This window comes from Camelus dromedarius, chromosome Y (genome assembly GCF_036321535.1).
Source record: "Camelus dromedarius isolate mCamDro1 chromosome Y, mCamDro1.pat, whole genome shotgun sequence".
Lineage (NCBI taxonomy): Eukaryota > Metazoa > Chordata > Mammalia > Artiodactyla > Camelidae > Camelus > Camelus dromedarius.
In genome coordinates, this window is record NC_087473.1 from 15,320,270 (window position 1) to 16,473,702 (window position 1,153,433).

Genomic DNA, 1,153,433 nt, shown 5'->3' on the forward strand with positions numbered 1-1,153,433 from the left:
CTAAGAAGGCAAAAGACCTGTGCTCAGAAAACTATAAGACACTGATGAAGGAAACTGAAGATGACACAAACAGATGGAAAGTGTTCTTGGATTGGAAGAATCAGTATTGTTAAAATGACAGTACTGCTCAAGGCTATCTATAGATTGAATGCAATCCCTAGCGAATTACCAATGGCGTTTTTCACAGAACCAGAAAAAAAAATTTCTGATTTGTATGGAAACATGAAAGACCCCAAATAGCCAAAGCAATCTTGAGAAAGAAAAGAGCTGGAGGAATCATGCGTGCAGACTTCAGACTATACTACAAACCTACAGTCATCAAAACAGTGTGGTACTGGCACAAAAAAACAGACACCTAGATCAATGGAACAGGATAGAGAGCCCAGAAATAAACCCACACACTTATGGCCAATTAATCTACAACAAAGGAGGCAAGAATATACAATGGAGAAAAGACAGTCTCTTCAATAAATGGTGCTGGGAAAACTGGACAGCTGCATGTAAAAGTACGAAAGGGGAACATTCTCTAACACCATATGCATAAGTAAACTCAAAATGGATTGAAGACCTAAATGTAAGACCAGGTACTCTAAAACTCCTAGAGGAAACTGTAGGCAGAGCACTCTTGGATATAAATTACAGAAATATTTTTTTTTATCCAGCTCCTGGAGTAATGGAAATAAAAACAAAAATAAACAAATAGGACATAATTAAATGTATAAGCTTTTGCACAGCAAAGGAAACCATAAACAAAACGAAAAGAAAATCTACAGAATGAGAGGAAATATTTGCAAATTATGCTGCAGAAAGGGATTGATTTCCAAAATATACGAACAGCTCATAAAGCTCAATTAAAGAAAAAAAATTAAAAAACAGCCCAATCAAAAAACTGGGCAGAAGACCTAAACAGACATTTCTACACAGAAGACATCCAGACGGCCAACAGGCACATGAGAAGGTGTTCAGTATCACTAATTATCAGAGGAATGCAAATCAAAGCTACAGTGAGGTATCAACCCACACTGGTCAGAATGGCCATTATTCAGAAGTCCACAAATAAATGCTAGAGGGGGTGTGGAGAAAAAGGAACCCTCCTACACTGTTGGTAGGAATGTAGTTCGTGCAGCCACTATGGAGGGCAATATGGATTTTAGATTTTAAAAAATCTAAAAGTAGAATTACCACATGATCCACAATCCCACTTCTGGACATATATCTGGAGAAAACTCTAATTCGAACAGATACATGCACCCCAGTGTTCAACAGCCAAGTCATGGAAACAACCTAAATGTCCATCAACAGATGACTGCATAAAGAAGCTGTGATGTACAGAATACTACTCAGTCATAAAAAATAATAAAATAATGGCATTTGCAGCTACATGGGTGGACCTGGGGATTATCATACTGAATGAAGTAAGTCAGACAGAGAAAGACAAATATCATATGATATGCTTATATGTGGAATCTTAAAAAATGACACAAATGACCTTATTTACAAAACAGAAAGAGACTCTCAGACATAGAAAACAAACTTGTGGTTACCAAAGGGGAAAGTGGGGGAGGGATCAATTGGGAGTTTGGCATTAACATGTATGCAGTACTATATATAAAATAGATAACCAACAAGGACCTACTGTATAGCACAGGGAACTATATTCAACATCTTCTGAAAACCTGTGACTCTGACAAGAGGAGCCAGGAAATCAGCCTACGTTTGCACTGAGCCTCCTTGACGCAGCCTGGTTGGAGAAGAGGTCCCCCGGCACAGTCGTGAGGAGGACGCGGGCGGGTCCCCCTTGTTCTGCGAGGACCACCTGGGGCACCCACACCTGTGCCTGGCCGGGCGTGCAAAGTCGGCTGCAGCCAATGCCTGGGGAGCCGAGACATTTGGGATCAGATATGTTTTACAATCGGAGTGTATTTAGGCTGTAATGGAGAAATCTGATTTTTATTCCACATATATCACATCTGGGTTGTACTTAGCCAGAGGATAGTCATGTTATATTTAAAAATGTATTTGAGTGCTTAGAGAATCCAAAACCAGCAAGGGCCATGACTGCAAACACATGACAGTGACAGCTGAAACAGCTAGCTCTAGTATTTATTTATTTTAAGGCTATCGTAAGAAAGGGGCTTATGTGGTAAGAGTAGAATACTCTGCAGCGAGATCCGAATACTTCCCTGAATGGCGTTCCCCTCCTGCGTCCACTTGGAGAGCTTCACACGCATTTGGAGTCTAGGAGAATTTCCTATCCCAGGTGTGTGTACACCACGCACCTTGTGACAAAACACAGCGTGCTACTGGCCTGGAAATTTCACAAACTCACTTGTATTTTCTTAAGGAACTGTGTTTGAACTTGCTGTAGCTGAGGACAAGGAGGAGCAACGTGAAGATAAGGGCGTCAACTGCTTTACCATGTGAGCTCCCTGCGGATGCTGCCTGTGACTTCTGTGGCTGCGCACGGGGGGCTTGACCTGGACACCTGTGGGACAAGTTCGTAGACCATCTGCAAACAGGAAGGGTCCTGGGGGCCACATCATGGGGAGGAAGCCCTACACGACTGTGCCAAACCGTGATGGGGCACGCTCCAGAGACTCAGTGGCCCAGCCCGGGGCACGGTAGCATTAACACAGGGAGATGGGGAAGCGGAGATTAAACCCCGCCTCACGGTCGTGCCGTGGCTAAGCGGCAGCACGCAGCCTCTGCCCGGTGGGCTGGCCAGTCCTCCACGGACCTGTCAGTGAGGACACAGGGAACGCAGGGGGTGTACACGGGTACTACTCACACCAAAGCAAGGTCAGCGTGCCATCAGCGCCCCACAACTCTGCTTCCACAGGACAGCAAGGAGTTCCAGCACCAGGTGACAGAATTCTTGAGCTGTGGATGCTCCAAACCAGGGAGATGGAGAAGTGATGCTCAGAGGGGCTGGGAACATGCCTGGCAGCAGCTCCTCTCCAGGCTTATCTCCCCTGGCCCCTAGGGGCATGGCAGGACATTCCACCGAGATGTCGGTCAGAGTGACGTCAAGCTTTGCATGTGTGACCACGTGGGGACATGCAAAGTGCCAGGACTGCACGGTGCAGTGTTCCCTGCAAGTAATTAATCAGGGTTAGAGGAAGGAAGCTTTGCCACCACATTCCACAGCCTGGGTCCCCGTCTCAAATCCATCAGAAGCTCTTGCTTTAGTAACTCTCCGAGGACCCTCTGGAGCCAATCTTGGCTGCTGGGGTGTTTAAGTTTATACAGAGGTGTGCGCTCATGGAACTGGGACCAGAACTCACTGAATCTTTATCTCTGGGCTGTTCATTTGGGCTTGGAGATGACATTCTGGATAATCAGATCAAATAGTTCCTTTGTCTTCTGATTCCACCCCCAAACCTATTCCATGTCTTAACATCTATTTCAGTTTTGTCTTTACAACCGGTGCCCTGAAGCATTCCTGGAACCCCATGGAGATGGCCTTTCCTGTACAGGTCTGCACTCTGAGTATTTCTCTCTTCCCCCTTAATATCAATCCATCACTGTGACCTTTTCCAAGAGGTCCAGAGACTGAGGAGAAGGCAGTAACCAGGGATGTGGTCACTGGTGGTTTGACCGGCTAGGTGCCCTAAGATCCCACCAGACAGTCCTTCCTCTTGTGATGCACACACATCAGCACCAACATTTGTCCTCAGCACTTTTGTGCTGCAAACTCAGGGATTTTTCTTCATTCATGCGCTCCTGGGTTGTCAGAATTCTTGTGCTGTCTCTTACTGTAATGTGGAAAATGCAGTGTGCATAATTTTTAATATTTTCAGTTCATTCATTGCACCATTAAGTGAGCATTTACCAGGTGACTGTTACATTCCAGGCATTTGGCTGGATGATGAGGACACAGAGATAAATTCAGTGTGTCCCTTCATATAATTAAAATCTCATGATGAATGACTTTGCCATATATGACTGTGATTCTGCTGTGCATCAGATGATAGCTCTTGTCTACATGGTGATTTATAGCACGTCTCTCCCGTGATAATGAAGGAAACCTATTAAACTAGAGCTTGTCTGCTCAGCCTACTGAGCTGCTGAGTTACTTGGTTTTAGTCTGTGATGAGTCATGAACGTGTCACTGTTGTCCACTAGTAAAAAATGCACAGTCTAAAAGTTGAGAGTTAGTTTTGGACGTTTCTGAGGACTGGGGTAACAGCGTCTTGGGGTAGCTCTGGGGGACTGCTCTGAAGAGGTAGGGGAGGAGCTAGGATTTATAGGAGTTTTTGCAGCAAAGACCAGGGAGTCAGAACATCGAAAGATTACTGTTAATTAAAGAAAACCAGATATCAAGTTAAGGAATTTAACGATTCTATATGTATGGGAAGATGGAAAGGTCTGGGCTTATTGAAGTCATTCCTTTGATGTGCATCTTAGCTCTCTAAGCTCTTCCCCATCCTAAGTGCCCTCCAGGTGCACCGTCGGGGGTGGCTGTAGAGGCTGCCTGGCTCTATTCTGAGTCCCCTCCCCTCCTGCTCACTGTTGGGGGCGGCAGTAGTGGCTGATGGCTGATGGCCGCAGCGTCCTTTGTTCACCAATGTGGCAAGCAATATTTTTTATTCATACCTTGCTTCACTTTCTCTGACCTGACTTCCAAGAGGGCATTAAAAACCAGAAGAAATGTAAGTGTGTATTTCAAGACCTAGCAGGTCTGAGTACGTAAGACAGAGGAACGGTAATTCGGGAAGGTGACAGGCAGGTGAAGAGCCAGGGTGAGGTGGGAAGGCAGAGCAGAGAGCCACGTCCAGAAGCTCGAACCCCCAGCTGCCCAGCGGGAGGAATTCAGGACGGAAGCAGGGATTTCCAAACCTGGGGGCTGCACCCCCTGGTGGAAACTGGAGCCACAGAGGCGCTGGAATCTTATAAAAGACACAGCCACCTGGCGGCACCCGCCAGGACCTCCCACTGGCCAATCCCAGCTGGAAGTCTGCTCACTGGGGGCCTTGGGACCCGCCCCAGGGACAGGAAGGGAGGACAGTGCTACACACTGGGTGTGTATTATGGACTGAAGGTTTGTATCCCCCCAGATGCATATTTTGAATGTAAGGGTGCTAGGAGGTGGAGACTTTGGAGGCGATGAGGTCATGAGGGTAGAGCCCTCACGAGTGGATTAGTGCCTCATAAAGGAGACCCCCCCCCCCGAGCTCCCTCACCCCGTCCTCCACGTGATGTCATATTGAGAAGGCGGCCATCTGTGAACCAAGAGGGGAGCTGACTCTGCCTGCACTTGATCTTGGGTGTCCCGTCCCCAGACGGTGAGAGATGAAGTCTTGCTTAAGCCTCCCAGGCTGTGGTATCTTTGCACAGCAGCTGGACAGACAGGTGCAAAAAACAGAGCAAATGAAGACTTGTGTCTTCATGAAGCTGACCTTTTAGGGAGACATAATAAACAAAAAGCATTTGGTATTATTTATATCTGTGTTGTACATTATTATTGTCCTTTACCTGATGATAGTTTTGTGCTGCATTTTTTAAGACTCTGAAAGGGTAGTGAGTGTCATAGCGGCAAACAGGCACAGCAGAGGAAGGGGGTGCAGAGAACCAGATGGGGGTGGTGCCCAGCTTTAGAGGTTGGTGACGAGCTTGCATCTGAGCAAAGCTTGGACAGAGGTGAGCGGCACTTACGTTAAATGATTCCCCCAGTGAATTTCGGGTAGGGGAAACTGCCAGGACCCAAATCCTAAAGCAGGACAGGAATGTTCCAGAATCATTAAGAAGTGGACGAAAGAGGAGGCGGTTTCAGATGAGGTCAGAAGTATGGGCAATTGTAGAATCATACCCTCGATTGGGTCCAGAGGATGTAAATTATGTCAACATAACAGCAAGATCTGTGTATCATAAAATAGTATTTTATCTGTGAACATGGGTAGCCCACCCAATATTTTCTCAATACTTACTGACTCTTTTTTAATTTTCATATTCTTTTTCATTATAAGGTTACTATACGGCGTTGAATATAATTCCCTGTGCTATACTGTAGAAACTTGTTGTTTATCTGCTTTATATGTAGTAGTTAGTATTTGCAAATCTCAAATTCCCAATTTATTTCTTCCCACCTCCTTCCTCCCTGGTAACCATATCTTTGTTTTCTATGTCTGTGAGTCTGTTTCTGTTTTGTAAATAACTTCATTTGTCTTTTTTTTTTTTTTAAGATTCCACATATAAGCAATCTCATATGGTATTTTTATTTCTTTCTGGCTTTCTTTACTTAGAATGACATTCTCCAGGGACATCCATGTTGCTGCAGATGGCATTAGTTTATTACTTTTATGGCTGAGTAGTATTCCATTGTATAAATATACCACAACTTATTTGTTATGTGTCAAGAGTGGCAAATTTGATAGGAAAAAAACTCTGCTTTCATTGAGATTAAATTCTAATTAGAGACAAAGAGCAAACAAGTGAATAAAATAAGTAAGTAAATACATAAATAAATAACACCATTTCAGGCAGATACAGCGTTAGAGAAAAAAATGAGGCAGGGTCCAGTTTGTGACTGGGGGTTGAGAGTGTATATATGACTAGAAATGGAGGAATCAGAACTTGACTAAAAGATCTTTTTCTCAGTTTATTACAATCCACTTGACAACTTTTTTTTTGTTATCATGATGATAGGGAAGTAAAAGTCTACTTACGTACCCTGTTTTCTGTATCGAGAATTTTGAGATTAGCCACTTCTGTCTAATGACATTCAGAACGCAGTACTCATGCCGACAAGGCGTACTTCTGCTGGAATGTTTCCTCGTGGCAAAGAAAGTGACGGTGACACTTGAGCAGGGCCTGGAGGACACAGGGCTGATGGGTGTAAAAATGTCTGTGGCCCTGGGAAGGGCATGCACTCTTCTTCTGAGGGAGGAGGGAACTTGAAGTGCAGCAAGATAGCCTTGTGGGGGGCGTGGGCAGAACTAGGGGGGGACAAGATCAGAGAGGGAAGCAGGGTGTATCCCACAGGGCTGGAGGACTGGGAAGGGACTGGATTCATTCTACAAGGACGGCGGGTGGCAGGCAGGCGGGGGGAGAGCCATCATCTCTCTTGTGCTTTGAGAGCTCGCTCTAATGACGCTGGTCCACACTGGGAGGGCAGGTGTGCAGGAGACAACCCGCTAGACACCTGCTGTGAGCAGAAAGGAGCAGTGCCAGGGATGGTGCTAATGGACAGTCAGATACACAGCGAGTGTGTTGGGGTGGTGGAACACGACACGGCGGGTGAGACTATGGTAGGGGTGCACAGGCAGGAGGCAAGCTGAGTGGTTCCATCGCATTCAGAATGCTGTTTGCCGAGCCATTGGTCTGTGCTTCATACTTGGGGTTGGTGAACTTGTTCCATAAAGCACCAGCTCAGCTCATCAGTCTTCTAAGCCTGGTAGATTGTCAGGGTTCCGTTATAACCTCTCAACTCTGTGCGTGTTGCATCAATGCAGCAGTAGATGGTATGCAAATGAGTGGGAGTGGCTGTGTTACAATAAAACTTTATTTACAGAAACAGAGAGCAGGCAGGATTTGGCTTCTGGGCCATGATTAGCTGACCTTGTTTTAGAATCTTGGACCAGCTGTACAACGTTCTGACCTTTGCTTCAGTAGGAGATTATGGCCACGTACTCTGGCTGTCCATGTGACCAGAGGTCAATGCTTCTAGACATTTTGAGCAGGTCAATACCCCTGCCCTGACTTCTGACCTGTAGGGTCACTTAATTTCTTGACTAGGTTGACCCTTTTGAGTAGTTCACTGAAATAATATCATCGCTCTTAGTGTTTTCTTTTTACTTACAAATCTTTTGCTTCTGTGTAAGATTTTCATGCTAGCCTTTGACTTCAGGTTATTACAGATGAAGGTGTGGGTGAATTTATCCTGCCTCCCAATTTCTTTCTTCCTTCCACTAAATCTTTCTGTTCATTTTTGGTGTCTGGAAGGATGGACTGTTGCAAAATGCATTGACTTTGGAGTAGCTGGACTTGGGTTTGGGTAACAGTTCTGTACTTACCCACTGTGTGCATTGGGCAAATGGCTTACTTTCCCTGAAACTTCCTTTTCTCATCTGTAAGACTCAGATAATGATGTTTCCCTTGCAGACTCATTAATATTAAATAATAATCCTAAAGTGCCAGGCATTGCAACAACTTAGGATTTCTTTCTTAACACATACCAAGTAAACCAGGAGGTTCTGAACGCACAAGAAAATGCTAAGATTGGTGAAACTTCCAATGAATTGTCTACTGTTTGCTAATGGTTTCATAAAGTTCCAGTGACCTTTTAATTAGACTATTTATGAACATTATGCAAATAAAGCAGATAAACTATAAGTGTATATTTACAGGAGATATTCAACCAATACATTATTCTTAGGGAATATAAGATGCAGAATAGAGAGAGAGAATTCAGCCGGGCTGTCACCAGGGTGGCATTTATAGTCCTACTGACTACAAGCAGAGCTGAGGTGTATTTGAGCGCCATATTAGAAATCATGGCCTCGGTTTAAGGTTTTTGAAGAGAATTAGTCTCTTAATTCATGTTTCTAGCTTTTCTTTATTTTACAGAGAAACTCATTCCATTTTTCATCCTAATAAGGATTTTAACATCATATGACAAATACGGGTTCCTTTCTTATATTCTCTTCTGTCTTCGTGGAAGGTACCAGGGTGTAGACGCATTAAGCTGGCCCGAGGAGTAAAGCAGGCAGGCAGTGCTTGGTTTTAACGAGCTACCCCGAGTGCCCACTCACCATGTGTCCACCTCTGTGCACCGAATAAGGATGAGTGCATCTAAAGCCTCACAACCAAGCGGTGAGCTGGACCCTGCTGCCTAGGTCACCAATTCTAAGACATCTGTTTATTTTTGCACGTATTAACTGCTCTGACATTTAAGTGGGGCTCACAGCACAGTCACAGCGTCTCACTGCTACTGTCAGCAGGACACAGGCGTCTTCATGGGAACGTGGCCATGGCTCACTTCTGAGGGGTTCTGTGGACTGTCAGTGCTACGTCTGTTGGTCCCATGTACCCAGCAGAAGGCCCTGACAGCAGAAGTCTCCAGCTCTCCTCTTTAAGGCGCTGCTGTCAGTACAGTGCTGGGCTCTTGTCAAAGCTGAACACGGGACCCGTGGAGGCTTTGTGGTCTCCCACCTGGTACCCCACTTCAGGGCGGGTCAGCTCTGACTCCATGCCTGATGAGGTAGAAGGGCCCAACAGGCAGGTTTGCTGGTCCAGTGGAAATGGGGTGCTCAGGGAGGCAGCTCCAGGGCACCTCAGCTTGCTGTGGTGGCGGCTACCCCTTTGCGGGAAACTTTCTGTCACACCCTCATCACCTGAAGCAAAGCCATTAGCTCAGTGGGGCCCTGGGTTCCCAGTTTCCCCTGAGTGCCCGGTGCCAGCGGTGTCCACTAGGCTACAGTGGCCGTTCACTGTCGTCACCAGCGAGGCGAGTCCAAAAGTGGGTGGCACTCAGGGCCATTCTCACAGCTCAGGGCAAGGGTCACCTCGATGAACCCTGTTTTATTTGTCTCATCCTGGGGGTGGCATTTGGAGCACTCCAAACTTCACAGCTGTGATCAAATCACGTGGCTCCCCAATGCAGGTGACCCCAACCAGGGACCCAATACTGAACAAAAGTTTATGTGCCCGATGCACAGGGAGGCCAAACAAACTGAAACATTGGGAATTTGGAGCAGAGGGAGGTTTATTGCAGGGCTGAGTGAGGAGGGAAGGTGGCCTGTGCTTAAGAAGCCCTGAACTCCCTGATGGTTTGGGGGGAGAAGTTTTTATAGGCAAAATTTGGGGTGGGGGCTGCAGTGTGTGTGACTTTCTTCTGACTGCTTGGTGGTGACATAACAGGGCAGTGCTGAAGTTGCCATCTTTAGTTCCCGCAGAAGAAGTCAGGTATCATTATTTATATTCCTTGAGGAGGAACCAAGACCCTGTCCCAAGGCTGCACTACTGCTTCCTGACTGCTCCTCCCTTGTCTTTGTACCCCCTCCCTTCCCTGATTAGCAACTGTTTGACTCTGCCCCTTGGAGCTCAGCGAAGGTCCAGGAGGCTGAATGAAGCCCATCTCTTCCAAACAAGAAATGGGAGACATGGAAAGGATTTGTACCAGGGAAGGCCCCCAGGGTCCTGCTCTGTTTCTCCCGCTGTCTGATGAGGCTGGGGCTGTGAAGCTGCGCCCGGCTGGATGGTCCCCAGAGTGACCTGGACATGGATGACGTCAGAGCAGCGGCTCCCTCTCAGGGCTCCTGCGGTGCCCTCCCCCGCTGGCAGTCAGAGCATTCATTCCTTTGAACTTGCTCAGCGTATCAGTCATGCCTGTCCCACAGCTCAAGACCAAACACAATGGGATGGCTGGTTACAGAACGATCCCAGCAGACCAGTTACAGCGTTCACTTGCCTTCAGGTACCTGGGAAGGCAAGCTCAACATTAAAAAAAAAAATCTCATTCTTCGCATTCTTTGGAGGTAGAAAGGTTCACTGGTGGAACATTTGTTTAAAAGAGGAGCTGGTGCACCTGGGAAACGCACACTGTACGGCTGAGTGTCATTGTCTAGAGTAATGCAAGCATGTCCACCTATTAATGAGTAACTCCACAGGGTGGAGACTTCACTCTATTACCCGTCACAGTGTCTGGGACAGTGCTGGAAACAGACCAAGAGGCTCAGTCACCGAATGAATGGATATTATTTAACTTGTGGCTGAAGGAGGAAAATACAAAATGACACAAGTGAAAATCCTGAAGTCGGGAGGGAGGGAGGAGAGCCTACAAGAAGCGAGGAAACCTACTGGACATTACTTCTCTCCTGACAGGCCGAGAAAAGGAGACTGAGTGAATGCATGTACTTCCCTCCGGGGGTGGGGGGCTACATCTGGGAGGTGGGGGGTCAGGAAGTTGCAGCTTGCTGGGAGGGACCTGTGGAGTCTTAGTTGGTCATGAGGTTGTGGAAGTGGGAGCTGTTTACAGCCTTCTAGTGGTGAGGGGGCAGGTGACGGAGAGGTTTTTATCTCTACAGGAAGTTCCTCGGAGGCTAGGAGACGGGGTGGGGCAGGGATCCAGACGAAACCCCACAAGAAATTGAAAACTTTTATGTTGGTTTATTTTTAATCCAAAACATCCAGAACATCATTTAAAAATATTGTCTCCTTTTTTTCTACCCAACATGGTTAGATATTGCTGTTTTAATTGAAGGACGTGTTTGTGTGTTTGGTTTTTCCTACAATTATTACATGGATATCCCTGACACATGAATTAGCTACATTGGTGGTTCTCAACCCAGGGAGGGGAGCCATATGGTCCCCCAGGGGACACTGAGCAGTGTCTGGAGACATCTTTGGTTGTCCCACTGGGGATAGAGTGCTACTGGCATCCAGTCGGTGGAGGCCAGAGATATTGCTCATTAGCCTGCGTTGCACAAGACAGACCCCACAACAAAGAGTGATCCTGTGCAAAACGTTACTGGTATCGATGTTGAGAAATCATGAGTTTCCTACCATTGTCATCAGATTCTCATAAGTTTTCTTAAATCTATTATTTGAATTCAGGGATAAATAACGCTTGCTAACTCTCAACTGTGGCATCATAAAAATCACCTGGATGCCTTAAAAATTACTGATACCTAAGCTACCCCAGGCCCATTAAATGAAGGTGTCTCGAGTTGGGACCTGGGCACCTGCATTTTTTAATGGCTGATTGTCACCAGCATTGAGCAGCCCTGGTTTAAATGATGCAACAGAGGAAATCAAAGCCACCCAAAGTGGATGGTTGAGGAGGAACGAAGACCCTGCCCCAAGGCTTCACTACTACTTTATCGGTTTAAAGTATCTGCAAATAAAATGATACAACTCTCCAACTTAAAGAGAGTGTATTAGCTACAATTACACCATGGCTTCCTGTGTGCTTGCTTATATTTTGCAAAGAGATTTTCTTTCACTTTGATACTGAAAAATGTGCATTAAAAAATGTTTCTGGTCTTGGAAAGATAGTTCTGGAATAGACTAAAAATTTTCACTTCTTTGTTTTGACGTGTTGGTAGCAATGTGTAACTTGTAAGTCTGTTTCTTTATGGTGAACATTTCAGTGACTTATCAGAGATATAAAATAATAATAATAATAATAATAATAATAATAATAATAATAATAATAGTAATAAATATATTAGTAATTTAATTTATAGAGTATTCCATGCTATTAATTCATGCAAGTTTACATACAAGACCATTATAATTTCTCTAAGACATAAAATACCTATGGATTGATAACTTTAAAAATAATTATGGTTTGGGTTTAAACATTCTGGTTTGGGGTTGGATTTAGTTTATTTACTTCCTTTTGTCTTAGCTAAGTTAGTGTGCAAGTATTTTTTTTTTTTTCTCTTCTGGGCTCAAGACTTTTCCAGAGTTAGTTATGAGGTTAGAGAGAGAAGCAGAAGTTTACATATTAGGATTCTCTAGAGAAACGGAACCAATGGAAGATATATAGGTAAGTAGATGGGTAGACAGACAGACAGATGATAAATAGATTAGATGTATGGATAATGGATGGGTGGATGATGCTATAAATAGGTAGGAAGACAGACAGAAAGACAGATACAGACAGATAGACATGATTAATAGATTAGATGTACTGATAATGGATGGATAGATGATACTATAGATAGGTAGGTAGGAAGATAGATGGGTGGGTGGAAAGATGGATGGATGGACAGATAGATAGATAGATAGATAAGCAGACAGATGGATAGATAAATAGACAGGTAAGTAGGTAAGAGAAGGTTTATTATAGGAATTGGCTGATGGCTGTGGAGGCCAAGAAGTCCCACCACCTGCTGTTGTGGAAACATGTGTTATAGCAACATGTGTTATAGCTCTGTGTTACAACTTGGTTGTGACAGCAACCTGCATCCAGGCGAGAGACCAAGCAGCACTCAGAGAACTCAGGTTTATTACTCCAGGAGGCTCAGAGGAGTTAACATTCCAAGCTCTGGACCCCATCTGTAGGTTTACACAGGCCTTTTATAGGCTGCCAGTTTTACACTTTGCAACATCATACGTAAATTAAGTACAACAGAAGTTGACCAACTAGGAACAAGCTTTGTAGAAACAGACCAATCAGGAGTGAGCACCATGCAAATGAAGTACTACAAATGGACCAATCAGAAGTTAGGGAACTGGACCAATCAGAAGTGAGAGTAATAACCAATCAGGAGTGAGAGTAATAACCAATCAGAAATGAGAGTAATAACCAATTAGGAGTGAAGGAAATAACCAATCAGAAGTGAGCTCAGGGAACCAATAGACTTTTAGGTGTAAGTTAGCCGCTTTAGAGGCAAAAAGTGAGATAGAGCCTCTGGGCCAGGGAACCGGACAGTGCTGGGAGGAGTGGAGCGGCCCTGCCTAGGGGTCCTGCCAGTCTTTTTATGGGGCTTCCCGCCTCGCTGCCATATGCAAGTTGGAAAACCAGGCAAGTCAGTGGTGCAGTTAGGGTCCGAGTTCCAAGACCTGAGAATTCTGGGTTGGATGGTGTAGGTCCTATTATGTCCTAACAATCAAATTGCTCATTTAAAATTGGCTAATTTTATTTTTATGGAGCTTAATTCTGTTTTTAGTGAAGTTACCTCAATAAAGCCGGCTAAAAAGTAAAAAATAAAATAAGAAAAAGAAGTATTATTAAATTAACTCCCCATGATGTAGTTCTATGCAGCAAGCCCTTAAACACAGGTGTTTAAAATCAGGTGGAGTGTTGGACTGGGTGTAGAACAGCTGTGGTGTTTGCACGTTCTGGGTGAGTTCCTTTTGGATAGTATCTTGGGTTTGACTGCTTATCTTGAATTCTCTGGAGAGGCAGACAGTGGTTGTCTGGGATATTTGCTTTTCCCATGAGTCTGTCATTGTTTCTATATTACCAATACCATTTTTGTCAAGTAAGCTGTTTTGATGAATCATTTTGGAAAGTAGACTTGGTTTTCACGTTCAGAACCTAATGTCCATCTCAAAAGTCACTTAAAAATTGTTTTTACCTGTCAGCAGTCTTAAGTGAGTAGGCCGTGGAACCCAGGTCAAAGTTCACAATAACTGGCATGAGTATGAGGCAAGAAGTAAATGTACGCGTGCGCCAGTAGCGTGAGTCAGCATTATGAACAATACGCATGCGTGGACATAATAAAAGGACAAGTGCGTACACCTGAGCGCACGCGCCACCCACTGGTACTGCAATAAGCTGCTGTTTTGGTCTATGTCGGCTCCTCGCACCTTCTTCCAGTTGGGCAGCTCACCTTCTTGGATCTGTCTCCAGCCTCCCTTGGCTGACATTACCTTTCCGTGAGTGGGAGTCGACTCTTATAAACTACCAGATGCATTGGGCTAACAGGGTGGTTCTCAGCTGGGAGCGAGTTTGTCCCAGAGGGGACACCTGGTACTTTCTGGAGCTGGTTTTGTTGGCGCTGATGGTTGCAGGTGTAGGGCAGGGCAGATGCTACTGAAACCTAGTGGTGGAAACCAGATGAGCTCCCAACTGCAGAGGACAGCTTCCCTCAGCAAATTAGCCCCAAATGTCAGCAGTGATGAAGTGGGAAGCCCTGGTATAAAATTTATACTAAAAGAGTCGCTAAAAACAAACATAAAATGTCCCTGATAAATGCATGGGTTAAAACTATGACTGCTCTATTTGCCTTGCCTAGTTGGGGCATTCATTCATTGAAGGTCTCTACCCAGTCCTTACGAAATATTGTCTCGAAATAATTCTGGGAGGTAGTTTCTATTACAGTCTCTCATGAGGGGCAGATGCGGAGATCCAGGACGTGGAGGAATTTGCTACTACTGAGATTTCAACACCAGGTTGATTCCAGACTGATACGCTTCACTACTTCTAGTCTTTCGGCTACATCATTGCTCAGAATCCCTTAATCTCTGGATAGGCAATTATGATAAAGTCATAACTCTAAAACTTTTGCAGACATAGCTATAATTTCAGTTAATCTTTTTGACGGGGAGGGAAAAATCTCTACCTAGAGTAGAAATTATTTGGTATTAAATTAACATTGAACATGTGCACCTAATTCTCTGAAAACAAGAAGGGGCTTAGGTCACTTCCATTTCTTTCATTGAGCATAAGGCCAGGAAGCAGTAATTCACGTAGTGAGGTCCTGCTAGTGGGACGGGGTCAGTCAGCCAGCTCTCCAGGGATCCGCTCTCCTCTGAACTGGCGTGTTGTGTATCTGTGACCCAGTACACGTGTGCCCATGTGATGGCTCTCAGGTGAACACTCCTCCTAGCACAGTCCTCACCTATATGAAGAGTGATGTGAATAAGATGTTGAAAATAGGTGCCTTGATGACGACTGCTGCCTGACCACAATCATCCAGCTCCTAATTATTGTCAGAAGAAGAAGAAGCGGGGTGAATTCGTGTCCGTTCCTTCACTTACGTTCTTTTTGAGCTGAGAAGTCGTTCCAGTGTCGCTGAGGGCTTTCTGTACATGATGCAATAGAAGGACCATAGGAAAAGTACTCCCACTAGGAATCCCTCGTAAACCCCTTTACCGTCTTTGATCAACTCTTTTCTCTCTGGGTCCCAGGGAAGCACAGGTTGCTAAGGAAACACAGTGGACCAAGCCAAGTGGGCTTGGCCCTCATTCATGACCTGGACCTCAAAGGCAACGTTTTGTGTGGGAGGGTGTGTGAGCCTGTGAAGAAGGGCTGGGCAAGGGGAGGTCCAGAAGCAACTGCACGGAGAAGGAAAGGGATGGGAATGACCTTTGACCTCTGACTCTTGGAAGCACCCCACATTCAGTCAGAGAGCAGAATATTCCCCAGCTGGTTCCAGTTACCCACTGCAGAGGACCCTGCAAGTAAACCAAAACTTTTTTTTGTTTTTGTTTTTGTTTTTTTTTTGGTCCTAAGGGATTTTTTTTTTTTTTTGATGCCTCTGCGGATTCAGAAGAAAGAAGTGTTAATTCGCTCCTTGGTCACATTTATCAGTCCGTTCACTTGGCCTCAGGTATCAGTGTGGTTCCCGTAAGTTCTTACATGTGTTTCTCTTCAACTCTTGACTGTGGGTTTATCTTGTCTAAAGTGGCCAGTGAGCGATGAAAGGCTGTTTCTGTGTCCTCTTTCTTTTTGTTAACACTGAAGATAAAGCCTGTCAACTTCCCTCACTTTAGTCTCGCCTGGTGTTGAATTGTATTCCTATATTCTCCTACTTTATGAAACCTAAACAAGCAAGCAGTATGTGAGCTGCAGAGGTGTTCTGACCAGGAGCGACTTCAAGTATAATTCGCACACAGGATGCCTTGGTCACTTAAGTTTGTAGTGAATAGTCTGGGAAGTGCTCCAAAGCTAGCGAAAAATTCCTTTGAAGACTGCTATGCTCATTTCCCCAGTTCAGTTCAGTGTGACTGTAGTTACGCAGGAAAGCTTTCCTGTGTTTAAGTCCACAATGGAGTTAATCTAGTTGGTATTAAGAACCTGGCATGATTATTCCAGATTTATGCTTTAAAGTTGACAATTTAGTCCACAAATTAGGTTATCAGAGTATTCTCTCTGCTGCTTTTGCATTTTATTTATATGGCCAGCGAGTGGCGCTGTTACCTGTTAAAAGCTGCCTTTTTCATTTTCAGAAACTTCTCTACAAATCTATGGTATTTACACGGCTCAATGTAAATTTCAGTAGGCTTAAAAACATCAAAGAAGAAAAACCCCACTTAAGTCTTTCAACAGAATAGAGTTTCAGTATTTCTGAAGAGCACCTGTAGGTTTCTTTTCATGTTTAGGAATGGAAATCAGAATGAAAGTATGATTATTTGAGCTCCATTTTAAAGAGCTAAAAAGGACTCCTTTCACAGAATTTTAAACATGAATTTTACTGAAAAATTCATTATTCATTTCACATGAAGAGAAGGCCCTTCAGAAGTGAGAAATGAGGTTTTTAGTTAAAGTTATATCATTTAAGATTGGCTAAAATTATATAATTTCTATTTCTTTTAATTTGCTTATGCCTCTTAAAATGCACATTTGGGGGCAAAGTAATACTATTTTGGTCATGTCAAGAACTAGAAATACACCAGTTACTCTTTATATTTTAGTTTCCTGCACTAGGCTGTTATATAGCATTTCTTTTATGGCTGTATGATTTTCAGTATCTACAGCTTATTTATAAAAATCACATGTGAGAAGCCTGACTTTATGCTCGCTCACGGTAGTGTTGCTAACATTAGAACTTGGGTAAAATCACTTAATTGCCTTGGTCACTGGGACAAGTGTTCAATTTTACTGACACTGAATATTATTTGAAACCATTGGGTTTCAAAACCCCAGTGTTCCCTGCATAGTCCAGCAGCTATTATGCTCAGTAAGACACAAATCAACAAAAGCCTTCAAATAATCTAAAGTTAAAAATTTCTGGAGCAGAGGGAGGGGACAGGAGTGAAAAACACATTCACAGTCGAACACCACCATCACCATACAATTGACCCCTGAAATATAAAAATGCCCACTCCAGGACATTTTATTTTTTAGTATTTATTTAAATTTTAGTAATTAGTGCATAGATAGAATAAAAGTTCGGTGATGACTTAATCTAGAACAGGCTGTTAGCATGGCTGCAGAAGAGGTACCAAACAAACACTAATTGATGGATGGATTATGGTGACTTTGGCGGGGGGAGGGAAGAGAAGAGGGGCGAGGAGACATTCTTAAAGAGTAGTAGTAACTTGAAATCATGTTATTTGACAGGTCTTTGTATATTTTGCAAAACCAAAGTTTAAAAATGTCATTAAAATATTCTTTGGCACACAAAATAGCAAATACATTTCTGGTACTTCTCAGTAACATCGTAGTAAAAATTGAGGAAATAACACCTTTAACCCTGTATATACTGCAACTGAATTTTTACAATTTTGCTGAAGAGGAAAACGTCTTGTACAAGAAGATGATCTCCAGATAGGCTACTTAAATTGCGAGGGGACAAAAGTAAGCAAAGGGATGAGGGTGTTCCGTTCCAAAAAGTGGAGTGTATATGCAGTGAGCTAGTGGACAAAGCTCTAATTTTCATTTGTAAATTGAGGAAATTTGCCATCAGGGACCAGTACACAGAGGGTCACCTATTCTTGTGAAATCACATTACAAAGGATGCAAATTTGTTATTTATCCATTTGATTCAGTTGCATCCCAGCTCCGGATTTCACCCTCCCCCCCCCCTCCTTTTTTTTTTCCCAAAGACCTCCCTCTGTGTTTCCTGGATCATGCAGTTCAAAGCTGAGCAGAAGGGAATTAAGACTGGAGGAGGAAGAAAGCACAGTTAAAGAAGAGATCTGAATCTGGCTACGAAATTCTGACACCTCGGTGTGGAAATGCAGAGGTGAGTGTGGGCCACGGCTCCTGCAGGCCGCAAGTCTTGGTTTTTCTAAGATGCTCATTCTTAACTTTTAAAATGTAATTTTAACTTTGCTGGGTGTTCACTGCACTTGCTCAGAGAAGATGCATGTTACTGCATCGCCAAGTGAAAGCAATTAAAAGGAAAATGGGCACCATATGTGAGTTCTGTGCCCTTACTTCACCATCCCCTCTAACCCATAAGCAATGACTGTGGACTACATTCGGTCTAAGACTCATAAATGCAATCACATGAAAGTATCGGTCTTTCTCCATTTGCTTTTCCAAGAGGGGCATGTCAGAGAAAGATTGTGCTTCCTTCACAGTTTATCCTTACCAAATGCAGCTGGAAAGCCTTTAAAGAGACAAGCTACTGGCCCCCCCCAAAACAACTCTAAGGGTATCTTGGCTACATGTTTTGGAAAAAATATATCTATGTGATTAAGAAATTGATAAGTAGGTACAATTTATATCAACAGACATACCTTAAAAAGGCACTTTAAACAAAATGAAGTCGTAGGTGCTACTAAAATCAAAGCTGCTACATTTTTACAGGGCATGTGTTTTCTAAATCAGTTATCTCTGACACCTGTCCGCGGCTTACTTGATAGGATCAGCAGGTGTTTCAGAGCTCAGATCCCTGTTCTTTACCCCAGATATGCTGGCTCAGAGTCCCTGAACGTGGGGTCCTGGAGTACACCTTTAACAGGCTTCCCAGGGGCTTCTGATTCTCCGCTGGGGTTGGGGGAGAAAGTAAAGAAAGGAGAAGAAATTGATCATCTAAGTCCAGTTACGAGGAAAAGCATAGCTCACTTTTTGGAAGCTGGGATTGAGGGAGGGCCTTGTTTTTTCTTTCCTCTATAACCTGACAGAGACGGGCCACCCATTCTGGTCCATCTTCATTCATAGATAGAAATAAAAGTCCACTAAGGCCCTTTTCTACTCTTTCTAATAGATGAGTGTCTTGTCTGTTTAAGTCCCCCTGAAGTCTATATGAGGTTCATCTCCAGACAAATGCAGACCGTGGTGTTCAACTTGGCTTTGAGGAAAGATGTACTAAGCACTTTCTTCCTGAAGCATCTGGACGATTCCCACCTGTCCATTTACCTGTCATTCCTTCTGTACATACTGGCGGCTCCCCTCTCCTGTGGTTGGTCTCCTGGAACTTAGTGTGTGGTTTACCCAGGCATGCTAAAAATTAGAGAGTTTCGGTGCCAATTCAAAGGGTGAGCTGCATGATAACTTGGGCGTATGTGAGCAGGATAAAATAGTAGATTTTGACTGTTCTTCGGACTTTACCAAAATGGTTTTCTTTTAAACTGCAATGAAAATCGATAAGGTGGAAAAGGCCAGCATCATCACAGAGGATGCCTGTGATAGTCTGAAAGAAGAAAGCAATATAACCACAAGTATTATTTTAACATATGCATGATAAAGCGGCCCTATGTGTTTAATCCTAAGCTTTCTGTGCACCTGACTAGATGTTCCCTTTTGTGGTTTATCATAAAATGCATTTATTCATGGAAATGAATATGCTATAGAACCCATGTAAGTAGCACCCACATTGCATTTTTAAACAAATAGCAGTGATCCCTTTGAACATTTAAAAGCTGTTTTTAAAAGTTCAGCAAGCTTGTCTTTATGATTTCACTCTGTAGAATATAAATTTCATGATGTAACACACAGGCTTATAAATCAAAGACACCGTAGGAAACTGTAGGCATGCATAATAGCCCTGTCTTCATCGAGACCAGGTATTTGTTTACCTTTAAAAGTCAAACATGTTGGAGGAATTTGTTACAGCTTTTGGAAATGGTTTTAGTAATTCCCCAGTTAAAGTGGTAACATTCAGAAGAGAGTCCCTTTACTCAGCTGTCACTTCTCCATTCATTGACAAATGGCTCCATACACCTTCCTGCTGGGGTCACCATGCTTAGCTTCTTCACTCTTAGTCAACATGAAGTATGTTTAACCTACTTAAAATAGATTTCCTTTCATGATTCTGAGCATCTCAAATTTCTGTTTGAGTTCATGTGAGCTCACGTCTAACTTTGTTATGTTTCCGGCTTATGTGCAGAACTGTCATGCTAAAACCTACAGATACAGGGCTGGGTGGGGCAAAACGAAAATTCAGAGAACCTTATTCAAAATTAACTCACTTTTGTGACAGAAGAACATTAAACCAAGGGTGGATCCTTCTAAGGCCCACACCCTTGAGGCCGGCTCTGCCTACAGAGCCTTTTGAGGAAAACTCTGATATTTCAGTTCACTGGGAAACAACCCTAAGCAATAAATTCTTCTGGCTGTGCTGATTTAAACTATGTGAAATCTATGTTTAAGGTGAGGTAAAGGAAGCATCGGCATACCAGGACAACTGCAGATGGTTGTAATTACCCTTTAACAGGAAGATCTCAGAATCTCAGAATAGAAAATGTGTGGAATTTTTGGGGGAGAGGATCTGAGGTTGGAAGCCATGGGCTCTATGCAAAGGGGCCTGCAGCTTGGTGCTGTACCTTTGAGCGCATGGAGGGCAGAGAGACACTCCAGCTGTGCTCAGTTGTGCGCTTCACCAAGATCCTAGGCTGCAGAACTGGTGCAATTCTGTAAGAGAATGTGGGGGTGTCAGTTGACAGGAATATCAGTGCGTTGCCCCGCATCTGAATGAGTGAGTGTGCATGCGGCTTTTTGACTGGCTCGTGTTATATAAATACGCCCACGTGTGCAGTACAGCCCTCTGCAGAGCTTGGCTCTCTGTGGGGTCTCCTACCTGCGCGCGCGGGCTGGGCTCCATCACTTCAGTGGAGCTCAGGGTAGCACATAGCTTTGTGAGGGGTGTTGTGTTATAGATGCCGGGCCTCTCTTTCCTCTGCGGGGCCCACGCTGGGGACGTGTGTGTGTGGCGGGGGGGAAGAGCATTGGAGCAGATTACAAGAGGTGATTTTGCTGCTAAAAAGGCGAAATCAAGACACCTGGGCAAATACAAGTAGGGTGTAGGAAAGCTTTCTATTTTGAATAACTCCCTCACGCTGGGCCTGCCATGCTTCCTAGAACAACAGACACCTGAGGAAGCTAGGTGCGTGGGTCTCATTAACCAATGTGGCCCAGGTGATACGAAGGAAGGAGGGAGGGAAGGAGGGAGCAGGAACGTGTCAGTCGAAATCCCTGCCGGGCGTTGGTCTGCTCTGACATACATCTCAGGTCAGTTCCTTGGCTCTCTTCCACTGCTCGGGAAAGGGGAAATTCAAATGTGCGAAAGTCCGGGCGGAGCTGAACCCAGAGTAGGAACCGGGGAGGAAGCCTACATCTTAGGGGCGCGCAGTCCTTCCTTAGTCTGTTCCGACGCCCTTGGGGTGGGGAGGGTCCCCAAGCCCTGCTTTCCAAGACAGCATCTCCCATCCCGGCCTGGGCTGGTTCTCGCCTGACGTTTACCTGGCTGGCGGGGGGAGGTGGGGGCAGGCAGGAGCGAAAGCGTGCAGTTGGGGAGTAGACCACCGGCTGGGCACCCGGCCGGCGTCCCCCTCCCTTTGAGCGCAGGGCTCGCCGCCCTTTGGACCTGCCCACCGCCCTCCGCCCTCCGCCCGGCCCCCCGTCACTCACTTTCCTCCCAGCCAATGGCGCGGCCGCCTGTCACCCTCACCCCACCCCTGGAGGCCGAGCGCGCTGGGCGGCGACGGGGAGGGCGCGGGGCCGGAGTTGAATGATTGAACTTTCCAGCGGAGTTGCGGCGGCCGCGAGGTGCCCGGCAGTGCGGCCCCGGCGCGGAGCTGGGAGGCTCGGCCAGCGCCCGGCGCCCGCGCCCCCGACCCGCAGCCATGGTGCCCGGGGCCCCCGGCGCGGCCCTGATCCTCTGCCTCTGGCTGGCGGCCTCCGGGGGCTGCCTGGCCGCCGGTCCCAGCGCGGCGGCTGCCCGGCGGCTGGACGAGTCGCTGTCGGCCGGGAGCGTCCAGCGCGCTCGCTGCGCCTCCAGGTGCCTCAGCCTGCAGATCACGCGCATCTCCGCCTTCTTCCAGCACTTCCAGGTAAGAACCGCCGCCCGCCCGGGTCCTCCTTGGCGCCGCGTACCGGGCGCGCGCCTCCCAGCCTCGGCGCCCAAACTTGTCTCCCAGCTCAGCCGGCAGATTCGGCTTTCCCTCGGCGTGAGTTTTACAGTCGGGTCTGAGAACCCTCCTTTCCAGCTCCCTCTCTGCTCCCGAAAGGAAAAGGAAGCCTGCAGCATCTTTCTCTAACTCCCTTCTAACCACGGGAAAACGAAAGGCGGTTTCTTTGGTGAGGGAGAGCAGTTTTGTGGGTTCCAAGGGTGGGAGCGTGGGTTTGTTAGTTGCCCGAGACTTCCGCGCGCGGACCTGCAGTCTGGTAGCGAGACCCTCAAACTCTCCCGCGCTCCGGGCCCTCGAAGCCGCCTACACAGCGAGCGAGGCCGGGAGGCGCGCACCGCTGCGCCCGGGGATCCGCTCAACGAACCCCGGCCCCGCAGGTGCCCGCGGGCCTACACTTTTGTCTCTCTTCAACTGTGCTTTCACACTCAGCGGGCCTAGAGCTGGCGGTCCACCCTTCGAGCTCCAGGCTGGGCACTTGGACGAAGTCATGTGTTCCAGCATGTTGGTTGGGGCGGGGGAGGGGCTGATGGCAGCTGGGTGCGCCCCAGTTTGGAGCGCCAAAGCTTCTAGGTCTCGCTCGTAAATAACGTGGAGAGCAAGTGAAGGGATGCAAGGGACCCGGAGGCGCCCTGTTCGGACAGAACTCTCGGGGCCAGTATCTCCCCCAGCCCTCGGAGGTTCTGTTCTCTTGAGAGTAGGGGAGCGGGTGTGGGTGTGGAGGAGGTTCGTGGAATAGCACGCTTATCACCTGTGGATGGCCGGGACCCTTGTCCTCGCCTTGGAGGAAGCCACAGTGGCGAGGACCCCCGCGGGACTCGCTCAGGGACCCTGGCTTCTGGTGGGCGCACGGGAGCCGATCCTGGCCCCGACCCGGGAGCATATCGCAGCTGCCTTCCCCAGCCCATCCGAGCGCGCTTTCTGAAATTATTCACGCAGACACTTTATTTCTCTTGTCTGTCCTGGTTCTCTTCCTCGCCTTCTCATCTCTATTCTTAGCTGCTCACCTGTCCTAAGATCGCAACTTCTCGCCGCAGGGAGAACTGCGGAGGCCAGAAGGAGACGGGGGCCCCTTGGTGGGGTTTTAAGCCGAGCCCTCCGCCCTTGAGAGAGAAACTGGGGCGCTTCTTCCTCTTGGGCGGGGTAAAGGGGGCCCTCCAAGGGGCCCTGGGAACTAAACTGCGACAAGAGGCGATCACTGATCCTCTGAAGCCTTCAGGGATGTTCATCCTGGCGTGAGAGCTAATGAAAGCTCGCGCGGAAGCACGAGGAGAACCAAAAGTTGGGATTTTCAGAGGGTGAACCAGCTCGGGAAGTTTGCACGTGCCTGAGAGCGTGGTTCTTTTTCTTCCCAAAGAAGCGACATCCCGTGGGTTTCGGAACGTGGCAGGCTCTGAGGTCCTCCTGGGTCTGCAGGGAAAGGGAAAGCGGAGTGTGGTCTCCAGCGCTGAAATTACCCTGTCATCCTGGAGAGGGCTCCTCCCCAGCCACCTGGTTTCAAAACCGCCTGCCCTGCGCTCAGAGTCACTCTCCTGAGAAGATGCTTCACTGTTTAAACATGGATAGAAAACAGAACAAAGCGGCAGCCCATCCCCAGGCAGAAAGAGTATCTTTCCTTTCTTCTTCCTTTCCTTTCCCTCTCTCTTTTAAAATTGAATTGTCAGTTGCTGTAATTTATTTGTTTTACAGTTGCAGCAGCTAAAGAAGCAGTGTAGATCAAGCCAGTTCGCGTGAAAGGCTTTCCTTGTGGTCTCTTGGCATGATTTCTCTTCGGAAGAAAAACTGCTGACAGAATACACATTGCCAGACAATCCTGATTACATTTTAATTAGCTGGGGTGAAATAAGCTGCAAATTACTCAGTTAGGACTTAATAACTGCTGTTTCTGCAATCAATTGCAAAGCCATTCTTGGCGGTTTAACCCTCACCTGGTAATGCCTCTCTGATTTATCTAAATTGCAGGGATTAAGCTTTCTTAAGTTTTGAAAAGACAGCAGCACAAACTCCTTACAAAAAAAAAAAAACAACAAACCCTCAGGCTTCCCTGTCCCTCCCCCTTTTTCAATAAATTGGGAGGACAGGGAGGGAGCAGGCTGCAGCCAACTTATTACCCTGCACGTGGTGTTTATTAATGGGTGGGGAGGGCTGTGAAGAGCCCTTCTATCAGGGTGCCCGCACCCCACCCACTTGTGCAGATTCACTCCAGCGGAAGGCTTTTTTCTGGAGCAGGTGCCAATTCTCAGTTTCTGCACAGTTTCAGACTGCTTTCTTTAGGCTGGGAGAAGACTGGTGGCCAGCCTTGAGGCCAACAAACTGTGGATTCTCAGGGGTGAAGCTGCCAGGCCTCGGCTAGGAAGAGCCCAACCTATATACTCATGGTGTAGACAGAGACGGGTGCCCTGGGGGAGCAGGCCTGCAGGGGAGGCTGGGATCTAAACATCTCCGCCCCAGTGCCTCACACTTTCCAGTGCCTCCCAGCCCTGCAGCAACCATGCTGGAAATAGATGGTGCACACCTGGTGCCTCCACATCTGGGCCTGGGTTGGCTTCACCTGTCAATCATGGGGCTGTTAACCTTGCCTGAAAGCACAGGGACCCCATACTGATGCCTGGAAGTGGGAATGATGACAGTGAAGGTTGAAATTATCTGTATTCTGGATTATGCGGGCACAGTCCCCCGACCTGTAAGAGCTTAGAATTTCATGCTGCAAGGGAGATGGATTCTGAATGACGTCGTTTCTTTCACTCCTTGGTGCTGCCCTCATGAAGCGATGCCCCACCAGGTAGCACCTCGCAGGTTATTGGTACCTAGCTCCCTGATGCCAGGTGCAGGGCCTTTAGCACTTTGCCGCTTCAATTTCTCATGGATCACGTGTACATGTGGTTAACATCCTGCCAATGGAGGTGGTTGGAAAGGACACACTTTCATTAGTGAATGCAGCTGAGGTCCGAGCTGTAGGGTAAGGAGCAGGGGCGTGGGCTTTGCAGCCAGGCAGGTCTGCTCTGCGTCAGGCTTGGCCACTTGGCAGATGGGGAGCATGGGCAGATCACCTTCTTAAAATTTCAGCCTCTCATGTGTCTGGTAGGAAAACTGCCTAGCAAGGTGAAGATCATAGAACTTGTTGGGGATAGTGAAAGCAGTGGTATTAAAGGGGCTGAAAGACCACTAAGTACCAGTCCCTGTTCTCAGTGTCTTCCAAGCCTCTCATTTCATCCCACCACCACGAGGAGGGTGCCATTGATCTCCTGTAACTGCTAAGGACCCGGGATGTGGAGAAGCTAATAGATGGTGCAGCTGGCTTCCCAGCAAGAGCGGCTACCAGTTTTTTTTGTTTGTTTTATGTTTAGGATTTTCTTGGTTGGTGAATTTATTTCAGAACTGGCTATCTTATTTTCAGGAACCAGGACAATATGGAAACGTGCAGGTTGTCCATTATTCAAAGGGCAAGAAAAGAAGTGTTGTTGAAGGAATTAAAATATAAAACCTTTTCTTTCTTTTGTGACCCTTCCCTCTTGACCTGTCATGGTGTGTTAAATTTTTTGTCCAGGGCTGTTCTCGATAAAGGATAATTTAAACAGTAAGTCATTGGCCTGGATTTCATTGTTCATCTCTCTTGTGCAGCACCCATGTTAGTTATAGGCAAACATCAGAGTATTTCACCCATACATGGAATCACCAGTGGTACACAATGTGGATGTCCTGGCTCATCCCTGGAGGGACGAGTGGGACCAGGCTCAGAAAGATGGAAAGGAGGAAGAGAGGACCTCCCCCACAAACGTGTGCACTGTAGGGTGTGCCCAATGGGTGCCGCACGAAGAGATCTTGCAGGACACATGGGGAGCATCACAGGTACCCGGGCCTGAGCAAGCGTGACACTTGCCCCCTGCCCTGCTCTGCCAGCTGCTGGACCAGTGCGTCGCACTTTGTTCTGGCCAAATCCTCAGGAAGGTGAGCCAGGGGTGTCCCCATCCAGCTGCTCCAGTCCCCAGGTGGGTGCTTTTAGGCAAGGTTGACAGCCCCATGATTGGCAGGTGAAGCCAACCCAGGCCCAGATGTGGAGGCACCAGGTGTGCACCATCTTTTTCCAGCAGGGTTGCTGCAGGGCTGGGAGGCACTGGAAAGTGTGAGGCACTGGGGCGGAGATGTTTAGATCCCAGCCTCCCCTGCAGGCCTGCTCCCCCAGGGCACCCGTCTCTGTCTACACCATGAGTGTATAGGTTGGGCTCTTCCTAGCCGAGGCCTGGCAGCTTCACCCCTGAGAGTCCACATGAGCCTGGCCTCAAGGCTGGGTGCAGCTAGGTACCTGCATCAAGGATGGGCATAGGCTTGTTACCGTGGAGTCTTGGACTTTGGGGACTAAATACAGCATGGTGCTCCCAGAGTGGGATGGGGAAAACCACCTCTAATTCAAGACACACATGCCCAACTCTGACCCTCCTTGTGCCCACTCCCAGGTCCCTGCAGGGGGCAGAGTGTAACAGTGACTTGAGGGTGAGGAGGGAAAGGTTGGGTGAGGACTGGGGTGCCAGGGGGCCAGGGATTGGGCAGCTGAGAATCTTTCCTGGGGAGGGGGAGGGGAGACAGCATCATGCATGATGCTCCAGAACACGCTCCAGTATCCCATCAGACTTCACGTACAAAGTGCAAACTCAAAGATAAAATAACTAAGGATTTTAGTATAGCAATCTCGGAGCTGTCAGTCCCTGGCACCAGGCCCTTTCTGGGCACGCACCACGTGCACTGGTCACAGGTCCCTGAAGCCAGCCCTGGTTTGGGTTTGGTATGTCAAGGGGGCTGGGCCCTCGCAGGGGGTTAAGCCCGCCTGTGGCGGTTCTTCATAGGGCTGTCCATGGCGTTCAAGGTTACGATGCTCTCCTTGGTGTAACCTGCTTGTTCTGCACTTACTTTCTCAACTTTGCTAGAATATTAGAGGGAAAGGAGGGAGAATGTGCCTGACGTAAGTTAGGGCTCTTTTTAGGTGAACCTCCTTTAACTGGAGAGGGACTTCCTCTTTTACGCTAGTTGGGACGTTGGTGGTGGAGACTCCGCTTGTCTCCCCAGGTCCTGCTCCTCCAGGCAGTGGTGGAACCAAGTCTCCGAGCCTCATAGACGGTCGTCCCACTAACTGGTAGCAGTCCTGCAACCTGCCCTTCCTCTGCCTGTGTTTGCTCAAGGGAGGCTCAGTAGCACAGGCCTGAGGAGGAGGAGTGGCCCGAGTGGAGGAGGGCTGCTGTTTCTTCGCCAGACCTCAGACCACTGGGGAAAGGGGCACGGAATCTTGTCTAAGATAAGTAGCAGGTTGCTGGCAGCCTCTGCCCTAGGGCTCTAGACTTTTATTAGTGTTAAGAGATTCTTGCTTAATGGGACATTATTCACTCTCTGAACTACCCCTGATAGGCTCCTTTGGGTAGCTGATTAGAGATCAGGAGCTTTTTCTCGCAGTAATTGGAAGCTGTTTGTTTTGGCAAGAGAGGGAACTAAGCTGGTGATTAGCTCATTCTGCTTAGAGGACCAGCCTCTCCTCGAAGAAAAAGTAAACAAACAATTAGCACATCAAAAATCTTTAGCAGCCACAGATCAGCCCTGGGGCTCCCAGAGTTTTGGAGCAGGGATTCTGTGAGGAATATATTCCGCCCTGGTGTGTCACTTTGGCCCTCAGTGAGATTTAAGTTAGATGCCAGGAAGTCCCTGGGAAGAGAGGCCATCCTCAGGTTTGACCTTTACATTTGGCTCTGTTTCCAAGAATTTCTGAATTTGCTCCAAACTAAACACTAGGCTATTCATGGCAAAGTTTTGTCTTTAATACAGTGTTTCTCCTTGAATGTCACTTAAAAATCTATCATATTGTGACTATTTTAGAACATTTGTCAAACATATTGGAAAATACTGACTTGTTCATTTCTTTGTGCCTTTCTTAGACAAGAAATAGGTTTATATTTATGTATATTGTGTATAGTGAAATTTATATGCATTTCAGTACATATGTGTATGGGTGTTTGGAGATCTGCACTTTAAAATTAATGCTGTTGGTGTAAGCATTCTCACTTTAGAAACTTAATTATAAGTTAGGAGGTTATTATATTTCTTTGAAATAGGTTATGCAATGAAATCTGGTGAATCTATGTTGGTATGCTTCAGCGAATGGGCTAAAACTTCACGGTTAGGTAGAGAAGCTTAGGAAGGTGTTGGTCGGCACTGCTTGTGTTAACTCAGAAATGGAGAAGTTCCTACCTGTGACTTGGTATTGCTTTCCAGAAACGTGACTCTTCAACAGTCTTGAGGGTCGGGGCTTTGGGATGGTGGTCACTGAAGCAGCCCTGTGTTGTCAGGAGACGTCTTGTGTGTGAACAGCAGTAGCAGGGGCAAGTGCAGGCACTCCCTCCGCTGCAGTGCCTTGTGCGGATGACTGCATAACTCGTCTTAGCTCCCAGTTCTTTGGAGTTCTCACGTCGGCCACCTCGCAGCTCTTCCTTTTCACTCACCCTGGACTCCATGTTGTAAAAAAGTATATTGTCTGTCAACATACGGCATTTATTAAGTATGACCTAGCTTTTCCTCTTTACATTAATCAGATATCCATAACTCGGGCTTCAGGTCGGCATGAGGTCTCCCACAATACCATAGTAGACTGATAAAACTAATATTCTTAACATTTTAGTTATCTTTGTGCCATCTATCCTTAGACAATGTGTAATTTCTTTTGGATTCTCTGACCTATTGAAGATAGATCATAGAACCTATTCCTTCTCAGTAGATGCTGTTGGTTACCTTCTGTCCCTCACTCTGCTGGCCCCCTGCATCCTGTATTGGCTGCTAATAGCTTACAGCTGCTCCCCCTTAGAGACTAACATTCCGCCATGGGTTACCATCTTGCCAGCAAGGCACTGTATCCTCTTCCCTTGACAGGGCGAGTCATGGCCGGTGGCACACTGCTGGGCATGCAGGAGGCCAGCCTCCTGCTGGGATCAACTCTTCTGTGCAATTTATGCTCCAAAGCATTGCATGGGGCCAGGCTCATGCAGGTCTCTAGCTGAGATCACAACCCTACTGAGCTCCCCCCCGTTCTTCCTTCCCCCTCTGCTGAGAGCTCCCCTCAGTACATCACGTACACAGAAATCCCCCCTTCAGCCTCTGCTTCTGCGAAACCCCATCTCACACACCCCACCTTCAGAGAGATACCTTACCTAATTCAACACCTGTTTTTCAGGTTAGACAGCTTGATGCTTACAGAAATGATTTTTTCAAGCACATACAGATAGTAGACTGTAGAAGTGAAAATAAATCCCAGCTTTCACAACTCTGAGCTCAGACTTTTCCCCACTGTCCCTTTACAAAAATCTTGAGAGTTTGTACAAATATAAAAAAGGATCTTTCTACATGAGGAAGTGCTAAGAGTCAGAACATTTTGTTATTTGACTTTATCTCTCCTGATGATCCCAGCACAGAAGTTTCAGCTCCTGAGCCCAGTATATAAGCAGATCTGCTCCTTCATTGCCCACATGAAAAACATACGCAGCTGGTGCTCTGTATGTGCTGGTTCCGTCTACCTGCAGTTGGTTGAATCCGTAAGTGAGGGACCTGTAAATACAGAGAGCTGGCTGTACTTTGCCGTTTTATGTAAGGGACTCAAGCATCCGTGGATTTTTGTGTCCACGGGGGTCCTGGAACGGGGGTCCCCCACGGATCTCAAGGGACAGCTGTACTAGTACAGCAACCTTGAAATGGTTGTGTGGTAGGTGGACAGCGGATGGTGTGGGGAACATCGTTAACCACAGCGCCCCCGATGGGTCTAAGGAGATAGCAGGGAGGACCAATTCAGATATTAACCAACTTTGGATTTACTCAGCAGGCAGCCAGAGGCACCACATCCCCCAGGACCTATTGTCCCCTCTATAGCCTTAAAAGATTTCACACATGGTTTCAAAATGGTGAGTGGAGGCATTTTCCCTGATGGTGGAGCAGGTTGGATAGAAGTAGTTATCCCTGACGGCCAGTAAGCAAGGAAAGATTTATGGAAGCAGTGTTTATGGCTCATTTTAATGCAAATCACAGACTGTGAATGCTAGATCTGTCTCTCTCTTTTAAAAAGTACCCCTTTAATCACTTCCATTTATTTCAGCTAATATCGATGGATTGCTGCAATTTCAAAGATGAGGCTGTAAAAGCCCTACTCTTGAGGGATGTATAGTCTAGTAGTGGTAAAGACTTATATACAGAGCACGTCAGTCCACAAGGGAGAGTTATTTGTATGAGATCTCAGAGGAGGGGGCTTGTCGCTTTAGGGAACATGTCCCAGGGGAGATGACGCTTGAGCTGAGCCTCGAAAGCTGGGCTCTTCCCACGCAGAACAGCCTATGTGAGTAAATGCAGACTCTCGCAGCAGTTAGGTCCCTCTGTTGGGGACTCTCAGTGGCTCCCAATGGGCAGGATGCAGCATCAGCGCCCCCAGCCAGCAGCCGTGCATTGGGAGCCCGCTGGGGGAGCTGTGACACAGCGTTGCTCCGCAGGACTGGTTGGGAGCCGGTTATCACACTTACAGGTGTCTTCCTGCTTCTTGCTGATGTGGGTGAAGCCAGTCTACACCACCAGCAGCTCTCATCTATTCAGTTGATCTCCTTGGGGATCCTCACCAGCATCCCTAAGAAAGAGCCCCACGTGGGCATAAGAAGGAGAGAAGGGGTCTGCCCTCCCCACCCTCATCTCCCTGCCATCATACTTTGGCTGCAGGAGGACCCCTGTTCTGAATGTGGGTGGGGCTGGACCCAAACTAAGAAACTCACCTGGGTTACTGAGCCTCAGGTTAGAAGGTTCCTGGCATTTTATAACAGTCTTGGTGTTGACAAAGTAGTGTCAGATAAATATCTATTTGACCTTCACAGCAACTCTTGTGAGGCTTTACAGATAAGACAGCTGAAGGTTGTGAGGTCTCGGGAAGTGAGATAACCAAGGCTTCATAGCAGAAGCTCAAGCCCTAATCATCATATTCCCAAGTATTTATACTACATGACCCTGCTTCTCAGCATGCTGACAGTGAGACAAGGCAGACGAGAAATACCAACTGGTAATGCAATTGAGAATCCCGGCGTTTTGAGAGGAAAGGGACCTCCATTTCTCCCTCTGCGTTGGTGCCCGGGGGCACCACTGCATCACGGAGCCGCACAATTGTGGACAACTGAAAGCTTGCTTGGTGATAGAAAAAACCTTGAAAACTATCAGCCCATCAGTGACGTCCCCTGTGCATTTGTCCAGCCCAGCTCTTCTTCCAGCCAATAGGAATCTGCCCCACACAATTATCCTGCAGGTATCTTAAGATTCTGGGCACCTAGCATGACCGACATGCGCTTCCTGCCCGCAAAAGAATTCTTCTCTCCTAAAAAAGAGACAGACATTTATGCAAATCATTACCAAGAGTTGTTGAAGTGAAGAAAGGATAATCATAAATCATCTTTTAAATTTTTATATATAATCACTGAACACATTATCATAATTTCTTAGGTGAAGACTATTTCTTCCCCTTATAAATTGATTTTGTTTAGGTCCACCAAAATTCTGTCTAACAAAATAGCAGAGTGTTAGTTTGATCCTTGCAGAAATGCTTCACGAACAGCTGGACCCCTTGATGTCATAGAGGATGAATTTGTTGTCTGGGAATAACAAGTCTCAGGGCTTCAGCCTTGACCTTCATTCCTGGCTGCCATGGCTGTTTTGCGTGGTGGCAGGACACATTCGGAGTATTTGCAAGTGGTCAGCATAGCTGGTACTTAACGTGACAGCTACTTCGAAGAACTCAGGGTGCTTTATATGCTTGCTTTCCTTTTATTTTGGTTCAGGGAGTGTGTGTGTTTGTGTTTACCCTTTATGATTCTTCTCAGCATTTCTGTAAGATAAAAAAAGTTGGACCATAAGGGATTCTGAGAAAAGAAATTAGGCAGTTCTCAAGGCTGCACATGAAAAGAAAATGGTGATGAATGCAGTCCTTGAATCCCCCGAAGTGCAAAAGTCTATCCTTAGGAGAATCTGAGAAACAGTGGCTCGTCAAGAGGGGAAAAAAAGCTAACTAAAGCTCTTAATTCACATTCTACTTACCCTTTTGTTTTAAATGGTAACTTCTGTCATTTAATAAGATTTTGCTCTCCAAGTTATTAATGTCCTGCCAACTTGAAAATAATACTGTGTTAGACTGACCTCCAAATGTGTAATTTGGTATTTCGTATCACCTTCTTTCTTTGAAAGAAAAGGCAGATAGGCTGTCACCACTTGAAAGTCATATAATGTATGGTTATCACAATCTTCATTTTAGAGAAGTGCTTGTTCCCAGCTGGTACTCACAGGATGTCAAATAACCTTCAGCGAACGAAAATGCATGTTTCCTCTCCGTTTAGTATCTCATTGTCACTGATGACTTTTTAAATTTCATAGCTAATTTCTGATTATATCCAAAGAAGTGACAGTTTTATAAGTCTATAAATGAATATATAACAGAGTCCTTTTAATGAAACCAGAAACATTACTTTTCTAAAGCAATCCATCACCTTCCAAAAATGTCGTTAATTGTTACTGGTGCCGGGGACAAGAGAAATGATGGGAATTCATTTAGTTAAGCAATTTAGAGTTGTTTTCTCCATATTCTGTTTTTAGTTTATACCTTTTTCACCCACTATAATATTCTAATGCATTAATAATTCACACATCTGAAATGCATCACAGTATTTTTGTTGTTCCTGTCTCCCTCCAGTGCAAATGGCATTCTTACCTAAAGACAAACCAGATGGATGGCATTCTTGGGAGATTACTGACAGCTTCTCTAAAAGAAAGACTAAACAGTTGAAAAATTCTAAATACAAGCAAAAATAAAGCTTTCAGGTTAAAGGTGATTTCACCTTTTATTTATTGTGTCCCTGTAGGGTTTGTATAAATGGTTCATCTGATGCAAGTCCATCAACTTTTGTTTCATAACACGTAATTGAGGGAGACAGCCCTTTCTAGACTTAAATAAACGTCTCGGCTCCTGCCTTTGACTGCCTGTACTACTGGAATGAATGGCACTCTTTTGAAATTTATGCTGTTCGTTATACTTTGTGGACTGGAAGGAAAGTTGACAAAACACTTACCAACCTAGAATAGTAAGAGAGATTTTGAAGACGATGCACACCTTACAGTGAGATGTCACCCCACCCCCTGGCCAGATTTCCAAGTGCTGTTATAACAAACTGCATATGCTAAGGATCCTGGTATTTCAGGGCCATCAGTTTGCTTTCCAGTTGATGAGCAGACCCCTATGGGATGCAAATACCAAGACCATTTCCAATCATGGGGGAGTCATCATCACCATCACTGCTGCCATCATCATCAACATCATCACCATGATCACCCACAGTCACCATCATCATATCACCATCATCACTATCATAATTGTCACCAGTAAATAATCATCACCATCATCACCATCACTGCCACCACCACCAAATCATCACCACCATCATCACCATCGTAATTGTCACTAGTGTCATAATCATCACCATCACTGCCACTACCACCAAATCATCATCACCATCATCACCATCGTAATTGTCACCAGTGTCATAATCATCACCATCACTCCCACTACCACCAAATCATCATCACCATCATCACTATCATAATTGTCACCACTGTCATAATCATCACCATCATCACCATCACTGCCACTACCACCAAATCTTCACCACCATCATCACCATCGTAATTGTCACCAGTGTCATAATCATCACCATCATCACCATCACTGCCACTACCACCAAATCTTCACCATCATCACCATCGTAATTGTCACCAGTGTCATAATCATCACCATCATCACCATCACTGCCACTACCACCAAATCTTCACCACCATCATCACCATCATAATTGTCACCAGTGTCATAATCATCACCATCATCACCATCACTGCCACTACCACCAAATCATCACCACCATCATCACCATCGTAATTGTCACCACTGTCATAATCATCACCATCACTGCCACCATCACCACCATCATCATCATCACCACTACCACCACCATCATCATCACCATGAGCATCCACAGTCATCATCTTCATCACCCCCACATTTGGAAATGTGAGACTGTTTCCTTAGAAATCTCTGTGCAGACAGTTCTCTTGAGATACTCAGGTTTCCATGCCTGTCCATCATGACAAGCGGCTTAGTTTTGCCCCGCTTACTGATGTCTTGTCCCTTCCTCTATGACTCTTTCCCCCAGTGAACAGGGTTTTGCTCTCCACAGAGGAGTAACTGCGTATGAAACAAGGAGCAGAAGGCCAGCCAGGCATCTAGGCTGGCCCATTCTTGCCCAGCAGTCCTGCTGTGTGGATGACTCAGACGGAGGTGAAGTTACAAGCCACAGGGTAGCATTAACTCGGAGCTTGCTTTCTGGAGTGGAAGCCTGTTAACAACAAGAATGCCAGCTTTATGTGGAAGTTACTGATTACTTTCAGAAAGAATGAAAAGGAAATAGGAGGCTGGTTGCTATAAAAGTTTTTGGTAACTGGGATTTTTAAAAAATGTCTTCAGTGGCAAGGAAGTGCAGAGAAATCACCCAAGACGCTGTGCACTGTGAAAGATCATGAAGATCATCATTGGTTGAAGGTGGGCACCCACTTGGTTTCTTGTGTTCTCTTCCATGTTTTGGGCTACTATAGCCCTTGAGATCTAGAACTGTGCCCTTTAAATCTAAAATAGGTACCCCAGCTCCTTTCTTCCTCCTTTAGACACGGTGGGCTCTCAGCTGAGTTTTGATGGATATCCCTGACATGTCTTTGACTAGAAATGTATTTTCCCTCCCTTTCTGTCACCCCTTCCCCTCTCCCTCCCCTTCCCTCTCCTTCCTTTGTTTTGACATTTGGCTGTACCATTGTGAAGGCAGCACAGCCAAACCCATTTGCTGATCATTCCAGAAATGGCCTGCATCTGGGAAGTTATTTTCCCATTTGGCCAGAATCGCAAAGAAAGTAGGGAACATCTTTTCTTGTTCTTGTTTCCACATTTTTGAATCCAGAGTTATGAGATAATGTCCTCACAGCTGCAAGGAAATTTAAAAAATAATACTTCTGCATGGACTATATTCACTTAAGTATCACCAGAGAGAAATGTGTTTAGAGGTGAGACTGTGAGAACAGATATCCATTTGTGTATTTTGAGCTTTCTGTTTTTCAGGGACCCTTCATGGACTTGAATAATGTTTTTAACCTATTTTTTAATAGGGCAATATTGTAAACTCTTATTCTATTTATTACTTCACAGTTTTGAAAAAAAAGTTTGTTCTTTTTTCAACCACCAAATGAAATTAGGGCCAAAGTGTATTTCCATATATATGTTTGTCTGTGTATTATCCAAGGGTGTCTAGTTCAGGTTTCTCGGCCTTGGCACTATTGACATTTGGGGCCAGGTTATCGTTTACTGTGGGGCTGTCCTGTGCATTATTGGATGTTTAGCAGAATCCTTGGTCCTTACCCGGTAGGTTCCAGTAGCATCCCTCCCACCCCAAGTCGTGACAAAAAAATGATCTCCAGACATTCCATTGTGCACCATAGGACAAAATCGCCCCTGTTGAAAACCGCTGGCCTAGTACTATCTCTTTTACTTTCTGTCTCTCTGGATCTGCTGTCTGGAGGTCACTGTCTGTATTCAGATATGTATATCCCTATCTAAACATGTGTGCATGTATGGTTCTTTTATTACGTATTCAGGTATCCTCTTTGAAAGAATAGGCTCAGATACGTGAGCCAGTAAATTGGTGGCGTTCACAGTGTTCTCCTTCACTCATAACGTGGGAGTTTGGAAAGGTGCCCATCTATGTCTCCGTTTGAGATTCTAGGAAAGAATAAGGCAATTGGGTCTATAAAATGCAGTTAGAAAAAAATGCTTTGCTTCCGTTCTATAGCAAACATTCTTCTAAATGAAAACAGCTGTATCTCTGTCTTGGCAGTGACGATTCTGAAGGTATGTCATGGCGTCTGTGACTGTGATAGCCATGTAGAAAATTGGAGTTTTCCAGCCATGACCAGACAAATGTAAAGTCGGCCGTATTGCAGCTTTTCCTTTAAATGCCTGTTGTGTGTTTTAAATTTGGTGAGCTGGTCCTAAAGTCTGATTCCCTTGGAACTTATTTGCAAGTAAACATTTTTTCCCTTCAAAAAGCCTTTGGCCTCTGAATCATTCAAAAGTCCACAAATGACAAATACTGGTGAGGCTGTGGAGAAAAGGGAACCCTCCTTCACTGCTGGTGGGAATGCAGTTTGGTACAGCCACTGTGGAAAACAGTATGGAGATTCCTCAAAAGACTAGGAATAGACTTATCATATGACCCAGGAATCCCACTCCTGGGTGTATATCCAGAAGGAATCCTACTTCAAAAAGACACCTGCACCCTAATGTTCATAGCAGCAGTATTTACAATAGCCAAAACATGGAAACAGCCTAAATGTCCATCAACAGATGACTGGATAAAGAAGGTGTGGTATGTTTGTATAATGGAATACTACTCTGCCATAAAAAAGAATAAAATAATGCCATTTACAACAACACGGATGGACCCGGAGAATGTCATTCTAAGTGAAGTAAGGCAGAAAGAGAAAGAAAAATACCATATGAGATCGCTCATATGTGGAATCTAAAAAAAACCAAAACATAAATACAAAAGAGAAACAGACTCATAGAAAGAATACAAACGTGGTTGTCAGGGGGGTGGGGGGGTGGGAAGGGACAGACTGAGAGTTCAAAATGTAGGATAGATAAACAAGATTATACTGTATAGCACAGGGAAATATATACAAGATCTTGTGGTAGCTCACAGCAAAAAAAAAATGGGACAATGAATATATGTACGTTCATGTGTAACTGAAAAATTGTGCTCTTCACTGGAATTTGACACAACATTGTAAAATGACTATAACTCAGTTTAAAAAGTTAAAAAAAAAAAAAAACCCAAAACACAAACCTTTGGGCTCTGGGCCTTCTTTCAGACCACTTAGTGCTTTTTGCCTCAGTTGTCTCACCTGCAAAGTGGTGGCCATGGTAACACCACTTCATTGGGTTGTGCTATGATGCCACACAGTTGATGTGGAGCAGAACCTCACGTGTACTTAGCTCTATGGAAGCATTGGCTGTGGTTCTTGAGACAAGGAAGGCACAGAATGAGTGCCTGGTACTGAAGATTTTGGGACTCAAAGATGAGTAGTGGGCACCCCTTGATCCTGCAAAGGCTGGTCTGAAAGTCATAAAAGGTGATTTAAACAACCTGATTTAAAAATGGGCCAAGACCTGAACAGACATCTCACCAAAGAAAATATACAAGTGGCAAACAAGCATATGGAAAGCTGCTCCACATCATATGTCATCGGGGAGATGCAGATTAAAACAACAGTGAGATTCCACTATACACCCATGAGAATGGCCAAAAACCAGAACACTGACAGCACCAGATGGCTGGCAAGGATGTGAAGCAACAGGAACTCTTTTCCGTTGCTACTGGGAATGCAAAATGGAACAGTCACTTGGAAGTTTCTTGCAAAACAAAACATGCCCTTGATCTGGCAGTTGTGCTCCTTGGTATTTGTTCAAATGAGATAAGAATTTGTCCACGCTGAAACTTGCACATGGATATTCATAGCAGCTTTGTTCAGACTTGCCAAAACTTGAAAGCAACCAAGATGTCCTTCCTTAGGTGATGGATAAATAAACTGAGGTCCATTCAGACAGTGGAATATTATTCAGCACTATACAGAAATGAGGTATCAAGCCACAAAAAGACATGTAGGAAACTCAAATGCATATCACTAAGTGAAAGGAACCCATCTGAGAAGGCTACATACTGTATGATCCCAACTGTACGGCATTCTTAAAAAGCCAAAACTATGGAGACAGTAAAGAAATCCGTGGTTGCTAGGGGTTTGGGTGGAGGCTGGGGTAGGAATGAATAGGTGGAGCACAGATTTTTTTAGGATACTGAAGATACCTTGTGTGATACTATAATTATGCGTATATGTCATTATCCCTTCGTCCAAACCCACAGAAAGTACAACACCAAGAGTGAATCCTAGTGTAAACCATGGACGCTGTCTGACAATAATGTTTCATTGTAGGCTCATTACTTGTGACACCTGTGCACCGGTGGGGATGTTGATGGTGGGGGAGGCTGTGTTGTGGGGGGCAGAGGGTGTATAGGAACCTCTGTACCTTTCTTTTAATTTTGTTGTTAACCTAAATCCCCTCCAAAAAGTAAAATCTTTTTTTTGTAAATAAAAAATTTTAATGCAACTTTTTAATTTAAAAAATGTACCCTTTGAAATTTGTCTGAAAGCACCTTGTTCTATATATAGAGGGTGAAACGCATGTCTCACATGCTCTTGTCACATAAAGATTTTCTGTTCCCCTGTGATGTGTGGGAACAGTTTAAGTAGATTTTAAAACTGAAATTTGAAATCTTGGATACATACTGTGTAAGGAGAAAAGGCCGCTGAATTCTAGGGTATCTATTCTGTTAGGAAAACATACCTGACTTGCCGGATGCAGGGTTGCTTGTAATTCTGGAGGTAACATTTTTCTTGGAACTGATTTTTTTTTTTTGCAAACTGAGGTCTTTTCTTGGGATTATTGCTCTTTCTCTTGCATCCCATTTAATTCATTATGTTTTCTCCAGTGATCGCTCATTAGAACATGCTGTCTTTTGAAGTTCATATTAAAACAACCCCGAATCATGATGAATGGGCTAGGATATCATATAAGTCAGGGCATAATGGACTATGGGGTGCTCCATTTTAGTGCGATTAATTATTCTGTGCTCGCTAATGAATAACACATAAATTAGCACAATCAAGATGCATATATCATAAGAAAACCGTGTGACCAAAAAATGGGACTTAGTAAAGTCAGACTGGGAAAAGCACGTATCTCTGGTCATTCTTTTTTCCTGCTTAGATTTCCTGCACTGCAGATGACATTCAGCTAAAGTTTCTCCTGAGGCTTCCAGCCTGTACGTGTGTATCAAGGTGTGTCGGCTTTGCTTTAATATTAGAAAAAGTACTTCTAGGGTTTATTCGGTGTATTCCAAAACGTGTCACTAACATACTCTGTAGGAATGCAAATAGAAATAGTAGTTTTCATTTATGGGGCATTGTATGTCGTTTTCTAAGTCGACATTTTTTTAAATGGTTGTAGTGACAATAACAACAGAATTCAGTTTCTCTTATCTGGCGACATATTCTCTCCGGCTACTCTTGATGCTTGTGAGTAATTAGCTTGATCATTTAAAAATAAATCTTTCACCTCTGCTGGCCAGTGTGTCAGAAACCAGGCTGTAACGTGCCTCACGGGGACTGCCTACTGGGAACCACAGATCACGCCCTTCAAGCTTCACACCTGTCAGGCGTCTGTTTTGAGAAATAGGGGAATTTCTGAGTGCCTTTAGAGTCCGTTTTGCTTTTGTTTCCTCACTGTCATCCCAGACAATAAGTAACATCTTACTCCAGTTGTGTTTTAGGAAGATGCCTGGAGACAGAGGTGAGGCCGAGGCAGAGTGGAGGCCAGCTAGGCCTGGATGGTGTTGGGTGCCGTTGTCTTGGGCAGTCCCTTCCCAGGCTCAGGAGCAGACATGCACTTGACTGGGTGGGAAATTATACATGCACACACACAGACATCCAAAGATTGACTTACTGCTTGATCAAGAGGGTTGTCTTTCTCAATAACTGCAGTGCTACGAGTACTCGCATGGCGAGCAGTGTGGAGGTTCGGTATGACTGTGTGGTGGCTTATTTAAGCGGCCTGTTGTGTACCTGCAGAGCCAGCTAGGTAGTCAGAGCGTACGTAAGTGGTAACGTGGAGGGAAGGGAGCAACACCAGGAGTGGGATTTCGTAAAGTCCCGTGCAGTGAAGAAAGACGAATTGTCCCCCCTTGGCGTCGAGGTTCCCCAGCTTCAGCGAGGCTCAGAGTCACTTGGAAGACTTGTTAAAACACAGCTCGCCGTGCCCTGCAGGTCTGGGGTAAGACCCGGGATTTGTGTGTCTAAGAAGCTTCTGGTGATGGTCCCTGGGCCCCACTTTGAGGACCACTGCTTTAGAGTTATCTAGGATCTGGGGCTTCTCTCCAGTGCCTTCCTCTGCTTGATGACACAGGCCACGTTTTAGCACCGAAACTTGACATTCTCCGCCTCCTGGCCCCAGCGTTGTTCTTCTGACCAACCTTCCTTTGTTCAGGGTTACGTAACATTTATTAAGATTTAGCTTGTGAATCCTACCTAATAAAACTGAAAAAGGAGAGGAAAAAGAAGAAGATTTAGCTTGTGAAGTAGGCTTCCTCAGCGGGCATGTCATTGAGGACACGCTCGGTTTCAGTATGGCCGTTAGTCAAGGAGAGGACAGGAGTTGTGGTCGGCCGCCGTCTCTTTGAAAGATGGGTTTGGGCTCCAGCTTGTTGATGGGGAAAGATTCCATCAGTGCTCCCTCTGAGCCTAGGAGTTCAGGAGCAAGACTCCGTAATGGCCACTTCAGAGAGCAGCGGTCATTAGCAGTCAAGGTCCAGTTACGGAATGGTGGAGAGTGTAAAGTTGAGGGTCTGGACACAGGGCAGAAAGAGCACCGTCTAAGAACAGGTTGGTTCCCCCGGCGGTGGGGGAGGGTGGGGGGCACCGATTCTGGACGTGGCCACGTCATCTCATTGTGCCTGTGTGCTGGTTATTTAAGCAGCCTGTTTCCACCAAAAGCTGAACTTACTTGATCTTACCAAGTCTACATTATGGTTAACACTTGTCTCCTTATGATGGAAACATATGCTCAAGATATAAGCACTTTATGTGAAACACAGGGGACTAGTCATCACTGGCAAGATGGAGAGACAGATGGGTTGTGAGACCCGTTGCTCTGACATGCTGGGAGGTGACACGGAGGCCACAGTTAAGGAGCAAACACTGATAGTGATTTTTTAAAGCAAATGGGAAAAAAAATGCATGAATATATTGAGGCAGAGATTTCTTAGTTGGGCTGTAGGTTGGGGTATGGTTGAAACAACATAGCATATGATATATTTTTAGTCACTGTTACAGGATGAATTAAGTCCCCCCAAATCCATATGTTGATTCCTAACCCCCAGAACCTCAGAAAAATGACCTTATGCAGAAATAGAGTTGTTGGGGATATAATTAGTTAAGAGGAGGTCATACTTCAGTGGGGTAAGCCCCTAACTCGATACGATGGGTATACCTATAAAAAGGGGAAATTTGGACACAGACAGACATAGATGAGGACACAGCTGGAAGGTATGTGGAGACTGGATTTGCTGCTGTTGTTCCTGAATTGAACTTGGGTCCTCACCGCTGCCCTGCGACAAAGCTAATCTACTGATGTTGGGTTGGGATGAAGGACAGTATAGCGTTTAGTTTACTGCATCTTCCCTCCCAACCCGTCCGTCACTTCGGCACCAGCCAAGGGGAACTGGCACCTCATGCTAAAGAGACCGGACTTCTGATGGCTTCCAGGGAAGGGTTTGTAAAGGCATCATGTTGGGTGAGGGTTGCAGGGCGCATGACTTGCTCCTGATTGATGGTGGGGAGGCAGCTGGGTGGTGTTTCTGGAATCTTAACCATCAACAAGTGTCCGATGGCTAGATACATCCCTTGAGGAGGAACTAGGACTCTGCTTTACCACTGAACGGTTGTTTAAGCTTCAGCACTTTTCTTCCTTGTCTGCTTTTCCTTTGTTCCTGCCTTCCCTCACTTCCTTAATTAGTTAACTCCTGTGTCCGCTCTTTAGAACTCAGAGAAGGCCCAGGAGACTAAAACCTTTTTGTACAAACAAGAAATGGGGTACACAGAGGGGCTTTTGTACCCAGGAGGGCCCCACAGGGTCCTGCTTGGTTTCTGTCCCCCCTTTTCTTTGATACCCCTCAATTTTTTTAACATTTTTTATTGATTTATAATCATTTTACAATGTTGTGTCAAATTCCAGTGTTCAGGACAATTTTTCAGTCATACATGGTCATATACACCCTCATTCTCACATTTTTTTCTCTGTGAGCTACCATAAGATTTTGTGTATATTTCCCTGTGCTATACAGTATAATCTTGTTTATCTCTTCTACAATTTTGAAATCCCAGTCTATCCCTTTCCACCCTCCACCCCCCTGGCAACCACAAGTCTGTATTCTATGTCTATGAGTCTATTTCTGTCTTGTATTTACGCTTTTTGTTTGTTTTTGTTTTTGTTTTTTAGATTCCACATATGAGCGATCTCATATGGTATTTTTCTTTCTCTTTCTGGCTTACTTCACTTAGAATGACATTCTCCAGGAGCATCCATGTTGCTGCAAATGGCGTTATGTTGTCGGTTTTTATGGCTGAATAGTATTCCATTGCATAAATATACCACCTCTTCTTTATCCAGTCACCTGTTGATGGACATTTAGGCTGTTTCCATGTCTTGGCTATTGTAAATAGTGCTGCTATGAAATTGCGGTGCAGGTGTCATCCTGAAGTACGGTTCCTTCTCGATATAAGCCCAGGAGTGGGATTCCTGGGTCATATGGTAAGTCTATTCCTAGTCTTTTGAGGAATCTCCATACTGTTTTCCACAGTGGCTGCACCAAACTGCATTCCCACCAGCAGTGTAGGAGGGTTCCCCGTTCTCCACAGCCTCTCCAGCATTTGTCTTTTGTGGATTTTTGAATGACGGCCATTCTGACTGGTGTGAGGTGATACCTCATTGTAGTTTTGATTTGCATTTCTCTGATAATTAGTGATATTGAGCATTTTTTCATGTGCCTATTGATCATTTGTACGTCTTCCTTGGAGAATTGCTTGTTTAGATTTTCTGCCCATTTTTGGATTGGGTTGTTTATTTTTTTTCTTATTGAGTCGCATGAGCTGCTTATATATTCTGGAGATCAAGCCTTTGTCGGTTTCATTTGCAAAAATTTTCTCCCATTCCGTAGGTTGTCGTTTTGTTTTACTTATGGTTTCCTTTGCTGTGCAGAAGCTTGTAAGTTTCATTAGGTCCCATTTATTCATTCTTGCTTTTATTTCTTCTAGGAGAAAATTTTTGAAATGCATGTCAGATAATGTTTTGCCTATGTTTTCCTCTAGGATGTTTATTGTATCTTGTCTTATGTTTAAGTCTTTGATCCATTTTGGGTTGATTTTTGTGTATGGTGTAAGGGAGTGTTCTAGCTTCATTGCTTTACATGCTGCTGTCCAGTTTTCCCAACACCATTTGCTGAAGAGACTGTCTTTATTCCATTGTATATTGTTGCCTCGTTTGTGGAAGATTAGTTGACCAAAAGTTTGTGGGTTCATTTCTGGGCTCTCTATCCTGTTCCATTGGTCTATATGTTTTTGTACCAAAACCATGCTGTCTTGATGACTGTACTCTATAGTATTGTCTGAAGTCTGGGAGAGTTATTCCTCCAGCCTCTTTCTTTCTCTTCGGTAATGCTTTGGCAATTCTAGGTCTTTGATGGTTCCATATAAATTTTATTATGATTTGTTCTAGTTCTGTGATATATGTCCTGTGTGATTTTGATAGGTACAGGGCGGGACAGGAAAGGGAATACAATTTTGGGTAGAGAGGTTAATCTTAAACTTGGCAGAGGAACTTGACTTTAGGGTGACTCAGTTTTACCATAAGCCAAAGAACTTCTGGAAAATAAGAGAAAGGCCTGGACCACATTCCCTGCAGAGCCTTCAGAGAGAGTATGGCCCTGCTGAAACTTTGATCTCAGATCTCTAGCCTCCAGGACTGTGGGACAGTAGTTTCTGTTGATTAAGCCACCTAGTTTGTGGTACTGTATTGCAGCAGTACTAGGAATCCTATTGTCACTGTATTTCATTTTGAATTTTAAATAATATTAAGGAGAGTGTGGTACTGTGTATATTCTCTTTGTCCACAGTTCCTGGCTCACAGCTCTTAAAATGCGTGCAATTTCCTGTGATAGGAGTGATAAAGGTGTATTTTGTGATATTAATGAGGTGACTTTTGGAGAGCCCCTGGATAACCTATGGATGGGGGCTGGTTGCTAGTCAAACCAACCACGTGATTAGAGGGTTAGAACTTTCAACCTCACAGCGGATGCCCCTGGGAGGGGAGGGAAGGGGAGCCAGAGGTTGGAGCAGTCGCCAACAACCCGTGATGAATTTCGCCTGTGTAACGAAGTGTCTATAAAAACCCCAAGGTCGGGATCCAGAGAGCTTCTGGTTGGGTGGCTCTGTGGACCGCTGTGCTTGGAGGGAGCTCGGGAGCTGCCTGCCCTTTCCCCACGCGCTGCCCTCTGCGTCTCTTCCGTTTGGCTGTTCCTGAGTCACATCCTTTTATAGTAAATCAGGGATCCAGCAAGAAACATGTTTCTCTGAATTCTGTGAGTTGCTTTAACAAATTAATTGAATCCGAGGGAGGGTCATGGGAATCTCTGACGTGTAGCCAGTCGGTCAGAAGTACAAGTCACAGCTGGGATTTGCAAGTGGTCTTTAAAGTCCAAGGATGCGATCGTTGGAACCTCCAGTCTGTAGTTCGTTGGTCAGAAGCACAGGTGGTAACCTGGGATTGCCATTGGCATCTGAAGGCCAGGGGAGGCTCGTGTGACTGAGCCCTCAACCTGTGGGATTTGGTGCTACCTCGGGGTAGACGGTGTCAGAATTGAGTCACCCTGTTAGTGTGCAAGAATGACTTGATGGTGTGGGGAAGCCATCCCCGCCTCCACCAACACACACGTTGGAATTGGGTCAGGAACCCCAAAGAAATAGTATTTGGTGTTACTGGATTTTCATGTTCCCCAAAATGGTGTTACGGGTAATGGCTTTCAGTTAGTGCAGCCCTGCAGCAAAGCACTGTGGCGATCCTGTGCTTTCCTTAGACAGGGTGCCTTTAGAAAGACTCGAAAGAATAAGTTATTTCTAAGACTGATCTTACTCCCAAGCAACTGAAGATCATTTTCTTTACCATTAAATCAGAACTTAACGAGGGCTCTTAGAATTCTGCCTTCTCCACGGTTAATCACTCACTTGAGCCACGCAGGACTCCTGAGCTCTCTGTTAACTTCTTCTAAATTATTAAGTCACTCTTTGCGTGCAGAGCACTGTTGTTAATGGGTTTTGCGTCTTGCCAGCTAGACAGCAGCCTTGACTTCAGATGATAACAGGGGTCTTCGTAACCATCTCTGTGATGATCTTGTAAAAATACTCTTCTTCGCATGTTGGAAAAGAAGAAATTAATTTTTCTAAGAGCTCACCATTTATGTTGGAGAAATAGCCTGGGATTGTGAAGTAGGATCTTTTGATTCCATGTGAGGTGTGCTATCTATTAAAATATTTTAATTTGAATCAACAACTTGTTGCATATTTCTAGGCTTCCTGTGCTCCATTGCATCTATAAAGACAGGATGTGGACGTGAATCTCCATTAACTGTCACAGTTCTCATGATCTAGGATTTTCCTCAGCATCCGGTGTTGCCAGGATTGCCAATGGCTGTCACGTGTTATTCAGATCCATGGTAATGAGTGACTGACGTGGTCAGAAAGTCCTAGGCATGGTGGTTCTGAGGTCTGGTGCTCTCCCTGGGTGCTGACATCTTCCCTCCTGACCCGTCTGTCACTTTCCTTTCTCAGACGAGAGGGAGCGTTTTTCAGAAAGTTCCCCCTTTCATGTTCACTTCCAAGATGTGGGTTATTTGCGTCCTTATCTTGGTCCCCTCCTTGAGTATCATGAGGTCGAAGAACATCTATGTGGTCTTCCCTCTCAGTACTCATACAGGGTGCATCCTGTCTCGTGTCTTTCTCATCTGGCTTCGACCTTTTTTGCAGGCATTGTGAATGTTTTGGAGAGAGTCATTAGAGGGTTTGGTTAATTAGAGAATCAAATCTTAGCTGGCAGAAGGTCTGAAAGTTAGTAACTGCTCACTCCTTTGATCTTTAATGGATTTGAGAGGTTTGGGTAGGAATTCGGGGATGGAAAAGTTGACGAGACAGGGTGACGTGTTACTGGGGCACTGTAACTTCTTTCCTTTGGAAAGTTCCTTGTATTATAAGACAGTGACATGTCATTAACCAGTTATGTTTGTCTTGTTCTCAGCAAGAGGATGGATTATATGCCCCTCAAAGGTCTTCTCTGATGCATGATTATATGGTAGCATCTGAGTCAGGATTCTGCAGTTTACAAACACTTTGAGTGGATATTTGGAATCATGTTTTGAGTCCCTTGTCCTGGTTGTATTTAGAGAACAGGCTTGGCCCTAGTTAAATAGATCTTATACTTCCACAGAGAAGGATTGACAGAAATGTCCACTGATGCAAATGGCTTGCACAAAGGGCCACTGTATTAGTAATGCTGCAGGAGATCTCAGAACTCTGGAATCCTCCGTGGCTCATGTGACTAATTGTGGAGAGTCAGAATTCTAAGAGCCCTCAATAAGTCTTGATATACTACTAATAAATCCATTTTCAATCAATTATGAATAAGAGCTTTAGTACACTACCCTTCCCAGGTAGGACAAGATTGAATCCCGTTGCAGCTCAGACATCTTGTGAGGTCATTGTTTCAGTAGCTGGCTGCATCCTTTGAGTTTCTGCTAAAATTTCTCATAATTTTCTGTTTTGTTTGTGGATGAGATATCCTGCAATAAAAAATACAACAGCTGCAAGAACAACAACAATTAAGGAAAGAAAACCCTGGGAAGACTGCTAAACATCACTAGTCATTTAAGTTGCTTAAAGTGGACTGCAGAGAGTTGTGCATTTGTGGCACATGGCACCCCATCTTCCCAGAGAATCGTAGTAGAGGCTGCAATTAAGACTTGTGTAAAGTTATGTTTTTTAAAATTGCTTTTCTGCGTTGCTCTTGCATTTTTCTCTGCTTCGATCATGATTTTAATTCTTCATGGGAACTTTGGCATGTTTTATAAAAAAAAGTTTCTACTGTTCCTTTCAGTTGTTCGGTACACAGCCCCACACTAAAGTTGCTTTCAAAAGCACAGATGAAAATGGCCGACAATAACAAGTTGAAACATACTGGAACAATAATACGTTCTTTGGTGATTATGCTCAAAAGACGACGATTCTCTTAGTTTTAGGAAAAATGGATCAACCTGAAGTGAAACTGTAGTGCATCCTGAACTTGATTGAAAAAGGGCTTGTTGGAACTTGAAACGAGGAGCTGTGTGCTTGGGCTGAAATACCGACCTGCTCGCCAACTGTTTCATGTGTGTCCACTGTCACTTCCGCCCGGGAAGGGCACACTTCCATGTGGCTCTCCCACCCTGCACCATGTGCTTAATTTCTTCAACACCCTCATCTGTTTTGAGAAGTCTGCCTCCTATCTACCACTTGCCATTATTGAAACTTAGCTTTTTCCAAAAGCCTTTCAGTTGAGAAGGCTCACTCCTGGTCCACTCTAGGGTGGGGCAGGGGGCGGTGAAGGACGTAGCATGGGGGAGTGAAGGGCATAGCGTGGGGCAGGAGGAGGAGTGGGGCTGCCCTGCGGTAGCCACCACGGCCACAGCGGACCCCACTGCACACTCGGGAGCTGGGATGCCTTGAAGGTTACCCTGAATGGGACAGGGGGTTGAACCTTTGTACCCCAGCATCAGCCAGTCATTGGATATACGCTTCTTGCTAAAGAAACGTGGCCTTGGGTTAGCTCTCTGCAACCAAGTACAACTTCTAGGGGCGGGGGGCAGGAAGAGGGAGTTTGGATGTGAACCGTCAGCTCTCACACTCTCAGTAGCCGGGACAGTGTGCATTTCAGTGATGGGGATCGGGCGGTACACAGCAGTATTCACTACAATTACCCTTTTATTTTGTATAACAAAGTTCTCTGACTTCGGGGTTGATCCATTTCCAACCATTGGCACACCTTGGACCTGTCAGCCACCAGAACTCCAGTCTCTGACACTTTTTAAATGCTGCTTTTCCACACTGAGCACAAATACCTACCGTTTGTGTGCTTTATTTACTTTCCGCAGCTGCTCTTGTGTCTTTCACCACAAGAGCTTCATTCCGTAACCCCTCGAAGTTCAGACAGTCTGTTGCCCAGTGCTGAGCATGTGTGCCGCACTGTAAGAAACATTTGGGGCACCTCCTAGTCTACAGATTCCAGGGTCAGGTCTAGATCTCCTTGAGTTGGTCCCTGAAAACATCCACGTCTAACAGATTTCCCAGCTGGCTGTTGAACCAGGAGGTTAGGAAGTCCTGTTACATTGGCCCTTCTTTTAATTTCCTGCCAAGTCCTGTCTAGAGCCCAGGATGCATCATTTTAATCTTTTTTCCCCCAAAAGTTTCAATTTCTTGCCCTTTGGCTACTCTCTAGCTATAAAGTTCTGACTAAATCCATCAACCTCTAATAGCTGCCTGGATGTCGCGTCAGTGCTGGGGACTGATGGATAGTTCAGACATTCACCCAAGGCTGAGAATGACAGGTTTGTCATCACACCATTCCATAGGGGTGTGAGGTTTCCTCTGGTGGTACCCAGCACTGACCTGACATCCAGGCAGCTGTTAGAACCTGATGGTGGTAGCATGCACAGCCATGACCACGTTCACAGGCATGAAGTGTTGACCTCTGTGTCACGGCCACTACTTGGCCAACAGTGACCGTGGCACATTCATCACAGTCGGGGTAAGACCCACTGTGACTTCCAAGACAATCAGATGGCATGTCTCCACGTGGTGTGATACCTCAGGACTTTGTTTAAGATTGTTGAGAAGCCATGTTCTAGATCCAGACAAGTGGATCCTGGTCATTAATCTTGTCTCCAGAACTCATCTCCCCTCTTACGTTCACCAGCCTTGCTTCCTTTGCTTTGTCTGTAATTACTGTGGTTTGCAGGTGTCGCTGGGATACCCAGGCTTGAGTTGGGGACCCTGTATCCAAGGTTGGACAGTATGGGCAGTTGCCATGGAGACTGAGCTGACGCTGCATAATGGAGCACAGCATCCTTGTGTCAGAAAGTGCCACCTCTGCATTTGGACACCCAGCCAAGGGACCACTGAGCTGCAGCCCCCGGCAGCTGACCAGAGTCCTCATGCCAATGGCTCTTGTGTGGTTCAGTTATAATAATTGTAGTGCAGAAGATTTGCCTTTGCCTCTGATGACGAAAACAAAATGTGCTTTTTTATGCTCAATTTTGAAGGCCTTTTAACATCTCATGTTTATGGGCAGGGACCTAATAGGCCATTTACCCCAGACTTTCGGGACCCTTTCTGTCTTTGTTCCTTATTCCATCCACTTCCTCCCCTGTGGCTCCTTCTCTTCTCTTCCCAGTCTTGTCTTTCCTACCACCCCTTAGACCCAAACAAAATGTTGGAAACAGAAACATGTGTGGCCAACTCCAGTCACCCACCTGGAGACCACCTTTCCAGCCCTTTGAAGCAGATGGTCATTCCTACACAGTGAACCCTGTACCTGTGCCCTACTAGCCTGGGCACTTTATTCCATAAGCCTTTGTTCACCTTCCAGACAAGTATGTATTGCGATTTGTGAGAGGTTCCGGGAATTGAGAGAATCCACACAATTCGCCAGCGAAGTAAAAACTTGAGAGTGATGTCTGAGCATGCCTGTCTTTATAACGTGTCTTCACCAACACTTTTTCTTGTCCCTGCCGTGAAGGAGGAGCTAGGGAGAGACGTTTCTTTCTTTTTTGTGTTTCCCGGGAACAATGCTGTGGTTGCTTAACTGACATATGTCCTCTATTGCTCATGCTTCCTGTATTCTGTAATACATGTCATTTACTAATTTTTAGTTATTGCGTTTAATGCTCCCTCTAAACCTACCTATGTTTGAATGTATTTCTGCGCAAGTCACTTACTCAGTCTTGACGTCTTCCAGGGCCTTATGTGATTTTGTGGAAAGTGCACAATTTACCAGAGTTTTCTCCCGAAATAAATTTTAACACCAGATCTGGTTTAATGAAAACATCCAAAATCATAGCTGTGACAAGAATGAATTCATGATGAGCACATCCTCTTGGCGGAGATTACAGTTGGAAGACTATAGCTTGAAATGTGCTTGGAGAAGCCAGGACCTGTGGCTCTCTCGGGGGCCCCGTCATTCCGTTGGGACAGTAAGTAGCAAGACTTCTGTCCTGATGTAGGGCTGTCCCACGTACAGAATTCATAAGCATATTCCTTGTTAAAACTCATAGTAAAGTGTTAATAAAACGTTACGTTTTCCCATATGGCATAGTCTAGAGCTTGCTGTTCTATAAACTTTCTTTCAGTGACTTTATCTACATCTATAAAAAGATAATTAGCACGATTCCTTCGTAAATAATTTGTACTCAATTCTGAAGACAGGTTTTTGTTCAGTTTTTAATATTCTCATGTGGAATCTCTCAGACATTTACTCTGTAGGAAACCCAGTGATGAAGCTGTTTCCTACGAGCTCTACCCAGCGAGGATGAACCATTTGTTCAGCTCTGTCTGTTTCTTTCGTTCTTTTCAGCTCCTCATGGTCTCATGATTAAAGTTTAAATTCTTTTGTACGACTCCCTATTCAATTCACTTATTTATTCAGTCATATTTATTACGGTCACAGTGCTGAGCGGGAGATACAGACAGACTCTGTCTTCAAGGAGGTCACAGGCGACAGGGAATAGGGACGGGGTGATAATTATTAAATAAAAACACAAATACATGTATATCTGGTGACTGTGCGAGAATGCTTTGGAAGAGAAGTGCAGGGAGCCACATGAGCGTGCACAGCAGGGGAGCTGTTATCAGCAGGCTGTGGGGTTCAGGGAAGGCTTCCTGGAAGAAGGCATTTGCAGTGACCTGAAAAATGCAGGGGAGGTGACTTGCAGAGGGCACCAGTTGTGGGTGGAAGGACAGCACTTATAAAGGTTCTCATTCCCGGGCAAGCTGCCAGCTGTGAAGAAGTGAAGCAGAGAATGTGACCAGAGCCTGCATTCCAGTGGCAGGGCCGGTCGGGAGGGCTGGGTGTCTGCACAGGTGGATTTGTGTGGCCATATACCGTTTCCCTGTAGAACTGAGTTCGACGTCAGATATTTGTAGAGTCCAGAGGGAAGATTTAGGGGCGAGGTTAATGAAAAGGCTGTTTATTTTCTGAGGATGAACCACACATTTGAAATCTTATTCATAAACAGCAAATATAAACATATAGCTTTTCCACCCCCTTTTACATAGAACTTGTTTTAGAGCAGTTTTAGGTTCATAGCCAAATTGAGCAGAAAATACAAAGAGTTTCCATAACCCTCTGCCCTCACACATGCACAGTCTCCCCCATTATCAGCGTCCCTTCCTAGTGGTCCACTGTCTGCAGCATCCTTTCCTAATGGTCCATTGGCTGCAGTATCCCTTCCTAATGGTCCATTGGCTGCAGCATCCTTTCCTAATGGTCCACTGTCTGCAGCATCCCTTCCTAATGGTCCGTTGGCTACAGCATCCCTTCCTAGTGGTCCACTGGCTGCACTGATGAACCTTCACTGACACGTGGTAATCACCCCATGCCCATTGTCTGCATCAGGTTTCATTCTTATACATCCTCTGGGTTTGGACAAGTATGTAATGACATATCCACTATGACAGTATCAGACAGAGTTGATTCACTGCCTTAAACGTCCTCTGTGCTCTGCCTGTCCACCTCTCCCTCCCCGCAACCACTGGTCCTTCTACTGTCTCCATAGTTTTGCCTTTTCTAGAATGCCATAGAGTTGGAATCATACAATATGTAGCCTTGGCTTTTTCCTCTTAGTAATATGCGCTTAAGTTTCCTGAGAAATAATTTGGATGAATGTATGGTTGTGATGACTGAAATCAACTCTTTTATTCCACAATTCCAAAGTAATAGGAAAATATTCTGGTTTAAAATGAACTCCTGAACTTTAATCCATGCCTTCATTTTAAAAATCTTTCATGTAACATGAAAACAATCATTGATTAAGAGTCACAGCTAATTATTTGTGGTTTCATAGGGTTGATTTGTAAAATTTAGGTTTGTTGTGGGTTTTCTGGACCAGTTTTAGGTCACATGTTCTGTCCTGCTGTTGGACACAACATATTCTTGTTCAACGTTGTGTTTCCGAAACTGCAGACTGGTTAGTTAGTCCTTGTGGCTGTTCCATACCATCACCTGCTTATTTTTTTATTTTTTTAAAGTAAATTTGGAGTGCGGAGGGTATAGTTCAGTGGTTGAGAACGTGTTTAGCATGCATGAGATCCTGGGTTCAATCCCCAGGTCCTCCATTAAAAAAAAAAAACAACAGTAAAATCTGTTCTAATTTTTTTTTTTTTGCTTTTCAGATGGTTATATGTAGATAACTAATATTCATCTGTCTTTATCCTTCCCTTGTGGGTTGTCTTTGAGTGAAGTGTTTTCTTTACTTGAAGCTTTTGAAGAATTATTTTTCTTTAAGGAAAAAAATCAAAAGACTAGAAATGGAGAGATTTTGAAAACGTCATTGAAATAGTGTCTGGGTGCAGTTATTGAACTTATATAAACTCTTTGAAAGTTGGATTGACTGGCATTCATGTTTGATCTGGTTAAACCAATAAAATACAGGATGTAATCTTTCTATAATTACAAAAGTCCCGCTGTCTGAGCCTACCTGGAGGTTACAATGATGATTCAAGAGGCAAACATCTTTCATGCCTAATGTACTTTGTCTCTTTATTTTGCTGGCGTTAAGCCAGAGCGAGACTTTATTGCACATACTATGTATTTTATTTTTGTTGTCAAGTGACTTAACTGGTGAAGGCTATTGTCATCTGACCAAAAACTTCCCCCAGGCGAGATGTTGAAACGTACTGGATTCTTGTATTTTTCCATGGCTCTCCTGCTCAAAGAGCATTCCAGGTGAGCAACATAGGTGGTTGGTGCAATGTGCATGCACACCTGGCCGAAACACAGTGGCCGGAGTTAATCGGGGGTTTACAGACATCTTTGGGGCCAACAGGCCGGGTTCTTAGAAGTCCTTTGTAGAGATAAATCAGATTGCAGAGAGATGCTGATTGACAAAAGCAAAAGCAGAGAAAGAACAAAACCTTGACATTCGGGGGATTGTTTTAAAAAAAAAATAGGAAACCCCGACCTCAAAAAGGAAATAGAGACAAATTTGGGAAAACATGTGTGTGTGTGTGTGTGTGTGTGTGTGTGTAGAAATTTCTGCATAGGGAAAACTCCATGAGTAAATTCAAAGACAAATGATGCACTGGAAAAATTTTACAGCACCAGTTACAGACCAAATGACTATGAAACCTGATTGGTGCTAACAGCTGCTACAATTGCTAAGAAAAGGGTTAACAATCCAAAATAGAGATGATAAAATGCATAGACAGTTCACTGGGAAGGAAGTACAGGTGGCCAATCAAACACGGTTACAGCGCAGATACTACCATTGCCCCTCAGCCGCTGGCAAACGCAGGAAGACGGCCACGAGCCGGGGGAAAAAGCATGACCCTCACCCCCACCCCCACCGCTCCTTTGAGCCGCACTGATAAGATTGAGCCGGTTGAGTGCCACACAGAAGAGCTGGGAGATTTTCAGTCCGGGAATCCCCTCTACTCCTCAGAATATTAATAATGGCAAATGCAGTAACATCAAAAACCACAATGGCCTTTTTTTTTTTTTTTTCACATCTAACTCTGTGCCAAACATTTTCCTAAATACTTTACATGGATTATCTTTTTAATCTTCCCAAGCAAGCTCTGGCATACTATCTTCAGTAATAAAAGCAGAAATGATTACAATCATAATCATCTCACAAGCCTGCTTGCTGTTGTCCCAAAGACTTCTTTCTAAGGACAGTTTTTCATTTTATGATTAATGGGAAATTTTGCTTTAAATGAAATTGCTTTGGTTGTGGAAATGCAGTGGTATTAATTCCCAGTAAAATGTAAACAGCAGACAGGCTTCGTGGGTATTGGTTTCTCCATGGTGGGGAGGGTGTCTGAGCAGGACGGGGAGCTCTGTGATTCAGGGTGGGGTGGACAGGAGCGTTTGCACTTGCTGGGTCACCGAAGGCAGGCTTCGCTGCATTCGCTGTTTTTGCTGTTGAGGTTTGGCCATTTTATCTACCAAGGAAACAAAAGGCAGTTACCCAAGGTGTGCCTTGTACAGAGCTGCTCACATCTCCCATCCTCTGTTTTTCTTTTTAACTCCCTGACATTTACTAAATTAAAAAAAAAAAAAAAAGATTTCCAATGATAAGTCAAAATCCACTGTAAGCTGCTTTCTACCTGTTTAGCCAGTCTCCTCTCCTCGTCCCCACCCCAGCCCGTGCTCCAGATGTGCTGTTTCCTGAGCTTACAGTGTTCAGGGTGGTCTGGACCAATTCCTGCTCTCCTTCCACGATTATAAATCTGGACCTGCCTTTGAAGCCCACGGTCACTCTCGCCCATTGTGTCCCTTGTTGTCCCTCGTTGTGGTGCTGACGGCTGAGTTAACCAGTAGCTCCGGGGTGTGCACATTTCCATCGCCTTCTTTGACTCCCAGTTTCTTAGTGTAAAGTGGGTGCACGAAGCTTGTGTCATATGTGGGATGACTGAGGGGTGAGTGTGTCACACAGCACGGCAAGTGCCTGCTACCTACACGTGGTCAGTCATACAACCTTTGGATGTTGATTGGTAATAATCTTGTCAAAGGCATATGAGCCCATTAGTCGTATTCTTGTTGACCACTCTTGTGGGACAGTCCGCAGGTGCCACGCCTGCTTTTGCTGCCCCAGTCACCCTGGCGTGGCCTTTGCTGGAGGCCATCTCTGTGACAGCCAGGAGCTGGTCCTGATGCTAGTGTGAAACTTTGAAGCAAAAAGGAAGCAGGGAAGCCTGTCACCTGGACCACACTCTATTTCAGGACCTAAGACTCAGATCAAAGAAAATATATGTATCCTGTGGGGGGAAGGGGTACAGTGCATCTCTCAGGAGCAGTGCAGCAGAGGGGGGCCTCCAGAGCTCCTGGCCATCGTCCAGGGAGAGAGAGACCTGGAAGGGAAGAGGTGGAAGCTGCCCCAGAGCAAGGAGCAGGCCCCTCTGACCTGACTCAAGGAGGCACAAGGTCCTTAACCATGACCTTGGTGAAAAAGCTCTTCGGGACCTGGCCTTTGTGACTTTTGTGTATGTGATTTATGTATCAATTAGCTTCTTATAGGAATACTTTTAAAAAGATATATTGTAGGTTGAACATTCTTTTTCCTTAACTGCAAACAAAGCTGCTGATATTCTTAAAACTGAAAGTTTATGTTAGCCACTATATATAAAAATAGATTTTAAAAAGTTTCTTGTATATAGCACAGGGAACTATGCTCAGAATCTTGTAATCGCCTTTAATGGGAAAAAAAATATGAAAACAAATATATGTATGTATATGCAAGACTGGGGCATTGTACTATACCCAGAAATTGACACATTGTAACTGACTGTACTTCAATTAAAAAAAAAAAAAAAAGAAAATGTAGGTGTTCAAACATGGGAAACGGACTACTTTATCTCATACCCAACCTCAAACTTCAAAAAAACAGGAGGCCACAACATTCAATTCTGGGGTGACGGTTTCTACTATCTCGACTAACCACCCCAGCCTTGCACAGTCTGATGTAATACATGACAACCCACCCATCACCAAAGTTTCAGTCATGGGACGACAGTTTCACGCAGAAATTCAGTACTTGGCTAATGAGTCATAGCCCTCGTACTTGGTACATGTTGAGTAAATGTCAAGCCGTGCTAAATGGTCTGCATATATTCTCCCACTGACCCCATGCAGCAGATAGTGTCATTATGTTTACAGATGGATGAACTGAGGCACAGGGCTGCTGAGTCCCTTGTCCAGAGTCACACATCCAGGGAAAGGGAAAGAGAAGCCTTTACCATGGGATCTGACTTCCAGCCTCAAACTCTTCCATTAGAAGCACATTTTCTATTTTAGGAACAAAGACATATCAGGATGGCAAAATCGATCTTTCCTTAATGCAAATATTTTAAAATTATATTCATACACATGGGGATATGTAGTTTTCAACTAGAAAATTGACTCGATATTTCTTTTTCTTTTTGCAGAACAATGGTTCCCTGGTTTGGTGCCAGAATCACAAGCAATGTTCTAAGGTATGTTCCCTACCACTGTGTCAGTATTTTAAAAATCTTTTAATTTCGGAGCAACTATAGAGTCACAGGAAGTTGCAAAGTTAGTACAGAGAAGTCGCATGCACTCTTCACCCCATTCCCAGCAGGGGTTACACTTTATGTATTTGTAGAACAGTATCAAAAGCAAAGATTGAGGTTGGTATAATGTATGTAGATAGTTCTGTGAGGTTTTACCACATGTGTAGATTCAGTTAGTGTAACCAGCACTGCAGTCAGGCTACATGTATCATTATTTCTATACCCTACCTTGTTTCTCTCCTTATTCTGTAATTTTTTTAATTAAAAATTTTTAAAGGAGAAAACATCTTCTGGTTAGACTAGAAGGTTTAGTGCAGTCTGCTTACACGTGAGTTATTTTGTATGTGTTTATTTTGTTTGTGTGTAGGAATTGCTGGTTAAGTAATTTGATTCTTTAAGCAGTTTCTTTTCCATTTTTGAATATTTCTTGTTGCATATGCATTCTCTAAAGTTATCATTATATTCGTTCATATACTTACTAGCATAAATTTCTTACCTCAGTCCCCAAACACCAAAATCCTTAAAAAGTGTGTGTGTGTGTGTGTGTGTGTGTGTGTGTGTGTAGCTCTAGTCCGAAGTAGGTTTAATATTCAGATTATGTAAATGAATAAAGTTTAAACTTGCTATGAATATTGGAGCACTTGGGGATCTTAAGAGTGTCTGATGAGATTCCCTTCATGGATATTACTATTGAACTGAAAATTGAAGCATTCCTTTGTTTTACAACCAAAATTTCATCAGAGTGTTCATACACGATATATGAAATAGCATATGTATGAAGGACCTTATTTTGAAAGATCTTTCACATTATCTCAAAGTAGATGATTGTAGAAAAAACATTCTTCAACCTAGAACTTTATCGCAGTGATACATTCTGACGTTTATGCATGTGTTGTGTCATTTAATCCACATGACTGTTACTAAAAACAGAACAGAATTATTATGTGAATGTGAAATAACTTGGCGAAAATAAGCTTTGCTCAGTTCTGGCTCTTTAGATCCTGGGCAGAGACGAAATGTCTGGTTTAAGATCCTTTTGCTCTTTTTATAAAATATCATAGGCGTTTGCTCTGATAAGGCATTTTCTGGTATCTGTTACATTATTCATCTGATGTTTGGGTAATTTGTTTGGGTCACCATTGCAGGAAAGGACACATATATGTGTAGATAGGACCGTAAGGCTGACTAAATTTCATGAGTAGTGTTTCTGTGCAGTTTAGTTAGTTGGATGTTACATGGATGGTAATTTGTTGTATCAGTGTTACTTCTCATAAGCATCCCTTTGTCCTGGCCCAGCAAGAAATTAACTTGTCTGTTTTGCACACTTGAAATGTGAATGGAAAGAGGTTCATTGGAACTGCTTTTATAGAATATCCTAATTAAAGGAAATTGCAGCTCTAGGGAATACAGATTGTTAAACCATATTTTATAATTGAATGATCAAGGCTGACATGAGAGACTGAATTTCACAAGAAAAGGAATCAATTCCTTTTGCCTGAAAGCAAAAGTGAATCAATAAGTCACAGCTAACTGCAAGAGAGACTCTGGAATATTTTACAAAGCTGACATAAATTTAAAGGTTGTCTTTAGCCTGGGTCTTCGGGAATGAATCTTACATGTTAATCACAGTTTATCTCCTTTGGATATTATCTGCACTGGATATATTTGCAAATAATTCGATTTTGTATTTGTTTGGAGATTCGTGAAGCTTTTTCCAGGCTTTTCCTCTTGATCTTTACGTTAATCGGGTGAGTGGTGAGCGATGGTAACTCCATTTTACAGATGGGGAAATTCAGGCACATACACATTTGACATTGGTCCTGGAGTCACTCAGCAGACTGCTGGAGGTGAACTCCAGTTTAGAATGACGCCCCCTACGCTGTGTTGTAGAGAGATCAACAACTTGAAAAATCAGTTAGAAGACTGCGTCAGTCAAGTGAAAAAACAAACCATCAAATCAAGAAGCAATGTTGATGATATAATTTTCTAAATGTATGTTAAAGTGCATGTTTTCTGAATATATGTTACACAGTATTTTATAGGACTTTTTAATTAGTCTTGGTGAAGTTTGCAAAGCCAATCACCTTCAGAATCCTCCAGAATAGGGTCTCTTCTTCCCATCTGACTGCCTCCCGTGTCCAGTCTGCCATCATCTCTTGCCTGGACGAATCCAGGAGCATCCTCTTGGGTCTCTCAGCTTCAACTGTACCCGTGGGGCTGCTGGCAAGACCCTTTGAACACATTAGCTGATTCCTGCTGTGGTCTTCCTCACACCTTTTAATATCTTCCCATCTTTCTCAGTCTGAGGCCTCGGTCCTGTCTTGTCCGCCTATGTTCCATGTCCACTTTTCTCCTTGTCTCTGCCCTGTCAAGGCTGCTTTTTCCTCTATCCAGAAAGCTCCTTCTGCAGAGTTGTCCTGCTCACCGCCACTCCCTCCCCTCCCGTTCACGTCTCAGCACAGTCGTCACCTCAGCCTTGCCTTCCCAGATCCCCCTCCCACCCACTTATACACTTCATCGTCCACATGACCCCCTGCACAACATTACTGAGTTAGTCCTTTATCTCTGAGAGTCTGCCTCCTTCACCAGAAAGCGAGCTCCCGGGGGCACCGACTTCGTACTCCTTGTTCATTGCAGTCTCTTCAGAGTGTAGAACGCTGTTTGGCACAGAGTAGTTGCCAACAACTGTTTGTAGATGAATCCATGAGTGAAACCTGTTCATTACATTTTTTTCTTCTCCCGAAGGACATCATGACTCTAGTACCTTCAGGAAGAAAGTTGCGATCCATTTAGTGTCTGTGCCTCTTAACACGATGATGTATGACGAATTAGGAAAATCAGCACCTTTTCCCTGTAGTGAAGGCAGCACTGTGAAGTCGGGGGCTTAGATGACGGAGAGCAGCGACTTCCTGCCCAGCATCCCTTTAGGCCAGTGCTTCTTAACCTGGGACCATGTTGTTCCCAAGGGGGACACTGAGCAATGGCAGGAGGCATTTTTGGTTGTCACTGTCAGTGGTGGGAACCTACTAGCATCTCACAGGTGGAGGTCAGGGGTGGTGACAAAAAACTGCAATGCACAGGACACCCTCACGGTGAAGAGTTTTCTGGCTCCAAGTTCAGCAGGGCCAAAGGAGGCTGAGAAACCTGATCTGTGCATTTTGAGAGTTAGAAAAGAATTTAAGAACACAGTTCTAAGTCTCAGTAGTTTTGCTTTATTATATGAAGGAAAACAAACATACAGTTTACTGAGCGTGTGGTATGCACCAAGCACCTTTGAAGGAACTCTTTATATGTAAGGAATTCTAATTCTCATCATATACAATTTCTGTAAAAGACCAGATAGTAAATATTTTCATCTTTGTAGCCCATTAAGTCTCTGTGGCAACTCCCAAGTCGTCCACTGTAGCATGAAGTCAGTGATGGGTAATACGTAAACCAAGGAATGTGCCTGTGGTCCAATAAAACTTTATTCATGGGCACTGAAATTTGAATTTCATAGAATTTCACATCATGACATTTCATTACTTTTCCCCAACCAGTTAAAAATGTAAGAACAGTTCTCCGCTCACTGGCGATGCAGAAACAGGTGCTGGGCTGTATTTGCCCATTTGCCATAGTTTGCCAGTCTCTCTTCTGTGCCTTACATTCACATATGCAAAACCAATCGAAAATAAAGCAGTAAAATTGTGTCGGTCTCTCATTACAAAGGTATATCTTGATGTGTTCAAACTAAAAAATGGGCAGCTTCTAAGATCATGTACGGAACGTTGGTGGTCAGCACGTGAGGATTTGTTGAATGAATGAATGGTAAACAATAGAAGGAAAATGTCGAGCACGTCACAATTAATTTTTGAAAGTTCAGTATTAAAATGTGATTATTAAAGCCAGTAAAAATTGTAAAAGACTTCCAAGTGGGCAGGTGAGAGATGACTGGATGGACTCTCTGTGGCACTCTGCCAGGTCACCTCCATTGTCTGTCATCTTTGAGCTGTACTCTTTCTCTGTAAATGGTAGAAGGCTGATGATAATTCAGACGATTCTTGTCCACGGAAATGCAGATGACTGTGTCCCATGGAATGCAGTTGATGCAGACCCCGTGAATAGACCGTTTTGCATCTGTTTGTAACTGCGTTCTAGCATTCCTTCTCGTGTGCAGACATACTTGTATTTGGGTTTCCTCTTGAACCAAATGTAACTTACTACTGGTTCTTGCAGTATTTCACAAGTTAAACCAAATCTTTGGCACTTGTTCATTCTAGATTTGCATGAGAGTCACGCATTTACTGTATAGAGATGTGTCTCCTTTGACCTTGCGCTCAGTTACCTTTCTACACCTGCACCTAAGAGTGGCACTCCTGGTGACACCCACCCGTGTCTGCGGAGCACGTGTGCTCATCCTTCTCCTTTGGGATGTTGTGACTCACTTGACTGTTGTTTCCCAATTAGTTGTAAGGATTTGTGTTGAAAAGCAGTAATTCAGGGCTCAATCTTGGAGCAGTGGCATGCTGCTTTGATCTCAGTGGGAGTGCGGTTCTTGTAAGGGCTGTAACTCCAAATTCTTAGTCATTTTCCAAGTTGTTTTCAGAGCCACATTTAGAGGTGAGGAAGATTGGTTTTGTTTGCGTGAACATCTGGACGGCTTCATTTGACATCTGTGAAATGTACTGGATAAAGGTCAAACCTCTGGAACGTAACTGAATGTGACTGTTGAAGGTTTTTGTTTTGTATTAGATGCTCTCTGTGATTTATGTGGTAATGACTGTAAATCCACAGAGCCCCGAGAAAACAGATCTTAAGGAAGAAAAGGAAAACTCAGGCACACGTGGAAATGCGCTAGGTCTAAATGCCCAAAACCCAAAGTTGAGGTCTTTATTTCTTTGCAATAATAATAAACAACAGATTGAAATTTCAGATGTATTATATACTTTAAAACACTCAAAGCCTATTGTAATACTTACTGCATTAAATCTCTATTGTAATATTTAATATTCACAGTTTTCCCTGACTTTGTATTATCATCTTCAAGGGCAAAGTTGATCTATAATGAGAATCTCTTGTCCAACGTATTGATATCTTTTGGGAGTTACTGCCAGCTAAAAATTGGCACTTGCCATCTACCTCTACAAGGATTAAATCACGAGCTGCTGCAGCTGCTGACCTCAGACACCCCCTGAAAGGAGTTCAGGGCGGAGATGAGGAACGAGGAGCTCTGTGCTCTGGGAAAAACTGGCTGGACAGGCCTTCAGATAGTTAGATATTTTGAGAAGAAGATTTTATGAGCCCAAATTCCTGCATCTTCTCATATGTAGAAAAGCACTAAAAATCATTAATGGTGACATCTCCTCGCGCCTGGCCACAAGCCTCTGCCTCAGTGTGTGCTTTACTGCATGTAACCCCCTTCACTGAAACCATATATAAATAACAGTGACATTCCCCTGTACCCACCTCTCTGGAGCAGTTCCTCAGAGCTCTCTGAGTGCTGTCTCCCGGGCTCTAGTCCTCATTTTGCCCAAGTAAAACTTAACTCAGAAGTCTCACGGTGCGCATTCTTTTTCAGTCGACATTACCAGTTATTTCATAGACAGAGCGCCCCTGACAGTGATGGTCAAGAGAAGGTGTAGGTTTGTACTGCCAGAAGAGTACAGAACTTCTCACGTGTTATCATTAATTCCCTTTATTTTGGATGCCAGTGTTACCATTTCTGTAAGTAAAGATCGTGACATTATTTCTAAGCAAGTGGGACGTGATAATCTGGAAAGAGAAGAGAGGAATATTCTATTTCCTTAAGCCAGTGGTGGACTTGCAGTTTGTATGGGATGCATATGAAAAGAAATGGTTGGGTGTGTAAGAGTTTGGCTCATGTTCTTTTGGAAAAGCCGTCTGTGCGTGCAGCGTTGTGACAGCACGATGAGTATTGTTGAGTGTACATTTGTTGGACTGTCCTGTAACATGCCAGGAAAAGCATTACTGTAACTACCCCAAGGACCATTAGGCACTTTAGTGCTTACCCAGAGATGGAGTCTCTCCTCAGGCACACCTGAGCCCGTGGATTTCCCAGTCGCCGTGCAGCTGAAAAATCGAATAATCTGCAAGTTCGAGTTAGGGCTGGACGTGCAGCTTCATTCTCAGGACTCCATCCAGTGTCGCTGTCAGGGAGCATTCAAGCAAATGTCATCTCTCAGGTAAAGGCAGACGTGGCAAAAAAGGAAGAACCAAGTGAGAGCATGTGAAACAGAAAAACCGAAAGAACCTGTCCATGAGGCAGCTACGTATACACCTTGTTTCAGAACTTCCTTCCTTCAGTGGTAAGTGCTGGGATTCAGAGGAAGGCGAGCCATTGATTGTACCCAGGAGAGGTCTGCAGTGCCTTCTTCCGGCCCCAGCCTGGGGGACGCGGGGGCTCAGCTCTAATTGGAGCCTCCAGCCTGAAGGCAGCCCTAGCTGGTGTCACCGATTTGCTTTCCCTGCTCTGTCATTCTTATGGTAAGTGTTTTCTGCCTTCACGCTGGGAACTTTTATCAGACATATTAGCGTGCTTTGGGGCGATCATTAGCCTGCAGTCACTGGAACACTGCAGGGTTTTCTAGCCTAGAAACTAGGCTGTGTGCTGAAATAACACACAGAACTTCCTGCCAGGCTCACAGCACAGTCAGCAATTCAGGAAAAGAACAGGTGCTTACTTGGATTTAAATCCAACACGTGACATGTGAACAGCCCCACGTGCTTTTGATTTTCTGTAGCAATTTTTATGAGTGTGAAAGTCTTCCACCTGCTGTAAACTTTGAAGCAAAGCCACGTGGAGGAGAGAAAGCATCTCTGTGGAAGTCCTTAGCCTCACCTCTTCCTGGTAATTTCTGCTCCCATCTCATGAAAGAAGATGCAAACGGAATGTCTTAAGTGTGGTTCACGACAGAGGAAGGATTCCTGAAAGCCGGCGTTAGAAAGGGAATCCGTTTCGAACATGTGAAAAACGTGTCCGTCAGGACGTGTTCCATGCTGATTGTGGGCTGACAGGTGTGTTGACATTGTCGTGCATTCATCAGAAGGCACACGGAGGCGCTCCGACTGTTGAAAGACGCTGGCTTCGATCTGGCGACCAGCAAAGAGCACCAGTGCTGACTGTGGAACAGGAGGGTTATGTTCTAGAAAGGAGACCACATTGGATTTTAGTAGCTGGGAGGGAGAACTTGTGGGCACTGAATATGTCACTGGGCTGGGTTGCCTCCCTTCTCCAAGGATGGTCCCTGTCAAAATAGTCTCGACCGAAGTGAAGACGCTCCCTTGAATTGACGGGGTCACCATTTGCTTTTCTCTCTCTGTGATTTTGACTCCATCGTGTTGGCAGTCCTTGACATGAGGGTCAACTTGTCCTACCTACTCACACACAGGAATTCCTCTTGGGAGCCTGATTTGTGTTGGGACATAGTCTGTCTTAGAAACATTATTTCTGTTTTTAAGAGAGCAGTTACTATAGGAACAGGAATCCAGGTATGCATTTCAACTTGGCTTTTTATTAACTGGGGGAACTGGGAGGTAGGCTTGCTACCTAATTTGCCTGAAGGAGGAATACAGGCTAATTATTGGGAGAATTAATTTTCCTTTCTTACAGGAGTTCTCAATTTCCTCTCTTTGACGTAGAAGAACTTCCCTCACCCTGTAAACAAACATGTTAAACTACCTTAGTATGTTTGTTTTGCAACTATTTGGGGTAAGAGAACTTTCTTGTAAGACTCATTGCTCAAAGCATGATGTTCTTTGGGTCATGTTGTGACTGAGCCAAACTTGGGTCCGCGCGCCCACGCAGTAGTCTCCCGACCCTGGGCTGTGGTGAAGGAAAGTGCGGCTTTTATTGAAGGTGTGACAGAGGAGCCTGGGTGGCTCATGCTCAAAAGACTCGACTCCCCGAGGCCTTTCAGGGAAAGGACTTTAAAGACAAGGTGAGGAAGGGGCCCTGATCAGCTCGTGGACATTCTTCTGGTTGGGTGGTGGTGAGGCCGTCGGGAGCCGACATCACCAACCTTCTGGTTCCAGCTGGTCTGGGGATGGGCTTGTGGTCAGCATCAGTTAACTTCTCCCACCTGGTGGGGTTTCACTGTCTGCAAAACAGATGAAGGATGTGGGTCCGGATATGATCGATAGCCCTTGAGGATGTACCAGAGTCCTTGACTTTGTTTAACAGCTAAACTATCACTGTTTTGTCTTGTTTGACTGTCCCCCTTTGTTTCTGCCTTTTCTCACTTCTGAAATTAAATTTGCTTTTTGAAACTCAGGGAAGGCCTAGAAGGCTAAAATATTTCTACAGACAAGAGGCAGGCAGAGGGCATGGGGCTGCGGGGTAACGGGGTGCAGTCTGTCCCTGGAAGGCCCCATAGCGTGCTGCCGGGTTACAGTGCAAAGTGTGTGTGAGAGTGTTTCGTGGCTAAGCCAGTCATTTGCTCTAAACTCTTTTTCAACCTAAAATTACCATTGCTGTGCTGTATGGGATAGAGCATTGAATGTGTAGCTTCTGTTCCCCTAGGTAGGAAGAGAGAGTGACTTTTCCTGAGGAGGATCCTTGTCACGTCCTCCCTTCACGCTACTTGACACATGTCTAGGCAGAGAGGGGATGGAATTTTTATTCAAATAGTCATCCTCGTTAGGGGCTTCAGTTCTCACAGTGGATGTCAGAGCTGACAGCAGTTCTGGTAACTGTGAAATGACAGTGATGTGTCGACAAGTCACTGTACCCCTGGTCCTTGCCAAGGACTCATATCAACACCCCATAACCTCGTGGTACAAGAGGTGCCAGAGGGAAGCAGGGGTTACACATGCCTCGTGGATGGATGGTCTCCAGAAGCTCTTCGAGCCATGCCTTGATTACAGGACTGATCTGTGTCCCTTCACCATCTCACAGTCGTCCTTGGCATGTACTGAACCCCATTTGCTGCAATGCAGCTCGTGTAATATTCTCAGAAACCATCTCAGAAACCAGTCACTCTGAGGAACTTGCTGAGAACATCGGTCTGTTACTCTGTGCCGTCTTCAGGAGAAAACGTGGGAAGACGTTCATCGTGTGCATCTATTCAGTACTCAATATGCTTCCCTCAGCAACTGGTAGATGTTTTAGCCTGGAGCCACTGGAACCAAACTGTCTTCCCCTTAGAACTGGCCATTACAAAGCTAGAAGATAAATAAAATTTCGTGCTTTAACAAGGTTACTGAAATTGATCCCATGTACTTTGGGAACCAGCTTTGTACCTGACTCCAGTTTTTATTTCTTTTATCTCATTTTTCTCAACCATGTGAGATTTGCTTTCTGGCTGTATCCTATGGGCCTCTGTAAATCGTGTTGAATCCTTTTAAGGGCGAGAAAGGCTGTAGATAAATCCATAAATTAGTAAGTAACTTGAGGAGCGCCGTACTGGGGCTGAGACTTGCCTGGCGCGTTGTTGAGCTTCCTGAACCACTTATTACACAATTTCATGGTGAGCTGAGGTGAGGGGACGAGGCGGCTGTATTCCTACCGAAGCTCCTTCCGCTGGGCCGTGATGACGGGGGACTCTGTCCTTGGAAAGGAGTGACAGTGGCCACTTGTCAGCTAGGTGATGGCTGTGGCTGGGCAAAAGAAACAAGAAAATGCAGCTTAAATGGTGAAACCAGGGGGTGCAGGAGGGACGTGTCCTGATGGGAAATGAGGTAAGTGGAACAAAGGTGAAAAGCTTTTGTTTGTGTCGCCTTTTGGAGCCAAAGGGGTTTGGCCCTGTCTTCACAGATCTTAAGTCATAAATAGCAGAGGTCAGAGGATAGTCTTTAAAACCACACAATAAAGAAAGAACTTCTCTCAACTGGGTCTTTTCAGAGGACAGCTACCAATGTGGGTGAGTTCATTTTCCATTTGTGTGGGGGAAGGGATGACTCAAAGCGGGCACTTTGTGAACGTCTTTCCTTCTATGTCTCGCTCGCTTGCTCTCTCTCTCTCTCTCTTTTTTTTTTTTTTTTTTACCATTTTAAAAATTGGAGTGTAGTTAATTTACAATGTTGTGTTAGTTTCAGGTGTACAGCAAAGTGATTCAGTTATTCATGTATTCTTTTTCTATTCTTTTCCATTATAGTTTCTTTTCTTAAAAAAATTTGGGGGGGAGAGGAAGCATTAGGTTTATTTATTTACTTAATAGATTTGAACCCAGGACCTCGTGCATGGTAAGCATCTGCTGTACCCCTGAACTATAGCCTCCCCCCTGCATCATAGTTTATTATAAGATGTTGAGTGTAGTTCCCTGCGCTATACCGTACGCCCTTGTTATCTCTTTTATGTATAGTAATTTGTACCTGTTAATCTCCAGCCTCCTAACTTACTGCTCCCTGTCCTTTCTTCCTGGTTACCGTAAGTTTATTTTCTGTCTGTGAGTCTGTTTCTGTTTTGTAAAAAAGTTCATTTGTCTTTCTTTCCTTTCCTTTCTTTCTTTCTTTCTCTCCCTCTCTTCCTTCCTTCCTCCCTTTTCTTTCTTCCTTTCTCTCTCTCCCACCTTCCCTCTCTCCCTCCCTTTTATTAGTAGTAGTTAAGTGTTGACGTTGCTCTCTGTGAAGGACCTTACCAATCTGCCTTAGGTTACTGGAGTCCGTATGGAAAATTTTAGACATAGAGAAGCACCTGCGGGTGAAGTGGGCATTTCACCTCCTGTAATCACAGCGGAAACTCCACTCCAGCGGCACAATGGGCATCTCGACGTGCTTTTCGTTGTACCCATAGCTCAGTTGCCTTCCATGTGCATATTCATGTTAGAAGACAGGTTGCAGGGAAGGCCAGGTCAAGCAGGAGACATTTGCTGGTGGTTAGCGAAGTGGGATCCTGTGCCATTGCCTTAGTAAACGGCACGCACTTTAAGTAATCACGAGTGACTGATTCTGCACCCTGTTCCACGTGGGACAGTGTTTACGACACGAACTGTGGAAGTTCCTGGGGCCAGGCGGACCTTGCACCGTGCAAGCAGAGGTCACTTTAAGCGTTCGGCCGCCCGCCGATGTGGCCAGTTGAGCCTGTGGCAGACTTTCTCATGTTCCTCGACGGGGGCATCCTGGGGGGGGGGCTGCCCCCCTCCTCCTCCTACTGGGTCCTGCTTACTGATGAAGGTGGGGTCTGGAGGGCCGCGCAGCTCCCCGTTCTCACAGCTGAACGGTTGAACTTGGGCGGTTGCAGATGAATGAGCCGCCTTTCCCAAGAGAAAGTGCACAATGGCTTCGGGACTATTAAGCTGTGAAGATTCATGCTCTGGCGTTTGGGAGTGTGTGTTCAGCAAGTTTTCCTTGGGGAGGGAGGGGGGCGTGTGCGTTTTGGCTTTTTACATCCAACTGTATGCACATTTTCCCTTTTTGTATGAGGAAATAATGCCTGCACTAAGGGTAACCCTCCCCTCCTCCTAAATCCTTCCACAAAAAGATACTTATTAAGGCTGGCATTCTGAAGAACTAAATGCTTCTTTAACTTTGCTTTATCTGCTTCAATGAGCACAGTGTACCGAGTCCGGGGAATTCACATTACGGCCGCGAGCCGCCCTGCCTATTCTCTAGGGCTCTTTGGGCACAGAAATAATCCCTTCCTAGAATCTTTTGAGAAAGCGACTGAAGTATGCGGGCTAATCAGCTGTAAATCTTGGCCATCCCGAAAGTATGGCGTGAAGTCGCATCGAGAAGTGTTCCGATCCCCGAGAAACCGGTCACTCTGTCTGTGTGAAGACGGACTCCAGTTTCAAGAGGCAGGGAAAATCCGCAGCAAACACACGGGTTTGCTGTGTTTTAAAGCCTCGCGATGCTGCCCCTTCGGCACCCACCCTCGCCTTTGTCCTTTGCATCCTGTGTATGTTTCTTTCGTTTCTTTGTCATTTGGAGACAAAAAGACAATGGAACTCCTTAGAACTTTTGTTTTCCAACTGGTAATGGAGAATATTATAAGGGGTAGTGAACGCTGGTGGAATGTTGAGTTACACACCCTGGGAGGCTTTGCTGTGTGACTTCTGAATCGTTTTCTGCTCGGTCCTGGGACAATATCTGGGAGGGAAAAATAACCTAGTTTGGGAGAGTCACATCTCCAGGCCTTTGTGTGCCGCTGTGCTGAAATCCCCCGTGTTACCTCATTAGCTGTCATTCTGCTGAGGGGTGCCGTCTTGCTGAGGATGAAGGCAAAGCTAGTTTGCTTGCATTTTCCTTTATAGTAGCATTAATCAAGTCTTAAGGTACTTAATGTATAGAGTTGAAGGCTCTTTCTGAACCACCAGAATCTAACGGCAATGGGACGATGGTGATTGCTCTCTGACAATTGAAAGGCAGAATGAGAACTTCGTTGTTGGTCAATGAAATGTCCCTTTTTTACCTGCCTCACCTTTCCCTATCTTCCTCTGTCTGTACATACACAAACCACGACCACGTTTCCATCCTGAGATGCAGATTCAAGTCCATACTCATCACTTCTGATTTATGGTCCTGTTGAATCCCTTTAAGTTGCTTTATCCTGGTTTGGACACGTTTCTCCTCCCTGTTGCATGAGAGACAGTGAGCGACATGTGGAGAGAGTCTGGTCTCTGGGCTCCAGTGCTGACGGTGTCACTTAGGAGCTCTGTGGCCAAGCTGCTTATTTGTCACCCCCAAACTTGTCCCTCTCCCTAGAGTCTCCAATTAATTAAAAACATAAATATTCACTCAGCCACTCAACCTAAAAACTCACCAGCCTCCTTAGTGCCGTCCTCTCCTTTACCTTGGTACCATCCTTCTGCAGAGTTCTTCAGACTCAGGTCTCCAACCAGTTCGCCATCCTCCCTGCTGTATGTAACTCCAGCATGTGTTGTCCCTGGCATAGACAAGCCCCATGGCCTCTACCTTGCTCCCTATTTCTGCTCTTTTAAGACTCCCAACTTCTCAGAGCAGTGCTTCTCAAACATAACTGTGCTTACGTCTCCTGGTGAGCTTGCTCAGATACCGATTCCTGGGTCCCACCTCCAGAGGTTCTAATTCAGTGGGTCTGGGCTGGGGTTTGAGAGTCTGTATTTCTAGGAGACCTGCAGTGGGGCCTGTTGCTGGCCCAGGGTAGTTTCAAGCCTCTCACCATCAAGCCTGGCGATAGCCGTGGGGCTGTCTGCAGGTACTCCTTACCAAGCTGAGAGAGTTCCCCGTGATGCCTACTTTACTGAAAGCCGTTGTCATGAGAGAGTGTCAGGTTTCGTTAAATGCTTTTTCTGCGTCTATTGATATGATCGTAAGAGTTTTCTTTCTTTGGCCTATTGATGTCATGGATTACATCTCTTGGTATTTGAATGTTGAACCAGCATTGGAGTCAACGCTGGGACAAATCCCACTTGGTCAAATGTTTGTGTAATTCTTTTCATACAGCTTTGGATTCAGTTTGCTAATATTTTCTTGAGGATTTTTGCATCTATATTCATAACAGATATTTTTTACAGCTTTCGTCTGATGTCTTTGGTTTTGCTATTGGGGTAACGCTGACCTCATAGAATGAGTGAAGAAGTGTTCCCTCTGCTTCTATCCTTTGAAGCAGATGGTAGAGAATTGGTCTAATTCCTTTCTTAGTTGTTGGGCAGAATTCACCAGTGAACCCACATGGGCCTGGTGTTTTCTGTTTTGGAAGACGAAAGTATTAATTCAGTATCTTTAATAGATACAAGCCTACTCAGGTCATCTTTCTTCTGTGAGTTTTGACAGATTCTGTTTTTTAAGGAATTGTTCCATTTCATCTACGTTATTGAATTTGTGGACATAGAGTTTTTCATAGTACTTCTTTATTATACTTTAAATTTCCATGCGGTCTGTAGTGATGTCCCCTCTTTCATTTCTCATATTAGTCATTTGTGTCTTCTCTTTTTCTTCGTTAGCCCTCCTAGAGGCTTAATGATTCTACTGATCTTTTAAAAGAAACAGATTTTGACTTTGTGGTTTTTCTTTATTGAGTTCCTGTTCTTAATTTCATTTGTTTCTGCACTAACTCTTATTATTTCTTTTCTTCTCCTCACTTAGGATTTAATTTGTTCTTTTCTTTGCTAGTTTTCTAAGCTGGAAATTTAGATTACTGACTTTAGATCTTTCTTTCCTAATATTAACATTCAATGCTATACATTTTTCTCTAAACACTGCTTTCAGTACAGGCTACATTTTGAAACGTTGTGTTTTTGTCTTTATTCACTTCAAAATAATTTTAAATTCCTTCTGAGAGTTCTTTGACCCATGTGTTATTTAGAACCCGTGTGTTGTTGAATCTCCACATGTTTTGGGGTTTTGCAATGATCTTTCCTCTGTTAACTTCTAGTTTTCATTCCACTGTGACCTGAGAGCAGACGTTGTATGATGTATATTCTTTTAAGTTATGATGTGTTTTACGGCCCCGAATGTGGTCAGTTTTGGTGTGTTTGCTGCTGCTGTTGGGTCAATTAGTCTATAGATGTCAGTTACATACAGTTGATCCTTCGTGCTGTTGAGTTCAGCTATGTCTCCACTGATTTTCTACCAGCTGGGTCTGTACGTTTCTGAGAGAGGGCTGTTGAAGTCTCCAGCTATGATAGTGAATGCATCTATTTCTTCGGTTTCTACTTGCTGTTCTATTTGTTTTTGTCTCACGGAGTTTATGAAGAATTGTTATGTCTTCTTGGAGAATTGACCTCTTTACCATTATGTAAGTACCCTTCTTTATCCCTGATAACTTTCTTTGTTTTGAAGTCTGCTCTGTTTAAAATTATTAGAGCTACTCATGCTTTCTTTTGATGAGTGTTAGCCTGGTGTATTTTCTCCATCCATTTACTTTTAATCTGTGTGTGTCTATTTAAGGCAGACTTCTTGTTTTTTGGGTCTTGTGTTTTGATTCACTAACAGTCACCATCTTTTAAATTGGTGCATTTAGACCATTGACATTCAAAGTGATTATTGATATAGTTGGATTCATATCTATCATATATGATAATGTTTGTTGCTTTTGTTCTTTGTTCCTATTTTTTGTGGCTTTGAGCATTTTGTGATTCCACTTTCCTTTTTTAACATATTACACTGTTTTTTTTTAACTCTATTTAGTGATTGCCTTAGAGATTACAATATACATTTACAATAAATTCAAGTCCACTTTCATATAATCCCATACCATTTTACTGGCTAGTGTGAGTACTTTATAATAACAAAATAATCCTAATTCCTTTCTCTTTCATTTTACTTAAAAATAAGTAGACAGGAATATGTATAAAATTATATATTTCTATATAAGCATATACATTATAAACTAAAAATGTGTATATAAAATATATATTTATTTATGTATAATAGATACATAGGCACACATGATCAAATAACTTGATGCTGTTATTATTTTGAACAAACTGTTATCAATTAAGAATAAGAAAAGATAAAATTTGGAATTTTATCTTTTCTTATTCCTCCTTTGATATCCTTTTTTCCCTTCTTTATGTACATCTGAGTTTCTGACCTGTATTATTTTTTCTCTCTAAAGAACTTTTTAACATTTGTTGCCAGGCAGGTGTAGTGGCAAAAAATCCCCTCAGTTTTGGTTTGTCTGAGTCTTTATTTCACCTTCACTTTTGAAGGATGATTTTACAAGGTAAAAACTTCTAGCTAGTGGAATCCACCCACCCCCCCACCCCAGCATTTTAAATATTTCTGTCCACTCTCCTTACTTGCTCGATTTCTGAGGAAACGTTAAATGTGATTCCTTGTTTCTTTGTAGGTAAAATATATTTCCCCCCTCTGGCTTTCTTGAGGATTTCTTTTTTATCTTTGATCTTCTATAACTTGAAGGTGAGATGCTGAGGTGTCGATGTCTGACAGTTAGTCCACTTGTTCATTGAGCTTCTGGAGCTGTGGCTTTGTGTCTGATACGATTTTTTTCCTCAGCTGTGTCCTTATCTACTCATAAGTGCAGGAAAGGCATTCTGTATTTGTTACACTTTTTGATCGCCGGGACATTTTTTTCGTTCGTTCTTAGCATCTCCACTTCGCTGCTTACGTTGCCCACCTGTTCTTGCATGCTGTCTACTTTTTCCTTTAGAGTCCTTAGCATATTGGTCTGAGTTGTTTTCAATTCCTGATGTGATAATGCTCACATTCCTGCCTTGTCTGGTTCTGATGATCACTTTTTCTCTTCAAATTGTCTTGTTTTGCCTTTGGGTATGCCTTGTCATTTTCTCTTGAAAGCTGGATATGTCTACCATAGACGAAAATGCTGTAAAAAGAACTTCAGTTAAGCAGTGGTTAAGGTGTGTAAGGAGTGGAAACATTCTTAGTCTTCTGATTAGATTTCAGTCTTTTAGTGAGGCTGTGCCTCTGAACTAGGAACGTATTAAGTGTTTCTGAAGCTTTTTCTCTTCCCTTAGGTGGGACAGAATGGCGGAAGCTAGCTGACGTTGGACGTTTCCTGTCCCCAGGTCGGTTAGGCTCTGATAATAATACCCAGCAGGTCAGGGTCTGGTTAACTGGTGTCCCTGAAGCAGGCCCTCCCAAGAAGACATCTTTCAGAATGGTTCCTTTTGGAGTCCCTCTGGAGTTTTAACTGTCAGACTTGTCACCTGCAGTCTCCAGCAGTTGGTCAATTGCAATTCAGTTTCCCTACCCTGGCCCTGGTTCCCGCGGTGGTTTTTTCCACCTGGGGATTTCTGCTCTGGAAAGCCATAACTTCTTGTGTTCACCTGTCTCTCCAGTCTTGGGAGCTCTGGCTTGTTCTGTGTCCTCCCGTGTCTTACGGGTTTCAGGCAAAGTTGTGAACTTTTTAGTCTGTTCACCTTTTTATTGGTTGTGAAGATGGACTGGTGACATCCAGATTCCTTACCTATGGAACTAGACACTGGAGGTGACTGTGCCAACGTTTTTGCTGTGAAACTCTCATTTTCCACCCGTGGCCAGATTGAATTCCTTCCTTCTGTGCAGCCTTTCCTGACCTTTATATTTTCCTCAGTCCCAGGACTGATTAATCAGCCCCTCCTGTGCACTGACACAATGCTGTGTTCACATTTATTGTCTTGGAGTTTTTTGCTTCTTTGTGTTTGCATGTAGAACTCAAGATGCTCGAGTCATGGAGCCTCGTTACCCTCACCACCACCCCCAGCTTTATTATAGTTTGTTTATCTTCCTTCTCTCCCTTACATTTGTTCAGCTTTACTTATGTTGTGCCCGTGTGCCTGGACCAGTGCCTGTGGACGGATAATGAGGATGAGGCGATGGGATGTGGGCTGGATATAATTTTAGTCTTCTGTATCAGCATCCTTCACGTCTCCGTTCTGAGAAGGGCCTTCTGATCAGTATATGTCTTTCATGTCCTTGACGTACATTGGTGGTAATCTGGCATTTTTAGTACATCAAGGTTTGTCCTAAAATGTGTTGATAGCAGCTGTGGCTTGACTTCAGTCCTGATATGAATATCTTTCATTTGGTTAAGATTGACAGTGTGCACGAGTCTTCACGTAAATGAATAGCATTTGCCTTTCAAAGCATCTTTCTGAGAAGCGGAGGGAAAGTTTTAACTTTGTTTGACAGTGTGCGAGACACGAGGTAATGAGTAGCCTTCTCAGTGTCTCATGGCTAATAGGATGTGAGGGCAGTGGAAAGGACCCTAGTGTCGTTGGTAACTTTGAAAGAGGGTGTAGGAGAGCCTGGAAGCCAGGAGCCTGACTGCATGTGAGTTGAGGGAAATTGGAAAGGGAGAGATTTGATTCAGGTATGGTACCCTCTCCTTTTGGTAGTTCGGCCGTAAGGCGAAGAGAAAAAGGGAAATCCGGGTTTGAAGAGGCAGGACAATCTCTCAGACAGGTTCAGCTGTTTTCTCTTGAAGGTATATAAATCCATATTCCTCCTCACATTGCTCTATGTTGATACTGGTTTTCACTGCCCTGTGTCTAAGTGCTGGGTGACTAGACTAGTGTAGAAGGAAAACATCCTCCCTGACCCTGTTGGGTTCCCTCGCTCAGCCTGTTGGCTAGAACTTGGCATTTAGGCCAGTACCAAGGCAGGGTGAAGACAAATAGCACAGCACTGGGACGTCTCGTAAAACTGCTGTGATGTGGTACCTGCCACTGCTCCTCACAGCTTCTCGGCCAAGCACGTCACAGCACCCAGGATGACATCAGTGGGACCGAGAAGTGTGTGTCGTCATGGTCACAGACCATCCTCTTCTAGGGAGGGCAGAAAACGTGGGATCAGTGTGCAGTCTGCATCGCTAGGAAGAGCACTTAGAATGATGAATCATTGGGTTTAATCATTAGACATTTATACAGGTCTGCAAATAATGGCAGTGATAGGAGATAATTTAACCCACTTATCCTGAAGTGATCACACCTAAGCCATTGCTTGCTGAGCTGTGTTCGGAGCGGTGCTCTCGCATTGACACGGGCATGAAACTCCTCTGAGGTACGACTGCTTAGTGCAACTCACCTGGGTGAAATGGTGTCATTCTTTAATGGGTGAGATTTCAGGCAGTGCTTACTTAATGTACACTGTATGCATACGGCTGTGCTGGAAATCATTTTTCTACCAGCTAAGATTTTAAATTATTTTACGTTATTCTGCTCAATGTCTTGATGTCTTCGTGATGCTTAATTATCCCAGGGTGCAGCCAGGCAGCTCTGTGGCTTTGGCTGTATCTCCTCCCTTCCCCTCACAGTTTCCCAGTCAGGGAACCTTAGAGAGATGCATCTCATTTTGGATGAATAATCAGAGATCTGCCCAGATGTCTTTCTATGACATTTGTAACTGTCTTTGGCCCTTACAGACCACGGGTTACTGGTGCCATGTCACAGCACCGTGCAATGCACCAGTGTGTCCAGACGCCCTGTCTGGGGGCCTGCTTCTCTAGACGAGATTCCTCCAACTTTCACGTGCATCCGCTGGAGATACCGTTCAAATGTAGATTCAGGTTCAGCAGGTCCGGGTGGGGCTCAAGCTTTTGCATTTCCAGCAAGTTCCCCGGGGAGCCTGCTGCTGTAGGTCCATGGACCGCGCTTTGAATAGCGAGAGTCTAACCAATCAGACCGGGAACACCGCAGCCCGTGGGGGTAGCACCGTATCTGGAATAGCGTTGCCCGTTAGCGGCAAAGGTTAGGACACATGGTTGAGTGAATTTTCCATTTGACTATGCATAACTGGGTTTTCTTTTCTTTTCTTTTCTTCTTTTTTTTTTTTTTTTTTTTGCTCTTCATAGAAATGCTTCTGTGCCCAAGCCATTAGTTTATTATTGCACCGCGAACTAAAATTCATTCAGACAGGCTGGGTTCCAGGAACTTTTATTGTCATTACTTAAAGAAGGAGAGATTGGTCTAAAATATGAATTTTTTATGCAGTGTTGCATTGGGGTGGGGGTGGGGAGTCTCATTGTTAGCCGTCTGCTCATCAACCAGAAAGCTTCTGTGATGTGGCCACAGACAGTGGATCACGTTACCCAGTAGAATGTGGGCACTAGGCAGGAGAGGGGGCACTTGAAGCATCGTATCACAGCCCGGGAGACATCAGCTCGTGTCTAATAGTCCCTCTGTAGCACTGATTTTACAGCGCAGCTGCAACAGAGAAGCCTGCCAGCGGGGCATCCTTTCAGGGCTGCTTGTTTTCTGTGTGTGGCAGTGTGCTGTGCGGGCAAGCCCAGAGGTTCCTGCGCTGTCCTCGCCCAACTTGATGCAGAGGGGACCGTGGGTGCGCAGTGTGTGTGTGCAGGTGTGAGCCCCTGTGTGTGTGACTGGGACTGCTGCATAACCAGGCTGTCCATCTCTTCCTTTTTTTGTGGTAAAACACACACGATTAAAACGTTACCATTTTCCTCACTTACAAGTGCATGGTTCACTGGCATGAAGGACATTCACGTCGTTGTGTGGCCATCAACCACCTTCCATACCCGGAACTTTCCGTCTTCCCAGACCAGAACTCTGTACTCACCAAACACTCCCCGTTTCTCCCTCCCCAGCCCCCGGCCCCCACCCTTCCCCTTTGTGACTCAACGAGCTTCGCTCCTCAAAGAACCTCATATAAGAGGAGTCATGCCATATTTGTCGTTCTGTGTCTAACACATTTCACTTGGCCTGACGCACATCTTTTAAAGCCAGGTTTTCATTTCGTTGGTCATTACTGGTATTTTTTTACTCTAAATTGTTGGAAAAAAGGTTGACGGGACAGTGTCATCATTTAATCTCTAGGGCTCTTGAGTTGAATACGCACTCTTGTGAATGAATGGTTTGGGAACCATTTGTCCTTTGGAAGAGCCCTTGAAACTAGCAGATGCCTGACCCTTGTTGTTCACAGAGTTGTTTACTTTGCTCCCTTTTGGTAGCTGTTCACTTAGGGGGCATTTCCTGTCGGGAGTATATGAGCCGTGGCGTCCTGGTTGCTCCGACAGTACGTGGTGTGCTCCCACCCTGGACTTCTTTGATCTCGTGCGGTGTTTGTGTGCCTGTGTCCCTAGAGGGGCGTCTCCTGGAGCAGAGAGACCGAGCTTACAGCCTCTGGGGCTCCTGAGCTCATTGTTGGGTGGGGCAGCCTTTTTTCTGCCTCTTCCAGCCCCAAGAGCACAGAGTCGCCTCAGTAAAGGGAAATTGCATGTGAGAGCACGTGAAATGGGCGGAGTCTACAATCGTCACATATAGAGGGACGCCCTTTCCAGTTTCTGCAGTTACCCCAGGAAGTGGCTGTTGTTTTTCACATTTCACAGTTCAGACAGCTGGACACGGGATGGAATAAGGACTCTTCCGAGGTTCCTGGAATCATGGCCATTTGTGGGCCAAGTGGCAGGACTGTTTGTCTCTGCAGCCCGTGTTCTCTGTTTGTGACTTCAACTGACTGTTCCTGGCATCAGGAACGTTTGGGAGGAAATATAAAATGCTAGTGTATTTCACCACACTGGATATTGTTTCTTTCCAGCAGTACCCATATATTTCTTGCGACAGAAAACTGGGAATTGGGACATCTCAGCCTCCAGGCTCGTGGGGGTTCAGTTGCCTTTGACCTTGCAGAGAGCAGCTTGCTTTCTGCATGACTCCCTTTGAACTTGGACTCTTTCCGGGGCTCTCAGTTGCTTCTGGGATTCTCTGACCTAACGCAGTTATCTCCTATCACTGGGGGATTGTCCTCTCGCCTCAAATGAAAGAGATACGTCCTTACTACACTTTCCATGTATTGAATGAACCCATGTAACCCCAATTTAAAGGTCCGGGCGACCAGGGTCCAGTGATGTAAATGGGGGGGTGACCCCAACGGGCTAGTGGGGAGCTTGCTGTTCAGGTCACTCGCGCTGCCCCGAGCATTCGCACCTGGTCCTGCGTGGCCCGGGGGGTCGGCAGGGAGAGGACAGACAGACCTAGAAGGAACAGCTTGGGGTGGTCACGGCTGTTAACCTTCTTTGGTTCTGGCCCCTGCTACTGACGGATCTCTGTTTATCTCATTATTGCCTCCCTGGGTGGCAGGTATGGACAGAAAACCCCTGTGGTGGGTTTTTCTCAATTTCCTTTTATTATTAACTTTGTACCTTTTTACACATTGCTGGGTCACTCTAGCTGCTCTGAGTTAGAGGGACAGCAAATAAATAATTATTATGCAAATAAAGTTGTTTTAACCCATCCTTAGCCCTTCCAGAAAAAAAAATTCTACACTTCCCAGCATCTTTGTTGCCTGTCAGTCTAGCTTTTCATAATAATCTCAGAAGTTTTGAGGCAACACTGTCCAAAATAGTAGCTGCCCAACATATCTGCTATTTAAATGTTTAAATTGAAGGCAGTTAAACATTCAGTTCCTCAATGGCACTAGCCTGTGGTTCTCAACCAGAGATAATTTTGCTGCCCCCAGGGGACATTGGGCAATGTCTGGAGACAGTTTTGGTGGTCACAGCTCGGGGGAGGAGGTGCTGCTGGCATCTCGTGGGTACAGCCTGGGAGGCTGCTGTAAATATCCTAAGGTGCACGGGACAGCCCCACTGCAAAGAAGCATTTGGCCCAAAACGTCAGCAGTGCTGAGGTTGAGAACCCCCACACTCACCGCATTTCAAGGGCTCAGTGTCCACTCAGAGCTGGCGGCTGCATTATGGGCCAGCACAGACAGAGGACATTGCCATCCCTCGCTGCGGACGTTTCCATCGGTAAGCTCCAGCCAAGGTGAGAGAGAAGATGTGAGGAAACTTGAGGTGAGGAAGAGCGAGAGGAGGGAAGTAAGATTCTTTTAAAACAGATTTCTCTGCATGGATCACTGCAGATTCCATCTTCCTTTTCCACAGACAGTCTGTAAGTGGCTTATGTGGCTGTCTTCTTATGTGAGAGGACTGACATCTTTTGAATAGAACACTGGTTTGGCCAGGCCCGTGTTACGGGTTGGATGCCCTGGTCTTCTGGCTTCGGAGCTAGTGCCCATTCCACTCTGTCACACTGTCTCCCTTGAGAAAGTTTTTAAAGATTGAAGTAGTCAACATAGAACATTTAGAAATAGGCCAAGTGTCAAAACTGGCAACAGTTTTTTAAAAAATTATTATTATTGAGGTATAGTCAGTTACAATGTGTCAGTTTCTGGTGTACAGCAGTTTTGACAGCTCAGTTTTCCGTAGTCACTCTTGGAAGGAAAAGAAAGATATTTTAAAAATGTGATTCTTTGCCCTTTATCAAACAATTATGGGACAATTATGAATCTTCCTAAATATACAGATCATGTTTGCATAAATATTGTTACTGGAACATTTCATTTCACAAGAGAAGACATCCCCCTGCCCCAACCCAACTCCAGTAGAAGCGATGGACGAGTGATGCCTCACTTTACAAAAAGTACCAAGTCATTTTATTTCCTCACATTTGGGAAGTCCATTTCCCCCAGAGTAGTTTATGCAAATGCAGATAACATATGTATGCGCCTTCGTTTTCTTTAGTTTTCTGAAGCTTTCTTCGTTTCTTTCAAAAGAAGAATTGTGGATGCCTTTAAACCTATACAGTTATGCCATTTCAACCAAGTGAGCAATTTTGGAGAGGAAATCAAATTATACGATATTAAACCAGTTACGTGGGAACCCATTATTCAACTTTGGCTAGTTTGTCATTTGAGTTCAATGAAAAAGAAACCAGTCAAAACAGCAAGAAATATAAATTTAGGACACCCGCAGAGAAACTCCTCGCAACCATTTCTAAGCAGCATTGTTGATACAGAAATGTTTCATTTTAGGGAACAAAGAAATGGGCTTCTTATATTTAACTGTCTAGATGGTTGTGTTCTGCGCGTGGTTAAGAACCATGGCTGTTTCCAGCTTAACTTTCAGACAGAGATGGTCATTGTCATGAATTTCTCGAGACTTTATTAGGCACCTTGGGGGACTGTCCCTGAACAGCCCTAGAAAGGAAGTGATTTACGGTGAAACGGTTACCACGCCTTTGTTTGAGGAGATCCTTGGGGATGCTGCTCCTCTGCTTTCAGAGTTGCAGACGGCGTATGATCAATTTATGTGTTTATGTGTGACGACATGCTTTGGCCTGAAAATGATGCCTGTGAAAATGTGGAATTCATTACCAAATACTCGAGAGCTCCTCTCTCTTAACTTGCGTGCTGGCTGAGGGGTGCCAACTCCGGAAAGGAGATCTCCGCTCGTTGACAGGTACCAAATTCATAGCCTTGGGATTCTGAAAAGTTCCTTTCTTGTAATGGATGTCCGGCAGTCCACGCACACAACACTCAGTTTCTCCACTCCCTCCGTGGCCCACACACGCCTTTGAGGTTGAATTTGGCAAGATGACTTACAGTCAAAAAGGGGCCGAGGAAGTGAGCACTTGCTCTTGTATTACACGGAGCTGATGGTGTGGAGTCAGGACAGAGACGGCCGCGTCGGGAGGTCAGATGTGGAGATGCTGCAGTTTGCCAGAGAAAGTCTGTTTGGAATTCATCCATTGCTCCTGGGCTCCCTCACGTGTTAGGGGCGAGTCAGGGAATTCTGGGTGTGAATTACGAATTTCACATGAATGGTGCATGTGCATTTTATTAGGAACTCCTCTGGCCTAGAGTTTTCTGCTCATTGTTCGAGTCAGCTATGTCTTTGAGACCTTAAAAAGCAGATAAAGCAGTCCCATCCTCCGTTAGCAGTATTTGTCGTTTTTTAGGGATCATTTTTATTTTATTTGCGAGACTTGTTGACTTTCTAAGTCTGACCTAACGGGATCACAGAAATGCAATGCAAACCACAAAACAAAGTAGGCATTTTTTAATTTCTAGAAAGAATGAACAGGAGTAATATTTTCACATTATAAATTGGTTGGGACTTTGAGGAAATGCCCTCTGTACTCCCGCCACAGATAGGCTTATGGGTTCTAAGTCACCCCTTTCTGTCACAGAAAAGTGAAGGGGCTTCATGGGGTCTTCCCACGTCGAAAAAAAGGAAAAGAAAAAGAAATCCAGACCCTGAGTTTCTCGTTGTAAAGAAAAAAGCCCAAAGGTGCTTATGTTTGGTTTCTGGGGCCCTTCTGGGAAGCCTGTGAGGTCTCCTTCACTGCTGGCGTTTGGATCGTGGTGACAGGCTGAGTGGACGAAGCTGGCTGACACCTTGGGCAGAGACGCCGGGCAGACCTGGAACTCAGTCGGCTGGGTGGGGGTGGCTCCTGGCTGGCGATGTCAAGCTCACCCGGCCGCCTCCACCCTGTCTCGGCCCCTGCCGTTCGGGTCTCCAAGGACCTGCAGGTTCGGTCATTGCATCTTACTTAAACATCGACTGCACTCAACCTGGAAAATGAATTAAGCATCATCTCTGTAGAGATTTGGAAAACTCGGCCAACACGATTATTTCAAAATGGGAGTTAACTTTATTTTACATGTCAAGGCAGACCAGAACTCACTGTCCATCTCTTAAAACTTCAAAACCACAACCGGGGAGGAGGGCAGTTTGGCTTCGTGCCGCCGGGGAGCCCCTCGGAGCCTCCTTCAAGCTGACATCCCTGCCGACGTCGTCCTGGCTCTAGAGGGCCACGTGACGTGTCCGCCGGCTGCTCTGACTCTTTGTGCAAACCGGGGTTCTGTTTCTGACAGCATTTGGAAAGACCTCCAGCCCTGTCTGACAGAGACGTTCCTTCTCCGTGAAGACTGTAGTAATGCTGAACAGAAACGTGTAAAACCGCCAAGTTGCATTGTTCCCGGCCTTTTTGAACCACCGTCATGGCATATGAAATCTCTTGTCAGTCTGTGAAAAAGAACAATGAAACATCATTCTTGATAACATCAGTGAACAGAGAAGAGAGCCAAATTCAGTGTCACGTGCCGGTTTTAAAAATGTATCAGACTCACAGACTTAAAGAACAAAGTGTGGTTACCAGGGGGGAAAGAGCAAGAGGGACAGATGAGGAGTGTGGGATTAACAGACACACCACTGTGGAAAAGGCAGATACACAAGGACCTGCTGTACAGCACAGGGAACTAAATTCAAAATTTTACATCTTTTGAACATATGTGAAATATGTATATGTACAACTGAATAGCTTTGCTGTACACCTGAAACTAACATTGCAAATCAGCTCTACTTCCATTAAAAAAAAAAACAGTAAAAAAAAAAAATACATTAGATTAGTGGTAGTTAGTGCACAAAGCATTAAGTAGCATTTAACAAACTAATACCAAAAGGTGAATTGATGGGGGTCTCACAGTAACAATGTGAAGATAGGGGTTTTGTGTTAAAATCATGTCACATCACCTTTGTGTTTTCATGTTAAAAGACATTTGAAGTAACAAACAATTTCAGTTTTGAAACAGGTGGACGTATCTGTTTTGTACCATAATGTGTATAGTGAAGTTGAATATTGCATCGATACCCCATAGTAAGTAATGTTTATTTACTTATATGCCTAATACGTACCTAGATACAGTTCTGACTTCTTTGTTGGTTCTGTTATTTTAGTAGATTTTATTTTCAGGTCCCCTAGAGCAGTTAAGAAAATGCGTTTTCACTCTTGTCTTTTGCTTCTTGAAAGAATATGCATGTTACTGAGGTCCGTTACGCTGTCCTGCTCCGTGAGGTCAGCCACCCTCAGGTGATGAGTTTTCCTCTCACAGTCAGGATGTGACTAGTGTTCAAGGTGAAGACCCCAGTTGATGAATTACCAGATGGGTTGGCCCCTTCACGGGCCGGTTTAGGGAGAGGGCATCTGGCTCTCAGCTCTCGTGCAGGGGACAGGCGTCAGCCCCTCTGCCCAGCGCGCCTGGCTGACTCAGTGCAGCAGAGCTTGTTAGCAGTGAACGGCTGGCTCGCACGCTGGGAGCAGTGCACCGCTGGCCCCGGCAGAGATCATAAAACTGACCTCCGGTCCCTTGACTGGGAACGCTCTGGAGTGGGCCGACTTCCCACTGCTTCAAGCCAAGCCTGAGTAGACCACTCACAGGGACCTGGGCTGAGGGATTCGGAATTTGTATGCACATCTTAGGACATGGGGAGCAGGTGCATTCCATGTATGTCCCCCAGGCCACTGAGAACCTGGCGTTCCCTGGTGTGCAAGTAGGTTTCCAAACTCTCTTTGGTGCGATGGGCTGGGTCCAAGTTTTTAATTCTTTCTCTGTGTGTGTGTGTCTATGTCTCATTTCTCTGAGGAAGTGATTTTTTTTTTAATGCAATTTAAGAAAATTAATTTCTGTCACTGCATTTTTTGAAATGCGCTTTTTTCATGGAGGACCTCGTGCATAATAAGCATGCGCTGTACCTCTGAGCTGTACCCTCCCCACCCCCCCATCATTGGATTTTTCGAATGGCCTTTTAAATGCACATGATATATAAACGCATAATGTGTATCATCGTAATATAAAATGTATATAAATGTTGCTTCATTTGACATAAAGTTGGTTTTTATAAGTGTGCAAAAATATTTCCTAAGTCCTAATAACATGGATGACTCACAGCGGATCTGGGCATTTGGTCAGGTTTACATCCCTGCCCAGCACTGAGGCTTTATGGCCGTGTTCTTTTTTCCTGTCTTTTGAAATCAGCAGGAGATTACGATTAAGAAGATTAATTTAGCACTGTGTCCCTCCGTAACAAGTGGAAAGGAAATGTAATTTGCACCTTTCTACAAATACCCTCTTACCTGATTTTTACATGCTTTGACCCACTTTTCTAGAAAGAAGTATATTCGAATGTCAAATATTTAAATTAAGCAATTTTCCACCTTAGAGATGAAAGCATCTTTCCTTGAAGTAAATTATTTGACCTTTTCTTATATGCGTCAAATGATAAAAAATAGAAATACTAGTCAGAATGGAGTATTTAACCTCTCTGTTCTGGAAATGACGTTCTCTCATAGGTAGAACGTATCTCCCTTGATATCATGTGATGCATGACAAATATTTAATATTATGGGAAGGACTTTTCCCCTTCCTGTGACACAATGTGTGGAGGGTGGTAAATACTTAAGTCAATGAATGATTTCTGACATCTAACGTATTCTCATGTTTACTTTAAAAGGATTCGTTCATTCATTCATTTATTCGTGCCTTCATTGAAGAATGCTCATTTGGGCACATAATCCTGTGCCAGGTGCTCTGTATATAGATACAGAGTCTGCCCTTGTGGAGTGTGTCTGTTGAGGAATGACGACCACAGTCAGGTGACTTAACATGACCACTGCTTCACATACTTTTTACCTTTTAAGTGTGGAGGTGAGAACATTTAAGATCTGTTCTCTTAGCCACTGTCTAGGGCACAGGACAGCGCTGTCAACTGCAGCCGCTGTGCTGTGTGTTAGGTCCACGGAGCAATTCCTCCTAGAGCCGGAAGCCTGTCCCCTTGGGCCCACCGTCACCCGTCCCCTTCCCTGAGACTTGCTGTTTGAGAAGTACAGTGTTGTGATGAGAGGCTCTCCCGGGTTCTTCCTCTGAGATTAAGGATGAAGTTCTAAAACTTGTGTGAAATGAGAGAATGTCACTTGTGCAGGACAGGAAGGCTTGAATCTTTTATAAAGCAAACACAAACTGTTTTTTTCTCTTCAGTTCAGATGTGAATTTTGTTTGATACATGCTTAAAGTTTGAGGGAAAATTTCAGTGACTGCACGTCTGAGGGGGCAGGGCGGGGTGAAAGACTGGATGGAGTGTATAATTTCCTTGGAATTCTGTGCTTTCCAGCCCAAGGCCGCGGGTGATGGCTGGGATTTCTGTTCTTTTCTCATCCTGTATTGCTCCTTTGATCATTTTATAGTGTCCTCCTTTCTCTCTCTTTATGGCCTTTGTTTTAAAGTCTATTTTGTCTGATATGAGTATTTCCAATTCTGCTTTCTTGTCATTTCCATTTGCATGAAATCTTTTTCCATCCTTTTACTTTCAATCTATATGTGTCCTTTACTCCAAAGTGGGTCTCTCATAGGCAACACATTGTAGACTTCTGTTTTATTGTCCAATCTGCCACTCTGTGTCTTTTGATTGGTGCATTTAGTCCATTGACATTTACAGTAATTATTGTCTGTTCTTTCTGACTGGCCTAGAGCAGGATATCTCTCTCCCAGGCGGTTCTTACCAAGTGTTGGCACTCGGCTGCTTGTTTGGGGCGGGGAGCGGGAGGGTGGACTGTGGCGTGGGTGATACTGTCAGCTGTTGGGCACCTCTGGCCCTCATCCCAGGGCTCATAAGGTGAACGGAGCCAGTGAGAGTCGAATTTTCGAGTTATCAAGAAGTCCGGAGACTGAGAGGAAACACAGAGTTCAAGGGCGCTTATCAGGAGCCATGTGAATCTGCACGTCTTGGAGAGACGCCATTGTTTCACTCAGTACAAAACCGGCTTGTCTGTTGGTACTTCTTGGGCCCTGCAGAGTGTAGACCGTTTTCCTCTCAAGGTTCACACCGTGTCATAGACACCATATCATGCCTCCTAAATTCCTCAATCCTTCAATCCCTCTGTAACCAACTGTCATGATACATCAACATGTTAAAAGTTAAAACTGGAAAACATCACAAGTTTGCAAACTTTTGGACTCCATTTTGTGTGCATGTGTCTGTAAATTTTCCGTCACGTCACAGTAGCAGCGTTGTTTAAGTTTTTGTTGCAACATCTACCATATAGGAAAAAACAACCTAATACTGGTTTGGGGATCCCTGAATTGTTAATAGTGAAAAATAAACACTGGGTCCTGTACCTGTCAGTCTTGCAAATTTGTGAAAAAATGAACAAGGGAATTCCTCATGCTGGTACTTACATACCAGAGATTATACAATAAACTTGAAAGGTGTGACCTTTTTCTCTTTCTTTCTTTTCTATGAGTTGGACTGACAGAAGGTCAATATTTTCAGTTTTAAAGAATATCATCAAAGTCGTTCACTTTGCTGCATGAGCCCAGTAAATGTTGCCACCATTACCTGCTGTAATATTTTGAAGGTCAAATTAAATGGCCATTTTACTTTTCCATATAGTAACTTCCCCAAGAGGAGAATTTTTAAAAATGTTTACCTCAAGTGGGTCCCAACATTTCAGCACCTAAAATATCCACATCCTTATTGAGTAGTTTTAAGAAGGAAAAAAATTGACATTTTAGGCTTCAGTAATTGTGTTAATGCCTGCAGAGTACCAAAAAGCACTGCTGCCTCTCACCACAGACTTGGAACCAAGGGTGAAGACCCCTCCTGGGCGGGGACCGTCTCCCCACACCCCTGACCTGATGCCTCGTTCTGACTTCCAGTCCTCCCCGCCTCAGGCTCTTAGGTTTGTTCTGTAACCTGAGCTTTCCAGGTACTGTAATACAAATTTTAGTCTTGAAAGAATTCCTCTTCTGTGATGAAGGCAATACACACCTCCTCAAAAACACACAGAATGGAAATGAGGAGGAAAGTGACTCCCATGGTTCCACGACTCAAACCTGAACATTGGGCGGCATTTGCTTCCCGTGATTTTTCTGGGAGTAGGAAGCCGTCTGGTACCAGTGGAACCTTGTTCTGGTGGTTGAGGTGCCGTGGGTCAGGGACCAGCTCACATCGCCAGCACAGCTCATCCAGAGCCAGCTGTGGGAGCCACCGGCTCCCTGTTTCCTGCCGCATTTATTCATTTGCACTTTTTTTTTTTTTTTTATTTAAGGAAGAGCTTTATCTTCAAATTTGTGTTTGTATTGTCAGTGTGGACTCATGAATTTGTACTTTCCTTGTCAAGGAAAATCAGAGCCGGACGGTTGCAGAAGGGCAGGTTGGGGGCTGGATGTGCTGTTTCTCTGATCTCCTCTCTGAGACAGCGAAGCTGAGTTGGGGATGGCCCGTCGTGTCTGACACTGGGCAGTCCCTCGCCATCAGGGACATGGGACCCCCCGGGCAGCACACCAGTGCTGGCTTTTTACTGTTTGACTAAGGCGGCCGCCACTCTTGGCTAGTGCCGGATTTTGGACTGTGGTTGGAGCCAATCCCTTATAAAAATCAAACAAGCAATAGAATTCCAAAAAATCTCCTGTTCTGGGCTGAATCATGTCTCCTTGGGACTTTATCCGGGAATGCGGTTTTTAAAGAGGAAATTGAGGTGAAAGGAAGTGAGTAGCGTGGGCCCTAATCCAACAGGATAGGTGTCCTTTTTGGTAGAGATTAGGACACAGACATGCAGAAGGGACGACCGCATGAGGACACAGGGAGGAGACGGCTGTCTACACAAGGACAGAGACCTTGGGAGAAACCAGCTGTGTAGACACCCTGATCTCAAACTTCCAGCCCCCAGGACTAGGAGGCAATAGGTTTCCGTGGTTTAGCACCCCCCCCCCACCCCCGCCGTGTGTGGGAGGCAGTTAGGACAGCCCTAGCAAACCGATACATCTTACAGCTTCTCACCTGGCTCGTGTGTCTACTGCTCTAACCTACGGCGTACTATTTAAAACTGTTTTCACAGGCACTACGGTATTTCTCTTGTCTCCTCTGCCTCCTCTTCAGCCTCCTGGCCTCTCCTGGTGTGGATCACTCTCGGGGCCACTGAAGTTCTCTTTCTTTTGATAAATGTAGAGTGAGGACTGACTGACTGTGAGATACTTCCCCCCTTTTCTGGGGCACGTCTGCAACTGAAGCTCGAGGCACAGTTTGTGTCCTCAGCAGGACTAATACAGTGTGGGTTAAGGTATCTGTATCTCATTGTTTTCTGCAGCGTTCTGGTGCATGCCTTTTACCTGAGCAACAGGAGCAGAAGAGGGGTGTACATCCGAGGGGTGTACCCAGAGGGTGCTCGCGGGAACCTGGGTAGGAAAGCTTAGCTGCCTGCGTGGGGGAGCGGTCCAGGAGATGGAGGGATCTGAAGGCTGTTCCAAAGGTCTACGGCGCTGAAATTCTGGCAGCCGGGTGAACAGTGCGTGGCAGAGTCATTGTGAAGGGTAACCAGGGAGAGTGAGTGCCGTCAGTGTCAGTGGGCAGGACTTGAAAGTGTAGTCTTGTCCCCATTATGTTGATGAGAACACTGAGGCAGGGAACTTGCCGAGTTCCTGTGGCGTTTCACAGCAAGGCGTCGTACTACTGCTCAGCGTGTGTTCTTGACCAGCACTGCTGGACCCCGAATAGACCGGGGACAGGACCAACCTTGCTGGAATGTAAGGAGGGATTTTCTCCCAACTTGACGCCTTTGCAGAGACGCAACTGGTATTTTCCTCACCTCAACTGGTATCTACCAAGTGCTGCTCTTGGCAAGGTGTGTGCTGACGTCTCCGATAGCAGGGCTGGCTGTTGATTCTAAGATCCTGGGAATCAAAGGGGCTGTTTCACAGTTCCGCTTGCTGCACCGATGTCGGGGGATTGGGCTGAGTGACATCCCATCAGATAAAGCCACCCTCTCTGCTTCACCGTGTCCGTGGACTTCCTATGGGAGATAAACGTGCCTTGTAGCCGCCAGAGCCCTGTTTTGCTGATGCTAGTGGAAGTCCTTTATGAGATAAAGGAAAACAATTTTGAGGGCTCAGGTTCTTTCCAGAGGTCAGAATTCTGCTGACAATTTCAGTTCATTTTATTTTTGTTTTTATGTTTTTGATTATTACTAACTTAGCTGTAAGGGCTTTTTTTTTTTGTATTTATTTTTATTGAAGCATAGTCAGTTACAGTGTGTCAATTTCTGGTGTACAGCACAGTGTCCCAGTCATGCATATACATACATGTATTCATTTTCATATTCTTTTTCATTAAAGGTTATTGTATGGTACTGAATATACTCCCCTGTGCTACACGGAAGAGATTTGTTTTTATCTATTTTTACATATAGTAGTTAATATTTGCAAATCACAAACTCCCAAATTTATCCTTTCCTAGTCCCTTCCCTCAGTAACCGTAAGATTGTTTACTATGCCTTCAAGTCTGTTTTGTAGATGAGTTCATTAATGTCTTCTTTTTTCTCTTTTTAGATTCCACATATGAGTGATCTCATACGGTATTTTTCTTTCTCTTTCTGGCTTCCTTGACTTAAAATGACAATCTCTGGGTCCATCTACGTTGTTGCAGATAGCACTAAGTTTTTAAATTTTTTTAAATTTTATTTTTTTATTGAGGTATAGTCAGTTTACAATGTGTCAGCATCATGTTTCAGTCATACATGCACATACATAGATTCCTTTTCATATTCTTTTGCATTGTAGGTCACTACAAGATGCTGAATGTAGTTCCCTGTGCTGTACAGTAGAAACTTGTTTATCTGTCTTACATGTAGTAGTATAGTTCACATTCATATAGATTTGAGGAACGCCGCTGTGTTCCTGGTCCCTGCTGTATTGCGGGGAGGAGGTATAAATTAGAACAGGGGTTGGCGAGTTTTCCGTAAAGGGCCAGATAACAAGGATTTGGAACTTTGTGGGAATGGGACCGAGTGTAGACAGTATGTAAATGAATGGACGTTTGTGCCAATGAAACCTTGGTTTTGGACACTGACATTTGATTTTCATATGATTGTCACATGCTATGAATATCTCACTCCTCTTTTGATTTTTTTTTTACCCCCCAACCATTTGGAAGGTAAACATTGTGGCTCGATTGTGGGCTGTCCAAAAACAGGTGACAGGCTGGTCTGGCCTCCAACGGCCTTAGCTTGCCAAACCCTGGATGAGACACAGCCCCTGCTTTAAGGAGATTATTATGGGTGATTCTAGAAGGGTAAGCAGATAGGTCAGTCACGTCACCGCCCACGCAGTCAGAGCTGTAGTCATGGGAGAGGGACCACACAGTAGGCCGGGGCTGCGTTTTGCTCTTGGACATAAGTTAATTTTTAATGTTTAATTCTTCAGAATTTGCAACCGTTCCTACACTTGGTGAATTAAGTGGAGATTAAAAGCCAAGAATCAAGGAATGTAAAATCTTGTTTTGCTGAAAACTGTGTATTTTTTTTAAGTCCCCATCATGGTGAATTTTTAGCAAAAGATCAGAAATGTATTTTGTTGCTTTGGGGCAAGTAGAGTGAGTAGAGATAGACCTTCACCAAGATTATAGTTTATTTTTTCTTAAAAGGTGTTGTATTTCCTACTAGCAGAGCCCAGATTTCTGTTTGGGGGGGAGGGGGTTTGTATTTCATTTTTTGGAATGCTTTTTGTAATTATCCAAGCACTAGTACTCAAGTCCAGTCTCAGCAGACTGCCCTCCTTATGCAGACCAATGGGGACAGGACACTGGGTCCAGCTTCAAAGGGGCAGGGGCTGGGAAAGGAGGTGTCAGCTTTGGCCCTGGGGCTGGGAGGCTTGGCCCTGAAAGCTGGGGCAGAGACAGGGTCTGAGGCTGAAGCTGAAACGCTGAGGCGTGAATTTCATCCCAGTCAGGGTCATTGCCAAGGAACGGACTGAAACAACCCCCTGGAAGCTACAGGCAGGTCTATTTTGGTCCCCACTGAATCCTCGGCACTGGCCCCATGCTTGGTGCTCAGTGCAGTTCAGTTGGAAAGCAGAGACGCCACGTCAGGTCTGCAGCCCTGGGTTATGGCGGCTCATCCTCACTCGGGCTCTGAAGTTTACTGAATGCTGCTACGTGCCACAGACTGTCAGGGACTCTGGGGTGCTGATGAGAAGTCCTCACAGAGGACCTTCTAGGGCGGACGGCAAACAAGAAACACAAGACGCAGAAGAGGACAAACAAGAAACACAAGATGTTTATTTATTTTATTGAATTACAGTTGGCTTACAGTGTTGTGTTAACTTCTCGTGTACAATATAGTGTTTCAGTTATGCACACATATAATTCCTTTTCAAATTCCTTTTCATTATAGAGTATTAGAAGGTATTGAATATAGTTCCCTGTGGTCTAAAGTAGGACTTTGTTTATCTTTTTTTTGTATTTTTTTAATTGAAGTACAGTCAGTTTACAGTGTTGTGTCAATTTCTGGTGTACAGCATCATGTGTCAGTCATACATAGACACACATACATTCCTTTTCATATTCTTTTTCATTATAGGTTACTACAAGATAGTGGATACAGCTCCCTGTGCTGTACAGTATAAAGTTGTTCTTTATCTATTTTATATATAGTACTTCATATCTGCAAATCTCGAACTCCTAATTTATCCTTCCACCCACCTTGTAACCCCCTGGTAACCACAAGTTTGTTTTCTGTGTCTGTGACAAGATGTAAATTTAAATACTGTGCTTGGCGAAGAGAGCAAGGGAAAAACTGAAGCCAAGTAGAGGGGAAGATGCAATTTGGGGAAGGAGTGTTTATTTTGCGAAAATCCCTGCAAAAATCCTTCCGTATCTGCACATGTGAGCAGCAATCTGGAGGAAGGGAGGGAGAGTATGTAGCTACGTGGGAAGGACTTTGAAGGTGGAGCCACCAAAACCTGCTAATGGGTTGAAATTGGGAAGTGGGAGAAAGCAAGATGTCAAGAATGACTCTGAGGATGGAGAGATGATGGCACCTCCTGGGGTGGAGACCCAGCGTTCACCATCTGGGCTCTTCTCTTCCACCTGGGAGAGCATCCCTGCAACGTGACATTGGGTTTCGTAGACCTGCTCACACAGGGCTGTAAGATGAGCTCGGTGTCTTCCCTCTCCCTCCTCAAAGTCACCAAATCTAAAACACGTTCAGGGAAGAGGTGAGCACATGACAAAACTGAGTACGAAAGAAACAGATCTCCGTGTGAGTGTCGTGAATTAAATGGAACCAAGACCGGCTTAATGCAGCGGACAGAGGACGGGCTGTGCTCACACAGCTGGCCGGACCCTGCAGAACTGAGGGCAGCGACTTTGCTCCGCAGAGATGCTCCCTGAAGTGAAACAAGTTATGAGAAAGGGCCGTCTGAACCCCTCCGCCTCGCAGCCAGGAACATACTCTGGAAAATGTGCCGTTATTAGAATGTGGTATTTCTGACCTTCAGAAGAACGTTCTCCGTAGTCTTTGTATTGGGAGTCCCCCCAGCCCACTTCCTCGCTTTTAACCCATGCATACCTGGACCGCATGGACTGACCAGGTCCTTCTCGTCCCGCTGGGTCGTGAGAAGCCAGCACCAATAGTTGTGGCCTCCGGTCAGCGAGTCTTCAGGCCTCTGAAGGGTGTGATTTGGCATCAGACTCTTGACTGGTTCCACTTCACGTCCTCAATTCCTTTTGATTTTTTCTCACTAACTTCCAGTGTAGGTCATTTTTCTGTTTTTTTATGAGTATGAGTATCTTTTTCAGTGATTCCTAAAAACAAAAACCAAGGATGAAATGGACACCACGCTGTTGCTGGTGGCCTCCGCATTCTCTTGGGCTGCTGTCCGGAGTGCGTGTCCCCCGGGGAAACCACAACCTGGGACCGGACCTCTGACCCCTTTGCTCACTAGTTATGACGGAAACCTTTGGGAAGTAACTGAGATTTCAGCGAAGGCTGAATTTCAGTTAGGCAGGAGTTTATTTCCCATAGATAAATCCGGCCGCAGTCTGCCTTGTTTTCTGCAAGGCGTTTTCTGCTCTGAAGGGTTTTATCGTGTGACCTTATGGAAGCCAGTGCAGAATTCTCAATCTGGGAAATTGTTTCCTGATTTCGTATCATTTTAAATGGTTTTCAGTGCCCCCACTTTAGTGGTCCACAAATCAGAGGCCCATCCCTCAGACCAACTGCTCTCCCTCAGATAAAAACGATGAATTTGACGATACTTGGCCACCTGTTAGCTGAGAACGTGGTCCTGAAAAAGGATTTGTCTTGAACTTCCAAGTTATCTCCTCCCCCCCCCCCCCGCAACCCCACAGTTCTGTTCCTTGGCCAATCTCTGGCTAATTTTATGTGACATCCCCCCTGCCGAGTTCTTCAAGGCCTGAACATACTCTGTTGTCCTTTTCATGCCCAGGATAGTGCTGGACGGTTCTGGGAGGCATTTGCATTGGTTTTAAGACAGAGGGCATGAGAAGGCCCTGTGCTTTGGAGCAGGGTATGTGTTCTGCGGTTTTGAGAGGTGGAGGGCCACCTCCGAGCGTGTCTGAGTCCCTCCGGTGGGCAGGGAGGGAGCCGTGTGCCGCCGGCCCCAGAGTTCCCAGGGTGTTGGGCCGGGGGCTCTGCGTCCTGACCGGGCCATTTCTTCCCAATCATCTGTCCAGTCTGGAGACACTGTATGCTTTCTTTCAGGTGTCAGTGCAGATCAAAGCCACCCAAAGGACATTTGCATGAGAATCTGTGGAATGATTCATTAGCAATGGTCATTAGTAATTTTCCTTTTAAGGCTTTGAAATGTCTTTCATTGATAAACCAGTTCTGTTAAGCCTTGACTCCTTTTCACATGGGTTTCACCCAGTCCTCCCTCTGTGACTACAAATTGGATCCCCCACCCCCTTCCGTCTACACCTCTCCTATTACTTGGGCTGGGCAGTGTGGTTGAAAGGACAGCCTCCCAAGGGGGACAGCCGTCAGCAGCCTGTGCCTCTTTGCCAGACTGTGTGTCACGGCGGGAGATCGTCCACCCTCTCTCGTGGGCTGTCTGCTTTTTGAAATTCCTATGGCGATTCTTTTCACCCCAATTCTAGTTCTCTCTCAGTTCCGACGACGCTGTTCTCTCTTTACAAACAGAACACGATTTTTCACTGGGTGATTCTCACGGGCCTTTTCCTGATCGTCCAAGACGCCTTCGGGGATGTTCTCATAAAGGGCGCAGGGAGAGTGCGGCGGCAGACAGGTCATGAACACGTGCTGAGGCCTCCATTTAGCACCCAGGAGACACCCTGCAGCCCTGGGTCCTCTGGAGGACGTCACATGTCTCCATGAGGGGGCAGTGGTGGGTCCCCCGGGCAGCTGTCATGGGCCGCAGAGTAAACTTACCCTGACCAACCCTTTGCCAAAAATAAAGCCTGTCATCATACTAGGGAGGTGTGTGGAATGGAACCATATGTGGTTAAGAAAAATGAATGAAGATATGTTAATTTTGCAAATTTTATCTGTGAACCCATTGCAAAGATGTCGTCTTCCAGGGCCTTGGAGGGGACTTATATGGAGTGAGGAGCCCTGAGCTTTCAACTTGGTGAGCGTCCTGGGAAATCCAGCTCAGGGCCAAGGGAAAGGGCTCAGCCACTTGCTGCCCCCAGAAGGTGTATTTCGCAGTGGCTGGTACTTCCTATGATCCAGCCATCCCTATCCAGAGAAAACTGTGATTTGAAAAGACACATGCACCCCAATGTTCACAGCAGCACTATTTAGAATAGCCAAAACATGGAAGCAGCCTGTGTCCATCAACAGATGACTGGGTAAAGAGGTTGTGGTGTGTATGTATATACATACACCATGGAATACTACTCAGCCATAAGAAGCATAAAATAATACCATTTACAGCAACATGGATGGACCTAGAAATTATCATACTAAATGAAGTAAGATGGACAGAGAAAGAAAAATACCAGATGATATCACTTATATGTAGAATCTAAAATATGATACAAATGAACATGTTTACAAACAGAGACAACTCACAGACACAGAAAACAAACTTTTGGTTACCAAAGGGGAGATTGGGTAAGGGAAGGATAAATTAGGTGTCTGGGATTAGCAGATACAAGCTACTATATATAAAACAGATAAATAACAAGGACCTATTGTATAGCAGAGGGAACTATATTCAATATCTTGTAATAGCTTATAATGAAAAAAATCTGAGAAAGAATATATATATGTATATGTAGCTAAACCACTATGCTGTACACCAGAAACTAACACAACATTGTAAATCAACTTTACTTCAATTTAAAAAAAAGAAGAAAGAAATGGCTGGTACTTGTGGGTGCACCATTTTGTGCTGTTGAAACTTGAGGTGACCATTCCCATTTGTGAGGAACTTTAAATGATAGGACTTGGTCCTGTGCAGATGGAGGGTGCTGGGTCTGTACTGCTGTCTTCATTCAAGGGAGGACCTCCTACTTATGCACAGCATCCCCAAGAACAGAGACACACATCTTGTCCTCATGCGTACAAGAGAAGAGGGTGATGGGGCAGTGGTAAAAAAAAAAAAAATTTAAAAAGCGAAAGGGGAGGTAGGGATGCGCTGGGAGGTCCATTCTCAAGGCTCAGGAAGATGCTGTGACTGGCATGTGAGTGCTGGGGGCCTGGCGGGACTTGATGAGATGTCTTCAAGTCCTGGTCTTGTCATGTTGAGGAGTTAGTCATGTACGCCACCTCCCTGGGCCCTGCAGTCCTCAGCAGACAAACGGGATCCTTTAGACTCTTCTGGCTCGCTCTTATGATTTATGAATCCTTACATTTGGTTTTCTCTTTCTCACTCCCTGTCCCAACGATTCCATCCACATCTGACTTACTAGAGATGCTGGGATAGTTTTGAATTTGCATTTCACGGGATGTCTTGAAGGTGAGGATGAGCCCCTTTTAAATATTCGGGGTGCTAGAGGAATTCAGGTGGCATTCCTGGGAGAGACATAGACTAGGGTAGTGTAGGATTTTTCTAGTAGATTTTCACGTCTTTAAACCTTATTTATTGGGACCATTTTAACGGAGAGTCACCGTTTTAACGGAGAGTCTGGTGATAAGGGAGATGCTGGCTTGGAACAGTGCCATTCCTTGCTTGGTTCTTTATGTTAAAGAGAGGCTGTCTAAGGGGATATTCAGTCCTGGCTTCAGTTTTTATTGACTAAACATCTAGGGTGCAGCTGGTTGTGTATAGTGGCCCTTAAAATACCACATGTCCATGTGTCTGTAAGCGAGTATTAAAACTGGGTGTTAAAAAGTAAATGAGCACATGTGTTAACACTGGCTATTCAGTGACATATCTGGAAATTAAAAAGTAAATTAATAAGCAAATAAGCATATATACTATTTAGTAACTCACTGTTTGGTAACTCTGGTCCTTTTAAAGATTCGTAAGAGTATTCAATATAATATTGTTACTTAATGTTAGTAGAGTAACAAATTTCTATAGTTCTTTAACTGTATGAAGTGATAATATATAATCAAAATACAAAGAATATAAAGTTAACATATATTAAAGAATTTTTATTCTTCAGTTTGGCTTTGGTATAGCAAAATGATAAAAAAAATTTACCCACTTTTGAATTATTTTGCTTATTTTCGACTCCAGAATTATGGCCAGTAGTAACTTAGCTTCGATGTTTATTAGGTGCTTACTTTTAGCATTTACTTGAGCTGATGCATTTTGTTTCCTTTGTAATAAAATTATCTTCGTATAATTATTCTATTATAATATGTCACATCGGTCCACTTTAAAGGAAACATATAAATTATTTTCCGCTATGAAGATTAACCTGAGAAGCATTAATTTAATTGGCTCATCTCACAATTGATAACGTCACTGGAATTTAATGAACTTCACCGGGTTTCAAATGCTCTGTGGAAATGGGAAGTTTTGATGATATTTGATGCCCTCCAGTAGAAGGCTGAACCGAACAGAGCTGAGTGCTGAAATGAGATACAATCAAAATGTGTGTTTTTAAGGGGCTCCTTTGGCTCAAAAGAACATAATGAGGAATTTCAATAATGTAACACTTCATTTTTCCCTCTTTTCTTCATCTTCGTGGAGATCCCAGGTCTTCTCTCAAGGAGGTTGAACATAGTAGCTCAATTTACTTATTGCTTCTAAGAGGGGAAGTATCTCTAAAGTAGCTTCTAGCTGGAAACAGTCTGTTCCCTAAAAAGCTAACCGATTTGACTTCTTTACATAAATATTCCAAAAGCACCACAGAAGCATTATACAGAGCCATGTTGATGTGTGAACATACTTTCAACCCCGGAAGTTACTTTCAAGTGTTACTTATAATTATTACTGTTTTCTTTCATCCTTTGAATTGTTACCATGAATCGCTTCTAACCTATTCGTAGTAACCTCACGTCAGAGTTTCAGTCTGGGTTATATTATTGAGAAGTCTGTATTGCGGAGATGAGGGTTCTGATTCAGGATCAGTAGGACGTGCTCTGACTGCTTTTCCCCTCAGTGGTGATGCTTTTAAGCTGATTTGTTAACATGCTCTTACCCTCTCCCATTGGTTCCAACCAGGGGCCGTATTTTGAGACATTGGGTTTTCACAGATGGAGGTGGGGGTGCTGCTGGTATTTAGTGGGTAGGGGTCAAGGGTGTTGCTAACATGCTATGACACAGCTCAGCCTCCCCCAGCATGGATACATCCAACCCCAAATGTCCACAGTGCCAAGGCTGAGAAACCCTGCCTGTGTCCTCAGGATGAACAGTGCATCTCTTACCAGAAGTCTGCTCATGTTGCTCTCAGGGGTAGAACAGATTTTCTCAGCATGCGATACATTGTGCCACGTCGGTGTGAAGCCCTCAACCTTGATCTCAGGAGTAATGCAAATGCTGTGTGACATGTTCTCTTCAGATAGGATTCTGTTTTCAAGACTTTCCCTTTTGGGGGGGGGCAGGGGTAGCCTTTACTTTACTAATAATTGCAATGTACAGAAGATATAAAGCTTTTATTGCTGTCAAGTAAAGATGGAAGGATGGCTGTTACTGCTTACCTTTATGTTCATGCTGAGAAGTGTGACGTCATTTCAAGTAGCCTCTCTCACAGCCCTTGAATGTACTAGCAGCAGTCTCCCAAACCGCTAGACCTACAGAATTCAGGTCTCACACGCCTAGAGGTGTCTCCCGCGACTGTCCCACGCTTATGACTCTTGTCCCCAAAGTCAGCAGCTGCTCCTCTGCTCTTTGCTAACTTGGAAAGTAGAGTCTGTGATAGACGTCACTTATCACAGTGCCCTCCTTCCCCAGGTAAGGGTTCCCATAAGGCTAGAGGCCTAGGTATGGCTAAAGATACTCTTGCCTCTTTTGCAAAAGTGAATTATGGGGAGTTTTAAAACAGTCGATCTTTTTCCAAAATCAGAGGGGCTTCATGAGAAGTCTTCCTGTAGGAAGGCTGGCAGTTGGAAATCTCAGGCGGTTTGTGCTCTGCTGCTGACCTCTGCCAAAAGCCTTTCGGCTCACCCTTCTGGGTCAGGCGGGCGTGGGCATTCCTTCCACCCCTGGGCAGCTGGACATGTTGACCACCCTCCATCTATGTGAGGTTGCACACACCGCCCAGGTACTCTTCTGCCTCAGTGCACTTCTCCCACAAGGAACCTGGGCTTGCATGTCGAGGGACTTGTACTTGAAGGTGAGTCGTCTTATGGTATGAGAATGGGAGGGCCAGATTCAGTCGTGCAATGTTGGATTTAAGCTTAAAATCGTGGTCACCTGTATCTCGGGGTCATACATCATTTTGCTACATTGACTGATTAGCAGAGAATCTGGTGGTTACAAATTGCAGACACAACGCCTAATTTTTTTTTTTCATGGTAAAGACCTTTCCTGGATAACATATGCACTGTTAGGAATGAATAAATGAGTGCCAGTTCTTGCATGGGTATGTCTAGAATGTATCTGTTTTTCAAGAAGCCATTTCATTTTCAAGAGGTCATTTTTTTCCAGGTGACAGACACAGAGGAAAAAAAAGTGTTTCGACTGTCCTATCAAGCAGGAGATAACCTCATTGTTTTCATGCATCTTCTAGATTTATTGCTTGTGGGTGGTTTAAATATGCTGCCTGGAAAATAGTTATTCCAGAATTAACATGAAAGTAGAAACATTTAAAGTTCTTTAGAAAGATTTCACATTTTTACACGGCCAGTGTCTTTTTCTGGACTCGGTGTGATTTGAAGTAATTGCTGTCATTGGCCCGTGGTCCTCAAGTTCAGCCTGCATGAGCATCACCTGGAGCCCGCATGGACACGTCCTCTTGGGTGTTCCTTCAGACTTACTTAGTCCCCGTCTTGGTGAGGGGTGAGGAGGAGCCCAGCCCACACTCTGAAAGAGACTGGTCTCATGCTCAGCCTACCAAGTGGGAGAGACACATCTGACAATGTGGATCTCTTCAAAATAGGACAGTTAAAGATTGCTACATTTTTAACTTACATGACTTTCATTTTGAATTGTTCTTAATATAATTATATATTGGTAAATGTATAAACATAAAAGATAGTAACAATATTGAGATATAATTCACGTGCTATACAGTTTACGTATTTGAACAATTCAGTGGTTTTCCGTGTGCTTGCAGAGTTGTGTAGTCAGCCATCAGCACAATTACAGGCGATTTTAAACACCACCCCCAGTGAAACACTGTGGGCGTGAGTAGTCACTCCCAGTTCCCTCTCATCTCCCCAGTCCTGGATAAGCCCTCATCTGTTCTCCTTCCTGGGTAGATTGGCTCCTTCTGAACATTCCGTTTAAATGGAATCATATATACATAGTTTTCTGTATTTGGCGTCTCTCACTAAGCATAATGTTTTTAAGGCTCATCTGTACTGTAGCAAGTATCTCATCAGTATCCCACCCCTTTTCATCACCAAATAATATTCCACTGTGCATTTTCATTTCATTTATTCATTCATGACTTAAGGGGCATGAGGCTTGTTTCCACTTTTTGACTACTATGAATAGTGCTGTTACCAAGATTTATGTACAAATGTTGGGTGGTATGGATGGGATTATAAACCTCTTGGACTTAGTTTATCCTTAAAATTTTGCATTAAATTTATTGTAGAACCGTCTGTTATAATATGAATATAAACTCTGTTTCGGCGTTGGTCCACATTGCAAATTCCTGATGTAATAAAACTCAAGTGTCTGACATGAAGACTACGACAACAGTACAAAACCAAAGTGGTGCCTTTTTGGAACACTAAACACTAACCTTAAATCAGCATGAGGGGCGATGTGGTTAATACTTTTGAGGAAAGACGAGTCGGCTGCCCCCACACATCCACACCATTTATGTCGTTCTGTCAGGTGACATTCCGTGGGCACATGAACGTAACCGGGTTCTGTATTTAGTACTAGAGGTGGCATCTCTCTGGGTTTAAGAAATCCACAAGGTTTCCAGTCAAATAGCATGTGTATTTGTTTGTATGTGTCCGTGTGTGTGGTTAGCTTTTCCATCTTCTGATTTTCACGTCTTGCACTTTGTCTTTATAATATTCTTTTTTTTAAAAAAATTTTATTGACATGCAGTTGATGTACAGTGTTAGTTTCAGGTGTACAGCAGAGTGATTCAATTATACATATACATACATATATTTTCTCAGATTCTTTTCCATTATAGGTTATTACGAGGTATTGAATACAGTTCACCATGCTGTGTAGTAGGTCCTTGTTCATCGATTTTATATATAGCCATGTGTGTCTTTTAAACCCTAACCCCTAATTTATCCCTCCCCGCCCTTTCCCCTTTGGTAACCATGGTTTGTTTTCTAAGTCCGTGAGTGAGTCTATTTTTGGTTTGTAAATAAAATTTGTATCTTTTTTTTTAAGATTCTACATATAAGTGATATCATATGATGTTTGTCTTTATGATATTCTAATGGAGTGAGGAAGGATGACAGTTGTTAAGGGGGTTAATTTTCCAATGCATATTGCCTTTCTTTTAAAAAGAACGCTGGAGTAATTGCATCCACCTTACAGAAAAGGGAGAAAAAGGGGATCACAGGAAATAAAATATTCTAATGAGAAGATGAATGTTAGGACCACTATTCTATTTCACCAAACACTTTCCTGAAGCCTCTTTTTCCCTCTTCCCACACATCTGATTACTATCCCCTCATTTAGTTGGCAGTGTATTGCTTTTACTTCTTTGCTGTGTGTGTGTGTGTGTGTGTATCTGTACTCGGTTATGTTTAGAATGACTTCAGATTCATCAAATATATTATTTTTTATTGCTTTCTTGCCTGTAGAATTCCTTTCTCTTTGGGATTCCCTGTGTCTGACTAACCCGCTTATTTCCAGTAATTTCCTCCCAATTTACAAATGCTTATTTTTCTTCATATAAGCTGATCTACTGAAGTATCATCTTAAAGAACAGTGTTGGACAAAGTACAGTCCTGTTACAGTGGGAAAGCATCACTTTGCCAATTATAATGACATTAGAAAACTCTGTTTTTGAACTACTGATCTGGGTCATATTCATTGATTTAAGTTTTTAGGGACCGTCTCCTTCTGGAGTAGAAATTGTAGCTTTGACTTACAGAAATAACCAAGATTAATCATGTTCCGCAAAAGCTTTCTCATACAGACTTTCTTTTGATAGAATGAGCTCTTTATCGGCCTAGAATAGCAAACGTCTCTTAATAGCCCAACAAGTTTCCTGAATTGAGAAGCATTAATTTCAAAGCTCTACGATTTTATTGCAAGCAGAAAAAAAAAGCCCCATAAGTAATATCTTCAATGTTTCCAATCTGATGTTTTACAGGTTCCTTTTGCTAATTAAAAAGTCTGAGCAAAAGGCTATGCTTTGCTCCCCACCCCCTTAAAGCAACAAGTGAGAGCTGAGTCTGCAAGAGAGAGAAGGCTGAGTGTCTCACGGCTTAATCGAATTGATTCGGTCGGGCTATCGGTGTGGTGGGCAGCCGATTTACAAGTGCCTGATGTCTGTCGAGTGCAGGCAGAAGGGGGGTTGCCCTGCCAAGAGGGCTTTCTGAACCGGCCTCCCTGCCTCCCTCCCTCCTGTTGGGAGACCTCGCTGAAGACAAACAGATGCCTGCTGCCAAAACGCAGGACTTAACCTGACCCTCCGCCCGCTCACAAAGGAGGGCTTTCAGGTCCCCAGGGAAACAGCCCCTGCATTTTATCAGGCCGTGAAATTCGGAGTGAAAAGCCCTGCCTCTGGCTGCCTAGCCATGCAGGCAGCGGTGATGGTGCTGCGGGAGGGCGGGGAAGCAGGGCCGGGAGGATGGACAAAAGGACAAAATGGCAGCGCACCAAGGGGCCTGCCCCCCTTCTCTGACTGCTAGGTGGTCTGTCAACTGCTGAGGAATCGTCCTCGTCCACCAGGCACAAGCTCATTTCGTCTTCCCAGTTTACTCTGGATGTGGATGGGCTGGAGGGGGTACTGGGAGCCATCTCTGCACACGAGGGTCCCTGGTCTGCCTCATTAGCAAATGGCAGCAACTCCATTTCCCAAAAATAAAAGCGAGAGAAGGTCACCGCTTCGTGGGAAGGACTTACCCTGCTGGACTAGTCTTGACTCTCTAGGAGGAATGAGCAGGCTGCATTTCCTGTAGAAGGCACCCTTCTGTTTTTCTTTGCTGTGCCTCCTGAAATACGGTCTGTATACGAGCCAGTCGCATTTCCTACGCACAGTTCATACACTGGGTACGAGTTTCTGCTGTTTTGCAGAAACACGTAGAGATGCTGCGAGCATGGGAAAGAGACAGAGGAGAAGCGTCGCTCACTGTGTAAAAGCGCACTTGTTAGGTGCCACCAGGAATCAGTCAGACGTGCTTGGCCCTCCGTGATGTGGTGGCATTACCATCGCTGAGCAGAGTCTTGGCTGAGTTCACTGCTACATTATTCAGCGGATTCAGCGTGCTTTAGGTCAGTCTCATGAACTCACAAGTGGACAACAAACTGAATTGGGCAGAAAATCATAAAACCTGTGGGAGAAATACCCTTGGCTTTATTATAGAGACAGCAGTTACACCGCCCAGTGGAGTCATCTGCCATTACCCTGAGCTGCCTGCTCAGATTTATGGGCTTTGTACATCTTATCTAAAATTTCCTAAATAGTTTCATGTGTGAGGGAGACTATTTTTGAGCTCCTCTAAAATGGAAGAAAGCAGGCTTTAATATACCAACTAGGTCATAAATACCACATGTGTCTGTAATAATATAGGAGTGTCTGACTCTATGTTCTTTCCAAGTGCATGAAATCTTACTTAGGAATTTTACCGTTTCATAAAGCAGCTCTCTCTCCCAGGCTGTATTTATTAGGTCATTAAAGGACTGGTTCTAGAAATGGCGCTGGATATTTGGAGAAACGGAAGCTGGATCATTTGTCTCTGATAAAGGGAACATAAATTTCTTCAATAACAGAGTTATTTTCTTTCCTTCGTTTTACACTTTGACATCATGCCTGTGGTGCTTCTGGAAACACATTCAGCAATTACTCTGAGGATTGCTAAGATCCCAGATTCTCTTTGCTCAAAAGCTACAGCTTACTCTGAGTAGCCTGTGTGTTATAAATCACAAACACCTTTCATCTCACAAACCAGCAGAAACCTTTGGGGTGGATCTACGTTGCTGAAATTTACAGCTTTATTTTCATGCTTCTGAAGATCAAATCCGACAAGAACATCCCACTGCTTTTGTTCCTCATTCTCTTCCTACTCATTGTTCTATTTTCTTTCTAGTCATCCCTTCATCCCTTTCACCCAGGGAGCTCTGGCCAACTCCGTGCCAGGGGGAGGTGGTCCCCACTGGTCCTTCTCTCCTTTTTCTATAGCTTCAATCCCACGTGTACTAATGGCTTGATTAATTTTGCCCTCCAGCACACTTAAGGCTGAAGCAGGCAGACTGTCTTACGTGCCCATGTTTTCCCCGTGTCTGTTTTCCCCGTGTCTCTCACAGTGTCAGACGCATAGATGTGGCTCAACAAATACGCATACTGGGAAGGTAGATAGGTAACAAAGTGAAGGCCATTTATAAATTAACGCGGGTGACACAGCAGACAATCAGAGAAGCCATGGCTATGTTCTTCACGTTTTTGATAGCATAGGGGTTAAATCTGAATGCACATCTCTCATCTTTAGTCCCTTGTGTCAGCCAGCGTTGATGCAGGAAACAAACTGCTCTAGGTACATAAACAGGAAGGAATTTAATACAGGGAATTTGGTGCTCCTGAAATGACTGGAAGTGTTGAAGGAAGGGGCTCTATCCAGACCTGCAGAAATGACTCCAGTGCACTGTAGAGCTGACCTCTCGCTGGCTCTGAGGCCTCTCGGGAACAACTATCTCAGAGCCCAGCATCCCCCCCCCCCCCCCCAGTGAAGTCTCCCCAGGAGACATCCAGGAAGCTGAGGACTTGAGGACTACAGGCAGAAAATCTTCACTCTTCCACTGTGGTTCTGAACAGCAGAGACAGTGAACACGGGACAGGCAAGAAAAACACCTTCTGCTTCACTTCTGCCTTCAAATGCTGCATCAGTGCGTTCATTAGCACAGCCAAATTAAATTCAGAATCTTAGTGATAAGGTCATCTGGGAAGTGTACTTTATTCCCTTTCCCACTAGAGGGAGTGTATAATGGATGCTGAAGGCAAACTCTTGTACTTTTCTTTTAACACTCTTGTCCTCTCCAATTTGGTGGCCACTAGCCACATATGGCTGTGTAAATTTAACTGAATTAAAATGCAGTAAAATTAAACCTTTAGTATTTTGGTTACACAGGGCAGATTTCAAGCCCTCACCATATTATATAGGTCATGTATGTCTCTCATCTCTGACTGATGGCTACCATATTGGGCCGTGCACGCATACAGCATTTCCACTCGTGCATTATGTTGGGCACCACTACTCAAGATGATGCAAAATGCCTTCGTCTTCTGCACTTTTTGGTTCCGCAGAGCAACTGATGATTGAATAAATGAGTGGAAAAAGTGAGCCTAGACTTCACCAAACGGGGTTGAATTTGCTGAGTTGTGATGTGCAAAACAAAAGGAAACTTCTTTGGTTGGTTCTTAATTGTGTCTCAGGTCAAAAGAGTCATGAGAGGAAATCAGCTAAGAAACCTGTGTCCGCCTTGCCCACGGTGTAAGGAAGGCTTTCCTAGCCCTTGCGGAAAATCTGAATCATTACCGAACCTTCGTGATGATCCAGACCTGCTAAGTTTGCACTTGCTGTTAGTTTTGACTGTGCACACAAGTCACTTTAATTGTTACTTCATTATAAAGGAATTCCATCGGACACAAGAACCTCAATATCACTCTTTTGGGGGTGAAGGGAGAATAAAGCTAAATATCCAAGTGAGATTGTGCAAGTTCTGAGTATGGGTTGAAAGACCGAATAGGTTCTATATAAATAGGGTCCCCCACCCCAACTACTCCACAGCCTCCTCCCCAGTGTCTTCTTTTCAGCTTCTGTAAAGTAACGAAAATTACACCTCAATCGTTAATTTTGAGCGGACCTCCCACATTATGCCTGCGTGAATGGGTTTGTTCAGAGATGCCCTCGTGTCCCAGAGGCCCTTTACTGGCGACAAAGCTGGGGTGCTTTGATCTGGCACAGGAGACAGGAGACGGGCATCCTCACAAGCTTTGGCTCGCTGGTCCTCTCAGGAGCATGCCGTGTCTTCCTGGAGCTGGAAGTGTCGGCAGGCGAACCCCAGAGATCCATATTAAGCTGTCAGTGTAACAGGCTGCATCTACGTGAAAAGGGTTACTGCTGACACTCTGGACAACGTGACTGTAAGGATTTGCTTCTTTCCTGCATTCTTGCTTAGTACCTGCCACGATCACTAACCTCTCAGACAAGTAGATTCAATTTCTCGAAATTAATTGGCCACAGTGTCTGTCTACCTAGGCCCTTCTTACGTATTGCTGATAGAAACAATCTTACTAACCCAGAGCACATAGTACAAATAAGATACTGAAATATGCTGTACACCAGAAACTGACACATTGTAAACTGACTACAATAAAAAAAATTTTTTTTAAGTAGCTCTGAGAGGCTTAACATAGGGGCACATTTGCAAAACCGAGTGACTCCCGTGACGTACGCCACAGTTTGTAAGTCCAGGAACTCAGGGGGAAAAGACAGCAGGCCACCCAGCTTGGGAACACGATTGACACGGTTCTCCAACATCACCAATTACACGATTTCTTAAGAATTGTGTGATGTTAAGAAAGTGTGTAGGAAAAATATATACGGAGATGAGGATCAACGCTAGACTGGCCTAAGCTTTTAAATGTGGCATGAAGGGAGAGAAGTCCTAATCTCCATTCAGCTTGGGGCATGTCGGGGAGGAGCCCCTTAACCTGGGCCTCAGCCACGTCAGGACCCTGCTGTGCGGATTCAGTTCTGCCTTTCAGCAGGGAGGTGGCGCCTGGCTGTTTAAGCCCACAGCCCGCTGTGACAGGGGACTCCCGTGGAGCTGTGCAGAATCGGACCGAATGGAAGCACGAGATGGCTCTTGATTCAGCCTGAATGTCTGACTAACGGCAATGACAGCTTCCCTGAGGTATTCTGATTACCTGGGGGTCACATGGGAGAAAGGGGAGTGGTTGATTTGGTACCTGCAAAGGATACAGATGCTGTGATCAGACTATAACAAAAAGTGTACACGTGTGTGCGTGTTACACTTTCTGGTCTTGAAATGACACAGAGAGAATATTTTTTCTAGCCGTCGTTGAGTTTTTGAGCACACGGGTGAAATGCACATTTTTAATTTTCCCGGAGGAGAGGCTGTCTGTGGACGTCATCTGACTGAGCCATCTGCTTCTGTGGTACACTTCCCACTGAGGGTCACTTCTCCAGTGTCTTTAGGAAAATGTTCAAGTTAGGACCTAAGCTTCCTCATCTGAGGGAGAAGAACCTTTACGTCCCTGCCTTGGCCAGGCACGAACGTCAGCTTTTCCTCGGGGGATTTGTAATAGAGATGGGCTGATTCTGCTGATTTTAGAATTTCTGTATGACTTTACGCAGCAAGTGCAAATACTCCTGAAGGCGAATCAATGCCCAGGATGTGTCATTGAATGGTTTGCAATGGCAAAATAAGTAGGTTATACTCATTTCCTATTTTCACTGTGAGAAATGCTTTGCTTTGATGTTGCAAAAAGGGTTTATTTAAGACAGAGGAAGGAGGGACATTCTAAGAGGTGAACTGGACCACATGGCTGAATGAACTCGTTTCCTGTGCTTTATAATTAGAAACCAAGACAGAGTCAGGATGATTGGGGTCTTCACACAACCTCTGTGGAATTACCCTGGGACCCCAGGACGCCTGGGGCTGCTCTGGCCTCAGGACCCTTAGGGTTCCTGAGGCTGTGGTTAACCACCTGTTTATAGAACCTGGTAGATACAACTTTACAAAGCCTAGAAGGTGCTTGTTAAACATTGTGGGAAGATATGCCATCTAGTCAGGATGGGGTTTCATATCTCAAGCATTTGTTTCTAATGCATTTGTCTCCATTTCTTCTTACAGCTTGTTTATAGCCACTTTGCTATTTTTAAAATCACCTTTCCTCTGTAGATATATGCCCAAAGCAGAGCTCAAGGATGCCTGTTGAAGAAAATTTGAGATTTTGAGTAATTTTAACATTACTTGATGTACTGATTTTTAATTTGTAACTTGATTTTAAACACTTCAGAAAAGTTACGAGAATAGTACAAAGAACTTTCATATACCTTTCCTCTAAATCAGGGTACAGCAAAACGTGCTGACAAGGACTAGTGAATATTGTTGCCTTTCTTGGCCATGCAAACTGTTGCAGCTGTTCAGCTCAGCTCTTGTAGCACAAAAGCAACCACATATACAAGTGCATAAAGGAGTGCATGTGGCTGTGTTCCAATAAATTTTAAACAACCTTTTTCATTGAAGTATAGTTGATTTACAATGTTGTGTTGGGGGAGGGTATAGCTCAGTGACAGAACAGATGCTCAGCATGCACGAGGTCCTGGGTTCAATCCCCAGTACCTCCATTAAAAAATAAATAAAATCCAATTGCTTCCCCCCCCCCCCAAAAAAAAGACAAAACATACAATCTTCTTAGTTTCAGATGCACAACAAATATATATATGTATATACACACACACACATATACATACATATATATATTCTTTTTCAGATTCTTTTGCATTATAGGTCATCACAAGATACTGGATACTGTTATGCCATAGGTCCTTGTTGTTTATCTGTTTTATGTAATAGTAGTGTGTATATGTTAATCCCAAACCCCTAATTTGTCTCTCCCCCTCCCCTTCTCCCCTTTGGTAACCATACTTTGTTTGCTATGTCTGAGTCTATTTCTAGTTTGTAAATAAGTTCATTTGTATCATTTTTTTTAGGTTCCACATATAACTGATATCGTATGACCTTTGTCTTTGACTTACTTTATTTAGTATGATCTAATTTCTAAGTCCATCCATGTTGCTGCAAATGGCATTACTGCATTCTTTTTTGTGCTTGAGTAATGATACTTCATTGTATACATATACCACGTCTTCTTTATGCAGTCATCTGTCAGTGGGCAGTTAGGTTGCTTCCATGTCGTGGCTATTGTAAGTAGTTCTGCTATGAACATTGGGGTGCGTCTGCCTTTTTGAATTAGAGTTTTCTTCGGATATATGCCCAGGAGTGGGATTGCTGAGTCTTATGGTAAGTCTATTTTCAGTTTTTTAAGGTACCTCCATACTGTTTTCCATAGTAGCTGCACCAATTTACATTCCCACCAGCAGTACAGGAGGATTCCCTTTTCTACGCAATGTTTCTTTCGTTTATTATTTGTAGACTTTTTAATGATGGCCATCCTGACTGGTGGAAGGTGATACCTCATTGTAGTTTTGATTTGCATTTCCCTAATAATTAGTGATGTTGAGCATCTTTTCATGTGCCTGTTGGCCATTTGCGTGTCTTCTTCGGAGAAATGTCTAGGTCTTCTGCCCATTTTTTGATGGGTTATTTGTTTTTGTTTGTTTGGGTTTTTTGTTGTTGGTGCTGGGTTTCAGCTGTTGTTTGTATATTTTGAAAATTAATCCCTTGTCAGTCAGTCACATCATTTGAAAATAATTTCTCCCATCCCATAGGTTCTTTTTGTTTTGTTAATGGTCTCTTTTTCTATGCAAAAGATTTTCAGTTTAATTAGGTCCATTTGTTTATTTTTCCTTTTATTTCCTTTACTTGAGGAGACGAATTCAAGAAAACACTGCTGCGATTTATGCCAAAGAGTGCTCTGCCTTTGTTTTCCTCTGGGGGTTTTAGAGTATTCAGCCTTACATTTAGGTCTTTAATCATTTTGAGTTTATTCTTATATATGTTAGAGAATGTTCTAAATTCAGTCTTTTACAGGCAGCTGTCCAGTTTTCCCAGCACCACTTACTGAAGAGACTGTCTCTTGTCCATTGTCCATTCCTGCCTCCTTTGTCGAAGATTAATTGACTGTAAGTGGGTGGGTTTATTTCTGGGCTCTCCAAGACCAGTAGGTAGGTCTGGCCCAGGCTCCTGTGGAAGGACGGCTTTAGCCCTGGGTGCTGATGAGTCGGACATCTTGTGTGCGTTCTCTAAGAGTGAAGTCTATTTCCCCCAGTCCTGTCGTGCTCCTGCAGTTAATCCCCACTGGCCTTCAAAGCCAAGTGCTCTGGGGGTGCCTGACTCCTGGGCTGGGGAGCCTGACGTGGGGCTCAGAACTCTCACTCCTGGGAGAGCCTCTGTGATATAATTGTTCTCCAGTTTGTGGGTCCCCCACCCAGGGGTGTGGGGTTTGATTATATCACGAGTCTGCCCCTCCTGCCCATCTCTCTGTGGGTCCTTCTTTATGTCTTTACTTAAGGAAAAATGTTCCTTTACTGGTAGGAAATGTGTCCTTTTCTGGTAGATTCCAGTCTTTGTGGTCGATGGTTGTTCTGTAGTTAGCTGTGATTTTGGCATGTTCGTGAAAGGAACTCCTTCTCCTCCGGCATCTTGGCTGCCGGCAGACAACGTTTTCTCCTTTCTGTTCTCTGGGACCAAAATGCAGACCAGTGTGGTCGATGCTTTCAAGATGCAGATTTAAGCTGTCCAGCTTTTGCCATTGGAGATGAGACTAGAAAATAATGCTCCTCAGAGGCACGGAATTGCTACTTCTTTCTTTAGTGTTAGAATCATCCTCAGGAACAAGTCTTTCCTCGTCAGTGACGGTGAGAATACTGTTTCTGACACTTTCCACAACTCCTCTGTTTCATTCATTCCACTCCATTGCATCTCCGCAGCACTGAGAGGCACAACTGCTTCTTTTTGAAAGATACCACGGCAGTGGGAAAGTTTTAGTCGAAGCAGCCTCTTCAGATTTTTTGATGCAGTACAGCCAGGGTGATGTTTCTAGACATGTGTCCTCTGGGTCAAATTACAGCAGGGCACGACTGTCCCACCAGGTCCATTTGCTTGCGTCGCAGCCTGCCAACTGCTGAGATGCAGGCCGACGTTTGTGGCCAAGCAAGCTTATTCACAAGGCAGCTGTGCGAGGAGAGACCAGAGGACACGCCTCAGACCCACCTCCTCCACCAGATTTTATTTGCAAAAACAGATGGTGTGTCACATTTGGGTCCTGCTTTCGAGTTGTTGACCCCAACCTAGATTTATCAGTTGTTAACTTCTACTTGCTTTACCGCATTCTCTTTCTCTCTTTTTTTCAGAGTACTTATAATTGTTATTCTTTCCATCCATTTTTTTAAAAAAGTTGCAGACACCATGACCCTTTACCCCTAAATTGTTCAGCATATATCTCTTCCACAACTGCTGTGGAACTTTCGAACACAGGGAATTTCACGTTGATGTACTTCTGTGACCCCATATTTGGTCTGCGTTTAAATTTCACTAATTGTGCCAGTAATGCCCTGTCTAGCATTGTTTTCTCTGCTTCAGGATCCGACCCATCAGCATGCTTGCATTTAGTTGTCACACAACTTTAGTGTCCTTTCTTCTGGGAGCAATCTTTGACCCTCCTTGCCTCTCACACCACTGGTGCTTTGAAGACCAGAGGCTTGTTGCTTTGTAGAAGGCACCTCATTCTGGGCTTGTCTGATATTTCCTTGTGGTTGGAGTCAGGTTCTGCTCTTTGCGCAGGGACGCTGCCTCAGTGGTGATGCTGCTGTGCTAAAACCAGGGGCACACCAGGTGGCTTTCCCCGGGAGGTGTTTCCTTTATCACTCAGTTACGGTGTTTTCTCCAGGTTTCCCCACTGTAAAGCTGTCACTTTCTCCTCATTATTAATGGCCTTTTAGCCTTTATATTTTAAAAAAATTTTATTAAAAAATTTTAAAATTGAAGTATAGTTGATGTATAATATTATATAAGTTACAGGTATGCATAATATCTTTTTCATTTGAGAAATAACCATGGGGATATTATTTGACACTTGAGCACTATGCCAAGATGCCATAGCAGGTCAGGAGGAAAATCGAGATGCTGAGGACATGTGCTTCGTCTTCAGTGGAACAGAATTCCCTGATGGATCTATTTCAAAAGACTTCGTGGAATGCATAATGGTGCAGTTCCCATGAGAGAGGACACAGTGAGAGGAGGGTCTTCCGATGATAACTTCCTGGATTCATTTCTTTTTTTCCATTTTAAATGTTTGTTTCTAAACACGTTTTGCTGAAACTAAAAAGAACTCTTAATGTTAGAACTCCCTTTATTGTGAGAGATGGTTGTGATGAAACGAGGCCCAGGTTTCTTGATAAACATCATGAGGGAGAGTAATTATCCTGTGAATGTTTCAGAGAAAGTTGACTTGTGATTGGAGATATCTGAGGCGTGACATTGCTCTCCGGGGTTGGCTTGCTAATCCTCTGTGGTTTAGGCTCTGATGATTGTTCAACTGTACTTTCATGGGCTGTCCGCCAAAAGATTTCATTATTTTGGCAAGACACAGTGCACTTTTCCACACACAGGATTGTAACAATTTCTAGACCAATTGAGAACTGGAGAAAGTCCATGAATAATTCTAAAGACAGTACGGTGCACATATTTTAGGAACTATATTGGGGGGAAAACCCACTTCCATCTAAAAAACAGATCTACAGTTTCCCAGAGAAACTTGCTGCTATTAATTCAGAAAACAGAAGAGGTCTTTGGAAACTTCTGTCGATAGTATTATTATATGTGGTGAGTACAGACCTGTATGAACAGAAAAGTGAATATTTTCTGTGAAACTCCAAATTTATTCTGTACATCCAGGCAACCATCCAGACAAAAATTAACTATAAATCACTATTTGACTTTTTATTATTCAACAGAAAATTTTTTTGTGAAACCATACCATATGTTCTGTAAAACGTGCAGGGCTGTAGCCTTAGATTTTTTCCCTTCTGAATCCACCTCTGCCCACACAGACAAGAACAGTGCACAACTGTCGTAATTTGGGCCCCAAAATGGCACTTTAAAAACAATTATTGGAAAGTGCTTGAGAGACCAGAATTAAAAGAACTTTTTCTTCTTCAATTAAAAGGAAGAAGGTAGATATCAGGGAAATGTGAAAGAATGAAAATCAGTTCCCCTTTATGGTCCTCTGGAAATGGAAGGGGACCAGATTCATGGAGCGTCTACTATATGTAAACATTTAAAAGTGTTGTCATTAAAATGTTTATTTCCAAAGAATCCTCTTGGGCAACTGTTACTCTTTTATATATCAGAAACCTCAGACCTGACTGGGATCATCAGTTTCTGTGTCCTTCACTGTGTGGTCTATCCACTGAAGACCCCTCAGGCCCAGCCCCAGAATTGTACCTGGAAGGACCCATATCTAATTGTCAGCACTTTCTCACCACGTTGGAAAACTGTGACTGGCTGGCATGTGTGACTCATGACCACTGGCATGTATCTCTGCATCCAAATTCTTACATCCGCTAAGCCGAACAGCAAATTGAATGGCCTGTGTCCAATCGCAGCTGGAGCCGTGGACCTAAATGCTGCAACCCAGCCATTGCTGCTGTGAAGCTGTTTTAGTTGCCAAATCTGGAAAATGCAGGGTTGGATTCTATGCCATCAGAGATTCCTTGCCTTTCTGAAATTCTGTGTTCCCACGTCATAAGCCTTGCAGCTTTCCCTGGGACCTTGTATGTTGATTATTTCTTGTTTGTCCTGCGTCTTCAATCAGACCCCGTTCACCTGACCCTTCTTTTCTGCCAGCCAACGTGTCCCCCTCTCTTCTTTTTCGCGTCTCCTCACGTTTCAGTCTCCTCGTGCACAGATGCAAAAAGAGGGAGCGAAGTGGAGCAAACAAGAACATTTTCCTGAACCATGAGACGTCCCGTGTTACCATTCTAGCTCTTGCCTATCCCAGTCCCCCACAGTCTAGACGCGCCAGTCTTCATAGTGTGTGTGTGTGTGTGTGTGTGTGTGTATGTGTGTGTGTGTGCAGAGTTCATAAATCTAGCAGACACACCACTTAGCATGACACTGTGGTAATGAAATTAAGTACATATTTATGAAAGGAATGAATGATGTAGGGAGGAAGAGAAAAGAGACTTGCACATGCGCATCACTAGCTTCCCCTTTCTCCAGAACACCATGTCCACAGTTCCAGCAGCTTGGCGGGCATCCCTTCCTGTACATGCACTACACACCCCAGACTCGTCGTGTTAAACACTTAATTCCACGTCTCTCCCTGTGTTTGTGTCTCCTGCACCCTCCCTCTTATTGGCATGGTCAGGTCATTTCTGAGTGGGTTGAGAACGTTTGGTGCCAGGGGGACGGTATAGCTCAGTGGTAGAGTGCATGCTTAGCATGCACGAGGTCATGGGTTCAATCCCTGGTACCTCTGTTAAATAAAAACTGATAAAAATAAATAAATAAACCTAATTACCCCCCTAAAAACCCAGACAGTTTGGTGCCTTCCCATTCTCCCTGCTCCCCCACTACCTTTCACAGGTTTATTTCCCCCATCCTTTTCCTCAATGTCCTTTGCCTTCCAGAGGGCACTAGAAAATGGTAGGAGATTTGGACGACATTGTAAAAGCTTTCGTTTTCATTTGCTGCGTATCTTCCCTCCATCATCCATCACCTATTCTAACACTCAAGTCATTTCCAACACAAACTGGGGCAAGCAACTGTGTTCTGAGCGCGTCAGTGGCTCCTCATGGAACCGCATGGGCCATCTTCCTAGCCGCCTCTTCCGCCTTACAGCAGTCACATGCCACTTACTTACAGTGTTGTCTTGGCCCCGAATCTACTGACAATGCTCAAGTCCTCCTCACCCTGCCAAGCTAATTCAGGAGCCCTCCGTTCTGTGAAATGCTCTCCAGTTATCCCACGTGGAGCTACGTATCACTTCTTCAGTTTCTTATGGGACGTTATTCTTCGGTCATTTCTTGTGTGCTTCATTGCTGTCCCCTGCTTTATCCACATGCTTCCCTCCCATGGAGATTATAGGCTGCTTTAGGGCAGAATGAATCTTGACCAGATTTCTCCCCTCCTTACTGAATAGATGAGCACCTTGCACAAAGGAAATATGAATCCGTATTTGCTGATTTAGCAGATGTTAGTCTGAGCAGGTTGAGCTGTATGGAGTTCTACTTGCTTTGTTTTAACGTTAGGTTCCGTCTATTCAGCGTAATGTAATTATGGGTTCTATTTCCTTGACGACTGGGCATGTGTGGACATTTGTATCTTATAGGGAACTTTTTTGCTTCAGAATTTTTGGTGGTTGCTGTGCAGATGATATAATTTCTGTTGCTTTTATTACTTTTATGAGAGTGTTTAATTAAATATAAGGTATGGGATTTTGTGCCAAGCTGTCCGGATGGTAGTTCACCAAAGCAATATCAATCATTTCCCTCTTCGTCAGTACTTTGGCTCATAAGAGTTGGATCTCTCTGCTGGTGGTGTACATAAACACCTTGGAATTTGTAGCACCTAGAGCTTCCTGGAGCCGAGTCCTCCTTGGGATGGTAATAATTAGTCATCTCTTGGATTTGCGAAGTACTTTTCAGTTTCTAAATCCCTTTCACACGTATCATCTCATTAAATCCTTGCAGCATGTGGCATGCATAGAGCAGTGCTTCATGGTGGAAATAACATTCCTTTGGATGTGCCAAAGCCTGGGTCCAAATTCTAATTCCCACAGTCTCAACCATTGTCGCATGCTTTGTTTCCTCAACCTCGCTAAACTGCAGTTCCCTCTCTGCAAAATGTAAGGATAATAGTACCTAATTTTATGTTCCCGCGTGGCTTTGTTGTGAGGCACCGTGGAACAGATGGTTTTAAGCGTGCTCCATACATCTGTAAAGGTTCTGGCACTCTTTCATGTTCAGTGATAGCTCAGTGAGTTAACATGGGGGATTGTGTGCCCATATCTGAGTTAGCAAACCGAGGCTCAAGAGTAGATGTGATGTTGGTCAGCTGTGGAGTAGACACGTGGCAGAGCTGGGGCTCACACCGGAGCTCCCATTGCCCTGTTCTGTGCTGGCTGCACTGTGGTCCTGCTCTTGGGTAGTTCTAGACTCCGTCCCCTCATTTGCCTGCTCAGTCCCATGCACCTCGTGAAGGACTGCAAGGGGGTTAGCAGGCACTCTCCCTCCTGAAGACCAACTGAAGGTTGTGTCACTTCAGTACAAGTCATAGACTCCACAAATCAGTCAAAAGTGAAATGTGAGGATTCTTGGCAGAAACCCTAGACGCTCCACGGTTGCAGAGAGAGGAAGTCAGCGTGCACTGTGTGGACAGCAATGGTGAAAATTAGATGGTTTGAAGCAGCTACTGATCTGAGTGAAGAAGGACTGAATGGCTTCTCTTTAAGAAAAAAATGTAGTAATAAACTGGAATTGGAAAGGATCCTGGGTTTGGGGAAGAGGAAAGCAACCAGCTTCACTGGAAACAATTTATACGAGGTTGAAGAAGATGGTTAGACATGATTTGCTGGTTGACCAGATGTTTTAAATGTAAAACCATACATTTTGGGTTTCACTTGGTAATTATTGACTACTTGTATCAGGGACCTCACATTTTCAAAACTGTATTTTAGAAGGGCGAGTGTGACCAGATTACATAGAACTGTTCCGTGATGAGAGCTCGTAGTCCTAAGTAGCGTTTGCTCCTCCATCCTGGGGAAGTCGTTTCTCAGGATCAGCCCTGTTACTGTGGTTAACACACTGCATTTCTGTTGCATGTTGTTCACAAACTCTAGACCTTGGCACAGTCAACATCTGGAGCCAGACAATTTTTTTTATTGGGTAGGGGGGCTCTCCTGCACGTTGCAGAATTTAAGTAGACTTCCTAGGCTCTACCTACAAGAAGCCAGTGCCTCTCCCCTCAGTCGTAACAAACAAACAAGTGATCTCCAGGCATTGCCACATGTCCCCTGGGAATACAGAATCACTCCCATTTCAGAACCACTTCCTTCGAGCAATTAAAATAATTTATTGCGTATCTTATGACGTAAATAAATTACACTAAAAAAAACCTGTACAGTGTAGGCCAGTACATTTAAACATTGGGCGGGTTTACAGGCATTCTGTGTCATTGGCTTCTCTGTAAAGTTTGAGTGCCAGGCGATTCTGGACAAGAAGCGGAGGTAGTGAGGAACGGTTGTTTCCTGGGTTTGAGGTGAGCTCCCCAGTGTACCATCCTTCCTCACACTCCCAGTTATCCGATATTTACCCCCATAACTCGTAGTCATTATTTGCTTGGTCCCTGGAAATATCTGGGTGTCTCAACCTTAAGTGCTGGTTATAAAAACACTTAAATTTATCAATAAATTTATTTCACAGGTGTTTTCTGAGCTGCTGCAATGTGCAAAGAATACTTTAGTAAATGTCACAAAGTCTGTGCTCGTGCACCTTACATCCCAGTGGGACACTGAATGAACATGTTTACTACTGGACTGTTTAAAACATAAATTTTAATGTAGAATTGTCACCTGAGCAAGTGCTATTGCAAGTGTGTCTTCCTAGATTAAGTAAAAAATAATTGATAACCTACATTCCAAATGATGATCTGTGGAATTAGCTGGCTCAACCTTTTTTTAAAAATTTCTCTGAAATTTGACGTTTTTCTTCATTGAGCCTGAAGCAATAGCCTAGGAGGAAATGACTTCAAACAGCTGATCGTCCTAAACTTGAAAGCCTGAAACACTTGCTAAAATATTCTTTGATTATTGTTTGGTTGTTTTTTTGTTTGTTTTTTGTTTTGTTCTTTGTAGTTTGAGGCAATATATAATCACGGTCCTCAAATGTGCAGTTGTCTGCTTGTGGTGTTATTTCTCTCCTGTTCTTTTCTCTCATGGAAGGGAGATTTAGGGCTACCCTTTTTTGGGGCAAAACTTTATGTTTTATTTATTTAATGTTACCTTTTCTTACGATTCCTCGGAGAAAAAGGACATGTTTTCTTCTTGCTTGAAGTGTGAGAGAAATGGCTGTCACTTTTTTCCTCTCTGTCTTTTGTTGAACGCATTTTACCTGGACAACAGCCCCATAAAAAAATAGAGATTTGGCAGATTTATCCTACAGAGATGTACTCAGGTGTCCCCATCTGGGCTGTTCTGGTCAGGCGGTTTTCACAGAGGATTACTGAAAGAAAATGTTGGCCGTCATTAATAGCATTTTGAAACATATCTTCAGATGCTACTGACTAGTGGTTACTGGAAATCAGGAAAGCATGCAATTGAAACAGAACTTTAAATATGTTGTGTATACCCGATGCTAACAGGTTCGATTAATAAGGAGAGGTGCAGTATGTGTTGCTGCCGTTAGCATTTTAAAAGTATACCCATGTTTGTAAACAACACCTGTTTCGTATAAGGTATTTGTTCTCCAGGTTGACTTGGAATGGTGGCTATCACAAAGCACTGACTTTTTCATGTCCTGTAGTTGTGAAAGTGTAACCGTATGCATGTGATACTGTGTTTTCCAAATTTACATTTTCAGCAGTGACAGAAAGCAAGAATTGCATTATTATTTTGAGATGTTTTTAGCCTCATTGCACTGAACAGTTTTTATGTGGGAACAAATGCTTGTTGGATGTTTCCTGAATGAAGTGACAGAGAACTTAACTTGTAAGTTGCTGAACGTCTGTCCATGAAAAAACCCAGATCTTGTGGAGTGGTTGGTTCTTCTCCATCGTGCGACACTTCTCCAAATGAACAAAGTTGCAAGGTGTTTTAAAGAGTGCCATTTATTCATTTTAAGTGCTCTTGAGAAGGAATTAGATCTAAGCATATTTATTAAATGACGACTAAATTTTTTTTGGCTGGGAGCCAACGTCTTGACACGCATAAGGATAGCTCTGAGAGTAAGGCATTGGGTGTACCTTTAGGAAACGAGACTGACTCTAGGGAATGCATAAGGTAGACAGGTTTCAAGATTATTTCCTTGCTATTCAAAAAATTTAGAATTGTTGTAGGGGTGAAAAATTGTACACTTGTTTTAGAGCATGCTTGGGAGAAGTGAATACAGATAAACTTGGGACAAGCTCATAGAGGTCTTGGGAAAGAATCACTGAAGAGCACAGGGTTTTAAAATTAAAATAACTAAAGACAAATTGTTCATATGCAACAGTAAAGAATATGACATCTAGAATACTTTCATAAGAAATAGATCAATTCTTAATGTAACGTGCATGAAACAAGAAAGTGACATCATAGACTGTTTTCCATCAAATTCTACAGCAGTTTTTTTCCCCAGCCTTTCTGAGATACAGTTGACATAACACGCATTGTATAATTTTAATTGCACATTGTGTAAGTTTAAGGTGTACAGTGTGATGATTCGATACATATATATTTTGGGAAATGCTCTCCACAATAAGGTAGTTCTTTTTAAAGCTCAGTGTAGCATCTGGATCTCCAGGAGAGCTTGCTGGAAGAGATTCTTGGGTCCCGATTGCAGAGCTATGACTCTGTAGGTCTGGGGGCCACTCACAGGCTTGCGTTTCTAATAAACAACAGCGTGATGCTTATATTATTGGTCACTGATCACACTGTGAGAGCAGGGCCGTGACAGATGGACACTTGATACACAGGCAGTGGTTTGTTTTCATATGTGCATTTTTGACTGAAAAAAATAGCAATGGATATTTGAAAATTAAATTTCACCATAGAGTTTTCCAGTTTATCTTTTAAACTATATCTTTATTTTAAAACAGGGAGGGTACTAGAAAGTAGAGTGAAAGAATAGCACAGGTGTATATCCTGAATTCTACATTATACATGTCAGAAATTTAATTGAGAATTTTGATCTCAATTGGAAAATTAATCAATAATGAAATAAGAGTCATACAGATAAAATAATCACGAGCCTCTGGGAGCCAGGGGTATGCCAGTTATTTAGACAACCGACATTTAACGATACATGATGATTAGCTTTTAATCATTAATAATTTAATAGTTAAAAATTGTGTTGAAATGTAATTTTGAGAATATGATGTCCATTCATATGAATGTAACAATTTCCATCGTGAGGCCTCTTCCTACAATGTATTATACAGATAGTATATATAGTGCTCTCTGCTACTATGTTTTGTGTGATAATTATGCATTGTATATGTATTAATAAGCTGTATTTACATTGTTTATTCAATGTTACTGTTTATCATTCTGTGCTATTGTTTATTCAGTACTATTTGACATACGCACTTTGTTCATTCAGTTCTGTTACTGTTTATTGTCACAGTTGTGACTGAACAATGGATCCTGGGTATTATCTTTGATTTATTAAAATACATATAAATTATTGAGTATAAGTATAAATTATATGTAATACTAAATTTCTTACATATAAAAATATACACATTCAAACTTTATTCTGAAACTCGCATGTCAGAATCTTGTGTTCAGCATATTCAATATATTTTAATAGAGAACTTAAATTGGGTAAATGTTGGATTCACTGACATAAAGACATAACTTAACATGTGTGAGATGTATATACATATATTTAATACTTCAGTCACTTACAGAAGAGCATATATATATATATATATATATATATATATATATATATATATATATTTTCCCCCTAAACGAAGGCACTAGAGATTGAACCCAGGACCTCGTGCCCGCCAAGCACGTGCTATACCCCCCACCCCACAGCCAAAGTAAAAGCAAGTTATTATTGACGTTTATGAGAAGAAAACATTGATCTGTAACAGCAGCCTTTAGAAGATATTTGTTATTGAATAAACAATATCTCCTGTCCAAGTCGCTGTGCCTGCCAGGCAGTGTCACACCTTTTCCTAGATGTCACCTCCAGCCAGACTGTGCCGCTGTTCCTTTTCAGCCGTGTTGAAACACACGTCCAGCTGTCCCCGCTCTGTAGTGATGCTCTCGCTCAGAGCCCTGGGACACATGGTTAACGTGAGCCTCTGATTAGGTAGATTTCCTAAAATCACCAAGGAAAGTAGGCACCGAACAGTGAGGATGGCGCCCAAGCGGGTCCTTTCCTTTTCCGCTTTGTTTCCTGACCGTGTTTACCAATTTATTTCCCTCGTTCCTCTCTCCCAGTGCCTGGAGCCCTGCAAGGCGTCCTGGGACCTGCGGAAGCAGCAGTGCCAGAGCTTCTGTGAGGTAAGACACGGGGCCCAGGGGCCGAGGGGCACCTGTGTTCGTCTGTAGCTTGGGGGTGCATGTCTGTGGGCGTGTGTGTGAATTCACATTAAAAAAATTATTGAGGCGTCTTAAAACCGAGCCACTCATGCTCCCATTATTGATTAATCAGACAGAAAAACTACTCTGATTACCTTTAAAGAAAGGTGCGAGTGGCTGCCCTCCTCCGACCTGGCGCCTTGGCTTCTGTGGTCGTTCTCTGCGCCATGTTGACATCGTCACGCCTCTTGGCAGAGGACACCCGTTACTCGTGGTGCAGTTTCTCAGACATTTTCATCTGACTTCTCACCCCTCGGGCCTCCCGTGTCCTGGGCTGACTCTGGCCCACCTTTTCCTGTGTGGAAGCATGTGATGTTCCCTGTGCTGTCACGTAGGTAACAGAGCGTTACTGTCTTGGGCGACCACTGTCTGAGATCATCAGTTGTGCGACAGACGGGAGAGCTGCTTTGCTGAACTGTCTGCTCCAGGGCAAACCAGGGACCCAGGGGGCTGCTGTGAAGCGGCCGGGAGGATGTGCACCCAGCTGACCGCGCGGTGGCCTCTCGAGGTCAGGAAGGTCGGAAAGTCCACAAGGGCTGTGAGAACAAGGGTTGGAAGAGCCCACGACGGCCGCCCAAGCAGCGCCGTGGAGTGTGGTGGGGAGGGACCAGAGGACATGCCCATGTGGCATCAGAGTGAAACGACCTTGCAGGGCTTCTTCACATGGAACTGGGGCTGGTGGGGGACTTCCGAGGTTCTCCAGACAGACGTGGAGGTCTGGTCTAAGCTCTGTGCTGTGCAGGAGGTGCATGTGTGGTCGTCACCTGGGGGTCACCTTGGAGGATGCACAGTTTCCATTCTGAGAGCACAGTGGTGGAATGAGACAATGATAACTTCCCCAGTTTCATGGTGCATACCATAATGTCTGTAGTTATGACATCTTCTGACCTTCCCAGTAAGCATGGAGATTAATCAAGGCATGCAGTAAGTCCACAGAGTTGTGTGTGGAAGCCGCAGGGGACTGGGATGTTGGAAGTTGTCCAGTCCCACCCAGGTAGCAGGACCAGGTCTAAAACCCCGCCTCCGATGGGTCCCACTGTGTCCAAGTGCTGCTGTGGCTGGACTCCCCGTGGACAGTTCCACGGGGTCGTAATGTTACAGGGTTATTTTAGAAAAGTGTTGAGTGTTGTTTTAAAAAAGTGGAATGGAAGCATTTCTCACCTGCTCACACAATGAATACATGATCTTCCTCAATCTCAATTTTAATTTGCTCTGAAAGTTTCTACTCAGCGTTTTGTGACTGTCTGGAATCTCGGTGATTTTTGCAGACTCTTATATAATAGCATCTGTTGCCAGAAGCACCTCGGGCTTGAGGATTACCATCACTGAAGTCTTTGGAAGCGTTTTGTAATTGTGAACGTTAAAACGCTTCAAATGATATATAGCACTGGCAGATGTTCAAAGTTACGTAGCCAGTTGCTCTGCTGTTGACCCCTGTGGCTAAGCTAATGACTTAGTGTCAAATCAGATAGAAGAACTCTCCTGTGTCTTTTCGTATCCAGCCCTTTTCTGGATGTTGGAGATGGTACAGGGGAACGTAAATCATGGTATCCGCTCCGCCAAGGGAGCTGACATATTATCCTTCAGTTTTTACAAAATATCTTTGGGCTTCTCCAGGGCTCCAGTCCAAACTTTTCCAGCAAACATGCTTACCTGGGGTTCAGTTTAATGTATCTTTCTATTTCTTACCTCTAGCTGTACAGCAAATTATCCCCAAACTTCATGGCTGAACACAGCACACATTTCTTACCCCACACTTTCTGTGGGTTGGGAATCTGTGCACAGCTTAAGCTTCTAGGTTGTAATCAATCTGCTGGCTGGGCTGCATTCTCATCTGCGGGCTCAACTGCAGGAGAAGCTACTTCTGAGCTCCTTGCAGTTGTTGGGAAAACTGCGGTCCTGTTCTTGATGGCTGCTGGCTGGAGTCCGTGCTCAGCTCCTACAGGTCGCCAGTGGTTTCTCCCCAGTAGACCCTTCATCTACAGGTCACAGCAGGGCTGTTTACTTCTTCGAGGCCAGCAAGAATCCGGATCTCCAGCCTGCTGCGACAGAATTTTATATAACACTGGTATCTGAGAGCAGGTTCTTGTCTCATCACAGGAAGAATTCAGAAACGAGACACGGAGGTCAAGAAAGCAAAGCAGGGATTTATTAAGTGACAGGCAGGACTCTCCTGTGGGAGAGCAGGCAGAGCCAGGTGGGTAGCTGCCCCGAGTTTCTCTGGCAAGTTGGTTACATGGGTGTAAAAATGAATGCATGGAATATTCATTGACAGGGAGGGGTTTGGGGGTCCTCTTTCCTGATCCTCATCCCAGCTCCACCTTCCTGAGGGAAGGAGAGATTTTTGGTCCTTATTTAGTCAAGATGGGGAAGTTGGATGAGGTTATAATGGGTGAAAAGTTGCATTTGGATGAGGTCATAATGAGTAAAAGGTTACATTTGGGTGGTAGAGATTCCTGCCTTGTCCCACCTTTCTTTGTTGGCCTCCAGGACACTTGTCAAACCAAAATATGTAGTTTCTCATCAGTTCGGAGGTTCTTGCTTTTCTCGGTCTGCTCAAGGACCACCCCCCCTTGTTCATAAGATGTATAGTTTCCTGCCATTTGGCCCATGTCCCCCTTTCTCTGCTCATATCTAGCCACCTGCCTGCTCTGACAACACAACATAATCTCAGGAGTGACATCTCTGCACTTTTGCTGTATTCTGTGGGTTAGAAGCAACGCCGCCCCCCCCCCCCACCATGGGCAGGGAGGTGTTCACTCTGGGGCAGGTCGTGACTCAAAGGGGCTCACTCTAGGCTCTGTCTACTACAGAAAGCAGATTGAAAAACAGATTCAGGCCCCTGGAGACATAGAACAGAACCGATTCATCAGAAATGAAAACAAACACGAAACAAAACTGATGAATTAACGCAAAGACAAGAAGCAGGGGCCATCCCTGTGTCTTCCGTGTTCTGTGAAGTGCCTCCTACTTTTATTTTGGATTCTGTTCTGCACACAAACGGTACGTCTGTCTGAACTAAACTTTGCTGTTGGAAAACCTTGAGGAACAAGATGTGCCCTGCTGTTTGCTTGACAAACACATTATCCTTCATATCACCGACTCTGGGTGGGTAGTTTTGTGTCTGAACCTGAGAAGGAAGATATAATTGAAGGTCACTGGAAACCTTTCTCCCTGCAAATTCCAAATGTGAGGGCGGGCTTCTGTAATTGCCGCCCTGTCTGAAATCAATGCAAGGGCTTCAGAACCACATCTGCTTTATTAAAATGGGACTCGTGTGTACAAACTGTGATCTGCTGTGGCAGGAAAGGTTAATTGAAACTTGAACGGTGCAGAAAACAGAGGCCAGTTCATGTGAGGAACTCTGTGGGGAGACCTCGGCCCCGTGGCCCAGTAGCTCAAGCTTCCACACTCAGTTTTACTTGCTTTGATTTTTCTTACGTCTCTGTGTGTGGTTTTGCTTCTGTTTTACTTAGCAGTTCATAAATGACTATTATGCTGAAACAGACTGAATCCTGGAAGGGTAACCCCTGTTTCACTGTTTTCAAGGCTACTCATTCATGGAGACAGACCTGATACAAGCCTGTCCACCCTTTTGGTTATCTATCACATTATGTATTTAAGGAGGCATACAGGGTCCATCCTGTCACGAACCTAACCTTTCCCTTTGTCAGGGTTCAGACCCAGAAGGATCCTAGATCTTACTCTTACAGAAACACCTAGACGGTTAGATATGTTTGGCCCTATGGTTTATTTGCAAGATGCTCTGAGCTCTGTTTTCTAAGGCATGAATTTGAAAACCACACCCCACAGAGCAAAACGGGTCTGCCTCTTTTTTTCTTTGAGTAAAGCTTTATTGGAACACAGCCAAACCTGTATTTTTTTGCATATCATCCGTAGCTGCTTTTGTGTTACAACAGCAGAATTGGGTAGTTTATGGTCCATGAAGCTGAAACTTTGCAGAAAGTCTTGTCCTTTACAGAAAATGTGTTCCGACTCCTGCTCTCAGAAAATGAGCAACAGTCATGATGATGACACAAAGGCCGCCTAACCTTTTAGACTGTCATTACTTCTTAGTCTGTATCACCAGCACCCATTTCTTTTATTTTTCTTATTAATTGTTTTTTATGGAAGTGTATAGTTGATTTACAATGCTAGTTTCAGGTGTACAGCAAAGCGATTTAGTTATACATATGCACACATATTTATTTCTCAGATTCTTTTCCATTAAATGTTATTACAAGAAACTGAATATAGTTTGCTGTCCTGTACAGTAGGTGCACTTTTAAAATCTATTTTATATACAGTAGCATGTAACTGTTAATCCAAAACTCCTAATTTGTCCCTCCCCCAGCGTTTCCCCTTCAGTAACCACAGTTTGTTTTCTGTGTCTGACTAGCACCCATTTGTAAACATAAAGCATTGTTCTTGGTAATTTTAGTTATAAAATAAACTGTCCTACGTGGGAAAGATTTTCAGGGGCGCGTTAATAGTAACGGACACTGATCTCTTTAACTTCTCGCTTGATTATCCATACCGGGTTCTACTTCTGCCACTTTTTCAGGCTGGTGCCAGAGTTAACAATCTTTTTTTTCTTTTTTTTTTAATTTATTTTATTTTTCACAGGGGAGGTAGTTAGGTTTACTTATTTATTTTTGGAGGCAGTACCGAAGATTGAACTCAGGACCTTGTGTATATGCTAAGCATGCGGTCTACCACTTGAGCTATACCCTCTCCTCCAACAATCTTATTTTTTAAATGGAGAAATTACGTGTATTAGAACAGGAATCTTTCTGGAATTCTCTGGATCATAAGGGATGATTTTTCACGTGTCCTTTTTTGAAACGTGTTATGTTCCATGATAGATACATACGTAGATTGTGGTTTACTGCTTTAGTTTATTAACTATTACCCACTTCCTTCCACTTTTATAAAATCTTAAGAGCCATGACAAACTATTTGAATGTCTCTTACTAGTCATCAAATGCGTGTCTTCCCGTGTTTAAATGTTCCTTTCTTACAATTGCTGGATTCTTAAATTATGAGTAAAAGCACCTTTTACTTACCTTTTATGGTATATAAAATAATCGTGTGTTACAACTGATGCTGACTTAGTCTGGATGAAATGTGGTACATCCTAGTTTATGGGGAGCCTTCTTGCTGGGACGATGCCCCTCCCGTCTTTAATTCTGATGTTTCTGACGCCATCATGTCCCCACCCTCATAGGAACTCCCTAGGATGTCAACATTAGCTGTGTGAAATGTGCATTGGGGGTCGTGGAGAGCTGCGGCCCCATCTGCTTCAGGGATCCACCCTCTTTCCACGAGGGAAGCATTCATTGTTGATACTAAACTTGTCACTGGATCAGCCAGGATTCTGACAGATCCAGTCCTGGCCAGGGTGAAAAGACGGACAAGAAAGAGGCCTTCACTCTGCCACAGCTGCTTATGCATCCCTTTGTGTTTCTTGATTTTCACAATGTTTTCCAGTCTTATTCCATCTGATTTTCACAGTGATTCTTACACGAAGTGAGGTCTGAATTTTGCTAAGTGGAACTGACACACAAGGAGAAAACGGTCATATTTGCCCAAGATCTCATGCTTCACAGGTAGAGGAGTGGGATCTAAAATCCAGGTGGTGTGACTGCGAGTCAGGTCTCTCCCGCTGTTCTCCGTCCCAGGCACCTGCATCTAACCCTGCTCCGTGCAGCAGAGCACTGAGGAGAGGGTGAGATTTGCTTCTCAGGGCAGAAAATAAGGAACAGGACTGTCTCTTGTGTTAAACTGTCGGCCCAACCGTTTGTGTTTGAGCAGCCTTACTCTTCAGTGAGAATGAAGTTTGGATGATGCAAAATCATAGTTAACTAGAGGTGTTGCAAGGGGTTGAAAAGAAGAAGGCTCCTTACAGTTTCCGGGTGTCTTTGTCCATGGGATGTTCTGACACTACTGAAAGGAGAGCGCAGAAACGAAGCTGTTCAGATTTATCACACCCTTCTCTTGCCGTCAGAACCTGGTCTCCTGCCACAGTGCTACATGACAGTAGCTATGCCTTGAAATCGAGGGTATTAAGCAAATGCCTCACTTCAGGAATTCGAGCAGAGCCAACAGCTGTCTGGGAACGTCTCTCCAAGAGTTAAAGGGCCCGAAGGAACCTGATGAGACCACAGAGGAAAATGACACAGCATGCCCCAGCTGTGCGCATTGTGGGAGGAAGGGTCAGCACACAGGACGCAGCACAAGCTGGTAACCTGTCTTTGTCATGAACTGCTTGGGGAAGGGACTGGGATGACGCTGAGCTGATGGTCAGATGCAGACTGTGTCAGGCAAGGCTGGATGGGGAGCGGGGAGAGGATGATGGAGGTCCAGTGTCGAGCCTGCTGTGTTGAGATGTACGTTAGTGTCCACTTGCGATGTGTCCTGGGCATAGATACCTGAGTCTGGAGTCGAGGGGAGAGGTGAGGCTGGAAATCCAGACGTCATTGTTCATAGACAATATTTAGAGTCATGAAGCTGGACGAAGTGGAGGAAAGAGAAGAGCTTCCTGGGTTGAGCCCCAAGTCACAGCAGGATAAGGACGGGGAGGCAGCGGGGAACCAGCAAGTGCACTGAGAGCCATTCAGAAGGGAGAGAGTCCACGCGAAGGGGAGTTCTGAGGGGCGAATGGCAAAAGCCTTCCAGGAAGGAATCAGTGGGCGGTTGGTGGCATCTGCATGCATGTTGGAGGCCTGAACGTCGGTCATTGGATACTGTGACGCAGAGGTCATGGTCCACCTGAGCGAGAGCAGGCTGGCGGGTGGCTGAAGAGGAAGTGTGCTTGACGTGTTTGAGAGGAGAGGTAGGGAGAGACGGAGAGCGGGTGTGAGGACCATTTCAGGAGCACTGGTTCCTGTGAAAGGAAGGAGCCAGGCGAGGTTCTGGGTAGAGGGGTGAGCAGGGCACCCCCACACGTAATTACCTTTAGGGGGAGGAAATCAGCACATAGTATACGCAGGTGGGGATTATCCTGAAGAGGCAGGGTATTTGATGCTGGAGGAGAGGGCGGAGAATTGCAGAAGCAGGTGACCGGAAGCAGCAGTGCATCCAGTGTCTGAGGTCGGAGCGAAGCCCGTCCCTCCAGGTCCTGGGACACGATGAGGTCTGAGCACGTGGGCCCAGGTTCAGGTGCAGTGGTGGGTGTGAAGGGGGAGCCATGGTGGTGGTCTTCCAAACATGTCACTTTTCTTGGTGAAATAGGGTGACTGGCCGAGAGTGGTGGAGGCTGGGGTGACCAGCACGTAGTGTTTTTCAGAAGTGTTAGCTTTTATTGCTGTAATGAATAAAGTTGTATTTTTACAAACGATACACATTGCCTTTTTATATTTTTATAGGACAGAAAAGTGTTAGTTACATATTCTGATGGTGATCCTTGGGCAGTGGTGCAGATTTGGTCCAAGTTGTCCTTTTAACTTAGTGGTCGTGGGGTTACTGGGGTTGAAATGTTCTGAGGAATGCTGATGAATTTTTATAAGTGTTGGGAGATTTCCTTTACCACGAGCTCATAAAGGAAGTTGTCCTCATTACATCAACTTCTACAGTCCTGGAAAATGCGAATATCAAGAATATTGAATGACTTTTTATGGTTGTTCAGTAAATTATTGACTAAGTGGAACATAGTCTCCATGGAATGTAGCCCTTTTTTTTTTTCTTTTCCTTTTTTTAAACAGTGAGGCTCAGTTTTCATTGAATTTTTATATGGTGCTGGGGAGTGTAGAATTATGTGGGACTCTATTGAGAATTGATGAGTTTTGAAAATTTATAAGAGGCTGAGACTGAAGGCTATTCTGACTGATTTAAAGATCTATTATGTCTGAAAAGAAGGACTAGACAGGTAGCCATGTACGAAGGAGGTGGGGAAATGTCATGGGCATTGCAAAAGCATCTCTTTCAAGCAAAAAATCAAAGATGCATGTAAAGCACTTATCCAGTGTCTGAACATCCACGCTGGATTAACAGTAGCTCTTTTTATGACTCAGGAGGAGGGCAAGGTCACCGCTTTGGAACTCTATGATAGGTCCGTCGGACATGGACTCAAAAGGTCCCCCCCGGTAGCAGTCAGTACACAGCACATACAGGGAACAGGTCCACCACGTGCACACAACTCTTTCCGGAAGTTTCCCTTCCTTCTTTGAAAACTGCCTGCGTGAAGAAGAGGAGAGACTCAGGTCAGGGGCTTTCATTTGGTGGAAGTGATTTTTTTGTGTTTTTATCGTGGGAAGACTTGAATATATTTATAAACTGAGGGGAAGTGAATCTCGCCGGGAATGTGACGTGGAGATACACTGGGGGGAAAGCCCAGACTTCTGGGGTCAGAAGGCAGCATTAAATCAAGTTTCCGGGCAGAGATGGAGAGAGCCAGCTTCTGCCCGAGGGTCGGGACGTCCTGGACAGCACTTCCCAGGCTTCTGTGCGCGCACACAGCACCTGGGACTCGTGCTGACCCAGCGGGTGTAGGCTGCGGGCGCGAGACTGCGCTTCCCAGGCGGTGCTGGTGCTGAGTACGCGTGAGCGCTGGCCGGGGTGAGGATGCCGGTCTGCGACACGGCTTCCCTGTCAGCACTTGCTCTGAGCTGCCCCCTAATTTGATGAAGCCTTGTGGTTTCTTCTGTCGCATTCTATACAGACAAAATATGCAGTGGGCTGATAATAATGATTGGAAATAAACAGATGAAAATCGTTTTTAAAAGTGGGGAAAAAACCCTCTTTTTATCATTCAAAATGCAGAATTATAATTATAGTTGTTTTGTCTCTGTCCCCAAACAAAAGATATTTCATTGGGTGTAGAATTCCAGGGTAACGATTTTTTTTTAACTAGTCGTTTAAAAATATTTTTGCATTTTCTTTTGTCTTGCATATTTTCTGAAAAAATCTCTGATGTTCTTTTTTTAAAACTGTATATAAAGTGTCTTTTCATTTCTCCGCCTGCTTTTGAGTTTTTCTTTCTATCTGGTTTTAAGCCATATGGTCATGGTACACCTAGATGGCGTGTCTTCCAAGTTCTCCTTGGGGTCATTGGAATTTTGATGGTGGGCTTATAGTTTTAATCAACTTTTTAACATATTGACCTTTTTCCCCCCGTCCCATCCTCCGTCTCCTGTCTTCTGGGATTCTAATTATCCATGATAGACTTTATATGGTCTCCTGGGTCAGTGAGTCTCTGATGATGTTTTTCCTTCATTTTTTCCCCCACTCTCTGCTTCATTTTGATAGTTCTTATCACTCTATCTTTGAGTTCCCATCAAGAGATCTTCTCTTCTATAATGTCGGACACGCTTTTAATCCCATCTGGCATTTTCCGTTTGTTTGTTTTTCCGTTTTTGCTTCTGAAAGTTCCATGCAGTCTTTCTTGTATCCTCTGTTTCTCTCCTGTCTGTGTCCATGTTTTCTTCTACACCCTGGGCACACACAGCATGTTTAGGATATTTTTTTTAATTTCCTTTTCTGCTAATTACGTCCCCTGCATCATTCTGGCTCTATTTCTTTAGATTCCTTTTCTCCCCTCTTTTGGTGGTGTGTCAGTTTCCTGCTTCGTTGCATGCCTGATGATGTTTGATTGGGTAAGACTTCTGTGTTCTAAAGTTCGCTGTATTTTTCTAAAAAGCAGTAGGCTGTTCTGGCATGCGGTTCATTACTTGAGATCAGTTTGCTTTTTTAAAGACTTGCTTTTAAACTTTCTTAGGAGATTCAGAACAGCCTTTAGTTTGGGGTTAATTTGCCCCCATTACTAAGGTGATATTTTTCTGAGGACGCTATGCGATGCCCTGTGTATTATGTGTCCTCTCTTTGGTGGCTGGAGTGTGAGTCATTAGCCATATTAGAGCTGTAGGAATTGTCAGCTCCAGTGCTTTCTGATTGTCCCCCTGCCCCCATCTTGTGCACTTCCACCGCATGCATGTTCAGAAAGCAGGATTCAGCCCCAAACTCCAGGGGTTGCTCACAACTCTCCGGGTTTCTCTCTTGGCATAGTTTCGTCCTTCCTCATTTTCTGCCCACAGCATCTATTCACTTTAGCCTCCTCAAACTTTGACCTCTTTCTCCATAAAAGTTGAGGGCTCCCTTGGCACCGTGGACTTGAAACTCCCTCTGGCCATTCCTGTTTGGACACATAGGGCTCACCGCACTGGCGTCTCCTCTCAGGGCATCCAGTCCTGTGCCACCTGTCGGCCATCGTCTACATGAAGGTGTTGCACATCTTGCGTCCGGTTTTATGGTTGTGCACAGCAGTCAGCTCCCACACTCCTCAACAGGCATGAAAGGGGTTTTGCCAAATAACCCGAATTAGCTGGAGCTCTCCAGTCTGTGCTGTTGATGACTCTGGGTTTGCACCATCTATTCTTTACGGCTGGAAAAAAAAAACCCTGTATTTGAACGGCCCCCTTCTCCCGTGCCTTCTCCTAATTAAAGATGGCTGTCACAGCCTCTGAGAACCTTCTTGACCTCCTCCTCCGTTGGAGCTGGTGTCTCTCCTGTGTTTATTAGCTGTGCTGTGATGGTGACTGACGTCTTCTCCACCGAAAGGCAGTAGGGGCAGGAGCAGAAGCTGTGCCCCTGTCCTGGGACACTGCTGGACACTGTCCAGGTGTTTTCTGAGTATGTGCTGACAGTGGTTCTCACTGGGTTTGTACACGTGTCTGTCCCAGCGCTCATGACACTGTGGTTTGGCTGTTGCAACGTCTGTGTCCTACAGGAGGTGACAGACTTCCTCTAGAGACCGATGTGGTCTTCTCTCCCTTTCACGTTTGTGTTTTTCTGGCCAAGGAATCAATATATTGCTCTAATCTGGAGTTTTTCCACTCTGACACTATTGTTGTTTTGTAAGTTAAACACTTCTTTGTGGTGGGGCAACCCTACTCTCCCCAGTAGGTGCCAGGTGTCCCCCTTCCCGGTTGTGACGACCAGAAATGTCTCCAGGCCTTGTCTGATGTTCCCCGGGGAGCAGGGGGAGGGGGGAAGCGCACTCCAGCTGAGAACCATTTTCCTAACCTGTGGGATCTGTCATTTCCCTTGCATGTGCGTAATGAGGAAATAACGTTCTGTTCACATTCATTTTTCTCTCACTCTGTGATGACCTGGTCTGTCTAAAAGTGGTATGATATCCACACAGTTGTGTATAAACGAAGGAATGAGAGATTTCAAGGAAGATTTCTGTGCTATTATGATTTATGGTAAGAAATGTAGATTTGGCCCTTGACCCCTTGCCTGGCACAAAGTTCCTAAAAACCCTTGGAGTTTCTAAGTGATGTGAGCAATAAATAAGGTCTTTTATTATGATAATGAGGGGGCTTTTGCTGTAATTAGAGGATCAGACTTCCAGTCCCCATCTCTGATTTACAGAAGGAGAGAAGAGCTGGAGGCTGGGTTCAGGCCTCACTGACCAGTGACTTAACCAGTCTTGCGCTTGCAGTGAGAGCTCCATAAAACCCCAGACGACTGGGTTCACAGAGCTTCCGGGTTGGTAAACACATGGAGATTTGGGGAGAGTGTCTTCTGCCATTTCCCCGTATCTTGCTCTGTGTGTCTCTTGCATTTGGCTGTTCCTGCGTTGAAACCTTTTATAATAAACCGGTGATACAGTAAGAACTGGGGATTAAAATTCTAATACCTGTAATCGGGGCTAGCACTCATTACAGCATTACTGCGTGGCTGAACCTGTGCTAAGTGTCCGACATCCTTTAGCTCATGCTGAGGGTGATGATACACAGTGGTAATTACTGTCCTCCTGTTTTCTGTGAAGACAGGGAGACTTGCGGAATTATCTTTGCCTCCAGATCATTCAGCTCCTACGTGGCTGACGCACTTGCCGTGACTCGTGTAGGGTGCCCTGTATTTGCTTCTGCCGCTTCGTAATGCTTATTTTTTTCTTCTAGAATATTCCTGTCTTCTACATCACCCTTACCCACCTCACTCATCCTAACGTGTTGATGGCTTATCTTAAAAAGTTTTCTCCTCGTCTAATCCTCTTTTGACCTCACATGTGCTTCCATCACTTCCTGTGACTACCTTTACTTAATACAAATTAAACTGCTTAATGATCTTCCTTGTTTGTTAGTAAAAGTCTAAACTGTAAGCACAGTGTGGCATCATTTTGATCCTTCCGTCTGTTCATCATTAGACACCTAGTACCTAGAATGCCAATCTGGCGTATGAGTCAGTCTGTAAATGCTTCAGTGGGCTTCTCATGTCACGGGCATGCCTGGTAGCTCTTACTGACAAAATGCAGGAAGGAGGGGAGAGAAGGAAACGATGGTTTAACTCAAGTGTCTTAGCCGTCCCCGGTTCTCTAGAAATTTTTGGATTTGGGGAATTATTCAGGTGCCTGATGATCTTCCAGAGGTCTCCCAGTGTGACTCTGGAGTTCTGCTCCCAGGGGAGAATCTGACATGGACATCCCCATACAGAGGGTCACATTGACCTTCAAAATAAATAGAAAAGCAAGCCAACCGAGAGGAAACTGAGATAAACATGAGTAAAAATGACTCTAGCCAAAGGAGCATGTACCTATAGGAAAGGGACTTTCTTAAAAATAAATGTTTCTGATTTTTTTCCCTAATTTTATAGTATTCATGGCTAACGTCTAGTTTGCCTGGGAACCAAATTAATTATAATCTCACCTAATAAATTGGGATGTGTAACTGGGTTTCCAAGCAAATCATAATTGCATTTCCAAGCATTAGAAAATTCAAATTAGAAACATTGGAATTGAATTTGAATTGAGAATGCTTTTTCCTCTTTCGTGCATCCCTTGTATTTAGATGCCTTCTTTGAAAGATACAAGTGGCAGTTTTTTTTTTAACAGTATAATGTCTTTATTTTTATAGAAATCATATATGCCCGTTAAATCATTAATATAACAAACCACACAAGAGAGTAAAACTTAACCTTCACTCCAAATTCTACCATCCAGAAATAGCCGTGGTTACCTGTGCAGAAGAGTTACCACAGCAAACCTGTCCTGAGACATTTCTACTTGAAAGGTTGCCCTTTGGCTGGCTTCTGGAAACTTAGATTTGGGGGAGATTTCTCACCAATTCCTAGCTGATAAGAGGGGTGCACTGTTCCTAAAGTATTGGTACAAACAGTGTGGTTGATGGCAAACACCTGTTTCCTTCTGGGAGTCTGGATTTTGGGTACATGAGAGGCAGAAGGTGCCTGTGTGACCAGCCTCCGAGAAAAACTCTGGGCTTCAGGTCTCCACTGAACTTGTCTGGTTGACTGCATTTCACGGGTGTTGTTACAACTCACGGCTGGAGGGATTCGGCGCATCCTGTGTGACTCCGTTGGGAAACCCTGCACCTGCTTTCCTCCACATTTATCCCCATAGACCTTTTCCCTTCTGCTGATTTTGCTTTGCATCCTTTTGCTATATTACATCATAGCCTTGAATATGAGTATGTGCTGCATCCCGTGAGTCTTCCTAGGGGATAATCGAACCTGGGGGTGTTCATGGAAACCCCAGTATATCAGGCAGACATCTCACCAGGCATCTCAGTGTGCAAGGTAGCTTTAATACTGCTTAAAGTTTAATATTATTGTAGTCTTGTGGTATTGTAGTATGAATATAACAGAAGAAGAAGGAACCTCCCAAATTTCTGGGGGAAAAAGATTATGAAAAATATTATGAGGTTGAAATAATTATTTTTGAAAATTCCATATTTATTTTATTATTTATGGATGTCCTAAAATTAAGTTCTAGATTTCTCACACTTCTTCTACCTACCAGTGTTTTAAATATATTCTTTTACCTTTAGTTTTATTGCATCAAATTCTCTCTTTTAAACCATAACTCCTACTTTACTCAATTTTAGTTTTATATTTATGTGGATGATTGAATGATTAGTGGTTCTTTTATGCTAATTTCTTTATTCTTGGCTTTCTAAATTGGATCGTGTCTTAGCTTCTTTCAGAAAAGGCGTCCGTGGGGATCATTTTCTTTGAGATTGTTCATGACAGACTTTGCCTCTGTGACACCTGAAGTCCAAGTTGGATTGCACAAACTTTGTTTTCTCATGTAATGTATAAGTATACACGTTACTTTCTTTGGGTGCTGCCTGACTCCATCTCTTCTTGTTTTCTGTTAATTTGTGGAACATTGTATAGTTTTGCAAGAAAGGCTCATGGGTGCTAAATTCTCTGAGCCTTTATGTCTTTGAGAATATTCCTGTCACATGTGTATTAGAATAACCACCTAGCTGATTGATTTTATACACACACACACACACATATATGCATATGTATTCTTTATTATCATAAAACCATATCTTGGCTTCACACATTACATTTTATAGACATTAACCTGAGGGAACCCTTATTTTCTCCCTCGTAGTCAACTTGCCTTTTCTACCTGGATGCCTGGAAAATTACATTTTTATTCTTGAAGTTCATTATTGCAGGCTCTGTTTCCGTGTTGCTTGTTCTTATCAATATCTCTGGAGTTTAACTGCCCTTCTGATTTACATGCATATGATTTACACATACCTATGTGCATTTCCCCCTCCACTCTACCACCTGATATTTCTGGAGTGTTAGAAGCCCCCAGGTGGCCCTAATAGGGAAGCAAGTTGAGAGCCAGTGGCTTAGCCATCATCTGATTTTACACTGAGATGGAGGCAGCCCTTAGAAAAACAGTGGCCCACACTCCTGTTTGTCTGTGATTTTGGTTAAATTGTAATCCCCCTGAGCTTCTGTGTCCCCATTTATAAAATGGAAAGAATCATGGCTGTGGGGTGTGGGGAGGAATCAGTGGGATGAGCTAGTGAAGCAGCTAGCAGAGGGTGGGGTGTGTGTCAGGGCGGAGGAGAACGTGTCAGGGAGCGCCGGGTGTATGTGGGGTGGGGGCACTGTTGACGGTGGGGCACTGGTCACGGGGTGGGGCAGTGTCAGGGGTAGGGGGTGGGGCAGTGTCAGGCGGGACATGTGTCGGGGTGGGGCACTGGTGGAGGGCAGGGCACCTGGCAGAGGATGAGGGAAGCTGCAAACCTTCTGTACCTGTTAGCAGTTAACAACCACTGCCGGTCCATCATCTGATCACTGGTGACGGTGACGGTGGTGATGAGGGTGGCACGGAACTCATTTCAGGGTTGCACTTGTGTGTATTGCCTGGAGCAGGAAGGGAGCCCACCAGGGCCTGGCTCTTGGCAAAGCTTTGTATTTGAGATCTGGCACATGGAGTGATTCTGGGCGAATTGAACTTAATACCAAATGCGCAATTTTCTCCACATCTTGAGGCCTCATATTTATATGATTTCTAATATAGTAACATATTTCACTGAATTTAATGTGTTTGTGGCCATCATTCCATGATTGCTGCACAGATTATTTTATTATATAATACCTTGCATTTTACACCAAACAAAACAAAGACAGTGTCTTTTAAAAAAGTATCCAAGAACTGTCACCTACTGTTGTATATCATTGTATTTTTACAATTTGCCACAGGTTAAGTTGAGCTTAGCGTATTGCCCAGGTAAGGCACTAAAAAACACATTTTAGTTTTTAGCTAAGAGATGGGATGTAAGAGAGATTTATAAGAATTAATATTATGTAGACTATTCATTAAAATATGAAGGATTTTTCTCTTAATCCAGTGCACCCAGGGACATTTTCCTTCACCACTTTGCTTTTTTAAGCCGTTCTCTGGATGCTTAATGACATACATTAGGCACTAACCACCCTAGAAAAAGCCATGACCTTTGAGGACAATTCCTTTCTTATTTTTGCATACGGTCAGGGAAGAAAACAAACAAACAACAAACAAAAATTAATAAGCATAACAACCATGTCTTCTCCAAATTTTCAACTGGAGCCAGTGACCTGGCAAAAGATGGTTATTTGTGTGATTGGTGAAATTATTACTATGAATAGTTTTATAAAGGAACTGTAGTGGTGTTAATTGTACAGTTCATTATTGGTCTTACTAGACTGGGTATAATTGTGTAAACAGATACAGCAGTTAGCATATGCATCTGTTGTTGCTACGTGTGTTTTCATTTCCATAAAGCTGATGGGCGTTACACCCATAATGATTTGGGTAACTCACACCTTTTCTAAAATGTTCACATCCCTCTTGACAAGTCCACGAGTAATTAACTTGTAGTATCACAGGGAATATTACATGCTTAATGGTCAGAAGTCTCTCTTCCTGCACCCAGAAGACCTTTTGTTCACAGGATTTCCAACTGGCCATTAAGGGACCAATTCACACATTTTCTTCATATGTAGAGTATTAGTATTCTCGCACATCATTTTCTCTGATCTGTAAGCATTTTTGTCCTGATTCCATTCAACTCGTAAATTTTCATTAAGCGGTGATTAAAGACATGGAGAGAGACCTTGTGTATGGGGACCATATGTTCTCTAATTTATATTCAGACCATTAACATTTTTCAACCTACTCCAAGATGATTATCCAACGTAATTGATAGAGGACATCAAAATTTGCATTCAATAGGTAGAAACAACAGAGCAGTTAAGTAGACCACCTCCTTAAGGGTACTGTATCAAATCCATGTATTTGTAAGACGATCTTTGTTTAAGTTCACAAACTAAAGACTGGTTCTTTCTTATAAATTCCAACAGGGCTCTGTTCCCTCCCTGCAGATTTCCGTGCTTGATGTAACTGAAGCATGTTGGACCCTCATGGTGGGTCACACTGTAGTAGAAGCCGAGCCAACTCGCTGCCTTCGGCTCTTAGAACATTGTTGTCAGAATTACAGAAGAATCTGGAAGTGTTAAGCCGTAACCCTGTAGCAGAGGGAAAACAAGAGAGACACCAGGGACTCCAGCCCAGCTGAGCACCTGGGGTGGCCACCTCTGGGAGCAGAGCTTAGTTCTCAGTCTGCACAACCTCATAATACTCGGAACATAATCTGCACCGTTTCAAGCTCAGGTACCAGTCTAGAAAGTGCCAGGGCAGAGATGACCGTTTTTGGTTTCCATGGCCAACAAAATAGTAACAGAATTTTTTTTTTTTAAAGACACATTTTGTAATCCATAGCAAAAAGGAAAAATGTTGAACAGACGTGGGGAACAACTCCCACATCAACTGGAAGATGCCAGTCATTGAGCGTTCCAGTTATGATCCTTCTGCTCTTATGCTCAGTCGGAACCAATGTTGCAGATCTGTCTCGGCCACTGGTTTTGTTTGTTTGTTCTTAATTCTGCCCCCTTAGCTCCATGAGTAAATTAGTGAGATGAGGAGATAGCGTCTCTGGTTTCCTGTCCTTCGCAGTTCAAGGGTGTGGTGGCTGGCATGTGAGAATCACATGAACAGAGGGCCCTGACTTTCTTACCTGATTCTCAGATTACACCCCGTTTTCACGTGCGATGGAGTGTCCGCTGAGTTGATTTGATCACACGATTGTGCACACGAGGTCCCCGTGATTTCCAAATTAGCAAGCAGTAAACACTTGGCAGATTTAGTACAAGTATTTCTCCTTGGAAATCTCAGCCCATGTGGCAGGGGCCAGTGATTTGGGGAACTAAGTACTTTCTCTCGGGGCATAAAGTATATACATTTTGTGGAAAGAGAAGAGGTGGCCAGCACTGCATAACTGTTAGTCTTCTGTGCTTCTTTGATTTCTAAGTTAGGTTTGGACCTGAATCAAGAACTTCAAAACCAACGAAGTAAAACACATCTAGCAGCAAACAGAAAAATGAACTGTGAAATTGAAGATGAGACAAAACCCTTAAGAACTGATGATGCCTAAATGTTTATAAAGTTTTTGTAATTAACTAGCTCCGTATTTGTGGTACTTCAGTATTGAAACCCTGGCCTTTCTTCTGTTTCACCTGGGAAGTTCCTGAATTGAGACACTATTTTAATCCAGTCAGTTCATGTTATTCTCAAATATTATATAAGATTAATTATTAACAATCTATTTCATTGACATCTGCAATTCTAAGGAATTGTATTTTTTCTAGCTAGTGTTTCTAGGTTTCCACCTTTTGTAATTAAGAGCATGAGCCCTTTCCCTGTGTTTAGTTGTCAGTGTATTGAGGTGCTGACGTACATTCAATGTACAACATCCGAACTCAGGTGGAATGTAATCTGTGAATGTGTGTGTGTGTAATGGATGTGTGTCTGTTGCATGTAATATAAAGTTACAACTCATGGGTCATATTCCTTCAGAAAAGTAGCATAAAATATCATTTCTTCGGGGGAAAGAAAGCATGCAAACCGTTCAAGGGAAAATGCAACGGAATGAGAATTTTCTGATGTCTTGGCAATCAGACGTCAGGTGTCTTTAACGGAAGAATGATTTCCCATCCTCTCGCAGCCTCTGTTCCCCAAGAAGAACTATGAATGCCTGACCAGCTGTGAGTTCCTCAAGTACATCCTGTCGGTGAAGCAGGGCGACTGCCCAGCCCCAGAGAAAGCCAGCGGCTTCGCTGCTGCCTGCGTTGAAAGCTGTGAAGTGGACAGCGAGTGCTCGGGGGTGAAGAAGTGCTGTTCCAATGGCTGCGGACACACCTGCCAGGTGCCCAAGACCCTGTACAAAGGTGAGGGGCAGAGCAGGGGACACACAGCGGCCTTGCCATCACGGTCCGTGTGCGCGTGGGGGAGGGTGTCACTCAAAGATGCGACTGTTGCAGGAAAAGTCAGAGCTTTAAGAAACGGTACTCTGTGCTACGATCATCTGAAAATATTCACTGCACCACAGGACTCAGCTGCAGTGAACCCAGATTGGGGCACAGCAAAGCATTCATCTGAATCCTTTTTTTAAATTTATTTTTTAATTGAGGTATGTTTGATTCACAGTATTATTAGTTTTCAAGTGCACTGCATCGTGATTCAGTATTTTTATAGGTGATACTCCATTGAAAGTTATAACAAAATAATAGCTCTCGCCTATGAATCCTTTCAAATTTACCACCTAGGAAGGCCACCATCAGCTTGGGAACCTTGTGTTTTTCTCCAGTGCCACTGAATCAGCTAAGCTCCACTGGCTACCCTGGTGGTGTCAGCAGATTTAAATCCCTGGAAGAAAGGGCTGGGGATGCAGCAGAGTTGAAAAACACATAACAAATGCACGGGTCTCGTGGTTTTTCTGTTGTCGTGATCCAAGAACAGAAGTGAGTCTGCAGGGACTTTAAATGTTTGGATTAGTGTCTCAAGATTCTAGGTGGAGGAACTGCTGTTTTCCAAAAGATGGGGAATGCAACTTACCAAACAGGTTAGCAGGTGTAAGTGTACACTCATAGGCAGTTTCTAGAGCATGTAAAGCCTTTACGCTGAGTGTTTCTTGCCTGTTTCTGTAAACGTGGCTGAGTTCTTTTATGTCAGACCGATGCTGTTGTATAGTTTGGGGTATCATCCAGGTACACTGTGAGAGATGTAAGAGTTTGTTACTTTTTGGGTCTAACTTGAAGAGGAAAGTAGAACACATCAGGAGACGTCATTCACGACCAGTAGAAAAAATGTGTCTCACCTCCTCTCTCTCACTTGCACTCACACACGTCAAGTGTACGTTGTTGCAATGCTGGTGTTTGATTCCGGGCTTGCTGACTAGTTTCAGAAGGCCATTCTTACATTCATAACAATTGACATCTCCTGGAATTCACGTACCTGCCCCATCTTCCTCTGGCTCCCACTTGGAAATACTCTCATCTGAAATCTGTATAATCCATACAGTTTTCCATTTTTTTTTTTCTGTAATATGCCTGGAAACCTGGCACAAGTACTGTCTCAAATTCAAAATCATGGCTGCTTTCCTTAACAGACTGAACATTTTTTCAATGGATTCAAAGTTTTATTGTTTATGTACCTTTTATTGTAAACTACATAAAAATCACTTCCACGGAAATCTACTCCCATGTAAGTTCTTAAAAATCTACTATTATGAAACCTTTTCTGTGGTTATAGATCATTTGCTGTTTAAATATTAGCATTTACCATAAAAGTAGGATGCTTTAGAATGATTGTTGAAAACCCATTTGTGAAACCTTTGTTGTTGTAAAAGTAGGGCATTTAAAAGAGGCAATATAAAATAAAATAGGCTTTTCATGTGAAGCACTGAAGTCAGTATAAACTTCAAGTATATTCTGGTTCACCGAGAAGAGGGGAAATAATTCTACAAAGGGCCAACGTAAATGATTAATTATTGAAAGATACCTACAGTTTAAACCCACGCTTAACTAAATAGGATGGATTTTTGCTAAAGTCACCTTTCTACTGCAAGTAGCTCTTTTTTTAATTGAAGTAGAGTCAGCTTACAATGTTAGTTTCTGATGTACAGCCTAGTGATTCAGTTACACATACATATATTCCTTTTTGTATTTTTTCATTATAGGCTATTACAAGGCATTGAATATAGTTCCCTGTGCTCCACAGTAGGACCTTGTTGTTTATCTATTTTACATACAGTAGTTTGTGTCTGCAAATTCTGAACTCCCAATTTATCCCTCAACCCCGTTTCTTTTTTTTTCTTTTGTGTATTCAGTCTTCTCTAAACTGTACTCTTAAAATGTTTTAAATTTTATTGTTTTTATTGAAGTACAGTCAGTTACAAATCCCTCTACTCCCTTTGGCCCAAGTAACCCTTGACTTGGACATTTGTGGAGAGACAGTTCATGGAGGGAGCACTAACCACAGAGTCAACAGACCCCTGTTGGCCTGACAGCGACTTTTGCATAATAAGCATAAGGATCACGGTCTCGTCAAGTCTTAGACATTCTTTCCTTGCCGTCTGCAGCAGCTCCTGAAGGAGGGCTGGCGTCCGTGTCCCCGGAGCATCTGTCAGTATTCAGTGAGCCCCAAGAGGGGCTCCGGGAGAGCCTTCTGCAGCCCTGCAGGGACAATCTCAGGTCCTTATGGGCCACTCGAAGTCCCTGATGGCGCTCCCAACCTGGAGCCAAGCTGCCTGCTCACTCTCCAAAGAGGATTCTGGTGCTCTATCCAGCTACCATAATAGGACCCTAAACTTCAACCTCTTTTTGGGCTCCACTGTATTATTATAGGTCAATTAAAAGATCTATCAGTATCAAATAGTTTAAGTCTAATATAATCACTGATTTAGCAGTTGTTTTAGGCTAATGAATAACACGGAGATTTTTTTTTCTCTGATCTTAATTTTCTACTAATTTGTGGAATTATTTAAATAAGATTCAGAGCACACCCTACAAAGAACCAGATTCTGTTGGACAAAGCTGTAAATTCCTCCTGTCCTCATCCATTCCCGATTTACTTATTGAAGTGTCATCTCATAGGAAATCCCAAAGAGCATGCCCTTAATGTCTTCCCTATTTAAAATGGACGGATGTCACCAGGGTTTACTGAGCATTTCAGCTCAGTGAGTATTTATGGACTCTTTGTGAGGGGTCATGAGGAGAGCTGGCTGTGCGCCGTGCTGGGCGCTGCGGGGCAGAGTCACTAGGACACCAGCCTCCACCAGGTCCAGGAGTTCCTCGTCAAGGGGGCCGTGCACACACACTCATTTAAATGGGCCAATCCCATTCTTAACTTTTGCCATAAATTGAGATGTACCACCCCCCGTCCTATTTCTCCTTTCCAGGCTTCTTGGGCTAATGAAAAATTTTCAAAATATATGGAAACACATATCCACTTTGGTCCTTGTTTGTGGAAGAGAAGAGGGCGTGAGGGCTGGACTGGTTTTCTAGCTTCAAAAGCTTTATATGCTGGAAGCTTGAGTTTTTAAAACCATTGTGTGTTTTGAAAAGATGATCAACAGAATGCCCATTACATCTGTTATGCTGCGAGATTAATTAACCTATTAATTAACCTATTAATCTAGGTTATGCTGCGAGAACGGTCCTTAGCTGATGCCTCTGAGTTAACTTTACTTATGTTCTGAATCAGCCAACGGACAACAGCAGTGAGCTTTCCCCTCCCCCTTCAAATAAAGCATGCTAGCATCCTGGAAGACTTGACAGCGCGGCCATGGGTCAGCCACGCGCCAAGGTGCTGGTTCTCTGAAACGCACGCCTTCACAGGGTTGTGGGAAGTTCACACGGTGGGCCGTCCGCAGGTGAAACACAGCTGTGGTTCGGTGGCGACCTGATTCCCCCTTTGATTCTCCCCTGTTGCAGGTCTGGTTTACCGCTGGTTGGACTAGGCTCTCTCAAGAGGTGATGCTTTATTATTTTAGTGTCTCTCTTGACTCTCAACTGTGGCGATTGGTTGAGGGAGGGAAGGAGAAAAGCTGAAATGATTTTCCAAATGTACAGAGTCAGAAGCTTGTGGCCTTCAGTTATCGAGATGCCCACGCGCACAGCACTCATTTCCTTCACCAGGTGCTAACGTGGAATTAATCGTGTATCAGTTCGTTTCCTTTCAAAAAGGTCTGATCGTGGAGTTGGTTTACTATTTCCATGAATCTCTTAATATTTGAAATATATAAACCTAGGATTTTCGAGACGGACCACTTTTCACAGATTCATTTATCACATTTTGAATACAGTGACCGAATGACTTAATGTGATCTAAGCCCAGATTCCTTGAGTACACTTGTCTGTTTGAGAACTATTACGAGGTGATTAATTACTGAATCACTGGAACACTATATTTTGGTGCATTTTCAAACCATTTAGACTTGTGACAAGTATTTTTACAGCAAGAGTTAGATCTTGAGGTGATTAGTAACTGCTGATTTTTCCATCAGTCTGTCTTTAATATTTTTTGACACATAGAAGTTCTGTTCCTTTGATCTCACCAAAATACTTGTTATGGCCTCAAGAAAAAATGCACCTGTATTGTCACATATTGTCAGGTGTTATATGAGAGCATTTTTGAATTTTTTAACAGACTAGTTTAGAGTTCAGATGACTAATTTTTTCAAAAATAATAATACTAAAAAAAGAAAAATCCTAGTCATTGACATAATAAAAACCACACGGAGGAGAGTTCCACTCTCTCCGTCTGGTTATGCAGTTGGGATGCTGGTTGAGCCGGCAAGGACGATGGACGGACCGACCGACCGTCGCTGGGGGCCTGGGGGCCGAGCGCCACCTGCACACAATTATGGCCGGTACAGGAGTTCTTCCCAACAACGGAGCCCGCTGACCCTAACGCAGAGCAGACGGGCCGTTCCTTAACATGCGCATCACAAGATTACTGCACATCATAATTAAAGAGATTTTTAAACGGATGAGTTTCAGCTGACAGTGCCCTGATGCTCATCATGTCCGATTAAGGCTCTTGGTAGTTGAATGACATTCAAGTTTAAAGCCTTAGTGGGAGGGGACTCGGATGCTTGGGTTTGCTTCCAGTGAGTCCAGGTTACTGCAGCGGCTGGAGTATTGGCTGTGGCTGCATTTACACTAGAGGATTATACCCGGGAGAGCCAGGATGGGTTTGGAAGGGGGAGGGTATAGCTCAGCGGCAGAGCGCATGCTTAGCATGCACGAGGTCCTGGGTTCAATCCCCGGTACCTCCTCTACAAATAAATAAACCTAATTACCCCCCGCCCCCGAAAAAGATGGGCTTGGAAGTCTCAGAGAGAGTGCTCTATGAGTTTAAGGAACTAACCAGTCTTCCCCTCTTTAAGAAGTAAGTAAACGTACGTCTGAGTCATATGACTCTACCTGTGCTGGAGAAGGTGGCACTGAACACCTGTGAAAGTCCTCTCCTTTCCTAGGAGAACCTTGAGCAGAGAGGGGTGTACTGTTGTTGCAAGGACTCGCATCAGTGTTCTGGTGTCTTTTTTTTTTTTTTAATTGAAGTACAGTCAGTTACAATGTGTCAATCTCTGTTGTACAGCAGTGTCCCAGTCATGCATATACATACATATATTTGTTTTCATATTCTTTTTCATTAAAGATTATTATAAGATATTGAACACAGTTCCCTGTGCTATACAGGAGAAATTTGTTTTACGTCTGTTTTTACATATAGTGGCTAACATTTGCAAATCGCAAACTCCCAGATGTATCCCTTCTCACGCCCTCTTCCCCTATAACCACTTACTTCTCCAGCTGTGTTCTTGAGAGATGACCGAGAAGGGTTAGGCCGTTCCTTCAGCCAACACTTCTAGACCATTTGCTCTCGCAGAATGCTCTCTCCCGGGACACCGTGAGGTGTGGGGAGGGAGGAGACACGTTTCTTGACCTCTGGGTCTGTAGCTTCGTGGGGAAGACAGACAGCCTTAAACCAGCCTGTTGCGGCCGGAGGCGGTGAAATGTGCGTTTTGACAGTTACAGGTTAAGTGTTGAAGAGCCGGACGGAAGAATGGAGCCTTTATTTCCAGTTGGCAGGTTTAGGGAAAGTGGCTCCTAAGGGTGGCCTTTGGGCTGAGCCTGGAAGTGTTCAAGGGTCTGTAGTCAGAAAATAGAGGGAAAGACATTTCAGAGTGAAAAAAGCAATCACATAAACAGGCCGTGGCAGTAGGAAGTCGCTGGCAGTGAGTTTCTGGGAAAGCTGGGTGGGTCTAAGGGTAGGGTGTGCAGTAAACGTACAACGTACCAGGAGGTCAACCGAAAGGTAACGGGGAGTAGATTATGAAGATGGATGCCTTGAGGGAGATACAGAGACGTTCCCCTTCGCCCTACAGAAAATGGGATGCAGTTGAGTGTTCGGGGAAGGTAAAGGACAGCCTCCTCTTTTACTTTAGGAAAATAACCACAAATATTGTACAGAGGGAATTACAAAAGAGATGGACTTGCAGGGAGATGGGTTCAGACAGGAGAGGAAAGTGCCTAGAACAGGTGGTCGCCATGGAGACAGAAAGACTTAGGGATTCCTGGAAGGATGCTGTGCACTGTGGATGTTGGTAGGTGCAGGAACAAGACGACGTGGTTCTCCATAGAGCCTAGAGTTGCTGTGAAGATGCGTCACCGGGGAGGGGGCACGTGCTGGGGAGGGGCACCTGAGATGGGACTTGCGCAGGTGGATGGGGACGGGGCGGTGGGGCAGCAGCCCAGAGAGGGACTGGGGATAGATTTGAGAGACCCTTGCTTAGCAGCAATATTCAAGTCATGAAGGCGTTACTGTAAGATTATGCACCGAGAAGAAAAGTTTGCAACCCAAGTTTGAGAACACTCACGCAGGGCCTCACGCAACAGGATCAGAGACAAACGGAAGTCCCAGGGCAAGCAGGAACAGCAGAGACATTAGAACCAGGACGTCCCAGGGATTTTCGGAGCTATGAAAACCACTTCTTTTCTCTCCCTTCCTAAGTGGCTTTTCCTAATTCTAAAATGTGGAGAGAAACATAAAATTCAGAGAGAAACTGGAGATTGGGTCATAGCTCCAAGCAATTTATTTGATCTTCCTCAGACTCCATTCCCTGGTGTTCCAAATGTAGATACATAACCCCTCACCCGCTTCATGAAGGCACAGGAAGGACCAGGGGAGGCAAGTTTATGGTGAAGGAAAGGCGACGTATATACAGACATCGCCCGTCGGCAAATCAAAGTGGAGGCTGCTACTGGTCGGGGGGATGTAGTTCTCTGGAGAAGTGGTTTTAAAAGTCAGTGAGCTTTTGGGCAGATGTACAGATGCCATTGTTAAATTATCCAACCCCTCAGTGTTTAATGACTTTAAGATTTCACAAGACTGAGCCTGAACGAAGTTCAAAATGAAACGAGTTGACATTCAGCTGCATCACTTAATGTGCGTCAGCTCTTAGGTAGAGTCTGTATTTGCACGCGTCCCCGTTTCCTTGGTTTAAACTTAAGAACTGGAGAAAGAAACGCAGCCTTCTGAAGCAGCCACTGCAAATGAGTTGTCAGTGGTTTAGGCAAACGCTCATTCTCAGCAGAAAATGATTTCATCAGCCACTGGGGCTCCTGGTTCTGATGATACTGAACATCATGATGCCACAGGCCCTACCGAATTCGGTTAGTTTTATATGTCCTGTTAGTATTAGACATTTGTTTCAAAGTGTCCTTTCCGTAATGGCTGTGATTTTGAACCATGGTTCTTAAATCTTGCAGTCACCAGGCAACTTGCACGCACTGTCAGGGGAAAAAGGAATCAAAATGATTAACTACTTTCGGATGAGACACCTGTGAGGGACTTTTGAAGCCAGGCACTCAGGCGTGCCAAAACCAAACATTATAAATTCATCATTTTCCAATTTTAAATGGTAAGTCTGTCGGGAGGGCCCTGGCAGTCACTGGGGAACCCACAAGACCCAGGCTTTGGAAATCGTTCTCGTGAGACTTGACCCTGTGAGAGGGCTGGGCTTTATAATGTTTGCCTTAAAAGGAAAACTCCCCGAGATGGGAAGGATGGCAAACTCAGGAACGGTGTTACAATGACCCTGGGGTCCATGGGTAGGGACGGAGCCTGTAAGTGTTAAAAAGGACTGGCAACTCTCCGTGACACTTGCTCGTGGGAGTTCCCGTCAGCCTCACATGGGGCGGCTCGGTAACATGACTGATTCAGAAGACTGCACGTGAAGGAGTTGTCAAGCTTACTGGGGAGACAAAAACTAGTCCAGAATCAGGACTCAATTCAGACCCTCTAAAAAAATGGGAAAGTGAAACGGAACTCAGTGTCAGAAGATCTCAAAGGTGACGCCTTCAGACGGAGAAGCCGCTTTTCTGAAAGGAAACAGGATCAGTTGTCATTAGACGGGATCTGCCTGCCTCTCCTGTAGGTTTTCCTCCCTCAACTGTCACCTCCGTTTTGAGCCCCTTGTGGGTGGTTTTCACTGGCGTGGTTCTGTTTCAGGTGTCCCCCTGAAGCCCAGGAAGGAGTTACGATTTACGGAGCTGCGGTCCGGACAGCTGGAGATTAAGTGGTCCTCGAAGTTCAACATTTCCATCGAGCCTGTGATCTACGTGGTGCAGAGACGGTGGAATTACGGGATCCATCCGAGCGAAGACGACGCCACACATTGGCAGACGGTAGCCCAGGTCAGTGCTTCGTGGGCGTTTTTGTTCCCTTGCAGTAGTGTCTCCCACACACCTGCAGAGAGAAGATTAACTCGCTCTGCCTCTGTCAGCATAGTGTGACCACCAAAATAGTTTAATCTGGTGTGGAGGCGTTGTGCCGTCGGCGGAAGACAGGGTGAGCTCCGTACGTAGAACCCAGTACCACTAGAACTTGACTATTGGCTTAACTTACCCACAGTGCAAGCAGAAGGGAGATAATTTTTTAATCTGAGTGTTCACATTTATTTCCGCCCAGAACCACATGCCCTTGAGATAAACTTAAACCCATCCAGACTAAGGGAAATGCAACACCCAGAGGGCTGGTTCATGTGACACCTGATCACCTAAACGACTTCCCCGGTATTTCTCCTACATCTAAGCCTGTGCTCCACACAGGGCTTCAGGGGCATGGGGTAACATCCGTATCACAGAGGGGCTTACCGGGAAGGAGCCAGCGGCTCATAAGTCTTCTCCAAGTGCCTCCTTCTTCATCCGAGTCAACTTACCAACAGGCAGGCCACCTGGATGGCAGCCCCCTGTGGTGTATCTTCCAGGGCGCCTTCCTCTTCTGTCTTGTGGATTCGAAAAGCAAAATATTTACTTTCTTTTTAAGAGCTGTTCAATGGACTGCCAGCTGCCAGAAAACTCCACGGATGGGGAAAAGGGAGAAACTCTCAATATGGAACTATTTCATGCTTTTCAACAACTAAAATGCCTTCTCCACGTGTATCCGTAGAGGAAAAATCCTCTCCTCTCGGTGATCAGATCATCCTTCTCCAAGGATGAGATTCCCATGATTTTGTTTTTTCAGTAAATATAAAATAAATTTCAGCGTTGAGATGTTTGGAAGAGGAATTTAGTCTTTCTTCCAAATGGTAGTATCTCAGAAAGATAAGCAATAAAGACCTGAAAATAAATGAGAAATTTGACGTTAAAAAGAAAGAGCATAAATTGGGGGGGGGGGGAGAACGGTCAAATTTAGTAATTCTATTCTGTAACTATTTTGTTAAAATTTTTTGCTTGAGTAAAACATAAAGATGTTCAGAATACAACCCCAAGTTGGACCTGACTTCCATGGTGTGCTCCCTTCAAGGGGGCTACGGTAGTATCACTTGTAAATTTCCCAAACGATGGAATTTCCAAGTAGGTCCAAAGTTTAAATGGAAAGACGTACGAAAGTAACTGATGGGCAGACCTCCTCCTTCATATCCTCTGTTTAGGAGCGAGAGGGAAGGCCTTGGACTGTTGTTACTTTATTACTATTACTGCCTTCACTAGGCGACACCACCTGGTGCTTCCTCGCTCTGTCTGCTCAGTGCTGTGGCTGCTGTGCTGACGTGAGCTTCTCAAACTGAAGGCTCCAGCTGACTGAACCAGTTGGTGACCACGTTGTCTCAGATTCTGCCAAATGAGGTAGAAAGCCACGCCCGAGAGTTCATCTTCTTTGATCTCGGAAACGCTGCGCTTCCTCTGAAAGCTGAAGTACACAGCACAGCCCTCTTCAGCAAGCTCTAGTGAACTGAGGTTTGGGAGGGTTTCTGCTCACTCGTCCCCAGTGTCACCCACTGAGCAGCAGGTGGAGTTTGGCACTAGGCCAGGTGGGGCCGCGTGCCCGCGTTGATCCCCGGCGTCGAGGCGAAGGCTCCCGACCTCCCGTAGGATGTGGTTGGCACCGGGCGTGTGGGCCCTGAGCTGGATGAAGTCAGGCAGTGGGAAGAACGTTAACGTTACCTGGTATCTTGGGACATAGCAGCAGAGACAGCAAAAGCCGTGGACCACTCCCAGAGTCCAGTTGTCTTCTTTGCACATTCACTGGACCAAGAGGTATTAACAGACCTCACCCTGTAGGAACATGGCTGGGTCCTTGCAGATCTTACGTCATTTGCTCAAATTCAAAGACAGAAAAGTCTGGGTGGCAGTGTGCTTCCAGAACTGAAGTGTGTGGGTTCACGCACCTACTTACTTACAGGATTAAATTTGGCACGCCAGTAAGAGGCCTTTCCTTCTACGGTGTAGACATGATTTCATGTTCTCTCTAATGGCATGATTACTTCATATATTTATTCATTTCTGTGTATCACTGATTGATGTAATCCTCCAATGCTGTTTTTAGTCGCTGGATTTAAAAACAGCCCAAGCAATCCTCAGAAGATTTTGCCTTCCAGAGATCTTTAACTCTTTCGGATGAAAGGCCTAGGAATGGAAGTTAGCAGTTGAAACCTTCCTGACAACTCTCTGATGACTAGTGGGATTGGCTGCAGGTATCCAGGCACGTGGGACAGGTCAAGGCTGTGTTGCATCGGCGGATGAGTTAAGAGTGTTTCTAAAACAGACCCGATGGGCACGTCCGGATAAAAGGGTTCCCTGTGCTCTGTCCCCTCAGACCACGGATGAGCGGGTCCAGCTGACCGACATACGGCCCAGCAGGTGGTACCAGTTCCGAGTGGCAGCCGTCAACGTGCACGGGACCCGGGGCTTCACGGCCCCCAGCAAACACTTCCGCTCCTCCAAAGGTCAGTCCCACCCCGACTCTCCCCTGCCTCCCACGCACACCTGGGGACACATTCATCACGTCTCCAAGTTCAGATTTACAGCTGGCCAACAGGTGGCTTTGCCGGTCTCCGCAGAGGGGACCAGATGTGTTTGAAGGTACCGTGTGAATTTATGGTCAGGACCGTCGCCGGGCCTTTACCTCTGAGAGACTGCAGGAGGTAACAGGATGGGTTTTCTCAACGTGGAAGTGACGGTTTTCCACGACCAGCTTCCCCTGGGTCTCTCAGGATATTCTGCCTCAGGCACCACTCAGTTAATTTTTGGAGGAAAGGTTTAGTTTCTGCTGCATCAGACTGTACGGGTTTCTTGAAACAGCTGCCAAATTGAGTGTGAATTAATCTCTTTTGTTTCATAACCTCCGGAATTTAAATCCCTCCCGAGTCGCCTTATCATCGCCATCATTTTGTTCGGTGCCTATTTCACTGCTGTTCTGAAGCCTCTGTGGGCTCTGATGAATACTGACCGTGTTACATGTGGAGTCACTCAGGCGACAGTTGAAGGGCATAATTTGACTGGACGTTGTAACAGCTCCGTGTTTATTTCTCCAGTTGCGCTGAGACGGCTGTGTGCGTTCTGAATGAGTATGTCCACTTGGTCATCATCACAGTCCAGTTCCGTGGATGTAAAGCAGTGAGTTAGTCACTAATCAGCGTAATCCCCTTACATGGAAGCGAATTTAAATTTATCTCAAACATGCACTGTGATATTGATGAATTATGTAAGACGTATAATGTCAGTCATATCTTTCAATACAGGAGGGTTTGAACTGGCTGCTGTGACTTGCAATGTCTGTTCCATTTGGGGGGAAATGTATGTTTTCACTAGTCTGTCCATTTCTCGTTAGATAATATTGTCACCCCTTTCTCTGCATAATCATAGGTCTCAGGTGGAAAACTTGCATCCAAAATAATTTAATACTTGGGTTCTATTGCAGTGTATGTTGTAGATTTTTAAGTCTTTGTTTTAAAGAGTTCTTTTAAGAAAGGGAAAGTGCGTCCTTACCCCACCCCCACTGGGGTGGAGACACCGAGTAAGCCGGAGGGTGAAGTGAAACATAAGGGTATCCGTCCTTCCCCGTCTGAAGGCTTCCTCCCCCTGGTCTGAGGATTTAATGAATAACTGACGGTGGGTTCAGAGGTGAGCGACGGGGCTTAAGCACTTTCACCGTGAGTTTCATGGTTTAAACGCGACGCAGGTGTGCTGTGGTCAAATGTGTTGCCACCTGTCCCGCTGCCCACAGGATTTTGTCTGGTGCTTTTTTTTTTTTTTTTGGATAGAACACACTTTATTCATAAATAAGTCTCCTTAGAGTGAAAAGCAGAGGCACTGTCTTCTTAGAAAAAAGAAACATGAGAAGGCAACTGCCATTTGATTTTTAAATTGCAGATTAGCTTTTTAGAATAGGAGAACATTTTGAAAATCAGATCAAGGTTGCACATGCAGACGTGAGACACATGCAGCCCCTGGCCTCTGGGGACAGAGGTTAAATACCTGTGAGAGTTGTGCGGCATCTGGGCAGAGGTCCTGGGACAGTCCCCAGGGTCAGTCCTGTGACTGCCAGCTGCCAAAGAGTCATCCATCCTGGGGAAGAAGCAGGGCCATGCTGTCCCACCACTCCTGGCGAATCTGAGCACCTCAGCCGTCTACAGTTAGAGCTGCATCCCTCACACTTTCATGGGCTTTGGTGAATGGCTGTGCACCATCTCGGGGAAGTCTTGCAGTCACCATTAAATTGCCCTGTTTCTGGCTCTTATTACAAATATGCCCAACAGACATCATTCCAGACTTCAGTTCTTGCAGTTTGGGCAAACCAAAAATATATGCCCAGAATTCATAGTGGATTCTCCCGTTTTCAGTGAAGGAGCCTCACAGAATGATGGGACCATAGTAGCTCCAACAAAGAGCTGAAGGCGTTTCTTCCAAGGTGTGTCTAGTCGTGGACAAGATGGTACCACATCTTTCCCCAGTCAGTTCCTCAGATATAGAAATGTGTCCTGCTGAGAAAATAATTTCACAACCTTGCTGAGATACAGTTTACCTACCATGAAAGTCACTTAAGTGTGGAAGCCAATGATTTTTAGAATTTACTAAGTCATGTGACCATCACCATCATGCAGTTTTAAAATCCTACAAAATCTCCCCTGCCTTCCTGGGAGAACTTTAAGGCAGAAACAAAGCGTTATTGAATCTTGTTTTATCACTCATGATTCATTCCCTTTTTTATTAAACAGTGTTTACAGCTGAGCACCAACTATGTGTCAGGCACTGTTCTAGGCACCAAGGGGGTAAGTGAAAGAAGAGACAGAAATGTCTGCTCCTGTGGAACACACAGAGATTGATCCTGACTAGAAGCGAGAGGACACAGTAAACAATCCATAAAATGCATGAAATCCTCCCATATAGTTGGGTAAACAGTGATATCTGACTCTAAGAAAAATAAGGAACAGAATACAGGAGATGTGTGGAGAGGAGGTTGGTTTTGATTTTTGTAGTTTGGGGAGGGCAGGCAAAGAAAACGTGTTTGTATAAAGAAAGTGAAGGGCTGGCCCTGCCACAATCTGAAGGAAGAGTCTTCCCGTTCCAGGAGGTGGCAGGTGCAAAGATCCTGGGGCAGTAGTGGGTGTGCAGGATTCAGAAAGCAGCAGACGAGCTGGAGGGTGGAGCAGAGGAAGACGGAGATGGACAGGAAGGAGGGAGGTGGATTTGTGGGCCTCCGTTGTCATTGGTAACGGCGTGGTTCTTCCTGAGTTCGATGGGGAGTGGCTGGGAGATGCTGACGTGATGGCACTTAGATTTCAGTAGAGTTAGGACCACTCAGGCCACTGTGTTGTGGACACATGAAAGGTGGAGGGGGCTGAGGCAGAGATGCCAGTGGGAGACCAAGGCAGTATTCCTGGTGTGAGATGATGCTGAGTTGGAGGGCATTATGCCAAGTGAAGTCAGTCAGACAGAGAAAGACAGATACTGAATGGCATCACTTATACGTGGAATCTAAAAAACACAACCAGCTAGCGGATATAACAACAAAAGACGATGTAACGTGGATAAAGGCAGAAGTGAACTGTTGGGGGAGTACGTGTGGAAAGGGCAATCTGACAGGATCCGGGAATTTGCCAGTGGCTTGTACGGAGGGCGTGTCTTCAGGGTTCTTTTGTCACCAACCACTGACAGAATGGTGCTGCCACTGACTAAAACAGAGATGCCTGAGACAAGGGTTTAAGGGAAAACTCTTTCCTTTCCTTGGGGACACACATATTTCCAGAAGAAAAGTCATCCTTTCCAAGTCAGTGTGGCTGCCGAGCTCCAGGGCCTTTTCTGCACACAGGCTTTTCTGAGGGGTGGAGGGACCAACGGGCAGGGCTCTGGACACCCCGCAGGGTTGCAGTCGAGAAACACAAGCGGTAGAACTAGAAGCTGAAGACAGAAAGACAAATTGGTTTCTACCATAAAGTCTCCCCAGTAGGGCAGGAAGGATCTTACTGGGGTAATGGAATCATTCTAAAACGGATGATACTGATGATTGCACAGTGTAGGAAACATTGAAACTCACTGGCCTGCATGTTTAGATGCGTGAACTGTATGGTAGATAAATTATATTTCAATAAGATTGTTCAATGTTTTTGTCCAGCAAGCACTTCTGTATCTTTGTGCCTGAAATGGAGTAAGGTGGGGAGATACATGGTGTACCCTGCTGTGAACGTCTTTAGACGTTGAGCGGATCTGGTTCCCTCCCCTCATTTCATGATGCCTCTTCACCGAAACCACAGTAGCATCAATTGTGACCCTCGTGCAGTGTTTGGTTTCCAGAGCACGGGAACTAAAGTCTGGAAGGCTGCTGGCAGTGAGGTAGATGGAGGGATGGGTGTGGGGCTTACCACTTTTTAATGTCACTGCTGTGCTTCCAAAACTGGTGCATTTCTGTTTTATAAAAAGCCCGCTTATTCCTGCTGTGCTCCACAACTGTACCAGTTAGACGCTGTACCAGTTGTTAAGTCTTCTCCTGGTTTAAAATTACTTTAAGAAAGAAATATTGCTTCCGAAATAATCATCTGTGCCAAGGGTGGGCAGTGATGTAGTGTATTTGAGTTCTGTAGATGACCAGCCTGGATCATGTCAGGCTGGGTCAAGGGAAAGGGCCAGATCCTTTCCATCTTCCAGGGACACCTGAAAGTAAAAGTAAAATGGAACAGGACAGGAGAAAAACGTGATAAAACGGGCTTCGTTTAGTTTACATGTGCTGCCGGGTATTCACAGGCTGTACTCCCGATTCTCATGGAAAAGCCGACATTCTTGTCTGTCTTTGTGCTCCCGTTAAAATACAGAATTAGTGTGTGGTTCGCCGGAGTGGATGGGCTACTCACTTAATTTCCCTTTAACTCATTTATTTCCCTGTAACTCAATGCTAACACTCCAAATACCTGTTTTTAGAGAAAATTCTGAGTTATTCATAGATTGGTAAATCAGTTGCATGCTTTTTCCTTTCCAAGGGAATACCATTTGGGGGGGATGTTTTTGTTGCTAACCCCTACATCTCCCCAGAAGAAATCCACGATTATAGAATGGGTGAAATCAGTAATTTCTGCTGGTATAGTGGGAAGGCTGTAATAGACGTTGGGGTAATTTCTCTATTTACTTATTTAAATTCTCTATACTGTCTTTTTCCCTGAGACTTGAGAAGGAAAACTGGCTTCAACCTTAAAAATTAACATTACAAATAATTTAGCAGACTAATGTATACTGTCCTTTATATGTAGTCCTTCTCAGCTTTTTGTCTCTTTATGGAGAAAATGGAAGTGATGGTCCTTCCACATGGTGAATGGCCTTCCTAGGTTACTACTGGGGTGAACGGCTTTTCTGGCCACCAAGCCCGCCAGACCCTAGGGTCTCTCCCGTTTCAGCCTCAGGACACAGGTGTGGAAACGTCTGTATTCATAAGGACGTTTGCACATGTGACTTCTGACACGTGGAGACCACCTGTCAGAGACGGAGCTCCTCCAGACACCCGTGCAAGTTAAAGCCTTTGTCAGTGAAAGCGGCTGACTTAGGAGGTGATGCAGGAAATAGGGGTTAGAGGAGATGTGTGACCAGGAAAAGCAGGCAGAACCTAAAAGGCACGTTCTCCCTCTAGTTGCCAAGCCTTCCTCCTTGTGGGAGACTCGGTCCTGGCTGCAGGCTACTGGGGGCACGCGCGCCTGCTCGTGGGCGGGGCACGTCCATGGGCATGGCTGGCTCGTGGGCGGGGCCTGCTCGTGGGTGGGGCTGGCTTGTGGGCGGGGCCTGCTCGTGGTCCAGAGGCTCGCGGCGGGGAGGCTGGCATTTAAAGGTCAAGGGAATGCGTGGGTTACCAAGAGCCATCTGTGGTTCACATCTTGTTTTATTCAGTTATCTACGTGATTCCCCTTACAGAACGTATCTAATGTATTTTGAATTCTGTAAAATAAGTAGATCAATGGTTTCATGGACGGAATTTGGTGAGATCATGAAAGGAGCCTCTGTGTTCCTGGATGGTCCTGGTCCTGGTCCTCCGTAGGACAGACTTAACAGGTGGAGACAGACAGGCCTTTCCAGGCTCACTTCCCCTCCGGTCCCACCACCCTGCCCAATATCAGATCCATTTCACATTATTGTCCACTTCTCTGAGTAAGAAACCGTTGATTATTAAATAAGAGGGCCCAGACACGCCTGGAATCAGTTTGGAGTGACAGCTGTGCCAAGGGAAAACGTAATCTGGTATTAACTGGCATGTAACCTTTTCTCCATCATGCTGCTAGTTAGGGACAGGGCAAAAAAAAATGTGCACACGTTGCAGGTTTTGTGTTGGAAATACGTATTACTAGGACTACTGCCTGCTACGAGGCATTATTTACAAGTTTACAGAATCTGGGAAATAAAGTGCCATGGACACGATTTCTGTGTGTCTGTCAGTAAAAGAAGGAAGACTGACAGTTTTTTTTTTTTTCCTTTGAAGTCTGGTCAGTTTACAGTGTGTCAGTTTCCAGTGTACAGCATCAGGTTTCAATCACACATATATATACATACATATCTTCCTTTTCATAACCTTTTTCATTATAGGTTACTACAGGATATTGAATATAGTTCCCTGTGCTCTACAGAAGAAACTTCTTGTTTACCCATTTTATATACAGTAGTTAGTATCTGCAAATCTTGAACTTTCAATTTATCCCTTCCCATCACTGTCACCCTAAGTTTGTTTACTATGTCTGAGTCTGTTTCTGTTTTGTAGATAACTTCATTAGTGACTTCTTTTTTTAGATTCCACATATGTGTGATATTATGTGATTTTTTTTCTTTCTCATTCTGTCTTAACTTCGCTTAGAATGATGATTTCCAGGTCCATCCATGTTGCTACAAATGGCATTTTATTCTTTTTATGGGTGAGTAGTATTCCATTGTATAAATATACCACATGTTCTTTTTTTTTTTAACATTTTTTATTGATTTATAATCATTTTACAATGTTGTGTCAAATTCCAGTGTTCAGCACAATTTTTCAGGCATACGTGGACATACATACACTCACTGTCACTTTTTTTCTCTGTGAGCTACCATAACATTTTGTATATATTTCCCTGTGCTATACAGTATAATCTTGTTTATCTATTCTACGATTTTGAAATTCCAGTCTATCCCTTCCCGCCCTCCGCCCCCCTGGCAACCACAAGTCTGTATTCTCTGCCTATGAGTCTGTTTCTGTCCTGTATTTATGCTTTGTTTTTGTTTGTTTATTTTTGTTTTTGCTTTTTAGATTCCACATATGAGCGATCTCATATGGTATTTTTCTTTCTCTTCCTGGCTTACTTCACTTAGAATGAGATTCTCCAGGAGCATCCATGTTGCTGCAAATGGCATTATGTTGTCAGTTTTTATGGCTGAGTAGTATTCCATATAATAAATATAAATATACCACCTCTTCTTTATCCAGTCACCTGCTGATGGACATTTAGCCTGTTTTCATGTTTTGGCTACTGTAAATAGTGCTGCTATGAACATTGGGGTGCAGGTGTCATCCTGAAGTAGGGTTCCTTCTGGATACAAGCCCAGGAGTGGGATTCCTGGGTCATATGGTAAGTCTATTCCTAGTCTTTTTAGGAATCTCCATACTGTTTTCCATAGTGGCTGCACCAAACTGCATTCCCACCAGCAGTGTCGGAGGGTTCCCCTTTCTCCACAGCCTCTCCAGCATTTGTCATTTGTCATCTGTTGATGGCCGTTCAGGTTGTTTTCGTGTCTTGGCTATTATAAATAGTGCTGCTGTGAACACTGATAGTTTGGTGGATCCATTTTTTTTTTTTTTTTTTTGCCTGTTGCCAAAAGCAGGCACACATTTGTGTGGACATTTGAGATAAGTCAATGTCAATTTAACACTATGAAATTATATGCTTTTAAGGGATCTCATAAAGAAAAAAAATCCATCTCCCGTTGTTATTAACCTAATACATCCTCTAATGTACATAATCCAGTTGTGAGTCACTGCCTTCCGAATTCAAAGTTTCCCCTGCATCTTTTCCCCCTTATTTCCCCATATGTATAGGATCCCTTAAAAAGGAGAAGGCAGACATCACTGTTTCCACAGCGTACAAATATCACACTCACTGTCACCCCCTGTGTACATTACAGAGTATCAGTAAAAGAACAGACACCAGTGGGAGACCTAAATTCTCTGTCGCTCCAGGGGGACCCACGACTTGTTACACTGTTGGGCAGCTGCTCTGTGTGTGCCTGTCCAGTGGGCAAGACCGCGCCCAGCACGTGTCCCCAAACTAGCTCATGGCTGGAAATTTGCCTGCCGCCCACCGCCTGCACCTTCCCTAAGCTGTTCTGTTGATACTGCGGGGTGACTCTCTTTTTCTCTTTTCTTTCCTCCTTTCTTTCTTTTCCTTTCCTTCTTTGCTTCCTGCTTTCTTTCCTTCTTTATTTCCTTCCTTCCTTCCCTTCTTCCTTCCCTTTCTCCTTTCCTTCCTTGTCTTTCTTTTCTTCCGTGTGGGGAAAGGAAAATTATCCCAACTGCTGTGTTTAGAAAGAAAAGAAGTTTAAATATCAGAACCAACCTACTAAAGTTGGAAAATGTGAGACTGGGTATATCAGTGCTTTAGAAATATACCTGCCCTTGGTCACTGGCGCCTACCTACGAGGTGCATTTTAGCTGAAGTTTGTTCCATGGACATCATTTGAGGAAATCAAACAAGTAATGAAGTTAACATTCGTCTTCTTAAAGCATTATCTTGTTCCCGTCTATGTACACATACATACATATACTTGTTAATGGTCTGTGTATACATACATATATAGTATACACATACATGTGTTAAGGATTATTTATTGATAAAGGTCTCTTATTGAGGTATAGTTGATTTACAATGTTGTGTGTGTTTCAGGTGTACAGCATAGAGATTCAGTTATATGTGTGTGTGTGTGTATACTTTTCCAGATTCTTTTCCATTAGAGTTTATTACAAGATGTTGAATAGAGTCCCCTATGCTGTACAGTAGGTCCTTGTTTCTCTAATTTATATATAATAGTGTGTATGTGCTAATCCCAAACTCCTAATTTATCCCTCCCCACTTTTCCCCTTCAGTAACCGTAAGTGTATTTCCTATCTCTGTGAGTCTGTTCCTGTTTTGTAAATAAGATCATTTGTATTATTTTTTAGATTCCACATATAAGTGGTATCGTATGGTATTTGTCTTTCTGTCTGACTTACGTCACTCAGTATGATCATCTAAAGGTCTCTCTCTTTCCTGGCATTTGAATGCCACTCCATTTTTCATCTGACTCAGGGGTGGGTCTCCGTATTTAACGAACAGCATCGTCTGGAAACCTGGAGGGGTCTGCGTCATCACAAGTGAAGTTAAGGTCTCTCCCAGGGTGGGTGGAAGGGCTCCCTTCCCATGAGGTTTCACATCACTGCCACGACAGGCCTGCACTTGTCTGGGGCTGACAGGGGACTCTGCTCGGCATCCTGCCCACTGCAGGCCCACAGTGCCTGTCACTTTGCCACTTGCACTGTTAACCACAAGAGGTTCAGGGACGAAACCTTAAATCCATCTTTCTGAAACCCAAATGTTCCGCCTTCCTTTGCCAAAAGCGCCACATAGGATCGTTAATAAGAGGAACTATTTCTAAGGCTGAAGGTGGATATTCATGCTAAACGCTGAGTGTATCTTGCCCTGGAAATCACAGATTGTAAAAGGAGCTGGTACAGCCCTCCTACTTCACTCATGTTTGAAAGTGTGCTTGCCTTCTGGTTTCTGAAGTGTCTCTGCAGATGCCTGGGACGGTTGTAAGCGGGGAGAGGATGAAACAGAGAGAAGTGCGATGGGGAGAAATGCTCTCATTTAAGCCTCAGAGAAGGGGACGGAGGAGCCCTGGTCCTGTGATGTGACTCTGACCCTCTCGCCCTACACTCTTAACTAGTGAATTAAACTCTTTGATCCTCAGTCTCCCCATCTGTAAAATGGGAACAAACTGCTAACATTTAAAAACCAAAGTAGAACTGTATCTTATAAAATCAGGAGTAAGCAGTAGTCATGTCTGGTTTCAGGAAGCTAGATGGTGTCACTGCTTTGGAAAGACTAGGTCAGCGGTGGGGAATCTGTGGCCTGTGGTCCCTGAGTGACCTGCTGCCTGTGTCTGCATATAATGTCTTACTGGCACAGAGCGGGGGTCATTTGTTTACCTCCTGTCTGTGGCTGCTGTCAGGCTGCCAGGCTGCCAGGGCGGAGTGGAGAAGCTGTGACGCACACCGTGTGGCCTGCAAAGCCCTGATGTTTACCGTCTGGCCCTCAGTCCCTGCACTAGACTGTTAGGACAGGCATGTTCCCCAGCCAAGGGCTTTACCGGTTTACTTTGGGAGGGACAGTGGCCCATCGTTACGATGATGACACGTGATGCATGGAGAGGTGTGGCTGGTGTGCACCGTGAGAGCCTCCAGTCTCTGTCCTCCCGGCTCTGCCCCCAGTTATGTGAATGACCTCGGGCAGGTCACTGCACCTGTCCAACCCTTGACATCCTCAGCAGTTAGAAAGGAGGCCAGATGAATTACAGAATCCTGTAAGGCTTTATCAAAATGTGGAATCCGGATATACAAGTAATTTTTTCCAAATGCAAACTTGCAACCCCATTTCTAAATTTTAATACAATTAAAAGTGTATGTAAACGGAAAGAAAAGATTTTGCATAATTCAAGAAAGTGAGCCTACTTTATTTCCATAAGGTAGGGACCCGTTTCACAAGGCAGTGAATGGCTACAGCATGGGCGTTCACTAGGACTGAATGAGACCCTTCCGGTGAGACTGGCTCTCTCCTCCGAAGTTGGCCGTGAACAGGGGACAAATGACGAGCTGGCTTACAGAGGGTAATCGGGGTGATAAAGACAAGATCTCTGCTCTTCCCTTTTGACTTTGTAATGTACAGGTGGTTATTCTTGGGGAGGAAGAGATTGGGGTTGTCTCCTCTCGGTAACAGGAGTATGCCACCTTGGTATGGTGAACGGTCAGACGGGCTTTACTTTCAAGTAAGCGTTTAGCAAATACTAATTCAGTTTTTGGAAAACAGTTTCCTAATGTTTTCATGAATTACGTCGTTTCGTGTTTTATGATGTTCTGTGAACCGGATGGTGTTATTCTGGATTGTCATCAGCACATCTAAGTTTGAGACGTCTTTTCTGGGCGGTGAGTAATGATGCGATGAATGAGGTGGATCAAGGAAATGATGAAACACGCAATAGAAGCTGCTTTCTCAGACTTGGAAATTCTTTAGAAAAGATGATTTTGAGCTTTTCCCATGAACCTAGAGTATCTAGAAGATTCACGTAGCTAATCTTCAGCAGACACGTCCAGGGGCGTCACTGAAGGTGCACACGGCTGCGATGATCTTCACACATTTTCATTTTTCTCTTGCTTTGAGGTGGTGCTGAGTGTGCCAGCCGGCTTCCCTCTCAGAAAGGGCGGCAGCAACCTGTTGTCGGTTCAGGACTGACTCACACGACGGACGCTTTGAGTCTCTTATTTCAAACGGGGAATAGCACTCCTTTGATTGTACTTCACGTTAGGGTCTTGAACGGTTTATCCATTTCCACTGACAGGGCTTAAACCTGAAACTGAAGCATCACCTTACAAAACGAAGTCAACATTTGGGCAAACTCTGTTGTTCATTCAGCAAATGCGACTGGGCACCTGCTGTGTCCTGGGCACTTGTCTCAATCCTGGGAATACAGAAGTGAACGAGATAGAGAAAAATGCCTCCCTCCGGGAAGCTCTCTTTGTCGTGAGTGGAGGCAGACAGCAAATAAAGCATACAGTAAGTCATTTGGTTGTAAGGGGCTTGGAAAAGAGCAGAGCAGGGGAAAACCACGGTGAGATTTCGCGGGTGAGGCAGGGAAGCACATGGAGCCGTTCTGAGTAAGTCTGGTCGACCAGCAGTAGGTAAAGAGCCAGCACGGAGTCTCTGGGGGAACACATTTAGGCAAAGGCAGTGGAAAATCCTCAGCAGCATCCTGGTTTGCATCTCCAAGAAGTAACATGGGAACCGGTGTGGCTAGAGCAGCAGGATCGGTGGGGGCGGGGAAGGAGGTTTGGGAGGCAATGTGCAGAAAGAATGTGCAGGACTTTGGGGAGGTTGCTGGCCTCTGAGTCTAGGTGTGACGGGGGCCGCCGAGAGCTTCCAAGCTGCGGGGCCCCAGGATGTGCTTGTGTGGTAGAGAATCACCACGGCTGTGCTGAGACAGGGTGGGAGGACTTTGCAGCAATCAGGGAGAGGACAGCAGCTCGGCCCATGATGTTGTTCTAGTGAAGACAGAGAAGTTCCAGATAGATTTTAAAGGTACTGCCAACAGGATTTGCTTGAAGCATGAGAACCAAGGAAGTCTACGACCTCAAGGTCTGGGGTGGGAGCAGCTGGAAGGAGGCGTTTGCATTTCCCGAGAGCGGTGTCTGGTGGGGTGCGGGGCTGGGAGGGGCGTGACTCTGGTGTTGCACACGTTACTTTCAGGTTGCCTCCGAGACCTCCACGTGGAGCTGGTGGAAATGCCCTTCTATACCTGAACCCAAGTTCAGGGGCAAATTTTATGTGGAAGACGTCCTTTGAGAGTCATCAGCACAAAGACTTTTTTTTTATAAAGTTGTGACTGGCTGAGACCCCTAGAGAGTGGGTGTAGATGGAAGGAGGCCCCCTGCGCCGAGGCTGGACGCTCTCCCGTCTATAGAGATGGTGCGATGGGGAGGATCTGGGCCAGGGGGAGGGTGGCGGAGAAGGGACCAAAGGCAGGTCTGGTAGGGTGTGGAGGCACGTGGGGAACGTGACTGAAGGCGAGCGCGGTGACCGTGTAGGTGGGTGACTGAAGGCGAGCGCGGTGACCGTGTAGGTGGTCGGGGTAGGGCTTGCCAGGAGCAAGCACTTTGCCCTCATACGGAACCAAGTGAGGCTCTTGGGTGGCTGCCGCGGTTCTCAACTTCCGGCCTGCGGAGCATCAACTTCACGACTGTGTGTGGGCTTTACATAAAAACATGTCTCATAGGAAACGTGTGTATGTTTGTAGTTACATGAACACTTAATATAGGTAGCATATATTTAACGTGAACATCGCTGTGAGCCCCACCCAGACTCAGTGACTCGGCATGTCTCAGTGTCGGCCTCGGGCCCTCCCAGAGGGTTCCTGATGTTGACTGAGAACCACTTGGTCCAAAATACCATGGAACACGCTTTGCATCAGCCATTGCTCTAGGAAAATAACTGCAATGTTTTTTTTTAACTAAGCAAACCACCAAACCTCCAGAACTTACACATCATACAGACATGCAACAGATTTTAAAAATACTTCATGTTTCCATCATTCCAGAAACACAAATGATCCCAAGAGTGAAAAACATGGGTACTTCTCTCACCCTTCTTCATTTATATCGAGTCAGATGTAACTTTGTACCTGCGACGCAGATGGTATCACAATTAGAATTATTGACAGCATTTTCCTGGGAAGGCAGCTTGAAACAAGCCGTCTGTAAACCATTTGTGGTGAGCGGCATCCAGACTTGCTCACTTTGTGGCCAAAAAAATGAAGGAAAGACCCTCAGCTTCACACACACTTAGTCATCATTTATCTCTGTGTTAAATGGAGATTTGTGGAGTCATCATTCCAGAACCTCATCTCTCTCGACAGTGGAGAAGGTTTTGGTTTATGTGACAACCTCGAAATGGTGGGATTACAAACATGTCCAACTGTCATCCAGCTTGTAATGTGGATACAAAAGGTGCTTTGTGTTTGCTGCCATCTGTGTTCTGATGCAAGGACCGAAAGCTACAGGCTTTTGATGAAAGCTGGCGTGTGAGCTGGCCCGAGCTTTCTGTCTTCATTTTCAGAATTTTCAAAGGCATTTCGACTTCGCTTACTTATTTAATGTCAACCAACCTAAATGGAATTTGACCGTGTTTTACAGAAATCGATCGGTTTTGGTACAGTGAACATGGGCCTGGGTTGCAGTGCTGTGCAAATACTTGGATGACAGATGTGGCCCCAACACATTTCTCTTGGACACTGTATTTCAGTTTGAGGTTTAAAAAGGGGACTGTACTCAGTGCGTGTTTCCAGCTGTTCTGCATTTAAAGGGCAGCCTTCCTGGGCTGACTGTGTTGTCATTACACGTGCAGAGACAGTGGCTTTGTGGTCATCCGTGGTACTTGAGTCATGTGGCCTGTCTTTCTCCTGGGATTTCAGACCCATCCGCACCACCGGCTCCGGCCAACCTCCGGCTCGCCAACTCCAGCATAACCAGCGACGGGAGCGTGACGGTGACGGTCGTCTGGGATCTGCCCGAGGAGCCGGACATCCCGGTGCACCACTACAAGGTGTTCTGGAGCTGGATGGTCAGCAGCAAGTCACTTGTGCCGACGAAAAAGAAGAGGAGGAAGACTACGGACGGGGTGAGTGCGAACTGGGAGGACTGGGGGGCGGGCGTTTGAAGTCACGGCAGCTGGTGTGAAAGTGGCCTCGATGAGCCGAGAAGAGGGGGGGGATACAGGACAGGTTCCCGTCCCCTCCCCTTAAACGGCGGAAGCTCAGAAAACAGGACCATGCCAACCACGTAGCCTTTTACATTTCAGGTGAAAATAGTTTAATTTAGCCCGCTGACCTGCTCAGATCCAAATGGCCGGCACGAGTCCAGAATCAAAGGGAAAAAACAGTGTCCAGCCATATGCAACGACATCATTCAGAATGTCCTGTGATGGACATGTTAGCTGTCTTGGGGGGGGGTGGTTATTAGGTTTATATATTTACTTACTTTTAAATGGCAGTGCTGGGGGTTGAACCCAGACTGAACCTAGTTCTGAAATGCCCGTGAAAACCCTGCGCTCTCCCTGAAAAGGGATCCCACGTGACCCAGAATTATCACGAGCATGTGGCTGGGCCACTGTGGAGTTTCAACAGGGGATTCATGTGTATGATTCAGTGCTCGGCAGTTTCAGATAACGATGCCCTTCATACAGCACACTGCACGCCTGGGACTGCACTGTTCTCTGCTGGGAAGCATGGGCTGATGTCTGGACACATTTTTCCCTTCATAAATGTTAATGTCACCCCCTTCACCATTTATAGACAAGTCGTCTTTCAGCCTAGGGGCATTGTGATGCCACACACACTATGTTGTGACAAACGTTTTGAATTCTAAGACAAGCACAGTATTTCTCTTAATTCTAAGTTCTTATAAGGGACTTACTATGTCATTATACCTGCAAGTCAAAAAAAAAAAAAAAAAAAGCTTTCGGCGTTTCGCCTAATCGATTTTTCTTACAACTTTTGGGAGAAATTTACTCATAGAAGATTTAGAATAAATATCAAAGAAATGTAATTAATGCCGATTAGTAACTTTTCCAGGTCTGTGCTAACACGAGTATCCGCTAATTTGTTTGAAACAGCCCTCTTTTCTCATGAGGTGGCATCTAGGAGAAGGCTGGGGTGGCAGAATCACTCGTTCCCCTGCTACTGCAGAGCATCCAGTCATGCAAGTGGAAACACGATTTCCAAAAAATGTGTCTGGGCCTTTCTGTGACGTTTACTCGGCTCCCTGGGGAGACTGGGTTTTCAGCTGCTGAGGACTTAGGAAAGTTGGTGATGGGAGAGAGTGCAGGGCACATGGGCTGGGAGCTGGTGTGGCTGTTGGGGCCGCGGGAGGCGATGCAGTGAAGCTGGGCGGCAGGAAGGCGTGGGATGGAGTCCGAGCACCCTCTGCCGCCTGCAGGCCCAGCGCGCGGTGACCCTGGAGCGGCTGCAGCCCGACTGCGACTACACGGTGGAGCTGCAGGCCGTGTCGTACTGGGGCCAGACGCGCCTCAAGAGCGCCAAGGTCTCCCTGCAGTTCACGTCCACACGCGCCGCCCACAACAGTAAGTGCCCCCCATCCTCTTCCTGACGCGGCCTCCCACCAGCCCGCACCACGTCATGGCCCCGCGCAGCCTGAGGGCTGTTTGATTTGGAGTCTTTACATGGAAGGTCTTCACGCTCACAGCCGCGTCACTGTCCTTTGAACGATGATGCAGGCAAGCTTTACCTTTGAGTTTTCTTGTGGTTTTATCTATTTTATGCACAGTATTTTGGTGTCAGAATGGACATTTGACACGAAAACATGGCTCAGTATTTTTTTGTTTGTTTTGTTTTGCCTTTTTATGGAGGGACTGGGGATGGAACCGAGGACCTTGGGCGTGCTAAGCACACGCTCTGCCACTGAGCCGTACCTTCCCCCAGAAAGCAGGTCTCATGCTGACGAATGTGTGTATGTACGAATCTGGGACCCTTAGGCAGAGGTGACCTTGTTTTTCAGGAAGATCCTCACCGTTCAGCTGTTGGAAACTGTTGCTTCCCTTGTAAAAACACGACACGCCCCTTTTTTCTTGGCTTCACACAGCGGCCACAGTTAATGCCAAAGGCCACCTCATTCTCCCCTGGGGGCAGGGCTGGGTCATTCCAATATCCGTTTTCCTCGTTTCCAGTGTTTCTAAGCTAGCCTGTTTGCCGTGAACTGGGCGAAGCAACAGGAGAGTCTTCCGAGACGCTCATCCCTGAGCCAGCACGAGCTCCTCGGGGCGTCCGGCTCAGCTCCGAGGTGGGGCTGCTGGAAGGGCCGCGGGGAGGCTCCCGGCCAGGGCTCTGGGGACGCGCGGCTCGACGGCAGCCAGGGCCAGGCCAGGCCCTGGTGTCTGCCTTTGCTCGTGGCGGGGCTGGAGGGCCTGGGTCCGCCTGGGAAGCTGTGCTGAGCTTGTCTGCGTGTAGCAGAGGCCAGGCTGGGTCTGCAGAGTTCAACGCAGCGATGGCCTGGAATCACCTCCAGCCACGCACGGCGCAGAAACAGGACCCGGCGAGCAGGTCCTCGGGGAGTGGTGGTCTCAGAGAGTTCTAGAAACAGCGCTTCCTGCCGACGTGAGAAACAGTCCTTCTGGACAGTAAATGGACTGGAAAGGTCTACTATTTCTATGTATAGATCTGGGTACAGTGCCCCTTGTACCTAAAAAATTCTCATGGAAACATTTCTATGTATTTAGTGGCTTAATTTTTTTCCTTCTTTTTTCTTTTTCTTTCCTTCTTTTTCCTTTCTTTTTTTTCTAGTAGCTTTATTGATTTTTTTTAAAATGTAGTCCTCCATTCATCAAACTGTCTAGTGGTGCATTTACTATGTTCTACAGTTCTATACTCTTTTCTAGTATAAACACACGCACACTGTATCCTATACAGACGATGTGCACATTATATAGGTGTACGTACCGTGCATTTATGTGTGTGTGTGCACGTACAGACACACACATACACACGTGCACACACACATTACTGCCTGTGCTGGATGGAGAGGCCCCTCTTCACGTGCCTCTCTCCTTTCTCTCCAGAAATGCAGTTCATTTAGAAAGCCCTTTTGTCTAACCTCCGATTCTTTGTGGGATCTGACCAGTGCCCTCCCTTGTTGTGGCCACTGTCACCTTTCGTATTAAGTTAAAATAATCTCCTAATCAGCACTGGTTTCCACTCTTTCTTAAATATCCGTTGTGTAGACAGCTGCCAAACTGTTCTTTAGAAAATATTAGTCATATTACGGATTTCTCTGTCTTCTCAGTTCCTCTCTCAAGATCAACACCTACGTCTTCTCTTTCCCCTCCTCCCCAGATCTCATCCTTTACTGTTTCCCACTTACTTGTCCCCACATTTCTTCTCAGACCCAAACCCTTTAAAGTTCTGCTTCTCCCGTAACCCTGCTTTTCTCTGCTGGTGGCGGGTTTTATCTGTTTTGTGAAGTAAGTTTGCCATTTAGTCTCCTTCTGGCTTTTGCAATAAACAGCATTCCTTCCCTGTTACAAACTGGCATGGCATTGCAGGCTCCCACAATTTCCTATGTGTTTATGCCCACAGCCAAGAACAAGGAGAGAGAAATCCACATCGTGACATTGTTGAGGTCACGTCACCTGGGGCCTCGTCATGGTCCAGCCCACCCGGGGCCTCCTCCCTCTTCCCGGGCACCCCGCACAACCCCGTAAGCGGCTCCGTGAGACCCTCTGTAGTTAGCGCCTTCTCCCAGCCTCGCAAGCGTGATGATAAACCTTCCTCTCAGTTTAGGTCCTAGAGTGCCACATCATCTGAACGCCTCCTTCTCGGTAAGCCACACAGTTCCCCGCGGACACAAGCTCACCTGTCCCCTCACCACGTCTGTCTTCTCTGTCCTCTGTAATCTCGGGTTAACTCCACCGGGTGGGCCCAGCCCCAGCCCCAGCCCCCTCCTCTCCTGTCCTCTGTAATCTCGGGGCACGGTCCTTCCTTTTACACGTGGTGGACTCCACCGTGTGAGTCCAGACCCAGCCCTTCCTGACCTTGAAAAGTAATGCACAGAAGCAAGGTCTCGCCTAGGTCAGAGAAGACGGACTGTCTGTGTGGCCATGCAGCCGTAAGCATCGCTCCAGAAGTCCTTCCAGGCCATCGGGTGTTCCCTCTCTCACCTGCAACCTCCACCAGCTCCTCTTCATTGGGGAGGCCGACGCTGAGTGTTGGTCACTTTCTAACCCTCTTTTAAAATTAGGTAACATTTTACCTGACCAACAAAGGGACATGACAGTGAACCTACTAACTGCTTTATGCTGGCGTGAAGTGATTTCTGTCATGTGCATTCAGAAAAAAATATATAAAAAAAAAAGAAGTAACAGTGCAAAGTTCCAGCATAACACATACAACTTGGGTGTCAGGAAGCTTCTGGAAGGGACTGGCTTTACAAAGGATCAGGCAGCATACAGCTGAGTGTCAGCATTTGATTTCTGACCCCATGTTGATATATAATCTCAGAAACACTCTTACATGACTTTTACAAGAACACTGTATATCATATCTCGGACCAAGTGGAAATAGAGTAATTACAGCTTCACTGTGTGAGCAACGGGAGTTCTGTTTCACAGGGAGGAGAGCAGTAAATGTCAGCATATGAGTTACTTCTTGAATTATACTTTCCAGGTCTGCAGGCTACTAGGTGCTATAATGATAAATATTTCTACGCAAGCAAAGGCTGCATGTTGACCTGGTTTTAGAACAGGGTCCCTTGAAGGAAGAAAGACATAATACTATCGTTAATGGAAACGTGACTTGCCTTTTTGGAGGCAGGCGGACTATTTCCAGGGTTGACAGGCGCCGAATGTTTTACAGAGTTGCCTCATACAACTGGAACTAAACAAAAATGGGGCAGAGAGAAAATGGTCTGAATCTCTTAATCTGTAAGGTTAGCAAAATGCTGACATTCAGAAAAACAGCCTAGTCGCTCAATTCTCTTAACTTTCAGGACTATTAGAGGGTATAAATCAGACCTCAAACCTCAGAACGTGAAGAAGTGGCCTGTGTTCCATTTCTGTCTCTGGCGGGAAGTGGCGGACACACTCAGAGTCAGGGACACCCTCCCAGGACTGAAGCATCACTTCTCTGCCTCCTGCACGTGGCTCGTCCATCCACTTCTGTGCTTGAATGATTTCAATAAAGCGACAAAGTTTCAGTCTTGAGATAGATAGATACTTACAAGTATGTTCTTACGTCTACACTGAAAAATGGAAGTGTGCATGGGATATAAAGGAAAGCAGGAAGACAGAATTCACACAGAGATTAAACATGCTTATATAAACTGTCTTGGTTACCCGCTGGCAAATTCTTAACACCACAGATTATGAAAGGAATTAGCTGCATAAATGGGCTTGTGAAAAATCTTACGCAAAAATGCTTCAGGTGCAGCCAGCAGGATTCCGGAACTCCACGGTGGGGTCGAGAAAGGGATGCGTTTTGGTCCGGAGTCTTGTGAGTTTTCTCTGAGCCCCAGGCTCCTCCTCTGGGCTCCACGCTAACTGTGCTGTGTCCGCAGGGTGAGGCGCAGCACCTCGTACCAAGCAGTCGCCTTTGACTGACTTGACTGGGATTTAGAATGAGACTGACTTGGTCTTGGCACAGTCCTGGTATGGAGCTCCTGAAACTGCTGGAAATTTCCTAAGTGATGAGAGTGAGTGATAAAGGTGCCTTTTGTTGTGTGAATGAGGAGAGCATCTAAGGGCTGGTGTTCGGCAGAGGAACCAAGGACTAATTGGAAGGTTTGAACTTTCAGCCCCACCCCTGCCTCTGAGGAAGGGAGAGGGGCTGAAGGTTGAGTTCAGTCCTTAGTGGCCAATAAATTAATCAGTTGTGTCTGTGGATTGAAGCCTCTATGAAAATCTAACAGCATGGGGTTCAGAGAGGTTCCGGGTTGGTGACCGTGGGCTGGGAGTGTGACTCGCTCTGAGCATAGAAGCTCCACCCCCTCCCCTGGACCTTGGTCTCTGTGTCTCTTCCATCTGGCTGTTCCCGAGTTATATATATATATTTTTTTATAACAAACAGGTAACCTAGTAAGTCAAATATTTCTCTTAAGTTCTATGAGCCATTCTTGGAAATTAGTTGCATCTAAGGAGGTTGTGGGGGGGGGGGTCTTCGAAACTTTTGATCTATAGGAGGTCATCAGATGCACAGGTGACAACCTAGACTTGGGACCGGTGTCTGCAGGTGGGAGACGTGGTCTTTAGGGACTGAGCCTTTAGAAGCCCCGACCCTTGGGGTCTGATGCCGTCTGTGGGTAGAACGCATCAGAACTGAGCTGAACTGTAGGACACCCCACCGGTGTCCGAGAGTCGGTGGTGTGGGGAACCCCCCCCCCACACACACACACTGGGTTTGGTTGCAGAACCCTGACACCTAGTAAATGTGTCTCACGTATCCAGACGTTCGTCTGAATTATTTAAAATATTCTAAATATGAACCCAGCTAATGTAAGTATCCCTTTTCTTTTAATCAGATCCACTGGGTGGATGACTTAACGGGCCCGCCTGTGTAGGGAGACGTTCACGTTCGATGCACTTGTTCCTCAGGGGTCCTCATTTTCCTTTCTCCTGCTTCACCCCGTCTCCCCTTTCACCCTAATCTTTCCCTCCTCCTTCCACATTCCCAACAACTCCAACCTCACAGCGCTGTTAGAAAATCCCGGAACATGGGTCTTACTGGTTTCTAATCAGTACAGCTTGAGCTGTCCCCTCTCAGTGTGCCCCCACCACCCTGGGCACGTCCCTCAGCCCAGCCCTGTCCTGCCCTGCGAGCGGTCGTTACCTGCAGACAGGACTCCGCTCTCCCAAGAGGCCTCAGGGAGAAAAGCTCTGTATCTCCAGCCCCTTGCTCAGTGCCTGCGCTTAGGAAGTGGTCACCAGCATTTACAAGAAGAGAATGAATGGATGAGTGAACGGGCCCTTACAGTCCATTCCCCAGTCGCAGGTCCAGCTGCCACTGCGTCTCGTTTCTTGTGCTGCGTGTCTGAACACCTCACAGTAACCCCGTCAGTCCTGGACATCTGTCCCCAGTTTGAACAGGACAGCGAAAGGTTGCTGGTGGCTGGGACTGATCTGGAAGTCCGTTGGGTTGATGCAGTCTGTGCTTTCCACCACTCATTTGACACAGTTGAACCTTCTTTCTTTGCACCAGGTCCTGATGTATCACGCGGGTACTTCTGTGAAAAGCTACCTACATTGTTTTCATGAAATGGTATCTGAATATTATTTCGTTTACTTCCTGCGTAACTACAAAAGAAAAATCTATGTGAGAAATACTGTTTACACCTGTTACCTAAATTGGAGCGTCTTTTCAAGGCCGATGAATGTAGGCTGATTAGCGGTTTAAATCAGGGGATTGTGTATAATATATACAGCCTACTTTTGGGTATTCATTCCAGCCTGTTATGAAGGGGAGAGGGGGGTGTTACCAGCTTGAGCGTGAAGGCATCTGTAGTTGCATCACATTGTACTTTAAAAGCAGGCACCAAGCATGCATGAACGGCAGCGGAAATTAAACACACTGGGACCACTCTCAGGTTCCGTGATTATTTCTAACAGGTAAACGAGACTGTCGTGCTTTGTTGTAGAACACCACCTTGGGAAAACTCGAAAAAGTGAGGTGCAGGTACAGCCCCCCTTCCAAAGGCGACGGCCCTCGCGCCTCCTGGAAATCGGAGCCCCGTTCTACCAGGACAGCCAGCTGCAAGTGAAGGTCTACTGGAAGAAGACGGAAGGTGAGTGAGCGCGCGGTCCGCCTGTCTGGCCGCTGCGCGCGGGAAGGAGCGCGCTGACGGAGGAGCCAGCAGCGGGCCACCGTGCTGGCATTACGGAAAACGGGGGCCGAGCAGAACGCTCACGTGCTCTTTTTCCATCACAAATAATTTGGAAAACAGAAAGAAAAAAAAAAGATTATCTTCTCAGTATCATTTCATGGAAATAGCGTCTTAGCAGATTTTCTTTCAGAAGTTTCCTATGCTTCTGTTTTCACTCAGTCGTGTGTGTGTGTGTGAAAGAAACACGTTTTCATTTTATATTTGCATTCTATATTGTCGTCATGCATTTTTTTATTCTATTTTTAAATTGCCGCCTTGGTGGACATAATGAAATACCATAGTATATGTCATGACTCCATCACGGCCAAGCATTGAGCTGCCTTCACACTTTCTATCTTATAAATAATACTGCAGTGAACATTCATCCCTAATTCTTTTTGTCTTCTTACCTCTGGGGTAAATTCCTTTTCTTCCTCTGTTTTCTTGAGTCATAATTTTTACTTTGAATTATTGAGAGAGAACTTATGGGGTTAACTGACATACATTTTTATATTTATCACTTCTATGCGTATTTAAGACATTTTTAAAGCAAAATAGATTATTTCAGGAATTCAGTTTTATCAATTCGTATTTTTCCAAAGTGCTACTCAGGGTGTTGGCTCATGTCCCACAAGGGATATTGGTGTTGGGGCCCTTCTTGTTCCAGAACTTTCTTCCAAGCTGCTGAAACGCATCCTGAGGCTGCAGTAACGTTACCAGGAATGTTAATGTCTTACTGCTATCATGTGATACTTAAAATTAAATCTTACTTACTCAATATTGATTATTAAGATTATATATTAATATATCCTTAGTACTACATTTAATACCAGTTTTAAATTAATATTAAATTGTAAAATTTATTTGATCTGCTGTCCAGTCAGCCCTCCATATCAGCAGGGTCTGTATCTGCGCATTCAGCCAGCTGTGGGGCGTGTTTAAGATCTGCAGTTGGCTGAATCCAAGGATGCAGAGCCGGCAGGTCTGAAGGCACGGCTTTAGGACTTGAGCATCCTTGGAATTTCGTACCCGAGGCGTGGATCCAGCCCCCCCATCTCCAGTGGATACTGAGGGATGTCTGTATTAACCAATTTTAAATTAGAATTGTATGTTGATATATTACTTTAACAAAACATATTTAACTAATACAATACTGAAAATGTAAACCTGACAGACGATGCGAACATCTCGCGCAAGCTAGAGTAGTCACCCTCATCCTGGCTTCTCAGATCAGAGATTTGTTGGACCTGTATTTGAAGTCACACAAGTGGAGTTGCCCGGTTTGCGTCTGGAGGAGTGCGGCAGTGAGGATTTCATGTGGGAAACTCATCCGTCGTGTTGCGTGAAGCTGACTCGTACGTTTACGCCGCTGCAGTTGTCCCTGGTGTGCCTCAGGGCTGTGTCTTTGCAGCAGTTGCTGGAGATGCGGTTTGTTCCAGTGATGGGTCATTAAGAGCAGGGCTGCCGTGAACAGCCTACGAACACAGGGCTTCGGATGCGAGTGTGTGCGTGTTCTTCCCCAGAAGTGGGATCCTCAGGTCACAGAGATGTGGATCTTTAGAAGATACGAGAGGTTTCCAAAGTGGCTGGACGGAGCACACTCCCCCAGGAGGGTGAGGGAGCCGCGGCTGCCCGGCGTTCTCTCCCCCACTGGCTGGAATTCCCCACCTTTCTCAGTTCAGCCACCCCGGTCCGAATGAAATGATGGCTCCACGTTGTCTGAACCTCATTTTTCTGGTCACCCAGGAGTTGAGCATCTTTTCGTAAGTGTAGTGACAGCTGGACCTCCTCTTTTTGGGAGCAATCTTCAGCTGTGCAGCCAGTCTTGCCCGCAGGGCGCCTTTACAGGTGGCGTACGTGAGTCATCTGCGGGGTTCAGCTAAGTTCTCCCCTCCCCCACTTTTATTTATTTCACTTTCTTAACACATCTTAAGTTTAGAGATTGTCAGCTCATCTTTCTGTGTCCTTTCTGCGTACTGCCCTTCCCGTCCTGTTTAAGAAACGTCTGCTTGAGCAGGGTCAGAAAGACCGTCTCCGTATCTCCTAGGAGTTACACCGTCTCCTCCTTCTGCCTCGGTCTCACTCTTGCCCAGAACTGGCTCCTGCTGCAGGGACCTCACGGAGGGCATCCGCGTCCTTTTACTTGTCTTTCCCTCTGGGTCTCCACCTGATCGAGGATTTTCCATTTAAAACGTACTTCTTTCCCCAAAGCTCTTTGCCGTACATCAAATAGATGTGTACAAATTACTTCTGAACTCTCTATAGAGTCATTTACGTATTTTTCCAACTTTGTGGCAATACCACATTGTCTTAACCACTGTAGACTTACAAATATTTTAAAACACAGTCCTCTGGGTTTTGTTTTGTTTTGTTTAGCTTCTTTTTCGCATTGTCCTGAGTGTTCTTGGCCCTTCGTATTTTTATATAAATATTTGCATTCGTTTGTCAATTTCCACAAAAACCTGCTGAGATCTTTACTGAGATTACAAGTAATCTCCATGTCAATGACTGGAGGATTCGTATCTTAAAAATCTACAAACGTGAGATGATTTTTTCTTCAGGATCACATTTTTCTATCAGCTGCGTTTTGTAATATATAGAGGCCATCATAGCTTTTAATATGATATTACCTTGTCCACTGAAACACTTCATCTGATGATTCTTTTCCATTTCTCTACAAAACAACCATGTAGTCTGTCCGTAACGAGAGTCTCACAGTTCCCTCTCCAGACCCTTCTCACTTCGCGCCTTCCCCGTGCTTCACAGTGGCTGAGGCTTTCCGTGCGGTGTTGACTCAACGTGATGACTGCGGACATCGTGTTTATTTAAAACCTTTTCTTTTGGCTCTTTGGTTCTTTCATTTCTGTTTATTCAAAACAGGGATTAAACAGAAGCACTTTTTTCTTCTTACTTGGCTGTGCATTTCCCAGTAACTCACTGGAATATTTACGTGGGAGCAAGTTAATAGTATTGTTAACTGAGCAAGGGCACTGCAAACAAGTATCTGTAAGCAACTGTTGCATGTAAAACACTGCACAGCTGTAAAGTAGTATTTGGACCAGAATAACAGAGTTTAAGAATACATTCTTAACGAAGATACATTCTGTTTCAAAGCCCAGGCCAACCGCTGGGCAGCTGTGTGACCCTAGGCAAATCCATCACTCTGATTCAGTTTCTTACCTATAAAATGGAATGATACCCATTCATAGGGGCATTGGGCAAAATAATGGGGGGGGGTGTGTAATGCATATATATACACACACATACATATGTGAGTATCTGCTTCTATTGTTTCCATCTTTATTGAGATAAACTTACACAGTGTTACATGTTAATTGTAAGGCACACAAAAGTGGTGATTTGATACATACAGCTATTGCAAAAAGACCACCATAGTAAGGTGAGCTTGTTAAGGTTTGTGTAGACACCCTTTAGCAGATGAGTAAAATTCCCCGCTGCTCTTACTTGCAAAGTTTTCATCATGAACCCATACTGATTTTTATCTAATATTCTTTCTGTAAGTAATGAGCTGATCAGTGACTTTTTCTCCTATATTCTATTAACATGATGAACTAATAAAGGGGAAATGATGTATCACCCCTGAGTTCCTCGCGAGGATCCAGTGCGATTACACATACCGAGTGCTCGGGCACAGTGCGTGGCACTAAGCAGACACCTTATAAATTAAGGGTTCTTACGGAGCTTCTTGTAGGCGGAGCCGTAAGGGGTGGTCGGGGTCAGACAGAAGACAGGACTCAGGCCGGAGGGAGAGGGACCTGGAGCTGGGGGCTTCACACTGCTCTGGGACTGACTCCGTGTTTTTCTCCTGTGCAGATAACAAAGTGCAATGCTTTAAAAATGTTTTCATTATCTACTTTGCAATGGACATGCTATTAAACCTTTAAGTATCTTACAAAATTTGGCAGGTGAGGAGAGATTAACCTTTCTTGTACTATGTCTGCAAGCAGGAATATGGTCAGAATTCCCATCCAAGAAACATGTGAGTGCATGACAGCTAAGGAATCACATTTGTCATGAAGTGTGTGTGTGTGTGTGTATACACACACACGTTGCTGTCAATGGTGGCTGTGTCGTGGAAATATGGCAGTACAGTAACTTACTTTGCTGTTAGTCTGCAAATGTTAGTTGATTTCTGCCTGATCACACGGTCACTTACGTAGGTACTGCAACAAGTCTGCTCTACCGAGAGTCTATTTTTCCAGAGAGCCCTCTTCCTTATAGCCATTCCGTTTCCCTTCTGATTGTAAGTTGGAAAGTCAAATGCATGTATATAAAACAGCAGAGCTCGCTCTGCCAGGGCACTTGGTAGGAGACCGTGGAAAGTCTGTGGCGTCCCTAGCGGAACAGGGTGGAGAACGTGTATCCCAAACTTACTCCCCATTTTTCCTCCTTCCTGCAATCTTTGAGGCAGTCACCATGTGACCCACAGAATCCCAAACCGGAGCTTCCCCAGACATTTACAGATTACGTGCATGTTCATAATGATCACAGACGTAGGAACAGAGACGTGCTCTTTCTGCTGTAAAAAGGGCTGCTCTGGCTCAATTTCCTGGACTTTTCGATTCAGTAAAATCATACATTGTATGACTCAAGAGAGCTGTCTCAAAGGGGGTTAAACTCCTTGACGCAAGGAACTGCATATTCTTGCATTCAAGTCGATTTCAATGAGTTGAAAAACTAAAAGGATGGAATGTTTGTGACAGACCAGGGTAGAGTAGAATCTTGTTCACAAACCAGTGCAGAATGCTTAGAGAAACTGGCTTTTGGATGTCACATTTCCTAAAAGGCATGGAGCGCAGGGTGTGGTTTTAGGACCTGGACGTTAGGAACTTAAAAGCACAAATCTATTCATTTCCCAAAGAGGGAGCTTAACATTTTGGTAGCATTTATTGTGATGCGGCATATAATTTTGTAGGGAAATGAATCAAACCTTATTCAGTTTTAAATATGAAACATTAGCCCTTCTCAGCTTACTCCTTATGTTATTTGAGTTACAGAAGTGGATGTTCTGGCAGAAAGTAGGTTATTTTCAACAGTGAATTTGTAGAGCAAACATTATTCTAAAAGGAGCAGTTCACTTAGTTAATTGTATTCATTCATAATTTTTTGTGTGCTCCAATGACATATACAAGTGTGGGCACTTTTTTGGTTGGCGTTTTTAAACTAAATGTTCCTACACTGGGCTTCTGGAGACACCATTGTAGACGCTTGAAGAAATTTTTTAATCTAAGCTTATTTAGTGTTCTACTTTTTCAGATTACTTTTTATTCTCTTACTTAATACAGTATCTTGTTTCCGAACTTTCTTTTTCTCTCGTATCTTAGACTATAACAAAGTCGATTTCTCCATTAGCGGAATGATAATTAGTGAAATAACAGTGCATGTGAATGAGTGTTCCTTGACTCATCCGTCCGCCCATCCTCTCAGTGCATATTTATTATCACCTGCCAGAACCATGCTCCTCTGTTTGTACAAAGGTGGACCCGAGGAGACACCCTCTTTGTGTTCGTGGGGCGGTAACCGGGGGGGTTGGCAGAGATTAATCAAACACTCACGCAGCAAACACAGCACTGGGAAGAAGAGGGGTGTCCACCTGAGATGGAGGTTCAGAGGTCGCGGAGCCATCACCCTGAGACCCGGAAGGCCACGCTGGGGGGGGACTGTTCGCTCTGAGAGTGAAGGGAACTGGACACTGTACGTGGGACAGACGGCTCTGAGAGGAGCATCCTGGCTGCGTGTGCAGGACCGCCGTGAAAGGCACCGTCACGTCTGGGGCCCACGGTGCTGGGAGCACGTTGCGGGAGGCCAGGAGGGAGCAGGTACGGCCAGTAACGGGTGGTGATGGGGCAGGGGAAGGGAGGTGACTAGATCTGAGGTAGACTCAGCGATGAAATCTGCAGGGCGTGGTGATGGGCTGGGCGTGAAGGGGGCAAGAAGGAGACGCAGGGAGTGGGGTCTGCCCCTGGGCTGGCAGTGCCTGACGGCTGTCAGGGATGCCGGGCAGTTTGTGGTGGGTGCATGTTCTGGGTGGGAGGTGCATGGGGCCAGCGGAGAAGAGTCGGGGTTCACATCATTCACCACGCACTACCAGGCATGCTGGCCACTCCCAAGTGCCCGGACGTGCTGCTTGCTTACACTGGGAGGTGAAGGCCATGTCCCTGCCTCCCTTGGGACAACGCCATGCACAGCCTACCAGCTGCAAGCAGCTGCCCTTGCGTGGAGCTCCGGCCAGGGCTAGAAGGGGAGAAGTCTGCGTTGGCAGAAGTGACAGGCATGCATTATGGAGGGTCACCTACAGAGTCTAGACGGTGAATGGAAGGCGAGCAGGACCTGGCGTGTTGCAACCCCAGCTCTGGTGGCAGCACAGACGGGTGACCCAGCACCGGACACACAGGGGGCACCGAGAGGAACTGCAGAGGATGGGGAGACAGGCCAGACACCCACGGGACCACGGGCTCCAAGAAGAGGGAGGGGAGGGATGCCAGATGCGGCTGAGACTTCCTGTGAAGGCTGGGGCCTGTCCTCGGGGGTGGGCGGCCCTGCAGTGATCACGTTTAAAGGAACCAATGCCACTGGAACCACTTCAGTCTCGTATCTTTGCACCAAACGGTGAGGACTGGCTTAAAGGTAACAGATGAAAATGTGGTGGCGTTCTTTTTTAAAAGAAGCTAACTTATGCTACTGGTTTTATTTAATCCTTACTTTTTAAATGAAGTAGAGTTGATATAAATGTGTTAGTTTCAGGTGTACAGCAAAGTGATTCAGTTATACATATGTGTGTGTGTGTGTGTGTGTATGTATTTTCAGATTCTTTTCCATTACAGGTTATTACAAGATAGTAAATACAGTTCCCTGTGCTGGACAGCAGGTCCTTGTTGCTTATCTGTTCTGTGTATAGTGGTGTGTATCTGTTCATCCCAAACTCCTACTTTATCCCTCCCACACCCTCTCTCCTTTGGTAACCAGAAGCTTGTTTTCTGTATCTGTGAGTCTATTTCTGTTTTGTAAATAAGTTCATTTGTATCATTTTTTTTTTTTTAAATTTCAGGGGTAAGTGATACCATATGGTTGTCTTTCTCTTTCTGACTGACTTCACTGCGTATAGTAACCTGTGCTGCTGCAAATGGCATTATTTCATTCTTCCTTATGGCCAAGTCATAGTGTGTGCGTCCAAATAAACGGACTTCTTTATCCATTTCTCTGTCCGTGGGCATTGAGGCTGCTTCCAGGGCTTGGCTAGTGTACACAGTGCTGCTGTGAACAGTGGGGTACAGGCATCTCTTCAAGTTAGTTCCCCCCAGGTATACGCCCAGGAGTGGCACTGCTGGGTCATACGGTAAGTCTGTTAAGTTTTTTGAGGAACCTCCATACTGCTCGGCACAGTGTCTGCACCAACCTGCACTCCCACCAGAGGGCTCCCTGTCCTCCACACCCTCCCCAGCACTTACTGTTTGTGGGGCGATACCTCACTGGAGTTTGGATTTCCGTTTCCCTAGTAATTAGTGATGTTGAGTGTCTTCTCGTGGGCCTACTGGCCACCTGCACATCTTCTTTGGAGAAATGTCTATTTAGATCTAAACCCATTGGTTCAATTGGGTTGTTTGGGTTTTGATATTGAACTGTTTGAGCTGTTTGCAAATATTTTCTCCCGGTCTGTAGGCTGTCTTTTGGTTTTGTTTATGGTTTCCTTTGCTGTGCAAAAGGTTTTCGGTTTAATTGGGTGAGTATTATGCTACTGATGTTGAAATGAAAGGGGCTACTGTGGATCCTGCCCCTCACGGATTCTCTATTTGAAGATCTGTCTTCTCACTAAGGTTTGTTTGTAACCCCAGACGAACCGTGGGGGAGCTTCTGTGGTCCTCAGTGGGGATGCCCGTGCAGGGTGGTGACAACGCGGAGTCACCGCACGGCCACAATCCCGCTGGAAGTTGGAGACGCTGCTTTCTTCTTTCAACTCTCATGCTGTGAACGCGTCCCTTTGCATGGTCTGTTTAGTGCCATGGGCTTTTTTGGTCTGTTCTGTTGCCTTTTCTTGCTTTTTGCTGGAGATATTTTCTGGTTAAACTGGCCCTGGGCACAGTCCGGAAGGGCTGCACTGTGCTGTCCAGTGAACGGACGTGGCTACATCCTGTCTGTTCAGGGATGAGTTAGGGGGCTGTGGGCTCTGAGTACACTGTTAAGGAAGCAGTAACGTGGTGCACCCAGAAAAAGGGAGAGGAAAGTCGCTGATTTATACACAAGGCTGCCTGTGAGGTCCTGGTGATGAAGCTCTGAAAAGGTGGCAAAGTGGCTAAATGTGTGGTTTCTGAGACGAGGACAGATAAGAAACTCCAGGGCAGGCATTATTGCGAGGCTGAATGCTAAAGAAACTGACAGCCCTGCTCCCCAGGCTCCCCAAAATGTTTTCAGCTTGAGGTTTTTAAGCAAAGAAATATTACAATTATGAATTTATAAGAAACGTATAAGCTTAAAAAAAAAAACCAAAAACCCAGAAATATACCAAAATAAGATTAGGTATTGGTTGGCTGACAAAAGTTGGGGACCAGAAGCTCCCAGGAATCTATGCCAGCATGTCCCCAAGAAGCAGCAATCCAGAATTTGCTTATTTGGGGTCCACAGGGATTTTATAAACCATAACCTCTGTGAATAATGCTCATTGCAGAGACCTCCACGCGAAGCGCAGGCCAGTGTTTGCTGAAGCTTGGAAGACAGTGGCCTGTGTGCGCATCTGAAAACAGGCTGTGCAGGACCCCTGACAAGGCAGCTTGTTCACCTGCAGCGTGTTCTCAGCTGCCGGTGTTACTGTCATTCGGGTTTGGTGAAGGCAGCAGAGCAAGAGACAACAGTCAGTCATTGGAAAGACAGTCTGTTCCTGACAGTTCCCAAGGGGAGGACCCGTCCCACCGCACGGGCCACGTGGGGAAGCCCAGGGCTGGTCAGGAGGCAGGGGAGCTGTGGTCGAAGCTTTGCTGTGCTTCCTGTGGGGAGGGGCCAGGCAGGCAGGGGACAGTCTTGGGCCTGGCGCGTGGGCTCCAGGGCAGGGGGTTGTCTGTGTGTCTGGCACCTGGCCCTGGGTGGTGAGGGCCCCCAGAGCAGGTGCTGGAGTGTGGTCTCTGGACCAGCTGGTTTGTGCAGGAAAGATACGCAGGTAAGTGGTTTACTCTAGGGACTGGCTACCCTGAGAGGGCGGCCTGCCGGGGCCAGCGTGGCCTGGGACGTCAGAGCATCACAGACAGACAAGAGAACACAAAGGCATGATTCAATCAAAGGCAAGCTGAAAAGACGGGGAGCAACGGGAGGGCAGAAGCCAAGGGTGTAGTTTTAGGAACCTTGAGTTTGAAAAGAAGTGTGATAAGAAGCTGGGGGCACCTGCCCTTCCAGGGAATAGCCCAGGTGGACACAGAAATGGGGAGCTGTTGGCAGGGGGAGAAGACGAGGGCGTGACCCTGGGCTGGGCGGCCCTGGGAGCCGAGCGGCGGATGGGGCCACAGGGCCATGGCTCCTCTGGGGAGAACCGAATCACGCCATAAAGTAGGTAGCGGCCGCTCAGGTTGCCCAGAGCCGCGGGGCATCAGCTGTACCATCATAGAGTCACAGGAAAGCACACTGGACTCCACCCCCTGACCGCTCTCCACCCGGGAGCGTCAGGCCCGCCCTCACCTGGCTCAGCACCCGCCCCTCCCTGGGGCTAGAACCGTGCTGCCCTAGACGGTGGCCAGTAGCCACTCTTAGTTTACTTTTAAATTGATTTAAATGAATTAAGTTTAAGAATAGAATTTTTCAGGTGCACTAGCGCTATGTCCGTGGCTTGCCAGGCCCACATGACTGGGGGTCGCCACGTACAGAAGATCCGGTCATCACAGGCAGTATGTTGGACGGCCCCGCCCAGGGTGCTCTGCGCTGACCACCCCCACGGCCACCCTCCTCTCAGTCTGTCCTCAAAGGTCAGCTTCTCCGCGAGCCAGGCCGGCCACTTCATTTAAAGCTGTCACCCTCCGTCAGGACGCGTCCTGCTCTCACCTTCTGTGTTTATCCGATCCCCCGTCTATCGTACTCACGCACTTTCTTTATCATTTGTCCCACCCCCTGAGTGTTTCAGGTCGACGGGAACAGCTGCTTCTGGGAGGTTATTTTGCTGCGATGCCTAGAACAGCACCCTTGTTGAAAGAAGGGGTCTGAATGCGCTCATTGACTGACTTACACTTAATGTATCACGTGTACTTCTTTTCCAAAGAAAACAAAAACCCCTTGATGTCTGCTCTATACAAAGTGAAAACCTCAAATCAGGGGGTTCCTCTTTTAACCACCCCTGCTGCCCGCTTGGTATCTGTTTATTTTCTCAGAATGAAAGTTCTTTTTTTCTTGTTCCAAAGTGCTCAGAGCAAGTTCCCACCAGACCTACCCCATTTCATCAAAGCGTTTTCCCCTCTGAAATCCTCCATCAAACGCTTGGCGTGAGCGTTCGGGACAAGATGCTAATCACCCAAGGGGTGCTGCCTTTCACGCCCCGGGGACACCCTGGGTGATTAATAGACCCAGGACGGCCCAGACCTCCTTTCCCACACTCGGCTGCCCAGAGGAGAGACAGACAGAAAATACGCCGCTCCAGCAGCAAGTGAACACGGTTAAGGGGTCTGTGTTCTTGCCTGGCTTGGAAAGCAGGTCTCATTTCAGGAGGGATCCCACACGCGGAAACGCAGGGAGGCGCTTGTGTAAGGCGGGGTGGCGGGGGGGGGGGGCTGTTGGCCCTGTGTCTTCTGTCTGAGCGGGGGCTTGCTCTCCGCAGGGCTCCAGACGGAGCACAGCGCCATCTTCGTGCTGAGGGCAATGCTTTTGTTCTTGCCTGGATTCAAATGCCTCTCAACCAGCTTTATCAGAAACACGTAGCATCCAGAGACCTGTGAGGACTCTGTCTCGCAGTCCAGGAAGTCAGAGAACGGCCGCTCAGTGTCACCCTTTCTCGGGGGACTGTCTTACCATGGACGCCGCGGCTAGGCTGTTCTCAACACCTCCCTGGAGTCACTGTGCTATGACTTTACTCACTTTTTTAATCTGGTTCTCTTATTTCAGTGCAGTTTTCCTGTGACAGCACATTACTTTTTCCCTAACTTCATTCTTTGAAATTTCTTTTGAGGTAGTCAGCTTACAATGTCCTGTCAGTTTCTGGTATACAGCATGTTTCAGTCATTCCTTTTCAGATTCTTTTTCATTGTAGGTTAGTTACTACGAGATACTGAATGTAGTTCTCTGTGCTCTACAGTAGGACCTTGTTTATCTGTTTTATATACAGCAGTTTGTATCTGCAAATCCCAAACTCCCAGTTAACCCCTCCTCACTCCCTTCCCTGCCAGCAACCACACCCGACTTCATTTTTAATAATGAACCAGTGATGAGAATTTTGTGAGGCCCGTGTCCTCAGGTCCACGTGTGCATTTTTAGATCACGCACAGGGTTGTTCTTCCTTGTGTTCTCTTGTGTTTTCAGACCATGGGGCTCTGTGGAGTGTCTTGCAGACTGTTCTTTTTGCTTTGTCTTGACAATACAGATCCCGGTGTCAGTCGGTATCACGTGCAGTGGTTTCCAGAAGTCTGCGCCCACAACACATCCGCCGGGCTGGAGGCGTCCTCGGGCACGACCCAGGTGAGGGGTGGCCGTGATGCTTGAGTGTCACTGAGACTCACCGGATCTGGGTGTAAAACTGGACAGAGAGAGGTGCGAACTCCATGTCCAGTGGGTCCGTCGTTCTCACCATGTAGCTGTGGGACAGGTGACTAGGTGACACCAGGAGACAGAGGTCACACGGTCACTCACCCCTTTGTCCCTTCACAGTGCCACAGGGGGACTGCCAGGGCTCAGGGCTCATGCTTCCAGTCTCTGTGTGTTCCAGCTTAATTGCACAAGAGCTCTGAATTACTTTCTGAATTCTGACCTGGCACTGGGCCTAATGTCTCATTTCCTCAGTGAATTTCTGTACAACAGTCACTGAGCGTCTTGCTTTGTTACGTCCCTGACTCCCGCCCGCTCATCCAGGTAGGGAAATATATGGCCTGTCCTGTACACCACACACCGACTTTAAGGTCTATTAAAATCCTTGGGGCCAGTAACTGTCAGGATGACTCAAGACATTATTCCAAGTATTTTGGAGTAATGCAGAAGTCATGGCGCAGAATCAACAAACCAACAAAATGTTTCAGAGGGCGTACCCGCTGTCCGTGACAGCAATGCCTGTGTAATAGATCACACAGTAGAAACTGTCTAAAGACATGGTCCCCAGGGTACAAAATATTGACGTGTGATATTTAACAAGGCAGTTTACCTTCTGTACATTTTCTAAAGCACCCAGTACAGTGTTTTTAGAATCGTATCTCATCACCTAAGCAGGCAGATAAAACAGATCCCCAGGTTTGCAGAAACACACAGCCTAGTGCTGGGTTTGACTTGTCCCCACTTGTGGTCACCAGACTTAACTCCTTAAATCCTTAAGCTCTTCCCAGACTTTGTGCCCTTTGGTTAAAAAAGATCGAAGGAAAGAAACCCTTTTAAGAAGGGAAACCCCCTTGAAAAGCCGAGCAAGGAATAAGCAGTGGCGGCAGGGCTCAGTAACCATTCTGCGGGCAGACGGCGCGGCCGGGGAACCGTGAGGAAGCCGGCTTATTGTCACCGGGCTGGCCAACCCCGGGCTTATCTTCAGGAGCTCGAAGATGACAATCATCATTTACTGAGTGTACCTAACGTGTCAGGTAGAAATAAGAGTCAGAATCCGCAAAGAGCGCCCAGCTCAGGGCTCGGAACTTGCCTGTTTCCATTTTTAAACGGCGCTTAGACCCACTTAATTCAGGCGATGGCGCGTCCGCGGCGCGAGGGCCCCTGAGATCCCTGCGAGGCGGGTCCTGAGAGGCTCCCTCTGGCTCCCAGTGTATTCCCGTACGAAGTGCTGAAGGAAAGAGGCTGGTGCTGCCTCCGGGTCACTTGGCGCGAGTGCTAACCGGCCGTGTGTGGCCCCCCCCCCCCCGCCCCCAGCCCCCGCCTCGAGCGCTCAGGGAAGGACGTGGCTCCCCTTCTGTTTTCACTCTGCTCTCACGCTCTCCCCTCACCCACGGTGCTGTCTGGCAGGGACCCCAACCTTCTCCCCAAGGGTCCCAAACACGTTCCGCCTGCAGCTTTCGCACGTGTCCGCGGAGCCCTGGTAACTTACGCCGCAGCGGAGACGCGGAACCCAGCAGGCCCCGAGGGAGAAACCTCGTTACGAGCTTGTTCCGAGTCTAAACGTCGCCTTTCCCTGTTAGTGTAACGTTACATCCTGAGCCTCCTACTCCTCCGAGGTTGAGTCTGGCTTTCGTAATCCTGTTTAATCACTGTTCCGGCGGGAAGCAATCGCAGCGCTCCAAGAAGGGGAGGAAACACACACTGCTGAAGAGCATCTTCATTTTCTTAAGGAAAAGCGTAGACCTGAGCCTGTGTCTCAGAGGAGCCTGAGTTAGCGTTCTTGTTTTTTTCTAATGGCGCACCGAGGATTGAACCCAGGACCCTGTGCATACTAAGCACACACTCTATCACTGAGCTAGACCCTCCCCGCCACGTTCGCTTTTTTATATTAGAAAAAGCTAGGTTTGTATTTCCAGTTTTACACCACCGCCCCCGCTGCTGCCAACTCCCGAACACTGGTGTGACGGCTGCTCGGATGTGGCATCACCACGGCCCTGTTCGTCTGGGGAGGCTGTGTCCCACCCCGTGGGAGCGTGTGGCAGCTGTAACTCATCCAGGCAGGGCCACCGCCTCCCCTGCGCTTTCTACAGAAGCCAGGCTGCACAGTCCGTAGCAGGAAAGCCACCTTGTTGGAATACGATTTCCTCCCATGAGAGTTCGTGCCAGCGTATTCTCCCTCTCTCTTGCTCCAGGAAAATTACATGATTCTCCAAGATCTGTCATTTTCCTGCAAATACAAGGTGACCGTCCAACCAGCGCGGCCGAAGGGCCGCTTGAAGGCGGAAACCGCTTTCTTTACGACTCCGCCGTGCTCCGCTCTCAAGGCGAAAAACCACAAGCACGTGAGCTGCCCCGGAGAAGCAGGTCCGTTTCCCCCCAGCCCCCAGGAGGGCGTCTGTGATGCTGGCCACTGACCTTGTTCCCAAACCTCCTTTCACAAGACCCTCAAAACTAAAAGTACCACCCCCCGTTTTTAAACATTTTAAATTGAAGTATAGTTGGTTTACAGTGTTGGGTTAGTTCTTGGTGTACAGCACAGTGACTGAGTTACACGTGTATTTCTTTTCCTATTCTTTCTTATTATAGGTTATTACCTATTATATTACATACTGAGTATAGGTCCCTGTGCTGTACAGTAGGACCTTGTTGTTTGTCTATTTTATATATAGTAGGTAGCATCTGCTAACCCCAAACTCCTAACTTATCCCTCCCCTACCCCTTCCCCTCTGGTAACCAAAAGTTTGTTTTTTATGTACTTACTTACAAAACAAAGGCACCCCCTTTTCTAAGCTGCAGGGCGGTAGCCGAGGTGACAGGTAGTGTTGTGTGAAGGCAGGCATCACTTCATGATTCCAGCAGCACTGGAAAGACGTCCTTCCCTGGCACTACTATCTAGAAATGAAGCCAAATGTGTCTACTGCTTGTGCACATTTCATGTAAATTATGTCATTTTTATCCTTACCAGGGGAGTTATCTTCAGACGTTCCAACATCACCCCATGCCCTACCCTGTCTGGATCTTCTAAAGCTCCTTTCCTACATTGGGACAACTATCTCAAATGCAGTCCCCAGAATCCTAGAAACCTGTGGCACCTTTCATATTGACCCTTCTCACTGCAGTCACCCCTGTGCTGTAAGAAAGGGCCCAGTCCTGCCAGATCGCAAAATTCCTTCTCCTCCTTCCATCTCCAAAGCAGAACTCTGGCCTGGAAGGACTTAGCACAAAGGCGCCGGTCGAGGCTCCTGCTCCACCCCTTACCCTCTCGGTCGCAGAGGGGCCCATCTGACCCCGGGCTCACGACGGAGGATGCATGGCCTCCACCCTAGCCCCCGAGAGTGGCTGCCAGAAATCCGCAGGAGGCCGGTGACACGGCCGTGTCCCATCGCTGTTCGGTCCTAACCCTGGTTTTTCCCTCTTCCTGCTGGTGCAGGTCACGTTCATTCCAGGGGTCCCGCCAAGCCCGAGAACCTGTCTGCCTCCTTCGTGGTCCACGACGTGAACATCACAGGGCACTTCTCCTGGACAATGGCCAAGGCCCACCTCCTCCAGCCCAGGACTGGCTTCCAAGTGACGTGGGCCGAGGTCACGACTGAGAGCAGACAGAACAGCCTCCCCAACAGCATCATCTCGCAGTCCCAGATCCTGCCTTCGGTGGGTGCCCTGGCCCCTCAGGGGTCCCGCCACTGGGACCGTCCTCGGGGTTCCTCAGGGTCAGAGGCGGCTGTTTCTGTCACGGGAGCGAGGGCCACGTGACTGAGTGTCCGGTGTACCCTGTCTTCCTACTGTGGTTTTGCGAGTATTAACAAGTGTTACAAACCATCGTCTAGGTCAGTTCTCATTATCACAGCCAGCTCGTCAACAGACTCATCCTGTCTCTGTGGTCTGCAAGTGATTTAACCGTTTTCTTCCATCTTTGTTAACCCCGTGTCCCTCAGGTCCACGTGGACGTGTCCTGTTTGAAGCGTTATATTGGGGGAAAACAGCTCAAAGAAGCTTGTTCTTTCTCTTCCTTTCCCCTTCAAACTGGGCCAAAGCCCATAATGAGTTGGCCTGTCTTCCAGGCCACTTAATTCCTTGGCTTGGGGGGAAAAAAAAACAAACACGTGTGGGCTTTTACCCTCTCTAAAAATGCCCTTAGAATGTGCAACTCCTGCTCCAAAAAGGAAAAAATTCCATGGAATTAGAAAGTAATTATTCTATGTATGGGTATTAGGTTTTATTCAATTTTGAGAAAAATGTGTTGGCCTAAAAATAAACATTTTCAGCTAGGAGCATTGACAGATATTGTATTTTAAGGAACGCAGTTGGCTCGTTCACTGAGATTTGGATGATCAACAATTCACATCACAAGATGTGCAGAGGAAAACTTGAAACCCTGGGAAAGTCTTACGCTGAGGAATAAAAAATGCAGTCTGCAGGGTGAGCCCTGAGAACCGGCCTCTTGGCACGTTTTAACTCTGCCCAGGGCCTTTGCTGCCGGGCGCTGGGTGCTGACACAGCCGGGCAGGATCCTGGCCCACGGGACACACATTCCCCCAATTATGCAGCGGCGGAAAAAGCAACCCGTCCTGCGCTGACGGGACAGAGGGAGAGGGTCACGGAACAAGAGGCCCTTGTGTGTGGGGTTTTCCAAAGGTCCCTGATGAGGGTCTCCCCTTCTGCCCCTCCCCCAGGATCATTACGTCCTGACAGTCCCCAACCTGAGGCCGGCCACCCTCTACCGCCTGGAGGTGCAGGTGCTGACCGCGGGCGGGGAGGGACCCGCCACCATCAAGACCTTCCGCACCCCGGACCTCCCGCCTCCAGCGGCGGCGCACCGTGAGTACCGCCCTGACGGGCCCTGGCCCCACCCCGGCCCGCCCCGGCCCCGCCCCCACTCTGGCTCCACCCCGCCCTCGCTGTAGCCCCGCCCCTGCTCTGGCTCCACCCTCACCCCGCTCTAGCCCCGCCCCCTGCACCTGGACATTCCTGGTGAAAAGCCAGAATAGATACGTCAGTGCAGGTTCCTACGAAGAGAGCACTCTCTGTGTCTGAGCTCCTCTCTCCCATGTGGGCCTACTTCCGGGAGGTTATTACACCTCCCTGGGAGCCTGAGTTGTTCCTGGTGCCCTGCCCTCTCCCCCCTCTACTTCCTTTCCACACTTCCGTTTTTTCCCACATAATGCATTCTCTTCCTTGTCTTTTAATCATAAATACAGCTGGGGGCAGAAAAACCTACACTCTCATAGTAATCTTCATTTTTCTTTTAAATTAGGATTTTCAAATAGGACAATATAGGAAGTCATATTTTTGCTAAGGAGCTTATGTTCTTTCTACAGGTATCTGAGTAGTCATCTAAATTAAGACTCTGACCCAAATCACTCTACTTGACTTACTGCTAAATCAACTAGATTACAAAGAGCTGTCACCTATTCTTTTCAAAACAGTGAGCCTCTTGTTGGTTTTCAAATTATGTACTTTGTTAATTTTTTCCCCAGCTTAAAACCTAAAAAAAAGCCATGGCAAAGGGCTGTGTGTTAATAAAATTGAGACGTCACCCTAGTTTTACTTCTGTTGATGGCTCACATTTGCCCCCGTGGCTTTTTACACTTACAATTTAAGGACACATAAAACCACGGAGGGAGAGATTCGTGGCCCCTTGTTTGTAAGGGCTGGCTGAATGCTGTCCCGATGTTCCCCCACTGAAATTCTGGGTAATAGAAGTATATGCTAATTTTTAAACTTTCTGAGGAACTACAGAGGATTTTGGTTTGCTTACGTAACTGTAAACTTAAAGGAGCTTGCCGCCTTTCTCTTGTGGTTTTATGATTTGGGGGAGGGAACAGACGAGACGGGGAGGGGAAGAGGAGAGGCGGAAGGAAGGAACGCGCGCAAGTTCAGAGTCAGCACGGGAAGGACCGGACGGACGTGGACGCAGGCGGCGAGCCCGTGTCTGATGCCTCCTGCTGTTTGCTCAGCATTGTGACACCGCTGTCCCGTCACTTTCTAGGGCCCCACCTTAAGCACCGTCATCCCCAGCATTACAGGCCTTCTCCAGGAAGATACTGAGCTGCTCCACGGGGAGTCTGAACCGCGCGGACCTGCACGCTAGCGGGACGTCCAGGACTAGCCCGCCTCCCGGCGGGAGCGGGAGGTGCTTCCAGGGGCCTCACGCTCCCGTCTACCCGCGGTGCCCCCGCCTTCCGCCGGCCCTGGACGCACCTGGAAACCAGCGACGGACACCCAGCGAGCCCCCGGGGGTGGGGAGACCAGGCCTAATCCTGCCTCCCAGTGTGGCCTGGCCAACCCCAGTGCAGCCCTGCAGGTCTGACACGTCCCTGACCTGGGAGCCGCGGCTTCTCAAAACACTCCTGCGCAGCACACAGTTTCCGCACGTCCGAGGTATACGCGTGTGAAGCAGAAAGGTACCAGCGAACGTTCTGAAGTTAAGTCACTGATTTGACTGGAAAACCCCACTAAGCTTAGACAGTTTTAGGGCCGACTTATTCAGATATTTCTTAAGATGCTTTTTATCACGTGTGATTTTTTTTTTTAACGGAAAATTTGTGACCTGTCATGTACCAATTAATTAGAACTTAACGAGCACCCGCTTCAAGCACCAAAGCTCCATTTTGTACGAAGGCAAATAAGAGTTCTGAAAACGAGGATGAGCAGAACACATCCACAACAGGAGGGCGTCAGTCAGTGCTTTATGCTGCTACCCAGGCTCTGCCTTGGAGAAATTAAAATGCTTTTCTGGGGATACATTTAAATATTTCATCCTACAGTACGAGAGATTTCCCTGATACATTATTTATTTTTCCCTTAGTGTGGAAATCAGCTGCTGGTGTACTTTGTCACTTTCATGGATCGAAAACTTGACAAAACCTCTTGCTTGAAAGGAAAGAATCCCAACTATGGCATATTTTCTGATCTTTACTGAGACCTGCTTTTTCTCAAAGCAAGCTATTGGTTTGGTAGAAATTAAAATCTCCGTGCAGTAAAGAAAGGCAGAGGGGCCTTGATGGGTACAGAAGGACAGCTACTTACCTTTGATTAACCTTTCTTTACTCTTTGAAATCTATTATATCTTATTTGAAAAATGTTCCCAGGCTCTAAACCTTCCCTTTATAGCATAAACTCTAGTCAAAACATGTTGTCAATATATAGCATTGCAAGATACACTGGGGCAGCCCTAAACCCAGAAATGTTTAGTTTAATACGGTTTTTTCCTCCAGGAAATACCCATATATACATTTTGAAATAGGTGTATGTGAGTCTGTATATGCACGTGTGTGTACATGCATATATGTACCTGTAAACATACACACAAACTCACACACACATATGCCTGAAGTAGAAATCACTTAAGGAACTGTTTTCACAGCTCACCAAGCTGGATAAAGATACGGTTCTTCTAAAGATCATGAGGACAATCTATTTTCCCCACCGATATTGGTTCTATGAGGAAAGAACAACTTATCAGAATCAAACAGTTTAATGGGAAGGCTCCCTCGTGTCATGCTCTACACAGGTCAAGTCAAACAAGGACATTTTCAGGATCGGTTTCCTTGGGTTTTCACGGCGGGACTTGGTGCCGGTCATTTTGTCGGGGCTCCTTAGAGCCAGCAGGTGCCCTGACCACTCCTGGCAGGTGGAAGAGGAGACAGAAGTTTGCTGTGTGAGGCTTCACGCTCTGTCTAAAAGCAGAGGCCACAGAAGACGCAGAGCACCTATTTCTATTGCTACATTCAGGATGCCTACCATTCAGGAACACAGCCTTCCTACCGTGGTCAGGGAAACCCCCTGGTTCCACAGGTTACATATTTTGAGTGGAGAGAACAGGAAATGCGGCCTTCATTTGAAACACCCCTGAGCTTGAGCAAACAGATCTTCTCTGAAACTACCATTTATTCCACTGCCACTGCCAGCACCTGAATTTCAAATTCTTAAAATTTCAAAAATGGAGACTTCAAATTATTGGCCACGAGTGTCTCTTCTACCTTAATTTGCCCTGAACAAATCCAGGTATTTGTGCCAGCAAATCTTTGTACTGTTGTATAGTTTAAAATGCAGGCATATATGCACAGATACAAAATACGATTAAATTATTAAGTAAGTTTACTTTTATAACATTTAACGATGTTTCTTTTTAATAGACATTGAGTGAATATATTTTTAGTTCAGATAAAGGTTCTAAAGCTTACACCTTCCTTGAAAAATCTAAAGCAGCTCTTATGAGCATTTAATTTTTCTATAATGTTCAGTAATTTAAATTTCATTAGTCTTATTGGAAGAAAAATGCTATAAATTAGGCAATAAAAAATGGTTCTTTTGTAAATTTCAGTCATCTTCAATAATATGCAAATGAGCAAAGACAGAATGACAACCTTTTGAATTTTTCAAATGTGACTGCCCTAATAAAAAGCTGAAAGTCTGTTTGTTTTTTATTTAAAACATAGTTTTAGTGGCTGATTCTCTGATATGTTTTACTGAAATTAGATGCATTTCTCTCATAAAAAAAATACAAAGTGATAGTAGTTACTCTCTAAAAAACTGAGCTCATGAGAAATATGCAGTCACCCAACACAGGGGCTCACTCAGTTTACATCGCGGCTTCGTGTTCTGTTTTTTGAGAGCATCCGTCCTCAGCGGTGGGCTGATCTGCGCTGCCCTGTGTTCTAAGTGGACTCTGTGGGGCCATAAACAAATGCGTGTCCCTTCACAGCAGCCGCTGGTTTAGTATGACATATTAAAGACAGTAAGGTTGATGACAGGTAATGTTTTGAAATGCTTGTTAAACAAAATTCAAAGTTTAAAAATACCTCTCTGCCCCAGAAACCTGAAAGAACCTATAACCCACCACAGAGCCGGCTTTCTGCCCTCGGCACTGCTGAGATCTGGGGCTGCGTGGTCCTCTGTGGTGGGACATCCTGGGCACTGCAGGATGGTGATGCCAGGAGTGCCCCCCCCCCCCAGGTGTAACCAGCACCAGGTCCCAGACATCGCCCACCATCCGGGGGATGAGGGTGCCCCTGGTGGCGAGTCGCTGCATCCAGGGTAATCGTTACTGAAGGATGAGAATCTGCCCTGGGTGGGGAACCGAGTAAACCGCAGGAGAAGCGACAGCTGGGAGGTTATCACACGTGACTTAAAGCCCTACGTGTACCTTTTATCTCCACTGAAAAAGCTGACGAGAAGGCTGAGCTTGGGCTCGTGTCTGCCTCACAAGGACGCACGGGAGTTCTGTCCTACGGCTGCATCCCCGTCACCTATGGTAACAGCGCGTTCACTTAGTGCCCTTCCTACGGCGGCGGCGGTGTGTGCCGTGGAGGCAAGTGTCCTCATTCCCGGGACTGCAAATCTCTCTAAATCTTGTTATGCGAACGTTCACATTGTCACCAGAACACAGAGGCTAAGTACCTGTTGCATGTACTTTAAAATTCACTTAAAATACAAATAAACGCGTAAAGAAGGCGACTCTGCTCTGTGGTTTTGCATGGACTCACCGTGTTCTGAATGTTTTACCAAGTTACACAGCTCACAGAGTAATGACCACAGGTCTGTACGCAGAGCTGTCATTACTTCTTGTTTACTTAATTATATTGTAGTGTGCAGATGACTGAACGGCTCCCTTCTCATCCAGACGGCTTATAGACACGTCCTTTAGAGTGGTCGCTTAAAGTCAATATTTATTTATGTATGTAATAAAAAAAGATTGATTTCTGTGTGTGTGTCTGTCATGTTTAGAGAGAAGTAATCTTGTAAAAAAGTTTGTAAAAAACAAAAAAGTATTGTAAATAGACACTTATCTATTGTAAGTAGATATTCCGTGACTTACTGTCTTCATGTTAGAGTTTGTACATACTGATTCCCTAATAAAGGATCTTTAAACCTGCCCAGGGGACTAGATTCCTTTTCTGCCTGAAAAAAACATACACACCCATTTTTTTTTCCATCTAAAAAGGAAAATTAACAGTTCCCTGTGATCTCAGGGAGACTTAACAAGCTCACTCCCCCTGTCTGTCTGAATGGAAGCTGAGGGCTGCTCAGCACCAGTCAGAACTTCCTCCTGACGGAATTATTTATGGTTCGACAGTCAACGCTTCAGAATTCTTTCATCGCATTTAAAACCACTACCGATGGTTTTGGTGGCATCTGCTACCAACAGTCTGATTTTAAATCACCATCCCCCCCAGAATAGATCCGTAAAATGGAAGGTATGGGTCGGGCTAGTAAGCTTTCGCCCACATTCCTGTGTTTTCAGGCCATTGGAGGCTCCTGTGTCCAAGAGGAGGTGGGAGAGGTTACTGTGTCCCCCGGGCTGACACACGGTGCACCCAGGGCATCTCCTTGGGTGAATCAGAAGAATGCTGGCCCGTGAACATGAGGGGTAAAGTGTTACCTAGAAAACCTGGCTTATTTCTGCATAAATTCGCCTATTTATTTACGTATACATCTATTCATTAGAAATGCCCTTAGGTTCTGCCGTGGGCCTGGTCCCGTCCTGTGGGCGGGACCCTGACTAGGAATGGCGGGAGAGCCCTGGCTTTGTCTGCGGGGTAAATGATCCCTCTGATTTTCAAATGAAAAGTAAGCAGAGGTGACGACGACGACGTCGGGGGAGCCCTCCTGGTCCTGCCCTGGCTTTGACCCTTACCCTCCTGAGCACGGCTACCGAGGCCGCCCTGCTGCCTGAGCCCCGTCACCACAGAGGCGTCAGCCTGAATGACCCCCGCCCCGGACGCTCCCATGTCCCCGGCTGCTCCCCACAACTGCACGGCCTGCGGCCCACCTGCGGGCCCTCCACCCTCCAGTCTTGCACCTTCTCCTGCAAAGAGCAGGGCAACGGTGGGTCCCCCGCCAGAGGTCAGGCTGGAGGGCTACAAGAAAAACTCGACTTCCGCCACATGCTTTCCCCTCGGGCTACACTGTAAGGTCCAGGGGGCTGCTGGGCAGGTGGGATGCCACAGCAGAGACTCAGACCCAATGAGTATTTTTAACATTGTTTCTCTTGGGGACATGTTTTCACACAGATGTGTCCTGAGAACATGACTTTGCTCTAATTGGAGGACATTTCTATACACCAGCCACTGAAGGGAACTGTCACATGCAGAGACGGAGCTGTGACTGACAGAATTTTAAAAAGAGAAAGGATAGGGGCCCTCTTGTGCCATGAACATGGACGGTGCCTGTCCTTTCTCTGCCTCTGACCCCCAGTGCAAAGACTTTCCCTCTCCACGGATACTGTGAGGGTTGTAAATAGCTATGCAGAGGTGCTGCGAAATTCCAAAGAGAGAGAGAGAGTGTGTGTGTGTGTGTCTAAAAATGTCAGATAACTGGGGGGTTATCCCTAAATAATTTACTGCAACTAATAGGAATTAATTACATTTGCACCAGTACTTTCTGTCATCAATCCCTGGGGGTCACGGAACGTATTTTACAATAAGATGAGGAAAGTGAACAGCTCATCTAGGGTCTCTAAGAGTGAAAGGCTCTGATCTACGGACAACAAAGTAGGAGGAACTTGGCAAGGCAAAGACTAAGAATGACAACATTTACAATTAAGACATCAACGGTGGCTTCACCGGGGAATTCTACCAAACATACAAAGAAGAACTCATACCAGTCCTTCTCAAACTCTTCCAGACGACTGAAAAGCAGGGAATACTCCCAAACTCATTCTATGAAGCCACCATCACCCTGATACCAAAACCAGACAAAGACACTACCAAAAAAGAGAATTATACGCCAATATCACTGATGAACATAGACACCAAAGTCCTCACCAAAATATTAGCAAATAGAATCCAACAACACATAAAAAAGGTTACAAATCATGACCAAGTGGGGTTCATCCCAGGGACACAAGGGTGGTTCAACATATGCAAATTAATCAATGTAATACATCACATCAACAAGAGAAAGGACAGAAACCACATGATCATCTCAATAGATGCAGAAAAAGCATCTGATAAAATTCAACACCCATTTATGATAAAAACTCTCACCAAAGTGGGTATAGAGGGAACATATCTCAACATAATAAAAGCTATGTATGACAAACCTACAGCCAGCATAGTACTCAATGGTGAAAAACTCAAAAACTTCCCACTAAAATCTGGGAAAAGACAAGGATGCCCACTCTCACCACTCCTATTCAACATAGTCCTGGAAGTCCTAGCCACAGCAGTCAGGCAAGAGAAAGAAATAAAAGGGATCCAAATTGGAAAAGAAGAGGTAAAAGTGTTGCTATATGCTGACGACATGTTACTATATATAGAAAACCCTAAAAGGTCCACACAAAAACTACTAGAGCTGATCGAAGAATTCAGCAAGGTAGCAGGTTACAAGATTAACGTTCAAAAATCAGCTGCATTTCTTTACACTAATGACGAATCAACAGAAAAAGAAAGTAAAGAAACAATCCCCTTGAAAATAGCACCCAAAGTAATAAAATACCTAGGAATAAATCTAACCAAGGAGGTGAAAGAATTACACACAGAAAACTATAAACCATTGATGAAGGAAATTAAAGAAGACTTTAAAAAATGGAAAGTTATCCCATGCTCTTGGATTGGAAGAACCAATATTGTTAAAATGGTCACACTGCCCAAGGCAATCTACAGACTTAATGCAATCCCTATCAAATTACCCAGGACATATTTCACAGAACTAGAACAAATCATAATAAAATTTATATGGAACCATCAAAGACCTAGAATTGCCAAAGCATTACTGAAGGAAAAGGAAAGAGGCTGGAGGAATAACTCTCCCAGACTTCAGACAATACTACAGAGCTACAGTCATCAAGACAGCATGGTATTGGTACCAAAACAGACATATAGACCAATGGAACAGAATAGAGAGCCCAGTAATGAACCCACAAACTTTTGGTCAACTAATCTTCAACAAAGGAGGCAAGAATATACAATGGAATAAAGACAGTCTCTCCAGCAAATGGTGTTGGGAAACCTGGACAGCTGCATGTAAATCAATGAAGCTAGAACACTCCCTAACACCATACACAAAAATCAACTCAAAATGGATCAAAGACTTAAACATAAGACAAGATACAATAAACCTCCTAGAGGAAAACACAGGCAAAACATTATCTGACATACATCTCAAAAATGTTCTCCTAGAACAGTCTACTCAAGCAATAGAAATAAAAGCAAGAATAAACAAATGGGACCTAATTAAACTTACAAGCTTCTGCACAGCAAAGGAAACCATAAGTAAAACAAAAAGACAACCTACAGAATGGGAGACAATTTTTGCAAATGAAACTGACAAAGGCCTGATCTCCAGAATATATAAGCAGCGCATACGACTTAATAAGAAAAAAACAAACAAACCCAATCCAAAAATGGGCAGAAGACCTAAACAAGCAATTCTCCAAGGAATAAATACAAATGATCAGTAGGCACATGAGAAAACGCTCAGTATCACTAATTATCAGAGAAATGCAAATCGAAACTACAATGAGGTATCACCTCACACCAGTCAGAATGGCCATCATTCAAAAGTCCACAAATGACAAATGCTGGAGAGGCTGTGGAGAAAAGGGAACCCTCCTACACTGCTGGTGGGAATGCAGTTTGGTGCAGCCACTGTGGAAAACAGTGTGGAGATTCCTCAAAAGACTAGGAATAGACATACCATATGACCCAGGAATCCCACTCCTGGGCATATATCCAGAAGGAACCCTACTTCAAAAAGACACCTGCACCCCAATGTTCATAGGAGCACTATTTACAATAGCCAAGACATGGAAATAGCCTAAATGTCCATCGACAGATGACTGGATAAAGAAGAGGTGGTATATTTATACAATGGAATAGTACTCAGCCATAAAAACTGACAACATAATGCCATTTGCAGCAACATGGATGCTCCTGGAGAATGTCATTCTAAATGAAGTAAGCCAGAAAGAGAAAGAAAATAGACTTACAGACACAGAACACAAACTTGTGGTCGCCAAGGGGGCTGAGGGTGGGGAGAGAGACTGAGATTTCAAAATCGCAGAATAGGTAAACAAGATTATACTGTATAGCACAGGGAAATATATACAAGATCTTATGGTAGCTCACAGAGAAAAAAATGTGAAAATGAATATATATATGTTCATGTATAACTGAAAAATTGTGCTCTACACTGGAATTTGACACATTGTAAAATGATTATAAATCAATAAAAAATGTTAAAAAAAAAAAAAAAAAGACAAACGGTAAGTGTGAAAAGTAAGCAGAGGCACTGAGAGGGCATTTATAAGATGCGGAGAATAGGGCAGAGAAAGAGTAAGGAGGAGAGGAAGTGGGGAGAGACCGTGACATCAGGACACGATCACTGAAGACTTGCTGGGAAGATGCCTGCGACGTGTGGACCTGAGGGAGAACCAGGGGCTGAGGAAGCCTGCTGTCCAGCCTCACCATGTGCATTTGGTTTCACGGTCTGCTGATCTTCTTAAAGAAGCCATGTGCAATTTTAAGAAATAATAAAGGGAGGAGGAGGATGAAGATGGTGGAGCAGGAGGATGCGGGGTCCACCGCTTCCCACAAACACATCAAAAATACATCTACATGTGCAGCTGTTCTCACGGAAAACCACCCGGAAACTGACAGATCTCTTTACCACCAAAGCTCCAGAAAGATCCCCCTCCCAGACTTCAGACAGTACTACAGAGCTACAGTAATCAAAACACCATGGTGTTGGCACAAAGACAGACATGAATAAATAGAACCAAATAGAAAGCCCAGAAATAAACCCACATGCCCATGGCCAATTAATCTGCAACAAAGAAGGCAGGAATGCACAATGGAGAAGAGACAGTCTCTTCAGCAGTTGGTGCTGGGAAAGCTGGACAGCTGCATGTAAATCAGTGAAGTTAGAACACTCCCTCACACCTTACACACAAATAAATTAGGTCTTTATGCCATTCTGAGTTTAAGACATGACATCATAGAATTTCTACAAGAGAACATAGGCAAAGCATTCTCAGACATAAATCATAGCAACATTTTCTTAGATCAGTCTCCCAAGGCACAAAAAATAAATGCAAACATAAACAAATAGGGCTTAATCTATCTTAAAAGCTTTTGCACAGCAAAAGAAACCATAAACAACACAATCTACAGACTGGGAGAAAGTATTTGCAAATGATGGGACTGACAAGGGGTTAATATCTAAAATATACTAATGGCTCACACAGTTCAATATCAAAAAAAAAAAAAAAACAACCCTATGTAAAAATGGGCAGAAGGCCTAAAGATATTTCTCCAAAGATGACATGCACATGGCCAACAGGCACATGAGAAGATATGCTCAGTAACACTAATTATCAGAGAAAAGCAATTCAAAACTACAAGCAGATATCACCTCACACCAGTCAGAATGGCTGTCATTCAAAAGTCCACAAATGATGAATGCTGGAGAGGCTGTGGAGAAAAGGGAACCCTCCTACACTGTTGGTGGGGCTGTAGTTTGGTGCAGCCATTATGAAGAACAGGATGGAGGTTCCTTGAAAAACTAAAAGTAGACTTACAATATGATCCAGCAATCCCACTCCTGGGCATATATCTGGAAAAGATGAAAACTCTAATTCAAAAAGATACCTGTACCCCAGTGTTCCTAGCAGCACTATTTACAGTAGCCAAGACGTGGAAGCAACGTAAATGTCCACTGACAGATGACTGGATAAAGAAGATGTGGTGTATTTACACAACGGAATATTACTCAGCCATAAAAAGAATGAAGTGTGGTCACCTGCAGCAACTTAGATCTAGAGATGATCACACTAAGTGAAGTCTGACAGAAAAAGAAAAATATCATATGATATCACTTCTATGTGGAGTCTAAAAAAAAGAAACAAATGAACTTATTTACAAAGCAGAAACAGACTTACAGGCAAAACAAACTTACGGTTACCAATGAGGAAAGAAAGTGGGGGAGGGACAAATTAGGACTACAGGATTAGCAGATATGCACCACTACATACAAAACAGATAAACAATACGGATTTACTGTAGAGCACACGGTATCTCGTATTAACCTACAATGGAAAAGAATCTAAAAACACATGCATCTATTACTGTCTCACTGAATCACTTTGCTGCACATCTGAAATGAACACATTTTAAGTGAATTATACTTCAATTAATAAAAAGGAGTAATAGATTATTACCCTACAACTCCATCCAGTTCCCCCCACTGGTAACATGTCCAAAGCTACAACGTCACAACCAGGAAAGTGACACTGACACCGTCCTCAGAGCTGATTCAGATTTCCCTGGATTCACACGCACACACACGTGTGTGTTTAGTTCTATGTGGTTTTATTACATGTCTACATGCCACTGTGTTTTAAGCAAAAGACTGTCTAAAAGATAATTACTTGAAGAAATTCATTTTCAGGAAGTATTCATATGTTTGCAATGGAATGCCATTTTTTTTATGCTGATTTTAAGTTACATGCTATTGAAATGATCAACTCAATATGCCTTTGATCCTGTCTTGAATTTCAGGCAATGGACTGTTTTCCTAAAGGTGCAGACCTAACACGTCTGTCTAGAGAAGTCTGTCTTGTCCAGTGAAACTAAATTTCTGTGTTAAGTAAAACCCACAGATTTGAAAAGCCATTGCACAGACTGAGAGGAATTCAGATGCATATTTACGGTGTAGAAGTGGCTTTTACGGAGGGAAAAAAAGGGAGATGGAAATTCATTACTGCTTAGAAAGTTAGACACTGTCCAAAGTAGGAAACAGATTCGCGTTTCAGGCTGACGTACCCCTTAAAGACGCATTTTGAACAATCAGCTCCAGTTACTAGCGCGATCCTCACCCTGGCTCGGATGCTTCCTAAACTAGCTGCAGTTAGAGCCCCGGGGAGTCTTTACTACCATCTTCTGGCCCCTTTAGGTCTGGAGTGAAGGGTGGACATCAGGGCTGTTTAAAGGGTCCCTGCGTAATGCTAATACGTGCCCACGCTGAGAACCTCCAGACCGTGAGGAGGTTCTGGATGATAAATGTTGTGAACATCCTGCTTGCAGAACTGAAGAGGCAGAAGTCCTGCGGAAGCATCACATCCTGACTGAGCCAGAGCGACCGCAGCTTTCGCTCCCCCCACCTTGTGCAGACCTGAGTGCGCAGGCAAATATACCAGCTGGGAACGGGGGTGGCCTGTCCTACAGACAGACGCCTCTCGTTCAGTCTTTTGGGTGCAACTGAGAATTTACTGTGGGAAACACTGATAAAACACGGGGTTAGTCAAACAGACCTGTGGACATTCTTGTGTGTGTGTGTTAGCAGAAATGACGTCTCTTTCCTGACTGCTGTGAAAAAGCGTTCAGAGAGACAGCTTATAGTGATTTAAATGCAGTCCAGGACAGCCCGTTAGCGCCGAGCAGTCGGGATGCTTCCAGCCCCAGAATGTGCGCGATCCCAAACTGACTGTGGCTGACCCTGTCACCCCACGTATCTCCCCCCTCATCTCAGACAACAGCCCATCCCATGCGGTTCGGTTCATGATGACTAATGGAAACCAGCCCTCATCTCTCCGTCGGGTGGACCTGTGTGGTACCGTGCTGGGTCGACTGTAACACCCCCACCCCCACCTCTCTGTATTTCACTAGGGAAACAGCTGAAAGAATTAACCTCACAGCTAACATTTGGTAGGCTGAATCACTGTGAAGCACTTGTGAGTGTGCTACCTGCATGAACTCACTCATTTCTACCACCATCCCGCGGGGCTGGCAGCATCTTCAAGCTGACAAGTACGAGACAAATTGCTTAAGTCAACTGCCCAGAGCAGGTGCCTAGCGATGTCCAGAATCTGAAAGCAAACCCAGGCCACGAATGTCAGCACAGCATCCTTGCCACTAACCACCAAACTGTCCTGCCTGCCAGCCTGTCTTCCACAAACTCAGGTTACAAAAGGTGCCATCTAGTCTGTAAATAAGTAAACACAGGAGTTTATGTATGCACGTGTAATTGATATACGTTCATGAAACACTATGTATTACGTGTTTGTGAAATACTATGTATGTATGTATAACCTATTACATAGATGTGTGTGAATACTTTAGGATACTAAATGTGTATGATACTAAATATATCTTTGTACATATAGATGTGGCTTGATATGTAGGGGGGTATCTGTACATTTTGTTTCAGTTTTGTTTTTTGAGCTACACACGACCAGTTCCGTGGGATGTCCTTAGAGCTTCCGACTGACTGTACCATGCAGCTAGCCAGAGACCCCTGACTTCCGGGGTGGTCCACACTCTCAGCACAGAACAGAAGTCTCCTGCAAGATGCCCGAGATGTAACTCTCTCGCAGTATGACTTGCGTTTGGCAACTGGTGTGCAAACTACAGAATATGGATAACCTTGAAGTTCTTTTACAAAATCTGTTCCTTTTTTCTCTCCTCCCTGCCTTATCCAGATAGCAAGGGAGAGTGTGTAACTGTTTTATTATTTACACAGAAAATCATCGTTCCATTTCGGTTCTGAGTGAGTGTGGGAAACTTCGGGGGACACACTTTGGAGGACGTGGTAGACGACCTGAATAAAAGCGCTGCATTTATACAGTCACGAGTTACGTCTGCAGAGATTCACGCTGGGGTTGGCAACTCTTTGCCAGTCAGATGGCAGATCTGGAAGTCTGGCTAGAGGTTTTAAGAGAAAGAAAAAGCAGCTCCTTTTTGCAGGTTTGATGAGAAGGAAAGTTCCGCATGGTTTGGAATATGGTACAAATGGTGAGGTCTGTACCTTTGGCCCGGTCTCACGTTTCTGAGCACTCTATGTCCACAAGGGGAAGATGCATTTACAGGGGCAGATGTTTCCCTATATTTTTCAATGTGTTTTAAACATTATTTGTATATAAGTAAGTGATTATTTGATAAACTGTATCAAAGATTAAACATAAATATCATGAGGTAATTATTTTCCTTAACTTAAAACACATTTAATGACTGAGCAGTAAAGCGAAGGCCCAGTATTACTTTCTGTCCACATGAGGATAATTACGATTTTTTCCAAAATAACTCCGTGAGATGGTTTAAGATTTCGTAACGAAAGGATGTACCAGTCCTCCGTTCACAGAGCGATCACGCAAGAGGGAACAGTTGCTAAAAGATGCTCCAGAATCTGCACGACCAGTGATGCAAAGCATTTCTGTGCTCTCGTTAGCATCAGATTCGCTTTGAAGACTTTCTTCCTCTGACATGTCAGGGTGGGACTCGGTTCCAGGCATGGGGCGAGGGGTGCAGACGAGCTGTCACTCCTCTCCGGGCCACACCATCTATCACCCTGTCCCCTGGCATCTCCCAGAGGCTCCCAGAGTGTCCCAGACTGAAGCCCAGGCCAAATTCTGTCCGCGCGGCCGGAAAGGCACAGACGGGCCCTGCAGCTGTGGTCCGAGCGCGGGCGTCAGGGCTCCACCACGGCATGGACCAGATACCCAGGGACCTTCATCCCCAGCCTTTACAGGTGCTGAACTGTCTGTCATTGGAGCAAATGACGCTTCCTCAAGGAAGCCAAACCACTGGCATTTAGCCAGTTGCTGACAAGCTAGCACCTGTAAAATGCAAAAGAAAACACCAGGGGTGGGAGTTGCCTGGGGAGCAGAACCTCCATCCTGCCAGCGGACTTGGCAGTGCCGGCGGCCAACTGCAGCCCCGCTGTGTGACAGGAGCTCAGCTGGAACCAGCTCGCCTGTACAGCAGACGGCACGACCCAGGGCCTGGGATGTGTACTTTCTCGAGCTGGATGGTGAGCTCCGTGAAGTCTCTGGAAAGCCTTCAAGAGATGAGTCTTTGGCATGATTTTTTAAGTTTTATTTTATTTTTACTGCCCCGAGAAGTCACGCCCTGCGGGCTGCTTTCTGCTGTGTTCTTGTTGTCTGTTCACATTGCCCCCCCCACGGGACATTTGCGACTCGGCTGGAGGCTGTTCTCTTGATGTCTGTCCAGAATCCAAAGGCTCGGAAGCTTTAGTCCCAGAAACAAAAGCTGGGCTCCGGGGCTGGGAGGGGGCCTTCCAGTCAATTCTAGCATAAAAGGGGAGCGTTTAATCTGTGTCCACGGCAAAGCTTTGTCAACCTCAGGATGCCTGAACAGGGCGGGCCGGGGGCGCTGACCGCCCTGCTCAGTAATGGGCCATTCACTGGGCCGGCGGTGAGAAACGTAGGTGGGGTATCTGCCTGCAAAGACGCAGGAATTCAGTAGGAAGCTCTAGCCCACTGGGCAATGCAGACAACGGGGCTGCCTGCAAACCACACAGCAGTGACGCCCTCGGCCACCCTGGGAAAGTCTTCAGATGGGGCTTGGAGTCCCATCCAGGAATGACTCTCCAAGCCACACTTTCTTGAGGAAGCCAGAGTCTGTGTGTCATCATTGGCATCTACCCTTTATCATTCTGTCAGAAATGTGTACAGGCTGCTTCTTAACCTGCTTAAAAATCAGTGTTCTCCACCATCGCGTGGTTTTCTAGATTCTTCTGTGCAACAAATGGCTTGGAAGAAGAAAACTTGAGTTACTCCTCTCTCTCCCTCTGTGTTTAACTGCTGCAGAGCATCTGGTGCTTGACACACCGTGAACTCCACTCAGAAACAGCCAAAGTCCTTGACTGGAGAGACCTGGAAAACTGAGGCGTGGGGCTAGCTCTGGGGGACCTGTTTTCTGGCCTTTTCCATCTCTGAGCAGCTCCCGCCTTCCTTGGCTGGATGCTCCTTCCTACCTGTCCAAAGCCAGGCATGGGGGGAGGTCCTTCTCACACCCTGAATTAGACTTCCTCGTCCACTTTTACGGGTCCTGGGATGACGCTGGGCCCATCCAGGTGGTCCAGGGTGCCTTGCCTGTTCTCAAGTCGACTGATCAGCAACCTTAATTCCAGGTGCAACCTTCAGCCCCCCTTGCTGTGTAACACATCACAGATTCCAGGCATTAGGACGTGGGCACGTGTGAGGGGCCGGGGGGAGGAGCTAATCTGCCTTCCACAGCAGCTGGATATGTTCTCAGATAGAGACGTTCAGGTGGCAGACACACACACAAACGTGTACAGTGCCCGTCTCCTACGCCCTGCCGCTCAGCTACCCAGAGGTGCTCACTGCTGACGGATTCGCGTGCATCCTTGTATCTCCTCCTCTATGATTTTACAGCACAAAATCTCCTTTTCTAATACAAAGTTCAAACTAGATGCGTTATTCTTCAACCTGCCTTTCTCATCCATTAATGGGCCTTGTTGAACTTTCCATGTCAATGCAAATCTTGTCCTAATTAGAATGCCACAGACTTGAATACCATAGAGGACGCAACCGTTTCCTAGGGATGCAGTTTGAGGAACCACAGCTCTCCCACTGAAGATGGGCTAGATTTAGTGACCCATGTTTTAGGAACACAACGAGGGGGAAAGTGACCAAGAAAAATGAGTTTCAGATCTAGGTCGTAAGAGGGGACACGCCCTTGCTCTCTCTCTGTCTCTGTGTCTGTCTCTGTCTCTCTCACCTTGTTCCTGGAACCCAGCGCCCAGCCTGTGCGGAAGCCCCAGCCAAACAGACAGACCCCTCTGTTGTCTCAATGACCAGTCTTCCTCAACCGCCAGACACGTGAGTGAGAAAGCCTTCTGGAAGCATCCGTTCCCTGCCCAAGCAGGGTGAAACTCTTAAATACCTAATACATGTAAGAATTAAACGCATGTAAGAATTCCTTATATCACAAGTGAATACTGCTACCTTTAGCTTCCCTGTCAGATACGGAGTAGCCTCGTGTCCGAAATACGGCGTTATTACAGGGAAGTCTTTGGGGCATTTTGGAAAATCTTGGTGCAGGATGTTAATTGTTTTGAGTCATTCACGGAAATTTCTTTGTTACACTTTACCAGGCACATTTTACAAAGAACACAAGAGCCCTCCTCTGAACCATAATGTAGTAACATCACAAAGTACAATGTGCCTGAAACCCCCAGGGTGGCGGTGGGGCCTGTCTCCCAGACCCCCTTTCCCAGCAAGCACAGCCAGGGGCTCCAAACATTTTTCTGTTCACTTACACCTACTTGTAAAAATGTGTAAGTATTCATCTTCAACTTGTTGGTATTTATTACTTTGCAAATTATTTGCCTGCGTTCACTGTATTCATATACTATTGACACTGTAAAACCAACACTGGATTAAAGAAAGGATGAGATTAACATCAAATTATAATGCAAAAATATTTTCCACGTATTTTTACATACAAATAATGCACAGTCAGTTTTATTCACATTAAAATATATACTAGCTTTAAGAACGTCCGGGACAGCTGACTTTTAATTATTTTGTTAATTGTACTGTCTTAACATATGATTAGCGATGATCTCCAGGTGTAACACATACTCCAGGGAAGTTCATGGCTAATAACAGTGTGTGTAAATACACGTCTTCAATAATGCGCTTTGTGATTTCAGATCCGGCAGGCGATTGCTTGTCTGATCTCACTCAGTGTTCACTGTCTTGACCCCATGATACGGCTAATGAAATGCTTCCACCAGGGTCATACAGGAGAACGGTCAGCTGTCCTCCTATCTTGTTTTCTTGGACTAGAGACAGGGATAAATATTTCCAATCCACTGTTCCTTTACTGGAAAATTTTAAGCTACAAGTCCATTCTGTGGGGGCTAGATTAGTTGAACCTGAATGAAAGAAGCCACAAATGTACTTAACATGTTAAGCAGACACTGTAAGTTGGGAAGGAAGTGAAAGCCGGCTCTGGGCTCCTACAAGCTGCACAAACTCCTGACTAGCCCTCAGGATAGGTCACGTTCCCAGGGCAGGACACAGCCCATCTGTCGCGCAACCAAGCGAGGACTCAGTACCAAGCCGACTGTTAGGAATCAATACAACTTAATCACCCTCTTAACTATTTCAGTAGAAATAAATACGAATGGAAGTCCTAGTACCTTCTTTCTACATCCATGTTGGCTGTCCTATGGACTTCACCCCATGCTGAAGACCATCAGATCAGACAACCAGCAGGGAGTGCAGACAGATTAAGGCTGTCTGTGGAATCACCCCCAGGGGGAATTTTAAAAAGAAAAAGCTCTTTAGTATTCTGCAGTTAATTTCGTAGATGGGTGAGTCCTGTGGGAGAAGGACACTTTTTGAGGTACCGAGAAATGGAAGGCCTTAAGGCGGCGTCCATTTCCACAAATTACACCAGCTCTTCTGGTATCAGGACAAGAGTTGTCCAGGGCTGCCCAAATTTGGTGACACAATCCTCCAGCTATTTCTCCAAGGAAAGAAGCTTTTGGGAAATGCTTATATGATGAATGAAGGAACCAATGAATCATGAAGAGATAAAAAGGTTCCCCTGGGGCGGTGGGTACAGCTCAGTGGTAGAGCGTGTGCTTCGCATGCATGAGGTCCTGGGTTCAATCTCCAGTACCCACATTAAAAAAGAGTATTAACAAAGAGAAGAAAGTTCCTCCTGAATTCTGACATAATCCGTACGGGGCATTCCATCCTTCAGGATGGCGGCCACCAGCATGTGCCACAGGGAATGGAAGGGCGTCGTGCTGACTCTGTGCGAGTGGGCATCTGGGGCTCCTTGATCTGGTACTCAAATCCCCCTTCATGGCGGTAAAAAGTACTGTTATGTTCCAAAGCTCTGTTTCCTCGCATATCTTTTTTTGTTTTCTTTTTTTTTTTTAAACTTCTATTCTGAACTACAATGGAGTGCCTACTCAAGATAAAAACTTTGAGATTGTTTAAGGGGACCCAATAAAGAATTAAGAACGTGGCCAACAACGCCCTTTCCTCCTGGGGTTCTGCGGCCTTTCCAGTGTGGAGCTGGTACCATGTGTCCAGCAGCAGCTGGGGGGACTGATTCTCACTGTGGCCCAGGAGCCCCAGAGGGAGAGATGGAGGCCAAGAACAAAAATCACACTAATTTGGAGGGAGACATGGGATGTTCCTGAGGTACCGCTCAAGATCAAGAGACACGCTTGATTTCAATGTAGAAAGTATTAGAACTTCCAATTTTCGTTATTTCTACATGAGCAGTTAAGAGAGTAGTTGAGATGCATTGAGTCCTAACAGTTGGCTTCAGAGAAAACGAATGAAGGCTGATTTTGAATGACAAAGATTGACTTCCCTCTTCCCATTATTTTATTGTTCATAAAGTAGCTGAGAGATAGTGCATGTTCTTTAAAAATTAAATTTTCCAGAAGATAGTTTGGATCAACACTGGATAAAAGTGGAGGGAGGGACAAAAGACTCAAAACAGACTTACACTATGATCCAACAATCCTACTCCTGGGCTTATATCCAGAGGGAACCTTAATTCAGAAAGACACCTGCAGCCCAATGTTCACAGCAGCAGTATTTACAATAGCCAAGACATGGAAACAACCTAAATATCCGTGGACAGATGACTGGATAAAGAAGTTGTGGTATATTTATACAATGGAATACTACTCGGCCATTAAAAATGATAAAATAATGCCATTTGCAGCAACACGGATGGCCCTGCAGATCATCACACTAAGTGAAGTAAGCCAGAAAGAGAAAGACAAATACCATATGATATCACTTACATATGGAATCTAAAAAAAAAAAAAAAGAGAGAGAGACAAATGAACTTATTTATAAAACAGAAACAGATTCACAGACATAGAAAACAAACTTATGGTTACCAGAGGGGAAGGGGATGGGAAGGGATAAACTGGGAGTTCGAGATCTGTAGATACTGACTCATATATATATAAATAGATAAACAAGTTCATACAGTATAGCACAGGGAACTATATTCAGTATCTTGCAACAGTTTACGGTGAAAAAGAATATGAAAATGAATATACGTATGCTCTCATATGACTGAAGCATTGTGTTGTACACCAGAAATCGACCAACATTGTAAACTGACTCTACCTCAATTAAAAAAAAAAATGGAGGAAGGGATAATATTGGTTCTTGGGAAAACAAGCCCTTTCTCCATCAGTGGCATGTATTCAAGTGTTATCTGAATATTCCAGTAAGTTATTTTGACTTTTTTTTTGAGGGGGGAGGTCATTAGGTTTATTTACTTATTTTAATGGAGGGACGGGGGAATTGAACCCAGGGCCTCATGGGTGCTAAGCATGCACCTGCCATGGAGCTAGACCCTCCCCCTCCCCGTCGCTTATTCTGTATCCATTGTTCAGCACAAAAAGTAGCAATAAAAAATCTTGATACCTGCTCTGACTGAAGAACTCAATGTGTTTCCTTTTTTATGGTAAAACCAAGGACAGTAAACTTCTTTGGACATGGTTGTTACATGTAGAACAACTTGCCTTGAGTAGGAATAAATTCTAGGTACTCTTGCCCTGAGACTGCTTTACTGGTTAACTGTACCTGCTTTATTTTTGAAGCAATGATACCCAACAAAACACAAAGACCGACTCGTGTGCCAAGTGCATGGGTAGCCTTAGAAAAGCCCAGAAAACAACACCGCTCTCCCCAAGCTCTTATGAAAGGAGAATCCTGACCACTGGCTCTAGGCTTCTGCCAAATTTCGCTCAATTTCTTACAATAGCATCTTAGCCAATTCCACTACACAGAACCACATTTGTGTCACCCCTCAACCCTCAGGAGCGCCTGCATTAGGACGACGTCTGTAGAGCCTTCCCGTTAGGTGGAAGCGTCAGACAGCACGGTAACGGCCGGATGTGGAAACCACTCCCGCCAGGTGACGGACCCAAAGGGCTGTCGTCTGTGATGGACTGGAAGCCCTGCCTTGGAACGAAGCCTGCTATGTCAGTGGTTCCATTCTTAAGCAATCCTCCTCAATCCAACACATCTTACTTAACCTCCATCAAGGGGTGTGTGCCACACCCAAAGATCCAGATCACCGTCGCAGTGTCCCGTGGATGGAAGCGCTTCGGTGTTCTGATGAGCTGTCCTTGATGACTTCAGTAAACTTCATCTTGTCTTGAAACCCTTGCTGAAACAATAACTATCATCCATCAAGTAAGTGAAACAGGAACAGTCAAAGGCGAAGTTTGGACATACTGGTAGAGTGAGACGTCTTCCTCAAGGGTCTTTCAAATCCTGATTTTGGCAGGCATGGCTTTGAGGTCTGCTTGCCTGTGAATATATTTTCCTTCTCATACTGAGAACATAAAACTTGTTAATGCATCTGAGCTCCAAGACAACACAGCATTCTGAAGTACCCTGACACTGTTGAGCACGTTGACGTGAACCTCTGGTAGACGTTGGCAGAAACTGGCTGTGTCCCCCAAGCATTCTTAGACTCTAAGAACATGTCTGCTACACAGATCATGTGGTTTCTGTCCTTGATAGCAACACGAAACAGTAATTAATCAAATAAAGATCTCTCAGCCCATCTGTGTGCAAAGCTTAAACGTATAGTCTAAGGGTGGTCATTTTTAAATTTTTTGGTAAGAAACAGCATTATACATGTGATTCTAAGGGAAAAAAATAAAGATTATGTATCTGAAATCATTTGCACATCGTGGTTTTTATATGAAACAAAGGCATTTAAAAATTCTGTGTTATTGGAGAGTCTTAATTTATGTTTGTATTCTTTTTCTTTTCAAACCATGCTGATCTTTCAAAGCATAGTGACAAAAGTCACAAAACGCACATGGAACCTTGTGACACCATCAAGTGTTGGGACGTCCTCTGCAGCCACAGAAAGGGCAGTATACCCACCTGGGCTTCCCGGCGTTACGTCATGTCTAGGGAGTATTTCAGGCAGAGGGAACTATTGTTTGGCTATTTTTAAAAATAGTGGTTTAAAAAATTTTTTATCTATTCATTTCATATTAGTTCCAGTTAAAGTTATTAGAACAATTGGTCAGAACTTCAACTGTTTGTGTGCACATTCCTTTTATATGGACAGTAGTGGTCTGGAAGCATCGGGCTACGTGAACACACAAAGTCCACAATGATATTTCAAGAAAACCCTTTGTGCACTAAAAGAATGTAATCAATAAGATTCATGTTGAAGTAACTTTCAGAAAAAAAGGGAATAATAATATTCACCTCCTTGAGATATGTTGTAATGCTAAGAACTGAGAAAAGCCCTGGAATTCAGAATGGAAGGGACAGAGTATGCAATTCCAGAGGGAAACATTTGTTGTCAAGCTTCACCAAAACACTACCTCATGTCCAATGCCAAATGATTAGCAGATGCACTACCTCTTTCCTTAAAAGATAATGACATAGACAAAAATGAATTTAAATAAAAAACATAAATTATTATTTTTAAAATAGGACTCACCAAAAAAAAAAGCCCCTCAAAAGACCAGTGCAAGTCTTCATCAGGACAGAGAAAAGACAACCCTGTGGAGTAATGTCTTTTGAGTTTCAAGGGCAGATTCCACCACTGATTCTGGGTACAACTTTCTGCTTAATTCTACCACCTGGAAAAGGGAAATGAGACTTCGCCTGCCAGGTGCCAATGCCGTGGCTACAAATGCAAGACAGCAGTGAACAGAAGCAGAAAGAGGGAGAACACCTTCATGACGCCTTCTAGGAGGTCACGGGCAGTCGCCCTCCTTGCCCTGTACGGTCAGCCAGCTGCCACAGTTCTCTCCACGACGCTCAGACATTAACTTCCCAGGAGTGTTTTACATGCAAATGTTTGCATCCTGGTGAACTAAGCTGGGGGAAGCAGACTATGTTCTCTTCAACATGCACTCAAAACTCCTGATTTTATATATTATATACATATAATATATAACGTATAGTATATTGAAGTAGATTGGCATAGAAATATATTAGAAAAATACATTACATATTATACAATGTGTATTATACAAATAAATGTAGAGATGACCAAGAAAAGAAAGATACGTTTGTATGTAGTATAAATATTGCAATAATTTTTTCTTAGTCATCCTATCATTTTGGCTGCTATTATGAATACAATGTATTTTTTCTTATTTTCTATGGGGTATGGCCAGAATAGGGAGAAAATTTTATTCTATATGACTACTTGTATCATTTGTCTCAGCAGTTTATCTTACACATTCTTAAACACTTCTAATTTTTTAATTTCTTAGATACATAGTATTAGCAACTGCGTACTGAACTCTGTAACTTGAAACATGTATATATAATGATTACTTTTCCTGGCATTTGTGCTTCAGCGAGAACCTTCAAGGCAAAGTTGATTAAGAGTGGTGAGGGCCTGCATCCCTGGTTTTTATCTTGATTTTAATAGAAATTGTGCATTGCTTCTCTCTTTATTAGGATAAGAGGGAGTAACTAGTCTGCTTCATGGTTAGGTTGTTGTCCTCCGGTCCTGCCTCAGACTTTTTTTTTAGGAGTAGCTGCTAAATTTATAAAAAGCCATCCTTCATCAGCCACCATGAATGCACACAGATGGTTTTCTCCTTTTGTTTGCTAGAACAAAAGGTCTTTAACCATCATTGCATCCCAGGCTTAAAATATCGGCTATCTTCTTGAATATCTTAGATTCTGTTGACTAATAATCTATTTATGATTGTTGAACCCAGTCATGTACAATAATCATATACATTATTCTACATTTTTTCAATTTTTTTGTACCTTAGCAAGTTACAGCATTAAAATTATGCTGATATCATGAAACTGGATTGTTTCCCAGTTTTTTTTTTTCTATAGCCTAGGAAAGTTTACATTACATAGAAATGATTTGTACCCTAAATCTCAAATAGACCTCAGCTGTGACACCATCTGGGCCTGATGTATATTTGTTTAAACTTGCATCTCTTTAAATTACCTTTTCAGCATCTTGCTTGATTATCTGTAGATTCAGTTTTCTGCCTCTTTGAGAAGAAGTTTGGGTAGTTTTTCAGGAAATCAATCATTTGCTTTAAAATTCTCATATGTATTGCAACAGAGGTGCACAAAGCATGCTCTTGTAAATCTTCTCATCTCTTTGGTATCTGAAATTACACTGCTAGTCTCACTCCTCATCTCATCCAGTTTTTGCTTTGTCTAATTTTCCCTCATCCAACTTTCTGAAAAAAAAAATTTAAGTTCAAAGAAATAGTGTTTGGATACATTTATGACATTTAAGATTGCTACTATTTATACTACTTTAGTAATTTCTAGTTTTATCTTTACTCTTTAATTTTGCTTTTTCAATTTTTTTTTATCAAGTTGAGGAAACTCCTCTCTATACCTAGTTTACTGAGAGTTTTTATCATGAACATGTGCTGGATTTTGTTAAACGCGTTTTGTGCATCCACTGACAGACCCTGTGATTTTTTCATTCTTAGCCTGTTGATGTCATGGATTACACCGACTGGTTTTTGAATGTTGATCCAGCTTTGGATTCAATTCCGGGGTAAATCCCACTTGGTCACGGTGTATAATTCTCATTATACTCTTGTAGATTTGACTTGCTCATACTTTCTTGAGGATTTTGCATCTATGTTCACGAGAGACACTTATTAACGGTTTCTTGTAATACCTGTCTGGACCTCACAGAATGACTGAGGAAGTAGTTAGTCCCTGTTTCTACCTTCAGAACGAGCTTGGAGACAGTGTTACCGTTCCTTCTTTAATGTTTGGTAGAATTCAGTAGTGAACCCATTTCTTTTTTGGAAGGTTATTCACTATTGATTCAATTTACATAAAAGAGGTCTGTGCAGATCATCTCTTCCTTCTAGTCTTAGTTTTGGGAGGTCATTATCTTCTAAGGAATTGGTCCGTTTCACCTAGGTTATCATATTTGTGGGCCTAGAGCTGTTCACAGAATTCCTTTCTTCTCCTTTTAATTTCCACAGGGTCTGCTCCTTCCACAGTGATGATCCTCTTTCATTTCTGGTATTATTAATTTGTACCCTCTCTGCTTTTCTTAGTTAGCCTGGCTAGAGCAAATAAAATAAAATTTTTGAAAAAAGCAAATAAAATTGCTTTTATTCATTTTTTTTTAAAACTAGCTTTTGGTTTCACTGATTTGCTCTATTGATTTCTTACTTCCAATTTCATTGATTTCTGCTCTGATTCTGTTTCTTTTCTTCAGCTTACTTTGGATCCAGTTTGTTCCTCATTTTCCAGTTTCCTAAGGTAAAAACTTGGATTATTGATTTTAGAGCTTTCTTCTTTCCTAAAATATTCATTCAATGCTGTCCTTTTCCCTCTAAGCACTGCTTTCATGGCATGCCACAAATTTTGGTAAGTTGTGTTTTCATTTTCATTTAGTTAAAACATTTTAAAATTCTTCTTGAGATTTCTTCTTTGATCTACATGTCATTTACAAGAGTATTGTTAAACTCAGAATGGATCAAAGACTTAAACATTCACGACAAGGTACAATAAACCTCCTAGAAGACAATATAGGCAAAACATTATCTTGCATACACCTCAGCAATGTTCTCCTAGGGCAGTCTACCAAAGCAATAGAAATAAAAGCAAGAATAAACAAATGGGACCTAATTAAACTTACAAGCTTCTGCACAGCAAAGGAAACCATAAGCAAAACAAAATGACAACCTATGGAATGGGAGACAATTTTTGCAAAAGATGAAACTGACAAAGGCTTGATTTCCAGAATATATAAGCCACTCATATGACTTAATAAGAAAAAAACAAATAACCCAATCCAAAAACGGGCAGAAGACCTAAACAAGCAATTCTCCAAGGAATAAATACAAATGATCAGTAGGCACATGAGAAAACGCTCAGTATCACTAATTATCAGAGAAATGCAAATCGAAACTACAATGAGCTATCACCTCACACCAGTCAGAATGGCCATCATTCAAAAGTCCACAAATGACAAATGTTGGAGAGGCTGTGGAGAAAAGGGAACCCTCCTACAATGCTGGTGGGAATGCAGTTTGGTGCAGCCACTGTGGAAAACAGTATGGAGATTCCTCAAAACACTCGGAATAGACTTACCATATGACCCAGGAATCCCACTCCTGGGCTTATATCCAGAAGGAACCCTACTTCAAAAAGACACCTGCACCCCAATGTTCATAGCAGCGCTATTTACAATGGCAAGACATCGAAACAGCCTAAATGTCCATCAACAGGTGACTGGATACAGAAGAGGTAGTATATTTATATAATGGAATACTATTCAGCCATAAAAATGACAACATAATGCCATTTGCAGCAACATGGATGTCCCTGGAGAATGTCATTAGAAGTGAAGTTAGTCAGAAAGAGAAAGAAAAATACGAGATTGCTCATATGTGCAATCCAAAAAAAAGAAAAGAAAAAAAGAAAAATGAACATAAATACAAAACAGAAACAGACTCATAGACATAGATACAAACTTGTGGCTGCCAGTGTGGAGAGGGGTGGGAAGGGACAGACTGGGAGTTCGAAATTTGTAGATTCTGACAGGCATCTGTAGAATAGATAAACAAGATTATACTGTATAGCACAGGGGAATATATACAAGATCTTGTGGTAGCTCACAGTGAAAAAGAATGTGACAATGAATATATGTATGTTCATGTATAACTGAAACATTGTGCTTTACACTGGAAATTGACACAACATTGTAAACTGACTATAACTCAATAAAATTAAAAAAAAAAAAGTATTGTTTAATCTCCATATGTTTTTCTCCAGTTCTCTTTCTATTAGTGATTTCTACTTCAATTCTGCTGTGGCCTGACAGCAGATATTGCATGACTGCTATTCTTTTAAATTCACAAAGCTGTGTTATTTGGCCCAGAATAGGGTCTTGCCGTGGTCGATGTTCCCTGTGAACTTGAGAGGAATGTGTCCCCTGCTGTGGGATGAAGGAGCCTACAGGTGTCAGTTACACACAGCTCATTCCTGATGTATCTGAGTTCCTCTCCCCTTCCTCCTACTGGAATCCAGAGGGGACTTCTCTCCAATATTTACTGCAAGGAACTAGTTGAGCTGGTCTGGGTAAACTCACTAAACCCTGGCCCCCTATTCCCGGAATGTTTAACTCTCAGACTTGTGCACATTGAGTCTCTGGTAATCCATCGATCCTGGGGGCAGTCTGCTCTGTGTCCTCCTCTCGCTCATGGATTTAGGAAGAGCTGTTGATTTTTCTCCTTTCTTGTGGAACTATTTTGCTTTTCTAATGATATTTTTTTCTAGTTTATTACACTGAACACGTAGCTCATTTATAATCAGTCTTTCTCATTTTAGTAACGAAAGCTTAGGTAAATATAAATAGGTCTGTTGTAGGCTTTGGCGTACCGAATTTCCCTTTTTATTACTTGCAAGGTAGCTCACAGTTCTGTTAGGATTTTCCCTTTGATCTGGGTGTTGCTTCACACAATGCTTTTTTTATTTTCTCCAATTTACATACGACTCAGTTTACAAATGATTAGTTTGGGGGGATCAATCTGTATTGCTGATATCTAGCCTTGTGTATAAAAGTGTTCTGTAAAATCTGGGCATTCTAGATTTTATTCGTTTTTTTTTTAACTAAGTCATAATAAGAATGTGACTATATGCATACCTACATGCATGTACAGACACAGATACAATTACAGAGAGAGATGTGGATAAAGACAGACACTCAGATACAGACACTGATTCAGATACCCTGCCCATATTTTCTTAGTCCCTGTGATTCTCATGAACACTGCTCTGGTCTGTCTACCCATCTTCCAGTGCTGGCATCTGTGTCTCCTTGGCTCAAGGCCTTGTCCGGCCGCCCGAGCCCGCTCTGGCCAAGCACACAGCATGCCGGAAGTGCCAGGGGATGAAGGCCTCCCACAGTGGCCCCAACCGATGGCTGACGGGGGCTGATGCCGAACAGCTCCAGCTCCCTCTTCTCCTGGGAGTGAGAACTCCTAGGTTTGTGTCCTGCGCTGCCTCCTAGAGACCCGCAATGGAATTCAGGTCCAGCTGTCCAGAGGAATAACTGGCTGGAGAAAACCCTTTTCTGAGCTTCTACCCTCGTCTCACTTCCCTTTTCTCTCACTGACGTTTGTTAAGATCACATCCCAGATAAATTGCTCACATTCAAATCTTCGTCTCAACATTTGTTCCTGAGTAACACACACACACTGGAAAGTAAAACACAATTTTGTCTCCCGCTCTACTAATGTCCAGGGACAGCTCATTCCCTTACTTAATTTGACCAGAACAGAAAGATCTGGAATGACCTTGTAACATTCTATGTATGAGTAATACATATATCACAGAATTTAAACTCTATTCTGATTCAGATGACAACCTATTATCTTGAAGGAAGCGACATGACATAAAGCCTGGCACACGACGGCGTCCTTCCCCAGTCTGCTAAGTACGCAGCTGGTCTGATAAGGCTTCTCAAAGCAACAGCTGACGCGGGTGAGTCATCCCCACATCAAGCCCGGGATTATTTCAACCCAGTAGAAGCTGGTGTTACCTGAGTTCAGGCTCTTCTTCCCAAATAACAACAGAAACCTAAGTTGGGACAATCCAAATCAGTATGTGAGCAACCTCTATTTTGAGAAAGAAAAAAATAGTATGAGAAGTTTGGCATACGATGTGATATGTGGTATGATTTAGCCTAGGTCTACGTACAGTGGCTGGATTGCGGAAAAAACCCAACCCCCCCATAAAAAAAGAAGTAAATATAGTATGTGCAGCTGAATGACAGTTCTGTAATCACTTCAAAGCAGAGGCAGCTAAAGTTGGAAGACATCCATCAACGTCTCCCATCCCTGGAGCATTCAAACTGGTACGAATAAGGGGGATCCTGGAATGTAATCCTTTTAAAGTTCTTAACTAATGGTCTGGGGCCCAGGCTGTAATACGCCAGAAGTGGCTTAGCAGAGGACAGGTAAATTGTCCTCGGTCTCCTCCACACCATCTCCGCATGCAGACCCTAAATCCTGTAATGCACGAACTGCTGCTAGAGATTAAACGCTCAGAAGCGGAATGGACACAAATTGAGATGAAACCCGCTTTCTACTATCTGGTCTTTCTCAGGGGTATTTAAAAGAATAACAAGAGCGTTTCTACTTTAAATCACCGAAGCCTCTTTCAGGCTTATCCAGTCATCCGGCGTGCAGGAGGGTTTTCAGGAGTTCTTAATCATGGATGATCGCAGAGGTCACGAGTTCACCTGCGTGTCAAAGTGTGTACTGCGTCCAAGTTATTGCTTGGATTTGCTTGATTTCATGAAAACTTAGTCAAAACTATTAATCAGTCCCCTCTTTTGGGGACCCTGGGGATAGGATGTTTAAATACTTCAAGTATTCTGCTTATTACTCAACCGAACAGTTCCCCACTCGGTTTGTGATGATGTAGACAAAATAAACTCTTGGTCTTTAAACAGTCCAGACAACGTTAAATTCTTTGTTACCAAACCTTCTCAGTAAATACACTGGGTATACGTGGACAGACGCGAGTATTATATAATTACTCTTACGTTATTTGTAACAAAAACTCCCTCTCCATAAACCTGAGAACAACGTTCTGATTTTTCGCTAATGTAGTCTGGCTTACCTCAAAGTTGCTGTTAGCGATGGTTTTGTTTTTCATATACACTCTCACTACAGGTGGGGAGAGTAAAGCCTGTATCCGGGACCTTCTTCCAGGGGCTCGTGGAGAGCGAGGCTAAGCCATCACGAGTGGAAGACGGAGTCACTGCTCTCTGTTTTTCCAGCTCTCCCGCCCCTAAAACTGTACCCCCTTCCATGGGAGTGTGAGCTCCAGCATCCGCCCTGGGGCTGCTGGGCCTGGACAGAGGACTGGGCTTGGCCAACGGGAAGGGAGTGGTATGACAGTGGTCCAGCTCGGATCTGAAGCACCAGGAAGCGTTACGCACTGCTCACATTCCTGTGACCTGGCCTTTGGGAGGTCATGTCCCAAGGAGTCACTGATAAAAAAGAATGGGGTGACACGTGGCACCTAACTGGACACCAACTCCAGCCGGAAGCAGAGCGCCCCAGGTTGCCTATGGGCTTTCATACGTTTGCTGCTGTTGGCTGGGATTTAGATTTCTTTTTTCTCAGCGTTATCGTGGCAATTGCAAACCACGGTTTGGCCATGGAACCATAACTTGCCTGAAAGCCAGTCAGCTAAAACTGGAACAGTTCACATAAAGAACTACCTGGCTCAAGGTCTTGGGGCTGGTACACTTCACAGCCTATTGGGAGGAGCCCCCACCACCCACAGCCCCTGCGGGGCAAACACACCAGGTGGTTTCTTACACCTCAGTTCCTGACCTGTAGTTTACAAATCTTGGGCAAAAGGAGAGAGCCACTGTGTTGGAGACAAGAGAATGTAACAGAGATAAGAGAAAGAAAAGGTAGGGAAAACTAGCAACTTCTAAGGCTGGAAAGCAACAAAGAAATGGATGGTCAGAACTGCCCTTAACTCTCTTATCCATGATTCTGGCTGTATTTGGATCCCTGTTCTTCAGTGAGGCTGCTCTGGGCGATGCCAGCTGAATACCTACCTCTTCAGCATGGTGGCCTCTCGATGGAGACGCTACAGGTTCCTTATTTTCATGTTTCCTCATTGCTTGACATAAATGGAATGACTTTCTGGCTTTAAAACTGGGAAAGCCTAATTAACATGCTTGTTCACCGTTAATCATCAGGGAAACGCAAATCAAAACCACAATGAGATATCGCCTCACACTTGTCAGAATGGCCATCATCAAAAGGTCTACAAATGTAAGCGTTGGTGAGGATGTGGAAAAACGAGAACCCTCGTACACTGTTGGTGGGAATGCAAATTGGTGCAAACACTATAAAAACCAGTATGAACACTTCTCAAAAAATTAAAAATAGAACTACCACATGACCCAGCAATTCCACTCCTGGGTATCCATATCCAAAACAAAAACAGTAATTCAAAAAGATGCACGCATCCCAGTGTTCACAGCAGCATTACGTACAGTTGCCAAGATGTGGAAAAAACCTAAGTGTCCATCAGCAGATGAACAGATAAAGAAGATGTGTGCATATATACAATGGAATACTATTCAGCCATAAAAAAGAATAAAATTTTGCCATTTTCTGCACCATGGATGGACTTGGAGGGCATTAGGCTAAGGGAAGTAAGCCAGACAGAGAAAGATAAATGCTGTATGGTATTACCTATATGTGGAATCCAAAAAATACAGCAACATGGTAAGTGTAACAAAATAGAAGCAGACTCACAGATCTATAGAGAACAAACTAGTGGTGACCCGTGGGGAGAGGGAAGGGGTAGGGGCAACATAGGGAGGAGGGGAGTTAAGAGGTACAAACTATCAGGTACAAAATAAGCTAGAAGGATATAGTGCACATCATAGGGAATCCAGTCAATATTGTATAATAACTATAAATGGGATATAACCTTTAAAACTGAATCACTACATTGTACACCTGTAATGTATATAATATTGTACAGCAACTATACTTCAATAAAAAAAAGAAACAAAAAAAAAAGAAGGAAAAATAGGGAAAGATTTGCTTAGAAGGGTAGATCAGAAGGCTGAAAAAGTTTGCTTCACCTGAGTCCAGTCTACACTGCTCTATTTCACATTTGTGTTTCGTTATGAATTCTTCACACATTAAGGATGTATGTTCAAGTAAATCCCCAAATGCATTCAAGTGAGACATAAATCAGTTTTTCATTATCTTACTTTTACGATAATCCATGCCATTAGAGTATCCTTTCCCAATAGTGCAGAAATAAAAGTTAAGAAGATTCAAATTGAACTTGGAAAGCTTTCCCTTTAGAAAGTAGAAAGACAAGTTAGTATTAATAGCATTTAAACTCCTGGGTTAAAATATTAATACTTCCCAGTTAAAATGAAATTTAATAATGTATAGAAAAGTAATGCATACATTAGCATTTCAAAAGTACAAACGATAAAAGATAATGAGGCTCTAGTCTTTGTAACACGACTAAAAAATCAGAATCTCCTAAAACAGGTTTTATAAGCCTTGATTCTGTCATCATTAGTGTGCGGTTTCTAGGCTGATCTTATTGAAAACCTCAGGGGAACATATTTTAAAACTTTCTAGCCTAATCTGCTTTGTCCCACTTATGAAAAGTGACTTCTTCACGTAGTTGAAGCTAAGGTTTGAATTGAGTATCACTGTTAAAAAATAAAACTAGAACGAGGCAGTTTATTTTTTCATGTTATATTCTATACACATCACACACACACCCTTTTTCTCACATCTTTAAAAATCTTCAGAGCCCGGAAGTCAAGGGGTAGAGCTAGCTATTTCACTGGCCTGACATCTCAGCCATGACAGGCAATAATACAATCAGAGTGCTTACTTAATTTGCATAGTGCTCAGGGCTCTAAAGACTAAGTGTGTATACTTACTTTTATGGTATCTAAAAAAGAAAGGTCTTGCAAGGAATATGCTTGCAAATTATTTAAAGGTATTGATATGATTCTCCTTAAAAGATAACTTTTAATGTTGCCAACTGGGTATCAGTTGAAATTACAATCGGAAATATTCACACAATTCTTTTCTACTGGGTGAACTGTCAGTGTCCTGTTTGAGACAGAATGTTCCAAACCCTCCCTTTTGTATTCATTGTGGTAGGCTGCGTTCTGAGGTGACCCCCAGTGAGCCCTGCTTCCTTCCCTTGTGCAATGCGTTGTGTAATTCCTCCTGGTAAATGTGAGTGGGAAGGAGTCCTGTACTTCTGAGCAATGGAACACTGTCACATGTCAGGATAACACTGCTAAAATTAAGTCACAAATGACTGTGACTACTATTTTGATGGCCCTCTGTTTCTGGTTCTTTTCATTCGTTATTTTTTTAAACTGAAGTACATTTTATTTACAAAGTGGTGTTCACTTCAGGTGTACAGCAAACTGTTTCAATGAAGCAATTTGTGAGCTGCCCTACAGAGGCCCCGTATGTCAGGAACCTCTGTCCAATAGCATATGAAGAGCTGAGTCCAGACATCCTTCCAATAAACACGAGGGTGAGCTTGGAAGAAACTGAGTGTAAGCCTCAGAGGTCTCAGGCCCCAGGTGATCAGAACCTCATGAGAAATCCTAAGCCAGAGGACCCAGTCAAGCCACCAAATCCCTGATGCACAGAAAGGGTGGGCAATAAAATTTTATCCATTACATTTTGGGATAACTTGTTACACAGCTACAGATCACTAATGCATTCACCACACACCATCTCTGAAAGTGATACTTCAGACTGACTAGATCAATTATAAGCAAGTAAATAGAAAGTGCTGGGTCCTATCTCTTGATATGTGAGGAAAGAACTAGGTATTTACGAAATATTGGTTGGAATTACCTGAATTAAAGATTAAGCACAGGCCAGTTCCTGAGAATACTGATATGAATACCCGTGTTGTTGAAATGCCTCCAAAGGTGATTTCTGGCAGAACTGGTTTCAAGTCCAAAACAGACCACTGATTGGCGGCAGGAGCTTGAGCAGGTAACCTGCTCTTTTTGAGTCTGCTGTCTCATTAGCTAAATGGAAATGCGTGTAGCATTTTTGTGAGACTAAAATGATATGCGTGGAGCTTCTGACACTCAGAGGGTTCTTAGTCCACCACAAATATTATTTTTATGTTCCCAGTCACCAAAGAGCTCTTAGTTTAATAAGGAAGACAGAAATGATTATGGGAAAGTATGCTATGTGTTTTAATGGAGATGGATTCAGTGTACCACGGGAATACAGGCTAAGGGGCAATCACTCCTTCCTCCAAATACTGAGAACATCTTTGGTTGGTTGCCTCTGAGGAAAATGAAAAATCTGTAGGACTAATTTGCCCTATTTAGTAAGACTTCATTAGCTAGCTCTGAAGGTGAGACAGACTTATCAATCACTTAAGAGTTTTCCTAAGTTACAAGGAAGAGAACACAGTGCTTGATCTATAATTCAACTACCAGCAGTGCAAAGATGTTGTGTGAAATACACACACACACATACACATACACGCATACTGTTCCTAATGAATGGCTGTCCCTATTTCACTATCCAGTGCACTGTCTCTGATAATAATGCCAGATCTGCATAATATAAAAAGCCTCATTAAGTGTTTCTTCAGCCCCATGTTGAGGAAATGGGAATTTACATAAGGCACACACACCTCATAAAACTGTCTCACTGCAAACTACTTTGTTTTAATACTCAATTAGCATTCACTGAGCGCATTTCTCCAACTTCACTGGGCAGCGTGAGTTCCTTATCTTCCAGCTCCTTTCAAAATATAGTTAGGTCTACCTTCCCAGCTGAACCAGTTATGAGTATATGCTGGGACACTTCCCCTCTGTTTTGCCTGGCTGCTGCACTGCCCTTACTTAAGTCAACACCACGCTGCTTCAAGGACTGAGGAGAACCCACTGCAGCTCGTCAACAGCTCGTGGAGAGCCAGCAGCTTCGGTGTGAGAGAACAGCTAAGTCTCAGGCTCCTTCTGGAGTCTTCTGATGGAAAAGGGAGGTGGCAACCACCTCCTCAGGTGTGAAGCAGAAGCACAAGGTCCCCCAGACCCCCAGCCTGTTTCCTCAACCCCAGCCGTCTGACCGCACCACAGCTGCCCCAAAGCGATACAGGCACGCTCTATGGTCCCTCTGCCTGTCACACGAATGGAAGACTCTACGCAAACATAAGCTACTATGATTGCTGTCACTGTCACTGTTGTCCACCACGGTCTGTTCACCTCTGCCAGAATGCAGGGATCTGTGAGGAAGAGTTAGTCGTCACCAGGTTCTCCTCTGTGTTGAGAGGGGCCATTGAAAGAGGACAATTATTCCTTCTTTTTGCGTAGAACTCACATTTCTGCTGGTTCAGCAAAGGGAATGAACACATTTGTATCATTTTTTTTTTTTTTTTAGATTCCACGTATGAGTGGTATCATATGTTATTTCTCTGGCTGACTGACTTCACTTCGTACAATAACCTCCAGGTCCATCCATGTTGCTGCAAGTGGCATTATTCCACTCTTTTTCCAAATCAGAGTTTCCTCCGGATACATACCCAGGAGTGGCATTGCTGGATCACATGGTAAGTCTGTTTTTAAGGGACTTCCATACTGTTCTCCATGGTGGCTGCACCAATTTACATTGAAACCAACAGTGTAGGAGGGTTCCCTTTTCTCCACACAAAGAAACAAACTTATGGTTACCAAAGGGGAAAGTAGGGGGCAGGGAGAGGGATAAATTAGGAGCTTGGGATTAACAGATACAAACTACTACATACAAATAGGTAAACAACAAAGACCTATGCAGAGCACAGGGAACTATATTCAGTATCTTGTAATAATAACCTATAATGGAAAAGAATCTGAAAAAGAACACACACATATATACATATAACTGAATCACTTTGCGGTACACCTGAAACTAACACAACACTTTAAATCAACTCTACTTAAAAAATTCCAAAAAGACAATGAACACAACCTGAATAAACTATCCTACAGAGACTTTCCTACAAAGAGCTTTGGAATTTTTATGATTTTTAAAATCATGATGAACACTTTCTATTAACAATCAAACAGTGACTGTCAAAAGTACACATGTCCCAACACAAACATTCACCCTCAGGAAGACGGTATTCCTGGCACCATTACCATGGACTTCTCTTGAGTGAGTGCTTTATGGAATATGAATGACTCTGAATGTGTTGAAATGAGAAACGTTTTGATAAGTCAACACCAAAGCTATTTTGCTTTTTGCCACATCTATCTCTGTTTCATAGTTCGTAGCCACTTTTCAAAAGTTATCATGTTAGACTACAGGGCTATGGTATAGCTGATTGTCTCTGAAAAAGTTTTAAAGCCTTTCTAACATCTGTTAAATCCGAAGCCAGTATTTACTTAATCAAAGAATAAGCCCTGAATGATCTTTTCCTTTAGGTTAAATATTTACAGTCATGGTTTACTATTTCTTCCCTAAAAATTGTCTTTATTCACAGTAAACGATGGAGAAGCACACAAAATGAAAAATAAATATGTATGTATTCTATGATGGTGAAACGTCACAAAAAACGTTAGCAAAGTGTAACTGTTTCCTCTTTTCAGCTAGGTAAACGTAAGATAAAGACTAAACATGTAAATACAGCTTTTCCCTTGAAAACCTTAAGATACTTTTCTTGTGCTGTGACACACAAAATAATTTTCCTACAAGTGACTTAATGCTCACCTCTTCTGCAGTTCTGCATGATAATTTCTTACAACAAAATAGAAGGCTGCTCTGCATTTCTTTACTTTCACCTCATTGTATTTACTTTCAATTTATCCAGTCAAGACATTTTCTAAGCCTTCTGGAGATTATCTAACAGGCCACCAACCAGAAAGCAAGTTACAGGGAGACAAAAGCCCTGACATTTTAGCTGACTACAAATCTGTTCTACGCTAACAGTGTGATAAAATCTAAATGACTTTAAAGAGCAGCACATTCAAAGCATAATTTAATTTCATACAGTGTCAGGCATGCTACCCAGGTTAGACGGCATCTAAATATTACCCAAACCACTGCCTCAGTTCACAACAGACAATGGCAAACACACAGCGCAGTCTCCCCCACGATCCTGGCAGACATTAATAATCACGATCCTGGCAGACACTAATAATCAACGGCAGCACTCTTTTCGTGAGAGCCTGAACCTACCAGTGCAGGTAGTCATGGTAATTAACCAGCACTGGTCCGCCCTGTCATACAGACTGGACGGCCTGTGCGGAGCGGAGCAAGTCAACAGGGAAATCAGGTTTTTGAAAATGAAGACGGGAATTGGAAATGTTTAGCCAAGAGCGACAAGACCCAACAGAGCCTGTGTTCTCTTTGAACATTTGAAGAAGAAGGAAGCAGGAAGCACAAAGAGGAAGCAGATGCCCTGTGTGTTACAGCTCTTCAAATGGAAACAAAGAACAGGTCGAGAATGTCATGGAGGATTCTAGCCCATAATAAGCAAGGAAATGCTAATTCATAAAACTAGTCGAAGCAGCACTCTTACAACGCATATGTACCGGACTCCTGGAACGATTCCAAAGAAGCTGAGGTATCAGTGCTCAAGAAGAACTTGGTTAAAAGTGAACCAGACAGTCACTCAATGAACAACCAAAGGCTGGATTATGACCTTGAAAGACTCTTACATTGTCATGAAAATGACTGTTTTGTCAACATCTAGACCAGAGATTATGGCTCAGTAAATTCAAATATTTAAGCACAGTTTGATTTGCAGGTGTGATTTCTGTATTCAGAGAAGACTGTGGACATCTCTTCTGTTGGAAGCTCTTTGGGTAAAACCTTGAACTAGATCCTTAGACCCCACACAGTCTATGAATTTATCTGCATCACTTGTGGGTACCACCAAAAATTGGAAACATTAGTTGGAGAAAAAAGTATTTATCATCACGAAAGCTAATGCGTTCTCTTAATAAATTAATAGGTGGAGACTGTCATTTTAGATTTATTTTTATCTCCATCTTGACATTTAAGAAACGGTGATAATTTATGTCAGCAAGTGCTTAAGAAATGCTGTGGACATCTCAAAAGTGCCCAGATGCCAGTTTGAAAGGATTCACTTTTAAAAAAGCAGTATTTGTGTTATCCATGAGTCCATATTGATGGTGAATAAAACCACAGAGGAGAATGGAGATCCCTTCTTTAGCCACTAATAAATGTTGAAGAAATGGACTTAGAACTGTCACCACTGTGCAGTCACCACATCGGCATCTGTGGCAACTAGACGTCGAAGTGACACTGATGAACAAGATGATACACATTCCATCTCAAAATAACTCACCGAGTTCCTATCAATACCACAAATTTCTTACCAACTGCCAAGGCAGAATTAGTAACTTCGTGGGAGAAGACCGGGGAGACGTCACCTTAAAAACTGATGGAGTGTAACTGCACCAGTGAGACGAAGGGTCATCATGTGCGTCTCCCGACACACCGCCCTGGAGGGAACCCACTTAACATGGCGGTCTTGCCCAGAATGAATGAACCGAATCCAATCGTGAGGCATCACCAGACAAACTCATGCTGAAACATATTCGACAGAAGAACTGGCCCTGCAATCTTCAGAAATATCAAGGTCATAAGACAAGAGACTGAGGGGCTGCTCCGGAGGGAAGGAAATCAAATCACATGACAATGGGATGCAGCTCACGACTGTGGACTGGAGCCTGGAACAGGAAACACAGCGACACAGGGAATTAGAGAGACAGTGGGCAAAGTGTGAATGTGGCTGTGAATCAGACACAGCAGGACCGCACCAGTTCAACGCCCTGAATTCACACTTGTCCTGGGTTCGCGCAGTCGCTACCCTTCGGAAATACGCACGCAACTCTTCAGTGCTACGTGGATGTGATGCTTGCCACGTAGTTCCAGACAGTTCAGAAAATGAAGCAGGTATTTTATATCCAGGTGTGTGTGTGTGTTGTGTGTGTGTGTTGTGTGTGTGTGTGTGTCTTATGTGTGTGTGTCTTATGTGTGTGTGCAACTCTTCAGTGCTACGTGGATGTGATGCTTGCCACGTAGTTCCAGACAGTTCAGAAAATGAAGCAGGTATTTTATATCCAGGTGTGTGTGTGTGTGTGTGTGTGTGTGTCTTATGTGTGTGTGCACATGAAAAGATAGGAGAGAGGACATTAGACAGACAGGTGATACAAGCAGACAGATGACAGACAGACTAATAGTTGACAGATTAGCAGCTAGAGCAGAGCAAAGTAAATGTGGCGAACTTTTAACAGGACCTGAATCTGGGTAAATGTTCACTCTCAGTTTCTTCTATAATTAGACATTCTCTGTATACTTGAAAATAAATCAAAATAAACAGTGACTAACATAATAGAGGAATAGGAATAAAAACTAAGATAGATGAAAACAAAATACAAATAAAAACTAAATATAAATATAAACTAAATACATAACCCAGACATCTCTGGGCAACGGGTCAGCTGCTCTCGAGGTCATTCTGACTGAAGCTCGTGCTGCGCTCACTCTAGCGGTAGCTGCTGCTTTCCGATAACCTTGCACGGTCCTATTCGGCTATCCGCTGTACGAAAGTCAGGTTCTAGGAAGCAGGAAGGAAGTACAAGAACTTAGGAGTAAACATTTAAGAGGAACAGACCAGAATACCTTGGAACATGAAATGTAGTGAAACGTGCCTTATCCAGAAACACGCCTAGTAATATTTAGGTTTCCCGAGCTGCCTGGGATTATGCCATCGTGCCTATGTTACGTCTCGGATGCCTGAACGTCTCAACGGCAATGGCAAAAGCTCTGCAAAGCCCAAGGTCAAATGTAAAAGCTGGAAACGATCATGCTCTTCTGCATTCGTACTTTAATAATACGCATTTTATAATGTGCTTATTTATCTACGGTGAGCCGCGATCCAACGTGGTATCTGCTTCCTTCTGTGGCTACTCCGAATGTTATATAAAATGTTCACAGAAGCAGCATTAGCAAAGGAAACGGGAAGAAAATAGGCAACGCACACTTTGCTTCCAGAGACAGAATCCAAGCATAATTATGTGGGTACAACTTGCTCATATCGTTCACGGACTTCAGTGATCTTCAGAAATGTATGCACATGACGTATGTGTTGGAGGAATTTAGGACAGAAATCTCTGGTGCCAATGAATCTTTCTGCTTCTGGGAAAACTGGATTTTCTAATCCCTTCGTCTGAGGGGAAGGCACAGACACAGCAGAAGGACCAGAGGCAGAAAACAGGACTGAGTAAAACCAGTGATCTCCGAGCTTCGTATCTCTGTCCTGGATGGGTCTTAAGAATATTTTGAGTAGTTCTACCCACTCGAAGAAAAGCCAAGATGGCGATGAACGACCGTGATACTGAAACCTGGGTTCTTCCCTCTCTGTTCTAGAAGGAGCGTGGGGTCTTTCTGACCCTGAACCCTGCATCCTAGATGGACAAAGAGCAGAAGGCGTGTGGCCAAGGGGTCCCAGCGGAAGCGCCATGGCCCCGCGCATCGCAGGCTCTTGCAATCCCAGCGCCGTTGAGTCCCCCTGGAGACTGGGAAGGCCATCACGGAGGGTCTTCGTGACGGCAGCTCCCACGAAACGGGAGAGGGTGGGAGGGGGCGGAAGAGCCGCCTCCAGGGAGAGACGGAGGGACACCTTGGGGTTCAGAATTCCTCAGGTGGGGGGAACGGTTCCTCCTGCAACCAGCAAGTTACTGGTGGTCTGCGGAACCCAAGTGACACGGGGCTGGAAGGAAAGCCTTGCTCCCGGAGAACAGAACAGGTGTGTTACTCACGAAAGCGTGTGGTATTGACATGAAGACGGCAGCTCCAACAGGAAGTCAGTCTCCACCATCACCGGCTGCGTCTCTTCTCTGAGGCTGCAAGCTGCCCACGTAACAACCTGACTTCCAAAGCAAGACATCCTCCCACCTACCCTTACTCCCCAGATCCCTGCCCCAAACCCCTGCTCCTTTCTGTGAGCTGGGGACCAATTTTCTAAAGTAACAGGTCATGGAATAAGTTTCTTTTTTCAAACTTGTGAACCTAATTTGCCCACAGAGGCCTTACCTCACTCACGCTGTGTGCTCTCCCACTAAATTCGTTATCTTCCAAATCTATGCCATTTAAAGTGAACATCACAGGACCCAGCAATCCCATCCCTGGGGCATCCATCCAGAGAATACTCTAATTTGAAAAGACAGACACACCCCAATGTGCATAGCAGCACTATTTACAACAGCCAAGACATGGAAACAGCCTAAATGTCCATCGACAGATGACTGGATAAAGAAGAGGCGGTGTATGTATACAATGGAATACTATTCAGTTATAAAAAAAAAGAATGAAATCTGCCATCTGCAGCAACATGGATGGACCTGAAGGGCATTACGCTAAGTGAAATAAGTCAGGCAGAGAAAGACAAAGATGACATGGTATCACTTACATACGGAATCTAAAAAATACAACAAACTAGTCAATATGACAAAAAAGCAGACTCACAGATACAGAGAACAGACTAGTGGTTCCCAGTGGGGGGTGGTGCAGAGGCAGTATGTGGGTGCGCGAGGACGACGCACAAAGGACTGAGTGGCGGAGAGGCTCAAGGAGGGACCGGCAACACAGGGAACGGAGCCAATGTTGTAGAATCACTGTAAGTGGAGAGAAACTTCCAATAATTGTATAAAATTTTTTAAAATGAACACAAGAAGAACCGTAACTTAGAAGCTAAATTCCCAGCTGAGGTGGACTGAACAGTAACTGTGTTTCCCATGAAGACCTGCAGTGACACTGCTCAGCTGTTTTCTATAACATCACTGAAAACTTGAGACACTACCCCGGAGGTCCTCTGAGCTCCCTAAACACCACGAACTTCTCCCTCTAGAACACGGACAGCGCTAAGACGGAGAAATGGAGAAGCGCATATTTAATTCTTTGTTTAATTGTACACATTTTGGTAGAAGATCTGAGTGGGTTTTATTCTTCAGACAAATCATTGTACAACGCCAGAAACGTGACTCCCTAGATGAGCAGTGTACATCCCCTGGTGGATAAAGAACTACAAACCTCACGTGGAGGTGTTGTATTCCTAAGCCTGCAAGTTTCAGCGGTGGTTCTGTTTCCTCACACGCCTCAGGAGGAAGCACCCCTAGGAGATGATGGGGAGTGGGGACAGCGAAGTGATTTTCCATGCGTCCCCTAATGCAACGGTAATCACGAGAAACACTCAAAGCGCAGCACCGCCCAAGGCCTGCCGACAACACGGCACACTTGGTATCACCTTACATAAGCGATGGGAGAAATAAGATTTGTGTTCCTGTTTTTGGAGTCAGAAGCCATAAATCTGAAGCAGGTTAAAAGTGGAGACTTCACGAGAGGCTGGCGTTGCCCTGGTCTGTTTGCTCCATCAGACATCTGTGTGCAGTCGCTCGCCAAGATAGTCGAGGGGTGTTACAAGTCACACGATACCGGTTTGCTCCAGGATGACTCAGTGAAACGACACTGCTCCTCCTGCCCGCTCCGGCCCCATGGTAAACAGTCTGCAGGCTTGTCAGCGTGAGTTCAACCACGTATGTAATTCTCCTTTCCATTTCAGCAAGATCTCTGTTTTCTATCACTCACAACTTTGGTTAAAAAAAGTCTTTGGGCGAAAAAAACCCCACACTGATTGCCAATGTTTATGTTATTAATGTAAATTATATCAATTTACCAGTTTGGGGATTATAAGAACATCTAGAAAACACTTTAGTATTTAAAAACTGAAACTTCCCTTCAGCACCAATTCAAAAAGACAGGGGAGTAAAAAGAGATTTCATAGGAGATTTGGGAGGTGACATCTACGTAAGAAAATCTTAATCAAAGAGACTGGAAAAGAAGAATAAACAGAAAACAAAATTTTGATTTGCCGAATCAACACTTTGAAAGTGTTTCAAGAGACACACTCAGGGCTTCTATAAAACTCTGGTGACATTTTGTCCCAGATAAATCCCTTATCTTTTTGGCTTCAGATAAAGCTATAAAAATCTAAGTATTCCCACTAAGCACAATTTCTTGATTCAATCTCTACAGCAGTCAGTGTACATGAAAATATCTGTCAGTTGCTTAATTACTTTCTGGATGATCAATGTCCAAAAGCATCTCATTCAGATTTGCACTCTTATTTCAGTCCATATGAACGGACCCTACTTTAATTTTCTGGAAACAGTCTCTTGTGCACGTTTTCTTCTTGGTACTTGTTTATTTTCTGCAGATCCTCACCACTAAAATCAGCCTCTGCCTGAAGCTTACTGCCCCAGGAACGGACAAGCACAAAAGAAAGATCAGAGGTGCCTTCACGGCGTTGAGGAGCAAAGTAGAACTCTCAGTTCACAGCAGAAATACAGATCTTGAAAGCAAAGCATTTCTTCCAAGAGACTGGTGCTTGACAAAGTATCTTTTTTTAATTCCAAATTTTGCATTGGAATATCAAGTGGTGAATCCTGGAGAACTCACAACACTAAGGTTATGCCATTAACCCTGGAGTGAGGGAAACGGACAGGGAGCGAAGCACCTCCCCGGGCGGGGGGAGAGGAAAGCCCGACAGAACAGAGCAGAGGAAGGGACGTCCTGTCCTGCACCACATCCCCGATAGCCCTGCTGTGGCCGTGGGGAGGTGTGCCAGCCTCAGGAAGCCCATGACCGTCCACGTGCATTCAGACACCTTCCTCCCCTGAAGCTCTCACTAAAGAAGCAGTCTCGTCCCGCCAAAGGAGAGATGCAGACAGTTTTCTGATTCTCTGTGGACCCTGGCGACATGGGGAGTCTTCAGAACAAGAGAGGTACATGGGGGCTACTGGGGCCAAGATGAACTCACAATTCAGCAGAAATCAACAGCTAACTTCCTGGACAGAGACCTCCCCGAAGGAAAAGAGACAAGACAGAAAACACATTGGCACATTCACCTCCAGGAAGCGACAGCCTTTGGACAGGCCGAGGGGACAGGAAGCCACAGCCTTTGGACAGGCCGAGGGGACAGGAAGCCACAGCCTTTGGACAGGCCGAGGGGACAGGAAGCGACACCCTTTGGACAGGCCGAGGGGACCGGAAGCCACAGCCTTTGGACAGGCCGAGGGGAGGTTTGAGAGCTCAGCTGTAGCGCGACACAGAGAAAAAAAAGGAACATGAGTGGGTGCTTGAATCTTTGATTCCACCTTTTAACTTGCTATAAATGATATAAAGAATAAACCGATTCACCTCCCCCAAACTAAGTATCAGAGCAAAGCTAGGATTCGACGTAATTACACAGCGAATAACACACAGCAAGTGTTCAGTAAGTTGTGGCTCATACTGTGATTGCTATCATTCTGGCTGTTACGAAAAACAAGCCTCTGATGTCGGTGATTCACTGTGATCACTGTGTCCGGATTTCACGAGATGAGCGTAAACTGTGCACAACATATTTCTCCATTAGCACAGAGCCATCCTTATGCTAAAATAAAACAAACACCAGAGCGTTCCAAACCACCTGCAGGACTAATGTTAACCTTAGATGGACCACTTTGTGAGGGCAGCTGTCAAGATCATGACAGTGCAAAGGAAACCCTTCCATGTTGCCTAGGACGCGTCAAATTAAGCAATGCCCCCCTCTCCCAATTAAACAATCACTTCAAGACAAAGTTGTGTAAGGGACTAGGATCTGGGATGAAAGCCAGTTAATGCCGTGGATCTCATGACAGTGACCTTATCTAACTGTGTGTTGCAAATTGAAAAGGTGATGGTTCCAGGGAAAGTCAGTAGGACCCAGTGCAGTGATGGCCTAAACAAAAGGAATCAGACACCGTGGTCTAGACCGCTTGTTCCAAGTGTGGCCCCTGGACCGGCGCATCAACACGCCCCAGGAGACGGCGAGACATGCAGGACCCGAGGCCCCAACCCAGTCCTGCTGGGTCAGCACCTGCCTCCTAACACAAGCCCTGCAGCCTGTGGGCACGATGACCGTGGACAAGTGCTGGCCCAGATCATCCTCCACGTTAACATTCTACCGTTTCCACCACACAGAAGCGGGAGAAATCATTTTCAGTGCCTTTTAATAAAGCTTATTTTTATGTAATGAGTAGGTCAATTATATAATATACAGCGGCACAGATGGACACATTTTGAGAAACGAGTAAACAAACTCTTGCGAAAGCTTTTGTTAACATCGCGTAAAAGTGAAATTTATACTCCATAAATGTTCTTTTCTGTTCGAAATCATGACATTGCTTTCAGAAATCGGTAAAATTAAGGCCAGTGTTCTGAGAAAAAAATACCTGTGCTCTTTTTCTGTGGTGTCACCTTTTTACATATTTATGTGCCGTAGACGTCCCTTGGTCTCCAAGCCTAGAGGCTAATGAGTTATAACCACTCCTGAAAAGCTACTTTCAGTGTAGGCATTAACTTTCAGTGTAGGACGATTAACATAGATTGCAGATAAATAATTCCAGCACTTAAGATACATGTTCCTTTTAACTTTATCTAATGAGAATCACAGATTCTGTTACAGTCACCCTGACCTGCCTACCGGTGATCAGTCTAACACATCACCTGCTAAGATGCTTGGAGAATGATGCTTGGAGAACCCACATCGATGACCATATTGCCTGAGAACCATCGTACACATGCTCCCTCACCCAGCAGGGAATCTGTCTTCTTTATTCCTCCAAGGCATTCATCACTGCCTGGCATCCAGTGGATGCTCAATTAATGTGATTAAATCACTGAGGAAGGGTTGCAGCCAACTGTATGTGTTTTTCTGTCTGTGTGATAGTTTGTGAATAGCCCGCAGTTGGTCACTTTGCATCACGTGCTTACAAAGATGAAGTTTTCCAAGCCAGTTCAGCTTGTCACCCTTTGCTATCATGTTTATGACTTTTATGCACTGGTCCTTGCGTTCAGTTCAATACAGTAATGAGTAGTGCACTACCTCTCAGGAATTCCAACGCCTGAGGTACCTGCTGGCTGAGGGGCTGGTGGTGGTTCTAACCTGTGGGGAGGAGCACTGATGACCTGCTGCCTACTGTGGACTGTCAGGGAGGCTGCCTGGAGCCCAAGATGTGGAGGTCCCTGCCCGTCCCCAGGCTGCACTGCTGGCTGCAGCCCACACACTTTGGAAGCAATTACCAACCAGTGGTTTCCTTATAACTTTAAGCTCACTGCAAAGTCAAGCTAGAACAAACCACCTTCCGCTCTGCATCCAGAGTAATACATTTCTGGGCAATTTGGCATTGTACGTGGTATTTTGAGCAGTAATAGTGTTTTCAAATGCACTTTCTTTTCCTAGAAGAAACACACAATTTCTGTTTTCTAAGGATTTTGTCATTGCTTCATAATCAACCAGTTTCTGCTTTTTTTTTTTCCATTCCATGTCTTTCAAAATTTAATTTTTTTATAGTTTTATCTTTCACCCTTGATAATTTGGAAGCTTGTAATATGGCAAAGACAAGAGCAATAAAACCAAGACAACAATTTTCTTATAATTTGGAATTCATTTGTGAGAGTTCAAATAAATTTCACCAAAAATATCCGTGTTTTCTGTGAAATAGCATTGTTTACAACTGTCAAGATACGGAAGCAAATTAAGCGTCCATCAAGAGATGAATGGATAAAAAAGATGTGAGATGCAGGCGCACACACACACAGTGGAATATTACTCAGCCATACAAAAGAATGAAATCTAGCCATTTGCAGTAACATGGGTGGACTTGGAGGGCATTATGCCAAGTCAGACAGAGAAAGACAAATGGTGTGTGGTATCACTTATATGTGGAATCTCAAAAATACAACTAACAAATATAACAAAACAGAAACAGACTCACAGATACAGAGAACAAACTAGTGGTGACCAGCAGGGAGGGGGGAGGGGCAGTAACGGGGTAGGGGAGGGGGAGGTACAAAAACGTAAGAGAGACTCAGAGATGGACTGTAAAACACGGGGAACAGAGCCAGTGTTTTGTCATAACTGTGAATGGAAAGTAACCTTCAAAACTGTATAAAATGTTTCAAAAATTAAAAAAAAAACACCCTAAATGGCAGCACCATTTTACTTTTAAAGAAATGAACCAAACCACCAGACCCAATGCACATGGCTGCTTAGCACAACACAGGCCCGCCCTCCCCTCCAATTCCTGGACGCTCGGTGGAGACAAAATAAAGACTGTGTGTTCCTTGATTATCCCTGCTGAACGTGGTTCCCGAAAGTTAAAACTGCCATCAACATGTGAAGCTCTTCGTTGAAATTTTGGCAATAAAAATAACACCTATCCAATTATTTAATCCTATTATTTATAGGAGTATGTCCATAGGATGAAAAAAAAAAATCAGCTGGTTCTAGTCCAATTCGTTGTTTCCCCAGTTAAACGAAGGGCAAAAAAAAAAAAAAAAAAAAAAATCCTAGGCAGTCCCTGCACTAACTGACAGGCATTTCTACAGAACCAGATAAATGAGTCAAACTTTGGACTAATGGGCTTTGGAGGAATGTCCAGAAATAACCGTGGCTTCCAGGGCCATCAAAACAGCGTGGCCTACGTGGTGCTTACTGGTACACCAATGCCAAGCACACACGGAGTTAATTAAGGAGGAAGTGATGTCTCTGGGGTCACCTACCCTTGGAAAACCCTTTGTTTACTGTGATGAATTAGCCAGTTAAGTTCCTAACCATTTTCCTTCTTCAAAACTAGTCAAGTCCACTTTAGACACATGGTGTCTGTCCATCAGCCCCCCAAAAATACATGCAGAGTACAAACTCTCAGGAGAAAACTGGAGTCTATCTCGCTGACGTGAACTTGTGAAGGCGTTAGCAGATTGAGATGCCAATTCTGAGGATGCAGAAATCAATTTGGATCAACGTCTTAACTGCTCTGTATTCCTTTTTTCTTTCTGTGAATTAAGACATACAGGCTCACCCCACGGGCACTGTGCTAATAACCAGAAGACAGTGAAATGGCATCTAGAAAGTGCAGAAAAGGAAAAAAAAACATAAACAACCAGCCACCTGTCAGTCTATCACGTTTCACACAGTGAAAATTCCTCAGCTTTCGCAGGAGACCTGCACATTAAGAAACGGTAAACGCAATTTCTCAGGCACAGTGGAAATGGTCCCAGGCGGAAAATGGAATTTCTACAGACTGAAGGGTGACAGGATGGTAAGTACGTGGGCAAACAGAAAAGACTTTCAGCTCCTTGTTTTAAAACTTCTTTAAAGATATCTAACACTTTAGAGGGAAATATAATAATACATTTTGGGTTTAACATATACGCTGAAGTGAAACATGCCCCCGAAACAGCACCAAAGACAGGGTGGGTAGGACCTTCTTGCATGGTACGGACAAGGCGTAAATTATGATTTGAAGGTATTAAAGATGAATTACAAACCATTACAAAATTTTTGGTAAACAATTAAAAAAGATGTATATCTCATAATCCAACGGCAGAGATAGATGGGATTCTATGTGATATTTATTTTGCACATACACACAAAAAATTTAACCTTTGTTTCTCTTAAACACTACTTATATAATTTTAATGCAAATAATAAGACGCCTAGGATTAGCTGTCCAGGTATTTCTAAGATTTCTCCAGAGATGAAAGGCGCATGTTGACTTCACTAAAGAGTGTAAAATGGATGCTTTTCATATCTGCTAACTGGTTTCTTAAGCGTGCCAGATTTAACATGACGTGTCACGCACTAATTAGGTCACTGTGGAGCTGGGTCAGTGTTGCATGAGTCTCCCTGGTCCCCCTAACACACCCCCGACCCTCACCCCACCCGCCAGGGCATCATCACACGCAGTGTGGGCAGGCGGGTCCCGATTTCCACAGCAACCAGCAATCAGGTGCATCCCGCTCTCCCTCCCTCAGTGACTCACCAAGGTACCCCAGGCCCTGGAGACCAAGGGGGCCTTCTTGCCGGGGCATTGACAGGTTCAGAGGTGACCCAGCAACGCAGCGCGTGGCCTTACGCTGCAAAGTCCTGGTGCTGATGTTAAGGGGTGTTGAGGGCAGGCGCATGAAGGGTGCCAGAATGACGGGGTGACAGCAGGAAAAGCCCGGAAAAGTGCAGAAAACCAGATCCCAGGCCCCAACTAACCCGTCCGTAAGCCCACGAAGACGTTCAGCTGACATGAGGCAATGGGCTTAAAGTCAGAGTCACGATACACAGTCTGCTTCCAGTTATAGTTATTTAAATCGCACAGAGTTCAAGGAACACGTAACTGAAGAGGAGTATGGGGCCAAGAGGACGTGGCGGACTTCCTGACCTTGGTACTCACTCAGTGACTGGATCTGGGGAGATGCTGATGGAGACCGCCCGGCCAGCAGTGTAGCTTCCTGTCCCGTCAGTATGCACGGCTTGACATCAATCAGCCTCACTGGGGTCTGTTCCTTGTGGTATGCATGCAGCATGATGATCCTCCCAGCGCCGCCTCCCCAGTTTCTGTCCCGAGCACCACGTTCCCAACGTGACTCGAGTCACACATTCCTCCTTATTCCGAAGGTGCTGTCCTGGATCTGCCTTTACACGCGTCAGAATATTGTCTCAACCCCGCTCGTGACACATCATGCATGGCCCTTGATGCAAATCATAACATTAGATTTGAAAAGAAAACATGGCCTTTGAAGAGTTCAAGGTTTTAAGTTCAGCCCTTGAGACAGCAACCAGCTAGTGTTACAAAATGTATACAAACGGAGGAAGAAAATGAGACAGATGGGGCTGTGTCAAGGACAGTCACGGTGCAGGGATGGCAGGGGACGTCAGAAGAAACCCCAGGAAAAACGAATGGACATCTCTCACTGGGTGTAACACCATTAGGTGTCGCCCCCACACTGCTGATGGACTAACATTTTGCGTGTGCGCTCGGGGCCGGGGCCTCACTCGCTCCTCAGAGCTAAGGCGGAAAACAGGTTTCCCTGTTTTAGGCACAGAAGGCACAACAGCATCATGTAAGGAGTGGGCCCTGTGTAAATCTCAGGACTACGCATTTTGTCTTGCGTGATGCTGGGTAATTAGGAAAAGGGATTGGCAACCGTGGTGCCTGCTTATGAGGAAGCTTCCAGGACTGAATGTGCTGCTCCACGTAGAGCAGTTAGCTGCCAGCCCTTAGGAGAAGCTCAGGGGATGTTAATCAAGATTATTGTGGCACAGAGATGGACATGGAGGTCTTAGAGGAATATACCGCTTTGTCCCATTTCATGTAACTAGCAAGCCTCCTGACTCTTGACTGTAAGCAACTGACCGTAACACAATCATTAAGGGCGGGGAATCCTTTTCTTTTCCATCTGTGCACACAGCACATAGTAGGGACTCAAAAAAAGAAAAGGTTGATGGATTCCACCAAACCAGTTTTCTCTCAACACTTCATCTTTCTGTTCCTTTTCTCATTTGAAGATCAATGACGCTCCCATTACAGCTTCTCTATTTTTTTGTTCTTTTTTTTTCTGATGGTGGGAGGTAATCAGGTTTACTATTTATTTATTTTGGAGGAGGTACTGGGGATTGAACCCAGGACATTTTGTGTGCTAAGCATCTGCTCTACCAATTGAGCTATCCTCTTCCCCTACAGCTTTCTGAGAGAGGCGGTTCAGTCCACTTCCCGGACCAGAAGGAGGCCAGGCCAAAGAGTGCTTTTCGGCGGAAGGGCTGCCAGGCTGGGCTTCAGTCCTCCGTCCAGGGTAAGGATCCAAACACGCCCCTGCGCCTGCTGGGTCTGACCGCCATGGGGAGGACACAGACCAGCATCGGGGTCACTGATGCCTACAGGTGTAGGGGAGAGGGGAACTTAGAAACTACACTGACAGAAGGGGCGAAGTGGCGGCTCTTTTGTGCTGCCAGGTGGCTTGAGCTTATTTGAAGGGTGTGCCTTCAGGGCCCAGATGCAGTAGACACACTTCTAACCAGGAGATAAAGCGACTGCTTCACTTAGAGCTGTGAGGAGCAGCTCTGCTCCCAGACTCACTGTGGCCAGAGATTAACAACCACGGTGGACCCTTGGAGTAAGGACCCCTTAACAAAATCCTTCTCTGAATGAACAGGCGAATACACATTCACAAGCATACAGAGCAACATGAGACTAAGAAAGACAGCCCCAAGGACACAACATTGTAAACTGACTATACTTCAGTGGAAAAAAAAAAAAAAAGACAGCCAAAGAAACCAATGGTTCTAAGATAAGCTTAGTCCGCATGAAACTAAGAACACAGAAACGTGATGGAGATTTAAAAAGAAGTATTCTGGATGTATCCAAAAGGATAAAATGGAAGTTGAATCTTAAAAAAAAAGAAAAGAAATCGGGAAAAAGTGTGATATGGAATAAAGATGGATTAAAAAAAGAAAGATAATTAGAAATACTTAAGATGAAAAATACATTCTCAAAAAAATTTTAAATACTCAAAAAACCAGAATATACACTAGACTGGGCAAATCCAAATAGAGAATTTGTAACCAGGAAGGCAGTGTGGACAAATTTACTCAGAGTCGGCACTGAGACAGAAAGAAGAAAAATACAAAAAAGGATTAAGCAATACGGGAAACAAATTGAAAAGCTGCTACCTACGTTTAATTAAAGTTCCAGGAGGAAATAAACATTTAAAAATCAACAGCTGGAAACTTCACAGAAATTAAGAAAGGCCAGAGCACGCCAATCAAGCGTGCAATCAAACACCAAGCAGGATCAACCAAAAATGACCGAACCCTTGACAACCCTAGTCAAACTGCAAATTCCGAGGGTTAAAGTGATCGAATACACCACATAGGTAGCACAGCTTACCTGAAATGAGCTGCAATTCTGGTTCTGGCAGGTTTCTCATTCAAAAATTTATAATTTCTAGCTTATAAAATTGTGCCAGAAGGTAATAAAAGGGAAGACACATGTCAAAGATCTTCTCTCAGGAATTGTTACAAAAAGCAGGACTCCCCCTCCCCCAAATCATTAAGGACATAGAAGAAATAATAGCAAATATCAACCAAACCAAAATTTCGTCCATTGAAAACAATCAATAAAATGTAGAGACCTGATCCAACATGGTGGGGTGGGGGGTGGCATGGGGAAGGCAGAGGGAGATGGAAGAGGACGAGAGGGAGGGAGAGGTGGAGGACAGAGGGGGTGATGGCTAGTATTAAGGACATAAGGGACATCACTGAACTTACTACGTGACATTAAGGAGGTGCTGAGAAAAAATCCAGGGCAATAAATTTAAACACTTAGATAAAACTGACATTAATTTATCAGAATAGAGACACCAGAGACACAAAATCAGCAGAACAGCCCTGACATTGATTTGGTAACGAAAACCTCACTCCAAACAAAGTTGGAGACCAAACAGCTCTATTGATGGATTCTAAGAAACATTAAAGGAAGGGACACTATAAAACTTACAAACTCCTTCAGAAAATAGAGGAAGAGACGAGACTATACACATGAGTTAGCAAAGCCAGAATAAGCCTGAAGCCAAAACCAGATTGAGAACTGATTAAGAAATAAAACAAACACAACAATTCTTTACAAAATCAAATACAGCGGCGATCAGGAATGAAAGGTAACATGTTATGGGCAAGTGAGATTCATTCCACAAACGCGAGGCTGGATTAGCCGTGCAAAAACCAACCAACAAACCTTGTATTAGTAATTTACAAGAGAAAAATACGGTGATTTTTGTAGATGTAGGAAGGGCTTTTGATAAATTCAAGACCAAGCTGTGGTTATGGAAGTCTATTGTAAAAAAGCCAAACATGCTCCATTAAAATAAAGGTGAAAAAGAGAATATTCACTCTCATCTCTAGGCAGTATTGTATTGGAGGTCATAATGTAATAAAACAACAAGCTGTATTACTTAAGGTAAGACTATTAACAAGGGAGAGGAGTATCACTGCAGAAACATGGCTTTGCACGTAGCAAATGCTGAGGTACGCAGACAACTATCAGTCCTGATCAGTGAATTCAGCATGGTACAGAATTAAAGGTCAACAATCAAAGGTGAGTTCTATTTCTATACAGTACTAACAAACAAATGGAATTTTAAGAACCAAAAATGCCACCTACAATGACATCATTATGCACAGAACGTTAAGGATAAATTTAACAAAAGTGGAGCAAAACCTCTACCCTGAAATAATGAAGCTTTGCTGAGAGGAAATTAAAGTAGATTTCCATCAGTGAAAAGATAAATCATGCTCACGGATTAGAAGACAATATTGTTAAGAGCTCAGTTCTCTGCAGATTATCTATAGATGGAACACAATTCTAATTCCATCTCCAGCGAACTCAGTTGACAAGCAATTCCTGAAATTTACAGGGAGTCGTAAAGGACCCAGAACAGCCAAAACAACTTTGAGAAACAAACCTGGAGGACTCACATGGCGTGCTTTCCAAAGTTCTTCTGAAGCCAGAGTAGCCAAGACTGAATCAGGACTGAGTGGGGTTACGGGAAGGACCCATGAAGAGATCAAGGAAACAAAACTGAGTGCTCAGAAAGGGACACACACCGTATGTATCGTGAAACGAAACCATGCCAAAATAGTTTAATGAAGAAAAGAAGAGATTTTTCAAAAAACAATCATGGGGGCCCAGAGGGAGTACGCCAATGATGGCTTCCTTCTTCCTCTAAGCACAGCTAAAATCTCCAGACAAAAGCCCCCAACAACGACGTGAAATCTCTAAGAAGTAAACAACAGGCACACAGGGGACTTAAAAACCTCAATTAGGTCCCATAACGGGACTGAGTTTCCCATTTCTGCCTTGTTCGTCTCCCAGCTTTGACCAGACAGCTGGCTGGTCCGGAACTGGGCAGTGAGCACAGACAACATAACTCCAGGAGGAAGCCCCTGGTTCCAGCCAGAGACCCAGAGGAAGGGGCCCCTGTGTGCCCGAGAGAGTGCTGGAAACACATGTTTCTTGCAGCTTTGGGTTTTTCCTCTCTCTCTCTCCTGGCTGATCCCAGTTGAATGGGTGCACTGTAGTGGTGGCAGCTTACAGGGGCAGACAGGTCACGTCCCCAAAGGAGACCCATCCTATTTCTTTTCTCCAGAGAAAAAGGGAGAAGAAACTCTGTTGCCTGTGGAGTACTGCTGAATCCTGGTACCGCCTTCTCTCTTTTCTCTCTCTCCAAGTTGTCCCAAAGGGGCCACCCAGAACTACACATAATTGGGGTGGGGGCAATGCAGCTAAAACCCTAATAAAAACCTGTCTTTCCTTCTGGCCAGAGGAATCCCAGGTACCTGGGAACCAGAGTGTGGGGTACGCTTGGCAGATTTAGCAAATAAAAATACAGGATCCCTAGTGAAATTAAAATTTGAGATAAACAGTAGTTCTTTAACGTAAGTATGCTCTCTACTGAAAAATTATTCGTTGTGTATCTGAACGGTTCTAAGTTTCATCTGGAGATCCTACGTGGGGCTAATTCCAGACAGAGAGGAGTGAGGAAAGGCATCCTCTACTCTGTGCACCAGCCAACTCAAGTCTTGCTCTTGATCTTAACTCCAAAACTGCATGCACGGAGCAGACCCCAGAAGCAGAGCTAAGGCTTGAGCCCTTAACTCGGGTATAAACCACTTCCGGAATCGGATTAGCCTCCAGGGGAGGCATGCATCAGACAGACTTACACAGCCCAGCACAGGCTCTGAAACTCGATCTGAGTTGGCACTGCCACCCAGAGAAAGGAGGAGAGAAGGCAGGGTCTGAACTGAACCGACCACATGCCAATTAAAGAAGTAAATACATTTCCAAAAGTGGTGATCAAACAACCGGATGTCTACATTGTAAATCTGAACGCATCAGAGACCAAAACACCCAATCTGACGTGACAAAAAACTTCTAGAAGAAAACAAAAGTACATTGTATGGTACGGAGGTGGACAAAGACTGACTTCTTAAACAGGACGCAGAATGCATTAATTATAAAGGAAAAGGTAACAAATTAGGCGTTTCAAAATTAAAAAAAAAAAAATCTCCTAGTCATCAAAAGATACCTTTAAGAAAATGAAAAATAAAGATGCTGAATGGAAAATAATCACAAACACATGTCTGGCCAGTCCATGCGTTACAATATACTATATAAGAAAATACTCGTTTCTCTGAAGAAAATGGAAACGAGTGAAGGGCTTGTGCCGACACTCCACAAAAATATGTGCATGACCAAGAGAAAGTCTTTACATCATCACCCACCGGAGAAGGGCAAGTTTAAATCCCACAGAGAGCCCACTCAACACCCCCCCCCCGAATGACTGAGATGACCAAAGGTGGGCGCAACTGGGAAGCCACCATCACCCCCATGTTGTTGAAGGGGCACGTGGGCTGTGCTCCTTCGGAACACACTTCAGCAGTATCTTATAAAGTCAGACGTGCACCACGATCCGGAGATTCCATTCCCAAATACTGACCCGAGAGGAATGAAGATACACGTCCTCACAAGGACGTGCTCGCCCAAGTTTTATTCGTCACAGCCCAACACTGGAGACCATCGAAAGGGGCACCCGCAGGAGGCGGGACCAACCGCCTGCCTATTCATGCAGCGAGCACCCCCCGCAGTCCAAGGGATGAGCTGTGTCCACACCCCCTAACGTGCCTGTGCCTCGAGAACACTGCTTAAGTGGAGAAAAGCCAAACAGAAAACAGAACACTTGGAAAGAATCACCTTTACAGGATGTTTCAGAACAGGCAAAGCTAACCCATGGTGAAAGAACTGAGAACAGCTGGCTCTGCGCTGGGGCTGGGTGGGGTGAGCAGAGACCCAACCGGGCGGGGGCATGAGGGAACTTTCTGGGGTGACGAAATGTTCTGTGTATTGACCGGGTGTGTTCTGCACAAGTGTATGCACTTTACAGAATTCCGCAAACTAGCACAATGTAAATCAACTTTTAACACTTCATAAAAAAACTGAAAATTGGACATTATTTCCTTTTATTTTGCACAGGGAAAGACACCACGAATGAGGTAAAAATCAAGAGACGGAAGAAAAGACTGCTTATGCAACTTCAATTTACTGACATAGATTGTATCTGGATATATATTTTTTAAAGTGATAGTTAATTTTAAAATTCCTCAAGACATTTAAAAAATCAGCAAATTATATGGGATGCAATTTTACTGAAGGGTGAGCCCAAATGGACAATGTCCAGAAAAGAGCTGGACCTCACTGTGAGTCCAAGAATTACAAAACATGACAAAGGCATGCGTGTCCACCCCAAATGAGCAGGATTACTCTGCATTTGTGGGAACATACACTGTTGATGTAATTCCCTGGGTGGGCGACTGGCAACACTGAGCCAAGTGAATGCTGCACTGGTTGCTGCCACTGGGACCACCTGGGAATTCTGCCCCCACGAGTACACGCTAGGGCACAAGTTCCCAACCCTGGTGGCACGTTAGAGTCACTATTCTAGAATGCGGAGCAATGTATGTTCTTGTGCCTCATTCCTTGCCCACCAAATGCAAGCATTTCTTTAGAGGAAGGGTTTATCTCAATCCCAGGTGCCTGTAAGACCCTCCCAAAGAGCTCTTCACAAAGAGCAGAGCCTGGTCACCCACCACTCACTGAACATGACTACGCTGGTCAGGAGAGATCAGATCAAGGAAACTGGGATGCCCACTATGATCTCCTGGGGGACTCTCAAAACTCTGGACACCCAGGATGCAATCCAAAAATCTCTGGATTGGGGTTCCAAATACTGTGTAAACAAATTACAGCATCGTGGGTAATGGTGAAAAAAAACTGGGAGCAACTCTGATGTTCATTCATAGGATAATGTCCAGGTACATTGTAACATATATACCACGTAAGGTACATTGATAGGATAATGTACATTGTAACACACACACCAAGTAATCCATCCTGCATCTAAAATCAATGAATTTACACCCTCATGTAATAATGTGACTGCCACTCAAACACATAACTTTGTGTGAACAAAGTGAGTACAAAAGAATATTGACACTAAGATGCCATTTCCCTAAGTCAACCCTACTGAACCATACTACGTATTGTTTACAGACGCACATGCATATTTAAAGTGTAGTAGCTCACACGGGGACAATAAAAAGCAAGCAGGGTTAGCAGTTATGTGCGGGAAGGGTAGGTCAGAAAGGGACAGGGAACAGCACATGTGGTCCATGATTCTGTCTGTAATATTTTTTAAAAGTCTGAAGCAAATAAGGCAACATACAAAATCTAAGTGCAAGCTGCAAAGCTGTTCATTATGACATTCCTTATAGTTCTCTGTGTTAAAAATATTTTAATATTTTATATCATTTTATAATGCTTTATTTATGTATTATTTATATGTAAATAATATTTTAAAATGTTGGCAAAGCATTTGTAATAAACACAAAGAAAAATGTAACCAACAAGAAAGCAGCAGAACTAACATACATTTGTAGGTCTAACACCAAAGCACTTTTTACTTATTAACAATTTTCTTCTTTCTCTATGCTTAACATTATATACTGACTAATTTTTTCCTAACATGTCTTCTATTTTCCTCCCTAAAATTCCTTCCCTTTTCAGCGTTTTCATTTTGTTATTGAGAGAATAAGCTTAACGAAGGAGAAAACCTACACAGATTTTTCAACTCTATAGTGTTTCCAATATGGTTTATTCATCTTTAGAGAAAAATGCATATAATAGGATTGAATTTCACTGCGAAACGGAACACTTCAAGTTCAGTGTTGGAATCTGGTTGATTCGTCATTGCTTCCAGACCCTAACACCCCCGGCCTGATGAAGTGTGAACTCAGGATACCTTTTAGGATAAGAAGTGCCTTGGTTACTGGGTATTTCCAATGAAAAGTCTCCCAGAGCGGGTTCTCAGCTTACCAGGAGGTTTAGAAAGGCTTCGTTCTTCACCGCAAAATGCAACTTTTCTCTTGAACTCAACATACTGTTTAAGTAATTTGTAAAAACCTTGCCTTGCTTTCTTTTCTCGGTTGGAAATGTCACTTTGTAGCTGTCAGACTCCTTCTAACATCATGAATGAGAAATCCAGGGAGGTGAAAAAAGAGGTCTGGCATGGAAAACGTGTTTCAAAACAGTTGCTACTTTTCAAAACGGAAGAATAGCAGTTACTTGATCCTGGGACACCCTGGGAGGTTTACAGTTGACACCACACTCCAGCAAAACACATCTGCATCACCCACGTCCCTCTGGGGTTCAGGTCCGTCCACCGTAACCAATGTGGAACGACCGAGTTGAAATGGAGTTCCCAGGGCATGACTCGCCCTCAGTTTCTCTCTGCAGCAATGGGGGTCCAGCTTCCAGACCCTCACATTCTTTCCACGCACAATACACTTCCTACAGACAGGGATCCAAGGTGCAAACATTACTAAATACTGCTCGTGCAGCGAGAGTCCTCGGAGGGGAAAGAAACTTACATTCAGACGCATTTTATGTGCTACATGGGTAAGTCTACGTGATTTACATACAGTATTTTATTGAATTCCCAAACGGTACGAAATGTGTGTTCTCACCCTTCTCTTATGTAGGAGCATGAGGTTGGGAGACGTGCACATTCTCACCTTTACATAGCTTGCGCGTGGTGGACTCCGCATTCCCATGGGGCCAGTTCACCCCCCGCCACCACGGCGATGCTTCTCCAGTGTGTGTCTCTCCACTCTCCACGGCTCCCCATTCCACCCCCACAGTCCCTGCTTCTGCACCCCGCCCAGCTGCTCCCTCCATGCCCTGTCCCACACCTGCCACTCTCTCTGGCTACTGGGAACTTGGCAGCATGTCAGTAGTTCTCCTGACCCTCCTCAATTTCTGCTCCCGTGTCCTACGCTTTTGGACCAAACCTGCATGGGTGGGAGGATGTCATGAGTGCAAAATTGGGGCTTTTTATTTGGATAGAGATGAAACTGAGTTCAAGTCTGCTCCCTGCAGTTGTGTGATACTGGACAAGTGGCTCCAGCACTGTGAGCTGAACTTTCTTCATCTGTGACAAGAAATCCGTCTCTGCAAGACTGCTGTGAGAAAAGGACGCAGTCACAGTGACTCAATGGCTGCCTTCCAACTGACCTGGTAAACATTCGTTTTCCTTCACGTCTAACGGCTTCATAAAGTTTCCACCCAGGATTGTCCCTTCTTGGCCCTGTTGTGGGCTTGCAAATGAGATTCAAGACCGGATATAGAAGAGGTACCCAGTCAATACTTTCTGAATTTAAAATTTACACACTTCCAACCCCTTTTAAAGGTGCAGCTTTCTTTATGTACACTTCTCATGTTTGGTAATCCTGGACCCACTGAAAGGCTGGGAAGGTACTCACAGAGAGAGTTCCCCCATGTCCCTGACCCAGTTTCCCCTAATGTTCACATCTTATATCACCTCGAGTTTGTCACCGCTGAGAACCGAATTCGGTTGCTGTGGAACTATTGGTTAAACTCCAGACTCTATTGGGATTTCCTGGTTGCTCCAAGCACATCCTCTTTCTTGTTCCAGGATTCCAGGTAGAATCCCACATCGCACTGGTCACTCATCACGTCTCAACCTCCTCTGACATGCGGCAGTTTCTTTGTCTTTCCCTGTTCTTCATGACCTTGACAGCTCAGGAGTCCTGCTCAGGCATTCTGCAGAATGTCCCTCAATCTGGGCCTGAAGGATGTTTTAGGAGCATCGGAGTTATGGGTTATGGGGAGGAGCACCACAGAGGGCAACCACCCTTCTCATCACCCCGTACCAGGGGGCATAGTAAAGAAGCCGTTTTAAGAGCCTTGAAGCAACATTGTACTACCAGGGAGTGCCCTGTTCTGAAACAGTCTGTGAAGCTTCTGGAAACTACCCTCTTTCTCAGAATGCCTTGGCTCAGAACGTCCTGGCACGTGGCATTCTCGGCTGCGTCCGGATCATGGCACGTCACACATTCACAAGACTCAGGGATGGGCCCAAGGATAATTGAGCAATTATTAGGCAAACAACTGAAGAAACAAAAAAGCAGGTGGGAGATGGTTACCCTGGAAAAGGCCTCCTTGCTCTGCTGGCCCTCAGAGCAGTGCTGCCACCCTGATTCTGTCTCTCTGGCATCTGTTATAGACAGCTGCACCCTCCTGCAAACAGTGCCACCTCACGTGCACAAACAATACGTTTTCCTGGGCACTTGTGGCTCTCTGTGTGGTCCAGCTCTGCCTGGGATCTGGGCCTGCAAAAATAGAATAATTCTTCCCACTTTGCGAGGGAATGAGTCCTTGTGAAACTTTAGCTTGGTTGAAAGGACACACATTTCCTGTCCACAAATGCATCCAACAGACACCATGGGGATGGTGTTTCTGAGTGTACTGATGCTGCTGGCTGGAGTTTGAGAGTTTCACAAAGTAGAAATAGATGCAAATGTTTTCTTCTTTCTTGTTTTCCATTCCAGTCTTCTCTCCCTCACAAGCTAAAACTGGACTCCAAACCAGTGGTTCTCAGCCATCCTGACTGCACCCCCAGGGGACGTGTGACAGTGCTCCACTAGGGGAGGGGGTGGAACTGGCATCGGACGGGTGGAGACCAGGGATGCTGTTCACCATCCTTCAGGGCACAGGACGCCGCCCACCGAAGACTTATCCAGCGCCAGTGTCAGCAGTGCTGAGGCTGAGAATCCCCAGGGTGCACTGATTCTCCATCACCACGCTTTTGGAACATTTAAGACATCCCTCTCCGCTTCTCTCTCCGTAAAGCTCTGTTTAATCGGCATCCGTCCGAACCACGGTATGGAAACCACCCTTCTCTGGGTCTCCACTGGACTCACCGCTGCGACTTCTCCAAAGCCCTAGGGACGCACCAGTGTCACCCCTGTGGCTAGACCGCCGCCTCCTCTGGGCGCCTCCCTGATCTGCTGCGCTGTAACCAGGGACCATGCAGAGCCCCTGAAACTCCTGTGGACCCTGTTCCTCAGTCTCCCGGAGACCCCAGCTGCCTTTACACCCTGTGCCAGTCCAGCACCAGCTCCTCCCTGTGAAGTGCTCGAGCTCAGAGTCCCAACCCTGGCTACACATTGTTCAGAGGTTACACAATTTTGTGTTATTGCATCAGACACCTTTTCAAAATTACTTATGAAGCCACGAGAGTCCCCTCTGCTGGGGCGTCCTATCCCTTCCCTAAGTCAGTGGGTGACTTCTCCCTCCTCCTCTCCACTTCCCTCCCACATGACTTCGTTTCTGGAGAGGACACAGAAATTCCCCAGGCAGCCAGGCTCAAAACTTCACTCCTGTACTGGTTCGGCATTCAGTCCCTGCCTGTCAAATCAGTCATCCACAGCCAGGTACAAGAGTCGCCAGCTCCCTCTCGGAAATGCCTTCCCCAGGCATCTTTCTTGGTGCTTCAGTGGTGACTGTCTCGCTACAAGCTTTCCTGGTTCTCAGGCCTTTGGACTCAGACTGAAGTACACCACTGGCTTCCCTGAGCCTGCAGCTAACAGAGCTCTTCTCAGCCTCCAAGATCCCCTGAACTAATTCCTCACAATAAATCTCCAAATATATATACACACGTATACACGTGTGCATGTAGATATGTGTGTATGTGTATATATTTACCTTCCACTAGTTCTGTTTTTCTGAAGAACCCTGACTAATACAACACAGAAACTAAATCGTACCTCTGTTCTGCAGACTGTGAGGATGTGTGCTGTCCTCCATCCCAGACAAATCTCTGATGTGTTTTGGTGCCTTACATCTCACTTAAGAGTTTCCCATTTCTCTGTGGGTTCCCTGCCTCTGCTCCAGGAGTCCTTGCCTTCATGCAACAGGAGTCCTGTCTCAGGCAAAAGTGTGTCCATCAGAAACACTCAAAAGATAACCTGCTAAGGGAAATGAATGAGCCATTCACTGACAGCTTATGTTTATATCCTCACCCACAAGATCCTATTTCTTGGACCAAAGCAAGACTAATGTGGGTTTAATTCAGACAGCGTTGAAATACTTTTGATTGCAAAACGGGAAGCATGCAAGGGCTCCCAAATGCAGCAAAGTATTAAGCATGGGGCAGACGCACAGTGTATCGGTAGGTTTTGCTTTTCGAAAGATGAACTCCGGGAAAATGAACGCCTGGGTTAGCGGAGCAGAACACAGCAATTCGTGCACACTGACAGGGATTTAGCAGACACGAAAGGTGGCACGGAACAAACTCATAAACGCACCCTGCAGAGCCGGGGTCAGCTCCCACCCTTCCAGAAAGCCTTTCCCTGCCATGCTCGTCGGGAACCCACCACTTCTTCCCTGGAAATCGGCTAGGAATCTTCCCTCATGCCCCGCCACCTCTCCTTTACTGACTGACACTGTTACTGGGCATCACACACACGCAGGACAATTACTTTTGTCATCTCTGTAACTGGCACCGTCATGGGGAACCACCCCCTATGTGCACAATGACACCCACGGAAGGTGACCATCAGTAGGTCCTGTGAGTTCCTACAGGCACATGTCTGCGTTTTGCTTCCGTCAGCATGACAGGCTGGTCTTGAGTTTTGAGGGAGAACGACCAGCCGCTGCTCCACTTCTGGGAAAAGAGACCTGAGGAACTCACAAGGGCCTCTGGCTTGAGCAAAGTGAGCTGCTCTTTCAAAATAAAAGCCACACAGAGTCCTTGATATACAATGATTCTTCTCTTAAGACATGCCACCCTGGCTACAAAACACACCTGTTCTGAAGTAAGTTTGCAGTACAATCTTAACCTTAAGTCTGTCTGTCAATTCCGATCTCCTGACCATTCAGCAGATTCCCCATGGTATCCAGCACTTGCAGCAATGCTCCCCGACAAACGCCCATTTCATTAGGGCCTCCTGCTGCCCTGGGACTTTCCAAGAGCAACAGGGATGTGCAGGAGAAGCCTGCCTCCTGGGAAAGTCCCCTTCCCCTAGCCTCCCGTCGATGCACTTATTGCAAGAGCTCCATTCACCATTAAAAACTACCAGAAACATTTCCAACTCTGCTTCTCATAACCAAATGCAGAAAACACACCAATAATATTCTGATCATGTTCAAATTATGTTTTCTTCACACCCTGAACTAGACATTGGGCTCTCTGGAGCGGCCAAGTGTATCTGTAATTCCAAACAAGATCATTCATGCTTAATGATTAAATAAACGACTTCATTATTTAAAAGGCCACACACGTTAAATGTTGAATTGGTTTTGAGTCACTGTTCCACATCTTACTTCCTGCATTTCTGGGCTTCACCTACTATAAATCTTCAATGCATAGATGTCAACTATATAGTTTCGGGTCATACAGACATGTCTCAAGTAAGATCTCAGGCTTTGCCTAAATTCACACTGTTAGCCTTGGGAGACAAATTCTGTGCTACTCCGGCTGTAAAGTGATGTCCGGTCTTAGGCGCTGCCCCAGCTTCCCGTCAAATGAACACGACCTACAGCTGTCCCTGTTCTCCTGTGATTCTGAGCTGACCCAGCGCGACGGCACATGTATGAACGCCCCGTCAAACCCATCCATCAGCAGGGAGCATCTCACGGCAGAGGGCCCTGACTTTAACTGCTGTTGAAATGTGTGTGTTTCTCACATTCCGCTGTCTGTGGGCAATACGGTGGAGACGGAGACAAAAAAATTCAGGTCATTTAAAAAAATCTTTTATCCGTTTTTTGAGTATGTAAACGAAAACCCTAAAGATTAAAACAACAGAGATTTGAATCTTCTCAACGGGCAGAGTTACGGGGTAACTTTGAGGGTTAAAACAACTTCTTTCTTTTTAAGTGTTAATATTTAAACATCTTCAATACAATGAAACCAAAAGAAGATATGAAGACAGCAAAAGCAAAAGATACTGCATAGAACCTCAATATGAATCACAGAGCAGAAGTGTGATAATTAATTGATGAAAATTTACATACACAAAAAGGTCTTGGGTAACTGAAGTGGTCAAGCACAGGGAACTATATTCAATACCTTGCAATAACATTCAATGAAAAAGAATATGAAAACAAATATATGTATGTATATGCATGACTGGGACACTGCTGTACACCAGAAATTGACACACTGTAACTGACTATACTTCAATTTAAAAAAAATTTAAAAAGATAAAAAACAAACCCCCAATACTGAATAATTTTCAGAAAGGGATCCATTTCAGAGATATCTATGTTATTACTTCCAGGACCTGGCGAACCGTCTAAACCAATGACACAGTTTAAATTTGTATTATCCAATATTTGAAAAATACACAAAGCCTAAATACAGTAAGACATGAGCAACTCATTTCCTTCCGTCCTGTGAAAACATCTTCCCCACCAGTTAAAGACGTGCATTTCACGTATTTTCAGTAAAGAATTGAGGCAAGCAGACAGACTTACTGAGGTGATGGTGTTTATTAGATGCTTTTAGACAATATGCTTAAACTCCCCAGCATATATCTCCTTGAGAAATCAGCAAATCTTTTTATTACACACACCAACATTAAACAATTTTATAGGTAAGAAGCACATGAGGACATCTACCTGTCCTCCTGTGTTGGACGTGTTCTTGTTGTTTGTGACCAGCAACACTTCTCCACCACATTGGAAGAAAGTGGACTGCTGGCAAACAACCGTTTTTCAAAGGGAGGATGCTGTGTTTCTGGACACTCTCCCATAAGAGGAGAACTGGGATAGAGGCGTGTTCAGGACAGGGAGAAGTGAGGTTTTAATTCCCTAAAGACTTGCTGTGTCCATGAATTCCACTCTTTATTAAGTTCACAGTCCCTACAGTGGCCCTAGGAAGGGTATGGATGGTAATTGGACTTGTGCTGCGTGGGGGAGCAGGCCTCCCTTCCAGGCTGCACAAACAGCAAACACCACTGTCGGACACGAATATCACGATGGGCTAATAAGTGACCTTAAAATTCCATAACCAGTAGTGAGTATGAATTCTGCTGAGGCATCGATTCAAATTCTGGGTTAATCTGGTTCACAGCCTCCTACAGTGATGCTAACAGAACTCCAGGTTTGGCATACCTTTTTTTGTTTTGTTTTGGGTTTTTTTTTTTTTTTTTGGTTCTCTAATCATCATTGTAAAAGCTGTTTTTTTTCTTACGGAGCATCTTTAATCCATCTCTACTGTCCAGATACTGACAAAAGACACTAACATTACCCTCTCCTCACCGACTTTGTGAGTTCAAGTATACACTCTCGTGGTGTTCATTAATTTGGAAATCTGTAAAGATCTCAGAATATATCCTTTGCAAAAATCAAATCTATTCTGTTGTGTTTTTTTTTTTTTAAGTATAGTCAGTTACGATGTATCAATTTCTGGTGTACAGCATCATGTTTCAGTCATGCATATACATACACATATTCCTTTTCATATTCTTTTTCATTATGGGTTATTACAAGATATGGAATACAGTTTCCTGTGCTCTACAGAAGAAAGGTGTTTATTTTATATGTAGTGGTTAGTATTTGAAAATCTCTATTCTAATAACACATATTTGCATGGCTCTGTTAGTTTATAAAGTATTTTCACTTCAACTGTCTTCTTCAAGCATCATGAACAACATGCCTTGTTGTGCTGTGTTTATAGACTTTATCACTCACCAACTGGAAAACATTAAAATTTCCAGATTAACTATTACCTTCTGTGTGTGTGTGTGTGTGTGTGTGTGTGTACGCTAACTGGTAGTTCTTAAAAAGAATGAGATTTACTTTTAAAGCAGGAAGCCTGCATTTTTGAAATATAATCAAGAAATAACAATGAGAAGGTTATGTTGAATGTTGGAGCAGCAGCAGAGCCCACAAGTCAATTGAGGAAGACAGCAATTAGTGAAAATCTGGAGTGATGCTGAAATGAATTCAGGTTAATTAAAACAGGGTTTGACCTAATTGCCCTACAGACCTCCACTAGCTGGTATGACCCAGGTCAGAAATTCCCCTCGGTACCCTGGCTTGTCAATAAATAAGCCCCAGTGCTGGATTCTGTATTTTCCAAAGGAAAGCAGGAGACAGGCCTTCTGTGCTTTAGAAATCAATGTTGCGTTAACGAGACCGTAATCAAACGAAGGTCTACACTTGCATCATTCAGGCCAAATGGCTTCGTGGAAGTCCAATCAAATAAGCATTGAACAACACCTCCATTTCAAGTGCTGTCTTTCAGGCCACATCTTTATACTTCAGAAGCTATTTTTTAAAAACGAGAAAGGAGCAACAACAACAAAAAAATCCATACAATCCACAAATAAATGAAATTAAATGATCTTTCCCTTGAGGAACGCTTAAATATGTATTTTCTGGGTGACTCCTTTGAAATAGGACACATGTTGACGGGTATGTGTGCATTTTCATTATCAATATGCATTAGTTAATTATTAACAGAATTTCTACCAGTATAATATAGTGCTTCAATTTCTCAAGTGAGATGGGACAGTTTAAGTTTCTTGTACGTACTTCAGTATGGAAACCCAATACACAAAGAAGTGAGGCAAGAAAAGGAAAATCCAGTTAAAAATGGATTAACAACTGATTTTAGTATTTTAAAACTGCATTTATCTATTTTGCGCCCACCCCCCCAAACCTGGGGACGCACACACGGCTTGAAGCAAGGGGTGAACTGGTCTGACTGCCGCAGACGTGAGGGGCCACCAGGGGACAGCCGCAGTACAAGATGTGGTTTGCCGTGATGGAGGGCCAACGGGACCCCTGCGTGTGACAAAGTGGAGCGTGGCTTCTACTTTCAATTGCCTGTGGACAGAAAATGTCTTCTAACTGGGCAGGTGCACAGTAGATGTGAGTAGATGCATGAATGCGTACTCTGAGTAATACCCTGAATTCACTGCCTATTGGCCTGGACAAAAGGGACATCATGTAGCCATAGGGGGTCTCCAGGACGCATCTCCCATCGGCCTTTTCCCCGAGTGTCCACTTCTGTCGTTCCTTTTAACTGAAGCCATGGCAGGACAAAAGTGAAGCGTCCCTCTCCTCACGGCCACTTAGTGGTCCCTGGGCAGTCAGTCCCACCCTGCTGTCTCCAGGACACCGAAACCACTGGCTCCACAGTTAAGAATGGAAGGAGACCACCTATTTTTGATCCATGTGACCCCAGGATGTTACAACCTTACACTTCAGGCAAGTAGCTTTTTAGTGATCAGCTTGTGGCTACTGATTGTAGCAAAGTCTTTTTTTTTCCTTATATGAGGAAATACAATAAATTGTAAGTAAAGATTAATAAAAACCATGCAGAAAATTGATTATTAAGAGTTATATTAAAAAGTTAAACATTTCCAAAGGCTTCCAATACCAAAAGAAAATCATATGAAACTGTTTTTTGTGGGTTTTTTTGGTGAACCTTTGCACTATTGTATTGAGGAGGGTAAGTTTTTGACACATACGTTTCAAATCCTTCTCACCCCAAATTTTCATTTGACTCTTACTGTTTCTGGTGATGTTAACATTTTCATTTATCTGGTGTGAACACAGGATAAATAGGCAGGACACAGAATTTTCTGTAAAGTCCAGACAGAGAGTACTTTATGGTTTGTGGGTTACCTACAATCTGTGTTGCACATTCTCTGTTTTGTTTCATTTTCCTCTTTTTTTCTGTTTTTCTTCCTTTGGTCCTTTCTTGTTTTCTTTCTTTCTTTTTTAATAACCCTTTGAACATATGAAAACCACTCTTAGACTGAACCACACCAAATGCACTCCCAGGTTAGAAGTGGTGCACTGGTCCAGCTTTCCGGCCCCTGGGATACACCAGCAGTTTAAAATAGATATATCTACTGTTTTAATCACTGTGCAAGTCTTAGAAAGACTACCTTAGCCCCTGATTTTTAAAAACTATATTTCTGTTTCAGAATTTCTCTTATTTTTATTTTTGAATCTTTACTCCATCTGGATATTGTGCTGTAGATTGTGAGTTAAGACATAACTTTGTTTTCACAATAGCCAGCTGTCTCATTCCCGCTTACCAGGCAACGTGACCCATTTCCACGGATGAAGATGCTACCTTTATCGTAAGCTTGATTCCTTAACCATCTTTGGAAACACTTCTGAAATTTACATGTGTACGTCTATCAGTTCCTGAACCATTAACTCAGTGCTTCCTGGTGGCCACTTCCCAATTCTCAACACTTAGGCCCCATTCACTGCTGCTTTTCAAAAACAGTTCAGTTTTTTTGTCCTACATCTATTCTAGTTTTTTTTTTTTTATGTTATTTCATCATTTCTGTGCTCCAGGGCCCCCACCTCCTTCCAAATGTTTTGATTAGAGTCGTAGGAATTACATTTCGTATACTGAATCGCATAAAGAAATGATAATTCAAATGAGAAGATAATCTATTCTTACCCATTTTCACATCCCTCCTTAATAGCTCCTAAAATTTAGTAGTGATGGAAATTTAGTTTCAAATATCTCCTCTTAAAAACTAGACGGCGCAACCACATAATACACGATGTACCTTTTGGAATTGCTCTAAATTCACAAGCAGCCATGTAATTTAACTGGCTGATTTAATCTTGGGAAATTCATTAATATTAGTTTTTATCAGTCCTATTAAACCCTTATGTTTTTATACAAGCATCTCTTTACACAGACTGTCATTTAGGAACCAATATTATTAAATACGATAATGTCACTTTTTAAAAGCAGATGTTGATTTCTGTGATCATAGTATCAAAGTATCACAGAAATCAGGGCAAGACTATAGCAGAATCTCGACTAATAGCTGAGACTTGACACATCCGTGTTCATCAGTCAAGATGTCTCACTTCCCATAAGGGCATATGCTTTGCTTCCCATAAGGGCATATTTCTCAGGCATAATGAAGCCCTATTTCTGACTAGAAATTCAGTCATGAATGATTCGTTCTGCTCATAATGCTTGAGATCTGAAGCATACTTTCAGTCCTTCCTCAAGCAGAAAACTAGTGGAAGGGCAGGAAAATGTCAATAATAGGCATTAATTACATTAGGTAAGAGGAAACAGGTAATGGAACAGAAGAGTTTGCTCAAGGTGTAGGATGTCACCAAAGGCTTCATTTCTTCTTTCAGACTAAAGGTAACCATACACACACATCCGAGGAGGTGAGTATGCAGGACAGACTCATCCTAGTAGCTTATTTTTACAAGTTAGCATTTAAGTGTCTGATTTTATAAATGAAAAGGTTAGGAAGGTTACTCAAACAACAGTTACACAACAGCAGATCGATCATCATTGTACGATTTTCAACTGTAGGCACGATTTTTTTTTTTCGTTAAAAAGATCCTTGAAACAAACTGTCTATTTAGGATTTAGCTAATATGGACAGATTTAACAGATGGGAATCGAGCTGAGCATTTGTAAAGACGGTTTAGTTGTGTCTGCCATATTTCAGTGACCTTGTAAGACACAGGTCACTCTATCTGATCAGATGCTTTGGTTTCTTCATTTCCGACATGAGCTCATGGACAGACGATTTCTAAAGCACTTCCGCATATAAACGTGTGTTAGCACTAACTGTGCACATTAGTTGCGGGTAGACCCAGCTATGTCCCCACAGATACCCTGACTGCAGAATTTGGCTCCAACCATGTGAATTCCGTTAGTTTAAATGAACTGTAAAAAAAAAAAAAAAAAAGAAGAATTCCGTTTTGGCTCTGCAGATGGTTTAAACAGGTGCACTGCTTGGGTCTCTCGCTGTGGACTGAGCGGGGCTCAGAGGTTACGCCTCCAGAGCAAGGTCCTGGATGCCTGGCAAACCTCGGCAGCCTTTCGTAGGGAGGCCAAAAAGAAAAAAAAAAAAAAAAAAAAAGAATGCGTTCTCTGTGAGATTTATGGACTGCAAAAGACAACTGCACCTGTGTCTGTTTCCTCTTATTGAAAACAGATGAAAGCTATTGCGAGGAAAGGGAAACTCAACTCTCTGGTGTCTAATGTGAACCACTGCAGGAGCCCCAAGGGCATCCGGGACACCTTACATGTGTCCTGGGCAATCAGCTGACTGCAGCCACGTTGCCACTGCCACCAACACCCAACAGACCCTTCAGGGTGCCCTGAGCTTGGACAGTGACCTTCCATGAGAACAAAGGGGTTCAAGGTCGAGAGGGAGCTGTACCCCACACAGATGGCAGGGGCAAAAAGGATCCCAAGTGTTTCAGCCTCACCCACAAACCCCAGAACTTCTCTCTTCACTTATCTTGGTTGAAGGTGACTTTCCCAATTGGAAGTTACATGATGCTGAAGAGAAGTCGCTTTTATAGCACAGTCCACAATGATACACAGGACTTAGCTGGGATTTAAAATCAGTCCTGGCGGTGCAAATACTCCAGCTGAAAACACACATTTTCCTGTGCACCTGCCCGATGCCAGGTCTCCTCCGATGAAGGGTAACCCTGATGCAACTCATCTCATTGTTTTATGGACCCCTTGTGAAACTGTTAAGCATTTTTTCAACAACAGCTTTAAGAACTTTCTATGGGTGGGGTGCTTTCGCCCAGGACCTGAAGTGCAGAGATTCAAAAAATACAATCCCTTCTCTCAAAATTCATGGTTCAGTAGATTAAGTGTTTCTACAATTTTTTTCTTACATCGTCACTTAATTTACGATATTTTTTGGAGTGTTTCTAAGTTTTAGTTTATGATCGTCCACATCCATTCATCCATTTCTTCAGCATGATTTTCTCATGAGTTGTCACCTCACAAAGGAGACACTGCTACCAAAATATCCTTTGGCTTCTCCATGTTTCCATGAAGGACCGAATTCAGAGACTGTGATTTTATTCCTCCTCAGAATGGCACCTGGGGTAATTTGGGCCTCGGTAAGGCCATTTAACTTCTCTGGGCTTGTTTCCTCATTTGAAACAAGGGACTTAAGCAGGACAACGTCCATGGGCCTTCTAGTTCTGACTTCCCAGGAGTCCTTGATTCTAGGTGGGCTCCTAACAGACATCATTCATTACCCCCAAAGTTCAGCTCTGCAAACTATGCAGCAGTGTGATTAGCGCGCACCAAGATCTTATGACTAATGATCTCTCATGACTACAGCTCTATTTCTTTGCTATTAAAAATTTATTTTTGAGGATAATGTTTCCTACTTTTTTCTCCTAATGATATAGTCTCCAGATAACTTACAACCTTTTTCAGAATTCCAAAATCATCTTTTTAAGATTTGTTTTTAAAATGTTTAAAGGACTATGTCGTGATTCTTGAAGAAACTTCAAAGATGGGATTCCCAAGACATTTTACATCACCTAAGTTTCACTCAAATAATTATGTAACTTAAACATACCCTGCTCTACAATCCTTGAGTACAGTAATTATCATTTTATTGTATGTACAATATACTGTTTTATGTTTTATTACCTTTTCATTAATTACATCAGAGTGTAATAATATAGTCATGTCTGACTATGATCAACTTTCTTATTCTTAAGTAGCAGTGTTTTTGCAAAATGTCTAGCACGGAGCAGCAGATACATTAAGTTTATTTTCAAAGAGACAGCTATGAAGAAGACATGTGGTTCTACTCATTAAAGTAAAACTGCCATGCAAACTGGGAGGTAGGTATGGTGAAAAAAGAAGTAGGTACGGTGGAGGGGGAGACAGGAAGTGATGCTCAGAGGGTACCAAGTCTCGGTTCTGCAAGATGAGTCAATTCTGGAGATTTACTATACAGCACGCTATCCACAGCAAACAGGACTGTATTGTACAATTACAATCTGCCAAGAGGTAGATCTTATGTTTAGTATCCTTAACACACACACACAGACACACACACAAATAATAACAAAGAGGAGGGGAGGAAACTTTGGGAGGTGATGGGTGTATCCATGGCCTTGATGGCCGGATGTTTCCAAAGGTGTATGCATATCCCCAGACTCACGGAGCTGTGTACATTAACGAAGCACAGCTTTTACACGTCAATCATACCTCAGTACAGTGGCTTGAAAAGCGTATAGGAAAGTATTCAACTCACTACTGAAAGTAACACACATCGCAAAAAACAAAAACAAAAACAAAAACCAAGCTTTCAGCTGATTAAAATGGCCAAACATTTGAGAAGTTAAGACCGTCTTCTGTCTGAGAGTGTGCAGTGGCTATGAACTGCAACCCGGTAAGCTTTTCGGCATAACGTGTCAGGCCTAAAATACGAGTACGTGCTTTCTTTGAGAATTTCACATTTGGAAGTTCATCCCAAGGATATTAAAAAGTTGTAACAGTATCAACTATTAACATATACCAAACATTAACAATTTTGTCAAAGTATTAGTCAATATGAATGATTAGCTAAAAAGAAAAAAATGCTCAGCAACAGAAAAATATAAAAAATAAGATGGTACATTATGGAATTAGTAACATTTTTCACATGGATATGATAACATAAAATGAAAAAATAACTCATTTTGGTAAATACAGAACAAATATAAAGCCATAAATTGGTAAATACGTAAGGCCATATACCACATAATGATTGCCAACAGCTAGCTGACTATATTTTTTTCGAAATGGCTTATAAGAAATATGTATTCACTTTAAAACATTATAAGATTAACTTAATTTCATTTAAAAACAACATTCCCCAAGGAACTACTGTGTAGCACAGGAACTATATTCAATGTCTTGTAATAACATATAATGGAAAAGAATATTAAAATATATATATATATATATATACACACACACAACTGAATCACTTTGCTGTATATCTGAAACTAACACATTACAAATCAACTAAACCTCGATTAAAAAAATAAAAATAAATAAAAATAAAAACAGTATTCCCAAACCATGTGTATCTTTCCAACATTCACTTGGGTTTGTTCTGAAACCCACTCTCAGGTTTTATAATATATCCCAGTGGGTACGCTAGCACTCGGCCAACCTCTAGCATTCTACTAAATCTATTTCTACCATTTACTTTTTAAAGGAGAAATAAGAATGTTGCTTCACAAGCCAGCACGAGAACGGAGAAGCCACCCAGAAGCAGCAGTGGAAAGCACCTTGCTCGGCTTTGGAAAGTTACGTGAACATCAGTGATAAGCCAGGTGGAGCTAGTCCACTTCACCCCATGGGCTGATCCATCACGTACACGTACAAAAGGTCTGCTTGTGGAATGGGGTCGACCCAGGCGACGTCCTGGACACGGAACTGCACTGTGTGCCTGGTACCACCACATGAATGAGACTCTCAACCTACCCCCCGTCCGCCCGAGTCCCACCAGACAGATGCAGCCGCACGAGCTCAGACCACAGACAGGGAAGCACGGCGGCCCACTCTTCACTGTGGCAAAGGAAGGGACAAAAACGAGAAAACTTAGGAAACACTGACGCCTGACACTTGTCTAATATGCTCACTGTGATGCTACAATTGGTAACATTCATGAGGACCCTGGTTCTGACTTTCAAAATCATGGGCCTCAGATGCTTCTTCAAAATATTTTGAGGAGAAACAGTCTCCAGTTTTACGTAACTAAGCAAAAGCTACCTGAGTCATTTAAGTGAACAGTAACTTGCACTCACACGTATAATCACACAGAGTGACATTCGCGTTACCTCTTACAAACCACAGATCATTCCCAGGTAATGCTGTGTAGTTTTTTCCCAATGATGCAGTGACACTGGACTGTTTTTATCATATTTTTGCAGAGAAAAGAAAGTGAGCTGCAGAGGGACACAAAAGGCTTCTACAATTTGTGTGTTTTATAAAAAAAAATTTTGAAAACACATTGTTTCTGTTTTTTTATCAATCTACAAGTTCAATTAATAAGAATTCTAAAAATTTTTAAAATGGGGAATAAAGAAAAAGTTGGCCTTTGGATCTATATCCCCCCATTCCTCTGTCCCCCCAAATTACACAACACACTTAGCTTAGTACACACTGTTTCTACACATTGGCTGCAGATATGACTGCACTGAACATACGTATCTTCTAGTACTAATATTTATTATACTAAGATTAATTAATTGTACTACTTATTTTATTTTTAAAATTTTTGGTGGGGGAGGTGATTTGGCTTGCTTATTTATTTATTAAACTGAGGCTTAAATCCAGGACCTCGTGCCTGCTAAGCACACACTCTACCACTGAGCTATACCCTCCCCAACAGTACTACATGTTTTAAAATTTAAAACCATGTAACACAGAACTTTCTGTAAGCAATGGAGACACGTCTGGAGCAGTTCTTAGCAGCTCTACGTGCTGACGTGTGATTTTCTTAAACCAGTGCTATAATGTTGGTCTATGGGAAGTTTGTTACATCTCTGCAAAATAACACTGAAAAGAACTTCTTGTATATTTGTCTCGTGTGATTGTGGTAAAATTTCTGAGAATTGTAATGGAAATGTTCATGCCAGGTATGCAAATTCACAATAGGTATTCTCCCTGACGTCCTCCGCAAAGGCCTTGTCATTTTGCATCGCCACTAACGGTGTGTAAAAACATGCTCCTCTTTCCACTACTGCATGTTAGCTTTCTTGGCTGTTTTTTTTCAAACTGATAGATTAAAATGTTATCTTCTCTGGTAATGTCTTTTTAATTCTTTTTTTTTTTTTCAGTTTAAGCATTTCTTCAGTGAGCATTTCATATGCAATTTATAATTCTGAAACGGTCTATTACATTTCTTGCTTTTTTTCCCCGCTGGGCTTGCCTTTTTCCTACGAACCTGTAAAACCTTCTGTATAATTACATGGATCAGAATAAAATTCAGAATGTACCTTGCATGTCCCTTATGGTCATGTCACTGTAAGGGGCAGGGAATGTGCTTAATTTTAAAATATTTATACTCTACCTGGAACATAATCATTTGAATTTACAGAATTATTGGAAAAAATTTAAAGACTTATCAAAATATAGTTCTCAAAATCTCAGATGGAGACACAGAGTTATAGTGAGAAGGAAGGTCTGCTTAGTGTCCTAACTAATGGATAATTATCAATTCACAGCACTAAAGAAATCCAGTAATACACATCTGCTACCTGATGAGAAAGCAGCAGCCAAACTATTCTCAGATAAACAAAACTACTAGTTAACCACCGTTTCCCACCCTCTAAACTAACACTGGCAGTATTATCAGAAATACGTATTGTTGGGGGTAGGTTTTTAAAAATAAGTCTCATCAAAAGATATGGAAGCAATGAAATGAATACTTGAATCTCAAATGCATGAGTACATTAGCGAGCGCTCACTGCTGCATGACACAGTTTGCAAAATGCTTTACTATGTCTTCAACTTGCACGAATCTAAAAAAAAAAAAAAAAAAAAAAAAGACTTGCTGTCACCCTGTAATATGAATCAAGAGGAAATATTTTCTATGCGAAGAAATTTTTTTAATGTCATCTGGCATTCCTGTGGTCCCTCCCGTAGTTCCTCTGCTACTGGGAAGCAACATGGAAAAACAAGAAAATGTATGTTTCTGTGATTACAGAAGTCACTGCTCATAACTCTGCCTCTTGCTTTCCCTGCAAAGCAGAGCTTCACAGTCCCGGCTGTCTGTCTGGACACAGCACAGAGGCGTGGAGCCACCCACAGAAGTCTGAGGCCTACAACAGCATCCAATACAGCTTCAGGGCCTGGTTGATTGATCCAAGCTGAACTGAGTTAAGTAGGAAAAACAATCCAAAAGCCTTTCCATTTTTCCAATTTATTTTAACAACAGAAAACTCCAAACCAACCAATTCAGAGGGGTGATTTGTCGTGCCAGAAAGCTTGTCCACTCCAAGCTTTCCCATATACCATCCTTCAGGAAAACAATAAAACAAGTCAACGTGGAGTTACCGGCATTGACTTTCAATTATTCGGCTTGTTCTGAACGTGCTGCAGAACTTCCCTGAATAAACACTTCGGGTGGAATCTGTCATTCACTCAAAAACACTCTCAACCGCTACCAATCACGAAGCAGATTAAATGTGCGACTGAGTTACAAACCATGAAACCTACATCCTTACCCACCTCCCACGTGTCCACCATTTCCGATGCAGTGTTACAACTTGCAGGTGACGCTTTGCTCCTGCCGACCGTGTGCTGGAGGCTCAGAATGTGATAGAAGTAACCAGGGCCAAGTGAATCTTTTGCCTTCTGACCAGGTCATTTACTGATGTCTGTTTCCCACCTGTCCTAGAGAGGAGCTGTTCCTGTCGTGCTGGAAACACATGGAAATATGCGGTGGGAACTCTTTTGATTGTGAGGAATGGAAACTCCATCAGTCCAGCTCACACACACACACACGCTCACACAAAGGTATTTAAATGTGTTATGAAATTTCATGGGAATCCAGGAAAAACGGAACCTCCAGTGCTTAGGAAACTCAGACACCTAATGAAATGTGCACTCACCATCTGTCTCCACCATTCACACCTCAGCTTTTGGAGAGACCTGCTCGATTTCTTCCAGATTGGAAAGTTTGCAAAGTCAACCTGACCCTGGGCCCCAGGAAGACCTTACGAGTCTTACCATGGCCCAATCTTCAAGTTACAGGCCAAGTCTTAGAGATTTGTTTCCAAAATGATAGAAAAATTATGACAATTCTCAAAGACTTGCCCCAGACCATGCCATTATGTTTTTATGGCAAGAGTATGAATATAAAACAGCATTTATTCAGGGGAAAAAAGATTTCAACCTCTTTATGCCATAAAGCACTTAATTTGGGCTTACCGGGTATAAACTACTCCTCTTCTTGACTTGAACAGAAAAGAAGGATTTGTTGGTGGCCACTTATTATTTTATTCTCCAGGTATGCAGCACAGTCACCTCAACATATCGGGAGAAATAGAGTTGCAAGATGCTAGCAAACTGAGGTTGACTCTCTGTCTATGAAGGAGGCATCTCTTATATTTCAACTAGAAAGCCTGTGTTTCTTGCTCTCTGTCCTCAAGTTAAAACATTTATTCTATATCCGACCACCTGTTGATGGATATTTAGGTTGCTTCCATGTCTTGCTATTGGAAATAGTTTTGCTATGAACATTGGGATAACATGTATCTTTTCAAATTAGAGTTTCCTCCAGATAACGCCCAGGTGTGGGATTGCTGGATCATAGGGTAACTCTATTTTTAGTTTTTTAAGTAATCTACATACCGTTTACCATAATGGCTGCACCAAATTACATTCTCAACAACAGTGTAGGAGTTCCCTTTTCTCCACACTACACACACACACACACACACAATAGAACCCTACTCAGACATAAAAAATAATAAAAAATGCCATTTGCAGTGACATGGATGGACCTAGAGATTGTCATACTAAGTGAAGTAAGTCAGACAGAGAAAGAAAAATATCGTACGCTATCACGTATATGTGGAATCTAAAAAATGACACAAATGAACTTATTTACAGAACGGAAACAGACTCACAGACATAGAAAACAAACTTATGGTTACTGGGGGGTAGAGGGATAAACTGGGAGTTCAGGACCAGTACATACTAAGTAGTATCTGTAAGACAGATGAACAACAAGCTCCTATGGCACAGGGAACATATTATTGAATAATATCCTGTAATAGCCTATAATGAAAAAGAATATGAAAAGGAATATATATGTGTGTATATGTGTATAACGGAATCACTATGCTGCACACCAGAAATTAACACAACACTGTAAGCCGACTCAACATCAATTAAAATATAATGAATAAATAAAGTTGCTTTCCATTTTCAGGGGGGAAGAAACACTTATTCTAAGTATTAGCTGCCTATTTTGCTCACACAAATCTTGCCTCCCCAGTGATATTTCTGGAACAGATTCTTTTCTTATGATTTAGGTACTTTGGCTTGAACAGTGCATATTATTACTTATTTTCCTTGTTCTCAAAGTAATGGATTTGTATATAGAGATAGGTTTTAAGATTTTTAAACTAAACACTCCGTCAAGAATCCCTCATGATTCTGCCCCTCAGAGAGAGCCACAGAGCATACTGGCTGCGTATGTCTGCAAACACTGGATCTTACTACACGTGTACCTAACAAGACACTATCGACACCTTTTCACAGCAACTTTCACTTCCACAGTGTCACCCTGCGGGCTGGATGCTATCCACCGGCTAAATGTCAGACAAGTCATTTAATAATTCTCGGCTGTGAACAATAGATGTTCACTTCTTGCTATATAAAAATAAATAATCGAACTTGTGTATCTGTACATTTATTCCTAGTTTCCAGATCTTTGTGCACTTTTCCAAATATTTTCAAAAATTAGCTCATCAGAAGTTCATCACACTAGCAAGAAGTATATACACTTTAAAAGTGAACATACAGTGATTAAACATAAATTTGAGTATATTTGTAAATTCCTAATACCACCAAATTGTACAGTGGTGTCCATTTTTTAGCTCTTAAAACAGGATAGGATTCACATACACGGAAAACAAACTTATGGTTACCAGTGGGGAAGTTGATGGGAAGAGACAAATTGGGAGTTCGAGATTTGCAGATAGTAACTACTATATATATAATCAGATAAACAACAAGTTTCTACTGTATAGCACAGGGAACTATATTCAGTATCTTGTAGTAACCAATAATGAAAAAGAATATGAAAACAAATATATATGTATATGCATGACTGAAGCATTATGCTGCACACCAGAAATTGATACAACACTGTAAACTGACTATGCTTCAATAAAAAAAATATACAAAAAAACCATGATGTTACTACATTGTTAAATCTTTGCCAAAATAACTGAAAAAAAAAGTAAAATCTTGCAAAATTATTTTTCGGCAGGTGGGACAGCAGAGAGGTTTGATTTTTTTTATGTGTTTATTGGCTATTTTTTTCTCTTATTCTGGAAATTGCCTGTTCATGTCTTCATTCATTTTTGTTTTGTTGACTGTGAAGGTTATTTTGAGGGGTCAATAATGGACATCAATTTTTTGCTTACTGAAGTATGGCCATTTGTTTCCAGGGAATTGTGTCCTCTGGATTTTTATACAGTGTATTTTGCATATAGAATAAATATCAAGGTTTTCCTTCACAAGATCATTTCTAATCATCATAACATGAGAATATTTTCTTCAGTAGAACGTTACAAAAGTCACCCATGGGTATTTTTTTTCCTGTGGTGTTATAGTTTGTTTACTACATGTAATTAAAAAAAATCTATATAACACCTTTTGTTGTGTGGAGTGAGAGGCATCCAGTTTCCATTAGAGCAATCCATTTTTTCATGACAGATCTGGAATGCCAGCTTTATGAGCTACTGCTCCCAGCTGTCTGTTACCATCTCCTTGCTTTTCTCATGTGCCTGTTTCCAGGATGTGTTTATTATTGCTTTAATTTTATAGGTCCGTATGTTCCAACGCCCCATAATTTCTCTCTTCAGTATTTTTCTGGCTTTTCTTTCACTCCAGATGAAACTTAAAAGTCAACAAAGGGGATCTGGCTGGGGTTGATTTGAATTTTTAGAGATTAATTCAGGGAGTATCAACATTTCCACAATATTGCGCCATCTCGGTGACAATTTATGCCTCCGAGTTCTGAAGCACTTTAATTTTCGTATCTTTATGGCTTCCTTCATATTTTTCATTCATAGTACTTGCTACGTTTACTCCTGGGAATGTAATTATTTTGTTTGCAAGTATGAATGTCCTATTTCTTACATACTTTTTTCCTGAGTGTTATTTGGGTATAGAAACTTTTTTATACAAGTATCTTTCACAAGTGAATTCTTTGAATCCTTTCAAAGTTTCCCGTAAGGTTTTAGTAGCTAGCACTTCCATGAGTTGTTTAAACATTCTGGGGATGACAGAACACTTCTCTTAGTTCTGACTGTGCCTACGAAGGCTTCTGTTGCCTCTGTGCCTAGCTGAGGCCGAGATGAGTGTTGTCAACTCTCAGATTAAGAAAGCAGTAAGCACTTCTGATTTCACCAAGGAATTCTGTTAAAAAGACTGTCTTTTCAGACAGTCTGTTTTTGTGCACTAGTGAGAGAATCTCATTGCTTTGTCACTGTGACCATCCCCATCAACATGTTTACTAAGGTGAACACGACCCAATCTTTAGATTTCCGGGATATAACGCTGCATGAAGTGCTCTTTAAGTACAGGTAAGTTTACTCCTGTATTCATTCGTTCATTCATTCATTCAATCTGTATTTGCTCCAAACCAACCTATGCATCGTAAGGTTAACAATGTCACAACATAATGTAACATAACACAGTGCAACTCCAGAGCGTGAAAAGATGAAACAACACAACAGCACATGGACTGACTTAGGAGTTGGGGTGTGTGTGAAATACGTTAGATGTGGCACCCAAGGCCTCATCTCTGAAAAGCTGACACTTCCGGTGGCTGAATGATGAGAAGGATCCAACTTGGAGCTAACATGAGCACTTCGAGCTGGGAATGGGTTTGGCCTCTTCAATGAACATTTTAAAAGAACGCCAGTTTGGCAGTGGATTAATGACTGATACTGAATTTACCATAAAACTAATGAGTCTTTGGAAGGCTCCTTCTATTCTAAGACCCTGCACTGAACTTCAGATTTTGTCGTTTTATATTCTTTTAAAAAATAGCTATTTAAGCTTCGCATCTCAGAGTACCTGTACCTGTATCTGCTAATAATAGAAGGATAGTGACAGGAGATGAGATCTGATCAGCTTTGGGCCAGGTTATGTGAAGGAATGTAGACCTTCCTTTAAGGATAATGCAAGATTTAGAAACAAGAGAGCAGCTTGACCTAGTATGTGAATATATGCATATATGTAACATGTATTAGACTTGACTTTAAATTATTTAGGTATTTAGATAGCAGTTTTAGACTCACAGCAACACTGAGAGGAAGGGACAGAGGGTTCCCATATACCCACCATGCACATACCCTCACTCCCGTATCAACATCCCCCACCAGATGATACATTTGTTACAAGTGAAGACCCTGTGCTGACACATCATGGTCACCCACAGTCCACACTTAACATTAGGGCTCACGCTTGGTGCTGAACAGTCTGTGGGTTTGGACAAAGGTATCATGACATGTATCCAGCGTTAGAGTGTCATCCAGAATCCCTGCGCGGCCCTAAAACTCTTCTGTGCTCCACCTGTTCATCTGTCTCTACCCCCTCAGTTTATATTTTCAAAACATCACTCTGGCTCTTGGCCAGGTAATTTATCGTACAAAGGGAACACTGGGAAAAAGGAAACAAGTTTCTATGAGCCAAGATTTTATTTGGCTCTTTGCATTAATATTTAAAACACAACACTAATCTCACTTTGGTCACATTTGGCATTTGCAGTATCTTTTGAAGGGCCTTTTCTACAAAACAAGGCTCCATCTATGTGAAATCTTTGGTATTACAGTATCCAGGAGAATATTTTCAATCTCCTTTCTATAGTTTAGCTGTCAGCGGACCAAAATTATCTAGATAACGGTCACTACTCCAGGGACTCGTCAGCTGGTGGGAGAATCAAGCTACAGGTAGGCGTGGTCACCAAGACAGCAGATGGCCTTCTAGGGCTGGGTTTTATGGCTCTGAGGTACAGTTAGGCTGGGCCTCACAGCGCCCTCCCTTTTCTGGGTGAGGCTATTCTGTCCCCATGACACCCGTGTATGTCTCCTGTAGCCCAGTAACGTGGCTGCATGCATACACAGAGCCAACCCTCCTCCCCTCTGGTGTTACTGTTCTATAAAGCACCACACTCAATGAATTAGGGGACACTGGACCATTGCTCCTGGAGGAATCACCGGTCAGATGCCTGCAAGCTCCAGGCCCAACACTGCATCCCTGGATCAGTGCGTAACCTCGTTTCACACATTTCCGCAGGAAGACCCGTACTGGAGCGATATTGCTGACACACTGACACTGAGCGCACGCCCACCAGCCCTCTAGCTCATCCCCGAACGAAGCTTATCTGACTCGTGCTTTCTCCATGAGACTCACCACCGTCTTCCCGCAAGGAGGAACACCACCCTGGGACTTCAGACCACGCCCACAGTCATTTTAAGCAGCGAAATCGTCAGCCGAAATCACAAAAATGTGAGCAACTTTTTAGACCAGTTAAGGACACCTGTTGGGAGTAGGCGAGCTGAGAAAGTCAGGCAGAGCTCTGACTTCAGGGGGACCACGGGAGCTGCTCCACTAAGAATTTTCGCCACGTGCTTGTCCACGGATGATGACAGGTACAGGGCAAGTGTTGGTCTGGGGGCTACAGATACACGTAAGCAAGTGAGGTAACCCGCAAATACTGACTCTACAAATAGTGACGCTTCACAGTGTGTCTCCCCTGCAACAGACTGTGAGCTCTCTGAGGGCAGGGCACAGACATGACCATCCTTGCTCCAGTGAAAACAGCAGCATGTCTAACCTTGGCTAATCCACACTACTATTTTCAAACTTTCCTTTAAAAAACAGAACAAAACAAAACAAACCCCCAGTAAAACAAACTTGAGAAAAGTGGGTTTTCTTTGCTTGATTTCTGTCTGTCTCCTTGCCCTCTGGGGAGGGTAACATGAATTGTACAAGTCATTATGACACGGAAGCACCAACAACTCTGGAAATCATGCTTTTCAGATTCTAGAAGCTTCTAGAAGCTTCCAGAAGCTCAGTGTGTTTTTCCTTACCCAAAGTTGACTCCCTCCTCAGGTGCTCTTCCAGTAAAACACACGGTATTTCCTCTCCCAGAAACCACATAACCAGAACCACATAAGGTTCCTAGCTATGTGCCACTCCTGAGCTGTGTGCAGCATGAAATGTCTAACACAGGCCTGCTGCTCCCACCAGAATGAGTATCTGCCCACAAATTAAGTTGTCCAGTCAGTGTCTCAAATGTCCCCTTCCCCATCAGGAATCATTTGGTAAAATAGCCTCCTGGAAGTAATTAACCTCTGCTCTGGGTGGAGCCCTGGTGGGGAGATGTGACCAAGATCAGGGAAGACACATGATTTAACAGGAAATGCACTCAAATCTGCCAATGACATGGCCATCTACGTAGGAGGTGTCCTGGACCCTTTCAATGCATTTTTGTCCTCAAACTCACCCCTGTGTGAAGTTCCAGGAGGACTATTGTTTAAATACTTGAGGTCTGATTATGTAAAATGAAGCACGTTTCAATCTCAACCTGTGCCAACACCAGCTCAATGAAGTTTTCGGCAGACTGGACTTCGTCCCTGGTTCTGGCAGGGAAGTGGGGTGAGAGCAGACAGGTTCCACGTGTCTGCCAGCTCTGCTTTTCTTTGCCCCAAAGGACTGTGTTAGAAAGTGCTCCTCCTGTAGATCCGGGGGCTCCAGAAACTGTCTGTGGCCACACGTCCCCTTTCACAAGCCCACCGTTCTTATAAGCAGCGTGATTCCAGGCGAGATGATCCCTGAACCCCTTCCTCCTCCCACCTCCTGGAAACCCACGTGAGGAAGCATCTGGCTCTTCCTGGCCTGAAAATTCTAGGAATCAGTGGGTATTAGTGATATGTCCCTAAGGAGATGGTTGGGTATGGGGGGAGGCCCAGGGACACTGATGGGGAAAGGACGGGAGGGTCTGATGGTTCAGGACAGGGACAGAGGAAGGGCTGTGCTCTGAAGCATTACTGCTGGTTCCCTGTTGAGCAGGGAACCCGGCTCGCATCTGAGACCGGGGACGAGAGCCAGTTTGATGGACCACTGCAGACCCTCAGGGCACCTTTAGCAAGAGCAGTTCCAAATCTCAACTACAGTATAGCACTGGGCTTCTAAAATGCCCCCAGGCCTCACCAGGATCCAGGCGTCAAGGTGAGGCTGACCTCCCCCCAGGACTGAGCTGGAGAGTAGGCAAAGCTGCTCCGGACAGAGGACGTGTACGTCTACGGGGCACGTGCTTCACTCTTCCCCAAGCATGCTTTCTTTCCCAGTTTCCCATCCAGCGGAATTACACTGGCATCACCATCTACATAGGTCTCCTGGACCTTTCAACACATTTTATCTTCTAACTCACCCCTGTGTGAAGTTCCAGGAGGACTGAACTTTTTTCTGGAAAAGCCGTTTAGATAGACAGCTCCTACAAGGACTCACGGTAAATGCGATTTTGACCTAGAATAACCTAAGACTCCTACATTTTTGGCATTATTGTACTACGTTTGGGAAAAGGCATAATCTTGCTAAGAATAAATACTGATGAGACGTGTGCCCACTCCGCACGCACAATCGTTTCAGCATTAGTTGGCGATAAAATCCCAGTGGAGCAAAAACAAAACAAAACAACAAAAAAAAATTACATACAATGAAATCTCAGTCCGGAAGCAGAAACGTGACAATCTTGCTTCCTTTTCACTCCCTAGGCTTACACAATTCACTGTGGCTGCACGGTGTACAAGCCAGTAACATATCTGTGTTTCTTCCTTTCACTTTTCAACCCCAACTAAGCTTACCATTTACACGGCTGTAAGGAGCAAAAGCAGAATTACAAGCTTTGTTTTTAAGCATTTCCGTTTTCACAGTTTAGGTCTGTTTTCATTTCCAAAGGAGACCTAAAAATCCTTTCACGGAAGAACCCCAAATCATCCAACGTCTAAACAGACGCCGAAGTCCCTCGCGCACAGAGGATTTTTGAAATATGCTCTATCTTGCGAACGAGAGGTTAACTGGAAAGTTTCTTTTTTTTTTTTAATTTCTTGTTTTGTTTGTGTAAATCTCAGAGGTTAGATTCATGCTAATTTTGCCACAAAAGCATGTTTTGCTAATAAATCTCTAGATAAATCTGTTTTTGTTCTTGTCGGGAAAAAGAAAAAATTATCACACATATGTGAGTGTCTTAAAATATGTCTGGGGAGGTCAAATTCGTCCTGAGCTGCAATGTTTCTTGGATGGTACAAGTTTTCCTTCGCTATTTTAAAAGAATAGCAGTAAGTAATATAAAATGGCGTAGGGGGGTTTTGTGTTTTTTTTTTTAGGATTTGGTTGACGCACTTTGATTAAATAATAATTTACCTTAATCAAGAAGTAAACACACTTACATAAGTTAAATCTACACAGAAGAAAACCAAACGAGAATTCCAAAGCGTAAGTCAAAGACACTGCAATCAAATACAACATTTCTAAGCTACTGTTCCTAAACTAAGCAGACTGGAAGAGAAAACACGATGTGATGGGAAGAAACTTAGCTAGATGTGGAGCAGGAAAAACTGAGACCTCGGTCCCGAGTTTAGCACCACTGAATTCGGCCACCTCAGAGCATCAGTGTCCACATGCGTCTGGTTAAGAACTCGCCTGGATGACTTGGTCTTGACGTAAAAATTTCACTTAACTTTTTCTGACTTCAATTCAAGCGTCACTGTCACAGAAAATGACCTACTTTCCCACATAGAAGTCACACGGGTGACTCCTTCATGTCGGGTAACACATACATAACTCACATTCTAAAAACCGTTTGCTTAACATTTGTCTTTACCAAGAGTTGGTAAAGGGAGGGAGGAACTATGCAGTTTGCTTGGAAATTCGTTTTGTTTGCTATTTTTCTCTCTAATGCTTAACCCAATCCTTGCACAGGACAGACACCAAACAAATCAATACTCATTGTAAAAGGGATAAGTGAGTTAATGAACACTTACCTTTTGCAACAGCCGTTCCTTTTTCATGTTGAAGAGGCAACTTAAACAACATTTTGCAGGCAATCAACCACACATTTTAAAATACTCATTGTAAAACAGGTAAGCGAGTTAATGAACACTTACCTCCTAAAACAGCCGTTCCTTATTCACGTTGAGGAAGCAACTTAAGCAACATTTTCCCAGATAATCCATCAACCACACATTTTTTTAACCCCTTTTTGTACAGCTGCCCACACATGTGTTATTTTGAGAAGCCAACAACTCTCAACATCTAGTTCCTTAAGTCCGGGCGTTCACACACTTCTTTGCTAGTATCTGTGTTTTACATCGGGCACCCCCGCTGTCTCCCGCACAGGCTGGCTGCGCTTGTCAGAGCGGTCATACGACACGTACAGGAGCATCTTTTCCGCGCACCACACAGAACAGTTACTGGCTGTGTCCCCACCCCACCTCCACTCCCATGTTGGAATCCTAACCCCCAATGTGATGGTATTAGGAAGCGGGTCCTGTGGGAGGGGATGAGACCATGACGGTGCAGCCCTCATGAATGGGATTAGTGCCCCTAGAAAAGAGACCCCGGAGAGCCCCCTCATACCTTCCACTGCATGGATACACGGCAGGACGACGGCTGTCTATGGACCAGGAAGCAGGCCTTCAGCAGACACTGAATCCACTGGCGCCTTGACCTCAGGCTTCCAGCTTCCAGAACTGTGAGAGACAAATGTCTGTTGTTGGTAAACCACCCAGTCCATGGCACTCTGTACAGCAGCCTGAACAGACTGAGACAATAATGTCATCACTCGGAATAGCCCCTGCATTTTTCCTTTGGACTGATGCAGAATACAGTGAATAACCTCCTAAAATGCAGAATATTACGGGACGTAGGAACAGAACGAAATCATGGATAGATGATTATTTATTCCTATCTTGGCCATTAGTCAGATTTTATTCTACCTGAAACAGTTTTCCTCACTGATAGCATTCTGCAGTTTCAAGATGAAGTGACTATGTAAGAAAAATAACAAACGGCTAGGCAATTATTTACAACTACCTTCCTGAAGAATAATTTAAAATGTCAAATGGTAATTTAGCCCCAGTCTTTAAAAGACCTGGAATAATCACTTGTCAAGGGCCATTTCAACCCTTTCAGGGACTGAACTGATTGAAGTCTCTGAAGCTGTCCTTTGCCTCTTTGGACACTCATACTTAGGGGCCAGAACGTGAAGAGTCACTGTTAGGAAGCTTCTTTCTCTGGCTTTAAACCAGACCTGATGTTGGTCTGGCACCCTGAGAACCTGCTTTGTATTCATCTCTCTTCTTTCTGAGTCCACGTTAACTCATATCGGAAGTGAGAGGGTCTGACAAGCTAAGCGGAACTCGGTAAAATGTTTCCTCCTTGCGTTCAGGGCAAGTGATGCGGCCTAGAACTGGAACGCCGGGCCTGCAGCAAGGATTCCAGAAGGATGGAAAGTCTGGCCTTGCACGTGGGCTGCTGACGGGAACAAACCTGGGGCTTACTGAGCTTTCAGTGAGGTGTTGCAGGTAGAAACACTGTGGGCTTTTCATAACCACTGGTCTTCCATTTTGTCTGTTTTGCTATAAAGCTAATATTATACAGAGAGATGAGATCATGTAGCATCACATGTACAACATGCTGTGATTGTATGTGTTACTTGTAAATAAAGTACATACATGTAAATAAAATTATATAAACTACATATATGTATAAATTACATACAAGATCGCCTGCAATCCACTTTCACAGGCATCTTTTGGTGTCTAACATGATCCACACAAGAATATAAACATTGTCCAAATCTTCTTTCTTGAATACTTGGCTCCTGATTGTAATGTTTTGGAGCAACAAACAAAACCACACAGAAATGAAATCAGGGTGCACGCAGTCCCCAGGAATGCCCAGAAACTTCCCAGCAATTCCCTCGCCAGAGTCTCACAGAGCATTTCCTCCATGGGACAAATACGTCAGTGCTCAGTGTTTGTTCTATGAGTAACTAAAACAATTTGGGACATTTGATACAAACCTACAAAATAATAGATTGCTTATTATGACTCTTTACTTAAGCCCATAACCAAACTTTCATGAATCCTCTTGCGAGGTGGAAAAATACCCAAGATAAGGGAATGTTTGTGAACCTGTGTCGACTTACATAATCATACTGCTTACGTTTAAATACCTGGGAAATAATACGTTTAAATGGAACAATGCAAACAGAGAACCTTTAGGTCTCAGTACGAGAGCTGAGCCAAATGTTGGCCATACTGGATTTGCTAAGGTCCCATGTTGTTTTCAGATATTCTGTCCAAGGAGAAAAATTCAGCTTATTTCGTGAAACCACAGGGTTTAGACGGAGAGGTATGTATTATCTGATAAGAATGAATGCTTTATATTCCAGTGCAGATCAGGCTTAGGATTTTTCACTGGTCACAAGTAAATCCAGCATCAATACATGGGAGCCATATTAAAAATAATCTCATTTAGTCCTTTTAATTGTAACAATCAGAGACTCCTGGAACTTAACTGAGTCACAATACGTCAACCAAACCCCTGGCAAATGGCTGTAAAAGGAAGCACAGGGAAGCTTTGGAATCGCCTGAGACGAGTGCTCTTATGACCCAGCTTTGAAGTGCCCCACGCTGCACATTTACACAGCTCTCCAAGCCCATCGTCCTTTGCCACACTTCAGGCTCGCACAGGAATCTCTGGAACTTGAGGAACGTCGCAAATACCAACGTGAGTATGCAAAGCACGTAAGAGCGTAACTCGGGAGAAGGTAAATATTAGCCCCACTTGACAGTGATGTCAAAGGAGGGAGGGAGGCGGCCCGGACTCAGGCCAGGTGCGTCGGGGTGGAGGGCGGGCCACAGACTCCTTCACCAGCTGGGGCCGCACCCCTCCGGGTCCCCGAGTAACTGGTGGAGGGACTCAGGACGACGCTCTGTGGCAGCACTGTGTCTAGACTTAACATCACCGTAACAAGAGCCACTCAGACTGCAGGTCAAGGGAGAGCCACGTCGCGTCCCAGTAACACACGCGTATTCAGAAATAACGAACCAGGAGCTGCCATCCCTTCACAGGTTGCTTGTGAAATGAACATTGATGCAAAAGGTCTCAAATTTCCTTAATTTCCTTGAATAAGGGCCCACGGCAAGCAAAGTCTAACCTCAGGGAAGAGAAAAGAAGGAACCCATATGAACGTGCCCAGGGGCAAGGACTCCCTGCGCCAGGCACTGGGGGCCGTGAGGAGTGAACCACAGCTCTAGTCCCCCAGGAAGGATGGGTTGCCAGTGACCAAAGAGGCTTTAAGTAACAAGTTGGAAACGACGCAAGGAACAGACAGAGTTGAGTCAGTCTGTATGGGGCTGGGGGCTCAGAGCCAGGGCCCTAGACTGCCCCAGCCTCACTTCTCTGAAGACTAATTTGGTATGCAGAAGGGACTGGCCCAGCTGATCCCCCGTCATCCAAGGAGCAACTGGAAGGCAGGGCACTGTCAAGAACAGCCTAGCGTCACCTCTGCAATATGTCTTCATCCCCAGAACTGAATTTCATGAGGGCAAAAAGGGGGAGGCTAAGTCTCAGCTCACCCAAAGCTCCAGCGGGTACAGAGACAGCAAATGCATCTCTCTGCTACTCTGTTTTCCAACACTGCCACAGAGACCACCACCGCCCCTGGGGGGGGGGGGGGCAGGAAACTAACAATTTTCTTTGAAATACTCTAGGAAAATACATGCAGGGAGTTTTACTGGGTCCTCTTAGCTACACCAGGTCCTGCATACAGAAAAGGCGCTTCAAAACTATCCAGGACCCAGTCCTCGAAGTCCCACGGGTGAGATCTTGCTGCGGGGATCGCTACGAAAGAGATTTGCATGGAACCTCCAAGTGCCAGACCTCAGGGTTGTCAAGCTGAGCACTGCTTTCCCAGCTGTACATTTAAAACTATGTCAAGTCCGTGCATGCTTGAGACCTGTTAATGGGTGCTTATGTGGGGCGAAAGCAGACCTTTTGAATTGCAAATTTTGAGGTAGAATCCTGGCTCATGAGAGGTTAAGCCAAATTATTTGCCACCTTGGATGTAAAAATATGCAGTAAAGTCTAGACCTGTTCTATTTACTTTCTTTTTTTCCCTTGTGCAAAGTTTTTTTTTTTTTTACCCCTTCTTTCTTCTCTTCCCCTTAGAAGAAACTAACTGGTCTGGCATGTTCATCAAAGCAATTTACTGAGAATGCACTTTGACGGCTGCATTAAGAATGTGGACTTGGGAAGACAAAGGGCTGTTTTATCATGCACATAAATTATATGCTTTAAAAAAACAAAGTGAAGGCTCAGAATTCTTCAGTGATGCTCTAGCCAGAGCAGAATGGAGTTCTGCCTGTTTTTTGTTTCAGGGCTTCAAAAGGTTTGCTCAGGGACCCATGGCTGGCCAAACCCAGACAGAAAAGGTAGCCCGGTGCATGGTCGTATTCCATCTGCATTTATCAACATTAAATTTAGTATGAAAACCAATATATGTATGTATATGCACGACTGGGACACTGTGCAGTACACCAGAAACTGACAGATTGTAACTGACTGTACTTCAATAAAAAAATAAATTAAAAAAAATTTAAGTCAGCGTATATGTATTAAGTATCGACCATGAGCCAAAGACTGTGCAGAATGCTATGAGGCATTCAAAGGTGGGCTGGACGGTGTCAGAAGACGTTTTGGGGAAAATGGCTCCTTAAATGAGTAGTCTCTGGGGAACAGTGAAAAACGTGTGCTGTGTGATTCCAGAAAGCGTTTCCTGCTTTCTATGAAGCACTTAATTATCTTTAATTGACGGCTCATAAAACATCTTATTTTAAATCAAATTGTGATCTACACATTTCTTGAGGGAGGGATACAGAACCAACAGATATGGATGGAGATTCCATAAGCATCAAGTGTCCTGAGCAAAGGTCACATCTTTTACACATCTAAGCTGTGTAACGGTGGATGGTTTGCTTTAGCGTCTGAAGCACATAAAGAGGAAGAGACAGAGATAAAGCTGGAAAAATGGGAGTAATGACACAATTAAAAATACGAGAACGCTAAGAAGAACTGATAAGAGAATGCTATGATCAGAGCTGTGCTAAACAGTGTGTGGATGAAGTGGTATGAAATACAACAGAAGATTCACTGGGGGCTGCCATGAAAAGTCACTGAGAAATAGCTGTAACTGTAATAGGCTTAAAAACAAGGGATATGCTAGGAAGATGGACGTAGAATGCTGTCTGTCTTGATAAATGTGCAGTGAAGGAAGAGTTGAAAAATTACTTCAATTATTACTAGCTTGATCAAAGGTGAAGGTCACATAACCTTTTTTCATGATTTAGGAGAACCTGAAAATGACACAAACGATGACTGTGAAACTGAAATGCAAGGAAACAAACAAATAAATACACACACATATAATTTACAGCACCACCAAAGGTGCCAAATACCAAGAAATAAATCTAATTATGGGAGATCTTTCACACAGGAAACAACACAAAATGCTGAGAGAATTTAAAGAGGACCTAAATAGAGAAATTTATCATGTTTATTGACTTGCGGGACTCAATATTTTTAACGCACCCGTTCTTCCCAGCTTGATTTATAGGTTCAACACAATCGCTATCAATATTACCCCAAGGTTTTTGTGGCAACTGAGAGACAGTCAAAGGGCCTAGATTAGCCAAGGTAATCTTAGAGAAGAGCAAACGTCACGGGCATAATTTACCGGCTATCAAGACATACAGTGAAGCCACAGAAGCCAAGAGAGAAGCACAAAGGAACAACAAAGATCCGTGGAAAACCATCCAGAATCTGGATGACCCACTGATACAGTCAACGTATTTATGAAAAAGTGCCATAGCAATTCATTAGAGGAAAAGATCGTCGATTAAGTCAGTTATTTTAGTTCAACTGGATGTTAATATTTTTGAAAAAGGAATCTTTACCTCTACACCTCAAATAAATGCATATAAAATAAATCACAGACCATTTGTAAAACATATATAGTACAAGTTGTAGAAAAAAAAAAAAGAAGACTATGTTTATGAACTCGAGGTGTAAAACAGCTTCTAAACAGCATACAAAAATCACTAGGCACAAAACAGAAAACTGATAAATTGTTTTACATTAAAATTAAGAGCCTTAGTTCATCAGCAGACATCAGTAGGAGAGTTAAAGGATAACACGGGGGAAAGGACATGATAGTCCCAAAAGGACCAGTATCCAGACTATATAAAGAACTCCTACAAATCCATACGAAAAGACAACTGAATTAAACATTTTCAAAAGACTTGAACCGACACTGCAAATGAGGATTTCCAAATGGTCAAAAAGCACAGGAAAAGCTACTTAACATGATCACTCACCAGGAAAATACAAATGAAAGCCAGAATGCAAGAATGTATACCACTACCCAGCTACTAGAATGAATGAAATTGTTAAAAAAAAAAAAAAAAAAAAAAGATTGACAACCTCAAGTAAGTGACATGACCGTGAACCTACTTGGGAGAGTGTGAACTGGCCCAGTCACTTTGGAGAGCTGTTTGGTAGTGTCCACTAAAGCCAAGTGCCTGTGTACCCCACAAACACCCACACAGTTCATTCCTAGGTGTAAACCAAGACAATGGAATATGCAGGTCCAACAGAAGTACAAGTGTGTTCATCGTGCCTCTTCTCACGATAGCCCCAAACTGGAACAACCCAAATATCCATCACAAATACAGTGGATGAAAAAAAAATTATGGTGCATTTTCACAAAAAAATATTACCAAGAAATAACATAAACAGGATGAACTATGGCTGCACACAACACCAGGAATGACTCTCACAGATGGAGTGGTGAGCAGACAAAGCCAGAAGCTAAACCCTGTGCCCCGTCTGACCCCACTCCTCTGCAGTTTAGGGAAGGCTGAACCAACCCACGGGAGCACATGTGAGAGTGAGGCAGCTTCCAGCTAACAGGATGATACCGGTTAAGAAGGAGCAGGTGGGAAACTTCTGGGTCTCGGAAATGTCTCTGTTTTGACCAGCATGCTGGTGACAGTAAGTACATCCGTATGTGGAGTATCAGTGAATGTCACATTTAAAGCTGTGCACTGTTTATATATGTTATGCCTAGAACATAATGATAATTCTTAAAACTCTAATGTTTCCCTTACCTAGCATGTTATGAAATGTTCCATTTTAACAAAAACCAATATGAAGGCAGTTTTTGGAAAGGAGCCAAAAACCTAGTTCATTTTTTTTCCCTCCAGAATCCCATTCACATCTACATTTTCATATATTATGCATTTCAGCAAAACAATGGAGAGAGATACACTTTTCCGCCCTTTCCTGAGGAAAAAAGAGGAAGCCTGAGGCTATTGAGAAGCATAGCAATGACTGGAAACATAAAAGCGAACTATCTTCTTTTACAAAAATGATTACCCTGATCACATAATATAGCAGTGTTTCAAAGGCAATGTTACCCGGTAGAATTACACTGTACCTGACCGTAACAGCTCTCTCATCTTTTCTAATATATCTTATAGCTTTCTCAGGAAAGAAAATGGTCCTTTGATAGTATACAGGAGATGAGGTGCTGAATTTGCAAAGTTGGGTAATTCTGACCGGAATAAATTCATAACAGCCGTTGTAAGTCTCAAATAGGTAGGCCGATATTCATTTTAATATAAGTATCTTCCCCGCTTCACAGTGTATGATGACATTTATGGAAAGCTTCACCAGCTGACCTAAAGGCTCATATTCTAAAACAATTCAAGTTTAACTAGTTTAAAGCATGTAAGTAATGATGCAAAATGCAACAGCATCACTGGAAAATTCCGCTCGGCCAGTAGTTTCGGGTTCCATGTGATTCTGGGTAAGTATATTCTGCAAAGCTCTTGGCAGACAGAGACATCATCTCATAGTATTTTAACAAAAGTAAGTTGATATTAAAAGAGGCAGATGGTACAGAGGGCTTCCCGTGTGCAGGCACGTCAGACGAGGTGACCGTGTGCGGGTCAAACTCTGCCTTAGAAGAAGCACAGCCAAGATTCGAACACGTGTCTGTCTGGGTCCCTGACCTGCGACTTTTGTTTGTTTTTGCTTTTTTCCTCAAATATCATCAGAAGGCAATGGCGTGGCGTCAGGGTCAAGGCTGTGGAGTTAAAGTAAAGCCAGTTTCCTTCCCAGCTTTGCGTCTCACCATCTCTGGGACCCTGGGGGACCTACACTCGGGTTCCTCATATAAAAAGGGCCAATGAAAATGCCAGCCTCACTGACTTCTTATGAGATCAGACGTGTAATGGCGTGGCAACAAGGCCACCCATACTTAGTGCCCTGCTGTGTTGGTGAGGGGAGGTTTCCTGGCTGTGACCTTCCATGCTCTGTGCACACACGCCCCTGCTGTCTTTCTCTGTGTCCTCACTGCTGTTTATAAGGACACTAGTCCTACTGGATTAGGGACCAGCCTAATGATGTCGCTTTACCCAATTACGTCTTCAAAGACCCTCTCTCCAAATACAGTCGCTTTCTGAGACACTGGAGGTTTGGGCTTAAGCAGCAATTTTAGGGAGACACAATTAAGCCCATAATGCTGTGTGCATCTGTGTGTGTATCTTAGAACCATCAGTGCAAGTTGTTTTTGGGGGGCCCTGATGTTTTAAATGTAGCACTCTCTTCTTTCATTAATTCAGTCTTTCCTTTCACAGAATGTTTGTCCCTAAGTGTGATATCCATTAATTTCCTGAACACCTGGGGATATCTGAAATAGAGGTTAAGAACTCAATCTAAAAATTATTTTGCTTATTTAATGTACCATATGTGAAGAGAGGGAAATGCAAATATCTCCTAGAAATTCCAGTGGGTCTTTGGTCAGAAAAACTCCACCCCCTCCACTGCATCCAGCATCTACCAGGGCGGAGGCACCTGTTTATTCAGACCCTTACAAACTCCTTGAGATCTGCAGTCTCCACGTTAACCCTGCCATGTATTCATTCACTAAAAAGTATTCCGTGGACTGTGTTCTGAGTGGTCCCCTTTAAGCTCAGGGGCTTTCAGCAGCTTTACACACACACACACACACACACGGTGACAAGGACTACGAGAGAAATTACAGAGTGCATTGGGACATGGAGCTCGATGGAGGAGAGATGGTCGTTTTACAGAGGGTAGCCAGGGAAATCTCTTGCTGATAAAATGACATTTGAGCCTGGGCCTGCGGGAAGTTAAGGGGTGAGTCCCGCAGGAACTTCGAAGAGAGCGCTCTGGGCAGAGGGACGCAGCAGGAGCGTCTCAGAGGCAGGAGTGAGCTGCCCGACTGAGGAGGAAGGAGAGCATGTAGCTGAGCTGAGTGAGTCAGGACGCACATCCTAGGAGATGAGGTCGGGGCTGAGTGGGAGGCACGGATCCATCACCTAGAGCCTCGAGGGCCACTGCAAAGATGCCTTTAGTTCTGGGAGACAGGGGACGCCACTGGCAGGCTTTGGATGGAAGGGTGATTGATGCTCTGACTTCATCTTAAACCACTGACCGCCCTGTGGAGCGTATCTGAATGCTGTTTTCAGTCACCAACTGAGGGAAGATGTGAAGGATGGAGGTGATAAAAAGGAGGCTGTATTTTCAAAGTGGAGCTCAGTGGCTCAGGAGCTGAAGGTCTACTTCAGCTCCCTCGAGTGGGACCATCTCTCCTCAAGGCAGTGAGTAACGATGCACCCTCCGGGCTTCAGACCATGGTGGAGACACCAACCCAGGGGTGCTCAAGGGCCCCTAAGCGTCGGGAGGATGGCTGCAGGGTTCTCTCTGATAGTCAAGAACACACAGGGGACATCGAGCCTTTTACTCCAGGCCACCATCCCATTTTCTTTCCATCATCTCTACAAGTATCCTTATTTTAACCTGACACATTATTGGATCTTCCAGTAACCTTCCCACCACACTCGTGTCCAATGTGTAGTCTGCATCTCATAAGGCAATCACTGTGCTGCAGCTGGCAAATGCAGAAAGCGTGGCATTTTCACAGCCTAGTGTATGCCCACGGGTAAGATTTATCTATCATTTGAAAGAGAATACCTAAATGACCGTGCCATGAACGGTTTACTCCTCTGGACTATTCAGAAGAAATCTGAATTAAATGATCGCATCATTGGAAACTTGATAAATGTTGATCGAAGTGATTTTCCCCTCAAAATAAGACAGAATGGCAATATACCAGATCTTATTTAGAGAGCTGTATTTTACTTGGATAAATAATGTCTTTCATGAAGCTTACTGGATGGTTCTGCTAGTGGGGTTCACAATTCCTTTTCGCATAGTAGCAAGTGGGCCAGCTTAACTGTATAGCCCTGAAATGAGTCACTCGTTTTACCACAGTCCTCGCGTTAGGGAGGACTGGGCTAATGTGTTTTAAGCTGTGAGAATAAGGGAGAGCTTGGAGAAGACCCAAATGGATCAGTGATCAACACAGCCACTACAAAAATATACAACACAACCCAATTCCCTTGTAAGATGTTTTTTTTTTTCCACAGAATTCTTTGGGGGAGAAAACCAGCCTTTTCATTACAGTTCCAAGATTTTCTCTGCTCTTGCTGACATAGGCTATTAGCAACCCTGACTGTGTTTTAGAGACTCATGGAAATTCTGGGTTTTATCGTGTTTGCAAAATGTGTCTGGTAGCGAATGTTGCCTCCTGACCTGATCTAGGGTTGCTCTGGTTAAGCTGGTGAAAGGCTGGACGTTTTGACACACTCTGGAGAAGGTGAAGCTCTTGAAGCCAGAGACAGTAATAAAACGGCTCGGCCTTGTTCTATGTCACACGGTGTCACCATCCCTCCTCGCCAAGGTGACGGTGACACTTAAGGCTCTTTTCCCCTCTAAATCTGTAATCTGTAAGACACTGCGTGTACCCATTTCAAAAAGCATCACTCAGAGTAAAATGGTGGAGAAGATGGTTCACACATCCAACTTTGAGTGAAATACATTCTGGGACGTGAACTCACGTCCTAAGTTTAGAACATGAAAGCCATCCTCCACGAAGCTGGTGACCCCCCAGCACTCTTTTCCTGCTCTTTCCAAAGCTGCTACTGGATGAAAAGCAGGGCCAGCCAGGGGGTTATTCACTCTCTCATTTTTCTGCACATTTAGCGACAGATACAAGTAGTAATGCACTTTCTATTAAAGAAAAACTTAAAAATTACAATGTCAGGATGAAATGTACTGAAACACTCTATTCGCTGGCTTTAAGCAAAGTAAGGAACCAATGCGTTTAAGTACCTAAGTCCTGGGTAAACAGTTAACCCAGTAAACCTAACTTTTTCTCAGTTACTCCTTAACTTCAGTCTGGCTTTCTTTTTTCCTTCTGGTTGACCACTGACTTCGACCATCGGTGGTGCCTGCCCAGAGCTGTCCGAGGATCTCTCTGTAAGGAAAAGACCTTCTTTAAACTAAGTAGCTATCTTTTTCTCGTTCTTTCTCTTCCCTTGGCAGAACAGTGGAGCAAGGAAACCAGCAGTGCTTCTGTAGACCCGGAAGATGCTGGCCCCATGTCCTTAACCGTTTCCAACGTGGACAAGCATTCCCCAGCACTCACTCAAATTGTTCTTTTACTGAAACCAGCGGGAAAAGTCACTGATGCCCGCAAAGCACCTCAGAGTTCCTGACAGTCACTGTGCCACCGGGCCCCAGAAGTCAGCCCCTATGGAAAGGAGGGCAGGAGTTTTTACCTCCATATTCAGAACAAAATATGCTCAGAGAGACTATGCAGCTCGGCAAGGTTCACACGGCACAAGGTTGGGTGGAAGGTCTGGTAGATTTGGCCTTTGGAGTCCTCATTTGGAATTTTTTCTGATACTGTGTATTCACATCATAGATTCATTTCTTTGCTAAGCTCTGCAGTTTCCAAATCTACTGTCTGGAAGCCTTCTGGTTGAATTACTGCTATACTGACTAATCTGAGCAGATGTCAACGCTGCTACGGCCTGAACTGGGACCCCCGTACTCTATGTAGAAGCTTGAACCCCCAGGGTGACTGTATTTGGACACAAGACCTGTGAGGAGGTGATAATTGTTAAGTGAGGTCATATGGGTGGGGTACTAAAAGGGGAGAAGTTTACAAGAAGAACAAGAGACACCAGCATCTCCCTCTCCAGGTGAGGACATGGTGGGAAGGTGGCCGTCTGCACGCCAGGAAGACAGCCCTCATCAGACACCCATAATCCATGCTGGGCCTGGATATGGATTTTCTGGTCTGCAGAAGTGTGACAAAATAAGTCTGTATTGTGTAAGCGCTTGATTATTTTGCCTCTCTCCACGGCAGTTTTCTTGCAGACAACAGTGCATTTTCATCAGCTCCAGACTCCCTAATTGCTAGTTAAAGATGGCAACGTTTGTCTCCTCCCCCAAAACAGACTTAAGGAAGCAGAATCAGTGCAGAGAGGGCCCCCAAATCGGCCCATGAAACCATATCCACATAAACCCTTCTGAACACACTTGCAGAAGGAAGGCGAGGAGTTATTAAGTAACCAATGACTGTAAGGAGTGTACAGTGTCTCCCCTCCTTGCTTTGATTCTGTGATGGTCTTCTTGGTGGGGCAGCTTGGCGAGGCTACAGCGTCTACTTACTCAAACACGCCTACAGGCGTTGTCACGAATATGTCCTTAAAGCCCGCAGTCAGCGGACTTCAAGTGAGGGAGAGACCATGCCAGCGAGCTGGACCAGCCTGATTTCCGGCTGCAGGGCTGCCCCACTCCCAAATCCACTATCCACATTCACGCAGTGTTAGTCACAGGAGCCAAGATAAGGACACAGCCCAGATGTCCCTGGATGGATGAACGCATGAAGGAATGGCATCTATGCACTTAAGCACTACACAGCCACATAAAGGCAGGCAATCTTGCCGTCTGCAAGAACGCGGATGGACCTGGAGGACACTATACAAAGTGACACGAGCCAGACACAGAAGGACAAACGTTGCATGACGTCGCTTATACGTAGAACTGACGAAAATCAAGCTCATGGCAGCAGAGACTAGAATGGTGGCTGCCGGGGGCTGGGGGGTGGGGGGATGGGGAGACACAGGTCAAAGGGAGCCAACTTTCACTTATAACACAAGGAGATTCTGGGGGTCTAGTGTACAGCATGGTGACTGTAGCTAATACTACTGCATTGCGTATTTGCAATCTGCTGACAGAGCAGATCTTGAACGTTCTCACTACACACAAAAAGGTAACCATGTATGATGATGGGTGTGTTAACTTGATGGTAATCATTTCACAAAGTATACAGGTATCAAGTCGTCTCCACTGTGTACCTCAAATATATACAATTGTTATTTCTCAGTTATACCTCGATAAAACTGGTGTGGGGGAGGAGTGGGAAGAGAAGGGCTGACGCTTCCACGAGAGAAGGGAAAATTCAGCAGCCCCGGACTGTGTGGTGAATTCCAGTCTGCCCTTCCTGCCGATATGCCCTGCAGATTTTAGACTTGCCCATTTCTCCACAGACAAATGATGGCAGATACAGATAGATGCAGAGAGACAGAAAAACGGATAGATATAGGTCAATATCCACCTTTCTATTTCTCTGTCCTATGCGTAGCTAGCTAGCTAGATGACAAATACAGACAAATGTACCTATCTCTGTCTACCTACCATTTCATTACCTATAATCTATAGATAATTAGTATCTACATTAATACGATAGCAATCTACATATGCTTAATATTCATACAATCTATAGCTACATACAACAGACTACATCCTCATCTATCCATCTGTCTGGAGGTTTATATTACACATAATTATAGCATACCTACATATCTATACCAACATCCATCTGTCCACCCAAACATCATCTATCTACCTGTCCTAGGAGCTCCCTGCTTGAACCTTCATTTATACAGACATGATACTGCCTAGGTGAGCTGAGCAGTACTGAAGCTGGAAACGTGCAGAAAACGACCACAGGGAAATGGCAACTTCACTACTGAATCCTTGAACATTCACCTTAAAGCAACTAGCAAGTGGTCTTCAGTGACTCATCAGATGTCCTCTTCATGGGCAGCTGCAGCGGGTGGGCATCCCGTGGGGTCCGACGTCAGGAGCCCCTTTGAGCTTTGATTCATGGAAAGAGAATCGGCTGTTGGTCTCCTCCTTGGAGAAAGGCGGGCATGCACGTGGTGAAAGCAACCACGTTAGAGAGAGGGTATGTTCCCGGACAACAAACACGAGGGACGGATGCAGGCAACACTGAGACTAAGGGCCCTGTCAGAATGGGGACCTGTTCTCGGAGCCCACGTGCGGGAAGAGAACAAGCTACAACATCAGTGCAGGGGGCAGACCTGAGCGCCCCAGGACGCGGGCTCCTCTACCAAGGAAAGCTCCTTAGGAAAGGAGACCAAAGGTGTGAGCCTCCACGGCGGGAGCAGAGCAGTACCCCTGGCTGTGAGACGTCACTGAACATAAATGTCAGCCCGTCTACGATGCCTGTCTCCTTTCCCCCAACCCTGCTTTTCATGATTTAAAATCACGCTGGATTACCATCTCCACCCTAGGGCTGGTTTTTCCAAACAGGCAGCACATCGCTGCCTTTTTAACTTCAGTTTTGCTCGGCTCAGAAGCCACACTTCAGCTTCCACAGCTGTAAAAGAAGGCGACCTGGGACCCGGGATTCCATTTTCGTGCTGGTGCTGACACCCAAGACAAGCACTGGTGGCTCCTATTCCATCCGGGCGCCAACACTGTGTCCGTGTATCCGCGTCACTGGTGGGAGGCCCTGGACACATTCCTTCCAGCTGCCACAACCATGTCCTGCTGTCTGCTCTCTCTCCTCAGGAATATGCAGGATTCTTGAACCTTCCTAAGCCCTCAACTAGTTACTCCTTGGATCCCAAACACCACATCCAGCTCCCGTGCCTACCTAACCTGTGTGGAAAATCTCCAAAGCCCTTCACGTACATCTTTTCTGCGATCTTTGTGCCTTCCCTCCATGGAATGCCTTCAATTGTATTTTTTATATTGAGGAAACGGTAGATCCTTGTGCAAGTAAGAAATAACGCAGAGAGCGCTCAAGTCTTGTTCATCCACTTCCTGTCAGAGGAGCATCCTGCAGAACTGCCGTCCACCAGCCTCCCCAGTAAGCAGGCCCTCGTTCGTGTGGCTGTGTGCAGCTAACGCAGTTTCATCACGTGTTATCACGACGTAACTTTTACTTTAGTCCACACACCACTTTGATTGGGTCTCTACAATTTTAATGTGTATACAGACACTTGCCCAAATGCTCAGGGAGCCTAATTCTTGTTTGCATCTAGCTCTTAACCCTATTTGGATGGAGGTAAATATTTTTGGACTCTGAAATTCCTTTCAGCTCACTGATGGTCAGAACTTTGTTGAGGTGGATACTCTGAGAAGGTGGAGAGAGTCACCGGAATTTACAACTGTCTGTTTCAGTAGTGGATCCTCACATCTAAATTACTCAACCATCCTTCACTGTGACCCACACTGTCCTGTTTTTAAGTTATGCCCTGGTCCAGTTTTGGACCCTGAAGTGACAAGAATATCAACACAAGTAAATCTGTTGATAACTGAGGACACACCTGAGAAGGTGGTAGAAGAGATTCCTTGCTATTTGATTTCATTTTATTTCAGAGCCCCGAACTAGACCAGGGACAGCCTGTATAACCAAAAAAAAGAGAGAGAGAGAGACAATTTCAGGTTATATGCAGAGTGTGAGATGGAGTCTGATGACCAAAATGAACATATATGTAGGATTTTATTTGCATGCCCAGGAGGAAATCCTGAGCTTGCCAGAGGTAACGGTAGCATATAAGACACACCCCCCAAGTTAAGGCAGTCGTAAGCTGTGATAAATTGCATGAAAAAGATGGGGAGACATTTGTAGGCAGTAAGTGCAAAACTGATAGATTAAAGTTCTCCTACTGTTCTCTGTAATAACTCCCTTTGCTCAAGAGAGGTGAAGGCAAAATCCCAGCCAGACTTGAGAGGCTGGAAAGAGATCCCTGTCACACCAAGGGGGTATCGTGAATAAATTCCCGGAAGAAGGTACATCTCACGATCCACATTAGTAACACTTCTCTGATGGTTTCTTGTTCGGAACAGTCATGTTAACCACTTCCTGGTGATAGACTGAACTGCCTTCCCGGGGAGCCAAGCGGGGAGAAAAAAGATTTTGGCCAAGTCTTTTACTGTCCACCGCACACTCCTGAATGGGTGTGCTGTACTCAGGTGCAGATAAACCAAGCAGCTGGGTCTGCCCAGGGGTGTGTCTGGGTGCTGGGGTGGGTGGAGATCAGGTCAGGGTGGGAGGCAGGATTGACTCACAGCCCTGTAAGCAGGAAAGGCTAAGAGCAAAGACTCTACTTACAGGAAAAACGTCCAAGTTCATAAAATAAATATTAAAGCAAGAACCGCAACTCCACAAGCCAGGCTTATGCGTTCATGATTTAAACAGAGCTGTGCGGACCCAGCAGTCCAGATTTCTAGGAACAATTCCTCTAATGGTGGGGGAAAAATCCTGACAGACAGAATCAATAACAATCCTTAGGCAGATAACATACACTGGACACAAATTATCTTCTAATTGTATGTCCCCCTGACTCCTGAATCCATGGTGTAAATAAATCACCCTTGTTACATCAAGATTACAGCCTTCCTCCCCGAGGCTCTTGAGAGAAGTAACAGTGCAGATATCCTGCGTTTCGGCCTGAAGCAAGGGAGAGACCATTCTGGATTCCGCTTTCTTCCAGCAGCCCAGCAGCATTCCCCAATCTTTCTTTCACATGCACAAGAAGCGGAGAACTTCCTGCCAAAGCAAGGGCCTGGGTTTGCCTGGTCGGTCATATCCTGAGCTGGGAGGCCGCTGATCTTTTTTCTGAAGCTCTGGACACGGGGTGAAGTGCTCCTTTCCTCTCCGTCCGTTTTCCCCAGCTGCGAGCGGGGACACATTTCCTCCCTGCCTCACAGGTACATTTATGAGTTTCACATCAGATAAGAGGACGGAAATGCTGACGTGCCAGCCGAAAAAGCCCCATCCAAAAGGAAAAGGACGATTCTCGTCTTACAAACTCATCAAGCTGTGGGCTGGTAACTCGAGGCGTCAACAACCACCCGTGTTTCTGGTACTGTGATCCACGCGGCAGCCAGCCACCAGCTCTCCTGCTGGGTTGGAGGGGGCTCCCATTCCAGGTTTACGGCCGCGGCAGAGCCGGCCACCCCGTGTTATCAGGAGACTAGAGAAACTTGGACACTTTCTTCAGTGTCTTATTGGCACGGAGGCCTGGAACAGTTTCACCTCTTCATCTGGGTCCTCTCTCAGTCCAGGAGACATGGTTAGTGGTTTCAATAGAGATTTTTTGCCTGATTTTAAGACCCTGCAGATGACGCTGGGGAAACGGCAATCAGTGGGCAGAAAGTTCAATCCAGACACACATTTCTGTGCATTGTAGTCTTGGCAGAATGAGAATAAGAGAGTTTTGACACAAGACACTGGGTCCTTTTTTTTTTTTTCTCTCCCCAAATAACGTGTGTTTCAGATGCTCCCTTTTCTGGTTATGTTTAAGGAAAGAATTTCTGAATGGAGTGACCCTTCTCTTCATTATTTTCCAGGAGAGACTGGGCCACAGATCGGTGAGTGTGAAAATACCTGGTGGGGCTGTTGCTACTCATTTTGGAACATTTCTGGCAACATGTCAACTGCCTGCTTTCTTAGGAATGGGGCTTATCGGGTCAAGAGAAAGCCAATGGGTAGAAAGCGGTTTTGCTAATAAGTCAGGAGGGGAAAAAAGGGCATTTTAAGGATAACTTCAGCTCAGAGCGTCTTTAAAAGGTTTAGGAAAATAAAAGAGGTCTGTTTGCTGAGCTGAAAGTAAAACCCTGTTCCCCCATCACAAATGTGTAGTTTCCCATTCCAGGAAGACAGTCCGGAACACGGAAACACGCAGTGTTGCCAAGAAGAGTCTGTGACAAGAAGAAGAAAGAAGAAAGAAGAGGGGGAGGGAGAAGGGGAAGAGGAAGAGGAGGAAGAAGAAGAAGAAGAAGAAGAAAACCATGTTCTGGACAGGTTACTTTTCTGCAGAGAACTGGAACAGCTGGAGTAGGAGCATACCATGTTAGGGGTGCATCTTCCGGCCCTGAACACAGCCTCTGCTAAGATGCCCATCTCAAGACTGACTGATGAGGGTCTTTCTGGGGTCTTCTGACTTCCTCCAAGTCTTGGGCACCCCAAACCAACAGGTAAAACCGTCACATGCCTCTGCTTATGCCGAGACTGTTGCCTGGCCCGTTCAGGTGTGAGAATCACAAAGCCATGGACACTGGGGTGCACAGGCTACAGAGATCTAGTAATTTTAAATGCAGTGGGGTGTTTTCCAGTGCGGCCAGGAGCCTCAGCCTTGGGTATTTTCCATAGCTGTAGGCTGCATAATGTAAGTAACTCACCCCAGCTAGCCCTGAAGGGCATCTCTGCCTTGCATTTGCTCAGCACGCACTTCTAGGTGAAGCTTTGTTCACACTCTGGTGCAGAGGGCCTTCTGCAGAATATTCCTGTCAGGTGCTGGGCAGTGAAGAGTCTAAACTCTGCACAGCACGTGGTGTCTGTTGCAACTGCTCAACACTGCTTTGCAGCCAGAAACAATCCACGGCAAGTGAACCTGACTGTGTCCCAATAAAACTTAATTTAACAAAATAAGTGGAGGGCCAGATTTGACCCGCAGACTGCAGTTGGTTGACTCCTGCACTAGAGGTTGATTATGTCCAGGTATCCGGAGTCTGGGGTCCTGAGCACTTGGATAAGAGCTTAAAGCAGAGGGTGGCAAAGTGCAGTCAGTGGACCAGATCTCACCAGGTGACCCGTGAAATGTGACACACAAGAAGGATACGGGAACGACAGTGAACGACAGCAACATGCAGCGGTGTCTCAGGAACCTGATCCTAAATGAAAAACTCAAGTCACTAAGCACTGCATACTGAACATCTTTTTTTAAATAAAGCACAGAAGCAATTAAAACTGGTCTTGCCTGTTGCAGAATTTAACACAGATGGAATCAGGCAGTGAGTGCTCTTTTTTAAAATCTGGTTTCTCTCCACCAACATACTAATTTTGACATTCACCCACTCTGTCGCATGTAGTAATGGTCCCTTCATTTCTGCTGCTAAGTAACTATCAACATACCACAATTTATCTTTTCCCCTGTGGACAGACACTGCTGTCACTTCCAGTGTGGGTCTATTAGGAATAAAGCTGCTGGCACTGGGGCATCCATCTCTGCAATGACATACATGTTATCACGTCTTCGCTACCCGAAGGGTTGTACGGTGGGTGGTGTGCGTTATCTTTCTGAAAAAATGTCGCATTGTTTTGTGAAGTGACATTCTAAGTCCCCAGCAGCCGGGAAAGAGTGATCCAGCTGCTCCACATCTTCAGCAACACTTGCTATGGTCAGTCTTTTCCATGTTGATCCTCTGGACCAGGATGTACTAACATCTCCTGGGGTTTTAATTTACATTTTCTGGGATGAATGATAGTGAGAATTATCAGTCGAGTGCCCCGGACATGTATGAGGGGGAGGATGGTGGCAATTCAGCCCCAAGAGAGACAACATTACATTTTGGGGTGACGGAAATCTGCTCCACCTCATGACGGTGGTGGTTACCTGAGTTTTATCTGTTAAACCTGAAAACACATGCATCTCACTGGACATGACGAAACCACAACAAAGATAATACTAATGTATGAAATTGATTTGGAAAACTCACCAAACAATCTACTTAGGGACAAATACACATGCAATAAATTTCTACTAAAAAGATAATACAAAGCACAAAAATTCAATCTCACGGCTGTGACTGGGAAGAGAAAAGATGCTACAGTACAAGAGGATACAGAGGTCAACGTAGCTTCACAGCATTTGGAGGGTCCACAGGGATTTTATTCAAATTTTATACATCTACAACACATACGTTGTCCGTATACATAAACATGCATAATAAGTTCTAGTTTTAAAAATGAGCTCTTCGTGTTTGGTTAGAACATTACAAGGGCATTCCAAGTAATTATCTTTAACCCCACTTCTCTGCAATGCGGGATCCACCGTGGTGAGCAGTAATGTTAGGGTCTTGTCTGACGCAGCAAGATTGTCCAGAAAACCAGCTGCAAGACTCTGGGGACATACTAAGAAGTTTTCGAAGACAGTCATATAATTTTACTTGGAAGGGTGGCACACAATCTGACTGGTGTCTGTAAAGATCACTGGGGACGTGGAGGACACGGAGATGCACGTCGCTAAGTGAACGAAGCCCCTCTGAGAAGGCTGCGCACTGTGTGATACCAACTACAAGACACTTTGGAAAAGGCACAACTACAGAGGTGGTAAAAAGATCAGTGGTGGCCAGGGGTTACGGGGGAGGGCAGGATAAATCGGTAGGGCACAGAGCATTTTTAGGGCAGTCAAGCACCCTGTGTGATATTACGATATTCTACTAAAGGATACATGTCAGCGTATCATTGTACATTTGTCGGTTCCCAGAGGATGTACACCACCAAGTGCAAACTCTAAGGTAAGCTATGGGCTTTGGGTGACTGTGATGTGCCCATGTAGGTTCATCCTTGCTTAAAAATAAAAAAAGTACCATTTTAATGACTAGTGTTGGCAACAGGGGGAGAGGGTGTAGGGGTGGGACAGGTGGGAAATCCCTGTATCTCTCCCTCACTTCTGTTGTAAAACTAAAAGTCCCCTAAAAAATAGTCTTTAGGTAAAAGTCACCAGGGCCATTGTGCACCGATTAAGAGGAGTGGGAGCAGAGAAACTGTTTGGGTGTCTACCGCACTGCACCTCTGGTCGGGAGGTGGTAGAGATGAAACTGGATAGAAGGAGAAGGCTGTGAAAGACACTCCAGAGTCCTCGTGGACAGAATTCGCTGACGCGAGGCTGTAATTTTCCTCATCCCCTGTTAAGCTTCTATACAATGCTTGGCTTTTCCTAGAACTTACTTGGCCAGCTTGCTGGGTCACTATATGAATTCTTAACAGTCTTTTTCTGTCTTATACTGATACGAGATTTAGAGGACAGGTCTGACAGCTAAAAGGCAGAAATAATAACCAAGTGCCAGCTGGTACCTCCTTCTGGACATTAATCTTGCATGAGTCCGAGCCAGGGCCGGGCAGCACACGGCATTCTGGGAAACACACACAGAGGGCTTCCTCGTACACTCCCCTCTGCGGGAATGTGAGTGATGAGAGACGCCCATCACTCCAAAATCATTAATTCAGAACTGTCTCCACAGAGACCACAACGCCTGGCTCAACAGCAGAAGAAGAGTATTAAAACCTGAACTTTGCATATTGTAAAAATCCGTCTAGTTAAAAAAATACACCGTTTAGACCATTCATGGGTTAAGAAGCAGCTTTAAATTAACCGTTGGATTATTATGAGAAAAGAAAAAGACCAAGTCCATGGCCTGCGGTGACAGTCCCAGTTTTGCCCACACTCACTCACATGGCCAGGCGTCCCCATTCCTAGGTTTCAGAAGCTTGTGGACGGTCCAGCAAGCCTTCCACTCGAACATCCCGTTCCCCCGTTATAGTCCATTCTCTCTGGCCTTGGCTTAGTGATCTCTGTTGGAGGAATTTTAGAGTGGAACTTTTTAAGGAAGTTAGTACTTTTAATTCTGTGAGGGCCTTCCTGTTTTGTTGTTTTGTTACAAGAGCATTTCAGTTTCAGGCCAAGGCACTGAGCCCGGGGAAGGAACACTGAGAACACAGATGTCTATGGATAAGCCAAGGTCAAAGTTACTGCAGACCGCCCCTCACACCGTTAGTGAAGAAAAGGCAGGTGTGTAACCTGAAATCAATTCAACGTCGTCCCATCCTTCTAAGCACCTGGGTTTCATGGTCACAGTTACTAGTCACAGACCTTCCTGAGAATGTGAACGCAGCCAAGGCAATAGTAAGTTATCAAAGTCAGTGGGGAAGAATGTTAACTGACTGTGGTTTGGTGAAAATAATGGAAAGGCACAATTCTGTTTGGATTGCATCGTCACCCATTGTTAACGCCGAATGGGAGGATGGCAGGGACTGTACAGTCCAACCTCAGCATGTGACTACAAGCAAATGAAGCCCCAAAGCCCACCAGCGAAGGATACACTCCTGTTTGTCTTTAACACGTGGATGGCTGACTGAAACACCGCACAGTAGAGGCAAACATTTCTCAAAATACAAATGTTCTGGGGAGCGTCAGGAGGGACCAGGAGAAGGCTGAAGGTGCGTCTCCATCCCTGCCTCACGTCATTAGCAAGCAAGGATGCAGCGCGCCTGACTTCTGAGATCTGTTAGGAGCTCTGCGCTTTGTCACCGAAACTTCTGCTCCCAGCAGAATGGATGCTCCAAATGTCATGCAATCAAATCCTCTCAGTACCATTTGGAACGATCTACTCCACTGTTTAAAAATCGAGGCGTAAGTTAACTTAGTGTGAACTGCACAGCTCTTTGGCCTTTACCTGTGTGCACGCCTGCACAAACATTACCTGGCTTACAATGCAGAGCGTTCTCTTCACCTCAGCAAATGTCCTTCTCCTGACATCCTGAGCGCACCGAAGATCACCTCTGTTTTCACTGCAATCGCCATGGGTTAGTTCAGACTGGTTTTAAATTTTGTACAAATGTTTCCAAAGTATAGCAACCCACGTATAGACTGATGTCTAGAAATACCCCTACCTGTGAACATCTGTCTTTCTATTAAGCTACATGTGAGTTTCGGCTGATGTCTGCACCTCCAACACAGTGATCCACATAGCCTCCTCCCGGGCAGCCTGCAAGCTTCCACCCCAACAGGGAGAAATCTGGCTCCGCCCCGTCCACTAGGCTCCAGCCCAGTCCACGTGCCCAGCCCTGCCACGACACGTGACGCGCATCCACACGGAGAGAGACGGAGCTTTATCGCTAGTGCTCACGCACTTTCTTTGGCCCCTCATCTTAGTCTCCACTCATTCCCAGCATCACTCAGGGCATCACAGACCCCCCACCCACCACGGTCACTTCTTTCACACGCAGTCCTTGGAATACACTTAGACTATCTTGCCACAGTTGGCGTTCTCTTCTGAACCGTCTAACTTCCTCTGTAACTTGAAAAGAACCGTATATATTCAAGCTCACTTGTGCTTTCGAGTTCTGTGCGTTTCATCAAATGCCTAGTGTCACGCGTCCACCGTGAACTACTGTGCCAGCCGGGTTTCAGCGTGGACCATTTCACACTCCCACCAGCACTGCAGGGAAGTTCCCGTCACTCCACATCTTCTCCAGCAACTACTGGTGGTTTTTTGGTTTGTCTGTTGTTTTCTGTTTGATTTTTGCTATTCTAACGGTATGGATACAACTCATAGTATTAACTTTTAATTCCCTTTAAAAAAAAAAAAGATGTTTAACACCTTTTTTAATGCTTATCTGGCATATCTTTTTTGGCGACAAGTCTGTTACTTCCCAATTTTTAACTGCGTTGTTTGTGTGGTTACTGTTGAGTTTTAAGAGTTCTCTGCATATTTTGGACACAAGTCTCTTATCAGCTATGTGTTTGGAAACATTTCCTTCCAGTCTCTATCTTGTATTTTCATTCTTTAATAGTGTAGTTACTGATTTTAATGAAGGCTTACTTAATTTTTTTCCTTCACAAGTCACCCTTTCTGAGGCATACCTAAAAACTCACTGCCAAACCTGAGGTCACCTAGATTTTCTCCGATGTTATTTTCTGAACTTCTACAGTTTTACATCTTACATTTAGGTCTAATGCTCCATTTTGAGATGGTTTTGAAAGGCATCACTTCTTTGAAAGTCTGAGGCTAAGTGCCTTTTTTTTTTTTTTTGGTATAATGATGTCCAATTGTTCCATTACCTAAAGATTACACATTTTCCACTGAGTTGCCTTTGCTTCCTTATCAAACATCAATGGACTCCATTTGTGTGGTTCTGTTTCTCAACTCTCTCTTCAGTCCCTTTGGTCTGTCCGTCTCACTTGGTCCTTTGCTCCGTCCATCTCTGGGCTAAGTAATGAGCACACGGAGGTCAAGCCACAGGCACACCCTCAGTACATGTCCACCACTCAGCTCAATGGGCTGTGTGTCTGTGTTTGCACACAGCCAGCCTGACCTCAGAAACTAGCAGGTCCAACAATTAAACAACGACATTAACACTGTTAACAAGCGTCTTTACTCACTGCTGCCTCCTGTGTTCTTTCACTCATCGTGGGAATAACAAAACCCTATGGGAGGACAGTGAGCGGATGTGACCCAAGTGTCCCCGAAAATTCCCTCAGTGGAAGCCAAAAGGAAGCCAGCCGTCTTTCAAAGCTGATGGCAGAAATTTCATTTCTTGCCTTTGCCCAAAGTTTCCCAATATCACCATCTTATCTCACTTTAGATACAGACTTGCTTTTCTCTAAAATCGAGCTGCAGAAGGCCACCTGCTGTATGATCCCACAGACATGAAATGTCTAGAACACACAAACATGCAGAGAGTCATGTAGATTAGTGGCTGCCTGGTGGTGGGGGGTGGGGTGGGGACTGGGGCTGTGAGGGAAACAGCACAAAGGTACAGGTTTCCTTTTTAGGAACATGAAAACGTTGTGGAATTAGTGGTGATGGTTGCACAACTTTAAGACTAGAAAACATTGCACTGTAGACTTTAAAAGGGTGACTGATAGTGTGTGCAATATATCCCAATTAAAAAAAAAATCAAGATATTTACTCTCTTTAAAAAAAAAATCTTCTTAAATCAGCCTAAACTCCAAGAGTTTAAAAAAAACAAAACACTAAATTGCCCAGTAAATGGGAGTCATAATAGCCTTTTTTCTTTGCGGTGAAAACAAGGCAGTACTGCAGAAAGAGAAAGACAGGAAGACAGAGATGGCCGGTATTTATTTCACGCAGTCCTGCTAGGCCTTTCCTCCTTTCACTAGCTTTCTTGTTCATTATAAGCTTCCCATCACATGGCCACCTTGTATCTTTAATCTAGAAAAGTGAGGTCTACAGTGTAACTGGTGACTCCCGGGAGGCTTCCTGAAACTGCAAAACTGTGCAGACAAAACCATGCTGTGACCCTCCCCACGTTGAGCCCATCACAACGGTCCCCGTCACCGTGACCCTGGGAGGCCAAACGCCGTGGAGTCTGGCACTCCCATCCTCCCCCAGTCCTGCCTTTCTGCTTCTGCTGCAGAAACAACGAACAGAAATGAAAATCTCTGAGTGCAAGACATCTGTATGCACTTCTGATTTTTCCTTTGGTCTGGACTCACACATTGTGCAGAACAGAATGCTCCGTTCTGCAGGAAGCAACCTTTTTCACAAGCTCAAGTTAAACAAACTCTTTCTCTTTATCAGCTGACTTTTTTTTAAATCTTCTAAGACTGGTGTTGCCATGGAACCTGCGGAAACCAAGTGTTGGGTGGTGAATCCTGGTGACGAGTGGAATCGCACATGGGTTCTTTTTGAAACAGGTTTTCAACAGGAACATTGATGCTGGAAAATGTGTCGTTAACACTTTATAATGGTTGATATTAAATGTCAACTTAATATAATTAACTCTGCTGACAAAGTTTCGTGCCAAAAGAGTGCACTGAAGATCATAATAAGTGACTTTTTAAAAGATGCCACAACTGTCATAATGCTTCGCTATTATGCGTAATCCCCCGGATTGCACACTGATGAACACATGTGCTAGACAGGACATATTCGAAGTCCTGCATTTCCTACGCGCAAAAATACAAGACCTGACCCTCTGTGATGGCATTCCATCATCCTAGTATGTAGACTCAGACCTCGTGTAAGAAACCAGGTTACAGCCCGAGCAGAAGGCGGTCCACGAGGCAATCTGATGGCTGCGGTGCAGGAGCTCTGTCCTGGGAGCCATAGTGATGCCCCCAAACCCAAGTCAAACACCCCCACCCAGATATGTCTAATTTGCAATGTCCCGTTCATTTTACCAGATTGAAAGAGACTCTATGATGTTCTGTTCTGCTCTAGTCTCAGGATGAAGCTGAGTACAGTCAATGGAGAAACAATCAGAGCCTTTCATGTGTTTGTAATGAGCCAGGCATCAGGAAGGCAGCACAAAACTATTTCCAACAATGTGAAAAAAAGAGAGTGATTTGCGAGAGTAAATATACATTCAAAATGGACACTGCATGCCTGGTAAAAAAAAAAAAAAAAAAAAAAGCAGACAAACAGAAAAACCCTTTAAGATATTTATCCAATACAGCAATGGCGAAAGAACCACTGAAAGAAATCTCAGTATCTGTTTTGCCAGACCTTTTCTGTGTTTTCACATGTAGTTTCTCTGCCTGGAAAAACAAGAGGTATTAGGAAGAGCGGCTTCACAAAGTTTGACTTTGTGGCCAAAAAATCGACAAATTAGCATAATGTTGTCTATAAAGACCAATGTGATGTATTTCCATATTACGGCATTGGTGCATTTCACCTTCAGCAGGGTTAAGTTTTAAAATCTTCACTGGGACCTGTAGGTAAAAGTAATGCCCCTTGCTATTAGTTAAATTGCCTCGTATACATATTTTATCCTGGTGGGATATGAGCTATCTGCTTGATGGCGGAAGTAACGTATCCGAGTATGTAAAGCTGAGAGTAGCTTTCACCTGCTGAGAAGGATATTGTTAGTGTTGAGAATCTGGTATCATGTGGAGTCTGCATGTCTTCTACCTTAGAGATAATAAAATTCAGTAGGAGAGTTTCAATTATTCACCTAAGAAGCAAATAAAGCAAAGCAGTTAAACTTCTGCATCCTAGCAATACTGAGACTTAGTCCTGTGTTGAATTCTTTCTGCCATCCCCCCCAAAATGGATATAACCTCTTACTGTCTTAAGCAAATGAGATTTTCTCTAACGTAATTTTTATGATGAGCCACTTGTGATTGGCTGTAATTTGCCATAGCGGGAGTGAGAAACACAGGTTGCAGTCATGAATTAGCATCAGCAGAAAGCTCGGTCAAGTGCGGGAAAAGACAGCACAGGCTACACGTGCCAAAGGCTAACAAAAACTAACACACCTGGGAGAACGTGGGTAAAACCTGAAAGACACGCAGGTATTCACCATCCTTGCTTGAAGTGGTCGGGGTGTGCGTATTTCCCAGGAAACCAGGTCTGGTGAAAACCACGATTTCAAATATTACGGTTGTGTCTATGGGACCACGAAAGCTTTTCCAGTGGCCACAACATAATTGGTGCCAAAAACTAGCCTGCCTGACTTCAAAGGTCCATGAGAATTTTGCCGTGTGTTTGAAGTCCAGACAACAACGGGTATATTCATTTCTACAAAGTAGTCACTTAAGGGAAAAAGTGACTTTTTCATCTTGCCGCCATCCAGGAACTTCAAAATATTCAAATGCACAGCGAAAAATATCAGGACCCCACAGAAGTGGATTAGGACGTTTATGCTGTGTTTATGCGGGTTCCAGCGAATGAACTACTTCTGTACAAAGTCGTTTCCAATGAGGGGATGATGGCGTTATTATGAGACATTTAGGTGATACTGTAGTTGGAAACTTACAGATTTTTCGCTTGATTGTTTCTCCTGATGAAATATTATTTTGCTACAGATGTGTCTTTCAACATCATTCCCAGCCTCATAAACAGAAAGGATACAAAACAGAATATCTAGTTTGAGAAGCAATGTTCTGTAATGTTTATAAAACAGAAGCAAAAGATGCAGATAGATTGAATTAGTAAATAATGAAATTCCATGTGCAGAGTCCATGTAAGAATAAAGTTGCCAATCGGAGATATGTGTGTGTGTGTGTGTGTGTGTGTGTGTGTATCTTGGGATGTAAATAACTAAAATATATATGTGTGTGTATGTATATATAATTTTTTCTTTGATCAAAAAGCTGGCTTCTCTTTGCCTCATCTGCCTGCAGTCACCAATGTTTAAAATGTAAAGTAGGAAACTGATACGTTGACAACTGATCTGAAAATGTGTCCCCATTATAGGGAATCAAGCTCCCCTCTGATACAGAACATGGAAACATGAAAAAAGAGTCATACTGTAACTTCTTTTGGTCACATAGACCAACCATGTCCAATGAGGGAGAGGACAACACAGGAGTGTGAGCGTCTTAAAGACGGCCTACCACAGTTTTTAACTACATTTTACAGACCATTCATCATAACTTAAAAACTCTTATTCATTTCAGAAGTGTCCAAATTTACGTTTTCCCTTGGGATAAAGAACTAAAGTTTCTGGATAAAATAGGACATGGTTTTTGAGGCTTGTGGAAAAAAAATATGTTTTAGGCTCAACTGAGAGTTCAAATTAGTTTTGAAATATGTTTGGTTCAGCCAACTCTGAGATGGACTGTGCCAAAGTCAAAATTCCTTTCACTTCCAACTCTAGAGAATTTTCAGGAAATTTAAATCGTATGGCTATTGTTCATGCCTTTGCTTAACTCATCAAATATTTTCTTTTATAAGCTACTTGATGTCCAACAATGGTTCATGTCTGATTTCTTACAGACAGAAGCCCATGTGTGCCAGGAATCTATCAAATTGTGCACCCAACATTTTGGGCTTAGTTTATATTTTCTACCTGCTTGGGGAACATTTGATGTTGGCCCTCTATTTTTTCTTTACTGTTCTGCTTCTCCTCAAAACTCTTTCTATACATCTAGACGTCTCTTCGTGTTATCTATAACTCAAGTGAAAAACCCAAGCAAATAAAGACGCAAGCAGAATACCCAAGTCAATCCAAAAACATAAATTCCTGTGAAACTGCAATGGCAGGAATAAGGGAACACAACACATCCAGTACCTTTCAGACCCGCTCTGAGGGATCTCTGCACATGTCACTTTCCTTGACTTAAGGACCCACACGTGGGATGACGCTTCCACCATATATTTGCATCTAATGAGGAATTTTTACTTAAAACCAGGAAGTCATAATACCACCCAACCTTTCTCAGCCCTCTGTAATTTTTAACTGCTTATAACAGTATTTGATTCTTGCCCTTACTGTGAGAAGCACAGGAATTCCATTAAGAGGCCACTATGATCCACAAAGGAGGACAACAGATTTAAGAGGAACGTGCCCCCGTCTGTGGACTTGGAGCTCCAGGAAGCCGAGACAAGAATCCAAGGCGTCACACTCAAGTTGCCACCAGCAAAGCTGTCCTTACTAGAGGAACCTGGAACTAGACCTGCATTTAAACCACAAGTCGGCTACTGTGAACTCAGGAACATGAACAAACATCTTAGAACACTGTTTTCTAGAACCATAATAACAGTAGCAGCAAACACTTCTTCAGCACTTAACAGATGCCACGACCTGTCCCACTGAGCTTTCATTTCATGGGCTTAATTCTCACAACAACCCCACATGTGGGTGTACTGTCATTATCCCCATTTTGAAAATGAGAAAACTGAGGCACAGAGAGATTAAGAAACTTGTCTGAGGTTACACAGCAAATGAGATGTGAAGACATCTTGCCCCAGAGTTTGTGCTCGTAACTAGTGCACCGATGTCTCCCCCTTTTAGTCCAGGATAGACTTGCTGGAGGCCAAAAACAGGTAATGAATTTTGAGAGTTAAGGTAAGTACGTGGATATTTTCTTCCTTCCTTAAAAGTAAAGCAATCAAATGTGAGTGCTATACCTACACGTACACGGCAACCTATGCCTGCATCTCTTCTTCCAGTAAAACAGCATCACACGTGCCAGAATTCTCTGTAAATGTAAAACTGTCCAATATCCCGTTACTTTCTATAACATGAATTCAGAATGGTTTGTGAACGTGGTCTCTTTTTTTTTTTTTTTTTTAAGTTTTTTTGCTTGTTTGTTTTGGCGGGGGGTTGGGGGTGGTGGTGGTAATTAGGTTTATCTGTTTATTTATAGTGGAGGTACTGGGGATGGAACCCTGGACCTTGTGCATGCTAAGCAGGCACTCTGCCACCACTGAGCTACACCCTCCTCCTTGAAAGTGGTCATTTCTTAAGGAAGGACTCTAACTGCCAACGCAAACAAATAAAGAAGCCCTTACAATGCAAGAAAAATAAAAAAGCAGACAAGTCACCACATTTGAAACACTGGAAGTGGAAACACCCTTTGCCTCTGCAAAGCCCTGTAACACCCGTCAGGAAGGTACCAGAATTCCAATCCCCTCCCTAGCATGCATTTGTTTCTCCCCCACCATAGTAAACAGAAACCAAATATGCAATTTATAATTAATTAATTGCATTTGCTTCTCAAGATATAGAAGGACTCATTACCAAACTGCTCGATGCAAATTTAAAGTAAAAGAACACTTTTCTTGTTTTGGCACTAATTGTATGTATCACACTGCATGTCAAAGGCTTGATATTTTCAACAAAAGTTTTTTTTGTTCCCCAAGAGTCAGAATTTTGTCACTCATTTGCTCCTTCTTACCAAGCAGAGGACTTTAGTTGTATCCATTCCTCCATCCCCATCTCTTTGGCTCACTCTTTTTTTTTCCCAGCTGTAATATACACTATTACGCTAGTTTCAGGTGTACTGTATAGTGACCTGACATTCACAACACAATATGAAATGATCACAAGTCTAGTAACCACCTTCCCCTGTGAAAAGTTTTTATAGTATTTTGATGATATTCTTTATGCCGTATATTATGTCCCCATGGCTTATATATTATATAATTGGAGGTCTCTACCTCTTAATTCCCTTCGCCTATTTCATCCACCCCTTCCATCTCCTCCCCCCTGGCAACCACTCATTTGTTCTCTGTACCCACAGGTCTGTTCTCATGTTGTTTTCTTTGTTTTTCAGATTCCATATATATAAATAAGATCATGGGGTATTTGTCTTTCTCTGACTTATTTCACTTTGCATTGTACCCTCTAGATCCATCCATGTTGTCATAAAAATGAAGTTGCAGTATACAAAATTAATATACAGAAACCCGTTGTTTCTCTATACACTAACAATGAACCATCAGAAAGAGAAATTGAGAGAACAGTCCTATTTACAATTGTATCATAAAGAATAAAATACGCAGGAATAAATCTAACCAAGGAGGTATAGGAATTGTACTCCAAAAACTGTAAGACACTGATGAAAGAAATTGAAGATGACACAAACAAATGGAAAGCTATACCATGCTCATGGATCAGAAAAATTAGTATGGTTAAAATGAACTTACTGCCCAAGGCAACCTACAGATTCAATGCACTCCCTACCGAAATACCAATGGTATTATTTCACAGAACTAGGGCAAATAATGCTAAAATTTCTAAAATACCACAAAAGACCCCAAATAGCCAAAAAAAATCTTCAGAAAGAACAGAGCTGGAAGTATCATGGTCGCTAATTTCAAACTATGCTACAAAGCCACAGTCATCAAAACAATATGGTATTGGCACAAAAACAGACACATAGATCAATGGAATAGAATAAACAGCCCAGAAGTAAACCCACACTTACATGGTCAACTAATCAGGACAAAGGAGGCAAGAATTTACCACAGAGAAAAGACAGCCTTTTCAATAAAAGGTGTTGAGAAAACTGGACAGTTACACGCAAAAGAATAAAACTAGACTATTTTTTCACACCATATACAAAAATAAACTCAAAATGAATTAAAGACTTAAATGTAAGGCCTGAAACCACAAAACTACTGGAAGAAAATACACACTATGCATTATTTTTTTAGGTATGTTTCCTCAGGCAAGGGAAACAAAAGCAAAAATACACAAATGGGACTACATCAAACTAAAAGGCTTTTGCACAGTGAAGGAAACTATCAACAAAACAAAAAGGCAGCCTACTAAAGGGGAGACGTTACTTGTAAATGTAACACTATCCAATAACGGCTTAATGTCCAAAATATACAAAGAACTCATACAATTCAACATCAAAAAACCACAAACAACCTGATTTTTAAAATGAGGAGAGGACCTAAACAGACATTTTTCCAAAGAAGGCATATAAACGGCCAACAGCTATATGAAAAGGTGCTCAACATCACTAATCACCAGGGAAATGCAAATCAAAACCACAATGAGATATCACCTCACCCCTCAGCATCGCTATTATCAAAAAGATAACAAATAAGTGTTGGCTAGAATGTGGAGAAAAGGGAACCCTTGTGCACTGGTGGTGGGAATGTAAACTGGTGTAGCCACATGGAAAATAGTACAGAGGCTCCTCAAAAAAATCAAAAGTAGAAATGCCATATGATTCAGCAATATTCACTTCTGAGTATCTACCTGAAGGAAACTGAAACACTGATTCTACAAGAGACATGCACCCCCTTGTCCATAGCAGCACTATTTCCAACAGCCAAGTCATGGAAGCAACCTAAATGTCCACTGACAGAAGAACGGATAAAGCACGGGACCCACTCTTGAACTTAGAATATCCCTGCTCCTCCAGGCAGCCAACACTCCTCACAAAGGAGATGCTAAGAGATTATTCAACGTCTGGGGAATGCTTTGTACGTGAAAATGCCCCACACACCACAAAACCAAGTGGTCAGACTATCATTTGGTGCCAATCACAGTGTAGAACCCCTGGGAGCAACCATGCCCAGTCAACCGGAACATGGATATGACGAGTCTGCAGTGTTAGAAGGTCAGTGACAGCTTGAGGACTCCAGTATTACTTACATCTTCAGTGGCATGGAACCACCACAGAATTTTGGGTTTTGAAAGAGGAGGGAAATTACATGAGAAGAAGCTCTGGAATCCACTTCTGGTTCTTACAGGAACTTCCTTTGTCTAACATCTGAGCTTTACTTGCCTTTCAGGTGACGAGCTCGTACCCATTTCACAGAGTTTGCATTAAGTGCCGTGGAGATCACACAGTATTTGACAAATTGTGAATGGCACTTTTACTTGAGGACTAATTGTTCTGATGTAACACTCCACACTAATAGTGCTAGAGGCTACAACTACACCCCATTAAGGAAAAAGACCAACATATTTTCTCTGAAGCTTTTATCATCTGCATGTTTGTGGTTTAGTCATTAGGTAGTTAAAACAGATCCCTAGCATTCCAGGAAATAATACCATGGAAAGTCTTTCATGAGAAATAATATTCTATGTCCCAAGGCTTTAAAATATAATCCTTTAATTTTTTCTTTGTATATTTTTCATAACTTTATGAGAGTTTAATATTTTTTTTCCCCTGACGAATGCTCTCTATTCTGAGAAAATGAAGCAAGGGCATTTCTGGCCTCTCTGTGAAGTCATCCCGATGGCCTTTAATCCTCACTGCACCAGAAATAACAGAGATGATATTTAATTGAATGTGACTACTTGAGGGCAAAGCTCTATTTTAAGGATAAACAGAGAGATTAACTCTTCATGTTCGTATTAAGTTCCTGATCATGCTTTTTAATGTGTGGTATTCAGGCTCAGATCAAAAAAAAAAAAAAATTAAAGTAGTAGCATTAAGGAGGGAAAAAAAAAAAAGCTGCAGCCAGCAGCACTGAAATGGGACAAGACTGAGCCGAACACGGGAGAAGGGCTACCATCAGCCCAGTTGAACACCATCCCCTTGCCCAGAACCGAAAGATGCTCAAAGGCCACATGTGCTGCTCTTGTGAAACCCGCAGTGTGGCAGGCAGCTGGGGAACCAGCATGGGTGGCAAGCTGCCCCTGGGAACCGAGGCTTCGTTCCCAGCGGGGTCCTTTCACAATGGAAGAGACAGAAAGGCAGAGGCAGCACTAATGTTGTCTCAGAAGCTGAAACAGCCGCCTGCACACACGGTGAGGGTGGAAGCAAGATGTGCCTCCAGGGCTGTGCGCTACTCGGGCCAGTCCTCACGGGCACGAGACTATCGGGGCATTGCTTTTCTCTGCAGAGCATTTGCTCTATCTCACAACAGAGAACCAAGCTGGAGCTGAATCATGTCTTATGTCGCAGACTCAGAGGTCATGCGGGGTCATTTCCACTATCCCTTATTAGCCAAAGTAGATGAGGATGCCCCCTCCTGATGGGGGAGGAGGAGGTTCTGGAAGAGCATTCAGGACTGGAAATACATTTGGGGCATTTGGGAAGAGTATCGTCTTCCACGGTAGCCATACATACGCAGTTAACATTAACAAGTCAAGAGAAGTCTTGTGCTGTTCCTGTTGCTCTGCTTCCTCAGAACGGAAGGATAGCTTAATAGTCCAGCTATACCGGTTACAGTGTAGCACTCAGCATCACACTCACCCTTCTAAGCAGCCCCCTGTACCGCAGAGCATAAAGCCTGAAAAGCACTTTGCTTAGACTTCCTTTTCCTGTTTAGATCCTGATAATGAAGGTACTTTGGCAAAACGTGAAAGGTGGAAGGGAAAGCCGACGTAGTTCCTGGCTCCCTCTGCAGCAGCTTGGGGTGCTGGCTGGGGGCAGACAGGACTTGCCCCCGTGGCTTTTAGGTGGCCTTCTGAGAACCCCTCCCGTGCACAGGGTGCTGTGGGAGGCTGAGGACAGCGATGGTGGCTTCTCTGTGATCTCTGTACCTCTACAAAGCTGCCTGCCTGAGTCCAGCCCCCCGGGCCCCAGTGTTGCATGTCTCTCTGATTCCTGCATGAGAACTCTGTCTACCCGGACGGTGAGGGTGGGTTGGTCCTTCTGATTGAGCCATTTGGGCAGGGCTTGGTGCGGGACGGTCTCTGCTTCACATGGTGTCAGCGCGAGTGGTGTCAACTGAGGGTGTCTCTTTCACAATGACTCACAGTGACAACTTACATGCTGACTAAGACCTGAGGGCTCAGTCAGCGGAAAACCTAAAGGCGCTGACTGTTCTCCAGATAGGCCTCCACACCTGCCCTGGGCTTCCTCACAACATGGCAGACGGCTCCCAACCACAAGAGTCCTGAAAGGTCATCCTCACGACCCTGCAGGTTCATCTCAATAAGCACGGAACATTATGATGTGTGTATGTATGTGAGATATGTAGTTATATAAACATCTATCTACATACACATCAATACTGTGGTATCTATGTCTGTATGCTTTGCTCACAGAGCAAAATGAGTATTCTTTTGATGTTGTAAAATTCATGTTACTTTATTAAATGAGTTATTTTACACAACATGAACATCAATATAATCACAATTATAAAAAAATTTTTGTAACAAGGATGGACTGATTTTCAGATTTGCAAATCAGAGTCAAGAGTAAATTTACACAGAATTGTCTTTGCATGAAGCCCAAAAGGGAACAGCATAAAAATGAGTGTTTCTGTATCCCCTTTATTTTTGCTGATCAACAGTTTGTTTAAAAAAAAAAGCAGCTGCAGGTTTGTTACCTAAGGTCTGAGACAGCAGAAAAGTCAAAGGTGTCATGACACCTTTGGACAGAGCAAAATATGTCAAGAAAAAATTTCTAATGGTGGAAAAATGTTTAATTTGAAAGACAATTATTTAACCAGCAAAAGATTCAATGAAAACTGTCACAAACATACGCGGTGAGGAAAATTACTCTGTGTCTAGGAGCACAGTAAACCACACTTTAAAATAATCATGAAAAAGTCCACTAGGCTCATTGGTTCCTTTACTGCCTCTGTCCTGATCTCATCTTATCTTTTCACCAAATACTCAGTCCTGAACAGCTAAGGAAATTTCTACAGAACTTTGTCTCTCCATGTGTGCTTCAACAAGTGTGTTCACAATTTGCTAAACAAACAAAGCAGACTTGCATGTGGCCTTTCCTGAAGAGGTGGGGAAAGAGGTGTCCAGGCTGGAGTCAGGATGCGCAGAGCACGGCGGTCAGGGCCGCGTCCAACCTAAACAGGGCTCGATGTGTGTCTATCCCACATTCCCTGATTTGTTATGAGCAGGTTTTTATTAAACTGGACCCTGGGGCAACTTAACTGTTCCCTCCCATGGAAAGCACACACAGCTGAAAGAACGCTTCCTCGTGGGGAGTGAACCCAACATCTGCTGAGAGCAATCCGGCCGAGGGGAAAGACTTGGATCATAATTGGGAGCTAATGTGTAAACTCAATAGACAGCTGAGACGGTCTTAGTACCAAGCTTGATTTTGTGCGTAATGATTGCCAGTAAAATCTGGGGACCTGGCCTCCTCCAGCAGCCATAAATATAATAACAACAGATAACTGTTAAAAACCTTCCCCCCCACCCATGAACAGACAGGATGACTTTATGTATTGCGTCTGGATTCAGCTTCCAGACCATGACATCAGCGTGCATATATCATCGCCATGTGCCAGCAAAATCCCATCACGTGCTGCTGAAGAAAAAATATGTTCATGCTGGACGTGGAGTTCACCATGCGGGCTGGTAATTGTTATTCCCATTGTAAGAAATATGTGCACTGCCAGGGAAACAGTGCTTACGGACTGTTAGGTCACTGGATACAAAAGTTTAACAGGTATGCTCATGCTGCAGACAAACTAGGCAATTTCACATCCTTCTTTTATTTCTTTTTTTGAGTGTGACCTCCTATCTCTAGCATTTTTCTTCCTCTCAGGCACAAACGTCTGCACTCGAAGCCCATCAGTCAGTGGTTCATAGAATGAATCTATTCAGGCAGCATAATGTTAGAGAGTGATGCCCTGATTGCCAAGGTCAGGAGACAACATGGGCCAGAAGTCTACGCTCTACAAAGCGTCAGTGTTGTCTTGTCTCTGAAAGGCCCCTAAAAATGCACACTTTATAGACTCCTGCCTCCTCCAGTCTAAAGTCCTAAATCCTAAATCCGGACCCTCCAGGATCTGTCTTTATCCAAGTCTAATAGGTCAAGCAGAGGCTGGCCCCAGTGGGACTGGCTGAGAGGAGCTGATTCGCCACAGGGCAGGGGCAGCATACTTGGGAGTGTTTGCCTGGCAAAGATGTGTGTGTGGAGGCGGTGGGAGGGGCAGCACGGGGCAGTCAGGGACCAAAAATCAGGATGATCCCTTGAGACACTCAGGTCTGGGAGGACCTGGTGTGGCCACCAGAGTGAGGTCATCCAAAGGGGGCCTGAGCATGACGCGGCGGGGAGCCCAGCTGGACGCCATTCCATATCTGGGAATCCCGAGAGCAGGCGTTGCTATGAAGCTGCAGCCTATGCCGAGCACTTACAGGTACACCATCTGGCTGGAGTCTCCTCAAATCTCTGCACAGGCCGCAGAGCCAGAACCACTTCTCTGAGATCAGATGCAAACCGCCCACCACGACAACCCTTAGCATCCTTCCTCCTGCAGCCTCACCACGATGAGGTGGTCGATGAGCGATACCAGGAGAACTGCCTGTACTTCGCTGCTCTCCTCCCTTTCCCTGGGACATAAAAGATGCTACAAACGTACTTGTTAACAGAGGAATGGGCCCAGATAGTACGCCATTTACACAAAGTGGCAAAGCCGAGTCTCAAATCTTTAACCATAACTACTTTTTAGAATTGAAAGGTGAGGACTAGGGTCCACCTGCTTGACTCCAGAACCAGGAGAAGATGAAAAGGAATGCAGGAAGGAAGCCAAAGACAGGGAGCAAGACGTCCTTCATGAGTGCCCCTGCCGCGAAGGGTCTGGCGGCTGGCGGCCAGGCCGCGCTGGGCACACAGTGAACTGGACCCCGAGCCACCCGTCAGGGACTTCCCTTTCTCTTGTTTACGGGTCTGCTCCACTCACCCCACAGGCTACTTAAAACTGCTCTACTCCCTTTAAACCTTCCACCACTACATCTGTCTAAGCTCAGCTGATAAAAAGAATTATCAAACATGTACCGAGTTCTTGCCAAAGGCCAGGAGCCAGTCTCAGCCCTTTTAAGATGGTCACATATTCAATCATCACTCCAGCCACAGGAGTCATTTGTATCCCTCCACCTGCTGACGAAAGAAAGGGAGGTGGAGAGGGTGACGTCTCCGGGCGCAGGATGAGCAGATGTGAAGGGGTGGAGTTGTGAACTGAGGTTCCCAGAGCACCCCGCACTCCTTCTAGTCAGAGTAATTCACGCTGTTGGTAACTTCTTTAACACCCCGCTTGCCTCCATGGAGAAGAAGCCGCACTTCTCTTCACGCTAAGGTTAGTCCTTCCACCCCAGCCCGGGACACATCCCCTCCAGCCCCGCTGAGGGACTCTGTGGCTCTTCCTGTACCTTCAATCTCTCCCTCTCTCTGGTCCCCTTCTCTGTGTATCCATACGTAAAGCATATCCATTAAAAAATCTTCCCTCAGTCTGGCCCTCTCTTAGATCCCACAAACAACGTCTCTCCTCCCCTTCAGGGGCACGTTTCCCAAGAGATGAGTCTCCATCTTCCTTGTCTTCTTCCCCTAGACGCCGCTCAACTCTAAACCCACCATCGCAGGGCCATGCCACCACCACGCCAACACAGTACTTCCCACGAAGGTCCCCCCAACCTTCCGACTGTGTGACCCAGGGACTCCTTCATGGTCTTTCTGTACTTGAACTCTCTGGGGCATCTGACCCTAATGTCTAGGTCTCTGCCCTTGGCTTCTATGACATCACAAGGTCTTGGTTTTCTGAGCCTCTGCCTGGTTTTCTTTCACAGCCTCTTTTGCAGGCTCATTTCCTACTGGTTTCCTCTCAACGTCGGAGCACAGCAGCATGTGGCCCTCAGACCTCCATCCCCCCACTCCTGGGCTCTGCCTCATGGCTTCTCAGCTTCGCCTTGGCCCACTGACCTGGTGGGCAGACCCCTCTCTCTTGTGGCGCCGTGCTGCAGGTTTAGCAGCATCCCTGGTCTCTACCCGCCGGAGGCTGGTGGCACCCCTTCCTCTGACTGTAAGACTTTAGAGGTCTCCAGACATCGCCAAGTGTCCTCTGGGAGTAAAGTCACCCCAGGTTGAGCTCCACCATTTCACACACCGCCCACCTCTTTAATCAGTATGTGTGTGACGTTTCGTAACAGAACATTTTCACATGTATATTCCCAACCCGACCTTCCTCGTGAGCACCAGATTCTTCCATCCTGTTTGGTAATTCCGTCTGGAGACCCCTGACACACAGGGATGGAAGTTGAACACTGCCCACATTGAACCCATCTTCCCCCTCGCTTGTATGTCTGAGTGTCTTCGAGGTTCCCAGCCTCAGCACAGGGCGCCACCATCACCTCAACTTCCCCAGCCAAGACCTCAGGGCCTCTCTGACCCCTCATCGAATCCAGCACCAAGCCCCTGAGACTTTCCCTCATGCACAGGCAGCCTCGTCTCCCTGGGCCTGCTGTCTCTACCTTCCCTCGAGCTTCCATTGCCTTTCCTACCCTGAGCACCCAGCTTTCCAACTTCCAATTGTTCACTTCACCATTCATGAGTCCAGATGCAACCAGAGGGACCAGGTCAACAGTTAAGCCTGCCTACAGCTTGCAAATAACCTTCACAGCTTCAACACCTTTCAACATTGCTACAGGAGGAAAGCGCAAACTCCAGAGCATGGTGTACGAGGGACTGCGTGCCCGTCGAGGCTCTGCACTGGATGATCCTCCAGCCTAAACTCCCTCCTCCTCATCCTCCCTCTACCGCTGCACTCCCATCTCTCCCTGGCCCCCTCCTCCAGGCCCCCGCGGACCGAGGGAACGCCCCGCCATGTGCCATCTCACACACACACACACACACACACACGCACACACATATACACACACACACACACGACCTCCTCACTTCTCGGTTCCCTCCCCAGCCTGGGGCTCCAGGATCCCATGCCAGCCGCTGGATTCCTGCTTGTTTCTTAGATCCCATGATAAACATAGTCCAGGGACATGATCAGTTAATATATTTAATAAGCACAGGAATAATCCATCTGGGCAGTGAAGTGCTTCAGCACCCAGGGACAATTTTATCACACTCTAATACACTGCTGCAATCTGAGGTTCTGGGCTGGAACCGTACCTGCTACACTGTTACCAGTAGCTCTGTTCCTCCTGACAAGGGACCCAGAGTTAAAGGGAAGGGAGGGGGTGCAGGCAAGGAACCAGCGTTTACTGAGTATCCACTCTCCAGCCTCTTTCTGGGCTTCCTCATTTAATGCTCGCAGCAGCCCTTGGAAGTGAGCAGCAATTCAGAGGTGCGGAAACTAAGGCTCACAGACAGTAATCACCATTTCGTGGCCTATAAGAATGTATATTTATTATCTCACGGGTTCCATGGGTCAGGACGTTGGGCACAGAAATTCACAGGTCTTGCCCCAGTTCAAGATGACAGATTTCATAGGGCGTTACTGAAGCAGGTAGGGATTCTGCCTACTGGATCAGTATTCTGAGAAAGCGTGGGATTTTCTGTCGAAAGAGCTAGGTTCCTATCCCAAATCCGTAGGAGGCTGAGTTAATCACCTGTGAGTCTCCGTCATCGGTAGAAATTCGTCCTAACTTGGTACCCAGCAATAAGTAACTAAAAAAATCTGTGCTGTGTTAGTATAAAAAACACCATAGATATCTGCAGAACATAGCAAAAAATTCCTTTTCCTTTTTCACCCTAGTTCCTCAGACCTGTGATACTTCGTAAAGGACTGTAAATCATCCGCCTTACAAAAGAGAAAGCCCTAAAATCTGCTCTGCCAAGCACTTTGCAGCAACAATGTCCCTTTCTATAAAAATTATATGGTAATACTAGATCCAGCTGCATTTCTATGTACCTAAGTACTTTCCCATCTTTCAGAAAGGCTTTACAAATGGCCAGGGCTGTTACAACAAAGCCCTGAGTGGAAACACAGCTGCACCACACAGGGTCTGTCTGGTCAGGCGGCCCCACGTACAGAGGGGCGCCACTCAGGTGGGCTTCCCGGTGCAGATTTATGGGGCTGCGCTGGGTGATGTCAGACACAAGTGACAGTGAAGCAGGCTGGGCACCGCAGGCTTCGGTTAAGCTGAACAGCAGCAGGCAGGTCTGGACTTACACGGCTCTGTCCTGAAAAGCAGAGGGATCACGTCCCAAGTGCAGTGGAGCCTGGCCAACAAAAAGCCGAAGCTCCAGAAGGTAAAACACCGGCCTTCCCTTACTCTAGGGGTTCCCAGCCTCGGCACTATTCACGTGTGGGTGTGGGCAGTGCTTTGCTGTGGGCTGTGCACTGTAGGACGCTTAGAAGCCCCCTGGTCTCCACCACCAGATGCCAGTAGAACCCCCTCTCCTCCCAACCACTGACCACCAGGGAGGGGTGTAAGTCACCCCCAACCGAGAACCCGTGCTTTAAGCAATTAATAGATTAATCCTGTTCTCAGTTCCCAACTACAGCAAATGACCTAGCATGTCTGGGGTCGGACAAGCTAACAAACGTGACAATGTGAGGTATGTTGCTGGGATTCCAAAAGAGAAGACTTTCCGGCCTGCACCACACCTCAAGGTACCTTTTAAACGGTGTACGTAACTTTGAAGAAACAGAGCCAGAAACAAGCACACAGATTGCAGCTACATCGTCTGCCTTCTCCGTGGGCTCGTGTTTTAAAGGGGAAACACAGCTGTGGGTGATACAGGGCCGAGTCGACTGTAACTGAGAGTGGCTGGACGACCCAAAACAGACATTTCTCAGGAGCGCCCTTCAGGGGGTTCTACCGGGTTTTTAAGGCACATGAACTGCTTTAGCATAGTGTGCTCCTTGTAAAGAGGATTATTCCTTTGAATCACACAATCAGCTTCTGACTGGGCAGCTTGAGCTCAGATTTCCCTGCGCTGTGTCCATAAGACGCCTGCACCTTGATAAAGATGGGTTGTTGTGAGATTAGTCTTGGTTCTTGGAACAAGAGGATCATACTTTGATGGTCAATGTCTACATAATCACGAGAGTCTTTACACTTCCTTTGCCTGCTTAAGAAAAGTCCCTCCTTAACTTTTAACAATTCCTGTGAACACTTTTTATTTTACAAAAATGTAAAGTAGTTTTCTTCATCTTACATTACATTTTTTTTTGAAACAGGAAACAAAAGCAACACTAAAAGAAAGTATTTTCTGAAAGATTTGTTTTAGGTAAAATTATCATCACCTCTAATTGACCATATTTGAATGAAGTAAGCTTTCTGTTCCTTGATGGGCATATTTGAAACAAATACATTTCTTTTTAACTTTATTCCCACATCAATACATGTAAATCACATGTATGGTATATTAAAATATATAATTGCATTTAAAGTATTTATTTAAAAGAGGGAGACTATGAATTGCAGAGATGTAGTTTTTATTTTAATGGAAATTTCTTAACCCAAAGTAATTTCTTAACCCAGAGTGATGCCATGTCTGGACTGAGAATTAGGTTTTAGAGAGAGTGGGAAACACCTTTGTACACCACAGAGTGCCACTGGGCAGGAACTTGGAGGTTGAACAGGTTTTCTAAACTCATGAAGTTAGATGTGCCAGAATCTGCCCATGTTTAGAAAAAGAGAAGGGGAGAAGAGAGAGAGTTGGAGGCAGTCAGCATCCCCTCATTTCAAATACAGACGCTCCTAAACTAATCAACAGACCTATCTAACTGTGGAACTGAGGGAATAACCATGTGCCCTGCACTGTTTTAGATCCTTTCACCTTTTATTCACTGCCCTAATCGATTCAGCTGTTCAGCAATGACCAGCCCCTTGCCCTCAGAGGGAGGGGGCAGATTTGGCCCCGTCCCTGGGAACTTCACTACCTCATGAGGCGGTACAGCAGCAGCAAGCTGTAGGTTCACGTCTGCCAGACACATACACACGTGCCCGCGAGCCAGCACAAACCCGTCAGACGGCCTGGCCCAGCAGCCCAGGGGAAGCCCCGCTTTCTGCTCTTAGGTTCTCTGAGGAGCACACCTTTGCTTCAAACGTGCACCTCCACCCACACGTCACGGCCTCGGGGCAGAATTCCGCCGGGAAGCAGATGTCACAGAAACACCCGTCTTCCCACCCAAGCACTGAACGCAGGCCTCGGGCGCCGTGCTGGCCAGGGGCAGGTGGGCCTGCCCGTGCTCTCTGGACCAGCGCCGTTCATTCCATGCCATGTGTATTTTCTATTGTTGTTTCTAACAGCGTTGATGTTATTTAACAAGTTAACTGGTACAGCTTTCAACAGCGAAGCTTAGGTGCTAAGTAACCACCCCTGGACTGGGGACTCTTGATCGGGGACCTTCCTGTTGAAAACCATCCCTGAACTGTGACTTCCTGACACAAGCCCTTCAGCTGTTAGTTACCGTCTCCTGCGGTGTACTGTGGGGAATATTTGCACACCCACAAGTATATCAACTGGACTGCAATTTTTTTTAGCAGAAAATTACACGCAAAATAGGGCTTCACAATAAAGACACAGCCCTAATAGTCAAGTGGGAATTCTCTATTTCTACAAACAGGTGATTTTAAGTAGCATTCGGAGTTGCCAGATCAAGACGGCAGAATAGGAGGACATGGAGCTCATCTCCTCCCACAGATACATCAAAAATGCATCTACTTGTGGAACAGTTCTTACAGAGTACCCGCTGAACACTGGCAGACGAAGTCATAAAACCAAAAATGCAAGAAAGTTCACCAGGTAACCAGGCAGGAGGATGAAAGGAGGGAAAAGGAACTGGGATGGGACCTGCGCCCCTAGGAGGGGGCTGCGAAAGAGGGAAGGTTCCCGCATCCTGGGGACTCCTTCACTGGTGGGTAGATCAGCCAGGACAGAAAGGGAGCCTCAGAGGCTCAGAGGAGAATGCAGCCGCCAGTGCGCAGCAGGCAGAACAGGGCCAGACCAGCACAGGTGGGCCTGGCCACCTCGCTGCACTCCCTAGCCTGAGCAGCACGCCTGCTGTGCGTGCAGAGGCTGGGAGCTGAAACGTGGGTTTTAGAGGACAGACCTGGGGGAAGACCGAGGGCGTGTGCAGGCAGGAGGCCAGATGTGCCACTGAAGCTCCACTGCTAACCCGAGTGCTCGAAGGGAGAGGTGGAGCGGCCACAGCGGCCCCGCTCTCTGGGAGCTCACAGCAGGCGTGGCTCCGCTCTGCAGGTTCTGGGAGTGCTGACGCTCAGGCAGGCTGCCCACATGTGGAGGCCGAATACAAGCCGATCCCCAGGGGCTGCATGACTGTGGAAGTGGAGCTGAAATCTGCGTGTCCCCGTGGCTCTGTGATTTGTAGGCTTGTGTGCTGCTGGCGAATTTGTAAACTCAGTGCCTGCGGGACATCCGAGTGGATTACTGGTGTGTCCGTGGCTGAGGCAGGTGAGGGGCAGGCTGTGAGAGTGCACGTGCGCAGAGGCACGGCTGGGGCGGCGGCTGACCCCACAGCCCCCATGGCAGGCGCGAGCGCACGACCACGGCAGTGCTGACACCCGACCGCGGGGTCCCACACCAGCGGATCTGCACTAGCAGCTCTGCGAGCACAGAGGCTGAGGGACACCCAGGGCAGCTGCCTGAATTCCCAGGGCTGACGTGAAGCCAAGGGCAGCAACAGAAACGGTGCACTCTGTGAGCCCATACAACAGGTGACAGGCAACACCACAGAGCACACTTTCCAGGAGACAGGGGAATACTCAGGGGCTCCTCTCCAAGTGCGAGCACCCCAGTCCTGTCCAGTTCCCACCACGGTTCAGAAACGGATCTGGGGGCCTCTACTCCAACAACAGGAGAGCAGACCCAGCGCCCGACAGGGCTATGACAACCACAGAGCACAGAGGTGGCTCCACTCAACGTCCAGTGTGGGCTCTGGTCACCGCAACACCAACCACACCTCCTACCAAGGGGATAACAGCCAGCACACAAAGAGGAGAGGTGTGGCAGGCTCCCGCGCTACAAACAGCCCTTACACCAAAAATACTAGACTCACGGAGCCTATGCAGGGGGACATTCACATAAAAATAGCCCTTCAAGACGAGAGCAGATAACTGTTTCTCCTAAACTCATAAAGTCTGAGAACTATAAGTAAAATGAAGAAGTAGAGGAAAGACTCCTAGATAAAAGACCAAGAGAATTCTCCTGAAAGAACAAACAATGAAAGCCATCTCCAGTTTACCATTTCCCAAATTCAAAAAGGAGATAATGAAAATACTGAAGGAATTCAGAAAGCTTATTGTAGAAATGAAGATTACTATCAAAAGGAAATAGAAACTATAAAGAGGAGCCAATTAAAATTAGAAAACTCATTTGCCCAGATAAAGACTCAATTAAAGGCAATAAACAGCAAACTGAATTATGCAGAAGAACAAAAAAGTGATCTGCAAGATAAAATAACGGAAATCACCCAATCAGAACAACAGACAGAAAGACCGATGAAAATAAAGAAAGCACTATACGAGATCTACAGGATAATATAAAGTGCCCCAGTCTATGCATAATAGGGGTCCCAGAAGGAGAAGAAAGAGGTAAGAGGACTGAAAATGTATTGGAGGAAATTATGCCTGAAAAGTTCCCAAACCTGAAGAAGGAAAGAGGTATCCAGATAAAGGAAGCATGGAGGGTCTCAAACAAGATGAACCCAAACAGACCTACACCAAGACATTATAATTAAAATGACAAAAGGTAAAGATAGAGAGGATTCTAAAGGCAGCAAGAGAAAAACAAAGCATTCATTACAAGGGAACCTCCTTGAAGCTATCAGTTGATTTCTTTACAGAAACACTGCAGGCCAGAAGGGAGTAGCACGAGATATTAAAGTCCTGAAAGAGAAAGTCCTGCAACCTAAGATTCTCTACCCAGCAAGATTATTATTTACAATCGAAGGAGAAATAAAGAATTTCTCAGACAAGCAAAAACTAAAAGAATACAGCAATACTAAGCTTCTTCCAAAAGAAATATTGAAAGGTCTTCTCTAAACAGCAAAGATGTAAGAATCTATAAAAAAGAGAAAATCACAAGTGGAAAGTAGTAATCCAGTATACAGATTAAAAAAACACAAAAATTTTGGGGAAAGCAGTGGTGACTACAATGAAGTAAAAGGATAAACATCAAGATATAAGAGGATATCAAAATCATAAAATGTGGGGGAGAAGAGTAAGAAAATGTTTTTTTTTTTTTCAGAATGTGTTTGAGTCTATAATGACCACCAGTCTAAAGCAAAGAGATATAGTAATTGGTTAACACACCTGAAAAAGAGGGTAACCACAAATCACAACATACAACAGATTCACAAAAACCAAAAAGAAGAGAATACAACCATAGTAGAAAAGAAAATCAACAAACCACAAAAGGAAGAATGGACAGAAAAAGAAAGGAACAAAGAAGAAATACAAAATCAACTGGAAACCAAGGTTTAAAATGGCAATAAATACCTATCTATCAATAATTACCTTAAATGTCAAAGTACTAAATGCTCCAATCAAAAGACAGAGTGGCAGATTGGATAACAAAACAAGAGCCCACAATATGCTGCCTTCAAGAGACTCACTTCAGGGCAAAGGAGGCACACATATTGAAAGTGAAGAAATGGAAAAAAATACTTCATGAAGATGGAAATGACAAGAAAGTAGGGGTAGCAATATTCTTATCTGACAAAATAGACTTTAAAACAAAGGCCATAAAGAAAGATAAAGAAGGACACTAAGTAAATGATAAAAAGATCAATGTAAGAAGAGGATATTACACTTGCTAACATATATGCACCCCATAAAGGAGCATGTAAATCCATAAAGCAAATACAAACAGACATAAAGGCAGACACTGACAGAAATGTGATAATAGTAGGAGACTTTTAACACCCTACTCACATCAATGGACAGATCTTCCAGACAAAAAATAAGACAACAAAGATTCTAAATAATGTAACAGAATGGTTAGATTTAATTAACATTTTCAGGATATTTCATCTAAAAAACCCAGAATACACACTGTTTTCAAGTGCACAGGAAACATTCTCTAGGCTTGACCACATATTCAGTCATAAAACAAACTTCAAAAATTTTAAGAGGATAAAATTATTTCAAGCATCTTTTCTGACCACAATGGCATGAAACTAGAAATCCATTCACAGAAAGTTAAGTGGGGGAAAAAAAAAAAGTTACATGGAAACTGAACAACATGCTACTAAGAAACCAATGGATCATCAATGAAAACAAAGAGGAAATTAAAAAATACTTTCAGACAAACGACAATAAAAACACAGCCACACAAAATCTACAGGATGCAGTGTAGGAAAAGCAGTCCTAAGAGGGAAATTCACAGTGATACAGGTCTTCCTCAAAAACCAGGTCTCAAATGAACAACCTAACCTATCGCCTAAAAGCATTAGAAAAAAGAATAACAGCAAAATCTAAAGTCAGCAGAAGGAAAAAATAATAAAGATCAGAAAGGAAATAAATAAAACAGAGATTAAAAAACAATAGAAAAAAAAATCAATAGAACCAAGAGCTGGTCCTCTGAAAGGGTAAACAACATCCACAAACCTCTGGCCAGGTTCACCAAGAGGGAAAGAGAGGACCCAAATAAACAAAATAAGAAGTGAAAGAGGAGAAATAACAACTGATACCATGGAAATACAAAAAACCGTAAGAGAATACTGTGAACAATTATATACCAACAAATTGGACAACCTAGAAGAAGCAGACAAGTTTTGAGAAACATACAGTCCATCAAGACTGAATCAAGAAGATAATTTGAACAGACTGATCACTAGTGCTGAAACAGAATCTGTAATAATAATAATAATAAAAACTCCCTGCAAACAAAAGTCCAGAATTAAATGGCTTCACTGAGGAATTCTACAAAACATGTAAAAGAAGAACTTATACCAATCCTTCTCAAACTTTTCCCAAAAAATGAAGAGGAGGGAACACCCCCAAAGCCATTCTATGCCACCATCACTCTGATACCAAAACCAAAGACACTACAAAAAAAAAATATATATCTATATATCTATATATCTATATCTATATCTATATCTATATATATCAATCAATCCAACAATACATAAAAAAGATCATACACCATAATCAAGTGAGATTCATCCCAGGGTCACAAGGATGGTTCAACATATGCAAATCAATCAATGTGATGTTCTACATCAACAACAAAAAAAGTCAAAAACCACACAGTTATTTCAATAGATACAGAGAAAGCCTTTGATAAAATGTAACATCCATTCATGATCAAAATTCTCACCAAAATGGGTACAGAGGGAATATGTCTCAACATAATAAAAGCTATGTATGACAAAGCCACAGCCAACATAATACTCAATGGTGAAGAGCTGAAAGGCTTCCTGCTAAATTCAGAAACAAGACAAGGATGCTCTCTGTCACCACTTCTATTCAACATAGTATTAGAAGCCCTAGCCACAGAAATCAGACAAGAGGAAAATAAAGTAGAAGAGATCCAAATTGGAAGATAAGAGGTACAGTTGTCATTATATACAGATGGCATGATACTATATATAGAAAATTCTAAAGACTCCACACAAAAATTCCTAGAACTGATAAACCAATTCAGCAAGGTAGCAGGATACAAGATTAACAAGCAGAAATCTGTTGCATTTCTTTACAATGACAGTGAAATATTAGAAAATGAAAGTTAAAAAACAATCTCTTTTAAAATCACATCAAAAAAAAAATAATAAAATACTAGGAATAAACCTAACCAAGGAGGTGAAAGACAATATATGCTGAGAACTATAAAACAGTGATAAAGGAAACTGAAGATGACTCAAAGAAATGGAAAGATATCTCATGTTCATGGAATGGAAGCATATTATTAAAATGGCCATACTACCCAAATAAATCTACAAATTTAATGTGATCACCCTCAATTATCCCCATCACATTAACACAGAACCAGAACAAATAATCCCAAAATTTATGTGAAACCATAAAAGGCCCAGAATTGCTAAAGTAATCCTGAGGAAGAACAACAAAGCTGGAGACATAACCTCCCAGACTTCAGACAATCCTACAGAGTTACAGTAATCAAAGCAGTGTGGTACTGGCACCAAAACAGACATATGGATCAATGGAACAGAACAGTGAGTCCAGAAATAAACCTGCAGACCTATGGTCAATTAATCTTATACAAAGGAGGCAAGAATATACGATGGAGAAAAGACACTCTCTTCAGCAGTGGTGTTGGGAAAGCTGGACAGCCGCATATAAATCAATGAAGTCAGAACACTTCCTCACACGATACAAATAAACTGCATATGGCTTAAAGATTTAAATAGAAGACAGGATACCATAAAGCTCCTAGATGAGAACATAGAGAAAACATTTTTGGACATAAATTGTACCAGTGTTTTCTCAGGTCAGTCTCCCAAGGCGATAAAAGTGAAAGCAAAAATAAACAAATGGCACCTGATGAAATTTATAAGCTTTTACACAGCAAAGGAAACCAAAAACAAAATGAAAAGACAACCTATGGTCTGGGAGAAAACATGTGCAAACAATGCAACCAACAAGGGCTTAATTTTCAAAATACACAAACAGCTCATACAACTCAATAGCAAAAAAACAAACAACCCCCTCTCCTCAAATGGTCAGAAGACCTAAACAGACATTTCTCCAAAGAAGACATATCAAGGTCAACAGGCACATGAAAAGACACTAAACATCACTAATTACTAGAGAATTGCAAATCCAAACTACACTGAGGTATCGCCTCACACCAGTCAGAATGGCCATCTTTCAAAAATCCATAAATGACAAATGCTGGAGAGGCTGTGGAGAAAAGGGAACCCTCCTACACTGCTGGTGGGAATGCAGTTTGGTGCAGCCACTGTGGAAAATAGTATGGAGATTCCTCAAAAGACTAGGAATAGACTTGCCATATGACCCAGCAATCCTACTGCTAGGTATATATCTGGGGAAAACTCTAATTCAAAAAGATACATGCACCCCAATGTTCACAGCAGCACTATTTACAATAGTTAAGACATGGAAGAAACCTAAGTGTGCACTGACAGATGACTGGATAAAGAAGTTGTGGTATATTATACAATGGAATACTACTGAGCAATAAAGAATAAAATAATGCCATCTGCTGCAACACGGATGGACCTGGAGATCGTCATTCTAAATGAAGGCAGTCAGAGGAGATGGAAAGAGCATTTTTCAATCAAAAGATTGTAATTGTTTCAACTATTAGGTGTTTTGTGGGGAAAAAAATAAACAGCAATCAGTAATCAGAATTTGTTAAACTCTTGGAATACACTATTCCATTTCTTACTTATTTTACAGAATTTCCCATCCAAGTCTATTCTGGGATTCCCAATGCTATGCTGGTTCTAAGAGCTGAACACTGGAAACAACAGAAATGTCATGGTTAAATAATACATGAGGACGTAACCATAAAATGGTGTGATTTTCCAGCTATGAAACAGAAGGAATCGCTAAAGACAAGGAAGAAGGGTGAGCAAAACATCTGAAGTAAAAATACTCTCAACAACAGTCCACATTTCAGGGGACAGGCAGGAGAGAGACACGGAGAGGGAAGCATCTTGACTTTTCAGTTTCCATCTTTTTACCATTTTGAACTTTCTTACAACGTGTGTGCTACAATGTTTCCAGGTTTCTTTTTAATCCATAATATATTATGACTTTTCCTTCTGTGTTAACCATTTTAGGAGATTCTTCTTTTAAACTGCACTAGAGACGTTTTCCCCCAGACATGTACAATTGTGTCAAGGGCAAGCATGAAAAGAATTTAAGGTAATGTTTAAATATTTAATCCAAGACTAATGGTTGTGGTCAGGACAAAAGGGGAGGGGGAGAGACAGCAAAAAAGAGACTGATGCATGTGAGTTGAGGGGAAAATCACTCATGGAGGCATTGAGACTTCAAACTGGGTGGAATTCCAGGAGAAAAACGTAGTTACCAAATGAAAACATCTAAAAAAGTGGTGTATCTTTCGTAAGGTTGTGTGAGGGAAGAGACAAAGAGCACTTTTCTAATAGGATTAAAACGGCCTGAGAGGGTTTTATCAATTGCCCCTAATTTTACCAGCCTGGGACCTGCCATTCAACTTGCCCTAACGCCCACAGGCACCTCTGAAGTCAGTCAACACAGACACGCACCCTCCCACCCCCGACCCCGACCCCAGCATCAGTACAACCAGGTGCGCAAGCCACGGTCCCCAGGAGGAACAGGTTTTCCTCTCACACACACGGCTGAAATGCCACATCCTTAAGAGACCTGCAGCCCTGCTCTCCCAAACATGCTTCAGTCCCAAGTTCTCAGTACAGGCGTCCAATGACAGCCGTCTCACCAAGTAGAATTACAAGAGCTTAAAGCAGCAGCATTTGCTAGAACATGGACGGAAAATCAAACCCAGATGAGGTCACCAGGAAGTTTAAATTAGGACGATTCCCTAATAATTTGTTCTCATGCGGCCCCAGGCTGTGTGTGAAACCGAAAATAAAGAATACAAGATCAAGTCGCCCCCGGGCTCGGTTTAACTGCATCCTCTGTTATGTTCCAATTCCTAAACTGTTGTTAGCAAATTAGGTAATGCGTCTGTGTCTGTCAGCGGAGGACTTGGTCACAGTCAACGCCCTCATGAGGAAGCTCATCTAGTGATGAGGGCCTCTTACCAGACAGCAGAGGCGTGTAAAGCTCCCCTGGCTGGGCGAATGCCTCGAGGAATTTTAAAGCCATCTCTCCAATAAGGAACATCAAATACTTCAACAGACAATGGGTTTTTCCCTCTCATTTACTGAGGCAGATAAATCACCTTGAAAGGAACCGGGCCTGGTTACCTCATTATTTCTAACAGGTTTGCAGAGAGGGAAAAACCGCAGCCTTCCAAACAGACACTTCCTCCACTTCTGCACGAGAAGGAAGGGGCACAATTCAGAGATCCCGCGTCCTGGGCCTTGAGGGCTACTGGTGTCAAAGTCTGTGTTCCCTTCACGACTGATGCCCCTGGCGGGACGGGGTGGACTCACTGGGTGTCAAGCAAACCTTTCAATTTCTTTCCTTGCGCATGCTAGGAAATGCAGACAACAGAATGAACGCAGGGGTACGGCTTAAACAGCCACAACCTTTCTTTCTTTTTCTTTTTCTTTTTCTTTTTTTTTTTCGGTATTTGATTGAATGTAGTTTTGAACAACAAATACTGACACTGCACTCACAGGAGTAAAAACGACTCTCTAGATCAGTGATTCTCAAAATGCAGCACCAGTATCACCTGGGGACCTTCCGCAAATGGAAATTATTGTGCCCCATGGAGACTGACCTACGGAATCAGGAATTCGGGGTGGGGCCCGGCTCTCCCCGTCAGCAGAGCCTCTACGTGGGTCTGGTGTGCAGTGAGGGGTCGGAGCCGCCGCCCCGCGTGCTAACCAGGATTGGCAGCACTCTTTGAACAAGAACCCTCCACTGTAGTGTATCTGCAGTGACAGACAGGGCCACGTTGGTATTCATATGGCCTAGTTAACTCATTTTCTCTTAGAAAAACTTCTGTTTTCCAATCACGGTTAACGGACCGACTGACTCAGAAGTGGAGATACGCTTGCGGTTACCTAGTAATACCAACGTGCGAGCGTCTACACAACCTTCTCTGCTTTGGAGGCATGTCTGAAGAACTCACAAAATGGGTCCTCAGCTAAAAAGGCTGGCACTGCCTCGGGAAAATAGCGCGTGGTCCCTGTTGATGGGGGCACACGGCACGTAAGCCATGCTAAATGCTGGGCATCAATCACGTACACCTCAAAAGGCCTGTGACACGGGTCCTCATGTTATCTGCCTCAGACACAGAACAACCCAGCTTCCAAGAGGTTGACTGTCTCACCCTGGGCACAAGGCCGGCAAATCCGGTCTCAGACGCCGGGCTGTAAAGGCCACGCCTTTCCCCTCATTCATGAGCAGAACGACCGTCATGCTCTTCCTAGTTACAGGTGACAATTCTTTTTAACCTCCCTTGAACTGTTTAGCCAAAAACAGACTTTACTGTCCATATTCCGATTGAAAGCTGTGAAGCTAAACCCCTCTGGCCAGAATCACAACCCAGCACCGTGGCAGTCATCCAGGGTCCGATTATGTGTGGGAAGAGGGACTGTCAGCTAGGACAGAGGACCTGGGGGGTGACAACAGACTGGGAGAGCGGCCTCCCTCGAGTGCAATCGGGACAATATTTCTAGACCCACATCACCCACCTTTCACTCTTCTAAGCACGGTTCCGCCCCAAAAGTGGCTCCGGTTAGAGGTGGTGTCCACTCTAAGATGTCACTTTTCATAAATCGTCAGCCAGCACCTTCGTCTCCAGGACCTACCAGTAAAAAGAGAGACATTACATGTATTGTGGAAGGATGAAAAGGCACTCAAGAATTATAATAGTTAATAAAGAATTAAATGGGTTCAAAAGGTGGAATGCAAGATCCTTGTAGACACACTGAATTCCACGGTTGACATTAAAACTTTTCGAGAGTTTGTATTTAAACTATATAGTATAAAGGAACACAGGTTATGTTTCAGCTAGCATGTGTCTGCGTGCACGTGTGTGTGTGTGTGTATTTTGTGCAAGAGGAGATCCAGCCAAAACATACATCCCCAGGAATAGTGGGCTTTTGTGTCTCGGTGTTCGCGGTATGCTAAAAGAAGCTTGAGTCCCTGCTTTCAACTTCATCTGCATGGATTTTATTTTTCTGGATTTAACAGCAATCCCTACGGACTGGGAAGGGTTTCCTGGCGAGGTGGGTCGGGGCCGTCTGTATGTTTCACCTGGACTGTTCCACCCTCACCTCACGCAGTCTACCCCCCTGCCCTGAGGTCAGAGTAAACCTATTAAAATGTAAGTCAGATCTTATTCCCTCTCTGCTCAGATCCTCCCAGTGACTTCTAGCTAGTTCAGTGGGAACAGAGGGGCCCCCAGCCCCGCCCGGTCTGGCCCTCCACACCCCACCTTGTTCTCGCCACCATCCTGCCTTGCCTACTTCCTGGAAAACTTCACATCGCTCAGCCCCCACTTCCCTAACCTTCAGGACCCTCTAACCAGCCTTCTTCTATTTCTACAGCTCTCCTCACTACCAGATACACCACATCTTCATTTGTCCGTTTCTGCCCCCACAATGAAGTATCTAGGACCCCGGACTTGCTGGGGAGCATGGTGAACAGGGCCATGCCCTTCCCAGGCTCTCAGTCAGTATCTGTGCCACGAGTGAACAGCCAGCGAGACACAGACCAGCAAGGAGGGAACCTCAGTAGACAAACCACACAAATCCCACCCATGTGGTCCCCCCCAGAACGGTGGCCCACAGACTCCAGCGTGTATCTCCCTGGAGCTGGTTCTCATGAGGAGCAGATTAAACACCTCCCGCCTATTCATCCCCGGCAGGAGGGACACAGCCCTTCCCCGAAGGGCTGGCCCATGTCCAACAGCAAACACACCTGCCATCTTAACTTCCTGTCCCAGGTTCTAGTTTCCATAACTGCCTCCCCTCCTCCTTCCTGGTCCTCAGATCTCTAGTAATACAACCTGCACGGCTGAGATGGAGGGGGCAAGGTGCCTTCATGAGACCTTCAACCTCTACTTCACATTCTGCAAAGTCTTTTCATCTTTCCTCCTCTGTGACTAGGTATGGCCTGTACTCACCGGCAGGAGCTAAGATGTTGAACTGTCACCAGGAATTTGAGAAAGAAATGTATTTCCCATGTTTTCTTTGGCATGGGTCACAGCAGAGTTTCAAGCAACTTTCTTTACATTACATGAATTACATGATTTCACAATTCTAAGAGGCTCTAAGTTTATCTAAAGAACGGTGTCCACAGACAATGAGAGAATGGCCAAGGGCAACGAGTGTGGGACTGAGAGTAAAGGCTGAAAAGGACATTTGAAGTGTGTACAGTTATGCACAGTCATCTGATTAAAACTCAGTGCCCTGAACAATGGACTTACTGCTAATTATTTTATTTCTGGTTTGAAAACAGATTGAGGAGCCAATCTGAAGTTCTGGCGACACATTCTCCTGCCCAGAACTACCAACTGGTTTAAGCAATTTCGATACAAAATTGATTTAAGGAGAGTGACGTAAGGATGTTTCGACCTCACTGAAGTATCCTGGGGGTGTCCTCTCACCTCTGTGAGTCTCACTGGCCTCATCTACAAGAGGAACCCTTGACTGGACTGGCTGTCGCTCCCTTGCGTACGTCCTTCCACTTTATTGTGCGTCCACCAAGCCCGGGGCCTCAGTGCAAGAACCACCCTGTCTACGGCAGTTTACACAAGTTTCAGAAGGTCTCCTGTGACCATGGGACAGGTACCCCTTTGCAGATCACTCCATCAGAAGGAAAAGCAAATTCTCAGCCAACAAGCCAGGACAGCTGCACACCCACGATGTCAGCTGTAAACTGCGTGGCAAAATGGGTCACACAACGACATTAAGCCATGGGCTTAACAACATTGTTAAACCCACGTTTTACCCATGGCGTATTGAACTTTTTGGATTTTGACTCCAGCATTTCAAACAGAAGGGTCCTCCTCCTGTACATTTCCTTCTGAAATCACTGATGGTCCCTGATGGTCACTGAATGTTCACCAGAGCCGCCTGCTGAAAACTTCACTGAGCTTTGCAACACCCGTCAGCTTCCGAGCTGCTCGGTGAGTCTTGCCAAAGCAAGCAGTGATTTAATACATCATTAACAAATGAAGTATTTTCCAAAACAGGGATTTCACTTCAGTGCTCTCTCAGAGTGGGGGTTTCCCTTTGCTAATACAAAATCATCCCACACAATGCAGCGTATGCCCCATGAGACACAGAAGGCCAGTCAGCTCCCTCAGCAACGCACTTTCAGATGCCAGCTTCCCTCTGCCCATAGTGGATGCTTCTCTCACCCACCAGCAGAGCCTTCTCTGCGAGGAAACCTGCCTGCACACCTCACTCTGACACTTAACTTTGTTGTTAACATGACAGAGGCTGTAATCACTTATCTAACTGATGACGAAAAAGAAAAACCTTTCGGTCAGAAGTTACCTTAAGGCTATGGTGATGAGGTAAAATTATGATATCTGAACACACGATGTCTCTGGGGATAATTTCTCCTATAAAACACACCCCTGCTCCTTTATGCACCTCAAAAGCTGTGGTTCTGTCTCGACGAAGGAAGAGTTTGCTCCTTCCTCACCTTGGGTGCATGTGGCAATACCCAGAGAAAGTTTCTGTTGTCAAAACGGGGCAATGGAAATGCTACTGGCATCTCGGGAGTAGCAGCTGAGGACGCTGCTTACCATCCTCTACTGGACTGGGCAGCCCCAGCACAGCAGGTTTATCCGGCCCCAAGCGTCACCAGTGCCCACGTTCTGAATGCCTCAGTAAAGGAGAGAAAGACAAAATTCGCCTTTCAGTAAAGCTTTTGGTGGCTTATTCCATCACTATTTTTTTTTTTTTTTTTTAGTATCTTGGATCTTCTCAATTATTTTATAATTTCGTATTTTTAGTAGTCAAGTTCGCATCTAACTAGCTCCAGCCCAAATCCCCAGGCCTGGTAGTGGGATGCCTGCTTTGCTGATGCTGATCAACACGCTGACACCGACGGTGAGTCCACTGCCGTGACTAAAGCTCTACTTCTAGGAAAATTAACACCTCCTGCTCCAGCACCGGTCGAAACGTCCCTTCCTTGTCTGAGTGAACTCATATCTACTGCACGGACTCATGGATGAGTGGCGATCCAACCACACATAAAGGAGCCAATGAAAGTGCACTCCTTTTATTTTTAAATCATTCTACTTTCTGCTAACGACAGGAAGTCACTTGGCTCGGACCTGAGCCTGAAACTCTAACGTCACTTGCTACGGTCCTCTAAAAATGCAAACGTAAGACAAGGTTATTTTTACTTGTTGAAGGAAGGAAGGAACACTTCCTCAGACTGCACTCTTAGGACATTTCTTTCTCTTCTGTTATTTGAGTGGGGTCATAATTCCTGAGGGAACAAGTCACGATACTGCTTTTTTGTTGAATGTCCGCTGCACTTTCTGAGAATTAGTAAACCATACTGAAGGTTTCTTCCTGCTACGAAAGCAGCTCCTGTTCACTGACTGCATGAAATCAAGCTTAGGAAAAAATGAAAAAGACAAAATGGAATTTATTTCTACAAACTTCCAGCAATCAATTTGTTTTCCTGTTTCAAACCACTTTAACTTCTACCTACAAAAATCTGTTTTAATTAGTTTAATATGTGGGATAAAGAGAAATTTTAGTCAAATGTATAGACATACAGGGTGACCCTAAATAAAGAAGTGTTTTGTTTTTTGCTTATTTACTTTTTATTGAATAGGGTTGACTTACAATGTTGTGTTAAGTTTCTGGTATACAGCAAAGTGATTCTGTTATATATATAAATACATATATTCACTTTCGTATTATTTTCCACTATGATCTATTACAAGGCATTGAACAGCTCCCTGTGCTACACAGTAGGTCTTTGTTGTTTATCTGTTTTATATATAGTAGTTTGCATCTCCTAATCCCAAACTCCTAATTCATCCTTCCCTTTTGGTAACCATAAGTTTGCTTTCTTTGTCTGTGAGTCTGTTTCTGTTTTGTAAATAAATTCATTCGTATCTTTTTTTTTTTTTTTGAAGATTCCACATATAAGTGATATCATATGATATTTGTCCTTCTCTTTTTGACTTACTTTACTCAGTATGATAATCTCTAGGTCCACCCATGTTGCTGCAAATGGCACCCCAGTGTTCACAGCAGCATTATTTACAATAGCCAAAACACGGAAACAGCCTAAATGTCCATCAACAGGTGACTGGATAAAGAAGAGGTGGTATATTTATACAATGGAATACTACTCAGCCATAAAAACCAACAACATAATGCCATTTGCAGCAACATGGATGCTCCTGGAGAATGTCATTCTAAGTGAAGTAAGCCAGAAAGAGAAAGAAAAATACCATATAAGATCGCTCATATATGGAATCTAAACAAACAAAACCAACCAAACAAACAAACAAAAACAAAGCGTAAATACAGGACAGAAATAGACTCACAGACAGAGAATACAGACTTGTGGTTGCTGGTTGCCAGGGGGGCGGAGGGTGGGAAGGGATAGACTGGGATTTCAAAATTGTAGAATAGATAAACAAGATTATACTGTATAGCACAGGGAAATATACACAAAATGTTATGGCAGCTCACAGAGAAAAAAATGTGACAATGAGTGTGTATATGTCCATGTGTGACTGAAAAATTGTGCTGAACACTGGAATTTGACACATGTAAAATGATTATAAATCAATAAAAAATGTTAAAAAATTTAAAAAAAGAAGTTGTGATATAGATGAATAGATAGACAGACACGATGGAATACTATTCAGCCATGAAAAAGAATGAAATAAAGACATATACTTTGGATCTTCAGTGTGATAACAGCTGACATAATTACACATGAAATGATTCGATGCCTGAAAATTTCTTCAACATAATGTTATGGGCACAGGATGGAGGTATGGATGGGAAGGACCAACAAAGGGTCAGTGGTTTGGGGGCTGAGGAATAGGATCAGGGAGGCCTGTTACACAGTTCTGTCTGTTTTTGTATGTGCTCAAAATTCCCATAATGGAAATCTTTCTTAGAGTGTGCTTTAAGGACATACTTTCCACACTCATCTTTTAAATGAGGGAGCTAGACACAGCACCCTGTGTGCTTTTAAGATTATGTGGGCAGATTCTCAATAGAGTGAAATAAAAGTCCAGGCGTCCAGCTCCAACACCAGTTGTTGTCCAGTCCTGGTAAGACAGCCTCTGTCCTACCCTTTCTTAGCTTTTCTGTACAAAATACTCAGTCAACAGAGTCACCGCTTCCTTCCTATGATCAAGTTCAGAGAACGTCATTTGCCTACTTTAAAATCTTCCTTCTTTCCCACCCCTCACAGTAACAAGTTCCAACCTGCCTACTGAGATATTTCTATGTTTATTCTCCTGGTTGATAGGCAGTACTCATCAACAGTACAGATTTTAATTTTTCTTCTACTCCATCAGTCAGCAAACTATTGCTTACAGGACAAATCCTGGCTCACTAGCAGGTGTTTGTAAATAAAGTTTTATTGGCACACAGCCATACCCAATTGTTCATGTGCTGCCTATGGCTGCTTTTCTGCTAAAAGGGGCAGGCTGAGTAGTTCTGACAGAGAATGCAAACCCTAAAATGTCACTGTCCGGCCATTAACAACAACAACAACAACAACAACAACAAATTTGCCTCTTGTTTATCTTATAATAAACAAAATGTGGAATATTTTTTAATGTGACGCATATTTATGGTATTCAATTTTTGTTACACATTGAATATGCATAGTACTCAAAGAAGTTCTACCATCCCTTGATAAAATAACACAATTGCTAAGAAAACAAGAAATTTGGGCCTCATGCAGAGGAAGGGAAATATCTTGATTTATTTTTTCCTTTTCTATACTTGAAGTCTTTTGTTTCCATTTATTCCACTTTAATATATTTTTTATGCCACTGAGCAACAGCTCATGATTTGGGCTTCATGTGATCAAAATATTTCCCTCTAAAAGAATCACTGTAAATGAAAGAAATAAGTGCCTAAACTCTGGAATTTTAGTGAGTTTAGCCTCTGTTTGAGAAAAAGGTGGCTCTACTGTTTGTAAATACGAGGGGCTGGGCTGGTTTTTCAAGCATTACGGGGAGTAGGGGCTTGGTGTGGAAGAAGTTCAAGAGAACTGATCATACTTTCTTAGCGGGAAAGAGATTATTCCCCAGTTAGGAAACAGTTTCTCTTCCTGCACATGGATTTCCATTTGACTGCACTACCTTTGAGAACTGCTGTTGATTCTTGGAGACACAGAGAGAGAGGGAGAGAGGGAGAGAGGCAGAGAGAGAGTGTGTGTGTGCTTGTGTGTGTGTGTCTATGTATGTGTGTGCTTGATCTTTTTGCTTTCTAATAATTACCCTCTTGAAGAAAGTAGATTGAGGAGGTAAATCCTCCCCTCACAGTGACAGAGCGACCTGGAGGGCCTTAACCACGGAGTATTTCAGCACGTACAGGAGCTGTCCTGTCCATTAGTGTGGCCACTAGCCACGTGCGGCCATTTACATTCAACTTAATTAGAAGGAAATAAGATGAGAAGTTCAGTTCTTGTGTCACACGAGCCACATGTCAAGTGCTCAACAGCCAGGGAGGCTAGTGGCTGCTCTACTGGACAGCACAGGCTTACAGGGCACCACCACCGTCGCAGAAAGTTCTACTGGACGGCGTGGTCCTGGACTGCTCTCAGGAGTAGGGGGCCACGCCTCTTCTGCCAACACTGGCAGAACCAAATGAACTCAAGATTCTGGAAAAGGCAATGCTCTGAGGGACCACAGTCCATGGACTGCAGTCCTAGAGGAATGAGGGGTAACCCAAGGTGGGGACGAGCTGGCGAGTAGGAGTCGTGTTGTCTTGACAGTGAGTTGAGGGTTGGGTCCCTGGAGGTGTGAGCACTGAGGCCTCCCCTGCCCCTCTTCTCCTCTCTCTCCATCTCCATCTCTCTAATCCCTTCTCTGTCTAGAGTTCCTACCTTTCATTTTCACATTCTCTCACTCTGTCTCTCTCTCCCCCTAATTGGAAGAAAAGCCTGGCAGTCTTCAGGATTCCTGTGCATGGTTAGGTCTGGAATATACCAAGAGATGATGCCACGGAAAACAGTTTTCTTCCTTTTCCTTTGGACAGTAATACTTAGCATCTCATCGTGGGGAAGGTTAATTGGTCTTCTGTCACTCAGTTTAGCTCTTCATATTCCTAACCATTCACTGAAGTCTCTTTCACAAACCATCACAGGGAAGCTAAGGCAGGAAGTGTGACGTTATTCACATCACCCCTCTGCTGAGGCCCGTGACGGCAGGGACAGAGCTGATAAAGAACACGGATACTGGAGCATTCAGCTGCACGAGGTATGTTTCAAGCATTAGGGCTTGGGAGGGCAGTTTTCTGTTGTAAGAAAGTTGCAAAGTAAATGTATCCACTCAGCTTTTTGTTCTTTAGCTTCACTATGTATAAATGGAAGGAGAATCACCTGGTGCTAACTTTCAACTTTCCTATTTATATCCCATTTGTTTGCAAAACTTTTCATGAAAGTTACTCTTCCAGTAAGATCCTCACTTTATTTAAAAAAAAAATTTATTATAAATAACTTTAAAATAGAAAAGAAATGTTTCTAAAATTCTCATTGTAGGATACAACTTTCTTGGTAAAGAAGCATTTTATTCACCAAATATTTTTATGCTAAATTGTTAGCCATGAATGGATATTGAACTCATCAGTGAAGATGAATGAACAGAGGTCAATCAGCAGAATTGATTCTTAGTTACTGATCTGATTGCAGGATTACATGAATCACACATGAGTGAGTGTTCTTGTTTGTTCTAATACCATGAACAGCCCTTTGGGGAGAGCCGTGAGACTGGCTCATTTTTGGACTTTCTTCTCTTCGCCTGATGGACAGCCAATCATGGCAGTCTGCATTTCTCTCGTTCTAACTGGGAAAGTTAGCTCTGGTCTGGTTTCTCCAGCGTGAGAGACAGGGCCTCAGAATGGCCTGACTTCTCCTCTGTCCCAGACAACTTCTCACGGGGAGGGGAGGACACGCCAAGCTGAGACGGGACACTGAGGGTAGAGGATCGGAAACGGAAGAGGTGTGCAAAGAAAGACACAAAGTTTCTGCTTTAATTCAAGAACATAACTGCGTTTTGTAAGCTATGGTGGGCATTATCAAATATCAGATTTCAGACGATTTCAGATGAGTCTGAGACACATTCACCCATGCTGTTGACCCCGCCTCACCTGTAAGGTTTCCTCTCCCACTGTGTCCCTAGACGTTTTAGCTTCAAATACCTGCAGTTCAGCAGTTCTTTTAAAAGAATCACTCCAGCTCCCTTGTCTATCGTTAAATTTTTTAAAAATGCATTTAATAACTATACTTAAAAAGCATGATCCTTAAAAAATATTTCTCTCTCGCTGTCCAGCATACCTGGTATCCACACACCAAGAACCCTGGAAAGATGTTCTCTGAACATCAGCACAGACTGTGTCCAAGGGTAAATGTGGGCAAGTCATTGCAATGTTTCATTTCTCCAGGACTTTAAAATCCATAGAACCACACAGTTATTTTCATAATTTACTTAAGTCGATATTTTGCTTGACTTTTTTCAATTGCACATTTTTATGTAGGGGAGAGCTTTGCACTTAAACCTTTAAAGTGGCACATCTTTTACTGTGGACCAGGGCCAGACTCCTAGAAACAGAATTATAAGGCAAACACAAGAATCCCTTTAAGGTGCAGGACACGTGTCGTGTGTTTTCCAGGCTGCGCCTTCCTCGTGACCCTCCTCTCTCGTTTCTTCAAGAGCTGCTGATATAACCTCTCTTCTAAAATAATAATGCTGTTTGCATCAAAGGACAAAACATGCAAACTATATGCTTCTTTCACACTCTGCTTTTAAAAAGGTCAGATGCAACCTGGCCACCAGGATCTGGAAAAACAGCGAACTGAGTAAAAGCATGATGCTTTCAGATGCTCTTTCCAAAGGCTGATGTTTGCATCTCAGCTGTGGTCCCCAAGCCCCACCTGCTTCATCACCCTTCCAAAAGATGGAAACATGCTGAGGTCATGCTGTTCTGAATCAAAACTATTGAAAATACACACCTACCGAACTGACAAATGATCCACCAAACGTTTCCTCTTAATGTATCATAAAACCAAAGTCCTACTCAAACAGTGTAGTAGTGTACCCTCTGCCCAAACCCCTACCTTGTTTTATGTAAAAAGCTAATCACAAAACATCCAGACAATAATTTTTGGTATTGTGCAAACAACAGCAATCCCTACAAAGAGTTTTTTAAATAAATCGTGTAAATGTTTGTAACTAATCAGAATAAATACAACTACTTTCCAATCAGTATATTTTCAATAAAACCCACATTTTATATTTAATTTATTTTTATAGTTATATATACACACACAACTTGTACATGGAGATATCTCAGAGGATCATATTGAAATGACCTATTTGTGAAGTGACAAATCAGTTACATTAACATGCCATTTTTTGGAGTCCAATAGTTGTCTCTAAACGTAGAGTTATGCTAACTTGCTATGAACTTCACTAAGAATTATATTCCAAACGACTTTAAATATTATTGGCATGTGTACATATTAAAGCCCAAACAGCCCCCCAAATTGACACGTTTCAGTATCACAAAGTGGCTATGAACCAGGAGATATCAGAGCACCAAATAGTTTCCAACACTAAAAAACCTCACGTGTCTATATCTGGACTTGCTGTCTAATATATAAACTAGTTAGAAATCCAGTAAGATTTGAATGAACAGCTTCCATCATGTTTTTTTTCTTTTTAATCTACAACCTTTACTGAGTCATCATGGTCACTGAGCACTGTACTCAGTGGAATCTCAAACTGGAAGGGCTTGGAGGTGGACATCTGAACAGCTTAGGAAAAGTCTCACTTCATCAGGAGAGTTCCTAAGGTTTTCTCTTTCAGCCCACCCTTTCTTTCATCTTAGTCTTGTTTAAAAGATTTAAATCTTTTTAGACTGATGAGGATGGCGGTTCAAGCCAAGAAAGAGTGGGTGGGAATTCAAAGCCTTAAGCTGCAACTAGAATGCAAATGCTATTCTAACATAATTTGAACCTGATTGAACTGCCCAAATTTCAACCATCCTCGAGCAAAAACAGGAAGTCTGAACCTCAGCCAGAAAGAGATTCCCTGAATTCCAAGTGGAAATAGAGTTATTTCTCCCTTCCTTGAAGTTGTATTGGGCCCAAACGTGTAGCCTAGAAAATAATAATTAAATGTCATTTTTGGACCAACTGATGAGTTAGTTTTGAAGTACCTACTATAAAAAAAAAAAAAAGAAGAAGAAAGAAAAAATTACTCTCCTGTAAAAAGACACAAAATCAAATTGTCTTTTGGCTCAAAATTTTCTTCACATTTTATTGAAGTCTCTCTTCTTTCTTGAAATAAAAATTTCTGTTGCTTTGGTTCCAGAAGAAAACACGAGTGTGCTCTCATCTTTGGCGCCACAGCAGACAGGAACGGCCACGCTACCAGGATTGCAGCCCCCCAAAATCGGCCCCTTGACTTTTGATTAAGAAGTGAAGAAAATAACAGATAGAGCCCTGCTTTTCCTTCTTGAATACTGGACACAATTCTGACCGTTTTACTCAACTTCATTTTTGGTGCCAACGCCCTGCATTTCGAGTATAAAGCATACCAGATCGGCTATAATCCAAAAAGAAAAACCGTAACAAGCACTGATGGGAATGCAGAGAAATCAGAGCCCTCATACATGGCTGGTGGGAAGGAAAAATTGTGCAGCCACTTTGGACAATAGTGGCTGTACAATTTTTCCTTCCCACCAGCAATAGTTTGGCAGTTTCTCAGTAAGTTAAATCCAAACGTATCATGTCACCCAGCAATTCAACTCCTGAGTATCTACCCAAGAGAAATGAAAACATGTCTCTACAGCCTTGCATACCATTGTTCACAGTGGCATCATTTCTAGCAGCCAAACAAACAGAAATGACCCAAATGCCCATCACCTGACGAATGGATAAATAATACATGGTATATACCATGCATGGACCACTGCAGTAGGCTGGGTCCCACCGGTGATGGAAATCATATAGTAATAACTTAAGGGGGTAAAGAATTATAACCTGTGATGAACAGGTAACTAACTATAAGATATATGGTAATGATAGATGGTACACTTGGCCTCAGGGAGAGGGTCTAAGAAAGGACAAAGTAGAAAAGGGTTTAGCAACTTAATAAGAAAAGAACAAACAACTCAATCCAAAAACAAACAGAAAGACATAAACAAGCCATTCTCCAATGAAGACGTACAAATGGTCAATAGGCACATAAAAAAATGCTCAGTATCACTAATTATCAGAGAATTGCAAATCAAAACTACAATGAGGTATCACCTCTCACCAGTCAGAATGGCCATCACTAAAAAGTCCATGAACGATAGTGCTGGAGAGACTGTGGAGAAAAAGGAGCCCTCCTACACTGTTGGTAGGAATGGAGTTTGGTGCAGCCGTTATGGAAAACAGGATGGAGATTCCTCAAAAATCTAAAAATAGACTTACCATATGACCCAGCAATCCCACTGCTGGGCATATATCCAGAGGGACTGTTAACTCAAAAAGATACATGCACCCCAACGTTCATACCAGCACTATTTACAACAGCCAAGGGCTGGGCAGAGGCTGGGCAGAGGCAGGGCACACCCAGAACGTGGATGAAGGAGCAGGTGATCAGCAACCAGCAGGTAAGGGTAAGCTGTGCACTGGTGTCCCCAGGGAAGGGCCCCGTGGGGAGCCTGCAGAGGGCTAAGTTGCGTGTGGACCTGGCCTCTGCGTTGAGAGGGCTGGAGAAAGACTATTGCCGGACCCGGGTGTCAGGGCTGCTGGGTGTGGAGTCCATGGCTGGGGCTGGCTCCCCCGAAGTGCTCACCACACTTCCGATTTCCCCACCCACCTGCCCCGGAAGTTGAGGGGCTTCCTCCTCCTGCAATGTCCTTCCAGCGACCTCTACCGAGAAAACCTTACTAGGTGCTCATATTCAATGGAGAGGTACTTACAGGGATTCCACAGTTTAGAACAGAACATGTATTGACAGGTGCACTGGGAGCTGAGAAGCAATGAACCGATGGGTAACAATAATTCCATCCAACGAGAGGAAGCAATGGAGGGGTGGTACTCCCCACAATACGGATGAAGTGCAAAAACATTAAGCTAGGTGAAAGAAGGCTGCCACCAAAAAAACATACAGCATGACCCCGTTTACATAAAATGTCCACAACAGGCCAATGCATAGAAACAGAGGTGAGTGTTTGCCAGAGGCTGCAGGGATGGAGATGGGGGAGTGAATGCTAAGGGGTACAGGGTTTCTTTTAGGGATGATGGAAATATTCTAAAATTAGATTATGATGAAGGATGCATAATGCTGTACATATTCTAAAAAAACTGAAATGCACACTTTACAGAGGTGAATTTAATGGTACGTAAATACATCTCAATAGCACTATTAAAGAAATACAACTATACAATTGAAAAAAAATCTTTGATGAGACCTAGCCTCATTTGGGTTAACCACGCTGTGTTCTGATTAACCCAAAGGGAGGGCTGGTAGCAACATGAAAAAAAATTTTAATTAGTGTCTGGAATCCTTTGTGAGTTACTCCTGGATAATTAAAATGATTTTAAGAATCATTGTTCACATGCTTGCAATGTGGCTAAATTCCAATTGTAATCCTGCTCAATCTTTCTTTTTTTTTCCTCTGCTGTTACCTCTTTTTAATAAATACATATTTACATTACACAAAGTTTTAGACTCCTCATATTGATTTGCATTAAGTTATCTTCATTTTGTGTGAATTCTTCCCTATAAGCTAATAATACACACTACAGATAGGAGAGCCCTGACCTTCTCACTTGCTTTGAGAGTGTCCACGAGGTAGGAGGGTTCGGCAAACGGAGAGATGAGAGTGACGAGGACGAGGTCTTGCCTCTAATCCACCCTTCACCACTTAGTTGTGAATTTAGTCTCTGCATTGAGTCCGGGTGACAGAAAACATGCTTTGTGTTTACTGACAGCTAGAAGGGGTCACTTCTGGGAAGAGAGGGGTTAGCTGTAACTGATAAAAACTAACGTACAGAAGAGGCTGCCTGATCCAATGCGACATTTCAACAAATCCAAGTCTAAGGGGACTCACATGTCCTGGCGTGAGCGGTCTACATTCTGCAACAGTGTGGCTGGACACCCGGGGAAAAAGGACAGGGACAGACAGACTGTAAATCACACCTGCTATATATTATCCAGTTTCCATATTTAATTCCTGGCATCAAACCTCTGTCTTGCCACACAGAACTGATGGAGGTCTGTTGCTAATTCCCATAACAGATTTCTTCATTTTGCAGAAGTAGCTTACTAGTGCGACCTATAACCATCTGAAGTCATTCTCTTTGGTTTTCTAATCACTGCAGAGACATCGACTGCTGATTTAATCAATAAAGAGCGGATCAGGAAGGGAGGTGAGACCGCACACAGCTCCAAAAGCCATTCACCAACTATGAGTCAAGCAGAGAGGAGGGTAACTAGTGCGCATTCCACGTGTGAGGCTGTCTCCCATGGAGCACACATGCGGGGGGCGAGTGCTGCTGAGGGACCAGCTCTGTCCTCGGTCAGAGCCACACCACGTCCAGAGCTCATCTACATCTTCCGGCCACAGTAGGGCCACTTTATTTCCTCTCTCTCTTCGTCTCTGGAGCCAACAAAAGTTCTTATTCATGGAAGTTTGCCAGAAAAAGAAAAATGATGAAGAAATTTGAATCTACATCTCCTCACCCATCAGTGGGGGAAGAACAGGAAGGTTCTTCTCCTTCTTTTAGGCAATCAGATGAGTGATACTGGAAAGTGAGCATGGACTCCTTGTCTCGAGTGCCCAGAGGTCGGCGCGGAGTAAGAAAAACTGAGATTTGAGAAAGACACAGAAAAAACAAACAAAACAAAAGAAAACAAAACAAATGAATAAAAGCTAGCCGTCTACAAAGAAGATGATGTGAGAACGCACCTGGCAACTCAGGAATTCCGGGTGTGACTGTGCTGACTTGAGCAGAAGGGAAGGACCACCAGGACCCTGCTCGGCTTTGTCACAGCAGAGGGCTGCTCATCATAAATTATGGAAATACCCAGAGTAGACTGAGAAGGAGGAGACATGTAATTTAGCTGTTATTTTGGCACCAGAAAATCAGTGCTTAGGAAAGTCGAGAGCGTTCACTTCCCTCCTTTCCGGGTCTAGCCAAAGGGACTCGGCACCGTTCTCTCAGGACTTCCCTGCCGTCCCCTCAACGCTTCGTGCGGCTGCAGAACTGGGTACTTTGGGGCTGCTGTCCTATCTGCTCCACAGATGCATGTCTTATTTATCAAGGCCCTTCTAAAAATTCCACTTTTTTACCCACTTGCACGTCTCAGGGTGGAAATTGCATGCACTGGCAGGGCTACGGTAGGAAGATACTTTGAAGCCGCTGGACCTCTTAAAAAGACCAGTTTTAAATAGAATCAGAAAAATGCAAATATGTCATCTCACTTGACCATAGTAATAGCATCAGATTTAACATTTTCAGTCCAGACCATCTGGGCTTGGTTCTCCTCTTCTGAAATTCTAGGGGAGCTATTTCGGTTGTGCTTGGGAAAGTTTTGCTTGAGTTACAAGTAGCATGAGAATCTAGCCTTGTTGCTGAAATAGAAACCCCCTCCCTCCCTCTCTTCCTCGCTCACTTTTTTTGCCCCCTCACTCTCCATTTGAGAAAAGCTGCTTTGGGAAGGAGGATTTGGGAGCTTAGACTCTATCTGAGAGACAAACATTTCACATGTCACCAGCTATCAAATTAGAGTGCAAACAAATGACAGTCACTTACAAATGAAGAAGACAGTCTATCTCCTCCGTGTTAGAAGAAACCTAGCTTTCCCCACTGTGACCTTTCTACGCTGTTCCTACTGTGTGCATCTTTGGGTAAGTTTACTCTGCTTCCTAAGCAAGCTCTGGACGACGACACACTGCACGGTGACAGACTCAGCAAACAAAAATAGTCTTTCTTTGCCTCCGTGTCACCACCTCCCTTGTCAGGCTGCGAGTCCATGGAAGCTGCTTCAATAGGTTGTGAGTCAGTGATTTTTAGAAACATGTTTTCTTTTAAAACGTGTTCAGATGCTGTTATAACGTCAACATAAGACTTCTGAAGAGAAAAATACCACTCACACTCTCTCCACCCTAACACATGCCTTCTTTTAATTAAAAAAAGTCCTATCTTGTCCACATAGGTGCAGACAGCACGGAGTACAAACTGAACCTTTTTTTTTTTTTTTAAAGGAATTCTTTTTACTTGATGTGGCCTCTTGCAGAACTGGAATTTTATTCAAATAAGACCCACCGAATCCAGTAACACACATTTAATACTCCCTAGAAAGACTCCTTACACAGACATCAGGAAAGAATAGAGTTCTGTATTCTGTCTTTTTAAGAAAGAAACAGCTATACGATGCTAGCAAGCAGTCTGTGTTAACACTGAAGCCCCGAGTAATGCTTTAGTGATCACAGTCCATTTCATATTATTTCCTTGTCACACAGAAGTGTGTATGGTTTTGAGGACATTTTCTATCATACTGAAAATTCGGGATGCTTCTCCTGTCAACAGAGAGATTCAAGAGGGCCACTGGCACATTAGTGACTTACAAGTGGGTCCCAGATCTTCTACTGGACAAATAACTGGGTCAGCACCAGCAAGAGTTATGCAGATGTTCCTAGCCTGCGGTGACCTTCAACTTGCCTCTCCTTTCATGGTAGGACACCAAGAGATGGAATTCACGACCTCTGCCTACACACCTCCTTTGTTACGTGGGTTACGGACAGGTCCTCACTCCTGACCCCATGTCACCTCTTCCCCACCTCATGTCTTGCTGTAAGTGTTCTGATTTCCCTCTGGGCAATGAACTCCGTCCCTAACCTTAACCACGTGGTTCAGGAGGCTTGAGCCCACTTCTGAATTCCAGGAGCAGAATTCAAACACCTACACAATCAGTGGTAGTGATACTAGCCACAATGACTAGTGCCAGAACGGTCAGGTTACCCAACCTGGGACACTGAGAGAAAATGAACGCCAAATGCATCTGCCGGCATGAGCTGTAAGGGATGTTTCACGTCCCCACGGCTGGCGTGAGGCCGTGAGGCTGGTGCTGGGCTCGTGACGCCCCAGCTAACACAGGGTAGACCCGGAGGCTCAGCAGCCACAGCTGCAGCCTTTGGTTTAAGCCAGCACTGGAAGAGGCTCAGCCACAGAGATGTGGCCTTGGTGACTTGGTTTGAGGAGCCCTCTTGATCGGGTCTGGCCTGTTGTGAGATCGACTGCTGGAATTTTTTTCCAATAATTTGCCTTTATTGCACAACTCAGTGACCACTAGTCTCATGTGTGTGCTGAACACTTGGAACGTGGCTCATCCAATAAAGAGGTACAATAAGTGTGAAATTCACCCTGGATTCCAGACTTAGCACAACAAATTCTTTAATACCAACTACACACTGAAATTATAATATTTTAGATATACTGAGGCAAAAAATGTACGATTAAAATTACTTTCACCTCTTTCTTCCAGAACATGTAAAACTGCATGAGTGGCTTACATGTGCAGCTTTCCGTGTATTTCCATTGGATAACAGTGGGTTAACCAATTTTGAATTGTCTTCATGATATGTAACATGAAGATTTTAACCTGCACTACAACTTACTTGCAAAAACTCAACTGGATTACACCAACCTTGACGTCCATACTTTGAACACCACTTCTGAGTTAGAGGTGATGTGAATACAAGCATTCTAGTTAGCGAAGTCTGAGGGCACATTAATGCTGCACATGGCTCTTTATTTTCTTGAGTTCTCTGGCCTAGATGCTTTACTGGTGAGGCCTCAGGAACGAGGCTTTATTGTCTCTCAAAAGTATAAAATTGCTTTATCTATTTCTTACTCCAAAAGTCACTGCAGTGGCCTGAAAGTTAGCTGAAATCCTTTCCCAGCTGGTCCTAAGATCAGTACAGTAGCCAGCCTCCAAGACAGCCCCCAGTGAGGCCTACTTCTCGGTTTTTGTGCCCTTGTGTCGTCCCTCCCGTGCTGAATAGGGCTGGATTGTACACCCAACAGGAGACTGGGGAAACGAGTGCATGTGGCTTTCGAGCCTAGGTCATAAAGTCATTCTATGGCCCCTCTCACGTTCTCTTGGGTAACTCCCTTGGGAGGAAGCCGGCTGCCCTGCTGTGAGGAGACTCAGGCAGCCCTCTGGAGAGGCCCACGTGATGAGGGACTGAGGCCTCAGGCCAACAGCCAGCTGAGCGAGCTACCTGGTGAACAGATGCTCCAGACTCCTAAACCCCTTCCAAGACCACAACCACGACTGGCAGCTCGACTTCAGTCTCGTGCGAGACCCTGAGCCTGAAGCACACAGCTCAGCCACTCCGCAGACACACAGACCATGAGGTAACATACGTACGTGGGTTGCTTTAAACTCCTAAGTGTCGGATCCTTGTCCCACAGAACGAGATAACTATTACAGCCCATTTTCATCTAATAAGACATTTCATAAAATATGTTCATTTAAAAAAAAAAGACTCTCAGCATTGTGTCTCTTTCTTAAGGCACCTCTTTCCTTTCTCCTGGTGACTTCTCTGGGACTCCTGATATCCTATTTATGTGTTTAAAATAACAGTACTTGGAGTACGCTGTCCCTTATTCTCTTCACACTTCAGAGCAGTTTGGGCTCGAAGAAGTAACTGCGCTTGCCCTGAACAGCCAGGTACCTCTTTGCAACACTTCAGATTGCTTGAATCATAGACCAGTCATTTTAGGCGTAGGAGGTCTTTCGGTCATAAATTACTCCAGTGTCCTCATCAGATACTGGAAAATCTTTTATCTGGAGATTTCTTTATGTTCTAAGAAAACAGGACTGGGTAAGCTTCAGGAGAATTATCTGCAATTTCAAAAGTGGGTAATGACCTGGGAAGCTTGTTTATTCCCCCTTTCAAAACCCTTCCGTTTGTCCATTTGTGTAAGCATTTGATTGCACTTGGATACTTACGCAAATAACTACCAGACCCGCTAATCTTGGGTTTATTATAAAAATGAAACCTTTATAAAGATGAGCTCTGGAGTAGAAACTGTTTATCCTAGAACTGGAACCCAAATCACAACACAAGGTTTATTTTAAGTGAATTGTGTCCATGGACGGCCTGTACCCAACTCTACCACTAGAGCAATCTCTGCAGTGGGCCCACAGAGGTCACAGGTGTGGGGACAGACAACAGTCACCAGCCCTCAATAGTCAGACTGAACTCTGCAGGGCTTAAGTTCTATTAGTCAAGGCTGAAATGTATATAGTCATGAAACAGACAAGCAAAGACCTGTTGACCAATTTGGGTTCTTTCAGCTACGAAAACAGAATGAAGACAAATGCACATGCAAAGACATAGAAGTAACTTGTTCTGAGCAACCCAAATCACCACCCAGGGAGCCAAAAGCTTTATATAGACTGAAGGCGGCCCAGCCTGCAGTGTATGAAGCCACTGCCCCACCACCCACTCCAGGTCACTTCAACCAGAATCTCGGGGGGGGAACAACCTACTTCAAAGCTCCTCATCCAGCCTTCAGAACTACCAAACGGTTATCCCCTCTAACTGCAGTTCCCAGATCAGCATCAGAAGCACGTGTGCCGCCTGGGTACCAGACAGAAATGTAGATTCTGTGCCTCAGCCCAGACCTATGGATGAGACACTGTGAGGGTGAAGCCAGGGTAAGGCTTGTGTTTTCTGGGCCCATGGTGCACACTCAAGATCTAGAACCACTGCTAACGGTAATTTTATGACCATTTAACATAAGAGGACATCGAATGGAAGAGGTGGTTCCTCAAAGTTAAACAAATTAGAAGAGGGTGTAGGTGAAACATGAAGCCTGCCTTTACTTAACCAAAACGTTTGTGTTCTTTTAACGGCACCACAAGATGAACCAAGGAGGCTTTAAAAACTTTTTAACAAACAATTTCTGCTGGTAAGCATGATATTATTTTAATAACCTGATTGATGATTTTTTAGTCATTCTCCTTAAGACCCATGATAAATACACACAACACAAAGTAAGTCTTCAGGATAAACTACAGTGCTAAGGAGGCTCTATTTTATCAGAATGCAGCGCCCTCCCTGTCACAGGTTTGCTTCCCAATTACTCCCGGTAATGCTCTATTTATCTTCATAATTCATGTGCTTACCGTATATTCTTAGTGATGACTCAAATAAAGATGGATTTACCATTCGTTTTATGTCAAATTTGTATGAAGCTTGCATACTCCAACTGCAACCAAAATGAGATGCAAATGATTGTATTAAATTTCAGCAATGAGCCAGGCAGTATTTAAATGCCCATCTGAGGCAGTATTTTGCTAATGGTGTACTAAATAAGATTAAAATAGTCTCGGATCTTAAGAGTACACACTGGACTAATTACATTCCTTAGTCCAAAAGAACTATCATTATTGATCCTTCTGTGACCTTCTTTCCTGTTAGTTATTTGATTACTCATTTTACTAATGCAAGGAACACGTTGTTTTAACCACGCATTATTTAGGCTACAGTTAAGATGCAGCAAGAAAGTAGATGAACATAGGAGAAGGAAGGCAATAAATACTGTAGGCACCAATGAGCTGCACAAACAGAAAGAAAATAAAAGTGAATGCTAACAGAAGGAGCAGTGCTGAAAAATACAAAAGTGAAAACACATCCCATAAACCTCAGAAGTGGCAAAAAAAAAAAAAAAAAAAGCTTCGAACAAACTGAAGTGTCAAAAGGCATCTTACAGTATGTCTACCTTCTTCTCTCGAAAGTATCAAACTTTAAATGAGGAAGTTTCCTGAGCTTAAAGACAAAAAGTATACACAGAATTAGCAGATCCACTGAGTTCTTGGCAAAACGAATGAAAACACATGCACATTCTCTATGAAGATGTTAAAAATTGAAGTTTAAAGAAAGACAGTGCCTCAAATACCAAGGAAAATAAACAAGTTTATGACAGTCTAAAATAAAGCTGACCTTTCCCTGTAAACTAGCAATAGTAAAACCAAAAGACAAAGGATCAACGTTATCAGGACTGGCAGGGAAGAACTTGCTACAACCAAGATGTGTGTGAGTGTAACAGACACACGCGTTCAGAGAAGACAAGGATTATGTCTGTTTCATTCACTAGGATGCATTCGTTTGTTTTCTCTGAAGACCTATTTATTGAACACGTATTATGTAAGGTGTTATGCTGGAGAATATAGCTACAGCAGAGAAAAGAGACTTTCACCGGGAAGCAGGCAACAAATAAACCATGAGCCAATTAATTTTTACTGCTACGTATGACCAATGCTGTCAAGAAATCAATCATGCTGTGGGGGTCGGCGACAGCCATGCTGAGGAGGTGTGGTGTGAGTCTCAGGGAAGGTTAAGGGCTCAGCAGGTGCTTAAACCAGATGACAGAACACTTCTCCCAGAACTGAGGTGATGCTCACGTGGGACGCAGAAGGCTCCCTGGAGCAAAGAATCCTGGCACAGGTGAGGTATGCTTCTCAAAGGGAAGGATAACGCAAAGTGGTCCAAGAGAGCCAGATGAGCAGCAGGGTCCTGAAAGCCTGGCAGGAGGTGAGGGATGGTCAAGTTCACCCCAGGAACAGTGGAAAGTCACTGAGGAGTTCTCAGTGGAGGAGTCACAGGATGAACTCTTGTGTTTTAAAAAGACCTCTCTGGCAAGTGGAGGTTGTAGTGAGGACTGGAGGAGATCCGGGGGGAGACCAGTGAGGAGGGCCCTGATGTAGTCTGGGTGAGGCAAGATGGGAGCCTTGGCAAAGTGATGGCAGAGAACACTGACGGGAATGAAGAGATTGGATAAAAAATTCACATGATGGAACAACTGGCTGCACATTCAGTAGATGAGGGGAGGGACAGAGGAGCCCAGAAAGCCTCCCCCCAATGGCTGTTTGGGGTGAATTTCAGTGTCGTGTGCAGTAAGAAGCACACTGACTGGGGAAGAGAGTAAGTTTCATTTTGGGAAACGCTGAGTTTGAGGTCCCTTTGAAATTCACAGTAGATGCAGCTGGATGTGTGGAGTTTAAAGAAGAGTCTGAGATGTAGATACTATTTGGGACTGAAAGGTGTCGTGCTTGTTGATTCACCACGGGTAAGGGAGCCTGCAATTAAGCCTTGAGGGGGTCACTATTTAAATGTCATAATAGGTCCTCAGTAAACAGTTGCTGAATGTTTGGTTGGCTTTCTCAGAATTGAAAATCCATTCTTGGTAACTTTAACATGGATTATTTTCTCATCAAGTTTTTGGGTGAGAATAGGATTTGGAGACGTCCAAACAGCAGCCCCCAAAGATATCCTGTCCTCATCCTTGGGACTTCTAAATGGTACAACGTATGACAAAAACTTTGCAGACATGACTAAGGATCTTGAGGTGCGGAGATCATCCTGGATTATCCAGATGGGCCAGAAGATCAACCACAAATGTCCTTATAAGGGGGCAGAGAGGATGTGAAACACACACAGTGGGGAGAAGACAACGTGATGCCAGAGTAACGGAGGGACAGGGCCACATGCCAGCCAATACCAGCAGCCACAGGGACCTGGAAGAGGCACCAGAGAGCCTCCAGAAGGAGTGCAGCCTTGCTAGACTCCTTGATTTCAGCCCAGGGTTGCTCAATTTGAACTCGAGATCTTGGAACCGGGAGAGATTAAATGTGTCTAGTTTTAGGCCAGCAAGTTTGTGACTATTTGTTACAGCAGCCACTGGAAACTGATACAAGGCCAGTAAACGTACAATGAGTATCTTGTGTGCGCTAGAGGGACTTCAAACATACCAATTCATTCTTGACTTTGCTAAACAGAAACATACAAACGTAAGGCTGTTTGTAACCTCTATCTGAGTATCGACGGGCATTAGGAGTGATGGAGAGACACGGGTAGGTGAGGACAAGTGGCCTTAGTGCTCTTGGCAGCAGGCAGTGGCAGCCTGCCGCAGGCACTGGTGTCAGAAGGGATGGGACCATCCTTGGACAGCACCGGGGCTCTTTGGGGAGGTACCAGTCACAGAGGAAGAACTTGCAGCATTTTCAACATTAGGAAACCTCACCACAGCTACCTGGAGTAGCATGATCAAAGTGGTGGAAATGCTCTGAAAGCCAGCAGGACTCGTTTACCAAACAGACAGGAACACTTTGCTTAGGATTAGAAGAACCACTGAGAGGAAGGAGATTTCCCACAGAGTGGGAAGGAAAAGAACAAGAGAAACTGGGTTTTATAACTGTGATTGGGTTCGTACATTTGTTTCCAGGTTGTTTTGTCCTTGTATCAGTTATCTATTGCCAGGATGCACCTGTGTAACAAACAATCACAACCCCCAGGCACACAATAGTGAGTGTTTATACTTATGTGGTAGATGTAAGCAGCAGTCAGCTAGGCGGTCCTGTTGCTATCACTGGGCTCATTCACACCTAGGGGTTCGCTGGTTGGCTGGCCTTCGTTGGGCCAACAGAGGAGAGAGGTCCAGCCCAAGCATGCAAGCACTTCCCAAGCTCTTGGCATCAAATCTGGTAACATCCCATCAGTGAAAGCAAGTCACATGGGCGAGACCAGAGTCCCAGGTTAAATGGTAGAAGAGCAACACATAGTTACGAGATAAAGACCAGGATGGGGGAAGGGCGAGGAACTGGGGATAATGATACAAGCTAATACTCGTGGCTTAAATATTAAATCACTGCACAGGATTACTCTCCTTCAATTTAATACGCTGGTCTTTCATTTATGGCCACTTTTCTGTTTCACAAAAGAGCTACTTTTTAAACTTTTGTTTTTATCTCAACTTTCCCTCTTTTTGACACTGAATTTCCTAAGTTCACCAGAGAAACAGGGATGTATCATTGGTATCTCTGGTTCTGCCATTAAATCTTCCTATACCTGCCGAGAAGCCACCAAGCCCTTCTGAGCCAATTCACGCTCCATCTTTCACAGCAGAAACCTCCCTGAGGGAAGTCTGAGACTTCCATGAGCTCAGAGCCACAGGGAACTGCTCTGAAGGTACTCTTCCCCCTTTTTTCTCACAGAAATAACTCATCTATTAATGTTCTCCTTTCTAAGCTCTTCCTGGAGGTTTTCCACATTGCTTAAAACAAACCAAGTTCTGGTTTCTCAGGGCTCACTGCTCCTTTCCCCACCTCTTTGCTCCCTCAACACAACTGCCTTACTCAGACCTCTGCCCCATCACACGTGCTCAATATTTTCCAAACACCCCATCTGGGCTGGGTACTCAGGTGAGTGCTGAGGTCCACATGCTGCTACCAGATCATGTACAAGACGCCGAGTTAGATTTGAAGCTCAGAGAAAACAAATATTTAGAAAATACATGCATGATTGCAATATTGCATGGGATACACTGCTACTGAAATCCAATCACATCACTGTTTCTCTGACCTTCAGATTTCAGAGTTCTGTGCTTTTATTTGCTAAACCTGGCAACGCTCGATCTGGAACAAGAAGCAGACAGAATCACTGCCTTCCCAGACTTCACCGTCTAGTAGACAAGACAGGAACATAACAAGGTAATTACGAGACTTCTTTTTTTTTTAAGTGAAAGGAAGCTGAAGGAAAACACGTAGGGTCTTGGTATTTGGGGCTCTTTAATGGGAGCCCACATGCTTTGTGGGTGTTTCAGTAAAGACTTCCTCCTATCTCTTAATACGCAGTTCTTGAAACAGTTAGCACGGTTTCACACTGTGTCACACTGTAACTGCTTTTGCTGGAACTGAGCACGGGGTTACTGCAACTTTTGCTGTACCTGGGTCACAGGCCTGTGACAAGGAAGCTGGTTTTTTGCACACAGTTATGAACAAAACGGAGCCTCAGACAGCACCACGGAAGTGCGTGACACAACCACGCAGACCTGCCAGCTGAGCCCACCTTCACTATGTGGACTCGCTTGGGGTGCCTGCCATACGGCGGGTAACGGTAGCGCCTTTATAAAGAGATGCAGAACCTGTCAGGCTGCTTGTAAGAGGCGGTTACTCTCCACAGCCTGCCTGGCTCCCGCATGTACACGCACACACACGCACGTGCAAATGCCTCCCCATACAGTTACTCATCCAAGCAAAACAGAAGGGAGAGTTGGACTGAGAAGTTCATAAAAGTTGACCCTGAAATGACTGAAATCACAAAAACCAGTTGCAGGCTTGGCGCAAGCGAAGCAGGGACCCTCCCCTCTCGAGCTGGCAGATGATGTGAAAATGCAATGTTCGTTCCCTGGGTGGCGGGGAGTCTGGGTTCTAGATTCCTAAGGAGCTCCCCGGGGATATGGATCTGCGGGTCCAGGGACCACCCTTGGAGCAGCAACGCCCTAATCCGGGGGTTTTGCCTAGACATTTCCACACTGCCCTTCTACACTAGTGAAGAGAAAGTCTTAATGACTCTTCATGGGGAGTAGCCTGACCCCATGTCAAGAGAAATCACGTTAAGTGTTATTAGGGTGCTGGATGGTCTGACCTGGCTCTCCATTTAACTCACTGACTTGTGCAATCCTCTGCCTTGCTTTCCAGTGGCTGAGTCTGTGCGGGCAGCAAGCAAGCCCTCCGTCCTGCGTCAGGACCAAGTCTGCAGCTCAGAAAGACGGCCCCACCTTTGGTTAGGACTTTTATTTAGTGCCCTTTGGGGTGGTGTGTGCCAGGCGTGGGGCCGGCAGGGCTCAGCAGATGCCAAGTTAAGCAGAGGAGACCAGATGGCAAGCCACCGACAGTACCAACGCGACGCACCCTGTGACGCAAGGACAACTCGAGTTTGGGGACAGAGAAGGCTTCCCCAAGCAGGAGACCTGTGCTATGGGAAGACAAATGGCACGGAAACGCAGACTTTTAGAACTGAACAGGAGAGCATCTCCGAGGTGACTCATTTCCCCAATGATGCACCTGGGTTCAGGTAAGTCAAGGACCTTCCCCGGAATCTGGAGGACCAGTAGCTGACTTCCTGTTGACAAAGCAGGGCCCCTTCTCTGACCTGACATGAAGCCACTGGAAACACCATCTTTAGAAGCCTTTTGGCTGGAAGGGAGAGTATAGCTCAAGAGGTAGAGCGTATGCTCAGCATGCACGAGGTTCTAGGTTCAATCCCCAGTATCTCCTCCAAATATGAATAAATAATAAACCAAACTACCTCCCCCTAATAAAAACAAAAAACACAAAAAAGTAAAACGGCATCTGGCTGGAGTGTGACCCTCATTAAACTGCCCTGGCTGGTACTTTTATCACCAAGACCCGGGATTCAGCTCGGTGTCTGGCTTATGTTTATGCTCCCATTACATGGGATTAGTTACAGAACTCATTCCTACGATAAAAGACTCCTTTATTTCCAGTGCCTCCTCTTTTCTCTCGGTGAAACTGAAGTGATTTTGGACCTTGGAGTCCACCAACATCTTTAGTATCTCCCCAAGTCGGAGGCTGAGCCATCGAAGGCACAAATAAACAAACAACAGCCTGGATCACCCGGGGGATGGTTCCGGTTCACAGAGAAATAAACTGTGATTTAGCAGCCCTGTCTGACCTTGTGGGAGCGGGCTGCAGCGCTGGGATGTGCCGGGGCAGGATGGCGCTCGGGGGACGAATCAGGGATGAGAACCCACAAGCTTTCTGCCCCGTCGGTGCGGCACCGATGCACCCTTCAGAAAGCTTGGAATTCCCTTACGAGTGTCCACACTGAGGGAGGACTCAGACAAGTGAAAAACGCTGCTATTCTTCCCCGCACATCACAAAGTCTGCTGGAGGACCTGGCAGAGAGGCAAATCATGTGTGGAGAGGCTGGTTACAATGCAGAATTATGGCTGTCAAGATTTTTAGTTGTTTAAATGCCAAGGATAGTCTTAAAGAACTTCAAGAACGTGATCGCATGCATTTAGACGAGTATAATATCAAATTTGATAACATGTCAAAGGCTGAAGAATTCTGGAGGATGTACTGGATGGTTTTGAGAAACTGGAACATAACCGTATCCCACGGGTAACATATTCTTAATTCCCTGGGGACCCTAATTTGTGGTGGATTTCAACATTACAAGGTTTTAACTATTGCGGCAAACTAGAGCATGTCCAATCAGAGTAACCATTATTTATGCACAGGAAAATAAGAAGAGGTAAGAATGAATCTTCTGCCTTCCTGGGAATTTTGCATATAAAGTGTGTTTGTCTATGTATATATATTTTTTGAAGACAAACTACCGCTCTGTTAAACAAACACAGCTTAGTGTGTCCAGATTTTGAATGAACAATTATTTCTGCCCAGTTTGGTAAATCGCAGGAAAATCACTAATTTCTGAGCCTGACATTTAGAAGGTTTACAGAAAATTTTAGTTCTCTTGTCTTGGACTATACAGAGGCAGGAATCCACAGTGTATACCTTTACAGGTAGAAGGAAACTGGAAAAATAGTTCAACTTTCACTTAAAAGATAAGATGTAACAGAAAAAAACCTTTTGAACAGATATATTTGTGGTGCTCAAATGCTTTAAGAATATGTACATAAAGGAATGCAGATAAAGGAAAATTAAAATATAATTGGTGAGTGAGTGGGTCTCAGCAGATAATTAACTGAAGGAATTGAAGCTGGTCTCCTTTCCCTGGGCCCCTCCCTCACATCAACACCTGGGCTTGCCTTGGCTTGAAATAAAACGCACAAGGTGACTCTGGCTGATGCCCTTGCACGTGCCCATACATAGGCTGCCAGCCTCTACCTGGAATGCTCTCCCTCTAACTCTGAGCGTGGCTCCCTTCTTCTTACCATTCAACTGCTGGCTTATATCCATTCTGTACCTCTGTATCTGTTTAAATAACTAACTATTTAAATAACCCTTGAGCCACCAGCACAAGGAGAGCAGACAGAATGCGTCCCCGTATCACCGAGGTAGACCCTGCCTGGCTAATAGGAGGCACTTGCCACACGTCAGCTGTGTAAGGGGATGGACTCCTTCCCACTTTATTTACCTCTTTAAGGTCCACCGAACAGAATCAACCTATGTATTCAATCCGAGGAAGGGAACGGACTGAGTTACTCTCAGAAACCACACCCCCTGGGCAGGATCCAGCCCCAGGTGCTGGGGGCAGCTCAGGCCAGCCAGGCAGACATCACCGCACGATCCTCTGATGCTGCAGGGGTCGAACCAGAGCCTGCGTTGGGACCAACACTTGTCAGGTGACCAAAGAAGGCATCCCCAGCCCCGGGGCTGTGTGTGCTTGGAGAGGTGGTGAGGGAAGGCAGGGTGGCAGGTTTTCACAGGACAGAGCCCCAGAAAGGTCTGTGCTTGCCTTTTTTTCCCTCTAATTTAGGTTTTTGCTTAGATTTTTTTCTTTTAATTAAAATGTTTATAAAATTATTTTATTGAGGTCCAGCTGATTTATAGTGTTGTGTTAGTTTCTGGTGTCCAGCACACGGGGAACTATATTCAATAGCCTGCAATAACCCATAATGAAAAAGAACATACACGTGCTTTCTAATTAGCCAGCGAGGCTGCTCAGAGCTATCTCCGGATCTGTGTCGGGACTCAGGAGCCCACTCCAGCGATGGGTGTGGCCCAGGGACAGGGCCAGAGGATCAGCTCAACACGGGATGATATGCTTGAGAGATGGGCACAGGGAGGAACATCGGTCGGCGGACGAGGGAAGTCTGTGGTCAGAGTGACCTGGCACCAATCGCTCAGGCACAGGGCAGAGCCTAAATTCAACGTGGGGTGGGATGGAAGCTTCTCATCATCTGAACGAGAAAGCCCTAAAGCACGCGACCAAGCAGCACATGTATGAGTTGGAAGAAACCAGGTGGGTAGAGGTGGTCAGTGCTGGGCAAGATATGCGAGAAGTTAAACGAGGAGGCGGCGGACACTAACCGCTCAAGGCGATTTGTTCGCAGGCAGCTATTAATGACCGACAATGTGATCGGGCACGCTGTGGGGTTTTTAATTTATTAAAAAAATCTTTTCAATAAAAAAAGTTTCCTCGGGCAAACTATGGACACATATCAGTGACTGCTGGCTTCTGGGGTCCAGTGTGGTTTTTTAAAATGAAGACGTCCCATCACTAATCTATTCAGCACACTGAGACATTAGTGACATTTTCAGCTGGGATATTTGTTTATACAGAGAGTTCCCAACACTCTTGCCTGACTTGTAAATACTGAAAGCACAGCACAGCTTGGAAATCGTACTTCACACTCATCTTCTTGGCACGTTAGGGGGAGACAGGGAGTCACAACTGCGAGCTCCGTTCATTTATTCATTTGTTAATTGATTTACTGCACAAGTAATTATGTATCACACTCTATATTCATGAAGTCCTATAAGGATACATTGAGGTCTGTGAATACAGGCTGTGATATACTTGGAACACACACACACATGCATTCACAGAGTTCTCTGGACTGTTCTTCATACTGTTAGATGCAAGGTTAACAAAAAAGACACAAGCCCTGTCTTTAAGAAGCCTTCGTGGAAATATACCAAGGTCGATGGCAGGATGCGCTGTAGGGAGGGAGAGCGAGCCGTGCAGGGAGAGGAGGGACACAGGAACCAGTCTGGGGCGTCAGGGAAAGCCCTTGGCCCAAGGCCACCCTGATGATGGGCTTTGAAAGCACAAAGGAGTGAGGCAGAGGAGGGGACAGTGTTCCAGGCAGTGGAAGAGCACGCATGAGGGTCTGCAGACATTCAGTGGCAGAAGGGAAAACCTTGTGTGGTTTTTGGTGTTTCCGGGAGCAGGAATGAAGCTGGACCGCACGGGCTGACAAGGGACTCAGAACTTCTCCCGGAGGCCGGGGTGACCTTTTGAGAAGGGAGTGGAGTTTGGAGGAGAGAGAGCACAGGGGAAAGGCTGATCTGGGGCTGCCCCTGTGTTCAGTTTACCCAGCTTCCCAGCACTGTCTGCTCCTGACATGGGCTCTTGCTATGTTATCTTTCAGTAGAACGCTGAGAAAGGAAAGAAAGCTAAAACATGGTCCTGCCAGCCTCTACATCCCTGTGAAGGACTAGTGGGGGAAGAACAGAATCAGTCTGCGTTTTACAAAGTCCCCTCGACCGCAGGATGGAGGACAGACTGGCAAGCTGCCAGGAACACATACGTTTGTTTCTGAGCCGGGATGAGAACGAACACAGGCTTGGATGGAGGAAGGATGGGGTGACTGGGAGGACAGAAGGAGGCAGCGGTGCTGGGCGGAGATGCTGGGGGGCGTGGGCACAGAGGGAGAAGGGTACCACACTGGTGGGCTGTGAGGACCGAGCGAGGAGGGTCCCTTCCCTGCATCTCGAATTCTTCCTGCCATGTCCATGAGGCACAGGACAGAGAAACCCTCTGCATGGTGGTCCAAGCTGGAAAAGCTCGTATACTAAACCATGGATCCGACCATCAGCAGGACGGAGAATTCATGGGGTCAATGTTTCGCTCTGAGTAACAGCGATGACATCCTTCCCCTCAGATGATTCCAATCTATGCTTGTCATCCTAGAGTAATTAATAAAATGTCCCAAATGGGGATGCTTAAAAATACACATATATGTGCACACACACGTGTGTACGTATGTATCCACCCCAAATATCCCTAATACAAACTGCTCCAATGTCGCTATGCTGGAGAGCAGGTGGACGGAGAACACTAACACGCACCGAGTGCGGACTCTGCCCCAGGCTCTCGGCTGGCGGATGACAAACGTCAGCGCCAAGAATCCCCAAAAATAAGTCCACAGGGCCTTCGTGTTAGCCCCACAGCCCACAGGAGAAGGCTGATGGCCATGGGGCCAAGGTCCTTTCTCGCCTGCACACAGGCCAGATTGTAACCCCAGCTTTCAAAAATTCCTAACCATGTAGACTTCTCACCAGCATGATGTGTCCCGGTCATCTGGACATTGTGGACTGCCTAGAAAGTTCTGGATTTGGATTACTGTCAGGTCTGCAAAAAGCAGGCTTCGTTCCCGAATACAGCACGGACTCAGTGGCCCCTGTTTACTTTATCCCCTCACTAAATCCAGGAGGCGAGGGGCTCCCAGGCAGGGAAGGGAATCGAACAGAAAAGACCTCAAAATGGGAGCCAGTCAACATCTTGACAGCGTGTGGACATGGCGTTTAAGGAAAGAAGAGCTTTACATACCACATATGCCAGGGGACAAGGGACCAGGACAGGCGGCCAGGAAGTCCAGGCCCTATGCTTCTGACTTTAACCATTCCTGTTACACACCATCAGAATGGAAGCCTCGTTGTCTCTGTCTTAGCTTCCAGGGTTGCCGTAACAAAGTACCACAAACTGGGTGCCTTAAAACAATAGGGACTTTTTTTTTTTATCCTCTCATAGCCTGGAGGCCAGAGGTCTGAAAGCAAGGTGCTGGCAGGACCACACTCCCTCTGAAGGGCCCAGGGGAGGCCCCTCCCTTGCCTCTTCTAATGCCTGTGGTTGCCGGCAATCCTCGACATTCTTGTTTATAAATGCATCATGGTTGCCACACGGTGTCCTGCATGGGTCGGCATGTCTCTGCCCGTACTCACCTTTTCTTATAAGGATACCAGTGATGGCATCAGGTCCGCTTTAAGCCAGTGTGACCTTATCATAACCTGACTGCATCAGTAAACATCTTCTTTCCAAATAAGACGGCACTCAGGTCCAGATGCATGCGCATTTTAGCCTGGTATTGTTCAATCCAGCACAATGACCGTAGTTCGTCAACCACTCGATGTGGGTTTACTAACTTTATATTCATCTTCTAACGAGCCTCCTACTTTCTAGCAGCAGCACAAGAAAGCTGCGCTGTCTCCCATGAAAAATCTCACGTACAGAGTCTCTTCGGGAAGACAGAAAGCAGCTGGGCACCTGTACTTGTCCTCACACTGAGGGCTACCTGCCCTCGAAGGGAGCGCTGTATATTCTCCCTCCTCTTGTCACCTGTTCCTGTTCTCTGTCCTCACCTCTGCTGGCCCTGTCCAAGCTCCGCTTCCTTCTGGTCCACAGTTATTTCCCATAATGATCTGCCAAGCTCACCAATTTTTCATCACGAGAAAAAAAAATTACATCTATGGTAGCTTTTGTGTCATGTAATGGAAAATATTCCTCCTTGCACCAAATGGCAATTTCCTGTTAAACATTTCCTATCCACGTAGAACGAATCTAAAGTACATTTTTTATGCACATCCACATCTAATGTACACTGATAAATCATAAATCCACAGGAAATCACACTAGTGATGTTACAGTCAAGTTACTTTGTGTTTTCACTTTTACTGCACCTTGTTTATACTCCTTATATCCAGAGAAAAGTTTGTTTGAAATTGGAAATTTTCCCAAGAGTCCACATTTCCAGGGTAGTGACTCTTTATTGAAGTGATGTCCTCCATGGGGAAGAGAGGTTAATGGTTTTACAGTTAAAGAGAGGACATCACACACTAACAAGCTTTGAAATGGTACCCAACCAAACACAACAGTCAGCACTTTGTGAGGCAGAAAGCATGAATGGGATTTCTCGTGTAAGAGAATTGTTTCCCCCTTTTCAACAGAAGCTCAAAGAATGGCTCGTCCTTCTGTCTGTGAATTACTCTGCAAATGATGCGTCTTCTTGAAGCATCAACTACATATATGTATGTGTGGGAAAATGGGAAAAGGTTTCAACTTCATCAGTTCATCTTTTGAAACAGGACAGATTTGGGGGGGGGGGACCATGAAGGTTCCAGAAGTATTTTTAGACGTGGTTAGCATAAAACAGCATTCAGCTTCCGAGCTTCACGTGTTAAGACAGTCTGTTTCATACTCAGAATTTCAAGAGGGCTGCAATATTTTATCAGTTTAATAAAGGTTCTCTTAGTGGAGGAGGATTTTTTTTTAATTTTAATTTTTTGCCAGGAGTGTCATCAGAGAAATCAGTCATCCGAGCAAAGGTAAAAGTTTGAGTTAACATTTTAATGCATTTTTTAGCCAAATTATTTAATTAAAGAGCAATCGGCCAGACATCAAACTCTACCCTGGTACGATGCTAAGCGGATACAGTCAGTGGGACCAAGAAAATAACTGCGGATGAGATCCAGAGAGTAATCCCCACCGTGAGCTCCACATTTCCTCAGTCTCAGACAAGCAAACAGAAACAAGCAAAAAACGCTGAAAAATACTGTTTCACAAAAAGTGAAATGATGTCTTAAAATCGTAGTGACTCAGTACAAAGGATTCTGTTCCCTTCTGTCTCCAAAGCGCTTCCCAAGACCATCATCCTTCCCAGGATGACTCAAGCCAAACACATCACTGGCTACCCAGGTGGCAAAGCAAAGTGGCAACCGGAGATCGGAGGACCACTCAGGAAGGGGAGGCATTTCAGAGAAGATGTGTTTGTTTGTCTGTTTTTCCCTTTTGGATGCCCAGCAAGAAAACTGTGGCAGAAAACAGAGGGGAGATTCCACCTGTCTCCCACATTCATCACAAGTTTATGCAGGAAAAAAAAGAAACTAACCAGATCCCAATGAGGGACAGAACTAAATTCTACTGCTTTTACGAAGTAAAGGTATTTAGACCACCTCTGTAAAAATACTCTGCTTGCTTTACAGGGAAAACCCTGTGAGAGATACTTTAATCAAATAACTAAACTGCACACAAATAAAATATTCTGAAACCATTTGAAAATGGAAAATCCCAAAGCTGGTAAGCAGAAACAGATGTATGGTTAGCGGACACTACTCCCCAGGAGAGGGGTGATGAATTCTGCACTGCCATGCAAGTGGTTTCGTGTTTGGCTCCCTTCTTGAATCCTAGAAGGCCCTGTGGTCTTGCACAATGCCTAAGAGTTTGGATGCTGGAAACACAGTCCCTTGTTTCAAATTCCAGCTCAACAGCCTTGGCTAGCTTATGTGCAGTGGACCAGTTGCATCAGCTAAGCCTCGGTTTTCTTATCTGCAAAACTGAGAAATTAAAAATAGATATTCCCGGGAGAGTGCTGTTAGGGTCCCTGACACATTTGTACTTTCCTGGGATGCAGCGCTTAACCAGTACTGAACACCAAGACTTCAGACCCTTTCCGAAATGCTAATATGTAAGCTTTGCCCTCACTTAAAAATTAAACAGATTCACACACACATTTGTAACACTCTCCTTCCTTATGTAAATGCTATTTACACAAAAATTCTTTAGAAGAAAAATATATGTATATTTTCCTAAACAGCCCCCCTTCATAAAATAATTTTCCTGATATTTGGGAAGAGGTTTAAATCACATGGCTTGGAGGAAAACAAAACTCCTCAGGGGCAAATTTGGGGCGCCAGGGTTCCTACGCCATCCCCCCCCTACATTGGTTTGATACTCAGGGAGCCACAGCACGAATGACACCCCTCTGCAGCATCACGGACCTCATGTGGAAGACTGCAGAGTGGGCCTGACAGTTTCCAAGATCAAGTCCAGCTCCAAAGTGTCTCCCAGCATGAAATCTTCCCTGATTCACCAGACACTCCTTATCCATCACCTTCGTCTGCCGACACTTCTTCTGCCTTCAGTCTGTCTTAGTTAATAATTTTTGACTGTTGGTTTAATCGCTGCTGCTACTTTGCATCCCCTTTTAACACTAAATACAATGATATCCCATAAATTAGTAAATGAGAGTTCAAGCAATCCATCGGGCAGCCAGACACATGGTCCTAAGGACCTGCTTTCCCCCGGCTGCTGAGGAGAAACAAAGCGTGGACCACCAGTCCTGTGGTCAGGATGCTCACAGCTGCAAAATTTTCCTCAAATGGAACCCACGGCCCTCAAGCTCTCCGTCTTACGTCCTCACACCTGTCACCCACCTAAGAAGTCTCTCCTCTCAGGTCGTAAACTTAACTTCTGGCCCCTGACTTCCACAATCCTGCAATAACCCCATGTCATGTCCTTTCTTACCTGCTCCATAGTTTTGCTCAGGCTGTGCCCTGCTAAATGTACAAAGACTCTTTCTGATGCCTGACCACTCATCCAAATTCAACTCCCTTCCCCTTTCAGGACAAACTTAGTCTTGGTGAAACTTTCTTAACCACTCCAACCCACAATGACCCTCGTGATCCCCAGCGAGTGTAACTTCCACCACCCCTTCTGACCCCTAATCACATCATACGTTGTAAAACCTAGGCAATGCGCACCCTCACTGACTGCCAACTGCACCTCTCCGAGAACCAGGTCCCCTACTGGATAGACTGAAGGTGTCCTTAACATCTCATCTGGTTGAACACAGCATGTACGCATTGAGCTACCAGGAGTTGCCTTTTTCCATGATTTGGCTAAATTCTGTATTCACTGGGTTCGATCCAGAGGAAAAGCAAAGAAATGTAGAGCATTTCCCGTCTGCAAAATCATCAGATTTCCCTGCCAGCCTTCAATAAACCCTGATTTAACTCAAGGACTTCCTTAAACCAAAATGAAGTTTACTTGTTGGAATATTTGGCATTCATCAACCAGGTTAAGAAGGTACGTTAGGATTTTTCGTTTTTGTGATAAATTACCACCGTGCCACCTGCTTTCCTGTTACAGAGGAAACAAATGATGCCCCTTGAAAACACAGGGGCAAATGGTCTAATGAGTTCCTCCTTGTGCCAATCCAGGGCCGAAAACTCTACCTGTATCACTGATGCCCATCATAGTCCAACCATAATTCTGCATTATTAGTACCTACCATAGTCCTAACAATGAGGAACTATTCTTTTTTGCAGAAGAGGAAGCCAACATGCCTGAATTTCAGGCCTGGGCTAGAAATCTTAAATTTGAATAGTTTTCTAAATAAATTTAGTTAGAGGTAAGCTTTTCACTGAAATATAACAAAATCCAGAAAATAGCAAACATGAATGTCACAGTGAATTCATGATGTAAATTCACAGATGGATGTCACAAAGTGGACACAGACAAACCAAAAAAAAAAAAAAGGGAAAATTACCAGCATCCTTCAAGCCACTCTCATTGCATTTCTATTTCTATTTGTTTCTCTGGAATGTTCAACATGAGCCTGACCGAGTTAACAGGATCACGTAAGGAGACTGTACACGCTCTCTCTTCATCACTTGAGACCATCTACACTGAGTGCCGACAGGAGAGCGGTTCGTGACCCAGCGGTTTGTGACCCAGCTTCCCGTGAATTATGCTATACTGGTGGCATCATCTTCCCACGGGAAAGCCTTCAATGCTACAATTTAGCCACGTGCTTTGACTTCTATTGGAATCTGTCTTAGTGTGGATTCTCCAAAAGGAACCCCTGAGTCCAGGAACTGAACGGCAGGTGGTTTATTTGGAAGGGGACCCAGGAAGCATCTGCTGAGGACATGAGGACATTCAACAAACAAAGGAGAAAAGTGAGAAGAGGTTCTCACCATAGGTATGTAGGGCTTTTCCCAACTAAAGACTCAGAAAATCCAGAATTGATCCCCCATGGGTGGTTTAACCCCTGGGCGTTGTTCCAGGGCCTTAACCCCCTGTACTTGCTAGTCATGGCTGCCCGGGGGGGGGTTCTCAGCCCCAGTGAGGCCAGGAAGACCTTCCAGACAACAGAACGGTAACCCACACCTGGGCAGACAGTCTGCGTCCCAGAACCTGAGCTCTGGATGAGCTCCCTTCTGCTACAGGGGCCAATGGAAGTCAGCATCGTAAAGTTTTTTTGAAAAGCTAACATTGACAACATTGTCTGTTCCATAGCTTACTTAAAAAGTATGTGCTATAAACACCACCGAGACCCAGGGCCCCACGGGTGTCTTCCGAGGGTACAGCAAGCATCACCTCTCGGAAAACAAACACCTTCAACCCCTCACATTTCTCTCCTCGCCATCATTCCCAGGAACCCAGGGTTAACTCTTCAGCTACCCTCCAATAACGTGCCCTTTCCTTACACTTCTTCCATAACTACTGCTCCACTGCTGATTAATGTGGCAGTTTAATCCCAAACTTTGTAGCCTTAGTACACTGCCACATGTCTTTAAAAAGATTTGAATTAGAAATAATACATGGACAGGCAACTGGAAAAGAAGTAATTACGTATCTGAGGGCAGTCAAGAGAGCTGAGTCCCAACAGAAAATACTCGTGTGGGGTCTGCACCCTGGTCAAGGCATGATGCATGATGTTATTTTAAACCCCATACATCTTCACTGTGCAGATGAGGAACCCAAGGCTTAAGGGATCCGACTGCCTGCCTGAACTCAGTCATTTGGTAAATGTGGGAGTTATGGCCTGAAGGCAAGTCTGTCTGGCTCCGTCTGCTTCATGCTATGGCCTATAAATACAGACGACACTGACGGACATTAGGAAATCCCTAATGATGGGGAGATGCAATACGTATGTGTAATAATTGTCACATGTTGTTATTTCTGCCTTCCTTTAACTTTGGAACTTTTCCTAAAATCATACAGATAGTGGAGAATGAAAGAGTCAATCTAGGGTCAACAACTCCTCTGTTCTTGAACTGTTTCTAGAATTAATTTATAATTGTAACATGGCATCCTACCCAGTTTGTCATATTATGAAAAGCTTTTGAAGTTAGGAGACTTTCTGTACTTACTGGACGTAAACACTGAGAAACAATTACAAAGGCATTAGGATATCAATCATTTTAACCTGATATTATTTACTTTGAAAAGCAGATTCATGATGGTGGAGAGAGTATAAATTTCGACTGAAGTTTGCTTGCATTTGGGGGAATTTGGCTCTTCCATGGGGTTGGCACAGGCAGAAACAATCCCTCTTCCACTGACCTGCACCATTTGTTTTGAATAAAACTCATGCTGGAGAGCATTCTTTCTCAAAATGTAACTTTCCTAAACCCAATTATGTTGGAGCCTGGGTTTAACAATTGGTATGAATAGATTTATATCTCATAAATCACTTTCATGAGAGCCACTAAGTTATAATTTTTGGATGATAAACTTCCTCAATTTGGGCAAAATGAACACCGTCGCTACGTAAATAGTTGCCCTCCCTGATGAGTCAGTGTGTTCTCAGAAGACTTTCCTGTCTCAGTTTCTTGGGGTACTTGTACTGTGCCAAATCTTTATTTATTCTGGACTCAGAGGGTGTACCTGGCCCAGTTCACAAAGTTTATATCAGAACACAGGCAGAAAAAATGAGCACTAACAGTCAGGGTAGTTTTCAATAATGAATAACTAACAGAATAAGGGCACACAGCAATCGTAACAGAACAGGCTTGATCAGACTGAAATCCATCACAGACAACAGGTCTACCCATACTGGTGTATTCAAGTGGGATAACCCTGGGGTTAAATATATCTAGGCATGCTTCATCTCAGCCCAGATCTCATGCAATTCAAAGAGGCAGCTGAGTTCAAATTACTTAGTCAAGACTTCAATAGAAAGTATGCAATAGAAACATTTCCTGTTTCCAAATTGGATGGAGATGGGGCTACACATGTTAATTTGCGTCAAGACATTAGCATCTAAAAATAACAGTGGGAGAAATTTACACCTCAGCCATAAAATTCAGTTTGCTTGGGAACTGAGGCACTTTTACATGCTTCACATCCTGAATTATTTCTAAACAGCCGGCAAGGATTTAAAAATCATCAAAGGCATTTATTAATAACAAACTCTTTGTCAAACACTGATGGATTAGTATAGCTTTATTTGTGTTTTCATTTTATGACCATTTCTGTGGTTGGGCGGGAGGGGAACTGACGCAGGCTGAAATACTGTAGTGAGTTCAGCAGTCATACTCACGAACGGAAGAAAAAAGTTTACACACAGGTTCAAAGCATAATGTTGTCGACAGAGAAAATTGCTCTCTTACATTTAACGAGACACAGAAAAACAGATGACACGATTTTTCACAGTAGCTATCAATGTCTGATTTGCCATCATTTGGCTAGATCCAAGCAACATGTGAAATGTGCAAATGACTGGAAATAAGTGTCAACAGGAATAGCTCAGTAAACTATGATATGGTACACAATGAAATACTACACACATGCACAAGACGAAAGCATCAGACCTTTACAGAAGATATGGGAAAAGGCTAGTGTTTAATGGTCTATATTTGCATAAAGAAACTAATACAAGGCATTATTTATAGCGCGTGGGCTCGGCTGGATGGAGTGGAGAGGAGAGGGTGCGAGGGAGCCCTTCCATAAACTGTTTCAATTTTAAATAAGTTCATTTTCTTTCCCAACTGTACATCCATTTATAAAATGTTTTTGGAGCCCTGAACTTTCTCCCCTTTGCAGTTGTCATTATTGCCACTGTGTGTGTGTCTGTGTGTGTGTGCGCATACACAAATGTGTGATTATTTATTTGATGCTTCTCCTCCAAGACTAGGCTGTGAGCCCCTCAAGGACAGGGTCTCAGTTTTGCCTTCTAACCAGTGCATCTTCAGTGTCTGACACAGTGCGTGGCTCTCAGCAGCTTCCAATCACTATTTCTTGACTAAATAAATGGCAGTATGCCGACATCAACAACTAACACAGACACATCATCAGTTACTGTCTCTATGTGCTTTTTATTTCTTTATTCTTTTTACTCGAAAATATAGACTGTTTTGAGGTCCATAAGAGAAACTTTCAGAAACAGATATTCATCATTGTCCTTTAATGTAATAAATTTTATCAAAACACTTCTGCAGGGTATTTAAAAAATATCTGTTCTTATACAGTTTTCCAACTTATTTCCATAGACTACAGTAAAATAAGTCAGTCCGTAATTCATTTAATTTTATCTGTTATTTCTTTATTTCAAATTTTGGATTTGTGCTATTACCAACTTTTAAGTTATATAATCTACTAACTTACTCATTTTACTCATTTTCCCAAAGAGTTTATTTGTTTATGTTTTATTTATGTTTTATCATATGTCTGTTTTTGAGTGTTTAATTTCATTTTTGTTTTTTAATTAGTTTTACTTTTTTTCATTTAATTCAGACTTTATCTCTTTTTAAGATTCAGAGCAAAATTGAAGGAATATATTAGTTTTATTTTAAACTGCTTATTCTAACAATTTCAGTTGAATGTTCTTCACATACTTTCTCTTTTCTATTCACTAATACACTTACTGAAAGTTACTCAGTTTCTTATGAGCATGTTTTAGCTACACACAAAAATTTGTTCTTTTCTATAAATTCTGCATTTTGAGTTTTTATGTTCTCTTTTACTCAATAGTTAAGACATAGATTGTAATTTGTTTTATTTTACTTAAAAATTTCAGGGTGTTCCTTTTCACTTTCTATTTTTGTGGCTGATTTCTCATTTTACTGATTGTGATGGAATATGACAGTAGTTACTATTTCTACTTGATATAATTATTTAAGGTGTGTGTGTATTTAAGTGTGAAAAATCTTTTGCTTTCAACAGGTGGATACATTTATCTCATTTACATTTATTTTTAAATTGATATGCAATATTATAATAGTTTCAGGAGCATAACACCACGATTCAATATTTATATATATTGCAAAATGATCAACACTAAGTGTAGTTAATACCTGCAGCACACATAGTCATAAAAATATTTTTTCCTGTGAAAGGGACTCATTTACACTGATTACTGTGACAGACATATTTGCCACTTTTTCTATATTTTATCTTTATTTTTTGTCTTAAAATCTTTTTCACAATGTTTTTAATAGAGTTTTGATAATGGTAATGAAAAGGAAGGATGTTCTGAAGGTATTTTCAGACAAAACCCTGGTATTGTGCCCTTCTATTAATCAAAAAGAGCTAGAGACTATTACTCAATAAGACTAAGAAAACTTTAAAAACTATTTGAAAACGAGGTGAATGCATTTCTCTTTCATTGTTGACAATCTGTTTTTAAAAGCAGCTTCAATAATACTGAACCTAACTTATACACACCCAATACAGGAGCACATAAATATAAATACAAATACTAACAGATATAAATGGAGAAAATGATAGGAATACAGTAATAGTAGGAGACTTTAGCACTCCACTGACATCAACGGACAGGTCTTCCAGATGGAAAATCAGTAAGGCAACAGAGACCCTAAATGACACAATAGAAAAGTTTAACTTAATTGATATCCATAGGACTCCACATCCAAAAATACCCCAGAATATACATTCTTGTCAAGCACATATGGAACATTATCTAGGATAGATGACGTACTAGGACACAAAACAAGCCTGAACAAGAGAATAAAAGAGAATAAAAATTATTTCAAGCACCTTTTCTGACCACAACAGTATGAAATTAGAAATCAACTACTGAAAGAAAATCAGTTTAAAAAAAAAATCACATAAAGACTAAACAACATGATACTAAAAAACCAATTGGTCAGTAATGAAATCAAAGACAAAATCAGAAAATACATAGAGACAAATGGCAATAAAAACACCTTACAAAAGCAATGAGATGCAGCAAAAGCAGTTCTAATAGGGACGTTCAAAGCAATACAGGCCTTCCTCAAAAAACTAGAAATATCTCAAGTAAAAAAAACTAAACTACCAAAGAGATTTAGAAAAAGAAGAACAAAACCTAAAATCAGCAGAAGGGAGGAAATAATAAAGATCAGAGAGAAAATAAATAAAACAGAGATTAAAAACCAAAAGAAAAAAATCAACAGAACCAAGAGCTGGTTCTCTGAAAGTGTAAACAATATCCACAAACCTGTGGCCAGGCTCACCAAGAGGAAAAGAGAGAGGACCCAAATAAATAACGTAAGACTCAAAAGAGGAGAAATAACAATCAACATCACAGAAATTCAACAAAATCACACGAGACTACTATGAACAGTTACATGCTAAGAAATTAGACAACCTGGAAAAGAATGGACAGGTTTCTAGAAATATACAGACTGCCAAAACTGAATCAAGAAGAAATAGATAATTTGAACAGACCCATCAATAGAAGTGAAATAGAATCTGTAATTTAAAAACAAACAAACAAACAAAACTCTCTGCAAACAAAAGTCAAAGATGGGATGGCTTTGCTGGGCAATTCTACCAAACATACAAAGAACCTATAACAATCCTTCTCAAAGTCTTCCAAAAGACTGAAGAAGAGGGAACACTTCCAAGCTTATTCTGTGAAGCCAGCATCACCCCAATACCAAAAACAGACAAAGGCACTACAAAAAAGAAAATTACAGGCCAACATGTTTGAAGAATATAGATGCAAAAATCCTCAACAAAATATTAGCAAACTGAATTCAACAATACATAAAAAGGATCATATACCATGATCAAGTTGGATTCATTCCAGGGTCACAAGGATGGTTCAACAGACGCAAATCAACCAACGTGATATACCGCGTTAACAAAAGAAAGGACAAAACCCGCAAGATCATTTAAATAGATAAAGCATTTGATAAAATTCAATATCCATTCATGATAAAATCTCTCAACAAAGCGGGGATAGAGGGAACAGACCTCAACATAATAAAAGCCATTTTTAACAAGCCCATAGCCAATATAATACTCAACAGTGAAAAGCTGAAAGCATACCTGCTAAATTCAAGAACAAGACAAGGATGCCCATTCTAACCACTTCTACTCAACAAAGTATTGGAAGTTCCAGTCACAGCAATCAGACAAGAAAAAGAAATAACAGGGATCCAAATTGGAAGAAAGGAAGTAAAACTTCACTATCTGCAGATAACATAATACTCTACTGAGAACTCCAAAGACACCACACAAAAACTATTAGGACTAACAAATGACTTCAGCAAGGTGGCTGGATACAAGATTAACAAGCAGAAATCTGTTGTATTTCTTTACAAAAAAAGGAAATATCAGAAAGAGAAAGTTAAAAAAAAAATCCTGTTTAATGCTTCCATATCCTGGCAATTATAAGTAATGCTGCTGTTACTAGCAGGGTGTATGTATCTTTTTTAGCTAATTTTTATTTTGCGGTTGGCTTTATTCCTTTGATAACTATGTAAGTTAAAAAAAGCTAAAGCTCCAAACGTTCTCAGAAACAATGAACTGTATATATATGTAAATTTTAAAACATATGCACAGTAAAAAAAAAAATCTATCAAGCCATGAAAGACATAGAAGAAACTTAAAAAGACATATTGCTAAATGATAAGAAGCCAGTCTGAAAAGGCTACAAACTGTACAATTCCAACCAACTGACATTCTGGAGAAGGCACAGCTACAGAAGCAATAAAAAGATCGTAGTTTCCAGGAGCTTGGGGAGAGGGAGGGAGGAATGAACAGATGGAGCACAAGGGATTTTTCGGGCAATGACATTATTCTGTATGTTAATGTAGTGGTGGCGGTATGTCATTATGTGTTTGTCAAAGTCCATAGAATGTACAACATCAAGCGTGAACCCTAATGTAAACTATGGACTTTGGTGATAATAATATGCCCATGTTGTTTCATCGATTGTACCAAATAGGCTATACCGATGAGCAATGTTGAGCGTAGGGGAGTATGTATGTGTGGGTGGGGAGGGCTATGTGCAAACTCTGTATTTTCTGCTCTATTCTGTTGTGAAACTGAAACTGCTCTAAAAGAATAAAGTCAATTTTTTTTTAAATCCTGCTTAAAATCAATTCAAAAAATAAAATACCTAGGAATTAACCTAACCAAGAAGGTGAAAGACCTATACTCAGAAAAGTATAAAACACTGATAAAGAAAACTGAAGATGATGCAAAGAAATGGAAATACAGCCCATGTTTGTGGCATGAAAGAGTTAATATTGTCAAAATGTCCATACTACAGTTTTAATGCTACCCCTCTCAAATTATCCTAATGACATTTTCCACAGAACTAGAATACATAATCCTAAAATTTGTATGAAAGCATAAAAGACCCAGAATTGCCAAAGCAATCCTGAGGAAGAAAAGAAAGCTGAGGGCATAACCCTCCCTAAATTCAGACAATACTACAAAGCTACAGTAATCAAAACAGTGTGGTATTGGCACAAAAACAGACATATGGATCAATGGAACAGAACCGAGAGCCCAGAAATAAACCCACACAGCTACGGTCAATTAATCTTCGACAAAGGAAGCAAGAATATACAATGGAGAAAAGACAATCTCTTCAGCAAGTAGTATTGGGAAAGCTCGAGAGTCACATGTAAATCAATGAAGTTAGAACACTCCCTCATACAACACACAAAAATAAAAGCAAAATGGCTTAAAAACTTAAATACAAGACATGACACCACAAAACTTCTAGAAGAGAACATAAGCAAAACATTCTCTGATATAAATCGTAGCAATGTTTTTTTTTAGGTCAGTCTCCCAAGGCAAAAGAATTGAAAGCAAAAATAAACAAATAGGACCTAATGAAACTTAAACGTTTTTTCTCAGCTAAAGAAGCCATAAACAAAATGAAAAGACCACCTTTGGACTTGGAGAAAATATTTCCAAATGATGCAGCCAACAAGGGGTTAATTTCCAAACCATAAAAACAGCTCATACGATTCAATATCAAAACAACCAAACAACTCAATCAAAAAACAGGCATAAGATCTAAACAGACGTTTCTCCAAAGACATACAGATGGCCAACAGGCACGTGAAAAGATGCTCAACATTGCTTATCACTGGAGAAGTGCAAATCAGAACTGCAATAAGGTATCATCTCACACTGGTTAGAATGACCATCATTAAGAAGTCTACAAATAATAAATGCTGGAGAGGGTGTGGAGAAAAGGGAACCCTCCTACACTGCTGGTGGGAATGTAGTTTGGTGCAGTCATTATGGAAAACAGTATGGAGATTCCTTAAAAAAACTAAAAATAGAGCCTACCATATGATCCAGCAATCCCACTCCTGGGCATGTAACTAGAAAAAAAAAGGAAACTCTAATTCGAAAAGATATACGCACCCCAATGCTCACAGCAGCACTGTCATGATAGCCAAGACACAGAAACAGCCTAAATGTCCATCAACAGATGATTGGTTTTAGAAGATGTGGTGTTTATTATGTATGTGTATATATATTTATACACACGCACACAGACACACACACAATGGAATATTACTCAGCAATAAAAACAAATGAAGTATTGCCATTTGCTGCAACATGGACGGACCTAGAGATTATCACACTAAGTGAAGTAAGTCAGAGAAAGACAAATATTATATAATATCACTTGTATGTAGAACTTAAAAAATACTACAAATGAATCTATATATAAAACAAATGGACTCACAGATAGAGAAAACACACTTATGGTTACCAAACAGGAAAGTGGGGAGGGGAATTGGGAGTGTGGGGTTAACACATACAAACTACTATGTATAAACAGATGAACAAGAAGGATTTACTGTGTAACACAGGTAACAATATTCAGTATCTTATAATAATCTACAATGGAAAATAATCTAAATATATATATAACTGAATCACTTTGCCGTACACTTGAAACTAGCCCAATATTGTAAATCAACTGCACTTCAGTTAAAAGAAAAGAAAAGAAAAGAAAAGAAAAGAAAAGAAAAAAGAAAAGAATGATGAACCTCTTCTCTTATGTACAAAGAAGTAGGCAAATTGGCTTTTGATCTCAGTAATAATTCAGAGAGTTCAGAAAGAAATCATTTTTAGGAAATATCTCCAAGTTCTTAAGAATCAACTTCATGATTCAGGGAAAAAGCATTTCTTAGGTTTTTTTTTTTTCCTTTAGGTTGCTTATGGCTATGACTAGATGGGCATAACTGATTTTTCAAGGGAAGATTCTTTCTCCTCCAAGACTGAAATGTGCTATGTGAGAAATTCTGTACAAAATTTCATTGACTTTGACAGAACTTCAAATTGTTTCTCTATCACAATAGCTCATCAACTGCTTTTGCTTTATCAGAGTCGAAGTGTTTTTACCAAACAGTTCTGCTTAAATTCTTCTTTTAGACTAAAATTCTCTAAACATAAAATCCATTTACCATAACATTATGCTTTGTTGAACCCACTGTATTTTTTTCCCTGAGGCTGATAGAAGAAAAACAGAGTAGAAATGAACCTTAAGGACCATATTTTTTATAGAGAAAATCATACGTAAACGCACATATATTTTTAGTCTTTCATTTCCACAGATAACTTCTGCAATGAATTTTATCTCAATAGCTAAAGAAGAATTTAATGTTTCAGATACTCTTCTGTTACTGACTAAAAATATTTAATCAAGCTCTTTGATGCTGGATATGTGTTCTACACTGTTTACCAAAGAGAAGTGGCACACCCTGAAAACAGCAATGCCCCACGGCTAATGGTAGTTCACGGCGTATCCAGGGCAAGTTACTTGATTTCTCTGGAATCATCTTTCTCTACAAGTAAGAGTTTGAGGCAATGGTTTCTGAAGTCTCTAATGAGTTGAAGGGTGCAGAATGTGACACCCCCAAATATGCCTATTTGGCTTAAGGATTATCTTAAGGCTACTTTAAAGAAACAGGAGATGCAGGAACAGCTCTGTAAACTCAATTGAAGTGACCCTTTCATAAGAGATGTTCACATTTACAAGGGAAACCTCTGTTTGTAAGGGTGTCTCTCTCTCTCTCTCAGAACCAGGACTCTAAATTTCAAGAAAGTCTTACCAATGGAGAAGGTAAGGAGTTAAATCTGCCTAAGGACCTCACTCTTGTTTCATGTGCTTTTCCTGGTCACCTCCCATAACTGACTTTTCCCACCCTCAACACCTTCTTCTGTCTTTAGTTGGAAATAGTGTTTAAGGCGGTGGCTTGGGCCAATGCAGGGAGTTACTCAGCTTGCCTAGGTATCTCCCATGTATATGGGAGGTATACACGTTATTAAGCTTCTGTTTTTCTCCAGTGAAATTTGTCTTTTATTACGGGGGGGGGCGGGGGGAGCATGCCTCAGCCAAGAACCTGGAAGGGTAGAGGGAAAATTAAGGGTACAAGACCAAAATTAACACATATTCCTTCTTCCTTCTTTACAATTTCACAGACAGAAGGTGACTTCTTACTGTAGACCTTAGCAACCTCCTCATACTTTTTTTTTTTTTTTTTTTTTTAAGTTGAGAACTTTTGCCTTTTCGCTTCAAGGAAGCACTTTAGGGCTGCTCTCTGGCACAGGTGAATTGCCTGCATCACTACTCTTGTGCTTTGGAGTCGTTATTAAGTAAAATAAGGGTCACTTAACGCAAACACTGCGACGACAGTCCATCTGATGACTGAGGCAGCTGCTAAGTCACCAAGAGGTGGGATTCCCTGGACAATGGGGTGATGCTGAGACATTTCCTCACTCCTCAGAACGGCGTGCAATTTAAAATGTATGAATTCTTTACATCTGAAATCTTACAATTAATATTTTCAGATCTTGGTTGACCGCAGGAAACTGACACCATGGAAAGAGAGACAGCGGACGAGGGCACTTATGTCCACATTCGATCCTATTAGTCAGCACGGCCTAATAAACCAGACCTTCTACACATGTGCTGACGTAGGGGTCCCCAGGGACTGCTCTTCCCTCTGTCCTCCCCATGTGCACAGCCAGCACTTTGTGGTCCTGTCTTTTCTGCTCTCCCACGCTAGCAAGGTCTTCCATCCCTTCCACTGGTTATCTCCACACTGTTCACAGAATAACCATTCTAGTCTGCAAATACGGCCACGCCGCTCTCTGGCTCACAATCCTTCACAGTTTGCCTGTGTCAATAAACATGATGCCACTGTCCCTGTGGATTTTCACGGTGTGGCCTATCTTTCCTGCACTGGCAGACTGAAGTCCTCCTGCTCGCCATCTACCTGCCCAAATGTTTCACACCACAGACACACCAAATTATCTCAAAGTCCCTAGTCCTACACAAATTCCCATGGGGAGTGGAGACATCCTCCTGCCATCTTAAAACTCATTTCTGTTCATACCCTAGTACCTAAAAAAAAGTAAATAAACAAACATACCTAATTACCTCCCTACCGCCCCCCCGCCAAAAAAATAACTTAAAAAAAAACAAAACTGAACATTTCCTTGGCCACCTTTTTCAATTTAAGGCTTGGCTCAAGACCATCTCTTAGGCGACTTTCTCAGTGACAATGTATCCCCAGATGTTTTCTCTTCACCTTAAACATATCTGCACGGAGTCCTTATCATTTTGGTGTTATTTGTTTACTTATGACTCATCCCACTAAGACTACATTATCCCAAAAGAGAATCTTTCATTTTTCATCTTTTTGTTTTGTGTATACTATTTTCTCAAGAGGAAAAAAAAATGGGGGGGGGGTAGTGAATCAGCATTTTGCTTTAACCTTGAACTAATGTCAGACTTGAAATACCAACAGAAAAGTGTGTCTCACTGGTAATGAAAATATCTTTAGTGGATCAAGTTACTTTTGTTGACTAAAGCTAGCGTTCTCTACCCACACTTCCTCTTCGATCACAGATCAAAATGCTCAATGCAATAAACAAGTTGTTAGGAAGATTTAACATGGCTTCTGCAGGCCCCCAGTTTCCAAACAGTAAACGGGGGAACTCCTGTTTACTTTGCATCCAGACTCGGTACATGAGTCACTGTGGTAAAGCCATCGTTTTTGAAGTCCCAGGAGTTCAAACAGAACCGGGTTTCCAAAACATCATTAACACTGAGCCATGGCTACATTGCTTCCTGAGAGCTCCACATAAAAAGGATTTAGAATAGTTCACACAGACTCACTGTTTCTGAGCTTCTGTTAGGAAAGAAAAACACAGACAGGAATTCTTCACTCATTTCATCAAATCTCTTCCGGTGCGGAGGTCACGGGCACAAGAAGATGCTCTGTTCACCTACAGGGAAGTTACTGACAGTTGAAAATGAGGAACCTGAGTGTCTACTTGAAGTTATCACCAAACTCGGGCTCCTAACAAAGTCCGCTGTTGCTTCATTCGGTTTCCTCTATACAGCGGGAGGAGAGGAGCCTCACTGAACATAACAAATGCATACACAGACTGAGCAGCAACCACTGTAACACGTCAGGATTATAAAGCCTCGACAGAGAACCTGCTTTCCAAGTCTGGACTTTCTGATGAGAAGACCCTCTCATCACTGGCTGACACGTAATTATTTTTCATAACTCTCAGTTTTAAAGGAAAATTGCTTCTCTGTGACCTTTCCTGCCCAGACTAATGACAAAGAAATCAGAGCATCAGCACAAAAGAAAGAGTACCGTGACTCATGTGCAAAGTAATTATCCAGCTGTGAGAGGCGCTGGGCTGTCTAGCTGGGTTGAGCAGTAAATTCAAGGTGAACCAGCTGGTATTTTTTTAAACATAAATTTCTAGGGTTGGCAATATTCCACGTAACTGTGATTCTGGTCACCAAAATAACTCTAACAGTTTAAGTCTATCTACAGGGGAAGTAATTTTTGTCTGTTTACTTTCATCTTAATGAACTTTTGGGGCGGGGGGGGGGTGGAATGTGTTAACTGATACTTTAAAATACAGCCCCGTCCCTTCTTTTGAGTCTCTGGTACAGGAGGATGGGTAAATTATATGCCAAACTGGTCAGCTCCCTGGGCATTATCACCAATGGTCGAAAACCCTCCACTGTTTACGGTGTGTTCCCTTTGATCCCTATTCCCGACCTCAATTCCCTTCCCTGTCCCAATGGCAGCTATGTAATATGAGTCACATGAGTCATCTGCTCATCTGTCTTTATGAAACGTATAGTGGTCTGGGTGTGTTCCATGTTTCTGTAAATCATGTTGATACGTATCCTATTACACGCTCGTATTTTCACCCAAACTGTGTCTTTGATATCTAGCCATGTTGCAATATATATCTTAATTCTCTTGCCGAGTAACAAATTGCCACAAATTCTGTGGCTTATGCAGTAATTCCAACTTCTTGCCTTCATTTGCTCAGTGAAAGGGTGGTACCTTTTTCTCTGAGATTACATCTGTGAAGTCACCATCCCTGTTTTCCCTTTTAGTTCTGCACATTTCTAAAGCCACAAGGAATCAGATTCCACCAACAACCTGAGGGAGCTCAGAAGTGGACCCTCCCCTAGTCACGCCTCCCGATGGGGACACAGCCCAGCTGACACCTTGAATGAAGCTGTGTGAGGACCCAGCCAAGTCTCGCCCAGACTCTTGACCCACAGACACTGCATGTTTTAAGATAACAAGAGATAACAAGCATGTCTTAAGCTGTTCTGCGCGTGGTAGTTTGTTACACCGTGACAGGTAACGGATACAAAGTGACTTCAGCCTCCTCAAAAGTCAACTCTCTGATCCCAAGACAACCTGGTCTTCACTGCTCCCAGATACTCCGAGCTCTGTGAATTGTGGCACAGAGTTCTCTCGACTTCCACATCAAGTTTATAGCTCTGGCTTCACAAAGTCAAACCACTTTGATTCAAATCAGTGACCTTGGGCAATTTATTATAATACCCATCCCACATTTATACAGAAGTCTAATGAGATCACTCACGGACATCTTCAAAGCACCACTCAGCACTTAACAAGCACTCACAGAACATTCACCACCAGAGTTAGTGCTGCTTAACTAAATTCAACGAAAGGGGATGCGTGCACCGCAGAGAACATAAGGTGCTTGGCAGTGGATTTAAAAGCTAAATGAATAAACTGAAAGAAATGACATTATCTGATACCAATTAGGAGAGATCAATTGAAGGAAAATAAGGGAACATATCAACATACACCACGTTTGGACACAAAGGGTGACTGGGCTTTGTCTCCCCTTGACTTTTTGATTCAGCTCTATCTGATTATTAGGTCTCCTCACGTGATGTGAGTTAGATACAGCACAATCAACCAGGAGAACATCGCCCTACCACTGGAGCGGACGGAACAGGGATACAGAGACAAACATCTCATACTGAGCCTTGTCGGCCACTCCACGTTTTTCTGGAGGACAAGGTTTACCTTGTTGTAAAAGCTTAAATCTCAAAATGCAAAACTTAGCAGCAGAATATGGTCAAGCAGAAGGCCTCCCTGAATCATGTCGGTTTACAGAATTGTGTTTATTCGCATAAAAAGGAGCTGCATAATACGCCACACTTTTCACCATGGTAACGGCGAACAAGAATGGGCCTCTTCTCTTTCTCAACTCCTAGAGGCCTGAAACATCTGTCCCCTTCTTCTTTCAGAATCTTTGCTGCAACAATAGCTACTTACTGTTCTCATTCCTGAGTATTACCGGCTCGCCCTGTTTTTGCCATAAACACACACTGTCATGAGTTCCCCAGTTCTCTACTCTCTCCCACAGTCATGCAGGCCTGTGGCCTGCAGGCCTCGTTGCCCAAAAGAAACCACAATGCAATCTGTTTAACAGGCAGTTTTGAGCAGGATAATAAACTTCTGACATAAGACTAACCTTGCCATGAAGCATGGTGACGGCAGAAGTTTATGAAGGTGGTTTTATATGTTAGAATTTATGGGCAAAAGCAATGGCGGGGGGTGTATAGCACAGCATAGCATGCTGCAAAGGCGAAAAATCTGGACAAATCAGAGTGGGAAAAGGCGTATTGTTTTAAAGAAAAACTATGATATTGTGCAAGGGATGGGTAACAATGGCTCTCAGGCCAAACATGGCCCCCACCTAGTTTTTTTGTAAATAAAGTTTTATTGGAACACAGGCACGCCGATTTGTTCACATGTTCTCTATCTCTGGATGTGCCATTACTACAGCAGCAGAGTTCAGTGGGTGAAACAGGGACACCGTGGTTCACAAAGCGTAACACACTTACTATCTGACGCTTTACAGGGAGACTATACTGACCCCCTGCACAGCACGCAGAGTACCCAGGTGGTGGAACCAGCGAAAGATTCCAATTCCGGCTAGTAACTGCATCTTGCCTTTTTGGTATTTTTGATAGGATTCAGTAGAGCTGAATCTAGCCCGCAGGGTTACATTCGCATACCAAATGGCAGTCACTTCCCCATCTCTTATGCAGATAACCCAAGAAAAAGCAAATCATTGTGTGTCCCTACCTTTCACCATGGGTGTTACTGCAGAGAAAAGAAGACAGAGCAAAAGATGGCATCGGTCAGCATGCTTCTGTACGGATCAACTGTGTATTTTCTATATAACATTCACCACATGAAGGTTCGGCTGAGGATTTTCCAACTAAGATTAAGTTTAGTAAATTATCCCATCAAGGCAGGGAAACATTAAATTTTCTGATAATTTCTGGAGAAGAAGATGTATTTAAAACTGGATCCCAGATATAGGTAAAGACATAATGGAAAGTCAACCTGTAAAATCTACTGTTTATGCCTTCAGGTTAATGGGATCCTGAGAATAACATCATGGCCCTGTGAGCTTTTGAATCTAAACTCTAAGGTATAATTTAAATAGGATAAAGGTGGCATTGTTCTTGGAACAAAGGAAAATTGCAAAGTAAAAATTACTAAAACATGGAAAATAAGTAGGAAAGAGAAAAACATTGAACATGGCTCAGGCTTTCTTTGGGTCTGATTTTTCTCTTTCGCTGCTCTGAGCAGCAGAAGCGGGGGTGAGCTACCAGCTCTTCTGAAAACAGCCTTGGGTAAGGTCATCCAACAGCATCGGCTTTTTCCACCCACCTAGGCCTTGAGGAGTTCTCTGGTACCCAAAGGGTCTTATCATGGGTACCCAGAAGACAGCCCTGTATTGTCACATCTCCTGCCCATTTCACGAAGCCACCTCTAGCCTCCTGGACTGAATCCCACGGCTTTCCCCCACCTCACTCAGCCTCAGCCCCCACCTCTGATATCCCACATCGTTTCTGGCCCCACCAGTACACCTTAAATAATATTCACTTGCATAACCTTCATCTCTGTGGCAAATGAAAGGGGCATTTCTTTAGCACCTGTAATCAAAGTCTCAAAGAACTCTGTGAAAAATGGCCAGCACCAAGGGCATAAGGTTTATTCAAAATATCTGGCCAGTGAAAACGCAGAGTTCTAGGCTTTCCTTTCCAAAAGGAAGCCAGTCTGAAGCTGCTGGCTGGGGAGTCTGGGAGTCAGGGTGGGGGATTCTGTCAAGCTTGGCAGTGGCCCTGCCCCAGCAGAGAGCCAACATGACCACCCGGGTGGGTGACGCCATCTCTGGCCCTTGGAAGAACTCCAGTTGGACGAAGTAAACATCATTCTATTAAATATCCATTTGGATCACTGGATTGCAACAAAGAGGTACCTACGCGAGCAAGAGCAGACTTACTGATCGGAAACACGTGTTCAAATCCTGCTTCCCATCCTAACGCGCTCAGGGCTTGAACTTACCCGAAAGGATCTGAATGAGCACGTCTGGGATGAAGACGTTAATCTTGGCTTCAGTCTTGCATATGTAAAACTGCTCCAGGAATGAATGGGCCTGGCTGTTTGTGTGCCAGGCTCTTCCACTGGGATCAAGACACAAAACACCCTTGTTGGGTGAGGAGAGGAAGCGCCCAGAATGCGAAACTTTCCCAAGAGCGGGGGAGGAGAACCCTCTTGGTGCCAGAATACCTGCAAAATAGGAAAATGGAAAACATTTAACAGCAGTTTACATCTATTCCTTTTTAGGTCTGTGACCAAGGCTTCTGGAATAGCCTTTTCCTTCACGTGGAAATTTACGTCTTTGAATTGTCCCTTGGAAGACGACTTCTCTAATTAGCAGAGAATCTGCTGATGGGAACCATTTGCAATATGGAGGCAACACCCGCTACCATGAACATGGAAGAGATTAAAACACAGAATAATGGTAAGCACACACATAGACAAACATATACACACAAACAACTCTTAAAAAAAAATAAGAACTTCAGTGAGACTTAGATGACCCACTTATCCCATCAGGAATCAAGCTTGGCAGGTTGCTAATTGGAACAATTCAAAACAGCTTCTGTCTAATTCAACGTTTATGTTTAAGAACATGTTCAAGCTGCAGTGATTCAGTTTTGTAAAATGCACCCTCAATTAGGTCTGTTTGAGCTTGGCCTCTCCCATGCCACAATCTTAGACAAACCTGGTTTGATTTATGGGGACTTGGAGGAGACCATATTCAGCGTCCGCCAAGTTCTCCCTTCAGCCGGAAGTCCCGGAGAATGCCCCGTGGGGTGGCGACCTCACTCCCAGCTCTGGGAGGCATTCTCTGTGGCTGAGGTGGGTGACGGCAGCTCGGATCGTGGGCCTACATTTTTTTTTTCCTTTTTCACCAGAAAAAAAAGAATCACTTCTTACTGGGATGTAAAATGCCTTCTTCTCTAAAGAAAATGTCTGTTTTCCCCTTTCCCTCTGTAAAAATTCATTTCTATCTTCTCAGAATTAAGAGGTTCTTTTTTTTACAGGCTTTCTTTACGTGCAGAAATACAAAACACAGAGTTTGATAGGAAGTAAATAACTGAGAAGGAGGAACACACACAAGTCAGCTTCCTGGGATTCATCTTACTCCCCTAGACCTCTTCCCACGGGACTCCTGGGCCCCCTCTGTGAATGCGGGTCTCCAGTGGAAAAGGTCTCCTCTTCTGCACTCTGAAAAGCATCCTGCTAATTTAAGAAGTGATGCCCTAGGTAAGTTCCAACTGGAATAAGCTTTGGCGCATTTCAGATGATGTCAATCGTGTTTCAACCAAGAGATCAGGAAACAGAAATAAGAGTGTGATTTCTCCACCTTGACACAGATGGAGATGTCAATGGGTGGAATATGCAACGGATGATAGTTAATTACTCAAAGAGTAAACAGCTTCTCCATCAGCCACACTACTTCTGCACATAGTAAATCAAAATCAGAGCGTTCTACTTCCCAGATCTTAACAGAAGAGAAAAAGATCTCTTATCTAAGAGAACCGTACCAATCTGCTCTGAGAGTTTCATTTTAGAGAATCAGATCTATGACGGAAGCCCTGCACGAAGGTATCCTATCTGTATTTACATTGTAACCTAAGTCATACTAAATAAAAGAAAGCTTTTGCGGTGACAACAAGGGGAAGTAAGCATGCAGTTCTTTTGCAACACGTGCTACAGAACTAATCATAGACTATCATCTAAACTGGTTACGTGTTGCATTTTTCATCCTGAATAAAAGTAATTTTAACACAAGAAAAAAAAATCTGCATTTAGCTACAATCTTAAACTCATCCCTTCTTTAGTCTACAGCAAGGAGATCTAAGCGATGGACCAAACCCAATCCAGTATTTTCTCTGGAGTCTTTCAGGCCACCAAAAAAATAAGCTTCTTTTTCCCCACCCAAATAAACAAGTAATCCAATGCACAGAAGGAAACTGCACTTTACTGCATAATCAACAAAGGCAATAATGAGCATCAAATTGAGACAGAAAACAGAACACATGAAGGATACAGAGAAAGAAATGACCCAAGTGGTACCTCTGGGTCCAGATGACACAAACAAAGACTCAGAGTTCCATTCTGTGATGGGATTTGAAGATTCACTAGGAAAGCTCTCTCCAAATAGCTCCCTGAAGGTACGCCTGAGCGGCCTGCTCACATCCCTTCCACTAGGATCAGAGTCTTCCATTCAGGGTCTCTCCGAGGTAGTTCAGCTAACCTTGGAACACACTGATCTCTGGAAGAAGCAATCAGTAAACGTAAATACCCTCCATGCAGAAGTTTAAAGGTTGTTTTGCACATGACAGATAAATAGTGGGTCTGGAAGGAGGGGCCCTATGAAGGAAAGTTCTGTATAAAGGATGGGAGAGCTATGCTGGGTCCTGCCAGAGGCAGGCCGCTCAAAAGAGACCTTAGCATTGGCTCAGGGTTGGGTTGGAGTTGGGTTCTTAAGGATGTGTTGGCTAGAGGGAAAAGGGTATGGAACCAGAATTCCGAGACCAGAGATGTGAAACCTTCTGACCCTCTTTATGCCCTGTAGACACAGGCTTGGCTACCTTAGGACAGAACCTTAACTTATTTCGTATGACAGAGTACTTTTCTTTCCGTTCGAAAAGACTCACCTGTGTGTTAGACTCAACAATTTTAAAAAGAAGCTTATTTAGCTGGGATCGAGTTGAACTCTTTTATTGTACTCATGTAGAATTTATTGGCCCCATGGGTTCAAATGCTTCCAGGTAGCATAATGAAGGGTTTTAAAAACTGGATCTGAACATTCACAGTGAAGTCAGTCGGCCTAAATAATTAAATAAGAATGAGTGAAAATGTTTATAAATCAACACGATGGGGTTGTTTTCCCCCTCACAACTAATATGTTATGTAATGCAGAATTAAATGCCTTTATCCAAACCATAAAGTGAACAAGTCTTTGGCAACACAGATGTCATTATACCAGGAAGCTGCGTGGGGCGGAGGGGAGGAGTCACTCAGTACCCCCACATTCATAAGAACCTTCTGGACCCATCCCTCTGCGATTCATAGTAAAGATGACAGACCCGGTAACAGCCTCCCAATCACCCCCCTCTGCCCCATAACAAAGAGAAGACTGGAAACTGGGGGGAAGTTGGTTACAAGAGGGAATGTGTGTTCATAACGGGTTATCACCCAGATGGACATCTCCCGGCATTAGCTGGGGAGGGAGCGGGCTGCTGGTATTTAATGCTAAGTGAAGGGGCTCCAACGAAACCACTCCCAGGGACTGAGTGACGACAGACAGGCATCCTCTGCACTGAATGTTGGCTATCTGCAGAACGTGACTTCTTTTCCTGCCATTTGAACATGGCCATGTGTGCTGAAAGGTTCTTGGGAGCCTTGTCTACATCCCTGAGAGTTTGAGGGTCTACGTGAAGACCGTGAGTACTGCCTGCTGATGAGCTGGAAAATCTGTGAGCGCCAGAGAAGCTGGGGTGGCCAAAAGCAAGCAGAGAGTGTGTGGGCAGGGTTGCCTACATCCAAGTTGGTTTGGTAAGAATGTTTTTCCACAGGTTCCGTGGACAATGAGAAGGGGCACCAGGCGCTGTTCTCTCCTAGAGTTAGTATGTTCAGAGGGCTCCAGCAGAAGAAGCCTGGGTGGAATGCGTGGGGAGGGAGCTTGGAAGGTCAGCAAGAGGAGAGCTGGAGAACACGTCGCCCTAACAGGCAGCTGTGCAAAGCCGAGGACCCCCTGGGTCTCCCCGAGAGCCAGCCGCGGCAACTCACACTCAAGACACCTGCCACCAAGTCGGCACTCATCAGCGGCCAACAGAAGCCAAGAGAACCGTGAAAGAGCGAGACTAGTTCCGTGAACCAATGACCCCCCTTTTAAAAATTCTTCTTTATTTCCTGCTCCAACTTTGGAAGAGGCAAAGTGGGAAAAGGAGGCAGAGAGAAGAGTCAAACCCTGGACCCTTCCCTTCTGTGAGTCCCTCCACCACAGGCTGGGGAAGAAGAGACGCTTAGTACGGGACCCAAGCTTGAAACTGGGTGGGACCTTTTCATCCCAGGAAAATGAGACTTCACTGCAAAAACAAGTCTTGCTCCTGAAACTGGAAATGTCTGGAGAGCATGAGGATACGGTCAAGATGTCTTTGAGGGTTAGGAAAAGGTCCTTAAGATGTGACACGTGGAGGCAACGTTCGAGGAAGCGTTTCCCTCTGCGTTGTTCACTTAGTTCGGAGCTGCACAATTCACTGGATCCATTCTTACCCTAGAAGACCCTCGGGTACATTTCTCCTCTGTGGTATTTCCATTAGGCCAACTTCTCCAGACTCGCTGCTCTCACCTTCTGAGCAGTCAAGCCTCACCCCATCCGCTACAGTGTTAGTGAAGAAACTTTTCATTAATATTACTGCCCTCCAAGGAGGTTTTTCCTAATCAACACCCCATGAAATTCTAATCCCACCAATATCCTTTTATCTATTTATATACTGTATTATTTCACGTTTTATATATAATACAGGAAGACTTTTTTTCCCCACTCTCCACCCCCAAGAACCTTTTATGAGAATGCCTGCCTTAGCAACTGGCTCCTGCTGCCTTAGGTAGAATAAAGAAGTGAGTCTGGAGTCGCTGGTTTTCCACGCTGCACATGAAGGAGCCCCAGGGCTGCACAGAGTAGTCTCTGCCAACGCCCAGAGGAGCGCGGGCGAGGCGCCGGAGCAGGTGCGGTTTTGCCCACCACCCACACGGGGCACCACCCATGCTGTACTCCGCATGAATACGATGATGTGGGCCTTCCAACTCAACCTCATCAGCTCTGCTTTCTTAGGTCTTTGCTTCAGGGTTCCGTGCAATATGCCAGTTTATAAAACTGGCTCAGGGTTATTTAAAAAAATCGAAAAGTCCTTTGTCTCAATGTACCTGAGTGGCCCCAACACTTTCAGATTCTGGCTCTGTGTTTGATGCAGTCATAATGCATATGTGAATTTCACTCAAAAGGCAAGTATGTACTCAGACTTAAAAACGTCTGTGGAATGATAAATGCTGGAGAGGGTGTGGAGAAAAGGGAACTCTCCTGCACGGTTGGTGGGAACGTAGTTTGGTGCAGCTATGATGGAAAACAGTATAGACAGTCCTTAAAAAACTGAAAACAGACTCACCCTATGATCCAGCAATCCCATTCCCGGGCATACATCTGAAAGAGGCACTCATTTGAAAAGATACCCCAATGTTCACAGCAGCATTATTTACAATAGCCAAGACATGGAAGCAACCTAAATGTGTATCAACAGATGAATGGATAAAAAAAGTTGTGGTATATATACACAATGGAATACTACTCAGCCATACAAAAGAATAAAATAATGCCATTTGCAGGAACGTGGATGGACCTGAAGATTGTCACACTAAGTGAAAGTAAGTCAGAAAGAGAAATAAAAATATCACATGATGTCACTTATATGTGGAAGCTAAGAAAAATTATACAAATAAACTTATTACAAAACAGAAACAGACTCAGAAACAAAGAACAAACTTAGGGTTACTGGGGGGAAGGGCAGGTGGAGGGATAAACTGGGAGTTTGGGATTAGCAGATACACACTACTATATACAAAATAGATAACCAACAAGGTCCTACTGTAGAGCACAGGGAACTACATTCAATATCTTGTAATAGCTTATAATGGAAAAGAATATGAAAAAAAAAATATACACACACACACACACACACATAAAATGGAGCCACTATTCTGTACACAAGAAACTGACAAACTGTAAACCAACTATACTTCAACTTAAAAAATAAATAAATTTAAGAATGTTTGTGGGACCCCACCAGACAGGGAGAATGTATTCTCTGTGCAGACGGTTCCGTGTGCCCCCACACCAGTCCCCGGGGCGGTGTGCTGACAAGATCTGCTCCATCAGCCCACGGATGCGCCCTGCCCATGACACCTGTCTATATTATGTATTTCTTAGGAAAAAAAGTAAACCAATAACATACCGTGTAGCTTTTTTGGATTTCATCACACTTTACTCAATGCAATGGAAGGGGGCTACCTGAAATTAAAATGACAGCTCTGTGAAATGTGATTATGATCTATTTGGTCCTTATTTCATGGTGCGAAAACTTTCACACAAAAGCTCAACACCCTAACACTTTTACTGCTCTTCCGGTTTGTACAGTTTGCAGCAAGATGATCCTACCAGTCACATCATTCCGTTTAATCTGACACACGCCCAACAGAACTGGAGACACAGAACCAAGCTCTAAGTCTCACTGAAATCCCTGCCCTGCTGTGAAGAGCTGCTGAGTAGGGAGAAACCTATCGACTCGTCATTGTACGAGAGGTTACGGAAAAACAGAATGGAGAGTGACGAACTCGGCTTAGAGGCTCTTGTGACAGGGTCAGGGGACTGCTGAGCTGGGTTTTGTAGGGTCCTGCCAAGGAGAGGGTAGAGTAAGATTCCAGATACAGGAAAGAACTTGATTAACCCATCCCAGGAGTCTTCCAGTGTATGGTATTTCCATCGAGTTCTTGGATTCTTCAGGAGAAGCTGATATGAGATGTAGCAGGAAGACGGGGAGGTGGGAGTAGGGACAGTGGAGAAAAGAAACGGCTCAGTGGGCTTCCCTCAGTTTTCAAGACTTTTACACAATGCCAGCATGTTTGACGCTTACCCTGGATGTGAAGGCACGTGCCTGTAAGTTTTAAGCAGGGGACAGAGGTTTGTTTTTTTTTTATTATATCGGCAAGTCCTAAGTTGCACAAAATACAGAAAACGTAGACAGTATAAAAGCCATAGGTGTGATCGACACGAGTTTTCACTGTTCTTACATCCTAGGCTCAGTATTACACAGAAGTTCACGCCACTGCATTGAGTTCTACCAAGATTTCTATCGAGGGCAATGTGATTAAGTTCCCCTTATAATTAAGCCATTTGCAATTATTTAAGTAAGAGCGATTTCAAGTATTTGGTTTGAAGTAGTTCTTCCAGAAGAGATGCATGTCTATCGACATAGGTTTAAGTCCGTAGCTGAGGGTGAGGGAGAATATGTAGGTATCTATGCCTATATTTGAAAAACAACTGACTTCATGCTATTTTAATTTACCGGCAAAAGTCTTTGAGGTGATATGAACTGCAAAAGAAACTACAGATTTTAAATCTCAAAAACTGTGAAGTACGGAATCAAAGAGAGTAACTTCATGCAGAGTCATAAAGAGATTTCAAACTTGCAGAATTCTTTTCAAAAAAATTCAGCAACCTACAAATCTCAGACAAGTGTCAAGTATATCCCCTACTGAGTCAAGTACTGGACTGCATCTTCGTGGATACAATTACACAATTAACTAATGAGCTGCAAGTTTACTTTGTTTTGGTGAGTGAGACACCTTGCTCTAAATGTAACCTGTGCCAGCTGGCCAATTCAGGCCTCTTCTCTTCTCCTGATTTTAATACACCAAGTCTGTGAGTTGTGCACACCCACGTCAGTAACCCGTAGACACTGCCTGCAATACACCATTTGGCAGCACACTGCTGAGCATTTCCATAAACCTAATTCCAACAGGAGTATCACACTCCATGTTGAAAAGTTCTTAGCATTTATGAGATCACTGCCAGTCACCAAGCATTTTATATTTTCACAGACAACCTCATGTTAAAATCCATGTGCACATTTTTCAACTGCACACATGACGGCAGGCCTGCAGGGTGGGGTTGAGAGGGAGGCTCTTGAGTAAACAGTCCCGCAGGCTCCTTTACTTGCATGACTGATCACGTAGCAGCAACTTCATCACCTTTAAAATTATAGTCTCTTTACAAAAGTAGAAATTTTTGTTTCTTTGTGGTAACTAGTGAGCTGAAAGTTGAGATTCTTCCAACATGAAAAAACAACTGAGCTTGTTAAAATCAAATTAATTTTTGAAGTGGTTCTTCCTTAAAAAAAGAAATACATATAGGAGGGCAAAACCAAAGTTTATCAAGAGAGAGATGGATAACTTCTACAAAAGAATCACTTTTTACTTAACGGGAGGACTCACAGCAGGATGAGTTGAAATACTCAACATACCTAGTGCCCGCACATATGGAAAGACTCAAAAGTCATGATTTGGAAATCATCCACTGCATTATATTATCAAGTAAATAACACAGACATAAACACATAAACTCATTTCTGGTGAACGTCAGACAGCCTCCAGCATTTCCTCTTCTTCATGTTCGTCCACACTGATGGACAGAGAGCACTGCAACATGCTGCCCACAGCTGCCTGTGGCCTCCTGACAGCCCCGCAAGACAGTCCATGTCAAAGACACTCAGCACAGGCTGAATTACATGGTCTGATGAAATTGCTCGTAGAGGGGAAGCATTTCCAAAGCTAACGTCTATTCCATACACCTCTTTCCCAAGAGGTTGATCGGCCAGTGTTTGGACCTGACTCGTGCTAAATGCCTTCATGCACCAGAGCTGCCTGCCCAGTCACGGCTAAGTGGAAGAGACAGAGAGCTCCGGCAGACGATTGAGCCAGGAAGGTGGGCTTATCCTGTGAACTGGATGCCCTTCTCTGATGAGCTCACAGACACAACATTTAGTACAGGGAGACGCCAAGGACGCCCTAAGTGGGGTCGGACTTCGGAGACGGTCCACGCTTACACTAGACGTCACAGGCTGCTCATCATCTGAAGAAAAATCAAGGAAAATTATCTCACGTATATCAAAAAGCCGAAAAACCAAGCAGCAGGGAAGGTCCTCGCACTATTGTTACAAAAACCGTGTGACTGTGTTTCTGATTAAGGAAATGTGGAAGGCTTGCTACAGAGCTCACTCATGCCAGGGAGCGCATTTCCAGCGTGAGATGGGCAGAGTGCACTTGACAGCATCCTGCCTGACTTGTGGCATCTCTGTAAACAACAGGCACATGTTACATTTGTAATCAAACAGATTTTACAGAGGCTCTGTCGTTTACTTTCTGTTCCTGAACTTACTCAAATTTTCTATTACAATCACCATGTCACCTTCCTTCAAATACACAGAAATCTGTCTCAGCTTAGGCTGCTGTAACACACTGTCATACTCTGACTGCACGGTTTATACAGAACAGAAATTTGTTTTATCACAGCTCTGGAGGCTGGAAGTCAGGTCAGAGTGCCAGCACGGTCAGGTTCTGGCGAAGGCCCTCTTCCTGGTTCACAGACATAAGAATGTGGGGTACACAAACATTCAGCCCATAACACTTAGTCTTTTTTTTTTCTTTAGGGGGGAGGTAACTAGGTTTCTGTATTTATTAATGGAGGGACTGGGGACTGAACCTAGGACCTCGTGCATGCTAAACAGGCACTCTACCACTGAGCTACACCCACCCCACCAACACTTAGTCTTCAATAAACTTTAGTAACTAAAAGAAGAATCAGTGATTAGAAAAGCTGCCTTTCATACACAGACATTCCTTTAAAATGACTCTTTAGAAGTCACTGTATTTCTTCATGTTTGGCGGTACATGACAGACTAGATAAGATGATAATAACTTATCTAACAGATAGACAGATAGACAGAGAAAGAGAGAAGAAGGAAGAAAGGGAAGGAAGGAGGGAGGAAAAGAAGAAAGAAACAGTCATCCTGGCTTTCTCCCACAAGAAAGCCTCCACAATAGCTTTTGGGCAAGTGGCTTGTGTAGGTGGTGATCTCAGGAATCAGGGTAAAGACTGGAAACAGCTGTGGATAAATGGCGTTAATCCTCCCCTGTCTGCTTAGGTCTGTACTACAGATAGACTTCGGGGAGTTCACCTTCCGTAGGAGCATTTACAGTTGCCCATGAACAACACAGGGGTTAGTGGAACATTTTAATACACTGTTACAGTCAGCCTTCTGTGTCCACAGTTCCTCCGTATCTGTGAGGTTCAACCAATCAGGGATGTAATAGTACTACAGTATTTCCTACTGAGAAAAACCCACCAATCAGGGATCACGCATTTCAAACCTGTGTTGTTCAAGGGTCAAGTGTATCCAACAGCATCCATGCTCTATGGACTGTGGGTGGTCCCAGGGGTGTTAATCCGCTTCATTTCTGGACTAGCAAGTATGCTGAGAGGTTTCTCTGGGGTCCCACAAAGCACAAATCTGAGAAAGGTTCAAAGCAGAAGACACAAGATGAGCAGTGTGGACTTCTGAAGGGTGATGCTGCCAGGATCAGCCAATCAGACCTGCCCAGAGCTGCTCAGGACAGCAGCCGCTGGGCTCCCAGGGCAGGCAGGGCAGTGGCTGTCCAAATGAGGGGTCAGATACGGAAGATGCAGAGTGGACAGTTTCTTGGTTTCAGCTGACAGTGGTGCTGGCATGAAGAGTGCACGTGAAGGTCATTTCTTCACAATCATGACTCAGAGGAGGAGACTCCCCTGGCAACTGGGAGAGGGCAAAGACCAGGGGCACTTCTGCAAGATCTCCTATGCCATTACTGCTAAGCCGCGTCCATCAGCAGTAAGAAAAAAAGGTAAAAAAAAATATGCTTTTTTGGTCATTAAAGTTGATAGAAGTTTCTATAGTGTAATTGGTCGGCACCATAAATGTACTGGTATCAGTACTGTTACAAACAATAAACTTTCACTGACACATCGTAATCACCCAACTTCCATCGTTTACACTAGGGTTCACTCTTAGTGATGTATATCCTAAGGGCTCTAACGAACGTATAAGGACATGTATCCACCATGAAAGCATCATGCAGAATAGTACCACTGTATCAGAATATCAACCCCCTTCACTCTGCTATTTCAGTTACTTCCTTCTGAATGTTATCTCCAAGATTTTTTTTTTAAAACCATGCTAGATCATAGTTTCCTGAAATGCAAAAGGAGTCAAATTAAATTATCCCTTTGTTCCCTGCAAAGATATTATGAATGCATTTGCAAATGGAAAAATCTAACTAATCTATAGAATTTTGAAAAAAAAAAAAAAACACAGATCAAGTTTCTTAAATCTCACATTAAGTTATTAAGTATGAGTTCCAGCTCTAGGAAATTCAAAGAAACCACTGTCGTACATTGGCAGTAACCCAGAATTACAGGCCTAACTCATCCATCACCGTCTCAGAAGGAAGTTGAGCCCATCTCGAGAAAGTGCGTCCAGTCAATTCAATCTAACTTAACGACGACCAATACTAAAGACACTGTATTCCCTCCAGGCCTCAAATTATATATCAATCTCTGGATGGATTTGACTGAAAGAGGGAATTAGTCACATGAAAATAGGTAATTTTACTCCCAGCATGACATTAATAACAGGGTTATATGTAACTGTGGCTCATTGGTTATGCACAGTTAATTCAACTAAAATTCATGGAGTGAACAGTTGTAAGGAAAACGGAAAACAGTTAAAAAAAGGAAAAATGGAGACTTTTATTAAAGTACAGTCCTTGCTCTTACAGAACAAAGTCAACGAATAAATAAATATGTGTTTCATCCAAGTATGCCGAACTTCAAATAAAATGCACTGTTTAAAGTGGACGGCTGTAATGAAGAGTCTCCACTTAATGTGTACGTTTTGCAGGATTTGACAGTTGGGTGCTTCCAGTTAAGATGACTAGAGCCAGCTACTAAACTACTGAATAAAAAATCTGCAAGTATGATCCCCAGATGGGTCACTGAACAATCACTGGAATGAAATTACAAAACCCTTTTGACTTTCTGTCCCGTGGTTGTGCATTGTCTGAACTCCCTTCCATGGTGATGTCTCTGAGGCAAAGCGATCCTGCTTCAGGGAGGATGAACTCAGGAGACCGTAAGTAATCATCAAAACCACTGTAGCGCTTAACTGTTTATTCCAATATCCAGCCAAAGAAAATTATTGAAGAAGCAGTTTTTAAGGCAGGCAGCCCCTCACCCTCATTTCTGTGATGCTTATCAAAGATAGAAAAGCACACTGCACAAGTTAGGGTCTGCTGAGCGGGTGAGTGAGTGAGTGAGATTATCATACACCAGGAAACTAGAAAGCCTTTGACAAAAGTTCACAGACTATTGGGAAGTGAAGAGATGGGACTGCCCATTTGTAGCAAGGAATGTCATATATACACTTATACACCAAAGTGCTAAGACACAAGGAATTTCAGAAGGAGGTCGTGGGCCTTGGCTGAACTAGGTAGATACTCAGGTCATACTGAGGTTAGCAGTGTGTATCTGATGAAAAAGCACTGTTCTTTTAGTGTGTGTCTACAATGAGCAACTACCCTTGTAGTAACTTACGGTGAAAAACACTATGAAAACGAGTATGTGTGTGTTCATGTATACCTGAAGCTTTGTGCTGTACACCAGAAATTGACACAACGTTGTAAACTGACTAGACTTCAATAAAAATATATACACAATGAGCAACTACCAAGCACCAATTTTGCCTTCATCTCTTCGAGAGAAGTCACTTCTGTAAGAAATGAATTATTCATTTGCTTCCCAAAGATGATAAGCCTGCAAAATATTTGCCTCCTACTTGTAGAAAAGTTATGATCTGCACAGATTTATCAAAAACTGAAACCAGTGCATGATTGTTTCTGATACATGAACTCTGTCAGCTGATTCTATAGATAGATGCCCAAGAGAATTTGTCGAAGAAAAAAGCTAGCGTGTATTTAATTCCCAGTATTTTTAAAATCAATCTATTTGCTGAAATTAATTAAGCAAAATATGCTGTGTACGAAGGCTTTAAATCATTGACAAAATGAAGATGTGTTGCCCTACATATTTCTTGAATCTCAATCAGGAGCTAAGGTTTTTTTCTTTTTTTCTTAATAAATTTTCATTTCATTGCCATGGCTCATAAAACTCTAATCTTGCCTCCATTTGTAAAATGGATAGAATGCTCTATTGGGAGGCTATACACACACACACACAAACACACAAATATTTTAAATAGACTTGAAGTCGTTTTAGGTTCATAGCAAAACTGAGCAGAAGGTATAAAGATTTCCCATTATACCACGTCCTGACTCATACCCAGCCTCCTCTACTATCCATGACTCCCACCAAAGTGTATTTTTTATAACTAATGAATCTCCACTAACAAATCATTATCACCCAAAGTCCGCAGTTTACATCAAGCTTCACCCTCGACGTTGCACGTGCTATGATCTCGACAGATGCCTAACAAACATGAATTTGTCTTACGGCGTCATACAAAGTGGACGCACCACCCTGAACATCCCCTGTGCTCCATCTGTACATCTCTTCCTCACCCTCGGCCCCTGGCAACCCCTCATCTTTCTGCTGTCTCTATGGTTTTGCCTTTTCTAGAATGTCATAGTAGGAATCCTACTACACGCAGACTTTTCAGATTGGCTTCTTCTGCTCAGTAATACACGTATTAAGATTCCTTCATATCTTTTCATGGCTCAGTACCTCCTTTATTTTTAGCAATGAATAATGTTCCATTGGCTGGAGGTGCCACAGTTTACTCAGCTGTTCCCTACTGAAGGATGGCTCTATTGCTTCCAATTTTGGCAATTATGAATAAAGATGCTATCAACATCCATGTGCAGGTTTTTGTGTGGACATAAAGCAGAGGTACGAGCCATGAAATCAAAGGATATTATTATTTGGGGTTTTCTTGGCAAGAGCTTTGAAGGCACTTACCAAACTCATAAGTCCAATATAAAAAACACACATAACACACACATACACAAATACACACAGGGAAAAACAAAGCAAAAAAGACATACAGAACACTCGGCCTTGCCACGTAAACTTGTGCAGTACACACTGGTTTGTATTTCTCCCTAAAGTAACCAGAGTATGGCTAAGTGCATCTTTTCTTTTCTTTGTACAGCAAACGAAAGCCTGTTGAACTAATACGATTCCCGTTTTGCAGGGTCTGTGTTTGAACTGTTACTATATTTTGAGGTAAAGCAGATCATTGCACAACAATTCGACGGACGACTCATTCTGAGATACCTAGCTTTTCTAAAGGCTGAATAGAAACCACCCGAGAGTACATTATACTGAAAACTGCCCACAACAAAATGACAGATTTTTGTTGCTGTCAGGATAATTCACAACACTGTCCCTTTAGAGCACGGTCAGGTTAATTTTCAAAGCCAGAAACCACAGGGTCCATTTTATTTTCCTGAGCACAGGAGATCAGAAGAAAGTTATCTTCGCTCATCCAAATGACTTAAAAATACCTTCTCTTACAAATGGGAAATAGCAGGGGTGGGATAATCTTAAAGTGTGAGCGACACACGTCACAGCCATTGAGCCAAAAAAATTTAAAAAAACCTTATTTTTTAATATTCATAACTTTTCCCTGACCTCCCGGAAAGATTTGTAAAATACAATTTTTCATGTACTTTTTTCCCCAAATGTATGTAAAACAAGGAGCTTCGTATCTTTTAAGCATCTCTTACAGAAAATCATTAGTAATAAGAGAGCAGCATATTATGGTTTCAATTTAATCTTAAATCTCTGAAATTAACCATGTAAAACTTAAAAGGGGACATAAAACAATCACGTCTCAAAAGCAGTGCAAATTTAGAATTTATGAAGAAAACTAATGTAAAGTTAGATTGAATAAATCATTCCATATGGGTCCTTTTAAGTAAGTTGAAGCTTTTTTTCTTTTTTTACTTATTTCTTCCTCCTCTGTCATCACAAATGAAACTTTTCAATTTTGCTATTTCTGGCATCACGTTAATGATCTGAATGGTATTTGCTGGCATTAAAACTTCTTCAGAAGACAACACAATTAGGAAAAATAATACTGGAAGTTAATAAAAATGGAAGTTTTTTTTTTCACATCTTATGAGGAAAAAAATATAATACTTCCATATTTGGTTACTACTTCTAAATCTTCAAGTCAATAATTATAGTAAGTTTAAAATGGAAAGCAACCTTTTCCACCCGCTTCACATCACAGAACAAGTGAAAATTTTTAACTTTGATTTCCTTAAAATGTATTTTCAGTTTCTTTTCCCTTACAGGTCATTACAAGAAATTGGATATAGTTCCCTGTGCTTTATAGTAGGTCCTTGTTGGTTTATCTGTTTTATATGTAGCAATTTATATCTGTTAATCCCAAACTCCTAATCTACCCCTCCCACCTTTAACATTGATTTTTTAACACAAAATGGACCTTTTCAAGGAAAAAGATAATAGGAAATAAAATACATAGTTTTAATTATCTGGAAAGGATTTTTACTGTAGTGTATCTTATTCTCTAATTTTCAGAGCTTTTCCCTCCTCATTCTTTTGGGAAAGTTTTTACCTATGAACTATAAGGCCTTTCGAAACACGATCAATGCTGATTTTTCGAGCTGGCCTGGGATAAGACACCGAGGGAGCCATGCTCCAGGTGCAGTTACAGGACACCAAGTTCTGTGTCTTGGGTCTGAATCTGCGTCCTACTGAGGAGGACTGACAACAGGTAAGAGAGACCCATCACCCGACCCCCGTACAGAAGACGAGAAGAGCAGACACTGATACAGACAGAAGCCTGAGCAACCACGGGAAACTGAGCTTGCTGGTGGTGGCACTCACGAGGTGAAACTGACCACGCCCTTCCCCAACCCCAGCACATTCCCGAATCTCTCCTTTATCACCCATTTTCCTCCGATACGAACTCTTAGCCAATCCCCTTACATAACTGGTGAAAACTCCAACTGTGGTGCCAAAAAAACCAGGAAATAAATTCCAGTTCTATCACTTAGGATCTGTGTGACCTGTTCAGAACCAGCCCCTGAAGTCTTTGAAGATTAAAGAGATAACCTAAGAAACTGCCTGAAACGGCTTTTGTAAAATACTGGTCGAATCCCACGTACAGAGAAGGGACCTCACGCACTCAGGGCAGATTTGGGTTTCTACTGCAAGTTGCTGTTATTACCAGATGACAGGGTAGCTATCGTTTTCATTACTCAAAAACATGGCTTATTATTGTACCACGAACTAGAGCGCTTCTCCCAGCACAGCAAAACCAAGCTGATTTTTAGCATCAAGAAAGCACCGGTTCCGGAAAGCGGAATCTTAGGATCCTAGCAAGAGCTCCTTCCTACAATCTTGTTTTCCCAGAAGACCCAGTCATTTTCAACTTCTCCCTAGGACATGAAATGCATGGCACAATCATTGCTTTTCATTAATGTCCTTGTCAAATGCCAGAAGACCTCTGGGTAACCGAGAACTACACTCCAGAAGACCCTTTTCCCCACAAACAAAAGGAGGCGATCCAAAAAAGATGTCTGCATTTCCTGATCATTTTTAAATCCAGCCACTTGAGGTTCCCATAAAGCTGCAACAGTAATTTCTTTAAAATATTAAGATGTAAAAATCATTTGAGGTGAGTATTTTTAACTAACAAAAAATAAATCTTTCCTCTGGAATCATCCAGAATCCCTACAAAGAGTTTCCTGCTTTATCTTCATTCATTTTCCATTAGTAGTGAGTACAATTAATTTCTGAATAACTTTTAACTGGTCATGCAAAATATTATTATTGAAATTTCTCTAGCTTAGTCTTTGAACCATCATGACCGTGAAAGTCAATCTTTGGAGGCAAACTTGTTACTACAAAAGAGTTATTTATAGCTAATCTGGCACTGAGATGGGTAAGTGAATGAAGAAAGGGATTTTTATTTGATGATATTAATTTTGTGAACAGAAAAGGAGTAACAATGAAGTATTTCAATTTAACTCTTGACGACAAAGTCTCAGGCCTCATTTCCTCATCTGTAGAAAACAGAAAATAATTGTATTTACTTCACCTGAGATAGTCTATTGGCAAGTATTTCAACAGTGTCTGGGACACATTTTTCAAATGCGTTATCAGTTACCTTCCTTCACATGACTCATAAGCTGGCTCTGATACCAATTAAAAAACAAACAAATATAAAAGGTTTCAGCACTGTTTAGGGCCAGGATAACATTTCTGGAATACAGGTGTTGCCTCTTGAGGGGACCACTTTGAAGGAGAACACTGATCTGCATGTGTTGAGTTCTGACTACAGTTTTAACAGTCATCACATCGGGGAGACGGCATTCCAGAAGCCTTGTTCATAGACATCAGACTGATTAGTGCTTGCTATTCATGGCATCCAAAGGGAAGGCTTTGAGAGGCCAAGCCTTTCTGCTGTTTCTAATTCGTATTCCTCTGAAATAGTTTAGGGATGCGAGGTTTAAGGAGGCCACCACAACGAGGAATGCGTTTCCCTCCTGGGAGAAGCTTCGAGCTTTGAAATTGGGTGTGTGTGGAGACCAAGAGTGAGAGAACAGTCCAGTGTTTCTCCGGATGCTTTTTCTGCTCAGGAGTTAGGATCCGGGACCCGACTGCTGGCAGACTCCTTCTAGAGGTGGGAATCTGCTGTGGCATCCTCCGGGGCCCTGGCAAGGACTGTTTGCCTCACAGCTTGGCTACGCAGTCTCATGACCCCCATGGGAAGACCGCTCCCAATCCTTCTAAGCAGTTAAAATCCTTCTAACACCGAGGAGCAGAGCTTTCCCCACTGTCCACCAGAGTAGTCACACAGCGAGCGTGCACGCTCTGCGAGCAAGGAGATGCTTCCCACAGAACCTGACAATGTGTGTTCTCTTGCCTTATCACTCTGTTTTGTTGAAAATGCCACTAACATCACCGAGTACCCCTCTCAGGCCATCCCATCTACTGCATGAAGGAAAGAAAAACCATATCGTAAGGGTGTGCTGACGGGACTCCCGAGGCTTTCTCATGAAAGGAGGCTTGCAGCAGAAAACGGCTGAGAACATGGACACTCAAGGGGGTTTAGAAGTTCGAGTCACCAAAGGACTCTGGGTTTAAATGTCCCTATGTGTCGATGTCCCTAAGTGAGATGGCTCAGTTGCTTTTTCATGTGAGGTGCTTCTATGACTTACGTGCGTAGCTTTCTGACATTTTAATTTCTTTCCTCGGACAAGCTATAGACAAAGATACACCACGGGGATTATCTTTCTATTAACGATCTGTCGTCGTTTGGAAGAGTTATTTATTTAGCCTGTATTCCTTTTATTGTCTGAGATTAATTCAGGGATTTGACTGCGTCTTGAACCAAATTTGACACTCAGTATTTTTATTTTATCAGTATGTTTTCTTGGCTTTGATAGTGCTTTGAGCTTGGTTTTGCTTCACTTCTATTGATGTTGACATTCTTGCCTTCCGTGTGTTTGCGTTTGGCCGATGCGACCCGGCCCATGCCTTTCTATTTAACCTCCCTTCCTCAGTTAGTTTTAGATGAGATTCCTGGACGGAGGAGCACTGCTGCAGTTAGAACGCCGACCTAACCTGACACTGCCTTTGCCTTCTGACTGGACGTTTCACTGCAGTCACGTTTGTGATGACAGCTGACGTATTCGCCTTTATAAGTTCCATCTTAAGATTTACTAAATGTGTGCCTTTTCACTGAGGCACAAGTAACACACAGTAAAATGCACGCATCTCGAGTGTGATGCTTGCTAACTTTTCAGACAGGCGCAGGCTCATGCAACGACCACGCAGATCGAGATACAGAGAACGCTTCCTTCTCACCCAAAGTTCTGATGCCCCGACCCAGTCAAGGGAGTCCAAGGGAGCCACTGCTCTAAATCGTACTCCAGAAGTCAGCTGTGCATGTTGTAGAATTGGATGTAAAAGTTTCTCATACAGTACGTAGTTGTCTGGGTCTGTCTCCTTTTACCCAGCACCGTATTTTGGGCATTCACCCATCTGGGCACAGGGACCGTTTGTTCCTCTTTTTTTCTGAGTCGTATTCCATCGTATGAATACATGAAAGTTTGTTTCTTCGTTCTCCAGGTTAAGGGACGCTTCCATTGTTTTTGCTTCTGCTTATTATGAATTAACTTTCTCTCCATCTTCTCTAACTCTTTTTGTGGAGAAACACATTCTTTTCGGTGGACACGTAGGAGTGGAATTTCCAGATGATTCAGTAACCATGTATTTATTAGATACTGTCAAATAATTTTTCGGAGTGTATCATTTTATCCCCCACCAGCAAAGTGTGAGCGTTCCAGGTACTCTGCATCCTTGCCAACTCTTCATATATATTTTTTTTAAATTAGCATTCTGCTGAGTATGTTCTGGTATCTCACTGTGATGTTAATTTATTATTCTCTGATAAGTGATGTCAAGCACCTTTCCTACATTATTGGATATTTGGTTATCTTCTTACATAAATTGCCTGATTAAAACTTTTGCACATTCAAACAAACTGGACCCGCTAAAAAGTAAGTTGCTTCTCTTTTTACTGATTTGTAAGAATTTATTATAAACGGTGATTGAAAGTATTTTGTTGAGAACATGACTCATGAATGTTTTCTCCCAGGGTGAGGATGTGCGTTTTCAACTGTGCCTTTCTTGAGGTGGTTCGTATTTATTTTAATGTCATCCAACTTATTTTAATAAACAGTGCTATGTGCACTCTGACCAAGAAATGATCACTTATGCTAAGGTAAGATCAGGCACTCCCATGTCTTACGGAAGCTTTATCATCCCAGCCCTTGCATTTCTGTCTTCGTAACTCCTCAAATGAATTATTACGAATCAGGTTCAAGGTTTACTTGGTTCCCATATAGGCATTCGATTTCTATAGCACACTTTGTTGAAAAGACTTCCCAATTTCCATTGAATTTCTGGGGTGCCTTGGCAAAGACAAGTGATCACACACGACTAGGTGTACTTCTGGACTATCCTCTGTTGCTTCCATTTACTGTGCAGCTTTGGGTGGTAGATACCACACTGTCCTTATTTCTGTAGCATTAGAGTAAGTACTGAAACCAGACAACCGAAGCACCCCAACTTTATTCAGCTTCATCATCGTCTGGATTGTATACACATAATTACATACAATAATATATACATATTTACTTCCTTGTCTTGTATCGCTTTTCCTGCACTTGGTACTATTAGAGGCTAAACCCCTCAATTTTCTTCAACTCATAGAAACAAGGGTAATCCTGTATAATAAGAAAAAACGGATGTTTTCATATAAAATGTTTGAACGTGTGATTAGGTGTTTTTTTTTTTTTCCATTTTATCGGGGGGGGGGGGTGATTAGGTTTATTTATTTTTAGAGGAAGTACTGGGATTGAACCCTGGACCTCGCGCACGCTAACCATGTGCTCTGCCGCTTGAGCTATACTGTCCTCCCTTGACTGTGTGATCAGTTCTTAATTCTAAACTTTAAACTTCATGAAATATTTACTAACATTCAAAGGTATTGGTGTCAACTTCACCTGTTCTCCCAGGACAGACCTCTGGGGTAAAAGTTAAAAGGAAAAGTCCAATTTTTATCTTTTCCTTGGGGTACTTTATGGAATAGACTGAACTGGTACTTAACTGGAGGGATCTGTAAAGGACATTTACTGATTACAGCAGAGGTTTTAACTATCCAAGTGGATGCGATAGCGCTTTGCTCTTTGTCACCTCCATCTACCTCACCTAACCTGCAAACGTAAGTACTAGTTCTCATTCTGAAATGCTTCGAACTTTTAATCTTCTAAAAATGGAACTTATACAAAAATTATACAACCCTAGATATCAGAATGCAACTACTTATGAACACCTTTTATTTTAAGCACTTTCATTTTATCACCATACACATCTCTTAATTATTCTTGTCACCAGCAATACTGCATTCATGTTAAGACTTCAATGAAAGTATATTTTCCAGACAATATAAGGTGTAGAATTTATCACTCAAGGACACTTTTGCATAATTTTAGAGAGAAAGTGAAAATTATATAAACTAAATAAGAAAATCAAATCTGGGTCATTTAGTTTCACATCATGTTCATTATCTTCATAAAACTGCCTTTAAAAAAGATTCAAGTACTAGTTTTCAACTGAAAACAGTACATTGACAATATGTAAGTGAGTGGAACCATTTAACGGAATACGCAGTTTCTTCAATCTTTAAAACATTTATTTGAGTTCAATTTCTGGTGTATGTTTTTAAGACAAAAATAAGGCCTATGAAATTTTCCCTCGAAATGAAACAGTGATAAGTTGTAAAAATACAGTCTTTTCATTGATTATGACTTTCTTCTTTAAAATTTCAACCACAGTTATTATCCAAGTAGCAAACACTGAACTGTTCCATCAGTCAGTTTCAGGTTGTGATATGACAACTAGTGTATGGATTCTGCTCAAGTGTTTTTTTGTTTTTTTTCCTAACTGAAGTACAGTCAACTTACAATACTGTGTTAATATCTAGTGTACAGCATAGTGATTCATTTATACATAGATATATTTATATTCCTTTTCATATTCTTTCTCTGTATAGGCCACTACAAGGTACTGAATATAGTTCCCTGTGCTATACAGCAGAACTCTGTTATTTATTCTATATATTGCAGTTAGTATCTGCAAATCTCGAACTCCCAATGTACCCCCTACCACCTCCTTTCCGCACTGTTAACCATAAGTTTGGTTTCTATGTCTGTGAGTCTTTCTCTGTTTTGGAAATAAGTTCATTTATGTCTTTTTTTATCATTAAAAAAATTCCACATATAAATGACATCATACAGTATTTTTCTTTCTCTGTCTGACTGACTTCACTTAGTATGGTAATCTCCAGGTCCATCCATGTTGCTGCAAATGGCATTATTTCATTCTTTCTTATGGGTGAGTAGTATTCCACTTCATACATATATCACAGCTTTCCGGCGTGTTGACAGCTCGTCTACCCACTTTCTTCACGATAGAGAGATTTCAAAAGATTTCCAACATTCATCTGCTTTTGCTCACATTCTTACGAATTTCCTTGTGTGTGTTGTGTAAACATTTTCAGGCCACAGTTTAAATACTGGTATCTCTGTGGGGGCATATGCACTTAAGTTCTTCACCAAGAAGGCTGGTTTACCTGGCAGCCTGGCCATCTTCACATTTGTGAAAATATGTTATCATAAGATTATTTTATGTGAGATTATAGATTTTCCAAATTGGACCTCAACATCTTTCCTCCAACACATTCCTGATAATTGTTCTTTTATCTCCAGGATCAAAAGAGGATACATCAGCCGTAACCTGCCCTGCCCCACCTGCCGTACACACAGGGACATTACCACTCCTTGTGGCTGTTCCCATCACAATCATAGCATCAACAAAACTTCACAAAGTGCTTCACTTATTCCAAGTAACACATTACTGAATACCATATATTCCAGACCTGCACGTCCTCCCTTCTACCACCTACTCCAATCTGACTCTGGGCTCCATTTTAAGGACCAATCAAGGGTCTTCCTGGGTTCACTGGTATCTTCCACTTCACTGAATTTAAGGAGCAGAATGAAATCTGTTGCACATTATGCATTGTTCAAATGTATTAGGTAGCTCAACATTTCTTACAGAGTGCAATGAATACTTCCCCACAGCCCCAGGCAATGGTGTCTCATCATTCCACACCCCGTCTCAGACTCCTCACACAGCCAGACTTTGGCCAGTCAGATGAATGGCAAATGGTATCTATCATAGTCTTCATTAGCATTTTTACCATTAATAATGAGAATGGGTGTCTTGTCTTGTATTTATTAGCTATTTGTGTTTCTTCCTCTATGAATCGCTTTCTCAGTGATCTTACTTTCCCCTCATTCTGTTTGAATTCTTGTTGATTTGTGGAATTTATTTACCCATTTTGAAGAATAATCTGTTGTAGACCATCTGTACTGTAAACATTTGCTCTCAGCCTGTGGAGTTTTTCTTTTGCGCTATCGTGTTTAAAACTGGATCATCTATTATGATAAAGTTCCCACATCTTAAGTTCAATGTTCAAAGAATTTTGAGAAATGTCTGCAACTGAGCAACCATTTCTATTTAATGTGATTATTGCTATGCTGAGGGGTGAGGCTACCATCTTGCTACTTGCTGTCTGTCAGTCCTGTCTATTCCTTGCTTTTTACCCTCTTTATTTTGGCTTAACTATTGTTACGATTCCCTTTTACCTCCTTTTCAGGGTATTAGCTAAAACCTTTTCTCATTTGACTGGCTGCTGTAGACTCACATTTTATACATCCTTAACTTATGATCATCTATCTTTAACGATATGATACTACTTCACATTTAGTACATGGACCTTAAAATAGTTCACTTCCATTTCCTATCCTGCAACTTACGCTGTTTTCATGTGTTTTACTTTTACAGGGGTTAAAAACCTCACAATCTATTCTTATCGTTTTAGTTAAAACAATCTACTAGATGTTAAATACGTTTAAATAGAAAAATATTATCTGTTTACCTGTGGAATTACTATGTCTAGTGTTGTTCATCCCTTTGTGCAGATGTGTACATTTGTTCTGATAACTGACATCTTGTGCCTAACACCATACTATTATTTGCAATTTCTCTCTGTCTTTTTCTTCTCTTCTTCTTGACTTCCTGACCATTTATTGTGTTTTATTTAAATTATTTTAGTGGCTATTTCATGGGACTTACCCTGCATGCTTATGTTAATAAAGCCTGGAGTTAATGACTGTCTTCACTTTCCTGGCGCCTGAACAGTTCTAATGTCATACACTTTTATCTTTCAAGATAGTTAAAACTTAATAAACTCCAGAGGATAGCAGAAAGAAGAGTGACTATGAAATCACACAAACCTGATTTTTAATCTCAGTTTCTTCTTTTCCTGGCTAGAAACTTTGGTAAATAACTCATCTTCTTTGAGATTTGGTCTTCTGATATGAAAAACTGGGACATAGTATTTAATTGCATAATTTAAGGAATAGGATTAATAGGCACATGGTAGGTGCTCATAAGTATTAATGACTGTTCTCCTCCTACAAAATGTAATGAGGCAGATATTAATAAGGAATCACATCCACTTGATTTGAAATACTCAAATAACAATGAAGCACATTCTACCAACCCAAGATACAATGTGAACTTAACATCATGTTTAAACAGAGAAAGAAATATAAAAACAACGCCTCAATGAGTAAATCAAAGAATGAATGTAGACAGTACACTTCAGCATGGAAGTGATATATAAACACCAGTAACCTATTATACTTCAAAACTAGAGACAGAATTGTGGAAAGTAGTGTTATTTTCACCTTGTTTATTGAATTACTACAGTGGTCAAGTCCTTTATTTTGATGAGTCTCCATTTCTTAAATCTACAAAATGCAGGTATTGGATTATAACATACGTAATATGGGTTTCTAAATTTTTAAGACCCTCTAATGTGATTTGATAATTTGGAAAAGAAAATTGTATGTCTCTGCTTATGAATGAAACCATGAACATGTCTAAAACATTTCCACTTGTAATGTAACCCCACAAGGATACTTTTAGAAATGTAGTTACTATAAAGGGAATATTTTAGATGAATGAAATTACTCCATGTGTTTTAAAGACCTTTTTTTTTTCCCCAGTAGAAATAGGTTAACTACTTGCTCAAAAACAGTAAGGACCCTACTCACTGTCCTCTGATCTGACAGAAGTATTTCACTGATGTGTTCAAATGCTGTTAAATTTGTTAAATGCTTTTCATACTGTAAACTCTGTACGTCGATGTGTTTTTGCTGTTCCTTTGCAGAATGCCAGCACACACAGCACGTTTCTAGCCGGCAGCGCACTAGGCTGTGCTGTTATTAACTGCTCCTTGCACGTTAGGTTTAGATGGTGTAGAACTGTTACCGATTTCATTTCTAATGAAGAGCTGAATCTCATTACTGTCCTCACTTACGATTATTCCTTTAAATTAGCGATAATGAATCAAAATATTTAGACACTGAATGCCTAAGGATATGACACACTTTTTAACATCAAAGTAAAATCACTTTATCTAGTTCCACTTTTTCAAAAAGTGCAGTACTGTACGAACATACCTTTATTATAGAAATGGTGTCAGTTTCCCCCTGCTGTTGCTTGCTTTTAACATATGAAGTGGAATATATCAACAATGTGCTTGAAGTGATCTAATATTTATCAGCATTTCCTTGTAATACTGAATTAAGTGCACATATGTAGTTTTACGGCTTATTTCATGGCCCAGTAATTCACAATTTTTGTAACACTGCATCAATTAATGAATACGCAATGCTAATCATCAACATTCAGTCTTACATAGAAAACTAATTCTATTTTATTGCTGAGACCATTCTTTTTCACACGGGTCCCTCAGTCATAAGAAACAAGACTTTTCGTATTTTGCATTTTGTGCTTTAATGCCATGCTTATCACCCAGCACAACGTCACTGGTTATCACCCCTTCCATCTCAGATGTTCCCTGTGTTGTTTCCCCTTCATTCATAACTGAGCGCAATTCACAGCCCTTCTCCATATCAACACAAAACCTCCACCTCGTTCCTGTTTCCTCCTTTCCAGGTGCTTCAAGCACGTCTGGAATTTTGCCCTATTTACAATCTGATTTCCCTCCTTCAGCCTCAGTTTCTATTCTTCTATTACTAACTCCCCCCCTGCAAGATTTGAAGACATGCTCAACTTTTCTGCATTCAAAGAACTCCACCTCAGTTCCAATTTTTCTTAAATTTTTGCACTCACTCCTCTTCCCTTCAAGGAAAAAATAATATTGTGAAATCACACTGATAATCTGACACTTTCAGCTTCTTGCAAAACTGACTTTACCTCTGCTGTAGAAATGAAACTACATTTGCTTCAGCAGATGATTTTTTTTTTTTTTTGATACCTTGCTGAATCTGATCAGTTTTGCTGCATTCAAAACCACAGACCACACTTCTTGATTTCTGTTGTTCTCCAACTTGCCAGCTCTCTCTCTTTCCGTGTGACTGCACTTTCTAAATCTTCCCAACTGGGTCTTCTCCCTCCCACCCGCCCTGCCCCTGAGTGATGACATCTATTCAGGGCTTATCATCAGCCATCACCTTTCCACTCTAAACTCTCGGCAGCATCACCTACAGTTGACCACGGCTACAACTACATCTCCAGGCCAGTAACTTCCTCCTTTACATCTCCTACTTTCCTTCCAGATTTCTCTCTGCAGCTGCCGCCTGGACATCTCCATACAGATGGGCCCCAGATGGATCAGATGCATTTTACTGGATAGAGAATTCCTATTCACACATTCAAATGTATCACTCTTCCTGGAGCACACCGTGATCACAAGCACCACTAACCACCCACCCCCCAGCCCCAAAAGACATACACTTCCATCACTGCGACTTCCCTCCTTTGACTTCTAAGGAGCCAGGTGTCAGTCTGTCTAGTGCTCTCTTTACTTCACATCTACTCTAACAGCACCCGCTCAGCTTTACTACATTCTCTCGGACTGTTCCTTCTGTGTGTGTGTGTTCATACACAGGTATTGAGAGTCAAAAAAGGGGCACCGTTATCAGTACAGTTTCTAGATGAAGAAGAGCTTTAGCATGTAAGAAAGAGCAGATGGTAAAGCCAAGTAAATACAGTCACGAACACTGGTACAAATGCTTGATGGAGATACGTGTAGGGCAATACTGGTGTACATCTGGATGTCTGTGAACCTAAGGAAACTATCCGGGGGGGCGGGACTTGGGTGGGGATCTGAAACTCAGCATGGACCAGCAGATGGGGGAACCTGCAGGTCATTCAGAATGAGCAGAACACCTGGCTACAGAGGGCCAGCAGGACAGGTGGGAATTTAGAGGCTGGCAGGGACGGAATTATAAAAGGTCTTTTCCAACAGTGCTATAGAAGTTCGATTTTGCCTTAATGCTTATGAGGAGCCACTGAAAGAACCGAAGCAAGGGATTTATGTAATTGCTTTCTTTGGGCTGCTGGTCCCAACAGTTCTCTGCAGCACGGTTTGGTGTGCAGTAGTTTAAAGATGTAGGAAGATGCAATAATCAAATCAAAAAGGCAACAGCTGGTGGAATGAAGAGACGGCTTACAGAAATGACAAGGAGGTTGAGTCTTCAGGAGCGGAAATATGATTAAGCATTAATTTATTAAATATAAGTGGGAAGACAGAAGGTGTGGGCAAGATTTGGAGCTTGACCCATTATGTAATGGTGTTGCTTTTAACTGAGGAGATGAAGGTGGAAGGAAGCACAGATATGAGGGAAATAATTGAATTTTGAGAATCTTTAATTCAAGGGACCCTTGGTAAAAGTAGTTTAACAGTTTCTAGGTTATAAGGATGCACAGGAGTGGGACTCTGGGTCATATGAGGAAGCTAGAGAGTTTCGTGACAGAGTTAGGCATTTGTGGGGTATCAGTCATTCCTGTGTATTTGCTATTGGAGATGATGGAGATTTGGGAGAAAGTTCCTATTACTGGAAAACAATGGAATATTTTTCCAGGGTCTTAAGAGTAAAAACGTAGCTGAGAATGCCACTCTGGTGAGAGCACTATCATAGAACTTTGTAAGGATGTACCCCCTAAAAAGAAGGTTGAGATGGAAGAGCCAAAGAGGGAGAAATGTCATCACAGAAAATGAGAGTGGGGTCATGGGACCAAGTAACTGGGGAGAGTTAAACCAACTGGAGCCTGGACATCCTTCCCTGGGACCTCTGACTTGTCTGCTTCCACCTCCACTGGAATCAACCCCGTCATCCGCTGCCTCAATTCAATCTAAACAGTTCTACTGCCACCCCCCCCCCCAAAGCACAGGGCTCTGCACTTTATCCCCTCTCGCTACCCATGACACGGCTCCCCTGAAGTTATGAAGATGCGCTGAAACTTGAACTCAACATTCAAAGCTTCTCACCACTCGGCCCCAACCAATTGGTGCCTCTTCCAAAAACAATCAAGAATAAATCACCATCCTCAAAAAACTAAAAACAGACTTACCATGTGCAATCGCACTCCTGGGCGTATATCCAGAGTAAGGTAATTTGAAAAGACACTTGTACCCCAATGTTTACAGCAACACTATTTGTAATAGCCAAGACATGGAAATGACCCAAATGTCCAACGTCCATCAACAGATGACTGAACAGAGAAATGTTGGGGGGGAGGGTGTGTATACATACATATACACACACACACACATATATATGTATATACATACATACACACACCATGGAATACCACTCATCCATAAAGAAAAAGAACACAATAATGTCATTTGCAGCAACATGGATGGACCTAGAGATTGTCATTCTAAATGAAGTCAGAAAGACAAAGAAAAATGATCACTTACATGCAGAATCTTAAAAAAAAAGACAAACTTACTTACAAAACAGAAATACTCATAGACACAGAAAACAAACTTATGGTTACCAGAGGGGAGAGAGGGTGGGAAAGGATAAACTGGGAATTCGAAAATTGTACCTCTTGGGGAGTGACAGAAGCATTAGCTACCTTGATTGTGGTGGCAGCTTCTATCAAAATTCATCCAATTGTACTCCTGAAATATATGTGGTTCACTGTACAGGACTCATAGCACACTAAAAGTGTCATAAAAAAAAAAAAAAGGAACGAGTCTCCATACTTCGCATCCATCTCCCCTCTTCCACGTCTACATCACTGCCTGGCGGACTCGACAACACAGTAACAATTTCGTTGTCCACTTCATTCCAGACGCGTTCATTTGTGCTTCTCTCTGCCCCACTGTAACACCAACAGGGTTACGTCAGTGCAGTTCTGCACTGAGTAAATGGGGGAATTGCTGTCACACTGTATTAAGTCCTACTGGCCATGGTTTTGTTAGAGTGGGCAGGTGGCTAGCTATGAACAGAAAATGAGGAACACAGGCCAAATCATGGAGCTTGTGAACAACGGGGGTCCTTGAGAAGACCAAGAAAAGCAGGAACCTCTGGACTGGTAAGTGACCACACATTCTGGGTTGATGAGTGTCCTGCAGGCAAAGACAGGTGGGACAAGACAGGAATCTCCACCATCCGAATGCAACCTTTTGATCATTATGATCTCCATCCGAAGGTAACCTTTTGCTTATGTTACCCCCACTGAACGTAAACCTTTTGTTCATCATGACCTCATCTGACTTCCTGATCAAGACTAAATAAGGACAAAAAAAATCCCTCCTCCCCACCTGGGAAGGTGGAGCTGGGATGAAGATCAGGAAAGACGACCCCACACCCCTCCCCACCACTGAACATTCTGCCCATTCGTTTTTACACCCATACAACCAGCTTGCCAGAGAAACTCGGGGCAGCTACCCACCTGGGTCTGCCCGCCCAGCCCTTGAAAGTGTACTGTCTATACCTTAATAGATCTTTGCTTTGCTTTCTTGACCTCCAGGTCTCGTTTCTGAATTCTTTCAGGGACAAGTCAAGAACCTCCTTGCCAACAAGAGTTTTAAACACTAATTTCCAGCTAACATTTAGAATTACAGAGTTTTTAAGAGTCAAAATACCTCAGAAAGCCTTCAGCTCAAACAGCTCATTTCCCAGACAAAACCAAGGCTAAAAGTTACTTGCTCAAACACATGAAGTAATCAGTGTTAAAGCAGATATCAACATCAGCTCTTGATGGGGTACAAAAAAGAAATCAAAATTATTTCCACTCGTATGATTAATGACTTTGGTGCAATCCACACTGAAAGACCTGAGATAAAATATCATAAAGTGTTTATGAAAGTACTCTGACCAGAAATGTACTAACAGCTGTTTGTTTTGCAACATAAAATGCTATTTATACATGTCAAATTGATGATGATCAACTCATACCATACCTTACTGGTTAGAAAAATTTGTTTTTTGTATTATTTTTTTAAAAATATTGTGGCTATGTGATTACATTTACAAAATTCCCGGCTTCACCTGGCATCTTAAAAACATACTTCTTTAAATTACATGATTTCAGGTTCTCAAGTGACAAAGGTCAACTAGTCTGCCCAGTACTGATGAAGAAATTTTTGGGCCAACTGACATCCTTCCAAGTCCAATGGCTCCCATTTCTGGGCTCTCAGACGTCTGCCTGTGATACCTCAACAGATAAAGTATATTCTTTCCTGGGCATGTTTCTCCTAACAAAATAATAGCCCCAGATAATGCCTAATCTCACAATAGCTCAGGCTGGCTAGTTTCAGCCCACTTTATCAGAGTCAGAAATCCTGCCCCTTCACCTAAACCACTTACCTCACCTACAAGCAATCAGAGACTTGCACACAAGCTGATCAGACACCTTGTGAACCGACCTTATACAACAGCCCAACCACCAGCAGTCGGGGTTCACACAGGGACCCCTCATCTGTGTGGCCTGCTGTGGTCTACGGCAGCATAACCTACAAAACTCCTTTTCTACTCTCATACTTCATCTCTGATAAATTCTTTCACCAACCTGTGTATCACCATGCCACCCTGCTCTGTCCCACAACAGAAATTAGTCCAAAAACTACAGAATGTGCCTTCTAAACTAGGTGTTTCTACCAAAGTGGAAAGGAAGAATATTGTTGTTGTATTAAACTACAGTTTTATTTTAATATATTGCTGTCCCTTGGAAAAATCAGCAGAGCTTGAAAAATCACATTCACTTAAAACTTAGACTGTTGGTCCTTGAAGTGACATTTTATAACTCCAGTGCACTGCGTGCTTCTGAGTCAGTAGTTTTATCCTGGATGCCCTTTAAAGCAGCTTTGCTGAATGTTAAAATGATGTATGACTTTTTATTAAATGTACCAGCCAATCTGCCGATACTTACACAGAAAGCAATGTTCCCTTTTCTTAAGAAAAAAAAAAATCCCTAGTTTTAATTTAAATGTTTAGAAATGTCATGTGCTTGAAGTTTTAAATCATGTGGTTTTATAATTTGAACTAGTGAGTTAGACTAATCTGATGAGGAAGAAAAAGTCTTACTTTAATGTAAATTTAACTTCTTGTGCCCTATGCTCATTTTAGATTTTGCAAAACAGCGAATGAGTTCCTGTTCTTAATTCCTCCCTCAAGGCAGTTTTCAGCTGTACTCATGTTGAGGATCTCTAGACAAGAAAGCGAAGGATTTCATGCAAGTTGTCTGTAACTTATTAGTCCTAGAGTTTAGCATCCACACTTGACTGCAGACTTAAAACAGAGAAGAAGGTAATTATCGAGTTAACAGGAAAAATAAAATTTGACCCAAATTATCAAAGCCACTGCTCTGTTTGAAAGAGAAGCCATGACTGGTATGTAAATTGCATTGACAGATAAGTTACACATGGAGATCAAATAACAGTACAAGGCAGAGTCTCCTGTCTGCTGCAGGTTTAGGTAGGTCAGTTATGACCCTGTGCTAACGAGGTCGACGGGAGGTTAAAAGTCCAGGTGGGCAGCTAACTTTGGTCCACGGCCATAAAAATACACTTTTAACTGAATAAACAATCTTAGCTGTCTAAGAGTCCACTTACTAGGGACAACAAGTCTTAAATATAGAAAGACAATGATAAGTATTTATGTATGTAGGCAAATATAGGTCATTGGGGAAAAGTTAATTTACAATATGAATTTAGGTATTAAATTATAAAATCATTCAATCACAAATGACAGCTTCTCCCATATGAACATCGTGTGAAGGCGATCGGTCAGCCAGTTCTCTGATGGGCTGCCGATGAACTAGGCACGTACTTTGAAAGGTCTATGTTTCCATAACCAGGCCCCTTAATTTTCTTAAGAATGTGCCAACGTGGCTCTCTGTGTCCAAGATGGCAAAGCCATACAGATTGCCCTTAAACTGTTAAGTTAAAACACTCCAAACTTATTTTCTTACCACCAGCTAACATCATACTTTCTGCTGTCAAATTCTCACCAAAACTAGGCTGCAGATTTTCATATTCATGGAGAAGTGCTTGAGGGATATGCAAGCTCTCCGTGCTTTCTGGAGTCATCCTTGGTTCTGGCCTTTGGGAACGGGGTGCGGCAATATGGCCTCCAATATAACAAGCATTTAGCTCAAGCTTGGGCTCATCATTCTAGCCTTACTTTCCTTTACTCTAATTACATTTATTTTCCCTCGACTGTTGTTAATGTTTCTGTACTTCGCCACTAATTGCTCTAAGTGAGGGAAGCCAAGTAAACCTAACTAAATAAATGAGTTAAAACCAATAAGAAAAGTTAACTGCAGACACATTGTCCTCTGGGAACTATAAGCTTTGTTCATCCATCCGTCTGTTTCCTCTAACCCTCTGAAATCATAGGGGAAATGTAGATACTTGTTTTTTTACAATGCACTGCAATACCCCTTAGAAAGACTCCTTCACATGCAGGCACAGGACAACGCCGATATTCCCATTTGCAGCTTCCCTGCCTCTTAGAGGATCTCAACACAGCTCTGAATGCTGGGGAATAATTTATCCCATTGATACATGTAGACACTGTGACAGCAATATTATTTAGTCCAGTTCATATTACTGAGTCAAGGAAAAAAACGAGGGAAACCGTCCTTAAAAGAATTGCAGGTTGAGGAGGCTGACTTGACAGGAAGAAAGTAATTACTCCTCTCAGAAGTCGTTCCAAGCTCACTGGCTATTGGAGTTGGACGGTGGAGAGAGCCTTCCGGGGGCTCTCCCACAGAAACTGCCATAGTGATGGGAATGTTCTACAGTGGTGCTTTCCAAGATGACATCACATTTCGAAATGTGGCTAGCACAACTGAGGAATTCATTTTTTAAATTTAACTTAACCTTAAATAATGCAAATGTAGTCCCCGGTGGCTCGTGGCTACCACCGTGGACAGCAGAGCTGCAGATCTTTTAAGCGCACACACTGGCAATTCTCCATCTGACATCTCTCTATGCCGCTGCCCATCCGTGTCATCTTTTCTAACCGTTTAGTAGTTGATGTCGTTAATAAAGTTCTCCAGTTCTGCCCCCTTCATGCTAAAGGCATCGCACCCACAAAACTAAAATTTGTCAAACAGAAAACTTGGGACGGATACCCTGAAGTGCCTCTACACCAAATGATGTAACTGAAGCTCTAAATTCTGCTCTATTGTATTTATCTCGTTGGTTCACATCAATTTTTGAAAGCAGGAAATATCTGAAGATTGTTTGCACCTATCGGTTTACAAACATAAAATGTATATAAGTAAATAAAATAACTCCAGTCCTACAAACCTCTACAGTCTGCTGAATGAGAAGTCACTCCCCTTAGGCTAGTGAAATGTGGTAGTAAAATTTATTACAAGTTAATGACATGCCCATTTCGATCACTTGATGCATTTTTTTTAAATGCATAAGAAGGAAGTGATAGCGATTCTCACGTGGGTGCCTGGTGGCATTTCTGCTGTTTACTCTCAGGTTTTCCTGCATAATTTCTACGTTACCCATCCATTCACATTCTATTCATGATATAACAGACAACCGTCTTTTGAAGACAGTCAGGAATCACGTGAAATAATCCTGTCTATCTCTCCTTTGACAAATAAAAGCAGTATATGTAGCCTAGTATGTACGACCCAGCAAATGCTGCTAAAGATTTTTAACTCAATAGGTTTTTTCTCTTCCTAACAGATGTGAAAAGACAGATCATCTCTTTTCAATTAGTAAAGCAGCAACATGCGCACACGTGGCCTTGAAAGTAAAACCCTTATCTAAAGATACAGAGATAAAGATTTAAACGTGAACGATGCCAATTTCCAGTAATATTTATCATATGGAAATGGTGGGCTAATTTAATAGTAAATGCTGATACAAATGCTGTTTCTTTCATTTAAAAAGTACGCAAGTCAAAGGTGGTTCTTATTCTTGGCTATTTCCTTCGCCATACGGGGCTGACTTGAGCTAGTAGGGGAGCAACCAAGAAATATTCTCATAGTTAAAGATAAATAGATGCATACGTATTTTTTAACGGGGTCTTCTGCCAACTAAAAATAAACTGGAGACTTCCCTAAATTTCTGTACAATGTGGAACAGGACAGTTCTGGGCCACCCTTTTAGTCTGTGGTTGTGCTAGGATTTTGACGTTTTTTCTCAGGTTTCCAAGGAGTCTCCAGTGAATCGGATTGAGTTTTATTTCTGTGTTCCCATGGCTGAAGCCTAATTTGATTGACAACTGTTTGCAGAGAGCCTGCCGTATGCCTGGGAGCTTGGCATAAGCACCAAGAAATAACAGACAGCCTCTATCCGCAAGGAGATTCATAGATCCATGCAATAACTACAGAGCAGGGCAACGAGCAACGGAGACTGTCTGACACCATCGGAGACTAATGGAATTACTGAGCCCAAGACAGAGGAAGAATGAGGGAACTGTGCAGAGAAGCGCCTCCTTGTGGACACAGCTGCGAGTCCTCCCTCACCTCTCCCTGACTGCATCACTTCCCAGAGGTGCCTACCCCTGAGAAAGTTTCCTCTTAGATACCATCACTCATTTTATTTTCATAATTAGAAGAATGCGCTTGGAATGAAATAAGAAACACACAAAATTTAAAAACACAAAACAGGCAAAACGCTAACTTTAAAACTCGAGAAATAGAAATTAAGCTGAAAGTCATTAACATTACACCGAAAGTTGATGTAAGTCCATAAAAAGGAAAGAGTCCTCTCTAAAAGTGTGAGGTTCTGGTGGCTTCAGATTTTTCTTGGGATTTCACTACGTCTGAGTTGACTGTTGAGGCCGAGACAGGTGGCGAGTTTCTGATGAGTCACGGCAGCCCAAGTGCCCTGAGACACTGGATCACACCCTTCTCATCGCCCCAGCCCTTCCACATGCACCTACGGGAGAATTTACCCCCTCCCTGTAGAGATCCATAGTTATAAGATGCTTTTGCCCCTAAATCTGAGCTGATCCCAAACAGAAATGATTCCTTACTCACTCTCTCCTCCGTCATTTGCCTCTTGGGCTCTTAGTTTCTTGTTAGTCTTGCAGAGTCAAAATCTCTTTCGACGGCCAAAGGGTCATGTGTGGTCTGGCCACCCCTTCCCTCTCCATTCGTATCAGGCTCATGAGCCTTCTCACCAGCCCCCTTCTCCTCCAAAAAGCCGATAACGGCAATAACGTCCCCACCACTCCAGCTTTGCCACATCCCTATCACAGGAGCATCTGCTCATCTATTCGTCCCCAGTTAAACCCTAAAGCTCAGGGCAGTCTTCTTTCCTACCCACCAGGAGGTGTGTCCCCCAGCTTTATGCTGACATGACACCGTGTGCCTTTCTGTCCCAGCATTTTTCACGATGTTCAGTTAAACACAGAACTGCATGGCAATACGAATCATACCTGGTTTTGCCAAACTACCTGTAGGTTCCACATAAGTGGGCGTGTTTCTCTTCCCCGTTTTTTGTTATTTCGAACCCTCAAGCAGCATAACTGATGCAGAGAAGATGTTCAGGAAAATGTTCTAACTAAATATTGATATGTGTAATATCAACTTATACAAATGTTTATGAATAAACATTTATAATATCAATCGGTGGCAACTCCAATCAGTGGATTCTGAGAAAAATCTAAATGTCACTTGGACAAGTGCAAATCTGGTTTACAGTTCTTGTCTGATGGGACTGGTAACTTATATAGAATGGGACCAGTATTCAACTTGATGGTTTTCTGCTTTACTAGGTAATTATCAACAATAAGAAGTGACAAATGAAACTGACAAAGGCTTGATCTCCAGAATATATAAGCAGTTCATATGACTTAACAAGAAAAAAAATAAACAACCCAATCCAAAAATGGGTAGAAGATCTAAACAAGCAATTCTCCAAGGAAAAAATACAAATGATCAATAGGCATATGAAAAAATGTTCAATATCACTAATTATCAGAGAAATGCAAATCAACACTACAGTGAGGTATCACCTCACACCAGTCAGAACGGCCATCATTCAAAAGTCCACAAATGACAAATGCTGGAGAGGCTGTGGAGAAAAGGGAACCCTCCTACACTGCTGGTGGGAATGCAGTTTGGTACAGCCACTGTGGAAAACAGTATGGAGATTCCTCAGAAGACTAGGAACAGACTTACCATATGACCCAGGAATCCCGCCCCTGGGCATATATCCAGAAGGAACCTTAATTAAAAAACATACACACACCCCAATGTTCATAGCAGCACTATTTACAGTAGCCAAGACATGGAAACAGACTAAATGTCCATCAACAGATGACTGGATAAAGAAGAGGTGGTATATTTCTACAATGGAATACTATCCAGCCATAAAAACTGACAACATAATGCCATTTCCAGCAACATGGATGTTCCTGGAAAATGTCATTCTAAGTGAAGTAAGCCAGAACGAGAAAGAAAAATACCATATAAGATTGCTCATATGCGGAACCTAAAAAAAACAAATAAACAAAAAAAAACATAAATACAAAACAGAAACAGACTCACAGAATACAAACTTTGGTTGCCAGGGGGACAGGGGATGGGAAGGGACTGGGATTTCAAAATGTAGACTAGATAAACAAGATTGTACTGTGTAGCACAAGGAAATATATACAGGATCTTGTGGTGGCTCACAGCGAAAGAGAACGTGACAATGAATGTATGTATGTTCATGTATAACTGAAAAATTGTGCTCTACACTGGAATTTGACACACCATTGTAATATGACTATAACTCAACTTAAAAAATGTTAAAAAAAAAAAAACAATAAGAAGTGAAACCATGCCTCCTAAAAATATTTAGCAGTGCCATGGAGAACTTTAGAATCTTTACTACATAGCTAAATCATCAAGAACTTTAGGAAATGTTTGTTTTAAGACATCTGTGATCAAGACTGAACACTAAAATTACACCGGGATGGAAAAACACACCCTCAACTGTTCTATGTGACACAAAAGAAAGTAATTTTTAAAATAACTTGATTTTACAGAAATAGAAATGAAAAATTATATACACAAAATTGTTCTGGCATTCACCTATCACCGATTATTCCAGTCCACATGGAGACATATTAGCACTTTCAGTACACCTTAAGAATCAGGAGAGAACCTTGCCCAGGGCGTGCACATGATGAATAAGATGCACAAATGCCTGGGAAATGGGACACAGACACCTGCTCCGGTGAGTCCCCTGTGCGTCCAGGTTGAGAAGTGCTGGGCTAGATCAGTATCTCTCACACTTTAATGAGCACACGAGTCACCAGGGCAACTGCATAAAACACTGATTCTCAGAGTGCAACCTGAGACTGCATCTCAACAAGCTCCCCAGTGAGACATGGGACCCACCCTGAGTCCCATGGGGTCAGATAATCCTCAAGGGGGAGAGACATCCTTATCCAGGGAACAAGTTGGGCTGCCTGGAATTGAGTTTTCCATTTATCGGGGGCTTTTATTATTTAAGACCCGTCTATTTTAACCAAGTGTTCCAATTGCTTCCACTGAAAAAAAGATGTCTACTGTAAAATCGCAGCATGAAATGTAAGAGGGCATAATACAAAGGTGGGGTGCCAACTGGTATGACGCCCTTCAGGGTTTCTCCATTCCTGGAGTTTATGCCTTGTACAAGCCTCTCCTGGTCAAGTGTGGGCTTCACCAGTGAGCTGATTCTAAAGAAAAGCACGTGGCAAACAAAGGTGATGGGCGGTCACTTCTGTGACGAGGCAACAGAGCACCAACTTCCGTCTTGCTAGCAGATGCTCTATGTTATGTCCTAGGACTACAGGCTTTGACAAAGCAAGCTGCCATGTCAGAGAGGCCCCCACGGCAAGGAACTGAGGGCATCCTTCAGCCAACATTCAGTAAAGAATGGAAGCCTGCAGCCCAGTAATCTATGAGGAAGTGAAATCTGCCCACAATCAGGAAACCGGCTCCACCAACAAGTCAGATACCCAAGTGTACAGGGCACACCACGACTCATCTGGAAATGAACCCACTATGTCCTATCTGGGTACCCAATGTTTATGCCATTCAATACCGTTACTATATTTCACTCAATTTTATTTCTTAAAACAGCTACGAGATGTAAAATTGCTTCTATTCTTTTTCAACTACTACGTTGGCATCTGAAATTAGAGGGTGAAAATAAATGTCTGTTAATCAAGACAGAGAAACTTGAAAAAGTGTTGTTCTAATTACAAATTTAAATGCTTACTGTACAAATGTTTGCTGAGTTTTAACTGCCTGACTCCCGTAACTGCAGTTCATGTGACTGCCCCTTTGATTTTTCCTTTATGCGTAGCACTCTCCCACCTCCCAACTGTAGCTGGTTTGATACCCAACGCGTGATTTTGAAGGATGCACACCCATTTCATCAACAAGATGGTGGTAACCGGATAAAGCCTTCCACCTAGATTCATTACATCATCCTTAGCCAACAGTTGCTTTCCTCCCAAAACCTTCTTTTCCACTCAGAAGAAATTCAAACTCTATGGTGATGTCAGAAATCTGGTGTGAGCCCAGCTCTTCTCAGATTACCTGCTGCCATACTTTCAGCTTTGCCTATGTTCTTCCTCAATCTGAGAAGAACTGGGATTTACCTCCCTTCCAAAAGGTGAACAAATAAAATGGATTAAGAGTATAAATCGTGCATTGCTTATGTCGCAGTTCTCCGGGGAGCTCTAAGCCCAGGTGCGCATTTGGGAATGGAGAGAAAAATCAACATTCTCCATTTATCCTTGGCTTAACTCTAAGCCCATAAAAAGTGACTACATAATCCGAGGTGTATGCTATTCAACATTCAGGGGATAAAGTATCTTTCAAAGGTTGTATTTTAAACATTATTTATTTGGAGATACTGTTCTCTCTTACAATGCATGCCCATAATTCTGAGTGTTTAACCATCTTTTATGAGACATCTGTCATCTCCAGCGGTTCACCCTTGAGTGATGCTTTGAGATTTTTGGGACCAAGCTGAGGCATCCCACACAAACATACATCAGGCACCTTCAATCACTGAAAGGCAGAGTGCTTCTGAAACCACGAGTGCTGCACAACATTATTCACTGTAACTGACTTGTGTACGGGAGGGGGCATCGTGCCCAAGACTTTCTACACTCATGCTTTTCTGTCGACACAGATGGCTGTGCCCGTCTTTTGTTTCGGACTCAGGTGCCCTCATCTTTTCAGGATACTAGCAAACCCTGGGCTCTGTCCAGTCTCCTGTGGTGCTGATTATGACCACGTGGGCCCTACTTCCTCACACGTCTTTGGTTTACAAATGCTGCTTGTTTTCTTTGCTATGAGGTCACATATGGGCTCCTTCTGGTCACAGTAAAAACATTATGGGGGTCTCATCGCTTCCAAGACACGCTTTATTCATTTAAGGGAAAAAAAAAACACTTGCCTCTGGAACTAGGTAATTATACATAGGACTTTACTGTTCTATGGAGAAGAAAGATTTCATCTTTCTCTGGGATAAAATCGTTTCTTAAGCAATACTTGACTGTTCACTTGTCATTCCATGCTGGCTTGTCCCACAGGCTGGGGAACTGCCCCCTTCTCCGTTCTCACTTCCCCGTTCCTTCTGCCAACCACAGGCATCTAAGCATGGATTCCAGGATATTCCCAAGCTTTGGAGCCAGCTCTTCTGTGGGCATGAAAATACACTTCTTGGGCTCACATTTTATCTGTGCTTTGGTTCTAGAAAATGAAGACCGCTGATAGCTGGCAGCTACAGTTGAGGTTTTACAGTTTACTTTGAGAAATTGTAGGCAAATAACCCTGCACACATTTTTCCCATTCCCACAACGAGAAAAGTGACTGGATTCCAAAGTGATGGTCCCTTGGGCCAAGAACAAAGTATGGGACACAGCATGGGGATTACTTCAACTTTAATGCTGGAATTTTATCCCAAATCCAAACTCATGACAACTAAGAAATACTATATAGCACTGTTTACAATATCCAACAAATGTCACGTTAATGCCATCTAAGATTTACTCAGAGACTACAGAGAAAGTATTTATAGTTAAATGATGTGCTTCTTTACTCATTCAATTAAATATCTACTCCCTAAAAGAAGATCTGTGACAAGTAGAAGCAAGGAGATTTAAAGTTAAAACGTGATCTAATTCTGTTAATTGCACCACCTTTTCATATTAAAGAGGGTGGAGCATTAAGCTCCATTTTATTTCCAAAATAGTTAATTCCATTGTATTTATCTGAAATCTGTTTCCCCATGAAGAAAAAGTCACACTTCTCAAAGGTGTCTTCTTTAGTCGACAAGACTTTACACATATCTACTTTCCAGTAAACTAAGGTCAAAAGCATAAGTGATTCTGTAGTTACTCCTGGGTCTATTATTAATATCACAAGTGGAATTTTATAAGACTTTGAACTGATTCGAAACAAGCTAGTTGGACAGTTCCATCACTGCTGAAATTATGATAATCAGTTGTCATAAAAGCTCTCGCTTGCTGTGAAGTATCTGAGCCCCCGAAGAAATATGCTGAGAATAAATATAGCCATGTTGATCAGAAAACTCTAAAAGAGTTCATATAAATGTGTGACAAGGAAAAAAACCAAAGATTTTATACAAGTTTTTAAACACAAAATCTAAATTATAAAGACTTTAAAAATACATATACATAGTGGAGCACAGAAAGAGAGAGAGAGAATAAAAGTGAACTGCAAAGAAGGAAGAGTTGTTTTCTGACTTGTCTCAGCATCACTGGGGAGGCCCCTGGCTGTCCTGTCAGACAGCTGTCTTTACAGCAACTGGCTCCAACTCTGTATCATGACTTGCCGTTGCAATGTGGTTATTGTATTATTAGAGTAAACAAAACAGAATGAAACAAAAAACTCAAGCAAGAAACAAGTTCCCTTAAAAATTCTATTTCCATTCAATATCAATACCATCTTTGATTCTCCAATCCTTTTGCTCTTCTAAATAAGGAGCCAGGCTGGTTCCCCAGCATATGCGATTTCTCTTTACGTGAGCAGCCAGAGATGAAAAGCCACAATGAAGATTCAATGGGACGCAATGTTTCTGCAGCACAGTCAGCACAGATACACACAGATGGAGGTAAACTGTCCATGGATTTTCATCTCTAGGAGACAGCAGGTCTATTCAGCCACACTCACACACAAAAAGTCAGAATTTTACACTTGCAACTGTTATAAATTTCAAATGACTGTTTTTTTTTTTTTATATATACCTTGTAGCCATAAAACAAGCACTATAATTCTCAAGTTGTAGATTTGGCCAGTTTCACAATCTACATTTATAATTCTCTATTTTTATCACATTACTGCAACCCAATTCATACACACGTTGCTGATGCGGTCTGAAGTTTTTGTTGGCATGAGCTGAGTGGTGACAGATTTCTTCATTTCTGAAAATCTTCCCAGCCCCTGACAAGCCCAACTCTGCAGCAACTCACAGCATATGTGCTTAGCCCACACTTTGCAAAGACGGCGCTATTTTAAGGCCCCGTACTTGTCTTACTGCAGCAATTTTCTTTACTCCTCACCTGTGCCTTTGCTTTGCCTTTGTTTCTTGAATTAAAATGTAAAAGGCAACCGACTACACAGCTGGTGTGAAGGAGAAAGTAGCAGAGACGATGTGCTTGGATTCAAGCAATTCCCGAAGAGATACCGGGGCAGGCCCAGCTCAAAGATGCCCCCACCCCAGGATTCCGAGCCCCGGCCCGCAGAACTACAAACACAAGGGTTCACACCCCGCGCGAGGCAAAGGGGGTTTTGGACGATGTACATAAGGTTACCCATCATTTGATTTTGAGTCAGTTAAAAGGGAGGTTAGCTTAGTGGGTCTAATCCTGTCACCTGAGTCCCTCACAAGCAGAGGATTTCCTCCAGCTCTCAGAAGAAGGGGAAGCCAGACATACTCCAAGCATGAGAAGGAGACACTGCGTCGGTACGGCTTAGAAGACAGAGGGGCCACGTGCAGGGACCGGTGAGAGGCGTCTAGATGCAGCCTAGCATCTACCAGTAAAGCAAGGACCCCCACCCCCTTCACCCTGGGAATGAGCTCAGACTCGAAGTCTTGCCTGGAGCCCACAGTGAAGAGCCTGCCCTGCAGGACACTGTAAGACTTCTGTCTTGTGAGACCCTAGGCGTTGCTGGATCCTCAACTGTGAGCTAATAAACAGGTGCTGTGTTAAGTCCTCACATCTGTGGTCAGTTGTTACAAAGAAGCAGAAGATTAATACCAATGCCTTCCATCAAGCTGAGGCTCTGCTAGGTATTAAGTAAGTCACAAGGATGCAATGGACAGCATAGGGAATGCAGTCCATATTTAGTAACTTCGTATACTCTCTAATCTATAATACAATATATAGTATAATCTATAAAATACTAAATTAATGTGTTTTCCACCTGAAATTAATGTAACACTGTAAAGTCAACTATACTTCAATGAGAACAAAACAAAATGCAATACACCAAAACAAACAGACAAAAAACTTGGGATCTGCTATTTTGAGATCAACAATGGGCAATAAATGTCCACTGGAGGATTCATCCATACCCTCTGTCTTACAGTGAACAAGTAATGCTCCTTCTGTCATCTGTACATTTCTTAAATCCAGCCCTTTCTTGATTTTCAGCCTGGCGACTTTCATCTCAACATTGGTAAGAACTTCCTCACTCCCCTCATCTCCTGTCTCCTCCCGGAGCTCACTAATAATTCACTGCTAGATTCATCCTCTAGAAACGTAGCTGTGACCATGCAATGCCTCTAAGTGAAAAAAAAAAAAAAAAAAAGAATTATCATTACCTACTTTATTGTGGCTAAAACCCTCCTGTTGGAACTCAAGTTCTCCAAGACCTGTATCCCGTCTTCCCTTCTGGCATTATTTCCCTTCTCTTGACGTCACACAGGGTTGGCTCCAATCAAACCAATGCCTTTGTAGTGTGTTCTGACTTGTGCCTTTGCACAGGTGTGTCTCTGGTAGACCTGACACTGAGCAGCAGCTTGCGGGGTGCCCTCCCTGGCACAAATCTTTCCATGGTCTCTGTTTCTTGTTTGTAGGAAATGGGCTTCATTCAGCCTCCTTGACCCTCCCTGAGCTCCAAGGGACACAGTCAAACAGCTGCTAATCAGGGAAGGAGGGGGTGCAGAGACGAGAGAGGAGCAGTCAGGAAACAATAGTGCAGCCTTGGGGCAGGTCCTGGAACCCTCCTCAAGGAATACAAAACAATACCTTTAATTTCTGCAGGAACTAATTAAGGTCTGCTCAACCCCTGCCTTCTGTTTATAGAAAAGCTTCAAAGTCTCTGAGGCCTTAGATGGTTTTTTTCTGGGGGACACTGGGTCCATCAGATGCCGGCATTCTAATTAAAAGCAACTTTCCTTTTGTTACTAGGCTGTTGCCCCAGGATCATACCCTTGCCCCTCCCTTAAATAGAAACCAGTTACTCTTATGTAAGTCTCAGAAGGCAGCGGAGAAACAGGAACAGGTTAGAATCTGTGAAGCCCAAGACCGGGTAGGATTTGACTTCCAGGGGACCTGGAACCTTGTCACATGCTCACTGCCATGCATTAACTGCTAAATGACACACCCACCAGGGCCATGACAACACCTGGAAAAGCCCAGGTACAAGGACACAAAAGAAAGGTGACAGGCTCCAGCACACTGGGAACGGGGACATGATGGCAGAAGCCTCCCATAGGACTCCACACCGCCCAAGCCACAGATGGAGACGTCTGTCCCGGTCCTCTTAGCTGGCGGCTCCCTGCTGGAGTGCGTTCCTTCCCCTTCCCCTTCTGAGCAATAAGGCGGCTTGTTCACTTCGCCCCTCTGCCTCTGCTGCCCTAACGGTTCCACAGCCGGGGGCAAGGACCCACACTTTGGTGGGCTTCTTAATACAGGAGTCTCTCTACCCGCTAACATTTCTACCAAGATGCCGCCCATCCTTTACGGCTTAGTTCAGATGTGACCTGCTATGTGAGGACCTCTTGCACTGTTTGAGTGTCTTTTCTACTTTGGGTTTCCATGGCCCAAGGCTGTGGCCCTGGGCAGTCTATGCCTCGTGATCTAGGGTGTGTTTAGTTCTGGTAAGCTCATGGAAGACAAAATCTCCACTACATGCATCACTGTCTCCTTGGGCCATGGATACATCACTTGGTCCTTGCCTAATGTTATGAAGATTCCCCAAGAGGATGAGTCTTGTGCAAGCTGTAAAGAATATCTAAGGATGTGAGAGCCTCCTGAAAATACATATAACACACATTTAAGTTAAAAAATGCCAGATTACAGGACATGGAGCCCAAGATAATCTGCGTTTTTGTTGTTGTGGTTACTCTTTGTTTTTTGGTTCACTTTTGGAAGAAAGAAAAGAAAAGAAAAGAAGAAAAGGACATTGGACTCCAGTGGTGTAAAATGACTAAATGCTGAGAGGCGACTTCCTGTGAACGAGATGAAGTGAAATACACAACACTCTATTTTGTGCTGTGCATGTTTCACCGATTAAGTCTTTACTGTTATTTCACATACTATGCCCACCTCCATTAGCAATTCCCAGGCTGATGTAATGAGTCCTAGGTGAAAATGCCCAACTGACACTTCCTCTGCTATTTTCTCAAACTTCCAAAAATGAGCTGTTCATTGCCAAAGGCGTCCTTTGCTCTTTAATTTCCAATCTAATTTCGGCACACAGTAGGGGTCAGATGTAAAACGTATCCAGTGAAAGCAGGATGGATGCAAAAATCCAAAGTCTAGGAGTCCTTGCTTGGAAGGCACTTCCTTTGCTTTTATTTGAAAAGAGACAGTACAGTAATACAGCTCTGCAGCCTTGAAATCGTTAGGCAGGCTCTCAACTTCCATCTCCATCATTTCAGATGACAGTGAAAACAAAGTAACTGCCATTTAAAATAAAACTGGAAAAAGAAGGGGTTTAAGATGTGCTTTCATACTTACAAAATCAAAATATTTTTCTTAAAGCTCATATAAAAATGTTTTTATATTCTGTCCTTGCGGACATAAGGCTGGAAGTGAAACAACTCCAATAAAATAACGTCAAATTATAAATGTCAAATTATATGTCAAGTTATAATGTCAAATTATTAGCATAAATGTCACATAAAATGGAAACATTTCACAGGAATGGGCTGTCATTAGTAATTGTATGTTTTTGTTTGTGAGTCAAATTTCAAAAATGGCCTATGTTATTTAGTGCTTTAAATGCTTCCCTGTAGTATATTAGACTGGAAGGATGGAGATCATTAGTGTGGAAGGACAACTACAGATCATTTATCCAATTTCATTTTACAAGAGAAGATAAAAAGTCAGTGAAATGCGGGGTTATTGTGTGAATTGTGTTCTCTGTGCCTTCATTTTGAATCACCAAATTGCACAGCGCACATATGAAATTGTGTTGATGGAATCCTAACTTCCTGTAAATTACTTAAACATAAACTGCTCAGTATCCTCGGGTTCCACATTGTGGATGCAGAACAGTCACACATATTCCCTTATTCCCAGACACCCATTTAAAAAAGGGAAAAATACAAAGAAGGAACCGACAGTTGGAAAGAAAAGTGGAAGAAGTTTAACACTGAACAACAGATTCAAAATGGTTTACGGAAGGACTATTAATGTAGGAACCTCAGCAGTGCAGCCCACCTTCCAGAACATGTGCTGTATGTATTCTCTGATGATGATCAGACTCAGAACAAGAGGGACAGGCCGGTGGGGGAAAAGGAGCTGGGTGATCACGGCTGGCGAGAAGGCAGAGTCCAGTTTCCCAACCTGCCTTCCTCATGCCTGCACAAAAACCAACCAACAGAAAAACCAAAGGCTCTTCTCTTTACAAGCTGAAGGACCACCTGGGGAAAACAAGTAACTAGGGCGGGTTTTGATATATCAGAGTACGCGATACCCATATTCTATCTCTCAGGAGCCCCGTGACACTAAATGCAACGCTCAAAAGCTGAATCCAACACCACCTGACTGTTCACAAACCGTGCTCAGTGGAGAAAACTGATGGAAAAGGGAACATCATGAAACCACAGTGAAAGAAACTCACGCCAACCACCTACTATAATTAACTCCATCCTCTGAAAACCAAAAGTCATTAGTCAAAAAGAAGTCAGGCAGAAGGTGAGGCAAAAGAGTGTGTAAATTAAAGATAAACACTGATCTCAAAGCAAACTGAGATGATTTAGGGGAAAGAATATAAAACACACACTGACTGAACCCGTAGCAACATTCAAGTCACTCTGCATCCATTAGCAAAGATTAGATTTATATGAAAAGGAAATAATGAGAAAGCCAGAAACAATATTTGAAAATTAAAAATATAAGGATGAAAATGGTTCACTGGAAGGATGGAAAGCAGGTCAGGAAACTCCTAGGATATCCAACTAAAAGATACATGTATACAATTTGAGATACAAGCAATTTAGTTCATCAGTCAAGACCTTGGATCAAACCAGGAGGATTTTTGAAAAGAGAAAACAAAATAGAATGCATTATTTTTAAAAATATAAAATTGGAAATGTGGTTTCATGTAAAAGGTAAGATAAATGAAAGAGAAGTCATGCCCTTGTGGAATTTCAGAACCCCAAGAATGAAATCAGTCCCTGAACGGTAGACCATACAGTCAGCGTAGATTACATACAAATGAGTGAGATTACGATTTCCTTTAGAGACGTCATCTGTGACTGTGCTTGTAGACAATAAAGGGTGACATCTCCGAGTTGTTAGGAAAAAATAGCAGGAAACCAGTCAAACTATGAATCAAGTCTGAGACTGAGCATGAACTTACTCAGGCTTCAACAAAATTCACATCCTACACAGTCTTCTTGGTGACATAAAGATATATTCCACAAACACAAGTGACAAATATAATGAAGACAATGTACTGGTTTCAAGAAATGACTGTAGTCACCTAGGAGTGTATTTTTTTAAAATATGACATCTGAGAAGTCATCCAGGAAGGAAGTAGTCCTAACAACTTACAGACCTTGAAGAAAATGAAAATAAAAAAGTAACTTAAGAGAAAAATAGAAGGGATTCTATAAAATTCATATAAATGAATAAAGAGAATAAATAATTCAGTGAACACTTTAGAACGCCTGTGCTTAGTCTCACAAGAAACTAAGACCGTTAGAAATTCCAGGAGAAGGCCCATGGTCAGGAGGGCCGTAAGTTTCAAATATGAAGTGAACAGAATACGACCGTGCTTGGTGTCCATAGGGCATGGGTTCCAGTGCCCCCACGGTTACCAACTTGCCTGGATACTCGAGGTCCTTACAGCTGGTCCTCCAGATCCACTGAGTCTGCATCCGAGGATTCAACCAGGCAGAGACTGTAAATACAGCACTCCACCCGCGGCTGGCTGAGTCCGCGGCTGGGGAACAGGCGAATGAGGGGGGCTGACTGTAAGAGCGCTCTAATTAAAGAGGACTAGACACCTCCACACAAGAGACTTTAACTCTGACAACACACTCTCCTGCGTGATGTGAGGCACGCAGCACAAGGAGCCTGGAGAGGGTCCTCAGTGCGTTCTGAGCCACGAGCTCTTTCCATGCAGCCACAGCACTACGGGCAGCAAGGCCAATGGTGGAAACAGGGCCCGGGCCTCACAGTATTTCCAGCGGTCCACGGAAGTGCACTGCTTTCCTTTAAAATCAGGGGGAAAACCCACACATTTAGGATCATATGAAATGCTTCAATTTTTTTTCCCTCATGTCAGGGGAAAAAAAAACTTCAGGGTATATGAAAATCTATTATGGTGGGAGGGGGCTCACCAAGGCCAAAGTGTCCAGGCCCTGGCAAAGTCAGGCTGTGGCCTGATGAAAGTTTTGTTCTTATTTTCACAGTTTAGAATAAACTTACACAAAAAGCATAAAAAGATCGCACCGTTTCCAAAACAAAATATAGGTGTCATAAGCACTTAACAATGGATACTGAAATATATATATTTTATAAAATATTTTATCTAATTTTATTATTTTACAATTATATAAAATAATATATATAATTATATTAAAATATATATATTTCCATCTCCAAGAGGTAGGAAGTCAGGAAGAACTGGAGGAAAAGCAGGGCTGTTAGACTTCTCAGCTTACTTAACAGTGAACAGAAAGTGTCTAATGGAAAAATGTATTTTTTTTTCCAGTTCAAAAGTTCATCAGTAAAAACAATTAGAGTTGTCAGATAGAAACTGATTAATAAGTGCCTACACAAAACGGTAGTAGAGAGAATAATTCCCTTCTAACGATGTCCATGCTCTAATCTCAGAAACCTATGAATGTGTTACCTCATACGGCAAAGGGGACTAGGTGTCATGTGATGAAATCAAAGATATTGAGAAAGAAAATCATTTCTTGGACTATCTGAGCGGGCCCAACGTAATCACCAGGGCCCTTATGAGGTCATAAGGTGGAAGATGGTCAAATGTGGAAAAATGACATGAGGAAAGAAGCAAAGATGAAAGGATGTGCTCTGAAGACAGAGGAAGGGGCCGCAAGCTCAGGAATGCGGGTGTCCTCCGGAAACCGGAAAAGGCAAAGGAATGGATTCTCCTCTCCTCTCCTCTGCAGCCTCTGGAAGGGATGCAGCCCTACCAACGCCTGGGTTTTGGCCCACTGAGACCCGTTTCAAACTTCCAACATCCAGGCCTGTGAGGTAAACAGTCTGTGCCATTTTAAGCCACTCAGCGTGTGGGTATTTGTTACAGCAGCGGTAAGAAACCAATGCAAGCACACGCAGGCATTAATACATGGCTGAGTAAGCGGACGGATGAACAAACCAATGTGTGTGCAGCTGGTGCTGCAGGTGTCTCCACAGACGGACTCACTAGTATCCCCCCGTCCCCGGCCCCAGGGCTGCTGTGACTGTGTGTCTTAAGCGTCTGTCACCTCCAGACACACTGTCAACGTTCGACGGCTGGCCTGCTTCTCACTCCCCTCTCCTGGCTGTTCATTCGCTTTCTCATCACTGCAGACGCTCATCTAAACCCGGAGAACATGCTCCTCTTGCTCTTTGTTTTACGGTATTTCATTAAGCTGTTTCTGTCTTTTGAGTATTTATACATTCCTGGCTTGTTACAAAGCAGAAGGACGGTTTCTTAATGTTACCAAAATTTCCCATCATCACAGCTCCAAACCACACGCTGGCCGCTTTATAAGAACCAGAACCAGCCAGCTGGCATCCTTAGTCTAAAGGAATGCTGGGCCTTCTGTGGGTCCGTAACTTCCACCTTTTATTAATTTAAAATGGGGGTGCCGGAAACATTTTCTTTTCAGACCACGACTAGGGGTCAGTCCTCAGGGAAAATGCTCATTTAGAATGACATTACGTGCATTCTGATATTAAACTGTAATATGCAAAGATGTTTCTAAAATACATTGGAAAGCAACTGTCTGTTTCAAACCAGGTCTTGCTACTCTAAGAGAGGTGACACAGAAAAAGATCCAAGTATGGAATCCAGTTCTATGTGTAACTCAAGGCAAGAGTTTTAGCTCTGGATACCTATTCAAATCAGCTACGGGGGCTTTGAGAAATGGACAGGCCTCCTCCCCCAACCCTACCACCCCTGACACAGCTGAATTAGAATCTCTGGGCATGGTGTCCCCCCAGCATCTTTAAGAGAAATTCTCTGGTTGACCATATGTGCAACCAACAAGGCTTGAGAAAAAATGACAGCAAGCAACTAAGCTACTGAGACCCGACACAGGCGATGTGTTGTCCAATGGAGATGTTTCCAGTAAAGATGCTCTGCCCATGTTTCATCACACCTGGAACACTGGTATTGACTTATGCCCGCCTCATTCTTCCTTCCAGCTGAAAGCTGTCCCTAATGGACCATGTCTTGCCTTTCACATGCCACGTGCTCCATAAAGGCTGTCATAGGTATTCCTAAATCTGACCCTAAAACTACTCTTAAAACTGATTCACAATTATGTAACGGACAGTTGGGCCTATTTGCAAATCAGAAGACTGGCCTTCCCTAAGAACTGTCAAGCGGAAACCAGGCACACAGATTCACGTGGCTAAAGCTCAAGTGGGTTACGATGGTTTTCAAGTATTTCACTCAGTTAAAAAATTCATGTCCGAAGCCCTTTTTGAACTCATTTTCAACTGGCCATTCTTCTGGATTGATACAATTGACCAAGTACCACAAATAAGTCAAGGAGATTTCAAAACACAGAACCTTATAAAAATACAGTTCAATCTAACATTTTCCCCCAATGTGAGTCCCCATGTCCTCCAAAGATCTAATTATTTCCTGGATTTGGGAAACTTCTTCTCCACGGGAAAATCACCATAAATGCTTCATCTGGTAAAAGTTCAGTGAATGTTGCTTATTTAATTGGGTGACTTCCCCCACCCTTCTCATCAGTGGCATACCTTCAGCACATCCAGATGTTTAAACATCTGATTAGCTCTCTTATCCTGGTCTGCATGTTACCTGAAAAGATCAAAGGAATCATTCTTGCTTATGTGTCTATTTGCCCCTCCACCCTGGACACTGGGAAGGATCAGTAAAAAGTTATTCTGTTGCACTTACTTAAACATTTTTAAGTGAGTGACGGATTTACTGGTAATGTGTCCTGTTCACATAATCTTATCTAAGGATCTCTAGAGTTGATTCTTCTGAAATTTTTACCAACGAATCTTAATTCCATTAATCTCTGATGTCTGAGATTCATGGTTATGCTCTGACCAAGGATAGACTGATGACTGGAGCACATAAGATTTAGCAACATTGTTAGTAATATTCACATTATAAATCTTACCCTGCAATTTCTGTGGCATTTTCTCTCTCTTCTCATAGTTTCCAGTTTGCATTTAATTCTTTTAAGAGATGACAGAAACAGGCGTCCACCCAAAAGGCATTGCCAAAGAAGAAGAAGAAGGACCGTTTTTTCTTCAGTTATCTTGAGGCAGAGTATTTTCTTTTCTTGTTCGAGGTTAAAATCATCAATTATCTGTGTACATTACACATTTACTTAGAAGGGGAAGGGTATGTGATTATCCACTTCCTTGCCGACTTAATTTTCCACTTTAACTTACTAAAAAGTACCGAAGTCTCTCTTTTTTTAAACAAAATGACTCCATGAAAAGGGCATATTGCACTAAATATATTAAGGTACAAAATAGTCTCCGTGGACCATGGAAAGGATTACAAGTTACACTCAGATACTTTAAAAGCAAAATCAGTAAGTATTTATGTGTCATACGGTATATACACGTTTCCAATTAAAAAGATAAATACACTTTGCCTTAATTCCCACAGGAAAATATATCAAGAGCTAACAACTACGACAAAGGAAAATAATTACAGGACTTGCCATTATGTTTTCCCTGCATAAGTTGCTGACTCACTCGCGATTAATGTGAAAGCCATTTTTTTTTTTTTAAACTGCTCTAGGAAGTACTTGTAACTACAACCACACAATGTAAGAAATAAGTCCTTTGGTTAAAACTGACACATATACAAAAGATAGGAGAGAAATACATCTACGTATGAAAAGATTATAAAGGTGGAGAGGGCATGGGTGATTTTCTGATTCTTCTCTTTTTCTGTATTTCATTATCATGTGTCACTTTTAATGAAAAACAAACAGCATTGTTTCTAGGAAATCACTAAGTTGGGAGGTGAGGGGATGACAGGTGGAGCTCAGAGCATGTTTAGGGCGGTGACACCCCCCTAAGACACTATAATGGTGGATACCTGTCATTCATTCTACGTTTGTCCAAACCCCCTGAGTGGACCACAGCAAGAGTGAACCCTGACGTAAACTACGGGATTTGGGGTGGTGATGCTGTGCCCATGTGGCTTCACCTTTGGTTACAAAATGCACCATTCTGGTGAGTGATGTTGATGATGGAAGGAAACTACGCACAGGTCAAGGCAGGAAGTATACGGGAAATCTCTGTACGTCCCTGGCAGTTTTTGAGTGAAGCTACAACTGCCGCTGAAAAATAAAGTCTGTGCAAAGGAAGAGCACCAGAGATGGTGGCTCTGAGCTCAAACAGCATGTAGACACATGTGGTACATCAGCATCCCCCACTGCTCTAATAATTGCCGAAACCAGCTCATTCACAACACTGAGCTCTGGTTCCCAAAACGGCCACCACACCTAGTTGACGTCAGTTTCTCAGAATGGGACCTCAGTATCTCAGAATGGATGCAGCGCCATGTCTCCCCATCACTATAGTATCTCCAAGTTTTCTCAAAGGTGGAGGAGAATCCCCAAATATTTCTCCAGATTCTCTAATGTTTTAAATGCCTGTAGGTTTTTTTTTTTTTTCCTTTTTAATTTCTGGATTCCAAATGTCTAGGATCCAGTATTATACACGTCATATGTTTAGAGAAATGATATGTCACCTGGGGGTTTTAATGGGCCTTTAAGCCTGATAAAATAGCCACTAAAATACTATCTGGTGTTTTAATCAATCAATAGGATGGGCATTCTCTTTACGCATTACTTTTTTTTCCCTAACGTCATAACTACTTGGTTAATTTAAGGAGGCTAAAATCAGAGAAAATGAGAGAACTCAAAATCAGAGAAAAATTAAAGTATAATTTTAGGCTCAATCCATAAGCCAGACATTTTACGAAGCGGTGCAGTCCAGGCAGATGGCTGGAGAGGAAAATATGATCAGACTTCTGGGAAGGAGTATTTACTCATCCGCTCCTGTGCCTTGTATCACAGTGTCGTGCTCATGCTCTTGAAACGCTCATCCCAGTAACCTCCCTCCTAAACCCTGACCAGAAGGAAACCGTTCTAACAAATCAAAAGTCGGGTGCATGGAACTATTCATAACATATTATGACCACATGTTATCTGAAGTGCCCACAGAAGGGAAGAGCAGATAAGGTGTGGTATATTGATCAAAAGACAAGAACTGACTTTTAATTTATAATTCAGAAATGTATTTGATATTATGGAAAATAATGCCATTAAATGAAAAGCAGACTAAAACACTTTATGGAGACTACAATTTCTAACATATGAAATATAACCCTTATGCAACATTTAAAACTCATTTAAAAATGTGACTTTAGTACGTGAGAATTCTCATGTTTTTTGTTTTTGGTGAGGGATCAAACCATTTTATTGAGGGCCTGTGGGCTTTTGACATTTGAGATAGTGTCAGTCGTGTGTAATTTGAACTTAATGAAAATCTTCAAAGAATCCAATTTAGAGCTGATTAACAAAACAGAGACCCATTAAGCCTGCAGTCTTACAATGAAAAAAAAATAATAATGCCATTAATGCACCTTTTTGCCATTCGAAAAACCCCGGAGAAAGTGTGAGCTGTCTTTTGCTATAAACAACCTGTGCATTTAGGGATCATTGGTGTAACCTCTCTGAATATAAGTTTCCTTACCTGAAAAAGGATGGCTTTGGAGGCCATCTCTTAATTTGCCTTCAGTGGTAATACTCTATTAGTTTATAAATCCTATGAAGAAAATATAAAACAAGAAGCAAATTCGCCAGCATGGGACCATGTGTAATAATCAGAGAACAGTTTTAGAATGGTGAGATAATCAAAAACATTGAACTTGGACAATCCCAGCTAAGGATAAATTACATATCCCTACAGAGATATGTAAGAGGTAAGATAATTTATTTTTCTATGGATAGATACCTGGACAGTTTCCAGTGTAGGGCTAGAAATAACTGAATGGAAAATTCTACTTCATGTGTGTACCTGGTCTTTGATTTAACCCAAGTAAACGACAGCCAAAAGAGTAATGAATGAAATGCAAGATGGAGATGGCCGTCATGAGGGATCAATGTTTTTCTTTCACATCCTTTTGGCTATCTTGAAACCTCTATTTTTTTTTCCTCTGTAATACATGCAAACCCTTTAAAAGAGGTGTGGTGCAGAGCCAATGCCTCTGTGTTCAACAGTAACTAAGCAAATCAATTCCAGGATGTTCAAATCAAGCAGTCACACCACGTGATACACTGAACTAATCTATATGCAGCTTCATTCTCTTCTGCATACTTTTTTATATTCTCCCCAGCTGTTACAACCACAGCTTATACAGAAAAAAAGACGTCTAAAGGTTAAGACCATCCTATGTACCTACAGATGCTGTTTGATCCTGAAGTCACCGCTCTTACAAGTATAATTTCAGTGGCTACAATCAACACGCACCCTTTTGAGTAATTACCTATATGCCCTCTTTGGTCCAAGATTAAGAGTTAGGTCCTCTCCTGCCTCCCCTGCTACCTGGCTAGTTTACAAAAGGCACAGTCTAGACGGAATCCACAGCTCACAGTCTAACAGTACTAGGTTCCAAAGAATGGTCAAAAACGCTCCTAACATATCGATCGGACCTCGGGACCTACGTGAAAGAAGGAACTCAAAACATTTTTTTTCTACAGAAACCAAGAAGATAAGTAATTTTTGAATCTGGGGTTTGTGTAGTGGCCTAGATGTAAATTTCTTCTTAAGTGATTGAATTTCATCTTGTCTGAAAAACTAAAATAACAGGAAATAACTAAGACCGAAAAATGAATCTAAAAGGGGTAACTTACATAAATTTTACATACACCATTTGAAGAGCACAGTATGATTTTAAATGTCTCCAATTTTATATGAAAACCAAATAGGTATTAATTACATTTTAGTAGCATCAAACTGAGACAAATGGGTCTGTGACAGGAGATATCCTTAATTCTAAGCTTTCCCCTCAATTTGCCTTCTTAGGAATGCCGACTCTATTGCACATAGAATCTTCCAACAAAGACCATCATTTCTGAAGACGTGAAATGGCCACTATGGTCAGTGTCTTCAATTCAACTATTTGGCATATTATCTCCATTTTATCTATTTTCAGGGTGCCATTATGAAAATTCACATATTCACTCCTTTTTCAGCAAGTATTCCCTGAATACACGGCATATACCTGTCTCTGAGCTAAGAAAAGTGTGTATTATGGTGGTGATTGAGACTCACGAAGTTCAGAAAAATGACTATAAAGATTTAATCTATTTTCAGAAAAGAACATGCTTGAGGTGTATGTGTTTTAAGACTTCCAAATCTCTATATGACCACTCCCAATAGCCTTTAAAAGAGTGTCCTTATGCAAGAATTTATGTCTACATCTCCGTAACAGAAGGACATGGTGACTTTATCTTTGACAGAATTTCGATTTTTCTTATTTTCATCTTGAGTCTATTTTCTCGGTGTGATTTTCAACTGATTAGTCTAGAAAGGATTCATTTTCCAAGTTAGCGATCACTTGATTGCTTTGAGTCTGAGGGGTCTCAAACTTTTTCAACCACCAGAAAAATCTCACTGCTGGTGTTGGGTTAGTAATGATCCTCTTGTAGCAACTATGATTTTCAAATAAGTTACATAAACTTACGTGATACTCATGTAATTTATTGTGTGATGTATTTGTGCCTGAAAATTGGAAGGCAAGACACTCTTTGAAATGCCGATACTCGTATCTTAGTATCTAGTTTTATTCTGCTGCCACTTAGAATGGTAATGCTGAGGACTGTGCAGGTCTTCATCCCTGGACCTGCTCAAACACTGGAGGCCCACGGAGCAGGGGTGTAACAGGAAGTTTCCAAACAGGGGCAAGTTTTAGTGTAGAAAAAGTTTAATTTACCTTCAGATACTCATCTATTCTAAGGCTCTGAGAGAATTAAGGATCAGAGTTTTTGCTTGATTTACATTCTGACTCCTCCTTGGAGAATTTCTAGGGATCCAATAAATACAGAGCTGAGATCTTAAGAGATCGACCCATCATGCTGATGAAACGTTACCGAGACAGAACTACAATCCAGAAAATCAGTGTATGTCTACACGAGCAGATTTATTTAAAGGGCTCATAATTTTCCACTTTATTTTTATTTTTTAATGATGATCCTGCTTACATGGAAAATGTAGGAATTTTGCTTTTGCAAAATACAAAGGGGCCAGAGGCAAACAGATGAACTTCAGCACCCTCTTTTGTTATTTCTTGCAATTTGTTCTTAAACTAGTTCAGTGTTTCAATAACAAAGTTATTTTTTGTGCAATGAATTATTGCTGAGGCAGGCACAGGAAGAGGGAAACAGAGCAGTCGTCAGCACTCTGGCTTCAGAAGACATCAGTTAAGAAAATCTATGGTTCCTGTACCCAAAATTTTCTTCCAAAAATAACTAAAATGGATGTTAAAAACTAACAGACTTTAAATATAAATATAAAAGTTCAAATTAAATATAAAATCAAATCAAATTAAATATAAAAGTTGGTCATGCACTTGAGTCAGTTTCCTCATCTACTCCCACCTGTTTGTAGGTGCTGCAAATGGAGGTGAAATACACACTTCACAGACGGATAACATATTTAAGAGTCATAACATGTATTTGATAAGGCGTGATTCTATAATAAAGCTTTCATGTTTCTTCTTTACAAAATTCCACATAAAGTTTTTTCATTGGAGTATAGTTGATTTACAATGTTGAGTTAGTTTCTAGTGTCCAGCAAAGTGATTCCATTATATTTATTTATTTCCTCCCTTGCCTTCCCGGCTTTCAGGAACTTAGGGGAGAGGAAAACTACAGAGAAATCGAGTCATTCAAGATCTACGTGAAGTGGGCCACGTGGAGAGCCCCGCATGAAGGCTACCTCCCCATTTCTGGAGATGGAAGGCTGGGATCAGATCCCAACTCTCCCTCACTTTTTCCATTTCTGAGAGGGGCTGTGGAAATGCCTCAGATGAAGTGCTGAATCTGGCCGGAAAGAGAACCAAGCTGACTGTATAATGGAAGTAAAGGATTGAGGGACTTAATTTGAATTCAGAGAATAATCAGATACCTGAGAGTACCACCTTCCTGGTGGAGAAGCCATTCCCTGGAGAAAAGCCAACGGGGAGGATTCTGCTACACATGCATCAGAGGACAAACCAACCCTCTTCGAGTCCAAGGGCTCAAGGAAGCTCGGTATTCAAATCGCACCCACGACAAACACAAGGGGAAAGGTGCTGAGAAGCATTTGTCCGTGTCCTATCAGTAAAATCTCTGCAAAGGGCCACCCATGACAAACATGGTCAAAATGGAACAGTAAAGCAAGAATCTCTGAAAACGCAGGAGGCTGTAAAAGTGCCCAGGAAATAGCTCTCAGAGGCTGGGAAAACATGTGACCGTGTTCTGCCATCACAGTGTGCTAGTAAAACTGTTGTCTCTGGCAACGTTGGAAGACAGATAACGTACCTAACGAATTGTTGTACTGGGACAGATACTACAAATGACTACAGATTACTATGCAAATCACTACAAGAGTCATCTGGGCCTTCCTAACTGCATATGAGAAGGTACTAAAATAAATGGAATGAATGTAGAAAGGGCAGGCTAATTTGGAGACAGAATTTGGAGAAAGCAGAGTCTGGGAAGAGCAAAACTGGAAAACAAGTATGTGTCTTATTACCAGCCCGCTGAATGAGAACATGAATCCCCACAAAAGTTAAAATCCTGGGGGTAAAACCCCAGAACTCCCAGAAAGCTGTAGCCTTAGGGTAATGACCAAACAGAGAGCGCTGCAGTGAGAGCCTGTACTGAGATTTCTGAAATGGGGAAGACAGGGCCTGGCAGAACCGCCTGACTGGGCACAGCAGCTACTACGAAAATGAGGGCGTTGTTTTTGCATGGCCTTGCACACCCCAAGGAGTGGCTGAGTCTGAGAGTAAAGCATCTCTCAAAGAGAAGCGCTACTTCCTTCTGGCACCAGCATGGAATCAAGTTCATAGGACACCCTCTCAAATTCTGAGACTGCTGTACTGGCAAAAGCATCACCAGACTGTGATAAGAGGGAGTGGCTTAGTTCAAAACGCAAACGCAAGACTCAGGATCTCCAGCGACGGAAGGGCAGGAAGCAGGCAGAGACCTGTGTTCAAAGGATGTATTTTCTTCTTATTGAACAGCTAAGGAACATGTTGAAAAAGAAAGAATATTCCAGAAAGTGGAGCCCAAAGCATGGAGAACAAGAGACTAGGGACCACTTCCAGGAAGCTGACTTAACCCAGGAGTATTTTCCACCCCTGGAAAAGGGCCCTTCTATAATTCACAGCCGTGTAAATAATGAAACAGATTTGCATATGCTCATTTTCACAGCTCTCCAATTTATATATTTTATGAAAAGAAAAAAAAAAAGGAAGTTGTCACTTATCATTTTGAATGTTTTAGTGCTCTATAAATTTTTAAACATGTGTCTACTATTTTAACAGTAGTGACACCCAGATGGTGATATTAAGAATCATTTTCTGTTTTCTTCATTATAGTTCTGTACATTAAAAAATAAACTCATGTTATTTTAAAATAACATGAATTTTAAAATTCTTAAATTTTAAGAAGTGTAACTAATAAAAAAAAATTCTTATTCTAGGACGTTTTGTTGAAACACTTGAGACAAATATTCAAAGTTTACGAAAACTAGCTGGCATACCATCACTTGTTTTAGAAAAAAAAAAAAAAAATGAACCGCTTTATTGCCCCAAAGTTGAAGGCGTAATTTTTTTTCAGAGAATATTTGTTAGCCATTAAAACATAAAATATTTGTTAGTCATTAAAATAATCTAGATCGTCTTATTATCACCAACTTAAGTTCCTAAATATTATACTAAGTGATTAAAAAAAAAGATGATCTGTTAGCATACGTAGCTATAATCCAGTTTTTGAAAGTATATATCTACCTCCACCAGGCAATAGTCTGAGTGCCCATCAACATCTAATTTAAATACATATAAAAATAAATTAATTAGATAAAATGTCATAATATTAAAATATGGCAGAAAGTTAAAAGTATGTAATTTCAATCCTGAACTCTGCCCATTGTTAGACACCAACATGAAAGTTAAATATTAAATCGATTATAAAAAGAAGTAATTCACACATTAACTCTCCAGATGAAAACTGAGCATCCCTGACTGTCAGTAAGGTGAGGACTTCCAAATCTACGAACCCAACTCTCACTTCCCGTGCGAGCCCGAGCTTTTCTGATGCTTCTGAGGCACCTCTAATAGGATTTGCAATAAACACTATGTTAAAAAAAAAAATTATTTTTTTCTCCCAAACCGATCATTTGCATTCTCGAGTATTTATGCATTTTCCTGAGATGACTCTCTGCCAATCACCATGCAATGGTGTCATCACAGGCATTAAACAGTATCTACAGTGAGTAACCCCCTCTGGCCATTACGATGAGAACAATATTATTTATCTCACGGGTTTCTGAGGAGTATTTAAATGCAGTGCCTCTAACATGTCCAAAGAACTCGAGACGAAGCAAGCACTAAATGAATGGCAGGTGCCCTTAACATGATCGTTCTCTTTATTCTGCATGTCGTATTTAAATATGTGTGCCTGATTTTTAACTAGCTACCTTATTAAACATGCTTATGTTTTCTATTACTTCATTGTTATTATTATTACTATTACCACCATTCATTCTTTCAGCTTTCCTATCTTTAAAAACGTGAATTTTGATTTCCAAAATTTTAAATAATTGTATTGGCTAGCCCTTGCATACTGCTGTTAATAATAAAGTGAGAGAAGGCACCCTTCTTTCTTATTGAGTCTGGTAAATGTTTCCTTCATCATCAAGACATATTTAGGCATTTGGTTGAAATTACTTTTTATTACTTTCATTTCTATTTTACCTAGAACTTTGATCTGAAATAGTGGTTGGATTTTATCAAATTCTTTTTTGGCACTTATCGAAACAGCAAAGTTTTTTTGCTTCATTTAACTTAATAATGTTATGAATTATATTAATACATTTTCTAGTATTGAACCATTCTCGTATTCCTAAAATAGATGTTATTTCATCCTGGAGTATTACTGCTTAATACACTGCTGGCTTAAATGTTCACATAAAGAGTTTGCATTAATACTTATATAATAGAGATGACATGTATGCATAAAACTTTCTTAACTTCCCGATCACTGTCAGATTTTAATATCAGAGTTTACCTATCTTTACAGTATTTAATACAACTACTCCTTCTTTTTATACGGCCGGGGTCAGTTTTAATACCACAGGGATTAATTATTCCTTTAAAGTTCAACAGCACAATGATTTCACTTTCCTTACACTATGGGGGTAAATCACCTCTGAAGTAACCTTCCTTGGTCACTTTGTTAAGTAAGCAGAGAGCGGACGTAGTTTTTGATAACTTTTTTCAGTTGAGACATGACTATCAGTTAAAGTTAAACTAAAATTTCCTAAAATTTCACCAAGGAAAAGATGCATCTCATACTCCCTTATAAGTATTCCACTGTTTTCCCTATATATCCCAATTTTACATTCTTACTTATCCTTTATGTTTACCGCCCCCTCCCCTCTTTCTTCCTCCCTCTCTTTCTCCCTCCCTTTTTCTATTTCCCACCTCTCGCGTTTCCTCACTTGGACTAGTGTACACAGGATTTTCTCCTTTGGTTCTGCAATGTGCACCATGCCTTAGGAAATTAGACTCTATAAATAATTAGCAGGTTTGTTTCTAGATTATAAGGCCAGCTCTAAGACAGCAAATGCAGATCTGCAATCACCTACAAATCCTTCGCTTATCATAAATGGCATGGAGAAACTTATTGGAACCAAGATGAAATCATCACTAAAGCGAATACGTTTGTCTCATGAAGGAATAAGAAAACGCGAAGCAAGCTACCAAACCCGATGACATGAAGCCAGAAAACAAAGAAATGAAAAAACGCAGAGCTCTCTGCAGAAGTAAGGCTGCTGCAGCGGGCACGGCCGGCTTGTTGTCCGGGGAATGCTCTGAGCCCTGACTCTGCTCTGGGAATTGGCCAGAATGTGGAACTGCGGTGGGTGCCCAGCCGCAGCCCAGCCGCGAGGAACATCACTCTCGTGTCCCACGTCAACCACCTGCACTCCGAGCAGACCCCCAGACCAGGAGGATGCCCAACACCGGGACTAAGAGTGACCCTGGGTCCACTGCTCCCCATCTCTCCTCTGCACACAAATGAGTCGGTCTGGGCAGAGCCTGACTCCTTAAAATACTTAATGTGATCAGCTCAGGTGGCAGAGCTGAACAGGCCAGACTGGTATAAACTGGTCCTAGCTGGTCCAATCAAGTCTCTCCACATCCTTGGAACCAGACCCTAGATTTACACTCTGACGAGATGTCCTCAGCATGTACCAGATGAAGCCATACTGAGCCAAATCTAATACTGTGACCGCAGTGGAACTTTCTCATCTCCCAGCTCTTAGAATGAGGCCAATTATTGGGCACTTAGACTGACTTTAGCTCCAGAACAGGTGGCCAGCCAGTCACCCTACAGAGTCATCTGCACCCAGCCCATCCTCTTCCACAAACGGTCCTCTGCTTCCTATTCTGGCTTTACGTGTTCTGTTCTCCACAGTGGGCACCTTCTCTCTTAAGAGGATTGGGGTCAACTGGAACAAGGATGCTGCTGCCAGATTCAAGTTGTAAACACTGCAAGTTTGTTCAAAGAAACTGGGAGAGTATTTATCTGTCCATTCTACCCTGTTTTCCTAACTTCTAAGTACCATTTTTGTTTTTAACTTTATTAATTTCTCCTCTCTCCCATTTTTAGGGTTATCTAGTCAAATTATTGTAAAGTTTACTTCATTGGATTTGAAATTAAAATATTATACTCTTTCAATTTTCATCTAAGGCCATTTTGGATTGGACTGTGTGTCAGCGATGTCTGGAGCTGCCTCACACTGATTTGCTGATTACTCAGGAATTTCGGGAGCCTGCTGTTCAATGCTGTCGTTGTTAAAAGTTATATAAACGCAGTCAGAATAGTATTAACAGCAGGGTCATAAACCACCGCTCTACTTTCTCTACTTGTCTCACTACTCAGTGTCTCTGCTCTGGAGGCTGCCTGTGTCTACGGTGGAAATGCTACATTCACCAGCAGATCTCCTCCTGCTCCACGTCCAGTGACCATGTTGGGAGCTTGACATTGGCCATGGTGGGGGCATTCCCACCCCAGAAATCAGCAAGTGGTATAAATCAGGACTTAATTTATCGTCCCTTTGATTATCCAGACTCAAGAAAATGTCAGAGGAAATGTTCAGAGCACAGCCTAACCAGAGAAGAATGTCTACAGTCATTACACTGTGAGTAACAAACACGGAAAGTGGAGGGAACATCTTCCAGTATTTGACGCCTATCGACAACACAGCTCAGCAGAGAAATGGCTCAGTGACTGACGCACAAGTGAAGTTCCGACCTCCATCTTCCCTGTTTTATTTCTGTCTTACCCATTAATACAAACGAATTACGCAGACGCCATTCATGCTTGAAATACACTTATAAAAGCCGCTGCCAGTCACCCGCCCAGCCCTAGCCATCTCCGGTGCGTTTAGACTTGTACTCCACTCAGCAGCATTATTTTCTAAATAACGTGCAATTACATTTTAAATGTTCTCTTGTTTTAATGTCCCTAATCTCTAAATGCCCTCTTGAATAACTCTTGTGATTTACAGAGTGCTGTTTTTCAAGGAACACACCCACTCAGGATTTTATTACACTTTTTGGTTATTAAGTTCTAATTTTATTGTTGCCTGGTCATAAAGCGTGGCGTCTCCTACTGCCCCCTCCAGTGATTTATTGGGGGGTTTCCTTGTGGCCAAACAGAAAGGCAAATTTTGCCAGTGTTCTGTGGGTCCTGGAAGGGAAGGCATGCTCTGCATACCTTGGCACTGTGTACGTGGGTATTAGAAACACAGACACACACGCTCAGTTCTGGTAACTGTTCTGTTTAGTTCATCCTCCAACTTTCCAAACGCTGTTTACATGCCTGGAAGCCTGAGCCTCCCCTCCTCCCCGTATTCCTAACGGTTTTACCCGTGATGATCAAGCACATTCAGTTTACTTATGCTTGTCGACACCTGTCCTAACTGTTTGGATCAGTCTGTTCTAGGTGTGTCTCTGGCTGACAATTTATCATCTGATCTTAATCAGTAATGAGTGCTCTTTTACATTAACAGAGACCCTATTCGCACTTACTGTCCAAGGGCAGTAAGATTAAACGTGCCATTTTACATGGTATGTTCCATAGACGGAGGTGTCTCTCTGTGTCTTTCCCATTTCTGTTTCTTTGTGGGAAGCACAGGAGTTTTTAAGTGTAATTTTAGGCCATTTCTTTGGCTCTCGTAAAAGGATCACAGAAATACACCATTTTCTCAACGGTAAGATGTTCTAACCATCTCTACCCAGTTGACAGCTGACAGGAGGCTGTGTTTTGTTTTTGTTTAAATACCTATCTGTATATCTGACCTTCAGTTAGTCTCGTAACCAGATGGAGTGTGGATAGGCCAAATCCCAATAACTTCATTACCTCACTCTTCTCCGTGTGGAGCGAGTAACATTCCCTGCCTCGTTGTGGGGACGTCGCGTCGCTCCCAAGAAAGATGAGCCTTCATGCTGTGAGGACAGCGTGAAGGTCGAGGGAGTGCTGGCAAGTCCGGCTTTCTATTCAGTGGAGCTAAGGTTCCCTTTCTCCACCAGAGCCTCCTCTTCTGCTGTCCCCAGAAGAGACAACTGTTGATGACTTGATGGATGCTAAGAAGTAGCCTGTCACAGATGTCACGCAAAAATAAAGTGTCTTGTAAAGATTAAAGCACTTGTGATACATTTGCAAGCTTTTACCTCGAGAATAACCTGTCTTACTGGGGGCCTCACGACCACAAGTCAATAACCCATATGGGCTGTATTAAGCACTCAGGCTGCAATCAAGACTGCAGACTGAATTTCAATACACATGGCAATATATTTTCAATTTGCCCTTCATTACGTTTGTAAACATCTATTACAGCTAACATTGTTTCCTTAAAAACTTAGGCCCTTGGTCTGAAATTTAGTTAAGTTCAATCCAAGCTATAAAAAGGTAGAAGTAAGTCACTGAAAAGCTCAGAAGAATGAAAAGCTAAAAGCCAAGCAAGCAAATAATCCACTACTTCCCATTCTCTCTTTTTATTCCAAATACGTATGTATTTCCCACTTTGGGAGGTATAGATACACTGGCACACACATGTGTGTGATATATATAATGTATGTATTTTATATATGACGTTTTGTATATGAGATTACATATAGCATTCATCTGAGATATGTATATATGTATCACATATTTAATCATTATTCTTTCCACTTTAGGATTCTCCCAACTTATTCATGAGACCTTAGTAAGTGAAAAGCAGAAAATTACTTTACAAGCTCCTGGGACCAGTAATCCAAAATCTATCGTCCAGGTGCTCACAGGAGAGTACCGGAAAACCAAACAGCAGACGGGGATGCTAAATGACGATCCTGGAAAGCCCCAGTGTTTTCGAACCAGCGTGTACCCTCTTCCATCTACCGTTCTGATTCATTTAAGAACCACCCCTGGCTCTCCACAGAATCCTGGCAGAGCCTAACATATCCCCAGTCATGTGACAGCAAGTGACCATGAGATGCAAGCTGTCCACTGTAAACTGGGTGCCATGTGACACCCCTGTATTAACCACACCTTTTTATTTTCTGTAGTCTGTATTTTGACCCTGGCAGAACGGTCCCTTCCAGGCTAGGCAGTTCCTAGACACAGTGAATGTCTCACCCAGGAGAACACCGTTCACGTGCAAACCAAGCAGTACAGAGTCCTCTACTGCTTCCCGCCAAAATGCTACCTTCACTGGGCTCTTAAACTCCAGGCCACTACCTCCCTGCCTGAATCACACCAGGGTCACGAGTCAGAACACAAGCCATAATTCTCCAGTCCAGAGCCTGCTGAGATTATTCAGGGGAACCCATCCCAAACCTGCTTAGTCTGCTTATCTCAGCCATTCCTTCCCACATAGAAAGCTCTTGTCTGTATTCTCCGCTCTCCCTCCGGGCCAGCCCTGCTGCTTCCCTAGGCAGCCCTGCACCGCCTGCTCTGGCCCCTCCTCTTTGGAACTGTGAGTGACAAACTTCTCCATGGAAGTCATCTCTTGACCTGGTGGCCTGACCATACCTGAACGATAGTAAAACCTACATTTCAAGATACAGCCCCTACACCCCCATCCACCCCCGCCCAATCCTGACATTGGACACACACAGCAGGGTCCTCTGTGAAATGGAAGTGGTGAAACACGAGGTCAAGGAGCCCTCCGTGCAGGCGAGACCTGAATCAGTATGTCTAGCTGTCCCCTTCGCTGTGACGGGGACAAGGCCCAAGGCTGGACCTGGAGCGGCAGAGGGCAGTGCCCAATGGTTGGGCCAGCTGCCGGGTTCTGGGAAGGATAAGACTTGAAGACCGTGATAAGGACGTCTGGAGAAGTGGTGTGTGAGGGGTGCTGGAACGGGCAGAGTTGGGTGTACTCCTGCAGTCTGCTGATGCTCCCTGGGGGTGGGGGGTACTGTAGAGACAGGGCTCAGTAAGCAGGCGGATGTCAGCCAGCCTCCTCCCTGGCCACGGGGGGCTCGGTGGGACCACAGGAGGCTGCGGCAACAGAGGGTCCTCACCGATTCCATAATATGGACTTCTCTTCAGGAGGGTTTATCCGGGCTCCTCCAGCACCACAACATGCCCAGAGCACTCGTCCGAGCACAGAGCGAATGGAAGCTCCCCAAACACACACCACAGCTGCACCGGGTCCAACAGACTTCTCAAGACCAGATCCAGAGGCAAAGCTGGACAGGGAGACCTGGGCACACTGCCAATGTGACTTTTCTGAGACACAGTTACCCCTCCCCTTCAACCTGCATCCATGGCCTCAGGGAAGGCAAGGGTAATGGATATCTTTTAAAGTTTTTTTAATTAAAATTTTTAATCATTATACATTTTGTGAGTCATCAGTTGTTCAATCAGAAGTGTTTAAATATAACTTCTTTTCCTCATTTCAGGTAAATTATAATTAGGTATTTATCGAAACCCAGTGACACTTATGTAATGGTTCATACACGTAATTCTTAAACTGTTATTTTATCTAAGTCCTTCAGAATACATTTCCTTAAATTAAAATCACAATTAATCGGAAAACTCACTTTGTAATATACTCTATATAACTTTTTTTTACCATTTTTGACTAGGAATATATAATGTCTATTATACTGTTTATACCATGTTATATGTGACAAATACATGATTTGAACCTAGAACTATTGTCACAATTTTTTGCTGTTGGTCAGTATCAGAAAGAAAATATTCAGACGGCAAAATTTACAGATTTTAAAAACAAAAGGAAAAAAAAGGAAAAAGATGAGTGGTTGCCAGGGGCTAGGATGGAGGCAGGGATGGACAGGTGGAGCCCAGAGGCTTTTTAGGGCAGTGACACTATTTTGTATGATCCTGTAATGGTGAATACAGGATACAGTGTATCTGGTAAAGCTCACAGAATGTACAACACAAAAAGAGAACCCTAATGTAAATGAGAGACTTTAGTTAACAATAATGTCTCAGTACTGGTTCATCAGTTGTAACAAAACGGATGACACTAACACAAAATGTTAATTATAAACTGACTAGAGGGAGAAAGCACTGTATACACAAACTATGTGTTTACTGTTCAATTTTTCTGTAAACCTCAAAGTACTCTAAAGTCTTACTTTTTTAAAATTCCATCTGTAGAGTTCAGAAGCTAAAATGTTTAAGGCATCACGTAAATTCCCCACCATCATCATCAGTAAGTTGCTGAGATATTTTAAATCAATGGCACAGAATGTCACAATACGTAAAATGTAATTTTTGAATTTAACAATCAAAAATTTAAAAAAAAAATTTTTGCAAAGTATGAAGACAAGAGGAGTGTTACACACGGTTTGTACAGAAACCTACCTGCAGGGCGTATGAGCTGAGTTAGAAGGGCCTCCTGCCCTCACCCGCCGCCTACATTCCTCCCCCTGCTCCCCACGCTCAGATTCTTTTGTGTAAAGCAGGCAGCATCTCCTCATCATCTAGCCTTGATTTGCAAACAGCACATGAATTGCAAATAACTTCGACTTCATAAATTTATTAGCGGGCTTTGTTCCATGGCAGAGGGGAAAATCAGGCCAGAGTGACCTCAGTGTGAGTGCGGCACAAAGCCCCAGGGCACGGTCCCCAGTTTTACTCTCCCTGCATTTGACGGGGAGTGTTCACAATAGCCGTCTGGAGGTGCGTCTACCTCTCCAGATCCCAGGCCCTGAGAACGTCGCAGAGCCAGCGGACCCGTCTCTAGGGCTGGGTGTCAGCAGCTCAGACGGAGCCACCGCGGCTCCAGCTCCCATGCGTTCCAACAGGCACGGAAACGCTCCTTCAAGCCCATTAACTTTGAATGTGGTCCCCACCAACAAGGCCGCCCATTGTTAACCACAGCTCAATTCTGTGAAATGCTGGTTTTGAATGTTTTGAGTAAAAATTCTTCCCAAGCTGTGAAAAGTTGGCAAGAGCCTGATTAATGGGACTGGAGCTGAAACAATGCCCTGTGCAGCTAAGTCATCGGGGAAGTTTGGAAAGCGAAGAAGGGCTGGAAACACAGGCATGAGCCAAGGCCAATGACGCCAACCAAACCAAACAAAATAATGTTATCATCCGGGGGAAGAAACACACAGATTGGTTGCAAAGCGCTCTGGGATGATTTAAAGATAAAACAGCCATGTCTCCAAATAAGAACCAAAAAACAAACAAAATTAGAGTCACCATTCTCGGAATCTGAGGACTTGTATGGTTGGTTTTGCCACAACAAAGAACAGGATTCCTGGCTCTACCCGGGGAAAGCCCGCAGCTACTTGCTTATCTGTCTACAACTCCTCAGACGGCCGTACTTCCTGAAGGGTTGAGCTGATCTCCCTCAGACGTCTCAAAGTGGCCCCAGTCCGTCTGGTCCTTTACATTGTCTTCCTCTCTCAGACTCTTGGAATCCTTTCAAATGGTGTGTCTTCAAAGCTCCCCAAAATCTGTTCTCAACTGAAGACACCACCTCTGACTCCAATTGGAAAACATGAGGCCATCAGCCTCAGACGCTTTTGCGTACCCACTGTAAGGATCTCTGTACATTATCTGTATCCAGACCCTGTCCTGGGTTCAGGAAATACTTCCAGCCTGCTCTAAAACTTTCTCCTCATCATTCATCCTCTCTGAGTCAGCAGTTTAGCCTCCCCAAGCCTCGGGAGTTAACAGTAAGTAGTACCTGCCTTATTGGGCTGTTTTGACGAATGAACTCTCTCACACATGTGGGATGCTCAGCACAGTGGTACCTGACACGGCACATCCCTTTACAAACTCGCAGTGAACCCAGCTCTCATGAGCTCCACTGACAGCAACCTTGTCATATAAGGAAGTCAGATAAACATAGTAATCATTTTCTCATTTCCGTTTCTGCATCCATCATTTAATGCCTTGTGCCTTATATATTAAAAACCATGGAAGACAATGCATGTCTCAGCGCCATTCTGATTTCTCCACCTGAGACAATATGCTCATGAAGGTACGATAACGACATAGCACGTATAGAACAATAACTATTTACAGGATATCTGCTGTGTGGCATGTGTGTATTAATATTTAATATATTACAAAATCAATCCAGGTAAAACAACTATATAAAGGTAATGCAACTCAGCCACCCAGTAAATGTTTGCTGAGCCTTCTGTACACCAGCCTGGTGATGCGGCAATGATCAAAACTGATGAGTTGGTTCTGAAGAGAGATTTTAGGGTGAAGAGACAAATAATAGACCAAGACCACAATATGTACGGTCTACCAGGAAGTAAAGCATTTCTATGAAGAACAGACCAGACAAGCTGCTGGGAGTGTGAATGGACAAGGACCTTTGTGTATTCATGGAGAAAAGGTGGGAGGAGCGGTTGGTGGGAGGGGGTCAGGTGTAAGGGCAAATTCATTTTTTTTTCTCTACACACCTTCATAATGCTTGACTTCATGCATGCAGCATTATCATGCTTTGATTAAACACTCTAATAAAACAGCAGGGAAAAGAAAATTAGATTTCTGCACTGTCACAAAATAAATGATGAAACGGACTTAGCTAACATTAGCTGTGAGGATCGCTCTTTTATCAGTCTGCTCCAGACGTCACATGTTTTGGACTCGCCCTGGCTCCACAGCACAACAAACATGTCTTAGGACTTCCCCTCTCTTGTCCTGAGTGTGGCCACAAGTAACAGGAAACACAACAGGAGCGCGCTCCCTGCTGGAGCCCGCGATGTCTTCTCCCCTCAAACGCTGCGCCCATTCCCTTCATCCCCGCCTCCTGGGATAATGAGGTTGGGGGGCTGCCACTGGCCACATGGGAGGCCTGAGGGCAAACTTGAGCGTTCTACCTCTTCTGCTAAATTCACGATGTGGTGTTTTCAGCCCAACTCCTTATTGTAAGACGTATTCGTCGGGAGAGTTGGCCATCTTACTAATTTTAAATAAGTTATTTATCCTTGGCTTCGATATTTAGTTACTCCAGCAAATAATGAGAAAAATGCTGCTATAATGAAACAACTGGGTTTTGCAGAAATTATGACTTGCCTGTCTTCTGCAATGTTTTTATAATATGTTCTCAGTTACATAATGGTTCACATTATCTGGTAAGTGCCAAGGTCACACTGAGTTCATATTTTGGAAATACCTGTATAAACAGAGTGCTGTGAAATGACTTTTTTTCCCTTTGGGTGGGGAGGTGATGGGGACTCGCTCCTGGGCAGACAGGAGTTGATTCGAGTCCTTATTGTACAATTTCATCAAGTGAACTAGAGCACTCCCTTCAACCGACTGGCCCCAAGCTATGCATCAGCATCTAAACTGTTAGGAGAGATGGATACTCGATAAAAGATGAGTCAGAAGATTAATTCTAAAGACACCAAAGAATTCATAGCACAATAAACCTAATTCTGAACACGGCATCATTTCACCACGTGCTGCAGACAAAGAGCATATTTCATCGTTGGCACCGCGTGCGCCTGCCACCAGGCCGCTTCCCGCTTTTGCCACTTTAATCTGCAGCACGGACTTGCTCCCTGCTGCACAAGGCACCTGCCTAAAAACCAAACTCTCCTTATTACTTAGTGAGCCAAGTGGTCAGGCATCCCGTCCCAGCATTTCTGCAGCCCCAGTACTCTTGCTATGGGTCATCTGACAAAGCCACATCTTCACCTGAAAACCTATCTTATATTTGAAAATAATTTCATTCTGTAATGACCCCTTCTCCTAGCCCGAGCTGTCTGTAAGCCCTGGACATATCATGGATTTAGGAAACCACCATTCTTACACGGGAAGATTTCATGAAGCTACTTTCTGCGGTGTACAAAGGTGAATTAACATGCGAAACAACACGTGAGAGACCATGGTTCCAAGAGTAGAGAAGGCCACTAAAGTTACCAAACCCCCGCTTCACACCCCAATCTATTTAGAAGTCCGTTCTCAGAAGACCCAGGGTAGAAAACCTCCTTTGGCTAAATCCCTAGTTCAGTTATCATGGGAACCACTCACAGGAAGAAACGATACCGACGTTCTCTCCAATTTCTACAACGTACAGCCTTGCGCGCACGGTTAATTCTGTATTATACACTTGAAAGTTGCCAAGAGAGTGGACGTCCAAGGTCCTCCCCACAGACCAGACGTGGAATTACATAACCTGATGGACGTGTTAGCTAGCCTACAGTGGTGATCATATTCCAACACATAACTGTATCAGATCAACACTCCACATACATCCTAAACTTACACAATGTTACATGTCAATCACACTGCAGTAAAGCTGGGAAGAAGCATCACTGAACTCACCCCTCGCCCCCTAGACCAACTTCCTCATTCCTGAGCCTGCACTGGCTCTGCCAGGTCTCGTCTGCTTTATAGCTCCTGCAAAGGCTGTTACACCCCTCCAAGCGGTGCCTCCTTGCTCTGAGTTAGACAGCTCTTAGCACAGCACTGGTTTCACAAGTATTACAAGCAGCCTGGACTGCCATTTCCTTTCTCAGTATCATGCCTCTGTTCCCACTTGCGTTCTCCTTGGGACAATAAGATGTGTTTTATCAGCATTTTTATCATCCCCATATGAGAAGATGCAAAGGAAAATGCCCAATTCAACTCCACAGGAAAAATAATATGGCGCGCGCATCAATTACAAATGGATTTTTAGAGGTTGGTGGGAAGACTGTGCCTTTAAACGCCATCCAAACACACACTGGTGACCACCTAGACCCTGTCTGCTGGAATCTCACAGGAATGTGCACATCCTGGTCTTGGAGCTGCAGTCAGCGTTCAAGACACTGGTTACATTTCTCCAGCTGTTTATCATATCTGCCTGCCTTTCACATTCCTAGCTCCTCTTAGCCACACCTACAACACTTATTGTACTGCAGATGCCTGAAAGGTTATCCGTGATAGTAGGCAGCTGATAAACCATCAGCTGATGTCTGAAGGACCAGCTGTCAGCCTCCAGTCACTCCAGCAATCCCACTGCCTGGTCCTAAATTTCTAGCCGCAAGACACAGACATTCCTCTCTCCTCCGGAGATATTAATCTCAAAAATACACGAGGAGTTTTCAGGGAACATGAGGTAAGCACTGAAATGTTACTCTCAAGATAACTAAAATAAACAGAGTAATCATGCTTTGAGAAAGATTTGAAAATACATCTAGTGCCATTTTCCCTTTAGGTTCAATTTTTCCCCTAAGAAGCTGCAAGATTAAATCTAGAACAAATAACTCCTTTAAGTACTTGAGTAGGTATTTTTACTGAATTCCAAGAGTTTGAAGTAAAGCAATTTTGGTCTCCAGTGATTAGAGCAGGGGCTCTGAAATTCATCCCTGTTTTTTTCTGTGTTTCTAGAAAATGATCTGTTTATAATATGTCCCGATATCCAGGTAGAACAATTATACTGTTACCCAGGGTAGTTTAAAAAAACACTGAGGTGGTTTTCATACATGTGTTAATAACTATGTTAGCTACGAATGGTTAGGGGTATTATATTTCCTTCTGAACTAAAAAGAATTCTCTAAGGTTTCAGCCAAAGCTAGGTATCAGGCTCCCTAAAGAAGCAAGAAGTCTTTATTCCACGTTATTGTGGTCACCAGGAACTTCTGCGGTATAACAATAACGTATTTTAATGAAGTAGAAATTCTCAGATGTTTCAGAGTAAAAAGTGATACAAATTACTGAAAATGTCCTACATGACATGTATTAAAAACTCATACGTGTTAAAAACGATCTTTTCTACAATGTCCTTCAAGCAGTATCTGACATTTGAAGTCCAATGTTAGCTCATGCTTATCAGCTAAATTCCCAAAGACAGCAACATTTCCCTCCACGCCCCCTTCCTTAATCCTTCCCCTCACTCTCATTTCTGAACACGCTAGTGACATTTAATTCACACACGACATTGCTTCTAGATTTCTGAGTTCTAATATGAGATTTAGTTAATTACGCTTCAAAAGGCATGATATTGCCACAATTACATTTTGTGCAAGAATAAAAGGCATTATTCCGCTCAGGGGAAAAGAAAGCAGTCAGACAGCTGTGTCCTTGAGGAAAGTAACTCAACCAGCATCTCCACCTGCCCCTCCCTGACTTGCTCACTACCCTGCCCCAATCCCACTCCTTCTAAGCTCCTCTCCTTGCAACACTCAGCCCTGGACTTCCAGGGAATTGAACACATCCCAGCCTCGGGCAACAGTCTGATTTGAATGAGGACTGGTGTGGGGCCGAGGATTTCAACCGGGCAGGGCCGGATGCTCCGGGGTACGCCAGAGGAGAGGAAAGTCTGTACGAAACCAGGAAGCAGGTTGCGCTGCCTTGGAAAACGGTTGTTCGGACATCATGCCACCCATCCAGGCTGAAGAGAGTAAAGGGGAGACTTCCTGGGGTGTTCCGGGGAAAGCGTATTTGCTCTTTAAGCAGGACCACGGGACGAAATGGCCCTCCTCCTTCCTGACCATGTGTGCAGGAGGTCCTGACGCCCTGCGCTACCAGGCAGGCCGATGATGACTGCGCTCTCACAATCTCATCAACTAAAGTCAACATTCAGAAACACTCCGAAGGAAAACTACCTTTTCTGAGAAGCACAGCATGAGTGGAAACTACAAAGTGTTCTTAAGAGTCTTCCTCTTGTCTTTAATATGCCTCTGGGGAAGCAGCTGCTAAACAACCAGCGTGAGCTTGTAGGATTCACACGGAACCCAATGCCTAACTGGTGCCCTCCATGGGTTCCTCATGAGCCCAAACCCATTTCCCAAATAGAAACCCCACGGAGCTGACTTTCAGATCCCATTTGTGACACCAAGAAGGTTGCACTAGGGTTAGAAATGCTGTGCGCTGTTCTTTGCTTTCTCTGTAATGTTCTCTGTTCTTGAGACATTAAATTCTGTGTTGATAGATCAAGGTCATTTTGATAGAAATTCTCATTATTACGGTGTCTACGAGATCTTTTCTTCTCACTTGGAAATGCAGTACATAAATAGACAACTAGTTTTCCTATCAAATGCTAATCTAAACCACAAGTATCTCATACTGCAATCAGACACTTTGGGATTCTCATCCACAGAGCTGGGTCTTTTGTCTTTGGGTTTATTTGGTCACACCGTCTTTGAACTGCAATCCTAAGTTCCTTCACTATTCTGGGTGACCTTGATGAGAAAAGGAATCTTTGCTTTCTTTCAACATAGCATTGAGGTCATTTCTTCTCATTTAGACACAATTTTATTTTGTTTGACTGCGTTCTCTCTCAACACTGGGCTCCAGGAACATGCCTGAAGGACAATGCGGAGTGGGACTGGGGTCAAGCATGTGCCTTCTGATCCATCCGCCGCCGTGTTACGTTTACCGGAGAAGAGGTCACACCTCAAAGGTTATTAGTAGCCTGTCAGCCCAGTCCCATGGGCACAGTCTTCACTTTGTGATCTGGAATCCCTGGGTTTGGCTGGGTTTTTCTCAAAAAGCCTGCCCCTCCCATTACTTCTGTCCTGGCCTGTGCTCTTCCCATCCAAGAACTCTTCCTGTGAACACTTCTCTTCCCTCTGAGCTGACCTTTCTCAGGGCGTGTGTCTTCTCACCTGGACTGCTCTGCCCAACCCCTAAATCAATTACAGCAGCACGAGTCTCCGAGCATGAAATGACTTCTTGGAGCTGCCTCTCTCTCAGCCAACAGAAGAAATCCACTCTCTAAAATGAGCAGCCACCAAGCAAAGCATTTGAAAAGGTTGAGGGTATTTGATAAACACTACACGGAAACGTTCAATTAAAATTGGTCAAGTAACTGTAACAGATAGAAAAACAGCAACTGTGAGTCGCCAAATTAGATTAGACCATAGACTCCTGGTCCATTACCCCCTCTGGGGCGTCCTTGATAATGTCCTAAACATCAAGTTTCACAGTGAGGCAGAAACTTCCCCATCATGAACTCGAGAGAGTATCAGAAATGGAAACACAAGGAACTTCTTGATCTCAAAGGGCCAAAATCGATCTTACGTTGTTTAACGTGCTTTATGAGCTTTCTTTTTCACTACAACCCTGCATAGCTACATGAACGCGGTCACTAGTGGCTACACGTGGCGCATCACACTTATATTTATGTGAATTAAAATTTAATAAAATTTAAAAGTAAGTTTCTCAACCACTTTGGCCACATGTCAAGGACTCAAAAGCCACAGGAGGCGAGTGGTCGCCACACCGGACAGCACACAGGGAGCCTGTGGACCATCACAGGAGGCGAGTGGTCGCCACACTGGACAGCACACAGGGAGCCTGTGGACCACCACAGGAGGCAAGTGGTCGCCATACGGGACAGCACACAGGGAGCCTGTGGACCATCACAGGAGGCGAGTGGTCGCCACACCAGACAGCACACAGGGAGCCTGTGGACCATCACAGGAGGCGAGTGGTCGCCATACCGGACAGCACACAGGGAGCCTGTGGACCATCACAGGAGGCGAGTGGTCGCCATACCGGACAGCACACAGGGAGCCTGTGGACCATCACAGGAGGCGAGTGGTCGCCATACGGGACAGCACACAGGGAGCCTGTGGACCATCACAGGAGGCGAGTGGTCGCCACACCGGACAGCACACAGGGAGCCTGTGGACCATCACAGGAGGCGAGTGGTCGCCATACCGGACAGCACACAGGGAGCCTGTGGACCATCACAGGAGGCGAGTGGTCGCCATACCGGACAGCGCACAGGGAGCCTCTGGACCATCACAGGAGGTGAGTGGTCGCCATACATCTCAATGACTAATAGACATGGCTTGTGGGTCAGTCACCTGAGGATTTCTTCACGTCCCTGGGTCCTGGGCATCAGCCTCCCTCTATGCCTGACACATATTATGCATCCAGTCAATGCATTTGGAAGTAGACTTAATGGGCATGCGATGGTAACTCTTTGGAAACTCATTTCGGTCCATATATAGTTAGCATGAGTATTAGAAAATGCATGCTGCATTTTATTGATCAAAAACGTTACAATTTCCATAGGTCAACACAGCAGAAGAATCAAACACACCTACTATTACAGCTTTAGAGGCAGACGTCATGCTCTCCTGATACGAAGGAGAGCACAGCTCACTTTCTAACATCTCCCACGAAAGCCTTGCCTGTTCGAACCAAGAACACTCTGGTTTAAGGGTGACAAGACCCCTTCTTTATGTCTCTATTTGTCTTTCTACACACACACACACACACACACACACACACACACACACACACACACACACACACACACACACACACATCTTCTTCCTCTGTCTCTGTACACCTTCTCTCCCCGGCTGACTCTTTCCCCCTCACTCATGCACCACTGTCCTTTCTTACTGCTCTTACTCTCCTCCTCACGAAATCTTTTTATTTCCATCCAGGTTTTCCGCCCAAGCGGCCTGCCGGGTCTGAGCCTCTCCGTTCTCGGACTTCTCTGGTCTCCTCACCTCTATCAGCTGTCCCGCTCATGTCCGTGAATGTAATGCAGCCTCCCAACAAGGCCCCTTGCCACGAGCGGGCTGTCTGGGCTCTTCAGGCCCACACGAACCCTCCCTGAGACACACATCCAGGCTGTATCCGTGCTGGGAAGACACAGCCCTGCTCAGCTCGGTTCCAGAGGTCAGACTGTAGCTGACCTGGGGGAGGACCGAAAGGACACCCAGATATGAATACTGCAGCAGCCAGGGCATTCCAGGTTAAAATTCTGGGACATCTATGAGAGGCAGCAGCTGAATTCCGTGGGACTGGAGTGCAGGCCCTGCTGCAGAGCACACCTTTAACACACGCGGCAGTAGCTCACTGCCACCCTGCACAAACCGAGCTCCACTGTGCTGTCACTGTCTTCTGGTCTATGCTTACGTAGGTCCTAATTCATCAGACTGCAGGTCACTCCCCCATCAGAGCAAACCTGCGGTAAACTGAGAAGTGGTGGGAGGAAGGTCCTCTGCAGTGGCAGTCCTGCCATCTGTCTGCTCCCGGGCACAGAAGGGCTGGGGTACCAGGTGCACACGGCGTGCACAGTTGCACTAGGCCTCTGCAACGTCAGATGTTTTTTAACTGAGGCCACACTCATCATCATGTCTCTGTTTCATCCTTGCATCTGCTGCAGCAGCCCAGACCTGAACTCCATCTGTGGTCATCTACCGGCTAATTTTATTTTCCATTACTGCGCTCTCTCCGAAGGGCGAGTGGCAGCGTCTCACCTTCAGACCTCCACCTTCCTTCCTTCATGGTCGCTTGACCGACCACTCTCAGTAGCACCCGGCCCACGTGTTCCCGGGACCCACTGCCCTTTGTTTTCTCTTGTTCCACATGCACTTAGGTCACAGCAAACGTTCATCTTCAGCATCGCTTCCCCTGGCGTTGGCTCTGCACTTTATCATACTCTGGTTCCCGTCACCCCGCTAGGTGACCCCTGCTGGGAAGCCCACACCCGAATGACAGGTAGACAACAATGCACTACCAATCACCAAAACCAATTAGGGACTTTAAAATAGCCAGAAAAACTAACACCTCTTTTAGTCCAACCCCATAAGCACTTTTCACCATTCTTCTTTTCAAGGTTCACTCCTCTCCAATCCATTCTTGCCTCACTTCTTAGTCTCCACAGAGGACACAGTCCTTCCCTCATCCTTCAAGTAGGAACTCCGCAGCCCCTACCTCCAGGTCCAGGAGTCGTCCAACCAGGGCACGTCCCCTCCTCACCCCTCATGTCCCCGCCTGAGAGCAGCCCCCACTTGTTCTCTGGATTCCATCCCCTCCTTCTCAGGGACATCACACTCGACTCCACCTTCTCTCTCTGCTCTTCCCGCTTCTACTAGAATATTCAGGAAAACATCTACATGTCATATCTTCAAGTCTCTCATCAAGAAAGGAAGGAAAGAAGGCAGGAAGGTAGGACAAAAGAACTGAGGGAGGGAGAGGAAAGAAAAAATGAAAAGGAAAGAAGGGGAACGTCTCCTTTATTCTGACTTCCCTCTCCAGCGACTACTTTCTCAGCTCCTGATATAATTTCCTCAGTTACTGTTTTCGTTTCCCCCTTTCCCGTTCTCTCTTCACACTACTCATTTGTCTTCCAAAACACGGCTCCTGCTAGGGTCACCATGACAGCCATCCTGCAGAGCTCAACGGATGCTTTTCGCTTTTCTTTCTTCTCCCAAAGTCAAATGTTCCTTCTCATTTTACTTGGTTGGCTTGGCCGCCCTCATCTATCTCTGGTTTCTTTTGCTTCAAATTACAGAAGGCCAGCTGTAACTATCTGAGGCAAAAGGAGAGAACATGGGGGGAACGAACAACACCAGCAGGGGAAGGAAGGCTGCTGGCACAGCTGGACACCGGGGACAGAATTCCACCAGGAGCCAGTCTGTGCCGTCTCCCCTTGGCTCCGACTCTCTCCACCTCCTGAGCATAGGAGTGTCCACGTCTCTCCACGCATGGGCTTTATTCTTTCCGATGAGCAGATCCAGCTGGAAACACGGTTGCGCAGGTGTCCCTCACCTTCAAGTTCCCACGCTTCCTATCTCTGAACCTCTGCACAGGAACAAAAGTGACTCTTAGCTCCAGTTTGAAGCTTCTCAGAAAGAACAGTCAATTGTCTTCTTGGGTCACACTGCACCACTGGAGCCATCAACTGTTGTCAGAACAGAGGAATTCAGAAGACTACAGGAAGATCTCATGGGTAATCCAGTTCCATTGCATCTCCAGGAAGAAATGTCTGCACAGGAGTAATTCTCTGCGGTGAGACAGGGAGTGCTGAGTAGAAGCACACTGGACCGTTGCTATGCGAGCCCTCAGGCTTTGGAACTTCCCTGACTTGTCCTCTCACTCCGACTTCCCACCTGAGCAACTCAGTTACACCCACGATGTTGTAATTACCGTCTGTATTAGTCAGGCTTCTCCAGAGAGACAGAACCAACAGGAGGTACATACATGTGGAAAGACACTTATTTTAAGGAACCGGCTCATGTTACAGAGGGGGAGGGAACGTTCTAAACCCACATGCCGGGCCATCACGCTGGAGACCCAGGAAGCTCAGACACTGTAGCTCAAGTCCGAAGGCCATGTGTTGGCAGCATTTTCTCTCACTCAGGAGAGGCCAGTCTTACGCTATTCAGGCCTCCAACAGATTGCATGAGCTCCCCAGCCCCTCATCAGGGAGGGCAATCTGCTTTACTCAATGTCCTCCCATTTAAATGTTAATCTCATTCAAAAACACCCTCACAGGAACATCCAGAATAATGTTTGACCACATTTCCAGACGCCACGGCCCAGCCAAGCAGACAAATATAATTAATCATCATTTCACCCCTAGCTCATCTTTCTCATTTGAGATTCAGACCAGTAGCCAAGTCTACTTAATATTTACCTCCACTGAGGTTTCAAGGACACCTCAAGCTCACAGTTCCAGACAGGACTCATAACCTTCTCTCCAGGCTGGGCTCCTTCTAGCATCCACAGCGTCCTGCCCATCCAGTTAATCAAACCACAGACCTGAGATGCACCCTTGAGGGCTCCCCTCCCCAGCCTTCTCCCACCACCACCGAGACACCAATGAGCACCGTACCGTCAGGCTCGTCCCCAGACCACCTCTCAAGGGCATCTAACTTGTTCCACGCACCACAGGGCACCTGCACACGAGCCCTCTTTGTCTCTGAGCTCAATTGCTGTGACAGCCCTCGTTCCCTTCTTGCGTTTCTGTTCTCTCTCTTGTTCTTAAGGAACGGCTGAGACTCAGTACTTCCGAAAAAGCCCTACAAGACAGCCCTCCTTTTCCCCTCCCTATTTACCGTGTGCTCTGCCTCCAGCTCGTACTGCCCGGCCGCTCCCATCCCATACATTCTAACTCTGTGACGGCCTCTCGGTCCCTCTACCACCCATTCACCGTGTGCTCTGGGAGTGTGCCCTGGACAACTCACACCACCCTCGTCCCGAGCCCTGCTCCCGCTGGCCTGATGAACAAATACCAACTCATCAGGAAAACCTTTTCTGGCCCCCGACACAGGACACGTCTACCGACAGAATGTGTCACGTTTTAAGGGCGTATCTTTGTGAATATTTGTTTAGTATCTGACTCCCCACTAGCTGGATGGCTCCCTGAAAGCAGTGTGACGTGAGTTTCAATCAAGTAGTAAGCGCCCTAAAAAGGTTTGTTTACTGAGTGCTTTAAAGTTTCTCTTGGTTTTTATCTTCTTAAAATTTTCCTACTCAAAGTTGTAACCAAGAATAGCACCTCTCCATTTTGTCACTGATTTCTGATTCCTCCTCTGCCATCAACCTCCACAAAGAAAACTGAGCACAGATCCGACAGAACTGGGCACTGGCTGTGTCTTTCCAATTTAAACAGAAAAATTCCTTTCATTCAAACGAAAGCAGACATTCCATGAAGCCGCACATTCTGCTACGTCTTCCTGTTGAAGCTTTCTCAGTAATTGCTTGAAAATCATGACACCACTGTCAACCCTTCTGTGTCAAAAGCAAAGGTATCAGCATGACCCACAAAAAAAGCCGTTTATTAAATGTCCACAACAATGAGAATATGCAAAAACTCATTTAAAGATTCAGTCCAAGATGTAGTGCTATGCACTTAAGCAGAAGTTGGACTTTTTCTAGATTTAGTTTTAAAGAGCAATGAGAAAAAATAAGATAAAATAAATGAAACAGCTCCATGGGCCCATCTTCATCTTTCCAACAACTCCCCACACACGCCCCGTCACAGGCTTAGGTACTGACCTCTCAGCCCGTCGACCACTTCGTCACATTCACCTTGGCCATGCCGGCAATAACTAGGCTCCAAATGACAAAACCCAAGGAATTTTTCCCTGGTGTCCTCACAGCATTTGGCCAAGTCTTCTCATCTGGCACGTCTGATCTGCACAGGGCTTTTGAAGCAAATTCAGGAGCATTTCTGTGACAGGACAAGCACACCTGTCTTTCATCGTCACCACCACTCACTCCCGTCAGCCTTGGCAGAGTGGACCATACCCACAAGGAAGACACAGGGCTGTCAGCCTCTCATTAATGGAACACTTCCATAACACGTCTGCCTTCACATGTATGCACACCAGGCATGGCTAAGAACAAGCAGACGCCGAAATACGGTCAATGCGTCTCTGAGCTATGGAAGCTCTGCTACAGCAACAAGTTCTTTAAAAGCACACCCGAGCACACGCATAAAGGCACCGCACAAAATCCTCCGATGTGAGTTTGATGCAATAAAACGTTAAGTGTGACCAACACAACTACATAATTCCTGGACGTTTAAATATGTGGAGGAACCCCTCAAATACAGCTGAAGGGTTAAACACTACGGGGAAAACCATGACACCCAGTGGCCAAAGACCTTCAACGCCGCACGACTTCTTCTGTGTCCTCTCTCTGTCACAGTCCTGCTTGTGTTGATCTGATCACAGGGGATCTATTTATTTACAGAAATTCATGATATTGAAATAGGTGATACATTCATGAGCAATTCTGTATTTTCACATGCATGCGTAATTCTACCTTTTATTTGAAAAATCGTGGATGCCAACGTTGTATACTTTGTGCACTGACAGTTCTGTTAGCTGATGCAGGCGCTACGTGAGGACACCTCTTAAAGATACATACCCACTTGCAGAGAGCCTCCTAATCTCCATGCATGAGCAGAATTCACTCTGTGCTGGCCTACTTTATTTTTTCCCTTTGAAAACCCTTCAGAGAAACGTGTTACTTCACTTGGTGAACCAGTCACAGAAGCAGACCTTATTTAGCTGGGCAGAGCATTGCCTGATAAACAGGGCCCTCTGGGAATGGGGAAGTCTACTCACACCTTTGCTGCCTCTCTTTTTTTGGGTCAATTTCATGTATTACTATTTTTTCTCCTGGGTGTGATCACTTAGATAAATCCGAGGAGGTATATCAGTTTTTAAAGAAAAAATTCCAGTCAGATTCCCGCCTTGTCAAAAAAAATGATTTGTAACTCTGAGCATGTTCTTTAAGCCCCTGAAATTTTAGTGTCTTTACTTGAAATCTTGGGTTATACTTTATTTTATGCACCATGCAAAGTTATATTATTGACTATATTCCCTGGGCTGTACATTATATCGCTGTGACTTATTTATTTTTGTAACTGGTATTTTGTTTGTTGGTTTTGCTTTTTTTTTTTGCTGGGGGGGGTAATTAGCTTTATTCATGTATTTATTTTAATGGAGGCACTGGGGATTGAACCCAGGACCTCATGCATGCTAGGCATGCACCCTACCACTGAGCTACACCCTCCCTGCTCTAACTGGTATTTTGTATTTCTTACTCCCCTCACCTGTTTTATCCATCCTTCCACCCCACCTCCCTTCTGGCAACCATTAGATTGTTCTCTGTGTCTATGAGTCTGTTTGTTTTATTTGTCCTTTGGGTCTGTTTTTCACATTCCACGTATAAGTAAAAACATACAGCACTTGTCTTTCTCTGTCTGACTTACTTTACTAAGCATGATACATGCACCCCCACCCAAGTCCAGCAATATTGTGGTAAATGGCAGAATTCCATTCTTTCCTATGGCTGAACAGTAGTTCACTGTGTGTGTCTGTGTGTGTATATACATAAACACAAAATGGGAAATCCATTATCCAACAGGATATCCATTATTCATTCATCTACTGATAGACACTTAGACTGCTTCCATGTTTTGGCTATTGTTAACTAATGCTGCCAGGACCATAGGGGTGCATGTATCTTTCCAAATTAGTGTTTCTGTTTTCTTTGGATAAATACCCAAGAGTGGAATTGCTGGATCATTCAGTAGTTCTACTGTTAATTTTTTTTCAGGAAACTCCATACTGTTTTCCCTAGTGGCTACACAAAAAACATTCCCACCAACAGTGCACAAGGGTTCCCTTTTCTGTGCCTCCTCAGCGACACTTGTTATTACTTGTCTTTTTCATGACAGCCGTTCTGACAGGAGTGAAGTGATAGTTCACTGTGGTTCTGATTTGCATTTCCCTAATGATTACTGATGTTGAACCATTCACTGCACCTGTTGGCCATCTGTAAGTCTTATCTGGAAAATATCTACTCATATTCCTGCCCATTTTTCAATCAGATCGTTTATTTTTTGATATTGAGTTGTGAGTTCTTTATATATGTTGTATATTAACCCCTTATCAGACGTATCATTGGCAAACCTCTTCTATTCAGTAGGTTGCCTTTTTGTTTTATTGATGGTTTCTTTCACTATGCAAGAGCTTTTTTTTTTTGTTTTTTTCTGCTAGTCCCATTTAATTTTGCTTTTGTTCCCTTGTCTGAGGAGACAGATCCAAAACAAATATTCCTAAAACTGATGTCAAAGAATGTACTGGCTTATATTTTGTTCTAGGAGTTTTATGGTTTCAGGACTTACATTTAAGTCTTTAAATCATTTTGAGTTAATTTTTGTAATTTTTGCATTGTGGTCCAGTTTTTTTGGGTTTCTTTTTTTGCTTGTAACTGTCCAGTTTTCCCAAGACCACTTATTAAAGAGACTGTCTTTCCCCATTGTATATTCTTGTCTCCTTTGTCAAAAACTGACTATTTTGTGTGGTCTCTCTCTCCAGTCCCAGAATACAAGTTCTAATTGGCTTTCAATCACCTGTACCATACACCAAGCCCAACCCACAGGAGGCTAGCAGAGTGTGTGTCCACGAATGGTTACAGAATAACTGAGGTCTTGATGGGTTATGCCATTTCTAAACCAATTTTTAAATGTGAAAAAAAAAAAAAACCTAGCAAGCAATAAATAAAAAGCACATATTAAAAAACAAGCATAATATAGCCAAATTTAGAAAAAAATGATGAAGAACATGGTTTAAATGATTCAAAAAAAAACAATTTTCAAATTGTGGATATGGCAGGAATAGAATTAATTTATTTTTTTGGTTTTAGGGTCTGTGGAAACTTCATTATAAACAAGCAGGTTTTTATAGTAATTTTGAAGAAAGGAAGGAAGGAAAAAAGATACACTGTAAATTAGGTACACTAACCAAGAGAAATACATAGATAGTACAAATTAATATAAACGTGTTTCCACATATGAACACAGGGCAATTATCTATCATTTTGGGCCAGTGACATGGAGCTGTGTTTGTTAAAACATGTTATAGTTAATGTTCCTGAAAAAGATCTGCCCTAAATTCAGCCACTGCTTCATTGATTGATTCATTCATTAATCCATCCATTCACTCAAGATCTCAGCAAATATTTATAGTGATTTTCTTCTCAGTAAAAGACTCTGCTAACACTGTAAGATATCCACATCTGTTTGATGGTAACCTTGGGCTCTGTAAATTTACAGAAGTGTAGGAAATAATCTTCTTGTATCAATAAATTATATAACTGCACTTAAAATATCAGCTTTAATTTTAAGCCATGGGAAGAAGCAGAAAACAGTTTATATTCGCCATCTATTGCATGTGTAAATATACAAATATTTACAATATATTATTAAAATGCACACATGGGGTACTATTAAATCATGTTTATGGATTTAGGAAAAAAGGCAGTTACACATACTGAGAGCCTCTCCTTCCTTCTACTAACAAGTTTCTAGATTCTACATTACTGTTTCTGTGTTTGGTAAAACAGTATTACAACCCAAAAGGGAATGATGGGGGGCAGGGGACTTGGCCAGATGGCCATGGCGGGAAAAGCAGGTGATCCCATCAAATTCCATTCCAAACGCCTCCTAGGAATCACTCTGAGGCAGTTAGACTTTGTTCCCTGGACCCTTGTGGCAGCTGATGAGACTTAGAAATAAGCACATGTATCTACACTGAAAAAGAAATACGCTACAGCACCAATTCACAGCTCTGTGCTAAGCACCTGAAACGATCCAGAAGAATCTGTGCAACCGTAAATCGGAAATGACACCTATTACAACACAGGGCTGCAGCACGGTCGCGCTGTAAAGTCACGTGAAGCTGTGTAACCTTTGGCTGATACATTCTCTCAGTCCAAACTGCCGGATACCACGCGCATCTATGACTGGGGACATGTGTACGAGTCAACAGCCAGTGTTGATACAGCTTCCAATGTCTCATTTCACTAATGAACCCCGGTGTTCCTTTGTTAGCTGCATGGCAAGGGCAGCGATGTACATGAAACCCTCCTAGACTCAGGAGATGTTCAAGTTAATTTACTGTAATATAAAGATTATGACATATGATAGATTTTCCTAAATAAGTATTAAGATCTAAAGGAAGATTTTGCTCCTTGTGTATCAGTAATGAATCCAAATACATTAAGGTTTTAAGTAAATATCTATCTTCCCTAAGTTAACTTTACCTTAAGCAGCTCCTTTTCTGTTTACACACAAAAATGTTACAAATTCCAATTTAAAAATCATGTTTTCAATTCGCACTCAGAAACAATGTATTTTGGGCAAAGAGAATCATTTAAAAATACATCATAGTTAGATAAACGTTTTCAATTCAACTCACAGAAAACAAGCCAAAATGACCTAAAATGAGGAAGAGAGGTTTAGAATAGGGGTCAGTGAATGAGAGCCTGCTGACCAAGCCCAGCCCCCATTTTTGTGTAAAGGTCTTACCGGACATAGCCACGTCTGTTAATTCATATACTGTCTATGGCCACTGTCAGGCTAAGGCAGCAGAGTTGAGCAGGTGATGCAGACACCACACTGCCTGCCAAGTCAGTAATATATATTATCCATCCCCATACAGAAAAGGCTTGCTGGCCCTTGGCTTAGAGCTGTGGACCTCAAACTTGTATTTGCCTCAGAATCCCTGGAGGTTTGAGACTTACAGATAAGCTGCCCCCACCCCCCAGGGGAGGTTCTGATTCAGCAGGTCTGAGGAGGGGCCTGAGAATTTGCACTGTAACCAGCTCCCAAGCCACACTGACACTCCTGGACCAAAGACCACACTGCGAGAAACCCTACTGAGGACCAAACCTCCCTCTCCGTAGTGGCATCAATTTCCTCTGCTTACATGACGACACCGTGAAATGGCTGACAACGGGGCTGAATTCGCAACTTTCACGGCACCTTTAATCCAAACGTTATCCATCACCAATTCCTTTCTCGTTTTTGTTTTTTGAGGGGTGGGTAATTAGCTTTATTTATTTTCACAGGAGGTACTAGGATTGAACCCAGGATCTCGTGCATGCTAAGCACACACTCTACCACTTGAGCTGCGCCCTCCCCCTTCATCACCAAGTACTCTTATCAGTTGCTCTCAAGTGCAGGTAATCATTACCCACCTCCCTCACTTGACTGATGAGGGGCTTATGTCATCACAGAGGCTAAGTGGCTCGTTCTGGAATAGACCCGAAGCCAATAGTAGTGGGGGAATAAAACTCCAGATTTCTTCAGCAATTACTGGGCTCAGCAGCAGGTCACACGGTCTTTTCATAGACATTCTAGAGTCGCATGATGGAAAAAGAACCAGAGGTCAACTTGCCAGTCGCCTTGCTTCTAAGCCCTGGGCCGATGCAGGACTCCCCAGCTACTCAGTTTCCTCAATTCCATACTCCAACTACAGAGAAACGGAAGAAAGCAACTTTCCACACACGCTCAGGGTTGGAGCTCTCGGTAAGATCTAGGTGCCGTTTGCTTGCAATTTCAAGAGAATTCAATAAGGGCAAAATGACCTTGAAAATTCAATGAACTCACTCTCTGGCAGTAAAGTGGTGATTCTGCTTTCTGTGATTACATTCCACTATTTGGGAAAGGATTTTCAATGCCAGTGTTATCAAGATTATCTATTATACCAGGAGTAAGGAGTGAAGTTTCTAAAGACATGATTGTGAGTCAATTACACCGTATGACAGCTGTGCAAACTAGGACAGTACATAAGATCTTTTCACAAATGCCACATCCAGTCAAAATGCAGGCTCAATTTACCCAGATTACCACCCAGATTAGTGACATTAGTATCTTTCAAAATTCTTGGCATAAATGGCTCTTAAAAGAGAATCACATTTATGGTTAGTGATTTTAAAAAGATGAAGAGGAAAACAACAGTAGTTCTCAGGTCAAGTTCACAGTTAACTAAAAGCCAGCATTGAGAACATAATGAAAGATTTAAAATGTCATATGACATGTGAATGTTGAAGCCATCACTTAATGAAGGGTTCAGATATTATCTCCTTCCAAACGAAGAATGGCAGAACTAAAGTTACAAGAGAGAGAACCACAATTCGATTATCATCATTTTGCTTTGGCAACCACACCTGTCCTTACAAAACATGCCCTTTTCCTGATGGCTGGCATCCCCCACAACGGAAAATTCAGTGCAGCTGAGAAAGAACATGAAGCCCCATCGGAATTTCTCTGCTGTTAAAGGCATCATCAAGCTTCCAGCAGATAATGAGAACACTGCAGTACACCAACTTCCAGAAATCCACACCAACCGCCCACATTCCTCGTCCACCAAAGGGGGTCTAGTATCATGTACGAAGTCATACGTTACACCTTAAGAGGAACATACAGATTTGTATTTCACTCTGATGGCTATCTGGAACCAAACTCATTCCAAAAAGTCATCTACTTGGACACAGTGCTATCTTCAGTAAACTTCAGTTTCTTTTTAGCACTGTTAAAATCTGTGAATGCTGTGTTGATTACAGCTCCAGTTCTCAGTGGTGTTGTTTCTGCTCCCTGGGTACCAGGAGCCGACCTCTCACTTGCCCTCATCTCCTCTTGTTCCTCAGTTTGTGGTCCTCTCCTTGATACACAGAGCACTGTTCCTTTCTCCATCTTCCTATTTCTATTAACCTTTTCCTTGACAGAACAAACCAACCACGATGACTTTGTCATTTGGCTGTCCCCCGACACTGACTGCTCCAAATATTCCCTGTCTTTCCTTCAATCTTTGTCATCATTTGGGATGCCTTCGGCTCAGACATCTGGTATCAAGGATTCCTCTCTTTGGCCACCAGTGCTTCTATTCCTCTGGCTCACGTCCTCCTGGAAACATTTTCCAACTGCAGCCCCTCCATTCCACCTTCCCCCTTCCATCATCCAGCTACCTCCCGTCTCCTCGGGTATCCAGCCAATGCCTTCAGCTCCCGTGCTCTACACCCACGCCCCTATCAGAAGTCCATTACTAAACCGATCTATACCACGTATATTGGCGTACGTGTCCTGTATTTGCATTTGTTTAATTATCATTGCCCTTCCAGAGGTATAGTATCTTCATTTTACAGATGAGAAAACTGAGAAACAAAGTACCTGCCTAGAATTACATGCAAGATTCAGACTGGACAGCCTAGCCTAGCCTTCCTCACTGGGGCTTCCATTTCTCTGCACCAGTCAAGACCACAAGCACATCTCTCCTGGTGAATGGGGTGCAGGAACCCTGATAACCCAAACACAGTGCAAGTGGCCAGTACATCAAATGAAGCCAACAATCAGGGAGAAACGTACAAAACACGGAGTACTGAGCAAGGAGAGAGCAACTCCTTGTGGTACTCAGTCTCTGGTTCTAGGTTTTTAGGCACTTACTATATATCCTTACATTTCTCACATTTTTCTGAGTCTTTGCATAGATGATGCTTTTTTTTTTTTTTTTCCAATGCCTAAACCTTAGGTCCCATGATTATATCCCTCATTTTCAGCCGAATTGTGGACTTTCCTATGAAGAGGAAACTGAAGTTCTCAGATCGGGACTTTTCCTGTGAAAATGACATTTTCACCTACGAGAGGGGCTATCTTTCCTTCCGTATCTCCCACTGCAACTGCAAAGATGCCTACTGTCTGCCTGTGTTCTGGAGCCCACTGATTCCTGACGTCTCACGGTATTTGCTAGATCCGTTATCTGTTCTCCTTCCAGAATTCTGTGCTCTCCCTCCGATGCTTCCTTTCCCACCCCCATTTAAAGACACTCATTTTAAAAATAAGCAAAACAAACCCTCTCCTTCACCTTCAGGCTACTTCCCAGACTCGTCCTCTCTAGACAGCCAGGGGTCCCTACATCTGCATTCTGCACTTTCTCAGCTCTCATTAAACTTTCCCTTCAAATGGAAAGAAACCACTCTAAGCAAGAGAGAAAATGCTGAAACACGTTTTTTAAACACTTAGAAACACACTTTTAAAACATTTAGTAAATCTTTGCCTATAGCATAGATTTACAGGAAATTTACAAGAATGTTAGAGCATTCCCCGGGCTGTTAACATCGTCAGCATGCATCCGGTACTTTGTTACAACTAACGAACTGACAGTGACACATTATGATTAACTCATGTCTATACTTTATCTGGATTTTCTCAGTTTTTCCTTAATGTCTGCTCGTTGCACTGGGATCCCAACCAGGGTATCTCACAACTTTCAGTGGTCGCATCTTCTCGGTCCCCCTTAGGCTGTGACAATTTCTCAGACTTTCCCTGTTTCTGATGATCCTAACAGCTTTGAGGGATACAGGCCAGGTAGCCTGCAGAATGTCTTTCAATTTTGGTTTTTCCAGTGCTTTTCTCATGATTAGATGGGGGTTATGGGTATTTGGGAGGGAGACCACGGAGGTGAAGTGCCCTTCTCATTCTATTATATCAAGCTTACACGCTGTCAACATGACATGTCCTGGTTGGTGCTGACCATCACTGGGCTGATGGCACGTTTATTATCAGGTTTTCTGACTAGAATAACTTCTCTTCCTTTACTTCTGAGGAACATTTTAAATAACAGAAGATACAAATATTTAACTTTGGAGTATCTAGAACACCAGTGAATGTTGTCACACCTACGCATGTGTGTGAGCAGTCCTTTGTGGAAGTGCACCTTGATTTTGCACAAGGATAGAGAGGCACAGTGAGAGGGAGAGACACAGAGCAACCCAAGCACTCCAGAGAAGAGAGACTTCAAGTGACCCAGGGAACAAAAGCATCTGGGATTGAACAAGCACCCTGTGCTGAATGTGGAATCGTGAATTTCAGTGGATGGAGAGGGTGATATTCTTCAATATTTGTGAAGCAAGTTAAGTCACTGTAACGCAGACTCTAAACACAAAAGTTCAAGTAGGCTAGACGTTTGCTTCTCTCTCATGCAAGAGCCCAGAGGTGGGCGGATGGCCAAGGGCTGGAAGGTTAGCTTGCCATCCTCAACACATGACAACTGCTCCATTTGTCAACGCTGGTAAACCAACAGGAAGGAAAGATGAATGAAAGGCATCTGTCTTTCTTTCTCAAGAATCAGAGGCAGAAATTGTTCATGTAACCACTGTTATATCCCACTGGCCTGACCTTAGCAATGTGAACGCATACCAAGCTCCAAAGTAGTGAGGCAGGGCAGGGTCTAACTGGATGCCCATTTGTTTGCTAAAAGTTGGTTAGGTTTATATGAATAAACAATCTAGAAGAGAATGGCTACTGGGAGAAGAAATACTGGTCAAAATGAGCAAATCCTTAAAGAAGTTGTGGTGTATTTATACAATGGAGTAGTACTCAGCCATAAAAAAAGAATAGAATAATGCCATTTGCAGCAACATGGATGGACCTAGAAATCGTCATTTTAAGTTGAAGCCAGAAAGAGAAAGGAAAATACCACACGATATCACTCTGAAAAATCTAAAAAAAAAAAAAAAAAAAGAAAAACAAGGACACTATGAACTCATCTACAAAACAGAAACAGATTCACAGACATAGTAAACAATCTTATGGTTATAGGGGAAAGGGGGTGGGATGGGATAAATTTGGAAGTTTGAGATTTGCAGATGTTAGCAACTATATATAAAAATAGATTTTTAAAAGTTTCTTCTGTATAGCACAGGGAACTGTGTTCGATATCTGGTGATGATCTTTAATGAAAAATATATGGAATATATGTATGTATGTGCATGACTGGGACACTGTGCTGTACACCAGAAATTGACATATTGTAACTGACTGTACTTCAATTAAAAAAAAAAAAAAAAGGAAAAAAGAAATCAATAACAAAAAAAAAATAGCAGATCTTTAACTGAACCCGTGGTGTCAGGTTGTTTCTCATTTGTTCAAATAAAGAGAGAACATCTGGAGCAAAGCTGCAAATCGAATCAGCATCTCGTTGAGTTTACTAATCTGCGTCATTATCCAAACCCCACCCACACATCTTGAGCGAGTGAGTCAAAGGGGCTGTGATAGAAAAAAATGCACCTGAAGTTTAAGTTTAGCCAGTGGCCCTCATCTCTGCTGCTCTCCCCAGAAGTGCAAGGTTAATTTTGCTTCACTGTTTCAGTAAGGAGGCCTTTTCAACAGGCTTTCAGGTGGGCTTCCTATCATACACATCCTCACTCTGTGGATCATGCAAAGCTGGGGGATTCTCCAGGTGCCTCCCCTGTCTGTTCCAACTGTGCACTCAGGTCCTGGGGGAAGGACAGGGTGAGCTCTCTGCCTGCGCCCCAATTCTGTGTTTCTCTGACTCCCAGAATGCCCCACTCTGACTGGTGGGATCATCTACACTCTGGGACCCAAGGGCTGGAATCAGAGGTAGTGTTAAGTACAACCTAAGATACAATGAATTCCCCTTTTGTAGTTTTCAGACACCCAGGGAAAGGGTCCCCAGCGCCCTGGAGGAAGGCTCCAGGAGGATGTGTAATCCGCACAGGAGCACCATCTCAGCTACCTGGTCTTGGATGCATGGTTTCCCCTCTAGGCAGAGGTCTCGGGCTGACTGAGATACTAAGACTGCTTCTGAGCTCAACCCGGCTTCTGTCTCCTAGTCCTAACATGTTTCATGTGCAGAGATCAAGTAGGAGCAGTAGTAAGAGTCCTAAACCCTCCAACACAAAGAAAATGAAAAAGAGGATGAGACGGAGGATATGTAATGAGCGGACCTATCATGGGACCTGAAAACAACTAGGAACACAGAAAAGTGACAGATCTTGTCCTTATACCCTGCTGAAGGTTGTACCTTTTTTACATAACCATGCCAGTTCTTTACAACGTATTCAGCAAAAGCAACCCTGTGATACCATGCTGAAGTGACTGAATTTAAGGATCTACTGTTGATATTTATAATTGCCCAGACATGGAAACAAGCTAAACTTCCATCGAGAGATGACTGGATAAAGATGTTTATTTATACAATGGAATACTACCCAGGTATAAAAAAGAATAAAATACTGCCATTTGCAGCAACATGGATGGACCCAGAGATCGTCACTCTAAGTGAAGTAAGCCAGAAAGAAAGAAAAATACCATATGATATCACTTGTATATGGAGTCTAAAAAAAATGACACATAATGAACTCATTTACAAAACAGAAACAGACTCACAGACACAGAAAACAAACTTACAGTTACCAGTGGGTAGAGTGGGTGGAGAAGGATAAATTGGGAGTTTGGGATTTGCAGATACACACTACTATATATAAAATATATAAACAACAAGGTCCTACTGTACAGCACAGGGAACTATATTCAATACCTTGTAATAATCTATAATGAAAAAGAACATGAAAAGGAATATATGTGTAACCGAATCACTATGCTGTACACCAGAAATTAACACAACATTGTAAACCAACTCTGCTTCAATAGAAAAGGACCTACTGTTGAGAGAAGCCTAATAAAATAGTCCAGTGATAAGACATACTTATGCCTGAGGCCGCTGCATTACCTATGAAGACATAACCCCCCTCCATGAGCAAGGAGAAACATTGTCAGTAACTCTGCACTCTGAGCATTTTGGAGTTTTAAAAATAGGTATCACAGTAAAACTACATAAATTCAGTCAATGCTTCATCATTTACCCATCTCAATGGCAAATGCGGGAAAACAAACAGGAAGACACGTTCATAATCTTCTGACTCAAGGACAAAATGCAATTAATGACAACCATTTCAATACCCAAACTTGACTACTGAATTTCAAAACAAAAATTCCAGCTAAAATAAACTTTGTAAGTTAGAACAGTCTTAAATTCCGAAGAAGCCTGAAATGAAACATGTCTCTTGATATATTTACTAAATTTACTGAAACAATGCTTTGGATACCTTTAAAAAGAAGTTTCACCTTGCTTTCAGCTTAATTAGAAATAACTTGATTCACTCTCTTCTCTGTAAAAAGAAATGGGGAGGGTTTTGTTCTGTTATATAGGGAACACTTTTTAGCAAACAAACATCAGAATCAGTTTCTTTGTGCATGCAAGGCACAATATTCAAATGTAATCTGTGTCTTTCTTGACATAAGTGACACGCTGACAGATTCAATTTTGTTTTAAGACCTGCTCCAGCATTGACAGAATATTAAGCATCTTACTGCTATGGATGTGCACCATTCGAATTTTGTGTAAATTTTTGCTTTCTAATAATGAACTTCCAACAAAACAGCTAGTCAAGTAATCGCCATTTGAGTGTTCAAGGTTGATGGACAGCACTCAGTAGTTCTGGCTAATGAGGCACTGAAATGATGAGCAGAGAGACCGAGGGATTGATGCTGTTAGCTGGGAAGTGCTGAGGACTTCTCCAGGGATGGATGCCAGGGGAAACACTGAGGATGAAGCAGAGGGATGGATGCCAGGGGAGACACTAAGGATGAAGCAGTCTGCACATTCGTAAACGACAAGGGCATAACCAGATGAACTCAACAGAGTGGAGGGGCTCACTTACCATCAGATGTCCTTGGAGTTCTGGCATCCACCGGTGCCTCTCACCACGATGGAGGTTAAAACCGTCTGTTTCTTCCAGTGACTACAGTTGGGCTTCACTCACCTGAAACCAAAGGTTTCCTGATCAGTACACAGCTACCTTCCCAAGATGAATTAACCTCTTTGTTGTGTATTGGTCTGATGTGATTCTAAGCCCACTTATTCACGACAAAGACGGAGCCATCTCTGTAAGTACAGCTGTTTTGATATAAAAGGGAAAGTGCTGGGTCAGGATGGCATCAGGGCCGTCTGTAGTTGCTCAGAAGCCCTCGGTGCTCAGCCGCTGGGGGCACATCAGCAAAAACAGAAGCAGCGATAGTAGGGCCGTCAGACTGCACGCCCAGAGTTTGTGCAGACTGTCTGAGACGGTTCTGTCTGACTCTATGCTCACCTAAAGAGCTCTCTGAAGAGCTGGTGGCATTAGCTCCTGCCTGGACAAAACGACCCCTTGCCACCAGTGGTGGAAACCATGCAGTCCCAAGGAGACAAATTTACCCAACAGCATCCACGCCCTCACTCCCCAGCAAGCTGCTCTAGCAACAGGCGGTGCTCACTTTGCACAGGCACCGAGACAGAGCCCCAGGTGGCCGAGCCAACCCTTCCGAGAACCACCTCGTAGAAAGATACACCTCAACTAAATCTGGATTTTATTCCTTTCATCCCTTCCTTGCCTGGAACAACAGTGTCGTTAAGCTCTTATTGGTTTGGAGTATGTTGTTTCTTTACTGGCTTATTAAGAGACATTATCCTGTACACTACTGCCTTGTGAAATTATAATTTCTGCAGTGAACCTGTATTAAATACATTATTGGCAAAGACAACCTCAGTCTCTGAGCTGGACAGAATACTTTTTCTAAAGAGCATGCTATCCATAAAAACTGACCTTGAGGAGAACTAAGCAATCTTTTTCTTCCTAGACTGGGGTAATGAGAACAGAAACGATCGGAATGTTTCGCATGAATTTCATGTTGGTTAAGACCGGGAAACTCACAGCAGTGATACTTTCTGATATAAAACTCAAAAATGGTTTTAATGACAACTCTTTAAGGTTTTTACCTCTTTCAGAAATAAACATGAAAGTAACAAGTCAACATATAATTTTCCTGTTCAAATGGTAATTAGGAAAAAATGCCCGAGTATACTATTTTAGAAACATGAAGAACAGAGGCTGCTTTCAACTTCTTGGCTTGCCTTCTTCTGACATCAAATTGCATGCAGTTGTGCCTGCATGGGGATTCATGCAAAGATGACTGAATTCAGTCACTGTTAGATACTAGACCTTTTTAGTTAAATTTATCATGAAGTTTGAATCCGTAGCCCCCAGACAGCATTGGAAGTAGCAGAAAAAACTCAATGATGTTGTTATTTCCTTTTGAACACATGCCCCAGGGCAGCAAGGGGTCAATGGCACCTGGCCTCTTGCAGCATTATTGATACGTCAGAATCTGCATTTTAAATCATTCCGTTTTTAACAGGGTTGTAAGCTGAAACTCAAAGCTCTTCTTTGCAATGCTTTGCCAAGTTAGGTATCTATGTACGTATCAAACTACATTTGCTCACAGTTTCTGTTTGGAATGTCATCCATTACCACCTGTCCCCTGGCTTAGAGGAATAATTACCCTGCACCCACTCTGTTATAACACTGCTGAGCAAGGATGTACTGCACAAAACCCTCCAAGATTTCAAGGTCACACAGATCAGTGGCTCGACCTTGCTGAATTCTATTCACCCTTACAGGACACTTGATAAACGGACCCCTGGTGAAGGAGCTCACTGGTATTGCTGGTACGACTCCGAGACACACAGCCAGTGGCTTTTCTCAACTGGAGCATTTGCCATCCTCCATTGTCTCAGACCCCACATTCCACCTAAACCAGCCTGCGTCCTGTCCTTTACGGAGGGTGGTAAGCAGGAGACAGGGAAGGCGGGTGGCCCTTAGAAGCTGGAAAAGGCAAGGGAACAGATTCTCCCCTAGAGTCTCCGGAAGGAATGTAGCCTTGCCAACTGTTGGATCTTAGCCATGCAAGACCTTTTAGGACTTCTGACCTCCAGCACTGTAAGGTCATAAATGAGTGTTGTTTGGAGTCAGTACGTTTGTGGGAATGTTACGACACCAATGGAAACCTACTGGGCACCCTCATGTTATGATTTTAATTACTTACTGTAATTAATTACGCTTCGGCTTTCATTAACATTAAATCTGAATGAGCAAGCTGGTCGGCACAATTCGAGGAGACATTTGAGTTCCTTGAGCACAAACACTGAAACACAGATTTGTATCATCAGACCCAAACATTTGTGAGCCCAATGGCTCCAACTCCAGGACCAGTCCTCCAGTGTGAGGACTTACAACCATCTTTTCTTTATTTCTTTGAGTAATTACCTTTACCTCACCAAGTGATACATTTCCACTGCTATTTTTTATCTGTTAACGCTATATAATGATCTCCTCTTATGAAACATGAAATCTACTTACATTACAATATCTCCTTCTTCATAAGTTTTTTTTTTTTTAATAATTATATCACTGTGTAGACGTTCTCTATTAGTTACTGTTCTGGGTTGAACTGTGTAACCCCAAAATTCGTATGTTGGGTCCTAAGCCCCATCACCTGAGAATGTAACCTTATTTAGAGGTTAGGTCTTTATGGAAGTAATCCATTTCATATGACGTCATGAGGGTGGGCCCTAATGCAATGGGACTGGTGTCCTTCCTTACAGAAAGGGGAAATTTGGACGTGAGATAGACATGCGTCAGGGAAGACAGTGTGATGGGACCCAGGGAGAGGTCCTGTGAAGACGGAGAGAGATGGGAACAATGTGTCTGAAAGCCAGGGTACGCCAAAGACTGCCAGCAAACCACCGGGAGCAAGGAGGAACCCATGGAGACTCTTCCTCCCAGCCCTCGGAAGGATCCAACCCTGCCAGCACTGGATCCTGGACTCCCAGGTGTGAGAACTCTGAGACAGTCAACCTCTTTGGTTGAGGCCACCCCAGCCTGCGGTGCCGGGTCACGGCAGCCCTAGCAATCTGATGTAGCTACCTTCACAACCCAAGATAATACACATCACAAAAACCAAGTTCCTTGCTTTGTTGTATCAAAGCAAAAAAGGACACAGGTGCCCAGGAACAGAGGGGAGTTTGGACTTGTCCTACAACCTGGTGTCTTATTAGGAACAGGGAGGGGCTGCCGTCTGCATAAAACAGACATTTATGAATTTATGAATGTCTGTTTTACATTCCTGCTCCGCATGGAGTCACCTACATTTTTCATTTGGGAGAAAAGACAATATATACATATTTACAAGCCAAGAGCAGGGAGAGGAGGAAAGAAGGACAGTACAGTTACCTTCTTGCTCCCCACCAACCCTCTCCCGTCCCCACTTACCTTCTCCTCTCCCTGTCCAGGCATTTCTGGGACAGGAGTAACTCACACGTGGGGACATTCATGGGTCCCTGCTTCCATACCACATGACTCGTCCAATGGTTCTCAGCTGGGGGATGTTCCCCAGAAGTCAAATGGCTATACCTGGTTGTCACAGGTGGAAAGGATGCTACTGGCATCCGATGGGTGCAGACCAGGGAGACTGCTCAACACCCTACAACGCACAGGACGGCACCCACAATAGTCATCTGGCCCCTAATGTCATCAGTGCTACGGTTTAGAAATTCTGCATTAGTGGAGGGGGTGGAATCTCACGGAGAGGAAATTCCAAGAAAAGCGCCTAATCTTGTCCATCATCACTCCTAACAGGGGCCCCCATCCCGGGGAAGGGGTGAGGGGTTGGGAGAGGAGACCCAAGGGTACCTGCCCCGGAACATCCCTTGAGAGGCCAGCACACAGCTGTATTTTGAATCTTGCCATGGTCTTATGAGTGTTTCGATACCCGACAAGTAAGAGGCTGCTCCCTGGGGCAGCGCACGTTATTTCTGTAGCCCTGGTTCCCAGCACAGACCTAAGAACAAAGCAGACACCGCAGCACTTCCGTCGACATTTCCCGAATTAATGGCAAGTGTTTCCATTCCTAACACGAAGTACTAGGATAAATACTTGGACTTTTCCCCCATTAAACAGAGTACCTATGGTTGTTTTCTTTCACTGCCATTCCCACTTTTCTACCGGTTGAAAATGGCAGCACTTCTTAATCCCTCAGTCCTGAATTTACCAATTCCTGACGGAGTAGTGGTACCTAAGTCAAACGCGGGCTCCTGTAAATTTCATGGCCCATTATTATAATTTCCTTGTCACTCCTTAGAAACCATTTTCATTTGAAGAACAGCTCAAATATATTACAGATTTAGAAAGAGCATCACCAAGGTCAATATTTCACTTGCCCACAGGGTAACCATTACTATCCCCACTGGACATTTGTCCCCTGGGGCAGAGACATTCAGACGCAGAGCCTGGAGGGGGAGGCCTGAAATCCCCACTGGGCAGTCGGCCTCCGGACCCCACACTCTTAACTGTCTTCACCAGCAGTCTCTGTATGGCCTACCATTTGGGCACAGATGCCTGCAACTATGTCAGGGGTCCGCTTCCTCCCTCTTTCACAGCGAGGACGGAAATCCACGTGGTCCAGCAAGTTGGTTCAGATTCCTACCCCCACCCAGCAAGAAACGGCAGCGTCAGGATTCAGGCTCTGTTTGATTCGTCATGCTTCGGTAGCCTTTCTGTCTGCCCTGATGTCAACTGGCAAAAAGGACAACTCCCGCTGACGACGGTTCAAAGGGCCCGAGACCCCTCTTCCCAATTCCTTCTGGGCACATCGTGTCGGCGTGGACAAGGCGGTCATGCCAAACGCAGCGAGTTACTGCAACTGCGAGCACTCTCTCTTACGGGCCAACACTCTGCAAAGATGCCTCAAAAAAATCATAGAACCGAGTTGCATGCTGTCTAAAATATGTGTTCGTTCTCCTCCCCAACCAGGTTTTCAGAAAGGACAGAGTAACATCTTTCAAGAGCACTGGAGATAGCTATTTGCAGACGGGAGGTGCCTCAGGAGAAACCTGAGTGTTTTCTTCTCGAACATCTAACACGCTAATACCTCGGAGACCTTCCCAAGCCTTGGGTTTCAACATGCGACTTGCTTTGCCCGGCAGATTCTGTGCTCATCAGTGAAGCACTCTCGACTTCAAACGCACTTGAAAATCGGTTGACTTGAGTCAGAAACCTTTTGCATTCACACAGCATGAGTCACAGCACCCAAAAGAGTTTGCTGGAATATTGCTCAATCCTTTGCACTCAAGGAAACTGTGCAACAACTCTCCTTACAAAGAAGATTTTTTTGCTGAAGGTTTTCAAATGGCTTTTGAATATATCCCATTTGATTTTCTATTAATAATCCCATCCTTAATTTTCAGAAATGATTTTTTTTCTTAACCTAATCATACCTGAACCAAACTTAGAACAATAACAAATGAGCATGAAATACAACTTAATGTTTTAACAACAGAAGTCAAGGAAAATGTTTTGTATTTTAGAGATAATTACAAGGACCAAAATCTAACGGACATTGAGATTCAGTCTCACTGTTCTAAAAACAATAAGAAATTCCATGAATTTCTATCTTGACTGATATTCAGAAGTGGCAAACTTTCTATGAGATTCTAAATGATTATGAATGAAAATGTGATTACAGCGTGGGAGCCTATAGCAGGGGCAGGGTTCATTAAACTTTCCATTCTGTGGCTCCCCTGTTTAATCAGGAACTCACGGCCTGGCTTCGTCTCTGCCAGGCTTCACTGGTCAAAGTGGACTGAAACGCACTACGAGTAAAGTCCCGTTCTGCTTGGGAAAAGCTACATTTTCTTTGATTGCACTTTCAACTCAAATTAAAATTGTAAAAAATACAAGGCACAGATACCACAATCCCCTTTCTGCAACTTCCAGTCAAGCAGAAAAGCACATAATTTAGGTATATATGTTTTTTAGATGCAAAGCAAATTTCATTTTTTAAAACAAGTTATTACCCCTGAAAAGTTCCATCTCCCTGCAGCACCAGGCCCAAAGCATTCTTTGTTTCATCCCATAACTACAGCGCTCAGAGAATTGTACATGTTTCTAGCTTTACGGCAGAATTGGAAAATGTGGAAAAATATTCTGACAAAAACTGTTTTCTTGTAGCCTATGGTACCAGTCAGTATTTACCAGGGTCACTATTCTTATTCTGGGGTTTGCTTTGTTTTTTTACAAAAATCTATGAAATAACAAACTAAAACAAAAAGCTTTCCAACACTGGACACAACTTTGTAAACTTCCAGTGTGAGATTTCTGCTCCTTCGATTATAAATCACCTTTTTTTTTTTTCCCACTTCTGGCTAGACATGATTTCAGAACATACGCACTTGGTCTTTAGAACATTCCGAAAAAGAGGAAGACCCAGACATGTTTTTAGTTTATTGACTCAGAAAGGGGAACTGGAGGTGCTAAGCACTTTCCCGGGATAGACACTGTGTTATGAAATTGTGACGTTACGGTGTCAGAGAAGTGGGTGGGGTCAGAGGCTTTGAGGTACCGATGTCAGTGGGTTTCGGTTGCTGTAACAAAACATCATAGGCTGGGGGCCTTAGAGGACAGACGTCTATTTCTCACAGCTCTGGAGGCTGGAAAGCCCAAGGTCAAGGTGCTGGCTGACGGGATAATCTCTCTTCCTCTCCTTATAAAGCCACTAATCCCAGCATATGGGCCCCAGCCTCCTGCCCTCATCTCACCCTAATTACTTCCCAAAGACCCCAGCTCCAAACACCATCCCACCGCGGGCAGGGCTTCTCCATATGATTCTGGGGACACAGTTCAGTCCACGGCAGCACCTTAGCTTCCCTGGTTTCCAACTAGACATCAGGGCCGTGAGAATGAGGGGAGGTGCCTCTGTGAAGTCTGTGTAAGACACCGCAGCAGCCATGGCCCTTGTCCCTGGAGAGGAGCATCCGGACCACAGGGAGCTGGGAGACAAAGCTGCCCGTTTCAGGTGAGGATCGTACAGTGGGGAAGGGTTGGAACCAGGAGTGTGGATGGGGGAGCCAGCCTTGGAGGATGGAGGAAGAGCAAAAACCTGGGGGGACCACACACTCTGTCACGTGGAGAACGGGGAGGAAAGGGCCCCAGTGCTGCTGGCGGGCAGGGAGTTCCATTCAGAGGACACGCAAAGAGGGACAGAACACAGGGAAGAAAACTGGAGTTTTGGAGAACAAGCCTGACAGAAGGGAAGGACAGAGCAGGAATGAAAAAGGGCTGAGGAGAAGGAGCACATGGAGGAGGCAAGACTGCAGACGGACAACGTTCTGAGAGCGGCGGGGGATATGGAAGGAACGGTGACGGAGAGGCAAGTCGAGGGGAGGGTGGCGGTGGTCACGACCTGGGTGTCCGACTGCAGGAAGGGCAGGGCACCGGGTGGGAAAGACGAGTGGAAGGGAGAGTTAGATGCTGAGAAAACAGGGTTTCTAGAAAGCTAAGCATCAGTCAGCACCAGATGTCAATACCTGGGGAATGAGAGCACCAGGGTGTTCTCCACACTTGGAGACGGTGGGTTTCCTCAACTCCAGAGAATCCAGAGGTACCTGGTACCCTCTGCCCATCACCCCCCAGCCTTAGTGAATGGCCAACGCCCCTCTCAAAAACGTCCCGTTTCTAGAAACTGCACAAGCCCTGCCGAGTTGGTAGCATCATCTGACCCTTTTTTCTAACTCTCATCTCAAGGTCCCTCATTTCCTCATTTCCTTCTACCTCCCTGATGGCCTCTTTCTTCTGGTTTAAGAGGCGCTGCATGCTCCTTACACGCAGCCTCTCTCAAGAGCACCTTGGATTCTTCAGAGAAAACGAGCCAAATTAAGCTAATGAATATAAACAAATGTGCTTCTCAGATTCTGAAATGAATCAAAAGCATCTTCCAGACCCGCCCGGTTGGACCATTAAAGACCACGTTAGAGACTTTCTACATCTGTAAGATGTATGACCATCATAATAGAGGGATCCTATTGAGACAGAAAATGAAGTTACTGTTTTCTGATTTGAATAACGAGACTGTTTGGAACAGTAACGTGCATGACAATTTCTGCATCATTCTCGCAAAGATCACCTTGCCAGCCTCTGACAGCTATTTCATGTTCCTCCCAAAGACTTTGAAGGAATGTTTTTGAATTGCCCTATGCATGAACGTTGATGTTTCCAACGTCTCACCATTCTAGTAATTCAAAAAAAGGTGAAAATGGTTTCAAAACCTTTCAGGTTTGAGTTTTACTGATGTTTCCCACTCCCGACCCCCTGCACAGTGTACTTACTCATGTCAAGTTCACCCTTCCCATGCAAATACTGCGCTCTGCACTGGTCTAGAAGTTCAGTGTTTAGAGGGGCACATTAGTGATGTCAGTACTGCATGGTTCTCCGGTGATCTGAGATGGGAGAAACTGTGAACCGTACTGATGTAGCAAGGCCACCAAAAATACAGAGACTTAATACTAATAGGACTCCGACCTGTTTTCTTTCAGAAATCACTGTACCTAGAATCACTTTTTCTAGACAACTTTTATGTCTCTGTTTATTATATTTTAAAAAATGATCATTTCCTTAATTGCTAGAACTTTAGTTATTACTGTGAGACATTCACTAGTTTAGGGGAAGAACAGGAAATTTGAGGCACCTGACTCTCCAGATTTTAATAATTCTTTTCACACAGGACTTGTTACAGGGGTAACATGAATCAATTTGGTCAAGATGCAATTTATAACCATGTAGACTATCACACGAGACTTCTTCCCCTCAATGATCCATGAGGTACTCGTGGATCTGATTTATTCTTAAAAGACAGAACGCATGTGTAGGGGACAGTCAGAGGATGAGTGGGTGGGCAGGACTCTGCAAGTGCAATCTGGTTTACATAGTCAAGTTTGCTCTCAAATTGCTAAACTGCACAAGGTACTAACACACACAACTATGATTCTTCTCTATGGCAGTGAGAGAGTGTTCACCCTGGCCCGCCCATCATGACTTCCTGATCTTTCATCACATTGAAACGTGAAATACTGGTGCAACACACAAGAAAAAGTAAAAGCCAAAGGCTTCAGTCAGGTTGATGGAAAACCTTTTCCATCTACAACTTTCTATTAAGTTGTAATTTTCAGAAACGACCTGAGTTGATTTTTTTCCCCTAAATCAATGCCAAGACTTTAATAATGCAAAGTTTATTAAGAAAAAAAAAAAAAACCTAAAATGTAACAGGGAAAAATAAATTGAAAGTGGCTCGAAACAATTTCGTTCTGAGATGAGTTTGGAAGGCTGTTCTACCATGTAAACATTTTACCTCAGACTTGGTCATTACGGATGAACCAATGGGACATGCAGAGACTTCTAAGTTGTCACTTGGGTATTTTTAACGCACATTTCTACCAATTTGTACCACGCGCATGGTAAGCGCAGGTGCATCCCTCCCAGGCTGTTAGTAGTTCTGGCTGCTCAAACAAGCTTCTGCGCATGTCAGCGTCTCAATCCAAACTCCCCGCCTGCTCCCCCTCCACGCTTTCCCGCTTCGGAAGGATTAGAGGCTGAGCTCCTTGTCACTGCATTCATAGTTGTTCCCCTCAGACTTGAGTCTCGCTTCCACCTTGGAATCACTGCCCGGACCGCACGCCCCCACCCCTACCCCGCCCTCCTCACCACCCTTCCCGCTCACGGCGCCTGGAGCTTTCTTCACCGCCGCCTCTCTCTCCCAAACGCACTTCAGTCCCTCTGCCAACACCCGCCTCTCCTTCAAGGCTTTGCTCAAACATCACCTCTTGTAAGAAGCCGCCCTCGAATGTCTCCCCACAGTCAGGCTTCATGAGCCCTGCCTCTGTGTCCCACAGAATTGTAAACCTGCTTCCACCACAACGCACAGAGCCTAACCCCGCTGCAGGGCGCGGGGAGGTGCGCGCAGCCTCCACCCAGCTGTGCCCACTGAAGACCCCGCGCGTCTCCTACCTGATGGGGTGTGGCCGCCCCGCGGGCCCAGAGTGCACCAGAGCAGAGAGATGGGCGTGCTGGGGGAAGCAGAGGTCCCGGAGAGGGGCCCACCACGCCGTTTCCCTCCACGGGAGGCTGTTCTGAAGACCTCGCGGTCAGCCTGCCGGAGAAGGCGGGAGCCTTCGGCCTAAATAGTGCCGGGGGTAGGGGTGGGGGCGCCGGGCCCAGGACGCCTGCCGCTGGGCCCACGACATGACAGCGCTCCGTGAGACGCACATACTCACGTGTGGGGGAGCCGGGCGTCCCCCCAGCGTGGGGGCCCACATGCGCTCGCAGACGAGCAGTGCAGACCCGCAGCGGCCGCGCGAGCCTGGCTTCCGGAACACGAGTGGGCGGGGCCTCGGCGTTCTCGCGGGAAGCGCTCGTTGAAGCAACGCGGCCGGAGGGCGAGGCGGTGAGGCGCGTGAGGCCGAGGCCCGAGAACGTGCAGCTGGCCTCGCGGTTACGGGAACCAGCCAGGTGGGCAGCCTTTCCTGCAGGGAGCCGGGCACACCCGGGGAGAGACCGCTAGGGCCCGGAGGCTTCACTGTGTCAAGGCAGTACTTGGAGTTCCAGACACCACAACACAAAGGCTAGCAAAGATTTTTCTCTTCTTCTCAAAACTGCGTTCAGGTTCTAGGCAGGTGGCCCGGGCTGGAATCTGGAGAAGGTGGACACACCCCCCTTTTCCCGGGCCATTAACCAAAGTTTGGAAATTGATCACAATCACGGGGCACCTGGAAAAGCCCCCTCCCCACATCGTGCGCTGCGGAGCGGTGTTGTTCGCTTCGTTCCTCAGCGGGGATGGTAATTTGGAGAGGAATCCAGTCTCCTCCTGTCCCCAAACCACCATTCTTTCAACAAACATTTTGTTTTCTTCATTCTATGAACTTAGGGGAAACAACACTGTAAACTGACTATACTTCGATTAAAAACCAAACAAAGACAGATAAGGGTCCCTGGGCCTAGCGGGGGCTTGGCAACAGAGGAGGAAAGGTAACAAGTACACAAGTAACTGCTAATGAAAACAGATCTGTTCAGAGTCAAGCAAAGAGCAAGCAGGGTAGACGTTATGTGGAGCTGAACAGACACGGGTGCCTCAAAGTAGGTGGCAAGCGTGACCTTGAGCTTCCAGCCTGGTGTGTCCCATGTAAGCACGTTAAGCAACCCAGGCTCTTTACTGCCTGTGACAACCAACCAGGCGGGTATTACACAGGATTCCTTACGTAGCATTTTAGTGTTGTAGTGTGCATGTACACTGAACGTAATCTCCTAAGAGCGTCTCCCCTCTGCGTTAGGTTTCTACCCTGCATAAGGACTTAGCACCGTCTCAGCGTCTTAAAACAACACCTGTGTACGAGGGTGCTGATTCTTTTGTGTCAGCAGTCCAGGCGTGGATGAACCCGGTCCTCCACGCAGGGTCTCCCCAGATGGGCTGCCTGCTCATCCAAGGCTTCACCAGGAAACAGTCCCTCCTCAGGTCCATTCAGGCTATTGACAGAATTAGCTGTTTGCAATTGTGGGGCTGAAGCACCCATTTCCTTGCTGACTGCCAGCAGCTGACAGCTACCCTCAGTCCTGGCCACATGGGCCCCCTAGCAGTAGTTCATAACATGGTGCTTTGCTTCTTCATCAGCAGGAAAGCCTTTCTTTCTTGCAAATACATCCCTTCGGGAAGCCCCTGGAGCCTCTTGAAAGGGCTCACCTGATTTGGTCAGGCCCATTCAGCATTACCTCCTTTCCATGAACTCAAAGTCCCCTCCCTGCCCAGGGACCTAATTACCTCTGCCAACTCTCTGCCCCTTCACTGTGTCCTTGATGTCACCTCAGGAATGCCTTCATTATATGCACATTCAAGGCTGGGACTGGAAGGGGTGTGCACGCCAGTAGAGAGGCAGGAATCCTGGGAGTTAGGTTAGAATTCTGCCATCACACCTTCCCCTTCCAAATGGAGCTCTGTTTACCAAAATTACCCACACTCAAAATTCTCAGGCTGCCAACAGGTGCAGGGAGAGTTCTGAAAGTGTGCTGCCTCTACAACTCAAGATCCAGACAAACATCACTCTGTCCCCCACTTTCTCCAAATGCTCGTCATCTCTGATTTTTACCAAACACTGGGGAAGAGAAGAATAAACAAACATTATTTTTTCCCCAGCACTCTCAAACTTGGCAAGCCGACCCCATCAACCTAGAGCAGGCTCTAGTTCCGGTGCACAGACAGGCCTTCTGCAAGACAGTCTACAAGACACTCAAGGAGCCCTGCCCTGGGAAGGGGCACCATTACATCCAGCTTCCTCCCCCGTGTTTACAGGCCTGGGGCTGGGCCTTAAGAGAACACGCTAGACAACTCGAGGGGAAACAACGCAGAAGTAACAAACTTGTTCTTAACATCTCAAGACCATGCAACACTAGAATTCTAAATGAGTATAAAGCCTATACTGAGAAAATTATAACCAAGGGGATTTGGTTTTTGTTTGTTTTTTGAATTTCAATCAATACTCTATTGGCGGAAAATGAGATAATCACACGATTTTTCTCCTTTATAAAATTAAAGTGTAAAATGACATTAAACCAATCTTGTGCTCCCGGATTAAACTCAGTTTGCTCACATGCTAATTTTTTAATATATTAATTGAGTTAACTTGCTAATATTTTCTTCAGAAATTTTGCACTTTAATTAAAGTTGTTGATAATGTCCTCTCACTACATTTTCACGTCTCTAAGGATCCAAAATGACATCCTCTCTTGTCATTGTTAATACCTGACTATTTTATTCTTTTTCCTTGTTTGACTGCCAGTTTTTTAAATATCCGTTTTAATTTCTTTTTTTCCCTCAAAGTATAGTTGATTTTAGAACTCATTTGAGCTATGCTCTGAGAAAGGACCCTGAGGTTTATGATGAAAAATAATTTTGTAATGCTGATAGCATGGTATTAGCAAATGCCTTAGAAACAACGAATGTGGACACCTGCCCTTGGTAAACACCTGTCGCCTGTGTGTGAGGTTTTTCTCTTTTCTTCCTCCTCCTCTTCTTCTCATGTATAATTGTTAGTCAAAATTTGTATAGAGTTTCCTTTGGGTGATTGTGTGAGGAATTGCTGAAACCAAACACATCTGAGAGTGAAAGGCAGTGCTAAAAATCACCCACAGGGGCCACTGATCCACAGGGTAAACCAGGGCGGTCTCCCGCCCACCAGAAGCAGGTGTCCCGGCTGGAAGGCGCACAGCCAGGTCACTGCCGTGAAGCACGTCTTAACTTCCGAGCCACGTGGTTCTACCACAGCCCCTCACTGCACAGACACAATGTGAAATCTTCGCTTTCTCTATGTACGGAAGAAATGATGCTCTACAGTGCACTCCTGCATCCACTCACTCATTCATCAGTTGACAGATAATTACTGAAACCTGGGATTACTGGGACCAAGGCTGCATGGCAGTGGTGTATTAGATGCAGAGCGGGCTGAGGGTGAGGTGAGACCGGACATTGAGCCCAGCTTAAACACCCCTTTATAAATTAGGGGACCCTACACGTGAATGATAACAGCTATCTTCCAGGACTGTCAAGAAACTAGGGGGCAGGGTATAGCTCAAGTGTTAGAGCATATGCTTAGCATGCATGTGGTCCTGGGTTCAACCCCCAGTACATCCTCCAAGAATAAATAAGTAACCCTAGTTACCTCCCCCCACCAAAAAAATAAAAGAAAGAAACTAGAAATTACACACATAAGATCCTACACGTGGTTGCTGGCAGAGAACAGGAGCTTCACTAAGAGATGTGAGGTACGGCTCACTTCCCTGCTTCTCAAGAAGGCCGAAGGCAGCTCTGATGTAGTAAAGAAGACTGAACAAAGAAGGCTGCTCCAGGCTGTAGGCAAAGCCCCTCTCCCCGGAGAATGTGCTGCCTCTCAGGGCGGAGTAGGAAAGTACATCCGGAGAGCAGTTAGAGCGGCGGGGCATGACTGGGGCAGGGGGCTCGAAGAGCCCAGAACAATCTCAGGACGGAGACGTCACTTCTCGCTGGTGCACTGGAAGAACGGCTGCTTCGTGGAGGGTGCGGCATGTGAGCAGAGCCACGGAGAAGGGTGGTAACAATAAACAGGAGGGCTGGGGAGGAACCCGCACGCGCCAGCGCTCTGACGTGGGGGACTTCACGTGCCCTCCCCGCCCCCGCAGCAGACGGGACTCTGGAACACCTGGCTCTGCTGGGCAGGGCCCTTCCCCTTACAGTCTGCACTTTCCTCACCCGTGAAATAGTGGGGGTAGCACTATCTGCGCTGCTTTCCAGGGAAAATATGGACCAGAAAATACATGTAACATCATCAGGCAAAATGCACGGTCCTATGAATTGCTTTTCAGTCTTCCTCTTTGCCAGCTGATGTGCAATCAGGTTCCATAAAACGTGCCTGTCACAGTCCACACCACATGTTTCCTATCACTTCATTTATCCAGACCCTTCTATGCCTGATATACCGCGCACACATTTCTGCTTATCATGATGCTTAGAGTTGCAATGTCCACACAAAGTGACGGTCACATGGATCTCCCCGAAAGCCCCAGGTAAGAATATCACACCAGCACTGCCTTTGGAGGCAAGCCTGCCTTTTGCACTTTCTTGTGCACAGAAGTCCAGCTTGCCCTAAAAGACAGTCAACAGCTTTATCTAAATCTAAGGAACAACTTTTAAACAATTATCTTTATCATACATTTGAACACAGATGCTGAGTGACTCTATGAATTAAAGCTGACCTGGTGTTTTCGTACAAGAAGTCAAAGCCCACAATTTCATAGACATCAGAAGCAGTCGAGTTCCATGGCACTGTGGAAAAGGGCCCATCTGCAGTCAAGGCTGGACTTCATTTCTGCTTTCATAAATAAATGATGCCTGTCATTTCCATTACACACAGTTCTTACTCTGAATCATCGCCAAACACCTCTGAGAACCTTGGGGCATTTTCCTCTGTGCCACTTCAGACACAGATATAATTCATGGAGCCATCAGAAGGTTCGATCAATGAAGCTTAGAAAATGTTTCAGTGTTTGGAAATATAAAAAATGCCATCACCCCAAAATTCTCAGGGAAACCATAGTCACTAAGGTGAATGGAATTCTTTCTAGATTCATTTCTAGCTCAGGGAACTTCCTTAAAGAGAAGAACGTGATTTTAGAAATACTTTAAGCCACTGTAAAGAGCTTTAAGAGCACTTGTTTAACTAAGATCCCCTTAGTAATCTGATGACATTGTGCCTTTCTGTTCTTTTTCCGAGGATGAGAAGAGCCACAGATTTTATTGACTGCATCTGCCAGGGTCTGACGGGCAGGCATGAGCACTCTGTGGATTCCAACAGAGGGAGGTGACTGAAAATGAACCACTTACAAAGGGGCAGGAGGCCCAGAAGCAGCTCAGCCAAGACAGGAGGTTGCCCAGAGATGAGTCACTGCAGAGAGTCCCACCACCCTCTGCCCAGTGAGTACAGGAGCCCGTGGGCCGGATGATGTTAGGGGAGCTCTACGCTGAGACCCACATTCAGAGGGGATTACGGAAAACGTAGCTCCCAAACTCACAAGGGCACGTTGACCCGGGACCATCGGGTACACATCAGGAAGTGACCTCAACTGCCAGTGTCCCAGCTCTCCCAGCAGAAGCAGCAGCAGTGACAAATCCCCCTTCAGTCTGGAGAAGGGTGTGATGCTCCCGGGGGTGCCGCCGCGTGCCTGACAAGATGAGATGCCGCACCGCTTACACACTGCAGAGAAAGAGGAGCAAGGCCTGCAGGATCTGATGAGGGAAGCACGGGACAGGAACCACAGAAACTTCAAAGTCCCCCTGCGCGTGGCGGTGGAGCGTAGGCCGCGGTCTAGGGGATAAGAAGCCCCGTGCGCACCAACGGGGACCCGTGACGCTCACCGGGCAGCCCGTCAGGTACATCCAGTGCAACCACACCGATTAGCATCACCGCCGTGGCCAGGTAACGCCCAGCAGCACTCGGTGCTGGCCTTCACTGGGTGTCCCTAACATTTGTTTTTTGGCTTTTTTTGCAGGGGAGGGACATTCTATTTATGTCTGTTTCCCAGCAGCCTTGGTATCAGCCAGGAAATGATGAAAGGGGGACTGGGGAGGAGCAGGAGTGTGGTGGGAATGCTGGCTGGTCAGAAGTCCGACTCCTGCCTGCACACAGTGGTGCACACAGCGTGCTGGCAACCTGTGTGCCCTGCTTGTTAAAAACATCTGAAAATCTTGGCCAGGGCAGTGGGACAGAAGAAGCGCAAACTAAAATTAAGAGTACCACTGTTTTGTCTTGTTATACCAATCAACACATGGGAATTCAATAGTAATATTCAGTATCTTGACATTGTACTTTTTCACAGAAATGGTGCTGTTGTTTAGAGAGTTCACAACCCACCTCAAGTTTCTGAAGGTTTTGCAGGGGAGAGCCCTATCAAAGGACGCCGACGACCTAACGGATGTTGAGCTGAGTCACAAACGGAAGCCAGACAGGCTCTATACAGTTTGGGAACCGGCTCTGAATGGATGGAGCCACTGCGGTAGGATGCCTCAAAAAAGACAATGTTCAAGATATGAAGTCGAAACACATTAATGAAAACCGCCTGGGTCTCGGGCTCCAATTTTAGCCAAGGATGCCAGGTTAAAACTACTGACCTGGACATGAGGAATACGGACTCGTTACACTGATTGAACCAGGCAGTGTGGAAGGATTTCTGGGTTTTGACATGTCTGATATCCAGTTAGCATCCAGGCCGCCTGACAAACAAAGAGCTCCAAGTGCGGGAAATCTGGCGGAATCTAAAACCAAGCCAATCAGTGGAGACCCGTCTGCTTGAATCACTGTCGGGTGTGAGTCTGTATCCAAATGAAGAATGTGCTTGAAACTGCAGGATTTTCCTAATGTGTTTGGTTTTGTCAGACTTGGATTTTATTTTTCACCCTGAACTTAAAACAGATCAAATTCAAATCAAACCAAATAAAGTGCATGGCCAAAGCCTTAATGACAGACACATACACATGATCTGGCCTCTGCCTCCACCAACACACACACACACACTCAAACTACAATGGGATGCATTAAAAATTATTACATTTCTTTTCAAAAATGGATAGAATGTATACGTAGTTTTACTGTATTTACCAAAAGAAAGTTAATCAAATTTGGATGTAAAACATACTTAAGGTGAGTTTTATATACGTATATAGTATTTTTCTCCCCTGTGGTAACCTTAGCTAAATGAGTCATACTTTCTTGAAACTATGCAAACACATAAACTTGGGACCAAGCATAAAAGTGAGACTGCTTATTTCTTCAGCAAAGATTTACTGATCATCCACCATTGGTGATTAAGAGGACCTACTAAATTAACAGTAGCTTTTTCTTAGCTGAATGTGTCAACAGTAGAGAGAGAGGAAAGTCAGACGAATGTAACTGAAAACGTACACTCTGTGCCTGATAAAAGTTGGACTGGGAGACGCAGGTTAGAAGTGCAGGACACGGGCTCATCCTAGTCCTCGTCCCCAGTGAGACCTCCACCGCCAGTGTCCCCCAGTGTGGCCTGGGACCCTGGGGGGACGGACGGGCAGACCAGGTGCCTGCTCTCCTGTTCGGAGGATGCCCCAATCACAGGCGGACGGGAGGAGGGAGAAGGCTAAGCAGATCCAGGTCCTGATTCCAAGCCAATCAAGTTCACACATCAGTCCTCTCCTCCGTGCCGCAGGGACCGTGAGGCAGGCCGTCCATCAGGTTGGGTGCAGCTGCTCCGATCAGGGCAGAGACAGAGGGTCAGACAGAAGGTGGGAGATGGAGACCGTCAGCCTGGTGTCCGTCTCAGCGGGATGCACAGAGCTGACCAGCCATGCACCCGATCCAGCTGGGCTGACACCCAGGAAAATTTTCACCTGGGCTGGAAGGGCTTGCTACATGTGCTGTGTGGGTGTACAGGGCACAGGACAGGGATCCACACGTGTGTGCATGGAACAGTTTACTCTGCTGTGTTTCACATACTGACCGATAACCCCCCAAATCCTCTCTTCATTTTCAAAACCCTGACAGCGTGCTTTTCTCTCCAGGTGCAGCACTGGAGACAAGTGTCTTGTAAAATCTGCAAAGCAGCGGAAGTGCCAGCCCAGTCACTGCCCGCTTCCCCACCGACACCCTCACCAGTTTTCCAGTTCTTCCAAGCCCCGTTTCTGGAACCGAGGCTGCTTCAGGGGAGTCAGCCTGTGAAATCGTCGGTCCCAGTACCTGCTGTCATGGCCTCTTGCTACAGAAACGCTGAGGCCTGAAAACCTGTCTGCTACAGCGGTGTCTCTCTTTATCCCCATGGCTTTTGCTGGTGCGGAGGTGGACTGCCGTGAGGCTAACAGACCTGAAACTCTGCCTTCACTCCTGAAGTGGGCTGAATGAGGCACTCTGCGCAACATTGAAGGGGGGCCAGAGTAAGTGATCAGGATAAATAATATTTTAATGCACTATTTTTTAAAAAATCACATTAATGCAAAAAAACCCAAAAACCCTACAAGGAACAAAATATCGAAATTTTAAATAAGGACAGGTGGGATCTTGGACTTGAGCGGCTCACCAAATCCTGGCCCTGGGCCCCAATAATCTGTACAGTTCCCGTGGCCTTTTGTTGTTGTAACATCGGCAGAAGTAACTCACATTTCCTGCAGTCAGTTACAGTTTCTCTATATCTTCACTCCCAACTTCTCTCCCGTACCTGCCTTCCCAGCAGAGCGGGTCGGACAATCCAAGCACATTGTGGGGGTCATTTTAAGGGAAGGGTGAGTTGGAGTAACATTTCGTTTCAGCTTAGCAGAACAGTTTTTTAAAGATCCCAGCAATATTTTTCCATGTTTAAGTTACTGATGGTCAATTCTATTAGTCTCATCTTTCTCTGTAAACAAATTATCACAAACGTAGTGTCTTAAAAAGCAACACAAATTTATCATCAGAACAGGTCTGGAGGCCAGAAAATCCAAAATGGGTCAGCAGGACTGCATCCTTTGGGAGGCTCCAGGGTAGACTGCACTTCCTGGCTTTTTCCAGTTCTGGAAGCTTCTGTATTCCTCGGCTCAAAGCCCCACATCATTCCAACCTCTGCTTCCCTCCTCACAGCTCCTTCTCTGACTCTGACCCTCCTGCCTCCCTCTCATAAGGACCCTTATGAGGATACTGGCACCCCCATCTGAATGGCCCAAGATCACCTGCCCGTATCAAGGTTCTTTATCACACTCGCCAAGTCCCCTTTACCATGCAGGGTAAGCTATTTACATACCCTGGGCATGAGGACAGGGGCATCTCTGGGGCCACTCTTCTGCCTGCTACACCATTCCAGTGCAGGAATGGCATCCTTTCTCTTACTGACAGGACACAGAGGTGCCTTCTTTCTACATAAAACTGTTCTGCGGGTCCCAGAACTGCAGGCATGTCCGAAGTGTAAGAGAAACAAGGTTTGAAATAGAGAGAAGCTAGTCTGTAGAAATGTCTTCCAACCTCGCAGCACACATACAAAAGGAATTTCCTCGACTTTTCCCCAAATTTGACAGAGTCCCATAAAGTTACATCATATCCCATTCAGTTCCGATGCCTAGGGCCATTTTATAAGCTTAGATAACATGCAAATCCAAAGCCAATTTAGCCCACATGATGCTAAGAGATGCTGAATAACCTGAAGACATGAATCCAAGAGATTTGCCCTCCACATGTTCCTCAGGTGACTGAGGCTAAGAAGTTGAGCTACAACAGGACTGGCTGCAGCCATTTTTTCCCTCTGCCAGTATCAGTGTGGTGTTAATGGTTCTTTTTAAGCTCCAGCTTCACAGACTCATGCTCCCCCACAGGCATGGAACTTGGGTGCAATTTAAAGTCCTGGCATGAATCCATGAAATGCTGGCTATGAAATGCCTTATTAAGAAAGAAGGCAAATGATTTCCAATTCCTGCTCCCAAGATATCTGAAAATCATGAATATGAAAGTGAAAACAATACATTTTCCAAGAACAAGTCCTGTCCTTCTTTATGATGCCTCAGAGGTCTTCAAGCTATGCTGCAGCAGTGACAGTCTTCATAGGTCCAGGGCTATGTGATTCAAGGTCAAGCCACCTCTCCCTACACCCTAGGGACCATATTTTGCTGAGTCCAACACAAGTATGTGCAGCCAGTGTCCTTCCTGAGGCTGGCTTCTGCTTAAGATAATCTATCACCGTGGAAACACCTTCTTGTCAATTGTTAATATGGCCCAAACTGGAATGACTCACTAAAGGGAAAATTTCAACTCCTAGCAAAGCCACTTGGTGATCCCAGGGCCAGAAGCTTTGAGCCCAACCCCTCCTGAAGCCTCACTAACTTCCTGTTAACGTGGTTCCCAAATTTGAATCCATGTCTGTTTCTCAAGGTTCCCAATCCAGGGCCAGAGTTTAGCATCTGGGCTTTCTCAGACCATTTCACTTTTCCTTCTGCAAAGTAGGCAGTCAGGTAGATGGCTAACTCCCAGCTTCATTACTGATAGGGGCTAAATTACAAGATATGTATTTGATGTTTGTCAACAGTGGGCTAAAACTGAATCCCAGAAGATTTCATTTTCCCACTCAGCGAAAGAGGATGCCCAATGATCTCAGCCCCACCCCACCCACCCCCCATCACATGTGGACTGAGGGTCACACCCCGACACATGCTCTCCCTGGGCAGCCTACCCCCAAGAAGGGAAGTGAAGGAGGGAAGCAAAGTTCTTCACCCCTAGTTCCTTGTCCCAAAGTCACAGTAGGTACACGACTCCCCTTCGCCAGGGGACGAGGGAGTGAGGGACAGAGAGCCCAGGACTCTTGTGCAAGACATTCTTCTTGTGGAAATGCAGAGAGACAGAGCACAAAGGAAACTGCATCCTCCTCTCAACACCTCCCATGAGCCTGGAATTATTCTGGTTAGTCACAATGGATTGTCGTTTTTTTAACGGCCAACACGTGGAAGTTATTAAAATCCATCCCAAAATGTCAAAATAGGACGGAAAATTCCCCAAATCAAAAATCATACTTAAAAATAAGCTTGTGCTACTGCTCTTGTAAAATGGTGTCCAAAACAAGCTAAATAACCCATAAATTCATATCACGGAGTCGACTGGGAACATACACGAAAGAAGAGCAGCAAAATTGGGTGCCAGCTACACAAGGACCTTTGAAATGAACATCTTGGTCAATTCTCAAAAACTGTGGACATGAGAAAGAAAACATAAATAGCAGCCCAATATTAGAATTTAAAAAGAAGGAAAAAGCAAGACCCTTTCTTACAGTATCAGTAAATGATTCCCTTTGGAAAAAGTGAAGAGATGTATTTTTCATTTAGAAAATATTTGCCTGTTTTGGATAGTTCCAGTTACCACAGAGTAACATGATGATGACAAATTCCTTTTATGACCCATCTTGAAAATTATTTTAAATTCACATTGGAAACCATCTGTCCACTACTACTTTCTGTTTCAATAGCCAGAATTGAAAAATCTTTCATGTCATCTCAGTAGGAAAGATTTAACAAATCTAAAATTCAACACAGGGTGCTTCTTCCCACAGTCACTTATAGAGGAATGACCCACCTTCCCCAGAGCAATCTAAGAATCTCAGGACAGTTTGGTGGGAACGGAGTATTTCTACAAGGAAATTTAATAGACATGTTCCCCAATACTAAAAAAATGGTGGCCAGGCCTTTGTGCCTCCACTAAACACTCCTCAGCGCAGGACCGTTACAGTCTGGCCATCTTTTTTCGGCTGACCGTTCGGAACCAACTCTTGTAAAATCTCCCATTCCATTTCAGCTTTACTAGTGGCCTCCAATTCTTTGGCCAAAGTGCTGGCTTGTTTCAACAAACTTTAAAAGCAGCCCTGGCAGGATATTTCAAATATAAACCAATGCAAATACTTGCTAAAGGTCAACAGCATGTGAAGGGATCAGCCAGATTTTCCAAACTTTTCTCAATAACCAGCCAGGATCATATAATAACCTTCTTCAAAATGCTTAGATTCCATGGTGTCTAGTGAGCATCCAGCATGTGACTAAGACAAGTTAATAAAACTACCCCACATGGAAACTGGTACCCCCACTACAGCCCTAGACAACAACAGAACAAATGGCACTGGTTTATTGTTTTGGTAGCAAGGAAACTCACATTTCAGGGTAAAAAGCTGATGACCTTGAGCAAGCCTTGAAAATACTTGGTAAATGTGTCACATATGGTAAATTAAAAGGTGGAATATGTGATTTTTGCAGGATACGAATGGAAAAAAGCCAGAAAGTTCTTACATTTGCTGCCCCTAACTGTTTTTACTAAGGTGTTACAAAAAAGGAAATTAACTTAGGCAATAACAGGCCAATTTGCAGGCAGCAACGTAATGAAATGGGGCAGGGGTGTCAGAAATTGCGGTCATGAAGAAAAGGAGAACTGCTTCTGTCCTCCACCAACAGGAGTTACAGATGTTGAGCAAAGCTTTTCTCAAAGGCCATATGTAGTCATTTCAGACACAAGAAAGAGATCAAGCCCGAAGGCGTGATCTGATTCACGACGTCATCTCACATATTAGATGGTCTTGTGGTAGGCAGAGTCAAGATGAGAAAGTCTCGGGTTAAACTAACACGGCAAATACGCAAGGCAGAGTTGAGAGCTCTCTCTGGAAAAGAGCCCCGGCAAGGACAACAGACACATGAACCTACGGGGTAGTCAACAGTAACTGCAAACCTACTAACTTTTGAAGAATGTATGTCTTTAATGAAACTACAGCCTGGCCTGCAGAAGTACACCTTCAAGAGCTCTCGAATAGGTGTCAGAAGAAGAGCTTCTAAGGACCTACAGCAGTAGCCCAAGTGGGGCGTAAGGCCCGGGATCGTTTCACACGTCGCCCAGGACAGTAACGAGCAAGGATAAGCCCCCCCCAGAGACCAGCAGCTAAGTTCCTGCCAGAGCCGTGCTGTCTGGGAAGACTCCACGTTCGTCATGTACCTGTAATTCCATCTGCTTCCCCGGCTTCCCTTTTCTGAATGAAAGACATTCATGTGGACCGGTCACTGCACTGACGTTTTATACAGAAGAGGGCAGGGAACCTGGCTTTCACTCTTTAAATCAAAAAGTGGGTGATGAGAAGGCTCCCATGGACCCAAAGGAGCAGACGACACCTCCCTCAAGACCGTGTGTTTTGAGCTGGACACTCTCACTGCCTGGGACTTCGGGCTGTCTCCCCTGAGGATGGAGTCCAGCTGTTTCTAAGGATGGACAGCAAGCCGTGTGCATATGCTGCGGTACATGCAGGACTGGGCTTTGGCTGACTTCTGGATGTGTCCCTAATTTGGTGGTGGTGGTTGTTCTGTGGTCACAGTCACTGTATACTTTATCCCTAGTCCAGGTACAGGTATGGTCAGTACCTAGTTCTCAGAAGTGGGATGAACAGAACTGCTGCATAAAACTTCTGGGTCCTTCTGGGTGCCTCTGCCAGCCTCTCTCCCTTTCCCTTCCTGCTGGCTAAAATCTGTGACACCTAGAAGGGCACTGGGAGCCGTGTGATGACACAAAGGTCCCCTGCTCTCCTGGGGCCTGGGATAACCATCTGGAGCCAGATCTGCCTTCACACTCTGGGTAAGAGAGCAAAGCATGTCTGTCTCTTTGACCAATTGCCACAGGCTATCCCTTTGCTCCAGCTGCTTGGCTTTTACCCTAATATGGTAACAGGGAAGGTGCTGAACAGTCCAGAAATTGGAGAAGCTGGTCTCTACAAAGAGGTCTTGTTCGTTTCTACCTGGCTTCCACGGTCTGTTCATCACTATCAGTGGAAAGAGCCCCGGATGGTTCCAGCCGTTCAAAAGTATCACTGAGTGAGATAAGCTTCCAGCAGCCTGAGGGGGAAAGCGTGCCTCTGTGGTGGGGGAAGGAATCCACACAGGTCCTTTCTTCTGGAGGATGTGAACCATCACTGCCGCATGGCCATCACTCTGATCATTTGTGGTAAAGGGTCAGTGGACAAGTGTGTCCCAAACATCCCAGAAAGGATGCCCACTGGAGGTGTCCCCTGCTCTCTGTCAGGACGACATCCCTGGAGGATCCATACATTGCCCTCGGAGTCTCTAACAAGCCCGGCTCAGCACAACAGAGCCCACCCAGCTTGGGCCCCCAGCACAGACAGTCTGCCCGCAACCGACAGTCAGGTGCCAAGCCCGGCCTGGGCTGCTATAACAACGGTGCTCAGCCAGGTAGCACAGGATGTGAAATCTGACCCCGGGAGAGCCCGCCCGCCCGCCCGCCCGCCCAGGGCGGTGCTTAGATTCAGCGGCCACACCTCTCAAGCTAAACAGAGCAGTAGAGGAGGCTGCCTCGCCCACTGTCTTCCCACAAATTGCTTGGCAAATAAAATGCATCTCTGTCTGGCACAAGTGCAGTCCTCCACCCCCGCAATCACATCTTTCTGGGTGTGTCGGACAGAAGGCAGGGGAGACGGGCCGGGGAGAGCGCTGCACAGGCCACAGGCGTTCTCACACGCACACAGCACAGACGCTCTCCAAAAGGAGAGCCACACTAAGTGCAGTGAGCCGGTCACAAAAGGACGAACTCTGGAGATTGCACTCACGAGGTCCCCAGAGGGGTCAAACACCTGAGACAGAAAGGAGAACGGTGGGCACTGGAGGGAGGAGAGAAGGGGAGTGCTGTTTAATGGGGACAGAGCTCCAGTTTTGCAAAATGAGAGCGCTCTGGGCATGGCTGGTGGTGACGGGTGCACACAACGTGAATGCACTTAATGCCACTGAATGTACACTTAAAAAGGGTTAAAGTGGCAAAATTTATGTTACGTGTATGTTACCTCAAGTAAAAAAAAAAAATTAAGTAAAAAAAAAAAAAACAAAAACAAAACGGGGGGACCGTATAGCTCAGTGGTAGAGTGAGTGCTTAGCCTGCATGAGGGCCTGGGTTCCATCCCATCCCCAGTACCTCCATCATAAATAAGTAAATAAACCTAATTACTTCCCCTCTCACCCGGGAAAAAAAAAGCAACAACAGTGACCAAGACGTCTGCAGCAAGTGAAGGTGTAAACAGACTGGTACATCAGGACCATGGAATATTCTCCAGTGCTAAAAAGAAACAAACGCACTACCATGAAAAAGCACGAAGGAAACGTAAACGCACTTTACCAAGGGGAAGAAGCCCATAAGAGAAGGCTACATGCTGCGTGACTCCAACTATAACATTCCGGGAAAGTCAAGTCCGGATACACAGTGAAAAGATCAGTGGCTGCCAAGGGGCGGGGAGGAGGAAGGATGTGTGGATGGAGCACAGGGGACTTTCAGGCCGTGGAAATACTTTGAATGACACTACAGTGAGAGAAGCACGTCACAGCACGTTTACCTAATCCCACAGAATGTACAACAGCAAGACGAACCGTAACGCAAACTGTGAACTCTGGATCGCAATGACGTGCCACGTTCATCGGTCGCAGCAAAGGTACCACGTGGTGGGGGCGCTGCCAGTGGGGGAGGCTGTGCACGTGTGGGGGTGGGGGTGACCGGAAAATCTCTGTATCGTCCCCTCGATTTTGCTGTGAACCTAGAACTGCTCTCAGAATAGTCCTAATAAAGAAAAATAATAACAGAGAAAACAATAAAGTTCTCCTCAATCTCCAGCCTCAACTAAAATGACCCTCTTCATGTTATATAAATACAGGCAAACATAAACTGATTATAGAGTCCTTGACTTTCAGCACTTCACAACGATAAAACCGAACCAAATTTGCAACTTAAAGCAAACAAAACCATAAAACCAATATGTTAGTTTAATGTGACAGAGGCAAGAAGCTGAGTGGCTGCTTAGAACATAACTGTGGAAACGGCCACCATGTGTGAGTACCCTGAACTTGGCACGGCCGACTGCAGAGTGATGCACTCAACCGCAGTGCCCCTCAAACTCCCCACCCAAGCATCCTTCTTCCTTTCTGGAAGAACAAAGTTCACCCAAACCACCTGCGTTGAGGTCGTTCGGTATTCACTGGGATAAACGCATCGCTGATGGACTCAGTCCATCTCTCTTCTCCCACTACTTGAGACAAGCAGAGGGTACCATTTGGTGCCAAGGCAATGGTAAATGCAGACAGAGGTTCCATGCTGAGACCTGATACTGAGTCTTGTGTAAAGTTAGCCATCTTGACGATGCAGGGCATGGTCCATCCATTTTAGACTACTATCAAGATGAAAACAAAAAAGTAATAAGAACCAATATGGCAGAAAATCAGCCAAATACCCCAAGTTTGTTTGTCGACTGCAGATTGGACTCCATGACTGATGGACCAATATTGACCTATCTTCACATTTCTCCCAAGAATATGCTCAGGTTGGTTCAAAGGCAAAGAGATGGGAATGGTAGTTGACACAGGATTTAAATTCAGCTCTGTTATTTAACACAAGGTGATTGTGAAAAGAAATACTTAATTTCTCTAGCATGTTTTCCTCTCTTGAAAAAAGGATCAGATCATGTCTATGATCCATTCTACCTTTAAAACTCTAAATACAATAGTTTTTTGGCTACCACATCTATATACTACATATAATAAAATGTTAGCTGCAATAAAATGATTTTTTTAATGGCTTCAGAACACCTACACACTAGAACACTGTCACTGCCTCAAATCAAATCGCTGTGAAATGGACGTTAATATATATTGTGTAAAAATGTCTCAAGTTTACTAGACTTCCCACAGCCAACCATGAATATACCTTCTGCACCTTCTTTAGCAGAGCTGAACACAAAGTTACAGTATCCGCATTCATGCAGTCCTGAACTTAATAAATCATCTGTGCTTCCTATAAAAATGATGTAAATTGACAGACAGCAGGGCCCTGCGGCACACTGTCAGCAAAGGCTTAGATGGAAAGGCGTCTGTCTTTGCAGGCAGCCTGGGCAGCTCTGCATCCCCGCCACTGCGCCAAAAGCAGGAGAGACAATACATAACGAGTGACCCTCTACGACTGTCAATAAAACCAGCAGTGGACTGAATTTGGCAAAGGGCTGTGGTTTGCTGACCCCTGGTACATACCAAGGACCCAAGAAGGTGATGTGAATGGAAGAAAATGAGGAATAATTTTGACACTCCTGTGACCATTTAGATGCTGAAACACTGCAACTTCAAGTTTAAAGTATCAGACTTTCAAAGGGAATTGCATACACTGTCTTGAAGATGAACTCTGATACAGTGCAGATATATGTTCACATGTTTCTTTTTCTCATGTGGATTCTGCCTATGCCGTGTGCAGTGACAGTGTACAAACAACGAAAGGCAATTTCCTTTCAACTTCTTCCTTCAAATTGAGTTAAAAAAAAACAAAAACACAATAATGTGGTGTCAGTGAACAGTTAACTTCCCAGAGTATTTTCTTTTCTGTAAGAAACAATCTTAGAGGAGGCTATGATAGCTTTTTTTTGCAAGGAAAATTTAGTATTTTTAAGAATTTTAATAGTAAAAATTTCTTCATTCTCCTTAGCAAGTCTGCAATCTGCTTTAATGTCAGTTATTTCTTCTCAAAGGTTTTGCTCTACTTGGGAGTCAGACATTACATTGATTCCAGTGATTAAAAATTTAGATATTATGTCAGTTTAGAACAGGCATCAGTGAAAAGAAAGTCCTTGTACAAAATGGGAAAAAAAAAAAAAAAAGCCCAAAAAACCAGTTTTAGCATTAGGTACTATAACAGGGCTCACTGTCTTGAATTACTGCACAAAGGACATTGGTGTATAGGGAATAAAATATACTATGCCAAGTCAAATTGAGCCCATTTAAAACCCCCGGCGAAGTCAGCATGACAGTTGAGAACCAAATTAAATTTGATTCATGGGTCAAAAGTCTTTTTCAGTCAATGTTTCAATGGATACAATTTCACTCTTATGATCAATCTAAAATTGTTTAACCAAGGCGCATTGAATAATAGTATCTTAAAAATAAACCAATCCAAAAGAAAACAGTATGTGACAGTACTCCTAGTTCAGAAAGAATGGGAGATAAAAATGTTCCCAACTGTTGACCTTGAGGGAAAATTAGATTTGGGTACAATAATCATACCCTTAGGACGCCTTTGGAAACACAAAGGAAACCTCGATGCTGAGCTCTGCCCGCTATTTGAAAACTCCCTGCTGATATGTACACAGGTGCCTGCTCTCTTAGGGGTTCACAGAGATTCAGGCAGCTTGGAACAAGATGAGGAAGGAATAACTCGTTTGCATTTTAGGATCACTGAGGAACTGAAACCCACCTACTCAACCTTCTTCTTTCAGATCTTCAGGTTTGGATTTAAAGAATCTATTTCTATAAGGAATCAATAATGCAAATAAATATATTTTAGTTCTGGTAAACGTTGGCAAGATCAGGAATGATGGGGCAAGCAGAAACAAATTCTGAAAAGTGTGAAAAAAAAAGATGAAGTTATTAAACTGGGTTCTGCTTTGTAATATCGTAGGATCTCAGACATGACTGCAATTTTCAGAAGGCACAGGTACCTAAGATGAGATTGAGATTCACAGAGACACAAATGATTGTCAGAGCAATGTGAGGCAAAGATTTCAGAATCCCCAGAAGAAACAGATTGGGGGTTGTAGGATTTCTGCATAGTCACTTTTTCAACAACAAAGGAGTTTTCACCTCCCTGCCAAAATCGTAGGATGTCATGTCTTTTAAAAAATTCACATGTAAAGTAAAAGGGCATGTTTGAAGTTTGTGAAAAGTCAAGCTTTTGGAACATTGGAGTAAGTATGTTGTGGTACAATGCAAGTACACAAATTACGCCCATCACAAGCAGTGCGATGCCTCAATCAGTCATGCTCTTACTGCCTAGCGTCCGGTAGCCTTCCTCTCTCCCGTCTGCACCTGTTCCGTACGTTTTGTTAGTAAATCCTACAGCCTGCTGTAAACGATTTCACCTGGTATGTTCAAAGTGACTTTGGTGTATCTTTATACATGCCTCCCGGTTTCTCTGTTGGTATCTGACACTTTCTTGATTTTATCAAAGAGAGTGAGCACAAGTCAAGATTCCAAATAAAGCAACACAAAATCATTGATTTAAAAACAACTCAACACCATAAAAATGAGCAAGGGCTACAGGGTCAGAAGATCTGGGTCAAAATACCAAACTCGACCAGCGGCGAGGCCCCTCGCAGCCCCATGAGAGAGCTGGATTCTTTGTCTCCTCTCTCTCGTGTGTGCCTTTAATCTGATCCAACTCCCCGGGAGACGTTTAGTTTTATAAAATGAGATGAGACCGAGATCTGTGAACTTACTTGGCCAACTGAGAAGACCTACATCATGCCGTACAAGGCATCATAACACAGAGGTGCCGGAATTCAAGGCAGAAAACCAAGTTCGAGGCCGACCCTGCCATGTGACCAGCCGGGTGCCCCTGAGAAGCCAAGCAGCTACAACAATGTTGTGCAAACAGTGGAGATTTGGAGGCGGACCAGGCTCCCTGCAAAGCCCCACTAACTGTGTGCTGTTGAACGTATTTGTTATCTTTTTCCTCAGTGTCCAAATCTGTGAAGAGCAACCAAAAAGTGGAGTCTCAGGGTTTCAGTGGGGATTAAGCCACACAAGGTTGTGCAGTATGAACACCGGTGCCCAGGGATCGGCATCTCCTCCGTGGCCAAAGGACCCCTCCGAGGACCCGATCATGAGGACGCAGGAGCACCCCATTTCGGCTGGGGAAGCCTCCATCAGGTCCCGCACACGCCAACTGGGTTTTGCTATTTCCCCTTCTGCGGATGGCCATCTACTTGCCCTGAATTCACGGACCGAATCCATCCCTAGAGGCTGAAGTCCAGTTTCATCTTCCAAGGAGAGCCCTGCCTGTCTTCCATCCTCAGCCGCCTTCCCCTCTGAAACCCTGGAGCGATGATCACGTCCTCACTCCCTCATTATCCCTGCCCTGTCACCAGTGGTCACCACACCCAATTTTTTCCAATTCGTATCGAAGTATTGACTTGTGGGCTCTTTCTGCTTCATATTATTCCATTCATCTCTACATCTTACGGTCCCTCCCAGCGTCTTCAGATTCCCAGGGCTCGCCCCACAAGTAATTTTTTATCTCATTGCTTATGGCTTTTCCTCAGGCATGTTTAAATGTACCAGCTTTAGTTTGCAGCAGGCGCACCCACACAAATAAAGATAACTATCAAATATTTTTAAATGTATTTTCTCAGCTTCTAGTTTCGAGATGCATTTTCATATGCCTGTCATTTCTTCCTCCTACCAGCTCAGCGGTGAAAGACACGCCAGACACACTCAGTTCCATTTTTAATGAGGGCAATTCATCACGAGGTGCTGATCTGACCTGATCCACACTTCACAGAAGGGACACTGTTGCCTCTGCTTCTGTCTTCATGATGCTTAACTCAACTTCCTGATCCCAAAATCACATGGAAGATAATGTTTCTCATAATTTAAAAAAAATCAAAACACACAGTTTAGTAAAATAAATCTTTACATAAGACTCCACAATTACGTATACCTTAGTATGCCAGGATAAAAATTAACCTTAAGTTGCATATTCAGTCACTTGTGACCACTGACCTGTTTACTCGGAAGATTCTGCGTTACCTATAGACCTAACATTACAGATTCACTGAATGCCCCAAACAGGGGAGTTTGTTATAGTCATACAACTGCAGATGCAGCCAACTCGTGTGGTGTTTGTGTAATTCTGCACTGAGGACCTTTAGACACTTGACAAAGTACAGAGTTCTTCATACAGTGTATTACTCAGTTTGGCCACAGCAAATCCCCTGCTCAAGAACTCTTCTGAAGCCTTTTTTTTTTCCTGTCTTGCTGGCTCTTATGAAATGTGGATCCAGTTCAGTACAAGCAAAAAAAAAAAAAGATGCCAATGTTAAAAAAAAAAACAAAAAAACCTGACAGCTGGAGAAGAAATAAACAAGGCTTCTTGGCTATCTATCATGTACCAAGTCACACAGCTGTGCTCATAGCAACTACAAGATGGTTTTCGTGGGGAAGACGTCCCTCAAGGCACTACATGAGGCAAAGATAGGAGATGAAGCAAAATTTAAATCATTTGAAAATTCACCTGGTCTGACTATGTTGGAATAAAAAGTTGGAATGTCTAATGGCTATACACTCTAAATGTTCTTAAAAGTAACTTAATCTTTTCTGGTGGGGGGAGGGGGGAATGCATTAATTAAGCAAATGCAATGAAACTCCCTATTTTGCATTTTAACATATTTTAAGATCAAAGTACAGCAAAATCATCCTCAAAATTTACCCAGATTAATACTCTGATACATCACCATGCTAGTAAGCATGATTCCACCAAGTTACAACAGGAGATGAGGTCAGACTGTAGCATTAAGTTGCATTAGCCCTTATTCACTAAAAATGTTTTAAACTACTCATTTGAAAAAGGAGGAAAGATGGTTCTATTCCTTTTAAGTGATAAGATAAGATTCAAACACATTAGGCAAACCCTCCCACTTTCCTAAGGGTTTCACTCCGACTCCTAATACCACACGGCTACTCAAGGTATGTTGTCACTGATCGACACATAGTTGAACAGTGACACTTAACAGCACACTGATGACATACTGTATCTGACCACTTTTCGCTGGCAGATTAGCATATTTCCTCTTCAGTATGAGAACAAATTCGAAGAATTTAGACAAAGAGATTAAGCGACACTTTTCTTCAACAAAATGATATCTTTTGTATCTCCAAATGTGAGGGCCCTGAGTATAACACATTTAAAACACGCTGATTAAGATGGGATGGAACTATAAATGCTGGAGAGGGTATGGAGAAAAGGGAACCCTCCTACACTGCTGGTGGGAATGGATTTTGGTGCAGCCTTTATGTAAAACCAGCAATCCCACGTCTGGGCATATATCCAGAGGGAACCTTAATTCAAAAAGACACCTGCACCTCAATGTTCATAGCAGCACTATTTACAATAGTCAAGACATGGAAACAACTTAAATATCCATCGACAGATGACTGGATAAAGAAGTTGTAGCATGTTTATATAATGGAATACTACTCGGCCATAAAAAAGAATAAAATAACACCATTTGCAGCAACACAGATGGACCTAAAGATCATCATTCTAAGTGAAGTAAGCCAGAAGGAGAAAGAAAAATACCATATGATACCACTCATAGGTGGAACCTTTAAAAAAAAAGGGGGGGGGGGGAAGGATACTATGAACTCACCTACAAAATAGAAACTCGCATAGTAAACAATCTTACGGTTACAGGGGAAAGAGGGTGGGAAGGGATAAATTTGGGGGTTTGAGATTTGCAAATGTTAGCCACTATATATAAAAATAGATTTTAAAAAGTTTCTTCTGAATAGCACAGGGAACTATATGCAATATCTTATAATAACTTTTAATTTAAAAGAATATGAAAACACATATATGTATGTATATGCATGACTGGGACATTGTGCTGTACACCAGAAACTGACATGTTGTAAGTGACTGTACTTTAATTAAGAAAAAAAAAAAGTTGGGAAGAAAGAATTTAAAATATGTTAGAGGAGAGTATCATATTCAAAGTGCTTTAAAATATAACAATATCTTCTACTTAAGGTGCAGGTTCCATTTGTTTAAAATAATGTTCATGTGTAGAACACACGGTTTACCTATTGGAACTGAATGAAATGAACTCTTCCCATAGCATTAGCACAGCTGTCTATGGATTTAGTCGTTTTTGATGTACTATCCCAGGAATTTTCCTAGGACTTATCATTTATATGAGAAAATACGTTCTGAGTTCCAAACAACCACTTACAAAGGGATTGCTGGAACGTTGCAAATCTAATGAACACGTCACCAGGACAATATACAATGTTGCTGAATATCTGGGGGAGTTTTATTTACCTTCAGTGACAAGATACCTTGCATAGCCACAGGTTGTTAAGAGTTGGAGTGTGATTATATCTGATGAAACCCTTATGAAACTGGGGAAGTTTGCCTATGTGTTAGAATCTTAAGGAGTTATTTATAGGAAATAAGAAAAATGGCTTAATATGCTTCCCCATGTGTGACAGGAATATTACAGAGCTGGAAAAGGACGAAGACGTGTACTGATTCTGGAGGGAGTACCAAAGACCTATATAAGTGAAAATCTAGATCACAGTGGACTTTGGAAACCTGCTCTCCTCTGGGTATTGAAATAGAGTTTACTGCTTCGTATCTCAGGAATCTGCCTGGCATGGTGTGATTATCGGTGGTGGGACAGGTGATAACAGATTGGAAAAGACCTAGAAATTAAACCTGCCCATTTGGAAAAGGTGAGCTGCTCAAAACTCGAATCCAACAAAGCCCAATGCAACAAAGGGAAGACAGATATTTGATAAGCAGAGAGCCAGCCAGGTGTACAAGAAAAGTCAACAGGAGTTATCCAGAAGAGCAGCAGATCAGCATGAGATTAAAATCTTCGGCTTTGGAATAGGTCATTCAGACGCTGACACTTAATACTTATGCAAACTACACTGGGCTTTTGAACTTCTGAGTTTCTTCTTACGTGAACTGGGAATAACACTTTAAATCTGATGAAGTTGTTGCAGAGGCCAAGTAAATACGGTGTGCTAAGTGCCTGGTGCACCACCGTAACTCATCTGACTGCACCACGTAATATGACTTGATGGAGAGGCACTCAGGGTCTCAGGGGTCAATACACCAATGCAAACCAGCAGAGGGGCAGGTGGACCAGGGCGCGGGCAGGCAGGAGCAGCACATGGCTCACAGAGCCGACAACTGTGCCTCAAGGCAGTGACCTTGGAATCCCCACCAGCAACAACACCACCACCAAGAGTGGCCTCCAACGCCTCTCCAAGGAAACAAACTCAACACCAAAGGCATGTGAGCAACAAATGCACCTTTCAGAGGGGTCCACCGCTCCTTCCTTGCCAACCACCCTAAGCGCTTACAACAGATACACACACCTAGAAGGTGCTAACTAGGTTGCTCATCTTCAAAGCGAGATCTGGGAGACTTCCAGCTTCTAGGAGTTTAGGGTTTGGGGCAGGATACTGAGGGCATAGAGCATGGATCTGGGCACAGAATCAGAAAAGGCAGGTGGCATGTCGCCAGAGAGGGGCACGACGGAATCTGGTTATTACATAATTTGTGCAAAACCAGAGTTAGACTAGTAGATGGGGACTTGCCACTACTAGGTACCACCATGGTCCTACCCATAGAAGGGGACTGAACTTACACTGAGGATTAACTGACCAACTGAGGGAAACAATGTTTCAGAGACCAAGAAACTGGCTCTACCAAGTCAGATACTCAAGGGCATGTTACCAGTCACCTGGAAATGCACCTACCACGTCCTGTCTGTGTGCCAAGTGTTTATGCCCTTCAATACCGTTAACATGTTGGGCTCAGTTCTATTTCTCAAAACTGCTGCAAGGTGCAAAATCAGTTCTGTTCTCCTTCAACAAGTGTTGGGCACTTGAAATGGCATGGGAAAGGTAATCTTCCATTAACTACGACAGCGAAGCTTCGAGAGCTCTGGTGTTCTAATGACTAACTTATATATCTCATGTGTAAATGTTTGCTGCATTTTAACTACCTGACACCCCCCCCACCCCCACCGCAACGTCTGTGCTTCCCTCTTTGATCTTTCCTTTCCGCATAGCACTCTCCCAACTCCTAACCGTGGCTGGTTTGATACCCAACCTGTGATTACGAAGGGTGGACACCAATTTGGTCAACAAGATGGCGGTAACTGGATGGAGGCTTCCATCTGGATTCACTCCTTAACCCTTAGCCAACAGTTGCTTTTCTCCCAAAACTTTTTTCAGACTCAAGAAATTAAAACACATGGTGAAATTAAAAAACTGGTGTAGACCCAGCCCTTCTCAGATAACCTGCTGCCGTATTTTCAGCTTTGCCTACGTTCCTCTTGCTCCATTTTAACAAACAGTGGGATTTAGCTCCCTTCTGAAGAAGGAGAAGAAACCACACCGGGAGACTTCCAGAGACGGCATTCTGTCTGCCTTTTCCATCATGCTGGACAAGCGTTTCCTCATATAAATCAAAGCAGCTGTGGCAATTAGGCCTGACAAAGTCTCCTCCACGTACTGCTCTAATGACTTCCCAAACGGTGCAGCATTCAGAGCTTTAATTACCACACCACCCACAGTCTCCCCACACTGGTCCACGCCATCCACTGGAGACCATCTATCTTTCTGCTCAAAGGAACGAACAGAGGAGCAGCAGGACTCAGACTACACTTTCATGTTTTCAAGTATGATCTACGCAGAAGAGCGGGGACCCCAGGAAGCAGCCACAACACGGGCGGTGCACTGTTTTGTCAGCTGATCAGGTTAACACTGCTTCTCTCTCTGTATGGTACATGGGGAAAGCATCGACCAACTCCAGGGCAGTTCACGAAAACCAGCAGCAGGAAAGAAACGTGAGGCCAGCTCTTCTCCAGATATTCGTATACACGTCTGCCTGTATGCAGGGAAGTTCACACCGCTGCACAGAGTGTTTCAGCGAGTTACCTACCTATCTTCTCATCAGTCATGACCCAACAGCACGAAACTGTTGCCACATCTTAACTATTTACGTTCTGAGCGCCTAGTTAAGCCACAAAACCGGCTAATGGCTGAAACCACTCTACCAACTTGGCGGTGGTTTAGTAATCAAAGAGAAGAAGCCAGGAGAATCCAGGCGGGTGAATTCATACCAACGTACATAAATAAACCATGAATGAAGTCCTCTCCCCACCAGCTGGACTGGAGTACTCCCGGCAATCACCCCATCACCACTCCACTCTCAGAGGAACTGGAGCCCCCCTGAATCAGTACTGGAAGTCAACAAACCATCATGCAATTACATTTTGTTTGGCTCTCAGAGAAAATAAGTCCCAAATCCTTCTGGCCCGCTTATTTGCAGAGGTGACCCTTGTAAGATTTTCTGTTTGGAGCAAAGCTGTCCGTCAGGGGTCCCTGGTTTGCACAGACACACGACTTTGAGCAGCTGGCGATAAGTCACCCATGCGTTGTTAACGCTCACGGATTCCCCCTCCAGCTGCTGCTCTGGTGGCTCCCAGCCGGCTAATTCTCACTCACAGCGGATAAATGGGACAAAGCTGTGGCACTCCACTGCTGCAAGCAAACCCATTACTCTGAACTCAGCTGCTGGTTTAGGGTCTTAGCTGAGCATTAAAGTTCAAGGGTCTGGAAACCACTTCTCTCCCTGCCTTGGTGGTGCTATTCCAAATCACGGAGCAACCCTCAACTTTGTAAACTAATTATCCTCAAATACATCCAGTCTGTTCCCCAAAAAGGAAGACTGTTAGGGTGAGAACTATTTCTGTATAAGTTTAATATTAATGTACTTCACAAATGAAAAGGATGCTGCATCTGTCTTGCTAGTAAATCTAAAGAAGCAACAGAGGACACAAGTCGAGATGCACTTCAGCGTTTCCAGGGGAGCAAACTGGAACACTGACATAGTACTTATGTTAATTCTCCACACTCACCACTGTGCATCAAAAAATGGATTGCATTTTGAAAGTTCTAGTAAACAATCATCTCTAAAGTTTGGGAAAGACATGGTTAACAAGGAATTAAGGAAATTATTTTGTTGCTGGTTAACAAGTGAACATAATGCACTAAACACTGACAGGCTTGATGTTACAGTTACTCTGTACCGGGGCTTCTCTGCACCGGCAGCACTGACACCGCGCGCCAAGGGACTCCCTGCCGTAAGGAAGTGGCCCGTACGCTCTCGGCTGCGCAGCAGCACCCCCGCCTCCATCCCTTGATGCCATGATCCCCACCCCCTCCACCCGTGACCATCAAGAACGTCTACAGACACTGCCAAATGCTGCTTGTGAGAGAGGAGGGAAGGGGACAGGGCACAGCCACTCAAGAAATGACAGCAACCAAAATGGTGGAAGAGTCACCTCCTAGTTGGCCTTGAGGATTAAGAGGTTTAACTTCTAGTAAGTAGAACTTGAGCTTCATTATATGCTCATTGTAACAGAGTGATCAAATAACATGCCCGCAGGCATCATGACAGCCCCAAGGCTAACCGCAAAAGGCCAAAGAATGGGTGGCAGCCCAAACCCTGGGAATCCCAGCCCCCTCCCCAGGGCAGTTGGATTGATCCCACCTGTAGGTGTGTGAAGCTACTGAGACCCTAAAAAGTGACAACACCACACCTAGTGGCCGCCCCCTCTCTCTCTCCCTCTTTGAAGACGGCCCACACTCTGTCTATGGAGTGTGTACCTACCTACTTTTAACCTGAGCACCCGACCCCTACACTTTGTGGCCTACTCTTGCCTTTCAGTGTATCTCTCTGAATAAATCTACCTTCACTCAACTGTGGCTCGCTCTTGAATTCTTCCCTGCGCGAAGCCAAGGACCCACACTTGGCGGGGCGCGTCCCAGGGGCTCAACCTGGGACACAGCCCTTCTCATGCCCCACATCTGCTTTCCTGCATCACTTGGAGCAAAATCAAGCCGAGCTGCAAACCTCTGGCCTACGTGAGTGAACAAATGGGAACACCGAAGTTGCAGGCCCACCAGTTAGACAGTTAGCTAGTCCGTGATTCATGAGGTTGCCCAACATTCACCGAGCACATTGCACGCACCACACAGGGTGCAAGGTGCAGAGGATACAGCAGCCAACAGGACTCTTCCCTCAAAAGGCAGGCGATTTTCCGGGAGGGGAAAGACAGACAAAGGTGAGGACCCAGGCTGCCTCTGCAGAAGGGCCTGGGTGCACCGGGGGCGTGAGGTTCTCCGGGACACCCGTGGGAGCTGCCACGGGCTCGCACACTGCAGATGCTGAAAGGACCCGAGCTGTATTCCAGAAAGTGCTGCTGGTCTCTGCTCGAACAATGGGCTGGCAGAGAACAAGTCTGAGGCCCCGCTGAGCTATCAGCCGGTAACTATATCCCGGGCCTGAGAGACGGGAAACAGAGCCTGAGAAAACGCAGAAAGGACAATGATGGATAATTGATAGGTGGGTACTGGGGAGGAGTCGCTGAGGGGGAAGAAAGACTCAAGCAAGAACGGGTCTTCCTGTCCGGGCTTTGGCACAGCTAGATGGTGACCTTCGATAACCCTGGAGAAAACGGGGTCTGAATGGGGACTGCTGATGTGAATCTGACGTCTTAGTGGTCAGCTTTCTCCAGACAATCAAAAACAAAACAAAAAAAACAAAATAGTATTTTCAACACTTACAAAATTAATGTTTGAATCACTCAAATGGCTTTGATGTTCTAACAAAAAAACAACTCTAAGAAGTAATGCTTTAAAATTTAAAAAATTACTGGGATTTCAAAATTGTAGAATAGATAAACAAGATTACACTGTATAGCACAGGGAAATATACACAAAATGTTATGATAACTCACAGAGAAAAAAATGCAACAATGAGTGTGTATATGTCCATGAATGACTGAAAAATTGTGCTGAACACTGGAATTTGACACAACATTGTAAAATGATTATAAATCAATAAAAAAAGTTAAAAAAATAATAAAATAAAATAAAATAAAAATTAATGTAATAAATTTATGAAATCTCAGGTTTGCAATCACTCCCATAATTTTCATGACCTTGGCAAAATACTTTTATACCTTCTGTCCTAAATCCATTGCTGAATTATATACTGTATATTGGAATTACAGAGCTAATACATTCAACTTCTCATTGAGTACCCTTCTCCTAAACATTGCCCTGATTTACTCCCCAAATTAGCACAAAATGGGTCTGAATACTCTGGGTTCTTAAAGTGCATCTATATATTTTTGGTGTTCAGCTTTCCTGGATAACTAAGACAGTGTGTTCCCCCAAGTGAAATCAGAAAAGGAAAAGAAAAGCAGATGGAGGACAGAGAAGACAATGGATGCAGTCTGGGACATGGTGAGTTTAGTAAGAACTGCATTAAATCCATAAAATATTCTTCACATCTATACAATATCCATTCCTTCCTTCCAGGGAGAGACAGTAGAATGAAGTCATGTGATAAATTACCCATATTCTAATGGCAAATGCCAAAGAAAGTGAAAACTGACCACCTCCTGAATTTATCAAGAGCTACACCACAAACTTTCAAAAAGTACTACACAAGGAAAAAAAAAAAAACTAAACTAGTCTTTGAGAAAAGAACAAGACTCACTGCTAATTATTTGTCTATTCCCATGTCTCTGAGAACATACCTGAGCATCAGTAACTTGTTGAGAATTCTCAGTAACACTCCTGCATTTGGAAAGCTGTAAAGAAAAGGTCCCGGGGGATAAGGTGAAAGGAAGGGGACCAAGAGGTGAGTCTGACTGTTCGGGAGGAAGGCAAGGCTGCAGGCCACATTCTCACAGGGAGCAAGCCTCCTCCAAGACGGAGTAGACACTCCACTCCCCAGATCGGGAGAGAGAGACAGAGACAGAGAGACAGACAGAATGAAGGAATGAGAGCTAGAGAGACAGAGGGACAGAAAGGTGCCTAAATCCATTCTGGAAGAAAACGGAAGTAAAAATTCCCCCAAAAGCTCTATGTTAGCTAAATTTAGAAAAACCTTTTAAGAGCACGACTTCCAATTGTTAAAAAAGAGCTTCAAGAAAAGATGATAAAAGCACTGCATTGAGATTTAAAGAAGAATGATTACTGAGCCAAGGGAAGAGAGGCCTCATCATTCACAGAAACAAAGAATGAAGGAATCATCAGAAGACTAGATACAGGAGAGGAAGGGATAGCTCAGGGGTACAGTGTGTGCTTAGCATGCACAAGGTCCTGGGTTCAATTCCCAGCACCTCCACTGAAAATAAACACCTCCCCTCTAAATAGAAATAAAAATGTGAAATGGTAAAAAGAAATGCTTAAAAAAGGAATAATCAAAAGCTTTAATATATGTTCATATATAACTGGAAAAAAAAAAAAAGGTTGAGAAACTCAAGAGATTCCAGTTGATAACTTGGGTGAGAGGGAAATTCAGTGAATGGTTTTGTCATCTATTATTTCACTCTTTCATAAGGTAATGATAATACTGTAGCAAAGGAAGCATGAGGTCATAAAAATCAATAATGGAATCAGAGGGGAGGGTATAGCTCATTGATAGATTGTGCACTTAGCATGCATGAGCTCCTGGTTCAATCCCCTGTACCTCCATTAAATAAATAAATAAATAAATAGACTTAATTACCTCCCCTCTAAATTTAAAAAAAAAAAATAGAATTAATAATGGAATTTAGTTTAATCATAGGCAACATTTTCCCTAGAATCTATATTTTACAAAAACACTGGGAATTATGGTGAGAAAATGGAGATCCCTGGATATTATAGGCTATACCTACAGCACATAGTTGGAATTTTTTGAAGGTTAAGGACAGCTCAGTAACACTTCAACACCATCCTCTGTAATGTATTTCTCACTAAGTGGAAACTCAGAATTAGAAAAGCATGTTTAAATAGAAAGATACTATCACCTTGATTCTTTTGGTCTCTAATGGGAGAAATGTGTTCACATCATACTGGATCCACGTCTTGTGTGAAATTTTTCCTGATGCCTCCAGAATGCTGCTGAGTAGCTGAAATGTGTAGCTCATACAGACTGGACTCACCACAAGGCAGCTGACTAAATAGTCATGTGTGGTTTCACTAATCCAGATACCCATCTTCAGTAAAACCTGGATGAGTTCTTAGCTCAGGCATCTTGAAGAACATAGAAGAGTGCGTGCAGAATTACTGGATCCACTGAGTGGGAAGAGAACTTAAGTGCAGTTTGCTCTGTAGTTAAGTGATATTATACCCAGCCAAATATATATGATATTGAGAGCTCTAGTGTAAAACCTGCTAACTTTTCTCAATAAAGACATGGTGAAAATTAAAAAAAAAAAAAAATTTTAGAAAAAGAATTATATTTTTTAAAAAAGAACACAAAATGCAGGTGACTGTACACAGAATGACTGTTTTCAAGGAGCCATCTGAGAATCACAGTGGGTGACCTGAGAAGGACAATATGGCTGAAGTAAAATCTGAAAGAGACATGATGACAATTAAGAGGATTACGATGATCCAACAAAAAGATTAAGAACTGCCCCCCCCAATAAAGCAGGATTTTGAAACACATGCTTATTTTAAAAATTTTTACAGGAAGCATAGATGTTACTTTTACAAGCTGACGTCTTTGAGTCAGGAGGGGAAGGACAGGAGAATGTCATAGTAGCTTTTATTTTCAATTTAAAGCAACTAAAATAAAAACAATTTCAAAGGGAAAAAAACTGAAAGCAGCTATGGAAAAATGATTTCAAAACTTTGTGAAATCAACATATTTGCACTGTTTAATACATTAAAATATGAAATGAATGATTATGAACACAAAATAATTTTCTCCTGAAATAATATAAAAGGAGACATGTGACTGAAAAGGACACAGTTTGGGGACAGGTTGGGGAAGACTTACTGTGCTGGGTAAAGCCCAAAGCTCCTGCTTTAAGGAGAAAAAGCCATTCAGATGTGTAGACAGAAAAGCAAGACGCCTTCACCAGAGCAGGAAAAAGCAAGGATAAACTCAGACCTCAAAGCCAGAAGGCAATGGTGAGGTTTCTACATTTCTCCTGGGGGAAATGTGTTACCCAATGATTCTATACTCTGAGTCTATTAAAGGAAGTGTAAGAGGAACAGACACCTGAAATGACAGAGAATTTAGGAATACAGTGGGCCCTAGACACACATGACAATGAAGAAAACAATGTAGCCGCTTACGAGATTATGAGAGTATTTAAAATTCAGTTACAGACACGGAGGCTGCCAAACACACAGAGCAAGCCGTGCTGCTACAGTCAGACACAGAGCAACTGAACCCCCAGGGCAGTATCATTAGAGAGCAGAGGGCAAACGTTATCAGCCCAGACGAGATAAAAATAATACTACAAGCTAACAAAGTTGAGTCAACAGAGAGCAGAGGAGGCACCACTCAGGTCTGTGTCGAGCACCCTTTTTTTTTTCCTTTTTAATTTTATTGAAGTATACAGGATTTGCAATACCATGTTAGTTTTAGAGAGCACAGTGATTCAGAGAGATATATATGCATCTGAAAAAATATATACGTATATTCTTTTTCATTATATGTTATTACAAGATACTGAATACAGTTCCCTGTGCTAGACAGAAGGACCTTGTTGCTTATCTATTTTATATACAGTAGTGTGTGTCTGTTAATCCCAAACTCCTAATTTATCCACCGCCACCTCCCTTTTCCCTTGCTAAGCCTAAATTTGTTTTCTGTGTCCGTGAGTCAATTTCTGCTTTGTAAATAAGCTAATCTGTGTTATTTTTTAGACACACTCATTTTATTTTTAACTTGCAAATTGATGCTGACAGCTGAGTTCCATCACTCAGATGAGACAGAGCCAACCCACCATCAGTTCTCGTGTTGACCCCGTTTGTCTTCAACAAAGCATCAGACGAGCATCAGTCTCCAACATAGTTCATCTTTAATAATTTTAATGTTGGACCAGGATTGCTGTCCTTATTTATTTTTTCTATAAGCCTGAGCTCTGTAATGGGATGGGGCTCAGGACATGATACCTCTGAGTAGGGGGAACTCCTGCTGCCTGACTGCTGGGAGCTGGGTCATCACTCCTCTGCTGCTTTCAGACCCCAACAGAGAAACCGGCTTTTCCTGTCCGAGCCTGCCGTCTTTTGGACTGGAACTTAGACCACTGGCCCTCCTGGGCCTCAGGCCTTCTTCCTGGGGCAGGGCCTTACACCAGCATCCCTCCTGGGTCTACAGCTGGCTGATGGCAGGTCCGGGGGCTTTCAGCCTCCATGGCCGCATGAGCCAGTTCCTTACTATAAATCTCTCCATCTAGGTCTGAACAGATGTAGACGAGGATACAACGTGTGCCGTTTCCTGTCTGCTTGCTGAAGAAGCCTGACTGAAACCCTCCATGCCCTCCTCGGGAGACAGTCTGAAACGAAGGCTTGTATGGAGGTCAGACTGTTCCTGGGGAGAATGACCATGTAGGAAGTGTCTGTCCTTGGTCATCTTGGCGTTCCTTTCCTCGTCTTTGGCGGCCTTCCCCTCCCCCCTCCCTCCTCCCTCCTCTAAGCCCACCACGTCAACCAAAAGCCGTGCGGGGAGAGGGTAGGACCCGCGGTTTCTCTGCCATGACACCACCGTGACGTGCAGAGCACAGGACCGCCTGGGGTTAGAGCATCTCGGTTAACTCCTGGGACCACACCTGGAAAGAAACAGCCCTGTTCCCAGTGTGTTTTGCCAACAAGGGTGTCTGACAGTTGCAGCTGCAGCAGTAACAACGCAAAGCAGAATAAAACAGCAACCAGGAAGACAACCCTAATGATGGTCCTGCTACTCTGAAGGCGTCACACGCGTCACCCGGTGTAACACTCATGAGCCTCTGAGGAAGCACCGTTTCACACGGTTCACAGATGAGCTAACAGGTGAGGGAAACTTCATATGTTGCTCAAGGCCACATAGAAAATTACTGGCAAAACCAAACTGTGAATTCAGGTCTCAGTCCAAATGCGGACCACTACAGGACCGAAAATGAAAAGCCACATAACACGTTCACAACTGCGGAATTTCAGACTTCAGGAAATAAGTAGAGGGAGATTTTGAACAGGGTTATTTTTAACACCTTGGAATTACAGACCACGTATACGGGATGGAGGGTCACAGAGAAAATGTGTGGACAAAACACAAAGCTGAGTCAAGTCTCTCAAAGCTACATTTTCTGGTTATTCAATATTTCAAGTGTTCTCATTTGCAACATTCCTCACCATGCATGCTGTACATTACCTTTAGTTCATAATCAGTTTACCAGCAATGTATTTTAAAATAAAGTCATCTTAGTTTTTGTGAGTCGTAAGCCTGACTCCAAATGCCCCTAAGAAAATTTCCACCCTCTTCACCTAATGCCAAGATTTCAGGAGACACATGGGGAAAATTAAAGGCAACAGGTATTTTTCACGTTGTGTTGGAATCAACTGCAGAAATTATAATCTCAGAATTCACATTCAGTCCTATTTCCTAATATTTCCTAGAGGCATATTATGAAATCATGAGCAGGCACATGCGTGTATACACACACACACACACACACGAAGTACCTTCCTTCCCGCCCCCACAAATAAAGGCAACAAATCTGGCTCTCCGTAAAAATCAGATGAAGCAGTTCTGGGCTACAGAAAAGTCCTACCTTTTCCCCAGCTAGAAATTCCTAGAGATGTTAATGTATTGATGTGAATTTTGACTCTTCAAGCCTGAATTATAGTATGCTCTATTCCCCAAACTTGTATGACCTCCCCACCGCCAAAACACACGTTGCTTTATAGCGTATTTTCCTACGCACTGAACAGCTGCTATACTGTGATATCAAATCGGCTCCTTTTATCTTTACTGACCAAATAACTTCCTATACGCAAAAATAGGCACCACTCCAAGGGTTGTCAGATTTAACAAATAAAAATACAAGATGTCACATCAAATTTAAGATTCGGATAAACAGCAGGTAATTGTTTACATATACACACACACACATATATATCAGGATTAAAGAAAAAATGTGTCTATGTGAAATTCAGATTTAACTGGGTCCTGTCTTTCTTCTGGCAGCCCTGAACACCACAGAAGACAGATGAAAGGCCTCTGGCATTTAGTGTGGATGATGGAGACTTAAAATACTGTGAGGTGGTGTCCAGAGACTGCCACATCGAGACAATCTTCTGAAAATTGAAACTACCTACTCTTAGCTCTGAACTTTGACTCCACTGTGTCCCTCAGGTTTACGTGACTCTAAAACATCATTTTGCGAAGTGTTTTTTTTCTTTTTGTTTACTCCCTCACTGAATTGTACCCTCACGTGATAAGGAATCAACCATAAAGGGAATTTCCTGGCTAATAGTGTATTTTGCACATAAAAAGTTTTTTTCACTGTACAAATGCACCTCAGAGGGACAAGAAAGAGCTGTAAAGGCCAAAGGCATCAGTCACAGGGTATCCTAAGATGTACACGATGGCCTTACACGGTTGTCATGATTAACATTTTCTCCGCGCTTCTTTTTTCCACAGTGACTAACACATCATTACTTCTCTTAAGTAATGAAAAGCTGGGAACCTTGCCAAAAGTTATCTTACCAGATGCTCTTTTATCATTTCAATGAATTCCGTCATTTTTCACATCTTGGTAATTATATTTCAGAGGTAGAACTCGTGCTGAGCATGGTGGGCTCCTGCTACAGAAAGAGACCCCAGAAATAAATTACCCTGGTAATGCCACCAATCCTGGGGACGCAGGGGGCCCCAGGGCGCCTCACCTGCGGCTCGGTTTGGGGGAATCCACCGTTTCCCATTTTGTGCTTCATTTCAACTCACCTTTTCTCTCTTCCTCCACACTGAATTACCTGTGGGGAACCATTCAACTCTTGGTTTCCCTTTGAGACAATTAACATTGCAAATGCTCTGGAGTTTGGAGGAAAAAAAACCTACAGGTTCTCTCTCATTAGTCACTCATGCTGGGATGAAACCACGATAACATTTCCAAAGAACACAAACAGGCAGACTTATTTTTAAATGTCTGCTGAGAATGATATTAGTTCACATTTGTCTAAACTTCCTTCAAGTAACTCCAGACCTGAATCCAGCTGGCCTCCATATATACGATGTCTTCACTTATATTAATTTGTTTATTTGACATACCAGCAAGTTCAAGAAAGGGAAATGTCGGCTTTCCAGAGTTCGGTGCTCATGAGGACAAGCGGATTATTTGTCCTGATAGCAGGGGATTCACAGCACAAGCAAACGCAGCCTTGACACTAAGAACAGTGGTACCCCTACCCGTCGGGGAGGGCGGCAGACTAACTGACCAGGCAGACGCTCAGAGCTGCTCATCACCTCGCTCAGACCAGATCGGAAGGAACCTCCGTCCTCACAGCAACCCCGCCTCATTGGGGAGAACTGGAGCAGACTGGCGTTCTCCATCCTGGGTTTCATCCTACCCAGGCCTGGTCACTCCTGTTCCACGGCCCTGGGAGGTCACCTCGGTGAAGTCACCCTCAGGAGAAGCTTGCTTTCCTACTTCCGACATCAAAGACCGCTGCCGTGGGGACACACCCACTGGCAGACGGCAAGGGATCCTTGTGTGGAGGGAAATGAAGCTTTTTAAGAAAAAAAAGAAAGAAACAAAGGTCCAACTGACAAAGTTTGAACGGCCTAGAGACACAGGAAGAGTTGGAACCATTCAGTTAGGAAGCTGACTGGATGCTCCACGGCTTTCTCTGTTCTGACAATTACTAGGATGTTTTCATTAGCCATCCTTTCAAATTGGCTCACAGAGCCAATTTAAGAGAATTCTCATCTGAGAAGACACTCTTCAGTGTGGGATATAGTAGGGACTTAGGACCTGAAAAATAAAGACTCTTCTTTCCTTTCTCTATAATTATGTTTTTAAAAGTGAGGTGTAGAGGTGTGCTGATTTGATTCTGAGAGCCAAGGAAAGAACTTCTTCTAAAACAGGCAGTGAAAGAGAAAAATCTATCATCGTCTTGGAATTAGAAGTGTTCAATGCGACAATGAGTGGAGGTTTTGAGAGTAGCTATTAACAAACACCCCATAAAGCTCAAGAGCAAGGAGGGGGTGTTCCTCTGCCTGGGCCCACAGGACTGGGAGGCTGTTGTCACTGCTAAGTGGATGCTTTTGATCCTTGAGAAGCAGAAAGAGGTTATTCACCCTGCTAAACGGGCAAGCTCAGAAGTGTTTCTCATGATACCTTGCTGTATGTCTGGAGGTTAAAAGCTTTTCTCTCCTCTCCCCTCTTTCTCTTTCATTTGCTTTTTCTTTTATAAGTCTGAAGCCCAAACATTTAGAGCCGATTCCAAAAGACAGATGGTTATTTTGCATTAGTATTAATTTGGCTGCGTTAAATAAATATTCAGCTGTAAATTGGACGCTTTATATGGTTTGAAATAAAATCCACACAAGTTATGGAAATGTTGAAAACTAAAATAAACAAGGCTGTTTGGGCCTGAACATACTGTTTCCAAATTGGGTTTTATGGGTAAAAATGAAAAATTTAGTATCTATAAAAACTGTATGAAAATATACTCTGAGTTATAGACTTACAGCTGCTTATATACATATATATAAAGGTGATATCTATCAATCGTTCATGACAGCGGTAAATACAACAATATATAATCAACAGTAAACTATGTATCACTCATCCTTCCCAGGAATAAATATTTTATTTAAAAAATTATTTTAATGGGCCAGTATCTGACTTAAGTTTGGTTTATTCTGAGCATTTAGTTCTTCCCAGATTTATAAATTTGGATCATAGGAACATTGATAGTCCTGGCAAATAATTTTATGGGGTTTATGAATAAGAATACTTGGACGCTATTTTAAAGTCCATTATCCCTGATTCTGGGCTAAAAGTGTGCCAGTAGTTTTAACCAAGTGGTTTACTGTGACAGAAGGTGCTAAAGGAACTCTGTAAGCGAGCCTGACCGCGGGGATAATTGCAGCATAAGGAACGGACTTTATTTCCTGACCTGCACAGCAACCTGCATCCCATCCCTCATAACGAAGAACCGCTATGATCACCATGTTCTCCGTACTCATTTTTGAGATCATCAGGAAATCTAGAAACAGATCATACCTCAGCAATGTTTCAAAACAATAATCTTGGTTGTGGTATCATCGACCTTCCCTTTTGACTCTAAAACAAAAGGGTTCATGGTAAATAAGCTACAGTTGACATCACAAATGTAAATGCAGTGTCTGCATTTTAGCCTCGGCCCCCCTACCCTCCTCACGCAGGGGGCGGTGGTGTGGGCAGCCCCTGCAATCAGAGGTCTTCCTGGCACTGGCCTGTGTTGATTATCAAGGAGCTGCCTCTCGGCTTCAAACCACCCTTCTTCCTCTGCCCAGTGAAACGTCCCTCCTTGAGAACATGCCTATAACATCAACCATCAGCAGGAGGGACCCTGGAGGGGGCAGGGGCTTCTCCTCCAAGTTCTGATCACCCTCCCTCTCTTTCTGCTCCCACAATGAGGTTTCCAAAGGGTCCGCCTGGGACACCCGGCAGTGGTCACCCTCCAGTAACTTCTGGTCCTCAGTCCCAGCCCACTAGCGTCAACCTGCTAACCTGGACCAGCTCTCTTCCAGGACAAAGCAAAAACTTACCCTCCACAGGCTGCACTACATCCTGTCCCCTAACTCTGAGCCCCACCCATGGGGGAGGAGCTGTCCCCTCCCACCTCCTCAGCCCTGCAGTATTCTGTAGGGTTCCTTCTGCCTCCTCTTCAGAGTTGAACTTCATTAGTTGTCAACAATTCTCTGCTTACTTTTACTGCTTCATGTTGCTGGTGTGGTATTTGTCTCCTGTCTGGAGTTCGATGGGCAACATTCCGCAAATCCCTTTCCCTGCACCATGCAAAGCTCCACCCGCTAAGAAGTAAGTATATCAACAATCGTTTCCCACGTAGAACTCAGAAAGTCGTAGCACTCTCACAAGGAGTTTATTTAAAACAGACCTGTCCCTTCACAGATTCTCCCAAACAAACCCAGCAACACAGAGGCTTCCGGGGAGATGCAGAGGGTGACAGTGCACGGAAATTTCTTCATTCGATCTCATAGTGTTATCTCCATCCTGACCACTCTACTGACCTCGATGCTTGGAGTTACCTGTGTCAATACTGCCTCCTCCTTAAAACACATCTTCTCAAAAATCCTTAGCATTTACTCGTGTTTTGCTTATCACCAGATCTAGGCAAGAGATGATGGACGTTTGAACCACATGCAGCAGAGATGAGGAAAATGCCTCTTACTTCAGCAAAACCAAAGTTAGGCTTGGAAGTGACCCTGAGTAGTTCCTGAGGGAACCTCAGTGTTTGCTGCTACTGAAGCCTTCCTTCACTTTGACTTGGTTAAGTGTCTTTATTTTCAATTATTCTGGTACTTTTTCCCAACACCTGTATCCTTTATTTAAATCCTTGCGCATTCGAAAGACAGGTCATCTGCATTCTTACATCTCTAGTGTATTTCCCTAACTATCAAAGTGCATTTCTCAGAGTTTCACACTGTGCTATTATTTCCCCTGTGGAAATGTTCTTGTCTTTGAAAAATGGTACCGTTTCCCCTAAATCATAAACTACACACTCGCATTAGAGTCACAAAAATAAATTAGTTCTCACCATGGGGCACCATGGGGCCATCTCCCCCCACCCCTCTTCACAGTACGAGTCGTACTGAATGGCGACCGTCTCCCAGGGGCTGTGAGAGGTACAGCAACAGAACAGAAAGGCGTCCGTGCTGAGAGGCTATGTGCCCGTGGGAGGGCTCCTCAATAAACAAGCAAACAAGTCAACAAACTCCTCAGCCACCTGGACGGAGCAGGTCAAGCTGGGTCTGAATGTCTGCAGGGCTAGAACGTGCAGGGTCTTGCATCAGTGCCGAGGAGAGTCATCAAAGGCTTACAAAGAGAGAGGCTGTTGTCCAATTTTTTTTTTTTTTTTAAGAATTGTTTTGGCTGCTTGTAGAAAATGAACTGCAGGGAATCGGGAGAGAATCACGGGGCTGTTCAGGAAGTTATCACTAGCTCTAGACAAGGGATGATGGACGTCTGAACCCGAATCAGAAGAGATGAGAAAAACGGACCTGCTGGGATACACTCAAAAGACCAAGCACAGGGACGTGGGGGTTCAAGGAGAGGGATTAAAGAATGACTTGGAGATACTTGGCTTGAGACACTGGGTGGAGAGTCGTATCATTTATTAAGATCGGTAAAACCGAGGAGATATTTTTACACAAAATTAAATGATCAGTTTGGTACACACGTTCGGGATGCATCCAAGCAGAAATGTCAAAACAAACCAAACAAACAAGAAAACGCCAACCAGTTGGGTCAGATTCTGTAGCACACAGGAGAGGTCTACACTAGTGATGCACATTTAGGTGTTAGGAACTAGCAGCCAACGTTTGAAGTGAGGAGAAGGGATGAGAGTGCTTACAGAGAGAGAGCAGAAACAAAGAGAAGCCCAGTGGGGGCAGAGACCCACAGACAAGCTGTGGCTGCAGGCTCCATCCAGTTCACACCCTGAGTGTCGCGGTCAGCTCCGTGGGGGTTCCATTCATCCTTGACCACCTCACGGCCAGTTCTCGGCTGCAGGAGTTGTAAACTCAGGCTGCATCTTGGATTTGTGCAGGGACTTTGAAATAATGATGCCTGGGTCCCACCCCCAGCTAGTTCTCATGGTTGCCCTACCCAGGTAGCGCTAATGTTTACCCGTGTTCAGAACCACTGCTGGCTGCTGTGGACTTAAGAGATCCTTCCTAGTTAGATGAACGTAATTGCTGTCTGGCTGAAGGGATATATGTAGTTTTGCTATTTTTCCAGTATATGGGCGTCATCAGAGTCCCACCATCTCTCTATCAAAATGTCAAAAAAAAAAGTTTTATTAGCGGATGAATTTCACCTCAGCATTCCAGGTTCTGATCTACAAAGGCAGTGTTTCTTCCCTCAGAGGTGATCCTGCTAATCTGAAATAATGAATGTGATGTGGCTGGAGGATGCTACCAGGATCCCAGTGAGGGACACAAGTCCCAGCTGGAGCACATGAAGATTTCCTGAGGATAACGGTGCCGGAGCTACCTGGGGGAAGTGGGAATGATGCAGATGAAGAAGGATGAGAAGGCAGCCCCAGACCAGGGCAGACACAGGGAGACGTCAGAGCATGGCGGAAGAGAACTGTCCGAGTTTCGGCTGGAACGCTGCATACGTGGAGAATGGCAAGGAAGACGGAGATCACTGAGCACCACGTCTGCAGGCCGACGTGGAGAATGGCAAGGAAGACAGAGATCACTGAGCACCACGTCTGCAGGCCGACGTGGAGAATGGCAAGGAAGACAGAGATCACTGAGTACCACGTCTGCAGGCCGACGTGGAGAATGGCAAGGAAGACAGAGATCACTGAGCACCACGTCTGCAGGACAGAGATCACTGAGCACCACGTCTGCAGGCCGATGTGGAGAATGGCAAGGAAGACAGAGATCACTGAGCACCACGTCCGCAGGCCGACGTGGAGAATGGCAAGGAAGACAGAGATCACTGAGCACCACGTCTGCAGGACAGAGATCACTGAGCACCACGTCTGCAGGCCGATGTGGAGAATGGCAAGGAAGACAGAGATCACTGAGCACCACGTCTGCAGGCCAGCGAGCCTGCACTTCAGTCTCCAGGTGACGGGACTCATAAAAGGCTCTTAGAAGGGCAGTGGCAAGACCTATTTCTGTGTGGGCCAGATTACCAATCACGACTAGGACATGGGTTTAAAGATGTCCAAAGTATGTTCAGGGACACCGGTTAGTACAACCACCACCTCTTGCCGATGGGAAATGACAAGGGCTTAAACTAAAGCAGTGCCAGAAGGGACATGAGGCAGAGGCAGGTCTGGGATAAACCATCGGATACAGAGCACAGAGAAGGAAAGGGTAACTGTCTTCCGAATCAGGCACAGAAGGGATAGGGTGCTTTCGACTTAGAGAACAGGAGAATTAGCTGGATGCCTGTAACGCATCCAGGTAAATGTGTCCACTACAAAGCTGACGTCTGCACTCTTTCCTACGGATACTGGCAGAAATGATCACGAACACAATGCTTTATTAACACAGCATGAATTTATTATCTCACGGGTCTGGAGGTCAAAAGTCCAAAACAGGCGTCACTAGGCCAACAACAAGATGTCTGCAAGGTTGCATTTCCTCCGGGAGGCTCTGGGGAGAATCCACTCCTTTGCCTTTTCCAGCCCCCCGAGGCTGCCCACAGTCCTTGGCGCATGGCCCCTTCCTCCACCTTCACAGGCAGCCACCACTGCTCAAGCTCTTCTCATACTGCGACAGTCTCCCTCCTCCATCTCTGAGGACCCCCGAGATTACACTGGGCCTGCCTGGATAATCTCCCTACTTTGTGGTCAGCAGATGGACAGCCTTAATTCCATGTGCAAATTTAATCCCCCTTTGCCATGTAGGTAACAAATTCACAGGTTCCAGATGCTAGGATGGACACATCTTTGGGGGGCAGGGGTCATTATTTTGCCCACCACAGTACTGTGGTCTAAAACATGGGGTTCCATGAGCATCCCATTTGACACTCCACAGCACAGAGCTCGTAACAAAGAAGCTGAGATCTCCCCCCAGAATGAGGAGAATGAGAACGGTTTGGGGAGGACTGTTCAGGGCGGGGAAGGAAGAGGAATCCATGAAGAAAGAAAGATAAAGCAGCTGGAGGAGGAAGCAGAACCAGGAGAGAGCAATAGAAGTAAGATGCAGGTAAGGGGAAAGCGGTGAGTAACAGTTCTGAGCTGGGTAAAAATCCGTGTCTGAGAAATTCCTGACATGTTGAATATAGGATACAAATAGCCCCAGAAATAATGGCTTTAATTCTGAGTCATAGCGAGACACATAAAACATTCCCATTTCTGTTTTATACGGACATTGTATAAAATGTGGCAAACATACATACATCACTTCAATTTCTCATGATGTCTGAATCACATCTAAAACCCTGTACCCATAAATGGAGTGTCTGACTGAGGAGAGCTATTCCAAGTAAGAATTTTCCATGGATTTGTTATGGCTGGATGCAGTGAACTTGAAATAAAAAATCTCCTTTGTGGTTTCATTTAGATTAATGCAGTCCATTCCTGTGAAATGTCTGTAACTAAAGATGAATGCTCAACCCTCCTCAACTCTAACAAAAATTTTATCATGTAAGGAACACGTCAGTTGCAGTCTGAACTAGCAAGTCTTTGCAGGGTAATTTTTTGTTGTAGTTCTGTAAGTTTGTTTTTAATTCCCTTTCTTTAGGTCATTCAAAACATCCAGGTAATTTGATAACACTCTTTCAAGATGCACTCTACACACACACACACACACACACACACACACATACACACACACACACAGCAGAGCTGATTCAGGGCTCATGAAAGAAAAAGACAAAGATGAGGAAGACTAATTGAATTAAATTAGGTATCGAAAGATGTGGTCAGGAAAACATTTTTAATGCTTAAAAACTCAAGAAGAGTCAAGGCTTTAGTTAGATTTTTCTAAGCACTTTATAGATAAGGTAATACAAATATTACAGAAAATACACAAATTATATATATACATAAACACACACACAGACATACACCTAGAGAGAAAGAGAGAAAGAAACAAAGTCTTCTGAAGCACACGGTTGCTGTGGGCAGAATCCCAAGCTGGCCTCCGTGGCCCTAAAGTAAAGATCTGTGTATCCTCCTCCCCTTCAGTGTGGGCAGGAGCTGTGACCTGCTTCTAACCAAAAGAACATCACGGACTACCCTTGATGCAGCTGTGTGAGACTCTGAGGAGCAAATCCAGCTAAGGAGTGTCAGGGCTCCTGAACCACAGAGATGGTGAGACAATAAATGCGTTTGATTCTGAACCAGTACATTTATGACAACTTGCTGTGCAGTACAGAAAACTACTAAGAGGTATTTTTAGAATTAAATTTCATTACATTTTTTGTTATGAAGAAAAAAATCATGTCTGCTAAAATAGTTATTCAAAATTAACTATTCTTCTCTTCAGCAAGTGGTGTTGGGAAAACTGGACAGCAGCATGTAAATCAGTGAAGTTAGAACAGTCCCTCACACCATACACAAAAATAAACTCAAAATGGATCAAAGACTTAAACATAAGACAAGATACAATAAACTTCCTAGAAGAAAACATAGACAAAAGATTATCTCACATACACCTCAAAATAGAAATGAAAGCAAGAATAAACAAATGGGACCTAATTAAACACAGCAAAGGAAACCATAAGCAAAACAACATGACAACCTCTGATATGGGGGGAAATATTTACAAATGATGCAACTGACAAAGGTTTAACCTCCAGAATATATAAATAGCTCATACAACTTAATAACAAAAAAGCAAACAACCCAATCCAAAAATGGACAGAAGACCTAAGCAAGCAATTCTCCAATGAAGACATACAAATGGCCAATAGGCACATGAAAAAATGCTCAACATCACTAATTATCAGAGAAATGCAAATCAAAACTATGATGAGGTATCACCTCACACCAGTCAGAATGGCCATCATTCAAAAGTCCACACATGATAAATGCTGGAGAGGGTGTGGAGAAAAGGGAACCCTCCTACACTGCTGGTGGGAATGCAGTTTGGCACAGCCATTGTGGAAAATCAGTATGGAGATTCCTCAAAAGACTAAAAATAGACTTACCCTATGATCCAGCAATCCCACTCCTGGACATATATCCAGAGGGAACTCTAATTCAAAAAGATACACGGACCCCCAATGTTCATAGCAGCACTATTTACAGTAGCCAAAACATGGAAGCAATCTAAATGTCCATCAACAGATGACTGGATAAAGAAGATGTGGTAATATTTATACAATGGAATACTACTTGGCCATAAAAATGAATAAAATAATGTCATTTGCAGCAACATGGATGGACCTAGAGACAGTCATTCTCAGTGAAGTAAGCCAGAAAAAGAGAAAGAAAAGTACCATATGATATCACTCATATATGGAACCTAAAAAAAGAAAAAAAGGAAAAAAGAGTACACCAATGAACTCATCTACAAACAGAAACAGACTTGCAGAAATAGTAAACAAGTTTAAGGTTATGGGGGAAAGAGGGTGGGAAGGGATAAATTTGGGAGTTTGAGATTTGCAAATGTTAGCCACTGTATATAAAAATAGATTCAAGGAACAGATTTCTTCAGTACAGCACAGGGAACTATATTCAATAACCTTTAATGAAAAAGAATATGAAAACGAATATATGTATGTATATGCATGATGGGACATTGTGCTGTACACCATAAATGGACACATTATTAATGACTATACTTCAATTTTTTTAAAAACCTGAAAAAAGAAAAAAATTAAATTAACTATTTTTTGTCTCTGATTTTTAAGAATGGAAATGTGATAATTTAATACATTTTTTCATAAATCAGAAGTCTAAGTTTGAAGACGGGAAATTGTGCAGAGTTTAAATGGCTGCCCTGAAATCCAGCAATGCAGTCTTGATCATCATATCTGTGGTTTTCATAAAGGTAGATATAATCTAAATTTTATATCCTGTTCCATATATATTACATATATATATAACTATGAAATTATCTTCATCCAACATCAATCTTTTTCAAATTTTCATTCAATGATTTATCTACCATCGTATACAAACACACATGAGGAAGACTTGGTAGGCATGAGATAAGAAGAGAGAAGGTACTCATGTCACTAAGTTACCTTATCTCTCAAAGGCTCATAATTCACTGACGACTCTTTCCTCATGGAGATGTTGAATTCACTCCTCATTAATCTTTCTTTTCTCAGATTCTACATAGTCTGCAGGTATGACAGACCCCATCAAAACTGCTCTCTCTCCAACTCAACGAAACGTTGAGGAAGAAGTTGTTTATCATTTTGGGTAGAATTTGAAGGGCAACATAAGTTCCTCTATTAGGAAAGCAGAGTGGCCTGTAACACTATTTGACCCCAAAATCAAGCCGCTCAAAGGCAGCTGCTCAGGATTAACAGCTGGTGACTCGGCAGCAAGGATAGGCTGTGGCTCACAGCACACGGAGGCCCGTGGGAGAGCCGGATGCGTTTCCTTGGACGTCCTTGTTCAGAGAAGTGCAACATCCTGACCCATGAACCCCTCTCTGTGATGTGGGTCAGGGGTTCCTAAAAGTGCCCAGGACCCCAAATGTCTTATCATCAGCCACACTCAGTGTCGACATTTTCACAGGTAATTTACTGAATTTATTTAGTAAGGAGCCAAACCAAAGTGTAACTGAACCATCTGAGAGAAAATATATGAATTCATTACTAAGATGTGGAGTTTAGGATACATTGGTTTTCTAGGGTAGATGCTTGCCAATTAAACTGATCGCTCATTAAAGCCACGATAATGACTAGCAGACTGCTGTATTGTGGAGAAGATGATCAGGGATACGCTGTACATTTTTCTGGGACAAACCTCAGTCATGAATCACAAGGAAACAGCATAAATATATTTTGGAGCTCCCCTTATGTACAAGGCATTTTCCTAAGTAGTGGGTAGGTTACAATGATGACTAGTACACAACACATACACTTCAGAGTGTGGCCATCTGTGATGCAAACACAACGAGACAGAGGACCGCGTAGATTCTGATGGGGCTGTAAGTCAGTCAGAAACAAAAGGTCAGAAGAGCTGAGATGTAGAGCTCAGAGGAGTAACGGGCTTTGAGCAGGTTTAAAAGTGCTGCACAGCTGGAAGGAAGTCACTGAAGTGGAATGTGCCTGGTGTCCTTGGAGGATGGGCAGATGTCTATGGGGCTGATAATTTCCAGTATGTGAAAGGCAGGGAGGGTGTGAGATGAGGCTAAAGGCTGGACTCAGGCTTGCCTGGGGAACCTGTGTGCCAAGCTGAACTCTGGAATGTTGCTTTCTAGGTAGTGAGGGGCAATGAAAAGGCTCAGCTCTACAAAGGTTACGCAGCGTGTTCGGGATGGATTAGCGTGGGGAAAGACTGGAGGCAGGGACAGTAGTCAGGAAGTTAACGTGACTGTTCTGGAGAGAAGTCATACGTCTGATCAGGGACATGGGCAAGCAGGACCAGGTCCTTTAAGTACCTATGAGAGACAATCAGCAGGGTTTTGCTACTGAAAGACAAGGAACGTGGGAGAGGAGAGCACAGATAACTCTGAGGTTTTGGGAAGGGGCCAATTCAAACTTGAAAAAGGGAGAGTAAGCTGTAGAGAGACACTGACCAGCCAGCTGGCCATTTTAAGATTCACAGAGCTAAGGGAGTGGAGTGGAGAAGAGGCAGGTGGGAAACAGACACCAGCTGCCCAAATGCAAGTTTTAGTGGGAGATACGCATCTTTTTAATTTATAGGAGACCCCGCTTTGATCTGGCTGAGCCCCAAGTGTTAGAGTATAGTTTGTCCAACTCGACAGTTAGATAAAGGGGAATGAACTGAAGATGACAAATCAGTGAGATCTTGTTTAAATGTAAGCTGTAAGGATTTTATTTGCTCATAACCAAGTGTGCTCTTAGAGGAAGCTAATGACGCATCAAAACCACAGGGCAGGAGTGAAAAGTGTTTATATTTTAATCTGAGGCAGGACATTGGCCAAGAGAGGATGGATAAGGGTGATGTATCCACATAAATCTCCCCGCAGCGGACTGGCAAGTATAAATATGTCATCCAGCGTGACAGTCAGTGAGGCTGACCCGGCTGAAATGGTAGCTTGGGGATGCTCCATGAACTGTTTTATGATGAAGTTCTAAACTAGTTTTGTTTGGGGCACCTACACTTAAAACTTTCCTCATGGAGTACCCTTAGCCCTGATGTAGTCATTTATCCTTATTTACACTATAGCTTCTTCTTTCTCAATCATCAATAAGCCTTTCCTCTGAATGTTACACTCTTGTTTTAAATGTTTTATCCATAATTTTTATTTATACTCATTCCTTCAATGCTAGGTTGCAAACATTTATACATTTTTTGCCTCTTCAAATTTAACTGTAATAAGTTCACTGTTAAAAACCAAAGGTATTTCACCAGGCATGAAAAACATAAGACAAGTTGGCAGTCTGTTCTGTTCTCTGATGTGAATTTCCCTTCTGTTAAATCGATACGTTTAGAGATACTGTGTAAATGTCCAGCACTGTGACCGGCATTCGATGAAGAATTCTGCTCTTCCCTCGCCTCCCAGGTCTCTTTTGCTTCTGCCTCGTGTGGAGGACCTTACGTTTTGGACAGCTCAGACTGTTCTGGTCCTGGCCAGGCTTCCATGTAAGGTTGGAGCCTCAAAGGGCACTGACTTTCTCCGGTCTCACTGTCTTCATGTGCAGACTGAGGCACAACTGAGCTCCGTCTTCTGGGGCTTGTCCGTACAGTCATTTGGTTACTTCACACTCCCTCTGTTTCCTCTCCCTTTCTTTGCTCCTTTTCACGAAACACAATTTTCATTCTCTCCTGAAAGACTCTACCTGCAAGCCAAGTCTCCAATGACTTTCATGGAAAGGAGTGAAGTCATTCATTCCTTGAATCTACCACCCATTAAATACCTACCAAATCACAGACCGAGTTTCAGATACTGGGAATACAACCGTGAACAAACCCGAGAAAGCCCTGCTCTCACGGAGCTTACGTTCTAACTTGGAGACGTAGAAAGCAATCAGACAGTTACAATACAAATATGTAGTATAAGATATATAATAGGGCACGTGATAATAAAAGCTAGTAAGAAACATATGCCAGGTTATGGGGATGGAGAGCGATGGGGTGGGTGTAATTTCCAACAGAGCAGTCAGAGAAAAAAATCTCGATAGTGGCAATTAAGAATGGAAGCACTGCAGGTATCCAGAGGGGTAGAATGTTCTAGGCAGAGGAAACAGTAAGCAGAAATGCCACCAGTGGACAGCAGTGTGGTGGGCTCCACCTCTTAACAACAGGCAAAGAGATAGCTGAGAGATAGCTGGGCACAAGACCATATGGTTGACGCTGGCATAGACTCTGAATTTCATCCTGCTTGAGAAGGAAAGTAATAGAGGGCTTTGCTATGACTTATACTTAAATATGTACGTACAATGACATACCCTTTAATATGAGAATGATCACATACGCATTCATAGAATCATCACTGGGCTGTGTAGGAAGGCAAGGGTAGAAGCAGGTAGACCAGTCAGACAGCCCTCATAGCCTTCAAGGTGAGTTATGATACCTGTTTGGTAACTTGGTTTAGGGTGGCAGAGGTAGAAGAGGCTGGAAGTCAGAGCCTGCCAAGGACGTCAAGTGTTTACATACAGACTGTAAGAGCAGCAGGGAGCCCAGAAATGACCCAGCTGCTGCGGGGGAACCACTGCAGACAAGGCTGCCCTCCGCTACACTGGGGAAGACCACTGGGGGCAGCCAGATTCTTCTGTGGGGTCGGACGCAGGGTAGGGGCGGGGTGATGGAGATCAACAGTTCTCACAGATGGACAGTTTCTCTGTGTAAAGAAACACAGATAAACATAAATTTGAATGTCTCTCCTATAGAAGTATCTGGGTTAACGGTTTTGAGACTTCCAGGTAAGGCTGACTGAGTTTATACCTGACATGCCTGGGAGAAGAGGCAGTTTCTGAACTCCCCTCACTCCAGGGGGCGTAAGACCAGGACACAGAAGAGAAAAAATGACTCATGGGTCCTTCAACAAATATGGGTGGGGCACCCGCCACGTGCCAGGCACTATTCCAAGACCTTGTGCTACAGCAGAGAACAAACAGACTGGATCCCTGCCTTCGCGGCTGCCTGGAAGAATTTCCCCTGTGCTTGGCGGCCTGACCTGTCAAGAGCTGAGGGAGTCCACTGTCACCCTGTGTCCTCTTCCTGAACTGTGTCCAAAAGGGCCATCAAAACAGCTGCCATCAGGCACCACCAGGGGACCCCACCAGGTCACCCTTTTGTCTGCCCCTCACTCTTAGACCTACTATCCTGCCTCTCCTTTCACCAGCCTCTCTCCCACCACCCTTCTAAAATCCTCCAAGGTGCTTTGGCACCAGGCTTGTATCCTCTCCAGCCCCAGGTCTTCCCTGAACAAGTTCTCACCGTCTCTCCTTGGCAGAAAGCTAGCTTTTCCCTGACGGTACGCCTTCACGTGCAGCCCTCCTTTTCCTCCCGGGGCTTACAGACACCGCAAGGCCAGGAGACGCCCTTGTTTTGCTCCAGCCTGTTTCAGCCAAGTGACCTCTCCTCCCCTGTGCTCCCTGGCATGGACACATTTCTCTTCACAAGCCCCAAGCTCAATTAGCGCCCTTCCTTACAGCACAACTTAACACCCTCGTGTTTTGACTTATCTCTCTCTCTCCTGCTTTTATGATGGCAAAGTCTTGTCTACCCCAGGAAACTATGAGTTTTCTTTTGCTGCATGACACATCACCACAGCCTTCCCAGCTTCCTCTGCTCAGGGTCCCACAAGGCCAACATTAAGGTGCTGGCAAGGCTGGGCTCTCACCTGGACGCTCCTGGGAAGAACTGTTCTCAAGCTCACTGAGGTCCTTGGCTCCTTGCAGCTGTAGGATGTGGGACTGAGCCCACATCTGATTTCCAGCTGTTGGCTGGGATCCCTCTCAGCTGCTCAGGGCTGCTCCCAGGCCCCTGGACATCTCTTAGTGACAGAGGGCCTCCTTTGCATCCAACCCCTCTGTACATCTGACTTTTGCTCCGCTGACCAGCTGGAGAAAACTGTGCTTTTATAGGGCTCCTGTGATTAGGTCAGTCCTGTCTCGATAATCCCCTATCTTAAGGTCAAGAGATTGGGAACCTGAATTCTATCTGCAAAGGTCCTTCTGCCACCTACATAAGGTGACATAATAATGAAAGTAACACTGGGGGCAAAAGTCACAGAAGCCATCCAGAAGTCAGCCTGCCTTGCCTCCCAGTAAAAAAACTTTTATGCGGATTTTTTCCTTACAGCTGAGAGTGTGATTTAAAGGTCCTAACGCTGAAGTGGAAAACTAGGGTCCCAGAACACACTGCTTACTGATGAAACTTCCTTCTGTTGCCGAACACTAGTCCGTGAGCCTGCTGTACAGTGAGGCCAAACAAACCGAAATGTCAGAGTTTGGGACGGAGAAAGACTGATTGCAGGGCCAAGCAAGGAGAATGGGTGGCTGGTGCTCAAAAAGACTGAACTCCCTGGTGGTTTAGGGGGAGAAGTTTTAATGGGCAGAATTTGGGGTGGGGCCTGCAGGGGTGGGTGACTGTCCTCTGCTTGGTTGGGGGGGGGGGTACCAGGGCGGTGCTCCAGGAATCTTGTGCTTGGCCTGAAGTTGCCAGCCCAGGCCTGGTGGCAGCCTCAGTCCCTGGGGAAGAACTCAAAGGTATTGTCTTGTATATTCCTTAAGGAGGAGCCAGGACCTGCCCCAAGGCTGCACTATTGTTTCCTGACTGCTCCTCCCTTGTCTCTGCACCCCCACCCTTCCCTGATTAGCAACTGTTTGACTTTGCCCTTTGGAACTCAGGGGAGGGTCAAGGAATGAAGCTTGTTTCCTACAAAAAGGAAATGGGGCTGGAGGTGGGGGTGGGGAGTAGGGAGGACAGAAATCTTCTGGAGCAGGGAGGACCCCAGAGGGTCCTGCTCCGTTCCACCTCCAGACCGTACCTTCCTCTGAACACGGGCGGGAGTGCCTGCCAGGGGCTGACGCTACCTGCAGACAGTGCAAGGAAGTCATGCCGTGAAGACCAAGAGCAGCCAGATAAAATGCATAAGGGGGTGGGAATGAGAGTAGAAAAACACGGTGCATCTGGAAAGACTTTATTTCTCTAAACAACAGTGAGAAGAGAGCAAGTGCCAAACACTTGAGATCTACGCTTTCAACCGCGCTCAACCCGTCACTCCAAGGAGCAAGGCCAGGTGTTTAGCGGGGTCCTTATGTTGGGTGGCGATGGATGAGTCACACGTTTGTCATGGTGACACGGAGGAGGAGATCCACAGCGAGTGTTAGTCACGATGCTCAAAATAATACTTTTCTCCCCACACATACTTTACATACACTTGAATGTTTAAAAACAATGGGGGAAATTAAACAAACACTGGGTGGCTGTTTCCTTTGTCCTCTTAAGTAACAATGATTAAATTATTTTAAATAGGAAAAATAAGAGTCAGTGTGGTGGACAGACTATTTGCTGGAATCTGAAAAAAAATGATTTCTAGTCCTTGTTTTTTTTATGAACTGACCGCACGACCTCGAACAAGCATTATACTCTCCCTAAAACCTTGTCTCCTGTATTTAGAGTTAAGGAAATGTGACTTACCAACATCTTAGGTCACTGTCACCTTAAAGTGCTAATCAGAGTGGGCACCCCTGGCGTAATGAAATGCGGCAGACACGCTCACTAGTTTTCACTATTTTGAAGCACTTTCCCAAGCTCCAGGGATTTTTTTGTATCGCCCAGTCTCATTGGATGGATGTGAACAATCTGCCTGATTTGATCAGCTCTTGGGGTCATCAACTCACTTTCCTGAATGAAGGCGACTCATCGCTCTTGTCTGATCGCAACCAGTTCCCCAGCTTTTCACCCGACTGGACCCACTCAGACAGCTAACTGCACTCTTTCATGGCCTTAATTCTGACCCAGCACTGCTGTTTTATAGGACCACAACTGAACTGGTCAGGCGCTCTGCGTGATCCAACAGCGTTTTCCTATCTTAGATTTGTACACACACAAACCACTGGGCTCTAAAATTGAAGCCAAATCTAGGAGGAAGAAGACCCTAATTTCATGACTTTCTGTTAAAGGGGTGAACACTAACAATTTTCCAGATTTCATTGATTCTTTCTGGGAAACTCAAACATATTTCAATCACCCGTTGTTTTAGGAAGCAGAATATTCATCAAAACCTTTCACTGTATTAGCCATTGTCTTACTAGCCCCCCCCACTCAAGAAGGAAAAATACGTATGCACAGGACACTGTGAATACACAGCAAGTTCTCAGAGTGTGCACAGCACACAAGAATAAAAATACAGCCTTACTGGGTTACAGAGGGTTTTCACCATATTTTCCATATAAGTAGAACTTTGCTTTATTATTTTATTTTTGGGGTGAGTGTTGGCAGGAGGATACTGGCAGAAAATATTTGGCTTGTGGTGAGAGAATTCACATGATAAAATTCCATATTAAAATGTTTTCCCCTTTTTAGTACTGGTACTTAAGTGGCTGGTACTTTTTCTTTCCTGTGTTCCTGGAATGCACAAATATTTATAGCCATATATATAGTTTGAAATACACAAAGGGTATGAGTTTGTGTGAATCTCAAACTGTAATTATGGCTATAAATACTTGACGTACACTAATGAACCACACACATCTGATTGTATATATAAATACATATATACACACACACAATATATAGGTCTGAATATATAAACATACAACCTTCTAAACTAAATCACAAATTGATGGGATACACTCTCACCTCACCATGGTGGGTATCAGAAAAAAAGAAAAATCCTGAACAGTTGTGAGTCCCTGCGCAGTAAGGTTAAGTCAGCCTTTCACCTAGAAATATTCATGAAGCATCTATTAGACACCTGTATCTTAAAGTAAGGTAGCAATAGGTGAAGGAATAGAAAAATGAAAGTTCTTTCTGCTTTAGTTCTGTCTCTCCACAAAATTACCACACTCCTTAAGGAGTTGTTGAACACAATTACAGACAAGGTCTGGGTACGCTTCTACAAAACTGTGTTAAAGCTGGTCCATTTGTTACATGAGGAAAAAAAAAAAATCCCTGTTTGATTAAGCCCCTTTCGTCCTGCTCCTCTGAGGCCTTTATCCGTTCTAGTCTATTCAAAGCAATCTCCACTGAAAATCTTCAATATTCACCACATGTTGCTCTCTCTCGGTTTGCTTTTCCTTACCTTCCCCATCAACGTGCTCTGACACACCTGATTCACCTTGTCATTTTCAATTTTTCTTGTCCCTTGAAGCAAATCTATCATCAGTGCCTACCAATTCTGCCTCTATAACATCTTTACAATCCATGGTTTCGCTGTCAGATACACTCTCCTACTTTTTGCCTCTATTATTTACAGCAGCGACTAGGAAAAACGCCTGTCCCCTCTGTCTCTGCCCCGACAATACCGTACACACAGTAGGACGGCCACCTTCTCCATCATGAGACGCTACTCCCTTCCGGCTCCTTTCACTGTTAACTTTCTGCTTTGTTGTTATTGCTATTGCTTAACAGCTTTATCGAAGTATATAATTTATACACAAAACACTGCATATATTTAATGCATACAATTCAATGAGTTTACACATGAAGAAACCTATGTATCCATACCCGCGTGAAACCACCACCAGTCACTAAAACTCTCTGCTCGCCAGGAGATTACGGTTTCCTCTGCAAAATAAGTCCTGCTCACTTGAGCACCAAGAACACGTTAAACCTGGAAGGAGGGCAGAAGGACCCAGCCACGTCTTGGTGGAGATCAGCAGTCTTGGCCCCTGTGAAAGACTCGCTCAGGCCCCCAGGGTGTAGTGACAGCTTATTTCTACCTCCCCGAGCAGGGGGCAGAAATGAGACGAAGAGATCACTTATTTTCAGCACTGGAATCAGAGGACCCAGAACTCAGTACTATCTGTGCGCTCGTCTGCCCAGCTGACTGAGCTCGTGAATCAGTTAACTTGACCACTGGCTTCTCTGCACATCCCGTCCCTCATGACAGCTGGCTACACACTTCATCTGGGTCAGTGGTCCTCCATAACCATCAGCCTCTAACCTAGTTGAAGGCAGTTCTGCCTACAGTTGCCGTGCACTGCACGATTCAAGTCTGGACGTTTTTTGAGCAGAGACAGTCTGCACTCACGCCCTGCTCTGGAACAAAAAGCAAAAGTCTTGAGACTGCCCTAGACAAATAATGTAAACTGGCCACCTCATCTCTTGCCCTGCTCTGATTTACTCAGAGCCTCTGTTTGTCGCAAACGTTAAATGATCAAATAAGGTTTTGTCTCCTGTCCTTGTGGATGTGGAAACTACTGTCTTCATAAAGAGGCTTTGGCAGTCAGCTACGGCCAGAGTCATTAAGAAAGGTGTCTCTGGGAGACAATGAGCTTTCAAAGGAAATGCAGAGTGAGCAATGTACTCTGTTCCTCTAATCCATACAACCGCTTCTGTCTGATGAGTCTTCTCACTCAAGGACGCTTGTCCGCACCGTCTCTGTCGTCTGCAGATCATGCCATGTCACCTGCAGATCACACATCAGGCTCAAAGGCTCCCACTTGCTCTCCACAGTCACACATTTCGCCTGACTCGTAATCAAAGATTCCTGCACTCTGGAGATAAACGATGAAATGTTTATCAAAGAAGTGATGTGAGTGTGGAGCTGGCTTTAAAATAATCCACAGTGGAGGGAGGGGAGGCACCGATGAAACGACTGGTCACAAGAACATGTTCTGAAGCTGAGCGATGGGGAGTCTAATATATTATTTTCTTAACTTTTGCATTTGCCTAAAATGTTTAATGATAAAACCTAAACATTTTTAAAACATGCTTTTTACTAGCCATTTATATCTCCTATACGCAAACTCAGTCATGTCTTCTTGTCAGACTGTTTGAATTTGGCTTATTGGCGATTTCCATGTCTATTTTCAAGCTCTTTATAAAACATTAATATGTTGTCCAATCATTTCACATTTGCACGCTGACTGCCCATCATGGACTAGTTACTGTCCTCAGTGTTGCGTCCAGAACAACTAACACAACATGACTCCTGCCCTCAGACAGCTAACAGGTGCACAGGCTCTCACAGGCACGCAGGTGTGCACACAGGTAAGGAGGTGTGATCAGTGTGCTTGGTGCATAGTCCATGGAAGGACTATATGGACCCTTGTAACTGAGAGCGGAGTGGGGTGTGAGAACTCAGCAGAGGGGAGGTAACATTTGAGCAGGTAGATATCTGGTTAAACCATTCTAGGCCGATGGGGATTCAGGACCAGGAATTCAAGAAATGTCATCTACAAGTGGGAAAAAAACAGGTTACCAGAGAAATGGGGTTTATTTTGTGCTCTATGTATGGACAGACATCATTCTACCCAATTAAAAGAGTATCAAGAAACATCAAGGATTGCTCTGGACACAAGACCATCATCAGACAACAATTTGCAACAGAGAGTTTTAAAGACTTTTTCTCTGTTTAAAATTTTCATTTTACTAATTTTTGTTAGAGTCCTACTCCTCCTTTCTCAATATTCAAGGCTTCCTGCCCTAAATAACTTGGAGGAAGAGACACTTGTATTGGAATAATACCACTGACTTCTCTGTGAAAATCCCGAGTGAATATTAATTATGAGCAGTGATGGAAAGTTCTATTTCTAGATGCTCCATTATTTCCTGACTGCACCAAAATCATGGAGTGCCATAAATTACAAAGCACATTTAACAGGTGTGGACACCCTGGTGCAGCTGTTGGGAGCTGCCAGGGTCGAGAACGAATCTCAGTATCTCCCTCTGGTTATCGATATGCTATGAGAATTCTGATGGCTTGGTTCCTTTAAAGAAAAAAATTACAGATAGGATTTAATTGGCTGTGATTTGATTACATTTACATGGCCCAGGAATGAAAAGATATTTCTTTCCTCTGTTCCTCTGTCTTATTAAAATGTAAAGTCCAACTTTCCAAACACATTGGAAGCATTTCCTCCCACAGCATTTCTCTAAACAACATCATCTTCAGGGCGTGTATTTTAATTTACTGAAGTCTTGCTTTACTATTTCTAATCACGGAAAACATACTAAAACAAATGTGTGTGTACTCGTCACTCGGAATTAACAATAGGTCTTTCACTTTCGTTTCAGGCTTTTAAAAAGAGCAGAAGGCGTTTCACACGAAGATGAAGTCGTCTGTGAAACACTCAGGTCACATTCATTACCTTTTTTCTTTCTCTTTGTTGTAAGTTATTTAATGCATAACCATATATCCAGAGAAAACTCTGATTCAAAAAGATACAGGCACCCCAACGTTCACTGCAGCACTATTTACCATAGCCAAGACATCGAAGCAACCTAAATGTCCATCAACTGATTACTGGATAAAGAAGAGGTGGTGTATATATACAATTGAACACTACTCAGCCATACTAAAGGATGAAATAATGCCATTTGCAGCAACATGGACAGACCTGGAGATTGCCATACTAAGTGAACTAAGTCAAAAAGAGAAAGACAAATATTATACGCTATCACTTATAGGTGGAATCTTAAAAAATGAGACAAATGAATTTATTTACAAAACAGAAACAGACTCACACACATAGAAAACAAACTTATGGTTACTAGTGGGGGAAGAGGGTGAGAACAGGTAAGTTGGGAGTTTGGGATTTGCAGATATACTATACTACTATATATAAAATAGATAGATAACAAAGTTCTGCTGTATAGCACAGGGAACTATACTGAGTATCTTGTAATAGCCTATAGTGAAAAAATATTAAAAGAAATATGTATACATAAAAATGTGTAACTGAACTACCATACTGCACATCAGAAACTAACACAACATTGCAAATCGACTGTACTTCAATGAAAATGCTCAATATCACTAATTATCATGAGGTATCACCTCACACCAGTCAGAATGGCCATCATTCTAAAGTCCACAAATGACAAATGTTGGAGAGGCTGTGGAGAAAAGGGAACCCTCCTACACTGCTGGTGGGAATATAGTTTGGTAAAGCCACTGTGGAAAACAGTATGGAGATTCCTCAAAAGACTAGGAATAGATTTACCATATGACCCAGGAATCCCACTCCTGGGCATATATCCAGAAGGACCCTACTTCAGGATGACACCTGCACCCCAATGTTCATACCAGCACTATTTACAATAGCCAAGACATGGGAACAGCCTAAATGTCCATCAACAGATGACTGGATAAAGAAGATATGGTATATTTTTACCATGGAATACTATTCAGCCATAAAAACTGACAATGTAACTTCATTTGCAGCAACATGGATGTTCCTGGAGAATGTCATTCTAAGTGAAGTAAGCCAGAAAGAGAAAGAAAAATACCATATGAGATTGCTCATTTGTGGACTCTGAAAAAAAAAAAAAAAAAAGAACATAAATACAAAACAGAAACAGACTCAAGACTCATAGACATAGAATACAAACTTGTGGTTGCCAAGGGGCAGTGGGGTGGGAAGGGACAGACTGGGAGTTCAAAATTTGTAGATGCTGACAGGCATATATAGAATAGATAAACAAGATTATACTGTATAGCACAGGGAAATATATACAAGATCTTGTGATAGCTCACAGTGAAAAAGAATGAGACAATGAATACATGTATGTTCATGTATAACTGAAAAATTTTGCTCTACACTGGAATTTGACACAACATTGTAAAATGACTATAACTCAATAAATAAAAAAATAAGAATTTAATGCATAATCAGCCTCTTCTTTTAGGTAAAGTTCTGTTAAATAACTACCCTTCATAAACACCACAATGTTCTGTGCATCTTCAATGCACATGAACAATAGAGAGTATACAGTCTATAACTTGCTTGTTATCTTTTTCATTACGACTTTGATATCTTTTCACATACATAGCAAATTCCTTTTAAATGTTATAATTATTATATCACATACAGATATATCCCAAATTTACTATTTATCCATTAATAAATACTTGAGTTTTTCCTATTTTTTTCTTTACCAAGAAAGTGAAAAATTAAACAATGAACTTCCTTGTACAAATCTCACTGTTTTCACTTAGATATTCCAATATATGTCAGAGAAAATGTAATGATGTGTATTTTTATTTGATTTTTACATACGTGTGTATATAAACTGTTTTGCCATTCATTTACCTTTGACATTTTTTTTTATCAGTTTAGCTATTCCAATGTTATTTCATCTAGCACACACAAAATCAGGATTGTGGTCTTTTTTTCAAGATTTTTTTCTTTCCTTTTTTCTTTTTTGTTTTTTTTTTTTTAATGGATGTACTGGGGATTGAACTCAGGACCTTATGCATGCTAAGCATGTGCTCTGCCACTGAGTTATACCCCACCCCCCCTATTTAAAAATAAGAATCTTACCACACATAACCACTCTAACAATACATCTTTTCATTTTTCATGTTAGTATGTCATTAGCGTTTCATATCTTTTTAAATAAAAAGTTAAATAGATTGAGCAACAAAGTTTACTACATTATTTGATCACTGTTAAGAACTGACATATCAAAACAGGACTAGGACATAAGGTTTCTACTGGGAAGGAAAAAGATGTTCAAAGGGTCCAGTGTTATAAATCTTTCCTGTTGTCTACTGCAATACATTGTGCAAAACCTTCACCTAATAGGTTGTTGAATTTTATTTCTTTTTTCATGTACAGTTCCCTGTCATCTTCACAGACAACTGCCATGTCTTCTAATGATAATAGTAATAACCAACAGCAACAAAATTACACCAATATTCACAGTAACACTAAGGTTTAGTGTCATTTCTTGAATACTTAACCTCATGAAAGCATCTTATATAAGTTACCTTCCTTTAGCATCAACCCATATGGTAAGAGGAATCGTTAACTCCACTCTACAGAAAAGGAACGTGAGACTCATAGAGTTTATACAGGGTGCCCAAGTCACCCATCCAGGAAGTGACACAGGTGACAGTGAGCCAACGAGTCTACAGCCCCGGAGCTGAGCTACTGCTTCCTCCCCACCGTGTGCCCACAAGGCCTCTGTCTGGGACACAAAGACCTTTAACCCAGTAAATAGCATGCGTTACAAAGGTAACAAAATTCTAATTCACAAGGTGCTTTCCTTGACCCATGTGGGAAAGAGCTTAAGAGCAAGTGATTGAGGACCAACAGAAAACAAATGAAACTTTCAACATGATACGCACAAATGAGAGGATAATGTATGAATTCATATGCTATGAGAATTTTGCAAATTTCCAAGAGTGAACTATATTTGTCTTGTATCTTGACTTTGGTGCTTAATAGGGAAAAATAAAAATATTTCCACAAGCACTGAGGTCATTTTGTAAAGTGAGTGTGCGGTTAATGGAGAGTGAATTCGCTAAATTATTGTTTCCGGATTTGCCTGATGGTAAGGAGCACTTTGGGGAACTTGTAAGAAGTCCTGGTTCTTGTATATCAAAGCTGGAGACACCAAACTAAAAGTATCAAAGGGAGTAAGTTCCCCACCGTGCCCTGCGTATCAGTCAGTTAATGGTGTTGGTTCAGAACAAGTAGAGAAAGGAACACACCAAAGGAACAAAAAAATGTTAGGTTAGTCTAAAGGCCCTCAAGTTGCTGTCACCAAAAGTACTAAAAGAAGATGGAAACAGACATTTGTCCATCCATGTGTTTCATCTGCAATTTAGCAAATTTCCAAGGACCAAATATATTAATTTTGTAACTTGACTTTAGTCCTTAGTAGGAGGGAAAAAAAAATCTCCCCAGGCATATAGGGCATTTTGTAAAGTTTCCCATGTCCATCTTGATCCTGGTTTAAAGGATGCAAGCAAAAAGACAACTATGATACCTTTCTAAGCTTGAGGATAGTAAAATGTTTCCACTGCCCAAAATTTGTCTTTAAGAAAACCTGTCTTTGCTTTTGTACAGACAAGCAAAGTCATCTTCTTTATTTTACAAACCCGATGCCATTTGGTTAGAGAAAAGCTGTCGGGGTAGAAGGTACTGAATGTGTCCCAGACTGCCATGATCAATGTGTTACCATGGTCTGAGCGTCAGGTTACACTCTACATCAGCCTCAGAAAGGAGTAGGCTCTTCCGGCAGGCTCCGCACCTGACCCTTCGCACCAACCACGTGTGGTTTACGGATTTCACAGTTTGAAGGTTCAGAGACGCCTTCACGAAACAGACCCCACCCACTACACTGCCTGTGAACTATTCAGTCTTTTCCAGATACAGGAAAACTCAGAGGGGCACCCTAAAACAATTTCTCGATGAGCCATTTACTCAGGACACAGGAGTGTACCTGTGTGCACTTGGGCGCACTGATAAAACTGCTGGTGCAGGGGTTCAGAGACATTAGCTGGGCTCACACACGCCGGGTGGTTAAGGAAAGAGTGTGTGTGTGAGGGGGCAGACCACCAGTTCTCCTTAGACCAGCACAACTTTCTTCCACATCTGCCCCGGACCGAGCAGAAGCAGCGGGCAGCGTCTCCTACAGGAGGGCTCCGGTCGCGCACACCCATCTCTCCCTGCTGCTCGTCCCCAGGCTGACGAGCGCCTGCCCTCTCGGCTCTGCATGAAGGTCAGTAACAGCAGAGCAAACAAATACAAAACCACCAAAAACTGTCTCCCCTGAAATTTTGGCGACAAGCTAACCCCAAGCAGAAATATCCAGGAGACTGTCTGAGTGACCAGTGAAGCACCAAGAAGAAATTGTGTTGAAAGTGGCCTCGGTTCTGAAATGTTCCAAGGCATCAGTAGCAAACACAAATTTTCCTCCAGGAAAAGACCCTCAGCCCGAGCCTCAGAGAAATTCCATAGAGACAGACCCAAAAAATTATAATAAAAAAAATAAAAGGTAAGATTTCCGCCCACCAAGAGTGATAGTCATTAGAATCAAACAGTAGGGTATAACCCCCAAAGCTATCAGACATTAACACTCAGCGCAGAAGATAAAATAGGTGTATATTAAATGTCTAAACAAACATGGAAGGAACGGACAACATCAGTAAGAAACAAGATACCATAAAAATGGCCAGGCAGATTTTTGAGAGATTACCATGTAAAATTTTTTAAATGAAAAAAAAAAAAAGGTGAAATTTTAAGAATCAGTGGAAGGATTATAGGCAGACTAAGGAAGCCGAAGAGAGTACTAATGAATTATAACACAGATGTGTAGCAATAATGCAGAATGGACTACAGGAAAGTGAAGTAGAAAAATGAAACCGAAGTTTTAGATTTAGCTGACTGAATGACAAGATCCAAAATATATTTCAAAAAAAAATTTTTTTTAATGCAGAAGAGGCAACATTAAAAGAAAACGGTCAAGAACTTTGCAGCTTTGGTGAAAGACACAAATCTTCAGAATCAAAGATCAATCAATCTCAAGCTGGATAATTAAAAAGAAAGCTGAATTACGTGCTAGTCAAACTGATAATATCAAAGACACAGAGACAGAAGCTTCGCGCCTAAAAGGCATATATGAAGGGAAAAAAAATAGATTCCTGTGCTAAGAACTCAAACAGAGCAGCTAAAGAAACAGAATAAACTCAAAGAAATGACTCAAAGAAAGGAAAAGGATGGTCATAGTAAAGACAGCACCAACTGATTAGAGAAAAAAGATAAAATAGAAGAAAACGTAGAACAGAGCTAATGGTCAGTCTTTTAAAACAAAGGTAAAACTGGTAACCAACTGGAAAGTTGACTCGGAAAAAAGGAAAAAAAGAGAACACACGTAATTGATGCCAAAAATGAACTGGGAAGACAATGACATTATACCCCAAATTTCACATTTTAAATCATACACATTCCTTTAAAAACATTAAGGTGAACTCAGAAAGATTGAAATCCTACATAATCTGATACACATTAAATAAAAATGGTATAATTAACGTTTCTGCACGTGTGTTTGTGTTATGTTGTATGTGTTATATTTCAGAAGAAAAATCTTAGAAAAGGAGTGTCACAGGGTGACCAGAGGTTGCCAGATTTCTTCTTCCCTTAGATTGTGATGCAACCAAAGAAGTCTTTCATGTACCCAACAGAGCAGCCAACAGCTATGAGAAGCTACTCAAATGAATGAAAACTCAACAAAATTTAAACCTCAGCTCCTCCGTCATGACAGCCACATTTCAAGTACTCTGTAGCCACATGTGCGAGAAGCTATTCTGGTAGCTGAATAGGGTTCTGCCAAGGAGAAGTTCACACGTGAGAGGGCAATGGAGACCCCGAGCACAAGAAGGGTCCTTCAGATGGTCAGCGAGCTTTCCTGTCAAGAATTAGATGAAAAATATTTTAGGCTCTGTGGGCCAAAGAATCTGTTTCACTACTCAGCTCTGCTGTTGTATCACAAAAGCAGCCATTGACTGCTCTCCCATGAGTGCCCATGGCTGTCTTCCAATAAAACTTTATTTACAAAACAGGCAGTGGGCCAGATGTGGCCCAGCGGCTACAGTTTGCCAGCCCCGAGAATAGCAGGAGGGGCATAGAATGACAACAGTGGTTTCCCATTTCCTCGGAATGCTTTTCTGCTAATAAAAGAGAAGGACTGCACTACAATGGATTAGTATTTTATCTCCCTGTGGTACTCGCTGAAACATAACACATTCAACCAAAAAAAAAAAAAAAAAAAAAAATCAGACCAGGACTTGATTTTTGATTTTTTAATTTTTATTTTTTTCTCTCTCCCATGAAAGTAGTCGTGCAATCTAAATTTGAGTAAGGCCAGTTCTGATTTCTGTCATCTCTTTCCCCCATGTTATACTTCACAGACTCCTTTAAAGAATGCACGATGATCTCATGGATCAAACTGGCCTGAATTATAAGCTACCTGGGGAATGTCATGTCCATTTTCAAACCTAAGAGGCATTCCTAAGAGGCGCAGCAGCTCTGATTAGACGCTGGCCCTGCTGGAAATGTGACAGCAGCTCGTTAAGCAGCAGCAGCCGACCTCTGCCTTCCATGCCTCGTAACAAGCCTCCTCGGATCTCTGACCCTCTGTTCTGCATTTGCTCCTGGCTCCAATGAGGAATAAAAGCTATACTCCCCCTTGACTGTCACAAAGGCGCTGTCTGGAAGGCCTTAACTCAGAGTTCAGGGCATAGAGATTAAAAAAGCATCTTGCAACCTCCCCAAGCCAACCTTGAAGAGATTAATTTAGCAGAAACCTTGGGCCCCCTAGGGACACAGACACTTAAGGCTACGTTTCTCTCTGGGACACCTTTCGGAACAGCAGGGGTTTCAGGCACACGAGGGGGAGCACTGCTCACCGCTCAACAAACGGGAAATGCCACACCAACACAGACAAACAAAGCCTGTATCTACTGAGAAAACATTTTTCTGAACCGCAATGATTACCTTCTTGTGTGGGGCTTGGTTTCAGGCATGTTTTTTCCTACAAAAACAGTGTGATACCATCTTTTCCATAATTCCTATGCTTGGCTCCACTCAGGGACATCTTCCCAAGCGCTTGTTAACAAATAAAATGTATCTGTGTAAAGAGAACCCAGGGACAGCAATGACAAAATCTGGACTGCTCTCTGCATGCATACGCTTAGGCAACGTGCACTATAATTTTTGATAATTGGGAATAATATTTAGTAACTTCTGCTATCAGCTTTGCACAAAGCTGATACTCATTAAATAGTTGCCGAATCCATCAATAACTCTCAAGCTGACATTAATATATGACTGTTCCTCAGTTACTAAGGGTGTGTCTTAACCACACACCACAGCTTCAGAAATGCCGCAGATAGGCACATACATCCATATGTACACAGACGGCAGAGGAACACGTAAATAAATAACTGGAAAGATGACAGATACATTTCTACATGATAGACAGATGGTAGGCAGATAGGAATAAAGTAAATGAGAGTTCATTAAACACTGCTAAGTCTCGAAGCCTCTGTATGTATTTTTCAGTTGTCCAGAAAAAGACTGAAGCTTGCAGAAGTGAAAATGGAATCCAATCACACAGCCAGAAAGGAAACGAGTCTTCTCCTTAACCCGTGACGTGCTTGGCTCAAATACCTGCTTTCTTCTTCTGTTTCCTTTAAGAGTGGGGTTGCAATTATCAATTCTTACGGGATGCCCTTAGATGAGAGAGTTTAGGACTATGGATTGCGTCTACATAAAAACTGCTACCATGGTACATATATGTGTATTATACATATCATATATGTGTGTGTGTATCTACAGATATACACACATACACCTATTTTTTTTTTTACAAAGATTTCCTTTCACATAAAGTTGATGTCACATGCTCTCAAAATTCAAGAGTAATCAGGAACAGAAAGGATCTTCACATAATCTAGCACAGAAAGAATCTTCTTCCAAAACCTTAATAGACTTATTTACAGCACATATAGGTTTATCTTGAATTTATACTTTCAGGACAGGCTGAAATGAAGACCTAACGTGCAAGCATGGTGAAGAAAAGGAATACGAGGTGTACAGTGGGAGTTCTGGGTCACCGGGACTTTCCCCACCTTACTCCTGATGGACTGAAATGAGCTGATTCCCCAGACTGGGAGGAGCCTCGCGCCATGGCCAACGCGGACATCTGTGGACACATCTGTGTCCTCGTCTGGCCCGCCCTTTTCACCTTACACCTCTCAGCCCAGCCCCACCAGCATGTGGTGGAAGAGACATTTTCTGATGTTTTCTCAAACACCTTTTTAATGCCAAAATAGGAATGTTCTCTGGCCACTTTCCCGGGCCTTTCAAGGAGGTAGCAGTACTTCTGGACATGCATATGGTCAGCAGGCACAGTCAGAATAAACACAATATATCCTCTTCTGAGTCTGTACATACGCTGCTCTGATCGACCAGCTTCAGCTGCTGCTTGAAAAGAAAACCTGTTTTGTCCTTTCAGTCAGCCTTGCTTCGGGGAGACGTGCGTGCTGTGAGCACCTGCACCCAGCTCTAAATTTCACATCAGCTCCCACTACAAGAGCAACTGCTGCCTGGCCAAAGGGCAGCTTTCCTAAGACATCTAAGCTTCATTAGAGTTATTGTTGCTATTTTTCTCCCCAGTCCCACAGAAATTTATATTCTTCCTGAAGGCGTAGAGGTCAACATTTAGAGTTAAATGCCTGGGTCACACTACACTGATGTTTCCAACAAGAGACTTGTGCAACACTACTAGAGAGCTGAGAAGCTGTGAAGAAAACAAACCACTTGGCACTTGCACTGTTTAAGAAATGAATCTATTTGTTTCTCTCTCTGGTAAAAAACTTACGTGCAAAACCATACAGACATAGATATTTTCTGACAAGATCTTTGCCTTCATTTTTTAGTACGTTTTGATGTTAAAAGCCCTAATATCCATTAAGAATGCAAAACGTGCATTGCCAGCACACTGCAAATCCATTCCCTAAGTTTTTCCCTCAAAAGTAACAAAAGTTTTCTCTTGCTGCTGATTATAAACCCCACTCAGGAGGAGAGACACGTGGTAGGAAGACTTGCTGTTAGGAAGATGACAGACTTGCAATGTGACAACAGCCCTGCAACGTATTTTTTCAAATGATGGGAAAACACTTCTTAGGGGACGTTCAACGTATATATTGTTTCCTCTAATCTGAAAGAAAAAGTGCTCTGTAAATCCTCCGTCTTCCTGCACCTCGCAACAGGGCACAGAGAGACGAAACCACTCCCTCGTAGCAGCAGGCAGTGAAGTTCATGTGTTGAAGATCTAGGAAATATCACCTCCTAAAGCCCCCACCCCCTACTACCCCATCCCCCACATCTTTCTCCCCGACACTGGGCATTAGGATTTAATAGACCAATTTTGGGGAGATACAAACATTCAGACCATAGCAATTTCTGAGGATGAAAAAAAAAAAAAAAGCACCCTTCACAAGATTAAAAGAATGTTTTGCTGAATTGGACTTCAAGATAATTACAGTGGGGAGGATGTAGCTCAGTGGTAGGGCGCATGCTAAGCATGCATGAGGTCCTGGGTTCAATCCCCAGTACCCCCATTAAAAAAAAAAAATTATAAATTTCTGCTCTTCAAAAGAAATCACTTTAAAAATGAGTAAGCAAGATACAAAGTAGTACAAAATATTTGTAACACAGTGCCTAAAAAGGGGCACATATCTAGAGTATCTGAAGAACTCTTACAATAACAAGATAAACAAATTTTTTTTTAATGGACAAAGATCAGAAAAGACACTTCAGTAATTTAAAACCCACAGTGAGAATGTAGTTTGCTGCGGCCATTACGTAAAACAGTGTGGAGATTCCTCAAAAAATGAAAAATACACTTACCCTATGATCTAGCAATCCCACTCCTGGGCATATAATCAGAGATAACGCTAATTCTAAAAGATACATGCACCCCAATGTTCATAGCAGCACTATTTACAATAGCCAAGACATGGAAACAACCTAAATGTCCATTGACAGATGATCGGATAAAGAAGCTGCGGTATATTTATACAGTGGAACACTACTCAGCCATAAAAAATAAAATAATGCCATTTGCAGTAACATGGATGGACCTGGAGATTGTCATTCTACGTGAAGTAAGACAGAAAGAGAAAGAAAAATACCATATGATAACACTTCTATGTGGAATCTAAAAAAAAAGCCAAACAAACTTATTTACAAAATAGAAACAGACTCACAGACATAGAAAACAAACTGTGTTACCATGGGGGAAAGAGGTGGGAAGGGATAAATTGGGAGTTTGAGATTTGCAGATACTAACTAATATATATAAAATAAACAGCAAGTTTATACTATATAGCACAGGGAACTAGATTCAATATCTTATAGTAACTTATGGTGAAAAAGAATATGAAAACAAATATATGTATATTCATGTATGACTGAAGCATTAAGCTGTACACTAGAAATTGACACACATTGTAAAATGACTTACTTCAATAAAAAATATACATATACATATACATACACACACACACACACACACACACACATATATATATATATATAAACCACCACAACTTTATCCTCAAGTGTCACTGGTATCCAACGGACACTTTAAAGGTAGAGGTCCTCTTGACTGTGATGGTTATCAACTAATTAACATACTTCATTACTCACCAAAAACCATAGAGAGATTTGAAAACAAATCAAAGAAGGCAAGAACACCTACAAGAGACTTTTGATGACCTACCGAACCTTGGGCCAAAACTAACACCCATCATATGCTGAACTCTCTACCTGAAACACTGCCTGGCAGAATCTCCCCTGCTCGTGTTCATAAAAATGAAGAGTCACACTGTGCAAGATCCTTAAATCTCAGAAACGCCTTTTACTGTGTGGGACTCTGCTGCCTGGTTTACATAACAGACACGGGGCCTTTGGTGCTGAAGTTACACAGACTGAGCCAAACCCTTCCAGGGTGCAGCACAGACCTGAAGATGCTGAGCTCTACCACATTGCACCCAGGCCGTCAGTTCACCTCAGTATTACCCGGTAAACTGCCTGCATGCTGATGACTTTGAAGAACTCTGACAGTTTCAAAAAGTTATATTCTGAAACGACTGCTTTTGTCCAAAGTACGTCTCTAAAGGATGGTGAAAGGGAGGCTTTCTTCCTTCCAAATCAGCTCTGGTCCTGGGTTCAGATGGTCAGTGTGTTATTTACCCAAGGGAATCCAAGGGAAGATAGCTTTGCAAGTTTTCTCCAAATAACCTTATCTCAAAAATTATCTGAATCCATTCTCTTCAAGAATTTGGAGAGCAAGAATTCAGGTAACAAGAATTTGGGTAGGGAAGGACAGTTTATAGACTGTCTAGCTCATATATATTTGCTATATTTACTGTAATGTCCCCCCCCCAGTTTTTCCATCAAGCTTTGCATGTGTGGTGATAATGGATCCATCAGGGCAGACGTCAGACTGTGGGTCTCAGGTACAGTGTGAAAGAGAGACCATCGTAGCTCCTTCCTTTTTCAACAATCTGTTCAACTCTGTTGATTCATACTGAGTGTACTCAGCATTCTTTTATTCAGTTACATATATGCATATAATTTATAATTACATAAAATACATAAACATAAATATTTATATATTTACAGACATATAAATATATAAACATAAATACAAAATGTTTATGAATACTATATATATATGCATCTTATAAAGAAAAGATTTAAAGTGTGTTATGCAGAAGCTCCCGCAAACAACTCTAACAGAGTCACAAGGACTGACATCTGAGTTCAGCAGATGGGTGAGACTGTGAACGGTAAGGCAAAAGCAATGGGGAGGGAGGGCAGCAGGACCAGATTCAGGGGAGGGTGCACAGGGACCTGCTAACCCCTGAAGGCGCACGGTGTCCGAGCTTGTGCTGGGCGTGGTAGGGGAGCGGAGGTTCAGGACTAGCTCAGTCCAGGGGAGCGGCGGACTCTCTCCCAGCAGAGTCCCGGTCTTACGACCAGGCTGCTCACCTGCTGATTCTGACCAGCTGTCAGGGAGGCCACTGTCCCACACATCACATCCTGTCGTCAGGGTCTTCCCCCTCACTATCTTGCAATGACTCAGCCCCCTGGACCCACGATCCACGGACTCTCACGTCCACTAATCACAGGAGGTGTCCAAGCACATAGGTCATGAAGAAGGGACACTGAGATAGAAAGGAGGGCAAGGGGCAGAGAGGCACAGACTCAGGAAGACACAGAGAAGGAGAGGCGAGTTTCGGGTCTGCGAGAGGGACTGCATGTGCCAGGTGGTGGGTGGAAAAGAGAATGCACGCAAGGTTGGGAAGCAAGGAGAGAAGAAGGAACATGCTCACCATCCAGGGCCTGGAATTCCAACACCTACTTCCTTACTCGCACATTAAAATTCCCAGATTTTTAGAAAAATACACGTCCGAACACAAGATTCACACCCCAAGACAAAGAAGTTTCCAGAAATTTCTCTGGAAACCTATTCACAACCCCAAGCCACAGAATATTCCAGAAATGTCTTTGGGATTCATAGAAGAGACAAGTCCTAAATCTCTAAAGTAAACCTATCTCAAAAGGGTGTTACATGTGGAAACAGTCTTACATAGGGGAGAGGAGGTGATGCTGCGAGCACCCAGCCACCTTCCTCCTCACCTTTACCTGGAGGGCCGGATACTAGTCTGCCTGGACCTGCTGAGGGAGTCACACACCCCAGAGCAGCTCCGACCAGGGACCGATAGGGTTACATCTGTGTAAAATGCTCCACCCTCCTTTGCCCTCGGTGAGGATAATTCTGCAGTATCTTCAATTCTCCCTTCCAGAATCCCCAGGGGAATGAAGCTGCAGTCACCCATTGGGTGCCCCGAGTCACAGCAAGCACCCTATTGGCCAGCCTCCTTCCCTTGTCTCAGCCCCCAGGCCCCCACCACCCACTGTTCCTCTGGACCCCCCCCCCCCAAGTAAACTAATGCATGGGAATCTTTGTCTCAGGGGGACAAGCACTCAAACAGGAAGTTGCTTTAAAGAAGGTAACACATGCTTTTAAAAAAAAATCTATTCTTACATATAGTGACTAACATCTTTCTGTACAGGAAACTATATTCAATATCTTGTAACGATCTTTACTGAAAAAGAATATGAAAATGAATATATGTATGTATATGCATGACTGGGACACTGTGCTGGACACCAGAAGTTGATACATTATAACTGATTGTATTTCAATTAAAAAAAAAAAAAGGTAACACATGCATTTGAAAAGAAGGAGATCTCTTTCAGAAGACAAAGAGATACAACAACACAGATCCTGGGAACAGAAGAATAAAGACTTTCTTAGCTATGGTTTTGCATAGAACGTATGACTTCAAGTTCTGATAGTTAAGGAGAGAATGATTTAATGTGTTATCAATCTGTATATGCATGTGTCTATGTGTTTGTGTGTGTCTGTTGTTTCCCCAACAAGATCCACAATGATCAACAGACACAAACCTTAATTAGTAAATAAGAAAACAAAAAAGTAATAAAGCCAAGGGAGGGTGGACAATTCTGTAGACAGCACAAAGGTCAGATCCTCAGAGACAGAGACAGAGAGACAGAGAGAAGAACTTCACTACTCATTACTTTGGAAATCGGATAAAAAGGAGGAGGAAACAGAAATGACAACGGCTAGTTGTCCTAGGAGGTGACTGAGAACAAAGGTTTTAGGTTTGCTTAGGGACGGAATTAGTCCCATGTAGTCGTATGAAGACTGGAAATTGTGGTTGCTGGAAAAGTGCAAGCATACAAACGGGAAACAGACAGCAGAGATGAATACTCTGAAAGACAAAACGTACCAGGCAATGGAGATGCCTGTGTTCAGCCTGTAGCAAAAGGGAGAGAAGGAAAGGAGGAAACTCAGGCAAGTTCACAGGACTTGATCTGAAAGAAGATGAGCAAGAAAAGAAATAGAACAGGCAATGTGGAGACTGTGGTCAGAGAGAAGCCAGTCTGATTCTGTAATTCCGTGGGATGCTACAGCCCCCGCGAGAGGCTCGTGCAATCCTGGGACAAGGAGATCACCTAAGGTTACCCAGGTGGGCCCCCTGTAATCACAAGGGGCTTTGTAAGAGGGAGGCAGGAAGGTCAGAGTCAGAGGGGGCCTGTAGGGCAGGAACCATGGGTCAGAGTGACCACAAGCCGAGGAGAGCAGGTGGCCTCTAGAAGCTGGTGAAGACAAGAAAACAGGTTTACCAGGGGGCAGGTGTAGCTCAGTGGTGGAGCACAGGCTTAGCATACAGCAGGTCCTGGGTTCAACCCCCACTCCCTCCATTAAAAATTAAAAAATTTTTTTAATTAAAAAAAATTTTTTTTAAAGAATGAAAGCAGGTTCACCTCTGGAGACTCCAGAAGGAAGCAGCCCTGTGGACACACTGATTTTGGCCTGTAAGACCCATGCTGGACTTCTAACCTCAGGATCGGTCAGATAACAAACTCGAGCTGATTTAACTGCTAAGTTTGTGATAATTTGTTACAGTAACAGAAGGAAACACAGCAGCAACAGCACACCGGTGAAACGGATGCCTCTGGGGACACTGAGGGCTAGGAATGGACTCATGCGACAGGTCGCGGACTCGGGGAAGACAGCTCTCCTGCTCATCCTCCGCGACTACCCTCTTTTCACCACCCGCCTTCACGCCCACTGCTGCGGAATGAGCCACCGCACACTGCGCGGCTCACGGCAAACCTCATTGACTAGCTCATCGTCCCCCAGGCTGTGTTCACATCCGGCTACTGTGAATAATGCTGCCATGAACGCCAGGACGCAGTTACCTCCCCGGAATCCTGAGTTTGAGTCCTTTCAGTAAATACCCAGAAGTGGGATTTCTGGATTGTCCGGTGGCTCTGTTTCTAACTTTCTAAGGAGCTTCCATCCGGCTCTCCATAGCGGCCGCACCAGTCTACGTTCCCACCAGCAGTGTAGGGGGCTCCCTTTTCTCCTCACCCTTGCCAACCGAATTTCCCTCCTCTCTGCAGTCTTCGCAGAGGTCTGATTTTTTTTTTTTTTAAACCCAGAGGAGGTAGGCTGAAATCATTTTGTTATGGTTTTTGAGTTTATACATTTTAAGAGATAATCTATTTTTCAAAGTAATTATTTTATGGATACCTAAAAATGTGTTCCTGAGCCGTATTAATCCTTGAACTCATGCTTACGAAATACTGTGATTTTCTCTGATTGATATTTAACTGACTCCAAAAAAGGATGGCTGATGAACAGGCCAAAGTTAGAGCTGATGCTGACTTGTGGAGAAATGAACCTGGTGGGTCATAGATTCATTCCTCAATTTGGTCCTTAGTCAGCATTTTTGGTCACCTGGTGACCAAAATGATATGAGTGCTCCGAGGGAAGTGATTTGGGGAGAAAAAAAAAAATCAATGAGTTAGAAAAGGAAGAGAATCTAATTTCAACCATTTGGAACAAGCTCTTAAGATCAACCTTTTTTTTTTTTTAAGTGCAAAGGCACAAATATTCTTTCAACATGAACAGAAACTCAAAAATAACAATAAAAATGATAAAAAGAAAACCATCCTACCCTCAATTTTGCAACCCCATAATATATTTTACATATTTTTAACTTGATTTTCTCAAATATTACTTTACTCACAGATATTAGTTTAACAGAATGGGGAAATATAGAAAGCCTTGAATGTATGATTTTTAAAAATCCACAAATACTAGATGTGGGAGAGCAGTAAATACAGTTACTTTAAAAAGTTACTTCACTATGAGTTCAATATAAATCAACAGTGTAATTACTGTCTCAAAAGCTAATGGAATTCTGACTTCATTAAGGAAACGACGAACGTGAGAAAAATAAATAATAGCTCCAGTCCATTGCTCATCTGTAGAGTACCCCGAGGGTGCTGTTCTCAGTTTAAGCCATTTGACACGGGTATTAACAATTTGGACAGATGTTCTAAAGGGTGAGCCTAACAGCTGGAGCAGGGGAAGCCCTCCCCTGGAAAAGAGGGTTGGAAAAGTGAAACAAAAACCTCGAGTGGAGACACAGTGACAATCCGCAAAGAACAGAAGCTGTTTCATTTAGAAAACGTTGAGAACGAACTATTCAGTGTCGCGGGCAAGGACGGCCCAAGAGCTAAGGCGGCGGCATTCCAGAGAGCGCTTCTGTTCTGGAGCAAACAGAAACTTCCAATCTGTTCAGGGCTGGAAGGCTTGTCTCAGAAGGTAGCGAGCGCATCCTTCTCTAACGACGGTCTTTGCAGGGTTTTGGTGAGAATGTCTCTGAATTGGGTAGATGGTTGGATTGGAACAATTAAGTCCTTTCCAAATGTAACATTCTGTAATCTTTACTCTGACCATGCAGATTTCCAAAGGTTAAACTTTAAACTTTTGTGCTGCTCTCTTTCCTGCTTCCAGCCACCCTCCCACTTCAGACTGTGCAAAATGAGCACCCTAACTTAAGGGGCCAGGAGAATCCACGACTTTCCTACTTGCATAATGCTGTAATGTGTTGATGTCACTCTCTGAAAATGTGAATACGGGAATAAGTAACCCTACTTTCATAATGTAAACATTTCCCTCTCTTCTAACGCACAGGAACAATGCTGAACTTTAACCAGGTTAAAGAAGAGATGTCGTAAAAGACAATGGAATTTTGTTTCCAATTTTGGCAAAATAACAAGTCTTTCCCGACTAAACGAACGAGAAAGCATTTGGCCAATCCAATATTTTCTAATTTTTATTTAAGACTCACTTTTCTATTCTACTTGGCTCTGCTGTAACCTATTGAAGCCAAGAACAATTAGAACACAAAGAGGGTTTTGAAAATATTTGAACTTAATTCACAAAGTTAAAGATAACTGGACGTTATAGACTTAGAAGCCAAGCTATGAGTAAGAAGTAAAATATATGCCATAAAATGATTCCCTTGAAATTGCCCACTGTAACGACAATCATAAAAATTCCAAACTTCATGGAGCCAAACGCAACACTAAACACCTGACTAAAAGGCACCATATTAAACACACCGTAACTTTTATTTTCATAATGCTGAGGTAAGGAATGTCAGCATTGAACAGTTCAAATGTTCCAAAGTTAATTTCCCTCGAAATGACTTAAATAGACACTCCTCCAACTGAACAAGTGTTTGTGTTCCCTGTAAGCCCTCATAGAGGGTCTTCCCACCTGTTACCGGCATCAGATAGCATTAAGCCTACTGGGTGCTATTCAAGGTAGTCGGGCTGGCACCCAAGAACAGGAGAGGGGAGGTTATAACGCAGGAAAGTGGCCGGTAGCATTGCTGGCTTTAGAAGTGATGCCCCAGGATTACACGCTGACAACCGAAGACATTGTGAAACCATTACAGGGTGTGTCTCTGAGACAGAGACAGAGATTGTTTTCGGCAAAGACAGGGAATGGACACACCAAACTCATCCCCGTCCTTCTGAGCACTCATCTTCAAGGCTTTACTCATTCAAATGTGCTTCCCTTCCCTCAGGCATTTTTGGATTCTTTTCCCTTTTACAGTGTCCTTATATTGGAACTACGTCTCTTTAGAATAAAATCAGTGGCACACCTTTAATCTTTTGTGAAGATTTAACTTGATGATGCAGGCAAAAATCTTTCTGGGCACAGAAAGGCTGGTAGATGTGAGGAAGTCGTGACTGTTATATCAATTCTCAGTCAAAAAAAAAATTAAGAAGAAATGTTTTCTTGAAATAACAGTTGAGAAAGCAGTCCCAAGAGCTGCCAAAATCACAGTGTGAATATCTTTGTAAGCTCACCCCAGGCAGCCTTGCAAATACCTGACAGAATGAGGACGCAGTGTTTCCTAAATGCCAGGCTGAGAACTGACACCACTGACCTCATCCCTGCTGTCACGAGCGGGGCCTGCTCTGGGGCCTGGAGCCTGGGTCCCCGTGGGTGCCCCCTTGTCGGCCGGGACTGCGCCCACATCATCCCAGCAGGTTCTTAAGGGCTCCCGCTTCGCCAGCCAGATGCCTCTCTGGCTCTGCTCTGCAATGAGGGTCCTCAGCCTGGGGCGTGCCAAGGCTCCTTTGAAGCCTTTTCCAGTTCCCTTCCCCCCGCAGCAAGTGAGGGGATTAACCCTTGCAGTCCCCACGCTTCAGGAAGATTTAGTAAATGCCTCTTTGTGGAATTACATGGTGAGTCAAAGGCTCTCCTGAGGAAGCCTTTACGACCTACAGAAACACCTCTGAGGGACCACCTTTCCAACGACCGATCTAAAAAGAGCACGTCCTGCTTTTCTTTCTGTTTTCCAAACCTAACACAATCCCTGGCACTTTACTGTAACCAATACATCCTCTCTTGACTGAAAATTTTAATTAATTAAAGAAAGAAAGGATAGATGGATGGATGGACGGACGGATGGATGCATGGACGGACCACTCACTCACTCAATGTAGACGTGGTTTCCTGTAGTTCTGGTTTTGCCACTGCCCAGAAAACTCCTTTTTTTTTTTTTTTAACAACATTTCCCTCATTTGTTACTGGGACTTAACATGAAAACCTGAGATTCTGCATTTCATTTGTCAGTTACTTTTCAAACTTACTTAATTTTATTGAGGACGTATTTTTACCTAAAGACATGTTTTGCCTATACTGAGTTTAACCAGATCAGTGAGGCACCAAAACGGACTCTCTCTCAAAAGTGATAAAACTAGTAGTCAACTCAACCTCCTATAGTAAACGTCTTAAAAGCTTAGGTGAACGTTGTCTGAAGCAAACGTTCTCACAAATGTCCATCAACGGTGAACAAATTCCAGACCCCAGGCTGCAGGTCAGTGATCTTTGGAACTACTGAAAAGTATGTCCATGCTACACAGAAGCTCTCTGCCCTTTCAGTCAGACTTTCGACTCTGTGATGATGAAATTCAGAATAAAGATAGATTTCTCTTTACTTTGTAACAGCACTTGTGTAACTGTTTACCGACCTTCACCACGTCACTTTAAAAAGTGGAAGTCACTATCTCAAAGCAAGTGTACACACATCCCCTTTTATTTCCAGGCTTCTCTAATAACGGCTACTTGAAGCCCATAGCTACTGTTACAAGTTTAAACCAAGTATGAATTCAAATGTTTTTAATTTAAAAATAAATTTTTAAAAAAAATTTTAAAGAGGAACAATGTGGGGCTTGTTAAGTTCTAGAAGCACTCCTAGCCGACTGGTTCTGACCTGTAAGCTTCTTTAAAGTGGGGCTCATGTGTGGTCAAGTTTTGAATCTTCCACAGCGTCCAGCACTCTTCTCTACACATGTTAAGGGCGCAAAAGTACTCGACTTACCAATACAGCAGTGAATCTGGTTCTTACTCTTATTTTCAGATAGGACCATAAATAATCCATCCAACCATCAGCTCTGGGGTCAGCCCCACACTAACCAGCAGTTGGCAAATACAATGTTTATACAGCAAGAAGGCTACGTAGTGGAAATGATGTAACATGGGGGTGTCTCCTGGTGGTCTAACTGATGACCACTGGAGAGTGGACAGAGCCTGGCTTCACGGCAGTCAGCAGCAGATATTCAGGCATGACTGGGTACACTAAGGGTCAGGATTCAGGACTGGGATAAGGCTGGTCCTTCCTCCCTCAGGAGTTAAGATGCTACCAGGACAGAGACACAGACACGAAGTGATGACCTGGTGGCTAACGGCAAGCAGAACCCAGTTCTGGATCCCAACTCAAAGCAGGTCTGGATTCAATGCCCACTTTCTCTCCATGCCCCTCTCGACCTTGCCACCGTCTCCGACCCCACCGTACAGGTGCACTGACTTAGCAGAACCTGTGGTCCCAGAAACTGTCATCTCACAGGATTTTCCCTGACACCCTGAGAGCCCTTCTCACCCCATCCTAACAAAACACAGTGCAGGTTCTGAACATTAAATCCAGTTTCCATTGTGTGCTCTTCCAGTAATGTCGCCACCACTCCAAGACTCTGTCTGTCCCTGGTGCCTTCTGAAATCTCACTGCTGAGGCTCCATCAGTGTGTTTGAGAGGCGTAAGTCTCCATGTTCTGTCCAGCCCAGGAATTCAACCATCCAGCAGATTTATCTAAGCTCTTGTCTTGGGTATTCAGCTACCATCTAGATTTATCCAAAGAAATGTCCTGCGAGCCCCAAGCGGGCACATCCCTAAACTAAGATTACTTTCTCCCACGTCACTGCTGTCCTTTTCCCCCTTTTCCAAGCACTCAACTCAAGAGTCCTGGACATCTCTCTCCCTTTCCTAAAGCCTCACTTTTACTTTCCTTAACATGCACCTTCAGCATCTCTTTGCGCTAATCCTACTGCTGCTTGTTAGCTCTGGTTCTCAAAATCTCCTTCCCGGATGGCGGCACTAGAGTCCTGAATATCCCTCTCCCCTCACACACTAAGTTTATCCACACCGCCAACAGAGGGGATCGCCAACACACAACCCTGACTTTGGAACTGCCCGACCTAAACCCTCTAATGGCTCCCCAGGGTCAACGTGATAAGGTACAAAGCATGACATCCACGGCCCTCTGTTGCCCGTCCCAGCCCTCTCTTGCCCCTTGCTCACTGATGCATGTGACAAACTGATGACTTCCATTTGCCCAAAGTCACAAGTGTGTCATGGGTCCAAGCCATAGTTCCTATTGCTACCTGTACCAAAATTACTTTTTTCCCTCACTGCCCGGACTACACTTTTCCAGTTCAAATATCACCTGTTAAGACGTAGTTCAAATATTTCCACTGGGAAGCTGTTCCTAAGCACCTTCTCAACCATCTCACAGAAGCCACCTCTCCATTCTTTGCTGGAGCTCAGAGGGCACATCCGCTGAGACCCTTGAGCAGGGCCAGGCCCTCACCAGGCACTCTGGGGAAGTTTGAAGGCATAGTGTAAACAGAATTTTGAATAACCACAAGTTAAATGATCAAGCCTACATTTGGTCTTCCATAATCAAATCCCTCGGTAAGACCTAAGTGAATATGCTGCACTTTAAATGTAAACTCAATTGAGTGGAACTACCAAAAATACACAAACAGGTATTTCCTAGAGATTTGTAATATTATCTGACATAATTCATATCCCAGGGCAGACCTTTAACTGAATCCTGGGAGCTTTAGATAAAAAAGAACTATTTCTAATTTTATTAACAATAACTGTTGCATAGTCATGTGATATATTTAAGTAAATTCTTAAGTTATTGTAAACAAGAACAAGTTTTACAAACCCAATTAAAAATTGTATTACCTTTCAATAACTTTACAGGAAACATTTGAATTAAACCTCCATTCTGCTCAGTTAAAAGTAAAACCCTAGATACCTATGTAAGAAAATTATTCTACACAGTCTCCACCAAATTCCCTCCCCCAGACTGCTCTTCCAAAAATAAGGACAGCCTATCCTAAAGAAGTTAAGAGAATTTCCTGCAGTTACAATCTTGTTAACAACAGAACTGAGATTTAAATTTGTTTTCAGGAAACCTAGTTTAATATTTCCTGCCTACTTGTCTAAGTCATAAATAAAAACCACTATTATTAAAAGAACAACAAAAATGCAATATTCTCTGCTTCAAGCACAAACATTCATTCATTCAAAAAAAAAAAAAAAATAGTTACTAAGTGTGCCCTATATGTTTGGAAAGATTCAGAGACAAAAGGGCACTGGACCTGGCATCGTAGAACATGATTCTAGGACCCACAAGGCCACCTTCTATTTACTTTAATCTGCACCCATGTTACCCTGTCTGTTATCCAAGTTCCAAACGAATATTGTAATACACTGTGGTTGTTTGGAGGAATGTAACAAGATGATGTAGCATATGAAATAAACTGTAAAACTATGTACACAAATGCAAGGTAGTATTTATGTGTTAGGAAGAACTAAGAGTTGACTGGCATCTTGCTCTTGCATAGTCTACGACTGGAATCTCAAACATCTTCCCATACCGGCCAGGATCTTTGCAGGAGACTTGTTGAGTTGCTCAAAATCGGCAAAGTCAGATGCAACCAACAAATACTTTATACTGATTATTGTTCTCAATGTCTGAAGGGAGGAATTCTAGATTTCTTTGCATCTTCAAGACCAGTTCATGGCATCTGTTAAAGCAAGAAAAGGACACAAAGCTCCTGAAGCTAATAGTTTAGGCAAGGAGCTCCGCTGTCTGGGGGTAAGTTACAAATTATTAACTGGGGCGCTGTGGGAAGCCAGAAAACAGGAAACTGCCGTTCTGGAATGGTGTGCTATATAAATCAGCCCAGACCCATGGATTCTGACAACTGTGCTAAGATCTAAATGTGGATCAATTTCTCATCAGCTTTTCTTCCCTCAAATCCAGGTGTCTGGGTTTATTTTTTTAAGGTTCGTTGAGTTCCTATAATTAACTACGACCATGTGATCATTTTGGAAAACAGTCCAGCCCAGTACTCATGGGTAAAATACCGCCCCAAAGCATACAAGGTCTTTACAATTAAGTGGGAAACAATAAAGTGACACTGTCCTCTTAAATTAACAAAAGAAGTCATAAAGCGCATTTATGGTCAAGCCATCTGCAGACAGAGAGCGCCGGCGCGGCCTTGGGAACACTCCACTCTGAGACTTCCGTTCTGACCGAGCTTGGATGCAGCTACTCCTGCCTCAGAGGACAGCTCTTCACACGCCATGAGGAAGCTCAACTGTCCACCAACTGGAGACTACGGAAAGCTGAAAACACCAACTTCCAGTTGTATTTTTCAAAAAAAGTGAAAGAAAACAGTGCTATGACATCAATCAACTGCATACTATTTATACATTCCAAAACAACTAAACAGAATAAACACAGCTAGCGTCAATGTGAGAGCTGTTTCTACAACCAAAGTTGACTGTAAGTAGGCTCAGGCCTCCGTCTTAATGGTCAGAGACTCAAAGTAAACTTGGAAACTTTACCGCGCTTTCCCCAACTTGAATATGAGGGCGAATGGTGACCGTCACAGAAGAGAAAATAAACAATGAGATAGAGAAGGTTGAATTAAGTCTCGAACAATTTGAATCCTGAAAGCATCAGTTAAGAAAATCAATTTTTGAAAGGCTTTGGGAAATATGGAAAGAACTATAAATGTAAAATTATCTCAAGACAATACCATTTATATTGGATAGAGTTTCTGAAACTTGGAACTATTAACAGCTGGGGTAATTTCTGGCTGTGGGGAAGTGTTTACCAGCATCCCCGTGGCCTCAAGCCACTTAATGCTATCAGCATGCACCCCTTGGAGGGGGGAAAAACCACCTCCAGTTTAGAACCAGAAATACAGAAGCGTCAGTAGCACTTTGATGACCAGTAACCAGACCCACCGACCTCCCCGAAGCCCCTTAGCCTTAAGTCTGGGGTGGGAAGGGAAGGAGGGGTGCGGAAACTGAGGGAAACAAGCCGGGGACCTGATCCTGACAGAACGAGGGGGCGAGCAGGAGAGCGGGAATGAATGCTACTGGGGCTGCAGAAACACTCTGGGTCCACGGAGGAGGCTGGGGTGTGTGGCTGCCATGCGCCAGCACGGATTTGCTAAGGGAGCAGCAGGCAGCCACCGCCAAGGTCACAGCTGAGTGACAGTGACCAGAACCCTAGGCCAGCCCAGCTGCGATGAGTGCGTGAGTGCGGAGAACGCAGGTTTCCCTTGGGCAGCAACAGCCCTGTGGCTCAAGTGGTCTGGGGGCAAAAAGACAGGAGAAAGCAGAATATGGCAAGGTGAGAACTGGTATGTGACGCCTTCTAGTCTTGGGACCTTCGTGAGAGGCTAAAACCGGACCACGAGGTCATGAGACAGCTCTGAGGGTGGCAGGACTGTGGGCTCCTACTGCTCCAGGAGAATCCGGCTGGACCGTGAATCAGTTACGCACCCACCTTAAGAAAGGCTGATGGAATCTGAAGAGAGTCAATGCATTAATCTTCCAGGGTGGACCATCATAATATGCAGAAAAGACAAGTGCAGACTACATAGTAAGAGAAAAAAATCTAAGAAAGGCACTACCTGAAAAAGAGTTGTAAGAATGAATGCATACATTGTTGGACTTAGTGGAAAATAACCATTAAATAAACAAGCATTAAACAAATAGATTATAATCCTCTAAGTAAAATAGGAATCTGGGTCTATGTTGAGATAAATATATACAGAAAGGAGAGAACTCTCCCATACAATACAGTGTTAACCAAGGAAAGCAGAAGTGACAGAATGAGGACCTCATTCTTTGGGAACCATCACTGCAACAATTAATTCACTCGAGAATTATCAATGGATGATGACACTAATGGGTGCAAGTTTGATGAGGAAGAAAATATTTACATAGCCTCAAAGTACCTCTGCACAAAACACTTACTGATTGCAATGGGAAAACCTGGAAGTCTACTCCTCAGTCAAGTGATCAAGTGTAAAAACCACAAGTCATGAGACAAGCACAGCGCCAGAGGAGACTCACAGAGAACACAGAATCACACGGACGGTGGTCCTGCTGACAAAATCTAGCCATGAGCAAACACAAGACAAACTCCACATGAGGCCTGGGAGACAAAGCAAGTACCATGCAACCTTCAAAAATATCAAAGTCATGACGGGTAAAGAAAGGCTGAGGGGCTATTTCAGACTGAAGGAGACCAACAGAAACAGGAAAACTGAATGCAATGCACGATCTGTCCTGAATCCTTCTGCTGTAAAGAACACTATTAGGATGACTGGCAACACTTGAACACGGTCTGTCGTTGTCCACGCCAACGTTAAGTTCCTGATTTTGATGGCTGTCCTGTGCTTTTGTAGGAGAATGTCCTACTTTGCATGAAACACCCACATTAAGTATCATGTCAACTGCTGGCTTCAAATGGCTCAGGAAAAATAAAAATTTCCAGAATGTTTTTGGCAACTATGCTAAAGATGATTTAAAAAAAAAAAAAGCAGGAAGTATATACTTGGATTAAAATTTCTTTCAAACCAACAGGAATTTTAAAGGATTTCAGAAAAATTAGTTGTGAATGATTAGAAATATTTTGCTAATGCACTGGTGACCATACACATTGTTAGACACCGGAAATAACTTAGGAAATAAGTAAACCTTTACTTCTGCATAATAAAAATACTTAGTACTCAAAGACATTGGATTTGCTAAGGAGCATGAATGAAGAAATATTATCTTACATGAAAAATGCCATTGACTTCTTTCCACTTTAAGTTTTTTTAATATCAAGGAGAGCTATATTGCCTGTACAACTGCCTTCTTTAAAAATATTATTCAGAGCCCAAGTGTTTGATTAGATTAAGCTGCTTTTTTAAATTGATGCATGTGTATGTGTATATGAAACACATATTGCTCAAGTTCAGATAGTTTAACACTAATGACTGGTGCACACCTTGGTTTGACCACAAAACCCTGAGGCGCATGAATCTTGCGTGCCTAGTCAGGTGGAGTTCAAACAGTCCAGATGGCTATGAGGAGGGGCACCTGCAGGGACTTTGAACTGGGTGATATAAGTTATGTTACAGAGACTGGTCTCTCCCCAGCGTCTATACACTGTTCTGATGTAATATGCCACATCTCTCACAGTCAGGGGCTAGTGACAAGCCTTGGTATGAGGAGGACGTCGATCCAGCTCAGTGATTCTCCACTGGGAGTTACTGTGCCCCCGGGGGACACCAGGCCACATCTGGAGACATTCTTGGCTGTCATAACTGGGGGGGAGGGGGAGGGCCACTTACACCCAGTGGGTTCGGACCAGGGGAGCTTCTGAACATGCTACCGGGCACAGCACACCACCCCCGGGGAGAACGACCCCACTCTGCAGGTCGGTGGTGTAGGAGCTCAGAGCCACGGGCCAGGTTCCTGCCAGACCTCTGTCTGAGGGACGGGGCTTACTATGGTTTGTCCCCCAGGGTTTACCCACTAAGTGGGTCAGAAGTAGATTCCAAGTGACCCACAGGGGAACAGGGAATGATTTTAAGGCACACTGCCGAGGTGTTCTGTAAGGATACTATTTTTGGTAATACTTTCAAAAACCGTGTTTTCATGATTATTGAACATTGATTTTCTAGAGTGCGCACAGTGACGGACAACGTGACCTTTTGGATTTTCAGCACAATGACTCCACAGCCTCACAACCTTCAGGCTACGAGCAGAGTGACGCAGATCTCAAGGGAGGTTAAAGAAGGTTCCCAAGTCGTAGAGTCTTGTACCCTTCATGAACCAGAGGTCCTGTGCTACTGACAGGGAGTGACTGTAGGGGGAGAGGCAGTGAGAGAAATCTGAAAAGAGGACACAGTGAGATTAGGTGGAAGACACTAGCTTTGCAAAGAGCTGTGGATGCAAACTGTGGCAACACACTGTGACAACAAGAGACTTTGCTGCCCTCCGTCCGCAGGGCACCTACAGTTTCCGGGTGGACAGTTTCTTGGATATTGTCATCACTGAGAGGGGGTTCCCTTTTGATGTTTTTAAAGAAAGCACATGTGTTGCACGTTCTGATTTAAGGGTCAAACAACAAGCAAAGTGAATTCATTACATACCTGTCAATAAATAGAATTTAATTAAATGTATTCATTTTTTTCCATTTTCAGGCAATGTTAGCTCTTTTTACTTGATCCAAAATAATGAATGATGCTAACTTTACTTGATTTTTATCTTAAATTCTTGTAAAATAATAGGTTTTAACTCATAGCTACTTTTAAATTTCATTTATTACTTATCATACTATACTCATGCATTAAATATCAACCTATGAGCAGAGTGATACCAAAATTCAAGACGTGTAACTTGGAACTATTGTTCCCCTGAAACAGATTAGTTCACAGATGTTTTAATGGAATGAATACTGTGTCTCAGATCACGGAGAACGGCAGGGTTAAACCCAGTCAACGACCTTACGAGAAATCAAAGTTAGAAACGCAGACACCGGCAGGTAAAAACCCCAAACCTGAAGACCCAGTGCAGGAACGAGGCAGGAAGTCTTGGGCCAGGGAGTCGAGACCTGGTTGAGAAAAGTTCAAAAGAAGAGAAGGGGTGGATAGGACGTGTCATCTGGGGTAGCTGACTTTCAGAAGACTGCACATTTGAAATTCGTCTTTATGGGCAAGAAGCCGCAAGGTGCATGGAAAAGGTGGATGACAGCCAGGGGAAGGTGGGCTGCTCTCGTCTGAGCAGGACGATGCCTTCTGCGGGCCACGGTGTTGGCTTGTTGAGGAGTCCGCTCATTCACCCCGCTGTCATTCATTCAACAGTTGCTTGCGGAAGCCACGTGTGGTGGAGTCCCTGCAGACGAGATCAGCACCCTTCAGCCTCTGTTACCTCTTTCCCACTCTGCAAACACTGACAGCAGGGACCAGTCACTGACTGCTCGCAAGTGCCAGACAGTGCTAACGAGCCCATTTCTCCTTCCTGATCACACCCGTGCAAACAAGGTTGAGAAACGGACGTGCCCCAGGTCACAGAGCTGGTAGGGAATGCAGCCAGCCTTGGAAACGTGGCTCCTGTGATTTCTAACTTCCCACTGAAAGACCTTTGAGACAAAGAAAGGCAATCTCTCACACCACCACTGAAAGCTCTCTGACCTGGCAAGAAAAATCTCCACTCACAACAAGGATGATGGGGGTAAGGGAAAAACAAACAAACAAACAAACAGTAAGTAGCTACCTAAAGCCAAACTGACGTACATAGCGACCATGGGTAATCTAATAACTTGGTGCATCTGTATTCCCTAAATATCTATCTCTGTGTACTATTTATTAAATGGAGAAGGGAAAATACTCAAATACAAATAACCATATGCATACTATTCTGTGTTTGATGTAAGAAGTGTATTTCATGCACGCAACATAATATCCTGGCTTATTTAGAAGAGTCACTGTAGGTTAAATTAACCACTCATCCTTATTAAGGATTGAGTTTAGCCTCTGTGGGTAGAATTACAAAGTCTGTTTCTAGTTTCCCGCACCGTCCTGTGCATTATTAATCTGCAGAATTTCAGATGACTGAAACAGAGTATTTCAGTTGACTGTCAGCTGCCTCAGAGTTTGACGGTCAGCCAGAAGTCCCTCAGCTTCACAGACGAGTGTTTTCCTCTTTAGCAGCTAAACTTGAAGACACTGCATCTACTTCACGGGTGTAACCAATTTCACACTTCTCCTGTCACGTACGAAGTTATACATAAAAACAGGAATTAATTGACTCATCTAATGGTCTCTGTGTGTGTGTGTGTGTGTGTGTGCACTTAAGGAGCTGGTATTCTGGAGAGTTAACTAGCTGGTATTCAGCTTAATTCAATTCTGGGAATTCCTGTCCACAAGTCATAAATCAGAGGCCCTTGCTGACCCACTGTATTATCTATAGTTCAAAGTCAGCTCCAATTATTCAGCCAGGTAGAAACACAGTGCGGAAGCAGGCTGTGAAGTTCCCGGGATGCTGGTCCAGTCCCCTTCCCCTCCCCCCAGTCTTTCTACATCCATCGGGCACGGTGACACCCAGATACAGAGCAGAATTAATGATGCAAAGAAATGGGTTATTGAGAGAGAGGACAAACTTTAGACACCCTATTAGGAAAGAAGGGCTTTGACAAGTGGGTAAGATCTCTCTGAAAAGAGGGAATGTACAGAGGAGAAAGGGCTGAGGTAGGAATTCTGGATTTCCCTGAAGGGGAATTCACAGTGGCGTTGGAGATTGTAAGCACTGATTTCCTGCAGAAAAAACTGATTGTGACATCCATACCTCTACCTGACCCATCAAAATGTGTGTGTTTTAAAGGTGTTCTCACTTCCATTTAAAAAATAGAAATTAAAAAAAAAGTACATCAAAAGAACAAAGTCAGACTGGCTCAAAACTCCTCCATTATATTAAGTACCAAAGACATTAAATGCAAGTTAATAAGCACTTGAGGCAACAACTCATGAGCCAAGAATTTTCTGCCTATCTAACTGTGATTCAGGGAACGGAAGCAATGAAAAACCATTTCAGGACACACAGAGGATCAGGGGTATATCATCCGTGAAAAGCAAATTACACTCACCACCCTAGAATGAATAAACCTGAAGTCTAGAGTAGAAAAGCTGCAGTGAAAATAGTTGTGACAAGTCGAGAAACTTGTAACAGGAAAAACTCAACACACATGTTATTTATACTGTCGTAAAAGTTAATTAAAATGTACAAATAATTCTTGAAGATCAGTGTAAAACATCATTTAATAAGAGTTCAGATGCAAAGTTTTACAGAATGCAAATGATAGCTGAGAACTAGGAAGAGTGAGGAAAGAGAAGAACACTGAAAGATAAAATTTTATTAACAATGGCGATGATTGAAGACAAGCAGATTAAAGTGTGTTCTTTAAAACGTAAAAGTAACCTTCAGGAGTTACATGACTCAGGAGACAAGAGTCACATGCATCCTAGAATTCTACGGAAAGACAACAACAATGGTACAGGTGGGGGGATGGGCACATGAACACACACTCAGAAACTATGATAGTCACAATAATACACCCAAAAAAAGGATAAAATTAAGATCGTGCATACAGACTATTAGATTAGGCTTAAAAACTACTAAGTTCACCTGTTTAAAAGTCACAGGTAAGAAACGTGACTGAAATACATACGGAGATATTGATAATAATTTCCTATTTTACCTACTAGGGAAATAAAGGTACGATTAATAATAACAATAAAATAATAATAAAAGAATAAATGGGTTACTGTGAAAAAAAATCAAGAATGTACAGGACACATAAAAAGAATCATAAATTGTAACAAAAAAATAACTGGGAAAAATTAATGTTTGAAAATACCCTTGAAATTTTTAACAAGAAAAAAAGTAATGTAGGATATGCACCCTCATACACTAAGGGTACTATAAAGGTGCAGTAATTATAATAGTGTATTTATTTATGCCAATTCTTATAAATAGTTTGAGTATCAATAGTAGCAACAGTTAATCTCGCTACTGAGGATCAAGCTTAAGCATTCTATTCAAGATAAAGAGCAAAGGAAGACTATATTGACGCTTCCAGAAAACTAAAATTTTAGCTCATGGACACAATCAGTTCCTTTTGAGAAGGTTGAGAAGTTAAATATAAAAATTTTGAGAACCGATGAAAACGAGTGAATATTTATGTGATACTGCAATACACATACAAAACCCAAAATAATTTAAAATTTTCAGTATACATAAACTTAATCTTTTTGCATTTTAACAGAAACATAGAAAAAGAAGCCTCCCTCATTCATTATCTGGGAAAATAACTGCAGTCTATGTAGTGGAAGAGATGCTGTCATGGACTGAATGTTCGTGTCCCCTCCCACATTCATATACTGAAGTCCTAACATCCGATGTGATGGTCTGCGGAGGTGTGGCCTATGGGAGATGACTGGATGATAAGAGTGCAGCCCCAGCGATGGGATTACTCCCCTGAGAAGAGACACCAGTGCTTTCTCCAGTGAGGACACAAGGGCAAGCTGGCCATTTGAAAGCCAGGAAGAGAACCCTCACCAAAAGCCTGACCCTGCTGGCACCTTGATGTAGGACTTCCGGCCTCCAGGACTGTGAGAAATACATTTCTCTTGTTCAGAACACCCAGCCTATGGTATCTGTCATGGCAGCCCAAGCTGACTAACACGGATGTTAAAATACATTTAATATTCAAAAATCACTGGGAAGATGTTACAAAACTTGGTACACCAAAAAAAAAAAAAAAAAAAAAGATGCCAGTAGCTTTTTAAAACAATTTAACCTCAATATTAAAATAATTTAATCTCAATACTGTTAATCAAAATAATGAGACATTTCTCATCTACCAAATTCAATCAGAATTAATAAAAATAGGAAATAACCAGTGTGTGTGAGGGATCACGGAAATAAGCTGTTTCATATTCTATTGTTAGGACTTTAGTCAGGCTGCTGTTCGTGTAATGTGCCTGAGCTGAAACAGGTAAAATACATTAAGCATAACTCCATGGGGGGAGAGGGGAGAGTAAGATTAATAACCCAGAACTTCTCTATTTAGAGAGAAAGAATTGTGCAGTAAATGGTACCAGGACGACTGGCTAGCTATCCAGGTAAGACAACAGATTCAGAGTTTTACAGCATCTCAAACACTAATTTTAATCCTGAATGGTTTAGAGAATTCAATTTAAAGTATGAAATGTCAAGAAGAAAGCGCAGATGACTGTCTGATCTTCTCAAGGTGAAGAATTTTTAAAGTTTTAAACAGTGGAGAAAAAATCATTTTTCTATTATAATGATACATAGTAACTGTAAATATATACAATTATATATAAATTTAATCATAAGGTTTTTAGAAACTTATAAAGGTTATCTTAACACTGTAAGAATCAGCCCCTTTAGTCATGTTTTTTACAAACTTGATTCCATTCTTAAACTTTGGAACCAACCGTCTTCTCCCATATTGATGTTAACGTATTTTCACTCAAACTAGGATGTGAACTCCTCCTATTATTTAGGTTTAGAAAAATGCTACATATTTACTTTTAATTTACGTGCAACATTTTGCAGCAGTGACTCCACTGTGCCAGAGTGATTCCACCCTGGGCGTCCCTGGCATCTGCTTGGCCCTTCCCATACTTGCATGTGGATCTTTCTTAAAGCCTAAACTTCCCTGATGTTCTAGAGCGCCACTGATGATCTTCCACGCCCCCACCGCCTACGGCTCCTCCCAGATCCTGCATCCTTTACATCAAGGATTCTTTTCTCTCGACTTTTCTGGACCATGACCATTTCATCATACCTTTTTAACTTTCCTGAGATAAAATTCACAGGTACTATAGTCTACCTACAAATATTACTATAAACGTTACAGGGAACAATGCCCATTGCAATACAAAGCTGAAATACAGTCTAATTTATTATAATTCTGTTTTTCTTATATATAATTCTGTTTTTAAGTATGTAAATACTTGGGCACAAGGATATAAGAAGACATTGCTCAACTGAATAATGACACTTCTGACAAAATTTGATATTTTGAAAACAGATAAGTTTATCAGTGTACAGTTGTGAAATCTACCATAAATACATAATATCACGTGCAGCCTGATACAGGAGTGTCTACCCCCGACTCAGACAGCAAGGGGCATTGTCAAAAGTGACAAGATTTTCCCCAGCAGGGAACAACTGTCAGTGACATTCTCAAGGAAACAAAGTAAAAGATTTCTTCAAGCTGCCTGCAGGCTGCGTTGCTAGAATACTCAATATATATTAGAACCATAAAGAGAATGCCTGGAGTTTCTATGTATAATGAAGTTAGTGTTCAGCTCTGGAGAATTACACACAGCTCTACGCCGTGAGTCACTCAGAAGCTGCGTGTGATGCGAGGCCCTTCGCTGTCGCAGAACCCTCTAGTGCATTACAATCCTTGTGGAATCCTCCCTCCCAGGATTGTGACAACTAATGCATGGCCCCCTCTAGATTTCAACCATCCCCCTCAGAAGCAGTGACATCCCACATGAAAACCACATGAAACCACAGTGACATCCCACATGAAAACTGAGTCTCTATCCACCGCTTTCCAGTCTCTTAGCATCACCTTTGAACACTGTTGCAGAATTCTATTTCTTCTCATCTCTCTTTTTGTTTTTTTGGCACCATTTTGGAACACAACTTAGTCACATTCTCCGCCTTTCCCCCCTCCCATTAAGTCCATCATCCACTCCTGTGTTTACCTGTATAAGGATTAACATTTGCAAGTGAACTCTATTGTTAGTAATGCACGCAGAGATACATTCCTTAAACCAGAAATATGGGTGATATTTTTATCAGCCTAGCTAACATGAATTTAGTTCGAAGGGTTTGGGGAGAAAGCATTAAAGGGAACTCAGCTGATGAAAACTTAAATACAAAACGTTAAGCACACGTATTTTGTTTATTTAACATGAAATAGTACTAAACAAAGATTTTTTTTAATCTTGAGTGTCACAATATCTAATTTAATACTTGTATATATCAGAATCGCCAGAATATTCAATCATGAAGTTAGAAAATTTAACCTTTATTTCAAGCGTTAGCTTTCCACGCCCCCCCTAGCATAAAGTGTGTAGCTCCCCTACGCGAACGAGCATGTTCTCAGTCATCTGAGAAACAGGCTGCCATTGCGTGACCGGCCGGCCTCAGGTGACAGGGCTGCTGGGATGGAAATTCTGTAATAAAACTCTGATGGTATCAGCGCTGGATTGGGTAGCTCTAATCCTGGGTTTCAAATGCTCCTGGAGAGCGGCAGCCACGTCCTATTGGATAACGTTTCAGGGCAGAAAGAACTCTTCTGTGCTGCCCCTGATGTGGTGATGACAGGACTTCTCAGCTTCTACCAACCTATGAATGAGTCCTAACAGAAGGCCTGGGATGAAGGCAAATTCCTCAAGAGTTTAAACTTTATTAGAAATACTCATCTCCATGATGACGGACGCCGCCCACTTTCTCATATCCCCAATTTTTACTCTAGCGTGAGCTTTACAGAGAGCAATTTAATCTTAGTTTAGCTCATTTCCGTAAACGTGTACTGAGCACTCTCCATGCACGAGGCACTGCATGGGGCCCCTGGAAACATAAGTGGACATAAATGACCACGCATATTGCTGTTCATGGGAGCTACTTGGTTATTACCCATCAAAGCAGTTTCATTCCTCAGGATGAGAGAGGACAGCCCTTTCAGAAGCAAGCGGGTAGTACCCTGCGGACCTGCACAAGGAGGAGGAGGAATCACACCTCTCTGTTCACGATCACAGCCACCTTCGACTGGCACCTTCCCCTGGGCCACACCCTTAATAATACAACCAGAAAAAATAAGGCGCTGAAAGAGACTGTAAAATAAAGGGTTTCTGGTGCCACAAAGGAGGCAATTCGATGAAGACATGATGAGGAAAAGGAGGTAAAGGCTCCTTTCTGTATTTCCAGAGTCACATGTTTTACCGTCTGGTGAGAAGCAAGTCAGTTACATCAGTTGGAAGCTTTCTAATGTGCTGTTGAAGCACGCGGAGGTGCACGCACCACCTGCCGCCCAGCGCTCCTGCCTTTAGCTAAACCGAGGGGCAGTGGTGCTGTGACAAATCAGCCTGGGCCAAAGTCCACCATCCAACCTGTGCCCGCAAGGAACGTGAGGGTCTCAGACACCGCCTGATCTAACCACTCCGTTAATATTTCTTCTCCCACAGTTCACAGAACGTGACTTAGGATCACCTCTGCTCTCTCCTGCAGCTCCCCCCGTTCCTAGGAAGCCATGTGCATTGATGTGGCCAGAAGCCAAGAAGCAGAGACCTGAAATGGGGCATCCAGCCCAGTCAGAGAGGAGAGGTGAGCTGGGGGTCAGGGACATCTGGAGAAGAGAAGGTTCCGAACAGCACAGAGGAGAGGAGTGGGGATATGCAGACGGCTCTCACAGAAGGAGGGGGTGAAAGGCAGCACATCTAATGCTCCTGATAACAAAGATGACTGACTACATTTATGTCTGTCCAGGTCATGAGGGAAAAATCTAGAAGTGGAAGTGTTATCTGTTAACTTTCTGAATCAAGCTAATAAAATCTATAGGTATCAGATTCCCCACTTGGATAAACCTGGCATGTTGTTTTGTTCTTTGCCATGCTCTCAAACTTGGTGCTGGGATGCTATGGGGGGGAGGTTTCACAATACTTTTGAGGTAACACTATGAGAAATGTCATGATTAATAAAATAAGGCTATTTTAACTGTTTCCCATATCTCTGCAATCTAGATGAAATATTTCTCCCATGGGCTCTGTTGCCCCGAGTCTTGTCACCGTGTGCCCTGCTTACATCGTAGGAGAAATTGTGCAGCAGCAGAAATAGAAATGCAGCTGCACAGGAAAGCCGTCCCAGGCTGCCCCTCAGAATTCATCCCTCCACTTGCCTTGTCCGCTGGGGACTGCCAACACTCATCTCACGCAGGAGTGTCAGGCCACTGCTCCCTCCCGCAGCTCACCACGTCTTGATTAATCTCATTGCTGAGTCATCTCATCCTTTTCTTCACCCACGACATCCCATGGAATCTCACTATTACACTGATCTTGTTCTTGTCTTCGGGACTGCCAAACTAAAAACTGTCACTTGCCACCTGTTTCTACGAGAAAGAAGTCACTAACCACTTCAGATGGTGACCTCTACCATCCCCTGAAAAGAGCTCAGGGCGGAGATCAGGAACCAGGCGCTCTGTGCTCTGGGAGAACGGGCAGAACAGGCCCTCAGCTAGGTATTTTCAGGAGATTTTATGAGCCCAATTTCTTGCATCTTCTCACATGCAGAAATCACTAGAATCATTAACGGAGACGCACGGTGACCAGCAGCAAGCCTCTGCCTAAATGTGTGTTTGACTGGACATACCCACCTTTATTGAGACCTCGTATGCACTGATCTCCCCCCCTCAGCTCTTCACAGCAGTTCCTCAGAGCGATCTGAGAGGCTGTCTCCCAGGCTATAGTCCTCATTTTGCCTCCAGCAAAACTTAACGTCACAACTCTCACATTCTGCGTTTTTCAGTCGACATATTCTCCTTCGTTCATAAATCTAGCTGAGTGGAAATATATTCACACCCAACCAAAGCCTGCCTCACTCTCCTGCCTCCTAACTTCCCCTGACAGCTTCTGATGGGGAGACGGGCTGAGGAAGGAAAAGAGGAAAGCAGGAAACGTAGAGCTAAATGCAGTTCCTCGTTCCCCTGGAGCTCCTTCTGCTGCTGACTTCCGTTAGTCTCACATCTGCCTGGGGTTTCTCTGCAGGTTTTATCTTTGGGGTTCCTGTGCTTCCTTCTTTAAAATTCTTAACCTTGTGCCGAGAACTGTCACCTTCCTGTAGCAATCAGACTGACTTCCGATTTCCTCGGGTATTTCTCTGACTCCCAAAGCACTTTAACACTCACCTAGCCCCAAAGATTTCTTCTCGAGGGGAAAAAAGAAGCCGTCCGTCCGGCGACAACGAACTTGAAAGGCATTTCCCAAACACTTCTTCCCTCCACTGAGCAGACAATTGAGTAGCAGCAACCTTAACAGCCAAGTAAATGTTTCCAAAATAAATGCTTGCTTTGCCAGGAAATATCTGTAAAGGTATTTCAATAGCTGCAATAAAACAAATACTTGCATAATGGGCAAACAGCACATCAGAAATATTTTTGCATTCCTTTCTGAGCACCTGTGGTTACTCAGGCTTCATTTCTGACTTGTCCCAAAACTCAAGAGATATTGAGTGAAGTGTTTGTTCTCCAATTCCTCCCTGCCACACACAGTGAATTTAGTATAAAAAAAAAAAAAACACTGCATTTGCCAGAAAGAGGATTGTTGTAGTTAATACACACCCAATTCAAATTATTTGCAGTTCCTTGCAATTCAGTCCTCTCAGTGGCAATCTGACAGAAAGGGCTGAAAAAAGTAAAACTTGGCACCACTGAGAAGCAATCACAGCAGGTCTTGCTTTGACTGCAAACTGCCTCGGGGAAAAACATTCCCACCTAAATCCATCAGGAACAGGTGCCATGCTCACCAGTCATAACCAGCACAGCATCATTTTGGTAACTGCAGTGCCACAGAATTCATCCCTGTATTTGACAAGAAATTCTACCAGCGTCTATTCAGGGATATGATAACTTGCTCAATTGACAGGAAAAAAAAAAAAGGCCAATTCTTTATCTAAACTCTGATGAAACTGAACAAAAAGTTATTGTCATCCCTATGGCACCTATTTTAATATATTAACACTGCAAAAATATGTCTCCAGAAACACCTAAAATGTAACTTTATCTGGTCTACTTTTCTCTAGAAACTCATGTTTAAAACCCCATACAATTAATAATGGAAATGCTGAAAACTCTACTCGAATAGAAATCTCAGTAATAATCTATAATTCTACCCCCAGTTTCTAAATGGAATGTTTTAAAATTTATATAAAAATCCCATGATTTGCCTCAGTAGTTCTCAAGTAGGGGCAGGTTTGTTTGTCCACCCTTCAGTTCCCCAGGAAGGGACATGTGCAATGTGTGGAGATATTTTTGGTTGTCAGGACAAGGAGATGCCTCTGCATCTAGTGGGCAGAGGCCAGGGATACTGCTGAGCATCCCACAGCACCCAGAACAACCGCTGGGCATCCCACAGCGCCCAGGACAGCCGCTGGGCATCCCACAGCGCCCAGGACAGCCGCTGAGCATCCTACAGTGCACAGAACAGCCCACAGCAATCATCCGGCCAAAATGACCACAATGATACAGATGAGAAACCATGGTTTATGTTGAGTGTTTATCGTTTCTCAATAAAGTAAGTCTAAGACATGAGAAAATATATTCCTTAAATTAAATGTTACTTATTCTGAGGTTTTCCACATAAATATGAATAAATTAGATAAAGGATAGGAAATAGTCTTCCGGAAAGTAAAATTCTTTATATCCTTTTTTCCAAAATGTGCTTTCCTATATTCCTGAAGAAACACTTCGTAAGTTCTTACTCCAAAGGCATCTCAGTAAAAAAGATTGAAACGGTAAGTGAAATTAAATCATAAATATTCAACTTCTGTTCAATTCCTTTTAAAATGTCACACGGATTTCAAAATTAAAGTTGAAATCTACCAGACAAATAAGTTAAGTGTTCATCCTGCAATCTAGATATTAGGGGCATTTGTCAAATGAAGAAATTGGTATTTTTCATCTCTAAAACTTTCATAGAACTATTATTTATTATAGACTCTAATCTTGGTTGCTTGACTAGCATCAAGTCAAGATCTCACTTTATTTAAAATAAGAGTGTTAAAATTGGGGACCACCTTAATCCAATCAGCAGTAGCAATGAGACTGATCAAAACAGTATGCCCTGTGATAGAATGCGATGAAAAGAACAGAGCATCACTTCTGCGCTACCGTGACAGAGATGTGCAGCCTATACAGAATTATGAGGAGATATCAGATAAACTCCAACGGAGGGGTCATTCCATGAAAGGGCTGGCTGGTAAACTTCAACTGCGCCAAGATCAAGAAAGTCACAGAAAGATGAGGAAGCAGATCAGAGGCAACTAAAGAGACTCTTGGCAGTACCTAATTCTAACTGGCTCCACTTGCTACAGAGGACATTATTAGGACAACTGGCGAAGCTTCAGTGGTGTCTGATGAGGAGGAGGTAGTAATATATCCATGTTAATTCCCTGATTTGGATGCCTGTACTGTGTCTACATACAAACAGACATGCACACCAAACTAGGCTCTGAGGCATCACATGGGTAATCTACCTCCAAATGTTTCAGGAAAAAGGAAAGTTCTTTGTACTCTACTTGTAACTTTTCTATAAGTTGGTGATTGTTTCAAAGTAATACATGTGTAATAGTTTGTCTCAAAATTGTATACATATATTTACAAATTACTGTTTCAAAAAGGATATATAGTTGCTTTTTTAAATTTATTAACTAGATTTTTTATATTGAGTTACAGTCAATTTATAATGTTGTGTAGGGATATATATATGTCCTTTGAATCAGTACCAACTCAACCCCAATGAAGCCATACTGCTCCAGAAAAAAAAAAAAAAGAAAAAGTTTAAGTTATCCATACCATAAAACTGAGAAACTAATAATGAAATGTGTTCACTTAAGGTTATGCCCATAAGAATATCTTACTTACTACTGAATGAGGTGGGTACTTCATAATAGTCAACAGGTAAAATCAACCCAAATGCCCATCAACTGATGAAAGACAAACAAAATGTCACATATCCAACACCATGAGTATTTTTCAGCCATAAAAAAGAATGGACTTCTAATACATTCTGTAACATGGATGAACCTTGGAAACATTATGTTAAGTGAAAGAAGCCAGACACAAAAAGGGCACATGTATGGCTCCATTCATGTGAAATGTACAGAATAGGGACATCAACAGAAACAGAAAGCAGATTAGTGGTTGCTTAAGGTTAACTGGGGGCAGGAGGCACTGGGACTGACAGCTAAAGGATACGAGATTTCTCTTTGAGGTGATAAAACTACCTTAAAATTGACGGTAGGTAATGGTGGCACATATCTATGACTATATTAATAAAACACTGAATTGTGCACTGCACCTGGGTGAATTTTATGGTACATGAAATGTATCTAAATAAGGCTATTTAAGAAAAGAGTCAGGTACTATTTTTCTTCTCTCCTAAAATTTTTGTAAATTACACAATGTACTCTGTTTGTCCATTGGTTCATTTATTCAGCAAATATCTTGCCACTGAATGTTGCTGAAGTCAAACACGAGTAGGAATAGACATGGCAAACTGGCTACCAAAGATTCCTTCCTATGTCACTAGCCATGTTGAAAACAGGAGGGAAGGGGGCAGGTCACAATGATTGGAAGAATGACACAGCCATTGAGGATAGGACACAAACTGGTTAGAACCAACCGGCCCCAGATGGTGGAAGATCTGACTTCCAGTAGACTTTGAGCCTCGTTACATGCTCAGAGTAAAACTTCAGTTGCTACATGACATCCCCACAGGCATCATGACAGTTCTGAGGCTGACCATTAAAGGCCAGAAAGTGGGCAGTGGCCCGATTCCTGGGAATCCTTGCCCCCTCCCCAAAATAGCTGGAATAATCTTCCCATTTGTTAGCCTATGAACCTACTCTGGCCATATAAACCAACCATCTCTGCACTCCGGGGCCACCCTCCCTTTTGAGAAGAACCCATTCTATGGAGTGCGTCTCTCTCTAAATAAACTTGCTTTCACTTTATTATGGCTCGCCCTTGAATTCTTTCCTGCACGGAGCCAAGGACCCTCACTTGACAAGGCACATTCCAGGGACTCACCCAAGATATGGGACACGACCATCATCTCACACCCCATTTTCCTGCAAAAATGTGTTTAAATGTCACGCATACCAAGCCTCATAAATGAGAGCACAAGAAAAGGGAATTACTATACGAATTATGCTCACAATCTCTGGCATCCACATTAGCCTTTAGATCCTTATTTACTGAAGAGGGGCAGCTTGGTGTGTTCAGTTAAACAACCTGAGTCTTTAAACTGTGGTTTTACAACACTGACACATTCCTAGTATATGAAGTATTTGGAAGTCTACTAAATACCACTTTGTTCCTGGTTTATGCCACATGTACTCAGAAACACTCAGCTGCAGTGACTATGGCATCAGAGTGTCCCAGTTTCCCCATTCACGTTGTCTATGTCATTCTTTCTTTCACTCACCCCTTCTTAATGTCTCTCTCCTCCCATTTTTCAGATATATTGATGAGGATATTGAAAATGAGCAGGACCCTGTGGTGCCCTCCTGGATACAAAGCCTTTCCATGTCCCCAGTTTCTTGTTTGCAGGAAAAAGGTGTCAGCCTCCTAGACCAACCCCGAGTCCCAAAGGGCAGATTCAAACAGCTACTAATCAGGGAAGGGAGGGGGTGCAGAAACAAAGGAGAAGCAATCAAGAAACAACAGTGCAGCCTTGAGGCAGGGTCCTGGTTCCTCCCTAAGGAATACACATAACCGTATCTTTGAGTTCTTCCACCGGAACCAAGACTCCCGCCCTAGTGGAGGATGGTAACTTCAGGCTGAGCCCAAGATTCCTGGAGCACCGCCCTGGTACCTCCCCACAAACCAGTCAGGGAAGGTCACACGTCGTGCAGCCCTCACCCCAAATTTTGCCTATGAAAACGTCTCCCAGGAAACCATCTGAGAGTTCAGGATTTTTGAGCACGAGCTGCCTGTTCTCCTTGCTTGGCCCTGCAATAAACCCTTCTCTGCTCCAAACTCCGACGTTTTGGTTTGTTTGGCCTCACTGTGTGTCGGGCACACAAACTTGCATTTGGTAGCAGTATCAGAAGCATGTGTCTTAGGAATTTTATTTTTACTTTTATTTCTTCTCTTTTATTTTAGGAACGTAGCCTCCAGAGAAATTTGTTTTAGCTTCCTTTTCCTCAAAGGCTACTATGACCAAGTTAGTACCATTTTTCTCTTAGAGTCTAGGACTTAAACTGGAGGTTTTCTGAATTTAATCTTCAAATAGCAACAACAGCCTCCCTTGGAAGCTGGGCAAAAGTGCCAGTCATTGAGGTCCATCCAGATCGACCGAATCAGAAACTGGGAGTGGGGCTGGGCAATCTGTGTCTTTGTAAGTTCTCCAGATCACATGATGAACTCTAGGGTTTGAGAAACAATGTCTTGGATCATTAGTTCTCAAAGTCCAGTGTGTATACACATCTCCTGGGAACTTGTTTAAAATGCAAGCTCCATCCTGATTCACTAGGCGGTGCCTGGGTACCAGAAATTTTAGTTTTTTGAGGTGCTCGCCGTTAGGTCACTGGGGCATGTGGGCAACATCCTGGTCACTCTCTCTCATGTACCAGCATTTATGAGAAAGCCCACCATTTTACAGCATGGGTTAAAGAAAGGGATTCAGTGGAGAACAGGGAAAAGTCCAAAGCCAAGGGCAGTGAGAAAAGAGAAGCCATTGCTTCCGTCCACTCGTCAAACTCCAGACATGTATCTGGAGGCCAGCATGGCTGGACACACACTGTGGGTCTAGGCTACACTGCTCTCCTCTGTTTGTAGCACAAGCAGTGAAGTCACAGGCAGACTTCTTGGCTGCCTGGCAGGCAGAACTGGGCACCAGATACTTACAGCTGCTGGGCAGAACTGGGCACCAGCCACTTACAGCTGCTGGGAACCCAGGCACTCTGGGTCCCACTGGGTACTTACAGCCCCTCCTGTCACGAGGAGCTGAGTGTGTGTGCAACACTCCCCCTCCACCACCACACGTACACCCTGGGGAAAGGGGAAGAAGCCCCTTGACTCCAAACTGCCCAACGTCCATGCAACCGAGAGGGAGCAGTGAGGGCCACGCTGAAAGCTCAGCCCAGTGCACCTCAAGCGTCTGCACGCCATGCTTGGAGAAGCGTCTTCCCAGCTATCATACAAGCTCTGGCCTTTCAGACTTCCTTAGTACGTGCCTTTGCCCACCTGCTATCCTGGAGGAAAATAATTACGGAAGTGCCTAACTTGTGAGGTTCCATTTCCTTTCCAACCTGAACACAGGCTCCCTTCCACCAAGGGAAGCACGTGAGGCAACGGATGTGTTAGTTACCTCTATGGGGGATACTTTCACAGTGGATTCGTACATCAGATCAGCACCTTGCACCCTTACAGTATCTTAAAATTTTACTTGTCAACTGTACCTCAAAAATACTGGGAAAAAAGAGCAAACCAAGTTAGAAGCACCCGTTAAAGATCTGGTCTTAACGAGACTCAGTGGGTGTGCTATATATTAAATTCACAGAACCCATACCTTCAAATGAAATTGCAGAAGAGGGTTAGGACAGACGGTAAAATGCAAAAACAGCCTAGACACGTGAAGTCCTGGGGTGATGCGTCCTGACTGAGGTTAGCAGGCAGACTTCCCAAACAGAGCAGGCAACCCAACACAGGGTCTTAGGGGCCCCACGGAGCTGGGGGGGGGGGGCGTGGAGGAGACGAGGACGGAGGGGAAGAGATGAGGTCGTGTGCTGACACAGATGTGAAAAGGTAACACCCTGTACCCAAGCCACCAGATGCCTGACTCCCGGGCTGCTTTGTTGAGCGTGTACATGAAACGTCCTCTCGCGGAGAGAGGGCGCTCTATATTGAGGAAGGGTTTAAAAGAAAGGAGACAAAAAAATGAGGGCCTCCACCCAGTTCCTGGAACCTCAGAATGCTAAGTGTTCAGCCCTCCCCTGTGGTCGGGCAGGCAAAGCCAAATTTGCATTTGAATCCCAGCTCTGGAGCCTGCAAAGGGCGAAGCATTCTTTTTTTCTCTTGAAGTGGAAGTTCAAGTTGGTAACAATATTCCAACTCTGGTCTTTCCAAGGGGAAAGACTCCAAGGTTTCCGGCATAGGATTAAGTTCCTAAATCCTGGGAGGTGTACAGAGTGACCCATTTGCCAAAACATTTACTCTTTCAGTCCTAATGCCTGTGCAAAGGGGGCTGGCCTGATGCCCTCAGAACCGCACAAGGATCAAGGCCCCGTTTCCAGAGTCTTCACCGAGAGATCGGCCATTGACCTACTACATTCAGGATGACTCAACAAAACTTTGGGCTATTAATTTTCTAAGTCTATTTAAAAATAACAATCTGATTTTCAATAGTAAAAGTTCCAACTGTACACATACGTATCTGATAAAGGACCAAGATAAGCTGCTGGTATATTACCACACTATGGAAAATACATTTTTTAAAACATTAAGTCAAGAAGCCTAGTATTAAACTTAAAACGGGAGGGCAGGGCAAAGTCAAGAGTACCAGTGCATGGATCACTCTTTTATATTGTAGGACAGTGCCCCCTGCAGGAACAACTAATGTTCTTTATTTCGGAGTAAAGGTTTTCAGCGAATGAAATTTTTTGTGTTAGGTTTGGTTAAGTAAAGTAACGGAGAGGTGAGAAGTCTGTTAGGATATTTCATATGGAAAATGCTACTATGCTTGCAGCACTAATTCAGATCACATACAATGTGCAAAAAATAAATCTGTTAGTTTCTTAAGAAAATATTAAACCACATTATAAAAACTGCCACAAAGGGAAGCTGTTTGCCAACCATATATAATAAATAGACACAAATCCCCTTTTAAGCAATAAAAAATACACACCAAAGTTCACCGGTACATGTCATTTCTCTTCACGGCAGTGGGGAAACGAATCCCACAGTCAGAGAACTAATTAAAATAAAAGGTCTTTCTGCAGATCCGTCCTTGCTTTAAAATAACACTCTATCTAAAGTTTGCCAATGAACTATCGTACTTCCCGCTTACAGTAGATAAAATAATTCCACAAATCTAGTCTAATGCTGAGTAAGTGTAGTTAAACTCTGAAAGGGGTGTGGAATAAGAAAACAAATTGAAAATTTTTTTTTCAAAGTAGCTAATCACCTGAAATATTTCTCCTCAGAAATGATCTTTTGAGAGTACAGGAAGGAGCTGCAGACTGGGCTCTCTGGAAGCAGATACTGAGATGGGTCCTGGAAGACGGCATCGTCAACGGAAACTTTTTGAAAGGCACAATGTGAAAGCTGTGAATTTCAGTTTAATTCGGGGACCTTACTGAGGACCACAGCCTGAAAGCAGCCTCTCAGCAGCTCTGAGGGGACTCCGAAGAGGGGGGAGGAGAGAACAGTGTATTTACGGTTTGGGCTAAATACCTGCAGTCAAGCATACAACTCGGTAGAAGGTTACAGCTAGTCGTTAGGAACAGGTATCTCTGTTAATGATTTTCGTGCTTTTTTATATATGGAGACATGCACAAATCCAGGTTCTTAATTTTTTTTCCTGAAATATCTCTAACTACTTGAAGGGCTGGTTTACCCACAGCACTGAGTGCCTCGTCCTGGTTTTCATCCTGAGCCCCTTTCAAGGCGCACTGTCTACGACTGCAGTGTAACGACTTAATCCCTGTAGACCCAGGTAGTGAGCAACATTTGTTTTCAGTCGCAGTATTAATTATGGATCAACACTGGTGGAAAGGAGGGGGAGGAAACATGAGGTGGTGGAGAAGGGCTGACCTGCAGTGCAGCCCCAACAAAGCTCTGGCCGAGCCCGCAGGAGCTCAGGTGCAGGTGTGCCCCCTTAGAGCTGTCCTGGGTCGGACTGGAATGACTGGGCTTTCTACCCGTAGCTCAAGCACTCTTTGGCTGTGAGTCAGCAAGAGAGAGACATGCCCTCGAGCAAAGGGACACTCTGCAGCTGAAGCAAGTCTAAGGGAGCTGCCTTCTCACCACCCCCAACCCCCCCACCCAGACTGGGCTGCAAGGCCTTCCTGGAAGGGGTGTGGGCGGCAGGTCACGGATCCAACTGTCTCCTCTGTTACCCCTCCTTGTCCAGGGGGCACGTCCCAGCTTCTCCTCCCAGGGGAGCTGAGCACAGAGAGGTCACAGGACAGACCATGGCCCCCAGTTCTGCACCTTATGCTAGGTATCCCAACACGCGCTCGCTGCCATCTCTGTTGGGCTGTTGGCTTCCTTGACAGAGGAACAAAAGTCCTGGTCCCAGAGGGGCTAGAACCCAGGCAGCCTTCTTGCACCTCTTTTGGTGAAAATAAGTCACTTGGGTGACACACCTCTTACCCCTCCCTCACTGGGTTAATAAGAGCTTTCTTATCTCTTCTCAATATGAGGGTCATAATGGTGATGCCCTCTTTTCTTGCCTGGGGTGCCAAGGCAGCAGCTGTAGCTTATAGTTTAACTGGATTCTTTCTTGTCCCCTGGCAAATGTGTGCTGCCTTCAGGGAGCAGCACTAGTAATCCCGCAAGGCTGAGAGCTCCAGGGACAGGAAACACAAAGGGCCCCGTTGGGTCAGTGGGAGTGGTGAAGACTGGGGACCTTCCTGCTCTTACCCTCTGGCTCCAGGACTCACGTAACCATCTCACCGGAGACACAGTACCACATCCTACCTTTAAATGTGGATACCACACACGGAAGAACAGCACCCCATTTTCACACGCAGCCTGACTGCTGCCTCATTTCTCACCCAGTAGTTATCTTGTCCCCTGACACCTGCACATCGTCCGATTTCTAACTGGTATGCGGTCAGTTTTTAGCTTCTTATTCCTGAGTTTGTTCTCAGATTCCTGCCCTGATGTTGTGTTTTCATTTTTGCTCTTGGAATCAGGGCACTGCAGGAAGTTGTGCGATTCTGCAGTGCCCAACACCAGGGGGCGCACTTTATAAAGGATTGTCTCTGAGGACAGTGGGTGCAGTTTTTTCAGAACACAGCCCAAGCAGAACTGTATTCAGTATCTTCTAGAAACATGCAGTGAGGAGTGTGAAGGCGAATGTATGTGTGTTCATGGGTGACTGGAGCATTGTGCTGGGCACCAGAAATTCACACAACATAGTGAGGTGACTATACTTCAAAAAGAATACATAAACAAAAAAAAATGATGTTGATGGACCACATGTCAGTTACCTTGAATATCAGCTTAACTAGAAAAATTTCACTTTCCAATAAAGATGTGTAAATGAGGCAATAAAAAAAAAAAAGAACACAGCTCAATGCCATGTCTACTGAATAAAAAAGACATACCTAAGTCCATAATCGTGGCTCAGAGGTGCTTTCTTATATTGAGAGGTTGGTGTTTGGAGAGAAAGAAATGACTGTCATCGGTGATCTTCATCAGGACACACTGTTATCTAATAACCTAATAACCTGACTACTGGGAATACTATATGATCTATACATACATCAGTCATATGTAACCAAAGAAGTATTATCACCATTAATCACCAAAATCTCCACTGCTAGCATTAAAAAAAATCAACACACCACTAGTGTGAAAAAGAGTTTTTCTGAAGGTCCATTCTGTGAGAGTGATGTGCACATTTTTTAGACAAAAAAAAAAAGATAAGAACCTGCCTCTAAGTTTTATAGTTTCCATTTCCTGTGCTTTTTCTCTCTGATGGCTTGTAAGAGTCATAAAACCTTTGAGAAACTTGAAATATCGAGGTGCTTTCCCTGAGAAAAATGTAATTTTGGACACGCACATACAGTTTTCAGCTGTCGATGACCTCCCTAAAGGACATCCATAGATTTGGGACTAGATTCTGTGGGTTTAGAATTTGGGAGCCAGGGTGAAACAGAACACGCGCTGAGTTTGCATTCAAAAGCCTCCGTGGCAATCATGGTTCCATCACTTATTAATGGCGTGGCCTTCTGCAAGGCAACGCTCTCTCAGGGACATTTTATCAGCTATAACATGAATATAATTATTTTATGTAATCATACTTTACACAATGTTTATGGACTTCACATGAGAAGACAGGGAAAATTTCTGCACAAAGCCGGGTGCTAACCTTTTTTTAAAAGTTAGATTAATTATGTTGTTTAAGACACACATTTCTATGTATAAAATAGATAAACAGCAAGGACCTACTGTACAGCACAGGGAACTAGATTCAATTTCTTGTAATAACATGACGGAAAAGAATCTGAAAAGAAAACATAGAAGTATGTTTATGTATAATGGAATCACTTTGCTGTACACCTGAAACTGACATTGTAAATCAACTACACTTCAGTAAAAAAAAAAAAAATAACATTGGTGATGTTACACCTATCACTATGCCCTTCTACAAAGAGTTGCTTTCTCCACTCTCTTCTGTGCTTATTGACCAGACCAATCGATCCTCAAAACAGTTCCACTTTTCTCAAAATGAGTGAAGTGTTTGCCTTTAAGATTTTTCTCCTGTTGAATTTAGTTACAAAATCCTAAGAACATCCACAATGTATTTAGGCACCTGTGTGCCTAAAAATACGGAAACTTTGATTGCACGTGCCTTGATGGGCTATTTCAGGGGCTATATAGGTCAAAAGGTATGCAGTATAACTGTAAAAAGGCCAAAACTGCAGGCAAAAACCCAAGAAGCTGTTCACAATTACAGAGTCTTTGGTAGGATAGAGATGCAATGAAGTTTCCTGTGGTATCCACAGCTTAGCTCTGTTACTTCACATATCCAATGAATTACTGCCTATTATCTGACCATCCACTAGATTCAAACTACCATCACAGTATAAGCTACGAGGGTGCACTGAAGTGTGAGACACAAGGCCAGCCCTCAAACATCTGACAGTGAGCCTCTTTCTGGAGATGCCTGGGCACAGTCACTCACAGTGAACACCGTGTGGAGGGGAATGAATGAGCTGTGCTGGGGGGAGGGCTGGAGCAGTCAGAGCACTGCTCCCCCCAACTCTGGCACGCCCAGGGGAAGCTTCAGCTGTTGGTGTTGCAATACCATGCACACATACACACCGTATGCGGAGAGAGCTGATGGCTACTCTGAAGCTTTATTAAGTTACACAGTCTTACATAGCAAAAAAATAAATAAATAAACAACAAGGGAAATGGTTAACAAGCAGTGTCTGGCTCAAGGTCAGAAGAGCCTTTATGTTGGTAAATCATGTTCGTGTTGGCACCAGCGAGCCTTACAGCTTATCAGGGTGAAATGTATGAGAAACGGCTGCTTCACAACATTCTTCTTGGACTCAGGCGGCTGTGCCTGCCTTAGGTTGACCCCCTCTGGGGACCTTACCTGTCATGGGCTAACCAGCCTTCTCACCTCTGAGTCTGCAGCTTTTTATAACTTGTCTCCCATTCCGGCCCAAGGCTCGTCCGTTTGTTCCCACAGTTGGGGGCCTGCATCAGCTAGCAGAAGCTGGGACAGAGGCTGGAGCTGGAAGCAGGAAGGAAGACTAGCCGGAAGAAGCTGGATCATTCCTGACACAGAGCACCAGAGGATGGGTGGGGAAAGAATGTCAGAAACGTGGGAAAAGGGGGGCCTCGGGCAATTGTCTGTTTTACTGCTTTGATTACTAATGTGGCCCTAAAGTCACACGGCAGAAAAGAAAAGCTGTGTAATTTTCTCTAGCTATCTAAAAGGTTTTTTTAAATCTCTGATTGACATATAGTTGCTGTAAGATATTGTATCTTTCAGGTATATGATAAACTGATACACAATTTTTAAAGATAATACTCCATTTACAGTTATTAAAAAATATTGGCTATATCTCATGAGCTGTACAATATATTCTTGCAGCTTACTTATTTTATGCGTAGTAGTGTGTCCCCCTTAACCCCCTACCCGTCTCTGGCTGTGTCTTTGATAGTGAGAAAGGCTGGCTCTCTCTGCAGAGGACGGGGGTGAATAAGATTCGTGTGTGTGTTCAAGCACGCCATCATTAACTGGCCACGCTGTAACTCTGAAACCTCTCTGGACTTTTCCTCTAACCTCTGTGGAAATAAGATGCTTTGTATGCCTAGTCCCCTGGACTGCTGGAGGGAGGATTAATGAAATAGTAATTGCAGGAGTTCAGACATCTTTGTAAAAATATATGTAGTATAAGAGAGAGAGAGAGAGAGAGAGAGAGAGAGAGAGAGAGAGGGAGAGAGAGAGAGAGAGGGAGAGAGAGATGTTTCACTGTAACTCCAGGGTCTGCGAGACACCGGACTCAGGAGAAAGCACTTCAGTGGTTACTGACTCTGCGCCGTGAAGTTGTTTGCCAACGCATGCTCCACTGAGAGCGTTAAACTGTACACAAGTCTGCAAACTTGCATTTGATTTGGTCTGAGATCTGATTTGAGAATCTAGACTCCCTGAAGTCTCATGCCCTGAAGTCATCCTTCTGCGGCACACAGATTTCCATCATCACAAAATGTGACCGACGTTGTAAGATGAGTCCCAGGTTCCAGATGACTATTACTGTAAGTTATGTATCTCTGTCAACCACTGCTTCAGGGCGAGTCACAAGCGAAGGTCAGGGACAACAGGCCATCCTTTCCTGAAAATTCTCTAGGGCACCAGAACTTTGAGAGGGTATGGTGCAGACAGTGTCTTACCAGGGCAAATAGGAAGATGGGTTAGAAGGTTTGGGGTTTTGGGGTTTTTTTTCTCCATCTTAAGCAAAAAGGCTTGACCATAATGGAAAAGATTAAGAACCTAGAAAGGAACATTCTATTTGTTAAAAATATGGCAGAGCCAGTTTCACATATTTAACTATCTCCCTTCAGTATATTGTGAGTCGATCCGTCACATGACCAATCAAGCATCTGCATTCACTACATCTGAAAGGGCGTTTGCAAGAAGTCCTTGTATTTATTCATCTCTTCACAGTTGCTAATCAAAGGGTCATACACTGCAGTCCCCAAAGATTCAGGCAATTGTGGCTCATCCCTTCTTGGCTACAAACAGATGGTTTTCACTAGCTCAGAGCTTTGATGTCTCTAGAATGGTTTTTGAAGGTACAAATGTGTTACTTACAGGGAAGACACCCAGGAATGATTTCAATATCCATAACAAGTGTCTTGGTGAAAGGGAATGAAAAATTGAACACAAACTTCTTTTTCCTTGCTGTAAACAATGAGCAAGCCCAGAATATTTTCTATGAAAACAGAGTTTTTTTTAAGAGGCAGTATCATGAACTCCATTTTCTTACCCATAAAATATTGCTTCCAGTCATGGTTTGGAGGAAGCGAATATTTGGTAAATTGGACTCAAGTTCATTCTATGCCCTAAAGTTTAAAGTAATCATTGTCTAGAGAATGGCACCTTGGACAGAGACAAGATGACCGTAGTTGGGCTCTTTAAATCTCCGTAAGTCCTTTTCCAAAAAATAGAAAGAGAAACTGAAAACAAAACGGATACTGTACGGTTTTCCTATTGCTGTTGTATCAGCCAACCACACATTTAGTGGCTTAAAACAACACAAGTTAATTGTCTCATAGTTCTGGGGATCAGAGGTCTGAAAACATCTTATGGTCCTAAAATGAAAGTGTTGGCAGGACGGTCTTTCTTTCTGGAGGCTCTAGGGGAAGATGCTATTTTTCAGCTTCTTTAAAGTCTGATCATATTCTTATAACATATCTTTACACTTGTCATTTAGGGGTTGGTTTTCCTACCTACTGAGTGTGCCTTTCCAATGTGGAGATTCAAAGCATCCTTTATTTCAAGAAAATATCCTCAAATTATCGTTTTTAGTATTGTTGTTCCTTGATCAATGCACAAAATATACACTCTTATTGCATACTGTAAAAATACGCATGATTATAAATGGTGGTTCGACTTCCAAATACAGAACATTTAATTCAAACAAATGCAGCTGAATGACTGACTAATTCCATGTATATCATGGTTCACAGACATTTTGCAAACTGACCAGGAAAACAACTTCCATTTATCATTTGTATCCCAAAGAACCACAGAATTACAAATTAATTTGTGAGTAGACTGTTGGGATACAGCCTCTCTGTAAACTAGTTTTTATTAACTTTCTTTTATTTGCAGCATTTCTCCTGCAAATAAGGGGGATGGGGAAAGAGGAGGAGGATAAGAAGGAGAAGAGGAGGAAGAAGAAAAAGCAGCAGGAGTGGCAGACCTCCTCAGTTACGGTGCCCACTGGCCTTCAGGAGATATTCAGGTAACCTGAGCTGCTTGTCTTCATAATAACACCAAGGAGAGCACCCAAGTAACAGTCACAATGACTGAGCGACGTGCATGCACAGCAGCCTTCTGGACAGAAGGATAACCCCGTGAGGGCTGTTAAAGCACGTGAGTGTCTACACGCCTCCGAATGTTGAACAAAACCAACACACCGCGTTTAGAATAATGGTGTCCAGGGGACCTTTAAAGAGGAGGCAGATGAGAGGACCGAAATCTGACTGATCACCTGACTGATCTTACGGACTGTGCTGTCAACCCTAAAGTGAACCCACCCCCTGCTGGGTTCCCACTGGATCAAGTTTCTGCAGCTTCACAGCTAAGGATGAAACCTGGGACTTCTAGGACTCACTCAAGTCAGCTGTACTCCAAGAGGCCTCTGGGGACCATCCCCTAGTGACACCTCGACATCCAGACATTGTCCAACTGAGCACAACCTAGGCCTGCTGTCCTGTGTGCTTGAACCGTTCCAGGTGTGTGTCTGTCTGAATAAAGGGAGGTCGTGGGCTAAGAGACACCCAGCGAGAGGAAGGATGCTGTAGTAACACCCAGGTTAATCATCCAAATCCCCTGGGGCCTACAAATCCCCAAATGCTTCTGCATTAGTTTGCCAGGGCTGCCATAAGAAAGCACCACAAAGCAACAGAAATGGATTTCACAGCTCTGGAGGCTGGAACCTGAGATCAAGATGTCGGCAGGGCTGGTTCCTCCTGAGCCCTCTCTCCTTGGTGTGTAGATGGCCATCTCCTCCGTGTGTCCTCACATGGTCGTCCCTCAGTGTGTGTGTGTGTGTGTGTGTGTGTGTCCTCATCTCCTCTTCTTATAAGGACATCAGTCATACAGGATTAGGGCACACCCTAATGACTTCCTTTCACCTTAATTACCTCCCTGAAGACCCTATCTCCAAACACAGTCACGTTCTGAGGTCCTAGCTGTTGGAACTTCAACATGTAAATTTTTAGAGTGACACAATTCAGCCTAAAACAGCTTCCCAGGGGAAAAAAATTGTATTTCAGGAAACTATAATCATTATACGTGATGGATGGTCATTTTATTTTCCATTTGATATAGTAAGAGAAATGAACAAAGCTCAAGCTCACCCCCATATTATAATCAGACTAGAGAATATTCCTATTGTGCGTTCACATATTTCACTGAATACAACACTGAAATCCTTGTCAGATTTCTTCTTGTCACTCAATTCAGTGCAGATTTGCACTGGGGTTTAAGAAAAACAATCCATTTTCCTTTATACACTCTCCAAAGTGCCAAAACGTCCACATTATGAAATCCTGTCCCAAGTACCATGTTTTTGGACAAATGAAATTCAGGTAAAGAGATACCTTTCAAGATATTTTACTTTCAAAGCTCCATAAAGATCTTTCCGCAAACACAGCTCTTGGCAAACCAATTTACCGCCTATGTTATAAGTGTCAGATGGCGTCAAGAAAGAGAAGAAAGTGTCAGTTTACACACACTACACTGACAAAGAACACTAATACTGAGAGATGACTAAAAAGTTAGAGAAAAGAGGAAGATAAACATTAACTTTGTCAAGGATATAGTCGATGCAAATTTTATCAATATGTATAAATATTCTCGCTAAAGAATGTATGAGCATTAATGACAGTGAAGATTAGACAAACCACCATGAAATAATTCCATAGTAGAGCCTCAATGGAAAACATGTGAGTTTCGGTATTTGGTTCCTTCATAACATAATTGGGGTGTATATAATAAGCCATAACATCTTAATTCAACAAAGAATCATCAAGCATCTGTTATTTCTAAACTAGCGAGGCTGGACTTTGAGTGACAAAAGGCATTGAGTAATGAACTATATTCTCAAAGAACTGCCAGTTTTGAGAGGAGATAAATAACGAGTAACAGTATTGAGGCAGCTTAGGAGGAAATGCATGAAATGTACTGCTGTTTCCATTCTATTTGAGAAATGACACAGCAATTAACACCAAGGCAGTGGAAAATTCAACTCCCAACTGGCCTTGAGGTCCAAGATGGTGGGAGACTTGACCTCCAATGACCTTGAGCTTCATGAAACGCTCCCTGTAATACAGTAGCAGTAAGTGGCATTCCCACGAGCGCCACGACAGCTCCGGGGCTGACCAGTGGCCCAGCTCCTCGGAATCACCGCTTCTTCCCCAAAGCAGCTGGAATAAGCCTCCCACTTGTCGGCATGTGAAGTTACGGAGCCCGTAACGATTAACAACCCCACACCTCGCGGCCCTTCTCGGGCCTGAAGCAGCCTGCACTCTGTGGAGTGCGTATCTCTCTCAATAAGTCTGCCTTTACTCTACTGTGGCTCACTCTTGAATCCTTTCCTGAGAGAAGCCAAGGACCCACACTTGGCGGGGCACGTCCCAGGGACTCAGCTGAGACCTGGGACACGGCCATCCTCTCGCCCCACGTGTTTCCTGCATCATCTCTATGAGTCGGCTCCTGAAAGGGCTACTTTCTCTCCTCCTCCTCCTCCAAGTGTCACCTACTCTCCACCCCGACTGCCTCTGCTGTGAGGTCACCTTGCCCCTTGCCACAACACCATATCGAGTCACCACCAACAGCCACTTTCTCTGTCCCCCCGTAGAGAGTCCCTACGACCAGCTGGCTCCCCTCTGCCAGCGCGAAGCAGAGCAGGCTCACACGTGGGAGGCTCAGCCCTCCTCTTCACCAGAATCGCCACCCTTTCTACTCCACCAAACACCCCCTCTCTCCCCACGTCCGCTGGGGGCAGTCTCCAACACTGTTGTGTTCTAGAACTTCTAACTGCAAGCAGGGCAAATGCCCCTCTGCTTCCGGCTTCCCTTCCTCTGTGTTGCCCTATTCCGCTGCAGGCAACTCCAAAGGAGTGTCGTGATTCACTACTGCACCATTTAAATGGCTATTTCCTTTCCTGCCTCCTGTGCCTGCCTGAAGTTTTTGCGGGGAGAGAGTCTTCATTTAAGTCAGGGGCCCGTGAACTAGCCCAAAGAGGACCAAATCCAGGTCTGGCCCTGTTTTTTTACGGTTCATGAAAGAAAGAATGTTTTTGTTTTTTAACATTTTTTTTTAGTAGTTGGGAAAAATCAAAGGCAGGTTTGGTGAGACAAGAAAATTATTTCAATTCAAGTTTCGGCCATAAACAGCATCTCACTGGCGCACAGACCGGCTCCTTGGCTGGCGCCTTGTCTGCAGGTGCTTTCACACTGCAATGCAAAGCGGACTGGCTGCAAAGCCTAAAATACTTACTGTATGACACAGGACGGAGCACGTCTGTCGGTCCCTGACGCAAGTCCTACTCTCTAGTCTCTACTCCAGGACTTAAGTAAGACTTGACAGGCTGGCCGCCCAGCTTTCCTTTTGATATGTAAAGCTGCCTCTAAATCCCCTGTCTCCCAGCTAAAGCCCGCCTTTCAAGACTGCCTGCTTCACCTTATATTCTCAAAGAAAGAGCAGGCTTTGGGAGTGGAGGTGAACAATGACCTCATTATTTCTTCTCTGTCCCGCTTTAGAAATCCTTATCGGCATTTCAGATGATGGATGATTCTGGTTCACTGGAGGGGGGAAGCTGCGCCCAAGGACAAGCAAGAGCACAGGAATATTTTTCAAAAACTATCAGCTTCAGTGTAAATACAAACGATACCACCAGTGAGGGGCGGGAGGGCCACGCACCATCAACAGAGGGAGGGATGGGGGAAGACAGAGAGGGATGGGGATAACAGAGGGACTGAAGGAGACCTTGAGGGGTGAGGAGGACGTGGGAGGTGGGGACAGGACGAAGGGGACGGTCCAAGAAAATCATGTGAGCGGAAGCCTCAGAACCGGGGCCCCAGGCAGTTCCTCCGTGGGCCTGAGAGTATCTGGAGACAAGGAGACCCTGGGAATGAGGGAAACACACTGACCCTCTTAGGAGGTAAATGATTGTAGTTCGCGCCTGTCCTGCAGTAGATTAACCAAGGTTGCAATGAATCAAGACACATTCCGTCACTATGCTGAAGGGGACACAATACATCTTGCAACCAAGATGTTCAGATTTAATCGCCTGCAGGCAGCATGTAAGAGAAAGCAAGAAAACACACTCAAATGAATCACATACTATCTCACGAAGATTAAAGAACGCAAATGAAAAGGACACTGAATACAGAGCTCAGGGGAAGGGGGGGGTCCAGCATTTCCACAGCCTCTTCCTGTTTCACTTTCCCCACACGCTTCACATTCTGCTCTTTCCAAGTTAGCTGCTCTGCGATCCCTTGTGTCTGTAACAGTCTTGCTGATTTGGGCAGCCCCCTCCAATTACTGCTTAATAATATTAGGTATTCCACAAACATTGCTGAAATGAACATTCCAAAACGCACAACTCCCAATAAGAAACCTCAGAGAAATAAAAAATGAGTCCATAAATGGTCACGACAGCCATGTGACCAAATAAAACAGGAAATCGTAGTAAGTGTAGTTTAATTTAGAGAACAGACGTGTTCCTGACCTGCTGCGCTAAAACAATGCTATATAATGCCTTCACAGAATTCCTTTCTAGAAATACATGCAGACTCTTATAGAATATACTTGGGCGCCATGACAGGAAAACAGAATTTAAGTATGAGAAAACACGAGGTTTTTTTCTTTTTTCTTATTAAATGACTAAATATAAGATTTTGACTTTTCCAACTTAACATATTCAATAGTCAAGTCACGGAATGCAAACAACGTACAAAACGGTACCGCACAGATGTACTAGTGGACGATGGTATGGCACAGACGTGCTGTGGACGATGGTACCGCACGGACGTGCTAGGAGGATGGTACCGCACAGATGCAGTAATGGAAGTTGGTACTGCATAGATGTACTATGGAGAGTGGTATTGCACAGATGTACTACAGATCACGGAACTGCACAGAGTCGAGAGCACTGGATTGAGTGTAAGAGAGGGGTTTTAATCACGTGATTTGTTTGGATTTCTGCCACTGGGGTTCAGGACACACTACTTCAAAATATGGCACCTTGGCAAAATGAATATTCCCTGCTGAAAGAATCTGAGGAATGGCACTTGCAGAAAGCCCTCAACTGGAGGTCCCCTCCTCACACCAGGAGGAGAGGAGCATCTCTACCTCAGCAGACGAAGGGACACGCAGCAGAATCCAAAGGCACAGGCCTTGCCTGGTTCCCCCCGTTCCTTGCTGTCCCGTCACCTCTGTCCTATGGTCTCGATCCACGACCTTCCCTCTTCATCAAACCTGGCACAGAAATACTTAAGTTTAGCCGTTTCTTCAGATCTTCATTCCCGACGTAGGCTTCTGCGTCACGTAAAACTTATGCTAAATAAATGTGTATGCTTTTCTCTTGTTTTCCTGTCTCTTGTTCCAGGGGTCCCAGCTGATAATTTAAAGGAATAGAGGAAAAAGACGAGTTTTCCCCCCTGCGTGGCACTCTGTTGAATTGGAAGAGGCTGTGTCAGAGGATGAGGGCTGAAATGGCTTCTAGCATTACAGTCGATGACATCCCCCCATCCGATACTTAAATACTGACTGCAATTTTCTGAGTGGCCACTACGCAAAACATCATGCCAGGCATGCGGCTGGGTCCAAAAGGAAATGGTGGGAAGAACTGGAAGATTGCTCTAAGGAAGAGCGTCACACAAAGCCACGAACTTTATCTGCAGCGTGTTTATTTCCATACATTTTAGTTTCAGCCATCACACGTCTTGCATAGGTACAGTTCCTTAAACGTCTCCATCAAAGCCATCTCTAGCATTTGCAGAATCTGTCTCCCAACTGGTCACTTCACTCGTGTCACAAAGCTTCTAAGTCAGATACCATGTGCTCCTCTGACTTGGCCTTACTGATCTGCCAGTGATATAATTTTGTTCTGTGTAACCTGTGCCTTCATGGACTGCACACAGCATCTTTCTTGGTTGTCACTGGGCAAAATCTCAAAGTCACACGTCTTAGACAAAAGCCTGGTAAGGAATTCCAATCATGAACGAACATCCCACTTCCCTCTGACTCTAACTTGTCAGGGCCTAGCAATGTTCTTTAGCCAGCAGGTTAATTGATGATGCAATTGTTAAATTTACACTTTTTTTTTAACATTTTTTATTGATTTATAATCATTTTACAATGTTGTGTCAAATTCCAGTGTTCAGCACAATTTTTCAGTTATTCATGGACATATACACATTCATTGTCACATTTTTTAAATTTACACTTTTAAACCCCGGGGAAATTCATTACATCCCAGTGAACTTTGCCTCTGCTCCTTTTAACTTTTATCCATGTGCCCAGAAAAGACAGTTCTAGTTTACTGTGCCTTGCAAAATTTCAACATTTTGGATCTAGAAATACTGTAGCATACTAGAAGTACAGAACACATATCTCCCAAATCCTGGTATCTTCGTCTTAAAGACCTCCATGTCTCATTTACCAAATTATCAATTGAAAAGAGGTGCCAGTGAATATGAGCGTGGCTAAAACTGCGTAAATGCATCGCCAGGCACTCTCCTCACTACGCATTTACGCCACGCACTGTATTCAGCTTACGTTATTTATTTATCGATTTCTTTCTCAACACTACCAACAAGAGCCTTTCCCACACTCCAGGTAAGATCAGGGAAGGTGTCCAGTCGGCGGCGGCTGAAGGCACCGGCGGAGCAGGCAGAGCTGAAGTCTGAAATGTACCACTGGTGGTGCTGGAGTCGTGGAGGCGTTCAACGCATCTCCTTAGTCTCCAGATCTGTTCCTCCTGCACCGTGGATGCCCCTTAGGTATTTCTTCAGTTATATTTGAAACAGGCCTTGGTCACCCGCTTTCAGTGTAGCATTACTGTAAGCAGCCAGCGATACGTGAATTAACAGGGTGCACTACATTCTGATAATTAGAATGCCCTCATTATTCTGCATACCTTAGCCTTGGCCACCAAGAAACGTGCCATTAGACATTCTACTCTTACCTTCCCAACTACCCCATCATACACGGATGGGCACCACTTTGTACTCACTTTCAGAAGCTTGTATCAGTTAACCCCCTCTAACAAGTTATTTCTCCCCCGCAGAGCAAAGGGAGAGAAGTCCAAGACGAAGGGAAGGCATTGTATGTTGCGTGTCTGCTATCCACCTAATCTGGTAGGTTATCTCTAATGCCTAATCATGGCGTATCTCTCATCAGCTCACATTTATGGCGTAACACTCAAGAGTTACGAAAAATAAAACACATACATTCTGCGTAAGTGAACGTGATTTCTGAATGGAATATGCTTTATCTTCTGAAACTGGCAGCCTGGCTCTGGCCCAGTGATCTACCCGACCTGGGGTGTGTAGGATACATGCTTCCTGGCTGATTGACGAGCTTGGGGATCAGCCGGGCGGCAAACCTGAAAACAAACCGAAGGTGGGTGTTTGCCAGTGACTTCTTGGAAGGCAAACACCACAGCCCGGAGCTTAATTCTGACACCACGGTCTTAAGTAAAAGTTCTGCCGAAACCAGAGTCAAGCAGAGACTCATGCTTTTCTCACCCACCCTTTCTTCAGAAGCCTTTGAGAATACTGAAGGGTTTAAGAAGAGCATTCTCGTCTGGATGATATTTCCACTTTATTATTCCTTTAAGCTTTTTGGTTGAAGACACCAGGTCTACTCACTGACTTATGGTTCCCCAGCAATCTAGAGTTTTACCCTGCATATGATGGGTTTTCTCTGCAAGTGTATGATGAATGAATCGAGGTTTGTGTTAGGACTAGCCATCATCAAGTCATCAGTACTGCTTACACTGAGGATGGGGATGTGACAGAATGAAGGAGAGGGGGCTGACCACGCAACAGCAAGGAGAAGCAAGGTCACCACTCCTCTCTCCTCCTGGCCTCAATCTCTCGTCAGACACAGGCGGTGGTGGAGAGAATAAAAGCACAGCGCCCTTGTCATTTCCCCCTGGGTCTTCTAATAACCCATCCTTTACCCCAGAAAAAAGACTTCTATCATTCAGGACAATTTCAGCTGTAAGTCAAGAAACTGCAACTCCAAAAGGCGTTTACACTGAGGGAAGTTATTATTTTGGATAGCAGGAAATGGGACTCCAGCAGCTCAGGGACTCCCCTTCCCCTCCGGGGCTCAGGAGAAGCTACTTCTCCACGCGTCATGCGCACTGGCTTACATCCAGCAGGACAGGGTCTACTGCTTTCAGGAAGCTCCTTTTCACAGAAATAGCCCTTCTGTCTCTGACTGAGCATTCTTCCAAGAGCCCTCACGTGCCACCAGGATGGTGGATGAACCTGGACCTTGTCTGCCATTCCATCGTTCTTACCACGCTGCTGAAAGCTTCCTCCCTGTATTACGAGTGTGACCTCAGCAGCCACTTTTGGGACCTGGCTCTTCAAGGTGTCTCAGTCTCTCCCTCCCCATCCTACCCCAGCCCTACCCCTGACCACAATCCACCAGACATTTATCTGTCTGTTGCGATTGCTGGCACTGTCTGAGGCTTCTTGCCCTGCCCCAGTGTTCTTACGGCCCCAAATGAACTGGCTCATACAAGTGGAATTAAGGTGGGTGGAAAGGACAAAGCTTTAGCAAGCTTCACCAGAAGGTCCCATTGTGTTCCCAGTTTGAGCCCCATCAGAACTCCAGTTATATAACATATTCTAGATATTCTGCACACCTTAGACATGCACTCAATGCTGCTTACACCTTGTATCTTTCTAAAAGAGAATTCTTTCCTAAATATTTATTCTGTGAGTTTCTAAAGAGGTGCCAAATATCAATGATTCTTTAGGAAATTGCTCAGAAAGTTGAGATTGAAAAAGGCCAACTGAATACTTATTTGACTGCAATCTCTTTTTATTATTCAAGGACAAATTTGATCATTTTTTTAAAGGAGTTCTAATCTCCACTATCTATTAAACCCATGAAAGCCTTAAACATCATTGTCTTGCTATCAAATGGCACAGACAGGAAAAGAAATTACACTTAGTTTTACTACTCAAGGAATTAGAATTACTATTCAAGTAATAGAATTACCATTACTATTCATATTAATTTCTTATGAATAAAATTCTAAAAGAAAAATGTATATATATGGCTATTTAAAGCAAGGACTATATACTTTTAAGACATCTCTAAATCTGCACTGAACTCTGCAGCTAGCCGTATTCTTCCACATACATTAGCTCTCCGTGAGGCTCCTGTACGAACACAATGGAAGAGTTGCTATCCGCAGCCCCTCTTTATAGATGATTTGGCTGAAAATCCTAAGTGACCTTGAACTTGCTGAGGGTGAAGAGTTCAACGGTCAACCCAGAACCCAAACCCAAGACTTCTAATTCAAAATCTCATGCCCTTTCTACACAGTATTTTGAGATTAATTTATAAAGAATTTCTCTGGTGCAAAATACATGAAACCAAATTATCTCTGTCATTGTAAATATTGCTTTGTAACTTTCAGGCTCATAAAAAGTCTATTTGGATTAACTATAAAACATGATGGCTAGTTCACTTACATTCTAATGTTTTTAGTACAGTGATTTAATGGAACGATCTTGCATGTGATTATATTTATAACCTACTTTACATCCAGCTCCCAATTCTTCCATCCTTGCTACCCACCGGGTCTTTAAAATCTAGGCTGATACTGCCATGTTTGCCCAAGTAAAGTTATACACATAAGGCAAGAGAGAGAAAGTTGAGGTGTGTGGGTTGTTGGGAGAGAGCTGTGTGTCATCCGAGTATAAAACACTCAGCAGCTGGGGCTTGGCTCTTTTGTAATTTGCATTTTCTATATCGCTCCAGTGGGACTGTGGGATAGATCACGGTCTCACACGATCTGACTAAGAAAGCAGGTTGGAAGTCCTATTCTGAAGTGCTATCTCAACAGGACGGCCAGGGCCTAAAGGCAAGGGAATGACATGGAGGAGCCTCCTCAAACCCCATTCCAGCACTGCGGCTGATGTTAGAGATTCCAATCTGTCATAATGTCACAGAATTCATCGCCAGTGCCTGGAAAGTCCCTGCGCACCCATGCTGGGGATGACTGGGGCACGTCCCCTGCAGTAAGCCCTCACACACGCCATCTGTCACTTCCCAGTGCAGCTTCAGCAGCCTCACGCGGAATGCATCTTAACGTGCATTTGAGCCCATTGATCTGTTCCTCTTATAACAGCTTTCAACAAGCCCATGGTTCTTGGACTGGACCGTACCTGCAATGCCGGCTTCCACTGGGGAACTGCAATACCCACATTAGACTTGTGGACACTGCACCAAGAATCCTGAACCCAGGAAAGATGGCAAAGGGGCCACAAAAAGTCATGAAACAGAGACTCCACTCATTCATCAAATCATTATTTGGACACGGGCCCTGATCTTCTTTGGCCATAAAACTTATGAAGAAACAAAGCAGTGGTATCTGTATGAACAAGAGGAATTCAGGCTCCAGCTTACCCTCTGTATGGCCATTTCCAAAACATAGTTAGTTCCTCAGCCTGGTGCAATATGTTCCCATCTCTCCACCTTCCCCTGAAGGCCAGGCCCTGAGATCCATGACTGCCTCTCGGCCCCACCCCCTGAATGGTGTCACCAGGACACCGAGCCTCACTGCTCCCCAACACCCGTCCCCCTTCAGCCCCAGCCCTCATCCAGGCCACGTCACGTCACCCCATTCCAACTCCTGAGAGAGCTCAGATCTTCCTTTTCTCTTCACTTCCACCTTGGTCATCCCAGCTGCACTGCTCTCAGCAGCCCCTAGCCCGGAAGCATCTGCCAGCATGTCAGGGACCTGTCGTCCCTTTCTTCCTGCACAGAATCCCTGACGTCTGGACATAATGACCTCTGTCGAGGTTCAGCCCTCCCGATACCCACCTTCCTCCCCCACGTCCCTCGTCTCCCCACCGCCCATGGGCTCCCTCAACGGCACACAACCTGGATTTTGTGACAGGCACACCTGCAAGTAGCTCAGAGAGAAATGCAACCCCACCCCCAAGTAATAGAAAACACAACGTCAAAGCGAATCTCGGCAGTGACTTCCATGTTCCTTGTTTTCTTTCTTGTTTTGGAAAGTGTTTCTCTCACTGAATATGTTTTATCTTTTAATGATATTTTCATTTTGAAAAGTGTTTCTCTCACTGAATATGCTTTATCTTTTTAATGATATCTTCATTTTGTAAAGTGTTTCTCTCACTGAATATGCTTTATCTTTTTAATAACAGGAAAGTTGAGGAAGCTGCTGAGCTCTGGGCCCACTTAGCGCTAAGCCTCCCTGTGGATGTGTGCTTTGCTTCCTGCTTTCCAGCTCGGCCCCTTGTTGGAAACAGGCCATCCACTCAAATTCCAGGTGCTTGGTTTGCACAGTGACCCATGCGGACTCTTGTCGCTAGCATTTCTCTCCGTCTCCCAGAGGGGCTCAATTTCTACTTCCTCTTCCCTGACCCTGTCTGGGTCTCCCTAATCTTCAGTGGTAACGTATACCATCGAAGCTACCAAAACACCCTTGTCACCCACGGCCCCACACCCTAGGTTTACACGCTGTCCTGCCCTAGAATTAAGTAGAACGCGTGTGACGGCAGGGGCTTCTCTGGCCTTCTGCCCTCCAGTTCTCCCTCACCCCTACGCAGGTCCTGCCGTCGGCTGTATGTCAGGTTGCAGCCTAACTGTGCGTTACTGTTACACATATATGTATGCACACACACAGGTGTGATGGAGGTGTATGTGCTTGGGTGCACAGATGTCCAGATACATACATGTACAACTGTGTGTGTGTGTGTGTGTGTGTGTGTGTGCGTGTGTGTATACACATACATCTCCCACCTCCTTGCTGGGGAGCAAATCATTATTTAAAATTGTCTACTTTATTGAGCGCCCTTAGAGAAGGATTAGACAAGCAGACATCGTTCAGAATCAGAGGAAAAGAAAATACTGTCAGGGAACTGGCAACCCCTAGAACCACTGCTCTCTTCAGCCAACTATCAATGTTCCAGATGTTTACATTTTTGCAATAGCTCTGTAAATGAAGGGCTTTATTTTCCAACCCAACATCTATAAAAGTCTGTTGATTTTATTTTCAAAATAAATGCTGCGAAAGACCCAAACACAAGGGACTGACTCATAAGGACATGTGTCCCATCCAATAGACAAGAAAACCTTTTTAAGGAGAAAAATAAAAACAGATGATGTTTGTTTCTTATGAGTTTTTGGGAACACTTAGGGAAAAAATGGAAACCAGTGTTGCAGAGTCAACCAGCCTCACCAGTGCCAGGCATTCCACAGAATCGCTACGTGCCCAAGTACACGGGTGACTCAAGAAGCTGACTGAGAACGTTCATCTGATGGTTGCGCTCAGGGTGACACAAATCACGGCTCATGAAGTGAATCGAGTAACCATGAGATACACGTGAAAATGTACAGAGCGCGCATGCTGCAGGGAAATTAAACAAAGGGGGGAAAGCCGTTTGCAGGAAAAACAAAGTGGGAGACAGATGGCAAAGACGTGTTCTCATCAAAGAACAGAACTGTAAATAAATCACAAAGCAGAGGCGAAGTAAGAAAACAGAAACAAGGCCCCACAGAAGACAGCATGTCTTTATCAAGAATTCATTATCTTGAAGAAAATGAAATAGAGGCGTTTCAGTTTTAGGCAGAAGAATATTTCATATGGAAATGTCAGGGCCCAAACAAACAGACATTAAAAAGGAAAGAGCGTGAAGTAGGGTGCCCGCTGTCAGCACCACCTTCCTCTCTGAAGACGTTTTTGTTATTTGTATTAAGTACTTAAGTTTGTCAGCGTAAGGAGATGAGGAGCCAGAACAAATGGCTTGGACCCAATAGCTCAGAACAGAGCCTGGGGTGTGTCTGACTCACATGCTGGTACGAATTCCACCTAAAGATGTTGGGGGAGACGTCCATCCATGAAGACGGAGTGTGATTTTTATTTTTTCGACCAGGGCCCCCAAACTACTCTCCGAACGCTGCTAAATGGTGAAATGTCTCTCAGGCACGTGCTACAGTTTTCTGCACAGGCTGTGGGTCTGACGGGCGCAGGTGGCACGCTGCCTGCATCCTTCCCTGAAAGTGAAGCTGGCCACGGCCACCAGAAGGGCTGCGGGGAGGAGCGAGTGAATCACTGAGTGGGGAGCAGCAGCAACGCTGTCTGAGATGTGGAGCTGCCTCAGAAATGTTAGCTGCCTTTCATTTTATCTTTTATTTTTCTTGTCTAGAAAAAAATGCATTTGAGCTAAAATTCCTGAAGCCCCCTACTGTATCATCTTAATGAACAACAGAACAAAAACCTCCTGCCCAGGTGAACGCCGGTTATGAGAAGGCATCCTTTGGGAAGGACAAAAAGGAGGAGGAGGAAGAGGGGAAGATGGAAAGAAGAAGAAGGGAAAGAAGAAATAAGGATGTAATAAGATAAAAATAAGAAGCAGCTAAAGTATATGTATTGGCAAATGGAGTGAAATGAATTTGAGTAATTATTATTAAACTAATAAACACTTTATATTCATAAAGCATGTTCACGCCATCTCTTATAAAATCAGGGTGTGAGATACTGTATTTTACAAATGAGGGCGCCGGACCTGGCAGGGACACACCCGGGTCGTGTATCTGACGGAAGGCAAAGTGAGAGATCAACCGTAGTCTCAGGAAAGGTACCACGACTCTTATTTCCATAAAATCACGTCACTCAGGAGCTGCTGAAATCAGGACTCTCCACCGCACTCTAAAACACTTGCTCTTTGAAGGGGCTACACAACCCCATTCTAATCAGCTCTAGCAACGCAGACGTAAAGAAAGTGACCAGCTATCTCATTACAGTTTGGGTGAAAGACACTAACTCATTTACACATCCTAGCAAACTCGTAAAAATGGGAGGATTTTTGTTTTTTAATTAGTAGTTCAATTCTTGAAGTAAAAGCATTGATGTGGACGTTTGTGCTTATTGTTCATGAAAGAAAGTCACTCTTTTCCATCACAAGGTAGCCCAAGGCTGGATAAGTCTGTAAAGTGTGTCTGCAGTTGGAAGACCTTTCGGTAACTACTTCCTGGCCAGGACGGACTAGGCACAGGGCGTGGCACTCGGACACAAAGAGGAGCAGGATAACTTCAGGCTCTGTCCATCCATAAACAGTGCCATACATAAACATATTTCTGTAAATAAGCAGCGATGAGCCAGTCGACAGATCTTGTGCTAGAGGATCAAGAACACAGGAAGGAGACGGCATCTCTGTCTGCCTCAACCAGGAAGGTCAGCATTTGAGATGCCAACCTGAAGGGAAGCAGACTTGAGCTGGTCCAAATCACCAGTGGGGAGACCCCAGACAGAGAGTGGGAACAGAGGAGGGAGGAGGGCGGGCTCGGGGAGCAAACAGTTTGTGCAGAGGCCAAGGCGCAACCAAACTCGCCATTCTTGAGAACTGGGCACGCAGGCTGAGTAGGTACCGGACACACAGGTGAAGAAAGTTGGTGACGGAGGGACACGGAGGGACAAGAAAGAGGGGCTCTTCTTACAAGTGCCCACCGACGGCTATCCTTTTATTAACGCTACTATTTATTTTATTTTTTTTTATTTTGAGGGGAGGTAATTAGGTTTATTTATTACTTGTTTGTTTGTTTTTTAACAGAGGTGCTGGGGATTGAACCCAAGACCTCATGCATGCTAAGCATGTGCTCTACCACTGAGCTCTGCCCTCCCCTGACACTACTGCTTATGCTGAATCCACAGTTATTGATGGAAAAACATGCAGCACGTCACCATCACTGATGAAAACTACACGAACAGGGGAAAGACAGACAGCTGTTTCTGATCTCAAGGTTCATCTCTCTCTCTCTCTCTCTCTCTCTGGGAAAACAGGAGACGAAACACAATAAGGTCTTAAGGTCATGCCAGTAATGTCATTCCACAGGGTATAAGCATCGCCAAGAAGCGTGTCCAGAGAAGCACAAGGCAAAGGTGGGCGCCACGTTAGACACTGATGGAAAAGTAGGACACGTGGAATCTGATGGAGGGTGACGCGGGAGGGCAAGGGTTTGCAGACGAGGAAGACTACGTGAGCAAAAGCTTCGAAGACAAATTGCCCGTAAGATGCCCACGCCCTACCCCAGAGGCGAAGAGGCGCAGAGTTGATCCGTTTTAGAGAGTGGAGAAGACGTAGTGGAGGGATGCTCTTAGATGCCATGACCTTGCGGTGACGGTACAGTAGGCACGAGGGTCAAACAGGGCTGGTGGGGAGGAGCGTGCACAGTGGCAGGAAACATTAACGCGGATAACAAGGTAATATTTACCACATCACCATCAAGGTCTCATCCCTGGGGATGGTGTGGGAGATACAAAGATGAATGAAACCTGACCCTGTCTTTAAGGAACTTGCAGTAAAACAGAGTCACACCAGAAAGCAACCGCAGCTGGATGCAAGGAGTGACCTAACAGAGCTCAGACCCAAGGCGTTTGGCAGGAGGCGGACGAGGAAGCATTACACATGGCAGGTGATGCTTGAAGTGGGCGCTGTAGGGTGAGAACTTAACAAAATGGGCAGAGGAGGGAGAAAACACCAGGAAAGCCAAGGCAACCACATGTGCAAAGAAGGAATGCATGTAGGAACACACGTATGGGGAAGCGTCAATAACTTGGACGGAAATTTAGCAGACAGACAGAGAAGCACTGGACACCGCTGCAAACGGAGCCAGGGGCCAAGATGGCTTGGCCTCCACTAGACCTGGGAGAGAGCCAGGGACGGAAGCCAGGATCTCCACCAGGAGGCACCCTGGGGATCAAAAGTTGGGGCTCTGGCACAGGGGCTACGGTCAGTATCTTGTAATAACCTCTAATGCAAAAGAATATGAAAAAGAATATATATGTATAACTGAATTACTCTGCTGGACACCAGATACTAAGACAACATTGTAAACCAACTATACTTCAATAAAATTTTTTTTTAATTTTTAAAAATAATGTGATGTGCGGGGCAGGGGCAGTAGGGGCTTTGGGATCACATAGCTCTTTGATTCAGGCTGGTCCAATTCTCAGCTGCACAACCTTGGGAAAGTTACAGAATTTCCATAAATTTCAAGTCCCTGATCTCAAAAGGGATAAAATAACTGCCCAGCTCTGGCCCACACTGTTGGGCAGAATAAATGATAGAGTGATGTCTAGTGTTCAGTGGAATAGGTAGCTCATGGTGGGCACTTAGCAAACTGTTCCTAAAATTATTAAAAACACCATGCATTTGATGCAATGGAAATGTTCATGCCAGTTATAAAATTCTAGTTTTTGCAGTGAAAAAAAAAAAAGTGAATGAAGGGATGTAAATGGCAAAATAGCCTTCTTTCTTATGGGTGAGTTGTATTCCATTAAATATATATGCTGCATCTTCTTTATCTATTCATCTATTGATGTGCACTTAGGATGCTTCCATATCTTGGCAATTATAAATAATGTTGCTGTTAATAGCAGGGTGTATGTATCTTTTTGAATTAATTCTTATTTTGTGGTTGGCTTTATTCCTTTGATAACTATGTAAGTTTAAAAAGCTAAAGCTCTTTATAAACATTCTTAGAAACAATGAGCACTACATATATGTAAATTTTAAAAATACATGCAGTATATTGTATGTGTTTACATGCAATATATTGTATATGTGCAAATTGTAACAATTCTACCTAATAAAACTGAAAAATGAAAAAAAAAACACGTTTGGACAAAAAGAGAGAAATATGGAAACACACAGAAAGGGGCTGGGTCATACGGTTTAAAACCAACCCAGAGGAAAGGCAAAGGATGCAGCCTGGAAGGCAGGGTCAGGAGGCATGTTTCTGGTTCTAGGACACACAGGGGCTTCATAAAATAACCCCAGCAAGGGCTGAGGGCCAGAATGACTGCAAAGGAACTACACAGTAAACCAAGAGAGAAAACACAGGTATGCATGATTTTGTAACAACCAGAGGACTACACTGCATTTAAAGATAATAAATTAGCCTTCAATATCTTACAATCATCAGACATCGTACACCAAAATGTGACTACCCTACTAGTTTCGTTTTTGTTTTTATTGACAATTTTTTGAGACTAGTTTTTGGTTCACAGTAAAATCAAGAGGAAGGTACAGAAATTTCACACGTACAGTCAGCCCCTGCACATGGAGGGTCTCCTCTCTTGTCAAACAGAGTGCTCACTTATGTCAATCAGTGAGCCCACGTTGACACGTCACTGTCACCCAGAGTCCACTGTTGACATCAGGGTTGAGTCCATGTGCTGTATATACACCCTACGTGTTGGTCAAATGCATAATGACCTGTCCACCACCATAGTGTCACACACAGTATTTTCTCTGCCCTAAATTTCCTCTGAGCTCTGCTTATTCACCTCTCCTCCCCAGCCCAGCCCAGCTCCTCATCTTTTCACTATCTCCACAGTTTTGCCTTTTCCAGAATGTCACACAGCTGGAATCATACAGAATGCAGCCTTTTCAGACAGGCTTCTTTCGCTCCGTAATACGCATTTCAGGTTCCTCCATGTCTCTCATGGTGTGATAACTCATTTCTTTTTTCACACTGAATGATACTCTATTGTCTGGATGGACCACAGTTTATGTATCCATTCACCTACTGAAGGACATCCTGGTTGTTTCCAAGTCTTGGCAATTCTGAATACAGCTGCTATAAAGATCCATGTGCAGGTTTCTGTGTGGGTGTTAGTTTTCAACTCCTTTGGATACACACCAAGGAGCACATTTGCTGGACTGTATGGTGGGAGTATGTTCAGTTTTGTAAGAAGTGACTGTACCGTTCTGCATTCCAACCAGCAATGGACAAGAGAGGGTTCCTGTGGCTCCATCTCCTCACCAACACTTGGTGGTGTCAGTGTTTCGCATTCCCACCATGCTAACAGTTGGGTGGTGGTATCTCGTTTTTGTTTTAAATTACATTTGAAGCCATATGGTGTGGAGCATCTTTTCATTGGCTTGTTTGCCATCTGTACACTATGAATTTTAACTGATAGAGATTCACTGTAGTGTAACAGAAATGCCTGGGTAGACATGAAAGAGAAGCTGTGTTTACAGTCCCAGAATTTGGCTCTCCTTATGACTTTGAGTGTAATGCAATGTGAAAGCAAGTGGACCTTCTGCCAAGGGAAGGGTAGCAACAAAGTCAGACACCAGGCCAGAGAGGGGCTGCCACCACCCGCATGAAGTGTAGGTAGCCAGCACCCTGATGGGAAGAGGCTGTGACGGTTTCTGGACAGTCTGGACAAGGAAAAATCTACAGCCCTACTGAGTCACCAAGTAACATAATGAATTTTATTAAGCTCTGTCTGAAATCTTGACTTAGCAGAACATACAGGTCTATGAAATACAAAAGAATATTCACAATTACTGTGAGAAGCCAGTTTCCTAGAAACAGGAAGCCACATTTCCACTAGACTCTCATTAAAAGGCTGAACAAATAAACAGATTCTTGGATCTTGCACACACTGCAGACTTCTTATCAAGCCATTTAAAAAGCTGATTCTCATGACGTCTCCACTGTAGAAAGATACGCACTATTAACCTCAAGAGAGCAGCAGACAGCTCTACCAGTGACACTTCTCGAAATTAATACACTGATTTCCTCATCATTTTGAAATCCGGAGTTCACTGTATGATGGATATTATAGTTTAAATTTTATTGAAAAAAAAGCTTTATTCTTGGGAAGTATAACTCAATTACTTGTGCAAAAGCCAAATTGTAACATTTTTTTAATCATCTCAGAAATGTCTGTTTGGAAAATTAGAGCTGGACAATGTCAGAGCCACCCATGTCTAAAACACATCTTTTTTTTAAGATTAAAAAATATGAAGAACTGAAATATAGAAATAATAGAACAAACAGCATTCAGATGAAATGTATTAGACAATTAACTAGTCTTCCACTGCAGCTTATGAAAAACATATCCTTGTTAAAAAATCATACTGCTGTCCAAGGTTATTACATTTTAAAGTCTCTCCTGTTTTTCAAAAAATAGAAACATATAATCACCATGTGAAATAGTTACTGCTATTGGTAAACTGGGAAGAGGACTATCTGGCAAGATTTCCTTTAAAGGGGATGGCAGAGAGCCATAGGTATCAACTCCCCTTCTTCAAGCAGAAAGGCACAGAAAAGCTCTCTGAAGAAAGGCCAGGTGCATTGGTCAACTCTGCCACCGTATCCAGTTTTTAAAATCTGGTTTGGGGACAGCAACATAGTTCCAAATCCTTATTAGTTTTAAAAAAATGTTGATGGCTCATGGGTCCAAAAGCTCGATGTGTGACGGGGTTCCCAGGGGTCTGGAGCTGCCACTTGGTTCTTGCATCAAGATCCAAAAGAAGGAGTTTCATTCATCCTGCAAACAGGTAGACGCACAGAGAAAAATACCTCGCTGATGTACAGATGATAGCAGATTAAAGGGACTGATTTATCCTTGGAGAAAAATCCCCAAAGTGGTCCATAAACATTACGAATTGTAAAGGCGTAGAAGCTGGCACGGTTATAAAGCTCCCCGAGTCCCACGATAACTGCATAACTTAATCAACCTGTGCATTAAGCCGGTACACAGATGACACTGCTTTTGATTAGTAAGCAAAGCTGGTGTCTAGGGGCCACCTGGCGCTTTATGGATAGGCACAGCTCTGCTCAGCCAGGTGCTTTATACTCCTCTGAATGCACACAGGGACAACTCTAACTGCTTGATATTACAAAAAGCACCTTCCTGTTCAAGAGACCAACTCGACATACTGCTCTCTTGCTTTGCCATGTAGGGGATGCAGTGGTTCAGAAATGGAAATCTTTATACAGGAAAAACACGTTGAAAGTCTAATGGACTCAGGGAGGCTCAGCGTTCTCACAATTTGAGGGTGACAACCCAACTGCCTCTTCGGAAAGGGGTTTTACGGACGAGCATTCCAAGCAGGTGACAGGGGACTTAGCAATTAACTCTCATTGTTACTATGTGGTGATTTTCACCCAGAACTTTCCAGGACTTCTTAAACGCTCTGCATTAGGTCATCCTTGGTTGATCTCATAATCACATTATTCCACAAAGTGTATCCATGCAGCTCTGGACATTTCCCCGTTGAAAGACATTCCGCACTGATCGGATTCACTCAGAATGAACTTTGATCAACAAGACTGTCTCAGTATCCACAGAAGAGTCATGAAAACACATTGCTTAATCTGAGCAAAACCAGATTGGGATAATCTCTCCACACCTCCCTCATTCTTCCAAGCGGGTATAGTAAGGAGTTGATTCTCTCCAAATAGTGAATGAACTCAAGCACCTTATTCAGAAGGATTGTCTGGCTTCCACGACATTTCATTTCACATTTTCATTTCAGCTCACTGACTGTGTGTCCTCTCCAAGGACACAATCCTTGATTGGATAGTGAAGTTCCTTTTTGTCCTGTGGCCAGTCATTAAATCATTCAACACTTTTTTTTTCAGGGTTTTTATATCCAGTATGTGCTCATTTCTTTGCTGACTGCTGGGAATGCAAATAAAAGAAAGACATGGTTTCTGCTCTCCAGTATAGTACTAGAGAGAGACTTGCAAAGAAGGAATTTCAGTACAATGTGCTGTGCATCATGATAAAGCAATGTGCACGGTGCCCTGAGAATCAGAGGACGGACACCCAGAGAGTCTTAGGAGAATCAGGAAAGAGACTTAGAACGGCACTAAATGTCTCTTTTGATTCTCCCCTTTCCTCAGACAAAGTCTGGGGAAATCTCTCTTTTCCAAATTATGTAATTATAAGGGCATAAATTTCTTGGGCTCTAAATCCTAATAATAGGAGTCATACTTTCCTTTTTTGAATAATAGGAGCTGTTTGCTGAGGAATACCAACAGTCAGACCACTGGAAATTTGAAATCAAGGAAAGTGCCAGCATTTTGCAATGGGTTTTTCTGAGACTCGTGAAAGAAGGAATCTCTGACACATCAAAACCAATCTCTGACTTTCACCCACAATACACCAACAAAACAGCGACGACCGCAGTCACCCAGAGAGCGCGCGGGATCTGCGGGGTATTACACAATCCCTGGGTTCCACGAGGAGGTGAAGTCACTAACGCTAGGGGACAGGAACTTCTACTGTCCTTGATTTCCATCAAATGGATTTCAGTGGAAACATTTTGTTTTCCTAGATCTGCACTTCTGATTGGGTCATTCCAGAACAATACACCCAACAATGAGAAGAATTCCTTGCTATTATCACAGAGTCATGCCCCCATCCATGGATTGATACATGGACTGGATACAGACTTCCTGTGTATCCCCTAAAAGCCAGACTACTGGCTGAGAAGTATCTTAGTTCTTCTGGTGCATGTATATTCTGGGTTATGCTGGCCTCACTGCCAAAATCAGGTTTGACATCGGCTGAGAAAAGTCTCAGCCAAGAAGATGGCATCACAGCCTGTCGGAGCAACAACAGATCAAACCCTCTTGGTCAATATCAAACTTCCATTTGGACATGGGACTCACAAACGTCCTCAGGCATGTCATTTCCAGAATGGCCCACAGTGCCCTGTGCGGCGCTCACGAAACAAGTGCTGAGACAGCTGATAAAGCTGTTGATTTGTTTTCTAAATTTAACTTCCCAAATAACAATTGCTAGCATTCACAAGAAGGTGCTTTCAGCAGTGGACAGAGCGATGAGATGTGCTCTGCGTAAATGAATCAGCTGAGAGGAGAACCGCAGTGTCACAAAACGTAGGTGGATGACATGGGAACACAGCGCAGCTCTATTTTAAAGAGTTCTTATTTATTATCAAAGCAAAATTAAGAAATTCCCTCAGCTGGAGACTCTCAAGAAGCACCCTGCTTACTCACATGGTCTTCAACATGACTCCAAAGCAACCCGTCAAAGCCCACGGTGGAAACTATATTCCATTCCTTTCAGACGGGAAGTAGCTTCCCAAAGGCTCAGCTCCTTATCAGCAAGGGGCGGCATAACTTCTCATCCCAACCATGACACTTGAGAGGGAAAGGGCATGGCTAACCAGCTGGGACACTGGGCAACAGATGTCAGCCGTAACTGTCCCGGGGAGACAGATGGCGACCCCAACCATCAGAAAGAAGCCTGTTGGTTCCAGTCAGTCATTTTTGCCCCTGACTACGCATTAGAATCATCTTGGGAGAAAACACACATACACACACACACAAGCATACACCTACACCTACATACATGTACACACGTCTATGTGCACAAATACATATGCATACACATACACACATCCATATACTGAGATGTCCAAGTCCTACTCCAGACCAATTAAATAAGATTTCCGAAAATGGAGTGAATCTCAGACTTCAAGAATTCGTAGAAGCTCCCCCTAAGTGATACACATTGGCAGCTGGGCTGAGGACCACTGAAAATGATAACCTCCAAAGCATTCCCAGCTCTCAAATTATGGGATCATGATTCCTGAGAATGTATTTGCCACCCTGGTTACAGTCAAACTTTTATAAAGGCATACTAGAACCACATTTCTAGAACACAAAATATTTCATAACAGTACGACAGCAGTCAACATTTATTTATGAAGAGCTTACACTTTACAACATGCTTTCTCAGCACCATCTTTTTTTTTTCTCATATTAATTTCCTGAGAAAGTCAGGTTGGTTACTATTATTACTGACTATCTATAGGTGAGGAAACTGAGGCTTAGCAGATGAAATCCGTAGGTACTAGTCATATTACACAACGAGCATGTGGAACTGTCACGCCCACACCTAGACTGGGAACGGGAGCAGACAGGAGCAGGTGCCTGGGATTCCTGCCGCACAGGCTTGAACTCCACTTCCGTCACTTCTTAGCTTGATAAACTGGGACAAGCTACGTGACCTCTGCATGTACTATCTCTAAAACTGAAATAATACTGACATGTGCTTTGCAGTGTGGTGTGGTTGTAAGCACTGCATGAGCTTTCACGTGGCAGGACTTAACACCCTGTCCAATAAACATTAACAATTATTATTGTTGTGATTGTTACTATTTTGCTACTGTTACTCCTTCTCTTCCTCTTCCCCCTTCCTTTACTGCTATAACTACCATCACCAGAACTAATAATCATCATTCCTGCTCTAAAGGCAGAGTAAATGGCCCTTCAGACAAGCTTAATCACAGTAAAACCCTCTGAGCTAATCTTTACCCTCTTCCCACACACCCTCCCACAAAACCAAAAGGAAACATGAATAATCTTCAAATAAGACGCTCTAAGGAATCAGACAGCCCGGATGTGTATCCACGTGGACAACTCTGGAAGTCTCGCAGATCCAGCAAACAATCAGACTCTAAGCAGACGATCAGCTGGATTTAGAAACCTGATTGGAAGCCACCTTGGAGATAAGCAGCTCTGGGCAGCCTTCCAGAAGAACCTACTGATCAGCTACAGGGGTGCACTTCATGGGCAGCCTCCAACCGCAGACCCCTGGGATCTGCTCTGTGTTTATATGGAGGCCACACTCTCCTCGGGGAAGCTCCCACTGCTGGTGGAGTACTGGCCTCAGTACTGGGGTCTGACCATTTCCGCCCAGTGGCACTGCTCTCCAGGCCATCTCTGCAGTGGAGCTCCCATGGGCCAGCAGTGCAACCCCTGGCTCTTCCTACCCACTCCTCCTCCAATGCCCCACCCTTTCACGGTCTCAGATGACACTGTGGTGCGTGCAAAGACTTCCTGGTGAAAAGTAACAGCCAAGGTACCCCCAAACATGTCCAACAACCCCACCAGGGACAGCGGGGCAGCACCCTACTCAACTGAGACACAATGAAAAAGACACAAAATTGTTCTGTTCCAAAATTCTATTCTTTCATGATTTTCTAAGAGTTTATTTACTTGAAAAGTTCTCCGGAGTTATAAAATATGTCTGACTTGTCTCTCTTTCTAAAGGAGTGTCTACAACAGGAGGCTTAAAAGAAGGTGATTATAGATCATGTTCTATTCATGTCATCTTTGTTGTGCAAATTAAATTTGCTTTGCCACATTAACTCAAAGATATGAATATTTTAATAATGCCAGATCTATAAATTGCAAGAAAAATGAATTAGAATTTTCAAACTTATTTAGTACCAAAGAACCGGATTTCTTGAAACTGTATTTTTTCATCGAGCAAGAAAGGTATTCTAGATTACTGCATTTCCATTTTAATTTCATTCTCATGTTAATTCATGCTTTTCAACATATTGAAAACACTAATAATCAGATGCTTTATGCTAAAGGGTAGACAATTTAAAAATAGCTGGATCTAGTAATCTAAATGTTTTTAATATTAATATTATTGTGGTTAAGGAGAACAGCAAAAAAAAAAAAAAATAGCGATGTGCCCAAGTTGTTCTATATTCTTTGCATATATTAACTCATTTAGCTTTAGAAACATTTTAAAATTGAAGCAAAATCATTATCTTTTCGTACATATTAACAAACATTTTACAGATTATTTGATCTCATGAATTAAATGTTTTTAATGTTAATATTGTTATGGTTTAAGATAATAACAACACAATAGTTAAATAGTACTTACTATGCAACAAAAAAAATTCTAGGCTTCTTACATGCATTAACTTATTTAGCCTCATCCACATTCTGTAATTTAGGTATAATCATTATTCATAATTTATAAATTAAGGAACTGAAAACCAGAGAGGTTAAGTAACTTCCGCAAGGTGACACAGCTGTAAGTGGCAGACCCTGGATTTGAACCAGTCTGCGTGAACCAGGAAAAACAAATGCTGACTTACCTTAAGCTACGTCAATTAAATTTCTAGTCTGTAAGTGTGTATGTGGATGTAAATGTATCAGTGCACATGCAAACTGAGTAATTTTAAGTCAAACCTATTTGACTTAGACAAATCGATCTGAATGTTAAAATTCCAATAGTCCTGATCATTGTCAAAGTACTCACCCAGAGTATTCGAGGCATGTTCACTGTGCCTTGGCAGCCCACCCGTCCTGCTTCAGGGAGGCTCATGTTGCTGAACAGCTGCTCCTGGAAGGGATATGAAGAGTTAGCAGGCCCTGCAAGCAAAGCCATCTCAGCGCTCAGACCTGCTGGGTTTCCGTCCAGAACTAGAATTTTCCAGTTACGCTTCAATTATCTCGTCGGAGCTCTTGGAGTCAGTTAGCAGCCCACACCTACTGTGTCCCCTTCCCTCTGCTACATCCGGGAGCTTTTAAAAGGTAAGTGTGACTCCAACACTCTACTGAACGAGCAGGTGCTCACAGGAAGAGTCCAATTTACACCAAATACTTATCACTTGCCTTTCTATGGGATATTCAAAAAAATACCCTAAACTTCAGAAGATGGTTCCAAAAAAAAGGGCTCCCTGCTTTATCTGTGACTATGACACAATCCTCATGAATGTTTTTTCCCCCAGTTTCACTGAGATACAGCAGCACACCCCACTGTAGACGTTTTAGCTGCAGAACATAATGATATGACTTACATACATCATGAAATGATGACCACACGATTAGGGAACATCCATCATCTCATACAGATAGAAGATTAAAGACATAGAAAAAAACAAGCACTTTTCCTTGTGATGAGAACTCTTAGGATTTACTCTCTTAACAACTTTCATATGTAACATACAGCAGTGTCCATCATCTTTATCATGCGGTACATTACATCCCTAGGACTTACTTATCTTATAACTGGATATTTGTACCTTTTGACTGCCTCCATCTAATTTCCTCTTCCCACTCCCACCTCTGGTAACCACAAACCTAATCTCTTCTTCTATGAGTTTGTTTGATTTGAAGTATAATTGACCTAAAACGCTATGTTAGTTCCTGATACACAACACAGTGATTCGATATTTCTACACATTTCAAAATGACGACCAGGATAAGTCGAGTTACCATCTGTCCCCACACAAAGACATTATGTAATGATTGATGGTCTGATTAATGCACTTTTAAACTCTTTACCCACACTCTGGAATCCACTGGCCACTATTCAGCTGAGGAGTCATGTTTTCTTTCACATGTGAGGTGACTCCAGGGGCTGGGTTGGATTAACGTTAAAATCACCCGGTGCCATCTTAGTTTAAGGGTTAAACTCCTTTCTCGCAATGACTGGGCGTCACCTTTCTCCCTCGTTAAGACTGTGGCCCACCTCTCTCATCATTATGACATCCACAGGGCCTCTGAAAATGCCAACACACAGAGGCCTCTCTGTCGACACTGCTGAATAAACACATCCATAGTCGAGGGAGACAGTTCATAAGCCCTTGCCGTGACTGTGTTGAATAAATCACCTTCTGAGTTCTGATAGGTGTGTTAAAAAAAAAATCTATCATGTCACTTTACAGATATCCTTGCTCTTCAGGCGTGTTTAATACTTCTAGCACTGACACCCAGGGCCTGCCGTAACTTAGAAATTTATCAAGACACAAATTCAGACAGCATGGTTGTTCAAGCGGGTGGGGAGACATCATTTAGGCGGTGAAAAAGCAGCCTAGTAAATAATTAAACATCAGTATCTAAGATAATCTTTGTTCTCTTCACATCCCTCACAAGTGGGCACTCTTACGCGTTAAAAGGAAATTCACGAGTCTAGGTTACTGATTAGCTGCCTGGAAGCAATACGCAAAAAGGAGCCTTACATACAGTTAATGTTAGGTCATTGACTGTATAAGCCATTAAGTTATCGGCAATTACTTGGTCAGCCTCTCTCACACTGATCGCTTTCTACGTAATGCTTTGCACTAACTTTGAGACAGAAATCGCTAGAAAGTACATTATACGTTACATTTCCCTATGTGTGTGGGATATATATCATACATATGAATTTCACATGCGTAGACAATGTTTTGTTTCTTCTAATTTGAATTTGTCTGGATTCTTTAAATTTTCTATGGGGAATATGTGTTTCTTTAGAAATAAGGACAATTATTTTATTTCTCAAAAAATTAAAATCACAGGACTAGAAATAACTCACACTTCTTTTGTGAAATAATTATTCCCCCTGGAGTGCATATGTACCCCCATACATAAACGTAGTTTAAAAGCCTATTTTCATGACCTAGCAGTTACATTAGCAATAGTTCTAATTATGAGAGTTAATTAATAGAATTATACTAGTTAATATAGAAATTCTTATGTTTACTTTTTAAATTTAGCTTTCTTCACTAGAAAATATGAGTTCATAAAGTGGACTCATAAAGTAATGGCTACTTGGAACCTCAATGAACATTTTAGATAAAAATAAACATAGACTACTCAGCCATAAAAAAGAATAAAATAATGCCATTTGCGGGAATATGGATGGACCTAGAAATTGTCATCCTAAAGTGAAGTAAGCCAGAAAGAGAAAGAAAAATATCATATGATATCGCTCATATGTGGAATCTAAAAAAGGAAACGAAAAGAAAAGACAAAGAAAAAAAGGACACTACGAACTCATCTACAAAACAGAAACAGACTTACAGACATAGTAAACAATCTTATGGTTACCGGGGGAAAGGAGGTGGGAAGGGATACATTTGGGAGTTTGAGATTTGCAAATGTTAGCCATTACATATAAAAATAGATTAAAAAACAAGTTTCTTCTGTACAGCACAGGGAACTATGTTCAATATCTTGTAATGATCTTTAATGAAAAAGAATGTATGTGTGTATATGCATGAGTGGGACATTGTGCAGTACACCAGAAATTGACACATTGTAACTGACTGTACTTCCATTTAAAATAAAATAATAAAATAATAAAAAATAAACATAGGAACAGTCTAAACAAGAAAGTATACTCTACAGCCGTGTGACTTCTGTTCAAGACAGAACTGAATTCATCTATCCATGAAATCCGTAAGTACTCTACAGAGTCAAGGTGAAAGGGGGAGGGGATGAGAAGGACAAAAACGTCCATATTGATCTAAGGTATCCTCTTTCCGATGTTTATATATTTGGTTTTATAGGGAGATTTCAGTCATGACTCAAGGAAGCCACCCCAAGTTGCCCTTTTGATGCAGCATGTATAGACTCAAAGGGATGGTAATCATTTGGTCTGAAAACTTCCTGACTTCCGTGTGGAGGTGATTTGGGGAATGGTAAAATACAGAGTGGAGAGACCACTGGTTGGTAACTGGACTGAGGCCACATTAAACTGAGACTTCCTTCAAATATATGTATGTATATGCAAGCCTGGGACATAGTGCTGTACACCAGAAACTGACACGTTATAACTGACTGCACTTCAATTAAAACAAAAAACAAAACAAAACAGCCCTCCTTGGCTCTCTCAACCCTGGCTTCTCCCTGGCATTTGCATCCTTCTGGGGTTTGGGGTGTCCCATGCTCATCAGCCGGCAGGGGGCAGCCTGGAAACAGTTATGGAGAACAATAAACACCTTGACTGTGCCAAGAAACCTATTTTCACAGGTGGGTCAGATCCATCTGGCATTAATTTTGTGGGATTACATACGTCATCTTGAAGGACGCACGGCCACTCTTGTGAAAGTCACTCATTAACTAAGGGCAAACATTGCTGAGAATCCACTATGCTTAATTGCTACTATGGCTTTAATCTGATTCCTTGAACAAAATCAAGGATCAGAAGTTCTCTCCACTGGAATTTGACACAACATTGTAAAATGATTGTAAATCAATAAAAAATGTTAAAAAAAAAAAAAAAAAAAGAAGTTCTCTCCACTCTTTGAGAGCAGCCAATGAATAACCGGGGGGAAGGGAACTGTTAAGATAGTGATAAGAATCTCTCAACAGAGTGTATACTAAAACCAGCCTTTATAACTTTCCAGTGAACTGTTACTCTGGTGAACCTGGTTTTCATTCCTTTGCTCCCTTGTATTGGCCAGGTCATCCAGGAAAAGAGCTTTAGCGTGTGTGAAGCCGCTTTCTCTTCCTGTTGCAGAGCATTTATTGTGGAGATGGAGGTGAGGAATGTAACTTGATTAGCAAAGGTACACAGTATGGGTTCAGTAACTGTTTCCTGATTGTTAATTATGGTTATGTGTTATGCCCAGGACATTTAACCGAAAACAAAGGGTGCAGCAGAAAACAGCAGGAGTTTCCGTCCAGCCCGTGAGCCTCCAGGCCTGGGCACCCACCCCTGGCCATTCCTCACTGGCTGGACCAGGGATGGATCCTGATACACATCTGGCCAATCATACATTCTCTCTGCCAGAAATTCAGCCCAGAGGGACAGGGACACGACTCTTTTGCCCATGGCTGAACTGAGGCTCTGTAAACTTCAAACGAGGGGCTCCATGTTTGATCACGTGCACTTTGAGACGCAGAGAGCAGATGTCCTGAGAGGACGGGGAATGCGATGCTGCCCGAGAGTCCACAGGGCCCTGGCCAGCCACAGGGGAAGCACGCCTTCTGAGGGCTTTCCCCTTCCTAGAGCCCATCCTCTGGGCTGCCACCTTTCCCTGGGTTCTATATTTTAACAAGAATTTTCTTCATCCACATACGATGATTTTTGCTTTAACTCTGAGCAATCAAAGGAGACGGAACCAAGGCAATAAAATCTCCGAAACAGATTCCTTTAGAGTTCCTTATTTAATAAGTAGAACCCAATAGTCAAGACAGTCTCATTTCAGGCGTAGAAGAAAATTTCTTCTCTCCCCTTTCCCTCCCAGATAATGTCTGTGTATACAGGAGAACACCTCTGAGCAGGGCTAGCGTGATGGGCCCCACGCTTAGGACCCCACACCTGGTTTAACGCTCTGCTGTCACCATCTGGGAATTAGTGATCATCTTCTCTTTGCACTTGCGTTTGATAAGTGAAGTCCAATGGGACAGTAACGTATCCACACGAATTAGTAGAGAGGATGTGTGAAATGCACATTTCTGCTTTTCCTTGCCACCAAGCACAGGGTCTGCGATGCCAGGAGGGCAGAATTAAGGAAGAGCCACAAGGTGTGGGAGGTCAGGAAGTCTCCCAGCCAGCAGAAGGTAAGCACACTGCATCCAGGGGGGAGCCCACTAGGGTGCTGCCAGCCTCAAAGGACACGTTATCCTGTCCCCGCCGGAACCTTCTACAAATGCAGAAGGCAGGCAAGCGTGCACTAAGAAACACAAATGACCGAGATAGAACCCTATTACGTCCTTTCTTCCTCAAGTCACTTCCCAACCTCTGTATCGGCCAACCTCTTATGCTAGAGGTGATGACACAGAGGGCAAGGAAAAGACAGAGTGACTCAGTTCCTTTTCCCTTCAGTCCGTGCACACTTGTCAGGTAGAGGATGTTGGTGAAGTGCCTATGTATTGAGAAGCTAAATCGAAACAACTGGGTTGGTTTTGCACAGCATCCTTATTGTTCTGGTAAAAAGGAGACATACATGCACGTGTGAGCTACAAATGATGAGCTGTGTGATGTTGGGGATTCTGCACCCTAAATGGTCTGATGTTCGTCTCTAACGTGGGCAACAGGCGAGGGCCACGTGAGTGTTAAAATTCATGACAAAATGCAAAGTTTAATTTTTATTTACTTAGAAAAACATGAAATAGCAAATAAAGTCCATGACAAGTTGAGACGGACACACCATGGAAGTGAGGAAAAAGCTTTCAATGGCACTTTTTTCCTCTGAACAAGCTCCTTGAACAAAGGTCCTTGCCTTTCCCTTTTGCACCAGACCCCGCACACTTCGCACTGTGCATTGTTCCCGGGGCTCTGTGGCACAGGTGGAGATGGGGCGTGTGATCGGGTAGCACGCAGGCTCTGTGCTGGGCTCTGCTGGTCTGGTCTGGTTCCTGGACTGGCGTTCACTGAGGTCAGCTGGCATTCTGGGGTGCCAGGTTCGTTCCTGCTGCTTGAGTCCATGGTCCTGGTTTTTTGTCTCAGTTCAAATTTCACCAGGACTGCAGGCTCTGCGTCCCAATCTCTGGCCGGTCCGAGTCTCCCAGCCCTCTACCACTGCTCAGCAGGCTGTGCAGAATGTTCCAGACCTCCTGATGACCAGGCTGAGGCTTCCTTTAGCACCGACTTTTTGCCTAGGCACCGCCCTCTCCCAAACCTGCACGGTGGCTCTGGCGCCACAGTGGCCACACTGACAACTCCAAGAATCGCGGTTGTCAACCCTGGCTACATGAGACTCACCGGCAGCTGCCTGTTTTTCCCTGATGATGATATTGATGTCCAGGCTCCATTGCAGACTAGCCAAAGGCAGCAGAATTAGGAACAACTGCACTAGAGTATCAAGCCCCCCAAAGCTATGTCTGGGGAAGAGGGCGTGGCCTTTACTCGTCCCCCTGGGTCCACAAGCCCCTGTCGACCCACAAACATGAGAAGCACGGGGACTAGAGCTCTAATACGCTATCTCCGTGTCCCTGCTTCCTTTCCTCACTCAGCTGTGATAGTGGGCGGGATGCGTCTTCCCTCTTCATTCAGGCAGAGACATGCCCTAAATTATATCCTGAATTCCGTCCATCCCCAGGTAGCCAAACCAAATTAGCATTCCCGGCGCCATCACATGACCCGATGTGGAGGCCACAGGCCTAGAGGCTGCACCAAAGCTTTGGGCATGAACGGCCCTGCCTTGTTTTAACAAACAAGGAGAGATGGAAAGAGACCCCAAGTCTAAGTTTTGAGAACTTGAGTGCGTAACGGTTTGGAGCAGGACAAGCCTCTAAAGATCGTGGAAAGGTGCAGTTGGACCACATCATCACCAGCTTCCCTGATCCACGTCTTTAAGACGATGATGGTGGTAAACACCCCTGAGTGCACATCTGCTTCTGTACAGCCGGCACAGGGGAGGCAGCCTGGCAGAGCAGTCAAGAGCCGCATCCCGGCTCTGCCAGTGATGGAGTGTGATCTCGACAACGTTATCTTTTTGTGCCTCATTCTGCCATCCCTGCCAGGTGAGTGCTGCCATGGGTACTGACCCCGCCGGCTTCACGGGACTGTCAAATGCACTGACACGTGCAAGGCCGTCAGAAGAGGCACACAGTAAGGACCGCGGCAGTGTGTGTTAAATAAACAAAAATGAATACACATTTGGCAGCATTTCTTTCCTCTAAGCACCAAAATACAAAGCGAATAAAAAGTACAGCGGAGTTTCTGTGCTGCAGAACGTATCTAAGTGATTTACCATTCTAGCATAGAAAGTACAAAACAAACAAACAAAAAAAGAGCTATGAGTCAAATGTCAAGAAACACATGTGAATAATGGGAACACCTATGATTTTAACAATTATGTGTCAACATCTGATGAAAACAGACATTGGGTGGGCGTTAGGTAGAAGCACAAGTGGGGTTAGTGACATGAAGCTCTTGTCTACCTGGTTACGAGGCCTTTCTCTTCAAACATTAAGCAAACATGTTACTTTAGCTTCTCTTCTAACAGAAGGAATATCACCTTTACGTTGATCTACGTTCACAGAATGGTGAAATTAAGTTTACTGATATCCTAAATGTTCTCTTATGAATGTTTCCTACCCCCACAGAATCTGAATTTTTTCTATGATACAACTGGGAAAACGTGGCCATCTTTGGCGACGAGTTAATTTTCTAAAACTTAGAGTGTCTGAAAAAAGTAAACAAAAATAAAATTTGGCGTAAACATATGTGAAGAGATAGGAAAATGTACTTTCACAATTACGATCACCTTCTGGAGACCCTTAACCTTACGGCTCTGCCTTTACACTTGCTTTTTACGTGAGATGTGGACTGGCAGCCCCTCCAATGACTCTGTTAGGAAGTTTACTTTCTGTACATGGCCCTTCAAAAGCATGCTGAGTGGGCCCATGCTCCCTCAAGGTGAGGAGAGACAGAAGGAAGTATTGGAAAGAAAGCCTGGTGCTTAAAATGACAATATAAACAGTGCTCTCTGGCTTCTGTACAGGAATTTAGAAACTCAAAACTAACATTAGGCTGGACATGTGGGCTTCCTCAAACAGTGGGTGCTGTGGGAATGACTGTCAACGTGCCGTCTCCTTCACTCACAGAGAGTGAATTCTGTGTTTCCATTCTTTTAAATATACCTGTCTACTGGGATCTAGGACAGTTCATCAGAACTTGGGAATTTTTTACCCCAGGAAAAATTGAATCAGTCCATACGATTCAACAAACACGGTTCCCTAACACCATCCCACTTTAACAGTCACCACTCAGTTGCTAGTGCTCTGAGAACTCAAGCCCTAACAGGAGATTTTGAAATTCCACGTCAGCCTGGGTCCTTTCAAAATTTCACTCTGACCTCCATTTCAGACTTCTGATTCATTTTACCTGTTTGTTTTGTAGTTTTCCAAATAGGGAATGCATCTGTATAGTCTGGACTATTATTTCACTTCCGTCTCAGAAATTCTGTGAAGATGCTGTAAAGAATGTTTTTGAAAGTCTGTGTTAGTGGTATATTTAATTTTGGTTTTAAAATAAAATATGAAATCCATTAGTGGAACTCAATAAACGGTGACTATACTCTTTTCCAAAATGCTTTGCAGTAGGGATGATGGGAAGATATTTGGGCTTTCTACGGTACAAAATGTTTTTGGTAGAAGGGTATTGTCATTGCTGTCAACTGCTTTCCAAAACATTTACTCAGCATCTACTTCTCTGACCCAATTCGTGAAAAAGATCCTTGCTAGGACTCCGAGAACTACAGCTTCCTGCAGGGAAATTTATCACAGGGAAACACTCGCGTCCAAATCACAGTGACTTGGTGAACAAGCATCTTCTGCCATCTCTAGTATCCCAAAAAGCCCATATAATTCAAAAAAGGCAAGCCAAACTATTGTTAATTCAATGCTGAACAACCTTTACGCCAAATAATGTGTACTGTTCATCTAAACGCATCTAAAACTGCAACCAACTTTTCAGTGCACCAAACATCACAGTTGTGTTCTTATTTGTTTGGGAAAATACTCACCAGATGAATATGTATCACGCTGTTTTATTTACCTAAAGGACCAACTTTCTCTGTTTTCTATAGAGATTATAGCCGCACTTTTGCTTGTTTAATTCAACAAATATTTGTCAGATCCGCAGGGGATATGCTGGTTGAGACTGCCAGACCTCTTCCTAGGGAGGAGCGCCCAGTGCCTCCATCTGGACCTGGCAACGCTTCCCTGCATTCCTGTCCATCGTCTGCATGGCTCTCGCCCACCCCATCACAGGCTCACATCATTGTATCACAATTTGCTGTTCACACGAACTCTTCCAGGGACATGCATGTGATAAAAATAGAACCAGCAGGAGTCTTTTTCTAAGTTTGAGAGCTGGGCAGTGAAAGAAGAACTTTCCCACTGATACTCTAAGAGGCTGTGAGGCTGCCAGCAGCCTCCTGGGGATGTCCTGACTGCAGAATGAAACCAAGACCAGAACAACAGACAGGAAATGGCACAATGGTGGCCTTCTAGCATCCGCTGCATGCGTGATCCAGCCATATCTACAGTTAGTCCTGCCTCTAAACCTCCCGATTACTTGAACCAGCCATTTTCTTCTTGCTTAAGCCAATTAGGTTTCTGAAACATACCAACTAAACATTCCCAACTCTCACAAACATTCACTATGCTTTAGCCACCTTCTAGATGCTGGCAAAAACCAAGTACAAGACAGTCCCTGTTGCAAACCAACTCTGAACATAGCAAGGAGAGGCAACCACATTTCTATGCAAAGTAAAAGGTGACAAATGTTACTGCAATGCCTCATGAAGGGTAACAAAGAGGAGGGTATGGTTAATATTGACAGAAGGTGCTTAAATTTCATCCAAAAAGATATATTGAGGCAGTAGAATTTGTTTACGCCTTGAAGAATAATGAGGACTTCACAGAATAGAAAAATGTGAAAGTACATTCCAGCAAGAAAAAACAGTGAATTAAAAATGGACAGTTTATCTCAAGATTTAAAAAAAATTTTTCTAGTGCTTGGTCCAGTCCTTGTCATGTACTAGACACTAAAGTTTATTCAAAGAGTGACAAATGCATGGAGATAACTGACTGGATATATGATTTATCTGGAGTGAGGACCTTGGTCAATGACACGGCCCCCTTTTTATAACATTGTTCCTAATGGAAATTATGTTCTCTATACAATGACCTACTTTCTGACACAGCTTCCAGGAAAAGGACTGATTAAAAAAAAAAGTGACTGCTTTCACTGATAAATGCAGAAAGGGTAGCTTTAATGAATTGCTGAACTTGTTTGTTTTTTTCTTTTCCAGATGCAAACAAGTTTCCTATCTTATCAATAAACAAATTCATACATCACATTTCATAAAGTTTTACCACTTTTTAGTAAAATTGTAAACATCTAAATATGAGGACCAATTACACATTATGACCAAAGAAAGAAGTGAAGGAATAACAAGGTTCTGAGGCTCATGATGGCCAAACAGCACCATGCTGGGCACATAACACGAACTTACAGTCTCGTGAGGTCATTTCTGAACCAGGGTAGGGGAGGAAGGTCTGTGTACAGGCTCTGAAATGAGGGAGACCTGGGCTGACCATCTCCCCTCTGTGTGGATGTGGAAAAGTCATTTTAACCCTAATTTCTCATCTGCTGTAAATCCCCACCTATCATCACTGTTGTAAAAGTCACAGTGAGACAATGGGTGCAAAGACTGGTACGGAATGGGCGGTCAATCGGCGGAATCATTGTTAATACTGTGATTCCAGTCAATAGGAGTGCATGCAGACACAAAGCAGATCCAAATTCTCGTTTTCTCCCTTTGAAATGAGGTGAATAGATAACTGGTGATTTAGCAATTTAGAGTTTTTCTTTTGAAAAAGCATCAGTCAGTAATAATTAGATCCTGTACTCCAAACTAAAACAGAGCAGCATGTTGGTGCATTTGAGGAGGCAAAGGCACCAAAGCTGACATTCCATTTATCACTCAGCGATACCCTTTTTTTTTGACACTGACGCTGTTTCCCCAGTAATCCCTTCCACTGGAAAATAATTATCTGAAATATAATAAGAAGGACTATTTCCAACCATCTGTAGCAATTGTGGACCACAAGTGGCCAGGTCAAGGGCATAGCTGTTCTGCAACAAAGAAAACAGGGCAGAGGACATAGATTTTCTTCTATTAGGCTTTTAGAAATATTTAGGACGCGGTAGTGCATCGGTACTCCAGTCCCACCGTCACCCCGAACACCAGCGCCTGGCTACTGAAGATCTGAGCCCTTTTTGCATAAAAGATACTTTTTCAGTATGAACATTTTGAAAGCTTATCTGCTCTACCTCACGCTCTTGCAGAATATCGATCGCAAGCCCACAATTAAGTACTTCTAATGCAATAAGAGAAACGTTCAGAAAATCTTTCCATCTTGATTTCTCAGTTCAATGTATATTATATTCGGAACCTCTCACATATTAAGTAAAAATAAAGCTTATAAATAAAGATTATGGTTTTTTCAGTGTTTCTCTTTAATAGAAGTAGCCTGATACTTAGCTTCTATGCCATGTTCAGAGCAATAGATTATTGTACAGCCTTAGATGTACCCAATCACAAGCAAATTACACTTCTTAAGGATGCCTATTTGAACTGTTTTCAGATGTTGTCTGAGTCTTTTGTTATATATACACATTTAGATGTATATGTACACATAACAGAAATGTAAATGACATGTGTAACTCATAGACTTTTTGAAAAAATTATTCTTCCATTTAGAAAAGATTCACCCGTTTTTCTGTCAAGCGGTCAGTCCTTGCAGCGTATTTCAAGCAGAGAGAAAGCAGATGCAATAGAAAATGCACTTCTATTAGTGAGAAGCATTTCGTTTGCAAGATTTAGAATGTTAGTTCTAACTCACGTAAGAAAACAAATAGAAAAGGGTCAGTGCGAGGTGGGAGTGAGCCCGGGACAGTCAGAGCTGCCTCCTGGGCTCAGGAAATGCCATTGCACCTACTGACCAGCTTCTCTCTTCCTCAGCCCCGATTCCCTGTGGGCTGTCTTTATTCTCCAGCTGGCCCCTCCACGTGGCCGCCTGCCCTTGGTCCTTGGAGACAGCGACCCAGGGGAAAGGATGTGGCCTCTTTTTCAGGGGGTTCACATGGGATGTTCTATTCCAGGATGGCAGGAGTGCCTTTCTCAGAATTCTGTGACCATCTACTCAAAACAAGGGGCTGCTTCCACCAGGCAGAGAGCATGGTGACCAGAGGAACTACCTCAGTGCCCATGTAGAAGGGGCACTGCTGTGTGCTCCAACAGTGTAGCCAGAGATTAAAGCTGGCGCCTGTCATCTTTAATGCTCCTCAGGCTCAGCATGTGAGATTCTGGGAGGCGGGGACAGGGATGATGGGTCAGCAAACAGAGGGAGGGGGAGGGTGTTGTTGGGCAAGGTGGCAGGTTGCACAGGGGTGTTCTCAGGTGTTACGATGCCAAGACTGGAAAACAAAACGCCACCACGTGAACAGGAGACTGGGACGAGAGATTACACCCGGAGATTTGGAGATAAGATTCAGTCCTTGGGGGTAGAGGCGTGGCAAGCATCCCTCACCCTGTATCCTTCTCCCTCTTTATGAGAATACCTGATGAAATCTGTTGGGAGGAAGATGGAGACAGGGAAATACTTGGGCACTTAGTTTCTGTGCCAAGTGCTCTGGTGGGTGTCCCCAGGGCTAAGGGATTCCCAATCCCTAGCTCCGCGTGCACACCCAGAGCACCTGCGTGTGGCCTCGTCCTAGCACATGATTATGACTCGGTCATTACATACCGGATGTCTCCCCGCCCCCCTGGACTGCTGAAGAGGAACTGAATTCTAGTCACCTTTGTCTGCCCTGTACCAGTACTGTGTTGGTTATACAATGGATGCTTAATAGATGGCTAACAAACCAGTTCAAAACTAAGTTACTAAGGAAAATAGAGAAGTAAAAAACACATAGATGAATTACTGAAAAATGTCCTTAAAGGGTAATTCAATTATAACATACTCACAACAGAAGAGTAATTTACTTACACCCAACAATCAAAACAAATATTTATCAATCATACACTATGCACCAAGTATTGTGCACAGCACTGAGATTACAAAGACAAACGTGAATGAATCTGATATTCTTCTTTCCTGAACTTTCTGATTAGCTGCATGTAAATATGATACAGGGTAGAAGAAAAAAAAGGAATTTTTTCTTTTTATAGAGAGAGTTTAAAATGTTAAGAATTAAATTATGGAGTTTTGTGAATATGAGATTTAAATTTAGTGGGATTTCACTCACCGGCAGGTGTGGTACTAACAGCTGGTCTCACCTTTCCTTTAAGCAAAAAATCCCAAAGTCGTGGTGTTCCTCCTGGCTGCCCCAGTGACAAATTTTCCATCTGTCTTCTGAATTGACCTGATGACAGTGCCCAAATGCAGGAAACAGTTGCTCTGCCAACACCACCCCAGATTCTGGCTCTATGGATATTGTCTCTCCTTTAATTTTTGATGCCACCACATCACTTTAAACCAGATCACCCTAGGAGTTAGACCAGGGCTTCGCACACTTTAACATACATAGAAATTCCTAGGGATTCTGTTAAAATGCAGGCTCTGCTTCAGGAGACTGGACATGAGGCCTGGGATTCTTCCCTCCTAATAAATTTCTTGCAAGATGCTCTCATGAGAAGACCACTCTCTACCACAGATTCAGAAGGCAGTGGAAGGGTTAAAGAATGAAGAGCTTATCCTTCTGTATTTCATGGAGATAAACTTCACCTTCCCTTCACTAAATTCTAACGGCAGTAAAGAATTCATAGAGCACTGTAGTTGTGCTAGGCTTAGGCATTACCGTGAATGCAGGATCGAACTGAGAAGTCTATATATGAGAATAAAAAACAAAATCTCTTCCTTAGTCATCACATCCAGGGTTCTTGCTTACAGAAGAGTGTTGTGGGCCAGAACCCAGGTTACTGGCATCCCAAACGGGAGAGAAGGAAAAAGTCCAAGGTAAAGGCCATTTGGGGAGCTCTCACTCCTCTCATGCTGAAGGTAGAGACACTTGGATTTTTCAGATTCTCCCCCTATTGCTTCAATTGAGGGTAAATCTGTCCTTAAACAAGGGGACTTGGAGAACCTTCAACCAATAAAGCATGCAATTCCTCCTGGCTTGGTTGTTAGGATTGGACGGGAAAAACATTGTTTAGAGAGAGAGAATTGTCAGAGTCCTCTGAATCTGAGTGGGAATGTCAGCCGACTTGGCCGCCATTTAAAGCTGCTTCTCGCGTCTATCCAGAGCGTGTGGGGCCACAAGATGCAACAGAGGCTGGTCTGCTGAGGGCCCACTAATCGGCATGAAGTGGCATGAGCTTTATGGCGCCAACTGGGATTTTACTATCGCACTTTGCAGATAAGTCACCTGGGAAGCTCAGAGAGGTTATACAATCCGCCTAGGGTCACACTGCCTAACGCGGGTTGAGGATGTGGACGCTGCCCAAAGCCTTTCCAATAGTGCTTAGGGAAAAAGCTGTGGGCCATTCGGTCCCAGTCTAGCTCCTGCACCCCGCCCTGAGGTACCGCTGGACCGCCCCGACGGTGAGGAAGAGAGGGCCCACATCCGGGAAAGTGACCCCAAGAGGGTCAAGCACTTCCGGTGCGCAACAATGAGGGTTGTTCAGGGTCAGCGACTCGAGGTGAGGGCAGGCCCGCAGGTGGCGCAAAGGGACCAAATTGCATTCCTAGGTATCCGCAGACAGCATGACTCGAGACGAGAAAGTTTTATCCCTTACCGGCGATAGGGAACACCAGGGTCAAGCGGCAGAGCGCGCGCCGGCACGTTGAGTCCAGCGTTTTAAACTGAGAAGGCGGGGCCCAGCAGACGCCCGCGTCGGCGTGATGACGTCACAGGGCCGCGCGAGTAGTCCGTCTTCAGCCCCTTCCGCGGAACATTCCTGGGCGGGCGCAAGGCGATCGTGGTCCGGCCCTGATAGGCGGGGCCGCGTTGAGTGACGGCCCGGCCCCACCTTCCGGTTAAGGAGTTGGAGAGGGCTGTTCGACATGGAAGTGCCTCAGGCCGGCTTTGGTAGGGCGGAACGCAGCGGGGGCGGGGGGCGGGGGGCGGGTTTCAGCACCAGGAGGCGGCTCCCGGGAGAGCGGGTGCAAGTAGGCTTCGCCGGGGCTGTAGTGGCTGCTGTCCTTGCCCCGCAGCCGCCAGACCGCGGTGGGGAGGGCGGGATAAAGACTCTGGGCCTGCGCGCCCTGGGCCGGCCGCCTGGAGACTGAGCTCACTTCACCGTCTCTCCCCTCCCTTCTGCAGTAATTAAATCAAAACCGAGGCTTGGCTGCAGTGGCTGAGCCTCCTTCCGCACAGGGCCCGGCTCTGTGCGTCAGAGCAACAGTCTTAGGTTCCTAAATTCGAGGCCCAGGCCAAGTGCCCCATCTAAAGGTCCGGGAATCAGGGTCCTGGGGCCGCGGAGGAAGGCCTGAGGGCTGCCAAGTGAGCAGCGTGGTGGGGATGGGGGGACTATTTTATACACGTGGTGTAATCATGCCCGCTCCGGGTTCGGAAATATAATTTTATAGTTAGGTTTGTTACAAGTATCAGGCTTTGCAGATGACATTGCTTTGAGCCTTCAGTTGCCCTTGCCAGTCATGCATGACCTCAGTTTGTCTTGAAGCTTGGCTATGAAATACATTGCATTGCTGAATAATTGAGTGTTGCATTATGAAATAATTGTGAGCATCCGTTTAAAAATAAAACGGATGCTCACAATGGAAAAGAGTGAAGAGCAGAGATACTGTTTTAAATTGACTGGTACACTTGTAAAGGGCAGATGGGTGGTACATTTGGAATTTGCTGCAGTCTCTAATGATTTTACCTTTCCACAATACCCTACCCCTCAAATTTCCAAAGGTCAAGAAAAAACATTAAACGCCTTGCCGGTTGGAATTTATAAATTTGTTTTTTACCAAGTAATTAAAAAATAGATTGCGTAACCCATGTACTGAACAAATAATAGACTATTGTAAAAAATTTTTTTAATTAATGTAATTATATTTGTTCAAGGTGAGGGGGGAAGAAAATGTTTCCTTGAAAGTTTGAGGTGTTTAGAGTTTAATAGAAAGTACTGTGCTTAGAACAGATGAATTATATATATATATAATTATATATAATATATATATATATATATATTTTTTTTTAAAAAGCCCTGGAACGACTACAAACCACACCAACTTAAAGCATTTTTGGTTTTTGTGTCGCCAGTTTCGCTGCTAGAATGAAGCACATCAACTTGTCCTTTGCAGCCTGTGGGTTTCTGGGCATTTACCACTTGGGGGCAGCATCTGCACTTCGCAGACACGGAAAAAAGCTCCTGAAGGATGTCAAGGCCTTTGCGGGAGCTTCTGCAGGATCCTTGGTTGCTTCCGTCCTGCTAACAGCGCCAGAAAAAATAGAGGTAATTAAATAATAACTAGGCTCTGTTCCTCATCAAGAAATTAAGACTGAACAACAAAGATGATTGTTAACTATACTGTTAACTACAGAAAAATAATCATCTGCCTGGGAAACAGAAAAAGTTAAGACTTCTTTTAAAATATAATCACTGGGGATCTGTGTTCTGCATTTGGAAAAGATTGTTTGGGTGACAATAAGACAAGGAAGTAAATGCCTTATTTTACTCTTGAATTGTTTATTTAGTCTTAAGATTCCAGCTTCGTTTCTTTCAAGCAAAGGATATTTCTCCCTTATCTGATCATGAGAAGAGCACAGGGCCTGTTCTCAAGGCCTTGAACAGGGGCTGATAACTGCTCAGTCCTGTTTACAGACAGGCCTGTAAGCTAAAATGTGGGCCTGAAATTTCTTTTGAGTGGAATGATATTGGAAATTAGGTTGTTTTTCATTCCCACAGAAAGAAGAAGCCCCAAATTCCAAGTTTATCTAGAAGTAATAAAAATAAGCCTTCATTAAGTGTTTCGTTTAGTGCAAACTATGTTTTTAAAATCTATTTTCTGCTTTTAGACAGCCATCATGCTTTGACTGTGGGCACTGGCTTCTGCAGGTGGAGGATATTATACCTGTTAATTACTTACGTACTCTAGTGGCTTGGAACAGTCATCAAATAATGATTAACACTTTCATGCCCAAGAGTGAATTTAAGTCACATTTAAATTTTCAAAGTGACAACATTTTAAACGCCAAAAATCTTGTTTTCAGCTCTATGGTGAGCTGCTTATGGAAGACAAATGGGGTTTGAGGCCAGTTATTCAGAAATTGACATCTCTTTTTTTTCCAGTCGTTATACAGTTGCTTAATAGGAAACTAGAAAAGTGATGAAAACCTTTAGTGATTGTATGGGATGAGAACGTGAAGTCAGGGAAAGCATAAATAAAGTGTGAAAACTCCTCCCAAATGGGCAGAGTCGTGTGTTCTTGTTATCAAACTCAGGTTCAGCTGCTCGTTGCTCAAGAATCCATATGGAGAGACAAGTGTTGGGTAAAAGGAAAAACAGCTTTACTGAGGAAGCCGGCAATCCTGGGGAAAAGGTGGATTTATGTCCTAAAGAACCAACTCTCCACTGCCGATCAGGGGCAAGAGCTTTTAAAGAAGAATTTCAGGGGTGTGTAGGTGGAGGGAGGGGCCACGTGCAGAACAGCACACTCAACAGAATCATCCTGAGGTTAGGCGTGCGGTAGTCTGATCAGCGTCATCTTGACTGTTTTAAGTGCAGCTGATCTTCAGTTCTAGGGTCGGTTTGTTCCCATTTCCTCGAGGCCAGTTCTTGGAACTGTGTAAGATGGAGCAGCTTATGTTGTGGCTACAGTCTGGTCATCATGCAGGTAACATCTTCCACCTGGTGAGGGTTCCAGTATCTGCAAAACAGCTCAAAGGACATGGCTCAGAATATGATCTGTGGCTCTTGAGGTCTGTAACTTCAGTCAAGAACTCTAGATCCTTGACTTTGCTCAATGGCTAAACTATTATTTTGACCTATTTGACTGCTTTTCTTTGCTTCTGCATTTTTTCCATTTCTATGATTAGATTTATTCTTTGGCTAAACTTTTTCTACAGACGAAAGGCAGGTGGAAGACGTTTGGCAGGGGGCATGTCTGTCCTGGGAAGGCCCATTGGGTCCTGCTCCCTTACACCGTCAGCTGTGAGCTGGTTCCTTCACATTTCTTCCTTTCCTTTCTGAAGCATGGCTACTCAGGGGCTGTTTCCGCCTGTTTAGTGTAGGCTAGCCTTCAGTTGGGAGCAAACCCTGGGCTTTGGAGTTAAGTAGATTTGGTTTCCAATCCTTAGCAGATTTAGAAATGTGTGATTTAGAATTAATGTGTTTTGGAAATACTGTGATAACACAGCTGCTTAAGTGAAATTCTGTGATGTTCAGACCTTGCATCCTTTACCTGAACTTGAGGCTTGGAATCAGTCAGATTACCTGTTCTTACTTATACTTTAAATAAACTGGAGACCCTGTCATATCGTCTCATTGTTGGTAAAACCTACGGGTGAGTCTTTATCGGGTGCTCACCTTAGAAGGTCAGAAATGATTCTCTGTATTTACCTAGGGCATCGTCCTTCCTACTTTTCCAAAGTAAGCTTTCGGCCATTTGCCTTGCGGTTAGTTTATTTCTTTTCCTTTTAGCATTTGAAATCTACCCCTTGTAGGACTGCTTTGAGTTTTCTTTTTAGCACTGTCTTCTACCTACTCAAGTCCCTGTTAGCTCAGTTCTCCCGGGTGGTGTAAGTTCCTCGAGCTTGGTGGTGTTGTGACAAATATGTGAGTAATTAATCTAGTTCCGAACTTGTGCATGTATAATTAAGAGGAGCACCTGACGCCGGGTGTATTTTAGGTGTAGGCAGATTTCGACGTTGATGTGTTAGAAATTCTGCACTGCAGCCTTTCCTCAGCCCTCATAATTTGCAAGGCATGGCATTAGATTCAGCAGGGAACTAACTCAAAGATGAGTAAGTGCGTTCCTTCATGAGTTTCCAGTCTTGTCAGGGGTGTGTGTGTGTGTAACTAAAGTTAAGACAAGAAATAAGCAGAGTGCGCAGTCTGGCTCAGTAGAAAGAGCACACATGGGGGGCCACCCCCGTTTCTCCCCCGGAAGTCTGCAGCAGCTGCATGCCAGGCAGGCCTGCGTCCCCTCCTGCTGCCCACAGTCCACCCACCTCTGCACTTACAGTGATTTTTACCCAAACAGAAATCGGGATATCTCATTCCCCTACCTCCCCCTAACACACCCCGGTGTAGGGGGCGCTCCCTTGGCCTCAGGACAGGCTGCAGGTTTCTTACAAGGCGACGTGTACTGTGGCCGTGTCGTGGCTCACTGAGCTTGCGTTTCCAGTCTGGACTCTGTCTGCGCTATTGTCACTTTCCTGCCTGCTTGTCTTCCTCTTCCTCCTCCATCTCCTGTCCAACACCTGTCCGTACGTTAGGTCTCAGCCTAGATGTCCAGTTGCAGGGAAGTGAAGTTGAGGCTGGCGCCCACTGTATTTGTTCCCTGTTGCTATGGCAACAAGTGGCCATAAACCTAAGAGCCTTAAGACATCACACATTGATTTTCTAATGGTCCCAGAGGCCAGAAGTCTGAAAAGGTCTCACTGGCTAAAATCAGAGTGTCTGCAGGGCGTGCTCCCTCTGGGCAGGAGGCTCAGTTTCCTTGCCCTTTCCAGTTTCTACAGGCTACCTGCACTCCCCAGCTCCTGGCCCCTTCCTGCATCCTTGAAGTCATAAGGAGAGCACCCTCACCTCTCTCTCTCTCACTGTGACACTCCTGCCTCCCTCTTTCACCTGCAGGAACCTTTTGATTACACTGGACTCACCCAGAAAATCCAGGGTCAAGTCCTTATCTTAGAACCCTTAACGTAATCATCTGGCAGCCCCCTTGGCTGTGTACGGGAACATACTCCCAGGTTCCAGGGACTAGAATGTGGGCATCGTTGGGGCAGGGAGGGGCTTGAATCTACCCCCCACACGGGTGTTTCCTAACATTCTGTCACCTACTCATGGAGGGACTCCTGAATCTCAGGAGTGCAGGGCTCTGTGGAGCTCATTCTCTGCCGAATCCCAGTGCTGTCCCAATACCTGGTGCCCCGCAGACTGCTGGCTGGACAGACTAATAAATGAAAGATAGGCCTGGGTTCAGATCCTGCCTCTGACACTCGTTTCCTGCGACACAGTGGGAAAGATACTTACCCCCCAAACTTCAGGTTTCTTACCTGTCGAGTGCAGTGACTGTACCCACCTTGCAGCGTGACGTGAAGATGGGCTGACAGGGGCCACATCTGTGGACCCCAGCCCTGGCTGCTGCTAGACCCCATTGGGGGACATCTGTGAAATCCCCGTGCCCGAGGCTTACCTCCAAAGACTCACATGACTCAGTACCTGCACACGACAGCCGTCGCCACTCCTGTCTCTGTTACTGGTGCTGTCCTTGATCATCAGTGCTGCGGCAGAGCTGCATTCCACGCGTCTGCACAGACCTGGGGTGGGAGAGGAGGTTAATGGTGTTGGAGAAATCTATAAAACAACATGCTCAATTAGAATTAGAATCCAGCCTTCAAGGATTTTCCACAGGTAGACAAAGCCATTTGAGGTGGTTAAAGAAAAAAAAAAAAATGTTGGAACTTGAGAGCACAGAGCTTGCCTGAGGCCCTGGCATGGTGGGTGAGGACCAGGTCCCATGGGGATTTGCTCACCTGTAGTGTGGGGTTGGGTTTATAGGGTCCACGTGCCTTGTGTGATTTCTGGAACTAGAATGATTTTTGGGGGGCAGAAACGTAGGGTCACTTATTGATTTTCTTTTCCAGGAATGTAACGAGTTTACTTACAAGTTTGCTGAAGAAACTCGAAGGCAGTTGCTTGGGGCAGTAACGCCTGGCTATGATTTCATGGCCCGATTGAGGTATGCACAGGCTACCGTTCCCCGCAAAGCGTGTGAAGACGGAGGATGCTCTGTATAAACTGTGGCAAGCTTAGTCAGCATCCTCTCTTCTGAAACCTTTACAAGGCGGTCAGATTAAAGGTGAATCCTGCGGTGTTCGGTCAGGCCCCTCAAGATGGCTGTCCTCTTGTTTTCTCTACATCCTCTGCTCCAACAGTCCCTGCTTCACCTGAGGGCAACTCACGTGAACGTGCCTGCCCCCTCCCCCCACCCCAGCTAGCGGTTGTTCCAGCCCTTAGGCCAGAACGGCTTCACCTGCCAGTTTATTAAAGGGAAACACCTGCCCACCTAGTGGTCGTTTACCAGAGGGGCTGGGAGCTGCTGGTTTCCCTGGTAACTGATGAGCCAAGCTGACGTCAGTTCCGCCTATAAATGGTAGCCGCCGCCTCCTCCCCCAAGTAGGAGGAAGATGGTTGCCCTGCCCCGCCTGCTGGCTGCTGCGCACAGTGGGGTATCGCACCAGGACCCTTCGTTTTGGCCGTGTAAGACCCCCGTCCAGTAAACCCCTGGTGTCCCTGTCCCTGGCTTCAGGCTCTTCCTTGGGTCACGAGTCTGGGCCAGTCCAAGGCTTGCAGGCCTGCCGGGTGCAGCCCGACATGCGGGTCACTTTTTTCTTTTTTAGGAGCGGGATGGAGTCGATTCTCCCTGCCAACGCGCACGAGCTGGCCCACAACCGCCTGCACATCTCCATCACCAACACCAAGACCAGAGAAAATGACTTAGTCTCCAGCTTCTCCTCCCGGGAGGACCTCATTAAGGTAACCCGGCCGCATTTCGCTTTGGGGGAAATGAGCAAGTGCTGATATAAATAATTGTCACAAGCGGTGAGCATCAGCACGTTCCTTAGACCCAGCCTTGCAGAGCGCACTTGGTAAGTGCTGGGAAAGTATGCGTCTGATGAACAGATCAACCAGCCTTCCTCCGAAGCCACCTCCAGACAGGCGGCTCCCAGAGGCCCCGGAGTAGCTCCGTGTTTTCTCTTGTGATGTTTAGCAGGCCCTCGCTTACCCTGTGCATAGGCTTGGGTGGCAGTAACAGTTCCTTACATTGACGTAGCAAGTGCTTTGTTCTTTATGAAAGACTTTGTGCACGTAGCATCAGGCTCAGTCCTTCCGTGGTCCTGCTGTAAACCAGCCAGGACACAGGTGATTCCTGTCCTCTACGTACCGTCAGGCTCAGTCCTTCCATGGTCCTCTTGTAAACCAGCCAGGACACAGGTGACTCCTGTCCTCTACGTAGCATCATGCTCAGTCCTTCTGTGGTCCTGCTGTAAACCAGCCAGGACACAGGTGACTCCTGTCCTCTTGTTGCTTTTCTTGTTTTCTCTCTCTTTATTTTTTTAATGGCAGTACTGAGGATTGATTGAACCCAGGACCTCGTGCATGCTAAGCACACGCTGTTCCACTGAGCTGGACCCTGCCCCCACCCCCCGTGTTTTTTTTAAACAGAAGAAATGGATGGAAAGCTGTTACGCAACTCACCTGGGGGGGGTATACTGATTGCTAGCGGGAATCCAGGTCTCGTATCTTTTCAATCTAATGTTCCCTATCGTTTCCTTCATTTTGTTTTGATGCCTTTTGATCCAAACACACATGAAAGGTTAGTTGGTTGAGAATTTATTGTCTCTGGGAAATACTTCAGCTGATTTGCAAATAACAATGCACTTGCGAAGGTACCACATTAAATATTTGTGAACAGGAGAAGGTGCACTTCTCTTGGAAAAGCCAGGTGGTTTTTTTGTCTTCCTTTTGCGAGAATCCTAGTAAACCTCAGGTGGTGCAGAGAAGGCGTGTGTGGATAAAGCAGAAGCTGATGGACTGAGGGTGAGCGTTCAAAGTTCCCCCTGAATTAGATGATAAATGCATTGATTTTTTCACTATTGAATCTTACTATTCAAATTTCACATCTGAATGATATGATTTGAAATGCCTAATGAAATGTTGAACTGACAAGTGAAATTACTTAGTGACTTCAGAGATTAGAATATTTTCACTCGGTGTACCGACTACGCCAGTCTCTCACTTACACATTAAGGGTCGTTCTAGCTTAGGAAAAGCTATCTTCTCTAATGTCGTTACCACCTTGTGTAGACCTACAGAGGGGAGAGGGGAAGCTGGTGTTCCACGCCTGAATAGTCACAAGCTGTCAGTGCCCAGGCAGGCACGTCAGGCTAGCGGTGGGTCGGAATGCCTCTTCCGCTTTGTGAGGGAATGAGACACTGTCATCCTATCACAGAACAAGAGGGGGACTCCACCCCCAGTTATCTTAAACTAGCTTTTCATTGCGTCTGCCCAGGGCTGCTCTCCCTATGGTGGCAGAGCCCCTGCTGTTCCCCTGGGTCCCACCCGGATTTACTCATTAGTGTTCCGCATACTACATGTTTTACTGCTTTATTGACTTGGCTTTTGTCTGCCTGCCCTGGAATGAAGGGGGCGGGCCAGGGAGTGCTCTGTTCTGTCCACTGCTGTCTTCCCAGCACCTGGCATGGTGCCAGCTCTGTCAGCAGGTGTTCAGAGAATGAATATATCGATGAACTAAGGTGTCATCTATTCAAAGAACAAAGACGGTGGATCCTTCAAGTCCAGTGACCTGGACAAAATAATGCAGCTAGTCAGTGGTGCAGCTGGGACGACAGTCCAGGTGTCTAACATGCTTCTTCATATCCCTCACCTGCCCCCACGTGGATAAAGTCATCCTCTTCTCAGTGGCTTGTATGTGGGCGTGTGGTCAGCTGAATACTGTCCCCAAAGGAGGTCCGCCCCCTAACCCCCAGGACTGTAGATACAGCATCCCCATGGCCAGAGGGGTTGTGTAGATGTGGTTTAGGTGAGGGTCTTGAGATGTGGAGCTGATCCCGGGTTATCTGCGCATACCTAAACTAAGCACATGTCTCCTTGAACGTTGATGACCCACTGTGGTTTGGGTGTGTTTCCCACGGGACCCAAATTCACACTTCACTGCAGTGTGACACACTCAACGATGTATGTCTGTATAGTTAATGTGTTTCTTTTTCCAGTATAACTGGAGTTGTTTTAAAAAATAATTTCTTATTTTCAATTTTCAACCTCTTTACGGCTTTATTTCTTCTTGGAATGTCATTATTCTGCAGAGGATAAGTTCAGAATAAATTCCATACAATTGGATGAAGGAAAGCATTGCCAATACATGGGTGACAGGGCCCTTGAGGAAACACAGCTGTCATTCAGATTTGGGTGGCATGGCCATCAGCGTGTTAAAAATGGAGACGTCTGCTGGTGCTGAGATGCAGGAGCCTCCGTGGGAGGAGGGCACTGGGGGTTCTCCCCTCTGACGGCCAGCAAGGCAGAGGGACCTCAGTCCTACAGCCAATGGAACTGAATTCTAGCAGTGCTGGGATGAGCAGAAATGCAAGTCTCCTCTAGAGCCCTCTGCGAACACCTGGATTTTTCTCCCCGAGTGAGACCCATCCTGGACCCTTACCTCCAGGTCCCTGGGTCACACACTGGTGTTTTTAAGCCTCTTAGTTGTAACTTCTTATAGCAGCAATAGCGAATGACTGCAGTAAGTAAACACGACTTTTTTTTTTTTTTAATTTGCTTTGTTTTGGATAATAACTATTCAGAGAATTGGTGTAATTGAGTTCACTGAACAGGAGAGAAACAGTTGACACAAATGTATAACGCCTCGTAGGGAGAATAATTGAATAATTAACGTGTAGAGAGGCTCTAACCTTGTTCAGAACTCGAGTAAGGAAGGGTGTAGGTTCCTTGACAGCAGATGGCAGCTGTGAAAATGCGTGAAACATCTGCCTGCATTCTTAGGAAGCAGGCAGTTCAAAGAGGAAGACTGGCAAAGACTACAGGAGGAAAAAGGGAAAAGCATGAAGGGAAGGTAGACTACCCCCCACCCCACTCTGGGTGCGACCTTCTCTGCTCTGACGACAGAGGCCGTTGGAGAACGCTGTGTGAGGTAGTCGCTCAGGCCACCTGGGTCAGTGTGGGCGAGAGAAGAGAGCCCCCTGCCATGCCCCCCACCTCCTTAGCTGGCGCGTGGAGTGCTCTGAGTTCCAGAAGCCAAGAGCAAAAGCAGCCACGGTGTGTAACTGGAGTCCCCCCCCCGGGGCTTTGCCTGCCGGCTCTGTCCCCTCAGGCTGGGCTTTTACCTCTACTGTCTGGAGAGTCGTGGGCAGGAGAAAGAGACTAAGATGAAAGCCAGAGGTACCAAATGTCGGGTACCTGTTGGTAGCCAGTAAAGGAACGGGAGAGAGCACTCAATACTGGTGGCTCCTCTATTCTGTTAATTACTCGATTTTTTTTCTAATGCCAGGCCCTTCATTACCCACCAGCTGACTGCTGCCTCTTATTACAGATAGGGTGTCCGTGTATGTGGAAAATCCAGCTAGAAACCTGCATCTTAAAGTATGTGTCTGGTGTTATGCTGTCTTGGGTTATCTCTGGCTTTATGTGCATGCCCCAGTGTTCGTGTTTAGGCCTGTCGCTCTCCACAGTGTCCTCTGAGACTGGTGATGCCTGAGCCTCAGTTTTCTCAACTGTGAAATGGAGACACGAAGCTAATCAGTGTTACCATGGGGAGTAAATTGGAAAAGTCATGTAAAAAGTGGGTTTGAAACACTCCAGCCCTCTAAACATGATGATTACAGCTAATATTTAGTAAACATTGATTGGATAAGATAATAAGCCATGCTCATGACTGGTTACACCCCGGTGTGAGTCTGTCATGAAATTTTAAAGTCCTAGCTTGCTTTCTGCAGGCTGCGTAGGATTTACCTTTTCTTAAACACTTTATCCTTTTACCCCTTTTCATCTTTGTTCATGAGCAACACGGCTAACCTACATCTATAAAATCTCAGGAAATGGATTATTACTGAGAGTTTTGCTGCCTTTAGGCATTTGATTTTATACCTCTTTACAATTGGCCTTTTTTTTTTTAAATGTGCCTTTGTGTTGTAATTCATACTAAAATTACTTTAATTTCACTTTTGGTGGCATGAAAAAATTAATTTCATTTGGTAGCTGCGATGATACTCAACTGTTTTCTGAGAACCTCTGTTGACCAATTATGTGGTCCAAAGATTAGTTTTATTTGGGATTGGATTTCCATAGTATTCTGCATCTTATGTCCATGGTAAGTTAACTCCCTGCTATGGTCTGAATGTTTGTGTCCACACCCTCAACCCGCCAAATTCCTGTGTTGAAATCCTAACCCCCCAACATGACAGTATTAGGAGGTGGAGTCTTTGTGGGGGGGGTGATGAGATCATGAGGGTGGAGGCTTCATGAATGGAATTAGCGCCCTTATAAAAGAGGCCCCAGAGAGCTCCCTCACCCCTCCCACCTTGTGAGGGCACAGAAGTGGGTTCTCAGCAGACACTGAATCTGCCAGCCCCTTGATCTTGAACGTGTAAGCTTCCAGAACTGTGAGAAATTTCTGTTATTTGCAAACCACCCGGTCCATGATATTTCATGAGTCTGCTGTTTCATGGGGCTGCTGTCAGGTAGTAAATTGTCACTGAGAGGTGAGGATGCTGCTGAACCTAACTGTGGAAGTGGCTTTGGAACTCAGTAACGGGGCAGAGGCCCAAAGTGTTCTGAGGGACCTGCCAGATAAAGCCTGCATTGCTGTATGTAGGTGGTTCTGGGGAGGACTTGGAAAGAAACCAGTAAGCCATTGACAGAGCCTCCGTCTTCTTGGAGAAATGTGCGTGGTCAAGGCCATATTGATGAGGTCTCTGATGGAAATGAGGAGGTGTTACCAGGCAGTGGAGGCCATCCTTGTTGTAAACTGGCAAAGAATAGCAGACTTATGTTCCTGTCCCAGTGTCTTGTGGAAGGTCGAACTTGTGAGCGACGACATTGGATGTTTGAGGCAATTTCTAAGCAAAGTGTTGAAGGTGCAGCCTGGTTTCTCTTGACTGCTTATAGTAAAATACAAGAAGTCAGAAATGACTTACTTAAAGATATGGAACATTCTCAGCCCATAACTGGAAAGCATGAGAGAGCTTGTTGAGAACACAACAGGAAAGGTGTGGCCATGTGGCCAGATACCCATCTGATAAGGAGATAAGGTTAGTCAGCCCTCTAGACTAGCCAGGACCTATTGTTCCAGACAGGGAGGAAGGCAATTCAGAGATCTTCAGGGCGGCTCCTTACGTCAGAGGCCCAGAGTGCAAGGGCCCCAGCCAGCACGGGGCCACTGCAGAGACCTCCCACTAGGGCCAGGCCCAGCAGAGCCGTGAGGCTGGGGCCAACCCCCACTCCCCACATCACCCCATGACCCCAGCCTGTAGAGCAGTGATTCCAGCTCTGGGGAGCCTCTGGCAGGAGACCCAGGTACAGAGGCAAACAGTTGTCATGGGCACTTAGCCATGCCTTTATTTGTGGGCCCCTTTAGTTATTGTCCCCTGAATGTCCAAGTGTATATCCCTTGTAGATCAACTGGTTCTTTTTAAGTTCCAGATTTTACTCTGGGCTATTTTTCTTCAGAAGAAAACATGCAATCAGGAAATCCAAACAGCTTTTAATATCAGCCTTCAGCAAAGCATACTTAGGGAAGTAAATTCTTTATTTCAAAGAAAGTCCCATGTCACCCCCTACAGCTGAGCAGAAATGATTTTGAAATTAACCGTGCCACAGAGTGGTGGTGTTCTGTCTCTTGTTGCGGTTGGTACAAATCTCTGAATTTGTGTTTCAAACTGATAAACCAAGTATGTGTGTTGAGACGGTCTTTTGACGTTCGGGAATGCTCTTTGATAGACACTCCCAGGAAAGCATTCATGCAGACTGGTGTCCCTCTTGGGAGGAAGAACCCCGTATCCATCGCTACGTTGTCCTAAATTTCCTCGGACCCAGCGAGAATGCTCTTACAGCAAGACCTCACATTTAGCCTCAGTGGAGGGGAACTAAGGACTGAATTTAAGATTGGTCTTTATCTTGGGAAGACTGGGAAAGATACATTTGAATCTGCCTTTGAATTTCAACAACACCAGCAGGTTCTGAATAAACAGCCAGATTCTCGTTAACTCCCCAGTAAACTTCAGGCATAAATGAGAGTTGTTGAGAATTTATTCTCTGAGGAAGCCAGGCCACATAATTTTCCAAACACTCCTTTTCTATAAATTGTAAAATGAAAAGAGCTAGTCTGAACGGGTATTGAATAGGCACTCGGCCGTGTTGTACACAGTTGCTGCAGGAAGCCGCTAACTTTGATTTTTATCCTTGTGTATTTGATGAGAAGGAGACAAAAACCAAATCGGTGGTTTGACACTCGTGGAATGCCTCAAGTGCTGGACCAAGCTATGGGGCGTGGACAGTAGGCCACTGCTTTCTGTGTCACTGTCCTCCACCCAAACCAGGCGTAGTATTTCCTGAACTGTCCCTCGACTGTCTGTCTTTGTCTTCCCCCCAGAAAACCCTATTAGCTGGCAATAAAATGGCCATGAGCTGATGACAAATAAGAAAAGCCACTTAGTCTTAAGTACTGAAAGCTAATTTTCCCACCAACCGTAGTTCGATATACAAATCACCAGCCCATATAAACTATGACAGAACAAATGCATTGATTCTGGGGGGAGTGACAGGGATTTTCAGCTCACTGCACTCTTCCTGTCACCTCAGAGGACTGTTATTATCTGTAGAAAAGTAACTGGACAGCATTTATCATTTAAACACCTCAAAAGAGTGCCAAGTGTTAAGTGTTTTTTTTTTTTTAAATTGAAGTATATTTGATTTACATCATTGTGTTAATTTCTGGTGCACAGTGTAGTGATTCAGTTTTGTGTGATATATATATGTATTCCTTTTCATATTCTTTTTCATTATAGGCTGTTACAAGTTACTGAATATTGTCATATTAAGTGAAGGAAGCCAGGAAGAGAAAGGAAAATACCGTATGATGTCATTTATATGAGGAATCTAAAAAAAAAAAAAAAAAACGACGCAAATGAACTTACTTACAAAACAGAAACAGACTCACAGACATAGAAAACAAACTTACGGTTACCAGGAGCAAAAGGGAGTGGGAAGGGATCACTTGGGAGTTTGGGGTTTGCAGACACACACTACTATACAGAAAATAGATAAACAGCAAGGTCCAAGCGTTAACTTGCGAACTTTACGTTATACTTTGACACAGGTGGGATAACTCACGTAATTCTGTTTCTAAGAGTAGTGGGGTTTTTTTTGCAGGCCATGTGTCTGTGTAGCATAGTGAAAAAAGTCATTACATTTATAGAGCATCTTTGGTTGGTTAAAGACCTCTCAGTACTGTCGTTTCGCAATACGTGTACCGTGCACAAATTGTTCCAGTGACTGCTATGGTGCGATGTTGCATTTTGCCAAATAACTTCATTAAACAGCTGCCTTGTGTTTGCAAAACATACCTGGGATCTGTAATTACTTTTCAAAGGAGCAGTCAATTGATGAGGGGGCCAGATTGGTCAGGGTGAAGGCCGTGACCGTAACTGTAAGCAGCCTTGCTCTGAGAAACACTCAGCTGTCCATGGCGTGGCTTCCGGGGGGTGGCAAGGTGGGGCCTGAGTGTGCTTGGTCTCTCTTTCATCTGCCCCACTGATTGACACAGCTTTGCACAAATCACCGGAGGGGATTCTCACTCCTGCTTTGCGTTTGCGGAAGGGCTGTGGATGGCGGAGTGTCGCCCTGTTCTGTCCGTCCCCACAATGAAGGCTGAGGTTTTGAGATGAATGCCTAGGCAAGGGCAGTCTGCTCTGACCCTTCCTCTTAGAAGGTTCAGAATCTTGTGCAGGGTTGTCATTGTACTTTGATCTACTGCTCTGCTCACCACACCTTACAGTTCTTAGTACCTCCATTCTCAGTTCCCACTGGGCCCCCATCTTGTGTAGCTGATTCTGGCACCCAGCAGCAGGCTGGCACCACACAGGTGTGCAGCAACACAGGCCTTTATCCCTTCTTCCGTCCTGCTGGAGGCCCTGTGATGTGCTTTGGCACCTCTGAGTTTGCTTCTACTCAAACCTGATGCCCCAGGTGCTCCTTGGGTCGCCTGGCAGGAACCCGTTTCCAAGGGAGCTGTTGCATCGCAGCCCTGTTCCCTGGCACTCAGTGTGCACCAGCAACCTGGGAGGATGCAGCTCCTCCTGCTGCTGACAACGGGGGAGGCGTTGGCGGTCTCATCTGTACCATGGGGAAGGGGAGGTGCCAAGGGGTGTCTAGTGTGTAACCCTGTGGAAGAGGGGCGGACCCTTTCCTGTCGCCGGGATCTCTGGTGCAAGGAGACAAGAGACACAGTAGAGGAGTAACCATCGCATCCGCAGGCCTGGGCCACGGCCCAGGTGTGTCATAGTGCAGCTGGGTCAGGTGGCCACCCAGAGAGGACTGTCCTGTCCTCTAGAAGTCCTGTTACCCTGGTGACTGGGTCTGGTGCTTAGTTGCGGTTCAGAATAAATCAGCTTTTGAGAACTGACCTCAGCAATCAAACCTATAACATTGTTTCTTTGGAGAAAATGCCCTCTGACTTCTAGACAGTTCTGAATGGATGATTTCCAAATCAATTCTGGGGCCATAATCCATTTCTGGATAATATATGCTGGGAAAAAAATCTCATGAAATCTTTGACAGCCAACAGCCATAGAGTCTTCCCTTATCGGCTGAAAGATAATAGCTTAAACATTCCGTATCTAAGGCTGTATCTTTCCAAAAAGCACCCTAGCGATTTGGAAACCGCACTGCAAAATAAAACATGTTCATGTCAGAAAAGCTCCCAGAGCCCAGCTGCTCCTGTGGGAAGAAATGGTCATATTTTAAAGGGTGATCTTTTCTGACTTTTTAAATAGAAGATAAAGTATAGTTGGTGCCCCGACCTGCCACGGCCTCATTATGTATCCAGGCCGTGTCACTAGCTCATCAAATGCGTTCCTTCCCCAGCGACATCCTGGTGACATAAATTAGAACATCCCTGAGCTGCAGACTCATCTCCCCTGTGGTACCCAGAGGGCTTTGTGCCTCTGGAACATAGAGGAAACTTGAAAATGATTCTGACAAGGTAGGGTAGAACATGGTAAACAACTTATTTGTAACCTACACACACTCAAGAGCTTAGACTTCCATGGACTGGGGTTCTGCGATGACTCGGCTGTCTACGGTCTAAGAGCCGATTTCACCCCGGGGAAGCCGGTGGAGTCAGAGAACGTGATTGTACGTAGCTCTCTAAGGTCTTTCCCGATAGGAAATATATTATCTTCTGTTGAGGTGTGTCCCGTTGTGTGCTTGGCATAATGGTCGTATTCATTCCATTTTTTTTATAGTAAATTTTTGTGTGTTTAACAATTTTTGATTTCATAGTAAATAACCTGGGAAATCCATTGTATGAGTGGCAGTGCCTGCTTTGACGAGCTGTTTCTTTACCCATCCAGGTGCTTTTAGCGAGCAGCTTCGTGCCGGTGTATGCAGGGCTGAAACCAGTGGAGTACAGAGGGCAGGTATGTTCTTCTAACCCACGAATTAGCAGTGCTTCCCTTGTTAATAAGTTCCCTTCGAGAGACATAGTTTTATCATTATTTTGGTGGCTCCAACTCAGCTTATATGTCGTTTTTTCCATAAATGGTTTAGTTTCCGTTTAGCAGAAAAGAAGTACAAGGGCTGGGGTACTTCATTGTCAACATCTTGAGATTGAAAGTGATTGATGGGGATGCTCTCTCTCTTTTTTTTCATCTGTTAAAAAAAACTACCCTTATTTTTATATATATAAAGGAGCAAAAGACGTTTTAAAAATATATTTAATAAAGTTCTATTCACAGCCCCTTCTATAAAGAGCTAGGAGCAGAATGGCACTGTCGGTTGGGGGGGGAAGACATCAGGTCACCCCACAAGTGAGCTCCCCCACCGCCCCGACACACACACACACATCATTCCATCCCTCCCCGAGGGTTCCCTGCTGGGCAGCCAGGCCTTCACTTGCCAAGATGTGTCTGTCCAGGATGGGCAGAAACAGCCAGAGAAGACAGGAGAGCTGTTTTTGGCACCTGGCCCTGAAGGCAGGAGGCCTTAGAGACATTCAGAGGAGAGCACGCACCTGCAGCCTGCTGTCAGCACTGCCCAAGGGCATTTCGGCCAGCTCCCTTCTCACTCTGCACCAGGTTCTTACTGAATGTCCACCATCCTACCCCAGCCCGCTCCACGGCATGCACTCACTTCGTAAACAAACTCGGTGTCTACCTAACACTCAACCGAGACAGGCCTTTTGTAATCAGTGTCTATGTAACACACACCAGAGCTAAGTACTTTATAACCAAACACAGCATCTGTTTGACACACAAAGAGAAGCATTTTACACTCAGATACAGTATCTATTTAACACCTACTCAAGATCAGGCACATATTTATGGATGGATAAGTACCATTTGTTTTCAGTTTATGTTGTATGCATGCATGCATAAACATGCACACGGAAAGTGTGTAATAGCTGCCATTCATCCGCTTTGAAGGCCCAGCAGAGAGTCCGTGATTAATGACTTAATGCTCTGACAGCGAAGGAATTGAGTCTTACACATCTCTTAGCTAACATAATCAGGGAACTGTGTTCTGACCTCATCAGTCCTCACGACTTTCTTGTTCTGAGTTTTCCTGGTCCCTCCAGCCGTTTGCTGCACTTCTGATAGGATTCTTGGTCCAAACCAGTCTCCCCTGGAATGGCTGTCTAAAAGGGACAATGAGGAGGGGGGAGGGGGAGTACCTGGATGAGGCTGTGTAAGACACAAGGATGGGGCACCCAAGGGTGGGCGTCACGTCCAATGTGGATGCTGTTGATCAGCCATATGCATGGATACGTTACTTGCAGTGATGCGCTTATATGCAGCAGGCTAAAACCGTCTTTGTGACCAGTTAGACACATAATATACTCTGATTTATTTTTCTAAAGCAATGTAAAATAACTTAAGCATAAGCTCATGGAAAGCCTGGTTTTTCCCTATTTTTGATACTGCGTCTCAGAGCTAGCAGAAACCCAGTTACCAAGTAGCATATGTTTGTTGTCACTTAAAAATCTGAGAGGTGTCCCATTTTACATAATGTATTTTCCCTCTTAGAGCAGTAAAAATCCTCATTTATCTTTAGATACAAATTTTGAATAAAGATGCTATCAAAATCAACCTTACATTACGATTATGAACTTTAATTTTATGAACTGAAACATAGTGATTTTACATCACGTTGTTGCTTTATAATATGTAATAATTACGACAGAGATGGCTAAGTGTCTTTAAAAAATGCACACAAAATGCTCAGGGGTTTCATGAGATTATATATTATCATCAAAAGTGGAATTAGAATCCAAGAGTTGGAATTGCTGATGTGATGGATACATTAAGAGGTGGTGACTGAGAAGGTGGGGTGTAGAAATAGTATCTCAGTGAGAGAAAGAAAACGGGAGGGAAAGGATGATGGAATCAAGGTTAGAACAGAGCCCATAAGCCTAGTGGCTCTGAGACTGAGCGGAACATTTCTGTTGTATAAATAGTAAAGACTGTTATGAAGGGGGTGCAGGTGAGAGACGCTCCTAGTTTCTTCCAACATACACTTTCCTCTTCCTCCTTAGTAACAGAACCCCAGTTTTTAGCTGGACCTATTGCTGTGAAGCAAAAAGGCCACGTTCCCTAGCTTCCCTTGCAGCTAGGCGTGGCCACCTACTCAAGTGCTGTCCAAGGTGAGGTACGCTGAGTTACTTTGGCACTTACAGGAAGGGAGTGGTATACCTTTGTTTTCTTCTTGCTGCCTGAAACTCAGACGTGATGACCAGAGCTCTAGCAGCCATTGTGGATCATGAGGCCACAGATCACACCTTACGTATCAAATAATGAGCTAGAAAGACCTGGGCCCTGAAGGACTTGAGGAGGAGGACCTTACTAGTTTACCTTCTATATTCCTTTTACCAGAAAGAAGTAAAACTTCTCTTGTTATTATGGCTTTCTATCAGATGCATGAGGATCCACTCTCATTTCCTCAGTTTCCTTTTCTGTAAAAGGAGGAAACTGAGCATACTACCAGTGTACCTTCCTATCCAGTTGGGTTCTTGTGAAGGTCAAATTAAATGACACATGAGAAACTGCTGAATAAACCCACAGGCTCTGTGCCATGGTATTTATATGAATTTATGATAATTATGTATCTGAACCTCTCATTCAATATTCTTCCAAAAAAGTATTTTCTATTCACTTGGTTTTTGAGCAAATTACACTCGAAGGAAACAACGCTCTGAGTCGAGGGTCTGTCTCGAGCAAATCCCCATGTGGAATGTGTATCCAGGCACACACTGGATGTTCTGAAAATACTCTCTGAATGAACAAATGGGTCCTCTCAGTAGAGGCGACCACCTTGGGTTTTAAAGTTTTCCCCTTTAATTATATAACAAGAGTTGCTTGAAGTCATAAACCTCATATGCACCCACAACATATCATGTGTCAGGAAAAGTTGACAGTGCTGATGAAAACCCTGCCCTGTTGCGGGGTGACAGGTGCCACTGCCCCTTTAGAATGATTCCGTGAACTCTGGTTCTCAGTGCTGGGACCCTCCCCCCACGACTGCGGCTTCAGAATTTCTTTTCTATTGATCACGTGTTTATCCCCAACTCTTTGGACTCAGACAGCTGACTTACCATGGAGCGCATTTAGAATATGGTCAGAGATCGGAATAAAGGGTGTTATTAGGACAAGTGAAGGCAGCTGTGAGGCCAGCAGCAAATTTGATTTTGAAACACATTCTGCCCGGGAATATTTTTTAGGCATGTGGCCTTCCCTTTCCTCTGAGGAGGATGGTGCTGTGTGCTGGAAACTAACAAACGCAGGGTGAAACCATCATGGGAGGAACCACCTGAGTTCCTTTTCTTGAGGAAGATTTCGGAATCCTAGGATTCCGAGCAGTAGCTCCCTGCTTAGGAAATGCTGCCCCACAAGGTGGGAATGACATTCAGGAATGTGTAGCAAACAGCCAGAGAATTAACGGGCAGGAGTCTGTAACATGCAGAATTTTAAACTATCCATAGTGCACGAGATATAAAATATTTGTACTGAGGAGTGTTGATTGCTGTGATAGTTTCCAGAAATTTTGCTAGAATCAGCGTGCCTGAATGCACGTGTGGTGGTGGTGGGGGTGATACAGCTCATGAGAGCATCAATCCGGAGTGAGAGGCACTGCCTTCAGAGCATCTGAGCTGCCGGGGTTACGGTAGTAGAGGCGCGAGTAACACTGAAAATTTAATCAAGTCGTTTGATAAGCTATCTGTTTTCCCTAGTCATTTGTCCAATCACAAAAAGCCAACAAGAGTGAACAAAATTTGGAAAGAAGGATTTTCAGTTCCCTGAAACCGCAGTCATTAGCCCCATGGTAAATTAGAACACTGTGCAATTTAATAAGCCAGAATGCCCTTCTTTTCCTTAAGTTGAGCAAGTCAGATGAGCTCTTATTTAAGCCGAATGACACTTGGTACATACTTGTAATTTCCCTTGATGAAACCTATGCGAATCTGTACATCATTGGGGGAATGTTCTGTTGAGAATATGAAAGGTAATTTTTTCCCTCTCGTGATATTAACCTATTCCGGGAACTGGTATCCAAACCCAAAGCAGTCAGGAAAAAAAAAAAGCTCCAGGACAGTTAGGCACAGAACCAGATTATCTGGTGGCCTTCTCATTACAAATCTCCCTTTTCCAGACTGTGTTTGTAAGTCACGTGTGTATATATGTACACACACACACGTAAACATTATATACAAATGTATATGAATGTGCCTGTATAATGCACATGATACAATTGTACAATTATATGTGCTACGTTCTTTTAAAAATAATGACATTAAGCAAACTATCCAGGTCAGGTTCATTTTAATCTAACCTACTTAGGTTGTCTCCTCCACCAAAATGGAACTCCCTCGAAAGAGATTTTCAACACATTTTTCACCTTTCATTCACTTACTTTTATTCCCTTTGTGGGGGAGTTGGTGGTTGGCCAAGGCCTTTGTAAATAGTGTGGTACTTTTAAAAAGACATCTTAGAAAAGAATGGTTTTAACTGAATTAAGGACATTTTATGCTTGAGCTTCCCTCTTTCCTCACCCCACCTCCTTGCTTTTGCCACGAGAGATTCTTTTGCCAGGGGGTCTCAACAGTTACCGGCCTTTCCCCCTGGGGCACAGCAGCTGCAGAACATTTCCAACATAGATATAACTGGATTTGACCTTCAGTGTCCTGTGTTTGCTTACTTGTTAGCGCTGATTACGTTAATACGTCCGTTCAAGGACGGGTTGAGGCCCTTCTGCCTTCAGACAGCATAAGGAATGCTGCCATGTGTTTCTTCAGCCCTTTCTCAGCACACACTTCTGCAGAAGCCTCTAGAAGCTCTCCTGACCTGCTCTGTCCCTCCCCCCTCCTCTGGGCTTGGGTCTGAAAGCACAGACTCTGAGTCCTGTTCATGCTTTACAGAGCATTTCTCATTCTGCTCGGCTTGAAGGCCTTAGGTACTTGGGAGCCACTGTGGAAACAAGAGGGTTTCTGGCTGGTCTGTTTATTTTTAAGTTTGCTGCAGAAAATGCCAGTTTCCACTTTTAGGATAAAGATAGAACCTCCCGTGGTGGGGGGGTGGTATGGCTTTCCACTCTGATTAGATACTGAATCCCAACCTAATTACACATGGCTTCTTACCTTGCGCCGTCATCAGTAAAAACTTAGGTGCTTCTTATGTAAAGCAATCTATTTAAAGCTTTCAGACAATTGGAGAGATTTCCTGATTGGGTCCAGCTTTCTTATTCTATGGGTAAATGACAGGCATGCAGAGATTGGCTTTGCTTCCAAAACAAATCTAATCTGATTAGTCCTCATAAATAGGAATGTAAGAGTCCCTCCAAGGCAGGGGTTGTGCTGCTGAGAAACCGAGGCTCGCTTTCTCCTGGTGGGAGCTGTGTCACTGGCGCGTGCTGACAGGGCATTTCTCCCCACAGAAGTGGGTGGACGGTGGCTTCACCAACAGCCTGCCCATCCTGCCTGTGGGCCGGACGGTGACCATCTCCCCATTCAGCGGACGACTGGACATCTCCCCGCAGGACGAGGAGCAGCTGGGTCTCTACGTTAACGTCACCAATCAGAACATCCTGGTAGGTACTTACGTCCGCCGGTGCTTGAAGACAGCTCATCTCCTAACACTTCCCACATGCTTCCAGAACTTGGCCAACTCCGTCATACATATTTTTAGTAACTTCTGGCACGTTTTACGCGTGTGGACCTGGGTACCTGTAGACCGTGAGTGTGCTGTCCTTTCGCGGTTCATTACTTGTCTCTTTGTGAAATGTTTTCCATGTCTTCGCTTACTTTTCAAATCAAGAAGCTTGGCAGGGTTTAAGAATTAGGTTCTTTAGTTGCTTAAAAAGGTGGCAGTAATTACGTATGTAAAAATATAAAAGGGAAACTCAGGGACCTAACAATAATTTACATAAAAATGTTGATTTCCTTCATCTAGTGTAATGGTTCTCAGCAGGGGCTGATACTATAAGCAGAAGACATTTGCCAGGGTCTGGAGACATTGTGGGTGGTCACATCTAGGATGTGTCCTGGAGTCTAGAGGGTGGATGAGCTTAGCATCCTGAGCTGTACAGGACAGCTCCCACCTCGGAGGAGGACCTGGCCCAAGGCATCCATCAGTACCTTCATCCATCGGTACCCCAGGGCTGAGAGACCTTCACCCTGTGTGTGGGTGGAGGTGAATTTTTACGTTTAATTCTTTTCCTCTCGATTCTGGAAACTCTGTGATGGTATCTATGGTAGGAGAGCTTCCGGAACTCCATATGCTGACCTGCACTGCGATGTCCTGCAGCCCCACTTTGTTCTTCTGTCCTAGTTGTCCATGGCCAACTTGGTGAGGCTTAACCAAGCCCTCTTCCCACCAAACAGGAGGAAAATGGAATCACTGTATCAACGTGGCTTTGATGACACCACCAAGTTTTTACTTAAAGAAAGTTGGTTTGAAGAGAGTGCTTAAAACTTTGCAACGCAAAACATATTTCCGGCAGTTTTTGATGGAAATTTCTAATTAAATCCTTTTTTTTTTAAAGCCTGTCATAACGCTTATCAGTTGTACTACTAGCTTTTGTAATCTTTGTCATTGTTAATTATTTAAATCATTACTTGGTACAAGGAAATAAGAGGTATTTTGTTAGAATCTGGCAGCGCCATTAAGAGAGATACGCTCAGGTGATAAGGAACCATTTTAAGAAAACCGTCATGCCTTTTGAAAGCCCGTATGAAATTTAAGGAGTAGGCTCTTGGGGGTGAACCCTGGAGTGGTTGGTGAAAACGAGGGGTCCTTGCATGCAGGTTTTGTACACACAGAAGGTGGCAGCACCCTTTAGACGTGGAGCGTGGGTGTTCCCAGGAGATACTGGTGTCCCATGGTCCAGAACAGAAGGAACCATGTTCTGAGGCTGATCTCCAGGCCCTCTCTGATGGGAGAGGAAAGACTGGAGAAATAGTTGGCATCTCGGAAGGCCTTTAACAAGGGGTGGAGGAACACGGGTTTGCTTTCCCAGGGCGTGGGCAATTGCTCCTGGTCAGGACGGTGACAGCAGAGGGGGACCGGAAACGCAGGAGACTTTGAAACAGGTGTGTTTCCCCTCCTCCTCCTCCCCCACAAGCCTGCCCACTGGCTAAGGTGCTGACGAGGCTGTTTTGATGCCTCCCTGCTCTAAAACCGAGGCGGCTGTTCACACTGTGTCTCTGTCACGGTTTCTCTGTCCCTCTCCCCGTTCCTCCAAGGCCACAGTTCACGCGGTTCAGCCTTACTGTGTATCCTGCACTGTGATGTCCTGCGGCCCCACTTTGTCTTTCTGTCCTGGGAACTTAGAGACAACTCTGCGAACCGTGAAGAACCGAGCCAACCAAATAGCCTAGCAAAGAATTCAATCCAGAATAATCATTCGTTTCTTCTTCTTAAATCATGCTATCCTGACTCCCAGTCTCCCATTTCTTGAGTAGTTGTCGTATCTCTGGAGGATTCGCGTGTGAATTTCTACTAATTTGCGTACACCGTCTTCAATCTTCAGTCTGGTTTTATGGGGCTTTGCCGAGCGTGAACTCTTAATTACTAAGAAGCAGTGAGACACAAACCCGTTTAATTGCATGTTTTTAATGGTTATGCATTTCTCTTTTTACCATTTGAAACCATTCTTTAAATCAATTTTATGGCTCCTAAAAGCCCAAAATACACAACTTTAGCACATAAACAGCAACTATTATTGCCTCTTTTCTAACAAGTTATGCTGAGACTCACGTGGAGCAGTGATGCGCCTTGAGGGGGGTCTATTTTTCCAACTATAGCAAACATGCAGTTCAACCGTAATATGTTGTTTTAATCAGTGACGTGAAGTGGATGGATTCTCAATTCATTCTGACATCACTAAAAAATTCACTAAATTTTCCTTTTATATCATTTTGGGTGAATAATCTATTTGTGTGTTTTTGCAACATTTTTGGGTGCCTCCCCCTGAGCAAGAGCAAATGTTAATAGGTTAGACTTTTACATATTTCTTACCGACTGCATCTGTCCTCGACCGTGGTAGTGGGTGGTGCTTTCCGTGAAAGACACTGTAAGACGGCTGAGAGGTGGGTCTGCGGGGCAGCACCGTTCTGACGTGAGGGAGACGTGGCGGTGTCACAGAGCACGTCACCTGCAGCTCGCTGTTCTCCAGGTGTGCTGGGCCAGATCCTCACCTGGGGCGGCTGCAGGGCGTCCTCGTGCAGCTGTGCTCGGGGAACAGGCGTTAACAGCAGGCCGCGCGTGTCCCTGGGATCAGCATTTCACAGCACCGTGGCACTGGTGTCTGGGAAATCTGAGGAGACCTTCTGACCCACGTCCTAATAGGTCTGCACGGTAATTACTGTGATTGGCAGCTTGATAAGTTCCCAGTTCCCTGTTGGGGCAATTTCCTAATACCTTGGAATCTGTCATTTAAAATTTCATTAGTCTTTTCTTCTTTTCAATAACAGTCTTTACTTCGTAACTATAGTAACCTACGGCTTCCACTGACAATTAGAGAAAATAGACTTGGTTTTGAAGTTAAATAATGTGCTAAAGGAGCAGGCTGTGTACTGAACACAAAACCAAACTCTCAGATGCCGATTTCAGACTGCTGGGCACAGTGCATGCACACTGGCTGCTTGCAGAGGAAGAGCCGGGAGGCTCTGGACATTGAATTAGGATTCCAAACAGACGTGGGCAGTTACAATAGACAGATGTCACTTGCGCTGCTTTTAATTTTTTTCTGATGATTCAAATAGTTACATATAATTATTTTCCTTTATATATACATACATAAATATTAATTATAGAAGTGTTTTTGGATCTAGGCCATTACTTTTATAGTCGGGGAACCAATAATTAGAGAAGTTCAGGGTTTTGAGGTTTTTCTTCCTTAACTTATGTCTACACTATAGCAGAATAAAACAAGTTTGAAGTAATTATCCATATAACTCAAAGCAGGAGGAAAAGCAATTACTGCAGATCCAGAAAAGTGGGTAAATTTTTAAACAGTAATAACTGCTACTATCTAATAAGATTTTTATTATAATTTAATGTTATATAGTACTTTTAAAATAGTAATTATTATTATTAGCCGATTGACGGTTTACTAGGGCTGAATTCAATTGCTCAGCTCTGTACTTAATTTGGCCTCTGACACAACTCAAACTTTGCTTACTTGATGCTAACACATATATTTATGTATCCCTCACATATGTCCCCTCAGGATAGTTTCCCCTGCTCCTGACAGGCTTAAAGAGGGACAAGAATATGATTTAATCTCTTCCTTGCTATAGAAAGCATTTCTGAATCTGCAGTCCTGCACAGCACATAATAGTGTATCCAGTACTCCTGAAACAAGGCAATTGTCACAAGCATGAAAAGGAAGGGGTCCGCTTCACTCTGCCTTTCCTGACTTGCCCCGGGTGAACAGAACCCTGGTGGTGGACAGATGGCGTTCACATCCTGTCACGGCATCCGAGTCCACGTGGGCCGCTGTGACAGAGTACCACTCTCTTCAGAGACTCCTACATTTTCCTGCATAGGACCTACTTTTATATGGTGATCCAGTACCTCTATGCACTGAGTATGGTATACGTTAAGTACGTATAAATAAAAAGAATTTGCATGAAACATGGCTCCTACACATAATGCTGTTTGACATATTATTATTGCATGTTATTAAAAATATTGTCATGACACATTAAATTATTTCACAGCCACTAATGAGTCAGGATCTACAGTCTGACAATACTGGTCTAACCCAGTTTTAGAACATCAGTCACTGAAGTTCTCAATTTGTGTTTAAAATGCCTTTATTTAAAAAAAAAAAAATCACCCTTCAAGTATGGCATGTATATACTTGCTTTACTATAACTGAAATAATTTGCTTTTTATTTCTTTTCTCAGCATAAGTTCTTAGATATATTTTTTATCTAATTTTATGACTATGGAATATCATACAGAAATAATTTCTGTTCCAAAACCACAATAGTTTTCTCCTAATATATTATTTTCCTACCCGCTATAAGAAAGCTATAAATAAAAATTCCTTGATTTATGTGTATTTCATCTATAAAAATCTACTGAAATGGGGGTAGTGATCACACGATAGAAATCTTTAATCAATCATTATATAACCTAAAGAGTAATTTCTATTTTTCAGCCACACTGTGGATTTTCAAATAGTAAAGTGACTATAGCTTTATTTTTTTAGAAATATTTCTTTATTAATGCATTTAAACACAACATCAATAAACACATGCTGTTTACTGTATGTTAACATGAATAAAATATTTTTTATAAACTAGGTATATTTTCCAATACAAAAAAATTGAGAAGAGTGGCATTGTTTCCATAATACAAATCTGGATTTTCTTTTTTTTTTTTTCAATTGAGTTATAGTCAGTTTACAGTGTTGTGCCAATACAGTCATACATGAATACTCTTGTTCATTCATTTTCATATTGACTATAGCTTTAAATATGTAAATACATATTACGCAGGTCATGGTCACCCTTTCAACAATAAATATATAATGAGTTAGCTGGAGTCTCTCTTGGACAATTTAGTATTCCAAGCTAATTCAGTTTTTGTATGAAAAGGTACAGCTGATGTCATTTGTTGGGATTTTACACACCAACAATATGCATTATGTTTGTTTTGCAGTGCCTGCCCTCTCCTTGTCAGTAAAATATAATCAACTTGCTATTAAAAATAGATGCACACGGAGCTAGAATCAACTCCACACGCAGGACGGTGAAATACTTTGCGTAAAGAGCTTTCTGTTATGCAAGTGTTAGACTGATCTATCCCATTTGCTCATAGGCAGTAATTCACTGGTTGACATCCATATTATTTTAACAGTGCCATGTAAGAATTGGCTATTACCAGGAAGATGGAAGTAGCAACAGTGTAGCTTTAATGTACATTTCAAAATACCAGTGACTTGCAAGATGTTTACGTGCATTAGGGGGACCGGATAGAAGATGTTTCATCTGCTGCTTTTGTGTCTGTTCCATCAATACTGATGGAGAATTTAGCCTGTGCCGGAGTCTGGGCTAGACGGTTAAGTTGTGAGTGACATACAGGCTAGGTCCCTGACTTCATAGAATATTTGCGCTACTGGGTAGGAGAGCAGAAGATAGTCACAAGTAAAGAGCAAACAAACAAGGTTTAAGAAATGCAGACCGTATCACCTGACAAAAAGTAACAGAATGTCGTGCTGTAGTGTAACAGCGACTCTGCACCGGCACCACGGGCACCCCCACTGGCACCGTCCTAGGGGTCAGAGAAGGGCGCTGTTTCCTCAGGATGTGTTGTTGCCGTTTGCTGGACAGTCACTGTGTCTTCGTCCTTACCTCCACTGTGTGTGTGGTGCATCACGCCTGCCCAGCCACGCGCACCTGCCAGCGCGTACACACTGCTGAGACCGGCATTGCAGTTCTTCTGCTGTGTCTGCTGGCTGTGGTCCGTCTCCTTTGGATGCTGTTCCTCTTGGTTAGCCTGATGAGCTTTTGGCACAGATGATGCAGATTCATGAGCAATAATAAAAACAGCCTTGTTGTTGTCGTGGGGTGGTGTGGAATGCTCTGAGTGCCGTACCAGAGAAACAGGCACCCCATCCACACGTCTCTCCTGTTCTAGCACAACTCCACCCTGTGTGCTTGCTTTATTTTATCCAAACAGACTTTCCTTTTGAAAATAGGCCTCTACTTACCTGTACAATATTTCTCAATACTGGAAAAAGAAACAGAAGACCGTAAAAGGGACCACCTCATACTTCATACCTTAATTTAACAGTTGATGATTAGCATATTTGCTCTGACATTTAAAAAACACACACGGATACTACATTTTACAGCTAAAGTTCCTTTCTTCTTATTCCCTCCCCCTCCCCTTTGCCAAAGGTAAGAGTTATACTGGAATTGGCCTGTTACAAATGCACATCCATCATACATGCAAACACACATGCATACGTAACAGATGAGAGTATTTTTGGGTGCCTTACAAATTGTACACAAAGTCCTCACTCAGTGGGTGTCCTTTCAGACTCATTGTTCCCACTCAACTTTACATGTTCAAGACTGATCCTTGCCATACCTGTAGGTCAGCCTCGATCACTCAACTCGTCTGTCACTGCAGCAGAATTTGTTTCTGTCAATGGACATTTCAGTCATTTCAAGTTTTTCACAATTACAAAGAATGTTGGTACGGTGACTCTGAGACACGTTTCCTTGTACAGTTTCTGTAAAACTCAAGGGTATCTCTGCCCACGTGGAACTGCTGGGTCATCCCAGGTCACATGGCTTCAACTCGAGGAGATTCTGCAAACTCCTCTCCAAAGCAGAGGCCCCTGTTTCACACACATAACATGGAGCGAGGACTCCTATCACTCATTTTTATCTACTTAGTTTCCTCAGGTTTCTTAATTTTTTCTAACCTTTTTTCAGTTTACATTTCTGATTACTATACAAGTGGGCATTTTTAAACAATAGTAACTTAAAAACAAAAACCTTAAATACTGGAATTAGTAACGAGTTTTTCCTAGTCACTTGTGAGTCAGGTCCCCAACCTGATGTCCCACCAGCCACCACGTACTTTTGGTGGTACTTCCTGTAAATAAGGACATCTCCACACAAGCACAATACAATAATCAGTATCAGGGAATGAACATTGGTTGAGTCCTCGGACTCCATTTAAGGTTCCTCAAGTGTCCCAGGAATATCTTTTATGCCAAAAGAAGCCAGGTAAGAATCACCTGTTCCATGCTGTATTGCTATCTCTTCAGTTTCCCTCAGTTCTGGATCCTTTTTTCAGCCTTTGACTTCATGGCACCGGATGTCTGCAAGACGATGGGTGTGCTACTGTATGAGTTTATTCTTTTTACTGAAGCATAGTCGGTTTACAATGTTGTGTCAACTTCTGGTGTACAGCATAATAGTTCAGTCATACACATACATACATATTTGTTTTTGTATTCTTTTTCATTATGGGTTACTACAAGATATGGAATGTAGTTGCCTGTTGTATGAGTTTCCTAGAGCTGCAGTAACAAGTACCTCAAACCAGGTGGCTTAACACAGCACAGAATTAGCCTCTCACAGTTCAGTAGACTAGAAGTCCAAAAACGATGCTGTTGACAAGGCTGGTTCTCTCTGGAGGCTTTGAGGAGAAGTCTCCTCCAGGCCTCTCCTAACTCCCTGTGGTTGTGGCTGCCGACCATCCTCGGCATATCTTGGCTTGTGGCAGCATCACTTCAGTATCTGCCTCTGTCTCCATGTGAGCCTCTTCCCTGTGTGTTTCTGTGTCCCCTTAGGTTCCTCTAAGGGCACCAGTCATTGGATTTAGGGCTCAGCCTAAGTTTAGGATGATCTGGTCTTGAAATTCTTTACAAATTATCTGTGCAAAGCCCTATTTCCAAATAAGGTCAGAATCTAAGGTGCTGGGTAGACGTGACTTATAGAGGCATACTGTTCAACCCACTACAGTCATTATGTATAGGGGCTCCCTCATTTGGGGTTTATCTCATTTGTCCTTATGACTGGCAGGAAAACTACAGGTGTAGTTTCCTTCTTCCTTCTCGTTGCATCTTACCAGACGAGAGGCAGCTTAACCTTGGTTAAAATTGATGTCTGTGAGGCTTTTTCCTTTTGAAGTTACTCTATTCCCCTTTATAATTAATAACTATCTGGTGGAGAAGTGATTTCAAAATCATATAAATCCCGCCACCTTCAACAAGATTTTAATTTGGTTATATCTGTATGAACTCATAGTTTCCTCTTTTATTTAATGAATTATCATCTGCTATGATCATCACATATTTTGGTGCTCAGGTTGTGCTGTTTGGTCAGTGGAAGACTATTTTGGCTGTTCCTGTGTCCTTTGGACAGATCCTCATCATTCTTTGAGCAATTCCTTACTTTCTGGAACAATATTCTGCAGGCTTATCTCGTACCTCCTCTGCCCTAGCTCTGGAGTCAGCTATTTCTCCAAAGGCTGTAATTCCTTACAGTAGAAAATGGTATTTATATTTATGGTCTGTATACATGAAACTTATCATCCAAATAACAGTGTTATTGGTGTGATGGGTCTCCCAGGTCCTCTTAGGGAACAGAGCCTAAAAATGTGGATGTATATGTACGTGTGCATACAAATATCAACATTTACATCTGGGTATATTTATCTCTCAGCTATCGATCTGTTTCTCATCTGTTATCCATCCATCTACCTACCTATCTGCCTATCTACATTCCCTTGGACCCATCCATCCATCCCTTATCCCTATCTACCTACCTACTTACATCCCCTTGGATCGATCAGTCTGTCTATCCATCCATCCATCTATCCACCCACCCAACCCCCACCTCATCCACCCATCCATCAGTCATCTATCTAATATATATATATATGCTCTCCTTGCTTGCCTTCTTGGTTGTGGTATGTTGTCTGTCTGTTATTGTTCAATAACTAGCTTCTGATAGTTCAGCACTAACATTCTAAATTAAGGCACCATGCAGATTGCCAGAAAGATAAAAAAATTTGTCTCCTGCATTAATTGGGTAACGTTCAGTATACATGCTAGATTAATCAAATAGTGACACTCAATTAAAAATAGGTTTCCATAAAAAATCATTCAGAAAAATCGTTCCCAGTCAAATGACAGGCCTACGCCTAGTAATAAGGTGTGAAAGACATTGCATTAAATCAGGAACACGTATGCCTGACATCTTTGCTACAATGCCAGTGGTTGTGGAAGGTCTAGAAATTACAGAAGCAAAGATAAGTAAAAGCTGAAGAAAGTGGAAACAGTGGGAAAACCTTTGTCATTTGTAAGTTGCGTCTAGCACTGTGCCCATGACCTGACACCCCAGATGCTTAATAGTTGGGGAACAAATGATTCTATGCCTAAAAATCTGAGATAGTCAACTGAAAAAGTACTATGAGAATTTAAAGAAGTCATTTAAAATTCTATACTAATTTATGAAAATTTATAATACTTTTATACCAGTAGAATTTTAAAAGTGGAACAATACATTCACCACAGCAAGAGATGCATCACATCTTAATGTGTAAGGCACATCTGAAAACCATACAGTCTTCCCTAGTTACGTGGTAATGACATATAATCTGGGATGGGGAGGTGACATTCTGTGCGGTGTCCAGTCTCCTTATAGTAAACCATGCATTTTACAAACTTCAGTCACACCCTTGATATTTTTGTTTTGAAAATGTGACAAACAGATGGTAAAGTTCATCTGGCAGGATAAATACTCAGTGACAGCCAAGGACGGATAGGTAATTTCTCAGTGTCATCTGTGCATTTTTCTAAGGAAGCATTAGAGACGTTTCTTATTTAAGGGAACTCAAATAAAGGGACCATGTTTAGGACAGTTAATTGTCACAGGTTTTTGCACATGCTGGAACCTCAATTCAAATTACCTTCAGCCAAGGAGAGGTAAAAGAAAGAGGATGGAGTCTCTGGAACGTTCTGTGTACAGTCCAGAGTCTACGTGGCGCACACAGCTGCCCAGGTAAGTCCCCGGGTACCCACTGTCTTCAGTACAGGTTCTGCCCAGGTGGTGACAAAGGTGGCTGGTCTCTGAGCAAAACTCAAATTTTACTATATTGGCAGCCACAGGGCGTAGGGAGGACATTTTTCTAATAGACTTGATAGAGGAGTCTGAGAGGAAATTCTGATTGGGTGTGATTGGGCCACGTGCCGTCTCGGACGTCCTGGGTGTGGGTGGGGGTGGGGGGTGGGTATTTTTGGTGCTTCAGCCTCAGAGGCCACGTTAGCCTGTTTGCCTCTTTGGCCCGAGGCTCAAATGATACGGAAAGAGGTAAATACGGAAGTACCTTTATTCCTGCCTTTTGTTAAAGAATAAAAGTGATGTTTGTGCAGTGATGCTATTAAAAGAATCTATTCCCCTCTGGGAAGCTGCAGTTGTACAATTTCATCACATGGGTGGTCAGCTGTGTTGAATTCAGCAGAGGAGGGAGGCCAGCTAGACTAAGCATGGAAAAGTTCCTGGCTGCGACATCATAGAGACGGACTGTCTGTGAGCGCTGACTCTGTGGAGGGATGGGCTCAGCCAACAGCATTGAGTTGAAGAGTGAAAACACGAGAAAACCTGTCGACAAGGTTCCAGTCTTCGTTGTCAAACGATAGCTTGCAAAAAAAAAAAACTAGTACATTTTTGAGCGACGGTGCTTTATTTAGGTCCTTGCATTTCAAGTGAACCAACACTGGGGCATCACTTGGGAACTTGTTGGAAGTGCAGAATCTCAGGCTTCATCCCCAACCTCATGGACAGAGTCTGCATTATAACAGCGTTCCCAAGTGATGCCTTGAGTCTTGAGCAATGCTGCTTGGATGGTGGATTCCATGGTGACGGGACTACATTGTTCTAGGAGGGCTGTAAGTGGCAGATGATACACACAACATTGCTGTATTTTATAGACAGATTTCCTTCCAAGGTGTTTGATATTAAAGAGGTGGAGAGAGAACAGTAAACTTGAAAATTTATGTGGATGCATATTTTTGGCTGGGGACAGCGTAGAGATGGGGAAAAAAGTATTTGGCATCTTTGTCAGCAAATGAGGAAGGTCCAGTGGATGCAGGAGAGGAGGAGAACGCTCAAAGTGTCCACTTACTGAGCAAGTTTCTCGTGACACCGGAGAGGCTGGCATAAGTGCGAGACTAAAGTGTTCTTTTAGGAAGAGAGACGTGGGCTAGAACAAAGAAACGTATTTGTCAGGTAGAGGAGAGAAAGTGAACAGGGCGTTGCCTTTCATTCCAGAATAAGAGACAAAGCATCTAAGTTTAGAACATTCATGTAACAAAAACTGGGTCTGCCAGGCTCCCCGCGATCATTTACCGTGACTATTCATGAAACCAGTAACTGGCTTTTGTAGCTTTCTAGCACAACTGAAGAGCCGACACCTGCAAACAGGGAGGGGGCTCTGACGGTGGCACAGGCAAGTGGAAGGTTGTGGCATGAAGGATGCTAGGAGGCTAAGCGTCAGAGTGGCGCCTGATGTGGTGGGGTGGAGGCATGGACTGGGAGAAGTGAGACCTGAGTCTGGGAGAGAAACATGGAAATATGACAAGCACGAGGTAGTTCCTTTCTGACGCGGACTTCCATAAGACACGCTGTACGTAGCGCTGTACTGTCGGCCACTTTCTGAACTCATTAGAGAAAACTGCTTTACCTTTGACATTAATAGAAAATGAATATCCAAATTCCATTACCATTTGAGGAAAAAGTCTATTAATAGGGGATAGGATGGTTCTGCAGTAACTGATTTCAGTGATTGGTAACGACGCTATTTGCCTTTCTACCGTCAGTGGTAGAATCATTTACTTAGCAGTTTACTTTATAATTTATAGAGTTTAAGACTTTATAAAATAGTTCATGTGTTACATTTTTATTATACCGAAATTTTGCAAAAATCTTGTTTTCCAATTCTGTTAAACTAGTTGTAATGTTTAACGATGTTTCCCAGTGAATTCACCCCTCTGTTATTCCGCTGTGGTAATGCTGTGCTTCCTTTCCTCTTCTGCTTTTTTTAAAATTTTGTTTTTAATTTTTTTTGGGGGGGGGTGTTAAGGAGGTAATTAGGTTTATTTATTTATAGAGGAGGCACTGGGGATTGAACCCAGGACCTTGTACATGCTAAGCATGTGCTCCACCACTGAGCTGTAACCTCTCCCTTGTCTTCTGCTAAAATGTTATGCTTCCCCAGTTTTTCTCAGAATCAGCCTAGAACTTCCCCTTGTACATACACTGTGGGGGAAATAAAAGGCATCCCGTGGAAATTCCATCCCCTTCTCATAATCAGTGATCACATCTTCCTGTCCTCCCACCCTGGAGACAATGTCTCTCCCCCTCCCATAGCCCAGTTTGTGCATTTACTCTGTAAGACTACCTCGTGTCTTATCACCTCTTATCTGTCCAGGGAGCTCTTTCCATCATTTATCTCCTCTCTGCTTCATCACCACCCTCTCCCTTCTTCTTTGGTACTTTCCATCACCAACAGGCTTCAGCATCTCCCATGTTACAACTGAAAAGCTCTCCAGGGCTCCACTCTCCTTTGAGACACCACTGTCTCTCTGCTTACTCAGAGCCCAACTTACCTTGACTCTCTCTGTAAACCCTCTCCTGTCCCAGCGTGGCCCATGCCTTTGTCACACTGCCCCCTCTCAGCAGAAGGGCGAAAGTAGACACAGGGGCATGTGTCATTGCTCACATTGCTTGATGTCCCGGCCGCATGACACATTCTGTCCCCAGACGGGCACGCTCTCCTATCTGTTTCCTCCTACGCGCCCGGCCCTTAGTGTTCTGTGTCAGCCTCTCCCTTCAACACAGCCTCTTCACGTTGGTGCATTTCAGGTCATCTTGTGAGCCCTGACCCATTCCTGCTCCTTCTTCTCAGGAAGTGCACGGATCTACAAATGCACTCTCTGGGCTGATGACGCCCAGGATCAAGCTCGGGTCCAGGCTTCCCATCATATGACCGCGCCCCCCACCCCCCAGACCCATTTATCTGACTGCGTTTGGAATGCCTCAACTTGCCGCTCTCTGAGGCACCATCAGACTTGACTTATCTTTGTCACCACCCTCACGCTGAGACCCTCAACTGTGTTGTTCTTTCCCAAAGGGCCCCACCTCCCGTCCAGATGTGGGACTAAGCACCTGTATTTATCCTTTGGCTTTTTTATTTAACATTTTTAAAGTTGAATTATAGTCATTTTACAATGTTGTGTCAAATTCCAGTGTAGAGCACAATTTTTCAGTTACACATGAACTTACATATATTGTCCGTGGGCTACCACAAGATCTTGTATATATTTCCCTGTGCCATACAGTATAATCTTGTTTATCTATTCTGCATATACCTGTCAGTATCTACAAATTTTGAAATCCCAGTCTGTCCCTTCCCACCCTCCGCCCCCTTGGCAACCACAGGTTTGTATTCTATGTCTATGAGTCTGTTTCTGTTCTGCATTTATTTTTTTTTTTTAATTCCACATATGACCGATCTTATATGGTATTTTTCCTTCTCTTTCTGGCTTACTTCACTTAGAATGACATTCTCCAGGAACATCCATGTTGCTGAAAATGGCATTATGTTGTCGGTTTTTATGGCTGAATAGTATTCCATTGTAAAAAATATACCACATCTTCTTTATCCAGTCATCCGTTGATGGACATTTAGGCTGTTTCTATGTCTTGGCTATTGTAAACAGTGCTGCTGTGAACATTGGGGTGCAGGTGTCTTTTTGAAGTAGGGTTCCTTCTGGATGTATGCCCAGGAGTGGGATTGCTGGGTCATATGGTAAGTCTATTCCTAGTCTTTTGAGGAATCTCCATAGTGTTTTCCACAGTGGCTGCACCAAACTGCATTCCCACCAGCAGTGTAGGAGGGTTCCCTTTTCTCCACAGCCTCTCCAGCATTTGTCATTTGTGGACTTTTGAATGATGGCCATTCTAACTGGTGTGAGGTGATACCTCATCATAGTTTTCATTTGCATTTCTCTGATAATTAGTGATATTGAGCATTTTTTTCATGTGCCTATTGATCATTTGTATTTCTTCCTTGGAGAATTGCTTGTTTAGGTCTTCTGCCCATTTTTGGATTGGGTTGTTTGTTTTTTTCTTACTATATCATATGAACTGCTTATATATTCTGGAGATCAAGCTTTTCTTGGTTTCATCATTTACAAAAACTTTCTTCCATTCCATAGGTTGTCATTTTGTTTTACTTATTGTTTTCTTTGCTGTGCAGAAGCTTGTAAGTTTAATTAGGTCCCATTTGTTTATTCTTGCTTTTATTTCTACTGCTTGGGTAGACTGCCCTAGGAGAAGATTTTTGAGATGTATGTGTGATAATGTTTTGCCTGTATTTTCTTCTAGGAGGTTTACTGTATCTTGTCTTATCTTGTCTTTGATCCATTTTGAGTTTATTTTTGTGTATGGTGTAAGGGAGTGTTCTAGCTTCATTGATTTACATGCTGCTGTCCAGTTTTCCCTGCAGAAGAGGCTGTCTTTATTCCATCGTATATTCTTGCCTCCTTTGTCGAAGATTAGTTGACCAAAAGTTTGTGGGTTCATTTCTGGGCTCTCTATTCTGTTCCATTGGTCCATATGTCTGTTTTCATACCAATACCATGCTGTCTTGATGACTGTAGCTGTATAGTATTGTCTGAAGTCTGGGAGAGTTATTCCTCCAGCCTCTTTCTTTTTCTTCAGTAATGCTTTGGCAATTCTAGGTCTTTTGTGGTTCCATGTAAATTTTATTATGATTTGTTTTAGTTGTGTGAAATATGTCCTGGGTAATTTGATAGGGATTGCATTAAGTCTATAGATTGCTTGGGGCAGTAGGAGCATTTTAACAATATTGATTCTTCCAATCCAGGAGCATGGGATATCTTTCCGTTTTTTTAAGTCTTCTTTAATTTCCTTCATCGGTGGTTTATAGTTTTCTGTGTGTAAGTCTTTCACATCCTTGGTTAGATTTATTCCTAGGTATTTTATTACTTTGGGTGCTATTCTAAAGGGGATTGTTTTACTTTCTTTTTCTGTTGATTCATCTTTAGTGAAAAGAAATGCAACTGGTTTTTGAACATTAATCTTGTAACCTGCTACCCGGCTGAATTCTTCGATTAGTTCTAGTAGTTTTTGTGTGGCCCTTTAGGATTTTCTATATATAGTATCATGTCATCTGCATATAGTCAGATCAAAACCAAGAGAAATGAAAATGGAATGAGGTGGATTTTTAAAAATAATAATAAAAATATTTTAAAAGAAAAATTTAAAAGCGATCAAAACTGGAGACAGAATTGTTTAAAAAGTAAAAATTAAGAAGGTGATAGAAAATAGAACGATAAAAAAGATGAAATAAAAAGACTGAATTTTAAAAGAAGGGAGGAAAGAAAAGGTTTGAGAACAGTGTATCATCAATAATAGAAGACCAAGTTGAAGCAGAATAGCAATCAGGTTGAGATGTCTTTTAAAAACCTTTAAAAAAGGAGAAAGGAACAACAAAAAATTTGAAACCTGTGTGTAATCAATGAGATCAAAACCAAGAGAAATAAAAATGAAATGAGGTGGGTTTTTAAAAATAATAAAAAAAATTTTAAAAGAAAAATTTTAAAGGGATTAAAATCGGAAACATACAATTGTTTAAAAAGCAAAAGTTAAAAAAGGTAACAGAAAATAGAACAGATTAAAAAAAATGTGGGGAGAATATGTTCTCGTGGAGACTGTGCTGTTAATGATTTTATTGAGAGGTCTGTCTTTGCCCGGTTTCGTGAACTCAGCTTGCTGTTTCCAGAAGCCCTCCGTTGGCGCTCTCGTCTGTGCTGCTCCCAGTGCCTGTTGGCAAGCAGAGCGCGCCCCCTCCCAGCACCGCGGTCAGGGGCTGCGTTCCTGCCAGGAAGGCAGGTGGCCCCCCCGCCCTCTTCCGGCACCGGTCGCTCTGCTGCTCTGTGCAGCTGCCCGCTCCACTCCTCCGGGTCCGCAATTGTAGGCGGGCTCGGGGAAGACAGCGGAACAGCCGCACCCCTGCTCCATGCCAAAACTCAGCTCCTTGTTTGTCTTGGTGGTGTGAGTTTGCTGAGGTCCCAGGGCGGAAGGATCCTATCTGCCTCGGGCTGCAGACAAGTCTCCGTCTGGCCTTTGAGGCTGCTGAGCCCTTAGGTAGAATTAAGGTTTCGGCCTCGCCCCTGCCTGGGTGCTCAGCGCAGCAAGATATGGTGGCTGTGCCTGAGCCCCGCCTCTCTTCGCCCAAAAACCTTCCGAGGATTTTCAGAGATGGGGGTGTGGCACCCTTCCCCCGAGGGCACATCAGCCGTGTTGTTTTATGGGGGGCCCAAGTTGTTCTGCTCTGTATCCTTTCCCAGCCACAGCGCACAGCACCTTGCATCCGCCCCAGTCCTCTGCGCAGCTCGCGTAGCCTGTCCCGGTCCCCTCCTGCTGCTTTGCCTCTAGGGCTCGGAGTTGCAGAGACCTTGTATGCCCATTTACCTTAGTTCTGTTGATCAAGGGCTGCTCCATACAGATCCGAGGTGGCCCCACCTCTGTCCCGCTGAACTCCCCGTTGGAGAGGGGTAGATTCAGTGAACGAGCGCTAGTCTTCCTTTGCCGCTCCCTCCCCGCAGGACCCGCCCCACAGTTTTGCTTTTTCTTCTTTCTTTTTTCCTTTTCTCCTACCAGATTCATGGTGTCTTTGTCTTTTGAAGAGGTTGATGTTCTGTTGGAGCTCCGCAGGTGCTCTGGCTGGCTGGGTGGGTCAGTGGATGTGAGTTTTGGTGTATTTGTGGGAGAGGGTGAGCTACGAGCATCCTTCTACTCCGACCATCTTGGCCCCAAGCTATCCTTTGGCTTTTGACTTTTTCATCTTTTAACTGCTGAACGATACCACCTACTTTCCGTTCAGTGGTAAGCATCTCTATTAAAGATCAGTTCTGTTAATAACTAACACATATTTCCATGGAGCGATCTTGTTTGTTTCCTGCTAATTTAAATATTTCTACATCACATATTCTTAGTGATAATATACTCCATAGTTACAGGACCTTTATCATATTCCAGAGGACACTGTGTCCTTAAGTTTCTCTCTCCTTAACAAACATGTACTTCTGGAGTCTAATTTCAGTCTTACCCATCTCTACTAGCTATAAACAATGTGAGATCTTGATGCATGTGTCATTTTTAATGTTGATAGATTCCTTAATATCCAAAGCACTTATGTGCATGAAGAACACCACTGTTTGTACTTTGATATCTAATTTACTTATATAGCATTCTTCTAAAGATCCATATTTTATTTATATAACCAATAAAGCAAAAGCTTATTCATTAAACAGATTTCCATAGGCCTTAAAACATTGATTGCACACCTAATGAATTTCTTTCTAATTATTTAATTCAAACCAGTCTGATACATTTGATTTTCTTAAATGCTTTAATTAAGCACTATTAAACAGCAGAGAATACACACATAGTATTAAATTTGTTGAAAACTGGATTGGTTCACTTAGGCTAATCACATCAAAAGTGCTAATAAATTTAATGGGTTTTTTTCTTGTCTATATTCTTACTCTCTTACTCATTTTTAGGGTTCTCTTGTTTTCATCAGCTTTACCCCCTGTACCCATCCATGTCCAGTGATTTGATAATCCTACACACCCTAAAGATGGAGAGCATTCCTGCTGCCCACGGTTGAAGGATTTGGTTTTATCCATCAGTTTATTACTGGGCTAGGTCATGAGAAGTCTTGGCGCCTTCCAAGGTGACTGTCCTTGAGCTGATGACTCAACAGGAGAGGGGTCCTGCTTTCATAGTTAACTGCTGTCCTTTATGGAAGGAACTGTCCAAACCACTGCCTCCGACAGTTGGTCACTTTTATTTTTCAGTAACTCTAGCTTTTGTCCCAAGGGTCAGTTGGTCTGGAATCTCATCTTCTCAGTACAGTTCATCACACGCCTCCCTGAGTACCACGTCCTTGCACTGACTGGAAGGAGCCACCTCTGCCCCTGCTGGGCCTGAAGGGGACTGCTTTCCTGTGGAAGTGCAGTCCGCGGGGCTCTCAGAGACAACTTTTGCTGTTGCTCGCCCACCGCGGAGCGCTCGGGGTTGATTTCTGACTGACCACCGTGAGGTGGGGATTATCGATCTCCACATTCCGTCCCTCACGCACATGCTGAACGCGGGCCACGCACCGTTTACCGTGAAGTCGTGGCCGTGCTGCCCCCACGCGTTTCTTCAGGTTTGTGCGGTTGTGGTAAAAAGTAAAATTGTGAAGTTACTTTTGATTGCCATCTGCCTTGCTTGGGAAATGGTATCTGAATACCCTCCCAGGCCATCACTGGCTGCGACTTTAGAACCAGATTGGTCCCTTGGCAATAAAAACAGGTGTTTGACATGCCATAAATACAGTTAGGCAGATGGAACGTTTAGAATAAAGAAAAATGCCCCTCACCGACTCATTTTAGTTCCCATCATCTTGTTCTTCCTGAATAACCAACGACTGTCAGTAGAAGGTTGTTTATGGGAGAACAGGCATGAAAAAGGGAAAGAAACAAACTTTTATTTATGGCTTATGAAAATGTAGAAAATGGATAAAAATAGAAGGATAGAAAGCGGGAATTATGCAAGGTACTGAATTCTTGTACATAGTTATCAACACGTCAGTTACCCTTAGCTTTGTACTCACTAGTGTCTTGATTGCGATGGCATCTAAATGACGTGTCTTCATACCTTTGATGAACACACTTATTTAAAGCTCTCTTCGCTTTCTGCAGGATTTTCTGGATTTTATCACCTTTCATGACACCAGATAATCTGCAACAATATTTACAAAAATATTATGTTTCAGAATTTTGTAGTAAGAAAATGTCACTTATTTTTACATTTCTCTTCTACATGCAAAGCATTTCCAAACTGTTATTATTTGGGCTGATGCATTTTCCCCTTGGGGTTATTTTGAAGAAAGAGAGGTTTCTGAGCCTGACAACGTGTGACATGTTAGTTTCAGGTGGTTTACTTCCTCTGCACAAGTCAGAATACTTATTAAAAAAAAAAAAAAAAGATACAGGAAAATCTCTGAGGCTGTCAAGCTACAAATATTCCATGAGCACCTGCCTCCTACTACATGCAGTCTGTGTGTTTTTAGAAACTTCAAACGTGGCAGCCGATCTTCCTTAAAAATTACGTGGTGTTTTCATTCAAAATGGTATAGGCACATTGGAAAAAAAATCTGTACATACATTAAAAAACAAAGGAAAAGTGTCGTCACAGCATCTCCCATGAGGTGAGGAATACTCATTATCTGTTTGGTGCTTGTTTCTTTCCGTGTATATACACAGACGCAAAAGTACCTCTTGTTATTTAGTACAACAATAGATTTGGTTCATACTTTGTACAGAATAGATATTCCTCTGTAACTTTTATTTTATCCCATTCATAGCATATCAAAGCAATCATGTTTTGAATTAACTTACTCTTTTAAGTTGCCCTTGTCTGAACACATGAACACTCAGCAGATCGCTGCCTGTTCGGGGTCCCTTAGCTTCTTTGTGATCTCTGTGCATCTCTTTGTCCACAGCAGGTATTTCTGTAGGAGAAACCAGTACAGGTTGAAGTGCCAGCTCAACGGGGAAACCAGATTAAAACTCCCCAAGGTTCTAGGCAACCTGCCCTTCAAAAAAGGTGGTAACAAGACACACTCTCAGCAGTTGGACAACATGGTTCTCGCCACCTTCACTAAGAACAGACAGTGTCAGTCTTTTCAGACTTGGGTGATGAGGTAGGCAGAGAGAAACCAAGAGGAAGTGCACCTTGTTTTAATACAGAGAACACATTAATCTTCAGGTGGGTTGGTTTTATCATGCGAAGGATCCATTTTGTCCAGATTCAGAAACTCAGGCCCTAAGCTCTGTGTTCTATTTTAATTCTGTATGAATGTGTTTCTTTGCTTCTTAGTGGTGGGGGGGGGGGTGGCTGTGTGACATTCCTTTTGGTATTTCCATCTAGAAGAAAACCTCTGCCCCATGACTGGAAAGGGGCGGGTGTTGGGAAAAGACTCGCACGACCTCACCTTCATTCTCATCGGTCCGAGAGGGAAGTTCTCTCACCGGCGATCTCCAGTTGGAGGGCATCTGGCGTGGCCTGTGTGCAGACTCTTGTTCCTTCTCGCTCAGAAGCTTACTCTGCCTTCAAGCAGACTTTCTCTCAGCACCTCTTCCACATGCAGGCACAGGAGGCCCGCCTCCTTCTGCTTCTCTTCTTTGCACAAAAGATGTCACGAAGATTGATTTTTTTCACAGGTCCAGCTTTGGCATCGATGTTTGGAACTTGCTCAGTTGACTCTAGTTTTTCCAACGACGGACTTTAAAGTTTAAATGAGGGTGGGGGTCATTGGGAGGTGGGAAGATTCTTCAAGTCTAATTTATCTTCAGATACGTAAGACACCCTACAGTTTGCAGATGCAGACTTGACTGAGATATTCACATGCCTTTTGTCTGAGCTGGTCATTACGAGAGCAGAGGCAGAGTCTAATATCCTCAGTCCTCAAAATACTTGAGCCACATAGTTGCTGTGCTTCTCCGCGATTAATCTTTTTTTAGGAGATTTTACTGTGCTGATTTCCTCTGCTCACACCCAAAGGGTGTCTAACTAGAGGGAGGTTTCTACATTAATTCAGATCGTGTATCTGTGACCGACAAGTCTTCAGCATGGTGCGATACTTGAATTAATATTTCTAACTTGGAGATCGTAAAGAATACTTTTTCTGGACTTAAAAAAATTGTATTATTCCTCATGGTTCTTGGGTTGTCAGGGCTCAGCTGGGTTTCCTTTCTTTTAATTGAAGTATATTTGACTTACAATGTTGTGCTGGCTTCAGGTGTACAGAAAATTGATTCAGATTCTTAAGATTCTTTTCAATCAGAGGTATGACAAGATATTGGCTATAGTTCTCTGTGCAACACAGCAGGTCCTTGTCATTTATCTATTTTATATCTAGGTGTGTATATGTTAATCCCCAAATGCTAATTTACCCCCTCAACCCTTTCCCCTTTGGTAACCTTAAGTTTATTTCCAACGTCTGTGAGTCTATTTCTATTTTGTAAATAAGTTCATTTGTATCATTTTTTAGATGCCACGTATACGTATTCTTATCTATGACTGATTTATGTTAACACTTAGTGTGACAATCTCTAGGTCCATACATGTTGTTACAAATGGCATTATTTCATTCTTTTTTATGTTTGTAGACACACACACATATACACACCACCTCTTCTCTATCCAGTCATCTGTTGATGAACATTTAAGTTGCTTCCATGTCTTGGCTACTGTAAATAGTGCCGCTATGAACACTGGGGTGCATGTGTCTTTTCAAATTAGAGTTTTCTCTGGATACATGCCCAGGAGTGGGATTGCTGGATCGTATGGTAAGTCTGTTTTTCTCTTTTTAAGGAACCTCCATACTGTTTCCCATAGTGGCTGCACCAACTTTACATTCCCACCAACCGTGTAGGAGGGCTCCCTTTTCTCCACACCTTCTCCAGCATTTATTATTTGTAGAGTTTTTACTGACGGCCATTCTGACTGGTGTGGAGTGATACCTCATTGTGCTTCTGATTTGCATTTCCCCCTTAATTAGTGATGCTGAGCATCTTCTCCTATTCCTGTTGGCCATCTGTGGGTCTTGTTTGGAGAAATGTCTATTTAGGTCTTCTGCCCATTTTTTAATTGGGGTTTTGTTTTGTTTTGATATTGACCTGTAAGAGCTGTTCATATGTTTTGGAAATTAATCCCTTTTGGTCACATTATTTGCAAATATTTTCTCCCAGTCTATAGGTTGTCTTTTTGTTCTGTTTATAGTTTCCTTTGCTGTGCAAAAGCTTTTTGCTGTGCATAATAAGTTCAATTAGGTCTCGTTTGTTTATTTTTGCTTTTATTTGCGTAACTTTAGGAGACTGATCTAAAAAAATATTGCTGCGACTTATGTCAAAGAGTGTTCTGCCTATGATCTCCTCTAGGAGTTTTATAGTATCTGCTCTTACATTTAGGTCTTTAATCCATTTTGAGTTTATTTTTATATATGATGCTAGAGACTGTGTTCTCATTTTATTCACTTACATGCATGCAGCTGTCCAGTTTTTCCAGCACCAACTATTAAAGAAACTGTTTTCTCCATTGTATATTCCTGCCTTCTTTGTCACAGATTGACCGTAAGTGTGTGGCTTTATTTCTGGACTTTTTATCCTGTTCCATTGATCTATGTGTCTGCTTTTTTGTCAGTACCATGCTGTTTTGATGACTTTATCTTTGTAATGTAGCGTGAAGTCAGGGAGAGTGATTCCTCCAGCTCCATTCTTCTTTCGCAAGAGTGTTTTGGTTATTTGGAGTCTTCTGTGTATCCATACAAATTTTAAAATATATTGTTCCAGTTCTGTGAAGACTGCCATAGGTAATATGATAAGTGATTACACTGACTCTGTATGTTGCCTTGGTTAGTATGGTCATTTTAAGAGTATTCTTCCAATCCAAGAACACAGTATTCTTTCCATTTGTGTGTCCTCTTTCAATTTTTTATACTTTTCAGAGCACAGGTCTCTTGCCACCTTAGGTAGGTTTACTCCTAGGTATTTTATTCTTTTTGATGTGATGGTAAATGGGATTGTTTCCTTAATTTCTCTTTCTGCTAGTTCATTGTTAGTGTAGAGAAATGGAATAGGGTTGTGTGTTACCTTTGTATTCTGCACCTTTACCAGGTTCGCTGATGAGCTCCAGTCGTTGTCTGGTGGCGTCTTTAGGGTTTTCCACGTATAGCGTTACGTCGTCATCTGCAGTGACAGGTTTAGGTCTTCTTTTCCCATTTGGATTCCTTTTCTTCCCTGACTGCTGTGGTTAGGACTTCCACAACTCTGTTAAACAACAGTGGAGACAGTGGGCATCCTGGTCTTGCTCCTGGTCTCAGAGGGAGTGCTTTCAGCTTTTCGCTGCTGGGAGTGATGCCAGCTGTGGCTTTGTTACATGTGGCCTCTGTTGTGTTGAGGTATGTTCCCTCTGTGCCCACTTTCTGGACAGTTTTTATCATAAATGGATGTTGAATTTTATCAAAAGCCTTTTCTCCATCTATTCTGGTGATCATATGGTTTTTATTCTTCAGTTTGTTAATGTATATCAGATTGATTTGCAGATATTGAAAAATCTTTGATCACAAAGTATGATCCTTTTTAATGTACTGTGGGGTTCAATTCGCTAGTATTTTGTTGAGGAATGCTGTGTTTTGCCCTTTTAGTATACGTGTGTGATAGCTTTGTCTGCTTTTGGTATCAGTGTGATGCTAGCCTGACTTTAAGAACTGAGTTTGTTAAGCATTATCTGCTAGTCCCCACCACTGTCCCAGAAGACTCGTGTGGATGCTTACAATGTACAACCAACCAAGTGCAGACTCTCCTTTACCAATTCAGCCTGCAGTTCTGACTTGGAGGATAGTTCTGCCCATGCTAATTTTGTGCTGAAATACATTCTCAGTCCTTATTTGCGTCTGGGCGTTCTCCTTCATAACAGGTGTGGGAAGGCAGTTCTAAAACCTGGATTTGCTCTCCCTCAGCATCTGACACCTTGCACAAGGTCCGTTCTGAAAGCCCACTTCTATTTCGGCTTGTCTTACCCCTTACGCCCCTCCTTCCGATTTGTAAGCACCTGGCCTGCTTGCCTGTTAATTAGGTTAATGCCCAATTAACCCTGGTAAGAGTGACACCCAACTGCCTTAAAATTCTCCTCATTGATTAATTCATATGTGCTAGAGTGGGTTTCTAAAAAGGGAAACTTTGAAATTAAGGAAGGACTAACACGCACTGGCTGGGGAAGAAGTAGGGAAGACTACGAACCGGAGAAGACATCTCCAGGCAGGAGGAACAGGATGTAAGGGGTATCTGGAAGGAGGTCACGCTAATGTGTCATGTTTCTCTGAAGCATCTTCTACGTGCAGGGTGGTGACCAGGGGAGATAAGACTAGGGCGTGTCCTGGAAACCAACCTGTCCCGGCCTGGCCGGCCTCAGGAGTGTGTGATGCCTCCCTGGGCAGTGGAGAGACGCTGATTCCAGAGCGTGGAGGGAGGGGGGCGTCAATGTGACATTTCAGGAAGGTAAATCTGAAATCATGGAGCGGGAATGAGAAAAGAGGTGAGGAAGCAGTTTTAGAGATGAGCGAGTGTGTGACAGGGTTAGACACTCTGAAGTCGAGTCACAGTGGAGAACAGAGAGAAATCACTGAACGGCTTTTCTCGTAAGGCCACTTTGGTCATTCAAACCAACCCACTCTGAACAAAAAGAATGTTTAAAAAGCCTGGACAAAGTTACTTTTAAAGACTTCTTCAGAGCATCAAAGAGCTGCAAAGACCCTGTGGAACTGCGAGACCAGTCATTTTGGGGAAAAGCCTAAACCCAGAGAAATCAGGTGAGTATTGGGCCCTTCTAGCTGCTTTGGCCCAGACATGAGTGGCTGATACCACAAATGTGGGTTTGCATCTGAGTGTAGCCCTTGCCCTGCCCTGGGGACAGGGTGACCAAGATCTCATAAGAGATGCTTCCATCTCTTTAAAGTGGGGCCTCCTATCGGTGAAAATCAGAACTAAACCAGCCTAGTTCCACTGAAACCACAGCATGCAGAGGCGGCTTTGCTTTGGGCTAGAGCAGAGGAAGGGCATGATTAACAAGAACAACAAAAATACGCCCTTGGGAAACGGGTCTAGACAGGATGGATTTGCTTTTGTACATGGTTGGCATCCGCTTTGAAACTAACCCAGCTGGGAGTTCTGCGAGGAAGGTTAGGTTTGAGGACTCAACAGGGATGTGCTGCCTTGGAGGGATAGAACTATGGGAGTGAGGAGGAGGAGGAGAGGACCAGACGGAAAGATGCTGTAGGGCGTGCAGAGATGGAGGACCAGGAGACGGGGCGTATCAGCTTCTCCCGGAGACAGGTTCATGTGCACGGGATGTGAAGTGTCCTCAGGAGAAACCATTAAGGGACAGCGGGAAACCGGTTGGGGAGGCAGCCAGGTCGCTCCTGGTGGGAGCTGTCAGAAGCCGGCAGCTGCTGGGCCAGAGGCACAGAGCCGGGGCTCAAGGATCCTGCAGATCAGGGGCACCATCGACATAACAAAAGAGGAGGAAAGTCCCTTAGGCTTGTGTGATCCCAGTGTGCAGGGAAGTGAGCGGTAGCCAGCTCCTCAGAGAGGCCAAGCAGAGACTGAAGAGGTCCAAGAGGACTGGAACTCATCTGTGACCCCAGGGAGCCGTTTCAGGAAAGCCCTGGGAGGAGGAAGCGGGATTTAAGGGAGGAAAAATGAAAGGGTGAGAACTGAACACACAGAGCAAGAGGAAAGTCCCTGCTGGGCTGTTCAGCAATGAAGTACGGCGGCAGGAAGTCCCGTGTTGAGGGGGTACTCGCAGGAGAAGTGCTCTCCACAGAGTGCATCTGAATACGGTCACAGCCCCAAACGACTGCTAACAACTCACGTTTGTAGAAAGCCCCCATCGCGCTCCGACTGGAAATAAGTCTTACTAAACGGCGTTCCGTAAGTGCGTCACGTTTCGTCTGCTCTGGGAACAGAGCCCTGGCAGCTCGCAGGTGAGGCATGCTTCAGTTCCAGGGAATCCTGTCTGGAAAACTCCGGGGAGGGCTCTTCAGGCGCGCAACACTGTGGAATCCAGAAAACAATTACAGGAAATGACTTTGCACACACTTTGGTTTTGCAGCTGGGTAATCTGCACTTTTAACTCGAGCATGAAGTCCATGAACGAACTAAGACTTTCATACAAGCTGTGCTCTTTCCTGCCATCATAGTCTTTCCTCCCTCTGTCTCTCCCTCCTCCCACACAACAGGAACAGCTTACCCTTCGGTCCCCCAACAGCAGCAGACATTGCATGTGTCTTGACCCCACAGTGAGACGGAAGGGAGAGGGCCCAGAGCACGCCTACTGGGCACTTGGTGGAGTCCAGGGAAAACAAGCATCTACCCCAACTAGACCCAGGAGAACGCACCACTGTGAGGTCCACAGAGATCTGCCAGACCCCTGCTCCAAGGCCCCTCCGGCGCCCAGGTGCTGCCCTTCACAGGTAACAAAGAGCATTCCCTTGGTGACACATAGCTGCCTGAGGTGAGCTGACCGCCCTGGTAACGACCGAGAGCGCAATGCCGGGAGGCCTTGCCCCCAGCACCGGGCGCAGCCCCGGCAGCGTCCTGTCGCCCCACTCCCTCACGACCCCTCCCTTCCCCACCGTCTCAACGTCAGCCGCTCAGACACTTGTGCACAAGCGCAGCCCGCCCTCGGGGCTCCCGCAGGCACCCCTCCGTGTGGCCTGCTGTCGTCTCTGGCAGCGCCACCTAATAAACCCCTTCGTACTTTCATCCTTTGTCTTGGTAAGTTCTTTACGGCCCGCGCACCAGCCTGCTGGCCCCCACGACGGCTCTCCCCAGCCCCTCACGGCCCCGAGCCCCCAGTCTGCCGTCAGGGGTAAGCCGCAGCACCCCAGAAGGCCGAATTCCTACCCGGCTCTCCGGCGCCGCGGCTTTCTCCGCTGCCGGAACCCCCAACCACAGCTGCCTGCCGCCTGTGGCTTCTGCTAGCTGTCTGCTCTTTCCGGCCCTGACGCCACGGTCTCGTGCAGAAACACACTGGATTTCAGGTGCCACTGGGATGTTTGCTTCTGGCCCCAGACTTCAGCACTCTGGTCCCCCCACGCCCTGTGTACCGGCTTCAGTGACTGGAGCGCCCTGGCCGCCTGCCCCGCAGCTGCTCTCGTCACTCCACGTCCTCTCGGAGCCCGGAGCCGGCTCACCATCGATTTCCTCCTGCAAGTGAGAACACGTCACTTCACTCCCGAGCACATCCCACCGAAAAGCAAGCAGAGCCCAACAAGCACTTTAAATATGTGCACTGCTGTTTCCTTTTCAACCGACAATCTGTCTTGATTCTGTAGCGTTTTCCCCAGTTTATAAATTGCCAAGCAATCAGAATATCTCATAGGCTTCTCACGTATTTCTCTTGCACACAGTGGTTACTTGTTGAATTTTTAATCCAGTTAGGAGAGAGACGACCGGACAAAAAAAGTGAAAAGTTTCTATTTTTTGTAACATGCACTACTTCAAGGTCAAGAAAATTCCGTATAATACAAAGCTTAATAACTCACGTAGGTTGAAACACATAATCGATGAAATCACATCATCTTTTACCCACTCAAATAAAGCATGAGCGGATTTATTTTGATGATATTTCTATTCATTGATCCAACAACTATTTTTTAAAGCTGATAAGCTCTGAGTACGCTAAGCAGGTTGGACTGGGTCCCTGTTCTCAGGGAACTTCTATTTTCTGGGAAGTGAGTTTAGGAAGATTTCCAAGGATTTAGAAACAAAAAGAGAAAGAAAAGAAAATGAAAAGAAATCTCCCCAAGAGCAGAATTATAAGAAACAGTGTCATCTCTCCAACACCACACTGACAGAAGACACTGTCACTGCTTTGGAATTCTGATAGTGTCCTCTTTTTTTATTTTGCGGGGGGAGGTAATTAGGTTTATTTATTTATTTTTAGAGGAGGGGCTGGGGATTGAACCCAGGATCTCGTGCACGCTAAGCACGCGCTCTACCACTGAGCTGTACCCTCCCCCCCAATAGTGTCTTTAAATTAAAAATTACATTTTTTCCCCTCAAAAGGAGCATATCTTTAAGATTTTTTTTCTTCCTTACCTTATATAATGATCCACTGTCCTTCCAAGAAATGCCTCCTTGAGGAAGGGGTGTGACTGTCAAAACCTCACAGTAGTGACCACCCTCATCGTGAGACTGACCAACGCCAAAGCACTCGCTTCCAGGAATGCTTCTGTGACTCTGCACGTGTGACTTCTGAAAGCGGGAGAAAGTCTTGGAAGGTTCCAGGCGCCCTGCTGCGTCGGCATCTTGAACCTAGTATAACTGGACTCTCCGTGAGCCGCAGGCGCGTTTGTCTCGTCCGATGAGCACATTAGCAGCGCAGGCACAGCAAGAGATGCGTTGCTTTCATTTTTGACGGTACTGCCACACACAAGTTCTGCAGTCACTGCTCGCTGCGAAATAGAGGTAAATATACTGAATCTCCAGGACAGCGCCTGCAGCTGAACTGTATTCAGTTTTATTAAAATGACAGTAAAATTGTGATGTTTACCCAGCGCTCCTGACAGCACTTCTGTCACTCAGAGGGTCTCCTGCAAGGCCCCCCCGGCCCCCGGCACTTCTCTGCCCTCCGCCCCTCTCCCCAGGCTCGCAGTCACCACCACCTGCCTCAGGCTCCACATTCACTTCATCTCTGTCTTCCAAAGCTGCCTCTCCTCTTTTGATTTTTTTTTTCTTCTTTTAATGGACAAGAGTCTGAAACTAGTGCTATGTCTCAAAAAAGCAACTAATTACAGAACTGCATATTTGTGACGTTTTATGTTTCCCTGTCTCCTTTTTATATCTTTAATTACATTTAAGAGTTTCAGGAATCCATTACGTACCGTAATCAAACATCATCTTGCCTGGTGCGTTTACTCCTCTTTTAAATCTGGATTTCTCAAATGACTGCTATTTTTATCTGTTTAACTCTGTCCTCTATAGCTCTCCTGGACAAACAGATAGGGTTCAGTGGTTTGTCTGCAAACCCCTGCAAACCGTCCAGTGACGTGAGTTGCCTAGTTAACCATATTTATTCTCTGACAGAAAATAAAAGAAAAGACAGAAGCAAGAGCCTGGACTTTACAGACAGACAAACTCAAATTCTAATCCTCTCTTAGCTTCTGCTTCACTCTAAGCCATCTCCTGAACAAAAATGTATTCATCTTGAGAGGGAGGGTCTAACTCAGCGGTAGAGCGCATGCCTAGCATGCACAAGGTCCTGGGTTCAATCCCCAGCATCTCCATCCAATAAACAGATGAATAAACCTAATTACCCCTCCTCCTAAAAAGATTAATTAAAACAATAAATTTTTTTTTAACAATTTAAAAAAAAAAAAACCCCAAACCTAAATGCATTCATCTATCAGATGAACATAGGACTTACTCTGAAGCTGTTATGAGAATGAAAAACATGAGAGAAGTTGGCAGCGCAACAAACTGGTTCCCTGTCCTGTAAAACAATGTTTGCAGGTTCTTCTTCAAAGCAGGGACACCAACCCAGGCCGACATGGCTTCCTTTTTTCCTGTCATCCTAAAATATGGATCAGTGCCTCTGTAGATTTTTCAATTAAAAATGCCATTAGGACCCTTGGGGACCAAAATGCCAATCAACTGTTTCTCTACAGCACACAGACCTCACTCCTGAAGTCACCTTCACATAAGGACAGAAGAACTGAACTGAAAAATAGGTTTCAAATTCCTCTAAGTATAAGATGATTTGTAACAGAAGGCGGTGTTGAGTTTGCAGAACTCTGACGTCTTTGTTTTTTAAAAGATGTATGCCTAGACAAGAGGTAGGAGGGCCTGTCACAGAGAGGCTCGCTACAAACTTACACAAGAAGGAAACATCTTCATCTGTTACTTCAGGAGGGAAACAGAACTGTCTGTGAACTAGTTAAACTCACTCCATAGAAACGTAAGGAACATTTCAAGGAGAAAAGGGAGGGTCATCTCTTCTTAGGTGAAAACCTTATTGCTAAGTCAGAGAAACAAAAAAGCACATTTTCCCTCTTAAAAATTTCTTACGCTTCACCAGTGGAGATTCCACAGTCTCTGTGAATCTCCTTCCATGACATCTCGGTGGGTGCGAGCAAGGAATATGGAGGAAGATGTCCCTGGATACCTCCATGACTTTGGCTTTGCTGTGGCCTCGGGCAGGTGTACGGACCTGCGTTATATCCGACACCAGGTGCTGAAACAGAGGCAAAACCAGGGCTCACGTGTGCTCAAGAGAAGACGGTTTACAAGCTCAGCATCATTGCTACCAATCACGTCTTTTCCTATAATGGGATGGAATGAATCAATAGAGTTGTTGTCATTTGTCAAGATTTCAGATCTAAATAATGATATTCCATAACATTGTCAAGACAGTATGGTAACAGGAAATAAATGTGGAGCTTTACAATATTTTAAAATTATGTAAATAGTTTTGACAGGAACTAATGTTTTGAAACAAGAAGCCTGGAGATACACAAGCACACCAAGAACAGGGGGCTTTACCAAGCCCTCCATAAAATAATGAAAGTATTGATTAAATGAGAGAATTCAATGATGCCTAAAGGAAGTCATTATCAGGGAGTGTCTCTGCTAAATTCAGACATGTGCTTCATTTCATTACTACTACAAACTAAAGGAAAATAATAAAATAGGAAGCAACATAATTAAGCTCTTACTGTATTTCCATCTAACCCTGGCATGGATATGCGACAACAAACGATGAGCAAAACTCAAACGATCCTACCTTTTAAAAAATGGACACTCCGAGTTCAGCATGATGAGCTGGAAAGCCAAGTCCCAGGAGAGCTGCGTGCACAGCGGGTGACCCCTTCCCATCACCGGACCATCTTCACCATCACTCTGTTGCTGTGAGGACAGACGTTTACCAACACAGAAGGTCTACTGGCTGTTAGGCAAAGTATTTAAATTGTAAGCAAGTGAATTTACAGAAGCAACCATCTGACTCCGTTTATTTCACAAATTTGAAACAGAAGTCTATAAAGTTTATGTGATTGATGTTTAAGGGATAAAATTTAGAATTTACTCCTAAAATCTCATGAATCTGTTTCAAAACTGCTTTTGTCCATGTGTATGTAATTTTGACCTTTATTTCCAATAAAATGGTTGTGAAACGGAATCTATGTGCCTTTTGCACACATCCTAGACTTGAGAACACTAAACTCACATGCATTTATTTTTAAACCTCTAAGAGTGTAAATATTAACATTTACCAATATACTAAGTGAAATATATAAATGTGATAAAACAAGACATGTCATGGTACAATGAGCTCTAAGATTGAATTATATTCAGTACAGTGTGAACCACGATTTTATCAGACACTTGAAAGCATTTTGAATAAAAATTAAGCATCAGTATTCTTAAGCAAGAAATGTGTATACCAATGTTTTTTTTTTACTGATTAGTTCTCTTTTTTGTTTTTTAATTTGAGCTGGACTCTGCCATTCATTTCCTTTCAAAATTAGTGCACGTGGAGTGGTACTGCATTTAGTGTTTTGGTTGATGTTTTACTTATTTTAATCACCCTAGGAAAGGTTATTCATAGCATTTCCTCTCTTTTTTCATTTTTCTCTATTTGTAATAATCTGAAATTTATTTTAAGTAATTCTGTCTAGTTTTATCTTTTTTTCAAAATCTTTTTTCAACTTCATAAAAAGTGAATGTTCCAATTCTTTACCCACTTCCATCTGCACAGAAAGAAGCTTTAAAAAACAAGGACTCTTAGATGGAACAGAGTTTGATTTGCTCAAACATGTGATACTAAAATATGTCAAGGACAAAATTTGAAAGCACCCATCAATTAGGATTAAACGTCAATGGAGGTATCAGTCATGAATATTTATGAGCTGAATGAGAGCATCCAAATATATCTGAAATGTACTTAACAAAATGTATTTTGAAATGCAAAGATAACTGTTTTCATTTCCTAGACTTTGACAGAAGAAGTCAACAGAAATAAAAGAAAATGTAGAGAATATGTACGCTGTGATCAGTAATGTTTGTTAATAGATACAAATTAAATGGTGCGTCCCAGGGGCAGACAAGGCTGTTTCTGTTTTTGCAAGTGTATGCATGCACCTTCGTTCACCAAAAGGATTATATGTTAGGTGATAAAGGATGTTAAACTAAGTTTTTAAAGATATGATTCTGAAAATATTCTTTGTCCTGAACACACACACACACACACACACACACACACACACACACACACAGTTTGATAACAGTATGGTAATGACACTACCCTCACCAAAATAGCAGCAGCGGCAAATGATGGGAAATTAGCCTTTTTCACCCCAAAAGGGGAAGTTTAAATACCCTTAGGACAGCCATAAGCCATTAAAATTCACCCCCTCTACCTACACCCTTTTATATTAGCTGCAGGCATTTTCTTCAAAACACTGAGCTGAAATATCTTTTTAAAGTAGACTCCACAGCTTTTAAGTTAATTAATGCCTAAATAGCTGGGGACTGAACCCAGGACCTCATGCATGCTGAGCAGGTGCTCTCCCGCTGAGCCATACCCTCCCTCCGACTCCGCTGTGTTTCAGACGTCTCCATAGATTTGCCCTTTCTGGAATATCCTCAGATTGCAGTCACGCAGCGTGCAGCCTGTCCCTGTTGGTCCCTTTCACTTGGCAATGTGCATTTCAGCTTCCTCCATGTCTTTTCATGGCTTGATGGCTCATCTCCGTCTACTGCTGAGTGACGTTCCGTTGTCTGGACGGCCCACAGTTTACTTCTCCATCCCCTACCGAAGGACACCTTGGTTGCTTCCCGTTTGGGCAGTTGTGAATAAAGCTGCTGCAGGCACCCACGTGCTGCAGCTTCTTGTATGGATGTAAGATTTCAGCTCCTCGGGGTAAATACTGAGGGGCACACTTTCTGGTTCATACGGTGGCAGGATGTTTAGTTTTGTAAGAAACCATCCAACTGTCTTCCGAAATGGCTGTACCTACTGCTCTGCATCCCCGCCAGCCATGGAGGGGAGTTCCCATGGCTCCACACCCTCGCCAGCACTTGGTGTGACCACTGTTCTGGCTTTTCAACATTCTAACAGTTGTGTAGTGCTGTCCCCTTGTTTTACTTTGCAATATAGCCTAATGACGTGATGGAGAACGCTCTTTTCATACGATTATTTGCCGTTTGTATACACTCTTTGGTAAGGTGTCTGTTCAGATATTTTACCCATTGTTTGTTTTCTTAGTGTTGAGTTTTAAAAGTTCTTTGTATATTTTTGATAACAGCCCTTTTCCAAATGTATCTTTTACAAAAATTTTCTTCCAGCCTGTGGCTTGTCTTCTCATTCTCTTGAGAGAGTCTTTTGCAGAGCAGAAGTTTTAATATCAATGAAGCCCATCTTATCAATTCTTTCTTTTGTACCCTGGTGCTGTCTTTACCATGTTATCACCAAATTCCAAGTCATTTCGACTTTCTCCTATGTTACCATCCAGGAAGCTTCTGTTTTTGCATTTTACATATAGGTTTATGACTTGACTTGACTTTTTAGAAGGAGTGAGGTCTGTGTCTAGATTCACTTCTTTAACATGTGGGCATCCAGTTAGTTGTTCTCACATCATTTGCTGGAAAGACTCTCTTCCCCATTGTACTTCCCTGACTCCTTTGTCAAGGACCACCTGACTACGTTTGTGAGGGTCTGCTTTCAGCTCTCTGTTCCATTTCATCCATTTGTCTGTCCTTTTGCCAACACTACACTGTCTTGGTCAAGAAGTATCTTTTTATTCCAATGCTCCCTTACATATTCGCTATTTCCCCTGACTTCTTTGCCTTCAAGGAAGGCATCAATAAATAAATATTTTTAAATGAATAAATTGGATGTCGGGTTAAAGAGGAAAACAAAACATCAGCGGCATTCATTGATCCGTCTCGTGTAGAAGCATGATGTGCTTGGAGCACGAGGGGGAAGTGGCTCAGCGGGAACTGGCGGTGATGTTGATCACAAGTGGGTAAATGTTGACACAAAGGGGATGAGGTCAAAGGTGGAGTTAGAGACACATTCATACTCATAAAAGTTTTCCACGTTAAGCAAACAAACAGAAGATCAGTAAGATTCACTATTCTTTCAGCTTAGTTATAAAAAGGAAAAGAAAAGCAAACAAAATGGAAAAAGCACAGCAAACTATAGATAAAAGTAGGAAGTTGAGGACAATGTGAATCAACAAAAGAAAAAAAATTGGCAAATTAATAGAAACGTGACAGTTGAGGATATAACCTATTTTCCTGCTCTTGACAGATTAAATGTGAATAATATGATTTAATTAATAGATGTATATGAAATTGTGTGGCTCCAGGTCTATTTATTAAACAACCAAATTTTCACAATTTAGTGTAATGCCAAATATTGAAAACCCTTTCTTCTAAACCAATTTATTGCCTTTGAATATACTCAACTTACAAATTTAGTAAAATCATTTTTAAGGAAAATTCATCTTAAATATAGTAAATGAATCTGAATCAATTTTTCCCTTTAATTTTTTTTCTCAGGCAGCGCTGCTTATCTGAACTGCAAAATATTAAAGTGATTTTAGTGACCATTTTCTGGGAACTCGTAGTAATGTAGATGCACAGAAGAAAAATCACTACCTCTGGGCCTACTTCTTTCAAAGAATCTGGGTTTAAAAGGGCTACGTGACTTTCCACGGCTACACTCTTAGGCACCGTTACTGAGGAACAGATGCTGAACCCCCACAGCATTCAAATGAACGCTTACCAACACAACATGATTTCCTTTATCTATGAAAATGTGGTATTACAATGTCAAGTGTTGTTTACCATATCAACTATTGAACTTTCAGAAGGGTTATTTATTTAAAACCCTTTCAGGCCTTTAGTCCACCAATGGTACTTCCAGAAAATGCAAAGACTGTCAGGTAAATACACAAAATACACATTGAGGGATTTGGAAATAACCTGTTCATAGTAGTAAGGACTGAAGCGAGCTAATGTATAATAAGCGGTGCTTGTAAAGCAGCCACTGACACCCAGGCAGCTTCCTGAGGTGGCGCCTGCTCCTTATCATGGTCACCTCAGCATCCCTGCGGGGTGGGTGTGACTGTCCCTGCCTTCCACACAAACTTCTTGATGAGGAATCATTCAGGAGATAAGGGATGTGCTTCTTGTTACAAAGCAAACGGACAGGCTGAGAATTTGAACTCCCGGCTCCCTAACTCCATCTCCACCTCCTTCACCTCCTCCACTGCCTAACTGAGAAGAGCAAGCAGAGCAGATGGCTACGGCGGTGCGCACCGCGAGGCCCGCGCAGATGCGTGTAGGTGCGTGGCCCCTGCGCGCCAAAGCACTGGAAACATCTTCGCAGAGAGCCATCCAGTACTACACAGGCTGTCTCTGATAGCTGCTTCTCCTCCCTGTTCCTATACATGCAGTCTAATTTGTCTCCCGTAAACACCTCACACCAGTCAGAATGGCCGTCATTGAAAAGTCCACAAATGGTAAATGCTGGAGAGGGTGTGGAGAAAAAGGAACCTTCTTAACGCTGTTGGTGGCAATGTAAATTGGTGCAGCCACTATGGAAAACAGTACGGAGGTTCCTTAAAAACTTAAATTTACTGCATGATCCAGAAGTCCCACTCCTGGGCATACATCGTGAGGAATCGCAAATTTGAAAAGGTACACGCAACCCAATGTTCACAGCAGCACTATTTACAATAACAAGGACATAGAAGCAACCTAAATGTCCATCAAGAGATGACTGAATAAAGAAGCTGCGGTATACATCAACAATGGAATACTACACAGCCATAAAAAAGTCATAAAATGCCACCTGCAGCAACATGGATGGATCTAGAAATCATACTAAGTGAAGTAAGCCACAGAAAGACAAATATACTATGACAACTTACATGTGGAATATAAAAAGACACAAATGAACTTATTTACAAAACAGAAACACTCATAGACATAGAAAACAAACTTACAGTTACCACAGGGGAAAGGAGGGGAGGGATAATTGGGAGTTTGAGATGTGCAGATAGTAACTAGTATATACAACATAGATAAACAACAAGGTCCTACTGAATAGTGCAGGGAACTATATTCAGTATCTTGTAGTAATGTCTAAGGGAAAAGAATAGGAAAAATATATATATATAACTGAATCACTATGCTGTACACCAGAAACTAACACAACACTGTAAATCCACTATGCTTCAATTAAAATACTTTTTAAAATGTTAGTTGTGTGTGTATTTTAATTTCATAAAAAAGACAGCTGAGCATATTTATTTATTATAAATAAGCCCAGTAAATTAGTCTTCAAATCAATCAGTAAAGTAGACAAAACCCTGTAAAATTTAATGAAAAAGCAGGAAAGATGGCAGAAGAGGAAATCAACAAAATTAGGCGTGGGAAGCAAGCTGAGTATGACAGAGGCAGAGAAGAGATGAAAGATTTGTAAGGCAATATTATGTACAGATCCCTACAGATAAACTGGAAATGTTTAGAAAGGTGGAGAATATCCTTCAAAAGTATAAAATACCAAAATTAAATCAACGATTTTAGAGGTAGTTGGAAATGCGTATAAATCAATAAAAGAAAAAAAGAGAAAAAGAGAAAGAAAGCCAAAAAAAAAAAAAAGAACTGATAGTCACAGCTCTGGGGTCACATAGATTTCCCGATGAGTTTTCTGAGTTTATTCAAGCTCAAACAATAAAATATAATTAATCCGGTGTATACATGTACACACACACACACACACACACAGGATGGGGAGTCCATTGTATCACCAGATGCTTGTATAACTCTGATGAGAAAATCTGATGAATACAGCAAAAAAAAAAAAGCATAGTTCACAGCAGTACACTCGACTCTTCAAAACTTCCTTTCAAACCTTTCCCAGAAAACAGGGAGAACAGTTACAAATGGAGCTGTTCCTGTTGGGAAGGGAGAGGTGGGTGTGGGACAGCGAAGGCAGGGTAGCACCTGGAACCTCACCTCCTGTTCTGAGTCACTTGGCAAAACCCTGAGCGTCATTAGACCTACCTCATCGTCCCCTCCAGATATGCACTTGTGCAGTCGTGCGCAGCTGGAGAGACACTCAACAGTCCACAGACACAGGACCACTAACCTTCCGGGGGGCCTTCCCGAGTGCACTCACTTGTCCACATGCCGGGAACACTCAGTCATCAAAACTGGCGTCATCGGGGGAGCTGTGAAGAATACTGATGCTACGGTCCCACCAGCAAGACATTCTCAAGGAAGCAGTCTTGAGGGTGGCCTGGGCAGGCAGATTCTTAAAATCTGCCTTAATGAATGCAGTGTGCAAATCTGAGAACAGCTTATAGGTCACCTAGGCCTCCTGATAAAGTGCAGATTCTGGCTGGCTCCCTGCGGGAGAGGTCGGTGATGAGGGAGTAACTGCCGGGCCATGTTGCTGCTGCCGGTCTGCAGACCGCACTCGGAATGGCAGAGAGCAGAGGAGTCTACCTTCTCCTCTCTGCAGTGTCCAGGAGCCCAGGTCCTTCTCCGCATCCTTGGCGTCATTTCGTGCCCTTCTTCCTACATCAGTGGGAAAACCCATGCTCGCTGGAGAGGGATTGCTGGAGACAGATTCCTCAAGCTCTGGCTGCAATCCACCCCCTTACCGGCCTTAATGCCTACACCAGCCACCCATCCCTCCCGTGGACTCAGACATCCACGCTCCCATCTGAAGAAATCACATGAGAATGGACTTCTCCCTCCCTCCCGGTCTCTATGAGATAGTGCGGCTGAACTAGACCCCTCCCCTCGCCAACAGACCATGACTCTCCCATCATGACCCCCTCAAAACAGGAGAAAATAAGTCTCTTTCTCTTCCCATTTTCTGTTTTCACCAACGGCCCCAAAGCTGCCTCCTGACATTAAAGCCCCTTGGGAACAATGACTCCTTTGTTATCCTGATTTCTTTTTTCCGTTGTTGTCTTAAACCAGGGTTTCTCCACACCTCTCCAGTGAAAGTGGTCTTTTCAAGGACACTGTAGGCGACGCCACACTCAATCCCATGGACCTCCCAGCACCATGTGACTCTCCCGCCTTGGAAAGCTCTCCTTGAGTGAGAAGCTGACACCTCGCTCTCCGCCCTCTTCCTCCCTGTCTCACTGGGTGCTTCTTCCCGGGCTCCTCTGTCTGCTTTCTGGTCCTCACGACCTGTAAACGATGCAAGGGTCCCGTCTTCGCCTTCACATGTTTCTATTTTCTTATCTACAGATACTCCCTCCAGGATCTCATCCAGCCTGAGGTCTTGGAACCCCACCTCTATGCTGATGATATTTCTATCTTCAGTCTGTATCTCTCGCTTAAATGAAAGATTCATGCATTCAGCTCTTCTCCCCTAATGGTTCTACATGGATACACAATACTCATCTCAATCTCTCTTCCCAGCTTGACTGAGACATAACTGACATATAACATTATGTGAGTTGAAGATGTACATTTGATGATTTGATACACATACATAACAGCGAAATGATTATACCGCGACAGGGTTAGTTAGTGCCTCCATCACCTAGTTACATTCCCTTTTTATGGTGAGAACCTTTGAGATTTCCTCTATGAAGAGCTTTCAAAGTATATAAAACAGTACAGCTAACTAAAGTCACAATGCTGTCCGTTAGACCCTGGAACTTACTCATCTCACAGCAGGAAATGTCTGACCAACATCCCCGCATTTCCCCAGCCCCGAAAGCCCCAGCAACCACCCGTCTACGCTCTGCTTCTGTCACTTCTGCTTTTTACGATTCCACATATACGTGAGATCCTACCGTATGTCTTCCTCTGCCTTCTTTCACTTAGCATAGTTCCCTCAAGGTCCACCCCTGTTGTCACAAACGGCTTATCCAACCATGAGAAAGAAGGAACCACTCACCTTAATCTCAACATATCAAAATCTGATGCCCTCAAACTTCACCAATGTCATAACCACACACACACACGGAAGAAGAAAAGATCCTTACTTCCCTTGCAGCCCTGTCCGTCTTAGTGTCAGCTCGACTCAGACAAGACTCAGAAACTGCCTGAGCTCTTTCTTCACACCCTCTCACCCCTTGTTTCATGAAGTCCTATGGCACCCGTCTTCCAAGCACACACAGGTTCGCTTCCTCCACTTCCCCCTCTAGAACACCATCATTGCTCTCCTGGAGGACAGCAGTCACACTGTACCTGGAGTCCTCGCTGCACGCTTTCCCTCGTACAGCCTACTGCCACCACCGTAGGCAGAGACACACAGCACAGGTAACACCAGCCTCGGATCCAGCCTTGCAGCAGGTCACCGCTCTCCTGCCAGTGAACATCCATGTCCTTGAAAAGCACCGCGGCCCTACATGACCCTCTTCTGTGAATTCTCAACAGTCTAGCTCACACCACCCATCCCAAGGCATCCTGTAAGCCCTTCTCTGAGCCTTGAACACTCCAGTCACCCTTCAAGGCATGGGCGACGCCCGTTTCTTCTCAGAACGCTCCTCCCCAGAAAGCCACATGGCTCGCTCTGTCTGAGATGTGACCTTCTCCACGGGCTCATAAAACAGGCAGGGACACTTTTCACCAAGTATTTCTCAGTATTTTGAATTTATATTAAGAAAACTGAAAGTCTTGCTGGCAATACCAAGTGCATCTCGTTCTAATGAGACATTTATCTTGCTAGCTATTAAGACAAAACCTGTTGGAGTGGTGCTTCTCAAATTTAAACGCGCCATGAAACACCTGGGGCTCTTGTTAAAATGGAAATTCAGATTCAGTGGCTCCGGGGAGAGGACCGAGGATTTGCATTTCTGAGATGCTCCCAGGGGATGTCCATGAGGCAGCTGAGCTACAATGTGAGTAGAAGGTCCTTAGAGGGTTTTTTAAAAAACGTTTAGAGATATGAAGAAATACTGAAATATAAGAAGGAAAGTAAGCTATCTTGTGCTCTCCCTACTCTTAATTTACCACTGGTAACATGTTGGAATATTTGTTTTTTCTTCATATGTAGAGCTTGGGTATCTCTTTCATGGTTCATTAAAACAATAAGCAAGCACAAAGCAAGCAGCAGTCAGCCAGCGCATCGGCGCTGAGTATATAAAAGTAAGCGGACACTGAGCCCCCCACCCTGCCCCTGGTTCAGCGCGCTTACAGCGACGGGAGTGAAAGAGAAGGCAGGCAGAGGGCAACACTCCAGCTTCCGTTGCTCGGATGGGACAAGGCACATACCGCCCTGTAAACCTGTAGGCTTTGGCAAGTGCCACCACTCAACATTCCGTTCCACGCATTAAAAACCCAGACAAGTTTAACAACAGCTCACAATCAACTCAGAGAACTTTGCACGTAATTTCTCCGTAACATTCATAGACGAGTTTTATCACTGATACTCCGGCTGCATAATGGATAATTGTACGGCGAAGACAGACACAGTGTCAAACATCATGGGAACTCAAGAAAAGCATTTCAGGAAGTTCAGTCTGAGTGAGCACACACATCTTGTGGTATTTTGCTTGATTTCCATTATGGAAACAATTTTATTCCGCGGATAGACACAATTACCTCAACTATGACGACCATCTCATTAAAATGGCATTACGTTTTAGCATCAAATTGGATGTTCTGAAAATTGATAAAGGAGCTAATTCATTTCTTTGTTCAGAAAAACAGTCTTTGAACAATGGTTTAACTGGGGCACTGTAAGTCTTTTTTAATGTTTTTGTTTCTGGACATTGCAGACAGCAGTGGCCGGACAGACAAGACACGTACAAGAACCACAACCCCTCTCTCCTCACACTACACTGGGGCTGCTCACTTGTCCGCTGACCTCCTTAGCATCCACTCCTTCGCTTCATACTCATGAACTGCACCTCTGCTAACTGTCTGCCACCGTGCTAGCTGACCCCGGGAACACAGAGACGATTAAGGATACTTCTCTACCTTTGAGGTTCGCAGTTGAAAGAGGAAATCATGTAAGTGGTTAAGTATTAATTCCTCAAGGGAAGGGAGAGGGAATGGAACTGTAGTATTGTGGGCAGAGACTGACCAGACTGATCTGCCGGAATCTTGGTTTTAATAGGTCTTGAAGGATTAAAAAGTTACCAAATGTATTCTAACTTTTTCATTCTCTTGGGGTAAACAGAGGAATTTGATGTACGTGCACAGTATGAAAAGGCCTGGAGACAGTTTCAACATGGCCAAGGTGGAAACAGTCGGGGGGGAGGGGTGTGGAAAAAATGAAACCTGAGAAAGTGTGAGGCCAGATTTTGACAGACTTTCTTTCTCAATAGAGAGCTTTCCTAGAACAAAGGGACACAGTTTTGCCCAATGGCACCAACATTTAAAAGGGACAACACTTTCAAAGTTTATGCAAATTAAACTATTACATTTACAAAGGACAGTGCGTGTATTCCTTTGGCAGCGTAGGGGGAAAAAAATACCTGCGTCTGGTGCCTACTCACAGGAAGAGTAAGAGAAAAACACCATTAGACGGTGCCCCAAAATGAACGCATCCTTCTGCGAGTCATTCTTCTTGTGGCAGAAAAGCGAGGCAGAAGTTGGAAGCTGAGGTGTTTCTAGAAAGCAGGAATGTCTCCGTCTCTTTCATTTTGTAAAAACGCTTAGTTTAAATCTATCGTAAAGTTTTGAATATATTTAATAAAACTGTCTTGCTTGCACTTTGATGAAAACTAGCAATCCTTCCCATCACTCTTCTCCACCTCTAGAATCCAGAGTCATGCTGTTTAAATTACTTTACCTGTTTCTTCAGGTATTTACTTTCTATTTTTCAAATAGCAAGCAGATGCTACCTTTGAATGTTTCAGCTTTAGAAATTGTCTACCTATTATTTATTGACTTCTGTCTGTTACCACTTCCCCTCAAATACTTTTCTTCTCCTATCTCTACCTTCATACAACCATCACAGGTATTAGCTATTCCGTATACTTTGTTTATATTATTAAAGTTGTCTATCTGTTATTCACAGCCAAACCAAGTCATGCACAGTGATTGCATGCTCATTGTACAGCTCTTTGGTTTTCCTGGAATTAGTAATTGTTTTTACTTATAAGCTTGCCTAATTTTTATTTAGTTCTTGTTGAGTTATAACCAATTTCTCCCACAGAAGCATACATCTGTTCCCAAAAATATTCAGACACATCTTTGTCATCTTGAACCACTGGATAGACTGTCTGCAGACACGGAATGTAGCTCCCATACTGATACTTCTCTTCACATTAACTTTTGCAATTTCTTTGGCTTCTCTCTCATCTCGACACTTCTCTCATAGACATTACGTCTTTACCTTCAACTGTTTCTCTTTTGGTAAAGCATACTTTTTAGTACTTCCTTCAGAAAAGAGAATATTTTTGAGATTTTTCAGTATCTGCAAATACTTACATTTCAGACTTGATCGATAATTTTGCTCAGTATTGGATTCCAGGTGAGGAATAATTTTCTGATGGGTTTTTGAAGGTGCTGCTCCACTGGCTTCTAGTCTCAAGCATTTCTGTTTACAAAGTTCCATAGCAACGTGATTACTGATTACTTTTATGTCAAGGTAGAGTTTCTTGACCTTGAAAACTACAAATTAGGTTAAATTCTTCATTCAAAATCATCAATAGTCCAGTTCATTCCCCATCTGTCTACCAGCAGCTGACAGCAGAATTCCTCTCTCGACAAACAGATCAACCCACAGGGAAAGAACTTTGGATGCTTTGACTGGTGGTACCATAGCAAAAATCCATGGTCTCTACCGAGTTACTGTATTGTGAAGTCCACCATAAGAAGCTGACATTTTAGTGTCACTCTCGAAGTGGACTGGTCAGTTCAGGATGACCAAACAGTGTAAGTTTTAACACGATGAATAGACCAAGCCAAACAAAAAGGAGCTAAAAAAGGAACTCAGAGGGAACAGAAATTTATTCTTAAAGGAAGGTGTCTCTGCTGTTTCTTCTTTTGTCTTCTAAAGTTGGATGCTTTCTGCATTAATTTAGAGACTTTCTTCTTACAAACAGAGCTAGGTGAGCATTACGGTATAAAATGTTAAAATATGACATCTTTCTGGACAAAGGTGAGGAATATCTACTAAAATAAAATCAGCATAAAGGTAAGATGCATTGGATGATCAAATGAGATTCACTGTGAAGTCTTACCTGGCATGGAACTTCACTAATAATTGGATGCTGATGACTCCAGACTTGCCTTCCCACACAGGCAATCTGTTCTTGTTTCCTCTGACACTCTGCCCTTGGTTTAACATACGCGCTCTCTTACTGAGTTAAGGGAACATCCTCCACACAGAAGGGACCTACTGCTTGCATGAAACATCTCCTTTTATGCTCAGTTAGTTACATCGCTTCTGCAACAGCTCCTGGGGAGGATGTCCCTAAACTCAAATGATACTAGGTAGGCCAGTTACATTCTGTTGGAAGTGGACAGATACGGACTCTCCCATTAGGAACCACCGTTTCAGCGTCTGCCGAGAGGTCTGATAGTGATCTGATATTCTCTGGGGAGAATGGCCCTGGTCTCCTTTCTTTCTTTTTCTCAGTATCTTTAGTCAGAAAAGAAAATGGGTCCCCAGACGGCCACTAAGCCTTTCTTTTCCGTATGTGTTAAAATTTTGTCATTTTTTTCTGAACTATTTTTCTTTTATTTTTAAATTTTCAAACATCAAAAAAAATACAGAGAGTTAGTCAAGATTCAAGTGTTCAGATACCTTTAGGAAGTTAGATGAGCTAATATCAGTATTTTAAGACAAGCACAAGAAAGCAATAGTAGAAAAGTTTCCTGGGGACTTCTTGTAAGGAATGGGCACTTGTCCAAAAAAAAAAAAAGGGAGATTGTTCTGGACATACCCTACTTCTCTGTTCAACTCTATTGTCAAAAGGTCTGGAAATATCCATATTGCCTACTGGTGATGAAATAACTTCTGATTCCTTTTCACTTTAATAGTTGTTGCAGTTTCTCTTCCGCTGTTACCCTATACTTAGAGAATTTATTGGCCGCCAAATGGTCCACACGTGTTTCGGGTTATTACACCCACAGAGCGTTCTTGTTCAGCTTTAGCGCATGAAACCCACTGCGGCAGTCTCGGGCACTGGGAAACCGTATTCTCACAAACAGTAGCTGTTCCTGCAGTCAAACTGCATATGGGGCCAATGAATCACCAGACCTCTGACCTGGGAAAAGCGGCATAAATCAATGGTGCTCTGTAAATAATGTAGTAGACTGGATACTCAGTAAGTTTCACACCGAAGTCTGGGAGGAGGGGCCTTGGGTCCGGCAGAGTAGAGATTAATGAGGCTGTGTGTACTTCCTGCTCTGTGGGTAAATAACTCAATATTTGCCAAGAAAGTCATTGATGGAAAACAGTAGACCTTGCATTTACACATTCTGTATTTTGAGACCATACTCAATAGAAGTTAATTACGTGCTACAGTATCTATGATTAAATACATCTTTAGGGGAAACTAGAAAACTCACTAAAAGGAAATGGAAGAAAAAGGAAGCGAATTCTGAGCAGCAGGAGCAGAAACAAAAACAAACTTAAGTTGTGAGCACAGCCATTCGAAGCATGTCAAGAAGAGCCCCGTGTCCCTCATAGTTGTCACGTTCCTGTGCCGTCTAATCAGTACTTGCTGGGGCCTGTTCCTGTTTCCTCAAGAAGGAAAGTCCGAGGCTGGTGGGACGGAGGTCTCGAAGACAGGATAAAAGACGTCCAGATAAAGGGAAGAACGTGGTGAAAGGCCTCACCGTTTCGGGGAAAGACCGACTTTAACTGCATACGACGCTCAGGTTCTCCATGCACTAGACGCGGCCGGACTGTCGGCACCGTCACTCATCACCCCCCGACCTGCCCAGTCCAAGTGTCAACCCTACAGCCGTTCCTCACTCTGCTCCAGACCACACAGTAGGAGCTTTGCAGCGGGCTGGGTGCAGGACACAGGGGAGGGATTTCAGTGCAGCCCCCACGTGGCCCTGGAGGGTGGCCAACGGCCGTAGCTCTTCTGCAGGCCTGTTTGCCTTACGCTCTGCTGAGTGCTTCACGTATAGTTCCCGAGGCCTTCTGATCTCCATCCACAGCGGGTGGAATGGCAGCCAAGAGGCGAAGGGCTCAACGCCTTTCTGTCGCAGCGCCCTCCCACCAAAGCCGAGATGCAAACGTAAGTCCCACAGTGTCATGGTGCCTGAGTTTTGCTTATGTAATAAACTGGGATCTTCTTACATAGCAAGGACGGGGCACCAGAACGCACACCTATTTCATATTAAAATTTTATAAAAATATCATTGTATTTCTCTAAGAAATGACCACAATATGGGGAAATTAATATTCCTGTGGCATTCTAATTCCCTCATAATAATGCTTAATAGTATTAAAATGTGTCCTGTAGATGGAATGTTTGTGTCCCCCCCTCCCCCAAATTCAGATGTTGAAGTCCTAGCCCCCTGCCATGTGATGGCATTAGGAGGTGGGGCCTTTGGGAGGTGATGAGCTCGTGAGGGTGCAGCCGCATGAATGGGGTAGTGCCCTTACAAAAGACCCCAGAGACAAGACACAGTGAGAAGATGATGAACTGAGAAGCAGGTCCTCACCAGACACTGAATTTCCTGAAAATGCAATCTTGGACTGTCCAGCCTCCAGAAATATTAGAAATAAATGTCTGTTGGTCATAACCCACAGAGTCTATGGGATTCCTTCAGAACAGCCCAAATGAGCTAAGACAAGAGTTTGGGCTTTTGATGAACTAGGACACAAAGCACCTATGAAGACGTTTAGGCCAAAACGGGGCTTGTGTTCCAAATGGATTTAGTTTCTACCCACTTGTTAATGCATATTGGAAAAGAAAAGCCCGAACTGCAGAAAATGAAGCTAAATTGGTTAGTTCCCCCAACAGTAAGCCTGTAAAAATATATAATTTTACTTTTGTAAGACTTACTTCTTAATCTATATAAATTAATGTACCCCAGTTTAAAGATGCACAAGAAACGATACAAAGAAAAGAGGAAACCAGTGACAAAGCAGGAGGAAAACACAGGAAGGGAGTAAATTTAGCTAAAAGTGGGCAGTTGATGTGGTTAGAATCAGGCTAAACAGCAAAAGTGAAATGCCAAACTAAAAATAATGAGCAAACCTGCACGTGAACTGGGACGGTGCATTAAGCACACACAACACATCGCATACAACTCAGATTAAGTATGCTGGGCGAGCAGAGGGGGAAGAAGTGTGAAGATGGAACACGGGAATAAAATGTGTAGCACCGCCAGCTCCGGATCAGAAAACGTCACCTCTAAGGATTCTGATTTTGGTAAACAGAGGAAAAGTCAAGTAGAAAAACTTACATGGTTAGATTCAGTGATTATTTTACACCAGAATCTCTGAAATTCTATCTTAAACACAGGATGTTGTTATTCAAAATTGTTTTCCAAAAATATTCATTTGTCTCACTGAATAAATGTATGTCTACTTAAAGAAACTGGAAAATAATTCGTTTACCTAGAGAATCCAGGATGAAGCCAAATGAAGGCAATAGCGGATCTACATACAATGAAAACCCAATAAAACAATTACAGAGTATCACCTTCAGGTTCCGTTACGTTTAAGCCTTACAGGTGGTACAGTCAGTGTGAGTATCAGCAACATAACTGCACGTGATGAATTAAAAGAACAAATGCACATTAGCTGTCATCTTAACATTCCAACCTTCTGGTAAATCTACCTTCAAGATGTTCCCCTTCAGCCGAATGACGTATTTATGTGGATTCAAAATTCCTGTGAGCATTAATGGGAACTCTGATGCTGTAATGAATGCAAAAGCAGGATGTTAGGGTGACCCATTAGATGCTGTATTTAATTTATTCCTAAAATACATAATACTGCTTTGCTGTGGCTATTCCAACCCGGGTAATTGGTTGCAATTAAAATAATGAGATATGCTAAATAATGACACCCGCAGTACCAGCGCAGAGTGATGTGTCATTTATAATTCCTATATCATTTTTATGCTGATACACTTCTTCCTAATTATAATAATCTCTGAGCTAACAGGAATACGTTTCGTCAGATGCATTATATTCCGGAGGAATTACTTCACATTAACTATGTTAATGTGAAAACCATCTGACTGCACCTAAAAAAATAATGTCGACATGTAATTTGGAAAATGAACTTTGGAAGACTGTTCGGTGCTACCTACAACCTGAATACATGCTTACTCTGTGACCCGGCATTTCCCCTCCTGGGTGAATATCCAGCATAAATTTGTATGTGTTTTCACCAAAAGACATGTGTAGGAATGGTGACACTGCCACTCTGTAGTATTTTTAAGCCACAGACTTTTGAGAATAAAATTAAGGCCTTCTCTCTGACCTGCTTGAGTTTGGAAGCAGTGATGACGCTTTGGAAATTGGATATGGGCACTTCGTGGCAGAATATTTCCCTAATTATTACTTGTGATTTAAAGCAGGTTAGTTCAAACTACTAGGTATAAAATAAATGAGATATAAGGATATAGTGTACATTCCAGGGAACAGAACCAGTATTTTATAGTAACTTTAAATGGAGTGTAATCTATAAAAATATAAACCTCTATGTTCTACCCTTGAAACTAATATAACATTGCAAATCAACTTTGCTCTAATGAAAAAAAAAATTGTTCGTATCCTTGATAAGATGATAGTTAATATTAGGCAGGTACTATTTATTGAAGGCTGTGTGTAAAACCAGATATCCTGGTTGCCTGTGTGAACATTGTTCTGATTAGCTGACATGTATGAACTCCGTTAACCTTGAAAACACCTTTATGAAATATTATTATGCCTTTTTAAACAGCAAGAAAATGAGATCTCTAGATCAAAGTCAAATAAATAGTAAGTGACAGGTGCTATGAAGAAAACCAACCAGGAAAATGTTCCGGAGGCTGAGTCGTAGGGTTCCTTCATACTGTACGCTTAGGCCTGGCTTTTTTGAAGTGACACCGAAACTAACACCTGAAGTTAAGAAGGACTCAAGACATGTGGACGTACCGGGGAAGATTATTCCAGGCAGAGGGAGCAGCTCTGTAGGAATTAGTGGAGCATGTCTGAGGAACTGAAGAAGCAGCCAGTGGAGCTGAAAGGTCATGGTGGAGGGGTGGGGGGGTGGGGGTGACCCTGGAGAGGGCAGTAAAGGACGTCACCTAAGGCCCTTCAGGCCAGGCTGTCGGTTCTGCTTCCACTGAAATGTGATTGGAAGGACTAGAGGTTCTGAGCAGGAGCGATAAGTCACAACCCAAACCATGGAATTCTTGGTAAATGGATCCTGAGTTGTGTCAAGAGGAAGAGTGGTGGCTGGGAGACCGCGAGGAAGCTCTCCTAACAACAAAGATGAAATGACAGCAGCCTGGGAAAGTATCGCTAGTAGAAGTGAAGGAAATTGGATAGATCTGGGATGGAACTTAAAAGGAGAGTTGACAAGGCTTGTTAATAGAGTCTGTGAATGGAAGGGGGACGAGAGAAAGGAATCAGATGTGTAAAGCTGGGTCCTCAGGCTGTTTACCGAGATGGAGACACCGGGACAGAGGGTGTCCTTCAAAGCAGCAGAGGAGGAGCCACGATATACATGAGTTTTTGCAACAAAGACCAGGTAGTTGGAAGATCCAAAGATTACAGTTAGTTAGCCAGATATCTCAAGTGAAGGAATTTAGCACTTTTCTGTGTGTGGGAAGGTGCAAAGGGTCAAGCTCATTGAAACCGTTCTTTGATACGCGCCTAGCTGTCCAGGGGCCAGTATCCTGTTCTTTCACACCCCGAGTCCCTCGGGGCACCCTTGAGGGTGGAAGCCGAGGCCTGGCGGCCTGCTGGCCTCCTGAGCTGGCTCCGGCTCGCTGTCAGGGTGGCGGTGGTGGCTGACGGCCTGGGGGCCACAGCATCCTTTGCTTACTGATACGGCAGGCAGTATTTTTCATCCACATCATGTTTGTTCTTCCTTGGTGTCATTATCCTTCACAGATGTGATGTGTCACTGACCCCTGAGACAGAATTATGTAGGTGTCTCCCCTTTTGCCGAGTCATCTCAGGAAAGAAACACGGTCCACTGTGCGATGCCCACGGATGGGTTTGACAGGGAGGCTGCTTTATGTCCCAGAATTGTAGCCTCAACGTAACCGAGGAAAGGACTCTGGACACCCCCAAGAAACTTGAGACTCTTAGGGAGACAAGCCATTAACAGCCTCAATAAAAGACAGTCACGTCCATTCATTCGATGCCCACATACGCTGACAAACATAACGTGATGCGCCAACTCCCAGACGAAGACAAAGCACAAAATGAAAACAAAAAGAATAAATCAGGACGCAATCCATCAGAGACCCTGGAGGAACTTGGTGCTCCTAGGTATGCAGACTTCAGTTCCCTGAGCAGCTTGGGTGGAGAATTTAGGTTGACATGTATTGAAAGAGAAGCCAAAGAGATTCATTGCTCTCCTATTTTCTTTTGCTCATAAGAGAAAACACACATTTATTTGCAGAAACACATCTCTTCCTTCCCCTGAGCCCCTTGCCAACTCCCAAACTAAAATTCAAGGAATGTTTTGTTGTGTGCGCTGTTATGAGCGACAGATATGTACAATAATGCACCTGCAAATTACAAAACCTCTACTCATACAGGAATCTCTCTACAGAGAGATTCTGTAGAGAAAAGACGGGCAGAGAATATCCAGCTGTCTCTCAGGAGACACGTTCTGGAAGGTCCAGGAAGTGTGCATGCCTGATACCCCGATAATCTCTGCTGACGCCAGAAAGACTGCACACGTTCAAGTATCAACACCTCAACTGAAGCTCTCCCCCCACCCCCATCCGCCAAGTATCCAGACATTTCTGTCTAACCAGGAACTACATTTCTTCTGCAACAATAGATTTTGATCTTGCTGCTGTTTTCAGAACTTTCTCGAGCTGGTATTTGGGGAAGCAGTTTGCCAGGGAGGAGGGAGACCGACAGCACGATTTTTCAGTGTCTTTCTCCGTTTTTAATCCCTACAGTGAGAAGCTGCAGATGCAGACGTAGCTGGGTGACTCATTCCTGACAATGGCATATGCGACTGCAGGACAGGTTCCTTTCCTCCCTTATTCAGATTGATATTCTCTGCCGGAGCCAGAGGATTAATGATATTCGCCCCCAAACTGCCCCCTCTCTGAATGCAGAACATAAGAAGGACATTCTCATCCTCATCTTCTGAAAAAGCTTCTGGTTCTGTCAGCAGCACAGCCATACCTCCTCGTCCTTTTTTGACACACTGAGAAGAATCAAAATGGAAATGATTCATACCTCACACTCCATGTCGTCGGCGTGGCCGCTGGAGCTCACACGGCATTAACTTCAGGAACAGCAATGGAAATGTCCTTATGCTAAGCACATCCGACTCTCCGTCAGAGGTCAAGTTCTCTAAATGACAGCCAACTGCCTTCTGGGACGAGCCTATCTAAAAAAAAAAAAAAAAAAAAAAAGCAAAATCGCTACAAATCTCTGCCCCAGACTAGGCAAGAGGAAATCATTTTACAATAGTTGAATGTGCAGAATGAAACACGCTAAAAGGTGGGGATGGGAATGGCAAATTAGAAATAAAAAACTAGCGCCTGAGCCACTCCAGGAAGTGAGATGACAGACTACCACCTAATGGCTGAGGATATCTGAGCTCATCTTTACAAAATGCCAAGAAAGGGGAGCCAGCGTTACAGAGTGGTCCGTTCACAGATGGCAAGGCATCTTGTCATATATAAAGTGGCTGTGTTCACACAAAGAATAAAAAGAAGGGGAAAAAAACACCCTATTTTGATATGTCAATTAAATTATTGGACATGAACTTTCAATTTCATTCACCTTTAAAAAATTAAACAGGAGCAATTTTAGCCAAGCATGATCAGAAACATTCCCAAGAGAAGCTTTTCCCTTTGACTAGCTCCCAGCTTTATGCTGTTCAAGGCCAGTGTTTTAGATCTAAGGCCCTTTAATGAGTGACCGCTCATGGCAGGGAGGGGGGAAGTGATGGAGATGCCAGGGGGAACCATTAGCCCTGATGCTGGCAACTGTTTAGGACTGGGTTTGTAGTGTTTCAGTTATCTTTATTTTATTTGATACTTCTTTTGGAAGAGCACTTCCTAAATCATCTACTCACAGCCTGTATCCCAACCAAGAGCAAGTGGTCATCTCTGTCTCGCAAACGGGCTGTGAGTCGATGGCTTCCTGCCATGTCTCCTTAAAACCCTTTTGTCTGCCTGACTCTCTCCCAACCCTGCCAAGTCCTTCTGTTTCTCTCCGTGCGCCTCCCACGCCCACTCCAGTCCACCGTCCAGACTGATCCCCTAAGATTATAAAGGGGGTTGTTTTTATGGGACGGTCCCTCAACCTCCCATGGGCCCCCGTCCTGATTTGAATAAAACCCAACTCCTCCCCCAGGCGCTCAGCCACGTGAACCGGCGCCGCTACCTCTCTGAGCGCATCTCCCACAACCTTCCTCTCCCTGCCTCACACCCTGAGCCCTCTGGACCTTTCTGGAACCTCCCAAAGTCCGTCTGAGCACCGTGGCAGTTCCTGGTCCTCATGCTAGAGAGGCACAATCCCCACATTTCTTTTCCAAGGTTGGTTCCTCCTAACCATTCTATCCTTCAGTCCACGTGTCGCATCCACCACTCTCTTCCTGCCCAGCTCCCACCAGGTCCTCAGTCTCTTCCATTTTCTACAGAGCAGCTGATAAAAACGTCACCCTCTCTCCATCGTTCTCCTTCATCTTCTTCGTTGTGCCTGATTTCAGCCCGTAGTATCTCATCTGCTCCTGGGTCTGTGTACCATCGGTCCCCCATCCCTACAAATGTCAGCTGCATGTGACAAGGAGCCTTGTGGGTCTCACTCGCTCTTCCTTTCCAGCACCTAAAACCACCTACCCACCCACAGGCATATACAGAGGATATACCTCTCAAATATTTATTGAGCCAATGGATGACTCCGATCCTTGGCGCCTCCCAGAAGCGAGCAGGCGGCAGGCAGGCAGGAGAGCTGTCAGTGCGGTCCCCGCCCTGGAGTTGCTGCTTTTGCCCTCCTGACACGGAGGTCTCTGTGACCTCAGAGGCTGCTGTGAGGTGGCCGCTGTGGCCGGCCGCCCACTCCCCGGGCCCCTCCTGTTGGCCCCTGCTAATCTGCTGTTAGCCATCCCGAGTGAACACTAGCATTTACTCATGCCGCACGCTGAACCTGGGAATGATCACTCGTGCGGGTGTGCTCTACCCATGTCCCTGGGGAGGGGTCAGCACCCCCATGGGGATGAGATGCCAGGAGGAGGAGTGGTTCCCACGGCTGGATGGCCTCCAAGTGGAGGTGCCAAAGACTGCACTGCCGGCGTGTGGCTCGGAAGGACCAGTCCTGGCACGGCCGAGCGGACCTCCTCCTCGCTTCTCAGTGTTGCCAGGAGGACGGCGTCCCTGACTGGTAGGATGTATCCTTCCAGGTACGCGGCAGTGAGTGTGCTGAGTGAACGTGTGTGCGTGTGTTACTGACGCAGGAGGCCCTGAGAACACGTGGGCAGGGACAGGCAGCTTAACTGGACCTTCCTCCCTGCTCACCAATTCAGGTATCTCCCTGCTTCCTGTGGGAACCAACAAAAAGGCTTTGTTACAGACTGCAGATGCCTCACAAATGAGCATTCCATCTCCCGGGAAAAACGTGTCCCCGTCAGTGGTAACAATACAATCCCCACATCAGGAATCACGGTGGATGCCTGCTCTGTGTGGGAAGTGCGTTTCCGGGAACACAGCACATGTTAATTTACAGAATTCGCAGAGCATGCCACATCTTAGGTATTTTTGTTATCAGTAGCGTTCTGCAGGTGGGGCAGTTGAGCAGAAAAGCAAATTCCCAGTCTTGCGCATTTATTTCCCAGACAGGTACATAAGGGTACCCTGCAGGACTGACTTCACAGGAGACGTCTGGGGGATACCTGCTGTGTTTCCACACTTACAGAAAAGAGGGAAGGATGCTGGATACAGAGAGAACAGGCATGGAGACAACTCTGCCCTTTATTAACCTCTCTGACCCTAGACGTTCTCATGGTAGAGTGAGATGAGTGCCTGCCTCTCAGAACCCTGGGGATTTGAGTCAGTGTGAGGTCATGAGAAGACATGTCCAACTGTGTGCTCTCTGTTCACACGAGGTATTGAAAGTGCTTCATCGGGGGGAGGGTGTCACTCAGGTGGCAAAGCGCATGCTTAGCATGCATGACGTCTTGGCTTCAATCCCCAGGACCTCCATCAAAACTAAATAAATAAGTGAGTGAGTAAACAAACCTAATTACCCCTGCCTACAAAAAAAAGTGTTTCATCAACAGACAACCGGGCTCAAGACATGGAAACAACCTAAATGTCCACCGACAGATTACTGGACAAAGAAGGTGTGGTGTATTTATACAAAGGAATATTATTCAGCCATAAAAAAGAATGAAGTAATGCCATTGGCAGCAACATGGATGGACCTAGAGATCGCCATTCTGAGTGAAGTAAGATAGAGAAAGGCAAACACCATATGATATCACTCATAATGTGGAATCTTAAAAAAAAAAGACACTAGTGAACTCATCTACAAAACAGAGACAGATTCACAAACACAGTAAACGAGCTTATGGTTGCTGAGGAAAAGGGGGTGGGAAGGGATAAATTGGGAGTTTGAGATTTGCAGCTACTAACTACTATATGTAAGAGATAAACAACAAGTTTATACTGTGTATCACAGGGAACTACGTTCACTATCTTGTAGTAACCTATAATGAGGGAGAATATGAAAACAAATATGTATGTATATATATGTGACTGAAACATGATGCTGCACACCAGAAACTGACACAATACTGTAAACTGATTATACTTCAATTAAGGAAAGTAGACAACTGGGCTCTTTTAGGCATTTCCATAAATGTTCACGGTTGCGAGTCTGTGGGTGAATCTGACAACCGGAGGGCATCTCAACTTCAGGACACTGCAACTATGTTCATGGAGAAGGCACCTGACGTGCTGTATTTTATGATGATAAAGAATACAGTAGGGTTTACGAGAGGCTGGCCCAGAATGTTCTGATCGCCCTCTCTAAACATACATGCGTGCCCACCACACGAAATGGAAACTTTATTTCCATTGCAGTCCCTTTAGATCCTGATAAAAACCTCTGTGAACCTCCTTTGCATGTTCTAACACTTAGAAAAAACCCCTTTTAATGCTGGTCTTAGAATCACTTTGAGCACCTTCACCCCATCCTGAGCCCCCTCGACTTCTCGGCTTCTTTTTCATCAGTCCGACCCATCCCTTCACTTCATTGTCTTTATTTGTCATCCTCAAGGTATGTGCTTTACAGAATCATCCTTGATCCTTCCAAACACGCCTTCCGTTTCATGTGCTGGTCGTTTCCTTTAGCCTTGTAACGGGGACCCCCTGAAGATGCCAGCCTGGGAAGCTCCCTTTTCACCTGTGCACGTACCTTCTTAGGACTTCATTATTTTGTATGGATTTTACCTTCATCAGGAGTGTTCTCACAAAATGAGAACTGCACAGCAGTTCCATCAGCTTTTCTGACCTCTCTTTGTAACGTTGCCCAGTTCCCTTTCCCTGATGCCCTCACAAAGTTCCACCGCCTCAGGGATCCCGTCTCCTGCGAAGCACTGATGATTTTCTGGTGGTTTTTGGTCAAACTCTGTGTTTAGCTGGATGCAGTGCCAGGTAACCAAACCAAACCAAAGCAGTCTGATTTAAGAGGAGGTTTAATAACCTTTGCATTTTCATCACATGCACTCTTGCCTAAATTTAGAGAAGTGGCTACATTTCAAACAAGCACAGCGTACCTGCCCAGCAGGAAGCGGGAAGGGTTTTCTGAGCCCTCAAGCCCCATCCCAGTGAAAGAGGCTAAACTCTCCAGCGCTTGTCTTGATGTTCTGAACGGGGGCTAGAAGGTTCTTGACCAGGGAGGTAGTCAAGGGATCAGGGGACGTAAGACCTGGCAGCGGAGGCTTTGTCCAAACCAGTATTTCTTTGAAGGGATTACCATCATTTTTTTTTTAAATATGTCTGTACACACCATGAACCACCCACCCATCTACCCATGCGTCCATCCCACCATTCAGTATATCTGCTCTCTCTCATTCACTTGTCCCACAAATCTGAATCCTGGACCGCGTTATGCCAGATGGGGTTTCACTGAGGTTCAGAAGCAGACCCAGTGCTGGCCCTCCAGGGGCTCAGTGTTTTAGTAGGAGAAAACACTGCCTTGGGCAGGCACAGCAAACCTGGAGGACACACACGGTACCAAAGTCACGCTTTACAAACTGTTTCAGCCCCTCTGCTGCGCCCTCTGCGCACTACACAAATTTTCAATACGCATCAGTTGTACGATCCCCCAGCATGACTCTCCCTCACTGATAAATACCCAGGTGAAGCTAAATCCCAGGCGGGGGGAAGAAATGAAATAACTTGCACCTTGTCCATCACAAGGAACGTCTCTCAAAGTAATGGCCACGCGAGGAGGCTTCAAACAATCGATTCCCCAACTTCACAGGAAACCACTGGACAAAGTGCAGTGCCCCAGTTCTGGAAGGGTCTGCACCACCAGCCCAGTTGGTTGGATGCCCCTGGGGGCGCTAACAGTCAGTTGGGTTTCCCACAGGCATCCTGGACTTTGTGCCAAACACATCGGGCGAAGGCTTTGATGCTTCTGGGCTGTAGTCCCCTGGCCCCGGGAACCCACCCTTCGCCCTCTAGAAAATCGCCACCGTCAAGAACCACCCTCTACTTTGTCTTCATAAGTGATTGTACAATTCCCAGTCTACTTTCCATTTAAACTCTTGAATATCCAGCGTTGCTTCTTCATTTTAAATGCAATGAATCAGTAATAGAAGTCGATTTCATTAATTCGCCCACTGTATTCCTCCGGAGGGAAAGGCAGGTAATGAAACTCACGTTAGGGCGGGTATACTGCGTACCTCTCTCTGCTCCAGGGTATCAGGCTTTTGTTTGGTTTATGATGAGCCACGGACTATACAAATAAATAGTTAATAGAAATTAATTCTGTTGTCTGTAAGGTACTCTTTTATTAAGTTTTATTGAGTTTAAACTGTACAGTTAACCGCGGGCGTGTAAGACATTCTCCAGTGGATGTTTGCTGTGTAATAAGGGAATTAATGTTTAAAATCATGTAAGACTTTTAAATTCTGTCAGCGCAATGTACTATTTACTGATTTAAATGGAAAGTTTTTAAGTGAATTATGTATGCAATATAAATGAATCTGATCCTTTAGATTCCATACAAATAATGGTCAGAGCTTCATGGTTGAGCATAATTTAAAAAAATTTTTCTATCTTACATGTATATGAATTTAAAGGGACATATATCCTATATGTAAGCACACACACGCATACATGCTTATGTATGCATCTATGTATACATACCTACACACGGAGGCACTAGACTAATTAAGTCACATACTATATGCTCCAAACATATTTAAATATGGTTTGATTACAAATTGGTAAATATTCAATATATTCAATTCTGTATCATTAAGAGCTCAATGTTTTAATGAAAGTAGAAAACAGAGTATAATTCAGGATCACTTATTTGTCTTGAATTCAAGTGTACGAGTGGCGATTCGGAGATCAACAGGAATGCCTACGTAATAACAAAAACAGAACCTGTGTATTTGCCCAAACTGAATTAACTCCATTTCTCTAAATTCAAGGTGTATGGTAAGTTGAATGTTTGATCTTAGCGACTGTTACCTTGTCAGTTTAACACTTCAGCACTGAAGGAGGCATTTCTCTGTTCACACGGACTGCGCCGTGTATGTCTTGATCCGAACATACCTTCCCTTTCATGTTTGGTATCTAAGCACTGAACATGTGTATTTCAAGTTCGTCTGTGTGACCCTGTGTTCCTCTCTTCAGAAGCATCAGTAATGCACTTGGCAAATAGGTTGAAACATGAACTGTAAATTAACAGTGTTAAATTCAATATTCAATATGAAATGTTGATTCTCAAAAATGTACTAAAATGAATTAATGAAAATATGGCCAGACTCCTCACTCCAGGGCATAGGACTGTTTGAACAATAAGCAAACAAGACGTAACTGAACAGATGCAGTTAAAACCGTGCTTTGATTCGCGTGACAGACACTGTATTATTAAGTACCATGACTCATCTTTGGCTTGGGATTTTTAACGTGACTCTCGAGCAGAGAAACCCAAAGATTACCAAGATAGAAAAGCTTATTCACATGTATTTTTGTGTGTTGCTGACACTTCCACAGGTTTTAAAAAAATACGTTTTCATTGAACACGATACTTGAAATATGATTAGGCAAAACATCGTCTACCAGTTTTATGGTCATCAATAATGAAATGCCTAAAGGCTTGAGACAGGTCCCTATAACTCTTATTTAAGGCTGCCGCTACTGATAAGCCACCATATAAGTTATGAAATGCATTTTTAAGAACTCAGCCGTGATATCGTAGTATTAGAACGTGTTATTAAACGGTACGAGGGACGATGGTAGGTTACTTCAGGGAAGCCAAATGCAAGCCTTTCCTAGTTCATGCCTACGAAGAGCCCACGAAATGCTCTGAATTTTTTTTTAAAGGAATTTGAAATAATCAAATAATGGCTTTAGAGTTAATCTGAAATTGTGGCAAAAGCAAGATTTGGGTTTGCATTTCTATTCTGTTCATCAAGTAATTTCTCCCTAGAGGATGCAGACAGCAATGCTATCCTCAAACTGTTTTGGTGAGCATTTCATCGATTTGATTTGAAATATTTTAGGCGGTTTTGGCCCACGGTAGGAACTTGATCACTTTCAGTACTTTTCTTTCTGGGAAACATAACATCAACATCTGGTGCAGAGCCTTGTTTCCTGACTCCACGGGGCTGGGAGGGTGGTAACACGCTTCTGCGCTCACGTGCCCTTGACCCTCCACTCCAGTGTGCAGACTGAGACTCTAGGAAGGCAGGAGCCTCTTCCTGCGGCAGCACAGCTTTGCCTTGGCTACCACTTCCGGCCCCAAGGCCTGACGCTGACATCTCAAGAGTTTTCCTGGAAACGCAAGAACTGGGAGTCTGGAAAGCCGAAGACACTCCTGAAGGAAGTGCTGAGGTCCAGTGTGGCCAGTTTTCACGAAGACGGGATGTGTCTGCTGTACCCAAAGTCAAATATGTCCCCCTCAACCTTACACCAGAAATTCCGAATGTCCAACCAGTCAGTGATGCTCAGACTTCCAGGTGCCAAATCGTCACTCCATGTGCTTGTTAAAGATAAGATTGCCAGAAGGTGGGACTCAGGAATCTGCCCTTTAAATACGGTCTCCAGGTGATTCTGATGCACGAAGCCCGAGGACACTATACTGGAAACCACTAAGTCGGGCAGTGGGCTTTGCACGTCAGCTCTGACCACCCGGAGGTGCCACCAGTTCATCACTGAAGTGTCCCACCACTTGGCCTCAACTGGGTCTCCAGTCTCTAGTAAGCAAAACCATTGTTAAAATAAGAGCTAAATACCAGTTAGGGACAAATTGTCTTTGTTTACTTCTTTACAGGCAGAGGTTGTCCAGAAACACAGCACCTAGCAGAGAATGACACTTCCACTGATTTCCCTAGCCCTCAACAGCACTGTTCAGGGTTGGCTCCTCTAAGCATCTTACATAAAAGTGCCCACACTCGCCCTAACCCCACCCCAACCTGTAACACATCATCTGCTTATTTTCCTCACGGCATTTAAGCCCCTTTAAAGCAAAGACCTTGTGAAATGTATTTTCGCTTGAAAACTCAATGACCTTGTGAAATGTATTTTCGCTTGATAATTCTATGCCTCTCACCCTCAGTAGAATGTTAAGCTATATAGGACTCCTAGGTGTAGAGCTGTCTATCAAACATCAGAAAGGTTGGATGAATACTGAAGAACTGCATGGAAGGAGAGACGGAAGGAGGGAGGGCAGGGATGGTTTTATGCATTTGTAAAGTACTAGGTCTCTTATCTAGATTTTCTCTAGTGACTGACAGCAGAAACCACCTTACTTCTGCAGTTTGGCTGTGCTCCTACATCAGAACCTTCATTTCTGGTGCATTTATTACTTCTGCTGCAGTATTTTTTAAGTCTGAAGGCCTTTGTTACCACATGCATCTGTGATTCATTGTGAGCTAGTATATTTCCAGGCTGTGGGTAAGGGCTAAGGTTCCTGATATGCACAAAGTATATCCCTTAAAAATACCTTAAGAGATTTTGAAAATTCTAATTCAAAAAGATACACACACCCCAATATTCACAGGAGAACTATTTATAATAGCTAAGATATGAAAACAACATAAATGTCCATTAACAGATGATTGGATAAAGAAGATGTGAGATACACACACACAGAGGAATATTACTCAGCCATGAAAAAGAATGAAATATTGCCACTTGCAGTAACATGGATGGATCTAGAGAATATTACACTTAGTTAAATTAGACAGGTAAAGACAAATATTATATATCACTTATATGTGCAATCTAAAAAATAAAAGAAATGAATCTATATACAAAACAGAAACAGACTCACAGGCAGAGAAAACAAACCTATGGTTGCCAAAGAGGGAAAGGGGAAAGGGATAAATTAGGAGTATGGGAGCTAAAAGATACAAACGACTATAAATAAAATAGATAAACAACAAGGATTTATTGTGTAGCACAGGGAACTATATTCAATATCTTATAACTGTAATGGAAAATAATATGAATAAATATATATATATGTATATATATATATATGTATGTATATGTATAACTGAATCACTTTGCTACACACCTGAAACTAACACAATATTGTAAATCAACTGTCCTTCAATTTAAAGACATACTGTAAGTCTGATTTGCTACTAAGTGTTCTGAGCTGCACTGTCTTGTGCCACATGAATACACAATTCCCACATAAACACATGTGTCTGTGATTAAATAAATTCACCTACATTAACCCATTCTTTCAAGATGCAGTTCAAAACTGCCTTCTTCACAAATGCTGCCTTCGTCATAAACCTTCAGGTGACTCTCTCGTCCTCCAATGCAAGAATCCTTTTATAGCTTGACACTCAGCATCAAAGCCTGGGGATGTCACTGGATTTGTCACTGTCAAACATTGTCACTTGACCAACTTCAACCACTGCTCACCCCACAACATCTGCCTCCAACCTGGACTCCTGAAATAGTCAGTCCTCCCCATTCTTGTAATCATGTTCTATAAAGTCGTTATGAATGCTGAGTTAGTCAGTACTGACCCGTTGCTTCTAGGGAGCTTCAGGGTTAGGTTTTTGGGTGCCTCTGGTCACAGCACTGTCACCAACTGGTCAGCAGAGAACCTTGTGTGGAAGGTGTCTCTGTTTCCAGGCACCTTACTGGGTTGATACTGTTGAGTCATCCACATTGGCCTTGGGGCCATCCGCACTACGTTCATGCCTGCAAGATGTTTGTCTAACTCACTTATTATCTCCCTAAAGCACACTGCAGCCTTCTTGGACTTCCAGACGGCACTCGAGGACTGTGCTCAGGTGTCAGTCCCAACACCAGGACACACAAATGTGAAAACGTGGCACTAAATAGTCCAAAAAAGGGACACTTCCTTAGAGCCTGAAAGCTGAAACCCGAAGGCAGCGCCACCTTGTCCAACCCCAGCTGAGCCTGTCCGAGAATGGGCCGGAAAGTACCTGCAGAACTGATCTTCCGGTTTCAAACATATTACAGCGGCACGGGTGGGTCTGCAAATACGGTGCAAATTCGGAAGGCGCGGGAAACGAGGGCGGGGAGCAGGCATGGCTGCCTCCTCACTGGCCTCCCTGTGTCTCTTGTGGTCCAGCCACCAGGCGGCAGCCAGGTTACCTGCAGACAATGCCCATGAATAACCGGCAGCTTCCCAGCTGCAATGAACAAAGTATGATTCAAGCACCTTTCCGGGCCCGCAAGGACCCCCAGAGATGACTCTCCTTCCCCTTTTCCTCCTTTGTCCTTACATTCTTTGTTTCTCCGAGTCTCCGTCGGAACCTGCCTCCCTCACTAGTCCCTCCTGCCTTGGCCATGCCCAGTCATCTTTTCCTTAGACCCTGAGATCTAGGCCTCAAGGTCACAGTATCAAGGCATCCCCTGATGCTCTCAGGTCGTGGTTCCCGTCAGCTCCTCCACCTTCCGGTGTTCTGCACTCTTCCTTATCGGAAGCCGTTTCATTCATTTGCTAGCATGTTGCTTATCTGCGCCCACAGGAACAGATCTCTGATAACAGGGCCTCTGGTGGTCCTCGCTGCACTGACAGCGCAGAGGGCAATGCCGCCGGCGCACAGCGGTGCCCAGGATGCAAGTGTTGGATGGGTAACTTACAGAGCACTCCTGTGTGCTACTTTATGGTACGAATTTATGTGTTTGTCCCCATTCCCCCTATAATAACGTAAGCTCCCGGCCAGCGCAAATGACTTAGGCTCTGGTTTCATGCAAAGATGTTTATACTCAGCCTCCTCTGCCTGCTGCGTAATGGGCGGTTAGCAGGCTATGGTCTCCAGCAATGCCGCACGTTTGGAGAGCTTTTTGCACGTTATAAGCGAAAAATACACTTATTGACTAAGTGGCCCCAGTTCTGGCACTGATGTGTTTCAGTTATGTTTTGCTTTGTAACCAACAATTCCAGTACATATTGGCTGAAACCAGCAACCATCATTTATATTTTTTATTTGTCATACGTCTGCAATTTGGGCACGTCTCCGTGGACACAGCGTGTCTCTGTTCCTGCGGTGACAGCTGGCTGGCTGTAGTATAGCTGGGGGCCCAGTCATCTGAATGTGATCCCTCACACACGTGGGCATGATGCCGGCTACCCCGGGACCTCAGCCAGGCTGCCGGGCGGGCACTGGCCTGTTTCCCCTCGGTGTGGCTACCTGGCTTCCCTGAAGCAGGGTGGCTGGGTTCCCAGGTGTGACTGCCATAAGCACTAGGAAGAAGCCGAGTTACCTTGGGTGCCAAGGTTTTGGAGATGGCATCCGTTCTGTCTTGGTCCCATCAGAGACCCACCCAGAGCCAGGAGAGGGAACTTAACCTGATCTATTGTCTTGAGAAGACCGTCAGAGACAGTCTGCCTCAACAGATCACATGGCAGTTCATCTCCATCCAGGCAAAACGGTGTGAAATCGACGCTTTTGCTCCTTCTGCTGTTTGTGGTTTGTGTATGTGTGTCTGGCTCGTGCACGCAGCAGGCAAGCTGAGCCAAACAAGACCAGAACGTGGCCTCCCGTGGACCAGTGGGTGTGTCAGAGCAGAGGAAAGGTAAAGTGCCACGGATCGCAGGCCTTCCCCTCAGGACGGAGCAGAGCCCCCTCAGTAACACAGCCGCCCCAACTCAGTCTGCTAGCAGAGTGTACCAGAACACTGGCGACTGTGAGCGCTTCCCACGGACCCTCTGGACGTTCAAACCTGTAACTGCAAGCCAGATTTCTACCAGTTGCAGCAGCTCCCTTTGTTCTTTTGCTACTGGCTCCCCAAGAGAAGAAGCCTTCCTCTTGCTCCCCGCTTAGTAAGAGACATCCGTTTCCTTAGCCAGCAACCGTGTGGAGCCCACAGCGCTCACCTTCGCTCTCTCTTTTTCCACAGCTTCAGGCATCTTTTCAAAGAACGTGACTGAGCTACTCGGAGTCAGGAGCTCTGCCACGACTTGAAGACACTGAGATTTCTGTCAGTCTCTACCCTCAGGTGGATGCAATGTGGTAGGCGGGGGAGGGAAACCTAGCTCTGGTTCTTTCGGTCTATCTTGAAAGGAACGTAGCATTTTCAGCTCAAAGGGAACTGAGGTACTTGAGTGACGTTCAGTTCCTTCACACGGTCGGAGCACGTGCTATGAAACCCCAAAGGCTTCTTCAGAATTAAAACAGCTCAATCAACACCCAGCTTTCCAGCAGACACCATTCCCTCCTGAAGGGGAATCGTGACGATTCATATGTGGATGGAGAAACGGACACTGAGAGCACGCACATAAATGCTAACACAGAATAGTCCAAATTCAGCAAATACACCTGGACAGACATCCGCACACACAGAGTGAATCATCTGAAAGAACCGGTGAAATGGGGCAGTATCTATTTCCATAACATTTTCTTCTCGGGCAAAACCGCACTACATCTACAGACAAACATTTCTGTGAAAATTCAGGTGTGTGGATTTGCCTACATGTGTGGCAGCTTTTTTTGTGGTTACGCTTTGATAAACTATCACCCAACTTCTAAATGAGCAGCCATCTTAATAACTACTTGAATATTTCAACTTTTTCCTCTGTAGACCTGGTGTGTCATTCTGTTTTCCATTTTGTGCCTGGCTTTTCATGCATTTAAAGTGCTGGAGCAGCTGTTTATTTGGAAAGGTTCCTTTATGGCCATAATAATCTCCAACTAATTGCACATCAAATATTTATTTCTTGCACATTAAATTAATGAAGCAGTTTCAACAAGAGAAAAATTGGACCAGGTTGGCAAAACGGTGCCTATAAATTCATGAAAGATTCCCAGTTCTTTTTTGGCAGGACTTCTCTGATACAGATTAATAATTTTTAAATGGGAAAATTTCCCATTATCTAGTTGTGACTTTTTAAATAGGCAAGCTTGCTTTATTCAAATGCTTTTCTCAATTTTTCCTTGATAGATCATATTATAGCTTATAGAAATGAAAAAAAAATAAGTCATACTATTGATTTTCAAATACATTATTTGCTTTCTACTCTGCCTTCAATTTAACATAATTTGTTTTCTTCACTCTACTTTTGAAACTGTAAATGCTTTCAATGGGTGAATGTTTTTCAGCTTTATAAAGGTATGGCTGGGGAGAGGGTATAGCTCAACTGGTAGAGCACGTGCTTAGCATGCACGAGGTCCTGGGTTCCATCCCTAAGACTTCCTCCTAAATAAATAAATAAATAAATAAATAAATAAATAAATAAAGCTAATTACCGCTCCCCCTAACCAAAGATATGGATGATACACACAGAACTGCACTATCTAATGTGTACAATTTGTTGAGTTCGCACATATGACAATACCTGCGATGCCACCCACATAATCAAGGTAGCAGCCATATCCAACACCTCCCGGTTTCCTTGTGTGCATTTGCTGTTTGCTTCTGCGGTAAGAGCACAAACATGGAACTGACGTGCAACAACACTTAAGTGCACACTACGGCACTGTCATCTACAAGCACTGTACTGCACCGCGGGTCTCTAGAACCTGCTCATCTTGCAAAATCTATATCCATTTTTATACCCATTGAATACCTCCCCCACTTCCCCAGCCTCGAGCCCCTGAAAACCACTATTATATTCTCTGCTTCTAGGAGTCTGACTATTTTAGATACTTCGCAAAACATCCTTCCATTACCTTGGCTTATTTCACTCAGAAAGACACTTCTCCAGGGATACAAATAGCCAACAGGTGTATGAAAAGATGCTCAACACCAATAATTATCACACAATTGCAAATCGAAACCAGAGTGAGACAGCACCTGTTACGATGATCACTGATCAGAAAAGCCAGCCAAACAACCAACCAACCAAAAAAACCCCAGCCCAAATCAAAACATAACATCTTGATGAGGATGCTGAGAAACTGGAACTCTTGTACACTGTTGGGACTGTATAACTGTGAACACTATGGAAAATGTATTATCCTCAAAAAATTAAAAAACAGAACTACCATATGACCAGCACCCCACTTCAGGACGTATCTCAAAGCACTGATCAGGATCTCAAAGAAATATCTGCCCTCCCATTTTCATTGCGTAACTATTCACAACAGCCAAGATGTGGAAACACCCAAGTGTCCATTAGGAGATGAATGAATAAAGAAAAAGTATATACACACAATGGAGTATTACTCAGCCTTAAAAAGGAAGAAACCCTACCTTAAAAGGAAGGAAACATGGATGGACCTGGAGGACATGATGCTAAATCAACAGGTGGACTTAAAATTTTTGCTGATTAAAAGTAGTACATGACTAATTATTCTGAAAACTGGTTTCCACTTCCAACCTACTTTTTTTTTTCCTTCTGATACATTCTCTGGAAGATGTCTGATACTGTTTCTTTTAGACACACTGCTGGTGTATGGAAAATGACTAATGAAACAGTTTCAGGAAAGAATTTCTCTGAACAGTTGGTCTGTCAATGCTAAGAATGAATGCCTATGGGTTTCTTTCATCAGAATAAATGATGTTACAATTTTCCAATAAGATCATAACGCACAATTGCCAGCAAACATTACTGAGTGTTTACAATGCTTGGTAGAGAACACAGCTCCAAAAAAGTGTCCCAAAGGACACTCTGGAGTTCTTATCTAGTTGCTGACTGACTGACTGTTAAGTTTTAGGGTCGTTAGTTGTCCTCTTTTGCACTACACTTTTGAGTACGGTTTTTGGCTTCAGGTACCTGTGAATGAAACATGGTTTGCATTTTTTTTTAGAAAGGTCCTTTTAAAGCAAGTTCTCACCATGCTGTTCCGTTCAGACAGCAGCAAGACCATACATCTGCATGGTTTATTACAGGCTTATCTTGGATATATTGTGGGTTCAGTTCCAGACCACCGCAATAAAGCAAATATTGCAATAAAGCAAATCATACATTTTTTTGATTTCCTGGTGCGCATGAAAGTTACGCTTACACTACACAGTAGTCTGTTAAGTGTGCAATGGCATTATGTCTTTAAAAAAATCCAATGTGTGTACCTTAATTTAAAACACTTTATCGCTAAAAAAAATGCTAATCATCATCTGAGCCTTCAGTAGGTCGTAATCTTTTTGGAGTAGTAACATCAAAGATCCCTGATCACAGATCACCACGACAGATACAGTAATAATGAAGGAGTCTGAAATACTGTGAGAATTACCCAAATGCAGCACAGAGAATGAAGTGAGGAAATGCTGTTGGAAAGACGGTGCTGACAGATTTGCTCAATGCAGGTTTGTCACAAACTATTTGTATATCAAAAAAGAAAACAAAACAAAAAAACGGGGAGTATGTGCCAAGCAAAACAAATCAAAGCGCAATGAAACGAGGTGTGCCTGTGTAAGGAATTGGCCCCGTGATTATGGAAGCTGAGAAGCCCAGGACCTGCCATCTGGGAACTGGAGACCCCAGGAAGTTGGTGCAGTAGTTCCAGCCCGGGTCTGCAGACCTGAGAACCAGAGAGCGGACTGATGGCGTAAGGGCCAGCCCAAGGGCAGGAGAAGACGTTTGTCAGCTTCCCCAGTCAGGCAGAGAGCCAGTTCTCCTGTCCTCTAGCTTCTGTTCTGTTCACGCCTTTGACGGGTTGGAAAACACCCTCCCACCCTGGAGAGGTCCCTCTGCTTCCCTCCGTCCACCCATTCAGATGCTCATCTTATCTGGAAATACCCTCACAGACACGCCCGGGACCATGTTTCACAAACATCCGGGCACCGCGTTGGCCCTGACACGGAGAATTAACCATCACCTGGACTTTCAGGACATATCACATACCCCCAGCAGGAATCTGTGCCATCCCACCAAATTTTTATCAGCATCTCTGGTTTCTACTGACTTGATGCCAAAAGGTGCCCTCCACCCCTAGTTCTGACAACTAAAAATGCCCCCAGACATGGCCTGGTGTGGTCTGGGGCACCGTCACCGTGCAGAGCCCCGCTGGCCGAGCTCAACCCCATCCCCGGGGAACGTCCCCATTAGACTCTCCCATTTTCCGTACCAGGGAGTTCCCTGGAGTGAATTCAGTTCAGATCAACGAATCTTTCAGTGTCAAAATGAGAAACACACCAATCACTGTGGATGATTCCATCTGAACAATGACAGGTGTAAACTTCTGTCTGCTCCTCTCACACCATTTCCAGGCCTTTGAAGAGGAAATGAAATATTACTGTCTAGATCAGTGGCTCCCAAATTTGCATGCATATTAGGCTCAGCCAGTGGTTTGCACAAAACTTCAAAGACCACACGGCACCCCAGAAATAAAATCAGGATCTCTGAAGGGGGGCACATAGACATCACTGAAATCTGATGTTCCCCACGTAAGTCTGTTGAGCGGATATGAGGAAGCTGTTGGAGGATTGGAGGACTAATGTATTGTAATTAATCAGTCATCACATTTGTTGTTGTAATCCTGAATCTGGTTCTTACACAATTTCCATTATCACCTTGGGGACATAATGTCATCTGACCCTGTTTTTTAAAATCTATCTATAATACGTAACTGTATCTCTAATACGTAACTCCTGTGATCACCAGGAGACTGAAGAGATGACTTGGATAAACTCCAAAATACAGTGAGTAGCGCCTAGGAAGTGCCTAACAGTGCCTACTACGGTGACTATTCTTTGCCCCATGTCACCCTTTTCAAAAATCACTTTGAGTTCACTGTTTCAATCACAATCACATTTTCCATCATTGTCCAGAAAGCTGGACAGACAATTAAATCAGAGTCCCATCACCAGAACAACATTCTATTCATTATTTTAATCTGTATCTTGGTAGAAAGACATATGTTTTCAAGTAACTGTCTTCAAAAACTCTCTTTGCATGGGCGTGGTCTACACTGTGAACCACCGCACGCCTGGGAATACCTTTCACTCGCCTTCACCTTTGGGGAAAATCTTGGGTTGAATTCTTGGGTCAGGAATACTAACCCTTGATCAACATTCCGTAGACAGGCCCCATCTTTTAGCACATGGTGCTCGAGACCAGCCCTGTCTTGCTCTCTCGTTCCATGTCACCTGCTTCATTTCCCAGGGGACTGAGAGATGCTACTTCACTTTCATTTAAGCTACGGCAGCCCAGAATGTCGACTGGATTTCATTTTTATTAACTTATTTACTGACTGCAACCCCAAGTGAAGCCATTCAAACTGGAACCTTGTTATTTCCTCACTTTAGTTGAGTTTTCTTTTGTTACAAACCTTGACTATTATTTCTGCTCCATTTACTTTCAAATCATCTTCCAGAACACTAATTATAATTTGATTCTTTTCTTTTCACTTATAAATTTAGTCTCTTGCCATTTAAATCTATTTTTCCTATTTTTCTGGGAAAGTGTCCCATGTTTTTGCATGCCAGAAAATGGATTATTTTTTTCCTGTCAGTTCCATTCTTTCATAATTTCAATGCAAATTTAAATTTGGTCATTGAGTCTTGTGTTTCTGTTTCTTTGTTCTTAAGTCCTGTCTGAGTACATTTTATCCTGTTCTCTTCTTAACACTCCGTGAATGCCTTTGTATATACAATAAGGGAAGAATATATTAACTCTCGATATTCTGATTACAAAATAATCTCAAGTCGTTATAAAGCTGATTACGTATCAGGAAGACCTAGAACATTTTCCAAATGATGCTTCAGGAAGAAATTCTCTTTCAAAGGTTTCCCCCTTTGCAAAGATAAGGCAGCGGCAAACCTGGAGAAGTCTGCACCTTACACACAGTTCTCTGAAGAGCAGCCCTCCCATGGGAACCACTTACACATCCACAGATAACCCATAACAGAATTAGAAAAACATTCCAAAGGACTGTATTTGTCTCTTCTTTGAAATAAGCGTCTATCTCACACCAGATTAACCCATCCTGTGAGGGAGCAAGACGGCAGAGGACTGACTCAGAGGCCGGATGGTACGGAGGCAAAGTCCGAGGAAGGCTTCATCCCGGGATCTTCCTTCTGTGTGGTCAGCGGTCAATCAGTAAGTGCCGATGGAACCACAAACGCAAGGTAGCCCTTCAGGGACTGACCTCCTGCTTCCAAGCAGCTTACAAGGCTTGAGGGAGGGAGTGACTAGGGACAGGCTTGCTGAGGGAGGATGCTGGCTGGTGGAAGGCCCTGGCTAAAGGATCGGTCTAGGAGCCGGTGCCACGATCACCTCAGTGGAGGTTAAAGCACACACAAGTCCTGCAGTGCAAGGGCTGAGTCGTGGGGGACAGAGGCTAAAGGCAAGAACGCTAGGTCACAGCAATAAAGCCGCATCAGGAAAACTGAGAGCAACTTCCATGCGTGATTGCTGGATGCTTGACACCCATCATTTTGCTTAATTATCTTAACACTTTCATGCAGGGTTGGGGAGGGGGCAAGTGTTCAGAGCCCAGATTTGGGAAGACAGATCCGACAGCGAGCGCCCAGCATCCTGACACGTACGTCACCTCCCAGGCCCTCTGCGTCTTCCCCTGTAGGTGGCGGGGCCCCCAGCAAGTGGACTTAGTGCAGGTGAACCATTTCACATGGCGCCCCGCAGTCAGAAAGGACTCGGAGTGTTCGTTAAATAAAGCCATGCCCACTGCATCCGGTATTTCAGCTGGGTGTGGTGACGTTCAAGAGACGTGTGCAAGTCTGTAAACCAGGCTGCTGAAGAACCACAGCGTGTTCTGGATCTCAAGTCAGGGGAGGCAAACAGACCAAGAAAAAGATGTTTGTAGAGAAAAGAAGCAGCCAATTCAGAGAAGCAGCAGCTGCGGTCTGGCTAGGATTCCCTCCAGAAAGTACATTTTCTCCTCTCCTGTCTCTCTCTTTCGCCCGTGGCTCCAAAACTCCCAGAAAGGTTGGACTTTTGCTTTAATCACTGGGGACAAAAGAAGAGAGCAAATTCCATGCTGACTAAATAGGGCCCGCGTCCCGCTGCCCTGACCAGACCTCACGAGGTGCTCTAAACTGGGAAACAGGAGGCTTTGTGAGAACCAGGAGAAGGCAGACCCCCTGCCTGCCACCTGCGACAGGAACCGGTTTAATAATCTTGCTTTCTTTAAGAAAATTAGCATATGTGTGCCCATCACACTTAAGGTGTCATCCGGGGCCACAACTGCTGATGAAACGACCACATGTCACGCGCTCACTAGATGCGCAAGAACAAAATCACCTCGTGACAACAGGCTAGAATCCAGACAGAACAACTGGCACCTTCCCCTGCCGTAGGGTGCTTGAAATGCTCAAACCCACATCCTCCTGCTTTTCTCGTTTTTATCAGACTTTGAGCCCAAGTAAGCAGCTTACACACATGTAAGACACTATGAGGACGCTTGGCCAGAGTCATGGCCCAGACAAGCAAGGACCCACCGTCATTTTTAATATCTATACACATGCAGCCCTCACGGGGTTTTTTATTTTTCTTTTCTTTCAGAGGTACAATTCCCATGCTGGGAGATTTTGTTGCCAAATAGAAGTCCCTGTGACCAAGGCACCGTGAGGCCAAACTGGAACATCGGAGTTTGAGGCAGAGAAGGGTTTACTGCAGGGCCGAGCAGGGAGCACAGGGTGGCTCTGGCCCAAGAAAACCCCAAACTCCTGGAAGGGGTTCAGCAAATCATGGTTAAAGGCCAGGTAAGGGAGGTGGGGCTCAGGGTCCGTGATCAGCTCATGCCCAACTGGGTGATGGCTGACGTGGAGGTAAGAGTGTGGTCCACATGGTCAACCCCTAGGCGCCAGGTCTGGGGACTACATCCTCTCCATCATGAAGCACTTAATTTCTTCCCTTTGGGGGTGGTTTTTAAACATCTGAAAAACTCAGAAAATATATATGAGATACTATTATCTGGGTCCTTCAGAGAGGATATGGGGAGCAGCCTGACTCTGGAAGGCCCCCCAGGGTCCTGGTTGGTTAAAATTCTCCTTTGAAGGAAAGCCTGTGGGATGCAGGGGTGAGAGACTGGTAATGGTGTCTCCCTGTGGACGACTGATGAAACCGAGGATTTGACGTGGATGGTGGGGGAAGGCACTGGAGGAACGTCCAAGTGAGAGAAATCCCATCCAGTTATGTTCCAAGCTGGCGTGGGCAGTCACACACGGCGGTATCATCCGCCAGCACAGCGCTGACCCTGCACCGTCCTGGGGCTGGGGGCTGACGTGCGGTGCGCCCGTCGGGGAAGGCTCGATCCCGGCGGGCCTCCCCAGAGAGAGGTCCGTACGGAAAAGGCACTGCTGATTCTATCGGGTCTTTTAAACGTGAGACATCCTGCCTCTCTGCTTAGGCACGTCCACAGGTGAGTCTTCAGAGTTACCCAGTGAGGCGGGCATGAACACACCCACTTCACAGTGGAGGAAAGTGCGGGCCGAGAGGTGGAATCCACCGCCGGGCTTACAGATCAGACGTGGGACCAGGAATACACCCAGGCTGTCCGAGGTGGGAGCACACGCCCTGTATGTCAAGTCAACACACTGCTGGGCTCAGGAAGCGGGAAAGGATGGGGTGAGGGAGCCGGGGCGGGAGCGCGGGCTGACACTGCTCCGGCTTCCTCTGCCGAGATAGGAGCACGACGTGCTGCCCTGCAGGCCGTGCGCTGCTGTATGCTGACAGACTCCTGAGCCAAGAGGGGTGGGGACACACGTCCCACCTCATCTCAGGACCACGGGCTGGTGGCACGGTCCCCCAGATACGGGCTTGGCCATGGATTTCCAATCCAGACGGAGACGCTGCAGGCTGTCGCTCTTTAAGTTACGATGAATCAGCACATAAGAGTTATTCCTTCCACTGCAAGGTGTATCAAAGGAAGTGACGGTACGGGGTGGGTAACATTTACCGGAAGGACTAAAGGAGCTCATCGGATCAGGAATGGTACCATCATTCTACAAAGGGTACCCTTGATTAAGCCAAGATCCACTAGCCTTTCTTCAATTCCAAGTCCGGTGGAGTCTGCACGGACAGGCACCGTTAGGGGGCTGACCGTCAGTGAATGGACGTCCTAGCTGCTGGGCAGATGGTTTTTAATGTGAACCCCCCATACTTAGCCTTCTGTATGTCTCTTTCTCCTGGGCAACGCCACACAGCTTTGCTGGCCCCCCAGATATCCAAGCGTTCTCCCCTCTAAGTCACTGTGACTGAGTTCTATTTTGTGCAGTGGTGATTCTTTTTTTTTTAACCACTCTGTCCAAGCACTGGCCCCTCGGAAAGGCAAGGTTCATGCCCACAATATTATTTGCACATTTTCCCTCTCCAGTATCATGGATTACAATTTCGTGTATTACTCAGCTGGGCGACCAGCAAGAAGCAGCCCTCAGCAGGCAGACCAGGCATGGGTTTCCCTGAGAAATGCCCATGTGTGTGCACGTGTGTCTGTGTGTTCTAGGAGAGTCATCCTTGTCCTTCTCTTGGGATCACTTATTCAATCAAAGTATTCCTATGTCTGTAAAGAGGATGCACTGGCAGAAGGAAAGAACGGTCACTGGTCTTGAGCCTCACGATGGAAGAATCAAATCGACTTCATCCTTTCTTTAATCTTTCTCTAAAGACTTTCTGTGGTTAGTTATTTTATTAATTATCTGAATGTGTGATGTTGTATGTTTTTTGAAAAAACAGGGCAGTACGTTTCCGTATGTTTTATGTCGGTAATAGAGTCGTTGGTTACACGTGTACCCTAAGGCTATAATGCTGAGCACAAGAGCAACGCTACGAGGAAAAATACAAGTAAGAAGCACCCGAGACTTGCAGACACTGATGACTGTATTTAAGAGAGATAAAACGCAAGCCTACACTGTACAGCACAGGGAACTATACTCAGTACCTTGCAGTCACCTACAGTGAAGAAGAACACGTAAAGGAATCTATGTGTGTGTGTGCGTGACTGAAACATGGTGCTGACACAACGCTGTAACTGACTCTGCTTCAATTAAAAAAAGAGAGAGAGAGAGAGAGAAGCATCCAAGCAAGACCGACTGCCAGGACCTGAGCTGCTGTCCCCCATTGCAGGGCAGGAGCCCACGGACAGACACTGCGCGGTCTGCAGTGGGCAAACAGCGGTGCCGCTGGAGAGGAGGTCAGAGAAAGAAAGTGCTCGGCGACACGGCAGAATGGATCACAAGGCAAAATGTCTGTATCGGCAAAGACCTTCAGAACCCGGTCTAAAACGGAGGGCTTCCCCATGTTACCCCTCCCATGTCTCCCTTGCCTACGTTAGCAGGGAATGCTGCAAGCTAGATACTGCCGGTCTGCAAAGAGCAGTAAGGACTGGAAAAAAGACTCAAGAGATTTTCTTACCCGTGAAGGAAGTTTGTATCACTGTGGGAAATCGCACGTTTCATCTGGTTGTGTAGACGGTTACTTCTAAGGGGAGAACAGTTTGGAAGATTTGATCCCATTTACATTTCCCCTACAAAATCTTCTGTTTCATTATAGAAGTGGTCCTGAATAAAGGCAAAATAAACCAGTACAGAGATGGATACTAATAAAATATTAATGGTGAGGGTGAACTTCCAAGAGGATTGAAAGTAGCAATAGTGGACACAGCTCAGTGGTAGAGCACATGCTTAGCATGCACAACGTCCTGGGTTCAATCCCCAGTACCGCCATTAAAAAAAAAATTTATATATATATATATATATATATCATGTAAATATTCGTCTTTCAGGAAAGGATGAGGTCAATTTCACAGACTCACAAGGACACTGGCCTATTGTTTCGTAACAACTGAATGCCCAGTGTCTCCCTGCTTCTGGACCTATGGCCCAACATCCCTGGCCGTGGCTGCTTGGCGTTCCTGTTTGGTTTCTGTTCCAAGGAAATCATTTCCTTGTTTGGGTGTTTGGCCATCACTCTTCAAGTTTTACTTTGTACGTTTTCTCTCTCAGTTCATATTAGAAGCAAAGACAAGATCTCACAGTGAATTTAAAATTTCACACAGAACGGGCAGAGCTATGGACTGAATTGTGTGCCCCCCAAATTCACAGTCTGCAGCCCTGATCCCTCATGTGATGGCATTTGGAGGTGGGGCCCATGGGACAGGATGAGGTTTGGATGAGATGGAGAGGATGGGTCCCCTGGGATGGGATTAGGGTCCTTATAAGCAGAGGAAGAGACACCAGAGCTTCCTCTCTCCACCAGGGTGAGGACACGGCAGGAAGGTGGCCGTCTGCAAGCCAGGAAGCGAGCCCTCACCAGAACGCGACTGCCACAGACTGACTGTTCGTGTTCCCCTCCCTGCAAATTCACACGTGAAATCCTAATCTCCAAAAGGACTGTTCTCTGAGGCGTGGCCTTCGGGAGGTAAGGCTACCCCCTCACGACTGGGATTCGGGCCATTATACAGGAGCCCAGAGGGCCCCTCACCCCTCGCACCACGTGAGAACACAGCAGTGAACCAGGAAGCAGCATCTCACAAGGCACTGGATCTGGTGGCACCTTGAGCTTGGACTTCCCAGCCTCCAGAACCGTGAGGAATATGTCCCTAGAGTTTATACGCCACCCAGTCTGGGGCATTTTGTTGTAGCAGCCTTAATGGACTAAAACCCTGACCGTGCTGGTGCCCTGGCCTCAAACGTCCAGCCTGCAGAACTGTGAGAGAACGAGTGTTCGATGTTTAAATCTGTGGTATTTTGTTAAGACGAGAAGCAACAAGAGACATGACCCCTCCACCGAAAGGGCCAGGGAACTGCATGGAGTGAGCCAGTCGAGGCTGGGCCTGACGACCAGGATCCATAGGTGCGTCTGCGTGTTTGTGAGCATCTTCACAGGTAAATTTATTTATTTTTATTTTTGGGGGGTAATTAGGTTTATTGATTGAATTTTTCTTTTTAATGGAGGTACTGGGGACTGCACCCAGGAGCTCGTGCTCGCTAAGCATGCGCCCTACCACTTGAGCTGTACCCTCCTCCCCATCACAGGTACATTTACTTGAAATACTTTGGACGTGGCATATTTTGTTGAACACATGACTAGAATCCAATTCCTACTCTAGAATCCTCTCCTGACCTTTTAACCTTCATCTGCCAGAGTTCTATTATCTCCAAACGGAGAACAAGACATGGTAACATTTCCTAACAGGGTTACACCTCCTTGGAAGCTTCCGGAACAAGACAAGGTGTAGCTAAATCAATGACTTAGGTAGAAAACACATGGAGAGGTAGCCAAAAATATAACACTGGTTCATTATCAACAAGTGATTCAATTTTACGAGAGAAATAAAAAGCTTTTGAAAGACAAACCATTCCAATAATTACATCCCAAACAGAGAAACTCTGTGAAATAAATAAAGCCATCAGAAATCTAGAAGTATAAAAAACGGCTACTTTCATGTCACTGAGACATCTCTGCTCTGTGAGACAGTATCACCTATTTCAATCTTGAGCTATTTTTGCATTCGGTCCATCTGTGCAGGTACCACATTTAAGGCAGACGTGGGATGGAGGAAATCACGCCTACTCCAGTGATTAATTTAGAAGATTCACTTGAAAAATAGCCTTACCTTCCTCTAAATTAAGAAATATTTACTCTCACTCTGCAGATGTCGAATGAGGAAAGAAATGATATGGCTCGTGGTTTCAAGAGAAATGTCTCTTCGCAGTGTTATAAATTGTACCTTGCAAATTAAACTTCTACAAGCAGAAGTCTTCTTTCACTCGGGGAGAATAGACATTGTTAATATAATGCCTTTCTCAATTTTAGGGTTTCTGCATATGCTTATGAGAAGTTAAAAATAGCCGTATGTGACTCAGCTAACAACAACAACAAGATAGAAAATGGAGTAAATCAGTCCACTGATTAAGAAAAATCTAACTATACAAGTTGCCGTAAAGAATAACAACTCTTATTTTTGCAAAAACATGCTATCCTATTTCAGTCTATTCATATCACATAGTGGCCCCATATACAATTTTTAGAAAAGCATAAATTTTAAGTAGAATCTTTTTTTTTTTTGCTTTGAGTATTTGATTTCACCAGATGGATGAAAATGGTTTCACAAAACTGCAAATGTTTAATTAAAGAACTGTGCATTTAAAAACAGTCAAATCACACACAAATGAACAACATCGACATATTTGTAATTCAGGTCTACGTATCAAGGGATGCAGACAATAACAAAATCCAGTGTTTCACCTCAGCAGGGGGAGCCAAGGATGGAGGCATAGTGGGGGTGAGCCTTCTGGGTTTCAAAATTGTTGTATCCACCAGAATTGTCGGAATATGGTAAGACCATTAGCAACTTGACCTCTGCCCTCACATAGCTTCTACAAATCAGGACAAACAACTACTCTACGAGGCAGAATAAAAAGCCCAGAAGAAGTTAAAAAAAAAAAAATGGTGACAATGCTAAGTAAGATTCATTCCAACAAAGGTGGTGTGAAAATGGGGCGCGAGGCAGTGGGCGATACTGGGGGGGGGGGGGTGGCCTTGGAACCAAGCCTCAAATACAGACGTATTCAAAGGGCAAGAAGACAGTCTGAACACGGCAGACGAAGCCCATTAGTGCGTCGTGTGCATTTAGCCTACTTTGTGAAACGAGCTAACCTCTTTTCCCTTCAGGATTTCAGTCACCTTGATTTGCTGAAGTTTATCCTGATGGAAGCATTATGATGGGAAAAAAGACAGAATGAGGGAGAGGTGGTTCTGGGGGTGGGACGTGTATCCCAGAGGCAGGCAGGCAGGCAGGCAGCTCAGGGGTGGCCTCCCAGATCCAGACGGTTACAGCCACAATGGCACGTTGGGCACCAAGACCCCAGACCCAGAGGAAGCAGCCAGGAACCGGGCTGGGGAAAGACCAAATGAGTGAGGAAGTTACAAAGGCAGCCAGCTCCGTGTTTTGCTTGGCGCTTGCCCATGCATTTTCTCGTAAGCTGTCTATTCCCAAATCTGGTACCCACTCTCCTTCTCCATCCCTGTGTGAGGCCAGCAGGCCAGGGGTACTGGGGAAATGCAGAGAGCCCTCTAAAGTTATCAGACTCTGCGGTAACAGGACAACATGCTCAGAGCAGGAGACCAAGAGCAGTTGTGTGCATCAGGTGGAAACTGAGCGTGGGGGACCCGGAGACACGCATCCCTGCAAATGTGATTTGGCAGCAGCAGAACTCGGGCCCAAAGCCACCTTTGGAAAATCTCTTTCCAAACCCCGAGCGCAAAGTGAGTTTCCCCATCTACGATATACTAAATAATACACAGCAGGCAGAGCCATGAGCACAGTGCACGACGTGGTATTTCCAGAAGCCTTTCTTTCCCCAGATATTTTCAGCTCTATGTTGTCAAAAGAATAGAAACAGACACAGAAAACTTTTTGTCTTTACTGCTTAAACATCCCTGACATGCCTGGGCACTGTACAGATGGAAAAGAAAATGCTTTCAGGATGAAGATTAAAAATGAATGACTTTTAGATTTGAAGCATAAAAGCCAAAAGAAAAAAAAAACATTTTACATTTTCTCTTTCAGTCAAATATATAGTCCAGAGTGTTTCCTCTGAAAGGAGACAGGGCTTAAAAATAAATCTTGCCTATACTTTTTGAAATGGGCTTGTGATTTTCATCATAGGAGGAAAGGGGATGGAAGTGCTGTACTAGCAAACGAAATGGATGTTCACCATCGGGACCACACTGGTGAATTATTTAAGATCGGGAAAGAAATACCCATTTCCCGTAGAGAGATGGCATTGCAGACTAGCGACAAAGGCAATGGAATAAATAGGTTTCAGGGAAACTTACTGACTGCTTGCTTCAGTTTACAAATTAAAGAGAAATTGAATGCATTTTAATGAATGTAACCATGCACAAGCAAAGAGGAAAGCATATTATTTGTAGCTGGCACACACCGCAAGGGAGAGGTGCAATTTCATAGGAGTACAATCTCTCCTTTGGAATTGGCTGAATGATTATCACTGCTGATTCTTGATGAATGTGCTTTCTATCAAGTGTTAATTCAGACTTTAAAAATCAGGACTCTGCATTTACCTTGATGAATGTTTACTGATACCGACACGTGGTAGGAACAGTACCATTCACACAAAAATGGAATCCCTCCCCCTGCTCGACACCTCTTGCCACCTGAAGGTAAATATCCACCTCCCGTGGCTCCAGGCTGCTAGGACTGGAAGAAAGCGAAAGCACACGATGCAGGAAGAACAGTGTATTCCTCCATCTTTTCTTTTTCAAGTTTCTCTCTTATATTACTGCCCACACTCATCTTAGAAACCTCAGGTCTTCCTCAAACCCAAGTGAGTTTTCCCCACTGGCTGCTCCTAGGGTCTGGGCATACGCTTCACCCCTCTCCCCATCACTGTGTGTATAACTTTACCTAAGCCTCATCCTCAAAAAATCAGCGCACAGGTCGGCAGCACTACGGCAAAGCAATCGGAAAACCCAGTTCTATCCGAAGTCCCCACCCTCGGCTGCACACTAGAATGAACTGGGCAGCTTTCACAAATTCCAGGGTCTCTCCAGACCAATTAAATCAGAATCTGGCAATAACGTTTTAAAACATCCTCTGCTGATTTTACCGGGCAGCCAACAACTCTGGTCTAAGAGAAGGCCATTGGCTCATTCTATTAACCATGTAAGGGTATTTACAATCAGGGCATTAAAAAAATAATGCCTTAACTCGCCGGTTTCTTAGAAGAACGTTGTTCTCCTGAAATTAACTAACAGGTGTTGAGTGAGTCAAGAAAAGCAGGGATTTGTGATTTAACGCGTTATCACACATCAGAGGTGGAACTGAGTATGACAAATACTCTAGGAAGGGATGCTTTTAAGAACATACAAATAAAACAAATGCAGAACACGAAAACCTTTGGAATGCATTAATCCAGGACTCCCAAATTTGGGGGTCACTAAATTTTTTTTTCACAGCATCAAAGTTAGCATCCTGCGAACATGAGATTATATGATTTATCCACTAGGAAAAGGCTATGTTAATGCCATAGGATCACTCTCTAATTCCAAGTCTTTTCTCACATTGCAGCCCTCAATCTGAAAGACCAGCTAAAAACACAGGGAAGGGCTTTTCTTCACCAAGGAAAAGCCATCTCCAGATTCTTCAGTTGAGACTCATTTTACTGACTTGCAAGACGAAGTTTAAATATTGAACTTCAGAGCTGCAAGGACCGTGAGGCATTACCTAGGACAAAATTCCAAAATTCCTACTGCAGGATGTTGTGAAGCAGGAGTTATTTGAATACACGCGCGGTGATACCACGACAACAGCTGCTGACTGACCAGCAGGCGGTGTCACAGGAAGAACAAATCTGACTCCACGTGAGACCTGTTCCTTTAGCTCTAAGCCTGTGCTGCACCCTGGGCTCAGTCATGCTGGTGCTGCACCTTCTGTAGAAGGATGTTGCCTCGAGCCTGAAATCTACAGGAGAACCCATTCTCAAGGCTCTGACCTTTATTTAAGACTGTAACCCTCTTCCATTCATACAGAGGTAAAAAGTTGCAGAACAGAGGATAACATCTGTCTTGTTGGAGGTTTACAGGAACACTGTGACCTGACCCCTGTGGACAGCTGCAAGAACAAAGCATTCTGACACCAAGAAGTCCACAATAACCAACCACATTTAGTATAAAAGGAGTGTGAATTCTGACTTGGGTAGATGGTTCTCTAGGAGTTAGTCTCCCATCTTCTGGGTCTGCTGGCTTTCCGAACAGACTGGTTATTCCTTGCCCCAACACCTCGTGTCCCAATTTACTGGCCCATCGTACGGTGAGCAGAATGAGTTTGGACTCAGTAACAGCGAGTCACGCTGGACAAAGGGAGGACTCGTATCCCCAGCAGGGCTCACACTACTCAGAATGGCGGCATTTAAAACTTACGAATTGTTTATTTCTGGAATTTTCCATGTAATATTTTTAGATTGCGGTTGACTGAGGGTAACGGAAACCAAGGAATGGGGGGAAGGGTCCCTACTGTATATGGAGGAGACACACGCAGACCTTCCCACAGGGTAGCTGCGACCAGCCTATATGACATCGTCTCAGCAGGTGTCCAACTGTTAAGCTGCAGGCAGAGGACATGCTGGGCTGCCGGCTGAGAGGGGAGAGCGAATTCCCTTGGCCGCTGGCTCTGAGGAGACACGGGGGCACAGGAACTGAGAGATGTCCTTGGAACACACAGAACAATGAGGATGCAAGGAGAACTGAGTCTTGATTTTTTTAAGACAATTTTTTAGAGCAAGTCTGCAACTAAATTGAGAGGAAGGTAGGAGATCTCCTACCTAACCCTACCCCCACACATGGACACTAATGCCCCCCTGTTACCAACACCCCTCACCACAGAGGTACCTTTTTCTTTTAACCAAGCACGAACCTACATGGACACATCGTAATAACCAAAGTCCACAGTTCACCCGAGGGTTCCCTCAGGGTGTTGTATACTCTGTGCATTTGGACAAATGTACAGTGATGTGTATCTATCATTATAGTATCACATGGAGCAGTTTCACTGCCCTAAAAAGTCTCTGTTCTCTATTCACGACCCTCTCCCTCACAAGCAACCACTGAGACTGTCACTGTGTCTACAGTTTTATCTTTTCCACAATGTCATAAACAGGTGCAACCATGCAGCACGCAGCCTTTTCAGACTGCCTTCTTTCGCTAAGTGATACGCATTTAAGGTTCCTCCACTGACACTGATTCTCAAAAGTAATGGATGGTCCAGAGGAGGGAGTGGTGCACATAATCGGGGCTGGAACGAACTGGGGGACGACTTGAAAATTAAAATGTCCTTTATGATGGAGATCTGCCAGCAATTTTTAAGGAGGAAAATGAGGTGGTCACAGAATGTATAGGGTTTCTTGATGTCAACCTTTTTGGTTTAAATATTACCTTGGCAAATGTGCAGCATAATACGTGCCTTCAGGAGTCTACAACTGCTCCTCCTCATTTTCATGTATTCTACAGGAGGGCTTCCTGAGTGCCAGAAAGCGTGGTGCAGGCAGAGGAACATCGGGTGTGCATTCAGCCTCCCCACCTGACAGAAAGCCACTTCTGCAAATGCTAGATTAAGCTGCATTCATTAATTAAGGTATTCACCTTGTGCAACAATGCCTCATTATCGCTGACCTAACTAATGAAGAATTCACCAAGATTTAGATATCACCTGGAAAAACCTTATCTTTGCAAAGCAAAGCTCTCCTTCATATACTGGGCAAATTCCTAAAGTAGTAAACACATACGTCCCTTCAAACTGTAATATAATTTAGATGATTCTTTCCACTCAAGTGAAGTAGTGAGGCTTATGGATTTCCCATCTCAACGTACAGTTTACCCTTGTGACATTTTCAAGATAGAATCTACATTTTATTCACTGCATCTTATTCACTCTGACTTTAACAATGAAGCAATCATTTGTGCATATGATTGTGATGGATACAAATTTTCAGTATACGTAGTTCTTAAGGGTGGAGATGTTTCTATTTCTTTTCTTTTTTTTTTCCCTTGAAGTAGAAAAGGTCTAATTTTAAGAGCTCATGAATCTATATAAAATCAGAACCATTACCTGTGCTGTCTGTTGCTATGGTTACATACTCATGTGATCTGTAGCTCTGACAGAATTCAGGTATCTGCAGAGCAGTATCATTGCAAAGACATCAGGGAAAATTTAAGCAGCGAGGGGAACCAAGAAAAATAATTTACAAAAAAAAAACCCCAAAAGATTTTAAAAGAAAAAGGACACTCTAGTAAACAAGAAAATTTCTTCCTTTATTTTGTAATTTATTTTCTACTTTCATGATTAACCATTCACCTATCTTTATATATGTATGTTCTTTCTCTCCATGGGATCTGTTTATTCCACTTAACACTTAAAGTGCACATACTAACTGGCACAGGAAAAAAGGCAAAGATTTCTTAGCTACGGAATATTGCATAAAAATAATGCAGGACGTTTGTAGAGATTAAAAGGTTATTGGTTTTGCTTTCAAATCATAAACCGCCAAGAGCTATGCTTTTGTAAGGAGATTTTCCTGGCACCAAACCTCTATTAAAATGTATTGAATGGCCTTCGATGAAATAATACTCATTTTGCTTCAGTGAACATTAACTATCTGAGTTAACAGTTAGGTTTGTAGTTGGAAGATGCAAAGGAAATATGGAATAAAACAATGATTAGGTATTACTACTGTTGTAAATAAAGCAAGTCCATCAGAATTCACGCCTGGTTACATGGTTGAGAGCTAGGTAGCAGACTGACAGACGTACAAGACATGTTCAGATATTAACTGCATAATTAATTAATTTCATCAGACATGATATCCACCTGAATCCATTACAGACAAAGCATGTGCTCGTCTCCTGGGATCTCAGGAAATCAGGTTTCTTAAACGACATGTTAAAGTGACTGGTAAATAGTGATGCTCTGTAGGCATGCTATATTGGACAAGTCTGTTGAAATAAGTAAAAGAACATAGGATTGCAATTGAAGTATTAGAAAAGAAAGCAAATAAACCAAGAGAGAAAAAGAAATATATGCTGATGAAGATGAATGAACAAAGAAGAGTGGTTGGCAATAAAAGATGAAATGCTGTGAACCTATCCAGACAGAAGCCTGAGATGTGAGCAGTCAAGACACAGGTAACTTTAAAGAAAGAAAACTGGTGATGGAAATAGTGTTACTTGTAAGCTCTCAATGATTTTGATCTGTCTCCTCACACTGACCGTACCACCCAGGATCTTCCAGAGAAACAAAACTTGTAAGATAGACAGTTGAGAAATGACAGACAGACAGACAGACAGATACATACACAGAAACATAGATACAAAGAAACACAGAATGGATGGATGGATGGAAACATATATGGATACACAGATAGATAGATACATAGACACGTAGATACTTATGGATGGATGGATGGATAGACAGACAGACAGATGCGTAGATGACAAAGGTAGACAGATGACAGGTTGGTAGATAGAGGGATATCTACATAGGTCTGGAGGTCTATCCATCTATTGAGATTTACCTTTGAGAAATTGGCTTGTAGGTCTGTGGTTCTGGCAAGTCTGAAATCAGCAGGGACAGCTAGAAACATAGGATTTCTAGATTACAGGCTTGAGGCTGAATTTCTTTTACTCTGGGAAATCTTGATTTTTGCTCTTATGGTCTTCAAGTGATTGGATGAGGTTCACCCATATTAAGGAGGGTGGTCTCCTTACAGTCAATTGACAGCCCGTGTTAATCACATCTGCAGAATACCTTCATACCAACATCTGCACTAGCACAAACACTCGTGTAGAAAAGATGAACAGAAGAGATGAAAACTCTAATTCAAAAAGACACATGCATCCTGATGTTCAGAGCAGCACTATTTACAACAGCTAAGATATGGAAGCAACAACGTAAGTGTCCATCGACAGATGAACGGATAAAGAAGTTGTGTGTGTGTGTGTGTGTGTGTGTGTGTGTGTGTGTGTGTGTGTGTGTGTGTGTGTGTGTAATGGAATACTACTCAGTCATAAAAAAGAATGAAATAATGCCATTTGCAACAGTATGGACCTGGAGATTATCTGAGTGAAGGAACTCAGCAAAAACACAAATATCATATGATCACTTATATGTGGAATCTTAAAAAATGATACAAATTAACTTATTTACAAAACAGAAAAAGACTCAGAGACACAGAAAACAAACTTACAGTTACCAAAGGGGAAAAAGGGAAGGGAAAGGGCAAATTGGGAGTTTGAGAATAAGAGATACAAACTGCTCTATATAAAATAAATGAGAGTCCTGCTGTACAGCACAGGGAACTAGATTAAATATTTTGTAATAACCGATAATGAAAAAGAATCTGAAAACAAACATGCATATCCTTTGCATATATATTCTTTATATAGGTGTGTGTGTGTGTCTATACACATGCAAATACATAAAGGGCAAGGTCTCTCTGTGGCTGCTGGAGGTGGGCGACTACTCGAGATGGGGTCGGGTATCCACTATCCAGACAACTCGCTCTGTTCCAACAGTAAGCTGGCTGGTAGCAGCAGGAAAGGCTGACGTTCAAGCCCTTCCTACAGGGAAAAGAAGATTCACTGCTGTGGTCACACGACCGACTCCAGCTATTTCTTTCTGCTTCCAGCCAGATTTACTAACAGAGTTGTCTATGACTTTCTCTCTCTTGTCTACGACTTCCCAACCCGCTGCAGCGTACCATCTGCCCCAAGCACGCTCTGGAAGTGAATCACAGACACTATACGCATCTCTGCAAACCGCCCCGCCTTTCAACAAGCTCAAGTCTCTGTTCCGAGTCTTCTTTTGCCGGAACAGTCACTTTGCAGCATCGCAGACAAGTGTGGAAGTAGGCCCACTGGTGACACGCTGCATTAGTATTACGCATTGGCTGAGTAAATGTGTGGACCTTGTTAATATTTTATCTGTCCTTTAAAAAGCTGCTCTCCCAAATGCTTTGGGAGAGGAGACTGGTAATTTATCATCATCCACACTGTCGCCCTACAGGGCATGTTTGCAGCTCAGGACGATAGATTACGGGGCCCCCTGGATTTTCATCTGTATCCACCTCCCAGTTTCTCCTTTCTCCCCCTGCCATCGGTGCTTCTCAGTTTAGAAGCAGCAGAAAGTGGTACCGTTGGTTGCTGACTTTAAATAAATACCACCTCCGACCCTGTCCAAATGGGTCTCTCCCCAGTTAGTCCTGAGCATTTGATTTGAATACGATAAAATTAGGTAAATGCACATTTGGCAAAAATACAGCAGCACAGTTGGTTCTGGAGGTGGGACCTGGCGGCAGAGAAAAACAGTACAGCAAGAAGGCTTTTCACTGTTCGTCCTTTTGTACCTTTGACTTTTGTACCATATGCATGCGTTACTGAGATACGTTAACCAAGTAAGTACCTGAACCATCAGATAAATATGCTTAACTGCGGGGTACCAAAACCTGGGGTGCTTTCTGAGGTCTGGAGAGTAAACCTCAAGCAACCTAGTAGTTCCACTCCTGCACCCTAGGAAAGGCACTCGGAGACCCTGTTACGCTGAGGAAGCCAAGTGCAGACCCTTAGAGAGCGAGAGGCCGTACAAAACAGGCACTGCGGGACCGCGGCCAACGGACAGCGCAGGCTCCACGCAGGTGAGGGAGGCTGTATCTTCTCAGCTCCTCCACCTCACACCCCGTGCCCTTCTATCAGCAGAAAGTAGGATTTTTGTTTTTCATGTTTTGCCCTGGCAATTGTGTTTTTTGGTGTACACCTACATTTTTTAAACTCTACGAAACGCAACTACAAAATTAACACACTGTGTACTGTCCATCTGGATATACATCACATCTCTTCCCACCTTAGGACCTTCGGTCTTTCAGATTTCTACTCTGTCAGCTGCCTCCCGTAATGAGGGACGCCCTTAGGGTGAGTGGAAAGAATAACAGGATGGTCATCACCCTCAACACTCGCCCAGGCTTCTCCCATCTTTCTACCCTGCCCGACGACCTTCAAAATAGGCTCTCTTGAACTTGGCCTTGACCTAGAGGCTCCCTGGGCAGCAATGCAGTTCCTCCGTCCTTGGGAAAGAACATCTTTGCAGCACCAAAGGGTTGAGTTTCTCAACTACAGAAAAGAGCAAATGCTCCAGGAAACGCTCTGCCCTGGGCGGACCACAGAAGACCTGGGTTGGGACTCTTGTTTTACTGAGTCCAAGCAAACCCAGGAATCCTCCATCTGCCTCTCTGACTTGACTTTGGGTCTAAAAGCCTCCCCCTTTTCCTCTTCTTTGCATGAGACAGAGAGGAGGGTCCCACGTGTAATGGACAGATCATCAGACATCCTCTGCCTGTCTTTGTGTTGGTCCAATGCGCCCAGCATGGATTTCCATATCTCATCACCACGGCCACACTGGAATAACTCAACCCTGGCTAAGGGTTTGACTAAACCAGCCCAGAGTATGTTCACTGTAAGAACGGCTTCACTCAAACTCAGTAAAGTCATCTGGGTAGGCGACAGCCCAGACCGGGGCACACCTGAAGGTGAGCTCGTCCCTCACAGTCCGTCTTCCCGCCACACCTGCAGGACACATGCATCAACTTCCAAGACACGAGCCCTATTCTGGGTCATCTACTCCTTTTTCCGTTTGACTCCTAATAATTTCCTCAGCCGTCCACATCCTTCATAAAACCCCATGTGATTTTCCTAAATAAAAACTTGGGGGCATCATCCCAAATATCAACCTAGATTCCATGGAAAAACCTGCTATGACTGAGAACACTTAAAGAAAATGCCTGAGGCTCTGAAAGAGGTGTTTAAAAGAACGTTTTTAAGAAGTGTCAGTATCACTGGCACAAGGATGCAGCCTTACGAGTCGACTGCTTTGAAAGGAGATGTTCATTTGGATAGAGGAGTTTTGGTGCCATTTTTCAAGGCAATTCAAACATCAGGACCATCAATCTACCGTAAACAAAAACCACCATAAAAAGAAAAAGAAAAAACAACATACAGTTATTATCCTCACCTCCTGCATTATCCACCCATCTAATGCGAAATGATTAGCATTATGTGGACGTCGCTGTCTAACACTTTGGACTCCTGGCTTAATGTCACTCTTCCTGCCGACGTACAACGCTTTACAACCAATATCCGTCCCAGAAGGCATCCTGTTCTCCCCACAGCCGACATTGCTAATGAATACGTCAAGGAAGGAAAGGAAGCATGCACCCTTTCCTCAGCCTGACTGCCCCTTAAGTCCATGTGAATACGTGCTATTGACCCTCAAGTCGGTTTCCCGCAGGGTGTACTCTTTGGGAAGAAGCTGATTTGCTCCTGTCTGCAGCGAAGCAGATGGTGCAGTGACTGAAACAAGCATCTGGGAGATAAGGGCCAGGCTCTGCAGCCCTGACACTGTCACCGAAGCCACCATCCAACCTTTCCTACCTCGGGCTCCTCGACTCTGCAAGCACAGGCAGGGCTGGGGCTGGACTCCAGCGTCCCTTCCATTTCAGGCTGCAGGGACAGTGTGCTCCTGCGAGTGTGGAGGGGAAGGGGGTCCTGGCAGCGGAAATCTAGGCCCTCCCTACCCAGATTTGCACGACTCCAGGAGAGCCTCTGTGTCACTGTGCTGAGGGCTACCCCGGACGAGCTGGTGGAGAAGGGCCAACGTTCCTGTGGGGCCAGGCGTCCCTTTCCTCCTCAGCTACGCTGCTAACCCCGCTCTGGGACACTTGTGAAGGAGAGAAAGAGAAGAAGCTGCGTACCGAAGGCGTCCCCACTCAATTCCGCGACCAGAGAACCAACCAGAGGACACTCAATCTCCCGGGCATTTCCCTCGAGCTCTGTGATGATACATCCTACTGAAGGGGGGCGTTCCCGTTCCGCGGGCAGCTGCAGGACACGCCAGGCTGCCCAGAGCAAGGCACCAGACGGCGGGCCCTCGCTCCTTCTGCCGTGTGGTTCAGACTGCTGCCCTCCAAAGGCGGCACCGAGGAGGGGCTTGAAAGGTTTCAGAGACCCCCCAAGGCTCCATCAACCCCCCCCCCCAGCGTCACCGCAGCAGATACACAAGCTTAGCCATCCAAAACGGGGTGCTCACTATACAAACATGCCTTCAAAACAGCCTCCACACCCTCACTTCCATCCTTTGGGCGCGCCTCGGTGCCTTCACATACATCTGCAGTCTCCAGGACCCGGATCCGACGGCAGCGTTCTCCCCCTTTAAAACACAGCACAACAAAACCCAATCCCTGAACTGCTTGTTGCACATGAACCACAGTGGACTGGAGATCCAGAATCTACCCTTTTAACCGGAAAGCGAGGTAATTCTTTGAACACTTGAAAACTGCTGTCCATACCACTGTGGGTCTACCAGATTGACAAGGGGCGGCTGGAAAGGAGGAGGGTGTTTAAGGAGCCTACAGCGAACGTGCGGTCTGGTTTTCTCCGTGACGGAACACTGCCACAACCGGGAAGATGGCGGGTGTAGTAGCACCTCTCTACTCAACACACGGTCCACGGTCCAACATCACCCAGAAGCTGTGTCAACTCAGAATTTCACGCCCATGCTCAAATCTGCATGTTGTCAACATCCCCATCGGATGTGTGTGCCCGCTGAAGTCTGAGAAGGGCTGGGAAATAGAGGAACAGGGCATAAGGGAAATGACGCACCAGGGGTCCCCCTTCCCAGGCCCAGCGGAGAAGGAGACTGATATTCACAGAGCACCTACTGTATCCCATTGGTCTGCTGGGTACATTTTATAAGGCATGCTAGTTTTATTTCTTTGGAGGTTCACAAAACCTTAGGTTGAGCAATTTGCTCAAATTAAGCTATGTAATTTGTGTCAGTTAATAGAGTTTATAAGGGGTAGAGAAGAGTTTTAACTCCCAGTGAATTCTGCTTCAGTTCTGACTGTCCCACCACGAGCCTGGCAAAGTAGGCTGCGGTCAAGGGGATCCAGTTCGTGGACTCACCAACCTGACCCCCCGCACAGGAAAGAGAGAACCCAGCAGGCCCGGGCTGCGCAAGCCCAAGAAATGCCCACTGGGGTAACTCACCTTTGTTCGACCTCTGTGAATTAAGCTTTTGGAATGTCCCGACTGCTAAGAGTGCTTCTCACACTTGGGACCGTGAACCTTACTTCCAAGACCGTCTGTGTAGCTGTCAAGTCATGTGACTTGCAGTCTGCTCTCCCTCTAGCGGTCTGGAGCTTTGTAAACCACGACCCTGGATGGAGACGCTGAGTTCCGAGACTTGAGTTGGTGCTCCTGGAAGACTACCCTGCCCGTGTCATTACAACTCGTGCCTGGAGGAACTAAGCGTGCCCTGTGCTGCCCCACGGGGAGAGGTCTCGCGGAGACTCATGCCTGGCTTCCCCGGGGCTTCGCCCCACGTACCTCTTCCCTCTGCCGATCGTCCTTCGTATCTTTTCACGGTGACCAACCGGAACCATGAGTGTCACAACTTCTGAGTCCTGTGACTTCCTCAAGTGAACCCCTGAACCCAGCGTGGACTCAAGGACCCCTGACACATCCCTCGGGGCTCACAGCCCCAGGGCCGTGCTACGAGGCTTCAACAAGCTGGGAATCACCCGAAGCCTTGATGCAGCATCTCGGGGGCAGGTCCCGAGACTGAATTCTAAACCAGGCTTCTCTAATGGAGAGAGACCCATGTGGCTGTCACACAGACGGTGCATAGATGACACTTTGAGGAGCAATCAGGAAGAGGCACAGATGGAAGGAGAAGGAGCTAGATCACTAGTTCTCAGATCTGGCTTCAGATTAGAATAATTCTCCAGACAGTGTTAACACAAACCACACCCCAGACACACCCCTAGACAAATTAATTCAGAATATCTGCGAGCAGAGATTCTCCCAGCTTTACTGAGGTATCACTGACAAATAAAAGATGTATCTATTTAAGGTGTACAAACGATATTTTGATACATGTACATATTGTGAAATGTTTACCATCAAACTCATTAATATATGTTACTTCATATAGGTACTTTTTTTTTCTTGGTGAGAACAATTAATATCTTTTCTCCTAGCAAATTTCAAGAGAACTGTACATCTTGATGAGGGGGAGACCTTCCCCACTGGTCTGATCTCCAGGACTTATGCATCCTGCAGGCATCAGTATTTTTGGAAATGTCACCAAGCAATTGTAAAATGCAGCCCTGGTTGAGAAGGGCTGGGCTAACTCAGCCCTCGGTCTTTAAAACGTGCACGCATCACTGTGAGGGGGTATTTGAAACAATCTGAAGTCACATCCATGTCATAATTGCTCATTAAGCTTTGAAAAAATACATGACCACCACATTATTTGTAGACCATCACGCCAGCTCTCTACTGTAAAAACGCAAGATTCAAGACCACCAGCTGAGACCGCTCCGCCCCTCCAGGAGGAGCCCTGTTTCAGGGCGCTGGGTCACCCCAGGTCAGGACGCAAAGCTCTTCTCTGTGAGCACATGCGAGCTAATAAATGCACGTGGGATGAGAGACTTAAGCCAAATCGCTATTTTGTAAATTCCTAATAAAAGCATACCTATCAAGGAAGAATCAATGGTGATGAAAACCATTATGTAAAAGCTTAATGGGCAAAATGAATAAAGTAATATTGGATTATTGACCTAAAGAAGTAAATGAATATCCATGAGTCCCTGGTGATAAGAATGAAATATGTAATAAATACATAGGTGAGAACAGACGAATCTCCCAGGCAGAAGAATTCTAAATAACGTATGTTTTCTCCATCCTTCAGGGGGTGGAGAAAAAGTCCCTAAGAGTGACTTTCTTCCGAAGAGGACAGTTGGGAGTTTTCAAAGAAGTAACGTTACAGTGGAGAAACCTGACGGACACTCACTCAGACAGGTGGTGTCAGGTCAGGCTCAACCGTGAGACATCACATGTGCAGCCTGGATGTGATGTGATGAAGACGACAGTTTACCCTTGTGGTCTGCCTCCCCCAAGCCCCCAACCCTTATCTAATTGTGAGAAAAACATTAAACAAATTCAAATTGACACACACTCTACAAAATAGGGGCCAAGCACTCCTCAAAGCTCTCCAGGTCATCAAACCCAAGGAAAGTCTGAAAAACTGTCACAGCCCATAGGCACGTAAGGAGACATGATAGCTAAATGTAATGTGGCATCTGGATGGGATTCTGGACCAGAGAAAGGACATTGGGGAAAACTAAGGAAATCTGAATACTGTACGGACCTTGGTTACAGAAATGTGTTCATGTTGGTTCATTAATTATGAGAAATGGACGCTATGAATGCAGGATGTTAATAATGTGGGAAATGGAGCATCGTGTATATGGGAACCGTCTGTACTTTGCTGCCATTTTTCTGTAAATGTAGACATATCCTAAAACTAAAAAGCACATTAAAAAAAAAAAAAAAAAAAAAAGGATTACTGCTGGGAACTGGCTATTCACCTGGTGCCAAAATGCCACCCTAGGAAATCGCTGGTTACAGGGAGGTGCGGGGAATGTAACCCTGTAAGGGAGAGACGGGCTGTGAATTCAGTGATGGGTCTTAGCCCGTCTGTACAGGACAACCAAGCCCCACAGGGCCGCTTAACACAGTTAATCACACAACACTCAGGAAGGTTTCAGGACTAAAATGTTGACACTGAATCTAAAAAGCTCTAGAGCTAACTTCCAGGGGGACAGGAGATACAGAGACAGACGGCAAGAGAACACACCACGAGAAAACCATCAGACAAATCCAAAACACCCCAGAAAGCAACTGGTTTTTTGTTTTGTTTTGTTTTCATCACGTCAATGTCACCAAGTTGGAGATACTGATTTAGACCTAATGATACAATTGCGAATAAATTCTGCTTTGAACAGAGCATCTATAAACACTTTTTTTGGAGGCACTAGGAAAATTTAAATATGGCCTGTGTCCGAGGCGATATTCAGAATATTCCACTATCAGTTTCGAAAACATTACTGTGATTTTGGTCAAGATACCCTGACCTTTTAAAAAGATATTTTGGGGATGACATGTCATGGTGTCTGTAATTTATTTCAAAGAATTAAAGTATTGCTTCAATCAACATGATGCACCCATGAGTGTATGAGTCAGCTTTTGCTGTGTAACAAACCTCCCCAACACTCAGTGAGGTAAGCGCATATTATTTATTCTGTCTCACATGTCCGTGGGTCCTCTGCTGGTCAGCTGGTCTAGGCTGCGCTTCCTGCGGCACAACTCCATGTATTTCACGCAATCTTTGCAGGGGCCCGTTAGCTGGGATTTCTCCCTCTTACAACTAGGTCAGACACCAAAGCAGCGTGACTTCATCATACAAACAGATCAAAAGCCTCTCTGGCATCTCACTGGCCAAGACAAGTAACACAATCAAGCCCAAGGCCAAGGAATGGGGAGTACACTCTGCCCCTAGTAGAGAGAACTATAGTCCTAAGGCAAGGAATATGGAGACTGGGAGGGGTGGCGTCGTAAGCAATGACGCATGGGGGTTTATTATTCAATAATGAGGACTTACTATGTCATGCCCTAATTTTTTTTCCTGTATGTCTGCCAATTTTCACGACTCCGACCCCCTCTCTTCCCTGAGATGGTCTCCATAATGTTCTGTTTGTAGTCACTACTCTCTCTGTGCACAGTGGCTGAAACAGGGCGTACACATTCAGTACAAGTCTGTAGAAGGACGGCAGGCATCCACCACATTGCTCCCATGTCTGCATGATGCAGAAATAATTTCCTCTTTGTGAAGTTATAAAACCACCATCTTAACTGGATTTGTGGGTGTCTTTCTTGGCTTTCTTATTATGAAGGTGACCATGTCTGCTACTGCCTTGCAGTTCTATGCCTCTAGGAGTCTAAGCAACTTAAAAAATGATTCTGAGAGCAGACAAAAAGAAAAGGGGTACTTCTGGAAACAGAAAATGGTTTTGCCTGTCCAAAGAAGGATCGCTTACTTAGTCCCTATACATCAAGCCATGATCAGAGGAGTAAAAGGGCCCAAGAGAAGAATTTGTGGTAGTCAAGACATGAAGAATTCAGAAATGACAAGGAATCAATAAACTTCGGTGCTGTGGAGAAAGAAGAGCCGTCAAGATGTGAATAATAACAACTTGCAGCATTCTTACCACAAAAGAATTTCCAAAATGTATCAGACACAGACAGTACTGTGCAAAAACCCGCCTGGATAAGCAAAACAGAATGAAGATATCATTTTTGAGAGGAAGAAACAGTTTAGATACCCTTTGCTGTTCTAGAATCTTTCACATCTATGACCCTCTTGTACCTGGGCAGTACCAGGAAGGACAGAGAAATGGCTATCTCCAATTACATGATTATAAAACGCAACATATCCCGGGGAAGCTAATGTGCGTGACCAAAGTTTAACAGCAAATCAGTGGGAAGCTGAGTCCAGAATCCATTTCAATATGGCGAGTGGAAAACCATGGGGCTTTGTCAATTTGTAGGAAATGGTATGAACCCAAGTATCAGCCCCATCTCATCGCTAAGCACTTTACCTTTAGCAAGTTATATCTCTGAGACCAAATCTTTCATCCAGAAAACAGATTTTTTTAACACATGGAGTTTTATCAGAAATAAATGAAATGTTGACGATTTATGGCTATGTCCACCTTCGAGACACTCACATGTAATACAGCAGAGGAAGTATTTGCACAAAGGTCAGCACACCATGCCTGAGAGCCAAATTAAGCACACCACCCACCTGTTTTAACAAAACATGGGTATGTTTACGAATAGCATTTAACTGGGATGCAGCCACACCCACTGGTTCATGGACTGTCTATAGAGCCTTCAAGACCCAACAGCACAGATGAGAAGTTGCACCAACAGAGACTGTGTGACCTAAAGAACCAGCCTAAGATATTTCAAACTTCTGAGGCAAACCCAGAAACTCTTGAGTTCGGTCAGACGTCAGCAAACTACTTGCAGGCAGGTTGTTCCAAGTTTCAACACTCAGTTGCTGTGTTACCTTCCTTTCCATGGTGCCACAGCTTTGCAGAGCCGGGTGTTGGGTTCTTGCTGTGTGAAAACTCAAAGTGCAACAGGAAACGAGGGTGGGTGAGTGCAATCTCATTTCAGGTCTGGCGAAGTCATGCAGTGCCCTACCCATCCCACTGGTAAGTAGTCATGGTCAGTTAAGAATGAAATAAAAACATACATGTTTTCAATTTTCTATATGTTACTTTTTCCACGTTGACTGAAGTGCTGGTGTATAAATCCTTACGTTGTTTGGACCCAAACAGTAGGACCTTCCTTTCATGCCAGAGGGATCACGAAGAAACCGCTGAGACCCTAAGGAATGCATGAAGACTGGGAACACCCGGCCCAGCCTGGACCATCACATCGGTGAGGTAACCCTGACTGCCCTGTCTTGACTTTTGCATTCAACGTAAGTCTTGTTTGGTTTCCACTGCCCAAGACAACAGTCCTTGATGACCCCATGGACAGTTTTTTTAGAAGTCGCCTTTCTGAAAAAGCCACCTTGATCTGGACAAACTATTGCAGTGAATGCATCCCAGCCACTGTGGGCACTAGGCAAGGACGACCCTAGAGGGATGCAATCTCCCTCCAGCACTGGCTTCAACCTCCAGGACTCGCTCTCCAAGACTCCGCCAGGGGCTCACACATGTCAAATCTGACCTTATTTGAGTTCTTCTGCAAAAGTTGCATCTCTGCATTGCTTTTTGTCTCTTCCCATCAGCTCCCACCAGTCCCTAGGAGCAGCTGGAGGTTGGGAACGTTCTCCCCTTTGAAGCCACCGCTGCTACTTTGAAGCCTGGAGCTGCTGGGACAGGAAGTAATCTTCACTGGGTAAAACGCAGGGTGAGCCAACCCAGGAAACGCATTTGGGACAACAGGCACTCATCTTCTTTTATTCCAAACAGATGGATGTTTTCACTGTTCTCCTCCCCTGTTGATTATCGTTTTAACCTCTTCATTTCTAACTTTCTACACTATTATTATTAGGCTGGTCTACAGACCCTTTACTGACGATACCTGACAAATACTCAGACACTAGTTACTGTGACAGTCCGCTGGCAAGATAATAAAGGTGATTTTCATTCAGAATGCATGCTTGTGGTTCAGTGACTCTGGCCCATTTACAGTTCCCAACTTCCCTATTTCAGAGATGAGAATAATGCTAATAATTTCACTGACAGAAAAAATCCTGCGCTGATATGGACTTCTCTGTTTTTATATTCTAGGCAGAAGGAAGCTTTATCTTGAGTTTGGATGGTCTTAAAAATAGAACCTTACCCAAGGCTATGTATGTTTTGAAAATAAATTACTCCTCCAAATTAGGTGGGGAAACAAGGTTCCGTCTTCAGAAGGGAACAGCAGAGCCTTCATTGAATAGGGAACCGTTAGCAGGCTCTAGCTTTTAGCTGACTGTCCTTCAAGTCTCTGGGTTGTGATCGAAATGCACAGTCCACTCCTGTCCCTACTGTGACTTCAACCACAATAGCGCCCAAGACAAAATTCTGGAAGTTTGCCAAGCTCCATCCTGAGGGTAAACTGAGAGTTTCCCTGAATTCTCCATGCTCCTCCATCTCTGGCCTTGGGATCCAAGCCTCAAAGCCAGACTTCTTATTCCAGAGCCCAGCTGACCACCCTCTGGTGCCCTTGTCCTCATAGGTGGTCCCTGTCTGTTCCTCTGGGTGGGTGACCAGGTTGAGTGACCTTCCCCAGGTCTAATCTCCTTTCTCTGGGTGGGTGACCAGGTTGAGTGACCTCCGCCAGGTCCAGTCTCCTCTCGGTGGGTGACCAGGTTGAGTGACCTTCCCCAGGTCCAATTTCCTTTCTCCTTGGGCATGGCCTTCCTCTCAGAGGTTCCTGCTCACATTCCCCTGAGATCAGTATAATTTGGGAGGAGGATGACCTGGTCGTCGAGACCTTTGATCAGTTGAGACACCTCTCAATTGGCTTAATCAACGATCATCACCTGTTCCTCGGTGCCCTGGGCTCACCATCTGCCCACCTGTTGGGTCACCATTGATGCTCTGGGTTGGACATCTTTAAAGACCCTTGCTCAGTTCTGTCCAATTCGTGCTGCCCTATCACTGTGGACTAGTTTTCATATGAACTTATCTAGGAACCCTGAAGACTCCAGTATTAAATGGAACTGCCTCAGTCCTTACACCCAAGTTGGACGTGGGACACGTCCCAGCCTCTCAACCAACGTTTGGACACTACGTGGGCATCTGACCATTTCTTAGCTCTGATGACTGTGCTGTAAAATTCAGTGACATCTAAGTTCTCACGTCTGCCTTTTAATCCAACGGGGTCTGAATTATGAGGAAAGACTTTTTCGATCGATGTAAATGGACAGTCAGCAAAATGATGATGTCAGTGTTGGAAAAAACTTCGCCATCTGCTAAGGCCACTGGAGGGTGAATTTTCTGGAATGTTCCATACTGTGAATCTAATCAGTAATTCATATAATTCTGTGAAACGTTAACTGAGGAACTCCCAATGCTGACCGTTTCGCACCTACTGGAGCACTTAATTTGCACCTACCTTCGGATCAAAGGGGAAAGAAAGGGGTCATTACCACCTCGACCCCAAGTAGAACTTGAATTAAAATACTGAGCATGTTTTAGCTTTCCTGTGAGTTTTACATTTAGACAGACGCAGCTTGAGGCTTCTTTCTAATAGCAGAAGTGATAGATTTTGGTGAAAAAGATAAGCTTTCCCCATTCTCTGTTATTCTGGATTTGTGTTCTAACAAAATAGGATCGTACACATTTGATTAAGTTAAACTGATAAGTGTTTTACGGTAATTGCCTCAAAATGAATGTAGATAAGTAAAAAAAAAAAAAAAAAGGAACACTATCCCCAACTAAATGGGATGTTAAACATGGGCTTTTTGGTCTTAAGTAAATCAGGTATTTATCTGCTGCCAACAGCAAAAAAAAAAAAAAAAAAAAAAAAGTCTCATTTAATCTTTGTCCCCAGTCCAGGGATGGAGAAAAGCTTACCTCACATAGTATGTTTGTAAGACAGCTTGTGAATATGTCAGTGCTTATGTTTTTATGTAGGACTTAAATGTACAACTTAAAATTAAATATTATAAAGAACAAACTGTCATCCAGTAAGTATTCGTCCAGGTCAGTTGTCTTCAAAAGGGAAGCAGTCTTCCCGCTAGCAGCCTTGTGGAAACACCTGGAGCTACACTGACGGTCACTGCCGAGGGGAAGGAGGCTCCTGGCAGCTACTGTGAAAAGACCAAGGATACTGCTCAACACTCTACAATGCATAGTACTGACCCTCTTAACCCTACAAGAGATAATTATCGATCCTCAAATATTCACAGTGTCAGGTTCGAGAAACCTAGGTCAAAATAAATGTGGTATTTTCAAGTGTGAGGAATTCACTATGAGCCAGGCACAACACTTACAATCTTTGTTTAAACTGCCTCATTTATGGGAGAAAATATTTCCAAACGATGTGACTCTCAAGGGCTTAATTTCCAGAATATACGAACAGCTCATACAACTTAATAACAAAAAAACAAACAGCCTAATAAAAAAAAAGGGCAGAAGAACTAAACAGACAATTTTCCAAAGAAGGCATACAGATGGCCAATAGGCACATGAAAAGATGTTCAATATCACTAATTATCAGAGGAATGCAAATCAAAACTACAATGAGGTATCTATCACCTCACACTGGACCTAACGGCCATCATTAAAAAGGTCCACAAATGATAACTGCTGGAAAGAGTGTGGAGAAAAGGGAACCCTCCTATACCGCTGGTCAGAACATAATTTAACGAGCCGTTACAAAAAACAGTATAAATTCTTAAAAAAACGAAAAATAGACTTACCATATGACCCAGCAATCCCACTCTTGGGCACATGTCCAGAGAAAACTGGAAAAGATACATGCACCCCAGTGTTCACAGCACCGCTATTTACAATATCCAAATCATGGAAGCAACCTAACTGTCCACTGATAGATGACTGGATAAAGAAGCTGAGGTGTATTTACACAATGGAATACTACTCAGCCATAAAAACAGAATGAAATAATTCCATTTGCAGCAACATGAATGGACCTAGAGATGATCATACTAAGTGAAGTAAGTCAGAAAGAGAAACACAAATACCATATGATATCACTTATATGTGGAATCTTAAAAAAGTGACACACCAAACTTATTTACAAAACAGAAAGAGACTCAGACATAGAGAACAAATTTATGGTTACCATACTGTATAGCACAGGGAACTATATATATTTAATATGTTACAGTAGCATATAATAAAAAAGTATAGATACATACATGTGTGTGGGTGCATGTTTAACTGAATCACTGTACCGTACACCAGAGACTAACACAACAGTGTAAATCAACTATACTTCAATTTTTTTAAAATTGTCTCATTTAATGCTCATAGCTTTTTAAGGAGGTTCTGCCCATTTTTTGTGTAAGATGAGAAAATGGAGAATGAAAAATTTAGACACTTATTTACCTCAATTAGAAAGAGGGAGAGCCAGGATTCCAGGCAAGATCCATCTGGTTCCCACGGCATCACGTGTAACCTCAAGACAAGCTCTTCATTCCTTTTGCAGAAACTACCTAGTTTCAGATTAGCAAAACAACTTCGGAGTAGGCACAATGACTCTCATCTGATAACTGAAGAGATTAATTGAGAAGGTTCATCACTGTCCAGGATCGTGCCTGATAAATTCTGCAGTCAGCATGCAAGATCATTCTTCTGACTCCTTATCTAGGCCTCTCAAACGCATCATTTCATGTCCACACTGGCTGGATAACTCACTGCAGTAGCAGAACCCTGCCTCCCCACCAAGGATGTCCACACCCTAATCCCAGGACCTGTGAGTATGCTGCATTGTCTGGCAAAGAAGAATCAAGGTAGCACGTGGAATTACGGCTGATAACTAGGTGACGCTGAGACAGATTACCATGAATTATCCGGGGGCCAAGTGAAATCAACTGGTACTGAAACCCCTCACCAGGGCCAACTGTGACACACTCATCATGCCTGCTGTCACGGGAGCATCACGGTCCACCTCTCACTACAGAAAACAAAAGGCCAAGTGTGTGTTCTCGCAGCCTCTCAGACAGCTGGGCAGAATCTCTAACCAGACATCACTCACGAGGATGTTGAGACTGTCCACAGTGATGCAGAACATCAGGCACGTAGGAGATTCCCGCTAGCCGTGCAACAGGTGGCCACAGCACCTTTTACAGGGGCCAGTGGACCCTGGGTCCGCGCTTCTTGGATAAAAGGACAGCTACGTTATCAGCCACCTGTGCTGAAGACAGAGGCGTCCTCATCAGACTCTGGTGTGGTTTTCTCAGTGGCCACACCTGCTGGATCTCTCTGCCAAGGATTCCCGTAAGTCCCACCCACGTTCTAAGCATGTATCTCTGGCTTTCTAGGTGATCATGCAAGAGGCTCGGTACGACTTCAACAAACTCCTCTACCGCACCATCAGCCTGCATCAGCGCCTGCTCCTCGGAGCTATGAACCCCGAGCCATAGGAAGTGGACAACACCGGGTGCGTTCGCTCACCTGGGACACTAGTCAGCTGGTGGGAAATGTCGGGACAACATGGGATCGTGGCAGCTACACGTGGGCACTGTGAATGGAGGGGCAGAGGACGTCCACAGGAAGAGCAAAGTGAAGAGAGAAGGAAAGATAAAGCTTTGTGGACCCCTTAAAGCAAGCCAGGGTGATGGACAAAATCACCTGCTCTGATCTTCCACCAGAGCACCCAGGTTCCAGGTTTCCTCTTCCCCAGTGCCAAGGGTTAAACATATATAATGAGATTCTCATAGAAGAAAAGGCATTTCAGGAAGGCCAGAGAACACACAGATTACAAAAGTCACTTAAACTGGTAAGTTACAGGAAGTGAGAAGCAAGTGCAGGGAGAATCCGGTTAAATACCAGGAATGCTTTGATAAACAACAAGTTCCTACCATATACCAACAGGGAACTATACTCAATAGCTTGTAATAACCCATAATGAAAAAGGATCTGAAAAAGAATACATACACACACACACACACACACACACACACACACACATATACATAAAACTGAATCACCATGCTGTACACCAGAAACTAACACAACATTGTAAATCCACTACAGTTCAATAAAATTTTTTTTAAATATTAGAAATACTTAAATAGGCCCACCTTTGCTATCTTACTTCTGCAATAATGGGCAACTATAATTACAAGTCGTGATTTTCTAGAAAGAAATGGTGAGTTCTATCCTTTTGCAAATGTCTGAAGTCAGAAGTACTGGTCTACTAAAAGGGAACTGAAAGTAATTCATAGTTCCGTTTTCTTGCCACTAAGTTGTCTCATCAGGCGTTTTCGCAAGCCTGGCATGAGTGGTATTTTGTCGAGTGGGTAATCCTTGGGGGGCATCCTGTGTACTGTGTGATGTATGGCCACATCCCTGTCATCTACCCACTCGATGCTGGTAGGACCCTTCTCCAGCTCGGACAACGGCAGAATACCTCCTTACATCACCGAACATCCCCTGGAGCGGGGATACCTTCCAGCTGAGAAGCAATGCTGTGATGTCTACTTGACACTTGACAGTCTATGACTAATGCTTGGCAGTCCTTAAAGATGACTCTCACGACTGCCCGTTTATGTCTGATTCCAGTGTCTAACCATGAACGTTGTTTTTATGAACCACTGGTAGCTCAAAAGATTCTGTTAAAATACAGTAAGATCTGTTGGCTGGACATCCATTTGAGTAAGTCTAATTAGTTCCAGCCATGGAGTCACAAAATCATCTCATTCCACATTATTTCCTTACTCTTGCATGCCAACAGAGAGCTGACAGGGCTCATCAAGGGTGGAAAGTCACCATCCAGGGCCAATTCTGATATCAGGACAAGGTCAGAGGAAGTATGATGTGGCTGAAGAGACAGCCTAAGCCATGCAGGAAGCTGGTGGGTCTCAGCTTTGTGGGAAAGGACAGGACAAAGTGGGTATTACCGGTACCCACGGAATCCTCGCAATGGCTAGCCATGCGTCCCCTGGGAGCATACACGGTTTAGGTATTGGATCCTCAAGATCTCCCCATCAATTTTGCTCCCCTTCTCTGTGGTCCATCCTTATTCCCCAGATGTCCAGTCTATGCGTCCGGGGTTCTCCTGCCACGTATCCCGAAAGAGGAGCCTGTTGGCCCAGCCCCGCTAAAGCTCAGTGTGACCCAGATGAGCAGTGAGGGGGCGCGATCCCTCACCCTCAGTCTAATTGGCCAAAAAGACACTTAGCTGGCACCACCCTGTGCTCAAATGGTAAACCCACAAGTTTTAGATGTATCTTTCTCTCTGGTGGGCTGGTTCTATTTCAGAGAGACGTCCACGCGTTTCAGAAGAGGAATCGATGCAAACCAGCAGCATGGCCACGCAAATGAGAAAACAGTTACACCCGTGGTGTTCTCCTAAGCACTGTATTTCACATGGCAATTCCACACGTCAGCCTTATTTCTGTAACCTAGTTCCCAGCTTCTTCTTGAATCTGAAATTTATAGGATCATCTGGAGTTTTAGGATTTGAAAAATAGCAGCAGTAATCTTTTCACTTTCTCTGGGCTTTCTTATTTTGAACTGCCTCAAAAAATAAATATGTTTTATGGCCCCGAACTTCAAGTAGGTTTTAAAAGTCATTTAAGGCTGCACTTCAGTTATGTTTGGGATCAGATGGTGATGAACGGCCCACTCTGTCTATCCCCGCGGGATAACCCACTGCTTTATGAGGTTGGAGTGTGGCCACTGTCCGAGAAGAAAAACAACATGAAGAATCGTGACCAGAAGAAAAAGCATCCAGTCATGGCTCTCGGATGCTCTGCTGGCAGATGGACCGTATTGATGGGTCTCAGGACAAGGTCAGTGGACAAGGTAAGCATTGCCGCCTTCCAAGGAATAAAAGGAGAATAGATGTAAATGAATGGAAACACCCTGCTCATCGAGCATTCATGGCACGTAAGTCAAGCAAAGTCAAGGTGGCGCATAATTGAGCAGGACAACAGTTTCAGACATACCCATTTTAAATCAGTTTGACACACAGTATGACACGAATGCCTGTGTCTTCCCTCCTCCGTGGCACTGACAACTGGTTTACCATGTGATGAAACAGGAAGAATTTACAATACTGAACCCTGTGAGCTCCGTGAGCTCACTCTCTAATCTTTGATTCTGGCCCTAACCCAAATCCCTGGTGATCCAAAACCTTTTCCTTAGCTATCTCCTGGATTCTTACACCGGAACGTCTTGCTATTCTCGACGGCTCAGTGTTTGAACACTGCGCTGTGTTCTTTCCCCCCAAAACTGCCGCTGGCTCTGACGTCTTAATTCTTTTATTGACATCATGAATGTCCAGGGTCTGAAAGTAAGAAACTAAAAGGCCCTTGCTCTATTCTCCCACAGGTGATATATAACGACAGTGCGTTGACTTTTTTTTTTTTATTGTTTTTCAGGCTTCCCTCCTGTTAAGCACCATCCTCCCAACACCCACCAACCCACTGAGATGTTTGCTCTCCATCAACACTGTCCCAGAGAACTTGCTGTGATGAAGGCACTATTCTATTATAGATGGTACCCAGTCAGCAGTGGCTAGGGACATGAACTGTATCTATTTAAAACTTACTTACTGCAGATATTAACTACTACATACAAAATAGATAGACCACAAGGTCCAACAGTACAGCACAGGGAACTATACTCAGTACCTTGTAATAACCTATAATGACAAGAAATAGTAAAAGGAATATATATACATATGCATAACGGAATCACTGTGCTGTACACCAGAAATTTACACAACACTGCAAATTGACTATACTTCATTAAAAAAAAAACTAAGAGTAAGATTCACTCAATTTAAAGGGTCACGAACGGCTAGCGGCTACTATACTGGATGCCCTAGTTCTGGAGAGTGAAGGCAAGAAAGTGATTAAATCAAAGCCCATGAACAAGGGTCACCTAGAAGTCCCAGGGGACAGCCAGTGATGTTCTTAAACAAGCAGATACTAAAGCCATGATGCTCAGCCAGGGGCCATTTTCTTCCACCCCACCCCACCCCACCCCATGCCAGGAGACATTTGGCAAAGTTTGAGGACATGTTGGTTTGTCAAATGGGAGCAGGTGCGAAGGTGCTAACACCCTTATGGGGTAGAAACCATGAGGCTGGTCCACAGACTTTAACATGCAAGACAGCCCCCTCCCCACCCCAGCAAAGAATTACTCAGCTCCCAGGGTGACGGTATCAAGGCTGACAAATCCTGCCATAACTACAGACTCTTGGAAACTGAATCTTGCAACTTAAGTCTCTCCAAAGCTCCTCTCGCCTTCTGGAGAGCAGTGGGGCTGAGAGGCTCACTTCCTATCATGATTTCAGAAAAAAACAGAAACCGCTGTGCTCAACCAAGGTGGATACTAAATCTGCCTCCTGGGATGTCTGGAGTTCTGTCAAGCAAGAATACAAACAGCACTTCAGACAGAATGTTTACTTACCCTTCCTTTTACACTGAGCCACAGAGAATAAAATCACCGCGTTTCTGCGCATCTACTGAGGCACGCCCGTCAAACTGACGGATACCACTCATCTGACTAGTGCTGGGAGCACTGCCACGGTGGTCTGTCCAGCGTGGTTTAAGATAAAGAATGTCATAAATACTATTTTTACGCCAATTTGGAGAATCGGCTCAGTGCATGAGAATTGTAAGCTATCCGGCGTCACACGCGTAAAAGCTGCATTTTCCAGTTAGGTTTTGGGTGAGGCTGCATAGGGCACGTTCACAAATATTTGTATTCCCAGGCCACACGAAATCCTCTAAGAGTGAGACAAAGAGTTCTAGGAGTTCTCAGAGCAGCAAAGCAAAACCTGCACATCACAGGACGGAGGGAGGCGGATTTTGCTGATTAAATTACCAACGACCGTTGTGTAACAATTCTGTGTCGCCAGCTCTATTTTGTTTCTGTGGTAGGAGTTTGGGTATGCCATGCTGCTGTTTCCATGGGGCCCACGTCAGCATCAAATTCTTTCTACTCCCTGAAATCTCGTGGCCCGGGAATGAAAGTAACTACAGATACGGTTTAAATCAAAGACAAAGAGGGTTAAGTCGTTTCCAAACAGAACACGTTTTCACCTGCTCGTCTGGCTCCCCTGATTACGTTTCCCTGTTTCACATCAGGAAGATTATAACTGTGATTAGAACACTCAGAGGCAGTGTCAAATATTGACTCAACTTCTGAAGGCTGTAGTTAATCTCTTTTAGCAGTAAACTCAGCTGCGGATGGAAACCTCTTTAAGCAAAACATAGGTCTTCTAACTCATCCTGAAATTATGCTAAAAATTAAAACAGGGCCACTTTCTTCAAAACCAGGCCTCCAGACTTCAGGCAGTTTTGCACGACTGAGAGGTCCTGGGGCATGGGCCGGTCTCCTGGAGAAATCGTCGCTTACTGGCTCTGTGGTTGGATAAAGAACTGCACCCTAAGGAAGCTAGAACTCTCCGGTGGAGAACGGACCACGGGAGCGGAAAAGCCTTTCAAGATCTCAGGGCGGATGAAACCAGTTTCTGGCTAAAGAGAATTGCTCATGTATTTTCCCCACTTTAAACTTTTTTTATTACAAGGATTCATCAAACTTTATGAGGAACAACAGGGGACTGTACAAAGTAAAAGAGGAAAAAGGCCCCAGCTGTAATTCTCATTTTTATGGAGGCTTACCAGGAATCACATGCTGTAATGGGTAAGATTAACAACTACAGGAACCAAACACCGTCAGAGGTCCTGCAAATTAGCACAACTCTGAGAAACCCACCTGGAAATACGTTTCCAAATGGAAAAAAATCTTATAGCCTTTGATTCGGTGTTCATATTTGTAAAGCCCATCCTGAACATATCTGAAACATGATCGCAACTGTCGGGGAAGCATGCTCACGTGGCCAAAGCTGCCAGCATCCACACAAATCACGGGACGTTAATTGGGTGGGATATTATTTAGACAAGGTAGCCAGTTGAGAATGTTGTGCCTGGGGCTCTGGAAGCTGGACCACGGCCTCTCCCATCGCTGGCTGGTCTGTAATATGCTGCAGAGCGTGTGGGAAAGCATGCTGAGAGGTCCTAGATCATGTATCGTCCTGAGGTCACCGGAGGGGGAGGGAGGTGGGGGCTGGGGGTGCACTGCCTGTGCTTCCAGGCAAAAGCCAGGACCCAGTGAATGAGAAGATAATAGAAGAGAAAGGAATACATCCTATGATATCACTTATACGTGGAATCTAAAGAAAGAAAACATGATACAGCGAACTTATTTACAAACTGGAAATAGATTCACATAGGAAACAAACTATAGTTACCAAAGGGAATAGTGGAGGGATAAATTAGTAGGAGTTTGGGATTAACGTATATACACCACTGTACATAAAACAGATAAACAACGAAGTTCTACTGTACAGCACAGGGAACTGTATCCAATACCTTGTAATGGCCTATAATGAAAAAGACTATGAAAAGGAATATATAACTTGTATAAGTGAATCATTTTTCTGTACACCCGAAACTTACACAACATTGTAAATCAACAATACTTCAATTAAAAAATAAAATGAGCACAAAATATCACTGGCCTTGAAGAGTGAGTGTCAGGACTGCATGCTTCCAACATGTCAGAGAGTGGAAGAGGGTTACCCACGAAACAAATGCTTCAGAACCGGTAGCTGTCGTTCACTTACTCTCGTTAACAATAGCACCGTATCTTTCAGAAGGCACTTAACAACCGCCCTAAGGATGAACATATAGAATCTTTCTTTTGTGCCCTCATCACAAGACACTTCCTTGGACATAATGCCTTTGTTCAGAAGCCTGACAGCGTTTAATTTGCATACCTGTTGTCAAGCTCATTAACCTTGAGGAAATGTGAAACATTTAAAACAGGTCTTAAGACTTGTACAGTGCGAAGCCAGCTGTCTGATTACATGTAAAGTAATGATGAGGAACACAACGCTGATAAATAAAACATGTCTCAAGCTGTCTGGAGGCATTAGCTAATTCACTCACAAACCCATTTCCAGTGGGGCCACCATGAAGGGAAAGCTCTTTAGAAAACACTTACTATGTTTGAATTTTGTGTTTAAAATGAAAAGGAAATTCCCTTCTATCATAGTAATTTTAAAAATAGCTGTACGTTGTAGAGCATTAATCACACACATTTGTACATACCAACTTTCTTTCTAGATTAAAGCTTCTACGATGATATATGTTCTACTTCCTCTCTTGCAGTTTCTGCGGCACCAAAGACAGGGACTTGCATCCCCCAAAAAGTAAAATACCCATATGCCTGTTCGCCTACAGTGCACATCTCAGCTGACTGCACCAACACACTCATCACTGTGAAGCTGACACCTGCAGATACTCCAGAGCAGATATAGAAATGGTCTGCGGGCTAAGGGGAGCCATGTGGCTTCCCAGGTCTTTGCAACAGCCCTGAAGGTGAACCTACGTTGATTTTTCCAAGGGGATTTGCTGGATAAGGCAAATACCGCAGTTTTCTGTCTTGCTTTTCTCCTTGAGAACAAGCTGGTTCTGCTGCGGCTGCTGAAGGAATATAAGAAATGACCGAGATACAGAAGCCTGTTCTTCAGTTCAACAACTTGGTTCATGAGAGAATCTCACTGCCTTCGTGCAAAAGTCTTAGGGTGGACAAAGCTGCCAGGACAGCATCCTCACTCCTGCACTGGGCTTTCATCTAGCACAAGACAGTCAACAAGTACTCTCGGGTCCCACTGCGTTGGGCACAGGTCTAGCTCTATGGACACAACAAAACAGACAAGAGCAGGCATCCCAGGGCCTTCAGGATGTGGAGGCTGAACATACATCAGATGAGTAAGGACAAATTCTATCATACTAGATCGTGACAAGCATGGAAAAGATAATAGAGCAGAATGAGAGATAGGAGTATGAGGCTGGGGGAAAGGTGACTAACTCTCCCTTCATTATTATTCGTAACCAAACCTCTCCCCTTCCTCCCTCCAGACAGACATGTCTAGGATTATGTGTTTCGATCATATTTGTATTTTTCTTCTCGTTCCTAACGTGACAGCGCATGAAACGCACCTGGCAGTCATTCCTGATTACAGGCTCTCGGTACTTGTGACAGCTCCACTGTCAACATCTTCAGGCTGCGCACACTAGGTTACGTCTTGTTTTGGTTACATGGTTGCAGTCAGAGTGCCTGCAATTCTCCTCTTTGCACAGGACGACACCCCCCTGGTGGTTCATTGACTTTGACCCGTTAAAGTCTTTTCATTCATTAAACACATGTTGGAAACCCAGAACCAAATCCCAGTGGAGAGCCCTGCAAAATACAAGGGCAGGATCTCCTGTCCTCTCCTTCAGAGACTTGGAGAAAGTGGGAGACCAGTGTGCAAACAAGTACTGTAAGTAAACTGTCATGTGCGCCACATCTGATGTCTACAAAACAGGAAGTGATGTGCGTAGTCCCATCCCTCAATCCAGAGTAACAGACGTGCACTGTGTGCTATTTCGTGTGGTCACAACCTTCCATGGGAATCCTGAGCAGCACTTTTCTTCTCTCTTTGAGAGGTGGGTCACGAAACAGGCATTCAGGTACTTTTTTTTTTTTTTTAAATAACTTAAAGTATAGTCAGTTACAACATGTCAATTTCTGGTGTACAGCATAGTGATTCATTTATATACATACATGCATATATTCCTTTTCCTATTCTTTTTCATTGTAAGTTACTACAAGATATTGAATATAGTTCCCTGTGCTATACAGAAGAAACTTGTTTTTTTTAATCTGTTTTATATATAGTGGTTAAAACCTGCACATCTCGAACTCCCAATTTATCCCTTCCTTACCCCTTTCCCCCAGGAACCATAAGTTTGTTTACTATGCGGGTACTTTTGACTTCAAGAATCAGGTATCAGTTTCTGCTACGTGAAGCCCTACATGACAGTTTACTAGGTTTTTCAATAAATAACTGGAAGAGTTTAAAAAAAACAAAACAAAACAAAACAAAACCAGAATCCCAGAAACAAGGACCACTACTCTAGAGATGTCAGCTAAAGGCAACTTCCTGGAGAGTAACCGTAAACACAGTGCAGCCTCTTAACGTCCTGGCCTCTGAATCTCAGTCCCACAGTTCAGTCTCCTGAAGAAATGGATGATGATCCAACCTGCATTAGCCGTGTGCCCTTGGATCAAGCAACACCAACCACTGGAACCAGTGTTGCTGAAATTCGGGCTTAGCCACTGACAGCCATGGGCAGAGAAGGGGTGGGAGGCCCTGAATGAGGTTTCACAGCCAATTTACACCTGGCTTTTACAGCATCACAGCATCTTGGATAAGACACAGGAGGAATAAGAAACGTGGGAATGAGGAAAGGCAAAGAAAGTTGGAGACATGTACCCTCAAGTGACTAATTTTCAAGTAAATGAACGGTTATTTTGAAGACAACTCAAGCCAACTCTTTTTAGCCTTCATAGAGCAAGAATAAATGGATTTAAATGCCTTTTAATAAAGGAAGGTGTGGTTAGAGATTAGAACAAATGGCTTGACAGTAAAAGTTTTTAAGCACTAACCTAGGATTCTCAGTCATGAAAGGTAGTAAAAGAGATCCAATACTTCATCTTCAAATTCACTTAAGTCACTGTTTCTTTTATATAAAATTGATGGTTATGAGAAGGCTTTGGGGTATGGAAAAAGAATTACCAGAAGAAATAAACAATGTTTACAGTCGTATTTGAGAGTTTGGGAATTAGGCAATCTCACAGTGTCCAAAGAATGATGAATAATTGATAAGATCAGTCTTAAGCCAGCTATTTTTAAAAAAGAGACCTGATACATGATGAAATTCACTGAAGTTGATCACTGTACGTTTTAGAGTCTGTGTCATGGGATTGCCCCCAGGTAAGAATGTTCCTTCGCTGAAGTGCCCTCGGGTAGGGACTATCACTTGGAGGAATTTCAAGTCAGATATCCAATCTTTGTATTTATCAGAAGACTCTGAGCATTTAGGCAGCTTCAAACACCAACTCTGTCATCAGAACTGTCGTGCAGGTTTGGTAGAAAGGCACGTTTATTTCCTTCCAACATAATATACAAATTAAAGCATCCCCACGTGGTTTAGAGAATGGGACAGTGTTGATGAAAAACTGGAGGACAACATAAATGAAGTATTGTCATTACCAGCCACGTGTTAGCAATGCTGGAATACAGCAAATGCGTAAGCATCCCAAGTTTTCAGGGTACTGTCATCAAACTTCTCTCCGTAACAGCACGGGTTCTCCACCTTGAAATCACGACCACACATAAGCCTTTGCCGCCATCAGTTGTCAATTTCACTCTATGGAGGAAAAGTTCAGTTTCAAGTCTTGCAGCGGGGGATGTACCCAGTGAGATCCCTTCCTGCATTTGTTTAGGGAAAAGCTTGGATAAAAGACGGGATGAGGCACTGCTCGGGTTGTCAAAACAAATGCATCCGTTTCCAAATTGTGTTCTTCATACACAGATCTCTATGCGGCAATGCCTCCTCATCTGCTCCCCTTCAAATAAAGCCTAAAAGTACACGTTCACCACTTGCATGCTGTGCTCCTGCTGGAACTGTTGGGTTGTTGTTTGGAAAACGGGGTAACATGATTTGTGTTATATTACTAGGATCAACTGTAAGGAAGTCTAATACTAAGGGGTAATCAGGAATTAGCCAGAAGGTACCTAGTGGAATTTACTGACATTCACATTCACAGACACACGCACGCGCGCACACGCACACACACACGCACACGCACACAAAATGTATTCTTTCGTTCAAGAACTATCTATGCATTGACTGACTCCAGTGTCCTATTGACTTTGCAGGTTATAACTACAAGCAAAGAGGCAATTAAAAATATAAGGCCAATCTTGTTTTTTTTTAATTAGGGAGAATTCAGTGTGATGATAAAACCCAGACCTGTAGCACAGTGCCCCAATTTGTGTGTGTCATTTCTTTCCCAACAGCCCACACTGCAGCATGTAGTTTGCCCCCTAATTACCTCGACCCCAAAAATGGTTCTCCCCAGGCCATGTCTGGGGTCACATCACATTCAGAACAGTCTCCTGCTATGCCCTGCATGATCATAAATGAGTCGAAGAGGCAGACTTCCCTTCATTCTTTCAACGTCCTTGTCATTTGCCATTATTCTTGCTACTGAGTCATTTTATATTTTTAAATCTCATTTTACCAAGAACTTCAGCCTAAGACCCAAGGGAAATTCTAAACGCTGTCTTCTAGCCCTCACACTTCAGGGTCAGAACAATGAGCAGCCTCTTTCCCTGACTCTCAGACACCAGTAGCTGCCGTGAACATTCCCCTCAAGGCTGGCAAGACCTAGATGCGCTCAAGGGAGGCAGAATCCCAGAAAGCTGGAGTGTTTCCTGGTGAAGTAAACAAGCAGCGTCAACTGTTAGGGCCTGTGCTTTGAAACCCAGATGGAAAGGTACTGATGCCCGTTGCCTGGAGCACAGCGTTTGGGCAGCATACAGTGAACACGGCAGCCAGGAGTGTGCGGACGGCTGTTTCACCAACAGATCCCTGGAACCTGACGGGAGGTAACCCAGCTGCCACTCGACAGAGGAAAGCAGTGGGGTGTGGGTGCGTGTGTCCGTGCACACACATGCACGAGGGTGAAGTGACAATGCGTTAGTTTGATTCAAAACACATACAACTCAGGGCCGAAGGGGAATAATCCTGCTCATTGTGTAGAGTCACCAGTTTAACCGACAGCAAGCTGGAACACAGTCAGATGCGCCTGTCAGCTGGGGCCGCACGTGAAAGTTACCGCGCGGCACCACTTGTGCTTGGTGGACGTGCCGACTGGTTCAGTGAGCCCAGAGGGTCCTGCTTCCCCATTGCCAGCACTGTCTTAGTCTGGACTCCCCCTCAAAGCAGGAGTCAAGGTTTAGGCTGCATATCATTTACTGGGGAAGAGGACTTGAAGAGGGGAGACAGGGAAGGGGGAAAAGCCAAGAAAGAGGGTGCTAACAAATGGGTAGCCCTGCAGAGGACGGGACTCAGTCCCCCAAGAGACTGCAGAACATGCCTCAAAGTGAGCCAACTGGGGGTCTGGGAAGCTGGGATATCTTACACCAACTCTAAACCTTATGGTTTGGGGTCACTGGCAAAGCAACTGCCCAGTGCTCGGGGTCTCCTCCTTCCTGGGGTCAGACAACGCCCACTGGGTGACCTTTGGGGATGGTGCGTACATGGTCTGGGTGACGCCAGCATCTGCTACGCTCCACACTGATGTCCCAAAGTACAGCTGGTGCTCCACATCTGGATCAGAGGCGGCCAGTCTTGCCAATCTCCCATTCCAGGAATCCACCTAACCTTTCTCCAGAATTGTTAGGGGAGCTCACATAATTGAACAGCATCCCCCCCAAGCTGGACATCCTTGGACTCACAGGTCCTGATTGGTGGTACAGGGTGTCAGGTAGATTCTTTCTCCCAGAGTTGAGCATTTGGCTTAAACTAGCTTGAGTTTCTTCTGTTACATCTTCCCATGGGTAAAATTCTTTACCACCCCTCAGAGTCGCCTCTTTCCTCTGTGGGTCTGGGTGGAATGCATGAGTGGGAGCAGGTCCCCACGCTGGCCACCAGCTGACCCGTCTACATCCACTGGGCTGGATTCATCCAGCTTGGACTGTAATGTTTAGTTTATGCTCAAGTCTGTCCAAAATCCATAATACTTTCAAGGCTCAAAGGGAAGAAGAGACATGAGACAGAAACTCTTTGTAGGGCTATGAAAACTCACAGCATAGCTGGTACAGAAATAGATGACACAGGAGGGCCACCCAAGAGCATTATTAGAAGTCTCTGAACCTTTCTGTCAGATTTTTTTTAAAGCATCCTGTTACACTTCCTTTTCCCTGAGTAATTTTTGCTAGAAAAATGACAGTACGTAGCAATGCTCTAATATCTGCAGAACTCAAGTCGCTACCCAAGTGACACCTTTCCACCTCTAGAGCCCAAAAAATACCTTTTAGCAACGCCTGAGTGATAGCTCTCCTGCTCTGGAAGGAATCTATCAACAAAGCACAGGCTGCATCCCATGTTCCATCCTGTGCAACAGTCAGCCAAACAAAAGCCTTCACAGCCCTGAAATGTGCTTCAAAGGTAAGGGAGAGGAAAGTTATGCCTTCACACAGCTCTGCTGCCTCTGAAAACAGCGTCTTGTTTGTTCGGACTTAGAGGCCATGCTGATTATGGTCCAGGCTCTTCAGCCTCCTGGGATTTGTGGCTAAGTCATCCCTCAGGATAAACCTTCTTGGGGGCAGTTCTAATACACGAGATGAGGAGCTTGCTCTTTTAATACGACCAAAAGTTCATTGTGCGTCCTCACAGGAAATAACTGTCTCAGGATACGTCTGCAGGTTTCTTCAAAAGACAGACTTTGAGGCAGACTCAAGAGACTGACCAAGCTAAACGCAAAGGAGAGAATCCTATTCACAAGTTCGCTCTTTCTTATCACCTAGATTATTACACGTGACCTGTTTGGGCACCGTAATAATGGAACTTTACCACGTTCCAGAGAAGAATTTCAATTTTACAAACACAAATGGAACGCAGTAAAATTCAACAGTAATGATCTCAAACTTTGGAAGTTCATCAATATTTATGGAGTTGGATTACAGTCATTTACACATGCAATCACCATTTGATGCCATCTTCTGTGAGTTAATTTTAAAGTTTAAATGCGTGCGGTAGTCATGATGTTTTAGTATTTAGTTGCGTGTTACGTGGCTCTAAATGCCAGAGTTAGAGTTACACTGAAAAATGCATACCGAAATAATCAGCTTTCATTATTTTCATCTCATAGTCACACTTTGAGTGGCCAGTTAATTGAAAGTGTGTGCAGTTAACATGTTTCACAATTTGGGTATGTACATTAAAATATAACATTAAAATGCATTTTGCTAAAGCAGTGTGGAACATACGATTTGGGGAGCTTCAAAAACCATGATATTTAAATCTAAGTGTTCCCCGTGGCCTCTGAACAGGGCAGATCTGGACTGCTACAGGTTTAAACCAGACGGGTAAAACTGACCTGCTACCTTCCCACTTTTTTTTTTTTTTTTCAAAACAAAATCCAAATAAATGAAGAGAGGATTTTCCATGTTAATTATTTCTGTATGAGAGGACAAGAGAAATATTTGTTTCTGTAGGGCCAGGCGCAGTGTCTAGAAGACAGTGGGTAATCAACAGCTGTTCATTCAGTAGATGAATGAGGCTCATGGGCAGGCTTTAAACAATGAGCCTGACAACCAGAGGAGATTATGTGAAGCAGCTGTACCAGCCGTTGCCCGTTAGGACTTGGCGTGTCACCGCCCATGACCTCAACGCGTCACGGCGGCCACAGGCCCGCCTGCCTTCCTCCTTCATGTGTAGTAAGAATGAGAAGATACGGCTAACTTCCGTCACTGGGGAGTCCTTAGTGATATCTGAGAAGCGGTTCAAGGCAGTGTGAGGAGAAGATGCCAGACTTCTGGTGGTGGGAGACTGAGTGTTAGGTGGGGAGCCGGGTCACTCCGGGTGTGATGGAATTCAACCACTCAATCCCAAGACTGTTGAAACTTTTCTGGAAAAATATGCAAAACCAGTGTATATATGAGTAAGCTTAAATATTTACACACACACACACACATATATATGTATATGTATATGTATATGTATATGATGTATATGTATATATGTCTGTGTATATGTATATTTAAATTTTTTAATGAAGTACAGTTGATTTACAATGTTAGTTTCAGGTATACAGGTAAGTGATTCAGTTATACATTTTTTTTCTTCTTTTCAGATTCTTTCCCATTATATACTATTATAAGAAATTGACTGAAGTCCCCTGTGCTATGTAGTAGGTCCTTGTTTATTGATTTCATATATAGTAATTCATGTCTGGTGATCCCCAACCCCTAATTTATCCCCCACCGCCTTTTTCCCTTTGGTAAACCATAGTTTGTTTTCTACGTCTGTGAGTCTGTTTTGGGTTTGCAAATACAATTTCTATCATTTTTTTTCAGATTCCACATATAAGTGATTTCATATGATATAAGTTATTTTTTAAAGGCAGAATGAACCTCTCATTAAGCAAACCTATTTGATTTATTAGTTACTTTAATGAGGAAAGTCATCACCCTAATAAACCACACAGCTGACCCTTTGGTGTCCTTGAAGACCAAGTGAGCCGTCCATATTCAATAAGAGTCTCTGTGTGTTATTTCATTAGTGATTCATCTTTCCCAAACCTGCTCTCAAATACTACTATAAATAACCCTCACGCTCTCCACTTCATACAAACAATAACATCACATTGATGTAAATACATGGGGCAGCGTGGATGTGTCCCTCTGCTGTGCCCAGATGGCTGCAGAGCTTGAGTTGCTGGTGCAGGATTAGGGGAGCCCCTCTTCCATTTAGGTGCTTACTGAGCATGACCCAGAATCTAGAAACAAGGGCTCACTGTCCAAACTCGGTTTTTGTACAGCCCACAAGGTAAGAACGGGTTTTGCATTTTTAAATCTTTGCGTGGGGCAGGATGGGGGTTAAAAAAAAAAAGAAGCTATCATGGCATGTGAAAGGTCTATGAACCTCAAATTTCAGACTCTGGACATCAAGTTTTATTGAACACAGCCACGCCTGTTCGTTTATGTGCTGCCTGTGGTTAATTCTGATCTCTAGCGACCAAGCTGAGTGGTTGTATCAGGGACCAAAGGGCCCCCAAAGACAAAATATTCAAGATCTCGCCCTTTACAGAAAGCATTTGCTGATGTCTGGTCTAGAACTCTTGAATACTCTTGAAGGTTAGATTACGTTAAAAAAAAAAAAAAAACCTACAAAGTGATCTCATTTTACTCTTTAATATTTTATAACACAAACATTTGAAGATGCTCAATAATAAATGTTTGGAGTAAAGGAAATCCCAAACCACTAAGAAGTGACTAAGAAGGCAAAAGCCAAGAAGTTAAAATAACAGAAGAGAATACTTACAGTTTAAAACTGAGCTAAGGAATCTACAATTGCAGGAAAAAAAACTAAGGAAAGCCCTGAGCTCATGGTACACCTGCAGAACAAGAGGAGGAAACTTTGTCTCTCTGGCTCTGTCTCTTTGTCTGGTCTGTCTGTCTGTCTCTGCCTCTCTCTCTCAGTCTCTGTCTCTTAGGTCTCATGTGGATTTCTAGCAACACTTACAAACCTATAGAATTAGAAAGAACTCTGTGCCGACGAGTAAGCCTCATGAAATAGGTCTTTAATAGGAAACTGTACACATACGAATAGCTCCAAAGCTCAGGACCATGGCTGAAGTAGAGGGGGTGGTGCTAACTAAATAAAATCAGACTTCTTCCGGTTTAAAGCTCCTCGGACATAAGCCTAAGATGTTTTCTGTCTTTTCTGTTTTCCCTTAGGAAGTGCTTGTGGGAAATAATCCACATGTCTGACATAGCCCCCAAATCTGAAATTACTCTAGAAAACTTTGTACCATGAACAATAGGAATCCCCGGCTTCTGTGATTTTCAGGGTGGGATGTCCACGATACAAGTTAACGAAACCAAGCTACTTTATAAAGAAAGGCCTTAAAATGAGGGCTCGAGAGAGGTAAGCATCCATTTTCACTGACAGTTGGGGTTTTCACTTTAAGCCAAATGATCTAAAGGAAAATGCTGGGGACCACGTACCACTTTGGGAGATTTTAAATTCACAACATCAGGAAATCCATAGGACAGTAGTTCAACTCAAAGCTTCTTTTCTTGAATAAGTTTTTTTGTTATTTCATTAATATTAAACAACAGCCTTGAGTGGGCAAAGGGGGAAAAAGGGTTAATGGAATCTATATTTCATCCTTTTTCTGCACAAACTAAATGGACATTTCTCTGCCCCAAGAGGATGGTCAGACGCACCTTTACCCTGAAATAACCACTACAGTGACATCTTTCAGGATGCAAAAAGCCATGAGACGCCTGCGTGTGTTATCCCTGTCTAGACATCCAACTCCACTCCTTTAACAAGATGACATGGATTGGCAAGGACAGGAACTCAGTTCTTGGAAATAAATAATTGACGGTTATAAATGAACAGAGAATTCCCACTGCTGATCAGCAGAGAGAGACACCGCACACAGGTCCTCATTCAGAGTTCCCATGTCATTCTGGAGAAGACTCGGCTTTTCTGAGTTGAGCAAAGCCCAGAGACAGAAAAAAAAAATCCCGTAAATATATGACTGGATGAGAAACATGCTGACCGCTTAATGACAAGAGGATGGCAGAACGTCATTATGAAAAATCTGTTTGGAGACCACACTCTCACCCCAAAGACCAAAAGGTGCCATCTTAAATGCCATACATCACTATGGAGCAGAGGGCTTGCCAGGAAGTGGTGCTTTGCCATCTGATCTGAATGTGCATGTGTTCTTCTCTGAAAGTCACCTTGGGGGCTTTGCACACAGAGATGATTATATCTGTGTCACAGCACCACCAAGGCATGCTCCAGCAGGACTGGAAATGCTGGAGAATAAATACGGCACCGTGGCCCCAAGGTAAAGCAGAAAGCATCCAGCAGGACCAACAAGAGGCTACGTCGGGTCCCCAGCCCTGCAGGTCAAGCTGATTTGTCCCGTGGCTCCACACGGAGGAGGCCACCTGATTCAGTCCAAGGACACCGTTCTGGTCCGTGCGGTGTCCAGTGTGGCCCTCTGGAAGAACATCCTGGGGCACTCACTACCTTTACGAGACAGGTGCCGCTCGGCAAAGCCATGTCATCTGTGTGAACATCACATTGATGTAATACTTTTGCAAACTTATTGAAAAAAATAAAAAACCCTTTTTGAAATTTTGTGATTCTACCAAATGGTATCTATCAATGGCATTCAAGATATTAAGTAAATAAACTGTGGTGCGTGGTGTGATCTTAATCCTCTCACTAACAGCCAATCCATTTCAGGATAATGAGCTGCAATGTGAAAGCACTATGTCTCATAATTCAGTATCAAATTATCAATAATAGGTCCTGATAAAGTATGGAAGTGTACCACGCTTGATAAGGATTCACTGCCGATTTGCTGTTCTATCTGCTTGATGGCATCTTGCTATGAACAGGCTAATTTTTACTCTTCACAAGGACTGGCGTGAACTCATCATGTTACACGTTTGTCTTATTGATAAAAGGCTACAAATGCGATTTTTTTAAGGGAAAAAAGTTGGTCTCCTTAAAGCAACTTTATTAAAGATTTAATTCAACACTTATTCATATATAGACACCTAGTGAAATAGGAATAGAAGTAAACATCTTTACCTGATAAACTACTATAAACCTACAGTTCACAGCGAGTGCGAGAGAAGAACAAATTCTATTCAGTTTTGTACTGAAGACCATATCCCATGTAACCAAATGCTAAATGCATACATAAATTAAAAGGGAAAAGATTGGATAGAAAAATGGATACCATGGTTTTTAGATGAAATGACTGCTCCATGGAAACCCCCAAATATGCCACAGATCAATCAGCAGATAAATACAAGAATTTAAAAGTTGGCTAGTCACAAGATCAATATAAAAGTTATCCTGCATTTGAACTTATTAGAAACAACTCAGAAAAAAATTTATTTTTTTAAATTATGGTTTCTCATAAGAGATATGGTATTTAACAATAAAATTAAAACAAATATACAAGAAGTGTGTGGAGAAGCACATTAAGGAAACACTAACACATTCTATGGTCAATTAAAACTGTTGGTTCAAAAGCAGACAAACCTGTCCAGAGAAATACTGGTAGATGTATGCAGACGCGATCTAACACAGAGGTAGCACGGCATATCCTCCACTGACAGATGGACTCATCAATCAATGGCATGGAATAATTAGTGATCGACAGAAAAAATAAAGAGCCCAAACCTTACCTGTGAACAAAATTCATTACTGACAGGTTAAGGACATGAAAGTAAAAGAGAAACCTGACGACACTTTCTAAGAAAATATAATGTAATTTTTTCCTGGGTAGAACAGATAGTTTCTTAAGACACAAAAAAGAATAAATTATAAATAAATGGACTTAAAAATTCAATCACATTAAAATTAAGGATCTCTGCTCATTAAAGGCACAATAAAGAAAGCACGGGAGAGGGGAAAACTACAAACAAAGAGGGTATTTGTGACTCCAATAATTTATAGTAGGCAAGTAACTGAAACACTGAAAGTTCCTTAAATGGGTTGGGAGGGTACACCTGAGTGGTACAGTGTGTGCTCGGGGTGCACAAAGTCCTGGGTTCAATCCCCAGTGACTCCATTAAGAGAAGAAAGCAAACCAAGCCAAAATAAACCAACAAAAAACCAATTATTCAAATCAAAAAGAAAACAACACACAATTTAGTATAAAAGTGGACAAAACATATAACAGAGTTCTCACAGATAAGGAAACAAGACTATCTCATTAATATATAAACAGGTGCCCAAAATAATCAAGAAAATCCAAATTAAGACTGCAAACATATCCTTTTCATAGCTACAAGATGGATAAAATGAAGAAGACTGAAAAGTCTGAATGGTAGGAAGCGTCCACTGGAACTCTTACTACGACGCTGGGCCGCTTTGGGTGCAAACTGGCAAAACTACTTAGAAGCAACTTGTCTCCGACTTCTAAAGCCGAATAGGAACACATTAGCAGCTCAGCAAGTCAACTGCCAAGAGGAACAAGCCTTATATCAATGTCTGGATGTGCACCCCACAAGAGTAAGAATGTTGAAAGCAGCACTGTTTATAATTCCAAAAATACAGAAAGCCCCAATGGCAATTGTCAGTGGAAATGATAAATCTATAATGGGAATAATAAAGAGCTTTGTTGAGCCCAACTGAGAACTAGATCCCAGAAGACAGCCTCTCAGAGAGCTCTGAGCAACTGCTCCAGAGAAGCATGGTTTTCAACACAGTTTTATATCTTGTCCGGACAGAGAACATCAAATATGACAGGGGTACATTTCTTCAAGTTTCAAAAGGACATATTAGCCCATACGCAGCAAATCAGTACGGCCTTGGCTCCTGGGAAGACGGCCTGATCATCAAAGGAGTGCAAGCATTCATGCCCCAGGAAGGGAGGCATCCTTCTCTAGCTTCAGAATGGACATTCTTTACTTCTGGACAAGGCACAATTTTCTTTACCAGTTAGAGCACGTGCACAATGTATGTCTGATAGACCACAAGACAGGCTATTTTAGTGAGCCTAAAATTCAAACCAAATCACGATTAAGCCGGAATGACTTCCCTCTATCTCAATATGTGAACATTTCTTCCTTCAACAGGAATAGGATAAACAGATTATGATACACGCACACAATGCAGTATTTTACAGCAATGAAAATAAGTGAACTATCACTATGTAAGCAAAGTTGGCAAGTTTAAGACGACCAAGTGCAAAAAGAGAACCAGAGTACATCCAACAGGATATTTTCACCAAGTTCAGAAGCAAGGAAACTAACTGATTGTTTAGTTTTACACATACATCCTGATGAAATGGTCAGGAAAATGGAGTAAATAATGAGCAGGGAATTTAGTGTGAGCGGTGATTCTAGCGTGGAGTAGGGATGGAGGGATGGTGTACTGAAGGACTGCCCGAGTATATGCAATTGTGCATGAGAGCAGTGGTCACGTCCTCTTTCTCAGGTCGGGTAGCATGTGACTTATCTTTGTGTCTCATCATACACATACACATGCGTGCAGACTCACACGAGTGTACCAAATATTATACCAAAATAAAAATAAAAAATACTGAAATGCCAAAAAGATGGCAAGAAACTGTCAGGGAGGAAGACACTTTACTCAACCCTTCTAAATTCTTCTGGCTGGTCTAAGAATTAAATTGATACGAGACAGATGAACAGGAGAAAAATCAAACAAAAGTTTAATAGCATGTATACATGGGAGACAGCCAGGGACACTGAGTCACTCACTAAAATGACCAAACACCTCACCTTAAATACCATCTCCAGCTAAAAGACAAAACAGGATGTGGGGGTAGTGGTTTGGGACTTCAAAGGGGAGGAAGGTAGTTCACACAAAGATGGAGAAGCAAATGTTTGTACGCAAATGTCTGCTGGGCTAGGCACAGACAGCGGGACACAGAGAGGAAGTATTTTAACAAACAGACTTGCTGGGTTCCTCCCAGTCTGCACTCCTGGATCACAGGACAGCTACCTGGGATGATGCTCCCTTCCTGGAACAGGTCCTCCATCTACATTCTTTTAGATAGTTAGGAAGAAGGTCAAAGTTCCTTCCTGAGTCTTTTGAGCCTTGATTGCTTTCAGCTCCAAATAATCAGTATGCTAAAGAGACATTCGAGGGTGGCAAGTTCTGCTCCCCTACAGAGAAATCTAAGTAAATGCGCTATAGACAACAATAGCCCATGACAACAAAGCTGACTTTATTTTCAGTGCCTTGAATTTCCTAGTTTAGCCTCCCGCCAGTCAAGCTGCTAGAAGTTAGCCTCTCTCAAGGTGTCCCTGAGCTGTTTCTATGAGACTCCCAGGTGACCACTCAGGTGTCCTCAAGAACAGGACATGGAGATCGTCACTCTAAGTGAACTAAGCCAGAAAGAGAAAGAAAAACACCGTATAATACCACTCATATGTGGAATCTAAAAAAAAAAAAGAATAGAAAAGAAAAGAAAAAAGAGGACACTAATGAACTCATCTACAAAAGAAAGAGACTCACAGACGAAGTAAACAATGTTATGGTTACCAGGGAAAGGGGGTGGGAAGGGATAAGTTTGGGAGTTTGATATTTGCAAATGTTAACCACTATATATAAAAATAGACAAAAAAAATACTGTTCTGTACAGCACAGGGAACTATAGTCAATATAGTAGTAACCTTTAATAATAACCTTGTAATAACATTTAATGAAAAAATATGAAAACGAATATATGTATGCATATGTATAACTGGGACATTACGCTGTACAACAGAAATGGACACATTGTAACTGATTGTACTTCAATTAACAATAACAGCAACAAAAAACAGGCTTTCCAGTTTTCCTAGTTACCATCTTCTGTTGCATAAGGACACATGAATCAAAACCCTCACATATATGCTAGAGAGGAAGAGAAGTTCCTTTCAATCCATTTCAGTCGTAATATTCTGAAATGGAGTCCTGCAGAATCTTGTAGAACTGTCCCTGGTGGAAATCCTGAAGAATGCATTGACAGTTATCTATCTCCCTGAACGAGCTACAAGCAAAATAAAGATGAATAAGCAAAATCTGAGGGTTTGAAACTGCCATTTTTTTCCCCATAACTGTTTTAAGACCCTCAAATCCATGGTGCACACTGATTTAATACATTTAGAGTGCATACCACATGCTGTGCACTACACATGAGGCAACGCACTGAGGAAGTAAGATGGGCATGACTGTGTCTCCCTCGATCCTAACAAAACCGCTGGAGAGCCCCCATGGGCGGATTTAAGGCAGAAAACAGAGCACAGAAGCAAAGGTACTGATCCGATGCTAAAGAAACTCAAGTGCATAAGGGTGTTTATAAATAAGGCACTGAAGTGGGATCCCATATGGTGGAGGAGACAGGAGCGACCCAGGACAATAGTTGTTACGTAACTAAGAGCTCTGGGCAGCCGTACAAGACGGTGCAGAACGTGTGCGATCTAGCCTACAAGAAAGACAGGGAGAGCCTTGTGCAACGCAGGACATCAAATGGAGTGGGTCTCTACAGAAAACACTGGTTTTATTGGCCATCATTTTGACAACGTACAACTTTTTAAACTTTTAATCTTTGTACACACTTCTAAACTTTAGAATAGTTTTAGATTTATAGAAAAACTGCGAAGTGCAGAGAGTTCCCAGGAACCTCACATTCAGTCTCCCCTGTTATTAACTGGTTAACTGTGACATTGATCACAATTAATAACCAATGGAGACACGTGATCATTAAACCAAGTCCATGTCCCCCCCCCCCCCGATTTCCCTCGTTTTCACCCTCATGCCCCATCCAGGAGACATGAGATTTAGCTGTCACGTCTCTTTAGCTGTGAGAGTTTCTCCATCTCTTCTTGTTTTTCACATCTCGACAGTTGTAACACACACTGGGCAGGTGTTTTGGAGAATGTCTGGTAATTTGAGTTTGTCTGATTTTTTCTCGAGATTAGACAAGGGTTACAGGCTTTGGAGAAGAACACCCAGAGCTAATGGCCCTTTTTCTTCATGTCACGTCAAAGGTACATGACGTGACTGTTGATGACGTTGGGGTGGCCCACCTGTCATCCCAAAACATGCCATGATGGCATACTCAGTATTTTGTATTAAAGTTACTTTATTAAAAGAACCAATACAAGAGGGGTCATGAACCCTCCTCTCTGTCTGACTGAAAGCAGGAGATAGAGGTGCCCTCCTTGCATCTGGAAGTAAGACACCCTTATCTCCAGAGATAGGGAACTCGGGCCCAAGAAATCTGTATAAACAAACATTGTCACTTCTTTAGTTTACTGCCCCAAGCCCAAATTCTGTTTAAATTCCTCACCAACTGAGCACCCAAAACCCAAGTTTCTTAGTTCTATCAATTACAAATGCATTGTTTCCTTGTCTAAAAAGTGTAAAAGTTGCCTGCTTTGGCCACTTCTTAGATCCCATTTCTCTGAGAACTTCTTGTGCGCAAATTGAAATGAATTTTTTTTCCCGTTAATCTATTGTGTGTCAATTGTATCATTAGTCCAGCCACAAGAATTCAAGACGGGTTGAGGCGGAAATCTCCCCCTCTCCGATAATGACCTGGTTACCTGGCTGAGGTCATGGCTGTCAGGTTTCTCCATGGTAAAGTTACTGTTTCCACCTCCTTCCACACTGTCCTCCTCGGAAGCAAGTCACACTTAGGGAGTGACGAGCTATTTCTGGACTGAGGGCACAGGAACTACATAAATTACTTGGAATTGTTCTGAACAGAAGATTTTACTTTCTCCCCCATTTATTTACTCAGTCATTATTTGAATAACTTATTAGTTTGTATCAATTACATATATGAATTTGAATCAATAATTTGTTGTGTGAACCTGTCGTCACCTAGGCATGGCAAAGTCACATCTGGCAAAGGCACTCATTTTCTCCTTGTCTTCGACTTACAAGGTATAAGAGTAAAGTGTTCCATGAATACTAACGTTAAAGACCTCAAGCTTTTTTAAAATGACAAATGTGAACAAATCTTTATATAGATATATAAAATAATTCATTTCTGTGCTGTTTTGTTAGAGCTTAATATTAGGGATAATGTTTTTAGACCTCCTATTTCACATCCCATTTGAAATCTGTGCCATTCCAGGGAAATTTATTATGAACAGACGAATCACTGATGGGCTGTCTGGACACTGGTATGTCTTCTTTTGAATAATAATCTCTTGGATAATATGTTGTTTTTAAATATTTTAGTGTACTTCGTAAAAAAAAAATTTGTTGTGTGAATATAGACTGATCACATACAATTTTAATACTTAAAATGTTGACTCCCCATAAAAAAATACGGGCCACATGTGGGCCGGAAAGACAAAGATGATACGATCTCACTTATATGTGGAATCTTAGAAAAAAAAGGACACAAATGAACAACTTATTATTTATAACTTACATGACTGACTTCTTGAATATGTGTAAGAACATTTGACTGTCCTTTATGACTGGATTACTGCATTCTGTTGATTCTTATTTGGGGATTGGCTTTATTCCTTTGATAACTATGTCAGTTTAAAAGCTAAAGCTCTAATCTGTTCTTAGAAACAATGATCAGGACATATATGTAACTAAAAAGAGTGCTGTATATCGTCTATGTGTATTTACATGCAATATAATGTATATGTGCAGTCAAACTGTAATACAACCGAACAAGGAAACAAAACCTCAACAACAATAAAAATACTGGCCACATGCCTTTGCGACCTAATCCTTCAAAACAAACAAACAAAAACCAAAAAAAAAAACCCCTGATATTATACAGGTAGACTGTATTGCCTGTCGTATTTACTGGGCTATTGAGTTACCTTTGGCTTGAATAAGCTCACGTGTGCATATGATTGAAACAATCTCATTCCACATGTAAAAGCACATCCCATGAAGAGTGAACACCTTACTCATTCTTCCAGAATTTCCAAGTTTCAGATTTCCAAGTTTCTAACTTAGCAAAGATGCTCTCTGGGTGCCACTGAACAGTTCTGTAAATTGAGTTTGTGAACTTGACCCAGAGTTCCTCCAAAGAATTAGGTTTTGATGAATGAACAATAATACTAAGGCATTTGCATCAGTCCTGTGCGCACCTAAAAATGATTTAAAGTTAAAATTGCACATGGCCTTTCTGACTCCCCTTCTAAATGGGATGTGGTTAAAATGCAGTATTTCCCCAGCATGGGTCTGAGAAAACAAGGGGCCTTTGTTTCACTCTGATGTGGAGGGTAGCTAAGACTCCTTTAGCAAGTAAACCATTAGGGAAATGGAAAGTAGCTCCCAGAGCATCGAGTGTTTATGCTAGATACTTGGAGATGTGTTGCAAAAGATTATTTCTGAATCCAAGCTATGCATTTTTAAAGGTCACCTCAGGAAAGAAATCAGTGTGTAAGCTCTGCTGATACATATATAATCATACAGAAATGACTGTGTTTTCAAAGCTCTGTAATTGTGATATTTTAAAACTAGCCAGATCTCTCCTAAGACCAATAGGAGCCAGACAATTTCATTTTGATAAAACTCTCCAGCAAAAATATGGTTTTAATAATGCAACCTTCAGTGCTCATTCTGCTACTTAGCACTGCAGCGTTTCGATCACAAAGGCGGCATGGGAGCGGCGGTGCCCGGCGCTGGCTGGAAGACAGAGCTAACGGGAGGGGACTTACACCTCAGTTCTCGGCCCAGAAGGAACCATTCCTGTGGGCACCTCGAGTGAGGGTCACCTTTCTTCCGCTGGAACCGAAGAATCCAACCAAACGTTGAAGTCTCTCCAAGCTCTCACAGAAGCATGACCTCAATGCCAGCTTTCCCTTCCCGGCTCTATGGAAAAAGCAACGTGTTGGTCCCCACTTAGGATGCCTGCGTCATCTCAGGCTGAGACTGGGAACCTACATCCCACTTTGGTCTTCTCCATTGGAGAAGGTGCTCATGCTGTTCTCAGATGTGCAAAGAAAACATCTCCTGTGTTGGTTGGAAAGTAAATCAAGAGTTTCTCTCCTCATGAAGAGCGGGAGATGATCGCAAACTTTCAACCCATCAGTTCAGACCAGGACCGTTTCTTCAGTTTAGTCTCTTGAATGTCTTGGTCTCCTGGTCAATGCTCCACCTTGCCAAATCCATGGCCCCATGTTTCTCTCTCAGATGACAACCATGTGTGCAAGCAAACTACCATGATCTCTCTGAGCTGGGGTGAGGGGGCCTTAGAGCCACATGGAAGCCCTGAATCCTCACTCTTCCCTGCTTGAGAAGGTCCTGTTCCTGGACTCAGTGAGATCTGTCCTGTCTAACCTTCAGGGAGGATGTACCCGGGAGCCCATAGTCCCAGCCATGTGTCCCTGGTCTCCAAGTCTGTACATGGCAACCTTCCTGTCCTCTCCCCAGCCTGTTGGCCCTCAGGCCTTCTCAGGACATCTATAATTCCTCACTCAAGGTTATGTAAAGTTTCACATCCCCTACATGTCACACAAAGTCTCAGGAAAGCCACAAGGCTCGCCCCCATCTTCTCAAGACATATGCCTCAGACAGTATCTCCCTGCCCTTCCCAGACCATCAGAGAACATAAGCCATTCCAAGAACTGGCTTTCTGGCCCTCATTAAAATGTCCAAAAATGGTAGCTGCTGGAGAGGGTGTGGAGAAAAGGGAGCCCTCCTACACTGTTGGTGGGAATGTAGCTTGGTGCAGCCATTATAGGATATAGTATGGAGATTCCTTAAAAACCTAAAAAATAAAATTACCCTATTATATATGCACTTCTGGACACATATCTGGAAGGAACTCTAATTCAAAAAGATACATGCACCCCAGGGTTCATGGTAGCACTATTTACAATAGCCAAGACATGGAAAAAATCTGAATGTCCATCGACAGGTGACTGGATGAAGAAAATGTGTATACAATGGAATACTACACAGCCATAAAGAAGAATAAAATAATGCCATTTGCAGCAACATGGATGGACCTGGAGATGATCATACCATGTGAAGTCAGTCAGAAAGAGAATGAAAGATACCTTATGATTTCACTTATATGTGGAGTCTAAAGAAAAAATGACACAAACGAACTTATTTACAAAACAGAGACAGACTCACAGACATAGAAAACAAATTTATGGTTACCAGGGGGGTAGGAGGTGGGGACGGATAAACTGGGAGTTTGAGATTTGCAGATACACACTACGATACATAAAACAGATAAACAATAAGGTCCTGCTGGATAGTACAGAGAACCATAGTCAGTATCTGTTAATAACCTACATTGAACAAGAATATAAAAAGAAATAAATATATACATAAAACTGAATCATGCTGTACAGCAGAAATGAACACAACACTGTAAATTGAGTATACCTCAATTTAAAAAAAAAAAAAAAAAAAAAAAAGGAAACAGAGGATTGGCTTTCTCTGGGAGCTTCTCATGTTCCCAGCACAGACCAGACAGATGGCTCCAACATTGCAGGACATTTTCGTACCATCTCAATGTTTATGTAGCTCCATTCTAAAACAGTTGGGGTCGGGGAGGGGGTGAGGATGCTGGTTTCTGATCACTCTCTCTCTGCCTTCCCTGGCTTCCTCACAGTCCACTGGGACAGAGGGGCAGACTTCCTATTGCATTTCCTGTCTGTCTGTGACTTCCACTGCATCACATTCTCCTTCAAGATGCCAACCCAGCCTTAGGGACGGCTACAGAATGCATGTGTATGACTCCCCAAAATTCATATGTTGAAACATTTCCCCAATGGGATGGGACTGGGAAGTGGGGGCCGTCAGGACGTAGTTAGGTCATGAGGGTGGAGCCCTCAGAATGGGAGTAGTGCCCCTGTAGAAGAGGCCCCAGAGAGCTCCCTCACCCCTCCCACCATGTGAGGACAGGGAGACGGCTGTCCAGGAACCAGGAAGCAATCTCCCACCAAACACCAGATCTGCCATGGTCTTGATGCTGGTCTTCCAGCTTCCAGAACAGTGAGACGTGAGTTTCTGTTGCCAGTAAGCCACACAGTCTATGGAATTTCATTACAGCAGCCTAAAAGGGCCAAGACAAGGGCAGAAGTCCTCACGATACCACCGAAGACGCGTTATTTGGCCAGTGTGGCTGTTGTCATTTATGACTCAAGTACCCTGGGAAACAGAGATTACTGAAAACAAAAATAATGTCCTCGCAACTCAGATTTTGCTTAGGAAGACTGCAAAGCGAGTCACCACATGGAAAAACACCCCTCAAGTTTCTGACCAATTTCATCCTCATTCCTTCTCCACTCGTACTTATATTTAATAACGGGGCCGCGTCACAGCAGTACGTATCAGCTGGGGCAGTAAATGATATCCCATGCTGTTCCTCACACCTGTAGCGCAAAGCCCCCCAGCGGCAACTCTCAAATGGGCTTGGATTAGCTGAGTTGAGGTGAACTTGCTTGCTGCAGGACCCACCTTAGGAAGCTGTTATCTGCTCCATTTTCAGGCCCCCGGGGAGTCTCCTATTCTGATCAGCTGCCATAGCTCAATTCAGGGACTGCTGGGCATGGATGTTTTGTCCAGGAGCACAAAAGGATCACTAACAGAATGACAGACCACTTTCCAAGTCGGCCCAGCATTAGTCTGATAAAAAGAAAAATGAACGAGAAAACTGCCGGATAGAAAGTCAGAGATCCTTTCTGAGTCCGTCAAGCAGAGGGCGGTGCAGGGAGGCCTGGGGCTCCCAGCTGGATGAACTGTCTACTTAATAACATCTAAACAGTGCAAAGGCTCCAGCCTGCCACAGGCAGCACGTCTTCCTTCCTACGGTAACTCCTCTGAGTGGCGCCACGTTGCTGGCCGGAAGCGAGGAGGCTGCGTCCAGGCAGCTCACTCTGATCATGACAGAGGCTCTGGGACCGCCAGCCCTTTGGAGAAGAGGGATGAGTGTGGGGTCCAAAACCAATTGTGTCCTTGCAAAAATCAGTTAGGGTGACTCAAGGGGAAAGGGGAGCAGTAGCTGCCCCTGAGAAACACCTGTCAGAATCCATGTGCAGACTGGGAGATGGGGATGGAGACCGGGAATGAACTAAGGCAGGGCAAGGCCAGTGGGGGACAGGAACAGGTGCATTCTTTGGAAGGAAGGGTGCAGGGATGTCAAACCGCAGAGTGAGGAAGAAGGCAGGACACACACCCTCTAGGGAGCAGCAGGGGAGGGCGCTTGGCCACATGCTACCTGCACGACCAGGGGCACTGAAACCTCTCCCGGCCTCAGGTGCCCCCGAGGGAACTGAGAACTGTTGTATCTAACTTTTGGCACTGCCTGCAGGATGAGTGACAAATTCACATCACACGTCCAGTTCTGGACAAGAGGCAATTTCTCTGTCAGGAAGCACCATCATCTGGTACAAATACGGCCGACTGACACTTTCTTTTTCTTCCTTTTTAAAACCCCACTTCCTTTTGTGCATTAACTACAGGCTTACAATCATACAGTTTAGAACCCATTCTTGTTCTAATAAAGTAGCGGATATGTATGGGTAAGTTAACTTAATATATTTTCTGAAACAATTTTGGGGTTGATTGCCAGCTATGTCGCTCACTAGCTGAGTGACAGCTTATAAATTGTATGAATTCTCAAGAGTCTGTTGCCTCAGCTCTATAAATGGGGTGTTACACAGGATTTTGTGAAAATTCAGACGTTGCACATGTAAAAACACCTGGTATGTGTATGCCTGTAAGTATGTATACAGAAGGAAATATGTGTGCATGTGTACATGAAGATGTGTATATGCTCATACAGTTACAGGCTTACATATACGCATTCATATACACAAGCATTCGGAATATACTGAAATGTATATGTATAAACATATATTAAAATATTAATTCATTTCAGTTTCTTTTTTCAATTTTTCAGCGAGTCAGACTCTTATACTCTGTGAGTCCCAGAAAGTAGCCTTCAACTGTTTATGGCTGTGCTTAAGGTCTCTGGTGATTTTTTGTTCGGAAACGTTTCCTGCATTCCCTCCCACCTCCGTCACACCAAGTCACCCAGCTCTCCAGCGATCTCAGTCCTAACGGGGCGCACCATCCTTCAGGTTAACAGGCGTCTGGAACTTTCAGACGCCCAGAATGCACAGTGTGACCCCAACGGCTTGCAGTGTGTCCGTCTATCTTCTGAACAGCACGTCCTCTGACACTGCTGCATTCCAAGCCTCCCCACCCCGCCCATGAGGACACAGGCTTGCATGTTTCTGTGTTAATATGCTGCCTTGATTACTGATCCCCTGTGCTCTGGCACACCCCTACCCAAGGCTGCACCTGGGCTTCCATCTCTGCTTCCTGTGGGGTTTTCTCTAACAACTACTGTGTATCTCCTCCATTGCCCTCTGTTCCCCAGGGCCTTTCTGGCCCACAGGAGAGATGCTGTTTCACGGTGCACATACCTGCCAGCTCTTGAAAAACAACGAGACTGTGCAGGGAGCCCATGGCCATCAGCCTGGTTTCTCAGTTTATTTATCTAACAATAGCAACTCAATTTTCCCCTCTAGCCAGATGTGAACTTGAATGTATGTGTGAGTGTGAGTGAGCTTAAGGGCAGGATTTGAGCCACAGCCCATTCTCATTTGGGTGCTAAATGTTTTCTTTGCCTTTTAAAACTCATCTCACTGTTTAGGGTAAACCGACCCCCCAACATCGTCACCAAAGGAAGGCACTTCATGAGCTCATACTCGTCCCTCTGTTTCCACTGTTCTGTTTTCAAACCATAATAAGACAACCGGTAACGACCCACGTGGTGCGACTGTCACGGTGCAATTCACCGGAAACATTTGTCTCTGCAGGACGGCATGCTATTGGTACAGGAGCGCAGGGACAACCTGGTGGTGACCAAGAATGTGCTTGAGAAAGAAATCTTTTTCTAGAGGAAGGGTCTCTGTCAGGCACATAATGCTAAGGCAAGGCAGGGGCGCTTCAGTTGATTCAGATTTTTGAACTGGGTGAGCTTTATTCTCTTCCAGACACTGACTTGCGTGGTAAAGACCAGTGCATTGAGTGAACAGGGAGTTTCCTGCTTCCCTGGCACAGCTATATTGCTCTTTCTCTGAGACCTCACTCTTTAGCTTACAAATATTACCCAAAAAGGTCGCTTGAAGAGAAAGGTCTACATCTTATTCACTGAAATACTTGATGCTTGGCTTAAGTTCTGTTTCTATTGTTTTGCTTTTGCTTTCTTTGGCAGGAATACCCTCTATGACCTTGCTTCTCGAAGTTTTCACCTTGGAACAGGAGCAAAGGCTTCAACCGTGAGCCTGCTGTAAGTGCAGACCATCAGCGCCTACTCCCAACCTGCCAAACGAAGAGTCTGAATGCTCACAGGCTCCTGAGCTGATTTGTTTGCACCGTAAAGTTTAAGAAACAATGCACAGAGACATGGCAAGGACATCCCATTTTGCAACTTTAGTCCAGTGAATCTCAGATTGTGACACATTTTAAAATTGCATTAGGAAATTTAATAAAGAGATTTTGACCTAGCTGGTCTAGGGAGGCATTGGGATTTTTTTTAAAAGTCCCCCTCTTTCAGGATAGTGTAAGGCTAAGATTAAGAACTGCTGTTTTAATTAGCATTCAGAAGAAAAGAAATCTCTAGCCTTTGCAAATTACCATGTATGTATACATGTATATATACATACATATTTATATGTCTATATTTCTGTGTATGAATATATAGAAACATACAATTTTGTGCAAGGAACCCAAAAACTGATCAGGGATGGTTAGAACTAAAAATACAAGTATGACCCTACATGGGTTGAGAAGACTTGAAAATCTTTGCATAGGAACAAAGACACTTTGTGACAAGGTAGAGCTTTTAAATTCTAAGACTGTTTACCCACAAGTGCCACAGAAGCATTTATACCTCAGGACCTAAGGATGCTGACACCAGCACACATCAAGAACTGTGAAGGAGATTTTGCCTACTTGCAAGTCATCAAGATAGCAGGCTACCGCTTCATGGACGTTTGCAGGAGAAAAAAGACTGCAAGGTGATAAACAAAAGATGGATCAGTGTTCATAACACAGCCAGGAGCAGGAGCAGGAGCACCACCATGGTTTTATCACTTGTACTTGCCCCCACGGCCCATGGGTGAAGCACATGGGCTGGGACGGGCGCCCAACCAGCTGTGCGTTGCATTACAGGAGAGGAATCCTAAGCTAAAGGAACCTGAATCTTTCATAACAGGCAGCAGACATTCTTGCCCTGTGCTTTGAAGGAAGACACGATTCTCTGTCTTTCCAGCGCTGTTCACTATTCCAACATCCTTGAAAAGATGGTCTGGAACAAAAGGTAGACAGCACCTAACTCTCAAGGCACATCCAAGACAGACAGACTCCATGGGAACTGTTGTCCACAAAGTGCCCAATGATGAATGTGATGGTGTTTTCACCAAGCGCTGCTCCATCAGATTTCAGTTTGATGAACATTGTTTCCCGATGACTCAACTGATTCACTCAGGGGTGCTTACAAACAGCAAGGAGAGTTCATACCTTTATATCTAATTGAATCACTTTCTACAGTAGCTTTGTTTAAAAACAAATCTTTAGAGAAAGAAGTATAACTTTCTCATTGACCATATCAAGAATATATTAAGAATATTCAAAATAGATTTGAACTGAGATGGTGCAGTTACTGCTAAAACGCTGACTATAAAAATCTAGTTGACCGGAGACCAAAAAAAAATGCCATGATACTGAACAGCAGTGTAATGACCTTATCCTTCCAATAACAAATTTCCAGGGGGCAAACTAGCATGTAACAGTTATGAAGGATTTAGATGGAGTTAATAACTTCAATAGGTGAGGTGATCTGAATAACATTTAAAAATACAGAAAAATTCTCAGTCTAATAAAAAGTGAATTGTACAGATGTGCTTTTGAAGTAGGCCTTCTTAATGAAGAGTTCCGTCTCCATACATCCATTCAAGCCAGAACCTTCGACATAGTCATGGATCAATGGATCTGTTTTCAATATTTCCATTAAATCATCTTTATAAAGTTTATGAAGTATGCAGACATAGTAATACATAATAGTTAAATATTACTGATTATAAATCATAATAATGAGACAGAAAATATAGCAAAATACAAAGCAAGGGCCACAAAATTACCTTCTCTCACATGGACTTGACGTTGACATAAAATGGAAACAACAGAAACAATGACAATTGACATATGTTGATGGGAATAATTTGCCAGGCAATGCACTGAGCTTTGTATATAAAGGGTCCTGTTAATTAAAAAAAAAGAATACCACGGTCCCCACACTATAATAGTCATCTTCATTTTATGGATAAAAAAGTAAAGATATAGAGACCTTATGTAGTTCCACAAAAGTCACACCAACTGTGGCAAGGTTCTGAGGGCAGCCACAATCAAGTTATTCAAATCTGTACTTCTGCTAATTAAAAAAACCTAAAATGCACCTCATCGATGAATTCGGTAAAGTTCCTGGATACTAAGTTAACGTACAGAAGTGTGTTGCATTTCTATACACAACAAACTTTCAGAAAGCGAAATTAAGGGGAAAAATCCCATTTATCACTGTATCAAAAAGAATAAAATACCTAGGAATAAACTTGAGGTAAAAGAACTGTATTTAGAAAACTGTAAGACAGACACTGATAAAAGAAACAAAGATGACACAAATAGATGGAAAGATATACCACATTCATGGACTGCAGAAATTAATATTGTTAAAATGACCATACTACCCAAGGCAACCCACAGATTCAATGCAATCTGTATCAAAATATCAATGGCATTTTTTACAGAACCAGAATAATTAATTTTAAAATTTGTATGGAAACACTAAAGACCTCACAAAGCCAAAACTATCTGGAGAAAGAACAGAACTGGAGGAATCATGCTTCTTCGCTTCAGACTATACTACAAGGCTACAGTAATCAAAACAGCATGGTACTGGCACAAAAACAGACACAGATCAATGGAATAGAAATAAACCAACGTTCTTATGGTCAATCTATGACAAAAGAGGCAAAAACACACAGTGGGGAAAATATATTCAGTTTAGCAAACTTTCTCTCAGAAGAGTTCATCCAACAAACAACGTGTGGTTACGGAATGTTCATTATGAATGTACTGGCATGGTGTACTACCATTATTTTACAAGCCCTTCCCACTGAACTTTATTAAAATAAAACAGATTCTCATATGTTTGCTGCATATCACAGGTTGCCAGGAGAGAAACGCTCTCGGGCTAAGTCAAGAATTGCTGACTCACTGTATGACCAGGGCTGGAGGCAAAGAAATATTTGTAAACCAGGGCTAGGAAGAACAGAAAAGAAGAAAGAGGACTGAGATTTCCAGGTGGAGTTTCTCCATCACCACTGGCCATTTCACTCACTCAGCTTTACCCAGATGTCCTCTCCTTGTTGACTTCCAACAAGAACCAGTACAATCTCTTGACCCCTTTATGGTAACAGAAATCTCTTGACCCCTTTATGGTAACAGAAAATCTGACTTGCCCTTGACCTTGCAATGGATTCTGCCCCACCCTCACCCCCAGGCCATGTATGTTGTCCAACTGAACCTACTGTGAGGGCAGCAGGGCACAGTCCTTTCCTCTGTTTGCTTGGACTGCCCCTTGAGTAGGATTTGAGAGTTACACAGAGATTTCTCAGAAAAGAGAGGGCAGCACTTCTTAAACTTGACCTGCACAGGAATCCCCTGGGGTCTTGGTAGAATGCAGATTCTGATTCTGTAGGCAGGTCTGAGTCTGCATTTCCAACAAGCTCCCAAGTGATGTCAGTGCTGGGTTGTGGACCACTGATTTGAAACTTGGCTGCAGTTGGAATCTCCTGGAAAGCTTTAACATACTAATTTAATAATCAGCAAATTGAAAATTACAGTGAACCCCCCAACAAGGGCAATTCTGTCACCCGGTACCCAGCTGGCAATGTCTGGAGACATTTTGAATTATCACAGTGTAGGTGGGGATGGTAGGTTACTGATACGGAAAAGGTAGAGGCCAGGGATGCTGTTGAACATCTTGCAATGCACAGCACAGCCCCTCAGGAAAGTGTTATCCAGCCCCAAATGTAGATAGTGCCCATGTTGAGAAACCCGTGTGGAGGCTGTTACTCAAAATCATGCCTGAGAAATCTGCTATTTACTAGTACAGTATAAAATTCACTGTGCAATACACTTCATGGATGAGTCATGGGCGAATATATGTTGAAACCTCTTCACTGTTCACCTAGTGTTGATAACTGACTCTGAGACACAGCATAGAAACTAGCCAGCTCTGTATTTAGTTCTATTATCAGAAACATTGTGACAGGACAGCAGGAGTCCCCCAGATCTGGCAATTTCTGTAGTGCTGCTCCTTGCAATTGTTCTTTAATGTAAACCATGAATTCTGCAAGGCAGATCTGTGAGCAGGAATCTTTGCACTGTGATGCTTTAAACATCAAACTCCTTAAGAAAGGCTTCTCTGTGTTGCAACATGTTATTCTTTGCATAGGCAGCGGAGCTAAGTGCTTTATAAATGGTGTGTTTCATGACCTACTTGAAAAGTAAGCCATCCTACATCTGCAGAACTACACTGGAGGGTGGTTAGCACCACTGAATCATCAGAGAAACTCAGCCCTCTGCAGAAAGTTGCAGCTGATGCTACCTGGAGAAATACTAGCCAAGAGCTTTTTATGAATTTTATTCTGTACAATATCTTAGCCTTTATTTTCTATGTTTCCTTAGTAGCTCTGCAAAAATTCTTCACAGAAGGCGAAAAAAGAAAAACTCTGCTGGTGTTTTTACTGAGGCACAGAAATCAGATATATGTATAAAACAACTGAAGGGAAAAGCATATTTGTCCTCCAGAACTACAGAAGCTAAAATCGAAAGAATGGAAAATGGTAATTATTAGGGAGCTTCATTGATGTCATTTTAAAGAATTTTATAAGAGTGCCTTTGATGCTGATTCGAACTGTTTGGTCATAGCTCTCCATGAGTAAAAACCTATGAATAAATCAATGACCATCTACTTTGGATATGTGTGTGTTTGTGTGTGTGTGTGCGGTGTGCGAACGCATGTACACACACACATACCTTGAAGGATGGTCTTATGAATGCAGAGTCAGGGGTCAGATTTCTGACACAAACATATTTTAACAAGTAGGTCAAGAGCAGAGGGGACCATGAACAGTGTGTCAGCTTTCTGACTATCATTCCCAATCATTTAATTGATTAACTAATGATCGGCACTGATTATGAAATATTCAAAAGCATTAGGACATTACAGAGACTGAGACTCGACCTGTGCCTATTTAAATACTTTTAGAGACAGTCTGTATAAAACAGATCCAACCTTTGAAGTCTCTTCCATTTTTTTTTCTGCTTCAGAAATTAATCATGTGCTGTATTTCACGTTTTCTTGTAAAAAAAAAAAAAATGAGCAGAGGCAGAGGGTATTAGCTAACTGGGGATGCTCCTCAGTCTTTCCCAGGGGAGGGCTGCCCAGCTGCATTCTCCTGCACAAAATAACTGGAAGCCTGGAATACCCTTCCCATCATTTCAGCCAAGGTTCTTATCACAGAGATTGGATCAGCAAAGAGGTAAGAGGCAATACGGATGGAGAGGGTGGTTGCGACAACAGGTTGAGTGAAGCCACAGTCACCTCCCGAATATGACCCTGGTCCTGTTCCCCAACGGGGATTTCTGATACTGCTCGAGTATCTGACTGCATGACCCACGGGGTGGAGCTTTGGAATCAGAGTTTTTCTCCAGGGCCTCAGCTAAATGGACGTCCTGACAGGTGTGGAAATGATTCAGTGCTTTGACAACGTTTTCATAATGTGTCCATCTGAGGTGTGTCACCAGCACTGAACAGGTGTGTAAAGATGTGTCCAGAGCTCGAGTGATTCACACGCAGGTCCAGACACAGGATTACAGCCTTGTGAGGCTTGATGAGTGGGGCAAACGTTCTGGAGGAAACCAGGTCCTGGTCCTCACGGGGACTGTTCTCCGGGGTCTTGGCCAAGCCCCAAAAGTGCTGAGCAGAAAGCCTGCCCTCCTCGCCCTGCTATCACATGAATTCTCAGCAGAATCACGTGTGAGAAGCATCTGGAAACGACCTGCAGAATGTGTGTCAATCCAATCACTGCAACGCATGCCGATACCTCAGCGTGTGCTTTTCTGATGCCAGCTGGGCAAAAGCTACTCCTTGGCACATGTTTTGGACCCCTGTGACTTTAGAGGTTATTTTCTGTTCACAATGACTAAATAATAATCGTTTAATTTAATAATACACATTGATGTCACATTAATAAGATATGTGTGTGTGTTTACTTGGGGCACTCTGTATCTGGGTCATTTATTAGCTTAAAAGGATTCTTTTAAATAATTTTTTTTTAGTTCAAGTGTAGTCAGTTCACAATGTTGTGTCAATTTCCAGTGTACAGCATCGTGTTTCAGTTGTACATATGCATACATACATTCCTTTTCCTATTATTTCATACATTATAGATTACTGTAAGACACTGAGTTTAGTTCCTGTGTTATACAGAAGAAACCTGTTGTTTATCTATCTTACATATAGTGGTGTGTATCGGGAAATAAACCAAATCAATCCTATACGTTTCAAAGGCTATCACGGCCTTTATTAAATATCGACAATTATCTGTGCTGGACTACACAGCTGTCCTTCATGGAAACAGCAGACATCAGCCCTTAAACTGTGAATTCTCACACCGGGCACCGCAATGAGGATGTGGTCTATCCCCAGGATGACCAGCGTGAAGAAAAGCACAGGGAATTAGGGTAACTTAGGTGCACAAGCAGTTACCAGCACGTGGACTCGGTTCCAGGCAGACAGCCAGGGGAACTCTCGTGAATGCATGGCTGCAAATACTGGCTTTCATGTGAAGCACCATTTCAAGAGGCAGTGCTGCGAGACTGGCAGTTGTGAGAGTGTGGAGACGGAGCTGCATGTGCCAGGGAAGGTCTCAGACAGAGCGGAGGCAGAACTGGAGGACGCTCAGCTTCCTGATGGAGGGGCAGAATGACAGGCACCGAGGAGGAAAGGGAATAGTTAGATCAAGAGGTAAGGACCCAAAAGCCCAAGGCTTCTCACTCCTCTGTGTAAGTGATGGCTGGTCTTAGCCTCACCAGCCCCGCGCAAGCCCCTGGAGGAGGAAGGAGGGCTCAGAAAGGGAAGCTTACGCGCAAGATCCCAGGCAGGATGCCATCCATGCCCTGAGGGTAGACACAAGCTCTGTAGGTGCACAAAACATTTTTCAAGTGTTATTTCACACGAAGCTGCAAAGCTCAACCCTACATACAGCAGATGCCAAATGTGGCAGTGAATATACACAAGTGAAGGCATCACGTAATAGAAAAGAACAAACCTGACTCCGTATTAGATCTGTTCCTTTGGCTTTAGCCCTGTGCTGTTCTCTAGGCTTAGTTTTGCTGGTCCTGCACCTTTTGCAAAAGAATGTTGCTTTTAGCCTAAAATATTTCCATAAAGGACAGGAGAGCCCATTCTCAAGGCTCTGACCTTTAAGGGTATTTACACTTTTCCATTCGTATAAAGGTAACAATTTGCAGAATAGAAAATAAAATTTGTTTTGTTAGAGATTTTATAGAGGCACCATGACCTGACCCACACGGACAGCTGCAAGAACAAAGGATTCCAAGAACAAAGAATTCCTACACCAAGAAGTTTGCAACAACCAACCACACCCCCTCCCCTTTATAGCATAAAAGGAGCCTGAATTCTGACTTGGGGAAGATGGTTCTCCAGGATGTTAGTCTGCCACCTTCTGGGTCTGCTGGCTTTCCAAATAAAGCCATCATTCCTCGTCCCAGCACCCTGTCTCCCAATTTACTGGCTTGTCGAGTGGCGAGCAGGACAAGTTTGGACCTGGTAACAATCATACGCCATTTGTTTAGAGCAAATATAAGGATCCCACTGAATGCACTGGGCTTATTTCACCGCCTTCTGTGCATGTGCTAACAGGAGATGCGCCTATTCCGTGCTCTTACAGAATCAGCATCTGTCACCTTTGTCCCCATCCGTTCGATCACATGGGGTACGCATGCATGACGGGTGTTTGCTAACAACTCACCCAGATGTGTCATTTAATTCGGCCGATTCTTCCCATCAGCACAGGAAGAAATACTCAAAGAGCTCTCAGGATTCAGGGGCATTGCAGGCACACATTTTCAGGTAATTGTGCACCTCAGTTCCTCTCTCATTAATGAGTTTAGTAATAAGTCAACACCGAAGTCTTGCCCCAAGGATTGATTCTTGTGTGTACGCTGAGAGCAATAAAAAGAACCTGGGTGGTTGTGATAAAAAAGAAAGCACTGGGCTTCAGGAGATTATTTATTTACTTTAATAAATATTTTAAAAGTGATAGGAAAATGCTGCTGCCCTCTGAGTAATTCTCACCATTGTGAAGTCAAGATTTCACTTAATATCTTCCTCTGGCCATCAGCAGATGTGTTAATAATCCCGGCTGCCAGGCAGTGACTACCAGTGGGGGACGGGGACAAATGCCAGACATTAAGTCGGTGTTTGTTCAAAACATGAAATCATGAGATTTCAGTTAAATTGAGGACACAGTGAGGACACACGTCCCCTTACTGTGACAGAAATGAACACCTCATGCAATCATCATGTAATTATGTTCCACACTAAAAAGTTATTACGACCAAACGCCCCTTCATGAGCAACCTATGGCATTTTTCAGGAAATAGAGAAAACAGCATTAAGATCTTTTTTTCCTTCATATATCACATGTGTATAATAAAAACATCAAAATCGTTTGAAATACCACTGCTACAAAAGATGGTAACAGTAACAACAGGAAAAAAACCCTTAAATTCTAAAAAGTCTCCTAAACTTTTATTAGCAATTGGGGAAGGAAAAGTTTATAAAGGAGGATGTCAATTGGTCAAATGCAGTTATCTTTTCAACCTGAGCAGACTCATTTCTTACACACTGGGCATAAGTATTATAAAGCATAGACCAGCACGTACAGTCCCTGCACCACGGTACAAATTAGCTAAATGTAGCACATATGAGTTACAGGATCCTTCCATTCTTTGTTTATCTCTATAAATCTTTTAGATAAACAATGCTGCTTTATAAGAATCTTTTGTTCCCCAAATAAGTCTAGGATGTTATAATCTAGTAGAAGACAAAAGACAGGAACATTTCATGGATCTGCCCTGAGCAACATGGAGACCTGTCCCAGTAAAACGTCTTCTAAAGGTCTTGTAACACGGCTGGAGGAACTGAAGCTGATGGCCCAGTCCTCAGTCATTACTGAATAATGCCCGTGATCTGATCCCATAACACCCTTCATGGAGCAGGTGTTTCTCTGGATCACCTGACATCTTGGCTCCTCACGGTAAGATGTAGTTTACCCTCATGTTTCAGAATGCATTACTTCGTGGCTCTTAGGGAAGCTCAGGGCCCAACCTGGCATCCGGTAGTCTCCAAGAAAGAAAACCAAAGCAAACCCCAAGCTTACCTTCAGCTCTTCCCATTTAGATAGGATTTCAGGAGCTATCTGATGCCCACACCCCTACTCTTAGAAAAGCTATGGGAAATAAAGAAACCCCTGGGGGTGAAATCAACAAAACAGGTAGAATTTAATTGGATGCCTTTCACTAAGATAACGGTTACTTCAAATTCTGTCAAATACAAACCTGCCATGGGAGGAAAATTCTTGTTCTATACCTGAAGATGAACTGCCTATGTTAAAAACAAATAACAACAACAAAAAAAATGCACTAATGCTTTCTTTCTAGGGAACATACATATAATTTTTCTGTGAACTGCTAAGAATACATATAGCCTGCAGTTTAGAAGGGTGTGCTGTAAACTTCTCACACCATCAAATTACGACATATATTATACGAGGCAACCAGGTAGAAGATGAGGAGAAAGCTTCAGACTTTCACCCCTAAGTCCAAAGAGTGAAATTAATCTGTGAACACATTGCCATTACAGTGAAACAATGGCTTGGTTTAATTTAATTCTTGCTACTGAGTGACAAAATCTATCATTGTTCCTCAATATTATATTTCAAAAATAAGTTCTACAAGCTCTTTTTGACTCTTTTAAAATGAGTGGGTTTAAATATCATGGTATTTTAGGACTTGCAGCCAGTCAAATTGTAAGTTAAACTTCTGGAAAGAGAGAGGGAACACAAGAAAGGTAAGAAAAGGAGAAAGATGCCCACTGTACTGAAATATATGGAACAAATATTAATACTACAGGAACCATAAAATTCAGGGACAGGGATATTTAGATATATACATATATATTACACACACATATATATTTGGATATATAAAATCATGTCACAAATGTACAGAAATATAATATATATGCATAATATACATATGATATATATACACTGCATAGATATATTTACTTCTATAATCATATTCTCACGATCACATATTTATATAATATAAACCTATAATACATATTAGTGGTTCCACTGTATATGGAGTATTATTTTACTAGTTCAGCACTTCTGAGGGAACATAAACTGAGAAAAGTAATCTGAATTCACCAATTTAATGAGCCTCTTTTTAACTAGATCTCAAATTTATGGAAACTGAGATGGCCTCATTACATACCTCATCAGTACATATAGCATTGCCTCCCCCTGTAAATGGGGGCAGCATAAAGACAAAGAGACAAAAAAAAACTCTTTGTGGAATCTCCTCCTTGAAGTTGGGTCCCTCTCAGCAGTTCCCTTCATTTCCTTCTAATCTCACTGACTCCAGAAATATTTGGAGAAGGAACATGAGATGTAAACTCTCACAACAGTGACTAGGATAGGTGAATAGGAGGTGAAGTGATTCACATGTGGGGTGGACCTAATAAACTGCCATTTGGTTATTCACACAGAATTTCTTCTATCATAATTTTTGCCTAAGTTTGCTAAAAGCAAGAGGGTTTCCCTTCTACACATCCACATTGGTAACAAAATCCACAGCTCCACATATTTATGGAGATAGGCAAATGTAAGCGCAGGGCGGGGTGGGTGGTATTTCTCATTTGTCTCATTCCAATAAAAAAAATTCTCATCACGACCATTATTAAAGACAGGACCTATCAAATATGGCTCCACAATAAAACTGTTTCAAAATAGGAATCATTAAATAAAGAATAATATAGTTATTCTGTGATAGAAATCTTAAATTCCTGTATACACAAGGATGTCTAAAGCACATATAACAAACTATGTGATTGAGAACGACAAATTCCAGGCAAAATAAAATCCAGCAGAAATCACCTTCCCAAATTTAACTAATCCACACATTACCTGTAATTTCATATGTTTGAGAGGCCAGTTACGGTTTCACACCTCGATCTCCTTTTATAAATACAATCTTATTTCAATTTAAAGATATTGATAATGAAGGAAACTGAAGACAACCTAAATAAAATGGAAGGGCATACCATGCTCATGGATTCGAAGGATTCTTATTATTAAAATGACCATAGTACAAATCCACAGCTTCAATGCAACCGCTATCAAAATACCAATGGCAATTTTCACAGAACTAGAACGAATAATTCTAAAATTTATATGGAGACACAAGAGACCCCAAATAGCCAAAACAATCTTGAGAAAGGAAAACCAAGTTGTAGGTATCAAACACTCTGATTTGAAATAATACTATAAAGCTACAGTAATCAAAACAGTATGGTACTGGCACAAAACCAGACACACACAGATTAATCCAACAGAATAGAGACCCCAGAAGTGAACCCACACTTAAATGGTCAATTCGTCTATGATAAAGGAGGCACAAATATACAACTGGGAAAAGACAACCTTTTCAATAAATGGTGCTGAGAAAAGTGGACAGCTAACATGCAAAACAGTCCAACTGGACTACTTTCTCACACCGTATACAATAGTAAACTGAAAACACATTAGAGTTAAATGTCAGACTTGACACCACCAACCTTCTAGAAGAAAACACAGGCAGTAAACTCTTCAACACTGATCTTTGCAATATTTTTGGATATATCTTCCAGGCAAGAGAAATAGAAGCAAAAATAAACAAGACAACACCAAACTAAAAATCTTTTGTATAGGGAAGGAAACAATCAACAAAACGAAAAAACAACCTACTAAATGGGAGAAGATTTTGCAAATGATATGTCCAATAACAGGTTAATATCCAAAATATATAAAGAATGCAAACAACTAAACATTAAAAAAAAAAACCCAATTAAAAAAATGGACAGAGGATCTGAACAGACATTTTTTCCAAAGAAGATGCACAGATGGACAACAGGCACATGAAAAGATTCTCAACATCACTAATCATGAGGGAAATGCAAATCAAAATCATAATGAGATACCACCTCACACCTGTCAGAATGGCTATCATCAAAAAGGCAACAAACCACAAAAGCTGGAAGGATGTGGAGAAAAGGGAACCCTTGTACACTGTTGGTGGGAATGTAAATTAGTGCAGTCGCTGTGGAAAACGCTATGGATGATTCTTAAAAAGCTAGAAATTGTGCCCACACAATCCAGCAGTTACACTTCTGGGTGTTTTTCTGAAGAAAACAAAACACTAATTTGAAAAGATACATACTCCTCTATGCTTACTGCAGCATTATTTACAATAGCCAAGGTATGGAAGAAACCTAAGTGCCCACTGGTAAATGAATGGATAAAGAAGATGTGGTGTATAACTGTTACTAACATCTCATTCTCTATACATTCATTATAAATACATATACGAACAAACATAACAAAATGTAAATATACATACAGAAACAGAGAACAAACAAGTGGTTGCCAGAGTGCAGGTAAAGGGATGAGTGAAATAGGTGAGGGAGATTAACAGGTACAAAATTCCAGTTATAAAAGAAATAAGTCACAGGGAGGAAACGTACACCATGAGACACAAAGTCAATTACAGTCTAATATCTTTGTATGGTGAGTGATGGTATGCAGACTTGTTGTGTTGTATTTTGTAACATATAGAAATACTGAATCGCTATATTGTGCACTTGGAACTAACATAGTGTTGGATTAATTACACTTCAATTATTTTTTAAAAATTTGTAGACACTAAGGGGAAATGCATCAAAATGCTAATTGCGGTTATCTCTGGGTTCTGGGCATTCTGGGTAATTGCTATTTTTTACCTTACATTTTTATGTATTTCTAGTTGTCTGCAAGGATATGCTTGTGAAACTAGAAATAAAATGATAGATGTCATTTAAAATAAAAGATACCAATAACATGAAATCAAATGTATTTGAAATTTCTACCTTATTATTATTATTTGTAATAGAACTAATCAAGAGTTTCTTAAGTCAAATCCCCTATGATTGTGTCTTTTCTGTTACTACAAGACCAAAGATCTGGAACATGATTAAGAAACTCATTCTTTGCAGTAGAAAATATTGGAGATCAGAATGATCATGAGAATTATTTACTTTATGGTGATGATTATGATCAGTTTGGACATAATGAAATGTCTTTTGTGTCTTTTTATTTAAGAAAGCGTATGTGGTTCTAAAAAGTTGTAGATTTTGTTCATGTTCCAAAGGAAAAGAGAGAAAAGCGACTATTTTTTATTTTAGGACTACATGCTTAATAGGTAGAGTCAATTCTTCATCAACGGATTTCCACGTTGCTGTGTGTTGCAACCTCTATTCTTTCCAGGAAAGAAACTGAGGAAAAGGTGATTGGAAATAGAGATGAACAGTGTCTCTAACTTCTGCATACATACTGGATAAAATATATACGTATGAGCTCTGAAACAATTATCCCCATCACATGGAGAAACTTTCACTCCATCTTCAGGATCTGCTCATCTTAAAAATGGAGAAAGTTCTAGAAAATCCCACACTATTTGACTACCCAGTGTAATTTCTTCTATTCCTGAACCTTAATGGTGTTTTTTATCTATCTTTCCAAGCCCACATCTTGACTGTGTCCCCATGTTAAATATGAGAGCCTTAAGTTGCATAAGAAATGCTCACATTAATGATATTCAAAAGTACTAAATTGATCTGTCAGGGCTCAGTGCCGCCATGAAATACGTCTAGTAATTTGGATCCTCTCCCTCCCTGGGTATTTTAATGCCATAAAAGACTCCTAATTCCAGCGTATAATAGGTATACTGTCTTTTAAACAACTTCCATTTTTCTGCAGTACATACATGGAATAATAATTTCTGTTTAATAGAGAGCTGAGCATGTAGCATTACAGAAACCAAAGCACTCATTCAACTCCATTACAAACTCTCTGCCATCTGAATTATCCCTGCCTGTGGTTACAGACTGGGCAGGCCTGGTTTCTTACACAATTAGCACATCTCAAAACACACAAACCGGGGAGACTAAAATGCCACTGACAACACGCATCCAAAACAGAGGTGTAAACAACTTGTCATTTCAACAAGCCTTTGTCAAGGAACACACTTAATTACTCAGAAGGATTTGTGAAGATAGGAAATACATAGTCAGACTTTTCTTGAAAGTGACATGATCTAAATATAGTTTCTTCACATTTATTAGTCAGAGAAAACAATTAACTACCAAAAAGCTAAAAAAAAAAAAAGCAATACTGACATGTTATAATGAAAGTCTAATTCCAAACTACGAAAATTTTTCACTTTTGAAAAATAAGAAAAAGTTTCAAATGCGTGGCTTTTAAATGTCTGAATCCAGTATTTGTTGTCTAGTTGTAATCAACACTATAAATGTATTAATCAAGATATTCTATATACTAGAAAACCTAAACTGGAGGAATACCTCCCTCAGAGCAGCCGGCAATTTTTAAAATTTGCTTTAGTCCTCTATTAAAACCTTTGAAGTAACAGTATACTTATTTAAAACCATCTAATTTGATTTGCTAAAATTCTTCCTAAACCTCCAACACTATCAGTCATCTGATGTCCTAAGAACCGTTCTCTACCCAGTCACTCATTATTGAGAAAAATTTATCCACGACTCCCATCTGCCAAAGGACTTCTTCTGATGACTTAATATTATTAGTTATTGCTGTTAGTAATATTATTTGCAATTAGGAGGGTGCTTAAACGCGAGTAAGCACTGGTGATAGGGCTGTTCTGTTTTTCTTTTTTTTCCCCCCTTTTTCTTTTGTTGGTGCCTATGCGTATCAGAATGCACGGTAAACAGATTCAAGCTCTTTCTCGGTGGATAACACGGCTGACATTTGTCTTCAGGTGCTTGTCCCCAACAATGCTGACTCATCCTGACACTTATCCGTGTACATATGTCCATTTTCCACACATAGATAAATTCATTTCCATGGAAAAAGTCCACAGACTAACTTACGCACATCCAGTGGAGTCTACAGACTCCTGGGAAGTTCACAGACTGGCTTCCATGCCCGAGGGTGCCGACAGAAGAGCTTACTTACTCCCAGTGAAGTCTGCAGACCAGCTTACTCACATCCAGTACAGTCTGCAGACTGATGTACCCATCCCCAGAATGTTTGTTTATCAAATAGTCATTGCTCCAGGGCACCCCGTTATTGAAGGAAACGCATTCTATATGACAAGTAATTTGATTAAAGCAGAAAGGGTTTCCGTAATATTGTCAGATTAACATGACACACCTAAGTTGCCCTAAGACTCTGTTCTCCTAAGTCACCCATGTGTGTCTTGGAGTCCAGGACCAATCTAAATAGAAGCACCTGGTCCTCTCTTGAGGGACCCAGTTGACATCTTTGCCAATGTCTCCATTTTCCAGCACACAGTGTAAGCTGGCAACATGCCTCCTTTGATTGACACAAAGGTCCATTGGGACTACACGTATTGCTCAATGTCAGTGATTGTTTCACAGTGGTTCCTAATCTAATTCACATCCTGTTTTCTCTACATGGGTTCCAATGTCTTTTTATCTTTTTTTGACCACCAGACGATAATGGGGACATTGCTTTCATTGTTTCCTTTTTATTTATTACTTAACAAATGTTAACTGACTCTCTTCTATATCAGGAAAATGCTTAGTACTACTGATAATGAAGTGAACAAGTGACATGTGCTCTGTGTCTGCCCGGGAAGACTCTGAATTAATGATAAGAGTATAACCTCAAGAATAATGATAGAAGGACTCACTGAACATTTCTTAAGCAGCAGACACTGTAAAAGGCATTAGAAACACAATCATGAAAATAACTCCAATATTTTTGGGAAACTGAATATAAACTCTAACCATATTCATCAATGCTCTTTCCAAAACAGTATTATGCTTAGAATCTGTATATTTAATATATAATTTTTCTTACTTTAATGCTTTTTTTTTTCTTATTTCTGCCTCCTGGTGACTTTCGCCCACGAGATGTACAACTGCCCTCGAGGTTTCAAAAGGGGGAGTTCATTCCTTCCACCGTATGATTGTCAGATGTTTCAACAGCAAGGTAAGGTCTTTTTTCTCAAAGTAGCAGACGCACAGATACAGAGAACAAACTAGTGGTTACCAGGGGAGAGAAGGAAGAGGTGAGGGGCGATACACAGGTAAGGCATTAAGAAGCACAAACTATTATGCATAAAATAAGCTACAAGGATATGCTGCACAGCCACGGAATACAGCCACTATTTTATAACAACTATAAATGGAGTATAAACTTAAAAATTGTGAATCACCATATTGTACAACTGTAACACATATGAAATAGTATGTAACATATCAACCACACTTCAATAAAAAGGAAAAAATACAGTGTCTTTTTTCTAGGTTAAACATCTCCACCTGTTCTAATGCTTCCCATTCTCTCTTTAATTACAATTACTTTTATATAGTGGGGCCAAGAAAGGAACTGAAACCTCCAAAAAACAGAATCTAACGTGAATACATGACTTTGATATTTCATATCCATACAGGGCAAATGTTTGATCCCCGATGACCTTTGATGTTCATTGTGCCATGAACCCATCTATTATCTTCTTCCCCCACTTACTTTTTCAGAGCCCAGATCCAGACTTTCCTTCACCCTAAAATCTCTCGCTTAGAGTCAGCCCAACAAGGAGAGGAGCCAGCCGCTGAGGCAATGTAATTTGTGGGCAGGGAAGTGGCCAAACTCCCCTTTCACTCCTGCACTGCATTTAGCAGCCAGCCATACTCTCGAAAGAAAACATGGAGTTCTTCAGTGAAACACTGAAACAGAGGGAGAAATTCCATTAAGCCATTACTGCCTGTTCATAATTTTATAGTTTTATGAGCAAAATTTGTATATTTGTGTAGTGCATCAGTCGTCTAGCTGACTGAAGACAGAAAAGGTGAAGCTTAAATGTATTGAGTGGACACTGATTAGGAAGTGACAAGACCACAGTGTATCAACAGCAAAGACACAGAAGGACACAAGCAAGTGCTTAATTCATATATGGAGAAAACAAGGTATTGGCTAGGAAAAAAATGTGATGATCACGAGCTCCTTGGATGTTCACGGTGAAAGCTGGTGATTTGGGACCCCCCCCCCCCAACCCTGTACTTTAAGTATCTGTTTGTAAATCCAAGTCGAGGCAATAATTTGAAGAGGGACTCCTCTGTCACCTGGCAGACGACCAGTCATGGCTCTGCGTTAAGACGGACGGATCTGGCGGGGACTGAATTATCACTTTGTTATCTTCTGTTGAATCTATGGGCAATAACTCTACAGAGAATGAAAAAGGAAATTCAGGTCTTTGGCACACACATTGAAAAGCTCTCTTCAGCTTTCCCATTGCCTCTGTAGGATGCAGGGAAGGGGATGATGAACAGGCATTTCTTCTCTGACTGTGGCTTGGCTTAGATCTCTGGTCACAGAAGTGGTTCACTGCAATTTCCTTTCGGTACTTGAAGGTACTTCGACACTGCCAGGTCGAGAACACAGGCGCAGATATGCACATTCAGAGCTGGTCAGTTGAGACGCTGGATGACTGTCCTTCAGTCAGTGTGCAGGGCGTGACCCAGGTTATAGCATTCCAGGACAAGATGTTTTTATCAGGTCCCAAGGATGTGCTTTATCTCCAGGCATACATACACTTCCAACAAGGATCCATGGAGCCAACCTTACATCCTAAAAAGGCAACTGCCCAGTTACCTTCCCAACAGCCTTCTGAGCAAGGGTCAGTATGTACTGCACCCACCTCCTTTCAGATCCTTATGTCCAAGGCCTCTGGACATAACTTTGAGGCATCCAGTTAGACAGACACCTGTGCCTAACTAGGACGGGTCTCAGGAAATCGAGTAAACTTCTACCACTATGATTAATGGATTATGCTGATGCGAAGCATTCTGAGATTATTTTCAAACACCCTAAGGAAGAAAAGAGAGAACTCAGAGTGTCCATAAGCTCAAAACCAAAGCAGATTTCAGAGTTTTGCTTTTCTTGTTGTTTTTAAGAGAGACCAGAGTAAGTAGTTTTGGTTTTTCTTCAAGATACTGTGTAGTTCTGTTTCATCAGAATATTTCCAACCTGCTAATACAGCGCTGTTTAGCAGGTTGGAAATAATACCATCCTGTTTATGTCAGACACCTGTGCACAGTTTCCTCTCACCTTTCAGTAGAACAAAGGTTCAAAAGTGCCAAGGTCTATTACAGCAATCTTAAGGGTGCAAACGGTAACTCTGATATTTTACTGCAATCTTTAGTTTGGAATCTCAGAATCACGGCTCCAGCATCCTATGTCAGAGTAATGAAATAACACCTGCTTTCTTCTCAGAAAATTAAAAAAAAAAAAGCATTGCGTGTCTGTGAAATAATATCCAATTTAGTTTGTAGTTCTCCTTTAAATGTCAAGAAACACAAATCTTGGGAGACAGTCCACCACAACACTGATTCTCTAGAAAAAGAGATTTCTGTTTTGTTTCTTGTTTTTATCTGCCTCTTTTTTCTGCATTTCCGCTAATGGAGAATTATTTTCCTCACTGCAAGTACTGAACATATAGCCAAGTTCACCAACTAACTTTCATAGTTCCTAGTCTTCGTGGGACTCTCAAAATCATTAGTAATTTGGGAGCACCAGAAACTTTGCAGGTCCGTTGTAATCTTTGTGATTAATAACCTAGCTGAGCATTGCTCTGACTGATCTGCTTTTCCCAGATGTGCTCGCATCTGGTTTCAGATGGTAGGGACCTCTGTCCTTATGGTGCTGCTTCTAATACCTCAAGTCTGGGTCCCTTAGGAGGAAATTAAAAAAAAAAAAATTATTCCCCATTTTAAAAGAGAGAAAACTTTCTCTGTCACAAACATGGTGATTCATTACTTTTCTGCACAGCTCATCAGAATTCTGCACTAATTTTGTCCCTAATAAACTGCCGTTCCTGAATTTTCAGGCTTATATGAGCAGCAAGCAGTCTTAATAGTAATAACTATAATTTACTGAACAGTTAAATATCTGCCAGGTATTCTGCTATGCATTCTGAATATACCATTTGATTTAATTCCCAAAGCAACCCTCTTATAGAAGTAATATTAACAGCCTCAATATTTTTTTTATGAGAAAGCTGATGCTTGGAGAATTGAAGAATTATATCCACCTTCACCAACCCGAGAAACAATGATGCTAGGATTTGAACACAGGGCTCTTTTGCTGCAAAGTTAGCAGGCCAAACTGCCATGTGATTCAACACCAGTGTCTACTATATTGCTTTATCTTTCAAGCAAGAATCTAAGTCCCACAAACACAGGTCCCCTATGGGTTTTGACTATGTAGCCCATTTCCTGGTGTTTAATAAATATTTGAAGATATCTGGAAGGTTTTCCTGCTTTATTAGTTGATTCCGTCCAGAACGAGGAACTAGTACAAGCATGCCTTAAAAGTGATGTAAACCCACTGCCAAAGCTCAGCCTTCGTACCTCGATTACCAAATCAAGACTCGAGGAGAGAGTTTTGGATGAAGTAGAAAAGGCAACTTCATTTCTTTGCCAGACAAAGAGGGTCACAGTGGGCCAACATCTTCAAGTCTGTGAGTGTGCTGGAGAGAGAAAGTAGGGGTTTTTACAGTAAAAGTTCAAGGAGTGGTTCTGGTTTCCATACACATCAACAAATTATTGCAATGTTGTTCTTGTTTCTGCAGATGCAGTGGTCGCCTCCTTTCAACTGGGTATGTTGTTTATCTCCAGTTATGGGAATCTACTAATAATCTCGTGCTTAGAGCAAAGGGTATTTAGGAAGGAGGTCTATGGAAAAGTGCTCTAAAGAAAAACTTGGAATCTGAGATTCATGGTTCCAGCATCCTTTGTCAAGCGACAATGAAATAACACCTGCTTTCTTCTCAGAAAATTAAAAAAAAAAAAAGCATTGTGTATCTGTGAAATAATATTCAATTTAGTTTGTGGTTCTCCTTTAAAGGCCAAAAAAGTGAGGTTGATATTTGTTTCTAGTATTGAGGCAGGTTGAGACCTCGGACCTCTTACTGCAGCACCTGCACAGGCTGGGACCTGCACTTTGAGCAACAAAATACAAAGAAACCACCAGGACTTAAAATAACTGCAAACATATGCAGTTGGGACGAATTATGGGAAACAAGATACTGAAAACAGAAATCCAGCTGCCATTTCTGAGGTGTTGGGAGCAAAAGCAGGGCATTGCACACGATGCCTGCACACAGCATAATCAGGGTGTTGGACAGACCACTCAAACCGCCCACCTCTCCACTCCAACACCTACAGGCTAAAGCATGAGACAAACCATCCAAATCATCATGCAATTAAGCAGTTACAAATACCAGATGCTCACTGATGACAAACCTACTTTGCACCTTGGTGGCATAGCTGTTGATTGCATAATGGTATGAAACAGTACAACTCTGCTCCTCTTGTATTAAGGTAATTGTTATAATAATTAACATATTGTGTTGACACAGAGGGACAGAGGATGGTATATTAAATTATAATAAATTTATTCATTTAACCAAAAGATGATTGATTGCAACCCTGCAACTATGGCAAAAGGTAACATACTCTTCTCTATTCCAGTGGGGCGATCTCAGTCAAACAAGGATATACTAAAGAAAAGACTGCTTATCTAGTACTGCTGTAAAACCACATAACAAACATCCCTTCGCTCAGTGGGTTAAAATAAAGTGCAGTTATTTAGCTCATGAGGAGGACGGGCAGACATTTAGGTTATGTTTAGCTGGGCAGTTCTCTGCTGTTTGCTGACTTCACTCGCAAGGTGTGCCATGGTCTGGCTGTCAGCTGAGATACGTCACCATAGATCTCTTATTGCCAACAAGCCAGCTCAGGCATGCTCTCAGGACTGGGGGAGTAGTGGGAGCATTCGGAAAAGCACAAGTTCTTTTAGAACCTCTGCTTTTCATCTACTTTCCTTTGCTTTGCATTGTACACTTCAAATTAATTTAATAAACCATATGGTTCAAGCATCTTAAAAAATTATTTAATTTTTTACTAAATAAAACCTTTGCTTTTGTCACAAGTGTTGACATCCATTAGCTAAAGCATGTAACAAGGGTGAACTCAGTACCGTGGGTGCAGACCGCTGCCCCATCTAGTGCCATGAGGCGCCACAAACTCACGCTGTGAAGGGTGTGGCTGCAAGAAGGGGTGATGGATCGGGGCACTAGTGCCATCTCTGTACCTCAAGGAACAGCTGAATACGGTGCAAAATACATGTTAGAGAAGCCCAATGGCAGCCATGTAGATGATACAGAATGTTTTGAGCACATCCTCCTCACTTTTTTTTTGTTGTTGTTTTTGCCCCTCATTGTTTAATTCAACAAGAGTGCCTGCTACCCAGTGTGGACCTCATACCTAATTCATCCCGGCAGCTGCCTGGGGAGACCAGGATGATGAAAACTGGCACTGCCTAACCACAATGCAGTTATGCTGTTACATCTGCAACAATCAACGGGTAACCCACGCACAATCTTTTCTAAGCCAAAATAGTATCTTTTTGCTCTAAGTCATAAAAGTGAGAAGTCTCAAATGAGTAACTTACACAGTGTTGAACGGTTACCATTTCATGAGATAAATATTGATAAAAACTGGGTGTGTGGACAAACTTGAGAAAGACTCTCCTTCTTGACAAACATGTAAATAAAGATCTTTCTTTCAACAGTAGAACATCAACTTCATTGCCCTCAGAATAATTCTATTAAAGGCATTCATTCATGGACAAATAGTGCAATGTTGAATTTAGTATACAACTTCCTACAAAAACACAACTGGAATTATACATCTGTTGGCAAAGTATTTTAATTGGCATATTATCTCACCTAAACTTTTTAATTTCTAAGTGTTTTTTTTAATCAAAATATGTCTCCAGAAATAATCACCCCTCTCACATTAGAGTAACTCCCTTTGATTACTCATTAGGTATCTGTTTTTACAATCAGACATATAAAAGCATTTTTTGTGCTGTCTTTAACATAAACGGCCCATGAGACAAAATCCCTCCAGAATTTGGCATCAGGAGAAAATTCACACGATGAACTTGTTTGCTTCCTGTATCAGATTTCTTTAAATAAGATAATTTTGTGCCTTATCTTACTCCAAAAAGAACAGAACAAGCATTAGCACATACTTGCAGTTTCTGCATTAGCCGAGGTTTGAATCCCTGGAATTCCCCTTGGTAAGCATTTGCCTATGTATACTTTATAATGAATTCTTTGGGCATGTTGGGTAGAGGGTATTGTCTCAGTTGCCCTTTGCTGCAGAGTTATACATTCCACATTTAGTGGTTCAAAACAGAGACTGTTTATTTTCTCAAGATACGGCAGGGTGATCATTTGGGGAGGGCTCAGCGAATATCCCTCAACACCGCGGCTTGCGTATCTCTGGATCATATTTCTGGGGCCTCGGCTGGGACAGCTAAGGTGTCATAGTGAAGAACAAGTCCGGCTCCATGTTAGATCTGTCCCTTTGTCTCTAAGCCTGTGCTTCGTCATGCTGCAGCTGCGCCTTTTGTAAAAGAATGAAATATACAGCAGAGCCCCTTCTCAAGGCTCTGACCTTTAAGACTATAACACTCTCCCATTCATCTAGAGAAAAAAAGTTGCAGAACAGAGGATAATATTTTTCTTGTTGGAGGTTTATGGGAACATGACCTGACCTACCCAGACAGCTGCAAGAACAAAGGATATGGACACCAAGAAGTTTGCAACAACCAACCACACCCTCTTAATCCACCACAGCAAGAGACAGGGTAAGTTCTAAGTGATTCACCCCCACAGGCAGTCACTGGGACAAACACACAGACTTCTGCTGTAACGGAATGCTAGACTTCCACTTAAGGAAATGAAAATCCAAACCTGGTCAGTGGCAGTTCAAATATAAATGAAAGTAATTCATGTATATTTCAAGTGAATACAAGATTCATCAATTAAGGAAACATCAGAGATTTCATAGTGTAAGTGAATTATAGAGTCAGTGAAACAGAACTTAATTGCGATATATTGACACAGCTTGTGACATCTTCTCAAAATACTTAAAAGAGTGAATTGAATTATAGATGTCCTGGGGTTTAAAACAAGTTTTTAATCTCGTTTTCTGTTATACTTTATCTTTTCCATTAATGTAGACAGATCTTAAAATAAATATGGGATGTGTATGTGTGTCTGTTCCCACGTCATCTACAAGATGCAGCATGGTACTAAGAAAACATTAAAAATCAAAGAAATAGGGACCTCGAAATCATCCCCCGCCCCCCCAGCAACTATCTGCCTAAAACCACAGTCAGGTCTAGAAATAGCCAAAAATGTAAAATTACCAAATTAAGTCACCAGACTTTAAAGAGAGGAGAACACAAGTTCATGGGCTTGTTTCTTATTAAGTACGCATTTCCCGATTCTCTTGAATTCTTGACTGAAGGATAAACACTGAGGTCTCCCTCCATAATCTCAGTTTTGCACAATCATCTCAAAGCGAAGCAAGATAGCTACCACAAAGGCAGCATTTGAAAGCAGAGATTTCTCTCCATCTCCCTTTCCCCTCACCCCTCTTCTACACCCAAATGGATATAATTGTGGCTTTTTCATCTGAAGTGATGCCCATTTCTAGCACAAGAAGGGCAAAGACACCAGAGCTATCTTGACAGCAAGGCCTTTTTGCAAAAGGGAGCAAATGAAATGCACTCTCCAGCGGCTCTGACAGGAGACAAGGTTCAGCAGTGAGTGTTCAGTTCAAGTACTTGGATGTCTCATTCAGACCCAAAAGGCAGAAGGCATCATTCGACAAGGCTAATTATAGGGCCGCGGCCATAAAGCAATCTCTGTAATCTCTGGATGATTTCCTGTCTCCCTTTATAAGCAGGCGGGCACACCTAAGAATAGCTATTAGGGAGTCGACCTCCTCTTTGGCAGGAGGTGCGTTATTTCGCCGTGAACTCAGGGCTGCCATTACTGTCATAAAAGCAGCCCATCTACAGTGACAGCTGAGAGTTAAAATGTGATCCCTGTGCAGGTTTCACAAAGACATGCGGTGCTTTCCTGAGCATCCATACATAGTGTGCTCTTCCTTCCATGGGACGGAGACAGAAGAATAGCCAACGGATGAATCTTCCCCACGGTGGTGTGAGACTCCCTTTGAGACATACTGAGGAGTTCAGCAGTGTGCCAGGGACCACAGGTCTGGCGCAGACCTCAGGAGCGTCTTATGCCAGCCGCGTAGGGAATTAGCTACCCTAAGTGTCTAGTCTACTGTCAAAGGTCCACGTTCAATGAATAGGAAAAGCAATTAGCTGATAGGTTACCCTACTGCTGATAATCATATTGCATGACAGGACCCAACAAGGTGGCCTGTTAAGATTTTCAGATGCATGTGATCTTCAAAGTATTTCCTCTTCACAAATACTTTGTAAAGGAGGTCTTGTAACGATCGCTGTCTTACAGATACGAACGCTGAGTCTTAAGGAGGTTAACTCACACACCCGAGCTCCTGCAGGTGGAAAGAGGCAGGGGCGAATGTAATTTTGTCTGGGTCCTGAATTCTGATTTTCACAGTCCTGAGATTCACATGCTATTTATCAAGTTCTTGACCTAAGAGAGGCGTTCGAGAGATGGTCAACGCTATCATTACACACAGGAAGATTCTGCCAATCATTTTTCAGACACTGCTACAGAAAAAACAGGTAGAAAACAAGGTGCTACTGTAGAGCACAGGGAACTATATTCAGTATCTTATAATGACCTATAATGAAAAAGAATATAAAAAATAATCTATATACATGTAAAACGGAATCACTTTGCTGTACACCTGAAACTAACACATTGTAAATGAACTGTACTTCAATTAATGCCCCCCTCTGCCAGAGACACCGGGAAAAAGCATCCTTCAAAATCTAAAATGTAGGTATTCTGCAGTCAATGACCTGGCTTCCCCAACAAATTGGTAGCACAGAAAAAGGCCGAGGGTGACAGAATAAAATTTGAAAAAACAAAAAGACATACTTTGGAATACAGATAAAGGTTCCCACCATACACAATTCTGTTATCCCTCACGGAAATCTTTCACCTTATAAAATTCAGAATTTCATCTTGAAAGCTTTCCAGCACTGTTTAGCCATTCATCTTCCATCCCGGTAGGGACCTTGAGCTAAGAGAGTAAGTAATTGTCCGTACACTACAACTTTTTATTAAAAAAAAAAAACAAAGCCTAACCCCAAAAAGATAATAAAGGAAGCCTAGCTTGAATGTAACCATAAAGAGATCAAACAAGCCTACATAAAAGACATTCTGCAAAACAGTTAACCTGCGCCCTTCAAAAGTGTCAATGTCCGGCCACACCAAGACAGACTCAGGAATTATTCCAGATGAAAAGAGACTAAAGAAACAGGGCAGCTGAAGGATAATCGGGACCTTATTCTTACAACTGGCAGCATCTGAATCGGTCTAGAGAGAAGAGTTTTGGATCCGTGTTGAGTTCCTGATTTAGATCACTCAGCTGTGCTTATGTAAGACGACGCCTCATTTTACTGCATTGTTCCTACAGCTTTTATCTGTGTGAGTTCTCAGTGTGCTGCAGGAAAGCACTGCTGAATACTTCCATAGGATTCAAGTGTCTATACCCCGTCTGAAAAACACATGCCTCCCAACTTTGCTGTCTTGCATGCTCACCCAAAGTCTTCTGTTCTGAATTCACATTTACGTTCAGTGATTTTCCTTCAACTCAGTATTTCTTGGAATGAAGCACAGTGCCACCTCCCAGCACAGCAGCCTGCTTTATTTTAGACAATCTGCTAGCAACTTTAGAACACAGGGATGCATGAGGAGGGTAAAGCAGGAACGACCGTTTTCCGGAAGTGAGCGAAACCCTCCTGTAGGACCAGGCAGCCCAGGGAAGTGTGCCAGGGTGATCTCAGAAAGCAGTGTTGCGCAGAGCGTGCCTTTCAGACCCAGGATATCAGCGTTCCCCGGGAGCTTGATACACAGGCCGATTCCCGGGACCTGCTCCAGGCCCACTGAATCAGTGTCCAGGGGCTTGGCTGGGCCAGCCACAGTCTAAATACACAGTGTTTCTCAGACATTCCTTGTTTTTCATACCTCTGACAACCATGAGAAATAGTGGACAGGTATTTTGAAGAACATTTCTTCTTCTGAGTTTGATGTTTTTCTCATGATTAGGCAGGGTTTGGGTTGCAGACAGAGGTGAAGGGCCTTTCTGCTCACTTCATATCCCGGGAGACAGAGTCACAACCTGACTTACACTGGTAATGACCCTCCTCTTGACTTTGAGCTAGACCGTGACCACCTAGCCAAGGTATCTCCTGGGCTATTCCTGTGGATGTCAGGGTGGCCAGAAAGAGGGCGGGAACTTCTACCCAGGGGACAGTGCAGGTCACATTGCCAATGGGACATCCAAACGGAATCAGTGGCAATTCAGGTCTGTCTTTCAGGGGAAAGATCTGACCGAGACAGACACCCACTCCCAGCCACCTCCCAAAGCGCCATGCAGAATGAGGAAGTGGCATCAACAATCCGGTCATCGTTCCCTGAGCAACTCTGCATCCTGATCACACCCCACGTTCCTCATGCTCACCCGAGGACAAACTACCTCAGTGAGCAAACCACCTTCAAAATTTACAGTGACAGTGCTCCCACACAGTATCAACGTATTTATTTGAACTGAAAAATAGAATCTTGGTTTTTTTGTTGATAAATGATAGGTCCAATTTCTATTTTTGATCAGACCATGACAACTGATGACTAGTTTTACAAGGTTCATTATGGAATGTACATTTTTCCACCAGGAGATCTGAATCTGCTGGCCCAATATGTCTGCCGAAATACATCTGATATACTGTATGTGTATTTGATATATGTATTACGTACCTAATACATGTATATGTACACAGATGTTATAAGACACTGATGATGAAATACTTTGCCAGTGCTCAGCATATGAACATTTTAGATGACAAATTTAACATAGATGGGGAAATAGATTTTTCAGAACTATTTTAAAATAGTGGGTACAGGAAGAAAAGGTTTGGAGAAGAGCGTGTGGTTCACCATTCACATTTAACACTTGAGTTTGCACATAGCTGATCTACAGACTAGGGGTGGTGAGCGAAGACCTGAGAGTGAGGGGTTGGGGGTGAGCAGGAAATGGAATGAAAGTAGTGGAGGGACTGAGAGCAAACCATAGGAAACCATCTAGTAGTAGGAACAGCTGACTTATTTGCAGATAATAAGAACGGTTTTTTTCATCAGCGAAGGAGTAAGGGAAAGAAAACAGAATCTCTACTCCGAATCTTGGAGAATTTATAAGCAAAGAAAGTACTGGAGCAGAGGGAAGACTGCTTTGCTTTGCACAGAAACAGTTCTTAGGTTTCGACACCAAGATTCTCAGGGTTATACACGTTACTTTTTACATTTCTACAACCAAAGCGCAGACGTCAGGCTCCATATGGAGCACTGGAACGGAAAGCTGGTCCCTGGAGAGAAGACTGAACAGGAAAAAATACCCACTCAGTCTTAATTAGGGTTGGTAAATAGGACTGCAGAAAAGGCCCCTAAATGAATGCATGGATAACATAATGGCAGAGAGGCAGATGTGAGTGGGGTTGTGGGGAGAGGGCACATGGGGGTGGGTCATGAGGAGGGGTGGGGGCAAGTGTTGGTTTTAAGAACAAAATAGGAAACATGAAAAAAACATACAAATCGTGAGAAAGGGTGGGCGTGAGAAGCATGTAGCCTATATTACAGGGGACTCGACAGCTGTGCTCACACGTGAGAAATCAACAAGCCAGAGAAAAGAAATAGGTCATGGGGGTGAAAAAGAAAAAGCTGTGTAACCTCAAGGGAAGGAGAAGGGCACGCAGGCTATGTTGTAAGTCAAAATCGTCAGCGCTACAAGAGGAGGACTGAAAGAATAAAGTATGAGGTTGGGGGAAAATGATCAAGGAAGTGGAGACTGACATGGAAGGGATGTGAGGAGACTGGAAGGCTTAATACAGGACTGCAAGAATAAGACCCTGAGAGGTGAGAAGGACGTCGTGTCACTCTCCAGGAGGTGAGTGAATAAAAGAGTGGGTGGATGTTTCTGGGGCATGAGAAGGCATGCCCTGGCACTGCCTCCCATCCAAACCCCACCACACAAATTACTGAAGGATCCCAGACAAAGAAATCCCTGTAGACCGCAGAGGAGAGACAAGAGTGAAAAAGCAGCAGAACAGTATCCATCCTATGTACAAACATTGTTTAGAAAGAATACTTCCCTTGACTTTATCCAAATAAATTGAATGGATCATCGGCAAAATGTAAAGAAAGAAAGAGAAAAAGAGAGAGAGAGACAGAGAGAGACGTTCAACGTGCTTTTCTTTTTCGACAAAAGATACGTCGTATCTATAATACTCTTCTGGTGGTTTAAAGATGTATCATCCAGCCTTATAAATTCTACTAATCCACAACCACTATATTTAGGTGTTCTTTATTCCAAGATCAAAATGAATATATTTTTAGAGATCTCTGTCCTGAGTTGAAATTATTTCAGCTTCCTATATGGTTCTTCATTTTACTAATGCTGCTCTGTGAATAAGACGTATCTTTGTCTTTTGGCATTTGGAGGATGTCAAGAGACAAAGGTATTCATTCACCTGCAGCATACAAGCAGTTTTGAATGAATGAAAGGGGACAGGATTTTATGTACAAGTAAAACAGTTCCCTCTCAAATAAATAGTCATGCAAGATAATTCAATTTTAAATGCCTTGTGGGGTACTGTGTGGGCTACAGTGACACAGATAGACATTTCCTAGCTGATGAAATGTATGTGCTTTCTAGCAATTACTTATATTACAGGGGTAATTATCTCAAGATTCATGAATGAAACAAGACTACACTAATGATGATGATAGCTTTAAAATCACACTTTTATCTCTCATCCATTTTTATGTATCAGATAGAACAGAAGAAAATTTCCAGAAAGAAGCAGAGGAACAACATGATAGAAAAACCAATCAATAGAAACTAACCTGTGGCTAACAACAGAATAAAACATTAAAAGTTACTGTAACTGAAACAAGTTTCTACTGTAGAGCACAGGGAACCATATTCAATATACTGTAGTAACTTACGGTGAAAAAGAACATATGTATGTTCCTATAGCACTGAAGCATTGTGCTGTGCACCAGAAACTGACACATCGTAAACTGATTATGCTTCAATAAAAGTATGTATTTTCGAAGTAACTGTTAACTGTAATCTCTACATTTGCAAAGTGAGGCAATGACACTGAAGATATACAAATGACCCAGACTGCACTTATGAACAAAACTACAAAGTCTGAGATGGAAATACAGGACATCAGGTGAACAGAAGATTAGACATTGCAGAAGAAGAAAAGATTAGCAACCCTGATGCTGCAGCAACAAAAACTATACATAATGAAATACAAAGAGAGAAAAAACTAAAAAGGAGTAAGACCCTCCATTCGCTGTGGGACAAATTCAAGCGGCCTGATACACATGTAACTGGACTCACTGCTTTTTATACAGACTTTCAGTGAAACCTCATTGCATTACTGTCTCAAATCCAGAGCACCTCTGCTTCAGAGATTTCAGGGAGTAAATTTATAATAAATGTATCCTAGATTTATACCAGAATCACAGAGGGGAGTCACGGAAACCAGGTGATTAAAAAAATCTACCTACTTCATATACAATCTTCTGACCAGTCTTACTTCTAGTCCAACTTCTACCCTTACCTAGGGAGGTAGCTTTCTATCTAAATTTTGAGCCTTTGAGGGTTATCTTATCCTGAAGGAGGCAAGCTGATTTGCACAAGAGTTTCAACTTTGGTCTGTATCATAAGTTACGATTTATCCACATGCTTTTTAACTTCCAAAAAAAATTTAACCCGTCACTGCCTAGTTGTGTCATTATTTATCTGTGTTTTCATCCCTATGGAACTATATATTCTTTATTTCCATAATTTTATTAGTGGAGTTGGAAAAAGTACGTTCATAAAGGAGCAGTTTGACCTATCATGAATATCCAGAAGTCGTAGAATTTCCTGAAGTAGCTTTCAGGACAAAACTGTGGCCGTTGAACTTTATAAGCATCATCCTCTTTAAGAACATGTTTCTATTACCCTTATACATGAGTGTCTTAAATGAATACTGAAACCTCATGCCACAATCATCTATTCTCATAATCCTATCTGCTGCCATACTGTGTTCTGGAATTTACTATCAAAGGGAGAAGTCTGATTATTTTCCTCCTTTGAACCATTTGTCCATTAATATTTTTACCCTGTCAGAAAGCTTATAGGCTCTGTCTCTCTCAGGTTGACATTAAGGAGGAAAATCAGCAGAACACAGGGGTGCCATTCATTGTGTGGCTCACTATGACATCCAAGGGTCCCCTCCTTGGACGCCTTTGGCTCTGTTACGCCTGACTGCTAGTTAACTTTAACTGTTATAATCACGCTGGACTTCCCTCTATAACACATCTTCCTCTCTCCAATTTTACCTCTTCATTTTTTTTTAAATCTCAATAATAGGATAATGTCTAGATTTCACCTTCCAATTCACCCTTTTTAAGTACCCAGTGAACACTTCCCCGCTCTAACTGTAATTTTAAATATTCAGACACCATCCCCATTTAATCTCTCCCATCCTTGATCTATCCTCCCATGACTGCTCTTGTTTCATAATCCCTCAAATTCTAGTGACAACACCCTTGAGAAGATTTCTTACGGGCATTCAAATATCTAGACAGTCACTATTCTGTTCGCTCATCACTGTGGAAGACAGTTTATGATTTTTTGCCTTACCGTTTCTCTGTTTGGGGAGCTGGGCATTGATCTACCTTAGGTGGCTCCCAACTTAGGTAGTTCAGTTTTCATACAAACGGGAGAAAAAGACTAATCGAGTCTTGTTTTTTGTTGTTGTTGTTGTTGTTTTGTTTTGTTTTTGATGGAGGTACTGAGGATTGAACCCAGGACCTCGTGCATGCTCAGCACGTGCTCTAGCACTGAGCTCTACCCTCCCCTCCAAATCAGGTTTTCTGCAACTTCACTTCTCTCTATGGCCAAAGCCACGGTCCCTTGGGAGTCAGAAGGGCTATGGACTTGAGGGCTGCTGTCGACAGAGGCAGCCTCTCTGGTGGGGACAGCCGTTTGTTGGTCTGGTGTGGCTGTGGACAGGTGGATGGAGCTGAGAGCACCGCCTGTAGCTGACACAGCAGCTAGCCCGGGAGCAGCGCGGCGGCCCCTCCTTGCGAAGACTTTGTCCTAACGTAGACAGACTGGGCAAGATCGTAGATCCCAGGACAAGGATCATGCTCCACCTTGCTCCCCCTTTCAGAGTGCCCCGAGACGGGCACTGTCTTCTCCCCGGTGTTGTCTGCCCTCAGCCTCATCTCGATTCCAGCTCTCTCCTTCTGCCTTATAAAGGGTATGCCTCGGTGAAGCTTTCCTTCACGTGTAAACTGCCCTTTAACAAAACTGTCCTTCTTCCTTATCTGTATTTCACACATGAGAAGCACCAATTGCCACTTTCCAGAAATAAATTATTCTTTCATTATATACATGTTGGTCATTTTCATTGGATTTGGAAAGGAGGAAGGTAAATAGAAAGTTATCTTGAGTTGAAAATCTCTCCTGTTCAGTCATTGTTTAATCTGGGCTAATCAATTCCAGTTCCTTTCATCTATCTGCATGTAATTTATCCCTTTAATCTTCTTTAATAGTCTTCCCTAAGCCCTCTCTAAGATCATTAACACTCTTTTATATAAGGCCACATACACGGGACAGAGTTCCCCAATTACGAAAGGATATTACCCAGGGATGCAACGGCACTTTTAGCCAATAATCGTAAAGTCTTTATTCCACAACTGTACCACGTACAGTACAGTGCAGAGGTTCAAAGCACGGCTATCATCAGTGTGACTTTGGTCTTGCAGAAGGATAACTTCAAACCCCGTTGGACTTTCCATCCAGGCACAAAGCCAGCACCCGACTCCTACAATTAGGTGGGGCCATGTAACACCTGCTGTGGTTCTGGACAATGGAACGTAGTCAGTAGAGACGGGCGTGAGGGGTGGGTAAAGCTCAGTGGTAGAGCACATGCTTTGCATGCAGGGGATCCGGGGTTCAACCCCCAGTACCTCCATTAAAAAAAAAAAAACTAAAGAGAGAGAAGCATTATATAAATAAATAAATAAATAAATAAATAAATAAATAAATAAATAAATAAATAAATAAATAAATGGAAGGTTAAAAAAAATGATGGGCAGCATTTCTAAGTCTGGCTCTTAAAACCTGACTGCAAAATCCTTTATTATTTTTTTAACTGAGTTATAGTCAGCTAACAATGTTGTGTCAATTTCTGGTATACAGCACAATTTTTCAGTCATACATGAACATACATATATTCATTTTCACCATGAGCTACTATAAGATCTCGACTATATCTCCCTGTGCTCTACAGTATAAACTTGTTTATCTATTCTATATATACCTGTCAGTATCTACAAACCTCAAACTCCCAGTCTGTCCCTTCCCACTCCCCTCCCCCCTGGCAACCACAAGTTTGTATTCTATGTCTGTGAGTCTGTTTCTGGTTTTATATTTAAGTTATTTGTCTCCTTTCTGTTTTTAGATTCCACATATGAGTGATATAAGGTATTTTTCTTTCTTTTTCTGGCTTACTTCACTTAGCGTAATCCTTTAATTAACCCCATTCACAACTAAAACATAAGTGATGACTAAAACTTGGAGATCTACTATTTAGCTCTGAAACCTTGTGTGTTTCTCCTGGACCATCGACTTCTTCTTCTACTTCAGTCACTGCAGTGGTTGAACAAGTCTGTGCGAGAATGGGACCAAAGAGATGTCGCATGGAGTCGCTGCCTCCCCCTGGCTAAGTGATAACGCCAAGTTCTACAATGTGAAGTGACCCTTCTACACCAATGGGAGACAGAACACAAAAGGGCACTCAACAGATGCATTCCTTCTGCTTTTCCCTTTACTCAGGGGCTTCTCTGTTCTGTCCGCAGACAGCTCACCAGGCTGAGTGAGCACAACTGATCCTCTAAGCCATCTTTTATCTATAATGAGACGCAAGAGATAATCTATGTATCCGCACAATTTGTTGTGGAGTAGAAGCAGGTGCAGTCACACAGCCTCCTGCTCATCCTCACTTCCTCCCCCTCACTTTCCATATAAAACACCTGAACATAATCCTTTCCTCAGGCTCTGTTTTCCAGTGAAGCCGAGATAAGACAGATCATTTCCCACAGAATTTGCATTTAAAAATTAAATCCTTAAAGAAAAGGAACAAGGAATTTGTTAAGAATTCTCAATTATTTTCATTCCAGCACAGAGTTCCCAAGAGGACTTGGCGCCTGCTGCGCTGCACCAGGACGGCAGCCGCGCATTCACTCCTGGCCAGTCTCGGCCAGAACTGCGCAGTCATCGATAATTGGAGGCGTAGCAGTTACAAGTTTATCAAGCTGCTTCTATGCCGGATAAAGGTGATGGCTACTGTGTTAGCTTTCTAGGACTGCCATAACAGCGCCCCACTGCTGCGTGGCTAGCTTAGTAGATACTAATTTACTTGTGGGTCCACAGGCTAAAAGTCAGAGATCACGTGTTAGCTGGGCTGGTGTCTGCTGAGGCCGCTCTCCTTGGTGTGTAGATGGCGGTCTTCTCCCTGTATCCTCACATGGTCGTCCCTGTGTGTGTCTGTGTCCTAATCTCTTCTTATAAGGACACCAGTTCTACTGGATAAGGCCTTAATGACCTCATTTTAAACTCAGTTACCTCTCCAAGGGCCCTGGCTCCAGACACAGCCACATTCGGAAGCACTGGAGCTAAGACTTCAACATATGAATTTGGGCAGAAACAATTCAGCCCTTAACGGGCGCTACGCATCCATAATTTTTGGTCTTGGGCACCACGGAACTGTTGAATCATGAGTCAAAGTGAACATCTTGATACCTAGGTGTGTCAGCTAAGGGTCACTGGTTGAACACAACAGAACAATTCACAACTAACTTGAGAGAAAAAGGAAAATGATTGAAAAGAAACAGGCATAGTCCATGCAATTCAAGGAATCACCAAAACTTTAGGGCAAAAATGGAAAGCATAGGTCAGCTGCAGGGAATCCAAGTAGCAGGAGATGGTAAGTTCCCTCCTTCGTCCACACCACTGCTGGGATAAACTCTCATCACAGGATTCTGCGTCCCAGGGGAGCATCCCGCAGGTCCAGCCTCGGTCACTGCTCACTCCCGGACAACAGGCGGAAAGGCCATTCATGTTCCCAGCTTCACCAGAACTACACACAGTCTAGGGGAGCCAGGATTCTCCTAAGGGAAATTACAATGATGTTTCACTAAGAAAGATAAATGGATAGTCGGTGGCAAAAAAGGAAAGAAAAGAAAACCGTGTCTCTTTCAGTTGATTAGCGTTCCGCCAACTGGCTAATCTCCGTGATTCCCATGGCGGACAAGGATCCAGTCTACAAAGCTGGGAGGGACTTACCGCCTCTGCCATCTCCCTCTTGCCTCTGTATTTTATTCTCCATTAGCTTGGGCATTACATATCATTACTCCTTTGGCCACGGGCTACGAGAGCAGGGACAACTCCACTGAATCAGCAGGCAGACCCGCAGCGCGGGTGACAGCTGCTCCAAGGCATGTCCCCCGCCCTTTGTTTCCTAGTTTTCGATTACTGCTCTTTGCTTCCACAGTGTTGAAATGCTGCCATATTTTAGTTACAGCTCTTTCCAGAAATCTTGGCTGTTCCTTTTGCTGTCACAGCCTGCGAGCGGCTCTATTAAAGAGCCCGTGTCTTCTACAGTACGAAAGAAATAGAAGAGCAGCTTTTTAAATAACTATTACAAAGAAACCTGCCGTCTGGAGGATTACGGTTGCTTGTCCTTTCTTGATTTTTTGGCTCCACGGGAAGTACCATCTAACTACAGGGGGACATTTTTGTTTCATGCTGTAATAAATCCACGTATCATATTTCACATCCATGAGGACCCTGTGTACAGATCCCATTTCATAAATCTCATATCCCATCAGACCCATCATGGAAACTGAGTCCTTTTAAACACTGGTGTCCTGGCCTCTCAGTTTTGCATCCAATCATCCATTTAGACAAGCGTCACATGTTCCAGTCCCTGCAGACATAAAGGAGTCCAGATGTCCACATGCCAAGGAAAGCACGGTTGTCCCCTTTGCCATCCCATACTAGCCTAGGACACAGAACAGAAGTCACCCAGGGTAGAAAGTAAGTACTTGGGACTCGGTGGGCCACAGGATCCCCGTGGCAGCTAGTGAACCCGGCTGCTATGGTACGAAAGCAGCTGCAGATGACAGATAAATGAATGGGTGAAGCTGCATTTCATTAAAACATTACATATATGAACAGGCAAGAGGCTGGGTTTGAGCCAGGGTTTGTGGTTTCCTGACCTACAACCTAGACTTCTGCCTTCACCACTAATCTACTGAATTCAGACCAATCCAACAATAACAACAGTAACAAAAATAATTGCCATCTTTTTAATCTTATTATGTATCTGTGTACGACATGTCTGTGCACCCTGAGCCAATGTACTCATCAGTATAACAGCCCTGTAAGATAGTTGTCTCTTTTGACAAAACAATAACTAAGCTTAGTAAACTAGTCTGGTTAGCATCGCCAAACATTTGGAATGAAGCTTTGGATTCCATACGTTTAGCTGTTTTAATCAGTGTTTGAATCAGGAAGGGCTGGACAACATTGCAATAATAAGCAATCCCCAAGACTCAGCAGTTCAAACCAATGAAAATCTATTTCTTCCTTATGGAAAGTTGAGGGAATTCTCCAGGTGCAGCTCTCCTGACCAGAATGCTTGCTTACAGATTGTTACCTCTGCACCAATAAATTCCACCTTCCTACAGTAAGAGGAGTCTAGAGAAGAACTTCTCCAACTTGAGCATGCATATCCATCATCTGGGAGCTTATTCAAGTGAAGTTTCAGATACAAGAGTTTTTGGGGTGGGGCCTGAGACCTGGAATTCCATCACTCCCTGGTGATGTTGGGTTCTGGTGACCGCAATCTAAGCAGTAAGTGGTACCCTGGCAAGAAGATGATTCTAGATGAAGAAAGAGATATCTGGCCAACATTATATTGACCAAAACAAGTCACAGGGCAAGACATAACTTGAAGAGGATAAGGAAGCAGACTTTATTCCTTTGACAGGGTGTAAAGGAAGCACACCGATCGGGAAGTAGTGTAACATCTACTCAGTCCAGACTCGGCTGACTTCAAATCTTTATCCATTTCAGGGTGTTATACTGCTTATCCTGCTGACAGGTGGAGGTGACTTCTAACCCCCATCCTGTTAGCTGGGAATGCTGCCTCTCCCTGAGAGTCCTCCTCCCTGCAGACTGCATCCTTATCTCCTGCCCCCTTGCTATGCAACATGTGGTTCCTGGTCCACCAGCATCACATCACTGGGAGCTTGTTAGAAATACAGAATCTCAGAGTCTCCGCCAGACTAAATTAATCAGAATCTGCATTTTAACAAGATCCTTCGGTGACTTGCATGGACATTAAAGGATGAAAATTGTGCTGTCATCCACCCCACAGACAGCAGAATTTCACTTATGGAGAAATTGTCGAGGCCACGAATTGTGCCTAAAATGACCCTCATTTTTCCATCACTGCAGGTAGTTCAAGAACCACACCTGAATACCAGTGAGCCTATAAAGAAAAGTAGCCATTTGTCTAAGGGGACCAGCTGCCACATGAGGAAAACGGGAAAAATTATCTAGAACAAATGCCGAAGGAAGGAGAATTGCTGGAGGAAAAAGATGGAAAATCCAATAAGAGCTCAACACACATTTAAATGGATTTCCACTCAGTTATAAGATAATTTACTTCTAGCAATGTCATGGACTAGATATTTTGAAACTCCCCCTTATTATAAAGCATCCAGAAATGACAGACAAAATATATTAAAACATCCCTCCAAACACATACGTGAACTCAAAAAAACAGTAAGATGAATCCTGAGAAATGAGATAAAATGAAATAGAAAAATGAATTAAGAGAATTAAACAAACTAGTTCACGGCCCACACCAGCCCTTGGCTTATCTGCCCATCCCAGCAAGCAAGAGCTTCAATTCCAGTAACTGCAAAGGTGATGGGGAAAAAGTCCAAGACCCTCAGAGGACGAGGATCAAGCCAGAACCCTCAAAATGTGACCATCTCAGTGAAACGGTGAGCTGCAAGCGACAACAACAACAACAAGAATATCTGAGACAGGGGACAACAAAATGTTTCTTTTTTGAGACTGGCTTCTGTGTACTGTGGGAGGGGACTCCTAAAAGTTCATATAGGTTTCTGACATAAATTCACACCAATTACATAGTTAAAAAAACTTCAAGAGATCTGACGTAATGTGGCTTCAGGTTGGCAACACCTCCAGGACCCTGACAAATGAAAACATAAATCTTCTGTAAAGGAGCTGGCTGAAAACTCAGGCTGCAACGATTTCTCCTGTCTACAGTTCTTTCTAGAAAACATGAGGTCACAGTCGGAAGCCACAGGACACACGACAAGATCCGGAGAACGAGAAAACGTGAGCAGAAAGAGCAAGCGACAGATCAGACGCTTCAGATACTAGATTTACAGAATACAAAATATCAAATAGATACTAGATTTACAGAATACAAAACATCAAATAGATACTAGATTTACAGAATACAAAACATCAAATAGACACTAGATTTACAGAATACAAAACATCAAATAGATACTAGATTTACAGAATACAAAACATCAAATAGACACTAGATTTACAGAATACAAAATATCAAATAGATACTAGATTTACAGAATACAAAATATCAAATAAATACGTTGATACAATTAAACAAAAATGATTAAAATCATGGAGAAGGAGAAAATATTATCAGAATGCAAAAGAAAGCTTAGAGGAGTTAAGAGAACATCTAAAATTTTATATATATATACATACATACATATGTATATGTGTGTGTATATATATATACACACATGAAAATGACAGACAAAATAAGTTATTGTTTGGTGCGTGGGAGGCACAGTTACATGATTTCACATTTTAATGGTGTAAACAGTTTAATAAGATAGGTATTAACTGGCCTAAAGTCACATAGCTAGTAAGTCTCAGAAATTGGATATAAAACCCAGCAATCTGTTACCATTATATGCCCTCTTGACTAATAAAAAATAGGATCTCTGAATGGCTGAGTGTAAACACAGAGGAGAGAGTGGTAAAGAGAAACTTAGTGAACTGGAAAAACCGAAGATAATATGGAAAGAAATGCAGGAAGACACAGCGAGGTTACAAGCAGCAGGAGAGTGAGAAGGTGGGCAGCCAACTTTGGAAGAGATGTTTTCTGTAACGCAAGAAATTGACAATCTATCAGTGAATAGATTCAGTGAATACAACAAAAAAATTGTTGTATTTCTCCAGAAGAAAAAATTCAGAGAAATCCACACTTAAAGACAGTAGTAAAAATGCTGGACAGTAAGAACACTGATGTCAAGGAAGAGATGACAGCACACACACACACGCACAGATAGATTACCACCAAGATATTATACGTCTTTTGAGAGCTGACTTCTCAACAGAATCACAGGCGGCCCCAGGGCAGTGGAAACCATTGGTCAGTCTGCCCCGAGAAAACAACTATAACCAATAATTGTACTCCCAACAGAACACTCTTTCAAGGACAGAAGAGATAAATACCTTTTTTAGATTAAAAAAAACTGGGACAATTTACTATAAAGAGAGGCACACTAAAGAAATTGCTAATGAAGGAAATACTTAGAGGAGAAGGAAAGTGACCCCAGAAGGAAGATCTGGAGTGCAAGAGGGATTGAAGAAGAAAGAAGGGAGTTTTGAAAGAACTTAATGGAAGCTTTATAATTGATATGAAAGTATAAGTGGTCGAGAATCATCAGATAGTCCTGGACAAGGGTACTTACGGACTAGCAGATATCAACTCAAACAGAGTAATTAAGGTGGTGTGACATTGGCGGACAAAGTGTCCAGTGCAATGTATCGGCAAAGCAGGAGCAGATGCCTACACACACTTAACTGGTGGCTGAACTCCTCAAGCAAGGGTAGAAGGGACTAGGCTTCAGGAACACAAGTAAAACTGTGACCACACTTGCCACAAACGATAATGAAGGAATGACCAGTAAACCTATAAAGAGATGTTCAACTTTACGGGTCATCAGGGAAATGTAAGTTAAAACCACAACGTTGCATGTGCACCCTTTTACAACTGCCTGATTAGGAAACACTAGAATGTACCAATACCCAGTGCTGTCTAGGAAGTGGGGGAAGTAAAACTCTCAAACACCTCTGCTGGGCGTGCACACTGGTACAGGTACTTTGGAAATTAACTTGGCGTAATCCAGAACTTTGAAGTTGCCTGTGCTCCATGATCCAATAATCCCAGTCCTAAGTAACCACTTGGAAAGCCTACAGGAAATCTGAAACGCGTATATGGAAGACAGGTGCATGCCCATGAATTTCATGGCATCAATATTCATCATAGCACAACATAAAGAAAAAGGAAAAAGATGAACGCTACGTGTCTCGGTCAGCTGGAACCGCAGTACTAAACACCACAGACTGAGCGGCTTCAACCACAAACACCGATTTCTCACAGCCTGCAGACTGGAAGTCCAAGATCAGGGTGCCATCTTGGTTGCGTTTTGGGGAGGGGCCCTCTTCCTGGCTGGAGGATGGCCGTCATCCTGCTGTACACCTCACATGATGGGGAGAAAGAGCTCTCCTGTCTCTTCCTTCTTCTTTTATAAGGGCATTATTCCCACCTTGAGGGTTCCACCCTCAAGTTGTCACCTAACCCTAACATTCTTCCAAATGCCGTATGTCCAAATACCACCACACTGGGGATCAGGGCTTCAACATAGGAATCTGGAGGGACATTCAGTCAATAGGGCCACCCACATGACCACTTTAACAAGAGTATGCAAAAATAAATTACAGTTTAGTCAGGGTATAATATAATACACATACATTCCATGCATATGTTATATACATAATAGTTCACAATGTGTTTTTAAATTAATGTAATTTTTTCTCTTATGAAGAAGCATTTATTACCAGAGAAACTTTATGGGCCTTAATATCCTACGATATTGAAATGTACTCATATAAATTCAGACCATTAATCTTTTATTTTATTTCAAAGGGTATTTCAAAGGATAGCCATTAAATGCCATGTACTAAGTTCTAGGCATATAACAGATAATAAGAGAGCCTTTGGTATCCAGAAGCCTGTAATTTCATTTGTAAATACTGGAATCCCAATAGATCGAAATTAGTGTGTTAGCGAAGAGGTACCGTGTGCTATGAAAGCACAGGGAAGAATAAGAAAGGCGAGCAGCACTACTGAAGGGCAGCTATAAATCACGCAGTCTGCAAAGTTGTTTTGTACACATTTTTCTCTTCCCATCTGCCAGCAACCACCCTGTGATGCACAACTGTCCTTATAGTACCAGTGAGGACACCAGACTCGAGAACAGGAGGGAATCAAAACCCCCAGGCCCTCTGTGGAAGTGCAGCCACCGGGGCAAGTGTGCAAGCACTCTGGACACGAACGCGGCACCACCGAGAACTCGGAAGGTGCACTGACTCACAACCCGGCAGCACACACTCCTGCTGCCAAGTATATCCTCACCCAAACCAGGACTGAGACAGGCATTCCACTCCTGACCTCGCTGACTCCCACATCCTTGCTTTTGATGACCTCCTGCTTTTCAATCTTCCTTAGTCACAGACCCAAACCGCAGAGGACTCCTTTGAACACCAACGTCTTAACATCCCTGGCGGCCAAAGCCTCCCTGTCATTTTGACACACTGTATTCCCCAAACAGGATGTTGCTTCATTCTGTCTCCTGTACATACTGTGCTGCACAGCTGAACAACACAATGTTTTACTCTCCACTCGACCTTTTCCATAAATACTGGCACTTCTGCACAACAGGAGGTCTCTTGGTGTTCAAGATTAAATGAAGGGAGAGATCCCCAAGTGTTCCTTCCTGAGTCTCGTATTTAACTCAGGTGCTCCTTGAAGTCACTTACTAGGAAAGCCAAGTTTGTAATTCTCAGCCTTTTGAGGCTCTATCTGCATTGTCTGTGGCTGGCAAATGAGAATAGTGCACTTGCCTCAAGACAAGTTTCAGGGGAAATGATTCACACGGCATGCTGCCCTGATGGTGGTTGCTGTCCGTGTGTGTGGGAGCAGCTGAAAAGCTCCACACTTGGCAAGAGGTGCCCTCTCCTCTTAGCAGGACGTGCAGGGGTACAGCCTGGTGGTTCACAATCACAGCCCTTTACTAGAAGGTCCAGCTCCTCTTTCCACCATGACTCCCAGACACTGGGTTCGCCTACACATGACGTGTGACCATGGTATATTACACTGCTGTGGTGATCGGGCAGGACCAGAGCTTCACCATGTCCTTAGAAACCGGAAAGCTGGTCAGTCTGTGGATTGTTCTTGCTCGCACAGTTTAGGACACTTCATTCCTGAGAACCTAGCATCAAGCCTTCAGGCACGAACAGCAGATGCACATTTCATGGTGCATCCAAAGACATGTTTTTGATTCGCTCTTACCTCACTTTAGGTCGAAGCTGTGGGGTAGGGGGGGATAGCTCAGTGGTAGAGCACATGCTTAGCATGCACAAGGTCCTGGGTTCAATTCCCAGCACCCACCTTAACCAAAACAAAAACCAAAAACCAAAAAAAGAACAAAAAACCTCTCAAAGTTGTGTTGAACTATCCTCAGGACTAGATGCTACATTGACAGCAGGTCCAGCCCCAATCCTGATGAGCTACTGGAAATGAACAATCCTACCCTGATGGATCACCTCATACCAGACGGTCTCACCCTTCTCCATCATCACTTCCGAGAATATTCTGCCTTAAAAACCCATCTTCCCCCTTGGCGTATTGACAGGGAGGTTCTGATTTGGTGGTAAAATTCAGTTCTACGTGGAAGGATGCTTTTAAAACCATGTTTCACTGGTGGGGATTACTTGCATAGAGATGACCAAATTAGGGGGAAGAGGTCCCAGTTTAACGCTCAGGGTGGGAGTTTTAAGCAAGTTGGGCTTGGAAAGGTTACTTCTTTTCTGTGGAACATAGATTCCTCATCAGAGAGGGTTCCTCTAGGATTCACGGAAGGGATCCCTTATCTCAGATGCCAACTCACAGGGTCTGTGTGAGGATTCAACGATGGGAAATAGTCTATAACTCCACAGAGGTGACACACTGTCACAGAACCTGACATTGGGCAAGGTATCTGAAGGTAGGATGGTTCGACAGAAATGGAAATACATGCTTACCATACGCATGGTAAAAACCCATGTAAACTGCAAAGCATTATGGATGCTGAAGTTATTATTACTCAGGCACCCAGGGAGATGCCCTGCTGACTCTGCCAAGTATCTATAGTCTGCTTTGGGCCGGCTACAATGTGCACTTTGAGAGGGTAGCACTCCCACACAACAATATGAATATGTCAGAGACGTTCAGGTGTATTTACAGCCTCTTGTTCAGATTTCTGTGGATTTCCTTTTTTTTTTTGCCAGTTTTAACTTCACTATTTTAGTATCATGAAATACAAGCACAAAACATTGTACAAGTATACTCTTTACTGCGTGGAGACGGAGTAATACATTTGTGTTCTCACCCGAAAGAATGTTGAGAACGGTTTCCCAAATACCTATTTTAACGACAAGGGAAACTGAGCAAAATAAATGATTTTATGATACACCCCCATTTTTGGGGGGGTTGCATAAATGGACGGAGCATGACTCCCCAGCTACGACCTAGGAGGCGGACACGGAGAAACTCAGTGACAGAGCTGTTGCAGCTGATCAGCAGTGTCTCTCCTCTGACTGACTGCAAGGCAGGTACTCTCAGTGCCTGAACGGTGACTGCTGCTTTTCCCTATCAAATTCCATCCATAGCAGGGAGACATGCAAGACAGACAGTCCGAGACGGTCAATTCAATGTCTTTAACAAAGTAAAAATGCTGAGTGTTTACTAAGAAAATGTAATTTAACAAGGAAATCTACACCTTAGATAATTTCTATAGCAAAAGATGATTCATTAGAAGGAATCAATGTAATGCCTCAATAAATAGTGATTAAATGAAGATATTCAAGGAAGAACTAGCGGTTATGGTTAAAAACACTGAGATCAAGACAAGTGACCGACGTGGAGTCTTGTTTAATAAAATGAGCTTCCCCTAATTTCAGATGTCATCTTACCGGGGAAAAAAGGGAGGAGGGGGATGTATTCTAACAGGCTTGAATGAACCAGAAAAACCATTCACATCAGCAGAAAGCTTGGATTGGAACACTTAAGCTCTTATGACTGCCTTCAGTGGGAAGAATTCCCAAACAATTTGAGAGCATTTTTACAACATTCAAAACAAACTGTCACACTTGAGAAGGGGTGTAAAATTCGACTTTACTACAGTGTTTGAAGGAGTAAAAATTAATATGCTGCAATGAATGTATTTATCTCAGAACAGGATTACACGTGGTAATAATTTCGGGTTGTTTTCTGAAAGATTTCTTTCGTTTTGTAGTTTATCTACACTAAAAACGAAAGCAAGTGGTACTTTTCATTGCTTTGCATATTCAACATGCTTTCCCCCATAATCCTTACATAATCCCACATATCAATCTTGTTTACATGTCTAATTGGCATATATTAGTGCAAAGCAAAACTAAAAGAGAGCTGGTTCACACAGCACTTTTAAGCCATGCCAGAAGACCCTCAGTCTATAACCTCCAACAAATGAGCTGCAAAGTACAACTAGTATGACAGAAGTCAAGTCACCGGACGCACAGGTCAATGCGTGAGCTCTCACAGACTGACCCGCCCTTCCCGTTTGCCCGGAACTTTCTGCCCACATGGTGGACACGCATGATTCCACCACCTGAGGCTGACAAGCCCTAGGCTATTTTAAATGAGATTGTTTTCTTAATTTCCTTTTCAGAGTGTGCATTATTAATGTATAGAAAGCAACTGATTTTTGCAAGCTGATTTTGAATCCTGCAGCTCTGCAGAATTCATTTATCAGTTCCCACAGTTTTCGGTGGACGCTTTAAGGTTTTCTGTATGTAAGAGCAACACTGGTACTTTTTTCCCTGCATCTTTGCATTGCACACTTGTCCGTGCGGTCCCTGAAGAGACACCATCTCTGTAGTGCACAGCCCTACAATATCTGGATAATTGATTCATTATTTAAAAAAAAAAAATCACAGCAACAGAGGGACGAGATGAGCACAAGCCCAAACTGTTGGATGGCCCTTCATGGAGATGTTTCAATAACGAACCACAGCTCGGAGAGCAGCTCCTGCCTCCGTGCCTGGCTGATTACCCACCAGCTGGCAGTGACGGGCTTTTAGTCACATCCCAGGATCAGAAACATACAATGAATTCAGAGAGGGCCGCAGAGGGAAGGGGAAGGCAAAATCACTCTAGAATCTTTGCCAGGCTCATCTATTCTGCAAGTCACTTGTTAAAATGAGCTAGCTTTCTTCTAGCCCTGGCTACTTCCAGCTTGGCTTTTTCCCCCTCACAGTCGTGGGTTTTCACCCTAAAGTGTGGATGGAATGCAGGAACGTGGGTATAGAGCCTCCGAAAGCAGCTCCTCCCTTCATGCAAATTTAAACTGAAGTCGGAACTGAGACACTAAAATTCCAAGGTGCTCAAATATTACAAGTTCCACTAGCTGATACAATGGGCTAGGAGATTAAAACAATGATAATCTTCCCAGCGTGGGAAGAAATATTACCCTGAATAATTTACAGAGCGCTATCATAAACTCGCAGGAAATGAAATTCAGAGTTGCCCATCTCCTGGCCCTGAAATTAAAAGAAGGCACAGAGGGACAAAGAGGGGTGGAAAGACAGGGAAAGATGATTATCACCTGAATCCTGGATCTTGGTAGTCTTTCCCTTTGGGGTAGAACGTGGAGGGTGTACACATTAGAAAGATTAGAAAGGGCGCAGTTAGGGAGGAAAGAAACCTCAAGGAGCCTAGCTTCAGTACTAAGTAACCTTTCTCTTGAGAGAAGGTGAGACCCACATCCCAACTTCCCCTTCGGGGGGGGGGGGGGGTCAAGTGACTGGGCTCCAGGGTAAGGAGTGTCCGCGAACTGTCGCCTGACACCATGACAACCTTACACGTGAGCCTCCCCACACTCCCACTTCCCCCCGCTTGGAGCCACGGCGTGGAGAACCTGGAAACTCCACATGGACGACCGTGTTTCCGTAAGAAGCAAGGGCCGTGGGTCCCAGATTCCTGCTTGGGAAATACCAGTGGTGATCTTTACAGGACTGAGGAAAGAACTTCCATCACATGTGCGGTCGTCACACGTGTCTGGATTTGTTTTAGCAGCTAGAATTCCCTCACTAACGTGGTATCTGAGTAACCTCAGGTAAGACATGCCATGTGTCTGAGATTCCGTTTACTCATCAGAAAATAATTTATGAGAAGGAAAGAAAGCAAATGAAAACAAAAATCATTCCTAGCCAAATGTAGTATTAGCATTACCCTCATCTGATATGAATGTAGAAATATGCAGGTCTCACCTAAGTACGCACCTGAGATTTAAACGCTGTATTTCGTTGATTCTAAGCACCGCGTGTGAAATTAGCGCGTGTCTTACAACAGATGGGCATGGTCAAAGTGACATTTCGAAACATTTTCTTAGCAGTATTTTTAATGCAGCTACAACTTTCAATGTACGCTGTGAGATTTGATGAAGTGGCATTCTCTCTGCTGGATTCCAGGACTGTAATTGCCACAGATTCTACTCCTCCGGGATTAAGCCACCCTTCTCCGCGGCTACATTTGGGAGAAAAGCTAGGGTGTTCCACAGTCAAGGCCAAGGGAATGAAATCCGGCGTGGTCTGCTCACAGGGCTACATCCTCAGGGTTGGAGACTGTCAGGACACCAGGGACCTTCTGATGTCCCCAAGCTAAGTATCTGCCTGAGACAAAACGTTAATATAAGGATGGATGCAACGTTTAATTTTGTCATAGCAGTGGCAGCACGGACACACGGAAATACGGCACGAGGAGGAACCACCGTCAAGTCCTAAAGCTCCCGTCGCACCATAACTAGACGATGATTGATTTCTATTAAACCTTGCTATCTGCATTTGATACGTCCCACTGACTGCACCATAATATTAAATAGACAACAATTCAACAGATCGTTGACATCTAATCTAAACATAATTCCTAGGAGTTAAGATAAACATGTGGAAATTCCAATGTGCCACACTGTCTACTCTCCCATGACAGATCACCAGGATAATATACTTTTTTAAATGTCCATGAAATGTTTCCCTGCCTTTGCTCCTTCAGAGAACTCCTCTGAACAAGCCGCAGCTGCAGATGGCTCAGAAAGCCATCTTCCTTATTCAGGCTTGTTCCGTGTCTTGCGGACAACTCAATCTAAGACCCAACGCTGACTTAAAACAGACATCCACGGATGATGGCCCCAGGCCAAACCTGGCCCAGTGTTTGCTTTTATACACTGCAAGAACTGAGGATTTAAATTTTTTTTTCTTTGCATTTTCAAACGTTTGGGAGAAATTAAAAAGAATATTTTGTGACATGTGAAAATTCTGTGAAATTCAAAGTCTTAGTGCCTATAACGAAACCTGATTGAAATACAGCCATGTTTGCTTCTGCATTGTCTCTGGCTGCTTCTGGGTCATAAAGCCTGAAATGTTTACTGTGTGGTGCTTTGCAGAAAAAGACCTAAGCCTGCTACTCCAAGGAACTGAAGCAACGTCACCTGGGGTCTCGTGTGAAACACCCAATCCCAGGCCAGGCGCCAGAACCACTGACTTAGAATCTGCATTTTAAAGACTTTTTCAGATGATTCATACAAACCTGAAAGTTTGACAGGTACACTCTAAAGAAAATGGGTACCCTAGACATTAATCAAGACAGGGCTGTCAATTTGAGGAAATGCAAACAAATTGATTCATAGCTCACTGGAGTCGTGGGTATTGTAGTTAAAAATAAAATAGCAGACGATGAGACGTTAGTTTTCACGGCGCGAGAATCTGAGGAAGTTTGAGATTTAACCCTGAACAGCCACAAAATGGAAACAGGGAATAAGCATCAGCCTAGATTAGTTTTCTTAAGTGGACACGTGCCTAATCACAGGTTTTCGTCTTTGTTTTTTAATTGACCTGAACTGTTCCTTCTGCTGCTGACTATGGGAGAACATATGTTCTAAGGCTGTGAGCCCCAACACAAAGCACCTCCACGGGCCACGAATCATAACCCACTGATCCGTAGCCAGCCATCCGAATACACAGTCAGCTCGGCTTTGCCCTTGGACGCTTTCAGCTGGTTATCTCATTGCCTTTGGGCAAGGATTTCTTGGAGATGACCCAGGGGCCCTACACTTAAGAGCAGCTGAAACATTTAACGTTCTGTTTTTCTTAGATTTCAATCCCTGTTTCTTCTGATGGTGACCCAGGCAGTTTTTTGGAATTTTCTCTCCGATCCTTCATCATAAAGGAAGAGCCGACAAGTTGAGGACTGTAGCTTTTTCTGGCACAACTGTTAACTCAACCCCCAAAGAAAGCTGGTGTAGAGCCCAGGTTGTAAGGGGCGACCTCCAAGAATGATCGTTCACCGGGCTTTCTCACCAGTGCCTATGTTTTCTGTTGGTCCTGTTCACATTCAACGAGCAACTCCAAAAGGCCTAACGTTCAGAACGTTGGGAAGGAGGAAGATAAAACATAAAAACAGCCAGTAAAGTACCCCAGTACGGAACAGTCACACTTACCAGTCAAGTCCACTCACTTGGCAGTCATTAAATTGGTTTGCAGAGAAGTCAGCCGTCACAGGCTATTGACAAACTTAATCAATCATCCATCTCTTCTTTTAATTCTTGACAGCGTGCTGATGTATGCCCACACAGGGACTTTCGGATTCAATTTCTACCCGAGGTGATGGCCCCATCAGTTTTGGTCTCGACCACTATGGCCTCATTTACAATGTGTCGCAGTGAGTTTGCCCGTAATCGTTCCTATCCGTCCTGTTACTAGAATGCCTGTTATTCTGCCTCTGACTGAATGCAGAGCCAGCCCTACCTCATTCCACCGGGGGGACTCGGAGACAGGAATACTAATACTGCCCATCACCACAGCTGGTTCCCCACGCGAAATGAACCCTACAGTGTGAAAGACAGCTCCTCGGCGTCTGTTGTTTTGAGTCATTTGTTGGAAGAAGCTGTACTTACTAAGTGGTCTAATTTTCATCTTAAACCTTCACAGTTATTCATGCAATCCCCATTATAAATACAAGTTTTATAAGAAGAAAATTCTGCACTGGGCCCCCTTGATGATGAAAAATGTACAAACAGAAAATGGACAGTCCAGTGTTTCCAACCAGATTGAAAACAGATTGAAAGTCATTCATATTCACTAACTGTGATTCTTTGAAATCGGTGATGGGCACTGTCAATTTTGGAGTATTGGTCCCCCGGAAACAAACCAATGCTAGCTAACTTACGGGGATAAAAATTTTTTTTTCTTAAGTAAATAAAAACAAAGAAACAAAAATAAGGTCAGAGAGAATGAGAGCCAAGCCCTGACAAGGAAGGCATCTCTAAGATGCAGGCGGCAGGGGCTGGTGGACTGCTTCACTTGGGTACCACTACTGCCATGAGTCCCCGGCAGCCCTTCTTTATCTACTGTTTAATATCCAAAGTCCCTAAAGAGAGAGCCAACTGCCCTCATTTAGGTTATGCATTCGCATCCTTGGGATGCCATGAAGGCTAAGGGGGCTGTCTCAGCCTGTCATCGCCCTAAAAGAAGCCAGGATGCTCTAGTCAAGAGAGTGCGATGGGTGAATGGGTAACAGCTATTCAAAACAAACACGCCTGTCAAACTCCTTGCCTCTCTGCTCTCCGGAAAACCTGTGTCTTCATACACACATTTTCAGTATTATCCGCCACCAAACGTGTTCTAGCAATTCCGCATACAACAGAAACGTGCCTAACAGCTTCTGGAAGGGAGACAGCCACAACCTCGTCCCTTGGCGAAGAGCCCTGGACACCTCTGGAATGTCCCCGCCTTCTCTGACTTTACCTAGACCCACGCTGATGTTCAACAACATAGGTAGCCAGTGAGATGCTTAAGCGCTATGGCCAACACGCCCTACCACTTCAGGAAGAGCAAATCAGGTATTTAATTAAAGCATGTAACTGTGTAAGACACAGCCAGACAGGAAGTAACAGGTGTGACCCAGAGGCACCGCAAGTTACTCTTTGCCTGTGTCTTGTACTACCTGTTCACGTCCCCCATGTTGCAGGCAGCACGTCTACTCAGCAGGGCTCTCTACTTGGTGCGCTGAGGCGCCCGAGAGGCATCCGAGCCCTGCAGGGCTGCCCAGCCGGGGGAGGCGTCTTCATTCGTCCTGACAAGGTGCATGGTGGGAAAAGGGGGCGGCCCCAGGGACCCCACAGGGCTCTTCCCCGACCCTTTATGCGACGATCACATGCTCCCTCAGGTGTCCAAATCAGTGACCCCAGACAACATTCTTAACACATGAAACAGGCATGGCATGCCCCTCCGGAGCCAAACGCAGCAGCGTTATCTGCACGGGAAGGCACTGAAAGCGTGTCTAGCTGGGGGACCGTTTCTTCCCTGGGTAGTTCAGTGTATGAATCAGACAAGCTCAGAGCCAACTGGAGGAAAAACAAGTATTTTCCGAGTGGGTCTTTAGAGAGTCTCACGAGCAGAAAGAAAAAGAGAAAGCGTGAAAGGCTGATAAATAAAAGCATACGCTAGTTTGATGATCATTAAGGTACAGAAACTATATTTGCTTAGAAATACCACGAACATCTGCAAAATGTTATGCATTCTTATCGAAAACGTTGCAATTCCTTTTCACTTTAATTTTAAGGCACATTTCATTTTATCTGACTTTTTATCTATGTGTTGTGTGTAGTACATGGTAGAAACTTTGCACAAAAATTTGGCGAATTCTTTCTACAAGACGCGTCCTCACCTTTTTCAAGGACGATTCTCCTCGGATTTCGTTGACGCAGCTTTTCACGGGACTCTCTGAAGCGGAGTTGTTGCTCTGTATCGGGAATTTCCTAGGGAGTCCTCTGTGGAAGGAAAAAACAATGTACTTTTAGATGTTAAGCACATTTACAGGATTAAGGAAATAATTAACGGTAATAAATATAACAAAGGAATTGTAGTACAAAAAAGCAGAAATACCTGTGCTGAGTTTGTTGTCATTATTTTGGGTGTGTTCTATGACTAAGAAAGGAAAGATGAGGGGTTAAACTAGTGAAAAGTTCATAATAAAGGAAACCATAAACCTACGGATCTAAATGTGATTATTGCAAAGAGTAATGTAGAATGAGTGAAACAGGACAAAACCAATTAGCTATTTATTACGAGAGAGCTGGGCTGAGCAGGAGAAAGAAAACGTGTGCTCTGCAAGGCTCATAAACCGACCATCGTTCCTGACTCACGGGTGCAGGATTGGAGTTAGCTGATGTAACCTACCAAAATGCTCTCCTGGGAGATCTAGAATTCTTCTTCATTTTTGATGGCTCACAACTACCTGATTTATTTTATAGCAGTGTTTACCGTTCACTGATTTACTAGTAAACAGGTTCATCCATTTGGGGACAGCATTCTGCTTATAAATAAACCCCCAAATCATAAAATTAATAAAAAGAGCAACAGCCAGGGAAATTCGGGCAGAAAATTGAAGTAATAAATTAAGCCACATTTTTCCTTTGACGTGTGTTTTTATGACCCAGACTGTGTTTTATGACCCAGAACTTTGACCATTTATTGTAAATGAAATCATTCTCCCGTTGATACTCACCCACTGCCTATGAGATTAAAGCTGAGTATTAACATCACTAACAGGATTCTGTGCGTAAAGGTGGTTAAGTCCTTCTCTGAAAGACCAGTGTTTGATTTACAGTCTCTTGCAGGTTCCACTTTAGTGTATCGCATCTGCTTCATCGGGTGCCTGAATAGTCGATCTCTAGCTTTTACTACAATCCCCTAGCAGACTAGAACTCTCCCACCTTGCCTTACTATTTACACAACTAATACAACATCTATTAGAGATCTATTAGAGATGGGGACAAAATTATTTGAGAAAGTTTCTGTTTCATTCCTTGATTCCTTTTCCCAACTAATACGTTGAGTCTACTCATAGTCTATGCTTTGAGTATGTCTACAGATTATTCGTGTCCCTGTCGGAAGACCTTCACTTGCAAAATGTGTCCTTTCTGCAAACAGAGGTCTCTAGATCATCATAATTCAGGGATTTCTCGGCATTGGCGCTATTAATGTTTGGGACCGGATTCTGCTCTGTTTTGGGGACATACCCTGTGCGTTGTAACATGTTTGGCAGCGACCCTGGACTCCACCCACTAGATGCCAGTAACATCTCTACCACCCAGTCATGGCAGCCAACAAGGGCTCCAGATGTCTCCTGGGGGAAGAGCCCTCGGTCGCCAACCACTGCCACGATTGATGTTAAACACACATCTAGGAACTCCACTGCTACAGCACGGCAAAGAGCCAGCAAGGGGTTGAGACAGGGAAATTATATGAGGGCAAGAGAGAGAGTGTCCCTCCCTACAGCTCCGTTCATCTCCAACATCTAGTGCACCTACTGCTGCATTTTCTCGTTACTCTCGCTAACAGTACCTTTCATTTTTGCACCACCCCCTCATGCTAACCATTTCACATGCGTTTTTGGAATCCTCATATCTGTACAGGTAGGTCAGTTTCTCTGTCTTTCTCTCCACCCACCCCATCTCTCTCTCTTTTGTTAACAATTAAGGAGACCAAAGTTCAGAGCGGAGGCCAGTGTGTCTCCAGATACAATGAGCACACAGGCCATCTGGGCTGTTGTTTCAGATTCTGTACCACGAGGTGTGAGGTGCAGCAACCCTCCCTCCCTCCTTCCCTTCCTTCATCTCCTAAGCTCTCATTACATCACCTTCTCAGGCCAGATAGGGGGCCAGTGCTAGAATTCGAAGTGAAGGAAACAGAATCCTTCTCTCGTTTCATTTAGAAGGGACTGTAAAGAAGTCACCTGCTGATAGCTTTTACACTCACCACATTACGATGCACCCAACACATCCCTACAGTGTGACACTGCATTCCCGGCTGTTATGAGCTATGGACCGAAAACGCGGAGAAACAGTAGATAACGATTTCAGCAACTGAAAATGTTGCCTATTAACCGTGGGAACTAAAATTGACGTCTGTAAGTTACTGAATATGATCCTTTTGTAAAATGGAGTAGACCTGAGGAACTCCGAATAAGAGTTTAGGGGTAAGGAACTAATCACAACTACTGGTATGGGGTCTCTCTCTGATCCTAAATTATTTGGGACCTCCCTTCTGCAAGCTTTTCCCTCCTGTACCTTTGAGATCATTCTTTCTAGTGATACACGCCTATTTCTGTATCAAAAATTGGCTTGTACGCCACTGCTCATTGGAGGAACGGAGTCAGTAGAATGTGAAAGTTGCACTGGTTCATATAAATTTTACACCAGAGATTAATGTTTCATATCAGCCAGTCACAGCCATGGAATGCAAAGTACAGGAACACAGCTGAAACCGTCAAGCACACAGGAAAAAAGACAGAGGTACACAATCCCCACTCACTCTGTATTCTCTTTCTGGCCCACGTGGCCAGCCATTCCCCCATCTTGGACACACTAATTACCTGTTTCTCCCTGACTCTGGTGCATTTTTCCTTATCTTCTAAAACCTTCTGTACACTCCCCCTCATCAAGCTATCATTCTTAACTTTAAGACAATATTCTACACTCATCCTGGCATCCTTTTAAAATTAGCACTGTACGTGTCTTTTTCATTTGCCAGCGGTTTTGATATAATTGTATTTATTTTTGTTATCATCCAGGTTACAAAGTTCAAAGGGCTTTGAGACAAACACTCCCCACGATTCTCCCGCGAGCCCTGCTGTCTTTAGATGACGATTTAGCTGACTACTAAATCTGTCTTTCAGGTGAGTATGTATCACGTTGCGAGCAGCCCTCTTGTCCCCCTCCTCTTTGTCTATTTCTGTCCCCCTTAAACCTGATTTATAAAAATGAGATGGCTAGGTAACATTGAACCTAACTCCTGATTCATGCTCTACTAAATGCACACCATGCCTTCCCTGACCTGTTGACTCTTCCCCTAGATTAAAAGACATAGGAAGGAAGAGCTAAGTAAAGAATGACTAGCTTTCTACCTCAGCAGCCCAGTTAGAAATCCTGTAAGCAGACCATTCGTACATGATCACATCTGAAGAAAGACCATGAAGTCAGACAGCCCACACACAATGCAAAGTGACACAGAGCTTGGCTGCCTCCCTTGATGATTCACTGAGATTCTTTCCTCTGTTTCCTTTAAAAACTGTCATGACTGAGCAGAATCTGTACAGGTGGTCTCGGGACATGAGTCCACCTTCTCCCCAGATTGCTGGCTTTTCTGATTAAAGCAACTTTCCTTTATACTGACACTTGCTTCTTGATTATTGAATTTTGAGCAGCAATCAGCTAAATCTGAGTTCAGCAACAATGTAAAAGCAAAATTTTATATATATATATAAACCCCCCCAAAAAACAAAATGAAACAGAATAAGAAACTATAAACCCTGTATTTGCCCTCAGAATATCCGTATGTCCAAACACCTCTTATCTTCCTATAATAAATCTAACAGAATCTTCATTTTACCCTATTTCTCACTGGAACTACAGATTTCTGGCTATCCCTTACTCCACAGGCAAGTTTCATGAAATATTAATCTATAATTGACAACTTCTCCACACAACTCCCATGTCTGGCTGTCATCTCAGCCACTTCACGAAAGCATCTTCTGCACTGGACACCAACCATATTTCTGTAATTAAGAGACAAAAAACCAGACATAGTCCACATGCCCCTCATCCAGGAGATGCATACATAAACACTGATGCATTCATACTACAGCCGGAATAAAGCAGAAGGAACTACTAACATTATGCAATAGCATGGACCAATCTGATACGTATGATGCTGAGGGAAGAAGCCAGATTCAAAGACTAAATAAACACTGCATAGTTGCATTTACGTAATATGTTTGCAAAGACAAGACCATATGGACAGTGAAGAGATCACCGGTGGTGGGGAGACAGGTTGAAGGGATGCTTCAAGGAGCATCTTTGGGCAGGGGGAGCAGGAGTGCTAATGGAATCATCTTGACAGTGGTGCTGAACAGCAGGGCACACTTCTCCATCTCACAAAAGCAAACACTTAAATGGGCTTTTATTGTATGCAAATAGTACTATAATGAAATAAATGAAAAAAAGCACACACATTTTGGTCCTCAGGGTATATTTGAAGCAGTTGCTGAGTATGACACTGGCATCCTTTCGCTCAGCTTTGTGTCCCCTCATTTTCTCCTTTCTTCCCTGATGGCTCCATTCCTTTCTCCCCTTTTTATTTTTAGGGTGCTTTTCTATTTTATTTTACGGAGGTACAGTCAGCTACAACGTGTCAGTTTCTTGTGGACAACGTCCCAGTCATGCATATACACATGTATATTCGTTTTCACATTCTTTTTCATTCAAGGCTATTACAAGACATTGAATACGGTCCCCTGTCCTACATAGAAGAAATCTGTCTTTTACCTATTTTCATACATAGTGGGGCTCTGGTCATTTCACTCTCTCGTGGATGTGCCTTCCATTCACCTCTGGCTCACCAAGATGTCCAAACCCTCTGAAATGACACAGCTCTGCAGCATTCTGTTCTGAACCACCCCTGGTCCTCCTTTCACGGTCACCGGCTTCTACAACCTGGTGAGTCACCAATTTCCCCAGACGTTGTCACCTGTCCTGAGGACTCACCTATGAAGTCAGCTCTGGACATCTCATTGCTATCTGTCCTGAGCGCTGGAGAGTACGCCCTCCTGCTGTGTGACTGACAGAAAGCATCGCCCTGTCACCCTGGATGGGAGGGAACACGGGATTGGCATTTGACTCCTCTCTTCCTCACCTAACCCCACCCTCCACATTTTGTGGGGAGGGGAGGTGGTAATTACGTTTATTTATTCATTTTTAACAGAAGTACTGAGGACTGAACCCAGGACCGCCTGCACAGTAAGCACGTGCTGTACCCCCGAGCTACGCCCTCCCCGGACTCTGTTTGATAAATGAACGACCAGGGCTGACTGTCCTGCCTGCTGTTTGTGTGAGCCTTTGAACCCGCTCCTGCCCTCCGTGTGCATCCGCGCGCTCCCCTGCCCTGGTTCACACGCCCATCCTTCTCTCCCCAGTCCCCGTGCTACCTCCAGCTCCTCCCCCTGCCTCCTTTGCAGTCGCCTCTTCTCCCTCAGCGTCTCCCTCCTCAACACTCGATTTCAAGGGCCGCCCAACTCGTCAGTAGAGGCTGCACTCCTAGCAAGCGCTTAAATCAGAAGATGCTCACAAGAACAGCTCTTAAAATGTGCTGAGTTAAAAAAAAGAGTCATTTATTGTGTATTAAGTGCTGGAGACAGAGTCTACAAAGATGACTCGTACTCTGTGCTGTCCTCAAGGAAACAGGTAAGTAAATAAATTGAGTAAAGGGGCTCCTCCAACCCAGCCCTCAAAGGAACCCTCTGCTACGCTAGCACTTTTGAAGTAGATGGGTCGGTGAGGAGAGTGTGCATCATCTGGAAGTGGTCTGCCTGTCTTTATCTTTCATTTTCCCCAAAGTAAGGCTGTAATTTTGCTCTCTTTTTCAAGCTGAAAATCAAGGCTGAATTTAAGTCACTCCTCTATGTGGACTCAAAAAAAAAAAAAAAAAAAAAAAAAAAAAACTACTAATCACTGTTTATAGCGAGGAATAAAGGCAAATCAAATGTTGACATAGCAGATCTGGTCAACACTACCCCAAATAAATAAACGTATTTATTTATTCTGTTTTTTCTCAGTGTTCCTGAGGTGTAACTGACAAGTAAAATGTACAATGTTTATTAAAGAGCACACTGTGATGACCTGACCACGTAGACTTTGTGAAAGGGTTCCCCGAAACATACTTACCTTTTGTGCGTGTGTCTGACAGCATTTAAGTGCGAGTCTTCCGTCAAGGATCAGTTACATACTACTGCATCCAAAAGTGGTGTCAGCTACAGCCACCGTGTTACACACTCAGTCCTCAGACCTGATTCATCTTATCGCTGAAAGTCTGTGCCCTTTAACTAACCCCCTTACGATCTCCCACAACCCCTGGACCCAGGCAACCACCATTCCACAATCAGTTCCTGTGAGTTTAACTTCCCTGCTTTTCAGATTCCACACATAAGTCATACTATACAGATCTGTCTTTCTCTGTCTGAGTTGTTTCATTTAGCGTAATACCCTCCAAGTCCATCCACATTGTTGCAAATGACAGTATTTCCTTTTATTTAAAGGCTACATAATATTCCATGGTGTGTGTGTATCGTTTTTTATTCATTTTTTGATCCATTCATTTCTTGACAGGCATGTAGGTTCTTTCAATAATATGGCAACACTGCTATTGTGAACACTGCTATTGTGAACAATGCTGCAGTCAACATGGGGACACAGCCATATCTTTGAGATAATGGTTTGTTTCCTTTGCAGACAAACCCACAAGTGGGGTTGCTGGATCATACGGTAGTTCTACTCCACATTTTTGATAGCTTAAGAAAATGGAGGTCAGAGGGACTAAGATAAAGATTATTAAGAAAAAGAATTATTCATGACATTTGTTAAAACAGTACGGCAGACTTTACTCAGGACTGTCTTGAACATACAGGAACTACTGCAGAGTTTCACAGTAGGGGACAGACACTGGGATCATCTCCAAACCCGGGAAGGAAAGCCAAAAAGCAGAGTGTGTAAGGTGCGGCCGGGGTGGATGGAAAATTACCAAGAGGGTAGGGGAATCCTTTGCTAAAAGGACCTAACTGGTTTCTTGCTGAGGTTTGGGGAGGGTGACTGGATAGCACCCAGGGGATGGGAGGGGGGACGACTTGAGGACAGTGATCAGATATTAAGGGTGGGAGATTCTGGCTAAAACACACTGACGGAATTTTTGCTAAAACTGTGCTCCTGGAGGACTTGCTCAAGCATGAAGCCTAGTCAAACTCAGAGGGGTATGACTACTGTTTGGCCAAGAAGAGAATCTTCATCAAGACTGCCAACATCTGCATCAACAGATGACTAGATAAAGAAGTTATATGCACACACACACACACACACACACGCACACACACACACACACACACACCAGGTTACTACTCAGCCATAAAAATGAAGAAAATAATGTTATCTGAAGAAACATGGATGGACCTGGAGATTATCATACTAAGTGAAGTAAGCCAGAAAGAGAAAGACAAATATCATATGATATCACTTATATGTGCAATCCAAAAAAAAAAAAAAAGAGAGAGAGAGAGACAAATGAACTTATTTACAAAACAGAAACATACTCACAGACATAGAAAACAAATTTATGGCTACTGGGGTGGAAAGGAGGTAGAAAGGGATAAATTGGGAGTTCAATATTTGCAGATACTAACTACTGTATATAAAGTAGATAAACAACAAGGTCTTACTGTACAGCACAGAGAACTATATTCAACATCTTGTAATAGACTATAATGAAAAAAAAATATGAAAAGGTATATACATATGTGTGTGTGTGTGTGTATATAACTCAATCACTATGCTGTACATCAGAAATTAACACAACATTGTAAACTGACCACACTTCAATTAAAAAAATTTTTTTTGAATTAAAAATAAGAAAACAAAAACCAAAAGATTTCTGACACTTGCAAAGCAAATGCAAAAGGTGCATTATGGAATCACAATAATAGCAGACACTTCTGTATTGCTCACTGCACCCCGTGTGACATTCGGTGCACTTCATATATATTCCTGAAAAACCTCACTATAACCATAACATAGGTCCTTGCGGTGTCCCTATTTTATAGCAAAATAAACTGAATAACCTGGAACGTAAGTCACCTGCCTGAGACCAGACATTAAGGGCACAACTAACATAAGTGACCAAGCAGACTGACTCCATAGTTTTCCCTCGTAGTTACTGCAATATCTTAAGAAATTGGTCAAGATGCAGAAAAAAATGAAACGTTAATACTTAATGCCAGGAATCTTATAATTTCAAAAAAAATAGAAGAATAATGGTTTCTTAAAATCACTGCACAGAGGGAAAGTGTATTAAGAAGAGAGACAATTCTATAACAAGTAATCTTAAAAAAGGACATTAACACTGATAAAAAGATGTCTCTGCGTAGCTTACTGAATGCGGACAAAACACGACGGTCACAAGAGTGTCTGACCCTCTGCCCATCAAACTCTCCCTGGGAAGCCCTTTTTCCTTAGAACAGAGTGCTTTCACGCATAATGACTTCTAAACTTGGAAATCATATTTCAGGGAAACCCACTCCATTTTTTAACCTAAGCACACATAAAATATCACCTGCTCTATTTCCACAACTATTTCACTTTGACAGACTTGGCAAAGTATGTGCTGTATCAGGTTGTTTGTCAAAAACTCACAGACCGTATCCTAATATCCTTTTTCCCCCTTTCACCAGACAAAATATGTGGGGCCATATATCTGAGAATGTTAAGTAAGTGCTGTCTGTTTTTTTTTTTTTTCCACCAGAGAGAAAAAAAGATAGGACTGCTATCTCCTTTACCAAGTATTTTTTCATTATCTTTCGACATGTAACAAACACACATTGGACCACAGAGGCAAGGAGACAATTCTGTTCCTCCAGATCCCAATGAATCTCATACCAAGTATGGAGTGATCATGGGCAGTGAATTCAGCTTCGTGAGATGAAAATACAGGGAGGGAAATCCACTGCAGCTCCTGCAGAATGGACATTTTCTCTCAAATTAGGAATCTATCTCTAAAGACTATTTTAAAAATTTTATCAATCAGAAATATTAAGGTACTACGAATGTGAACAATTTTATGATAATTAATACTTCAAAAAAGAGACTAAAGACCATGATAAACCTTTCCTGCGTGTTTTTTATTTCACTTTCTGTTGCAATATTTGCATCACTATAGCAACATACTCTAGAGAGTCACCCTTTGCTAGTAAAAGACTTTCCCTAGGGGGGAAAAATCCACGTAGGGGCAAAGATTCTATTAGAAGTATGGCTCTGTGAGACTCTTCCTGGTGTTTTTTCGCTGTACTTTTAAATGTTTGCCTAGAACTTCAACAAGAGAGGCTCACTAATAAACAGGGGACGGGTAGGTCAGTCTCAAAAGTAGAACTGCGCTTCACTGAGATTCCTTATCCCTCGTGCTGCAAAATGAAAAACGGAAACAGAAACAACAAGGCTCCCCTGAATAGGAAGTGACCACCCGCCAGTTGTCAGAGCAGGCAGATGGCTCGAAATGAGCGGAGAAAGGGGGGACACAGGCCAAATGGCAGGAACTGGGCGGAAAGGCGGGGCAAGGGCCGAACACAGGAAACCGTACACTGTGAGAACAACAGGGGTCCCTGGGCAGAGAAAGAAAAGCAGGAACCTCTGGGCAGATAAGCAGTCACACCTTCTGGGGTGACAACAGGCCTGCAGGCCAACAAAGAAAGGCGGGGAAAGGCAGGAATCTCCACTGTCCAAATGTAACCCTTTGCTCATTATGCCCTCCTTTTAATAAAATCAGCCCTGAGATTAGAAGTACCCATCATGCACCGACGCCGTGGCACGTCCGATCCTGACTAAGGAAGGACAAAAATCCCTCCTCTCCGTGGGAAGGCGGAGCTGGGGTGAAAACCAGGGAAGACCACGAACCCTTCCTCTCCAACGAACATACCGACCATTCGTTTTTACACTCTCTGTGGCCAACCTGCCGCAGAAACTCAGGGCAGCTGCTCCCCTGAGCCTGCCCGCTCTCCCCTTGAGAGTACTTTCCATCCCTTAATAAACCCCACTTTACTTTCTTAACCTCCCGGTCTCATCTCTGAATCCTCTCTGCGGCGAGACAAGAACCTAGTCCCCGGCAACACTGTGTGACAGAGTAGGGACAGGAACTCGCGGGAGCCCAAGGAAAGTGCCCACTGGTGCCTTCAAGTGAGCACGGCGCTTCAGCCTGTCCATCAACGTCTGAGAGCCGCGGGGACTGTGCGCGCCCATGTGCTTCTGTGATTTACCCTCGTGCTTCGAGGCCCCAGAGGTCTCGTTGGAGGAAGAAGTGCTTTCTGACAAGGAGGGCCACCTGGAAGGCTCCTGCAGGGGAGACACTCTTCTCACGTGTGAAACGAGCTCCTAGGACAGGAGACGGAGGGCACGCGGTCCTCCCCGCCGTGATGACTCAGTGTGCTTTATCTTCCACGGGGCGCTGTTATGGCTGGACCAGGGTCAGGGTGACAATGACTCTAGAGAGACATGAACTAGGAAATGCAACAGAAGGTGGAACTTCTGAACCCCCTGAAATATCACTCTGATAAAACTTAAAACGTGGGCTCAACCCACGGAAAACATCGTGGGTTAGCAGCTGACTTTTCCTCCTCCAGTTACACAGTCTCAGAAATGTTTTCGCCAAATGAATGACTTGGTGGTTGGAAGCCACCATGGAAGGAAGGAGAGAAAGTGCCTCAGCCCATTTAAGACATTTCCCCTGTGCCCCTCAGAGCCACAGGGAGACTTCTGACAGGCGCAGAGGAAGAACTATGAATCACAGAATGGCCTGGGAAAGTTTTTACTGAGGCGATCAGTTGAAGGTCGTCTTGGGGACTTCCCATTGGATGGGGACAGCCTGGCTACGTCCTGGTGCGGCTCAGTTCAGCACCAGCCTGTGCGGTGACTCTGTGCTGATTACAGAAAGTGTCTCCTGTGATCCAAAGCTCCTCAGCGGGAAGGAAACGTGGAGCCTCTCCCAAGGGGCAGGTCCTCCCCGACTGCTCAGCAGAGGCGGGAGTGGGGTGCCTGTGTCTCCCCTTGGCTCGCAGGATGCATGTGAGTGTCATGCTGCCTGTGCCTTCTGTGCTCGGATGTCCGGTCAAGGTCCTGGGATGCCTGGAAATGCCTTTTTCCCTTATGCTGTTTGAAAGTTACCAGAACACTTGGCCCCCAGATAAGCCTCTTGGGCAGAGCGAGTCTGTGAGCTACGGGCAACTGAGAACCAGCAGACACAAGGAAAGCTCTTCACCTCGCTCAGACTGCCTCAAAATGGAGCATATCAATTCCCTCCTTGGACAGGAAGTTTACAGGCGGAAAGAAAATTCCCGTTTGTAATGATGTCACTGACCAGGAAGCGAGCTACTCCTGAAGTATCTTTTACTACCTGAGAGACTCTTACCTGCATAAAGAGTCAAGTCTGTTGACCCCTCACCTGCCTCCTCCTACCAGAAGCTCTTTTTCTTGGTTTAGCCTGAAACGGTAAATAAGCCTCAGGCACCTGGCCACCTCCTTGAGCCGTGTTTCTCTTTGCCAACGCCAGCGCATCCAAACCGTTTTTTCTTTCTCTTGTTAACCTGTCTTGTATGGGTTTGATTCTTAGCCCCAGCAACTGAACCTAGGAGGGCAGAAAGAAAAAACCTTCTCCTCCGTTACATGCTCAAAAAAAAAAAAAAAAAAAAAAAAAAAAAAAAAAAAGAAAGAAAGAAAAGAAAAGAAAAGAAAAGAAAGAAAAAGCATCCTTTACGAAAAGAGAAAGAAAAAGTAAGGGCTCTGTGAGTGTGTGTATGCGTCGGTGGGTGGGGGGCATGTGTGTGCACTTCGGTGTTGTCCCCAAACTCTCTGCATGACTCAGATGCTGCTTTTCTGTGCCTGGATCCTGCCTGTGACGACAGACATCTTTATGGGGAAGGAACCACCTGCACCGTGGACCTATTTTGGCTCGCTGGCTGAGCCAGCACTTCTGTATTAGCTGCATCGTTTCCCCCTTCCCTCTCAGCCCCTCAGGAGGAGAGGAGCTACCACACAAAACCCATCACGAACATGGCCAAGCGTTAAGATTTGTTCCTCCAGGAGGAGAGCGGACTCGGGCAGTGTGTTCGCGAACGCTGCTATAGAGAAACGCATTCCAGCTGAGCGGTCGCGCTCTTCTGCTCCTTCGGGTGCATGAGGAAACCTGGCCTGCTTCTGTTTCTGAAAACAGACAGTCACAGATCCGTTACACCATCAGGGAAAGGAAATCGCATCCAAAACAGACCTGACTCCTTTCAAACGGAACAGAGCTATATTGTTACACTGGAACAGAAGGGAAACGATGAACAAGTAATTGATACAAGATTCTCAACATTTCTTTGATGATCCGAATAGAAACATTAGCAAGATACTAGCTGGATGTCTTAGCGTGCGACCTCCGAGAAGATTCGTTTAGAGCTTCAAATCCCGACTCTTCACTGAGATCAAATCACGGGTTCAGATTCCACACCACCACTACTCCCCACCCCAACCCCGAGTACCTTTACTTATAGAATCAGCCTTAGGTGCAGGTAGACCCAATGCTAACCGGAGGTGTTCCCAGCTCCTAAGCAAGCCCACCGCACCCACCCCAGGGAATGCTGGCAGCAAAGTCCATGCTTAAGTTATCTTTGCTTTTCAAGTACCTGGGACGGTCCTGCAGAGGCTCCCCAAAATGTGCCACTTCTTTCAAAATTTATTGTTTTATTTTTTGAGGGGGAGGTAATTAGGTTTACTTATGTATTTTTAATGGAGGTACTGGGGATCGAAGCCAGGACCGTGTGTATGCTGAGCTTGCGCCCTACCACTTGAATGATACCCGCGCCCACACAACGTGCCACTTCTACGTGAGGATTATTTTCTGCCAGAGGCAACCCAGTCCCTGCAGGTTCCAGAGAAACTACTGCCCCTCCCTTAGGTACTTAGAATAATTAAGCTGGGGCTTCTTCCCAGAGAAGAGTTACTACCAGAGAACAATGCTACCTAAGTGGCCCCCATCTGTACGGCAGGGGAGATGTCTGATCACCCAACATCTGCCTTCCTTCTGCCCCTCCTGTGAACAACCCTCCTGTCCTTGAAGGCCCAGACCCCTAACCCATCCCTTCACTCAGGGTGGGGTGGACCCTTCATTTTACCCTCCTGTCTGTGAGCCTCTCGAGAATGTGTGGTCTCACACTCTCATGTGAGTGGGATTCCCACACGTACAAAATTAAATCTGAATTTCTCTTGTTCATCTGTCTCAAGTCAATTTAATTCGTGGCCAGAAGAACAGAGAAAGATCAAGTCGTCTTCCTCCCTGACAGCACTCAATAAATATTTGCTTGAGTTCCCTTAACCTTTGTTAAGTACTTAGCCTTGTGTAGTTTTCAAACACTGTCCTGGAAGAAGCAAAGCTTTATCACTCAGATCTCACTGTTGATGAGATGATTCAATTAGTTTTCTTCCCCTGGAAGAGAAAAACCGGCAGATCCCTGGGTGGAGATCCCTGCGTGTATGCATGTGTTAGTAGAAGAGGTCCAAACCTTGTAGAAGTTGTTCGTTGCTGTTTGTCTGCTTTGATAAGTCAGTTCTCCAGTCAGATATGTAAGGACTGGTGGCAGGACTCACCTGGGGGTGACTATGCCTCCTTCCCAGGGACATCTGGCAACGTCTGGAGACATTTTGGACAGTCATAACTTGAGGGAAACGGGCGCTACTGGAGTCTAGTAAGCAGACACAAAGGTTGGTGCAAAACACCCTACAATGCACAGGACAGCCCCCCAACAGCCCAGAAAGATCCAGCCCCACTTGTCAGCCAAGACAAGGTTGAGAAACCGTGCCATCCACCTATGTATGGAAAACTTCAGTGGCACCACTGGACCCCAGTAGCAGGACACTGGTGCTTGCGAAAGAAGCAACCACTGTACCCTTGGAACATCAGCGATGCATCTTGCGAGCACACAGTAGGTATTCAGCAGTGGGATGACATCCCTTCCTTTACTCCCTGTCTCCAGTCACTCCAAGACTCTGTTGATAACCACTGACCCCGAGGCAGTGATCCAAAGGAAAACCCCTACAGAAACGCCAGACGGCAACATTCTACGAGGGTCGATGGAAATACAGGTGTACCTTCCCAGAGAGTAAGCCGGCCTCACCTACCACAAGCCTTCAGCAGCAGTCAGACCTTTGGACACAGCCAACTTCTATGAATTACATTCATTCTAACTTTGAGTCACGCTGAACGTTCTGCAAACTAATAGGCCTGGGTCAAAAGATTTCCTTCCATGCAAGTTGGTTTCTAAAGCCCAAGAGGAAACAAAAGATCTTGAAAGGGTGAGTGCCAACGTTCTTAACAGTCTGCTCCCTACAAAAGACAGGACAGTGCCAGTTTAGAGTTTGTCTACTGATCTGTCTGGTTGATGGATTACTTGGCTCCATGGAAAAAGGTCAAGAGCCTGTTTCTGTAAGACTTCGGAGTAATGGAGGTGTAGACCAGCAGACATCCGTCTCCCCACTCCCCGTCAACAGCACTGTTCTCTTCCCGGTCTCCTGAACGACCTCCCCTCTGTCTCTGACCAGCCCTAATTTGCTGGTTCATCTGACTACTCTCTTAGCCACCATCAGTACAACGACTTTCTTTTTTCAGTAAGAAAACCATTTACGACGTAGGTGATGGGAGACAGGAAGGAGAAAGGAGTGTGGGGCAGCTCTGACACTGAACATGAGCCCACTCCAAACACACACTCCACTCCTGCGCCCAGACTCTGCTGTTTGCAAGTGCTGGAGTTTTCTCACTCACTTAAAAAAACATACATCCCTTCCGCCAATCAAAAGGCATTTGCATTCACGGCCACTGAGCGACATTTTTCTTGTTGTGCCATGTTATGTTTTCTTTTGTTTGAAGTTTGTTTTCTGCCACAGAGGGGGGACATGCATAGCTTCACTGCTTGGTCCTACAGGTAAGCCAGCATGATGGATGTTTAGAGGTACTGGCCAAAGGCTTCCTTTCTTCTCTAGAGAGCGATTTCCCCTGTCTGAGAATATCTGAGGGGAAAGCATTTTATGTGATACTGAAAAGGCAAAGGTGGAGAGGACAGCGTTCCTCAGGCAAGAATTGATACGGTCAGCCTGGATTCTCCTTAACCCTCTGCCTGAGCGGTGCAGGGTACAGAACGTACTCACTGACAAAGGGAGTCGACAAGGCTGTTTTCCTAACATGACAGACTCCAGTGGGACAGGCTGGGACCTGGGACCTCGTGCTGCAGCGCCCGCACCTGGACAAACGTCTCCTCCAGCAACAGACCATAAAGAAACTACAAGGGACTAGAAATAACCGCAGGCGTGTGCAGCTGGGGCAAATTATGAACAACAAGATACAAAAAGGCCAAACCCAACTGCCACGTCTGAGGCGCTGGGAGCAAAGGCAGGTGCCAGGCGAGATCCCTGCACACGCCCCACCAAGGGAGCAGGCGGACTCCCGGAGCCACGCCTCTGCCCAACCCACCCTCGCCCCGTTTAAGGGGGCAGCTCACCCCTCACTCTCAGAGAACAAGCAAGGGCGCCCGTTACTGTTTCCGCTCCTTGTGCTTCAGCACGAGTCCCCGTGAAGCCTTGCCTGAAATCCTCCTCTGGCCTCTTACCAGCTTCTACTGAATAGAGGGTCCAAGAACCCTGGGCCGGTACCAGCAGAACCAGTAAGGAGGGTACTTTAACGAGGACCAGCAAGCTGGGAAGCACTGGCGCCAGTGCGTGCACTCCGGATGTCTGAGAGGCTTCTGGGAAAGGCCTCACGATATACTAGCTAGTGAACAGCAATTACTTATGGAAACAATCTGATAGTGGATGAATGGACAAAGAACGTTGATACACACACACACACACACACACACACACACACACACACACACACACTGGAATACTTCTGAGCCATGAGAGAGGAGAAATCCTGCCATCTGTGACAACATGGATGGATGCTGAGGGCGTTACGCTTCACGAATTAAGTCAGACAGAGAAAGATAGCTACTGAGTGATCTCACTTACACATGGAAGCTAAAACACCAAACAAAACAATGAACTCACAGATACAGAGAACAGAATGGAGGTTGCAGGGGACGGGGTGTCAAAAAGGGGAAAGTGGGTCAAAATGTACAAAATTCCAGTTATAAAATAAATAGGACCTGAGGATGTAATGTACAGCATAGTGACTGCAGTTAATAATACTGTATATTTGAAAGCTGATGAGAGTGTATCTTAAAAGTTTTCATCACAAGAAAAAACATTTAACTGTGTGCTGTTGGGTATCAACTAAACATACTGTGGGGACATCTCACAATACATACAAACATGGCATCATTATGCTGTACATCTGAAACTAATACAAAGTTACATGTCAATTTAAAAAGAAGAAAACAATCTTTTTTTTTTTAAGTTTGACATTCTTACTTTTTCCCCATGTGCAGAACTAATATTATTTTGATCTCCTGAGTACGTGTAAGCACATTTGACTGTCCTTTATGATTGGATTACTGCATTCTGTTGATTTTTATTTTGAAGTTGGCTTTATTCCTTTGATAAGTTTATTATTTATTTATTCCTATGTAAGTTAAAAAAGCTAGATTTAATCTGTTCTTAGAAACAATAATTAGTACATATATGAAAACTAAAAAAAAGGGCAGCATACTGTATATATGTATTTACATGCAATATAATGTGTATGCGCAGTCGAACTGTTAACAATTCTACATAATAAAACTGAAAAAGGGAAAAAAACTAATAAAATACCTCACACATTAAAAAAAGGACAAAAATTATGGGAAACTCATAAGGACAAAGCAAGTGGCATTCGGAACCTGCATGTAAATCAAAATAATGCACAGTATTAAACCCCTGCTAGGTGTCAGCAAACAAGGACACGGGCCATCTTATTACACAATCACCAGATAAAACACAAGACAGAGACTGAGTTCAAGGCAAACAATTCTGCAATTATGAAAAGGAAATATAAAGCATGTCACACAGGCATCGATGCTGAAATTCTAAGGACTAGATTCTGTAAGAACCAGCAGTTTAAGCTGACAGGTTGAGCTGAGTGAACCTTCACCTGCGTATCGGATGGCAAGACTCAGGGAAGGAACCTGGCGCCACTGCCACCACCCAAGTGGTCCAGTCTGGAATGACGCCTGGTGGGGAACAGGGAGCCCTTTCTTTAAGAGAAGCCTGATGCAGAAGCCAGCAACACAGCCTCCGCATTTAAGCGTTTTCTAAACAACAGTAAAGAAAGACCATTAGCGAGTTCTTAATGGTTCCACTTATTCGATTATTTATTCATTACACCCTCATTTATTCACTCTTCCTACAAATGACTATTGATCACCAGTTAGAGCAGTGCTTCTCCAATTCTGATGGGCATACAAATCACCCAAGGGTACCGTCAGAATGCGGCGCTGACTCGAGGGCTCGGGGGCAGGGCAGGAGACTCTGCACGACCCGCAGCCTCCCTTTGTGGACGCTGCTGGCCTCAGACAACCCGGACCCAGGCACCTGAGACACTGCGAGGAGGAGGTCACAGTCCTTCCGGTGCAAGGGCTGCCTCTACTAGACTAGGGGAAAGAAACTATGAGGTTTTCCTCAAAAGTTCTTTCGCTCTCCAACTGACAGGGATACTCAGCCAAAAAAAAGTAGACTTTTTACTCTGTCTCCTAATACATACTGCTATATTGTATATTATGCATATTATATGTACCCATGTGTTTGTGGAGGAAAATTACCCTTTAATCCTGTCTGGTGTGAAATGTGTTAGGAGGGTCTGAGCACTGACTCCCAAGGTCTATTCTCTGAACAGGACCACTGCCCATGTATCCAGGATGTGGAGTATGAGCTTTCTGAACTCAAGATGGAGAGGAAGAGGCAAGGTGGCTGGACACAGCCTCCTCCTGTGGCTCCCGTGGTCTCCTGGGCGGTGCATTCTGAAGGTTCCTACTGCCTGGTCCCTGGACTGCCCTGCTGGCATTCTCCATGGAAACCTGGAGAGCTGATCACTCCAGTCCCAGTTAGGACCCGGTAGGCCTCCCCCACTAGCTTGGCCTGAATTTGCCCTTCCTGGTACCATGGACTCTAAGGCAGCACCACGTCCTCCCTCTGGCCCCTTCGCCAGGAAGGCTAGCCCAGTGTTTGCCAGGGTGTTGGGGTTGGGGGTGACAATACCCCTCACCACAGGGACACCCACGAAAGCCCAAATAGTATTAGTCCAGCTCCCTTCCTCCTGTAGCAGAGGAACAACATTTCCCCTACCCTTTTAGGTTCAGTCCCTGCCACCTGCAAATTAAACCAACAAAAACCAGATTAATAGAAGAAAATGTAGACAGATTTCACCAATGTTAATAATTTTATGTGTATGTGGGGCTCCACAGAAAAGAAATGAAAATTCCAAAGTAGCAGTTAGACCTACGAGCTTATATATCACTTTAACAAAAGGCAATAAACGGTGAAGTGACTAGACAATGGAGGGAGGGAGAGTTTGGGCTTCTAGGGATGGCCAGGGGTGGGAACATAAATATATGAGGGAAACTAATGGTAGATAAAGGTTGTTTAGTAAGGTGTGTAATGCAGACTCAAGCTGGTGGCCTCTGCAGTAAAGAGTCTTCTCCCAGGACTCAGACTGGTTCTCTTCTTAATATGGGAGAAGACAGTTTTACAAATGAAAATGTGTTACCTTTGTAAAGGCAATGTATGGCCTGCTGAGTGCCTCCCGTGCCCCCTGTTCCCTACTGCCTTCAGATCCAAATAATCCTTATGCCAAAATGGCATGTGCTGGGGTGACAAAATCAGGTCTCTGACATTTGTGGTGTCAGAAGCTGAACATTATTAACTCTTTTATTTCTTACCATTCTCTGGTAAGAAACACTCTCCCATCAGCCCAAAATATCTTCCTTTGACATTTTCTGTGTATGAGTATTTGACTTCCTTCATCTCTTGAAAGTTTCAGGCATCCCAGACCAGCTTAGATTCCCCCATTATGCACATGGCCACCATCCAGAAAATTCCAAACTCCAAATTTAAAGAAGCAGGATGCATGCTAATCTGACTAGAGGCTGTCTTTTCCTCTAGACTGTAGACACAGGGAGTTGGAGGATGTTAACTCCAGCAGCAGCACGCGCCATGACACAGGACACACGTCTGTGGGTTTCGGTACACAGTGACAGATGACACCTGTCCAATGCTTACCGCGACCACGCTGCCTTCTAGGCACTTTATCAGTGTTAATTTATTTAATCCTCCCAGCAATTGACAAAGTGAAATGAGGTCTGTCACCATCTGCACTGGAGAGCTGAGGAAATTGTATTACCCAAGCAGGCAGGATTCATGGCCAGACACTCTGCTCTTGCCCCAAGGGGACTAAACTGAGGGGTCGGAGGAGAAAAATGTGCTAAAACCACAAACTACCCACAACTCTTCCAAGGCTTCCGCTTCATATGTAAATGTCATGCGTATTTTTACATTCTACTCCTGTCTCCTAATTTAAAACCTTTTCCTGCAGGAAAGTAAAAGCCTGGGGCTGATTTCCGTCTTTTATTTCCAGCTGGGATCCCTGACTGCCGCTTAAAGGGGAAGGGAGGGGGGGCAGGGTGTGGGAGCCCAAGTGACGATGGACTAGGAGAAACGCAAAAGCTGGGGTTTTGATAGTGAAGATTTATCTCCTCGTTTCCCATACTTTCTGAGGAAGGTATGACTTTCTCCAGATTTCCCCAAGTTTTCTGGCCATGATTTTCAGACCTTTTAGATTTGTTTATTCTAGACAGGGACAATCACCAAGACTGAGCGGGGAAGCAAGACTGGCCACCCCCCACACAACGTCTCTTTGGCATGCGGGTTACTCTGAACTGAAAAGAACCAGTCAGGTAGACAACTCCCTGAGCTGACTAAAATAATTTAGATAGAGGGCCAGTTCCAGGAAGAGAGGTGTCCCCAGGTGTGGTGGGGGAAACTCAGCAGGGCCCGGGAATAGGAGTCCACCACGCGTCCCACTGTCTGCCTCACACAGCAATGTCTATTTACCAAACATTAGCTTTTCCATGTCCCTGTGAACTGCCTTCCTCCCCTTTGAAGTCCTAAACCACTACTCCAATATCCTCTTTTGTCCTTGCCTTAAGATGGTTTTTTAAGCTGAGGGTTTGGGTCATTTTGTATTCCCTGAGTCTCACCCATGTATACATGTCATTCAACTTTTGTTTCCTGTTTTTCTCCTGCTAACCCGAATCATGTCAGTTTAATTCCTAAACCAGCCAGGACAACCTAGAAAAGTAGAGGAATATTTCTTCCTTCCCAACAGGTGCAACGCCACGTCTCTGGTAGTAAAACTTCATCAACGTCTTTGTAAATGGCTGAGGGGAGCTTGGATGAGAACACAACCACGCACCATCAAAGGTCCTTGTCATGCTTGTTATAGGCAGAGACATAAATAGATAGATAATACATTGCCAGGTGTGTGTGCGTATGTGTGTGTGTGTGTGTGTGTATACATGAACACATATGCATGAGTGCAAAAAAGAAATAAATGTGTTAACTTCCACGTCAACTTTCTCTAGACTCAGACTCTAAAGGGATCTCTTGACCTGGTGTGTTTTAATTCTGTTTCACTTTTAGCACCCAAATCAGTGTGTAGGCCGTGGCAGACTGAGCAACACGGTTAAGCCACTCACCACTGAAAATAATCTTTGCCTTCATCGATCACGGTCTGTCAAATCTTCTGAACACACAGTGTTCCCCAGGGACATAATGTACTAATCCACTGCTAGAACACAGAACCCTTTACCACCTTGTTCTATTTACTTTGTTCCATTTCAAGCCAGGATGCCCAATTGAATGGCATTCTGTTCTGAACAAACATACGTCAATTCCAAGAGCGATGCACAAATAGAGGGTGACCCCAAAGATGGCAAAACACAGTTGAAGAGGTAACAGCCGATAAACACTTGTGTAACCTTTTAAAACGTAACACAACGGCAAAACACTCTAAGCTGGAAACGTGGAGAAATCCCCTTAACTTTCTCCATCACTGCTAAACGTTACCAGCTGTTTTTTCTCCTTTGACATAACACAAACAAGTAGGATAACCGACACATTTTCTGAGCCTGATATTAAATAAGCCTTTACAGCTTTGACTATGATAGCAAAAACCCTGATCACGTAACTTTTCAAAATGAACAAAAAACTCATAGCCAACAAGTTGTGGACAAAACCTGAAAATTAAAAATCATGACCATATGAGGAATTTTCAGCCACATGGGGCAGCATTTGTGACAAAATATTCAGAGGGAAAACAGGAGCCTATGTATGTATGCATTATGTTTATAGCATTTTATTAAAATAAGGCAATGAGTGGACAGATGATTGAAAGACATGGATAAATACATACGCAGATACATAAACATCGTAAAAAATGGAAAAAAAGGAAAAGCTGTAGGAGAGATACCAAAATCACACCTATTTAGTGGTGTATGGAGGAATTTTCCTGTAGAATCATTTTACTAAGAGTTCATGGAGCCTGTAAGCCTCAACACATTTTGATCCCCTCAGTTACAACTCATGACTTTTCTCCAGGTATGAAGTTTGGGTGATGGTACATGCCCGTCTGCGCATCTGTGGCTGCCTGCTCAAAATTTCCTCCTCAAACTGGTTCAGAGCAATCATATTAAGGGACTATAAAGGTCAAAGATTTAACAGCTTTAATACCTACTTCCACAGTCTAAGGCTGTTTAAATATCCAAGGCTACCTTAATCACAACGATGCTGAATTAATACAATTTAGTGGTTAGGCCACACATGGGAATGACTAGAGAATGCTACTTGTAAATACATGCCATGCATACACACACACACAGACATACACAGACACGTGTGTGCATACACACACATTTATGTGTGAATATACACAGATGTGGTCGGAAGATAAACATTACCAAATGAGATGGAAAAACAATTCGAAAGGAGAGGCTAGAGGGGAGAGGCAGACCTCTGTGTGCACCCTGCTCACTGGGCAACATCGAGCGTCTTGGCGGACATTCCCACCCAAGCTCAGCTATGTCCACACAGACATCCACCTCTCACCAGTGAGATTTTGAAAAGACTCCGTGTTGCTTTGCCTCCGCTTCTCGGCCGGTAGAATGGGATCAGTAACTGCAAGGCCTGATCTGTGTTATTGTAGGGACACCTAAGCCAGCACCAAGGCCACCACGGAAGAAGTCATCAGTGGCCTTCATCTAGCTGGCTGTGACTCAGCCCCCATACACAGCCTTCCAAACGGCCACTGCCCACGTTCGGGAGTGGCTCCTGAAGGGACATTTAGTTTCTACCCGGGGGTCAGAGAGGGGGAGCACATCCGGCCAGCCCCGTCCTGTGCCCCCTGAACACAGCCAGCCCTCCATTCACTTCTGTACTGTCTGCTTTCACCCACAGAAACACGGCATGAGGCTTCTCGGCTGGCAAACGCTCAAAAACTTTACAATCAGATCCTTACAGAAGGAGTTTCCTGAACCTTGGACTTGAATCTTGATGAGGCCTGGAGGCAGCATTTTTCTCCTACGTTCAGCGTTTTACTCACGTATATTGCTAAGAGGACAGTGGCTTATGTGGGACAGCAGACACGATGTCTCTATCCATTGGAAGTGCTGTGTGATGAGGCAACTGCTTCCCTGTACATGATGATTTATGAACCACGGGTGGAAACAACCACAAAGAAATGTAATTACGAGGGACAGAAGGAGGACACGGAACCAATGGAATCCTCGCTGCACCATACATTCCCCAGCTGAGTCAATCATGCCATTTCTAATAGGAAGAGAGACCCAAACAGAAACACGTGCATTTCCCCTAGAATCACCGCCTGTTTCATTGGCTCCATAGTTGTTAAGTCTCCATGATGTCATTTCATGTCACCGTGAACTTTCATAACTACCATGGGAGAATTCCCAGGGACCGGGGTTTCTGCTCGGACAATGTCTCCGTCATAAAATTGCTTCTTCCAGCACGACTCAGCCACGGCTTTAGGAATAACTCAAATGCAGGGGGGGGAGACGGCGGGACACGGACTGACAAAGAGTGGATTAGGATGCGAGCCGGTGCTGGTGAAAGGCATCTTTGTTTCGCCTGACCCTGAAGAACAGCACTGTGGGTTGTAAACCACCTCTGCAGGTGCGATCATTTTTCTTTCCCAGGTGGAGAGCTGTGTCCGTACTTTGCTCACTGTGTGGCTGACGATCCTGAGCCCAGAGGCCCGGTTTTACGGGGGAAGGTTCCCCACACTGCCTCCAGGTTCAAATGTGCACCACCGTCATTCTGCGTCTGCAGCTCCCTTTCTAAGGGGAACTTGTGTCTTGCTAATGACCCCGGGCTTGGCAAGTCTTCAAGACCTATACAAGCCACTCAAAAGCACATGCAGAAAGATGATGCACAATTGATCAATTCCTCATCGAAATGGACTAGCAGGCTCTGAATGGTAGGAGATAAAACAATTTTCAAAGCAGGCTGGGATCAGTCAGGACATAAAGACGCTGCAAGTTGTGGAGTTCAAAGCTCACGGTTGGAATTTGAAAAGGTTCCCCTGTTGAATGCTACCTCTTCCCACCGTCCAATCCCCAGGCCAAGTGGTTTATTTGCTCTTTTGTTTGGGCTTCGATGACTTATGTGTCTGCAAAGTCTCTCTTTGCAAGACGTAATAACTCCTGCCACGAGAACAGACTGGGTTTAATGACAATAACTTGATATTACAGGTGGTTCCATCCATTTCTAGGAAATCGTTCTGGGGTGATAAAAGGTCTGCAAGCCCCAGACCTGATACAGTGGTGGCTAAGAGGGAGGAAGAGACACTCTAGGGAAACCGTAATAATGAAAACGTCCAACCTAGTGGTAAATTGGGACAAAGAAAAGACCCCCTGGGGGACAAAGTTCCTGCCTGAGGGGGATAAAACCTGCTCCAGGCAGCCAAGTATCAGCCATCATCTGATATCCACTCTTTTATCCTTTTGCAAAACAGGGATAGAGTCTTTCTTTTCTATGTTATTTTTCCTAGAGGACAATAAAAGATTCTACCATCATTAAAATCAAACCTGGGGGTTGTATGGGAACTGTCTGTACTTTTCTGCTCAATTTTTCCTAGAAAATAAAGTCTATATAAAAACAAACCTCAAAATTAAAAGCAGACAGAAAGTTGAAGAAGCCGTGATGGAAACACCAGGGTGGTTTTGTTGGTGAAATTGGCTGGTTCTTAGCTTAAGCTCAGGCTCCTTTTTCATAGGTGTGCGCTGAAAATCTGGACAGATTCCAGGAGGAAAAAGATGACATCCACATAACACGCTTCTGTCACTCTTCTGGGTATTTCAATGACAGAGAAATGCCACTCCTGGTAAGAAAGGAGATCTTGCCAAGTGCAAGGGAAGGTGAGCAGGATTCCCATCCATTTGAGGAGACTGGAAACGTCTGAGATTGGAAAGCCCCTCATGCCATCAGGATGCAAGGGCTGGGTCCAGTCTCATCTTAGTCACACGTGGACAAAGGCTGTCACCTGCCATTTCACTACACAAAGGATGCTGTAGCCATCCAGCCATCAGCCCCTGCACCAAGGGATTCAGGATGGAGAAAAACAGGACACTGGCCCCGAGAGCTACGATGCACATCAAAGGAATCCTGTCAGTGACCCCAGACTCTTGCATCTTCCCACACATAGAAAAGCACTAAAATCATTAACTTGAGATGTCTGCTGTTTTTTTTACAATTAGCAGTAATCTCTTGAGGTTCACCTGTATGTTGTAAGTTTTTCTTTTCATTTCCTGGCAAAAATTCCCATATACCCTAGCTCCTCCCTGACGTCTCTGTAACAGTTCCTCAGAGCTACCTGAGAGGCTGCCTCCCCAGGTATAATCCTCAGTAAGGTCTCCAAATCAGGCATAACTCTCTACTTTCAGGTTGCCAGCTTTTCTTTTTCAATTGACACAAATCATGCGCCTCTCCTTTCTAGATGTTCTGTTTGTTCCCAAGAAACAAATGGCAACAACAGATGAGTATATTCCTTAGATTTTGCTGGTAGTGGAGAAATAAAGAACAAGGAACTGAGGAACTGAATTCCACGGGGGAGTTTCTCAGGGTCTGACTCAGGCTGTGTACTACACAGAGAACGGCGCCTGAGAACATCACACACATTCCCACGGTGAGCGCAGAACTCCTATGAGCAGCTGACATTCAGGTCATCGACTCTGAATGTGTACTTTGGGCTTTGGCTGTAGCAAGCAGACAGGGTAGGGGTTCCCTGAAGAAAGAGAACCAGGGAACCAGGCATAGCTTCCTTGACCTAAGAGAAGCCACGTTGGGCCTAAGCCAGTTTGTGATCAAAGCTTGGCCACAAGGCGTGCCCTTGAACAGGTCTCAGTAACTCACGGTCTTAAGGGAAGTGAGGGAATGCCAGAACAAAGGGAAAGCAGGCAGACAAGAGTTCAGCTCTACAACCAAGCCCTGGTTCCTCCTCAAGGGATCTACACAACAGCCGGACACAGATCCATGAGCTCTGCAGGCACCAAGGCCCTCGCCCAGGCGGAGGATGGTGACTTCACACTGAGACCCAGACTGGTCAGAACCAAAGGGACAATGACGTTAACCTTTTCTGACCTTCGTGGTTTCAATTAACTAAAGCTTAGACTCTACACACTTTTGCCCCAATTTTATGCCAAATTCTTCTCTGCTCAAGCCCCTTCATGAACATGCATTCAATGCCCAGGTCCCTTCCTGGATATACATGGACCCTTCACTTAAAACTTCCCCAATTTTGCTGTTCTGGGGGACATTGCTTTGGGAAAGATCCCCAGTGTTGTCCTTACTTGCTGGAAGAAATAAACCTTCCTTCTCCCACTCTTTGGCTTGGTTGTGTGTTCTGGCTGGACCCCCACCAAGAGGTGAACCCAGTTTTCAGGTAACAGCAGGGAGAAACCATGTCCTTTGGCTTGTTTGGATTCCGGGGCACTTGGGTTAAAGAAGTGGGTTACTGTCTGTTCTTTCTGGACCAGAATAGCTCCCACAGTTTTGCTTAAAGTCCAAATCTAAAAAATATAGCTGATTACAAAACATCTCTACAAGTCGTTGCATGTATTCCCCTCTCACACGCTCCCACTGCCCCAAAAGACACAGGCCGCAGCATCTCGCTGAGAGCGGGATTCCTGCTTCCACGCTGAATGTGGTAGGAAAGCGTGGGGTCTCTGGCGAGCAGCCTTAGTTCCCCGCCATCAACGGGCCTCATCAAATCACTAAAGGATGATTCTCCTCAAATTAACTGATTGTGGCAGTTACAACCTAAGATGTATTTCATTTTAATATTCTAAAATAAAAGAAGATCCACCTCCACCTCAACTTCTCACTGTGTCTGTGTGAACTGCACCTTTCCGTTTGAAAATGCACCGAACGTAAGGACGACCGCCCCAAGCAAAGCCTGCGTCACGCATCACTGAGCAGTTTAAGTCCATGAAACCCGGGCTTCCTCACTGAGCTGAGGAGCTGAAGGCTTTTGTTTGCACTCTCGTCAGACACTTTTCCATGCATTAGTGCTTATTACCTCACTAATGAGGGATCGTGTCGGATCTAAATTCCACGCAGCACTGTCTTTCATAAAACCACCAGAGCGGTGGTTAGAGCTCTGCTGTTCACAGTCTCACTGACGCCGTGTTCCAGATGTTTATTTCTTTAACGACAAAGGCATTTACCTAGTATCCAGTGAGAGATTATGAAAATAGAATCAGCAGTTAGGACCACGAGGAGCGGACTCACAGGCTCTAGGGTTCGACTGTGGCTTTGCCACGGGACGACCGTGGGCTTGAGAAACGCACTGCATCTCTCCGGGTCGTAAGTCTTCTGTACTCTGAGGGATCACAGTGCAGGACTGACCAGAACAGGGCTACTCTCACAGCAAGTGCCATATTGCACCTGCCAAGAGGGCGCGAGGACAATGCTGTCATCTACTTCAACTTCAAAACTGAGCGAGACACAGAAACCAACCTGAGTTAACTGTCCCTGGTCCTGCCAAGAATGGCTTTCTTCCTGCTTGTGAGAACTCTGCTGCACAGAGTTACTTGACAAAAATAGTTTTAGCAAAGTTGGTGTCTTTTGAACAAAAGGGAACACTTCCATGAGGGGCATGGTTTAGAGAGTGGGTCATGGCTCCACTTGGGGAGCAGAGAAGAATGGAATCTACAATGAAGATGTTTTGTGTTCACCGCAGTAAAAGTGAATTTAATTTCAAGCTACGTCATCAATAGCACGACCGTATGATCCAGCAGTTCCACTCCTGGGTATATATCCAGGAAAACAGAAACACGCTGATTTGAAAAGATACCTCCAGCCCCGATGTTCATAGTGACACCATTTATAATAAATAAGATACAGAAGCAACACAAGTATCCATCAACAGACAAATGGATAAAGAAGATACGGTGTATATATACACACACAATGGAGTATCAGTCAGACATAAAGAAAGAGTGAAATGCTGAAATTTGCACCAACATGGATGGATCTAGAGAATATTATGCTTAGTGAAATAAGTCAGACAAGGACTGTATGTTATCACTTATATGTAGATATATGGAATCTAAAAAATAAACAAACGTATACAGCAAAACAGAAAGAGACACACAGATACAGAGAACAAAGTAGTATTTACCAGTGGGGAAAGGGAAGGGAGGGACATGGCAAAATAGGGGTAGAGGATTAAGAACCAGAAACTACTACGTATAAATTAGATAAGCAACAGAGGTATATTGCACAGTACAGGGAATTAGAGCCATTATTTTGGAATAAATTGTAATGGCACATAATCTTTAAGAATACTGAAACATTACACTGTACACCTTAAACTAGTATAATATTATAAATCAACTATACTTCAATTAAAAAGAAAAACACCACCAAGAATCTGAACTCCAGCAGACATCAAGCTTCTCCTCAGTGGGCAAGGGCTGTACCCTCTTCCTGTCGGGAGATTTCTGCTAAGCGAAGACACAAAGGCCTGGAGAGGAAGGGACTGGCCACCGCTGGACAGACACCGCTGGGGAAGGGAAGTCCAGCTAAGGCTTGAACACCTCCCGGGCTGGCTGACGGATCGGAATGTGCCCGCCTCAGCCTGGAAGACGGTACCTGGCTCAGAAAGCAGAGCAAGATGTCTTGCCACGCTTAGCACCCGAAGCCCCACCACAGGGAGAGGTTCACAAAACACTCAGCAGGCCACGTCTCCTACAGAGAAAGTCGAACCAAAAGCTGCCACCCAGCCCCACCCCAGCACAGCAAATCCTCGGACATGAAGCGAGCATCCCAGCGCTCCATCTGCCCTCTCTAGGGAAAAAGTGTTCAACCCCAGTCACGAGTAGTCACTCTGAAAACGTAACTTCTGACCCTTTAAACTGAGTCCCCAAAACGTAATTTCAACTGCTCTTCATGTCCCAGGTGTCTTTCAGAGCAGTCTTCCTCACATTACAGGTAAAGTTCTGTCGACGGGGGGGGGGGGGCATAATATTTCATAAAGATACATTTTGTGGCTTCATCAATTTTCTCCTTTCAAATTTTAGAATGTGTTATGATACATGGTCATTTATTAAATAAATACTGGAGGAAAGAAGGAAGGAAAAGGTGTGGGAGAGAGATAACACAATTCCAGTTACCACATGGGAATAGAAAAGTTAACACCCTTCTCTAGCACCATACAAGGACTTCACAAGCAATACCTTAATCAACAGACATGATTAGACAATAATCACAGAAAAGTCAAGGTCATGTGCTTGCAAGAATATTTTGCTAAACAATGTTTTAAAATTTACTATTGTATTTCATTAATTATCCTGAAGTGCATTTGAAAGTGGAATCTTTCATCAACATTCTTTTATCCACAACTTAAAAAAATTAAATTTGACTTGATTTTTTTTTCAATATTGAAATCTAATTGACACGTAAGATTACATCCGTTTCAGGTGCACAACAGAATGATGTGATGTGTGTATATATGATAAAAGGATCGCCACAATAAGTATAGTTAACCTCCATCACCACAAATTTCACTCGATTTCTCTAAATTTAAAAATCTGCTTCCCTGCCAAGATTTCCCAAAGAAGAAGCCTGTCATTTTCTCCCATGATTAACAGGAACACGGCTTCAACCCAGTGTGTTAACTTGTGAACTTCTGGACAACTGCGTGAACAGTTGCTTCACCTTTTAATTAAACTAGTGCTTCAGAAGCTCTGGATGCTTGGGGAATGACCCTTTAATCCTCAGCCCCGTCTCCTCTCCTACTCTCCTCTCCTACGGGGAGATGATTAAGGGCACTGCTCAACTTCTGCCGGCAGGATTTCTTAGATCTCCTAATCACTCTATGGGCTGGAATGCGCTTCCTTTTATTATCTATCAGATGCTGAAAGCTTAACTGATGTCTGGCTTTTTTCAAGGATTTTCTGCTTTCTTTGATTATGCAAAACTTTGCTGTATATGGGATCTCAGCCTAGTCTCCCCCCACCCCCCACCCCCCCGGTTGTTGAAGAAAAGCTACTTCAGCTGACTTCGGAGTAACAGGTGCTCCAGTCGAAACTGGCAATTCTCCCTAAGACTTTGTAGAAAAGATAAGACTGGAAGATTTTTATAAAGACAGATGTGTAGATACATGGGTAACATGAATTGTAATATACATTATCTACTGATATACATTACTCATCATATACACTATTATATATCATATTTGCAGTCTACATAATCTATAAAAACAATTAGTTGTAATACATATTATACCAACATACATTAGTTATTATGTATATTATTATATATACTGTATACACATGACATATATATATATATAATTTCTATATATATATAGAAATTTTAACTACAAGGCAACCTTTAAGTGAAGGAAGTACTGACATTTACATTCAAGAATGATTTATTTCCTAAGGATTGGGTAAGCCATGGGGAGTCTAAAAGTTGTTTTTAAAACATGGACCTCGGGGGCAGAAAATGCCAACAAGACACCGTAAGAAATGGTCCAAGTGCACGGTGTCACTGGATTCTGTTTACACATTTACCTTTAAGTTTATTTACTAAAAATCTCTATCTTGGAAGGTTCTTAAAGCCAGATTACTATAAACATCTATTTTTTCATAGCTATATGCTTCCAAAGCCCATAATTAATGTATTTCTGTAACTATGTGGATGTGGGTGAAGGGGAGTGTGGCTGTGTTTACACACATAGATATGTATATCATTAAAAATAACATTAGTTTAGGTGTAAAAAATTATTTGAAAGATGACATTTTGACTGTAAGTAGAGAATACCACAGGAAGGACTTTAGAAAGGATGAAGTCAGCCAGCGTTCTCTTCCTAATATTTCAAATTCATGTACAAAAGTATGTATCTCATGTAATTTCATCAGAAAGCTCCTGGGAATAGACTTCTGTATACGGCCGAGTATATTAACAAACGCTTTATGTTGACTTTTCCCCCTAATTAGACCCAAGATAAAAATCAAAATGATTATCTTATTTTTGGTCCTTGGCCAAGACAAGAAGATAGAAGTGGCACCGAATCTTAGGAAATAAAATTAAGAGAACAATGAGGTGATTGTTGAGCAGCTTAATTCAACACCTCGTTATGAACAGAGTCTCACATTTGGAGAACAGGCTGGAAAAGAAATCCAGTGTGAGGCTCCAGACCAGCGAAGGTGAGATATATGCAGAGCAGCATCAGTGGTTGGCCAACTCAGTGAATGACTTTGTAAAAAATGTTCTTAGACTAAAACATAAAATATTCTGTATGGGGGGAAAAAAAAAAACCCTGTGGTTCTTAACTGCATTTTTATTTTAAAGGTATCAAAGAAGTTTCTATTTGATTCTGTAATCAAAGCAAAATAATTAATATGAGCAGAGACCAGAGAACAGATCAATGGAGAGAAACTGACGGGTAATCCAAAGCAATCTCCTTTAGAAGCTAAGTACTCACTTAGAGCTGGCTTTCAAGACTACTGTTTTGACAGAATTTGAGAAATAACCCATTAAGTCGGGTCTGGATCCTGGGCGACAACTGAAGGGAAATTTACTTAGCCTCAACAACAATCATAATACTGTTAGGTTCTCAAAGGAATTATTTGAAAGGAAGCTAAAGTCGAAAAGAAGATGAAAAAAAGTCCAAGAAGGAAGTCTTCAGTGTTTTTAACTCATTCCTGTATCCCTCACACCTAGCACGGTGTCTGACACACACAACATGAATGGACAAATTCAAAATGACCCACAGACATTTCCACAGCTAGGTAATACTACAATGACGTCACAGAAAGCATAATGATGAAATCAAACCCTCTCCATCTCCCAAGACTTATGCGATGAGACTTTATAAAGTCAAGGTATACGGCATTTTCTGAGTGAACAGCCTACAGTCCTCCTGTCTACATAATTACTAATTAAAAAAAAAAAAAAGGATTTGACGGGGGGCAGACGTAGGCCAGGTGGAAATGATCAACCGCCTTTTACCTTTCAATCAAAGAAGAAAGAGAAACGGCTTAAATCAGGAGGGAATGCTCTCTTCCTTGACAATCTGAAGCCGACCGCCCGCCACTGTCATAAAGTCCTTAGTGCAGAGACGCTGGTCCCTGTTGCCAATGGATGCTGTTTTCTGGGGGGCCTGGAACGCAACCTCCCATGCAGTTGAGGCAACCACCTCCCTGAGCTGAACTCTGCTTTCGGACATGTCTGACAAAATCCAAGCCCAGCTGCTGGAACAGCAGCTTTACTTTTCTGGGTCCCAGCGGGCAGGCAGTCATACCCCTGGGATTGTCCACCTTTGCCGGCTACCAGTGAGGAGTAGTGACAGAGGACTAGGTTTGGGAACACGGGCAACGCTGTTAGAGATTTCTCATCACGTGGCCTCCTACAAGGCTCGTAATCCTTGGCACTGCCTACTGTCACCCTGGCCCTGTCCAGGCAGCTTCTGTAAGGCAGCAACTATGGTAATAAGCCTCGAATGTATTTCCAGTAGCATCGAGGACCAAATGTTTCTGAAAGAAAGCACGCAGCGTAGTGAAATGTGACTTACCACCACGGCAGCTGAGAATACTCATATCCTGTGGGGCTGCTCCCGTGGGATGCACAAACAGTACTTCCACTCTCCTGCAGGGACTTCTGCTGGCCTCATGCTTCCTCTTCAGACAAGTCCCGTCCACCTGAGCAGCCAGTGGGTTTTCCAGCCTCGCCGCGCGACCAGTTCTGTAAGACACCAACTCTCACTCAGTTTCCGTGCGCTTCATCTGCCCCATAAAGCATCCGTCCACAAGGTCGGCCTCAGGCGCTGCCCTCCAGGGAACCCAGGCCCTTTCTTGGACTAAAAAGCCGACGTCCTCCAAAGGAGACGATGCAGGATTTGGACTGTCCACCTCTGTGAAGCAGTAGGGACTCTGGCCTGTGGGAAGATGGGGTGCTGTTTACACTGCCCAGGCAGAGGCTTCACAATGACAAACACTCTTGTAACCGAGCAGGACCCTGGGGGGGGGGGGGAGGCCCTTCCTGGGACAGACCTCCCCTCCCCCATGTCTTCTGCTGTAGCTCTGCTCGGGAATATCCACATAATGCTATCCCATGCGTATTCCTGAGTTTTTCAGATGCTAAAAATCACCACCTAAGGGAAGAAATTAACTACAACCAGAGTGAGGCCCCCAGACCTTCCGTAGCCTGGGGGTTGACAGTGTTGACCGCCTCACTGCCTCAACGCCAGGTAATCAGAGGATTGTGCGGGAGCTGATCACCTACCCTGCGCCCCCCGACCCCCTCCCTTACCTGGCCTTTAAATATGCTTTGCTGAAACCCTTCAGGGAGTTCAGGGCTTTCTTGAGCCTGAACCACCCCTTCCTCCGTGCTCGGCCCTGAAATAAAGCCTTCTCTGCTGCAAACTCCGACATTTTGGTCTGCTTGGCCTCACTGTGCGTCCTGCACGAACTTGCCTTTGGTAACACTCATCTGCGGAGAAGTGCGATCAGTTGCGGGATTGGGGGAAGATGAGGCTTTGGGAGATCACGTGGCTTCTGCCCTTAATTGGAACAGAGACCAGCGATAATTGGCAGATTGCTTGGTGGAGCAGCTGCGTTCAACCATGTCAGAAGCCTTGCGGAAAGAGCAAGAGAAGCTCAGGGTGGCTAATTCTCCATTCACGGTCTGCGGCGAAAGCAAGGAGAGCTCCAGGAAAGCTGGAAGGAAGACGCTTCTGCAGCCGCAGGACAGGGTATGGTGGAAATCAGGACCCGGGCGGGCAATCAGGAGGCAGGGCTGCAGAGATGACTGGAAGATGACGGGGCTGCTCTGTGAGAGCAGGGCCCCGTGGGGCCGGAAGAGCAGCACCCGAACCAACCAGCCTGAGGCTCTTGACAGCCACGCATCCTGTGAAACACTCACTGTCACGTGGCCCCAATTCTTCCCGTGCAGTGGTCTCACCTGGAAGGGGTACCTTCTGAAAACACAGCTTATGTTCCTCAGTTCATACCACCTTCTTTCCTAGTGTTCCTCAGACCTGTGGTCTTCCAGCGTGAGCACACCTAGAATCACTTGGAAGGTGAGCGAAGGCACAGATTCCTGAGCCCTCCGCTCAAAGCCTCTGATGCAGCCGGAGCCGGGGCGGGGCCGGAGAGTCTGTGCTCCTCAGTCTTTCCCAGGCGATGTTGGCCACACTGGGAGAACCCGCCGCTTCAGTCCTAGATCCAGGTCCCATCACAGTGCGAGCCCTTCTCTGTGGAAACGGACAGCCTGCGTCCCAGAGGGGCTGCTCACCCAGACAGCTACCGGGGCGTGAGTGGAGATGGATCTTAGGACTGGGATCAGAGGAGCAGGGTAGATGATTCTGGATACCGGTTAAGAGGATTCACTGGCATGGTGGCATTGACCCCTGCTCTGGGAGGATTCAAAAGAGCCCCGTTCACGAAAGCGGTAAGGAACACACAGGTGAGGGACCGTCAGAATATTTTAGGAGTGACTCGGCAGCTGTTACCCACAGGCCAGGGTTGAGAGTGGATGCTGGAGCCACACAGCTGAATGCCCTAATATCGATGGCACTGATTGGATCCTGGAACGGCACGGGAAGGGAGCCGGCACGTGGTCTTCAGAAGCAAGGTGAAGCTAGTTACGGTAACTGGCATCAACCCAGAGTAACAGGCGCCGTTTCTGATTCCTGGGGAATCTGTGGCTCACACATCTCTGCGAGGCGAGTGGTGGCTCTCAATTTCTCTAATAAAAAGAAACTAGAACTGTCAAGCAGAAAGCCGCCATCAACGGCCTCAGTACGGTAATCACAGTCTCTTACTCAATTTCCAGCAGGATGGCAGCTCACACACCCACTGACTGGAGGCAAAACCCTGTAATATGGTACAAAAATGTACAGTCCACGTTTCTGTTCGTTTTCCTCCCCAGTGTCCATAGACAACAGCTCGAACACTGGAGAGAACGGAACACCCAGAAAGCTTTAGGACTGCAGTATAAGGACTTTTGACCCAGTTTCTCCTCATAGTGCCTCCGATGGTCCCACAGACCTTCCCAAGTTATCTTCCCCAATTCCCAGGTGTATAACTGGGCTGTAACTGCATAGAGCTGGCCCCTCCCTCACATGGGTTCTCTGATTTGAAGCGTAAAGGTTGTCATAGTAAGAAGAGCCAAGTGGAATCCCCTAAATTGGCCAAGACAGTAGATCTGTAACATTAATACACTCAGGAGAAATTGCAAAGGTTAGTCCATGATTAAAAAACTTGAAGGATGCTGGAGCAGTGGGTGCCATGTTATCCTTGTTCAAATCACACGTCTAGTCTACACAAAAACCAAGTGCATCATGGAAACTAACCAGGAACCACCATAAACTTACCACAGTAGCCGCAATGGGAGCCACTACTCTAGAGATGGTCTACTGAATGGAGCAGGTCAAGGTGATGTTGGGTGTTAACACTTTTTCAGAAGTGGTTCATCATCTGGGATGATCAAAGCATTTTCACCTTCCCATGCTGACTCCGCAGCTCTCTGTCCTCTGGAAAGACACCTTGGCACTCTGCACCACATCACACTGGTCCACTGTACTTAGGAGACCACATCCTGTGTCTTTATGACATCACATCTCCAGTGTCTAGGACATGACATTATTAGCCGGAGGTGACATGTTTCCTTTATGCCCCCAGTGAGACACAGGCATGCCAGAACATGGGAGATTAACTCAACAAAGACGTCCCGGCCTGCCCCACTGGTGAGGGTTTAGCGGCCCAGTGGTCTCCAGCATGCCAGGATGACTCTTACAAGGTAAACTCTTACAGTTTGTTCTATGTGAACGTCCTACACATAGCTTGGTGGCAGAGGACAGAAAGAGTGCATTCAAAGCTGATCCAAAGTTTTGGTCCAATTCACTGGAGAATGATTCAATTTACTGAGGTAAGAAACAGAGTGGGGAGCAGGTTGGGGGAAAATCACAATAATTGTTCATTTGAGACATGAAATTGAAGGTTCGTGTTGAGGACACACTTGAATATTTACGTCTGCATTAGGAGGAGTTGTCAAAATTTACCCAGTGTTTAGAATCACGAAACTGGATAAAGTCACCTAGAAACAGTGGTCCGAAGACTGAGCACCCCAAAATGCAAGGGGACAGAAGACACAAGGCCCAGGAGAGCTCTCAGAGGCGGGCAGACTGACTCCTGGCCCGCATTCAAATACAGGGGGCGCACAAGAAGTGGAATTTACATTAAGAAGCCACAACCCTAACTGCTCTTTGCTGACCAAACTCCCCAGATACAATAGAATCACACGTTTCAGCAGACACAGGATTTCTCAACAAGGAGCTTTGCACGGAACCATCTAGCCAGGTTTCCATCCACCAATGGAATGAGGATTTTCTTAAAACCTCCAAATCGTATATTTGGAGAAAAACTTCAACAGCCCATCATCCACTCGATGTAACACCTCATTTTCACGAGCCCTGTCATCCTTCAAGGAGATTCTAACAATGACTTATTTAAGACTCGATGACACTGAAGGAAATTTGAGAGTGCTTTCAGTTTCTCAGTGTTCGGATACACGCATTCAATTATAGGTGCTAAAATTTTCATCTTTGTAAAATGATTCTTCATTGTCAGTGATACAGGAAATATGCAAATCCATAATGAAAATAGCAAAACTCTCTCCTAAACCCACTTCCCAGATTTAAGCCTTGAAAACTTAAGAGCGTTTTCAGTTCTCACCAAAATTTATGTTGTTGATTTGCTCCAATGAAATAGGCTGTAGTGCCTCCTTTAATAACATAACTCCCCTCTTTGGAGACAGGCAGGGACCAGGAAGGCAGTTTCAAGCAAAGCAGCCACGTCTAGCAACTACAGAGTGTTAACGTTTGAGCAAACAGTTCGAGATAGAAAGTCTACAGCTATTTTACATGAGTGGAATTTAAATGTGTAAATAGATACTTTTCTAAAAAGTCTTACAGTAATCAACATGATTTAATACAACCCAGTTCAGTTAATTCTAACTTGACATCTCCAACTTCAGGCCATTTACCTGGAATCCAGGGTGCAAGAATGAATAACATGGTTCTTCTATTCAAGGATGTGAAAGTGGAATAGGAAAGTTAACAGGTAAGCCTTACCTGCATGCACAGATCTGAAAGGGACACACAAAATACAGAGGGAGGGGAGAATGACCTGCAGGGGGGGTCCGGGAGGAAGGGCTTCACAGTCATGATATTAAGTAGGATTTTGAAAGGAGTCACTATCTGGCACTGATGCAAACAGGGGGCGGGTAAAATATGAGAGAACAAACAGTCTGCACAAAGACCCACCCAGAGGAGAGTTTCATGGTTGCCCTTAGCTCAGTTTAGAGTTTTCATTGTCCTTTTAACCATCAACTTCAGGAGTTCAGGATCAAGTGACATAGAAAGAAATCCCAGTCTCCCAAAAGAGTCCACAGTGAAACCCACCTCCCTTTTGAAGGAAAACCCAGTCTGCGATTTTTCCAAGTGTGTGAATTTTCTGTCTTGGTTTATGGTCATTATAACTCCAAACAGAGCACAACTGGGGTTTCCTTTTTTATTAAAAAAATAAACAAAGCCAGCGATGAGACATCACCTCTGCTGACTTTTTAATTATATTTTGATGGCTTTTCAAGAATAACACCTTTCTGCAAACATACATCATACGCAAACAAAATTAAACCCACACCTGAGGGCCTACCAAATCACAAACAGCTTTAATGGAATGACACAAAATTAATTTGAGAAATGTTGATTTTTGAAAACATTTTTCCTCCCTCCACTATTAAGTGTGTCCTCTAGATCACAAAACCCAAGACTTTTTTTTTTTTTTTAAACTATTGTTCCTTTCTGAAACTGCTAACCAGGCCCCAGTATTTGTCAGGCTTCTAGGAGTCTGGAGAACCCTTTTCCTGCCCTTTAAGTTTGGGCATCTGAGTCTTTCCGGGTGCCTGTCTGCTGTCCCCCTGCAGACAGGCTTGTGTCACTAACACCTCTCCTTATGCATGATGATTTCCAATGAGGGTGAGCGCCAAGACTTACAAAGGGGTTTAACAGACCCTGAGGGCTACGGATCCGCAGTCTGAAAAGTCTTCTCAAATCTGTGTTCAGAAGAAAACATGGTTACTGCTACTGAAGTCTTCTCCCCTGTTCCTCCTTGCACTGAGATAGGCTGGGGCCCTTTACTGGAGTGCTTGCACCTGGACAGACATCTGGTGCAACAGAATGCGAAGAAACTATAAGGGACTAGAAAGAACTAGTACACACACAGCTGGGGCAAACTATGAACAGTAAGATACAAAAGGGCGAAACCCAACTGCCACTTCTGAGGTGCCGGGAGCAGAAGCAGGTACCACATATGATGCCTGCACACACACCACCAAGGGGGCTGGCAAACCACCTAAGCCACCCTCTTGGCCTGCCCCCACCCTCATCCCCCTCTCAGGAAATGACCAAGGACACTTGTTTCTTGTTCTCACTCCCTCCTGCTGCTGCACGAGTTCCCATAAAGCCTCTCCTGAATTGCTTGTCCGGCCTCTTATCTATTCCTACTGATTAAGGAAGGAGTCCAGGGACCCTGACCGGTAACAGTACCAGGATTCCACATCTGTCTTTGCCGAGGGAAAGCCACCTGATCCGACATCTGAATTTTGCCTATTTCACATTACTTAACAAGTACTTCCAACAATTTCTGATTTTTGCTTCAAATCCCAGCCCCACGGCTAGATAACAGTCCAGTGGAAAGAAAGACTGTCAGGTCATAGCATCAAACATGTAAGGACCATTTGCCTTTAAGTCATTCAACCCCTGGTTATAGGCATGCACTATTTTAACTTTTGGACTCTTTTTGAATTCATTCAACACCTATTTACTGGAGACCACCATGCGCGAGATCCCCATGCTAAGTGCTGGGAGTCCACCATCCTCCCTTTCTTTCCTCAATTCAACAAGCGTTTCTTGAACAGCTCCCAGCTTCAGGAACCAGTTTCAGAGTCTAGCAGTGAATACAGTAAATTTTATAAAAATGGTCCTAATAGATTTGGTAAAAGGTCCTATAAGCAAGACCAGCAAGGGATGGTCCCCCTGCTGTGTGCACTGAATGGGAAAGGACTGTGGTGGGAACAGTAGTAAAGAAGACAACTTACTGTAACTACCGTGATCATCACGACAAAACCAATGCACAGTAAGCTCTTCATTTGAGCCAGATGCCTAACTAAGACCCTCTACGTGTGTTATTTTTATCATCAGCAAAATGACCTGAGATCGGTCCTATCAACACCTCCTCCAGAGAGATGCCAAATAAGGTTTTATAGTAACTCACCCAGTATCACCACATCAATTAAAAACAAAAAGAGCAAAATGCAAAAGTACTGACACCTGCTACAAAACCTTCCAAAACATGCTAATTTTAAAAAGCCAGACAAAAACCACTACATGGTGTATGATTCCACGTACATGAAAAGTTCAGAACAGGCAAGTCTACAGCCAGAGAAATTGGAAATTGGGGGCTGAGGGTGGGGGCAGGGACTGACTGCACTCACATCGGTGATTCTTTTTTTGGGATGACGGAAACGATCTCCAGCTGGATTGTGGTGATGGCTGCACAACTCTGTATGTGATGAAAAATCATTAAACAGACAAGCTCTAGGGTATATAAATTACACTTCACTAAAGCTATCAGATAAGAGAAAGAGAAAGAGAAAGAGAAAGAGAAAGAGAAAGAGAAAGAGAAAGCAAAAGCAAAAATGGCCGAAATGGCCCAAGCCCAGGAACAATGAAATACCTTATCTTTAAGGACCATGAATCCACTTGTCCACACAATTTCATGTTTGTCATCCTCCCGGTTTAGAAAACGTACACTCCTGTGTTCCTCCTCTAGTGACCCACAGCCACCACACTCACAGCACTTCTGTCACCAGATGTGGGGGGTTTGCGCACACCACAGGATTCTGTGCCATCTGCGGGGTGTCCTATAATCTAAGTCGGTTCTGACACCACCTACTGAGAGAGCGCGTCAGATCCCAGCGGTGAAGGGCTCAGCCCCACAAGACCACCCCCACTTCAGATGCCAACCATCACCAGTCTGGGTTGTCCCCTGTGCTTCCAACCAACAGGTTATACGTCGGAGGTCCCCCCTCAGGATCGGTGAATTTGCTAGAGCAGCTCAGAGAACTGAGGAAGACACTTGACTTACTGTTGACCCATCTACTGTACAAGGATGTGACGAAGGACACAGATGAACCTGCGGAGGGCAGAGACCGCAGGGCGAGCTATGTGGCAAGGGGCGGGGCGCTTCCCTGCCCTCTCCTGAGGGTACCCGTCTACCAGCCTGGATGCTCCCCAACCCCACAGCCTTGGGATTTTTTTATGGAGACTTAATCAGGTAGACATGATCCATCATCAACTGCATTTCCAGCCCCCTACGCTTCCTGGAGAATGGAGGGTGGAGCTGAAAGTTCCAAGCTTCTACTCACGGCTTACTGTTTCTTGCGAGCAGCCCTCAACCAGGAGCCCAACAAGGATGCCCTCATCTGAACGAACGAGTCCCCTATTACTCAGGAAACTCCAAGGGATTTCTGAGCTCTGTGTCAGGAGGGACAGAGGCCAACACATATATGTATTTTTATTCCTGTTCTAGGAAACTGCAGATCCTTCGACGGCTTCCAGACCCAACTCTTTCAGCTGAAATCTAGCTGCCCTTCAGAATACAAGTATCAGTCACCTGTGAACTCTTCCATGGCCACCTGAGCTCGAAATGCCCGTGGTTTCAGCCAAGTACAGGGCACAAGTCCTGTCCTCTGCAGTCTCTCTCCCAGAACAAGTCCCAGAGCCCGCATGCCGGTGCAGAGAAAGAGAAGTAGCAATTAGGAGGCCCTGATGTGTGCCAAACACAGCCAGTCTGCAGAAGTCTTTTACTATTTCTCATAAAACCCTGGAAAATAACGCCCCACCTCACTGTGACAATGCAGAAACCGATGCTTAGAGAGGTGAAGTATTTTGGTCCAAGGTCAAGCAGACAATTAATGGCAGGGCTGAATTATGAACCGAGCTTCTGCAGTTCCAGGAACTCTCAGACGCTAATCACTTCTGACGGTCTGGTTCCTGACGGGCTTTGCACCACTCAATCCGCGAAAGCTACTGTTCCCTTTCATCACGGAGCTTAAAGGTACTAGCTTGCATTTTGAAAGCACAGAGCCTTGCCTACATGGCTGGGTCTCCAATCGCACTGTGACTAACACATGCAACATCCCTGAAGACCTCTAACACTAAATGGCCTTTAAATAAAACATAGCCTCAATTTCATTTTTATCACACCAATGAATTAGTGCCAACCACACTTCAGTTACCATACATTGTTTTCTCAAAATTAAATTTTTCTAAAAATAACCTTTTCCGTGCTCAAGGGCATAGAAGACAAGCTAGGAGAATCAACAGCCTACTTGGTCTTAACAGAGGACAGAAAGAACCCATGTAAAAGAGACAGGGATGTGCAGGATGAAAACCACAGAACCCATTTTTGTTAACACCTTTAATGCTAGAGTGTGTGTTACAGACATTTAGCAGAAGACAGTGACAATGGGGCCACATTTGTGAAAAGAACTCATAAGACTATTTCATTTTAAGGAGATCAATAGTGACACAGCAAATACGTTTCCATTGAAAGCATCACGGAAGTTGACTTATGTCATCTGTCATTCTCAAATGGGGCAATTTTGCATGCACATACACACACATACACAACTGGCAATGTAGGAAGACACTTTTTGTTTTCACTACTGGGGGAAGGAAGAGGGTGCTACTTACAACCAGTGGGCAGAGGCCAGGGACTCTTCTCAACATCCCACAGTGCACAGGTCAGCCCCCAAAACAAAAAGCCATCGAGCCTCAAATGTCAGTCGTCCCCAGATTGAGAACACCTGGTTTATACCCTGGCCACACAAACTTCAGGTGCTATTAAATAATCACCTTAGGAGTTTCATTCAACCAGTAGTGATCTGCACTATTTATTTTCTTAGTATCATTTGATACCAAGAATTACTAGAATTCTACAGAAGTCCAAACCAGCAAACAGGAGCATCATTTCAATTCCTCTTTGGGAAAAAGGGTAATCTGTGTACACTAGACCACCAGAGTGCAACAGTATCTCCCCGTGCCGAGATTCACACTTGCACATGGACTACAGATACTGTTATCCATTTAAACACCATCCGTCACTGTGCAACAGTATCTCCTCGTGTGGAGATTCACACTTGCACGTGGACTGCAGATACTCTCACCTGTTTAAACATTATCCATCACTGTGTCTAGTGCAAAATGATATACTGGACATGGAGCCATTCAAACCAGCCTCTAGGAAAAGGTCCCCATGATGAAGTAAATCTCAGATTTTTAAAAAACTGCTGCTACAACAGTGAAATCCAATCAAGGAGCAGAATATCCAAGTTCCCTTCTGCTCTGAGACAGTAATTAAACTCTCTTTATGGGCTCATGTTTAGAAACTGCTCAGCTGTGGATGCAGTGGTGCTGGGGCTGCATTTCCTGGGCCCGATCATTGAAAGCAGTGGATCGATTGTACTTCAAACAGAAGGACTTAGAAATAAAGCTGCCCCAAGCTGTTCTGTCCTGGCAGCATCAATTACATATTGATTTATTGGAGAAATTTCAGCTTCCTATAGCTTCATTCCAGACTGAAACACTCAAGAGAGCCATTTATGGTTTACTAGACAAAAGGTACTTTTCCAGTTAATAAACTTCTTATTTATCTCTTCATCCTCACACAAAGAGGCACTCATAAAACCATCAGTCAATATTCTGAAGTCTCACTTCAGCATTTTGAATGAAAGGTACCGAGAGTGGGGAAACCCATTTCTCCTTCAACCCAGGGTTTTTATGATTCTCGGCATTCCTGGGTCCCGCCTTTGGCCAAGGAGGTAATCTGTTTTGCATTAGTCATCAAAGGCAATGCTTTAGCTACAACCAGCAATAAAAATCACAAAATTGCTAAGGCAAGTCCCACTTGACTTCATGGTTTGGAAAACTTGCACCCAAAACCCGTCTCCTCGCCAAATAAGGACCAGGCATCCTGAGCTGAGATGTTTAACAAAGTAACAGGTGGGTTTCAAGTTCAGGCATTGACTTCACAAGTCACAGTGGAACATTTAAGCATGAGGATGGACACAGAATCACATTAGAATTCCCTGGGGGTGGTTGTGAAAACGTTCACATCTCCCAGCAGACCGGAACGAATCAGGGTGTGGAGGGTATTTCTGGGGGGAGATGAGAAGGCTGGTCACTCTGGTTTTCCCCTCCCACCAGTCTCCCCTGCCCACCTCCACTCCTTTTTTTCTCCTGCTTCTTCCTCTATTTTCTACCTCTTTCTTACTTTGCTGCCTCCTAATCTCCTGCCGCTGACTTTCCTGATGTCCAGGAACAAAGGGCAACCACTTCTTTACCAGTTACCTTCTTTTAGGAGCGTGTCCGCCTGTGACTGTGTGTGTGTGGTTTGCAGCCCAGGCAGTGAGGCTGACAGTCCTCTCTGCTCTCCCACGTCCTGTGGATGTTTGTGTACTATTTAAGCATTAATTATGTAATGTGTGTCAAGTGTTTGAAGCTCCTAGGGAAAAGACACTATATTAACAGCATTATTATTAGTGTCTTCTCGGCTAAATTTCCATCACAAAACACATCAGGAAAGGAGTAGTGGCCATCTGTCACCCAGTTTTTAAATGCTCACGATCTACAGGATTGTGTTTGTTGCTGAATGGAGGTACTGTGTGAGCTGTATACAAAAATCACTTGTAAAAATGAGCTGAACAGCTGCTGGGGCCTACACTCCCTGTTAACACCTTGCTATCAGCCATTATTTGCAACAACCTGGAAAACAAACCAGTTTCCATTATTCAGTTTTAATAATGATCATGTAAGCACGTATTGTGTTAGACCATAAGCAATCTCGTCAATAATGAGTAAAAGTGGTGACTTTTACTTGACTTTATCATGGATTACGAGGTTTCTAGGCGAGCCAGGTCTGGCCTGACCCCACCACATGTCTGGGGAGTAACCGGAAGGATGGTTTCCATGAAAGCAGCTCTTTTGCCCCGTTCCTGTTTGCCCATTTCACATTATTTTGTAACTAATATGGCTGCAATAATCTTGATCTAAAAAAATCAATTCATTTCAACCAAAATCTAAGCAGAGGAAAGTTAAATGATGCTAAAAATCATGCAAAATCATTACTAAGGGGAAGAGAAATGATGTTATTTTAGAACGAAATATCCAAGTATTTTTTCTTTTGGAGAATTTTCAAATACCCAGGGGAAAAAAGAGAAGGAAAATTTGAACAATTAAGTAAAAGGCAGGAAATAAGAAAATAACAAGAAAGAATGAAAACTCAGAATGTAACACATGGCAGAGAACCAAATACCATGCACCAATGGAGTATCACTTATGTCTACTTGACTTGATGTAGAGGTGAGTGAATGGTACACAGACTTTAGACTGGTAGTTCTTGACCATTCTCCCCAGACCAACCTGCCTGAGAGACCCACAGACCCTCAGTGATAACACGGGTCACTACAACTGCTAGTTCAAAAATCAGGGCTTTTGTGGTGTATTCATACAGGAATATTGTTCAGTCTTTTTTAAAGAAGGAAATCCTCCAATTTGGAACAACATGGAGTAACTTGGAGGACATGATGCTGAGTGAAATAAGCCAGACACTGAAGGAAAATTACGGCGTGATTCCACTGACGTGTGATGTCTAGAACAGTCAAACTCATAGAATAAGAGAGTGACAGTTGCCAGGAAGTGAGGGGAAGGGAAAAGGGGGAGACGTTGTTCAATGGTCTACATGTTCAGTTATGCGACACGAACAGATCCTCCAGATCTGCTGTACAACATAACGCCAGCAGCTAGCACTACACAACTGTGAATTTAAGAAGTGGTCAAGAGGGTGGATCTCACGTTAAGTGTTCCTACAACAGCCACGAATCAACAAAAACAAAAACGGAAGAAGCACAAGGAAACTTTGAGAGGTCTATTACTTTGATCGTGGTCATGGTACCTTGGTGTATAGGTACATGGATTATGTGCAAACTCATCAGATTATACATATTAAGTATGTGCAGTTTTGTATGTAAATTATACACCAACAAAACTGTTTAGAAATAAAAATAAACAAAAAATAGAAAGAACGGATAAAGTTGTTTCAAGACATGCCTGCCCTGGAGGTTAAGAAGGATCAGATCAGGTAAGAAGGCTCAGGCCAGGTAATGTCAGATGGAGCCTCCTATCAAGTGTCCCACAAATGAGTGACAGGGTTTTGTTTTTCTTCCCCCTACAACTGAAATAAATTGCAACTATTTTTATAGCCCAATAAAAATAGGGCTTGGATCATACAGCAAGTCTATAATCCAGCAATGCCACTCCTGGGCACATATCAAGAGAAAACTCTAATTTGAAAAGACACATGCACCCCAGTGTTCACAGTAGCACTATTTGCAGTCGCCAAGACATGGAAACAACCTCAATGTCCATTGACAGATGAATGAATAAAGAAGATGTAGTGTATATATATGATGGAATACTACTCAGCCATTAAAAAGAATGAAGTAATGTCATTTGCAGCAACATGGATGGACCTAGAGATTATCATGCTAATTGAAGTAATTCAGACATAGAAAGACAAATATCATATGATATCACTTATATGTGGAATCTAAAATATAATACAAATGAACTTATTTACAAAATAGAAACAGACTCAGACATAGAAGACAAATTTTGGTTACCAATGGGGAAAGGCAGGGGAGTGATAACATTCAATATCGTATAATATACCATAATGTAAAAGAATATGAAAAAATATGTGTGTATATGTATAACTGAATTGCTTTGCTGTACACATGAAACTAACTTTGTAAATCAACTACACTTTAATAAAAAAATTACATTTTAAAAATATGGCTCGAGTTTCACATTCTAGCTGCATCCCTGGCTGCCTCTGTGACCTAGACAAGGTTATTTAACCTCTAACCTTCAATTTCATTTTTGTAAACTATGGGTATTTCCCAGTTCAATTTTAAATTGATCCAGGTAGAGCATTTAGTATCACCCTGGACATATATTCATTGTTCTTTAAACATGACCATTTGAACTTATTCCAAAGGAAAATACGGGGGACCCAGTGGTATCTCAAGGTCAAGCTATTCAGCCAGACTTGGGAATTAGGAACCAGAAAGTAAGTAGAGGTACTGGTATCTGTGCATAGAGATGACACTTAAGACCAAGTGAAGGAGGTGCAAGAATATGTACAAATAGTGTGTTGGTGTCGCGATATTATGTTCACATACATACCGTATGCGGAGAGAGCTGATGGCTACTCTGAAGCTTTATTAAGTTGCACAGTCTTATACAGCAAAGAAGAATGAGAAGGGAAATGGTTAACAGGCAGTGTCTGGCTCAAGGTCAGAAGACCCTTTATGTTGGTAAATCATGTTCGTGTTGGCACCAGCGAGCCTTACAGCTTATCAGGGCGGAACGTATGAGAAACGGCTGCTTCACAACATTCTTCCTGGACTCAGGCGGCTGTGTGTGTCTTAGGTTCCCCCCTCTGGGGACCTTACCCGTCCTTGGCTAACCAGCCTTCTCACCTCTGAGTCTGCAGCTTTTTACAACTTGTTTCCCATTCCGGCCCAAGGCTCGTTCCTTGGTTCCCACAGTCGGGGGGCTACATGGTGATCTCTGAAACACGGACTTATGTTTGTACTGTAACATTCAGAGTACAGTTTATAGAAATAAAACCCTGGAATGAGAACACGGCTTGTATGAGTTCTCCCACCTGCTGACTTTCTCACCACTTTTGCCCTATTAAAATCTTCCCTTCTCCCGCCGGGGAATTCACAGTTCTGCTCCATCCGCTGTTCTTGGACTCAGTGTCCCCATCCTCACTCAGGAAGCTTTGTGCTTCATGTGTGACATTTCTGAATTTTTGGCCCGCCCCTCACTCTCTCCTTGGCCAACGGAGCCGCCTGATACTGGCACGAACAAGAAGAGGTGGTACTTACTTCCGCACCCTTGTGTTCTCCTGGGCACCGACCTTCAGGTTGTTCCACAATCACCCTGGATTTCACTCAGATCCTCCCAAATGGGAGTTTTCTTTTTCCATTTCCATGCTGAAGGGTCTACAAAGTCTACAATGAAGGTGTTTTTCTGTTTTAAATTTTTTTTCAGTTTCTTTTAATCTTTAAAAAAATTTGTTTGGGTTTTTCTGGAGGTAATTAGGTTTATTTATTATGTACTTACTTTTAATGGAGGTGCTGGGGATTGAACCCAGGACTTCGTGCATGCTAAGCACACGCTCTACCACTGAGTTATAACCCTCCTCTCTACAATGAGGGTGTGATGAAGGCTGCCAGCTGTTCACCAAATCCTCTTGCCCTTCTTCATTTGGCCTCTTCTTTGGCAATGCCCCCAACGCCACTTCCTCGGGGCCTGTTCTCAGCTGGGTGCTGCCACCTCGTGACGTCCTACCCGGTGGCTGGCCAGCAGAAGTGTGCCCCTTCCAAGCCTGGCTCAGAAACATCACCTGTGAGTCCCCGTCATGCGTTCCCCCTTTCTGCTGCTGGGGGAGGGGTGACCTTGCAGTAAAACCCTGGACACCGAAAATCGAAGACAGGTCCCTGGAAGACTGCTTGCAGCAGACAATACCCTTCCATCCAAGCCTGCTCACTCGGTGCACCCACCTTGGACCACTAGTGAGAAGATAACTTCTGTCGGACTAGAGGAGCCATTGATCATTTCTGTTTGACTGGTGTTACAGCAGTTTGGCATACTCAAACGAATTCAGCAAATCTAGCTATCGGAATGGTCCTGACCCTCTGGGAAAGTCCAAAGCATCTGCTCCCTGGGAGGGGTATCCAGATGAACAAGGTTTCCTCTCTTCCGCTGAATGTGTTTTCTATAGCACCAGCTGACTCTCAAGAACACACAGGTGGAATTTCAATCCATTGCTTACGGAGGCATAGACGACCCTGGTATAAAGCCTCAGATTCTTCCCCTCCCTCAAGACCCTGTTCCACGTAAATTCATGTGTTTGAGGGCTCGTCCCTCACACCTTCTGAGCATTCACCATGCTGGAATGTGATAAAGCATTGGCGAAATATTAAATACTCTGAGAAAATTCCCCACAAAGTTGATAGGAAACATATATAAATGTGTAGGTTTGACAACGTTCTAGCCGATCATTTATAAGCAGAAGTGATGTGTAACACTCTGAGCCTGGCTCCTAAAATGCTTTCATGAATTTCCTTCATGTTCCTGCTGCCTGGGAGGGAGATGATCCCATCCCTCTCCTGGGAAACCTTGGACATTATGAATTTTTTTAATGTTAAAAAAAACCCACTGTAGTAAGAACACTGTGCCTGCTTATAGCTCTGCTTTTCAATAAAGTCATAACAGAGCAGGAAAAGGTCCAGGGAAGGGAAGCCAGAATGAGCAGAAGTCCAGAGCTGCTGCTCTATGCAGAAAGCCTTGAAGGATTAATGTGATTCCATCTGTGAAAGCCAGAGCTGGCAGGGGAGATGACTGAGGTCTATAAACTCGTAAAAGGTAGAACTGAGATGAACACAGACTTGTTCGCCAAATCCCAGTATACCATGCTGACACGCTTCCCCTCACAACCAGAAGGAAGAAAATTTAGGATAAACAGAGAAAGGATAATTTAACAAAACAGAGCAGGTAGCAAGGACCCAATGTGCGGAAATCATGACCTAGAAGACCAGAGGCCAACGGCAAATATTTTAAAAAAAAGCTTCCAATGAGTACTAGAAAAATTCACACATGACAGTTCTATTAAGGGAGCTAAAATGGTGCCTAAAAAATTAAAGAGGCTTAAAAAGTGTCCACAGATGAACGGCTGACAATTAGAAATATGTCCAGATTTTGAATCTCTGTAACAATGGCATTGCACACACATCCTTGGGAGCTCTGCAGCGTGGAAAACTACCCCTGCCTTGCCTCTTCTTGTTAGTTGCAAACTATGTTTGTGGTTTCTTGCAAACTACTTTTGCTGTTAGATGTATTTTCTATCAGCCCAAGCGCTGTTTTTATGGAATTGCCCACACAGAGAAGACCATTACGGATTCTGAACAAGGAGAGGAGGCTCTGGTAAACTACTAAATTTAGATACGACGGAGCCCGACACTGAAATTCTTAAATGACCTCACTTTTCAAATTTCCTCCAGACATGAAACAGACCCACTAGTGTTAAGATGTAGTGCAGGCAGTTTCAGGGGATACGGAGACATTCTGTTACCAGAGCAGGAATATAAATCACAAGAGCCACTGATTCAATCCCTGGATGCTCACAGATTAAATACAGTTACTTTGAAAAGTCCAGCTCCACAAAACTGTTCTTTCTACATGTTTGCAGTCGAAAGCAAGTAAATGTGGCTTCTGGTTGTTATGAAGACCATCATAAATTCTCAACTTTTCTAGAAACTCTTCCAACTAGAAAAGGGCTCTCAGGCTTTCGAAACAATCCTATTCCCAAATAGCAATAATTGTACTCAACTGATTAAACATTAACATGGATTATGCATGAACGTCATGCAATACAATTTTTTACAAGTAGTGAGCTTCTATAAATCAGTTCTGAAGTGTGTCTTAGCACATTCTGGTGAGAGCAGTAAAAATGGCCACTGGCACCACTGGGAACTGGAGTCTAGACCACAACTGACATTGAACATAGTTCCCTGTGCTCTACAGTAGGTCCTTGGTGTTTATCTGTTATACATATAGTAGTTTGCATCTGCTAATCCCAAACTCCTGATTTATCCCTGCTGCCCTTCCTCTTGGGCAACCATAAGTTTGTTTCCTATGTCTGTGAGTCTATTTCTATTTTATAAATAACTTCACTTGTATCCTATTTTACATTCCACATATAAGTTCAACCATATGGTACTTGTCTTTCTCTGTCTGATTTACTTCACTTAGTATGATCGTATCTAGGCCAATACATGTTGCTGGAAATGGCATTTCATTCTTTTTTATGGCTGAGTAGTAGTCCACTGTGTGTGTGTGTGCGTGTGTGTGTGTATACACCACTTCTTTCTCCATTTATCTGTCGATAGACATTTATGTTAGTTCCATGTCTTCCCTACTGTAAAAAGGGCTGCTATGAACACTGGGGTTTATGTATTTTTTCAAATTAGAGTTTTCTCTGGATAAATGCTTAGGAGTTGGATTGCTGGACCATATGATAACTCTACTTTTAGTTTTTTAAGGAAATTCCATACTGTTTTCCATAGTGGCTACACCAATTTACATTCCCACCAGCAGTACAGGAGGGTTCCCCTTTTTCCATACTCTCCCAACATTTATTATTTGTAGACTTTTTGATGATGGCCATTCTGACTGGTGAGAGGTGATACTTCATTTTAGTTTTGATTTGCATTTCTCTGATAATTAGCAATGCCAATTTTTTTTTTCCAATTATCTTTTCATGTGCTTGTTGGTCATTGGTATGTCTTCTTTGGAGAAATGTCTGTTTAGGTGTTCTGCCCATTTTTCGATTGGGTTCTTTGTTTTTGGATATTCAACTGTATGAGCTTTTTGAATATTTTGGAAATTAATTTGTCAGTCACATGGTTTACAAATAATTTCTCCCATTCCATAGGTTGTCTTTTCATTTTGTTGATGGTTTCTTTTGCTATGCAAAAGCTTGTAAGTTTGATTAGGTCCCATTTGTTTATTTTTCATTGTAGAATTCTTTTAAAAAGGCCAGCACTGGCCAGCTGAGAATTTAATGCCTCTGAAGTTAGTTTCTAATGCATTTCTGTGCAGTATTCCAAATTCATGGCAAAAATACCATGAGTGAGTATAGTGCTATAGCAGATAATTGCTACCTTTTTACACCAATGGGCGCTTTTGGACATAAGGATGTAATTTAGTACTTCTCATGATTTACTCTTAAAATGCTGGCAAATGTCTGCTGGCTGCACTTGTACCTTTTAATAATGGTGATCAAGGTATATTAACTCTCAAGGCCAAACATATATTTTTTTTAAACTCTGGTGGTATAAATATAGACCTTTCCATTAAAATGTTTTATAATCATCCAAAGGGTAACCCTTTAAAATCACTGTAATTTTGTTATCCTTAACCCTAACCCCACCTTCCCTCTCTGATCCCGTACCTCCCTCCAAGGCCCTGCCTCTCTTTCTGCCACTTCCTGTCCCCTCTCTCTACTTCTGTCATTTCCTGTCCCCTCCCTACTTCTATGTCACTTCCAATCCTCTCCTTACTTCTATGTCACTTTCTGTCCCCCTCCCTAATTCTGTCACTTCCTGTTCTTTCCCCTAGTTGTCACTTCCTATCCCCTCTTCCTACTTCTGTGTCACTTCCTGTCCCCTCCCCTACTTCTGTGTCACTTTGTCTCCTCTCCCTCTGTCACTCCCTATCCCCTCCTCTACTTCTGTGTCACTCTCTGTCCCCTCCTCTACTTCTATGTCACTTTGTCCCCTCTCCTTCTGTCACTCCCTGTCCCCTCCCCTACTTCTTTGTCACTTCCTGTCCCCTCCTCTACTTCTGTGTCACTCCCTGTCCCCTCCCCTACTTCTATGTCACTTCCTGTCCCCTCCCCTACTTCTGTGTCACTCCCTGTCCCCTCCTCTACTTCTATGTCACTTTGTCCCCTCTCCTTCTGTCACTCCCTGTCCCCTCCCCTACTTCTGTGTCACTCCCTGTCCCCTCTCCCTACTTCTATGTCACTCCCTGTCCCCTCCTCTACTTCTGTGTCACTTCCTGTCCTCCCTCCTTACTTCTGTGTCACTTCCTGTCCCCTCCCTCCTATGTCAATTTGTGGGACTGCCCCCCCACTATGACACTCCTGACCTCTCTCCTTCATATCACTTCTTGTCCACTCCCCTCAATGACCTGTCCCACCAAAATTCATACTCAAATCCCCCAATTAAGTAGCACTCTTGACATGAAGGATATAGGGTCAGGCAGAGAAAGACTTGACGCAAAAATCATCATCAAAGACCTCAGCTGATTTGACGGAGGTCTCTGGGACTGGGACGGCCCCTGAAGGTGACCCAACTGTGAAGTGAGGTGGAGGATCAGCATTTACGCCCCTGCTAGGACCAGGTATTAAAGGCAGGCTGCCAGTTGAGTGAGGGCACTACTCTGGGTGAGGCAGCTGTCTTCAAATGAGATCGATTCCGGAAGAGATTCAACTGAGATCTGTCAACACAACACTCTCAGAAGGTGGGGGAAGAGACACCTCTGTCCTGCAGGAGTGTCTAGGGAGGATGCCCTGCCTCCACCACCCCAACCGCCTCTAAGGAACTGTGCTTGTCTCTGAAAAGGGTACAAGGAACAGTAAAATGCCATCTGTACCCTCAGAAAGCATAAAATTCCATTAGAAAAAGGAGATATATATACATGTCTGAGTAGCCCTCTTTGAATCTCTGCATCAGAGATAGGTCATGAAACCTGGATTTTAAATCCTTTAAATCACTCATTGGATACAAACAGAGAAACACATCGATAATTTTAGAGGAGGAATCTATGCACTGTGATCCAGGGGCCAAATCCTGTCACCACCTGCTTTAGGAAATAAAGCATTGTGGAAGCACAATCATACCCATTCATTTACCTACTGGACTGACAGTTCACCTGGAACCACAAGGGACAGAACAGACACAGATCCTAAAGAACTGACACAAGAAAGGAGCAATCTACAGATGAAAAGACGACGACACAAAGTTCATGGTCCCGGTCTAGGAAAGACTGGGGCAACTGGTTTCTTATGGCAAATTAGTAAGGCCTGGTAAATTAATTAGGAATAGACAGTATGGAAATCATTTTATCCAGTAGCTAAAAAACTAGATTTTTTAATAAATTTCTGCAGACCCCAGATAGAAAGAGCAATTCAAAATACAAAATACCTCAGCCAGCATCCTTCCATAACAAACTCAAAGGCTCCAACTGGAGCTTTTGTAGCCACAGAGTTTTCCAGAGGTGACACCAGACCCATCAGAGACAAAACTCTGGCTTAAGGCTGAGGGGCACAAACAGACATTTGTATTCCAACTACGAATCCAAAGCCACTTGCCTAAATGACACCCGAGGGTTTTCACTGAGATCTTTTGAATTATAATTTCTGGCTTTATTGCCTATTTCATCTGGGCCACTTCCAAATGGACCTTCTGGCACGGTTATGTACTATGATAGAGTGATATTCACTTTAAAAGTCATTACCTTAATCATCTCTGCTACTTTGATTTAGGGTGAGGGATGGCTGATTTAGTTTTCTTGCTTATTGTAAGAACTTGACCCAGAGTAAAAGGAGTTTTATTTTTAAACTGAAACCGTGGCACACAAAACAAAAGTCTAGGGCACATGGGTTACAGTTTTTCCTATACACAGGTGTTAGATCCAATTGGACAATGTAACGTTGCCTGAGCTGAATCAGCCACAAAAATGTCTTGTTTGCTCGAGACAAGAGGCTAGAAAAATGTGATTTATTGGGTATCTTCTGAATCTAGTTTGAGGACATGGGAACATCAGTACTCACAATGCCCATCTATTAGGAGTAAGACTGTAATGGGTTATGCACTCCAATCAGTGGTTAGACTTCTCATCATCATTCGGCTAATAATGTTGTCAAGAGGTAGGCTAATGGCTACATTCTGAAATATTTTTGATTTATTTAAAATAGTTTCCCCCGGGCAATACAAGTACAAAAAGATAAATGGAATTACATCAAAATTAAAAACTGAGCATCTTAGGACACAATCAATAGAGTGAAATGTAACCTACAAAATGGGAGGAAATAATGGCAAATCTTATACCTGACAAGGGGTTAATATCCAGCATAGATAAAGAACTCCTACAACTCAACAACAACAACAAACGCGAATAACTCAATTAAAATATGAGCAAAGTACCTGAATATATATATTTCTCCAAAAAGGATATACAAATGGCCAACAAGCACATGAACAGAGACTCCACATCACTAATCAGAAGGGAAATGCAAATCGAAACCACAGCGTGATACCACCTCATACCCATTAGGATGGTGACTATCAAAAAATAGAAAGTAACAAACGCTGACAAGGAGGTGGACAAATTAGAACCCTTGTGCACTTACTATAATGTAAATAGTGTGGCCACTATGGAAAATATTACAGGGATTCTACAAAAAAAGTTCAAAGTAGCATTACCATACGATCTGGCAATTCTCCTTCTGGGTACATACCCAAAAGAAATGAAAAGCAGGGTCTTGAAGAGACGTTTGTATATACGTGTTCAGAGCAGTGGTTTTCACAATAGCCAATAGATGAAAGCAACCCAAGTATCTTATCAACAGATGCATGTGGTCTACACATACCATGGAATATTACAAGCCTTAAAAAGGAAGGGAATTCTGAAATCTGCTACAATATGCATGAACTATGAGGACCTGATACTAGTGAGATAAGCCAGTCATGAAAGAAATACTGTATAAGTCCACTTACGTGAGCTATCTAGAGTCGTCAATTCATAGAGAAAGAAAACAGAATGGTGGCTGCCAGAGGCTGGGGGGAGAGGAGTGTGGGGAATTGTTATATAATGAATACACAATTTCAGTTTTGCAAAATGAATGAAGTTCTGGAGCTTGGCAGCACAACCACGTGAATATACTTAACACTAGTGAACTGTAGATTTTTAAATGGTTAAGATGGTGCATTAAATATGTTACGTATATTTTACCACAATTTTTAAAATTTTTAATTTAAGAATAGTTTCTTAACATCAAGAATTTGCACTGTTCTGTTTGCTTTCAATCCAAAACTTTTAAGTCATAGGTAAAATGTCTTGTGTGTCGACCTAAAAATGTAAATGGGACTGTTTTCATCAAACACAATAAATGGACTACTCACGTAGCTGCTCTATTTTTATGAAGTGTTTCTTAGCCAGACAGAAATGTCGGGAGCCGATGTGAAATGTCTGAAGCCCCCTTCACCAGTCCTGGTTTTGAACGGCAGTGTGCTGATTGTAAACTACGGTGATTAGCCAACAAGTTTTCCATTAAAATCAGCATTGAACTTTTATGTTTGCTAGCAGCTGTTTTCACTGATGATAGAAATGGATGGGGCTGGAGGGGTGGGTGGTAAAGGATAGAGTTTCTATTTATCTGAGGATTGAATGAATATTTCAGTTTCTGAAAGCTAACATTTACAAAGAAACTTCCTAAGATAACAGATTGTTTTGTGCCCTTAGCAAATACTGATCAAGCACTTTTAGGAACGCTGGGAAGCTAAAAAGAAAGATGTCCTGTTCATTTTCCCCAGGTAGATATGCAAGATGAATGTCTAGGAAACAATGAAAAATTCCAGGTGGTTACGTCATAACATGTAGACGTCACAACACAAAATGTAAACACAGTCGTATATAACCCGACTTAGCTCTTCTAGGATGTGGGCTCAGGAAGAGCTTACCAGAGTGGTCCTGGGCTCCCATTATGGGATAGAGCAAGGAGACTGGGGCTGGAAAACTGCACTGAGAAGTCACTCAGTGTGTAAGGGGAAACACGGAAACCAGAGCCCACCAAGGCAAGAACCATGGCTGCGGTGATAGAGACAGCAACAGGGGACAACAGGAAAGAGTAAATCCTCTCTCCCCTCCTGCTGCCTTCCTGCATCTTCTGGTGCCCCCATGGGTGGCACTGAATAGGGAGCCAGCTGATAAAGAAAGGTGCCTGTTAAGAAGAAAGGTGCCGTCATCCCCATGGAGAACAGAGACGGTGGGTTTGCAACTGAGACATACAGGCTAAGAAACCAGCCCAGAGACCCTGAATTTCTTTAGATTCCTTCCTCAGTGAGCATTGTATGCTCAGTACCCTCAACCTTCCCACCGAGGGACTTAACTCACTGCCTACTGACAGAATACAGACGTGCCTGGGTTTGGCTTATTACAGAAACAGAAAGGATAAACATGCACACTGAGAAACAGCAAAGCAGGGTCCTGCTCCGTGGCCAGACCACACTGGGTCGTGTGGGGTGCCCCTCCTGACACGTGTATTCAGGCAACACCAGCTGAAAGCCAACAACAACAAAGCAAACTTCGGAGAGCTGTCTGAACTGACAGCACAGGGAGCAGATAGACCAAACTGAGGAACCACGCACTGCCTAGATGGAAGGCATTTCTTACCACAATCTGGTAGAGAAATCTCCGTTCCTTGCCGTGCTGACTCACAACTGGACACTGAAGGACAGCTGCTACCCAGCCCACCAAGACCTCCCTCCCAGACCTCAGAATCAAGAAGAAGAATCCTAAAAGGCTCTCCTCTCCTGCTGGGTCTTCTTGCATCTGTTCAACCGCTGGTCATTCACTGAGAGATTCAACAAAAGTTAAGTATCGCATTGATTCCCAGTACTGTATGGAAGCCTGGTCTCTAATTAAAAGCCGATCCCATAGCTAATTCCCTTTTCTTACAGCATTTAAAGTAGCTCAATTCAAATGTCAGGAACAGGGGGGAGGGCAAAGCTCAAGCGGCAGAGCACATGCTGAGCAGGCGTGAGGTCCTGGGTTCCATCCCCATGTACCTCCACTGAAAAACCAAATAAATAAACCTAATTACCTCTCCCCTGAAAAAAAAAAATTTTTTTTTTTAAATGTCAGGGGCGGACTATCACTCCTAGGAGACTCTCCAATATTTATCTGGAGGTATTTCATCACCTACATTTCACAAGTGTTGCCAGCTGCGGATGCCACAGATGACGTGTGTTCAGAGTCAGGCGGCTGCAAGAGCAGACATTCGAACTGACCTGCCGATGAACAGAAGGTCATGCCCCGCTCTGTTCAAGAAGAAGTGGTTTTCATCCACAAAACAGAAACAGACTCACAGACATAGTGAACAATCCTATGGTTACCGGGGAAAGGGGGTGGGAAGGGATAAATTTGGGAGTTTGAGATTTGTAAACGTTAGCCACTACATATAAAAGTAGGCTAAAAAAAAGTTTCTTTTCTATAACATAGGGAACTAGATTCAGTATCTTTTAATAAACTTTAATGACAAATATGAAAATGAATATATGTATGTACATGCATGACTGGGACATTGTGCTCTACACCATAAAGTGACAGACACACTGTAACTGTTAAAAACAAAAACAAAAAAAGAATGAATACAAACATAGAAAGAAAAAAAAGAGAGGAGAGAGAGGAAAAAAAATTGATTTGGCTCCTGTTCAAGAGCTGCCTTTTTGGAAATGCTTGTTTTTATGATGCCATGGCTTCTTCTGAAGGTTAAATTTTATGCCAACTTGGCTAGACTATGGTGCCTGGCTGGCTGGTCAAACATTAGCCTAGAGGTTGCTAAGAATTAGGAACTTTGAAGATGTGTTGACATCTACCATCAGTTGACTTTAGGCAAACAAGACTACCCTCCTTAATACGAGTGGACCTTATCCAATCTGCTGAAGGCTATACCTGCTCAAAACTGAAGGTTCCTGGAGAAGAAGGAATTCTGTCTTAAGACTGTAACATAGAAATCCTGCCTGATTTTCCAGCCTGCCCAATAGATTTCAGACTCAAGAACACAACACCAATTCCCTATGTGAGTGTCCAGCCTGAGCGTCAGCCCTAAAGACAGAACTTAGACTCAAGGAGACTCAGATTGTAACATCAACTCCTGCCTGAGTCTCCAGCCAGCCATCCTATCCTTTGGAATTTGAATTTGCCAAGTCCTGCAACTGCATGAACCAATTCCTTAAAATAAACCTCTCTCTCATATATATGTGTGTGCATATATATAAAGTAATAGATATGTGTCTCTGTGTGTGTGTGTGTATAATATATATGCATATACCTCCTATTGTTTTGCAGAACCCCAATTGATGTAGTCCTTCACCTAAGCAAGAAAGCTAGTCTCAGGAAGCAAAAACCACAGTTACAGAGAGAGTAACTACCAGCACTATCTTGTGTCCTCATCATCTCTCCAGGGGACAAGTAATACGGCTCTACCCCCGATAATTACCCCTCCTCTGCGAGAACAGCCAAAGACTTGCTTCTCAAGATTGCTTCAGTCCAGTGGGTTCAGGGCACCTGGAGACTTCCCAATGCCCCTCTTCCCACGCTGCCCTCGAATATGAGATGTTGGGGGAGCGTCCAGCCTGCTTATCAATGACACGCCCTGCTGTTAATTCATGCCGGAGGCTGGTACATTCTGGCCACTCCTGGGAATGCCCACCCCGGGGAAAGAGGAAACATACATCTGAGGACTCCCAGCCAGACTTCACAAATCTTTTCCCAAGCAAGACTCATAAATAAACATAAGCAGTCGCCAAAATGCAGCCAGACAGCAGGGCAGTGCTCTAGAAGAGCAGCATTATTGTAGAGCTTAGCAGACCGTCAATGCAGGGTGCCCCCGGGAAGCCCAATGAAGCAAGAAGTAATGGGGAGGGGGGGCGCAAGTTAATTTCCTTCCTTCCAAGATAGATGAAGCAGCTCTTCTTAAAACAATACTAATTTCTCTTCTTCTTCAGGAAAATTGGTTTTGGTTCCCTGGGTGGATAATAATTAAAAACACTGCCTACAAAAGAGATGCCATGGTATACTTGGATGTTTAAAAACAGAATCTTAAACTAGGGGCATCATCTTCAGGTTTTTGTCTCTGCAAGGATGTTTCTATTAACAAACGTAGCTAGTTTCAAAGCCGTTCACCGAGACCATTTTTCACGTCCGCCTATATTTTCTTTCATTTCCGTGGGAATCATCACACCTAAACCCTCCAAATTCCTCACTGGGCTTTAGGCCGTTGCTATGAGCATTACAGGTAATTCTTGGTACACAGAGTATTTAGCCTGGACACCAGACAGAGTCCAGGTGAGCTGGGCGCCTCTGTACATACCTTATGGATAAGCACACTTCAAATCATTCAAAGTCGTTCCTCACAAATAATCATGGCCCAAGGAAGATGAAACATTCTGTCCAAACACCTTGCTTCTGAGAAGAACTGTAGCAAGTTTTGAGAAGGAATGTTTTCTGGCTTACTTTCAACTTTTTTGCATGGTGCGATTCGCACGGCTGCATTACAGAGCTCCGGGAGCAAAAGCAAGCCCCCCGGAATACCACAGAATTTACTTCTGTCAATACAGAGGTAATGTTAGCTTTTATGGAAATATTCAACTAGGCTTGAAGGCAGTCATTTCCTCAGCTATCTCTATGTTTACAGAAAATTACCCTTTAAAGGTAGGTTCAAATCACAGGGTATTTGTTAAACACACCTCTTGGCATGTTTGATGGGAAACAACCTTAATAAACGTATGATTTCATTCTGCAAAGTCTCTTTTTTTTTAATGTAGGAAGAGGCAGAAGACAAAGTACAAAGTCGTATGATGTAAGAGCACCTTTATAATCACCTGAGCGGTTTTTCCTGATTTCCTTACTGCCACCCCCTCACCCCCTTTCCATTCTTATTTCTTAATGCTGCAGATACAGCTGACACCCACTCTGGTCTCTTTTCCTTCTGCTCAGTGCCTCTGTTTTCTCCCTAGAGATAACCAAGTTTGTAAGGTTGGTGTGTAGCTTTCCCGCTGTGTTTTATAGCGGCAGTCATGTGACAGCGCATTATGATGTGAATTTACATTTTGGTAAACACTCATCAGGCTCATTCTTCTCCACAAGTCGGTCTGTCCCCTCTCCCCACTTTTAGACGGGGTGGCTGGCCTTTCGTATTGACGTGGAGGAATTCCTTACAGATCTCAGATCCAAATCCTTAGTCACTTGTATCTGTTGCAAATATATATCACCCGCCTGCGTGTTTGCTGGTTGCATTTATGATGTCCTTTGAATGCAGACGGGTATCATTTAGACACAGTCACATTTACTTTCTTTAGGTACTTACTTTCTTTACTTTCTTTCACTTATGTCCCAGGCACTGAACTAGCATCCTATGCAGTGGACAGAGAAAAGGGGGGCCGGTTCAACAATTTGACACGTATATAATGCTCTCATCCCATGTCTCATAACCGTCACGTGCCTTGTTTCATCGATTCACAAGCCTCTCGGGGTTGAACCACTAACTCTTTGCCGTAATAGCCCTCAACGAGCATCTAATAAAAGGGTCCTCTCTTCCACACCAGCTACTACCTGTCCGACTCGTTTTCTATGTGCAGAATTCCTGAGTTTTCCTCAAACCTATACTCTACTATTATCTTCACCACTTTCATGCTCTTCCTGTCATTAAGGGGACGGATAAGATAAACAAGTGTGATCCGCTCAACCCCTTTCAATGCAAAGACCACGCACTTACTCCCAGCTCAAGACCTCTTCCAATGAGCAGCCTCTTTCCTTTGCAAAGACAAGCGGTGGGGAGCTGTCCAAGGTTCCCAGCTAGTTTTTAGAGCCACTCTTAGACACTGATTGGCTACAGAGTAAAACTGTGCTTAAAATACGAAATGGCCGACTACCACTTGTCTCTTCAAGTATGTTTCCACTAACACTTGCTGCTATGGAAAGCAAACATACTATGCTGTGTTTTCAATTTTGCAAGTATATTAACAGGTTGCTGTATTTTTTTAAAACTACGTATATTTATGACTGTACAACACTGCATTTCATATATGCCATTATTTGCATAATCATCCCCTTATTGTTGGACCAATTTAAAATCAAGTCTATTAATTTTAGTGATTCTAGAAGTGTGTATTTAACCTTTATCATAATAACATAAGGCTATTTTATAAAATCAGATTCCCTGACACTACACAAGGATTGCTGCTTAAGAATCTCTGATATTGAGGCTGAAAAATCAACACTTTAGTTGAGGTACATATACCTCAAATTTTTAGAAATCATGGTTTCACTGCGTACTTGATATTTTCATGATGTTTGTCCAGCACTTTAATACGGTAGTTTATAGAAGAAATTGATGATTAGAGGCTGAAAACTGAAGCAGAGAGACCATCAAAGTGTATGAATTCAAGTATCTTTTCCCTAACTACTCCACTGAGCTCTACTTCCAGAGTCCTCACTTAACCATGAATCCTCATCAATGTTCCGCCATCACTAAACACTCAAAATGTTTGAAACCAGGAATGAATTTCCAGTTATGGCAGGGACAGGGACCATAAACGAAGCTCTGTGGGGACAACAGATGTGGCTTGTGAGTGCTGGGGGTGGACAGGGCTTTTGGGTGACAGGTGATATTTGAACCAGCCACAGCAGAACTCTCTAAGCAACGTTGTGAGGTGGCAAAATGCATTCCAGAAGGGGAGATAGCACGAGAAAGGCCATGACAGTCGGGTGAGTGGTGTGTTATACATAAGCCAGGGACAATAAGAGGACTGGCCATAGGAAAGGGGAGAAGCCATGTCTGAAATTCCAGTATTTAACTTGCCACGAGGGCGCTGATTTCACCCCGATAGATCTACATTCTGGGAAACAGCATGGCGCCACTGCAGGTTTCTGCCCAGGCAAATGGCGTCTGCTGCCTGATCCAGGTTATGGCGGCTGAACGGAGCCACGTACTGACCATGACACTCTACAGGTGCAAAAGGATGAGCACTTGACTGCGGCTTCATGTTGTAAGATGGAGAAATGGAGAAGAGACTCAGAGACGTTTGGCACTACTGTGAAGTTGGCCACCTTGCCAGAAAACTATTACAGTGTGCCTGCTAAGCGACTAGTTACCTCCGTTAAGCTGTCTTACTCAAGTGACAAGCATAAAATATTCATCTAATGTTTCCAAACTCCTTCAGTTTCTCACTCAAGACTGACTTATCCATTCCTTAGATAGCTCACAGCTTGCTCCCACTTGTATCTTAACCGTGTTGAAAATCCAAGCACCTTTCATTTCTGGACGCTCATCGGTACGTAATCTAAGCCATCGTTCTGATGTCTGCCTCCTTCGGGGCCATTTCATCAATTATGGATAATGCTACTGGCCAGAGCAAAATGGAAATTAAAGCAGCCAGCACTGAATCTAGTGAAACTGGTTACCTGGTAACAATGTTTGCACAAATACTGAGATGGAAGGGTTTAAGACTACTGAATAAAATTAAGGCTCTGACTACTTGGGAGATTTCATTTACTCTTGTTCCTGTTTCTAACGTTAGCATAAATCACAGAGCTGTGTGCGCACGAAAAACAAGCTGTACTTCTTGTCGTGGGTACCACATTTGTGTCACCGTGAAACGGTGGTATTTCCCTGGGGATGTTCATGAAGCAATGAGAATTTACCTCACGGGATGAGTAATGTCTAACTGTTCACAGTTTTCTTAAAATCAATTTTTTCTCTTTAGTTGGAGTGTTTCAGCTTGCCTGTTGGTCAAAAGAGACAGAAACTGACTCATAACCCAATTAATTAGAAGAACAAGAGAGAATTTCTCTTCAAGCTCATCATGTTTGGAGTGGAGACCATCTGTAGACACCTAAGCAAGATGTAGCAGCCAGAATCCTTGAAGGACAAGATTTCTCCTCCAACTGTAACCTACTCATCACCCTTTGTGGATGAGAGAAAGCCTGTTTTGCTAGTCTCCCTGACTTATGGACTGCAACCCCCTACAGGCATGGAGTAGATGTCTTCTCCTATCTCTCTAACAACAGAAAATATATTTCGAATTATTATTTGTCATTACTGGTCATTTATTAAATAATAAATGATTTAATCTGCCAAAGCACACAGAAGTAGGACAGCCAAAACTGCCTGAGCAAACACTCTGAAATTCATTTTGGCCTTATGAGATTTCATTAGCTGTATACACTGCACCTGTCTCAACAGCATGACAGATAAAAGAACAAATCTCTACACGGAGACGTGTTCTTTATTATTTTTACATAACAATGTTGGACACATCAGACTTACAACAATCTCCTAAGCCTACTCGTCTCAAGCCAGGTCTCCAGAAATGGCCTCTAAGAACAAGATATATATAAAAGGGATTGTTTAAGAAAGTAGCCAGGAAAGAGAACTTCTCAATCAAATAAAGAATATCTACAGATAAAATCGTACTTAATTGTTAAACATTATGATCTTTCTCAAAGACTGGGAACAAAAGAAGTCTACTGTAAGTATCTCTAATCAACGCCGTACTGGAGGTTCTAAGGCGAGAGAGAGAGAGATAAAAGGCATAAAAATGGAAAGGAAGAAGTCAAATTATATTTAAAATTATTTCTTTCATGAAATTTACTAAATAATCCATCAAACAAACACTACAATATGTCATTTATCAAGATCTTAGGAATATAAAGTCAATACTCAAAAATCATTTGTCAGGGGGAGGGTAATAGCTCAGTGGTAGAGCACATGCTTAGCATGCATGAGGTCCTGGGTTCAATCCCCACTACCTCCATTTTTAAAAAATGTTTTTTAATTTAAAAAAATCGTGTGTATTTCTATATGCTAGTAGCATACAATTGGAAAAGGACATTGAAAAAACCATCATCATTTACACTGTTATCACCCACCAAAAATGCTTAGGTATAAATTTAATAAAAGTTGCCCAGGATCTCTCTACTGAAAACTACAAAATACTGCTGAGAGAAATTAACAGAGACATAAATTAATGGGGAGACTTATCATTTTCACGGATTGTGAGATTTCTTCTTATTTTTGAGATGTCAATTTCCCCGCCCCCAAATGACGCATAGATTCAATGTTATCCAAGTATAAGCCATTAGGAGCTTCTTTGTAGGAATTCTTCAGCAGATTCTAAGATTTATATGAAAATGCAAAGAACTTAGATCCTCCAAGCCATCTTGAAAATAAGAGCAAGTCTCCCAGCACTTGAAAACTGCAGAGAATGTGCTTCCAATAGCCTGACTATGGTCTCAGCAGACAGTTCTCCAAAAGAAGATTGCAAATGGGAGTGTCAGAACAGAAGCGCACGAAATCGGAGGAGAGGCACTCAGAACCAAAGGTATGAGTTACTGGCAGGAAAGAACTGTCTTTTCCTCGGTTGGTGAAGACCATCAACAGGTCTCAGGAGGAAGCTCGAGAGTTTAATACAGAACATGTTAAGGGAGAGGCGCCTGTAAGACCTTACAGCAGAAATGTTGAGAGGAAAAGTTCTATGAGCCTGGATTTCAGGGTGAAGGTATTATGGTGTGAGAGTCAAAATCACGGAGTAAACCTGTAAACTTGAGATGAGGTTAAATCATCAGGGGAGTGAACGGGGATGGAAAGAAACTGTCCAAAGCAGGAACACGGGGGCACATGCTGACTTTCAGGATCAGGAGAGGACAAACCACTTAAGGAGATTGATAACAACTGACCAGAGCAGACAGAAGACAATCAGCAAAGTATGTTTCCTTGGAATCCAAGTAAAGGAGAATTTTATCAAGTAGGAGGGAGTATTTAACAATGTCCAACAGTGTTAATGGATCAGATAAAATGAGGGTGAAGGACTGTCCATTAGATTTACTATGAGGAAGATCACTGGCAATCTTGACAGGGCGAGTTTTGTTGATACTGGGAAAAATTCAACTAGAACGGGTTCAAGAGTGAACAGGCATTTAAAAATAAATCACATAAATGCAAATGCTTTATATTTTAATTCAGCTGACCCTTGAACAACAAGAGTTTAAAGTAGGTGGGTCCACCAGTATGCAGATTTATTTTCAATAAATATATCGGAAAAAATGTGCAGAGATTCACAGAAATTTGAAAAAACTCGCAGATGAACTGTGTAGCATAGAAATATCGAAAAGATTACAAAAGAGGTCTATCATGAATGCATAAAATATGTGTAGGTAGACATATTACACACACAATAAGTATTAATCATCTTTATGGAATCAGTAAGGCTTCCAGGCAACAGCTGGCTATTGACAGTTACGTTCTGGGGAAGTCAAATTATACACTGATTTTCGACTATGCCAGGTGTCAGTACCTGTAACCTCTGTGTTGTTTGTTCAAATCAACTATATATGGATGCCATGTTTTCTAGTAAAGATAAAGAAATATTAATTGGCATTTTAAGCTAACTGGGACAGATTTTTAATCTTTGAGAAAAACAAAGTTGTAAGGCCAAAGGTATTGTTCCACAGGATAAATTTCCCCTAAATCTTCAGGTAACAGAGAAGACATACTCAAAGGCAAAATATTTATCTGCCAGCATTGAGGACCAAGTTCATTCACAGTAGGATCCAGATGAGGAAAGAACTGATAAATCTTCCTATGAGGATATTTCAATAAAAGGGGATTTGGCAGGCTTGCGGAAGATTTTAGTCACAAAAAAGGTTGATGTACCCAGAAGTGCCAACACAGGCAAAAGAAGACAAGAAATCCAAGGTACCAAGTCAAAGGGCAGAGAGCTGTAGGAGTAAGTCAATCAGGCTGCGGAGATGGAGCACACAGGAGGTCCGAGAGATAAATTTAAGGGTTAGCAGAAACTAAGCAGAGACAGAAGAAGAGGTTGAGAGTTCAAGACAGAGCAGAATGAATCCTGCAAACACTGTGTTTCTGTCTCTGTGCTCCTCTCAGTCAGGACTGTCAATTACTGTCAATTACCTTAGGTTAGTTTTTTTCTCCAAGGTTCCTTTACACAGGAGAAAAGTGAACTGAGAAAAGGAAAACATGAAATGAATGCATCCTGTAATCATGAGACACGTATCATATTTCAGTTGGCTTGGACCATGAACAGGTACCATTTTGCTTCAGAGGGTAGTTCAGAATAGAAACAGCTATTGGGTAAAGGTGTCTGTGTGCTTTCTCTGCTGTTCCTGGTCCTGAACACGTAGGGACAGAGAGAGTCAGAGAGGGCCAAATCTGTACCTGTCAGCTCTGATTTATAAGGTACAAGACAGGTCTGAATTGTCCTTGTCAGTCACTGACCGAGCATCTGACAACATGGGGCAGGTCAAACACAGCCCTGTGGATGGAGTATCTGGATTCATTCGTCCCTTGCAAAGGGTGTTCTCCGCTTAAACAGGTAATCTGCTTTTACATGTCAGTGAATTTAAGCTTTATAGACCAAACCTTGATCAGCTGCTCAGGGCTCTTCTCTGTGGACACTCAAATCATTTTAGGGACCTGCAGTTTTGTGTCAGTTTGTAAAAGACTAAAATATCTAATTGGTTTTTAAAAAGAAATCAATAATTGTAAACCATGGTGTCAAGAATTAGAGAAAGATTAACTGCAGGTGGTCCTTGTGTAGGGTGAATTAACAACCCCAGAGAGCTAGGTTCTAGCAATTAATAAAACGACTGGCCGAAAGATTTACATTAGTATTTAAAGGTCAGTCCCTGATGATGAAGGTGTGTATTCATTAGGAAAAGGAGAGTCCAGAGAGCGCTGTAACTGCTCCTGGTCCTGCATGATTATAGCAGCCTTTCCCCCGGCAAAAACCTACACAAGGAAGGGCACAGTCGTCCAGCAGCGATGGACATGGAGTGGCCTTGACAAACACTGCTCGGTAACTGCACGACTGCTCGACTCTTGCAGGAACCATAACTCGGGCTGTGGGAAGCAAACACGCTGCCCCACTTTCAATCATCCAGAAACAACGACTTCTTCTCCAGAAATCCAGGAAAACTGACAGGGGCAGTGAGATATCTAGAAGACTTCTCTCTCTTATAAAATCTACATGTTTTAATTCAAGTTCTTCATCGAGAGATGCTGCTGACATGCATGAAGTTAAGATGGTGAGATTTCCAATTTGGAAATGAAGAAGGAAAGAACAGATTTGTATCAAAACACTCAACTTTAAAGGATGGATTCTGGGGACGGGGCCAAGACGGCGGAGTAGAGAGACTCACAGCTCACCCTCTCCCACAAATACACCAAGAATGACGCCTACAAACACATCGAATCGCACAGAACACCTACTGAACTCTGGGAGGCTGTCTCTCGTTCTCAAATACAGGAGGATTCTCACAAAATCCAATAAACAACAAGTTTCTACTGTACAGCACAGGAAACTATATTCAGAATCTTGTAGTCACCTACAGTGAGGAAGACTATGAGAACAAATGTATGTATGTTCCTACATGACTGAAACATTATGCTGTACACCAGAAACTGACACAATATTGTAAACTGACTGTACTTCAGTAAAAATACATAAAAAATTTAAAAAATAACAGATTCTAAAAAATATATAATATAGTGCATATTATTTACACTGTAGCTTCCATTAAAAGGTAAGTCAGCATAGCTTGATCATTTTTTCTGCATAGATACGTCCCTGCAACCAAATCCAAGATTAATATACAAAACGTTTCCCTCACCACCTAAAAGCTCCCGTATTTTCCTTTCCAATCAGCATCTCCTCAAAGTCCACCACTGCTCTGGAGGTTCCTATCAGACATTCTGAATGTTTTGGAAATTCCTGACGATGGAAACAGACGTGTCCTCATCTGTGTCTTGCTTCTATTGTGCAATATTATATTTGTGATATTCACTCAGATTCTTGCATGAAACCGTTATTCCCTTTTTTAATAGGTAATATTCCAGTTAAAAAATACAGAACAGTTCAATTATCCAATGCTGGACATTTGGGGTCTCTCCAGTTTGGGGGCACAATGAACAAAGTTCCTGTAAACGGTTCCGTCTGAGTCCTTTGGTGGGAACATGCCTTCACTTCCCATGGACACAAACCTAGAGTTCCTGACTTGCAGAGTGGGCACGTTTTCAGCTGAAATTGATACTACCCAATGATTTTTTTATAACAATGTATAAACCCCACCAATTATGCATGAGAGTTGCTTCCTTTCTCACCAATACTTGGCATTTTCTTTGTTTTCACTTTATCCAGTCTGGTAGGTTAAAATAGTGTATTTTTGATGCATAGGTTAAAATACCATAGTTTTGACGCATATTTGGTTCCATGAAGGTTATGTTACAATACTGAGTTTTTTCTGTATTTCTCAAATTGAAGAAATCTTGTGAAATATGAATTAAATACTCTGGCTTGACATTACAGATGATCTCTCATAGTAGTTAAAATGACAAAAAAACAATGTTCAAGGCTTACGTTGCTTTTCACTGGACTTAGGACCTGGTTACAATTTCCATCCAATGCTCCAGATCATACCACCCTTCGGCCTTACTAAGCCTGCCGCACTTTTCTCTCATTTTATTCCCAGATGTTTGGGACCTCGACAGGTATTTGTTTATATGCATGTTTCGGTGTTTAAGGTAGATACACACTTTCTGCAGTTGATCCTCTTCTGTTTTTGCTCTACATACTCTCCCTGAATGATCTCAGGGAGCCCATCCTCTCGGTGTGAAAAAACAAACAAACAAAACAAAAAAACACCAGGAGACACAGAGCTCCCAAAACAAACCTCGGGTCTCACGAAGTCCCATACAAAAGAACCCTGGTGTTTTAAGTGCCTTTGGCATGCTTACAGACCCTGAACCAAACACGGGAACACTGAGCTGATATGCACTTGACTTATATATGCACATGTTAGTGTAGCTAAAAGGACCTTAGACTTTTTCAGGTAATACAGTCCCTCTGATTAGCACTTTAGAATGAAAGAAATGAACTCAAGGTGTTTCCATTGAAATCTTTAAAATAAATATTTACTGATTACTTTACAAAGGTAAGAGAAAGCTTAATGTAATATTCATATGTAACATTCATCCATTTTTAAATTCATTGCACAAATATTTATTGAGAACCTACCACATATGCTGGGGCAACAAAGTCTCAGCCTTCAATGAACGTTTATCTAGTGGAGGAGACCGAAATTAAAGCAAGTAACCGACTATTTAACATAAGTTAATTATGCCTTCAGGCCACTTGGTTATACACTAGAAATCGGAGATCATTAAAATGTAACTCAAACCGCTCATTGATTTTATAAGATTTTAAATTAAACATTTCAATGGATCATTAGAAAAATTAATCCCAAATCAGGAATTTCAAATGTCAGCATTTAGTCTATCGTCCACCAAGACGTGCCGCATTTTGGATGAAAACTTGACATGAAGAGTCAGCTTCACATAGAGGTTGCTAACTGGTTTGCTGCAACTCTTAACGAGCTCCATTTTCTTGAGAAGCTAAATCGAGAAAAGATTTCCCAAAACCCTCAGCCTAAAACACCTGAAGACATTCTCACTGAGCTGTTTCATAAAGAAAAGGCATCCATGAAGTATTCTGCATCGCAGTGTGCCAAGTGGGTACAGAATTACCGTTGTCAGCCACTGGGGCTCATTTATGGAAAAGTTTCCTTCTTCACTGGCTTAATTTTTGTTAATTCAGCAGGTTCTGGGAGCCATTTTGCCGTGTGTTTTTCACAAGCGCATCCCCCCTCCCTCACAGGGCATTCCCTTGGAATACATGACCCATGGAAGTCATTCAGACACCATTCCATCCAGCAAACCATTTACACCAAACCCACATGTGTGTTCACAGAGGCTCCAAGCCTTCCCATGAAGTCAGTCACTGTGTGGAGACAGTACTCAGAATCCGTAAGTGAAGGTGAATGAGCTCAGGAATGGCCCTTTGCCCTTCCAAGGAACTCAAGCCCCTGCTGGGGAGACTTCAAACACATTTCCAGAGATTTTCATGATTAGATATTTTGCTTAAGGTATGCTGAGTTTATATACTTCTAAGCTGCTTCCCCTTGAATAGTACATGTAAGAAATAATTAAATAAGAAATGAGAGTTCCACCAGAGGTATACGCTAGTTTGCTTAATTGAAATTTAACACTTCACTTACCTTGGAGATGGAGACAGAAAACGCTGCAAATGAAGTCTGTTGCTGACAACGTGTAACACGCATAAATTCTCTATAACCAACAAATAAGAAATGGTATAATTGTAGGTATTGCTTCTCCGTAACTTACCTCCAAGTGAGTCACTGCTCTTTATGAAAACATATTGATTTTTTTGAGCTCATGATTTCTCTTATGGAAGAATTTAGTTAAGGAAAAATACAGTTACCACATGCAACTAGCACTCCTTACATATCAGTTTTTCTATTTGTAAAATGAAGATAAGACTGACTTCTTGAAAAGTTAAAGGAAGAAAGCATGGCCAACCCTCACCCGGTGGTCCGCTTCAGTGAAGCAACAGTCATCTGATTTCCAGGTCCGCAAAAGTATTTTAAGACCAACTAGACTAGAGATCACAAAACTGTGGCCCAAATCTGGGCCCCTGCCTATGTCTGTAAATACGCATTATACTGGGACCCAGCCTCTACCTTTTGCTGACGTATTGTCCATCCTGTGACAGCCTTTTTTAAGTGCCATCCCAGCAGACGGGTATAGTTCCAACAGAAATGGTACGGTCCATGAAGTATCTGCTGTCTGGCCTTTTAGGGAGAAGTTTGCCTCCAGGTGAACTAGACCAATGTCCCCTTCTCGTGATGAAGAGACAGACGCCCACATCAATTCAGGGACCCACCTGAGACCAGGGGGAAAATCCCCTGAGAAACTTCCAAGATCATCTTTGTAACATTTCTCACGACGAGGTCTGGCTAAAACTACAGTATTTTGTAGAATAACTAACTTTGATTGGCGCCTTTCAGAGAGGAGGAAGACTGAAATACTGATACTCATATAAATATACATAGATATTAATACATATACACATACAATAAGGCTCCTTCCACTGTTTCTTAGTTACTGTTATGCCACATTAATTAGATAAATGCAGAAGTGGGTAAAGGTTAGTAGGGATGTTCGTTTAATTAAGTGCTTTCTGTAGTATTTGGTCTAGGGGTGCAAAGGCATTTTTCCTTCCCTTGGTGCACACGGCGCATTGAAAGCTCTACTGAAGCTGATTCTATAGAACAGGGCTTGGCAAACGGCACCCCATGGGCCAAACCCAGGTTACGTGCAGTCTACACACTAGGGATGGTCCTTACATTGTTACATAGTTTTCCCCCAAAAGCAAATGATGATCTTGTCACATGTGAAACATACAAAATTCAAATCTGAGGGTCCATAAATACAGAGTTATTGAAGCACAGCCACGTCACTGTGCATGAAATGTCTGTGGTAACTTTCCCACTCAAATGGTAGAGCTCAATTCTCTGGGACAAACGCTGGCCAGCAAAGCCTAACGTTCACTGGCTCTTTGGAGAAGAAGTTCTCCGACCCCGGATACAGAAGCTCTGATACGTCTCCTGGAGTCTGTCCATCTGTGCCTTGCTTGGCACTGATGGGGCTCTGACTGAACACAAAAATAAACAGAAAGGCTCTGTTTTGTTCCCATTATGAAAGTGTAACTTCAGAACTCAGCAGCTTCTCAAATAATGGTATGTTTCTAACCGTGATTCCCATACATTTCCAGGTCAGACTCTCTCTCCAAGTGTCCCAGAGAATTATTTTTCTTCACACAACTCAATGTGATTATGCAAGAACCTTTTCTGATCAGAACCTGTCTATCATGGCTGTTGTGTATGAGCTTCAGTTTGTTGATTTAAATGAAAGGATATGAGCACAAAGGGAAGATAAGCAATGACATAATCTTTGTTCATAGGCAGGAAGTCTGAATTTTGCCACTTCATTCCAAACGAGGTCTTAAACCAATGGAATGCTGCTGTCCCGACCAGTGATCTGAGGGCTTTCGGGAATGGCTTCAGCCCATTTTTATGATGTCTGTGTAAGTTGACAGGGTGGTTCCAGAGACTAAATAGGGTTCTCTAGAGACATATAAGTATGCAATTGCCTGATGATTATGCAGACTGGAAATCCAAAATCTGCAGAGCTGATTTCGCAGCTCAGATGCAAAGACAGAAGCTGCTGTAGAACCAAGAAGAGTTGACGTACCAGTCTGAACACTGTCAAGCACGAAATCCTCTTATTCCGGGGAAGGTCAGGCTTTTGTTCTACTCAGGCCTTCAACTGACTGGACGAGGCCCACCACAACAAGGAGGGCACCTTGCTTTTTATTCAGTACACCAATTTAAATGTTCATCTCATCCAGGACACCCTCACAGAAACACCCAGAATAACGTTTGATCAAATATCTAGGCACCTCGTGCTCCCCTCAAGTCAATATATACTACTAACTATCACAGGAACACTGTCTAATGATTCACAGTTCAGTATCCAAGGGTACAAAGTTTATGCAACAGATTTTCTCTAAATTTAGATATTCAGATCATACAACTCAAGACAAAATACAAACAACCCAATCAAAAAATGGGCAGAAGATCTAAACAGACATTTCTCCCGTGAAGACAGACAGATGGCCAATAGTCACATGAAAAAATGCTCAATATTGCTAATTATCAGAGAAATGCAATTCAAAACTACAATCAGATATCACCTCACACTGGTCAGAATGGCCATCAACAAAAAGTCCACAAATGGTAAATGCTACAGAGGATGTGGAGAAAAGGGAACCCTCCTGCACCGCCGATGGAATGTAATTTGGTGCCGCCATTATGGAAAACAGTAAGGAGATTCCTTAAAAAACTAAAAATAGACTTACCCTATGATCCAGCAATCCCACTCCTGGGCATATATCCAGAGAAAACTCAATTTAAAAAGATACATATACCCCAATGTTCATAGCAGCAGTATTTACAATAGCCAAGACATGGAAACAACCTAAATGTCCATCAACAGAAGACTAGATAAAAAAGATGTGGTGTATTTATACAATGGAATACTACTCAGCCATAAAAGAAAATGAAATAATGCCATTTGCAGCAACATGGATAGACCTAGAGTTGATCATACTAAATGAAGTTAAGTCAGACAGAAAAAGACAAAAATCATATGTTATCACTTATAGGTGGAATCTAAAAAAAAAAAAAAAGAGAGAGAGACAAAAGAACTTATTTACAAACCAGAAATAGACTCAAAGACAGAACATAAACTTATAGTCACCAAAGGGGAAGGATAAATGAGGAGTTTTGGATTAGCAGATACACACCACTATATATAAAACACAGAAACAAAAACGACCTGCTGTACAAAACAGGGAACTATCTTCAATATCTTATAATAAACTGTAATGGAAAAGAATATTAAAAAGTATATATATATATATATACTATATATATACTGTACATGTATATATATACTTTGTATATATATAAAACTGAATCAGTATGCTGTACACCAGAAACTAACACAACACTGTAAATCAACTGTACTTCAATAAAGGAAAAAAAAGGAAATTCAGCAATTCTAATCAGCAACTCCAACAGGCTTGACGGGAGGCCATGGCAGTCTCCTAGCTTAATACACATAAAGTCACTCATGGTCTCAAGCCTGCTAGAGTGTGTCAGAAGTAAACACCAACGCCCAGAAATCATTATTTCTGTTATTGGTTAAAGCCACGAAACAAATAAGCCTATCTCATTTTTCGAAAGTATTTCATCCTCTGCTTACGGTTAAGAAAAATTTCAATTTATACTTTATTCAGGTAATAAATCTGCTAATAAAGGTGTGAAAGTGAAATTTTATAAGAATTTGATTGCAGGACACCCAGAGATCTTAGGCAAGAAGTCTGTGGCGATGTTACTTCTAATACTGATTCTGCCATTTAAAAAACACGTCTTCTCTGTTAACTTCCCTACATTTACATTTCGGTATTCATTCTTTATTTTAATTTTTCTACTATCCTAACTCTCCTCATTATTTCTGCTTCCTGGGACTTTCCACCTGAACCCGACTCAGCAAATCAGAATCAAACTGTTGAGTTCCATGTCTTTGAAGTATCTGGCTTTAACTTGCTTTTCTGATACTTAAGAACACCGAATTACACATGCTAGGTCAAAAGCAGCATACATTTTCCAATTATGCAGTCAGGATTTGAATTCTGAAAGACTGCCTAGAAAGCAAACTAAGAAAATTTTTGTCCTCAGAGCAGCAAGAGAAAAGAAACTTACTTAGACGTTAGCAGGCATTTGGTCCTGTCCCAAACATCCATTAAGACATTCAGTCCATAAGACATTTGGTCCACGCCGAAACATCCTTGATATTTGGTCCTGTCCAAAACACCCATGAGCATCTTTGGAGCTTTGGTCCATGCCAAACAGTTCTAGACAGAACCAAACATCAAAGATCTTTTGCTGTGGACCAATTATCTCCATGGACGTTTTGTACAGGACCAAATATAACCAACTACCAAGGACCAAAAGCGATGGACTAAATGTCTTAAGGATGTAACTGTCCCGCAAGGTATTTGAAAAGTAAAGGACACGGGAAGGAAAGGAGACAATGAAACATGAAGGGAGGCTAAGAAGTCCCTCTGTATACGTTCCGCGGAGCTGGCCCAGGCCTCACCTCGGCCAGGCCTTGCACCAGTCCTGCACAGTGATCATCATTCTCCCACCTCCGAAGAGGAAGAAACCAGAAGCTGGCAGAAGACGGTGACCTCGTCAGGGTCCCAGAACTGGTGAATGCCCGGACTTTCTGACCCTAGTCTCACGCTCTCTCCCCCAGCACATCAACGACTGAGGTAGTTAGCATCAACTGTCCAGTGGAGTCGGCTCAGTCATAAGTATATTTCAGACTGAGATTACCAAACCAGTTCAAGACACCATCCCTTCTCCCCAACAGATGACAGTTGCCACAAGCAAGGAGAACTTTAGAGAACGCCGTCTAATTATGTGCTAAGTTATCGTCTCTTTTTTAAGGCTGCCAGTACCACCACACCCCCAAAACTAATCAGTGCAAGTCAGAAGGGAGCTGAGCAGGAAGTGGGAAGATGTCTTACAACCAGAATTGATTTTCCTCACTAAATGTTTAATGACGAAAGAGAGACGGTTCTTAAAACTGGAGCACAATGTTAATGAAAAAAACTACGAGAAGGCTACGGGTATGTCAGTATTTCCTCAGCAACCTGCTCTGATCTCACATCTGCAGAGCCGTCGGGAACGCTCACTAACGGTGCCGAGGGTTGGACGTGCCGTCAGGAATCTCCTGTTTTCTGACTGATGGGTGATCATGAGTTAAGGGGCCATGTGCACACAGCAGTGCGAATCTGAAGCGTGACACTATGCGAACAGAGGATTCCATTTCACTGCTTCTCTTTTCTCCATACAGTACAATAGCCCTTTAGAATAGCACCTCCATTAACCAATGTTTTTAAAACCCATCACAAATAGTTTTATTAAAAGACAGGTGGCTCTGAAGACAAATATCTACAAGTATCTAATAATGATTTAGAATTTCACTTTGGGGACAGCCAAGAAGGCAAAGCACAAGCTATCATTTAAATTCTAATCCTAGTAGCAACCCCAAGTTGCCCCTGTTAATTCTGTCCCGTCTCCAGCCCCCTCTTCCTCCTCTGCCCCTCCCTGCAAATAACTGAAGTTCAAACCTCCCAGATACTTTGCAAGATGATGAATCGCCAAGCACGTGCTAAGTTTTGTTCTCCTTTTAATAAGACTGGAAGGTGTCGCTGATACAATCTTAGATTATTTGCAAGAGCCAGAGTAGAAAGTGTTTCCAATAGCCTTAAACAGAGCATGCAAACAATGGGGCCACTCCACTCCCTGAGCACAGCAAATGGTTCATGTTTAACGAGTAAGGAAGGAAGACGGTGGGTTAGTGTTACGTTACGTTGGCAGGTAGACGGCCCCTCAGAGGTATGGATGGGTATGCGGACGCAGGCACGGACGCAGACGGAAACACGTCTTTTGCACACACTAGCCTCAGGATCTTGTCTTCCACGTGGGAAGCAGACACGCAGCCTTGCAGTGGGCGGTGAAGTCACCAGCACGCTTCAAACGCCTGTAGACAGACAGGGGCAGAGCTCTCCGGTGTCACCCCCGTTCACTGACACACGCGTCTTCTCCTCCAGAAGAGCAAAAGAGGGAAATCGTCAAGTCTCACGTTGACGAGACTAGACAAGTTATACCCACAGGTTTTCCTAAACCTACCAGCGCAGGGTCTGGCTCTGAGCAAATCAACCCAGGGAGCTTTAAGAAATCACGGTTTCGTTTATCATGGGCTCTCAAGACATCTGTTAGAGGGCCTCTTCCAGAGCAGTAAGGGTTACTGTCTGCCTTACCAGTCTGCAATTTCCAGAATGCCATTCTCACCTCAAAAGAGAGAGAAAAAAACTGGGTCAACATTTACCCATCTCCTACTTTTCCACATTCTCCTGTGAACCACGATTACTCAAGGGCTAAACTAGCTGATGGCCTTTGTCCCTGAGTTTGAATTTGTTTTATAAAGCTGTTCCCTCACTTATCAAAGGCTTACATCCCTCCCAACTCTGTTTGCTTTAACCTTTAAAGCTTGAATACCATTTTCTTGTGTAGGAAAGGCAAAGGAAAGCCAGTATTTCAAGTGGTCCCCGTCTCCCTTTACATCCGTTGACACACCATCTGCTCTCGGCAACGGGCTTGGATCTACTGGGTCTTCCTACCCGAGAGCTACCTCCGAAATGCGTTTTAGATGTCCTTAGCATTTTCCATGAGCGTGCGATTCAATGCTCTTGACGTTCTGTTATTATGATCTTTTTGCTGCACATTTTGAGATGTTCTTTTAATTTTCAGCGTCATCAGGGGACATCTTGTGTTGCCAAATGCTCTCCTCAGCCCCCAGAACGCTATTACTCCTGTCAGCATAAAACACATCATAAAACTCCCATCTTATTAAGACGGGGGAAAAAAACCCAAAAACTCCAGTTACTGGTCCAAACTACTGCTTCCCTTCAAAGAAAAACTTGTGTTTCTTTTCCTTTTTTAAATTATTTTTAACTTTCACCGTAGAAAATACAGAATGCATAAAAAAGTAAAGAGAACAATGTGGTGAACCCCAACAATCTATCTCCCCCCTTGAACCATTATCAGTATTTTGCTGTCTGTTATCTGTATTTCTGTCCATCCCCAACTCCCAAGTAGTTACCATTTTTGCAGTCCTTTCTCTGAGATAAAATGTGCATACGTTGAAATACACAAAAATTAAGTGCACCATTTTGAGCAACAGACACACCTCCAAAATCCAGAGCACCAACCCCAGATAGAACGTCTGCACCTCTTCAGAAAGCTCTCGTCTCTCCCCAGTCAGTCCTCCAAGTGGAGACACCCACTGTTCTGGTATTTCTTTTCCCCTTAGATTACTTTTGCCTGCTCTAGCAGCTCATGGAAATGCGGCAGGAATTCTTTAGCACCAAGTTTCCTTTACTCGTTAGTAAGTCTGGGCTTCACCCCTGCTGTCGGGACAACAGTCTGTTCCTGTGGACAGCCGAGCGGGACTGCAGAGCACGGATGCACAAGGAGGCACACGCCTTGTTCGCCCATTCTCTGTTGCACATCTGGCTTGTTTCCACTCTGGGGCAACTGCAGCTAAAGCCGGCGTGGCACCATCATCTTTCACGGATAAACACCTAAGAAGAGGCTTTCTGGGTCAAAAGATAGACGCATATTTCATTTGAGAAGAACCTGACCAACCTTATGCCAATGTTGTTGGACATAAGAGTTGGTTTCTCCCATAAAATTGTCGTCTTTTTTTTTTTTTTTTTATAATTTTAGCCATTCTATTTGGTATATAAATAGTGTCTCACTGTGCTTTTAATTTGCGTTTCTCACAGGACCAGTGGTGCTGAACACATTTTCATGTGCTTACCAGCTGCTTGTGTATCATCTCTTAAAAAAAAAAAAAAAAGGTTTTTATTTTGAACTAATGTTAGGCTTACTGAAAAGTTGCAAAAATAATAGTTTCCTTATTGCTCTCGCCCTACACTCCCTAATGGTAACATTTTACATAACCACAGCATAATTATCAACCACAGGAAATTAATATCAATTACACAGCAGCTCAAGTAGATCTTAAAAACAAAACCGAGTCGATCTTATTTGTTGAAATGTATTCTAACAGGTAAGAACGTATATGGTTCGAAACAAAACTTATACTAAAACACATACATCATAGTCTTGTGCCTACTTAGCTGTGTCCTCCATTCCTGGCCACCCCTTCCGTACCCTCCTAACGTTTCTCTATTTAAGTATAGATATGTATTATTACTCGCATTCTTACACAAAAAGTAGCATGCTATATAAACTTTCCTGTTCCTCACTTTTTTTTACTTCACAGCTTTCTGGAGCTCTTATGTATCAGCGCACAAAGAAAGCACTCTGTCATTCTTTTTGCCAGCGCTCTGTGTTTCACTGTCAGGATGTACTCCGGTTTACGTAAGCACATGCATTTTCAACGATTCTTCCATCCTCATACTTGTCAGAGGGATCTTTTTTGGTGGTGGTGGTGTCACGACTGCAACACCATCAACATTCTTTCGGAATTTCTGAGCAGGGGCTCCTAACCAAGGAAGCGCTGCAGGGGGAAGTACATCGGGCTGACCATGCCGAGTGCCGGCCACCATGAACTCTGAGCTAGGAAACCTCGTGGCAAAAACACCAGCCCCTTCACAGCGGACAGCCCAACCCCGGAGAGGATGCAGGCCACAGACAGTGGGCTTCCCAACAGCAAAGGGAGCAGAATGCCTCATCTGGCAGGTACTCCAACACAGACTGGCTCCAGCATCAGGACGGCCTAGATGGAAGGACAAAAACTCCCGATTCCAGGACCTGTTCCTGATGTACGTGGCTTCAAGGATGCACAGGGTCCCTTCCACCAGCCCTCGCCCGCCCAGGGCAGACTCTCGCTGAGTAACTCAGACACATGCAGAGGAATGGGGCTCCCTGGCTCTAAGCCAGGCCCAAGCAGCGGTGAATGAAGACATCCAGGATGCTGAGCCTCAGACAGCTCTTCCTCTCTGCTTTTCTCCTCAAGCCTGCCCTTCCCCTCGAGACCCCGCAAAAGCCTTGGAGCTTGGTTCCCTTCCCAGTCTCTCAGTCTCTTAAAGCATGCCTTTGAGGAGATTCCTCAACGTCTGCTCATCTCCATCATCTCATCTTCACACTAGGCCAACGTATTTCATGGCGTCCTCAGGAAACGCAGCCTGATAAATCGCTTTGCCTGCTGAAATCTCGACAGGGACACCCCACTGCCTTAAGGACAAAATTCCATGCCTGAGCTGCAGAAAACTACACGGTACACCTCTCTGCTCATAAACATTTTAAATACGTAAAACAAAAATCAGTTCAGAATGCACGTCTCTTGTAAAAGAATGAAGACGTGAGTAAGGGTGGCAAACAACTGGTCTAGACAGGGCACATCTCTGGGGGAGGACAGGAGAGGGATGTGGTCCAGGAGGGGTATACAGGAGGTTCACTTAATATACGGCTGCAAATTAAAATGCCTACAGCGGCACGAAAGTTTCTGTTAGTAAAAGTGAGCAGAAGTCGGGTTTTAAGTTCACATTCCATCAAGAGCTGGAGAACTGGAACTATTTTTAATTTAAGCTTGATGCAGTGAGTTTAAGCAGGACTAATACACAATTCACAAGTCGGTGGGAAACAAGACTTAAAATACACTATTTCACGGAGCAGTTGGGGGAGAAGTTGCATTCCTGCTGTTTTCCCATTTATTTAATCACTGGACTGCAGGCTTCCTTATTCCCCCCACTAAGTATTTGAGTTGAAACAAAGGAAAACATTTTTCAGCCTAGACAGATTAAACCTATACCTTCTTTCTTTTTTCAATGTGCAAATGACTGGAATAATTTGATTATCATGTACTTGAGGGGGTTGAAATAAAAATGGCTTACTGAGAGAACAGTGTCTCTGATAAATCTTTTTTAGATGTGGAAATGCCATTTGTATATTGAAGGAACCGACATACTCTGCATTCTCTAGTGTCACCTTTTGGCTGCTTTATTCTAAAAACACAGAGCGAAGGAAGGAAGGAAGGAGAGGATAAAAGAGGGCAGGAGGGCATATATGTGCAAAGGTGAGGGGAACAGTGCAATGGGTAACAGAACGTTCTATGAGAATTTTCTACTCCGTGCACGTTATTTATAAATTTGAGACTGCACCCAGCAGAAGACGGCATCCTCCGAGACAAGTCATTGAGACGCAGTGAAGAACTACTCACGACTGTGCAGAACACCAGCTTCTGACAGGTAAGGGAATGCATGGGGCCGTGGGGAAGCACCGTGAGTTTAGGCAAAGCCGAAGCCATCCCCATCCTGGGTCTGAGGGAGCAGGTGCCAGAATCCGGAAACAGGGAGCCCCCTGCACCAGCTGGTGTGGTCTCATAGGGAAAGAGCACGTTGGTTCACAGCCTGAGCTCATTCCTTCACCTCGTTTGGATGCCCCGCCAATAGCCTAACAGACAAAGCAAAGCACAAAGGGATCTGTTTGTGCAGCCACCCAGAGCCCAGAGCAGGGCCGGAGCTGCTGGGAGAAGCCTCAAACGGAGAATGTTCAGAGCAATAGTCAAGCATCCCTGGAGGCTGGTGGGAGTCACTTCTACTAGACGCGGTGATGGTCCACTCCACTCTGCCGTTTTTAACTGAGACCGTCCCCAGGGAGAGCCTGCCTTGAAGGGGCACGGAGCCCAGCACGAGGCTGGATTTACTTGCTTGCTCACCACGTATCCTTCCCTTTCATACCCCGGAGGGCACTGTGCCTTCTCGCTCCTGTATCCCTAGGACTCAGAAGAACAGCGCTTGCCTATCTCCGAAGTTCAAAAACATAGCTACCTGGTATTCAGAAATGTCCATGTGAGACCATGAGACCCCAGGGCAGACTCTGTTTAAGGGCTGGCATTCTGTTCTGATTGCATCTCCATGGCAGGCAGACCTTCTCCTACAGATCTGCCCAGTCTGAAACTGAAGTAACAGAATGTGCGGCCACAATGGAAAATGATGTCCTTCCCCAGGTCACAGGACATTGCCTTTGCAGCAACATGGATGGACCTGGAGATTATCATGCTAAGTGAAGTAAGTCAGAAAGAGAAAGACAAATGTATGATAAGACTCATATGTGGAATCTAAAAAATAATGCAAATGAATCTATGTACCAAACAGAAACAGGCTCACAGACATAGAAGACAAACTTACAAGGTTACCAAAAGGGAAAGGAAAATGGAGGAGTGAAAAATTAGGACTTTGGGATTAACAGACACAAACTACTATATATAAAATAGATAAGCAACGAGGATTTACTGTACAGCACAGGGAACTATACTCAGTATCTTATAATAAATTATAATGGAAGAGACTGAAAAAAATAGAGATATATGGGAGGTGGGGGTGTAGCTCAGTGGTAGAGTGCATGCTGAGCATGCACGAGGTCCTCAGTTCAATCCTCAGTACCTCCATTAAAACAAACAAAAACAGACGATTAAAGAATAGAGATATATGTATGTATAACTGAATCACTTTGCTGTACACCTGAAACTAACACAATACTGTAAATCAGCTATGCTCCAATTAAAAAAAAAAAGTCCATTCTAAGAGTTTCTCCCAAAAGCTTTTCTCAAGTCACAGAAATCTGCTACTACAAGTCTGCTCATAAAAGACAAATCATTCTAACAGAAGCAAATAAATAGCCTTAGAAGAATTCAGGACCAGCCTCTTACAGATAAGCGTGCCCGTAGCTGAGGTCTGACACTGCATAGAGAACATAGTATATTTTCTGATGACATAATTTCTCTTAAATAACTCTCATGGGATTAAAATATCCCATAATGTCCTGCAAAGAACACTGAATTTCAATCTCTCAATCGGCCGGAAAACCTTAATCACTACCAGCACCCACGTTCGATGTCCCCAGTGTTACTGCTTTTTTCCAACTCCCTTTGATCCTCATGGAAAGCTCTTACCAGGCACACTTCAGTCGGCAAGAAGATACCGACAAAGTGCCTTATTCAGGAGAAATGCTCCGACTTCTATGAATTTCACTCAGGCAAGATTTTTGCCCAGTTTTACTTCTTGCTTCTAGTGATTTGCATTATGAAAACGTAAGTGCCTTTCAGCCTAAATTATCTACTTTATTGAATATGCTTCTTAAAACTCACGTATCTGCAGGACCCCTCCCTCACGCAACGTATCGTGCATTCAGTGGTTTTCTCCAGCTCTCCTGACCCCCCGGTACACACACACACACGCACGCACACACACACACACCTCTCTCCTCCCACTTCATACTGACTAGCTATCAGTGGTTTTCTCCAGCTCTCCTGACCCCCCGGTACACACACACACACACACACCCCTCTCTCCTCCCACTTCATATTAACTAGCTATCAGTGGTTTTCTCCAGCTCTCCTGACCCCCTGGTACACACACACACACACACACACACACACACACACACACACACCTCTCTCCTCCCACTTCATATTGACTAGCTATCAGTGGTTTTCTCCAGCTCTCCTGACCCCCCGGTACACACACACACGCGCACACACACACACACACACACACCTCCCTCCTCCCACTTAATATTGACTAGCTATTGCCCAAGACTGGAGAGCAGATAATGCCGTCCACCCTCAGAAATAAGTGGTGAATGTGGAATGACAGAAGGTAAAAGGAGAGCTCCCCAGCCAATCAAAATGTGTAATGAAAGCCAAACAGCCACCAGGGAACGCCAGTGGGATTCGATTCCTCCACTCAGTAAATATTCATGCAGTCCGTCCACGTGCCAGAGGCTTTCCTGCTTGTTGACTAAACAGCGGTGACCAAAAAGGACAAAACCCTTACCCTCGTGGAGCTGGGTTCTGGTCAGGGAAGGAGGTCACAGAACATGATAAATAAGCAGGTTGCACGGTGCATTAGAGCGCGATCAACACTGTGGAGGGAAATACAGCAGGGCGAAGAGGCAGGTTTTTCACTGAAGATGAATGAAGCTGAGATTTAGCAAACTTTTCTAACGCATTTATGTTTGTTATTTTTTAAAATTACCATTCCATGATTTTCCCCTAGTGTCAAATAGGAAAACCTTTAAAAACACAGTGCTTTATGAAGGAAAAAAAGGTTTCCGGGGCAACTCCATTCTGCATTCTGCTGGGGGCCAGGGTGTGGGACAGCCAAAGACATAGAAGGAGATCCTACAGCTTTAAAGGAATTTTCTGCATTGTTGAACTATTCCACGTTTAAAAAAATAAATAAATTAAGCATTTAAAAAGAGAGCCAAGAAGCAATTGAATTTATGGATCCTTGGCTTGGAAGCCACTCAGAACAGAGAAGGACCCCCAGGATTTTAAACGCTGCAACACCACATCAGCTCTGTCCCAGAAGGCATTCTGACAAGAGGAGATATTCTAGACCCAGCTACTGACGGCATGTGGCTGCTGAGCAGGTGAAAGACGGCCAGTGCAATCACAGAACTTGCTTATAAGTTTAACTTATTTTTAGTTAATTTAAATGCAAATAGCCACATGTGGCTAGTGGCTACCGTGAGTAAAGAGCTCAGGTCCATATGTCACCCCCCTGCCACCGCCATCTTCAGCATGTAAGAATTTGTCTCTGATGTAGAATATCCGTCTTCTGTCTGCCGGGTATGTCACAAGTCCACGGATAAACCACGCCCATTTCAGTGTTCGGTTCCACTCAGTCTGATTTAGGGCTGAGGCTCCATGAACTAGCATATGCCAGATATAAGGCTAAGTGCTGGAGTCTCCGAGCGAAGGAGTCTCGCCGTGGTGCCTCCCAAAGAACCCTCAGACTACACCCTCAGTCCTCCCTAATCTCCAGTGCCCCCACCGCCTCCCATGCCACTCACCAACGAGTCTTCCCTTGTCTGCTCTCCAGATCAACCGTCATCAGTAAGGAGTACTTTTAAGACTAGTTCCCTGACTGTGCATTATCAGGCCCCCACCAAAAGCAGCCTTACAATATACAAGTGCTATCCTTGTTCAAATGACTGCACTATGTCACACCAAGGAAGAAGAACAAAAGACTTACTTCTAAGAAGTATCCGGTTCATAAAAATTCTTGCATTTGCAGCACTGAGTTTTTAAAATGTCAGCATTTTTAATCTCTCCTGTGGGATAACTGGCAATGAAAGTTCTCCATTTCTTCTAGTTAACAGACAAAAGGTCAACTGGGAGGCTCCTGCAGCCTGGGTTCCCCAGAAGAAGCCCTTGCGATGAAGCAGTGATACTTCTGTTCGGACTCAATCCTACAGAAGAACAATGAAGACGGGAGGTGCCCGCAGCAGGGTCAGGGGAGCTGAGCTATTTCTATTTATGCACCGTCCGTCATTGGGCAGAGGCTGCCCAGGGAATTCCCAGGGAACCCGTGCTCTGCACGCACCCAAAGCAGCAGCGTGCAACTACGTAAGTAAAGCGGGATCTGGGGGCATGCCTGACGTTCACTGACAGCATTCGCAGAGAAATTAATTCTAATGACGTCCTACAGAAGCCCTGTGGGGGAGAAAACATGAAATACAACGAAAAGGAGCATCTAAAGAAAATGCTGACACAACGAGTCTGACCTGGCACTGCTCTCCTCCTTAATCAGAAAGACGAGAACGTGACCAAAGAGCTGACGCGCTTGGGTCACGTGACCATTTGGTTTGCATCTCCAGGAATCTAAAAAGCAGTGTTTCAACATCTGAAATAATTCTCACTTGATGGAGCCCCAGACCCTGCCTTCCTCTGCTCACTGCTCCTGTCCATCCAGACCCAGGAAGCTAGATGTAAACCCAGGATCCGCCCCCTGGAGACTGACATCCACGACTTGGGTTCGCACAGCAGGCAGACACCGCTGAACGGGAGAGTCTCGGGAAACGGAAATCCACACACGTGCTCCAGCCAGAGGGTCATCTGGGTGCTGACTGAAAGGAACCCAGTGGGGTATGTTTGCAAGATCACGCATAATTTAACTTAACTTAGCAGGACCACGTTTTAATTTAATGGAAATGACTGAATTTGGGATATCCACTTAAACGCAGGCTGTTCAAAATCACACCAATACATCAGGCAAATGCTTAAACCTCAGCCACGCCCACCTTTTCTGTTAATAGCTGTCTTGACAGTTCACACTTCCACGTAAGGGAAAACATAGCCTCTTCCCAAACCGCTTCCATTTTGGACCCTACCTCCAGCCATAACTGAGAAAGACTGCCCTGTGTGTGCTCACGAGATCACAAACTGTTGGTATTTACTAGTGTTTTGGTGACCCTGAAGAATTTAAGGGGACAGAGCAGGGAGCTGGTCACAAAGATTTTCTCAGTAAATAAGCCAACAAAGGAGGAAAACATTTAATGCTCTCGCCTGCTGTGGCAGAGCCAAGAAATAGACGTTGTGTCAGGCACTAGCAGGACCTCATTTTTTGCAGGGAATAGGTGTACAAGAATTCTCTCGTAGGATATGATGCCGCTGTGAGTTTGTTCCAAGTTATTCTTCAAAAGGAATCAAAATAGTTTATACGCCCAAAGATCCTTCAAAGGAGATAGCTAAGACACAGAATCGAATGGAGTGGAGGATTTAAGAATCAATCCATCGTGGGAAGGGATAGACTGGGATTTCAAAATTGTAGAATAGACTACACTGTATAGCACAGGGAAATATACACAAAATGTTATGTAACTCACAGAGAAAAAAATGTGACAATGAGTGTGTATATGTCCATGAATAACTGAAAAATTGTGCTGAACACTGGAATTTGACACAACATTGTAAAATGATTATAAATCAATAAAAAATGTTAAAAAAAAAAAAAGAATCAATCCATCCATCCTTCCTTCCTTCCTTCCCTCCCTCCCTCCTTCCCTCACCTCTCCTTCCTTCCCTCATTTTCTTTTCTCATTCTAATGGCATAATTGTAACTACAGAATTTCTGTAAGACACACAGGCATTACAGAACCTTTGAACATATAAAAAGGCAACTGTGATAACATCAAAAGTAAAAGAACATACACTTCGGACTTAAGCAACAGGAGAGAAGTTACAACAGGGGCTACCCGGGGATTTGGGCAAGAAAGGAACGCGGGCGAGATCATTTCTTCATCTGGGTGGATGTCATGCAGAGTTTTCATGAGACAAAGCTCATTGAAATGGACAACTAAAAGGTTTGCACTCTATTGTACGTATTTTAAGCATCACTACTAAGAGGAATTTTAAAAGCAGATGCAGAAATGCCTACTAGAGAGATAAACTCATAGCTGGCTCCTCGCTGTCGTGTCTGTGGGTGCCGGTACGTATCCCTGTACGTGCGAGCATCCGTGTCTGTGTGGAAGTCCACGTCGCGTTTTTAGCCACTTTTCCCCGTGATTATGAGTGCGAACATTTGGTCATGCCGTTTCTAGTCTTCCGCATTATGCCTCCTAAGGATGACCGTATTGCATCGTGTGGTTGTTAACATTCCTCGGTCATAAGGCGTTGGCTACTTTCCGGTTCTGACCATGACACATCACACTCTAATAAACACCCGTGTTGTTTATCACACATTCAGTATGCTGCTGTCTTGTTGCAACGTATGAAACATACGTTCTACGTTTTAGGTTGCCTGCCTTGATGAATCTTCTGAGGCCCCAAAATAACGGGGGTAATCCTAAGGTCAATGCTGGACACGGCTATTTTACATTGAATGTTGGAGAGAAAGCCACATTTTCATGTCATTCTTCGGTTCCTGAGTACCTGCTTGGTACCAGGCTCTTTGATGGGAGGAGGAAGAGGGGAGAGGAAGACTCCCAAAACGACCAGGATGTGGCTCACGCTATAAAGCAGGGTCTCCCCATCGTGGTACGAAATTGACATTTTGTGCGTGCCGGTGCTTTGGAGTGGGGGCACAGTCCTACGCACTGGAGGAAGCTGGCCTCCACCTAACAGACACCAGCTCCCCCAAGTAGTGACAACCAGCAGTGTCCAGATATTGTCACCCATCCACCAGGGAGCACCGTCATCTCCAGGGGAGAACCCCTGTGCTGCACGAATCACGTGAATACAATGGAATAGGATGTAAAGATGTAAGGCAGACACGGCAAGATGCTTAGAGAAGCAGAAGAGAACTCTTCTGGGGTTGGCAGAAAACATATCAGGAGTGTGATATTTGGGCTGTGCTGTAAAATAGGGTTTCTCCAAGCGGATCAGGAGGAAAGAGCTAATCCCAGTAGAAGGAACAAGGCAGCTGTGCGAGTCTTTTGAAGGGGTTGGGAGCACGCCCTCATGGGAAAGGGAGCTGAACTGGTGAGGTTCCCCAGGGAGACTGAGGCTCACGGTGAAGGCCCCTGTATCTACCACAGGAAATTCGAATGCCATCCTCTAGAAAACGGGAAATACTGGAGGTTCTCAAACAGGAGAACCATCGCCCGAGGTCAGATGTGTGCCACAGAAAGTGGCTCCCACCGATTATGTAGAGATTTATTTGGAGTCAGAACAGACGCCAGGCAGAATAAAGCAATGTGGAGGCCACTGTAAGGCTGCAAAAAAGCAGCTGGTCCCATAGAACCACCATGAAAACACATCAACACGGAGAATCCAAAAGAGAAGTGGCCCTTCCGCTTTTACTGGACTGGGGGACACTTAGATGGAAGAGCATATATAAGTGAAAATCCTAATGAAATTCTTTCTCCTATCCCGCTCTACCTCTCAGTATTTATATTTGCATCCTTGCTGTTGCCTGGGAGATCCAAGGAAGAGATTTTGCGCCCTGAATTCTCTCCCTATAAAAACTCTGGGTCTATTGTGAACGCACGGGAGGGGAGAGGGCAGAGCAATATGAGGGTACCTGATCTTGCAACAAGGCAGCTTCAAAACACACTGGACCTCATCAATCTCCCCATCCAACCTAAGACATCAACAGGAGATGCACCCTTCATTTATGCGTCTGCAGCATTTTGCTGGCTTTTACATGTCTGAAAGGGACGATTCCTCTGTCTGCCTTGAACCCAGGAGACCAGAGCAATGCCGGCTTCCAGCGCTGTGTTTGCTCAGCGTCTCAGAAACAAGGCCAACTCTCGGAAGGACAATCCCATCCTTCCCCCACCGGCTTGGACCAAAGCTGAGGAACCTAGGTGACAGAGACATGAAATCTGACACTAGATTAAAACAAAATCAAGTAGACTGTCTATTGTCAGAGGGTTAAGGACGATAATGAGGGATAAAGACACGCAGCCATCTCCACAGGACGGGATCCCATGTTCAGGGTTCTGGTTTGATGGTTCACTCCTGTTCTCATACTGTTACTAGACGAAAAAAAAAAAGTGTGACTCTCAGCGACAAAGTAAGCAGTCACTGATGACAGCGCTCTGTTCAGCTCAGTTGTGAATTCCTAACGTGCAGATCATTTCTGAACGTTAATGTTTCCTCCCCCTTCACAGTGGGCTCCAAAGCAAACAGTTTTGTTCTGACTGACGAACTCACGTTCTTTTTGTATTTCAGAAAGACGACGTGATTTACTACAACTTACCCTCACTTTGGGCATTTCCAAGGACACACGGAAACTCCTTTATGAGAGAGTGAATTTCCGACTGTGTTTCTCGGGTGGGTAGAGGAGCAGGAATGTAGGAGAGTCAGAAAGTGCAGGGGAGAAATGAGCAGGGGGGGCTCACAGCCCACCCCCGCCCCACCTACCAGAGAGACAAGCTTTACATTCTTGGATGTATCAACTCCATGCTGAAGAGATCTCAGTGCAGAATAAATACTGGAGGAAGAGTTCAGAAGTAGATTTGTCCTCTGAATTATTCCCTGAGCAGAGGGTCTAACCATGGGATTCTAAAAGAGATGAGGAAAGGGAATTTGCTTTCTGCGTTTATTTTGCTCTCAGATCTCCACTCATCACCCTGGATCGTCTCAGAGCACAGCAATGTGGGATATTAGGGTCACTGATTAGGACAAACACAGATGGTTTTCAACCGTCTCCACGTGCTTGCTTGTCAAGTGCGAGTAGCGATGTCTGCCCCACATTTCTTTACAAGAGGTTGTAAGCAGAAAATAAAAACTAATTTTAAAAAGGTTTTATGAATATGAAAATGAACATACGTATGTTCACGTATGACTGAACCATTGTGATGTGCACCAGAAATGGACGCAACATTGTAAACTGACTCTACTTCAAGAGAAATGTATTTTAAAAAAGGCTTATATAAACTGTGAAGTACTGAGTAATGAGTGATGTGCTTCAAACAAAATCCCAAACAGCAGGCAGTAAATGGTTCTTCTCCCTCGGAAGCTGATGACATTGTGTCTCCCAGATCCTGCGTATTTTCATATTTTTGCATAAGGAGTCAAAATACATATTCAAAGGATGCAGTGTTCAACTACAGAAGTTTTTTGAGACTCACTTAAAAGATGAGATGGCAACAGAAGGTGAGCCCCTGAGATGTTCCTAGAGAGGAAGGAATACGCCAACTGGGATGGGAAAACATCTCCATGTACTAATGTTTCTTCCTCCAGTAACGTTCCCACCTTCCCAGCGGCCCCATCTTCTGGCACCTCAGCCATCGGCAATGTGCTACAGGTTGTGAAATTTTGGGGAGACATGGAAAGAAATATCGGCTTTGCAAGACTTTCTCTAAAAGGGGGGCCTAACTCTGACCCAACCCACAGCCCACCATCAGGGGAACGTGTATGAAGTCACTGATTAATGATGCCGATAATCTCATTTCTCCAGTTAGCACTTCGCCAAGTCACACAGGTTTGGCTAAGCGTGACAGGAAAGGGAAGAAACACCAACCTCACGTCGATGTAAAGCTTACGAAATAAGAAACCACACTTACAACTGAGAAGCGCCTGCGACTGCCATGGTGCTTTGAAGGCGCCGGGCTGAGTAGAAGCAAGTCTCAAACACCTCAGGAGATAGTCTAGAACGTAAACATTTTGAAAAAAGGTTAAATTTCTGTAGTTTGCTGGCAAGATCACCTTGGAAATTCAACATGCATTATCTAGAAAACTTACTTTTAATGAAAGCTTCCCTCTTTGCTGATAATGGAAGAAAATCTTCTGTTCATTCATTTACTCAGTAAGCATTTTTAAAAAGTATTGCTTATATGAGGGGCAATCATTCCACAAGCTAGAAATGTAGCAATAGACAAAATGAGGCAAAGAGAGACAACACCCTCCCACTTCATGCAAATTACAACCATGCAGGTAATGCCCCGTTCCCAGATTTCATTGAAAAAACAACAACAACAACAATTACTGATCTATTATCATAAAGATGTACCCCCTGTGAAAATTATGATTTCTCCTATCCATTCTTTTTTTCTACTAAACATTCCTTACAGATGGCATCTAATTTCAGGGCTATAATTACCATGAGAATCCCAAAACGTTTCAATCATCTCTCTAATTCCTGGCATCTTCTCCCCTCTACCCCATAGGAATCCCAAGTTCACTATCTCCAACACGAAACTCATTTGCTTTTCCCCTAGTGCAGACCCAGCTGGCTTATCTTCTTTCTCACTCAACATGGACCATTGGAAACGTCCAAACTCCACTGCATCTCTCATGAGGGACATTCAGGCCTTCTCCATTCTATTCAGTATAAGATGCTCACATGCCTATGTTTGTATCTTTTTAAAACACAAACGTTAGCATGCACTGCTCTGCACAAGACCCCTCAATGACCCTGCATTTCCTACTTTGTAAAAGGCAACCTCTTAGCATGGTTCACCAGCGCCTTGCATCACGTCTCCCCACCTTTCCTCTCTCCTCACCTCCTCTCGGGTTCCCATCTGAGCCCAGTGATTCATCAACCACTCCGTTGCAGCTGCTACCTGTCTAAACAGAACGTCTGCTTATGCCTCTTTGCCTGCTCATAGGCACTCCTTGTTTCTGGAATGCCTTCCCCCTGCTCAGCTCGAAGAAGATTTCTTCTCAGGCTTCAAGTCCTGGCACCATTGTCTAGAAGGGTTCCAAGTCGTCTCAGCACCCCCCAGGTGTGGTCCCGCCCTCGCACTGAGGAGATGCCCTATTCAGTGAAGGCTGGTAGACACAAAGACCTGAACACAAACCATATTTTCAAGCATTATATCAAAGGGTATATACGAAAAGAGAATTGGTTATTCAAAGTAATATTCCAACCTAGCTCATCTCAAAGCAGGTTCCTTGTGAAGAGTGAATCTCCCCATCAAGTAATTCCTCTGAAAAATTTAAGGTCTCCTAAGTCACGCGGGCACCTGCATTCCAGAAACACTGAGGGTAAAAGTGCTTCGCCCTGCAGGTTTACTCCATTAGCACGTGCGGCAAGCCAGGAAGGTGCCTCCTCTGCCCTGCGGGCCCTGCCCAGGCAAAGGAGGCCCACTGGGGGGCCAAGGAGGACACTCGGCTCCTCCTGTGGGCAGAGCAGAAACAAACGAGCATGGAAGCACTAAGGAATTTACCAAGTGGGAGCACTGCTCATGGAGGCCAAATTCACATCCTAATTAAGACAAAACAAAACAAAACGGAAGTCTTTCCAAGTAGAGAGAGGCTGCTGGTGCCGGGAAGCAGAACAAAGCTGAGTAGCTGCCAACTTACAAGAGGCTGATGCAGATCTGACTTGTAAATCCTCAGCACCTCGTTCCTCACTGGCCTCTTGGCTTATTCCGTGGGATGCTCATCTCCTAATGGAAATATGTCCTTTGCATCTTAGGAAACCAAAGCTGGGCACTTGGTTGGTGGTTCCGTGTAAGGCCGACAAGTGGGATGTGGACAGAATACCGACTAAACTCTTACTTTGTTGGTGAGAGAGGAAATGGTAGGAGGGATAATAAAAACATACAGGCAATCAAAGACAAATGTTCCTCCAAATACGCAGATTTTAGAAAATATCTTCCTAGAAAACGATGTCTTAATTTGTCAGTGTTGAAAAAGAACATAAAATACTCATCTGCTTCAATGAACTGCTCCATCATGAACACATCTGGGGTTAAGAAAAACCTGTCCTGCCCACACGTACACAAAGCTATCTTTAGATTTGCATTCTGCCCGTCAATAATGCATACACAGAACAGTAGAAAAGTGTATGCATTCATGCCACCAGCAAACTCTGAGACTTCAAGCAACGCGTTTGCCCCCTCTGGGATTTTGTTCTTCCTCTGAAAATAAAAAAGCGGTATTGGACCAGAATATTTAAGAGGTGCAAATTCTTAAGGCTGCCTACAGTGTTCAAGCAGGTGGTAGAAATGAGTGTAAGGCGACAGGGAGTGGTGGAGCTTGTAGCAGACTGGAGAGTTCATGCCATCGGTGTCAGACCTGCCAGGCGCCTCCTCTCAAGAAATTGTCTGATTCCTACAATGGACAGTTCATATGCCCAAACAGAAGGTTTAACAGCGAAGAGGGAAGACGTGGGTATTTGCTTCTTCACAAAGCATTCAACAGACCTTACTGTTGCTGTCAGTGCTACTGTTCATGTCATGGCAGCTTGGGGTGTTCACAACAGTTGGCTGCAGGTGACACTATCCGTTTTAGAGAATTTACATAGAGAAGGGTCTATTTGTGGGGAGAGAGCGAGCGGACAGTCTTTGGAAGGGATGCAAAAGGAGACCTGAAGACACATTTCCAAGACAATCTCCTAGAACCACGGTGAGGAACTGGTTTGATAAAGGAGCAGCTACACTGCTCCATCAGTAAGCAACTCGTGAACCACGCTGCCGCAGTCAACAGAACACCACGCTTGCACCTTAACCACAAGAGGCTAGAAGTGGGTGTTCACTATATTAGTCGCTTGTTACAGTCTGTGGGGCAAAGTCAACTGACAATGGGAGGATGTATAAAAGGAAGAGAGGATGCCGCAAAGATTTTAAGCAGCCACAACCAGCACACAGGTATTAATATTGCTAACAATCAATCACTCACGGCCATTAACTTTAAGGCTGCAGATTTAAAGATGAACAATGGTGTGTTTTCCTCGGGGAACTTTCGAAGAAAAATGACTGTCTGGGATGATTGTGAGGACGATTCTCATTTGTATCCTTCTTGGGTAAATTACGTACCCCCGGGAATTCTGTGGACTCGGTGTTTGGTACTTGCCCTTGAGAGAAAACCGCTAGATTGATAGCTGAAATCTTAATTGCTGTGCAGGCAATTAAGCTATGCTCTGAAACTTAAAAAGACTTTACAAGACAGAGAGGAATTTAAGACGTTTGCATTGGGAGTATTAATAAACTTAATGGGGGTGACCAAAGCTTTCCTACGACAAAGAGAGCCAAGAAATGAGAAGAAAAGGAGGAGGAAGAGAAAGTAGTTTATTTCTTTAGGGAAAATACAGAGGTGAGTGTTCAAAAGAAAACAGTTCGTTTTGGTTATGTAAGGTACTTCTTTTTTTTCAAAATTGTGGATGCAAACTTCTTTGTTTTCACGTATATTTATAAAGCATGCAGTCAGTAGAAGCCAGGAAGGATCTTCTGTGAGCAAATCTTAAGAAAGCCTGAAATCTTCCCCCACCTGCCCTAGACCGTGGCTGCTCTAAACTGGGGCTACGTGGCGGATGAAACTCTGTTCTGATCAGGGTTTCTCCCCCTCGGCAGCGCTGACTAGTCTCCAGCCGTCACTAGTCCTTTGCGTTTACTTTTTATTTAACCAAAGCAGAGCAGGTTTGGGCTGGCTATTTCTTTGCTGTGCTTGGGGGATTGGGAGCGGCGCCCTGTGGCAGGTACGATGTTTTGGCAACATCCCTGGCTTCCAATGACTAGATGCCAGTAGCACCCAGCTCCTCCTCCTGCCAAATCCATCAACCAAAAACGTCTCCAGGTATTGACAAGGGTCCCCAAGAGGGGGCAAGACTGCCCTCTTGCATTTGAAAGATCTGTTCTCTAGATATAAAGTCCGAGAAAAAAATCCTTCATCTTAGTATTACTCTGTTGTATCTAAAAACAGAAAGAATGAATAGAGTTTTTTTTTCTTTTTTGTGTTAAAGTCATTACAATATCCCTCCAAGAAAGACCCTTCCTTCAAACTGAGGAGGAGAGTCAGATTCACCCTTTGGCTTCTCTGGCTAAGGGCGGTGCAGGGCACGCCTGTGTCCACTGCCCCATCACCTTGCCACGACTCCTTCCCCAGCGATGGAGAGGGCCAGCAGCCTCCGCATCTTACCATCTGCCTGCATCTAATTCACACAATTTCCTCCCGCAAAAAATCCTCTCCCACGTTCAACAAATACCTAATTTCATTTTTATGATTTCTTTTTTTTTAGAAAGACTGAACTCTTTAAAAAAAAAATCAGAAGACACATTGACAATACAAGATTAGATACTATTTTTTTTTTTTCAGATGACAGTGCCAGATTTCTCCTCAGGGAACCAAATTACGTATATCCTTCCCAAGCACGCAGCCTGCAAGAGTGTCACGCTGAAGTGTGTGTTACAGCGAGTAAATCACTAAAGCATTTACATTTTAAATAAACAGTGCTGCTGACACTACATGCCTTTGATCTTGGACGGGTACATTCTTTCTTCTAGGTCCTGGCTGGAATTGAAGATTATAATAATAATTTTTTAAAAAAGCCCACAGACTTAGGCAGACGTGTGCAAAAGAGCCGTTGAAAATAACGCAATGTTTTTGTGTCTATGTGGCATCTGTAGGGCGAGGGGGACTGGGCACAATTTATCAGGGAACCTATTTTCTTTTCTGAAGACATCATTCATGGCACTACTGAAAGAATTAATGCACACAATATCGGGCACCCTGGGAATTCCATCGGCAAGTAATTAATTTCTTGCCTGTGTTAGGAGACCATTTGCAAGCTGTATGGAAGCCAAGTCTGTCCTCCGAAATCATTTTTTAAAGACTGGCTTACAGTTGTCACTCACTGTGATGTACACCGCGGGAGAGATCTACTTTATCTGACGTATTGGCAGCCGGCTGCAGGGCCGATCAATTTCATGCATTGCTAATAAGAAACAAACACGGCCCCTTGGCAAGGGGGCAATAGTTTCCTTGATTATTTCTAAGCCTCGCTGGGGTCTGCTCAAAGCCTGCAGTCCTGGGAGCCCTGGAGATTGTTGGCTCTGAGCCCCCAGACCTGTCTGATCCGCAGTCACATAAACACAGAGACAGTTTGCTTCTTCCTACAGGTCAGATTTCAGCGTGGTTTTCCCATATTCTCATAGGCTGCCTTTGCTCGAAGAATGGGCCATGAGGTAATCATTATGCAGGTGTAGCTGCATTTTGAAATTCTTACTTAATTCCAGAACTTCCATATTTTGAAAAATTTCCTGCCATTTTCCTCCTTGGTTGAGCAGTTTAGCAGCTACCAAAACAACAAATACCATTGGGAAGGACCAGAAAACCTCTAAATTATAAACGTGTAACAGCCTTTAGCGGCAGGGATTACTGATTACACACCAAATCAACCACCATTACGTAAAACTAGATTTTCTCCAGTTTGGACCAGAAGACCTTCCTGAATTTTCTCATCCACACTTGAGATACTTTCTCCCAAGACCCCCCCATCTCTACCCCATGGGAACGTTGCTGTTCACATCAGAATCTAGGACTTAGACATAAAAAAATCACCCAGACGTCCTTCATCTGGTTCCAAATTATTATAGCAAGACTCACAGTCGATTTGTTTCCATTTCTTGTATTTCTTCACTCAAAAGCTAAGATTTAAGGAAACACACACACACACACACACACACACCTATATTTTACATCCATGGTCCACACCTCCTAGCCTTACGGACCAAGTCCTCTGTTCCTGGACCCATCACCCCAGATCCACCCCTATCTTGTCCACAATTAAAACCACTAATATGTCATGTCCCTCTTCCATTTGTAAGAGCCTTTAGTAACTTCTTATCCTTTTAGGATAAAGATAGAAATCCCTAACTGCTGCCCCACCCCACCCCACCCCAGGTGCTGCCCTAGCGCCTTTGCACATGAAGTTCCCACTGCCTGGAAGAACTGCCCAACCGTCCTCTCCCAACTAGACCAAGCTTCCAGAGGACAGGAAGCAGATCTGTCCCTTTCTCCCTTTTGTAATCTCAGCCATTACACCCATGGGGCCTGGCCGCAGGTAAGCACACATACGTGTGCACAAGTGTGCACAAACGTGTACCTACTTAAGCGTGCACACACATACTGTAGGGAATTTTTCCTATGTCTATGCAATTTTCCTATCACATTTATCACCAAGAACACTGTCTGGCACATGCTGTTTGACATTTGTATGTGGAATGAGTAAATAGGAGCTGCGACTAATAAAATCACTTTTATTCTCAGAGTAAATGCTTGGAACACTGCTATCGAATGAGACTGATCAGAGGTCCTCCAGGACCCCAGGGGCCTCTTCTCTCCACCTATCATCCCACAGCCAAGAGGGCCCTGTTATCTTGTTGCCCCCTTTGTTCCCCCTAATCATAAGAAATCTCACAAGGGCAACGCAATTCCAAATCGGCTTGTGAACATGCAAACACCACGGACGTTTCCTTGCCAAACTTGGTCACCGCGTATGGCACCAGGAATGCTTATCACTCCGCGAGTCCCACTCAGTACAGAAGTAGCATCCAAAAGGGGCGAGGAGAGGGGACACCAGCCCTCCCCCAAACATGGGCCAGGGGAAGAGGGTAAGGATGGTGAGGCCCACGCTTGGGCATAAAATTTAAAGTGCATAAAAAACTCAGTCATTGAGATAAATATTTAATGAAATATTTTTTAAAATAAGAATGAATGAGAAGCATACTCCAGTTAAAAAAAAAAAAAAAAGAAAATTTAAACCCAGTTCTCTACCAAAATGATAGATAACAAAAATAAAAAAAAAATTTCTCTACTATTAAAAAAAAAATTAAAGCAAAGCATCCGTGATGAATAGAATATTGAAATTTGAGATAAAGACAACATCAGTAACACTGATTTTCCTTTTGCTTTAAGCTCCAATTTGGCCACACGTCACACATTATCCATCCTGAATTTATAATTTCGATGTTTTATTCTTTATGGGTGTTCTGCATGAATTTTCATTTGAAAATGCATTAAAAGTCACCTTGATTACGAACTTAAACTTTGCATGAGACAAATGCCCTGTTAAAAAGTGTTCACTTCCTTTCCCTCATCCTAATCCAGCCCTGTCCCCAACCCCCGTGACGAATATCCTGTCACAAGCAACAGTAATTCCTCCAAAATTTTCCAGTACATTTAGAAAGAAATTCAATACTCCAAGAAAATACTCCTTCTTGAAAAAGCAAACACCGTAAACATGGAATGTGTCACAGTATACCTTAATGATGTATTTTATCCCCCAAAGAATCTTGGAGTTTAAATCATCATTAACTAAGTTAAAACCTGAGTAAGTATTTTTACAAGGATCTGCCTTGAATAATCCATTAAAGTAGGACTTGCCAAAGCAGGCTGCATGCCCGGGGTCGGCTGAGGAAGCAGTTTACACGCTCAGATGGGAGAAATTCTCATCTGAGAATAATGCACTTGAAGAAGCAGAATCCAGTCTTCTGGGAACCTATGTTAATGTTTAATAATCTTCCAAAACAGGGCAACCGGAGTTTAGCGGAAATTTCACTTTGCACTGGTTTTTGTGAATTTTGAAAATGCTGCAATTTGCAAACTGTCTAACCCAAAGCTGACCGAGACGCACACTCCTGCACAGGCTGTGACGTGCCCTTGGTTTCCTGTGTGTCTGTGTGTGTGTGTGAGTGGACCCCCAGACCATCACTGCTGCCACTAAAACCACTCCCCTCACAACGATCGTGCCTGCAGCTCACATTAACTCCGTCTCTAAATCTTACAGCGTTTAGAGTCTTTAAGGCATAACTGCTGTTTCACACGTGCGGGCCTGGATGCTCCAATTTTCAAGCACTTTGTGAATTAAAAGGTTTAAGAGCTTTTATAGCCAACATATCTCAGTTTTAATATAAAGCATTAAGGTGTTTACTGTAACATTAGTATATGATCTTTTAAACATTCCTATTTATTTTTAAATTGAGAACCCCCAGAATGTGAAATTAAAAGCCATGCATTACAATATTTGTTTCCTTTCCTCCTGGTTAATGCACAAATCATTCTCTTAGGAATTGTATGGAATTGGAATTTGAAAAACCACTGTGTGTGAGAATTTCACAGCTTTTTAACAGAAGGTAAAATTTTTTTTTCTCTTCTTGGCAGTCGAAAGGAATATAAAAACAGCAGATTGACTTTCTGGGCGTGATCGTCAGGATGAGAAAATGAGAGTCACATATTGTAGATGAGAAGGGAAAAAAAACCCCAAATCTCATGAATCATGTAACATTCAAATGCTGAACTACTGAGACTTTGTCGCTGGAAAATACATAGTAAGCCAAAGTTGTGCATTTGACGTTCATCAAACCCTTTTACTCTCATTAAGTCAGTAAACACTTGAGGTGGAACACCTCGTAAGTTCTATGTGTTTTAATAATGCATTTCCCCATGTTCTATTTGGTAAAATAGGATGAATATTCTGAGCTGACTTGGAAGGTTGGCTCCAGGCTAGAAGGGTGTCCTTGGCTCCGAATTTACCCCTGGGCCAGGGTCCATAAAGAATAGAGCCTCAAAATTATAACTACAGGGCGGGTAACGCGTGGCGCCTGGCCAGACTGGAGCTTACGGCAAAAGGAAATCAGTGATACTGATGTTGTCTTTATTTCAAATTTCAATATTCTATTCATCATGGATGCTCTGCTTTAATTCCTTTTTTAACAGCAGAGAAAAATGTTTTTTATTTTTGTTTCACGTCTGGGTTGCAGAGCCCCACTGCTGCCTCCTGCAGCTCCCTGCAACGACAGACATCCCGCGCGTGTCCACAAACCCACGTTGACGTTCCCGCTCACAGCGTCCTTGGTTCCAGAGAAGCTGCTGGACTCACGTGCCAGTGGGGCTTGCGGTCAGGCCTTCCCCGCGCAAAGCCCCCTCTGGGTTTACGCTAGTGTGTGACGTCCCCACGTCCCCGCCACTGCGTCCCCCGCCTCAGCCCTTTGTCTTTGCACCAGGGCCTCCCTGCCTCACTCACGACCACACGCCCTGCCCACGACGAGCCACGTGCACACCCGGCCCTCATCACTTCGCCCTCTGCACCCTCCCGGAAGCCCTGGGCCAGGGGTCCCGCCGCTGCCGCTGCCGCTGCCCAGTCTGGTCCAGTCCCGCCCCGCCTGCGACATCACTGTCACAGCTGACGGCTCCCGGCGGGGGGGCTGCTCCGCAGAGGGCGCCCCGCCGGGTCCCTCCCGGCGGCGGCGGCGGCGGCGGCGGCGGCGGCCCCGGCTCTGGCTGATCTACACGCAGACCCCTCTGCGTGGGTCCCCGGGAGCCCTGCAGAAAGGACCCTGACACGCTCCAGCGCCGGGCCCTCAAGGTGACCCTGCTGGGGGCGGACAGTCCAGGCGGCCCTGCGGCTTCACGAGCCGCACGCCCCTCCCGGGAGTCGCCCTGACGCCAGCAGCTGCCACCCGGGCTTCTCAGAACCTAGAGCCACAGGAGGGAGACAGCCAGCATCTGACGAGAAACTTCCCCTTTTCTGTTCCAGCCTGATTTGGACTCAGCCGGCGAGGGGCCTCCGCCCCCACCCTCCCCAACAGCGTACAGATTAAAGGCACAAACTCTGTCTTCAGGGTCTAGGGTCACGACCATCTTCTGTCCTCGCAAGTTCCCACAAGGACAAACAACAGAAAACACATTCCTACGGAGAACACGTGCAAGACTCAAATTCCACCGTCCTTGTTTCTTTCTGTATTTCCTTAGTTTCTGTCAACATTTCCTTGCAGTTTTTATTTTCTTGTTTTGAGCAATATTGTCAGTTACGTACAAGCTCAGAATCTGGAATCTTTTACTGGTGAATCACCTGCCTCTGTTGTATATGTTACGTGTTGTCCTTTGTCTCGATTTATCACATTGGCCTTAAAGCATCTTTTTCCTGAGAGTGGTAACAATCATCTAAAACATCATTTCCCATCATTTCAGCTCTATATTCTAATGTTTCAGATCTTTATTTCCTGCACACACAGACGCACAAATAAGGCATGTATGCACGTTTTAAATTCCACCCTAAATCTGCACTTCAGTATGAGATACTGTGGCTACAACAGTGATTCATGGTAGACAATAAAACCCCACTCTCATGCAATTATATTTCTAAAAAATGCACGAATGAGGTGTGGGGTGAACATGTTACTCAGAGCTTAAACAATGTTTCAGGCAAGTGTGAGCAGCCTGTAGTCCAGGCTTCAGGAAAAGGACCACGAAGTCTCTCACTTCTGATGGTGGTGTCCCTGACCAGGCGGTGCTGACCTGCTCCAGAGTAGGTAACTGGGGTGGCGGTTCTGAGTCCAGTGACTTGCTGGTTCCAGGACGGACAGAACTATTGCCGCCCAACTGGTAAGGTCCACTTGGGAGGGTGGGGGCCAAGAGAACACTGGAATCTATGTACAATTTCCTGTTGCCCGACTGTCCCCAGATGTCCCCCGTGAAAACTTATGTCATACAAATGTGCTGTGTAATTCCGTTTTGATAAATTATCATTAACAAAAACGCAATGACAGCTCAATCCGGAGGGCAGCATTAACACCTGAGTCACAGCTGTCTTGGGAATTAGGGAAATTTAGTTTTCAGCTCATAAACATCTCTGATGAAAGGGAAACAGACATACAACCAAAATGTTTCCAAAAAGTCTGTCTGTTGCCGTTAAAATTCTCTGGCAAGGATGAAATACAAAAATGAATTTATGGACTAAAGAATAAGAATGTAAAATGTCCAACTGCTAAAAGAGACTCTGGAATGCCGTGAGGGTCAGGGGTGCCCTCCCCCAAAACAGGCGAAGACCCAGGGGTAACTGCACAGGGGCCTCCTGCTCTGTGCTCTCACATTTGTGGAGTCACCAGCCGTGGATCCTGCCTGTAGTGCTTAGCACGTGTTTAGTGAAAAGAATCCATGTGCGAGTGAGTCCTGGGAGTTCAAATCCACGCTGTTCAAGGTCACCTGTAGCTGTCAAATCGCTACAATACCAGGATAAAGCTGAATACACTTCTAAGAGTGTCACAGATTATTTTAATATGTCAAGATTACACACAACCGAAAACTATCTTATTTCCAAATGTGTGCATTCATAATGAAAGACTGTCCATTGTAACTAAAAAGTACTCTGGTCAATAATGAAAGGGTATTTCAGACTAATGTCAACTATGAATATTGATGCTTCAATACTAAACAAAATATTATCAAACAGAATCTAACATAACAATGAAAAGATGCCACAATCAAGCGGGAGTCATGAAAAAAATGCCAATAGGGAATAGCCGTATGTAAATCAGTGAAGTTAGAACACTCCCTCACACCATACACAAACATAAACTCAAAATGGTTTAAAGATTTAAATTTAAGACATCACAAATCTAGACCAGAACACAGGCAAAACATTCTCTGATTTAAATCACAGCAATGTTCTCTGAGATCAGTCTACCCAGGCAATAGAAATAAAAGCAAAAATAAACAAATGGGGCCTAATTAAACTTATAAGCTTTTGCACAGCAAAGGAAAACACAAATAAAATGAAAAGACAACCTATGGAATGGGAGAAAATAATTGCAAACAATGCAAGTGACGAGGGCTTAATGTCCGGAATATATAAATAGCTCACACAACTCAGTAACAAAAAAACCTAACAACCCAATAAAAAAGTGGACAGAAGACCTAAACAAGCAATTCTCCAAGGAATAAATACAAATGATCAGTAGGCACATGAGAAAACGCTCAGTATCACTAATTATCAGAGAAATGCAAATCAAAACTACAATGAGGTATCACCTCACACCAGTCAGAATGGCCATCATTCAAAAGTCCACAAATAACAAATGATGGAGAAGCTGTGGAGAAAAGGGAACCCTCCTACACTGCTGGTGGGAATGCAGTTTGGTGCAGCCACTGTGGAAAACAGTATGGAGAGTCCACAAAAGACTAAAAATAGACTTACCCTATGACTCAGGAATCCCACTCCTGGGCATATATCCAGAAGGAACCTTAATTGAAAAAGATACACTCACCCCAATGTTCACCCTACTTCAAAATGACACCTGCATCCCACTGTTCATAGCAGCACTATTTACAATAGCCAAGACATGGAAACAACCTAAATGTCCATCAAAAGATGACTGGATAAAGTTGTGGTATATTTATAGAGTGGAATACTACTCAGCCATAAATAGGAATAAAATAATGTCATTTGCAGCAACATGGATGGACCTAGAGATTGTCATTCTAAGTGAAGTAAGCCAGAAAGAGAAAGAAAAATACCATATGATATCACTTATATGTGGGATCTTACAAAAAAGACACAAATGAACTTATTTACAATCCAGAAACAGACTCACTGACATAAAAAATAAACTTATGGTTACCAATGGGGCAAGGGTGTAGGAAGAGATAAATTAGCAGATACCAACTAACATATATATACATATATATATATATATATATATATATATATATATATATATATAAAATAGATAAACAACAAGGTCCCTCTGTACAGCACAGAGAACTACATTCATTTTCTTGTAATAACCTATAATAAAAGAGAATATGAAAAAGAATATATATACATACACATGTATAATTGAATCACTTTGCTGTACATTTGAAGCTAACATGACACTGTAAATCAACTGTATTTCAAGGAAAAAAATCCAACCGATGTAAAAGAGTCATTTAAAAAGATGAAGACCCCTGATCTTTAAAATCAAATGTACTGCCGGTTTACAGAATATCCAGGCATGTGCCAGTCTAAGACTAAGCAAAAAGGGCCTAATACCATCTGAAACATGTGCATATATACACATCCGTATCACTTTGCTGTACACCAGAAACTAACACAATATTGAAAATGCACGATATTTCAATTAAAAAAAAAAAGAGTTAGAAAAAAATGCCAGAAAAGACCCAAAACATTCAACATTATGCTGGAAATGTTTGCTAATTGAAGGAGACAAAATAAACCAATTAGAGGTATAAGAATTAGAAAAATAAACATTCAAATTGTTGTGCAGCTGATACCTGGAAAACCTTAGAAAATCAATGATATAATTAATTCAAACGACAAAATAATTGAGTAAATTAACCATAAAAATTAACACTCAGAAAGCATTAATATACACCCCAAATAAACATTTGTAGTAAATATTACGGAAAACTCTCTATACAATAGCACCAAAGAAGTTAACATACCCAGGAATCAAATTAAAACAAAATACGCCAAATAAATCTATAATAAAAAAATTAAAAGGGGAAAAAAAAAAAAGAAAACGGAAAGAAAAGTAGATTGAAGAAATGGAAAAAAAAATCCTTGAATAGGATGACTTGAAATCATAAAGCTGTCAATTCTGGGTAACATAAAATTAGTGTTATGACAGTAAAAAGAAGAGTGTTAGCCAACGTAGAGAGTCAAATGAACCGACAGGGAAGTTCGCGCGGAAGAACCAGCCCCGAGGCGGCCACAGATGCTGGAGGAGGCGCAGTCCTCCCCGATTCCACACACGTGACACCGCGTCTGCGCGGAGCCGCGCTGCGGGCCCTGGACAGACCTGCGCCCCTGGAAACACACACGGACACAGGGGTGCAGCCGTGGGGAGCGCGGCCCCTCCGACCCCGGCGAAGGCGGACTTTTGCCAAACGGTGACGGGCGCCCGGGAACCACGTGGAAAACGGCACCGGGAGGCGCATCTCAGTCCTGCACAAGGACCAGCTTCCCCTGAAGCCGGCGTCTGAACGCACGTGCGCGCGCTCACCGCTGAGTCCACACAACAAACACCTTATGCGGGAAAGTGAATTTGGTTAATTCACTTTCCCCCAGAAACAACACCCGTCTTCTGGGGGAAAGTGAATTAATCCTCCCAGAAACCACACACACCTTCTGGGGGCGGTGGGGGGAGGGGGGGTTAACTAATTCCCCCAGAAGCAGCACACCTTCTGAGGGGAAAGTGAATTAATTCTCCCGCAAACTACACACACCTGGGGAAAAGTGAATTAATCCTCCCAGAAACAACACACACCTTCTGAAGAAAAGTGAATTAATTCTCCCATAAACCACACACATCTTCTCGAGGAAAGTGAATTAATTTTCCCAGAAACAATACACACCTTCTGGGGGGAAAGTAAATTAACTCTCCCAGAAACTTGGTGTGCGGTACTGTTTTCTAAAGGTCATTCAAAATCCAGACACAAAGAAAGATTGATAAATTTGTCTCTATAATTTAAAATATACATATTTGCAGAACCAAAAAAACAAACAAAAAAAAGCCGTAAAGTCACAAGAACTCAGGCAAAGTGAAGATAAATATTTGCAACATAACAAAGAGAGGGCCCACATTCTTAACACTAAATTCTTAGTAAGTCTGAGGAAAGCAAAGTGAAACCCTTCCCGGAGAACAAGTCCAAGTACACTGACCGAAAAACTGAGGAAAACACGCAAGACGCTCGGGCCCGGGCCTCACCTGTCACGCGGGGAGTTTATCGCATGGAGAGACCCTCCAACACTCTCCACTGGGACGCACAGAGGCGTGGCTCTCCACGAGGGACACTCAGGTACACCGGTGTGCTTCTACACGCATGAATATACAAATACCTATTTTTAATTTCCAAGAACCTCACTTTTAAGAACTAGAACCAAGATGGCGACGCGTCATCTGCCGCAGTCCAGGAAAAGCAGTCGATGAAAGTCATTCGAGACGTAAATAGTCGATGACCGAGTCAGTACAGGGAAAACAGCTGATGATGGCGAGGACAGAATCTCCTAAGCTGAGGGAAAACAGCCTATGATCGAATCACTCCAAGGTAAACAGTTGAGGATGAGATGGCAGGCAATGAGTGATTCCCTCAGTCTGTGGAAACACAGATGAAGATCCAGTCACTCCAAGGGAAACAGTCAAGGACTAGTCGGCCCAGGTAAACGAGTCGATGACCGAATCAGTCCAGGCAAAACAGCTGTTGACCGAGTCAGTCCAGGGAAAGGAGTCAATGATCGAGTCACTCCAGGGAAACGAATCAGTGACCTACTCACTCCAGGCAAAAGTCAATGAAAACTCAATCCAGGGTAAACAGATGATCACTCAATCCAGGGAAAGAGTGGACGACTGAGTCAGCCCAGAGAAACGTGTTCAGGTAGTCCAGGGAAATGAGTTGTTGACCGAGTCAGTCCAGGGAAACAAGTCGATGACCAAATAAGTCTAGGGAAAAGAGTCAATGACCGAGTCAGTCCAGGGAAACAAGCTGATGACCGAGTTACTCCAGGGAAATGAGTCGATGACCGAGTCAGTCTAGGGAAACAAGTCAATGACCGATTCAGTCTAGGTAAACGAGTCGATGACCGAGTCAGTCCAGGCAAAATAGTTGATGACCGAGTTACTTCAGGGAAACGAGTCAATGACCGAGTCAGTTCAGGCAAAATAGTTGATGACCGAGTCGCTCTAGGGAAACGAGTCGATGACTGAGTCAGTCCAGGGAAACAAGTCAATGACCGATTCAGTCCAGGGAAACAAGTCGATGACCGAGTCAGTCCAGGGAAACAAGTCAATGACCGATTCAGTCCAGGGAAACGAGTCAATGACCGAGTCAGTTCAGGCAAAATAGTTGATGACCGAGTCGCTCTAGGGAAACGAGTCGATGACTGAGTCAGTCCAGGGAAACAAGTCAATGACCGATTCAGTCCAGGGAAACAAGTCGATGACCGAGTCAGTCTAGGGAAACAAGTCAATGACCGATTCAGTCTAGGGAAACGAGTCGATGATGGAGAAAGTCCAGGGAAAACACTGAGGATGAGATGACCAGTTCCATCAGAACAGGGAAAGTAATGAATGACTGTGTCAGTCCGAGGTCAACAGTGAGGAGGCGACAGGAAGTAAGTCCCTCAGTCCAGGGAAGACAGTTGTCAGCACAGTCGCTCCAGGGTGCACAAGCCGCTGTGAAGCTGCTCCAGGAAGAGGAGTCGATAACCGAGTCAGCGAGGGACCCCAGCAGGAGGTGGACTGGGCCTGGGGGACGCAATCGAGACCAGAGGACAGCGAGCGCCCTGGCTAGGGGACACACCCGATACCCGAAGTCTGTCCCGAGAACCTGGCGATCAGATAGCCAGCAGTGACCACCCCAGGCCAGGGGAGACCACCCCGATGGCCTGACGATCAGATGGTCCGATGCCCGAGATACGTCAGTGTCAAGGACGCCATGGACGAGGAGACAGCAGCGCACACGTGCAGGGCCCAAACCGCATCAGGATCCCGAGCACAGGCCTCCCAGGCGGTCCCCTCCTGACAAGTTTCAGTCCAGCTCCGCACCTGCCAGACCAAGGCCACGCGGAGCTCGCACTTTCTCCAACAAATAAGGGCTTTGTCTGTTCTGGAGCTTCGAGACAATCGGGTCCTATGGTGGATGCTCATTTAGCTGAGGATCCTTTCATTCCCTCCAACATTTTCCATAGAATTATCACTGTTGTATGATCTTCACTGCCGAGCGCTGCAAAAGAGTGCTTTGTTCTTTCTTCTGTCCATTAATACTTGGACCACCTCCTCCTTTTTTCTTCTTTCTTAACCTCAAATACATTAAGTTGCTGTTCATTTTCTTGTCAAGTCTTTCAGAACATCAGTCTTCATTATCTTAGGTAAAGAGCAGTGGGATGGCTAAGTCACTGTGTCATCTAGTATTTTATTCAACGTCCAGCAGTCTTTCCAAAATCACGGCCATTTCACACTTGCCCTAAATACGTACCAACTTTCCAGTTGCCCCACGTCATTGTGAACATCAGATGTTGTCAGTCTGCTCAGTGTTCGTGTCTGGTATCTACTGGAATCTCCCCACAGACCCCTAACAAACACCGTTGGGATATAATTGGGTTTTGTGTGTTTACTGGCCATTTACTTGTGTTTCTGCAGAATCATCTGTCCAAGTCCCTGTCCTTTGGAAAAGCCGCCCGGTGTGTCTTTTTATCACTGAGCAGCACATTCCCTTCGTATACTGTGGGCCTCAGTCCTTTGTCAGAGCCTTGTTTCGTGAATGTTTTCTCCCAGGCTTTTGTCTCGCCCGTTGGCTTTCTGGTCGGTGCTCACGGTGATAAGCTCTGTGTACCATCAGGTGTCTCCACGCTGGCTGGTGTGGTGTGGACGTGAACAGCTCCCATCCTTGGGTGAGTTCTGCTGGGTCTCTACTCCCGGCGTAGACACCAAAGTGAGGCAGAGACCCCGACGTAGGTCTCCCGAACTCCCTCTGTGTGCCGGCCCTTCCTCTCCACCACGTTGCCTCGTGTAACCAGGCACCCTCAGCCTCCTCACACTCTGAACTCAGGTCCCTGTGACCTCGATTCAGCACACAGAGCCCAGTTTAGCTTCCTCCTACTTCAGCTAAGGTCTAGAAACTGGCTTGGACAGTAAGCTGCAGGGGCCACTGACTGCTTGCTTCGTTAGCTGCCCTCATCGCAAGGACCACAGTCGTGTTGCCCATTGTCCAAAGTCTGAAAACCGTGGTTTCACATCTTCCGAGTTTTCCAATTGTTTACAACGAGGAGGCAATTCCCACAGTGGTGTATTCTTCACGAGCTAAAGCAAAAGTTTCCCTAATTCCTTCACGATGTTCCTCTTTCTGTTACAAATGCAAACTATCAGGGACCAAGACCTGCTAGTCTGAAAGTAATATGACCACGAGGTTGTCATAGTCTTCAAGGATGGCATAATCCATCTTGAAGTCCTACGTTCTTCCCCCAAAACCCAATAAATATGCATCTTATCCCTGGTGCCTGTTCAGTGTGCATCTGTATCACCGCAGACCTCAGCCCTGCATTCTGGAGATTCAGGAAATTCTGCTGAACTGCTGAGACCTATTTCAAGGCCATTAATTTACTTGTCACTAATCCAGCTTGGTTTGAAAAAACAAAAACAAAAACATCCTTTTATTCATGTTCCTTTCCCCTGCCAACACATCTATTGTCTGCTGCGTTTTGGGTGGGTATTCAAACTCTTTTCTGAATTATGTAAAGCTGCAAACTATGTTTCCTGCTGCTTTTTTTTTTTTCTCCTCTGCACTGACTCACAAATCTTTTATTACCATCCCTCACATATCACTTTTCTATTTTGTACTATTTCATGCTAACAGCACAAATCACACGGCTGAGACCTTCCCAGATGGCAAGAAAAGTTGAATGTTCTTTTGTGATTTCTGTGTATCAACGGACTTGAAGTGTTGTCTCCTGTTTTTGTCCTTAAATGAGTACGTATTCAATTACATGTGAACGCCTTGCATTTATAACTTCTTAAAATATAATCTACAGCTTGTTGACGACACAATTTAGGCTTGGGAGATGTTTCTTCCTGTCCAATGTAGCAATAAAGATATTTTCAATTAACACCAGAAGACCCAAAACAAAATAACTCAAAAATAAGAAAAACATATTACTGTTAAAAAAAAAAAAAAAAAGCCAGTAATAAGGTGACTCCAGGATCAGTACGTCAGTCTATTCAATTTTCTTCTAACAGCGTATATTTTTCATTAATTGGTAAACTCATGTGGGATTTGCTTATAAATACGGTTGGACATAGGAATGAAAGGTTTTTATTCATTTTTTATTCCATATAGACAATGATGACAGAACCATTTATCAAAGAAATTAATCAGTTTGTTCCTGCTGAATTAAACTGTTGGATTGATTACATACGTATTTAATATGTATTATTTGTTATATATTGAATGTATGTGTATTTACACACGTATCTGTAATCTCTTCTAGTTAATGAATGTATTTACCTAGTTCTTCACCAATATTGTCTATGTTAATTAACAGGAACGTTATGGTAAATTTTTTCACAATATCCTTGGCTATTACTGGAATGTGAAGAATATTTAATCCTTTTCCTCCGCTCCCCTATGTGCATTGGGATTTTACTGGTATGCATTCAATTTATGTATTTGTGTTTTTATAAAATTAAGTATTCAACTCCAGGACGATGGATTATCTCTACATATAGTCAGGTTTTGTATTTTGTACTTAACAAGATTTTACGGATTTCTGCAAAAATAAATTATACATTCTTATAAATTCTAAGTCTTTCTTATTACATTTATGTCTATGAACTAATCATTTCAGCGTAATTATGAGTTGGTACATTTTTTTCATTATTTTCCTAAGGGATTATTATCAACTCCAGAGGGAAAAAAAAATCTATTGATTTGTGCGTGTAACTTGTACTGTTAATTTACCCTGGTAAGACTTGCTTAATTCTGGTTTGTTTTCACTAGTCTCCACAGAGTCTGCAAATAGAGACAATTTTGTCTCTTGATCTAACATTAAAGTAAACTTTATTGTCTTCTTTTGCACTTTATTAAAACTAAACAGAGAATGTTTAACAATAGCAATTAAAACTGGTGTCATGCTTCCATACCCAACTGCGATAGAAATTCTCCAGAATCTATTTGACTGATGATTGTTATTTTAAGTAAATAATGTCATATTTAAGCAGTTTGTTTCAATATCTGTTTCACTTAATATTATTTGTTATTTGTAAGAACTGTTTCATTCATCAAATATCAATATAACATCCACTGATACAGTTACGTAGATTTTTCTCTCAGTTCTTTTTTTCATTAACTGTATTGATACAATAACTGAAATTGAAACTTTTTTTATTCATGAAATAAAACCGACTTGATTACATTATTGGGGGTGTGGCTAGACCTCTGTGACACCTGCCAACATTTTAAGAATTTTTCATCTGTGTTCATAAAGAACACTACTCTATTCTGTTTTCAATTTTACCATCCAATTTTTAAATTAATGTTATACTAATGTATAAAATGAATTTAGACAACCTGTGTATTTTCTATTGAAGGGGGACAGAGTATGCCAGCCCCAAACATGCCACTTTGTAAATTAGGAGTTTAGGATTAACACATACACGTGACTATATATAAAACAGATAAACAACAAGCCCCTACTGTACAGCACAGGGAACTATATTCAATAGCTTGTAATAGCCTATAATGGAAAAGAATTGGAAAAAGAACACACATACACACACACACACACGAACACACACACACACACACACACACGTATGTGTAACTGAATCACTGTGCTGTACACCAGAAACTAATACAACATTGTAAATCAACTATACTTCAATATAAAAAAAAAGGCCACTTTGGCGAACGGATTAATTTAATCTGAAGGCAACTGAAAAGAAGACAAGAAAAACTCTCTGTCCTCCGCCCCTTTGCCTAAAAGCAGGACATACATTTCCAGCTCTCTCTGGGGGAACAAAGGTTAACCCAGAGACAGCGTGAGACCCGCTGAGCCTGGAGAAGACAGGGGAAGACTCTACGTAACAAACGCTACCAAGCAGCCTCGACCTCCAGCCTTCAAGGCTACCACCTCTGTCCTTCCTCCTGCCACTGCCCCACAAAGTCTGTTCTTTGCTGAAGATGCAGCACCAGCTGGAGTGTTCAGCCCCTGCAGGAGTTGCCCGTCTCCCCGGGGCGTCTCCCGTGTAGACACGAGGTAGACAGGTTAGCAAACTCCTGTTGAGATCTCTCTTGTTGATCTGTCTTTCGTTACAGGGCTGCCAGCCAACAACTCAGAAGGGAAAGTTATTTTTCCTCCCTTACACTACTGTCTGGAATATTTTAAACCAGAGCTCTCACACTTCGGCACACGTAAGGCTCGCCTGGAGAGCCTTCGAGATGGCAGACCCCTCCCCTCCCCGACCCCTGCACCCCCGTCTGCAGTTTCCTTCCAGCTACACTTCGAGAGGATTTTCAATCTCTACATGAGAATTGTAAATATGAATGTATTTCTAAATAGTTTGAATTTCTAAATATTTTGGAAGGTCTGTGATACTTCAGATGGTTCAGAGTAATTTTTGTTTTATTTTGTTTGGTTCTGCATATTTCAATGACAAAGGCTATCTCTCCCAAACCATTAAATCATTCAGTATTGTAGAATTATTATTATTATTTGAATATATCCCAAATCCAAGAGTCAGGGAGATGTTCCTCAGTTAATTAATGAAAAGTGACCCATTATTTTCACAAAGCATGTTTTCTGTCCCAAGAATGACAAGATACATAAAAACAGATTTGTGAAACCCAGCATTACCGTAAACTAGAAAAAACAATTCCATAAGTTATCTCCTACTAGGGTTAGTCCGGTCTGGAATCCCACGTGTAGATACACTGACAGGCACACTAAGAAATCCTGAGCCTCATGAGCCGTCAAAATCATCTCCATTGGCAGAACCTACAACCTAAACTCTGGGAGAGATTTTCACTAGGATGGTCCTAACAACCTGCAGAGAGTTTCAGTATGATGGTCCTCTGCAGTCATGGCGCTCAGAAAAACTCTCGCTCTGAATCTGAAACGGACCAGTTTAACTTGGCAATGACGGATGGATTTTCTGGACCCATCGTAATGAACTGTATCCCATTAAATTCTTCCAGGTTACAAGTGGATGCAAATTGTTCCTGTGAATCTTATCAGCATCTCACCCTGTGGGTGTTCAGTGAAGGACTCCTCTGTGATACAACAGCACACACGACTATGGGGAGGGTCTCTAAGGGGGTCACCATGAAAACACAGAGCATTTCCAAAGAAGACTTTGGCAGTCACCCATTACTATCAGCCTCCGACAGGTGACTCACCACCTGGAATTGCACCTCCTGTTTGGTTTGTGAAAACCACCAGAACGGAATTGCTTTGTTTGCTTGTAACTGGAGATGGATCTGAATTGTAAGAAATACAAATGTGGGTTCAAGAAATGTTTGAGAATTTCTACATTGTAGCTTTAAAGAGTCGTTTTCTTTCTACATCCACCCCAAGACCCAATTATCTCTGCTTCTGTTTCTGTCTCTACAGCGACATCTCAGAGACGTCTTTTTGGTTCGATGCTAATTGTGGCCTCTCCTAAAAATCCAGTGCCAATTCCACCTACTTTCCCTTCCTTTTGGAACTAAAATCCCCCAGATCTGCTGAGATGATCTTCCTCGCCGCACCTTAGTTTTCTTTTGCTATTCAATTTGCGCTACAGTTTTTATGACTCTGAATTTCTATCTCTTAATTTTTTTTGCTGCTATTAACAGTTTCCTGTCTAGCTTCCTTTAATCTTCCCTCCATGGTACAAAGCTACTTTTTGGTCAAGTTTTGTAAAAACTTCCTAGATACTTCAAACTGTGTCTGACTCTCTCCAGCTTCCCAATTCTTGCTCTAGACTTGAAATTCTCAAAGAAAGAAACAAAGAAAAGAGAGAGAAAGAAAACGCCCCTGTTTTATGCACATTCCTATGTCATAATCACAGGGTAGAACACATGGTAGGTACTCAACATTTTTTGAATCGTATTGAATCTTGGTGGATTTTTTTCTTTTTCCAGGATGTATTTGCTTCTCCAAGATTCTCATTATAAATCTTTCCTTCTGGAAATTCTCCCTGAATCATATTATCAATCCTACCCTACCTCTGTTCACAATTATTTTAGTCTCTTTCTAGATGATGAAATAAATTTGGACATATCCTTTTCTCAGTTGCTATAGTTTCACGATAAAGATGAACAACACAAGAATTATAAAGAAATTATGTCTTTTAAACGGTACTCTGTGTTTTCTTTAATTGAAATGATGGTTTTTAACAAGCTGTTCTTGTTTACTCATAACTAGTTTGGTAAATAAGAACATTTGTGTTTTATGCCTGGCGGAATAAACTGAATGGAGACAAAAAAAAATTTTTTTATATTCTGAGCATAAGATCCAAGCAACATGCTGCCAAGCCCACAGAACACACACATCATAACACAAGAGACTGATTTCCCCACTTGGACAGGTAACTTAGCAATCAAGACCCACGAAAGAACAATGAAAGGTCACTTACAGCTTCCCAAAATAATAACTATAATAACCACTTACATTTAGTACCTCCAAAAACCAGGAGGTGTAGAAACCATAAATTGGCATTTACTTTGAGGTTTTAAAAACACAAAATGCAGGGCACAGTCTGTACTTTCAACTGTGTTTGCAAAGCTTGTGACGCCAGTCACACCTCTCAGCCCCACAGTGGCTCCGCTGACCATAGCCGGGGTGAGGGCACCTGGCCCAAAGCACATCCCAGAATTAGAATTTTCAGGTGGAGCCAAAGACTCTGTATGTGTCAAACTCCCCAGCCGAGCTTCGGAATCACCTCTGTTTCAAGAACACTATCAGAGCATCAGATCTCAAACCGTTAGCGTCTCAGGATTCTTCACATCCTTACAGGCAACTGAGGATCTCAGAGAGCTTGGGAGAGTGGATCTCGTGTGATGTCACGACAGCAGAAATGAAAATGAAGACATTCCTATACTATTTATGTCAGACACAAATAGCATATTTGTGGGAAATGAACAGATTTTACAAAACAAAATGAAGAAGCAACAAGAGTGACTGTTTCATGCTCTTGCCAATCTCCTTAATACCTGGCTGCCTATCAGACGCCTTGATTCCAATATGTGTTCCTGCTCTCATTCCTTTGTCATATGTTGTTTTGGTTGTAGGCTATGAATAAAACCTAGTCTTGTACAGCTGTGCAGCCGGAAAAGAGCGGAGTGTTGTAATAGCTTTTTTTTCAGAGTACAGTGGACACTCTTCTTTGACACTGCACCCAAACTCTGAAAATGAATAGTTTCTTAGGGATGACTTGAAATTTGGAATCTGCAGTCAGTATTAATGATGTTTTCCTATCCTGTTCTATTAAAATCCATGCGTCTGTCTTGCGTTTTAAGTGGATCTTCTAACCGTCCACGATTCTGTAACAGGGTGCATCATTCAGGTACAAAACCCTGCTTCAGAATGCTATGCAGCTCCTCTAAGGAATGTTCACTCATTGTATCACGTAACATTCAACATCTCACTTGTTAAAGTCACCAGGAATCTTCTCAGAAGAGTCTTGTCGGTACTGGAAGGCTGTCAAACATCATCGCCAGAGACAGTTCCGGTCAGTTGTGATCCTCGGAGTGCCCAGCTCACTCAGGTCACTTCCAAAAGCATGTCTCCCATCCCAAACCCTCAAGCCTGACGTTCACTGAGCAGTCAACTCAAAGTGGAATCCAGTGGGAGAAAAGACTGTCCAGTCTGGCACACAACTCAAATCGTGGTCCAAGTGCCTCCCCTCGGGAAAACCACAACCACGCTATTCGGCTGTCAGGACTTGACACCCCCTCCCCTTTGGTCACACCGGATGTTCAGAAGACATGTATGCCCCAGGGCGGAGGATTAAGACTGTTTCTTACTGCACTGAGGCCATTCGTAAGTGGAACAGGCTTGTGGCAAGCTCCCTACATAAGCAGGGAAGAACAGAAACGACCACTAGCCCAGTTTTAGCATCAGCAAATTGATCTGTGCTGAGGTTCCTGCGATTTTACACCATCAGTACAAAATCCATCCAGCGAGAAAAGGCAAATATTACCTTAGCGTGATTAGCCAAACACCCTAAGAAGGTGTGAGGGCTCCCAGGGGCCCATGAATGACACTCAGTAAGAACCCTCAGCTTAATCTCTTGGGACTGCCCAGTTCCCATTAATATTTTTGACTATGTGAGGTGTGAAATTATTGCCTCATAACTGCTCTCTCATTTGACAGATTTTTAAAAGCGCATGTCTGATGTCTGGAAGGTTGTCTTGATTTATGCCTGGTCTCCATCTGCAAAATTTGCCACAGTCCCTCCAGGCCAGGAAGCATCTCAAGAAAGCAAACCAGGGAGTGCACCATCACCGCAATGCAGCACGACCAGAACGAACAGCGTTAAGCTCTTCTGAACTACACGCTCGTGATTTATCACACAAAGACCGATCTGGGGGAGGTGGCGGCAGACGAGTTGCTTGCCCGGTGAAACTGAATCAAGGCGGGCTCAGGAAAGAGCAGAATGAACAGGCAGCGTGCAAGCCACTCCATCACTCAGTGTCTTCAGGGAGGCTGGTGGTTCCAGGAGAACTCTTAGAACCGAGTTCTAATGATGAATTCAAAGGGGAAAGTTGAACAGGTTCAGAAAAGAGTGAAGGCAAAGCTCCTAGAAGCCCCCACGGCCTCCCTTGTGTGGACTCACAGGTCAGCGCAGCCAACTGACAGCTTGCACAATAGGGAGGTTTTTGCTAGTGGCAACGAATGCGGAAAAGGCTGTTTCCTGTTTTGCCATCCCCGCACAAATGCATCACCAGCCTACACCCCCGTCACGTTCCTGCTCTCTTGACTTCAGAGCACACAGAGACCTCGAGGAACTGTTCCAACCTTGCGCATCCTTACGACGTGAAAGCTTAGATGAACCACGGAGAAGCTGGATTTTAAACAACCTTGGAGATCAGATCTGCTCCAGGTGGCCCTCCGCCCAGACTAAACAAACCATGGTGGCTTTCTCTTTATCTCTAGAATCAGCCCAGAGAAGAAACGGGTCTCTTTGGAACAAACCTGGGCGCTTTCTTCTGCATACGATTAAAACAAATGCCTTCGAGAATGTGACGAAGTATACGGCTCCTTTAAATGCAGAAATGCAAATACATAATTTTATATATAGGGGATTCTTAGACCCTCTGAAGCTTATCCATGATGCCAAGTTAAGAATCTCTAGATGACGGATATGAGGTTGATGTTTATTCCAAAGTTGGATGTCCCCAGAACTCCCTCCTAGCCCAGCCCTGAGTGTATTAGAGCTCTTTTTTTTTTAACTGCAGCATAGCTGATTTACAGTGTTGTGTTCGTTTCTGGTGTACAGCACAGTGATTCAGTTATACATACACATATTCTTTGTCATTATAGGTTTTTACAAGATACTGAATACAGTTCCCTGTGCTGTACAGTAGGACCTTGTCGTTCATCTGTTTTATACGTAGTAGTTTGTGTCTGCCAATCCCAGACTAGGATGTTCATATTAGCTCCTGACGTAACAATACTTAGGAGTTATTTTCTGAAAATTTGAACCCTGGGATACTCAACTTGAGTGCACGTGGATGATGCTTTAAGCACAAAACGGAGCAGGCAAAGCAACCCTGAACTAGCTCAGCGCCCCCCTCCCCCGTCAGTCTGCAGCTTATAATTATGCAAATGAAACCTTGCCTTCTGCGAGATCTCATCATTCACGCCCTGCAGGCTGTCCCTCGAGGACTGTTTATCTAAAGACACTGCCACGTAGGCAGGGCTCTACCCAGCCCTCACCATCCATGGCACTGAGCACACTCAAGAATCATTCAAGGCTCTCGGTAGAAGGGGTTGGTAAAGAGGAGAAGACTCCATGAAACTGCTGACTTGTGGACTATCAGCCGCAGATGCTGCAGAGTTTGAAGACAGCTGCATCACTCCCTTCCAGAAACGGGGTCTAGGCTAAATGATCCAAGGCAGAGTGAGGTCACTGGCTCATTTCTACATCTGGTTCTTTCAGGAGAGTTGTGTCCATTCCTGGAAGAGTGCATGGACACACCATCTGAGGACCACAGAGAATTAGCTCAATGTATCAAGGATGTATGGCTTCTTTTTTTTTTTTCCCCAAAGCAGGAAGCATTCTGATGGTGGTCACAGGAAACTCAACATGAAAAACACAAGAAGATATATGCTATAAACAGACGGGCAATGAATTTCTCTACAAGCTCAGGATTTTTCTTGCAAATACACCTCTTCCACAGCCCGTGCACACTAAGAGGAAAGGCATATTTACGGCCCTAACGGGACACGGTATTGTCCACCACTCTTACCTCAGATTACAAACAGCCTGAGGAAACGGATTATTCTGTATTTGGTGCCGTTATTCAGTTCATTTGACAAATGCTTACCGGGTGTCTTCTCCTAGTTCAGAAATGCACTGGGTATGTAGGTGGATTTGTGCATGGGGGGCTCAGGGAAAGATGGATGGGAGGATAAAAATGCAGGAATAAATACCATAGGGTTAACCCCCCTAACAGACTTCACAGGCCGGCCGACAGGAATAACCACAAAACCGAGTCATTATGCCACAAGGGAGGGATCTTGAAAACGTTGAAGGAGCACGTGTAAGCTGTGCTGCAGAGCCGAGCACCCCACCGACACGCTGTAAATGAGAAGTGAACGAGAAGGGAGTTCAGGTTAAGAGCCAAGATGCATTCCCGCCCTGCAGAAAGTACCACATGAAGTGGAAATCCATACAGAAGACAGTATTGACAGGTAACGGGGACAGCACACTTAACTGACCCTCAGACGAGTCCAGCGGCTAAGTAAGTGGAGCTCATTTCAGGGAAACAAAGGTGCGGTTTCTTACCGAATGCTTTGTGTAATTTAGGGAGCAGGTTATGTCAGTAAACAATGAAAAGAAATAGATGAAATGTTAACAGAACGAGTGCAAAATACGTCAAGCTTTTGACTGAGAGCCACAAACACAGAACCTGACATATTTATGAAAAATACAACACGGGGATATCACTCAAAGGGCAAATTAAGCTCTAATAAGAAACTGACGGTCGAGTCTTTTAAGTCAGTACACTAACATAGAAGATACGAGCATTGTATTCCAGGGTAGTGACCGTCATCTTGAAAGCTGGTTTCCCTTCCACACTATTCCACGGACGTGTGTTACACTGTGTTGTTCCATTCCCACACTTCTGATGGAGGTGCCTTCAAGATTACACCGCTTGGTCAACGTCTCGCCTCCCTGGACAGGCAATGGATGACGCAGGACTTGGTAGCCCTCACGTCTAGCTGACCTGCATGGCTCACCCCATACACGTGCTAAAGGCGACTTTACAGACACAGTCACTCCAACCAACAGATCGTCAAAATGTCTGTGGTACAGAGAGAGTTGGACAAGGGCACTGGGGAGAGGTTCTCTGTACTATCACCCTGCAAAGACCAAAGGGCTGACTTTGTAGAAAATGCCTTTGATCCAGGAAGTGAGCAGGGTTCATGCATTTTTTATTGGTGAATAACTAAAAGCCAGCACTTTCTTTTCACAAAGTCACTGACAAAACCGTCTCAGTCAAAATGGATTCACTTCACCTTGGAGCTCGAGAACTTGTGAATTTCAATTTTCTCGTTGAGGCCATTCTCACCCTCCGTAATCGGATTCGGCCGTAACACAAACTCCCACCAAACCAGAATCCCTCTTTCTCCAGACACTGTCTTCTCTGTGCCATGGTTTCTACTCTTTCTCCGGCTTGTGTCAGCAGAGTGGTGTAGCTGAAGCTGATTCCCCATTTTAATGATTACCAAAATGCTCATTCTCTCATTAGTAAAATGCTCATTAGTAAAATGTGTTATTTACTGGGAAACACAGAGGTCTCCTACTTCAAGCCTCCCTCACGTACAAAGTCCAGACTTTATGACATTGAAACCCAAGCCCACCAGAGGCTCACTTTTCCAACCGTAGGTCTTGAATTTTACTCTCAGGCACCCTAGCTGACAAAACAGATAACAAACTCCCTTCAGAATAGACCATGCCTTAATGCCCTCCTTTCTGGCCTTCTCAGACACAGAATACGTTTATCTCATCAACAGAATGTAACAACTGAATGAGCCTTGTCACTCACAGGAGCCCAATGTGGAATGCCCGTCTTCCCCTCCGGTTTCAGCACTGCGGGAGGGGACAGCTCCACGCCCCACCTTTGATCCTGTCTCGCCAGCCCCTCGGTTCTCAGCACAGTCTAAGACCACAGGGGGCTCATGCCAGCAAGTTAACATCCTGGGGACCGCCCTCAAAGCAACAGGATATAGGAATCAGTGGATAATCACCCCACTCCCCCAGTTCATATGCTTCTTTACCAAAAGATTTTACCAAAAATGTCTAATCTCAATGGCTTTTTGTAAGAGGTTGACCTTTAATGTTAGCGGTAGCGTGCTTGGCTAAATGGGTACAGACTCAATGCCCTCCTGGCCTTTCTTTTTATAAAGAAATTCAACAGAAGCATGTTTTTCCAGGTACCTGTTCCGTAAGCGGTGTTTCAAAAGTCAATAGCTGGAGATTTGGGGTGACTCTATCTGGAGGCCAGTTAAATAGGAAAGCCAGTTCCACTGTAATTTTATCTGCAGAAGCAGCTGGAACAGAAACAGAAATTGCTGTCAAACACAGGAGATTGCTTTCGTGCAATTTCTCTGTTTTATGTTCAAAAAGCGTTTATTTTCAGAAACGCTGTCTGTCCTCTCCTTTCCGAGGGCTCAAATGCCCAACGTGCGCTTCAGTCTCTCTTTGCTTAAACGGCCTCAGAATGAAACTGCACAATGCCTTGCTACTTCAAAGCACCCAGACCCCGCGCGGGTGTAATTTCTGGAGAGACCAAGGCGTGTCTCTTAGAACAGACGATACCAAAGGGCCTTCACAGTTTCTCAGGGAGACCCGGACGGCACAGCGACATCACACGTGTCTACCCAGACTGCTTCATCTTCTGTTCCCTTTCTTACAGATGCCCATAGGTAAGAAAACCACATTACAAGGGAGAGAGCCTTCAGCGGTGTGTGTCTAGGATCACATGAGGCAGGAGGATCAAAACCCAGACAAAACAACCCCACACAAAGAACTCCTGGGGTTTTAAATACACGGGTGTTCACTGGGCACCACTTAGATGTAGCAAATTGCAGAGCAAAAGCTTCTATTCCGCTGTACGGATTTTCCCTGCATCTCTGAAACCATCTGATAAATGTCTTCCAATTGCTACAAGAATCTCCCTGGGACGGTATTAGAGGTCACCCTCAGAACTTGTGTCTATACAAAGTCACCTCTGAAGCCCAGTGTTCTGCACCCATGTCTCTGCCTCGCTGACTGACGTTTCTGTTCGGCTTTTCAGATATACCAGAGCCAGGGGGCGGGGAAAAGAACAAAAACGGACAACGCTGGGCCACTCAATAAATGGGCAGAGACCAGTGAGTCACAGAGCATCTGGGCAGGCATCTCGAATGCATTTGCAAAGCTCCCAGCTTCAGTATTTATCGAAGACGGCAAAGAGCAGCTACTAATTCGCTATGGCTAATAATCTAAAAACACAAGGTGAGCCTGTCATATAATTAAAGACAAGAGCATCTTTAGATAATTGTCTATGGGAGGGAGATTCTGTGGTGTTTTTGTTTTAGGCATTATCGATGCACTGCAATTACTCCTTCTGGGTCCTTGATTTTGCGCACATCTTGAAAGAAGCAAAGTCTATTTTTAGAGAGGGGCTCTTGCAAGCTATGGTGGAATTCTAAAATGCATGCAAATTTGGCGTTTCACCTTAATCACCTCGAGAGTCAGCAGCCACTTCCAAGGTTCTGCTGATTAGCAAACGATCTCGAATAATTATTATTTCATCTACAATTACAATGACTCGGAGCCCTGGCTTCCAGCCCAGCGACTGCACTGCCTTCAACCCCTGGTCTGCAACTCTGGAATCAGGCCACATCCTGCAGCCCAAATGAGCAGTGACCCCACCTCTGTGTAAATAAATCTCCATCAACTCCTCTTTCCTTTATGAAACTGCAAGCCAGGATCTCTCGATGGATGACGGCAAGACAAGAAGGAGCATGAAACCAGCACAAAGGGTCTGTGATGTGAAGAGAAAAATCACCTGTGTCCTCATTTGATTTCTACCCCTTCCCCTCACCAGAATATACCTTTTCTAACCCACCGCTGTGTGTGTTAACTTTCCAAATCCACACTGTCTGACTGAAGTCAGAATCCTCAAAACACTCAAGGCAGTGTTTTGAGAAAATAATTTTGAAATAATTACAAGGTAAGATGCCAGTAGAAGAGTGCATATTATGAGCGTAATGCTTTGTTAGGTAAAGAAAAGACCAAAAGGTCTATCTCACACTCAGGAGGAACAAACTGACCCAACGTAATAGTGTAAACAATGGGGCATGTGATTTAAGAACTGAGACACTAACATTAGCTAAATGTGGTAAAAGTGAAACCACTGTGGCCAGGATGGGTGGTTTGTCATTTTAAAAAAAAAAATCCCTTTTAAAAATAAATGCTTAATTTCTTCTGTATAATACGGGAAATGATATTCAATATTTTATAATAACCGTTCATGAAAAAGAATATAAAAACCAATATGTGTGTGTGAAAAAGAATATGAAAACAAATACATGTATGTATATGCATGACTGGGACACTGTGCTGTGCACCAGAAACTGACACACTGTAACTGACTGTACTTCAATTAAAAATTAATGCACAGAAATAAAAACAAATGTTTGTTCCAGCTGCAGTGCAGGAAAAGAAAGGGCAGCACCCTAACTCCTGGTAGGTACATCATGGTATCTGTCGAAATAATTAAAGTGAGCCTGCAACCCACGTTGTGAATCAACTACACGTCGATAAAAAATTAAAAAACAAACAAACAAAAAAGAATACTAAAAGCGAATGAAAGAATGTCTGCCTGTATGAAGGGCGACTGTGAAAACTGGGAAAAGATAAATAAAGGCAGTTCAATGAATTCCCTTCCAGAATCCTCTGGGCGAAGAAGGAAGGGGTGTCTGCACTGATTACATTTTTCAGCAAAAATTTAAAATTCTTCCACACACTTTCAGGGTCCTGTGTGGTACAAATCCCCAACTTCCATTCCCGCAATCCTATTCTCCTGACAAAGGGTGCTTAATACTGAGAGGGGCGTCTTGGATGCAGCTCCCAGGCTTACCAGAGCTCCAGCAAATACCTTTTACATCATGAAAATCCATCTTCCCATTTGTAAAACGCGCACAGTAAGCTTCACCTGCAGGAACTGGGGCATAAGGATTAACGACAGTTTTCTATAAAGTCCTTTTAACACAGGTTTGCCGACCAAAAGTAGCTCCATCATTAAAGCCACCTGAATAAATTCCTCCTCAACTGGGTCAAGTGACTTTAGCAATCCTGACAATATGTTATCTCTTCTTTGCGTGAATAACTAAACGGTTTGGTTACAGTGCCCTTTTCTGCGAAGTCTTTGTGTTTTTTTCCCTTATCTGCATGTAAAGGGAAAACATTTTGAACTTCTCCTGAGAATGTGCACGAACCACTTTCTAATACAGGGAACATAAGTTTTCCTCATTTAATACACTGTGCTGTTTGTTACACTGACAAGTCACATGTTTATTAACAGAAAAATGCAGGGGGCTGTTTCAGTTTTCTTCCATACAACTGTAGTTTCTGGAAAGTTTAACACTCTTCAGCACTCTCAGTATTTCTTTCCATGGAAAGATGTATTCAGACAAGAAATATCAATTGAATATTGAGTAATAAATTCCAGGTCATCCAGCAACTGGATTTGTAACAGTGTGCTTTCAGCAATCTCCTTTCAACATTAAGGTTCAAAAAAATATTATTTCATGTAAAATTCCAAAAGTTCAATTCGACCCTTGACTACAAACTGGCCCGTGTACTAGAATAACATAAAATGACTGATTCCAAAAACTGACAAAGCATGATTTTTAACTAATTATTTATGGGGTTGCTTAAAATAGGGACAGCAGATCCTAAATGGGTCCCCCGAGCCTAGCATCTTGCCATGCAAACGTGTTTCTATTAGGCAAATTTTCCTCAATTCAGAGTTTAAGGGGGAGGAAAAAAAAAATCACTTGGAATTTTGCAAGCCCTAATTTTACAAATAAGCACTCAAGCTCAGGAAACTGTTTTGCCTGAGGCTCTAAGGAGGAATAGGGGCTTTTCAATGAGAATCCAACTTACAGGAGAATCTATGAGCTTTTCGGAGGTAAGAGAGGTACCGTCATTAATTCCAGCAGAGGTTAGTCAACCAGGTTTGGAACCTTCTTCCACCCTGAGCTTTCACGGGTTGCTTTGCTCCCCTCCCGACAGCATAAAACATTTCATTACTGGTCACGGGGGTCTCACCACCATCTCTGCTCACCGCCCAGCTGAACTCAGAATCAGGTAGGACCCTAACTCGTTAGTATCTGACCCAAATTACGCTCTCATTTCGGTGCAAGATAGATTCGTTCTCTTCTTTGCTAGACGAGGTATACTGAGCTAATTCAAGGAACTCATAATTTGGGTGAACTGCTTTTTTTGCCAGCACTCTTCACTGGCAAAGGCTACTTTCAGATGTAGAAAAACCACTGGTGAACAACTCTTCAAGTGCTGAGATCCCGCATCAAACTGATTTAGAATCTACATCAAGAATGGAATAGTCAATAAAGCGCTTCTCTTACTGAAACAGCCCCACTTGTAATAAACCACCATCATTGCAACGGAGTCTTAGGTTTGCTATTCTTGGTGGAATGCTCTCACAAGTGGCCGTATCGTATAAAATAAGATGTCGTCTTAAAGCCTTTTTATAAAGATTAACTTGCTCCGGGCATTACACAACCTCATCAATGCAACAGGAAAATGACTTTTTACTGAAAAATCTTGCTCTTTGCTCTGTTTGAACGTTTCCTAGCAAAACCAGGAAATCCAACGGTGAGAAATAGCCGAATACGACAAAGCATGTCTTTCTTTAAGCGTGAGGAAGGGTAAGAACTTGCAAAGGAAGCGATGTTTCCTGTATCCTCATTACTGGAAACAGAATCTGCCTAAACGCAACACTGAGGCTTCCTGATGAAGATGAGGTCAATCTTCTGCTGCTAAATAATCATCAGTCATAGCCTGTGTACACAGTTGGGCTGGTAAAACAGAAAAGCAAAAAGCTAAAAAATTAAAAAAAAAAAAAAGTGAGGTGGGGGAAAATAGTTGGAAGTACCATCTCAAGGTCAACAGGTGGAAGGACTGATTCTAAAATACAACTCAACATAAAACAGCATGAAGGTCAAACTTGAGAAAGAAGGTCATTTTCCAATGTGATCAACCTATTTTTGTTTTGAGGCCAACAAATACAAATATTTTTTGACTAAATGGAAAATGTAAAAATCACGACAGAGTCCATGTAAGTGTGGGATATAAAGTAAGTTCTGATCATCTAGTTAAGGACGAATAGTCTGCAAGGGAGATTTTAGAAGCGATATATATTATCCATGTGGCCAGTCTGGAATTCAGATACTAACTCACGATGGAACTTCTGGTTCAGTCCAGGGACAGCAGCCACACATTTGCCTACCTTCCCCGTGGTAGGCTTCTGAAATAAGTGACATTATAGAAGATAAATGCCAATTTCACGGTAGGATCAAGGATCAAAAAGATCGAAGGGTATCGCCAACTTCCCACAACATTTTTAAAGAGAAATGAGACTACACAGGTAGACAAATGACAACTGAACCTTAGCAAGTGATGTGTGTAGGACCCAGAGAGATCACGCAGCTGGATTCATGGGGACCTATGTGTGGAGGTCTACCACACAGGCCCCCACACCTCGAGGTGGCCATGGAGTGCCTGCCAGCTTCTGTCCCCAGCCAAAGCCCCAGACCCGCTTCCTAAATTATGACGGATTTTCACAGAGGAGCCCTTCATTCAGCTGTGGATGCAAGAACAGAAGAAGAAGAAAACCAAGGTGACTGGAGATCACTCTGTGGACACAGAAAGTGAACTGAAAGGAAGACTTACCAAGGAGCACAACGCACGGGGTCCTCCCCTCCCAGAACGAAGTCGACGTTTCTTTTGTTTTTGTTGGGATCCTAAGAGTGCCCGTGTGACCCCCTTGTGCCCTTTTAGAAAAATCTGTCTGCTGACAGAACCTGGCATCTCCACATTTATGAAAGAAATCCATTAGAAGCAGAGCCATACAAAAATAAAATTTCTTCTGTATAGCACAAGGAACTATGTTCAGTACCTTGTAATAACTTTTAATAAAAAAGAATATGGAAACGAATATATGTATGTATACGCATGACTGGGACATTGTGTTGCACACCAGAAATTGACACATTGTAACTGACTATACTTAAAAAAAAAAAAGAAAAAACAAAACAAAGCCACACAGTGGGAAAGCAGTCACTGTAGCCCCGCCACGAACTCAGTCTCTTATTCAGTAATATACACAGTTAAACAAAAAAGACCAGCTGGTAGAAAAACAAACGAGTGAGCAGGATAAAAAAAATACGCTTAAGTCACGATCAAGACAGTAAGGAACAACGTAAAAATATACAAAACAGGTGTAACAGAAGAAATAAAGAAAGTCCTCTAGGAGCCTGATTCGTACCTTCGGGGGGATTCCTAAGGATGTTCGTAGAAAAGTGACATGTTATTTTAAAAAATGGAACATGAATGATAGTTACTAGGTAGTTCATAGAAAGTCACATTACAGAATGAACATGCCCAAAGAACAAATTTATGATCCGCAGGATAAAACTGAGTAAATATTCCAGAACCTACAGCAAAAATTACAAAGAAAGAGAAAGTAAACTGAAGGGCCGCAGAGGCGAGATCAAGGAAGGAGCGTTAAGAAGCTCATAGGATTTCCCGAGGAGGGAATTGAGAAACTAGGGGGAGCGACGATAAATTAAATCAGAGAACAACTCCAACATTTGGAAAGCGATGATCGTGACTTGGGGTTGAATGGGAACAAAGCAGCTTAAAAAACAAAACAAAACAAAACAAAAAACAGCCACACACAACACATTCTGATGAGTGAGAGACCCGAATGAGAAGGATGAAAAGTCCAAAGTCCAAAAGCTTAGAGAAAGAGAAGGAGATAATGTTTCTTAGAAACACATCTCATCACATCCTTGGGGACGTGAACTCAGAGAGCCTACGACTTCAAAGTTCTGAAGGGAAATGTCTCTGCACCACGGTTTTATATCCAAACGATTAAACAGTATCAGAACTTTCCCCCAGCAATCAAGGTTCTCATCATGTTTACTGCACATACACTTCCTCTCATAAAAGCATATCCTTTGGGATGTGTTCCAGCAAAACAATTTCAGTGCAGGGAGAGATAAAACATTCAAAGAACAGTGCAACGGATATCCAACAAAGCAGTGCAGAAGGACGACTGACAGCACTGGCTCTGGGTGCGGGGAGAGGAAGGGGCTCGTGGCATGCTCTTCCCGCAGAACAACGGCCCTGCCTCTAATCTAAATGGCTCTGGTGGGACCGGCAGGTGTAGGTCCCCACGTACCTCCCATCACCTCCCCCAAGCCCTGTTAGGACTCTCAGCTACAGGTGTCCACCTGTCTCCCAGCCACAAGGAAGCTCCTGAGAGCTCGCCCTGGCTAATCACAATGGCTCATTCCTCTGACACGTTCACCTGTCCCACAGGGGGTCCAGCACCTCGGCAGGTCTAGTACGTGTCCTTCGGAGAAGTTCTGCGTGTAGAAGCAGAGAGTGATGTAAAGTACCAGACTGTGTGCACCCCAAATATTCTTAACTGGCATTTGGATTTTTTTTGAGCTCATTATTTTGAGAAACAGCAGTCAGGGGAGAAGCCCTGAGGACAGAAAAAGTTACCCTTTTGAAAGGGAAGCTTACAGTTTATAAAGGAAATCTCCTTTTGTCAGGGTGTCTCCCTCTCTGTGCCAGGAGGAGAAGGACGTCCCTACATCACAAAGAAATCTTATCAGGCAAAAAGGCACCAAGTCAAATCTGCATAATGAACCTTGCCTTTGTTTACTGTAGTTTCCACAGTAACCCCACCATAGCTGCCCCACCACACACACAGACACACAGACACACAGACACACACACACACACACATTTCTCCTTCCTTACCTTTAGTTGAAGACAGTATTTAAGCTGGCGGCTTAGTCTTTATCAGTGAATTACTCATTTTTGCTGGTTATCTCCCACGTACACGTGAGGTAGTCATGTTAATAAACTACTTGCTGACTTCCATGACAACGGGACTCAGCTGAGAACACACTCAGAAAGGTAGAGGGAAAATGATATTTCCTTTTCTGATTAAGCTGGCTTGACAGAGGCATCTGTCTCTGGCCACCCGCAAAGACTCCTCCGATCTAAACATAATAAATTATAATGTGGTGTGCTTCGATAGGTACCTCTGAGGTAGTTGCGAGCAGACGTTTGCTCATCCCATTTTCAAACAAAGAGGTTGCATTTCTCTTTTACACACACTATCCTTTAAGGTATTTACTAATCCCAGGGAGCTAGAGAAATCTGCAGCTAAGAAAACTGCAGAGGAAAAAAGACAGCTGAGGGGAGCATGAAGATTCAAGACAGATTATCAAGCAGGACCAGGCTCCCAAGAAAAGAGATGAGAGCTTGAAAGCAAAGGTGTCGTGCGAGCATCCTTACCCACCGCAGGGCAGGGCAGAGCTGCAAGGATACACACAAAAAATGTAGCCCTTTGTGATGAAAATTGATACGTCCGTGAATAAGACCACTGCCCCCGACACACATGGTGACGTCAGCGCTGGGGGGGGCAGGGATTTGTAATGCTGGACAACCCCTCCCACCTAGGCAGCTGTGTTCACACAGCAGGGGCTCCACCAACACGTGTTCGAGGAATGAGGCACATCGGATTCTCAGCTAATGCTGTATTTCCCATCAGGCAACTCCTAAGTTCTCCTACAGACAAACCCCCATAGCTTGAGTTGAAGGGATCTAGAACACGCCACCCCAAAATATGCCTGTTTGCTGTGCAAGTTCCTCTGAGCTAAAGGCAATCAGGAACAGCAGACTCACGGAAAGCTCTCTGCCTTCCCTACCGGCCTGCTCATCGAGCATACAAGTTTCCTCTTCGTAAAGGAAACTTATACTTACACGGCAGTTTCCCATTTGCAGAGACGTCTCCAAGCCAGGAAGAGAGCTACTCCCAGAGACAATTCTGACCACCCAAGAGACCCTTATCTGCATAAGGAGGACCCTTACTGCCACACATTTCCCTCCCCCTCCTCCCCTCCATAAGGATGATGCCTTTGATGAAGGCTTTTTAAACCAAGAGGCGGCAGGACCAGCTTGCGAAGACACAGTCACCCTGCCAAATACATCGCATTTGCCACATGTTTTCCAGAGAGGATGGCTTTAGATTGGGGAACCAAAGAGTAAAAAGGAAACCGTAGCATGAGGATAATACTAACAATGAAGAGGAAGGGGGGGGGGGTGGATGGGGAAAGGAAAGGGGAGGAGGGAGTGGGGGGAGGAGGGAATGGGGGCAGGGGCAAAAAACTATATATATTTTTAGTATCTTTATTTTCTTGCTGGTTTCATTTATTTATTTACCTATTTTTAACTGAAGTATTCCAAACATTTAACATTGTATAAATGTAGGGTCTGTAACATGTTAATTTGATACATTTGTATATTATCTGATTGCCATTGTAGCAAAAACTGGCACCTCTATTATGTTCCGTAAATTAATCCCTTCTTTTTAGTGGTTAGAATAATCGAGTTGCAATTTCTCAGCAAGTTTGGTGCTTGTCATACAGTTTTGTCGTCTATATTCATGACACGGTGCATTCGATCTCTAGGGCTTATTTACTGCTGGTTGCAACTTTGTTATCTTGTGTGTGTTTTAGTTTTTTTGTTTTTTTTTTACTTTTTATTGAAGTACTGTCAGTTTACCATGAGTGATTATTTCTGGTATACCGCACGAGAAACCGTACTTCTGATGGAGCAAATTTTGACTTCCTTGGCTCAGAGGAGCCAAAAAAGGAAACAGAGGACAACAGTCAGCTCAGAATGATGTAAACATGGAAGGAAAAAGAAATAGTTCTGCGTATTAGGGGAAAACAAGTTTTCCCATGAAGGGAAAACTTAGAGACTGCTCTGGCTGTCTCCAGAGCGGGCCCACATTCTAGTCTGGACGAGAAGGTGAATTTAACGTTCATACTCAGATGCATAAAGGTGTATAATTCTTGCATCAAGGTTATTCACTTACATGTTGAGTTTCAACATAAGTGAAATGAGTAGAACTCTGTCCGGTCAGTGCATTTTACTAGGAACTAGTGTTTCTGCACAAGTGAGAAAGCCAGGCTGGACGTCCGCCTCTTTTGCAGGTAACATGGGAGGTAATTACTGCTGGGAATGAGGATTTTTTTTTTTTTTTTTTTTTTTTTTTTTTGGTTTAGGGCCAGTCTGGCCTGGGTTTATTTGTCTGTTTCATCTTAGTATATGATGGGTTCATTTCTGGTACACGGCATAGTGATTCAGTTATACGTATATATATATTCTTTTTCCTATTCGTTTTCATTATAGGTTATGACAAGATATTGAATGTAGTTCCCTGTGCTCTACAGGAGGACCCTGTTGTTTATCTGTTTTCTGTATAGTAGTGTGTACCTGCAAATCCCGAAATCCCAAATAAAATACTTAGGAATAAACCCAATGAAGGAGGCTATGGGATGGGGGGTCGGGGGGCGTGGTATGGCGTGGACGAATATTTTTAAAGGCAGTAATAGCAGATACTGACTTTACGTCCTTTTATTATGAAAGTTGAAGTGGAGAGACAAATGGGCTGTGTATGGGATGACAGAGCCAGAGGCAGCTTGTTTTCTCTTTCCTGGGACCAGGAGAGCCCTGCACGGGTGTAACTTCCCACCCACAAGGCCAAGGAGCCACGCTGTGACCAGCAACGACACACAGCGTCCACTGGAGGCCAGCACCCAGTGCAAGAGGGCGCGCCCCACACTGAGCCTCCACAAACACTGCGACCCTCCCTCGGGTACCCCGTGCCCCTTCCCCAGAGCACCAGTCACTGCCGGCCCAACACACCTCCCCACGGGATGCCAGGACCCCAGGCAACACCTGCCCCACTGCCTGACTGTCCCAGGCTGCCCGGTGCGACCCTGGGCTGTCTACCTGGGAGTTCCACAAAAGAATAACCAGAAAATGACTGCCAGCATGCCGTTCAGAGAGAAAAGGAAGTTGGCAATTTTCAGACTTTTTTCTGGGTACATATGCATTCTGTGTGGAAAATGTAAAAAGACGTGGCATGTAGACATACGAGGTCTAACACTAAGCTCATCTTCAGGGAAGATCTCAGTAACTCTCCTCTTTGCTGTCAACTCAGAATTTAAAGCTAGAGTTACAAAACAAACAAAAATCAATGTCCTCAACGCCCATTTCTTGGAAAGTGACACAGGTATGTAAGTGGTACAGAAGTGGCTTTAAGGATGACCCGTTTAGACCCTGGATTACTCCCAACAGTGAACATCGAAAACTGGAAAAGGCACTGCTGTTGTTCACAGTGTACGTACCTAAATCATACATCCACCTATGCACCTGTACGCATGCAAAGCATTGCATACCATACAGAAAACACATTACATCAAAAAGCAATATAATGTTCTATATATGCATCGTTATACAATAATAATATATAGTAACTTGTAACACTCAAAATCTCTATATTTAAAAAATATATTAATATATCATACATTGTAACGTACGAATATCACATGATATATACCCTACATTTCAGTTTATATTTTAATACACGTGTATTTCAGTGCGAACCTCAACTCTTAATACCTTGGCCAAGAGCTTCTTAACTTTGACAATTTTCGTATGTAACTGAATTATCCTCCATTTTTCTCCCTACGCAGAACCAGTATCTTTTTCTCAGCACTTTAGCTAATGGGAGTCACAGAAATGAAAGGAAAAAATTCTAATAAAAGTGCCGTATTTTATTTTTAGTAGTTCTACAGTGTAGAAAACTTTAAATCCTCTCTGAAGTTTAAGAAAGGTCTTGCAGTGGCCTTCCCTGACTTCACGTCCCTACGATGTCTTCTTTTTTGGGTTCTGAACAAGCAGAGTTGATACTTTGCACCAAAAAAAAAAAAAAAAAAAAAAAAAGGGCAGTGTATTCACCCTCCTTGTTCTAAGGACATTCAATGACTCTGTAGATAAGTTTAAAAAATTCATATATCCTTGAGGAAGCTCTTCCCATGACAGAATGAAGGAGATGTATTTTAAGTGGGGAGAGAAGGAACTGCAAGCCACCAATGTCATAAAATTATGTAAATATCTGTTAAAATTCAGGCACAGTGAATGAACAGTCTGGATTAATGCACAACACATTCTGAAGGTCTCTTTGGCAGGTAGGGGAGAAAACATCTCTTTCCTTCCTCCTAGGTTCACAGCCCATCTCTGAAGCCCTTCACTGGTAGGATTTATGGCTAGTCCTTTGTAAACTGAGAAATGCCTAGAGAGTAAGTTTCCATGGAAAGGCAGGGCCAAGACGTGGCTGTCAGACGGTTTTCTCACACTCACAAATTCACTCCAGCTGAAGCCTGCATCCTAAGCATGGGTGTCGATAAGAAAAGACGTGGGAGTGGCTGTACGTCCATCACTCCCCCACCCCCAATTCAGACCTGGTTTAGCCTTTTCCAAGGAGGAAAATCAGAAAATTAGCAGGTTTTGAATAGGAAATTCCCCCTGGAGCATCTTTCTTTTACTTTTTTCATTAACATTCAACTGTACCTGAAATCATCCTATTTTGCTTGTTTGCCTGCCAGTCGACTCAGCTCATCTCCCCTGCAGGAGGAATTTGTTTTTGTTTCCATGACCTAGCCTGACCCTCCACCCAACAAGTGACCTCAGCATTTGATTCCCATTTTTTTCTGATTAGCAACTCACCTCTAGATTCTGATGCTTGCTGCTTTTATATTTTCCAACATAACTAACATTTGCACTACTTACAATAGCCAAGACATGGGAGCAACCTAAATGCCCATCAACAGATGACTGGATAAAGAAGTTATGGTATATCTGTACAATGGAATACTACACAGCCATAAAAAAGAATGAAATAATGCCATTTGCAGCAACATGGATGGACCTCGAGATTATCATACTAAGTGAAGCAAGTCAGACAAAGACAAAAACCATCTGATATCACTTACATGTGGAATCTAAAAAAAAAAAAAAAAAGGATACAAATGAACTTATCTACAAACCAGAAATAGACTCTCAGATATAGAAAACAAACTATGGTTACCAAAGGGGAAGGAGAGGGAGGGATAAATTAGGAGTTTGGGATTAGCAGATAAACACTACTAAATATAAAATAGGTGAAAAATAAGGACCTACTGTACAGCACAGGGAATTATATTCAATATCTTGTAATAACCCATGATGGAAAAAAAAACCTGAAAAAGAATATATATATATAAAGCTGAATAATTTGCTGTACACCTGAAACTAACACATTGTAAATCAACTATATTTCAATAGAACTTTTTTTTAAATAACTACCACTGTCCATGTGCCAAGCATTATTCTAACTGCTTTACAGCTATTAGCTGCTTTTATCCTTCAAACACCCCCCAGGATGCAGCACCACCAGTTCACATTTGAAGACACTTAAGAGCAAGAATGCAAAGACTCGCCCCAATTCACACATCTAGGCGAGGGCCACAGGAGAGTTGACATCTGTGATCTGGAGAACTGAGAGTCCCAAGAACTTTCCATGCCTTCACCCCTGAGCCTGTGAATATGGCAACAGGGACTCTGCAGAAATAATTAAGATTACTAATGAGTCGACCCTAACTAAAATAGGGAGCTGATCAAGGTAGTCTCCAGGTAGGTTCAATGCGGTCACACAAGTCCTTACAAGCAGAGATAGAAGAGGAAGTCAGAGACATTCAAAGTACAGGAAGGATTTGGTATGACACTGCTAGCTTTGACGATGACGGAGCTTGAGCCGAGGACTGTAGGTACCCTGTAGAAGACACTGACCCCTGACAGGAAGCCCACAAAGTACCAGGGGCCTCAGCCCTACTCTCCCATGGACATGAATTCTACCAATAAAACCTGCATGAGATGAGCAGCAGAAGCTCGCCTAGTGCCCGCAGGGAAGCCCGCCTAACACCTTGACTTCAGATGTGTGAGACCCAGCCGAGCCCACCAGGACTTCTGAACTTCAGAGCTATGGGATAATCAGCTGAGGCTGCTGGATTTGTGGTCATCTGTTATATGACGGCAGCAGTAGAAACCAGACACAAAATGTAAGCAAATCAGAAGCAGAAGTTTGGGGTGCTTCTACAACCCACACCTGGATACTGAGACAGACAACTTGAGGGCTCCTGGTACTCAGCTCTTACCTCTTCATCTTTGCCAAAACATCCAGTACCCCCCTGTATTCATCTCCTCATCCCCAAGCATGTCCCTTCTCCCACATTCTCCATTGCCTAAGCCCAACCCCTTCGGTTAAATGTTTGCAAACGGGGGGGGGGGGGAAACATGGAAATTTCTAACTTCACTTGCTATCTTGCTTCCTTCCGTCACGATTAAGATTAAAACCTCACACTCCATCATCTTGTCTCCTTAGCCCCTCTGTCCTTGATATTTCCCAAAATTGATAGATTCTGCTATGAATTTTTATGCTGGTCTTCCAAGTGAATCATAACCCAGCAATTTCCTTGTCTGGGCATCTCTCGCTTTATTCCTTCTGCTTTCATTTCTTCTACACTTCTGTGAACGCAACAGAAGTATTTGAGATAAATATATATGAGCTGGAGAGATACGGATTAAACGTATGTGTCTTATTTCTATAGCAGATGTCAGCTGACTTAGAATAAAATTCAAGCTCCTTACCACGACCTCCACGGACCCTCATAAACCAGTACCCGTGACCTCACGGATGATGACCCACTCCATCATGCTTCCCACGTTCGCCTTCATCCACTGCTAACCAAACTACAGCAGCATCCAATGCCCGTTTGTTGAATCGACTTGCTTACCTAGGATGGGCGACACTGGGATTGTCACCCCTCCCAGGGGCTCTGTCGGTCTTAAGAGATTCTTTCATTTTCATAACTTGGTCAAGGAGGAAATGGCCACCCTTTGGGCCAACAATTCTATGAACCCCAGTCACCTGGCATATAATATTTGAGAACCAGGAGAGTTTTTGTAAGGCTTTTGGGTTATCTCAGCTTACTAACAGAATCTTAAAGATACACATCACTACCTATAAAACAGATAAACCACAGGGTCCTACTGTACAGCACAGGGACCTATATTCAATATCCTGTAATAAACCATAGTGGAAAAGAATATGAAAAATAATATATATATGTACAACTGAATCACTTGGCCGTGCACCAGAAATTAACACAACACTGTAGATCAAATATTTTATACTTAAATTAAAAAAAAATAAAGTAAAATTAATGGATTTAATAAATGAAAAAAAAGAAGAATCTTAACAAAGGAAATTTTGGGGGGGGAAAAAAGAAGACAGAACACCTGCAGAAGCAGTGAACCCATGAAATACACAGTAGGCACTAGTCTCACACTGAAACTTTAATAGCAAATACACAGCCACATCTCAAGGAAACTATCAGTCCCTCGTAACCAGGGTTATGTCTCCACATGGGTGTTCCTGGGACTTGGTCCAGAGACCTTGGTCACATGAGTTTTCTGTCTGGGGGCTAAGGTGAGATGGTATACAGATGACGACGCAAATTACTGTCGAAAGACAGTGTCCAAGTGCCCTGGCGTTACAGTTTAGTATCTCATGAAACCTGAACAAGAACTGTTTCCACCTGTAAAACGTGCTCCTTTTGTTGCAGCGTTCATAATATTCAGTACTTGGGCACTATGTATCCGAGCACCCATGCGTCTCACAGCCAATCTCATCACATCGGGTAACATCCCTAACGTTCGTTGGGAATCTGCAAATAGTGAGAGCAAGGTAAGGTGTGAACAAACTACAAAAGCTCGTTAACTAGCCTCCACCTACCTGGCTCCCCAGGGGTTAATGTTTGCTCTCTCTGTTAAACTCTGGATGCAGGAACAAAATCGAGTTTCCGACCCCCTGGAAGAAGACGCTTGTGGGACAGGATAACTCTGTCAACGTATGACCAATCCCAAGACCCACTCTGAGGACCCAGACTACCGAATTTTGGTTTGTTATCTTCCAGCTGGCCCTACAGGTAGACTTGCTACAACACCTATGTCACTAGCTCAGAGAGGAATCAACTGAGTATCTCAATTAAGTGTTGACCAACGTACCAAATGACACTGGGGGCCAGTCTACGAGTAACTGGCTAACGGACTTCCAGATGAAAGGAAACCTAACTGTAAGGTGTGATAACGGACGAGAGCCGTGACTGGGAACCATACATAAGGTTAGGGAAATTGACAACACTTGAATACAGAATGTGGACAAGATCATAGTGTTGTCTCACAGTCAAGTTTCTTGACTTTGACCGTTGTATCCTAGTTAGGCAGAAAGATGTCTCTGTTCTTCAAAAAAAAATACACACTGAAATATTTAGGGGTCAAAGATCACGTAACTTACTCTCAGATGATCAGGGAAAAAAGTGGAGGAGAGAGAGAGGGGAAAATAAAAACTGAGCCAACTGTACACAACTGGTGAATGTATATAAAATGTGCACAGGAGCAGAGTGTGTGCTTAGCATGCATGAAGTCCTGGGTTCAATAAACGGAGGTAAAGGGGGTAATTCGGTTTATTTTATTTATAGTAATGTGTGTCTCTTAATCCCCAACACCTAATTTTCACTTTCACTTTAAAAATATATATATATATATTTGCAGTGGACACATGCTCACATAAAAAGGGACCAAAAGGATGTAATACAGTATTGATTTTGTGAAATCTAAATATCTGAATTCTGGCTTCCCAGTTTTGACCAGTTCTTCCAGTTTCTGTACTCAAGTGGTCCAGTGAATAGAGATTTGCAGACCATCTGTGTTTCACAAGCACTGATACCCACTTGAAACAAAAATATTCCGAGGTTAGAAAAAAAACAACGCCGCCAAAGTTTTTCTTTTAACTTAAGCTCTCTGCCCAGGGATTCACCAGCCACACGTCATGTTTAGGAGATTATCTCTGACTTATCCTTTCTCATTCTTCCTCCTCGGCCCCTTTTTCATCACCAACACCACGGTGCTGTGGATTCGAGAATTATTTGAATTCAAATCCATTGTCTTGTTTTGCTTTTGCGAGTCTGTCTTGTGAAAGTTTAGTCATGATGCAGCACGTACCTCGGTGTTGTATTTGTTGTGTCCTGACTTCCCAGCACATCACTGAAACGTGGCTGTGAGATTTTCCTCTGCTAGGGCGCCTTTCAATCTTCCATGCCCTCGGGATCCAGACTGAATGTGAAGATGCCTCCGTAGGAACAGGGCAATCAAGTTGTCTCCCGAGTTGGATAGAAAACGCTCTTACACTGCTGCCTCAATTCAAGAATTGCAAAGGAATAAATACACAATAAATGGTTTTGTAGTGCCAAGAGGCTGAGACAGCCAGTAGAAATGGGAAATAATTTTTATCATACCAAAATTGACACAGAAGAATTCCTATAGTTTAAAGAATGTGGCTTTGGAGATATAACAGGTCCTAAATATGTTTCTCCTAAAATTTACCTCATTCTACTTCACAATATCTTACAAAGAAGATTCACAGGTTTGAGGCTTCCTTGGAGGAAAAATATAACACCATAAATTAAAAGGACTGCTAACATTTTGTAAATTGAGTCTAAACATTCATACTTTTATCTTGCATTTTTATTACATAGGGTTCCATCAACATTAACGCAGTAAATCAGACCACTGGAAAAAATCAGACCTTCCAGGGAAGGGATAAATTTGGGAGTTTGAGATTTACAAATATTAGCTACTATATATAAAAATAGATTTTAAAAAACAGTTTCTTCTGTATAGCACAGGGAACTATGTTCAGTATCTTGTAATAAGCTTTAATGAAAAAATTATGAAAATGAATATATGCATCTATGTGCATGACTGGGACATTGTGTTGTGCACCAGAAATGAACACACTGTAAATGGCAGTACTTCAATTAAAAAAAAAAAAAATCAGACCTTCCAGATGCATAATGCTTAATCAAGAGCTGACTAGGTTATTCAGTATCTTGCAATAACCTTTAATGAAGAAGAATATCAAGTGATACTTCCTTTGGCAAAAAGGGAAAAAAAAAAAGCTTATTAAGTTGAAATGACTGTTAAGACCACAACTCCTCACTGTAAGAGAGAACACATACAGATGATCACCTTTTGTCTTAAAACTTCTTCCCTCACACAATGAAATGGGCCCTTGCCCTGCCAATAAATTAGATCGGGGTGAATACTGCGACTAAAATTGGGCCAATTAGATTCCTCCTTCTGAGGACAGGAGTCTGGATCTGAAAGTACCCCATCCATGTAATTTGGTGCAGACACTATGAAAACAGTATGGAGGTTCCTTAAAAACAAAATAGTTACCCTATGAGCCAGCAATCCCACTCCTGGGCCTATATCCGGAGAAAATTCTAATTGTAAAAGACACATGCACTCCAGTGTTCACAGCAGCACTATTTACAACAGCCAAGACATGGAAACAATCTAGGTGTCCACTGACAGATGACTGGATAAAGAAGATGTCTTGCAGTGTGTGTGTATGTGTGTGTGTGTATATATATATATATATATATATATATATATATATATATATATATATATATATATATATATATATAACATACAGCGGAATTATATACCAATATATGGTGGAATACTACTCGGCCATTAAAAAGGATGAAATTTTTGCCATTTGCAGCAAGAAGGATGGACCTAGAGATCATCATACTAAGTGAAATAAGTCAGAGGAAGACAAAGATCATATGATATCACTCACACATGGATCTAAAAAAAAATGACATGAATGAACTTATTTACAAAACAGAAACAGACTCACAGACGTAGAAAGCAAACTTATGTTTACCAAGGGGGAGGAGTGGGGAAGGGATAAACTAGGAGTTTGGGATTAGCAGATATAAACTACTAGATACAAAATAAAAAACAAGGTCCTACTGTATAGCACAGGGAACTACATTCAATATCTTGCAATAACCTATAATGAAATTATAACTGAGCAGGACCCTGGGGGGCCTTCCAGGGACAGACTCCTTCCTCATATCCTCTGCTGTAGCTCCTGAGTTTATTATCTCCTGAGTTTATATCTCCTGAGTTTTCCAGATGCTAAAAATCACCACCAAAGGGAAGGAATTAAGTACTTGAATAATGGAGAACACGTGGCCCCAAGACCTTCGGGTGACTAGAGGTTGACGGTTTTGACCACCCTCTTACCTCCACATCAACCATCAACCAATCAGAAAATTGTGCACGAACTGATCACATATCCTGAGACAGCCCCCACCCCCAGCCCCTCACCTGGCCTTTAAATATGCTTTGCCGAAACCCACCAGGGAGTTCAGGGCTTCCTTGAGCCTCAGCCACGCCTTTCTCCTTGCTCAGCCCCGCAATAAACACGTGTCTGCTCCAAAGTCTGACGTTTCAGTTTGTTTGGTCTCACAGTGCATCATCACACACTGGCACGAACTTGCTTTCGACAATGAAAAGAATATTCAGTATCTTGTAATAACCTTTAATGGAAAAGAATATGAAACTGAAGGTATGTATGTATAGGCATGTCCGGGACATTGTGCTGTGCACCAGAAATTGACACATTGTAACTGACTGTACTTTGATATAAATAAATGAATGAATGAATGAATGAATATGAAAAAGAATATATAGATGTATGACTGAATCACTCTACTGTGCTTCGGAAACTAACACAACATTGCAAATCAACTATATGTCAGTAAAAAAAAAAAAAATTAAGCTTTAAAAATTTTAAAAATGAAAGTATCCCGTGGAATCTGAAACGGTTTCTTGACACAGGTGACATTAACCTGGCAGCTAAATGGAGCACGACAAACTGCAGCAAAGTAAGAATGCAGTCCTGGGAAAAGGTAAAGTTTTCAAGAAAAGGTAAAATTGTGATTCTTGCAGATACAAAATGAATATATGTTAGATTTCATTTTATTCATTTGACATGAGACATACAGGCAGATGTTACCATCTGTGGAAAGGGAAAATCAACAATGCATATGAACTAAAAAGAACTGAATTTCAAATGAAGCAAACTTTTCTTTCATTGGGAGGAGGGAAGTCTACCCCAGTCTACAGAGTCTGCATATCCATCCGTTAGCTGCAATTTAAACACAGACACAAAACATCTAAAGGACAATAAACAGGGGTGCTAGACATCAGCCTATTCTGAGGGCTACAGGAAATGCAGGGATTTTTATGGAAGTACATCTGGTATCCTTCTACATTTTAACACATCACCACCCTCCTCCTGGACGGAGCACAATTTGCCCCCGCCCGCCAAAAAAAAAGTGTCTCTTTGGCATGAGGATTAATTTAGGCTGATTATTTTTAAGAAACAGAAGATTCAGGAAGTCTTTCCTTTTTACCTCCCCTTAGCCGCCTAAAGAATTTACACAGAGGGCTTGTTCCTCAAATAGAGCATCCGCAGAGATGTCTGCAAAGAATATGGACCGGGTGTGGTGGGGGAAACACAGCAGGGTCTGGAGATCAGAATCCACCGTGTGTCCCACTCTCTGCACTGGCCCTGCAACATGTGTTTACAAACATTTGCTTTCTATCAGCATATCAACGGCCTTCCTCTCCTTTGAAGTCTCAAACCGCTACCGCCAACATGCTCTTTTGTCTTTATAGCTGAAGATGAGGGTCCCGTCAGTCTGCTGAGTGACTCAAGTTTTCCTGAATCTCACCCACATACACAGGTGACTAGTTCTGTGTGCTTTCCTCCTGTTCATGTGCCTCATGTCCATTTAACTCTTAGACCAGCCCAAAGACCTTCGAAGGGCAGACGAAATATGTCTTCCTCCCTGACACCCCTGAATCCTACACGTTTCAATCTGACCTCTTATATGGGATCCACACTGAATGCCACTGATTCATGCAGCCTTATTTGATCCCCTCAACCAGGAAGGCATTCTGACCCCTTCCACAGCCCCACAGACGTCTATCTGAAATTCTCTGCCGTACTTACCACGCAGTAATTTGAATCATATGACTCGTGAAGTCTACTTTTGTATCCTTTCGGTCTACACCAAGTCTATAGCAACGGGTTTACATAATGGACACTGTAACCGAGCAGGACCGTATTGTCATCGGCGACCATACGGTATTTGTAACTTCTTAACTGTGTAATAGTTTAAATGGCTTTTCTCATGCTTTTGCTGACCGGGATTGGGCTGGAGAGGAGGGGAAATTTGGGTGATCTGCACACCCCCCCCCCACTTGGCTCCCAGCACCTCAGAGACAGCAGTCAGATGTTTTGTGCATCTTGTTCACCACTCGCCAACTGCGCATGTCTGCAGTAAGTTTTAGCCCCTTATGATTTCTTCGCATTCTGTTGTCCCAGCCTGTGCAACCACCGAAGCAAGAGGTCTCAGGAAGGTCTCAGCCTGCTTAAAATGCCAGAAGCATTTATCAACCTGACTTTAAACTGCACACGTTTTTCTCTAGAGCCCTTTTCCGCAGACCCCTTTCCTAAGCACCTTTGTTCTAGGCACAAGAATATCAGAAGAGTTCCAAAGCCAGAGGTGGACATCACACCCAGAAGGAAGGGGACCGTTGCATCCACAAAACCAAGGACAACTTTGCAACAAGTTGTTCCCCTGTATGGCATCTCTTTGGAAACCAGCCCTGCCCCTTGGCAGGGAAAAAGCAAAACTTCTTACAGAGCAAAGGCATTGAATTGCAAATGAAGGAAAGTACTTTTTGGAGAGGAGGTGGTCGGTTAAAACGAGGCATTTTGCAAATCAATCAGTTACCTCCAATTTACAAAGAGGTGGAAAATAGCTCAAAGACAATGAACAGCGGCCTGGAGGGGAGCAGGGCAGCTATAATGCAGGTTTTCATTAAAGTGCAATTTTTTTTTCCCCTACAAGACCACGCAGGGAGAGGGAGGAAAACCTAATGTGTGTTTTCTCATATCTTTGGTGGGCACTCCATCTTTTCATTCCTCCAGAGGCCCTGCTCCACATCCCCCTCCAAGTGTTTGAAGAATGCTGTGGTATCCTTGCAATAAATTCTGTTCATTTTGTTGAGCCTGTGTAAGAGGAATTCTATTGTTTGCAAACAAAAGTGCCTTTGATAAGACAACATTCATGCCCTTGGGTGGGGGTGGGGGAAGAAAGCTAAAATTTGCTGCTGAAACTCTGAACCCTTGATTTGTTTCCTTTTTCAAGATTGTTTTGGTCAAAGCAAGACCTAGGGTCCCCTGGATAGAGACAGCCACATATGTCCACACACTTCTCAAACACCCTGATGCTGGCATGTGGTCCAGAAAAAACACACAATAAAATAAATAGTGGAAAGAAGGCAGTGGTCTTGGATGACTGTCCTTGGAACAAGTGGCTGGGATCATATCATCCTCATCATGACAAGGGACTCTCTTATTGAAAAGCAGAGGGTCTGGTAACACATAGCCAGCATTTCTACTCAGCAACCATGGATGTACATGCAGGGAGCATCTGCCCCACCCCACCTGGCATTCCCACTCTGTCAGTTCCATCCTGGAGGGCTCTCTACCTGCCCCCCAAAGGCATCAGTGTCCAACCCAGCCTCTACTCCCAGCCCCAGGGTCTGGCCTGCAGGAAAACCCTCACTCCCTTCCAGCTTACCTCCTAGGAGCCCAGCCTGGCCCAGGATATCTGCTACTCCTTTTCCAGCTAAAATCGATATTCTTTTGTCTTTATTTCACCTGGAATGACTCTGGGCCCTACGTGGGAACTTCGTCACAGTCGCTAGGATCCCTCAGAGATGACCTTGTTTTGTGGATGTATGGGACCCAACAAACTCCCATGAGATTATAGTACACAAACTGTCATTCAGACTCAATCTGTCCATCAAAGTCACTGCCGTTGTATGGAAAAAAAGAAAAATCCATTTTCACCATACCATGGAAAGAGATTTCTACCCAAGCTCCAGATAAAATGCCATTTCTCACCCTATTGCCTGTAGAACACTTCCTTTTTACCACGGATTTCAAATTTTAAACGTCCGTTAATTTCATTTTGCTTCAGAGTGCTCTTGGTTTCTCATTTCTTACTAATAATTCATTTGCTTTCAAAGAATGATTTAGCTACCTTTATTCTTTTCTCATACACACGCTAGATGAAAATTAACGAGACTAAAGCAGATGAAATGGGTTTTTGTTAAGAGAATTATAAGTGCTTAAGTGACCCTGATTTTTATATCTTCTCCGTAACAAGGAGCTCAATAGGGAATGTTGAACAAAAGGTCTCCACGTCTGAGCAGTGTTAACACTCCTGTTCAGTTTCCTAGACTCAGAGCTGGGAGTTTCCCAACAAATAAATAACTGTATGGCCTTCGAAACTTTTACTTTTCCTTAGTTATGAGCCCTTTTTTGCAAGTAAAATTTAACAAAAAACTTAGTTTCAGTGTGGTCAAGACAGACTCACCAGGAATCACTGTAATATTAAGGAAAAGAAAAAAGTCCATATATGGCAAAGAGGGAAAATCTTACAAATTTTTTTCCTACAAGAACAAGTTTATACTGTGTAGCACAGGGAACCATATTCCATATCTCATAGTAACCTACGGTGAAGAATACGAGAATGAATGTACGTGTGTTCCTATGTGACTGAAGCACTGTACTGTACACCAGAAATTGACACACATCGTAAACTGACTGCACTTCAAAAAAAATACATTAAAAATTTGTTTTTCTTGTAAGGGTTGAGTTTTAAAAAACAGTTTCCTAGAGGAGGGTATAGCTCAGGGGTAGAGCACATGCTTAGCATGCACAAGGTCCTGGGTTCAATCCCCAGTACCTCCACTTAAAAAAAATTTTATTAAAAATACATAAATAAACTTAATTACCTACCCCCCAAAAAACAAACAAACAAACATCTTCGTCATGAATCTGAATCCAAAAAATGTCTGTTTCCACAACTAGACTGACAAAGATGAAAAAGCCTGGCACTACCTAGTATCAGTATGCACTGTCAACAAATGCATCAAAGAACAGTTGGAAACAGTACCAGCAATCTTCAGTGTGCTTGCCCATCCACTCAGGAAATCCACCTTAGAAACGGGTCCCAGGGGGACAGTCAGACAAACGTTCAGAGACACGCAAACATCCTCCTCCTATTTCTGTGTGAAATAGAAAGAAGTTTAGAGACACTCCAAATATCCATCAACAGGGCTGGCTAAACAAATTATCGTACCGTTTATCAACAAGATACCAAGGACCTACTTAAAATGATAAGAAAGACAAGATGGATAGATGGATGGATGGATGATGGATGGATGTATAGATAGACTGGATGGATGGATGGATAGACAGACAGACAGATAGATAGATAATTGGATGGATGGATGGATAGGTAGACACAGATAGGATGGATAGATAGATAAGATGGATGGATAGATAGGTAGGTAGGTAGATAGATAGATAGATAGACAGATAGATAGATATACATAGAGAAAAACTGCCATTGATTGACTCATCCTTGATCTATTCTCACAGGGGAAGAAACAAAAACTCAAGTTTTATACTCATTAGAGCAGCCTGTGAGCATGGCAAAAATCATGAGTTACATTTTTAATGTGAGGATCACCTGATTTCTCAACTAGTAACTGTCATCGGGATTTGGAGCTGCAAAGTGTCTACCATTCCGGAGAAAGTCAGGTGGAGCCAGATTCCTATTGGTCCTTGGACTCACCTAATTCATCCTCTCTCGATGATGGGTTCTCCACATAATTCACAAGTAGATCTGAGCTTGATAAAGCAGAAGGTGGTGGCATCGTCCCCTTTGCTCTCTCCCATGCCTGGCTTGGAGCCAGCTCAGTAAATTTGTGTTCCACCTAACCCAAGCAACAAGCCTCAGGAGAACAAGGCCAGGGAACCCACTCTCCTCTCTCGTCACAACTGTTTGCACATGCAGGTCTGCATCTGCGTTTTATCAGCACTGGAACTTACAGGATGCTACACAAAACAGAGAAGTTACCAGTGTGGGTCACTGGCCTGCGCTGTGTGCTGCAAATATCTTACTCAGTGCTCTCTTTACAGTGATTTTTTTTCTCTCTCTCTTCTCTCAGTGAACAGATGGATTAGTAACATGAGTTTTTCCCTATAATGTCAAATTGCGTTTGTTCAACAGTTGCGAAACTTGCTGCCGGGGAAACCTGATCAGACAGTTTTGGAGTAAAACCAGATACACGACAACAGGATAAAACTGAGCATCTCTCATTCTGCAACTCAGACCTACGACCAACTTATTATGACTTCGGTACTACTGCCCTGGGAGGGGGGGAAGGGTACAGCTCCGTGGCAGAGCACACACTTAGCATGCATGAGATCCTGGGTTCAAGCCCCAGTACCTCCTCCAGGAATAAACAAACCTAATTACCTCCCCACTGCCAAGAGAAAACAATAAAATAATACAACAATAAAAGTTTTAAAAGAAATTAATAGTTCTATAACCACAGTAAAACTTCTCTAAAATGCATTCAATTTAATCGTGTTATCCGATCCATCAACAGAGACTATTCCTTCTGGAAAATATTCTGGATAATTTGCTATCATGCTGAACTCTCGTGGGGGCAAATAGGCCAGCCTCTAGGCTATGAAAAAATAAATATGAATATAAATACATATACATGTATCTTCACAGATACACAGACATATTTTCCTATTATACTTATATAGTGTTTCATGTATTATGTATAGTTAGTTTATAATTAATTAAAATACGCATAATTTGTTTGACGAACACAAACTCCCTTTTCCAGATTATAGGCACCATCCCATTCTCCTATCCAGAACAATATTCCTAGTACCTCCTTGGCCTAGGACCTCGAGGGTACAGAAAGCTGACAGAAGCACGTTCTTTTTTACCCCTTGTCCACATGGACCTCACCTTACACCTCTCAATAAATCCCACTCCCCTGAGCTACTGGATAGAGAAATTTAACCACTTTCCGAATGATGCAACTCAAAAGATGATGGGTATTCTGAAAATGCTGTGCTTATATTAAATACACCTTCCCCTTTTCCTATTCAGTGTGAAATCAGTCATTAGCAAATTCCAGGGCTGTGTGTGGCGAGGCCAGATAACACACCTCAGGAATTCCAGACAAAGGAGCCTGACATCCTGAGACTTGGTTAAGTTCTCTACCTGTCGAGGGCAAGGACTGTTCTGACTTTGAAAAGCCATGTCAGCTTGTCCCCTCTGAGTTGGGGGGGTGATGAAAGTGTGAGTGTACCCTGCTCACAGGTGGAAATAAGGAACCAAAGCAACGTGAACGCTGGAGTGTTGTGTGACCGCCAAGGGGTCAGGGAAGCCACCACTTTCTTTGTGGGATCCCTTGGAAGAGAAGTATATTTACATTCTGAGTAGAGGGGAAACCAGATCCAAGGCAATGGGGGCTGCAAGCAACTGAGGTCCTTCTGAAACACTGCCTTGCTCCCCAGTGGAAATCAGAACACAGAGGTTGGGCTTTTATTTATTTGCATGCGTTCAGCTGTATTTCACACCTGGAAATGGGTTCATTTCTTTGTCAACAGAAAATGTAAAGAAATTGGGAATGAAAGAAGAAATGTTTTTCGACCTAAATTGAAAAGAAAATCATATTTATGTATTTTAAAAATATTTTATAAATATAAATAAATAAAATCTGTTGCCCCCAAATTACACTTTCATTTATTAAAGAAAAATTCTAAAAATACATATGTAAACATAATCCATGTTGGTCAAGATGAAATTAAAACGTGAGGGCAAAACACAAAGTGTCACTCGTGTATCTTGAAGATCCACCCTCCCGTGCATGGCGCTGGAGGCCTTTGATAATACGGCCCCAACTTACACTTCCAGCCCCACCTACCACTTCTGCCTAATCCTGCTCAACCACGCTGGCCCCACAAAACTTCTCGCAGGTAGCTAAAATCCGCAGTGTACGTTAGTAACTTTACGATTGGCTTTCTCTACTCTCTTTGAATAGAATACTCTTATCAATCTCCACTGTCCGATAAAGCCCAATTGAGCCACAATTTACTCCCTCAATATAATCAGAAATCATCACATTGCTGTCCGTGTTAAAGCACGGTGTCCACCCGGACAAAGTAGCCACCATGATGTTGCCTGTCACTGCACACGTCTGTCCTCCACTAAGTATTGTGACCTTCAGAGGGTAAAGAAGCATTTTATGGTCCCAAGTTGGAGCACAGTATGCAGAACACAGTAGGTGCTCAATTAACACACATGGATGAAGAGAGCTGGGAGGGACAGGATGGAGGTGGCAAAGAGAAAGGAGCCGCATGCATATTCTTTTACGAAAAGCCATGTGATATTTCTGTAACTACGTTTACTTTATCTGCGCACATCCTGCCAGATAAGAAGTTACTCCCTCTGGGTCATTCAGACATTTTCTGAAGCTCTATAACTTTTCAGGTTTTTTCTTTCTCTCCAGTTTATTCTTTTATTTGTCCATATTGGATTTAATCCAAACCTCAGCTGAATTCCCATGGTCTCATGCTCCTAAGAGTCAAACTGAGATTCCACTCCAACAGCAATGACCTAGGCTTTCCTGGTCTGCTTCCTGCACCTGAGTCACTCAGCCTGCTTTGCTAGGAGGGCCAGGAGATCACCTCTTGGGAAAAGTGACAGAAGCACACTGCAGCCAGCACAGTGCTGCAGTCCGCCCTATCTCTGCCAGACGCGGAAGTGGCACTTCTCGTTCCCGACTCGCCCTGATGTCTCCAACTGACTGCCAGGAACCACCGGAGGCGTCCAGACCACACCTGAAACCTCCCTAGTGCAGGGGACTGCAGCCCTAGGAGCTGGAAGGTGGGTGGGAGAAGGGACCTGCTATCTTGGAGTGAAGTACGGTCACGGGATCCCGACACTGCCTTGTTTGTTCCCAAATGCATTTCCTGTTTTGGTGAAGTGCTGCTTTCACACTTCACAGTCACTGACCACGAGGAGAAACACGCAAGAAACCTGAACATCCCTTTATGAAACCTTCACAACCATTACGATCTTCCCTTGGAGCACATATCACCCAGATACCGTCTCCTTTTAAGTTTGACGCTCCTGTCTGGATACGAATCACAGAATAGTGGCTTCTGTCCTACCGTCAGCGTTAATGGGGTGAGTGCTTTTTCCAGGCACCTTCTCTGCTGAGGGCAGGTGGATTAGCCCGGAGCCTTCCTGGTTGACCAGATATCCCCAGAAACGCCTGCCTCCAGGCAGTGATCAGATGTCACTTCACAGGGGTATCGTCAATGCTCATGCACACCTGCGTCACCACATCACAGACTCATCACACAGACAGCGGCACGCCTGAACCTCCAGGACTCTGAGCCCCACCCCATCGGCTCATTTCCTCAGGGAGCACTGCTTAGAGCCTTAGACGGCACTAACACGCCTCAAGGCCACGTCATAGACTTGACTTTAACTAGACAAAGCTACGGCTTCTTCAAACCCCTCCCTTCCCAGTCCAGGCTTTCCCAGCCTTGGCACTTTCCAGCCGCTAGCACTTTGGGGCTGGATAATTCTTTCGTGTGGGGTGGGGGCTGTCCTGGGCACTCTGGGCAACACCCTTGCCCTTGACCCACCGGGTGACAGTACCACCACCTCCCTCCAATGGTAACAACCAAAAATGAGTTCATCACACCTTGCCAAACAGCGTCCCCTGAAAAGCCATGCGGTAACACCTCTCCTCAATGTTCACAGAGAACCACCATCTGGGAAAGGGTCTGGGGCATGAAAATCAGATCGCCTGCAAGTTCCAATGCACTTAGCCGTCGGCCAGAGGACACAATCTCACAGAGCTAGCCTCGAACAGAAGAAAATGAGGTAACAGCTATTCCAGGAAATCATCCTATTCGTGTTATTTTAAGTACATGAGGCCAGCACCTGACCTAATTCAGGCACTTGTGAAAATAGAGCCCACCATCAAATGTGTATTAAAAAAATCTTCAATTATTTACTTTTGAATATGGATGGTCACCTACGAGACACATTTGTAATGGAGATTACCACCCTAAAATGACTTCACTTACCCTATGACTTCTTACGTGCCAGTATATTTTATCTGGAAATACATTTTTTCTTACCATATATAGCGCCCCAACAGCACACTGCTGTGCTCTTGTGTTGGCGACGTATTATTTGTATACACTGCTTTTTCCTTTTTCTTTTTTTTTTTTTGCAAGAGGGATGTAGTTATATTTATTTATTTAGTTTTTCGATGGAGGACATGGGGACTGACCCCAGGACCTTGTGCACGCGAAGCATGCGCTTTTATTGCTTGAGCTGTACGCTCCCCCTTATCTGTATGCACTTCTTAATGTTTCCCATGCACTTAGACCTTGGTAAGTTTTACAGGTGAAATATTGAAAAGACCATGGGCTTTAAAGCTAGTTTTGTATCCAAACCACACTCCTTCCCTCACAAACACAGCTGTGCTGGAAACCTTATGCAAGCCTTCTGAAGTACGAGCACTTAACCCAGGAAACTATCAGAATATTCTGCTCACCAATTCTAAGCTGTGTGGGGGTTTCTCCAAGCTACCAAGCAACTCTCAGACCCCCAGCTGGGTGTCCTACAATTCAACTGAGTTCTGATACTATCCACGGGAGATACGGTCGCATAAGAGGTTCAGGGCTCAATTCTGCTACACTGTCCCCCACCCTACCCACTCGAAACTTCAGAGGACAAACTGCAAGTCCAGGGTGTCACCTGTGGTTCCGACAAACTGGCAGACCAGAGGTTCCAACAATCCCCTCCCCTGGGTTTGATTAATTGGCCAGAGCAGCCCACAGAAGTCAGAGGAACATTTACTTACGAGATCACAGACTCATGATGAAAGGCGATATCTCGGGAACAGCCAGATGGAAGAGACGCAGAGGGCTCGGACCTTCCAGGCTCTCTCCAGGTCGCCATTCTCCCCAGTTCGCCATGTGTTCACCAACCCAGAAATTCTCCAAAGCCCCTCCTTTTTGGTTTTTTACGGAGGATTCATTACATAGGCCTGACTGACGAAATCACTGGCCACAGAGAACTAATTCAGCCTCCAGCCCCTCTCCCCTCCCACAGGTCCAGGGGTGGGACTGAAAGTTCCCTCTATTATTATTATTATTATTATTATTATTATTATTATTATTATTATTATTCAGGGTTGGCTACCAGCCCCCATCCCTAGGTGCATTTCCAAAGTCACATCATTTACATGAAAACACCTTGATTGCTCTCATCACTTAGGAAATTCCAAAGGTTTCCGGAGCTCAGTCACAGCAAAGACCAGAAATATATTTCTCACTGCAAATCAGTATCAAAACATGCTTGCGGGGTAGGGGGAGGAAAGGTATAGTTCAATGGTAGAATGCATGCCTAGCACTCAAGAGGTCCTGGGTTCAATCCCCAGTACCTCCATTAAAAAAAAAAAATGAACCAAATTACTCACCCCCCCAACAAAATTCAAAAAATAAATTAAATTTAAAAAAAAACATGCTTGCAGGATGATACGTGACTTTTTCTTAACACTGAAGATGCTCACTAAACGTCGGTTTCTGTCCAAGACCCAACCCCAGCACCTACTGATTGGGGAAAATGAATTGTCTGAGATTTCCATAAGTTTGTAGGTTCTAAAAATATATAGTATTATGCCATTTGCAGCAACACGGATGGACCAAGAGACTGTCATATTAAGTGACGTAAGTCAGACAAAGACAAATATCATATGTTATCACTTATAAGTGAAATCTTAAAAAAAAAAAAAGGCACAAATGAATTTATCTACCAAACAGAAACAGACTCACAGACATAGCAAACAAATTTAGGGCTACCAACGGGGAAAGCGGTGTGGGGGAGGGACAAATTAGGAGTGTGGGATTGGCTGATACAAACTACTTTATACAAAATAGATAAACAACAAGGTCCTACTGTATAGCACTGGGAACTACATTCAATGCCTTGTAATAATCTACAATGAAAAAGAATATGAAAAGAAATATATATATATCTATATATCTATATATATAGATATATATCTGATATATATATCAGAATCACTATGCTGCACACCAGAAATTAACACAACATTGTAAACCAACTATACTTCAATAAAAAAAATAGATAAAATAAAAATAAAAAACTTTTTTTATTACAGACGGTATTCTCCCAAGTTTATTGCTAAAATGCTTGGAAACTATATACATGTAGCAAGAATAAAATAAAATTCATCTATCACTTTATCACCCAGAGATAAATCACTATTTAGAGTTGCATGTGGTTTTTATTCTTTCTTTTTTCACTACGCAATTTGGAGACTTTTAAAGAAAAGATTAGAAAATAGAAAATGCTGTCTTTCTTGAAATCAATTCTGACCTTTTATACTTTCCCAGAAGTCTGGAAAAAGCAGTTGAGGAAGGAAGGGGTGCTGAAGGTCGTGGAACTCCCCCACACCCTAATACAGGGGGCAGCAAACTTTCTCTGTACAAAGGGCCAGATAGTAAATAATTTATCCTTAGTGGGTCATAAGGTCTCTGCTGCGAGTACACATCTCTGCTCTGGTGCACAAAAGCACGCACGCATGGACAATACATAAAGGAAACGGGCACCCTCGTGTTCAATAAAACTTTATTTACAGAAGCAGGTGGTGGACAGGATTTCGCCCACGAGCTGTAATTTTCCACTTCCTGCCCTGCCGTGCCAAACGCTGACAAGGACTGACTAGTTAAGAACACTGAAGAAATGAAACAGCCCTTGTATCTAATTGCTAGAACAGTGTCTATTCTGTAATAATAATAATATTAAAGATCATCAAGGTAAAAATCCATCCAAGTACGTGAGTGAACAATCAATTGTGAAAACTCTTTACTGGGGAAAAATACTGACCTTCTGAATTCTTCTCCAATCGAAACGCTGTCACTGCTTTTGCACCACGCTTCACAAAATGTAGTTTTCTTCTGCGGCAACCTGTTCCCTGGAGTATTGATTATATTATAATCTCTCCGATTCAGCGTTTTCTGGCTGCTTCCCAAGTTATAACCATTTCTGCCACGGCATAAATCTCTTCAATAACTTCCCCCAAATCAAGTCCCCTCTGTCTTTTCTGATCAGCCTCCTTCCTTCCTACAAACGCCAGCTTTGATCAGCCACACATGGCTGATGGAATCTGCTTTTAAAAGGACCTTCTGTGACTAGGCAATTTTCTTTAAGGATGATTGCTGAGAAAACCCTCAACAATAATGTTATTTTCTTTGCAAGGTATATTTGGGATGGAGATGGGTTTCTGGTCTGTCTTCCCTCCTTCCTTCCTTCCTTCCTTCTCTCACTCCCTCCTTCCCTCTTTCCTTCCTTCCTCTCTCTTTCCTCCTTCCTTCCTTCCTCTCTTCCTCCCCACCTCCCTTCCTTCTGTTTGAAGTCTTCAATTTGCCACAGCTCACATCATTGAAAAGTCCCTATGCAAACGCATCTTCAGTCCAAGGAACACTGAGTGACCATTCCAGACAATGCTATCGCTGCTTGCGTGTTCCCAGCAGACCCCTCTGGCCCGTTCTGCGTGCCCACCTCTCGATACTTCCATCTGGTTCTGATCAGTGGCCGAGGTGGCAAAAAAGGGTAGCATCTCCATTGTTTAATACAGTCACCTCTGCTCTTGGATCAGCACAGTGTGGACGGGCTCAAAAATACAATTTGTATCTATTCACCAGCATTGATCAGACCCTGGTAAACTGATTCAGAACGATGACACAGAATAATCTGTGAAACAACATGTCGGTGTACGTAACAGCGAAGAGAATGAAACCAAGCTTAGTTACCGTGGCGTGTGTTCAGCTCAGCCCACCTCTGCCGGTTATGATGGGCTGGGGAAGGGAGATGCATTATCTTGGTATTAGGATGTACCGAGACATCATTGGTCCCTTCTGTTGGCTTGAGAGGCTTAAGAAAGGCCCTAGGAGCACTGATGAACTCATCTACAAAACAGAAACAGACTCACAGACATGGTCAACAATCTCATGGTTACTGGGGAAAAAGAGGGTAGGAAGGGATAAATTTGGCAGTTTGAAATTTGCAAATGTTAGCCACTATATACAAAAATAGATTAAAAAACAAATTTCTTCTGCAGAGCACAGGGAACTATACTCAATATCTTACAATAACCTTTAATGAAAAAGAATATGAAAATGAGTATTTGCATGTATGTGCATGACTGGGACACTGTGCTGTACACCAGAGATTGACACACTGTAACTGACTACTTCAATTTAAAAAAATACTAGTAACATAAAAAAAAAAAAGAAAGTTCCTAGAAGGCTTCAGCATAAACGTCCGAGAAGCTTCAACAGGAGGGATTTGCATGTGGAATTAGCAGGAAATGTGCCTGCCTCCAAGCTCACTGCTTTGGAGTGCTGACTGCTTGCAAACGGCAGGTAACTCATATCAAAATGCTTTCCTTGTCCTCAACTTAGTCTCACGTCTCTGCCTGCTTCTGTTCAGGTTGTTAAGGACACTTCACAGTTAACAGTGACAATCTTTCCTTGTATTAGCGATGAAGCCTGAGGCTGTTATCTACATTTTATTTTCCATTCTCCAACTCTGATAAGGCTTCTTGCATATTAATTATCTGACTGGAGGACAATTAAAGAGTTCAGAAGCCAGATGGTTTTGAAGGAAAATAAAATCCATTGTACCCAAATGTGAAAAACAACACTTTAAAACATCTAGAAGAAAATATGTTAAAATGTTGTCATGGCTTTGAATAGCAAAAGTTTTCCTTACCAGGACAAAGAATGCAAATCAACAAGGAAATGATTGATGCATTAATAACCTCAAACTTACAAAATAAATTCTTTGGTCATAAGAAACAAAACATGTAAATATAAACCATGGTTGATTCTAAATTTTTGTCTATAAAACTGATGAAAGTTTTGTAGCAGTAATATATAATTAAGGCACATAGAAAGATACATTATAGGACACCTGTTGTATAAATACATAGTATATAAAATATTTTGTATCAATAATACGTACCTGTGTTTAAAATAAAGCACTCATATCTGTGTTCAAAGTGACATGCACCAGAAAAACCCCTGTAATGGAAGGGAACATGGAAAGAATATTGTATATATATATATACACACATGTAACTGAATCACTTTGCCGTACATCTGAAACTAGCACAACATTATAAATCAACTATACTTTAATAAAAAAAAGAAAAGAAAAGGAAGAAAAAAATGACATGTACAGGAAGGCTCCGTGAAGCATCTCCTATAACAGCAGAAAACTGAAGCCAACTTAATTTTCCATCAGTAGAAAAGTAAAACCATGTATTGGACATTCAAAGACTTGGGTAGCAGATCAAAGGAAATCAACTAAACATATATTAACGTACAAAAATCTCGAACAAAACTGGAGGAAGGGAGGCAGGGAATGGTAAGTACCAGAAGGATGTGCAGAATATAGTACCATTTACGTAAAGTTTTACATCATGCAAAACAAGTCTGCATATTGTTTGTGAATGCTTGACCCATAGCGACATTTTAAAGACAAACAGGTGACAAATAAATACCAAACGTGGGATTCAGATTTTTCTGGGGGAGGGGGGGAGGCAAGATGGGAATGAATGGAGAAAAGATAGAAAAAAATATGGCAATTGTGTTTGGAACTTTCTACTGTCAAAGATGACAGATCCTCAGAGATGGATGGATGGATGATGGATGGATAGATGGACAGATGGATAGGTTGATAGATAAAGAATTGATACTAGTTCACTTCTAATTTTCTGAGAAGAGCTAGTCACTATTGATGGGACAGTCACAATGAATACCTGTATGCCAGAAAAACACTTATCTAGCGAAAATAATTAAGCCACTTCATTTTCTCCAAAGCAAACGACACGTACAGAAGATGACCCTGGATTTGCTCCAATGCAATGTCCACTAACTCCTGGATTTTGCACCACTTCTGCCCAATTAAATATGTTCTTGGTGGTGAAAAATTCATTTCATGTCACTTTAAGCTGAACATCACTGGGAAGTTGGTTGTAAAACCCAAGTTAAACATAAAATCCCCATGAAACCAAGGCCACCATTTCCCTCTGAATCCTCATTAGCATTTCCCCTCTTCATTAGCATAGGTTTAAGAGAGTTGAGGGATCCACTTAGAATTCAGCTTCCAGGAATTGATTTTCAGACATGTGATCTGGGATGTGAAGGCAATCACTGCAAGCTAGGTCACTATTTGGTTTTCTCTTTTGTTTCACAAGGTCATTTCAAACAACTGAAGTCCTACAGCATTTCCATTAAAGGAAGTACAAACTTGAAGGATATTTGTAGTGGACAAAATGTGCTGAGCGATTTTCAAAAGAGAGGAAGCAATTAACTTTCTGCTCTGTAAGAAAGTGTTTGCAAATTATTTTCAGGGATCTTAATGAGAAGGTCAGTTAACTTTCAGGTTTTAAGAGAAATCACATCCTACCCATCTCATCAACAGTCATGGAGCTATTAATCTGGTAGCGAATATTCCAGAGTTATAACAGTTCGTTATTTTTGAACCCATACTTGCCTGATTTTAAACATTTCCAAAAAGTTACTTTAAACAAAACAGCAAGGAGATGCAGATTATAAAGTTTATTCATAATCACAGTTGATTCTATTAAACCAAGTGCGTTTCCACCCTAACCTACTGGCCCACGGCCCTCTGCGTAAACATAATTTGAGTGCCATGTTTTATTTAGATAACTGACATTTTGACCAAGATACACAATGCTTTTTATCACTCATGAAAGTGTATATAATTTACTCGAAGGCTTATTGAATCTTAAAGATGTGACTTATACATAATAAATGAAACAAAACGAAAAGAAAGCAAGCCACTGCCAGGTTATGGCTTGGCTGCCTATATTCCATGGAAGGAAGAAGAATCAGAGATCTGCCACTCTACATAAGGCACAGGTGAGCGTTTCCTGTCTCGGCACCACTATCAATGCATCGTTTTGTTGGGTACGCTTTATAACGTGAGCATTCGAATCGTAGCAATGAGATACACGGATACCCAGTCTTCCGTGTGCACACACACATACTAACACATAACTTCATGGTGTCATACACACGTGGATGAAAATTACACTTTGTTATGCTTACAGGGCACCTACCAGAAGATTCTCAAGAAAAAAATCACATGAAACCAGGCTCCCTCTTTGGGTGTCAAAGGGGACCAGTTAACAGCCCCCCACTTTTCCACCCACGCACTGAAGTAACTAAGAAAAAAAAATGAGGTATATGGAGACCAAAATGTCACCCTTATTAACATAGATATGACAGACCACGCGGGTCTTGTCAGGGTCGGGGGCAATTTAGGAATGACCCCTCCGTACCGACCCACCCATTCAGCTCCAGGCAACACTGGTCTGAGCTAGGTTTCCCTTCCACGACCCACAACATGTAAAAACAGAGAAGCATGACTGCTTCCTCTTGGCTGCTGGCTCCCTGGAGAAAGAAGAAAAGACGATGCTGGCCCTGAGGACTCAGGCAAGTCAGTCCATTTCTCACGGGGGTGGGAGGGAGGCCAGCAGTAGGTGAGAGGCAACAGAAGTTGGCAGTGCTACATCAGCCGTTGGCAGGACACACCAGGCACGGAGAAGTGCCCCCTCTTTTCCCCAGTTAGGAAGAAAAGAAAAGTTTATGTGAGGGCCGGAAATCCTTGGCTAGTCAACGTCCCATGCACCCACGACACAGATATTTGAGCACCTAGCAGGTGCCGTGTGCGTAACTGCAGAGAGTGTGCACTCCTGTGTGCTTTCCCTTTGGAGGAGGTGCGTCACCTTGGTACATGATGGAGAAGCGTGATTTGTGCCCGTGGTGTACTGATACAACAAAAGCACTTTACAGCCAATGAAACAGAGACCACGGTCACTAACCACGATGTAGATGGAGGCTTTAACCACACGACAGAGCATAATGAACTGTCTGCGAGGCTCAGCCTCCTGAATATGGTACCCAAACCACAATGGACTTAGAGCTACTCAGTGAACAACCCTCTTGTTGTGATGATGGAAAAGGGAGAGAGGGTGGAAGGAGGAAGGAAGGGAGGGAGGGAGGGGAGGGAGGAAACAGAATAATATAAATGCTAGTATGCACACATTGCCCATCATGACACCAGAGGCAAAGCCAACTTCTCCACCATTTGTCAGGCTTTACAAGCCGTGGCGAACATTTCACAGAGACGCTGAAAGAAATACACGGAAAGAACGTATTCTAGGCCAGAAATATTTGAAAAGTCAGTGAACGGAAAATAAAAATATGAAAATATGATTTATAACACTGATATTACTCATTGAAGAGGTAATGTTCTGAGCTGTCGGATTAATCACCACTGTTATTGGAACCCAGAAAGAGAAAACTCAGTGGGCTATAAAGATATCTTTGTCTATAAAGAAGAATGCTGCTAAATTTTTATAAAACGTCAAATTAACAACATGTGTCTATCTCTCCGTATTTGCAATGTAATTTTAAAGTCCAAAAGACTCTACACATCTTAATTTGTTAGAGGTGTGTAGCTCTTTCTACAAAAATAATTTTGTGAAAACTTTTTCTAATTACCTTTACTCACATAGGTAAGAAAAATATATATATACACGTATATATTTTTTGGTAATATACACTACTAAATGTAAATCCAAGCAAACTTCTTTATAGAAGAAAATTCTGTCAATAATTTTTCTTCAGTTTTATAAATATCTTTTTTTAGTTCCGGGTACAACCATTTCTTTTCACTTAGAGCCCCAGTATTAAAGAAAGAAGAAGAAATTAGAGGGGGGAAATCCAGTAATGATGTGGTACAGGGTTACCTAATTGACTGCAAAACTTAGCAGCATTAATTAAAGAACATTTTTAACAGTCTAGAGTCTCCATTTCCAGCATTAGGTCCAACTGTCCATTGTAACAACCTCTCCCAGTATAGAAACTATAAAATGACAGATGAAATGTAAGCATCCTTTTTAAATGTTTTTTTCCTTAAAGCAAATCTGAGCTGGTGACTAAGAATCAAATACTATGGAAGCCCACAAATGACTGCACTAACACGAGGAAGCCTGCTTGCCCCGAAGATGTCTTCCAGTCTCCCTCCAGCTGCCGCAAATCTGTCATGCCAGGGGTCTCTGTGCTGAGGACAGAAGTCCAAGGATTCGGTGTGAAAAATGAAAGGGCCGTTTGAAATTCTTGCAAAAAGCCAACTCTCCCTAACCATCACAGCCTCCGTGGTAAGTTCGTCACTGGGAATTACACCACCCGTGTGGCCAAGTCACAATTTCTTTACAACGTCCACAAATCTATAAGTGTCAGGAGGTGCCTGGTGGACGCAAACACAGACCATCACTGAAGAAATCATTTAAAAATGCAGACTTTCTGCAAATCATATTCCAGTTCCAATGCATATGAATTGTCTCTCGTTCACACACATAATTATGAAATACACAAGAAATCTAGAAAATCAGAGAACTTTCTAAATTTTCAAGTGCACTTCATAAGAGCATCAAGAAAACCATCAAATATCTTCAAATAAATTTAAGAGAAGATATATAAAATTTCTACACCAAAACTTCCAAAATACCACTGAGAGAAATTTAAGAAGATACACACGGATGGAAATATATACCATTTTCATGGATTGGAAGACTCAGTATTACTAAGACTTCTGCTGTCCCCCCCCCCCCAAGTTGGTGTATAAACTGAATTAAATCCCAATCAAAACAACAAGCAGACTTTTGTGGAGACGGAGAAGCTGGTTTTAAAATGTATGTGGAAATTCAAAGGACCTCGCAGAATCGAGACATTCTTGAAGAATAAAGATGGAAGACTTACTATCCCAATTTGGGATTAAAACTGTGGAAATAAACATCCTCTAATTCTAAATGAGAACCAGCAGAGGCTGTTTATTGACAGGTTGCTACGGCAAAAGGGAGTCAGCCGCCAATATCTGCATTTAGCTGAGGACCCCCTCCTCCCCAGAGCAGGCAGGGAAGTGGGAAAGCTTTCCAGGGACTGCAGGGAAGGCTTCAGGTGAGCTCTGATTGGAAGCTCTTGTATGAGGAACTTGGAGACAGAGCCTGTTTGACTTTCTCCAGTTGGTTCTGAGTTGGAAGAAGGGAGACGTTAGGGAAACTGGCAGACACTGACCAGGTCCTGACCATTCTGGGTCAATTTCTGCAGAAACTCTGGCTTGACTTCTGGGTTGGTTCAAGCTCTGTTTTTGTATGTGAGCTGGGCATTGTCCACGTGATACTCAAACTCTCAGGGTAAAGCCCCAGGAATTAGGAGCGTGTGGCTCTGGGGCAAGAACGGACAAACACAAAAGACTGGGGAGTCCAGAAAGAGACCCCTGCTTGGTCTGGGGCAAAGGTGTCACTGCTGTTTGCGGAGTGGGGAGAAGATGTTCTGTTTAAAGCATGGAGCTGAACAGTTAAGAGAGTCCAATGGTAGGAAAGATTTTAATTCATAGTAGATTTTTATAGCTAAACATGTTGACTGAAAGATTAAAAACAGAGTGTGCAGCTACCAACTGTGTACAGAGGGAAAAACGGGAGGGGAGTCAGAATACAGCTCTCCCAAATATGCCCCGTTCACAGAAAGAACTCTTTGAGCCACAGGCACTTGAGAACCATGAGATGCAGGGAGAGTTACCTGCCTAGAAGCAGGCGCACGTCAGGGAGAGAGTGTCTCGTATCAAGAAAAACAAGATGAGTTTGTGTAAACAGAACTTACTAAAACAGCCTGTATCTTTTTCTTTTTTGGGGGAGGAGGTTAATTAGGGTTATTTACTTACTTTTAGAAGAGGTACTAGGGATTGAACCCAGCACCCTGTGCATGCGAGGCATGCACTCTACCACTTGAGCTATACCCTCCCCCTAAAACAGCCTGCATCTTGCATTAGCTCATCACCCATTTCCTGGTTCCCACAACTGACCGTCCCTTGGAGCCCAAACCATCTCCAGTTAAAACAAAAAACAAACAAACAACAACAACAAAAACCAGTGTATAAGGCCTGGAGTCTAACCATTTCTTTGTGTCTCACTACTTTTCTGTGCACATAAATACTAATAAAAATGGTGTGTCTTTTCTCCTGTCCCTCTTTCTTCTGTTATGTTTAATGCACACCCTCCCAGTTTACGAACCTAAAATGAGAGAGGAAAAGTTTTTCTTCCCCAAATTTGAAAACGGGAAAGAAAATTAAACCGAGGGCCCTGCATGAGAGCAGCTTGAGGGTGTTTTTTTTTTGTTTTTTTTTTTTTTGAGGTTTCCATTTTCTTTTCCGGGCATCAGTAAATGCAAAATTTGTGATTAAAAAAAAAAAAACAAAAACCTAAGACATCCAGGTTAATGAACTAAATCTAATTATTACGAGTGCAAGATAATTGCTAATGGGATACAGCGGCCTGAGTTTTTCAAGACAAGGCAATAAGACGGGGTTATATCTGTAAATGGAGCTCACAGGACTGCCAACAGTTCCTTCAAAAAAAAAGCCTCAAGCTGAGTTTACTCTTAAGCAAATTTACTCTTCATAAGCGTCAGTACATTAGAGACACGATACGGTTTTAAGAGCTTAGAGTCAGTATTTAATGGGTTTAAAGTATTTGACTAGAAGGACGTGTTCATTAGATAACGGTCTGCTCCGCCCCCGCCGCCTTTCCAAAGTTCGCTCTGCTTTCGCGAGAGACCTGAGACTGCTACCTGTTTTCACCAACCGGAAGAAATCCTAACAGGATTCTCGATTTTACTTTTGAAAAGCTAAGATGTGTCCAGCATGTGCTTGGCTGCAGCCGTCACAGAGGCAGCTCGCACGCCCAGTGGAGAGAGCGTGGCCCCCCCGAGCTCCTTCCCCTGGAACCACACTCAGCATCTGAGCATCCTGCCGCCAGGGCTGTGGGCTGAGTCTGTGAGCACCTATACTTTGTGCTTACTTAGTGCCTCCATTGGCAAGACGTGTCCTAAGGTAACTGCTTCCCCACTTCACAGCGTTTTGGCTTACAAATGGTGTCTCAGGAATGCTCCACCTTTGGACAGGGGGAGGACCTGTCATCGCTGTGCTGTGTTCCCCACTGCGGTTGCCTCAAGGCTTCCTGCGGGAAGCACGTCCGTGACCGACCACAAATGCACCTGCAGAGCAGAGCCTCGCAGGACAAATGGTCCACGGTCTGTTAAGCTGGACGTATGGGCCAAGGTCAGGCAGGATCCCTAGATGGGTGTGCTGCTCGAGGGGAGAGCACGTTTCAAAAAAAAAAAAAAAATTGATGATAGTCCCAGGATCGGCAGGGCTCTGAAGGTAAGAAGGAAAAGGAAGGTAGTGGACTGTTTCTTTATCCAGTGCCAGACACGGGCAAGCCTCCCAGGTATTGTTACCAAGGCTCCTGCCCCGGAACCAGACTTCTGCCCCTGCCTCCAGGTAAACTTGCAGAAAACGGAAACCAACCACGTCTTCCAGCTGCGTTTACACCGCAGGACAAGGAGAGTCTAACCAAAGATAAACTGTGCAAGTCGGTTCAGCTCCAAAAGTGGACGAAGGTTGCCCTGCAGCTCATTACCACCTCATTACAATAGTAAGATCTCAGCTCGACCACATGGAGATTCCTCAAAAGACTAAACATAGACTTACCCTATGATCCAGCAATCCTACTCCTGGGCATATATCCAGAAGGAGCCCTACTTCAAAAAGACACCTGCACCCCAACGTTCATAGCAGCACCATTTACAAGAGCCAAGACATGGAAACAGCCTAAATGTCCACCGACAGATGACTGGATAAAGATGTGGTATATTTATACAATGGAATACTATTCAGCCACAAAAACCGACAACATAATGCCATTTGCAGCAACAGGGATGCTCCTGGAGAATGTCATTCTCAGTGAAGTAAGCCAGAAAGAGAAAGAAAAATACCGTATGAGATTGCTCATATGTGGAATCTAAAAAAAAAAAAAAAAAGGCAAACAAATTTACTTACAAAACAGAAACAGACTCAGACATAGAAAATAAACTTATGGTTACCAGGGGGGAAGGGGGTGGGAAGGGATAAATTGGCAGTTTGAGATTTGCAGATACCAACTACTGCATATAAAACAGATAAACAACAAGGTCCTACTGTACAGGACATATTCAATATCTTGTAGTAACTTATGGTGAAAAAGAATGTGAAAACGAACATATGTATGTTCATGTATGACTGAAGCATTGTGCTGTACACCAGAAATTGGCACAACATTGTAAACTGACTGTTCTTCAATTTAAAAAAATATATATATATATATATATATACATAAAAAGAAATCCTTCAGTTCTTGTCATTGGTGGCTTTTATTTCGTCACTTGGAAAATCACACAAGCAAACGCTGTGCGATGACGCTGACCTGCCGGGAAATTTCAGAAGGAGTCACTAACAAGATGGACTTGAAAGAGGAGCAGGCCATCTTGTTTTGAGGAAGTCAGTCTTGTAGGAAAGTAGACATTTGCTAGAATATTACCTGCCTCCATCCCTCTTCTCCATTAGACAAGCAGCATGGATGTTCGATAGAGCTCTTGGCGGTTGTTGATACAGAGTTTACATATTAAAATCACCTGAGTAAGCTCTTAAAAAAAATTACCAGGCGGCAGACCTCACCCCAGACGAGGCACTCCAAATGCTACAGGCGCCCAAACTACAACCAAGGTCAAGTCCAACCGCATCAATCTCTGCTTTTTGCAGCCTTGCCTGCGCAACAGGAAACCACAAGCCTCTGACTGAAATTCAAGGCGCTGCACCGAATTAACTGAGTCCTAAAAGGTTAGAATTCTGCACATTTCACAAGCACCCCAAGGTTATCCTTAAGATGAGGAGCATGTAGGAAGCACTACTTTAAGACGAATGGAGAGGGAAGAAGCAGGAAAAAAAGTGATCAGCCATGAAGCTGCCAGCGATAAAAGACTCTCTGAGAGTCAAGCTGTTCTCTAAACACACTAACCCTCTTGCATTAATTATCTATATTTGTGCAACAAATTACCATAAGCTTAGTGGCGTCAAGCAGCTCACGTCCATCATCTCAGGGTTCCTGTGGATCCGGAATCTGGGCGTGGCTTGGCTGGGTCTTCTGCTCTAAGCCTGAAATCAAGGTGTCGGCCACAGCTGTGTTCTCATCCGAGGGTCACATGGGGGAGCATTCTCTTCTAAGCTCACATGGTGGCCGGCAGAATCCAGCTCCTTGTGAAGCAGAGGACTGAAGGCCTCAGCTTCTTGCTGGCTGTTGGCTGAAGACGGCCCTCAGTTCCTCGCCACATGGGCCCCTGAGATGTGGCAGCTGCCTTCTTCAGAACTGTCAGAACACCAGGGCTCATCCCAGCTCACCAACATAATAACCCTGACCTCTCCTGAGCTCCATGGATCCTCAGCCTACAGATCTGCCCAACCGGGTTAAAAATGGTATACACTTTATAAAGTTGTTGTGACGGACATCGGAACCACTACTTGCGGTGAGCTTGGCCAAATGGCCAGTTCCCATAAATAAGAAGTTAGCACGGCCGTTATTTCTGGAAGACACTTGGTTATGCCATATTCAGGGCCCATTCTCTTGCCTGTCCAGTGTTCGCGGACAAGAGAACATGCATTCTTGTACACGGGGGTGTAGGAGGCTGTGGCGGACGGAGCTAGGGGCCTTCTTAAACGTGTCCTCTAAAACGCTTGGTGTAAAATGAACAGCAGTGAGCTCCTATCACGTCTTTGCTGTGGGGGCTCAAAGCAGAATCACTCTTCCACGCAGTGTGAGGTTCTGTCCCACAGAGAGCAGGGAACCGCCGTGCCCCAAGCACTGCAGTGTGTCCCGTAACTGTAACAGAGGGAAAACCGTAATCCATTCAGAGATTGATGACCAAGGCACTTTGGCAGTTCACAGGGCAAGACAATCACTTGAGGCTGAAAGTTCCACGGAGGCAGCATCTCAGGAGAGGACAGTAAATGAAACACATCACTATTGGAAAGTCCATAAAAAGCAAGTTATTCAAATATCGATGGGTGAACGCATTATTCGGCTCAAAGGAGTAAAGTTCTGCTTGTTTTGCAAAATGATCCTGGACTCATCCATGGCATCGCTCGGGGCTGGGACTGAGCATCTGTTAGAATCATTCCACAAGGGTGGCTGGACCCCCTCCTCCCACCCACAGTTTGGTTTAGAGATCAAGATGGTTGATGCCACGAACGTCAAGAATGCTTGGAAAGGTTTATCACTCGCATGATGAGGCTTTCTGGTATGGTACAAAAAGGCTCGAGAGAGCAGGGAAAGGAGATGAGAGCCTTTATGAGGTTAGGGCATGAGCCCGGGGTGAGGGTTTCTCCACAGGGGCTGGAGCTTGCACCGTTTAAACCTCCCACCATGAGCAAGGAGGGGACACCTGGGCGCCCCACCAGCTTGCCCGGGTGTGGACAGAAGGCGAAAGGGGACAGGTGGCCTTGGTAGTAGTCCGCAGCCCAATGTCAAGAGAATGGAGTCACACCCTTTAGTTAAGGACCTTCCTTACACGAGTGGTCACAAGGATTCACCCGCTTGCCTGGGCTCACACGTCAAACCAACAACTCCAGAAACAAGCCAGAATCAGGGCTAAGCTTGCACCTGCTTTCCACTGAGAGCAGATCAGGAGAACCACAAAGGGTCTCCCCCTGCACGTGAGGTCTTGAAATGTATTTTCAAGGGTAGGACATTGAGGAGAAGTCATAAAACCGCTGCCGACCACATCGGAGAAGAGGGTGGGTGCAGAGACTGGAAATGTGAGAACAAGGGCTCACCCCATGACAAGATATATGTCCTCATTCCCTGTTCTTGTGGTTGTAGCTGCAGATTAAACACAAGGATTCTATGTAAGGATTTCTTTTTTTAAAAAGGCTTTTTTATGCCTCAAATTAAGCACAAGTATTCTCTGAAAGGATTTCTTTATAAATGTATGTGTGTGTGTGCGTTTTTAATGCCAGGGCTGTGAATTCCGTATCTCCAGAGTAGACAGCTCAAGGGTCTTCATTATTACCGTTATTATTTAACAAACAGTGATCATTATCACCTCTTCCTCTAAAAGAAAGCTGGCTTTCGTACAGACTGTGAGGAATAATAGAAGTTTTCAGAAATGAGGGTCCTATGTTGAAGAGTCTGTCTCTTAGAAGAAGTAAACAGAGGTCAAGGATCATGGCCAAGGACTTCGCTGTCCAAGGTGCCTCTCACCACCAGCCTTTTAACATGGGGGTGGGGCCTACAATTCTCATTCTCCAAAGCCCATTCATCCTTCTCAGCGGCCAAATCCAATTAGCCCACAAAAGTGTTAGAGATTTCACAGGGAAGATATGCTCTCTTGTAATTAAATCTCCTTTTTTCAAGACGTGAAAGGACCCTTTGAATAAACCTCAGGGGGAGAAACAGCAGGCCGTGTTTCCACGGTACGAGAAGCAGTTTTACTTTCCTTCCGGTAGACACGCACGTGGGCAGCTTCACAGGCATCCAGTCTGTGCGGGGCACTGGGTTTGGCAGGGGGAAGCGGACCAGTGATTAACCAGAGACACGGCCGGGCAAGCTCAGGGCGCCAAGAGGCACGTGACACTAAAGGAGTATGCATGGTGCCGACGTGAGCAGAAGCCAACTCAGACCCCTCCACGGATGAAACTCAGCTCATCACCACCTGGTCCACAAGACTCTGCCTTCGTCAAGGCTTCCCGAACGCTCCCTTCTCTTCTTTACTATGGAGGAACATTTGGGCTGCTGCTTGTTTGAGGGGCTTATAAACAGTACTGTTAAAAAATGTTTTTTTTCTTTTCCATGTTGATAGTGAGAAAATACGTGGACTTCCAAGCGTGGGACTGCTCAGTTTTTAGGGTGAACATTCCACTTAAGTGCGGACCGACAAGCAATTTCCCCGACGACCAGTTCATACCCCCTGACGGAGTTCCCATTGGTCCATGGCTTCACCAACACTTGAAGTTGTCTTTTTTCATTTTAGCAGATGCTGGCGGTTGCATAGTGGGATCACGCTGTGGTTTCAATTTGCCTTTCCCTGATGACTGATAAACCTGGGAAGCTTTTAGTATGTTTACTGGTTATTTAGACAATCTCCTTTTTTTCCTGCCTTAACAGAGGATTGAACCCAGGAACTTGTGTATGCCAAGCACACACTTTACCACTGAGCTATATACCCCTGAAGTCTCTTTTTAAAGTGCCTATTCCATCCGTCTTACAATTAGGTTTTCTGCATTTTTGATATTGACTTATATAGTTTTTATATATTCTATCTATCTATCTATCTATATGTGTATATATATATATATATATATATATATATATATCTCAGATATGCGTTGCAACAACTTTCTCCAACTCTCTAACTGGCCTTCTCACTCATTTACTGTTGTGTTGTGATGAAGACAAGTCGTAAATATTTTTATCTTTGATTGTGGTATAACCTAAATCTGCTTGGTGACTCCACTTCCCACCCACAGGTACTCAGAAGCACTCATTTCAGCCACAGTCTTCACTGAACGCATCCAAGATGCGTTTCCAACAAGTTGCACCTTGTACATTTGTCTATTTCAATCATCATACATAGAACAGGACCTCCACCTCGAAAGGACCGTCTTCTTCATCATAGTAGTAACATCATAGTAACTCTCTGGTTTCTACTTTTAGTAAATGTTAGTAACTCTTGGTTTCTATTCTTAATAAACGTGACGATTTAAGCAACACCAGTTGTTTAGTACAAAAAAAAAATTCAGCAGGAAGTTTACAATATTTGAAATCATAGGATAATTTCATATCAAATGAGTTTCCTCTCGATGCACTAGCGGTCATTTTTTGTTCAATAGATTAATCCCAAATTTACCCGAATTACTCATCACATTTACTCATTGAGCTGCAGTCAGTTTGCTTTTATTCAAGACATCTATCTGGGTTTGCCCCTAGGAAACTACCATTAGGAATATGCTAGCTCTTGAAATGCTAGGTAAAGGCAGCATTTTTCACCGAACCTTTCACAATCAGGATGCTTGAGAGCATAGTTAAAAGCTAAACTGCCCAGTTGGTGCAGTAGTGAATGGAGAAGACGAAACTGAAGGGTGGGGAAATCTGAGCTGCTAACATCTCGCACAGGATAAGAACAGGGACTGACCACACTACTATTACGGTGACTACTGCTGCTGGTGACATCAAGGATCTGGGTGGGAAAAGCACGGCAGAGACTGTTCTAAAGGCGACAGAAGGCAGAGGAGAGAAAAGAAGCTGCAATGATTAACATGCCCACCAGTTCCCCAGAGCAGCTGTCAATGAGTGGCCATCACTCCGGGTTTAAGAAGTTGGCAAAGGGAGAAGAGAGATGCTGGCTGGATTCAGAGGATAATAAACTCCACCAGCTGACAAGAGGAAGAGACAGAGAGAGAGACTTCAGGAAGAGGACAGGTTTCCATGATGAAACGGAGGATATTGAGGCAGTTTTATAAATGTCTAATACTCTCCAAGTTCTCATCTTGGCATCACTCCTGTGGAACAGCTGCTGGCCGGCTCTGCCTGGATTAACGCTCACCGAGAAGAGAGCTTGAAACGGAAAATGCCAAGAGTCGGGCTGAAGTCGGTTTGGATCACAGGAAGGTTCCTGTCACTCCCGCAGGAACAAACCTGCCATCCGTGAAACAGATCACGCGAATTACATCTATTCAAACAGGGCTTCAAATAGGTGAGGTTTCAGAGACAGTCTACAACCGGGGTGAAGCTGAAAGATTTAATTTCTCTACAGAATGCTGGAAACCTCTCACAATGTCATTAAATAGAAAACAACGTACCCTAAGAAGTAAGTCCTGTCATTGTGGTCGGATCTCTGAACGGGCAGAGGTCGGAGCTGCGTGGCCCACAGACTCCCAGAGCGTCTTGTCCAAATGCGGGTTGTGATCCCGCAGGTCCAAGTTCTGTGCTCCCCACAAGCCCCCAGGGATGTCCATGGTGCTGCTCCAAAGACCCCATCCTGTGGGATAAGGCTCAGAGTCACCGGGGGTCAGCAGGCAGAGATCCGAATTCACGGTGACATGCAGCTGTATTAGTTCCCTACCACGGCTGTAACAGATCACTGAAGATTGAGCAGCTTCACTGAAACAGGGCCCATGTACTAGTTGATGGCTTTGAGGGTCACAAGTCCAGGAGGCTCCATGAAGTTCTCTGCTCAGGGTCTCCCAAGGGTGACATTAAGGTGCACACCGGGCTGGGTTCTTATCTGGAGCCTCTGGGGGAGGGTCCCTATCCGAGCTCACTCCGCTGGTTGGCAGAATCCAGTCCCCTGCAGTTGCAGGACGGAGATCCCTGTTGTCTTTCTGGCCACACTTCCCACCTAGAGGCACCTCTTGGGTCCTGGAATGAAGTCGCCTGCATCTCAGAAGCACCAAGGACGCCTGGCTTCCTTCTCACGCCTCTGTATTTCTTCCTCTTCTTCTGCTGCTGTATCTCTCCGACTGACATTTCTGCCTTCCGGTCCGGACTTTAAAGAGATCAAGAGATTCAACAGAGCCCATTCAGATAATCCAGGATAATCTCCCTACTTGAAGGCCCGTGGCTTTAATCACATCTGCAAAGTCCCTTTTGCCGTGGGATGCAACGTCTTCCCTGGTGCTGGGAATGAGGGCGTGGGACTCACTGGGCAGCCGTCCTTCTGCCTTCCACCGTGCCTCACGGTGCCACACCATGACCACCTTGAGGTCCTTCTCCTCACTTCATCAGCGGGCAGGTGTGTGCCAGTTCTCTGGGTTTACCCGAAAGACATGCAGACGCAGCATGCACGCACGCGCACACGGGTGCCCGCACACATGACATGTGCCCTTTCACAGGGCATCACTTTGCTTCGGCTGCCACATCCAGATGTCACGGGCTGAAGGATTTAACCAACAGACGTTTATTTCCTTACGGACATTTTTTTCATCACTTCTGTGCATGTCTGTGTCCCAGTGTCCTCTTCTCCTAAGGACACCCAGCATTAGGGCTAGGACTTCATTACCTTTTTAGGGACCCCATCTCCAAATACAATCTTATTATTCTGCGGTCCTGATGAATTTTAGGGAGATGTAACTCAGCTGGTACCATAGAGGAAGGGCCTTGTCAGTGACCTTGTCCCCATCACTCTTTTTTTTTTTTTGGTGAGGGGAGATAATTAATTAATTAATTTTTAGAGGAGGTACTGGGGATTGAACCCAGGACCTTGTGTATGCTGAGCATGAGCTCTAACACTTGAGCTCTAACTTCCCCCCTCCCATCACTCATTATAGACTGCTTGTGACCAATTCTAGGCACCAACGAAACTGTCTTTAAAGCCGCACTCCCATTTGCATCAAGGAAGGAAGGCTTTTCCAGCCTCAGTCACACTGCAGGTATCTCTGCTCTTTTCTCCTGCAAAAGGACCCCCTCCCCCTGCTGGGGACACAGGGAGGCTCTTAAAGAGACGAGCCAGTCCCTGCAATAAATAAAAATAGACTCAGACCGAGTGCTTCATAATAGCTTTGCAAAAGACTTGAAACAGTTTCAATTATATGGTAGCGCGCGTTTCTTGAGAAGTGGGGCAATTTGTACTCGAGTTACTCTCTGATGTCAGATTACAGTACAAGGAAAGCCAATTAGCTGGAAAGGGCTTCGGACGAAGCAGAGGAACAAAGGTAGCCGTAAACAGAGAAGAGGACTCTCAAGTATTCAAATGCAAAGTCCTACAGCAATAGTCGGTAGCTTCTGTTTGTGTCAACATCGGATGGATTTGCATAATCACAGACATGGATCTTAGGTTCTGTGTCAGCCGCCTGGATTGGTTCTGTCCTTCCTCTGAAGGAGGGTGCACACCCACCAGGCATGAGGCCAGGGCTCTGAGCCCTTGCCCCCAGAGTGGAATCAAACTGGCATGAGAGTTTGGGCCCTTGAGTGAGACCTGCTGTGTGTTTAAAGACAGATTCCAGTGGGGAGGGTATAGCTCTGTGGTAGAGTGTATGCCTAGCATGCACGAGGTCCTGGGTTGGATCCCCAGCACCTCCATCAAAAATAAATAAATACGTAAATAAATAAACAAACCTAATTACCTCCTCCCCAACAAAAATTACAAAAAAAAAAAAAAAAGAGACAGATTCCAGGGTTAGGGTTTGGATTGTGGGTAGAGACACCCACCAGCACGCACCGTGTTTGACCCTCAACCTTGTTATTTTAGAAGGGGGCACTAACCAGCTGTCCAAACCAGCGGCCACTTGGGGCAGGGTAGAGCTCAGTGGTAGCGCACATGCCTAGCACACATGAGGTCCTGGGTTCAATCCCCAGTGCCTCCATTAAAAATAAATAAATAAATAAATAAACCTCATTACTTCCCCCCCCCCGTAAAAAACACGAAAACAAAAACAAACAAACCAACCAGCTGTCACCTCAGACAGCCATCACATTCACAATTTGGAACATATTCAAAACCCACTTGACTTTCAAGTCTATCATATCATATTGATTTCATGCCGGAATCCTTATTAAGAGTAAATAAAGGCTGTGTAAAGTAATGATTAACGTAAATCTGGAAGAAGGAAGAAAAAAAAACCTAACCAGGTCTTAAGATTTTTGTCGCTGTGTTGTTGTGCAGGACAATGTGAGACCTTTATCAGGTGCTCAGTGCAGTCGATTTGGATAAAGTAGCAGCGTCAGCTTTGATAGGAACCAAGGAGGAGGGGAAAATGGGATGCTTGGAGGGCCGACAGTTAGGAGTTTGAAAAGAGAGACTGTCTCATTTGCAGACAGAGAAAAAAAGTTGCAGTGAAAGGCAGTGGCATTTTGAGTAAACTAAGAAAGATGGAGGAGGCAGCTGATTGGAATCCACTTGGCACTGAAATGAGTTAGACTCATATCCATACTGCTTACATCAAGCCCTTCATCATAGCTTGTAAGCCCAGGCAAGGCCGCGTGGATGAGACGCCAGACAGCTTCAGGGCACTGAAGGTGCATGTTTCCAGGGGTTCCGCCCACCCGTTTGCAAGGTGTCATGCTCTTCCTCCTTGCCTCTTCCCACGTGGCACCCACCCCGTTCCCTGGGAATAGCAAAGCAGCGCTCTAATGAACACGCCCTCCATTCCTGGTCGTGGCCCTTGTCTACACGTTCTATCTCTTGTCTTCCTCTGTTTCCTCATCATCTTGCTCATTTCTCTCCCTCCAGGGTTACACAGACCAGAGCCTGAGGCACAAGACAAGTGCCTTTAGTGCAATTCCCCTGCCCCTCCAGCCGGCGCCCCTAAGATCTACTTCGCAGCGATGGGGAGATAGGTAGAGCATTGCTCTCCAGGGGACAAGGTGGGTCCCAGTTCCTTGTCAGAAGCCAGAAATGCTGTTAAAACCTCAGAGCCCCAAAGACTGGCAAATTCCATCAGGGAGAAGCCTCACTGCCCTGAGGTCAGCAGAGCACTCATCGCAGTGCTTATGTCTCACCTCACCCTGTCGTCATCCTCGTTCAAACAGGACCCTGAGGGGAGGTAGGAAGGGGCTGGAGACCAGAGAAATGAAGGGGAATGAAAGAAAAGACAAATTCTGCCTGTGTCATGACCTTGACATTCTTTATAGATCACCAAACTGTCTCTCTCTCCAAGGTCACGCGGTCACTTGATTTTCATGAACTAAAGTTTTGAATCCACTAAACTATTTCTTTAAATTTGACGCAAATGACTAAAGCATTTCCATCCACTACTTCTGTTCAAAGCAGCAAATAATTCTCTTCATACAAAATCAGATTTCTTGAAAAAGAAAGCCAGGTACGGATGAAACAGTTCTAACTCGCTGTATGCCCTTTTCTTCTTTTCTTCTTTTAGAATTACTGTTACTTAATTTAAAACGAGATTAGTGCAACATCAAAATAAATGTCATCAATAAACGTTATTATCACAAAACGGGAACTTTAGCAAAAGTTGCCTGTGAGATCTACAGCTTGGCTTAAAAAAAGTAGCAAAGCTTATGTTGTTTCTTTCTGGTTGTTCTGTGCAAAAGCCTTTTATCTTCCCTAAACGATGCAGCTTCGGCTTATTGTCGCTGTGTTTGCGACAGATTTCGTCTCCTGGATTTCTTAAAATTCAAGAGGATTAAATGACATTTATAATTGTACCTATAAACATAGTCGTTGAAAGCTGTATTCTCCCCTGGCGGATAAAAGGCATGACGTGGAGGGTATTCTCTGCATCAATTCACCCTTTCTCCTATTTTCCTACTGAGATCAACTCTTTGCATCAAGCCTGTCTTAATTTCCCCCTTTTGGTCGACATTCTGACTTTACCTGCGTCCTCAGCCACGCGTACTTAAATGACAGCTGTGTTTAATACTGAGACTTAACATATCAAAACAGCTTCACTCCAAAGAGATGACATTTCTGTGTATTGACTTTGGATAGTCAGTTCTGGGTGTCATTTATTATTAATTGCTAGCGGTCCTGGGAGTGCTTATAAATGCTCAAGATGTTTTTACTGCGGCATCTGATGGCTCAGACGTAGCCAGGAACTGTGTATCACCGCAAAGACCTAGACCCTACCGTCTCAGGTTTTCTGACTTCATGAAAAGCACCACAGCCATGTATTCAGCCAGGAAGGGGCCAACAACTTCAGAGTTCATGTCGGGAGTTTTGATAACCTCCCAGGAAAAGGTATTTCCAAATAGGATTCCTAGTGGGTAGTAATCTCCGGGACCAGCCAGAGATTTTGGAATGCCAATTTATACCCCGCAAATTTTACGTAGAGAAATCCCTACCCTAAACTTATCATCAGTGGAAAGCATTATCGAGTATCGCCTTCTTTCATAATTTTCTGCAAAGATTCTCTTAGCCACAATTAGCCAGGTCACACGACAGTGTCTAACCACTCTGCAATCTCACTGGTGTAAAACAAAGGTTTCTTTCTTGCTGAGACTCCGTCCCCAGTGTGGCGGGCAGAAAGACTCTGCTCATCCTTACCACTCACAGGCCTGACTGAGGAGGTGTTACCATCTTACGATGCCGCATCTCAGCATGAAGCACCAGGCGTTGCAGTGGCAGACGACCAGAGAGGCAAGGAACGGTGATTACGTCAGCCCAGAAGCGATGCCCGTCACTTCCCGTTGTGTTTCATCACGAAAAGTCCGAGGGAGTCACCTGAGCAAGTGTGCCTTCAGAGGCATGGACTTTTCCTTCCATGTTCCCAGAAGAAGAGGAGAAGCAGAGGTAGGGCTATTAATGATGCAAATCAGCCAGGGCAAGGAACAGCGAGCACGCCTGGACCACGACGGTGAGCAAAACGCAACTGCCCTGAAGTCCCCTAGTCCGTTTTTTAAAAAAGACCATTCATGTATTTCTCAGAATTAACTCAACTTACTTGTAGAGAGACACAATGAGCTGTACAAAATGGCCATGGCTGAATGCTGACCATGTTCTACCGTCCCCTCCCCAAATAATATTTAGGGGATGACAGAGATGTGTCTAAAGCAGACTTCACTGATTAAATGACTCTGATCTGTACTGCGTGCTGGGACGGCCGCAGTGCGCCAACGGCAACCTTACAAGGGAGCCGCCAGGAGAAAGTTGAGAACGATCATCTCCGTTCTCCATCTCCTTGGGGCACAGTGCGTTTCTTTATTATATTTGTTTTAAGAAAAGCACATTGTATGACCCCAGGAAAGTGAGAGGAGAGAAGCAAAACCCAGAAGCACGTTGCTATCTGATGCTCCTGTAATCTCTGGTCTTTATTTCTGCTTTCCTCTCCAATCCCTCCCCCACCCCACTTCACCTCTTGGAGAGCGCATACCATCTGCTATGTTTCAAGCAGAAAGCTCTATCCTAACGGGATGTTTTTTCCTGCCCAGTTATGAGGACACTGGCTATCACGGTGACTGAACCAACTACGCTTCTGGGATACAGACGCGGGCAAGATCCCTCCAGGGAAAAACGAAGCGCGACTGGACACAGATTACAGGACCTGTTTCCAAAGAATAAAATGTGTCTTGACCGTCACATAATCCTCTTTCAAAAGTACAGCACTAAACATTTCCAAAGTTTTCCAAATTATAATAACAACTGCGTTGTTTGTTTGTTTGTTTGTTTTAAAAATAGATGTATTTACTTTATCTTTATTTCACTTATTTTTTGAAGGGGGAGGTAATTAGGTTTGTTTATTTACTTACTTTTTAATGGAGTTACTGGGGATTGAACCCAGAACCTCATGCAAGCTAAGCGTGCACTCTGCCACTGAGCTACACCCTCCCCCACGTTGTTTATTTTTAACACCGTCTAATCCTAGCATTGTTACTGAAACCAAAAAACAAATAAACAAACAAACAAAACCAAAAGAAAAAAGTAGCAAAAGATGTTAGGCAAGGTTCAGTTTTACTCTACTCTCGATGTCAGTATTTTGAGATGAAGACGTTCACATTCAAAACACAGTCATTTTGCACAGATCGTGACATTGTGACCAGTCAATGTAAATCAGATCGTCCAGTTCATCCTCCAGGTATTTATAAATCTTTAGTCTAAAAGGCCAACATCTTCTGGTGTGGTTTTTGATGCTGAGGGTCCAAGGTGGTGTTCACGGTTGATATATTACAATTTCACAGTTTGTAGCACAAACCCCCAAAGACGCATAAATTCACAGGCTTGTTACGTAGGTTTTTCACGTAGGTAAGGGCATATGGCTAGGGTTACCAAGTAGATGCTTTTGGAGATATTAAAGAGAAACAAAAATATAATAAGCGGATGGAAAAAGGAAGCCACTATATTCACTTTAGTTGTCAGGAATGGCAGATGGAAATGTGGACAGTTACCTACTTCCATCTTCCTGCCTCTGCCTTCCTGAGCCTGTAGACTAATGTTCATACTTGGCACACGGGTGGATTTAAATGTTGATTTTTAATTTATTAATACAGAGCATCATTTTACTTACGAAGTAGTAAGAGGAGTCAAAACTCCTTGGATGTCATTCCTAGTCACAAACATAAAGGACACAGCTAACTCAAAAGGGTTAATGGTATGCCACTCATAAACTGGGCATGTTTTCCAACACCTTTTAGGTGATGAATCGCTCAGTAGTGAATTGGGTCTCCATCACATTTACATGAACAGACCAATGTCCCCTAATGACTCAGTCCAGTGAACATTTCTAAAATCATGTGCATTCCTGTCTTATGGTTCCTGTCATCTCTTGTTTTCCAAAAGCTGAAGCCATGCATATACTCAGGCAAGGAGAGAAATACTTAGAACAAACACTTTTTACTGTAGCATTTCTGAGATAATATTGTTTCAAAGACTGGGGAACTTTTCTTTTTCAATATTTTTTTTTTATTGAGTTACAGTCATTTTACAATGTTGTGTCAAATTCCAGTGTAGAGCACAATTTTTCAGTTATACATGAACATATATATATTCATTGTCACATTTTTTTTCGCTGTGAGCTACCACAAGATCTTGTATATATTTCCCTGTGCTATACAGTATAATCTTGTTTATCTATTCTGCATATGCCTGTCAGTATCTACAAATTTCAGACTCCCACTCTGTCCCTTCCCACCCCCGCCCCCTTGGCGACCACAAGTTTGTATTCTATGTCTATGAGTCTGTTTCTGTTTTGTATTTATGTTCCTTTTTTTTTTTTTTTTTTTTTTAGATTCCACATATGAGTGATCTCATATGGTATTTTTCATTCTCTTTCTGGCTTGCTTCACTTAGAGTGACATTCTCCAGGAACATCCATGCTGCTGCAAATGGCGTTATGCTGTCAGTTTTTATGGCTGAGTAGTATTCCATTGTATAAATATACCGCCTCTTCTTTATCCAGTCATCTGTTGATGGACATTTAGGCTGTTTCCATGTCTTGGCTATTGTAAATAGTGCTGCTATGAACATTGGGGTGCAGGTGTCTTTTTGAAGTAGGGTTCCTTCTGGATATATGCTCAGGAGCAGGATTCCTGAGTCATACGGTAAGTCTACTCCTAGTCTTTTGAGGAATCTCCATACTATTTTCCACAGTGGCAGCACCAAACTGCATTCCCACCAGGAGTGAAGGAGGGTTCCCTTTTCTCCACAGCCTCTCCAGCATTTGTCATTTGTGGACTTTTGAATGATGGCCATTCTGACTGGTGTGAGGTGATACCTCATTGTAGTTTTGATTTGCATTTCTCTGATAATTAGTGATATTGAGCATTTTTTCATGTGTCTTTTAATCATTTAAGACTGGGTAACTTTTGAAATATTTCTCCAACTCCCAGTCTCTTTTCAGTCAATACATTTATGTCTTTCAGCCATTTTCTTAATTGAACACATTTCTGAGTGTATGTGCTAATTCATTGACCGTAGTGCCAAAATATTATCTTTTGTATGTATTTCTGAGTATAGATGTAACAGGAAGAACAAATCTGACTCCACATTGGACCTGTTTCTTTTACTTCCACCTTTGTAGTCTATTGCTTTTGCTACAAATTAATCACTAAAGGGATGTTGACTATAAGCTTAAATTATACATAATGGTCCATCTCTGGGAACCCTGCCTCCCAGGTAATGAGTGCTAAGCTAAAATATTTGTGTATTTTAAAGCATCCTGACCCCGCCCACCTGTAAATGACTGCAGGAAGGAAGACGTTAACACATCCCCTGTGGAGGCTGACTGGAACCAGGAAATGTTTTACTTTACTCCCTCCCCTTTTAGTATAAAGGAAACCTGAATTCTAAATTGGGGAAGATGGTTCTTTGGGACACTAGTCCACCATCTTCTCGGTCTGCTGGCTTTCCTAACACAATCGCTATTCCTTTCCCCAACACTTGGTCTCTCGACATACTGGCCTGTTGTGCGGTGAGCAGTAAGAGTTTGGACTCAGTAATGCATATGGTCAGTGACTGACCTTACTGTAAAACACCCTTTTATAAGATTAAAAACGATCTTCCTGATCGAGTATGCAAATCTAAAGAGGCGCAATTATCTTTTCTTAGTTCTCATCCATTTTGGGGGGTAGGGTAATATTTATTTACTTTTACTTATTATCACTATTATTTCTTCTTTAACGGAGGTACTGGGGATTGAACCCATGACCTCGTGCATGCTAAGCATGTGCTCTACCACTGAACTGTACTCTCCCCCCGAGTTCTTATCAATTTTATTGCCCCACTGAAGAAACTTTCAGTTTCCTCTCACAGTTTTCCAATGGCTATGGCCAAAGGATAGGTTCCTGACCTTATCTGCATTGTAGTAGCTTTCAAGAAATAAACCCATTTCTTAAAATGACTCAATATACTCAGAGCTGTGGATAAAAATCAGTTTTTCCTAAGTTCCCTCCTCTTTCCTAACGGAAAACAAATACAATATATCAATTATTCTCATAGTATTTGTACTCTCAATATTAGAGAAGCATATTAACTGTCTGACAATGAATAATTACTGGCACTCAATGGGATAGATCAGTTTGTTTTCAAAAATCATCATGAGAACAGGCTGGCAAGAATGGAGCTTCTTACCACACTGGTATATACTCTTGCATGATTTCCATAAATTCCTATACATGGATTTCCTGTCCGTCATGAACACCATCTAAAGTTGATCCTTCTGGAGATTCCTCAAAAAACCAAAAGTAGAGCTACCATACGACCCAAGAATCATGCTCCTGGGCATATATCCAGAAGGGATCCTACTTCAAAAAGTCCTACTGCACCCCAATGTTCATAGCAGCACTATTTACAATAGCCAAGACATGGAAACAACATAAATGTCCACTGACAGATGACTGGATAAAGAAGCTGCTGTATATTTATACGATGGAATACTACTCAGCCATAAAAAAGAATAAAATAATGCCACATGCAGCAACACGAATGGACCTAGAGATTGTCATTCTAAGTGAAGTAAGCCAGAAAGAAAAAGAAAAATACCATATGATACTACTCATATGTGGAATCTAAAGAAAAGAAAAAAGAAAAAAAAAGGACACTATGAACTCATCTACAAAATAGAAACAGACTCCCAGACACAGTAAACAATCTTATGGTTACAGGGGAAAAGGGGTGGGAAGGGATAAATTTGGGAGTTTCAGATTTGCAAATGTTAGCCATTATATATAAAAACAGATTTTCAAAAATGAACAAATTTCTTCTGTATAGCACGGGGAACTGTATTCAATATTTCATAATGATCTTTGGTGAAAGGGTACAGCTGAAGTGGTAGAGCACATGTTTAGCATGCACAAGGTTCTGGGTTCAATCCCCAGTACCCTCTCCAAAGATAAATAAATAAATAAAACTAATTGACTACCCCCCTAAAATAATAAAAGTAAATAAATAAAAATTTAAAAAACAAACAAAAACCCCTTTCATGAAAAAGAATATGAAAACTAATATCTGTACGTATATGCATGACTGGGACACTATGCTGTACACTAGAAATTGACACATTGTAACTGACTGTACTTGAATTAAAAAAAATAAAGTTGATCCTTCCTGGAAGGGTCTCTGAACCGCATTGTTAGCGAGCGTATTCTTGCTGGATAATCACAGATGTCTGGTGAGTTTCTCACGCATGTTCACTCCCTACTTATGCCTTGTGGGGTCTGAGGAGCTGTCAACCTTACATGAACAGCAAGTGTGCATAAATCATGGCAAATGATACATCTCCAAGTGGGGGGGGGGGTGTCTTGTCTTCTTTTGTTTCTGTAATTCATATTCTTCTTTATCAGTGTTCATACTCATTTTCCCAGATGGATTACTGCCTAGTTAAAATAAATATTTGTTATTGCTATTTGTTATTAAACGTCCAAGGTGCAATTGAGTTTGATTTCTTCTTCATTTTTTGGGAAGGCAAGGGAAAGACTGAATTTTAATCTCAGTAATACATCTTCCAGTGAGTTACATCTGTATGGGAACATGAATCTTAGACTTAAGTAGCTTATCATGATGAATAGCACATCAGTCAACACTCACTACCCTCTGTATTCCGTTTTCCTGGCGTATTTAAAAAATGGGATTTAATTGCAAATGCCTGGAATTACAATACAGGTAGTTTTCTATCAATGCCCTTTACTGATTAATATTTAATTTTAATATTAATATTTTTTCTAGTTTCAGCAATTAGAATTATTAGTATGAGTTGAAATCTTAAATTCCATGAATGATACACATTCTTATAACTGTTAATTAAATGTCATTTTTCAATGTAAGAAACACGTACCGTAATCCTGTTGTTAAAATGTATAATCATGTTATCATTTTCAAATCTAGAAAGCAACTATAAAAGGGCCAAAAAAAGAAAAAGAATGAATAAATAAATATATTTATTTATCCAGATTTCATTTTTATCCTAAGGTCCCAAGAAGCTAGGCACCACATGGTTGGGTAATGTTACAATTCAGTCAACGTTATGCATTCTTTGGGTCGTAGGAGGATTAAAAAAAATCAATAAATAAGACAGGGGGCCCACCTTAAAAGCTCAAGATCTTACAGTATAAATGCAAAACAGATTTGTAAAAAGTCAAAAAGCAGAGCAGGTTCCAAGGAGTGAGAATTCTGTTAGCACACATGAGAGAAATACCAGCAGACAGGAACAGCCAAGAAATGAATGCCTTCAAGTACAGCTGGAATTTGAATAGATAAAGAAGGACAGAGGGAAAATCTCAGTAATGGGAACACGTGTGTCTTTACACAGGAAACCCAAACACTCCAAAGTTCTCATTATGTCAGTTGCACCCAAAGATCCGGTTTAAACTTGAGAATCAAAATCATGCAAAGGGAGGTAAGAAAAAGTCCTGCCTCCAATCCGTTTACTTAATAACAGCCATTTAGTTTTGCCGTTAAGCTATGCAATGCTTATAAATCGCTGGCAAATAAACCGTGCATAACACGGAATCTGCTGACATAAAACTGGAACATTTCACTATAAAGTTTAATAAAAAGACATTCATTAATTCCCATAGAATGTTTTCCCCTTTGTCGCATTATTTCATGTCTTGGAATTCTGGAAAAAAAAAATTCCTGGAAAATTCATGTCCTGAATTTTTAAGAATAGCAGAAGTCGGGCAGCGAGCAGAGGACGTGACCTCTCTGTTTTCAAGAGCCGCCACAAGAGGGAAAGGTTCTCCTGCATCCCTGAGAAGTTGCCCCACAGTTCACAGCAGCAGGTAAATGTATCCCATACTATGTGTGTTGCATTTTACATCCCTGCATAGACGGATGCCACGTGTCCATGTTTGAATCCTGCAGTGGTTAGGATGCCGTGCGATTTGGAGAAACGCAGGAAGGGGTTTGGCTGTGGTGGCCTGACACACGGAACACTCTTGTTTCATCCCATTGGCCTTAGAGGTGATTTATTTCATGGCCTTTTGAGAGATTTCTATGCTCAAAGTTGCTAATGCTTCCTGCCTTTTGGTCTCTTTCTTGACGTCTGCCTAACGAGGGTTGGGCTGCCCATCTGTGCACGTCTCTGACATTTTGCAGTAGAGGGTCACCTTCCTGAGATCTCCCGCAAGTTTGCATCACCGGCTGCCCTACCTGGCTTCTTCCTTGGGTGTGTATTGCTGGAGAGGAGGGGAGAGGGACTGCGAATGAAAATGATACCTCTGCCCAGAGAAGAGGGAAGTCAAAGGTGTCCAGTAGAAACAGCAATGGAAGAAAGACACACTGTAGAACAAATAAATACCTCCAGCTCCATTCTATATACATCGCGTCCATATTCTCAATAAAAGAATGTGTTGGGGGGTGGGGAGAGTACAGCTCAAGTGGTAGGGCGTGTGCTTAGCATGCATGAGGTCCTGGGTTCAATCCCCAGCACCTCCTCTAAGAATAAACAAATAAACCTAAATACGTCCCCTACCAAAAAAAAAAAAAAAAAAAAAAAAGAGCGAGAATGTGTTAGGAAGGAACTAACATGGAACTAAAAGACCTTTCTGTCCACAGCTTCTAAGGACTCCCGTTTTCAAGACCGTTCCTGAGACCACATTCATGGGAACATTTTCCAGGACCAGCAGTTTATTTACCGCATCGGAAGCCAATGAGTCCCGCCCGATGACTTTAAAAAAATGGGACATTAAGCTTTTAACAAGAGACTGAATTAGAAGACATTTTTGCTCACAATCTGGGACAGGAAGTACAAACACAAAAATACACACGCACCTCTTAAGTATTAGAAGTGGGGTCAATAAAATAATTCTTGGGTATCAGGAGAACCTCCTAACTAAATGTGTTCTTTTTTTTTTTTTCCCTTTCCCTAGGAAGAAATATCTTCACTTGTAACTGTTTCCTTGAGCCTTGTAACTGAAGGTTTTGAAAACTTCACAACTGTAAACCTTTCCCTGTATCATTGATACCACGTTGACATTTACAGGGAATTAAAGTCTTAATACTTTAAGTCAGAAAACCAGCACTGGCAGACATGTCATAGGAAGGTTCTGCAAATGTGCACGCAGCTTCATTCCAGCTGGCGCTGAAGATTCTACCCAACTATACACGATGTAAGTAAGAGACACTGCCTGCAAAAAATATTGTCACCACACTGTGCCTGGCTGGGCGTTTCTGCCCTGAGACTAACACTTTATGTCTTGGCTTATAAACCGATTTATTTAACAAAAACGTGCATATATCCGATTTCCCCCAAGATGCTCTTAATGGAGTTTTTGCTGGGCAGTAAGGATGGCTGGAGGAGAGGCCTTTTGTCCACGTGCTGTATTCATAAGAATGACATCCATATTTTGGCTTTACACAGTTCTTCATTGCTTCTGTAACGCCCTCTTTGGCCCTCCATCTGTTCTTTTTTTTTTTATTAGATTTTTTAATTTATTTAGGTCTTTTTTTTAAAGCTTTTTTCGGCTTTGTTTTTTGGTTTTGGGGGGGGCGAGGTGGAGGTAATTAGGATTATTTATTTATTTATTCCTTAGCAGAGGTCCTGGGGATTGAACCCTTGTGCATGCTAAGCACACACTCTACCACTGAGCTATACCCTCCCCCCGTCTGTTCTTTATCCTTACTTTCACTGGAACAAAACTGGATCTCTCTATATCTCTAAGGCCCCTCAGAGTTGCCCTTTTGGAAGCAAATTTCTAGACCTACTACCAAGATTCAATAAATGCTCACTATCATTATTAAGAAATGCATTTGCTTGCTGAACATACCGGTTTCATGTCCTCCAAGAGAATGAGCTATCACACAAGCTTTATACTCTATAACTAAAAAAGAATCATGTATGAAGGACGTCTACCTCTGAAGCTTACATTTTACTCAACATCCACCTTCAGCGTTGAAGGGCAATGCATCAGTGCTTACAAAGCAATGGCCAGAATTCTTCCGCCCAAACGTGCTCAAGAGACCTAAGCTTATAACATTTTCCTGCTATCACCACAATGTTTACAGCATTTTATTTTGGACAATATTTATTGTGGATGTTTCTGAAGGCGTTGTGTCCAAGTCACTCTCTCTCTGACTCCTAGACACAGACACGGCAAACTGCTTCATCCACAGCCCAGCAGGCTCCCATGAAAATCTCACTGCAGCTTTCTGAGTTTTCCGTGACTTACTATGATCAGCAGCCTTCGAGAACGGAGCGTGATGATAAGGAAGAGGACGAAGGTTACAGCTGTGTTCTACCGTCTGCGTTGGATGGGCAGGAAAGAGTCGCACGCTCTCAAGTTCTCAGATACTGTCGCTAGGGCATTGCTGCATAATTATCTCCATTCAGCTTCCAATATTTCCTTCCTTTGTCTGGGAACTGGTCTCTCTCCCATTTATTCTTTGAAGTTGAGAATAATTAAAAAGCCATTAGAGTCCTCTCTTCGCGATGACACTACATAAATTAAATCTTGGTGGCGCTGAGAAGCTGCAACGTGACCTAGCCCTTCCAAAGTGTCACTTTATCTACAATTCAAATTTCACTTGTGTGAGCAGGTCTCCTTCAAGTGTTGTTAATTCGAAACTCAAGGATTTGGATGTAAATAATGAAAACGTATTACTTGTCATTAATGTGACAGCTTATAGATTATCTTCAGTCTGGGGAAGTATGTTAATGGGGAAAGAATAGTATTTTCTGGGGGGAGGGCGTAGCTCAGTGGCAGAGCGTGTGCTTAGCATCCACAAGGTCGTGGGTTCAATCCCCAGTGCCTCCGTTTAAATAAATAAGTTAATAAATAAAGCTAATTACCTGCCCGCCAACCCCTCCAAAAAAGAACAGTATTTTCCAAAGGACCTTCTAGGGTAGGGGGAGCTTTATTGACACTTAAGAAGCTGAGCAGACTATCTTCTTGCATTATTTGGTGGGAAGTAGGTTCTCAATTGTTGTAATTTCTGTCAATGCTTATCTAGACAAAGGGGATATTTTTTTCACTGGTTTTCAAGTAGAAAGCATTGAGGTCTGAATGAAATGACTTCAGGGTGATTACAGCAGCAGGTGACAAAGACATTCGAGAGAGTCTAAGAGAGCATTCTCATAAATACGTATTCAGTCACTCACTCCTCTCTGTTACTACGCTGAGTCGCAGATAGTCCAGGGTTCCACAGAGTTCCTTTCCGTCTGACTGAATCACACGTGGGGCCTCACAGACACAACACCCTCGTGAACAGAGCTACAACATAACGGGTGTGGGGGCAGCGGCAAGCCCAGGATGGTGTTGGGGACCTGTGAGAAGTCAGGTAACAGCCCAGGAGACAGTAAAAGCGAAGTCTCCCCGAAAGCGAGGGTGAGGCTGTGAGGACGAGGAGGCGTTAGCCGAGAAAAGAAGGCCGGGGGGGGGGGGGTGTCCTTTCCAGGAAGGGCAGCAAAGTGAAAGAGGTCAGACGTGGGTAACTGTATAGCAACCCACTGATGAAGGAAGGTTCCCCCAGGACTCGGATGCCCTGTTGCAGGGTTGGGAGCTGCATCTCACAGGAAATGAGGAATGCCTCCTCCTGGGTTCTAAGCAGAGGGGTGACAAGGCTGATGTGTTACAAAGATCCTCCTGGCTCCTGCACAGACAGACAGCAACTGAAGAGCAGAGAGAAAACTCTTGTGGTAACGGACATACCTCAGCTAAGACTGTGGCAATGACGAGAGCAAAGGGGACGCTCAAGAGATGTTGACCATGGATTCCATCAACTGTGGTGGCTGATGGGACTGAGATGATGATTCCGGGGTCTCAACTCGGGCGACCTGGTCGGGGTGGGTTTGAGGGTAGGTGATGTTCTTTACCAAACAGGAAATGAAGAGTGAAAGGTGGAGAGAGTTAATTTTATACACAAAAGAATCTAGTAATGAGTCCATGGAGGAAGCTCTAAGGAAACAGCAGGTTAGCTTATTAAAGCCACATTGCAATATCAGATAAAACGTTCAGGATATTAAAAATATATGTGTCATAAGTCATTAACTGTTGATAAGGACATCATATCATAAGCTATTTTAAAAATACTCTTTCTTATTTATATTATGAATTAGCTGCAGCTTACTTAACCATCTATAAACTGTACAATTCAAATGATTAACAATAATTGGGGGCAGAATCTGTATTTAATAGTAAGGTAAAAAGGAAATTTAGAGAAAGGTTTGAAGATATGTATTATAAGGGAAAAAAAAACAGTGTAAAAGTCTCATGCAAATATGCAACTCAGTGTGGTTTACACAGTTTGGACTGTCGGCCAAATGAGTAGGCAGTCAGTAGACTGAATGAAGGGGCCCCATGAAAAATGAAAATGTGAGGACCCCTTGTTCACAGTTATCAAGAATTTCAAGACAGTGGCAGAAGAACATTAAACCCAAGCACAGGGTCCTGACATATGGGTCTTTCTAACCAGAAGTCACATACCCATGAACCCAGTTCTGGGCCCTCTAAGGGAAATGAACTTGAAGCATGTCCCCCGGGCTGCAGTCCATCCTTGGACCCCCTCAATGAGCCTGGGACTACGACAGAATCACAGAGACACAAACAAGTAGTCTTGATGGACAGCCCTCTTGCAGGCTAGAGCAGAGGGTGACGTGGAAAATGGAGGCTGGTGGACATGTCTCTGAAGAATGTCTACACTGGGGAAAAAAAAAGAGAAAATGATCATAACTGTTTAAGATTAGAATGATATCATAAGGTAAGAGGGACTTAGAAATTCACTTGGCACGAAAGAAGGCCTGGTAGGCAGAGTCTCTCATAAAATACAAAGGAGCAGAACTCGGGAATCAAAAGCAAACTCAAAAAATTAAGAAGAGTGCAGAGTTGGTGGATCTTGAGTGGGAAATGCATCTTACACATTAGGTTCTGCACATTGTAGGGAATTCACCTAGAGGCGACAGAAGTTGGGGGGGGGCAACAAAAATCTATGACAAAATTTGTTTTCCCATATACTACTTCCCATTTGTCGTGACCTTTCCAACATTCTGTCTTCCAGAAAAAGTGAGAAACACAGGAACTTCATTCAAAACTTAAAAAAACAAGGAGAGAGGCAAAATTTCCCCAAATAACATGTGGCTAAGATATTGGAAACTGATAAGAGTCACATAATGCAGTCATGGTCCAGCAAAAGTAGCCAAATACCTGCTAATAATTATGATGTTGGGTTTTAGAGAGAAGCTCTTCAAAACCAAAACACACTGCGATTCAAAGAAAACAAATGCAAAATAAGTCAAGAGAAAGTTCCTTAGGGTTGAACTTCATTCTTAACATTCTTTTTTTTTTTTTTTCCTCCAGGGGAGGTAATTATGTTGATTTATTATTTTTTTTTTTTTGATGGAGGTACTGGGGATTGAACCCAGGACCTCGTGCACGCTCAGCATGTGCTCTACCACTGAGCTATTACCCTCCCCCCCCGTTAACATTCTTGATACACATCATGCCTCTTCTGGCAGGCATACAAGGGAAGACATTTTTGGAGGAGGGACCTAGTATGTAGGACAATGAACTAGGCAAGAGATGATTACCTACACTGAGTTTAGGTCTCAAGAATAAAATCTCCATGGAAGATTATTTTACGTTTCACAAACACAGCTTCTCGTGTGTCTTACTCCTGCTTAACAGTTTCTGTCCCTATCAGCTACGCCATGAGGTCTAAATTCCTCCAAGGTCAAGACATCATAATAATTGGATCCCATTACAGCATTCTCTACTGGGAAGTTCATCTTATTTCTGCCCACCATCTAAGGTAGGCACACTCTTTAGTCACACTTGCATCCATCTGCCATCACTGCCTCCTCCTTGAGAACACAAAATTCTCCCCACCGTCTAAGGACCACAACAAGGGACAGTCGTGGTCCTTGGACAACAGTGAGGATGCATCTGCTGTGCACCAGGGTCACGGCACTCGTTCGCAAACAAACACACTCACACAAAAACGCCTGTGTCCTAGGGATGTAGCCAAGATTTAAAAATACAACTAGAATTTCAAATTGTGAGCACTGCAAAGAAAAATCAGAGCCATCTGTGAAAAAGATAAGAGGGAGCTCACGGAGATTTGAGCATGAAAGAAGGACTCTAGGAAATGATAAGCTATTGACAGTGGAGACTTTTACAAGGGTTTTTTGAGAAAACTGTCACATGACCTAGTTCATTTTTTCAAATCATAATCCTTCTTTTCTCTAACTTTCTAGAACACATACTCTATACCCAATGACATGTTTTGGTTAATTTCCTGTCGCCTGGTTTCTCCTTTTATGTTGGTTGGTCCACATTGTCTTGGTGTGTAATTCGGATCTTAAAGACTAAATCTGAGGCTTTCTCTTTAGTACCTAACCCCGCCTCCACAGAATAGTGGATGGAAGAACTATCAGTATAGACTTCGCGACCTGACAAGTTTTTGCTCACTTCCTGACCAGTCAGATGGGCCAACAGAAGCATTAGAAAGGGGAATTTCTAAAGCAGGGTTTCTTAGCATCAGCACTGCTGACAGGTGGGGCTGCAGGACTCTGTGGTGGGGCTGTCCCGACTTCACAGGGTATCGAGACGTAGCCCTGGTCTGTACCCACTGAACGCCAGTAAAACTCCCTCCCAGTTGTGACCCAAAATGCCCCCAGGAACTGCCAGATGTTCCTCTGGTGGGGGACACAGGTGACTGAGAACCAATTCAGGAACCATGAAAGCAATTTTTGGACATAATAGAGTACTTGAATCGTGTAAGATCATTAAATATTAAAATATAAAAATTCAGACTATATTAACAATTTCAGAAACTATTAAACATTAGAAAAGATACTAGGAGACACATACATAGAAGAACAAGCCATGGAAATAGCGGTAAGAGACTCTCCTCAAATGATATGGAAAAGGAAATGCAGACAAAACACAAAGCACTCTTGCTTCTTTCTCCCGTGTAGAAATAAAACCTCTTCGAATTTCTTCCAGGTCTCAGCGATCAAGCTATCATTCAGGAGTGGGTAACCTTCAAAGTTAATGGAGCTTACTCCCCTAAAATTAAACGCATGCGAAATCTAATTCTGTTCTACCATGAAATCAGTTTCGCAAACATTGTAAGCCTTGTCCCTAGATCATAAACCCTTCTACCTCCTGTAACTTTCTTAATGATAAGCATATTTTGTACCTAAAATGTAGCTGTGTGTAACAACAACAAAAAAAAAAGAGGACCTGTTTCTCTTTGAATCTGACATTGTTACTTCGGCACCAAAAAACAAAAATAGCATTTTATGACAATGGGACTCCTCTATCCAGATATTTTTTCCTATACAGTGTAATTTCTGGACGTGCCTCAGTCTATAGTTAGCTTCTGTCAAATCTCCTTAGTTAACGGGCAATTAAAAATACCTGTATTCTGCAACGGGTCCATCCATGCTGTACACCAGAAACTAACACAACATTTTAAATCAACTGTACTTCAATTAAAAAGCAAAGAACCAACAAACCCGTTTAAAATATGGGCAGAAGAACTGCAAAGAAATGCAAATCAAAATCACAATGAGATAGCATCTCACACCTGCCAGCATGGCCATCATCAAAAAGAACACAAGTTAGCAAGTGTTGGGTGAGGATGTGGAGAAAAGGGAACCCTCCTACGCTGTCGGTGGGAATGTAAATTGGTGCAGCCACTATGGAAAACAACATACCTGCTCCAAAATATTTATCCACGGGAAATAAAAGCGTATGTTCACACAGAGACTTGTACACCAATGTTCATAGTCACTTGAGTCACAAGAGCCAAAAATAGGAAACAGCCCGAAAGTCCATCAAGACGTGAACGAGTAAATGTATTAGGGTATTTTCATATCTAAAGTGAAAATATATAAAGATACTGAAATAAACTGATGGAAAAAATAAACCTTGTCAACCCAAAATGAACAAAAACTAGTGCAGTTGTATTTTCAGACAAAATGTATTTTAAGAATGACTCTGCTAGATAAATAAAATTTATGGTGAGAAAAGCACAGCAAAGCTTTAAAATATATAAAGTAAAAATTGAAAGAAATAAAAAGAGTTATAGACAAATCTATAATTATCGCAGAGGAATTAAATATATCTTTTGCAGTAATTGATAAGAGCCACTCGATAAAAATTTTAGTAAGATAGATGAGATGAGAATGATTCAATAAACACATCTGACTTAACATACCTAGAGACATCATTGCACTAAAAAAAGTACACTCTCTCTGTACACACACAGAAAACTCTCCCATAAGTTGATGCACCAAGAAACAAGTCTTAATACATTTCAAAAGACTGAAAACATACAGTACAGATCTCTGATCACTATGCAATCAACATTGAAATTTTCATCCCCTTGGATAGGTTTTTAAAGTCTGCATTAGCCACAAGTAACTGGGGAAGGCACAATGGAATTTCGAAAATATTTTTAAATGAATGCTCTGAAGAATACATAGCAATTAATTTGCATACAGCTAAGAGCAGTGTTGCGTGTGCATTAGCAAAGAAGAAAGACTGAAAACTCATAAGCTCATCACCCTCTTACAAATGAAAAAATTAGTAAGTAACCAGGAAGGAGGCAGAAGGAAGGAAACAGAGAGACAGGAGCATTATTTGCTTAAACAGAAAACACATACGTAACAGGTCCAGCTGACGAAACCATATGCTGGTTCTTCTAAAGGCCTAAAAAATAAACAGAGGAGAAAACCTGATCAGGGAGTCAACAGTCCAGGGAGAGAGAGAAAGCAGAAATAGCCAACGTTAGAAATGAAAAAGGGAATACCCTAAGATCTTGCAGCATTCAAGAGACGACAGGAAAAACATTATGGCAATAAACCCGTAGAAAGATGTAACTTAAAAGCTGAGAGAATAAATAGAACAGTCCAAGTTCTATATGCATTAAGAAAATTGAATTTCCAGTCAAATATTTCCAGAAAGAAAACATTAGGCTCACACGAGTTTATCAATGCATAGTATAAGGCATTCAAGGAAGAGGTAATTCTAATTTTATTCAGACTCCTATGGTGAATAGAGAAACACTCAATAAATCATTTTATGATGCTAACATAATCTTCATTCCAATATCTGACAAGGTGGCATGAGAAAGAATACTTATGGGCCAATCTCTCTCAACAGACGCAAAAAAGAATAAAAAACTCTAAAGAAAATTTTAAGCAAATACTTCCAGCAGTATATAAAAAAATGATAATTTATCATAAGCAAGTGGCTTCATCCCAGGGCTGCAAAGCACCAGTTTAACTTATTAGTGTCATTCTGAAAACCTTTCCTTATCGACTACATTTTTATTGCATTTATTTGCATTTAAATATGAAATTAATAACTTGATTGCTTTCCTTGAATCAAAAAGAAGTGAAATAGGGGGAGGGTATAGCTCAGTGGTAAAGCACATGCTTATTAGCACGCACGAGGTGCTGGGTTCAATCCCCAGTACCTCCATTAAATAAATAAATGTTAATAATCATAATAATAATAAGTAGTAACCTAATTACTCCCCCCCCCCCAAAAAAGGAAAAAAACCCACATGAAATAACTTGTAGTTTGTTAGGAAGGATCTGACTGCTTGGAAAATAAGGCTGAAGGTAGGTCATGGGTTAATTAAATCTGGCTAATTGTTGCATCAAATTCATGTTATCCATAAACAAGATTTTTAAAAGAAAAAATATGCGGATGTAGTTTCCATGTTACTTTTTCCAGTAAACCGCACTGTTAAGGTAAATGTCTTTCTCGGATAACCTTCTGCATGGGGTGTACTTATCATTTGTCTACTGGGATTAACTGTACTGAGCTGACAAACAGTGCATCTCAGATCTGGGGGAAATGGGGACAGCAGTCCAATCTCTCTCTAGACAGCACCAACACAGGCTTCTAGGGGCTGAGCTGGAGTGAGATGTGTTCCCCTTAGACACCGTTCACTCTTGCAGATCCCAACATCTCAACGCCATGGAGTTAGCTGTTCTATCAGACCCTCCTGACCCCAGACTTTCGCCTCTGCCCCTGCAGTCCTGATCCTCATCAAAGCTCCATGGCTCCATGAATGTCTCCCGAGCAACCGTGTCTTCCGCGTTCTGCTTGCCTCTCCGTATTTCCCAGATCAGTTACATTTGACCAGATGACCTCTTACTATTTTGTTACCTCTTTAGTCCTACTGAGGACACTTCTTTGTGAATATCTCACCTGCGTTCACCAAGACGGCTGTGTCAGACACAACGGCCTGCCATATTACCTCTTCTTCCTTCTTAAGACTTCCATCTCACGGTCTCGGTGTCATCACGCCTTAGAGGTCACCTCTAAGCTTCTCTGTCACCCATTCTCCATCTTCCTAATGGATGCTCCCTCTGTCAGGGGTCCCTTAAATATTCATTTTCTAGGGAGTTATTCCTGACAGTCCCTGTCCCTCAATGGCTCCCATCATCTTCAGGGTAAAATTCAACCTTTCTAGCTTAGCGCACCGGCTCTGGCATGAGCTGACTCCCTCCTATGTTTTTAATTAGTCATTCATCGTTTTTGCCAATTATATAGAAATGACATTTTTTTCTTTAAACACTTCCTAACAGTTCACAACACTGATTGCTTCACCAGGAAGAAATTTTCACCATTCTTTGTCTAGTTAACAGCAACTTATACCCTCTGCCCCCTACCCAGTAGCAAGCTCATATTTCCTACGACTTCCCCTGCTGGATTATTTGCCAGTTTCCTTGTCAGACTTGCTCTAAGCTCTTCGAGGGAAAGGGCAGATTTAATTTGGCTTCGTGTCCCCAGCCTTTGGTCCACGGTACTTAGTAAGGATCAATCGTAGACATAATAATGTGTCTCTTCACCAGAATGATATAAAGGGGACAGTAGGGGGACAAGTGGGGAGTCAGGTTGGGAAGAAAAACAGCAGATACTGTTAATTTAAGAAATTCCTTATGGCCATCATTTTTCACAACTCCCTTCAAGAGAAATGCGGTAGAAAGCGAAACTGGGAAATTCAACAGTGGACCAGCTCTGTTTTTCTACTTGGCATTTTCCACCATTGTGCTCAGAGAGTAGAGCACCAATAACCAGCTGACACCACGCTTCACTGGCTAGTTTTCCCAAAATGGAGCTAAATCCTCCTTGTTACGGAATTCTTACCTAAGGAAATAGAAATTTACAATCAACCTTCGGGCAGGACTGTGGACATGTCCACTCCAGAGCTCATTCTCCGGAAAACAACCATTTTTAAAGCAGAGGGATTACCCTACTCTGAAAGCAAACAAGGAAGGGACATCCTCAGAACACTGGGCAGTGTAACTATTTGACCTGAAAGCAATCATAAAAGAGCTTTCTAGTGTTTGAGGGGAAAAAAAAAATTAAAAAGCTAAAAGCACTGTCATCTCAGACTGCCCAGAAACCATGCAGCTGAACAGGTTTGCAGATCTGCGGCTCAGATTTCAAGGTTATCGCTCCGGGCAGTGACAGTCTGTAAAACTGATGCAGAAGCACATTTTAAAAGAAATTCTCGTCTCTTGGCTGCCACGGTGCTTTGAAGGTCATGAATGCAGGTAGGGTCTGTCCACCAAGAGACAACAGGATGAGAGAGTGACCAACTGCTTGATTCCTTCTACGTGGTGGGACCATGAAGTCGGAAGCCAGAAGGAGGCGAGTCCAAGGCTGAATCTCTGCTTGACACTTTGCATCATACCCCACAGACCAAAAAGGCAGGAGACTGTCCTATTTCTTGGACATATTACTAAGAAGAAAAGTTCCAGTCTATGCAGTCTTGCTAACCTGGGGTGAAACTTGGCCAATTCACTTATCTCACTGGTCTTTGTTACCTTCACTTTGGGATTTTGTCAAGTGAGCACAGACGTCTGTTGAAGTTAGATTTCTGAGATGGTCCCCCAGTGTTTCCCGTCTCCAGGTTCTCCAGTCCTTGTCTGGTTCCCACTCCTCGGGTGTGGGCAAGGACCCAGTAACTTAGTTCTACTGATGGAATATTGCAAAAGTAACGGGGGTTGCTTCCATGATTAGCGTACAAAAGATTTGCTGGCAGACGCGCTTTCTGCCTTCGATGGCACAAGATCTGTGTTAGAGACACTCTACCCCGTGCTGGCTGTTCCATGGCAAGGAATGCAAAGGGACCTCCTGCTAACAGGGGGCAAGGAACGAAAACCCTCCCTGCCCAACAGCTCTCGAGAAACTGAATCTCACCAATAACCACAGCCAAGCTTGAAAGCAGATCCTTCCCCACTCAAACCCTCCACTGAAACTGCAGCCCAGCCAACAGCTTGGCTGCATCCTTGTGAGAGACGGTGAGCTTCAGGGCCCAGCTAAGCCATGCCAGGGTGCCTGACCCACCGAAATGGTGAAGATAATGAATGTGTGTTGTTTTAAGCCACTAAGATTTAACCCTGAAAATCTAGACTGCCAAACCCAGTGTATTTATGGCAACCTTCTATGTCTTCTTCCATATGCCCCAATTCCAACAGATTTTTAAACTCTTGGAAACAAAAGCAGAAATAACATCATGGTCTCAGAAAAGGATTTATATATCAAATTCAAGAGCATATGACCTATTGTACCAACATCCTGGATAACGTGCCACATTTTTCAGGATTTGTGATGGGTAAGAGACAGACTGGAACTACAACATAATTTTGATGTAGCTCCCTCCCCTTCAAAACATACAGACATGCCTTAAGTATGCGGAATAAATTAGTTTTCCCTTTTCCTTTGTGGAAATAATGAAATTGTCCTCAAGTTGCAAGATCTGTAAATGCAGGAGAGCCTGCTAGATCACCCAACGGTGATCATTCACGAGGCTAATTCCATATCATGCCAAGTCATTACCACATATTCAGGGAACACCTAACAAAGTAATTTGCAATCATTTTTCCTCCCAGATGGGAAAAAGCTTTATGAAAATATGCTTGACTGTTACTTTATAATTATGTACTGCTCATTTTCTGTTTGTGTAGTTTTTAACTTCTCAAAGACTTTTTTTTTTTAACATTTTTTATTGATTTATAATCATTTTACAATGTTGTGTCAAATTCCAGTGTAGAGCACAATTTTTCAGTTATACATGAACATATATATATTCATTGTCACTTTTTTTCTCTGTGAGCTACCATAAGATCTTGTATATATTTCCCTGTGCTATACAGTATACTCTTGTTTATCTATTCTACAATTTTGAAATCCCAGTCTATCCCTTCCCACCCTCCGCCCCCTTGGCAATCACAAGTTTGTATTCTATGTCTATGAGTCTATTTCTGTTTTGTATTTATGCTTTGTTTGTGTTTTTTGTTTTTTTTTTTTTTTAGATTCCACATATGAGTGATGTCATATGGTATTTTTCTTTCTCTTTCTGGCTTACTTCACTTAGAATGACAATCTCTAGGTCCATCCATGTTGGTGCAAATGACATTATTTTATTCCTTTTTATGGCTGAGTAGTATTCCACTGTATAAATATACCACCTCTTCTTTATCCAGTCATCCATTGATGGACATTTAGGCTGTCTCCATGTCTTGGCTATTGTAAATAGTGCTGCTCTGAACATTGGGGTGCAGGTGTCTTTTTGAAGTAGGGTTCCTTCTGGATATATGCCCAGGAGCGGGATTCCTGGGTCATATCATAAAAGACTGTTTTTTTAAACTTGATGCTTAACCAACACTTAACCAACACACGGTGCTGGGATGGGTATTACCACTAACGTATAAACAGTGATGGAAGTTATTGTGAGAATTTCCCAAAGTCACATGACTGGGGGGAATGGTCCTAAATGTACGGCTCTATTCAAATGTCCCTATCTCAAATCTAGAAATATTAGACATCACTCCTCTGCATGGCATGTTTTCATGACAGATTCCTGCACTTTATATTATTCCGCCTTTTTTTTTCCAACTAAAATCTGTCATCCCCAATGTTAGTGTCAACAGCTAAGCAGTATTTTCTGATCCTTCAAGGAGACATCACCACTAACTCAAGCTGACTTCCTTCCCACGACTTACAGACCATGGGAAACTTACCCTTTTCCCTTTGGTTTTGCTAAACCAACTGTTTATCAATTATGAGACAGGAAAGATACAGCAATGCCTGTTCTCTAAATCTTACCTTTCTGAAATAATCAGAAAAAAAGTAACATTCAATTAAGGTAGTACCATTATCTATTCAGTGGAAACTTTTAAACTTTTTTTTAAAAAATGCCAGAATGTTAAATACTATTTCCAACATCACGGTGCTATTTCTTCTGTAAAATCGGTTCTCGTATTTAACTAATGAGCAAAAAATTACTGGAAGCCACTTTTCCACCTTTCAAAGTGTTGTACCACTTCAATTTAAAAGTGTGGTGCTTGAAAAAATTTGAATTACCCAGTAGGCAGAAGGTTATTGTGGCATAAAACAAAAAATGACTGGGGGTATTTATTCCATGAATGCAGATGCCCTGAAAGTCAAGTCAGACCCCTCTAAATACAACAGGAAGTCATCCCGAAATTGCACTGTTAATTCAGAGGAAGTCTGTTAGATCTGTTTTCTGAAATTACATGCCATGTAATAGTTACCTCCGAATCGATAAACAGAGGCACTGCTGTAGACTCAATTGTATCCCGCCCAAATTCACATGGGGAAGCTTCACCCCTCACTGTGGTGGTATTTAAAGATGGGAGGCTTTGGGAGGTTGACTGGGCTAGAGGAAGTCCTGAGAGTGGGGCTCTCATGATGGGATGAGTGCCCTTAGGAGAACAGACACCGGACAGCTTGCTCCCTCTCCCCTTCTCTCTCTCTTTCTCTCTCCACCAGGGGAGGACACAGCAGGAAGGCGGTCCCCACCCTCTTCATAGCTACAGCAAAGCTGCCAGATATCAATTATCGATGACTCGTGTCCTCTGTGCTTCAGTTCCTCTCGAGCATTTGCTGGCAGTTGCAAGAACTCAGCTGAATGGGTAAGGGGCCATCATCATTTCATCGAGCTCTTTTTGTCAAACCTCTGAATACACTATTCCTTTACTTCTTTACTCATTGATTTAATATGCTACGCCTGGGGAGGGTATGGCTCAGTGGTAGAGCATGTGCTTAGCATGCATAAGGTTCTGGGTTCAATCCCCAGTACTCCCATTAAAAAAATAAATACTACACTATGCCCAAACTCTATAATTTTGCAAATACTCTTTCCTTCTCCCAGAAACTAGTATGATCTAATAATATGAAGAGGAACGGACTTGAACTCAGTAGAAACTGGTTTAGCTCTCATTTTTCACCTAATACATAACCTTAAATCAATTTTTTAATGGCTATGGGGGGAAAAAAAACATACATGACCTGACTGTGAAAATCCATGTGTGTATGTGTATCCACACAAAAATCCCTTGGCAATGGTAAAACCCTGTGCCAGTATAAAGTTTTGCTGTTATGCACATGAATCCTATTATTATTATTATCCATCTTCAACTAGAATCTATTCTCGTGATTTGCATCATCTCAATTAAGAGCAGCTCGCCCCTCCTACGACAGTCCATTGATTATGCACGTGGGCGCTTGTGATGTTCGGATGATTCTGAAAATCATTTAAAGACCACTGCGGTCCTGAGCAGTTTCTCTGCAGTGCACTTCATCAGACGGTTGATATGATGCCTGTGAACTGATCATTTATGTCCCTTTTGGGGGGAGTAACCCCTCATCAAGCTGGTGGTGCAGTCCACTGAATGCATTAGCAACGACTAGTTATCAATCTTATAACCTTTTCTAATTAACAGAATAAACTATAAAACGAAGACAAATTGAATGTATCCAAGGGTGAAATACATTCACGCACTAAATGCGTACTTATGCCGAAAAGATAATCTACGAATGCTTCACGACGGAGGAAAGCTGGTCTGTGCTTATTTATAGACGGAACGCGAAGACGCAAACAGACTCCTTTGTCACTGGTTTCTCTGTGTCCTTTCTCCCGATGCTCCCGAAATTGCCGGGGATGAGTGCTGCAAACGTCGTCATTGTGGTTATTTATTTCATACTGCACTCCCGAGAAGGATCGCAGGGTCGCAGGATAAACAGCCAAACGTGGGGAAATAACAAACAGCAACACGCAAGCGGGGGGCGGCGGCAAACATCACCACCTCACCCACAGGAAACATCACACACAAAGAGCTGGAAAGAAGTAAGAGGCGAGAATCCTCACTATGAGCTCGATGAAAGGCTCCGGCCAGCAGGGGTGAATATTTATGCCCGCATAAGCACTGCAAAATAGCAAATAGGAGCAACAGGGTAGCTCTTTTCTAAAAGCAGTGTCTGACAAACAGAGTTTATGAAGTCAGCGTTCCTCAGACATCTGGGGCCAGACAACTGCGCTGTGGGAGGCGGGGGAGGCTGTCCTGGGCACGAGGGGATGCTTCACGTAGTCTCTGGCCTCTGCCCAGTCCATGCCAGTGGCAGCCCCGCACCCAAGGAGTGACAATCAAAACTCCAGACACCGCCAAGTGTCACCTGGAGTGGAGACAGGAGGAGGCAGGGAGGCAAAAATGCCACTGCTTGAGGACCACTGATGTGGTATGACCCAAGCTGAAACTAACCACGATGTGGACTGTCTTTCAGACGTAATGAATAGGCTTCCAGGGGGGGTCCCCAAACTCCACTCTGATAAGCACTGGGTGTTTAGGTCAATCCTCTCCGGGCTTCTTTACTTCTTTTTTTTAAATTTACTTGGGGGGAAGTAGGTAATTAGGTTTAGTAATTTATTTTTAGAGGAGGGACTGGGGATTGAACCCAGGACCATGTGTGTACGCTAAGCATGCGATCTTACCACTTGAGCGACACCCTCCTCCCCAAGGTGAATTCTTAATATGGAATCCATCCTTTACCTTGATATTCCATGCTCCAATTTAAATACAACGGAAGACTATCAAATGGAAGTTTAGATTCCCTGGAAGACTAACGTTTAAATACAAAAGAAGGCTATCAAACCTGCTTTCCCTCAATAAATACTGAACAACTCAAAAATTACATATACTGTTCGCAGATGCATCCAGCTTCGGGTGTAGGGGCAGTTTTATTGATTCTGGCTTGCATCTGTCAATTCATTTTCTGCAAATACACGTTTCCAGTGCTCCCCCACTGCGTTTTGAATGTGCCTGAAGTGAAGGAAACACATAAGCGGCCAGAAATGGGTAAAGGGTCTGGGGTTGAGGTAGGGGCAAATTCACAATAAAGCGTTGTGCTCTACAAACGCCCTGGGAGACACGCCGCATCGGATGCAGCCCCCTGTGTCAAAGAGCCAGAGCTCAATGTTTGCGTTCCCTTCAAAGTCCACCGACTCTACTATACCTGGCTGGTCCTTCCAACACCCAACCTGAAATCTAGCATCATGGGCTATTAGGAAAGGATCAGAAAACAGTTTTAGAATTTCTGTCTTAACCAGAAGGAAGTAATGGTAATTGTATCCGACGGACAGAAATACAGAGGTTGAATGGGGCTTTGAAAACCAGTGAAATGATGTACTAGGGTTCCCTACAGTGGCTGGGAGAAATCAAAGAATCTCTTTCCCTATTTCATTTGTGTAAAAATTTAAAAGTACTGTTTCCAGAGGTTTCTGAATCTAAACAACAAATCTGAAAAAAAAAGAAGTAATGTATTTACTCTGTCTACGTGGCCAGACTCACAAATTATCATCACCAATTGCAATGAAGGGTAAAATCTGAGTGTCAGCAATCCAGGGAAATAAAAAAAGATACATGCTCAAAATACTGATGAATATACACATGGCATTATCCCTGTGACTGTGAGTCCAGTGTGGGTTCATTTAATGCTAATGGTTTCTGATGGTAAATTTCAGTCTAAAACCCACACTCCCAGACCATGGACTTAAATGTATCACCTTGTGACACAGCTCAGTGAAATGACTGTATGGCTAGACCTTAAGGTTTACCAGTGCTTTTAGATCCCAAAGCCTTTTAGAGTGCCACGTGTAATCCTGAAAGGCTGGCATCCTCAGAGCCACGTTCTGTGAGTCATCACCTCCAAAGCGTGTCTGAACACACAGCATCAGGGAATAGGAATGTTCTGACAACAAACCAAGGGCAAATTCAAACACGGATTACCCTTGGAAGGATTCTGTTCTTCTTCTTGTTGTTTTAATTAATGATCTCATTAGAAATGTGTGTCGAGAAACCATGAACCGTGCAGGCACTCAGAACTATAGCAACGGAGCCGTCTCCCCCTCTTGGCGAAGACAGAGCTCCTAGCAATTGGGGCCAGAGCGGTGCGTCTGCAGCAGCCACCTGGACAAGACAGCCAGGTTCAGCTGACGGCCCTTCCAGCCCCAGATGTCCTCACGGAGACAGAGTCAGTATAAGAGGCACCTTGGTCCTCATTTCCCTCCCTCCCTCCTATTTGCCTCCAGGGCTCACTGCTGATCAGACCACCCTAGAGCCAGAAACACAGGGTCCACTCATCTTATCCGCACGGATCAGCCTCCCAGGGCCCAGAGCAAGAAGAAAAAAAAAAGGATGTAGGCAGGTGAAGTGGATGACGTAGCACAGTGAGGAGACGCCGCCATCCCCACGGGACAGCAGCGCCATGATAGTCTGCAATCCTCCTTGTCTCTGTGAGATGATCCCCCACCGTCCACAGAACGTAAGCATTAGACCTCTCAGCAGTACCACAAGCATCGTGGTGAGCACTGGCTGAGCACCTTCTGCCAACACCAGGCACTGCGCTGCACCATCTGGGAACCATCCCCTTTTAATCCTCCGAACGGTGCCATCACAGAGGTACTGTCTCATCCGTCACGTTTCAGGCATGAGAACCATGAGCCCTAGGGGAGAGTCCACAAACTTTTCCTGAACGCAAGGGTGGAAAAGAGGAGAACTGGGATGCACGTGTGGGCAGCCCGAGCCCAGAGCCCGCTCGCCACTCCCCAGAGTAAGTGGGCCTTAGCGTCACCGAAAATCAGGGGTTTTCTGGGATGCATGGTGTCAGACCACCAGGAGAACCACACCTAGACTGCCATTCGAAAAAGGTGCCCCTAAGCTCCTGTCCAGCTCATGATCACAGCCGCTGCTGGGCTTGGAGTGCAGACTGGTGAGGCCACACAGCGTAGACGGCCGCCAGCTGGGTCTCCCTGCTCTAGAGTGAGAGTAGTTGAGAAAAAGCACACAGGGGTTACAGCTTTCTCTCCGCCAGCAGACACGCAACTACAGCCAAGTCGCAGCCTGGTGCAGTGATGCAGCCCCCTTCTGCAATGTCCCAGAGACCCTCCCAGAAAAGACACACTACTTCCTCCAGCACTGCGTACATTCACTGTCCACCTCCACCCTGGTCTCCTGCCCAGGGTTCCCCGCTCTCTGTTGCCAGACCAGAACCCACTGGGACGTCAGCACATATTTCCTGATGCTTCTTGTCCCTTGAGGACACGCTCCCTTCTTAAATTCCGAAACTAAGCATTCACAGAAAGAATGGATATTGAAAATGGAAACCAAGACGAATCACGCCATATATTCAAAAGTGGCTGGACACACGATACGAAAGTCACATTCCACTGTTTTCCTCTCTCATCACAAAACGTCACTGTGATTAGTAAAAAAAAAAAAAAAAAAAAAAAAATGCTGACTCTTGCCCTCGGGATGGCTTCACCTCAAATAGCTTTTGGCTCTCCTTACTTTTACTGACAGATCAGTCCAATCTTCATCCTGCTATTGTGGGAAAAGGTCATCCCAAGTCTTCATTTTTTCCTGGAAATGAATATCTCATCACGCTGATGTCACGGGTACTCTCTTGCGCAAAAGCTCTTGGTACTTGTCCTTAGATTTACTCAACAAACACTCTCACCACCATCCTGACTTCAACACTGCAGTCTGCGTGACGCCTATCAACAGTCTAGGGCCCTGGGAGGTTATCTAGCACACCTTGAAGGAGCACACCCTCCTAACACCCTGCCTTTCAAGTTGGATGTCCACAGTGCACTTGGCATTCTTCGAGTTTTGTCTTGCTCGGCCCTTCTCTTGACATCATTTGCCGTAGACTGAATGTTTGTGTCCCTCCAAGATCCATGTGCTGATGTTCCCAATGTGATGGTATTTGGAGGTGGTGCCTTTGGGAGGTGATGAGGTCGTGAGGGTGGAGCCCGCACGAGTGGGATGAGGGCCCTTCCAGAAAAGACCCTGGGGAGCTCCCTTGCCTCTTCCTCCATGTGAGGACACAGCGAGAAGGTGACTACCTATGAGCAAGGAAGAGAACTGTCACCACGAACTGAGGCAGCTGGGACTTCGATCTTGGACTCCCAGCCCCCAAAACTGTGAGAAACCAGTGTCTGTTGTTTGCGCCCCTCAGTGTGATAGCCCAGCCTGCACAGACGAAGACATCATATAATCAAACAATATAGGACACTTTTTGGTACCAGTACTTGGGAAAGTTCTTTATATCAGTTCAATTTTGGGGTCTTTAAATCTTCTCACCTAGGTCTTACTGAGAACAGTTGAACACGTGAAGACCAGGCGAACCCGTCTCATCGTGTGGGCACCTTCTGATGTCTTCTAAATAGGCACTTGCCTCCTACCTCAGTTATCCTTGTGGCCAGTTACAAAAAGTGGAATCATACAAACGTTAGCCTTTATTTATACCCATGCAAGTATGTGCACAAAATTTCTCTGCGGTCCTGGAAAACAGGAAACCTGTTAGATCAAAGCTCACTCACCTCTGTGAGCTTTAAAGCGAGTTAAAGATATGACTGTCTGGATTTGGGGGTTTGATTTATGCCCCACGATCAAGAAGGTGGCACTGAAGTCATGGTGTGTCTACGAAGTCTGTCCTATTAGAAGTCCTGCTTTCAAATCAAGAACCAGCTCAGATACATCTTTGTGTCCATGTCGGTTCACGCGGGGTCGAGGTGAAGGTGGAAAAAGTCCTGACAACTTTACATTAAATTTGGAACACAGCTGGGTTTCTCTAGTGGCACAGAATTCTAAAGCATCTGCGACGTTTTTGTCGCAGTCAAGCAAAGAACCTCGCTGTCCACATGTCATTCAGATCAGAAACAAAACCGCAGCACACAGCCCATGTCTTCTGGTGAATCCTTGAAGGTGATGACTTTGATGGTGGGCTTTTGTCCAACTGAGAAAAATGTCATAATTATTGAGGATGATCTAAAAAGAGTCATTTTTCATCCTGGACACTGAGGAAAGATAAGAAAATACATGCTGTCCAACTAGCTAATGTCTTTTATATTTTTGTAGAGACAATTTATGAGTTTCTCCGGGAAAGTAAGAAAGTAAAGGTTAGCAAGCCAGAGGTTAACGGAATAGATGGAAAGAGTTGTGCATTTTCGACTGCATTTCTTTCCAAATATTTTGAAGGCTCACTGAAATGATTTTCTGACACATACACTTCTACAAAAAAAAAAAAAAAAGCACATCTGTATTCCTGGGATAAAGATGACAAGTGGCATGTCTTTCTTGGAATATGTGAGCTGATGGTTTTGCCCTCGGGGGGAAGAAGCATCTGGACCATTTTATCTGGGCGCCATAGCAACAAGAGGCCAATGATCAAGAGAGGATTCACTTCAGAGGGTCAGGATGCCGTGCTGTATCTCGAAACAGCTCAGGGTTAAACACGGCTCTTCCTGTACGCCCGTACGGGTCAGGGCGCTGGATTTAATGCTCTGGGGTTAATGTCTCCAAAGTTGCTTTCTTGGGCTGAGCGGGGGACATTGGGAGGAGAAAAAGTACAGGAGAAGAGAAAAAAGGTGCCTGTCTAAGAAGTTAGGTCGTTGGATTCGATGCCCACGGCTGCTGTCACCAATGACCACACGTTGCAGGGCTTACGTCAACACGCATGCAATCTCTTACAGTTCTGGAGGTCGTACGTCTGAAAGAGATGTTAAGGGGATAAAATCCAGGTGCTGACAGAACAGCGTTTCTTCTAGAGACTCCGAGAGGAATCCATTCCCTTGCCTTCCCCAGCTTTCAGAGGCGACCAGGTTCCTCGGTTCCATTCAGACCTCTGCTTCTGTTCACATCTTCTCTGGCTCTGACCTTCTGCCCTTCGCTTACAGGGACCCTTGTGGGTACAATCCAGGATAACCTCTCCAACTCAAGTTCCTTAACTTAATCACGTCTGCAAAGCCCCTTCGCCATGCAAAGTGACAGGTTCATCATTTTCTGGGGATTATGACGTCAGCGTCTGTGGCAGGTGGGGAGAGGTCATTATTCTGTTTACCATACTCATCCTAATGGGAATGTCCAGAGATTTCCTCAGACTCCTCAAATGGATTTTGAGAAGACACTTCCTTACTTGGATAAACAGAGTGAATTCTCACCATGGCCTGATCTTACGCCTTCCAGGTCTTTGCTTCGTGAATTTCCAGCCATTCTTTGTCCCCAGTGAAATGCATTCTCTTTCCTTTGTATGAATCTTGGCTTCTCAACCCCGATGCTGGTCAAATTACAACGCCCTCTCTCCCACTAGTCTTTTGGGGTCACTCACCTGCAAGCTGTATTTTCCCCCCCAACTCCTTTTCACTATGCCATTTCTGTCTTCCACTGTTGCCATTCGGGTGCAAGGCAGACCCCCAAATCAGCCTGGAGGACAATACCCCTGTTCGGGTCACCTTTGTACCCGGAGCCCTAAGCGTAGCTTCTTGCACGTGACCAACCCACTCATTCATGCATCCATTCATTCACTGAAGAAATATTTCCTGAGCACATACTAAGTGCTGAGCACTATTTTAGGTATTTTAAAAAGTGAATCAACAAGTGAATGAATGCATTCTTTGCTTTGTACTCCAGTGAAAATGGATTGCCAGCATACAGCGTTCTTGGCTTAATCTGCAATCCTCTTGGAGGGAGGGTATAGCTCAAGCTTGGGGAGGGTATAACTCAAGGGGTAGAGCACACGCTTAGCATGCACGAGGTCCTCGGTTCAACCCCAGTACCTCCTCCGAATACAAATAAATAAATAAACCTAATTATCTCGCTCTCAGTAAAAAAAAAAAAAAAATGGAATCCTCTCTCTAGAAGCATTTATTATTTGAAAGAAATTAGTTGTACGGATATCATAACCTGAAAAGTCAGGGAAAACAGCATTTTGTGCCATTAGGAAAAGATTATAGAGTCTATTCAAATTGCTTAGTCCACAGGTCATAACGAATGCCCAAGGAAAGTTAGACACACTGATTATTATTTTCTTACGAGTTGCGTCAGAGGAGGAATTGGCAAGAGCAGTGCCTGTTTGTGTTACTGAAAATGCGTCAGCTGCACATTCGCACGCGACGTGGAGAAAATCCATTTCTTTTTGCAATGCTTTGGGGAAACGGCAAAGCCATGCCGATACACGTCCTGAACAAAACTTGTGGATGAAATGTGTGCGTCTATATATATATCCGTATCTATGTATCTTCTCCATTATAAAAAGGTTTTTTTTTTTCTTTTATTGGCACTTAGATTTATTCCATCGGTCAAGCTTTTAGTCAACTGAAGTTCCACTGTGGATTGCCTGTCCAAAACCTTTGGGAAGACGGGAGCAGACAAACCCCCGACTGGCTTGCAGCACACTTATTGTGTTTGTACAGGGTGTTGATTTGTTCCAGCCTTTTATGAGATGGCCAGGAAAAAAAAAAAAAAAAACTGCCTCTCTATTTTAAACTGAGAAAATGAATTTTACATCGATTAGAACACAGACCTTTAGTAAGTATCTCTAATAGATTTCATTGACTCCACGCACGCCCACTTTAATAGAAAGATTCAATGCGAATAAATCATACATGAGAAATAAAAGTTACAAGAATGAACGCCTGCATCTAGTCTTCCAATGATAATTTCATTCCATTCCCTTCCCTGTTCCTTCCTTTCTTATGATGTCCTGATTTCTCGTTAAGAAAAGACAGAACACGTATTCACAACAAGCAAGCTGTCTCTTCGTCGACCTCGACAACAGTCTTGCACTGATGTTGAAGGCATTTTCTCCGGATAACGCCCGCTTATTTTAGAAAGCCTCCTGGATTCCCAGTGCAGAGGCACACGCTGGACACTGATGAACACAACCAAGATGCACATTTTCGCTCCATTCCTCTCTCTACCCATTCAGTCTCTCCGAAGAAGATACAGCCTGTGGGTGCCTGTTCCCATGACTTTAAAAGAACGTGAAAAGAAGTCAAAACCTCTCCTCTTTAATGGATTCCTTTGTTTGGAAACTGATGGACAGGCTTAGGATCACCCCAAATAGGAGGGGATTTGAAGGAGACTAGGAAAACGGGGATGGAGGACCCTGGAAGACGGGATTCTTAGCTGCAGAACAGAACTACACCTCTCCATCCCGCCCGGAACTGCTACCCACCGAGACGAGGAGGCTCTTCTCAATGGAAGGACACCCCCCCCACCCCCCACCCAAGTAGCTTCCTTAGTTCCTATCTCACACCAAGGAGTCAGGCTCAAGGAAAATCCCGCTCAACCGAAGACTTCCCCTCTTTGACCTTCCTTTATGTTGAGCACTAACTACGGCTCTTCGGAAAGCACTGGACTCCCTGCTACGTTATACGGTGCCATAAAAACAACGGTCCACAACCTTCAGCCCGAGCACAGGATGAGAACCACTAACGCCACGCACAGGGCACAGAGAGCCTTGCACACTGAAACGGACCCTAGAATCGACAGGAAGGTCTTCATTTAGTTCCTTCCTTCCAACCTCGCTGTGAATCCGACTCTAAGAGTCAGTGCACCAGGAGCTGTACCCGAAGAGGGTTGGGAGTCCGATGCAGTGACCTCAGGGAACAAAGACAAGACGGTCACTAGAAGCTGGCTGAACTCACCGTTGCCTGGGAAGGAGCGTGAGAACTGACTCTTGGACGAGGAGGAACCGGCTGGATAAATCCCAGGTAACTCGGCTTCACAAGGGCATCCCTGCCCAGGAATGACGAGTCGGAGAGACGTGGTGGGAACTGCTGCTCCCCCTCGTCCAGCCCGGAAACCTTGGCAGGGTCACAGACGGACAGGGCTGCGGCCTGCGTGCACCTGTGGCAGCGGTCCTTCCTCACGCTTCTGTCCCCGTGCCCGGCCTGGCCCGTCTGCCTGCCGCCTTCCCTCTCCTCACACCCGGCAGCCCTGGGTCACGACGTGTGATGAATCAAATCAATGTTCTTCTGAGTCTGCCTTTCAAAACACTCAATGTGACTCCCCCTGGGTGTGCATCTGAAGAAAATGAAAACACTCATTTGAAAAGATACACGCACCCCAATGCTCACAGCAGCACCGTTTACAATAGCTGAGATATGGAAGCAGCCCAAATGTCCGATGACAGACAACTGGATAAAGAATCTGTGGCACTCATGTATATGGAATGGAATGGAATACTACTCAGCTACAGAAGAACGAAATTTTGCCGTTTACAGCAATATGGATGGACCTACAGGATGTTACGCTTAGTGAAATAATTGGACAGAGAAAGCCAACAAGTCTGTTATCACTGATGAGTGGAATCCAGAAAATAAAAAATAAAATGAATTAGTGACTATAACAAAACAGAAACAGACCCTAACTACTCTTAAGCTATTGGCACGAGCTCTTTGAAACACAAATATGGATTTCCCACTACATGTCTTTCACAACGAGACACAACTCCACAAATGCCCCGTCCACCTGCTGAGTCCCCAACTTCATTTTGTCTCCAGATGCCAGGAGACATCTCCCGCCTCTGCTCCTTGCTCCAGCCCCTGCCTGGAGCGCCCTCCCCACAGCCTGACCTGGCTGACTCCTACGCCTTCTTTAAGACATAGTCAGGCTGCAACCCACTGGGAAGGTCTCCCACGGTGACGTCTGTGCCCCTGGGCTGGAGGAAGGCACCGCTTTCTGTCAAGCGGCTTTGACGCGTCCATCCCCGTCTGTGTGCATTTATGGCCCCTACGTTCCCTGCTACGGCACACTTCGGCGCAGAAGCTGCCACCTCTTGGCACTTGGAAAAAATTGCTTGAAAACAGTGTGTTAAAAAATGAATGAAGGTTCCACTACCTCCATGCTTCAGCAGAACGAACTCTGCAGGCTTGACCCAAGCCCAGTTTGCACGTCTGGAAAGTGAGGTGAGCATAGGCCCGCCCCTTAGGGAGCCAGCGTTCATAAAAGTTTAATTTCACACTTGGTGCCTTCAAGGTAATATATCAGAACCCTGCACATCAGCAGAGGAGGCTGGGAAGTACTGGGGTGATCACCGGAAGGGTCTACTGGCCAAGGGCTGTGAGCCGTGCAGGGTAGAGACCACACGTGTCCTGCAGAGACGTCCAGGAAGGTCGTGGGCTCCAGGAGAGACCCCTGGAGGACACTCACCTACCGCACAGCTGAAGAGACGTTCAGATAACTCTCCAGAGAGAGCACAAGAAACCATAAGAACACAAAAGGGTCCTGACAAAAGCCGAGCAGGCTGCCCTGAAGTCTAGGAAGGGGCTGTGGGTTTCCCGCCAGAACAAAGCCCACGCATGTTCAGTGAGGACGGGACGGGTCTGCCCCGCGTCCAGAGTCACCTCAAGGGCATCTGTTCCGCGCCACGATGCAGAGGAACGGGCCACGAGGCTGGTGAATGTGGCACACTCCGCCAGCCACAAGACGGCCGCGTAACCAACCCTCCCCTCCTCAGGGAAGTAAGCCGGTCGTGTCCACGCATCTGGGGGTGGAGCCGTGCTGCCACGTCTGGCATTTCGCCGGACGTTGGGCGAGATAAATGACCTCAACTGGGATGAGTCTGTGCCTCAATGCTGCTCCATCCTCCTCCTGGGACCTGTCGGGAGACTGGGCTCAGCCACGCCATGGTTTTGGCGGGGAGAAAGGGGAAACGGAAGCAAGCTAATGCTTCCTGGAGCCTCTGCCTGCATCCCGTCCCACTGACCAAGACGCACACACAGGTCCCCTGCAGGGTGACACAGGAAAGGACGTGAGCACGGGCTGGGGGAAGCCCTGCGGCCGTGAGCACCACGGTTCTGCTCCCCATCACACAGGACGGCTCGGAAGGAGCCCTTCTCCAACCACAGCTGTCAGCTCTTGTGTCAGATCCGGCTGAGAAAGGACAAACCGCTTCAGTAAATCCAACAAAGAGAACTTCATCACTGCAAATCCGTTTCAAAGGCTGTTCAGTCCTCAAAAAGCAAAAAGGGATGCCACAGAAGAGGCAGAGGTGACAGCCGCCAAAGGGACTTTCATCCCTCGGCTCGGCACAGAGAGAGGGGTTAGGAGACCCAGAGTCACGGGAAGCGCGGAGCTCAGCCAACGGGACTGGACCGCCAAGGGAGGACGCTGCCTGGTGGGTGCCGGAACGCCTGAGGGCGCAAGGAAGCTGGTCTGGGAGGTCCAGAAAGATGGGACGGTGGCCTCTGTGAGTTGGTTCAGTCTCTGCCTCTTCATGGGGACCCGAGTCAGCCTGAAGAATGAAGTACCGCTTGATGGAGGTCACACAGCCCGGTTTCGGCACCCATGGGATTCCGTGTGGGCTCCCAAGCCTGCAGCCCAGTCTTCCGCTAGAGCCACACGCTGGCTCCATCGGTGAGGACCTCAGCGGTTAGGGGTACGTGAGGCATCCACAAACATCCCAGGCGTGTGAGGACTGACGGGCATTTAACAGGACAGGACGTGCAGCATTCTCAACGACAGCATGCGTGCTTTGGTGCCAACCTCAGAGGCTGAGAGCAGCGACCACTGAAGTGAATAAAACGGGGGCCATCAGCCAATGCCCTCCCATTGCACATCTGTCCTGTAGCACAGCGGCCGTGGGAGCGGATGGACCTATGAAATCTATCACATGGAATATTTTTCATGCACCGTTTGTACTATTTCAGAAGAGTGTGTTCAAAAATGAGTTATCACCCCACACCTGTGAGGGGCTGGGACCGTCGGAAGGATCTGAATTCAGCAGTGGGAGGACTTGGCAGCAGAGTGTCTGGCTGTGACTGCAGCCTTGTGACGGCTTCTGGTTGAGACCAGGGAACCTCCAGGTGTACAAAATAACGAAGAATTGAAATCTGAAAATGTTCTTCAAGGCAAACCGGTGGTTTTGTGTCAGGTTATTAACTGGGTTGAGGAGGGCGCTCAGGGATGGGCATACGTTAGCCGAATCCACTTGTGTTCCTGTTTTTCCCTCTGTCTCCGACCCCCCTCCCCTCGCCGGCCCCCCACTCCTCACCCACCCCAGCCTTCTCTCTGACTTTTCCTCTTTACCCACCCATAGGATTATTCCTCTTGACCTCTAACTCCCGGCTTCGGCTGTAACACATATCCATGCCATTTTTTTTCCTGAACAGAAACCAGCTCTCCTGGCAGACACTGAGTTTTGTTCATGGATATGAGCACACCTGCCAGGGCATTTAGAGGCGGGCAGCAGATGGATTTTTCCACACATATAAAACACCCCCATCCTGGGACTCGACCCGCCATTGCTCGGGCACGCGCACACCAGTTCTCCTCTTTAAGTCTCCAGGGAGTCAGCGCATGCCAGCGCTGATGTGCCAAGCCCTTCCTTCTCACCATCCAGCATCACACGAATCAGTACGATTTTCCACTGACCTTCAAACCAAGACGACGAAGGAGACTGACACGCAGATATTTGAGTGCTCAGATATGAAAAGCTTTCGCACATCCACCTTTGGATCTAAGGACCTACTACTGTAAAAAGACACTGAGAGCTTAGACACGGACCTGCTATTGGAGCTGGGGTGAAGGAGGACTCTAGCGTGCTGGGGTGTTCAAATTCAGAGTTGACTGCATATTTATCCAAAGTATAAGAGCGTCAGAGTCTGTTCTCCCGAAAGGCAAGCTGAAGTTTGAGATTTTTTTCTTCCCTCGGCACCCCTGCACATGAGAGTTTAGACCATAAGATCAGGGTACACAGAAAATAATGAAAAGCACTGTGTGTGTGTGTGCATACCTGAAAAGTAGTGTGAACATTTTGACGTAGGTTTTTTTACCGGCCCGGGAATCTGCACCGATTGCAAGACGCTTTCCTTGACCTTTTTTGGTGGTTGTTTTGGGATTCATCCAACAGGCTCCAATCCAGAGCCAAAAAGACTCAGAGCACTTACCCCGATGACTGGCACGGTGGCCCCGATTCTCTCTTCTGCTTGGATTGTTTCTGTGAATTTCCCACAAGCTGATCTCGAGGTGGTTTCTTCTGCCAGCCTGACACAGACGCTTAGCACTCACCCCCTGCAGTCTAGTCCTATGCGTGTTTGGTGAGTCAGAGGCTGCAAAACGACGCGTATACTGCTGACAGCAGGGTGCACGGGAACCCGAAGTATCCAGTTAACTGACGGCCGCTTTCCCCAAGAGCTCGGGCTGGGTTTACAGAGCGCGCCCTTAGAGACACACTGTGCGTGTGTGTCCACAGCCATCAGGACTGTCTGCAAAAGCTATGGCCTTCCTGGGTAGCAACCATGCATCTATCCACAGGTTACGGGAAACATGTTAATAACCACATGGATATCCATTCGACAGACTCAGTAATTAGCAGGGTAATAATTGATGGTATTCAGTCAGATACGGTTGGCCACACGCAGGTGACACTTCTGGAATCCGTCAACACGAGTGCTTAACGTGGCAAGACCACGTTGGCTTCAGGACGGTTTCCCTTGGTGCACAGATTCCCCTCAATCTCCTTGGCCGTCAGTAGGTGGAACTTTAGGCGAAACAGAGTCATTTGGTTTATATGAGCACCACAGTGTAGCAGAGGAATCTGACCCCATCACATGAAATGCATTCCAAATTCTGCGGGCACAACTTCTGCGGGACCACAGAGGCTATCCCACGTGACACTAGTTAACACGTTCAACTGAGAAGACAGCGGACACTCTGCTAAGCAGCTTGCACACAGGAGTCGTATGCGTCCTCTGCAAGGTCGTTGCCAACGATGGGCTTCGTGCTGACGTAGGAGTTCACGACTATGCAGGAGGTCCTCAGAACTTCTGGAGACTGCCTGTCAGTTGTCTGTGGCTGTGTTCATACGAGCGCAGAATGACAAGGTCAAAAAGCCTCACCTGTGACTTTTATTCATTTCAGACATATTTATTCAACGTCTATGGAATAATTACTCAACGTAACATCCACCCATTCATTTTAAGGACTTAATCCCTCTCTGCCGTCACTGCTTTCGTGACTTGCTCAAATACACAAGCCGTTTTCCCGTTTTTGCAGACACATCCTGAATCCCACCTGACTTCTGGGAGATTTGAAAACCCAGGATATGAAACGCACACTGTCCTTAAAAGGCACAGTCAAAGGACCAATGTAAAGGAAGAAAGAAAAAAACCCAGCCAGGCTCCGGCGTCTGAAGAACAGCTCCATCGTTCCATTAAAATTAGGCTACCGAGTTTAACTCTTTGACATATCTTATTCCAATTAATTTCAATTAGGGAAAACACGTGTAAATGGATGTGTTGACACACAGTTCCCAGGCAGCTTGTCTGAGGCCATGAGGCACGATCTTCATGTGTAAGAATTAGTGTAACTAGTAGACAATGAGTCATTTCTTCCAACCATCCGTTCTGTTGGGTAGAAGCCGTGGTGCGACAACCCTGAAATTAAATCTCCGTTAAGAATTCGAATCGATCTTGACATGCACATGGGTTTTGGTTTTTTGGTTTTTTTTTTGCCTTTTTTTGGTTAAGAAAATTAATAACGCATAGTAATTACAGAAACCCACTAAAGCACTCTCTCTCTCTCTCTCTCTTTTAATCTCTTTCATTTCTTTTTGAAATGCCGCACAAAGGAAGGGCATGAAGGGGCCGGAGAATTTGGAAGCAGACATCCATAGTGAGTATTCAAGGGGGATTCTCTGCAGGACCGTGCCACATTTATCTCGGATCTCTTAACAGTGGGAGTGAGACCATCAGGACAGTGTGGGACGCAGGTGCTGTCACTCTTCCTGAGGGTTTCCAGACCCGCACGCCGTGGACAGTCACCCAAAAGTACACCTCCTGGAGGGGCTTCTCCCAGGAAACGTTTACGAAGAAGAAATGACCATCGCAACCTTAAAGCCCCCCTCCCCAGGTGTGGATGGAAGCACACGGCCGGATAAGCAGATGCGTCCAGGGTACAGTTGTGTTGGGGAGACAAGGAGACATCATTTAGCGCCGCGAGTGACAAACGGAATTCCTCTGAGAATGTTATCTTGCAGGAACGGGTTGAGTCACAGGGATAATAGAGTTTTTCAGAAAATCCATTTCTCAGAGAGCAATGAAAGGGGAACATGGGTATGTGAGGCACAGAAAGGGCTTTAGAAAAACAGCAAGTACCCTTATTGAGTACCTAGCATGGGCAAAAGGTGCTGCAAACATTTTTTTCTAATGTTTACAGCACTCTTGGGCCATAACTGGTTTTATTCCCATTTCGTGGAAGAGGGAACTGAGGCTTGGAGAGACATTGGGCAGGCTCCATTATCAGCACCACCGCCTGGTTCCTGGAACCCCAGAGCGCTCCCGTCTTGGCCAGGATGCAGAAAAGACGGGGAGAAGTCGGTGCTTCCGTACAGAGAAGCCCTCCAGGGACTTGAGGTCTTGGGCAGAGGCGGAGTGATGCACCCGGGATGGAGAACGGTCCACAGTCAGGAACTGACACAAGCCTCCAGTCCACATGATGCACACCAAGCTTTAAACGGGGATGTGGTTGGGCCATGAACGTTCACACACACAGCGACCTTTTAAGGTCATTCCCCAGTGTAAACTGGACTGATTAAAGAACAATTATGAAACGCTTGCTTGTGGAGGTATTCAATCAATCTTCATTTCCCCGTCTCTCTCTCTCTCTCTCTAGTACCACTTCTATTTATAATCGCTCATGCTGCCACTGGTATGCATTTCTATGAGCCCTTCAAGGTGTGCTTCAGAACAGAATTAAAGGATGATTTCGATTTTTCTTTCCACTTCCCTCCTCTGCTATGACAAACACAAGGGTACGTGCACCCTCCATGGGCTTTCTATGCTTAACTCCACCTTTATTTTCTTTGTAGTTTCATTCGATGGTACATATTTGTTTTTTTAACCAGTGCTGAATGTTTCAAAGTCTAGTGTAATACACTAGGAAGCGTACACACTCCACAAAGAGGGACTGAATCCAGCTGGACAGAGAGGCACTGGCAAAACTACCAGGACATACATCCGTGGCTGACACAGAAAGACTATGGTAAGTAAATGACTAAAAGCTACAAAAGAATGAAGACGCTACAAGTAAATTAATTGGAAACAATAATATTAAAAACCCAATAAAAACCCAAGTGGCTCTGAAGTCCCGGGTTGGATTCACACGGAAGTAGCCAGTGGTAAGTTTCTTTCTAAGTGGCAGAGTTTGGCTTAGTTTTGGCATCAGAGAAGAGGTTGGACAGAAACCCTACGACGAGCTGAGTGTCGGCTGCAGACCTGATGGGTCAGAGCACAGGAACTCCGGGGTCAGTAGACGCTGACTTTTGTCACCTCTTCAAGCGTCACTCGAGGACGTGGCTTGGCATATTCCAGGACGGCGGTTTTCCAAGTGTGGACCTCAGACCCCGGGTAGTCTGGGAGACATTTCACAGGGTCCCTGAGAATATATCCACCTTCCTATTAATATAGAAGCGTCATTTACCGTCTTCACCTCGTTCACCGTTGCACTGATGGTGCAAACGTAGGGAAAACCCTTGGCACCTGAGCAGTGATCAAGGCCATGACCCCAGACGGTACATCCATCGCGGCCACGCTGTGCAAGAAAAGAGTGCCAGTTTCACTTCAGAATGTTTGCGGACGAAGTGGTAAACATTGTCGGTTTTCTTACATCTCTCTTGAGGACTTCCCTTTTCAATATTCTGTGTGAAGAACTGGGAGGTCCACACCAAGGTCTTTTCTTGCACAATGATGTTTGATGTTTGCCTCCAGGAGAAAAAAGTAATGATGCTTGACGTTTGTTTGAGTAGCGAGGTGAAATGGCAGCGACCATTCTTACTTGATAGAGTGACTGACAGACAACCTATGGCAACTCAGACGTGGGTATCTGGCAAATATTTTCTCGCAAATGAACAAAGTGCACCTGCCACTTCACGGAAAGCAGCTGATGGCATCTGTTGTGCATGACAAATTCAAAACTTCAGGGAAAAATCCCTTTTAGAAATCATGTATCTTCCAATAGGAACCTGATAGGCTCCCCAAACTCAAATCCGTTCCTAATAAAATCAGTCGTGATGCTAATAAACGTGAGTTTTTCATTTTGTGCAATGAAATGGGTGAGTATTTGGAAGTCCTGCATAACTTAGTGAACCGACGTGTTCAAAATGATTAATGCACCATGATACAAAATTATGCATGGATAAAAGGCATATGTTAAGTACAAGATAAAAAAAATGGATTTTAATGTCACAGAGGAAAAAAGGTATCTTGACATAGGTTCAGATCAGACTTTTAATTAACCTGTAAGAATCTATCCTTGTTGAGTTTTGGTGTAGTACTAAAGAAAAATGCCCAAGATTATTTAATTACCTATTTTTTTCCAACAACGTATTTGTGAGAAACCAGGTTTTCTTCACACACACCAACCCAAACAACCTAATGCAACAGATTGGGTGCATCAGCTGCTATGAGAATCCAGCTATTATTAAAAACAGCCATTATAAGGGGGAGGCTACGGCTCAAGTGGTAGAGTGCATGCTTAGCGTGCACAAGGTCCTGGGTTCAATCCCCAGTCCCTTCTCTAAAAGGAAATAAACCTAATTACCTCCCCCTACCTGACAAAACAAAATAATTAAATTATATGATAGTAACAACAGACATTATAAAGATCTGCAAAAATGTAAAAAAAAAAAAAAAAAGAATGCCACATTTAACAATTTTCTTTTATTTAGGAAAATATAGCTATTTTTAGACATGTTTTTAATGTTAATGTAACATTGGTTTATTACTGTTACTTTTAAATGAATGTCTAAATATTTTTAAGTGTCTCTGTTTTAATTTCTAATTGGGAAACATCAATAGATACAATCTCTAGGAATAAAACTTCCATGGGACTGCCAATCATTTTTAATATTGAATGCAATGGGTGTGGGGGGGCACTTCTGTTCCTCTGTAAGTCAGAGTGGGTCTTGATGTGTGTAACACACGAAGACTCGCCAATCACAGTTTACATTTATTGATATCTCTATTTAAAAAAATTTTTAAATTATTACTATTTTTTGGTTTATTTTGGTGGGGGGAGGGAATTAGGTTATATATTTATTTATTATTTTTAATGGAGGGACTGGGGATTGAACCCGGGACGTTGAGCATGCTAGGCACAGGCTCTACCACTGAGCTACACCCTCCCCCTACTGATACCTTCAATTGCTCCTGATCCGGAGGTCAAAGTGCTTCAGATTTAGCAAGTGTTTAAGAAAGTGTCACCGAAATATTGTAGAACGCTCTCAATTTATTTCACAAATGCATGAGGCCTCTGTGCTGGATTCCACCTACGAATATCAAGGCGATCAGAGTGTGTTTCCTGAGTTCTGAGGAATTTATCATTGTTGGTTCAGAAGCAGACTTACAAACAAGTTCCTATAAATTAAATATTGTGTAAAGTGAGATCCTGCATGAAGAAGACATGAATGAGTGCAATGTTACAATAACACCTTGTAGGACGCAGCAGAGCAAACGTCGCCTTACAGAGACGGAATCTGTGTTGTGAAAAATCGCTGGGTTTTTGTGGTGAGCAGAATGCCCCCCCCTACCCACACAAAGATGTCCACACCCTAATCCCCTGAACTAATGGACATGTCAAGTTACGTGACAATGACATCTGCAGATGTAATCCAGTTTACAGACTTTACGATATGGAGATAATCCTGCATTATAGAGTTTGGCCCAACCCAATCACATGAATACTAAAAAGCAGAGAACTTTTTACAGCTGGAGTGGGAGAGATGTGTCAGGAGAAGCATGGCAGGAACACGGTGTGCTGTTGTTGGCTTAAAGATGGAAGGGGCGATGTGGCAAGAACACGGGGGGCCATGAGGAGCTCAGAATGGCCCCACAGCTGACAGCCAGCAAGAAGCTACGGAACCCAGTCCTACAGCCAGAAGGAACTGAATTCTGCCAACCGCCTGAAAGGGTCTGAAAGCAGATTCTCCCTCCGAAACTCCAGAGTGCATCTCCATCCATCCATCACTTTGAGTTTACCCTTAGGAAACCCAGAGCAGAGAAACAAAGCAACCTTGTCTCCTCTACGTCTGACCTGCAACACCTGTGAGATAATAAATGTGTGACCTTTGGAGCTGCTAAGTTCGCGATCACTGTTTAATGGCGGGATGAGAAAACTTCAGTAGGGGGCGGGGGAGCAGAGGAGAAAAGACATTCCGGTCGGCAAGCTCGGTTAGCATGAGCGAAGGTACGTGGCCGTGACCAGGCAGAGGAAAAGGCAAGTTACCTGATGTGGACGAAACGTAAGAAATACAGAGAGAAGAGCCAACGAGAGACAGGAGGATAAGGCTCGGGAATGAGTATCCAGAACGAAAGTACCAGCATGTGTCTGGAGAACAGACTGGCGTGGGCAAGAAGCCGTAGGAAGGATGACCAGTCAGGAGTAATCCAGACAAGACATGACAAGTCCTGGAAACAAGAGAGTGGCCCCTGGAATCAATAAATGTGGACCCGTTCAAGAGACATTTCTAAAGTGGAATCAACACAACTCGGTAAAAATTACATGAAGAGTTGAGGAAGAGAGAAAAGGTGACTTCCACATTTTGAGGCTAGAGGACGCAGAGGCTGGTAATGCAATTAGCTATGAGCAGGAGTCGGGCTGCCTGTAGTCTCTTTTCTTTCCTTTCCCGCAGGGCAAGGTGAGGTTAATTAATCTGTTTGGGATGTGCTGGGTTTAAAGCGTGTAGTGAGCAATGTATACCACTGACTGCAGTTTCAGGTAAAGTTAGGGCTCGCAGAGGAGGGGGCTGTGAGGAAGCCGTGACAGCCAGGAGTGAACAGAAAACGGGCGATCAGAGAGTTCTAGCGGAAAATCCGAGACTTCATAGAAAGGGAGCAGGGGGTCGGATGAGGGACAAAGGGTGGGGAAACAGAGAATTCCTCAAAGGAAAATGAGTGATCTAATGAGCTTAGAGGCGAACTTGGAATGACTGGTTCCCAGGACCCACAAGGAGGGTTTTAAAAAGTAGAGCTGCTTGGCCGTGTCGCGTGGCATGAAGAATTCCAGTAGAATGAACCTGAAAGGAGGCCACTTGAGTGGGCGACGCACAGGGTACTAGGGGCCTTTGAAAGGAGAGTTCCAAGTGGACAGCACTGGAGGCGCTGCGGTCCAGCGTTGGAGGCGCTGCGGTCCAGCGTTGGAGGCTGGGCCAGAGAGGCAGGGGCAAAAACACATAGGTGCCCTTCTGCACTATGATGCAGCAAGGCTTTGAGACGCAACCAAGAATGGGATGATGCGTTAGCGTGCCAGGGGAGGAGGGCTGAAGGGAATGTCTAGGGGAGGGAAATCCAGTGGAAAGGAAGAGGCTAGAGCTACAGAAGACACATGCAGGTGGTGGGTCAGGATCCCAGAGCGAGGGGGCCGTGAGTGGATTCAAGACCAGGAGAGCCCAGTAGAACCGGTGAGCCTTTTGGAGGGGAGTCTGCCAACATGGAAGGACAACGCAAGGGCACAGAGCACATTCGAGATGGAAGGTGCAAAAGCTGGTAGATGCCCCGGTCCACGGAAGACCGTGTTCTTAGTTCGGTAAGAGTCAGGGAGAGAGGAGGGGACCAAGGGTAGAAACAAGAAAATAGTGTGTGAACAGCTGCTGCCTTGGGGAATGGGACAGATCGTGCAGTAAGGACACAAGGTCTACCAGGGGGCGGGCCAAGGGTGTGGGGCATTTGACGCCAAAGAGTGTGAACAAACGAGCGTGGGGCGTACGGTCTAGATACTGCGATCACTCTGATATGCCAGCGTGTGTGTCTTGATCACATCATATCATAACCCTCCAAGGCGGTAGGTACGTCCACCTCGCAGAAAGGAATTGAGTAGAGGGCTGCAGCACTGGTAGATGTGGAGTTTTAAAAGCAGGTGCAGTAGTGGGCAAGCCCGTGTTCTCTGAGACAACGAGAGAAGGTTCCCTGGATGACACCTGCAGAATATGGGGTAAGAACGTGAGTGAGGATTTTGTCCAGAGGGGAGAGCTGCCTTCACCCGACTCAGTCAAAACCACACCTCGTCCCAGCTACACTCCAGGGAACAATGCTCCTGCTTAGTGACGTGCTCCTGGTCCTTACACCGCTGCCACTGTCCCCCAATACGTGCCACTTCCTTTCTTTTTCTGGTAGAGCTGCAATATCCGACAATATCCAACAGCATTCATCTGGCAATATCCGACAATATCCAACAGCATTCATCGGCTGAATCACTGGAAACCCCTGGCTTGGTATCCACAGACATCTTAACGGAACACCGGTCCGACCCTGTTCTAGGACAGTCAAGGATCCTACATCGTAACCTGACCAATAAACACACCAAGGACACCGTGTATAAAACTCACATTTCCTTCCACGTAACGTACAACCTAATGTGCTCCTGGGAGACTCTCTGATGGGTGGCTAATTCACAGGCTGACAGTGTGACATCTGAGCCACACCGCCAAGCTGCAGATGGCAGCTCTAACCCTTACCTAGGTGACGGCTTAAGGCAAGGGACTGTCGTTTCCAGGTCTCAGTTTCCACATCTGGGGAGTAGGGGTGAAACACCTCATAATGCTTTTTGAGAAGTGACAGAGTCAATACACAGAAGGCTTTTAAAGAGCGCCTGGTACCCAGGACGTAGGCAATACACATTAGCTAATTATAAATATATATATATATACATAAAATTGTCATGCAAAACTAGCTGTCAATCAAAATTAGCTAGTGTTGTGGGGAGGTTATAGCTCAAGTGGTAAAGCGTGTGCTTAGCATTCACAAGGTTCTAGACTCAATCCCAAGTCCCTCCTCTATAAATAAATAAATAAATAAATAAATAAATAAATAAATAAATAAATAAGTAAACCTCTCGTCTCCCTCCCTCCCCTAAAATTAGCTACTGTTACTGCTGGTGGGAATGTAGTTTGGTGCAGCCATTATGGAAAACAGTATGAAATTCCTCAAAAAACTATAAATATACCTACCATATGATCCAGCAATCCTATTCCTAGCCATATATTCTAATTCAAAAAGATACATACACCCCAATGTTCATAGCAGCACTATATACAATAGTCAAGACATGCAAGCAACCTAAATGTCCATTGACAGATAACTGGATAAAGAAGTTGTGGTATATTCATACAGTGGAATACTACTCAGCCATAAAAAAGAATGAAATTGTGTCATTTGCAGCAACATGGATGGACCCAGAGATCGTCATTTTAAGTGAAGCTAGAAAGCGACAGAAAAATACCATATGATATCACTCATATGTGGAATCTAAAAAAAAAAAAAAAGGACACAAGTGAATTTACAAAACAGAAACAGATTCACAGACATAGAAAACAAACTTACAGTTACCACAGCGGGAAAGGGGTTGTGGGAGGGATAAATTGGGAGTTCAAGATTTGCAGATACTAACTACTGTATATAAAATAGATAATCAACAAGGTCCTACTGTATAGCACAGGGAACTGTGTTCAATATCTTGTAGTAATCTTTGATGAAAAAGAATATGAAAACAAATATATGTATGTTTATGCATGACTGGGACACTGTGCCGTACACCAGACTGACACACTGTAACTGACTGTACTGCAATTAAAAAAAGAAAAGACTTCTAGGTAGAGTGGTCTCCTCAAAACCCATCTAGCACACACTATCACGTGTGGGATTTAAAGACCCCATGCTCCCGTCCTGCGACCGCTTATTTAATTGCAGAGCGTTTCACATGGTGCCTCAGAGTGCATAAGGACGAGGACGGAACAGACGTCTTTCCTCAGAGACATACAGCTTGGTACAGACGTCACATCTCGAGACAGAAACCCATTTCTTGCATCCGCTACTGCTTGAATTCACTTACAGTCCCCACGGGATTGAAATTTGCCCTGAGACATGATACTCAAGCCTCTGGCAAAGACACTTAGCGCAGAGGGGAGCAGGACAGGGGCCGGGAAGAAGTGGGAGCCGGCCACCTCTAGAGAAGGGTCGTTTCCTCCTGCATCCCGGGAGACACACGAGCCTTTTGTAAAAATGGTGCTCTCAATACTGGAAGGGAGATTCCCAGCACAGTCTCTACTTTTCTTCTTTGAACTGCAAAAGTCGAGTCTAACTCCCCGAAGCACAAGGGAGCATCTCTGCATTTGCCAGAATATTGTACAGAGTGGGGTGTTTTGTCCCTTCCAAGAAACCAGGTTTGAGCATCACTTGTCTACACAGTGACATAGTGACTGACTTGCCTCAAGGACAAAACCTTGTACTTTCCTGTTCATCGCCCAACTGAACCATGTACACTCTGTAGGCACCAAGAGGGTTCAACAAAGAGGCTGCAGCTCTAGTTTAATTTCTGGGAAGACCCTTTATTGAAACCTTTCAATGCCTGCCTTCTCAACCACAGTACTAATTTTCAGCCCTCACAATTAACATACATGAAACCATCTTCAAACACCCACCCACACCCACCCACACACACAGACACACACACACACCAACAGGCAGACGCCAGAAGGCCAAAGCGTTTGCAATTGGTAGAAATAACATACAATTTCTCCCTCCCTTCCTTGGCTCCCTACCTTCTGCCTAGAATTCCTTCACTGCTTTATCCACCCACTGACAACAACTCCCTCAACTAAAGTACTTTTTTTTTTTCTCACCTGTCAATGGAGATGATCGATGATCATTTTTCCCTCGTGGACCTAGTCTGACACTAAAAGAACACAGTGGAGACAATACTGAAATGGGCTGGAACGTAAGTCATTAGGGAGAGTCGTGGAGGCTGCCAGTGGCATGCTGATGTCTATTCTGCACTTCTTTCCTAATTATAGAATGACTGTCAGAGCACGGAGCTACCCTGATATAGACTACATTGACCAGACTCCTTGGTGGCTCAGTTCAGTCATGTCACTGTGTTCTAGCCAGTGAGCAAGGAAAGTGAAACATGGTCCAAATTACAAAACAAGCTTGTCAATCGTCTTAGGAAACAGCATGCTAAGGATGACCAAAAAAACAAACAAACAAACAAAAAAAAACAGGATGGAAGGAGTTTGAACTCAGAGAGTCTCAACAGAAAGCCATCTAAAAACTAGTCACATTCTATATTATGTAAGTCACATTTAATCTCAGTCTCTGTGACTCACACAAAAACTTTCATCCCAACTGATACCTGCAGCAATCATAGCTCAAAGAAGTGTGGACAGAAATGACAGTTACAGGCATAAATCTGAAGACCAGCACATGTTTCTTCCTGCTCCTCTGGGTGCTTCTGTTCTCTGCCCCTTGATCCTAGGTCCTAAATGTAACACGTGCAGCTGAGCCACACTGGAACACCAAAGACCAAATGTAGAGGAGTACATTTGGTCTGTGGTGTAGGAGAGGAGGAGAACAAATGTGTATTTTTATGCCATTGAGTAGGGCTGGCTTGTTACACACCATTATTATGGAAAGAGCTGACTAATACATGGACATTGCCAAGACAAAGCCTGTGAGACCTGGGGACAGAGTTGATGTATTTCTCTGAAGATCTGCTTCTGAGGCTCTCTGCCATGTGGAATTAAACAGAATGAGGCACTGGTATCAAAGAGCTAATGATCAAAGACGGCCAACAAATGGCTTCAAAACCAAGAAACTGGTAATAGTATGAAAACAAACCTATTCAAGTGAAGGTCTATTCTGAGCCAGATCCACTGAATGCCAGGTACTCAAAGTATGTAGGTGTTTATACAAATAACCACATCTTACATGGCTAAGGAATGTTGCTTTTTAAAGTCAACAAAATGATGAAGCCCGTTCACTAACAATCTACATAAAGTTGAGTCCTCTGTGATGGGTCTAGCAGTTTCGTGTAAGTGAGTAACAGCCAGGCATTCAATTCTGGATGCCACACTCAGCACTTTAGCTCAGACTGATTCTACTTTGTACTTAGAAGACCTACACCTTCTTCAGAACAGCAAAGCTTAGGAAAATTACTTCATGGCTTTTATCCCCCAAAAGCAAAAAAAAAAAAAAAAAGTTCAGACAACAAAGGAATAATTAAACAATCAATTTGATTGAAGCGGTAGGACAAACACATACAAATTGTTTTGCTGGTTTTTAAGGCTTTAATTCCATGGCTAAAGTTTAATTATCATTTGCAAACCCCTACATTTATGATCTCTTAGATAACTAAAGTTGAACGTTTGTTCCATAGCTTTTGGAGTGATTTTAATTAGGCCAAGGCCTTCTTCCTACTCTTATCTTCAAGTGTGAGTTTAAGCTATTTTAAGCCTGTGTTATCTGCAAAAAGAAAAAAAAATAATAACTTTTTGCTTTGGGGTTTTAGTGTTTTTATTCCCAGAGCTAGCTAAGTTTGCATTTTGGCTAAACATCTAGATTTCCACATACACCAACATATAATTTGGGATCTAGAACCCTGGGGAAAGTTTAAGAATCTGCTATTACAGGATATGCTATGAGACAGTTCAACTATTTCAAAGTAGCCTGAAGAAAGACAAGGAGTTCTCCACTGAGGGAGAAACTGAAGACACACGTGCCTGACACAAAAGAGATTTTTAGGTTCATGAGAAATTAAATGATTATCACTGGAAGAGTCTATGGATATAATGTGGATACATAATATGGATACATTATTCTATGGATACAATGTGGATACATAAATGTAGCTCACTGTGATTCCCATGCGAGAAGTATTTCCCAAGAGAGTCATTTTCACTTGGGTAGTTGGGACCGCTCTGGATGACAGCTGAGCTGATGGGGGTCTCTCACGTGTCCCTCACTTTCCAGATGCCTCAGATGAATTCACACGGGCAAGTCACCATCACCCAGAGTCCACGGTGTACATTTAGGGTTCCCTCTTGGTGTGGTACCTCCTATGGGTTTGGACAAATGTAGAATGACGTGTATCCACCATGACAGTGCCTATTCTGTATGAAGACAGGTTCGCCACCCTAAAAATTCCTCTGTGCTCCACCTATTCATCCCCACCTTCCACCCCTGGCGACCACTGATTTCTTTTTTTTTTTAATGTCTCCATGGTTTCACACATCCCAGAATATCATATAGTTGGAATCACACATTCTGCAGCCTTTTCAGACTGGTTCCTTTCACTTGGTAATATGCATTTAAGGTTCCTCCACGTCTTTTCATGGCTTGACAGCTCTTTTCTTTTTAGCACTGAATGATATTTCATTGGCTGGACCGCAGTTTATTCATTCACCTCCCAAAGGACGCCTTGGGTGCTTCCAAGTTTTGGCGGTTATGAATAAAGCTGCTGTAAGCATCCATGTGCAGGCTTTTGCATGCATGTAAGTTTCCAGCTCCTTTGGGATCGCTCTGTGTTCACGCTGTGTCTGCAACATGGGCAGAGTGCTAGGAATGGATGTTGTGGACTGATTCCGAGTCAAAGCTGCAGAGATCGTGGGAGGCATAAGCTTCCCAGTGTTCAGAGGCGGTAGGGGCTTCCTGGGAAGGTGCCCGGCTTCATTCTGTTCACTTCAGATACAAAGATGAATAAAAATCCACCCCTCCCTCAGGGAACTGGCAGTTTAAACCACATCTTGGTGAAACTACACATTAGAGAAGATATAACAGCAGTGGTTGTGGGTTCCAATGAGGGAACAGTATGCTTCACAGAGAAGATAACTGAACTGAGAATTCTAAGAAAAACAGTGGCTCATAAATTTGGGGATAAGAGTCAGTGGGTAGAGAAGGGGGCATTCAAAGCAAGAAGAGTAGCTGGAACATAGACTCGGGGATTTACCAAGGCAAACAAACAAAGGGAAAAATACTAAGTGCCATTAAAAGCCCATGACTCCATCCTAAAGACGGTGTAGAAGTTAAACACTTTTGTAATAAAGTCCATTTACAGGGGCAATTTTGAATCACTGAAAGCTAACAGACGTACCTTACCTTCTTCTTTCTTCATGTATTGAAATAATGGATTTCATTTTTTTTATTGCAATACAATTCACATCCCATAAAAGTCAGCATTTTAATGTAGACCATTTGATTGCTTTTAGTACAGTCACAAAGTTGTCTCCACTGTCTAATGTCAGAACATGTTTATCACGGCACAAAGAAACACTGTACCCATTACAGGTCACTTCCCAGCCACCCGCTTCCCAGCCACCCTCAGCCTCTGTCTTACTCTGTTTGAGCTGTTACAGGAAAAATACCCTAGACTGGGTAGCTTAAATAAAAATTTATTTTTCACAAGTTTGGAGACTGGGAAGCACAAGGTCAAGGTGCCGGCAGAACCTGGCGTCTGCCGAGAACCCCCTTCCTCGTTCACATAAGGACGTCCTTGAACTGTGTCCTCACATGGGGGAAGGGGTGACGGAGCTTGCCAGGGTCTCTCTGATAAGGGCACTGATTTCCTTCATAAGGGCCCCACCCTCACAACCTAATCACCTCCCCAAAGCCTCACCTCTTAATGTCATCCAACTGGCGGTTAGCATTTTCAATATATGAATTTTGGGCAAGACATAAATGTTCAGTCTGCTGAACCCTAGCAACCTTAAATCTACTTTCTGACACTACGGATTTGCATATTCTTGAAATTTCCTATCGACAGAATCATAGAGTATGTGGTTTCTTGTCTGTGACTTTTCCCCCTTAGCACAATGTTTTCGACGTCCGTCCACAATGTTGCACATATCAGCACTTTCTTCCCTCCAGGAAAAGCCTTTTTGCACGAGGCGAGCTCCGAGTCAGGTCAAAAACAGAGCAATAAACCATCCCTCAGGAATGAGGCTTTGCCAGAGCCCAGCCCTCCCTGCTCTCTCTGCAGCCTGCAAGGACAACCTGGGGGCTCTTGTTGCTCAAGGCCACCGTGGAGCTGGGCCAAGGTGGACTGCACCAGGCATGTTAAAATACGACCGAGCTCACTGTTCTCACTGAGATTCAACTGTTTTCCTCAAACCAATGCTGCCAGGATGGCTGCAAGCCTTTGGTTAATTTCCAGATTCCTGAAACAGTTATTTCTGACAACTTTTTCTAGTGGTCTCACTGATTTTATGAAGAAGAAAAATTCTGGAGGTCCTTACTCTGCCATGTTCACTGCTCTCTCTCTCTTTTTTTTTTTTTTTTTGGTATTTTTTACACTTTATTCTTCCAAATTAATTTTTTTAATTGAAACATAGTCAATTTACAATGTTGTGTTAACTTCTGGTGTACAGCATAGTGATTCATTTATACATACATATTCCTTTTCATATTATTTTTCATATAGGTTACTACAAGATATTGAATTGTTCCCTGTGCTATATATTAGGACCTTGTTGTTTATTTTATATATAGTACTTAGTATTTGCAAATCCCAAACTCATAATTTATCCCTCCCCTACCCCCTTTCCCCTCAGTAACCATAAGTTTGTTTTCTGTGTCTGTGAGTCTGTCTCTGTTTTGTAAATAAGTTGATTTGTATCACTTTTTTAGATTCCACATACAAGTGATAATCTGGTATTTTTCTTTCTCTGTCTGACTTTCTTCACTTAGAATGACATTCTCCAGGTCCATCCATGTTGTTGCAAATGGCATTATTTCATTCTTTTTTATGGCTGAATAGCATTCCATTGTATATATATACAACAGCTTCTTTGTCTAGTCATCTGTCAATGGACATTTAGGTTGCTTCCATGTCTTGGCTATTATAAATAGTGCTGCTATGAGCATTGGGGTGCAGGTGTCTTTTTGAATTAAGAGTTTTCTCCAGGTATATGCCCAGGAGGGGGTTTGCTGGATCATATGCTAAATATATTTTTAGTTTTTTAAAGAATCTCCATACTGTTTCCCACAGTGGCTGCACCAAATTCCATTCCCACCCACAGTCATTCTGTTCTGCTTTCACTGATAAAACTTTATAAAGTAGACTGTAACACTGGCCACAGATTCCCACCTTCCTCTCTGTATGCACGTCGTGTTACAATGTGAATTTGCAATTACTCCCTAGAAGCGTTGAGATGTATCAAGCTTTGGCACCTGGATTTGGTCAACAGAAAGTAGCAAACAGACACCAGCAGAGACTTGCAAAATACCTACACCCGTACTTGCCCCCATCTGCTGGTGCTGAAACCACTGGAGTTGCAGCCTCAGGGACAAGCCTGGACCAGCCTGCTGGAGAACGTGGGAGCCACGTGGAGAGAGGCCCCGGATGTTACCACCTTCACAGATGAGGCCATTGTTAAGCCCAGTGACCCCAGGTGTTCATCCATGGATTACAGATGAAGGAGCCAAGATCCACCCACAGGGACCATCCTGGACAAGAAAAGCCACCTAGCTGAGCCCTGTGTAAATGTCAACCCACTAAATGAGGAGCTAAATAAGTCGGTACTGTGTGAAGCCACCAAGTTTTGAGATGGTGCAATACACAAAGAACCCTGACACAGTTTACGTCTTTATTAAATTCACCGTCTTCACCCTACCCCTCTATGAACATGCATCGGCTCTGGAGAACAACGTAGCCATTTCTGCAGTCTGCCTTTGCAACATCAGAATCGTTATGTTTGGCTCACGAACGACCAGGCCAACTTTGAAGATATCAGGGCTACAGCTGTATTCGAAGATTGGCACAGTGGTGACAATGCTTGAATCCTGCGGATGAGGTCACGGAAGGTTTAGTATCACAGTCTTTCTACTTGTGTGTTTGTTTGAAATTTTCCACGACACAACGCTTTTTTTATTGTTATTAAAAATTATGGTTAGCAATCACCACGCACTTTTTCTATCCCGCCTTGCCATTCAGAATAACATGGACGAGACTGAATTTTAAGATTTAAATTTTCAACTGTGCCTTTCTCTCTCTCTCTCTCTCTCTCAACATGATTACGTTATTTTTCTTCTAAGCCTTCGTTTCAAATGGCTGAGACTTCGAGAGGCAGATTGAAAGTACTTCCCTTTCAGCATAACAACCCCATGCAAATGATAAATAAATGATCTTTACTCGTATCCCAGTTGATGTAAAAAAAAAAAAAATCAAAATGCACAGTCTGCTGTGTGTCCGTGTCATATTTTGTCTGATGGTGATGGCTTGCTTTTATAACACCTAAGACACTGGCCACAAAAATGGGCCACAGAGTAATCAGAGCGCTCAGTTCCATGCTGGAAAGAACTCTCTGTTTCTCTGCCAACATGAAAGAAAACCTAGGGCAGTGTGATTAACTCCCGACATTGGCAAATCCATGTTTTCTCATTCAGGAAAATATTCCTCGACCAACTAGGAAATGGTTTTGAGTACTATTTCAGTTTGTGCTTATGCTTATAGACCACAATTAAAACAGCAGGAAAGATGTGTCAAAATGGGTCTGAAGATGGTACTGCTGAAATCATTTTCTAGTTGAGTAACCCCGTTTTATTAGGATAATTAAAATATGTTATATGAAATAATTGCGTTTAATCGTAACGGTGCCTTAAAAATCCAGCTGCCATCGTTTTGACCGTCCCCTCTTCTCAGGCATTGGCGTTACTGGCATCCCGGATAAAGGAACCACTTTATGTTGAAATTCATTCCTCAAAATCGGTGATTTAGAGACACGTTCATCCCTTCGGTCAAATCCTTTTCCTTCTGTGGCATGCACGTTTCTGTGGTGATGGTCCAAAAACAGTAAACTGGAAGTCCAGCCAAGGAGGTCAGTCCAGATGGACACCGAGGGGCAGAGCGGGACGGGGCTTGCTGCACATTGCTGCTGAATGTTTCAAACTGGACAGGCGACACTAAGTACGGATGCATGATCATAGCTGCCGGGGCTGGGGCAAAACCAGTTTTGTCACGGCCATTAATTTCTAGAAAAGGCCGCGTGCCATCGAGCGGTTAGGGAGCCTGCTCGTGGCCAGATCCCATCGCAAGATGATCCAAAGGCCTTGTCATTTCTCAGAACAAATGTCTGCGTCTTCAGAAGGGATTTCTTCTATTTCTAGAAGGCTTCTGTGGAACAGGCACAGAGGCCGTGTTTTGCAGAGAACTCTGTAGTTTTGAAGCGCGGTGAGGGATGTACTGACACTGGATGCCTGCGCGTTTCAGACACACAGGACCGTGAGCGAGGGAGGTCTGAGATTCTGGCTCTTGCGTCCGCCCTGGAGCTAAACGGCCGTTTGGACAGAGGTATCCATCAAGTGCTCTCTCATGCATTATCGAAGATCACGGAAGACGGGCCATTTCGGGGTAATTGCTACCCTGCGACCCACAGCAACTTCAGGCGTCCTACCTGTAGTTTATCATCTTTTAGGAGAACTGGGCCACAAACAGAAGTGGCGGTGACTCACGCTTGCTTCAAAACTGAACACGAATCTTCCTCTTGCCTTCCGCGCCCCCCCCCCGCCCCCGCCCCGGGCTCCTACTGCCGCACATAACTCACGGGCTCATTCCTGCTTGTAACTGTCACCACTGCTGCATCTAAGCAGCCATGCACCAGCAGAAGGCCCCTTTATTGTCCCAGAAAATCTTCAACACCGCCTCGCTGAGATGGAAATGATACAATACAGTTTTAAATATTTCCCTACCACAAGTTGCCCTTTAAAACACTGTTGTGGGAAAACAATACTACTATATAATTTTTTTTCTTTTTTTAAGCACCAGAATTCACTAAACATCATTGGGCTGAAAATGAAAAGGGCAAACAATTCAAATGATAAAAGGTCAGAGGATGGTTTACTGGCACTGAAACCGCTAATAGCAGGATGCAAATTCCTGCTCATCCCATGCATTCTCTTTAGTTTAAATAGAGTGTCAAAGATCTTAGGATACAATTAAACAAGATGAAAACATTTTAAACACATTTAAAATGGCATGAAGTGCAGGCTTTGTTGTTCCTGTTGAAGCAAAGACATTGAACTTGTCCGGTTGTTGCTAAATTTCCATGTGATGTAACATGTCACCCTGGGAAGTGGTATTTACTTCCCTAATCCCCCCTCAGGAAAGGTTAGGAGATGTGTATATTTCTGAAGATACAGTCAACGTAAATGTTAATTTTTGTGGGGTTTTTTCTTGTTTTGCTTTTTCACCTTGGCCCAAAGCCATCCTCATTTTTCCTCTAGTCCAACTATCTAAAATGAGTTTCTTTTTAAGCCTGATTAAGCCTCACATATTCCAGGGTCCAAAAATGCCCCAGGATTCCTTAGCAGACATTCACTAACGGAGAAAAATGAGCGATGAAGTATTCTGCAAATGGTAATAATTATTCTTTTGCGGAAACAGAGTTAGTCAACAAGAATGTGGCTTTGGTGCAGTGGCAACATTCAAATCTCAGTCACTTCAGGAACAAAGGAGAGTCTTCCTTGCTCACCTTACATGTTCATCACGGGCCACCTGGGGCTCTGGTGTCATCTTTACCCTGAGATCCACCTGGGGGAGCAGCCTCTATCTGGGATGTTGAGCGAGCCCAGAGAATGTTTTATGCTGGCAACCAGTGTTGTAACTGTGAAGTGACACGTGACCTTTACCCCCGAGCACAACCTTATTATGTGTCTGGACTGTGCAACAAGCCAGAATCCTTCAGCCAACGCCACAGGGATGGCCGGCTGTACAACGGTAAACAAACCCAGAACCAGGCGCCCGTTTCTTTGAATGCAATAAATCAGATCCGTTAATCTGAACTCTCTTTTAACGGTCAGTATACTTAAATGGCTTCTTTGACTCTGGAAATGGCTCAAGTCTATATGCCAGCTCATGGAGTCAACACCCGGGTTTAACTCACACAACGGCGCCCTCCTGTGTTCCTTGTGAGGCCGATCAGAATAAGTTCCACCGATGACTTGCATATCCAGCTATCTGTATGATGTCGCAGTCTAGCCAGTGCTGCTAGGTACGGCTGCACGGGTTGTGCACTGCACAGATTTAGACAGCACTGCTCCCACTGTGGTGTGTTCATGTCACACCTGGGGCTGTTCAACAGACAGCACACACAGTCATCCATGGAGAGGGTGAAAATCCATCCATTTGCTTTTTTTTTCTCCAACCAAAACATCACTCCATAAATCTGAACATAAAGCAGCCTATTTAGATCCTGTTTTCTGCGTCCGTTTCCTCATCGGTAACGGGACAATGATAACATCTGATACGTAAGCAGTGAAGACTGAGTAAATGAACTCACAGAAGCACTCAGAATGAATGAGTCTAACCAAACATCACCCCATACGCCAGCTGGTCACAGCAGCGTGTGTCCCCGGGATGTGTCCCACCTCACCCTCGGTGCACTGAAACACGTGGCACTAAGTCACACTGGCTCTGCTCCTGATGTGGCCGCTGGGAACAGGTGCCCTCGGTACCAGCTCTGACGGATGGGCTGTCTGGTGCCTCTCTCTCGTGGCAGTTACCGACCTGATGCATTTCCCGTGCTTGATAAAACGCCACGAGTGCCCTTTCCCGAATTATCTGAAACTCTTGACTTCTCCCAACCTTTCCATATGGCACTTGTCACCTTAGTGGAGACGCACTATGCCGCTTTCGAATCCTGCTGCAGAACGTCCCTCAGATTTTTTAACACGGAGCTGACGCTCTGCATTAAGTGAACGTTTTCAACCCTGACTTTTAAGAACACGAAAGCACAGGAAACAAGCATCTCATGAATTAATTGGAAATATTACACTCAAGATACATGGTATTATTTCAAAGGTTGCTGAAAGAAGGTGGCTTAAAAACATTCCACTGTCTTTTGAGCTTTTTCTAAGACTAAAATCAGATCAACGAAACTAATATATCACCTTCACTGCTGTCTTTCATATAATGCACACGAAGCAATTTTAAAATATTTCAAAAGTGATAAAGTTTGCGGGGAATTACAAAAAAATGTATTTCTTTTTTTTAACATTTTTTATTGATTTATAATCATTTTACAATGTTGTGTCAAATTCCAGTGTTCAGCACAATTTTTCAGTTATTCATGGACATATACACACTCATTGTCACATTTTTTTCTCTGTGAGTTATCATAACATTTTGTGTATATTTCCCTGTGCTATACAGTGTAGTCTATTCTACAATTTTGAAATCCCAGTCTATCCCTTCCCACCCTCCACCCCCCTGGTAACCACAAGTCTGTATTCTCTGTCTGTGAGTCTGTTTCTGTCCTTTATTTATGCTTTGTTTTTGTTTGTTTTTGTTTTTGTTTTTTAGATTCCACATATGAGCGATCTCATATGGTATTTTTCTTTCTCTTTCTGGCTTACTTCACTTAGAATGACATTCTCCAGGAGCATCCATGTTGCTGCAAATGGCATTATGTTGTCGGTTTTTATGGCTGAGTAGTATTCCGTTGTATAAATATACCACCTCTTCTTTATCCAGTCACCTGTTGATGGACATTTAGGCTGTTTCCATGTCTTGGCTATTGTAAATAGTGTTGCTATGAACACTGGGGTGCAGGTGTCATCCTGAAGTAGATTTCCTTCTGGATACAAGCCCAGGAGTGGGATTCCTGGGTCATATGGTAAGTCTATTCCTAGTCTTTTGAGGAATCTCCACACTGTTTTCCATAGTGGCTGCACCAAACTGCATTCCCACCAGCAGTGTAGGAGGGTTCCCTTTTCTCCACAGCCTCTCCGGCATTTGTCATTTGTAGATTTTTGAATGACGGCCATTCTGACTGGTGTGAGGTGATACCTCATTGTAGTTTTGATTTGCATTTCTCTGATAATTAGTGACATTGAGCATTTTTTCATGTGCTTTTTGATCATTTGTATGTCTTCCTTGGAGAATTGCTTGTTTAGGTCTTCTGCCCATTTTTGGATTGGGCTGTTTATTTTTTTCTTATTGAGTCATATGAGCTGCTTATATATTCTGGAGATCAAGCCTTTGTCGGTTTCACTTGCAAAAATTTTCTCCCATTCCGTAGGTTTTCTTCTTGTTTTACTTCTGGTTTCCTTTGCTGTGCAGAAGCTTGTAAGTTCCATTAGGTCCCATTTGTTTATTCTTGCTTTTATTTCTTCTAGGAGAAAATTTTTGAGATGTATGTCAGGTAATGTTTTGCCTATGTTTTCCTCTAGGAGGTTTATTATATCTTGTCTCATGTTTAAGTCTTTAATCCATTTTGAGTTGATTTTTGTATATGGTGTAAGGGAGTGTTCTAGCTTCATTGTTTTTTACATGCTGCTGTCCAGTTTTCCCAACACCATTTGCTGAAGAGACTGTCTTTATTCCAATGTATATTCTTGCCTCCTTTGTCAAAGATGAGTTGACCAAAAGTTTGTGGGTTCATTTCTGGGCTCTCTATTCTGTTCCATTGGTCTATATGTCTGTTTTTGTACCAGTACCATGCTGTCTTGATGACTGTAGCTCTATAGTATTGTCTGAAGTCTGGGAGAGTTATTCCTCCAGCCTCTTTCCTTTTCCTTCAGTAATGCTTTGGCAATTCTAGGTCTTTGATGGTTCCATATGAATTTTATTATGATTTTTCCTAGTTCTGTGAAATATGTCCTGGGTAATTGGATAGGGATTGCATTAAATCTGTAGATTGCCTTGGGCAGTGTGACCATTTTAACAATATTGATTCTTCCAATCCAGGAGCATGGGATATCTTTCCATTTTTTAAAGTCTTCTTTAATTTCCTTCATCAATGGTTTATAGTTTTCTGTGTATAATTCTTTCACCTCCTTGGTTAGATTTATTCCCAGATATTTTATTACTTTGGGTGCTATTTTCAAGGGGATTGTTTCTTTACTTTCTTCTTCTGTTGATTTATCGTTAGTGTAAAGAAATGCAACTGATTTTTGAACGTTAATCTTGTAACCTGCTACCTTGGTGAATTCTTCAATCAGCTCTAGTAGCTTTTGTGTGGACCTTTTAGGGTTTTCTATATATAGTAACATGTCATCAGCATATAATGACACTTTTACCTCTTCTTTTCCAATTTGGATCCCTTTTATTTCTCTCTCTTGCCTGACTGCTGTGGCTAGGACTTCCAGGACTATGTTGAATAGGAGTGGTGATAGTGGGCAGCCTTGTCTTGTCCCAGATTTTAGTGGGAAGCTTTTGAGTTTTTCACCGTTGAGTGCTATGCTGGCTGTAGGTTTGTCATACATAGCTTTTATTATGTTGAGATATGTTCCCTCTATACCCACTTTGGCGAGACTTTTTATCATAAATGGGTGTTGAATTTTATCAAATGCTAAAAAAATGTATTTTTTGTAGGATAATTGCTTCCGTGCAAAACAACCATAAGACATTTCATCCATATCAAAAGGTCCTTGAAATGTGGTCCTGTCCAAAACAGCCATGGAGACTTCTGGTTCATAAGATGTTTATTATGGTCGCTTCACAATAGTGTGTTAAGTTTCAGATGTACAGCAAAGTGATTCAGTTATCTACACATACATTTATTCCTAATCTTTTTCAGAGTCTTTTCCATTACCGGTTATGACAAAGTATTGAATGCAGTTCCCCGTGCTATACAGTAACTCCTTGTTGCTTACCTCCTTTATGTATAGTCGTGTGTAACTGTTAATCCCAGACTCCCAGTGTGTCCCTCCCTCTGCCCAGTCCCTTTCCCCTTTAGTCACCACAAGTTTGTTTTCCAGTCTGTAAGTTTGTTTCTGCTTTGAGTATAGATTCACTTGACAACCTGCTCCTCTTAAGACGGGACAGGTGTGCCGGGTAAAATGAACCGCGTCACCCTGAAAAGGTCACTTTGAGGATTTGAACTTCATGAGCAGAAGTGCTTTTAGGCTGACTCCACTTCTGTTTTCCTAAAGAATCCAGTCGAAAACCAGACAAGGGTGGACAAGGTTCTTCGTACCAAAATTTAGCTTCTTGAGGGAGGCTAACAGCTCAGTGGTGGAGCACGTGCTTAGCACACAGGAGGTCCTGGGTTCTATCCCCAGCACCTCCGTTAAAAACAAAACGAAACTGAGCTTCCTCTAACTTCTCTGCTCGAAACATCTGTCCAGCCAAGAAGCCGCTTCATCTGGGTCTGGGGCCAGTTAAGAGCTGGACACACAGACAAGTATGTCTTCAGGCAAAGACAGGTTACATCAAAACATAAACCGGATGAAAACACACAAAAATTCTAGTTTACGCCTGCGCTGGTATCCATGTGTATCTGATCTTCAACCGCAAACGTTCAGGTTTTCTTCCTGCTGGTTGTAGAAGAAACGAAGACATTGTTTGTGAGCCCCTGGAAAGAGGCCGAGTGTGCGATGGATAATGTGGCCTTGGGCTGCCCTTTAATCAGTCAGTGGAAGTCAGGGGCTACTGCATTTCTTATCCGTCTCCACACTTCCTACCCCTCCGTGGAGCCCCGGGGGCGGGGGTCTCCATCAACACGTGCTGACCTGAAACCCGTCTCCCCCTCACTTAACATCATGCCTCAAACACAGCAAACACTCCGCACGCTTGCTGAAACTGAGTCCCGTGAGAAACCACAGCCCCAGAGAACGGAATTTTTTAATTGCCAAGAGACCTTCTATTGTAATTTTGTAGTAACATCAGAACAAGGTCCTGGGAAACCTTCACAGGTGCACTCACTTCACAGACAGCATTGTTCAGACGCGTGCCAAAGACTTGTCCGTCTCCACGCCTCACTGGATGCCCTTCAGGGCCACCTGAAATCACGTTCCTGTCTTGACTCCTTAGCTCCCACAATGGGTAGGCCGGGATTCTGCTTTCCATGCGGCGTTACCGGCCTTCTAAAATAATGCCTATCTATAGGTTACCATTTGCTTAGCTTTTCACATCCATGAAATGCTAGAAATACAAAGTTGCTTTCCAAGAAGAATTTGTTTAAAGCTTCAAAACCCACTAAGGTTTCGACATGCAACTCAAGAGCTCATACCAATGGGAACTGAAATTTCCTGTTGTACATTCCAAGCAAAACTTTCAGACGGTATGTGATTTGAAGTCAAAGGTAATTGTGATTATTATAAATAAACCTGATTTTCAAATACCCGGAAAGGTAATGGCAACTGAAGCTATTCTGAGGCAAATACTTGAAAGCTCTTTGCACATCCAGACGTACGTGTGTCCTTCTTGGCTGTTAGTATTGCACAGATTAAACAACTAATTCCATACATAGCCATGTGTAAAAACACTGTGACAGTACCTCAAGTTATTTCGTCCTCAAACACACATCCCCACGTCATAAAGTGTTCCGTCAAAGTCCATTTTCACTGAGTATGTTCAACTCGGAGTAAACACAATCATCTTAAACATTAAGTTCATAACAGTGATCTTACAGAGTATTTTCCCTGATAATACGAGCAATAATCCTAACACATTATTAACGTGCACTCTTTAACGAGAGTATTTCCTACAACGATGTGACAGATGTTTGGCAATTGTTTTGGAATGAGAAATCCACACTGTAAGCAAGAATCCTGCTTGCTTTCCAACTTTGAACCATTCCCAGGGAGGCAGGGGAAATCATTTCTATTTTTTTTTTAAGAAAAAGAAAGGTTAAAACCCAAACTAGCAGACCTTCAACAGGAGCTTGGGAAAGGCTTCTGAATCTCAGAAATTCTCCAGTGGGGACATACTGAGGAAACTCCAGCCCACATTCGGAAAGCCTGAGGCACAGGAGCACGCATCCTTTCCAAAGTGCACGGCGGGGTCAGGCATTCCATTTACTGGCACCCTCATGGAATTGAGAAAACTCTGAGCTGAGAGTGATGTTCAGACATGTTCCCAAAAGAGATGAATGGGAGGCGGAAGGACGGCAGCTCCTGCGGACTGACCGACAGAGGAATTTGCGCGGTGTGGGCGGAGGATGCACAGTGTCTGAAGGTGACAGGTGTGTTCTCCGCGTGGGTGACGTCTTTCCGCGGGAGGGGCCGGTGGAACTCGCTCCAGCTCTGTCCCTATCCGCCAATCTCCCACGAGATCCGGTGACGCCTTGTCCCTGCGTTCCTGAGCTTGGGGGAAATGGAATTTAAACAACAGTGCACATCTCATGGCGGATTCCAGGAATAGATATTTCTTAGCCACAGGATCAGACCACACAAAACACAAGTACCGACATTAACTATTGTTCTCTCAGCACTAAATTCTGCGAGAACTCAGGATGTCATGGTTATGGGCAAGGATCATGGATTGCTTGTCCCCCTGACACCACACAAAATATCGTACATTCTCCACGCCGATGATTCTGAATTACATCACAAGGGACTCCTTGAACCGTAGCATCGCTGAAGTGGTCCTTCAGTTCAGAACCTCCGTTCCCCAAAGAAATAGTAGAACCCAAATACAATGCTATAAATTATGGGACAGAAATTTGTACAGAAGAGATCTGCCTTGGCATTATTGTTCCCGAGGGGTTCCACCCAAAGTCTGCTGCACAAACAAATCTGTCTGTGAGTCTCTGTTGTTCTTACATAAACAGTAATAAGCTTCTAGTTCCAGATTTTAAATACTGCAAACTTCTTGAAGAAACTACGTATACACAACAGTAGATGTCATGATAGCATTTCGTACGTCTTGAAAATAATATTGACAGTAATCGCCTTCCAACAGCCAAGCGGGAACTCACCATCATCCATTATTGTTTAATAAGCAGTCTTTTATTCATGATCCAGTTGCGTATGTTAGCCGCAGAGAGCACTTTTTAAACGTCATTCTCTTCTTCATCAGTGACCTCTGTGAGAATCACAGTGCCCACAGCATCACATCAGCTCATACCTTTTATTTTTTTAAACAGAGTTTTAAAAAAAAAATTTCTTTTACTATTGTTTTTTTTGTGGGGGGAGGAGGTAAAGTCTGTTTACTTACTTTTAGAGGTACTGGGGACTGAACCCAGGACCGCCCGCATGCTAAGCATGCTCTCTACCACTTGAGCTACACCCTCCCCACGTCAGCTTGTCGGGTAAGTGACACCTCCTGCCGTGGATCATACACGTTGGCTGAGAGGTGAAGAGGTGGGCTGTGCACCTTGCTACGCTCTGTCTGCACCGGTGTCGGACATACCCAGTGGAATCCCCTCTCCCGCATTTGGCCATGGAGGATGGAACTCTCACATCCGTGCCTCTATTTACCCCATGGGGTAAGTGCGGGGCTCTTGACGGAGTCTCCACGTGATAAGACAGAGGATGATCCAAATTGCAGGTGCTGCCCGGGCCGGCTTTACCCAGTGTGGCTCCCAGTGTGCGTCCGTCATGTAGCTGGTGGGGCGGGCACGGTGCGTCCTCAGACACACACAGCTAGCGGCTCCCTGTTCCGTCCTGCTTTTCTCTGTCACACTGGCAAGACAGGCTGGCCGAGGAGCAACACATCTGAAGCCACGGCTTCCAGACAATGTTCCCCAGCGACAGCTGATTGGGGACGTCTCGCAGGCTCTCGGTGTGGCGGTCTGCCGCCTGCTGCATGGCCTCCAGGATCTCCCGGAACTGGGGCTCGGATGTCGGAGTTAACGGGTTTCTCTCCCGCGGGTCTTTGGAGAGGTCAAAGAGTAAGGGCGGGTCGTGGTAGGTGACGTGTCGTCCGTGACAGAAACACACGTGTGTGGAGAAGCATCCGTTGGCGCCCTCGGGGGAGAAGTTGGGTGTGAAGAAAAAGGCTTTCCAGATGGACGTGCCTGCGGTTGACAAGGACAGAAGTGGGCATCGTGGGGACTAGGTCACACTCACCCGAATCAGAGCATGCACAGAAATCACACTGCTGGTGCTTAAAGAAGGCAGAGACCTGTCGATTCTGGATGAAATGAATTTCTCATGCTTAAGGCTCAAAAGAGTAAGAACAACAGCTTAAAACAAAACAAAACAAAAACATGCGCTGCTATTTAACTGAGAAGCAATAAAAGAAGATGATAAAGGAGTAGCTGTTACGGTACAAATTCAGCCGTATCAAAAACCCCGGCATTTTCTCCTTTTACAGAATCCATCTCTCTCTCTTATTGCCCTCTCCCTCTTCCTTCTTTTTCCTCAATCCCTAATTTCTTGGGAGAGGCAGTGCTGGCAAGAAAGGAAAAAAGCTTATTAACTGTTTGAGCAGAGAACTGTAAGAGGACTGTCATTTTAGCCGAATCAACGTCCCAGCTGGGAGCCGGAGGGCAGGCAGTCAGCAGACACACACAGCAACTAACAGACTCCGCTCCTGGCGCGGGCCCTCTTCTCCACCTTCAACGTTCAAAGCTCGCAGCCTGTACTTTTGTTTAAAACAAAGCAGAGGGAAGAGGCAGGCTGCAGGCTGACACGGAGGTGAGGCTCGGTACACAGAACACACACACAGCCTTCAGGAATGATCTTAAACACGCTAGGCCCTCGGTTAACATTCGATTTCCTTGGCTTTGAGAAAGTCCAAATGAATCCAGTCCAGAATTCAGTGAGGCTGTGGACAGACTGCAGCTGGCTTACAGAAACGATCTTTTGGGGGTGAAGGAAACATTTGGACATTAGATTTTGACTACAGTTAGAAAACTCTGTACATTTACTGAAAATGATTAAATCGGAATTTAATGTTGTGTATGTGATAAATGCATACTTAATAAAGGTGTTAAAAATCCCAAGTCCACCCAAGGGCGGAGTGCTTAAATAGGTTTTAAAATGTAAGTTCTGTGCTCCCTGAGATACCCAATATTGACATTTTTAGAAAAAAAGGGATTTGCCAACAAATAATTGTGAGAGGACTGATCTCCTGTTTATTCCACAAAGATAAGACTTCCTGAGAACTGACTACTAACCACACATCCCCTGACAGAGGTCTACAAACTGTTTCCTGGGTAGAAAAAGGTGGCAGATAAAAACAGACAGCTAACATGTACTAAAAATGTCCTATTAAAATTTTTAAATTATTTTTTTTGGTGGGCAGGTAATTAGGTTTACTCATTTATTTTTTAGAGGGGGTACTGGGGATTGAACCCAAGACCTCATGCATGCTAAGCACGTGCTCTACCAGTTCAGCCACATATACCCTTCCTCCCTGAAAATGTCCTTTGTTTTGCTCCATCCTTACAGCGTTGTCACATACAACCACAGAGGCTTTCCCACTACAGAGCACCACACACCTACATAATTCACTTCAATCGTTTGCTTGTATCATGCAAACGGTGGCTTTTGCAATTACAGGTGTTGAGGGACCCACGGATGCAGACGGAAAATAAATTAATGGAATCAACTGAAAGCCATCGTCACGGGTGTCTGCCGTGCCCCAAAACAGCCCCTGACCTCAGACATGCACATTCGAGGGAAAGGCAGCCTCTCTGGTTTCCGAGGAGAACCGGGAAGCCCAGACAAGCGACGTGAACGATGAATCTATACTTAAAGGAATCCGTTATGCGGATCACTGAAGCTGGCAGAAGCAGCACAGGACATCCCTGTCAATGTACACAAGCGACAGGTGCTCAGCACACCTGCCTTTTAAGGAGGAGTTCAGGCTGACCCGCGGTCGAGCAAGGCTGGAGGAGAAACTGCAGGGCCCGCTGTCCCTCCCCAGGGGAGCTTACAGACGAAGTGGGTTCCCTTGACAGTCCGTACATCCACCCACTTCTCTCCTTCCCCTGAGGCCCAGATCGGTTTCAGAAAGAAGCCTTTTCAGCAGCAAGAAGCTACAGCCACGGAGAAGCCGGGTCAGCGGGGCCAAGGCTGCTACAGACAGAGGCGTGCACGGCGCGTGGTGGGGGTCGGGGGGAGACTCTTCTGCTCCTGCTCCGAGGGCTGCAGATCTGGAGGGTGTTTCGAGCTTGACATTCGAGGGGCCACAGCATCGCCACGTAGCTCGGACAAGCACAGAATTCAGAATTAACTTTTCCAAAAATCTGTTTCGTGCGTTTGCCTCTTTACTGCCCAACTTGGATTTAAAAAAAAAAAAAACTTTTAATAAAAAAGAGTAGATTGTGTCTTCTCTGTATTATTTCTTTAGACAGCTCTGGATTTGGTCACGTGAGACAAACAGAGCTGCACTTCACTGAATGTTGGTTTACAAGATAGGAGTCCTCACTTCAGGGTCTGGTCTGTGGTTCACCAGGAACCCAGGCGTCGACATTGTCCAGGGTGTCATTTCAATGGAAAAGAGCGAATTGGTAAATCATGGGATAAGACAGGAGGCACCTGGTATCACCTTCCATTTCTAACGGGCAGATTTAGTCTCATTTTCCAAAATGATTTTGATGACGTATTTCATCCTGAATTTCTCTCTACACTACTGAAAAAAGTTGAGGTTTTGAAAAATTGTTTCCTCGATTGCTAAAATTCCAGTCTACTCTGAAAAAAGACTGTTTCTGTCTCACCTGTCACAGATAAATATTTTGACCACCAAGGGATCTTAAACTCATTTGTAATTGAGGTCCAGTGACCAGAAGAAGCAGTTATTAAATTTTACAGTGACAATGTGGGGAAATTAAATGGGATTTTTAAAAATGTATTCTAAGTAGTGACAGGAACAATAATTTGGCAGAGGTTTTAAAAATGCTCTGAAATTTAGGAGAAATAATTGTCAGGATTAAAGGACAAAGCTGTCAGTGACATAATACCGTGAGAGGGCTCTGTTACTGGCATACAAAATGCCGTGATCCTCAGCACTTACCGGGTGAAAGATATTTTTATGTAAAATCATCTCTTAAAAAAAAATGACTTGATTAAAGAGAAAAGAAAGTTGACCGTCCTCTGACCAAAAGGAAAATGGAATTTAAGCGAGAAAAGCCTGACAGCTAAGCTGGGCCCTGCATTCGTCAGCTTCCAAGGGGAATCCTAAAACAGCTACTTCATCAGTGTTAAAATGAACTGCGAGATAAACTGAATCAAGGAGTTTCGGATGCTGTGGGATTCTCTGGGGACCTCAGGGCTGCGTGATCCTGGAACAGGAACACCCTCTGTGATTTCCGTCCCGTCCGGGCTGCGGGTACTTGGCCACAGGGAAGGGTTCCAGGTGACTCGGCAGACAAGCCCCCGAAATGAGCACAAAGAACAAAAACAGAGACAGAAAGGCCCCTGGGCTGCTGCCGCTCCTCTGTAAAGAAAGGGGCTGAAACTCCACACGTGAAACGTGCGGTGTCCCGCAACGGACAGACGTGAGCATCCGTATGCAGCATCACGCTTCCTCGTGACGTTTCTGAGTGGGGTCGCGCTCCGTGCCTTACAGATGTACTCCTGCTGTCCTGGAGACGGTCCCCAAGGCCGCATTTTGTCTCTGTCCCTCTGGCAATGAGATCGGTACCTTGGGAATATAAATGATGCACCCCAGCAGACGACTGGACACGCCAAACGTCACCGCCGGGCACTCTGAGCCCACGGGGGCTGAAGAAAGGTGCCCCCAACCTGGAACTTTGATGCCACAAACATAAGACTACCACTCCTCTCTCCTGGAGAGCACGGAGCCAGCCCCCAGGTAAGCTACCTGCTCCCACACGTTTTTGCAACATCCCTGCAGTGAGATGAGGCCACTCGGGGAGTTCTTGCCCAGTGAGGACAGAGCGGGACGTGTCCTTCCCAGTTCCACAACACAGAAGCACTGCCTCTCCTGCTGGTGACATTGCAGCCGGTGGGGCCTGTGTCCCTGTGGGACTCAGGATGCCCGAGGCCCCTCCTCCTGGACCCTCTCCTGCACTGGGGGCCACCATGTGGGGACATCTGGTCATGTCCGGAGGCCAGCTGGGTTGTCACAGTTGCTGGTGAAGGAGTGACGTTGCTACTGGTGTCTGGTGTCTAGTGGGTCAAGGCCAGGGTGCTGTCCCCTGTCCCCAGCCCACCACAGACAATCACCTGGCCCCAAATGCCAACAGTGCCCAGGGTGAGTGAGCCTCAGCAATGTCCGTGTGAGAATGAACCTTTGCTGGCTCGAGCCCCTGAGATTTCAGGGCTCATGGTCACTGCAGCACAGCTCTGTGTCTCCCTGCTCGTAGACCATCGGAGAGCTAAACTATAAAATATGACATATCTTATTGTGAATGAAAGAAATCAGAAGCCAGAGTGAGATGTGCGGTCCTCCTTAAGTCTTGGAGACTTGGAAGAGTGAACGAACGGCCAGCTCAGAAGAAGGGAAAACGCACGTGTCAGATGACCGTGGCCGTGCAGAACTAGTGGGGAGGCCAGGATGTGTGTTTGTCGCGCTCTTCCAAAATACAGTGGAGAACGGGGCACGGGGCCTTCAGGCCTCCCTCCTTCTGGGGGGTTAGAGATGTCTTTATAAAAGTAGAGTTAGACACACTGGCTTTTCTTGGCCTGACGCTGCTATGTGAGACTTGTAGCACGGGAGTCAACAGAGAGAGACAAAGAGACAGACAGACAGACAGACAATGCAGTGGCCAGAAGGCAGGGGCTCAGGCCAGCGTTTTAAAGGGGAATCCTCTGTGGGTGACCGGAGGGCCTCTTTGGGGTACAAAAATCACACACATCTTGTTTCTCTTACTCCTCCAGCCAACGCCATCCACCAGTGTTGGAAGCCCCCTCTGCAGATACATTTATAAGATGCTTCAGTCTGCCTAACAGAGATCCGCTTTTCCAAATGCATTTCTATTCGTGTGGGTAACCCCGTGGGTCTGGAGCCTCGACCCTCATCACCGGCGGACACCCTTTGTTCCGAGTGTCCTGCTGTCTTGGCGAGGGTGACCTGTTTGAATTCTCCCACCCCTTTTCTGTTGGTGCTGACAGTGTGGGTGGAAATCCCAGCTCTGCAATTCCCTAGCTGTGTGACACCCTACCCTCTCTGGGCCCCAGCCTCCTTTTCTGAGAAATTAGGGTAATGAGAGTCCTTGCCTCAGGGCCTCCCTTTGGGGATCAACCGTGCATTCCTGTAAGTAAAGCTCTCATTCCAGTGGCCAGTGCACCGCGAAGACCACCCACGGGTCAGCTCTGTATAGAAAGCTGCCGTCTATCTAAGAGAAGAACGCTGGCTTCTGCCTGGTCTTACATCTGTTGCTGCTGTAATCCGAGTCTTGACACACTTCCCTCCCCCAACGAAGGATTCCTAAAGAATATGCAGAACTACACTGAAATGGCTTCAACACATGGGCTCTTAATTCATCACCCAGATTCAGACTTCCCTTGATGAATGCTGTTCATCTGCTAGTCTTGGCAAGATTTATCTTGGATGCTTGGAGAATTCCGTGTATATATCCTAGGAGCCACACACAGATTTTTGGGGTTTTCAGTCTCAGCACTGTTTCGCACTACAGCGCGCCATCTTGCAGTTCTACAAGGACCGTTTCAAATACTGCTCTGTTCTCCCACTAGGAGTGACGCGTTCCACACCCCTGGGACCCTCAGCTCGTCCCCTCAGTCATGTTGACCTCATCTTCTGAACCAGTGTCTGAAAATCCATGCCACGGTCCCCAAGCTCACGGAGACCTCCTTGCTTCCCTGACACACCCTCAAACATCGTTCCTCTGTCCTGAGCCAGCCACCCTGGACCAACGCCACAGTCTTTTCATTGGCCCAAAGACCTCAGGATGTGACCCACCTGGGGCACCAGGGTCGTCACACACGATCCCAGAGATCTGTGGACCCAGGTGCCCTTTTTCTTCACTCTTGAGGCTCATCTCTACTCATCTCTGCCGCCCGGACTCTCAAAGGTGCAGCCCTGGGCTTGGGGATTATAGATCCATGCCTGCCAGGTTCCCGCAGCTGGGGGCACTGGGACATTCGCCACAGGAAAAGAGGGAGAAGGAAGACGCAGAAGCTCAGGGCTGTGGCCAAAAGCAGCTGCTTGTCAATTTAAAGGCAGAACCACCCCAGCTCCACCAACTGACGCCTGACATCAAAACTCTCCCTTTCACGAAGCCTCTGTTTTGCACTTGGGGGGTACAAATATGAATCCTGCACAACATGGGTACCCAAGGCATGCTAAACCCGGCTCCTTTCCCTTCTGGCCTCTGCACATTGAACTCCTACCCATCCTTCAAGGCCCTGCAGCCACGCCTCCTCTGTGACCTGTGTGGATCCCCGGACAGAAGGTATGAGCGGGTCCTCGCTCGTCTGGCAGTTCTCAGCACGCATTCAGCCCGTGAGGTCTCTCACGGTCTGCGGCCTCTATTTCCCTCTAGGTTATTCACTTTCTGAACACAAGAATGTATCTCTCACGTGTCTTAAATGCCCAGAACCTGGTGCCTTACATGGATAGATGGTCAATGCACCTCTTAGATCCCCAGTATCTAGTGCCTTATGTAGAACAGATGGTCAATACAATGTGTTGGGTGAATTAATAAATGAATGAGGTGATGGGACAAGCAGGAAGGGACTGGAAGAGAGGGGAGAAGCAGGGAGCTGTCAGGAAAGCCGGCGAGGGGCAGGCAGGAAGCCCAGTGCGTTCTGTGTGTCTCTCCTGCAGAGCCACCTGGAGCATCCTGCCGAAAACCTGTCAGTGCCCAACACTGCCTCCAGCCAGGCAGAGAAGCAGGCTGCCTGGGGGCACTGGTCATGGCAGATAAATGAGCGAGGAAGTCAGAGACTTAGGAGGTACATCCATCTCGGGGTCTCTTGGCATCAGAAAATGGGCAGTCCCAAGGAATTGACACAGCAGACACAAGCCCCCGTGGCCTCAGGACAGAATGAGCATGGACGGGCGTGAGGGGTGGACAGGCGGGCAGCTGGGAGCGTGCGGATCAGGGTGTGGAGTCGGTTGAGGGGAGACCAGAGCCGATGTCCCCAAGGATGGCGGGACTCAGGGAGTAAGAAGACAGGGACGAATTCCAGAAACAGCCCATGGAGACGGCCAGACAGACACTCAGGAGGAAGAATCATCCCTGTGACTGTGAGTAAAATAACTCATGGTTTTGGGTGGAGAAGTTCCAGTTTACCGCAGGGCAGACCGAGAGCAGGTGGCCGGTTTCGAATCCAGCTTTGCCCTCAACCCCGTGGACTGTATGCCAATTACGTGACTTTACAAACCTCTGCCTCCTCATGTGTAAATAACTTTGGGAGACACTGCTAAGTACTGCCAGCCTCCCACGGTCATGTCCGCAGGACACAGGGACAGCCACGATGAAGGCTACACTGCCCAGCCTCCCGTGATGCTAGGTGTGCACAGATGACCAGCTTCTGGCCTGCAGGACACCCTCCATGGGAGGTAGGAGGCACGCACCCTTTTCCTCTCATCTTTTCCATCCATTCCTCCATCCTGCTGACCCTGGGCGGACACTGTCATCATCTCCAACATAGAACCTTCCCTCTGACGTGAGCCCCTGTTTCTCTGTTTTCTGTTATAGCCAAACCTGATACGAATACTAATCAAGATCACTTGTAATTCGGAGGATCAAGTGCAAACTGCCTGTTGCCACCATGGAGTCTGCCGGAGAGTAGATACGGAAGCAACATCAGGGCGGAATGTCCTTGTTTCTTGTTACCAAGTGTGTCCTCAAACGACACAGAACGGTCACATGGAAAAGATGACACGTTTCAAGAGAGGGAGAGCAAACAAAGGGAGACGCGTAAAACCACCTACGAAACATTCTTGTAGGGAAGATCCAAATGCACGAAGGCCCAAATACTCATGGAATACAAGACTCCTCAGTTAGAACCGAAACGTCCCCACAGAAAACGCCAGCTCTGCTGGCGGACCGAGGTGAACCAGGACGGAGTCAGAAGTAAGCTGGCATCCGGGGAGAACGGAGACATGTCCCGTGTCGACATCCAAGCAAAGAGGTGTGCCAGATACTGCAGCAAATCGGTAAGCTGACAGGAGTGAGTATGGAAGGGGGGACGGTCAGAAGAGGAGGCCTGCAGGAGACTGGAATCAGACGGTGCTGAGCTAAGACCGAAGGCCGCGTTAGAGCGCTCAGGAACGCGGCTTTTGGCATTCCGGAAACAAACTCCCATGTCGATGTATTCTGTGTCTACAAGGGAGCAGGTCTGCATCGGGACAAACGAACAGAAGCCGTGGCTGCCACATTTTTCACCCAAGTAGCAGTGTCATCGCAGCTCAGACACGTGAAAACTTTAGTCAAAAAGTATGTATCGGTTTCAAAAACGGTCTAATATTGCGTATCAGGTCATGTGAAGGGTGGTACGAAAATATATCTTAAATAGACAAAGGGGGAGAAAAAAAATCCACCTAGGAGGGTTTTTTCCATGAAAGGAGATGAACGGTTAGGAAGTTACATCCGAGGCTGGAGAGACGGACGGACGATGAGATAAACAAACTGCATAAACATTTAACAATTCCAGGGAAGCCTTCTCCACCCTCCCGCGTCACCCCTCCTCTTAGGTTATCGCCAGGGAGCCTGCGTCCGTCCAGGGACACGTCACCCTGCGTTTCTGCAATTACGGGCACGCGTCCCATCCCTCGATACTGGGCTGAGAAGGCAGGTAAAAGAGTTAGGGGGTGAATATCGGAAAGGTCCAAGGTGCTTGGGAATGCAGCCGTTGGGCGAGGTTTTCAAAAAGGACAACGAAATCCTAAGACTTCAAAAACACAGCCTCGAAGGGATTTACACAGACATGCTTTTCTTAATGGCCACAAAAGTCGTGGTTGGGTGAGAGTGTGTCCTCCTTAAACTAACTTGGAGTACGGGACAGTTTTCCGCAAGCGTTCACCTGAAAACGGCACAGCCCACAGCTGTTCAGTTTTAGAACCTCCATGTATTATCTCTGACCCTTTGGATCCAATTTCAGACAATCACACAAAGACAGGCATCCAGTGAACACCCAGCAGAATCATTAGCAAAGACAAAAGCCACGCACAGCCTTTCTTGCACTGGTTAGGTCCCGACACCTCAACAGCTGTAATCAGAATCTTGTCTCTTTTCTTATGTGTATTTTAGAGGCGAAATTTTTTTTTTTTACCTTTGTGAAAATTTTAGATGCTGAACAAAGCAAGCATTTCCCCTCAATTACCACGGTAATGCTGTTTTTGATTTTAAACCTCACTTATTTCTTATTGTGGAAAGAAGGCACCTTTTATAAACACTTCCCTTTAGAATGAATTCGAATATCTTACTGCTTTAGAAACACTTTCCTTTAGGATGAATTCCAATATCTTACTGCTTTTTCTTGTGATTTTAAATTTTTAATTTTTCTGGAAGACAAAATTGTCTACTGTTTTTCCTTTTCTCTTAATTATGCAAGTTTCAGGTGCACTGTTGTGATTTTTCAAAGGATGCTTTAAAACAAAATCACAGAAGTTTCCAACAAACCTGAGTTGGAAAAAGCAGCCAGATTTATGAGGTTCTGTGGGATCAGCCCCAGAATGACTAACCCTCGTGGATTTCTGTATGATCAGCTGGTCTGGGGGGCCGTCACGTTAATGCAAGCATGTAACTTACAGACTTACATCCATCCGTTCAAAAATCTGCAACAGAATCCCAGAGTCACATATCTACCAGTCTTCTGCGATAAATTTTACCATAAAATCAAGCTGCCTTCGCATTTAATTTTTAGTAACACTGGTTTGTACGTCAAAAGTTAAAGCCAAAATTTTAAAATACATATTGAATAGTAAATTTAAACTGAAAATTCCCACTGTAATGCAAGAAAAGTTATCCACATTATGACAATGCTCTTGTGACTTCTAACACGTAATGGAAATAACGCTCTCAGATGACGATGAAGTTACACCATTTGCAGAGACAAGTAAATGACAGAATCATTAGAAACACAGAATTATTAAATTACAGAGAAGGCATTGTATATAAAAGCTGAAAGGGATTCAGCTTTGGGAAGGGTGGAAACAGCCTTCTGGCTCTACGTTTTTGGAAAAGTAAGTCTGGAATCGTAATATCCAAGCTTCCAACTAATCCAGACAAATGGGAACTGGATCTTGGCATTTCCAGCCAGCTCCAGTCTCCCGGAACCAGGGCAGCGCTGGTGAGCTGGCTGTCTCCGAGGGAGGGACAGAGCCGCGATCCACGGTGTCTGCCGTGGCCGTGGCCGTGGCGCAGACGCTCCCCGCGCGGCCGACCTCAAGTCAGCAGTGGTTTCACAACAGGCTGGCGAGACTCCTGAGCACCTCACTGCTGCCGGTTACAAAACCCTGACCGTAAAATCCTCTCTTCTTTCCTAACAGAGCACTTGGAGGTCAGGGGGCCACCCTCTTAACCCTAAGAATTACGGAAAGTGTCCGCCGGGTCATCCAGTGCTGACGGACGGCGCCCTGCCAGCAGCGTAGATCTGACATGACCTCAGCTGAATATGTCTGTCTTCTTTAGTCAACAGGACAAGTGACCCTTACCTTACACAGCTGCTTTTTCCCAGCCCTTCCCACGGCTTGCAGCCCATCCAGAGCTAAGATGTAAAAAGCTCCCGGACAGGTGCCCAGCCCAGCCTAGCCTAGAAGGTTCCACCCAGCAGGTGCCAAGTCCATACATGCACAACAAACGGACAGATGAAAACACGGAGGACACAGCCCCGAAGCCACGTGGGACAGTGTGACAGCTGAGGCAGCTCCCCCTGGGACTGAGTTTCGGGGACACCCTGAGAAGTAGATCAGGCGACTCGTAAAAGCCATGGTTTCCTGAGACCCCGTGGCCAGGTGAGTGATTCCAGCACTGAAATGCTGCAGTGGCCCCTCTTTGGCTGCTGGTTCCAGGCAGGAGATTCTAAGGAACTGCATAAGAAGGAATGTTGCTTGTGTCTGTCTTCGAAGCAAATTTTATCCCAGGGCCAGCTGCCTATCAGAATCTGGGTCTTGTTTTTCTCACTTACTCCTATTTTCTGTCTCTTCCTGTCCCTTCTCTCTTTCCTCCTCCACATAATGTGTTTCTCCAGCCCCTGATCCAATATGTTCCTTCTGGCTTCTCTAACTGAGGGCGTCGGGGCTGGAGGCGGGGAGGTCGGCTTTATTTAAATGCAGTTTTGCAACGGTTCAGGATGTGATGTCACCCTGCTTTCAACCGCCGACAGTCATGGAAACTTTGTTCTTTACGTCCCTCGCGGGCTCCGTCTCAAAGGAAGTGGGGAGGGCCACATCTCTCATGGATGAGACGGGTCAGAGCTACTTGCTGCCAATTCACCTAAAAAAAGAGACAGCATTCCTGCAGGTGGTAGGAACGATGGACACATGGATGAGCTAGGTAACCAGGACCCTTCTGGGTCTAGAACTGTAAGCCTGTGTGGTTCTGCCATAGTCTCCTTCCAGAAAATGTCTCAAGGAAGCTGCTCAGATTGGAAGCATAAACCCTGCAGGGTGAACCTGGCATGGTCTCCGTGGAAGGGCTATAGTTTTCCACTTTAAAAAAAATGGAGCAGCTGCTCTTTACATGACGTCTTTGGTACACGGGCTGGGGGAGCAGGGTGGGGAGGGGACTGCGTTGAATACCAGTTTGAAGGAGCATCATGTGAGTTTAAGAATGCACCACCCGCCGGGGGCGGCAGCGGTTACAAGATATTCTGCGAGAATCTTGCCTCTGGGAGCAGAACCCCAAGGCACACTAGAGCAAAGGGGACTTTCCTTTTACCTCTGAAGAGGGAACTCAAAATCCAACACCAACACCCACGTCGAGCATAGGTATAATCATTGTGAGATCCCCACAGACTGCAAGCCACCTTAGTGATGTGAACCCAACTGCAATTCTAAGTTTAAATACACGACAACCATTTGTGGAACCTTTCCCTCCATGTAGAATGGTCACTTGGTTCCTCGTGCCCATTAATGCCTGTGAGAAATGCAACTCTGTGACTGGTAACCGGAAAACCCAAAGTAGATCCCGTCACTGATACAGGGCATGATTAAAAACAAACAAACAAACAACAAAAAAACCTGGTTTGGGAGCCAGGGTAACACCGAAGCATTTGTATCTAGCACACACACACGCGCCGAGACCACATACAGATCGGTAAGTCACGACCCCCGACCTCCGAGGGAGGCTCGGGAGGGACGGCGAGGTAAACATCGCAAAGCCACGCAGAGCCACGGTGCAGAGCCACGGTGCAAAGCCACGCAGAGCCACGGTGCAAAGCCACGCAGAGCCACGGTGCAAAGCTACAGGAGGGCGGAGGTGCAGGCCGAGCAGACGGCGCTTCGGGGGGCTGGGGTGGGGGGGATTGATAAGCATGAACGCGGAAGGAAGAGCAAGCCCTTCCAGGCAGAGGGAGCCGCGAGCACACCCCACAGGCATGCCCAGAGCAGAGCGGCGGGTCGGCTGAGACTCCGGGAGCAGGCAGGGCCAGGACGTGAAGCTGAGTGGCTGGCGGAGCAGGAGGGAAGGGGCTGCGGTGCCTGCTGGGAACCGGGGCTTCCCCTGCCTCCCAGGAGAGAGGAGCCAGCCCTGGTGTAAAGGTGGGCGGAGGCCGTGCTCCGATGATGTCCCACCTGGACGACCATGGAACCAGAAGGCATGAGAGAAGAAGGGAGGAGGAGGTGGAGGAAGCGGAAATCAAAACCAAGCATCCTTCAGGCAGGTCTTGGCCTCGTGAGAGCAAGGTCCTCCTGCGATCTGTTCTATTCCCACAGTGCCGATTGCACGCAGCTCTAGAAGGCTGCAAAGAAAGAGGCGTGTACTCACTGTTCCGCGGGTGCCAGCGCACGGCGTTCAGGTAGAAGTTGCAGTAATGGAAGAGAAACTCGTGATCCGAACGCTGGCTGTCCCCTCGGAGCAGGGGCATCAGGTCGTGCCCGTCAATGATCCTGCGGGAAAAACCAGGTGGTTACCAGGCGGCCACAACGTCCTGATGTCTGAGTGGTCCTTCCTGCCAACAAGAGCATGAGAGAGCTACAAAGGGGTAATTAAGCAACTGGCGCTGAGAACACCAGCTGACCCAGCTGGGCGCCATATGCAATGCGGGGAGGCCAGCTGGGCTCAGCAATCAGCTGATGTCATCCTCTAAGGAGCTCCGTGAGTTGGGACTATTATCACCTTAGGATGATGGAACGAAGAAACGGAGTGACTTATCCAACGTCCTGTGTGTTGTAAGGGCCAATGTGAACCACGCCCAGCTGACTGGGTGTCATGCTTTCAACTGCCCTCCCCACGACTTCTCCTACACCCAGTTTTCTGCCTAGTGCCTTGGCAAACAGTTTATTCACAAACTCCAGGTCTATCAAAAATAAGAATTCCTGACAATCTGTGGTTAAAAAAAAAAAGGTAATATATAACACGGGACAACACGAATTGGATAGACTTCAATGAAAACGAAGTCCTAAGTCTGAATGAATGAATCTGTAAATAATAACAATGATGGCATTAAATGCCCTGAGGATGTAAAGACTCTTGCATACATTTATATATGACATACACCCATGACACATACTGCTATGCCCTGAAAAGTAAATATATTCCTCTACGTGGGTATAAAAAGTAAATATACCTCTTCTATGGTGGATGTTTACACCAACCAGATAACATTCTAGTGGCAAACAATAACCATAGACAACTGGCAGTGAGGAAATTAAGGCTATTTGGAGGTTAATTAAAGAAAAAAAAAAGTCTGTTTTTTTTATGGCTGAGTAGTATTCCATTGTATAAATATATCACCTCTTCTTTATCCAGTCATCTGTCGATGGACATTGAGGCTGTTTCCATGTCTTGGCTACTGTAAATAGTGCTTCTATGAACACTGGGGTGCAGGTGTCTTTTTGAAGTAGGGTTCCTTCTGGATATATGCCCAGGAGCGGGATTCCTGGGTCATATGGTAAGTCTATTCCTAAAATTTTGTTTTGAGTGTAACACACATTCACAGCCACTAGGGAAATTACATGGTCACTGACAGCATCAGGTTACTTCCACCGAAACACGGGGCAGAAAGCTACTTGGAAAGAGACTGTTGGACTTGACAAATTTCTTCCTCTCATGAAAACCACTGCATCTCTGTCCTCCTCCATTATTGAAGGATTGAGAACCTGGAAGTTTAACTTGATGATATAATTCGTATTGCAGACTAAGAGGCCTTACGTCCTTTGAGTTTTTTTCTTTTTTTCTTTTTTTTTTTTTTGTGGTTTATTTTGGTGTCACTAAAATCCGCCTAATGTAATTACAGCCTCGCTGCTCCTCCAGCCCCAGTCCTCAGTTATTGATCACGCGCTCTGCCGAGGTCCACAGAACTGAAAATATCCTCTTATCCCGAGCTAAAAATAAGAACAAAAGACAGACTTGGCTCACTTCCCAAGCCTGGTTCCTATCTGCCTGAGACGAACAGGGAAGAGAGACAGTTGTGTTCAGAAGTGGCAAGTTGCGCGAGAGGCTGTTTCTACCCTGAAATGACAGGTGTTGTGCCTTTGAAGAAAGACTCAGGCCTGAAGACGGTGAGATACTAAACAGGTGGGAAGAAAGGAAGGGAGGAGGGCTGAGCACCTGAGCTGGAGGCAACCCCAGGACAGGTGGGTCGGACCTCCTCCACCACCTCTCCCTTCCAAGGGGACAGAAGGCCTTTCCATGACAGCTCAAGAGTGAGAGTGAATTTCCATTCCTCGGACGTGACCTCCACCTCCATTTCTTGAAGCTCTTTTTCATCACAAGCCAACAAAACTCAACCCTTAAGAACACAGGAGACAGAAGTCTTTTCTGAAAATCAGTATTTCACAACTGACCTGGGCCATGATCACACAACAGGGGATTTGACGACAAAAACCAGACTCCAAGTCTCACCAACTTTTTTTCTTCCCTAGCAAGACATTTGTCTTTTTTTTTTTTTTTTTTTTTTTAAGGAGGGAAGCAAAGTCTGTTCTGCAAACTTTTTTTTTTCTTCCAATGCAGAGATAGATCTCATTTTTTAAAATATCCTTCACCTAACGTGCTCTTTCCTGGAAGCAGGCAATAAATCACACTGCGATGGAAAAACCACAGTTGAACAGTGCTGTGGACAGACAGCTTGTCAAAAACAGGTTCATTCCTGCCATGAAAAATGAAAAGTGACCCCACTGAGCTAAACTTGTAGATGGTGTCTGAGTTATCAAAACACTCGGGATTGTTTAAAGCCACGTGTACAAGTCACATTTAACTGTGGCCAACGGCCCAGAAACGGCACATTTCCTTTGGTGTGGCTGGTGTGGACACGTTTCTGTAACATCATGACTTGTGCGAGAGGGGCCCACACGCCTTCAAAGTGACACAAAGCATTGCTGTTTTCTGTGGGAATCATTGCATTGGCCTTTTCTGTAAACGGATTCAAGTTTTCATAGCAAGTTTGCAAGACAGCGTCTGCTACACAATTAGATGCCTTCTTTCCTGCTGTCTGCTTGATTCTGTGAAAACCGTGTTCACTGGAGACTGTTTTTAATTTGGAACGTGAGATTACCCTCTGTGGTGTCCTGACTCACGATGGCCATGTGGATATTAGCAATTCGGTGCCAAGAAACGTTGTGTTTGAATTTCAGGTCAAATTCGGTCACGCGGGGATGACTGTGATGTAACTGAAAAGAGCACATGAGGGGAACTTTCCTTGGGGTACAGTGACGTCACGTCCCCATGAATGCACTGCGTCTTTCTCTCTGTCTCTCTTTTATTCCCATGAGCAAGTTGGAAGAAGATTTCTGTTTTCTTACGTCTGCTGTCTCCAGGATGGTGATAACATTTTGCAGGACCTGGGACCTCAACCCCGAGACACTATCATCGGGTTGAGTGAGACCATCAATGGGGGAGACCCAAGAAAAGAACCTTCGATACTCAGAATGGGTTCTACCGATGACGCTGGCTCACGTATAAAAGAGCTGGGCCTGCCACTGAGGGGGCTGCTCCCCACATCCACGGGCTCGTGCCAGATAAACAGGCTGACCTCCATCGGCCTCAGAATGGGGCGCGTAGGAGGTGTCAGCACCAAACTTCCCTTTAGGGATTTTCCTCTTTGCCCCTGAACTTCTTCCTTCCCTTGCCTCTTCCCAGTCAGATGGAAAACCATCTAAAGAGACTGATGATTTTAATGTCATGAACCGTGAGACAAATAAAAGATCGTGAATGAAACTACCTGAACACTCTGTGGGAGCTTCTTACAGAAATATTGAGATTTATTCCCAAAGAGCAGACAGACACATGGGGTGAGAGTTTCAGTTTTCTATAAGAAAAGATTTTGACGAGTGATAGCTGCCGAGCTTTCTGCCTGTCATTTGAGTGGAAAGAGAATACTGTGGCTGGGGTAGAAGATCTTAGACGTCCCCTTGGGCCACAGAGTTTATGACTTTATTATCCAGATGAACAGTAAACGTGGAAGTGGAAAGAATGCTTCTCACCTCTCAACATGGCGGATGAAAAGCAATATGGCGGACGAAGCAAAACCAGCAAGTGTTCATGCGTTCTCTGTTCTGCACATGACATGCTCTCACGCTTTCCATCCTCACAGCAACCCTCTGAGGGCAGTGCTGTTATACAACACATTTGCAAGAGAAGACGTCAAGGTCCAGTAAGTTAAACACTTAGGCAAGAGTGAAGCCAAGATTTGAAGCCAAGCAGTACGCCTCTAGGCTCTTTGCTCTTCTCCTGGAACCAGCTACTCTCAAAGCGTGGTCCCGAGACCCACAGGGATCCCTGAGACCTTTTACGGGGTCTACCAGGTCAAACTATCTTCACGATAATTCAAAACATTCTTTGCCTCCTGGAGCACCACTGCTTCATGGGGCTTACGGTGTATTTCCCCAGTGGCGACACCAGCTGTGAGCTGATGCAATGTCTCCTTGGGTGTTCTTGTGTTTAAAAACTTTTATTTCCTGGTTGAATTGCTCATATGATAAACACTGACAGGTACATCCCACAGACACAAAACATCTTTGGGTTCCTGGATCAGCAAAGAGAGTACCTGGGTCGTGAGACCACAACGTTTGAGAACCACGGAACTCTACAATTCCGCTGTTCCCTTTTGGGTGCATGTGCATGCATGTGTGCCCTTGGAGACGAAGGCATCTCTCAAGCAGAAATTTGGGGGAAAAAAAAATGAAGAACGAAACCAGCTTGCCAACAGTAGGAGGGGAGCCAAGCTATCAACGGACTTCAGCTCCGGCCGAGCTATTGTTTTTGTCTCCAGTTTCCCATTTCCTCTTGGTTCTGCTGGCGGCTGAATTTAAATGAGATTTGCAGCCATTACGGTGGCCTGCCACCAAACTAATGAAAACAATTCATCAGCGTGCCTCACTCAGGACTCTTCAGATTGGCAATAACACTTAACAAGAAACCATCGGCCATGTCATACGACGTTGCATCTAAATTTGAGAGAAAGACGGATTTAGAACTCGCTCCATGATGACGTGCTGGGAAATTGGGCCCTTACCAGGGCGGGAAGCAGCTGCCTTTCTCACTGCTGCAGCCAAGACCTGCCGAGTGGGGTCAGGCGGGAAGCTGTGGGGTGAAATGTGGGTGGTTACAAGGGGCATCGGTCCAGCTGCCCTTCGGCGAGCTGACAGTGGGCACAGACAAGACAGAACTCATCAGCGGGATCCTGGAGCAGTAAGTCTCAAAGGCCACACATCCCATCGCACCTCTGACTTTGTTTCCCACTGGGATAATGGGGTGGACGGAGCAGATTTTTACGTCAGCAGACCCACCAGTAAGTCCCATAACTGGGCATGGATAACAGGTCCAGCAGGCAAAACCAGAACGCCCTCGCCTGCAAACTGTGAAGGAGACGATCGCAAGTGCCCGTGAGTCACAGTACCTGTCTTCAGGCAGCGGCGACCCGGCAAGCTTGAGCACCGTCGGAAATATGTCCATGTTGCTTGTTGGCTCATCGATCTCCAGCCCAGCCTGGATCACCCCTGGCCAGCGGAGGACGCCTGGGACCCGGATACCTCCTTCCCAGTTGTTCGCTTTCCCCCCTAAAACAAACACCGAAGGAGAAGCATGAAGCAAATGTGCACGTCTTTCCAGTACTCACTTCAGTGCACTCTTCAGTGCCCAACGTCAGGCAGCCCACTTGGAAGAACGAAGTGCTTTAAAGACATGGAGTCCATGAAAATTTCACATTATCTGTTGTGGTGAAAAAAAAAGATACATAAATACACGGCATGGTCACTGCAGGCATGACACATGGCCGGCACTGCCTGGTGGGCACAAGTCACGCCTTTGTACTCAGGGAGACACAAATCTCGCAGCAACAAAGACTTATCAACAATGACACTGGAGTCAGGGAGTCCCAATTCTATTCTACCTCTTTTTTTTTTTTTTTAAACCAGCGGTGGCAGACAAAAGAATGGTGCCCTCAATTGTCCACGTCCAAATCCCTGGTACCTTATATGACAAAAGGAGAGATTATTCTGGATTATGTGAGTGGGTCGAATATAACCACGAGGGGCCTTCTTAGGGAAAGAGGGAGGCGGGAGAGATGGCGTCAGAGCAGCTGGGGCCGTAGTCAGAGAGGGAGACTGGAAGATGCTGCGTCACTGGCTTTGAAGATGGAGAGCGCTGACCCACGCCAGTGGACGCAGGTGGCCTCTCACCACTGGAAAAGCCCAGGAAACAGGCGTTCCCCCAGAGCCTCCATAAAGGAACACAGTTCTGCCGACACCCTGATTTTAGCCCAGGTGGACCCATTTTGGACATCTGACCTTCACATCTGTAAGGACACCAGTCTGTGTTATTTTGAGCCACCAAATGGGTGGTGATTTGTTATCGCAGCCCTAGGAAGTGAAAGCACCAGCTGGGCACACGGAACAACCATCCTGCGTCTCGCAGTCCAGACACGTTAGATGCAAGTCCGACATGGGGTTATGATCCCCGGGGCCTGAAAGGCAGGAGAGCACACACGATGACCGTTGTCACCACCGCTGTGATTCTATAGCTGTTCCAGTCGGGAAAACCAGCTTCGTACGCATAAGGCGATTCCAAATTAACTGAACGGAGAAGGAAACGGGTACTGGGAGGGGCCGGGAGGGGTGAGCTGGGAGAGGGCCACGATGTCAACAGAAGCTGCTCCCCAGGGCCTCCCCCCCGCGGACCCTGCAAAACACAGACAGCAGCCCAGCAGCCTCGTGCTCAGGGAGGTCGGGGCTGGGTCCCTCAAGCCGGGAGCGCACGCGTGGACGGGGAACCGGACGTGCCGCTTCCCCAGGAGTATTTCCCCAGGACTTTACACCTAGCTGAGCACAGAGCTGGACCCCAGAGGAATCGTAACCTTGGGAAGTTAGGCTGGGGAGGAATGGAGCGGGTTCAAGTTCAGCTCCTCGCAAACACCTTCCCAACACACAACTGGCATGGAAAATTAAGTAGTCAAATAAAGTTGGAAGAGAATGCAGATTCAGAGCAGGGAGACAGTGCCTGGACATGACTGATGCATGGTTCATACACGGACATAAATTCCACTTAAACTTAAAAAATGAAATGATGGAGACCTAGGTTTGAGGGATTTTGAAAAGCAAACCTTCATTTCTTAACGCTAGTTTCCAGTGAACTGCGGACTGAACGCTGACGACTGTGGACTCAATTCCTTATACGGGCAAGATCTTTCCGCTGCCGGCACCCGTTATGTTTTACATGCACAGTTAGGGAAAACTCACATGTGAATTCTTTACCAGTTTGCAATTTCTATGGTGGCCGGCCTCCTAGGAAAGTTAAAACTCTTCCTCGTCATCTTTTCAGTGAGACCTTAAGGTAATTACCTGACCAATACTGTTATTCCTGCTTCGTGGGTTTCACACCGAAGAAATGAGAAGTTTGCATCACTTGGCAGAGTTTATTCAAGCTGTCACTAGCGGAGCAGTTGCAGAAGGCGCCTCAACGTGTGAGTTAGTGTCTGATTAACCTTCCAGCAGATCAAGCTCACAGCACCCTCACTTTAAATTTAACGGCAACAAAAACAAACCAACAAACAAAAAGTGGTTTCTACCGAACAAAAAAGGGCGAGTTGAACTAGTGGCTAGTCTGTACACTGATCGCCCCCCTGGTTAAAATAAAACAGAACAAAATAAATGGGAAGATGGACCAAAATGCTAAGATTAACGGAAAAGCATCCTTGAACAGTCTACCCTTCCAGATGCAATGTGGCCTTGCGGATTGGGTCCTGAAACTGCAAAAGGGCATTCGTGGCGGAAAATTCGTCTTTTGGTTGACAACGATGGACTAAGCTTCATTTCCTGACAAATGTACGAGGGTTCTGCAGAAAGTTAACACTGGGGGAAGCTGGGGGAAGGCAGTGTTTTTAGAACAACAGTGATTAAAAAAAAATGACAGGCATCTGCAGAATAGATAAACAAGATTATACCGCATAGCACAGGGAAATACATACGAGATCTTGTGGGAGCTCACGGTGAAAAACACGGTGACAATGAATATACATGTATGTTCATGTACAACTGAAAAACTGTGCTCTACACTGGAATTTGACACAACATTGTAAACTGACTACAACTCAATAAAAAGAGTTAAAAAAATAAAGTGATTATTAATATGATTGAAAATATATATATATATATATATATTTAAAAACTTTTAAGAGATGCGTGCACACACTGCCTACGGGAAAAGGCATTTGACGGCGCAGGATTCCACATTTCCAAGTATATGTTGATGAGTAACAATCTTTGCTGGTCAGATGGCGAGGCTCTGAGTCTTCTCCGTCCTGCTGCATTGCCATGGAAAAGGATACACACAAAATGTACGTGTCTTTAAAAGTCCAGCACGCTGCTCTCCCAGGAACTGCTGGGAGATGTCATGTCATTATCATGAAGTTCACAGGAATCAAAGACTGAGCCCCGCGCACCTGATGTGCTCACCCGACATTCGCCAAGCAGTGGCTTACTAGAATCAGGAATCGTGACGGAGTTCACCGTGTTCCGGGAATCACCCAAGCTCGCGACAGATATTAACTCATCATTACTCTGCAAAGTAAGTAAGTACCCCATTTCACAGTTGGGAAAACTGTGGCCAAGACTGCACAGCAAGTAAGCGATGGTATCAGAATCTGTGCCGCTGAGAAACTCTACTCCTAGCCTAGCAAATTACGAGATTCTGCTGTTATTCTCAGAATCCCAAAGGGAAGGCTTTCAACTCATCACCAATGAGTATTATGTTGGCTATGGGTTTGTCGTAAGTGCCTTTCATTACGTGGAGATAAGTTCCCTCTATATGCACTTTGGTAACAGGCTTTATCATAAATGGGTGTTGAATTTTATCTAATGCTTTTCCCACATCTGTCGAGATGATCGTGTGACTTCTGTCCTTTCTTTTGTGGATGTGGTGTATCCCGTTGATTGATTTGCGTATGTTGAACCATCCTTGTGTCCCTGGGATGAATCCAACTTGATCATTGTGTATGACCTTTTTTTTTTAAAATGTGTTGTTGGAGTTTGTTTGCTAATATTTTGTTGACTAGAATCCCAAAGGGAGCTCAAAGATATGCCAACAAGCTTCTTCTTGCCCGACAGAAGCTCCAAGTCTCAAAGGAGAGCTCAGACACACCCACAGAGAACTGACTGGGGGCCGACAGAAAGCACAGGGCACTCCTCTTCCCGCAGAACACCTGCCCTAAATCAACAGACTCTGAGTTGGTTTGTGAAGGAGAATAAGGTTAGCAGAGGAGGAGGTGAGACTGCAGGGCAGATACAAGAAAAACAGGTAAAGGATTCTGGATTCTTTCTTTCCAAAAACGTATGAGCAGAGAAAAGAGCACGGTCTAAATTTAAAGTTTGGTCGCATAATTGTCAAATTCATGCTTTTAACATCCTGGTGGCACTCGGCCATGATGGGAAGTCACGGAGGGAGGATGGCTGAGTTACTCAATCTCTGCAGGCAAGAGAGAATTCAGAGACAATTCTGCCATTTACGTGGAGGCTCTTGTTGGGAACAGCTGTCTGCAAGCCAGCCTTCTATTCTTGCCCCGACAAACGCTGCGACCCAGCGGGTCAAATGCCTTTGAATGGCAAGAGCACATGCTCCTCATTTTTCTCCTTGATTTGGGCACAGACGTTTACGACACAGTCTGTCTGTCTTTTTCCCTCCTCTTGGGCCTCTCCCCGCCCAGGTAACGCTGACTCCCTGGATGGATGGGAGCCACAAACAGGCACGTGACAAGTGCAACTCACACCAAACACTTTCTCACCCAAGATGCTGTGGTTCCCACTCTCCTCGACGTATTCATTCCAGTCTAAAAACCCACCCGTTCTAGACAGGAGAGCTGACGACACTGTCCAGGTTCTGTCAAACTAGCATCCACCTGTGATCGGGGACAAAAATAAAGAACAGCGATCTGCTCACGTCAGGGTCCAAGGAGAGGCAAACACAGAAAGGACACCCTTCAAGTAACTGACATGGTAGGAAAAGTTAATGGGGACTATTTGGTTTGTGAGGTTTTTTTTTTTGGGGGGGGGGTAATTAGGTCAATTTATTTAGCATGGAGGTCCGGGGATTCAACCCAGGACCTCGTGCATGCTAAGCACACGCTGTGCCACTGAGCTAGACCCTCCCCCAAGGGTGACGATTTAAGTCACATACCAAACGGCTAACTAATCTGAGTCAGGGGCTGGCATACGTTTCCCCCGAAGACCCAGGGAGCAGCTTTTGTGGGTTGTTTTCCCAGCTCCTCAGTAGAAGAGACTGAAAGCTTTCTTTGGGAAGGTCTTCAAGTTCCAACCATTATGCTCCCCAATTCCCCAGCACCTCCTGTCACTGCTCCTTCGTAGAGAAGAGGCTGTCCCGCCTCCTTTCAAACATCAAGCTTCCTTGTAAGTTTTAGATCTCATTTCCTACCATCTTCTTAGAAACCTGACATTCTCAATGATCCCTTGTCTCTTAACTCCGTTGAAGTTGACTTGGGAGAATGAAATACACTCCGATCTCCCCCAATACAAAGTTCCCCTTTCACAGCCACCCTTTCTGCGTAGACACATTTCTGAGAAGAATCTGAGATCCTGCCCACCTTCCACTTCCTCTTCCACCGTCTCGTCCCTGACCCTCACTGTCACTGAAAAAACACGCCTTACCATCACGTGTGTAATACATGCCGTGCCCTGTGGGGTCTACAGCTTCCTCGACTGCTGAGCAGCAGTCATTTCTCCGAACCGTGCTCTTCCCTGACTCTTCCCTCCCTAGTGTCCTCACTTCCCCAGTCACACTCTCCACGTCTGCTTCGTTGCATCACCATCTTCCATCCCGACTTTTCTGTTCGTCTTGGTCCCTGACTCTCTTCTTACACCAAATGATCGCATACGCCTCCCCGCATGCCAACCAAAAACAAGTCTCTGCCTGGGCGTCCTCATTCCTACAAGGGAACCTCCACGTACCCAGTGACACCAGCCAGAAACAGGAGAGCCAGCTTTGAGGCCTTCTTTTCCCTGAAACCCAGGATCCAATCAATCGCCAGTACGCAAAGGATTTACCGCCCATACCCAATGGATTCACCATGCTCTTCCACCTGCAATCTTCATGAGGTTAAACAATACATCCTTCAAACCGAAACTCAAGTGTTTTTTCGTTTACGGTTTAAGTCAAAAATTATTTCCTAAAACATGTCGGGTTATGGGGATACACACGTGAGTAGAACACATCTACCGTCATGGTTCTTGTCGTGTCTCGGGTAACAGCCACACCCTGCACTTACGAAGGGCACTTAGAAAACAACCTGCGTGTGCTGGCTTTTTAATCATGACAGTCCTCTACGGTGTTCCTAGAATAACAATCCATTCCTTTCCTTATACTGGATTTTGTTGAGAATGTTCGTGTCTAAATGTAACTACTATGCACATGGCCACACACACACACACACACACACACACACACACACACACACACACACACACACACACACACATTCACTGTACTGTACACATTAGTGTGGACGTAGGCTACTGCCTCAGCCACACATCCAACATCCTTTGCTCACACCTTCATCTCTAGCAACAATGAGCGGCGTTTTGCTACCCACAAGCCCCTCACTCCTGCCTAGAATGAACTTCCCACATCTCCTTCTCCCAGCCAGCACCTCCCAACAACAGCCTGCAGAAAGGCCAGCCTCTGCTGCCAAGCTTTCTCAGTTCCCAGGTTGCATGAGCTATCTGCAACCGTCCCTTGTCAGAGCTCCCTTACCAGTTTGCCATTCTGAAATCTCCTCCTTACACCTCCATCTCAAAAAGGAATACAAGCTGCTGGCGGTCAGGGACCCCGGGTCAATTGTCTTTAGCACCTAGAAACTAGCCCGGTGCCTGCCATACCATACAGACTCAACACATGCATGCTTGTCGGTTGAATTTAACTGAATGAGTCAACAGCTAAGTTGAGGATGACACGTGAGCTTCTTTCAAAGGTGAGAAGGCTGCAGGATGCCTCCCGGCACGTAAACACTGATACTGGTGAGACCGGCCAGGTTTTGCCCATTCTTGGGGAGCCGGTGAAAACGTTTGCTAAAATCTGAAGAATGACCCTGAATGTCGCCAGCTTCTAATAAACTACCAGAGCCTTTTGCTTTTATTTATTTGTTTTTTACAATGAAGGTATCCACTGCTCTGAAAGCTGTGTGACTGCACGAGGGAAAGAGACGCCCAACTCAGTGGCTGTAAGCGGTGGCTCCTCAGTGAAACGGACTCCAGCCACTCAGCTGCTTTGGAGTCTGCACTCTGATGAGAAACCCCAGAAGCTGCGGTGCCCCCAATGCTGATATCAGGGAGTTCTGAAAGCACGCCTCTGTGCGTGGAGAAAGTCTATGTTCTTAAACACTCGGGAAAATACGATTCTCAGCTTCCATCCCCACCGACCAGTGCTTCTGCAGACGCTGTCTATAGAGTTAACGTAGCCAGTCCATTGACATTTATTACCTGCTTTAGGCAGAATAAAAGGGAGGAAGGGGTTGAGTGGGGAGCCTCCTGCTGGGTGACCTTTCAGAGTTGGGCGTTTCCAGGAAGGGTCGGCACTGGGTATGGGTGTTACCAGCTCTCAAGTGCTCTTTGAGGCCACGGGTTTCGATGAGATCACACAGGGTGCGTGTGCAGAGAAAGAAAGGAGGGGGCGCAGAACAGGGCCCCAGAGGCCTCCAACTTTGAGAGGTAGATCCAAGAAGGATGAGGCACCAATGAAGTCAGGAAGGAGCATCCGTGAGTTCACTGGCACCCATCTCTCTGTACGGAGGGCCCCAGGTGCTTAACCCTGACTGGGACATCCTGTGAAGCTGGGGCGGGGCCAGTGGCTCCTTCCCCAGGAGAACCGCAATCGGGGGAGGGTACAGCTCAGTGCTAGAGTGCCTGCTTAGCATGCATGAGATCCTGGGTTCAACCCCCAGTACCTCCATTAAAAACAAGTAAAGAGATAAATAAGCCTAATTACCTCCCCGCTCCAAAAAATAAAAATTAAAGGAAGAGAGAACCACCATCTGCAAGACTACAGTCTTGAGTTCCTATCCAACTGCCCTGCCCTGACACAGGTAAGGGAGCAGACTGAAGGCCCTTCACAAGGGCACCCACTCCCCTGACCTCAGGAGACCCAACACCTGCCCACGGACAGGTGTGCACTTACACCAACTCAGAGCCACCATCTATGTTTCCTGGGGATGGTTCAGGATCGCAAGGAAATTGTAACTCCTCTGTTCATCTCAAACTGTGGTTCCTATCCCACGTTCCAGAGCAGTCATGCGGACATTTTCAGTATTTCAAAGCCAAGTTGAAAATTCTACATTTAACAGCTCTGAGAAGGTCACAGGCTACTCAGTGTAAAAGGCACGTGGGATTTTTGGGTTTGCTTGTTTATCTCACTCTCGATGAAAAGCCTAATTAAGTCAGTACGCGAACACTGTCAGGTGACCCAGAAGCTCCAAAGGAAACAATGATTCCTCAATTCTCAAATGAGAAGATGGGCTGTTACTTGGTAAACTCATTTTTTTTTTTTTCAGGTTGACACAATTATTCACAACATATGGACGGGAGAAGGAAATTGATTTTAGAAGCTTCTCAGAAGTAAGTAGTTCAGAAAGTATTGTATGACGGACATCATCAAGATTGCTAAAGTGTTAACTAATGTTATATTCAAAACACACATTGGACCCTGCGTCTATTCACAATTCCCTTTCATACTACAGCTTGTGACAAAGGGAAAATTTACCCATATTGAAATCTAAACAGGACAGTTATGCTGCAAACACATTTCCTTCAAAAATTGAGAGAAACGAAAAGTAGCATCACTATTTCCTAAACCCCCAAGTATTATATTATTATTATTTTTTCAAATGCAGACTGCAGCAGAACTTAACGTTCCTACGATTAAAAGGAATCACCTATTGAACTCTGTGAAGTGACTTAGTCACAGGCACTCTATCAAGGTGGCTCACACACAGATTTCATTAGCGAAACAGACCTGCCTGGGGAATACAGTGGAATCGCTGAGCTCAAAGCATACAGATCTTTTTGTGTGGTTTTGATCAAGAGTGGAAATCATTACTGTTACGTGCGAGTGCTCAGCTTTAGAAAACAAGGTGCGTTGACATTCAGAAGTCTTTTTGTTTGTTTGTTTGAGTGGGAGGTAATTAGGTTTATTTTATTTATTTGTTTTATTTTAACAGAGGGACTGGGGATTGAACCCAGAGCCTCGTGTATGCTAAGCATGCACTCTACCACTGAGCTAGACCCTCCCTGCCCGACATTTAGAAGTCTTTGGTCATTTCCCGTAGCTAGATGGAAACCACGTCTGTTTTTTTTTTTTTTCTTTGAGCATCATACTGTAACCATGTTTCACTGTGAACTTGATTTCAACTAAATTTGACAAAGGGATAATGTTTGCAACAGAGTGGCGGCTGAGATATTAATACAGTGTCATGCACTGACGCTATTCCTAGCACTCAAGCAAAGCATTTCCAGCACACCCAATGCGTCTGTTACAAATACCAGGGAGCCGCTATGAGCATGCTTTTCAGATTGTGTAAGAACCCCAGTTCCCAGCCATCACTCAGACCTCTGACGCTCCCTTTCTGATCCAACCTCACCATCCACTTAATGTCTCCGAAGAGCCAACTATCAAAGCGAAAGGCTGATGCCAACCCCTCCTCTTGCTCGTGAGGTTTTCCTCAGATTTATCAGCTGGTGGTCATCTGGTCATCTGTCCCTGAACTGAGGCTCCATCGCACTGTATCTGTAACTTTCTTAAATAACGTATTACTTGCTAAAACCACTTTTATCACTGTGATTTATGTACACGTCTCACCTGCAGCCACTAAGCTACTTCGGAAACTAACAGACCTTCGTCGGGAGAATGAATGGTCGGGGGAACCGATGCATGAAATGCAGTCTGCAACTCCATCTCGAGAGATGCTATCATCTATAAAATAACATAAAAACAACTCTACACACAGGCCATAACCTCGTGGAAATACGACAAAAGCACATAGTCTTCATGTACAGGAATACAAGTTTTCATTCCTCAGTCATCAAAAATAAGACTAGCTCAGAGAGCAGGTTAGTCCTGTTCCAATTAAACACCCCTGTTCATTCATGTCACCCGTGCTGAGTATTGGTCGTGTATCCTGCACTGGCGAGCTACCGATGACAACGGAAGGAAGGGGTATGAGCGTCTAGTGAGGGTGTCCAGACAGCACTGAATTGGAATCCTTTTGACCTGCATTCCAAGTAACCAAAAGCATAAGGAAAGCTCCCTGCCCCCAGGCACTCAGAATTAAAAAGAATTTAAAACACTCAGATGTGCACATGAGGATGTAAACAGAAGCGTAAGGTTTCATAAGCTACATGTCGCCCCTGGGATGGGTAACAGATCACCCTTTCCCTGCTCCTTTGGCTAAGGCCCGGTATGACCCAGCCTTACTCCACTGCTGGCAGTGTGCAGGGTACGTCACCTGCTTCTCTTCATTCCCAGCACGACTGAGGAGGGTAAGTGGTTGGGAGGGTGGAAGGAGCTAGAAGAACAACAAGAGAGCGAGCACACACTGGCCAACTCCTTCCAAGCCTTGCCCTCTTTGAAAACATTTCCTGGGCACCACTGGCCGACTGAGGCTCTTTTCTTGCTGTATGCACCACTAGTATCTTGTGCCAAGAAATGTCAAATCTAATGGGTCTCCTTCGGCTTCCTGCCACCAACTGCTTACCCAGCCACACAACCCCCTATCCAACAAACCAGCAAACCATCACCCAACAACCCACCCAACCAAGCAACCAGGCACCCATGCACCCAACCATCCATCCAACCAATCACCAAATCACCCACTCACCCAACCAGCCACCCACCCAACCAACCAACCAGCCACCCACCCACCCATCCACTCAACCAACTACTCACCCAACCAATCACCCAACCAACCACCTACCTACCCAACCCAGTGACCATGAGCTCCTTCAGGGAAGACACTCCATTTCATATTTATTTTTGCCTCTAGCCCAGTATCAGGTACACAGCTCAATCAGTATTTTATAAACTAATGGAGGAAAACATTCCACCATTATCCTTTCACAACTTTGTAGGTAAACTCTGATTTCCTGAGTCCATGGTAATCTGTGAAACGTCCGTATGAGAGAATAACCAAGGAGCTATAAAGCACTTTATCTCTTTACAGTAGCAAAATTCAATGGTCACGTGCTTTCCTACGTCTTACATGTGTTCTTGCTTTATCAGGCAGCCCCCACTGTCTGGGACACCACGCTTCACCTCTTTGCATGGTCACTTCCACTCATCGTCCTCCAACCAACCCACATCCACTGCAGATCTGGGTGGGTGTCTTAACCCTTAGCACCGATGTGCCCTCTGAGATATCTCACCTAAGTCTTTGTGAATTGGGTCACATTTACTATAGTTAGATATGTATGTCTGGTATTCGCCGACTCTGTCCTATACAAGCAGCTTGGGGTCAGTAGCTGGGTCTTACCTGATATCCCCAGTGACAGGCCTGATCCATTTTGGCAGTGGCTTAGTTAATGCTGTGTCAGGAATCAAGCATCAGCCCAAGGTGCTACAGCAGACTGGGGTGGGCAGAATCATGACCTCCCAAAGCTGTCCACGTCCTCAGCCCCCAGGTGACTGTAAATATGTCACCTTCCATGGCAAAGGGGACTGTGCAGATATGATTAAGTGAAGGGTCGAGAAATGGGACCATTACTGCAGACGATCTGGGTGAGCCCAATATAATCACAAGGGTCCCTGGAATTGCAGGCAAGAGGGTCCGAGCAAGTGAAAGAGATGAGATTACGGGAGCAGAGGCCAGAGAGAGAGAGAGAGAGAGAGAGAGTACGGTCTGAAGGCACTGCATTGTCAACTTTAGAAATGGGAGAAAAGGGCTCTGAGCCGAGGAATGGAGGTGGCCTCCAGACGCTTGAAGAGGCAAGGAAAGAGACTCTCCCCTAGAGCCTCCAGAAGGACGCAGCCCTGCCGTCACCTTGATTTTGGACAAGTGAGGCCCGTTTCAAACTTCTGACCTCTAGAACTACAAGTTAATACTCCTGTGTTGCTTTAGGCCAGGACATTTGCGTTCATTTGTTACGGTGGCCGCAGGGAATGGTTACATGGAGGGTGGACGGGGTCTTGCTTCAATCAGCTACATGGTATGGAGCTGCATGTACATTTGGGGGACAACGCCCTAAACTCTAATGTCTTGACACAGGATGTGTGCTCTTAAGTTCTGTGGGGACCATTCCAGAAATGGCCACATTGGCCATCTGACGTTTCAGTGCGCGTGACCCAACAAAGTCCTACATGTTTCAAGTTGCAGAAGAATAACCCCATGCCTCCGAGATCCAGGAAAAGGTGACCATGGGGTGAGCTGGGGGTGGGGTGGGCAGAGCTGAGCCCCATGGGCATTTCCCACCTGGACAGACTTCTCACCTTTATAGATTCCATTACTGCCTCCGTGAACTTCTCCTCTGATGCTCATCTCCTCTACGTGTGCTCCTTGGTCCGAGGAGAAGTAGACGAAGGTGTTATTAGCCAGTTTCAGCTCATCCAGAACATCCAAGATCTGCCCTGAAGGGGAGAAAGTATTCAATTTGAAAACAGTGCAGTCTTCACAAAAGAAAGGGAGGTTGTTTGCCCTCATTGACTTGTCCATTAATTTCTTCTGGTGAGGAGGGGACAGTCTTGCACGCTGAGCTCTCCCGTGCTGCTCCTGACAGGGGGTGCAGCCTAAAGAGGAGGACCAAGGGTGCCAGGCCTCTTGCATCAAGAAGACGCAGTCATTGAATAAAGTATCGTCGCTAAGTATTATCTGAACCTCTAGGCATGCTGGGGTGATTCTGTAGAGAGATTGAATAAAGGATTCTAACAGAACCAGGCTTGCCGATCATGAGTCCTTGGAAAAAGATTCTGGGTTGCAGCTGCTGTCCATGGTCCTGAAGTTATAAAGCTGTCTACTGGTTTTCCTTACTGACCGGGAGAAAACCCGACCCAGCAGTGTTCTTCTCCCACGAACAAATATCCCTATAAACATTTTATGATGAATGAACGATCTGTTTTAATATTTACCATAGACACCCATATCTAAAACTGCCCATCACGAGTATTGATACTCCTCATGCTTTCCTCTTCCTTGTCCTCACCTTCTCCACCCACCTTGTCCTCACCTTCTCCACCCACCTTGTCCTCCCCCTGCACCCACCCCGTACACCCACATTGTGTACGAACCCCCACTTCACAACCCTTCAAAACAACGATTCCAGCCACAACAATGAGAACAACGCCTCTCATCTGTCAAACACTCTCTACGTGCGAAGGACTTTATTCCGCGTTCTCCTGTTTAGGCGACACTGACCCTCACAAGTAAGGAGTATTGGCTCCATTTTACAGGTGACAGCCACAGTGCTCCCAGACGGTACATGACCCGCTCACAGCCACACAGTTAGGAAGTGGGAGACCCAGGAAAAAAGAATTAAATCTGATTCCAAATCCCACAGTCTCAAACCTCACGTAGTTAAGTGGATGAAGTCATTGAGAATCACACAGGAATGAAAAAGACATTCAGGAGAGAAATCAGATTTACCTCCTGGAAGACCCACGGATAGCCGCTGCCTTCTTCAAATTAACCCAGGAAGAAGGGATGTGAGTTAAGCAAGATGACTTCGTTCACTGTTAAATGTGGATCAGGGGCACAAGGGAGTTCACTGCACTTTTCTATTTCTATTTATGCCTAAAATTTTCCATAAGGAAAAAAACCACCACCAACCACAGAAGCCAGGTGAAGACTGAATCACGGGCCAAAACGTTATCTCTGATTAGGAAGCTACTATCATCCTCTCTCAAATCAGAAGGCAATGATGTCCAAACTAGAAGAAAAAAATGTATAATTTACACAGAGATCTATGTACTCATATGCTGCTCCTTTAACTCAGTCAGTTCATGCGCACAGTCATAGTGTGAGGTATTAAAGGGTCTGACTTTGTTTTTTTTTAATTGAATTATAGTTGACTTACAATGCAGTGTTAATTTCTGGTGTACAGCACAGCGATTCAGTATCCATATGTATACATTTTTTCCGTATCTTTTTCATTATAGGTTATTACAAGATATTGAATATAGTTCCCTGTGCTGTACAGTATAATCTTGTTGTTCATCTATTTTATGTATAGTAGTTTGTATCTGCCAATTCAAACTCCTAATTTATCCCTCCCCCATCATTTCCCGTTTGGTAACCATATGTTTGTTTTCTATGTCTGTGAATCTGTTCCTGTTGTGTAAATAAACTCATTTACATCACATTTTAGATTCCACATATAAGTAATATCATGTGATATCTGTCTTTGACTTACTTCACTTAGTATGATAATCTCTAAGTCCTTCCATGTTGCAGCAAATGGCATTATTTCATTCTTTTTTTAATGGCTGAGTAGTATTCCACTGTACATACATTCACCACATCTTCTTTATCCCACTTATCTGTTGATGGACATTTAGGTTGTTTCCCTGACTTTGCCTTTTGATGTTGGACTACTAAGAGCTTTTAATCCTCACCTCTGCCTTTTCCACTTGTCCCCAGTAAGCTAATATGAAAGCTTGGGGGTTGGTTCCCTCCTTCAGTGTCTGTGGGAGGTGCTAACTACGCCAGTTCCTGCCTCCATGCAGGAACCCACATCCAAGATCCAGCTCCCACCCACCATGAAAGCTGACTCTGTCTCTTTTCCATCTCTCTCAAGCTATCTTCGGACCATTTTAGGAGCTGCCCTGTTCCTCCCAGAAAGCCTCACTCTGTGAGTTACAACCCTTTCCATAGCCTCTTGGCGTGGCTGTGGCATAACTAGTTTAGATGTGGGACCCACACTGCGGGTGGGGTCCATCTCGTCACTGTAGGATAACCACAACAACTGGACTTCTACAAGGACACCAGGTACCCTCTGCAGCAGAAACAGTAACTGCACATGGGGACACCTGGCAGGTAGGTCATATGCCAGTGAAGGCAGGCCCTCCACCCCGGGGTTGCACCCTCACCGCCATGGTCCAGAAAAGGCATAGAAGTCTGCAGGGTCAACCCTCCACGGAGGTGGCAGAGATGATTTCCGACGCAGAAGCAAGACCCAAGTCAAGTCATTTGTTCCCAGACATATTTTTTGCTATTTGATTGCAAATGCCACAGGCCAGAGTACGTTCAATCTTTCTCAGTTTTTTTTTTTAACTCATATGACAAACTCCTAGAAGCCACGCCATATACATAAATGTCATACTCAGGACCGAGGAATGAGACACACAGGGCCACTTTAGAGCGTTGTCTCCCACGATAAATCATCGTCGGGCAGACATTTATTGCCGTGTTATTCGGTCCAGCTAGGCAAACCACCTGTGCACTCGGGCTTGGGGTAATTTGACTCTGACACTAATTTCAGGTTTATCACTTTGAAAATGGTAATTAGTTTAGTGAGTTGACAAAGGGAGAGGCAATAACCACTAACACCCCCACTTACACTTTGAAGGGAAAATGCCCCTTTTGGTGCGTATAACAATTTCTAAGTAGAATAACACGGATTAGGCAGACAGCAGAGGATTGAAGATCTTACTTCCTTGTAATTGGTCTTTTGCAAATGGGCATACAACCATGCACCTCTATTGCAAATGAAATTCACCTTTCATATATACAGAAGTGTTTCAGTACACAGAAGTGCTGAAGAAATGTCTTTTTTTTTTAAATTGAGGTATAGTCAGTCACAATGTGCCAATTTCTGGTGTACAGCACAATGTCCCAGTCATGCCTTTTTTAAAACATGTGGCTTCCATGATAACTCCTGTGGACATAAAGGTCTGTACACAAATATTTATGGCAGGTTTATTTATAATTGGCAAAACCTTGGCAGTAACCGGGGTGTCCTTCAGTAGGTGAGTGGATAAACTAACTGTGGTCTATCCAGAGAATGCAATATTATTCAGTGATACAGAGAAATGAGGCATCAAGCCGTGAAAGGATATGCAGGAACCTTTAAATGCATATCATTAAGTAAAAGGACTCACCCTGAGAAGGCTACACACTGCATGATTGAACTCTGTGACACTCTGGAAAAGGCAAAACCATGCAGACTGTAAACAAACAAACAAACAAACAAACAAACAAAAAAAAACCCAACGGTGGTTGCCAAGGGTAGGATTTTTAGGGCAGTGAAAATATTGTGTATGATATTGCAATCATGATACATTTGCCCAAGTGCATAGAAGGCACAATTCAAATAGTGAACTCTGATGTAAACTATGCATTTTAACTGATAATAATGTATCAGTGTTGGGTCTTTAATAGCAACAAATGTCCAGCCCTAACACAAAGGGAATGTAGGCAAACTCTCTGTACTTTCTACTCTCTTTTTCTGTAAACTTAAAAGTGCTAAAAAAAATTGTCTACTAATTTTTTAAAAAATGCCTTTCAAAGACACTGTTGGCTTGTACACTTCCTCATCCACGCAGTCAACACGTGTTTGTGAGAAGCCTCCCGCCCGCGGGCTACAGACTGGGGCACGTGGGGTGTCAGGGACAGTGTTTGCTCCCAAAGCCACCTGGGCACCCTTGTCTTTTCCCAAGCCACCTCCATCTCCTGGTTGCAGTTTCCCCTCCAGGCTGTTCTCATCTCCAGACGAACCTTCACCTGCATTCACTACCCACGTTCCTTCTACTAAAATGCATAAGGCATCCTTCCCCATCGTAACACTACCTCCCTAGGGATTCCTCCAAATTCCTAGATTTCAAATGACCACAATGGTTTATTTGCCCCCATCCATTTTTCTGATTCACTGCCAAGACTGGCAACTTGTATCATTTTCATCAGAAGCACCTTATACCCCCGGGCGGAGCTTCATAGAAGAGAATTTAGACGAGGCCACTATGCAGGTACACGTGGTGGAAAAGTTGGCTCCATCTGTGAATAAAGTGTCAGATTTCTGATTTTTTATTCATTCTTTCTCTCTCAAGGGATACAGTCTGGAATCCCATACCGTTTGGATCTCATGCCGGAGTCTCACTCGGAAAGCTCATGAACCATCCCATTTTTCATGAGATTGATCCCATAAAAGCCTAACGTATTTCTCTCCTAAAAATTCTGCCCAGAAACCTCCTGTGGCAACAAATACTGCTGTATTTATTCTTGCTTTCAGATCAACACATGGCACGTCAGGGGTCCGCCAGTATTATCTTTCAGTAAGGTTCTCAAGGTATAATGATACCAATTTATACAGGATGATAGTTTTGAATTACCAGGGCCGGGCTGCAGGATAGCTGATAAATGAAATGTTTTATTTCCAGAGCTTTCTCATACGGTTCCTGAGATGAGACAAATGCAGAAAGCAAGCCATTTCAAGGGCACTTTGTTATTTAACCGGCGACAACGAGGGCGAGTGTGATGGGAAACAAACGAGGGCTAGCTGGCCAGTGTTCCGTCGTCCTCACAGAGAAAACGTGCAGATGTGAAAATCGGGGTCCTACGTCCTTCAGGTCTGAATGTGGGTTGCAGAGGAGGCCTGGGTTCTGGGGAGTTTGTTCACTCCATTGATTCAGGTCCCAAGCAAGTACTGAGACAGCATTTGGGGTCAGCACTGGGACGTGCCACGCGGGAGGGAGCAGGGTTTCGGACGCACAGGTAGGACCTCGGTCTTGCATGAGGTGTGATCACGTAGCATTAAATGCTCAGGCTGTGGCTCTTGGGTCCTGAGAGAAGGAGACCTGGTTTGAGTCCTGGGTGGCTGGCTTGCTCACTGAGGTCCTTCGTGTCTAAGTCGCAGATGAGAATGTAGAGCAGCAGAGAGTTGCCACGAGAAAATCAGGGAGGAGAAATGCGCTCAGAACTCTGAGCGCAGGACTGTGAGTGTTCAGTGCAGCCAAGCTCTTCAAAGGATGTAAAAAATCAGCTTGCCTTTTAGAAAGAAGACTTGCTATTTCAACAGATTTGACTTTTCTCTTTTCTTCTACAATGTAGGTCGGCTCAGACAAAATATGGAAGCAAAATGCTGTGACGTGCCTACCCCTTGGGATGCGTCAAGCTCATGAGGAAAAAAAAATCTTCTGAAGCAGCCACCCACCATGAGCCATTAAGAGAGAATTCCACCTACTCAACGTAATTCTGGGGAACACAGGAAATCCTAAAAAGCTCCTCTGAAACTATTTTTAGTAAGTCCTTCCTGTGATCAACAGGGGAACGACGGGATGGAAATATTTTAAGGATTTTAAGGTAAAGGAGAGCGCCCATTTGCAGCACGAGGTGGTAGCGCCGACTGTCCACGGGGCACGGAAAACGCCAGGCGCTGCTCCGGGAAGCAAGCATCACTCTATGATTCGATGCTGTCCTGCGTCGGTTGCCGACTGGCATATAGAAATTCCGCTGTCACTGGCCCTAGAAGGGCAATTCCTTGTCAGCTTACGGGGGGTTAGAAGCAAAACCGCCACGCCACATATCAGGACGTGTGGTTAACGCACACACAGATTTAATGTCTCTGGTTGGGAGCAATGCCCCTGGCGTGCAGGTAAACTCAACCCTGTACTTCCTCCCAAAATAAACGTTTGAGATTTCCAAAACTGCAGTCCTGATCTTCTCCATTACAAGGAGCTCAAGGTTATCCCCCAGATGGGACATTTGAAAGCATATGAGTAATCTACAGTATAAAGTCAAGTTGAAAACCTTGTACCTAAAAGGAAAAACAAAAAACAAAAAACAAGACACGGCCGAAAATAATAAAAGTCCTAGGATTGAATTATTTATCTGCATTCCATGAGCTGGTCAAGATATAAAAATGATGTGCTGGTGTCTGCGGTGTGTGTTGGGCACACAGCTGGTGGCGTTTGACACAGTTTTCATTTGTTATTTGATTCCAGGATATTTTTAAACAGAAGCAAGCAAAATACTGTAATAGTGAATAGAAGATGGGGTATTTTAGAAATAGACTCATGGACACAGAAAACAAATTGTGCTTACCAGAGGGGGAGGTGGAAAGAGGAACAGATTAGGGGTTTGGGATTAATAGATACAAACTACTATATATACATGTATATATATACACACACACACACACACATATACATATATACATATATAAAATAGATTTTTAAAATGTAGAATGGATCCTGCATGCAAAAGAAATTTTGCAAGCCAGTAGAAGGTGGTTCTAGCATACTATTGTATAAGTAAGCATGTTTGTATACTTCTTGGATAAAAATATGAATTGATAACTTATGTAGCTAGTCTGATTAAATAAATAGGAAACCAAAACTAATAAAAAAATAAATAAAATAGATAAACAGCAAGGGCCTACTATATAGCACAGGGAACTATATTCAATTCCTTGTAATGAGCTGTAATGGAAAAGAATCTGAAAAAAATACATATAAGTAAAAAAAAAAAAAAAAGACTTGGCGTTTTGTGTTAACTCTATTTGGCTGCAACACAACTGTTGCATGAGGTACAGTTTGGGACCCATTTACTCAGATGCCCCCCCAAGACACAGGGTCCAAGGAGGCACCGAAAATGAAACTCCTGCAGGATGGTTTCAGGAACGGAGGGAGGGGGAGCAAGCGGGTGCTTACAAGCAACTTAACATGTAATTTTTAAACATGGTACCTAAACACAATAAACAGATCATTAGGGTGATCAGGGTAAGTAAGAAACAGGAAACAGCAAGATGGAAATGTTGCCGGAGTATGGACGCCCTTTCCTTCCCTTTGCTTCCCTTCCCTGTTGGGTTTGCTCCCATCTGAGTCCACACCGTTTCCAGGAAGTCCACCTGATTTTGTGTTGTACTTGGTTGGATGATGATGTTCTGATCTCCTCCACCAAGCCTATCTCCACCCTCACCCCAGCCATAATGTGTGATTTATCCCGCTGCACCGGCGTCTGCTCGCACCATCTGGGATACCTTCACGGCTCTGCTCAGCTATCTTCTCGGACTGACAATATCTTGTGTGTGTGTGTGTGTGTGTGTGTGTGTGTTTTCTTTTCTCCCCCTAGGGTGTTACCTTGGCTGGAAATAATTTAAATAACTCCAACCAGTTCTCATTCTCACCCAGCACACCGGTGCTCTCCCGCGAACAGAGAAGGACAGTGTCACTGACCATACAGTGTGTCTAGGGGAACACTTGAAGTCAGTGTGCCTGCGAGTCCGAGGAAGGGTCTGTGGTCAGGGCTTCCCCAGGGTTACCACGATCACAGTGGGCTGGCTGACCCGAGCAGCGGGCCATCAGACCGGCAGGAAGTCTTTGTAAAGGGCAGCGCTCAGAGTGAACACGCAGTCTCTTGATCTGGCCACGCCACTGTATTCGCCAGACCTGACTGTCTTGTGGAAAAGAAAGCTTGCAGATTCCGGGGCAGCCGTTTCCTGTCTGGAGTGGCCACTGGTGTAACTTGCTCTGTGACGGAGTATGGCGTTGCCTGCACGCCCCCGGGGCAATTCCTCTGATTGAAGCCAGTGCTGGAAACAGACCTGCCAGAGCTTCTCCAGCAGTGGGAGAGATGGCCATACGCTTCCCACCCGAGCTGGGCTGTGAGCAGAGAAGGTCTCGAGGCCACGGACAACGATCAAGGTAATTAACCCCTTCAGAACACTCTCATTTATGATGCTCCACCACATCGTCCATACTCCTTATTTCAGGACTAGATTTTTTTTTTTTTTTCATTGGACATTCTACCATCTCTAAAGCTGAAGATACAAAATGGAAAATTACGCTTCCCTTTGGAGACACCTTGTACAAGAATCACGGGTTCCACTCACACACGACGCTCAAATTAAAACCCAGACACGCTGACTAACACCGCACACCAAGCTTCTCTCTCATGCTTGGCTCTGAATCCAGGTGGCCTAACTCTGGGATGATGTGTTAACTTCACGGGGGAGAGCTCAGGCTCTGAGATACAGGTCAGCTTTTCCCCCAAGAACCTAAATACCAAGGCTGTGGGCAGATGGGCTGTTCCAAAAACTGGGAAGTCCAAAGGGGACATCTCAAACACACACGGAAATACTGCTAATAATATAAAAACCCATGAGACACTGCAAATCTGTGTCTTCTGTTCCATCACAGACTTTTTTTCCCATTTATGATTTTTCTGCTCAAAATAATGGGGGCATATGCGCATTGTAAGCAAAGACGCTTTGCCCACCTGTGAAAGGGATAATAATAATAATAATAATAATAATAATAAAATGGCAGCTAGCACTTATCAGTCCCTGCATTCCAGGCACCGTGCTGACTACTCTAAATACGTAACTTCATTTGAACTGATTGGTTAATTCAGCTAATTCGAGCAGGTGCAGCACACCTCTGCAGGGGGATTTTGTTTTTCCTTTTTCAGTTTTATCATGTAGACTTATTATAGTTTGACTGCACATACACATTATACACTGCAAGGGGATTGCTGCATGTGGCTTCTAGACAGACCCTAATTGGGTCATGACTCAAAGGCAACAGGTATTCGTGTACTCCTGACCCTGAATTTGGACCTCCTCCTTCAAATATATACACTGGTTCTCAGTGGAATATTATTTGAGCATTGCTTTAACCCCATCTCTCGAATCCTAACGTATCTTTTCTTTCTGGGCCTGGAAACGTTTAACTAGCAAATTGAATGTGCTCATTAGAAGGGGTTGAAGGTGGAGGGACTATTACCCAAAACCCCCCTGTGATTCCCCCATCTGCATCCTCCAGTTCCCTGCATCCACTGTTCAGTTCTGAACAAAGACACCTTCAATATGTGCGGCAAAGTCGGGGACACAGGAGTGGACAGAAATCTAGCTGGAAGGAATAACACACATATCAAAGGCTTTTAAATTTTAGCTGCTGTTAGCCAATAATTGTCTACTACTACTGTGGTGATGGTCTTTATTGCTATGTTACTATAAATCTTGTTAATAATGTTTGAATTAATAGGGCAGCTTGATTCCATGATAATTTACAGTATTATCTTCTTTTTTTTTAATTGAAGTAGAGTCACTTTACAATGTTGTGTCAATTTCTCATGTATAGCATGATAGCTCAGTCATGCATATACACACATATATTCATTTTCATTTTCTTTTTCATTGTAGGTTACTACAAGATATTGAATACAGTTCCCTGTGCTACACAGTATGAACTTATTGTTTACCTATTTTATATATAGTAGTTTGTATCTGCAAATCTCAAGCAGTATTATCTTCTTTATGGAAATTATTTACGAAAGAGTTTAGAGTTTACAGCCCCGCGAATGGACCTAGAGATGATCATAGTCAGTAAAATGTCAGACAGAGAAAGAGAAATATCATATGATATCACTAATAGGTAGAATCTAAAAAAAATGATACAAATGAACCTATTTACAAAGTAGAAATAGACCCACAGACAGAAGACAAATTTATGGTGACCAAAGGGGAAAGGGCTGGGGGAGGGATAAATTAGGAGTCTGGGATTAACAAATATACACTACTATATATAAAATAGATAAACAACAAGGACCTACTGTACAGCACAGGGAGCTATATTCAATATCTTATAATTACCTATAATGAAAGAATCTGAAAAAGAATTCAGTATATATATCTGAATCACTTTTCTATACACCTGAAACTAACACAACATTGTAAATCAATGATACTTCCATAAAAGAAACTATTCATTTTAAATTGAGACGTAAATTCAAGGTAAAAAAAAAAAAAAAAAAAAACCACTTCAGACCCAAGACCATGAAATTAAGCTTTGGGCTTTGCAAAAATGGTAATGTGGTTACAGAGTTTATAAAACTCAGAGGTTAATGATTTATAAGATTAATTAATTTAGGGAATGAAAATCAATATTCTACATGATGAATTTCCAACTAAATCTTACGGCCAAATTTTGGGTCGAGAGAATTGCACTGGTCCTGCTCCAGTGTCCTCCCCACCCATCTTAACTTTGTAGTGTCTGCATTTCTGGGCTGAGGCTGCAAAAACCTCTTCACTATTATGTGACATATACAGATTTCCTGGGAACTCCCACAGAAAGGGGGGAGAACTAGAAAACATAAATATGTATATTTTTCCCCTTTATTCTAGCTGCCCTATCATCGGATTTTCTGATACCTTGATTTACCTTCAGCCTTCCAGATGTGCGCACCTAACGCGCAGAGATAAAATCAAGTATAGGTTATGGAGAAAAAAAGTTGCACTTTGGAAGACAGAGACTCAATGTGACAAGCAAAGCATTTAACACGCATGCAGTTGAGAGCAGAGCCCAGGACTGACCATGGCGTGCGTCGGGTGTGTGGACTTGCTGGACAAATGGATGGGGCAGGGGTCATGGAGGAACAGAGCAGAAAAGAACTTCAACACTGCCACCCATACAAGCTTGAGGAAGCGGGACAATTAAACGGCTCTAATCTTTAGGTCCTCTGTGGCCCTAACTTGCCTTTGTCTTAACCACATTTTCTTGGCAATGGCTCTGGGTTAGGAACTCCACCTCTTTACTCTCAAAAAAGTCCTGAATAAAGAAGCCTGATTAATGTGTATGAGGGACTCATGGCCAGCAAGCAAGAGTGGTTCAACTCTGAGACTCCAGGACGCAGCCCAAGGGCGGAGATGTCTGATCCTGCAGTGCAGACGGCAACGGAGGGCCAACAGGGTTGGCGGAGCTGATCTCCACGGTTTAAGTAGCCAACAATCTGGAAGTCTTTCTTCTCCCTCCTCAAACAACGGCAAGCCCTACACCCTCTCCCACGGTTGCTTTCAGAGCAGAATGAGAAACCAACGCCAGACAGCAGACCTGACCCTGACCAGTGACCCCCACCTCCAGTCCACCTAGGCCTGCCTAGTTTCAAAGGAAGAAGAGCCATCCTTTGGAGGAAGAGACACTTCACGTGGGACTCTGGAGCAGAGCTGCGAGCAAAGGGATTGAAAGCTTTCTCCCATGAGAATAAAGAAGACTTGCAGGCAGAACAAGGTCGTGCGATACAGAGCTGTGGCCGAAAGCCAGTGGAGGCCGCGTGCAGAGCCACGATTCGCCAAGGGGCTTCCTGGCTTGTGGGCAGACAAGGGGTGCGCATGTGTAGGGCACGACCTGGAGTTCTGTGCAGGCAGGTGCAGGCACACACACCTGCAGGGGTGTGTGGACTCCACCCTGGGGTGTCATCAGTGCTCACCACACCTGTGGATGTCCTCAGTCTATTTCTCCTGCCCTGGCCAACGTGCCCTTTCTTGTAACCCCAGCTGAAGGGACGGCTCCCTCTGTGGCCATGATGTCTGAGCAAGCCTCACCCCTGTTCAGAAGAGCCGCTCTCTACAGAAGCTTCCCCGTGGTGGGATGACCTCTCTGGAAGTTTTCCGAGGACAAGGTGGCAGAGAACGGAAACATCTACCCTACTGGCAATTATGGTAATTGTGCTTCTATTTCAGCATAAACCACAGCGCCCTTTCTGTCCTCTCCGCCTGCCTCGGCTTAACGGCAAAGCTGCGCTAGGCAAAACCCAAACGTCAAGTTGTACAGATAGAGTGAGAAGTCAGTCTTCAAAGCTTCAAAGATTGTCCGAGAAGCTTATTTCTTGCAGGTTTTCCTCCTTCTAAAAGGAAGGCTTTTTTACTTGCTAAAAATCAGATGCATAAATGCATTGATGAGATGGTTGTTACCGACACGGTTTGGCAGGCAAGAAACGGTCATGTCGACGGGAGTACCTGACAGGCAATTCTAGCTTCAAATGATCCCAGTTAAAAGGCTTAAAATGCTGTAATTTTGTCATTTTTTGCTCTTTTCTGGCTATTGTCTTACTTAGGAATGAAAAAATATTATGACAACAGTGTTCCTTCTGTAACAATTTTCTACGAACTGGAAATGTGAATGTGTTGCCAAAGTTACATTTTGCCACGACTGACTCCAAGGAGACCATGGAGGGGAATGTCACTGAGTGTTTGTTCTAAAATTTAAGTAACTGATAAGCGTTCAAAGTCATCTTCGTCTAAATTAGAGTCGATAGGGGTGCCGGCGGTAACGACATTCAGCAAATGAAATTTCGTGTTAAGCACAGCAAGTACTCAGTAAACTCAAGAAAGAACAGAAGCTTGTTCCATCTCAGTTTTTCACATCCGTGGTGCTTGGGGTACCCAAATGGACAAGATCTATTTGCGATAGAGAAGAAGTTTGTTTATAGAAATACTGCTGTTTTATAATCTGCCTTCACTTTTATCTGCTACTTGGGAGCAAACGAAGAGACTAACAGAGCCCTGCCCTAAAGAAGACTTCCCTTCCCACATGGTTCCGTCCCTAAGATAACTGAAGAACGTTCAGCCATCGCTGCCCCCAACCCAGGGCTCCAGGCACCATGTTGAGCAGCCCAGTGGGTGAGCCCAGAAATCACCTGCAAACATAGACAGTTGGCGACCCTGAATTTCTACTCCACTCCCTGGAGATGCAGCTCCTTCAGACCATGGGCAGCAAGTCACGCTCCAATGAGCTCAGATGGCAAAGGCTGAGGGAAGGATGCCAAATACTCCATTTTCTCATGGCGACACATCAAACCAACAGAGGGTCACAAGACCCTAACACATCAAACTGGGCCATTTGCTCCCTTTTCCCACCAAAAAAAGCCTTTGAAAGTCTAGTTAGAGGAGAGATGGTGAGTTGAAGACACACTATGCGAGCAGCGAGGCGACGGAAGCTGTGTGCAGCCATCATAATCCTAAGGGCCATCAATACAGTTCTGAATACATCCCAGGCCTTCTCCAATACATCCCAGCAAGACAGGCAATGATGGAATCCCATTTTGCAGATGAGGAAGTAGAGGCCCATGAGACAGGTAACCTGCCCAGGTTTACCCACCTGCGGTGGAACCTCAGGCATCTGGCCCCAAAGTCTACGCCTTTCCCTGGCCATCCCACTGCCATCAACCCACAGAAGCCACGTCCGGAAGGACAGCCATCCCAGTTAACACCATGTGGGACGTCACGGCACAGACCCACGTCCGAATTCTGCCTCTGCCCTTGGCCAGCTGTGACAGCTTGCTAGACAAGCTGCTCTGCTGTGTGCCCTGGTTTTCACATCTGTAAAATGGGCTCATGCAGCCTCCTCCCCACAGGACCACACGGGGATGACCATGAATGCATGGCACCTGGAGGGAGTGAGGGTGGGCAGCGAGGAGGTGCACGGCCACCATGAGAATCAGGAGCACGGTCGGCGAGGCGGGCGGCGGTGGGGTGACAGGGGTACAAAGCCAGAAGAGGTGGTGAGAATCGGAAAGGCCGGGACCAGAGACGACAACTTGACACCACACCTCCCACTGAACACAGCCAAGGGCGGTCTCATCCCTAACAGCCTGTCTCAACAGGTGGAAGAAAGCACTCCGCTCGTGAACTGCCCACTTTCGTGAAACCGCACATCCACTCACATAGTATAAAAGTCTTCGAATGAGCCCATATTTTTATTTTTCCTGTTCTATTTTTTTTTTGTGGCAGGGGAGGGGTAATTAGGTTTATTTGTTTATTTATTTTTAGAGGAGGCACTGGGGATTGAACCCAGGACCTCGTGCATGCTAAGCACACGCTCTACCACTTGAGCCGTACCCTCCCCTCTTCCCTCTTCTAAAAGCAAAACTCAATAAAGCTTTCACGCTGGTTAGTGAGGATTCTGGAAACATGGTGGATATACGTCCATTTCCGCCCCCCTCCTTTTCCTGACTCTCTTTTGCAAAAGTGACAGAACTGATCTAGAAGGAAAATAACTGACAGAGGACCATCATAGGAAGGCAGAGCGGGGTCCCAGGTGTGCCCACCTGGAGCTTTGGATGCAGGTGGGCTCACACAGCACCTACCAACTGCTCCCCTCTCACTGCCCAGGAAGACACTGAGGAGCAGAGCAGGGATCTCCCTCTGTGGGACGGCCTCTCCCCGCGGCATGATCTGAAGGCTTTGTGCCCTGGGCCAGGTGGAACAGTGACTCCAGAGGGAAATAGGTAGTGGAAGGGGTGTGGCCAACATCCCCACCTGCCCTAAGACGCTTTGACATCAGCTTCCGGGGGTGTCGGGGCAGGCGTGAGCTGATCCCCACTGCCCCTCACAGGGCAGACCTCGTGTGATGAACTGTTCCATGCTGCTCAGCCTGGGAAGAGACCACTGGACCACAGCCACCTGCCGCGTGGTGGCTGTAACGGCTCTTCTGTTGTGAACTCCGCAGAGACCTGCAGAAAGAGCCCGACCTGGTGCCTCCCACCTGGAGACAAAGTACAGCCTCGGGCCACCAAACATGTCTCACTCAAGTTCTGTGAGGTCCCACACCAGCCAAGGGTGCTACCCAACCCCGACTGATGCCCACAATGATGAGCAAACACTGTACATGGAGACACACACACACACACACACGTTCCTCTCCATAGATTAAACACCTAGCTGTAAATTGTAAGAACATAAACACAACAGGCAGCAGTACGAGAGAAATGTATATAATTTTGTGGGTAGAGAGAGCCCTTTTTCCCGCCAGTCATCAATCCCTAAAGTCATGAAGGAAAAGGCCTTCAAATTCGACCACGGGAATTCATCAAAACGACTCTACAAGCAACGTGCCAAACAAAAAAGCAGGAAAACCATTTGCAACATAACAAGTGAATATTCATGACTTAACGCATGGACAGCCCATACAACTCAATTAGGGGGCCAACAATTCAAGAGAAAAGTGGCCAAAAAGTGTGAACAGGGGATTCTGAGGAGAAAACAGACAACCGTGGACTAAAACGGAAAGTCTCAACTCCACATGCAGCAGCAAGGGAAATTTAAACGGTGAAAAGGCATTTTTCACCTGACAAACAGACAAGGAAACGTCCTCTGGCAACCGCAGTTTTGGAATCACAATATCTGGAGTTCGTAGGATGACGGAGGAATTAGCGACATCACAGACCAACGGGTGTCCCGGCGAAAAGCACGGGTAAGAGGCTGCAGGTAACAGCTACTAAAACTCCACTTTTAAATACTCTGATCCCGCGTTGTAATCTTGGCAAATCTTCCTTGTAAAAACCGCTCCCACAGATTCACACAGATATACATAGAGAAGAATGTTTGCGACAGCAGAGCTGTAAATAGAACAGCAGAAAGTTGCTGGGAAGTCAGATGCCCACCCCCGAGAAGAATGATTAAATAAACTGTCGTTGAAGAGAGAGGACATGAAAACCGAAATGCTGACACTGAAAGATGCCCAAGTAGACAGGTGAGGGATAAAGAAATGTTGCAAAACATTGGATGGAATTTGTATCAAACACTCACGACAGTTAAGAATCCTATCCGAACATTCTTATAAAGCACTGGCGACCTATTAAAAAAAAGAAATGTATGGAATGACCCATGAACGAGTTTACCTAATGGGGTGGGGTCACATACGGCACCCCCTTTCCCTTCTCAGTCTCTGCATTCTTTGGTTTTGTATAATACGGATGACCTGGGCCGTCAGAAAAAGAATTACACGTAGTGAGTCAAACACTCAGCATAAAAAAAAAATTCGGATGACACAGTCAACAATTAAAAAAATAGTTTTTCTCTTGCAAAGGGGTATAGGAGATGCCGCTGGACAGGGCTTTCAAAACTCTGCCCTGGAACTATGTGGAGGCTAGAAGTCAGCGGTCACTTCCTCCTGACACCTGGTGGACCCTGTACGAACAGAAAACAGCCCCCAAGCCCATCCGCTCCCAGGCTGGTCAGGGACACCATTTACCCCATGGCCACCCGCTCACCAAGAACCCCTCCAACATACATTTCAGAAAGTGTCAACGATGGAACATCCTGGCAAACGGAATTTTACTTTAACGTATCATAGATTCATTTTCTTCTTCAAGGCTGCAAGGAGTTTGAACCTAAACAAACGTATACCCCACTAACCATAGCCCACACACTATTTACGGAAGCCCTGCATTTTTAAAAGTTCACATTAAACTCTCCCAAACAGTCTAACAGCGCATCTCCCTAATTTTTTTTTTGTTTTTGCATATATCCTGAAGCTTAGTGTCTATTTTTGGAAATCTAGCATGTGATTTTCTTACACTGTCTCTTCATTAAATAAGTTTGACAGTTGTGGGAAGAAAATTAGACACAGGTGGGTCTGCAGGACTCACTCCTTTACAAGGGACGGGCTGTCATCACTTCCCAAACGTCTTCTTGAAGTTTCAAAACCTCATTATGTATCTTGCATTCAGGTAAACAGTGGGCTGTAATGGAAAGTATTTCATGTCTCTCCTGTCTAGATCGGCTTGAATAAAAAAATCTGTTCATTAGGCAGAGGTTTTTGTAATACCAGACCCTGTCAAAAGTCCCAGGGTCGATGCTGCCTGTCTGCAGGCTCTATCTGCTGATTATCTGGGTAAGAGGGGATTGCAACGGTGGGGCTGGAGATCATCTTTCGTCTCATTCAGAGCTAAACTGCCGTTCCACACATACACCCAAGATTTGATACTCTGCAGTAAACTCATGCATTTCCAATTTTAAAAATTCAGCTGCCACATCAGGGAGTTAGCATCACGCTGACGCGATTAAGCAAATTTTACCCACGCGTGCATTTTTTAAGGTGTGCTATTTAGGATGCCGTTGAAGAGGAACTTAATGCAAAAGGACATGTACACATGAACACACACACACACACACACACACACACACACACAGAGACACTCCCAGACACCTTAAACTCTATTTGAAAATTCCCTTGAGGAATTTTCAATGAAGAGAAGCACCCATGTGAAAATAAAATCCAATTTGTTGCTTGAGTTGAGTTTTAATAATTGTGTCATTGAAGGCTTGGGATGCAGAAATTAAAAAAAAAAAAAAAACCAAACTGCTGGCTGAATATTTAAAATACACTTTGTAAGCTAAACACAGAGGTACGGTTAGCAGAGGCAAACTCCTGGAAGATTCCGCTGCGTACCTCCTCCGAGCCATGTCATCCATGGAGGACAGGACTTATGAATCCATGCTGGCTAAATGACAACGTGTTTTTTTGTTTGTTTGTTTAATTAAAAAAAAAAAAAGAAAGAAAAACGTCTGATCTGTTTAGGAGTCAATACAGTACGGCATATGTAACTTTCTGAAAAAGAGTTGCCCTCTTTCAGTGCAAGTTATTAGGTATAAAGCAACCTGACAAGGATATACTGCCCAGCAAAGGGAATATAACCAATATTTTAATACGAGCTATACACGGAGTATATAACCTTTAGAAATGTGAAGCACTGTACTGCACACATGTAACTTACATCATGTTGTATATCAACTACAATTCAATAAAAAATGAAGTAAATTACAGTTGCCCGCTTTCACTCATTACATTAACAAAGACTTTGGGGGGGGGTGTTGTTTCAGAAATCACAATGCTAGCCGTGTGTAGTCAACTGATACGATCAATTGGTACAACCCGTTCTTTTTTCTGATATTTATCTTTTTATCGGCTTCTTTGTACAACCTCTTTCCACGTCTCACACGTTTTCTTTTTGTTTTATATGAATGTTGCACATGTTTTTTAACTGCTCTGTCCTTGGTCTTTTTACTTTACTATGTTGTTTTTTTTTTCACAGCAGGAAATTTTAGATCTTATGTCATTAAATTCGCCATCTTTCCCTTTTTAAAAAATTTTTTTAAAGTTCTTTGGCTGTTTTAAAAACAATTTTGTATTGAAGTGTAGCTGATTTACAATGCTAGTTTCAGGTGTACAGCAAAGTGACTCAGTTATACATATATACATACATGTATGTATTTTTCTTTCCAGATTCTTCTTCATCATGTTATTACAATAAGTCAGACAGAGAAAGACAAATATCGTATACTGTCACTTATATGTGGAATCTAAAAAAAAATGATACAAATTCTATTCACAAACCAAAAACAGACTCAGGGACATAGAAAACAAACTATCGTTACCAAAGGGGAAAAGGGAGAGAGGGATAAAGTAGGGGCTGGTAATTAACAAACACACATTACTATACATGAAGTAGACAAACAACAAGGACCTACTGGAGAGCACAGGGAAGTGTATCCAATTTCTTCTAATAACATATAATGGAAAAGAATGTGAAAAGAAAACACATATATGTACATATATGTGTTATATTCTCCTTTCTTCTTGGTTCTTTCGCTTTTATGCTCAGCAAGACCTTGCTCCCCTCGACACAGACCTCAATATATTTTCTCGCATTCTCCAGCAGCGCCATTTTCCAAATTCCACCTGCCCAAGGAATTTGCTCAGATAAATGGAGAACAGCAGGGTCGCACAGCAGGCAGGACAGAACTGGACTGAACTCCTAGCTCTCTGCATCCATCACTTTGGTTGAGCGACTCTCGGATTCCAAACTTCAGTTTCCTGGACAACTGACTTCTGTCCCGTGAGCACCGTCACTCTCTTCCTTCTCCGCCTCCTCGTCATCATCACTGGACCACCCTCATCACCATCGCCGTTTCCTTCTTCATTTACCGTTATCACCTGTATCACCATCTGCATCACTGCCACCATCATCACACCTTCCAAATGCACGCAGAGCACTCACCACCGTGCCAGGCCCTGGGAGGTCACTATAATGTCTCCCTAAAAGTTCAATCACCCTGTTGCAGTGAATGCATCTACTCTCACCTGTCTGCCTGAACTGCCTTTTTAAAATTTACACAAGATTCTCTTTCCCCACTTCCTCTTTCTTTTCCATCATTCTGTCTATTATGAAGCCAGGGCCACATGGTTTGTTTATTTTAATTTAAACTCTACAGAGCACAACTTTTAAAAAAATAATTGAAGTAGAAAGTTGACTGACAATATTGTGTTATTTTCAGGTGTACAGCAAAGTGATTCAGTTATATATATATATACACACACACATATATACACACACACACACATATATATACACACATACATTTTTTTCAGATTATTTTCCATTATAGGTTATTAAAAGATATTGAGTATAGTTCCCTGTGCGTTACAGTAGGACCTTATTATCTGTTTTATGTATCTGCTAATTCTATACTCCAAATTTATCCCTGCTTCAAATCCCTTTCTCTTTTGGTAGACATAAGTTTGTTTTCTACGTCCATGAGTCTGTTTATGTTTTGTATATATAGATTCATTTATTTTTTTTTATATTTGGATAGGAACTTTATCCTTCTCTGACTTATTTTGGCTAGTATGATAATCTCTAGGTCCGTCTATATTGCTGCAAATGACAATATTTCATTTTTTATGGCTGAGTAGTATTCCATTGTATAAAAATGCCACATTTTCTTTATCCAGTCATCTGTCAATGGACATTTAGGTTGTTGCCATGCCTTTGCTATTGTAAATAGTGCTGCTATGAATATTGGGGTGCACATATATTTTTGAATTAGAGTTTTCATCTTTTCTGAATATACGCCCAGGAGTGGGATTGCTGGATCATAACGTAAATCTATTTTTAGTTTTTTAAGGAATCTCCATACTCTTTTCCACAGAGGCTGCACCAAACTGCATTCCCACCAGCAGTGTAGGAGGGTTCCCTTTTCTCCACAGCCTCTCCAGCATTTATCATTCGTGGACTTTTGAATGATGGCCATTCTGACTGGTGTGAGGTGATACCTCACTGTAGTTTTGATTTGCATTTCTCTGATAATTAGCAATATTGAGCATTTATGTAGAGCACATTTTTAAACAAAAGTGCAAGTTAAAAAAACACATCTAAGAATTCACACAACATCCAACGTCTGCTTGCAGAAAGACCAGGAGATACATGTGTGCTTTCCTTCAGGAGTTCAGGAGTTTAATGATGGAACACTTTCACGTTCTGGTTCCTATGGCCTCAAAGTGCACCCCAGCACAGCTCGCCATCACGGGCACCATGGCTACAACGTGACAACGATGCATGTGTCATGAGCACCTAGCTCTCAATACCGCCTTGGCGTCACGGAGCCGACAGATGGGGCTTTGCTGCACAGAGCTGGGAGCCAGCACGCTCTTAGTGTACGTGGACCATCCCCCTTCCCTCCCTGAAACCGGTTAAAAACCTGGTCCTCTGGCTGGTGACCAACCCCTGAAATAATTTCCAAACCTCGACTGTGAGTGTCTATTTGATGCAACTGGAAGTTCAGCTCATGAACATGTCGTCCCTAATGGCTCTACATTTCTCCCCATAAAGCCCACCACTGGCCTGCCACCCTCGCTCCCCAGCTGTAGACCTTCACTCTGAAAGTGAATGAAGCCACTCAGCCGTAACCATTGCAGGACGGCCGAGCTCGCCATCTCTGCTGCATCTCTGTCACAGCAAAGGTGCCCACCGAACTGGTGCCCTGGCTTCCCAGCTCCTTGATCTCCTGACACAGGAACTTGCATCTAGTGTTTCAGTCATCATCGTAGATATACGCCACAGGTCTGGAGACACCTGGAATTGTTCTGCCTCTGAAGTTAAACACTTGCACCTTGTTCTAGCCTTCCACCACTTCTCCTACAATCCGACTTGGACTCTCAGCCCATCACTTCCCAAGCCACCAGCCCCCTTCCATCCTCCTTCCCCTCCCGTACTCTGCCATCCTCGTCATTCTCTTGCCAATCACCCAAGTCCCATGCCCAGTCAACTTTTGTGACATTCCCCGGCAAAACTTCAATTATCCATCAGTGTCACGATCCTTCTTCCTGCCCCTGCGTCGGACTGAAAAGCACACACTCCGACTGATGGATGCCCACACCCAACTCACCATTTCCAGGAAGACTAAGTTCAACACAGTATGATAAGTCATCCTGCGTCCAAGTCCTCCCATGCTTCTTAAAAAGGAATATCCAACCTCACTTACCCCCAGCTCCCCCCAAATCCCTCACTTTGCAATCTGGTATAACCCTAAAGTTCACAGGAGTGAAATCCACTGGACCCTTTTTCTCTCTTCCTCAAATGAGGTCTCAGAAGTCTTAGTTGGTGCTGACCCTCCTTCCCGGAGATGTTCCTCCCTCTGAGGCCCATGACCCCACTTCTCCTAGTCTTTCTTCTGAGTGTCTTGCTGGCCTTTCATTTTTCTTTTGGGGATTCTTCCTGATATTCCCTTCCTTTGAATGTTCTACTGGCCCTGCCCTTCCATTTCTAGGAATCCTCAGAAGTGAGCACCTGATTTTTCACACTTTAAAGAAGGTCCCATTTATCAGGAATAAGAGCATTTAAAAATTTCAAGATGGAACACCGATGCATTGAAGGAATCCCAAGGGAAAGACACAGCCTTACAGCTCAGATGACATTCTCTACAGAACAGAAGAAGGACAGAATACCTGGCACTACTTTGGTTGGCCCCGAAATGCTAGTTTTCGAGAAGTAGGAACCCGGAGGTGGATTTGTAAACTTCGGTCCTGGATTTACATGGAGATAAATCTTGAGTCACAAGGTGCTCAACTGTTTGTTTTTGTTTTGTTTTCTGAATTTTTATGTATTTACTGATTTTCTGAGTGGGAGGTAATTAGCTTTACTTATTTATTCTTAGAGAGGGCACTGGAGATTGAACCTAGGGCCCTGTGTATGCTAAGCATGCGCTCTACCACCTGAGCTATACCCTCCCCCACTGTTTTTGTTTGTCTTGTTGTTTTAATTTATTTTTTTCTGTGTGTGTGTGGGTAATTAGGTATATTTTTTATTTATGAAACGGAGGTACAGGAGATTGAACCCAGGACCTCACGCATGCTAAGCATGCACTCTACCACTGAGCTATTCCTTGCCCCCTCAACTGGTTTTTAATATTCTTGCAAAGCATCCTTATGCACTCCCACCGTTGGACTGGTATCCACGTGCGCAAGAGAAAGCTAAGCTCGCCTAGTGATTTCAGCACCTTGGACAGGGCCTTGCAACCAACAGGCATCTGCCCTTCGTGACGCCATCTTCAAAAATTACTTAACTGGGCACCCACTGTGGGCCTGGTCTGTAGCACCCTAAAATAAATGTCTTCTACATACACTCAGCCACAGCCCTTTTGTCAGGGTAAATAAACCTATCACCGAGCAGTTACTCAACGTCCACTGCGTTGCAGGCTCTGAGAATGATTTCACTTACTCCACGACTCTTAGAAAGAGTCCATTTTTAAACAGACCATCCCTTGGACCCACATCCAATAAGCCAAACCCTGGTTAGAATTATGCTGTATGTTTGAGGGACCTGGACCGACCCCTAAGGCTCCTGATTTTCAGAGTTTCCTTGTGGTTCCCGTGGCTTGTGCGACTATCCTGACCTCTTGCTAAATGAGGACTTCCAATTTACTCTCCGCTCTTCAAGACACATTTGACATGTAGTCACACACGATCTTGACCCATGTCTTGACTATACGTCAGGCACAGAAAAGAGGGGTTCATTCTGCACCCCCCCACCCCCAGCTCGTCTTTCATGAATTCATCCATTATTTTTCCTTCTGGTGGGTTCTCTGCTTCATTTCTGCACCCACAGAAGGTGCCCCAGGGGGAGAGACACTGGGAGAAACTGAGGTTGCCTTACCAGACACAGCCAGTAGGGGGTGCCACATCACAGGTCCTAAGCAACTCACAACCAAACTCGTGAGGGATTCTGGGGTCCCAGTAGGAGGGTTGGTGCTTCTTCCAGATTAAAAAAGAGACTCACTGTTTTCATTGGAAAGAATCTCGCATTAGTCACTGGGTCACAACCCTCAGAAGTGACAGAGGTTTGTTTTTTTAATTGGAAGGTTTGATTTGAAGCCAGAGATTTATTTTCACAATTGCCTTATTGTATTCTCGACTTGCATTCCTCTTTGTAGTCTAGAGAATTTGCTAGTCTCATCCCAAGCAGGTGCTGATTTTTGATTCCTTCACGCGGTTCTATGAATAGCACAGGGTTCTTAATAAAAGCTAACTACAGGCAAATGCCACCTGACACCCTGGAGCCGTGAGCGCTGCAAACGGATGTGGCACAGACAAGAAAGCACTGGCTGGGACCACCTCCAAACCTCCCATCCCTCCACCTGCTCCCTCTGTCCCCTCCCACCACCCATTCACAGGTCTCAGGTAAATATCATTGCATTTCCGAAGGAAGAAAATCAGCTAGAATGGCTCCCACCCAAAATAACTGGTGTGCATTTGAGAACACCACGATTTCACCCACTCGCTCTTCCTCCCCTAAAGCTCTGCAGCTTGGGAATTAATTGGGGTTGAAAATCAGACTTGCAATAGTGCCACAACTGCCCAAAGGCTTCACCTGTGTGTCCTGCTGCAATGGTGAGGCCGGCCATCGGCCGATATACAGGGACCTTTCCCTTTTCAAACCTCTCAAGAATTATGTGCACTTCACTCATTTGTCCCTTTCTCCTCTGGGTTCTTATTAGATCGCCTGGAAGAATCTTAAACCCCTTAGCAGCACCTCAATTCTCTTAAGCCAGGGTCTTACCATCATTACATTTTAATTTCTGCATCCAAAAATTAAAAAAAAAATAAAGAGGCACAGAGGGGGCATCTAATAAAGGTGATGAATGAAGGAACCAGCTCTTTCCCTGTGATTTATTGTTGACTGTGTGCACTACGACACTACACTGATGTGGCCTTTCCGGTTACCTGGAAAGCCGTGGCGGGAGGTGGAGCAGACTTCAGGCGACTGCATTCGGATGGGGGCCGACTGCTCATGCATTGTGTGACCTGAGCCAGGTGCACTCAGCCTTCTGCAAGCCTCCCCCTGCCTCATCCACAGAACGGGAGTGATGCCCCGACTGTCGCCAGCACAAAGGGAGGGGATGCCCGGGAAGTCCCGGGCCAAGTGTGGGGGACATGCACTCAGCAGGCGGTAGCTGTGATGACTATAATGGGCCCACCCCTCGAATTGCACGGTGGTGTTCAAGCTCCAGGTCTGCAGCCACCACGACACCCCTGGCGTAGCCCTCACACCACAGCTGTGTGGCCAGTTCTTCTGGTGTTATTATAACACAAGCTGGAACGGTCGTGCCACAAAGAATAAGACGCTGTGGCACCAGGATGTGGGGCGGGGGTGCCGCGGAGGACAATTCAATAACAAAGGTTGTTTTTATGAACACGGCTTTCCCGGGACAGAAAAACCTGCAGAGGAGAAAGTTATGCTCCATAGAAAGACGCTACCTCCAGGCATTCTGAAAGGAAATACTCTCAGGGACAGAGATCTGCCCTCTCTAGCTGACTGCTTCTCTCTCAGCGGCTCCCGGTGCTGGGTGCATTCATTTTTAAGCCAATATCCCTGTGTTATTTTATGACATGATTATTCAGAACGCTAGTCTCCTTCTCTGGGAGAGTGAAAGAAAGAATATTCCTGGAAAGAAAGAATATTCCTCAAGCTGCTCAGAGGTACTGGATTTGTAAAACAACAGACACCCTGAGAAACGAACGGGATGGCTTAAGGGGAAGATTATATTTTTTGGCGAAAAAGAAGCAACACAATCCTCTAGTAGTATGATATCAGGGTCTAACGCAGATCTCAAAGATTAAAAACCCCTCTCCGTTCTATTCCAGATGCACCAGTAGCAGGAAAGCATTGGAAGTCAGACTTTTTAAGAAGTCAGGGTAGGCATATGAGCTGCTCTAATTAAATAAAACTTCATCAGTCAGTGTGATGCAAGCAGCCTGAGTTTGCTCCGTAGCCAACAAACGTTAGAGGGCCACAGACAAAACCTGTTACATTAACATGTAACACTCATTAAAGAGATAAAATATGCTACGGATTCACACTGCGGAACAGTCTACTGATTCACAGTACCAAGGTGTGGACGACGTGAACTAATTTCCATGCGACATTTTCAGAAGGAAAAATGACTCAGGCAGGCTTGTACTGGTGTCTGTCAAAGCCCCGAGTATAATGCATTCTCCTCACGAACCTCATTAGGGGGAATGTTCTGTTTTGTTTTTCCTAGTGCGTATCCATCATTTGTACTCACTTCTGTTATCCACTAACATCACAGAGATCGTTAGGGAAGAAAGACACTGAGAACTTGCCTCGTCTGAATTCTCCACCCAGCCCAGAGACTGAAGACATCTTTCAAGTTCACAGAGATCGTTAAAGCAAGAGCTAGAAGCTTGAATAATGGTGCAGTCTTCTAGTCGTGAAGACCATGCTCCCACCAAGATGGAGACGAAACCGAACAACGCTTGCTCTTGTAATCAACACAGTTGGTGGCCCTCACGAAATGCAGTCTGCTGCTTAAAACAAACCAACAGGAGAACTCTGTGGCCACGCTAAAGTATCTCTAAAACATCTAGATTCCAAAACTGTCCAATCAGTGGACAAGAAGAAAAGGAAGGAGGAACGAGACACGGAAAAAAGGAAATAGAGAAAAATCTTAAGCAACCTGGTTGATGGTGCCATTTGCTCAATTTTGTCCAATTTTGTCCAATTTTTCCCGGCCAGACCAAGCAATGTTACCATGAGAGATGCAGTACAAAAGACAGGAACTGAGTGAGAAGTTCAGAGCCCACTGATCTGCCGTCCCTGTGCTGAACCGACGTACTCTGGCTACACCCACACCCTGGAACAGACCCGAGATGGCTCAGCTGTGCGGAAGAATGCAGGTCTCCATCATCTCATGTAGACGTGCGAGACACAATTTTAAAGGGAAGACCCTAAAAAAGACGTCCTTCTGGGGCCTCTGAAAAAAAATGCCACCATTTCTCAGAAACAGGGTAACCTCTTAGGAAAAGGAGAAGGGACGCAGGGAACGAGGTGGTCTTTGCAGCAAGAAGAACACAAGGTCCAGGAGAAGCAGACATGATGTGAGCTAATAGCAGCCTTGGAAGGCCCTGTGGCTATGGCACCGAGAGCCTCTGTACCCCAAATTCACCACGGACCTAGCTTTGTGAAAGGCAAGGGATTGCTCATATTTAATTGCTAAAACAATAAAGCAGTGAGAAGGATTAACGCTTTAATTCCCTTTCTTCATTAATGTCTTCCATCACCAGCCCCCAACCCCCAGACACAGACTCCCCCTGGTGCCGTATCCATTGGCAACTGCAAATCACGCACTCGGGGCTGAGATGCTTTTTACACTCTGTTTACCTTTCATTATTAGTGTTTGTTTGGTTACCCTTTTTGAAAGGACAAAACAAAGAAAAAAAAAACACATGCTATCTCTCAAGGCGTCAGGGACACGGGTGGAAACTCATAGGAAGTCAACTAGAAGCAAGAAAAGACTGAACCGCATTTGAAGGGCAGACTGAAGATAAAGGTCCACGTACCCACACTCCAATCCATCTCCTCCGCAGCGTCCCCGTAAGCACCGTGTTTGCTTTTGCCGGCAAAGTCCTCGCTGGAGAAGAGAGCCGTGTGCACTTGCAGGTAAGACAGGACCAGCAGGAAAGGTGTCTCAGCATTCCTGCGAGGGGAAAAAAAAAATCCCAGAGCCAAATAAGCACGTCGGCCACCGTTCTGACTAGGGTCCCCCTAGGATTACACGAGGCCGTTTGAGAATTCAGGAACCACCACCAAAGGAAGCCTAATGTCGAATCTCTGATTCACGGGAAGAGAAGCCTGCACAGGTTACTCATGATGACCTTCTACAGACCAGCACACTGAAGTGCTATGTCCTTGAATGAAAAGCACCAGAGAACCACCTGCATTTTCTTTTCTTTTTTTTTTTTTTTTTTAATTGAATTCTGTTCTTCCCTCTCTGTATGAGATGAATATGAATGCAGGCACCTTCAAAAGAGTACCCTCTCTGGAATATACATACAGAAGTAGTTGACACTGGACACACTCAAGTGTCTTGACACCATCTTGCATTGTCAACCACTCACATCCACATCTTTCCAACGCCAAGCCAAGTCTGCCTTCCGCCATCCTGCCCACCTTCTACTACGGAGCAGGTGTCCCAGAACGAACGCTCAATGGCCAATGCTGAGTTCTGGAAGTTAAATGGACCGTTCTCTGAACCAGCCCAAATCATCAGTGCTTTCGTCGAGAGAGATGAATGGTGTTGCAAAAGCATCTCGTAATCCACAGTGCACCTAAAGCTACCCTGCTGGAACTGATTTCCTGAGGGTTTTTTTTTTTTTTTTTGACACAGAGGTACTGGAGACTGAACCCAGGACCTCGCACATGCTCAGCACACGCTCTACCGCTGAGCACCCCCTGTTGGAACTGCTGCGGATGGAAAGACGCTGGAGAGTCTTAAGCCATTCCCGATGTGCACCTGGGGCCCTTCTGGACCCCTGCTAGGCAGCCCAGTTACTGTGCGGGTCTCTGGCCACTTTGAAGGGATCACACCCCTTGTTCAACATCTTTGCCAGCAAGTACAAGTTCTAAAGAAATAACCTATTTAACGAAGTCACCAGTGCTTTTATACGTTTACTCAATCCCCGAACCCCTCACGATACCCCACAGACTTCTGCACACAGTGTGGCCTCATCGTACCCAAAACCGTATCAAATTTAGGAACTGGGTAACTGGGCAGCATGTCTGCAATGACTTTACTTCCAATACACAAACGGACGACACGCTGACGGACGCGTTTTTAATTTCCTAACGCGAACGCGGCTTCGGTTCCTGCAGCCGCTGCGGCACCCGCGAGCCAGCGGTTCACACGTCTGGGGTAGGCAGCGCTTGTTCGAGGGCGCCCGCCTTTTGACACAAAAAAGAAGCACAGCCTGCCACAGTCGGGGTGAGCCAGGCACGGCCCCTCTTCGGAAAACAGACCGAACTCAGCAACTGCTTGTGAATCAGTCGCGTCGTGTTTCCTAGGTCCGGGGCTCGGCGATGCATTCTGCCTTGTTTTTTCTCTTACAAGAGTATATGGTGAAGGAATGTCATTATTATTTCACAACTGAGAAAGTACACGAGCACACACACACACACACACAAAGGCTGTAAGCAGCTTGTTCCACATCTCCCAGCAACTGACGTTTGAAGGCAAGAGAGTAAGAACCCACAGCCTCTGCTCTGTAACTCTGTTACTCCCCAGAAAGAAGACGTATTTTTGTTCAGAAGAAGCATGCGAGCTGTCTTCCTAGCTGATAATCTGCATGTGAGAATGTGTCCCAAAGGCGTCCCGTGAGCTGCTTCCAAGGGTTTGTATCCTTGAAGAACCTGGAAGAATGAGACGAAGCCATGGCACACTGAGGACGTCGGCACACAAGGAGGTCTGTGACGTGTCCGTCCTGGTCGCTCTGGGGCGCAAGCATATCCGTGCTTGGACAAGCTGCACCTCCTTCTCAAGAAGCAGACGAGGGCCCTAAAAACTGGCTTGGATTTCCCAAAACAAACACAAAATTACCCTCTTTCTACTCGTCCCTAAATAGAAAAGGTACACTACGCACGGGTACCATCTCAGTACGATCTCGGGCTCATCTGTTCTCCCGTTTTTTTTTAGAGTTAAGGAAGACAGATAAGGAAGCTTTAAAAAGTCAAGTCTTCCCAGGGCATAGCTGGTCATAGCTGGAAATGCGAGATGTGACTGGCAGTATGTGCTGAGAACGAAGAACGACTGTGTGCCTAGCAACTTGGACAAAAAAGGAAACAGCTGAAGGAAGAGGCGGCCAACGACGTCACTGGTGTTTTATAGCATCACAGGGGTCAGAAGATGCAGGCATGTCAACACATGCGGTGACAATGAAGGAGTCAACGATCAAGTCGGCACAACAGGCCAATAAGGGAGGCCGAGGTAAACGTCCTTCACGATGCGTGCAGGAAGAACGGTCAAGTTGCGTCCGAGTCCAAGACAGAACACTCTGGAGTTCCATCAAGCACTGCGGAATGTGACTTCTGTCTTGGAATGGAGGGGGACCCTCGGTGGAAGGGGAGAGGCCCATTCATGCACTGATTATCAGTACGCACCCGTGTGGAGAATTACTACCCTAACATCTCTCTACCATCCAGTAGAATCCACATCACAGAAACCAGACAAGGTGCTGGGCATCCAAGCAGAGTGATTTGTTTTTATACATGAAAACAAACCTGGAGCATTAAAGAAAACACACCTGGCTTGCAAAAACACCGAAGCACAAAATGCACCACCCCAGAACAGAGGTGTGATCCGTGGAGCGCAGGCCTGCGGGCTGGACAGACAGCCATCACCGCTGGGCTGTGACTGACAGCTGGCTGTCGGAGGAAGGAACTCTTCCTTAGCCATATCCTCTGAGACAGTGGGAAAAGCCACCACTGTCACGGCCAGGCTCACTGTGACGGCCCAGGACTCTCTTCCTCGCTGTGACCTTGAAAACTAAATGACACTCGAGCAAGTTGTTGGGAGGGAGAGTTCTCCGTAACAGCTTAACTCCTTTTTTTTTTTTTTTTTATTAGCTGGAGCACTTCAGTAAACAACTCTTGAGAATTTATTGCTACTGTCTCACACGCCGTGTGAGAAGACAGAACTTTCAGCTGCTACATGCCTTCCCTCTCTCTTTGTTAAAAATACAGAAGGCAGCTCTGCATCTTCCCAGCAACCTGCAATCACTTCAATCTCAGAATCGGAAGATTTACATCCTGTCCACGCGGGAGTGAAACCCAGACAGGAGGATGGTGCCAGCGTCATTTTTCTTTTCTGTCCGCCACGATGTTCTTGAATATCATCTTCCTCTTTGGAGATTTTGACCTTTATTTTTCAACAAGCATCCGCACTTGAGTCGGTGCCGCAGGGAACAACTGGAATGAAATTGGGATGCCTGGGGATTCCTTCGGAGAGCCCTCGGATGCTGGTGACCCGAGCAAGGCATCAACCAAACAGTGGCTCCGGCAGCCATCCAGCTGGAGCCCGTGTGACCGCCACTCTGTACGCGCATAGATGGACATGCCCAGCTGTTCATTTCCTCCATCCAAGGCTGCCACATCGATCCTCCTGACCCAACACCAGGCACTAAAAATATAAAGGTAAGCTGGACCAGACCCTGCCACCTGTGACCCACAGACAAAACCATTAGTAACTGGTCTGAGCTGCTTTCAGTGCTATGACAGAGCGCATCAGAGGACGGACTCAGAGAAGGAGAGGACATTTCTACCTGGCAGGGGTCAGAATGCGCTCCCAGAGAGAGAGACCTCAAAGGTCACTGCAGTGCAACGGGGTACGTGAACGCTTTCCATAAACACGCCGGCGTCTGAGCTCTTGTCCCTGTAAGATGTTCAGAGATTCAGACGTGGGACGGTGGCACAGACATTACCTGGGTATTCACCTGGTGAGCTAAAAGCACAGTGTCTACGGCCTGGGGCCCCAAATTACTCATTCAATAATTCAGAGTACTTTTTTTTTTTTAACAAAAACCCCCATAGGCAAGGACTTTTACCTGCAACAGAAAGATACCGCGAACAGACAGATAGCTGAGGAGGGGTGTGGGGGGAACGAGGGCTGGTAACAATTTTACTTTGTCTACCTTTTTTACCCTGCTTCAATGTTTTTCCAAAGTAGCATGTGCTATGTTCATAACCAGAGACAAATGAAGATCTATCTTGGGTATTAAAAAGTTGACAGGAAAACTAGGACAGCCACCTCGTCCCCACAAAGACAGAGGTGGAAGAGAGGGACAGCCAGGTCTGAAAGCTGAGGTGTGTAACGGGACCTATGATGCTGCCTTGCGTTTTGTGTCACCTGCGTCCCTCCAGCTACAAACAGCACGCCAGCTTCCCCACGATGACCTCATCCATTAAGGCTCACAAAGGGCTCTCTTTGTGCCAGGATCGTTCATGGAGAGATTTCTCCGTGGCTCGGTAATATTCCTACCAAATAGATGGCTTTTTTTACCCACTGTGGAGTAAACTGAGGAAGCCAGCCTACAGACACCATCCATAACCCCCCTCCACCCCCCACACTCGCTCTGAACTTTAATCAAGGTGCCCGCGTTCATCCACACGCCCCACCAGGGAACAGGCAGAGGAAAGATTCTTTGGGGGCTTCTGGCTTTAAATTACCTGCTGTGCATTCCTCAAGGATCCTAACCCAGAGAGGGGAAGACACTGAACATTGGGGAGGGGGAGAGAGTAAAAATTTCCCTATGAAAGAAGTAAGGATGGAGCATCACTGTACTAGGACATGGGGCACCAAGGAAGAAGACTGAGTCCCACACTGCCTTTGGAGAACCAGTCGTGTCTCTGCTTAGTTCCTAGCAGGGTTACCATGGTCTGGACGGGTCCTTCTTCTTCTAGGCCCTTCTCGCCTGCGTCTTCTCTTCGCCCTCCTCCTCAACCTCTTCCTCCTCCTCCTCGTCCTTCTCCAAGTCCATCCATGTCCCCTTGGGTCCCTGGCGAAGATGACAGACTCCCAGCACACTGACAAGAGACACTGTCCACTCTGAGCTTCCGACACGGAGACCCTGTGTCTTTGGAGGAGCCGTCGGTTAAGTGGACGCAAGGATCCTTGCAGACTATCTCTGGGGACAATGCAGGTGGGCGGTGAGTGGGGACCGCCCAGCCTAAGAGTTCGTTGTGACTTGTTCTGGAAGCACCTAGGGGAAGCATGGCTGCCTGAGGGATGCCAGCCGCTCAGCAGTGTCTTACAAGGAAGGGGGTACAGCCCAGTGGAGGGGGCGCCTCCTTGGATGGACCCTCCACGGAAAACAAACAAGGAAGCCTGTGAGAAGCCCACCACAGTCCCTCTGCCCTGTTTGGGACACCTCTGTCAGTTTGACGCACGATATAAACACAGGCCCCCTCTTCTACAGGCTCCCTCCCCGCCCGGAGACAGGAAAGAAACATTGAAAGGCCGTGAGCCGACGGCCCTCATGCTCACTGGACAGAACGTGGGAAATGTGTGTACCTGGGACCCGTTTCAAAGCACGGTGCTTGTACCCACTCACTGAGCACGGGGACGCAGGGCTAAAAACCCGAGCTAGTATTTAAAAAATTGAGACCCCTGCCGTTTAGAAAAATTCTCCCCAAACAGCTCCCCCCTGCAAAATATTTCTGATTTCTGACTTCCGTGGCAGGTTGGGAAGTCAGCAGCACCGGCCCCCATGCCTGCGGGATCGCGGGCAGCTGGAGCCCTCATGACTCAGCAGCCTGAACGAGGTGGGCCAAGTGCAGCCCCCGTGGCCCCCAGACTCGCACCTCACATCAGGCGTTTCCTCGCCAGCTGGGGCCCCTGCGTACCTGTCCTTGAAAATCTATTATAGCAAAGCTCACCTTTCCTGGTTCCAGTCTGGGTCATAATCCCAGGTCTTGAAAGGGATCTGTGCGTTGGATGAAGCAGGGGTGGTCTGAGAGTGCTCTGTGCACGCCCCGTTCAGGGAGGCGTGCCGTGGACCCGGACCCCGTGCGGCTGAAGACAAGCCTCCTCTATGACCACGTTCAGCTTGCGGTTGGCCCGGCCCGAACGAGGGGGCGCATTCAAAGGACATTCCCGTCCCTAAACTCATATCCCGCTGGACCATCAAAGTGACAAGCCAGTCAAGTACCATGTGCCTCTACGGAACAAGACCACTCCTTAATTATTTAACCTTTCCACTCTTGAGAGTGAGTGCATGCACGTGTATGTGTGTGTGTCCCTCTGTGTCCCTTCATCTTCAATTTGATTTACTCTTCTCCCCATGAATTAAAAATCAATGTCACCCCTATTCCTTTCTGGCTTAATCTCTTCTCTGAACTAACAAAATCATCCCACGATCCCTTTTCTAGAAAGCACCTCTGGGTCAGCTCACAGCCATCCATCACGGCCACTTACACCATCGCCCAGCTGGACCTGGGAAAGGCTGGGTTGGAGGTGCTCTGTAAACGCATCTCAGGAACCGGACGGAGCCAAATGGTGATGCAACGGAACAAGATAAAAGGTCAAAGCTCCCGATGATGCATTTCTCAGCTGTCACAGCTTTTAGGGGGTGATGATGACATAAGCCGTGCTGGTAAGAAAGGCGTATTTATTCACCACAAAACTACAGACCCTGAAAAGTGCTACAGGCAGCTCCTCCCTGTGAGGACCCCCTGAGGGCTCAGCCTTTCCCTGTGCAGGTGATCTCCCCGTTACTCACCCTCCCCGTACTTCAGATGTCCCGCTGGCTTCCCCGTGGAGAGAGGTCTCGGACCGAGTTTTGTTAAAATCAGAAAAAGCGACCTTACAACTCTGGGGAGCCAGAGATGAAAACTAGAACTCTGTGTCATTCCCAAATTTCGGATCTGCTGTCCAGCAGTCCCTAAGGGACACGTTTATGAACCCTGAGAGAGATCCCCAAATGAACTCAAACGAAAGTTATTAGCATGTATTTCACTCTTGATGACAGCCTTTCAAAATACACTTGAACACACACACACACACACACACACACACACACACACACACACACACATACACACTGAATATGGTGACACAACTTCCGCAAAGCAGGACTTTGAGAAGAGAACACTCCTGGTCAATTTCATACGAACTTACGAATCCGCTGACTGGACACCCTGAGCTACACAAATCAAGTGGGTGTGCATAAAGTCATCATCGTTTCAGAAAATTTCCTCTTCGGACGGAACACGTCTTGATTGGCAGAGAAACACACGGTGGTTTCTTTCAACTGAAACGTTTTTTTAGCAACGAAGCACTGTTTTCACAGAATTTAGACAGGAAACCAGCCACCAAACCTGGCTGTTGACCCAGCAGAATGACCCGGATTCGCCGCTCTCTTTGGGGGACCTTGGAAACATGAATGTCACTCTACCCACTGGCATCGAACCTTTGTACACGTGGCCGCGACTCAAACAAAACAAAAACTACCTTGGGAACAGAATTAACTTGGTTAAGTTCACCATCCATCACCACGCAGCCTTCATCTTCTTTTCAGGACACCCAGATCCGTCTCCCTCGCCACGGTAATGATTACACTACGCTCGTGAAAGTTTGTGTAAGAGCCAGCAGGGCGCATTCTCCTTTTGGGGTGTGAGACGTGGACTCCTCCGCTTGGAGAAGGGGTGTGGAACTCCCTACCCTCTTCCGATGAATCCATACTCAGACCTTACTACTAAGATGGCAGAATAGGTGTGGAAGCAAAGAAGATGCCTAGCTCGTTATGGCTCGCTCAGGAGAGCCCTCGTGGAGAGTTAGATGTGGGTTTTAATCCACGGTCGACTACTGGCTGTGCGGCTTTTGCCATCACTCACAAGTTTTCAGTCTCCAATTCTCCCACAAGAAGCCGTCTCTTTACCCACCTCCCAGGGTCCCTGGGCAGCTTTGTAAGAGGTGAGGGCTACGAAACGTGCCCAAGATGCTGTGCGTATCCGCAGTGCCTACTGCATGTAATTAACCCGTGCCGGTTACACACGAACGTGCCCCACGCTGGGCACCCCAGCTGGACCTGTTTCACAAAGCACGGAAGAGAGTCACGGCACGGGAGGAACGCAGGATGGCTGAAGGACCCTTCCTTCGGCACACATAAGGGGAGTTGAGTATCTCTCAAGAAATCTACAGGTCATTCCTGCCTGCAACAGCAACAGGGATTTCTCGCTAATTAAAGTATATTAAGGATGCCCTGTGTCTTGAATTACTACACAGCTTATAACATATGGTGAGCTAATTATCTACCTCTCTAGCCATAGAAACGTCTTCCCAAGACAAATTTTATCCCTAAAAGAGTCAATTAGGGTGAGGGATTGTGGTGGAGGGCACGGTTATATATTCCAAGCCATCGCTCTCTTCAATTTGGAAATACACACTTGTAATCCTGACGCATGGACCTGAATGCAGCTAAGCAGACCACACTTGAGAGGACCAAGAAGCAATCAACTGCCTCCCCTTAAGTCCCCGTCATTCGTGTCTTCCAATCTCAAGTCAGCATCTCGAGAACAAACCCTTGAGCAGAAACCATTTCAGTCCCCAGGCTCAGAGACAGAATATGAACATTAGAAATGAGCATTTAAATCCTTTTCCTCATCGCCTCTGACAAGTGCACTGAAGGGGAGCTGTGTCCCCCCGAAAACTGTTTCCACAGCAATCCACTGAAATAAGGCACTGGTTTCGACTGGGAAATTCTGATGCCCAGGCACCTGAGTCAATCGCACAGACACTGTCATTGCTTGGATGAGCTGTCCCTGCTTCTGATGAGCCCAAAATGCGTGTCTCACAAATGTGGTGAGACCTGCCCCAATGATTCAAGACACTCTGGTCAATGAGGTAACTCATATAAATGTGTCTCTGGATCCTTAAAAAAAAAGTTTATAGAAATGGTAGTGTCACCGTGGGTTACGATTCTCTGGTGCCACATTAAGGCAATTCTCTCAAGAACCTTGGACATCAGCCTTCAGCAGATCAGATATGTACCATATAACACAGGAAGTCAGTGTCACCCAGGGGAGACTTTACGTAGATGCTTTAAATCATTGAATCATCAGATAACACACGCGAGAAGTTTTTTTGAGAATGGCCTCGTGGTAAACACATGGCAGCATGGTCACTGATACTGACCATCTGTGCAGTGCTCCAACGTGGGCAGTGGTCATTCACTCTACAGTCACCTGTTTGAAGACTAAACCGTTAAAAAACCCCCAAAAAACTCAGTAACCAGAACCCCCAACTATGGTGTTGCTAGAACACCCGAATCTCTACTTCTGGAAGAAAACGGAAGAAACGCCGATGTAATCAAGAAAAACTGGCCGGGCTTCAACATCCCGAAGCTGATCAAATTTGCTTTGCCACCCTCCTAAAATCATATGCTGAGGAACTCATGAAAACGTCTTGTAATCACATAAATATTCAAAGTCTGTATAGATTCAATCTTTTTCGTCAAAATACCACATGTAAAAAAAAAAGTGATTCACCCTGCAAGCTGAGCAACACTCCTGATTCCTGTCATTTTGCATTGAGCTCTGAAGTATTAATCTCCTCCCCGCATGCTTCTGAGAGATGGCTGTAGACGGAGAGTGGTCCAGCCATACTGGCAAATTTGCCAAACAGCAGACTTTTTTGTGCGTTTTGGCTTAAAAGGATAGGTTTGCCCTCCGTGGAACACCGTTCTACCTTGGAACGGCCCCTCTCTTGTTTATAGGACACTGCAAGTTTAACTGGCGAGGTGAAAGCTTTGTCAACCATGCAGACTGGGACCCAGGGCTGAGTCATGACATGAATGGAGCATCACAGTCAGGTATTAAAGAAAAGAAAAGAAACAGAACAGGATCGGGTGGAACGCATCAGACGTGATCACTACAGAGAAAATAAAAATCATTTCAGGAAACTTTCGTTTCAGTTAAACACCTCTTGGGGAGGTACAGTGTTGTCACCTTCGAGCCACCCAGCAGGGATTTCCACAGAGAGGACTGGCACTCTCCACTTTCAACCGACATCCCAGGATCTCCCAACACAAAGTGTGAGGAATCGCAATTCTACACCTCCAGCCAAGAGCATCTCCCCTCTCCCTTTCTTGGTCTACCTGTGGAAAGTTCTAGTGACCCAATTTCACTCGCCACCACGTACTAAGCTATTAGAGGCAACCCCACCATCGACAGTCCTGAGCAAGCGCCGTGCCCAGGATGTGGGTGGCCACCCCAGGCATGCCCGCCTCCGGCGTTGTGGGCAGATGGCTAGGCTTACTGAAGGCATGATAACCCAATGGTACCTCCACGTGCAGAATCACAGACATAGATGTTCACGAGCACGACGGCCATGTAACACCTCCCCCTTCTCTAAAGAGTCGAATTACGTTACATCATTCAACGCACCATCTTACGAGGTTTCTCCACTCTCTGCTGCCTGAACAGACCCGCTCTCACGGGCGTAGCAAGGACCCACCAAGACCAAACATCTGATTTCCACACCGAGTTTCCATCTTTGTCTGTCGACTGTCCTCTCACGTTACAAAGGGAACAAAACATTTTGTTAGTTTTTAACAGCAAGTGTTACTGAGAGAGACTTGTGTCAGTGTCTCTGTTCCTGGTTATGCCCTTGGCTGACTGCAGTCCCCCAAAAGTATAAACTCAAGCAGCTCTAACAGACCCCAGAGGGATCACCCAGTGCCCTCACAGGGTGGTTTTGCTCAGAAACGTGCCTAGAACGCTTGGCTCTCTCCACACCGTTCACATCACAAGGGCAGCGTGTACAGTCAACAACGCACAGTTCCTTTTCCTCTCTTGCTCGCCCATTGGAAGATTCAAGACTGTGTTGATACCCAGTCCCCTCTTCCCACAGCTGTCACCCCACAGAACTTTTTGGGGTGTGGCTTCACAAGCACAGGACATGGGAAAACTGGCAAAGTGTCTGTGGGGAGAGCCTACAGCATCGTTATTCCTGAGACCACCCCCCCAGCCCCCAATACATGCCATTTCATTTCCCCCATCCATCCTGCAGAGAGCCAGGCTGGGGAAATCCACTAAGCATGGGAGGGGAAACGTGGTGAGGAGGACCATCCCGTGCTTCTGTCAGAGCAGGAAGACAGCTAGACATGAGCAGAGAAAGGGGGACACGGGCCAGATGGCAGGAATTGGGCAAAAAGAGAGGCAGGGGGCCAAATACAGGAAAATCAACATCATGTAAGCACCAGGGGTCCCGTGGGCAGAGAAAGGAAAGCAGGAACCTCTGGGCTGAGAAGTAGTCACACACTGTAGGCTGGCAAGTGCCCTGGAGGCTGACAAAAAAGCGGGAAAGGGCAGGAATCTGCAGTGTCTGAATGTAGCCTTCTGCTCACTATGACCTCATTACAACAAAATTAGCCTTGCAGATTAGAAGTACCCACCACGCACCGCCGCCGTGACACTTGTGATCCAGATTAAATAAGGACGAAACTCTCTCCCACCCTCGAGAAGGTAGAGTTGGGATGAAAATCAGGGAATAGGACCCCACACCAAACCCCCCTCAATGTATTCCGCCCATTCATTTTTACACCCTGTGTAACCAACTTGCCAAAGAAACTCAGGGCAGCCGCTCACCTGAGCCTGCCCGCTCTCCCCTTGAGAGCGTCCTATCACTTCACAAATCCTCACTTTACTTTCTTGACCTCTGTGTCCCATCTCTGAGTTCTCTCTGCGGAGAGACAAGAACCTAATCTCCGGCAACACCCCCTCCCCCGTGGAGATACCCGAAATCACGTGTTCTGTCTCCCTGGCAGCATGGGGACCGGAGGCGACACCCACCGTTGTAGGAACTGGGCCGCGTCCGCCGTCAGCCGCTGCGTGAGGTTGTCGTAGGACATGGGCTGCTGGCTGATTTCGTGGTCCCTCATCAGGAAGCAGTTCAGGGGCCGGAAGTAATGGAGGAAGGCCAGCAGGAGGACGAGGATCAGGGCGGCCAGGAAGAGGAGGCAGAAGAAGGCGACAGGGGGCACACGGAGCAGCCCCAGGCACTTGAGCACTGCCAGGGTGAGCAGCGTGACGCCGATGACCTGCAGGGGCGAGAAGACCAGCAGCTGGAAGGCCGCGGTGAAGACAGTGCCGTCTCCAGGCTTGCAGTCCCTCAGGTTGGTCACCGGGAGCCCGTGGAAGTAGTCGAAGCCGTGGCTTAAGGGGTGGTGGCAGAAGTCGGTTCTGTTCTGACAGCTGGTCCCCAGGTGCCACTTCCCTGAGCAGACAAATGGGCGGCACGTTTAGTCCCAGTGAACACCCTGACGTGAAGGTCCGCCGCCGGCCCCCACGCACAGCACAGTGGGCTCTTTCTGCACATCCATCCGCCAAACCCTACTCGACCACGTTCACTTCCTTTCCCACAAACCGTCCTTTCCCTCCACCCACCATCCATTTCATCAACTGAACTATCTATCCCTGTCTCCATCAACTATCTCACCTATCTTTCCATCTGTCACCCATCCATCCACACACGTACACAGGGAAGGATGCCCATCTACACACTCAAATAGCACACACAGGAGCATGGTGCTTTAATTTAGAACCGAAATCATGTCTTCCCTATTTACAGTTGTGCAAACTGTGTCAGCAGCGTCACCCTTAAGAAGGCTGCTCTCGCGCCCTCCCCACCCTTGCACTCATCTCGTCCCGGTCCTCGCCTCCCCCTCAGCGGCCCGTACCTATCAGAGCTGTTGAATAGCCTTGAGTCTTCAGAAGCTTGGCGAATGTAATCTCACTGGGGGGAAGTCCTCCAGAAGAGGCCGAGAAGAGGAAAACCCCCACCTGGGACTGAGATGCCATCCCTGAAGCAGGAGAAATCAGCCATTAAGACGGGAGAGCCATCAAGACTGGCTGGAGGACCAGGGCCACAGTAACGAAGCCGGGAGGTTACCTGATCGGATGGGATAGCGGCCGGTCAAGAAGGCCGCCCTGCTGGGCGTGCACAGGGGCGAGGCCGCCAGGTGCTGAGTGAGTTTCACCCCCTCGTTGGCCAACCGGTCAATGCTGGGAGTCCTGGAACAAAAGACTCACGTCATCCATCGTGACCTTGGAAAGAAAGCCTTCTCTGTGGCTTCGTAAAGCTAGTCACTTCGCAGGAATATGGGGACGCTGAGGGCTGTGTGCAGTTGGGGAGGGGAGGGGGAGGGGAGCAGTGACACACAGCCAAGATTCAGAGTGAGAACAAAGCCCCGCGGGGGACAACGGGGTCCAGGTCTGCCCGCTCCAGGGGCCTGAGCCCACCCTGGGAGGTTCTGAGCTTCAGTTCCCCGAGGCCTGGTTTACAAGCGAGGACCCAAGTCTCGAGGATGGGCTGCTGTGAGGAGGGGGAGGGAGATGGGTCAAAGTCTCAGCCCTCCCTCACCTGGGCCCCCTACCCTGTTCCCTTGTGCCCCCGAACGAAAGCTCTGGGGGCAGCCTGACTCTTCTCTTCTCAACCACAGCCAAAGAGCAGGTCCGACCCAGCTATCACCTGCTCTGTCTAATTTCCACGTGCCCCCAGGAAGAAGGGGGGGTGGTGAGAGAATTCCCTGGAGAAAGAGAGAATGGGGCCCACGTGCACCGGCCAGTGAACGGTAACAAAGGGGCTCACAGACTCCAGGACAGATGGACACATGCCAGTGTGAAACCACGACATGCGGTGAGTCACTCACCCTCTGTGGGCTCAGGGCTTTTAACACAAATGAACCCCTGTTCGTGGGCTCACTTCTAGAATGACACGTTACATAAGACAGACCATCCTGGGGCCTCTTCTCCAGGAACGGCTGGGCCCAGAACCGTAGGAAGTCATGCCAGACTCCTCAGCACTGAGAAATGAAGGTCCATCAGGTCTGCGACCAGGCCGAGAGGCTATCCCACATCCCCCGACATGAACCCCAGACCTTGCCTCTCTGCCAGGCTCTACGTCTTCTACACTTCAGTTCTGAGTGTAGATGGGACACCTCCGTCCCCATGGCCTCCTTGTCCGCTGGGAGGGGCCTGTCTCACGTGGAGAAGGCCCCTCTGTAGCCCCCACCAAGGTAGCCGCCTCCCAGTAAAGGGATGGCGTGGCTCACCGCACTCCCTGCAAGACGGCTGCCTAAGGGGTGGGGGCATTCATCTTGTCCCTTGCAGAACCTGTCTGTGCATCTGACTTAAACCTCCCAGTGACTAGACTGGGCACCGAGAAATTTGATTATTCAACACTGTGATGTTATAAAATGTAAAATGAAAAAACATACTTCAGAAAGCAGTGGGCTCTAGGAGGGGGAGGGTATAGCTCAGTGGTAAGGTGCTTGTCTGGCATGCACAAGGTCCTGGGTTCAATCCCCAGTACCTCCATTAAACGAACAAATAAACCTGATTACACGCATCTCCCACCTCCCCGCAAAATAAAAAAGAACAACTAGAAATCAGCGGACTCTCATAAGGAGAGGAAGTCAGATTTAGGGTAATATGGACGTGAATTCTTTTCTGGGATTTTATAGCTTTTTTTTGTTTGTTTTCTTTTGGTAACTGGTAGACTCTGAACCTTAAAGGCTTGACTGCAACTTTGTAATTAAGACAGCTTAGTAGGGAGAATTACCTGCTACCTCAGCAAACTTGAGGACTATCATGTCGAATATTAAACTAATATCTTGTGCTATTTAAAAATAATACTTCAAATGAAAAAAAGAGAAGTCATGACGTTGATTAAAAAATTAAATTAATAACAAGGTTCATATCAAAAAATGCCAAACAGTGAGAGCTAAACTTTTCACAAAAGGTGGGGAAGGAAACATACGTGGTCCGCTAAAATTTTAAGAGAACACTGAATACTTGTTTTTTTTAAAATCTAACAAGTGTCATAGGTCAGCACACATCTTAAATAAGAAGGAACATGTGATGCACAGATTCGGGTGGGAACTGACACACGTCTGGCTGCGTCTCACTGGCCCGCTCTCCTCCAAAGAATAATTCACTTCATTTTGTTTGATCTGACAGTAACACGGAAACGCAGTTCCCCAGAGGCGCGGTCATGCTGGTAAGACGATGAGGGTTCCCAGGGAACAAAGTGACGAAAAATCCAACCGTGCGACCCTTAGCTGTCCATCGTCCTGAGCTTCAGAGAGTAATTATTCACAGATCTTACAAGAAAATTCTAGTGGAACCCTCCTCTCCTTTAATTCCGTTCGCAATAGTCATGTGCGACATGAAGCCCTGCAAAGACTCAGCATTATGTCAACCCTCCTCCGTGATCATAAAGAGATTTAAAAAACTTAAGGGAAAGTTAAAAAAGAAAAAAAAAGAGAGAGAGAAGGTGCAACACTAATGCCAATATTCTTCTGCAAAAGGACCGACTTCGATTCTAAACCAAAGGGACCCACGCAACGCCGTCCTCTGTCCCTGGGTCCGGTTCCTGTTGTGTGTTTTGTTTTTCCTCCCACTGCCGTCTGCCCTGGTCCTTGGAAAGTTCTGTCATCATCAAACGTGCCCCGTGTCCTTGGGACAGCTGTCCCCAGCCTGCCCATCCAGAACAGCCTGGGCCAGAGCAGGAAGCAGGTCGGGAGGTGCAAATGAGCGGTTCACACGCCGGGTGGCACGGGGCCCCGCTGGGACCAGAGCCACACGCCGAAAAAGAAGGCAAAACACAAGAAGTGAACCAAACGGAGTTAAAACAAGGGAGTGAAAAAGCAGCGTAGTAGCGGCGAGGAAGAAAGAATGACTGTGAATGTCTCCCCAGTGCGCCTTTGGAGTTTATCCAACCGCCGACGGTGATTCCAACAGGAAACGCCATCACACCTCCCTTCCTGACGCCCGTATGTGTAACGTCACACGCCCAGGTGTGCAGTCTGGGGGGCGGTAAACGTCTCCACGCGGCCTGTGCCCTGCGAACTCGTGTCCCCCGTCATGGGGTGACGCCCTACGAAGGGAGGCCTGTGTTCATACGGCAGCCGCGTCGCCCCACCTGAGGGTCTTGTTTCCATAGCAACCAGGATCCCCAATGCCAAGGTCGTCCGCCATGAACAGGACGAAGTTGGGCCTTGACTTCGCATGGCTCCGGGCCCCACACAGGAACAGGATCACGAGCAGAAGGGTCCTCATCTTCCTGCAGAGGGCAGAGGGGAAGAGACGCGTGAGGGGTGCTGGCGGCGTGAGGGGGACCCTTCTCCTTCTCTGGGACCCTCCCCTTCTTCTAGAAGAGGGCGCTCTCTACCCGCACCCTGCCAGCCCCGGACCATGCGGGCTCCAAACTGAATTGTAGCCTCTCTTTCCTGCATGGTTGTTTCCAAAACCAAACATGCCCTTCTCCCTGGATCGTCGTGCGACCTCTCCTTTCTATCCCAAACTGAAATACAGACTCTGTCTGGAGAAATGAAAGCACAATCATGTCTTTACGGAAGGCGGGCTCTGTCACCCGCTAACCGTGGAAAGACAGTCATTCCGGGGCCATCAAACTCTCAATGTGAAATGGTTTCTAAAATTAGCTGTAAGTGTCAGAGTAGCAGCCTTTACAAGGCAACATGTACACGTGGGCCTGACGCAAACCTTTCCAAACTCCAGGTACGCAAAGTTCAGAGCCTGGGGCAGCTCCGGGCGCCAGCTCATGGGGGGCAGCCAGCACACCGGAGGAGGGGAACCCGTTCACCCAACACCCACCCGATGGCACTGCACTCTGGTCGGGAACTACGGGCTGCAGGACTCTGGGAGAAGACACCGCTGGAAGGTGCACACCTGGAACTCCCTCCCTGATGCCCACAGAAACAGCCCAGTGAATACTCAGAAGAGGGACAGGACCCGCCAGGATCGGCGCAGCCGGGGGCAGAAGCCTCCTCAGGCCTCATCCCTTGGGTGCGGTTAAATGCCCACGGGCCAGACCAAGGGGCCAGGCTGAAGGACGCACCCACCCGAGCTTGCTCTCACCCCAAGAGAACTCAGGACTCAGGCAAGCGAGACAAGACCTTAGCAGAACCTATGGCATCGGGAACTCACTGGGGTGTGGAGGGGCCTGGGACACATGGATCCCACCAGAGCTGTGGGTCTCTGCATGAGGCATGACAGCCACGTGGAGCCGGAATCCTGTGGTGGTTTCGTTTGAGAAAACAACACGGTGCTGCCTTCCAAGGACACCTGGACGCCAACCCAGCCACCCCGACGTTCGTCCTCCCCATTCTTGTATCTGTTTCCTTCTTCTCCATCAAGCTGACCCTCACACCTGGTGTGGGAGGCGGCCGACAGCCCTGTCCGCAAACACATTCACGCCTGCATCCCTGGACCCTCTAACTGTGTTACCTTACGTGGCAAAAGGGGCTTTGCAGACGGGATGAAAGCTCTGGAGATGGGAAAATTCTCCTGGATTTTGCAACTGGGCCCTTTTGAGCACTGCTGGCCCTCTGTTCTCTCTTTGTGCTTTGACTCTCAACACGGGGTCTCAGGAGCACAAAGGCGCCTGTCAGGGTGTGCCCTGGCAGAACCACCTGGCCTTAGTCTGCACTCCCCTTTCCCATCACACCAGCATTGCTTGCCACCCTCAGCTCCCCCAGAGAGAGTCTCAGAGGATGCCAGAAGCTGCTTCTCTGGGAACACACTCTTTGACACTAAACAGCTAATATTTGGTCACTGAGCAAATGAGTAAAGACAGCTTCTGTGGATGTAAGATTGGAAGGTTTCTCTCCTTCCTACCTGGACGGGAGGCACCATGAGGGCCGTGGCTGGTTGAACAAGTACCAAAGAAAACTGCATGAAACCAAGAATCCACGTTCACTCTGTTGAATTAAAACTCCTCCCTCTGACTCAACCAAAGAGAAAACGAGAAAGGTCAGGAAAGTCTGTTTTCAGGAGTTGCAGCAGTTGCAATGACCCTACTGTGGGTAACAGGGAGGATTTAGAATTTAGCATCTGTCTCTAAATATACAGCGTGAGACACCCAAGAGGTTCTGAAGATTACTGAGGATGCCCATTCGTGATGCCTGCGAAATGCTTAGGGCTGGGGGCTCAGGGCTCCCTACACGGCTTTGACGGCATGAAAACTAGTACCAGCAACACAGAGAAGAGTGTGCTTCCCGACCTCTTGCCTTCCCTAAGAAGGCAGCCTAGAGCTTTCAGACCCAAGAAATCAACGGCCAAGACGCCGTGGTCGTGTGTTTCTAAGGACTTCACATTATCGTGGTTCACTTTATGTAGAAAATAAACAAAATGTCGTATTTTACAACCACAGTTTTCTGGGTGCTTTGCCTACATCTTCATCAAGTCACCTCCGTGAAGAAAATAAGAACACCTATTTGTCACATGACTGAGCAGACAGTGATCAGGGTTTCTCAGCCTTGGAAGCACTGACATTCGGGACAGGATGATTCTCAGTGTGGGGGAGATGGGACGATTCCCCGTGATGGGGCCTGGGCAGCTCCCTGGCGGGTGTTCAGCAGTGTCCCTGGCCTCCACCCACTCCATGCCTGGAGCCCACCCTCTCACCCTGTGTCATGACAACCAAAATGTCTCCAGACACTGCCACCTATCCCCTGGGGGACACAATCACCCCCAGTGGAGAACCACCCATTTACTATCCGCCTGTCACCCTTCTCACCGTCTATAAAATCATCAGTGAAACTTTGCTCCTGGACGTAACATGATTACAAGTCACTCCCTGTGCTCTCACAGGCGGGCAGCTTGGCTTCTGTGTGAGGATTTGGAAAGTGCAACCCATCAGAATGACTGAACTTCTCCTCGCGCCCACAAGCACATGTTCAATGCTAACACATAACGTTCCCAGGCCATAACATCCCCCCACCGGTCACAGAAGTCCTTGGATTCCTGCGCACATGGGCAACACTCTCCCAGGGGCTCTTCAAAGAGGACCCGAGCCTCCGAATATTCCTTCTCCTCTTGCCTGATCTCGCTCATCTGTCTCTGGTACTCGCGGCCCATCTCCCCAGCTGTGCCTTTTCATCAGAGATTCCTTCTCCAGTCATCTTGCCCGGACGAAAGCATCCTCACCCCCAGGCGAGGACAACTTGGAGCTACACCTTTCTCTCTCTCGATCAGTCTCCCCACTCATCTACCCCCCTTCCAAAGACCTTTCCATAAATGCAAACTCGGCACCCTCGCCCTTCCTCTAAAGATAACGAGCCAGGGAAATGTGACCATTCCATCTGCACTTCTAGGAACCACCCTCTCATTCCCAACTCTCTCTCCAGTGCTCTCTTGGGTGGCTTTTCTGTTTCTTGGGAGGTAGAGGAAGGAGTGGAGGCTTAAGAGTCAGGGGTCTCAGCTCAGGCCGGCAGTCATGAGGTCTTGGGCAACAAGCGTGATCTACTTGGGTGAGTTGTGTATCACCGAGATGCCATCTGTGGCATCGAGCAGTCCACTGAGAGGCTGGAAATAGAGGGTTTCCATGAAGTCAGGATCTCAGAAAGACATACCCATACTCCACTTCATTACAGCTTTAGTCACAATAGTCAAGATACAGAGACAACCTTAGCATCCAGGGATGGATGAATGGATAAAGAGAATTCCATGGTATCATGGAATGTTAGTCAGCCTCAAAAAGAGGGAAACCCGGCCATGTGCAACAACATGGATACATCTGGAGAACGTTATCCTAAGGGAAATAAGCCAACTGCGGAATCACATAAAATACATGGTCTCACTCATGTGCGGAATCTAAAAAAAATGTTGAATTCACAGAAGCAGAGGGTATAATGGTGGTTGCCATGGGTCAAGGCGGGAGGAGAACTGGGGGGATGTTGGTCCAAGGGTATAAACTTCCAGTTAGAAGATGAGCAACTTCTGAGAAGCAACACACAGCAAGGTAACTAGTTAATAATACTGTGCTATTGACTTGAAATATGCTTAAACAGTAGATCTTAAGCATTCTTCTAACCATTTGAAAAAAAAACCTGTTAACTATGTGAGGTGACGAATGTGTTAATTAATTTGACTGTGGTAATCACTGTATAATGCACACCTATATCGAATCGCTGTATTTTCATTTTAAATACATACAGTTTTACTGGCCAATTATACCTTAATTAAGCTTGAAAAAAAAAAAAGAACATTCCCTTCCTCCAAGAATAAAAAGAAATAAAAAGCTTCCAAAATGATGCAGTGCGAGACAAATGTAACTTTTTGGGAGTATTCTAATCTACCTATACCCCTGCAACTAAAAGTCATTCACTGACAGTTCAACCAGATCCATTTCAATTTAACAAATGCTTATGGCATTAAGAACTGGCAAAGAGACATCATGACAGTCTCGTGGTGGTTTCATGGTTGAATGAGACACAGAACCGCTCTGGAAGGACCCAACTGGCCCAGGGAGGGAGTCCGTGAGCCCAGAACCCACTAAAACGAGCAGCAGACTGACAGACGGGGTCCCTGCAGATTAGATCTCAATCCCGGCTCCCCTACTTCCTAGCAGAGAAACCATGGGGTGTTCATTAGCCTCTTGGTCGACATTTTCTTCTGTAAAATGGGGATGACTGTGAGGATAACATGGTGTACGTACCACTATGATTCAGTTAGGGACTCACAGGGGCCACGACTTGTTAGTTGTAGCTATCAGCACTGTCACTACAGTTCTGTGTAACCAATAATAAGTAGCAGAATAAAGCTTTAAAGAAAATGTGGGGGGCAACTAAAAGATGGCCTAATGACACCAACCCTGGGATTCACATCTTGCATAACCCCCTCCCCGTGGCTGGACCTTGCAACTCGGTCCCAACCAACAGAAGATGGACATAGTGGTGGGACATCACTTCTGTGATTAGGTTGCAAAACACGATAACCTCTGTCTTTTTAGCAGATTCTACCTCATGCTGGATTTTGATGAACTGAGTTGCCACACTGGAGAGATCCCATGACAAGGAACTGAGGGAGGCCAGCTTGGGACTCTCAGGCCAACAGCCTACAAGGAACTCAACCCTGCCCACAACCATCTCAGTGAGGTTATAAATGGACCCTGCCCACATTGAACCATCAGATGAGACCACCGCCCTGGCTGGTACCTTCATCAGAGCAGAAGAGCATGCTAAGCTGTGCCTGGGTTCCCGACCCATAGTGCCTGGGAGATAACAAATGTCTGTTGCATTAAGCTGCTAAGTTTGGGATGGGGTCATTTGTTACACAGCAGTAGATAACTAATACAAAGTATAACAGCTGAAGATGAGGAGTTCAGTTGTGTTGATGAGGACCTGAAAAAAGCTTTCCATGGTGGTGACTCACAAGGTCATGATGGACCCATTTTAAGAAAATGTTTCATTATGAGTAAGTGGTCAGAATTTATGTAAGTAATTTAGAGATACGTGGCTCAGCTCAACAAACATGTAAAAAATGAATTTGTTTTACAATTGAAAATTGAAAATGCTAGAAGAGGAAGAAAGTCCGTAGCAGCCCAGACAGATGTGGTTAAGAGATTAAACGGAGCAAAACTCAGGCTCTGTGTGAGTCTCAAGTAAAGTTCCACCCCAAATCCAGCTCTTCAGACACCTGCTTTGGGCTACTCTGCTTTTACTGCACACAAAAATTGAATCTGATTTTTTGTTTCCAAATAAAATTTTTCTTCTATATTGACTTACAGGCTAAGCATACAGAAGGAAAAAACAAACAAACATAAACCAGCTATTCGGAGAACCACTCAGCTACAGTATTTCTCTCCATGGTTTGATGATTTTTTTTTTTTCCTGTGCTTGTGTCAACGGCTGAATGCACAGCACTGCTGTGACTGCGTGCCTTGGTGGGTTTTTTTTGGTTTGTTTTTGTTCTTTCATGAAAAACTGTCTTTTCTCCTACTATGAGGGGGGGAAAAGTCTAAGAAATAGCAGGGGTCAGACAGGGAGGGTGTAGTCAGCCTACTAAGGATATTCCTCTTTATCTAGAAGTGATGGAGGGACTGTGAAGATTTTAATCAGGGAGTGAAAGGCAGGTTTGATTTCCTTTCTCAGATGGTCCTTCTGCTACTCTGTGATGGACAGACGGGCAGAGGCTGTGGCGGATGTGAAGATGATGGCCATGACCCTACAAAGAGGGTGGTACCCAGACGAGGTGGGGAGAGGCGACAGAGCAGAACAGAACTGCACTGAGATGCCATCAATAGAGCTTGGTAACTGACTAGAGAGGAAGTGTCAGAAAGAAAGGGCGTATATGTGCGTGACTGGGACATGACGCTGTACACCAGAAACTGACACATTGTAACTGACTACCCTTCAATAAAAAATAAAATAAAATAAAATAAGGTAAAAGATTTAAAAAGAGAGGGCAGTGAACAGTACTTCACACTTGCTCTGTGGAACAAGATTGCGGCTGTTAGCCGTCAAACAGCACCAGGAGGGCAGAAAACACGTAGGATTTAAGATTTTGAACCCTCTCTGTGCCAAGATGTCACCGTCTTAAGAATCCATTCTATATACGTATGACCTTTGGAAAAAAAAAAATCATTTCAACTTTCTGTGTTTTCAGTGAGAGGGCTAGTTCAGGTGTAGAACTTTTTAACTGAAATCCAATAGGGTAAAACCCCATTAATAATTATTAGTATCTATATTCATTTCTGAACTGCCAGATGGTTTTGGTTAGCTCGCCGGGACAGTGGAGCATTAATTATATCTCCAAAACGTGCCTGGGTAGATATTAGGGCTACCGTGAGAAATAGCAACCAGCCCAAGGGAGAATGTTTGAAATTTTACGTTTCTTAATAGCCACTTAGAATCCCCCTGCATTTACATTATTACTGTCTGAAGTAACCGGAACTTTTTTTTCCCCACAAACATGGATTAGAGCAAGGTGTTTATAAAGATGTTTCAAACTATTAAAACAGAGTTAGTTGATAAAAGTGCTTAAAAATTAAATGGAAGTGCTCCAAGATATCAAAAGTATGGCACATTAACTTCTGAAAAACAGAATAATTTCCCCTCCTGGAAAATATTAAATTATTTTTCTGAACAACCTTAATTTGGCAAAAAAGCAAGCAGAAGAAAAAAACTTTTTCAAAGAAGTAGCTATTCCTAAAACAGAATTACTATGAAGCAGAGAGACAAAAGAACATTTTCATAACTAGAGATGTAATTACATTAAATTTGTTCATTAAAGGAAAATTAACACTGCGCTTACATAATGGAAAGTTTACCAGGGCAACCAAAATGCTCCCGATCTATTTGCTTGATGGGGAAAAGGGTTATTGAAAACAAAGAAAAACCTGTATTGCAAAGCATATTTTGTTTAGAAGAAATGCAGTTTTTGTTCAATTCAAGCTACGTATCTATGAAATTAGGTCCACAAAGTGTTGTCTAATAGATGTCCTGTTTTAAATTTGTGAAGAAAAATAGTCTGACACTAGGACAGCAAAAACCCCATCTGAATATGTGTCTAAACACTGTTTCTATTGATTTAAACACCTATTTGGATCGCTTGTGATTCTTCTAAACTAAATATTCTCATGTATTCAGTGTTTTCACTGCCTGTGCAACCCTGGCTGGTTGGTCTGGTCTCTGTGGTTTTCAGCCTACTGCAGTACACGTAGTACAATTAAATCAATGCTGTAAGGAGTATTCATAAGTAAATAATAAAATCGTGCCATTTGCAGCAACATGGATGGACCTGGAGATCGTCATTCTAAGTGAAGTGGGCAAGAAAGAGAAAGACAAATACCGTATGAGATCACTTATATGCGCAACCTAAAAAAAAAAAAAAAGATAAATGAACTTATTTACAAAACAGAAACAGACTCACAGACATAGAGAACAAACGTATGGTTACCGGAGGGGGAAGGGATAAATTGGGAGTTTGAGTTTGCCGATATTAACATACATAGAATAGATAAACAACAAGTTCTGTATAGCACAGGCAACTATATTTAATACCTTGTACTAACTTAAGGAGAAAAAGATTATGAAAATGAATATATGTATGTTCAGGTATGACCGAAGCATTGAGCTGTACACCAGAAACTGACACAACATTGTAAACTGACTAGACTTCAATTATATACATACATACACACACACATACAAATTTTAAAAAAGAGTATTCACAAAGAAAGTTATTTTTTAAAAAGTGAGTCTTGCTCAACGTCTATGTGGACATCCGAAATCTGCAGAAGAGTTGGGGAGACACTCTGTTCTGCACGTTTGAAGCATCTGCTAGCCCTGAGTCACATCGTCCCTGGCTCCCTGGTCCAGCGGATGCAGCCCAAGACAGGAGGGAGGGCTGTCGGCAAGGAGCCCAGCGCGACGCCCCCAGCCCCCAGCCCCCAGCAGCCACCCATGAGCCATCAGCACCGGTCCCTGCAGACTGCCTCATTTCTGCCTCGTACAATAAAAGGGCTCCTCGCGTGCCTAACACCCCATGCTGTTTCTGCCCCCCACACCTGATGTTTCTTCTCCATGTCTGCCTGGAAACGAGTCTGCATGGTTTGCTCATTAGATAGAAGACATACAAGCTCTCAAGGCATCATCGCACAGCAGAACATTCCAGGAAAACCGTGAAAACTGGAGTCTGAGGAGCATTTGACACTGGATCCTATTTGACCTCCTGAAAAGCATTCCTCCCCACCTCCCAGTTGTCAGAGTTCATCTCTGGGTACCTCAAGCTGCACGAGGTGTCCCAGCAAAGGTCCAAGACAGAGAAACAGAAAAGGCTGATGTAATGGCACAGAAGTGACTGCACCTGTCAGGAGATGAGGTCCCTGCCGGTCCAGTCCAGGAGCCGGGGAACTTCTCAAGCAAAGGTACTAACTGTCCTGCCATCTCTTAAAGACCCCACCACGTCAGGCCCCTGAAAGGCCCCTGGAGTTCAGACCAGCAGAAAAATACAAATCCAACCCTGGTGGGGAAAAGGAGGGCAGAAGGCTTCAGAATGAGGCAGCAAGAACAACTCAGCCCCTTCAGACGGCATCAAACTGCCAAGCTCCAGGTGTCTGTTTTATACAGGTCCCCACCAATGCAACAGGCTGTGCACTGTACCCATTTTACAGGTGAGCAAAGTGAGGCTGAAAGGTGACATCACCCGCTGGAGGACATGTGGCGAGTGGATGAGTGCAGGAGTCACATTTCAGCTCCGTGGGACCCCAGATCCATTTAGAGAGACAGGTCCTGAGAGCTGCCCAGACAAGAGTGTGCCGTAGTGACTGCCCGGGACGTAGGCGGGGCCACGTGTGCCTGGAAGGAGGATTCAATTATACTTCGTACATGGCTGCATTATTTATTTTATGACCCGTGGAGTCAGCTGAAAATTATTTGCAACTGTGATAAAATCCACATAACAAAATTTACCATCTTCTTTTTCCTTTTTGTTTTTTTATGTTTCCTTTTTGTTTTCCTTATGTTTTTTAATGGAGATACTGGGGATTGGACCCAGGACCTCGTGCATACTAAGCATGTGTTCTACCACTGAGCTATTCCCATCCCCCAAAATTTACCATCATAATCATTTTTAAGCGTACAGCTGAGGACCACGAAGTACGTTCACCTCGTTAAAAACCATCACCACCCTCTATCTTCAGAACTTTTCACCCTGCAAAACTGAAACTCTATCACCATTAAATGACACCCCCCCAACAGTTTCTGATCGCCTTGCCCAGGGCACCCGCCAGTCTCCTTTCTGTCTCCCTGAATCTGATGACTGCAGGTGCCTCCTGCCAGTGGACTCGCACAGGATTTGTCCTTTGGTGTCTGATGTGTGTCACTGACCACAATATCCTCATGGTTCACCTGTGTTGTAGCATGTGTCAGAATCTTCCCCCTTTTTAAGGCCGAATCACATCCTGTTGTGGGGATGGACCACATTTTGTTTACGCACTCCTCTGCTGATGGCAACTGAGTAATTTTAAAAGATAAAATAGACAATGAGACACCAAATCATTAATCACGATTAACGCTAACCCTGGACTTTTGACCACTATTACACAGTTTTCTGGTTTTTTGGGCTGTCTGCAGGATTCACATCTGAGAACACCTACAGATTTAGAAATAATTACGGAATGCACGTGTTCGTAACACGTGTGATCACTCTGAGCTGCACACAGCTCTAAACAGAAAATACTTCACTTACGTACATTATGAACAACTGGAATGCTTTTATTCATTTTATCTGTGAGTCATTATTCATAGTAACGACTCACTGAATTCTTTTTTTAAATTCTTTTTATTGATTTATAATCATTTTACAATGTTGTGTCAAATTCCAGTGTACAGCACAATTTTTCAGTTATACATGAACATATATATATATTCATTGTCAAATTTTTCCTCTGTGAGCTACCATAAGATCTTGTGTATATTTCCCTGTGCTATACAGTATAATCTTGTTTATCTATTCTACATTTTGAAATCCCAGTCTGTCCCTTCCCACCCCCCCCGCCCCCTTGGCAACCACAAGTTTGCATTCTATGTCTATGAGTCTGTTTCTGTTTGGTATTTATGTTCTTTTTTTTTTTTTTTTTAGATTCCACATATGAGCAATCTCATATGGTATTTTTCTTTCTCTTTCTGCCTTTCTTCACTTAGAATGACGTTCTCCAGGAGCATCCATGTTGCTGCAAATGGCGTTATGTTGTCGGTTTTTATGACTGAGTAGTATTCCATTGTATAAATATACCACCTCTTCTTTATCCAGACACCTGTTGATGGACATTTAGGCTGTTTCTGTGTCTTGGCTATTGTAAACAGTGCTGCTGTGAACGTTGGGGTGCAGGTGTCTTTTTGAAGTAGGGTTCCTTCTGGATATAAGCCCAGGAGCGGGATTCCTGGGTCACGTAAGTCTATTCCTAGAGTTCTGAGGTATCTCCATACTGTTTTCCACAGTGGCTGCACCAAACTGCCTTCCCACCAGCAGCGCAGGAGGGTTCCCCTTTCTCCACAGCCTCTCCAGCATTTGTTGTTTGTGGATTTTTGAATGATGGCCATTCTGACTGGTGTGAGGTGATACCTCATTGCAGTTTTGATTTGCATTTCTCTGATAATTAGTCATATTGAACATTTTTTCATGTGCCTATTGATCATTTGTATGTCTTCCTTGGAGAACTGCTTGTTTAGGTCTTCTGCCCATTTTTGGATTGGGTTGTTTATTTTTTTCTTATTGAGTCGTATGAGCTGCTTATATATTCTGGAGATCAAGCCTTTGTCGGTTTCATTTGCAAAAAAATTTTTCCCATTCCATAGGGTGTCTTCTTGTTTTAGTTATGGTTTCCTTTGCTGTGCAGAAGCTTGTAAGTTTCATTAGGTCCCATTTGTTTATTCTTGCTTTTATTTCTATTGCTTGAGTAGACTGTTCTAGGAGAACATTTTTGAGATGTATGTGAGATAATGTTTTTTCTATATTTTCTTCTAGGAGGTTTATTGTATCTTGTCTTATGTTTGAGTCTTTGATCTATTTTGAGTTTATTTTTGTGTATGGTGTAAGGGAGGGTTCTAGCTTCATTGCTTTACATGCTGCTGTCCAGGTTTCCCAACACCATTTGCTGGAGAGACTGTCTTTATTCCATTGTATTTTCTTGCCTCCTTTGTTGAAGATGAGTTGACCAAAAGTTTGCGGGTTCATTTCTGGGCACTCTATTCTGTGCCATTGGTCTATATGTCGGTTTTTGTACCAATACCATGCTGTCTTGATGACTGTAGCTCTGTAGTATTGTCTGAAGTCTGGGAGAGTTATTCCTCCAACCTCTTTCTTTCTCTTCAGTAAAGCTTTGGCAATTCTAGGTCTTTGATGGTTCCATATGAATTTTATTATGATTTTTTCTAGTTCTGGACTCACTGAATTCTTAAATAACGGAAAAACAAAAAGGCACTTTGGGCACAGTATATATATATATATATATATACACACACATACACACACACAAACACACACACTATATGTATGTGTATACCATATACACATACATACATAGAATTACAAAAATGCAATATATATATATATATATATATGTTGTGACAAGCAGTATGACAAAATATGCTTCTGTCTCAGTTGATAAATAGATTACACACATGCACACATATATCACCCTAGGTTAATACGTTGAAACGTCTGTGAACATCAATGCTTCATAAACGGTACTACCTTCATGTCTTCCCCAAATTTCACAAAGGAGATTTTTGTTGCTGCTGATGCATTATTTTCATTCTGAGGAGTTGAACCTCTTGCAGCTGGACACTGACATCGAAAGGCTCGCTTCTGAGACAAAAGAAGATGAGCCATTTCCGTACTCCGCACGTCATAACCCGTCACTACCGTGAGCAAATGTTCAGTCCTGTCCCGTGCTCCCCGGAAGACACCTGACGTCACAGAGCTTTGATGAAGGATGTTTTGTGAAAAGTGTTATTTTGTAAGGAGTGCATTGTCTTTTAAGGTAAGAGGTCATCTTAACCCTTGGATACACTTCTTCCCCCTCTGAATGAAAAAGCAAAGCGCCTTCTGAGATGGAGCTGTGCTATAAAGACCAGAATCCAGCACAGTGATAGACGCTGACGAACCACAGAGAAAATCCCTGCTAACGCTTCATCTCCTTTCGTTTTCATACGCTTTGGAAGACTGAAAAATTTTAAAACAGCATTCTGTACGGGGGTTCAAAGTTCTGGCAGTCAGAGAGGCATCCCGTGGATGAAGCCGGCGGGAAGCGAGCAGACGTCGCCTGCTACAACTGTACACGCCCCTCCTCTGTGCCCGCACCTTTCCGCTCGGAAGCCACTGGACTGAGTCCGTGAGTGGGATTCTCACATTGCTGTCTCCGCGTTCCGCATCCCAGCAAGGTCCCCAAGGCTCGCGATGCGGCCTCTTGGGGCTTTGGCCGAAGCACCCGTGGAAATGGCACTCACCGTAACACAGCTCCCCTGTCCTATCCACCACGGGGGTCTTGGCAAGAGCGAACGCAAACTGGAGCAGGAACCTTAGCAGCCTCTTCCGCTCAGAGAAGAGGGCTCAGAAACCAGCCAAGGCAGAGGAAGTCACAGACTCCAACAGAGCTAAACGTCGTCCCTTTGCTGTCTCCGAAACCACCCTCTGTGTTTCAAGATGGTTAAAAAATAAATGGAAAAAAGCCCAATAAATGTCTGGTTAAGCAGAACGCACGTGTTAAGCGTCAGGAGTCCATGAACGGAGCGCTTCCCCTCCCAGCGCACTCAGGTGTTCGGGGAATGGCACCCCACGCATCTCTCTGCTCTGTTTCCTCCAAGAGCCCCCCGTTCACACCAGTTCCCCAGCTCCTGGCCTCTGGGCTCGGGGTCTGAGTTTGCTTCCCCAGATCCACACTGTCTGTCTGTTTGCCTTCAGACCCCAAATACCCTTCCAGGACACCCCAGAACACAAATGTTGACAGCACATCTCTGTCCACTCGAGACACAGGTGCACAGTGGAAAACGTTCAAAGAAAAGAAGCAGAGTGGGGAGGGTATAGCTCAGTGGTACAGTGTGTGCTCAGCATGCACAAGGTCCTGGGTTGAATCCCCAGTACCTCGGTTAAAAAAAAATCAATCAGTAAAAACCTAATTACCTCCTCCCCCCAAAAAAATTTTAAAAAAGAAAAGAAATAGGACATGAAAGAAGCATTCAGCATTCACTGCACTTAAGATGTACAAAGCCAAAGGAGACCACTCCCTGCCCTGCTCACATTGACGAGATAAAGCACGAAGGCTCAAAATCAGCACGACTCTCTTGATTGTGGAATAATTCACGTCCTATCAACCCCCCCATGCAGACCACTGGGAAGTGGACCACTCACTGGCACAGAGTCCATTCTGTAAGTTGTGTACCCAACACCTCCATCTAGGGCCAGAACGTTTCTATCACCCCCAAAAGAAAACCCTGCGTCCACTAAGCACTCACTGCCCCATTTCCCCCTCCCACTGGCCCTTGGTAACTGCTACCTTGCTTTCTCTATGGATTTGCCAATTCTGGATATTTGCTATTAAGGAAATCATACAGTATGTGGTCTTCTGTGTCTGCTTTTCTCATCTCTCATCTCTTCTCTCTTCTGTGTCTGCTTCTCTCATCATGTGTTCAAGGTTCATCCACACTGAAGGCTGTGTCAGTGCTTCAGTCCTTTTCAGGGCTGAGTAATATTCCCCTGTGTAGGGCCATGACACATTTTGTGTATCCATGCATCTGCTGATGGACATCTGTGTTGCTTCCACTTTAGGGATATTTTAACTAGTGCTGCAATGAACATGGATGTACAGGGTTTTGTTTCAACACCTGTTTACAAGTCTTTTGGGTGGGTATCTAGGAGTGGGGGGGTGGGGCTGGGTCATGTGGAAATTCTATGTTTGACTAACTGAGGAACTGCCAGACCGTTTTCCACAGCGGCTGCACCACTTCACCTTCTCACCAGCAACAGGAGGCTCTCAGTGAAAATCATCATCTTCTTTTTAACCCATCGGGAAGCTGAGGATGCCATGAAACGGACATGAACCAGAGCCGAGGCTGTGGTGACACTTCCTGCAAAGCTGAGATCCTTGGTTGCTCGCATCCCTGGTGGGGGGAGTGGGGAGGAGGGCGATGCCAGTTGAAATGGAAAGCTCTGTTTGGCTGCGTGGAGGCTGATAGGCATGGAAAGCCAGGATCCTGAGAAGGTCCAGACAGCCAGCCAGCCAGCCATTTACACCCAACCCTTGGACCCATTTCTACAAATCTGCACTCACCCCCTGGGTGGTGGTACACCAGGGCTGCGTGGGACAGGAAACAGAGCCCCACTCCCCAAGGCACTCTGAGCTTTCACCACAGGCAGTCACCCGTGTCCCTGCCCCCCAGCCAGGATGGGAACGTGAGATCACCAAAACCACGGCAGGAGAGGGAACAGGACCTTTCCTGAAAGACCCAACGAGCCAGCAGCCAGGCTCTAAAGCAGAGAAATACCTGTGAACCTCATGCATACTCAGCTCCCAAGCCTTTAAAAAAGGGGAAGAATGGACCCTGCATTCAAGTCCTTGAAGCCAGAGGGAACTGGCCCTAATTAATATTTCTACAGATGGTCTGTGTGTGGTGCAGAAGGGAGACGGTCACTTCTGGTAGCGTCTTGAGCTCGCAAAGGACATCTCCCATCCTTTACGGTCAAGCTACCAGACCTCTACCCCTGGTAACAAGAGCCATGGACTGAACGGTAATTCTAGCCTGGGATCTGAAAAATCTCATGCGATAGCGTCTATGACTTGTAGCCACCTAAACAGATGTCCCCAAAGAGGGCTGAGGTGTAAAAGACTTGCAGGAAACGGGAAAGGTTTAGAGAAGGTGCTTCAACATCCTGCTCTGTTCAATGACTTAAACCAATGATTTAGATGAACGAACAAGACTATTTCTCCAACACGTGGGGGACACAGATGGTGCTGTGGAAGCGAATGAGGTCTTAGACATGGGTAAATGGAACAGCAGGATTAAACTCAGCAGCAAGACCCTCTTTATTTAAGAAGCGTAGTTATCGGCACAAGGATGCTGGTATTCAGATGCGGCTTGACTGCAACTCCTATGAAGGAGATTTTAATCAAATTAAGAAGATTTAAGACAAATTAGCCAGGCAAGCAGTGGCGGGACTTGAAGTCACGAGGGCTAAAGGGAGTGTGACTTATTGCCTGTTGATACGGAGATGTTTTTGAGATCGGGAAGAGAATTTCCACTTGACTCTTCACATGTCAGACCCTAGTGGGAATAATTTTTCTCAGTTCAGACCTCTGATATTTAAGAAGTACGGGAACAAACGGGTGTATAAGATGAGAGCAAACAGGACCCCTAGGAGAGCAAACACCATTTTGCACAAGTGGTCACTCAGGAATCAGGAACATCTCACCCTGAGCTCGAAAGGCACTTGAGTTGTCTTTCAATTTGTTCTGCGTGGCTCATCTGAGCAAGGAAGGACTTAGCTGCTGTCTCAGAGGCCAGAGCTAGGGCTGTCTCTAAAATAAGGACCATGACCTTACAAGAGCTGCCAGACCACAAAATGATCAGCCTGTCAAATCCCACCTTTCCTTCCCTTGCCACGACCAGGGAGAAGATTGACAAGACCCCATCTGTCAGGATACTGCAGAGGGATTACCTCACCGAGAAGCAGGGAATTTGAACAGAGTAGTGTAATCCTTCCTAACCAGGAGGCTCCATGAGTCCATAAGGAAACTTGTCACCTAAGAGACACTGAAGTGGAAACAAACGAACAAAGCATACGCCATAGGAAAGGAACCCAACCAGACCAGCGTTCAAAGAAGCCCCTTTCCCCTTGTGACTTCACAGACGCCTCCCTTGCCTACCTAGGGCGACGCCGGACACAGAACCTGGGGATTCCCATCCTCTGTCCCATTAATCATTCACTGAATGGTTCATCCCCACGGATGAACTGGAACAAAATGTTTGTGAACCAAACTGGTTCAAGTTTTCTCTTCCCCTCAACCCAGGACCCTGAACTTGGATCCACACTCAGCCTGAGACAACAGACAGCCCCTCCAGAGGACAGGCTGGCCTCCGGGTAAATCATTACCCTCTCTGATTGACCATCCAATCATGCCACCCTTTGATCCTCGTTCCCCACACCTGGTTCTTTCTAGCCTTCCTTACTCCTCTTTATTAAAAAAAAAATTTTTTTTTAATTTTTTCATGGGGGGAGGTAATTAGGTTTATTTATTTATTTATTTATTTTAAAAGAGGTACTGGGAATTGAACCCAGGACCTCATGCATGCTAGGTGTGCATTCTACCACTGAGCTATACCCTCCCCCCAAAATTATTA

The 1,153,433-nt window shown here is 44.0% G+C and overlaps 3 protein-coding genes, 6 long non-coding RNA genes and 2 other non-coding genes across 27 annotated transcripts in view; 5 read left to right on the plus strand and 6 right to left on the minus strand.

Moving 5' to 3' along the window:
• The first annotated feature begins 22,112 nt into the window (after positions 1 to 22,112).
• LOC135320459 (anosmin-1) lies at positions 22,113 to 192,723 on the plus strand. 2 transcript variants are annotated; one of them, XM_064483598.1, is made up of 14 exons: positions 22,113 to 22,395; positions 56,497 to 56,544; positions 119,882 to 119,944; positions 138,334 to 138,556; positions 146,688 to 146,872; positions 149,274 to 149,403; positions 163,172 to 163,377; positions 164,694 to 164,838; positions 170,895 to 171,041; positions 182,686 to 182,780; positions 185,039 to 185,210; positions 186,277 to 186,497; positions 187,520 to 187,664; positions 188,836 to 192,723. In XM_064483598.1, the coding sequence occupies exons 1-14, from the start codon at positions 22,189 to 22,191 to the stop codon at positions 188,892 to 188,894; spliced, it is 2,046 nt and encodes a 681-aa protein (XP_064339668.1). In that variant the 5' UTR covers positions 22,113 to 22,188; the 3' UTR covers positions 188,895 to 192,723. The 2 variants fall into 2 exon arrangements, with proteins under 2 accessions (XP_064339668.1, XP_064339669.1); XM_064483599.1 differs by lacking the exons at positions 22,113 to 22,395; positions 56,497 to 56,544 and adding an exon at positions 66,397 to 66,458.
• LOC105086564 (uncharacterized) lies at positions 145,255 to 627,830 on the minus strand. 2 transcript variants are annotated; one of them, XR_010379613.1, is made up of 9 exons: positions 626,268 to 627,746; positions 621,333 to 621,421; positions 613,047 to 613,130; positions 470,578 to 470,679; positions 378,002 to 378,226; positions 325,446 to 325,558; positions 273,114 to 273,226; positions 147,332 to 147,796; positions 145,255 to 146,924 (listed from the first exon to the last, which is right to left on the minus strand). It is a non-coding gene; the product is annotated as an uncharacterized LOC105086564 (long non-coding RNA). The 2 variants fall into 2 exon arrangements; XR_010379612.1 differs by lacking the exons at positions 145,255 to 146,924; positions 147,332 to 147,796; positions 621,333 to 621,421; positions 626,268 to 627,746 and adding exons at positions 174,236 to 174,945; positions 627,757 to 627,830.
• Positions 168,062 to 170,928, minus strand: LOC135320460 (uncharacterized). The gene is made up of 2 exons (XR_010379614.1): positions 168,287 to 170,928; positions 168,062 to 168,142 (listed from the first exon to the last, which is right to left on the minus strand). It is a non-coding gene; the product is annotated as an uncharacterized LOC135320460 (long non-coding RNA).
• TRNAA-CGC (transfer RNA alanine (anticodon CGC)) lies at positions 206,176 to 206,247 on the plus strand. Its single transcript has one exon. It is a non-coding gene; the product is annotated as a tRNA-Ala (tRNA).
• Positions 627,831 to 627,904: 74 nt separating the features above from the next.
• Positions 627,905 to 718,482, plus strand: LOC135320316 (patatin-like phospholipase domain-containing protein 4). 9 transcript variants are annotated; one of them, XR_010379543.1, is made up of 8 exons: positions 627,905 to 628,049; positions 629,232 to 629,424; positions 633,783 to 633,877; positions 634,539 to 634,674; positions 644,301 to 644,366; positions 649,873 to 650,025; positions 690,378 to 690,611; positions 699,657 to 700,127. XR_010379543.1 is itself a non-coding variant. In XM_064483414.1 (8 exons), the coding sequence occupies exons 2-8, from the start codon at positions 629,245 to 629,247 to the stop codon at positions 676,731 to 676,733; spliced, it is 942 nt and encodes a 313-aa protein (XP_064339484.1). In that variant the 5' UTR covers positions 627,905 to 628,049; positions 629,232 to 629,244; the 3' UTR covers positions 676,734 to 680,791. The 9 variants fall into 9 exon arrangements, 7 of the variants coding, with proteins under 7 accessions (XP_064339484.1, XP_064339485.1, XP_064339486.1 ...); XR_010379544.1 differs by lacking the exon at positions 699,657 to 700,127 and adding an exon at positions 691,763 to 691,941; XM_064483414.1 differs by lacking the exons at positions 690,378 to 690,611; positions 699,657 to 700,127 and adding exons at positions 675,852 to 676,085; positions 676,656 to 680,791.
• On the minus strand, positions 654,709 to 679,794 carry LOC116150840 (uncharacterized). 5 transcript variants are annotated; one of them, XR_010379545.1, is made up of 7 exons: positions 679,043 to 679,149; positions 677,716 to 678,071; positions 676,519 to 676,821; positions 675,485 to 675,666; positions 669,451 to 669,563; positions 668,664 to 668,791; positions 654,709 to 657,285 (listed from the first exon to the last, which is right to left on the minus strand). It is a non-coding gene; the product is annotated as an uncharacterized LOC116150840 (long non-coding RNA). The 5 variants fall into 5 exon arrangements; XR_004134643.2 differs by lacking the exons at positions 654,709 to 657,285; positions 679,043 to 679,149 and adding an exon at positions 679,684 to 679,794 and having other exon boundaries at positions 668,518 to 668,791; XR_010379547.1 differs by lacking the exon at positions 654,709 to 657,285 and having other exon boundaries at positions 668,518 to 668,791; positions 676,722 to 676,821.
• Positions 680,416 to 919,438, minus strand: LOC135320318 (uncharacterized). The gene is made up of 7 exons (XR_010379548.1): positions 919,422 to 919,438; positions 918,661 to 918,775; positions 918,483 to 918,566; positions 861,609 to 861,778; positions 829,597 to 829,699; positions 699,943 to 700,096; positions 680,416 to 680,520 (listed from the first exon to the last, which is right to left on the minus strand). It is a non-coding gene; the product is annotated as an uncharacterized LOC135320318 (long non-coding RNA).
• LOC135320434 (uncharacterized) lies at positions 719,372 to 728,545 on the plus strand. Its single transcript, XR_010379581.1, has 3 exons — positions 719,372 to 719,996; positions 723,490 to 724,118; positions 728,327 to 728,545. It is a non-coding gene; the product is annotated as an uncharacterized LOC135320434 (long non-coding RNA).
• Positions 919,439 to 947,361: 27,923 nt separating the features above from the next.
• On the minus strand, positions 947,362 to 981,353 carry LOC135320457 (uncharacterized). Of its 2 annotated transcripts, XR_010379611.1 has the most exons (4): positions 981,293 to 981,353; positions 980,080 to 980,235; positions 979,154 to 979,241; positions 947,362 to 947,677 (listed from the first exon to the last, which is right to left on the minus strand). It is a non-coding gene; the product is annotated as an uncharacterized LOC135320457 (long non-coding RNA). The 2 variants fall into 2 exon arrangements; XR_010379610.1 differs by lacking the exon at positions 981,293 to 981,353 and having other exon boundaries at positions 980,080 to 980,464.
• A 35,612-nt stretch (positions 981,354 to 1,016,965) lies between these two features.
• Positions 1,016,966 to 1,017,041, plus strand: TRNAN-AUU (transfer RNA asparagine (anticodon AUU)). Its single transcript is given in 2 exon segments — positions 1,016,966 to 1,017,002; positions 1,017,006 to 1,017,041. It is a non-coding gene; the product is annotated as a tRNA-Asn (tRNA).
• Positions 1,017,042 to 1,059,894: 42,853 nt separating this feature from the next.
• The window catches only part of LOC135320322 (steryl-sulfatase-like), a 137,899-nt gene continuing 44,360 nt past the window's right edge, over positions 1,059,895 to 1,153,433 (minus strand). For both annotated transcript variants that reach the window (XM_064483427.1, XM_064483426.1), the window contains exons 3-11: positions 1,136,714 to 1,136,854; positions 1,133,681 to 1,133,802; positions 1,133,469 to 1,133,591; positions 1,132,582 to 1,133,005; positions 1,120,803 to 1,120,939; positions 1,094,109 to 1,094,246; positions 1,082,032 to 1,082,191; positions 1,076,961 to 1,077,082; positions 1,059,895 to 1,064,168 (exon numbers count right to left, since the gene is read on the minus strand). In XM_064483427.1, the coding sequence (XP_064339497.1) occupies positions 1,063,795 to 1,064,168; positions 1,076,961 to 1,077,082; positions 1,082,032 to 1,082,191; positions 1,094,109 to 1,094,246; positions 1,120,803 to 1,120,939; positions 1,132,582 to 1,133,005; positions 1,133,469 to 1,133,591; positions 1,133,681 to 1,133,802; positions 1,136,714 to 1,136,854 (1,741 nt within the window). In that variant the 3' untranslated portion in view covers positions 1,059,895 to 1,063,794. The remainder of the gene's footprint in view (positions 1,064,169 to 1,076,960; positions 1,077,083 to 1,082,031; positions 1,082,192 to 1,094,108; positions 1,094,247 to 1,120,802; positions 1,120,940 to 1,132,581; positions 1,133,006 to 1,133,468; positions 1,133,592 to 1,133,680; positions 1,133,803 to 1,136,713; positions 1,136,855 to 1,153,433) is intronic.

Excerpts from the sequence above, each read along its gene's own strand:
- LOC135320459 (XM_064483598.1), top strand. The coding sequence starts at position 22,189 with ATGGTGCCCGGGGCCCCCGGCGCGGCCCTGATCCTCTGCCTCTGGCTG. Across the intron at positions 149,404-163,171 it reads ACACTTCCGCTCCTCCAAAG|ACCCATCCGCACCACCGGCT; the intron begins GTCAGTCCCACC and ends CTGGGATTTCAG. Across the intron at positions 164,839-170,894 it reads CACACGCGCCGCCCACAACA|AACACCACCTTGGGAAAACT; the intron begins GTAAGTGCCCCC and ends GCTTTGTTGTAG.
- LOC135320316 (XM_064483414.1), top strand. The coding sequence starts at position 629,245 with ATGAAGCACATCAACTTGTCCTTTGCAGCCTGTGGGTTTCTGGGCATT. Across the intron at positions 634,675-644,300 it reads CCCGGGAGGACCTCATTAAG|GTGCTTTTAGCGAGCAGCTT; the intron begins GTAACCCGGCCG and ends TTACCCATCCAG. Across the intron at positions 644,367-649,872 it reads CAGTGGAGTACAGAGGGCAG|AAGTGGGTGGACGGTGGCTT; the intron begins GTATGTTCTTCT and ends TTCTCCCCACAG.